Raw genomic sequence first — 1,153,433 nt, 5'->3', positions numbered from 1 at the left:
GGTGCAGTCCTATCCTGGGGAAAATGAACTCCAAATGTATTTTAGTCACAGATAGCACAAGTATTTTGTGGTGGATGAATAATTCCAGGGGATTCTGGAGAGTGAGGAATTTGGTGGGTTAATGTTCTTGTCCTACATAGATTTATATACTCTTAACCAGCTTTTCTCATATTTCAATGAAATATAGGCATTTAACTCAGCTCATTATGTTACATTTCAGCCTCTTAAATAAAACCAGAGTCTATTGGTGTCTGGTAGTATTTAAGAAGTTATGAGCACTCCATATGCTTATACCAAAAAAAGGGAAAAGAAAACCATGTGTATATAGATTGTCATATGTCAGAGTAAGTGGACATTAGTGGAAAGATTACTGATTTAATATGTAGGGGGTCTGGGTCTTTATCCTAGTACTTCTGTTATCTGGCTTCATCATTTTGGTGACAGCATTTTTCCCTTCCCAGTATCAGTTTCCTCACATGTAATGAATGATACGACTTCTAATACCTACCTCCATCTCTACGATTTTGTGATGAGCTTGTAGTGGATCCTTAAGATACGTGATTTTATCATTTGTATTCTTGACTCTTTAAGAATGAGCATTTCAGGTCTATGGTAGACAAGTTGTCATTTTTGCTAACACATGAAACTGAATTTCCTATTTAAGACTGGAGGATGGGAGAGAATTGCCTAGTTGATGAGTGAGTCCAGCCAGCCACCTTCACCTTTGTCTCAACAGGGCTCTATTCTCTATGTATTACAGTTTCATGAGGGAAATTACATGTAGTGGTGAATTTCGAGGTTTGGAATCATAATCTTTGTTTACATGGTATAAATGAGAATGAAAGTTACTGTAAGCCAGTTTGATCTTACATCTGTTGTACTTTCCTTTCCTTATCTGTTAAATAATTTTACACTAATCAAAGGCTTATTTCTTTCTCACGCAAGAATGGGGAAATAAGGGCATGGAGATAAAATACCATCTCTAACCTTCCTCAGCACCTGATGGATACATCGCTTCTGCTCATGCCAGAACAAGTTACAAGGCCCATCATAACTGCAAAGGAGGCTAGGAAATATATGAATATTTGGTGGGTACTAATGATCTCTGCCAGGAAGGATAGACAACTTGTTTGTTCTAATGACATTCAGGAATGTTAACAATTACTATTAGAAAAGTGCTTGGAACATATTATCAAATAAGTGTTCTATATACATTATCTCATTTAATTCTCATAAACATAGTCAGGAATTATTATCACACTTTACAAGTGGGAAACCAAGGCATAGAGTTGATTAAGAGACCAGCCCAAGATCATATAGCTAATAAGTAGTTTAGGACAGAATTACATTTGGACTGTGATGAGATTCTCCTGGGAAATCAGCTGTTTCTCCCATTGCCTTAAGGTACTGATGAATGGTAACCAGACTCTCTCCTGGATTAGGGATTCTCAATAGGATTAAACTGCCAGCAGAGAGCATTTGGGATTTTACTAGGGTGTTTTCAGTTGCTACAATGTTGGTGGGTGCATCAAGAGAGAGAAAGACAGTGATGCAAGATGCTTTTAAAGGAGGAGGACATTTCCACAAAATGAAGAATTGTTCCACTCACATCTCACAAAGATATGTGAATATCATTCAAGATGTTCAGGTGGGTGTTAGACATATTTAAAATTATCTGGGCCTAGAATCTAAGTCTGTTTTACTTGTAAACACAAAGTACATATAGGAATGAGACCCCTTATCAAAGAATGATTTTACTTTTTTTTAGAATTTTCGTAATAATAGCTATGTGCCAGCAACTGTTGTAAGCACATGATGTATGTTAACTTATTTAATCCTCACTGTACCCTAAAAATACACACTATTATTTTTCTCATTTTACAGATGAAGAAACTGAGGCATAGAGTATTTAAATAAGTTGTTCAAGGTCCACAGCCTTAGAAAGTTGCAATCATTGTTTTGGAAAATCATATAATTGATGGCAATGCTTCTCGTGGTATTGACCTTTATTTTTTTTTTTAATTGCTGCTTCTTTCTATGTCTTTACATTTTTCCAGGTATCTACCTGGCATCATACTCCTTTCACCTAAAGAAATTATTTAACATCTCTTGTACTCTTGGTCTGCCAGCAATGGATTCTCTCAGCTTTTGGCTGAACATGTTTTTCTCTTTCCTTTCTGAAATATTTTCAGTGAGTATAGAATTATAGATTGGTAGCTTTTCTCTTTTAGTGTTTTAAAAAATGTTGCTTCATTGTCTGGTTGGCCTAGTACCTGCAGTGTTTAAAACACCAATACAACAGCCCCAAATCCACCTGGATTTATATTTGTCACATTCACAGTAGAGAGCTAATTCAATTTATCTTCTAGTGTACTCAAAGCATTTACATATTAAAAGATATTTTATTATATTTTAATGACTGTCCCTTTTCCCTTTGAATAACTTACAGTGCCATGCTATTTTTTTTTCAAATTTTGTATATAAAGGAGTTAATATCTATGAATTTCATTTTGGAATGTTAAAGGGAACATTACAAATATTTGTTGAGTGTTGAAAGTTCCTGTCCTAGATAAAATGATTAATTCAGAAAAAATAGTTCTCCTTCATTTGATCTCATCTGTGGTTTGACTTTTATTAATTTATATTAATACAATTATTTCTGAATTGGTATTGTATTTTCCAGATGTTTTACAGTGACCAAACTTTACTTTCATCAGGAGCTTAAAAACAGAAAGACCTAAAATCAGGAAAAACCAGTAAGATTAAAACAAAGAATTTCCCCATTTGTGAAGTTTTGTAAGGTGACAGATATTTTGTGTAACTTATTTTCAGTGAAGGCATTAAAGACCAATGATGACTATATGTACCATAGTAAACCCTCATTCAAATAAGCATTCCAAAACTTTTTTGAGTATATAGTGTCTTTAAGATTTAAATACATACTTTGAGAATTTTAGGCTTTGTTGGGTGATATTCTAAATAGCTGATATTTTAGAAGCTGCATTGGTTCTCTACTGCTGCTTCAAATATCTCCAGGATTTAGCAGCTTAAAACAATGAACATTTATTATCTCCTGATATCTGAGGTTCAGGAATCAAAAAGCACTTGAATTAAGTTGTTTTACCTCTAGATGCCTCATGAGGCAAGCTGTCTGCTAGGACTGTGGTCATCCAAAAGCCCGAGCCTGGCTAAAGTATCTATGTTTAGGCTAATGGCCATTTGAGGAGCTTTCACTTCCTTACCAGGTGGACCTTTCCATAGAGCTGCTAACAACATGGCAGCTGGTGAGACAGAGAGAGGGGTGATGGAGCTCTCAAACCACAAAACAGATGTCACTTGTACTATATTCTATTGCTCATATACACTAACCGTTATACAGTGTGATAGAGGACCTCACAGTGATATGAACATTAGAGGCAGGGATCATCAGGGGACATCTGAGAGAAGGGCAAACATAGTAGCCCCCTAGAGCCCTCCATCACATCCTGGAGCACTTATATGTCAGGGTGTACATGCTTTACTGTGTATAAATGCATAAGTGTTTGCACATAGGCATGTATACTTGTATGTGGATATACATGTGTATATACGTCACATATACACACCAAAGAGAGAGATAATCAAAAAGGCATCATTCTTTTCAAGGCTATCCGATGACGTACAGTAGTGCTAGTACTCTACATTCCTCTGGTTAGGGATTTTTTAACAATAGGTTATGGCCTCTTGGAAGCAAATGTAAACTTTCTGGGATAGTCACTACTGTCTTTTAATGGAACACAGAATCCAAACTTGTAAAGAAATTATTTACTCTTGAATTTTTATTCAGTTCATCTAGTAAAAGACAGTCAAGTGTAATGGTCAAGAATAGAGACTCTGGAGATACTTTGTAGTTCATTTTCCTTGGGAACTTGAGAAAATCAGCCCACCTGAGCTTCAGTCTCCTCAGTTGTGATGTGGAGGTGAAGCTAAACCCATATATGATTATTGTGAGAATCAAATAAGCTATTGTTTTATTTTTAAAAATATTTATTTTTTTAGTTGTAGTTGGACACAATACCTTTATTTTATTTTCATGCGGTGCTGAGGATCGAACCCAGGGCCTTGCATATGCTAGGTGAGCGCTCTTCTGCTGAGCCACAATCCCAGCCCCTAAGCTATTGTTTTAAATGTGAGACTTGGTCAAAGAGTTAACCATCTAGAAATAATAGTTATTACTGTCACCATTTGCACCTTTTGATTCTTTCAACATCATGATCTCCTATAGTCAGTCCCAGGCTTTCATCTGCTCCCTGTGTCTTTCCCATTGTGCTTAGAAAAAGACGGGAGGATTGTTCATTATTTCTCTCTTCTGCCCATCCTGTCAAAATGTGTTCCCCTCCCTTCCCACTTCTCTGAGAAAAGATCTATTGCCATTTGAGGCACAATTAACAATCTGAGTAATGGAACTCATTAGTCCATTATCAGATATCAACAGCTTGATTCAAATGCCTTAGCTTAAATAAGAAGCAGGATTCTCATAAAAATGGAAAAGAGGGGAGAATATATGGGAAGTGGTTTAGGAGACAAGGAAGGAATGGTTCATTACATAAGATGCTTCCTAGAGTAGACCCACCGTAGGAGGCAACATGAGAGAAACTTGAAAGGCATACAGTGGGTGGCAAATAAGAAAAGTTGTGAGAGACAAAGACATCCTAATTCACTTTACAATATAGCCAAGGATCTTATGAGCATGTGTGTGTGTGTGTGTGTGTGGTGTGTGTTTATTTGAAAATAGAGCATTGTAGTCCTCCTTGTTGCAGAATGCATTACAAAAGTGCCTCACTTAGACAATAATATTGGAAAAGAATTTTCCCTTCAACTTCAAAGTATTGATATTTCACACAGCTGAATGCTGGGCACTTCCTGCTGGTACATTCCACAGTGATGTCTCTTTGTATTTAGTGTTGAGCACTAAATGGGCATTTCTCAAGATATCTAGCCTTCTTTCCTTCACTAGGATTGGTTGCAAATCCTTCATAAAAGCATTTTCATTGAGAATAAAGAGTGTGATGGAATAAAAATTCCTCCTTTTTGACTGGGGTTGTGGCTTAGTGGTAGAGCACTTGCCTAGAATGTGTGAGGCACTGGGTTTGATCCTCAGCACCACATAAAAATAAACAAATAAAACAAATATATTGTGTCCATCTATAACTAAAATTTTTTTAAAATTCCTCCTTAGTGAGGGAGGATTTTCTGTATCATTAATATAAATCAGCATGGCTTCCTTTAGACAGTGCAAACTTGACTTTCAGGGTTGAGGCAGCAGATGGCGAGGAAATCTTCACCTCCATCCAGAACAGCAGAGGAATCCCTACCAGTTATTGGCAACATGGCACACATATTTGGGCTCCAGAGTCAGACATTAAATGTGATATGAAAAAAACCTACCCATACTGTGTTGTATTTTCATGATTCTGAATTTGCCTTTCACTTTTGAATTCGCTCCGCACTATTGCTGAAAAGCAATTTCTGACAGGAGGCCAGTGGAGAAAAATAATACCAAGTGCATAAACAAACCCCAAATCCCTCATTAAGCTATCAGCACTGTAATAGAGCTCATTATTTCTCACCTTCCAATTATTGACTTTTTAAATTAGAGAACATGCTCAAAGTTGAACTGTACCCAGTACTTTCTACAGAACTTCAAGCCAATTCTGCTATATTAAAATTTTACTTTGTGCCAGGAAGCTTGGAGAATCTAAAGTGTCTTTGAAGGAATTTTTATTCCTTCCATTGTTGGTTCTTAGGCTCCTGTAAGAAACAATTGCATATTAATTATGAGATGTGATTGACAGTATTGATAGCTAAAATGTTTTAACAGCTCAAAATAGCCACTTATTTATTTATTTATTATTAGGTACAAGGGATTAGACCTAGGGGTGCTTAACCACTGGGCCACATTCCCCAGCCCTTTTAATATTTATTTAGAGATAGATTCTTACTAAGTTGCATAGGGTCTTGCTAAGTTGCCAAGGCTGGCTTCAACCTTGCAATTCTCCTGTCTTAGCCTCCTGAGCAGGAAAGTAGCCTCCTCTTGGGATCAAATTACCTTTCACTCATTTGCTTTAAAATTTGGGTCACAGTGGGAAATGATAGATGTCCCTAAAATAGTGCATATGACTGTGATTTTTTTAAGTACCAGGGATTGAACTCAGGGGCACTCTACCACCGAGTCACATCCCCAGCCCTATTTTGTATTTTATTTAGAGACAGGGTCTCACTGAGTTGCTTAGCATCTTGCCTTTGCTGAGGCTGGCTTTGAACTCGCAATCCTGCTGTCTTAGCCTCCTGAGCCACTGAGATTACAGGCATGTGCCACCATGCCCAGCTATGACTGTGATGTTTTAACACCCTCAGGTGATTCTGATGCACTCTCAGTTTGACAATCCTAGGTTATGGTAGACGTTTTCAAAATCTTAGAAAAGTTACTTCAGGGAATTGTTTTGTGGAATGATGAAAATAGTAAACATAGATGGAAATGAATATAATATGAAATTCACTGATTTACAGGACCATAAGCAAAGCTTAGAGAGTTAAGAGTTTACCAGTGTATTTTTCTGAACAATTAAATAATGGCCTTATCAACTAGTTATGGATCTTTCTCCTTAGAATGCTCTTCTACAAGAATATGGCTATCTCTTCCTTCAGGACCCACTTCCAATATAACTTTTTTTTTTTTGGTACTGAGAATTACAGGGGTACTTAACAACTGAACCATACCCCCAGCCCTTTTTAAAATATATTTTATTTAAGTTGCTTAGGGGCTCAGTAAGTTGCTGAGGCTGGCTTTGAACTCAGTGATCGTCCTGCCTCTGCCTTCTGAGCCACTGTGATTATAGGTGTGCACACATGCCTGGCCAATATTACTTTTATAGTCAAGCCTTTCTTGATCACTTTAGCTGTGGCCTTCCATCATTTTATTTACTGTATCACTTCTTTCATTATACTCATCAGTATCTGAAACTATATTTTTTGTTTTCTTTTTTATTACCTGGCTTCCTTCACTAGAACATAAACTTAACGAAGCCCTTTCTAACTTATTCACTGCTGTAACCTGTCTAGAACAGTGTTCTGCAGAGAGTAAATATAACTATTATTTGTGTTTAAGTTTTTTGACATATAAAAATTGCACATAACTAATGCATATAACTTGATGGTTTTGGAGATAAGTACAGCAGATGTGATGTCATCCATACAGTCTATGCCATTCTATGCCATAAACCTATTCACCCCTTCTAAATGTTTCCTCCCATAAATACATACTATTATTTTGAGATAGGAATACTTAAGATCTACTTTCTTAGAAAATTCTTAACTATATAATTCAGCATTGTCAACTGTAGATCTCTAGTACTTATCTTTTTTTTTTTTTTACCTTTTAACCAATACCAATTGATAATTTGTTAACTTCCAGTGGCATTGGCCGAGTGGAAGTCAAGTAAACTGCTGCTCCATGGCACTGTATAGCTGCTCAAAGGCTTTAGACATGACCAAGAAGCAAATGTAAAGAAAAAAAGAAATCACCTGCAGTTGGATGATCTTTCTGTTTAGTATTGTAACAATGTACTCTGTAAGGCCTAAAATTAGTAAAATACAGATACATGAAGAACTTTATAACTAGCAGTGGGAATAATATTTTCATGAAACTAGTGAAATTTTTTAATTGCTCTTTTGTTTATATTCTTTGCAAGATTTGGATTCATCTTGGCTCTTCATTATTGAAACTAGTGAATTCTCATGTTTAGTCTTAAATTGGTATCCTTGATCCAAGTCCATTCTTTCTGTTTTATTGGGGGAAGGTGTCAATTATTGCAATATAAAACTCCTTAATTATATCCAATGAAATTTCACCTATGATTTCTTCATACTTTAAAAATTGATCACAGTGGTATTGTTATTACTTGTTATAAATTTCTCTTCACAGAAACATGTTTGCTACCCAGAATACAGTGCTCTTCTAAGTGATGGTGTCAAGTATTTACTCAGCACCAGGTATGTATTCCACTTTATTCTAGGTGTGAGGAGAATGACATGAAAAAATATGAAAGAGGATTTCAGCTGTCATATTGCAATGAGTTAATGAATCACAGGCAAATTAAGCTAACCTTTTGCAAACTTTGTTGTCTGCATTGTTTATTCTAGATGCGCTCACTTCCAAAAAAGATCTCTAAGGCTTCACATTGGCCAATTTTCTGAAATGACCCATTCAGCATTGTGATGGCTGTTTTTTTGCTGATTTCCTTCTTCTTATGTCTGACTTACCACCCTCTCTTCACTACTGGCTTTAATTTTTTGTAACTGATCACAGCTGGTACATTTTCAGAAAGACTAGGGAACAGCTTTGCTCAATCCACCTACTCCCAGCTTCTATCATTTATTTGAGAGCCATCTTCTATGGGTTTTCTTTCTTACCCCGAGTGATCAGGGAATGTTTTCTTGTTACCTTTTATGTTTCCTATTATTTCTTTTTGCTCCTCCTTAGGGATCTAGCCTGGTTTTCACTTTTTGTGGCTTTCCTATTTCCCTTTCAGGTCACTGTATTGCTTTGGGTTTTAGCCAACTTGGCATCAGGTTACCTTTTAAAACAACTCTAAAAGTTGATATCTGAATGAAATTACTTCACTGTTGTGCATCTTTTATGTCCCAATAAAACTAATTTCTAAATAATGTCTCTATGGCCACTTAGGTGACGGGTTCATACATGGAAATGTCTTTTCTGTTTTTCTTATCAATATTCTACCTAGAGCCAGCATGAGAGGGCAGAATGACGAGGCATGCTTATAAAGCCCTATCTTTGCTCAGGCTGCCATAACAAAAGATCATAGACTGGGTGGCTTAAACAACTACTGCTTATTTTCTAACAGTTCTGGAGGCTTCAAGTCCAAGGTGAAGTTATCATCATGGTGAGTATCTTGTGAGGGATGTCTTCCTGTCTTGCAGGTGGTCATCTTGTCACTTTTCCTTCATATGACAAGGAGAGAGAAGAGATGCTCTGGTATCTCTTCTCATAAGGGCACTAATCCCATCATGAGGGCCACACTTTCATGACCTCATATAAACCCAATTATTTTCTGAAGGCCCTATTTCAAAACTGGGGACTACAACTTCAATGTAAGAATTTTGGAGAACAAAACTCAGTCAATAGCAGGTTTATATCTTTTTCAAAAAGTGGTGAGAAAACAATAAAGCCAGCTTGCCTCTTTTGAATGACATAATATTAGAGTGACTGAATATCTTCCTATTACTTAGTTACTACTTTGAGGCACTATGGTATAGTTAAGAACAAAGATTCTGCAGAAAATTACCTGGGATTGTCTCCTAGATAGCAATTCCTATCTGGGAGTCTTTGGGACATATTACTCAGTATATTTTTAAAAAATATTTATGTATTTTTATTTTTAGGTAGACACATTATTTTGTTTTTATGAGGTACTGAGGATCGAACCCAGTGTCTCATGCATGCTAAGCGAGCACTCTACCATTGAGCCACAATCCCAGCCCCATTACTCAGTATCTTTATGCCTCAATTTCTTCATATGTAAAAATGGGTATAATGATAGTACTTAATGTGTTGTTGTGGGTATTAAATGAGTAAAACATGAAACAACAGTATTAGGTGCATAATAAATTGCTTAATAATTATTATCATTACTAATGCAACCACTGATATTGTTAGTAAGACCTGTGTTCTAACCCACATTGATTCCGGGTCTGGTCTTGATTCATAAGTTACAGGTGTGGGGCTGGAATGTAACTTAGTGGTAGAGTGCTTGCCTAGCATGTACAAGGTCCCAGGTTCCACCTCCAGCAAAGAAAGAAACGAAGGAAGGAAGAAAATACAAATGTAACCCTATCTATCCTCTATATTGCTTCCCCCTGCCAAATTTCAGCAGCTACTATTATTTTCCTTGTATGCTTGAAGAGGGGTCTCTATGAGCCTGGTTGAGATTCTGGTCTAGTAAGCAAGGGCTTCATGTTTGGAAATGAAATCAGTGTACAGCATTGAGTATTACCTATAGAGGTCAGAAGGAAGAGCCAGAGATGAATATCTTAGCCAAAGCCTGGGAAACAATGCTATCTTCTGGGAAAATAGAGGCTTATAAAGAAACATTTAGGGGGCTGGGGTTGTGTCTCAGTGGTAGAGTGCTCACCTAGCATGAACGAGGCACCAGTTTCGATCCTCAGCACCACATAAATGTAAAATAAAGATGTTGTGTCTATCTAAAACTTTAGAATAAATATTAAAAATAAGATTTAGAAAGTTTAGATTCTGATTGGCACTGGAAAGCATTTAAGAGTAAGAGTCCAAGATGGAATATGAAGCAACAGGAGGTTGCATCATTATTTTTATGAGAAAGTCTGAAGAACTTAAGGTTAGCTGTTATAGATAGTGGCTTCCTGAGTGGGCATTTTCACAGATCAAGGATCAAGGTGAACAAATGCAAACACTGAGTTCCTTCTAGGATGAGTCAGTTGTGAGAGTAGCCATCCTTGCTTAAAGTCTGGTACTGTCTATTGTCAGGTATTAAAGACAAATGCAGGGTACTTTCAACAAGTAAGCATTGGTCATTTGAAGATATCATTTCGTAAGAAACGGACAATTGTACATTTATTTTCATTAATCAAATTTATTTTTAAAAACCTACATAAGACGTAAAAATTAGACATTGATGGGGTAAAATAATGGTTTGATGCATGTATACATTGAGTGATTTTTTTATCATGCTAAACATCTTCTCCAACATTTATCACTACTTTTACGTTGAAGACATTCAGAATGCTTTCTTCTAGCTTTTTTGAAATACATAGTTACATTCTTATCTATAATCACCCTACTGTGGAAAAAGCACATCAGACCTTCTTTCTCCTATGTAACTGCAAATTAGTTCCCATTGCTCCTCACCATCTCTCCTTAGCCTATGGAAACCACCATTTTACTTTCAGCATCTCTGAAATCAGTGTTTTTGGAATTCACACATGAGTGAGATTGAATGATACAGTATGTGTTTTTCTGTGTCTGTCTTAATTCATTTAACACAATGATCTCTAGTTCCTTACATGTTCTTGCACAAAATATTCCATTGTGTATATGTACCACATTTTCTTTCTCCACTCATCAATTGATGGACACATATTTTGTTTCCATTTTGTGGCTATTGTGAATAGTGCTACAATAAACATGGGAATGCAGGTGTCTCTTCTGCACTCTACATGCTGCTTCATTTTCTTTGGGTAAAAATCCAGTAGTGGAGATTGCTGGATCATACGGTTTAAAATTTAACTTTTATTTTTTTTTGAGGAATCTCCATACTGTTTTCCATAATGCCTGTACTAATTTACCTTCCCAATGATGGTGCAAGGGTTCCTTTTTTTCCCCCACATTCTTAACAATACTTCTTATCTTTAGTCTTTTTCATGATAGTCATTGTTACTGGGGTGTGTTGTAGCTCATTGGTTGGTTTTTTATTTGCCTTTCCCTAATGATAAGTTGAGCATTTTTTCGTATGCCTGTTGGCCACTTGTATGTCTGTATTATTTTGATAAGTGTCTATTTAGGTCTATTGCCCATTTTTAAGTCATGATGATGATGATGATGATGATGATGATTTTTGCTATTGAGTTTTTGCTTCATTTTATTTTTAGTGCTGGGGATTGAACCCAGGGCCTTGTGCATGTGAGGAAAGCACTCTACCAACTGAGCTATATCCCCAGCCCACTATTGAATTTTTTGAGTTCCTTGTATATTCTGGATATAATTCCCTTGTCAGATGGATAACTGTATTTTCTCTCATTCTGTAGGTTCTTTGCTGTACACAAGCTGTTTAGTTTGTTGTAATCCCATTTATTTATGTTTATTTTTGTTTCCTTTAGTGTCTTTCTATATTTTGTGTCCTGTTCAGTTTCTGTCATCAGTATTTTATAATTTGCATTACACAGGCCTTTAACTTCTTTGGTTAATGTTGATTACTAGATTTTTTTAAAAAAATCTAATATAAATGAAATTGCTTTTTTTGAATTGTATTTCAGATAATTTGCTATCTGCATATAGCAATGATACAGGTTTTTCTATGGTAATTTTACCCATAGTCTTACCATGCCCAACTCTAGCACACATCTATGGGACTTTGGCAGCTCCTTTATGACCTGGGCACCAGTGTGTTCTTTGGTTGCAATGAGGGGATGGTCCTAGGATGTTTGTGCCCAGTATCCAGATTCCTTCCTGATGCAGGTAGTTGCTTTGTGTGTTCATACAGTGAAGCACCAGGTACCCGGAACTATTAACACAAGCTTTCACCTGCCCTTCTTTGGCCAGGTCAGGGTGGCTCTGGAAGTTCCACAGTAGGCCCCAGACCTGGAGAGCCTTCTGCTTGTAGGGAGGAGATGATGCCAATGTTCTAGAACTAGCAGACAGAACTCTCCCTGGTAAGGATGATGGTCCTGTGTGTGCCTGGGAAGATCTTGGTGTGTAGGGAGAAGTACCATGTGCCCAGGCACTAGAGTGTGCCCTACCTGACTCTGTTCCTGTCACTGATTAGTGCCAAATCGCTACAGCACATCTTAGCAACCTTTGGCTGGCATAAATCACACTGTATATATTATTTAGATGGCTTGCTTCAATGGTATTTCGTGATGACAGTATTTGCTGCTATCTCCAGGAGAGATGAAGATGCAAGTAATTTGTCTTTCCTAAAGCTGAAAGCTTAGGTGTCACCTTCACAAAATGGTTTCCCACCACAGGTCTCTCATCACATATTGAAAATCAGACCATTGTTTCCAAAGTGATTTTTCTAAATTTGCCTCCTTTCTTTTCCTTTGTGTTACTCTTTCTACCTTCCCTGTGCCAGCAGCATCAGTGCAGGTTTGGATCTGATTAACTCTTTATTGCTTTCTGTTCCAGTAACCACAATCTCTGAATTTTACCAAGTCTCTGCCAGTCTAATATTTAACCTCAGTGTATTCCCTTAGACACCCATCTCACTATAGCTGTTTTCCAGCAGTTTTGATTCCAAACTGCTGAGGAACTGGGATGTATAGCCTACTTTTACTCTGCCATCTGGATCCCCTTTCTTTAGCATTTGTTGTAGAACAGTTCTGGTGAAGATATATTCCCTCAGCTTTTGTTTTTCTGGTAATGTCTTTGTCTATAGCTTTGGGTAAAATATTTGTATTAGCATTCTCTAGAGAAACACAACCAATAGGAGATATATATCGTGTGTGTGTGTGTGTGTGTGTGTGTGTGTGTGTGTGTGTGTCTGATTCTGAAAAGGGGATTTATTAGATTGGCTTACAGGATCTGAAGCTGGATAGTCCTACAATGGCCATCTGCACATGAGAGCTGGAAGAACCAGTAGCTGCTCACTCCATAAAGCTGGAACCTCAGAAGAATAAGGACCTAAGATACAGCCCCAGTCTGAGACTGAAGGCCTGGAAACTCCCTGGAGAGTAACTAGTCAGACCACTTTGGAAGAGTTAAGAAGCTGTGGAGTCCAATGTCCTCACCACTGTAGCAATCCCAATACCTGCTCAAGAACAGAACTTCTGAATCAGCCAGGCCCCCATCCTATTGTACTGTGCTGCTCACATTTAGGGCAGGTCTTACTCTCAGTTTGATGTGTTGCATGGCAATCATCTCTGGAACCACTCTCATTGATGCATCTTGAAGCCTCTTAATTTTGGGCATCTGTTAATCCAATCAAGTAGACAATCCAAATAAATCAAAGTATTCATAGCTTGTAGGGTTTTTTTGTTTGTTGTTGTTGTTTGTTTCTTCATTACCATGAAAATCTCATGCCAGTCTTTCTAGCCTGTAAGGTTTTTGTTGAGAAATGTATTGTCAGGAGGATTTAGAAATGTGTATGTTTTCTTTTTTTTCTCTCTAGCAGCCTTGAGATAACTTTCACCTTTGAGATGCACCCTTGATGTTCACCTTTGAGATCTTGATGTCTTGAGGTATACATGGTTGAGTTAAATCTGACTGATAACATTTGTCCTTCCTGTATTTGGATACAAATATCCTTCTCTAGTTTTCTGTTTAATTGCTTGAGTAAACTCTCTACCCCTTTGCCATTCTGAAGTTCCTCTTGAATCCTAATAAACTAAAGATTTTCTTTTTTAATATCGTCTAAAAGTATTTTCTTTATTGTTCTCCATTCTTTTCCCCTTTTTCTCCTCTAAATATGGATTTTCCATGGTCTATCTCTGAGCTCAGTAATTCTGTCAATGACTTCTGTTTGATTTTTAAACATGCTTTCATCTCTGTTAAGTTTCTCTTTTGGAGTATTGAATATTTTCCCTGTGTTCTCTTGAAGCTCATTGAGTTTCCTCAAAACAGCTGTTTGAACTCTTCATCAAAGTGTTTGCCTATACTGTTTACTATATTGTCAGTTTCTGGTGTCATTTTGAACATTAGGTGAAGTCATGGTTTCCTGGTAACTTGTTTGTTGGCATGTGGTGCCATCTGAGCACTGAAAGTTTAGGTATTTAATCCAGTGTTTCTCACCTGGAGTTGTTTGTGCCTGTCTTTCCAGTAATTTGAAGGAAGTTGTTATTTTCTCTGTGCCTGTAGTTCCTTCCACTATTTCAGCACTGGATGGCACCAAGGTTCAGCTTTGTTTGGAATTAGCTGGTGGTGTATTTGCCCATTTTTAGCATTATAAGTTGACTAAAGCTCAGGTTTGTCCCAAACCTACAGTTGGTGTGTTGTTCAAAATGAACTAGAGTGACATCTAGAAAGAGTAGTCTGTGTCCACAAGCCTCTCCCCATGGAGCAGGCCCAGATGCCTCATTCATCACTAGCCCATGGTAAGGCTTTGGGGGATTCTGCCTGGTTCTGGCCAGGGTAACCATGGACCAGCCCCAGGCTCCTATATTATACATGCCGCCAACAATTCCGCCATGCTATGTCACACCTAGAGCCCAAATCTTGCCAAGACAGGATAGCACTGAGGAAGGACCAGGGTCCATGCTAGTATGGGCTTCCTATTGCTGAGGTAGACTGGTGGCCCAAAATTGCTAGGACCTGCCACAGGTGATGCTGGCTTTAATAGAAGTCTGATAGACTGGCATCACATCTTCTTCTGGCAATGAAGCTGTTCCAGAGTCTGTTTCCACAGGCAGGTCTGGACATTGGGGCCATTAGGATCTATCTAGTGTTATATTTCTCCAGCTTGGTGCTAAATTCCAGGAGAGAGTCCTGTGCTCACAACCTTGTCCTACCCCTAGCAAATTGTGTCATCAGGCTGTGCTGACTGAATTTGAGGTAGCATTGATTAAAGCAAGCCCTTGGTTGCCCAGGATGATGCTAAACTGGTTTGCACCCAGATTTTACAACTGCAAGGACCTGCACAATTTTGAGGGTGCACTGAGTCCTCCACCACAGCCCAGAGCCAGTAGTGATGCAGGGTAAAACATGAGCCCATCCAACTGGAGTGTAGGTCCCTGCCTGATGCTGAGGCAATTCTATAGTCCTGTCTATGAGCACTGACCTGGCTGTGGTTCTTGAAGTTGGTGCATGGGAGGTGGGACAGTCTTTAGCCACCAAGGGTAATACTATGCTTGGTCCTATCTGAATGTCACAGATGTGGGGACCTACACAGTCTCAGGGAGATTGGGTGTATCCCATGTTCACTCCAGCCTGGCATTGTGAAACTTGAGTTTGTTCCACTGGCATTCAGGTCTCTGCTTATCGATACCGTGGGCAAGTGTAGCAGTCCATTTATGAGCTCTGGCCTGTGTACAGGACCTTTGATTTCTGCCCATTGCTGGGTCTCACCACTTTGGCCCTGCCAATGAGTTCTAACACAGTGTTTATTTTGAATGGTCCTATTCTCCCATGGGTGGAGTCTTGCTCCCTGTGTTGCAGTCCAACTTCGATGGAGTAGTGGTAAAGACAGTGAGTGTATTGACAACACTATAAACCACTTTTATCAAGGAAGATACCCCTGTTCTAGGGGGTGGGTTTCCAAAGAGGCTGCCCCTCAAACTTGGAATGTCTTTCATTTCTCAGGAACTCACCTCTTTTAACAGGGGTTCTCAGCAAATCGCGTGATCATCTATCAACCAAAACAGCATTTCTTTACTATAGGTTTAGTGGTTTCCAAGTATTGTACATATAAGTCAGTCAGTTAAGGACACATTTCATTATGTAAATCTGATATCACATGAACTCACTATTTAATATGGTTAGATTGGTTGACTCTTGCAATTCTCTCATATCTTACCTGATAATCCCCACCCCCCAACTTTTTTTCTTTTATTCTTTTTGGCCCTGGGGATTGAACCCAGGGGTGTTTTACTACCAAGCCACATTCCCAGCCCTTTTTATTTGTATTTTATTTTTTAATTTTGAGGCAGAGTTGTTTAGGGCCCAAGTTGCTGAGGCTGGCTTCGAAGTTATGCTCCTCCTACCTCAGCCTCTGGACATGCTGGGATTACAGGTGTGTGCCCTCTCACCTGGCATTCCCCATTACTTTTATCCCAGACCAAGCTTATGTTATTTCCCTCTCAACTGCCATTGAATTCTGACGATGCAAGCTTCATTTTTGCTCTTTTGTATTTCATGATCAAAACTGTTCTCTTCATAGCCATACAAACACCAGTTGAGAGATGCTTTCATAGTGCCCTATGCCTAGAGACTTTTCCTAACAGACACTTTATTCTTGTGCATGTGTTGCCCTTTGGCTATCCTACTAATCTAGCCCTCAGATTTTTACATCAGTCACAAAGTGAGTTTTCTTTAATCATTTGTAATATCTGTTTGCTCATATTGCTGTTCTTTCTCAGTCTTTTCTAGTTACTAGTTCTTTGCTGTGTAGACAGTTTACAAATATTTTATCTCATTATCTAGCTCATTTTCCATCCTTTGCTAGTCTTTTGTAGAAGAAGTTTTACATTTTGAATGGGCCCAATTTACCAAGTTTTTGTTCTATGAACTGTACTTTAGTTACCAAATCTAAGAAATTTTTGAGTAGCCCTAGATCCTGAGGATGCATTGAATTCCATAGCACATTTTGAGCTAATTTTTGTGTAAGGTGAAAGATTTAAGCCAAGTTTTATTTTATTTCATTTTATATTTTCTTATACATGTCCAATAATTCTAAACCATTTGTTGAATACTATCCTGCCTTCATCAAATTGCTTTTACACCTTTGTCAAAAGCAGTTGGGTATATTTGTGTAGCTCTCTAGGTTCTCTATTCTCTTCCTTTTATCTATGTGCCTGAATCTCCACTGAGACCACACAGTCTTGGTTACTACACCTGTATAATAAGCTTTAGAATCAGGTTCAGGAGGATGGAGTCATCTTAATTCTACTCTTTTCAGAATTGTTACAGATTTTCTAGTTCTTTTCCATACAACTTTTAGAACAATCATGTCTATGTCTACCAAACTTTTCTAGGATTTTTGATAAGAGTTTTATAAAACCTATAGATGATGTTGGGGAAAATCAATATCTTTGTTATGTTTAGTCTTATAATCCTTGAACACCTCAATTTAAGTAGATTTTATAAAAATTTCTTTTAGCAATGTTTTGTAATTTTGAGTATACATGTATGGTGGATTTATACTTAAGTATTTCATTTTCTTAGGGCAATTTAAAGTGTTTGTTTTTATTCCAAATTTCATGTGTTCATTATTAATATACAGAAATATGATGGTATTGAATATCAATCTTGTATCCTGTAACCTGAAATATTAATTATAGGTGAGTTATTTTTAGATTCTTTAGAATTTTCTACATAGACATTCCTGTCATCTTCCAATGGCCACAGTCTGATTTTTTTCTTTGAAATATGTATAACTTTTATTTCTTGTCTTTGTCAAGTGTTAGGATTTCAGTATTATGTTGAATAAGAGTGGTAAGGGCAGACATCCTTGCTTTGTTCTTCATCTTTGGAAAAACCCTTCAGTCTCACCATTAAGTATGATATTAGCTACATATTTTAATGGATGTTCTTTATCAAGTTGAGGTGCTTCTCTATTCTTAGCTTTCTGTGAGGTTTTATTTTCTTTTGCCATATGGAGGTTTTGTGTTTTGCTAAATGATTTTTCTTCCTGTATTAATACGATTGTATATTTTTTTCTTTTGATATAGTGAATTAAATTGATTTTCAGCTGTTGAACCAGCTTTTCATGTCTGAAGTAAATCCTACTTGGTCATTATGTATAAATGATTTTATATATTGCTCTTTAAGATTTGATAATATTTTGTTGAATGTTTATGAATATATGCATATATATTCATGAGAAATTATCTCTATTTTTCCTTATTTGCAATGTCATTGTCAGGTTTTAATATTAGGGTAATATTGCCTCAGACAATGGGTTAGGAAGTATTGAAGTATTACTTCTGATTCTAATTGCTGAGAGAGATTTTGGAGAATTGGTATGATTTCTTTCTTTAATGTTTGGTGGAATTTACTTGTGAAAACATGTTAGGACTGGGATTTAGTTTTGAAATCTTATTAATTATTGATTTAATTTCTCTTTCTCTTCTTTCTCTCTCTCTCTCTCTCTCTCTATATATATATATATATATATTCAGATTGTCTGTTTATTCTTTATTTTTTTTTTAGTTGTCAATAGATCTTTTGTTTTTTTTACATGTGGTGCAGAGGATCTAACATAGGACCTCTCCCATGCCAAGTGAGCACTCTACCACTGAGTCACAACTCCAGCCCCTATTCTTTTTTTTAAAAAAGAGAGAGAGAGAGAGAGAGAGAGAGAGAGAGAGAGAGAGAGAGAGAGAGATTTTTTTTTAATATTTATTTTTCAGTTTTCGGCAGACACAACATCTTTATTTTATTTTTATGTGGTGCTGAAGATCGAACCCAGCGCCCTGCGCATGCCAGGCAGGCGCGCTACCACTTGAGCCACATCTCCACCCCCCCCTATTTATTCTTTAAATTTTTTTTTTTTTAGTTGTAGATGGACAGAATACCTTTATTTATTTATTTTTATGTGGTGCTGAGGATAGAACCCAATGCCTCACGCATGCCAGGCAAGTGCTCTACCACTGAGCTACAGCCATATCCCTATCTGTTTATTCTGTGTGAATTTTGACAGTCTGTGTCTTTCAAGGTATTTGTTCATTTCCTTAATGTTGTCAAATTTTCAGACAGTTGTTCATGGAATTTCCTTATTATCCTCCTTGGATAAAATTTTATTATTTGTTTTCTGGGTTTTGTTTTTTCTTAGTTTACAGTGGATTATTTGAACATTATTTTAAGAAATCTGTCTTTATGGTGTTCGAAATACATTGCTTTGTGTAATTTTCTTAGTAGTTGATTGTAGATATTATAATATATATGTATGAATTAGCAGTTTATTCTCACATATTGTCACCTGAATGATGTGTAGAAAAGTTACTTCTATTTAGATTCATTTATCTTTTACACTTTTAAATTATAATTGTTTCTACACAACTGGATACCACATCAGATGGTGTTATAATTTTTGCTACAATCATCTAATACTATTTAATAAACCCATGAGAAGTGAGGCAACCTATTATATTTATGGTTATTTTGACGTATTCTCATGTTTTTCCCTTATCTGAATTTCCAAGTTTCTTCTATTATCATTTCAAGTATGTTTAGAGAACTTTTTGTTGTTCTTTAAGAGTAGGATTACTAGTGATGAATTCTGTTAGTTTTCCTTTGTCAGGGAATTCATTTCCCCTTCAATCTTAAAAGATATTTTTTTACTGAATATAGAATTCATAGTTGAAAATTCTTTGCTTTCGGTACATGAGAAGCATGCCATCACTTCTTTCTGGCCTTTTCTTCTTCTGAAGAGAAGCCTGTGTCATTGGAATTGTTTTTTACCTATAAGTAATGTGTTGTTTCTTTCTGACTGCATTCAAGATTCTTTGTCTTTCATTTCCAGAAATTTGGTTATGATGTGCCTTGGCATCGATTTGTTTGGGCTAATCCTATTTCGGGTTCACTCATTTTCATGATTCGGCAGATTTATGTGGGGTTTTTGCCAAATTCTGGAAGATTTAAACATGTATTTCTTAAAATATGTTTTCATTTCCTCTCTCATTCCTCTGCTTCTGGAACTACAAAGATATGGACATTAGCTCTTTGTGTTTGGCCCATAGATCCTCCAGACGGTTCATGTTTTTTTTTTTTTTTTTCATTCTGTTGTTTTTTTTTTTTCTCACTTTGTTGTTTGCATTGGTAGAATCCTCTCAGTCTGCCCCCAAGTTCAATAATTCTATCCTCTGTCATCTCAAATCTATCACTGAGTTTTTTGTTATAGATATTGCATTTTTTAATTTTTATAATTTTCATTTGGTTCCTTTTTATAATTTCTATTTCTTGGCCATGATGTTCTCTTTGTTCTTTTTATTTGTTTCAAATTCATTTGTAATTGTTTATTCAATCATTTTTTTAAAAAGATATTTCCAGTATCAGATTTATCTTAATGTTGGCATCTATTGATTGTATTTTCTCACTTATTTTATACTTGGTACTTGGTATGATAAGTAAGTTTTATTTCATTCTGTATATTTTTTACATTATGGGACTCTGAATCATATTTAATATTTTTTAGAAGTCAGTCCTCTTTTGAAATGTAGCATGAGAGTTAGGTGTATATGTTAAGTTTCCCACTTGTCTCTGATACCTGGCAAAGAGATACCAAGTCACACTGCCTCATTGCAGATGGCTGGGATAGAAGATTAGCTCCCTGCTTGGAACTGGTGATACTTTTCAGTGACAGTAGTACACTCATTGCCAACTGGAAGAGGTATAAGGTCACCTCCCTGTTGGGCCCAACTGCTCCCTAGTCTGGGGGCAAGTAGGCTGACTCACACTGCTTTGTTGCTGCAGCATTAGGACCATAATATTAGCTCTTGCTGGGCCCTACTGACACCAATGGAAGAGGAAGGGGAAGTAGAATACCAGCCATCAAAGCCTAACACTGCTACTTTCAGTCTCATTAATGCCTGGCAGGTGTTGAGACTCACCAGCTCCCCACTGGGTTCTTTTGACTCTGGGGGAAATGGAATTTGAATACCAATTGGCCATGCTTTACACTGTCTCATTATTGCTGCTACATTGACGCCTCATTGCCACCTGGAAAAGTGGGCATAACAGTGCTTACTAGCTTCAACTTGTATGGAACCCTTTAATTTTGTTGGTGTTAGGAGTAGGTGAAAACTTGGCTCTCCCTTGGACCCTGATGACACTATTCTTACAGGAGGATCAGAGCTTTACTTTTTTCCCATGGTAGAGTATCGAAGACCAACTTCTTACTCAGCTGGCCAACATCATGAGGTGGGAGAACCAGAGATCTGCCTGGTGGGGAATGGAACATTAGTTCTCCACTCTGCCCTAACAATACCAGCATGTGAAGGAATCAGAGTCCTCCATTCTTACAACAATGAGTCTAGTGAGAGAGAAAGGAAAAGTCAACTCAAGCAAGTACATAAACACAACTGTGATATGGGTTATGAAGGAAGAGCAGAGAGTCCAAAGAGAAAGAATAGGCCTATTGGAGGAAGTGATATTTCAGATTGTGAAAAGATGAAGAGGACCCAGTAATGTGAGCGTTACAGGGAGAGTGTTCTAAGCAGCGGAAATAGCAGCTGAAGTGGCATTGTGATGGGAAAGGACCTAGGTATTCAATGAAGTAAATACAAGTCCAGAATGGAGATATTAAGATGGCAAACTAGCCTCAGAGTAAGGCTAGAGATTTAGCAGGTACCTGAACATTTAGGATCATTTGGCCTATGTTAAGGATGTAGAATTATTGTCTTCAGTACAGAGAGAAAGAATTAAAGAATTTCAAGAAGGGTAGGGGTATGATTCGGTTTAGCCATTAACAAAGGTCACTCTGGCTACTGGGAGAAGAGTAGATTGTAAGGAAAGAGTATAAAAAAGGGAGACCTGTTAAGATGCAGCAGTAGAAAACAAAATGAGAAATGAGAGAAGTTTGTAAGAGGGTAGTAGAAGTAGAGATGAAGAGGAGAGTTTGGAGATAAAATGTATCCCTCCATTTGTCACTGGGAAATGTATTTCTAGAAATTAGAATATTTAACTATAATAGCATTATATGAACCCATTATAGAACAATCCTTATGGAGTGGGGCTGCATTTCCTACTATTAACATACAAGTAGGAATTTATTTACTTTGCATTTTTTTTCCTGATACTTCTAGTGGTAATTTAACTAGATCTAGAAATGAGTCCAAATCCATAGAAGATGACGGCTTGTCAAGCTGCAAAAACACCTGTGTATGCTTTACTCATTAAAATAATCTCACATTGCCAGGCACACCTGTAATTCTAGCACTTGGGAGGCTAAGGTGGGAGGATTGCTTGAACCTAGGAATTTGAGACAAGCCTGGGCAACATAGTGAGACTGTCTCAAAAAGAAAAATAATAATTTCTGATTAGTTTATTGTTGGGAGGCAAGGATGCTGTTTTCTGTAGCAAGGAGAAAATAATGAAAGCAAGATGATAGAGAATTGTTCAGCTCAGAACAAGCCCTTGATAAATATAAACTGATATTAGACTAAGTTTAATTCAGTTTATTTTAGTGAAAATGCCTGTATTTTAAAGGCTTAGTTTAAATGATAAGTGCAATTTATAAATCCATAAATATTTGGAGCAGGATTTTTCTTTGTCATGTGGTTAATTATTTATTTTATGGAAACATGTTTGCATATATAATTAAAAGCTTGATAGATAAGCTGGGCATTAGAGAAAAATTTAAATTTAACATTTTGTAAGCCAAACAACCCCTGAAATTCAATCAAAATTAAACTGTGATTTTCTTGTACTATGTTTTTCTTCAATAAGAAAATAAGGAGTTCCTGTAAAGTTTATTTCTCAAGAACACAACTCTATCAACTAGGGTTTAGTTATAGGAAACAAAACACCACTGTCCTTTCTAGGTATTTAAAATAGGGAGTGGAGTTTTTCAAATATATTGGCAGGGTCTAGAAAAATTAGTTCTAAACTGGGCCTCCAGATATGGATCTCAGAATAACACTGTGGAACTGGTCTGCTAAATTATATGCTACCTCTGCTCATAACAGGAAGGCAGGGAATCAGAACCCTTCCACTGGAACTGTTGAGGGCTCTGCTTGAGGAATTGGGAAATCATTACTACAGCTGTGTGAACCCCATGAATTTGGTGCCAGGGCATCTACAGCTAAGTCCATCCTCTATCACCAATATAATTAGTTCTCAACAACAATTAAGCTAATGGACACTAGAATACTGGTCTAGAAAAATCCAAAGTCTTGAAAACTTTTCTTGCCAGCAATGACAATCAAAACATTTGCAGAAAAAATGATAAAATCACTCTGCTTCTAAATCTCATGAAAGTACATCTAATTGGTGAAACAACTGTAAGGCAGTCTCAGAAATAAAATTTTATTTTTTTCCATACTGGGGAATACAGGAAAGCATGGTAAGAGGAGGTCGGAGTGAGTGTTGAGTTCAATCCAGCAGATTCACCATCTTTTTGTGCTACCAAAAATTATATATCTTTGTCTTTTCATACATAACCTTCCAGAAAATTAGCAATGACTGATATGTAATACCTAATACAGTGCAACTCTTTCTCAACAAAACGATGGCCATGTTCTACCAAAAGTGGGAAGATCCATGGTATAATCAGTCACCAAATCCATCTCTAAATAATGATCATTCATCTTATGATTTTGTCATCATTTCACCTTGGTATAATATAACTTAAAGAGTATTATGAACTTAATTACTTATAACACATTATATATAAAATAGTTGGGGAAAAGGAAAATATGTATATGTGCCTATGTGTAAGCAAGGTAGAAAAAATGGGTACCTACTGCAGTTCTCATTTTGAAACTGGTTATAAGATCAGGGTTTTATAGCATTTATAAATTATTGCTTCTTCTAACTTCTCTTTGTTTTTCTGCTATTAGTCAAATGTCTGGAGGACAGAGCTCTTTAGTTTGTGAGAAGACCTAAGAACATTCCTGAGAAACATAAGTTCTTCTTAGTTCTACTAGTACTGGATTTCTGTAGTCTTCTATTAATTTTATCTTTTGCTGGACTTGGGGGACACAGTCTCAAAATATTGAGTTATTTAGTTAAGTATAGTTTTTAACAATGTAATAAGATTCTCCACTCAACCACCCAAAACAAAAGGTAGGACCTTGAAATTAACCTTCCTCACATTACATCCTGTAATCCCTCTTATTTCCCTCCATCTGAAACAGTACCAGCATATTTCACCTCTTCATGATTCTCTTGTTCCATTTTATATAGTTTTATTACATGGAAATATATTCCTAAAGAGTATACTTTAAAATTTTAGTTGTGTTTTACCTTACACGATGGGTATCAGGATGTATATAATTTTTTGTATTTATTTTGTTTTTACTTAACATTATTTTGCTAAAAGTCACACATTTCTGTGTGTTGTTGTAGTTCTTTCATTTTGACTGGCTTATATTAATATATTATTTAATTAATTTAATATTTAAATGTTTAATATTAATTTAATATTTCTTTCACTGATGGGCATTAGGGTCATTTCCAAACTTTTCATGCTGTGATCAGTATGCTTTTTAAATTTATCTTGGGTACATATATAGGAGTGAAATTGCAAAACCATAAGTTATATAAATGTTCAATTTTAACAAGTAAAGTTGAACTGTTTTTTTCAAACTGGTTGAAAGAATTTTAATACCTAGAAGCAATGTGTAAGCCATGTGGTGGATTCACATCATCTCTAACATTATGTATTGTCAGACTTTTTTTTTTTTGCTAGTAAAATGTGTATAAGTTGGTATGGCATTAATGTCTTGTTTTGCATTTTTACAACCACCACTAATGTCAAACTCTCTTCATATGTATTTTGGTCTTATGTGGTTCCTCTTCTTTTAAATGTCCTTTGTTCACTTCTTCTAATACATTGTTTGAGCTTCTCTTGTGGTATATAGAATTTCTGTGTGTGTTCTTTCTTCCTCCTTCCCTCCCTCTCTCCTTCTTTCCTGTCTATATACCTTCCTACAGATTGAACCCAGAAGCACTTAACCACTGAGCTATAGCCCACAGCCCTTTTAATTTTTATTTTGAGACAGGTTCTCTAAGTTTTTCAGGGCATTGCTAAGGTGCTAAGACTGGCTTTGAATTTGAGATCCTTCTTCCTCAGCCTCCAAAGCCACTGGGATTACAGGAGTGTGCCACCATGCCTGGACTTTTATACTTTGTTTAAGGTATTTTTTAAAGAGTTTGGAAATAGTAAAAAATATTGTTTTTTAGTGTCTTGTGAGGAAATATTTTCTGATTTTTTTATGAGGTCTCTTTTCTTTCCCTTTTTGTCTCTAGCTTCCACATATGAGAGAAAACACAGAAAACCTAGAACACTTGTCTTTCTGAGGATGACTTATTTCACTTAACATGATGTTATCTAGTTCCATCTATTTTCCTTCAAATGACATAAATTTGTATTTTATGGATGAGTAAAACTCCATTGTGTATATATACTACATTTTCTTTATCCATTCATCTGTTGACAAATACCTAGTAGACTATAGTCTGGAGATCAGGGGAGGGAAGAAGAGAGAGAAGGAAGGTAAGAGGGAATCCAATAGACCAAAATACATGGTGTTCAGTGATAAATATACCACAGTGAATCCCATTATTATGTGTAATTATAATGCACCAATAAAATTTTAAAATGAAATATTTTACTACTTCGTTAACAAAATGATTTTCACCTATGCTTTCTTTTTTTTTAAATATTTATTTACTTATTTAGTTAGTTAGTTTTTAGCGGACACAACATCTTTATTTGTATGTGGTGCTGAGGATCGAACCCAGGCTGCACACATGCCAGGCGAGCGCGCTACCGCTTGAGCCACATCTCCAGCCCCACCTATGCTTTCTATAAAGATTTTTTTTTAGTTTTATTTTGACTTTTAAATCCTTTATTTATCTGAAGATGGTTTTGGGATGTGGTGTGAAGCAGGGGATGATTTAATCTTTTTTCAAATGGTAACTATCTTACCACTTTCATTTCCTAAATAGCCCCTACTTTCCCTATTGAGCACATGTGCCATCTTTGTCTTATATTATGGGTGAGTCTGGTTTTGGTATGGTCATTTCATCTATCCCTGCTCCATATTGTACTATTTTACTACTGTAGCTTTATAGTAATGTCCATTATCCTACAAGGAAATACCCCCAAATTACTCTCTGTCTTCAAGTGTATTCTGGCTACTACTGGCCCTTTTATCTTCCACATAAATTTTCTAATTATCATGCCACAAGAAAACACATTTGAAATATAAATTGAAATTACATTGACTTTATTTCTACATCTATTTATGGAAAACCAACATCTCTAAGATATTAAGTATCCCTGTCCAAAAAAAGAGCATATTTAAATTATTTAAGTCTTTAAAATATGTATATCTTTTATAAGATTTATTCCTAGATAGTTGACATCTTTGGTACTATTAATTGCAAATTATGTCTTTTCTTTAAGTACATTTTCAATGGTTTGTTGCTGGTGAATAGAAATTCAAATGAATCTTCTGTGCAGCCATTTTGCTAATGTCTTCTGTTGTTTCTAATAATGCAAAGATACATCATTTAGGTTTTCTATAGACATTATCACATCATCTACAAATCTGCAAGGAATCATAATTTTGTTTCTTCCTTTCCAATCTTTATATCTAATCTTTATATCTAATAAAGTTTTATTACACAGGAAAAGACTAAAGGTAAAATATTGAAAAAAGTGGTAATAATGTGTTTCCTGATCTCATTCCTGATTTTAAATGGAATGCTTCCAATGTTTGTTCATTTAAGATAATGCTAGTATCTGGATTATTTTACAGATACTTTTATTGGTTCCATTTCTAATTTAACAAGAGTATTATTTTATCAAAAATGGTTTTTATTTTTATTTTTTGATATTTTTTAGTTTTTGATGTATCTTTATTATTATTTTTATGTGATGCTGAGGATCAAACCCAGTGCCTTATACATGCTAGGCAAGTGCTCTGCCACTGAGCCACAACCCTAGCCCCTCAAAAATGGTTTTGATGAGAGAATTTTCTTCTTTACTGAAATGATCATATTGTTTTTTAAAATTCATCTGTTAACATGATAATTTGCATTTATGGATGTTCTAAGCCATCCTTGCATACCTGGAATATATTTTCTGCTTTTTAAATTTATATGTGTGTGTATGTATGTATGTATATATGTGTATGTATATGTATATACCTATAGGTATATACATATAGGTATATACATATAATCTTTTCTATCTGCTGTTGTGTTTAATTCAAGCTGATATTCTCTTAGGAGTTTTACACCCATTCATAAGTTAAATGGATCTATAATCTTTATTTCTCATAAATTTTTTATTCTGGTGTCAAGGTCTACTTACTTGCTTTGCAGAATAGTTTGGATGAAATTCCTTGTTTTTCTATTATCTGAAAGTATTTAAAAATTTGGATTATGTTTTTCTTGAAAGTTCAGTAGAATTCATTTATAAAATATTCTTAACCTAGGGTTTCCTTTGTAGGAGGATTTTAACCACTGCTTTGAATTTTTAAAATAGCTGTTAAGATAGTTTAATTGATTTAAAAATTCTGTTTGAATACTTTTGTATAAATTGTATTTTCCCAGGAATTTCTCCATTTCTTCAGTTTTCAAAAATGTTGGTCTTCTAGAAGTTTTTCTATTTTGTTATTATTTTTTTAAAGCAAGACCTATTAATTTTTTTCTCCCCCCCATTTCATTAGTTTTTGGTCTTATATTTATTGTCTCTTGAACTTTCTTTTGGTTTATTCTTTTGTTTTGGATAACTCTCTTGTGAAGCTATGTATTTCTCAAAAACTTCCTTTTTGTTATAGGTATACATTTCCCTCAAAATACATTTTATTACATTCTACAAGTTTTTTTAATATAGTTTTTCATTCTGTTTGCTTTTAGGTATTTTTAAGTTTCCATTGAGTGTTTTGGTCATACACCCAAGTGATTGAGCTGCTTTTTCTGCAGTCTAACCACTGGAGCTGAGACTCTCATAGTTGGCAGAATTACCAGTTACTTGATAAAATGGGTCAAGCCAACTCATTCAATTATAGGCTGCCACCAAATAACAAAGAAATCCCCACATCTTTGTTAATGGTAGGGATTGTGAGATATAGAAACTTATCTTCCTCATTGAAAAGGATACCTCAGTATATCCTTGGCCAATGGGTCTCCATAATTTTCACTGAAGTAGAAAATTCCTGATTTTTATGGGTTTTATCTCTTGCCCACTAAGACATTTGGGATTCCTGCTCATCATATTCTATCAACATAATGTTGTCAATAATATTCACTAGTGTGACATTCTGTGGGATGATCATGTCACTGTATACTAAATCATGACAGAAAATCAATGTATCCCTGAAATAAAATAGTGAATATGTAAGAGTGGTTCTTGTCAGGTTAATGAAAATTGTTTGGGTCTTTTCTGCTTAGTGGTACAGTGATAAAAACACATTTTCCAGATTGATAACTGCAAACCAGGTGCAAGGGACTGTGTTGATTTGCACCAATCTCTTTTAAAGACTACATCTAGAACAGCAGCTGTAAATTGAAGCTTCTCACTGATTAAGCTAAAGATAATTCACTGTCAGTCTCTATGATCCTTCTCTTCAGTAAAGGCAAAATACACTACTTAAATGGAATGTGATAGGAATCACAATCCCTAAACATATCTTTGATAGTGTCATTCACTACTCTTTGTGCTTCTCCCAGGAATACCATATTACTTTTGTACCAAGTGTAATTCTTCAGGTTTTTACTTTGCCATTCTGTCCATAATAGCCCTTGGCTTTATAGGTTAGGAAGCCAATATTGGTATTATGTCATTTGCCAAGGAATAATTCCAACTTTGCATTTTGAAAGGAACTAAGACATAACCTCAGAATGTTTTTGTAGATCCACTGTACCAACAAACAGTGAGATGGCCAAAATTCAATTTTGTCATCTAATTTTGTGAAGTCTTTGTACTTACTAGTAGACTACAGTGGCTTTATGGAGCCCTATTAATTAATGTCACTCAAAGGCAGTATCCAATGATTCCTAAAGGTTATAGGTATTTATCTTTCTCCAGTATACAGTTATTCTGATAAGTAGCCAAAAGGTCCCATTGGTAAAGCTAGGGAGAAAGATGTTCAGTGTATATTTGGGGGTGGTATTATAGGATTTTTTTCACAAGAGTCTCTTGATCTGTGAATTGACCCAGATTTGGGGATTGAGGAAGGGACCATAATCTTATAGAGATCCAGTATCACCTTACTTGATTACTTGTATTTTAATCCAAGGACCTCATGTATCTAGCTACTACCAATATTTTCCTCATGTCAAACCATTTGCATAACCCTCTAACTCTGCTACTTATTACAGTCAGCATGCTCACTTTGTCTCTGTTCATTAAGTGTTACCACTTTGTATCTGTCACTGTTGATATCTTTATTCATTTATTTATTTATTTTATACCAGGGATTGAACCCTGGGACACTGAACCATTGAGCCACATCCCAAGCCCTTTTTCATATTTTATTTAGAGAAAGGATTTCACTGAGTTGCTGAGGCTAGCTTTGAACTTCTGGTTTTCCTGTCTCAGCCTTCTAAGTCACTGGGATTACAGTTGTGCACCACCTTGCTCAACTGAAATCTTAATTCTTATTAAAATTAAGGGAGCAGATTTCTATTGTGGATCTCGCATTTTTATCTACACACCACAGAAGACAACCACTGTATGTGGTGCTCATTTAAAACCCATTCTTTGTGAGGAATATAATATATACTTAGAAAAGTACATAACACAGAAATGTACACCTTAGTGAGATATTATACCATGAACATTTGTAGAATAATTGTGCAGATTACAATATAGAGCATTGCCTTCATTCTAGAAATCCTCTGCATGGAATCTCTTAAATACCTCTTCCTCCCAACAAAGTACAATTATCATGTTACTTTTTATGTATCTCTGTATATTTATTTATAATTTTATTACTTCAATATGCATCCCTAATCACATAATTTTACATGTTTTTAGTATTACTTAAATGAATGTATTAATAGTATATTTTAAATAGGAGTATGAGTTATTTGTCTGGTTTCTTTTACTCATTGTTGAAGTCTTGATACTTATCCATGTTGTCATATATAACCACAGTGTATATTCATTGTATTGTATTCACTCTGTGAGTATACTATGATTTATTCATTATGTTGGAAAATATCTGAGTTTCTTTGGTACTTTTCTTAGTTTGTTCAGACTGCTTTAACAAAATATCTGAGACTGGGTGATTTATAAACAGCAGAAATTTATTGCTCACGGTTCTGGCAGCTGAAAAGTCTGAGATCAAGTTGATAACAATTTGGTAGGTGGTAGGGACTTGTTCTTTGCTTCTGAGATGATATCTTCCAGCTATTCCTCACATGGAAGAAGGGCAAATTGGCAACAAACAAATAAAACCTAAAAACAAAACAAACAAACAAATACTCAGGTCCTTTTATAAGATCAGTGCTGTGGTTTGAATGTTTTATCCCTTATAGAACTCATTGAAAGTTAATCTCCACAAAACAGTATTGGGAGGTGGAGCTTAATGTGTTTTGGTCATTAAGCCAGAGTCCTCTTGAATGGATAAATTCCATTTAAAAAAAAAAAAGCCTGTGGAAGTGGGTTTATCCTTTCTTGTTCCTCTGCTATGCAAAGGCACAACATTCATCTCCTTTTTACTTACTAACTTTCTTAACGTGAGTCACAGCAAAAAAGCCCTTCATAGACATCAGGTACTGGGACCATGATCTTGGACTTTTTAGCCTTCAAACTATGAGAAATAAATGTGTGTTCTTTATAAACCACCTAGTCTGTGGTATTTTGTCATAATATCACAAAATAAATGAATATAGTTACTAATCCTATTCATTGGGTCACTACCCTCATGACCTATTTAGTTACCAAAGTCCCTACCTCTCAAGGGTAACACTTTGGGGATTCAATTTCAAGATATTAATTTTGGAGGCACACATTTAAACCACAACAGTACTGTTTCAAAAATGTGTCAATGAGTATATATATATATATACATACATACACACACACACACACACACATACATATAATCTCAATGCATATGTGCAATGTGCATGCTTTTTCTGTTTGGTATATACTCAGAAGCAGAATTGACCACCCTTTTATTTCCCCATAGTTTTTACTTTCCATACCTCTTTCTAGACATTTTCTTTAGAACTATATTCAGTTCAGTACTTCTCTTTCTGTGGCATCTCATCTCTGTTTAACCCAACCACTACTTCTTATTCTCAACCATAGCCAATTTCATATCTGTAACTTCTATCTTTTAAAAAATTGGCTATGTTCTCTATTCCCTATCTTTTTCTTATCACCTAAAAATCAGTAAACATACTTATTTTTATACCTATGCATAGCATCTGGAGCCCTGCAGTTTAGTTTCTGTGCTCTGTTATTGCTGTTGCTCCTTGTTCAAGTCACCCGTTTTGGTTCATCTTTCATGTATGCCACATTTGATACTTATATTTGCTTTAGAAATAGTGTGACACTCCAGATTATATCTTATTTTCTGGAACATTTTGTGTTGCTTCTTCCAGACATTTATGAACACTAACAATCTTACAATATTAGGACTAAGATATTCTGAGTCACCCAAATGACTTAAAACTAAGGTGCAATCTGTATGTAAGATGTTTTACTGCCAATTCACCCTGAATCCCAGTGTGCAAATTTCTAAGGTTTCAATTGGAAGTCCATGAATTTTACCAGAGCTTCTATCTTTATTGGTTTTGATAAATCACTTAGATAGCATGTTGACTCCAGAAATTATTTTAGGTGTATCCATGTCTACAAATCCAAATTGTGTTTGTTTCCTTCTTTAGCATTATTAGAACAACTTCTGCATATATTACTCAAGTTTCTACTAATACAAATTAAAAGAATCTTGGAGTTATTTTTACATAATCCTTTCCCTGAATCTGGCTTTAAAGGGTGATGATATGGAGTATTTCAGCAAGGTAGTATGACCTTCATCAACTTATAAGATTTCTGAAAGTAAGGTGTTTTTTTTTTTTTTTAGAAATAAAAAGTGTAATTAGTGGAGTGGAGGGAGGGGGGCAAAGGTGGGGAGTGAGGGAAACTGCTGGGGACTGAATTGTAACAGGTTGTGCTCCATGTTTTATGATTGTGTCAGGGTATATCCTGGTATTGTATATAACTGAAAAGAATATAAAATAAATACATAACAAGTGTAATAAATTAAAAGTGAAATAAACCAGGTTTAGAAAGACATAGTTGATGATATCACTTATTTGGAATCTAAAAATTGGTACTCTTAATAAAGAATACTATAGCCACTACATTTAAAATTTCATTCTGTTCCAGATCCTGGTGCTCTTTATCCCTTTTATTTTACTTTGATGTCATTATCACTTTCTAGGGCATTATATCATTTGCTTTTCTAGAATGTATTTTTTATTCTTTGTATACTTCTCTCAGAATGTAAATTCTATAAGGCAGGGGTTTTTGCTTGTCTTATTAACTGTCATAATTGCTCAATAAATATGTGTTGAATGGTTGGTGCCAAATACTGTATCAGTTAGTGTTTTGTTTGCACTCAACGGAGCCACTCTAGCTATTTAAAAAAAACATTTTTAGTTATATACAACACCAGGATACACTCAGACATTATCACAAAGGTGTGAAACTCAATCTGCTCCAATTCAATCCCTAATACTCAATCCCCTACCCCATACTCCTTTCTGATCACTCTTCAATACATTTATAGTTTACCTTTGTGTGTGTGTGTGTGTGTGTGTGTGTGTGTGTGTGTGTGTGTCCTGTGTATACCCCTGATGGTGGGACCCACCATGCCACATCCATATAAAATTTTGGTCAGATTCATTCCACTGTTCTTCCTTTTTCATGTCCCTACTTCTTCCCCCTCAATTCCCTTCATCTACTCCATTTATCTTTCCTCTATTTTAATGAAATTCCCTCTTCCCTCCCTCCTTCCCTCCTTCTCTTTCTCTCTTTCTTTCCTTTCCTTCCCTTCCTTCCTTTCTTTTATCTATCCCTTCCTCCCTTCCTCTCTCCCTCCCTTCCTCCCTCCCTCTCTCCCTCCCTCCCTCCCTTCCTTCCTTCCTTCCTTCCTTCCTTCCTTCCTTCCTTCTTTCCTTCTTTCTTTCTTTCTTCCATATAGCTATTTTAGCACCAAAGATAAAATAGTTGACTACAGGGAATCTGGTGCTTACAAATTTCTTGGCTAGAGAAGTGGGCTTTAGGTTAGGCATCTAGCAAGAACTCTGATTAACACTGTCAGCCTGGCTCATCGGGTACTGCTAACTCCTCAACATTCAGAAAGTTGATGAATGACACCAGTGAGGAGGCTACAACTGGAACTTTGTCTTGTGGACTGTATCTGGAATCTATAAATAAGTTATTCACTGCTGTTATTATAACCAAATCTCAAACAAAATCAAGATTGGACACGAATGTTGCTGGCAGCAAGACCCAAGGTTTCCAGATCTTGCTTCTGGTGATTAGCAATGGTCAAAGTGGCAAGAAGGTATTCATACTTCATTTAAAATTTCCTAATTTGTCTCCAGAACCCTGTTTTTTGTCTTTTATTATCTGTTGTACAGGAAGGCACACCAGAATGAGGTAGGAATGGATGTTGTATGTCAATCCATTGTTTACTACATCAGTGTACAGAGTGTGTGTATAGCATATATAACACATATAATGTGCTTTTATTCAAATATCACTACTTTTGCAGAAATGGGGGCAGTTTATTATGCAAAACCAGAATAATAATTAAAGAATGCATTCTCTACATTAAATTAACAACTTGGAAACATTTTCTTTATGCAGAGATGTCTTTCGTGTTTTCTGCATTTCAGAATTACAGTAATAGTGATGGTTCCCCCCTCCCCCACCTGCTTCTGAAAATGATTATCTCTTAGAAGAGGCATAGAAAGAGGGGAGGGCAGTAGGAGCCATCTGCCTTGTGAGATTTTACCATTAGTATTGTGTATAAGTGTTGGCACAGGATGATAATAAAAAAGCAAACTGACTTTCAGTTTTAGTATTGTTTTTAAATTTCCTAACAAAAATGTACCCTTTATTGACCTAACCCAGGGAAGTTGTTCCACTATCCCATCTATGATACATCCTAGTTTGTTAGTATCATTAAGGTTATAATTTTGTGGAATAAGAGTTTTTCATCTTGCTTGTTAGGTAAACTGTAAAAAATAGATTTTAAACAACAAAGTGAAATGTAAAGTTAGAGGACATATATTAAAATCATAGATGTTGCACAGTGATTCTCAACTCTGTACATTAGAATAAGTTAGGGAGATTTTCCCAGTGCTGACCTCTGGGTCCCACTCTATATGTTCTGATTTAATTGGTCTGGGAAAAGGAATGAGCCTGGGAATTTTTTAGAAAATTTCCCTAGTGATTCTAGTATGCAACCAGTATTGAGTACCATTGCTGAACACTGCTTTTATAAAGGAAATCACCTCTGAGTTATATTTTAAGCTTGAAGTATAGATGGTGGCAGATGGGGTAAGGGGAACATTCTGTCAATGTGCATTAAGTGACCAGAGCTGCTTAAAGGAAGCATTCTTGATGCATGATATAGGGTAGAGAAGCAGGAGAGATTGATAAAAAGGGCAGCTTTAGACCAGGTTTGAAATTAGATGGCTTCAAAAAAGCAAACTTGATTAGAAATCAATATTTGGAAAGGGTGGAAGCAATTTGGAAGTGATTTGGAAGTTCTTGAATGGTAGGAACATTCTAGGTTATGTATCACATGATCCAGGCAATGGCATCAACTGAAACAATAGTATTCTCAGAAGCCGAACTCAACTGGGCTCTTCTTAAAGTTGAGTGGCAGGTCTACACATGTATCTAGGTCAGTGGCTCTCACCTTGGATATGCTTTAGGTATACCTGCGGAGCACTAAAACATATTAAAACCCAGACTCCAATCCTGACAGATTCGGATTTAATCAATCTGGAATGGGGACTGGGGAATGGATTATTTTTCTTTCACTTAAAAAAAATCTCTCTTGACCAGGTCACAATGCACAAATAGGGTCAAGAACAACTAACTGAGGTAGCCCTGCAAGGGCTTTTCCCCCCCAAATGGCTTTTCTGTTTTATTATTTTTATTTATTAGTGCATTATAGTTATATTTATTAGTGGTGTTCATTTTGACATTAATAAATGCATATAACCTGGGTTATTCTTTTTACAAGATTGTCCTCTATTCCTACAGTGGGTTCTATGAATATCATACTTCCTTGAAAATCCTACTCTGACCCTATCCCAATGTTCTTTTCCTCTTATGCTAAAGTTTTACTGTCCCAAATATTTATCATAATCTGATATATATAAATATATCATAACCAGCTACCATTCTAGTCTAAGCCACCATTATCTCTTGGTTGGAATGCTACTTCTGCCCTTTTTCCTCTTTCTATCTCAATATAGCTGCTGAGTGCCTCTTAAAATGCATGTCATGTCATTACTCTGCTTAAAACAAAACTGTTCAGTGACTTCTCATATCACTCTGAGTAAGAGCCAAATTCCTTATTATGACCCACAAGGTCCTATATGTTCCAACTTCTCCCCTTACCTCTCTGACATCCTATTACTCTCTCCCTCCCTAACACAATTCTGGGCTAGACTGCCTTCGTGGCTGTTCTCTGAATATATAAGGCATAATCCTACCTGACAGTCTTTGCATTTGCTGTGCTTTTCTGCATAAGATGCTCTTCCCTCATACATCCATATTTATCTTTTTATCTCTTGCTATAGGTCTTAAGTGAAATGATACCTTACAAATGGTCCTACCTTGACCATTCTGTTTAATATTGTAGCTCTCATGGTGCAAATACCTTAATAGACCCATCATCAAAGAAGATACACAGGTGTTAAATAAATGTATGCAAAGATGCACTACATTATATATCAAGGAAATACAAATTAAAACAACAATGAGGTACTACTATGAACCTATTAAAATGACCAAAATCCACAACACCAAATGTGGGTAGAAATGTGGAGCAACAGGATCTTTCCTTCATTGGGGTGGGAATATGAAATGGCTCAGCCATTTGGGAAGACAGTGCGGTAGTTCCTTATAAAGCTATGTATAGGGACAGGGGTTGTGGCTCAGTAGTAGAGCACTAGCATAGCACAGGTCATGCAATGTATCCTTGGCACCATGTAAAAAATAAATAAAAATAAAGGTTAAATTCTTTTTAAAAAAAACTACATATAACATTATATAATTCAGGGCTGGGGTTGTGGCTGAATGGTAGAGTACTCACCTAGCATGAATGAGTCACTGGGTTCAATCCTCAGTAACACCTAACAAAAATAAACAAAATAAAAATATTGTGTCCATCTGCAACTAAAACATCTTTTAAAAATATTATATAATTCAATGATAATCTCCTTGGTATTTACTCAAAGGAATGGGAAAAATGTTTACACAAAAACTGCACATGGTTGTTTACAGGTTTTTCTTTTTAAGTTTTTTTGGGGGTACTGGGAATTGAACTCAGGGCCACTCGACCACTGAGCAACATCCCCAGCCCTGTTTTGTATTTTATTCAGAGACAGGGTCTTATTGAGTTGCTTAGCATCTTGCTAAGTTGCTGAGGCTGGCTTTGAACTCATGATCCTTCTGCCTCAGCCTTCTGAGCTGCTGGGGTTATAGGCATGTGACACCATGCCCAGCCTTTAAAAAAAACTGAATTGCTGAAAATTGGAAGCAAACAAGATATCGGTAGGTAGAATTGACAAAGAAACTATGGTACATTTAGACAATGGAATATTATTCATTTTAAAAAATTTCTAGACATATTGTCTCTTTGTCTGCATTGGGCCCCATGAGCTACAACTCATGTTCTCCCTGCATCCTAGCTCCATGCTTGACCTTATAAAGGAGGGAGGTTTGTGGCAAAGGCTTTAACACTCTATCTTCTCTTGCCCAGCCATGGGCAGGGACAAGTCCTTTAGAGGTCCTAATCACAAAGATTATGCCTCCCCCCCCCCATAAAAAGCCAAACCTGCCTTAAAATAAGTGAGAGAAAGTTTTTCAAGTTCACTAATTTTGTCCATTATTACTAAATTATTTCCCCTTTATCAGATACTAACATCTTTCAGACTGTGTTCCTTTTAGTAAGAGATCAGGCAGGGGATAGCTGATCTGTTGTTGCATTGTGTGACTTTGGGTAACAGCACTGTGAGAGATATGATTATGACTCCTTACCCACACAATTGCCCTGCTTGCCATAGAGCTGGACATTACTGGGTTCTTCTTAAGGAATGAAGCAGGGGTCTCTGTTCATATTCAAATGTTGCTACCTTTCAGCAGCCCATTACCATTGAAGCACCTTCACAGTTTATAAGAGTAAAGATCCAAGAGGAGGACCAAAGAGAAGGGTTGGAAGAACAGGAAAATGTTTGTCCTGGTGGGCAAAAGAGGGCCCAGATGAGGCGACTAAATGGGGGACCCTTGGGCAATGTATGGATTGGGTAAGTTTCTGGGGTTTGGTACCAAAAGAAAATAAAAGCAGAATCAAACTGATCATTTTGGTGAGGATTTCCCTCCACCTCTGATAGTGATACAATGAGAGTGCCTCTGTGCCACAGCAACTGACACCACAGAAAGGGGCTAAATAGGGCCTTTGTCTCATCTATATTTATGCACCAGCCTTAGAGAAGACCAGAGAAACAAAATCATGACCTTGAAGAGACTGAATCTATAGCTTCCATGGGACCACTGATTTCTGGTCCTCACCCTTGGCCATTCTTCACACCTAACTAGGTATAAAGTGACAGTTCTGTGCTCACCTAGGCCCTTGGAGGATAGGAATAAGTGCACAACAGAACTGGAGCAAATAGGGAGGGAGAGACATATCCTTAGATTCTTAGTGTGATGTTATCACATTGAGTTAAAAAAGAAAAAGGCATAAAATAATTAAAACCTCAAAAAACAAATTCTAAAATATCGGATGTCTAAATTCTCTTTATAATGAAACTTTTTTGAGAACTCATTTCTTATTCTGTCATTGTATAAATGCTCAATTTCGCTGGAAGTATGTTCTCATCTGATCTATATTCTACAACATTGACATTTCTCTTTTCATTCAGTCTTAAGCCTATTCAGAGTAAAGACTGCCAACTGTGTCATATTAGCAGTGGCTGTGAAATGGACTATTTTCCACTAGTGACTAAGATGAGACCAGAATATGGAAAATAAAACTAGTTTTAAAATTCAATTTGCAGTAGATATTTATGAATAATTTATGTGTCCTTACTTTATAACATAATAATTAAGGTACTATTGATTTATTATAAAAAGTTAAAGTATGTTTAATGATATCACTTTATCTGTGCATTTAAAATTAAAATATAAATCAAAGGTATCATTAAATATAATTCACCTTACTGTATATTTCAAAGTCCCTGGGTTATTTTATTCCAATGTTCCTAATCTCTTAATTCAGCTAAAAGAAGAGATGACTCTAAGAAGTGACATGATAAATAATTTAAAGCATAACATTTTGTGCCATAATTCTGACAAGAGGAGTGAAAGATGATGTAAAGTGGCAAAGGTTTTAAATTGCTGAAAAGGTATTAGAATTCTTGTATGAAGTTTTGGCATATGAAAGGGAAAGTTATGCTTATTGACACCTAATTGAACAATTTAGAAAGATTCAAAGTTGATAATGATTTTTTTGGATTTGGAATGAATTCATAGGATCACTGTCCTGTCTGGAGCTTGTGACAATGACAAGAAAAGGAGAAGCAAATTTGAGTCCTGAACATTACATAAGGAGATTGACTCAGAGGACCTCCGAATGGATGTCTGCAGTGATTCGTGATGGAATGGCAATACTAGGAAGAAGAGAAAGAAATATCAAGATTCCAACCCATACTTTCTTCTATGAGAGACTACATCTTGTGTTAACCCAGCATTTTCTCTAAATGTGTCTGATTATTATTTTTAGCTTATTAAGGATACTATAATAGTAACTCGCTGGTATTTATCTCCAAGGCATTCTAAATGCTTTGCAAGCAATTTTATTATTATTATTATTCTGTACCATATCCTTGTCAGGTGACAATATTCATCACCTCCTCCTCCCAAGACAATTTAGAGAAGGAAAAACAGAGATACAAAACAAGGAACAGATGAATAGCAGATCTAAGATTTGGAAAACAACAACAGAAAAATTTCTCAGATTTTCTGATTTCTACCCTAATATGCTCTGCCCAAAGCTTTGCTTCTTTGCTTCAATGTGTATGATCTAAAAGAACCAGCATGCCATGAATGTCCAACAAAATTAAATTTTATTTTTTGAAAGTTAATTAGTGATGTTTTTGACAATTGTGAGTTTTCATTGGCACCTTCACAGGAAGTAAATAACAGTTACACAGGTCCCCAAGATGTCTTATATTCTAAAAAGTGAAGATTCATATTTGGGGTGGGTATAGAGCTGGGTGTTGGGAGGTATTCTTATTGAAGGCTTTAAATGACTCCTGATGTTTTTGCATTAATCTGCCTAAAGTAGGCACTTTTAAAGAGTAGGGAATTTAAATTTTGTATAAGCAGATTATAAGGCCATCTGTCCATGACATGAAGTGATAAATCTACCCTTGTTGTTTGTTCTGTTTCTGTAATAATACTTTCTAATAAAACATTCTTACTGTGTTAAAATATCAGCTATCATGTACGGCTAAGGAAAACAATGTTCTGGCTAATCCAGAATTCTGGCTACAAAAAAGTTAGCATGCATATGACTATTTTCAAATGCTAATAAAGACATTAGTATCATATACTTGACAGTAAATTGATGTCAATAATACTTGGCATCTTCTGGATGACATACAATCACATGATGTTGCCAGGGCATCTTAACAAAGAGCAGTTTTCCTTGTGCCACTGATGAGCTGGAGTCACAGCTGACAGTTTTAAAAGCTAGAGCTCTGCATAAGAATGTTGATCTAGAGTAATCAATTGATCAGCAATTATTGATTGTTAATCAGCAATAAGTAATTGCCTTATGGAGCTCATTCTCTTTAAGATTGGCTCCAACTTCTCAGTGTTTTTAAATTACTCATGTCAAAATCAGAGATCTTAAGGTACAACATTGCTATTTGAATTCCAATTCCAATTTAAAGCATCATTATAGAAATAGCATTGGCTCCTGATATAGTAAAACCATTTCCTTAAGTGTCGGGTGCTTTTTAAAGCTCTGGATTCTTTTTGTTCTATGATTAGGATTTTCTTTTATTTTAATGCAAAGGATTTTCTTCTTTTAGTGATAAAATCCCAAACTCCAATCAATTGATTTAGAAGGCTGTTTGTAACCGACTTCACCCTTTCTGGCAAATGTGCTAATGCTTAGAGATATCTGACTTTCCTTTGACAAGGGGTTTCTTGGTGATTATAAAAATAAATAAATATTGACTTCCTTTCTTTGTGGGTGACAGAGGTTTTTCAGTCTGAGGCTTATTTTTCTCTCACTTTCTTCAGAAACCCAAGCTGATGGAAGAGTTGCTTGGCTCTAAGGAATCATCCAAAGGTAAAGGGATTTAGCTGAGACTTAAGAAGAAATTTTCTGACAATGGAGTAAAACATATGAACTAATTTTGTTAAATAAAGCTGTGGAATATTAGGCAGGAATCTCCTACCCACCATGAAGTCAAGGATTGAGATGGGAAAGGGAAAAGTCAGAAAAAATGGTTACTGGCATGTACCCACCTTCTTATTCTTGCTCCTGCTGCTTGCCCACTTCAGGCTTAGGTAAGAAAATGAGGAGGATGAGGAGAAAGTAGCAGATGACATATATAATACCTCATTATGACTCTGGATTGTGAAGGCTAATACTGATGAAGCTGTCTTTCCTACCGACTTAAATGTGTGTTACTTATCCTGACATTTGAAGTTCTTCACAATATTTGGCCCCAACCCATTTTTTCTTTGCCTTTTAGTATTTTATCCTTTCTAGAGATTCTAGGGCACAAACCATGTTGTATGGTTCCCTTTTAAAAAAAACATACCACAACTTTCTGCCATTACACACTTGCTCATACTTAGACTCTGACCTTCTCAATGATTGTTTCCTCTTGCATCAAGCATGCTCATACTGGTCTCTTTGCTGTTCGCTCTTGGGTATGCTCCTGTCTTGAAGCCTTTGAACTTCCTGTTAATTCTGCATAGAACACTCAGTTTCACATATAGGATGGGTTTCTTTCCTCACCCTCTTTTTGTCTTCTTGTATATCCTATTTTAAATTAAATTTTCAGTAAGTGACATTGGCCTTCTCCATGTCACTTATCCTGTTTTATTTTTGTCATAGCATCATTTTATGCATTATGCCCTTTGCTTACATATTATATTTCTTTTCTGTTTTCTACCACCACCAGAATTTAATTTCCATTCAGGCAGAGATTTTTATCTGCGTTTTTTTTTTTTTTACTGCTATATATCCAGTACCTATAAACAGTGTCTAGCACATTGTGAACCCAAAGAATATTTACTGAAAAATGAGTGAATTGACAGTATACCCTCTACATGAAATTCTCCTTCATTATACACCTGTATTTTAAGTCATCTTCAGGTGTCACCTGCTCCATGAAGCCTTCTCTGATTTCTCCCAACATTTTTTTTCTCCCTTGTGACTCCCCACAATAATTTATACAGTTTAAAGTGAACTTACTGAATTCTTACATGAGTTGTGGAGACCTTTCAGTTTTCTTCTTTTGATAATATTTGCTGATGAGCAGCATGAAGTCTCCACAGACCTATCCCCTGGTGAAAAAGGATAACTAATAAAAACAAAGTAAAGCTGGACATTTGTTGTCTTAAGAACTTATAGGCAAATAAATACTCATTCAAGGCTGGATACAGCAGCACACTCCTGTGATCTTGGCAACTGGGGAAGCTGAGGCAGGAGGATTGCAAATTCATAAACAGCCTCAGCAATTTAGCAAAGACCCAAGCAACTAAGCTAGACCCTTGCTCAAACATAAAAAATAAAATAAAAAAGGGCTGGGGGAATGTGGTTAAGCACATACTTGCCACTGGGTTCAATCCCTGCTGGCACCAAAAATTATTATAATAAACATATCCAAGAAAACCTAAAAATCAGTAGAAGCAGAGTACAGGAAACTTGATTTGTGACCTACTAACTTCCTCAACCCTCTCTCCTTCCTAGCCCTATTTCATGGAAGCTCTATTCCTAATAGTCATGGTCATGAAAATGGGGGGAGGTGTCTCTCTTCATCTTCCAGGAAGCTGATATTTTACCGAGAGGGACAGTTTGCCTGCTTTTATTAGCTGATCCAACCTAGAGATGCTCAATTCCTGGTCAGTTTAACTAAGAGACTGAGGGTTCCCTTCCTCCAGTGAGCCTCCATTCTAGGGGTGGAGACTGCACAAGCCATAGCACAATTAAAATTCTAAGACTGTAACCACCCTCACCCTAGCTTATAGAACACATTTCAGGAAAGAAACACTGGAAAGTAAGAGGCTAACAACACTGCCCTGTGCCTAGAGTAGTGGCTTAGACATTTTGTCCAACAGGCGACAGTACATAAGAACAGAAATCTCTGAAGATTTCTAAAAGGAGCTAACTTTATTGGAACAGAGCATGGGTAAGATCATACATAAGAAACTCTTAGAAACAATGGATATTTTGGATATAAACATGTAAGAGGATGGAAGTTAAACCATAGGGTGTCTTGTTTCCTAGAAGGAAGCAAGGAAATATTCACCTAAGAGGAGTGTGCTTGGGGTAAGAACGAACCTCAATGGCAACAAAACCATTCCTGCCCAAATTTAACTAGAATGGACTTTAGGTCAATTTATGTAAGAGCATTATTGAAAATGATAGACAAATCAGGCCTAAGTAGTGGAGCTTGATACTTGGTTGTAATCCAAGGCACACAGCCTAACAAAGACGGAAATAGTGAAAGAGATCTCTGCTAAAAACCACAGTAATCCCACTATGACTGTGTGTATGCCCATAGTGGTATCCTTTGAGGAAAATGATACCAAAATTGCATGTTATGGGAAATATAGCCTTCATTAAAATAGCCTAGCCAAGTTGTTAAGCAAGCAAGCAAAAACAAAAACCAAGCATCAAGGAGTGAAATTGGTATCCAGAGTTGCTACAGTCTATTAACTCAAATGTATAGCTTTCAAAAAAAATTGCAGTATATGCAAAAAAGAAAAAAAAGGAAGGTATTATCCATATGCAGGATTAATAATGACAATAATAGGAAGAAGAGATCACTACCACCCTAGGCAGCAGAGGCTGCCCATGAAAGGGCTAAGATGTCAGAGGTAACAAAGACTTCAAGGAAGCTAATATAAATATGCTTAGATTAATAAACTATGATTTAAAAGGTAAAGAAAGCTATGAATGAAAATGTGGAGTCAAATAGAAAATACCAGCAAAAATACAGAAATCATTTAATTTTTTTTTTTTAGTTTTCAATGGACTTTTATTTTATTTATTTACATGTGGTGCTAAGAATTGAACTCAGTGCCTCACACATGCTAGGCAAGTGCTCTCCCACTGAGCCCCAGCCCCCAGAAATTATTTTAAGACAGAAGAAACAAGTGGAAATTTTGGAGTTGAAAAGTACAGTAACCAAAATGAAAAATTTATTGGAAAAGTTCAATAGTAGTCTTGAGCAGGCAGAACAAAAAAAAAAAATCAATGAACTTGAAGATAGATTGATAGATGTAATACTGTCCAAAGTACAGAGAAAAATGGAAAAAAATAGCCTTGGAGAAATATGGGATGATATTAAGCACACTAAATTAGGAATACTAGGAGGGCAAGACAGAGAGGAAAAAGCAGAAAAAAAATATACCAGGAAATGATGTCTGAAAAGCTCCCTCATTTGAAGAAAAGTGTTAATCTACATATCTAAGAAACTCAAATTACCTTCAAATAGGATAAACAAAGCAACCCACATGCAGATACATATTAAAAATTTTAAACACCAAAGAAGAAAAACCTTAAAAGTGGCAAAAGAAATAAGTCATCACATATACAGAAACATTAATAAGTTAAGTAACTTATTGATTCCTCATTAGACACATAGAGGTCAGAAGAGAGCAGGATGATATATTCAAAGTGTGGAAAGGAAAAATATGACAATAAATATCAACCAATAATCTCATATGCAGCAAAACTAGCTTTAAAAATGAATGCAAAAGGACTGGGGTTGTGGATCAGTGGTAGAGTGCTTGCCTAGCACTTGTGAGGCAATGGGTTTGATCCTCGGCACCATATAAAAATAAATAAATAAAACAAAGGTATTGTGTCAGTCTACAACTAAAAACAATATTTTCAAAAATAATGCAAAATACAACATTCCAAGATTAATCAATAACAAGAGAATTTGGGCTAGGGTTTGGCTCAGCAGAAGAGTGCTTGCCTAGCTTGTGCGAGGTCCTGGGTTCTATCCTCAGCACCACATACAAACAAGTAAATAAAATAAAAATATTATGTCCAACTACAACTAAAAAATAAATATTTAAAAAAATAATAGAATTTTTGCATGGAAATTAAGAAATGCTAATTGAGGTTGTTAGCATGAAAGCAAGTGAAAACGTGAATACACATGGAAAAACATAATTATATAATTATAAGATAATGTAAAGATATATTTATTTTCTTTTGTCTTTCCTGATTTAAACAGCAAAAGTACTGTAAAATTTTATATTAAAATGTGGTTTTGCCCAATGATATAGAAATAGAATATTTTTGACAAAAAGCAGAAATGGATGGGAGCAACATTGTATCAGAGTAAGGAAATGGCACCAGATGGTAACTCAAATGTACCAGAACAAACAACAAAAAAATATATATATTTGCTTTCATTTCTTTTCAACTTCCATAAAGATATAAAATGACTAATAGTAATAATTATAACAATATATTGTCGGGCTTATAATATATATGTAATAGGTGCATAATAATAGTACAAAAATGAACATGGGACAGAGCTATATGGGACTAACAATTCTATATATCATTGGGATTAAGAAAAATATATCTAGATCATAAGATGTATTTCATAATGCCTAGAGCAACCACTATGAAAGTAAGTGAAAATATAATGAAAAATATTATAAAAGGAATTTACATGTTAAACAGAAAATATTTACTTAATTCAAAAGAAAGCAGTAAGGGGGAGTACACAACAAAAAGCAAAATGGCAGACATATATTCAGCTTTCTTTCTATGTGCATATGTACACTTGGGCTCATGTTTTTTGCCTCTCTCATTTTTGCTTCTAGGGAAAAAGGAGGAGGATGAAAGCAGAAAAAAAATAGAGTCCTAAATTGAAAAACTAAACTTTTTTTTTTTTTTTTGTGATGCTGGAAATTGAACCCAGGGCCTTGTGCATCCGAGGCAAGCACTCTACCAACTGAGTAAAATAGCCCAAGCCCCTGAAAAACTAAACTTCCATATGCCCATTTTTTTTCATTTTTGGGAGGGTGGGCGAGAGTACCAGAGATTGAACTCAGGGGTGCTCAACCACTGAGTACACCCTCAGCCCTGTTTTGCATTTTATTTAGGCAGGGTCTCTCTGAGTTGCTTAGCACCTTGCGATTGCTGAGGCTGGCTTTGAACTCACAATCCTCCTGTCTCAGTCTCCTGAGCTGTTGGGATGACAGGCCTATGGCACTGCGCCTGGGTATATGCCCATTTTCAATGGGGAGGTATACATTTTAGCCTGTATATTCCAGTGACCAGGTAGTATGCTGCAGCAGAAAAACAAGTTAGAAAAGATCATGAGCAAATTATTTAATCTTTGTAAACTCTAATTTCCCCAACTACCAAAAAAGACATAATTTATCCAGCAATATTATTGTGAGGATTGAATCCCAGGTTTCAAAACTTGGTTGATTATTGGAATCCACAAATATTTGATGAAACTTCAATTTGCCTCCCAACCTGGATAGTCAACTCCTTAGTCCCTCTTACAAAAACAACCAATGTGACCAGTTTCTTGTATACTCATTTTGTACCCAGGTATCATATTTAAACACAAGTAAGTTTTATTTTAAAATTAGTTTTGGAGAGTCAATGCATATACATGATTTGAAATCAAATAAAAAACAAAAAGAAGATAAAATATGAAAAGTATTCAGTGAGATTTCTCCTTCCTTCCTTTGCCCAGTACCTCCTTCTCTCCACAAGCTGTAATATAATTAATTTCACATGTTTTATTCTAAGCAAATACAACTATACAGTATTCTCCTCCTCCTTAACCTTTAGAACACAAATTTACTAGAATAACAGCCTATAAATGACAGAGTTGTATTTGAACTCATACCACTTAACATGAAAAACCTTTAGTGTAAACAAGTGCATTTTACTCTCTGATTAATGAAAAATATAACAAGTTTAAAAATTCTTATGTGAAATGAATCTTTTCTGAATTTACTAGAAGCAAAATGTATTTATTTTTCTTTTTGTGCTACCTTCTGCAAACCCATCCTTTGCAATTTGAAAGGGACCTCTTGTTACCTGTGAACTGTTCTTCCAATGCCAAAAATCAATTGCAGCTCTCTTCAAATCTTAAAACACACACACACACAAACACACAAATAACAGCTTCATATGCATTTTGTTATTCAACTTGTGATTTCTTTTTAACAGCATCTTTCAGATACATCCAAATCAGTGTAACATATTTTCATTTCCATTTTTAAAGCTTCATAGTATTCCATCATGCATTTGTTCCATAGTTTAATCAATATCTTAGTGATAATTAGGTTTTTTTCAAAGCAAGTACTTGTCACCATAAATGAAAAAAATAGATGCACATAGTGAATATTTATAAGTGTAAAGTAAATTATATTATTTAGATATTGCTACATCATTCTTCTTGGAACAGGAGCTACCCAGGACTACCAGAGGATGGTAAAAGCACAAGAGGTCAATCTGCTAACATCAAGGCTGATAATATTCCTTTGGTCAAGCCAAGTCTCATGGCCAACCCATGGAGTGGGAGGTATTCAAAGTCATAAAGTAAAGGATATAAATATACAAGTCTGTAATAGGTATGAAGAGTTAGGGAAAATAATCCAGTGTACCACAGTATATATAAATTTGTTTCTCAATCCACATTGCCAGTCACTCCCACCCAACAAAAAGCCACCATTGCCAGATCCTGAGTTTACCTGGAAATATCTTTGAAATCATGACTATATGTTTATCTGTAATTTGAATAGACCTTGTCACTTTGCTCTACAACTTGCTTGCACTATTTTCACTCTTGTTAAATATGAATGAGAGAAGCTATTTTTCACATGATTGCCAACACTGTGTACTATCAAACATTTATTCTTTGCCATAATAGCTTAGGTTGCAGTTATTTCTCAATTAATATAGCCTATTTTTGATGTGTAGCATTTATTCATACCTTTGCCTAGTTTCTACTGGGTTGGTTTTTGTCAATTGATTTGTAAGAGTCCTTTATATATTCATAAAATACAAGTTTTTCTCATAGATATAGTGTGTGTGTATGTGTGTGTGCGTGTGTGCGTGCGCACACACACACACGTGTGTGGTGCTGGGTGTTGAACCAGGGCCTTGTGCATGTGAGGCAAGCATGCTACCAACTGAGCTATATACCCAGCCCCATGTAGTTTTATTTTTTACTTGCTTATGGTTTTTTCCTTTGCAGAAATGTTTAGTTTGCATATAGCAAACTTTATCCTTTTCTTTGTGATTTATGGGTTTTAAGTTTTGCTTATAAGTTCACCACTTAAGGAGATGAATACTTGAGCTTCTGATTTAGCAGATCTGGAAAAATTATTCCAATTGTTAACATTTTAAAGACTTTTGACCTTACTAAACTTTTATCAGCTTTTCTCACTATGAGTTAATGAGCATATATTGAGTGCCCAAGATTTGGTTAACCCTGTAAAGTCCTGTTCTTAATTTTATTAGGACTCTACCATAGTTGGACATGTGAATTGTTCTATTTGTTCATCAGTAATGATTGAGTTGTATTAACCCTATGCCTCTCTCTTATTTCTCTTATGTAACTAAGGACATCTGTGCAAAATGGCCATCTGTAGAAAGGGCACTAACCATAATTTGATGGTAGTCCTTGTTGGCATAATTGCAGCCATCTTCGTTTCTCCCACCTCCACTTTGTGAATACTGTTCTTATTCCCAAGATATGGAAAGTAGGCCGAGATAAAACCTACTGGCCTGGAGACATGCTGGTCTCTTCCTGTTCTCTCATTGAGAGATGGGAGACAACCTACTGGCCCCTGAGATGGGCACATACTGGTTTCCCTGTTCTCTCCTTGAGAAGATTAAGGGACATACCGGTTTCCCTGTTCCCCCTCTAGAGATAGGAAAACTGCCTATCTCTGTTCCCAAGAACAAACTTGCCTTCCAGAAGATCAAGGGATGCTTACTATGTCAGTCAAGACTAAACACACACTAGTGCCTCACCATGATTCTCGCCTATAAAAGGAAACATTCAAGGGGGAGTTGTTGCTGCTCTCCTTGCTTGCTGCTGCTGTCCCTCTCTCTGTGCAGAGCAGCCTTGTCAGGCTCCTGACAATAAACCCGCTTCTTATCCCAGGTGAGTGTGTGATAGTCCTGCGCCACTTTTTTTTTTTTTCATTCCTTGGTTATGGAATGGATTGGGCCTAATTATCCTCAACAGATATACCATAGCCTTGTTCTTGGTCTTTATCCTTGGACAAAATTTTATTATTAGCTCTTTGTTTTAAATTCGCTGCCCCTTTTTCCTTTCCTGGGTTAGCAAGAATTAAAAGGTATTCTTGAAAATGCTTTTCAAATGTTGTTGTGTATACAAAATTACCTGGAGATCTTTTAAAAGTGCAGATCATCATTCATTAGGCTTGGGTGTCAGGCCTGAGATTCTGCATTTCTGACAAGCTCACATGTACCCCAAATGCTGCTGGTCCATCAATAACACTTTGAGGAAGAAAGTACTAAACTATCAAGGTTTACCAATTTTTTTTCTAAGTGGTCAATGGTTCCTTCTCCATTTTGGAGATTATATTCCTTTTTGCAATTGCTTGTTTCCATATAGTTAATTCTGTTGAGATCTCATATTTCACCATAAACCAGACAAGTAGGATTAGACAAACAAACATCTATCTTAGGAATCAAGAGCCCTTTTCTATCCAGAGAAAATCTACTAATATGCTTGCTATTTTTCTTTAAATTCCCAATTTTGAAAAATCTTCTTAAAGTCTGATGAAGGATGAATTTATCTAGGAAAATAAGGTTAGCCAGACTAGATAGGCATTAATCATATTGGAACATAAACTATTGACAGCAGAGAGATTACTGAAAGGATGGTAGATACACAGGAGGGTGAATTTTGGTGGGGTGGGAGGATAGAACATAACATATCATGAATTGGGTGTTAAATTCCAGTTGGGCCAGATTGAATACAGAAAGATGATGGAAGGAGGAATCCATGGAACAGGACCAGTTTTTTTTTTTTTAATTGTAGTTGTAGATGGACAGAATACCTTTATTTATTTTTTAAAAAAATATTTATTAGTTGTCAGTGGACCTTTATTTTATTTATTAATATGCAATGCTGAGAATTGAACCCAGTACCTCACTCATGCTAGGCAAGCGCTCTGCCACTGAGCTCCAGCCCTAGCCCCAAGACCAGGTTTTTAAGGTTTTTTTCCTGTTTTCTTTTAAATGCATGTATTGTCCACTTTACAATTTGCATAGGCAATATTACTGGGTAATATCCTGATTTAGCTCCCCTCACCCTGACTGCTGGCTCCTGAACACCCTAATGTGAGGGGTCTTGTGGATTGGCCAAATGGTCTCACTTATGATAGCCCAGCTGCTCAGCTAAGGCCCAGGATCTAAGGGCTAGCACTATGCTAAAAGCCAGACTGTATGCACCAATGACCTGATCAGAAATATGAGGCTTGAGGTGATTGTGTTCCTCCATTGAGGATTTCACCCCACGTTATGGTAGCCAGCTAGTTGGAAGCACACCTCACAGCCTTAAGCACCAGCAACAGTAACATAGGCCCCCTAGGTTGGAAGGAAGTGGTGATGAAGGTTGCATGGGGCAAGCACCCAGGCAGAGGGAAGTTTGCATGTTCTATATAGCCAGGAGAAAGGGAGAATTGGTTGGCTATCTCCCATCAGAATAATGTGCTTTTATCTGAAAATGAGCTGTTATGAAACAGAAACTTCGGGACATTTTCTGTTTCAAAAATACAGCCCACTTTCCCCTGCTCATGAAAACAACTAAACGGGGGAGGGCAACTTGGTATTGCTGGTTGCTGCCTGTCTATAGGACTTTTACTTTCACATCTGACTTCTCTAGATTTCCGGATTTAACCCCAATTGCATGGAAATTGGGTTTTTGCCAAAGTTGATTGGAAGCCTGGTCCATAAGGGGAAAAGAATCAATAAATTGGCAAGAGAGGTGCAAGAGGAAGAGTAACTTTAATTATGCACAGGCTCCAGTATTAAAAGTTGCGTGTATCTGTGAATGGAGGTCTAGCGTTCAAAGAAGCCAGGACTGGACCGGCGCGGTTCTGACCTTCTTGCCATGTACCAAGCACCAAGCGCTGACTTCCTCCTGGTCCCTGTCTCCTTCTCTCTCTTGCTGGCTCGCTTTCTGTGGATAATGCAGAGCGATGGAGCAGCCTGGGGAGAACAGCTGGAGAAAGCTTAGATAAAGACAAATTAATAGAAGCCTAGTGTAGCAGCAAATGCTGGCACACAGGGCTCAGCTGACCCGTTAAATGAGCAATCCTATTAAGTGTGTTAATCAGCGCGGCGCCCGAGAGCCCAGGGAAATGCTCCAGGAGATACCTGGGGCGGAAACAGGACTCTTCATTGTTGCGATCTAGATTCTGCAGATTCCGGAGTCTTTGTCTCTCCCCCGGCCCAGTACAGCTTAAAGAGAGTTTGGGGCTGTGTGACATCCGAAAGCAGGTGGTCAGGAGCATGGCTGGAGAGACTCAAGCACTGGGAAGAGTGATCTTGGCCTTGAATCTACCTGTGAGCCCACTTCCAGCTCCTTACCTGTCTACCCTTATGACTGGTGGGACCCCAGAACCCTGAGACTCATGGATCTTTTATGTGGGGAGGAGTTCTTTCCGACACTGGTAACCTCACTTCATAAATAAAAAAAATAGGTGGCCAACACCTTTAAAACAGTAAGTTCTGGGCTGTGGGAAACTAAGCAGGGGAATACCTAACTAAACTGGGTACCTGTTCGGTGACTGGAACTGAGGACCAGGAAAGCCGAAAAACTTTGCTTTGGTGACTTTCCACACCTGCACTCATTTGAATGCTTGCACCAACCATGCATGCCGGTCTACACTGGTATGGACGCTAGACGGCGCTGCCGGGACACGCTTCCCTTCTCCCATGAAAGGTAAGAGAAGCATGTTTTTAAACCAGGGGATGGGGGATCCGGGGTTGGCAGCTTTTCCCACTCTCCTCACTCTGCCTCCCCTCCTAGAGCTCCCCAATCCAAAGGGGTGTGGAAGTGGAGGAGGAGGAGGAGCAGTAGCAGCAGCAACAGAAGCAGCCCTTTTCCATGACGCGCCAGAGCGGTTCTAATTCCCACCTCCTCCGGGTTGCAACCAGTCAGCCAGGAGGCACCAAACTGTTAGCGACGAAGACGCAGAGCTTGGTGACTTTCACTACCCTCCCACCCACTACTCCAGGCATATTTCGGAGGCGGCAGCAGAGGTGGCAGGATGTGAGACCAGCCTGGAGTTCACTTCCCTGGGCGCCGCTCCCTCTTCAGAGCCAGGGCGTGTGGGCTTTTGCGCACTGGCTGAAGGGTTCCCCTGAAAAACTGGAGCAGCATAGGAGCGAGAGGGACCGGCAGAATTCACACCTGCCGCCTGCGTTACAGTCAGGGTGAGTTGGTGGGTCTGCTCCCTTCTGGAGCGTGCCTGCTTCCCGAGGGGCACAAAGGCCACAGGCTGAGGCGCCCGCGTCCTGGCGTGCACCGCCTGGCCTAGGCAAGGTGCGGCTGAAAGAAGGCTGCTCCCGAGCAAAGTCGCTCAGAAGGAGGAGGCTGGGAGGCAGGCGTTTTAAGAGTCTAGTCACTTAGTCAGGAGGCTGCACCTGTCATCCTAACTAAAGGGCTGAATGATTTAGGAACCCTCCTTAACCTCTCCCTCTCCAGCTCCTCAAAAAGTCCACAAAGCTCCGCTGAACTCTTGAAGTCATCCCGGAGCCGAGAGAAGTTTCCTGGCGTCCTGTTTTGCTAGGACTGGGAGTGAAGAAAACGGGCGGGGCTGTTCTGTCCGCTACTTGGGAAGACGTAGTCTTCCCCACACCTCTTCCAGCAGCTCTTGTCTTTGGGCAGCCTCTCTGACTGCCCGGGAAGTCTGAGCCCGCCTATTCAGAAGCCAGATCGCCATCTCCTTCTGGAAATGGAACTACCCGCCTGAGACCTGCTGTACATTGCTGGTTGATTTGCAAGACTCAGGTAACCCTGGCTCACAGAACCAGAGAGTTGGCTCCCAAGGTGGGGCGAGGGGGAGTGCGCTTTAAGCTCTCAGGTGGCAGCAGGGAACAGACAGGCCGCGGCGAAGGGAGGCTCTAGTCCTCCTGCACTGGAAACTTGCCATTTTTCTTTCTTTATCTTCAGTCCTCTCAGAAAGTTTAGAGACCAGAGCTTCCAAGACCAGTGACTTTTCACCTAGTAGGAACAGCTGTTCAGGTAATTGCCGGTGTGTTCCATTTCCGAGGCGGTATCTTTGTGGTCTCTGTGGCTGGCGCACTGGCTTTGTAGCCTCTGAGGGAATTTCCTACTGGGCGCTTCTGATTTCCCCACCTTTCTGCCAGGGGACAGGAGAGAAATCCTCTTGGGGATGGGGTTTAAAGGCAATTCCTGGGTAGAGCAGCAAGGGGTTCCCCAGCATGCGCTCCCGCTCCTGGGGATTCCCACTGAGCACAAGACTGGAAAGTGCTGCAACCTGAAGCCATCTCTGTCTTTCTGTCCTGAGATCCCGAAGGGATGGCCCCGCAGACCCTTGAAACAACCCTCTCCTTATCTCAAAAAAAATCCTGCCACCCTTTGAGCGGGTTTGCTAGGTTGAGTGAATCTTTCCTCACCATCGCTCAGGGGTGAGACCGACCCACGATGAGTTAGTTGTGCCTCAGAATTCTTGTGAAGGAAGCCCGGAAAGGTATCATAGGGACAGTCACCCGCGAGTGACTGTCCTTGCTTGGGCTCTGGGAATGGAGCAACCAGGAGATCTGTCACTATCACATTTAAGAAAAAGGCTTTGGCAATGACATCTGGAAAAAAAAAAGTGTATGCTATAACAATTCTTTGTTCTAGGGTTTTACCTAGTTACTGTAGACACCCCCCGCCCCATCTCTGCGACCCAGGGACTTAGGGAGAAACATTAGTAAATATGTATTTAAGGATTCTCATACCCCAGCAAAAGTTGCTGCTAGATTGAAGTACTGGAAAAGTACTTCTCTGCTGAAAGCTACTTTGGAGCCAATCATGGTTTTTTTTTTTTTCTTCATTGTTGTTTGGAATTAATGGGGAAGCAGCACCTGTCCATCATCCATATATTAAATCTCAGCTTGTGTAGACTTCCAGGAAGAAATGTTTTTTTCTGGCCTCGGGAACCAGGTTGTAGATTATTAAACAGGCAGTGCAGCCGGACAAACTCAAAGGAAACGAGGGAGATAGGAAATGACATTTTCTTCAGGGCTTGCAAGTTAGTTGGGCACATCATACAGCTCAGGAAGACTTCCTCAGTTACTTCCTTTCCCTAGGAAGGAAGGAGTTAAGTGTCCAGAACAGGTGTTGGGGATTGGGGACCATTTAACTACTGACATTAAAATCCTCCAACCCATCGCAGTAGTACCGGCTGTTCCATAGGATTTGAGGGCAGTAGTGTCCACACAATGCTGCGCCACTGGGCTCTTCGCCTACAGGCTCTCCGATACTTCTGCTTCCGCCTTGGGGCTCAGAACACTTTCTTAGCACTCTCTGCTTCCCCACATAAGAATTGGGCAATTTACACAAGGACCTAGGGAAAGTGGAATACTCGGGAATCTCTGAGCCTAGGCATCAATGGAAACTCCTACCTTCGCCCCTTCCATCCTTTTCTACTTCTCTCCTTCGCTGAGTAACCTCTGCTATAGGGCCACTACTGTCGCACGGCACAGCGGCTGGACCCAATGCAGGATGCAGTGGCTTCAGCTCTGTGCCATTTGCTCAGTTTCGTTCTAACTCTCCCATTTGCTGGCGGCTCCCGGCTAAACAGGCCGGCAATTACCCGCGGTGGAATCAGATGATTTAAATAGAAAGCATTTAAACGTGGGTAAAAAGGCTGCAGCACCAAAGGCTTCTGCCTCACCAACTCAGAAGGAGGGGCAAGTGGCAACTAGAGCTGCCTTGGTGACAGCCAGCCAAGACTCCTTCTGCCCTTAGGCCCAGACCAAGCTGTCAGAGCAGTAGGGTTGAAATTTAAACCGAGCTTTGTAGTGTAGTTGTCCTTTCTGATTTCTGTGTTGTCTTAACTCGGGTTGAACAACGGGCTGTTTTCAGTTTCTGCAGAGCTCATACCATTTAGAACCATTTTGTTCAGAGGCAAAAAGTGCTGATCAGGTGTTGGGGGGTTATTAAGGTGCCCCTGAACCTGGCTTTTACAGGTAAAATCAAATCTGAGTCTTGTTTTACCCATTACTTTGCTGAGACAATTTCTTAAATGAATAGAACCTTCTCATTTGCCAATAATCAGCAATAGATTTCATTCACACATGTGCTTCTTACTAGAGGGGACTGATGATGTGACTACATGGGAATAGCCCAGTTTACCCACCTGGAACATTGTCTTCATAGATGCAAACTCACTGATGTTTTACTCTATGAAAACATACTTAAAGAACCTGACCATATAAAAAAAGATGAAATTTAAAGTAACAATTCCAGTTTCATTTAAATCAATCAACTTCACATTATTAAAATATGTTGGCTTGTGTAATTCAGTGAAGTGGTTCAGTCAATGAAAAATATTTATTATTTGGAAAGGGAGAATTGGGAAAGTGAAATGAGTCACAGTATGGTTGAAGTGATCTTATACTTTGGTAAAAACAAAATTGTGTGTTCACATCTGTTCTTAAAGGAAGTCATCACTGTGTTCAGGGTGATAGCCTGAGTAGCTTCTGTGATAGATTATACTTTAAAGGGGGAAATACATTTTCTCCCTTATATTTGGTTATTTGTGTAACTGTGGTAGTAATGATCACAACAGGGACCATTAGCAGAAGAATGCACACACTGCCTTCTTCTTTTGAGAAATAGCCATAAGCTATTTGGTGAAAACACACTATAATCAAATGGAAAAAAAAATCCCAATTTTGAGCTCTTCAGAAATAAGACATAAAATAAAACTCACCACATAACTTCAAAGTATGGGCTAATAGGCCTTTTCAGGGTAGATATCTAACTGTAGTAAGCCGCTTACACCCTTTGATCCTTGAGCCTAGGTTAGGAAGCCATGACCAGAGCCAACTTGATTGAGAAAGATAAATGTTGAATGTACAATATGTGCTTTATTTTTTTCTGAGATAGGAATTGAAAGTAAGACTATTATTATGTTGAGACTGAGCTGTCAGTGACAAGGAATTTGCCAAATTAAAGTATACCTGTCCAAGGTAAGGCTTAATGCAATGTTGTACTGCATGATTCCTTCTGGCCAGTTACCAATACTGGGTTGGACTAGTTTGCTTTGAACTGCCTCAGATCAGAGATACTCCAGGGAGTTCATTGTAAGCCATTTTCTTCTGGGCTTCCTCTTGATACATGGCTCCAGATCTTTGGTTAAATAGTTTAAAAATGGTATTCCCTGTGCTAAGGTGCCTGACTTTGGCCTTCTTGCTTGACTTTTTTCCCCTTGAAGCTCACATCTTCATATTGCTGTACCTTGGCTTCTCTTCTGAGCTCCAAGATGCTTTTTACCTGATTTGCTTTACTCCTCTATCTGGGTGTCCTATTAACATGTACGATATAGTCATCCCTTGTTATCTGCATGGGATTTGTTCCAAAGTCCCTCAGATATCAAAGTCTGTTGATGCTCAAGTTCCTTTTATAGAACTATGTAGTATTTGTATATAATGGACACACATCTTTCCATATTCTGTAAAATGATCTCTAGTTGTCATACTTAGTGCAATGTAAAGGCTAAATAAAAAAAGAAAAAATAAATAAAATAAAAAAGCAAAAAAAAAGCAAAAAAAAAAAAGTAAAGGCTAAGTAAGTAGTTATTATATTGTATTATTTAGGGAACAATGGCAAAAGTCTGTACATGTTTAATACATATATAATTTTTTTCTGAATATTTTCAATCTTTGGTTGAGTCTGCAGATGTAGAACATGTTGATATGGAGGGCCACCTAAATTCAAGCACTAATTTGACATTTTCTCAAGCAAACTTTTATTTTTGTCTTCTTCTTTTAATGATCCTCTCTGTTCTTACGACTTCTGATCTCATTAATCTGTGATTCCTCCTACTTGCCTCAACCATTTTTGCCTCATGAATACTGTTTTTTTTTAATAAAATGGCCTATATTCTGTCCATGAATTTTTTTTTTCATTCTTACGTCAGCATTCAAAGTCAGGTTCTCTGGATTCTTGGCCTGGTCTCTATAAAACCTTCCTGTTATCTGTTTGATATGCCAATATATCTTGCATATTTTGACTAATCTTCCAAAAATCCTAATTTGGTTCTTAAAAATATTGGATACCTAAATGTTGGATACCTAGGTGGTGCAGATTCCTACTGTATTTGAATAATATATAACTATTCAAATTGCCTAATACATTAAATATGTTGCCTAAGAACTCTGGACCATTGCAGATATGTACTAGCATGACCAAGGATTTGGTGGGTGCCCAAATATCAGATGCAGGAGATCAGACTACATGACATTTCTTACTACTAACCCAGAAAATCTATATCATTCTTTTAACATATAGGAAACCAAATAGTATGTTGTTTCCCATCAGTTTGCCTTCAGAGATTCCACATTTTAAAATTATTATGACTATGTTTTAGAGTCTTCTCTTATAGTCAGTTATTATACTCAGATAGGTACTTCTGTTCTGGTTTACTTGGGTGTGTGTCCATATACATTACTTAAGTATGAAAATTTTAAATTATTTTTATACATTTAAAGACCTTTATTTTGTTCATTTATTTATATGCAGTGCTGAGAATTGAACCCAGTCCCTCACACATTCTAAGCAAGCACCCTACCACTGAGCCATAACCCCAGCTCTGGTTATGAAATTTTCAACAATGTGTTAAGCTTGCTTTACACTTTGTTAAATGCATATCCCTTTTCCTTATCTTGCTTAATGTTTACAATAATATTGTGAGATGGGTGATATTGCCAAGTTGTAAAACTTTATTTTATAGAGACCACAGTCTATTATTCCTCTGGGGTCTTGAGCTCAGATGTCACTGTCTAAAGTAACTTTTTTTTTTAAAGAGAGAGATAATTTTTTAATATTTATTTTTCAGTTTTTCAGTGGATACAACATCATTATTTTATTTTATTTTTATGTGGTGCTGAGGATAGAACCCAGCACCCCGCGCATGCCAAGCGAGCTTGCTACCGCTTGAGCCACATCCCCAGCCCCCGTGTCTAAAGTAACTTTATTCTCCCCTTGCTAGCTATAAAGGTAAGTTCAGATTCTTTGGCCAGAAATCTAAGGTCCTTTCACATTTAGCCTCAGTCTATTTAGTAAACCTTTCTTTCCTGCTCATATGACCTAGCTAGAACAGATCACTTATTAACATCACACATGACCCTTGTTATCTGTCCTTCGTGCCTTATGTCATTTATTCTGGAATATCTTCCTCTTTTTCTTCCTATCTCTACTTCGATGTCTATTGAAAATGAACCATATTCAGAAAGCAGATTGTCACCTCTTCCGTGTAGCCCTCCCTAATTTCTCATGCCCCATAGCTAAAAAATTTGCTCCTTTCTTGGAATTCTTCTTACCACTTTGTTGATTCCTTTTATTTTTTTTTTTTACTGTTTACCTTGTTCTGCAACCATTACTGTTATTTGTATATCACTTTATCTCCTCTACTAAATTTTAAGCTTCTTGAAGGCTGTCTTATCTCTTTTATTTTGTAGAATGACAAGCATACAGTGGGCACACATTAAATAAGTAATTGAGTTGTATTTGCAATCTCAGATTTAACCTTAATGTTTTTAATGAAGTTCTCTTTACCTAAATGATAGTTTCAGATTAAATAGGAAATTGCCAATTCTTTTACCTGCCAGCAATCCTATGAAATAGTAAAATAAGGCAGTTAAAAAATTACTTCTAAAAAATTACTATTTTTTTAAATAGTAATGTTTTAGAAGGGCTTTATCGAAACATGGGGCTATATAAATATAATTGATTACAATTAAATAAAATTAAAAATTGAGTTCCTTAGTCACACTAGCCACATTTTAAGTGCTTAATAGGTTTATGTGGCTAATGATTGCCATTTTGGAAATTGAAGCTATAGAGCAGTCCCATCACTAAAGAAAGTTCTATTGGACAGCATTAGTATACAACAATATTTCCTAACATTTATTTCTACCAGGAACATCTTTTGTGGTTTCATATAGTCATTCAAAACTCCCAGTACCGGGCTGGGGTTCTGGCTCAATGGTAGAGCACTTGCTTAACAAGTGTGAGGCACTGGGTTTGATCCTCAGCACCACATAAAAAAATAAACAAAATAAAGATATTGTGTTCATCTACAACTAAAATCAATCAATCAATAAATTCCCAGTACCATAGAACTACCACTTATCTTCCTTCTCAGAACACAAATAAGTTAGTATCATTATAGGAAACACATTTTCTCTACTTGGAGCAGGGATTAGATATTTACACCACTTCAAACACCAAAATAAATTGCAGATGAAATTATTAAGAAGACAAATTGTAACTTGTCCCACTTCATAAAATTTTCACTGAATTACAATGATTAAAATCTTGTGTTATGTGTGCAAACAGATTAATACAGCAGAAAAGTGTCCAAAGAAATAAACTCAAGTACACTATGGATTTTAAGAAATGATAAAGAGGCATCTCAAATTCATTGTTTGGAGGGGGAAGATGGATTTTTCAATAAAAGTGTCTAGGACAACAGGGCTAGTCATTGAGGGAAATTTAAATAAGGCTACATGTAGACTCATTGTTAAAACCAAAGTTAAATGCTGAGGTGGTGGTTCAGTGGTAGAGTGCTTGCCTAGCATGTGTGAGGCACTGGGTTTGATTCTCAGCACTGCATATCAATAAAAAAAATAAAGATCCAGTGACAATTAAAATATATTTTAAAAACAACAAAGTTAATTTCAGCCAAATCAATATTTAAAATGTAAAAAGCATTGAAATGGCTGGGGATGTGACTCAGTAGTAGAGTGCTTTGTTGGCATGCCTGAGGCCCTGAGTTTGATCCCCAGCACCACACATACATACATACATGGACACACACACATGCACACAAGCATTGAAAAAATAAAACTGTAACAATACTCAAAAATGTTACATAATTTTAAAGCATTTTAAATTTCATAATATTTTAATCTTGAGATGGAAAAGAATTTTGTAATATTTTTATGAAAACTGAAGTCTTAAAGGAAGAGATATATACATTTAACCTTCCAAAATGTCTGTGTGGCAAAAAAATATATGCCATAATCAAGGTTAAAAAACAATCAACTAGCCAGGTATGGTGGTGCACACCTGTAATCCCAGCGGCTAGGGAGGCTGAGGCAGAATGATCTTGAGTTCAAAGCCAGCCTTAACAACTTAGTGAGGCCCTGAGCAACTTAGCAAGACCCTGTCTCAAAATAAAAAAAAAATAAAAAAGGGCTAGGGATATGGCTCAATGGTTATGTGCCCCTGAGTCTAATCCCCGGTACCAAAAACAAAAAGAAAAAAACTATAACCTAGGAAATATGTCTGTGATTTATAACAATGAGTTGATACTCTTTTTATAACAATGGGATTGATTCCAGGGGTGCTTAACCACTGAGCCACATCCCCAGCCATTTTTATAATTTATTTAGAGACAGGGCCTCACTAAGTGGCTTAAGGCCTCCCTGTGGTACGGCTGGCTTCGAACTCGTGATCCTCCTGTCTCAGCCTCCTGAGTTGCTAGGACTACAGGCGTGCATCACCATGCCTGGCTTAGATACTCTTTGGTATAAAAAGAGTATCTACACCTCAATTAAAAACTGAACATCCTAATATAAAAATGGGGAAAATTCATGAATAGAATATTCACAAAAGAATGAATACCAAACTCACTTCGCAAATAAAAACTAATAGTTTTCACGTATCAGACTTAAAAGGTTTAAAAGATCAACAAAAACACAGTGTTGGAAAGGTCATGGGGATATGAATAATTTAATGCTCCATTAAACCTGATCCATTTTAAGAGGTTAGGTTGACAATCTGTATAAAAATGTGAAATACCTTCTGTGATCTCACAGTTTTACTCAGAATTTATCGTAAGATAAATGCAAGTGCTAAAAGATGTAGAGATAGGGACATTTATTAATATTTTGCTTATAGTGGCAAATCTTTGAAAACAACCTAAATGGCTATTATAGGGGATTGACTAGATCAATTGGGATATACCAGTTTAGTCAACTACTTAGTACACATTAAAGATACTATAGAATTGCATTTATTGATATGGAAATATATCTATAAATATAATTTAATGGATAAGGTAGATTACAAAGCAATTTGATTTCTGTACTTCTCTATGTATTTATGTCCCCCCCAAACCTACAAAATATATAGAAAAAAATTCACCAAAATGTTAATTATAGGTGAAGTGATTTGGGATTTTCTTTTAAAAGTTTTGTTTGTGCTTTTAATTATTGTTTGTATTTACAGTGACAAAAATAAAAGCACATGATATAATGCATGTAAAATGCTTATTTCAATATGAAATATTCATGCATGATGGTAGTTATTATTATGCTTATATAATTTACAGGATAGTCAAAATTAAATGCACACTTCAGAAGGATTCAAGGGTTGGATTGAACTCACGGGATCATGCATACTAAGCAAGTGTTTTACCACTGAGATACATCCCCTGTCAGGAACTGTTTTTAAATTACCCTTTTCAGAAGAGGAAACTGAGACACAGAGAAGTTCAGTAATTTGTATAAAGTCATAGAGCTATTAAAATGGTGGTTCTAGGGTAAAAACCAAACCAGTCTTTGGAAACCATGCATTTAAACATGACACCAGCTGGGTGTGGTGGCACATGCCCGTAATACCAACAACCTGGAGGATTGAGACAGGAGGATTGCAATTTCAAAGGCAGCCTCAGCAACTTAGTGAGGCCCTGTCTTAACATTTAAAAAGGGATGGGGATGTGGGGATGTGGGGATGTAGATTAGCCCCTGAGTTCAATCTCCAGTACCAAACAACAACAACAACAAACCAAAGAACAAAAAAACAAAGACACAAAACTATACATACACATATTTTGTGCTACAAGTGGTAACAGGTCATTATTAATTCTTGCCTGTAGCTTTCAAATTTTCTATGATTAGGATATGTTATTTCTATAGTCAGAAAACACATGATATTAAAGATTGAATTAAAGATTCAGAATGAGCCACAGCAACCTTAATCAACTCTTTGTTTTTTTTTTTCTTTTTCAAAAAGTATACTAAGGTATTTGTATGATGGTGCATACTAATCAAAAAGCTCAATTATTATTTGAAGTTGGTAACTGCAGTCTGTTCACTTAAAGGTAACTACATTTTATGTCCAAAAGGGTTAATGGGGTAACGGCCCTGAAATTGCATTGGAACCTAAAATGCACAATTATTTCCAAGTTGATTCTAGTTGCTGGTTTGTGATATTGCTTCAGTTTTTTGGGGGGTGGGGTACCAGGGATTGAACTTAGGGGCACTCGATCACTGAGCTATATCCCCAGCCCTATTTTGTATTTTATTTAGAGACGGAGTCTCACTGAGTTGCTTAATGCCTTGCTTTTGCTGAGGCTGGTTTTGAACTTGCTATCCTCTTGCCTCAGCCTCCACGCTGTTGGGATTTACAGGCATGTGCCACCATGCCCAGCTGCTTCATTTCTTATCCAACCTAAACATAGTAGTATACTTCTCTTGCTAATATCTAATTCTAGACTCATTATCTTATCTTTAAACATGTCCAGAAAATCTTCATTCTAGGATCAATATCTAATGACCACGTTCTCTGGTTCAACAACTATGGCTGAACTACTCTAGCAAAGATTACACCTGTGTCAGGACCAGTGCCTTGTCAATAACCTCATTTGGGGCCTTAAGAGTTGTTAAGTCTTTTTACATATACTTATTCAGCTTTCTCTCCCAACTGTTTCCCATAGTAGCTATCTGAACCATTCACCACACATCTCATGCTACATTTTTTCATTCAAGCAGATACCCTTGCCCTTTACTTCAATGTCATATTTGACTTTTTAACTGTATTCATTCTTTCCTCTTTCTCTCTTACTTCTACTCAGGTCCCTCCCTTCTCTGAACTCACCAATTCCCCAGTGTTTTGTTCTAAGAGAATAATTTCACTGGGACCAATGTTCAGGAATTCCATGTCAGAAGATTAATATTTCAGAGAGATTAATATTTCACAGTAAGAAGGATTCCCCCCCACACACACGATTTTTTAACAAGGAGAGGGAGGGGGAAGGGAGGTATGTATGCATTATAGTTTTGCTGGAAGGAGTTGAGAGAGCTTTCATCTGACTTCTGTTTTCTCTGTGAAGTAATGGGCAGTGACATTTGTTGAGAGTGAATTAGGAAGTAGTTGGGAAGGAAATTTGAAGTAGTGAATTGGAGCACTGGAGCTTGGAGGAAAGACAGAAGGATATTCAGTTAACATTGAGGATTTAGATGAAGATGGAGATCATGGACTAATAAGTGTAGTTTTTCAAGTTGGGCTCAGATTTGAGAATGGAAACAGCTGACAGTTGAGTTGACCCAGGGCTGTTTTGCCAGGATTCAATGGAAGGATGGTTAAACAAGAAGTTGAAGATAATTCAAGTCATAGAAGTGATGAGTCATGAATTAAAATTGCATAGGAAAGTAGGCATCAGGAACTGACAGATAAAATACAACAGGATTGTAAAATGAGAAGAAAACATAGGTCTGTGTGAAGAGAATACAAGAACAGGAGATTGAGGTAGACTAATAGTGGTGTGGGCTCACAAAAGAAGTAGGGCATCTGAGGGATTGTAGCATAAACAAAGAAGGCCTCTGTGTGGAACAGCAACCTAGGAAATGTCAGACAGTTGACTATCTATTAAAACATAAGCCAAGAAATCTATTAAGAATGATGGGGTATGCTAGGGTTGTGGCTCAGTGGTAGTACACTTGCCTGGCATGTGTGAGGAACTGGGTTTGATTCTCAGCACCACATATAAATAAATAAAATAAATGCCTATCAACAACTAAAAAGATTTTTAAAAAATAAAATAATTTTAAAAAGAAAGTAGGAATAAATATAGAAAAGAGAGAAGTTAGAAAGGACTCTGTGGTGTTGAATTAGGAATATATTAGAGTACTAGAATATCTATAAACATGTCTTTTGTGTATATAAAGTGATGTATAGTTTACACAAGGATAGAAAAAAGTGTATAAATATTGATTCTAAACTGATGCATATTGGGAGAAAAACAGGAAGAATAAGGATAATTGTTTTTTCTTCATTTATTTATGTTTTTGTTTGATTAATTACAACGAAACACTGATTTTGTAACTAAAAAAAAACAAAAAAGAAAAAAAATTTAAAAGGCTGCCTTGCTTTTTCTCTACTCCACAGTAATGAGTTTGTACTGAGTTTGTCTTTTTAATACACACAACAACTTTCATTTAGAAAAATTTTCAGTACCTTTTAGCCATGGATGTAGCTCACCTACTTTATGATTTCCTCTGATAGCAAAGTTGGCAGAAAGTGTTTTCTAAAAGAAAAAAGACCTGGCTCCTTTAAATAGATCACAGTGGGTGTGCAGTGTGGTTTCAGGACCTTGGATAGGAAATGTCACTACACAGCTTCTTTAGTCACCAAAAGCCCTTGGTTGAAAACTGTTTTCCAGTTAAGAGCTTTTTCAACATTTGGGTCAGGAACCACAGAGATCTCCCTCCTGGGTCTGGTATTCTTTTCTTGGGCCTTCTATTTGTTACTTTTTACTTTTAGCAAACACTGCCCAAAAAGGAGACCCTTAGTCACTTAGTTCATGTAGGACCAAGCTTAAAACAAATCAGTATTTTATTGAGCACCTATGGTGTGTCAGACACTGGCATTTATGGAGTATGTGAGGGAGGAAATATTCACAGGGAAAAGAAGGGGATGAAATCAAGGATGGTACCCAAGGAAATGGAAAGTGCTATTTTAGGATTCCTAACCTCAGCTTCCTGCAACTCTCTACCATGCTCTGTAACCTTGAGATAGGAAGTAGATTAGTGGTTACCTTTGGCTGGGCTTGGTTCATGATGTCAGGTAAATGGAGTATGACTGCTAATTGGTATTGGGTTTATTTGAGGGATGAAAAAAAATCTCTAAAATAGATTGTGTTGATGGTTGTATAACTCTGTGTGTGTGTGTGTGTGTGTACACACACACACACACACACACACACACACATATATATACATGTTAAAGTACTACTGAATTATGCACTTTTTTTTTCTATTTTACTTTGCTTATATTTGAAGCCAAAAGCACCAAAAAAGGTGACAGCTGGATTTTTTTTCCAGATAAGTCTGGAGAAACCTTACTCTGGTATACACTTCAAATGTATAAAATTATGCAATGCAAATTATATCTCAATAGTGCCAGTATATATGTTTATATGTGTTATTCTATCTATCTCTATAAAAGAAGCTGTAAGATTACTTGTTGACTATTCACCAAATTGAAAGGAAGTATAATAATCCTTAATACAAAGGGAAAATCAAACTCATGCCAGTTTTCACAGTCTCTTTTTTTATGCACACATTTTAAATCACACTTTGCTCCCCATTTCAGGTAGGCCTTAGGATTCCACCCTGTGTGAAGCAATTTGTTAGTTGATAGCATGTCAACATTTATTACATTTGCTTTAGCTAAATTCAAGCATTTCTGTCCATTAGCAAACCACAGCAACTGGTGTGGCTGTTCTTGGCTTTGTCTTCTTTTGTAGCTGTGCAAATAGCCATAGAGTGTGCATGCTATGAAAAGAGATTTCATGATATAATGTGCCAAATGCAGTATTAGGCAGAAAGTGATGTATTTTAGATTGAATAAAAAATTTCAAGTATATCCTTTAAGTTCCCTGTCTTCTGTGGGCACTGATTCCCCCTGAACATGACCTCAGGGCAGTTTTAACCTTTTAGTCTTTATCCTGGAATGTAAGTCTTAGTGTCATGGGAGCTGACACACACTCTCTCTCTTTTGGAATACATGAACTTTTAAGAAAGTTCCCAGCTGCTATTATGGCATATGACATATATTGGACTCTTAATGGATATTTGTTTAATGAAAGAAAGTCCTCTGCAGTGTTTTTCTCCAGGACCTAGAGAGGTCCTAGCTGACATTCTTTATGCAAATAAGATTCTGGTCCCTCCTTTCATCTTGTTGTTCCTAAGGAGAGAATACAAATTCAACCTCTTGCTACATTCACAGGCATGCACCACACGAATTTTCAAACACCTAAATATTAATCCCATGATAAAACCTATTAAATAATAGCTGGTCCACAAACCATGTGAAGAGATTAGAAGCCTATAGGAGAGCATGTGTGTGCATGCACATGCACACACACACCCTTACAGAATATAGATTAAAGTTTAATCTAATTCTGTTCGGTTTCAACTCTCCTTTCATTTTTATTAGTCTTCACAATAAAAGCTATTTGGGGGACCCACACAGCAGTGAAAAAGATTGCCCTAGCCTCAGAATGTGTCTAGCATTTCTAAATGACCTAGTACTTCTTAATAAAGATCATAATTCGAAACTTTGGCTCCTTTTGCTTCTGAAAATTGGAATGAAGTAAAATTGTATGATTTGAGACTAATTGTAATCAAAATTTAGTAGTCCACTTGATTTGTTTGGGAGAGCACGTACAAATTGTTGGTTATATTTGGAGATGCATAATTTAAAGCACTTTTGTGTTTGTATAGAACTTTAAGACTTTTATGGCACTTGCATATCAAATATTTTATTTGAGCCTCAGAACATCCCTTCGAGATAAGCAAAGCATGGTACTGAAATCATAGCACCATGGGGCCCCAAACCACCTACTGGCAGGTAGTTTAACTGCCCCACCCCATTTGTTAAGTGCTGAAACTGAGATACCGAGGTAGTCAATGGTTCACTCAATGTGGTATTGCAGGTTTCCCTGTGTGAGGCATTCACTTTATAAAAGTCTATTGACACTCAGAGTTAGGAAATATTATTGAAATCACTGCAGTGTTCAAGGTTGGCAGGCAAGGATTAGAACCTGGAAGTCCCTGCCTTGGGGTCCAAAGCATAGACTCCTCTTTCCCTCAATACCTTTTATTACACATCCATTTGACTCTTTCCTATAATTGACTTTACTATAATCTTCTAAATATATATACCTTCTGCAGCCTCCAAAGCAGTTAAACCCCCATCAGTGGACATAAAATTTCTTGGTCTGACAATCTTACTTTTATGTTGCTTTCAGTATTTCAGGTTGCCTGAGGTGCCATATTGATTAAGCTACATTCTGGAGAACTAAATATATGTATAATATTATATGGCTCCCCTGCTGAGTACAAAACTATAAATTAATGGATCTCTCTTGTTGACATCATAAAATATGCAGGCCTGAAGCACAACTGTAATATTCCTTGCAGGACCATGTATTTTACTTGTAATACCTATAAAATGAATAGTTGCTCAAATGTAAAAGCTGTGACAGAACACAGATGTTTGTGTAGGAGGTGACACAGTGGGAGAAGGATGACAGGACATGTGAAGTGAGAGGCCAGAAAGGGCTGGGGAAGAAATAATAAAAATGGAGCAGTGGCAGGGTAACCTTTCACTATGGAGGTCACAATAAGGTTTAATCAATACATCAATCTTGAATATGGTTAGAGGTGATATAAACATGTTTCATTTTGTTTTTCTGTTGGTGTTTTGTGGTTCTAAGTACCATAGGGTATAACTGAAAGTGTCACAGCAGAGTAGAGCCAGATAATTTAGGAGATTAATTAGAAGTCCTGCACATGAGAGGATGTTTGTGTGTACATAGAGAAGATTCTGATATGAACGAAGCTGAAAGCAGCACAAAGTGTGCCCTAATGTGAGAAAAGTGACATATTTCTTTCCTCTTGCTCCTTTAGTTTCCCCACTCAAATCTCCCCAAGTAGCTTGCTTATTCTGCCTTTAAACAACTACTCCCCATTGTGACTTAAGTTTCAATAAAGAAGATTCTCAGGTCAGTATGTTGAGGGATATTGCTTAAATTCATCTAAATTCACATGATTTGTGGCTCCTCCCAGCTCTTAAATAATTACTACTAAACTAAACTGCTCTATGGACTGTGAAATTTCATTTCCTGCAGTAGCCAGTGGTCAGGTCACAAACAACTTTTCTTAACACCCACAAGAATACTCTTTGGGCTATAACTAAAACATCTTGGTTATCATGTAAGCATTAATTATTAATGCTTTAATTTGACCAAAAGCATTTTGTTGTTTGTGAAAGGCCTTCCACTTTTTTGCATTAGAAGAAAATCTGGGATCTGAATCCAAGCTTTTATTTTTCTTAATTCTAAAAGTAAATTTCTCACCTTCTTTTTTCTTATGTACCTCTTTGTTTAGCTGCTCTTCCCTTCATTGGAGAATTAATCCTTTTTAGGTTGTTGAACACTGAAGGAAAAGGAGCATCCTTCTGGGGTCTGTAAGCATTGCCATGTGAGAGAATCCAAGTACTTTTAGGTTTTAAAGACCTTGAAAGGACCTGAAATAAATTTTTAGGGCAGAGGTACTCAATCATTTTCATCACTTGTGAGCTCTGTGATTCTGGGAAAATCACTTAACTTCTGTGAGCCTGCCCCAGTTACTATATATGCACAATAAGGACAATAATCATCCAGGCTTTCAAGGGTTTTTGTGAAGATTAAATGAAGTGACTCATGTAAAGAGTTTAGGACAATTACTGATTTGCTAGTATCACATTAGCTACATTCTGTAACTACTACCACAAATTCCCAGGCCTATCCTCAGAGGACATTTCCATTTAGTAGGCTTCGAGCTATGGCACAGGCATGTGAATTCTAATAAAGCTCCTTGAGGGTTCGGATAGCCACTTCTAAGTTACAAACTATTGCTACAGACAGTGATTCTCAAACTTTGACATATATTAGAATCCCTTGGGGGATGAGGCTGTAGCTCAGTGGTAAAGTGCTTGCCTTGCATGTGTGAGGCACTGGATTCAATCCTCAGCACCACATAAAAATAAATAAAGACACTGTATGTTCATCTACAACTAAATAAATATTTTTAAAAAAGAATCCCTTGGGGGAGGGGTTGAGCCTTATTAAAAACAAAACTCCAAGCCCTATTTTGGTGTGGTAGGTCTGGTGGGGGAGTCCCAAGAATTGTGAATTTTAACTAGAACTCCAGGTGATTTTGATGCAGGTTATTTGTAGAACACCCTTTAGGAAACAAAATACGATAAGTGCATGCCTATATTTATTATGATAATTTTAAAGACTGCCGAGGTACTATTGAAACAGCCTTACCATGCAAACAGTGCTGCTGACTCGCTTTCAGTGGGACAAAAGGCACACACTATAAAGTGTTTTTTTTCAATCATGGTAATGAATTAGCATAGATATATGCCCTCCAGCTCCTGACCAAGGGCATGTAATTGCAAAGTGGATGCAGGAGATACAGTCAAATAGTCTATAACCATGGAACTAAGTAAAGTTAATTTACCATGCGGAAAGAGAACCTTTGACAACAGAAATCATACCTTTGACCCTTATGTCATTAGCAGTGTGACCTAATCACATTGCTGAGTTTACCAGACAAAACCCACAAGAAAACTGAAGGAAGATGGAAACAAGATTGCTTATAGTTTTTACTAGACATTTATTATGTGACTAGTGCTTAATGAGCCTGGTGATTTTTTTCTTTTTAGTGGCAAAATGTTTTATTTGATTGCTTTGAAATACATTCCCATTCTGTCATACCTGAAAAGAGAAAAATGAGGGCTTTGAGGAATTTTGAATCCTCATTTGTCCTTAGCCAATGCTGCGCAACACCTGTCTCTCCACTTATTATAGAAATGGAATTTTCCTTTTATAGTGATTTTCTAGGTCTCTATAGCATTTTGGAAACTCACTACCACCAAGTTCTGTATGGCTTAATGCCTGACACCTACACACACACACACACACACACACACACACACACACACACACACTCACACTCATTTAAATTTTTCTTTTCTTTTTGCTGCTCTGTGTGTGTGTGTGTGTGTGTGTGTGTGCATGCGAGCGTGACACTGAAGCCATGGGGGCTCTACTATTGAGCAGCATTCCTAGCCTTTTTAATTTTTTTATTCTGAGACAAGGTCTAGCTAAATTGTTGAGTCTGATCTCAAACTTGCAATCCTTTTGCCTTAGCCTCCCACCATGTCTGGCTTAAATTTTCCTTTTCTACTTTTTGAGTCTTTTTTTTTTTATCCACCAACAGGTGAATAGATTTTATTTTTATTTATTTATTTTTTATTGGTCGTTCATAACATTACATAGTTCTTAATACATCATATTACACGGTTTGATTCAAGTGGATTATGAACTCCCGACTTTTTGAGTCTTATTCCTTTATATGTCAGTAATACCACTCCTAAACCTTCTGATGGGTATGTTAAAGGCAAATATTCATGGAATTATTCTTCCTCTGCTTGCACATTCTCTGGTTCAGGCCATGTGTAGGATTAGATACTACTAGGAATTGATTACAGGAAAAGGGCATTTTGAAAATCCATCATTTTGAAACCACTAATATTGAAAGTCAAAATCTCCAGTCTTAAACTTATTTCTAGAACTCCAGGTGACCATGAATTTGTCACAATGAACCCCATTGTTATGTATAATTATAATGCACTAATAAAAACAAACCCCAAAGACAAAACAGGTTTTTTTTTGGGGGGGTGTACCAGGGATTGAACCCAGGGCTGCTTGACCACTGAGCCACATCCCCAGCCCTATTCTGTATTTTCTTTAGAGACAGGGTCTCACTGGGTTGCTTAGTGCCTCACCTTTGCTGAGGCTGACTTTGAACTCATGATCCTCCTGCCTCAGCTTCTCAAGCCGCTGGGATTACAGGTGTGCACCACCATGCCCAGCAAGATAAAACAACTGTAAATTAACTTAGTTCCAAATAAGGTTTGTTCCCTCTCAGATTTTTTTAAGTATTTCAGAATTTATTTTTAGATATTTGAAGGGTTAACTTTCATTTAAAGCATGATTTATTTTGAATAGAGTTTTAAACAAAGGGTAGTAAACTTAAGTGAGATTAATGATGGACAGCTTCATAAATACAAGCAGATAAGTTTCAGATTCTGCATCTGTGGATTAGGGATGTTCATTCAGTAGTCTATGCACATATTTTAAAAATCTAAGAAATTCTGAATTTGAAATACTTCTAATCCCAAGAATTTCAGAAGGAATATTCATCATGTATTTATAGATATCTCTATATTTCTTAATTCCATTGGAGACTTGACTTCAAAATAGCAGCAAACCTTGCTGTCTTAATGACTGAATGTTTGCTTTGCAGCAACCATATTTCTTGAAATATGTATGCAATTTGAGTCTTAAGAGGAAAACAGATTATGTCCAAGACATGTGTTTTATAAAGACAAAAGAAAGATTATTTTATTCATTTTTAAATGAAATTTTTTGTAATAGTGTAAAATATAAATATCCACATTCTTTTAGAAGTACAGAGAAAACACTACAAGGTTAGTTTGTATGTTTGTGCCATAGAAGATAACCAACTTTCTTAATATCATTTGATATTATGAAGCTTTTGTTAACCTTGTGACATGAAGTTGTTTTGGTGATTATTTGCAAATAATATTTGTTATGTGTAAATACTCAAAGTGGGCTGATGTCTTTTGTGAAGATAGACAGCAATTACGTGAACCAAGATATGGTCTATAGCTTAAAAGATTTAATATTAAAAAAAATGGGGGGGCTGGGGATGTGGCTCAAGCGGTGGCGCGCTCGCCTGGCATGCGTGCGGCCCGGGTTCGATCCTCAGCACCACATACCAACAAAGATGTTGTGTCTGCCGAGAACTAGAAAATAAATGTTGGAAAATTCAAAAAAAAAATGGGAGATGGAGGGAGGGGGAGTGGGGAGAGAGAGGGAGGGGGATCATGAATGAGAGAATAAGAGGAAGAAAGCCTGACACATTTGTGCTGAGAAAGGGAAACACCTGTTTGCCTTAATAAGCCCCTCTGCTTTGAGACCAGTTATCAGATTTAGCCTTTATTTCTAGACTGAAATAAAAGAGTCTGTGAAATTGTAACAAGTTATCATTTGCTCACTGACACTAATGAAGGCAGGAAGCTTTAGCTCAAACATATTGTTAGCATTGATAATAGAATGAAAAGCAAATCCTAATTAATATACTAGTTACCCTTACTACCACCCGTATTAGACTGATTTGGGTCTTTTTCCTTTGTACCCGTATCAGACTAGTTTTGAATATTTTACCATGAGGCTTTGATAATATTCTTTTGAAAATCACCATTTCTTGAAAAAATCTAATGCTCTTATCTAGATGGAACATTCTAAAAAATAGGAGCATTACATCACATTCCCTTTTCTTCCATTTAAATAGAATCCAAACTTGTACCAATAACACTCAAGAAAGGGACACTAGCATATGGACTTGTTTTTATTTATTCATTTAGTACTAGGAACTGAAGCCAGGGGTGCTTTACCACTGATCTAAATCCCTAGCCCTTTTAAATTTTGATACAGGGTTTCACTAAGTTGCTGAAGCTGGTCTTGAACTTGTCATCCTCTTACCTCAGCCTCCCAAGTTGCTGGAACTACAGGCATGTACTACTGCACCTGGCTTTTAAAAAGATGTAGCATATATCAAGGTAGACAATCCATGATTTGCATCTTAGTATGAACAGGAGTGTTGGCAGAGTTCTGAGCTGTGTATCAGGAGATTTGTGTTTTAGACTGGGCTTTGACACTGGCTACCTGTTTTACCTCTCACATATCCTTTTTTGCCTCAGTTTACTGACTTGTTCTCAAAAATTTATATTTTTCTGGATGACTACTTAGGTCCTTCCATAGAATCCTATGATTCTATGCTTTAAATCATGAAATATAAGTTGGTTCCATTCCCTTGATTTGTTCATGATCTCTCAAATTCCACAGGGTATCCTAAGCATACAGGTGATAGAATGGCTTTTCTGGAAAATTGTTTTAGACCAGAAAATTTCTCATAATTCCAATTATTTCCAGATATATCAGACTTTCTGTATACTTTACACATGAAGAAAGTGTATACATACACAGACAAGGAAAATAAGTATATTCTATAGACTAAACATATGGAGCAAACATCTAAAGTTATTCTGACTTACCTAGTGACCATTTTACTTTTCTGTTTCATGAGTTGAGAGAGTCTGGGTGATCTTCTTCCTTTCCTTTGTTCCTGTGATTGTTGTTCATGCAAATGCAAATAATATTAGTATTGGGCTAACATTAAATAGCTAAGGAGAAGCTGGAACATTTATATCTGCCTACCACCACCTCTACCAACAAAAAGTTGTAGAAACACAAAGGAACAATCAGTATAGTGAACCTCTATGCCCCACTAGTATGTATATATAATATACAAAAGCCTATAAGATTATTTCCACATCTGTCCTACCTGTAAGTCACCAGTCATTTAAATAGAAATAATACTTGTGAATAAGCTACATAAAATACTCAACAAGCTATACTGAAGCTGTCCCTGGAAGTGACAACTTGCTGTCATGAATGATGAAATATCCTTTGTGTATAAGGAAATTGTGTTGATTGCAGAAAAAGAAATGAGACTTCATAGGTTTCTTCCTTCTGAGGTGATTTAAAAAAAAACAGGAAATCTCCCTATGTAGTGATGTTTGGCCATATATTTCATTTCAACTTTCATTTACAGTTGTCTTTGTTGTAAGGGGAAAACATTTTAATCAGTTTCTGCATGAAGGTCAGATAACACTGTGAACAAAAGTAATTTCTTTATGATAATATCAAAACAGAAGCATTGCTGCACTTAAATTATGAAGCATGGTTTCCCTTATCTGAAATACAATTGTATGTATGACTTAATAGAATCTGGGAGTATATCTTATTTATGCTACTGGCAAACTCAAGAAATTCTTTTTCTCTTCAAGGCTTGAATTTCTGATATTAGCTAAGAATGAAAACAGATTATATTATGTCCTGGGGTATAAATTATTTTAACGAAAGTATGGGAATTATTTTTGGTATTTGGATATTTTTTTGTTAGTAAACTGAATCAATATTGACATCTTCCACACTTTTTTTGTCATAGATGATATCATGATTTTTTAAAGCCCCAGTGTGTTTGTATTATTTGACATAATGCTACGGGGCAGAAATATTCATAATAAGAATGTCGTTTTTGTTTGGTTTTAGAGTGCAAAATGACACACATTTAATGGAGACATACAAACACACTCATATCTGCAACTGCATCTGCACATACTTTCCTGTTCCCAATTTCTCCTATCCCCATACAGTTCTTATCAGTTGCCAGCTAAGGGAAATTTGGGACTATTCATTTCCAGATCATGGAGATATTTATTATAGTTGCAATTGTAGAATATTGCCTGAGTACCTTAAGAATCACAGTGTAGGGGTAGATGATATAGAGTCATAATTCAACACATGCATCCACCTACCAACACCCTCCCCTTCACATTACCTGATACCTTTTTTGGGCCAATATTTTAAGAAGTTCCAGCAACTTATACTGTAGGGCAGAAGGCCCTTAGACTGTAATTTAAGGTCAAAAGAAAGGTTAAGTGTTGTTCAGGATGTGATAGAAATTGTGGTACTTCTAAGAATTCAATCCAGGAGACTGTGACCACAAAGGATTTCTCCAGATCCTCAAATTCTTCTTCATATCATTATGAAGCTATATCTGGAGATAAGAAACATTGCCAATTCCATTTTGGACATCATCTTACTAGTAGGAATTCTGGAAAAATGACATTTGATCTTTCATGAACATTTTTAGGATTATGGCAAGAGTAAAGAATATTTGAAATGTTCTCTGGCTATTCAGTGTATTATGGCAATCAGACAAATCCCACTTCCTATGATATCTAAATGTGTTCCAGAGACTTATTGCAGTAATTTCTGATGGGTCTGTGAACCACATTGATCAGAAGAAAAGATTATCTATTAATGTAGGCAAAACATTAGCTATTCTTAATATCTAGTTGAAATCCCTAGAAAGCAGAATTATTCTCTTTCAACATCTGCAGGGCTATTGATTGTAACATTATAATGATGACTATGTATATTGTTCTAATATTTTGTCATTAGGTTCCTGGACTACTTCATCTCAGGGGTCCTCCATTGACCAAATAATAATTTTAAAAGTAATTTGTAGCATTCAGGCACCTGGAGGTCTATAGGATCATTTTAAAGCATTATCTTGTCATTAATACATTTTGAGTTGATATTTGTAACTAGTGAGAAATACTGTTCTCATTTCATTCTTCTGCATATGGACATCCAGTTTTCCCAGCATCATTTATTAAAGTGATTGTTCTTTCCACATTGTGCATTCTTGGTTACTTTGTCAAAAATTAGTTGGTTGTCAGGCTGGGGTTGTAGATAGTGATAGAGCACTTGTCTAGCATGTGTGAAGTTCTGGGTTTGATTCTTAGCACCACAAAAATAAATAAAGGTATTCTATAACTACAAATATTAAAAATATCAATTAGTTGTAAATGCATGAGGTTATTTCTGGATACTCTATTCTGTTCCATTGGTCTTTATGTCTGTTTTTATATCAGTAATATAGTACTTTGATTTCTACAGCTTTGTAGTATATTTTGAAGTCAGGGCAGTATAATTCCAGGACTTTGTTCTTTTTGTTCAGTATGGTTTTCTGGCTTTGGCTAATTAGGGACTTTTGTGGCTCCACACAAATTTAAAGCTTGCTATTTCTACTTATGTGAAAGATGGCATTGATATTTTTTAGAATTTTTTTTTAGTTGTCAATGGACCTTTATTTAATTTATTTATATGTGGTGCTTAGAATCAAACCAAGCGCCTCGCATATGCTAGGCAAGTGCTCTACCATTGAGCCACATCCCCAGCCCAACATTGATATCTTGATGGGTATTTCAATGAAACTTTAGATTACAGTGGGAAATACAGACATTGTAACATTATTAATTCTTCTAATCCAGGAACATGGGATATCTCTATTCATTTGTAGTTTTTTCATAGATTGTAATTTTCATTTTAGAGGTCTTTCACCTCGGTTAGTATTATCCCTAGGTATTTTGTTATTTTTTATCTTTATATTGAGATTTTTATAAAGAACATTATGGATGTGGGAGTAGGGAAGGGACAAGGTTGTTATTTTTATATCTACTATATCTATTGTTAATTGTATTCTTCTCTTAATTGGTTTTCAGATAGCTGTGCTATAGCATATATACTTTTTGCTAATTTTTGTATATTGGTTTTATATCCTGCAACTTCACTGAATTTGTTTATTCCAATTTTTTTGGTGGAATCTTCAAAGTTTTCTATATACAAAATCATGTTGTCTGGAAACAGAGAGAGTTTACCTTCAAGGATCAAATACCATTATTTAAAAAATACACTGAGGAGATATAGTGCCAGAAAGAACAATGAGCTTCCAATCAGACAACCTGTATTTCATCCATAAGCATTTGAGTAACCTTAAGAAAAATCACTTAGAAATTTTAACCTCAATTATTTGTAAATTATCTGTAAAGCTTAGGAACTAAATATGTATGAACTACTGTGATGCCCTCCTACTTGATCTGTGTGTCTTTGGATTCAGCCACATTCCCCCATTTGTGTGTGTGTGTGTGTGTGTGTGTGTGTGTGTGTGTGTGTGTGTATGTGTATGTGTATGTATGTGTTTGTGATGCTGGGTATGGAACCCAGAGTTTTGTGCATGCTAGGCAAGCACTGTAACATTGAGTTACATCACCAGCTTTCTCATCTTCCATTTTGCATCCCTGTTCTAAAAAATAGCATACAAATATGACCATTTAATCCCTTCAAATAGCTGTAACAAATTGTTTGCTATATTTTACTCCTCCAGCTTCATTTCCTATGACCCATCACATTGATTTTATGCTCCATTTATACCAAATGTTTTGAAATGTTATAAGGATAGCATGCTGCCTTACCCTTACTTGCATGTCTATATATGGTGTGCGTGTTTGTGTGTGTGTGTGTGTGTATGTGGGTGTGTATGTATGTATATATATGTGTGTGTGTGTGTATATATATCCCTCTTCTGGGGATGATAGTTAAGCAGAATCCCGTATACCAATATTCCACATCACTCTTATTTTTCATTTTTAAAAATTTATTCTAATTTATTATATATGACAGCAGAATGTAGTTCAATTCTTATTACACATATAGAGCACAGTTTTTCATGTCTTTGGTTGTACACAAAATAGTCATACCATTCATGTCTTCATACATGTACTTAGGGTAATGATGTCCATCTAATTCTATCATCTTTCCTACCCCCATTCCCCATCCTTTCCCCTCCATCCCCTTTGCCTTATCTAAAGTTCCTCCATTCCTTCCATACTTCTCCCCATCCTATTATGGATCAGCATCCTCATATCAGAAAAAAACATTAGGCCTTTGGTTTTTTGGGATTGGCTTACTTCACTTAGCCTAATATTCTCCAAATCCATCCATTTACTTGCAAATGCCATGATTTTATTCCCTTTAATGCTGAGTAATATTCCATTATGTATATATATATCAGTTTCTTTATCCATTCATCTACTGAAGGGCATCTAGGTTGGTTCCACAGTTTAGCTATTGTGAATTGTGCTGCTATAAACATTGATGTGGCTGTGTCCCTATAGTATGCTGTTTTTAAGTCCTTTGGGTATATACTGAGCAGTAGGATAGCTGGATCAAATGGTTGTTCCAGTCCAAGTTTTCCAAGGAATCTTCATACTGCTTTCCATATTGGCTGCACCAATTTTCAATTTTCAGTCCCACCAGCAATGTATGAGTGTGCCTTTTTGCCCACATCCTCGCCAACACTTATTGTTGTTTGTAGTCTTAATAGCTGCCATTATGACTGGAGTGAGATGAAATCTTAGAGTAGTTTTGATTTGCATTTCTCTAATTGCTAGAGATGATGAACATTTTTTCCATGTATTTGTTCATTGAATACCTTTTTCTGAGAAGTGTCTGTTCATTTCTTTGGCCCAGGTATTGATTGGGTTATTTTTATTTTTTGTGTGTGTGTGGGTAGCTTTTTGAGTTCTTTATACATCCTAGAGATTAGTGCTGTATCTGATGTGCTTGTGGTAAAAATTTATTCCCATTCTGTAGACTCTCTATTCATCTCACTGATTATTTCTTTTGATGAGAAGAAGCTTTTTACTTTGATTCCATCCCATTTATTGATTCTTGATTTTATTTCTTGTACTGTAGGAGTCTTATCAAGGAAGTTGGGGCCTAATCTGACATGATGAAGGTTTGGGCCTACTTTTTCTCCTATTAGGTGCAGGGTCTCTGGTTTAATTCCTAGGTCCTTGATCCACTTTGAGTTAAATTTTGTGCATGGTCAGAGATAGGGGTTTAATTTCATTTTGTTACATGTGGATTTCCAGTTTTCCCAGAACCATTTGTTGAAGAGGCTATCTTTTTTCTCTAATATATGTTTTTGCCACCTTTGTATAATATAAGGTAATTGTAATTATGAGGGTTTGACTCTGTGTCCTCGGTTCTGTACCATTGGTCTACCAGTCTATTTTGGTGCCAATACCATGCTGTTTTTGTTACTATTGCTCTATATAGTTTAAATTCTGGTATAGTGATGCCCACCTGCCTCACTCTTCTTGCTAAGGATTGCTTTAGCTATTCTGGGTCTCTTATTTTTCCAGATGAATTTCATGACTGCTTTTTCTATTTCTATGAGAAATGTCATTGGGATTTTGATTGAAATTGCATTAAATCTGTATAGTGTTTTTGGTCATATGATCATTTTGACAATATGTATTCTGCCTATCCAAGAACAAGGGCAATTGTTCCATTTTCTAAGGTGTTCTCTAATTTCTTTCTTCAGCATTCTGTAGTTTTTATTGTAGAGAACTTTTACCTCTTTCGTTAAGTTGATTCCCAGATATTTTGTGTTTTTCTGAGGCTATTGTAATTGTGGTAGTTTTTCTAGTTTCACTTTCAGAGGATTTGTCACTGATGTATAGGAATGCCTTTGGTTTATGAGTGTTGATTTTATATTCTGCTACTTTGCTGAATTCATATATTAGTTCTAGATATTTTCTGGTGGAATTTTTGGGGTCTTCTAGGTAGAGAACCATATTGTTTGAAAATATTCCTAGTTTTAGTTCTCCTTTTCCTATTCATTTCCTTTTAATTTCTTTAATCTCTCTGATTGCACTGGATAGAGTTTCAAGAACTATGTTAAATAGAAATGGTGAAAGAGGGCACCCCTGTGTTGTTCTAAGTTTTAGAGGGAATGCTTTCGATTTTTCTCCATTTAGAATATAGTTGACCTGGGGCTTAGCATAGATAGGTTTTACAATGTTGGGATATGTTCCTATTATCCCTAGTTTTTCTAGGAAGGGGTGCTGTATTTTGTCAAATGCTTTTTCTGCATCTATTGAGATGATCATATGATTCTTGTCTTTTAGTCTATTGATGTGATGAATTACAATTATTGATTTCCATATGTTTAACCAACATTGCATACCTTGGATGAACCACACTTGTTTGTGGTGCACTATCTTTTTGGTATGTTTTTGTATTCAATTTGCCAGAATTTTATTGAGAATTTTTGTATCTATGTTCATTAGAGATACTGGTCTGAAGTTTTCTTTCTTTGATGTGTCTTTGTCTTGTTTTGGAATCAGGGTTATATAGGCCTCATAGAATGAGTTTGGAAGTATTCCCTCTTTTTCTATTTCATGAAATAACTTGAGGAGTATTTGTCTTAGTTCTTTGAAGGTCTTGTAGGACTCAGCTGTATATCCAACTGGTCCTGGGCTTTTCTTGGTTGGTAGGCTTCTGATGGCATCTTGTATTTCATTGCTTGAAATTTACCTGTTTAATGTGTGAAAATCATGTTGATTCAGTTTGGGCAAATCATATGACTCTAGAAATTTGTCAATGCCTTTGATATTTTCTATTTTATTGGTGTACAAATTTTCAAAATAATTTCTCATTATCTTCTATATTTCTGTAGTGTCCTTCCTGATGTTTCCTTTTTCATCACTGATGTTAGTAATTTGAATTTTCACTCTTTCTCTTCCTTATTGTGGCTAATGGTTTATCAATCTTATTTTTTCAAAGAACTAACTTTTTGTTTTGTCAACTTTTTCAATTTTTTCTTGTGTTTCAATTTCATTGATTTCAGCTCTGATTTTAATTACTTCATGTCTTCTACTTCTGTGTTGATTTGTTCTTTTTTTTTGAATTTTTTTTAAAGAGAGAGAGAGAGAGAGAGAGAGAGAGAGAGAGAGAGAATGAATTTTCAATATTTATTTTTTAGTTCTTGGCGGACACAACATCTTTGTTGGTATGTGGTGCTGGGGATCGAACCCGGGCCGCACGCATGCCAGGCGAGCGCGCTACCGCTTGAGCCACATCCCCAGCCCCTTGTTCTTCTTTTTCTAGGGTTCTGAGATGTAATGTTAGGTCACTTATGCACTGAGTTTTTCTTCTTTTAAGGACTGATCTCCATGCAATGAATTTTCCTCTTAGTATTGCCTTCATAGTGTCCCAAAGATTTTGACATGTTGTATCAGTGTCCTAATTTATGTCTAAGAATTTTTTAATCTCCTCTTTGATATCTTTTGCAACCCATTGTTCATTCAATACCATATTATTTAGTCCCCAGGTTTTGGAGTAGCTTTTATTTTTTATTTTATCATTGATTTCTAATTTTGTTCCATTATGATCTGATAGAATGCAGTATAGGATCTCTACTTTTTTATATTTGCTAAGAGTTGCTTTTTGGAATAATATATGGTCTGTTTTAGAGAAGGATCCATGTGCTGCTGAGAAGAAAGTGTATTCACTAATTGATGGATGAAACATTCTATATATGTCTGTTAAGTCTAAGTTATTGATTGTATTATTGAGTTCTATAGTTTCTTTGTTTAGCTATTGTTTGGAAGATCTATCCATTGGTGAAAGAGGTATGTTAAAGTAGCCCAGAATTATTGTGTTGTGGTCTATTTGACTCTAGAAGTTGAGAAAAGTTTGTTTGATGAATGTAGATGTTCCATTGTTTATGTTTCCCTTAAGCAGTATGAAATGTCCTTCTTTATCTCTTTTGGTTAATTTTGGCTCAAAGTCTACTTTATTTGATATAAGGATGGAAACCCCTGCTTGTTTTCACAGTCCATGTGAGTGGTATGTTTTTTCCCTACCTTTCATCTTCAGTCTGTGGATGTCTTTTTCTATAAGATGAGTCTCTTAAAGGCAGCATATTGTTGGGTCTTTTTAAAATCCAATCTGCCAGTCTATGTCTTTTAATATTAATTGTGACCATTAATATTCAGTTTTATTATTGAGACATGATTTGTATTCCCAGTCATTTTTGTTTATTTTTTGGCATTTAACTTAGCTTGTTTTCTCCTTTGATTGTTTTTTCCTTTAGTGTAATCCCTCCCTCTGCTGATTTTCATTCTTGTTTTTCATTTCCTCCTCATGAAATATTTTGCTGAGGATGTTCTGTAGTTCAGGCTTTCTAGTTGTAAATTCTTGTAACTTTTGTTTATCATGGAATATCTTTATTTTATCATCAAATTTAAAGTTTAATTTTGCTGGATATAAGATTGTGTTCCAGGATCTTCTAGCTTTCAGGGTCTGGGTTGAATAATCTGCAGATATCCTATTTGTTTTTCCCCATATGTAATCTGATTTTTCCCCTGTGGCTTTTAAAATTCTATTCATATTCTGTATGTTAGGATTTTTTTAATTTAATTTAATTTTGATTGATTTTTTAAAAAATAAAATGACAGAATGCATTACAATTGTTATTACACATATACAGCACAATTTTTCATGTCTCTGGTTGTATATAAAGTATGTTGATGCCAATTCATGTCTTCATATATGTACTTTGGATAATGATGTCTATCACATTCCACTATCTTTGCTAATGCCCTACCACCTCCCTTTCCCTCTCACCCCTCTGCCATATCTGGAATTCATCTATTCCTCACATGCTCCCCCTTCCCTACCCCACTATGAGTCTGCATCCTTATATCAGAGAAAACTTTCAGCATTTGTTTTTTGGGGGGGATTGGCTAACTTCACTTAGCATTATCTTCTCTATCCATTTCCTGCAAACGCCATGATTTTATTCTCTTTTATTGCTGAGTAAAATTCCATTGTGTATGTATGCCACATTTTTTTAAATCCATTTATCCCCTGAGGGGCATCTTGGTTGGCTCCACAGTTTAGCAATTGCGAATTGTGCTCTATAAACATTGATATGGCTGTGTCCCTGTTATGCTGTTTTTAAGTTTTTGGGTATAGACTGAGGAGAGGAATAGCTGGGTCAAATGGTTGGTCCATTCCCAGATTTCCCAGGAATCTTCATACTGCTTTCCATATTGGCTGCACCAATTTGTAGTTCCACCAGCAGTGTATGAGTGTACCTTTTTCCTCTCATCCTCACCAACATTTATTGTTGTTTGTCTTCATAATAGCTGCCATTCTGACTGGAGTGAGATGATATCTTTGAGTAGTTTTGATTTGAATTTCTCTAATTGCTAGAGATGATGAACATTTTTTTTATATATTTGTTGATTGATTGTATATCCTCTTCTGAGAAATGTCTGTTCAGGTCCTTGGCCCATTTGTTGATTAGGTTATTTGTTTTTTTTGGTGCTTAGCTTTTTGAATTTTTTATATACCCTAGAGATTAGTGCTCTATCTGATGTGTGTGGGGAAAATTGCTCCCAGGATGTAAGCATTTTCATCATAATGTGCCTTGGTGTGGATCTGTTGTGATTTTGTAGATTTGGTGTCCTGTAAGCCTCTTGTATTTGATTTTCTAATTCATTCTTCATGTTTGTAAAATTTTCTGATATTTTTTTTTAGAGGGAGAGAGAGAGAGAGAGAGAGAGAGAGAGAGAGAGAGAGAGAGAGAATTTTTTTTAATATTCATTTTTTAGTTCTCGGCGGACACAACATCTTTGTTGGTATGTGGTGCTGAGGATCGAACCCGGGCAGCACGCATGCCAGGCGAGCGCGCTACTGCTTGAGCCACATTCCCAGCCCCTGATATTATTTCATTGAAGAGATCGTTTATTCCTTTGGTTTGGAACTCTATGCCTTCCTCTATCCCAGTAATTCTTAAATTTTTAAGATCCCCTGCTATGATTGGTGATCTCTAATGAAGATTTTTCAGTTTGCCACTGAGCCTACTCTCTCCTATGGGCTACCTCTGTTGCTTTGTTCACATTTTTATTATTTACTTATCCCAAAATATATTTGTTTCTTATCTCCTCTGATATTCTTAAAGCTAGGGCTTGTGACTTGTCCTTTGCCTGCATTCCTTCCACAAATACTCATGGAACACATACTTTTGCTAAGCACTGTTATAGGCCCAGAGTAAAACAACAGTGAACAAAACAGATAAGAATATCTGTCTTTATAGAGCTTCTGTGTCTTACTCATATCTGTCACACTAGGATCTTCTGTGTCTTACTCATATCTGTCACACTAGTACTTAGTATCTAAGTAAGAAATATTTGTTGGATTGATGTCAAGAACTCAGAATTATGGCTACATACTTCTCAAACTATGCATACATTCTAATTGTAAATATGTTAATATTTAGTTCTAATATTTAATCAGTCTTTCTTACTTGCCAAAATTTCTAAAAACATTTTCTGCAGTATTTCTATCAATCCCCATTGTCTGTCAAACAGCTTGTGACAGTACTATGATGTTTTAGTTGCTTTTTTTGGGATCTAACACACTGAAAGAGGTGCTCTTTTATTCATTCAGGTTTATTCAATTAAATATTTATTGAATATCTACCATTATGTCAAATATAATAGATGTACTCCTGCCCTCTTGGAGCTTACAATCTGCTGAGGACCACAAATAATAAACAAGCAAATAATTACAATTATTGCTATGGAAGTAGTGAACAGGAAGCTGTGAAAAAGTATGATGGCATGGGGGAATGACCTATTTGAGTGGTTAAAAAGGCCTCTCTGCAAAGGCAGCACTTATTTTGAAACCTGCAGGATAAGGAATTCCAACCATATAAAAAGTTGGGGTCAGAGAATCAGGAGAAGAAGGAAATACATGTGCAAGTTTCCTGAGGTGGCAAATGGCTTAATGAATTAGTTATGGAGAGAAGAGCAGTGTAGCTAGAGTTTATGGAGAAAGAAGGAATGTTATTAAATGAGAGAAATAGCAGGACCTTGTGTGCCATGCTGAGGTACTTAGAGTATATCTTGAATGGAATAAGGCACTATTGAAAGATTTTAAGATAGTGACACAATCAAATTCATGTTTTGGAAATTTTACCCAAATATAAGTGCAATGGATAGGAAATAGAATAGGTGTAAATAAGGATGAAGAGATAGCAATTGGGTCTGATGAAGTGGTCCCGGAGAGAGATAGTAGTGACTTCAATAAATGTAATTCCTGGGGAGATGAAGAGAAATGTAGGGTTTGGGGAATATTTTGGAAATCACAGTAAGTAGTCTTACACTTGTATTTAATGTGGGGGTGGGAAGAAAAAGAGTCGAAGATAATACCTAAGCCCTGACTTGATCTGTTGGTGGCTGGAGGTATCATATATTTGAGATTGGGGTGTTGAGGTGCAAGAGTTAAGTTGGATGGATGGTAAATGCATTTTCATGATAATCATGGTAATGGTGGTATTTTTGGTAGTGGTGTTCGTGTTGGTTTTACCATGGTTCAAGGAAAGATAAAAGAAAATCTGGCAACTTGGCAATGTATTTCAATGTATTATGTTATTTCAACTTTGTATGTCATCTTGATGCTTGACCTAAGGAAATGTCTTTTTCCTGTCTACTCCCTGTCCCCAAAGTGGCCAGAATTATATTTTCTGTAAATATACTGTTAAGAATTAAAATATTAAAATATTTTTTACAATCCAAGAATCTATGAGAATATTCAGAATAGAGTAATTCTGAAAGGTAATTTTTCATTTGTCATCATCTTATAAAATTATATAGATTTTTTCAATTTAGGTAGTATTCCTAGGTCACTATTATTAATATTTTTAATTGATTTTATTATTTTTTTAAAATACACAGCAGCAGTGGAATGCACGACAATCCTTATTACACATATAGAGCACAATTTTTCGTATCTCTGTATATAAAGTATGTTCACATCAATTTATGCTATTATACATGTACTTTTTGCATTACAATTCTTAATACACATATATACCACAATTTTTCATATCTCTGTTTCATATCTCTGTTGACACCAAATTCAAGTCTTCATACATGTACTTTGTAGAATGATGACCATCACATTTAGGTCACTATTATTAAAATAATGTCCAAGGACTTCCTACATAAAAATCAATTGATAATTCTGGTTCAAAAATGAATATATTTGAAGGGCCAACTTATGAGAATCTCTGAAGATGGGGTCCAGGAATCTTTTCTTCCTATAGGCTGACATTTCAAAAGTATTGCTTTAGACAAGGCATTCTTAACCATTTTTTTTCATACTCCAGTCTCCTTTGGCAATTTGATGAATCCTGAAGATCAGATCCCTTCTCAGAAAAAATTGTTTTACATGCATAAAATAAAATACAAATGACCACAAAGGAAACCAAGCTTATTGAAATACAGTCATCAAAATATTTGAAAAACAAATTGTATATAGTAATTTATACATGCCTTTTCACTAACACATTAAATAATGAGATCTAACAGCAGGTCTAATACTACTATAATTTGAAGGTCTAATACTACTATAATTTGAAGTAGTGAATGAGCACAAATAATATTTTGAGACATCTTCTATGATTGTAATGTGACATTAAATTATCTTTAATTTCTATTTGTGATAAAGTTAAGGTTCAGCTAATACTATGGTTTATTGCCTAGATTCATAATGGAAGAAAATGCTAGGTTTCAATCAGAACTGAATGAAAATAATGATACAATGTTTTCCCCAACCAAGTTAACAGATACTAAGCTTAGAATCTCTGGTTTTGAGAATAATATAGACTAGTGAGAGTAGAGTTAAAATTGGAACTGAGATTAAGATACTAGTCAAAGGATCAAAATCCACAGATGAAATTGGGGAGATACTGGGATCTAAAATTGATTAAATTATGTGTATGTACAAATATGCCACAATGAAACACACTATTCTGTTTAATTTGTATGCACAAATAAAATATTTGGTACCATTAATTAAATAACTACAAGAGAAATCAGGACTAAACAATTGTCCCTGTATTGTCTGGAACTGAATTGATTGTCTTGGCTATTTGATCCCTGAGTGTACATAAATAGGCTTGTCTGACACCCTTGATATCGTGCCTTCCCTTTGCTTGCAATTAGGTTCTTCCAGAAGGTAGCTATGGAGAAAAGTTTAGATTTTTACAATTTTGTGTTTTTGAAGGAGGAACATTTTATAGGATGAAAAGAGGCATTTTAGGATGAGGAACCAGCATGTATAATAATGACAGAATCCAGACCAGTCTGGTATTTGAAAACAGTAAGAAGTTCAAAGTAGCTGAGCCTTGTGATGTGTGAGTGGGAAAGGTAGAGGTAAAGCTGGAGAGGTTGAACCAAGTCCACAGATAGCCTTCTGATCACATGTATGAGTTTGGATTTGATAATAGGGTTAATAGGAAGCTAGAGGAGAACTTTATGCTGAAGAGACATGGCAAAGTGTCTTTCATATGGAAATAAATCTGCTGTCAAAACAGGGGATTGATTTGAGGAAGGCAGATCACTTCTGCGTCCTTGGTAAGAACCCAGTTGAGAAAGGTGTGGTTCTCTAAATTAAGTCATCACTAAACAGAGAAGAGTGAATAGATAGAGAGATATTAATGACAATTTTGGACATACACCATGAAGAAGACGAATTTGGAGGTGACTTTAAAGTTTCTATCTTGGAATTTCAGGTGAAAAAAAAACCAGCATTAAGATATACTGAACAGGAGAGGCACAACAGTCTTTGGAAGAATATATTTATTTCAGTTTTGGACAACCTTAATTTTAGGTGCCTATTGAATATGAAATGAGAGATGCACAGAGTTTCCATTTTTAATAATGTAGTAACTTTTAAAAGTAAAGTGAAGTAAGGCATTCTTTTTTTGTCTAGAAATTGACAGACTTCATGGAAATTATGGAATAGTTGGGTTTCAGAAATATATAGGATTAGACATTATATGGTCTTTTTAGTCTACTTTTGATGAAATGTCAACCAATGACTGTCCTACAAAGAGTTATAGTTGTGTTATTCTGGATTAAAATTTTCTTCATATTTTTTGGTAATGGATTATGGCAATGTAGAATATCATAAAGCTTGTCTTCCTATATGAGAGGTTTAGATGGTTTTTGCACTCTTCTCTTGCCTTTTTATCATGATTTCTGGAAGATAGAGGACTGCAGTTTGGATGGGAGCAAGTAGCAGCAGAAGTGTTTTTATATTCAGATTTTATAACAACTCTATGGCCTGTAAACCACTTTCAGCAACTGGTATGGACACAAAGGAAAGTGGCTAGTTGAAGACATCTCCATATTTGTTGTCCTTTCAGGTTTCAGGGTCTGGGGTAAGAAGAGAAATTCAGTGTGAAAATAGGATGTTGAAATGCAGAGTTGGCTTTTACCAGAATTGTAAGGCATATAAGATTTGCCTTTGGTATTCCTTTCTCCTCTTTCTGGTTCTGGATTCCTGTACCTGATGCCTTTGAGTTATGCCCTGGTTAAGTCACAGATCACATTTCAGCGCCTTGCCTAGACATGCTTTCTCTAGTAGGCATTGTTTCTTTTATCTTTCTGCTTTGATTAAATGTCTCATTCTTCTATTTGATAAACTATTTTTTGTGAATATTCATGGGTAATCATTGTTTGCAATGTACTATAACATCTAAGTAACAATTACATTTTAAGAAAGGTCTTAGGACAATTCTTTAACCTAAAGGACTTATCCTAATAGTAGGGGCTGTAAGTGCCATGGTAGTGGGGACCTAGAGGTATCTTCTAAAATTTTTAAAAATATCAATAGCAAAAAAAAAAGACATTTAGTGAATATAGAAGAAAAATACATGTATTTATAAAGGCTGAGGAAACAATAAAAGTAGATATACCAGGTGAAATTTTTTTTAAAGAGAGAGTGAGGGAGGAGAGAGAGTGAGAGAGAGAGAGAGAGAGAGAGAGAGAGAATTTTTAATATTTATTTTTTAGTTCTCGGCAGACACAACATCTTTGTTGGTATGTGGTGCTGAGGATCGAACCCCGGGCCGCACGCATGCCAGGCGAGCGCGCTACCACTTGAGCCACATCCCCAGCCCCCTACCAGGTGAAATTTATTTGTAGAAGTTTGAATGAAGGGGAACATAGAAGTTATTTTTGAGGGTAGTGATAAAAATGGGATGGAGTGGGATAAGAAGATGGTATACATTTTAGTTGAAATTACTTTGAGGGTAGGGACCATGCCTTTATGTTTGTGTCCTCTAGAGGGCCTGAAAGAATGATTTGTACATAAAGGGTAATAATGGTAGTTTAAATGAATCCATGGAGGACAACTATTGATTTAAAATTACTTTCATGAATTTATTTTTACTTTGAAGAATTCCCTAAACCAAGATATATTTTTTTTAAAAAGAAACTTTGTATGAATTGTGTGTGTATGTATATATGTATGTATGTATGTATGTGGTATCATTTAAAGCAGTTATTTGAGATATTCAGTGAATTAGGAATAAATTAAAGCCCATGTATTCTTCAGTGAACTCCAGATTAAAGAAAGTTCCATGATTCGTAACAAGTAATGCTGCCAAGGGAATCTTTAAGTTGTCCATTCATCCCTGTTAGAGATGTGAAGTTTTCTGCATGTTTTGTTTGGTTTTATAAAATGTTGACATGTGTATGTTAATAGAAGTGCTGTGATCAGAAGTCCATTATAATGGCATCTGGGAAGGAAAACTGATGTTACAAAATTAGTAGTGTGAGAAAATAAAAATGCAAACAAGACGCTTTCAATGATATGCTGCAAAAGCTGGTTGGGAGCAAAGGGAAGGATGAGATGATAGAGATTCTCATTAAAATTAAAAGCCAGAGAAAAGTGAGGAATAATATCAAAGGCAATGCAACATAAATCATTATCTACAGGACTAACTAAAAGACAAAAGTATGAGTGTTGGCAGTTCATGCTTTATGCAGAAAACAGTAATTTGTTTTCCTAGAGGTATCTGACGTGAAACCTAGCAATGTAAAACTGCCATCAATGTGGGCTTTGTTTTAATGAGTACCTCATAACAATACAGAACTACAAGCTACAAAGCTCTCCAGAGTATTAGTAAATCAAGTTTTATGCTTTGAAAATAAAAAGATGAAAGTACCTATTCAAAAGAATGAAAGTAAAATTCTATTTTGTTACAGAATTTCAGTTAACTTAGGCTTTGGATATGACATACAAAGCATGAAGTAGTTATCTATATTACTATTTAAGAAAGATTATTGAAGACTTGGGATGTCCATGTATTACAAGTAAACATATATTTGATGACTACTCACTATGTACATAATACTGTGTTAGATAGTACAGAGAAAAATATGTAAAATCAAGCAAACAAAGACATTGAGGAAATATGAGTGTGCTGAGCAATAAAATCATGGAGAGATGCAATAGAAATGTTGAAGTCATGGATCTTGTCAAATCTGCAAATCAGAGAAAACATGCTGGAGAAATTTGCATACTTAAGTGAGATTTGAAAGATGAGAAGTTAGCCAGGTGAAATGCCAGCATTATGGGCAGAGAGAGACCATGTGTGGGATCTTGAAGATGAGACAAAACATGGCATATTCTCAGAATCTAAAGAAGTTCAGTGTAGCTGAAGTACAGGAAACAATAGGGAGTTTGACTGGAAGTTCGATTGGAGAGTAAGGCAAGAAGTATATTGTGAAGGACTTTGTAGGCAATGTTATGGATTTCAACCTTTATTATAAAAAGAAAATAGGAAAACATGAAAAGTTTTAAGAACACAAAATAACTGATGGCATTTTGATTATGATGTATGTAACTTGGGATGTCTATTTGGGGTTCTATATGCTTCTGTATGTGGATGCCTATCTCATTCCTAAGGTCTGATAAATTTTCTATTTCACTGAAAACTTTGTCTCTTTCCTTCTTTCTCTCTCCCCCCACCCATGTTTCTCTCTTCCTCCCTCCCTCCTTCCCTCCCTTCCTTTCTTCCCAGGGATTGAAGCCAGGGGCACATAACCACTAAGCCATATCCCCAGCCCTTTTTATTTTTTATTTTAAGATGGGGTCTTGCTAAGTTGCTTAGGGCCTAACTAAGTTTCTGAGACTGGTCTTGAAAGTTGCAATCCTTCTGCCTCAGCCTCTCAAGATTTTGGGAACTAAAAGGTTCTTAATGCCATTAGCCTGTATTTTCTATATCTTCTTCTATCCCAACAGCTCTTACATTTGGTCTCAAAGTTCTTGTATATTCTGATCATCGTCTTTTTATTTTGTTTTCTTTACTGCCTGTTGAGTGTTACAGTTCAAATATTTTCTCTTTGTGAAAATAGAAGGGAGTTCAGTAGAGCAGAGGTGAGAGATCAAGGGGATAGAAGAAGAGAGGGAATGGGAGGGAATTGGGGAATGAAGCTGACCAAATTATGCTATATGCATGTAGGAATCTATCACAAAGCATTATAATTTTATATATAAGTATAATGTACCAATTAAAAATAAATAGAAGGACCAATAGAATAGAGGAAGAGGATGGGGGAAGAAGAAGATTTGAGGACTGAAATAGAGTAAACTATGCTATGCACATTTATGAATATGTCAGGACTGACCCCACTGTTATGTATAACCATAATGCATTACTAAAAAAGAACCAAAAATTTAAAAATGCAATTTAAGCCAGGCAGTGGTGCATTCCTATAATCCCAGTGGCTCAGGAATCTGAGGCAAGAGGATCTCAAATTTGAGGCCAGCCTTGTCAGCTTAGCAAGGCCCTAAGCAACTGAGTGAGATCCTGGCTCAAAATAAAAAGGGCTGGGGATGTAGCTCAGTGGTAAAACACTTCTGGGTTCAATTTCTAGTATCCTCCCAATTTTTATTAAATGACCAATATGTAGTATGTTAAAAGAGATGGTATAGTCTTGTTTTAATTAAATTTATTTTTAACTTAACATAAAAATTGCCCAGAGTAACAGGGTACTATGTGATACTTTGATACATGTACACATTGTGTACTGTTTATGTCAGGTAAAACATAACTATCTCTTCAAATGTTTATCACTTATTTATGGTGAAAAGATTTTAAAATGCTTACTTCTAGTTTTTTGAGATATTCAGTAACATTATCATCACTTATAGTCACCCTACTGTGCAAATAGCACACCCGAACTTCTTACTCTTATCTAACTGTAACTTAGTACCTAAAAAAACAAAAGTTATTGTGTTGGCAAGGAGGTGAAGAAAAGAGATGGAATATACATAGATATTCATGCTTGGCTTTTGGACTATACTTACTACACATCAATATGGAATAATCCATTTGTGTTCCATGGAACTTTAAAAACCAGTTAGTTATTGTCAAATGACAAGTATTGCAAGAGACTCTGACTAGGTTGACTTTATGTTTTCATTTTAATAAATAAATAAATGTTAGGAGATATTTTTATTAGAGTGGGTATTAGCTAATTAAGAGAAACTGATATTTTTTTTCTCCAAAATAAAAGCAAAACAGGAGGGAAGAGAAGAAAGAAAAGGTAGAGATATGCAACCCAGTAGCAAGATGGACTATAATTAGTACTTGGTAGCTTTGTCATATGTTGTCAGTTGATGGATTCTGATTCAGGTGGTTTGGATTCAGTTATATTATTTTTCATTTGGCTTACTATTTCATCTTGCATATAGAATCACTTATATTAAGTCAATCCTTAGTACTTCTCTTGTAAAGACACTCTGGCCCTGAGCCAACCATTATGTAGGTTCACTTAATGAAGTCATATCATTTAAAACATCAGGAGCTCCAAAGAGATGTATCTCATGTGAGAAGTCTTGATTATAATAGTTATCTTCTGCTTGCTTGCAGTTCAGTTCCTAAGGAAAACACATACACTCTGAAAAATTTCCTTGGCAATGTAGACAGGCTGCCTAGTAATATTCATACATATTGACTATGAGTCTTTTATGGCAAATGTATTGCCTTTCTTCCCCCTCGTAGTGTTGGTGTAATATTTTTACAGAACGGCAGAGGGTACTGTGAATATATCCTGATATAAGGTGTGAAGAGAAAGAAGTTTGTTCTTGCTTTGGCTCATATTCTAGGGATGTTGCCAGAATGTGGTTTTAGAGAGGCTGTTATATAACAAACCCTATCTACCTTTCTTGTCTCTTCTCTAAGTAACTAACAATTTTTCCCACTTAGGGTGGGAAACTTTTGGATTTTACATAGAGAAATGATGCTAAGTCATCAGCAGTTGGTGGTGGCTCTTGTTTTCATTAGTAGATGGGTTACATCTAACCTTTTCATTCACCATACTTCCCTGTGGATCAATATAATGCTTCTGGGGGGCAGTGGTAAAGGTGAAGCTTTTGGTTCATGACTGCAGTATAGAGAAAATCTCTTTGGTATACATGGGATCTGACTGCAACTTCAACTTCAATGCTATGACCAGGTTAGGTGAGTGAGGTTGTTTGGTGGTTACCAATTGATCCCAGAGGGCAGAATGCACAAAAATGTGCTTTATCTATTTAGTCAGTGGATATAGATTGCTGAAGACTATGCAGATGTCTCCTGTCAAAATGAGAAAAATCAATGTTTATGACCTGTGCTTTACATCCCTTAAGGAAATAAGATCCTGGAATTTTGTATTCAATTTCCACCCATAGTTTCTCCTTGTTTTCTAGTATGGTATCTTCCTAAATCAGATGCTGATCAATAAAATATGTTACAACTTCCTGTTTGAAGCTCAAGCTTTTAAAAAAATGTTTTGTTTTTATAATGTCTAGAAACTGCCTTTACATTGTAATGTTGTTTGTATTTATGCACAGTCTAGAATAATCTATTGTTGGCCTTTTACTTCTAAACAAGAAGGTATGTTATGATTTGTAGGAAGACTATGATTTGTATTTTTCTAGGCTAAAGGGAACAACGATAATCTCATCTCTGGAACTTTGACCTCATAGTTTGTCATCCAAGGTAAATGCCCAGGATATTTGGTTGAAGCCATCCCATTCTGAATATATATTGATATCAAGGAAAATATACTTCTGGTGGTATAGGAAGTATACTGATAGGCTTATAAAACAGTGATGAGGGTAGTAATATGCTGAAACCACCTTTCTCTGTTTTTTTTTAATACTTATTTCTTATTTTTAGGTGGACACAATATCTTTATTTTACATTTATGTGGTGCTGAGGATTGAACCCAGTGCCTTGTGCATGCTAGGCGAGTGCTCTACCACTGAGCCACAACCCCAGCTCCATTTCTCTGGTTTTCAATGTTGTGTTAAATGACATAACATTGGTAAATTGAGGTCAGCCATGATAGGAATATTTATACCACAGAAAGAGGCAAGAGCTACCAATTAGAGCTTCCCTTCCCCTTGGAGAGTTGGTTATTAAACACTTACCAGCATACCTCTGGCAGAAGGTGGTTATTTCATCCATTGAGGCCTACCTCACAGTCCATTCTAGTTCTGGAATTAGGACTTCTCATAGTCTTTTGGGGAGAAATCTAGAGTAATAAGCCAGTTCAGATCCATGTTTTTGAAACTGAGTGAGAAGTAGCTAAGTCATTTGAAGGATAAAGGGCCAGGATGGGGCTGAATTGCCATTCAGTTTATTGCATTTGCAGTAATGTTGTCTAACAGGCTGGTTCCAGGTGCTAGTCATTCACTGTAAATAAGAAATATGGAATCTTTTGTCATTGGAACAATTTACCAAACAAGTACCTTCCTGACCATTCATTGGAAAGGAATAAAAGGGATAAAAGAAGTCTTCAACTTGAGTATATTCTGTAAGTAGTTAAGTTCCCTGGCAGGCATTGATGTATTTCATGTGTATCCATCCTATTTCTGCAGATTTTCTTGGCTTAATGATTGTCAAAACACTGTAAATAGTGATATTGAAGACAGCAATTTCCATAAATTGCATTTTTCTTTAAGACAAAAAGGACTTCCTGTGTCTTTTTTTTTTTTTAGAAGAATGCCTCAGACACCTGGGTTTTAGTGTGTTCATTTTTAGAATGAACATTCATCCTACTTGGCAGTTAATATTTTTGACTTTCAGAATGCTTTTAAATACTCTGACTTTAAAATTTTTTTATAAAGTTTTTACAAATAGATATAGGGATACTTTCATTAAGGATCATTTAAAACATAAATATCTAAACAGAAAATTAGACAAAATATGAGCAAAGCTACTTACGGAAAAAATGAAAATATCAAAGAGGTTTTGAATATTTTCACCATAAATGATAAATATTCACAGTGACAGATATGTCCACCCTGATTTAAACACTATACGATGCATATATTATAATATGGCATGCCATAAATTATATAATTTTTATGTTTTTTATGCATCAGTTACAAATAAATTTAAATTATTTCAATATATGGAAAGATTAACTCATGATTGAAAATGTAAATGCCAATGAACATAATGTTGGTTAAGAAATCACTTACACTATTGGTGGGAGTATAATTTGGTAGCATGTTAATTGGAGAATATTCCATAATATCTGTCAAAATATAAAATCCATTTATCTTTGGACCATAATTCTTCTAGAAATTTGTCTAACAGAAATATCTTCATATGAATATAATATACACATATATACCCACATAGACTATTAAGGATATTCATTACAACATTGACTTAATATCCTCAAAACTGAGATATATACATCATTATGGATAATTTAATTAGTTACATTAATTATGGAAACAATAGGCAATGCTGTGCTTTTTTTTTTTTTGGTATAGGGCAAACCATTGAGTCACATTCCCAACCAATTTGTATATTTTATTTAGAGTCAGGGTCTTGCTAAGTTGCTTGGAGCCTTGCCAAATTGCTCAGGCTGGCTTTGAACTTGCAATTTTCCTGCTTCAGACTCCTGAGCTGCTGGAATTAAAGGCATGTACCAACGTGCCTAGCTAATGGTGTGCTTTTTATCTACTAGAAATATGAGGTGGATTTACTTGTACTGGCATAAGAAGAAGCTCACCATATATCATTAGGTGAAATAATATTGTCCAATAGTATGTCTCATATGACTTCATTTTTTGTTTAAAAATTATACACCACTCTTCACTATATATACTTCTGCACTATTTGAATACTGGCAATAAGATATTATTACTGTTGTGCATAAGCTATGATGGAAAATGGTTTTGTTTTTATACTGTTCTTCTAGCTTATGCCTCTCTACCAACAATGTATATTGAGCTTATCCTTATTTTATTCTTCCCAACTGCTGCACAACATTCCACTTTGTAGATGAGCCATACATTATACATTTATCTGTATATTCATACACCCTCCCACACATTCACTTATGTACTCACCCACCAAATACTTCTTACTGACTTAAACCATTCCCTAGCTTGAGAAAGCTAGGAGTAATTTGGTGTTTTGGCTGTGGATGAAATTTTTTAATTATAGAAGCAATGTTTTACTCTTCTCCAAAACAAAACAAAAAATTAACAAAAACAACAAAAATGAAATAGAAAGGGTAGAAATGGAAAAGCTACAGTCTAGACTCATTACTGTAGCAGTTTCTATTCTGGTGGTTACTTTTATGTCATTAAGTAACATGCTATTATTACTATAATATTAGTGTTTATATCAGCCTCATATAATAATAATAATAACAACAATAATAATAATAAGCAGAAGCAGCAACAGCCAGATATGCTTCATTATCTCTTCTCTTTTCTATTCTGTTCTACTTTGCTTGTTTATCTGTGCCAGGCTAAGATTAAACGCATATCAGGAAATTTAACCTTGGTGTAGTTTGTAATTCAGGATATTTGACCAAAATGAGAAACTAAGTAAATTACATGAGTAGAGGGTATCCTATCTTAAAAAAAAGAATGAGGGCTGGGGTTGTGGCTCAGTGGTAGAGTGCTTGCCTAGCATTGAACCCATTCAACTGGGTTCAATCCTCAGCTATATATATATATATATATATATATATATATATATATATATATATATATATCCATCAACATTTTAAAAAATATATTTTAAAAAATGAGAAGAACCAGAGAGAAAAATCCATATAGTCAGAAAGGAGAGTTCCAAAGAGGAAATGTGGGCCTTTCTCTGTACCAAACTTTCCTGAAACCTGTGAAGGCTAGGAGTGGTTTGGTGTTTTGCTGTGGCTGAAATTCTCACCCAGAATACCTGGGATTCTTTTGACATGATAAAATGTGTTGAAACACATGGGTTTTGAGTGTAAAAGATTTGATTTTTGGATCCCAACTCCATATTTTGTAGCTGTGTTATCCTGGAGCAACTTGTGTAACTTTTTTGGATCATAGTGTTCTTATCTGTAATCTGGCAGTAATATTTTATTCAGTATTATACTGTAGCAGTTAGATATGATGATAATGGCAACTAATTACTACTCTATGCCAGAGGTGATTTAAAGGGTTTTATATCTATGAGATGCCTTATTCAATAGTACCTAAAGGTGCTCTCATTATCCCATTTACAAATGAAAAAAGAACAAACAGGTTTTATAAGTTTTCTAAAGTCTCCAGCTAGCAAATGGAACTGCTAGGATTCACATTGAGACAAGAGGATTACAGCTTATATAGTTATACTGTAATACAATTATATTGTAAAGCACCTACCATGGTATATGATACACAGTAGTACAAAGTATATATTTATTTCCTTATCCTCACTGCATTGATGGATAGATTTTGCTTATTCAACCCAAAGGATTATGTATGACATTACACAAATTTATATTCCCCTTTCTTTTTTTTTTTCAGAGAAGCAAACCCTTTAATACTTTGTTTTAAACTCTGAACTTCTATACAGAGTGTTCAGCATTATTGTTTAAGGCGTTGATGATACCTTGGCTCAGGGTGAGCTATTACATTTTCTAAAGATGTGAGCCTGAGCCCATCTTCTTTTCTGCAATGTTCAAACTCAAGTATTTAGGAGACTTAACAACATTCCTAGATATTCATATATCTCCCATAGTATCCAGAGGAACATGTGTAAATTGATCCACAAAAAAATAGATCTTAAAGCATATAAACAAGTTCTAGTAATAACCCTGCTACACACAAGAAATACATCTGTGTTTTTTCAAGAAAGCATGATCTCTTTTTTTTATTGGTTGTTCAAAACATTACAAAGCTCTTGACATATCATATTTCATACATTAGATTCAAGTGGGTTATGAACTCCCATTTTTACCCCGTATACATATTGCAAATTCACATCAGTTACACATCCACATTTTTACATATTGCCATACTAGTGACTGTTGTATTCTGCTACCTTTCCTATCCTCTACTATTCCCCCTCCCCTCCCCTCCCGTCTTCTCTCTCTACCCTATCTACTGTAATTCATTTCTCTCCTTGTTTTTTCCCATTCCTCTCACAACCTCTTATATGTAATTTTGTGTAACAGTGAGGGTCTCCTTCCATTTCCCTGCAATTTACCTTTAGAAAGCATGATTTCTAGAGAAAGCAAACAAACAACAATAAGGCAAAGAAACAATGGTTGATCTTAGTGGGAGACATTATTTGAAAGAAGTCAAAAAGTAGAGAGGATGTGAACTTGTATAAAGTGCTATTTTCAGTTTTGTGAGCAGTTACTTCTTAAATATACTTTTGAGGGCTGGGGTTGTGGCTCAGTGGTAGCATGCTTGCCTAGCAGGCCTAGGGTGCTGGGTTTGATTCTCAGCACCGCATACAAATAAATAAAATAAAAGTATGTCAACAACTAAAAAAAATACACTTTTGATCAATAATGTTTCTCTTTACTATTATCACCCTAGGCTTGTCCACTATTACTCTCATTTGAATCACTGCAATAGCTTCCAAACTGGTGTCTGAATCCAAACTTTGTTCTGTCCAGTCAGAGAAGTAGGCAGGATTTAAAAACCAGGCAAAGTGAATCTATGGGTAGGGTTAGTGTCACTGTTTTCTGGGATCTCAAAAAAGTGCAAAAGCACCACTTTTTACCTTTTCTGTAGGTATTCTTTCCTATTGCTTCAGCAATGTCTTTTCATCATTCTCTTAATAACCATGATGTAATACATCACCTTTGAAAGACTGTATCAGATTTTGAGAAGGCAATATTACTAGCTCTGCTTCTACATTTAATCCATTTCAGCAGGGTACCTAAGAGTAATCTGGTTCAAAACAGGAAGTCACATCATCTAACTCCCTTGCTTAAAATGTTTGCTTCTCAGTGCATTTAGGATTAGATCAGATCCAAATTCCTTACCAAAGTCCATGATGCCAGCTTCTGGCTGATGCTTACTTTCCCAAGTTTCTCTCCTACTATTTCCCTGTTCTAGTTACGAGAACTGTCTTTTGTTTCTGAGTCAGATCATTCTAATCAATTCTTGCACATCTTATTCTCTCTTACTGGAACATTTTTCTCCCTCTTTGCCTAGTTAAATCGAATCCATCTTCAAAGCTCAAACCAAATGTCTCATTTTCAAGCAAGACTTATTTAACCATCATATACTAGATTAGGTCTCTAAGCACCATGGATGTCTCCTTCTTATGCTTATCATAATTATAATTAAATACTGTAGTTAATTAAATGTTTAATGAGTGTTTCTCCCAGTAGATTGTTAGCTTCATGAGAGCAAGGATCATGTCTGTTTTCCTCATAGTACTGTATCATTTGTGCCTGTTAAGTATATTTAGTTGATTTTCAGTATTTACTGAGTGAATCAACTTAAGGGATGTCTGGGTTCTGGCTGCCTCATGTGTGGAGAGTAGGAGTGATAGATATTTATAACCCCCTGGCATAATCCTGTATTTGACTTCAAAGTCTGATTACCAAATGATTTCTGATTTTACCAATTTTACCAATCCAGTCCTTTGATAGCCTTATGGGATATGAAGTATAAAGTGTTAAATATTTGGAATTAATAATTTCTTAGGAAAAATATTTTCCTGTGGACAGATACCAAGTAACAGTATGTGCCAAGAAATTTGTTCTTTTATTAAATTTTAGTTAAGAAATAGAGAAATATTTTAGGGAAAATACATCTGTTTGCTCAATAAAAATCCTGCCAACTGCTTTATCTGTAAAGCGTGCCTTTAGGGCTATGAATCAGTTAAAAATCTTTTAATTGCAGATGCAATATCATTTCCTGCCAGTTTATTGCTATATAGGTAATGCAATTAGCTAAGCTCAGTTGGGCCAGAACATTCTCTGAATTTGAATTCTTGATTGTTCTAATTGTGGTATTTTGTAGACATTTCTTAAGACACTTTATAGAACTGGGTTGGGCAGTGGAGAACTGGTTTTAACTTTATTGAGGAAAGTATTGGCTTTAATTGGACTTCTAAAAACATGAATTCATGTGTCCATTTAATATCGGCTAAGCAAAATCTCAACAAAGTCCACGGACACCAGCTGCTTTTACTTAAACCTAATTTCTTCCCTGAAAATAGAGATTTTGGTAACTCATCTTTGAGTCTATCTTATTCCTGTTATGACAAAGAATCCTCTTCTGCCCATAATATCCAATTAAGGAACCTAAGTTTGATGTAACGAAAATTATGATGTCCTGGTGACATTTTTAAGGTGTTTTGTGGTCCCTAAAACATGAAGGATCTGAAAAGGGAGGCTATTAATAGAAGTTTAAGTCAAAAAGTCTCTGGGTTGGTTGAGACCAAGAGTTGCTCAATTTTCCCAACTTTTAGAATCACTCATTGGGACATAATCTAGAAATATGCTTTTCATGTGTGAATATGTGGCTGAAAAGGGAAAGAGTTTCATCAACTATTTTTCTATATTATGATTTTAAATGACTGGTTTGGCCAGTTTTTAAAAAGATTGAGATATAATTTTCATACCATATAATCCTATGTTTTAAAGGGATTCAATAGTTTTATTATATTTAGAGTTTTGCTACAATTATCACCATATAATTCCCTGGCAACCATTAATCTTCTTTCCATCTATATGGATTTAATCTGGACATTTTATATACATGGAATTAATAAGTGTTTTTTGTGACTAGCTTCTTTCACTGAGCAGAGTGTTTCCAACATTTCATCCACGTTGCAGAATATATCATTTCTCATTCCTTATCATTGCCTAATAAGATTCCATTGTATGGATATACTACTTTGCTTGCAGATTGATCAGTCAATGTCCATTTTTATTGTTTCCATTTTAACTATTATGAATAAATGGTTATATGAAAATTCCTGTATAGTATTTTGTGTTTTCATTTCTCTTGGCTATATACTTAGGAATACAATTGGTGGGTCATATGGTGATTCTATGTTTAACCTTTTAAGGAATTGCCAGACTGTTTTCCAAAGAAGCTGCATCATTTTACTTTCCCATCACTGATTTATGAAGGTTTCAATTTCTCTACATCCTTACCAACATGTGTTATTAAGTCTTTAAATTATAGCCATTCTAGTGGGTGTAAAGTGTCATCTCATTGTTTTGATTTACATTTTTCTAATGGGTAATGTGTTGGGCATCTTTTCAAATGTAGTTATTGGGTATTTGTATATCCATTTGGAGAAATATGTATTAGCTTGGAAATTTTTAAAATCGTGTATTGCAGATTTGCAAGAATTATTTATACATTCTAGATATAATCTCCTTATCAGATAAGTGTTTTCTTCCATTCCATGAGTTGTCTTTTCACTTTCTTTAATGGTATATTTTGTAGCACAAAGCTTTCAATGTTGACAGCATCTAATTTAATTTCTCTTGTTGCTTGTGCTTTGGTATCATAACTACAAAGATGTTAGCTAAACAAAAACACGACAATTTACTTCTACATTTTATACTAATATTTTTTATAAGTTTAGCTCTTGTATGTAGGTCTGCTGTTTATTGGGAGCTAATTTTTGTTTAGATGAGGTAAGGGTTCCAAATTCATTTCTGTGCACATAGGTATTCAGCTGTCCCTGCACCACTATTATTTCTCCCATTGAATGGACTAGGTACCATTGTTGAAAACAAGTTGACCAAAATTTTATGTTCTAGATTCTCAATTGTATCCATTGATGTATATGTTATGTATAAGGTCTCTTGATTACTGTAGTTTTGTAAGTTGGTTTTGAAATTACAAGTGTAAGTCCTTCAATTTTCTTCTTTTTCTATGTTGTTTTGGCTACAACTTGATTTGTTGCACTTCATATGAATTTAGAATTTTTTTTCCTAAGCATTTTCTTATGTTTGATGCTATTTAAAATGAATTTTTCCCTAATTACATTTTTGGTTTGATCATACTAGTGTATATAAATTGCATTGATTTCATATGCTGATCTTATATCTTTCAAATTTATTGAACTGATTTATCAATTCCAGTGGTATTTAGTTGATTCCTTAGAATTTTCTATATATAAAATAATGTAATCTGCAAATAGAGATTTTTAAATGTTTTATTCCCAGCCTGGATATCTTTTATTAATTTTCTTATATAACTATCTGGTTATAACCTCTACTCCAATGTTGAATAGATGTGGTGAGATTTAGGGCTGGGGAAATAGCTCAGTAGGTAGAGTGCTTAGGTACTATGCACAAGGTCCTGTTTTTCATCCCCAGCAATACACATACAGACACATATACAGAATAAGTGGTGAGAGAACACATCTGTTTTTTTTTTTTTTCATAGAAACTATTTACCATGTTGGGGAACTTTCCTTTTATTCTTAATGTGTTAAGTGGTTTTATCATGAAAGGATATAAAATTTTGTAAATGTTTTATCTGCATTTATTGAGATGATTATATATTTAATTTCTCTTATTTTATTGAGATGGTGAATTACATTAATTGATTTCTGGATGTTAATTCAAGTTTGCATTCCTGAGATAAATCTTACTTGGTCATAAAGTACAATCCATTTTATATGTTGCCAAATTCAGTTTGCTAGGTTATTTCTTATGAATTCTTTGTACTTCTATTTATGAAAATACTGGTCTTTGATTTTCTTATGTCTTTTTCTGATTTTGGTATCAGGGTAATGCTGCCTCAGAATTGGCAAGTATTCCCTTTTCTTATATTTTTGAAAGAGTTTATGATGAGTTGATATGAATTCTTCTTTAAATATTTGGTAGAATTCACCAGAGAAGCCATTTTTGTCTGGACTTTTCCTTGTGGCAAGTTTAAAATTGTTAATCCAATCTATATACTTATAGGTTTATTTAGATTTTTTTCTTGTTCAATTTTATTAAGTAGTTTCTGTCTTTCTGCAAATTTAGCCCTTTCATCAAAGTTATCTAATTTGTCAACACAGTTTGGTGTGGTTTTCACATGTAATTCAATTTTTTCTTGTAAGCAATGATATACTTATGTGATTTTACTGATTTAAAAAATACATATTTATGTAAGATATTTGGGGGAATCATATTAAAAACTACAAATATAGTGCTATTCTATAATCCTGCCACTCTAATATGATAACATAGCCCTTTCCTTCCAGGGTTTATTTGTTTAAATTAAGCAAATAATGCTGTTAGTTAAATTACAATTTTTATTTTAAAAGGCAGACTATAAAATTAGCTTCACATGTATTTTGCAATGTTGTTAAAATTAATTTTAATGATATAATAACATGTTTCATATATTAGTATATGGATATAACATGATAATCTATTTTGAACTTTTAAGTTACTTAATTTTTGGTATGAGAAATTACACTGTATTCACTGTGCATAAATTGTTTTATATATTTTTTTTTCAAAATTTACAGGTTTATGTCTTAAATTCTCTTAGCATTATATAATGAACATTTTCCATATCATTTAAATTTTTGCACACCTAAATGGCAACTACTAGGTAATATTACACCACTTGGGTATGCCAAGACATGTTTATTGGATACTTGGATTATTTCCAACTTTGGCAGTATAAATATTGTTAAGATTATATTATTGCTATCATTATTATTATAATAACATAATAATATTGCATAAGTCTTATATTATAATATTGTTATATTGTAGATTCTATTCTCTTTTTTGGTTGTAGATGAACACAATGACTTTATTTTAATTATTTATTTTCATGTGGTGCTGAGGGTTGAACCCAGTGTCTCAAACGTGCTAGGCAAGCGCTCTACCACTGAGCCAAAACCACAGCCCTTAGATTATATTCTTAAGATGTGCTGGGTTACAGAATTGGAATTTTATTTTTTCCTTAACTTTTGCATTTTTGATAGAATCATTTCCTTCATAACTAATACAACACTTGCTATAGTTTTGAGCATCTTGTTTTTGTTATTAGGAGTAATGCTAGTATAATGTTCCTTTTTATTGTTTTTGTTCCTTATGTTTTTTTAAAATTATTTTTAGTTATACATGACAGTAGAATGTATTTTGTCATATCATACATACATGGAATGTAACTTCTCATTCTTGTGGTTGTTCATGATATGGAGTTTCACTGGTAGTATATTCATATATTAACACAGGAAAATCATGTCTGATTTATTCTATTATCTTTCCCATCCCCATCCTCCCTCCTTTCCCCCATTTCCCCTGACCAATCTGGTGTACCTACACTCCCCCCCCCAACCTATTGTGAGTCAACATCAACATATCAGAGAGAACATTTGGCCTTTGGGTTTTGGGGACTGGCTTATTTCACTTGAAATGATTGTCTCCAGTTCCATCCATTTACTGGCAAATGCCATAATTTCACTCTGCATTATGGCTGAGTAATATTCCATTGTGTGTGTGTATGTATCTCACATTTTCTTTATCCATTTATCTGTTGAAGGGCACCTAGGTGGGTTCCATAGCTTAGCTATTGTGAATTGAGCTGCTATGAACATTGATGTGGCTACATCACTATAGTATGCTGATTTTAAGACCTTTGAGTGTAGACTTAGGAGTGGGATAGCTGGGTAAAATTGTGGTTCCATTCCAAGTTTTCTGGTGAATCTCTACAATGCTTTCTAGAGTGGTTAAACCAATTTGCAGTCCCAGCAGAAATGTCTGGATGTACCTTTCCCCTCACATCCTCATCAACATTTATTGTTACTTGTTGAACATTTTTTTCATATATTTGTTGACCATTCATATTTCTTCTTCTGTGAAGTGTCTGTTAAGTTCCTTTGCCCAGTTATTTATTGGGTTTTATTTTGGTGTTACATTTTTTTGAATTCTTTATATATCCCAGAGATTATTGCTGTATTTGAGGTGCAGGTGGCAAAGATTTCATTGTAGAGGTCGTTCACCTCTTTTGTTAGATTGATTGAGGCTATTGTGAATGGCATAGTTTTCCTAATTTCTATTTTACTTGATTCATCACTGATGTATAGGAACACAATTGATTTATGGGTGTTAATTTTATATCCTGTTATTTTTCTGAATTCATTTGAGTTCCAGAAGTTTTCTGGCGGAGTTTTTTTTTTGGGGTCTTCTAAACATAGGGTCATGTCATTAGCAAATAGTGATAGTTTGAATTGTTCTTTTCCTATTTGCATCCCTTCAATTTCTTTCTTCTGCTTAATTGCTCTGGCTAGAATTTCAAGGATGATGTTGAATAGAAGTGGTGAAAGAGGGCATCCCTGTCTTCTTCCAGATTTTAGAGGGAATGCTTTCAATTTTTCTTTATTTAAAATGATGTTGGCCTTGGGTTTAGCATAGATATCTTTTACAATGTTGAGGTATGCTTCTACTGTTCTAGTGTTTTATATGAATATGTAGGGGTGCTATGTTTTGTCAAATGCTTTTTTTGCATCTAATAAAGATGTGATTCTTGTCTTTAAGTCTATTGATGTGATTAATTATGTTTATTGATTTTAGTGTGTTGAACCAACCTTGCATCCCTGGAATGAGCCCCACTTTATCATGGTGCATTATCTTTTTAATATGTTTTTTGTATGTAGTTTGCCAGTATTTTATTAAGAATTTTTATTTTTATTTTTTTTAATTTTATTTTTTATTGGTTGTTCACAACATTAGAAAGCTCTTGACATATCATATTTCATACATTAGATTGAAGTGGGTTATGAACTCCCAATTTTACCCCAAATGCAGATTGCAGAATCACGTCAGTTACACATCCACAATTTTATATAATGCCCAATTAGTAATTGTTGTATTCTGCTACCTTTCCTATACAACTATCTTATATTTGATAAAGGGGCTAAAAGCATGCAATGGAGGAAGGATAGCATCTTCAACAAATGGTGTTGGGAAAACCAGAAATCCATATGCAACAAAATGAAACTGAATCCCTTTCTCTCGCCATGCACAAAAGTTAACTCAAAATGGATCAAGGAGCTTGATATCAAATCAGAGACTCTGCATCTGATAGAAGAAAAAGTTGGCTCCTATCTACATATTGTGGGGTCGGGCTCCAAATTCCTTAATAGGACACCCATAGCACAAGAGTTAATAACAAGAATCAACAAATGGGACTTACTTAAACTAAAAAGTTTTTTCTCAGCAAGAGAAACAATAAGAGAGGTAAATAGGGAGCCTACATCCTGGGAACAAATTTTTACTCCTCACACTTCAGATAGAGCCCTAATATCCAGAGTATACAAAGAACTCAAAAAATTAGACAATAAGATAACAAATAACCCAATCAACAAATGGACCAAGGACCTGAACAGACACTTCTCAGAGGAGGATATACAATCAATCAACAAGTACATGAAAAAATGCTCACCATCTCCAGCAGTCAGAGAAATGCAAATCAAAACCATCCTAAGATACCATCTCACTCCAGTAAGATTGGCAGCCACTATGAAGTCAAACAACAACAAGTGCTGGCGAGGATGTGGAGAAAAGGGTACTCTTGTACATTGCTGGTGGGACTGCAAATTGGTGTGGCCAATTTGGAAAGCAGTTTGGAGATTCCTGGGAAAGCTGGGAATGGAACCACCATTTGACCCTGCTATTGCCCTTCTCGGACTATTCCCTGAAGACCTTAAAAGAGCATGCTACAGGGATGCTGCCACATCGTTGTTCATAGCAGCACAATTCACAATAGCTAGACTGTGGAACCAACCCAGATGCCCTTCAATAGATGAATGGATAAAAAAAAAATGTGGCATCTATACACAATGGAGTACTATGCAGCAATAAAAATGACAAAATCATAGAATTTGCAGGGAAATGGATGGCACTAGAGCAGATTATGCTTAGTGAAGCTAGCCAATCCCTAAAAAACAAATACCAAATGTCTTCTTTGATATAATGAGAGCAACTATGAACAGAGCAGGGAGGAAGAGCAGGAAGAAAAGATTAACATTAAACAGAGACATGAGATGGGAGGGAAAGGGAGAGAAAAGGGAAATTGCATGGAAATGAAGGGAGACCCTCATTGCTATACAAAATTACATATTAAGAATTTTTAATCTATGCTCATTAGGGATATTTATCTGAGATTTTCTTTCCTTGATGTATCTTTGTCTGTTTTTGGTATCAGGGTGATACTAGCTACATAGAATGAGTTTGGAAGGCTCCTTCCTTTTCTATTTCATGGAATAATTTGAGAAAGATTGATGTTAATTTTTCTTTGAAGGTCTGATAGAACCCAGCTAAGAATTCATCTTGTCCTGGGCTTTTTATTTTCTTGGTAGGCTTTTGATTTTGTCTTCAATTTCATTTCTTTAAATTGATATGTTTAAATTTTCTGTGTCCACCTTATTCAATTTGCATAGGTCATATGTCTCTAGAAATTTGTTGATGTCTTCATGATTTTCTATTTTATTAGAGTATGAATTTTCAAAATACATCCTGACCATCATTTGTATTTCAGTAGTTTCCATTGAGATTTTTCCCTTTTCATTGTGAATTTTAGTAATTTGAGTTTTCCCTTTGTTAGCTTGACTAAGGGTTAATCAATTTTATTGATTTTTTTCAAAGAACCAACTTTTAATTTTGTTGATATTTTGGATTGTCTTAATTTCATTAATTTCAGCTCTGATTTTAATTATTTCCTGTCTTCTACTGCTTTTGGTATTGATTTGTTTTTCCTTTTCTAGGGTTTTGAGATGTAATGTTAGGTTATTTATTTGATGACTTTCAATTCTTTTAAAAAATGCACTAAGTACAGTGAACTTTTTTCTTACAACTTCCTTCATAGTATTCCAGAGACTATGATAAGTTGTGTTGGGATTCTCATTTACCTCTAAGTATTATTTTAGATTTCATCACAATAAATAGAAACGATATGGTAAATTATTGCTTACAATAAAAACAGCAAGTGTGCAAAAAGGTTTACAATTTCATATGGTGGACAGGGAGAGAACAGAAGTGATATTGGATGTGATGATTATGAGAAAGGAGGAGAGAAGATAGAAGTAAAAAATTAAATAGAGTGAAAGAGGGAACAATAGAGAATGGTTGTTAGCAGAAGAAAAGAGAGAAAGAGAATCAAGGGAACCAGGTAAGTGAAAATATATATATAAAGTAAAAATTTTAAAAATTAAAAATAAATATAAAAGAATACAAAACTAAAACATACTAATCAAACATTGTAGTCCTCAAAATACTGATCCATGGAAAATAACCAGCTTCAAAAATGCTAGAAATGGGGGATCCAAGATGGCATGCTTGAGGGAGGCTGCATTCTGTGTCACTCCGGGACCTGGGATTCAAGTAGTAGGAACACTGTTTCTCTGTGAGTGATTAGAGGACCCCTGACAGCTGCTCCCATGTGGGAATCATGGCTACTCTGCATTTGCAGGTCTTCAGGCCTCTGTGTAAGCACAGAACTTCCAACTACTCATCCACACAGGATCTCCAGGTGCCTGAGCAGGATCACCAGCATCAGCACCTGTGCAGGACTCCTGACCACCCACCCACTCAGGAATCCTGGCCACTACCCATGCAATAAAATTCTGGCAAATAGAATACAAAAGCATATCAAAAAGAGTGCATCATGATCATGTGGGATTCATCCCAGGGATGTAAGGTGGTTCAACATATGGAAATCAATAAATGTAATTCATCACATCAATAGACTAAAAGACAAGAATCATACCATCATCTCAATAGATGCAGAAAAAGCATTTGACAAAATACAGTACCCCTTCATGTTCAAAACACTAGAAAAACAACACATTGCAACATTGTAAAACCTATCTATGCTAAGGCCCAGGCCAACTATATTCTAAATGAAGAAAAATGGAAAGCATTCCTTCTAAAAACTGAAACAAGACAGGGATGCCCTCTTTCACCACTTCTATCTAACATAGTTCTGAAACCGTAGCCAGAACAATTAGAAGAAAGAATTTAAAGGGATACAGATAGGAAAAGGAGAATTCAAACTATCAATATTTTCCAACAATATGATTCTTTACCTAGAAGACCCAAAAAATTCTACCAGAAAACTTCTAGAAGTAATAAATGAATTCAGCAAAGTAGCAGGATATAAAATAAACACCCATAAATCAAAGGCATTTTTGTACATCAGTGACAAATCCTCTGAAAGAGAAATAGGAAAACTACCACATTTACAATAGCCTCAAAAAACCACAAAATACCTGGGAATCAACTTAATGAAAGAGGTGAAAGACCTCTACAATGAAAACTACAGAATGCTAAAGAAAGAAAATTAGAGACCTTAGAAGATGGAATGATCCCTCTTGTTCTTGGATAGGCAGAATTAATATTGTCAAAGTTACCATATGACCAAAAGCACTATACAGATTTAATGAAATTTCAATCAAAACCCCAATGAAATTCCTCATAGAAATAGAAAAACAGTCATGAAATTCATCTGTAAAAATAAGAGACCCAGAATAGCTAATGCAATCCTTAGCGCTGCCTCTACCACTGGGGATTTCTTCCTCATTTTATTATATCCAACCTCCCGAGTCCCTGCTTGCTTTGACTGTCTGGTTTTAAATTCCTGTAAAGTCCCCCCTCCCCATCTTTTTTGTTTACCTCCCTTGCTGAGAAGCTGCCTGTCTGCTTTGTTGGTTTCATGCCATGGAGCAGCCAGGAAAGCAACCTCCTCTAGTCTGCTATCTTGAAAACCTATATTCCTCTAGTATGACATTCTTATATGTGAATCTTTGACTTCATTTTCTGAGACTGTTAATTTAAAAAAGTTATTCTATTGTCATCTAATTTTTCCTTCAGAAAAATAAATTATAATTTATATTTTCATTGCCAGTATATGAGAGTGTTTGTTTTACTGCAGGATTTTTAATGTTTTGTTAGGTTGTTATTTTTTAAAGCTTTGTTAATTTTTTAAAAAAATATTGTTTAGTTGTCAATGGACCTTTATTTTATTTATTTTATGTGGTGCTGAGAATCAAACCCAGTGCCTCACACATGCTAGGGAAGAGCTCTACCACTTAGCCATAGCCCCAACCCCAAGCATTGTTAATTTGATATATGCTACTAGTATTGATTAGCAAAAAGGAATATCAAAATATAGGATATTAGTTATGGGAAAGACATAAGTATTTTAAAAGTTTTTTTTTAAATGGGAGGATCTCTGCATGTAGTTAGGTATTTACAGGAAAATTTCAGCCTATACTGAAATGATAAGAGGCATTAGTGATCTAAAAACAAGATTTCCAGGCTAATAATCATGATTAGTGGTAACAACAGTTATTGCAATAAGAAAGATGTACTGTTCATTTATTGAATTAACTCCCAGAAGATTAAATGAAAATATATATTTCCAGTGATTGAATTTTTAACTTTTTCTTATTGTTCCTTTTCAAGGCCAATTATGTCTGGTGAACCAGTTCATATGTGAGCGTAAAAGGGTTAAGTAATGTGAAGTTTTAAAATGGGGAAAATATCAGCAATTATTTCTGGAGGAAAAGTAGGGTAAAGAACTGAATTCAAAGGGTTTCCTAGGTTCCTGATTTGTGGTGACAGTGGACATGAGTTGTAAGGTCAGTGGAATTAATTTTACTTGATTATGAAAATAGAAGAAAAAGGAAGAAAGGGGAAAATGTAGACACATACATACACATACACACTTTACTGTTGCCTAGGTGTAACTTTGAAGACTTATAGCTATTGGCCAGTGAGAAATTATTAAATCATTAATGTTAAAGGTTACTGGTAGATAGGAAAGAAAGCACAGATGATTTGTTCTGCTTCCATTTAGTTGCTTGCTATAGTGAAAGTTACTTAGCTCACTGAACCTCATTTTTCCCATATTTTACACAACAACTTTCTTAAAGTACCATAAAACTCAATTAACTGAAGTATAGAAAGTAGAAAATGTAATTATCACTAGGATTAGAATAGTTTTTTGGCATTATAGGAAACTAAAAAGTTGCCCTTTTAGCTACTACCACAAAATTCTTACTGAAAAACATTTTAAACTAAGTCACAGAGAAAATGGAAGTACAAAAATATGAATCATAGCTAATACTTCCTTTAAATGAAAGCAACACAAAAATTTGACCACCAAAAACTTAAGTTGGTGACCTTAACATCTAATACTAGAAAAATTCCAGAATGTGCTAATAAACCATCATTGAATTATACTTGAAACCTCTTTAACCTCCCTTTTCTACAGATAAACTTACCAGCAGTTTCAAAGAAAATGTAGAAACCACAAGATTACAAATTCCCACCACAAGATCTATGAACTTATGTACACCTTCGTCTATCATTTCTGCTTTCTCTCTCTCTCTCTCTCTCTCTCTCTCTCTCTCTCTCTCTCTCTCTCTCTCTCTCTCAGATTGAATTTAAAGGCACTCTACAACTGAGCTATACTCTCAGCCCTTTTTATTTTTATTTTGAGACAGGGTCTCCCTAAATTTCTGAGGCTGGACTTGAACTTGTGATCCTCCTGGGGCCACTGGGATTATAGGTGTGTGTCCCCCATTTCTGGATCTTCCTTCTTTTCTTAAAAAAACATTTTATTTTTATTTATTATTATTTTTTTTCTTTACAGATTTTTTATTGGATTTGTTGTTACATATTCATACATGCACATAGTATGACAATATAATTTGGCTCGTATCACTCCCCAGCACTTCCCTCCTCCATCCCATCCTCCTACCCCCTGGCCAATTTCCTCTACTGATCTCCCCTTGATTTTCATAAGATCCACATTCTCCACACAGTTATTTTCCTTTTTCCTCTCTAGCTTCCACATATGAGAAAAAACATATGACCCTTGATCTTCTGACTTTGACTTATTTTGCTTAATGTATGTTCTCAAGTTCCATCCATTTCCTGCAAATGACAAAATTTCATTCTTATTTATGGTTGAATAAAACTCCATTGTGTATATATACCACATTTCCTCCATCTGTTCATTTGTTGATGGACACCTAGTCTGATTTCATAGTTTTGCTATTGTGAATTTTGCTGCTATAACATGGGTATGCATGTATCACTGTAGTATGAGGACTTTACTTCTTTAGGATAAATGCCAAGAAATGGTATAGCTGGGTCATATGGTGGTCCCATGCCTAGTCTCTTGAGGAAGCTACACACTGATTTCCATAGTGTATCTTCTCATGTATGTCAAATCCTTCCTCTTAAGCTCGATATATACTTTTTCTTGTCCATTTATTTCTTTGGTATTCTTACTCTTTAGAATAACCCTGTATATTATTTTTCTTCAAACATTCAATTTTTTTCTGCATCCTTTTTCTTATTTTTAAGGATTGTTTAAGGCTTTCTTATTCACAAATAAAAAATTGGTACTACTCCTCAAGGACCATAACTCCAATCTAATCATGAGAGAAAACATTGGTTGAAGAAAATTAAAAAAAACTTCTCTGGCCTCCTGTTATGTTCTTACCCCTTTTCTCCTTTCCTTTTTTAAATTTAATAATGTTAATAATTTTAACAACAGCAACAACCCAGGAGTACTTTATGACTACAGTTTATTGGAACAGGGTCTCACTAAGTTTCTGAGTCTGGCCTCAAACTTGCCATCCTCCTGCCTCAGCTTCCTGAGTTGCTGGGATTTCAGGCATGCACTACCACACCTATTTCTCCTTTCCCATCAGCTGATCTTTGTGAGTGTTGTCTTCACTAACTGTTCTACTTCTTTACCTTCAATGTACTCTTTATTTTATACAGTGTGTTTCTGACCATGCTAGTCCATATACCTGTTTTGTTAGTCTTCTTTTGGCTAATAGCCTTTTCTTGGCTAAACACAAAGAATATTTTTAAATATTTAAGTTGACTATGGAATAGCCCTTAATGTAGTTGTCTTTCTTGAAACATGCTATTTCCTTGGCTTTCTACCCAGGTTTTCTTATACTTCTTTTCCTTTTTCTGAGTCACTTTTGTGGACCCATCCATCTCTTTCTCTTTTGGACATTAGCTTTAATAAGGAGGAAACTTGTGTGTTCTATTCACATCTTTCATATAAATAAATATATTTCAGTTAGAGAATTATAGTTATACATAGTAGTTGGATTCATTTTCACAAAATTATACATGCATAGAATTTGATTCACTTAATTTTATTTCCTGGTAACCCCCCAGTTTCCCTCCCCTCTTCCCTTTTCCTATTATCCTTTCTATGCTGATCTTCTTTTCAATTGTTTATTCATTTTTCATTGATGCTTTATACATATACATAAAGGTGCAATTCACTTATATATTTATATAGTGTGATTTTGTTAAATTCGGTCTTCATTTCTTTCCTTTCATGTCCCTCCTTCTTCTTTCTTTATTCCTTCCTTCTCCGCTGATCTTTCCTATATCTTTATGATACATGACCCTGTCTTTTATCCCACCTTACTTTGCTCTAGCTTCTGCATATGAGATAAAGCATTCAACCCTTGATTTTTATTAGTCTTATTTCACTTAGCATGATGTTCTACAGTTTCCATTTACCAGCAGGTGCTGTAACGTCATTTTTCTTTATGGTTGAGTAAAAACTCCATTGTGTATATATACCACACTTTCTTAATTTATTCATCTATTGATGGGCACCTGGGCTGGATCTATAACTTGGCTATTGTTAATAGTGCATCACTAAAGTATGCTGATTTTAGTTCTTTGTGTAAATACGAAGGAGTGGGATATCCAGATCATATGGTGGTTCTATTTCTAGTTTTTTGAGGAATCTCCTTATTGCTTTCCAAAGTAGTTGCACAGATTTATATTTTACATCAACAGTGTCAAATTGTGCCTTTTTCTCCGTGTCCTCTCCAGCATTTATTATTGTTTTTAATCTTGATAATTGCCATTCTAACTGGCATGAGATGAAATCTCATGTTTTGATTTGCATTTCCCTGATTGCTTTTTGTGAAAGCGACACAAAAATTTGACCACCAAAAACTTAAGGTGGTGACCTTAACATCTAATTTATATGTTTGTTGGTTATTTGTGTTTCTTCCTTTGAGAAATGTCTACTTATTTTTCTTGCCAATTTATTTCTTGGGTTGTTTTTCTGGTGTTAAGCTTTTTGAATTCTTTATATATTAACAATTTTAATCCTGTCTTAAGAGCAGTTAGCAAAGATCTTCTCCCATTCTGTAGGCTCCCTCTTCATGCTATTAATTGTTTACTTTGTTGTGCAGAAGCTTTTTAATTTAATGCCATCACACTTATTGATTCTTGGTTTTATTTCTTGAGCTTTAGTTGTCTTGTAAAGGAGGTCAGTGTCTGTACTAATGTGTTAGAGTGTTGACCTCATCTTTGCTTCTTGCACAAAAAGTTTCTGGTCTAATTTCTAGGTCTTTTATCTACTTTCATTGGGCTTTTGTTAAGGATGAGAGATAGGGATCTAGTGCTATTTTTTTTTCACAGATGGACATCTAGTTTTACCAGCACCATTAAGTGATACAGGCTATCTTTTTTTTCAATGTATATTTTTATACCTGCCCATCTCTTAAATGCTTCTGTTTCTTAGGCCTGTATCCTTTGACATTTCTTATTTTGTCTCTATCATTTGCAATTCAACTATGCCTGTAAAATTTAAATATCATCTCTATGCTTAAGACTAATGAGTGTAGGGGCTGGGGTTGAGGCTCAGTGACAGAATGCTTGCCTAGCATGTGTGAGGCCCTGGGTTCAACCCTCAGCACCACATAAAAATAAATAAATAAAATAAATATATTGTGCCCAACTACAATTAAAAAATAAATATTAAAAAAGACTAATGAGTATATATTCTGAGTCTCTTTCCTTAACTCCAATCAGCATCTCTAATTTCCCACTGAATATCCATGCTTAGGTAAACTAAGCAACTCAATCTCTACATGTTCTGACCCCTGCTTACCTCTCCAGCATCAGCTTTCTCTAGTCTTATCCAGAAATCCATATTCTGCCATATTAAACTCATTTTACTTTAGTAAATGTGTCATGCACCTTCAATTATAGGCCAGTGTCCATGTTATTGCCTCTTTGGGGGATAATATTTCCTATTATGCTTTAGATTTTAACTTAGAAATCAGTTTCTCCACAAAGTCTTCTGTTACTAATAAATATGAGCTTAATTTCTGTCTTTTCTTAACTCAAACTCTGTATTTTCTTTTTATTACATTTAAAATGCTTTATTATTATTGCCTGTTAGACTGTGATAATATAAAAGTTGGATATAATATTTATCTTGCTCCCATTTGTATCTCCATTGTAGGCACACAATAAATTAAATTCATAAATTAATGGATCTTAGGAGCAAGTTATGCTTAAAAACCTGTTGTTTAGTTAGAATTATTAGTCTGATATATTAATGTGAAATCCAAGTGTATCAAACACAATACCACTCATGACAGGATGTTCTGGCATAGGCTGCTTAAATGGATTCTAGTGTAGTTAAATGATTTATACCTAGTTGGTCACCCAGATTAATGGATTAATGCCAATGTATAGAGAGTTCTATAATGGTAGTCCACAGGTTTCTATTCTATGTCCCATCTTATTAAGAATTTTTAAATATCCACTTGATTGTAAGTAGAGAAAGCAAACTTATATAATGAGAAAGTTAAAAAAATTCACAAAAGCCTCATTACTTGAGGCAATCTTGATTTAGAATGATTTGAAATGATAGACTAAAACTAACATAAATGTATTTCATAGGAATTGTTACAAAACTACAGATTTAGGGTAAAAATCATTGAATTCATTCCATATTCAAGAAGAATTGATTGTGTACTACTGTGTTCTGGTCAGTGGTTCTGGGGATTTAAAAAAACATTGCCCTGGAAATACATACATGCCATGTATATATTGCAGGTTAAGTTCTAGACCACTGAAAGAAAACAAATATCACAATAAAGTGAGTTATAGAAATTTTTTGCTTTCCCAGTGTTTACATATTTATACTGTACTGTTTTAAGTATGGAACAGCATCATGTCTAAAGAGGAATTTATATAACCTTAGTTAAAAATACTTGGGGCTGTGGTTATAACTCAGTGGTAGAGTGCTTGCCTAGCATGTGTGAGGCACTTAATTTGATCCTCAGCATAACATAAAGATAAATAAATAAAATAAAGGCATAAAATACTATAACATTATAAAAATAATTTATTGCTAAAAATGCTAATAATCATTGATCCTTTAGCAAGTCATGATCCTTTCACTGGTGGGGGATCTTGCTTCAGTGTTGATAGCTACTTGACTGATCAGGGTCATGGTTGCTGAAAGTCAGAGTGTCTAGTGGCAATTTTAAAAAATAAGACAACAATGATGTTTTCTGCATCTACTGCATCCACTGTAGTAGTAGATGCTGTATGATAGCATTTTACCCATTGTAGAACTTTCAAAATTGGAGTCAATCATCTCAAAATATGCCACTGTTCTATCAACTAATCTTATATAATTTTCTAAATCATTTGTTTTCATTTCAACAATGTTCACAGCATCTATACCAGGAGTAGACTCAATCTTAAGGAACCACTTCCTTTGCTCATTCATAAGAAGCAATTCCTCTTTCATTATTTATCATGAGATTGCAGCAATCCAGTCACTTCTTTTTTTTAAATTTTTTTTTAATATTTATTTTTTCTTAGTTCTCGGCGGACACAACATCTTTGTTTGTATGTGGTGCTGAAGATCGAACCCGTGCTGCACGCATGCCAGGCGAGCACGACCGCTTGAGCCACATCCCCAGCCCTCAGTCACTTCTTTAGGGTGTACTTTTAATTTTAGTACTTTTGCTATTTCCATCAAATGTGCAGTTTTTCCACTGAAGTCTTGGATCCCTCAAAGTGATCCATGAAGGTTAAAGTCAACTTCTCCAAACTCCTATAAATGTTGATATTTTGAACTCTTTCCATGGATCACAAATGCTTAAGGCTTCTATTATGGTGAATCCTTTCTAAAAGGTTTTCAATTTTCTTTGCCCAGGTAGATCAGAGGAATTGCTTTCTATGTCAACTATAGCCTACGAAATGTATTTCTTAAATAAGAAGATATGAAATTTGAAATTACTTCTTGATCCATGGCTTGCAGAATGGATGTTGTATTTGCAGGCATGAAAACACCATTAGTCTCATTGCACATCTACATCAGACCCCTCAGGTGACGAGGTACTTTGTCAATTAGCAGTAATATCTTGAAAATAATCTTTTACTTTTCCTGAGCATTAGATCTCCATAGTGAGCTTAAAATATTCAGTAAACCATGCTATCAAAACATATGCTATCATTCAGGCTTTGTTGTTCCATTAATAGAGCACAGGCAGAGTATATTTAGTATAATTCATAGGGACTCTAGGATTTTCACAATAGTCAATGAGAAATAGATTCAACTTAGAGTTTGCAGCTGCATTGGCCCTAAACAAGAGTCAAGCTGTCCTTTGAAGCTTTGAAGCTAGTTATTGACTTTTTCTCTCTATCAGAGTTTTAGATGTCATCATCTTCTAATGTAAGGCTGTTTTTAAAAATATATTTTTTGTAGTTGTATTTGGACACAATACTTTTATTTTATTTATTTTTATGTGGTGCTGAGGATCGAACCCAGTGCCTTGCACATGCTAGGCAAGCACTCTACTGCTGAGCAACAGTCCCAGCCCCTGAAAGACTGTTTTAACCATTTTGGAAATCTGTTATTTAGTATAGCCACCTTCATCCATGATCTTAGCTAGATCTTCTGGATAATTTGCTGCAGCTTCCACATTAGCACTTACTGCTTCACTTTGCTTTCTTAGGTTATGGAGACAGTTTCTTTCCTTAAATGTCATGAACTAGATTCCTGTAGCTTCAAATCTTTTGTTGGTTGCTTTCTCACTTTTCTAAATCTTCATAGAATTGAAGAGAATTAGGGCTTTGCTCTGTGTTAGGTTTAGGCTTATGGGAATGTTGTGATTAGTTTGATGTTCTAGCTAGACCACTGAAACATTCTCCATATAAGCAGTAAGGCTGTTTCACTTTCTTATCATTCATGGGTTTACTGGAGTCTTGCTTTTTATTTCCTTCAACAAGTTTTTCTTTGCACTCATGACTTGGATATTTGGTGCAAGAGGCCTACCTTTTGGCTTTTTATTTAAAGTAAGAGACATGGGACTCTTCCTTTGACTTTAACAGAGGCCATTGTAGGGTTATCAACTGGCCTATTTTCAATATGGTTGTATCTAGGGCATAGGGAGGCCCTAGGCAGGAAGACAGGGGAATAGCTGCTTTTGGAGAAGTCTGAACATTTATCAATTGCCTTCATTCTCTTATATAGGTACAGTTCATGGAGTTACAGATTAATTATAATAGTAACATCAAAGACCACTAATCAAGCTGGGCATGGTGCATGCCCCCATTGGCTTGGGCGCCTAAGGCAAAAAGATCTGCAGTTCAGAGTCAGCCTCAGCAACAGTGAGGCACTAAGAAACTCAGTGAGAACCTGTCTCTAAATAAAATACAAACTAGGGCTGGGGATGTGGATGTGGCTCAGTGGTCGAGTGCCCCTGAGTTCAATCCCTGATACAAAAAAAAAAAAAAAAAAAACCCAAAACAACAACAACAACAGCAACAACAACAAAACACTAATTACAAATCACCATAACTTACAGAATAATAATGAAAATGTTTGAAATACAGGGAAATTAAAAAAGGGTGATGCAGAGACACAAAGTGAGCACATGCTATTGGGAAAATGGCAGTGACAGAGTTGCTCAGTGCTGGATTGCCACAAACTATCAATTCTTAGAAAGGCAATATTTGCAAATCACAATAGAGTGCAATAAAATGAGGTATGCCTGACAATTATATTTAAATACTTGTATTGAATCTGGATCATGGCACATAATAGTATCTTTGAATTTTGCATTCTTTAAGTAGGTAATATTATTTGTTATTCTAGGTATCATGTTAATTTTATAATAATACACCAAAAGTATAATATTTCTCTCTCTCTCTCTCTCTCTCTCTCTCTCTCTCTCTCTCTCTCTCTCTCTCTGGATTAAACTCAGGGGCACTTTACCACTGAGCTACAGCCCCAGCCCTTTTTAATTTTTTTGAGGCAATATCTCACTAAATTGCTTAGGACCTCACTAAGTTGCTGAGGCCAGTCTCAAACTTGCAGTTCTTCTGCCTCAGCCTCTAGAGTCACTGGGATTACAGGCATGTGTTACCACACCTGGCTCAGAAAGTGTAATATTAATCTCAATGTGAATGTAAAACTTTTAAGCTGTATCAGTCAGGATAATTTAGATTATGCTATTGCAACAATCTCTAACCCTTGGCATTTGTAATATCAAAAGTTTTATTTTCTCATTTATGTAACATGTTGGCTAGAATCTCTGCTCCATGAATCTTCATTCTGCAATCCAAGGTGACATAAATCATCATTTTAAACATTACTAGTCATCATGGCATAAAGATGACTGTGAAAGTCATAACACTAACTAACAAATAATGTTCTGACTTGGAAGTGATACATAACTGTAAGTGGTGACTTTTGCTTACAAATAATTAGCTAGAACCAGTTGCATGTCTCCTCCAGTCATAATGGGGTCAGGAAATACAATCTGTTTCTAAAGTCAAAGAGTCATAAATTTACTGGTTCTTTTTAGTTATACATGACAGTGGAATCCATTTGATGTAATTATACAAGCATGGAATTTATCTTGTTCTAATTGAGTTTGTAGTACTTCTTCTTCTCCTTTCCTATTAACTTTTGCCTCCTTATATCTATCCTTTTGCCATTTACCCATAGGTGTTTTTTTAAAAAAATGATTTCTTGTGGATATCCATAATGGTGAGATTCACTGTGATATATATGTACATAGAAAAGTTATGTCAGATTGACTCTACTGTCTTTCCTTTTCCTATTCCCTCTCCTTTCCCTTTGTTCCTTTTGTCTAATCCACTGAATTTATATCTCCCCCTTATTGTGAGTTAGCTTCCACATACCAGAGAGAATATTTGGCCTTGGTTTTTGGAATTGACTTATTTCACTTAGCATGATAGTCTCCAGATCCATCCATTTACAGGTACATGCGTAAAGTCATTCTTTTTTATGGCTGATTTATATTCCATTGTGTATATATACCACACTTTCTTTATGTATTCATCTGTTGAAGTGCATCTAGGCTACTCCATGGCTTAGCTCCTGTGAATTTTGCTGCTATAAACATTGATGTGGCTGCATCACTGTAGTATGCTGATTTTAAGGGCTTTGGGTATAATCAAGGAGTGGGATAACTGGGGCAAATTATGGTTCTATTCCTATATTTCTTAGGAATCTCCATACTGCTTTCCAGAGTGGTTGCACCAGTTTGTAGTTCTAACAAAAATGTGTAAGTGTACTTTTTCCCCCACATCCTCACCAACATTTATTGTTAATTATATTCTTGACATGATAGATATTCTGACTGGAGTGAGATGAAATCTCAGTGTAGTTTTAATTTGTATTACTCTAATTGTTAGAGATGTTGAACAGTTTTTCGTATATTTGTTGGTCAGTTCTATTTCTTCTGTGATGTGTCTGTTCAGTTCCTTTACCCATCTATTTTTTCTTTACCCATTTATTGATTGGGTTATTTGGTTTTTTTGGTGTTAAGTTTTTTGAGTTCTTTATATATCCTGAGATGAATGCTTTATCTGAGGTACAGGGTGCAAAGATTTTCTCCCATTCTGTAAGCTCTCTCTTCATGCTCTTGATTGTTTCCTTTGCTGTGAAGAAGATTTTTATTTTGATGCAATCACATGTATTGACTTTTGATTTTACTTTGTGTGCTTTAGAAATCTTGTTAAGGAAGTAAGTTCTTGAGCTGATACATTGAAGTGTTGGGACTACATTTTCTTTTAGCAAGTGCAGGGTTCCAAGTCTAATTCCTAGGTCTCAGATCCACTTTGAGTTGAATTTTGTGCAGGGTGAGAGACAGTGGCTAAATTTCATTTTACTACATATGGATTTCCAGTTTTCCTAGCATCATTTGTTGAGGAGGCTATCTTTTTCCAATGTATATTTTTGGCACCTTTGTGTGGTATGAGATAACTGTATTTATGTGGGTTTGTCCCTAAGCCTTCTATTCTATTGGTATTCATGTCTGTTTTGGTGCAATACCATGCTGTTTTTATTACTATACCTCTGTAGTATAATTTAATTTCTGGTATTATGATGCCTCCTACTCCACTTTTCTCGCTAAGGATTATTCTGGCTATTCTGTCTCTCTTGTTTTTCCAAATGAATTTCATGAGTACTTTTTCTATTTCCATGAAGAACATTATTGGAATTTTAATGTACATTGCATTGAATCTGTATAGTGCTTTTGGTAATATGGCCATATTTACAATACTAAATTCTACCTATCCAATTACATGGTTGTCTTTCCATCTTCTAAGGTCTTCTTAAATTTGTTTCTTTGGTGTTCTGTAGTCTTTATTATAGAGATCCTTAATCTCTTTTGCTAGATTGATTCTCAAGTATTTATTTATTTATTGTGCTGGGGAATCAAACCCAGGGCCTTGTGCATGTGAGATAAGCACTCTACCAACTGAGCTATATCCCCAGCCCTCAATTTTTTTTGAGGATATTGTGAATGAGATAGCTTTCCTGATTTCTCTTTTAGCTCATTCATTTTTGGAGTTAAAGAATGCTATAAGAGTCATAAATATTTGGAAAACCAAATTAATGATTACCATGAATCTATTGAGGAAAAAGCAAAAATTACCGTTCAATTTTGGGCTTTAAAGTATTAAATATTTATAATCTTTTTCTATAAATTTATGTACACACATCCATTCACAGATTTCCCTATTATATATGGGATCATAATCCTTTCATATATCTTATAGATTTATCCATATCTACATATACTTCTCTCAGTCTTTTAAAAAATATTTTTAGTTGTTTTTTATTTATATGTGGGCTGAGAATCCAAACCAGTGCCTCACACATGTGAGGCAAGCCCTGTACCACTGAGCCACAACCCCAGCCCTCTACCTCAGTTTTTTTAATGGCTGTATAATATTGTAAAATATGGATGTTCTTCCCCAACCCCATGAAAAGATGTTTAGTTTGTTACCAGATTTTTACTTTTACAACATGTACTGCATTGACTCTTTGTACATTCACATATTTCTATGCATATGCTTTTGGATTTCTGTAGTATAGATTCATAGAAAAGAAATTCTTGAGCACTTTAAACTTCCTTCCAATCTGTTATACCAATTTAAAATGCCACAAACTGTATATGAACACATAGGTTACATTTTGAGAAAAGTAGACACTTTTATTGATGGAAGAAAGTGCTGGATGATAAAGAATTTAAACACCATATCAAAATGAATAATGATTGACTTTTATCTAAACAAATTGTAAGACCTTAAACCCACTAGTTCTAGGTTTGATGATAGGAACAACCTTGAAAAATCTAACCCTGTCATATATAACACTTTGGTTATATCCTAACAGGATATATTTCTGTGGTTGCTTATACTATTGTTTTCCCTCTATGTTTGCATCTTCTTTTCTTTTCTCTGTCCTTTCTTCTATCTCTCAGTAGTTTTTCTTTCATTCTCATTATCTCATTTCCTCTTCTTTCTGGAAGTCAACTTTTTATGTTTTTATTTCTGTTTTTTTTTCTTTCTATGCTTCTCCATAGATTCCTGTTTCTCTTCTTTGTGTTTATTTTTGTCACCATCTCTTCCTCTCTGTTTCTCTCTCATATATATGTGTATATATATGTGTGTATGCATGTGTGTATACACATATATTCATGTATATGTATACACATGCATATGTATACACATATGTATTCATTATATAAAATATATATATAATGCTACCTCTCTCCCTCTCTCTTTCCCTGCTTCTGTATCTTTGGTTCTGCTAGCATCATTCTCCCTGTGTTTTTCTACCTTGATTCTAATGAGAGCTATCAAGAGAGTGAGCTATCACTTCACACAGTTGTTTTCAAATAATAGGAAGTACATCTAGACAGGATGGCTATTGGGATAATATAAACAAAAAAAGTTTTCTTGACTGGTTGAAAGCGGACTAAATAACTCCTGATATGCTTTCCATATTTTAGTCTTATTGAGAACCAGCTTCCCCTACTTTGTAGAAAGAGTCTCATTAATATTAATGCATCTTTATTTTCTGATTGAAGATATAATAGGACCTTATGATTGTCTCTTTATGAATACTGGACTTCATTCAGATGACTGTTGAATTAGAAGACATGAGGTTGCGATAAATATGTATTAACCTCATAAATCCTCTGTGTATGTGATCCTCAAGTATATATGTGATACTGTGTGTGGTGTGTGTGTGTGTGTGTGTGTGTGTGTGTGTGATTGGAAAGTATTATAAAAATGACAAAATTTTCTCTGATGGCAAGAATGTAACAAAAAATAATTATGTGCTCTCTCAACCAGCTGATATTTTTAGTCAGGGCTGGTGTGTTAAAATATATCCATAAATTAAATTTGTTTTGGTTTGTATAGTCAAGAATTTGCCATACAAATACAAAATTAGCATAAATCAGAAATCCTATATACCTGGCACTTTAAGGGAGGAAGAAAGTAAAATGTGGAAGGTAATTTGCAAACTATACTTGAAAGTCATTCAAGCATAACATCATCATTACAATTATCTGTCAAAATATTTAGTCCAATTACAGTTTTAAAAGCTCTAGTCAAGATGGCACTACTTATATCAGATTTTGGTACTCTAAGGAGAGGAATACTAATGCCCTCATTAGCCATTGTCCTAGCATCTTCATTCTTTTTAATTCCTCATGTGGTCTTTGGGGATTTTTGCATACTAACCCTAGGGAATTAGTATACACAAAGCTCTCTAGGGAATATGAACTTCAGGAGTAAAAAGCATTGAATATTTATAACTATGGTAGGGGGGGAAAACTATTTGGGAAAAAAGGTAATTTTGAAGTAATTGAGTTGCAGCATAATTGCCATCATAGTAGGTATTATACATGGTCCTGTACATTTTATTCACACAACAGCAAGTTGGTTGTAAAACCACCAAGAGGAAAAGTTATAATGTAATAAACCTAAATTTCAGTGTAAGTTTCCAGGGGATAGCTTTAGCTGCTTCTGACACTTTTAGTATTTAAACAGATGTGTGCAACCGTATGTTAGGAGCCCAGTGGTCACAGTCCTGAGACATTCCTTGATCAATGATGATATTGCAGGCTGACTGCTGTTGCAGATGAACACTGCTAGGAGATTGATTACGTTGGCCTTTCTCTTTGAGTGAATTGACAGTTTGGCAGATTTTCTCTTTCAACTGGAAATCTGAATCATCTATTGAACATGCTACAAAACACTTTTCCTATTTTATATTCCCTTACCATTTAACATATTCAGGTTGTTCTTCATTGTCTTACACTTGAATAAGCATTCCACTAAGCACACATCTCTGCAGTTGGGTCATAGCTCCTTGTAGGCAAGGAGCTACATTTTATAATCTCAGACTTGGCTCATGACTCCTATAGCATCTAAATTCTAGGGAAAAATAATTTAGTTGTGGTTGAGTGATTGGACTTTGTAGTCATACAGACCTAGAGTCAAATGCTTTTTTCTATAGTTTACTAACTCACGACCTTGGTAAGTCACAAGTGTCAGTTCTTCAAAAAGAATAGTAGGGCTAATAACAACTCCTAAGATTGTTGAGAGGATATATTGCCATATATCGGTTTACCACAGTATTGAGCACAAACAAAATAATCACCAAATTATATTATTATCATAAAGTGCAGTTCAGCAAAACTGGAAATGAGATTGATTAAATATATGGACTTAAACAGTTCATATGGCCAGGTTTTCTAATTGCCACTGATTTTAAGTGATAATTAAGTAATTCTGTGATTAACTTATTCAGTTTTAATGATGATTCCTGTAGTCAATGTCAAACATTAAGTATTTTATTTTGCAAGGAATAGGGAGGGTCTGTTATATAAAAAGGTAGAGATATTTCTGGTTCTATTATTTTCTAATATGTTATATCTGTGAATATCAGCTATAAAGTGTAGCTTGTATTATAACTGAAAATGATCACATACTAATCACTGGGTAAATACAATTTAGTATGAGCATGTACTTTAGGAAAAGTTTGAGTAATAAGCCTTCTTTCAAAAGTCTATAGAGTGTATATATCTTTTTTCTTTTTTATTTGTTCTAATTCATTTTACATGATAGTAGAATATATTTTCGACATATTATACATATTTGGAGTATAAAATTCTCATTCTTCTGGTTGGACATGATGTAGAATTATATTTGTCATGTAATTATATATGCACATAGGATAGTAATGTATGATTTATTCTACTATCATTGCTATTCCCATTCCCCACCTTGCCCTTCAATACACAATAAAGAAGAATGAATTTATGGCATTTGCTGGTAAATGGGTGGAACTGAAGACTATCATGCTTAGTGAAATAAGCCAATCCCAAAAATCAAAGGCCAAATGTTTTCTCTGATATGTAGATTCTAATTCACAATAAGTGGTAGGGTTAGGGAAGAACAGAGGTACTTTGGATTAGAGTATACATAATCTTCTGAGCTGGAAGTTTGGTAGATAAGGTCTATGGAAAATAAAGAATTGTGTGAAGTACTTGTTGTTTTCAGAGTTTTGATTTGGATTCGCCAAAAAGCAGACTCTGAGACAAGGATTTTTTTAATATATGTAATTTTTAGTTGTTGATGAACCTTTATTTTATTCATTTATTTATATGGGGCACTGAGAATCGAACCCAGTGCCTCATACATGCTAGGCAAGTGTTCTACCACTAAGCCACAACGCCAGCCCCATGAGACAAAGATTTGGATGTGGATAGTTTATTTGGAAGATGATGCAAGGAAGTATTATAAGGGAATGGCACAGTCAGACTGGAAGGAAGGAAGTGCAAATAAAGGGGTTTTAAGGAGCAGGTTGCCACTCAATCCTACTGGAACATACCAAGGGTTGAGTGAGCTGGAGTATTCATTCACCAACTTCTATAATTGACTAAGAATCATTCATGACATGTTAATAATATGGCACTTCCATTCTACCCCTTATGCTAGATAAGCTGTTTTTTCAGATAGAAAGTTCCTTCTGGCAAAGAAACATAAGAAGACTTCTGGGATAATTTTAGGGTGAGCCAAGAGGACATGCATTAGGGAACCAACAGTGTTCATGACAACAGGTGACAAGATACAGCTCAGATTTAGATAATTATGTATTAGATAAAGTGTGTTCTCTTTCAAATAAATGAATAATTTTTAAAAACACTAAAAATTTCCATTCATTTGTATTACTTGAACTTTTCACTTGATATAATGTAATATATGTTGGTCCTGTTCTTTAATTCATTAAGCATTTATTATCAATTATGTTTCAGACTGTGCTAAAGATACAACAGTTAATGACTAAATGGCTGCCCTTGTAAAGCTTACATTATAAAGGGCAAGGAGTGACAAAGGCTAGTAAAAGAAACTTTATTGTGAAGTGTTTCAACTTATTGGAGTATGAACATGAAATTGTCCCCCCCCCACTAATTGCCACTTACCTATTTTTTTTCACTGGGAAACAAAGGATAATGATAAATACTTAAGTCTGATTCTATAACTTTTCAAATGCTTTTAGATATTGTAAGAGTCTCATTTTGATTTTGTCTTTACTAACTTCAAACTCTTACCTTATTCAAATATCATCTGTTTTTCTTCAAACAGATGAGACATGGCTCTAGTCTAGGAGTTTGGGGGTACCTGGTAGGCTTTCATTCACCCCGTTCTTCTTTCTCTTTTACCTGTGCCTTTTGTATTATTGTCTTGGGAGGAGAATTGCTGGGGAGGAGATATAGAGAAAAGACAAGACATTTATCACTCTGTGTCTTTGGTTGGTCATAATTACTCTTTTAGCTGTCTATAGGCACTATATAAATAGGTACTTCTTGTAATAGCCTGCTAATGAAAAGGTCCCCAAGTATGTCCTTTGGGCATTGGAAGACCCTTGCTTTTTTTTTTTTTTTTTAGTACTAGGGATTAAACCCAGGGTGCTTAACCACTGAGCCACGTTCCCAGCCCTTTTTATTTTTTTATTTGGAGATGGGATCTCACTAAATTGTTTAGGGCCTTGATAAGTTGCTGAGGCTGGCTTTGATTTTGTGATCCTCCTCCTCAAGCCACTGGGATTATAGGCATGCATTGCCATACCTGGCAACCCTTGTAAATTTTGATTAGCTTGTGCTTTCATGTCACTTTCCTCTTGTATACCTTTATCTTCCCCATGTTGCAAAGCATCCCACAAGAATGATCTATTTATCTATTCTTTCTTGGACCTTTGGATTCCAAAATCATCTCCAGTTCCTCTTGAGAAATTGAAATTTGCTGTTCGTTGGAAATAGGTGAAGATTAGTCCTGGCTCTCTTGTCATTTGGCCATATCAAACACAATATGTATCCCCAGGGTTCTTTATCCTTCCCTAGTGGTGCAGGGAGAAGTCCAGAATATCTGATGGTAAGCACAGGGTCAATTGGGAAAGGAAAAGCCTGTTTTCCACATCAAAATGTGACCTCATTCTCCTTCCTAGTCCTCTTTGTTTATTGATGAGGTGAGTGGGTATTGATAAGAATTTAGCTGCATTGGTTTATTGAGCTGGTGGCCTCAGATACCAAACTCTGGAAATTTTCTGATTTTAGGATATCAGGCAAATCTTTGAGGCCATTTCTGGGAAAAGATGATCCCACTCAGCACTCAGTGTCACCCTGTTACTCTTATATTCTGGGTAAGGTTTTGTACTTTTAGGAACAAATCAATGACTGAAAAAAAAAAGAAATCATCATACAGAATTCTAGATCTTTAAATATTATCCCAAGGCTGTTCTTATCTTTCAGGTTTTCTTCCATTCATTATTTCAAAGATCCTATGCTTTCACCCTCATAGACCCCTTTGCCATTTTATATCTTGGGTTTATGATGAGCCAAATATACCACTGCAGGGCTTATATTCTGATTATTAAAAGACCCTAGATGAGCTACCAATTTGCTAAAAAATCTTAATGGGGACAACAATGTTAAAATAGTTTTTATTTATTTTTTTACCAAATACCTACTGATAATGTTGTTTCCATGTTATAGGATGGGAAGACTTCATTATATCTCACTTCTGTTTCATACTTTTTTTTCAATATTTTTTTTTGTTTTGTAAAACAGTTTCATCTCAATGGTATAAGATATAGTGCTGTCCATTTAAAAATGCCAGTGTCAAAGTTGAGTAGAATCTCTTCCTTTTACATAAACAAAATGATTATAAGTGTTGATAAATCTTGTGGATAAAATAATTAAAGACGAAAGCTAAAGAATAACGGAGTTAAGATTGGGTAGTTGGGAAAAGCCTTTTGGTGAGAATGAGGCATGTAGCATGTTAAGGAACTAACTCCATAAAGACCTCCAAAAGCAGGATAAAGTACAAAGGCCATGAGAAGGAAATGACAAATAAAATGACCATAGTGACTTGGGTCATAGACAACAAGAAGAGTCTTGTGAAAAAAAGATAAAAAGATGCAGCTTGGAGTTGCATCTACTGGGGAGAGTTTGATTTTACTCTAAATCTGATGCATGGTATTGAAGTTTTTAGTATGGAACTCTGATAGGATTAAATATGAACCTTCAACTTTTCTTTCATTTGCATAAAAATGGAGCCAGATGTCACTAGATTACCATTATTTTGTAATGTGTCTTTGAGAAATGTAAAATTAGAAAGTTGAGAAACTCTAAATGCCTGGACAAGAAGTGTTTCAGATTTTGGAACATTTGCATAGACTTTATATACCTAATGTCATTTTGGGTTTGGGATTTTCAGATTAGGGATGCTCAACCTGTAGATGTTGTGTTGTTGAGGACAAGTTGTTTGGTTTAAATCCATCTCCTTTTTTCCTTTTCTTTTGACTTTTCAGGCACAACAAAGTGAACAATGAAGCCACCATTTCTTTTGGTCCTTGTGGTCTGTTCTGTATTCAGCACAAATTTGAAGATGGTGTCAAAGAGAAATTCTGGTAAGTTGCTGGCAACTTCTATTTGGTCAAAAATGTGTAGGTTTTGTGAGCATTCAGAGGGCATCTGTGCCTTTAACTGGGGATATCTTTAGACAAAGCACTTGCATTCTAGCTATATTGGAAAGTAGCCAAAATAAAAATGAGGTTTTAGCCTACCACTGAGAAAATGTTGGGAGACCAGTGAAATTTTGTTACACTTCAATGACCAGTATATTCTCAGTGGACAATGAAATGTTAAAGGCCTACTTAGAGTTGGTTACATTTGCTAGTGAATAAACACTTGGGAGCAAACATTTACAAATGAAAAGATAGGAAACCTTTAAAATATATATCCTTTGCCTCCTAATTGAGTGTATAGCAATATAATTTAAATGAAAAGTTTTGACAAATATCAGAAAGCATTAGTTCTTCATATTTCTACCAAATCCCTAACAGGCAGAGGTTTAAAGGCTGTAAGTTCAAAAATATTAGCTAATTGCCTGAAGAAAAATTTCTTGAGAAGAAGTATCTATTCCTAGAACATGGTGGTCTGGCAGGCAGCCATGATTGTATGAAGAGATATCAGTAGATATCCGAATCAAAGCTTAATCATTGTTTAATAACATTTGGATGGCTATACATATATATGCATAAATATATATATTTCATTTTCACTATATATTCTAACTATAATTACAAACCATGCATGACATTTTAAGAATTGATTTTCTGTCTGTAGTCATTCCAGAAGGCATTGAGGAATGTATTATGTGGAAACAAAAGATTATTCTGGGGCTTTCTACTGGCTTCTAATTCAGTTATTTCTCAGAATTAAATGTATGCGCTTTATTCTCTCATTAAGTATAAAATCTAGGCAATAAACTACAAACTTAATTTTCAAAGCAATAAATGCTGGATGGGGCTTGGTGTTTGGTTAATATTCGTTTTCTTAGGTAAGAATACTTGATAATGAAATATCTGATAGTGGTGTTCTTCAGTTAATAAGTCTCTCATGAAAGTGGGTCACAGTCTATAAAGTGGAGAAACAGTGCTAAAATCCAAAGCATTCTGGAATGGTAAAGGTAGGGCAATATTCTGGCTTTCCCCCGCTTATATAGACTTATGTATTTAAATCACTTTAGTGTTATTGTGACTTTTTTTGGCTGTATTTGTGGGTCAGATTTTAACTATCATTTCTTCCACTTGGCATATCATTCATAGCTGCCTTTCCTTCCCTTACCTTTCATGTCACATTTTCACTTTGAATCTTGGTTCAGATTGATTGTTACTAAAATAAGACTTGGAGAGATTACTTACTGGCAAATGTAACCTGTTGGACTAGATCCCATTTTCTTTACCTGGTTATGTCATAAAGTCTGTAGCAGAGTCTGTAAGGAAAAAAAAATCTGTTAGAAATTTTTTTTCTGTTAGCAATTTAAAAAGTCACCTGTATTATGGTAGTTTCATTCAAGAAAAATCCAAAGTAAAAACAAAAACCCCTCAACGTACTCAACGTACTTTCTATGCATTCTGTCTTACATCTTGGCTTATTATTTAAGAGGAGAGAGATAATTAACAATATATACACATATATGTGTGGATATATGTGTGTGTCTGTATGTATATGTTTATATCTCTATCTGGAATGTTGCCATTGATACACAGATATCATTCAGAGATCAACTTTTTAATGATTTGCCCCTTTATTTTTACTTGCTGTGGCTTAGTAGGGGATCTTTGTTTTGTTTTATTAGTGTGGCCAAATGAAGTCAGCTTTATTGAAGAATCATTATACCAAAAAGTATTCCATTTAAAGTTGAAGTGTTTGAATGTTTGAGTCTCTGCATGCCATTCCTTTGCATCCTCTTCCAGGACAATAGCAGTTGCAATATTGAAACAAAACTTCTTTTAGGTCTGGGGAGTAGAAATGGTTTGAAAGCACAGTTGGTCTTTTCCTGTTATGTCTTCCTATTTCTGTTTATGCTGTATATAGTAAAGGCAGAAAAGACTAGTAGATTGGCCTTGGTTTGTGCTTATCTGTGTGGTTTTGTTTCATAATACGGAAAAACTGGGTGAGGGATGAATAAAAGACATCCTAAATTGCCCAGAGCTGATGTAAATTGGAGGGGCTGTTCTTTGGACTCTTACCTCCTCTCCAGCCCTACATTTTGGTTAATAATATTACTTTACATAGAAAATAGAATTATTTAACCAGGCATGATGGTACACACCTATAATCCAAGTAACTCGGGAGGCTGAGGCAAGAGTATTTCGAGGACATTACATTAAGAGAAACATCACATTACTGCACTCCTATGTGGAATGTTTAAAATTTTGTCTCAAAAATAAAGAATAGCTGGGTGCAGTAGCACATGCTTGTAATACCAATGACTCAGGAGGCTTAGGCAGGAGGATCATCAGTGCAAAACCAACCTGAGCAACTTAGTGAGACCCTTTCTCAAAATATAATATAAAGTCTAGAGATGTAATTTAATAGTAAAGTGCCCCTGGGATTAATCCTAGTCCTCCTCCTCTGAAACTAAATAATTTTTACTTTATTTATAATAGCCCTATTTGAATTGACTTATCTTTTGAAGAATATTAAGAAACTTGTGGGCTGGGCATGTGGCTCAAGCGGTAGCGCGCTCGCCTGGCATGCGTGTGGCCTGGGTTCAATCCTCAGCACCACATACAAACAAAGATGCTGTGTCCGTCAAAAACTAAAAAATAAATATTAAAAAAATTCTCTCTCTCTCTCTCTCTCTCTCTCTCTCTCTCTCTCTCTTAAAAACAATGTGTTGGCAAATCTGCAGTGCAAGTTTTGCTTCATGTAGATTGTGAGGTCCTTTGCCTTTCTAATTAGAGAGATCTGGGTTCAAGCTCACATGGTTGCTCTTCGTGGTATATCCTGTGGAACTCAGAGCTTCTATTTTTCCCTTTGCTTCCCTTCCCCCATGTCAAAAATGAAGAATGATTGTGTCCTTTATTCATTAGCATTTATGACTGTTTAGTGCCAGATGTGAAGCCAGTTATAATGATGTCTATGCAGTTCATTGTAGACAGGGATCCCTTTCACAGGGATTCCTACAAATGTGAATACCAAGGGCCTTCCTTATGCACCAAAGAGAAGAACCAAGAGATGAAACTTTCTTCTTATCAAACAAGGCAAAAAACTTAACAGGTGCAAGTTTTTTCTTCTTTTCTCCTTCTTTTTCCTCTTCCCTTCCCTTTCTTTTTTGCAGTGTTGGGGATCCAACCCATGGCTTCAAGCATGATAGGCAATCACTCTCCCACTGAATTACACCCTCCCTCACAGGTTCAATTTTAAATCTACTCTAGGGGGCTGGGGCTGTAGCTAGTATGCATGAGCTATCATGCATGAGGCACTGGATTCAATCCTAAGTACCAAATAAAAATAAATAAAATAAAGGCATTCTGTCCATCTATAACTAAAATTTAAAAAAAATCTACTCTGGGCATATATTGAAACAAACCTGATTTTGTCTGTTGTATAATTTTTAGAAATGATTTTGTCTAGTGTACAATTTTCAGAAATGACAACACAAACTATGTTTCAATGTAATGCCCATTGACACTAAGCAAGACCAGCCATCATTACTGGTTCAGGAAACAGCAAAGATGGATCTGAGACTGCACCTAGGGCCTGGAAGCATTAGAACATGCCAAAATCTCATGCCAAAATCTACAGCATGTACTTTTAAGGACTGTTGTTGATTGGCCAAATGTGAGGTTGTTGGCACAGAATATTCATAATGTCCATAGTATTTGCATTCTCTAAATTTAGGACTAGATAAAGTCTACTATTAAAGATTGTTTTCTTAAAGCTCTCATCATCTGTTTCAGGAAATTGACTAATATCTAGTCAATTTAGTTGCAGAAATGTTCATTTATTTTTTCAATAGAAGACACATGCATATGAAAGTAATTTTAGTATGATGGGTGGGAGAAATTAGTCTCCATCAAGAAGTAGTCACTCAAAGTCTTCTATTAAGTATTTCTTTTTAAGCTGAAAAACTGTGTTCCCAGGTTATATATGGGCATTAAGCTTTCCCCTTAGCTTCTTTTGAACTTCTGTTGCTACTGCTGCTGTTGCTACACAAAAATGTGACCTCTTATACAGTTGTTGGTTTTCAGCTGTCCCAAATTGTATCTCCATATTAGAGGAAAAAGACATCAATTTTATGGGAGAGCATGTTTAATTCTGAGATCAAATTGGGTCATATTGTAGTCAGTTCATTTGTAAGATGATCATAGCAAATGGCTCTCAATAATCTGCTATCGGGAAGAACATTACAAAGCTATCAAAATATCTGAATCAGCTAAAAAAATAGTTCCTAGTAGTAAGGAGGATGTGAAGACCTGTTGGTACACAGAGGGTACTTATAGATATATTTTGGATCAATTTATATAGAACTGCTTAATTCCAGGTAATCAGGTAATAAATTTATTGGAAGCTTTGAATTATACATTGATAGTACTATGGAATTTTCTTGTCCTTGATGAGTGGGCAACAGTTTTTTTCTCACTAGAAATATGTTACCTTTAGTATTTCCAGTTACCTAATGGAAGAAGACCATAAAGGCAGAATAGAGGTTATATGAGCAATTTCTGGCATAAGCTAGAAAAGAGTCACAAACTACTTCTAAGTGTAAAAAAAAAATACTTATCCTATGAAATAGAATGTTATATAATTAAAAAGGAAGTGAAATATCCTGCTTTGAATTTTTCACTTGCAGATGACATTTTGTTTTAAATTGCTGCCTAAAAGTAATGTTGCTGAAAGTATGTTCATACTGTGTTTAGCTGTGGAGTACAAGATGACTAGATTAGAAGAAAGGTCAACAAGGTGCTATTTAATAATGAGCTAAGATCAAGGAGAAAATTCCTTCCTGTGATCTGTTCTTTAATTGATGGGGATAATCTGAAATTTGGTATTTGAGTACTTCTATCTTCTTAATTAGGGTGATTTTTTTGGAGGAAACTGGATCTTTGAAGGAAGGAAATGTGGTAATAGAAGGATTGGCTAGGTCATTGAAAGCATTATAGGACAAAGTCTGGATCATAAGAAAAGTTTTTTTTTTTTTAAGAAATTTTCCATACTCTTACTGATACACTATAGTTGTACATAATGGTGGGATTTGTTGTCACATATTCATATAAATTGGCCAATATTATTTCCCAGTATTTTCCCTTTCCTTTACTTCTTCTCCTGGTCCCTTCCTCTATTCTATTGATCTCCTTTAATTTTCATGAGATGCTTTCCACCTTTCTTTTCCATTTTTCTCTCTAGCTTCCACATATGAGAGAATACACATGACCTTTGACCTTCTGAGTTTGGCTTATCAAAGTTTAGAGCAAGTAGGGAATAGGTGGGGATGAGCCACATTAGTCAGAAAGAGGCTGTGACCTGAATTTAGCTGAATGAAACACTAATTGAAGAAGATGAAGGGAAAATAACTATAGGACCCTTTGTCACTGGGGTTTATATGGCCAAAAGTATAGCTTGTTGAATTATTACTGTATATGCAAATTCTGCTAGTCCTGAGAGTAGGGAGAAAGAAAAATAAGTCAAAATTCACTCATTAAAAATACTTAACTTCATTGGCATAAATGACTGGCTAATCAAATCATGGCAAACTAATGTAACATTATATATCTCCCCAAATGACCAATATTTAGACCATATGCATACACAGAAATGTGAATATAAAATACTATCAAGTATAAAAGCAAAGCAAATAATGTTAAAAATAATGCATCTATTCTAATAAAATTTGAAAGAGAATTTGGAATGAAAATTTGCATTTATATTTAAATGGATTTTTTCTACAAAGGTGCTGAAATATATGATACCGTTAGCTGGAAGGAAATACTCTTACTGGAGAGGTTTCACATAGGAAACACTAGGGGAATAACACAAAATTTGATTCAATATTAAACTTGCACAATACAGGCCCCCAATGCTAGGAAAATCAGGGAAGGGTGGTCAGTAGTAGACCTTCTGTGGAAGATGAAGAACTTGAGGCAAGACTTGACAGGTAAAACAAGAATTAGCTGGAATGCGGGAGGAGAACTGTCAATGTAAAGGCACAGTATAAGTGAATATGTAGATTTGGCAGTGAGAGTGGCACATGTACCAAGGAGAGGTGTACATCAGCTAAGTGGGAAGCAGTTGAGGGGGGTTAGGCAAACCAAGCCAAAACTAGAGGCACCTGAATCTTAGTTAGAATGGAATAGCTTAGGAGTAGATTTTATTTTTCAGTAGAATACTGATGAATGATGACTTTTGCAGTAATCTATAGGCTTGACTGCAAAGGGTAGCCAGGCAAGGAAGAAAGAAGTCTAAAATGATTCTCATGGGGGAAACCAGAATTTGACTTGGGAATTTTACTGTAGGACAGATAGAAAATGATTTAAAAAACATTTAAAGTCTATAGAAAAGTTACAAGAATTGCACAATGGCCACTCATATACTCTTTACCTACATCCACAAGTAGTTTGCTGAGTGTTTTTACAATGAATCAGTAAGGAATTTTGTTAAATGCTTTTTCTGCATCTATTGTAATGATCAGATAATTTTCTCCTTTATTGTGTCAATATAGTAAATTTAAATTGAAGCTTTCAAATGTTGAGCCAGCATTTGAAATTTTGAGCCAAAAATCAACCTTACTCAGTCATGATATTTTATTGGTCTTATGTATGACTGGATTTATTTTGCTATTTTTGAGGATTCTTGAATTGATATTTATGAATATACTGTTCCATATGTTTTTTTGGTAATACTTTCATTAGTTTTGGTGAAAGGATTTGGTTGGCTTAGGAAGTGTTATTGCCACCTCTATTTTCTTATATGTCAGCACTTCTTCCTCAAATGTTTGATAGTGTTGACCATTGGAATCATCTGGACTTTTGGGATTCTCTTTGTGGAACTTTTTAAAAATTAATGCTTTGATTTCTTTAACTGACACAAGTTACATAGATTTTAGATTTTTTTCTTCCTTCTTGAGTCAGATTTCATAATTCATGTTTTTGAAAGAGATTTATCCATTACATCTAAGTTTTACAATTTATTGGTGTGGAGTCATATATAATATTCATTTAATAACTTTTTAATGTCTGTAAGATCTGTAATATCCCATCTTTCAATCCTGACATTGATTTTTTTTTTATTTCTCTAGATTGCTCTTGCTTGTTTAGGGATTTATCAAGTTTATTTTTAAGAACCACCTTTGACTTGTTTAATTTTCTTTGTTGCTTGTTTCTGTCTTCCTATTTACTTACTTTGGGATTAAATTGCTCTTTGTTCCCTAGTTTCTTAAAGTAGAAACATATATCATGGACTTTAAATCTTTCTCCTTTACTAATAAAACACCTTATTGAATCAGCAATTGTGATTTTTTAATTTTTATATAGTTTAAAATATTTTCCAATTTCCTTTGTGATTTATTCTTTGAACTAGAATTATGTAAAATTGTTATTTAATTTTCAAATATTTAAAGATTTTGTTAACATTGAATTTTAACTGATACACTATACATAAAAATGATACATATTAATGGGGTACCATGTGATGTTTTGATACATGTATACATTGTAAATATTTAAATCAGGTTAAACATCTATCTCGCATATCATTTCTCTGTGGTGACAACTTTCACAATCCTTTGTTCTAACTTTGAAATGTGCAGTACCTCATTAATACATTAGCATTTCTAATTTAATTACATTGTTTGTATGTCAGAGAGCATTCGCTGTAAGATTTCAGTCTTTTGAAATTTGTGAGATATATTTTATGTGCTAGTGTGTGACCCCTACTTATGAATCTTCCATATACATGTGTGAATTGTGATGCACAGTAGTCAGTAAATATCAGTCAGGTCAAGGTGGTCATACTATTTTTTTAATCTTTCGTGCCCTTACTGATTTTTTTGAATACTTGTTCAATCACTTACAGAGGGTTTCTAACGAATCTAATTGTCCCTTTACCCTTGTCATGAATTTGAAAACTCTTGTTAGTTACAAATGTTTGAAATTGGTTTGTCTTCCCAAAAGATTATCTTCTTAAGTAATACTATTTGTTTTGAATTTTACATTGTCCCTGTTAATATATCTGTGCTGCTGACTTATGTTTACTGTTTTTATGGTATATCACTTTCTATTCATTTATTTTCAACCTATTTGTAGTTTAAGTTTAAAGTGCAACTTTTGTAGACTGCATATTATTGTTTTATTTTTTATTCAGTCTGATAATTTCTGTCTTTTAGATTAAGTGTTTAATCCATTTACCATGAATATAATTATTGATATGTTTTAATTTAAGTCTACAAAATTGCTATATATTTTCAATTTTCTTTTTTGTCATTATGTATCTGTTGCCCCATTTCTGATTTATGTTAGGTTAGATACATATTTTTTAGTATTCTATTTTGTGTCTTCTATTGGCTTTGTAACTATAATTCTTTTATTATATTTAGTGAATACGTAAGAGCAGGGGTTACATACCATGGCCTCTAGAACCAAATATAGCCCATAGCCCAAGCCCATTTTAGAAATAAAATTTTATTGAAAAATAGTCACACATCTGTTTGCATATTATCTATAGCTGCTTTTGTGCAGAGTTAAGTAGTTGCCACAAAGACTGTGTGTCTGACAAATCTTAAAATAGTTGTTATACAGCTCTTCACAGAAAAATAGTGCTTACTCCTACACTAGGGCTATATGCATCCTTAATTTTACAAAGTCCATCCACATTCAATATTGTACATCTGTATATTTCACCCTGGAACCATTTTATTTACTGATTTTCTCTTTCAGCTGATCACTTCATGAATTAAACTTCCCAGATCACATGTCATAATTGACATTACACAGTCACACTTTTTACTTCCACTTCAAAAATGTAATAACCTTCCAACAGTGTAAGTCTGTTTAGGTAGCATTCTAACTATCATTCATGTTTTTTGTTGTTGTATCTTATACATGTATTGTGAAACTCCCTTACACAGTTATCATTTTTAAAACCATTTTCTACACAATTATAAGAAAACACAAATTATGTATTTTTCATGTATTAACCATTACTTATGCTCTATTTCCTTTCTGAAAATTTGAATTTACTTTTGATATCCTTTCTTTACAGGGGTAGATCATATTTACTATTTCTCATGGCATAGGTAGGATAAACATAAAACCTCTCAGTCTTTATTTATGTGAAAGTGGCTTTGTTTCACCCTCAATTTTGAGGATTACTTGCCTGGATATAGAGTGCTTGATTGGCAGCTTTATTGCTTAAATATGTCATTACTTAGTTTCCTGGCCTCTTTTCTTTCTAAAGAGAGACCATTGGTCAATCTTATCATTGTTCTATATATAATATGTTCTTTTCACTGGTTGCCTTTGCGGCACTTTTTTTTTTCCAGAGCTCTGACTTTCATGTGTTTATTATTTTTTCCATATTTATCATTCTTAGAAAAAGGTGAGAATCTTGAATCTTTAAGTTGACATTTCTCATCACATTGGAGAATTATCTTTCAAATATTTTTTCTGTGCCTTTATTGGACTCCTCTTTTTTGCAATCCCTATGACACCTATGTTTGACTGTATTATATTGTCCTTAAGGTCCTGAGATTCTCTTCATTTTACTTCAGTTATTTTCTGTTTTTACGATTGGAAAGTTTTTGTTGATTTGTCTTTGAGATCACTGAATCCTTTTTCTACCCTCTTCTATAAAATCATCCACTGAAATTTTCATTTTAATTATATTTTTCAGTTTTAAAACTTCCATTTGTATCTTTTTCTAGTTTCCAATTCCCTTTTGGTATTTATCTGATCACTCATTCATTCATTATGGCCATGTTTCTTTATATGTTGGATTATATTTGTATTAGTTCTTTGAACATATTTAATAGCTGCCTTAAATACTTTATCTACTATATTCCAATATATGGGCCATCTCCAGGTTAGTTTTTGACCTTTTTTTTCCCTTGATGTGAATTACTTTTCTTGTCCATATCAAATGATTGTTTTATTGTGTACTAGAACTTATTGATAATATACTACAAACACACTAGATTCAGTTATGTTACTCTGAATGGTGTTGGTGTCTATTATAGTAGCAATTCAAATACTGATCTGTAACATTTGGAGCTTGGATTTAAACTTTGTTAATCTAGATCTGTAGAAATCCCAAATTATGTCCCAGTCACCTATAACATATTTAAGGCTCAACCTCCAACTGTTTCTCTCCTGTATCTTGTCAGGGCTTAGTTGTGGGCTTTGCTATGAAGAATCTGGCATAGGCCCTATGACATGTTTTTATTTTTTTAGTTTTTGTCTGAAGACAGGCCCTTTCTGGAGTCTTAGCTGGATACCCTAGTGTTAACAAGGTGTACCCTAACATTGCCTGATTTTATTGTCACTATTCTGATAATAACCCTGTAGTGGTCACTCCCTGATGATAAGCCTTTGGTATTTTGGCAGAGCATGTTTAGTCCAGTCCTCAGTCAGGCACTCATGGAGAACTCCCTCATAGATTTCATGGGATCCCTTCTGTGAAATTCCTTTTACTGAAGGTTCTAGCTATTTTTGCAGCCTTGAACTCTTATCTCTATAGCTGCAGCTCAGTGTGACTACTGGGCTCTGTCAGGACTCTAACTCACCATGCCATAATTGGGGAATTGGACCCACATGGAGAGCTGAGTTGATTGTGGGGCTTACTTCATGAGTTTTTCTTTTCTCTGAGATCACAGACTTGCACTGCCTGAAAACTGTTGCTTCATATATATTTTACCTTTATTGTTAGTTACTGTGGGAGAGCTGGTCTCATTCCAATTATTTTGTCATAGCCTGAAGTAGAAGTTTTCCTGTTACCCCTGATATCTCATCATGATGTGAGCACTTTCTTGTTCACTATCATGAAGAAGATGGGTTAAGAAGATGACCTGGGTACTGATTTCTTTCTATGGAAAATGGTATTTAGGAACTACTTTTGAATTTTGATTTCATTCAGATTCATTCAATTCAAAATCCAGTGCCACATAGATCTTCTTCATCTTTTGCCATTCCATATTTTAATCTCCTTTTTCCTGTAGTGAGAGCCTTCATTTTCATCAATACAATTGCACATTGTTTTATCCTATAAGTTATTTAAAGTAGTTTCAGAATGACAACACCAAAACTCACTACCTACAACAAATTCAATAAAATACAAGATATTTTATGATTCCCTTAGAATTTATTCTATTAAAGCTGTATGGTTGAGTTCTGTGTGTAAAAATTGCTTGAATTAATTTATTTCTTTCTGTGATCATGTTAATTTGATGTATAAGTAAGGTAATTTTTATCTGTTTCTGCAAAATTTGCTTTTTTTTCTTCTTAAAAATTTAAATAGCATAACATTTTTATCATTGGAAATTCAAAATCATAGAGAAAAGAATAGATCAAAGAAGTAATTCCAATACCTATCCTTTCTACCTGGTCTCACACATTACCCTATTTATAAATAATTTATTAACTTCTCATATTACCTTCCTTTTATTTTGCACAAATCAATGTATGTATTATTCTGCCTCTTTCACACACAATGTAATGAAGTATTTACTTTTTAGTTCCTGCTTCTTTTTTCATTTTATCTTGGAAATCAAGGAGTTGGGTTGTTTTGGTAGGTTTTTTTTTTTTTTTTACTACAGTAGTGTATTAAGTTTACTAAAGGTTCAAATAACATCAAAATAGAAAACACTCTTACATTTTATTTCCCAGAGTTGTCATTAAATTTCAAATAAATTTTTACCTATAGTTTCTTTTTATTTATTTATTTAATTTATATATGACAGCGGAATGCATTACAATTCTTATTACATATATAGAGCACAATTTTTCATATCTCTAGTTGTATACATGGTATACTCACACCAATTCATGTTTTCATATATGTACTTTGTATAATAATGATCATCACATTCCACCATCATTAATAACCCCATGCCCCCTCCCTTCCCCTCCAACCCTTCTGCCTTATATAGAGTTCATATATTTCTCCCATGCTCCTGCTCCCTATCTCACTATGAATCAGCCTCCTTATATCAGAGAAAACATTCAGCATTGTTTTTGGGGGGATTGGCTAACTTCACTTAGCATTATCTTCTCCAACTCCATCCATTTACCTACAAATGCCATGATTTTATTCTCTTTTATTGATGAGTAATATTCCATTGTGTATATATGCCATTTTTTAATCCATTCATCTATTGAAGGGTATCTAGTTCCACAGTTTAGCTATTGTGAAATGTGCTGCTATAGACATTGATATAGCTGTGTCCCTGAAGTATGCTGTTTTTGGAAATCCATATGCAACAAAATGAAATTAAACCCCTATTTCTCACCATATACAAAACACAACTCAAAATGGACCAAGGACTTAAGAATACAACCCAAGACCCTGCGTCTAATAGAAGAAAAAGTAGACCCTAATCTCCATCATGTGGGATTAGACCCCAATTTCCTTAATAAGACTCCTGTGGCAAAAGAATTAAAATCAAGAATCAATAAATGGGATGGGCTCAAACTAAAAAGTTTCTTCTCAGCAAAAGAAACAATCTGTGAGGTAAATAAAGAACCTATATCTTGGGAGCAAATCTTTACCCCTCACACATCAGATAAAGCATTAATCTCTAGGGTATATAAAAACTAAAAAAGCTAAACACCAAAACAAAACAAAATAAAACAAAACAAAAAAACAAATAACCCAATCAACAAATGGGCCAAGGACCTGAACAGACACTTCTCAGAAGATGATATACAATCAACAAATACATGAAAAAAGGTTCATCATCACTAGCAATTAGATAAATGCAAATCAAAACCACTCTAAGATTTTATCTCACTCCAGTCAGAATGGCAGCTGTTAGGCATACAAACAACAATAAGTGTTGGTGAGGATGTGGGGGAAAAGGTAAACTCAAATACTGCTGGTGGGACTGCAAATTGGTGCAGCCAATATGGAAAGCAGTATGGAGATTCCTTGGAAAATTGGGAATGGAACCACCATTTGACCCAGGAATCCCTCTCCTTGGTCTATAGTTTCTTTTTATATATAGCATCTAACCAAAATGACATATATTTTCAAAGTTGAAATCATACTTCACATATGTCCTCTAACTTGATTTGTTACCTCACATAGTATCTATATCTGGCCTCTACATATAATTCATACTTTTAATTACTGTACAGTATTTCATTGTGTGAACTTTACAATTAAGTCTGTGGTATATTTATGGTGATTAGAATTTTATCCCTTAGTTTTGCTATTTCAAAACAATGCTGCAAGGAACACCCTACTACATAGATTTTAGTGTTCTAGAAGAGTAAATGTTTTTGTATGATAGATTCCTAGAAATGAAAGGTTGTACAAGAAGAACAGCAAACCATATGCTGAAAATCTCTGCTTATTCCATTCAGTTAGGCAACAAAGAATGACAGAGAGAAGAATGTGAGTTAACAACTAAGTTGGTTATTATTTAACATTGACAATATCGGATATGATTGAAATATTAAAATCTTTATGACACTGTTTCTTTTTAAATAAGAATGTATACATAATTGGCCTAATTAAATAGTTAATTTAAAAGTCATAAAGTCCAAAAACGATTACATGTGGTGATCATGTCCAGGTCTGTAACATCCAAATGTAGAAGTTGCCAAGCTTGATATCATGTTGGATTTGTTAATGTCCACAGGGTTAAAGAATGAGAGAGATGTAAGAATAATTGAGCCTTCTATTAATTTGAATTCTGATTTCACTCATCCAAAAGAACAGACAAGAACCTCAGTGCATATGTTCCTTCCTGCACTGTTGTTTGGGAATGGAACGATATTGTATTTGCTGGAGTGGAGAGGAGCTTTGAATGCCTCTTATTTCTGCCAGGGTTAAGTTTCTATCATAACCCAACTCATGTAGGCATGTCAGGCTAGAGTGCATTTCATGTGGTTCTGCTGACTTCTACAGGTATAATTTGCCCTAAACGAAATATGTGCTCTGAAAAAGTACACCTTTAATGCCTACTGTAGTTTTGTCCTTGGGGAAATCTGACACCCAAAGATTTGCTAAAATATGCATGAAACCCCTAGTCTGTCAGAGAAATACTCACTATGTAGTTTAAAACTTTTGTTCATATTACTAATTCTTACCCTCTTTGTTGCTTCCATATTTCTATTTAAAACCATTATAGAGAAACACGATATTTTGTGAGGATTTCACCAGAATCATTCTCCTCTAAAAGAAATGCTTTGACATTTAATGAACTTTCCCCAAGTCAAGAGTCAAGCCCTGTTTCTTTCTGTGGTATGACTTAGGAGAACTGTATTTTAAGTGTGTGCTCCATAAATGGCTTCAGACAAGAAACACATGGTTTTAAGAGGTTCTTGTTAAACTCTTGAGATGAATGACATGTATTTGGCATCACTAATTTGTGGAGAAATAAGACAGTGATTGCCTAAAACGAAAATCTGCTAAGGAATATCACAGGAACATGAATTTATTAATTTATCAAATATGCAGGCAGACTATGTATTTTTTTTTTTTGCTGGGTACCTCCATCTTGTCAGAAATAGGCAAGACATGCCTTTTTCTCCCAAGGAACTCAGTCCGTCATAGGGGAGAGGGAAACTAATATGCATTGGATGCTGCTATATGCTAGCTACTTTACAGACACTGTCTCCTCATATAAAAGTGATGAGGTATACAGCAGTTAATTTACAGATAGGGAAATATACGTAAAATATCTGCTCTAATTTTACAGATAGGGAAAATGAACCTTAGAGTGGCAAAATAATTTGACTATTTCTACATAGTTTAGTAAGTGGCAGAGGTAGGATTTGAACCTGGATTTATCTGATTTCTGAATCCTGCTCTTAAATACTCTGCCATGATGCACCTTTGTGTGGACTTAAAATGTGTCATTAGATGTCAAAGCATTCATCTTCTTTTATAGAAGAGAAAACTTCAGCTCAGGGAGGGTGAGCTTAGTTGAGGTCCCCAATTATTAGGTGGAAAATCCAGGTTTGACATCATTGGCTGATTCCAAAATTAATGCTTTTGTCACTACACCATAGATACAACTTATTTACAATTATTATACAAGTTATAAGATGTAAGAATCATGTAAAAGACATATATTTCAGATGAAGGAGATATTATTTCTGGCTGGGGTAGGGGATCAGGGAAGGCTTCATGGGTGAGGTGTCATTTGATATTGAGTGTGAAGGCTTGACTGGGGATAGTGATGTGAGACAGTATTCTGAGCAGAGGGAACAGCTGGAACAAATGTATGGATGCATAAAGCGCAAGCTATTTTTGAGTACTAAGTACCCCAGATTGACTGGAGTATAATAGAAGATTCAGCTAGTTAGGAAACATATTTGCACAGAAGCAAGTAGCTAGACAAATGGTGTCTTAAATATCTCCCTTGTTTAAAAAATCATAGAAAATATAGTGAGAATCTAAAAAGGAAGTATGGGTTGAGATGCCTCAGTTGGGAAATCAGGGACAAAGCTGGTAGCATATCCTAGTCCTTGGCTAGTGTTTCACTTCACGTGCTTTCCATTTGCCATACTAGGACGGCTCAATCAGCTTTATTTTTAGTTTTAAAATTCTTAGATTTTATTTTGAATTGAAAAAAAATTACTCATAAGGCAACCCTCTCAATTACAAATCAGAATAAATCTTGTTTATCTGAATTCTTTGATCTTCTGTTTTCAGGAATTAATGATTTAAAAGAATAGGAAAATAAACAAGGAGAGAAATGAATTACAGTAGATGGGGTAGAGAGAGAAGATGTGAGGGAAGGGGAGAGGGCATAGTAGGGGATAGGAAAGGTAGCAGAATACAACAGTTACTAATAGGGCATTATGTAAAATTGTGGGTGTGTAACCGACGTGATTCTGCAATCTGCATTTGGGGGTAAAAATTGGGAGTTCATAACCCACTTCAATCTAATGTATGAAATATGATATGTCAAGAGCTTTGTAATGTTGTGAACAACCAATAAAAAAAAAAAATAGGAACTTTTTTCTGGTTTTAACATTACCAGCAGGTGGCACTGTAACACATTCCTTCTATAGCTCTGAAGTAGCATTTCACCATCCTATGGCTGCCTTCACTGAAATTAGCAGGAATAATTGCTTTTATAATCACTGCAACATGATTGTCTAAACTTTGCACACGTCTCCTCAGTACTCCTAACCTTCTCTAAGATTTGCTAGTTTTTGAGAGCTACTCTGCTTAGGATTTCACTGAACTAGCTCTGGATCTTTCCATATTTCTTCAAGGAGGTGACTGTGAGGCATAGCTCTAGTTACTTTTCAAGCAGTTCTTCAATGTTAAGAAGTCAAAGCTGAAGGTATGGAAAAGTTATGAAGTTGAAAGATTTTACCTTTGGCACTCCTCACCCTGCAGCCACTCTGTTTTTAATATCCTTGCATCCTTATTGGGCATCTAGCCCTCCCAGCTGAATAATATCTAGATGATTCACAATTTTCTTGACCTTTACTCAGATCCTTCCAGTGCTTTAATGGGCCATGGCTAGTTTCATCTTTAAGCCAATACAGGCTAATATATTGAGATAGCACTGAGCATTTGATGCTACTGGACACACTTTCTTTATGATCCTCTCTTCTTTTGCTCAAGTGATGCCACTTTATACTAGATATTTCTATATTTTCCTGGAAATTTTATTTCAGTCTCCATCATTACTTTATTCCTCTGCCTGTACCTTAAAATTTGCTTTCCCCCAGCATTTTCTCCTTGATACACCTTTTAAGAAAACATGCTACACTCTCCTGAAATTTCTACTCCCTTGGCCTTAACGATCCACCCTGCATATTAGAATCACCTGGGGGGCTTTTAAAACTCATCTGTACATCTCATCCCCAGATTTACTGATTTATTTGAACTTGAGTGGAGCCTGAAGATCAGTAGGATTTTTGCTTATTTAACTCCTTGTCTATAACGAGGAATGAGAACCTCTGAACTTATGAGGTTTTTAGATCTAGGTTCGGCAATCAAGTCTTCATGTCTCTTCTGAGCTGCATTCACTTATTTTTCTGCCAGACATCTTCACTTGGCTGTCCCACAGGTATGTTGAACTTGCTTGTTCAAAACATAAAATTTAATGTCCTCCCTGCAAATTTCACCCTGCCCTTTGTGTTCCCTATCTTGGTTAAAATGACATCATTCTATTATATCCAGGATATGTAGTACAATCTTCAAATCTTTCCTAACTTATCATATCTAGTAATCTTCAAATTCTCCTACTTTGAATTCTAAAGTATCTTCCAATCTCTAACCCTCTTTTCATCCTATCTTTTGCTGACCTAGTTCAGATTTTTATTGTTTCTCTCCTAAGGACTGTACAAGCCTTTGACCTGGTCTTCTGACCTTCAGATCTCAGCCCTGTCTATATTCCTGCTCATTTTTCATAAGATTTGCAAGTTGTGTTTTTACCTATTTGTTGGAAGTTATAGATATGCAGCATTTTTTCAGTCATATAGATATGTAAGCATTCATTCAGTCATCTAATAAGCATTTGTAGATCAATTACTTTATGCAAGACATTTTCCTATGGAACTTAACTCCTTTGGTTCACTACTGCATACAGGATAAGGTTTAAATGTCCAGTGACATACAAGCTGTGGCATATAAAATCCTTTTTAGTTTTTTTTTACTTCTTTTTTTTATTTTATGTTTTGCATACTGGGGATTGAACTCAGGGGCAGTTGACCATTGAGCCACATCCCCAGCCCTATTTTGTATTTTCTTTAGAGACAAGGTCTCACTGAGTTGCTTAGCACCTTGCTTTTGCTGAGGTTGGCTTTGAACTCATGATTCTCCTGCCTCGGCCTCCCAAGTCACTGGGATTACAAGCGTGTGCCACTGTGTCTGGCTTAATTTATTCTTTAATTCAGTCAATAATTAAATATTCAGTGCCCCACAATATATTAGGCACTGTAATATTTTATATAAATATAATGTATGTGACAGTGCACATATAGATATATACATATGTGTATACATATAGTTATTATGCATATGCTTCCCAGTTTAAGATGGGCTTAAATCCTGATAAGCCCATCATAGATCGAAAATTTCATAGGTTAAAATGCATTTAAAATAGCTAACCTTCAGAACATCATAGCTTAGCAACACAGTGCAGTAGAGGATTGGTTGTTTACCCCATCATGACATGTCTGCCTGGGAACTATGACTTCCTGCCATTGTCCAGCATCATGAGAAAGTATCATACCACATACTGCTAGCCTGGGATAAGATTTACATTCAAAACTTGACGTATGACTCCCAAATACATATTGTTTTTGCACCACTGGGAAGCTGAAAAATCCTAAATTGAACTACCCTATGTTGAGGACAGTCTGTATATACACATATAAACCATTTTAGCCCCAGGCTCCTTAGCCTTATTTCTGTGCACCTCTCAGAGACCACAAACAAGCCATCTTGAGTTATTTGTCATTCTGAAAAAAGAACTGTTCACTTTCCTAGCTCTGAGCATTTTCTTTTATGCTTTTATTCACTTACAAATTACTTCCCACCTTCTCTACCTTTTGATAGTACTACTCATTTTTGAAGACCCAGTTCAACATTATTTTCTCTGTGTAGCTTTGCTTGAATGGCCCCCACCCATGCACCTGTTCCAGGCAGAATTGTCTTTTGTCTCTGTTCCTGTAGTAATTTGTTTGTACTTCTATAATAGAACTGGTCATATTGTGATTTAGTTATTTATATGTCTGTCTTTTCCAGCACACCTGTGAACTTCTGGGAGGCAAAAATTGTTTCTTTGAATTTTCTGTACCTAGTAGACTGCCTTGTTCATAGTAGTTGATTGACAAGTGTTTATTAGATGATTAAGTACTTATGGATTGCTGTTACCCTAGCTGACTTGAAGAGCAGAACAATTGAGGTAGGAAGCTGTCTAGCAAACACAGAATTACTAAGTATTCCACACATCAGAGTTTGAAATTATGGCCAGAGCAAAGCCTGCCTATTCTTAGATTCTGCTGTTTCAAATAGAAGGATTTACCAGTGTTATAAGGGCCTCTGCACCTCATCCTCATCTGCAGAGCCCACATTCACATAGACTTTATGGTTTATAATGAGATTATAATGTATGAACACAACCCACTTCAGCTCAATATCGTCAGTGCTCAGTGACTTGGCTTATTTATGACTCATGTGATATGATAAACTAGCTAAGGACAGAGATCATGAGCAAGCAAGTAAGATTTGTGGGATAGGAGAGAGCAAGCCAAGTACTTTAAAAAAAATTCTTAAGGGAAAATACCATCCATGTGTCCTGGAATTTCAAAAGGCCTCAAGAAAATGCTGGGTAAATGAACAGGCAGTATCTCTTTCTGCAATATAGGTCACAGGATCCCATATTTAAACTTATACATTTGCTGAAAAATATTAGACAAAACAACTGCGATAATAGAATTAGTGATAAACAGGTCTTAAGCCCTCTGTAGTACAAATATGTGTGACACTGTTTCCCCTTACCCAGCATACCCAGGGGAATGACAACATAAAGGAGCTAGACACCCAATTGTCACTGGAGTGGGAGAGTCTGATTTTATCAGAATGCTCCTATATTGGCCAGGTCTAAGTTAACATTTTTATGGAGTGTTTGTAGTTTTTCCTTCCTTTTCTTTTTATTCAAAGCATAGTCTTTCAACTCTTGGAGCTCTTCCTCATTCATTTCAAAATCAATCTCTTTTTCTCTCTCTTTTTCTCTCTCTCATACTGAGGATATAAACCAGGGGTGCTTCACCACATCCCAGCCCTTTAATTTTTTTTTTTTTTTTAAGACAGGTTCTCATTAAGTTGCTTAGGTCCTCCCTAAGTTTCTGAGGCTGACCTTGAACTCAAAATCCTCCTGAGCTGCTGGAATTACACGTGTCTGCCACCATGCCTGGCCCAATTTTGCTTTTGATGTCAGATCTCACACCTCTGTTTACTTCTTTCCATTTGGTTCAATTTTCAGGTGTCATTCTCAAATTCTTTTTGTTTTACCACTTTGCTTATTGGCCAAAGCTGTTGCTACTAATATCAATTTACTTGAAATTAATTGCATTTTTTTCTTCAATAGCTGACCAATTAGTAGATATCTAAAATCTGTTTTTGAGCTTAAGAAATATACCTTAGATACTGATTGGATCTTGAATGTCATGAAAACTAAAGTGCTACAGCAAAGGGCCCTTAGCACATATTTGTTTAAAATCCATTACCTAGCTTTGGTATCTTTGCTCCTTCCTTTTCTAGTTGTTCAAGTTCTAAAGTAGTGCCCTTGAATGACACTGAAATTTGGTTGCCTACTCATCCTGACGATTAGAAAAATGAGCAGGAAACATATCACTTCTGATGAATGTCATGACTGGGATATTATATAAAAACATTCTTAGAGGCTTTGACAATTTGTTGTCAGAATGACATTCGTTTTGGCAATTGTCTAGTCTGAATAGGGGCTTTCCACTTCCTCTTAGAAGATCTGAACTCTGACCCAGGCTTTTGAGGCCCAGGCTATTAGACTTACCTCTCCTGCATACCAGACCAAGCTCTGTGTTTATGTATTTTTACCTTCCATTTTTTTTCTACAATAGTTCTTTCATCCCCTGAATTTTATGATCTGGCTTGCCATACTCTCAGACCTCTCATGTTTTTATATTAATAGCGAGTTTTATCATTAGACTTCTTGGATCCTCCCCCTCACATTTATGTGTACCCCTTTTGTTGCTCTTAGTAAGGGCTTTGTCTATCATTTTCACATTCTTAATTATTTATGCTACTTTGAATGTCCATTCAGGAAGGCAAGAAACCAGGATGGATCTTTTGCATTGCTTTGCATAAAATTAACATGTTGATTTTATACTAAAGCCCAGGTCACAGGTTAATTTGCATAAGCCTGGCATTCAGGAAGCTCAGTCTTTACCATGTCAAAGAAAATGAAATAATTCAGGACAGCTGAAACCAAGTATATTCAAGCCATCAGAAAAATAGAGGTGGGCAAAGAAGTGCCACGGGTTAGACATGTCTTATAGCTAATACTCACAAAATCTTAATGTGTTAAGGGACCATAGGAATTTTCTAATTCATTCTCTTCCCAGTGTAGGAATTCTGTTGCGTGTACACCACACAGGTAATGTTCCAGCAACAGTTAGACCTTTCAGAACAAAGTGCCTAGTGAAAAAAAAAAAGTGCCTCTTTAACTTGGAAAAGCTTTTAATTGTTAAGAATCTGAAATCTGTTCTTTAGTACATTTCAAATAATGTATCCTTGCTCTACAGTCTGAAATCCATGTAATCCATTTTAATCTTAATTTGTAATCCATGAACAGGGTTGAAACAGTATGCAGAATTATATGTGGGTTGTGTGTGAGTGTATTCCTGTGTCTGTGGCTTTCATTAAATTTTCGAAGGGGGAATATGATCCTCAATCAGGGCTGACTTCATAGGTATATGACTTGGGCATTTAAACAGAGTCCCACACTTAAAAGGAACCTGTACTTGGGTTAATGCATCACTGCATTTGACATGTGACTGGAGAAAAATTAGTCTTTGGGGGCTGAGGTTGTAACTCAGTGGTAGAGTACTTGCCTAGCACATGAGAGGCACTGGGTTTGAGGTTTGATCCTCAGCACCACATAAAAAAACAAATAAATAAAATAATTAAAAATATTAAAAGAAAATGAGTATTTAGATTGTTCTACTTTCAACGGGCCAACATTATCCTTCTGCTTAGGTTCTGACCCTGCTCGTGTTTCTAAACAGTTTGTCTTCTCAATTTATAATGAAATGAGAGCAATCTTTGCTTCCTTTTTCAGTCCTCTCTAGTTTCTTATCTGCTCTGTGCCAAAGAATTTTAACCTGGTATTCATGTCCATTTATCTTATTTTATAACTTTTCTAATTCATCTTTATAATATTTCAAACTTTGAAACCAATTTAAGCACAAAGACTGTTTTGAGTCTAACTAGAGAAAAATCAATATCTTTTATTAACACTAGAAAAGTTATCTTTTTTGAGTGTCTAGAACTTGAGTGTAGTGAGTTCTCTCAGAGAAAAAAATATATTCAGATGTATCCAATTCAATTTTATGAAATGCTATGTTATCTTACTCTATATGAAATCATTTAAATTGATCTCTCTTTTGATTAATCAGGGTCTTTCCCCCTCACATATAATACTCTTTTAATAGATTTAATATGCTTATGTATTATCATACCAAATAATGCATTTGATTTATAACATCATGCTTAGAAAAAAATTACTTCAAAATTCTAATTGCACATTTTATTTTGACACTTTATTACATTAAAGTCCATAGCCCATTAGCAATTTTATTGGAGAAGTATACCAAGTAAACTAATTGATGACCCTGGACTCTACTGTGGGAGAAACACAGATGGCAGCCACTCTGGACATGTGAAAATGGGAAAGAATAAACTCTAGGATCAAAGTTTACAAGAGCTATAATTATTTGGCCTTGGAATGAAGAAGTTGAAGGATGACTTGAAAGCATCTTTAATAGAGAAGAGTTGTTTTCTGTACTCAAAGAGAAATAGGTGATTTAAGATTTAGGTTGACATTTGAAGAGATTTTCTTTTAAATTAAGAGAATCATGTCCTATGTAGGTTAAAAATTCACTTACCTAAGGCAAAGGCCTCAACCAAATAATTTCCTGAGATTCCGTCAAATTCTAAGTTTCCACCCTCAGGCTTAAAATTCTTCATCTCTGGTATACCAGGGCTGGTATGGGCTCTTTTGCTGAATTGCCTTTCAGCTTGGATTTTTTCATTTGTATTCTTAATTATGTGTCAGACACATGTCCCTCCTGGGGAAGAATGAGAATGGAAGGAAAGGGTACTTTGTTCAGTGGCCAGAATGGCTATCCTTGAATATCTGAGTGGGCATTGTCTCCTTCGACTTTGTCAACTGAGAGGGTGTATAGTTATTTTAATTTGTTGGCACTGCTCAAAATATTTTTGCATCTACTGTTTAATAATTTCTTTCAAAACCCATGGCATGATCTATATAATTCCAGTTTGGAACTAACATTTGAGTATGATTTGTTTCTTTATTTTGTTTATTTAGCTGTGTTGGGGATTGAACCCAGTGGTACTCTACCACTGAACTTTATCCCCTGCCTTTTTTTTCTTTTTTTTTTTTGAAACAGGAGTTAACTAATTTTTCAAGGCTGGCTTTGAACTTGTGATCTTCCTGCTTCAGTATCCTGAGTAGCTGGGATTACAGGCTTGTATCACTGTGCCCAGCTTCATTTCTTTCTTTAAAAAAGGCAACAAGAACAATGAAATAACCAACATATATTTGCATGCATATCTTACTAAGTAAATCAATGTGATAATATATTTTAGTAAAAATCATGTCATAACTATAAAGCAAGAGAAGATTTTTTTTGGCTTGCAACCTAATGGGACACAAAAGCACAATTAAAATATAATATAAATAAAAACGTTATAATAATATAAAACAGTGCTAGTGGGTAGAATAGATGGCTGGTATCCAAAGGAAAATATTAATTCAAAATTAAAAAAAAAACAAAATAGTCACATTAAGCTATACATATACAGCCAATTAATAAAAATAGAAGTTATAGAATCACGGAGTATTAACTCTTGAAATCCCTTAGAGATCATTTTGTCTAATGCTCTCATGATCACCTATATCATTCTCATATTCATAATTCATCCAAAATATCATTCCAGGAAGACTACCACTGGACTCCTATGGACAGCTTAGTTTCCCTAGCACCTGGGTCAGGGCCTAAAAATAGTGGGTATTCAGTAAATATTCATTGAATTAATTAGGATATGAATGTATTTAGAGGATTTGGAAGATTCTTGTAGAAGTTACAGTGTTTCACATTATTATCATAAGTGTTAGTAATTATTCAAACTTGGGTAGGAAGAGGAAGTAATCTGGTTATTTGAGCATTCTGATGATTTTAATTTCAGCTCAGTGAGAGTTTTCTAGAAACAAATATATATACATATCATACTTCCTCATATATTAAAGAATATTCTTTTTAAAGGCTATTTTTGCGATTTGAACCAATATAAAATTTAATTGTTTCCTGCTGGTGTAATTGATAATTACTATGTAGAATCATTTGTCCTCAAACTACTTCGGTGAGAAGCTAACCATGCTTGGGAAGAAGAGAACAGATCTAAGGAAAAGAAATGCTCTGCTATCTACTCAGCTTTCACTCTATACGTTTTGGGATCTACACTTGCCATATCCTGCCCTAGTGTATAATCTTCTCCATTTTCCTCCCTTCCCACCATAGCTATGCCCATGGGGTATAGACATGACCTACCTAGGCCACAGCTGAGAAATCATATAGGCCAAGAGCTGGCAGAGAACTCTGGATACCCTGATTCTAAATTACTATCTATAGTACTGTGGTTATTTTTTCTTTCTGAGCTTTAGTATTTTCATCAGGAAAATAATGAGGGATCTGTGTGTGTTCCAGTCTTTTTTTTTTTTTTTTGATTGTGTTACATACATTCCTAGTGGTTCATTGGTGGTGCTTTGGGGCTAATCCAGGAAAGATGAGGGAAGAGAAAGAGGGAAATGGAAAGAATGAGGAGGACTTTAAATATACCCACTCTACTTCAACCACAGTGAATTTACTTTTGTTGGATAATTTATGCTTTCTTGAAATTGTTTGAAAACTATATTCAATGGCATGGTGAAAGTACATAGTAGATGTAATTTAGTTATTAAAGTAGTTGAAATGATTCCACCTACTTTTTAATGGTCCTGTTACAGCTTTGGTGTTGCTGATTGGATTGAATTGATCATGTAATAACTTGATCAATTGCTGTAAGGATCTGCCTTGTTGGCCACCTGCCTGCATCTACTCAGGTCAATTAAGCAGTAGCTTCAGGTTAAAGATGTGGAAATTATGAGCCCTTAGTAAAAGAACAGGCTAATTTTCCTTCTTTTGGTGGTTGAATTTGGGAGGGGCAAGAAACAGTCCAGGCAGGACTACATGGAGTTCTGTTAATAGACCTTGCTCCCCTCTCTGGGCCTGGGGCTAGACTTTCTATAAATGATTGATTGCCTATTTACTGAAAGTTAAATTGATCCAAGTAACAGAGTCACCCCCAGAGTGAACATTTTATCATTTTATCATCTAACCTTTCAAACTCAATTGATCCTTCACTATTAGAAGACTGATTAATTCTCCTAATAGGCTGACAGGAAGATATGTAGTAGCTAGAGATGGACCAGGAAAGGGGGAAATAGGAGACTGAAATGTTTTTTTTTTTTCAGGTATTCACTGGCATGAAGTTCAAAGTATGTTGGATTTTCAGTGGATATACATGATTTTTTTCCCTTTTAGATTTTGTTATGATTTAGCATTGAGTGTGTATAGCATTTTCCATCTGCCCAATAGTTAGAGGTTATGTTAATGGTCACCGCTCTCATTCCAGCTTCACAGATGAGGAGCCAGAGGACCAAGGAGGAACTAGTAAGTTGGCCCAAGGTCACATTGTAAATCAATGATAGAGGTGAAGTCTACCAATATCAAATTTCAACAACCCCTCATCTTGTCACTGATTCCATTCTTCTTCTGCAGGGACACTGCACAATACCAATAAAGCCTTCCACTAAGCCATTTTGGGGCCTTGATTACAAAATGCCAAAGTGGGGCTCATGCCCTAACCTGACCTTTAGAGTCACATAAATTTGTATCTTGATCTTAGCAAATGCCTTAGGCTTCTTTTTGAAAACTTGCAGGAAGGATTGATTGGCAGTGAAATTGTTGCAACATTTTTCATATATAAAACTTAAAAAGTCAAGTGTTGAGGTATGATAAACAGACTCTTCTAAAATTATTGTGCCTTAATAAAATGCATCTTGGATGCCTATAGGATGGATTGCATTCAGAGTTCACATGACAATGCATACTCTGATTTGCCTGAAAAGTTGGGGAAGCATCATGTTTGGAGTTGACAGGAAAGATGGCTTTTATTTTCCCCTTCAGTTCAAGATTAGCATTCTTTGGCTCAAAAACATTTAAAACCACTTTAAAGTGAGCTTAATGAGAAAGGAAGTGGGGGAGAGAATAAACAGGATTAATTATTACTACTGGAAATTCAAACTTCTAGATTTATTTGTTCAATATATATGAAGTAAGCATTCCTTTGTTTGCCAGATAACATGCAAAGATAAAAGGATATTACCTTCTGATTCTTTTAACTGATAGAAACAGAATAACCTTGAAAGTCCATTCAGGCTTCAACCCTAATCTTCCTCATCCGAGAAGATATCCATGACTAATTGAATAGTAGGAAATTCTTCCTGTTCCATTATAGCTTAATCATGATTTTTTTTTCTTTCTGTATAATAGCATTGTTGTTCTGTAATGTGGGGACCTGTTTAGTCATGCTGGGAAACTAAGTAAGAGAAAATAGAGTCCTTGCTCTGGAGTAGTAACCACTTGGGTTTAAATCCTATAAATGCAAAAGGAAACAATGTATGAAACTTTGAGTATATTATTGAATTTCCACTACTTTTTCTATAAAGTTAATAAACTTTATTAAGAATCACTGTAAGAATAGGATAAAATACATAGGAAGAATACCCAGGTTCTTGGTATATGATGCTTGATGCTCAAAAGATGTAACTGTCTTCTTGTTGTTGATGCTGTTACATTATTTGATCAAATTTTTCTTAGTTATTGATGACAAAAATGAATATGGTAGCAGTCCCAAGGGAAATTCTGCTCTTCTGATCTGAGAAAATGTTTTGTGTATTTAAGTTTAAAGGGTGGAACCAGGCAGTATGTTTTATTATTTCTCTTATTTCACTTATTTCCTCTTCTCCATAACTAATAGTTTCCTATAGTTTTATTTGGTGTTTAGGATGTTATGAAATATTATGTCATTTTATGAAAGGTTATTTACACAGAGAAACCAGATGTAACTGAGTGCACTTACAAATACTAGCTTTATTTTTCACCCTTGGCAAGGAGGGACCTTTAAAATGTAAATTTAGAGCATATTAAATTTTGTTTAAAATATTAGGACATACTTTAAAAGGACATGAGAAAAGTAACTTTGTTTTGATACCAAGTAATTCCTCAGGAAGGACAACCCATTTAAATCCTATTGATTTTGAAAGACCTGGAAATTTATATAAATGTTCTAGAATTTGCTTGTTCTGGTCTTCAAAGGTTTATAGCCTGGAGCTTCCTTGGAAAGGTAAGAATCACTAAATAGATGAAGTCCATATAAATAAAGTTCCTGTTTGGTTCCCAGAGGGAGGTTGCACTCTATGTAAGGTATTGGTTGTCTTTCAAAACTCCCCCACTTTTCATCACAGTGAACAAAATATCTGACAAGAACACCTTATAGGAGGAAAAATTTATTTTGGCTCATAGTTTTAATCCATGGTTGGCCAAATCCATAACTCTGGGCCTGAGGTGAGAAGAACATAACATCCTGGCAGAAGAGTGTGGTGGAGGAAATCTGCTTAGTTCATACACCCAGAAAGCAGAGAGAGAATTTGAGTTCAAGGAACCAGGGATAATAGAATCCTCATGGCACGCCCTCCAGTGACCTTCTTCCTCAAGTCACATCCTACCTGTCTATAGTTCCCATCAATGAATCCATTTAAATTATTAATCCAGAAAATGGATTAATCCACTGATTAGGTTACAGTTCTCATAATCTATTTCATCTCTGAACATTCCTGCATCATGTCACACATCAGCTTTTGGAAGATGCCTCATATCCAAACCATTATATATGCCAACCCTTTATTTCTGATGGTCTCTTTGTTTATCCTGAGGATTGAGCCCTGCTAGCTGATGGATGAAACATACTCCCAGAATTGTTGATCAGGCAAGACAGAATTTAGAAGTTGGGCCTGGACTATCTGAACTGAAAAACCAAGGTTCTCAAGGAGTTGTTAGAACAACTGATGCTTCTCAAATTTGTTTCTAGATGTTATGGCTTGAATAATGAAAATACCAATGTTAATAAGTACTACAGCCAACACTTATTCAGTATTTACTATGTCCCATATTCGGTGCTGAGCACTTGGCACATAAGACCCCTTTTAATGCTTACCATAACCCTATGACAGTTGTTACATAAAACAGAAGATTCTCTGGACTAAAAATGTTGGGGAAAACTAGGTAAGAAAAGTTAAAGGAATTTCTTTACTGAAGGACTCCTCAAAGCCTTTAATATGTTAAGAATTCCAAGGAGGCTAGAAATATGCTGCTTATCCAAGTGTATTGGAGCATGGAATTTTTCCCCCCAAAGAGGCATCAGGAAAAATGGAACACCCCTTGGGACAAGCTGTCTTGTGCGTGCTTGTGAAATCTGTGCTTATTAACCTTGGAAATTGAGCCATGTTCTCTCTTTGCCCTGGCCTTATTATGTCCCCAAGGAACTCATAATAGCTAATCATAGAACAACTTATATGTTTATATCTGTCCCCTAGAGTCCCTAATCTACCCACATCTAAATTACCATTATCTCTTACTTATAATATTGCAATAAGCTTAAAACTGGTTTTCCTGCTTCCCTTCTTTTTAAACACTTCTGTTTATGCCGCAGCCAGAGTGATCCTGAAACCAAACCACATTGTACTATTATTCTGAAGAAACCCCTTGAAAACTTTCCATCACACATAAGATAAAATTTGAACTTCTCAATGTGGCCTAAACAATTGTGCATGCCTGAAATCCTGCTCATCTTCATCCTCCCCCAGGGTCTCTCAGCTTAGGCAAAAATGGAGTCAAGGGAACTCTCCTGGTATCATTTACTTTTCACTTACATTCAAGTGCCACAGCATTGCCAGTACAGCTTGGATGATTTTTTTGTGCTGTTTTGGTTTTATTGGCAAACTGACTTCACCAGGATATACTAAAGACTCATTAATAGATTACTACCACTAACAAGAGGAAGATTCAACCTAATGAGAAGAGTGAGTGACTCATTAATGACTTGGAAATTAAGCAGTCTCCATCTAACTAATCAATGCTAAGTGACTGACCTTCGTGGAGGCTACAGCTCATTAGTAGAATACACACAGATGGTAATGTGCTCAAAGGTATTTAAAATATATGTGAAAAGAAATACATTAAAAAGGTAAACTTATCCCAACTGTCCACAATTGGGACACATTTCCCTTGTGGTATCTGCATGTAATTTGGTGTATTTATTTATGAGAATGAATTTGCCTTATAAAATGTATGGTTTTTTAAAATATAGATCATGGATTATGACCAATGTTCACAATAATTTGCTTTCATTAAAAAGTCTATAGGAAGAATTGACTTATAATAATCACTTGCTGTATTCAGTAACTCATTTATCCAAGGATAATTGCCTTGTGGGAAAAATGCATTCCAAGTCTAATGCAATAAATGTTTATTTGGAATTGTATTTGACTATTTCTTCTTTTTCTTGTCAAATGCTTTCCCAAATGTCACCTGTTAATAAATTATCCCAGAATCTCCGAGGGCCTTACTGAAGATGTTTGTACTGAAATGTTCCATAAATATGCTTGAGTTCTTTGACAGCAAGCCAGTGGTGACATCAGAGATGGCATGACTATACTTCAAATAGGACAATGCATACAACGGCCAGCTGACTAGCTCTATTCTTATCCCCCACTTGCCAAAGCTACTGTGAAAGCCTCAAATGGTAATGCATAGGTAATTTGTAAATCTTATATCTCCTTTCTTTCACCCAGCCAATCTGTCTTTCTAAAGAGGCAACTCGAAGATTGCAAAGCATTTTAATAACATTATACTTTCATATATTTTCTTTACCTTGCCTGTTTTTAAAAATGTCTTTCATTCTTTTTTGTTTGTTTCATTCTCCTCCTCAAAAATCCCTGGTTCTGACAACTTCAGTGGAAACAACCAGATGAGATATTTGATTCCTGGAGCTCCTTTTTTTTTTTTTTTTTTTTTAATTCAGATAAGAAACTCCCCAAGAGCAAGACCTTTACTTCTTTTTTGGTGAAGTGCAACATTTACTCATAGCTCTCTGGCCTGATAAATGGAATTAGGAAATGTGTCTTGGAAAAGAGCCAAGTGCTGACATGAAGACATCTAGACAGTCTGTTTTGCATGCCTTTTGCTTAGGAGAGTGGTACTATGACAATACAGTGGCCTCAGGTCATTTGTAATTGGTTAAGGTCCAGGGGTAGAGGGATTTAAAAGTCTAGAAAGCAAAATGTAAGAATGGAAGTTGGCTCTTTTGAATATTTCTCTAACCAGAATTGGTAGATTATACGATCTGCAATTAGTAGAGGTCCTAGATGTTCCTCAGCTTTTAATTAATAAGGCTGAAGAACAGAATCAACCACGTTAATAGTGCTTCACAATGGTCTCTGTGTATATCACGCCTCTAAAAGCAGATGCTGTCTTTTGTTGCTACAGGGTCTGGCTTCTTCATGAATCTGCCTTCTGGTCATGCGTCTGCTAGTTTTTCTACTGTATCATCCTCTTCCACTTCTATACTTACTAGGTTCTTTTTTAAAAAAAGCTCTGCCATGTTGGATGCTCAATGTCACCTCAGTGGTGAAAACAGGCTCATTTATACCTCTGGACATATGGCCATTTTGGTTAAACTCCAACGGCCTTAGTGTATTTATTTGCTGGAATTTTGCTAGCTTATTATTAAATGACAAACAAGACAAATGAATAAAACCTCTGGGTAAATTTACAAATTTTAGTGACATTTCTCTCCATTAAGTTTTGACCTTAATAAGACAGCAAGGACCTTCATATAATAAAACAGTCCATGCATTTCGTTTTAGCTTTATAGGCAGAGGAACACCAGAAGCATTTTCTCTCAGAACCAAAATGAGTTGTATACATCTGTGCTGAGTCTCTAGAAAGGAATTAGTTTTGCCAGTGAGTTGAAACAAGAATACTACTTCCATGTTCTGAGATCCTAAATTCTGTTCCAAAATAGATAAGATTGGGGCTATGCCTATTTTTCAGTGGTGGTCTGTTTTGAATTACCTATTTGAATGGTGATGACACATTGAGTAGTCAGAAGCATTTATCCAGACAGAAAAAGGAACTGAAAATCTAATCTTGTCAAGTACTAAATGCCCCCATTTTACAGAGAAGAAAGTTAATGCCTAGTTAGCAGCACAGCCAGGCTAGGGACACTCCAGAAGTGAGCAGTGGCAACTTGCTTTTTTGCTTGTGTCTTACTAGTTAGCAGGTTATTATTCTGAATATTTATTTTAATATGATCCATTCCTTGCTTGAGGGGAAGTCTCTTGAATTAATAGTGCCTCATCTTTAACATTAAAAATGGGCAAATTACATTAGTTTAGTTTATTCACTAATTCACTCAGCCAAAATAATCAAGACACTAAAAGAGATGAATAAGATATACTCCATATATGGAGATACATACATGTTATCTTTTGCTGTTAAAAAGATACATTCAAAAATATGATAAAATTTCGTTTGAGTTGTAGAATTTAGGACAAAGTACTATGGGGGAATTGTATTTTTAACAACAGAGGCAGACTTTGCCAGAGACTTTTGAGTACTTTTAAGAAATATATATATATATTCTGAAACTTTTGAAAAAAATGCATGTAAACATATAATTTCATTATTATTCAGTGTTGAGAATGCATCATGTCCTCACCTTTGTACAACTGGACCATTGAAAGAATTGGCAAGGTTGGCGAGACCCTTCTAAATATCTGCTGCTTCTTTCTGTGCCTTTCCTCACTTTGTCTCTTCTACTTAGAACAAAATCTCTGTTTCTATACACATCATGTTTATTATTTAGGTTCCCACTTGAGAGGTCAATGAATCTGTATTTAGGCTGTTTATAGAGGGTCTTAAATGCACATAGGATGTTAAATTCTTAAGTTACCTAACCCTTACTTTAAAGCCACTTGTCAAGTACTGGCCATTACTCAGGGATTTACTGCATGATAGGTCACCTTGACTGAGGGACATTTGCAGAACGGGTCTGACACATAGTGATAACTTGGCTAGACTAAAGCACACAGATGTGTGAGCTGTTCTTTAATCATATATTTAAATTCCCTATTTTCAGTGAATTCCTTTGGTTATGAGAATCACCTTGTGGCAGAAATGAACCCCAGTTGTCCTTTTACTAGGGGAAATTTTATTTTTTGCAAATGTTAACTAAGTCATAAAACATTTAGCCATTTAGATTTTAAGGTTGGAATTTGGACTCCTTTTCCTGATTTAGTTCTGCCTTGCTAAAATAGCTCCCCCAATATTAGAGAAGCTTCCATATGTCCTAATTAAGTGGCCAAAGCTTGGCTTCTGTGGATTGATTATGTAATGCAGACAGTAATGGCTCATAATGATTCTGAAAGAACTGTCTAGCCAATCTTGCCAAAACTAAAATTGCCTTTCATTTTTAATATCCCCAACTGTTCTTCCCCTGTTGGGGATAATAAATGTATTTTCATTTGAGTGGAACCTCATATGTAGCTCTGTGGAAAATGCCACTTATCTCTATGATTTTACAGTTCCTATGTAGCCCAGGTATGTATATTGAGGGCAAATCTGCATACACAGTTGCTAGATCCTGTGATTCCTACAAGCCTTTCTCTTGCCTCTTGGGGTTTATCAATAGGAAACTGGTGAAATGCTTCTGTCCTTGCATCCTTATTTGAGAGCAGGATTCATTATCAGACCTTTGGTCTCTTCAGACTGATTAACACCTATGGGCTAAAGCCACCATGTATATAGCAGATAGTATAAAAAGAGCACATGAACTGCTCATTTACTAGTCCTGTTTGCTAATGTTGCTAAGATCAAGTAAATGCTGTGACCTGGAATTTAAGTATCTTTCCATTCTGGACTGTTCTGTGGGTAGCATCTATTCTAGTTGATATTACTGCTTACTTTTTTAGGCCTTAGGTATCTTAACTTTTCTTGTCCTCCTGGGCACTTAGTTCATGGTCCTTTTCACCATCCCAATTTCACTTTTGTTCTAACCTGAAGAACTTTTTGAGGATGGAAGTAAAATTTTGAATATTCAGGAGGAGAGGAGTAATGATTGTGGTAAGGATCCTGAGAAAGGTAGAAAAGGATGTGATCTGAAGCCTAATAAAAGGGGTATAAAGGGTAGATACCGCTCTTTCATTTTAATGGTAGGGGAGGAGAAAAAGATAAGGTCATTCACAAGTTTACTTAGTTTTGGTGACTGGTGAGGTGACTTCCATTTTGTAAACTAAATTGAAGATAAAATCAGCCTGCTAGTGGGAAAGATGTGGAAGAATAAAGCTTTAGAAAGTGGCTAAAATTTGGAATAGACTCTGCTTATATAGTCTCTTTCCCCAAACTAATTGTCTCTACCGGTAGGGATTAGACCACCTGCCTTGAAATGATTCTACCACTCAGTGACCATATTAAAAATATTCAAAGCTTTCTCACTGAACTGCTTTAATGAACAACATGTCTCTATAGTCCTATCCCACAACAATAAGACTTGGTGCCATTGTAAACTGATGGATCCAGCCACAGTTGGGTTCTTAATGTCACAGAGTAATCCATTTATGTGAACTTGGTCTGCTACTTCTGCCATTACAAACCATCTGTACCACACCCAAGATGTTAGGTGGTGATAGTTGGGCTTGACTGTTTACAATGAGATGATCCCCTTTCTTGGAAGCTTATGCTTCCAAGGTAAGTATAATATTTAGTGCTAATTGCTGAAAACGCCTGAGTCTTTCTCTGAATTCTGAGGGAAGATGCTCTAGAGCCCCATGTAAAGAAAATATATTCTCCTTAGTTAACCAACAGGGAGAGAAGAAAATATAATTTTCTCTGAAGTCTGCATTCCCTTGCCCTTTTGAGAGAATATGTGTTTCTTCAATATTCCTGTAAGTACCATCAATTGAGGAAGTAGAATCTTCTATCATAACAGAAGTGTGTTCATGTATAGCTAGTGGTCTATATGAAATGAATGTGATAAAACTAAGGGAAGACCTTGAAATGAAAAAGGGTGGTATTTGGGATCAGAGGACTTGTGATGAATCTAATGACTGGCCTAGCATCAGAACCATAGAATAGGGGGAGGGAAAACAGTAGAGCAGATAGATATAATAGGTCAGATGAAACTACTTTTCAGAAAAAAGGAATAATATTGAGTTAAAGTATTTGAAGGACAGGAATGAAAATATAATAATAATTAGGGATTATTGTGTTTCAGACACTGTTCTCAGTACCTTATTTGTATCAACTCATCTAACCCTCACAAATAGCCCTGTGAAATAGGTACTGCTTTCATCCACTAAGGAGCAGGGAGTTTAAATAGCTTGCTCAGGGTTACAGAACTAATAACAATAGAGCCAAAGTTCAACCCAGGCTTTTAAAAAAAAACTATACATTTGTTTTCAATATTTCTTTTTTAGTTGTAGTTGGACACAAGACTTTTATTTATTTATTTTTATGTGTGGCTGAGGTTTGAACCTAGGGCCTCACACATGCTAGGCGAGTGCTGTATCGCTGAGCCACAACCCCAGCCCAAACCCAGGCTTTTAATTATGAAAATAATAAAGAAAGAGTCAGCCCTGTTTTTAAAACAGAGGTTAAGTAAATGGCCCAAGGTTAAGTATCTAGTGGACTTAACCTGTTAAAAATCTCAAGTGTTCTGTCTGTAAGCTATTGTTTTGTTACTGGAACTTGATACTCAAAGTATCAGCAGCATTGGCATCACTTGGGAGCTTATTAAAAATGCAGGGTTCCAGGAAACTTTGCAGACCTGCTCGCTCTGAATCTGCTTGTAGTTAATATGATTTGTATGCATATTAAAGTTTGACAAATAATGCCACCAGTTTACAGGACAGAAAGGTGCAAGTACCATTAATCTAAGGCAGAAATTATGTCCAAATTATTCATCTAAGACAAAGTAAGGCTGAAAATTGGTGTGGGTTCAAATAGGAGGAAACATGGGTTTGAGTAGTTGACCAGACAGCATTAGAAACATTACAGTTCAGATGTAAGGAAGTGTGATTCTATAGGGACTGAAATTCTAGGCGGTAACTTCGTCACAGAAGAGTTCCTGAGGAACTGAAATGTGTAGGCAGGCTAGGACAAGCAACTAGACTCTGTAGAGATCTCTTATTTATTTGCCAAAAGGCAGAGCTGGTTCTGAAGTAGGTCTGACTTCTGTAGTGCTTCCAGCAGTGAGGGTGAAAGGATGGATTTTGCCCATACTCTAGTTGACTTATCAGCTTTTCTGTCCTTGGAGATTACAGATTTCACTGCTTTTAAGTAAATTTAATATATTAATCAATCAATTGATTTCTCTCTCTCTCTCTATATATATATATCTCTCTCTCTCTCTCTCTCTATATATATATATATATATATATATATATACACACACACACACACACACACAACCACACATACATTTAATATGTATATATTTGATTTATTAAACAGTGAAATATATGGATGTGGAAATATAGATTCTGGATTCAGTAATTAAATTACTTGTATTAGAGGTCACATCACATTGCGTTTCAATAATGAGCTCCCCTAATATTTAAGATAAAATTCCATTTTCAGCAATGTTTAAAATGTAACATGGTGGGAACATATACAATGTTAGTGAGGTGCCCCTGCATAAATCAGAATTGTTTGCCTAAACAGCTATGTAAAATGATCTGAATGTTTCCTGAATTCAGGATAAATAAGGTTTTGGTATATGCCACCTTTAAAAAAAAAAAAAAGACAGAAAAGGTAGTTTCTGAAGAACACACTATTTTTGACTTTAGGCCTCTTTCAGTTCTGCTGCTTCAGTTTTTATTCTTCATGGTCCATTGAACTGGACTTGTGACTTAAAGTGGTTCAGTGAACTGAGATTTATTGCAATTTGGGGAAGGAAACAGTGAAATAAAAAGGCAGTTTTGTTATTTTTGTGCAAGGCCTCTTAAGTTACATTTCACAGAATACATGGTGTCAATTACCTCTCTGACTTCACACATTCATCTACACCCACCCACCCACTAATTCATCTATTCAGCCAATATTGTCAATGTTCACTATGTTAGGATTTGGGATTCAACAGTAGACAAGATAAATAACAGTTTCTGCTCTTGTGGAGCATATAGACTACTGGGAGATGCAGGCAGGTTAACCAGGCAGTTCTCAGTAGAGTGTCATAAAGAGCTAGGATGCTTGAACTCTAAGATGTCATGGGAACATGGAAAAGTAGTTTACGATCCAAACCCACTACAATTCATAGACATAAATTATATTAGTGATCTATTGCTGCACGAGAAATTATTCAAGATCAGTGTTGTAAACACTCTTCATTTGTCATTCCAGTTTCCCTGGGCCAGGCACTTGGTACTGATTTAGTTAGATCCTATGCTTCAGAGTTTCTCACTGGTCACAATTCAGGTATTGGCCATGGCTGCAGTCATTTCAAGGCCTACCTGGGGGATGATCTACTTTTATGCTCACTTACATGATTTTTGGCAGATTCAGTTTTTTATGGGTTGTTGGAATGTAGGCATCAGTTTCTTGCTGGCTTTTGGCCAGAGGTCACCCTCAATTACTTGCTACATGAGCTTTTCCAAAGGGCAGCTTATAGCACAACAGCTGGCTTTGCCAAAGTGAGATAGGGAGAAACAGAATGACATCAAGATAGATATCATAGTCTTTCATAAACTAATCTACAAGTGACATCTCATCAGTTTTGTTGTATACTTCTTCTTAGAAACAAGTCTCTAGGTCCAGGTGCACTGACAGGGAGCAGCCCACACAAAAATGAAAGATAAAAAGGTTATACAAAGATGAGAATATGAGGACACAGGGATCATTGGGAATAATTTTAGAAGCTACCTACCACAGAAATATTCTCCTACACAGAGATGTGAATTGAACCTGTTTAGGAGCTCTGTTGCACTGTTCTTGGTCTCATTCTTAAACAAACTCAATTTGTCACCGGGCTCCTTTGCCTCCATTCCATGGGATACTGTGATTAGCAAGAAAACTACTCTATTTATTAAGTCCCCTTTGTTTTCTATCATCTCAATAATAGTAGTTGAGAGGCTCAGGAAAAGCTTGCCAGATGCAAAGATATTTGAGCAACTACAAATTCTATGCCAGCTTCATGGTATGTATCTAAGATTTCTGGTAGGCCTGATCTCTCAGACACCTGTTTTAATTACATTCTTCTGGTTGCAACAGCTCATTCAAGATACCTTTAAAACGGATAATTTATAACAGGCATATTTGTTTATTGGGATCCAAGTAAATCTTGAAAACTGGCTCTCAGGAAAGAAAGGTATATTAGTTAGGGTAAGGGTTACACTGCTCTAGAAGACTCCAAAAATAGAATAGGTTAAGTCAGATAGGTATTTCACTTTCACTCTTGTTCATTTTTCCTCCCACTCCTTTCTCCTCTTCTCTCTCTCATTACAGTATAGCTAGTCTAGACTGGTTGGGCACTAGTGTTCCATGAAGTAGTTCAAGGATCCAGGTACCTTTCATTGTTGTTCTGCCATCTTCTAGAAGACAGATTGATAAACTATGGCTGACCTTAGTTGAACTGTTTCATGTATCCTGCTTTTGTAAGTAAAGTGTTATTGGAACACAACCATGATCATTTATTTATTTTTTATTATTTGTATCTACTTTAGTGCTACAACACCAGAACTAAGTAGTTTCAGCATAGTCCTCGTGGCTAACAGTGCCTCAACTATTTACCATTTAGCCTTTTACAGAAAAAGATTGCTAGCCCCTACTCTAGATCATGGTCCTTGTGTGCCTGTTTGCTACCATGTTTTTACTCTAGACTCTGGGAGGAGAAAAGACCAAGAGTTCAGATAAAAGGATTTTATTTAAAAAAGTGATAAGGTGTGTGTGTATGTATAAAATGTTTGATTATAAGCCATTGATGAAAATTTAGTGATATGGCCCCACCTGGCTATAAGGGTGGCTGGCAAATGTCTTTAATTGAGTGGCTTTGTGATTAGATTACACTACTATAAGAGGATAATAGATACTGGTATACAAATATTATCACCACTTGTCAGTTAAATGATATAAGGCACTGAGAGGTAAACTTACTTCCTTAAGGCCACAGAATTGGTAAGAATTGTTTTCTGAGAAAATTTTTTATGTGAGGCAATGCATATTTTAATTGGCTAGATTCAGCCATTCCACAATACTTTAAAACTTAATATATACAATAAATACAATTTTTATAATTTATTTATTTTTATTTTTATTTTATTTTTTTAAGAGAGAGTGAGAGAGGAGAGAGAGAGAGAGAGAGAGAATTTTTTAATATTTATTTTTTAGTTATTGGCGGACACAACATCTTTGTTGGTATATGGTGCTGAGGATGGAACCCGGGCCGCACACATGCCAGGCGAGCGCGCTACCGCTGAGCCACATCCCCAGCCCTATAATTTATTTTTATTCATTTTAATTATACATAGTATTGAGCTTCATTTTGACACAATTATGCAAGCATGGGATATAATTTTCTCAAATTCAGTCCCTGGGACTTCCCTTTGCCCTCCCCTCCTCCCTTCCTCTGTTCCTTTTCTATACTGATCTTCCTTATATTTCATATATATATAATTTTAAATTAGTGCCTTGTGGATATAAATGATGGTGACATCCACTGTGGTGTATTCATATATGTATATAGGAAGGTTTGGTCAGATTCATTCCACTGTTCTTCCCTTATTCCATCCCTCTTCCCTCACCCTCAATCCCTGTTCTCTACTTCACTGATCCCTCTTATATATTAAAAATGCATATGATTTTATCTGCCCATTTAAAATACAGACATACACTTGAAAAAAAGGAAAATACAATGGAGTTGAGCTGCTAGAGGAACATAAACTGTAGTAGTTGAGTTGTGCTGTGTAGAAAATTGAAACAAGTAGACTATTCAGAATCCAAGGCAACTTCAGAGACCTGAACTTCATGACAGGTGATTTTTCAGCAGATGTACTTTCTCTTTTCCTGAAAACTGACTTTCTAATATTCTACTTTGGTATAGCTTCTCTCTGTATCCCATTTTCTGCTTATTCATGTTTTTTCTTCACAATTTTCTCTTGACCATAATTTCCTCATGACTCTAGTTTTACTGCATGGCATTTCTTGATTGATTTTTTCAATCTCACTTCTCAAGGATCTATTTGTTCATTGCCATGTTTTCACAGTATTATCTTGTTAACATTCCTAAAAGGGAGAGTTATTTTTCATTAGAGTTTCTGCTATTTTTTTTGCAATGGCTTCCATGAATCAGGAATTAGTTTTATTCGGTTATTAGTGATTGTAGATGTTGGGCTCACTTGATGGCTTTTAGGACTTTCTTCTGAGCGAGGGAGTAGAGATAAGATAGGCAGTTAACAAGTTAAGTATAATGCTGTGGTCATAAAAGCTGTAGCTCCTCTTAAACACCTCATATGGCCACTGTGTGAATCTTCTTTATCTGTCATAATTAAATCTTGTAAGTCTGCTCTTACCTGTGAATAAGCCAAGTATCACTCATTCTTGGCATTAGTAATTAAAAAAAACAATTCTTTAAAGTTTGAGGGTTCCCCTACTGTACATATCAGCTGGCAGTTAAAATTTATTGACGGACATGAACCTATTGATGACTGAGTAAAACCTATGCATTTCTTAGAAGTTCAAGAAACCTGAGTTTATAACATTTCATTTAATTCTCTTACCATAGCAGCAGTTTTCACCTCAAAACTCTCCCCCTTTGTAGGAATGAAGGTTTACAGTGTGATAGGCACTGTGCCAAATGTTCTACATCCATTATTTAAAGATTACACCAATGCTGTAAAGTAGGTACTAGTATTAATTACAGTTCACCCTTGAGGAAACTGAGGCACAAAAAGGTCAGGTGTTTTCCCCCAAGTCACATAGGTAGGAAATGGCAAAGCCAGCATTCAAGTTCAGGTGGTTGGATCTCAGAGGCAAGTACTTTACCACCACAGGTCATAAAGCACTCCAGTATCCCATACCCAAATTTCTCGAGTGACAGAGTTCATAATCTCTTTTCTATGTCTTCTCATGAACTACTTTGTACAATGCTTTAAGAACTCTTTATTCATCAGCTACCAATATCTCTGAAAAAACTATCAGAATCCATCAAGTAAACTATGAATGTTAAAAAAAATAGTGATACATTTTCATGATGAATTTTAAATCTTCATATGGAGCCATAAAGGTCCATTGGCTAAATTAATGTGCTCCTAGGGTGGTCTAAGTAATTATTTACTGTCTAGCATAAACAGTTCACATTATTTTGGTAAATGCAGATGATTGATTTTCTTAGCACAGGTTATTCATACAACCCCAAATATTCCCAGTTAGTAATGTCTTTTGTGTGAGTAATATGGATTTTAAGTCTTTTCTAAATTCATGAAATTTTACAGTAAGTATGTAGTGTTACATCAATATGATTGATGTCAGAATGGCCTTTCCTGGTATAGTAATGCTGACAATTAAAAAAAATAATTCTAATTAGTTATACATGACAGTAGAATATACTTATGCACTTTGACAAATTTTTTAAAAAAATAATTAGACTATAAACGCAGCAATTAGCTTGCAAACTTTGAATGCACTTCTCTTTCCTATTTGCTCCCACTTCATTCTACTTCTCTTTATAAATTTGTTAAACCCATCCTTTAATACCTGGTTCAAAATGCACCTTCAGGAATTCAGTCTCAATTAGCTGCAGCTAACCCATCCTCCCTCCCAATATGCCCTTAGCTTCTGTAGACACAGTTCATAGAGACATTTGCTTTTGCTGACATGTTTGTTGTAATTGGTCTTAAGTCATCTCATGTATGTTTGTTTTGTCACATTGTGTAGACTGAATTGTCTTCATGATGTCAGGAGGAGCCTTTGCAAACAGAAGGTGAGCAGTAAATGATGTTCGCTTTTTGTCCTTAAAGAACAAAAGCATCTGCTTGCTGCAGGTCAGGACTTTTGGAATTCTCTCTGAATACAGATTTCCTTAATCACAAAGATATGGCAGAAAGAGGGCAAAGAAAACACTTAGGATTATTACAATAAAAAGCATAAAATAAAACAAGAATTGATAATAAAATCCTCTCCTATTTGATTTTCTTCAGACCTGCTCTGATTGCTTCAGACTGACTAAGGCTCTCCAATAGTATTTTGAAAATAAGTGATAAAATCTTCTAACATTCATTTTTTCAAATGAATATATGGAGATCTAATTGATCCGTACTTAGAGTTGCCATTGCACTTTGCAGAAAGTGATTGTGAGCCATATATTTGCTTTTATGGCCGGGTGAAAGAGTGGCCAAGGAAGTGGAGTGTGTGTGGGGGTATCTTCTCTCATAACACTGGCTACTTTCTGCTGTGCTTTATGTGATTCCTGATTTGTCAGCAAAAATCTGTCACAAGAGTTTATCTGTATAAGAGCAAAAGTCAACCCTTAGAAATGAAGCAAGGAAATGATGAATTCAGTGTTTGCTTGAACTCATAAATTATGAAGGAAGGTTGACAGACCTGCATTTGGTATGATTGGAGACGTTTTTTAGAAGAGATCAGTGAAATTTATAGGTATTTAATATGACACATGCAGATAAATGTGCTCCAAATTTATAAGCTTTGGGGGAAATGTCCTCATGATCATAGTTCTGTGTCATCCTGATCTCTAGCTACATCCAAAAAATTAGCCCAACTATTTATAAGAACATTGGCCTAACCTAGGAATGATTTAAGGAGTCAAATCTGCTGGGGCTTATTCTTGCTGTCTTTAGACTAGTATAAATTAGGGTATCTAATGCTGTCCTTCAACCGTAAAGGCACACTAGTCAATTGACCATCAGTAGGATTCAGGTTTATATAGTTTACTATAAAGGGCTGTTTGTTTGGACCTTCTAGTTTTTCTCACCTGGTTTCCTTTGTGGTCAGCACAACTCTATGCCTGGTCCTGTGCTAAGAACAACTTGTGTTTTCTGTTTACCACTGAATGTTTTCCATTTTATTTGGGAAAATATATTTTTATGCAACTAGTAATAAGATAGTTAGCAGTTTATATGGCTGTAACCCTTACCAGAGTCAGCTAAGGACAGGATGGCTTATCCTCCTGGCTATCGCCAACACCTAAAAAATGTGTGTGTGTGTGTGTGTGTGTGTGTGTGTGCGCATGCGCTTTATTAATGTTCTATAAATGAATATTTCTGAGTTGTTGTCCAGAGCCAAGGTGAAGCTAATTTCAGTAGTCAGAATGGTAATAGCTAACTAATATTGAGCACTTTCTATGTACCAGGAATTGTATTCATCACTGAATACAATTACTCAATCATAAGAACTCCCCCTAAGGAGTTGTTATTATGTACCTTTAGAAATATGAACACCAAAGCCCAATTGATCTTTGGACAAATGAAGTTAAGCCATTTGCCCAAAGACTCACAGCTATTAGAGGTTACAGCAAATTGGATTCAAACCCATGAGAAATGTATAAACTTTGGCCCACCAAGTGGGAAAATCAGACTTCAAATTTCTTGACTTAATCTCAGTTCATTTTAGAATAGACCTGAATCAAAATTATGTGAGAGTGGGGCATGGTGGCACATGCCTGTAATCCCAGTGGCTCCCGCAGCTAAAGCAGGAGGATCGTGAGTTCAAGCCAGCCTCAGCAATGTGAGGTGCTAAGCAATTCAGTGAGGCCCTATCTCTAAATAAAATACAAAATAGGGCTGGGGATGTGGCTTAGTGGTCAAATGCCCTATATTCAATCCCTGCACCCCACCCCCCAAATTATATGAGAGGCCTGAGGACTTACTAGTGCATCAAATTTTCTTCCAGAAAAGGTGGAGGCCACTCCTAACTTGGGGATGAGAATGCTGGTGCTAGAAAGAGTCTTCTACATCATGGTGATATTTAGGTCAAACAGTTCTTTGATAATTCTTCATCAAATTCTATATTTTCTCTGTTATATTTTCCTGATGTCAGGGATTAGATCATGAAAATTATTTCTTGCAGAAGGAATTATCATTTATGAAATCTTGAAGTGGGAAAGACATAATCAATGAGCACAGAAGTGGCCAGTTTGGTTGGGGAGTATTAGGTCTGAGTGGCTGAGACACTATTTGAGCTGGGGACCTGATTGGTTATCTAAATCAGATCTTCCACAAACTTGGAGTGAGTGTGGTGTGACAGTATCATGAAAGAAGAAATAATAAATGGAGAAGATTTTTTACTTTCAGTAAGGTAAATCTCATGAATATATTAAAGATGGGCTCTTTATTGGATTCTCTAAAATGATAGTTGGTATTCTAAGGAAATTCCAGAGTATAGTAAGGCACTAAATGATACTCAGAATATGTTCCCATAGAACACAGAATCTATGAAAAATTCAGAAGAAGAGACTTTGGACCAAGATTACACAGATAAATTTGTAGATAAATGTAGATGTAGATATACAGGTAATTTAATGAAATTGGTTATTAAACTGAATATACTTATATAATTATAGGTTATTTAGATTGAATATATTGTACTACAATTAGGTGTGTTAAAGCCTTTAGTCACTGATTACAACTTACTGTAGTAACAGTGTAATGCTCATCTCTATCCCCTTCCTTTTGAAGCAACAATTTACATAACAAATTGTTCATCTAATGGTTAATTGTCTGACTCCCCTGTTAGACTCTGTTAAGATAGCCCAATCATTTGAAGAAAATGATTGTTGAAATACACAAAGATTTATGAAACCCAGAGAACCCTAGGCAGTTGGTTATCTTTACTTTTCTAGTGTGGTGGTGGTAAGGTCACCACATTTGTAGTTTTTTCTGCAGAAGCAGTGGAGTTGGAGGAGATGTGCTGGGAGGTGATGCTATAACCAAGGGAGGGGAACTAGCAATTACTGAATGCCTACCCTGAGTCAGGCATCTTATTTCCATTGTCTCATTTAATTGGCACAAAGACCACACTATTTGTTGTGATTGTACACTTGAGATTGAGATAGATTAAGTGACATGTCCAGGTTTACACAGCTACTTAAATTGAGAAGCACAGAATCTAATACTGTGCAATTCTGTGTCCCAGTTTCCCCTTTGTTTGCTTCTTAGTTTTCCTAAAAGTTGGCTCTTTTTTGGGGGGGGTACTGAGAATTGAATTCAGGGGTACTTAACCACTAAGCCACACCCCAGCCCTTTTTTGTATTTTATTTAGAGATGGGGTCTTACTGAGTTGCTTAGCAACTCACTAAGTTGCTGAGGCTGGCTTTGAACTCATGATCCTCTTGTCTCATCCTCCTAAGCAGCTGAGATTACAAGCATGCACCACCATGCCCGGCAGAAGTTGGCTTCTTGCTTCCCAGGTTTTTGCCAGGAAAGTGACTTCTCAATTTGGAAATCAGGGAAAATTGGGGAAGAAGACGCCATTATGTATGCTTTGGTGACCACTAGCTTTTCTAGTTCTAGAATATGACCATCTCATGAGTTGAATGGATATAATATTATTCTATCTACTTACTCACACTCCCATTTGCTACCTAATATCATAAATTCACCCTTCATTCCTCTCTGGCTGAGAAATAGACCCCCTGGTGGGGCCTGGCTGAGGATTATTTGTGCACCAGGAACCAAGAATGAAGCATTTTAGTCAGGTTTTTTTTGAAATTTGAGCCCCAGTCTTCAAGTGCACCTGGCTTTGCTTTAATGCAGATTCATATACATTAGTGCAGATACATTATTATGAAGAAAGAAAGCTGCATATATACCCTCTCAGAAGGGAGAAGGAAGTCTTTAGTATGGATGTGTAGGAACAGTGAGGGAACAAAGGTCAACCTAAGAACAAAATAAAGGTAGAGGATGCTTGGGGGAAAGGAGAGGGAATTCCACTAAGACTAAGAATTCTTCAAAGGCTCAGATTATGTCTTTTGTGTTTTAAATTTTCAGCATCTAGTACAGCTACTTGCATTGCATATATTAAATGCTTAATAAATGTAGTATTCCAGTGTAAATTCTAAAAAATCCCCCAAACACCCAACTTGTAAGTACTTGAAAAGAAACATCCTTTTGTTAATAGGAATCTTTTAAAATAATTCAGGCTACAAGAATGAAGTCAAGAATGTAGTATAGTGGTCCCTTGGGGAAAAAGCTATAATTAAGAGAGAGGAATACTGGTAATAGTGCTATAGAGCCCTAGACTTCAGTTCTAACTTTGCCATTAACTAGCCATATGCCTGTCAATATCGCTTTAACTATAACCAATTCCCTCACTGTAAAGAATAGTGGGAAGGATGTTTCTCAAATATTTTATTCATATAAGTTTATTGTTTTATGCACATATTAAAATACTCAATATTTATTTAGCTTCTGACAATTAGCCAAGATTCCTGTATATCTTCTCATTGAATTCTCCCACAGTGTTGTGAAGCAAATATTTTTATGTCAGTTTTACTGATGAAAATAAAGCTCAGGTTAAGGAAATAATTTGAAGTCCTGCTAAGTAAGCCTTTTGACTCAAATCTGGTCCTCAAAATCTGGTCCAAGTTGTAATTACCTGTGTGTAAATAATGCTTCCCAAGTGCTTGAAAAACCACTTGTTCCCTTAAGTCCTTAAACATCTCTCTTTCAATTGTATTTGACTGTTAATTTACTCAACAAACTCCTTTCCAAATTTCAAGCCAGCTGAAGTTGACTTATTAGGAATTTCACATTCTTGAGGTCTTAATTAATGAGGCTTGCTTTGATTCTTCTGCATTGAGCCTTGGTTTTTAGTGAAGGAAATGCATATGCCCTGCTGGAAGCTTATGTAGATTATGAGGATTGTACTTTTTAGCTTAGCTAGAAATGGAATCTGGGTGTTAATTGAGCTCTATTTTAGCTAACAATGGAAAGTGCACCTGGCTTTGCTTTAATGCAGATTCATATACATTAGTGCAGATATGGCATTATGAAGAACGAAAGCTGCACATATACCCATTTAGAACATTTTGTCTTCTTTTTCTAGAAAAGTGATTTAATACTACCAGTGACAAAATATCAAAACACTACTGGACAGTTTATCATCTGGTAAATTATATTCCCTTACCACTTCACCCCCTTGGAAATGAGTCTTCAAATGTACCCTCTTTCTCCAGGGCATGACACACTGGCTATGTTTTCATAATTTAACAAAGTATGAAGAGACTTTGGCAGATATTACTGAACCTGTCAGATTTAACTGCTTGTAAATTCAATTAGTTGTGGGGGAAAATAGCTCTAGAGTATATATCAAAATTCAATTAGTCAGCAAATTGGGGTTGTTAGCCTGCTCTTTGGGGTAATCTATCAAAAGGGAAAGGGCACTTGACACCTACGATCAACTAATTAAATGCATTAGGTCCCGATGGGATAGTTTTTAATATTCACGATCTCTTCAGTTCTATTTGGCCAGAAAACCTGGTATGAAAGTGTTCCAGCAGTAGGCATTATATAAATAAGTGTATAGAATGACTAATTAAGGTACGGTTAGAAGGCATTTCTTTGCCCCCTTATAATTTATTAAAAGAGCATGAATCTAAATGTTGGATACATTTAATAACCTCTTTAAAACTTGCTGGAATGATCATTTTATTGTATACTAAATATTTTTTTATTTTTATTAGTGCAATATATCATACATAATAGTGGGGTTCATTATGACATATTCATATATGCACATAAAGTAATTTGCTCAAATGAGTACTCTTTCATTATTAATAACTTTGCTATGTTCATATATGAACACATCACCAGTGAAATTCCACATCATGTACAACTACAAGAATGGGATCCTAATTAGAATAAGTTAATACTCCATGCATGTATGTCAAAATATACTCTACTATCATGTGTATCTAAAAAAACCCAAAAGTAAAAATAACTTATTAATCACTAATGAATCTACTTATATTTTTAACTTATTATATTACTGATTCTTAAAAAATGGGTTTCTCGTGTGCTAATAATATTTCTTAAAAGTTTTGAATGCTATTTAGAGGAACTATTCTAATGGAAAGTGAGTAAACCAGCAACTACAAACATTGATGAGGGTGTTCTTTCAAAGTAAATATGCTATTCCTTTGACTCATGACTGACTAGATTTGTCACAGACTTAATGTAATTCACCTGTTTCAAGGCTGCATTTTGTTTTATCTGGATTCCATCCTATAGTAGGACAAATATGTTGAGAGCCACAGACAAGTCAAGATGGCGCCTGGCACTTTGCCAAGAGGAGTGGTTTGAGAAGTAACGCCACCATGGAGTCATTAAGATGATAGAGATTCCTTAATGACTGACTGCTATGTCTATATTATGTCAATTAAGTTAAGCTGTGTGTAATAATTAAGATGATGAGGATTCCTTATTGCTTGACTGCTGTATCTAGTTTGTTAATGAAGATAAGCTGTGTTTAATTAGTTAAGTATATATACCTCTGCTGTCCTGCAATAAAGCGGCTCCTGCTGTATCAATCTTCACAAGTTCCTTTTCACTCGCCCCCCAGTTATTTCGCCCAGCCAGACTGCGGGACAAATACTACCATTCTTGTTTTGTTTCTTTCTCAACAATTGCTGCCCTCCTCACTGGGAATTACATCAGGGAAGGACTTATGTCATACCATAGGAAAACCCTAAAACTCCAGTAACACTTCATAGCAAGTAGAAGGCCCATGGCAGTTGGAAGTTGTCTCTATGGTAGGGAATCAGAACTGAGCATTTGTTTCAGCATCTTATTTGGGAGCTATGGGTGGGTTCAATATTTTCAAAGTGCCATGTGTCTGTCTTTGGCAGTTCATTCGGGCCTTTAGATCACCCTTAATGGACTCTAAAGGTGCCACCTTCTCCAGCACCTCTATCACATAACCCTAATGCAATCAGTGCCTTCTGTTAGAGCAGGGTTTCATTACCTGATGTCTACGAACTTAGGTTGGAACAAGTCCATCTTCGTTTTCACTAGCTTTTATGTGTTGTCATTCATGTAATCATACAATTATTTTAATCTTTCTTTGTAATTTTTTCTTTCTATTTAGTTGTCTTTGTGTAACCTTCATCTTGTAATCCTTTTTTTCACTTGGGACTGGTTCACCTTATTTTTATGCCTTCATGCCTTGTTTTTTTATCTTTTTATGTTTATATAGACAATTGAGCCTCCTCCCTCCTTAGTATTTGTGGTAGGGCCCTTTGTTTGATAGGTACAGCTCTCCAGCATCTATCTCTGTAATGGGGAGACCTTTGTATCTGTCAAAGATGCACAGAAAGAAATATTTGCCAAAGATTCAAAGATTTATTTACTACCACAGTGGAGTAAATAAATCAAGGGTGACATAAAAATAAAAACCTGTTTTTACTTATCTGATTTTTATTAGTACATGTAGCATCAAAGTTTGATCTGTGGATGGTAGATATATTTATTTGCTAGATAGTGCAACAATTTGTTCCCTGCATAACTTAACCTATTGGACTATAGAGTGATGTATGAAGCAAGAAAAATGCTGTAAAACACAAAAAATAAGGAATTGTTATCACCTATGCAGGGAATTGGAGAGCACTAACCTTCAAGTTATAATCAGTTTCAATTATCCACTCATAGATTGTGTGCGGCAGGTTTTCAAACTCAAGTTAGTTTCTCTTTGGATTCTAGCACACTCCTGGGCTGTCTTCCCAATTGGTATGTGCTTGGGGAATAGAAACTAATTTTAATACTAGCCTACCAAATTTAATTGAGAAGGAATATCTGCTATTTAAAACTTTTAAAAATTAAAAGATCAATAATTGGTTTGGATTATCTGCCCTTTCAGTTTAAATATATGCAGTGGACCTAAATATTATAGGGAAGATCCATATAGCATAGTGATTGAGAGTGCATCAATCACTATGATAGATTGAATTTAAACCCCAGGTACATTACATTCTGGCTCTATGACCATAGGCATACAAACCTGTTGACTAGACCCTGCTATCCCAGCTCAGAAAGTAATGTTTTCCATGGTGGGTTCTTGTTGTTGTCTCATTTATTTCAGTAAATACACACATACACACACACAAATACAAATACACACGTGTATATATACATGTATACACTTATTCCTTAAACTACTTAATATTAAGTTTAACTTTACCTTTATATTACTCTCACCAAATTTTTTGTGTATATGTATATGTGTATTTGTATGGGGGCTGGGAAGAAGCAGTTCAATAGGATTTAATAAGGACAAACCCAATCCTAAGATATGTTATGAAATATAAGAAATATGGTAAAACAACACCTATATACTTCTATCAATAAAACAAAAGGTAAAATCATTACTGAATATTTGTGTAAGAAAATAACAGAAGAATTTTGGGAAAGTAAAATCAGTTCCAAGAATTCATCTATGTGATGAGTGATGTGATAGAGGATAGTGTTCTGAGAAAAACTAAAATGTAATTAACAGGAAAATGCATAGACAGGACAGAGGGCACTGACCTGGCTTATATGGGAAAAAGGTTTTTTTTTTTCTCTGAATATTCTGAATTCTAACTATATCTAGAAGGAATTTTTGAGGTGAAGAGAGAGATGCCATGGGTAAGGGGAGATTAAATGTAAGTGTGTTTGTATTCAAATTAATCTCTAGAATAAACATAGTCATAAAATCTCTAGAATCCAAATTTATACTTTAGTACTGTACAAAATATTTTCTGAGGAATAAAGGAAACCTACTGGTTCCATTTGAAGGATCTATGGGATTGGCAGATCAATGAGGGAGACCTTGACAGCTTTGAATGTCTAGTAGGTTTGTTTACAAGACAACCCTGTGATATGGCTGTTGTCACACCACAAAAATAGCTTGAATTTTGAAGATTGTTTTTGAAGTTATAAATGATCAACTGCTGAAATGCTGGCTTATAAGACCAGATAGTGTGATCACAAGTGAAGGGAGAATAATCTAGGAAGTTCCTCTCTTCTCCCTGAGTTGTCATTAGCTGTTTGTCATCAGCGGTATCATAAGTCTGCCTTTTCCTCAGGGAAGCCTGCCGTTTTTGTGAAGTGAGAGCCAATTTAATTGGGGTTTGTTTAATAGATTGATAGGGTTGAGGGGAAAATGCTTGCCACAGGGAATAAATTGATGATTGATGTGTTTTTGTCTCCAAGGCTAAAAATGGGACAAAATGGAGACAAAAGAATGAAGAATTAAGACTTGGATTTAAATGAAAGTTTGTGTGCCTCTTCAAATGGTTCATTTCTGCAGGCTGCCATGTCTATATGGACAAAATGGGAAAATGATGCCCTCCCCCCCCTCCCTTCTAAAGTCTGCATGTTCCCACTCCTTAAATAAATATGCGATCAAATAAAGGGAAAAATATTACAATATAGCCTCAACAAATAGGCAGTTGGAAGTAGACCAGTAATTTAAAAAGTCTATTCTCACTTAATGAACATTTAAAACGCCAGTAATTTATTATATCATTAAGAGGATTGACACTGCATCATTCCCATGCTGGTACTACACATAACAAGTATAGTTACTCACAAAACTTTAGTTAACTAGCCTTTGTAGTAGCATTTGATCCATGGGTATCTATAAAGTTCCTCTAACACCTTATTCCATATTCCATTGAGAAAGGACAAGGAGAAGTAGATACTGACTATAACAGAAAGTGATTTTTGAGGTAGTTGGTTCAAGAAATTTTATTGAGAGGGATATTTTTACAGGTTCATGGGCAAAACTTAATCCCAGTTTGCTAATGGCAAATTAGGTATGTTTGGGTCAGTTTTTTAGCTTTCACCACTGGTGCTATAGAACACAAATGTCTTACTTTCCTACAGAATTGTCCCTGGTGTCACTATCAGAGAGGAAATTATGGCTTGAATGGGCTCAGGGAAATTTTAAATTAATCACTGAGGAAGGCTGGGAAATCTTTCTGTTTAGGACAGTTCTAACCTGGGTAAAGAATAATGTACTAGGTGACCCTCCAAGGCCAATTCCATTTCAGTGATTCTGCTACCTAGCCTTCCTGATAGTCCTCTACTTGTACTTTCATATTCAAAATGGGGGAAATACAAAGCAATTTAAGTGAGTTGGGATTAACTTGCCTGATAAAACACCTGCATACATCAAGAATACAAAGCTTAAGTGTATTACTTGAAAATGTTTAAACTATAATCTTTCCCACATTACTCTTGATTCTCATTTAACCCTCAAAAGTGGGAGTTGGTAATTAATATTAGAAACTCAATGACTCTTTTATTTATTTTTATTTCTTTTTTTAAATAATTTTTTTAGTTGTAGATGGACACAATATCTTTATCTTATTTATTCATTTTTTATTTGGTGCTGAGGATCGAACCCAGTGCCTCACATGTACAAGGCAAGTGCTCTACCACTGAGACACAATCCCAGCCCTCTTTTATTTCTATATTCATAAATATGCAACCAGAAGCAAATGGAGTTTGTTATAATTTTTTTAAATCTATTCTTCTGTATAGCATTACACCTTTTTATATGTATGAATATACAGAGGTAGATGTGTAATAAGACATTTCAGTTGAGGTATATTCATCAAGGTAGGCTCAACTATGCTACAGTAACATACAATACCTACATTTTAGTGCTTTAACCCAGTAGAAGTTGATTTATCACTCTATAAACTTCATCTGTGGGTCTAGGTTACTTTTTAGGGGGCCTGTTTCCATACATTGCTTTAGTGATTCAGATTGCATTGACCTGGTAGTTTTAGCCTGGTATCTGGGATGACACATGCTCACTTTCCCCCACAGACTATTAGAACTAATTACTTGACCTTGCTCAACTTTATGGGGTGCAGAGAGGAGCTGAGAAAGTGTCATATGTGTTTCCAAAAGAGGAAAATATGATATAGGTGAAATAACTAGAAATGTCCAAATAAGTTGTAGTAAATAGGTCTGCCTAATAACATTTTGACTCCTTTCATAGTTTTGACCAATGGATTTGTACAAAAGAGGAAGGTTGGCCTATTAATTTATACATTTTAAAATAGAATCAAGCTGAGTTAGCTAGGGATTTGGAGAAGCAGTATATTTGCTCAATCAATTAACACTCACCCGTGGTACATGCGGCTTTAATTTTTTCTAAAAAAGGATGTACTGCAGGATTATTTTAAGTCAAGAGTCAGAAAATATTTTCTGTTAAAGAAAGACACCAGTAAATATTTTTAGTTTTGTAGGCTGCATAGTCTCTGTCACAAGTACTTAACTCTGCTATTACAAGGTGAAAGCAGCCACTGACAATAAGTGAGTGAATGGACATGGCTATGTTTCAATAAAATTTTATTTACAAAAGTTGGTGGACTATAATTCCCAACTTCTGTAAATAATGAGACTCCTTTTGAATAAGAATGTTCAAAGACTTTTTTTTTATTTATTTTTTTTATTGTTGGTCGTTCAAAACATTACATAGTTCCTCATACATCATATTTCACAGTTTGATTCAAATGAGTTATGAACTCCCAATTTTATCCCGTATACAGATTGCTGTATCACATCAGTTACCCTTCCATTGATTGACATATTGCCTTTCTAGTGTCTGATGTATTCTGCTGTCTGTCCTATTCTCTACTATCCCCCCTCCCCTCCCCTCCCCTCCCCTCCCCTTTTCTCTCTCTACCCCTTCTACTGTAAATCACTTCTTCCATTTGAATTATCTTGTCTTACCCCTCCTTTCCTCTGAAGACTTTTTTTTTTAACAAAGTGTTGAGTAAGAGCAAAGGCATTTGAAAACTAAGTTGTTGATGGTCCATCAGAAAAAAAAAAACAGAAGGTTATCAAAACATCATGTTACCACATTAATATAACTTTTGTTTTATGTACCAGTTAAGAATAAGTTTAATTTAAAAAGAAAAAAACTGCCGTGAAATGGTAATTCCATGGAAAAATAGTCTTTTTCTTTATTTTATTTTTGTGGTGCTGGGGATTGAACCCAGGGCTTTGCACATGCCAAGCGATTGCTCTACCATTAAGCTACATGCCCAGTCCTAAAAATGTTTAATTTATTTATCATTTTTCACAAGTAATTTATATTTTGTGTCAAGTTATATGTGAATCTGTCAGGATGCTTTTCGTTACAAGGAACAGAAAAAATTCAAACTGGGTTTTGTATTACTAATTTATTGGTTCACTTAATGCAAAAGTTTAGACATAGTCTCGATATGTTGTTCCATCAGAGCCCATTCCCATTTTTCTTTCATTTTCTTAATTCTACCTTTTTGGTAATGTTAGCTTTGTTCTCTGGTTGGCTATGGTTGCATGAGGGCTATTGGCATGAATTGGGGCTGCTTGTTTTCATATTCACTTATCAAAAAAGAGAATGAATATTCTCTCCTTTAGCCATTGAATAAAACCACTGTACTGTTTGTTTCATCTTCCTATAAACAAATGAATCTGCGAAGTGAATAAAATTATTCTGATTGGTTCATATCAATCATGGTGAATTGCTGAAGCTAGGGATGAGGTCAGGTTCACCAACCTGAAAGACAGAATGAATGTTGAAAAAGCAACCACATTAACTTTTACACTGAAGCTTTTTTTAATCACCATTTCACATTGGAACTTCTTGTAGTATGTATGTATTTCTATATACATATATATGTGTATGTATATATATATGTGTATATATGTATATGTGTGTATCCATGTGTATATATATACATGTATACATATGCACATGCATAGAGGTTGGAAGGTCATACAAGAATTTTTATTAGCAAGAACTTCAAACCAGGGATCTTTAAATGTGGGTAGCATAGTGTATCTTTTTCAGAAAGGCATTTAAACACTGCATGGAATACTTCACTTACCTCAGGGAATGGTAATCACAAAAGTCATTGGCTATGGTATGTGTCACTCCTATATGTGTGAGTAAGTTTGTTGTCAGAGGAATACACAGAGAATGGTAAGCTGATATCTAGGGTATCTTGAGTTATACCAAAAACCTAAATTTAAGCTCATTTTTATATCCAAGAATGCTGTGTTTGTTTTGGTTGCTATGTCTCAATAATGTATCCCATAGTTGAAGAATGTCCAGAAAAAATTATCATAGACATGTCTGCTGTAAAATCCAGAAGAGAGGCAAACCACATTGGTGAGTTTTATTAGTGTTAGTGATGTAAAAGCATCCCAGTGTTTCTAATATAATTCAGAGAGATCCAACACGGACTGCAATCCTGGAACTTTTCAGTCTGGACAAATAAAGATTGAATGAATGTCATCAAAGCCTGTAAATAAGCATATTATGCACAAAAACATTCACTAATTTCTATCATATTAGAACCAAAGGACACATATTTAAACTCAAAACAATTGTAAGGCAAATGAAAAGACATGTGCCTTCATAAGTTGAGAAATCAGTTCATAGATGTCTTCTAGGATTTAGTAGTAGTTGAGTACATACTTTCAAAAACAGAGTTTATATTAGTTTAAGACTTATCCTTCTACAGTAAAGGATGAGGGCAAATGAAAATATTTTCTAGACGTCCTTAAACTTGAAGTTTAGTAGCAATGAGAAAGGCTTTGCTGTACCTTTTATCATGTAACAAAACTTGTGCTTTCTTCTAAAAATCTACTTTATGTGCCTGCTGCACCTGTTTATACCTAGTTTTCAAGTAGTTCAATTTTAGAACACTCCCACCCCTACTGCCTGATAGACTGGGAGAAATTTAAAGGCATGTATATAAGTAAAACTGAGTGGAGTACCTACAAAGATATGACCAAAGAACTGCACATAACAGTGCAGTTTTACAAATAACTTTCTTGAAGATTCAAAATCTCATTCCCAATAAAAATCATCAAGAATGATTCTTCAATTGAGTCTAGATTTTCACATAAATAGGTTTGAAATTCAGACATATGCTTCAATAAGCATGATTATGTGGGATTTGGGGAACATTACCATCTAGTTGTTCTTTTTCCCCTCTGTGGACAGTAGTCAAAGCACCATGTCTTTAATAGCTATTCTTGACTGGATTTCTGGAAATAGCATTTTGTTGCTTTGTTTAGTGCCCTATCCAGCATCAATCTTTCCTACTCCTAATCCTGATAAAAAAGATAATTGTTCATTGCAGGGGTCAGCAAAGATTTTCTGTAAAAAGTCAAGTAGTAATTAGATTTATAGATCATAGGTCTATTATAACTACTCAACTATCACTGTAGCATAAAAAAAGCTATGCATGACACAGAAACAAATGAGCTTGTTGCTTTCAAGTAAAATTATTTATGGACACAGATTTTTAAATTTCATATCATTTTCATCTGTCAAGAGATATTTTCCTTATTATTTTTAAGGAAATTTTAAAATATGAAAAAACATTCTTAGCTCATGGGCAATTCAAAACATGGGGTAGACTGGATTTAGCCAAGAGGTATATTTTGTGAACCCCTGGATCACAGTAAGGATATCAAGAGGGAGAAAGGATCTATGTTTTTGGCTTTTCTCCACTTCTTTTACTTGCAGTGCTCCTATAGGACTATGTGACTATTAGCCTTGATTTGTGCCAGTTATGTTTTATCACCTGGGGTGGTAACTGTGTCCATGTTTCAAAATATAAGTGAATCTTAAACAAACTTGTTTCTCTGATTACTTTTCCACATAATATGTTTAGAAACTGTGTTGTGAAGCATAAAGCATATTAAATATTTTCTCCATGCATTCTTTTATGATAAAAGACTACATACGTCTGCACATAGCATATGAGTGTGAGCAAAGAGTAACTTCTAAGTATGTGTGTGTGTGTGTATGTGTATATATATATATATATATATGCAATACGTGTACAGAAGCCAGCAGAATCTGACAAGGATGTTCTATAGTAAAAAGCTTATATGGTAATGTAAAGCACAGGATGTATTTTGATGACATTTTTGTTGCTAGAAGGCTTATTATCTTTGATGTCAAAAAGACATTAACAACCCATGCCTTTAGTCTCAGAAACTAGGGAGGCTGAGGGCAGAGGATCACAAGTTTGAAGCCAGCCTTAGCACCTTAGTGAGACCCTGCCTCAAAATAAATAAATAAATAAATAGGGCTGGGGATGTAGTTCAGTGTCCCTGTCTTCAGTCTCTAGTACCAAATAAATAAATAAATAAATAAAGTTGAATTTATTGGTAATAAAAATTAAGGAGAAATAAGACCAAAGCCTCATAGAGATTTCTTTGCCATGCTATAGAAAGATCATTATTTCTTTCTCAGGTTGATATTCAGCCAGTATGAACTGGTATGGGCATACCAGTTACTTATCAGAGACATCTGTGTTTTTCTCGTTTTACAATGCACTTTGTTGAAAAAAAAATTCACATCCAACAAAATGCAGAATATTTGAGTGAATATCTGATGAGTTTGACAAATGTCATCACCAAGTCAAGGTAAAGGACATTTCCCTCAACCCATCAAATTCTTTGTAGTTGTTATGCCCTAACCCTGGGGCCAAGACAACCTCTTATTATATTAGTTTTTCCAATTCCAAAATATATTAATAGAATCATATAACTGAAATCTATTTTTGATTGAACCAGTATCCACTCTGTTTGGTAATGCCTATGATTCACCTTGGACATTTAAATGTATATTAATCAAAGCTACCAGATTGAGTCTTGATATGGAGCATAAAAAAGCTAAAGTATGCAGTATCATCACCAATTCTAGAAACAATAAAAGTAAGTATGATTAATTTCCAGAAGCACAGGTGATAAAACACAAATATTGTCAATGTTCAGAACTATTGGAGAAAAATATAAACATCTTGTTACTGACCCTAGAAACTCTTATAAAATATAACGTCTCACAATGAAGCAAGAAATTCCAGCTTTCCAGAGGAAAAGAAGAGCCAATGTACCTGACAGGGATGGAGTGCTATATAGTTAGACTGTGTAAATTAAGAATGGGGGTTTTAATGGCCATGAAGTAAAGATGAGTCCTCAGCCTTTGTGAAGTGAGGTTTTGGAATTACAGACCCCTGAGGATAGCTGTATCCCTGAATTTATAGCCCTTAGTAAAAGAGTGAATAAAGGAAATGGAAATCCTACCCACTGAGAGATGGCAAGGAACTTGGCTTTTTGCCTGAGATATAGATGGAAAAAAATATCTCCCCCAAAATTTCTAACCATGTGCTTACAATTTATTTTTGCTTGGAATTTAATTTTGCATTCCACTGCAACTTAGAAAGTAGCATAAAATTCAGATACTGTAATACAATATCAAATGATGAATTAGCCAGCTCCCCAGGGATTCTCAGCAGAAGCAAACTCAAAACAGCTCTTGGGGAACATACAATAAGGCTACAATGTATTGTTACAGAAAAATTAGCCCTTCATAAGACAAATTCAAAATAAAATGTTATTAAACACATGAAAAAAACAGTCTAACTATGATGAAAGTCAGTAGACACAACAAATAATAGGATTATATTCCTAAGAACTGGAGAAAGAAGAAGGTACAGGATACAGGAGAGAATTAAAAATTAATGTTTATAATAGTGATTTGAAATGGAATTGAAACCCTAATAAATTGAATCAAAGACAATGAAAATAGAACTAAATGATTTATAAAACAAGAAATAACCTTTTAGAATGAAAACTTTATCATTTATGGGATAATGATTAGACGGGAGATTAGTAAACTTGTCAGTGGACTTGAGGGAATCATGTAGAAAGCAGCAGAATGAGAGAAAGAAAGGGAAGGTTAAATGTGAGAGTTTGACAATAAAAAGAATAATTAGCATGGAGGAGAAACAATATTCAAAGAAATAATGACTGATGATATTCAAAACTGAAAAAAGACATGATGCAATTTAAGAAACTCAGCAAGCATCAAGCATGATAATAACAAAGAACTCTGTGTGTAGACATCTCATAATGGAACTGGAAGAACCCAAAGCAAAATAGAAAATGTTATAACTCACCAAAAGGTTTTCTAATTTGATACTGTTCTACTTACAGATTCCTGGTTTTACTTCTTGAGCTTTTGGGGTCTTGTTAAGGAAGTTGGTTCTTGTGGCAGTATATGAAGTGTTGACCCTATGTTTTATTCTAGTATTGCAAAGTTTCTGATCTAATTTCTAAGTTTTTGGTCTATTTTGAGTTTACTTTTGTGCAGAGTGAGAGATAGGAATATATCTAGTTTCATTCTTATCCATATGGATATCCAGTGCTCTCAGCACCATTTGTTAAAAAGCCTGTCTTTCTCCAACATGTGATTTTGGCACCTTTGTCAAGTATCAGATGGCTGTAAGTATGTGGGTTTGCCTCTGTGTCATCTATTCCATTGGTCTCCACGTCTATTTTGATGTCAATGCCATGCTGTTTTTGTTACTTACTATAGCTTTGCAGTATAATTTCAGACCAGATATTGTGATGTCTCCAGCATCACTCTAATTGTTCAGGATTACTTTGCTTAATGTAGGTCTTTTACTCTTCCATATGAATTTCAGGACTGTGTTTTTCCTAGTTTTGTGAAGAGTGCCATTGGTATCTTGATAGGATGGCATCAAATTAAAAAGCTTCCACTCAGCAAAGAAAACAATTAAAAGCATGAATAGTGGGCCTACAGATTGGGAGAAAATCTTTACCAGCTACTCTTCTAATAAAGGATTAATTTCCAGAATATATAAAGAACTAAAAAAAAAAACTTACCACCACAACAAACAAACACCTCAATCAATAAATGGGCAAATAAACAGACATTTCTCAAAAGAAGAAGTAAAAATGTCCAAAAAAATATATGAAAAAAAAATGTTCAATATCCTTAGCATCTAGGGAAATTCAAATTAAAACTACATTGAGATTTCATCTCACTCCAATTAGAATGGCAGTCATCAAGAATACAAATGATGGGGCTGGGGATGTGGCTCAAGCGGTAGCGCGCTCGCCTGGCATGCGTGCGGCCCGGGTTCGATCCTTAGCACCACATACAAACAAAGATGTTGTGTCTGCCGATAACTAAAAAATAAATATTAAAAATTCTCTCTCTCTCTCTCTCTCTCTCTCTCTCTCTCTCTCTCCTCTCTCACTCTCTCACTCTCTCTCAAAAAAAGAATACAAATGATGGATGTAGGAAAAAAGGTACATTCATATATCTGTTGGTATTACAAATTAGTACAACCAATCTTGAAAGACGCATGGGTGTTCCTCAAAAGACTGGGAATGGAACCACCATATTATTCACCAATCTCACTCCTTGGTGTTTATACAGAAGAATGAAAATCAGCATATAGATACTACAGGGATACATGCACATCAATATTTATAGCAGCACAATAGCCAAGTTATGGAACCAGTCTAGGTGTCCATCAAAAGATGAATGGATCAAAAAATATGGTGTATATATACACAGTGGGGTTCTACTCGGCCATAAAGAAGAATGAAATTAGGACATTTGCTGGTACGTGGAACTGAAGAATGTTATGCTAAGTGAAATAAGCCAGACTCAGAAAGTCAAAGGTCAAATGTTTTCTCCATTTGTGGAAGCTAGAAAGAATTGAGGAATTAAAAAAAAAAAAAAAAGGAAATGGGACCTCATGAAAATGGAGGGGAGAATAGTGGAGTAGAGGAAGATAATCAAGGAGGAGGGAGGAGGAATAGGAAAGGGAAGGAATTGTGTTTTGTGCATGAATGAATATATCACAATGAATGCCACTTTTACATATATCTGCCATAGCCCCGCTGGCTGGGCAAACTAACGGGGGGGGGGGGGTGACGAGGAACTTGTGTAGATTGATACAGCAGGAGTGGGAGCTGTTTATTGTAGGACAGAAGGGGTATATATACATTCCACACAGCTTATCTTAATTAACATAAACTAGATACAGCAGTCAACCAATAAGGAATCTCCACCCTTAATGGCTCGCTGCTGTACTTCACAAACCACTCCCTCTGGCAAAATGCCAGGCGCCATCCTGACTTGTTTACAGTCCCTAACATTTCCCCCTTTTGTTTAATTTAAATAACGACCATAGTGGTTTTTACACAAACACCATAAATAATCTGCTACAAGCAGAAGGGGAGGATACAAAATGCCACAATACCAAGCCAATTGATGGCTCCATGCAAGAAGCCCTTGGAAAAATTATACCAGCAATGACACCGTTAGCAAAGATACAGTTTGTTGTCTCAGTCCAGGTAAAGCAGTGTCTCAATAGATTAACTCACAGTCCAGGTAAATCACAGTCCAAGTAAGTTCACAGTCCAGGTAAGTTCTGCAGGCAGCTAGCTTAAATCACAATCCAGGTAAGTTCTGCAGGCAGCTATCTTGATCCGAAGTCTCGTCTGTTTCTCAGCAACACTGGAAATTCTTCCACCCTAGTCCTCACTGGCACTGGGACAAAGGTAGGAACTCCAGCAATGCTGGCTAAAGAAAATCCTGTAGCATTCCACTAAGAAAACAACCTTCTGAACAATTTGGTACATTATCTCAAGGTTTTTTTTTTTTTTTTTACATTTGAAATAGGCCTTAATAGTGCTCATTACTCATTAGCTTCCAGGTGTGGGAGAACCATTGTAGTTACTGGCCTTGGAAATGATCAAACTTCAGGGACACGGGCCATCTTCTGTCTGCAGCATTTCGGGCAGCCCCAGATGGCCCCGGAGAGAGTCTGGGGAGTGTTCCGGACTCAAACTGGGCACAGGGAGCAACAGCCCGCGAGACTGTGTCTCCATGTCAGGTTTGGATTTGGGCTCTCACAGTGGCCTCCCACTCCCCGGGCTGGGCGTGGGGAAGAGCTGGTTGCCGCTACTTGGAAAGTCCTTGCTGCGCCATGACCGGCTCGCACACGTGGCAGCCGCTGCCCTGATTCACGAACCCTCCAGTAATGAAAAGTATTCAGTAATAGCCTTTTGTTGCAACTTTTTTCCTGATAATCCTTCCTCCTCTGAACTTTCTTTTTCTTTCTGACTAGAGTTCCTGGGCTTCCATCAACACATGCCCTAATTATTCTTGGTTCCACTGGGGTGCCTCCTTCCCTTAGTAATTTACTTGTCAACCCTTCCATATTTTCATCATAAAGACAATACAACAATTCAAGACAAAACAAGACACAAACATACTGTATCAATCTTCTCCATTTTCTCAAAATGGACATTTTTCCTCTCGCCCTATCTGCCTAGGGATGAGCAGATTTGCTCCCGTCCTATCTGTAGATGGGCAGCTTTTTTTTGTTACTTACCCCCGAGTGTCCCAGGGCTCCCCGTACGGGCCACCATCTGCCGCAGCCCGGCTGGCTGGGCAAACTAACCGGGGCTGACAAGGAACTTGTGTAGATTGATACAGCAGGAGTGGGAGCCGTTTATTGTAGGGCAGGAGGGGTATATATACATTACACACAGCTTATCTTAATTAACATAAACTAGATACAGCATTCAAACAATAAGGAATCTCCACCCTTAATGGCTCACTGGCGTTACTTCACAAACTGCTCCCTCTGGCAAAATGCCAGGCGCCATCCTGACTTGTTTACAGACCCTAACATATATTTATAATGTACCATTTTTGGGGGGAGGCTACCAGAGATTTAACTCAGGGGTACTCAACCACTGAGCCACATTCCCAGCCTTATTTTGTATTTTATTTAGACACAGGGTCTCACTGAGTTGCTAAGTGCCTCGCCATTGCTCAGGCTGGATTTGAACTTGCAGTCCTCCTGCCATAGCATCCTGAGTCACTGGGAATTCAGGCATGAACCACCGCTCCTGGCCTATAAGGCACCATTTAAAAAAAAAACAATAAATAGAAGACAAGTACAGCAAAGAAAGGAGAGAGGGAGGATGGGAAGTAAAGTGGAAGTACTGCGGACTGAAATGGAGCAAATTATATTACATGCATGTATGAATGTCAAAAATAACCCCACTATTTTATATAAAATCACTAATAAAACATTCAAAAAGTCACCCAAAAGAAAGGTCACATTATTTATAAACAGCAGTAAATAGACGAACTAAAGACCTAATAACAAAAATAATTGAGGACAAAAGAGAAAAGAACAATATCTTTTAAGTGCTGAGGTAAACAACACTCTAGAACTTCTATACCAAGTCAATGTCGTAAAAGAGTTTGAGCAAAACATATGTAAATTTAGATGAAAATTGAGCAAATTTACTATTCTTAGATACTTGGTGAAATGACTATAAATATATGTTAGAAGAAGGAAAATTGAATAAATGAGTGAAATGCTTGAAGTAATGGTGAACAGTGAAATTGGTAAATATAGATAAATAGAAACAAGAAACAACATTACTGATTAAATTATCAGTTATAAATATATTTTGAATTGTGCCTCCCCATTCATATGTTGAAGTCCTAAGCCCCAGTACCTCTGAATGTGATCTTACTTGAAATTAGTTATGTTGCAGATATAATTAATATAGATAAGGACATTTCATCTTGTATAGAGTGGACCCCTAACCCAATATGATTTGTGCCATTATAAAAAGGAGAAATTTGGACACAAACACAAAAGGAGAATGCCATGTGAAAATTGTTATGCTGCCACATAACTAGTTATAGTAACCATCACAAACTAGAAGGCCTGGGTGAGATCTTTCCCTAGAGCCTGCAGAAAGATCATTGCTCTGCATACATCTTGAGCTTCAGATTTTCAGCCCCTGGAACTGTGAGACAATAAACTTCTATTATTTAAGCCTTTCTATCTGTGGTATATTGATATAATGGCCCTACAAAACTAATATAAAAGGTAAAATATATTAAATACTTGAAAATCACAATAGGTAATTATAACTAAGAGTTACATTTTCTCTAAGGCTCTTGTATTATGATCTAGGAGGAAAAAAGTAGACATGATCAACTTTAGACTTTGAGTCAAGGATGCATTTTAAAAGTTAAGAAGTACTCAGAAAACTATTGTAAGTAAAATATCTATAGAGACATCTCCTCTCCAGTAGAGGAGAACAAAAGGGAATTGTAAAATCTTAATCAATTTAGCATTAAGTAGGAAGTGAGAAAAATGGGAAGGAAAAGAATGATAAATAGGACAGAATACAATGGGAATATATATTCAAATATATAACTTCAAAACACAAAAAATGTTTATTTGTGAAAGGCATCAAAGCTTGTTAATTTTCTTAAAAAACTATGTAGTATTGGCAAGGAATAAGTGTAAAACACAAAAGAGTTGAAAGTAAATGATTAAAAAAAGATGAGGAAAGGGCTGGGGTTGTGGGTCAGTGGTAGAATACTTGCCTAGTGTGCATGAGGCACTGGGTTCAATTTTTAGCAACATATATAAATAAATAAATAAATAAATAAATAAATAAAAATAAAGGTTCATCCACAACTAAAAAATATGTAAATATTAAAAAAAGATGAGGCAATCACCAAGCACAAGAAAGCTCCCACTACAATGGTGATGTAATATTAAGGAAATTTAGTATTTAAAGGAAAATGCCTTATTAGTAATGAGGAACATCACAACTTAATCATAAAGGACAAAACTCACTTGGAAGATATATTTTTATACAACTTTGCTTCAGATATATAAAGCAAGATTTGAAAGAAAAACCAGAAAACATCAGTATTTTCATACTTATGTTTGAAGGTTTTTACATATTTCAGTAATTGATGGAAAAAGCAGGGAACTATTACTGCAGATGCAGAACAAATTTGATCTAATGGACATATCATATATAGAATGCTAGGTCCAGTGATTAGAGAAAATGCCTTCTTCTTTTAATTTATACATAGAAATACTTCCAAAAATTGTGAACTAGATTATAAGTCTCAAAAATTCACCCAACAACTATATAAAAACATTTTCTCTATCCACTATAGCAATAAAGATAAAAGTAGTTTTAAAATGTCATGAAGTCTTTGTAAATTTTGAAATTGTAAAATATTCTAAGTCATTAAGAAAAAAAAACCTTATGGGAAATTATTTAGAGTTTAACCATGATCATGCTGTGCTGCAGTCTGGCTGGGCACAATTCAGGAGCCACTTGTCAAAAGAAACAAACTTTATTTTTAGAACACACACACCAAACCACACAACTCCTCAGGAAAAACCCTCAGAGCCCAACTGCCAACACCGGCTTCCCACAAGCCTCTCAACCTCCCCCACTCCTCCTGCTCTTGAGGTTGATTGGCTGGGTCGTGTGGGCAGAGCCAAAAAAAGTCCCCCAATGAGCAGCTCCATGGTCTGAAAGGGTGGGGATATAGCCCAATGAGTATCACTGCAGAGGAGCCAATAAGTTGGCAGCTAGAAGTTTGCTGGGGCCGCTGTGAGCCAATCATCAGCTGGCAGCTGGAAGTTTGCTGGCAGCTGGAAGTTTGCTGGCAGCTGGAAGTTTGCTGGGGCTCCTTTCGGCTGTGGCTCTCAACACCTCCCCCTCTCTGTTTAAAAAACAAGCATGTGGCTTAGGGACCGTGCCTGCCTTAGGTTGTCCAATACTATATATGGCCCTTACCCATCATCGGATGAGCTGACCTCAAGGCGTCAGCCTCCTGTCTTAGGTTGGTCCCATTGCAATTGGATCTTACCTGTCATTGACTACTGGTCCAGTATACAGCCACACCTGTGGATAGGTCTTTGTACCAGCAGGGGGGTGAGGTTCTTTGCCTCAACTCTGTTGGCCCCCAAATTTTAGCTGAATGACCATCACAAGCAGAAGGGAGGAGGATACACCAAGCCAATTGACAGCTCCTTTTGGAAAACTTGTACCACCGATGACACCATCAGCAAAAATACCCCAACACTACCACAAGTCGCTGCACCAACAGATAGTTCACAATGCATACAAGTGAGTTCACAATGCATACAAGTGAGTTCACAATGCATACAAGTGATACATAGTCCAGGCAAGTTCTGCAAGCAGTTCAGTGATGGCTATTGCAGAAGCTATAGATTGGTTTTATCTTTGTCTTCATTGGCACTGGGATGAAGATAGGAATTCTGGCAATAATGGCTAAAGAAAAAATGATGTAACATTCCACTAAAAGAAAACAATTTTCTGAACAATTTACATTATCTTGAACAGAATTATTAAATATAATGAAAAGGAAAGGTGAAAGTAAACAAACAGATCTGTTAACCTCCTTTTTTGTTCACATATTAAAACAATCCTCAACAGCTGTTTACCCAATTTAAAGTAAACCATTTAAATCACATGAATAAAAAAAAAATTTGGATCCATTTTTTCATGAGCGCTCATCATATATGATATATGGACATACGTACATACAAACATACAACATAAAACACAAGTGTGCACACATAATATAATACATACAACACATAACATAATAGTAAAGGCCTTATAACTTTTTACAGGTGAAATCTCCATTGCAATGTTTAAAAACTCTATAGTCAAAAAATAGAACTGATCAGCAAAACATTAACCTAGGTTTCTATGAGCTCAAAAAACAAAATAGAACTTCATGATGTGGGAAAGTGTAATAATAAAATAGATATTGAAAAAAGCATCCTGGTTCTGTTGCAGATGTAAGGATAGCCAAACTGGATTTTTGGATATCAGTTGTTATGGATTTGAGCCAAATCATCTTCTTTTTCGTCTGTAGAAATTGCTTTAGTTAATCTTTCTGGAATCCAAATCGGCTACTGTTCTCCCTGTGGAAACACACAAACAGACCCCCGACTCCAGACAATTACTGGGTCAAGACCTTTCCATTGTCCTGTTAGGTATTTTTCTTGTCATTTTTGGAAAAATTACAGGATGCTTAGACCAAAAAGACAATAAAGGATTAGATGGTAAGTGGTTATCAAATGAAACATTAGATTTGCACATGATTATTGCCCAAGTATTTAACTCATTAGCTAACTCATCAATTTGATTCATAGTATATGGAGTAATAATTTTATTGGGAGAAATTCCAAACACTCCCTTTGCTGCTTTTATTCCTTTGAGTATTAATTGTCCTACAGCCTCAGGATACCTAGTAAGAATAGTGTTAGGAGAATAAGATAAATGTATCCATAATAATGGACCTTCTTGCCAAAATACTCCTGTAGGAATATTTTTTGTTGGTAGTACAATAAATAATAAAGGCAAACATATCAATTCTATCCAAATGCATATTTTCCATATATGTTTCAATGATTTTTAATGCCTTTCTTGCTTCAGGCGTTAACATTTGGGGTGAATTTGGATCTGATGGACCTTTTAGGATATCAAATAAAGGTCCTAACTCTCCTGTTGGTATACCTAGATAAGGCCTTATCCAATTTATGTCTCCTAATAACTTTTGAAAGTCATTAAGTGATTTGAGTTGATCTACTTGTATTTGAATTTTTGGTGGACGGACCATGGTTGAGGATAATAGAACTCCTAAATAATTAATTGGAAAATTTAATTATACTTTATCTATTGCTATCTCTAGATTATAATTTTTAATAAGTTTGTAAGTGTGGCATAACATTCTAGCAATGTGTTTTTATCTTTGTGTGCTAATAATACATCATCCATATAGTGAAATATTTGTAGTTCAGGATTTTGATTTCTAAGTGGCTGGATTGCTTTGTTAACATAAATTTGACACATAGTTGGGCTGTTAGCCATCCCTTGAGGGAGTACTTTCCATTCATATCTCTGATCAGGACCTTCATGATTCAGTGCAGGGATAGTAAATGCAAAACATGGACTATCCTCAGGATGAATTGGAATTGAAAAAAAATCTTTAATATCTATAACTAAAACATACCAGGTTTTTGGCATAGCAGACAATTGAGGAATCCCCGATTGAGCAGGTCCCATAATAACCATCTCATTATTAATGGCTCTTAAATCTTGCAATAATCTCCATTTACCAGATTTCTTTTTGATGACAAAAAATGGGAGTATTATGGGGAGATACAGAAGGTTGGATATGTCCTTCCGCTATTTGTTGTTTGACCAGATCATGGGCTGCTTGTATCTTTTCTTTAGTCAGGGGCCACTGAGGAACCCATACTGGTCTTTCTGATTTCCAAGTAACTTTTATTGTCTCAGTGGCCCTTTCTGAAAGTCCAACCCATGTCTGTCCGTTCCTTGATCTATTTGTATTGGTGCTGCTATACCTTGTTCTTGTTTTTCTATTCTTTTTCCTTTCCTAAAACCTTGTCTAGTCATAATAGTGGGTGCATTTTGGTTGATGTTATTTGTTAATGTCAAACCTAATTGATCTAGGACATCTCGTCCCCATAAATTTACAGGAAGATGATCCAATACATATGGCTGTATAGTTCCTTCACATCCTTCAGGACCCTTCCAATCTAATACCATTGCACTTCTATGGGGATTAGCCACCACTCCTAGGCCTCAAAGCGTTTGAGTGGCTTGTTGTAATGGCCAATGTTTTGGCCATTCTTGATGAGAGATGATGCTAAGGTCTGCACCTGTATCCAGTAGCCCATTAAATTCATGTCCTTGCATATTTAGTTTTAGCATGGGGCGAGAATCTAAATTTAAAGAAAGCATAGCCCAATCTATACCTGTGGAGCCTAATCCCTTGGAACCTCTTTCTACAGTATGACTGGAAAATTTATCATGTAGGCTGGGTATTATTAGTAACTGTGCTATTCTATCTCCTGGTGAAATTACTGATATACCCTTTGGAGAACTGACTATAATTTTTATTTCACCTTCATAATCGGGATCAATTACTCCAGGACTTATCATAAGTCCTTTTAGAGTAGAAGAGCTGCATCCCAATAATAAGCCTACTGTTCCTTTGGGAAGAGGTCCTTTTACCCCTGTGGGAATGATTTGAACTCCCATCTCTGGAGTTAGTACTGCTCTGGCAGAGGCACAGATGTCCAACCCTGCTCTCCATCTGGTTTGTCTGATGAGGGATCTAATGGACAATGTGTCCTGGGCACTACCCTGATGGGGTTGCTGGGTTCCTCCAGTGCTCCATATATTTGTGGTCTTGGGCCCCAGAGCATTGGGCCCCCCTGTCAATTTTTTGGCAATGGAGCCCAATGCCTTTCTCCACGATATCGTGGATAGACACCTGGTTCTTGTTCATTTTTTGATAATGGAGTACACTCTATGGTGGTTTGAGAACAGCATTCATTAGCCCAGTGTCTCCCTCTATGGCATCGTGGGCAAATACCCGGTATTCTACTCCTTTGATAACTAGTTTAGTTAAACCCTCCTCCTATGGGGCAATTCCTTTTCAAATGTCCTGTTTGTTCACAATTGTAGCATGTTCTTGGCCTGGCATCTAAAGCCTGTTTTACTGCAGCTGCCACGACTTGCCCTTGTTCTAAAGCATGTTTTACTGCAGCTGCCACAATTTTCCCTTGTTTATTAATGTCTCTGGCATCTGAAGCCTCTTTTACTGCAGCTGCCACGACTTGCTCTTGTTCATTAATGCCTCTACATAATTGAATATATGTGTTTAAATCTTCATGTTTCCATGGTCTAATGACTTCTCTGAACCAACGATTCGCTTGCTCATAAGGCAGTTGTTTTATTAATGGCATTACTTATTCTGTAGTCCCAAAAACTCTGGTAGCTGTTTAAATAAGCCTGTCTACAAATTCAGTGTAAGATTCATTAGCTCCTTGTATTTCCTTAGATAAGTGACCTTGTAAACCTCCATGTCCTTGTAAAGTCTTCCATGCCCTAACCGCATCTGCAGCAATTTGTGCGTATACGCCAGGATCATATGCAATTTTTTGCTGCTGATCCTCATAACGTCCCTTTCCTAACAACATATCTAGATTTCTCTGAGGATAACCAGCTGCTGCATTTTGCCTAGCTGTCTCCTTGCAAAATTCCTCATTGGCAACCTTCCATAACAGGTATTGTCCTCCATTTAGCACAGCTTTACACATATTAGCCCAATCTGCTGGCGTCATGTTCAAGTTGTTAATGGATTCGACCATGCTTACAGTGAAGGGTGCTTGATTGAGGACCATAGGTTGTTATAGCCTCTTTTAGCTGCTTCACTGTTTTGAAATTTAAAGCATTGTGAATTCGCTGCCCTCCTGCCTCAAATACAGGGCATGTTAATATTTGAGATCCTGTCTTAGGATCCCAACTATCAACTGTGGGGGTTGGGGACCTCCCAGCATATGGAGGTGGCCTTGTTGGTTGGACACTTACGCCCTCTGGTGATAGAAAGGTGTTAGTAGCAGTCTCTTGTTGTAACTTTCCCCCTGATGGCTTTTTCTGCTTTACACTTTCTTCCTCTGTCTGACTAGCTTGAGAGACCTTCTCTTTTAATTGAATTTTTTCCTCTGACTAGCTCGAGAGGCCTTCTCTTATACTTGAATTTTTTCCTCTGTCTGACTAGCTCGAGAGACCTTCTTTTTTACTTGAATTTTTTTCTCTGTCTGACTAGCTCAAGAGACCTTCTCTTTTACTTGAATATTTCTACTATAACTATAATACAACCCAAGAAGATAACGCCTAACAAAACTGAAACCGAGTGAAACAAAATTGGAACAACAAAAAATCATTATAATAGCCTTTCTATCCTCCTGAAATGTTCATCCGTCCTTTCTCCCTATCTGTTCCTCAGATGTGAGCGGTTTTTCTTCCATCTCACTCATCTCCAGGGACAGGCAACTTAAAACAAAAGTGAAGCAAAACAAAAGAAGAATCTTAAAATGGCTACCCATCCTCTTGCCCTGCCCTCAGGGGCGAGCAGTTTACCTTATCACTTACCCTCAGTCGTTCCCCTTGTGAGCCACCAAATGCCGCAGTCTGGCTGGGCACAATTCAGGAGCCACTTGTCAAAAGAAATGAACTTTATATTTAGAACACACACACCAAACCACACAGTTCCTCAGGAAATGCCCTCAGAGCCCAACTGCTACCACCGGCTTCCCACAAGCCTCTAAACCTTATGGGAAATTATTTAGAGTTTAACCATGATCATGCTGTATTGGGAAACTTATGAGATGCTCCTAAAGCAACATTTATAGAAAAAAATCAGCCTCAAATGAATGTGTAAGAAAAGATGGAAAACTGGCATCAATAAACTGTGTGTACTTTAAGTAGCTAGAAATGGAACAACAAAGTTGGCCCTTCCCTAAACAAGGAAGGAAATAAAGTTGAAGTAGAAATGAATGAAATAGAAAATAATAGCAAAGATCATCAAAACCAAAATTCAACTCTGAAATAAATAACAAAACTACTAAAAAACTTCTTATAGTATTAATATCAAAAAAAAGAATTGATACAATAATGATATTAGGAAGAAAGAAGGAGATACTACCATAGCCATAGTTGAATTTAAAATCACAATGATAATGCCTTCAATAACCATGTAAATAAATCTTTGAATTAGACAAATGTACACATAATAAAATTTATTAAAACAATCTCAAGGAATATAGATGACCTGAATAAATCTACAATCATTAAAGAAAGTATCAATAGTCAAAAGTCTACATACAAAAATTATCATTAGAGCTAGAAGATTACATAAATCAGTTTATCCAATTTTCAAAGAACAGATAATCCCTATTTTAAAATATAAATGTTCAGAGAATTAAAAAAAAAACTTAAGTAATTTCTAGAGTGTAATATAATCTTGTCATTGTATCTATCTACCCACCACACAAATACTTTGAGAAAAATAAATTACAAGATTACCTCACTTATTATGTACATGGAAGCAAAAAACCATAAATGTAATATTGGCAGACTAAATTAATTAATGAATTTGATTAATGGAATATATGCAAATTTGGACTTATACCACAAATGTTTAAGAATGATAATTTGGGTCTATATCAGAAGTATGTAAGAATGGTTTAACTTTAATACAAATATTGATTTTTTTTAAAAATTAGAGTTTTATAGCTATATATAGTGGTTGAGTCATCCTGACAAACTCATACATGCGTGGAAGTCAATTTCAGTCATGATGGTCCCTTTTTATCTCCTCCTTTTTCTTCCCATCCTCCCTCTCCTCTCCCATTCTCCTTCCTCTACTCTACTATACTTCCTTTCACTCTTCCATTAATTTGTATCTGATTGTTTCTTTATGTAATCTTATCCTTTCCTCTCCCTTTATTTTATTCTAGCTTCCACATATGAGAGAAAACATTTGACTTTAGAGTTTCTGTGTTTGGCTAATTTCACTTATCATAATATTTAAAACCCCCAAAAAGTTAATCATAAGAAAGCCAGAAATTTAATTATAAAGTAGATAAAAGATTTGAATAGACAGTTTACCAAAGTAGGTCTACAAATAGCAAATAAGTGCATGAAAAGTTGCTCAATATAATTAGGCAATAGAGAAATAGAAATTAAAGCCATGATGAGATTCTGCTACATAGCTATCATAATAGCTAAAATGAGAATTTAAAAATACAGTATCAGCACTGTATGGACACTGTTGTTGCCCAGAATTCCCTGCCACCAGCTGTGGCCAACTTTATGGTGGTGTTCTGCATTGCTCTCCAGGCTTGAGCACTTGGGCATGTCTCCTTGGAGTGATTTACAGTCTAAGTTTTAAAGATATCAGAAAAAATTATGCTCTGAGAAATAGAAAGAAAGTATTTGGTTATAAGTGTCTCTGTTTTCACAGAATTATTCCAGCATTTATGTGCAAGATGTTGACTTCACATACCATGATGGCACTTGTGGCAAGTCCATCTATGGGAATAAATCTGATGATAACTTCACCTGAAGAAGATAGGTCTTGACATCTTATCCATAACAAATTCTAGAACAAACACAAACAGTTCCCAATTCTAAAATCTTTTTTTATTAAGTAATGTATTTTAATTAGGTATATATGAGAGAAGAATGCATTTTGATTCATTACAAACAATTGCAGGACAACTTTTCATTTCTCTGGTTGTACACAATGTAGCATCACACCATATGTGCAAGTATATATGTACCTAGGGTAATGATGTCCATCTTATTCCTCCATATTTCATACACCCATGCACCCTCCTCACCCCTCCCTCCCCTTTACCCAATCAAAGCTCCTCCATTTTTCCCATGCCACCCCACTCCCCATTATGGATTAGCATCCACTTATCAGAGAGAACATTTGGCCTTTGGTTTATTGGGATTGGCTCACTTCACTTAGCATGATATTCTCCAACTCCGTCCATTTACCTGAAAATGCCATAATTTTATCCTCTTTTAATGCTGAGTAATATTCCATTGTGAATATATACCACAGTTTCTTTATCCATTCATCAAGTGAAGGGCATCTAGGTTGCTTCCACACTTTAGATATTGTGAATTGAGCTGCTATGAACATTAATGTGGCTGTGTCACTATAGTATGCTGATTTTAAGTCCATTGGGTATAGACAGAGGAGTGGGATAGCTGGGTCAAATGGTGGTTCCATTCCTGATTCTCTAAGGAGTCTCCATATTGCTTTCCATATTGGTTGCACCAATTTGCAGTCCATCAGCAATGTATGAGTGTGCCTTTCCCCCCACATCCTTGCCAACATTTATTGCTGTCTGTATTCTTGATAACTGCCACTCTGACTGGCATGAGAGGAAATCTTTGAGTAGTTTTGATTTGCATTTTTGTAATTACTAGAGATGTTGAACATTTTTTCATATATTTGTTGATTGAATGTATATCTTCTTCTGAGAAGTGTCTGTTCAGCTTCTTAACCCATTGGGTTGTTTGGTTTTTGGGTGTCACGTTTTTTAAGTTCTTTATATATTCTGGAGATTAGTGCTCTATCTGATGTGCATGTGGCAAAAATTTGCTCCCCAAATGTAGGCTCTTTATTTACCTTATTGATTGTTTCTTTTGCTGAGAAGAAGCTTTTTAGTTTGAATCCATCTCATTTGTTAATTCTTGATTTTATTTCTTGTGCTATAGGAGTCTTGTGCAAGACTGAGTGGTTGAATGGCAGGCATTAGAAAGTGAAAAAGAGTGCAGATATCATGGAAGCCATGGCATATTCTGAGTACAGGAATACCAAGACCAGAAAGACAATTGCTATTGTTGACAGAGGGCAACTCTAATACTTTTGGCATGTGTTTTATCTTTTTTTTTTATTTTTTTTTTAAATTTTTTTTTATTGGTTGTTCACAACATTACAAAGCTCATGACATATCATATTTCATACATTAGATTGAAGTGGGTTATGAACTCCCAATTTTACCCCAAATGCAGATTGCAGAATCACGTCAGTTAACTCAGGAGAGAATTTATCTACCCTATGTATTTGCAGTATTCTGTAATCTTTGTGCTCTTGCTGTAGTTCTTTGAGTTTTATATTATTTTATAGTCTTCTCCAAGTCTTGCTGGATTGCTGAGTTAAGTTTATGACTATGAAATAAAAACCAAATAGCATAAATAAATAAAAATATAACATTAGTGCTAGCAAGAATACAGAGCAAAGAAATTTGCAAACATTGTCAGTGGGAATATATAGCTATTCTGGAAAACAATTTGGCAGTTTCTTGTAAAACCAAACATGCTATTCCCATACAGTCCAGAAATTGCACTCTGGGCATCTATCCAAGAGAAATGAAATCTTATGTCTACACACAAACCTGTACACAAATGTGTATATCAGTTTTTTCCTAATAAACTCAAATTGGAATCCACCCAAATTTCTATCATGGGTAAAACATATTGTGGTATATCCACATAATGGGATACTACTCAGAATCAGGAAAATATTGAAATTTTAATTCACACAGCAACTTGGAAGAATCACAAAGGCAGTATGCTCAATGAAAGAAGCCAGCTTCAAAATATTATGATTTTATTTATGTGACATTCTCAAAAATATGAAACAACAGTGATTAGAATTTAAGAGAGAGAGGAAGTGGCTACAAAGGGACAGCATGAGACCTCATGTGTGAGAGTGATGGAACTGTTTTGTATCCTGATTTTGGTGGTGGTTATGTGAATCTATGTATGTATTAAAACTTATAGAGCTATAAAACAAATTCAGTTTTACCAAAAGTTAATTTAGAAATTTAAAAATTATGGTATAAAGCAGAGGATATGCAATGCTGGCATGATGATCAAACCTCTAAATTTGCCCCAAACAACCTGTTTATGCCTTTATCCAGGAATAATTATTATTGGTGTCACTCTCAAAATGTCTGGTTTAAATGGTAAATTATATGTTTACCCTAAATAAGAAGCCATTCATTTTAATTTCATTTTAAGGTATGCAAGCAAGATTAAAGAAGATATTCCTTTTGTTTTTCACCATTCATATATATTAGAACAGAACTTGCTAGTATACTCATTTTCCTCTGGGGAAAGGAGAAGAAAGAAATGGTTTCAGTTCAAGTAAATATGACAGAATTAAAGATAAAATGCAAAAATAAATACAAGGTAAGTCTCTCTGGAAATAAAAGTGATTTTTGATTAACAGCTCATATCTGTATTAGAACTTGATCAGTTATTGGGATAAATAGGTGATTGGAAACATTGGTAGTCCTCTTGAGTTGCTAAAAAGTGAAATGGTAGGCGCTTATGTTGCCTATCCTCTGGCTTTTCTTACTGAAGCTACCCCATTCTTTGGTATTCATGAATGGCATTCGCTAAAGAAGTCTGTGCTTGGCAATTATATGAATAATAGCCATCCTGAGGAAGGGAACCACTATTACCCTAATGTGGAGAGAGAAATTACAGACATAGTAGCCACACACAGACTAGAATATATTATTGCCACCCACTGCATTAATGGGAAAAAAAAGCATGTCATTAGTGTCAAGTGCATCCCAGTGTAGGTTCTCTTTAGAAAAATGACTCAGTGCAAGAATGTAACTTGCTGGTTGTCTTTGGGTGGACAAAGACAGTTTGATTAAATAAAATTCTTATGTTAAAACTTCAGGGACACAATTTATTCTAAAGTCCATTTGCAGAATGCCTTAAAGACATTTTCCCAGGACTAAGATTTATTTTGAAAATACCCACTGCCTTCAACACAATGCAAAGAAGGCTCTTCCTTACATAAAAAAGCCAGCATCGGGGCTGGGGATATAACCATATTGTAGAGTGTTTGCCTGCATGTATGAGGCCCTGAGATCAATCCCTAGCACTGAAAAAGAAGAAAAAAAGCCAATATCTTACCCCCACTCCACCTCTTCTGGAAAAATAGACATAGTTCTTGTTTTGGCTGTCATGATGATCTCTCACTTTTGCTTTCTTATATTTGGGCCTCTTTTTCTAAAAAAAAAAAACCCTTTGTTAAGAAATATTTCACATATTATATGATTTATTCACTTAAATTGTACAATTCATTGGTTTTTAGTTTATTCTCATGTAGTGCAACCATGACTACAGATTTTAGAATATTTTAATCACCTTAAAAAAACCTTGTTCCTTTTAGGTATCACCACATTCTCTCTTCAATTCCAGCCCCAAACTATTATTAATTTGCTTTTTGTCTCTATGGATTTCCCTATTTTGTGTTTTTATATGAATGAGATCATATAGTATAATTTTTTGTGAATGACTTCTTTCACTTAGCATAACATTTTAAAAGTTCATTCCTATTGTAATGTGTCATTTGATACCCCAGTATGTGGATATACTACATTTTGTTTATCCATTCACTTTTTGTTGTACATGTGAGTGGTTTCTATCTCTTGGCAATAGTGAATAATGCTACTGTAAACATTCATGTACAAGTTTCTGTATGAACATATATTTTTGCATTTATTTTGTGTATATAACTAGGAATGGAATTACCAGGTCATATGATTAACTTTTATTAATCACTTAAGGAGCTTTCAGGCTATTTACCAAAGTACCTGTACTATTTTATATTTCCATCAGCTGTTTATGAGGATTCTGATCCATCCATATCCTCTCCAGAACTTGTTGTCTGACTTTTTTTGTTTTTTTTTTAATATTTATTTTTTATTGTAGTTGGACACAACATCTTTATTTTATTTATTTATTTTTATGTGGTGCTGAGGATAGAACCCAGGGCCTTGCACATGCTAGGCAAGTGCTCTACTGCTGAGCCACCAACCCCAGCCCTGTTGTCTGACTTCTTGATTATAATATTGGGTGTGAAGTTATATCTCATTGGATTTACATTTTCTTGATGAGTACTGTGTTGAACATCTTCTCCTGTTCATTTGGCTAGCTATATATCATTTTTGGAGAAATATCTATTCAGATCATGTGCCCATTTTTAACTAGATAATTTGTCCTTTTGTTTTTGACTTATTAGAGTTATTTATATATTTCAAGTGCAAATCCTTTATCAGATAAATGAATTGCAAAAATGTTTTCCCATTATGTGGGATGTGTTCTCACTTTATTGATGGTGGGTGGCCTTAGGAACTCACAATTTTAAATTTTGATTAAGTACAACTTTTTCTTTTGTTGCTCATGCTTTTGGTGTCATAAGTAAAAATACTTGTCAAAACAACATCATGAAGATTATACTTTTATATTGTCTTCCAAGAGTTTTATAGATTTTGTGTATCCCTTTAAGTTTTTGGTCAAATTTGAGTTAATTTTTGTATAGGGCACGATGTAAGGGTAAAAATTCTTTGTTGTATATGTGGATATCTAGTTGTCTCACATTTGTTGAACCACTTTTACCTGATGAATGATCTTGGCATCATTCCTAAATACCACCATCTGATAATACAGAAGGTCTCGGATTTGCATTGCTCTGACTTAGGTTTTTTTTTTTTTTTAACTTTATGAAGGGTTTATCTGCATGTAACCCCACTGTAATGTAAGTTAAGGGGCCTCTGGGTTTATGAAGTTTTGACTTAGGATTTAAAAAAAAAACACTTTATAATGAGTTTCTTAGGATATAACCCCATTGTTAGTTGAGGAGATCTGTATATGTATGGATTAATTTCTGCACTCTAGATTATATTCCATTGATGTATAGGTCTATCCTTGTGCCAGTACCATACTTTCTTAACTGCCATTGTTTTATAGTAAGTTTTCAAAATGGGAAGTAATGAGTCCTCGTGCTTTATTCTTTTTTCCCAGTATGTGTTTGGTTGCTCTTAAAATCCCATATAAAATTTATAATAAACTTGATGATTTCTACAAAGAAGCTAGCAGGGATTCTGATATGGATTGTACTTAAATGATTCAAGTAATATTGTCATGTTAGCAATGTTAAGTCTTTTAATCCATGTATTTAGAGCATTTCTCCATTTGTTTAGAGCTTCCTTAATTTTTTCTGTAATAATTTACAGTTTTAGTGTATAAATTTTACACTACTTCTGCTAAACTACGTATTTTATTCTCTTTGTTGTTATTATAGATGTATCCTGCACCCTTGCTTAACTTGATAGTTCTAATAGATTTTAGTAGGTTATTTAATATTTTATGTGTATATTGTCATTATCTCTGAATACAGCTGAAAGAGTTTTACTTCCTCTTTCCAAGCTATATATATATATATATTTTTTTTTTTGTCTAATGTCCATGGCTGGAACTTCCAGTACAGTATTGAAGAGGAGTGATGATAATATAAACCCTTGCCTTGTTCCAAGTGTTAGGGGAAAAGCATCTAGTCTCTTACTATTAAATACAATGTTAATGGTGCATTTTTGTAGATGTCCTTTATCAGATTGAGAAACTTTCCTACAATTCCTTGTTTTCCAAGGTGTGAAATTTTGTCAAATGCTCTTAAGAATGTTGAGGTGATCATGTTATTTTTTGTTTTTATTCTATCCACATGAGGTACTGGAACAATTGGTTTTCATTATTATTTCATATTAAGCAACCTTGTATCCCTGGCATAAATTCCACTGGGTCATAATGTATAATTCTTTTTATATGTTGCTGAATTTGGCTTGCTAGTATTTTGCTGAGGTCATTTGGTACTCTGTGTCAATTCTATTCCCTCATACTATTGAGGAAACATTGCTATTATAGCATACCATTTGTTTCTTTTTCTCATTATAATCTTGACTTAACAGGATAGAATTCTCAGTTCTGGGCCAACTTGATAAATAAAACAAACCATGATTACCTCTGTTTCATTGTGTTAGTCCATTTATTATCAAAATGTAAAGCTGCTTTTAAAATATAGGATGAGGAAATCTATTTTAAAAATTTAAAGTTTATTTTATGAATTGAATTGTACCTCTTTTGCTTATTTTCTACAAATTAACTTGTATCATTTTTTATATTTGATACAGAAGTGAATTAGATGGTTATCCTTTGTAGTATTAGTATTGCAACAGTTAAAAGTAATGGAATTATTTAGTAACGATTGAAACCAAATGGTCCTAGGTTCATGTATAAGGAGTTAATGTGAGAATCTATGTCCATATTTAACTACCTATGACTGCTCAATCAGATTTAGTTTATTTTCTACCCCCCTTAACATTGCTTTGGTTGTCCATTTATTGTTAAGCATATTTTGCTTGTTACCCTTGACTAATTCATTTTTCCTCTCTGATTCTGTTTTCTGGGTAAGTATGCAGTGCAGCTACATGGTTTGTGGTCATGTTTTGCATGTTCTGACTTCTGGTGCCCAAAGTGATAATTAGGCCAAAAGAATTGAATATAGTTGAATGGCAATCAGTGGGCAGGAGTGTGTTTTTCAGGATAGAATTTTGTGTAACTGGTAGGTGTGGCACTTTTTCTCAGACACTCCTATACTTGTGCCAGGTTTCATAGCCTGATATGCATATTGTGGCCTACTCTGTCTAAATTCACTACTATTTTCCATCATATACCTTTCGCTGTACTCAAGCTGGCTTCTTCCTTATCCTAGAAACACACTGAGTTCTTTCTTCCTTCCACATATGCCATTTTCACTTAGAATTAATTCTCTATCCTCTTTTCCATACTACACAAAACCCTGCAAGGCCCACTCTGGTCCATGAAGTTCCCACTAATCTCCTCTGAACTATAGCACTTATGATGGTGACCATAGATTAATAGTAAAGACATTTTGCATTGTTAGCTTTTGTTTCATATATGTTACTATTCTCTTCAATAGTTTATACAGGGAATAGATTATATAGGAAAGTACTCATGTCTCATGTTTCTTTTTTACTCTCAGTAGTATAGGACAGGTGCTCAGTAAACATTTCTGATTGATTAGAAGGTTCATTTGAAATTTTATTTCAGTGCTTGAACAACCAGAAGCACCAAGAAAGAGCTATTCCCCAAATTACTTTTCCCTCCTGTGATTTTCACTCTTCAGTTAATAGTCAAGTGTTGTTTAGAGATATGAAACCAAAACAGTATATCCATTGTAGCTGTTATACAGGTCTAAGTCCCCATATGAATTTCCTGGTGCTGCTCTCTCTTACAAGAATACCACAACATCAAAAACAAAAATGATTTCTTAAATTATTAAAAAATAGCTTTTGACCTCTTAGAGAGTTTAACCTCTGTTCAAGATCAAGCAAATAACTTCAAAATTATATCAAATTTTTGCCAAGAACCTTAAAGATCCTTGGAGAATGGCATAATAATCATGCTGGTAGATGTAGCAATTGTGATGTTAGAAATCTTGGCCTACAATGCATTACTATACACAGAACATGGACTCTAAAGCATGCCAAAGCAGTGAATGGTTATCAGTGGTGGAGGGAGGATAAGATGTCAGAAATGGTATTAAGGATTTGGTGGAACTCAGAGATCATTCAAAATTTTGAGTCAGTACAACTTGGCAGTCAAGGTCCAAGCAGTAGTTCAGGTATAACAGAAATCATAGAAATCCTCAAAAGATCAAAAAGAAGCCTTTAAATTAAATCAATGTTTGTTTCATTCGGACCATTTCATTTACTTCATATTTGAGCAAAAGTCAATCTCAGTTTAAACCTGCTCAAGTCCATGTAAAGCCAAGATAAGCATTCCAATCTGCTTTGAGTAGGGGTTAAGAAACCACTGGAAAAAGATGACCCTTGTGTTATAGCAAAAGAACATTCTGACAGCAGAATAAGAAGAGACTGGTGCAAGCTATATGTATATACATGCATAATATATTGTTAATTGCAATGCAGAACTTCTGCTTTGTAGCAGACCCAATGACTATTGATTTTGATACTGCTGAAATAAGAAGTTATTCATGCATATAGGTTCTGTCTGGTGCAATTCACAACCCAATTAACTTCCAATAAATCAGAAAAAAAGGAGGAGGAAGGCAAACCTTGATTTAAATAACCAAGAATCATTACAGCTTATTAAGACATTATTTTGGCATGAGAACCTAATCTGTTTTAGTATTTCTTCCAGCCTAGAAAAATCTACTATATGACAGCAAAAGTCATGTTAGAAGGGGTGAATAGATGACAGTTACCAGTAATACGTGGCAGGTAATACCTGGCAGGAAAGATGTTTAAGACTTGATCTTTCAGCAAGTGAGATATCTATCAACTTTCCCAATTAATGAGAAGTTTCTTACTGTACTTGGATACCAGGCAAAGTCAGTATATTCTTGAACCTACTGTCTTGCACTTTTTCTTGCTCTTCTTACCAGCCTTCTTATTCTTCAACTATCTTTGCTCATGTGTTATTCTTCCGCCTCATTGCAGATATCTTTTTGTTTCCTAACAATCCAAACTTATTTCATCCTTCAAGGCTCAACACAAGTCTGACTTTCCCACAAATCACTGGTTATTTCTGTGCACACTGAGTTCTGCCTGTTCTGATCCTTTAGTTTCCTTTGGCAGTAATAGATCAGTCAACATCCAGTCACTATTTTATTCCATTCAACTGGACTTCAAGTTGAATATTGAAATTTACTCATATTTTTGTCTGATGCTTCCACTGTACCTAGTGCCACCTACAATTTTACAACTATTACACATGTGTGTGTGTATGCACGCACACATACACACACACACACACACAATTTGCTTAAGAATAGGATCACTGTAGAATGTATTGTCAAAAACCAGGATACCTTTGTGAGTATAAGAGATGACAATAGTAATTATACTATACATTGAAAAATTTCCAAAAATAGGATGAGCTGTTAGATGGGTGGAAAGAGGATAGATGAATATCTGTGTAACAAAGCAAGACCAATAACATAGTAAAGGCAAATTTTTAGGTGAGGTTCCCTATATAGTCATTAAAAATTTTGGATATTTGAAAGTTTCAAATATAATTATGAAATATATTCAAATATAATTATGCTTCTCCACAAAAATGGAGATATATGGTCAACCCAGGCTTCAAGTTACTCTGTACCATTGATCTCAGAAAGAAAAACATGAGCAGTCAAGCAGAGAAAAATAAATGAATATAATGCAATGGAGCTAAGTGAGTGGGCATGGTATAAATTAATAGATGAATTTAAGACCTACAATTGGAAATCTGGGTCTAATCTTACAAGTGACATTCCATTCTTCTGAAACTGAAAGTTATATTGTTGGATTAGGAGTTTTTAGTTCATTACATTTAAGATGAATTGTAAGATGGAGCAATAATATAAACAGAGAGAAGAACCAGCAAGGATTCTGCATTATATTAGTCCCCAACCTTGCACTATTTGTGTAGCCCCAGACCTTTGTGAAGCATATGTCCTTGGGAAGCAGGCGTTTTGGTTTGTTGACTTCAGTAGCAGCAGTTGGCTTATCAGGTGGTAAGGGTATAAACAGTTCATTGAAAATCCCCAGGAAATCCTGGCTCTTTTCTTTGTTATTTTGCTTTACATGGCACATGTGTTTCTGAAAAGAAAATGTGAAATTTAATTATTTTGAAAAACCAAGCTTTAATTTCCTAAGATCTAACCAGTTGGTTCTCAAATTTTGCTTTATACTGTGAACATCCAGGTTCACATCCACTGCTGTCAAGGACCCAACCCCACAGTTTGGACTTAATTGGGTATAGGTTGTGGCCTGGGCATCAGACTATTTTAAGTCTCCTTAAGTGATTCTAAAGTTTGAGAACCACTGATCTTTCTTAGAGATGCTGATGAGACTTCAATTTGAAGGAGCTCTTGATTACCTTCATAAACTTCAATTTGAAGGAGCTTCTATATGAGGCTGGGACATTTATATGGGGGGAGAATGTTGGGTCCATAGAGAGGGTGTTCCTGTTTCTGGGAGAGAAAAGCTAGGAAGAAGTGTGTAAACTTTTGTTCCATGGACCAAAATTTATTTTCTTAGTGCTTCTAAGAAACACTTTATGTGTCTTTTGTCATAGCTCATAAATTTATAAATAGTAAAAAGTAATAAAATTTAATCATTGCATTATGATAATACACCCCTAATATATTTATCTCATATATTTGCATGTTTCTTTATCGGGTTTTCACAGATGAAGGTACACTTGTTGTTTTAGAGCATTATATACCTAATTAGGTCATGTAATGCAATACACCTGTCTCCTGTCATGACTAAGGTGAAATATGCTTGCTGAGGTAGTGAGTGATATTGTACTGTCCTGTTTCACCTGTTTGATGGAAGTATCTCAGGAAGTATATTTTACCAGAAACTATCAGCAGAAAGCAGATAGTAAACAGTCTGTTGTAGGCACCTATATTTTTCTCTTTTCTCAATCAATAAGCCCATCACTACTTACATTATCTATTGCTTATCTCTTATTGCCTGTAACAATGACATACACATCCTCTTTGAAGAGTCCTTGTATATAGCTGCATGTCATCAGGGACCTATACCTTGAATGGGTGGGATACTTGTCACATAAGGATGTAATTGGGTAGGCAATGTATTTGATTTGCTGAGCAGGGTCTAGGGACTCTGGTTTCAAAATTCATAATTTATTTCATGTGAAATATCAACTGGACTTATATTATGATGATTTTCAACTTTATTGGGATCTCAATTTTAGACCACAAAGTTGCTGTTATATTAGTGTTTGTTTTACATTATCTTTAATCTGCTTAAATGTGTTTGAATTGTCTCTTCTAAGTTCTAAAATAGTAACCTGAGTTTTAATGGAATTGGGATTTGTACTTGATAAATTTAAGTTTTGACATTATAAAAACCCATTTATTCTTTCTACATTTCCTCCCCCTTTCTTCTTGTGGCTTGGTTTAGAGGTACTGCTCTAAACCTAGTCCATTATTTATTGGGAAAACTCTTTTAATTGGCCTTGGCTTTATTCAATCTAACTGTAATAATTTGATTTTTATATAAAACATTCTATCATGCTTTACCATATGGTGTACATCATTTATACATATAAGCCACTTGCTGTTCTACCTTTGGAAATCATTAGAGAATCTCAGTAAGGATTTTCTAGCCATCTGCTTCTCTTTAAAACCTTGTGTTAATGTAGACATCTGCAGTGGTGACTCTAGGGTTATTCAACTGCGGTGTCCAGTTAAATGTCCTTGTGCATAGCTCTCTAGAAATCAGGCCTGCATGAAGATGTCATGTCTATGGATTTGATATCACTATGTTGCAAAGTGATTTTTTTCAGTTTTACTGGATGGAAAGGGCACTTACATCTATCTCACATGCATCTCTCTTTGCAGTAGGGTATCTCTTTCTTAGAAAATCATTTAAGATCCAAACATAGGAATAGGTCCTAGAAGGGTGTACCTGTAATCCCAGCTACTCAGGAAGCTGAGGCAGGAGGATTGCTTGAGTCCAGAAGTTTAAGGATATCCTTGGCCACATAGTGAGACCCTGTCTCAACAAACAGATAATGAATAAAAAGTAAACACACACACACACACACACACACACACACAAGAATCACACTGGTGTAATTGATCATATTTTTAGTCTTCTTTAGATTGTTGGAAATAATTTACCTTGAAATTTCCTTCCATTGAAATTCTCCCAGTTCATTCATATATCTGTGTATAAATATGTATTTGACACTAAGTGGAGGTGTGAGAAAAATAAACCAAATGTCTATAAACTGCCAAAGTCCAGAAAAGGAAACAAATATTCTCTAATACTATATTATGAATCAATGGGGGAAATGATTCAATTTACAAAAATAGAGTTTAGATTCAAATTTTCTAAAACCCACACACTGCACAGGGTAATGAATATTTGTGTTTGGATTAATGGTCCTCATATTTTTTCCTCATTTTTGTTGGTGCATTATAGTTGTACTTATTGATGGATTTGTTGTTATGTATTTGTACATGTACACAATATAACAATACAATTTGGACAGTATCACTCCCCAGCATTTCTCCCCTCCCACCCCTTGATCGCTTTCCTCTATTGATCTCCCCTTGATTTTCATGAGACCCATCCCATCTTTATTTTACTTTGTCCTCTCTAGCTTCTTCTATATGTGAGAGAAAACAGGACCCTTAACCTTCCGAGTTTGACTTACTTTGCTTAACATGATGGTCTCTACTTCCATCCACTTTCCTGCAAGTGACATAATTTCATTTTTCTTTTGGCTGAATAAAACTCCACTGTGTATATATACTACATTTTCTTTACCCATTCATCCATTGATGGACACCTAGGCTGGTTCCATAGTTTGGCTATTGTGAATTGTGCTGCTATAAACATAGGTATGCATGTATCACCGTAGTAAGATGCCTTTAACTCTTCAGAGTAAATACTGAGAAGTGATAGATCTGGGTCATATGGTTGTTCTATATCTAGTCTTTTGAGGAGCCTCCATACTGATTTACATAGCAGTTGTATTAATTTACAGTCCCACCAGGAGTGTAAAAGTGTTTCTTTTCCTTCACATCCTCCCCAGCATTTAATATTGTTTGTATTTCTGATGACTGCCATTCTGACTAGTGTGAGGTGAATCTCAGTGTAGTTTTGATTTGAATTTCTCTTGTTGCTAATGATATTGAACATTGTTTCATGTATTTGTTGGCCATTTGTAATTTCTACTTTTGAGAAGTGTCTGATTAGTTCATTTGTCCATCTATTAATTGGGTTATTTGATTTTTTGGTGTAAAGACTTTTGAGCTCTTCATTTTTTACAAAAGACTACCTCCTATCTAAAAGTTCAACTATTTCATTCAAAGGAAAATGTATAGTGATATATGAAGTGGACCTATTGTCTGTAACCTTTATATGGATTTGTAATTATATCTATGCATTTTTATTTATAACACTCATAAACATATTATACTGAAATGAGATGTCAACTGGGAAGCGAAGAAACAAAACAAGAACTTTTTGTTTTTGTTGTTTCAGCACTGAGGATCAGTAAAATGAGTTAACATCCACAAAATGATGACTAAATTATTCAGTTATGAGAGTAACCTTCATGAGCTGTAGTTAGGAGCATCAATTTTAAAATTCAATACAAGAAAAATTGCTTTCATATAATGAAATAATATTACAGATAAATAATGAGATTTCCTGTAAATCTGTAATTCAAGGAGCTTTGCACAGCTATTTTGATCCACTGAGTCAATTGGTAAGAAACAGTAAGTGGTAATTTTCTCATTTCATCCAGAGATTTTTTTTTCATTTTCTCTATCACTAAATACAGATCTTTCAACTAAATTATAGGCACAGGGTAATATTCAGGGTGGATGAGGAGACAAAGCAATTTAGTGACAGTTTTGTGTGATTAAAAACTGAAGCAAAACTCCTGAGCCTGATAACCACAAAATCTGTTTATTGCCAGCATAATCTTGGCAGTGATGAGTTATATTCATATTATTCGATGAGACAAAAGAAGGGTCAACTTTTTTCAAAAACATTTTTCTTGCTTTATAAGCATTTGAAAATGCTTACTGTTATTTCCTCAGGGCTTTCTTTGACCTCACATGTGGGGTATTTTCTGAAGTAAATAACTGTTGGATGTTTTAGTGACTGAAAAGAAAGTACCAGGCATCTTAGTCAATCTTTACACTTCACTAAATGTTGACTGTGTTTGCACATATATAACTTAATTATGTTTCCTTGGTTAATTGTAAATCCCAAGTGCAAGGATCTCCTTCATTTATTTAAAATTTCATAGTAGTTCTAGGTTAGTTCACAGTAGGCACTCAGTAAATGCTTCTTTAATAATACTGAAAATGTACTGCTTAGTGTCAGTACAATGTGAAGTCCACAGTCAGAAAGTACTCAGTTGATATATATATATCAATGGACCTTTATTTTATTTATTTATATGTGGTGCTGAGAATCAAACCCAGTGCCTCACACATGCTAGGTAGGTGCTCTACCACTAAGCCACAACCTCAGTCCCTCAGTTGGTATTTTATAGTAAACCAAGTCATTCAGTGCTTTGAGATTTTTGACTGATGATAAATATTCCAAAGAGAACATATTCAGGTTAAGTGATCACTATTTCAGAAGGTGCAGCCAACACTTTGGCCCCAAATTGTTGATGCTTGACTGTTTCTAACCCCTGAGGAAGATCTTTGACCCACAGAGATAGTCTTTCTAGAAGGAAGGAAAACTGCTTTTGACATGGTTGCAGAATCTGGTAGCAAGATTTCACTTTTAGATTTTCAAAGGAAAGTAGGGATTGTGGAAGTAACAGCTGATTTTAGTTGAACACATTTCAATGACAATTCTAGTGTCTCTTCTGGATACAGCTGACCTGCTTGGAATAAGCCAGCGCCTGCTATTCTGCTAATAATTTTTGTAGAAATATAGATAAATAAATTACTCTCAGTTTAGAATTCTGCTTGAGACCAACTCAGAAGGCTGAGTAGTAGCTGGCATGGTTCATTAGAGGATTTAATTGACCTTGAAATGCAATGAGATGTGTTTATTTACTCTCATTTTGAGGCACTCTGTTTACTCTAGGTGCTTCTTTTCAATGTTCTTACCCATACAATAATATATTTTTAAAAGTTATTGTTACTCTTATGATCCCTCTTTGAGGCCACTTGTTTGCTTCAGACTTCTTTCTGTCTCTTCTGATTTTAGTTTCAAAATCTTTTTTTTTTTTTTACATTTTTATTATTCTCCTAAAAAGGTAATTGAAATTGGTTTAGAGAGCTTTTTAAAGAACACTTTTCAAGCTCAGAGTTTACCTCCCTCTGGTTGAAAACCACAGTGGAGTAATGGAAGGAAAGTAAACACTTTGGCTTATATTGTAATAATTACCACTTTAAAATGTAAAAATTATCATTAATTCAAAGAAACTTCAAATGCTCTCTGGTCACAAGGCATAAAATTTTAGGATTGCAAGAGAGTTCCTGTGGTCATTTGGTACTTCCCTGAGACTTCTGGAAACTTAATAGCCTCTGAGCTTTTCTTTAGCCTGAGGCGCAAAAGGATCCTGCTGTTTGCTTCATTGGGCTTGAAAATAGTGGGCAAAGAAAATCTTGTGCAAACACAGTATGCAAAGTCTTTCATATACAGCTAACTTTACAGACTTCCTTTTGATAGAAAGTACTTTTTCCAGTGGTCAGGTAAACCACAGGTCATGCTGAATCAATGGCACCCTTTTTGTCAGCTGCCCCTAAGGACCCAGGACACATATTTGTAAGATGGCTAACAGGTTTGGAGATAGAGGCCTTGACTAGAGAGCTGAGTGCAGGAATCCAAGCCTGAGTAGGAAGAAAGCAAGGAGCTTTGGTCTCATTAAAGCCTATCCACAAGCAGATAACAAGCTAAGATAACCACAGAGCAAGTGCAAGCTTCCTGGGTTGGGATGTGTTCTATTCTGAAGACCACCATGTAGGACACTGAATGTATCAACTTGTTTGCTGTACACAGGGATCAATGGCTGGGTGGAAATAGGTGGGGCCAGGAAATAGGAGAGAATAAGACATTGGTAAATGTGGATGGGGAAAATGAGGCTGAATACATTTTGAAGAATCTTTATCATTTTGGGTAGAAAAAAGGAAGAATGTCTATATTTAGAAAAATATTTTCTCTAGGTTACTTTTAAAAATATTCTGGAAAGCAAGAAATACACTCTTTTTTTTTTTTTTGCAAATTTCAGTTGGAAGAGTTTGGTCACTGAAAGGCTTCTGAAAGCACAATGGATTAACCTGTTAAATTTGAAGTTTTTAATTCTGTGAATATTTCAGGGAATTGACACAGGTGCATTAAAATATGTTGGAAATCATAATCTAAAGCTTGTATATCCTTTGTTATCATTAAGAATACAATATAGATTTTCCTATAGATAGAACATTGGGCAAATATGATATCTGAGATGCTGGGACAAAATTGTTTAATTCTTTTCTGTGACCATCATCAGGTAACTTATATTAATGTTTTCAACTGCAAATCTACTTATTTATTGCTTAGACTAGCTGTGAGACTAAATAAATAGTATTTGCTGTTTGTTTATCCATTTGTTCTGTCACTTATTAATTTACCAAACAATATTTACTGAGGTCCTAATACATATCCAGGGAACTTCACAGTACATTTTATTCATTCCATTGATACTTATTGAGTAACTACTCTGTACTGTTAAAAACAGTAAATGTACATATAATTATAAACATAATATGAAGATCTCTTTTTCCAATCTCTCATACTCTCCATGCTTTTTAAAACTTTACTTTGTACTTCTTTATCTAGATTCCATTATTATAATTAACTTCAAAATTTCAGATTTTGTCAAGTTATAAATTATACATAAATAAATGAGACAATATTTGTGGAATCAATTTTAAAAGTATAGAGCAATGTGTATATGTGGAGTGATGTTAGTATTATTTGTGGTCACTTATCACCCTTGATGGGACAATGATAAACAGCTCATATAGAAGTGCATAGTGACTAGATTCCCCACCTCCTCTCCTAGAAGGCTGTATGACAACAACTGGGTGAATCAAGAAGAATGTGATAAATGGGGGAAAACGTTTCCCTGACCTCTGGTTTATGATACAATTTTCCTAAGGCTGGTCTACTTTTGGACAGTGTAATTGTTTTAAGCCTTAGAAGTAGGCTTTTTTCCCTTTCTTTCTTTTTAGTTGTAGATGAACTTATAGTGTCTATTTATTTTTTTGTGTGTGCTGAGGATTGAACTCAGTGCATCATACATGGGAGGCAGGAACTTTACCACCAAACTACAACCTGAGCCCCTAGAAGTAAGCTCTCTATTTTTATTTTTTTAAATATTTTTTAATTGTCAATGGACTTCATTTTATTTATTTATATGTGGTGCTGAGAATTGAACCCATGCTAGGCAAGCACTTTACCACTGAGCCACAACCTCAGCCCCAGAAGTAAGCTTTTTAACTGTGACTTTTGATGGTGCTGCTATAGACACCCTCTGACTTTCTTTTACCTGTTTTATTCTGTAAAGTGTTTTTTTTTTCTTTTTATAAATGGAAGTTTCATCTCTAGCTCTCTTCCCCTGGTTTTGCAGAGATGAGTTTTCACCAGTACTTTAGTTATACTGGAGTAAAATGCTTGCAGGGAGCCCCCACTGAATGGTAAATGCTTCAATCCCCAGAGTGTAGCTCAGTGTAACACTGCAAGCAGTCAGTCGTTTTTCATTAAGCAGTGATTTGATTAGATAAAAATAAAAGTTGCTTGAGCATTCATTTTTGCAGCAGTGCATAACAAATTTATGCAAATTCCCGTGCCACTCATCTGTATGCAAAATATAAATTGTGATTACCAAGCCATGTGCACCTGTATTGAAGTTTAATCAGGTACAAATATTAATGAAAAGAATAAAGCTTTTAACAAAAGTCACAGCTGTTTGAGGTTTGTAATATACTGCAATGAGAGCTTTAGTGTGTTAACAACAATTTTGGTGTTTTCTGATTAAACAAAATCATTTTTAAAGGAAATCCCAAACATGGCATTTTTGTAGTGGCACTTGGGAAAGCAGAGAAACAAAAATTGGCTAAATGACTTGGCTGACTTGATAGCCAAGGTGTGGCCAAAATGTTTGAAATATATAAACTCAGGAGGAGGGCTTTATTAAGAATTTTATTATATTCTCATGGACATAATAGTTCTAGGCATAGTAGACATTTAATTCTTAGCATGGTGTATAGCACATCATTTAGTAGATGATCAAAAATGTTTGTAAAATTATTTCTTCATTCATGTTGTTTGAATAAATCATTTTAAATATTATGAAAGAAATAGTGTGCCAACTTTCAAGTCAATGAAAGTCTGTCCTTTATATTACAATGGTACAGAAAAGAACAAGAATCGTCATTGAGTCCTAGCAGCTGTGCTGGACATATTATATAGATTCTTTTAGTTTGTTCTCCTAACACATCATGAAGAAATAGCTCACTTTTTGAAATGAAGAAACTGAACCTGAAATAAGTTTAACATATAGCCACAAATTACATAGCTAGTCTAATTCCAAAGTCCTGGTCTTTCCTCTGTGTCACAGAATCCATAATATTCCATTTAATATCAAATAATGCATGGGCCCTTTGAATCCTACAAATACTTGACACTAAAGTAGTATGGATTCCTAATGTCAAGGAGACACAATCATTGAAGTCTGACCTCTGCCAGTGTGTTCCTTTTAATGGTATAGTATTCATTTACATTTTCTGGTCTTCAGAATAGTGTTCTAAGTACCAGTGGACAAGAGAGAGGCTAAAGAGAGATTTTCACAATGCCTATATCTTATAATTTGTGGTTGTATGGAATGAGTCAGAACCTATTTTCTGAATCATGTTCTATAAAATTGAACACAATCCTATCTTCATTGATGGCAGGCCTTGCCGCAGTCTGGCTGGGCACAAAATCACGAGCCACTCACAGCCTTGTAGTTTCAAACAGCAATTCTTTATTCCCGAACTCACACCGGCACTCTACACACGTTCTTGGGAAATCCACGTATTCCACCAGGCTCTGAATTCCAAAATACTTTTTGAATCCCAGGAGAACTCAAAGGAACTCAAGGGTGCCTGAGGCAGCAGGATACGCCCTATTCCCAGCAGGGTACACCTTAAATCTGGAACCGCCCTAATCCAGTAGGATCCTCCCTAAACCCGGATCCACCCTGGTCCTTGAGCAGGGTCACCTTTCTCAAACACACATGCAATGTCACTGCAAATGTCCAAGGCAAGTCCATTTCCACGAGTCCTTCCTCTAAGCAACATGGGGTAGGCTGGCAAGGAAATTGTCATACCTACTTGGCTAATGGCTCTCAGCAAGGCCTGAAAATTAAAAGGTATAGTTTAATGCTACAAATTTTTCTATGCTGTTGAAAAATAATGAACAAGGACTCTAGTTCCATCCTTATTCATTCTCTGGGTTAGAACAGAATGATAAATGGGTAATTTGAGGGCTTAGGTCAGATATGGCTTTCATATATTTATAGGAACAGTCCATTGGAGTGGAGAAAAGTGAGAGAATGAGGCTTAAGATATTCTGTAGGCCACAGTGATTTAGGGAATTTAGAAAACAAAAATTTTCCTCTTCCACATCTATGTCATTCTTTATGTCAAAATATGGGTCTTATTTCTAACTCCTTATCCAGGCATGTAAAATGCACATTGTCTGACTTCAGTTTACCCCCTGAGGGATATTTTCAGGAAGTCTTGAGAAAAACTAATTCTCTCTAACCACATTAGTATACCTAACCTCTCCTCTTTTGTTTATACCGTTTTCCCTTTTTCTAAATTGCTCTCCCTCTATACTCCTTTGTCCTTCCCATACCTACATATGACTCTTTCAAGGTCCAGCTGAAATCTCATCTTCTCCACAAAGACCTCCTTGAGACTTCAACTCACAGCAGTCTTCCTTTGTATTCCTATGACATCCTTTGGTTCATTGTCTATAACTCCTCCCTCCTTCCCTTCCCCTCTCTCTTGCCCTTCCTTCTTTTAACAAGTACATCTTGCTTGTTGGCTAAACAGTACAACACATACTTGGTGAGAATATGATAGTTGTCTCAAAATACCCTGACATTATGGAGGTCACATTAAATGCATCAGACAACTGTAGGTCAAAGAAACAACTGATAGCTTCTCTGAAGTCAAAACAAAACAAAACAACAACAACAAAAAATAAAACAAAACATGATTCTAGGAAGGTGGGTGACAAAGGGTCTTCATAGACTAACTTGAAGTGGTTAAGAAATGTAATCCAAGGAGGTGATAATTCAGCTGAGTTATCATTTAACATTAGCAGTTTGAGTTATTATTAACTCATTTGATGCTAAGTTTTTAATTCTATGAATATTTCAATGTAATCGACACAGATGAATTAAAACAAGTTAGAAAAGTTATCTAGAAGCTATACTTTATATCTTTTCATATGTATATGAAATATAGATACATATATTTTCAAACACACTAATCATTTACATATTATTTTTCTCAAAAAATAGAACTCTAAAAACATAATGTTTATTTCAAAAGTTACCATAAGTGGTATATTTGTTGCTCAAGTTAAGTTTTTTAGATGTCATACTTTTCAGGCATTAGGACATTAACATTAAAAGAGCTTGGGGTAGAGCCTGTGAAGAGCCTGGAGAGGGCTGGGATATAGCTCAGGTAAATTGTTTCCCTAGCATGCCTAAAGCCTGGATTTTGATTTCTAGTACCAAATGATGATGATGATGATAACAACAACAACAACAATAATAAATAAGTAAAAAAATCCTGGAGGCATGGAAATGACATATGGAAAGGTCTGTGACAAGAAGAAAAGTGTACTTATATGGCTCATTATTTTTTGCTTACACACTCTCTCCTCATACATACTATACAATAATTTTAGGTAGGAGTAATTTATTATTATTTTTATATAATACTTTTCAAAGGACTTTAATACTCATTGAGCCCAAACTCTAATATGCTCTGAAAGGCTCAGTGGTTTGGTGAAGATATATGGGTCTCCTGTACACACTCCACTCCATGCCCAGTGTTCTTTCATTGAAATGATATTTTATAACTTTGTAAATAGTGCATTTCTGGAATAAGCCACTGCATGTGGGAGATGGTTGAGAAATGCTTTCATTTACAGCTGGTGACTGTGATCATCTGTAGAACAGAAGAGAGCAGGAAGGTGTGGAATCAAAAAGTGTTTCATTATATGGAAAATTTTATAGGACAAAGAAGTACATGTTAGGGAGGAAATCTACATTTGTAAAGGGACTTGCTAACTAAGCTTTGGAATGCATAGGGTAAAGACTCTATCTTTGAAGAAAATCTGTGTGAAATAAAAGATGAAGGATATTATAATGATTAGAATTCAGAGGGTCTTAGATTTTATACTATTTCAAATAATTTTCTTGAGGTTGAAAGATAAAAAAGATAATAATTTGGTAGTGGCTTCATTGGTATGATAGTTTTAAAACATGGTCCTCAAATTCTTTGACATTCCAACCACCAAGAGGTATAGATTTATTTCCACTTGAATTTTTTGACAAATAGAATACAGGCGAAGTGACCCTGCCAGTCTCTAGCCCTAGCACTTAGAAAAATGATAGTTCTTCCTTCCTTTCATTATGAAATTCACACTTAAATCCTAGCCATAATGTTTTGTGAAAGTAAAGCAGCCCATGGAAAGAAAGACCCACATGCCTAGCCCATAGGTAAGAACCATGGCCTCTGGCCCACATCTCTGGGTGAACTTTCCAGAATTGAATCATTTTCAAAGTAGACCCTACATTCCTTCATTCAGCCACTCCAACTGACACCTTATAAACCAGACACAAGCTGCTCCTGCCAAGAAATGCCAAAAGTTGCAGCTTTATTTGCAAAGTAAAATGATCATTGTTGTTTGAAGCAACAAGGTAATGGAGTGGTTTCTTTTGCAGGAAATAATTAATATATTTGAGGAGATTGTTCAGATTTGCTGAACACTGGAAAGTTTGAAAGTTCTTGTTCTTATGTAGGGTCCTTCATTTACAGAAGTGAAAGATAAATCAAGGAAGCCAAGAACAACCCAATAAATTGAAAAAACACCAAAATAATTGCATCAATCAAAGGGAGCGATTATAGGGTCACAGGGAAATACAGCAGCATGGATTTGATTTAGGATGAGTGGGTGGGAGACACAGAAAAACTAGACAGCAATGTTGTGATTCTTGGAGAGTAAAGTTAGGAAATGAATGAAAAGGCCTAATTTATTTAAGAAGTTAGGAAAAATAGGATAGAGCCAAAGACCAGGTCTCCAGCAGAGATGTAAGTCCCGAGGTCCTTGAATATCTGGTTGCACCTGGTGGTGTCTCTTCCTTAACCTGACTCTGGCGTGAAGTTTGGCCCCTACATGCCTAGCCCATCTGCTTCCCTATAGGGTCTTGACACATATTATGCCAAACACCTTGGGTACACCAAGGATTTCGGTTTCCACAATCTTGTTGAGATCTCAATCTGAGCCCAAAAATTTCCAAGAAGATGGTGAACAGAGTCAATATATTGCAAAATTGCATATCATATATGAGGCTAGAAATTGAAAGTGGGATTTAATTATACACACATATGATTCTCCTTAATTTACACACAATGCCAATTTTTCAATAAACTGTTTATGTGGTGAGGATAAATTGATACAGCTTAGAGTCAGAGTTGAAGACAAAACAGGTCTAGAGAATAATCATTTTTAGCTTGGAAAGGTGGAATATATATATTCCTTTGAGCTTTTGGGTGAAATTGTCTTGCCTAAGATTATGAATTAAATAAGAAATTATACGATGTCCAATACCAAATAGTTCCTGCTTTTGATTTAAATTTTCATTTTAATAGGTGAAAATACATAATTGACTAATACAATTGAGAAATGAATAGTGTGTAAATGCATTCCCCATGAACAAAATGGTTTCATGTTTAATGGCTAAGGTTTCATGTTTGATTAAGTTGGGCCTAGGGATAAAAAATCATTTAATTTGTTCTTAGTTCAGGAAAGTTTACTGTTATCCTGATATGCCAAAATAGCCTGGTTAGGAAAAGGCGATGGAGGGTACAATTTTTGAGAGTATTTTGGAATAATTGATTCTTCTGAGAATTGAAAGATATTTATGCTTTTTTTGAGGCTTGCTGGCCAGTGTGGGTGCTATTCTAAATGCAGTACTTTACAGATTCCAGACATATGCCACAGTCATTTTATCCAGATGATGAATGACTTATTGATAGTCTAGGCTTTGTACTATTTGAGAATCCAGTTCTTTTAATAGCCATTACGTCATTGAGATGACACTTACTTGTATAGATGTTATTAATGGTCACTATTCAGCTTTTCATTTGCAATGAAGCCAAAGGGCAGTTGGAGGGGGATGAGGTCAGAGTGAGTCACTGATTCCTTGAAGTCGTTTGTGTGCTCCCATTTGAGGATCCTGTGAAGAAACAGAAGCCAATTTAAGCACACCACACTTTGGATGAGTTTTCATTTGAGGAGCTCCAGAAACTCCCACAAGTCAGATTCAGTAGAGTTTTCAGGAGATTGCCAAAGACTGTGCAGTGTGTCTGGCAAGAATGTAAACAACAAGCAGATGTTTCATCAGAGTGGAGCCCATTCTGGGAAACTGTTCCTGGGCAGTCAATGAGAGATCTGGGAAGAAGGTAGTTCAGAACAAAGATAAGAGAACTGGACTTGGGCATGCACTTACCTAAAAATAGACTTACAAATTTTAGAGTTCTAAGCCTCTATAGGAACTTCAGACATAGTTGCTAATTAACCTCTTGAACTTTGCATGAAAATTCTGCCTGGCACTCTAATCTTGTGATAACTTCCTGCTACTGTGGTAATGGCTTGATTTGTTCTTTTTAAAAACATACCTCTCTATGTGCTTCTCACAGTTTATGAAAATCCAAATAGTTAGAAATTCATAGCTGCTTTCATCACCACAGATTACATGATCTTTGATAAACCGTTCATCTCTCTAGGCTTACTTTCTTCACATATAAGAGGAACAAAGTAAACTAGAGAGCATTTTAGATCTATTCCAACTTATTTGGACACAAGCTGAAAAAGCATGTGCTGAAGAAACCAATATTTATAAATTATCTCTCTATCTCTGCTTTCTAATGAATATGTTAAAAAATGTAGAGCTCTTCAACTGGCAGAATAATCACTTGAACATTAAGATCTTTGAGGCTATAATATGCATGTGTACCATTGCTCAGAGACATAAGTATTCAGTAAATATTCATTGAGTACAAATTATATTCTAGGCACTGTGCTAGGAACTAGAGTTAACCCAGTGAGGAAGACACATGTGGTTCTTGCCCTCAGGGAGTTCTGTGTTGGGAAAACACAAATATCAAATACTGTAATTAAGTAGTATAAATATGATTAATTGCTGAGAAGGACAATAAGAGAGAACCTGGGCTGGCCTAGTGAGGGTTAGAGGTCAGGATGAAGTTATCAATGACTTCTCTGAAGAAAATGTATTCTCAAGCATTATACAACCTGGTATGAAAGAACCTCATATGATAGATTTGATTATTGAACTTGTTGTTTTTGCTCCATTCTATGGCTGTAACTCCAGGCTACAGATTCTAAATCCTCACTATTAGTCTCTTATACATTTGAGATAGAACATGGAAATGGCTTAGAGAAAGACATATCTGTGAACAGAAGCAAAATTCACAAAGACCACATTATGGCATAGTGTGGATGGATATCTGCATGCAAGAGTTAATGTGAATGCATACTTATTTTTCATTTACCACAAAGAGTATTTTTAAACTGTGATAAAATTTTATGGATGTTTGTGAACTGGGTCCTGAAATCTGGAATAGTATAGTGACTTACAGAGTGGTCTTTTGAATAACATTATGTTCAAAACTTGTGCAAAATTTCTGAGAAATATGAGAATTAATTGAAGTAATCCATGGGAAGGGTTTGGCATAGTGTCTGTTACCTAGTAAAAGTTGACTAACATTAGCTATTGTTGCTATTAGTATTTAGCAAAAACAATAACAACTTCCTCATTCCTTGTTTTTCTGGAAGTAATATATAAGAAATTTACCAAGTAACCATTCCTCCTTTTGCTTCTTACCCAAATAATGGGTGTTCACTTGACCAAGAAAAAAGAAACAAAAACATCTGGGGCTTACAGGAAGATGGCAGTAGAAAAGGAAAAATTCCTGCTATGGTACTGTGTGAGAAGAGGCTGAAGGTAACTCAGAGTGATGTCATAAATGTAACTGTTATTTAATTCTAACCTTAAAAGCACTGAAATTTTTTTATATTTAAAATAATGTATTTTTTGGTGGTGGTGACAATGTGTCTCTCTGTGTTAGATCTAATTGATATTAAAAATTAAAAGAATATGTTGGATCATAATTTATTGGAATTGCTTAAAGCAATAGTCACTTATGACAGGGGGCCTGATTTCTTTTCTTGAATTCATAGCTTTAATATATCTACCTAGTACACATTTTGCATATATCACATTCTAAGTATGTAATCATTCATAATGAGAATGATGATCTATTTGAGTTATGGCACATGGTTTAATGGTGATTGTTACTATCCTATAAATATTTAGCATTTAGCTCAGCATGCTTCTTGCTAGATATACTGTGGGTCTGTATTAGAAAAGCTTAAGTATAAATGTATTTTCTTCCTCAAAGGAAATGTGGGTGCATTTTCTTGGAATTTGTAGACTCATAGTCACCTTCATATTTGTAGCTTTTTTACTAAAATGTTTGTTTTCAGTGCCTGATCGAACATGGTTCTATATTTCACTCTGAAACCCAGAGAAACATTTCTTTTAGAAGTAGTATCCCAGCCCTTCAGATTTTACTCTCTTTCATGCCAACACAGAACCTATGTTCAAGTCTCAGACATTCCACATGGATCATGGTCATTATCACTGTCAGTCATAACTGTGTTCATGTGCCCTAAATACATGGTATTATTTCTCCAACTCTTGTAGCTTAGATAAGTATATCCCTTCATGTAAGTCCTATACAAAGTACTTATTGAGTATTCCTGAGTCTCACTGGACTTTTCTACCAAATTATAAGTTTGGAAAAATGAGGCTCCCTAACATTGACTTTTTGGGAGAGTCCCCACCCTCCAGCACACAGCTGAGCACCTAAAGATACCCACAAGTACATATTGACTTGAATTCTGTCTTCTGACTCAATTTGACATTAGAAATTCAATGGAAGATAAGAGGGAAACAATATACACAGAGCATTTGTGTCATCATTTCCTCACCATTTTAACAGTTGGGGAGAGGGTGAAGGGTACATTTCAAATCCTTACCAGCCAGATCTACAGAGAGCTGTCCCTTTCTTCTGGTCACCAAACCACATGTAGGACCTCAAACAACTGGGTTTGAGGTACTCTGTGGTTATGGGGTCAGTGAAAACACTATTTAGGGTATCTGAACATTTTCCTTTGGTCATCACATCTCAGGATTTCAAGATAGCATAGGCACTGATGAATCAGAAGGTGAGAGGAGCTGGTCTGACTTGATTGTGCAGTGAACTCGATTTTTGTGCATTTATAAACAGCAGTTCTGAGGGTAAGTTTCCCTGAAGACTCTATATTCTTTGACCTAAAGTTTCAGAAGCATAAACAACAGCACTGTATATGTGTTTGTTCTGAGACTTCCAGAAATGCCTCTAATGTGTGAATATAGAGTATAGTTTAATTTCCCTTTGTTAGGTAAGAGGCACTTGAAAATAAAACACATGCAGCTGTGAGATATTGAAATATTTCACACACACATGTATTTGAAGCCTGTTTTCTAGAGAATTTTACTTGTCAGCAAATCTACCTCATTCTTTTTCAATTTCTCTGACTTGACTTTACCTTTTCATGTTGTCATGGTTGTGACTATTTCCTCAAATTGTATTTTTTTAACTTAAGGAATAAAGAAGTTGAGTTATTTGAAAGCACTTTGTGGGTGCCATTTGGTAGTAGTGGATAAATGGAAAGTTAAATGACTTGCTCAGAATCCAGAAGAAAGTCAGTAGTGGGACCAAACAAGACTTTTGTCCTTTTGGCCCATTGCTTCTCAGATCCACTCCATTATGAACCTTTTGTCAATAAAGCAGTCTCTCAGTGTTTGACAGGAGACAGTTAATTAATCAAATAAAGAGAATGCTTATGGTAATTATAAAAATGTTCATCTCTTTCGTATTTTCCCCAAATGCATTTTAAATGTGTAGATCAAGGAGATGATTTTTTATAATACTGCTGTTAAATGTTAAATGTTGCCACTGGGTATTGAAATATAATTTTTAAAATTGGTAATCAAAACTCCTGTTAGCATTAGAGCCCATTTCATGAGAAGCTCATAGTGCTTTAAAATTAACAATGATTAAATGATGAACTGACTGTAGAGGGGGCACTTATAAAATTGTGGATATAGAGTGGGTCAGTTGTAGCAATTTCTCTACCAGGTTAGGAAGGCTCATTAATGGACCAAGAGGACTGGAGAATTCATGAAGGGTAATATCACAGATGATTACTCCCATTACAATGAAATTGGTAGGTCCAATGGATATTATAATATGGTATTTATAATTCTATTGTGCTATATTATTGTAGAAGTTAGAACTTTTTGCTGTGAAAATAGTTTAGTAGTTATAATGGGTTCTTTTAACACAGTACCTGTGTGCAGTGGCATTTTATATGAATTGTAAGTGTTAACCAGTAGAATAAGATGGATAAGAAATGCAAAGGAGGTTTTCAAATTTTAAAAAATTGTGTTATGTCAAACATGAGCTCCATTAGCTAATTGGTAATATGACAGAATTGTTTCCCTTGAGTACTTGAGAGCCCAACTGAAATGTAGAAATGCTTAGGGTTTATCCAGCATGAAGCCCACTGTATTGTGCAGTCTAAGTGATTACAAGGTTAGGAAACCAAGGCACAACCTACAGCCTGCAACAAATCATTTAAAGTTGCCATTACTAAAAACTCACTTAATGTTTGTTTTTTTTTTCTTTTCCAAAATTTATGTGTTTATTCCAAAACTAACCAAATCTCTGAAATGATAATAGCATTTGTAAGAGACACAATAGTATTTGTAAGAGACACAATAGTCTGGCAAGTGATTCTAACAATAATTTCTTCTATCTGGGGTAGCAAGGGGAAGTGACAGGTAAGTATCCTAAAGGTCCATCTTTTCTTCTTCTTCTTTTTTTCTTTGTGGTGCTGGGGATTGAATCCAGGGCCTTGTGCAAATGAGGCAAGAAATCTACCAACTGAGCTATATCCCCAGCCCAAAAATGTTGATCTTTTCATCAGTCTCATGGCAGCCCTGAAATGAAGGCAAGGAGTATTATCCCCATTTTGTAAGTTGGGACACTGAGGCTGCAAGATGTTGTGACAGAGTCAAAATATGAAGCTGGATTTTCTGTCTACAAGTTCACTGCTCTATCTATAATGTATGAATGATAAGGATCACAGAATTGTAGTTAAAAGTCTCAAGTCAAATTTAAGTCAGGGCCTCAATTGAAAGACTTTTTAGATTTGTATTTTCAAATACTTTAGACATGCATAGTTTAAAATATGTTGTCTGCTACCCCTAAGTTCTCCCTCTAGTTAGTAGGACTAAACGCAGGGTCAAACTACTAGACAAGATTTTACAAGGATTACTTTGTATTAATTCAGAGTAAGTAGGCCTTCATTTAAACAAATGCATTATAACAAAACCCAAACTTGCAATCTAGATGATATACTGAACATTTGCTTTAAATATGGAATTATATTTGCATGCTTTAAATCATTTTTCAAAATGGATTCTCTATCTCTAGAGAGTTTGAGGGAAGCCTTACTATTGTAAAACAAATTAATCTATACTACCCAATAGTCATGCAAAAGTGACAAATAAGTTGCTGTTCAAATTAAATTATAATTCCTGCTGTGTGATTTTTTGTATATTTATGGTGATAGAGCACTCTTAACCTAATATTCATCCATCAACATTTGACATCTAGATCATTACAAACAATTGAGGGTATTTCTATCAAAAAAGTATCAAACAGGTTTACTTGCATGTGCTTGTACTGGGATATACAAGGCAATGTGTTGTGTACAAGGAATGTAAGTCCCCCCAAAAAGAGATGCTTCCTGATTCTTTGCACTCAACTTACACCTTGCACAAAGCAACTTTCATTTAACTTGCCTCCAAATAAAACCTGGATATCATAGAAAGGTCTCTCATGAAGATGTTGAATTTTAGGTTGATCTTGATTTTATGTGAATTCACTTCAGCACCTATAAGGTATTAAACCTATTTTCAGAAAATACCCAATTGATAATTATTTTGAAGATGGGATAAGTCTTATACATTGAAGAAGTGTTTATTTACCACACCTCATGTGTCAGGTACTGTTATAGGGACTGAACTTATGAAACTTTTTCTTTGAAAATGGAATAAAAAACACTGCCCTCATGGAGCTCACATTTCAGTATGGGAGACAGAAGATTACCAAAATAAATAAGTAAAATATATATTACAAAGTGAGAATGCTAAAAACAAAACACTCAAGGAAGGGCTTTGAAATGTCTGAGTGAATCTTTACATTTAAAGGGGCAAGGAGAGACCTCACTGAAAAGGCTTAACATGAAGATAGTTGAAAGATCAAGTCATGAGGATATCATGGAAAAGAATATTGCAAGTAGAGGGAACTTTAAATGCAAAGGCCCTGAGGTGGGAGCATGTCTGGTGTATTTGAGGAACAGCAATGCGGCCAGTGTGTTCAGAGGGGAGGGACTGAGTATGCATAAGAAAACATGAAGTCATAGAGATGACCAGCTAAGTCCTGATAAAAACCTTGATCTTTTTGAGACAGAAATCTTAAAAAGAGAGAGACAGGAGTGTGGAGGTCTAACTGAAATTTTTTTTTTTTTTTTTTTTTTTAGAATTTTTAATATTTATTTTTTAGTTCTCGACGGACACAACATCTTTGTTGGTATGTGGTGCTGAGGATCGAACCCGGGCCGCACGCATGCCAGGCGAGCGCGCCACCGCTTGAGCCACATCCCCAGCCCCGAACTGAAATTTTAATAAGAACATTCATGTTGCAATGTTTGCAAATGACCAAAGAGAGCAAGGAAAGACAGAGACCAGTTAGTAATCTTGATGTGAATATATGGTATTTTTATGTGGTAATAGGTAATAGGTAATAGAGTTCTTGAGATTTTTCCTGATGGATTGAGTATAGGATACAAGAGAACAAAAAAATCAGGATGTTTTGAGCTGCATGACTGGAAGTATGGTGTCTATGCTTAGTGAAATGGGGAAGGCTACAAGAGGAGGTTCAGATTTGACAAACATCAGAGCTCTACTTTGACCATGTTCAATTTGAGGTGCCTACTCAATATGTAAGAGCAATATTATGTAGCCTCTAAATGTATGAATTTGGATTTGAGAGATATTCTAAGTGGGTATATAAATTTGAGATTCACAAACAAATAGATGGTATTTAAAGCCATGAGCTAGGATGAGATCACTTAAGGAATTAGTATACTAATAAAGAAGGAAGAGGTCTTGTAACATAAGAAGTTGCAAAATAACATGCATGGGAGCTGGGGTTGTGGCTCATGGGCAGCACTTGCCTAGCTGCGTGAGGCACTGGGTTTGATCCTCAGCACTACATAAAAATAAATAAATAAAATAAAGGCATTGTGTTCATCTACAACTAAAAAAAATTGAAAAAAATAGCATGCATGGCTCATTTGTCCTTTCATTGATCATGACTGAATGTTTTCCCTCATTTGGAAGAAAGAAAAAAATATAAATGGGGACTCTCAAGAAATTAGAAGGGTAATCAGTAGAGTAGAGGTAGGAGACCAAGGGGGAAAGAGGAAAGGAGGGAATGAGAAAGAAGAGTGGAATCAAGTTGACTAAATTATGCTATATGTATGTATGAATACATCACAATGAATTTCACTTTTATGTAAAAGTATAAGGCACCAATGGAGAAAATATATATATTAATATTAATTTTTTTAGAGAGAGAGAATTTTTTAATATTTCTTTTTTTAGTTTTTGGTGGACACGACATCTTTATTTTATTTTTATGTGGTGCCGAGGATCAAACCCAGTGCCCCACACATGCCAGGCGAGCGTGCTACAACTTCAGCCACATCCCCAGCCCCTAATATTCTTTTCATTCATTCATTCATTCAGGAAGACCAGACCAATAGAGAAAGGAGAGCAGGTGGAGAAGAAGAAAAAGGGAAGTGCCAGAGAATGTATGGAGCAAATTATGTTGTTAACATATGAATATGTTGCAGTGAATCCCACTAGTATATATAATTATAATGCTCTAATAAAAACATTAAAAATAACATTCATATAATTATCTCTTTTATTGAGAAAAATTTTCTAAAAAGAAGAATGGAAGTATATATACCAGAATCATCTCTGCGTACTAAGAATATTGGTGATTCTCATTTTATTCTTTCATGTTTTCCCATATTTCCCATATTTTCTTTAATGAAAATGGATTACTTTTATAAATATAAAGCAGAATTAAACAATAAATACTACTAAGAAGACTTTTATCTAGTCATTTTCTGATGTCTAAAATATTTATTTGTGCATATGCCCCCCCACTCACATAAACAAATATACACAGAGGAAACATAACCACAAAGGGTTATTTGAATAAAATTACATATGACATGATTAGGGCTTGGCATCAAGGACTGATAATACAGACGTTTTTGTCCTTGCATAGAATTAAATTAATACAACTATGATAAAATACATCTGGACAGTAAAGAATAGGAAGGACCTGGCAACAGTTAAACCTAACAAAACTACATCCAACCAGAATAGATTGGAACCCTTAGGGCTGAGCCCAAATCGCATCCTTTGGGAAAAGAGAAGTGATTGAACTCTTGTTCCACACTCTTGTGACATTCTTTTCCCTGGAGGCCTTTTTGCTTCTTCTAGCAGCTTCCCTTCAGGCAACAGGGTATCTGCTAGTTCAGTGAGCTACGATTAAATGTTAATAACATACTCTTGGCTAATTTTTCACACATAGGAAAACATATCATCTTATCATGTTGAGTTTTGAGTTTTAAAGTTCAGATAATTCCTATTTTTTGACACAGAAACTTGAAGAGTTCTCTGTATTCTCTCCCTCTTTCCATTTGATTATAATAAGGATTTCCTTCCTCCCTTCCCTGGTGGTGACTCAGACATAGCTAAAGGGGACTTTTCTCAAACTTCTTTTTGGAAAAGAGAAAAAAGTCAGTGTTTGGCCTGAGGTCAAACAGAGAATATTTTAGCTAAGATGCAGGGTGGTTGATGCAGTTATGAGTGACTGAAAATGGAATTGTAATGGAAAAGATATTTGCATTTTGAGCTGTAGCATTTGGTGCTGTGAATGTTAGCACTTTGTTAAAAGGGTATACATGCATGGTCAGTTTTCAAAGCAGAATGTTGGAAAATTGGTACAGAAATTTATTTTGCATATAGCTGCCTTTCCATTAAGTAGTAAGTGTAATCTTCTACCTGATGATATGATGATTTATTTTACTTCTTTCTTTTCTTCCTAAGAACATGCTGACTGACCCAACCCCCAAATTTCATAATAAAAATGAAAAATGTTACTCTGTCTTGTTGATTCCAAAGATCAGCATGCTTCTGCCAATATTGTATTAATTTTGGTAATTTTTATCAAAGTCAGATTAACAGTAGAATTTACATTCACTCCTAGCCTCCTGCTCTGACATATATACCATATACATGTGAGCACACACACCCTAGTGCACACAAAACACATGTTAAAGGAAAAAAAAAGACTTTTAACTTTCTAACATTAAACAAAGAGATTGAGTCCCAAGACAGCCCACACTTGCATATGAATTTTGATCAGCAGTGTAATCAAAGGCATCAGGTTATATTTGTTCAACTGTAAATCTTTATGTGTTTGTTCTCATGGTAACCAGTGTGACAGACATTGAAGTCAGACAGATCTTGACCCAAATTTACTACTTGGACAACTTGAGTGAAGACATTTATTGCTTTAAAGTCTGTTTCCTTGCCTACTGTGTTAGAATAATACCTTCTTTTTTAGGGTTTTTGTGAGGATTAAACAAGAAATTGTATATAATATGTCTAGGACGTATAATATGTCTAGGACATAATAATTTGAAACATATGGCATATTAAACATTTTATCTCTTATTACCATTGTAGTTGTTATAACCCTATTTCTTTGTAATACAAGTATTTCTTTGTAATGCAAGTATTCTCTTGAATGAACCAGAGACTTGAATAGTCAAACAAGCCCTATGACAGGAAAAAGGTAGAATTTCTAGGGCAAGCTACTCAGTGGAACATCAATTGTAACTAAAACAAATGAACCAAAGGAGGAATTTGAGAGAGAGCTAGAAGAATCTGTCATTTACTTAATAAGTTAAAAAAAAAGTTAGGAGGTTTGCCTGAGATGAAACAGACATAAATATTATACGTTGCCACTGAGAGTATAAGAGCCAAGCCACAACTAAAATTTGTTGTCAGACCAAAGGTGAGAATAAATCATTGATAACTTGGCCTGAACATCCTACACCCATTTCCTCATTTTGTCTTTGTTTAGGTACTATGACTGGGAGGAACAACATAGTTATTAAGAGTCTGAGATTTAGAAACAGTCTGGGGCCAAAGCCTAAGTATTAACTAAGAGCTACAGATTTTAGGAAATCCACTTCATCTTTATATGTAAAATAGGGATGATAATAATATTATCTGCCACATAGAGTTGTGATAATTGATTTGTCTTTGGTAAAGTTTTTTGAAAAGTGCCTATTATGCCAAAATTCCTATACAACATCATTAAATAAAAACAATGAAAGGTACTTTGAAAATAGATAATTAGTAGGCTTCACCTAAGGTCAAAGAGAAAGGATTCTATTTCAATGCTTTCCCAATACCATCAGCTTTTAGCAAAGAGCTTCCCTTTAAAGCTAATTGCCAAATTGCTGGGATCTTATATATTTAGTTGATTGCAGTTTGTTTGTATATGTGTGTACATGCATGTGTATGTATGTATGTGTGAAATTAGATTCCCCTCTTCTGTGTTTATTAGAAATGCACATATAAAAATGGATGTGGTCTTTGAGTACACAAGGGAAAAATCCAAAGAAATGTTTCTTTTTAAATTTTCTGAATTGGTCTTGGATTTTATTTATTTTTGTTGTTGTTGTGATGATGATGATGATGATGATGATGATGATGATGGAGGACCTGGGATTAAATCCAGGGGTGCTTAACCACTGAGCCACATCCCCAGTCCTTTTTATATTTTGATACAGGTCTCACTAAGTTGCTTAGGGCCTTGATAAGTTGCTGAGGCTGACCTTAAACTTGTGACCCTCCTCCTTCAGCCTTCTGAGCTACTGGGATTACAGATGTGTGCTACCATGTCCAGCTGGTCTTGCTTTTTTAAAAAAATATTTATTTATTTATTTTTTTTAGTTTTTGGCGGACACAACATCTTTGTTGGTATGTGGTGCTGAGAATCGAACCCGGGCCGCACACATGCGAGGCGAGCACGCTACCGCTTGAGCCACATCCCCAGCCCCTGGTCTTGCTTTTTAAAAGAAAAATACTGCTGAACTTTTGCTTAAGAAATTATGAATACAGTAGTTTCATATTACAGTATTTCTGAAATTTACTACTCTTTGCTTTTCTTGGTCTGGAGTTAAATTTATAGTGGTAAACACATGTAACTGAAGGCTACCACCTCCTACTCCCTGTAGTAGGGCAACTGTGAATGAAGAAGTGTGAACAACCCTTAGAAACACATATTTTTGAATTATAGAGTCATATTAGAGTTATGACTTAGTCATATTTTTATGACTTGCATTTTTTATTTAATTCTGATTTGTGTGGAAGAACCTCATGACTATCCTATGAAAGATATTTTAGAAATGACCACTTACTTGTAATAGTGAGACTAAGAATCCATACTTTCTTGTGTTTATCTTTGCAGCTTCAGTCAAACTAAAACTGGGGCAATATCTTTTGTAGAAATAGAAATTGAAAGTACTTGCATCAATGGTATTGACCTTGGAGATCTACTCTCCCCATTCTTTCCTGAAAATATGTATCTTCTCTTTCTGAATGGCAGTCAGATATATTCTCCAAAAAGTGTTGCCCATTCACGGCATATCATCTAGATTAATTACTTCAGAGCTCTATAAAACTAATTTCCAAATATTTGGTGACTTACCAAGGCTATTCAGGTTCTGATTTTTAGCTAGGCCTTGTTCTTTTTATAATAGTTGGGGTGAGTATGTTGTGAGAAATAACCTTCTGCATTGGCATGGTCAGAGGAATCTTGGTGGCTTAGCACTTATTGGTCAGTTAACTGGAATTCAAACCAGTAAAATTCTTTAATCAAGCATTTGTAGTAGTACTCATAAATATGTCAGCATTTTATTAAAGAAAAGGAGTTAGATGCCTGTGATCCTAGTGAATTGGGAGACTGAGACAGGAGGATTAAAAGTATGAGGCCAGCCTCAGCAACTTAGTGAAACCCTGTCTGAAAATAAAAAGTGCTGGGGACTTAGCTAAGTGGTAAAGCACCCCTGGGTTCAATCTCCAGTACCAAAAGGGGGAGATTAGGGGAAAGACTGGACTCAATTTGCCCTACTATGATAGGGAAAGCCTGGATATCAAGGATTCTAAGCCCATATTTCAAAGCTTAAATAATTTAAAGGAAAAGGTAGAAATAATATTACCTCATATTTGAATAATTCCTGTCTGGTTGGCCTGCCTGCCTCCTCCTCCATGTTTCCCTCTCTCCTTCCCCTCCCCTGCCCTCCTTGCAGTTCCTATCAGACATAGAACAGATTCTATTTTCATTGGTTTGAGTATATTTTTCCCATAGTATAACATCATCATTATGAATAACATTGTTGGACACTTATTATATACTAGATATTGTTCTAAGTGCCTTGCATGTGTTGACTAATCTTCATAACTGAGGCAATTACATTTATTATTGTTGCTGAGGCACAGAGACACAACGTGCCCAATGTCTCTGAACCAGTAAATGGTCTAGCCAATATTCAGACCTAGAGGATCTGGCCCCAGAATCTGTGATTATAACTGCTGTGCTATCAGTTATCAACTTCAAAAGGTAAATATGAAAAGATGACACAAATAAATCTTTATTGTCAGTCAGGACAAGATCCATTTTTTACTTTTGCTTTTAAGTAGAGCACTGAACAATTGACAATCTCTCAGGTGACATATGGGTTACCCATGTTATATGTTTAAAAGGTGGCTGGCCAGTGCTTGGAGTTTAGTCTGTTGACTTATAACTAGTGTTATTGGATGTCAAATGAGTGACCTTGGCAGGTAGTATTTGGATTGAGAACATTAATTTGCCAGGTATACCCTGTATTTTTTCCTTTCCTTTTTAAAACTACCCAGGATTCATCTAGAAGTTTCTGTAATGTGAGATGCATTTTATATTTTTTTCTGAATACCTAATACATTTCAGGAAATTAGAACCAGTGAGTTTGCGGGGACCATTCATCAGCTGCAACATCAGATGCTGATTTTTCACTGACTTGCAGGCTCTTTGCTTTACCATTTCAAAGCATAAGAGAACTCCAAACCATTTTTGTGGCTTGGAGTGTCCCTGGAAGTTGATTCATGTTCTCATTGCAATTTCTTTTACATTGCATTTTGGCATAATGCCTTTGACTAAAAGGGATATTTTTCTAATGTATTTGATTTAATTTAGAAACAATGAAACTGATGTTTTCCAACTTATATCCAAAACAGAAAATACATGTAGTTAAGAAGACAGGGATTTCTAATGAAAATGCTGACAAAGTATCATTAATGCTAAGGTTTTGAACATCTTGCCATTCAGTAAAGTAGTATTTTTGGGTCCTGTAAAATACCAAACATCTGCTTGCAACGAGCGTACTTAACACCTTTTGGGTTTCTATTCAGCTAAGCTGAATGCACCTGGGAATGAGCAAAACTTCAGATAACACAGGCAAAAAGTATTATACAAGGCATTTTTACTTGAAAACTATTTTCTAAGCATGATAGAACCCAGGGTGCAAATTAAAAACACCATTCAAAAACATGGTGGCAACATGTTTTTGAATGGTGCAAAACCTGCTCACAGGTCTGAGAGCCAGCATTGGGGCTGTAAACTAAGAATGGTTAAAAATTAAGAGTTAAAACTTATAATAACACATGCCTTTTTCAACACTGGAATATAACACCACCTAACTAGTCTCCCTACATCACCCTTTTCACCCACCCTAATTATTTCCTATAATTGCTACCAAAATCCTTCTTCAAGAACAGCTCAAATGATGTCTCTCCCTGACTTAGAAACAATTTTCTACACATTGTACCACATATTCTACTGAAAAGGATTTGAACTTCTTTATCAATGTTCATGCAATGTACCCTCAAACTCCTCTTAGTAAGCTTGATGCCAGGGGCACTTTACCACTGAGCTACATCCTCAGCCCTTTTTATTTTTATTTTGAAAGAGGGTTTTGCTAAGTTGTTGAGGGTCATGCTAAATTGCTGAGTCTGGCCACAGTTTCCTGACTCACTTGGATCACAGGTGTACACAACTGCACCTGGCTCCAAACTAATCTTTTAGCCTTCTTATATTTTCATCCCGATATATGTCATACCTATATTCAGTGATTCTATACTGGAATTGATGGCATTGGGAATTCTATTGGTGTGTTTTTGTCATCAAAATCAGTGAAGGATAATATGGATATTTAATGATTAAGAGTGAGGCTGTTTAGTGATTCAGAGTGAGGCTGTCAAGCCTTAAGACAGAACCCTCACTATTTCAGAATTATCTGACCAAAACTGCCCTTAGAAGTCTTATTTAGAAACCGGAAGTTTCTAGCTAAACCTGGTTATTTTGGGGTGTCCAGAAACCATGTATGCTTCCCCAATAATACCTCTTTGCTTCAGTCTTCCCACTCTTTGCTAAACTTCCTCTTTATTCAGGATTGTTTGTCATATTCTCATCAATATTCGGAGTCTAGCATTTCTATTGCAGCCTTTCTTGAACTCTACCTAGAAGTTTATTCTCCCTATATTATGGTTTAAATGTGGTGTTCTTCAAAAGCTCACATGTGAGACAATGCAAGAAGGTTTGGGTTATAGCCTAGCCTTAACCTAATCAGTGAATTAATTCCTGATGGGATTAACTGAGTGGTGACTAGAGGCAGGTGGAATGTGGCTAGAGGAAGTGATTCACCTGGGGCTTTGCTCTGCTACACTCTTCTACCATGATGTTCGGCCTCACCTTGAGCCCTGAGGAATGGAGCCTGCTTTCTGTGGACTGAGACCTCTGAAACCCTGAGCCCCCAAATAAATTTTTCCTCCTTTAAAATTATTCTGGTCAGGTGTTTTAGTCACAGCAGTGAAAAAGCTGACTAAAACACCCTCTTTCCTACCAGAGTTGCTGAGCATACTGTGGTGTAGTAGAAGTACTAACTTGAGGATCAAGATCACATAAAGTGTTACCACTAACTAAATGTATGACATGGGGCAAATGGTTTATCTTCTCTGGGCCATACTTTATTAATTCAAAAAATGAAATGATAGGATTGAAATTGATATATCTTAAGGTTCCTTCTTGTTCTGCTAATTTGCTGTAAATCCCTTTTCACATATCTTCTTTTATTTTCATCAGTCTAGGATTGTTAGATCTCTTAACATAGCATTTTGTATGTGCATCAAAAAGTTGTTGATCTGACCAGTCCAGAGAACTTTATACTCTTTGCTTTTTGTCAGAGATGACACTGGCCATTGATTGAGCAAATTCATTATACTTAATCCAGTACCCATGTATATATGTATGCATATATTTATGTATGTATGTATGTATGGGCTATGGAAAGGGCAAGGATGGTTTTGCTAAAGTCACTTAATAAGTTAAGTAAGAGCCAATCATGGATAATTAATGTTGGGGTATTTATTAGCATTACCTAACATTTATAGAAAACATCACACATTAAATGAATTCAAAAGAATGTAGTAGATTCTGGTTTTTGTAATATGCAGAAAGACCTTCTCTGACAAAGAAGCAATAATTATAAAAGATATATCACGTATGTTTATAATCCTGTGATCTGAAGCAGGCTGTTTGTCTTAAAATTAGAAGTTTTGTAGGCTTCAAACGTGTTCAACTGGCACTTGCTTTGATATAATAGTTCCCTTAGAGATTGACTGGAATCACATCCATGCTGTCCAGATGTGCATTCACAGCTGTGATTCTGCATTATGATGTACAGGCACAATGCAAAGTACCTCATTTGCATAATCTTTCCCAGATGCAGGGTTTTTCTTAAGCCTTCCTCAAGGGTTGTCACTAAACCTGAGCATCAAGGCTTGTCTTCTGTTTGAATCTCAGAACTACCTCAGCTGTTAACTTGGTGAAGCCAATCAGGTTGTCAGCTGATATTTCTCTAGTGTTGCCACTTTCATTGAAAGATTTGGATACATGCTGAGTCATTGCTTTCCAATTTTTTCTTTTAAGAAGTCATATAAATGTATTATTTGATTCTTATGACACCCAGGATTTTACCCCAAGAGCCAATCTACTTTGAGGCAAAGAGTTGAGTTTGGCTCTGGTTACTATCTCCTTCTAGGAGGTGATGAAATTATCATAATTAGTGACTTTTTTGATTCATAGGGCTCCTGTTTTTTTTCTTTTATACTTGCTCCCCAAGTAACCTAAGCCTTTTCTGCACATCATGGCCAATGTTTTAGAAAATTAAAAATAGCACAAGAATTTCTATTGCGTGTTTAGAGCCTATGTATATATTTATGAGAGAGAGAGAGAGAGAGAGAGAGAGAGAGAGAGAGAGAGAGAGAGAGAGATAGATCACCACTTTATAGCTGGAGAAATTGTGGCATATAAGGATGAAATAAATTATCTAAGGTAAATGTCAAAGTTAGAATTCAAATCAAGGCATTTTTTCTCCAGAGTCTATGTATTTAACCACTAACCTACAATGGAATAATTGAAATTGTAAAGTGGGAGATACAAAACAGGTAACCAAGGACGCAAGACTCTGAACCTCTCAGGCCATTTCAATCACAGTCATCCCACTTTTCTCTTTTCTACATTGAATTTTACTGCGAACTATTGCTTGAAGAAAGGATTCCTTTGCTAAAAATGTGAAAAACTGAAACTATAGTCTTTAGGGAATCCTAAATGACTAGGTCTCCTGGGGGGCAGTGTTGAAAACTTGATTCTTGGAAATAGATATTTTATTTATTCATCTATACAGGAAGCATGCAGAGATTTACTCAGTTTCTGGTTGTTTGCAAATTTATGGGCTGATAAGCAGGTGTGTAGCTGTGGTCTCTACAATTATTGGGAAAGGCCAGGATGCTATTGAATATGGCAAAGGATGCTTTACATAAAGAGATAAATTTATGGATTTTTCTCTTATCAGTTGGTATGATTGACAGTGAAGTACTTTAAGAGGAATTGAAGGTCAGGGAAGCTTACAACTCCAACTGGGAGTGGGACTGAATGTCTAACTCTGTACCTATCATCTCTGTGTAGTAAATAGTATTTGTTATCTGCATAACACATCCTTTCCCTGTTCATGCTGTGTATTTTTCTTTCAACCCCTCCAACATGTCATTTCAAGAAGACATATGCAGCCAGACACGGGGTGCATGCCTGTCATCCCAGAAGCTTGGGAGGCTGAGGCAGGAGGATAGTGAGTTCAAAGACAGCCTCAGCAAAAGCAAGATGCTAAGCAACTCAGTGAGACACTGTCTCTGAATAAAATACAAACTAAGGCTGGGGATGTGGCTCAGTGGTCGAGTGCCCCTGAGTTCACTCCCTGGTTACCACCTCCCAAAAAAAGAAGACATATGCAAAACTTGAGAATCTATACAACGAAACGACACCTGAAATTCATAACATTGAGTCCAGTGTCAAGTCTAAGAGGCAAAGAAGGTTTCCAATGGAGCCAAAGATTCTAGGCAGCTTCTTTTCAGCTGGAGTTATATTCTAACCAGAGGAATTATCATTTTAATTCTAGTCTTTGGACTCAATAGAATTATCACATTTTATCCTGGAGTGCACAGTCCTCTTCAATTTTATACAAGTCAGTGGATCTAGAGTTTTCTATGCGTTGTTGTATTTATTATTTATTATTTCCCTTGTTGTTTGCATCAAGAATAAGCAAAGTTGTCTCATACACACACACACACATTATATATATGTATATACTTTAATTTTGAAGGATAAGGTGTGTCATGTACCTTTAGCTATTGGAAGTTCAGCCAGTGCTATGGAAGATATGAAATGAAAGTACTGAAATTCATAACCATAGATATGCATTAAAAATCCATGGTTAGAAACTTATAGTAGGAAAAAAAAATCTTCTCAGAAAAGAAGGAAACACATAGCAGATGTTTGGAATGCCCAGATGTCTCAATACTTTTAAATTTCCCATAAAACATAAACATTTTGGGTGATAGTACCCGATTGCCCTAAATGACATATTTATTTAGTTCTGGTAGCTTTGCATTGAGGTCAAACTAAAATCTGTTCTAGGTATTATGCAAAGAAAGAACTACAAACCTATATTCAGTTCCACTTCTGAAATGGTTAAAGCATTGCCCTGGACTATAAAACCAGGACTGTGGCTTGGAAACAATCTTTGATAATATCTGAAAATCTTCAAAACAAAATGCAGAGTGGTTGTATTTTTTTCTAACTGATCTGCTGCATGTGTATTTAGATGTCTGTCTGATTGTGTTCAGATGTGGGTAAGTGGTGGTGAGGAAAAAAATATGTTTCTTAATTAAGGATAAAAATACTTCAAATTGTATGTGTCTTGCCCCACATTCTGCACTACGGGTGTGGGGTAAATACTGCTTATTTGGTGTTTGTTTCTTCAGAGTCAGGGAGTTGTGGGGCGAGCAGGAGAACAAGCATGGAAGAGAAGGGTGTCACAGACAGGAGGGGATCTCCCAGCCATCTGGAAAGCAATCAGAGGGTACCTATCCCTCAAGGGAGATCTTGAGAGGATTTAATCCTTTTTACAGTGACTCTTTTTAAGAGTAACTGATTTGGGGGGATTCCCTAATCACAGCCTCCTTGATCATTATGGAGATATCAGTCTTCACTGTCTTTTTAAAACTTTTTCTGCAGAAGAGCAATTGGTACTATATAGGCACCAATGACCTCAGCAAGGATTCTGGAATATTCATAGCAAAGTCATTTAATAAACTGAAAAAGGGAGGACATGTTCTGAGATCATTGAAGTATCACAGTTTAATCTTAAAATGTATAATGACTTTGTTATTGATTACATACATAAGGATCTTTTATATATACATATATATAAAGTTTACATATGTATACTTTTAATAAATATGATATCAAACAAAAAAAATGTAAAGAAAGTCATTTTTTTCAAGTCAGGAGTTTAGTTTGATATTCTATGTATGGACACTACATGTTGTATTCAATGAGTAATAAAGAAATCTAAGTGAGAAAAATGATAGACATTAGTCATCCTATGTTTTAGGTAGCCATTTAAATTCTGAAGAAGTTTAATGGAGCATTAATGATCTGCACCACCACTACCACCACTATCATAATGACAACTACAATTTAGTATTTATTCTTTCTCTCATACCATTTATAATATCATTTGATTAACATAGAAATCCTAGTAGTTAAATTCTATTGTGAACTAAATTTTCTGGATGGGGAACTAAGGATTAGATATTTTAAGTAACTTTCCTAAAGTCTTACAACTAGTAAATGGTCAGATTCAAAGCCAAAACATATGACTGAAGTACATGTACTTGGCTATTATGCTCTGCTACATTCTGTTTTAGAGAGAAGTTTATTGAGAAGCTTCACCTAACTTATCACCATACAAAAGAAATTAGGTTTCTGAAATGCAGATAACTCATTCACTATAAATTCTAAGGCAAGTGTTGTATAGGACATCATGTATATTTTGAGCTTTTGTTTTTTTTAACCTAAGGAGAAAACACAATATCTCCATGATCCCTTCTTCTTTCTCCACTGTCTTTAGGATTTTCCTTATTGAAAAAGCTGCATCCTTAAGGAACTCTGAGCTGTAGGGCCTTCTAAATTTACCTTTTAAACTCAAGTTTTAATCAGTGTAACTTTACTCCCCCACGCCTTTTATTTTACCAAACATAACTCCCCTCCAGAAGAGTGTCAACACCAGAGATGTTGGGCAGAAGCCCAGTAGGGGGTGACTGCAGTGTTATTTATCAGTTTATAGGCAGCAGAATAAAGTATATGTGATAATTGATTTACTTTTCATCAGCCTTTGAGGCTGATAACTCAATTAGCATGTCAGATACTGACTATATACTTCTTTCAAAAAATCCTCAAAGGTGATTTTTTTTATTTCATATTAGATAAGGTGTGAGAGGTATTTTTTTGTTGTTGCTTATATTTTATAAAAGGTTCTTATTTCCTTTGACTATTCTCAACAGAGGAAGTCATGTTACCTTAATAGCTGGATTTCTTTCTTCTTTTTAATCTGAGTGTTTCAAGAAAGAATGGTGATATTTTGAAGCAGGCAGATAAGGAAATAAGAATTTTAAAATCTTGGGAGAAATAATTTTGATTCCCTTTTCACCAGCTGAGAGTGAGCAAGAGAGAATACATTCATCTGGTTTGCAGGGCTGCCTATACTCAGTAGCACAAATTTCTGGATTGGGGGAAGGGCCAGAGTGTTGATGAGCAAAAGTATGATCCAGGCCTGAGTTATGACTTTAAGACAGTGGATTTTGATTGGGCATAATCATCAGAAAAAAAATTGAGCATACATGCTTCTGCATACATATTACGTGCATAAGAAAACACAAAGAACATCAGAGACATATAATATTTTATTCCTATACCCTGTGGATCACTTTTAAAACTGCAGGGTAAATGCAACCCACTTTGAAGACCACTGACCTAGGAGTTATATCTTGTTTGACCTGGGCAAATCCCATAGATGATTAGAACTTCAATTTTCCATATAATATGACAGAGATAGACTAAAGTACATTTTCATGTTTCATTTTATATTTATTATTTGAATGCCCTTTTCCTTGGAGATTCCCATAGACTTATTTCAGGATAAGATTTTAGCTGTTTTTATAGTGTAGTTTCATTCTGTAATAATATTTAATAATCATGTTTAATAATCATGTTTCCTTGATGAATTTTAAGTAATTTTCATTAGTGCCTATTAAATGAGCATTGATTAGTTTACCATTCAGAACCCATTCACTTTTCTTTTGAAACCATACCTTTATTTCAGCTTTGTAGGTCACCCAGCCCCACTCTTAGCCTATATGTGTATGGTAGAAACATGATCTAGTTCTAAGTCAGTTATAGTCTTATGTTCCAGTATGCTTCAATGATTAGTTGAAGGATGGGTCATATGATCCAAGAAGAGCAAATGAGATTTTAGTGCACACTTCTGATAAAAAGATTTGTACTCTTGTCAATGGACTTGAAGTTGTGTACATGTAAACTCTGGAGTTGCTATAGCCATCTTGCAACTATATCAGACAAATTTGAAATGGATAAGAACAAAGGCTAAAGTCAAAAAATGAGGGATGTGTTCTTGAAAACACTGTTTGAGTCATCAATACAGATCTTCAAGTCACTTAAGAATTTTATTTTCTTTCACTTGCAACTACAAGGATACATTTTATTATTTCTGTCTAAACCCAGTATAAGACCCAGGCTTTATATAGCCACTCTCAGTGCCCAGTCTTTCAACATGGGAGTGTGGTAAGGGAGGAAGGCAAGGAAGGAGAGAGAAAAATGGAACATGGTTAAACATTTTGGCCTGGATTAGCAGAATGAGTTTAAATGAAGCATATTTCTTCTCTTTGAATGGTAATTTATTTCACATTTAGTGATGCATTATTCCAGGCACTGTACTAGATACTAGATATTCAGAGTTGAAAGTTAATATAACTCTGGAGTTTACAGGGTAGTGTAGGTTAATTCCAACATACACACAAAAACACTTGTCAAGGGAATGGGAGCAAGTCTAAGAGACATCTGATCAAGATATCTTAGCTATGTCATCATAGCTGAGATCTGAAACTTAAACTCTGCTCTACAATATGAATACTATTCAGCTAAGTGGCCTCTTATTTGATTGTGGGTTTTTGCCTCCAGTGGGTTATTAATGCAACACAGAGTATGCCATTGATGTGATCCCTGTTCTCAAGGATGGTAGAATCTGAACTGGGCTTACTTTGATAAGAGGCAAAAGAGTAAGATTGAGGCAGCAAAATTGATATATTTCCTTGATATGTCACCAGATATATACCTCATTTGCAAGTCGAGGGCAAGTGTGTTGTATAGAATTAAAAAAATAAAAGTGTGTGATTTGAATAGGGAATAGGGGAAATTTCTGAAGATTATTCAAGTGTGTGGTGTAGTGACTTTCAATTCTAATAAAAAGTGATGCTTCAACCTTCTCCCTTATTATGCTCTATTATGTTCTTTTACTAGCCATGCGTTCTACACACTTCCACCAGCTACCTGCCAGTCTTCCTATTCCATTATTGCCCTGCTAGTTAAATGGCTTTAAATGTGTACTGAGTGTCAGCAGACTCTAGGTGCCCTGAAGGAAGAAGAACTCTGCCTGGGCATTCATTCTAAATTAAGCATAAAGGTTAGTGCTCAATTGTGAACATGCTCAAATCATATTTTCAAAATACCTTACCATCTTATAGCTGATTCCAACAGCTAAGTGTTAATGCTACCCAGACTCTCATTTACTTCAGTATAAGCTGTTTACAATCAGAGTCAATGATACTTTAGAAAAGAAAAACAGCTTATATTTGTAGATGATCAAATGATAAGTGTCTGTTAAAACACACAGTGGACTTGTGTTTGGGGAATTTAAAAATGTTTAAATCAAAGAGAACATAAAAATAGTAATAAGGAAATATAGCCTACTATGGCTCACAGAAAATAGGTGTGTTTACATTTTGGAAAATTTCCTATTTACAAAATCCAAATTGAATAAGACATATGGGCTGATTAGTTGCATTTCTGAAAGATCTAGTTGAAGAAGATCTGTTAAAATAAGTAATGCATCTTCCAATTTTAAGTGTTGGCTTTAGTAGATTATGAACTCTCTGGTGAGATGGCTAGCAAGGAAACAAAGGTCAAGTATTTAAACTAATGTCAAATGAAAAATGAAGATGAACCATCCCTGCAATTATAATGTGCTAATAGAGGAAAAGATTCAATTTGCGATTAGCAAAGCATCTGCATTCAAGAAAGCACTTGCATTTTGAAGGCTGTAGAAGGGAATCTTTGTATGTGCAATAGCAAAAGACATGACATGCTTGGGGCTGAGGATGTGGATCACTGGTAGGGCACTTACCTAGCATGCACAAGGCCCTAGGTTCAATACTAGCACCATTAAAAAAAAAAGGACATAATATGCTTAAGTGGGCCACATAATTAGTTAAGCCATATTTTTAAAATGGTGACATAAGTGAGTTTGTGGAAAGAGAGAAGGATATCTCTTAATAAATAATTTGGTTGATCACAGTAATAGGTATGTAGGGGAGAGTTGGAATGCTGAGAGAAGATATGCGCCACCATTTACCTTGGACGTGGGAGCAGAAATCACTCCACTGGAGTCTGCCCTATGTTCCTTTCCCTTGTGTTTCCTTCATTCTTATATGTATTTCCTGATTTATTCATTGTAAATATCTATTACTATCATTTATGATGTGCATACATATCATAATATAACAAGAAGAAAATAAAAAAATATGTCAGGTTACAAAGTTGGAGGGTTGGAGGAGTCTTTGCAGTAGTGCATAGTAGAGAGTAAATGACACTGTTTAGAAAGAGATAAATTCTGGCCACATTCTTGAAGTCTTGGAGACTTCCCATTGTACATTCTGAAAGGCTCATTGGGGAACAATACCTTTAGACACTAACCTAAGAAATAGGGACAATAGGGTTACTCTGTTGATTTTAATAACAAGTTAGATGATTGACCTTCGGCCAACCTCTAAGTTTCTGTGCCTTGGTCTCCTTGTTGAAAAAAGAGGATAATTCTGTAACAATGGCTGCCCTAGTCTTACATGAGATGTATTCAGGATTAATTACATTAAAGAAGTGATCAGTGGAGCATATTAAAGCTCCTCAGAGGTGAGTACCAGTAATCAGTATGAATAACAATTCAAATGTCAGCCATAGGACTGTAATAGGGTTCATTTTAAATGGATTACTTTTTGAAAATAGGGCAAATTGTATTTTTTTAAAAAACCTGAATATTGTGCAGTAGTTTTAGATTTCCAGAACAATTAAGATAGTACAGAGAGTTCATGTATAACCCTCAGTTTCCCTATTCTAATATAAATATGGTATATTTGTAGAATATAATGATGAACCAATATTTATGTATTAAGTAAATTTTGTGTGTTATTTAGATTTTCTTAGTCTTTACCTAATGCTCTTTTTTATGTTTCATGATTATAGCTGGGATATACCATTTCATTTAGTCATCCTATCTACTTAGGCTTTTCTTATGGTATTGGCTTCTCACACTTTCCTTAGTTTTGATGACCTTAACATTTTCTAAATAAGATGTGACATTAACTCTACCATCTTAACAATTTTTAAGTGTATAGTTTAGTGTCATTAAGTACATTCATATTGTTGTGCAGCTATCACTAACAAAATATTTTTCACTGGGAAACCTAAAACTGTACCCAGTATAAAGTAACTGCTCATACACATCCCCTGGCAACCACCATTCTTTCTGTCTCTATGAATTAGACTAATTTAAGTACCTCATATAAGTGGAAGCATATCACATTTGTCCTTTTGTACCTGGTGTATTTCATATAAAATAATGTCCTTCAGGTTCATCCATGTTGTGCCATGTGCCCCAATTCCTTTCCTTTTAAAACCTAATAGTATTCCATTATAAACACACATGCACGCACACACACACACACACACACACACACACACACACACACACACACCATATTTTGCTTATACATTCTGCTGTGGATGGACACTTGGGTTGCTTCCATTCCTTTGTTATTGTTTGTGAACAGTGTTGCTATAAGTGTTGGTGTGCATATATCTGTTTGAGCCCCTTCTTTTAATTGTTATCAGTCTATACCCAGAAGTGGAATTGTTGGATCATATGGTTATTCTATTTTAAAATTTTTCGTGAACTATCAATTGTTTTCCACCAATTTGCATACCCATTAGCAGTGCTCAAGAGTTCTAGTTTCTCCATATTCTTGTACTTTTCTTCCTTCCTTTCTTTCTTTCTTTCTTTTTCTTTCTTTCCTTTCATTTCCTTTCCTTTTCTTTTCCTTTCTTTTCTTTCTTTTTTTTTTTGATAGTAGCTACCTTAATGGGTATGAGATGGTAGTGGTATTTGATTTGCATTTCTCTAATGATTAGTGATGTCAAATATCTTCACATGTTCTTGTTGGCCACTTTTGTATCTTATTTGGATAAATGTATATTCAAATGCTTTGCCCATTTCATAATCAGATTTCCTACTTTTTGTTGTTGTTGAATTCTGTGAATTCTTTCTATAATCCAGGGATTAATCCCTTATCATATATGTGACTTACAAATATGTTCTCCTATTCCATGGGTTAGAGAGAATGCTAATTTTATAGGCTTGAAAATGCTTTCAAAAGAAATACCAAACTAATCATACATTTTCATTTTTAAGCATATTTTACAGCCCATAAACTTATTGTTAGTGCTTTTTCTCAACAACACATTCAACTTAAAATGACTTAGAGATATTTGATTCAGAAAAGACTTTCTATGCAATGGAAGGAGAAAAAAGTGAAGAGTAAATAAAAATGAAATCATACTGTTTTCCTTTGGGCAGATCTCTAACCCATAAGAATTATCCCTAAGACATTTTTTTGGCATTAAATCTTTTTCCTTTGTAAAATATAACATTTTAACCAGGCAATTAAAATAGATTTTCATTTACTGAGAAGATAGCAAGTTTTTACCTTTCTAAGAATCATTCACCTCTCTATGAGTAAGAGCGACCAGATGTCTTCATATCAAGTTCAGATTTCCCAAACGTCTTCTCAGGAAGAAGGAATTTGTCTGTGTGAAGCAGGCAGGGAGCTCAGGATACAGATGGTCATCAGTGAGTGTCTCCAGAGATGATCATTATAGTACTTCATCAGCCATCCCATCCTATCTCTTCTATTCCTCTCTGTTTTTTCTCAAACCGGTTACCCTTCTAGTTTTCATTGATTTCTTCTCTTCCTTTTAAACAAAGAAATCCTCTGACCTATATACCTAGTGTCAGTGCTAGGATTAGACCTATGACTTATAACTTGTCATTAGGAGGGTACAACAGATAGAAATGTGCTTTCTGACAAAATTTGAAGATGATAATTATATGGGAGTTTCCAGCTTTCAAGGTTTCTTCTTGGAATTACTTGATGGTCTGGGCCCATGTGCCAGGAAACACTAAGATAAACATTTACACACCATGTATGCTAATGTTTATATCACCTTCAGGGTATGTAACCACCTTCCTCACCACGGAGAGGCACTATCAGATATAATTAGGTCTAGCAGGGCTAAGATCTAGAAAAGAAAGAATGCCTAGGAAAGATATATTCAATATGAAAATATTAGAGTTATACCACTGATGGGATTGAAAGTTTGTACATTGCCAAGAGCATCCTGCTTGCTAATAATGTATAAGGAAGAGTGGAATATTTAGAATAAGGAAGCCAAACATATTGCTTGGTGCTGTGCATCCAATGTTTCATTTAATACTCTCAACAATCCTATCAAGTAAATGTGACTACTACCCCCATTTTACAAGAAAAGGAACTAGGTACAGGAAAGATTATGTGGCTTGCCCAAGATTATACAGGAAAGATTAGGGAATAGATATGGCCTGTCTGACTCTATAACTCTTGCTTCTAACCCGAATGATTCTTTTTTCCCCTTTATTTTAATTCTCTTTCTTAATAGTGAGTGACTGGAGGGTAACATGGAGAAATAAGGTGGGAATGAGGAAGTATGGTTCCAGAAAAAAAAACACAAAACTAGAGTTTGTCTAGTGGGAGGAAAGTTAGATGGCAGTTAAAAAGACCCCTGAAAGAAAATATTTGATACTTTATTTCTCAGTAACTCCTATATTATCTTCAATATGAAGAAAGTGAAATTGATAAAAGTGATTTTTCATTTCAAAATGAGAATAAATATGTTCTCCTTCTTATAAATATAGATTAGGTAGTTGTAAACTGTAGCCCACACACTAGAAAACAAAGTAAGGCAGCAATCTATATGTGGATTTAAAAATACCAAAACACTAAAATATGAACATCAAACAAATGCTAAAAAACAATATTTGTACTTTGCAGGATTGATTGCCTTATGTTATTTCTGGGGATACCTAAAACATTTATCTGTTTATCCAGCTGTTTAACAACTGCCAGTGACAGCCTCTATTTGTGAAAAGTCACTGATACTTTGAGAAATTCAGAGATAATGCTTGTGCCTGTATAATCACAGGGCAGAGCTCAAGCTAGTGTTTTTCACTCCAATGTCTATCACCTAAACATGGCCCTATATGCAGAGACAGAATAAGCCACTTTCCAGAATGACTAGGAAGAAAATGTCTGTTTAATTCATGGTGTTTTGTTGGTATTATTTAAGTTTTGTGGGCTTCCATGTTCCAACATGTCTCATTGGGAATTAGTTTAGTATTTTAAATATAGGATTCCTCAGGCTGGGACTATGGCTCAGTGGTAGCACACTTGCCTGGCATGTGAGGGCATTGGGTTTGATTCTCAGCACCATGTGTAAATAAATAACAAAGTTCTATCAACAACTAAGAAAAATTTAAAAATAGGGTTCCTCCTAATAATACTGCATTTCTAAGATTTGATATTCTTTCCCCTTCTCTAACTCTATGGAACACCTTGGGACATTAGAAATTGGAAAATAATAGTAATGATGCTGCAAACTCAGCCCTAGGTGAACAACATGTGGCTATTCTTCTCTATCTGCCATGAATTTTGCATTCTGACAAGGGTTTGACCTTTGGAGAAGCAGATTTCTCTTGGATTTCTCCTGTGTTACATTTTTATCTCCCAGGTATTTTGGAATCTATTTACCTGTGCTAATGACTTGCCATATAAACAGGTCAGTCCTTTCCTGACTTACTCTCATCTGCATATTCTATGGAAGTCTATTTGGTATGGACAGAATCATGCTTGTTTTTGGAGAGTCTTTTCCTAGAAGATTTCTATAGAGCAAGATTTCCACATAATTTGCTATGTGTCAAAATGAAATGCAGTCCCTTGAGAAGTTTCCTAGTAAGGGCATAGGAAGAAATCTCAAAGCAAAGCTTTTTCTACTTTTCTTAGATTTTATTTTGTTAGCCAGACACTCCAGTTTAATTTAATTGGCTTTTTTTTTTCATTTTTCCACTTCATTGAGCCATGCCTCATAGATATAGGTAACAATAATTAGCACTTAATGTGAGACAGATATTGTGTTTAAGTGTATCACATGCACTGTATTTATCATACCCCTAATGCATTATTAGCTCGACTTAATGGATGAAGACATTGAGGTTTAAAGTGTTTAAGAGACTCATCCAAATGCTTGCATCTAGTAATATGGAAGCTGAGATTCAAATCCAATCTGTATGACTATAAATCAGATGTTTTTAAGCTGATTCATTAATATTAGTATATAAGTTCAGGCACGATAATATAGAAATTCCAAAATATGATGGTTTAAATAATATAGATATATCCTTTTCTTTAACAGTTTGAATGGGGTAGCCCTGCTCCATGAAATCATTTAGGGGCCCATATTCCTTCCATCTTAGGACCATACTGTGACTTAGAAATATTCCTTATCTGTACAGTCAAACCTGGATCACTATTGCCTATGGGAAGAAATAAAGAAGAAAACAGATATATGGAGATCAAGAATATTTTTTCTGAGGATGTGAAACAGAAGATTAACAAATCACTTCTATTTGTCTCCCTTTGGCTAGTCACATAGTCACACTTAGATTAAAAGGAAGCTAGGAAATGTAGTCTCTAAATAGGCAGGCCTGTGTCTAGCCAGAGTGCTATGGTCTGAATGTTGGTGACTTCCCTAATTCATTTGTTGGAACTAATACCTAAGTGATAGCATTAAGAGGTGGTATCTTTAGGAAGTGATTAACCTTCAGGAATGGGATTAGTGCCTTTATAAAAGACATTCAAGGAGCTGGTTTGCCACTTCTGTCATGTGAGAATTTAGAGAGAAGATCTCATCTTCAAAATGTAAAGTAAGCCCTCACCAGACATCAAACCTCCTGTCACCTTGATCTTAGACTTCCCAGACACTGGAACTGCAAGCAATAAATTCCCAGGTATAAAAGTGACCCAGTCTGTATTATTTTTATAGCACCCTAAATGGATTAAGATGTAGAATTAGGAGATGTTCTAGTTCTAAAAGGAAGAAGAATAGAAAAAGTTTCAAGGACAACTAGCACTTGGCCACACAACCATAATGCCTGCTGTCATTCATCCTTTTCCAACATATAACAAGTTAAATAGAGAACATCAGTGCAAGATTATTTTCTGTAGAAAAGAAAGCAGCCTGAAGTAAAATATTGTGATTATGTTTGGTATAAAGGTTTAAAAATAGGGAGCTTTATATAGTAACCTGTTGACTTAAATATTCATGCTAATATTTACTTAGTAATTTTATAGCCCTTCTTGTAAAGTTGGGTTTAGGAAACATTATTTTTTTGTCATTTTAATTTTTCATCAGAGAATTTTAGTTATACATAGCAGTTGGGTTCATACTGATTTAATCATACAGACATGGAATTTGATTTCAGTCCCTGTTTCCCTCCCTTTCTCCCTCCCCCATTCTCCTTTCTCTATTCTACTGATCTTCCTTTCACTTGTTTATTTATTTAAATGTTGTTGTATTTTTTAACCTTTATTTTTGTGTGGTGCTGAGGATCAAACCCAGTGCCTCATACATGCTAGACAAGTGCTCTACCACTGAGCTACAACCCCAGCCCCACATTTATTTATTTTAGAAAAAAATTTTAAAAATTCTGAGTTGTCAATGAGACCTTTATTTAATTAATTTATTTATTTGTGGTCCTGAGAATGGAACTCAGCACCTCACATGTGCCAGGCAAATGCTCCACCACTGAGCTACAACCCAGCCCTTCGCTTGTTTTTCTAGACTTTTTTTTTTTTTTTTAGTTGTAGATGGGCACAATACCTTTACCTTATTTATTCATGTGGTGCTGAGGATCGGACTCAGTGCCCCACACATGTGAGACAGAATGCTAGCCCCCTCTTTATTTATTTATTTGTTTAAATATTTTTTTAGATGTTTATGGGGTTATGGCTCAGTGGTAGAGCACTTGCCTGTCATTTATTTTTGATGGGTACTTTCTACATATATAAAGGTGAAGTTGATTATTTTAGTATTTATATAGTAGTAAAACTTTTGCTCTATCTATAGCCATTTTTCAGTGGTTCTTCTCTCATAACATTGACAACCTGAACCATCAATTAATCTCTTTTTTAGGCTATTATTCTTATAAATATATATTAACTCACATTTTCTTTGCTGAACATCTCACACAGTTGAAAAGGAGAACTTGGTTCTTGGAATACTGTGAAAATTTTGCATAGAATTTTTCTTACATTTCTGCATGTCTTTGTCACAGTGTGTCTAAGTGTACAAATTGGCTACTGTTGAGGTCAAGGGTTAGGAATAGGTTTCAAGGTTTATAGCAAATCTGTTTGAATCCCAAATATAAATGGAATGTAGAAATTTTCCCATAGCAACTGTAAAGACTTTGGATTGATAGAAGAGAGTTCCTCACCTTATATGAGAATATATGGTCAAGAGGCTTCTAGGAGTATTAGTATTTTCCAGCCTTCCTTACTTTCTTCAGGAAATTTTCATTCTGGTAATAAGGAATTAAAGGTTCTTCTACAGCTTTGTTCAAATGCAAATACTTCTTCAAGAGAAATTTAAAAGTCTTCCAAGAAACTGAATTGAGTAGGAGAACAGAGAAAATTAACTTACATACAGTATAAAATGTTTCTCTGAGAGTTCTCATTTGAGTATGGATGTGTCAGGGTAGGCAGGTAAATGTTTTATTTAATCTGAGACGAGGAAACCTGTCCTCTAAATAGTCCTCCAAAATTTTGGCAGGGTATATTAGTTATCCTCTTACAAGTTCATGAGAAATGTTTTCTCTGGAAAGAGATTCCTAAAACTCACCAGTCCTTAGATGGAGAAGCCATTCCAAGTTGCCCAGGTTCAATTCTTTGAAACCACAATGAATTATTTTCTTAATGCAGTGAGATAAGAAGGTATTCTGCTTTTATTCTTCCCCAATCCCAAGACCAATTTCAGAATTCATATTTATTTATTGCAATTCAGCTTAAATGTCAAGGCTGCCTTTTTAATTGGCAATGATCCCTATTGAATGTTTAACTTATGCTGAAAAGGTGACTGCTGGTGGCTGTTTTTACAAGGTGTTTGGTGTTTTATTTTGGTTTAAATCTGTTTTTATTGCTCAAATATTGTCAGAAGATGCATTATCTCTACCAGGATTTCTACTGCTCAATGTGCAGGTTATCTTCACTATGACAGCTCTGTATCTTCAATGTCAGATACACTGCTCCCAAGTCATACTAGATTTACACATTCTATTATACTTCTATTGAACAGCTCTTAATCTGTTCAGAAGAAAACATGCTACAACCAGCAAATTTTATCCCCTTGCATTTAATGGGAGAATTTCTTGGCAAGGATGGACAATTGTATTAGAAATGTTCCAACTAGATGTGGCCAGTTTTTAAAAGATTTTGAAAGGTTAACTATATAACAGCCAAATTCTGGTTAATACTTTAATATTGCCATGAACCCAAGTTCTAAACCTGTTCTATTTACTGACTCGTCCCCTTTAATAATTGCCAATAATTCCTAGGAATCTTGCCTAATATAATCCCTGTTTTAGTCATTGGAAGACAGATTTTATTTATAGTGGAATTTCATGCTGAAATTGGTTGGCAAGACACACATGTACTTCTTGGGATAATTTTAATGCATAATCTTATATTGATTATATTTCAAAGGATGCATTTTTACTTGTGGTGCTCTTGGATTCATGCAGTAGTAGGTTGTAGTATAACGATGTTCAGAATCTATTTAATGATTTTATCTTTAGAAGTATATATTTGAGGGCTGGGGATGTGGCTCAAGCGGTAGCACGCTCCCCTGGCATGCGTGCGGCCCGGGTTCGATCCTCAGCACCACATACCAACAAAGATGTTGTGTCCGCCGAGAACTAAAAAAAAAAAAAATAAATATTAAAAAATTCAAAAAAAAAAAAAGAAAAAAGAAATATATATTTGAATTTAAGAGGGAAGGAGGCAGCATTTTCTTCTACAGCTTGCATTCTGAGGTAAGTAATGTTTAATATGCAGGCCAGTTCATTTTTCTTTATTTTTATTTTTTATTTATTTTAATTAGTTACACATGACAGTACAATGACCTTGACATATCATATATTTGAATCAGATGGGATATAATATCTCATTTTTCTGAGTGTACAGGTAGCATTGCTTTTTTTCTCACAAGACAGTTTGAATGTGAAGTAACAAGAGATGAGGACACAGGGTATTCATTGTTTCCTGTTTTGTACAATGGGGATATAATACCTCCCTTGCTGAATTAGGGTGATGTTTAAATGAATATAAAGTTTGTTAAACATGTTCAATATGTAGTTAATGATGGTGAAAGCTTCTGAGTAGAAAGTAGACTAGAATTATAAAAAAAATCAGCTGTTGTATGTTTTCTCATCGTTCTCTCTTGCTCTCCCATTCTCCTTCTCTTTGTTTCTTCCTCTCCCTCCCTCTGTTCTTTGACTTTTGCTTCCCTTTAAATACAATCGGTAGGGTGTTAGGACTTATTTTCTTTCTTTACACTGAGTTAACTTTATGTATTCATTGACATCTTTAGCAGACATCTGTAATTATAATCAGGAAGGGAAAGAGATGGGAAAAGGATAAGAGTAGAATTAATCTGAAATAACTTTCATATGTACATATATGAATATACCATAGTGAATCTCACCATCATGCACATCCACAAGAAATTCATTTTAAAAATAACTTGATTAAATGGTAGAAAGATCAATAGAGCAGAGGGAAGGGAGTGGGTGTGGAAAGGGAGGGAGAGGTACTGGGGACTGAATTAGAACAACCATGTTTTTATAATTATGTCAAAATGGATTCTACTGTCATGCATAAATAAAAAGAACTATTAAAAAAGAAATCTTCAGGCTGGGGTTGTGGCTTATTGGTAGAGCGCTTACCTTGCATGAGTGAGCACTGGGGTTGGTCCCCAGCACCACATAAAAATAAACAAATAAAATAAAGGTATTGTGTTCATCTACAACATTATATATATATATATATATATATGAAATCTCTTATCCATGAAGACCCCCAGAAGGGCAAAGCTGTAAGCAGAGCAGAGGAAGAAATTGTGGGGAATTGGAAGAGGAAACAAAAATGGGAACTCAACTTTTATGTTGATAAGATAACTTATTTTTTGAGCTTCTTTTATGGTCAGTGCTATGCAACAAATGGAAGAGGTACTGTGAACTCTTGAAGTGTTAAGTACTTGAGACTTGAAAATATCAGATAATAGATATCAGGTAATATACAACAAATTCTAAGATGTTATAATTATAATTGACAGGTGTGATATCCTTATAGTAATTTAATGTATTGATTATTTCTCTGGCAGAGAAATTACTATCAGATAGCCGGGCTTTGAATAAGAGCACTCTCTATCTTTTCCCTCCTTATTCAGATTATTCTTCCTTCTGCCCTCAGTGTTTTGACCTTGCTCTCACAAGATCTTCCCTTTTCTTACTCTAGCTGATCCCTGCTGTTAGCATTTAAAATGCCTTGGCTTTACAAAGTACCCTGTTCCTATAGCTCAGCATTTTTACCTTATTTCAGCTGCTATAGCCCTTACTTCTTATCTCTATCAAAAGGAAGACTGAACCTACGGAGTGACTGTGGCAAAGGAAACTATGGAAGCTGGTTTGATGTTATCTCTGAGAGAGCTTTGCTTAGTTTGCAGAAACAAATGTCATGCATGCCTCCATGTTGCTTAGTATGATTTGTCACTTGGGATTCTCAAGCATTTGATATGAGACCCTGCCTGGCTCAGCTCCTCATCAGAATGCACTACAATTTGTTCACTTCAAACCTACCAGGAACAGAGGGCATTCACTTTGACATCTGCTATTCGGAAGGAGCCCATTAATACTGCAGTTGATGTGTCAGGTTCTTAATGAAATACTTTTTCTTAGTTCTTTTATCCACAATCAGATGGCCTGGTTCAAGGTCAGTACCAACCTTAGGCTATTTTTCTTTTTGCTTTTTCCCTTTTGACAGTCACCATATGCCCTGCCTATTTCCAATCCACACAGACTCTGCTCAGACAGCAGTAAGTGTGGAACAAAGATTGGGATAGGGCCAGTCCTAAGGCTATTCCAGGACTTCAGCCACTCTCAGAGCTGCCTCAATAAGCTATTCAGTGATACCAAGTCCTCTGTTCCTCCCCCCAATCAAATTCTGTTCCAAAATACTTCATTTCTACTAATGTAAATGACTTTGAAACTGTTTTAGAGTTAAAAATTATCATATGGCAGATGCTACACCAAATAGTGTGCATATATTGTATGTACAAACATTATCTCATTTACACTCTATATAACCTCTGTAAAGAGTAGAAACTGAGGCTCTAAAATGCCTGCTCAGGGCCACATGGCAAGGCAATACAGAATCTAGCTGCTAGAAGCTTAAAATTTAACCCCTCCTATACTACCACTATTTAAAAATACTTATTTTTTTCAGGTAACAAATATTTATTGAACACTATTTCATAACTGTAGCTATGCTAGATATTGGAATATAGACAGTAGTCTCCCACTTATCAGTAAGGGATATGATGCCAAATTAACAGTTGATGCCTGAAAACCACTTGTAGTACTGAAGTCTATAATACTATGTTTTTCATATATGGACACAGCTATGATAAAATTTAATTTATAAATTACCCACAGTAAGGATTAGCAAAGGTAACTAATAAAATGGAACAATTGTATAAATATATTATAATAAAAGTATGTGAATGTAGTATCTGTTTCAAAATATTTTACTTAGACCTTTTCACTTAAGGGAAATACTTTTTCATTTCTGTTTGGCATATCTGAATCATCAGCATTGCTACTCTTGTGCTTTTGTTTCATTGTTAAGTAAAATCAGGTTTACTTGAACAAGAGCACTGCAGTACCATGATCATCAATCCCATAACCAAGATGGCTACCAAATGACTACTGGACAGGTATGTGGTCTATGCAGCATGCATACATTGGACAAAGTGATGATTCACACCCCAGACAAGATGGAGTAGAACAATGTGAGTTTTCATCAGGCTTTTCAGAATGGTACACAATTTAAAACTTATTAATTTTTTATTTATTGAATTTTCCATTTAATATTTTTGTACCACAATTGAATACAACTAACTGAAATCATGGAAATTAAAATTATGGTTAAGGGGGGGGGTCTACTGTATCTCGTCTTGTAGATATCAAACATGACGGGGGAGAAAAGCAAACAGATAAATGAAATGTCATAAAAATGTAAGATTAGAGACATAATAATTGTTCTGAGGAAATCCAGAGAGTATGCTTAATCTAAACCAGAAAAGGTTATTTAATCTATGAGACATCATAGGATTAGTAAGAACCTTCTTCTCCTCCCCCTTCCTTCTCCTCCTCCCCCTACAAACACACATATTCCTATATCCTTAGGTTGATATGTCTTTCTCCTTTGTACTTCCCTTGCATATCTCTATCATAGCACTTATTCATTACTTAATAACAGTCTATTGAGTACCCACTTCTCAGAATGAGGAGCTGGAGAATGATGGAGGGTCCTGTCTTATAGGAAAGACCTTTATTAGGGGTGACACGTCTCATGCAGTGTTGTGATTACTGTGTGTACATTTCTGGTTCTCTCTTGATACTCTATGCTTCTGGAGGTAATGGACCATGTCTTACTTTTCTGTGTAACCCCAGACAAGCAAACCCAAGAGGTTGGGGGTATTGGCCAAAGCATTGTTGAAGTGATGAATCAACGAGTCTGTAGATGTCAAGAGTGAAGGTCAGGCAATAAGGGGAAGTAAGGGAGTGAAGAGATAGAAAATTAGGAGATTATTATCAGAAAATAATAATTTACTGAGTTGAGTAACTCAAGAACCTGTGATGCTAGGACAGTTGCTCTTGAACTTGGGTGTACATCATAATTAGAGAGCATTTAACAATGAGGCATGGGATCCTACTCTAGGAGATTCTGACTCAGGAACTCTGAATTGGTTTCAGAAAAGTGGTCATTTTTAATAGACTCCATAGTGATTTAGATGCACAGACCCAAAGGTGATAATCATCACAGTAGGATAATAGAAATTTGATTCATTTGGGTTTTGCAAAATTATGTCAGTATTGAGTGGAGAGGATTCTCATGAACCAGGTGCAATGGTCCTGAAGGAATCTTAGAAGTGACCAGATATCAGTAGATGGCTGTGATGAAGAGGGGAAGAATATGCTGGAACAGAGGGTATCATTTTGGAAAAAGAAGGATCTTACACAATGATGAAGGAATGATCAAATCCTTTCACTTAAACAGGATCTGTGTAGAATTTTAGGCATTAGCTTCTAGTTTAGAGTGCTTTGTTTGAAAGGAAATCACAGGCATCATAGATTGCTTAGTAGATTTGAAATCATGACAGGCCTCATCTGTTCCACCTAGATGTGCAATCAACCCCAGCCTTAGGAAACAAAGTCCCCAGCCACATTTCTGAATTTTAGAGAGAGACCTTTGGAAAATATCTTTAGGAAACCACTCTAAGACGGATCTGACTTTGGGAAGGAAGATGTGGATAAAGCCTAGATTATTTTTCTGAGGGTTTTTGGAGCTAGTAGTGTATGCAACAACAAATGAAAGCCACTGGCTCAATAATTATATGCAAAATATTCCTGTCTTACCTACTTAGAAAGAATAAGTTTCTCCTGAAAATAGGTTGTGGATTTGAAAAAAAAATAGAAGTTATTGGATAATAGTTTCATTGGGTTCTGAATATTTGAGGTTTGTGGTATCTTGACTCATTGTGGTTTTGAAGTAAAGATTACCAAAAGTTTTCACTTAACCTTTGATTTTTCTGTAGGCAGCTGAAACTCCCAAACTTAATAGCCTTTTCTTAAGCAATGGAAGACACTTTTGGATGGGTCAGTTATTTTCATTATAGCATCATCATAATCATTTATAATGTTGGAAGATCTTTGAATGTTAGATAAGTTTACATTTAATTCTGACCCTTGATAGGGTTGTGTTTCAAAAGGCAAAGTAGGTGACTGTCCTTCTTTCAGTATCCTTCTCTGTAAAATAATAGTCTCTTTGAACTATCATTAGTATTAAATTAGATGATGTATACAAATGCACAGAGCACATAGTAGGTAGCTCAATAAAAATTGACTCCCCTCCCAGCTCTTCTTTAGATTTTCTTCCAATCTCTCTGAGTAGCAAGAGAAAATTATTTAAAATTAGAACTATAAATCTGACTCTATTTACTATGTTTAAAAATTGCTGTCCCTTGTCCATGGGACAATGTTAATTTCTAGCTTATATTATATATTTTTTACTTTGACAACTGTAGAAAGTTCTTGAAAGAGGAACACAATTGATAGCCAGGATGTTGATTTCTGGAATGAAATATGAGGAAATGCAGCCACTAAAGCTTCATTCTTCTGTTATTTGCTAAATATCTAGCTGGTGACTACAAGGGATAAATATGCCTTGTGAATTGCAATGTGACTTTGGCATACGACTCTGGTAATCTAATTTTCAAAACCTGCATGTAAATTCCAGATTAGAAAGTTACTACTTCTAGTTCAGTTAACAATAAACAAACAGAGCTGAGATATCTCAAATGTTTCGTCCCTAAGCTTATCTTTAAGTCACTAATTTATATGGCAAAGGGGGCTTATGTTTGCAAAGCCATCCCCTTAAGAGCTGAGGTTAAACAAGTGAGTGGTATAAGCTGTAAATGAATTGAAAATTGCCTACTGTTCCAGCCCACTGCAATGGTTCCTGTTTTGTAATGAGCCCTAGTTGGCGAGGTAACTCATGTCACCAGGAGGAGCTCTCCACAGACTGCTCCATTTGTCACTGCTGTCTGAAGGACACAACTGGCTGGGGGAGCTGGCACTTTGCAGAATTTTTATGGTGCTGTATGCTTGTGGTGGTCTCTCTTATCAAAATGTAATTCAATAATAAATACAAAACACTGATATTTAAATAATTCTATGGTTGTGACAACCTGACCAAAGCTGGGAGAGTTAATGCTAACACTGGGATATTAACTTACCTATGGAGCAGGTTGGGTGAGGGGAAGAAAAGGATGGATGCGGGGAGAGAGTCTCTATTCATGATGGAGTGTTAATCTGCATGGCCATTTGTCTGGAATGCTTTCATCTGTGCTGTGTGGCTCAATGTAGTGATTTTTCAACTTGGTGTCTTTTTATTCTCCATGCCCTCACTCTCCTTTTTAAAGAAAGACCAAGAAGCATAAAGGGTGACCAGAATCATTACAAGAATTTTGTTGCAGTAAGCAGGAGCCAGACTTATGGAGTGAGTTTAGCTGTTTCCTCTCAGAATGGTGAATGGTTACAAGAAAATCACTGGGACAGAGATCAGTTGAGAAATGGATCAATAAATTAAATATTTTTTCACAAGGAAAACTGCTTTATTATTTTATGTTATAAAAGTAACATGTACTCATTCTAAGAATGTCAAGCAGTACAAAAATTTATAAAGAATCTGTAAAAATCATCTATTATAATTCTCTTCCTTCTCACATTAGAGATAGCATTTGTTAACATTTTGGTATATCTCCTTCTCTCTGTAAACTTTGCACAGTGGTTTATTTTTACCAGAAGAAATTTCTGGAAGTGTAATTCACATTTTAGGAGCTTGTGATTTTTACATAAAAATGGCCCTTCACAAGGCAGTGCTAGTTTCCACTCCAACACCAGTGCATGAAAGTGCAGAAAGAAGCCAGTGGTCGCTATTTATTGCATAATGACCACATGTCAGTCACTAAGTGACTAAGTACATTGTATGTACTAACTCATCTAATCTGCACAGTAATCCTATTAGGTGGGTGTTACTAATGTTGTTTTGTAGTTGGGGATGCTAAAGTTTAGAAAGGTTTCAAGAACAGTCTTGAGGTTGAACCAGAATGTTGATCAGCCTTACTATAAGAAAAACAAGTAGCTTCTTTCAGTTTCTGTACCTATCTCAGCTGGACCCAAGGAGAAACAACAGCAAAGGAAAGAAGTAAGATCCTAGTGGATCGGCAAAGAACTAGGTGAGTCCCAAGCAGCTGTGAGTCTTCAAATGTAGGAACTCTAGGCAATGATGTCCTTGCATTTTGTTCATCACAAAATAAACAGAACAGAACTTACTCTGCAGTGCTAGGCTTTGTGACCTGAATATAAACCAACAAAGAGAAGAGAAATAGAGACAGATATAGATACACCTATGTACTTTGCACATATATACCTGGAAAGAAGTGCCCCATCTCTGCTTGATTTCTTCTCACTTTTTTTCCACACTCAGACCAGAATACCAGGAATAATGATAATCTCCATCAAGTGAGGTACTCCTGAAATTTTCCAGTGTTAAATTGGAGTAGGTATATAAAGGCTCATAAATGCAGTGCTGGATAGAGAATTGAAGATCTTTCATTATAGTCTAACACTTTTTATGAAGAATCAGGACATGTAAATGATTTTCTGTGTGACCTTAGGTCAGTCCCTTCTCTTTTCTGAGCCTCAGTTTCCTTCTTTCTATGGATGACAGAGGGACTGAATCTAATCTAAATGCTTTTTGAGTTGTAAAAGTCCTATTTCTACTTTTAAGCAGTTCCTAAATGCTTAAACTTTGAATTTTCCTCCTGGACCTCTCTCATTTTTAATTTTCCATGCCCTCTCAAGACTGATTAACCTGTTACTGATCTAATGTAGCTAGAAATTGTCATGTGGGTGATAAAAAGGTGAGTCACTTCATGAAGTCTATCAAATGGGAACAATTAGGCAAGCCGTTATGGTCCTAGATGAGAGCATATCTTTGAATTTTCAAACAAAGGACCTTCAGTATGATTATTCAAGTCTCTCATTTTTACAAGAATGACTGGGACACAGAGATATTAATTGATCCCCTTACCTCCCAAAGTCACATAGCTGATTAGCAGCAGTTACCGGTTAAAAACTATACCTCTTAAAGCTTTATCTAGAGTAGGGTTTCCCAAAGTCTGTTATATTCAATGTAAGTCTCTTAACATACTATAGGTGGGAGTAGGGGCATGGGGAGGATGATTCTGAGGTCAAATAACTTTGGGAAATGTGGTCCTGAGTAGGGAAGCCATGATGCACTCTACACACTCTAAGAATTCCTACAATATAGAATACTTCTAAATTTTATGTTTCCTCTAAATTTCTCATATACACTGAATGATATTAAAGAGGATGATAGCAATATTAGTAGTTTCCATTTACTGAATTCTCCTTTTGTGTAAGGCACTGTTTCAAGTTTTCATATTACATTGACACATTTAATCTTCATAACATCCCTGGGAGGGTTAAAATCACCCCCATTGTTTTTCAGAAGAGAGATAAGCTACTTTGTTGAAGATCATACAGATAATATGGGACTAAGGTGACATTTTAGTCAAAGCAGTTTGGTTCCAGAGCCAATATGCTCAGCTAACTATAGCACCTTTTTTCACATGTTGTGACTATTAATGTTCAGTGGAACCAAGGTTTTACAAAAGCATGCTGGGAAATATTCTTCTGAAATTATTTCCAATATGCATACTAAAATGTGTTTAGATAAAATATCACAGAGTTATAGAACGTCAAAATTAGAATGGACATTAGAGACCAACTCTGCAAAGGAGGAGTCTGAGATCAGAGGAAGTCTTTGGGTCTGGATGTATGGCATCTGGAAATGGGAACCAAGATCATTGATTGCTAATTTGATGATTCTTATTTACTAGGAATTTTTGCAAAGTAGAATGAAAAGAAATCTTAAGTTTGTTCACTGTAAAGAGTGTTGGGCATCAAGGGCCAGAAGCATCCTCTCTTGTCCTCCTATAGCTCATAGAAGTTGACAACAGGGTACAGGAGATAAGGAGAAGCAACAGGGTCTGTAGGTGGGAAAGGCAGCTATTTGTGCAAAGTGATGCGAGTAACTTATTTTTTAGTGTTTCTGGCATAGACTGGCCCATTTTTGTTGAATTAGAGAATGAACATACTACTTAAATACTTGAGTATTTTATGGCTTGTAGAGAATTTTCATAGTCATTTTTAGTGGTGTGGTAGGAGAATCAAAGCAAAGATGCCAAGAAAGTGGATCCTGCAACTAGAATGGGAAGTGTAGCTATAAAAACAAAGAGTGGATGATAGTTGTGGAGTTTAAGAGAAGAGTCCTGGAGTTATTAGAATGAAATTGGTGATTTGGGACTTGGCGATGGTAATAAGATTGCTTAATCTTCATTTTACTTTAATTTATTTAAAGGATACTTCCCAACTCCAGCAAAGAGAAAATTCTTGAGGGATATTTTAAACTACCAGAGGCTTTTAAACTGATTTCCATAATTTGATGAAGAATTTGCTTTAATAAATACCGAAGAGAGGCAAGATCATAAAATAACTGTCACTAAATCAGTCTTGTATAATTTCTCTTGGTCAAAATTCATTAAAAGTCTTAAATCACATTGCCCCATTCACTGGTGGGGTTATTGATACCTCATTTCTTTATTCAGGGTGATTGGAGATCATATCTCATACATCATATTTTTCCATCTGGGGAACCAAGGCCATAATGGGAGTGATCACTGAGCCCCTGTTAAGGCCACATGTGGGCTTATTAAATGTTTTAGGTGGTGGGCTTCTCTTATTTTCACATTTAGATTTGCTTTTTATTGTTCATAACTGAGGCTGGGAGTCAACTAAATGACATGTTTGCCTTGAAAAGCTGAGAATCTGATTGTCTGCCTCTAGATTCTAAGTTCATGGGGACAGGGGCAAGGTGCATGTCAGTCTTTACCATTATGTCATCAGTGAGAAGCATAAGACCTAGAATACAATATGTGCTTAGGAAATAATTGTTGAATAAATAAGCATTCTGAAAGTGAGTTATAGGCAGAAATTGTGTACTTCTTTGTAGATAACTCAAAGTAGATAATCAATATTTGTTGATGATGAGTTTTGTCAGGTTAATTAGTTCATATTTGTAAAGACCTAACCCACAGAAGCTAATTAGTTGTTGTTTATGTTCTATAACTGCTACTTGGGCAAGTGTCCCAGTTGGATGGTATAAATTATATATTTTTTCTAACCAGAATCTCTTAGTGATAGTACATATTAGATCAGTGACTGTCAATTGAATTGGAGTAGAAGGAATGTAATATCCTATATTTGGATTTTCAAAACAGCAGGTATAAATCATCTTCCTCCAGCATCACCATTATACAGATTAAGAAACACAGGGCCAGTGAGTTACCCTGAGCACCTGAGTGGTTAATGGTGCTTTTGTAACACTGAGAAAATCTGTTGTTTCCTACATTAGTGTTTTTAGACACCCTCCTGTAGCACTAATCAACAGCATGAGGATTTGCCTTGGAGCTGCAACTCAATTTCCATGCAGGAATCTATCTCAGGGACTCTTCATAAAATCCTTGATGGGCCATAAGCCATTGACTAAATTACATGTATACCAGGGGCAACTGTGTTTCAGGAACTCCTACCAATGATGAATATATTGACTTCTTTCTAAGCTCAAGAAGTATTAGAAGAGGAATATGATATTACCAGGTGTTTCCTGTGTACTTTTCGTATAGCATAAATGATGCTTTCCAGGAGTTGGCAATTCCATATTCTAGTTATCATGAAAGTTTCTGATACCTTCAGAGAACAACACATTCTAATACAGTAATGTTGGAATTGTGGCACATGTTCACACGTGTAGAAATGGTGCTGAGGTTCAAAGAGGGAAGGATTGCTAAGTTAACTTGTGATGACAAAATAGTGGCTTTTCAGAATAGACTTCAGATTCTCTTTTTGCTGCAGCTCTCCACTTTCCATTCACACCTCTTTTTAACAAGTTCTGTGCTTAATTAGATAAGCAGTGCTCCTATCTTTACCACTAACTCATTTTGTTGATTTCCTACCTATCAGGGACTCTTCAGGGAGGAATATGGGTGATGGGGTTCATAATATGATAAATACATGGATGCTTGCACCTTGGGTTTAGAGACTTTGATACATGATATTATGGAAATAGGCAAGCTTACTTGGAGTAAAGCTTTTTAAAAATGACAAGGCATGTTTTGATATATGTAGAGGGATTTATGCTGTCCTTGATATCAAAATTTTATGTTTTCATAAATATGTGTCTATTTGTACATAGTATTTCCATAAGGGAATAGGTGGATGGAAGTGTTACAATGCTAAAGATTTCCCCATTGATAAGAATTAATGCATATTTAAGCTCAAAACAGGCAACAGGGTGAAGTGAGATGCTTTTTTTTAACCTCAGTTAAAGAGTAGTTTCTTTGTAGCCATGTTCCCTTTCCTCCTTTCTCTATTTTGATTATTTGGCATATAAGATATCTATTGTAGGCCTTTCTCGCTCTGCTGGGGGGCGCATTTATTTGTGTAACTCCAGATGTTGCCAGATGTAGCATAATTCATGGACTTGATAAAAATATGGCCTTTATTATATTCACACCAGAACTTGCAGATGAACCTGCTTCATAGGAAAGCATAAGATAGTTTGTAAAAAGGGATTGGGTGTGAGATTCCCATCTTTGGAGTCTAATGTTTCAGATTCATGGTTTAGAGCATGGTGAGTAGAGGAAAACATGCCTCTTGGTGCCTTTGTGCCTTCTCAGACTGGTTACATCAGGGCTGCATGCCACAGATTCTGTGTTGATGTCATTGGATAAAAATTGGTTTGTTTTGGTCACAGAACTAGATTTAGGAGCAAGGCAACTCTGAAGAAAGAGCCGGTTTCAGCAACCTCACTGCTGAGCAAAGCTGAGAAGAAATCATTTGTTTTATGAAGGAAAAAAAATCTCTGAAGCAGGACCTCTCTACTCCCTCACTTTCTGTGAGTTCACAGCTGCATTTTCCTAGCCTGTAAATCTCAATTCTTCGAAATCTAAGGCTGTTATTGCATGTGTCTTTTTTTCTTTCACAATGTACAAATCTTAGCAATAAAAAGTGATGGATTGGGTTATTAGAAAAGAGAGATATTGTAGCCTTTTAGGGCCCCACCTTGAGGAACTGTTCTGTTATTTGGATCTCTCCAGGAGTTTAAATTCCCTACTTGTGAACTATTAGGTGATAGGATATGTATAAGTTTGTCTGCTATAAAATTACTCTGGTTACTCTGGGGACTCAGACCTACTTTTGCTCCTGCTGCTGGGACTTAGTCTCTATAAATAATTTGTATAAACAAATTGCTCCAGTTTGTGAGGAACTTGTTAAACTTGTCCTTCCGAACTGAGGGGGATGTCATCTTCAGGATCTTCACTGACTTTAATGGGGAAAATGTATTAAAACAGATGACAACCTGAAGTTTCTAGAATGGGTTCAAAATCCAGGCAGATATTCCTAACAAAAGACTAATGAGGAAGTCTCCCCTGCATGAGAATCATTCCAGGGAAGGCACTGAACTGAATTCCTACTTTTCTCCATGTGCAGATGACCTTAGCTATGAATCTCACTTCCACTAGTTCAAGGTTGGTTCTTGCAACATTTGCAGGGAGAATACTAGGCTAGGAATTAGGAGACAAGATTCTAATTTCATCCCTGACATTAGCTCGCTGAGTAACCCAGAGAAACTTACTCTTTTGTTTTTTATTTTACTTGTTGATGAAATGAAGGGTACATTACCTGGCTCAAACTATTTCACAGAAGCATTGTAAGAATGCTGTTAAAAATAAGTGCTCTAAAACCCTTTAAAAGTTGCAAACAAAAGTGATATTCAAACTAAAGGTATTTTGAGCATATTATTATTTTTGGAGCTCTTTAGGAATAAGCTCTGCCATCTTTTTCCTGAGAAAGGTGAGAGTCACAATTGATATGACCTTCTCTGAGAGATGTTATGGGGAATAATAGGTAGATTATTATACAAAACACTGGATCATTTTGGAGTGCCCTGAGAAGCTTAAGAGAACAGGAGTATTCATGGACTGGTCCAAAGGTTAAAGAAAGCTACTAGAGCCCTGACTAGTATGCACTGTGCAGAGATGAGAAGGAAGGTACTCCCCTTTTTGCTTCCAGTGAAGAGTGCCTCAGAATCCAGTAGTGATGACTTCTTCTGGAGGACTAGATTTGCCTTAGTATGTAGAAAGTGACAGTGTGGGGAAGAAATCTTCACAAAGGAGGCCAATGTTTAGGATAAAGCTAGGAAAGCAAAAGCTTTTGAGAAGAGCATAATTCTTTTCTTCTCTCTTCCACAGATATTTAAAATCCCTTATCTCTCAATAATGGCCAAATATCATTTAGCAAATCTGGCTAACAAAGTTATAATGCTTTCATCAGCCCCCAAAGTAGTGTTTGCTACAACAGAAAGACAATATTTCCAGAGGACTTTGTACTTCTTTGTGATTTGGTATACGACAATTTAACCTATGTAATAAAAGTGGGATATTTGACTTGTGAGAACTCAGCCTCCTTTGATTTCCTGCTGTGTTGCTGAAGGAAGGGTTGGAATGGGAAGAACAGTATTTTCCAAAGTGTGTTCTGTGCAATACTAATCCACAGGTAGTTTTTTGTTTGTTTTCAGAAACAGAAAAACATATCAGGAAATTCCCCATATTATGTTCCCCTTTTGGAAATTTGCCATGCATCATAGGACAGTGAACACTTCGAGCAATTTAATGGTAAAGGAACCTGTTTAATTTTGTCCATCCCAGGGTTTTGTAAATGTATTTCCTTTTGGAAGACCCCTTTTCACATAATATTAATCAGCATTTGTCTTGGAAGGCCTTTAAGAGGCAGATTCATTTTCTAATATACCCATGATTCAAGTGATTACAACAGATAGCAAAGCTTTAAGTTTTTAAGAGTCAGTATTTCTGGATAGCCTTCTCCAAAATTTAAATCTTTGCAATAAGACAAAGATACAATCAGGTCAGTGATGTTTTCTGTCTTAATAAGTTACTAAACTACTAGGATAATTTCAAATTTTTCCATTATGAGGTAGCCAAACAATGAAAATAGTTAATACTTATTGCATGCTTACTGTGAACCACCATGCTAAGTGTTTTTGTTAATTCTAAGTCTGCAAAATAGGTTAAATGACTTCCAGTTTTAGAACCCAGGGAACTGAGGTCTAGAGGTTATATAAATCACCAATGTAACAGAACTAATAAGAAGCAGATTTGGGGCATGAATTCTGATCTTTTTAACCCCCAAGTCCATGATTTAGATTTAAAACATTTAATGTCAAACAGTTTTTGAGCAGAAAATGGTACTTCAAAAATCTTAAAATCTCTATCTGAATAATATATGTGTTAAGATGCTAAGGCTTAGCTAGGTGCAGTGACACACACCTGTAATCCCAGAGGCTCTGGAGGCTGAGGCAGGAGAATCACAAGTTCAAAGCCAGCCTCAGCAAAAGTGAGGTGCTAAGCAACTCAGTGAGACTCTGTCTCTAAATAAAATACAAAATAGGGCTGGGGATGTGGCTCAGTGGTCGAGTGCCCTTGAGTTCAATCCCCAGTTCCATTCTCCCCCTTAAAAAAGATAATAAGGCTTTCAGAAGGTTGGTTAAGAGAGATGGGTTGGGGATTCCATCTGCATCACCAGAGACAGTATTATGGATGTCATTGACCTAGACAACAGCTGGCCAGAATAGCTTGGTGCACTAAGGGTCACAAGCATATACTAATCTTTAGATTTGCAACATATTTTTCCCACTTACTATGTTCCAAGTGCATTTCTTACCTTTTTTTCTCCACTGCTGTTGCTACAGGCCATTTCTTTAAGACCCTTGGTTGGGGGCTTAAAATACAGTGTCCTTGAAATGAGTAACTTTAATTGTTTGTATGTCTCCTTAATCTCATTAGAGCCTTATCTATTCTTTTGTCATTCCTCTGGAGAGGTATCTAAATGACTCCTTTAGTGGAAAAAATGGAAATGCCTCTATATGACTGTAGACCAAATTGGTCCAACTGAATAAAGTTGACATCCACCTAATTATAGTTTGCCATTATTACACATTAATCATATGTCAGGCATGTTCTAAAGGCATTACATAGGTAAATTCATTTAAACTTCACACCAATTCTATGGAGGTGCTATTCTAACTTGAGATTACTGAGGTTCATGAGAGTTTGTTACATTTATAAAATTACATAACCAGTAAGCTATGTCTAAAACCCAGGTCTGTGAAACTCTAGATCTTAATGCTATTAATATGATATTATTATCAGGCTTGCTGCACTTGGAAAAATCTTCCCCCAAGCAAAATCTTGCCTTTGTTGTTAGAAATCTTACAGCTTTGCTACTCTGCTCAATCATAATTATGTTTGATGGTTCTCCAAATCGACTAAGTGTGCATCAGAACTTATGAACTAGAGAACTTATGAATATGTGGACTGATAGGTCTCTAGGATACTATCCCTAGAGCTTTTCAAATAGGAGGTCTTACCTTGTGATGGAGGGATCTGAGAATTTGTATACTTGACAAATTCCCAGGTCCAGAGAGCACACTTTGCTATCACTCATTTAACCAACTCTTTTTTATAAGCTCATTTTTCTCTTGAGCTACATTGTGATTCACTCTTTAATAAAACAAAACTAAATGTTTGCATTTTGACACATTTAAAACGTTATCTAAACATAGGCATCTCCAAGTGGTTTTTAAAAAAACTAATGCCATTGAATTTTCTTGAGCACTAGTAGATTGGCATACAGGTGTGACTTCAAAAATTTACTTCCAATTAATCTCCTTAATGCTTTATACTCCTCCCCTATTCAAACCATTCCTTAGAGGCTTCATGTGCTATATTATATGATTAAAGAAACAGTAAGTTGAAGCATATTTACTGCAAGAATACTTAAAGATAGGCAGTATGCAGATGCAGTGGTGCATGCTTGTAATCCCAGAGGCTCAGGAGGCTAAGGGAGGAGGATCCCAAGTTTGAGGTCAGACTTAGCAGCAATTTAGTGAGACCCTAAGCAACTTAATAAGACCCTGTCTCAAAATAAAAAAAAAATAAAATGGGAGAGGCATGTGGTGCTTAACCACCATTAAGCACCCTGGGTTCAATCCATGGTACCAAAAAAAAAAAGTTAGGCAATATGGCTTGGGGATTGAGTACATGTACTTTGTAATAAGACAGACCTGAGTTTAAATCTCAATCTTTCAAAATAACTAGCTATGTAACTGTGATCAAGTAAGGCAACATGTCTGAGCTCTATTTTTTACGTATACAACAGGGGATGATAATATCAACTTCATGTGCCTATAAATACAATTATTCATATATACTTCATAGCCTAAGATGCCAATTATTACAAAAAATAAGCCAAATAAATAGTAGCTAGTTTATATTAATGGCTGCTGAACTTTAATCTTCACACCCATGCTACATCAAAAAGGTAATGCAAGGAATCCATCACCCTGTGTGCCCAATATATCTGAAGAAAGAATCATTAAGAATTTTAGTGTGTGTGTGTGTGTGTGTGTGTGTGTGTGTGTGTACACCATTTGTTTTCGACCTATATAGGTGTTGATTTAATTAGTTAAATATAAACTCACTGACAGACACTACTGAATATGTAATAACTTTCTGCCATTAAGTAGTATTTGCATTTTCATCAACAGATATTAAAATTTTAACTTTTGACATTTAAAAAGGATCTTGACAGTTTAACAACTTGGGAAGCACTGATTTATCTGAATAATGTATTAGTCCACTATCCACTAGCAAAGAGCAGACCCCCTGAAGGAGATATCTCACATCAGTTTTGAAGAGCAGAGGAGACAGAGGACGTTCTAGAGCATAGGATGTTGCTTAAGGAGGACATGATCTAGAGGGCTATTATACTAGGAGTAATATGAGAAACTAAGGACCAGTGTGAGGACATCATTTGGATGGAAGAAAGGCAAAAAGAGCCATTGCCCAAAAATTTCCAGAGAAATTATTGGCCAGATTATCTGTTCTTAGTTGTTCTTGAAACCCTCAGTCACCTAACAACATAAATGGTGTATACAGTCTTCAAAAAGTACTATGGGAATTCACTGGGATAGCAGAGCCTTTCTTCCTGTGGGACTTGGGTGCACAGTGCAGGAAAATGCACTGTTGCTTTACTCTGATTACATTATCCAGTCAAATAATTCCAGAATGACCAGCAAACGGCCCCTGAAATAGGAAAGAATTGGTGGCAAGAGTAAAATATAGAGTCACTTTGATAGAATAATTAACTTCAGGGATTTAGGCTCTGATCGCTACTTACACTGTGTGAAAATATTGCTGAATAAGATGCTGAGCAAATGCAAATTGTCATTAAGAGGACTGTGGTTGGTATCATTAAATTATATCCATTATTCAGATAAATGTTCCATGCCTTCTTACTAGTCTGCTTTCTTTCAACTTGAGCATTCAGTTGAGGTGTTTTTTGTTTGTTTGTTTGTTTGTTGTTGTTGGATTTTTTTTTTTGTAAGAAGAAGAGGGCACATGGTTTTCATCTTGCTGGAACTTGATAGATTCCATGAATATTTATAAATAGGCATAGAATTACATATATTTTCCTAGTCTAGAAGTGCCTGTTTAAGTTTGCAGTTATTATCTGGCACAGTTTGGTTATAGTAATAGTATATGATTTGGTAACAGTTTGGGGTTGATTCAAAGTGAAAAGGAACAATTCTCTTTTATGTTTTCATTTCTAGGAATAGCTGATTTCGGTTTCATGTAATTGGTACTCAAAACACAGTTACCCAACCCTTTCTTTATAGTTTCCGTTCCACATTTCCATTTTCATTTCTACTCACACTCATATAGACCATTTTAAAAATGTATCATTGTAACCACTTAAAAAGGTCTACAATTTTTTCTCAATGGATTTTGCAATGAATATTTAATCTCAAAATATTTTCTTCATGGAAAGTCAGAGCCCAACTAATTACTTTGTACTCATACTTACCCTTCTTACCATCCCTTAATAAGGGCTCAACAAATACAAACTCAATATCATCAGCCTAAGGAAAGCAGCATTAGAAAAATCAATCCATTTCCTGAGAAAAATTGTCATTTCATGTATTGTAAGGCTGGGTAGAACTTATTTACACTTGATCTGTTTTTTAAAATATTTGTTTATAGTCATATAAACTTTTTAAAATTATATAATCTATTTACCTAACATAATTATTTTTGTTGTGGTGGAGTCCCATACAATTTTAAACTATTTCAGTTGATATACACACATAGCTTCATTTGTTTTCTTAATTTAATTAACACATCAATATTTCCATGTTTGTCAATAGTGTTCATGATTCTAATTTCTAATGGCTGATTGATATTCTATCTTGTTGTTCTAGCATAAGTTAACTTAGTCATTCCCCTTATCTGTTGTGTTTTTATTATCTGTAGTATCATTTATTCATTTTCTATTATAATAACTGAGAAAAGTTTGACTTTATAGCACTGTCCTCTAGAATATCCATCTCTAGGTATATCTACTCAATTGTTCCATTTCTCTTATTTCTACCTGGGTTGCACTGAATTCTGCTATGTAAAGGATGACCACAAGGTGAAAGATTTTTTACACATAGAGTATAATGCTGCTAGGGACCACCAACAATCTTAGGATGTTGCTAGAGTAAGGTACAATTGTTTTTCTATATTTTTTTTTCTGATTTCATCAGAGTGCATGACACTGGTTTGAAAACTTTGGGAATCTAGATTGATTGGATCAGCTTTGTTGTAATTAGCAATTTTCAACAATGACTACCTAGACTTAACTTTGAGTTCCATGTTGATCTGGTCAGTAAAAACAGAGTAGAATGTTGGAAATACGCAAAAAGATGTTAACATGTGGGACATCTGATGGACTTGGTATGCTGCAGTAGACTTCATTGAAGTGGGCAAATAGAAGAAGCCAGAAGACTCATTTTGATGGCCATCATGAAAATACTCAGGGATAATGAACAAATACTTCATAGGACACCCTGGTGTTGAGTGGTGAATTTGAGACATGTTTCACAATATTTAGCTCTGTTCCCTTTATATCTTCAAGTTAGCAAATATTTAGTAAGTAGACACTCTAAGGCCATGTGCAAAGTACTGTGGGAGATATGGTGATCTATTAAACTGGTTGTGATTCCTTCAAGATTAAATTCTAGTATGGTGACAAGACATGAAAAATTAGGTAACATAGGAGATAAATAGTCCATGGCAATAATAGAAGAGGTGTCATGAGAAGAAACATTATTATTTGACAAATGAATGATACAGACAAGTATACTAGGAGTTTCAAGAAGATAGAGTTGAGAGGCATGCTGAATATAGCACCTTTTCTCCCATTGTACTCTCTGCCTGAAATTTCCACTTCAGATCTCTCCCTATATGTAAAATTCCCATTTACCTTTTGAAATACAGTTGAGTCATTGCCTATATGGTGCAATCTTCATTAACCCACCAAGATTTAATCATTATCTTTCACAAGCCCAAACTATTTGAAATTCACAAAGTGTCTACAAAAGCACACAAGTACATTGCCTTAATTACTTTTTATGCATTGGACTTCCCCAGAGATTATCAGTGGAAGAGGTAAGTTAATATTAATTTATCTTTTTGTCCAAAGAATCTTATAGTTGGACACATAGTGTTCAATACATTTATTTAAGTGAAATAAAATCAGTGTATAGGAAAGAGCACTGGACTTGAAATCTGAGTAATAATGATGATAATAATATTAATATTAATAATAATTATTATTATAGTGCTGGGTATGGAATCCAGGGCCTTGTGAATGCTATATAAGTGCTTTACCACTGAGCTATACCCCCAGCCTGTCAAACTCTCCCTGGCTTAGTAAATGTTTGTTTTATCTGAAGTAAGTGCCATTAAATCTCTTTTCACTTAATAAAATGATCTTTAAAATTCTTCATAGCACTGAAAAATATGCAGTCTTAAACTGGGAGTTGGGAGTGGTCATCATAGATTTCCTTTAACTGCTGCTCATAATAAATAAAAATAGGTAAACTTTACTATATATAATGCAAATATGTTATTTCCTTCAACCCTCAAAATAACCCTATGTGGTAAATGCTATGATAACACTCATTTTCCAGATGAAGAAACTGGAGACTCAAAGAAGTTTAGTAATTTATTCAAGTTCACATATCTATAGAGGGTTGAGGTAGGGACTCTGGCTCAAATCTTTTTGAACATAGAGAGTTGTGTTCATAATAGCCATCCTACTCATTCTCAGACCAGCAACAAATGGAAATCACTACAGAGTTTTTTTTTTTTTTTTTTTTTTTTTTTTTTTTTTTAGAAATTATGACAGCCAGGCCCAACTCTCTGAAGATTTTTATTCACTTGGTCTGGGGTGAGGATTGAGCATTGACAGCATTTATAAGCTCCTCAGGTGATTCTCATGTGTCACCAGGTTTGAGGACTACTGCTTTATATTCTGCAGCCTTTGAGGCTGCAGCTGTGCCTTGTGAAGTGGGAGGGTTTAAGTGGGCAAGAGAAAAGACATGCTGGATAGGAATTATTTTTTAAGCATTAAGGTGATCACAAATATCTGGATGTGTCTCTTTGTTATATCAAAGCTACTTGGAGCTGAGTGCATATGCCAGACTTTACCCCAGTGCAAATGCATTTGGGAACAGTTTCAACATAATTTCCTCCTCCTTTCAGAAGGAGATGGCTTCTGTACTGGATGGTACTGTGTCTTCTGCCACCACATTTCTGCCAGAGGTCAATGGGACAAACTATTTTCTTTCCCGGGGACAGCAGGTTCTCTTTGCCCCATACATTGGCGTGCAAACCTGTCAGTTTTTAAACGACAGTTTAAATCCAGAATTAATGAATCAGATTATCTGTTTGAGAAAGCTGGAATAAAAACAATTCTGAAAAAGGCAAGGAATGGCCTCCCCTTATTTTGTGGTATAACACTTGTCATGGGGCTGGCTTTACAGTGCTCTTGAAAACATTCCTCTCTGGCCAGTGCACTAAAACAAGCAGTTTATTGGGGTTTTGGCAGCTGCTGTTGTTGATGATGGGGGTAGCTTCCCAAGGACAGTATGAAAGGGTAAAGAGAACTGGAAAGAATTTGGTTGGAAATCAACTGCTGAATAACTCCTGTGCATTCTGAAGGACTCATTGCAGTAGAGTTTTTTTTAGGAAAGGGACGTCTTGATTAGGAACATTTGAGTCCTTAAATTATTTGTTTTTTGTAAGCATATCACTTAAATTCTGCTGGAAATATACTTCTTACAGGCAGTCTTTTTGCTGGCTTATCTACTGACTTAAAAATACAATTATCCAGTTTGAAGGGCCATTTAGGAGTTTTGGGGAATGGGCTAGTCAGGAAGACATGAAGCTGTGGGTCTCAGTAATTTGATGAACAGTATCTTGGCATGATTGCCTCTAACTGGCTTACTTGCAGAGGTTTTATAACTGAAAGAAGATCACTTTGGGTCAAACCCAGATTCAGAACTCAATTCATTCCTTTTTATTTGGACTGCTTGCTCACATACAAATAAACTGTGGTAAATGGTATTTGGATTTGGCAATTCTTTGTACCTTGCTAGAATCTATCCTGAAGCATTTGCCCCCAGTTTCTCTGTAGCACCCACACCATTGATAGTTAGGTATTTGACCAAAAAACAGAGCAAGCTTTATTGAAAAAAAAGTAGTATGGTCCTGAGAAATGGAACATTAATATCCTTATCAACTAATGGTCAGACCCATCCTGTGCAATGAGAGATAGTCCAGATATTCTTAAGATGCTGGCTATTAGGTAACCATGATAATTATGAGAGGCAGAATATCCACAAAGAGTGAGAAGGGTCCCTGGAATTAGGCAAATTCAGAGTTTGAATCCTGGATTTACCATGTGCTTATGCTGATGAAATATACTAGCTTTCTGAAAAGTTTTGTCACCTGAATATATTGGTAGAATTTAGTGAGATAATGCATATGATGTATTTAGTAAACAACAAACACCCAACATATGCTAGCTAATACTATTGGGCTATGATTTTATCATTTTCATTGCTACCACATTTTTATCACCTTCACTATAGATGCTCAGTGTCACCCTAGACTCCATAACTTTGCACCACAGCCCTAGTCAAGTGTCCTACTTATCCTAAAGAGTGAGTCCCATGATCCGGACTTCTCTACCCTAAACTTAACCTAGTTTTGATTTCAATTCCTTTGGACAATGTTTCCTATCACAGGGCAGTTGACTCCACTACTTACTAATGAGGTAAACTCTTGTGAGCCTTATTTCTTCAACTACAAAATTAAAATGATGACATTACCTTCTGCCTGTGGTTGTTGAGAGGATTAACTAGGATAATCTAGTAAAGGGATTAAAACAGTGCTTGCTCATGTTTGTCAGTGTTGGCTGTTTATATTTCTGTGTATTTGTCAAAACAGGATAGTCATGAAATTTCCAGAAACAGGCCAATAGAAAAAGGTTGATGTGAAGTTCCTTTCATGGCAAAAGATCCAGAAAGTAGACAGTTACGTATAGCAGTAAGTAGCATTTAGTCATTATTTCTTTGTTTTCTTTTAATCCCCTGTTATTCCTTCCTAACTATTCCTAGCTACAAATCTACTTACTCACCAAGGGCAAATAAATTATCACAACTCCTTCACATTCCTAGGTATTTATGAGAATACTAAGTGAAGGGAAGGTCACTTTTCTGGAAACATCATTTAGTGAGATAAGACTATAGTCCTGTTGGAGGACTACTCCTGCAAGGCTCTGGTGATGCTTTGGAATACAGTTTATTGTGAAGTAGTAAGACCTTGGCTTCAGTTTAGAACAAAATATCTCTTAGATGGGAGAGGTTTTTTTCCTTTGAAAATGCTCAATATAAAGTAATATGAACTCATAAAAATTGATTGGTATAGCAGAGTATAAGAAGTGAAAATCCCTGTTTCTTTATTTATAGGGCCACCCAACTAATCCCAACTCCACAGGTAATCACTGTTAGCTATTTGTTGTGTATCCAAGATTTCTCCCTTTTATTTATAAATTATAATATGTACAAAATAGAAGTCTATAAGTATTATAGTATTGTTTTACCTCTCATATAATAGTATTTCTTGAAAATTTATCCATGTTTATACATTGAAATCTATCTTTTTAAACAATTGTGTAATATAGATGGGCTTTTGGTTTACATCCATTTTAAATTTTTTATGAATAAAACATTTTAAATGATGATACTTATAAGTTAATTAAGGTGTATAAGTTTATATAGTTATTAGGAGGAAGAGTCAAGATTTAGACCAAAGTTTGGTGACTCCAGAACTCATGATATTAATTGCTACCCACTGCTTTTGTTTCCAGAAGCTAATTACTTTTATTCTAGTTTTCTAAGTAGGCAGTAGTTACAAGGTAACAATAAAATCTCAAAATTAAAAGAGACCTTTGAGAGAGGTTATTTATTCTAATCTCGGAGTCTACTAATAACCAGATGGTTCCTCAGTAGTAAATACCATTCCCAAAACATTATTTTGAGTATTTACATTAATTTATTTGCACTTGCAGCAATAGAAGGTCTGGGTTGTTTAAACAATAGTTCATCTTTCATTCTTTATATTTCACCATTTTCTCATATGATGCTCATTACCCTATAAAGTAATGGGATAAAAAATTATTATGCCCATTTCTCCAATTAGTATATTGAATTAAGTTTATAAAATCATTTGTTTAAGATCATCTAAATAGCAAGCAAAAGGTATTCAGACTTTACTCTGAAGATAGGGAAAAATCACTGAAGGCTTTTGAGCAGGACTGAAGTCATGAGATTTAGGTAGATAGAGGGCATTAGGTGGTAACATCACAACTATAAAGCCAGGTCAGCCATTCAAACAAGAATAGAAAAGGAGCATGGATAAGGGCCAAGGTTGTGGCTCAGTGGTAAAGCACTTGCCTAGCATGTGTGAGGCACTGGGTTCAATCCTCAGCACCACATAAAAATAAACAAATAAAATAAAGGTATTGTGTCCATATACAACTAAAAATATTTTAAAAAGAAGCATGGATAATCCTGATGACCATTGGGCTATAAAGGTAAGGATGGGTACAAGAAATAATCAGAAAGACAATATTGCTAGAGATTGATGACTAGCTGGAGATGGGGAACTGCAGAGAGAAAAAGAGGTAAAGATAACTCAAAGATATTGGCTGGATTGGTTTGAAAATGACTATTTACATATAAGAAAATCAGTGTGGGAGAGAAGAGTAGTTTGGATCAGTTATTGCATGTTAATGGTCAGATATCTAATTATAAATATACAACAATACTTAGAAAATCTAGCACTGGAATGTCCATTAGAGTAGTTCTGAAGTTGTGTCAACAATCTTCTCTTAGAGCTGTTCACAAACTCAGCATAGTTTGTTGAAGAGACCTTATAAGTCATCTACTTTGAATTCTTCATTTTATAGGTAAAACCACTGTAAAGGAAATTGCCCAGGGCCCCAAATAGTTCCTGAACAGTGATAACAAATAAGATCACCTGAATCTTAGTCCCTTGCTCTTTCCTTAGCAGTAGAAATTATGACTGTTAATAAACCACTGAGAGTTTGGCCAATATTTTTGATTGTATTACTGTTAACAAATACTAGCTACCTCTCTTTCAGGGATGATTATACTTCTTCTTCCAATTTACATGGCTTTGACCACATGACTTACTTTGACTAATGAAATGTAAAAAGAAGTGATATGCAATATTTTTGAGAGAAATTTTAAGATGTAACTTAAGTGTAGAAGTTAAGTGCACAATTCACCAGATTTTCATTTCCTTCTGCCATGAGTTCATCAAGATTCTAGATGGAAGTAGCTTTTTCTCCCAAGTCTCAGACTTAACATGATGTAGAACAGAGACACATCCTACCTGTGATGGGACTATAATATGGATAAGGGACAAACTTTGTTGTAAGTTTTTAGGTTCATGTGTCAATGCAGTATAGCCTTGCCTGTTCCAAATGATACAGTCTATAGTACTTTGAAAAGTTGATTCAGTGAAAAACATTTGAAATTTTGGAGGTAAACAGAAAAATCCAGACTTCATATTTCTTATGAAAAATAGGAAGAGCTGGCAACATTTGTCCTACTTATATGCACAGAATGAATTGACTTGGGATGAATAGCAGTTCTCCCCTTAGAATCATGATCAGAGTGTGTACTTTATACTCCATATGCACTATGCCTTAATTGTACCTTATGCCAACCCACATTTTTCTTTACTTATTTATATTATCTGTCTAGTCCTCATAAACATTTGAATTTTCCAGTCTGGCTTTATAACCTATTTTCTCATTTCTCAGGGAGAAAATTCTAGAGACAAAAAAGAACAGAACTAAAGACAGAAATTTAGGTAATACCCACTTAAAAGAGTGAGAAAAAGAATCAGTGATGAAAGAGATAACTACTTAGAAAAAATAACAAGAAATCCAGAATTGAATAGTAACCAAAACAAACACAAACAAGGAAGAAAAGAGGAAGGAAGGATGATTAGTATCAGGTAAAGCTACAGAGTTCAAGAATAAAGACAGTGGAAAAAGCAGGTCACAGACAATAATTGTAGTGCTTTGGTGATTGTTGAATGTGAAGGATAAGAAATTAAGGAGCAAAGAGCTTCTCAGAAAATGGAGGTGTTGTGATAATTTTTTTCACAAGTATGGCATTGAATGGAAGGAACAAAGTAATTGTCTCTAAAATGGCAGCAGAATCAAACCAAAGTTTTTTTTCTTCCTATTATTTGAGGAGGGAGGAGCAAATGGTTGCAAGGCAGAGTAGCAAGGAGCCAGGTGGTTGAGGGAGCTATGTCTGGGAGGTATGAATGGAGAATATACCCCTGAAGCATTTAGTTTTGGAAATAAGGGATAATAGACTTTGATTCCTGCCTCCTAACATGGACAATGGTGTCTTAGATTGTCATCAACAGTGACTCAGAAGAGAGAAGTATCTGGGTCCCATTGTGGGTGGCTAAGGGGAAAACAATGACCTTGTGTATAAGTTCATAGAAAGTCTACTGTCTCTGATTACAGTCTTAAATGAGGAGTAGACAGGCAGTGAAGGATCTGATAATGGAGACTAAGTGCTGTTCATACCAGGAATCTGAGCCCTGTGCTCAGATGCAATCTTGGTGCCATTCTGGCCCCATTCTTTGTTAGTTCTACAATTGCACTAATAAGAAATGTCTCTTATCTTCCATAGGTTAATGAGTTTTGGGAGGGAAATTACAGAGTTTACTATGATGGCAGGAAGGGCAATGCAAATGGCCCAGTGAGAAACTTGAAATGTGCCTAAAGGCTTTGAATTTCATTTCATGAGGCAAACATACTGCTCATCAAATAGCATCTTCTGAAGAAGGAATCCAGAATGACAAAATATGCTAAATTCAATAATTCTTAGGTTATGATCCTAGACCCCTGGAGGCCTTCTAGTGTTATGCATTCTGGGTGCTTAAACTGTCAGTGTTTACAATATGAAAGTGTCTATATTTTTGTCACTGACATGAAGTAGGGACTTATTTATACTGTATTAGCAACTCATTATCATGCTTGAGTTTGGGTAATAAATGACACCTGATATATAGACCTTTTTGTCACATAGCAAAAAGAAATATCTGCTGTACAACATAATGCTCATAGATCCAATGCTGTCATTCCTACCATGACCATAATGAGAGTATTGCTAGGGACTTTCCATTGGGGTTTTAGTGGAGAATGAAAACAAGATGGTACAGTTTTGTTCTGTCTTAATAAAAGCAGCAGTATGTATCTCAGTATACCAGTAATATATGTTTATGAAGGCATGCAATGGGGAAGGGACTTGGAGATAAAATCTGATAGTAGTTGGCTCATAGGATCATTTGCCTATGGAAGGAATTGCAGGATAGCAACAAAATTATAATCACTGTCCAAGGACTTACTTTTCAATCCTTTTAGTGGGTTCACTTTTCTGAGTGTTAAATGTGGCTAGAATATAAAGGAGGATGTTAATGGGGGTGGAAAGTGTTCTAAGGAGGGAATGGGTGGGGGGAAAGAACTAATTCTTGGACTATAGAGAATGATTAGTTCTTAGCTCTGTATAACTTCTTTATTTTGAACATATCTTTATTGTTTATTTTCTCATTAGACTACACTATGCACAGAAATTAAGAAATTTCAGTTGGCAAGGCCCATGTTCTGTTCAGCTTATTCTTCTGACAATGTCAATGACACCGAGGGACACACCATTTCAGAACTAGTTTATTTCTTATGATATCAGCTGTTTTCTTTTATTACATGAATAGTATAAATGACATACTGGTTCATACTTTTGTAGTTGGCTTCATGGGAGGCTAATAAAATGCTATCTGAGGAAGTACTATTTATATGGGGAACTCAAGGATGAGTAGGAACTAATTAGTGGTGGTGGAGTGGGGCAGGGTGGTAGAAGGGATTGCACCAGAAAAGAGCATGTATAATTGCCCTGGGATGGGAAGCAACAAGGATAGATGGAGATTTGAAGGAAGATCAGTGGACCATAGTAAGCAAGTGGGAGAGTGATATTAAGTGGCATTGAAGAGATAGACAAAGACCAGAAGCATAAAGATAAACTTTGTGGGACTGAGAGTCTTGAAGGAAAGCAAGTTCATAAGTAATGTTACAGGTATACTATGAAATCTCACTATTTCAGATTTGTGTTTACTTCACAGTCACTCATTTGACCATTTATTCAATGAGCATATATTAAATGTTTACTATATCCTTGGTTCTTTTTGCAACTGAGATATATACCTCTCAGATCTATGGAAATTATGTGTTGCTACCTATATTGTGGTTACTTTGTTAGCCCATTGCTTATAATAGTCAGGTTCAGCTCCCTTTCATTATTATCACCTTGGGTATAATATTGCTGATTTGGAGAATAGGGCCAGGTGTCAGTAACTTATGCTTCTGGAAATTCTGAAAATATTTTCCAGGAGTGTCCTTAAACTCTTGGTGGGAAAGAGTAGACGAGAGATAATAACTGAAGCTGTGTCTTAAGGTCAATGAAGCAACATTTGGGAAGCTGTTAGTTTTAGTTCTCACAGCTGTTTTCTCTTTATCTAGGAGATTTAATGAAAAGTCTATGATTGTCATTTTGAAAGTTGGTGGATGCCACTTCCTTTTCTATCTAACCTTCCTTTATTTAGATTATATGTTCCCCTCTACTATTTCCTTCCAATTTTTCCATTTCTTTTATTTACTTATCCCAGCCATGTCCCTGAGTATCGGTACCAGGAATAAAAACCCTTATAGGGAATGCATATTGGTGTTCAGGTGAGCTAGCCCTGACCTAGGAATGAACCTTTGCAGGCATCTTTATTTTGGTGAACAAATAGTTTTATTGCTAAAGGAATTAAGTAAATATCAAAGAAAAAGTGCTTTCTCCTTTGGATACCTACTTAAGAACCCTTCTCCACCTAATTCTGGCCTTCACCGATGTCACCTTTCTCTGAACTGTATAGTATATTCCTACTATGCATTGAAAACTATATAGTTTGCCTGTTGGCCATTTATTCCATTAATTTCAATTTCATTTGCCAGCATTGATTTTGTTTCCCTAGCAGGATTGCAGACTGCCTCAGGAAAGGCACTCTGACCCTTCTTATATTCTATCACCCTTAGAGATAGGCAAAATGGTAGGTATATAGTTTAACCATTCAATGAATATTGATTAATTTCATGCCACCTTTTTGTACAAAGCAACCTAACATAAAGGAAGCTTTTTAGAATCCTACCAGGCTTTAATTGATTATTAGAAGACAATATATTTTTTTACAGTAATTCTACTGTCACCCTCATTAATTTCTCTTTCTGCTTTTAAACTGTATGGATTTGGATGAAAAACTACTTCAAATTCTCCTTTGTGTGATAGTTCACATTATGTAAGGATGTTTTTGTATTGTCTCTACATTAGGAAAAATGAGGTCCAAGAAATGTTTTAATGAGTGGCTATATCCCTTTTGGATTCTTATATCTTCTGAAGTAGCCTGAGAGGAAGAGAAGACAATAATATGTGAGGACAACAATTTAGGGAAATAGGAATATGGTATAAATGAAAGGGACAGATGTCACATGAGACCACATATTAACTCCATCAAATCACTAAATGGCATGTGCTGAGTAGGGAGCAGTGTGCAAAGATGAAGATATCCCTTGGTATTGGCAGCACGTTCTTGGGAAACCGAGAGGACAGATGACAGATTGAGTTGCTGATGTTCTATCAAAAATTTTCATGAAATTAATTGTAGAGAAAGAGAAAGAACTAAGAAAGCAAAAGGATAGGAAAAGGGGTGTATTAGTTTCCTATTGCTGTTTTAACAAATTACAACAATCTTGGTGGCTTAAAACCACACAAGTTTATTATTTTACAGTAATGGAAGCCAGAAGTCCAAAATGAGTCACTGGAAAAAAGCAATGTGTGGACAGGGCTTCATTGTTTTCTGAAAACTGTAGAGGATAATTGTTTCTTTGCCGTTTTTAGCTTCTAGAGGCTGCCTGCATTCCTTGACCCGTTGTTTCTTTTCATCTCCAAAGAACTAACTAGTTAAGCCCTGGTAAAAGCATACAACTGAAATGGGAGATATGGGCCAGAAACACTGAGAGCCAAGGCCCTTCTGAGGTTGTAAAATAACTTTTAAATTTTATGAGAGATAGATGCTTAATAGCATAGTCGTGTGATTTTAAAAATAATTGTATAATTTCTAATTCATATGAACATATTAGCACTTATAATGTGTTTGTGGCAGAGTGAATTTAGTAGTGCTGTGTTCTGTGATGTAGTATATGATAAAATCCATTAAGAATATCATGACTGTCCTTACATTCCTAGTTCCTTGCAAAGCTAATTGTTTAATACATATATTATCTTCTGCTTTATAGACATCTATTTCATTCTGGAATAACTCCCAGATATAGTAAGAGATTAACAACAATAACTAGAACTTAAACAGAACAATTAAAACAATGTACTGTAATACAAGTCATTTAAAACTTATAGGCCATGACAGTATAGCTTAGTGGTAGAGTGTTTCCCTAGGTTCAATACCTAGTATTGCAAAAAATTATGAATCATTTATTCTAGAGTTTTTCATTTGACATTTTAGGACTGAGGTTTACTAACTGAAATATCAGAAAGCAAAATTGTGGATAAGCAAGGACTACTATACATGTAAAACAACACAATGTTTGGCACATAATAAGTATTTAAGAAGAGCTATCTCTTATTGATAATAATCTTGTCAATACTAATATTAATAAGTAAAAAAGATGATACATGTAGAGATTGAGATAAACAGAGGGATCAAGGATGACTCCTAGGTTTCTAGTTTTTTAAATTGATTTTAAAAATGACAGAGGAATGTATTAAATTCTAATTACACATATACAGCATAATTTTTCATATCTCTGATTGTATATAAAGTATGTTGACATCAATTCATGTCTTTATATATGTACTTTGGATAGTTTTAACAATGAGTTCTATGGTGGTACTGCTCATTGATATGGAGAAAACTGGGGGAGGAACAGATTTAGGCATGAGCCTGGGGAATGGTTTATATGTTGCTGAGTGTGAGATGCCTGTGGAATATCAACATAAAAGTTTCAAGATTGGTAGTTTTCTATGAGTCTGGGGTTCACAGAATTATGGACCAGGGATATACGTTTGAGGGGAGTTAATATTCTGATTTTTAAGATTGTGGATCTAGATAAGGTAACCAAGAGAGATTTAGAATGAAAAGGGAAAGAGGCTCAGAATCAATCCCTGGGACATAAAGGATAAGGAAACACAAAATAGACTAAGAGGTATAGCAAAACTGTAGGAAGAAAACCTACCTTTCATGGTAATTGAGACAGAAAAGTGTTTCAAGAAGAAGGGAGTAATTGTGTAAAACAAAGATAGAAATATCCATTGAATTTGACCCTTTTAAGAAGTTTGGTTATGAAGATGCATAAAGAAATGGTATGGAAACTGGATGGGTCATCAAGGAAGGAGCTCTTGTATATAACATGGGAAATTTTGTTGTATGTTTGTATGTCAGTAGAGATGATCCATTACAGAAAAAGAAATCAAGGAAAACATGATGAAATGGGACCCAGAGAACAAACACAAGGGTTGACCTTTGACAGAGGCAGGGGCACTCTATTTCTGTGAGCTAAAGTGTACCCTCATGGAAGCCAAGACCAGGCCCCAGAGCAAGATCACCCCTCCAAACTACAAGGGATCCAAGGCTCTGGCCCTGCCCTGGCCCTGGCCCTGGCCCAGTTCTGCATCACCCTGCCCACCAGCAGACCAAAACCAGAGCCCAGTCTCAGGCCTACGACTGCCCTGGCTGATCAGCAGACCAACACTGGAACCCAGGCCTACCCCACCTCCATCTTGGGACACTGAAGCCATTACTAGAGCCCTCCCCACGCAGTAGCCACCATCTTGGGGCAACAGATAGGGCCTGGAGGCAGATGCATCTCTGAATAGGCATCCCCATCTTTGAAAGTAGTTGCATCCATCTGGGGAAACCCCCACTGCTATCTTGAGTTATCTCCACTATTGCTACCACCAGGCATAGTTGCAGTAGCATTTATAGTGGGACACTGGATAGTTGGGGTCTAGAAGCCCAATACCAAGGTGAGGTACAGGTAATCTGCAGGGACACTATAAGATTATTGGGTAGAAACTGTAGTATCTCAGATCCACACTGCAAGAAAATAAGACACATAGACAACATGAAAACACATTGGAGGAAAGTGCCTCAAAGAAAATAAGATACTACAATAATAGAATCCATGGACAGCACAGTTGATGAAATGTCATAGAAGGAGTTTAGAATGTACATGATTAAAATTATTAATTAAAGAATGACCTAAGTGAGCAAATACAAGCAAAAATTGATCACTCCAACAGAGAGATAAGAAAGCAAATACAGGCAATCATTGATTACACCAACAAAGAGATAATGGAGCAAATACAGGCAGCAAAAGACTACTTCAAGAAAGAGATTGTTTTTTTTTCAGAATTTGTATCAGAAATTCTTGAAATGAAGGAAACAATACATGAAATAAAAAACTCAATAGAAAGCATCACAAAACAGAACTAGCTCACTTGAAAGACAGGATATCAGATAATAAAGACAAAAATATACTGTCTTGAAAATAAAGTTGTCCACACAGTGAAGATGGTAAGAAACCATGAACAGAATATCCATGAATTATGAGATAATATCAAAAGACCAAATCTAAGATTTATTAGGATAAATGAATGCACAGAGATTCAAACCAAAGGAATGCACAATCTCTTCAATGAAATACTATCCAAAAATTTCCTAAACATGAAGAATGAGTTGGAAAATCAAATACAAGAGTCTTACAGGACACCAAATGTACAAAATTACAACAGATCTACACCAAGCCATATTATAATAAAACTGCCTAGCATATAGAATATAAATAGAATTTTAAAAGCCACAAGAGAAAGAAACCAGATTATATATAGGGGGGGGGAACCAATTAAGTCTCTGCAGGTTTCAACAGAGACCCTGAAATCTAGAAGATCCTGGAACAACATATACCAAGCTCTGAAAGAAAATGGATGCCAACCAAGAATCTTATATCCAGCAAAATTAAGCTTCAGATTTGATGATGAAATAAAAACCTTTTATGATAAACAAAAGTTAAAAGAACTTACAACTAGAAAGCCTGCACTAAAGAACATCCTCAGCAAAATATTCCATGAGGAGGAAATGAAAAACAACAATGAAAATTAGCAAAGGGAGGAATTACACTAAAGGAAAAACCAATCAAAAGAGAAACCAGGTCAATTTAAATAACAAAAATAAATAAAAATGATTGGGAAAACAAATCATGTCTTAATAATAACCCTGAATGTTAATGGCCTAAACTCACCCATCAAAAGGCATAGACTGGCAGATGGATTAAATAAAAGACCCAACAATATGCTGCCTTCAAGAGACTCATCTCATAGGAAAAGACATCCACAGACTGAAGGTGAAGGGTTAGGAAAAACATACCACTCACATGGACACAGAAAAAAGCAGGGGATTCCATTCTCATATCAAATAAAGTAGACTTCAAGCCAAGTTAATCAAAAGGGATAAAAAGGACATTTCATACTGCTCAAGGGAACCATATATCAACAAGACATAATAATTATATATGCCCCAAACGTCTACATTTATCAAACAAACTCTTCTCAAGTTCAAGAGTCAAATAGACCACAATAATTCTGGGTGACTTGAACACACCTTTTTCACCACTGGTTAGATCTTCCAAACAAAAGCTAAACAAAGAAACTATAGAACTCAATAATATAATCAATAACTTAGACTTAATAGACATATATAGAATATTTCATCCATCAATGAATGAACATAATTTCTTCTAGCAGCACATGGATCCTTCTCTAAAATCAACCATATATTATGCCACAAAACAACTCTTAACAAATACAAGTATCATATGATCATCTCAATAGACGCAGAAAATGCATTCAACAAAATACAGCACCTCTTCATGTTCAAAACACTAGAAAAACTAGGGATAACAGGAACATGCCTCAATATTGTAAGCCCAAGGCCAACATCATTCTAAATGGAGAAAAAATGAAAGCATTCCCTCTAAAAACTGGAACAAGATAGGGATGCCCTCTTTCACCACTTCTATTTAACATAGTTCTTGAAACTCTACCAGAGCAATTAGACAGATGAAAGAAATTAAAGGGATATGGATAGGAAAAGAAGAATTCAAATTAACACTATTTGCTGATGACATGATTCTACACATAGAAGATCCAAAAATTTCCACCAGGAAACTTCTAGAACTAATAAATGAATTCAGCAAAGTAGCAGGATATATAATCAACACCCATAAATCAAAGGCATTTCTGTACATGAGTGACAAATCCTCTGAAAGAGAAACTAGGAAAACTACCCCATTCACAATAGCCTCAAAAATAAGGGGCTGGGGATGTGGCTCAGTCGTAGAATGCTTGCCTAGCACATGCAGGGGCTCTGCATTTGATCCTCAGCACCACATAAAAATAAAATAAAGGTATTGTATCCAACTACAACTAAAACAAAATATAAAATAAAATAAAATACTTAGGAATCAACAAAAGAGGTGAAAGACCTCTACAATGAAAACTAGAGAATGCTAAAGAAAGAAAATAAAGAAGACCTTAGAAGATGAAAGATCTCCCTTGTTCTTGGATAGGCAGAATTCATATTGTCAAAGTGACCATACTACCAAAAGCACTATACAGATTTAATGCAATCCCAATAAAAAATCCCAATGACATTCCTCATAGAAATAGAAAAAGCAGTCATGAAATTCATCTGGAAAAATAAGAGACCCAGAATATACAAAGCAATTCTTAGCAAGAAGAGTGAAGCACGGGATAGCATCCCTATACCAGATCTTAAATTATAGTACAGAGCAATAGTAACAAAATTGGCATGGTTTTGGCACCAAAATAGACTTCTAAACCAATGGTTCATAGTAGAGGACACAGAGACAAACCCACATAAATATAGTTATCTCATACTAGAAAAAGGCACCAAAAATATGAATTGGAGAAAAGATAGTCTCTTCAACAAATGGTGCTGGGAAAACTGGAAATCCATATGCAGCAAAATGAAATTAAGCCCCTGTCTCTCACCATGCACAAAACTCAACTCAAAGTGGATCAAGGACATAGGAATTAAACCAGAGATCCTGTGCCTAACAGAAGAAAAAGTAGGCCCAAATCTTCATCATGTTGTTTCAACAATCATATTGGATTAGGCCCCAACTTCCTTAATAAGAATCCTACAGTACAAGAAATAAAATCAAGAATCAATAAATGGAGGGGCTGGGGATATGGCTCAAGGGGTAGTGCGCTCGCCTGGCATGCATGCAGCCCGGGTTCGATCCTCAGCATCACATACAAACAAAGATGTTGTGTCTGCCGAAAACTAAAATATAAATATTAAAATTCTAAAAAAATCAATAAATGGAATGGGTTCAAACTGAAAAGCTTCTTCTCAGCCAAAGAAACAATCAGAGAGGTTAACAGAGAGCCTATAAAACAGGAGCAAATTTTTACCACATGCACATCAGATAGAGCACTAATCTCTAGGATATATAAAGAACTCAAAAAAACTTAACAGCAAAAACCCCCCAAATAACCCAATGAGTAAATGGGCCAAGGAACTGAATAGACACTTCTCAGAAGATGATATACAATCAATCAACAAATACATGAAAAAATGTTCAACATCTCTATCAATTAGAGAATTGCAAATCAAAACCACTCTAAAATTTCATCTCACTCCTGTCAGAATGGCAGCTATTATGCATACAAACAACAATAAGTGTTGGCAAGGATGTGAGGAAAAAGGCACACTCTCATACACTGTTAATTGGTGCAACCAATCTGTAAAGCAGTATGAAGATTCCTTGGAAAACTGGGAATGGAACCACCATTTGATCCAGTTGTCCTACTCCTTGGTGTATACCCAAAGGACTTAAAACAGCATACTTCAGGGACACAGCCACATCAATGTTAATAGCAGCCCAATTCACAATAGCTAAATTGTGGAACCAACCTAGATGCCCTTCTGTAGATGAATGGATAAAAAAATTGTGGTATATATACACAATGAAATATTACTCAGCATTAAATGGAATACAATCATGACATTTGCAGGTAAATGAATGGAGTTGGATAATATTATGCCAAGTGAAGTAAGCCAATCCCCCAAAACCAAAGCTGAATGTTTTCTATGACATGTGAATGCTGATCCATTATGGAGATGAGGGGGCATGGGAAGAATGGAGGAACTTTAGATAGCGTAAAGGGAATTGAGGGAAAGAGAGGGGGCATAGGGTAGGAAAGATTGTGGAATGAGATGGACATCATTACCCTAAGTACTTGTATGAAGACATGAATAGTGTGACTCTACCTTTTGAACAAACAGAGACATGAAAATTGTGCTCTATATTTGTAATATGAATTGAAATGCATTCTGCTGTCAAGTAAAACAAATGAAAATAAATTAAAAAAATAAAATCTATAGCACAATGCCTTGCTGTTATGTCTGTTGCTGCTAACCAAGACTTCTGCCTGTTTGCATGTAGAAATGACAGTTTCAGCATCTCAGAGGCAAGAGCCTTAATGGAATTAAAGGCTTTAGTGAGAAAGTGGCATTGAGACTGCCCTGTACTAAACAAAGTTATCAACGTCATTTTAAGATATAAAAATATTTGGTTAGGTTGACCCACCTAGCCTAAGCATACATTTTATTTCATGGAAGGGTGGGAGGCACCTTTGATTGTAATATCGGTAAAACAAGGTGCTTTTTATTTTAGCAAGTGTACTTCATTGAAGAGGTTCTGAAAAATGGGCAGATTTAGCTCCATGGAAATTCATTGACTACCACATCACTGATTTGGTAGCCAACATTCTCCCAGTACATGTTGTCCCTATAACATATATACTTAAAGGAGAGAATACAGTGTACCTGCTCATTATATTTATCTCAAAAAATGTGCTTCTACATTATAACAATAACCTGTAAGTGCTTTGTGATTTATGTTTTTTGTATTATACCACTGTCTATGCTGTCAATACAGTGAGCTGAAGGCTTTAGGTATAATTCCCTTAAAAACAAGTCCTTTTTGTTTAGGACTGATTTTCTCCCAACATCTGAAATGCTTTTTGCCTATTCATCTCTGAATATAAATGTGAGCTTTGTGACTTTTCAAAATGCCTCAAAATTTCCCATAAACACTTGTATATTTTAAATTCTTTTCCCAACTTTTTTTTATGCAACCAGTAGAAATCTGGTTGATCACCATTTTGCCCTATGTATTCTAGATTTTTAAAGGTTTGGTAGGTATTAGATATGAAAGATGGAATATATTATAAAATCTTCAACTTGTCATTTGAAATAAGTACTAGAGAAAGGTATACGTTTTAGGCTCTTTCCATAGGTCTCTTAGCCTGGTTAAAGTTTAGGAAGTTAGCTGGCCAGGAAATAAATGCATTGGTTTTGAACATGTCTTATTATTGGAACCATATGTTTGTTCTCCTGACTACTGAGCCCAAGTCTCTTGTTTCTATGAATTTCCAGATTCCTGGCTACTTTCCTGACTTTCTCAGATTTAGCCTTTTTTGGTTCCCCATATTTGCTTTGTCTGGTCTGTTATACTCTGTCCTATGTTCTTTCAGACTTGTGTGTGCTTGCCTGATTTAATTCATCATCTTGTCTCAAATTATGAAATAGGTATGCCTTCTGCTCTTGAGGCCTGGACTGATGTTCATCCTAGAGCACTTGCTTACTACCCTCACCATGTTACATTGTAATCCCAGCACCAAGAGCTGGTCAGACTTAGTACAATAATTCTACTTTTCATAGAATCTGTGGTAGAACAGAGAGAATGCTGTGTGCTTGATGTTTGAATCTCTGAGTTTAAATTCTGGCACTACCAGAAATGCACACAATATCTATGAGCCAAATGTCATAGCTTCTTTGAATTTCAGTTTCTTTTTAAAATAGGAACAATAGTTACCTTATTCATTTTCATAAGGATTAAGTATGATATAATATATAAAGTGCCTAACATGATAACTGGAACATAGTTGTTAAAATTTAATTTCATATTTGGATCCTCTGATATTCTCTTAGAAATTTGTTTCTTTTTATGAGCAAGTATTTAATTTATTTCTGTAACAAACTATAGCCCATAAGTAAAATGTATCAGTGACAAACGTTTCCCAGGCAAAAATCAAAATTAAATTATAACACAAACTCATTTTAACAAGGTCCCAAGTTTCCCAATTAATTTGTTTTCAATTCTTATGTATTCTGATCACCAAGTGCATTATATCTCTTCTGAAAACCATTAATATGACAACCTGTAAATTTTTTGCGAAGAAATTGAATACCTAGAACTGAGCAAAAATATAGTGATTTTAATAATGGATTATTTGATTGTAAATGATTATTTGGTTGTAAAAATTTGTCTTATCCAGTAAATTATTTTATTCAATATTTTGTCCATTAATATGACTTTTCTTCAATGTGCCATTCATTGGAACAACATCATATTATTGCATTTCAATGCATATATTTTTTGAATAAGCAAGGGAGGAAGTATGCTCTTGAATTATTGTTCTATATGATTCAAATGACATGCATCGCATGATCTAATCATAAAGAAAATGAGAAAGGGAATGGGCCCATGATAAATATTTAGTGCACGAACAGGTACTTTATATATATAACTTTCTGTTCAATGCTCAGTCCAATCCTGTGAGATAAACATCATTGTTCCCAATTTACAGATGTGAAAACTGAAGTTCAGAGAATTTAATGACCTGCCTGTGATCATGAAGCTGGTTTAGAGTAGAGCTGGGCTTCAAACTCTGGTCTTCCTTACTGTAGTTCTCTGTACTCTTTTCATTATAGGAAGTAAACTAGTCCTGTCTCCTTATACCAGAAGGACAGAGGAGACTATTCAAAGGTCATTCTGTGGCTAATCCAACTCTTTGCAATGAAGAGATGTGACTGAATGTAAAAGGATAGGGTGATGATGGGAATCAGAATGGGCAAAGGCTGAGCAGGTCATATTCAGAGGTATGCTTTGTTAAGACAAAGGAGATTGAGTATGAAGAAAAAGAGATGGGAAAAGGGAAGAGCAGTGAATGAATCAGACTGAACTTTTCCATGTGCATGCATGCATGTGGCACAGTGGGTCCTAGCATTGATGTATACACAGGACACTAATTTAAAAAAAGAGTAAAATTTAAATGGATTGAAGAAGGATTGAGTGGAGGGAGGGGTGTGGGGGCAGGTGGGAAGTTTGGGGGACTGAATCAGAGTGGGTTGAATTCCACACTTTTGTGATTATGTCAAGGTGTATCCTAGTGTTGTATCATAACTAAAAAAGAAAAAATATTTATGGACATTGCATGTTAGATTTGTGGGTAGGTACAACTCATCTGCCTTCCTCAAAAAAGAGAAAAGGGAATGGGCCATTGTTGAGAAATATATCACTATGTTATATAGAATGGTGTTATTGTTTGGATGTGAGGTGTTCTCCAAAAGCTCATGTGTGAGACAATGCAAGAAGGTTCAGAGGTGAACTGATTGGGTTATGGAAGCCTTACCTCAATCAGTGAATTAATCCCCCAATGGGATTAATTGAGTGGTAACTGAAGGCAGGTGGGGTGTGGCTGGAGGAGGTGGAGAATTGGGGACTTGGCTTTGGAATATATATTTGTATCTTGCAAGTAGAGATCTCTCTCTCTACTGTCTGATCATCATGTGAGCTGCTTCCCTGTGCCATACTCTTCTGCCATGATGATGTTCTGCCTCACCACAAGCCCTGAGGGATGGAGTCAGCTGACTGTGGACTGAGACTTGTAAAATAATGAGCCCCCAAATACACTTTTCCTCTTTAAAATTGTTCTTGTCAGGTCTTTTAGTTGCAGCAGTAAAAAAGCTGACTAAAACAAATGGTATCTGTTAATCATTTTGATGTCTTGTCATCCCTGTATCAATCTTACTAGGTGAGAGTAGCAGTGTTTCTAGTTAAGGTGTATATGTGTGGTATTGTTTTCATTTGGAAATAAATAACAAATGCTTTAATCATATGCACCAAAGGAAATTGTATAGGATTTCAATATGTATATCATTCATCCTATAGATAACTTTCTCAGGAAAATTCAACCATCAGTTTCACCATTTTGGTAATATATAAAACATGCATAATGTTATAGAGTCAGAACTCATATTTCAACTCTTCCATTTATTATTTAGCTGACTATGGTCAATTTACTTAGTCTGAATTTCAATCCTTTCCATCAAATATGTCTAAGACTGTCTTATAGGTCTGCAATGAAAAAGTGAGGAAAATATATTTATAGGTTCTCTTATATTATTACAATGTCACATAGCAATGAATGGAAGCTAGTTCCATTAAGAATAATGACAAACTCCTGTATAAAGTTTCATTATCACTGTACTGCTCAGATACAGTTTTGCATGGCAGCTATCGTTGTGTATGTATACATGTATTATACTTCCAAATCTAGACTAATTATCTCTCAAGGACAGGGAGAGAGGATCTAATAACTACTTTTGTGTTTTAGGGCCTTTAGTGTATGTTTATTTTATGATAGTTACTCTTAATGATTACAATATTTTGCCTAATAAAACAATTCATTCAGAGCACCTCATACTTATTTTACACTCTAATCCATAGACTGCAAAAGCTCATGAAGACATTACAACAGTAATTCAACTTCTTTTGGCCTTCTTATTTCTTAATTTTGTAGCATAACTATTTGTAATGATTATCCTAACAAAGTTATATAGGTCTTTGAATTGATTTTGAATATAATTCTAAATGATTTTTTACTCATGTTTCCCTTTAGGTATTCTCTCTATAATTAGAGAAAATTACAGATGAATATATCCCTTTCATTATGCTATATAGTTTGACTAATAGTAGTTTTCTGTAAGAGTAGTTTGCCAAAGATGTAGTTCTTCAAATGTGGGGATATTTTGCTTGAACCCAGGGTCTTATGCTTACTAGGCTCTTCCACGGAGCTACATACCCCAAGCCCAATAGCTAAATTCAGAATTTTCTGGGAAGTATAATATTTTTAACCTAAATAGCCAGCAGTTGGTGCATGCTAATTATATAACATTTTATTTTAAGTCATTTGCACATTTAAAATAATTCTTATAACTGTGAGATAGAACATCGTTATGATACCCATTCTACAGATTAAACCACTAAGCCTAAGTAACTTACCCAAGGTCACCCAGCTAACATGTGAAGGAGCAAGGATTCACACACAGATAATCCAACTCTTGAATCTGTTCATAATTTCAATATTATACTGCCCCTTAGTCTATCTTGGTGCTAGGTCTTTTTTAATAAAACAAACTATAGATACAATTATTATCAATTCTTAAATTTTACACATTTATTCTGGTCCTTTATCTGATTCACAGACCTTAATTAGTATTTTTCCTTTGTAATTCATCCTGCTTCTGTTAGTTGGGAATTAATATAGTTTTTACCAACTTTACATCAAAAGCCATTGCAGGTAGCTCTCTTCATATGTCATCTAATTAATATATCCTTCTTTATTCCTGAATTTAAAAAGACTTTATTTCTTCACATTTTCTGATTTCTTCTTACTATTCTATTTATGTATAACTGAAGCTCCCAGAAGTCTATTAGTCTCACATAAACATATTATTGGCTTGCATTTAGATATGCAGTCAAAAGACAGCAACTTTTAAATTATTTTAAGAGCATTTCACTTCTTCTGTCTGCCTAAATATGAATTCATCTGCTTTTTTTAGTGTTATTTGAAAGTTCTATATACAGTAATACATGAACAATTGAACCTCAATTTTTACAGTCCTGGCTATGTAATGCTTGGGATTGTACTTACCATATGAGTTTTAAAACAAACATATAGGTATTCCTCCAGTTTTGATGACAAAATGTGTTTACAGAGTCATTTTAAATGATTACTTTGGTTTCTAGAAACTAAAACATTAAACATATCTATTGAACTTCACTTGCCTCATATTAATCATTGTGATTTGTTTTACTTATATTTTAACAAATACTTGTGGATAATTATGGAGCCCACGGAGATTATGATGTTTCCAAAATATTTTTTAATGTTGCTAATATCTGATATATCAAAATCCAATTGTTCATTGTGCAATATTTCATTTTATCTACTTTAATACTGTTTTTCTCCTATACTTGAGACTCTATTTCTGGTATGTCCTCTTGAGTATAAAGATTAACAAAAAAAATGGAAAGATTTTCTGAGGAGGTGGCAGTTTCTTTGGAGAATACAATGTATGAGATTGACAGCTTTCTTTTCTTTACCTTTACAGAGATTTTCATGAAGCAAATTGCTCCTTTCATACGAATAGGTTAGAACTCCTTTTCCTTAGTTGTTCTGACTATACCCCAAATTCAATCTGGAACATTTGAGTTTGACATAAATTCTTTTTTTTTTTTAAAGAGAGAGTGAGAGAGGAGAGAGAGAGAGAGAAAAAAAAATTTTAATATTTTTATTTTTTAGTTCTCGGCAGACACAACATCTTTGTTGGTATGTGGTGCTGAGGATCGAACCCGGGCTGCACGCATGCCAGGCGAGCGCGCTACTGCTTGAGCCACATCCCCAGCCCCTGACATAAATTCTTATGGAAGAATTTCTTCTTGAGGGTCACTTAAAATACTGATTTTCTCTTTCCTTTAAACATACAGAAACAATGCATTTTTCCTCAATTTGATTGTCATTTTGCTAATTTGATTCTGACATGAATTTCATTGTTTATACATGGGCTCAACATAGGGTTAAAAACAGTTGATTTTGTCTCCCTGACACTTTCATTTTAATCCATTTTTTTCTTCTGATTTCAAAGAAAATTTATATTTAGGGAACTTTAATATATGAGAATATGAATGGTAACTTGTATAGAAAATATACTTCAGATATTCTTTTAAAAATGTTTTTACTAGTACATTATAGTTACTAATAATTTGAGGGTTTATGTTTTCTCTATTTCAATGCCCATTACTTCCTCTTTCCCTCCCCTCCTCCTATGCTCTGCCTGGCTTCCTTTCTACTCTCCTGGTTTTCCTTCTACTTATTGATAGTTTTTAAAAAATTGGTGAAAAAATATATAAATGTGGAATTCACAGTGGCATATGCATATATGTACATAGTATAATTTGGTTAATTTTATTCTATAGTTCCTCCCTTTTCCTGTTCTTCTTCTTTCCCCCTTCCTTTCGTCCACTGATTTCCCTTCTATTTTCATGAGATCCCTCTTTTCCTCTTATTTTCTCTAGCTTCTGCATATGAAAGAAAACATTAGACCCTTGACTTTCTGAGTCTGGCTTATTTTACTTAGCATGATGTTCTTCAGTTCCATCCATTTACCAGAAAATGCCATCATTTCATTGTTCTTTATGGTTGAATATAGCTCCAGTGTGTGTGTGTGTGTGTGTGTGTGTGTGTGTGTGTGTGTGTGTTATCACATTTTCTTGATCTGTTTATCTGTTGACATGAACCTGGGCTGTCCCATAACTTGGCTATTGTGAATTGTGCTGCTAAAAATAAGCAAATGAATTAAACAAGTACTTCTCAAAAGAAAAATACAAATGGTTATGATAAGGATGTGGGGGAAAAAGATACACATACATTTTTGGTGGGACGGAAATTAGTATAGCCACTCTGGAAAGCAGTTTGGAGAGTCTTCAAAAGACTAGAAATGGACCTACCATATGACTCAGCTATCCCACTCCTTGGTATATAGCCAAAAGAACTAAAATCAGCATACATCCGATGCTTTTTATGAATACAAGATTCTTCCTGCATTTTTCCTATCATATCAGTTAATTGTTCCTTGTCATCTAACACTTTATCACTCACATTTTAATATGTAACTTAAGTACTGTTCACTTTTTTTACCTTTATTTTGTTTATTTAGTTTTTTTTTTTTAATGTGGTGCTGGAGATTGAACCCAGTGCCTCATGCGTGCTAGGCAAGCACTCTACCACTGAGCCACAACCCCAGCTCAGTGCTGTTCATTTTTGAATGGTGAGACTAATTTTCATTGAAGTCACAAAGAATTTATTATCATTTTATGAAATTGTTTAACTTTATTAATCCTAAATTGTGTGGTGTAAAATCTTCTGGTTCTTTAAATGAAAACCAGCTTTCTGAGTCATCCACTTAGAGACAGACCAGCTGGGTTAATTAGAAACAGCTAGAATCCATATGGTACCACAGGATTCCTCTACTACAGGCTAAAGAGGCCCATCAGAGAGGTTTCCCCAGAAGAGACTTGGTCAGAAACTGTTTGTGCCAAGAGTATAGTAAGAATTCCTTGAGAATGATTCAGGGAAGTTAGTTGGAGTAGAGGGTTTTCTGTTGGCAAAAAAGATTGTTAAGTAAGAGTGTTTTTTTCCCCTTTGGTACTGGGGATGGAACCCAGGAGTATTTTATTACTGAGCTACACCCCAACCCTTTTTATTTTGATACAGGGTCTTGCTAAGTTGCTTAGGTTTTCTTTCAGTTGCTGAGGCTGGCATCGAACTTGCCATCCTCCTGCCTCAGACTCCTGAATTGCAGGGATTACAGGTGTGTGCCACCATATCCAGCTTAAGTCACATTCTTAAGCATTGAGACTTATCTAGTGAAGATAAACTAATATTGGGAGTGCCAAATCAGTGTAAAACGGAGAAGAAATCTCTGATGTTAAGAAGCAACATTACCATGTTCTCTTTGCAAATGTATTCTCCTTCGTTCTCTTTATTATAAAGAGATTATAAAGTATTATAAAGAGTATATCCATTTTTTTCTTGTTTGGTTTTGGTAATATATTGGATTTTCTTTATTCATAAACTACAACTGTTATTTTAACTTGTGAGTTTGCTTTGCTGCCATTCACAAAGGAACCATGAATCTTTCAGGGACAGTGGCTGAAATAAAGACTTTATCTCTGCAAGTAAAAGGTTTTTTTAGACTGCATCCTAACTGATCCCTAATGCCAAGCCCAACTCTTAAGTAGTTACTGAAGGGTTCATTGAGAAATGTTCTGATCCTATCTTGTGCATAAAAGTTACCATCTATTTCCTACTGCTTCTCTGTCATACTACTCTTCTTGGTTATTCAGTGTATTGCTGCAAACTACTTCTGCACAATCGTGATTTGGTTGAATGAGAGACAGAACTCCCATGGTTACTCAGCCCCTTCCTTGTTCTATTTGGAATTATCCTCCCCCACTTTTATGGTCATTTATCTCTGAGATGGTTTTAAGATTATATTGTGTAGCTTGTCCTTTGACTCCTTGTCTATATTATCATTGAATTTCTAAAGATTTTATATGTTAAAAGTGTCTATTTTTGGTTTTGTTATCTCTTAACTACTCATGGTGATGAATCACTTAAAATGACAACTGAAAAATAGCTTCTCTTGGGTTTTGGGGAATGTTTTGTAATTCGTAATAATATTAAAGTCAATTTGCATTCCCTCAACACCCACTACTAAATGTCAGACAGAAAAGGCTCTAAAACTGTGTGGGGAAGGCAAGAGGAAATCATTTATAAATATTTTTACATACTATGAAATGATTCACTTATAATTACTGAGAGTTGTTATTCTCATCCATAGATGCAGATGTATATAAACACTTCACAGCAATTTGTTGATGAGTAAAAATATAAAGAACCCAAAGAATTGGCAGAATTTCATATTGATTAGTAAGTTTTTCTCTTGGCTGTTTATCATACAGTCATTCAACATGGATTCTTATTGCTAACCATCCATATATTCATGGGCTTAGTCAAGTTTATAATTGAAGCTTGGGTGGTCAAAGATAGTTTTTGCTGTCATTCTCCACCCTGATCCCTGCCCGTCAACCAAACTAAGCCTCTTTTGGTGTTTCCCTACCTCATTTTCTTCTCCTCTTCTTCTTTTTCTTCTTTTTTTTTTTTTTTCAGTGCTGGGGATTGAACCCATGGCCTTATGCAAACTAAACATTCACTTTACCTCTGAGTTATAATATCCTGGCCTGTTTTCTCATCATTTTACTCCATAAATAGTTAACTGTTTTTAGTCTTATTGTATTAGGGCCCTACTTACTTGTTGCTGAAAATGGAGAGTTAAGTAAAAAATTAATCCCTATTGATTCTTGTTATTGACTTTAAAAATGAAGAAAATTATGTTACTAGATTGATCATAGATAACATTAGCTTAATCTAACCATTTCAGTTTATAAATCTACTCCTCCCCAAACTAAAAACCACCTGTTGATACATCTGCTGATATTCATTACTGATACATTAAATTGTTACAGGATTTTGGATTATTTGTAAATACTTTCGGAAACCTAGGTAGGAACCACTAAATCTGAGACTCAAAGAGACTAAGCATTTTCTCAAAGTTATTTAGGTGTTTTATGAAGCCAGAATGTTTGAGGACTGTGATTCTCTTTGTAAAAAGTATTTCAATGTTAAACAGGTGGATTCTATATTGTCTTATTGGCTAAGAAGTTAAACCTTGTTAAGTTTCTATAACATGGCCTCACCCTTCATGGCCAAGTTCATCTCTTCAATATCTGTCCCATATAGTTCATATTTGTTACTTTCTAGGGGTTTGATGTGTTTTTGTAATGCCATTCCAGTTAGACTTCAAATTTGTTGACTATGTCCTATGCATTTTAATACTCACAGTTCCTTAGCACTTTGTACAGGGCTAAGCATACTAAAAATAATCAAATTGAAAAAAAAATCCAGTATCTCCCACTTGTATGGAGTTGATATTTGTGCCACTAATACTGAAACCACTGCTACAAAGTCATTATTAAAGGAGTTGCTTTTTCTTCTCTTCCATACCTATCCCAAATGAAGTGTTACCTGAAATGCTAAGACTGCATTAGAAAAAGTCTGTCTATGGATTAAATCCTTAGCCAAAGTTTCAAAACAAAAGAACTTGCCATAAGTTCTACTGACTTCAATATCTTCTCCTATAGCCAGATATACCATTGTAGTATCAGTCATGCTTCTTTTCCTTGTGGTAGTGGATAAATTGAGTGAATGTTTCTATTTTCAAGCATGTAACATTAAGTGCTCAACTGAAAAAGCCTATTGGGATGATCTATCCTGTTTGATAGTGTTTATTAAATACATTAAGAAATAACCACATTGACCTGTAGGCTATGTTTAAAAATGAATAAAGCATCTTGTATATGGGCTACTAATTTTAATCTATACAGGTAAAAGAAAACTTATAAATTATAGCTCTTTCTGATTTTGGTCTCTCTAAGGAAATGTGTGGGATATAATAACTCCATGTAAATTTAATGTCACCCTTTTCTCCACTTAGATTTTTCGAACTATAATCTGACATTGATTGTGTAGTGTTAAACAATATGTCCATATAGCTTTTATTCTCACTGCCAGTATTCTTACGCTTTTAACTTGTGGTGATCTAGTAATTAGGAGATTTCACACACAAACAAACCAATGTGCTAAATCAGCTTATCCTTCCTTTAAACATTAATAATAGAATAATTTTATCAAGTAGTAGGGATACACTTTCACAATAACAAGCCCAAACCTAGGATAATCAATTAGTGTAGCTTTTTCTATATATGGTCACTAGTTCTGAAGGATATTTGTTAATAGGTGCTATGTGTAAAAAATGAAAATATCAGTGATTAAATTTCAGAAAAACATATATATGCATATAAAGGGGTTGAACCCTGAAGTAATAAACCACTGAGCCACATCCCCAGCCCTTTTTATTTTATTTTGATACAGGATTTCATTAAGTGCTTAGGGCTTCCCTAAGTTACTGAGCCTAACTTTGGTCTTGCGATCCTCCTATTTCAGCCTCCCAAGCCACTGGAATTACAGACATGCACCACTATGCCTATTTTAATGCATGCCTTCTCAGAGCCTTTAATATTCTAATGTCCCTTGTGAATTTTCAGGAAATGGATATATAACAGACAGTATTTGGAATTTTTTTTTCATGTAGAGTATCTCTTAGAGCTAGTGACTAGTGTTCCACAAAGCACATTTTGGGAAATACTATGTTAGATTAAATACCATACTAGGTATGTATAGTCAGAATCTGGTTCATCATCTTCCAATATTAGTTCTCTGACCTTGAAGAAATTGCCTTTATGCCTCTTGTGGTTCCTCATTTGTAATATAGATATATGAGGAAACACACACACACAAATATTCATGATGTTTAACTAGATCAGATTCAAGGGTGGGATATCATTTATCTGAATCAAATATGAGGGTTTTTTTAGCCTTCCCAACCATCTAACATCTTTGAAGTTTGAAATTATTTTAACATGGGAGTAGCATGTTCCTTATCTGTGTTATGATGGAAAGTGAGGACCACTGGACTGGATCCTCTTTTAAGTTCACTTCCATCTCACACATAGAATATGTATTACTGATAGCCAGTCACCCTTAAGTTTTGTATGGCTGTATGAAAGGATATTATCATATTTTTTGTTAATGATATATTCCCCGATAACAGAGTTTGTCAAAAATTTTCTGCAACTTTGAAGCAGTTATAAGCATTTGCCATTGATCATCCATTTTAGAAATGCTTTTGCCTTAGTTCCTAGAAACTAAGCCTGACTATGGTTCTTGTGTAAAGGACTTATTGAGGTAATAATCTCAAGAAAAAGTGAAGTTAAAGAAGCAGAATAGGGCAAGAGAAGCATCTAAGTGAGGGTATGACATCAGGAGAAGCATAACTGGTTACACTGGGGTTACATGAATCACATCACCAAGTGTATCCTGTTAAAAAGCAGGTGGGGTGGACTTTAGTACCCCTGCATCTGTCAGTCACTGGTGATGTGTTGTCTCTTGGATGAGGGGTATAACCTCCATATTGTATTCAGGAGCTATGGCTTTTGTCAACTTCCTAGAAAGGTTCAGTTGTGAGTCAGTAGTAGCCAAACTTCACAGAATCTAAGTGACAGGTGCATACCTTCCAACTAAGGGACTCTAGGCAGGGTACCAATAATGTGTGCTATTATTTACTTGTGGGGAATAAAAATTCTCTTTGGTTTCACGTCTGCCTGGAAGAATTTAACAGATACATTCCAAAAGGCAGTTATTAAATGTAATTCCCATTAATTGAGAGTATACTATTAGTGAACTGTATAATACTAGACATGATAGAGGATATTAAGATAATCAATAGTATGTTTACTCTTAAAAAGCTTACACTTTGTTGATATGATGAATAATATGTATATAATATTGGGAAATATTATAAGTAAGGATATGGCCATGTTTTACACTAATAGTAGCAATGATATCAGAGGCAGCATCCTTCAGTGATCAAAATAGAAGAGTTTTGGCAAAGATTCAATGTCCTTGGCAATCTTTACTAGTAGTTGGATAGTGGGTCATTAAGGGTGGGCCAATGTATGAATAAGCATCATGGAAGAAAGTGGGACTTGAATTTAGCCCACAAGGACTAGTTAAAAGGAATGTGGAAGGTAAACAGTGGTGGAGGAGTTTATAGGGTGAAAACCCTAATGGAACGTTCTAGGACATTATACACTATATGAAAAGCATGGCTTAGCTGGATCAGGTGATGTGTGTTGTGAAAGAGCATATCAGTATAGGAAGGTACTGGAATGTGAAAGAAGTACACAAATGGGCAGAGGAACCTGAATTCATTAGGTAATGGTGAGTTACTGCAAGTCTTAGACCATGAGAAAATTATCTGATTAAATGGTAATTTAAGAAGGATCATTTGGGCAAAATGAAGTTGTTGGAGCTGTCTTGATATACAATTTTTAAATTGGTGAATAGAAATCAATCTCAGGAAATAGTTTATTTAAACCATTCATATTAGTGGCTTTATTTGGGATACAGTTACCTAACTCAGGTCTTGTGCTTGATTACATTCAGATTTTAAGAAACAGCCTTGATTATTTTTTTAAAATGTGTCATTAAATGGTGGAAAAGAAAAGACTCATTCAAAACTTTCAGTTTGCTTTTCAAACTAAATCCCAGGGATAATTATTCATAATCATTCCTAAGTCTGTGACTTTGTTCCATGAGTCACCATCTAGGTTTTAACCACATGTACAAAAAAAGCACAATGTACTCCCATACAGGATATTTGCAAAAGCACTCAGAAATGCTATGCCTTTTTCTGTTGATTTCCTGTGTGTGTGTGTGTGTGTGTGTGTGTATAAAAAATAAATTCTAACAGCCCAAGGACACTTTCCAATAAGAGTACATTGAAATAAACAGCATGTGTGGAGCACCCACTGTATGCCGAGAAGCTGGAGGGTGGGGGCTGGTTACAAAATACAATGTTTTGCCTTTGGGGATGCTGTGGTATAAATAGAATAGAATGTTTGAAAACGAGAATGTTTGAAAAGTGTATGAAAACGTTTGTAAAGCAATTTCTAAAGGAAGATAAATAAGATATATAGTGAGAATGAATGCCAAAGGCTAGGAAGAATCACAAAATAGGATCAAGGCATGAGGAAGTCACAAAACTCTAATTTTCTGACTGGGCTATTTTATTTCTCACATTGGTGGGGGATAATAAAAGGAGGCAATACTGTTTTTCTTCCTAGATAGTAATTACAGATGCTGAAGATTATACTATCAGATTTGAAAATATCCATTCTATGATTGTAGCTCCTCAGTGTTAAATCATCACATTTGTCTAAAAGAGCTTTTGTGAACAATTTATGTTCTGTGGCAAACTTTCCCAACTGACTCTAGAAACATGAAGTGAGCCTCTCTCCTTCATGGCAGCAAGTCCATTCACTCTGGGTTATCAGGACTAACCTCTGCCCTGGATAATAAAGAAAATACTCATCTTCTTAACTCACAGTGGAAATTGTTAGATTGAGTTTCAGACACAGGTCCAGAAAATATAATGAGAGCTAGGATTCCAAGGTGGTGGATGAGATGACAGAGTTTGAAGCTGCCAGTTACACTAGTTAACTTTAGCAGGAATTGTAACTACTAACTGAAATGGGTTAGGGATTAAGAGAATGGAATTGACAGGAAGGAATGGGTAAAGGGATGGCAGTCTAAACCAGAGTGAGCTAGAATCCAAGGCTACACAGTGAGAAAATTATGATTTATGGTGGGAAGAGATAAAAGGTCAGTACCACAGAGGTTAAGCCAAGGCTACAGGCAACAGTCCAGAGCCCAGATTTCTTCTAGCAAAGTGTCACACAGATTGAAAGTGTCTGTATCCTTGAGCACACAGTTAAGAACACAGGTTCAGGAATCAAAAGTCTGAGTATAAATACAACTCTGCCAACTACCAGCTGTGGTACTCTGAATACACTCCTTAACTGTGCAAAGTCCTCATTATTGATGAAAGCTATAGCATTTTATCACATGGATTTGTGGTGAGTTAAATGAGGTAATGTGTTAAATATCTGACCCAGCTCCTGGCATGTAATAAGCACTCAGTGTAAGGTAGCTCTGATTATTATTACTATTGTTGATGTTTCTTTTCCTCTAGCACAAGGTCATTGACATGATTTGGAACAGCAAAACAACAGAATGGTGTTCCAAGAAGGATGAGCCAAGTAGTTTTGGATAATATTTTTAAAGAATATTCTTGAGACAAAGTTTCAGTTACCTGGTATTCAAATATTTATTATCTCAAAGTCCAAAGCCTTTTAGGTGCTGAAACTCATCTGCGTATATGATACATCAATAAGACAGTATTCATTTTCACAACAGAGAAAAAAATCAGGACAAATTCTGCAGAGCTTTCATGAAAAATGGATGACAGAAATTAGTCTCTAACAAAAAGGGAATGGCTTGATAAGGATTTTTTTCCACATGACCTTGACAGGTCACTGATGGTTGAAATGACTGTAAATGTCTACATTCATTTTTGTGAATTCTCACATGTTGAGTATATGCACTCGATCTTGGAATAATTCCTTATACTCCTTTAAGCTACCCCCCACTCCTGCCATGCTTAGCACTAGTGTCTTTTACACAATAGTAATATGTACTCATATACTGATTGATTCAACTCAGAATAGATTTTTTTGTAGCCTTTGAAAAACTTACCTTCAGAAACTAAATTAATATATGCATTTTGTAGCTTAGCAAGAATAAAAAATTTTAATAGCTTTGATTCACAGATAGATAAAATTTAAAGAGGAAATGATTTCTGTAGTACTGTATAAAGACTTAAATCTGTAGTCTAATTTATTCTAAACAGAAAGTGAAATTTAAGATTTCTCTCTCTCTCTCTCACTCTCTCTGTGTGTGTGCTTTTAACTATTTCAGTGACTTGAAAATAATTCTGTCAGTTTGTCAGCTTTCTCTACTTGAGTAAAGTTGGTTGCCTTCTACTGTTTACAAGGCAGGCTGAGAACATTCCCACAATGTTATATTAATTTTTAGAATTTCCATGTGTGACAAATCATTATTATTTTCTTTAGCTCTCCTCAAAACTTAGAAAAAAGCACTAGTTATCTTACAGGTCACTGAATGAACAATTCTTTAGTCTCTGAAGTCTAGAAACCCCACTCCCAAACTGACTCCTAAATATTTGACAGGTCATTTTTTATGGAATGGTTGAAAGGTCATTGGTCTGTTTAGTGGTAACAGAAAGATAGCTTGGGGCTTATAGGTTTAGGACTTAAGATGTTAGATCGTAGGTGGCAGGGTACTGAAAAATGGCATTATCCTCTTCCTGTGTAAATTTCTTTTTGTTGTTGTTTTGTTTGCTATTTTTGGTGCTCCAAGAGCTGGAGGGTAAAGCATTACAAAGATATACTATATCCCAGCAGGTTAGCAATTCTCAAACATTCTTCAGTTCACAGATACAGCAAATCACCTCCCATACATACTTACTATCCCCAAATCTGACTATCTACAATGAAATCCTTCCCCAGAATTAATGGGAAGATTGGAACTACTTTTATGATATTGCAATAAAGTAAGAACTGTTTCTTTATTAAAAGTTGCTAGCACATTTTCTTGCTAGAAACTGATATTGTATAGTCATGATATAAACATAAAAGTTAGAAGTTTGCCTGTGAAGGGTTCTTGCAAGATGTGTACCAAGAGCCCCTAGGATACATTTTGAGAACCGAGAATCAGTGGAGAATGGATGGCTTGTAGAGCACTTACTGCCTGCATTGTAGCTCCTAAAGTCCTCCCACAACTCAAATTAATCAGAGCTGCCATATGGAATGTCATTGCTTTCCTTCTCCCCAACCTGTACTTTTTGTCCCTAAAGTACCTGCTGCCAGTAGTAGTCATAGTCATACATACTCAAAAAAATCTTTATTCTTTTAGCTAATTGTTAGAATCCTGCAGTTTTAAGGGAAAACAACCAGCACTATATTTAGAATACTCTCACCAATATTTCAGGCAGCAATATTCTAAAAATTTTTAGTCACTTAGTACCTATAGTCTTCCCTTCCTTAGGACCTTTTGGGTCCTAAGACTAAAGGAAGAGTCTAGACTTTAATGTGGTTAATACTATTAGTAATAAGGCAAACATTAGTATGATGATTGAAAATACAAATCAAAATGCTCATTGGTTTAAATGATCAATATTACAGTTTCAAAGTTTAAGATTCGTTTGTTCCTTGGAGGTAGGCACTATGTTACTTGGTACCCGTAATGTCTAGAAGAAAGTTTTGAACACAGTGGATGCTAAGAGGAAGTAGTAAAATGACTATAACTCATGTTAAGTAAACATTTTGGGGGGATACTTATTGAATAGGCTTTACAGGTTTTTCAGAAATATAATAGGGACTTGACCTCAACTGCCAACCTCTTATTGGCATGAATGTCCCAAATTTCTTAGTTCAGACCAAATTATTAATTTTTTTCATTGAACCATAAACCAAGCTAAGTTAAAACAAAATCTTGTGAAATAAATTCAAAACAAAATCCAATTTCTGTATTTCATTAAAACTATTAACTACAAAAACCTGATTTACAATCATCTAAAACTTGAATAGCATTTACCTCTTCCAAAGAAGTCACCAATCAACAGAAACTTACAATTTTAAATATTTTATTCACTTTACTCATCTGCTTTGTCTTGGTTTAGTATGAAGCATGTCTTCAGTCTAAAAAAAGGTATTGCATTTGAAAAACAATAATACCTTATAAGCTCAAATGAGAATAATATAAATGCAGTGGCTTTACATATAGAGACAAGAGCAAAAGCCAAGTTTTCCCCCAAAGGATCTGAAAATATCATCAAGAGTCAATGACCTTTCATTTAACCTTTGAATAGGAAGAGCCATTCTTTAGCTAGACAGCTGGCTAGAAATAAATAAAAATGGGATTGCAAGGAAGACCAGAGATTAATGTCTTTCACACATTGCTGAGACTCTGAAACAGTAATATGGTACTAAATTTATAGAGATAATGGCTTGATTGACCTACCCTATTCAATTCTTCTCCCATTGAGGTTTTGTTCAAATGGCTTTTAAATTTATTTCTAATGAGGCTACTATGGTGCATGCTATATCATTAATATGTTTTTCCTTTTACCTGGAATACTGTGTCAACCTTTGAGAGTTCTTTGTTTCTAGATGTTTCCCTGAAATATCCATGGTGCCTCTACTTGTGGCTATTTATTTATCTGTGAATCCTGTGAGGCAAGAAGGCCAAGAGTGAAGGGAGAGGATAAAGTAAGGGCTTTTAGTTTTCTAAAAGAGATATAAAACAACCTGAAATTGATATAAAACACCTCTAATCAAGTGCTAAGTTATATGCTAAAGCAAGGTCAGAGTGGGGAAGCCAAGGATAATGAAAAGAGCATAGACTTTGGAATCTTTTGACCAGGATTCAAATCGAATCCCACCACATAAGGTCTCTGAGCCTTAGTCTTTCACCTCATAAGGTGCTTATATAATGAGAATTTCCCAACAGGATTTCCATGTGGATCAAATGTGTAAAGGTACCTAGTATAATCTCTAGATCCCAATTTATGGTATGTGCTGTGATTATCACTAGCACTACTAGGAGCAAGCCAGGGAGCTATAATTTGGGGGAAAATCAAGTTATTTGATCTGGATGAGAAGGGAATTTCTTCTAACTTGTATAAAGATAGCCAACTTCTCCATAATGAACATAATGGACCTCTGAAAATCATACCCTGTCTGCCCGGCACAACATATGTAATATAGTTTAATGACTGTAACTTCAGGCATCAGCCTAAAACTACTTGGAGGTAATATTGCTTTGCGTTGCAATTTCAGTGAAGTAGACAGGCAGAATAGAGTTCAATTTTACACTCTGACCTCTTGGTCATTACTTAAAGCCACAGAGTCATTTTTAATCTTTGCATTTTCCTCTTTGCAAGTTGTTTCTAAGACAGACAGCATGTCATATGCTAACTAAATTTCAGATTTTAAAAAGACATTTAGCCCTAGAACTCCAGATGATAAAAATCTATTTAATGGAGAATGTTCTTTTGCTGCTGGCTTGATCAATAAATTACATAGATTGATTAAGTCAGGCTGTCAAGACCAAGGACTCTCACAAATGTTAGCCAATGGAGCTGACCCATTTATCAGAGTGAAGCTGGAAAAAGGCAGTCTTTGTCCTGTAATTCCATAATGAATATGAACAAATAACTCATTGTGACAAAACTCTATCTACCTCCTGGCTCCATTTCAAGGCAAAGTAGGTATGCTAGGAAGAAATCCCACCATGTTATTTTCACTTGATTACTTGATTTGTGTTTTCCTCTTTTTTCCCTATGGTTATCTTTAGCCACCTTTGTCTTTCACATGTCACGTGATGTTCCTTTTGAATTTCAAACATAGTGACAACTATTTACCTTGCATCTGAGTTGGTGATATGTGTGACATAGGTCACATAATAGCACACACTAAGGATGTATTACATGATCTTGCCTTCATGAAGTATCACAAAAATAATATGTAATGGGAAAATAAAAAGGACCCATGAAGTAGGAGGAAGTTAGTTAAATTGGAATCCTGGATCAAAACAAAATGACACCACTACCAACTGCTGTCAAGTGCTTAAGACTCCCGGTAGTTTCCAGATGCTATGCTCCTCAAACCCTAGCTATTTTACTTCTTCATTTTCTTTCCCTCTGCATAAACTTTGGCCTTAATTCACATGGTGTTGCACTAAGATTAATCTCTGCACCTTGACTTCTGCCTAGTATTTTCCACCTTTACTTCCAGGCCTTGATTTCGACTGTAATACCTGAATTCCTTAATAGCTTTGAATGATTTTAGGAAAAAAGTACTGAAGTCTCCTTTCTTGACTAAATGCCAGTGAAGGTCACATCAATGGTCTGTAGGTCTACAATTATAACTGACAAGTTTTTAACACACTTTATGGAAAGGCACTTTAGTTGTACTTCTTAGCATTTAATCTGATAAGGTTAATGGTGACCCCTAAAATCTTTTTAATAACCTAATTATCTGTTTACTAATAAAAGTTAGAATGACCATTATGGGTACCATGGTCATATAAGTACTGGGGACAGAAATAAAATAAAATCATACATATATATATATATATATATATGAGATCATAATAATCACATGTATATATGTATACTTGTATATTTATGCATACATACTCATACACTTATAGGTGTTTGTTGAAATGGTAAAGTATAATTTGAAAGTAGTTTGAAGAGGCTGAAATGTAGCTCAAGGAGAAGTGAAAGCTGTGTCTAGATAGGCTGATGTAGACTTGAACATGGAGGCCCTTTTATGCCATATTAAAGACCAGGACTTTATCTTTGGATATGTTGGTGAGCTGCAATTTATGAGTTTCTTGCCCTGAAAAGGTTATTGGTTACCATTATGTACTAAGTTGTGCCCACCACAATTCATATGTGTAGGTGCTAACCCCCAGTTCTTCAGAATGTGACTGTATTTGGAGATAGGAACTTTAAAAGGGTATTTAAGGTAAAAGAAGCATTTAAGGTAGGCTTGAATCCAATCTACCTGATGTATTATAAGAAAAGAAGATTAGGACACAGGCACTGAAATAAGACTAAGGGAAAACACAAGCCAAGGAGAGGAAGCCCTTAGAAGAAGCAAATCTTACCAACTCAAGACTTCTTTATTGCAGAGCTGTGGGGAAATAATTTACTGTTGCTTAAGCCACCCAATCTGTGACACTTTATTATGGCAATCCTAAAAATTGAACGTAATTATTAATAATATAATTCCAACTTTAAAAGTTACTATTTGAAACAGATTAAAATACATGAGAGACTAATAAACACCACAGCTACCCTCTTTTATGCCTGAGTTCTAAGCCAGTTGAGAAATAAAACGAAGCTGGGAGATAGAGATGGCAATAATACCTTTAATACTACAAGGTTAGTTAGTTGGAAGATGTAGCTAAGCATGCAGACCAAATAGACTTCTTTATACTCTATACCTCAGACTGAAACTTGGAACAGCCCAGTCATGGGAAATTTGAATCTGTGAACAGAGCACACTTACTCAGATCACTGCCACCCACTGATAAAGCCCTGCTCTGTCCAGTTAAGAAATGTGGATCATTTAATCACCCATGAATACATGCAAAACCTTTTTCTTTCAGGAGACGGTGAAGAGGGGTATAATCATTCAGATTTAGTACAATATCCTGAGGAATGAAAAATTTCACTATGTTCTGTTAACATAAGATAGGATTTCTCATCGGTGCAGTAGTACATACCTGTAATCCCAGAAGTTTGGGAGGCTAAGGCAAGAGGATGGAGAGTTCAAAACCAGCCTCAGCAAAAGTGAGGTGCTAAGCAACTCAGTGAGACCCTGTTTTTAAATAAAATACAAAATAGGGCTAGGGGTGTGACTCAGTGGTTGAGTGCCCCTGGGTTCAATCCCTGTATCCCCAAAAATATGGGATTTCTCAAATCAGATACTAAACTAGAAATTCCTCACAATTTACTTTCCGTATCTCTTCACTTCAAAAACATCCAATGACAGATTAGAGATCTAAATCTTGGGAGTAAGTTAAAAACAAGGGTAAACTACTCTCAGGACACAGTGGCCTCATGCTCTATGAAATAACTTTATTGTCCCCAACAGTTTAGCTGTGTCAAATGCTTATGGAACTTTTGTTAATTTCCAAAGTATTTTCCACTGTGAAAAATACATGTCTTTGGCTTTCTGGCCCATCTAATAAGAAAATAATTTCAGGAACTAAGATTTAATCACTGCACTTATGATGAAAATTAGGTTAGCTTAAATATTATTTCATAAGCATCTTTGGTCCCTCAGTAGTTTAATTCCTTAGTTGAGAAAGAACATGAATGTTTTATTTGTATATATAATAAATAATAAATATATAATATTTTTTTGTACCAGGTATTGAACCCAGGGTCATTCAATCAATGAGCCACATCCCCAGCCCTATTTTATATTTTATTTAGAGACAGAAACTCACTGAGTTGCTTAGCACTTCTCTTTTGCTAAGGGTGGCCTTGAACTTGTGATCCTCCTGCCTCAGCCTCCCAAGCTGCTGGGATTACAAGTGTACACCACTGCACATGGCTGTGGTTCATATTTTGAATTGAATAACACTGACGAACTAAGACTCTGAAACTTGAAATTATTATTTCTTACTCTGGGTGTCAGGGCTTGTCTTAATATGAAACCATCCTTCTTGAAAACTCTGACTTCCTTTAGCTTTTGTATTCCTTAGGATTCTTAAATTTGGGAGAAGCCTGTCATTAAGAACTCTTGTCATTTAGCTGTAAATACCATGATTTTATTCTCTTTTATTTCTGGGTAATATTCCATTGTGTATATATGCCACATTTTTTTATCCATTCATATACTGAAGGGCATCTAGGTTGGTTCCATAGTTTAGCTATTGTGAATTGTGCTACTGGAAACATTGATGTGACTGTGTTCTGATTGTATGCTGTTTTTAAGTCCTTTGGGTATATACTGAGGAGAAGGATAGTTGGGTCAAATGGTGGTTCCATTCCCAGTTTTCCAAGGAATCTCCATACTGATTTCCATATTGGCTGCACCAATGGAGAAGATAATGCTAAGTGAATTTAGCCAATCCCCAAAAAACAAATGCTGTATGTTTTCTCTGATATAAGGTGACTGACTTACAGAGGGGTAGAGAGGGGGAACATGGGAAGACTAGACAAACGCTAGATAGGGCAGAAGGTTGGGAGGGGAATGGAGGGGGCAAGGGGTTAGCAATGATAGTGGAATGTGATGGACATCATTATCAAAAGTCATGAAGACACGAATTGGTGTGAACATACTTTATATACAACCAGAGGTATGAAAAATTGTGCTCTATATGTGTAATATGAATTGTAATGCCTTCTGCTGTCATTTATTTTAAAAAATCAATAAAAAGAGCTCTTTTCATAATGCACAGGGGATGTTAGCCAAGCAATCAGCTACCATCCTTGAATTCTAAATGTTGCCTGTTAATAGGCATTCACTTAATCTCTAGGCTGTGTTATAGAGAACCTTTGGCTTCCCGCATTGTGCTTTTCTTTTCCTTTCAATTTTATACATTAATCAATTAACTTCAGAGGCCAAGCAGAAAGAAAGAGAGTCCCTCAGGCTAAAGATAGTCCTCACTCAGAAACAATTAATAGGTCTTACATTCTTTGCTCTTGAGCTTTGAAAACTTCAAGGGGACTTACCGTGTTTCTGGAACATATCCTAAGACAGCAATGCAGGAGGAAAGTGGCAGAGAAACTACTTTAACCTGGGGGAAAGGGAAGGCAAGAACATTCAAAGTGGCATATTTGATCACTTATTCAGAGTATTTCTGGAATGTTCACTCATTTGGATTCAGAAATGTACTATCAGGTTATCTTCTTTCTACAGTAACCACATAACCTGTCTATTATTTATAATGGTGCCTTTCCAGTGACTTGAATAAATTAATGAAGTCATGAGTATCAAAGGCTACTTATGCAAATACGAAGATACTTCTGACCTGTGATTCATACAAGGTGTGAAAACATTGAAATCCACAGGAAAAGTGCTTTGCAATTTTTGAGCCACAACTCCTTAGTGGGTGGTAGAATCAATTCAGTAGATTACAACTAGCAATTTAAAGAAATTGAATGGAAGGAAATAGAAAGTACTGGAGTATATTGTACATAGGAAGGAATTTTTGGTTAAATATTTGTTTTATTTATGTGTGTATATAAGTATATATTGGATCAAGAGTAAAATATATCCCTTAATATGAATTATAGTCAAAATAGCTTGAGGTTGGCAAACTACAGCCCATGAATCAAATTTGGCATACCACTGCTTTTTGTAAATAAAGTTTTATTGGAAAATAGCTATGCTTATTCACTCACATATTGCCTAGAGCTTCTTTGGCAATGTGAAGGCTGAGATGAGTAGTTACCACAGAGACTATATAGTATGCAAAGCCTAAAGTATTTACTCTTTGAGACTGTACAGGAAAAGTTTGTGGACCCCCGTATTGGAAGTTATTGGAGACCTTTAGGCACAGGGAATGTGGTTTTTGTGCTTTGGAACAAAATAACAGCAAATATAATTCCTGAATAGTTGGGAGTTTTATTTCATTTCTTTGAATACAAAACAAACATTAGTAGAGTTTTAACACTTATTTATAAGTGTAGTTGAATTTAGTTAGTGGTGGATAATTTCAAATTTGAATCCCAAATTTGTGTCTTTACTGACCATAAACATATTCTGAGTAGTTGGTTGATATCATCTGGTTTAGCATTTAGCAGAGATTCCCTACCTTTTGTAAATTTTGCAAATACTATCCAAGAAGATTCTAGCAGGTGATGTATCAAATTTATAACATTTATATATTTTTTTAAAACTGTATATTCATGAGACCAAAAACCCAAATGAAAATGCAATTAGAGAAGTTAGGGATATAGTTCAGTGATAGAACAAGTTCTTAACCTGTACTAGGCCCTGAATTCAATCCTCAGCATTACCACCATAACAACAATAAAAAAAAGAGTCAGAAGATTCAGTTGGAGTCAGGTAACTAAAAGTCATACTATAGAAAGGTAGACATGATACTAGTTGTGTGCAAGGAATAAAATAGTGAAAGCAGTATCTAATTGAACTGTTCTTTCACCAATTGTTGAGTATTGAAATTATTCACCAGCAAGAAAGATTGAGTCTTATACTCATTTATATTTGTTTAGAACTTCTTTGTTGAGCCACACATACAAGCATGATTGATGCTGGAAATGTGAAAATCTACCTAATTAGAGCACAGTATATGCAGATGTGATAGGGAGAGGATGACAGTGGAGAGGTTGGTACATGAAAAGATTCTGTGAACCAAACTAAGGAGAGCTTGGCTTTTATCTTGAAAGAAATGGGAGACTTTCAACTAGAGGAGACAGATAGATATGTTTTTGAGATACATACTTTGCAGGTTGACCAATATTTGAAGAGGGTAGAGAATGGAGGAAGGAAAACTAGTCATAAGGATATTCTAGTTATCCAGTTGAAAAATAATGAAGAACTGGGACTGACTCAAGGGTATGGATATAAAATATATCTAGGAGGTGGAGAGGAATAAGAGATTAAACTGGAAGTTAAGTAGAGTACTCTAATGAAGGCTTTTACACCACATTAAAGAATTCAGTCTTATCTTTAAAGACACTATGAAATGAGTAATGGGAAATCACTCTTATGCAGTGAAGAAAATAGATTCAAGACAGATGAGCCCAGAAATAAAGAGATGCATTTAGGAGATTATTTTCAGGAGATGTGGTTGGTAAGGCATTCAAAGTGAGACTGAGCATATTAATAAGATTGAGTTACTCCTATCTTCTCTTGGGCACAAGTGGAATAATCCAGTTGTAAGAGTATACAATTTAGCTATATTGCAAGTTTGGGAAGATATTCTAGACATTTTAGTGGGATACTGGACTGATGTAATATGCAATGCTCTGAAATTCTATATGTGGATATATTTTTTTAAAGTGATAGAGAGAGAAATTTTTTTAAAATATTTATATTTTAGTTCTTGGCAGACACAACATCTTTGTTTGTATGTGGTGCTGAGGATCGAACCGGGCCACACTCATGCCAGGCGAGCGCACTACCGCTTGAGCCACATCCCCAGCCCCAATGTGGATATATTTTGAAAGAGACTAATCCTTCTGCTAGAATAGGTTATCCTTCAGGGGACACTCCCCCATTAGGATATTAAATTACCTATACCTGTTATAAAGAGAGCAAGAGAAAACATTGGACCCATTCCTCCCTTTTCATTTTTGTTTGAAAGCCAATAGCAAGGATATTTGCAACAACAGCAATTGACTATAGAAAAGAGCTTGATAACCTATCCCCATGGGGCATCTGACATTGTGACATCATCTCACATATATAATTGTTATTAATTTCATCCCCAGAGAAACATAAGTGCTGTTTCTGAGGCAGTAGAAATTTGCATAAATTCAAGATCTCCTGTGAAGCAGTACTGTTCCAATTAATCTTTGCAAGGGGATGGGATTATAGTCATCTGTGAATTACACTGCTAATTAATTTTTACACAAATCAATTTTATTTTGCCAAATACACAAGTCAACCTTGCATAACTCTGAATACTACATGTATCCATGGCCTTAAAAAGTCTCCAATCAAATCCTCATTCTATTCTTTCTTGAAAAAGAAATAAAATGTCCTGTAGTCAGGCATTTTCTTATCTTCTATGTTAACTTTGATATTTGAAAGTGTTTGAATAATCTTCTTTCCCTTTTTGAATATATGCCTAAATACAATATTCATTTCTTTTAACATCAAATATTATACCTTGCATAACACTGTTGGTCTGGACACAGATGTCAACTTTTCTTGGGCCCTAGTATAATGATTTGGCCAATCAGTAAATTTTTAAAAAATGTAAATTTATATGATTGGAAAAATATCTTTTGTATCTTTTTTGTCCCTCAGAGCTCCAAGAGGCTACATTAAATACATTTTAATTTTATACAGTTTACTAATATTATCTTAAATTGATGACTCATACATTTATGGGGTATAGTGTGATACTTTGACATATTTATACAATGTGAAATGATTGCATCTGGCTAATTAACATATCTATCACCTCATTTGGTTTTTTGGGTTTTATTGTGGTGAGATATTTGAAACTTACTCTCTTAGCTATTTCAACATATGCATTTCTTACTATGCTCATCCTGCTATTGTAAATATATATTATTAAAGGTCACTTCCTTGTTACATAATTTTTCTCCTATATTAATAACTACTTCATGGTTCTCTGTAGAATTTTCTTTTTTTTTGTCTAAGACTGGGATGGACTATTTCTAACTAAATTATTCAATTACAGTTTCATCCAGAATGAGAACTAGTCAACCTTTATCAATAAAGCTACAAGAATATCAGCCAATTTCAGATATTCAAAGACAAAAAAGGGGAGAGAGGTTTAATTTATGAAGCCTAGTTTCTATTCTTCAGATATTATTGCTTCTTTAGGATTCTTTCTACCACTACTACCCTGGAGCATACTTAAAGTAGTTGTTGGAAAACATCTATTTCACTAGATGCAATGTGACTAGTATTTTTATTTACTTCTGTTTAGATGAGATTATTATAAATAGAATATTTTTATAGGTTTCCTTTGGGGTCCTCATGGACCTCTGAGATGTTATACTTTTTCCACTATATCTTTAAAAAGATAGTGCCATTGCAACCATTTTACAATGGCTTCTCGGAAGAACACTACACATTAAAAGAAGCTTGGAGCCAGCTTTCAATACTATGAATAAGAGCATTTGCTATTTATTGAGTGCTTACAATGTGCCAGGCTCTGGGCTAAGCACTTTATGTCCATTATCTCATTTCAGCCTCAACTCCATGAGGGGATTACTAAGAAAGCTTGATTTATTAGATAGTATAAGTAAATTGTTATTATTTCTACTTGTAAATAGAAGTGGTAGTGGAGTCACTCTATTGCTTTGGCAGGTATTCTTGTATTTAACTATGAATAGCAATAATGACTGTCATGTATTGTGTGCTTACTATGTGCTGGGCATTATATTAAGCATTTTATCTGGATAATAACAAAATAGATACTATAAATTTCCAGATGAGGAAACTGAGATTCCAAGAAGTTCAATAACTGTATCAAGGCCATTGTATAAACTGGGCAACTGGGATTCAAGCCTGTTTGGCTGACTGTAGTGTGTCCTCTCAACTCCTACCTCCCTTTGCCTGCCTGCCTGCCTTATATAAAGAAAATAAATTTATTTTGCTTATGATTTTGAAGGCTTAGAAGTTCAGGGTTAAGCAACCACATGTGATGAGGTCTTTCTTGCTGGGGGGACTTTCTACAGAGTCCTGAAGTGGTGCAGCCCATGACACGGAGAGAGGGCCTGAGTGATCTCTGGCCTCACCTTTATGGCCTCATTTAACCTGTTACCTCACAAACATCCCACTTCTAAATACCGTAGTTAGATTAAGTTTCCGTCCTCTTACTACTGTACAATGGGGATTAAAATTTACCATAATTTTAGGTGATATTTTATTTTTTTGGTGTATTATAATTAACATAATAGTGGGCTTTATTGTTACATATTTATTTGTACTTACATATAAAATAATGATAAAATTTTGTCAGTTTAATTCTCCACTTTTGGAGGGGATATTCAAACCATAGCACCATCCAAAACATAGCCTTACTACATTTTGCATTCTTTGGAACTTTCTTTTCTACTTTTGGGAAAAATTGTCAGGGTGGCATTATTTTTTCCTGTGTGTGATTTTTCTCTAGATATTTTGTTTTATTGATTCTACTGGTACTGTTCTATTCTGTCCTTCTAACAGAGAAAATTGTCTTCAGGGAAACAAGTCTTTTTTATTTTTATTTTTGTCATTTCTAAATTGTCAGTTGTGAGTATGGAAGCTATTCATCTACCTTATGGAACACTTTCTCTCTATATAAATGATGCTAGCTCCAGGTCCCAGGTTCTTTGTAAACATATGCTGTCATTGTGAAATTAGCCCAATTGTGTGACCAGCCCCTTTTGAACTTTCTCCTGTGATTCTAGACAACATTTTCAAATCTCCCCAATAGAGAAACATGGGGGAGAAGTGAAACTAAATAACTATTTATATAAGCTCCAAAATTTTCATAATGGAAATAAATATGATTTTAAAAGTTTCAGTGTATAAAAAGATCCCTTAAAATATATGTCTCTATTCATAAAAATCTCACTAAGTCAGACTCATTAATCAAAAAGTTAGTTTGTTTAAAAATATATATTTTTTGGTACTGAGATTAAACTCAGGGCCTTAGACATGCTATACAAGTGCTTTAACACTGAACTACATGCCCAGCCCTAAAAAATTATATACTCAAGTTTTCTACTAAGGAAAACATTCTTTTATAATAAATTAACCTTTACTACTGCCTTAAAATTTAGAAAGAAACATGCAGATAGCTTTTTCATTCATCCAAATTACCTATTTTCTTTTCTAATTTTATTTTTATTTTTAGATTTATATGACAGTAAAATGTGTTTTGGCATATTATACATACATGGAACTGGAGATTATTATTCTCAGGAAAATAAGCCAAACCCTCAAAACAAATTATCTATTTCTTTTCTTTCTTTTTATTTTGTGGTGCTGGGGATTGGACTCAGGGTCTTGTGCATGCAAGGCAAGCACTCTACCAACTGAGCTATATCCCAATCCCCAAATTACCTATTGCCACATTATAATACAAGTCTGGGACAGGAAGGTAGAAATCTAGAACCAGGTACTACCTCTCTGTCTTATCCTTAATTTCTTCATCTATACAATAAAAAATGATTTCACTGACATTTAATGTCCTTTACAACTCTTGACATTTTTTCTTTACCATGGATGATTTCACCCTGAGTAACCTTTCTATTATTTTAAAATTCTAACTGATTATGGTCCTATTTTTTTCCTCAAATTATCTTCATGCCATTTTCTAGTGTACTGTGCCTAATCCTAAATTCCCCTGTGTAAGAGGATTGGAAAGTCCTTGGAAGATTTCAAATAAGACACACAAATGTGATTAGAATGCAAACTGAAACATTATAGATGATAATAAAATATTGGTGTAGATGATTTCTTCTCTTCTAGTTAATCTTCATCATTCATGAGAACTTTTGACTCTTATGGTAATTAACAACTTGAAAGAACACTTTTGTATGCTTTGATCAAATCATTTAAAATATATTGTGAATGATAGATTTATAATCTCAATTAAATTGTAAATTCCTTAAAAGCAGAGATTATGCTTTTGTCATATTTTGGATTCTCTACAGGATGCCTATCATTCTAAGGGACTCATATTGGGCATTCAGAGCATTGTTAAATTCTATCTGTTGCTGATAACCCCTATATAATTTTGTGTTATATATAATATAAATATATAATTTATAATTCATTTTTATTTTTATAATTTGTATAAAAATTATATAAACATAAATTGTGGCCAAGATTATACAGAAAAAAACAAATTATTTCACCACTAGAAATAGATAAAATGCCGATTTCAATATTTTAATTTATATAGTTTGTCCTTAAAGTATTAAATGGGTATCACTAGATGTTGGAAAAGACAAAGGAAATCATAGCTAAAGTGGTGGGTGGTAATTGACACTGCACAGAATTTGAAGAACTTAGATTAAATGTGTCTTATCTTAGGGTGTGGGAATCTAATGCCTCACAGATTATAAGCAGGCAGTTGCAAGCTTCCTGGAACCTGAAACCTCCACAAAGTCAAAGTTTTCCTTAAAAATGATTTTGTTTTACAATTTCACCGAAATCTATGACCATGTGGACAGTCCATAGAGTCATATCTTGGGCCATGGAAGAAGCCCATGCAAGTGGGTCCCTGAAACCAAAGCTCCATTAGCTTATGTGGTATGTCTGTCTCTGGATATTTATCAAGGTGATAAGCTTAGTAAAGGGCAAGGAGCTAGACTTAGCTTCCCTATCTAAAGTCCAGGGACAGAAAATGAATTGCTACCAGAAAATCTCTGTTGGCTGACTTAGGGCCTTACAGATAATTCATTACTTAATTTAGGTGCTAGGTTACCTTAGAAGAAAACACTCCCCCTGAGTTATAGAAATGTAGAGCCAATAATAGATGTAAATATTGTTTTGGAAATGATGACTCTTATCACTCAGAAGCATCTCTGAAATCATTCCAGAGGAGGCCATCACATCCATGGCCTATTCATGTCTTCTACAGGAAATGTGCTCAGATATTCATGGAAGATGAACTTTTACATAAAATTTATAAAACATATGAGAAACTTCAACACCAAGAAAGATACTCCACAAAATCAACAGATGGGAGAATTCACATCCAAGCAACCAGAGATAGTGGAGCAATAGAAAAGCGATGTCAAGTAAGACATTTAAAAATGTATGTGTGTGTTTAGATACACACGCATACATATGTGTATAGAAAGTGCCCAATTTATGATGGTTTGACATGTGATTTTTTTAACTTTACAGTGGTACAAAAGTAGATACATAAAGTAGAAAGCAGTACATAAATGAGAAAGCATATTTCAAACTTTGAGCTTTTCCCAGACTGTGATAAAATAAATTGTGAGGTTTGTGATGCTTGGCAGTTGTTAAGGTTGCAGCTGACAGCCAGACATGTGATCATAAGAATAAATGTACAGTGTCCTATGCTGCCAGCATTTGGGGGGGGTATAGTATTTGATAAGTTATATAAGATATTCAACACTTGACTCCAAATTTGGTTTTAGATGATTTTGCCCAAATATAGGCTAATGCAATTGTTTGAGCATGTTTAAGGTAGACTAGGCTAAGCCATAATGTTTGTAGGTTAAATATATTAAATGCATTTTCAACTCAATGATGTCTTCAACTTAGGATGTGTTTATCAGAAACTAAATCCATCATAAATCAAGGAGCATCCCTCTCTCTCTTTCTCTTCTTCTCTCCCTCTCTGAAATTTAGAATGTGCACAGGATTATGGGCAGGAAAAATGGGGTAGAACCTGTTTTTTTTTCCTCAACAGGGAAATCTAATATTCACTAAGTTGGGCACTTTCTATATGAGTGCCAGAACAGGTTAGTTCCAATGGCAACACCCGTTCTCTACCCATGAATCAGGTCTACTTCCTAGACTGGTTATTGATGCTGCCAGGACAGAGGAAAGTGAATAAAAGAAAAAGGCATGTTAATTTCAAGCTCCATTTAGAAATACACTAGAAAAATCAATGGCTGGTAAATAGAAATCGGCAAAATTGGCAGGAAGAATTTTTATACCCAAGCATAGAAGGAGCCAGAATATAAATCTGCACACTGACCAGATAATAACCAAATAAAATGTTGATGATACTTGAAAGGCACTTGACAAGGCTTTTTTCCTAATGTTTTAGTGCACTGAGGAATGTCTGCCTCTTAGATTCACTGAACCAAGGTTTGGTCATTTAAAATTTTGAGATTAAAGTTTTGATTAAAGTTTGTCATTAGTTTTCTTTAGGCTCACTGATTTCACACAACTGAAGTAGTCAGACATTGAATCCTAATAGGAGTGATTAACCAATAACTCTAGAGCTAAAGGTATTTAGGAAATCTGTTTTCTAGTGGGATATATGTATAGAAAACTTTGTTCATCAGGCTTAAAGATAATTTTTATGGTGAATTTAAACTCACTGTCATAAATCATTCAGTATTATATCTGAGAAATGGAGCTCTGTACTATGGTCGTCTTAGCCCATTTTAAAATAAGAGGATTTCCAACTTTGTGATGCTGAAGAGAATTATTTCCCCCCTTCCTTTCCTAAGCCACTCCTTGTATTAACCTGGAGTACATTTTGCTCTTTGAAATGTACCCTGACAATTTCTGCCCTCATTTTTTTTTTTTTTGTGGTACTGGGATTGAACTAAGAGGCACTCTACCACTGAATTACACCCTTAGCCCTTTTTGTTTTGAGAAAGGGTCTTACTGAGTTGCCTGGCTTGGCCTTGATGTCAGTATGTGCCAAATAGTAAAACAAATCAAGGAAAGATATACATCTAGAATGTAACTGCATGTGTGAGATATGGAGTGGGGGTGGGTGGAATGATGCAATTTTGACATACTATACTATCATTTACTTATTTACATTTTTATAATCTAGCTTTTCTGCTAGAGTGTAAATTCTATGAAGACATGGATCATATCTGTCTTATTTACTGTTTTATCTCTAGAAAGTTCACAACAGCGCAGGGCTTATCATAGTATGTGTGTATACTATACATTTGTTTTTACTTGAAATATTCCAAGCTAAGAAAACTTCATATTTAAGAAGGCAGAGGGATTATCCTTTTTCTTTCACCACTTAACAAAAGCGAGATGTTTCTTAATGCTAACATAAGTTCTTGAAACCTACATATAAAATATTTGATTAGTTGTAAGGCAAAGTTGGAAAAATGGCATTAATTATTTTGACATTTTTAATTATTTTTCCTATCAAGGAAATTAAAACTAGTGTGTACACACACACACACACACACACACACACAATCTGTCATGTGTCTTGCTTATATTCTAGAATTTAACTTCAGGTTGTTTCTTGTTGAGATTATTGGGTGTCACTTTTTGGAAAAGATTTTAAATCAGCTTTATTGAAGAAATTACCCATGTAACTATTTAAGGGAACTCAGAAGCCACTTGGGAATAATGTCTGAGTTAGATTTGTAATGCAAACATCAAATTTGTGCAACTGAGCCATCAACAACTTTAATCAATTGAGCTGTCTCTGCACACCGGACATATTTTCTTGAGATATTCCCAGGGGTATAGGAAATGAAGTAAGTTCAGTCCGTGAATAAACAATATTGTTTACTGGAAGAAAGGGCAAAAAGTTCATACAGAAGTAATGGGCATGTAGAGGGTATAGCTCTGTGTCAGAGTGCTTACCTAGCATGCACAAGGCCTTCAGTTCAATCCCCATCATAGAAAAAAATTAAAAGACTCCGAGAAGTAGCGGGTATGTTCCATACATGGATAAAATAAGATCCTGAACACTTTTCGAAAACTTTAGCCAAAATCTAGGCTTCTACACGTCATTGTCTAGTGTTGGGGGTGGCTAGTATGAAACTTTGTGGAATAGGATAATTATGGATTTTACATAGATATGTATCTGCCAAGTGGCTTTACACTGCCCTTACTGCTTCTTCAGCATATGTTTTTACATATGGCCAGACTGTATGAACTATGGTTCAGTGTTTTGCCTCTAGACCTTAGCACTTAGCACCAGCTCTAGGAAATTGGACCAGTCAGAAATGATAGTTTCTTGCACTACGTGCCAGGTTGTAATAACCTTCCCATTGATTTGGCTTTCCACTAACTCTTCACTGTCTCTTTGACAATTCAATGATTTTCTGAATTTCTTGTATGTAGATAAAATTATAATAACCATGATTTATTCAGTACTTTGTATCCAGCAGGCATTGTGCTCTGTATTTTATACATTACTCTTTTAATCTTCACTATATCCCAGTGAAATATATATTCTAACTACAAATATTGTGACAATACAGAAACCTGGGTACAATGACATTAAATAGCTTGCTCAGCCTCACTTATGTTCTCGTCCACTATATTGTCAGCTTTATTTTGATTTCCACCAAATCAGCATAGAGTATAGAATACTTTTTGGAGTTTGGTTCTAAGCAATGTTACACATATACAAAATGTTAATCATAGGTAACTTTAAAACATTTGTGATTCACAACCTTACAATTACAATGCAAGTAATTTTAGAGGCTCCCGAGAGGTCTCTTTGTTCCTCCACAAATCTTTATTGATGCCTAAGATCTTAAAATTTAGAAACATTTTATTTTGGCTTGAAGCTCATTGTTCCTTGTTAAAGGGTGGATATTTCTGGAAATCCAATTATAAAAAATAATGGGTATTATCACAAGTGCATTTTATCAGCTCTCTTTTCTAATGAATAAATTACGACGGGAACAATTTCAGAAACTCTGAGGGTTCTAGATACCTGAAATTGGTAACCAAACAGTGCCGTGGGAAGTATGGCAGAGGAAGACAATAAATTTTCTCAAATATCAGTTGCATCTTGATTTCCAATTGCATTAATAAGTGCTTTTAATGACATGGCATTTATTAGGAGTTGTTTGTAAAATTATACAAAACATTATAATAGAAAAATATGGCATGTTTTTATTTTAGATTTTCTATTTTTATTGAGTTGTGCACATTCACAGGTAATAACTAAATACTTGTGTAGTAATGCATTTACTAGTTGAAATTTAGAGTGCAGCATTGACCTAAATGGCAAGTAGCTTCAGACTAGTGACAAATTATCCTTAGTCCTATCTTTTCTATTTCCACGTTTAAGTTCAAATTTTTTTAAAAAATCAACTATATTAATTTGCAAAAAGAGTCAAGTAGGACTAGTGGGAAAAATGCAAAGGTGAACAAAATGTAACCTTGTTTCATGTAATTGATGGCTTTTTCTTATGTGCATTTTCTTGCCATATTTATAAGAAAGCCAAGTTTCTTTGTGTCAGCTGGCAATTTGTTTCACACATAAAAGTTTCATTTTCAATTACAATACGTTGGTTCTTTGTTTCATTATGTGAGATTATTTTTGTTAAGTGAACTTTATATTTACTTTGCAATATGTTCTATAGTGTTGAAGTCTTATACTCAGTCAATGTCTCCCAGACACATCAAGTTCCCCAAGTCCAGTGCAAATTATGATACTTGTTTATATTTGTATGATATATTGCCTTTTATAAATGTAGCAAATTTGCTCTAGTCTAGTCTAAGTAGGTAAGATGTTAGCTATCATGAATTGTTTCATGGTATGATCTGATTTTTTATGTCTCAGACACATGATTTAAGTAGATCCTTTTCGGTGAGGTGGAAGGGAAGTAGAGACTTGCAGTGAGAAACACTTGAAATTGCAAAGGATCTTGGTTTAGTGAGGGTTCTCTAGAGTTGTGCACATTCAACTCTGTTCTAGAGGAACAGAACCTACACAATTTTTATATGTGTAATTATGAAAGGTGATTTATTAAATTGGCATATAGGATCAGAAACTTGATGGTCCCACAGTGGCTCTCTGCAGGCTGAAGAGACAGATGAAGCAGAAATTGCTCATTTCAAGAAACTGGATGGAAGGGATGGGGTTGGTAATAGGGAAGATGACAGAATGAATCAGACATAACTTTCCTAGGTTCATATATAAATAAACAACATGAGTAACCCCACATTATGTACAACCACAAGAATGGGAAGTTACACTCCATTTATGTATACTGTGTCAAAATATATTCTACTTTCATGTTTAACTAAAAAGAACAAATTAAAAAAGAAAAGAAAAAGAAATAGGAGCCTCAGAACAAGAGGGATAAATGGTACAGCCGCAGTTTGAAGCTGAAGGCCTGGAACCTCCCTGTAGAATGACTGGTGAAAGTCCACATGGGATGTACTTGGGCGATGGGAACAGCAATAGATGCACCTCAAGAAAAATGGAAATTGCATTTCTTGCAGCATCCTCCTTCTTCCATATTTTGTTCCATCTGGGTTCCCAGCCTATTGGACAAGGTCACCCACATTGAGGGGGATGAGGAATTCCATATACCTATCATCTCTGAAAACACCTTCACAAGACACACCCAGAAATTAATATAATCAAGTTGAAAATCCAGATTAACCATGAAAGAGTTTGTCCAAGACAGTTAAATCTGGACTGAGTTGCACCCAGGGAATTCTTTCCAGGTAATAGAAGAGAATGGCCAACTTTGCAATCAATTAAAGTAATATGAAAAATACAGGAGTAAGTGTGTAGAGTGAGTTGATTGCTTGGTAATCAAACTATAGCACCACTCATTTTCTCCTGCTGAGTTCATGAACTCTCTTTTGCAATATTTTTTCTTTCTCTCTGCTACCCTCCTTAAAGTGATTTCAGTGAATTACAAATATGCCTATGATCTTTTCTGAAAGTTAATATTGGGTTTATCCTCAAAGAATTCCTGGGACAAATTCTGGAAGAAAACCTGAGAATTGGAGACATATGGTCCAGTAAGCTGGTCAGATTCTCCCATGCCAAGCTACTGAGTGAAATTTCTATAGGATAGCCTTCCTTTTCTAACTCCCAAGACAATAGAACCTGTAGAAATAGTTTCAATTTAAACTATAATATGTTTACTCTTTTTGGATTATGTGATTTATTTATTTATTTATTCATTTATTTATTTATTTTTTATTACTTACACATGACAGTACAATAATCTTGACAATTCATACATTTGAATCAAATGGGGTATAATTTCTCATTTTTCTGATTGTACAGGTTGCAGAATCACATTGGTCATACAGTCACCTATATACATACAGCAATCATAATGTCTATTTTATTCTGCTGCTCTTCCTATCTCCACTTCCCCTCCCCTACCCTCCCATCACATCTCTCTACCCAATCTAATGTGACACACTTCTTTTTTTTTTCTCCTCACAACATCATACAGGTATTCTGTATAATGATAAGGGTCTCCTTCCATCGTCTGTGCAATTCCCCTTTTCCCTCCTTTTCCCTCCCACCTCTCTCCCCTATTTAGTGGTAGTCTTCTTCTCATGCTCTTCCTCCCTATCCCATTTTGTGGATTATGTGATTTTTTGTTGAGTGAACTTTATATTTCCCTTGCAATCTGATCAATAGTATACTTACCCTCAGTCAATGTCTTTCAGACACATCAAGCTCTCTAAGACTAGTGCAATTTATGATCAAGAATCAAGAATCAAATAACATTTATTTTCTATTCACTATGTATGAAACAAGTTACTACTTAACCTAAATATGAAACTTGATTCTAGTGAGCATATAGCTCCTAGAGTGTTCTTTGCATGAAGCCCTGGACAAGTAAGAATGTTCCATACATCCATTATTTTCTAGGAGGATGACCCCCACCCCAATTCCTGCTCGTTCATTTGTATCATCCTAGTTTACCACTTTGATCCCTTTACAAAGCAAGAAGTCAGAACTTTGTGGCACATTTACTACAGAATAAACTAATTATTTGATTTGATTTTGTAAATTCTATAGTCACTGTAGTTTATATGTCTTCATGATTCTTTCATAAAATATTAGAAATAACACACTTTTATGGAAATACAGTGTCTTGCAATTTAAAAAATTCTGCCACAATTCTATAGTTTTTTTCCCCAAATCAAAGCCCAATAAAATAAATAATTTTACAAAGTGCCTTCAACTTCTGGTTCCTATGATTGATTATTGTAATATTTAGTGATTTATATTTTACAATATTAGGACACAGACCCATTTTGAGTTCGACATTTTTAAATAATGACATCATTTCACCAAAGGGTTATCAGAAGTATACAATCATTCAACAAAAGTGCAGCTGTTTTACATTCTTTTAAAAGAAACTCAGAGTTAGTCATTCTAGTCTTACAAACTTTTTTTTTACATAAAGCAAATTTTCTTGTAGAAATAAAAGTTTATCTTCTTATTTTAATATGGCACTTTATGAATTAAGAATAAAAATGTTAATTTGTAGCTATTTGCTCTCACCACCCAGAGACTATTTTAAATAGGTGAAAAATGAGATACATCTTTTCAATTATGTTCTTTGCCAATGAACATGAGAGTCATGATTTCTCTACTTACAAATGTTGCTGGATTTAATTCTGTAAAAGAAGTAGTCATTTCTCATATTTATCTGTAAATTACATTGAATCTTGTTGTAGTCACATCAGGAAGTAATGATTTATATGCTTTCTAATTATTTATCTGCTTAGATAAGCATAGTCCCATTTTAGAAATGTTATTGAATTAATACTGTAATACATGTATCAAAGAAAAATAATTTCCATAGATTAAGCTCTGCTTTTCTGCAATATGATTGCTTTGCATGCCCTGCTCTATAATATAGGTATATGCAGGTACTGAGCTGGTAATTTATTATAAGATTTAAATAGACTCTGGAAAGAGTATATGGAAAATGCTTATCTACTGAAAAATAGTTGTTTTCCTGCATAGAAACTCTAAGAAAATGAAACCAAGTAGTTAAAATACCTGTCTTATTTCAGAACTAGAGACATGATACAACCTGAGGTGTTACTGGTTGTTCTTTCCTTTTCCCATGTGGAGATACTGGAATGAGAAGGTGTACAGCAGGTATACACTCAGGCAAGCTTGTAATATGGTTAAGAGAAGGCTGTGAGATTTATTTTGAGGACTTTTCCTAAATTTCCTGCTTAACCAAAGCATAGACAAACTGAAAAGCAAGTAGTCTTAAAAAGTGAGAGGTATGGTTCTGGGATTGTGGCTCAGTGGTAGAGTGCTTGCCTAGCACATGTGAGGCACTGGGTTGGATCCTCAGAACCACATAAAAATAAATAAATAAATAATTGTATTGTGTCCATCCACAACTAGAAATGTTTTTTAAAAAAGAAAGATACAGGGGCTGGGGATGTGGCTCAAGCGGTAGCGCGCTCGTCTGGCATGCGTGCGGCCCGGGTTCAATCCTCAGCACCACATACAAACAACGATGTTGTGTCCTCCGAGAACTAAAAAAATAAATATTAAGAATTCTCTCTCTCTCTCTCTCTCTCTCTCTCTCTCTCTCTCTCTCTCTCTCTCCTCTCTCACTCTCTCTTTAAAAAAAGAAAGATACAATAAACACTTTTTAAATGCCAGTTTTATGAAAAAAATCAATATTAACACTGAAGGAAAATGTTCTAGGGTTGAGAATGCAGCTCAGTTGTATGTTGCTTGTCTACCATACCCAAGGTCCTGAGTTCAAGTCCCAGTACTGCAAAAAACTGCAATGTTTGAAATTAGACTTGGTCTAAAGGTATATAGCTTCTGTCTATGGAATACTGAAAAAACATGAATATACCTTTTTAAAATAGTGAAAACATTACTGTTTATGAGATGTAAATATGCTTTATATATGCCTTATGGAAATGTGCAGATATAATACACAAAAGCTGAGGAAATACAAAGGAATAATAAAATGTTGAGACCTGACCTCAAGCATATTGTTCAAGCATTATAAAAAGAATTTCAAGTATTGAAAAGACATAAATTAGTGTGAAAGTATGAGAAAAACAAATTTGATTAGGTGATATATTTCCTTCTAAATAAATTGCTTCAATTATTAATCTAGAAAAATGGTTGCATTTTATTGAAAGTTGTTTGGTTATTTATTGTTGAATAACAAGTCATAATAAAACCTATAACTTTAATAACAGTTTATAATCTCTGTAGTTCTTTTGATCAACTAGGCTCAGCTGGTCAGTTGTCAGTTGTGATTGTATGGAGCTACTATCAGATAGCTGGGTCTAGAATCATCTAAAGGCTTGATAAGGATGGATGTCAAGATAGCTTCTTCATCCATGTATCTAGAACTTAGATTGGGGTAGTCTGACATTTCTTTTTTCATGTGGCCATTTCACATGGCAGCTTGGACTTTGATACAACATTCTAGTTGTTGAAGTTATTTAAACTTCTTATATTTATTTTCTTACAAGCAAATGTTTCCAGAGACAAGAAGTAATAGCTTCCAGTTTTGAATTGCTAGGCTCAGAATCTGGTAGAATCACTTCCTTATATTCTATTGGTCAAAATGCTCAGAGTATGCCAAAACTCAAGGAGAAGGGATCTCACATTTCGGTGGGAGAAGTGTCAGAGAATTTGTGGTCACCATTAATCCACTGCAAAAGTTATGCATGATAGAATGCTTCTTATGTTTTCTTTGTTTAAATAGCATGGAAAGGAAATAAAAACCTGTAGAGATGCCAGTAGATCTACATATGCAAAGTGAACAGTGTATGCCCCCCTAAATCAATTCTAGATGTCACAGTACCTGTAAGTTTGATATTAGAATCACCTTGCCCCCTCAAAAGTGCCATGCACATCACATTTATGAGTCAGGTTCTATTTGTAGGCTCTAAGGTTGCTGGCTATTTAAAGAAGAACCTTTACTAAAGTGAAGAAATTTTAAAGTCATTGAACACACAATGATAAATGTTACTTCTCTCTCTCTCTCTCTCTCTCTCTCTCTCTCTCTGTCTCTCATCATCAATATTTTCTTATAGGAATATTGGGTCCCAGTTAAGACTTAATTCAGGTTGGTCTTAAGCCTTGAATGTAAGCTCCTATTCTTAGTTTTGGATTTTGAAAGTTATTGAGTATGGCAGGAGGAGAGGTTGGCAAAAGAAATCCTTCAGGAGAAAGGACAATCGGATTGTCAATGTGTGTTTTACTTGGTTTCCATGGAAACTAGTTTGGATAGTACATCTCACTGTGTGTGTGCTTCCGTGTCTCCATGCACAGATCTTTAGAAGGGGATAAAATGATAGTGGGATGGTATTAATACATATTGGAAAGACCAGTACAGGTCTGGTGGAACAAAGGATATTCCTTGGGTATGCTGGTGTTGATTGTATGCTTCTGGTACTCTTAGCCACATAAACCTTGAGTAACATGACCAATGAGAAACAAGTAAGTGTAGGTAAGCTAGCATTCACATCTAGTTTGAAAGTGACTGAATTTAAAAGAATGTTCTTTTAAGTATATGAAAAAATACTTAAACTCTTTAGCCATCAGGGAAATGCAAACCAAAAACTACATAGAGATTCCATGTTATGCCAGTCAGAATAGCTATTATTTAAAAAACACTGGTGAGGATATGGATATAAGATATGTACTATTGGTGGGAATATAAATTCTTACAGCCACTATGGAAATCATTATGGAAGTTCCTCAAAAAACGAAAAATAAAATTACTATATGATCCAACTATAGCAATCCTGGGAATATACCTGAATGAATCAAAAACAACATACTATCACATTTATTATCCAAAGTACATGTATGAAGACATGAATTGGTGTCAACATACAACCAGAAATATGAAAAATTGGGCTGTGCATGTGTAATAAGAATTGTAATGCATTCTGCTGTTGTTTATTTTTTAAAAATCTATTTAAAAACAGCATACTAAAGAAAGTACCCTGCATAACCATGTTTATCAGGACACTATTCACAACAGCCATTTTAGAAACAGCCTAGATGCCCATGAAAAGAAGAATGGAAAAAGAAAATATGACACATATATACATAATGGCATATTATTCAGCCATAAAGAAGAATGAAATCTGACATTTTCAGGAAAATTGATGGAACTTGATTTCATCATGTTAAGTGAAATAAGCTAGACTCAGAATGATAAGTATTGCATGTTTTATCTCATGGGGAATCTAGAAAAACTTTAAAAAAATTAAAAGATGACATGACAGTCATCTTTTACTTTTTTTTAAGGGAAGGAGAAAAGGGCCAGGGGAGTGGAGGGTAAGAGAGGATAATAGGGAGGGTAGGTATAATCAAAGCATATTATATACATGTATGTAAATGTCACAGTGAAAGCTATTAATATATACAATTAATATATGCTAATAATTATAATAAAATAATAAAATGATAATCAAAGTTTTGTAATCCTTATTTCAAATAAAATTCAAGAAAATAAGTCTAATGTTGTCCTTCTTATGTGTTGATTTCATGTACCTTGATGGAAGATTTGGGCTTTTGTCTGGAATTAATTTGAAAATATAATTTAAAATATTATTCTTCTTTACACCTTCCTCATTACTTTGCAAATTTATAATGGAAAATATGATCCTTGCTAATGTTCATACTTGCATGACCAGAAGTAGTATGAAGAGGCAAGAGCTTAATGTATCTGTATCCAGATACAAAAATGACCTTAAACAAATGGCATAATAAAATAGAAAAAAAAATGACCTTAGAAATCACCTTATATAGCCAGTGCCAAAACCAAATGTTTTTAATCACATTCCAAATTTTGTCTCCATTTAATTTTTTTTTTTTTTAGTTTTCAATGAACCTTTATTTTATTTATTGATGTGCAGTGCTGGGAATTGAACCCAGTGCCTCACACATGCTAGGCAAGTGCTCTGCCACTGAGCCCCAGCCCCAGCACTCCATTTTCTTTTGGTTAATCTTACAATCACCAATTGCTTCAGTGCTGTGAGAGACAACAGGATAGAGAACTACCAAAATAAAAAGGATTAGAGTCTGAGATACGTCTTTACTCTAAATGGTCATTCTCAAATTAATGTCAAAAAAATTAATTCCTTTATATCTCAGTTTTCAGCAAAAGGTTTTACTTGGAAGCTTTTTCTATAGAGGTTAAAGCATGTAACTGCTAGAGTACTTGATCAGAGTAAATAAAGTTTGTCAAGGAATTAGAAAGATAATAGATAGCAAATCTGTAAGTGCTCTGTCTGAATATGGTTAACACTCATTTGAAAAACCCAATTCATGACTATTGTATAAATGGAAACAAAACTTGGTTGCTTGGCAAAAAATGACAAATTTGTGAAAAACAATTATGTTTCTGGAAATACACATATGCTTGGATGAACTAACAGCTCTAAATAGCAACTTTTGAAAGAAAACCTGAATAAATTCCCATTGAAAAAACATTTCATTGTTTTGTCCTCACTACTTACCCATTGTTAGATGTGCCCACTTTCACTAGAGCTGGAATGAGATGAAATAGATATACCCCCAAATAAATATACCCCCAATTCAAAAATTTAGTTTAAGGAAGGTGACCTAATAGCCTAGAATATTTGCAAAGATAATTCAATTTATGTGCATGAAAACATCCAATGTTATTCTTTTGGAGTCATTTAGAAGTAATCTTTCCCTGCTGTTTTAAAATGATGTCTGACTCAGAATACTGTCTTACTCATAATTTTAAGAGATGTGCCTGACTCCAAAGAAGACTCCTGCTTTTGAATCAAAAGGGTGACTGTAACATCATGGTTTGACAAGAACAGCCCTGATTTTTACCTTTTGTCCCAGCATAATTATTAATCTCCATTCAATATCAAAAGTGTTCTAGTTGAATGATCAATTATGTGGTCACCCTATTTATATACTAATCCCAAGGCATTAAGACATTGATTAAGCACCTAGCTGTTCATACTGTTTTGTGGTACATTAATTATACTAAGAAACAGCAGAGACAGAACTGCTGCCCTCTTGGAACTTCATGTCTAAGAGACGCAGAACTACCCTGAACACATATATAAGAGATCAAATGCATTAAAAATAGTAACTCAGAGATCAAAGAATTTATGTCATGTTCTATAGTAGTACATGTATTTTCAGACTGTGAGGAGGGGGAGAACACTCATTGAGATAATTTAGGAGTTTTGCATATGGGAAGGATGTGATTTTAAAAAAGGCAGAATTTATCTGGAATGGTTTTCTGAAAAGGGCTGTTTGTATTTTTTTTTTTGCTATATAATTCTATGAGTTGCTTTTCATAAGTAAAAGGGGAAGTTGGCTTGATCTCCACTAGACAATTTTTGTCTACTTATTGTACCAATGGAAATTGCCTACAAATCAGGGCTGAGCCTGGCTATGGGAATTTTATAACAAAAAAACTTTTCTCCATGTTGCTATTAGGCACTTTCACTAATACATCAATGTGTGAGGTAAAGAAACATATGCTCAAAATGAAAAGCTTTCTCCAAAAGGCTTATGATGCCAACATATTTCCTTGAACACAATTTTTAAAAAAGATTTTTATCTAGTCTGTCACCTCTGACATTGACTAAAGAGTGAGTTTTGAAGCCACTATATGTTCTTTAGGCCAATAAGACTCCTAGACTACCAGTAAGTTGTAGAATGTTTTGGAAAACAGCTGTGGACCAAGATAGGCTACTATTCTGTAGTTCTCTTCATAATTTACTGGCCCTTGGTCCTAGGGTTATTGGGAGAAGGATGAAGAAATGGCTGTTAATACCCCAGCCAAAGAAGGATAGGGGAATTGAGGTTAACATTGGCCTATAAGGCTTTGAATTTATACACATAAGAAATGAGTATCATTGAAGATTGATTTTGGAAGAATCCTTCAAATTCTATAGGAAGGAGTTACTTGTAATCCAGTAGAAGTCCTATCAGGAGGCTCTTTTTCGTCCCACCTACCCCACCCAGGGCTGTTACTCATACAGAAGAGAGTTGAAACCCCAGCCTTAACTTGAAGCTTATCAAGAGATTCTGGTCTTCAAGTTATAGGATCAAGATGTATTTGAAGTTGGTTGAAGGTATTTTATCTTTCTGTTTCTCTTGCTATTTAGTAGATCAAGTTATTAATCTGTATTGCAGTATTGCATAAATATGAACTGGATATAGTAAAAGCTTTACTACTTAAAACTACCAGATATTATAGTGTTTGCAGAATATTGATCTTTCAAGGGGAAATGAGAATTCTTGGCTAAATTCAAGGCCTCTTCATCAGTTCTAACTGCAATTCTTTTAAAACCCCATGACTGATTATACCTCTGGAATATTAGTCATATGATTTCTTCTTCTTGGAATTTCTTTCTGCTCCTTGTCTACCTTGAGAATACCTATTTACTTCTCTTTTGAGACATCTAAAGCATCATTACCTCTTTGAAGAGAATATTGAACTCTTTTCTAACCTTCTCATGCCCATCTCTTAGAAAGATGTGATCTCTTTCCTTTATTTGTGTATCTGTCTTCCCCACTAGATCATAAGATTCTTGAAGGAAGAGAACTAGCAGAGGATGGAATGGAAGAGAGAATCAAGATGTAAGCAAGTGTGTTAATAAATGAAAAGAGTGGGAGAAGGGTATCAAACACTAAATCATGCTGTTGAGGAAAATTAACCTCTCAGACCAAAATTTCAAGTTTGCTCCAAAAGATGGCTGGAATGTCTAAAATCAGCCCACATTGCTAGGCAGAAAAACTGGCAGTTTCCTTAATTCTTTAATCAGAACACTTATTCCTTTGAGATTTTAAATAATAACACTATATAAATGCAATTTTAAAGGAGACATTTTTTTTTAAATTCCATGAAGGTTTTTAATGGTCAAATATCCACAAAACTTTTCTTGGATTCTTTGTTGTAATCTCTGAGTTAAACATTTTCTTTTGTTTGTTTTTATTTTTCCCTGAAGGCACTCCATTGATGATAATTGTAGGAAATACATTTAAGAAAATGAAACTCTTCTGTTAGCACTATAGTCAAAAAATCATTTCATATTTTTGGTGAAATGTTTTAGTGTGATAAAAGATTGGTAATATTTTGTGTTTTTTTCCTCCAGTAGGAGTATCAGTATAAATGCAAACCAATCTGAATTAGATAGCATAAGTGGTAGTATTGCAATTCCAATTGCTTGTCATTACATGGGATGTTATGGTTACAGCTGACTCTACAGTACTACCTGAGACATATATTTTACATTTGCAATCAACCTATTATAGATGAACTGTGAAAATTGGAGAGAGCTTTTTATGATAATTGGAAGATGTTTTTCTTGAAGTATGTAAGGCCCTTGAGAGAGCTTGAATTACTTGTCTGTAATTTTGTTATAAGCTTTAATGCTATTTATTTAACTTGAAGTTTATTGCTACTGAATATATTTTCCTGTGTCTTCCTATTGAGTAACATACATTCTGTATTCTCAATAACGTTTTTATTTTGAATATCATTATAAATTTTATTTTGCTTGTTGTTTTCATCTTCAAAGAGTTATCTTCCCTTAGGACATGATTCATAGATAAATTAAACTACTTCTGGATTTTTAAATTAAGAATATAAATGGCAATGCAAAAGAAAGCCCCTCTTTGATTCCACCTGGCTCTTTCTGTGTTCTGAGAAAACTGGATCTAACATTTCAGGTACAGACTGTGAAATAGGTGATGTGTGCCACATTTTATGCCCCACACAATTATATTTTCTTGTATGTTTCCCTCTTAGACCTTATAGTCTTTCTCTGGAATAGCTGATCTCCTCCCTGTTCTCTGAATACCTTGTGCATATTTGTACATTCTGGTCCTTGTGTACACCCTCTCTCCGACTAAAATGTTTTTCCTCCTCTTCAAAATCTTCCTAAATTCTCTTATGTCTCACTTTGATAAGATGCCCCAGTTTGTATTTTATTGGGTTAAAAAAATATCAGCCATAGCCCAAGTTGATTTTTCTATCTTTCTGCCTCCTCATTTCACTTATTGGTTAGACCTCTATGCTACTACTTAACCATACATAATGACATCTTGCTTTTTTAGAGATCAGAAATATGGGGAAACCCACCTGAAATAGTGACCATAAAGCTCCTGCATTGTAGGTACAGATTTTACTAAAAGACTTAATACATAATTTAATTCTAATTCTTAGTGAACTTGATTAACTTGTTTCTAGGTTATCACATTGACAAGACACAATCAGCAAAACCTCATTTCCTTGTCTGTTAGGTGGAAATTATCTTCATGATTTCATCACATCATTGATTGTAAGATATAACACTCTGTTGGGTACAAAGAAATAAAAGACACTGCCTCATGAACTCTGTTATCTGAGTTTGCTAACACTTAGAATTTGTATTTTATACTTATTAAAGAGTCTGTTATTTATGATTTAAACATGATTTTGTTTATCACATCACCCTTTAAATTTACCTGGTATATGGGATTAAATACATGAATGCATGTTTGAACATTATTTTATTTTTTTACTCTTTGGAATCTTCTTTTCATGGTCACTTGTGGAGCACAGTGCAACAGACCTGAACTTGAACTCTTCCAAGGCCAAGTTGTGGGTTATAATGTTGAACACATTACTGAAGATGCTGGGCTTTACTTTCTTCACCTATAAAAATAGGGATTATAATTCCTACTTCTCATCATGATTTGTACCAAATGTCATCATACAATTGATGTGGAAATGTTATTTGTTTTTCATGAATGAAGTTATATTTTAGTCTCCTAGAACTTATCTTTTTTATATATCTTTATTTTATTTTTATGTGGTGCTGAGGATGAAACCCAGTGCCCCGCGCATGCCAGGAGAGCATGCTACCACTTGAGCCACATCAACAGCCCCTTGTCTTATTTTTTTAAATTTAGTTTTCTTTAAAATATCTAATATGGTACATGTATAAATTTACCACAGTGAATCTCACCATAAGGGCATGAATTTAAGAAAATCTGCAAGTAAATAGCAGAAAGATTAGTAGAATATAGGGAATAGAACAGAGGAGGGAGGAGAGAAGGGAAAGGGGAAGTACTGGGGACTGAATTAGAGCACATTATATTCTATGCTTTTATAATTATGCCAAATAAATCCTAATTTTATTTATAACTAAAAAGAACTAATGAAATAAATTTTTAAAACATCTAATGTGTTTGATTGCAATAGCATATTTACACATATTGCCTTACAGTCTGGGGATTCATTATAATTAGGAACTTGTGCTTTGAAATTAATTAATAATTAATTAATTCATGATTGTACATGGTTCAAATTTTATATACATTTTACTTAAATTAAGGAATACTAGTTATCCTACATTTATTTATAGTTAGAGAACTTAATACCATGTCATGAACACTTGAAGTAAATTACAAGCATCTCTATAGGGCAGAAGAGCGGTTTATGTTACCTATTTCCTATTCTGAACATTATTCAGATTTCCCTGAGTGTTTTGTAAATGTCTGATGATCTCCTAAACAACCTCCATTATTGCTGCCACTAAAATATATTAAAAATTGCTTTCCTTAAAACAAAATAAAACTTAAAACTTCTATTTTGTGGAATCTAAGGAAAACTGAGTATGTTATATTGAAATTCTAGTTTTGTACCAAGTAGGCTCAAAAGGTTTTTATGAAGGGTAGCAAAAAATTAGTCAATTGGTAGATGCAATTCTAAGGCAGCACAGATTTTTTAAAAGTTAATATCATTAAACTTATTGTAAATACACTGCTTGAACTGATTCCTTTCTTTTGAGTCATCAGTTGAGACTAGGTACAGGCCACTCCAGAAATTGGGAACATAAAGACAAATTGGTTTTGTCTGTGTCGGTCTCAATTTCTTTCATCTGTTAGTCTTTATTCATGTTTAACTTTCTTCTACATTTACTGAGTGAAAAGAAATATAAAAATAAGTAAAACATTGTCCATCTCCTCACTTTCCAGATGAGAAAACTGAGGTTAAAAGAGGCAGAGTGATTTGCTTCTGTTAAAGTCACACCATTAGTATATGATAGAGCTAGAATTAGCAACCATTTTCATTTTCTGCCATTATATTCCAAAAATATTAATCAGGCATCTAATTGCAATGGATTCTTCCAAACCCTACCTCATCTGGTTTCTTTGTCATTTCTGGAAAGAAACACAAACTGAAATTATAAGCTTGTAAGTTGCACACCTTGATTTCAGTTTCAAGAATTCCTATACAAGCACTGTTTATATGGAATGAGATCAAAGAATTATAGCAGCAGAAACATGCAATGGTTCTTAAAGACTAATGTTGGAAATTGCCTTATATCCTATTGGCCACAGCAAATCGTATGACTAAGGGTAAGATATGGAAAATTACAAACCCCAAAATGGTGTGGCCAGGGAAGAGGGAATGAGGAAGAAGGCAACACATTGATAACATTGATCCTTTCCTAATACATTCTTTCCCAGTGACAGGACAGTACCTAGAAAGGAAGCAAAAATCATCCAGTGGTAAGACATCCCTAGGAAGGAGATATCCATCAAGCCTAGAATGGCAGTCTTTGGGAAGAAGCCAAACCATTGATCCTTCCCCAAATAAATCCTTTCGTAGTGACAGTTCAGAGGGACCCTGGAGGAAAGACATAAATACTGAATGCTGACCCCAGGCCCTCCATTCTTCTCCAAGTAAAAATACTGCCCAGTAAAAACAAATCTAAAATTTTCACAAACCTGTTTCCTGAGTGCCCAAACTGACATGCTCTGTCAATAATTAACCTATATAAGCACAGACTCCTGCTTTGGCCAGTGGTTAATTTTCCACCAGGAAAGTGAATCCATCAGATGTGTGATTTCATCGCTGAATAAGGGCTTTGCTGATTTGTGAACTTTGCACCAGGCTCGGTCATTTTGTGCTAACACCAAGACTAATCTTATTTGGGCAAGGAGATATTCTTTGCAGGTAGAGGGAGGAGCTACAAAATCCTTTGGCAAAGGACATGAACTCAAGGAGAAGTGAAAGATTGGAAAAAATGGTGAAGTCTAGTCACCATGGATTTCAGGGAGACTGGAAAGCTTCCAAAACTGTTTATTTATTTATTTTTTTTAATTTTTTTTAAGAGAGAGCGAGAGGGGGAGAGAAAGAGAGAATTTTTTTTAATATTTATTTTTTAGTTTTCGGTGGACACAACATCTTTGTATGTGGTGCTGAGGATCGAACCCGGGCCGCACGCATGCCAGGCGAGTGCGCTACCACTTGAGCCATATCCCCAGCCCCAAAACTGTTTATTTAAAATATTTTATCCTATAAGTGTATTTTCCTAGAAACCATGCTATTTCTGTTCATCATATTTTCAAGGAGAAAAAGGAATTTCAACCATTTGCATGTGAACACTACTAACATTAAGTCCTTTTGTTATTTGTTTATTAATATACCCTGCTTAATGACCCAGGATTTGTGTGAGCATTTTCCAATTGTCAAGTAAATGGGAGGTTGGTTGTTTTTTGCCAGGGTATATATTTTAGGAGCCTGCTTGATTTGATAGGGCTGTATCAACATCTGGTAACTTTTCTGTACCTGAAACAACTTAACTGTCCTCACTGCCATAGTGATATTTTAATGAATCCTCTCTATAAGCGATATAGTGAGAATGGGGACATTGAAACAAAGAGCTAGCTTTAAATCCCTTGTCATTCACTACCAGTGTGATCTATCACAAGTAAATAAACCACTATGAACTTCAGTTTCCTTCTCTGTAAAATAGGGGTTACGGTGCCCATACTAAAATGTCATTGTAAGGATTAAATTACACAATGTGTGCTTAGTTCTTGTGATATGTTAGGCACTGAACAACACTAGTCCTTCCCATTCCCAAGATTGCTTAAATTTTCTGATACTTTTTTCCTTGCTCTGTAATATGATAAATACTATCTATTCTGTAATATATGATTGAAGAACTTCCTGAACTTTTTTTCTTATTATTCTTTGGGTCTTGCTTGAGAGCATTTATTAGCTGATCTATTTTATCATCAGATTCTGGACCCAGGATTAAGCTATGTTTACACTAGGCATTTCCATGATCTGTTTTCAGCCTTTCTCACCTGGTGTGAATGTCATAGAAGTCAAATGGCTTCTTGTTTTCTGGAAGGAGACTTCTGAGTCCAAAAGGAAATTGAACTCTGTCTTCCTAGCCACCTCTGAACTTCGACATAACAGAGACTGAGGAGGTGGAAAAAAATTCTTAGAAAGTAAAGTACTTTTTGACACAGTAGATTAAGCAATAATGGAAAAAGTTCTGAGATGTTGCTTTTCACAAATTACCACTGTTAACCTCCAAATTACATCAACTGAGACAACTCTGTTGTTCTTTGAACTCTGACACAGATTGAGTGAGCTCTCATTGGGAGTGAGAAAAAAAATATTTCTGTGGGTTAGTAGGAATTGCTCCATTTTGAATCCTATTCCAACCAGTAAAACTTAACTTGGAAACTTTATCTGGATAAGAAAACAACAACAACAACAACAACAAACAAAAAATTACAATGCCTAGATATCTTATATCCTATTAAAATTCACTCAGCTTTAAACCAAATGGATTATTAGCACTGACAGACACTATAATTCCAGACTAGAAGCTATGAAATTAATGAATAATAATTTTGGGGGTATGTTCTATTTTCCTATGTGTATGTGTATATTCTAGAAATATTGCTAATGCTATAGATAACTCATTTCCTAGCTTTGTCAATGCAAATCAATATAAGGCTAAGTTTAATTTTTTAAAATTACAAATCTAGATGCTTTTATATTTCATCCATGCTATTCTAGTGAGACAGACAATAAATAGGTAAAACATAAAGAAAAAACAGGTTATATACTATGGTTAAGTGCTCAGGAGGAGATAAGGTGATGATAAATCGATGATAAGATTATATATATAAGCTTTGGGATGAATGTATATATGTCTGTCTATCCCAAAGAACTGAAAAGACTACCCCTTAAAACAGCATCTTCAATGCATTTTAAAATTGCTGTGCATTAATTTAAATTAACAATGGGAAATTAAATACTGCTGAGCAAATTTATTGATGATTTGAAACATAGCTTCTTTGGCTAAAGAGGGAACTTTAAAGGTTGATGGTAATTAATATAATACCCAATGCCTTTTAATTCTATTACAGATTTGCTTCTAACTTCTGAATATTTAAAAGGGAGAAAGTAAGCTATTTTAAAACCTCTGATTTAAACAAGGCTAACCAATTGTGCTAAAAAAATATTTCATCAAATGTCATTGGTTCAGAAAGCAATGCACTAAGTTATTACATTTATATATGTTGAATGGATGCTATTTCATTTCCTTTCCACAACAATTCTGGATTCATCCAAGATGAGAAGTTATTTAAAGGGGAAAAAAGTTTTCTAAAGTAAATCTCCCTTAGACTTTCAATGAAGATGAATTCTGGAAAGAGCTAGAAATGTCAACACCACAGTAAAATCTAAAGAATTAACTTTCTTGGGATCTGGTTTAGCTGGCTTGAAACTAAGAAGAAAGACTGGGTATCCTCTGGGATTCCTGGGCCCTTGGAAGCTAGCTATATTCCTAGTATATTTCAGATAACAATAATGAAGTACAGAAAGGGTAAGTAGTGTTCTGTTCCAGACCATACAACTAGTGAAGGTTAAAGCTAGGATTGAAATTTGAATAATTCTTGCTCTAAGCTTTCACTTATAGTTTGGGTTGTTACGTTCAAGAGAAACAGAATTTTGGTAAGAAACTTACTTAAAACTGCCTGAAAAATTTGGCAGTTCACAAATGTCCTTTTCTTCATATATGTATACTAAAGTACCACTGACTATTGGCCATTGCTGAAATCAATGGTAAGTTTTTCCTTTCTTAAAAGTTCTGATCTATGGTGAAGAAAACTTTTCTGAATGTATATTAAATTCTTGAATTTCCTCTTTGTGTGAAGTCAGCATAGTAAACATGGAATTGTAGAATATGATAAAGTGGTATCTGAAAGGTTTTCTTTTCCTTTGGTTCCTAGTTTTATTTTTTTTAATAATGGGAAACACTGGGAGGGATGCTGTTAAACTGATGTACTTTCAGATTTCCTTTAAATCATTGTAGGCTTTTACTTCTAAGGTTGAATCTTGATATTTATTAACTCAGGAAAGGGAAAAAAGAGAAAGACACATCCAAGTAATATTAGCAGGAAAAAAGGCAATAGAATGACAGACAACAGAGATTTTAAAAGATAATCAGAAGCGAATTGGCAGCTTCATGCCAATAAAATGGAAAATATAAATGAAATGGATATATTAATAGAATATGTTTTTATCAAAATTGTCTGAATAAAAATTTGAAAGCCTTCACAAGCCAATAGGCTTAAGCATATTGAATTGGTAATAAAAATTACCCCTCCCCAGAAGACTCCAAGCCCAGAGGAGTACATTAATTTACTGGCAATTTTTCGTTAACTTTCAAGGATTAAATGATATAAATTGCATTAAAAGGTGCAAAAAAAGGGGGAAAAGAGAAAGGCTACTCAATTTACTTTTAGAGACTACTATTACCTTTGTCATAAAACCATGAAAGGAAGGACAGAATAAAAAAGAATGTAAAATCCCAGCAGTTGGAGAGGATGTCTCAGGAGGATCACAAGTTCAAAACCTGCATGAACAATTTAGCAGGGCCCTCAGCAACTCAGAAAGACCTTGTCTGTAAATAAAATATAAAAAATGTCTGGAGGTGCTGGGGATGTGGCTCAGAGGTTAAAGATCCCTGGGTTCAATCCCCAGTACCAAAAAAAAAAAAAAAAAAAAAAGGAAATGTTAGGCCTGTCTTACTTATGATCTTATGATGTAGGTGAATTCTAGACCCTATCTAATCTGTCTATTCCTTCCAAGCTCCCCCTCCCTTCCCCACTATGAATCAGTCTCCTTATATCAGAGAAAACATGCAGCATTTGGCTTTTGGGGATTGGCTAACTTCATTTAGCATTATCTTCTCTAACTCCATTCATTTACCTGCAAATTCCATGATTTTATCCTTTTTTATTGCTGAGTAATATTTCATTGTGTATATATGCCACATTTGGGGGTGGGGCTGGGAATATAGCTCAGTTGGTAGAGTGTTTGTCTAGCATGCACAAGGCCCTGGCTTCAATCCCCAGTACCATCAAAAAAAGGTAAAAGATATTGTTTCTTAAGCATATTTCAAATCTGTTAAGTTCTTTTCTCTCTTCACTACCACAATAGGCCTTCCTACTCATCTCTTCACATTTGTTCTTCCAACAAAACATTGTCATCCTCAAATATAAATCAGATCATTTCATTCCCAGATAAGAACTCTCTAAAGACTTCATATGATGTATAGAATAAAATGCAAACCTCTCAGCATGTTTTACAAGTTCCTATACCATCTCCTGCTATTCTCCTTCTAACTGTCTCCATTTTATACATATCAAACTTCTTCTTGTTATTTGAAAAGGTAAATTTTCTTGTTTTTGCCTCAACTTCTGCATTTGCTATTCCCTGTGCTTGAAATATTCTTCCTCCAACTGTTTACATAGATATTTCCTTCATATTAGACTTTTGCTCATATATCATCTCATTGGAGAGGCCTTTTTTACTTCTTTATTTCTTAATTCTCCTTCCATCCTGTCTTCTACTTTATGTCCCTTTAACCATCTTTAGTTTTCTTCAAAGTACTTATCTATATCCAAAATGATCAGTTTCGAATAATTTATAAATATATTTTCTTTTTCCCTTACTAGAATGAAAGCCACAGGAGGACAGATTTTTCTTATCTGTTACTATATTCCTAGCACTAGAAGAGAGTTGAGTAGGCATTAAATATATTCAATTAATGAATCTAGTCCAACCCTCTTCATGTCCCAGATGAGAAAACTGAAGGCCGTGGAGGAAATATGAGTTGCTCAAGGTTACCTCTTCACCTGGGAATAGAGGAGCCCTTTCTAACTTGAATTACAGTCCAGTGCTTGTTATGCTAGCACTATACATCACTATTTGCCTTCAGGCCCATAATTCTAATTTCAAAAGATAATCCCTTTCTCTTCCGTGTAGAGTAGTATAAATTTTAATTTATGAAAATATTTATGAAGAATGCTGCAGGCAAATCAATATGATAATGAGGGTTAGATATGGATACTGTATTGCTTTGCAACTTTCCAATATTGCCCATGTTTCGTTTTAGGGGTACTTTCCTTTCAGAGGTAGAAAAATAATTATTTTTTATGTTTATGTCTACTAGCAAATATAGTAAAGCATGATAAACCCATATATCCTGGGCTGATGACCTTAATTTATCCCAAATAAGTTTTCAGTCACCTGTTCCAGATTAAGGTCCTATTATTTACCACCAAACAAAGTAATTTTATAGTAAAAACAAATACAAAATAGAAGGAACACACATAGCAGGGGCATGTGTGTGTACATGAATATGTGGTACAATTTAATAGCACTTTATCCAAGTACTGTATGCCTGTGTTGGTGGAGATAGAAAGAAGTGGCAGACAATTCTTTCCACCAAGGATTATAAAAAATACACTCTTGCAGGAACCATAAAATAGTTCTGATGCACTATAGAAGCAAGGAAGGAGAATGAGAGTAAGACTATATCTACCAAGGACAGTGAGATTCAGAACAAGAGAAAAATCACTATGAGGTAGAGTTAATCTGATCAAGCAACACAGAGACTATGCAATACAGGACTGTGTGTGGCCTTTTCCTTTTTGTGGCAAGATTCACAGTGTATTGATATATCATTAAAAATAGTTTATTTTGTTTGCATTCAGGCTGAAAGCCATCGACCACAAGAGACAGAGTTTTCTAAGGCTTTAAAATAATTCTTGAAAGATAATAAGGTCTGGTAGTTGCCTTTGATTTTCTAAGCAGAAACACAGTGTTCAAGTATCCTTTGTCTCTCCTCAGAAGTGGGAGTAGGGATGTTGTACTGCCGCTGTGGAATATTTCACAAGGTTTCATCAAAGTTTTAGAATATCAGTTTTTTTGTGTGTGTGTGTGGCATATCACTTCAGAACCCTGAACCAACTGGAAGGGATATGTTCTGTTTTGTTTGCTCTGGGCAGCCTGTATCTCTGGATTGTCTGTTTCCTGTCAACTGCCACTGGAGAGAGGCTGATTAAGTGTGGTTGATTTGTGGATGGAATTTTAAGCAACAGTAAGAGTTTCTCACCAAACATGCTTAGGTCTTTCAGGCATCATCCTACAAACTCCATTAAAGGTAATGGACACTGTTTGGTGAGGGCAGCTCAGCTAACCTTGAAGTATCTGAGGATGGCTAGAAAGGTGATTCAGTACTGTACAAATCCCATCAATCTCTGCAGGAAGTTTGTCTTTTCTACCAGCTGCAAAGTCGAGTCTTCAATTTGCAACATGCAAAACACTAACCATGTTTCTTCTTTAAAAATGTATTAGAAAAAAATTATGTACTAGAATATTAAGTTTGTTATAATAAGAACTATAGGGACTTTAAAAATAGATTTTTTGGCTGCTGAGAGTAGAAATTTGGTTTAGGGTGATAAATTTTCTGCATTTATTTATTTCCTTGAGCAGTGTGTGCAGCTAAATGAAAAATACAATTGGATTTATTTTAAAATGGGACAGGAAGACCAGAGAAGTGGTTCTCAAAATAGGGACTGCAATAGAATCACCTGGGGAGCTGGTTAGAAGTGCAGATCCCTAGGCCCCATACAGATCCTGCTTAATCACTCTCTGAAATTTGGGCTCATGGATATTCATTACAAACAAAAATGGACAAGTGTTTCCTATACACTCTAAAGTTTGAAAACATTGGAATATGCATTGTGGAGTCATAACTTAGGACAGGAACATGGTTGATTAGAAAGGGTTAAGCAGAAAGTTCATATGGGAATGCAGAGTTACCTAATTTCTGATTTAATTTTTTGCTTCATATGCGTCCCAATGTTGCTTCTAAGAAAAAAAAATGCTGTGTCCAATAAAAGAGGACTAGGTACATTGTGGCAGACCCATGTAATACTGCACAATCATTTATAATTGATCTTATAGAATGACATATAAGTACATGTGAAAGCTATTTATTCTATATTGCTTATTGAGAAAAGCAGTTACAAAATGTATACCATGATTGCTTTCCAAAACACTATCTAGTTTTAGGCAAAGAAATATTATCTGGATGAACATATAGAAGGGATCAATGGTATAAGGATTTGTGTGTGTGTGTGTGTGTGTGTGTGTGTGGTGCTAGGGATTGAACCCATGGCCTTGTGCATGCAAGGCAAGAACTCTACCAACTGAACTATATCCCCTGCCCTCAATGGTATAAGATAACAGGTGATTTTATAGTATTTTTGCTCATCTGTATTTCCTCAATTTTCAAAAATGAACATCGACTACAAAAGTAATACTGAAATTGTTATAGAAGAGAGAAAGTGTCCTCTTATGACATAACATAAATTTTAGTATTTTAGTTGAAGGAACCCCTTTAGTTCTATACTATCTACTATTTTAGCACTTCAGATGTTACTATTATTTAGAATAAAAAATGGTTATTTGCTATATAGCATCATCACAGGAGAATGGGGAGCTGAACCCAAACCTTGGTTCTTATGTTTCCATGAAAGAAAATTTTAAATCCAAAAGCCATGCATGAGAACTTCATTATAAGTGAAAGTAGAGTGAAAGTAAAGCAAGGCTCAAGCAAAGACGACTCTTATGATAGACTGGGATCAACTTCATTACTAAGCATAGAACAACAAAGGAAACAATGCTACTTCCAATTTATTACTGTTTGATGCTTGTTTTGAAACTGGGGACCACCTCTGCACTCTTTGCCAGTCAGGTGTACAACTCCTCCTTTATGTCAAGTGGTGGAGATTTTGACCTTAGTTGTTCCTCTTCAGAACTGTCATGGTGGCCATCCCATTCAGGAGGGCTTTAGCTACAAGTCAATCCTATGTTAATGACGGGGCTGGGCTCAGTGGCCTGTCAGAAGTTACCTTATTGTGCCTGCACTACTAAAGTAATATTCCTTCTAAGATATATGGAGACTCCTATGGCCATAGCTCCTAGCTTTACCCTGACTATAATGGACCCTGACAAGAGTGAGTCCCATTAATCTTTGTTTTTTGATATATTTCCCCAATTAGCTCGTTTTGTTTCTATTTTCTTACTTTCATGGTGTGTGTACTGGTGTGTTTTTGTACAGGTTATCTGCTACAAGTTATTTAGTTATCTGTCTTGGCAGTAACTGAAAGTATTCCTGTGACCATGCTATGTATTCTTCTGCTCATTATTAACTACAACCTAACAGTAATATTACTTTACAAAATAAAAATCTATAGAAGAAGTTACATGTAAATTGAATTTTAATAATTGAATGCTATTTATAATGAAATGGAAGAAAAGTAATTATTGTTTTTGTCCACCTTAACTTCATTGAAAAGTAATGCTTTCCACTATTGTGTTTGCCTATTTTAAAATATTTTTATTGAAACCCCCAATAAATGAAAATATCATGTTTAAAACAATTTTTTTCAAGGAAAGAGATAAAAGGTATAGCCTCCAAAGCTGCAATAGTCAAAAGCCACATGGGTCTATTGAGCACTTGATATGCAGCTAGTCCTATTTGACCTGTGCTATAAGTGCAAAATATACAATTTCTTTTAAAGCCTTAGTACAACACAATGATTGCAACATATATCATTAATATTTATGTTGCACACATGTTGAAATAATATTCAGCATATATGAGGTAAATTAAACATACAATTACAATAAAATTAACCAGTTTCCTTTTTTACTTTTTAAAATGTGATTTCTCAACAATTTTATTATTTATTGATTATTTTGCATTACTGGAGACTAAACCCAGGGCTCCATGTATGCCAAGCATACACTTTGTCACTGAGCTACAACCCCAGCCTTACTAGGTAGTTTTAAATCACACATGATACTTGCATGATTTATCTATTAGACAGTGATACTTGGGACTGGACCTCATGTTTTTGAAGGAAACCATATGGATGACACAGCTTGCTTGAAGTTCACATGATGCTGCTGAGCATGGGGCCAGTTTGGTTTAGAGCTGAGCTTCTCAAAGTGTGGTCCCTGGACCAGCAGCATCAGCATCAGCTTCACTTGACAACTTATTAGAAATGCCCTATCCCAGACTGATTGAGTCACAACCTGGGAGTAGGGTTTAGCAATATATATATATATATATATATATATATATTTTTTCTGAGAAACTCTTGGTGATTATGACAGAAAATACTGACAAGGGCTGATTTAAAGAATCTTGTGGTAAATCTTCCAGTAAATGTGAAAATACTTGCTTCTAGTCTATCAGCTTTGAAAATCTGGATTTTTATCTTTTGTTGTTTGCTTATATCCATAGCCCAGTTGCCTCAAGATAAGTATTATGATGGTGCTGATCATTAGTAATATGATACCTTCTATGACATAACCACCAGGTTTTTAGATATATATATATATAGAGAGAGAGAGAGAGAGAGAAATAATATTATTTACCTTAAAATGTTATGAAAAACATCTATTCACAATTTCCCTAGGAATTTAAACGTGCATTGTTAAAATACTTAACCTACATTAAATAGTATAAAATGTTAAAATAACCTATACAGTTATTACTTTTACTGAATGTAGGCAAAGGACAAGGCCTGGTGAGTAAGCATGAGAAGAAAATGAATCAATTCCTTTATTCATTTGTTCAGTCAACATATATTTGTTGAGCTCAATGGGAAGGAAGTTCTCTCGATTTAGGTATTTTAAATGTATGCTTTGTTTTTATTGGTGCATTATAATCATAATAATTGGGTTCATTGTGACATATTCATACATGCACATAACATAATTTACTCTATTTCAGTCCCCAGTATTTCTGCCATTTCTCTACTCCTCCCTCCGCAGGTCCCTTTCTTCTACTCTAATTGTTTTTCTTCTACTTATTTGTCTTAATTGGTGCATTACAATTATACATAAAAGTGGTATTTATTGTTTTTTTATTTATACCTGCATATAGCATAATTTGGTCTATTTTACTCCCTAACTCTTCCCCTTTCCTTCCTCTCTTCCCTAATTATGGATTTCCTGCCTCTATTGTATTCTTTTCCCTTCTATTTTCATGAGATGACCTTTTGTTTATTCCTTTATCTTTCCATATCAATCTCCTTTTCCTGTCTCCACATGGGTACTCTTACTAGGGAATTAGTGGTGCTACTAAAAGGAATCCAGAGAATTAGCTAGTGTATGCAAGTATGGCCAGACAAGGATGAGGAAACAGCATTTCTCATAGCCAAGAAGCCATGATCTCATATTCTCAAAATGAAGGTGTTGATTAATTAAGAAATGAATTTCAACTTTAGTAATCCTAACAATGATCATGCAGTTATCATAATAAGAACTTTTTTTATACAAAGGCTTTTGTAGTTTCTTTTTTTAAAAATCATGAATGTTCATAATGAATGTGTTTTAGTATTGAAATGTGATCTGGATTTTAAAAGTTAATGGACTCTGTGCCATGTCCTATCCTTAGGCTGTAGATAAAAAGGTAGGGAAATCCTGTATTTTCTCTCCTTTGATATAGGTGACTGTCTAGCTGGGTGGAGCTTACCCTTGGTGGAGGAGGGAAGGTTTCAGTTTTTTCTTGGTTTAGTGAGCTCTAGAAATAGCCTGTTAGAGCCCTTCTCAAATAATGCTGGTGCTGTATTCTCCCTTTGTGAAGTCTTTCACCCTCACCTGAGAGGACTGTTTATTTGAACCCCCAAACTCAGCTCACACACATACTGTTAAGGCTGAATAAGCCCTGAGAACTGATCCAAATCCAGAACACTTGAACTTCATTGAGCAGCTAACAGCAGTACTGGGGATCTTGTTAAATCTAAAGATTCCAAGAGCTCACTCCAAAAGTTATAATCCATAGGTCTTGAGTTGGGCTCCAGGAACATACATTTTTTAAAGCTCTATTTTATTTATTAATTTTTATGTGGTGCTGAGGATTGAACCCAGTGCCTCACATGTGCCAGGCAAGTGCTTCACCATTGAGCTATGACCCTAGCCCCAGGAACATACATTTTTAAAGGGCAAAAAATGGCTCTGGTCTAAGCCATGGGTCTTAGCTTTGGCTGCACCTGAGGAGGTCCTGGAAAATTAAAAAAACATTGATGCCCAGGCCTTATTCCCAGATAATATAATCAATATTTTTAAAAGCTTCCCAATGATTCCACCAAGGAGCAGGTGGAGCCCCCCCTTTACTATAAGGCATCTGGGCTTTCTAAATAGCTTTATTTAGGGATTGGGGAAGCAACCCAGGGGCACCCATGCCTTGCCAACATCACTGCTTTGACAAGAGCAGAGGAAACTAAGAGGAGGGAGGAGACAATAATTAAAAAGTCATTGAGAAGTTCTAGAAAGAAGCAGCAACAGAGAGGACTAGATAAGAATTTTCTACTAAATTTACCTCTTAGCATCCTAAGGATTATTTCCCTTTTTGTGGATTTTTTGTTATATTAGTACTTAAATTATATTAAAAACTGAAAGTATCTGAAAACAAGAAAAGTATCTGTAATCTTATCATATAATCACATAAACTCTTAGCATGACATACACAATCTATTGTACAACAGTATTATTATTATAACTATTCTATAAAATACAATATAAATCAGTGAGATATATATATATATATATATATATATATATATATATATATATATATAATCATGTAATCTTAAAACATGCTAATGGACTACTTTTAGATATTCTGACAAGAAATGAACCTCACAACCTCTCCTACATGTATTTTAGTGGATGGTTAAAAGTCTATATGGTACATTAGAATATTGATGTAGAAATATTTACCTCTGTGCATTTAGCATCAGGTAGATCACTTTCAGAACTCATCTGAAATGAATTATATCTAAAAGTATTGCTTCCTAGATGTGCTAGTTTCTAGGGTAAAGAGAAAAATAAGAGAGGATTTACCTCCTGGGAACTAATAGTTTCCTGTTGCAAGTCAGCTCTGATTTTACTTTAAAATTTCATATAGGGAGATTTGAAAAGAAATAAAAACTCAGTCCTTTCTAAATTAAGTAAAAATCATAGGGGTGGGGACCAAGTATAATTGCATGGTAGTTGAGAACTACTGGTAAAGCTGTTAAGACAGTTAAATACAGTGTCACAGAGCTGCACTAAATGTATTAATAAAATGTTATAGGAACACTCCTGAATTTTAAAGGAGAACTTTGTCAATGTTTGGAGAAGATTTCATCCAAAAAGTTAAATTAGACAAGCATCAGGAGGGTATCACAACTAGTCTCTTTACCTTGCTTTTCTGATATCTCTGTTTACTCTCCTGCTTTTTTTTTTTTTTCAAATTCCTCATTGCCAGGAATTTGAGTTATGGTATAGAATTCTGCCTCTGTTGAACCTTTCTTCCTCATTACAGATACTTATTACTCTTGGAGCATATTTTCTAAAAGAAGCAAATAGAAAGACTTGGTTATCTTGTGTGTATTGCAAGAGTTGCATTCTCATTCTTCTTTGTCTTGCTGAATGTCCCTGAAGCCCACTGATGTCTCTTAAGATTTCTTTGGCATTGACACATATCTTCTTGGTTATTAACTTAGTTTTTCATAAATAGAATTTATATTCTTTCTCAAATTTATTACTTCTTCCTTCTTTGTCCGGATATCAAATTATGATAGTGGACAACTCTGTTCTCGCCAACAGTAATTATATGTGTAATCAGTGAATTCCTCTTCTTTTTCAGATGTGATGTCTCACTAGATTCCCCACAATTCTCCCTATCTGGAATATCTGGCTAAAGATTGAGAGGATGGGGAGTCTAGAACAATTTTTTTTTTCCTGAGGCTTTGCACCAGTGTTGTTTTCAGTCCCTCTCTAAACCCTGTCTTTAGAGGTGCATGATGTCTTGAATGCCTGTGCTTTACAGGACTGGCATGGAGGAAAATAAGCTTATTTCTTATTGAGTTCCTGACTCACAAGCTTGGGTTTTCACAATTGTCAACATGATGAGATAGTTATTAATTTATTTTTCCAGCTTCCAAAATTTTGTGAGCTTCATTTCTATTATCTGCTTTCCCATTTTCCTTGTGCATACTTAATTCAGTCGTGTCAATTTTAAGGGTTTTGGAGAAAAGAGTAGGACAAAAGTGTGTTCAATTTATCACTTTTACTAGGAAGTACTATTTCAAATTCATAAATATGTTTCAACCTAATAACAGGGATCAACTTTATCAATACTTTTATATACTTATCATTTAAGTTATATAATTGAATGCATGCATTAACATAACTCATGTATATGTATATATTTTTCTGTTGATTTTTTCTATAATTTTTTTATTATTTTAATTGTGTATGTTTATGAGGCATACTGTGATAATTATACACACACACATACACATACACATATGGGAAGGCATTATGCCGAGTGAAATAAGTCAGACATAGAAAGATAAATACGGCATTTCTCTCTCATACATGGAAGCTTAAAAAATTCCATCTGAATGTATAATTGTGATGATTAGAAGCTGGAAAAGGTAGAGAGAGGTGAGTTGTAGGTGAGTGGATACTTTATCTTATTGTGATTCCTTTCCACCCAGAATCTTGACCTTTTGATTAATGGTAACCTTGATAGCTCTGTAGTACCTTCAAATAACATATATTAAATTAATATATTTTGGATAAATAGAAGAATAAGTCCTGCTGGTATTCATGCATACTCTAAGAGCATCACTTCAGACACAACACTGGTATGATGATGCAAAAAAAGTTGAGTTTACAGCAAGCTATAATAGTTTGGGAGTGGTTAATGAATCCAGAGAATGATTTATGTGTCATGCCAGGATTTTATGTATTTCAATTCCATTCCCATATTCTATGACAAGCCCCCCAGTGAGTAAATCAAGATCTTTACGCTTCCCCCAAGAAACATAGTAATAATAAATTCAATAATAGGCAAAATAATACAGATAATACCAGCCTAACTGAGCACTTAAAAAATATTTAATCTGTGGTTCTCAATTAGATTCTAAAGAGAATAAATGACACTTCAGGGACTCACCTTTTCTGACCTTCTATCTTTTTCCTAATTTACTCAATGAAATAGGGTTGGAAGAAGGAAATATACAATTGTAGGAGATTTTCCTGATAGCATTTTGTGAATGATATATTTTGAAATAAATTGCTTTTAAGTCAACTTCTTTGAAGTCACTTAGCTTGAATGCCCTGTCAGTTAAAGAAGATGGCAAAAAAGATAACTTTTCACTGAAAAAAAATAATAACTTGAAGATTATGAAAAGGAAGGAATGGGAAAAGAACAAAATTTGATTACCTACCTTTTTTTTTTTAGAGAGAGAGAGAGAGAGAATTTTTTTAATATTTATTTTTTAGTTCTTGGCGGACACAACATCTTTGTTGGTATGTGGTGCTGAGGATCGAACCCAGGCCGCACGCATGCCAGGCGAGCGCGCTACCGCTTGAGCTACATCCCCAGCCCTGATTACCTACCTTTTATTATTAGAAATTTCATAACTTTTAAAATGCCAGAATAGAATCAGAACAGCTAGGAAACATGGAAATGAGGATAAAGAGTTTTTTAGAAGGAAAGTCAAAGGCTGGCGGGGGGTATGATTAATAATACAATCACAGAGGAATAGAAGTTATTTTTCTATGTCTATTAATCCCATTCTTACTTCTACTCCCAAATGTCAAAAGAATACACTTACAACAAATAGCATATCAATATGGTACTGTATTTGAGAAAGAGCTTGATATAATCAAATAATGTAATAATCAAACATAAACACATTCATGTAACAAACATATATTAAGTCTCTATTCTACCATGGTATTTAGTTAGGCCAGGTTGGTAATGCAAAAATTAATTATAACCCTTGGCCTCATGGAACTAATAAGTAAGGCATACAAACAACTAAGTATAATACAATTTCCTAGGTGCAAAAGTTTAAAAATTAGCTGTAGTGGTGGCAGAAAGGCTGTCAAATTAGCTTGAATGTATCATGAAGTCTAAATAGAAGAAAAAAAATTGAGCTGGATAATGAAGCACGTATGGGATTTTTTAGGAAAAAACTAGGAAAGAGCTTTTAATACAAAAGGAACAGTGTTCATAAACATGTAACAGTAAAATGACAGATCAGTGTCAGAGCATTATTAATAGTTCTCAATAGCTGGCATATGGGGATTGGGACAAGTGGTATAGGAGTTTTCATTGTTGTATAACAAATAACACAAACAAAGCTGCTTTCAGATACAAATTTATTATCTCACATTTTCTGCAGAGGTATGATCTATCTAAGATTTTTCTTAGTGATCTTGTGAAATTATGATCAAGTTGTTGACTGGGTTGCATTCTTGTGTGGCTTTTAGGAGCTTCTTCAAAGTCCATTCAGGTTGCAGAACCGATTCACTAGTGGCTATAAAATTCACGTTAGTTTGAAGATCCAAGCACCAAATATAAGGAATCTCAAAAGTTTCAAGTCTTTCACTGCAGGGAAGGCCTAAGCCCATTTTTAATGGGCTTGCCTGGTCAAGTCAGCCTATCCAGGATAATCTTTCTTTTGATTAACTCAAGGTTGGAGACCCTAATTATATCTTCAAAATTCCTTTACCTTTTCCATGTAATGTAACACAGTCATGGAAGTGATATCTCATAACCTTTGCTATATTTCATTTGTGAGAGGGTTCTAGTCATATCCAAAATGAGTGAGGATTAAAAAGAGAAATTTTCACAAGTGCTTAACTCATGGGAGGACATGGTATTTTTTTCTGTGACAAATGGGAAGATAAACCAAACAGTAGAGGTTATATGTAGCATTTTAGAGAGTATGGATATTAGTTTCTAGCCAGTTGGAAAAACTGGTGAAGTATTATAACCAAGAAAATGACATTGACCTTGCATACAGGCAGCTTAGGAGTTGTCAAACAGAAGGGGAAATTCAGTGCAGAATTTCTGCTTGCTTCTCTGTTGGTTTATGACTCTTTAGTTTCGTTTCATATTGGCAGCCCAAAATTCCAACTTCTATCTCCTCATTACAGTGAGACTTCCGGGAGTCCTAGACCAATACTTCTTTTTACATTTATTTTCTCTACTGTTAGTAGATGACTGCTTCATGGATAAAAACAGAGATGAATGTGGAGTCATATAGTCACCATATAGTCATTCCTTTCTATCCAGAATCTGGGCCTCTTTCAGTTATGGTTTCCTTGATATCTCTGGTACTTTCACTTATTATATTTAATTTTTACCTAGCTTTTGTAGGCATCTTCAATCTGATGTAAGCTACTCTATCATGTCCAGAGGTAGCAAACAGTCTTGGAATTGTAAAAAGTTTGTCAAGTTGGTGAATCAATAGTTTAAAGTCAATGTCTTGTCTTGGTCTTTTATATTACCAGAACAGTGATCTTTTGTTTTAGTAAACCCATCCCTGTCTTCATCTCTCATCTCTGAAAAATCCAGTAGGCCATTATTGCATACTTCCCAGAAAAACAAGAATTATTTCAATGGCTCAAAACACGAAACTGTTTGCAATGTTAAGAATAACCTCCCTGAAAAAATCTCATTGAATAGCAGGGTTCTGCTAAAGTAAGGGCACAAGCCTTTCATAGCAGAAAGTAGCCCTTCATCAGCAAAAAGGCATTCTGATGGTGGTACATAGACATTCTCTTAATATATGAAAGCTAACGCATTACTAAGAAGAAATAGACAAAGATCATTTATTAAGTATCTTAGAAGAAGTTGGAGAGCATAAAAGCAGTAATATAAATAACTTCCTTTGTAATTATTACATGCTCTTGGAACTCATTGAGAGGTTTCAAGAACAATGTCCAACTGAATTTAAGCATAGTTTTAATTTCACATCCAGTATTTTTGTTTGTCATATTGTATGATTATATTCCTACGCTTAGTTTATACTGAGAGAGTTTATCTGGGTTTTAACTTTGAATACTCTGCCTTGTAAGGATGTAATAATGATATTTTCATTATGCTAATATGTCTGTATCCATGGAAGTTTATAAATAAAATGGATTTTTCAAAAGTTTAATATTTTGCTCCCGGTTCACTTCATGAGGCTTTATTCAGAATGTAAGTTCTGAATGAAAGAAAGCTAATCATTCTTGCCATCAAGACTTATAGAATGTAACTGAAAAAATGCACAAAATTACATTTTCTGGTTCACTTTATTGGATTTATACTTTTTATCTGATATAATTGCACATGCTCACTTAATAAACTTAAAATTTTCTCTCAAATAATAGCTTCCTGACTGAAAATTTATTTAGTTAAAATGAACAAAATTATGCAACACTGGAAACTTAAGGGTTTCTTTTGTCGATAAATGAAAACTAAATTGAACATGATCTAAACATATTTGCTTATATTCCTTTTATCTTTCTTTACTCCCTCCTTTCCTTGTTACTTCCTTCACATATTTCTTGTTTTTTCTTTTCTACACAAATTTCAAAGGCGTGTAGGAAATATAGCCATGTTCAGAAAACGTAACTACATTTATTCAAAATCTATCACCAAATTCTAAGTCAGTTAAATTCTGTTTGGAGAATGGTCTTATATAGATCGCTGTTGCAGGTTGCCTGACATCAGTTGACACAGTCATTGTCTGTGTGCTGAAGGCAGCCAAATGGAGCAAGTATACAATAAAGTACTTAGATTAAATGTGCTTGGCCAAATATATAAAGAATCCATGAGTGGACTAAATCTGTCCAGTCTGAAGAGATTGAAAGAGGAAGGAATAGCTACATGATAGCTATCTTTAAATATTTTAAGAGCTGTCATGTTGAGGAGGAATTAAATTCATTCTAAAAGGTCACACAAAGTAGATACAGGATGAGCCATAAGAAGCTACAGGAAGAAAGAATTCAGCTAAATATAAGAACAAACTTCATAATCGCCACTGAAAAAAATAGCAATATGCCTTCCATTTATGAGAGAAAGATTCCTTAAATCTCTGAGTATTGCTGAATTTTTCTGTTAATTTAAAGACATACCATTTTTAATATAAGAAAGAATTATTTAAGAGCTAGTTGTTAAGTCTATTAAATCACATCTCTAGTAAAAGAAATAACAACCTAGAGTTCTTTACTCAGTGAAAATATTCTCCAAAAGAGGAGATAGAAAGGGCAAATACTTGGGAATGACATTGACCAAATTATATTATTATTTTGTGTTCATGTATGAATATGTAACAACAAATTCATTATGTATTATTATAATGCACCAATAAATATGTGGAAATGAGTGTATCCTATAATCTCTAGGGTAGTTACAGAAAAATATTAAAGAACTAAGGTAAAAGATAAATAAATAATAAAACCAAAAATAAGAATGTTCATTTAATCAAAAAGAAAGAAGAAAGATAGAAATATTGACAGATATGAAAAGTGGATGGTTGATTTAAACCCAAATATACCAGTAAATATAGTCAAGGTAAGTGGACTAACTACTCCAAATTAATAATAATATCAAATTTGATTTTGAAAAACTAACACTGATTACAAAAGACACAAAATTAAAGACTGAACCATTCAAGGTAAAGATCCAAAATATATATACCATGCAAAAGAAAGCTGTTATAGTTATACTAATATTAGATCAAGTCAACTAAAAGGGAAGATGTATATACTATTAAGAATAAAGGTATATTTCATAATGATGAAAAAAAGAAGTCAATCTAGCAGGAATAAAAAAGAAACAAACAATCTTAAATATTAATTTACCTAATAATGTACCTGAACATGCAGAAAACAAACCTTGATAGAATAAAAACTACAATTCTACTATTTAAATTTATTTTTTACATATGACAGTAGAATTCATTTTGACAGATTATACAAACATGGAGTATAACTTATTCAAATTAGGGCTCCAGTCTTGTGGATGTATCTGATGGTGAGATTCACTGTGGTGTGTTCATATATGTACAGAGGAGAGTGTGTCAGACTCATTCCACTTCTTTCCTTTTCCTTCTGCCTTCCCTTTCCTCCATTTTCCTTTGTCTAATCTATTCTTCCCATCCTCCTTTATTGGGAGTTAGCTTCCTCATATCTGAGAGAACATTAAATCTTTGTTTTGGGGGGGATTAACTTATTTCACTTAGCATGATAGTTTTCAGTCCCATCCATTTCCTGTCAAATTCTATGCTTTCATTCTTCTTTAAAACTACAATTATATTTTCAATAACTTTCTGAAAATCTGAAAAGAAAAGAATTAAAAAAAATTTTAAAAGTATATGAAATATCTCAGCAAATAAATATCAAATTAAACTGATTGATGCATATTACACCAAACAACTATGCAATATACTTCTTTTTTCAAATGCACATGAGTGTTTACCAAAATTGAACTTCTGAGGGTCCATATGGAAAACATTCATGATTTTCAAAGATATGTAATCATAAGTATCTTTCTTAATGTAGTATAATTAAACTAGAAAATACCTAAATGTTTGGAAATCAAAAAAATTTAAGAATAAAATATGGATCAAAAAATTATAAAGATAGAAAACTGGGGTTGGGGTTGTGGCTCAGCAGTAGAGCATTCTCCTAGCATGTGTGAGGCACTGGGTTCAATCCTCAGCACACATAAAAATAAATAAATAAAATTAGGGTATTGTGTCCAACTACAACTAAAAAATATTTTTTTAAAATAGAAATCTTTTAAAACTGAATTTATAATGAAAATAAGATTCTTCATATTAATAAAAAAGTAAAGAAAACTTCATTTTAAAAAATGGTCAAAGATTTGAAAAGATACTTTTCTTTTTTTTATTTTATTTTATTTTATTTTTTTTTATTGGTTGTTCACAACATTACAAAGCTCATGACATATCATATTTCATACATTAGATTGAAGTGGGTTATGAACTCCTAATTTTACCCCAAATGCAGATTGCAGAATCACCTCGGTTACACATCCACAATTTTACATAATGCCCAATTAGTAATTGTTGTATTCTGCTACTTTTCCTATCCCCTACTATCCCCCCTCCCCTCCCCTCCCATCTTCTCTCTCTACCCCATCTATTGTAATTCATTTCTTTGAAAAGATACTTTTCAAAGCAGGATTCCCATAGCCAATAAGCCCATGAAAAGGTGTTTAATATTAAATTACTGAGAAAATGCAAATTAAATCATAATAAGCCATTACCCACACACTAGAATAAACAAAATTTGTGAGACTGAAAACACCAAGTATGGGAGAAAAATTAAACAGCTAAAACTATCAGAAATTGTTAGCAATGTAAATTTTCATAAGTACTATGGAAAAACTTACAAAATTTTTGAATGAAAGTCGTGTGCATATATCTCATGACCTGAATCAAGTTTTTCTCCTAGCCAAGAGAAATAAGACAATACATGCACCAAAATTCAGGAGCAGAAACTCCTATAATATCTTTATTCATAATACCTAAAAACTGCTTCAACAAATAATGAAAAATAAATTGTAGGATGGGAGTGGTGGCACATGCCTGTAATCCCAGCAACTTGGGAAGCTGAGGCTGGAAGATCACAAGTTCAAAGCCAGTCTTAGCAATTTAGCAAGACCCTAAGCAACTCAGTGAGACTCTGTCTCTAAATAAAGTACAAAAAGTGCTGGTGATGTGGCTCAGTCATTAAGCACTCCTGAGTTCATTCTCTAGTTCCAAAAAGAAAAAGAAAAAGTAAATCGTAGGAGCTGGAGTTATAGCTCAGTTGGTAGAGTGCTTGCCTCGCATGCACAAGGCCCTGGGTTCAATCACAGCACCACACACACACACACACACCAAAACACAAAACACTACAAAATAAATTGTAGTCTGTTGATCTAAAGGAATACTACACAGCAACGGAAAAGACTAAGTGCTTAAGAACATTGTAGATAAATCTCATAGGCATATATTATAGAGCAAAATAATCAAGATGTGAAAGAGTACATCTTGTATGATTATATGACATTCAAAACAGATGACTATTTGCCAATAAAGTTCAGAGTTACGTTAGGGATATTCTCACTGAAAAGGGGAATAATAGAGCCCTCTGGAATGCTGGTAATATTCAGTATTATCTTCTATATGGCCACTACATGCATTATTATCTATCTATAGTTAACCATTTATCTGCCCATCTAGCTGTACACTAAAGATCGTGTTCTTTCTGAATATATGTTGATTCAAAAATTGTAACAGGGGCTGGGGTTGTGGCTCAGCGGTAGAGTGCTCGTTTAGCATGTGCAAGGCCCTGGGTTCAATCCTCAGCACCACATAAAAATCAATTAATAAAAAACAAAATAAAGCTATTGTGCCCAACTAAAACTAAAAAAATAAAAATTTTAAAAAAATGTAACAAAAGCAAGATTCAAGCAATAGAAGGAAGGAAAAGAAATGCAGACAAAGCAATACAAACAAAATGAGAAAGCTTATCTGGATATGTATATTCACATTGCTAAAATAAATGCTTCTTTAAATGAAAGCAAGATTTACTGACAAAATCAGAATGAAAAACTGCCATGGATTATCAGGGTATTTATCTATAAACAGAATGAGGCACTGCATTTTAGAAGTGGATGTAATTGAAAACATTTTGTTTCCATTGTGTGGCAAACCAATACCCTTTCTTATTGTATGATTTTTCTTTCTAAGAAATTCTCTCTGGGTTTTAAGATGGCAATAAGAATACTTTTTTTTTTTTTCTTTTTTACTCCTCTGGGTCTACATCTCCTTATTTCTCCATTCTAATCTTTTTCTTTCCCTAGTAATCTTTCAGCATTTAGTTGGTTGATCATATTTTCTCATCTAATATCCTGAACTATAAGAATGATTTGAATCTAAATCATGTGTAAATCTTTCTTTTTTCTTTATGTTTAATGCTCTGGAATTGTCAGCAAGAATATAAAAGTCACAGTGTTTTGAAGTAAGTCATAGAAAATAAAAAATGTGTCAACTATGTTATGCTAGAATATTGAAATGTCAGTAAAAGAACAAGATTGACACATTTTTATTTTATTACCTTCAGGGTTTACAATGTTCTCTGTTAATATTATTATATAAAAGGGAGCCATAATACCTGGTGAAGCAAAACGAGAAAGTATCCCTGATAAAAATAATTAGTTGTTTCCTAGTTTATTGAAAGTAAAAGAGAAAATCTGAAAAGCTCAAAGTCTCATTTTTTGGTTGTCAGGGAAAATGATGAAAATTCTCATTATGTTTCTGATGTTGTGATATTTGAGGGGAAACTAATTCTTAGCAAAAGAGGATTTCTTGGGTCAGAAGTGGTCCTGGCACATGGAAATGAAACTGCAGAAATGTAACCCTACTAGCAAGGTAAGAAATTAAACACCAGGATTTGTAAAAGAGTGTTCCAGTTGAGCTGAGCCAATAATTGAAAATTGCATGACAGGAAAAAAGACTTAGAATATTTCTCCAAAACAATGAATGGAAACCTGAATATTAGGAGTTTTTGACTGTATTCTATACAAGATGAAGCTGCTTCTTAAATCAGAAAAGGAAGAAGGACCTATGATGTTTAGAAAGTATCTTTCAATGATCTGTATTGATTTGCCACAGTGATCATTTCTGATATTTACTTCCCTAGTCAATAATACAGAAAAGATTATTTTAGGACTCCAAATGAAATTTGTGTAACGTTTGTTAGAAGAGCAATAATTTGGGAAACCAACAGGATAAACATTAACTGTAGGTTTTTCCATAGTCTGATGCTGTCTGTGTTTCCAAACTGAAATTTAGAGATTATGTAATATACTAACTCTGTCAACACTATGCCTTATATTTCTGGTTAAACACCTCAGGAGAACAGAACATGTGCTTAGGCCAGGAATGGTTTTCCTATAATAGTAATGTTGGGCTGCGCACAGTAGTGCATGCCTGTAATCCCAGTGGCTCAGGAGTGTGAGGCAGGAGGATTGTGAGTTCAAAGCCAGTCTCAACAATTTAACAAGGCTCTAAGCAATTCTGTGAGACCCTGTCTCCTAAATAAAGTACAAAAAAGGGCTGGGGATGTGGTTCAGTGGTTAAGTGCCCATGAATTCAATCCCCAGTATCTACCCCCAAAATAGTAATGTTGGTTGTGTTCCATGAACATATATTATACCTCAGCTATATCTCTTAAAGACATCATTTCTTAAAGACATCATTCATCTATGTATTCTCTAAGATTAATTTCTAATCTCTTTACTTGAAAGAAAGAATTTTAAAAATTAACATAGAATGCACAATACCAGAAAATTTGCCCTTTTAACATGTACAATTCAGTAGCTTTTATTATTATTCCTAGTGTTGTGTAATCATCAGTACTTTCTGCACTAATTCCAGAATATTTTAATTATCTCAAAAACAAATATATTATCACTCATTCCCCATATTCATCCACCTTCCTCCTACTACCCTCTAGAAATCACTTATCTATTTTTTGTCTTTGTGATTTTTTTTTTGGTGACATTTCAAGTAAATGGAATCATATATAGTCTTTTCTGTTTGGCTTATTTCACAGCATAATGTTTTTAAGATTCATTGTTGTTATAGTATCTATCAGTACATTATTTGTTTATGGCTTAAATAATATTCTGTTGTATGTATGCATCACATATTGTTTATCCATTTGGTAGTTTCTTAACATCTGGATTTCATCCACTTCTTGCTATTATGACTAATGTTCTATGAACATTCTTTCATAATTTTTTTGTATGGACCCATGTTTGGCTATATTTGGGTATACACCTGGGAATAGAATTGTTGAATCATGTGGTAATTCTATGTTTAACCATTTGAGGAACTACCAAAGTCTTTTCTAAACTGGCTTACCAATTTCCATTCCTACCTAACATATGAGGGTTCTAGTTTCTCCCACAATCTCACCAATATAATAACAGTCTTTCTGATTATAGCCGAACTAGTGGTTCTGGGATATTTTTTATTTTATTTTTCCTTTGTTTTTGCATTTCCATGCTAAGTAATGGTGTTGAGTATCTGTTCATGTACTTACTGGAGAAAGATCTATCTGGATTCATGGCCCATTATAATATTGATGTTATTTTTTTACTACTGAATTATAAGAATTCTCTATATATTTTGCAAACATGTTCTTTTTGTTAAAGAGAGAGTGAGAGAGGGGGAGAGAGAGAGGGGGGGGAGAGAGAGAGAGAATTTTTTTAATATTTATTTTTTAGTTATCGGCCAACAAAACATCTTTGTTGGTATGTGGTGCTGAGGATCGAACCCAGGACGCATGCATGCCAGGTGAGCGCACTACCGCTTGAGCCACATCCCCAGCCCCACAAACATATTCTTTATCAGACATATATTTCATGAACATTTGATTCCATTCTATGAGTATTCTTTTCCGTTTCCATAAAATGATTTATTAGTGCAATATATTTCTAAATAATAGTGGGGTTGGTAAGTGGATGGAACTGGAGAATGTCATGCTAAGTGAAATAAGCCAGACACAGAAAGTCAAGGGTCAAATATTCTCTCATATGTGGAAACTAGAACAAAACAAGGGGAAAGAGGGGTGGTTCTCATGAAAATAGAAGGGTTATCTTTTTACTTTATTAATGTTATCCTTTGAAGCATTGAAATTTTGATTTTTGATGATGATTTTGGTTTTTGATTCATCTATTTTTCTTTGGTTTCTTATGCATTTGGTATCCTACTAACAAACCATTACTTAATTCAAGATCATGAAGATTTACTCCAATGTTTTCCATTAAAATGTTTACAACTTTAGTTCTGACATTGAAATTTTATATATATTTTAAGTTGATGTTTTAAATATATGGTATGAGGTGGGTGTCCAAATTCATTCTTTTGAACATGGATATTCAGTTGTGCCAGCACCATTTGTTGAAAAAAACTACTCTTTCTTAAATATCCTTGTTACCCTTGTCTAAAATCAATTGAGTATGTATGTTTGAATTTATTTCTGGACCTTCTATGTCATTGACCTGTATGTCTATCCTTATGCCAGTACTACACTGTTTTCATAATGGTAGTTTTAGTTTTTGATAATGGGAAAAGTTATTACTCCTACACTCTTGTTTTTCAATATTATGTTTGCTATTTGAGGTCTCTTGAAATTCTATATGAATTTTAAGTTCAGCTTGTCAATTTCTACCAAAAATCCAGCTATCATTTTGACAGGTACTGCCTTGAATCTGTAAATCAATTTGCAGAGTATGACACATTCTTGATATCAAATCTTCTGATTCATACATACAAAATTTCTTTCCATTTATTTAAGTCATCTTAATTTCTATCAATAGTTATTTAGTTTTTTAGGAAGTTTAGTTTTGGTGGACAAAATACCTTTATTTTATTTACTTATTTGTATGTGGAGCTGAGAATCAATGCAGTGCCTTACATGGGCTACGCAAGTACTCTATCATTGAGCCACGACCCCAGCCCAATAGTTATATAGTTTTAAGTGTGCAATATTATACTTATTTTGTAAAATTCATTTCTATTACATTCTTCTTACTTATAGGTGGAATGGTTGCCTTAAATTTTTTATATTTTGCATTGCTAGTGTATAGAGATATCACTGGATTTTTATGTGTTGATATTGTATCTTGCAAACTTGTTGAAACACTTAATTCTAAGAGTTTTTTAGTGGATTACCTACACTTTTCTACTTAAAAATGTCATCTTCAAATGGAAAAATGTTACTTTTTCCTTTCTAATATGAATACCTTTTATTAATTTTCTTATGTATTTGCCAAAGCTAGTAACTTCAGCATAATATGAATAGAAGTAGTGAGGGCAAATATCCTTGTTTGATTATTTATCAAACATACTTGCAAATTTTTACCCTTTGATATATATGTAACTTCATTCCATCCTGATCAGAGAAAATACTTTCTATAATTTCTGTTCCTTTAAATTTATTAGAATTTGTTTTGTGACATAACATATGGCCTATATTGGAGAATGTTCTATGTGCACTTGAAAAGCATATGCATTTGCTGTTGCCTAATGGAGAGTTCTGTAATTAAATATAGTTTGAGTTGGCTTTATATGCAAAGCTGTACTGCCTTGTTGATCTTCTCTCAAGTTGTTCTATGCATTACTAAAAATAGACTTTGAAACCTCTAGCTATTGTTATTGAATTATCTATTTTACCTTTCAATCCTTTCTTTTTTTTGGTTCATATATTTAAAAAAAATTGTAATTATAGATGGATAGCATGCCTTTATTTTATATGATTATTTTTGTATGTGGTGCTAAGGATAGAACCCAGTGTCTTACATGTGCTAGGCAAGTGCTCTGCCACTGAGCCACAGCCCAAGTCCTGGTTCATATATTTATGTTGATAAATGTTTATACTTGTTATATGTATTTAATAGATTGTCATGTATATCCTTACAAAGTATCCGTCTTTGGTTCTAGTAAAAATTTTTGTCTTAAATTTTGGTTTTAAAAATGTCAATATTTCTACCCTTTTTTGATTACTATGTGCATAATATATCTTCCATTTTTTACGTTCAATCTGTTTTTGAATATGAATTGTCTCTTTGACACACATACTTTATATCCATTAATCCATTATATGCCTTTTCATTAGAGTTTAACCATTGATTTATTTTATTTTAAAAAACTTTTACTTGGTCTTTTTATATATACATGAAAGCAGAGTGTATTTTGACATACACTCGTGAAGTATAACTTCCCATTCTTGTAGTTGTACGTGATGTAGAGTTGCACTGATAGTGTGTATTCACATATGAACATAGGAAAGTTATGTCCAGTTCATTCTACAGTTTACCATTTTCTCTCCCTTCATTCCCCTCTGTCTAATACAATGAATTTCTGTTGTTCCCTCCCTCTCCCAACCCTCACTTATTGTGTGTTAGCATCTGCATATCAGAGAGAACATTTGGCCTTTGGATTTTGGGGACTTAGCCATTGATTTTTAGTTCCTACTGAACATAATTTTATAATTATTGTTCTATCTAGTTGTCTTTAAATTTGGATAAAACAAAGGGGTCATTTGGTATTTGTTTTTTAAAGATTGACTAGCTTCACTTAGCATAAACTGCTCTAATGCCATCCATTTCCCTCCAAATTCTATGATTTTGATATAAGGGGAGTAAACAAGGACAGGGTAGGGACGAAGAGCTTGAGAAGAAGATGTACATTAAACAGGGATGAGAGGTGGGAGGGAAAGGGAGTGAGAAGGGAAATCGCATGGAAATGGAAGGCGATCCTCGGGGTTATACATAAGGACATATAAGAGGAAAGGAGGGGTAAGACAAGATAATACAAATCGAAGAAATGATTTACAGTAGAAGGGGTAGAAAGAGAAAAGGGGAGGGCAGGGGAGGGGAGGGGGGATAGTAGAGAATAGGACAGACAGCAGAATACATCAGACACTAGAAAGGCAATTTGTCAATCAATGGAAGGGTAACTGATGTGATTCAGCAATCTGTATATGGGGTATAATTGGGAGTTCATAATCCACTTGAATCAAATTGTGAAATATGATGTATTAAGAACTATGTAATGTTTTGAACGACCAACAATAAAAAAAATTTGGATAAAACAAAAGTGTACCAATATTATCTCTTATATTTACATATATAGTTTCTATTAATGGTACTCTATTTTTTCTTGGGGATTCAAGTTAATGTGTAGTGCTTCTTCATTTCTTCCTGAAGAAATTTCTTTAGAATTTCCTTAAAGACAGATCTCTTAATGATGAATTATCTGTTTTTGTCATCTACACATTCTGGCCTCTTGAGGCTTCTGATGAAAAATCGGCTGCTTATCTTATTTAACATCCTGTAAACATGATGTATTGCTTATCTCTTGCAGCTTTGAAAATTCTTTGTCTTTTGACACTTTGATTTTAATATGTCTAGGTATAGATCTTTTAGAGTTGGTTGTATTTTGAGTTTGTCAAGCTTCTTGGATATGTAGCTTAAATTTTTTGCCAAATTTGGCAAAATTTTGGTGATTATTTCTTCAATGTTGTTTTTGGAACTTTCTCTGTCTTTCCTGTCTTTCTGAGACTTCTGTAATGCATGTTTGTGTGTTCATTGGTATTTTATGGTTTCCTTATGTATGGTTAAATTTTCTTATACACAGAACATGCAATTTTCGCCTTAACCATTTCAAAGCATGTAGTTTGGTGGTATTAAATACAGTCATAACGTACAACCATCTCCACATGGCTTCCATCTCTATAATTCATCTTGTAAAACTGAAACCGCATGCCCATTAAATAAAATAACTTTCTGTTACCCACTCCCAGCCCCTGATAGCCATCATTCTCTTTGTCTCTGTGATTTTTGACTTTTCTAAATATCTAATATAAATGTAATTATCCAGGGCTGTGCTTTTGGCTCAATGGTAGAGAGCTTGATTGCCTAACATGTGAAGCACTGGGTTTGATTCTCTGCACCACATACAAATAAATAAATAAAATAAAGTTCCATCAACATCTAAAAATTTTTAAATGTAATTATCTAATATTTTCTTTCTGTGACTAGCTTATTTTGCTTAGAATGATGACCTTAAGGTTTATCCTCATAACACATGACAAGAATTTCCTCCACTTTTCAGGCTGAATAATATTCTATTATATGTCTACACCATATTTTATTTGAGATTCTACTTTTAATTATTTGGGCCATATATCCAAACTTGAAAAAATAGAAATGATAATTTTATTTTCAAATTTTTGAGAAATTATTGTACCATTTTCTATAGTAACTCTACCATTTTACATTCCCAACAGTACACAAAGGTTCTAATTTCTCCATGTCCTTTCCAACATTTATTTTCTGTTGTTTATGATACTAGTCATTCTAATAAATATGAGGTGGTATTTCATTATAGTTTTAATTTGCACTTTTCTAATGATTAGTGATGTCAAATATTTTTTCATGTTCTTATTGGCCATTTTATATATTTTGGGAGAATTATTTACTCAACCCCTTTGCCCATTTTTGAATTGGAATTCTTTCTTTAAAAATGTTATATTTTAGTTGTAGTTGGACGCAATATCTTTATTTATTTATTTTAATGTGATGCTGAGAATCAAACCCAGGGCCTCACACATGCTAGGTGAACGCTCTACTGCTGAGCTATAACCCCAGCCCCATGGAATGCTTTTTGATATTAAGTTTTAGAATATTAAGTTTAGAATATATGTGATTCATAAATATTTTCTCTCCTTTTTTGGGTTACTTTTTTACTCTGTTGATATTAATGTTTGATGCACAATTTAATAAACTTTTTTATTAAATCCCATTTGTCTAGTTTTTCCTTTGTTGCTTTTATCTTTGGTATTATATTCAACAATATATTCCACACGCAAAGTTGTGAATCTTTTGCAATAGATTTTGTCATAAGATTTTAAAAAATAATTTTATACTGTACAGAAAAGTCTTTGTTTAATTTTACTTTTGTGGTATTAAATGTAGGTCCAACTTCATTTTTTCACATATTCTCAGTTTTCCCCACCCTACTTGTTAAAAAGACTGTTTTTTTTCCTATTGAATGGTCATGGCCCCCATGTCAAAAATCACTCAACTATATATTTAAAGGTTTATGTCTAGGTTTTCAATGAAATTCCATTGGTCTGTATGCCAGTACAATACTATTTTTATTTTTATTACTGTTGTTTTATAATTAAGTTTTGGAACAAGGAATTGAGAGTAACCAACTTTGTTCTTCTTTTTCACGACTATTTTGGCTATACAGGGTCCCTTTATATTTCTTCATGCTTCTATGTTACTGTTTCTCCAACTGGATTATTTTAAAATGGCCTGTCAATGTTTGCTCATTCTGTTTTCAACCTACTTAAATATGTTGTTGAACTTCTCCATTGAATATTGTTTTAGTTATTGTAATTTTTTAAAATTTTGAAATAATTTTACCATTTATTTTTTTCCTTGTGGTTCTACATGATATGAGGTTATACTGGTTGTGTGTTCCTAGGAAAGTTATATCTGATTGATTATACTATTTTTCCTATTCCCATCCCCTTCCCTTCATTCACCTTTGTGTAATCCAATAAACTTCTATTTTCCCCTCCCCCTCCCATTCGTTGTTTTAGTATCCACATATTAGAAAAAACATTCTGCCTTTAGCTTTTTGGGATTGGTTATTTCGCTTTGCATATTAGTCTTCAGATCTATCCATTTTCTGGCAAATGTCATAAAGTAATTCCTCTTTATGGCTGAGTGACATTCCATTGTGTATATATACCACATTTTCTTTATGCACTCATCTGTTGAAGGTCACCTAGATTGGTTCCATAGCTTAGATATTGTGAATTGAGCTGGTATAAACATTGATGTGGCTTTGTCACTGTAGTATGCTGATTTTAAGTCCTTTGGGTATATACTGAGGAGTGTTAAGATTCAGAATTTCTATTTGGTTCACTTTCATCATTTCTGTCTCATCACTGATATTATTTGATAAGGCATGGTCCTTCTATCCTTCTATTAAATTCTCTGGAGATGGGACTTTGGAAGAGCTCTGACACATTCACTTACTTGCCTCTGGCAACCGCCAGGCTGTTTGTTTTCACATTGTGGTCTCTTGTTTTTCAATGCTATTGCAGGGTTGGTGAGGGTAAGTGGGAATAGAACAAGTTAACATCAAGCTATGAAGTTTGATGTTTTTTATTAAGATTCAGTTGTGGGCTGGGGATGTGGCTCAAGTGGTAGCACGCTTTCCTGGCATGCGTGTGGCCCGGGTTCGATCCTCAGCACCACATACAAAGATATTGTGCCTGCCAAAAATTTAAAAATAAATGTTAAAAAATTCTCTGTCTCTCTCTCTCCTTAAAAAAAAAGATTCAGTTGTTTTTCTCTAGCAAATTCTTCCTAGGTTTTTGCAAGCCTTTGATTATAGAGGAGAGGATTTTTGGAGGTCCTTACTTTTCCATTTCCTCTCATATAATCTCAGGGAGAACTTCTTGACTAGGAAAGAAGCCTTAATGAAATGCAGTACATGAAAAAAAATTAATGAGTTAGTATCTAAGAACCTACATTCACAAGTATAAAAATCTCATTCTGGTGATCATTATGGTACTTCCCAGCTCTAGAATTTCCTCAGATATTCCAGGATAGAATTGAGGATCAAGAGGATCAAGATAGATGATAGGATTTTAATAACACAGATCTTCTGCCAACCAGTGTATCATTAGTTGGTGTGAAAGATGAAGATGATCATTTTTGATCCCTTAAAAACAAATGAGCATCAAATATTTCCTATCAATATTTTGTGCATTCAACTCCACGTGAGAAATAGTTGGTGAAATGAAAAAAATATGACAGCCTGGTTACGACCCTCTTGAAATGTTTAGAATCCTGTTTCAGAAACATGTCCAATATTTGAAGTAAACCTACAAACATTATAAGGATTATGGCTGAATTACTTTATATGCACCAAATATGTTGTTGAAGTTCAGATGTACTTCAGTTCTGACTTATCTAAATTTATAGAATATGTAGACATAACTCTGAAGATTGTTTTTGTTTATGATTTCTAAAATCACATATTTACCTTTTCACACTATTGCTTTCTAAAACTTTAGTATAGCCCCAATTCACATCACCTCTGGGTATGAAACTCTAATGCAGTGTCAGGGTTTTTTTTCAATATTTGTTTTTTTTTTAGTTTTAGATTGATACAATATCTTCATTTTATATTTATGTGGTGCTGAGGATCAAACCCAGTGCTTTATGCATACTAGGTGAGCACTCTACTACTGACCCACAACCCCAGCACCCCCCCCCGCAGCTTCAGTTTTTGATGTGATGATTAGATTGGACTGATTTTGGCCCATCTAAGCTATATATTGGAGGCATTGTAATCTGATTGTGTTTACTTGAAAAGTACATCTTGTAAAATAATATGAGCATTGTACTCTGTTGAAATGACCATTTTTTCCTTTGTGAACATCATACATCACAGTTTGTGTCACATCACAGAAAATATTTTAAGAAGTATACATCTGAAAATATTAGGGTTAAAGCTATACTCATTTTTTAACTGTTGCTTGACATACAGTTACCTACCTCATTTACATTTGAATTTTTCTATTGCTCGGGGTTCTTTGTGACATTGCTAGTTAGGAGCTCACTAGTAATATTAAACTCAGACTTAGGGACATAATTTGATTAAGTACAAATGAGTTTTCCTTTTCTGTGTGTTTGGACACTGCCCTCTTCACTAAGGTACACTGGACTAGGACTCAGCCTTGGCTTCAACTTGAACTAGTTCTGTGACTTTGGAATGGCAATAATAACTTTCCTGAACTTCGGATTTCTTATCTGTAAATGAAAACATTTGTAGTAGATAATCTTAACTTTAAGGTTGTGTGACTCTAACAATATAAAACAAGAGAACTGAGTGAAAGAATTTGGCAAACACTGAAAGTTCATTTCTAATGTCTGGATAAAGCTAAAATATTACTCTTCCCAAGCCCATTCCTATTCCTGGCTCTCTTACAATTTAAATCTTACCTGATTTGGGAAGTCCACTGCAGTCTCTGTCACTTCTACAAAGTCTTCCCTCACCATGATAGCAACCCTCAGTAATATTATTTTTCAATTATATTATTTATTATAATCACTATACTTAGTGTACTATATCATTTTATGTTACTTATTACTTTTAGTGGTTTTGAAGACATGCATGATGATTTATGAACATTTATATGCTCCAAAGCACATTACCCATTAATTTGTATGCATGATATGTTCTAGATTTGTTGAATGAATGTTGAAGGGATGAAGAGAACCTATTAAACTTATTGACCTAATTTCAAAATTCAAAATATTATTGAATTTTCCCACTTTTATTTTACAACAAAATACATAATTTTGAAGAATTTTAAGAAATCTAAAATAAGATTTGGCATTTACCTTAAATATTAATCCTTTGTCTTCTATTCTGCATTTTTTCTCTCCATAAAATCAAGAATATTTCCTTTTTAACTTGAATGCCGTGCCATAGAAACACTTCATTTCCTTATATATTCTATATAATACAATGTTATTTGATGAGAAAGTATATGACTAGCATGCTATTTTCTATTATCTTTTTAGGAAATATTATAAAATAACAGTGTCACCACTTAAGGGAATGTTTGGTTACTTGGAACCACCAAGACTAGTTCTCTAGTATTTTATGGAATTACATGGTACTGTTCCTACCACAAGTCATATTTCCAGTCTTCAAGTGTGAACTAGAGCAAATGTAAACAATATTCAAATCAACATTTCCTTAGATTTATTATAGATATTTGTCCAGTTTGTCCCAGTTCTTAGAGAATTTTCCTTCAAGTGCCTTGTCAGTCTCTTTCTTATTCTGCATAGAGAGGATGTTGAAACACAGTGATACTTAAATTTGAAATTCATCTGGATCAGGAGACTTCAAGGAACCTTTTAGTTTTATTCCTTATGCTTAGGGAGTCATGTTGTTTCTCTGTCAGGTTGAGACTGTGTCACTCTTAGCAAAATTAGTTAACCCAACAAAATTGTTTTCTCTTCCTTTTCTGCACCAGAATAAAACTCCAGGGAATAAACAAAGTTGATATTGCTTGAAGAAATTTCAGAGATTTCCACATTCCAGAACTCAAGTAACCAAGGAAGTAAGCACTGGCCAAAAATGTACTGGCTGGTAATTAGGAGTCATTTGAGGGAAAGGAACTTAAACATGTGCTATGTGATGTTACTCTGTAGAATAGCAAAGTCCTGTGTCAAGTTGATATTTTAAGATAAAATGGGAAAAATTAGGTTGCTTTGTGTGGGTTTGTGAGGTGGGTGTTAGTGAAGGTGGTGAGGGGAATGGGTTGGCAATACTTAGGCAGGATTGATGATAATAATACAGACAATCTATTTCTGGTAAAGGATTTGTTAAAATAAGCTGGTCTTTTCTTAGAATCACTCCTGCTTCATTTGGTTAAGGAAACAGTAATCATTCTCATTGGTGTGTTGGGAAAAAAGATGATCTGCTCCTTCAGTTTTACTAGAGAAAAAGGTGAACTATCCTCCCAAGTTGGTTTATAGGCAAAATAAAGGATATGCTTTCAAAAATTAGTGCATCTTGTTCCTGTGACCCCTTAGGGATTATAAGGAATCTCAAAGTGTTATAAATGGATTTAGCAATTTTAACCCTAGCATAATTAATGGAATTCATGGCATTTTTTCCCTGTGGTCATGACAATTTGAGCCATACAAATAGACTTCTTATTTATACTTTCATTTTTTCATGGGGCAATTTCTCTTGATCCAGTATAATCATTATATATTAAGTTCTAAGCCCAAGAAAACCCTGTGCAATCCCACTGCAAGGAGGTACTTTCTATGCCTCTTGTTCACATCTATATTCCATCCCATCAGTGTTTACTGGCCCAGTTGGGCTTTCTCTAACATCATCTCCCAGAACATGGCTTGCCAATGTCTGCATGCATTCTCATTTCCAGAATTCCAGCATCATACCTCAAGTGTCATTTGTGCAGCCCAGGTTTTCTTATTACAGTGTTTATTGCTGTCACTGCTCCATCATTTCTTATTTATGTGACTCAACTCCAGGTAGTTTTTGCTCAATCTATGGCAGGTTGTTAACCAGCATGTGCATTTGGGGCAACAATTCATTCATCCATTTTGACATCCACACCTGACATCTTCATTAATGCCCAACACAAAATTCTCAGATTCCAGATCAGTTTGGTGTCTCTATATTCGCTTTCACATCCAGCACTTTAAGGCAAAATATATTTCATGTAAATGTCACTTTTTTCAAATTTTTCACATGTTCCATAGCAGAACCATATGTCTTACAGAAATGATGCCCTTTTAGGTATGTATCCAAACATAGCTTGTCAATGACCACTTACAAATTCTAAGTCAGCTTGTAAGCTTTTACACTTTTTCTGAAATGTTTTCTTTAGGGCTTGTAAACTTCTTCCCATGTTATTGCTTACTAGCTGTACCCCTGTGTTCTTTTCTTGTCATTAACTACAACCACCTCACCACCTTTTTATTGCCCTTTCAATTCATCACATTCAGCTGAGCTTTTGCCTCAGGGGAGTACTTCCTCCCTGTGTCTGTTTATTGGGTTTGAGGCTATCTCTGTTACAGAAATTCCTCTGCCTTGGATTTTTTTGTTTGCTAAGCTTTTAGAATATCAGTTATATTCAGTTATTTGGATAGCTACATTGATAAAGAAATAGTATTGCTAATTTTATATAATTAAATATTTATATTCTGATACTATGAGTTACTTACTTAAAGATGAGCACAGAATCTCAGGAGAGGTATATGGACAAGGAAATAAATTGTAGCCTGGTCTGTGTGACTTAAGAGCTATTGTTTTTCCTTGTTTTCACAGTTGTCATGGTTACTAGAGTCTTAGGCCAGAGGCCTGACTTGGGGATCCCAATGGACCAGTCTCTGCCATTTGCCCCAGTTGACCAAACAGGTGATGAGTGGTGGTGAAGGTGGCAACTTATCTCTGTGTGGCTACACTGGGGAGAAAAAACAGAAGTTTAGTGACTGAAAATCTGTCTCTCTGAGGTGTTAATAAAAATCTTGGGATTATGTAGGCAAGGAACAAAATGGTGAGGGACAAGAAGCATACATAATCATATACTCTTGGTTAAACTGGTCTAGTTGATAATTTTCTCAGGATTGGTCATTCATGATTTTGCTGGTACCTGGAAACATGATTACCTACAAGGCTCACTGTTCCTGGAACTTGAGATAAGTTGAAAAAGAGAGATGACTCAAAGGTCAGGCTAGAGGAACAAATGGAGATGCTTAGGACAATGACTGGGTCCTCCTTCAGATCTGAGGTAATGACTGGAGACTTCTATGCACTGCTCTTGTAGTCTGGCACAGGATGAAGTAAAAACTAATGGTTGACGATCTGTTGATTATGATGTACCTGTAAATCTTAAAAATACCTTTACTTTTATATTGACATCTTCAGCCTTGACGGTGGGATTAAGTAAATGTAGAACTAATCAACATTATAGTACCAGTTTTTAGATGAATATTTCATAAATGATTAACATGTCTACATACAGAGCTGAGCAGGAATCTGACCCAAAGTTTAAGGTAGCAAAAGGAGACAGTTATAATATAAAGGCAAAGATGTCAGGCTTTTATCTGCTTTTAGTTAACATTGTACATCTACAGTCCCAAGCAAAGTGTCAATGGTTTTAGCAAAAACAGCATTAAGTCTTTATTACAGAAATGTTATTGCATGATTCTTAACATTTAGTGAGTACTTCCTGTATGGTAGGACCTCTATTAAGGGTTTACATAAACTATGTCATTTGATACGCTAAGTGTCCCTTCAAAGTAGATTCTGTTTTTATCTCTCTTTTATAGACAAGAAACAGAGAATCAAAAGTGTAAATGACTTTGGGACATATAGCCATTAAATGATAAATATTGGCATCTAGGCAGCATAGATTCAGAATCCACATTCCTCAAACTTCACTCCGTATTTCTTCTTATAATGATAGCTAATATATATTATGTACTTATGAGCCAGATATACAGTATCATTAAGTGATATGCAGTGTCACACAAGTCCCCATGCATTCATTAGTTCATTAATTCATTCCACCAGTCCTTTGGAGATCAGGTAACATTATTAATTTTCTTTTACAGATGAAGAAACTAAGTCTTAGAGAAAATAAGTATTGTCTACAAAGTGATTCAGCTAGTAAGTAAGAGACATGAGTTTAATTTATATGCTAAACAACTATGCTATACTGTAGCAGTCAAGAATTAAAAACTAAAAATAACTGAAACTGAACTATGAATTCTAATATCTATAAACAAAATCATACCTTTAATCCTGCTGCTTGTGGAATGTATTAAATAGAAGATATTTGGATATATCACCAATATCAATAATTTATATGTAGTTATTCCTGGGATTAAAAATGAGAGGAATTCCCAAGTAGCAAGAAAGAAATACCTTTCTTCATTAATAAAACTGGTTTATGGGGCTGGGGTTGTGGCTCAGAGGTAGACTGCTTGTCTACCATGTGTGAGGCACTGGGTTCAATCCTCAGCACCACATAAAAATAAAGATATTGTGTCCACCTATAACTAAAAAAAAAAAGAAAATGGTTTACTAAAGAATGTCAGATAATCTTGTCAGAGATAGCATTAAGGTGGGGTAGAATAGAATGTCCTGTGTAGTCCTAGGAACAGTGACTATCTAAAAATGTGTGTTCTGGGGGATACACTAACAACAAAAGAAATGGTGACAAACTATAGTTTTGATCCTTGTAAAATAGAAATATAAGTGTTATTTTGCACTTAAGGAAAATTATTCAATTTCCTTTTTTATTGGTTGTTCAAAACATTACAAAGCTCTTGACATATCATATTTCATACATTAGATTCAAGTGGGTTATGAACTCCCATTTTTACCCCAAATACAGATTGCAGAATCACATCAGTTACACATCCACATTTTTACATAATGCCATATTAGTAACTGTTGTATTCTGCTACCTTTCCTATCCTCTACTATCCCCCTCCCCTCCCCTCCCATCTTCTCTCTCTACCCCATCTACTGTAATTCATTTCTCTCCTTGTTTTTTTCCCCATTCCCCTCACAACCTCTTATATGTAATTTTGTATAACAATGAGGGTCTCCTTCCCTTTCCATGCAATTTCCCTTTTCTTTCCCTTTCCCTCCCACCTCATGTCTCTGTTTAATGTTAATCTTTTCCTCCTGCTCTTCCTCCCTGCTCTGTTCTTAGTTGCTCTCATTATATCAAAGAAGACATTTGGCATTTGTTTTTTAGGGATTGGCTAGCTTCACTTAGCATAATCTGCTCTAGTGCCATCCATTTCCCTGCAAATTCCATGATTTTGTCATTTTTTAGTGCTGCGTAATACTCCATTGTGTATAAATGCCACATTTTTTAATCCATTCATCTATTGAAGGGCATCTAGGTTGGTTCCACAGTCTAGCTATTGTGAATTGTGCTGCTATGAACATCGATGTGGCAGTATCCCTGTAGTACGCTCTTTTAAGTTCTTCAGGGAATAGTCTGAGAAGGGCAATAGCTGGGTCAGATGGTGGTTCCATTCTAAGATTTCCTGGGAATCTCCATACTGCTTTCCAAATTGGCAGCACCAATTTGCAGTCCCACCAGCGGTGTACAAGTGTACCCTTTTCCCCACATCCTTGCCAGCACTTGTTGTTGTTTGACTTCAGAATGGCTGCCAATCTTACTGGAGTGAGATGGTATCTTAGGGTGGTTTTGATTTGCATTTCTCTGACTGCTAGCGATGGGGAGCATTTTTTCATGTACTTGTTGATTGATTGTATGTCCTCCTCTGAGAAGTGTCTGTTCAGGTCCTTGGCCCATTTGTTGATTGGGTTATTTGTTATCTTATTGTCTAATTTTCTGAGTCCTTTGTATACTCTGGATATTAGGGCTCTATCTGAAGTGTGAGGAGCAAAAATTTGTTCCCATGTTGTAGGCTCCCTATTTACCTCTGTTATTGTAGAACTCAATATCACAATCAATAACCTAGACTTAACTGACATATATAGAATATATCAACCATCATCAAGTGTATATACTTTTTTCTCAGCAGCACATGGATCCTTCTCAAAAATAGACCGTATATTATGCCATAGGGCAACCCTCAGTAAATATAAAGGGGTGGAGATAATACCATGCATTTTATCTGATCATAGTGGAATGAAACTAGAAATCAATGATAAAAGAAGGAAGGAAAAATCCTACATCACATGGAAAATGAACAATATGTTACTGAATGATCAATGGGTTACAGAAGACATAAAGGAGGAAATCAAAAAATTCTTAGAGATAAATGAAAATACAGTCACAGCATATCGGAATCTATGGGACACAATGAAAGCAGTTTTAAGAGGGAAATTCATCGCCTGGAGGTCATTCCTCAAAAAAAGAAAAAAACCAACAAATAAATGAGCTCACACTTCTTCTCAAAGCCCTAGAAAAGGAAGAGCAAAACAACAGCAAATGTAGCAGAAGGCAAGAAATAATTAAAATCAGAGCGGAAATCAACGAAATGGAAACAAAAGAAACTATTGAAAAAATGGACAAAACTAAAAGTTGGTTCTTCGAAAAAAATAAATAAGATCGACAGACTCTTAGCCATGCTAACAAAGAGAAGAAGAGAGAGAACTCAAATTACTAACATACGGGATGAAAAAAGCAACATCACAACAGATACTACAGAAATACAGAAGACAATTAGGAATTATTTTGAAAACCTATATTCCAATAAAATAGAAGATAGTGAAGACATCGATAAATTTCTTTAGTCATATGATTTGCCCAACTGAGTCAGGAGTATACACACAATTTGAACAGAGCAATATCAATGGATGAAATAGAAGAAGCAATCAAAAGGTTACCAACCAAGGAAAGCCCAGGACCGGATGGGTATACAGCAGAGTTTTATAATTTCTTTTTATAAATTTAGTTGATTTTTTTTCCTGTTATCCTGTAAATGCAGGAGAGTTGAATTGCAAGCCAGATCCTAATGATATAATGTTCATTTGTTTTAAAAGTAATATCTGTTGTTAGGAGATTATGTACTTCAAACATTTTTAGTTCTTGATTTACTTTTCACTTAATATCGTATACTCTCCATCTCTAGCTTCAAGAGGATTTTCATTTCTAAATATTCATGCCTTATGTATAAATGTAATTATGTATTTTCAAGCACATATAAAATTAATAAATGTTTCATTATATAATTTAACCAAAAAAGGTGAAGGAGGTGAGCAAAAGAAAAGATGAAGCAGGTGATTGTATTATTATAATACCTCTTTTCCTCCCATCTCTCTCCTTCTGTTAGGGTCTATCTGTACCTATTTGTCAAGGAGATATTTGTACACTGAAGAAACATCATATTTAATAGCAGAAGCTAAGAATGATGTAGAGCTAGTACCTGATGCCCAAAGAGGACAGGCCAGGTTGGGTTTACATAATGGGAGGTATAAAGGCCCTGGGTACTAGAGGAATATGTGGCATTAACTGTGAGAAGACCAATAAAGAGAAAGGAAAAAGGAAGAGATAGATTTTATCTACTTCAGAACTTTGATCATTGTTAGGCATTATTTATTTCTACTTATGAGAACATTCAAATTATCTGGAAGAGTTAAAATACTTTACAATACTAGAGTTTGGATTGTGAAATTTCTACTTTTTAACTTACTGATGTTAGAAGGGGTTTGGTATTTCCTGCCAGAATTCTCTTGGAATCTTCCACTGGCACAGCCCTAGAAATACTAACTTTGAAAAATGGCATTTGGCTGGCAGTCCTTGACATAACCACTCTTGAATTTCTACTAAAATACCTATGAAGACATAGAAAAATGATGAAAACTCACAAGAATACTGATAACTCAGAACGGCAGTGAAATTATTGCCATAGACAGGGAGAAACTTCCACTAGTTAAAAATCAGTAAGCAATGAATTGAAAAGTGCAATTCATGAGCTTCCCATACTATGCTGCTAGAAATTTGGTAAGCTAAACATTGAAAACATGAAACTAAGATATGTTCCCATACAGTCTAAATCCTGGTTCCAAAACACTGTGTGGTAGATATATTTTACATTGCTAGCAGACTGGACTCCCCCTTCCCTGCCAAACATTTTGCTTTTTCTTCCTATATGTACTTGGCAACTGGAACTCCTAGAAAACAATGAAGAAAAGTGGCAAATGGAAATGGCTTTGGAATTTTGAATATGAAGCAGTAGTGAATCTTTTTTTTCAAAATTAAGTCTCCACAAACACATTACTGTAAGTAGGAACAGAGAAAGAACCAGTAGAAATGCATACCAGGGATTCTAATTTTGTGTGTGTGTATTGCATTAGTTCAGATTTTCAACAAAGAAAGCATATGGGTCAGGAAGAGGATCTAGTCTTCCATCAAATAAGGTACATTAGATAAATCAAGTTAGACACTGAGATCAGGCCACTGAGAGCATATATATCTACATGTTGTCCAACTGTATATCTGAGAAAGGAATATAGCTAATAGCCAGGTTGAGCTTAGTTTAGAAAATTGTTTTCTCCTAACTATTGGCTAAAATGGGATCAAGATAGATTGCAACTCCTTTAAAAATAAGCAATAAAGAAAAAAATTATAGAGCATTCAGAAAACTTGCAAACAAGCTAAAAGCAAGATCATTCTGCATATTTAGACGTTTCTGAAAATGAGTTTTAAAGGAATCAGAAAAATATTAGAATTTTTTATTTTGGCTAAAATGCATGAAGACATAGCTTTTTTGAAGGAGAATACAAAGTGGCAGATATTCATAACCTTTTGTGAGGTCACAGACTGTTTTTAAAATTTGATGAAATTTCCATATCCTTTCCCTACATAAGACAAATTTATAAATTTACTCATTTTTTTCCATTCGGTTTCTGGTGTTTGATATATCATCTTAAACTTGTCTGTGAAGTTCAGTTTAAGAGCTTTTGCCATAATAAAAAACATAAGTGAATATGCTAAGAATGAGACTATTGAAAATGAGAGACCAAACTCATGAGGGAGAAGATAATAACTCTGAAGATAGCCAGTATAATTTGAAGTATTGCTAAGGGAAAAATAAATATAACCATATACACACACACAATACACACACACACACTCACACACACACACACACATATATGTGTGTGTGTGTGTTTTAAATCATAAATGCCACTTCAAATTGTATCTCTGTACCACAAATTTGTCATGCATAACCATATATTTTTGAGCACACAAATAGAGCTATTAGAAGTTATAAATAATAAGAGGTTATAAATAATAAAGAAGTAAAGCAGAAAAAAGGTAAATATGTTGATATCATAGAAGTTGAGAGTAGAATAGTGGTAATCAGAAGCTGGGGGTTTGGTGATTGGGGATAAATTACAGGTGGGCAGGAGGAATAAGTTCCAGTGTTCTGTACTTAGATAGTTAAAAATAGTTAAAAGACAGGATTTTGAATGTTCCTAACACAAAGAAACAATACATTTGAGACGATGGACATGCTAATTGCCCTGACTTGATCATTACATATTGTATAATGGTATCAAAATATCACAGTATACCCCATAAATACGTACAATTATTGTATGCCAAATAAATTTACTTTATAAACACAGAAAACAATAGTGCTTAAGAACTCATTCTGTGGAATCAGGGCAGCTCTGCCACTTATTAGTTATATGGATTTGGATAAGGTAAGTAACTCATCTGAATGTGTTTCATGTATCTGAAACATTCATAGCTATGAATCAATGGGCTCTTATGAAAACTAAATGAGATAGTTGATCTAAAATGCTTACTGGTGGTTAGCAGGCTTTGTGACTAATAATATTGTTGCTACTTATTATGTGTGGTGGGATTCTAGATGATTTTTAGTTTTTGTTATTTTTCTAAATTTTCCAAATTTTTACACAATGAGCAGGTATTACTTTTGTAATCACAAGCCATGTTATTTTAAAAATAATTGTACACAAATGGTATGTAGTATGCCATAAAAACATGGAGAGAAGCACTATAGGGTCATAGAAAGTACTGCAATGCAAATTTTTAAAACATTTTTTTCTGATTTGGGGCAAGAAACGTGTACTAGTTATAATAAGTCATTTCATTATAAAAGGTTGTCTTATTTATTTGTTCTTTTTAGTTATACATGACAGTAGAATGAATTTTGGTAAATAATACATATGCATAGTATAACTTATTCTAGTTAGGATCCCATTCTTGTGGTCATACATGATGTGGAGTTATCCTAGCCATGTATTAAAATGTAAGATAGGAAAGTTATATCTGATTAATTCTACTGTCCTTCCTATTTCTTCCCTTCCCCTCATTTCCCTTTGTCTAATTCAATGGACTGCTATTCTTCCCCTTTCCACACTCCCTTGTTTTGGGTTAGCATCCACATATCACAGAGAACATTTGGCCTTTGGTTTTTTGAGATTGACTTATTTCACTTAGCATGATATTCTCTACTTCCATTCATCTCATTCTTCTTTATTGCTAATATTCCATTGTGTATACATACCACATTTTTCATCATTCATTCATTCATTGAAGGGCATCTAGATTGTTTCCATAGTTTTGGCTATTGTGAATAGAGCTGCTATAAATATTGATATGGTGGCATCACTGTAGTATGCTGATTTTAAGTCTGTAGGGTTTAAATTGAGGAGTGGGATAACTGGGTCAAATGGTAGTTCCATTCCAAGTTTTCTAAGGAATCTCCATCCTGCTTTCCCTAGTGGTTGCACTAATTTGTAGTCACATCAACAACATATAAGAGTAAAAGTTTGTCTTATTTAAATGGCATATGAGCTATATATACTCATTTTAGAGCATTAGTCCTCTACAGAAGAGTATAAAAAGTTAAGTTTCTCTTGTTTTGGAAAATGATAAATGGTGATTTTTATGTACGCTTTTTTCCATCTATGTTTTTGACCCTGTTGAGATGATATCAAATTAAATTTCCACATCCTGCTTTTTTGTAAACTAATATTTGGGAGAACTTATTCATGCACTTGAAACCTTCCAAAACGTTATTTTTAATAGCTGTTTATGTGACTCAGCCATTCTGTAATTGATATATGCCTATATTGTTCATGATGTTTTTTCCATTACAAATAGGACTTTTTATTTGTCACTATTAAAAATCTGCTTTTAAACAGATTCTTGAACTGGTGGTTCATATCCACTTACTTGTTCAACTTTAGTGCCTGTCCCATCCCAAGTAGCATTTCTAGAATGACTACCTTTACCATGAAAACTTCATGAGTTTTCTTAATTAAAGCTTGAGCTTCTTCAGCAATTTTACTTTCCTACCAAAGACATCACGAAGAGGATAAATAGACTGGTAAGCCTTTTCTGTGTCTTTCCCAATGCTGTCTTGACCACTTCTTTCAAGTCCTTTGTCTGTACCTCCTGAGTAATGTTTTCCATCATTTTTTTCCAGATTTGATGGACCTATTAGTGCTGAGTATAAAAGGTCTTCCATATCTGAATGTTGCATATTTTTTTTGTAAGGGCAACACAAAACAGATGCAGCAAATAACCATAGGTAGTCTTGATGTGAACATGAACTTCAATCATGGTCTGCCATTTTTTTGACCATGGCACACATTTTGTCATGGGTAAGATCCATGCAATGAAAGTCAGGCAGTTTTTGCCCTGAACTTCCTTAGCAATTAGCACAAATTTTCTCAATGCAATTTCATCATTCTGCATATTGGCCAAAGCTCATTTCAGGCACATGACTTTTGAGGCCATCAGATGCAATTTTGGTTACTTGAGTGTTCATGACTAATGTTTTTCCAATATTTCTTATATTGAACATAGCCAATGCTTTCATATCATACCAATCTGTCTTAGAAAATACATCAGTCACTTTCCTGTTAGCTCTCTTCTTGCCACCTTTCAAAAGGCACTTGTTCTTGCCAACCTCCATGGTGCATTTCATAAAACTAAAAGCTCTTCATGATTTTGTTATGTTTGATGTTCCAACAAACATACATGTATATGATGCTTTTTTCTGAATTTAATATCATTTCCCTATAATTGATCCTTAAAATGAGAAATATTAGGTCAAAATGAAGCATATTTTAAATAAAAAGCATAGCATTCTTGATATATCATTATGCTTATAGCATTCTTGATATATCATTATGCTTTCTAAAAAGATTTTTAGCAATCCTCCTCCAACCACTTCCTTAACTCTCCTGTCTTAGCATTCCCTTAGCAAAATATTTAACAATAATTCTCTATTAATTTAATTTAAAAATTTTTAAGTTGTTTTAACTTCCATGATTTTGCCTATCCCCTTGAATATCTATTTTTTAATACCTATATTTTATCTATTTATTTTTATGTGGTGCTGAGGATCAAACCCAGGGCTTCACACAGGCTAGGTGAGTGCTCTATCACTGAGGCACAATCCTAGCCCTGAACATCTATTTAAAATGATTATTGTCCAATTGTAGTGCCTTCTCTATGAATTGTCCATATGTGACTTTTGCCTTTTTGGGAGATTGTTTCGTAATTGTTAGTTATTCCTTTGTTACTTGGAAAAAAACTATATAATCTGAATGCATTTGCATATTTAAAAAAGAAAACTTTGTTTAAAACAGTGCAATATGTATATGGGGTAAAAATGGTAGTTCATAATCCATTTGAATCAAATGTATGAAATATGATATGTCAAGAGCTTTGTAATGTTTTGAACAACTAATAAAAAATAAATAAATAAATAAAAGTTTATAATATTTTTGACCAGTGAGACTAGAGATCATAGTTCTCTTATGGCAGCAAGAAAATTGAAAAAAGTTTCACAGAACAATATCTAAATGCTGGTCCTGAGAGATTTTGTGATTTCTCGCCAAGGCTTTCCTTCAAACATGTGAAAATTAACATATCATCTGTTTTAATCCATAAATATACTCTTCAGCAATAGTTTTCACTTGAAAACTGTGTCATACTTGCTGAGCCAAACATTTTTTTTTCATTTGTTCTGTTCTCCTTTCTTAGTAGACCCAGAATGGACTGGATACTTTCCAAGACTGAAATTAAATATGATCTTACAGGATCTCAGTTCTTGGAAATTTTGTGAATGTGTATGTAACTATTGTGACAGGGCAAGAATGTAGTCTAGCCAGAGGATAAAATTCTCAATTAGGGTGTCCCTGGCATTCTTTTCTCAACTTTTTTCCCAACATTTTCATGCATATATTCAGAAATAAAACCTCTGGCATTGCTCTTACTGAGGCAATTTGCTTGTGCTCTTCCACAGACTTTCTCAGTCTCTGTGGTTCCTACAAATAAAGCCCAAGTTTGTTCATTGAAAGCATATTCTACACTAAGGTTAGCTAATGCTATGTTATGCATTCCTTGATACTATGCTTTTTCTTTTCATCCATTTTCACATGCACCATTAGTTTTCTCTTATTCTCCCCGACCTTTAGTAGTTTCCTGTACCTTAATTCTTCCATTTCATTCCCTATTTCCCTTCTATTCCAAAAGATAAAGCTAAATATCCACAAGAAGAATCCATCCAAGAGTATTTTTTGAACTATGGTTTATGACCAATTAGTGGGTTGTAAAATCAATTTAGAAGGTTGCAACCAGCACTTCTAAAATGACATAAAATAGAATATATCAGAGTATATCACATATAGTAAGGCAATTACCTTTTCATGAAACAAACATAGGAGTATATGGGGTCCAATCTAAAATGTATTTTATTCTGTGGGTCAAAGTAAAAAATGTTCAAGAAACAGTTTGGTAAAACACATTTTAGGACGACAGACATAGATTGAGACTCAATTTAAGGGCTTGAAAGTCAGGTATCTGCCCTGGGTGCCAATTGGTATATTTGAAAACATTTCACAGATACAAAAATATCACTAAGACTATAAACAGATGGAGAACATTGCATTTACTGGACTCTTCTCTAGGACAGCAGTGCATGTGAATAAGGTGGATGACTTTGTAGATATGGTTGTATATCTTAGAGCAGCAGGCAGAGAGACTGTCTTGCTTCTAATGAATTGTGCATCCACATACTTCTCCATCTGCACATAGTGTTTGGTCCGTCTTCTCTATAGATGTTAAACCATTATTTAAAGAAATTTGGGGACACCAAATTATTAGCCTGCTAAGTTGCTCATATACCTTGGCTTAGATCTGTGTAGTCCCTAAATGAGAGAAAAAAATTGCTATTGTAAGAAATGTGTATTTGCTGGTTAGGATAGCAAGATTTGTTACCCATAATCCTGCAAGTTTCAGTGACTTAGCACAATAGAAAATTACTTCCCATTCATGTAGTAATCCATTGCAGGTGTGAGTAAATAAGGGAGTAGCTTGCCTCCAAAGATGATTCATGAATCCAGATTGCTTCTATGCTGTGACTCTTTCATAAGGCTTTCAGAATCTCTTCTCTACCCAGCCCAAGGATGGAAGATAGTGTAGAAGTCATACCCTCTTACTAAATATTCCCATCTGGAAGTGATACCCATCATTTCTGTTCACATTCCACCAGCAAGAACAAGTTACTTGGTCACACCTGGATCCAAGAAAGGACTTGGAAGTAAAGTTCTCATTTCCTCCCCCTAGCACCATCACATGTTGTAGGGTGAGTATAGATTTTGATGAATAACTATTTTTTTTCAGTCACGATAAGTTATAATAGTCACAAGAATCCTCTAGAAATTCCCAGCACAGGTTTGGAGAACAAATCACTTCTCCTCTTACCATTTCTATGCTCTTTTGCAAAATGACAGGTTGTGTTGACCATTGGTGCATACATACTTTTGTTAATAAAAATAGGCCATTTCATTTTCTATCTTACTTAGGTTGTCATTGGGGCATCTTTACATTTAGCTGCATATTATTTTTAGTTTAAAATGAATGTAGTTGACAAGCATGAAGTGTATAAGGTAGTAAATCCTAAATTGTAGGCAGCTACCTCATTTATTCAGCTGCTGAGTTTCATTTGGTTGACCAGACAGAGTACTTTGCATTGTATGATTTGTGATATCTGGATGCAGTAGAATGGTTTTAAGTTCTGATTAAACAGAAAACTTAAAAAGATTTAAATGAAAAGCCAGTAATATCAAAAACATTACAATCTGGTTTAGATAAACAATCACCTGAATGAATTGAATATAAACATTTATTTGGGGAAGAAATCACTTGTGTAGAAATTGCTCTTATGATTATTATTTAAGCTTATGAGTACCAAAATAGTTCATAATTATGAATAACAATTGTTGGCAAGTGTGCTATTGCTTTATTAGAATTCTTGCCCAGAATTGGTATGGTGCTATTACTTATTGCTTTATTTTTCTTCTCTGATTATCAGAACAAAACATTGAAATTGAAATCCTCTAATAGCAATTAGAATTTTCATCAAGATACCTGTCAACATGTGGCTATGGAAAATCGTGTTGCTTCTATGTGAAATGTAATGTGAAAATATCTTCAAAATAATGAATTTAGGAGATTTGTTGAATGAATACTGATAAAATGACTTTGCTTCACTGAAATTATTCTAACATTAAATTTATATAATTAATTATTTTCTCTTTTTTTCTTTTGTTTCCTGCTCTAGGTTAGTGAGCAAGTTAATTAAATGCTAATATTAAATTTACTTGAGTATGCAAAAAAGAATAGCCATCTACACTGTTGTTTACATGGCACAGTAGAAGTCTGTTTACTGAGAGGTATGGACCTGTGGGTTTCTTGGTATAATCTGACTCTCTGAATGTTGATTCTTATTTAACAAATGACCAAAAAAAAAAAAAACAGCCAAAAATGATCACATATGATATAGAATGTACTCATTTCACAAATAATTGATCAATAACCATCCTGAACTTAATTATTATTTTATATCAGTGTTTTCAATATTTTTCACATTGAAATAATAGTTCTATGAATCTGAAACATTTCACATGAAAGGATCCTGCATGGAAATAAATTAGGAAACTGCTGAATATTCTCTCATAGATGATAATCATAATGCATGTTAGCATTTTAAGGGATTTAAGAAATTTGTTATTTAAGCAGCCTATTTGACTTTTTAAATCTAAAGATCTTTATTTATCATAGTCAAATAATTTTGTTTAATAAGTTTTAACTCTAATACTTCGATGTCTCCCAAACTCTTTTTTTCTTATAAGGGGGGAATAATAATCCTTACAGTTGTTAAAGGGCAAAACTGTTTTCACTTGCAATACTGAAGTTGAAGTATATATTGAAAATAACATCTCACAAGTTTTCAAACAAAAACTGGCATAAGCATGAATGCATAATAGAATATTATTTGGCCATAAATAGATTATATTCTGACACATGTTATAACATTGATAAAGCTTGAAAACATATTAAGTGAAAGGAGCCAGTTACATATAATTCCATATACTATATGATTTAATTTATACAACATGTCAAGAATAAGAAAATCTATAAAGATAAAAAGTAGGTTTATGATTGCTTAGGACTAGTTAGAGAGAAGGCTAGGAGGATGACAGCTAAAGAACAGTCTGTGTCTTTCTCGTAACTAAAGTGTTGGAAAGTTAGCTGTGGTAATGATTACACATATCTGTGAATATACAGAAAACATTGAATTGCATACTTCAAATAGATGGATTGTATGGTATGTGAATTATATATTAAAACTCTTAAAGTAGTAATCACCACTTGATAAATACGTAAATGTCCAAAAGCTCTTCTTTTGAAATGCGGAGAAGATTTTTAAATAATGGGTTTATCCTGATAAAGCTGCTCACTATTCAATGATGTTCAGTCTAAATCATTAATAGCAATATCATTCACTTCAAAATTGATATACCATGTGATTATTTTATAGGCTATGTGTAGATGGATATTTGTGCATGGGTAGATACACATATTTTTACTTAAACTGGTTTGCAATACCATGTAAAGTTTTGCCAGTATATTTTCCAAAAGTTCTAGCAGTAATATAAAATAATATAAATATGGTATTATCTCTGATTTGTGGCAATTAAAAACAAAATGAATAACCTGATAAAAGACATGGGAAGAATTTGGGACTCCATATTTTGTTGCAATTGTTGAAGAAAGGAAGACCACTTTCTTATTCTGATTTTTTGTTTGTTTGCTTTGGTTCTTATCTCATGGGGTCTTTTATCTCAGTCTCCTTTGCTGATTCCTCCTTTCTTGAATCTCATAACATTGGAGTGCGCCAGGACTTACTCTTTGGACCCATTCTCATTTCTATCTGTATTGATTTCCTCAGGATCTCATCTAGTTTTATGATTTTAAATATTGTTATGTTGATTACTTCATAATTTGTATCTCCAGAATTCTCTCCAGAACTCCAGATTGCTATGACTGATTTCCATACTCATCATCTCCATTTGCATATCTAATAAATATCACATACTTAACATATCCCAAACTAAACTGATCTTTCTTCCAAATCCATCTACATATCCATCACATCTTCACTTTCAGTTAATGGCTAATCTTTCTTGTTTCTCAGGTTAAAATCTTTGAGTTACCTTGATTGATCTTTTCTTGTACTTAAGGTATGCTGGAGCCTTTGGAACTTTGCACTAGCTATTCCCTCTATCTATACTGTACTTCCCTAATACTTGTATGCTTTCCTCCAACACTCTGCTTCAAGTCTTTGTTCATATATCACCTTCCTTCTTAGTATGGGTTTTATCAACCATGCAACTTACAATCCCAACCACACAATACCACTGACACCCTGCCTACTGGTTTCCATGATACCATCATCTAAATTACTGTAAAACTTACATGTTAATGTTTAACTGTCTTACTAGAATGTAAACTTCATGTAGGCAGAGATTTTTATTTTTAAAATTTGGTCTCTTTATTTATCCAGCACATAACACACTGCTAGCATTTTATAAATATTTGTTCAATGAACAAATGATAGTATGTATGCAAGTTGTTGATATTATTTTTAATGACCCTAATAATAGTTCCTCATATTTGGAAATAGCTGATGTGAATTTCCAAAACAAACAAGCAAATCACATCCTTTTATAGACTGCTTGGTATGTGTTTTCTGATTAGACCAATATGTACAATTATAATAATCACCAAGCATCTGTTCTTTAACTACATACCCTCTCCATTCATAGTCATTGCTAAGTCAAATTAAGTGCCAAATTGTAATCTTTGTCACCTACTCAAAAATATTTTCAATTTGTATAACTCCTCTAATAGAAGTAAGCAAGGGTTTTGATTTATGGATTTTCAAAAATCTTTCTTTTTTAAATGTCTCCCATAAACAGTTTAAAAAAGTAAAATCAAGAACATTTGGCATGAAAGTTTCTATCATGATACTGTTTAATTATCATTCATATTTCACATTTAAAAAAATTCTCAGGATTTTTTTCTCTTATATATGTTAGCTTGTCCCTTAAAGTAGATGGTTTACAACCTCACAAAGAAAACAAAATGATATATGTGCACAACTAGCACAATTAATTAATCTTGCTATGGGGATTTTAATTTCAGAATTTGGGACTTAAGTGACTATTATATTTAAGTTGTCAACCTTGGAGTTTCGTTAGTCTAAATTTTACATTTCATTTATGAAGATGTGCCTATTCTAAAGAGGCAGCACTATCTATAAATTACATGATATCTGGTAGGAAATCCTAGCTTAGGATTCCCTTTCCTTGGTCTTATTTCAAGCAATTTCATTAACATAATATGTGATCTCAGGCTAATTACTTAATTTCTGTGCTTTGGGTTGATTTTTTAAAATTTAAGATTACAGAGAAATATTCTTCTGTACATGTTTAGATAAGACATTAATGTGGGTTTGACAGAACATAGGTTTTTGAGTCATATAGACCTGGATTCAAATCTTGATTCAACCATTAAGTAGCTTTGGCATTTTAGGGAAGTCTTTGGCATTGATTCTTGTTTCTGTCCTCTGTGAAATGGCAATAAGACCTACTTTATAAAGTTGTGAAGATTAGAAAATAATTTTAAAAGTTCCAAGCATAGTTACCCATACTAAACTTATTTCTCTGCCTTGTTCTTCTCCATCTGCCTTTGTTCTAGATATAAATGTTAGGTGAAACGTTAAATTTTATAAATGCTTTACAGTGCCTGTCATTTAGTAGGTGCTAAAAATAGTAGTTCCCTTGGATATGCTGTAAGATAATTGAGGTTACTTAATAGGAAAGGTTATTATAATAGTGGGAAAGGAAAATTAGGAAATTAGAAAAATAAATTTTTAAAGGAAAACATTTGTAAATACAATAATTATTCACATTTGACATAATGTTACATTGGTTTTACCTTCCCAAATGCCTAAAATATCCAAAAAATAAGTCTCTGCTCCATAGATAAGCCCATTATCTTACTGAGCCTACATTTTTGCACAGATTTCATGAGATATGTAATATAGTCTCATAACTATTTGTCCAACATATTTGACAATGAGAAGAGTTTCTATTGCTAAGTGGAATTAAGTGTATTATTTTCAAGGTTCACTGGCCCCTTGGAAATAAAAATCTTAGAGGAACATGTGTCTTTATTAATAGGAATCAGTTAATTTTAACAACTTCATGTATGCCTCCTTTTACATGCTCCTACAGAGAAATGAATAGCACATATGAACACTAAAGATAAATATTTATTAACATTTTGAAGAGGAAAGACCAGTTAGCAAGTTCATTATTATGGTCCTATTGCAGTATTTGTTTTTAACATATCTTGCCTTGATTTAATTCACTGTTAGTCATGAGTTAACAGCAATGTGTTCCAAATCACATATAAGCATTAAAAAACTTCAAATAACTTATTTTCTCATTTTTCATCTTACTCTGGAATAAGATGGGTAAATACCGTTTCCCCCTTTGTTTCATGAGTAGTTCTATTCCTATGGCTTTTAAAAAGATGTGTAAATATAGCTTCATAGTATGATGCATGATGATTTAGTATTTTTAGCTAAATTAGAAAGCCTAATATATAATCACATAGTACTTTCTACAATTTCACATTTGGGGGTAAGGAATATTTTCACCTATTTGTGAAAATAAAAAGATGTAAAGTAATATTTTTTAAAATCCCATTATCCAAAGGAAATAAGTAGGTAAGAAAATAGCTGAATGAAATAGGGACTCTAAGACCTTAAGTTTTGAGATTGTGTTTCTGTTTCTTCTTTTATATTTTAAAATGAAAGAGTACTGCTTCCTTAAATTGAATGTAGTTACCTTCTAAGTTGTAGTTACCCAAAACAAGATAAACTAACAAATACTTGGCTTCTATTGGAAAATTGTACATAAAACCTGTTTCATGAAAGTAGCTTTTAATTTTGATATTCAACTTAACAGGTCAGTTCAACAAACATTGACTCTGAGCGGTCTACCATGGTGTTTAAGAGCATAGGTTTTACACTCAAATAGACCTGGTTTGGTTTCCCATGCCACAATTTACTGTTTTTCATAGCATTATTCAACCACTAACCATCTTAGTTTATTCAATTGAAGAATTGAATTGTGTGCTTTCAGTACCTACTTCGCAAGGATCTAGTGAGAATTCGACAGGAAAGTGTGGAGGTGTCATGTGCGCATGTGCCTGGTTATAGTAATCATTCAATAAATGGTGACTGTTAATAAAACTATATGCTGAACTTTATGTGCTGCTTATACAAAGATTAAAAAGAGATAATCCAATACTGAACCTTAAAAAACTTAAGAAAACTAGATATAATCCAATATTGATATAATCTAATATTGAGCCTTAAGAAAACTAGGAGAAAAGTATGTATTGAGACATGACTCTAATGTAGCTAGCTTGACAACACATTCCAATCAGTCACATTACTTAGTTGTCTACAGTGCACATTTTATAGAAAATAAATGTTATACAAGGGATGCAAATGAGCTCTACATATGTGAATGTTCAAGAATATGTGAGTTTTCCAGCCCATACCATAAAAGTCCTAATAAGGTGTAAGTTGGTCATGGTCTTATAGTACCAAATATCCTACTTATAAAATGTATTTTGAAGAAATTCCTTATAACCTTACATCTTTAGAATAAGATCAAAATTTTAAAAAGAAATTTTACTTTGCTTCAAAGCAAAGTTTAAAAATAAAATTAGCATTTTGAAAACAGGTATGCTTTTTTTTTAAAAAAAAAGCAATTTATTACTTTTGATTGCCATGTGTTGACTTCATACAAGTAATATGGATATAGGCTATTCAAGGTTTATTTATTTGTTTATTTATTTATTTTTGCATTACTATTCTTAATGCTTTTTGAGGCTCAGAAGCATCACATGAAAAATTTGGGAGAGGCTAAAAGAGCAGCCTTGAGTTTCTCCAGGTTTATTGATCAATCACTGCTTATTACTGTATAGGTGAAAGACAGCTCTTCAGAATGAAGTCAAGTGTATATAAATAACACAAACACAATATGATTTATTTTTATGCAAAAAGTACATTTCTGTTAATAAAGTAAATATAAAAAATAATGTTATAGTTATAGCACTGAGAGTTAATTTCTCAAAAGCAAAGAAAGTGTGGGGTGTACCATAGGTCCTGATAAGTTAAAGAACATTAACTTTGTAATGCATTAGATAGTAGGTGGCCAAAGATAGATGTTTTCTACATAATCTACTGTCCTTCTGCATTCATCAGTGGATAGAGCTACATGAGTATCATTAGAAGAATGCCAAATCCTTCTTATGCCCAATTTACAAAATTCAGTTTTCCAATTAATTTAGCATTATATTCAGAAAGAGCCCTCTGTCAACTAGCAAGATTTGATTGCCAAATCAGTGCTCATGATGGCTACCCTCAAGCTTTTGCCAATTTCCTCTGAATCAGAAGAAAATTCATTTATTTTCTAGTGTAATATTTACATGTTGACTCTATTTTGATCTTTTCTTTAGCAATATATCATTCCTGGATAGAACATTAGGTATATTTATAAATAATGCATCTGGCCCCCTTGAGTGTCTTGTAAAGGAGTTCTGAAGACAATTGTAAAATAAAAGTTTAAATAAAAAGTGTTCAGCAACTCCAATATTGTAAAAAATAGATGCTTACTTTCCATGATGTCCACATTGAATGGTCACCTTCTCTGTGTATACCTGAGCAGTTACAGAGATGAGGAAGTCTTAGCCCTATCCTGAAGGATTTAATAGTCTAGTTGAGGATATTAACAAGTGAAAAGGTTTTTATATACACTGTGGTAAGTGGTCTCTCAGAATAAAATACAGGTGCTATGGGAACCCAAAGGAAGGGCAGATAAACAAAGTAGAGAGGACTTTATAAATTGGTAGAGAAACACATTTTGTTATATAAGTTCTAAGATAACCTGTTACAAAGTGTATCATAATATCTATACTTATAATTCATCTTTTGGCATCCTCTCAAGTGACTAACCTGTTGCCTAAGTATTCCAAATGAAAAACAGAGAATTGTTGAGTTTTCTCTCTCCCAAGATTGAGAAACTTTTATTCAGCCTCTCTGTTATAATACTCTGAATCCAAGCTAACTGACTTAAAATAAGATGAACAATGAATCAAGAAAATAGGGCCTGAGGTTTTGGCTCAGGGGGGCTGGGGTTGTGTGGCTCAGGTAGGGTGCTGTCCTAGCATGTATGAGATATTGGGTTCAATCCTCAGTACCACATAAAATAAATTAAAGATATTGTGTCCACTTATAACTAAAAAATAAATATTAAAAATAGGGTTATGTTTCTATATATAATAGACATTCATTTTATGAGTATAAATATTTATTTTTTTCTCCATATACTTCAGCCATAATGCATGCTCTAATGTGTTCCTGATGTTCCTGATAGTACGAATCATAAGTTCAGTCATCCCAAATAACCAAGCAAGATGAACTTGACATTAGCACATCTAATATATGTTTTGTAGCAAAACTTAGGATCTCCATTTCCTTTTCATTCTCCATTTCTCTTTGTTGCACTTTTTTAGGGATGACTATTTTGCTTGGATTGTGAATTGAACAGCAATGAGAACGAGAGGGATTAGCCTGTGTTCCAGACAGACAAGATTAGGCTGTAGAAATCAAAAGGTGTCCAGGGACAGTTACACTGCAGAGAGTTGAAGGAATATTCTTTCTCTCTGACCTGAGCCAATAGGTCTATCTGAATTAATTCAGCTGGACAGCTATTTAAAAAATGCCATCTGGGTAAAATTTATTCAAAGGAAAACTGTGCTACCTTAAACACACTCTATAGATAGGCTTATATTTCACATAGCAGACATTGACTCTAGAGAAAAGGATAACCAAAGTGATTTTTAATCATTAATTTAACAAATTTTCAAATCACAAGTAAGCAACATGGGGATATGCTTTTTCCCTTCTTGCCATCATTATCCATAAACCATGGATATTTTGAAGTATAGAATCAATTCATTTTAATACAATTTCTTAAAAGTCTATTATGTGAAGAAATGTAGTGATATACAAGACAGACTTAATTCCTCTCATCATGGGGCTTCCAGTCTGACAGGCAAGATAGGTATTGTCCAAGTAGTTATACATTTGATGGCTATTATGAAGAAAAGTTTTCAAGGTTAGGGGAGTATATAAGGAAGCCTAACCTTGCTGTGCAGGAGATAGATGTAGTCCAAGTCTCATCTACACTTTGGCTTAGAGATGCAAGGGACAAAGGAGGGAATGGTGAGCCTCTATTCTTTGTCTATAATTCTAAGTATAGCTGAAATATGCCTCAGAGTCACTGGGACACTTTCTTCAGGGGATGTTGGCATAGAATAGTCTCTAGTTGAGCCGCGTGCTTTATATACAGCTGTTTCCTTTCTAACCTTGGATGTTTGCTGCTCTTTACACTCCTCCCAAGATAATGGAAAGTCATTTCAGCTTAGTGCTAAACACCCTATTCCTTGTTTCTCTGTAGCTTTCTAGAGGGAGGCTTAACCCTTGCCTGTCACTTGGGAACTCTTTTGGGTATGTTATCCAAGAATTCTATGGCATTCTCAGTCCTTTACCTATGTTCCACTTAATTTCAGAAGCTTTTCCACCAGCAAGAAAGGTAAAGAGTTAAATCTGGCTTCAGCCACTTCTATAGTTCATTCACTGATAGTCGTCTTTGACAAGCAGTGCATTTTCAGTAGTAGTCAGTTTTCCCTAATAGTTAAAAAAATATCAGAGATCAGGAAAGTAATTTGTAATAAAAGGGGGTCTGTGAAATTCAGTATTTATCTTGAAACTTACAATGATTCAAAGTTTCTTTCTGGGATGAAAGGAAGTATATAATAAAGAGTTGGGGGAATCAATAATTTTTTCTTTGCTCCACAAGTATTCTTCATAAAGCATGGTAAACTGTCTTTCAGAATACATTCAAAAGAGGACTGAAGATCTGACTTATTGTAACCCAAGTGAAAGGCATAGAGGAGAGAGTATGAACAGTCATCCCCTACTCCAATTTACCATGGTTCAATTTACAATGATTCAGTTTTATAATGGTATGAAGGCAATATGCATTCAGAAGGAATAATACTTTGACTATTGATCCATTCCCCAGTTAGCTATACATGGTATGATCCGCACAATGCTGGGCAGCAGAGTGAGCAGCAGTTCCCAGTTAGCTTCACAATCATAAAAGGAAACAATCCATATTCTACAGTGCTGAGCTAGAATGTTCCATATGTCAAGTATATTAAACACATTTTCATTTTACAATTTTTTTTCAATTTTTAATGGGGTTTTCAGGATGCTACCCCATTGTAAAGTTGTTCACTTTTAATTTTTGTAGACTTGGCAGATAAAAGGTTTCCCTGGAATATGTTGAATGCAATAGGTGATCTGCCTCTGGGCAACTCACTTTCCTTCTCTAGGACGACATTTTAACTTCTATGTAAGTGAGTGTTCAGCTGTAATTCCATGGCTTTCTTCATTACTGTTGGTTTTCTATAGAGGCACCATCAGGAGGAAGTATAGTGGGCAATCATTTGCCACTTATACACATATTCCCATATACACTGCTCCTTGTTCTCTACTAGAAGAGCTCTGTTTTCATCTTCACATATTATTTCATTTGAGCCACAAGGTTCATGTCTTTAAAACATTTTAAATCATTGTATTTGATGATTTTTAAGGAGTATGATTCTTTTGATTGCTTCAGGTATCCTGATCTGTGGGTAATTCAGAAAAATTAGCTAATGTGAGAGGACATAGCTGAACCAAAAAAGTACTTGAACATCACCAAAGTTCTAGAGGAGAAACATTTTCTCTACTTGCATTTATCTTTGCTGCTGCTGAGTTAAGATATAGTAGTATTGAAAACTGAACAGTCTCCCTAGCTGGATATCCTTGAGTGAAGTGGGTGGAGCTGGCAGCCTAAAGCTTGGGAAGTTGTAGTTAATGAGTAGAACCTCTAAGTGTGCTAATCACTGGTGCTTTACAAATTTGCACTGAGCTAAGAAAGGCCTTTGGTCAGGAATTCTGAATAGGGAATCTCTGGACTAAGTGAGAAGGGAGCCTTTGAAGGCTTTGAGTTTGCAGGGGCATTGCTCTTTGTCTTTGGATGACATCAGGACAGGGAAACCTGTTCAGAAGACAGGATGGTACCTGATAGGCATAAAATTGGGATGTGGAAGGAGGGAAACAGACAATGCTCCTAAAAACACATCCCACCTAAGGAAAAAAATGCTCATCTTAAGAGATTTCAAGGTGCTTCAAGGCCTAGGGAACATTCCATTTACTTTTATTTGGGATTTTACCAAAAAGAAACTTAGAATTTGAGAAATTGACTTTATATTCTTTTTATTATTGCAATTATATAACTTAGTTTCCCATTCATTTTTCCAAAATGCTAAAATTTTCTTTGGTGAATATGCTTTAGTTATGTTCAAAGGATATGTATTTCTTTAGGAATATACTTTGCAGGGCTGGCATCCTGGCCATGTGACCTGCACAGTTGCTTGGTTTAATGTTCTGCTGACACTGCCTTGAAATTCTTAATAAATTTTGAACAAGAAATTTTGCCTTTTCATTTTACAGCAGGATCTGCAAATTATATATCCCATCCTATTCCTTGGTTTCCATTTTATCCTGATTTTTCTACATTATATGGTCCATGGACATAAGAGAGAGACAAGCAGCCATGCAAGACTGGCTAGGTCTCAGACATCCAGAATTTGTCATTGAGCCTGAATGCCAGGTTGAACTAGCTAGAAATTGAGATAGCCCTGGTATTTAGGATTGGGAATAGAGTGTTTAACTCCCCGAGGCCTAGATTTAGTGATTTCTGAGTTGTTGCTTAGGTAATTCATGTCTGTCTTATTGAATTATTTTTAAGGTGCCTCATGTGAGCTCTTTTGTAAATTTGGCCACAGAGGCAGGGTAGATAGACTGCTGGATTAGAAGGATTTATTGCTGCTACCCGATAAGGAAAGAGGACCCGGTTAGCAGCTTTCTTCCACTCTGGAATGCTATATACAGTGCAGATTGATAAGTGAATTCTGGCACATGCCTTGGGCTCCCCCTTAGGACAGGTGTTGAGGCATTATTGAGATTATTTATTGTTATTGTTTATAGCATTCTCATTAAGCCCACAGGATGAGGCATAATGTGATACTTAACATTTCTGTGCTGTGGGCATCAGAGTGAAGAAATCTATCTCAGGCTTAGTAACCTGGAGTTAAGCTCCAAGCTAACAGGCATGACAGATTAAAAGCCCATTTCACCTGGAGATAATGACACCAATAGAGTTGTTAGTTATTGAGCCACCATCAATAGGGTGCATGCTCTGAGGGATTCACCCTGAAAAATATTGGGTCTCCTTGGAATTAGCAACATAGAAAAGCAGGATATACAGAGGCACTCTGGCTGAAGGAAGTTTTACAATAAATTAGCTTGCTAGTCAATAACCAGGGCTTTGCTGATGCCTCTTCTGACCAGATGAAGAACCATCTCTCTTTTACTAGTCTTTTTAAAAAAAATTCCAAAGGAAGTGTGTATAGCCCAAGATCTCTCATGATAAGAAAAACATCTGTAAAATGAGTATATTAAACTAGGGAAGTCTATTTTTGTTTATTTTGTTATTTGCATCTTACATTGCCCTCTCTGGTAGCTGACTATTGTGTGTCTTCATATCTATAAGCTGCTTCTTAACATTGAATACAGGCAGAATTAGTGTGTAAGTCTTACATATTCTTGGTACTCAGAGACTTTAGTGGTCTCTTATGGTTTCTGAAATCAATCTTGTTCAGAGATAGGGGCATCCAGTTTGAAGAGTCTCCCTTCTGCAGTTATTTAGTGTTATTGATTTGAACCGAAAGAAATTAAAGTTGGAGCACATTTTTTTTTTTTTTTGGAATAGACACTTTTTCACAGGGCTACCAGGAAGATTGTCCCCTTTGCCAGGATTATGTGGCTTGTTTGACATAGTGCCTAATTATTGAAGACTTCTCTGACATTTGAGAGTACAAACTAGGGATCATGCCCTACCAACACAGCTTACCACATGTGTTGGTGCAGCTGTGACTATCCACAACAAAGTGAACTACCCATCTGCCTTGAGATTTCATTCACTTTGTCTTGGTAAATTTTTGGGAAAGCCCATGTTATGCCTATACTTTCCTAATATTGCTCTCCTTGACCAGAAAGCCTCCCTCTGGCCCTCACTCCTTTTCCAAGCCCTTCTTTTGTGAGTCCTTTATGTATTCCTACCTCCATAAAACCTTCTCTAAATAAACCCACCATCCTGTCCTTGAAATTAACATTAATTATCTTGTACCTTATAATTCCTTTTCTTGTTATTAAGTCTCTTTAGCCACATAGCTCCTTTGGGAGATATACTTACTTATTTTTCATCCCGTAGAGTACCTAAACCACTTAATAAATGCTTGATTGATTATTAATTCAGTGGAAGGGTTTAATCCCTGATGGTCTTGTTAAGAATGTGTTATCTGAGAAGATTAGTTGTTTACAGCTTCACACAAATTAGCACATTAGGCTGAACCTAGGATACAAGGCTAAGGTATTCTACTGGAAAGCGAGAGGATAGGAAAGGTGTTTAGAATAACCATCAAAAAATTGATCGCCCTTTTTGTTAAGTATGAGAAACCAGACAGATGTAGAGAAGTTAACTGATTTGTCACTTAGTAAGTGCCACAACCCAAATCCTCTGACTAAATGCTATGTTCTTCCTGACTATGAAACATGGCATCCTGGCAACCTTGGGTGGGTAGGTGTGGATCCTTCTCTTTTTCTGGGTCCCTCTTAAAATGTAGCACCCAGGAGAGTACGGAAAAGGAGACCAGAGGTATGTTGAAGCAATAGTTATCCATACACTTAGAAATTTGAGTACTGACTAATTGCCATATGTGAATAAAACTATAATGCTAATATCCCCTCATTTTCTTCTTTGTTCTTCTAGCAACTCTTCTCTTCCCCATTTTACTCTTCATCTGCACATTCGACCTTCCCACTCTTCTATCCAAGTACCTAATTACAGTTTTGCAAGAAAAATTACAGACGACATAGTGCTATATACACACCTGGAATTTATATTTATTTTATGGAATTGTGCTCTGAGTGCCACTTTGTGTTGCATTCCCATAGCAACATCAAATAGTAGAATGGGAGAAAGAAAAAGAAACCTGAAAGCTCAGCAACTGCAGCTCCTAGAACTTGTGCATTTATGGCTTGGCTTCTCCTTGACAAGTTGCCTATTTTTATAACTTTGTTTTACAAAATAAGCATTAATTAGAATGATATCACTTCATCCTTTGATTGCTTTGCACTTGAAGAAAAGATTGAAAGGGTGTTATTTTATAGTAACAGAAAAAATGATTTTTGCATGAGAGACAGAGGAGAGGGTGAGAATTTGTAAAAGCATGCTTAGAATTCATCTCTGACCTATAGTAAAAATCAGAGCAATCCAGGGTTCTCTCACCCATCCTTCCAACTACAATGACCCTCCACTTGCAGATCTGTAGACTTGAAATAAAGAAGAAAAGCAGCCAGAAGTCAAACTGCTGCCTCAGAGTCAGATCATGATTGTGCATTTTAGTTGTCCTTCTGGAGCCTGAACCTTGGCTGAATTTTTGTCTTGTTTGACCAAAGATCTGAATTTGCCTTTCAGATTTGTCTGAGTTGCTGGGTCTGATCTTTTATTTCCATCTACCCTGTAAAATGGCACCTATTTTGCTGCCAGCCATGTCCTATTGCTAGAGACTTGTGCTGCAGCATGACTTGACTTCTCTTACATGGGTAGTATTTTTTTTCAAGCCACCTTCTAGTCTCAGCTCAATTGTCATATCATCTGAGAGTTCTTCCCTGACCAATTTATATAAAATATCTCCCCCTCCTTCTCCTTCATCCCTGCAAGAACTTTCTATCCCATTATTTCGTTTCATTTTCCTATAAAACATATTATTAACTGAGATTACCCAATGTGTTTACTTGTTTATTGTCAAATCACCTCCCCACTGGAATGTAGGAGTAGTAACCTTGTCTGCCTTATATTCAGCCCTTTACTTTAGCTCCCAGTACAGAACCTGGCCAAGAATAGACATTAAATAAATATTTGTTGTATTAGTGAGTGAATGAATGAATGAATGAAGTGCTTATTTAACATGAATTATGTTGGAAAACAAATACCACTGGTTTCCTAGAGAGCTTACCTTAGAATTACCAGTTTTTGGAAGGTGAATGAATGTATGCTGTGTTTCTTTATTGCTTTCTGTGTCTGTAGTCCTCATTGCAGTAGCAACTCAAGAACTATTTCAGGGTTTCATGGTCCAAGATATTTCCAAAGTACTCTTCAGAGGTGGAAGGTTTAGTGTGGCTTGCCTCAGGTATGTTCCTAGTCACCTTGCTTTTCCCTAATTTACAGTTAGACAATTAAGCTTCAAAAATATTGGCACAGTTAAATCTCTCACTGTGGGCCACAGATGATTTTGAAGGTGAGTATACCTGAGAAGCTGACAGTCAGGATTTCTAACATGTGCACCCAAAGATGTAATAAGGTCAAATAGAGCTGTTCATGGTGACTCAATTATTTTAGTAATTTCTTTAAGGTTTATTGACTTCTATTTTATACTAAAAAATTAAAGTTTTAAGAAGTACTCACTCGCAAGAAAAAAAATGTGATTTGCTCCAAGTGCAGAGAGTAGAACCCTCTAAATCAACAGTTGTTAATGGCAACCACCATATAAAAGGCATTTAATATAGATTCTACTTCAGACCAGACACAATGCTAAATATTTTGTGTGCTTTCATTCTAAGGAAAAGAAAAGGCATTTTAGGGCTGAGGCTTTGAGTACTTCATTTTTTTTAAATGTCATTAGGCATTTCCTTTTCTAGATGAACTATACCAACGTTCCAGTTTAGAGACAATGGAAGGTAGCATTTTAAAGACCCTAGTTGTATTGTTTTGAATTGCTTCTCTCCAAAATTTTGGGGAGATTCCACAATCTCTGCCTCTCAGCTTCACAATTCACTCACCTATTTTGGTGACAATGAGGCTATCTACCTAATAGGGATATTGGATGGCTATTATCTTATTTTCTCCATCTGGTTAATAGTTCATACACATTAGGCATTATTGTGATCATTGTTAATAGTTCACATTATTTACTTGGCTTTCTGCATTCCTGAAAGTGCTAATAGTAATCAGTTTTTCTCATTACACTTCTGCCTGCCAGAATGAAAATGTCCATATACCTTGGGATATGGTTGAACAGATATCAAATAATTTACTGAATCTGATAGTATTTAGCCATTGTATTTCAGAAGTCAGATCTGGATTTAAACAAGTTATAATAGTGTTTTCCAGGTTTTAGTAGATGTATGTTGAGCTTTATTTTAAAAAGTTAAAAATGTATTATCTTCACATTTTGATTAAGGAAAAAAATGAATAGTCTTAAGGCAGTAGTTAACACATTTGCTCTTCCAACCAAGAGGTTTCACAGTAAATCTAATTATTCATATGTAATTGCATCTCAAACAGTAATGATATTTGCATAATGGGAAATTGTTTCCTTCAGGAATGTCCAGTATGTCCTGCATGCATCAGGAAAACATTCTGAAATCTTGGTGCTTCTTATGGACAATAATGGGGTCAATGCCTTTACCTGCCATTCCAAATTAGAAATCACCCCTGGATCTTATTGTGCCCTAAGGGCTAGTAAATAGATTCCATGCTTCTGGTCCCAAATAACATATCAGCAGTGTCCTTTACCTTCCTTAGGCCAGTCTGTATATGTGCTGAAATAGATGACAGTTTTAAGTTTGGAGACCAAATTGGGTCAAAAGAGAAACAAAGTGGCCCCTTCTCCCTCTTTTATCCCCTTTTCTGTACTTCCCCTATCTCCATTCTATTGTTTACACCAGTTTTATTTTAATCATGAGTTGAGATATTCTTATTTAAAACTAAAAAACATGGTATCTTTGCAAATAAAATAAACATAGGGTAAGTTTCTGTCAAGTATGTTTCATTTTCCACATATATCATAAAGATGATAGGATATGCATGTGATTATGCAATCAGACACTATTCTTTATAAATCTTAGGTTCACAGGTACTTTTGATGACCTATGAGATTTGATTGTGAGCATATGTTACTTAAGATCCATGATGAATTTGAAAATGGCCCAATAACTGCTTTTCACAATTACTATGCATTTATATTCATTCATTTTAGCCAATTCCTAAATAAAAGCTTCAGAGAAAAATCCTACTTTGTCTTTGCCTGAGAAACTTGGGAAATGATTGACTTGTCATTTTATATTGCATTACCTGCCTTTATTGCAGTACTACATTTTGCCAGGGATTAATTTCTTATGTATGGAAGAAAATGAGTAAATAACTCTCTACCCATTGCTCTACCTGAATCAACATCAAAGACATGTAAATGTAATTTAGGAATAATAGTTTGAACACCATGGAAGACTAGATGTCCTAGAAATCCTTTTGATAAAATGTCTTAAAATTCTGAAAGATGTAAACATTCTTTGTAGATACATACCCATTTTCACAAGAAGTTCTGGGAAATCAGGAAAGACTCCTGAGAAAATAGAGAATCTGGAAACCAGAATAGTAATATAATAAAGAAGCTATAGTTGCCCTGGGAATATTTTTGTATCTTAGTAACCTACACCCTTGGATTTTCATTTACTGATAAGGGACAGGAAGGGAAACCACTTTTATTCTTGCTTTTCAGAATTACTATCCATTTATATTCATTCATTTTAGCCAATTCCTAAATAAAATCTTCAGATAAAAATCCTCCTTTGTCTTTGCCTGAGAAACTTGGGCCCAAGACTGCAAGTTCAATCTCTCAGTGATACATCTGCATAGAAATGGTTAAGTAAAGGCTATGGCCATTAATAAGGAAAACTACAAGTAAACTAGTCTGCCTCAGCTCTGTGAGGTATAAAACTGTGAAATATAAAACTGAAAACAGAAGTCTGCCATTGTTCAGTATAGAGTTCAAATCTGAAATGTCTATATGGTCCTGGAAACTTTGAGGAGAGAAGTTAAAGTGATTCTGGACTGGTTTCACCTCAGCACTCTTGGAAGATGCAAGATGAGTTCTTTCTGGAGGCTATTATCTTGTTGGAATGTGAGGTGTCCCCCAAAAGCTCACATGTGAGATAATGCAAAAAGGTTTAGAGGAGAAATGATTGAGTTGTAAGAGTCTTAATTCAATCAGTGATTTAATCCCAGATAGTGATTAGCTCAGTGGTAACTGAAGTGGTAGGGTGTGGCTAGAGGAGGTAGGAATTGGGGCGTGACTTTGGGTACATATTTGTGTCTGGTGAGTGGACTCTATTTCTGCTTCCTGATCATAATGTGAGCTGCTTCCCTCTGCCGTACTCTTCTGCCTTGATGTTCAGGCTCCCCTTGTGCCCCAAGGAATGGAGCCAGCCTTCTGTGGACTAAGACTTCTGAAACCATGAGCCCTCAAATACACCTTTCCTCTTCTACAGTTGTGCTGGTAGGGTCTTTTAGTCACAGCAGCGAAAAAAGGTGATTAAAACATATCTTAACCTAGGTTTTGCAGAATTTCCATAAATCAAACCCCCATGAATATAAGCTCAAAATTCAAAGTTCTAAAACTACATTGAAAAGAGCCACCTTGGGTGCAAGTTGGCAGAAACAACAAAACAGCAGAATCAGACCTTTAAGAACTTCAGATATTGATATTTTAGGTTCTAAATATATCTTGAATTGATGAAAGATTATATAAGAAATCATTATCCAAACATGAAATAGTGAAACTAGAGAATATCAAAACTACAAAGAGTATGAAATTTTAAAAAATAAATAAAAATCATCTCAGGCCTTCTGACTCCAAATTATATAAATAGGAATAAACTAATTGTAGAAAAAGTATAGTATATGGGCTGGGGATGTGGCTCAAGCGGTAGCGTGCTTGCCTGGCATGCGTGCGGCCCGGGTTTGATCCTCAGCACCATATACAAACAGAGATGTTGTGTCCACCAAAAACTAAAAAATAAATAAATATAAATTAAAAGTTCTCTCTCTCTCTCTCTCTCTCTCTCTCTCTCTCTCTCTCTCTCTCTTTAAAAAAAAGTAAAGTATATAGACAGCACCAAGTGAAATGGTGGAATATATACCTAATCACAATGATACAAATGAACTGATGTAACAAGTTGAACGATAAAGATTTTCATATTATATCTTTAAAATATGCTATTTAGGACTAGGAGTATGGCTCAGTGGTGGAGTGCTTACCTCACACGTGCAAAGCCCTGGGTTTGATCCTCATCACCACATATAAATAAATAAAATAAAGTTATAAAAATATGCTATTTAAAAGACTAAAATATAAGGCTATTGAAACATTGAAAGTAAGAGAATGGTTAAATATTACTGGGAAAATACTAATGTATCCTGTTAATATTTGCATAGGTATATAAGATATAGTAGAACTTAACATTAAGTTCTACTTTATATAAGATAAAATAGAACTTAAAGCTAATTTAAATAATGGATGACCAAAAAACCTAACTCTTACATAATGATTCAAAATTCAGTTCACTCGGAAGTTCTCGCAATTCTAAATTTATATTTACCTACTAAACCAGTCCCAAAATACTTATAGCGAAAACTGACCAAATTACAGGGATAAATGCACAAATCCACAACTAGAGGGGAAGATTTCAATCACTACTCAAAATAATTGATAAATTAAAAGACAAAAAATGTTGGTAAGGGTGTAGGTCAACATACTTTTTATATAATGGTCCAGATAGTAAATACTTTATATTTTTGTATATATATATATATATATATATATATATATATATATATATATAATCTATTCAGATGTGCCAATAGAGTATAAAATCAGCCTTAGACAATACTTTAGTGAGACTGGATATTTTCAATAAAACTTCATTTGTGGACATTTAACTTGAATGCCATATCATTTTTATTTGTTATAAAATCTACTTTTGGGGCTGAGGTTGTGTCTCAGTGGTAGAGTGCTCGCCTAGTATGTGTCAGGCCCTGGGTTTGATCCTTAGCACCACATAAATATAAAGATATTGTGTCAACCTAAAAAACTAAAAAATAAATATTAAAAAAATAAAATCTACTTTTGCTAGTTTTCAAACAATTAAAAATGTGAAAATAGTTTTTAGCTCATATGCCAATATAGCCAGTTGACCAGACTTGGCCCAAAGGCCAGAGTTTGCCAACCCCAAAATAAAAGATTAGTACAGCAAAATAAGTGTAATACAGAAAAAAAAAGCCCTTCTGTTTAGTAACTAGGCAATGCATATTATTCTCAACAATATATGGACTATTTACTAAAATAATTACATATTAGGCCATAAAGAAAGTATCAATATATCTTAAGAATTCATATAACACAGACTATATTCTCCTAACTAGTACCATCAATTTATAAATAAATAGAGGATTATTTTTTAAAGATATATTTTTAAAATTTTTTTAGTTGTTGATAGACAACTTATTTTTATAAGTTGTTTAATAGACATGTGTTGCTGAGAATTGAACCTAGTGCCTCACACATGCCAGGCAAGTGTGCTACTTCTGAGCCACAACCCCAGCCCAAGTATTATTTTTTAAAATGCAGAAAACTTTTGAAAAAATTAAAATTAACATGGAAATAAATATTGTGTGTCAAAGTTCATATTGGACATTTCAAAAATACTTACAATGAAACATAAAGGAAAAATCTACATGTAAAAACTGTGATAAATCTAGAAAATGATGCTTAGAAGTTCATAGCATTAAATAATTATAACACTAAAGATTTTAAACTAATGAACTAAGTGTGCAATTATAAAGGCTAACAAAAAAACAAAATAAACACAAAGTAGAAAGAAAGAAAATGAAGACATTAATTAATGAAGCTGAAAAAAACATAATCGGGTCAATAAAGTCTAAAGTTGGCTCTCTAAAAAGACTAATAAAATAGAACAACCTTTGGCAATATGTATTTGGAAGCAAGCAATAAAATGAGAAATGGAGAGAGAAAGAGAGACCACAAATAAAGGATGAATAAGACAGGAGTTAGGGGAATGTGGCTAGACATAAAGTAGCAAATAAGAAAATACTAAAAAACAAACAAACAAAAAACCAGTATGCTGATATAAGAGAAAAGTCAGATAAAATGCACACTTTTTTATAGCAGGAATTGAACTCAGGGACACCTAACCACTTAACAACATCCCTAGTCCTTTGTATTTTTTAAAATTTATTTTAATTTTCAGACAGTGTCTCACCAAGTTTTTGAGACTGGCTTTGAACTTGTGATCCTCCTGCCTCAGCCTTCTGAGCTGCTGGGATTACAGGTGTGTGCCACTGTGCCTGGATAAAATGTACACTTTAAAAATTAAAACCATAAATTGCCTAAACAAACCTCAGAAGAAACAGAAAACAGGAATATACTTATAATCATTAGATAAATCGGTAGTTAAAAAAAATCACAGGAAAATTTTATTAATTGAAGGAACAGATAATTATAAATTTATATCAACTCTTCCAAAGACATAAAATCATATATTCCCTTGTTCACTTAAAATAATAATTTTGATTCCAAAACCAGATAAATACCATAGGAAAGATGAATAGTATAAGGAATTTATTATGAGTACTGATAAACATCTTGATTTAAATATTAGCAGAAGGAGTTAAGCAGTGTATAAATATGATAATAAATTATACAAAGTTCAGTTTCATGTAATCTAAGGTTGGCTGAACATTTGAGAAAATACTAGTGTAAATCATCAAACTAACAGAAAATTATCTCAATAAATATAGTAAAAACACATAAAATGAAAACAGAATTGCAGTGCTAAACAAACTTGGAAAGGAAGTGATGATAAAATATATTTACAAAACAGTCTGATGTAATTATCATACTCAGTGGAAAATATTAGATGAATTCCCCTTGAAAATCAAGAACTGGAGAAAATTATTCACTCTCATTTCTACTCAGCAGTACTAGAGGCCCTAGTAAGTGCCATAAAACAAGAACAACAAATGAAGTCAATTATTGGTATCAAAAAACAAATAGTCTGATACTTTATGATTTCTTTAGATGAAAAATCTGAGATAATGTACACTCTTAATGTTTCATTCAACAAAAATAGTCATATTCCTCTGTATCAGCAATAAATATTTGGAAATATAAAAATTTTAGGAAGGATACCAATTTTAATGAAAAAGGTACATAGTAATAAATCTAATAAAGATGTTTAAGATCTTAATGGAGAAAATATAGGATTTTATGGAGAGACATTAGACTTAAATAAATGCAGATATAAAGCATGTTCATAGAGGACTCAGTATGATAAAAATGACAGTTTTTTCTACTAGATGAATATATTCAGTGCATCCCCCCCCAAAAAATACCACTTTTCTGTGGTACCAAGCAAGATGATTCTAAAACACAGAAGGAAAATAACTTAGAATATCCAAAGAAATGTTTATGAAAATATAAAGATAGGGAAAAGACATAGCTTACAAAACATCAAGGCATCTTAATAAAATTATAGTATATAAGATAATTTTCTTACATAATAACTCTAGACCAATAAACTTGAATGGAATAAAGATACCAGGGGGGCTGGGGTTGTGGCTCAGTGGTAGACCACTTGCCTAGCATGTGTGGGGCACTGGGTTTGATTCTCAGCACCACATAAAAATAAAATAAAGGTTCACTGACAAATTATATATATATATATATATATATATATATATATATATATATATATATATATATGTATATATATATATATATATATAAAACCAGGAAAAGTCTTTTTTCATTTAAAAATTCATAGGAGAGAGTTAACATTGAAGATTAGCTGGGAAAGGATGGGCAGATCAAGAATTGGTTATTGAGCCACTGCTTATACACATTTAAAAGATGGGTATTACAATATTACACCATGCTTAAATATAACTTCTAGGCATTTTATAGTTATAAAAATGAAACCTAAATATTTAGAACAATTTAAAGGAGACTAACTTTAGGACTTCAGAGTAGGAAAGAATTTCTTTAAGTCATTTTAAAATAAAGCAAATATAAATGAAAATAAACATAAAAGATTAATTCATTTTTTACCCTGAATTCTAATCCATTAGAATTAAGATCTTCTTATAAAAATTCTATTAAAAGACTGGGGATATAACTCAGTTGGTAGCGTGCTAGCCTCAGATGCACAAGGCCCTGGGTTGAATCCCCAGCACCACAAAAGCAAACAAAAAATTCCATTAAAAATTAAAAGAAAAAGACTGGAAGAGGCATAAAATGAACTAATAATCAGTATCCACTATAATGTGAAAATACTTCCTACTAATCAACAGGAACAAATAATCTAAGAAAAAATTAGGCAAAGATTATAAGTAGGCAGTTCACAGAAGAGGAAACCAGAATAGCCAATGAATATAGGAAAAGAGGTTTCATTTGGCTTGTTATTAGAGGTGTGTAAAATTGTCTTTAAAATATGAAATTTCTCCACCCACCAGGTTAGTAAAAATTTAATGTCTGACCATAGTTAACTTTTGTGAAAATACATGGGAATAGGTACTCTAATAAAATAGATAGGAATTTAAATAGTTGCAACTTCTGTCAGAGACAATTTGTCATATCTAATGAATTTGAAGATGAACATATCCTACAAATAAGCATTTCCACCCCTAGGTATATTCTCTTCAGAAATTTACATATTGACACCAAAATATATGTAAGATACATAGAAGAGTATTTTGGGTTATAAGATAAAAGAAAACATTTAAACAATGCATCTGTCATTAACAGGAAAATGAATATAGTCATACAATGAATGAAACACTAAATAGTGAAAATAAACTAGATATAAATACATTAACATAATGTTAATGTTCCAGGAAAGATAAAATGCCTGTCAAAATGTGCAATATTGGTCCATTTCTCCAAATTTTAAAGACAGGTGAAGCAGCATAAATTGGTGATGCTTCCATATAGATAGGAATGTTTATAAGAGTGAAAACAAATGATAAACACAAAATAAGGGTTACCTTGTAGTAGGGGAGTAGGAATAGGAGTGCACTGGTGGAAGACTATACGAAGGGCTTCAACTGCATTGGTTATGTTTCTAGACAGGTTGATGTATCGTGTGTGTTAATTATATTAATATTTTGAATATCAAAAATACTCATAATACTTTATTTTTTTTCTCGGAGCAACCAAAAGATCCTTATTGTGGTGGTGAGAAAGAGGGGAAACGAGAGAGAAAGAGAGAAAGCAAGAGAAAGAGAAAGGGAAAAGAGAAGAGAGAGGGTGAGAGCAAAGTGAGGGGGGGGGAAGCAAAGTGCAAGAAAGAGAGAGCCTCATAATACTTTAAAAAGTAGTTTACTATGTCCATTCTACTCTGTACTACATTTTCCTCCTAAACCCCTATTTTTTTAAAAAATATTTATTTTTTAGTTATAGGTGGACACAACGACTTTATTTTACATTTATGTGGTGCCGAGGATCGAACCCAGTGCCCCATGATTCTAGGGGAGCTCTCCACCATTGAGCCACAACCCCAGCACCCTCGTTTTTTTGATGATACTACCAATTCTCCAGTCACCTGCACTTGAGTCCTCAGCCTCATCTTAGACTCTTTCATTTTCAGTGGCCTCCATAGCCAGTCAGTTGGCAGCCTTGTAGCATTTCCCTTATAAGGTTTCATGTTGACTCCATTTTACCATTCTGTAACTGCCTCTGTTTGTTACCTATCATTGCATTGATTATGTCACTGGTTTTCCTGCCTTAACACGAATGGTTCTCAACCTTGGATGCATACTGGAATCAAGTGGGAATTTAAAGAAATAAACATGGATATGTTGTGGAATTCCAGTATTTTTTTTTCAAGCATTCTGTATGATTCTAATGTTCAACCAAAAAGGAGAATGATTGCTCTAGGCCAGGGGTTGGTATACTTTCTCTGTAAAGGGTAACATAATGATATTTTAGGTTTTGTTGGCCAGATGGTCTATGTTGCAACTACTCAGTTTTTCTATTATAGCTTAAAAGCAACTATCCATGATACATAAATGGATTAGCTTAGCAGTGTTTCAATAAAACTTTATTTAGAAAAACAGGCAGCAGTACCAGTTTTGGCCCAAGAGCTGTAATTGCTGAACTTTGCTATAAATCACTGTTTCTCAAACTCAAGAATGTATCAGATCACCTGCAGGGCTTCTTGAAATACAAATTGCTAAATCCCTCCCCCAGTGTTTGATGCAGTAGATTGGTAATGTAGACAAGAATTTGTATTTCTAACAAGTTTCCAGATACTGCTGATCTGGAAACAACACTCTGAGAGTCATTGATCTAGACCCTTTGAGCTTCTAGTCCATTATCTACCCTGATTTCTGGTTGTCTACTACAGCCCATGTTTTGGACTTCTAATTAAAGTTGGTAAAAGAGTAAAATAATTTGTTACTTGATAAAATATATTAATAAAGTATCAATATGAAAGCCAACATTATAGTTAATTTTGAAACTCCAAAACTAATCTCAATGCTGTTGGGAACAAGGCAATTACTACTGTTATTTGACTTAGTTCTGGATGTACCAACTGCTGTGATTAAATAGGATTAAATAAGAAAAGATTAAATAGGATGTTCAAACACTAAAGAAGAAGATACACAGTGATGGTCATTTGCAATTGATATGATTATATACCTGCAGGATCCATGAGTCCCAACTGGAATATATGAGTATAAATAAATGAGTATAGTATCTGTAGATACACAGAAAATAACACTACAAATTCCATAAGTAAAATCAGCTAAATCCTAGCAATAAAGTTAAGAAATTATAAGAACAGTATGAAGAAAGTTAAAACTCTGTTAAGGTACATGAATAGATAGAAATACTTTGAATTGGATAGAAAGATCATATTGAAAAGATGTTAAAATTTAATGTGATCACAATTAAAATACCAAGGGAACTATGGACTAGGTATAATAATTTCAAATACATATAAATGTTAAGAGAAGCTTCTAAGAATAGGTAATAAAATTAGGAAAAGGAGAAGTAATAAATATTAACTTTATAACATATTCTGTAAACTACTATAATTAAAGTTGCAGAATAGAAATACAGATCAAAATATATTTTTATTCCAGAAATAGACTCAAATGCTAATATACATACTCAAAAGATAATATAAAGGGAGGGAATATTATATTGAAATGACTCTATTTATTGAGAAAAAAGTAAAAATAATTCCCTATCTCATTTTTTAAACTATAATTAATTCCAGGAAGATCATAGATGTGAGAATAATATGGGTGAAACTTTAAAAGTGTTAGAAATATATATGGACCATGGGGAGGTGAGAGAGTAAGGGATCTTTAAATATAAAGGGCCTAAGACAAAAAATAGATACACTAGTGGAATTGTTAATAAGTGTCACTACATAAATTTTAACACTCTTCACTGGAAAAATATAATGAAAATGAAAAGTCTGGGAAATATTTTATAATGTGACAGAGAAAAGGTTAATAACTTGCTTTCTTGTGAATCAATACAAGGTTATTCAATACAAAAGGAAAAAAATATATGAACAAACAAGTCACTAAAGGAGAAATATAAATGACTTATAAACATAAGAAGAAATCTTCAGTTACCTTCATGAGTAAATGCAGATTAAAATGAATAGCGAATAATAAGTTTTGATAGTAAATAGTATTGGAAAGTAAACAGATAATATAGTTTGAAACTATTACTAGAAATCTGTCCTAACAATCAATAATTCTCAACTGAGGGCCATTTTGCTCCCAAGAGCAAATGTCTAGAGTCAGTGTTGATTATTCCAACTGGAATCTAGTGTATAGAGGCTACTGGTGTTGCTAAACATCCTATAATATATAGGACAACTTTCTACAACAAAATATTATCTAACCAAAAATTATGCCAATTGTGTCAAGGCCAAAAAAATGCTTCTAAAGAAGCATGTGCCCACATGATTTTCAAGGGTGTTCTTTGTTGCATTATTTATAAAAACAAAAGCCTGGAAGCAATTTAAATGTCCATCAATAGGTATAGGGTCAAATAAAATATGACACATCTATAGAGTGCCGTTACAGAGTTCATAATAAGAATAATGTAGATAAAATAATGATAAAAATATTTATAAGATATGCTAAGAAAAATCAGGGAACATAACAGCATAAACAGTCTCTTCCCATTTGTAAAGTAAAAGAAGTATATATAAATATGCACACATGTATATAGGCGAGAAGATCTGTAAGGATGCATAGAAATGATTAAAATTGGTCTCCTCTGGGTAATAAGTCTACGCTAGGAGACTCATTATTTATTGTGTTCTGTTGGGCATTATTTGAAATTTTACTTTACAAAAGTAGCATTTTCTTTTCTTTTTCTTTCTCTACTTTTAATTTAATTTTTATGGTATTGGGAGTTGAACTCAGCAGCATTGTACCACTGAACTGCTTTTTTTTTTAATTTATTGTTGGTCCTTCAAAACATTACATAGTTCTTGATACATCATATTTCACAGTTTGATTCAGGTGGGTTATGAACTCCCAATTTTACCCCGTATACAGAACTGCTTTTTATTTATAATTTTGAGTCAATGTCTCATTCTTTGATGGGGATGGCCTCAAACTTGCACTCCTTCTGCCTCAGCCTCCCAAGTAGCTTTGATTGCAGGTGTGTACCATAGCATCTGGCCTCATTTTCATAGTTTTATTTTATTTTATATTTTGGTATAAGAGATTGAACCCAGGGATGCTTAACCACGGAGCCACATTCCCATTCCTTTTTAAAATTTTTTAAATGATAAGTTATTTATTTTTTGGGGTCTTCCTAGGTTGCTTAGGGCTTCACCCATTTTCACAGTAAAGAAACCTAGGCTCATAATTTTACTCTAACTTGTCTGCCAAAACTTTCTCTTCATTTTGTCTGTAAATAGAAGCTAAACTCCAGGGATAGAGGACCAAGGTACTTTTTTTCTCTGTACCCTCCACCTATAGAGGTTTTCTCCCAATTCACATATTTTTGTTTCCACTAATAGCATGTTTACTTTATTTATTTTTATTAGAGATTTATAGTTATTCATACTAATCAGGTTCATTCTGACAAACTCATAGATGCATGGAAATAAAATTCAAATTAAGTTCATGGTCTCCCTCCCTGCCTTTTTCCTTCCCATTCTCCCACTCCACTCCTATTTCCATTCTGAACTCTACTAGACTTCCTTTTGCTCATCTATTAATTTGTATTTGATTAGTTCTTTATGTAATTTTATCCTTCCACCCTCCTTTCCTTTATTTTACTCTAGCTTCCATATGAGAGAAAACATTTGATCTTTGAGTTTCTGAGTTTGGCTAATTTCATTTAGCAGGATCCATTTCTGTTGGAAGCTGTGAATTAACTGTGGGCATGTCTGAGTCATCTCTAATTGGAGGTGAACTCCTCGAACTCTCAGTATTATCTTACTGATTTGAGACCACTTTATTGTTTGGGCAAACATCCTACTCAAGAGAATTTTGTGATACTGTGGAAGTTTTTGGCTGAGACAGCCCTAGGTTCAAACACAACTCCCAGAGGTAGAAAGAGATACCAATCCATCCAACTAGCCTTGTGGCACCAGCTGCCTGGATGAGGAAGAATTACTGGTCAATTGATGAGTCCCCAATCAGGCCAACTTCCCCACAGCCTCTTGCTTCTTGTTTACCTGGAAGAGCCCTTCCTCATAATAAATTCCTTCGATGTGTTTCACTATAAATAAAGCATTTGTTGGTTTTTCCCTTTGTTAGGATCAGATCCATCAGGTCTTTCCACCCGTAAAGCCTCTGCTTTCAATATATATTTTTGTGTCCTTTGTTTTTTACTTCTTGATATTACTTTTTCAGCCTTTTATTTCCAGGTGACCCACACCTCTGAGGGTTACTTATTCCCTCCCCACACAGGTTGGTGGTTGAGACATTTCCATCCATTTACCAGCAAATGCCATAATTTTATTCTCTCTTATGTAGCTAAGTAAAACTCCATTATGTGTGTGTGTGTATATACGTATATATGCATATTCATGCAAGGGAGTAGAATGAGTGTGTGTGTGTGTGTGTGTGTGTGTGATGTCATAATTTCTTAATCCATTCATCTATTGACAGGTATCTGGGTCTTTGGGGAAAATACCAAGGAGTGGGATAGTTGGGTCATATGGTGTTTCCATCCATAGTTTTTGAGTAATCTCCATATTTCTTTCCAGAGTGATTGTTGTACTAGTCTGTAGTCCCACCAACAATGTACAAGTATATCTTCCCCCCCAAAAAAAACCCAACATTTCCTCATGCCAGCATTTATTATTGTTCATATTCTTGATCATTGCCATTATCTCTGGAGTGAGATGGAATCTTAGTGTAAGTTAAATTTGCATTTCCCCAATTGCTAGAAATGAGCATATATACATATATACATACATATGTATGTATTAACTTTTGAGAAGTTTCTGTTTAATTATTTTATCCATTTATTGATTGGGTTATCTGCTCTTTTATTGGTGATACGTTTTTTGAGTTCTTTGTAAATTCTGGATATTAATCCCCTATTGGAGGGGCAGGTGGCCAACATTTTCTCCCATTCTGCAAGCTCTCTCTTCATGCTCTTAACTGTTTCCTTTGTTGTGCAGAACCTTTTCAGTTTGATGGTATTACACTTATTGATTCTTGGTTTTATTTCTTGTGCTTTGGGGGTCTTGTTAAGGAAGTCAGTACAAACACTAATATGATGGAGTGTTGACCCTATGTTTTCTTCTAGCAATTGTATTATAAATTCTCTGGTCTAATTCTTTAGTCTTTGATCCATTGCAAACTTTTGTGCAAGGTGAAAGAGTGGTCTAGTTTCATTTTTCTACATATAGCTATCCATTTTTTCCCAGCACCATTTGTTAAAAAGGCTGTCTTTTCTCCAAGATTTATTTTGGGTATATTTATCAAATATCATACAGCTATAGGTATGTGGATTTGTCACTGTGTCTTCTGTTTCATTGATCTTCATGTCTATTTTGATGCCCAAACCATGCCACTTTCGTACTACCTCTAGTATGATTTCAGATCTGGTATTATGATGTTTCCTGCTTTAATTTTCTTGCTTAGTATTGCTTTGACTATTATGGTGTCTTATTCTTTCAAATCAATCTAAGAATTGTTTTTTTATAATTCTGTGATGAATGTTATTGGTATTTTGATAGGAATTACATTGAATCTGTATATTATTTTTGGTAGTAGTGCCATTTTGACAATATTAACTCTGCTTATCCAAATACATGGGATGTCCTATGTTTTCATGTCTTCGTCAATTTCTTTCTTCAGTGTTCTATAATTTTCATTGTACAACTCTTTTACCTTTTTGATTAGATTGTTTACCTAGTATTTAGTTTTTTGAGGTTAGCATGAATGGGGTGGTTTTTCTGATTTCTTCCTTAGCCAAATCACTTTTGGTATATAGGAAAGTTATTGATTTATGGGTGTTGATCTTATATCCTGCTACTTTGCTAAACTCATGTATAAGTTCTAGAAGGCTTCTGGTAGTTTTTTTGTCTTATAAATATGGTATCACATTATCAGAAAACAGATAGTTTGACTTGTACTTTTCCTATTTGTATCCCCTTTGATTTCCTTTTCTTATCTGATCGCTCTGACTAATGTTTTGAAGACTATATTGAATAAGAGTTGTGAGAGTGGAGAACCTTGACTTGTTTCTGAGTTTAGAGGAAACACTTTTAGTTTTTCTCCATTAAGTACAATGTTGGCAGGGCTGGGCATGTAGCTCGGTTGGTAGAGTGCTTGCCTCACATGCATAAGGCCCTGGATTCAATCACCAGCAACACAAAGAAAAAAAGTATGATGTTGGCTTTGGGTTCATCATAAATGAAGTTAAGTTCCTTCAATCCCTAGGTTCTCTGGCATTTTTAACATGAATGAGTATTTGATTTTTATCAAAGATCATTTCTGCATCTATTGAGGTGAACATGTAATTTTTGTTCTTAGTTCTGTTTAAGTGATGAATACATTTATTGATTTGCATATATTGAACCAAATTTGCATCTCTGGAATGCAACTCATTTGATCATAGTGTATTATCATCTTTATGTGTTTTTGAATGTGGTTTGCTCTTATTTTATTAAGGATTTTTATATCTATATTCATCAGGGATATCGATCTGTAGTTTTCTTTGATGCATGTTTGGTTTTGATAGCTTCATAAAATCTATTTAGGAGCATTCCCTCCCTTTCAATTTCACTGAAAATTTTGAGAAAGACTGGTGTTAGTTTTTCTGGAAAGGTTTGATAGAACTCATCTGAGAATCCATCAGGTCCCTGACTTTTCTTTTGTCAAAGGCTTTTAATTGCTATTTCAATTTCATTAGTTGATAATGGTCTATTTAAATTTTCTATATCTTCATGATGTTTTTTAACTTTTAAAATTTGTTCTTTTAAAATAAATAACAGTAGAGTTTATTTTGACATATTATACATATATGGAATATAACTTATTCTAATTAGAATCCCATTCTTGTAGTTGTACATGATGTGGAGTTTCACAGGTAGTATATATTCATATATGAATGTAGGAAGTTCTGTATATCTTCTTGATTTAATTTGGGTGGGGCATATATATCTAGAAATTTTTCCATGTGTTCCAGATTTTCCAGTTTATTGGAGTATTAATTTTAAAAATATGTTCTGTTAATCCTCTAGATTTCAGAAGGATCAGTGGTTATGACTCCTTTTTCATATCTGATCTTGTTGATTTGCATCTTCTCACTTTTTGATTAGTTTGTCTAATAGTCAATTTTATTTATCATTTCAGAGTAGCAACTCTTCATTACATTGATTCTGTGAATTTTATTCTTATTCTGTTTCATTGATTTCACTTTTGATCTTAATTATTTCCTGTCTTCTATTGATTTTTCAGTTAGTTGGTTCTTTTTTAAGGGCTTCAGATGGAGCATAAGCTTTTTTTTGGATCTAATTTTTTAATGTGGGCAATCAGTGCTATAAATTTTCCTCTTAGAACTGCTTTCATAATAGCCCAGAGATTTTGGTATATTGTATATCTGTTCTCATTAATTTCTAAGAATTTCTTGATTTGTATTCTCATTTCTTCTTTGATCTATTCTTCATTTAAGAGAGTCTTATTCAAGCTACATGTGTTTATGGGGTTTATGTTTTTCTTGCTGTTGTTTCTAGCTTCATTCCATTATGACTTGATAGGATACATTGGATTATCTCTCAACTTTTTTTCTATTTTCCAAGATTTGCTTTGTGGCCTAGAATGTGATCTATTTGGGAAAAAGTTTCATTTGCAGCCGAGAAATAGATAAACTCAGCTGTAAATATCTGTTACATCCATTTGATTTATAGCATTGTTTAGGTTGGAAAAACATTTATTGGGGCTGGGGATGTGGCTCAGGCGGTAGCGTGCTCGCCTGGCATGCGTGCGGCCTGGGTTCGATCCTCAGCACCACATACCAACAAAGATGTTGTGTCCACCGAGAACTAAAAAATAAATATTAAAAATTCTCTCTCTATCTCTCTCTCTCCTCTCTCACTCTCTCTAAAAAAAAAAAAAAAAACATTTATTAATTTTGATGACCAGTCTATTGATCATAAGGGTTTATTGTATTATTGTGTTGGGGGATCTATATAGGATTTAATGTCATTGAGTGTTTTTTCAATGTAATTGGGTGTATTGATATTTGAGGCATACATGTTTTTGTTTATTTGTTTGTTTTTGGTACTAGGGATTGAACCCAGGGGCACTCAACCACTGAGCCACATCCCCAGCCATTTTTTGTATTTTATTTAGAGACAGGGTCTCATTGAGTTGCTTAGCACCTCGACATTGCGGAGGCTGGCTTTGAACTTGTAATCCTCCTGCCTCAGCCTCCTGAGCTGCTGGGTTTACAGGTGTGTGCCACTACACCCAGGAGGCATAAATGTTTACTATGTTTATATATTCTTGTTGGATTTTTCCCTTTACTAGGATGCAGTGGTCTTCTTTGTCTCTTCTGATTAATTTTTGCTTGAAATTGACTTTCTCCTATATGAGAATAGCTACTCCTGCTTGTTTTCTTGGATCATATGCCTGGAATACTTTTTGCCACCCTTTTACATTTAGCCTGTGGATGTCTTTGCCTGTAAGATGAGTCTCTTGTAAACAGCATGTAGTTAAATCTTGTTTTTTTTTAATCCATGCTGCTAATCTATGCCTTTAAACTGGGAAATTGAGACCATTAACATTCAGCATTAATATGTATATGTGTTTGTGTTTTCCTGGGTTTTGTTTTTTGTTATATTTTATCTTGTCTCAATTCTCATTTAATGGATTATTCTTCTATTGAACTTCTTCTGTTTGTGAGTTTTGAGAATTGTTTTTTTAGTTGTTCTGTGTGTAGTTTATCCTGGATTGGCTTCATGAATTCTTTTTGTTCATTTTTGTCATGCAAAGTTTTTATTTCCTCCTTGAAGTTGAAATTGAGTTTTGCTGGGCATAGTAACCTTGGCTGTAGGTTGTTTTCTTTTAGGGTTTGGAATAATCTCATTCTAGGCCCTCCTTGATTTTAGGGTGTTAACTAAGAAATTAGAAGTGAGCCTTATTGGTTTGCCTCTAAATGTAACCTGTTTTTCTCCCTTGAGAATTTTAATATTCTTATTTTTAATGTTAGCATTTGGATTATAATATGTCTCAGGGAACTTCTTAATTGGGTCTATTTGGGGTCCAGTAAGCCTCCTGAATGTGGATGTGTACCCCATTTATGATATAGAAGATGTTTTCTGCACCTATTTCACTGAAAGAGAGACAGGGGGAGAGAGAGAGAGAGAGAGAGAGAGAGAGAGAGAGAGAGAGAGAGAGAGAATTTTTTCATATTTATTTATTTTTTTAGTTTTCAGCAGACACAACAACATCTTTGTTTATATATGGTGCTGAGGATCGAACCTGGGCCGCACTCATGCCAGGAGAGCGTGCTACCGCTTGAGCCACATCCCCAGCCCTAAGCAATGTTTTCGATCTCAGGTTCTTCAAGACTATCACCCCTCCTTTTGCTTGTGGTGAATCTGCACCAGTGGCCAGTAGGTGGGCTATAATGTTTTCTTTCTTTGTTTATTGCACCTAACTTTCTGCGTATCCAAGCCACTTTGTGTGTCCAATTTTAAATTTTAGTGAAATCCCTCTTTCACTCTCTCTGTGAGAAGCTGGACACCTGCTGCTTTGTTCTCATGCCATGGCACAACTTGTAATGCAATTTCCTCTATTCTGCCATCTTCCAAGTCCCCAATTCCCATTTTTGCCTTTTGAAGTCTTTCAAGGAATATCCCATCTCAATGACCACTTTTTATGCCCTCAGTTTCTAGACCCCTCAGTAGTTGAGATCACTCATTTACACATAAATAATATTTTGTATATTTTTAAGGCACTGATTTTCTGTGCTGATTTTTTTCTTGCCTCAAGCTCCTAAATTGACATAATTGTGAGATTTTTGAGGACAAAACTATTTCATTCATTTTAAAACTGGTTATAATGTGTAGCAAAATTCCTGAGGCATAATCATTGGTCAATAAATATTTGTTAAATTTAATTAGTGGTTTATTATATAAAGGAAAATATAAATGGACAAATGTAAAACAGAAAACAAACAGGAAAAACACAGTTTCTTCACTCTGTTGTTAGTCTAAACTCTGGTGTACTTTTGTATCTTTTGACATAAACAGGTAAGGGTACATTACATTTTCTGAACAGAAAACAACCATGTATACAATAATACACCTAGGTGATATATGAACATTCTATTTCTTTTAATAAAAGCTTTTCAATTCTTAAAAATCAGTTCCACTGAAATTGTAATTGCTGCTTTTAAGTGTCAGTCATTTTTAATATGTCTAATGGCGAAAGTAGTATTTGTTTTTATTATACATGTGATGTTTCAATTGTACAAGTGCATGAGACACTTCTTTAATCATTTCTAGCTTCTATGCTTCTTGACTATTATATGATACTACTGAAATCCACCATTTCAGATATTCATGAGGATAAAATAAATGCATTATTATCATGCTCCCCATTCTTTGGGAGCAACATGATATATAGTAGTGAAACTCATTAAGTTGTTTTTTGAAGCATGCTTCATCATTTGTTTTATAAATTTCATGATAAGGTCAAATTTTTTGTAAAGTTAAGAGTTCTTGATCTTTTAAACCATTATGCATTCTAAAAAATTAAATAAAGTGTAGGCTTGGTTGGAGGTGTGAGAGTACAGAGCCTTGCCATTCTTGGTCTTTCTAGGTAGCTTTTTACTTTCCCTACCTGATTATATTTCATAATTGTTTCCAAATCAGAATTTGGTTTGTCACCATAGTTTGGATTTCTTACTAGAAGGATAAAGTATGCTGCAGTTCTGACATCCTATGTATATAATATTCTCTATTCCTGATGCAATTCTAGCACCTAATATAAATGGGTCATGTTTTGTTCTTCTATGAAGTAGCCATTAACCACCCATTCAGTTTTGATTACTGTCCTTCAATGTGTATGCTTTTGCCTAAATGTAACCTCATACTTCAGAGAAAACTTCATTCTGAGTTAAAAATTACTTTCCGTTGACAGTATTCTAACTATACAACCATTTTACTTATTTCTAAATTTAAAATCAAACCACTTCAGTGAATGTAGATGTGGCATTTTAGGAACTTCTGGTCTATTTTGAAGGTATTTTCCTTGACAAGAGCCTCATCTAGTAATCTACATTTTGGGTATACAATAATAAAAGGTACATAAATATCCAGAACTAAGCTTTAGCATCTCAATGGAAGACAAGAATATAAGAACCAGCAAGTTTAATTCTTACCTTTATTATTTCAGACAATTGTATTGTTTATCTTATTTCAAACATGATAAACTTAAGGAATCAAGGGGAAGGTAACCTGTTTATAACTTAAAAACATAAAATCAACATAAGAAAACCTGCCATAGTTAATTATAGTTTCCAGATGAAGAACTTTTAGTCTCTTCCACAGTAATTTATAATCAGAGTTAATCACACACGTGATATTTTCAAAACATTTAAGAAAAAATTGAAAAAGCATTTTTGAGAAAATATGGCCCACAACAATTCCATTTCTCTTACCATCAAACTTCCCCACTGGTTACCATTTTACTTATCTGTTCCTGTCTGAATGTTGCTGCATGCTATGTAAGACTTGATTTTTACCTTCAAGGTATTTCTGCAGACAGTACAAAGTGAGGAACAACATTTTGTGATTAAGACAAGTATTATAGCTGCATAGAGTTCAAATGACCTGGAGCAGATCATATGGACTAGGTGATCCTTCAAGGATGGATTAAAATATTACTCTTTCAAACATAATAGTATGGGGTAATGTTGATCATAGGTTAGAGATCCCATCCTGCATTAAGGTTGAAGAAATATTCTTATATTATTAAAAATTATTCAACCTAAACTATGTGTTAAAATGTTTTCTTAAACTTATCTTAAAATGTATTTATATTATCATGTTGTAATGGAAAGCAACAGAGAGGAAGGACAAAAGTGATGTGGTTAAGGACAAAATAGAGAAAAATAATTAAAACTTACTGCAAGTAATAAGAATAAAAATAATGAGAAAGTATTAAAAGTGTTTTTAAATGAACATTGATGAAAATGTATCATCATTTAAAGCATGCTATTTGTAAAGCCAATTCACCTAATTTTTACTAGGTGAATTCAGAAAATTCTAAATCTATAGATTTAGAATTAGAGCAGAACATTACAGAAAATTCTAAATCTGTAAATTTATTAAAGAATTAGTGTTTGTTTATTGCTTTCTAGAACAGATGCATACTTAGATAATAATCATCAAATAGTCCCTCATATCAGTTTTAATTGAAAAAACATTAAAAATACCCATTGATGCTACACAGATAAGTTGAATAAGTACATTACTAATAATAGAGAGAACTTATACATGCTGGGATGAGTAGGTATTTTAGTCCAACCTGTAACTGTTCTCATAGATTTCAGTTTGTAATTAATTCCTCTTGTCAGAAAGATCCTACCCACATAGATTTCCTAGAATTTAGTGAAGAGAGTCAGAATGGAGAAAGTACAGGAGCCTTGGACTTGGCAATAGAAAGACAGGTAATATATAACATTTTTTTTCTTAAGAGACATTTCTCAGAATAAGTGAAGCATTTAATGAATGGCTTTAGAGCCATCAAATATTTGTCTTTTCCTGCGATCCAGGTGCATTACATTTACAGACTATTTCATTGTGTGTACCTATATTTCAGTGTTGGCATTTTACCTTAGAAACTCATGACATACAAAAGGAAATGAAAATCTGTCAGTTGATCTCCAATATCAGTCTTATAAATTCATACCAATCCATTTATTTTATATTAGTCAGTGTCACATATTTGCCTTTGGCATCTTTCCTCACAGTGTTTTCATCCCTTCTTGCTATTTGTCCTTCAGGGTTCTGCTCAAATTCCACCTCCTATATAAAGCTTTTCTTGACTATTTGACTCCATATTCTTCTCTTGCTCTGAATATCTCTGTAGGTGTAGCACCTAGGGTATGATTACACATGATCTTACATTGTTCTCTAGAGTCTTATTCTAATGTGCTTCATCATTATGCCTGCTCCTGCAGGACTGAGCTCTTCTCTGAACTTCAGTTTCTCTATTCAGTGGGGGTGTTGGTATAGCCATCTTAATGGCTTTTGTGGAGGATTAAATGAGATAAATCATGTTAATTGCATAGCACAGTCTGGCACATTCCAAGTATCCAATGAGTGTTAGCTATTATTGCTATGTACACTATAAATGCCTAGTACTTGATGTTTTTATTAAACTTCATTTCAAGTATGCATTCTAAGAGCATGCAGTTATTTGTCTGCTAGGAAAAGCTGTAGGCTTTCTCTACAGGAGCAAAACAACTAGTTAAAATTGAAAATAAAGTGAACTAGTTTCTTTTTCTATGTGCAATTGGTAGCTCATTTGGCTGAATTATCTGAGTGAAATAGTTGGATGTTTAGGTGACTTAGCATCCAATGTGCATAATATATGCATTTCCAAAAAAAAAAAACTGCTAAGAAAAAAGATGAAGACTAAAGTCATGCCTATGAGGCATTTAGACAAAATTGCCACTTAATTCAGTTAAACAGCCATTTTGACATGCATTTTAAAATCAACTGACTTCATCAGTTGATTCTGTAACTTGATTAAATTGCTTAGGATCATATGTGTACAAATAGCTTCATTCTCTTGCTCTTGCCCAATACTTGAAATACTTGAACCAATACTTACTCTCCTTATTCTCCTGATGTGGAGAATTTTCCAGTTATAACCACACTTTAAGAAATGGCATGAAATGCACGTGCAATGTCTGTATCACAGGCACTAATATTAATATGATGCATTTTGCTTAGCAAAGCAATACTCCTTGCATAGAGATCTCATTGCCCATATTTTCCCACATTGTGGTCTGCTCTGTATCCCCACCTCACATTTTGGTGGTAAGAAATACATTCCATTTTGAAATGGACTTCACTGACTATCCGGACAGTAAAGCAGGCAATTGCCCCAGCCTTAGTTCAAATGTCTTACTCAGCAGTCAGGGCTATTCAAGGGATGGCCATTTCTGTGCAGGAAATAGTGCTCCAGGGATGTGAATCAACACAATTTCTGAAAAGGCCAAGTGATAGCATAGTTTATTGAGAATGTGACTCAACATGATACATGCTTCTGGCAAATACACAGGGTAGTGGCAGTAACTTATGTATTTGAAATTTATACCCTGATTCCTTTCCAAAGGCTTTGAGTATAATGCTAAAAATAAGGAACATTTAGGTATTGAAACAAAGTAAAGACTTTTCCTTACTTAAAAGTGAGGTTTCTTCTTTTCTCTGTGCCCTGGAGCAAATTTGGCCCTAAATGAAATATTTTAAACACTTCATGGTTGGCTAAACACTGGTGGTCTCTTGGATTTTGTGCTGCCCCTGCTTTCAACTGCCCAGGAAGGTTGCCTTCCTGCACTGTAGCTTTATCCTCGGTAGGATCCCTGGGGACCTGGGTGGCCCCCTCTGAATTACATTGGGCAGTTCTCAGCTACTGTATGACAGCAAAGTACAAATGGTTATGACGTGAGTTTCTGCTTCTCAGTGAATCATTCATTACCTGCATGATGTGTCTCTCCTCAGGCAATAGGCATAATAGCACAATCCCCTCAGTAAAGCGTGTCTGATAAATTTTACAGAAATTTAGTGGAAATTTTCAGTGTTTTTCTTTCTAAATGCTTTAGTTTATCTTGCCAACCAAAAAGCATGATACTAACACTATTGCCAGCATCCATGAAGCCCTATGACCAAGCTCTGCTTTTAAAGGTGTGGAAAAGTATTTTGTATTGTTTCAAGTGTTTAGTCTTCAAGTGTGAAGAATTGAAGTTTCCACAGTTCTGGCTTTAATAGTTCTTCCCTGACCACTAGCCATCTGCTATAGTACAAAGACATTTCCTACAGGGATACATGCCTTAGCAAATTTTTCTCACTGCTGTCATATCAACTCAGCATTTTTTGTCATCTTTCAGTCCTTATAAACTGCATTTGAATTGACAACTGTCACCAATATGCTTAGATAGCAATTTAGAGGTTACCATAATTGATCAAGGTTAAATTTTCTACTTGTTCGTTAAACACTAAGAAATTACAGGTAGTTTATAGTTAGCAACTAATGTCTTGTGCATAAATAAATTATGGTGTACTATAGGGTCTGTCTTAATAGTAATTGTTCACACAGAACTGGTTTTATTGTGTTTATATATATATCTGCATATATATATATATATATATATGTGTGTGTGTGTGTGTGTGTGTGTGTGTGTGTGTGTGTATGTGTATTGACTTTACAGGAACTTTAGACTTTATTTTATTATAGTATTAATAAATAGAAAGGTGTTGACATATAAGCCTTGTCATCTTTTGTTAGCATGTGATCTCATTCTAATTATGCCTTGATTCCTCGAGAATTTACTATGATGATATTGCTTTGAAATAATTTTATTTTACTTTTGATTGTGCTTTTAGTCAAGACTTTTTTAATTTAAAAAGATGCTCTCCACACATACTAAAATGTTTTTTGAGATAATTTGAAAACAATGTTCAACAAATTCACTGATTAAGGAAAGTTACACTTTCTCCTCAGTTTTATGCAGCTTTTCACTGAGTATGGACATGCATTTTTCTGATATATAAACATAAAAACTACATGGTAATAATGTAACTGTTGACATTATTTGCACTCTGTTTAAGGTTAGAAAGAGGTTTTTCCAGAGTTGAATGCAAAATTAGATTTCGTGAAGTCAGTTATATTTCTCTCACTTTATTACTTTATTATTTTTCCTTTCCTATATGGCTGGAGAGACAAGTGTCGACTATGCATACCTTACCATACTCATATTGTCACAGTGAGTAGTTCATGGACAATGTATTCATACCCTCCCCTGAGGAAAGTCTGGTGACCTTTTGTACATGTACTGTTATAAGAAATGTATTTGCTCTTCCACTCATTCCCTTGTGGTTGATTTCAATGTAGGCATATTAGGTGCATATCTGGAAACTTGATGGCAAATAAGACATAGTATTTTGTTTTTCTTATGATTTAGGTGAGGAATACTCTAACATCATTATTCTCTCCTACAGTGGACTATTTTTTAAAATAATAAACCTGTACTTATAATCCCAAAGAAGACTGAATGAGTGACTATTGATACTCCGACCTACCTCAAAACTAGGAAACCAATTCAGCATCTATGTGTACCTGTTGCTGGGAATAAGCAGTGTGTGAAAAAGAGTAAAGGGTCCTATTATTGACCAGGAGAATTCTCACTTAACATTTTCTAAGTTTTCTGAATCATCTTTTCATTCATGGTTGGCATCTTTAGCTCACTTAGGCTGTGTCTTCTCCTTAGAGAGATGTCATGCCTATTCATTATTCTTGTACAATGGTTCTTACTTCACAATATTGGAATATTTTAAAATTAGGAGGGTGAAAACCTGACCAATGAACAAATTTCCTCATCACAAGATTGTTTCCTATTAAGTATCTCTTCTCTGAGTTTCAAATGTGAATTCTTAAAATAGTTCTAATTATGTCTATATCTCCCAAATCATTTCACAGTAGTTATAAAAACTCATTAGGTCATGATAATATCTCTCATTCTTTGTACATCTATATCACTTTATTGTATATGGCATTAGATTTCACTTCCATACTTTTCTATTTTCTTGTGTCTACTTTTTGTTTTTGAGGAGCTTATAAGTAAACTGGGTGCAGTGGTGCATGTCTGTAACCCCAGCAACTCAGGAGGGAGGCTGAAGCAGGAAGATTGCAAGTTCAAGGCCAACTTCAACAACTTAGCAAGATCTTGTCTCAAACTTTAAAAAAATCTTGGACTGTATCTCAGAGGTAAAGTGACACTGGGTTCAATCCCCAGTACCTCCCCTAAATTATAACCTATAAGCAGTGCTTAAATTCTGTTCTGGTTCGCGTTTCAGGTAGTTAATTTATGATTCCTTGAATTTGGTGAAATTAGAAATAATTTGGCTCTTAAGTATGTGTATGCTGTCTCTCAATCATATTTGTTCTCTATTGAGCAGTCAGATATTGACAAAGGAAGGACAATCCCTATTGAATTTTATTTGCACCCAAATCTGTATTATTGGCTGGGAAATAGGGCTAATGTGTATCCTTCACTCATAATATGACCATTTGATGACATCTGCATGTATAAGGGACTCATCAGCATACACTTTAAAAATCTGGAGTCATGTCTTGTATGGTTTGAAAATCACAAGAAAGTATTAACATTTTGGTTGGATAATAGGATCTTCTTATTTGTATCACACAAATAAAATGACAATATTTTTCAAATCACTTAGCCATCTTCTCTCTTGGGATGTGGCTAGAGGTTGATGTTTTTGGTAATGGTAGCATTCTCTGTGATATAAAATGCAAGAATTCAAATGATAGGAAAACATTCCTGCATTCATGCTTTTTTACTTATAAGGCAGCTGAGAGGAAAAGTATCAATAATGTGCTAATCTCCATAGAGAATTATGAAATACAATCCTCAAGTCACTTTATATTCTTGCAAAAGAATATAAAGTGACTTGAGGATTATAAAAATATAACAGATATTGAAGATTTCAGAAGCACTAAAATAACAATGGCCCAAGAGAGAAGAAAGACCTTTAAAGCATATTGAAAATTATTATTCAGTAAGGCAAATGTATTATTTAATACCTTCTTTGGGGTCAGTAGCAGTTAAAAGACCTGTGTTGCAAACTTGTATTGAAAGGTCAACAGCTGTTTTATTCCAGATGCAACCCGCCCCTGAAGATATTTAAGCACTTTAAAAACATAAAATTGTGATTACTATAGGGATGCTGGTCTACCCTATAGAATGTCATGGGACTATTAGAGAAGATATACTTTAGTAGGATTATTTGGCCTTATTAACCCTAATGAAGCCCAGTGGAAAATACCATCAGGTGTCTGAATGAACAAAAATTGGCCTGAAATTCAGTTTACAAGTAGTGGATATTAGGACAGAAATTTCTGTGCATATTCAAGGATATGATGTTACTGAGGAAAAATGAGTACTGAATGCACATTACTCATATGCCTTTTTACCCCTTTTTCTATCAGACCTGGAGTAATTTGAGTTTCTAGACATACTACCTGTGGACCTATTTAATGATTTACTGTTTGTTTGCAGAATTTTAATATATGAGTTTATTTAAGTTATTAAGCAATCTGGACAAAGGAAGATTTCATGCTGCACATGCTTGAGGATCAGCAATCAAGGGATCAGACAAGTTACTTGAGTTCCCCAAAGGGAAATGCAAGAAAAGGCCCACATGAGCCAGAAGAAGGACAAGAGTCTTAGAAGCAGACCACAATAGGAAATTGTTACAGTAACTAGAACAGAGACAGGATGCCAGAATTCCTTTCAAAGAATGAACAGGATATCAGAGCTCTTCTTTCCAACAGGTAGGAGACCAGAAGTGCTGTCCATGGGTCACCAATGGGAATGAGTTGGGGCCAGAATATTCACACTGTGTCATAGTAAGAGCTTAAAGAGCAAGGCTATAACAATTAGGAAACAAAAGAATAAAAAAAATAAGTGCATCCATTAGAATTTTGAGGGTTTGTGCCCTCCCTTCATGCTATCATGTAAGCCAACATTTTTTGAGTATACATTTTGAGTGTGGCAATGTAACAAGCCCTAGGGAAGAGAGGATTTTATAAGATAAGTTCCTTTTCTTCTACAAGCTCAGCATATAGTGAGAAAGACAACCAAGGAAATTCACAAATATAGAAGTACCAGTTGCTATTAGGTGTTTAGTAGGAGCTAAAGGAGAGCAAAGGAGAGACAACTGAACATTTTATAGCTGTGAATTGTCATTCACATATGAACAAAGCCAAAAAATGATCTTAGAAGGAGGTGTCACTGCAGTTGTATCTTTAAAATTGAGGAGAATTGGCCAAGTGAATGGGATCACTGAATTTGCAGGCATTGAGGGAGGCAAGTACATCTTCTTGAAGGAACCATAGGATGTCAAGTTTAGCTAAAACTGGGGGTGGAAGGGAAAAGATGATAGATGATGCTATAAAAGTAAACACGGGCCAGATCATGAAAGGCCTTTGTAGGCCATAGTAAAGGGTCTGGATGTTACCTTGGAAAGATAGGAAACTAAAGGATGCTGAGCAGGGAGTTACATATTCAAATTTGAATTTTAGGAAAAAAACAAACTGAAAACTGTGTGATAAGTCCTATAATAGAGGTAAGCAGTGGAGCTAAAGAAGTACAGGGAAGTACACAGAGGGGTGCACCTATTTCACTTCATAACTGACAGGTTAAATAAGCCCATATAATTATCACAAGCATTTGGAAAATGCAGAATTATTTAAATTGAGCTATTTTTTTTCTTCAGAATTTGGAGTGCTTTTTAGTTTATAGGAGTTCAGGACATTTACCAGAAGGTGATTGTTGAAAGATAGTTATTTCATATACATCCATATACTGTGTCAGTATACTACAATAAGGAGGCTACCAAAATTTGAGGACAATTTTCCTACTACTTTGAGGATGACATTGAGTAAGACATTGGTTTTCCACATGACCCTTGTAGCTTTGACAGGGACAGGATCTTGATTTCTCACAACAACAGCAATGTAATTAGTGAGAATCAGGAATTTCATGCTCTCTTTGAGTCTTCTCTCTTAGATATGAGTGTATGAGATTTGGCTCTTTCCATTCTCAGAATAGAAACCACCACAAAATCCAGACAACTTTTAATTTCCCTTTAAAATTAGCTTAAGTTTATACCAACATCAGGTCCACTCCTAGCTCAAGTAATATTGTCAGTGATTTAGCATGGGAAAGAACAGGAATAACCTGATTTTAGATATTTAATTTCTCTTTGGTTCAAGTCTTCAGCTACATCAGTGTTCATAATTTTATTTGGAATTAAAATAAAAAGTCACCATTACCTATTTTGAATTGTAGCCTGGTACTTGCTGCAGTTAGAAAATCAAACTGCTAGCTACCTTGACATTGAGAATGGAGCAGAGTCACTTGAAAGGAAAGAAAACCTCCCCTCATATTTGCACATTTGTTTTTTCATTGCCTAATGCTTGCTGACCAAAACTGCATTCAGCAGAGTCGGGAAATTGATTTTATTGAAATTGATAAGTAAAACATATGTAAATTAGTAATTGCAAAGTCATAAAATGTTTCTTAAGTTTAGACATCTTTATGCATGTATCTGATGTTAATTGTCTCTAATGATGTTGCTGAATTGACCCTCCTATTAATATTTTGCAAGTTCAGCTGTTAATATTGGCACCCCTATGAATGTCAACAAATCACTTGCAAAGAAATAAGAGCACATGAAGCTTATGTACACAAACCAGTAGTATTGAACAAGGGAGTTTAATGTTGCTGAAGAGAGTTCATCTGAAGTATAAAGGTGAATAGATTTAATCTTTGGCTGGTTATTTAAGAGAGATTGGGTAACTTAAATTTTGTTTGTTCTGAATCTCAGATTTTGGTTTCTCACAAATTTAATTGCATATATTTTGGTGTATGATTGCTTTTCAATTTGATGTTATATTTATCAAAGCTTATAAAGAAGTGTGGATAGGACTTAAGTCCCCCTATCCTCAAGTCAACATTTATTCTAAACTCCCCAGCCCTTTTTAAACTTTGAGAAAGGGTCTTACAGGCTGCCAAGGCTGTCTTCCAACTTGTTCTCCTTCAGCCTCAACCTCCCAAGTAGCTGGGATTATAGGAATGTACCACCACACTCAGCCCTGCGATACTATACTATACTGTTTGGCACAGTGTTTTTTTGTAGCCAGAGTCAAGGCTGTCAGCAGCCAGAAGTGGGTCATTATCATTGTCAACAGTTATTCTGGTTTCAGAGTAAAATATATATATATATATAAAATATTTTTTTCTAAATCCTTTCCTACCTTGTGATCTAATGTCTACTTTTAGATGATTATTGAAGAGAAATGAAAACATATGTTCATAGAAATATTTATGCATGAATATTCATAGCTGCTTTATTTGTAGAAGCCAGAATTGAAAGCAATTCAATTTTCTATCAATGGGTGAGTAGATTGCAGTATATTTGTGCAATAGAATGCCACTCAATAATTAAAATAGGTAAATTTTGGATACACATTATATGCATTATTTTAACAGGCATAATAATGTATAAAGGAAGCCAAGTACAGGTTAGTACATACTATAGAAATACATTTATATAAAGTTCAAGAACAGGCACTAAATTGTGGTTAAAGGTCAGAACAATGGTGACTTCTACAGAGACATTGACAGAAAGGCATACAAAGGAACTTTCCATGGTAATGAAATATCATTTACCTTGATTGTGATATAAGACACACAGATTAATGCATGTGAAAAACTCATTGAACTATACACTTAAGGTTTGTCCATTTCACTCTTTATAAATCATACCTCAGTAAGAATGTAACATAAGCACACCAAGAATGAAGTTTAGTCCTCAAAATAACTTTCACATAGTACAGATGAGTAAAGCATACCTAGTCCATCACCAAACCAGGAAACCAGAACCATGAGTATATAATCTGAGGGAGACTGAGATGGGGCTTTGAAGATGCACAGTGGAATTGATGGACTGTGCCTAGCTAGGTGATTCTAAGAGTTTTAGCCAAAAGACATCAGAAAATGGTATCAGGAAATGTGAAGTCCTTGAGGGAAGACTCAGGTTTTTATCTCTATAATCCCATTTATTAATATATGTTTTAGTCAACATTTTGTCACTATGATCAAAAGATCTGATGAGAACAATGTAGAGGAAGAGAAGTTTATTTTGACTCATGATTTCAGTGATCTCAGTCCATAGATGGCTGACTCCATAGCTTTGGTCCAAGGTAAGAGGGAACATCAAGGCAGAAGAGCTTGTTGGAGGAAAGTAGCTCAGGACATGACAAGCAGGAAAAAGAGAGAGAACACTGCTTATCAGGGACAAAATATAAGCATACACCCCCAGCAACTTATCTCCTAGTCACATTCTACCTGCCTACAGTTACTACCCAGTTAATCTATATCAGTGGGTTAATACACTGATTAGATTAAGACTCTCAGAACCCAATCATTTCACCTCTGAAATTTCTTGCATCATCTAATACATTAGATTTTGGGAGACACCTCATATCTAAATCATAACAATATACTAGAGAACATGAAAAAATAAAGTGAACAGAAGAACTCAGTCAGTTGTCTCTGATGCCAGATGCACAGAACTTTCCTTGGCACCATGCTCTAGAGGACCACAGCAAAAATCCTAGGTAGTTTATAATACCAAGTAGAAGAGGCCTGTAGAAGCAGACTAGGAGCCCCTAAGAATACTACTGATGATTATCATAAACCATTCAAAGTTTCAACCTTAAACAAAATGTCAATACAAATGCTTCTGTTTCCTATAAAACATCAGCTGTGCACATACCTTGCTTCTTCATTCTTTTCATGTTTCTTCTCAAATGATATCAGGGAGGCCTCCTTTGACCACCTTATGTGAAATAATTACTCCTTAACAACATCCCCTGCCCAATAGTTGGGGTCTGGAATTCAAAGGCCTATAGGTCAAAAGATTGGTTTCTAACTTGGTACTATTAGGAGGTGGTAGAAACTTTAAGAAGTGGGGCCTAGAGGTAGGTCCTCCAGCCATTGGTGGTTGTGGGGAGGACAGGCCCTTGAAGGGGATAGTGTGATCCAGCCCTTTCCTTTTCATGTTTCCTCTGCTTTCCAGTCATGTGATCAGTAGCCTTGTTCCATGTGTTCCCATCATGGTGTTCACTTCACAGGCCCAAAGCATCAAGGGCAATTGATCATAGACTGGAACCTGTGAAATCATGAACCAAAATAAACCTTGTCTGTTTTTAAGTTGATTACCTCAGGATATATTTCTTCTGGCAACCAAAAATTGATTCGCATCCCCCCCCCCAACACACACACACACATACTGCCATCATTCTCTGTCCTCTTATCTTGATTTATTCTTCTTCATGACCCTCATGTTATGCCACTTAGTCATTGGTTTATGTAATTAATCTTTGTTCACAAGGTTATAAACTCCCTGAGCATTTAGACTTTATCTGTTTTCACACTACCATATTCTGAGTGTCTAGAAAAGTGTGGCACATAGAAGGTGATTGATAATATTTTTGTTAAAAGTAGTATATTAAAATTTGGTGATCAAAATAAAAATAGAATAATAAATTTAAATAAAAATTATAATGATTAGCAAAAGAAAGAAAGAAAAATAAAAGAAAATAGGAAATACAAGAAATAGTACAGGATTTTCCTAGTGAGAGTAGAGCCTATATCTTACAAGGCTTAAGAGCATAACTACCTATGACTAGCATTAATATATTACACTCAGAACCATTGGTCTGTTTCCTGAAATGTGCTCACTGTAACTAATAAAACCACCAATGATCAATAAAAGGTAAGTAAAGGCCTGATTATCAGGCTGAATTGAGGTGCCTTCTTGTTGTAGTTTATTTCTGCCACCTCGGCTGTGGAGTTGAAATAGTCTCAAGAGCAAAGGCACATGCTCCAATTTATCTTTATGATAGAAGCAGAAAGTGCTACTTTTCTATGTGTTGACATCTGTCAGAACTAGTCTCCTTTCATTCTGAAAGAGTACAATCCTTCATGTGATAGAGGATTATCCTCTTTGCCACCCATAAGCTGGCTTTGATCCTTCTTATCTCTCTTTCTGAAAGGGTGTCACCATTTCACTATTTCTCTAGCAACTTGCACAGTTCCAAACAAGGCACTCTTTTAATTTAAGTATAGTAATATTTGTCCAGACACTCACATATGACTGTTTTAGTAGCTTGAGCCTTCTCAAATTTTCTGAAATGAAATGTCTGAATATTATATGCTTAATTTAGGAAAATAAAAAGAGAGCAAATTATTATATCAGCCCAATACCTAGTCTTAGGCTTTACCATTTCTCCTATCATAGAGTCATCCCCCCAATATTTCAAGCTCAATTTTTCTTTCCAGTCAGTACTTAGATTCACTCAATAAGTATGTATTGAAGTCCAAGGTTACTAACCTAAATACCATCATGAATTCATTCATTTTAATTCAATCTAACAATCACTTAATGAACTCTAGCAAACACTGTGCTAGATAAAGAGATACAAAAGACCAATAAGACCTCTCCTCTTATGGAAAAGGCTTCCATGGGGAGGCAATATATAAGCGGAAGCTTGTAATATAATAGGAAATTGAAAATGATTATTGTTTTTCACATTGATTAAATCTTCTCTTATTCTAGTACACATGCTATACTGCAGTCATGCCAAACTCTACTGGCTTGCTCATTATCTAGATAACAAGGACCTGGGTATAAAGAGAATTTTAATTTTGAATGAATTTTTTCAGTCATTCAACTAATATTTTCTCAGTGCCTACCATGCCAAACACTGTTCTTGGCCCTAGAAATACAGTAGCTAATAAGACAAACAAGGTCTTTGAGATTTAAGAACTTTTATGTATTCAGTGGAAAAAGAGGGACAAAATTTAAGAAATAAGAAAATATCAGGTACAGATTAGTATTGAAACTGAAATACAGAAATACTAGAGGATTTTCTTTTAATTAGATAACTGATACTTAGCTGAAACATGAATTATAAGATTCAGACAAATAAGTATTGGGGAAGGAACATCACAGTAAGATGTAGTAACATCAAGGGTGCCAGATCTAAGGCAGCAAAAACTTGGCACGCTGGAGAGACAGATAGGGCACTATAATTGAACCATAGAGTTCAAGAGTAAAGAGTGGGAGGACATGAGATAGGAATCAGTTCAGATTTGATTTTGTGAACTTATAGATTTTATACTAAGTACAAAGGGAATTCCCAAGAAATTTACTGTTCAATAGGGCAACAACTCCTCACATATTGTTATTGAGCACTTACAATATAGCTAGAGCAAAATTAGATATACCAAGATTTAGTATGAAAAACAGATTGTGAAATATCTAATAATTTTATATGGACTACTATTAAAATAATATTTTGAATATATTGGTTTAAACAAAATATATTATTTTTACATATCTCTATAAACATCAAACTAAGTGGCAATTTGTAAGCTTATAAATGTGGCTCAAATTTGTGTGTCACATTATATTTCTTTTCTAATTTGTTTCTTTTTTATTGTTGCATTATAATTATGTATAATTGTGAGATTCATTGTTACATATTAGTGCATGAATACAATATAACAATATAATTTGGTCAGTTTCATTCTCCAGGACCTCCTCTCTCCCTCTTTTTCCTCCCTTCCTCACCTTGGTACTCTTCCTCAACTCTATTAATCATGAGACCCCCTGCTTTTGTCACTTTCTTTTTTTAGAAGATCTTAAGCAAAGGAGTAGTGTGGGATTATTTCTGGTTTTCAAAGATCACTGTTAGCTTTCATGGAAAAACAAATTGGAAGAATGCAATACTGAGGCAATACTGAAGGCAAAGGAATTAATTAAGGGATTATTACAATTGTTACAAAAAGATAATCATGTATAAGAAATGAAGGTGATAGAAAGGGTATTATTTATTATATTTTTAATAGGTAGATTTTCTTTTCTTATCATTTGGATTTGGAAGAATGAAAAAAAAGAAAAGCCCTCCCCCCAAAAAATGAAGACTTTCATTTTTACCTTGAGTAACTATGTATGTAGTACAAAACAGTGGGATGAAAAAGGGAGGAAGGACATTTCTCTTTGGGGGTAGAAGTTAAAGTTTTGTTATGAAGGTATTATGTTTGTGATGCTAAACATCAAACTAAGTGAATTAAGTAGGCCGTTGAACATAAGATTCTGAATTTTGGGGAATGGTCAGAGCTACAAAAATAAATTCAGGATTCATAAGCATGTAGGTGAAAATACTACATGTAGGGGTAGACCATCATCCAATCTATAGTTAAAAGAAGAGGGCCAAAGACCCAGCCTCAAGGGGCATGAAATCATAGAGGTTGAACACAAAAGGGGAATCCAACAAATGAGATGACGAAGGAACATCTGGTTAAATGTAAAAAATGGGTGGTAACACAGAAGACAAGAAGAAAAAGAATTACTCTAAGGAAAGGATGGTCAACTGATTTATGCTGTTGCAAAATCAAGTAATGTGAAGAGAGTCATGATTATTCTATTTGCAAGCATAGCGTTCATTAATGACCTTGAGGAATCTGTGGTAGCATAAGCACCCATTGGGGTGGATGAGGCAAGAAAATGGGTGAGGAAATGGAGACAGTGAACATGACAACTGTATCAAGATTTTCCCTAAAGAGAAGAAGAAAGATGGGGGATTCACTGGAGAAAGATATGACAATAAGGGGAAATTTTCTTGCAAGTGTTTTATCAAAATTGGAGATACTAGAATATTTTAAATGCTGAAGGCAATGATCCTATAGAGAGAAGGGATTGATTACATGTGAGGAAAAAGAAAATTGTAGGAGTGATATTTTAAGAAATATAGATGGAAGTTGATCAGAGACACATTACTCATCATAGCAGTAGAAAGCAGAGAAGTATGGCAAAAGATTATGAGTATATGGAATGGAAGAGTATGGGTTAAAATGGGAGGCAGGGGCAGGCAAATTATAGTGCAGCTGATTTGAAAAGAGTGAAGAAAGTGAGAAGTATTTTTTCTTTCCAAAGTGAAAAAGTAAACATTCCCCACATCCTCGCCAGCACTTGCTGTTGTTTGACTTCCTAATGGCTGCCAGTCTTAGTGGAGTGAGATGGTATCTTAGGGTGGTTTTGATTTGCATTTCTCTGACTGCTAGAGATGGTGAGCACTTTTTTCATGTACTTATTGATTGATTGCATGTCCTCCTCTGAGAAGTGTCTGTTCAGGTTCTTGACCCATTTGTTGATTGGGTTATTTGTTATCTTATTGTCTAATTTTTTGAGTTCTTTGTATACTCTGGATATTAGGGCTCTATCTGAAGTGTGAGGAGTAAAAATTTGTTCCCAGGATGTAGGCTCCCTATTTACCTCTCTTATTGTTTCTTTTGCTGAGAAAAAACTTTTTAGTTTGAGTAAGTCCCATTTGTTGATTCTAGTTATTAACTCTTGTGCTATGGGTGTCCTATTGAGGAATTTGGAGCCCGACCCCACAGTATGTAGATCATAGCCAACTTTTTCTTCTATCAGATGCCATGTCTCTGATTTGATATCAAGCTCTTTGATCCATTTTGAGTTAACTTTTGTGCATGGCAAGAGAAAGGGATTCAGTTTCATTTTGATGCAAATGGATTTCCAGTTTTCCCAGCACCATTTGTTGAAGATGCTATTCTTCCTCCATTGCATGCTTTTAGCCCCTTTATCAAATATAAGATAGTTGTAGTTTTGTGGATTGGTTTCTGTGTCCTCTATTCTGTACCATTGGTCCACCTGCCTGTTTTGGTACCAGTACCATGCTGTTTTTGTTACTATTGCTCTATAGTATAGTTTGAAGTCTGGTATCGCTATACCGCCTGATTCACACTTCCTGCTTAGCATTGTTTTTGCTATTCTGGGTCTTTTATTTTTCCATATGAATTTCATGATTGCTTTCTCTATTTCTACACTTGTTCATTGTTGGTGGGACTGCAAATTGGTGCAGCCAATTTGGAAAGCAGTATGGAGATTCCTGGGAAAGCTGGGAATGGAACCACCATTTGACCCAGCTATTACCCTTCTCAGTCTATTCCCTAAAGACCTAAAAAGAGCATGCTACAGGGACACTGCTACATCGATGTTCATAGCAGCACAATTCACAATAGCAAGACTGTGGAACCAACCTAGATGCCCTTCAATAGATGAATGGATAAAAAAATGTGGCATTTATACACAATGGAGTATTACTCTGCAGTAAAAAATGACAAAAATCATAGAATTTGGAGGGAAATGGATGGCATTAGAGCAGATCATGCTAAGTGAAGCTAGCCAATCCCTAAAAAACAAATGCAGAATGTCTTCTTTGATATAAGGGGAGTAACTAAGGACAGAGTAGGGACGAAGAGCATGAGAAGAAGATTAACATTAAACAGGGATGAGAGGTGGGAGGGAAAGGGAGAGAGAAGGGAAATTGCATGGAAATGGAAGGTGATCCTCAGGGTTATACAAAATTACATACAAGAGGAAGTGAGGGGTAAGGGAAGAATAATACAAGTGGAAGAAATGAATTATAGTAGAGGGGGTAAAGAGAGAAGAGGGGAGGGGAGGGGAGGGGAGGGGATGGGATGGGGGATAGTAGAGGATAGGAAAGGCAGCAGAATACAACAGACACTAGAATGGCAATGTGTAAATCAATGGAAGTGTAACTGATGTGATTCTGCAATCTGTATACGGGGTAAAAATGGGAGTTCATAACCCACTTGAATCAAACTGTGAAATATGATATATCAAGAACTATGTAATGTTTTGAATGACCAACAATAAAAAAAGAAAAAAAAGAAAAAGTAAACATTCCAGGATGTAGGAATATCCTTGGGCAATGTGTGCTATTTGAGATTCGTGGCCATAGAAAATAGTTGCTTACTTTATGTTGCCACATGCTCACTTAGTCTGACCTCCCAAGCATTGGCTTCTCCAGTATATTTGACCGCTACAGTGGACTCCTGTATGTCTGCTTGCAGGAGCCTCCTTTTTCTACACAATGGTACATGTACTGTGGCTCCATGTAGGTCAGACCTACAAGAGGAAGCTGAAATTTTTTCCCAAGCTTCCTTTAGCTTTAACATATATTCTAGACTGAGTATGATAATACAATATGTCATTTCCCCTTATGTATAAGGCAAACATTTAATCTCATAATCAGTGTTTCCTATTTCCTACTTAGTCTTCTGCCATGTTGTCTTCTGTTCCAACATTATTACCTCTCCCACTTAGACCATTTCTTTTTCCTTTTACACACTTCAGCCATGTTTTTCTGTTCTTCTCATTTTTTCAAGTATCTCTGTTCCTCTTTGTTTCTTCCTTTCTTCCTCAGCTGCTTCTACCTCTTTCATTTCCTCTCAAAGACTCTTGTGGATTCATTCCCTACCATATCATATATGATTATATTTTTATTATTATTTCTTCCACATGGAATATGTTGTCTCAACAAGGTACTTGTTAACAAACATTTCTTAAGAGTTCTTTACTGCAGATTGTTTTCTTAAAAATAGACTAAGTTCCATTACTAGACTATTATGGAGTTGCATTTATAAAACTACTTTCCATTTTTACCTTTAGGCATTTTTTTAAATAAATTGGCATTAGTGATTCAACTGAAAATAGAGAATTATTATTGGATACTTGGGACAACATAAAGATTGGTACAGGGTGAAGACATCACTAGAAGTTTAGGAGTTTTGGTCTTGTTTGTCTTATTCTAAGATGGTAGGAAACTTACCTGAGATGATTATGGGAGCCTATAAGTATGAATCATACCATCATCAGTTTTCAGCTTCAGTTTTTTTATCAATGTTCTTATTTTATTGGTGTTCAAATATTTTTTTTGGTTACCAGGGAAATATATATATATTGGTTCCAGGGATTGAATCCAGGGGTACTTGACCACTGAGCCACATCCCCAGCCCTATTTGTATTTTATTTAGAGACAGGGTCTCACTGAGTTGCTTAGTTCCTGGCCATTACTGAGGCTAGCTTTGAACTTGTGATCCTCCTGTGTCAGCCTTCTGAACACTGGGTTGATTGATATTCAAATATTATATGAAGGTTTCTTCATTGACCCTGACTCTTCTGTAAAGAAACATTATCATTTAATCAATGGTTCCATTGACTGAAGAACAAAATTTTTTGAATTAAAAAGCTTTTAAAATTCTTGCATAACAATCTAATGTCTGATATTTAAACATTATAAATATTGAATTATAAACGGTGCCTTTTACAACAATTTCACTAGTCCCAATGTGTTATACAAAGTTCATAAAACTATAGTTTGATTAAATAATAGTTATTAGCCACAAAAAATCAGTATTGAATTCCAGGTATAATGAGAAGCCTGATTTTCTCTCTTCCTGCTCTAAGTCCCCAGAAATAAGGCATTTTAATCCACATCATTGCTCTAGCGCCTAACAATCTATCTGGATACAACAGAGCAAATAGAAAGTCAACCTTTTCCTATTCTGCCTCTTCCGAACCTTATAACCAAATCTTTGCTGTGTACAAAGCATAAGTAACTAGGTTCCCATTTTTTTTGTTGTTGTTGTTTCTCTTGTTTTTACCTTGTGCCTGACACTCTCTGGTACCACAAACTAATCTGCTGATATCAGGTTATACTAACAATTGGCCATACCTAACTGTTGGGATGTCCTGTGTTACTTAACATTGATTCTTCTTGATGTCAGCCATCTAGGTGATTCTACTTCCTAATATTACCTTCTGCTGTGGAATGCACAGAAGGCTATATAATTCAGATGAGTGTGTCCAGTCTCCAAGCTTCTGGATTCCATTCTCTGTTCTACTATATGTATAGTAATTCCCTTTAGGCCTTCTGTTGCAGTTAATTGATAAAATCACATGAAAAGTAAGTTGAGTTTTTTCTCTTTATTTACCAAACAATATACAGATCAAAATGAGAAAGGTTGGCTTTTAGGAGGCTCAAACCATTTCACCTCTAAAGTACGACCGTTTTATCTCTGTTTGATGTGTCCTAAAAAAACATTCTAACCAGAGGATAGACAACCAAATGTTTAAGGCCATTTAACCCTCAAATAAAACAGACTCAAGAATAAATATACACATCCTATGAGAAAAAAAACAAAAACAAAAACAAAAAAACAAAACAAAGTCATTTGACCAGTATTGATTTTGGTAGAATAAACTTCATGGGTAAATTGGGCATCTTTTAAAATGAAGTTGGATGACTATAGCTCTAATCATGGGATCTTAATTGATGGTTACATACAGAAATGTCACAAGGACATGGTAAAGGGCTTTCTTATTACAGAGTAGGTAAACTCAGGGAGAGAAAGCAAAAGTGATTCATAGGCTCAGGTTTGCATATCAAAAGAATGAAAAAATAATGTGAAAAGTGAAGGTATTCCTGAAATCAAAATTGAGTTAGGTTGGTAACTGGGACCAAAGTAAAAGCAAAGGAGGTAAAAATAAAAGTGATGAGTTTCTGCAGAAAGAATTTGGGACGATTGCAGCGAGAGCTGTGTGAAATTGAATGAGTGCAAGCAGGAAACGGCACAGAATAGAAATGCAAAGCATTCAAGTTCCTTCAATAGGGTCCTAAGGATTCTGCCTGTCTCCTACCAATAAAAATAATAAGAGGTAAAGGGGTCTTCTGTGTCTGAACTGCTATATGCAAAAAGCATGGTAGGACAAAGGGAGATCTATTCAAGGAATAAAACATCAAGTTTACATGGAGACAGAAAAATATCACAGAACAAGTTTGAGTGTAAAAGAAAGATAAGCCTGACAAAGGAGGAGAATTAAAAGAAGAGCTAACATACTTAAGATGTCTTGAAAGCCCATACACTTCACAATTTCAGTTTTCTGAATGATAGGCAGGCACAAACTCCACTTAAATAGTACCATTGTGATCTGGAAGTTGTGCATAACATATTTCGAAATTTCTTCTTGAATTGAGGAATGAAGTCTTAGAATTCTTTCTTAAGTCACAAGGAATTGAATGTTTAAAATCACGAAAATGATGATCCATGAACTCTTTCAGAAAAAAAATCTCAAACTTTACTTTTACAACTATGGCATTTGCATTGTTTATGTATAATACTTGTCTTCCTATAATGAAGAATGTCAGTAGTCATTATCTCAAACCCTAAAATACAACCACAAACACCAAAGTCATTATTTATTAATCCTATAGGGAAAGGACAATTTTTCTGATGATATTCTACAAATTACAGCCTTTTAAAAGTAGAATATTCTTAAGGAAGAAGAATGGGTTCAAAAAATATATTCTATGATACTGTAGAAGCCTCACAATTTCAGATGATCTAGGTTCTGTAAATATCATTATAATATTATTTATAATTGAGATCCTATGTGAGAATTCCAAGGTTTTGCATGTCCCAAAGAGTTGTTCAGGCTGGTAAAGAAATAGATTGACTGTTTAAGATAATGGTATTAGGATGGGAGGATGTCAACAATGGGATTTCTAAATGTTACTCTTTTTTCACTATTGTGGTGATACCACAACACATATATGATGGATTTGCTTTCATATCAGTGTTGAGTAGGAAAATAACCTAGAACATGCTTAAATTATATTTCTGCCCCTTAACTGTCTCCCAAATATACAATGCACAGCTGTTTTAAAATTAACATTCAGCATGTTATTTGATTTTTATCACTCTACATTACTATAAGTATCCAGTAAAAAATGAGAGTGAAATCTGATATGGCCACTAAAATCAATGAGCCAACAAAGAGTTGACAATAATTTTGACAGAAGTTTGGAGGACTTCATTATCACCCAAAATATACAAACTGAATTACCCCCTTGCTCTAGATGCTTCTTAAAATGTTCCATGTTTCGAATTCTATTTGTAGATTTGGTTTTACAGGTTGCTCTGGTTTGTACTCTGAATTTCTTATTGAAGTTTCATTGCCATTATGGTAGTACTAGGAAGTGACACCTTTAATAGGTCATTAGATTATTAAGAGAGATTAATGCCACTCATAAAGGACTGGTTGTGAGTGACTTCTTGCTCTTTTGGGACTAGGTTAGTTACCATGAAAGGGTTGATAGAAAGAAAGGTCAACCCTCGTGTTTTTTCTCTTGTATGTGTTCTCTTGCCCTTTCAGCTCCTGCTGTGTTATGACACCCACTCTAAATGCCACCCCTATGTCCTTCAATTTCCCATCCTTCAGAACTATGAGCTAAATAAACTTGTTTATAAACTTCCCAGTCTGTGGTATTCTGTTGTATCAACAGAAATCAGACTAAGACAGAGGTAAACAATGTATCAAAGTTCTAACTTTAAGTGCTTAGCAATTTTTCATGTTTACATTATATCCCCTTTCTTTCATACATACACACACACACAAACAAACACACAGAGATGCAACAAAGATTTAAAGAAATATGCCTCTTTATTCTCTGTATGATTCCATAGTTTCCTTCCCCATATTTCAACTTTTCTGGAGTAAGTTTCTATCATCATTGTCAGTTGGTAACTGGATTACTTGGTGGTAATGAAGAAGGAATCTTTCTTCTTCCTTTGTAATATCTATCATATGTAATTCTCCAACTCTCTACTTTAGTCATCTGTCCGTCCACACTTGTTATTTGTATTATTTTTCTCCTGCATTTCTCTCCCTCCATCCTTATATACTCACATAGTTGCAGAGGTCTGTCTTTCTCTCTCCCATGATAAGACTTAATAATTGTTGTTCTAATAGCTAATGTTTATTGAGTGCTTACTATGTCAGGTGCTGTCCTATGAAATTTATAGACAATAATTTATCTAATTGGTTTTTCCCCAGTTTCATTTCAAACTTTCAAGAAGATTATAGAAATTCAGAAGAACAGAAAGGGGAAAAAATCAGGTATCTCACTCCTGAGTATTTCTTCTCCGGGGCTTGGTGAATCCTTACATATAAGATCCTTTTAAAGTTCCAGATTATCTATCTATCACCAGAAAAGGCAGCCCATTCACTATTCTGGTTGGATGTCTTGATATCTTGTTTTCAAGATAAATATCTCTTAGCATGGTGATTTTAATATTACAAATAATCAGAAAAGGTGGAAGACTTGTATTTCAATTGATGAATGAATAGGATAAGCAGTCTTTAGACTGGATAAAAATGAAGTGAAATGGCTGGACAGGGAAAGGTTGAAACTAGCAGTTGTGTTTTGAAGTCATATTAAAAGAGGCCAATGTCACTAACATGAAAGTAACTTCTTTCTTCTTTATTAGGATTTTACAATATAGGAAGAAGATATGTTTTAACACTTCCAATATTAAGTTCTTATAGTCTATGAGAACCATGCAGTTGGTGAAATGAAAACAGAATTTGTGATAAAAACTGGTGTTTTTCTCTTAGTTCATCAATGTAATTTCATATTACTAGAATTCTACTTATATTTAATTTTTTGTTTTTGATGTACCTTTATTATTTACTTATTTATATATGGTGCTGAGGATCGAATTCAGTGCCTCACACATGCTAGGCAAGTGGTCTGCCACTGAGCCACAGCCCCAGCCCCACCTACCTATATTTAACATCAAAAAATTATTCTAAGGTTGAAAATTCTGAGGAACATGTACCTTTCAAGGTTCAAGGATATGATTTTATTTTCATCAAATTATGTTTACATGAAATGTTAAAAATTCATTGGAGGATGAAGATGTTGAGGAGACTCTAAATCTTACTTTTTCCCATTTTAATAAGGATCTATGGTACCTCTATTCCCAGGGCATTACTACAAATTGTCTTAAAATGGTGTTTATCATACCCCTCTTTTACATGTTGTGAAATTTCATCTGTAAAATGTGAGATGATATTATCTAAATTCAATTCACACATTTGTTCAAGGTTAAAATGTCCCTGCCCCTCAATAAGAGAGGGGAGGAAAGCTGCTTTGTTTAATGTTAATGGAAAATTCTCACCTGTGAAATAGCTTCAGAATGTGAAATTAAGTTGCCTATCTATGTTCTATGCTCATTCCCTCAGCCTTCCTCCCCCTTCATCAGTATACCCTCCCTTTGGATTCTTCTAAGAAAATATTTAGATATCATGCTGAACCATGGGTATACAAAGATATTTGGGCATGAAGTATCTTTTGTATGACACTGGGGAAAATCTGTTTTCTAAACATTGCCTCTCTGACTAGACTGAAACCTAATAAGGTGAGGGACAGTTTTTGTACCTTATATAGCCTTCTATAGTATGCTTCACACAGAATAGTGCTTAATAAAGGTTTAATGATGTTGACCAGAAATAGTCAGTGTAGTTGATCAGTAACACCCCAGACTACTCAACATCATGGTTATCTTTAAACATGTCTATGGTCCACTGACCAATAATATGAACTTAAATTGGTAGCTCATAAGTACAATGTCATGCCCCCCCCCCAAATTGACTCAATCACAATGTGCATTTGAATAAGATCTCCCTCAGATTTTATGTACATTAACATCTGTGAAACACTGCTCTATTATATTAAGGGTCGCACCTCACAAATTCAAACTTAAAACACTTATATCATTCTCTTACATCTTGTATGTTTCTTTCTTCTGCTGCTTAGATTGTAGAGCTGATAGAACCTTTCTAGTTCACCATACAATTCCAAATTTTGTGAGGATTAGTCCTCCCTAAAGTATTTATAACTCTCTTTTTAAAAATAATCAAAATCTAATAATCTCTGCTTCTGCAGCTAACTTTATTAAAAGTATGTGAACTTAGAGGGGGGAATTTTTAGCCTTCTCACCTTTATGTTTCCTAGGCCAAAATTACCTATATTTTTCTCTAATATCAAGAATCACAGCATTATTCCCTTTAAGTAATAAGCAGAATTGTAGTAGGAGAATAGTTTCACCAGAGGGAATGATTTCCGTTTCTCATAGCTATGGAATCTTCCTTATATTTTGAAGAGTTAAGGAGCAAGACAACTAAAAGAAATTCATTTTGAGATTTCAGACACATTAAGGACTTTTATCCTTACCTAATGTGGATTTTTGCTGTGCTTTGTCACTCTAAAAGCCATGATGTTTCAGAATTTAATGAGATTATATGATGTATTATCATCATTTGCGAATGTAATTATCAGCTGTGATTAATCCTGCTCATTCCAAGAAGCTGTATTGGATGTTATTTTTCCCCTCTTAGTGGGTATTTGTATCACTCCTACTTTATGAACTTTGACCAAACTTCTGCAGAAAGGAGAAAAAAAGTAGCAAATCCGAAGTTTGGAATGAAGCTTTTTATGACTGACTTTATGTGAGCCTTTATGAGTGCTTGGGAGGAAACATCTCACAGAAATTCATATCACCTGGAAAAATCAATTTAAAACTCTGTGTGTGTAAAACTAACAACTTGTAGAAGAAAAAACATAATACTGGATATTTCCTGATGAATTAAGACTTATGCTTGCTTAATTTAAAATGATATCAGCTTCTTATGTGTGACTGTCCTCAGGATACACTGTAGGCCTTACATTTCAAGGAAGACATAAATATTTATGAGGAACAGGATGGGTTTGGATGTCTTAGAGTGAGTGGTTTAGAACTAAGATCCTCAATGATTAAGTTTCAATCTACCTATGATTTTAAACCCTTACCTACTCAATCATAAAACCAGTTATTACAATCATAGCCCCTTCTCAAGGGGGTTCTGTTCCAATAAAAATAATAATCTGGTGGCAAATGTGTTTCTTATTCATTTGTCCTCCAATCTCATAACTGCTTTTCACTTCTGCCAGAAACATATATCCCTAGTTCTCCAATTAGTGAAAGTCTTGGTTAGCTGCTGAAGCAGGTACAAAGAGGAGTCAGAGTGGTAGTGGGTACCAGAACTGAAAGAAGTGATTTGTCTTCTATTGCAAAGCATAACATTAGAACCATGACTAATTAGTCATTTTTTTGAAAAGTTATTCAGACTTTGGGGAAAATTAGAAAGAATAGCTCTTCATCAGGAGAAGCTTTAGGATGTTAATATATAGCCCCACAGCCTTGTTTTATAGAAGTGGAAACAGTGGCCAAAATAGAATGAGTTGTCCACACCTAAATGAAACCTAGGTCATTTGGCATGGGCCAGTGTTCTTTGTCCAGCATAAAGTCTTATTAATATTTCATTGGTCAACTTTATATACCACTGTTTGTGTCAGTGTGGGAGTGTACCACCTCTTTTTATTCTAAAAAAGCAAATTCTACCCTAATTAAAGTTCTGTTGACATAAAATAGGATTTAGGATTTAAATTGGGTGGCAACAGGGCCTGACAATCTAAATTCTTATGATAAGATTCTAAGCATAAAATCCAGCAATGCCAAAGGTAAAAATGTTTTGTGCTAAGCACAGAACCATGTACCCTAGGACTCTGCTTCTACCTTTTAAAGAAGGTGCAACATTTAATTACTATATAATTATGTTTTCCTTGAAGTGTACTTTTTTTTGACAGGGATACTTAGGATTGAACTCAGGGCATTGGACCACCCAGCCCTATTTTATTTTTTATTTAGAGACAGGGTCTCACTGAGTTGCTGAGTGCCTCACTTTTATGGAGCTGGCTTTGAACATGCGAAGCTCATGTATGTGCTCATGGCATAAAGGAAATAATAGGTAGACCAAATAGGTTTGGAAATTTGGTTTTGACTTAGCACCACCCTCTTTCATAATGATGCTGTTTATATATGGAAAACATAACCTCCATATGATGAAATTAGGAAGGCTCATACATTTCCTCTTCTTCCCTCACTCATAGGCCTCTCAATTAACAACTAAAATTCAACTGTTTGAATGTTATTGTATTATTTCAAGGCCTTAGTTTCTATACACTGTCTCTCTCACACTGGGCACTCATCAAGCTGTCATTAATCAGTGGTAGCTCAGTATGAATGTAACAGCCCACATTGTAAACAAAAGAGGAGGAGCAACAATGATATTCCCAGGTCCCTGGTGCAGGTAAGGAGGAGACAAAAAGGATTCTAGACTGAGGCTAGGGTAAATAGCCTATTTCACAATTTTGCCTCAGATGGTCCTAGCCTCAAAGCAAAGGACAGTGTTTATCAGATATGTAAATTAATAGATGATTCCATTCATGAGTTTGGGAAATGAAGGCTGGTTCCATACTACTAGATGTTGTAGGGAGCACCAATGAAGCTGAAGGCATTGTCCTAGGCTTTAAAACCTGAAAGACACATGATCAGCTGGAATCATGATGCAAAGTTATTTCAAAAGGAGAGGGCAGAGCTTTGAGTGATGAGAAGTATTTAGTACTGTTTAGCTTGAACAGATTTAAAATTAGAGGAGTAATGTTATGGCAATAGTGATTTATCTCTTTGTAAAGCTGTTTTGGTTTGTTTCTTTCTTTATTTATTTGAGAAAAAGGAAAAAGAAGGTTTATTGTTTTGCTATCAAAGGAGAAACACTGGGGACTCCTGTCCCAGAGGCTGTGTTTCTATCTATCAGCAGGAATAGGGGGCTTTTAAAGAAGTGTTTCAAAGGCTGCATTCCTTGCAGTCTCTGTTGGAGTTGCAATTCAGTTGTTAATTCCTATGGTGGGTATGTGGGGGGGGGGATAGATAACTCTGCCTAGGTTGTGGAAGAAAGATAATAGAAAGATAATTCCATTTTCCCTGAGATTAGGGAAGGGGAGAGTTTAGAGAGGAGCTGGGAGAGAGGAAGAGAAAGAAACATATCCATTTTAAAAATAAGTTGTAGTGGGCTGGGGATATAGCTAAGTTGGTAGAGTGCTTGTCTTGCATGCATTACTTTCTATATTCCATTTCTATGGAAAAATGGAGGCATCATCCAAGATGCCTGCTGAAAGAAGGCAATATTTGGGAAGTAACCCAAAGGTCCACAGTGGCAGATAGCAGGTCACTGGACAAGGCATACACAGGGCAGGGATCATGCTAAGACAACAATAAGCAAGACAGAGCTTGTAATATTGTTTTGTCCTGTGTTAAATTCTGATACTGTGCTTTAAATGGAGTATATCCCTCTGAATATGCATGGTTCCTTACCATACTCTTACAGAAACCTCTACCTCCTACCTTAAAGAAGGTTAGCTATGAGATCTACTCACTGAAAATCATCTGTTTATAATGATTTTTGAATTTGTTTTATTATTTTTAAATTAACTATGCCCAATATTTTCATTATTTATCTTGTGTTGTTAAGGAATTTATATTATTCTTAAAAAGTGATTTATGACATCTTTTACTTTTTTGTTTTTGTTTTTAATCAAATTGTTTTAAGAGAAGGTGGGTCTCAAGAGTAAGTAATGAATTGTATTTTTGAATGGCTTCCCTGAAAGTTAGGATACACACTATTAACCCAGAAATGTCAATCTAATGTAGAACAAATAGAAGTCTTTCCCAAAATAGCACTTGGCACATTGGCAATATACACATTTCCTCCTGTTTTATTACCTACTGTGGTGTAAGGGTTTTATTCTCATTCTGGGATGGACTTTGAGTGTTTCATTTGCATGCCTGTTATGATGATAACAGAATATAATTTTTTAAGGTACAGCTTTGCTTTTTATCATCATTTGTTTCTCTTTAACCAGACTTTTAAGTTTGCTAGTTGGAGTCACAAGGGAACTATCTGCTCTCTTTTAATGTTTATATTAGAGGGTTTAATGGAAGAGAGAGAATGTCACTGTGGTAATTGGCCATTTCCTTGACTTTAATAGCATACCAGAGAAAAGTTTCTTTGAATAGCAATGCTCAGCATAAAGGCATTTGTACAGCTTCATCTTTAGTTCATCCATTCTTACATCTTCATGAGATGTTTTGGGGGATTTTGCCAATTGGGCTTACCAAAGACTCTAGATCTCCTGTCTAGATATTTGCTGCATGGTTTGGGCCAGAAGATAGGTGAGCTAAGAAGAAATTATCCAAAATTCTTAAGAGAATTCTAGAACACTAGAAAATTCAGAATTAGCAATGATTTCTCACATTGTTTCCAAAAGTAATTTGTAAAATATTTTTTGTTTTCTTAAAACTAAGAAAATTTATTTTCTTGTTATATTTTTATTTGTTGTATTTAGATATACATGGATCATAGCATTCAAATCATTATTTTTAAAAATCTCTCAAGTTTTACAACTATAGAGTAGAGACTAGGAAGTAGGAAGACTCTGAGAATAACTTTCTTGATGCCATAGAATATTAGCAGGGGATGGAGATGCATAAATGGTGATATAGAAACTCTGAGGGGAAAATGTTGAGTGGGGATTAAGAGTAATAAGCTTACTTGAATCCTACCATATAGGCAAGGACTTGAACTTGGATCTCAAATCTTATATTTTAGCTCTGCACTTTACCTTAGGCAATTTCAGTAGCCTCTGTGAGACTGCCTCCTCATAACTAAATGCCACCTCCATAATGTTCCTGTGAGACTCAAAGAAGATATATGTGAATGAGTGTGTGTGGATATATATGTATATGTGCATATAAACATATATACATATACATATTTAGATATATAAGGTATATATTACATAGTCAATAAATAGAAAATTATATCAACATTTTATTTATTTATTTATAAATGTTTATTTTCATGGCTCCTGAAATTTCTCCTTTTAGTAAAGTGTCTCTGCAATAATGCCATTCAGCTTTGCCCCTTCCTTCTTTTCACTGCTTTTTTTAAAAAACAAATTTATTCATATATAACTTATATACTATAAAGACACCCTTTAATCGTAAAATTAAATGATTTTTACTAAATTTATGAAGGTTTACAAGCATTACCATAATATAGTTTAAAACATTTCTATGTAAGCAGCCATAGGCAACCACTATCTAATTTCTAGCTCTCTATGTTTGCATATTTTAGACTATTCTTATAAATTGCATCCTGTAACATGATTTTTATGACTGGGTTTTTTTTTTTTTTTTACTTATCAGGATGTTTTCAAGGTTCATCTATCTTTTAGTATGAATCAGTATTTCATTTCTTTTTATTTAAAGATATATGCCACAAGATATATCTTTAATTTTTTTTTTAGTTGTAGATGGATACAATACCTTTATTTGTTTATTTTTATATGGTGCTGGGGATTGAACAGTGTGTGTCTCATGCATGCTAAGCAAGCACTCTACTACTGAGCCACAACCTGGCCCACTATTTCATTTTTTATGGCTGAATAATATTTCATTTTGTGAACAGAACACTTTTCTTTCTCCATTCATCTGTTGATGGGCAAGTGTGTTTGCTTGTTTCTACTTTTTCTTATCTGTTGGGTATATACATTGGAGTATAATTGTTGTGATATTATTATTATTTGTATTGTTGGCTACTATTTCATAATTTATGTGACAATTAGTAGTGCATTTATTCCAGTAGCAAAACAAAGTAGACTAATGTCAGATGTTCTTTAAAGAAGGATCTCTAAAAACAAAAGCAAACTAAAGTAAAATCAGTAGCTCTTAAGTAAATAAAAAAATTAAAAGATGTCTGCAGGGAACCAAATTGAATTGTAAGATACATTATTTGAAGATATTTTATTCATATCACCTTTGGGAGATTTGAAAATACAGTGTTTTTGTTCTAACATCTCTAGTTTTGTCTTGTCTACACTGTTGTAAGATAGCCATCTGAATGTCAACAGGACATATTATACCTCAGAAAGGCAAAGATTTACCAGTGATTAATACAGAGTATAAATAATGGTGTCTGAATGTGGGCATCAAAGCAAGGAAGATATATCTTGTGGCATCCCTTCCGTTTTTTCCCTGGGATGCACAAATCAGCCCTCAACAGAAGGGAGGAGAGGATAAATGCTTTCATACCAGTCAATAGAATAAAATACAGTTCTTTGGCCAGGAGGTTACACAGTGGTTTTTGCACAATAAAGGAATCAGAGTTGTCTAGGTTCCCAACTGAAAGGCCATATTCAGTTTCCCCTCACTTAAAACAAAATATGAATTCCCAAGAATAAAATCATTGTAAAAATTGTGCATCTACTATTGAAATGTACTTTTGTACCAACTTTGTACTAGCTTTTAGAACTAATCCTATAGGCAGAGAGGCAAGTCTAGCTTTAACTCTCTCCCGTCTTCCCACTACTTCCCCTCCACACACTCAACAGAGAATGATAAAATGTGTTATTATTTTAAGTTCTGATATATATGGTATCATAGGATTTCAACAAAGCATAAGATAGGTTTTAACACTTAGTTTAAGCAGGCAACAAAATCAAAGTTGTATCTTTTTTGTACATTCTCGTCTTCTTAGTCATTTCTCCATCCACGTCTTTTATAAGAAAGAAATGGGTTGTTCTGATTTCAACTCTAGTGGCAAAACTCATTGATGAATATGTCCAACTAAAAAGGTTCAGGCAAGTCAGACAACTGTGGAGCACTGTTTCTGCAAGTGCAGTTTGGTAAACTTCTTCCTCTATGAATTCACGTTGTTCAGGCTGTACAGGTAACAGTGATGCATACAGGTTTGAAAATACTAGATGGTAGATTTTGATATTATCTTTGCTTTATTTCCATCTGTTACCCAAATGTAAATTAATGGGATTAAAGATAACTTTTCTTCCACATTGATTTCTTTTTTTTCTATTGTATTATATAGGTAATAAACATCTAAGTAAATGTTGCCTTAATTTAAAAGTGTTGTATATATTTCTTTTGTCTCCTCAGACTGTAAGCTACTAGTACTCAGAATACAGCTACTTTGTTTACTTTCCTATTACTCAATAAACCTAGTAAAATAAGTAGTATGCATATAGTGGGATTTTAGTCATATAAATGTAAGTATCTGGAATGTGATTGCTTGGGATTTTATTCTTAAAATATATACATCCTCCAAGGTAAGGTTCCATAATGAATTTAGGGAAAATATCTGTGAAAAAATGGGAAGCACAGTTCATAAAATAGTCATTTTATTAATTGACAATTAACTGTAGTTTTACTTTCAATTCAGAATGAAAATTATGAAAATAAGTCATATTTTATTCATAAAGAGGAGGGGATATTGTTTTTTCAAAATCAAAGGAAATAATTGGCCACTTAGATCACACTTTTTTTAAGTTTCAAAAAAATTTTTTTGAGAGAGGATAGCTTTTATAGACATCAAAAAGTCACATTCTAAACACCAAAGGATACAAAAGGCTTCTGTGTGCAATTAAGATATTACTAAATAGGGAGATGAAAGCAAAGAGGTGGCATGATAGATCATAAAAACAAATAGTACAATGATATCAAGGAGAGAATGAGAACTGAGTGTGAGTGAGGTAGAACAAATAGCAAAGAGTCTATGAGGGAGAGAGTAGAATTGTCTCTTAATGCAGGATTAAAAAAAAGAAAAACAGATGGAATAGAAAACAGAGGTAAGAGGAAGACACTTAATAGTAGAAAGATTGGAAGAAATTGACTAAGAAAGAAAACATAGCTGAAACCACCGAACATTGCATATGTTTCAGGAAATAATGACTAATCAAGAATGTAACTAAGAAAGGTGATCATCATCTAATCTTAGATAGGGTGTAACACAAAGGTTTGGCAAGAGACTCAGGGCCAAAAGTAGTGCCCCCTGACATCTTGTACCTGAAATCCCCAAAATTCAACTAGTTATTGGGTAATAGCTTTGCATTTCTATGAGTCATTCCTTAAAAGATAATTTACATTGACTGGAAGACTTAAAATACATACAGTTTTACTATCTGCCTGGACCATTTGCAGAAGACTAGTTCTTTGGAATACTTTTAATTTTGACCACTGCCCAAGAGGAATGAAGTGCTTCATGATCTGTCCTGTCCAGCCTCATCTCTTCCTAAACTCCACCCTTTTCTTCATTATACTCTAGCTATTTATGAACATGCAACGTTCACTTGTTATTCTGGGCCTTTGTGTGTTCATTCCCTCTGCTGAGTGTGTGTTCCTCCTACCTTACCCTCACTTCAGCTTAAGAAGTATCACCTCTGTCAATCCTTCCTTGAGTTGCTTTCTTTTGTACTTCCATTGCAATTTGCTTTCAACTCACTTTGAGCAATATTGTTGAAGTATATTGTGACTGATGGTTTCAGTATCTAAGTCTGTAGACCATAGTTTCATGCTCCTAAATCAGACTATTCTTATTCTATAATCACATGGTAAAATAGTACTGTGTTTCAAATTTGGGCACTGAAGTCAGAATTACTTGGGCTGGGAACACTGCCTGGATATTTCCTAGCTGTGTGGCCTTGGATAAGTTCCATTGACTCTCTGAGCCTCAGTTTTGCCATTTAAAACTCAAAGATATAAAAAACAATGACAACATCTAATAGTATTATGGAGAGATTTAAATAAAATAATGCATGCATGTAAAGGTACCTTAGCATGGTCAGATATTTTAAGCTTTAATCTATAGAAAAATAGAAGCAGTCAAGAAAATTGAGAGCTATTTTGGGTTCCTGCACTGACTCACTTTTATTCCTGCCAAATTATTCAAGTCCCCTGTTTTTTCTTATTTCCAACAAATGTCATTAAGATACTGGTCTCTTATGTTCTTTGTGTAGCCATTGAGTTTAAACACAGTGAGTAACCTAAATGAAGATTGGAGACCCTCTGTGAGATAGTTAAGAAATGCTGTGTGTTTCTTTGGCCATCAGAGAAACAGCCAATCTTCTTAATCATAATCGTTACATTTCTTGAGGGCTTATTTATCCTATGGAAAATATGTCAAGGCACTACACCATCTATTTTATTTATAGTTCTCTATTTTTAGTCATGTATAAGTTAAGTCTGGTTGGTCACTGGGCATGCATGCAATGAGAAAATTCAAGTATGGAATTGAATAGCCTGGGTGTGTATGACTCTATTCTTTAGTAGCACATTTTTCTGTCTCATAGAATAAATTTTTATTTTTTCTTCCTTTACTGTCCCTCTAGATGTTTTTTTCCTTTGTTCAAAGCAATATGAAGATGAGTATACCTTCAACCATTGTGTAAAGTCTTTATGTCATGTCTGGAAGCTAGTTTATGGGAGAAGCTATAAAAATTGAACCACTTGCTCTATAAAAACTGCAATAAGCTCCTTCTTACTGGAGTGAGGTTACTTCTAAGGTATAATTAGCAGTAACACATATATTAGCAATTAGAAAGTCAGGGGAATTGAGACACGAACAAAAGACCATCTGTTATGAGAGAAATATCCAACCCTCAAAATCAGTAGGTAATAGATGCTCTCTTCTTGAAACATAATAAATAGTTAAAGAATAACAAAGAAGTGTCTTATTGCTTGCTAAAAATACTCTTGGGAATTCCCCCAAAAGAGCTGCACAATAATAGTAAAAGTTCTGATTTTTAAAAATTGGGCTACAAATAAAAACTGGCAAAAATTTCCTTTAACCTTATCCTCATGTTCAGGGATTCCCTCAAAAATAATTTTTAAGTAATATGATTTCTGGTTATGATTAAAATAAACTGTAAATCCAAGATTTGTCTGACTCATTTATGAAATTCATATAAAGATATTTGGTTTGCCTGCTGAATTTAGCAGATCATGGGGGAACATAGGAGATGCTGGAGTGTGGGGAAAGAGCCCAGATTTCAGAGCCAAAAAACCCAAGTGTTGGATGTTCTGCCTTACCCAAGGTAGGTCTCTGGACAGTTTTCTAACCACACTAAAACTTATTTTATTCTCTATCATCACAATGCTGCTGTCACTGCTGTTGTTATGACAGAATTCTAGACAAATGGACTACAGAGTTAGCCTGATTGGCAGTCAGATGTCTTTACCCAATGGAGTCAAATTGACCTTGCATCTATAAAATTAGGATTGGTAATATTAGTACCTAGTACTTAGTAGAAAGGGGTAGGACAATGCAAGAAGATGATGCAGGTAAAATTGCACAGTGCCTTGCATCTTGTAATCATATAGTAAATGTTAGTAACAATAGTGATTTTTTTAAAGCACAGTATCTGTCATCTAAGCTCTCAGTTGTTAATACCTATTATTGCTACTCCCAGGAATCCCCTGGTTACCAATAATCATCAGGAGGTTGCCTAGTGTTTGTGGGGGGGACCCTTCATGACTGATGGACTTGAACTCATCAGTCATGAGTGACTCATCAAGGCAGACAGAGGAGGAAGAAAAAGAAATGGTACCTCTTATATAATGTAGATTAGATGTGGGGAACGAGGACTTTATGCTAGAATAAGGCGACTAAGCAGTCATTTAAAGATGTTCCATCTCAGCCTTTACATATCAATTTATTTTCACATAGCATTTATCATGGTTTTGGACAGTATAATCAGGCTTCTAAGACAAAGCCACACTTGTAAAATAAGGCAGTATCCTATTTCTCCTCAGTTCTATTCCGATGGGCCAGCTTTAATTTAGGAGGCAGACTTGAATTATTTTCAGATTATCTTTGAAACATTCCAGAATTCTACTGAGATGTACTAAAGTCAAAGTGCTGGTTTGCTTTCCAATCTAATGAAACACCAGGACTTCCAATATAACTATCATTTCAATCCTTTAGTGCTTATTCTTTTAGAAGGACCATGGATGTTAATCCTTAGGTATTGTGGCTCCAGTAACATCCGAAGGGCTGTGTGGCCTGGGGAAAACACACTGAAGAATTCTCCTTCACATTTTTATCCCCATGAAATCAGATTTAAAGAAGAATCAAAAGCAATCTCTGAGATGGACAGAAAACATTCAATATTCCAAAACACATTTCTGAACCTCTTTGTCATTCTTCATGTGATTTATGTCAGTTTTTATTCTCCAAGAGGCACTTTAAAAAATTCTTAATAAAATGTATAATTATATGTACACATCCATGCATTATATATAATATATGTATAAATTTTTATTTTAACATACATAAATTTTACTAAATAGAATGTGAAAAATTATTTAAAATTAAGTTTCCTCCCCTTTCTCCTCAGAGGTAGAAAGCCCTACTCCCATTTCAGTGACTCCTCTGGGGACTCTGGAAGGCTATTTGAATTTCAACTCTCTAAGAGAGTTGAATCACAGTTCTGTTCCATGGTTAGTGGGCAAGTGGATTTTCTTCTGTGGGGAAGGAATCATGGAAGATCCAAAACCTGTGAAAAAACCTCAGATAGATTTCTATAGTTTATGATCAATGGATGCTATGATGGCTGAAAGTTGATACTTGATGCCAGTTACATACATATATATATATATATATATATATATATATATATATATATATATATGCGATAAGGCACTGGATGAGAGGGAAACAAGCATAGAAAGAAGATTGAATGCTAGGCCTATGGATATTTTCTTGTTTTTTAAAATATTTTTTCAGTTATAGGTGGACACAATATCTTTATTTTATTTTTATGTGGTGCTGAGGATCAAACCCAGTGTCTCATGCATGGTAGGCGAGCGCTCTACCTCTGAGCCACAACCCCAGACCCATTTCCTTGTTTTTTTGTTTGTTTGTTTGTTTGTTTTAACTTTGTTATGCTGGGACTGTCCTCCTTTGGACAGCTAATCACAGTATAAGGATTAAAATTTTTGAGTTATCTGTTCCACTGGAATCTGAGCCCTTTGAAGGCAGAAACCTGGATTTTAGTTGTTCTCTATCACTTGCCCCTAGGTCTGGTCTGATGCATGATAAATGTAGAGTGAATGCTGAATTTCAGAAATAGGAATATTTCTTTAGGTGTCTGAAACTTTTGAATCTTCTCTCACATTCTTTATTCTGATCAAATGTCTTCTTATTGCATGTCTTCACTGACAGCATATCTAAAATAACACCATCATGCTCCAGTCCCTTAACTTGTTCTCTTTTGTTTTTACTACCTGGAATTATAATATGGTATTGATTCTGATTCTGTTTATTGCCTATCTTCCCTGATAGACTCTAATCTTCATAATAGCAGGGACCTGAATCTCTAATGCCTAGATCAGGGCCAAACACAGAATAACATATAAATAAAAATCTGTCTAAGAATATAGTAAAAGTTCAAGGAGGATTTCCCAAATTGTTTTACTCCATTAGTTTTGTTATGTTTGGATTCCAAAGAATATATGTTTGGAAGATAATATTAAACATAGACCCTTAGGGAAAGAAAAGTACCTCCTAATTCTAGGTTTCTTCACTCCAAATAGTCAATAAAATGATAAGAAGAATAAAAGAATAGAGTAGGCATTGAATAAGAAAGCCTTTTGGCATCATCAATGTGTTTTCATTTTATCAGGGGCAGGTGGTTTTTGTAAGTGCTTGTGTATTTCAAAGGATGGTATTATCTGAATTAATTCATGAGTTAAAACCCTCAGCCCCTAAAAGAGGTTTCTAACATTTCAATTATCATCATTTTCTGAAATATTTTCAAGGACAGAGACTTCATGCTGAGGTAAAGAATGTACTTGAAGTGCTGTATATAGCTCATAATTAACAGAAACTCTATGAAATGAGTCTCTTGATGTATTTGGTAGTTAGTCTACTTTTTAAAAATCAGATTCAAAGGACAAAAAGTATATTTTTAAACTAAAAGGAGAGTGTGTGCCTTGTTTTATCTTATGCCCTACATCTAAAAGGTCACTTAATGACAATAATCCCATGTATTTGAATTTGTATTCAAATTCTTTATTAGTACTTTTCCTGGGCAAATAGCATTCTGCCCACCATATAATTTTGCCTTAAAACATTCTAGCAATAGGAAATATAGAGAGACTCAGAGCCAAATCTTGCTTTTAATCTGGAGATAAATGTAGTCCTTTCATCTTCTAGGTAATCTTTACATTATGTATGTGATACTTTTCTTTCTTCCTTTCTTTTTTGGTCCTGGGGATTGAACCCAGGGATGCTTTACCACTGAACCACACCCCCTGTCCTTTTTATTTTTTATTTACAGACAGGGTATCTCTAAGTTGATTAGGGCCTATCTAAGTTGCTGAGGCTGGCCTTGAACTTTGAATCCTCCTGCCTCATCCTCCTGAGTTGCTGGAATTATAGGCCTGCACCACCATAGCTGGTGACGCTTTCTTTTTCAGGAGTCCACTCTTTGGGTTCAGCTGATTACTATGAAGCTCAGACAGACATGAACTTGGGCTCTTTATAAGAGAAGACAGTAGTGTGATGTAAAGAGAAATCATAACACAAATAAGTCTGTATGTAGTATAGGAGATGATCAAATAAAAATACTAACTGGGAGAATGAAATTATGGTGTACAGGTACTTTGTGAAACAGATCAGGACTTGTGGTAACAAAGCTGTACAAATTAAACACTGCTAGTTGTATTGTTTGGGACAAGTGGAAATCTCTGAAATGGTCACCAATCAAACAGAGGGGTGCAGTTCTACAAAGAAATAAATAAAAATCCTTACCACTGATTTTAAGTTGTTACAACTTTTTGTCCAATTTCCCTATAACATACAGCTTCTGGGACGAGTTTTGTCTGGTGTTCAGTAAAGGAAGATGGCATATTTATGTTGATGGAGATGGGGCAGTTACAAATTTAGCAAGGGATTCTCATTTGTTGTTATCTGTTAGCTTCTTACCAACTTCTCATTTGTGAGTTCAGTTGTTAGGATGTTTTTCACACTTTTCCTTTGTTTTATTTAGTAGCAGTAAGCAGTGATGATGTCAACTTTTTTTGTTGTTGTTCTTTTTTTTTTTTTAAGAAAATGTCTTTTCTATGTCTACTGATAGTAAGTCAGAAATTTTCTTTCCCAACTATTTTTTTCTGTGGTGACATTTGAAAATTAACTTGCAGTATTTTCCACTACATTTTATAGGGGGATTATAGACAAATAGTCTTTTAAGATATCTTCTTTTGTTCCTGCTTAGAACTGTTATCAGTTTCACACACTCTTTAGTCTTCTTGTCTTTAAGTAGGATCAAAGAAGAAAAAAAAGGAGTTTTAATGTATTTTTCTAGTTCTCCCTGACTGTTTATTATCATAGAATAATGTCAAACTTCCTTGCTTATGCCAAGTAAATCCTTTAATATGATTTTATTTGAAAACTCAAACTCTAATTAGTGTTTTTTAGTAAAACAGAATTAAAGTTGAAAATATTTATTCTGCCCATATGTAACTAGGCTGCTATACTACACTACCATCAAGCAGTAAGATGACCAGACTTTATCTCTGATCTCAGGATATTTCAGACTTGCGCCAAGTGTCAAATTAAACTCAGATAAATATTGAAATTGCTTCTACTTTTTTCATTAGTGCATCAATACTGCAATATACCTTCCTTTTCTTCTTTTTGGGTATAGGGACAATAAATTTGATTTGATTTCTTAAAGCACTAAAGAGCCACCTTGGTCTCTTCATGAAACTTATTAGATCATGACATTTCAAAATAAAAATAATAAAAACAACATTGCAAAAAGGCATTCATAAGTTATTTACAAGGAAAAGTCATTCATAAACAGTTATCAGTGTTTCTTTTTTAGTTGCAGTTGGACACAATATATTTATTTTATTTATTTATTTTTATGTAATGCTGAGGATTGAACCCAGGGCCTCACATATACTAGGCAAGCACTCTACCGCTGAGCACAATCCTAGCCCAATCAGTGTTTCTTATAGTCCCCACTTTTTCAGGAAAACATTAACCATACCACTTTTCATATTTGGCAAAATAAATTTTATGAAAGAAAAGAGAAAAACTGCAGCTATTTCTACAGTCAAGGTGGAAAGAACAAAGAGAAAATACAAATGCCTTTCATTTATGAAGAACAGGTCCTCTGCTGAGGGTAGAGGTTTAAACAATTTGAAACTAAATTTATCATCTCAATAAGAGAAAAGCATTTTGTACTTTCCACCAGGCAGACAAAGAGAAAGGAATTGGAATCAGGTACCTGTGGAAAAGTGTTGATGGGAGAATGGGCTCCAGAATCATACTGCTGCCCAGTACTGGAATACAACCCTGGCAGGAACTAATGTCTGATACTCTAATTTTGCAAATTGTTACTTCCTCTGTGCAACTATCCTACTCCAATAAGCCAACCTTGAGTAAATATCTAATATGTGAATTATAATTGTATATATAATCATATATATGTGTACATGAATATGTATACATATATAATCATATGTATACATATACATGATTCATTGTGGTATGTTTGTACATGGATATTGCATAATTTGGTAGATTTTTCCCCAATATTTTCCCATGTCCTACTCTCTTCCTTTCCTCTAGATCCCTTTCTTCTATTATCTCTTTTCTATTTTTGTAAGATCCCCTCTTTTTAAATTGATTTTTACCTCGCTCTCTCAATCTAATAATAATAGAAGGTAATAAGTGGAATAGAGCCAATAATTTGGGGAGGGAGAAGGAAAGAGAAAGGGAAGGTACCGGGGAATGAGATTAATCAAATTGTGTTTGTGCATGTATGATTATGTTATAACTAATCCATCTATTAATTATAATTATAAATCACCAGCAAAAATGCCACTGATGTGCAAAAACATTGCATTAGTGGCAACTTGAAGAGTCACGCAGAGTGGGTTTGATTCATGAGGTTTCTCTCCACTTTCTTTTTTTTTTCTTTGTATTATCATTCATGTGCTTTCATGTTATATCTATACTTGGACTGAGTCAGTTTAGGAAAAGAACAGTTATCAATGGTAATGATGCCATGATTGTCAAAATTCATTAAAAAATGAGTTGGAAGATGGAATTTAGAACTAAAGGTAATAACAATGACCAGAAGATATAAGGGAATATTGAAGAAATTGTTGGATTTTCCACAATTATATAAGAATAAGGTCTTCAGTTTTTTAATTTAGATATTAAAAGAAGGCTTGAGAACTAGGGGTCATTCATTTTATATGTGCGAGGGGACAAAAAGCATAAACACACATCCCTGCACCATGGCAATTTTGTGAGTGTGCATTTAAATTTTACATCTTTCATTCTTGTACATAGTCAGTTTGCTGACTTTAAATAAAGCACTTCAAGATCTATTTGAAGTACCTTTAAATTTTACTTAAGTAGTCCAGTTTATATTTTAGATTTATTAAGTCTAATTATTATTCTATGTTTTCACTCAAGCCCTAGATGTCTTCTTCCTGGTACTTTTATCTTAATTTTCAAGTTAATAATGATAATATTACCATAATTTTATGTTAAGTACTTTGTTAAAAAATACACTCACTATTGTGTTATGTGACACACCTAATCCTCTACAGGAAGGGAATCATGTTCAAAAAATTTGAGAAACAAAATAATCCAGAATCTACCACTAAGAGATTTTTCAGTTCACATCAACAAAGTAATGGCTTTGAGCAGGCCCTCATGACAAACATCTAATATGGTTTAATCCACTTTTTATTTGACTATTAAACAAAAGAATCCAAAGTGTTTTTATATTGTCTCATTTATTCTAAAAAATAATAAAAAAGGATTTACTGGTCAAAGGAAGAAAAAATCATATATAACTGAATTTGCATTTAATGAATCTTTATATATAAAGATATTATACTAAAATTGTGCTTTTATTACACAAAAAAATTAAATCAAATCTGATTTCTTCCATCTTATATTCCACTTGTTTTCTGAGCATTTCATTTTTACTTTATTTTCCTTAATAGAATATTAAGTATTATGTTAACTTTTTTGTCAATGTTACCAAATATCTCACAAGAACAATTTGATGGAGGAAAAGTTTATTTGGGGCTCATAGTTTCAGAGGTTCAGTCCATGTTCAGCTGACTTCATAGCTCTGGGCCTGATGTAAGTTTGAACATCATGGCAAAAAGATGTGTCAGAGGAAAGCTGACAGCTCATGGCATCCAGAAAGCTGATAGAGGGAGAGAAGAGCTAGGGGAAAAAAATATAGTCCAAGAGCATGTTCTCAGTGATGTACTACTCCCTTCAGCCACATCTTACCTGCCTAGAGTTAGTAGTCCATTCAGATTATTAATCTATCAAATGGATTAATCTGCTGATCAGGTTACAACTCTCATAATCTAATCATTTCAGCTGTGAACATCCTTGCACAGGATGTCATGTTTCTAATCCATGAGCTCTTGGGGGGACATGTTATATCCAAATCATAACAAGTATCTACTATGTTCCAGTGAAAAAACTGATACTTTAATGTAGTAATACAGTTTCCATTTTTGTATATGAATCTTTTATTTCTGAATACAGTATCTCTCATAATCTATACGGCTGTCTACACAAACCATGATGTCCATGGATGATCATGAAGCATCATTATCATTCTTTCAGTAATAAAAGTAGCCAGTAATTGTTTGACCAATGTTTATGAAAAGCCATTTTACCTCAATCTGAGGCTTTTTACTTTAAATCCCTGGTCACCTCAGTGCCCCTCTCCTACTGCTGGTATGCTATAATATGGGCCTCTGAAATACCATGGAGTATAGACATCCATGGAACCAAGCTAAACCCTTCTCTAAGGTTTTAAGAAATGGGAGTACAGAAAGTTTAAATCATTTATCCAATATCACACAGCTAGTTAATAGCAAGGCAGAAGGAATGATCTAAGTTTTTCAAAATAATCCTGGCTTTTCTTTCTTATAGATAGATCAATCTTGGGTACAGTGATGCCTCTAAAACTATCCACTATCTTCATCAGTTAAATATTTTCATTTGCAAATAGATTTTAATTTAAATGGAAAAATTTTTGTTAATGTACAATGCAGCCTACTTTCTCTAACTTTCTCATAAATTATTCTTATTCTTTTGCAAGCCATTGATACCCAAACTGTTTTTGTTGTTTTATTTTGTATTTATCAAATTTGGATTCATATTTTAAATAAAAATCAGTAAATATTTCATGCAAAACAATTATAGGAATCTACAAAAGAATGAAACTTTCACCTTATTTATTACCCCCCTACCACAGGTATGGTTTAGTATATAACCTTTCAGATTTTTAAATTTTTCTGTTTGAATGTATATGTACTGATAAATAATGTTTTAAAAATAATATCAACTGGTCAAAAAACCAAAAACAAACAAAAAAACCCAACCACTAACAACCACAAATGTATATACCCAATTACATATACATAATATTCCAATTTCCCAAATTGAAAAAAAGCATTAATTTATCTTACTGAATCATTTACTAAAATAAAAAGAAAGATGCCAGAAATATTTTCTTTTAGAAAACTCAATAAGAGTGTTTATTTTCATATAAGGTTTTCTAAAAGACATGTCTGTGTGTCCAGAATCAGCCTTCAAATTGTTGGCATCAAGAACTCATGTTTAGGATTTCCCAGAATCTCATTAATATGACAAATTATATTTCTTTTAGCAATGCTGGGGGTTGGACCAAGTACTCTACCACTGAACTATGCCCCACCCAGTCCATTGTAACACTTTTATGTCAAGAATTTAAACTCTCAACCCTGATTCACAAAAATTGTCCATGACAGTACTTTTGGAGTCTTGCAGCTGAGCATGATAATACTACACCATACTAAATGATAAAGATCAAAACCCATGAATGTCAATATATGACGAGAAATTTTATTCAGCATTCATTTTATTTTCACCATAGAGTCAGACATAATAGAAAAACTCCTTTTTTGCTCACAAGTTAACTTTGCATATGCTTCAGCAAAATATTCTTTTATGGATATTAGCATGCACAAATTCCCTAATGTCTATTGTTTAAGCATCTCCTAGAAGACAAAAGAGGAATAGGGGAAATTATCAAGAAGAACAAGAAATGTAAAAGGAGAGTGTAACCTAAGAGGGCTGAGTGAGAGTTTAGTGAACTGAACTTAGTGAAATGATGCTCATTACCTGGATGTTGAAACTATTACTGCTTAGACAAATAATGGAGAAACAGCTGTGAAGACATTGATGTTATTTGAGAAAGGCCTTCAGAGAAAAGGAAGAGTAATATGACGGTGATTTGTGTTGTGTGTGTGTGGGGGGGCTGAGCATGTGTGGGGGAGTGAGAGGGAAAATAGGCCACACACACTTTAATGTGTGTGGGGATAACAAGGACTCTTGTCAAGGATAAGGGAGAGGAAAGGTTGGGTAGTTACAGGGCACCAGCAATGCCAGACCAAGGAGTGTCGGTTGGATACATGAGAGTGTGAGATGGCAAGATGTATAGCAGGTCTCCAGATATTCATTAAGCACTTTCTATGGGTCAGTTAATAGGCCAGGAGCTTCAAATTATTATCTCACTGAAATATTCAGATCAGCCTTCTTAAGGGGATATTCATTGCTGAATCCACATACTTTGCTTTTCCTTTAGTGGTTGATGAATTCAGGCCCCTGTCAAAGTCCTGCCCTGCCATTTGTGTTCTGGATCTCATCAACTCTATTTCTCTCTTTTTGCTGGAACATTCCCAATGGCATTCAGATATGCCCTATTCCCTCCTGTCTTAAATAATCAAGTAAATAAACCTGTTCAATCTCTCCTCCTCAGCTAATGCCCCATTTCTCTATTCCCTTTTCATGGAACAAATGCTCGAAAACATTTTCACACTCACTGACTCCATTTCCACACCTTTAATTGGTTTTTGAACATAACTAGAGGTGGAGCAGGGGAAACATGCATTGCTATAAAGTGCAGTTCTTTAAAAAGTACTATTTTATCATGAAGGTTGTTAAAAGAGTATTGTGAAAAAAATATTAAAGCTGTGAGGAAGCATGGTCAGGAGATAGAGAAAATAGTAAAATATTTCCCACCTTTAAAAATGTACTTGAAAAAAATGTACTTGATCCACCACCAATTGCATAAATCCCATCCATTGGACTTGGATCCACCCATAGCCTCATGCCCACACTTTTGCTCTTGCATCTACTCCACTCTGTTCTCTGTCTACAACAAGTCAACTGAAACAGCTCTTGTTAAAGTCACTAATAACAACCATGTTGCAAAAGCCAATAATAACTTCTCTATCCTCATTATACTCAACATTTAATTAACATCTGATCCTATTAATCATGTATTCTTGAACCACTATATCTCCTGGGTTTCCTGACATTATACTCTCCATATTTTTCTCCCAGTTTCCTATCCAATCCCTCTCATGCTCCTTTTCTGAGCCTGACTTTTAAGTGTTGAATTGCAGAATGAGAGGCTGAGGAATCATGTGCACTATCACGTGGAAGTGCACTTGGCTAGAAAACTTCTTTCTAAGTCTGAAATTAGTGACTGAACTTCCAATGTCCTATAGCCTAGTACTGGAGGATTAGTTATCTATATCTTCATTATTTCTAGTTCTATCTTCACACCTCTAATTTCTGTCTGCATTTGGTGTCCTTACAGGAATATGGCTTGTGAAATTTATCTTTCTGAATACACTTTTTACTTAATGAACATAACAAGCCAGAGGGAACACAGAGAGAATGTAAGATAGGATCAATGCCTATAAATGATGTTATATCAAGGAAGAATGACATATTTCAAGAGTATATATAAGGAAATGGACTTTTCCTTGTTTAATGGCTGTGAGGGGATAATTTATAAAGGAAGATTAAAGGAACAAAATACCTCTTGGCTTAGAGGGAGTTCTAATGATCTACAAATATCTCCAACTGCGCAAACATTACCAAGAGAAGATATTGATTTAGCTTAATATAAGGTACAAGGGGCTGTAAAAAGAATATTGAAGTTAAAGAAACAAGAAAGGATGTAATGGAAATATTAGGATAAACATATGGAATAAGCCATGGAATGTTCTTTAAAATAAACATTTTCTGAAAAAAAAGGAAAATAGCTCTGTGAGATGAAACAAATAACTATTATGCAAGGTCAATGCCATCTTCAACTCCAAGTCAGCACAGAAAGCAAATATCATTAGTTCTCCATCTTGTGTGGTCTTAATGGTGAAGACACGTGCTGTGCTTCCCAGCATAACTGTAAATAGGTTCTGAGTCCACTTCTCTTTGTAGATATTCCTTAATATTTTAAAGAGACACAATCACCTTTTTTTCTCCACATCAGTGCACATATATAAAAGGGAGAAACTTTGTGTGGCACACTGAACATCAGGGGAGACCAGCCAGGGGATCTGGATATCTCAGACCCTTCTCAGCCACCCCAATGACTGAAGGGATAGATATATTGGCTCACCTGAAAATAATTCTTGGCAAACTAGTATTTTTCAACACACTAGTTAAGGAAGCTCTCTGATAAAACCTTTCTAATTAGGCGTGGGAGGCAGCCAGTTTATAATTACTAACTCCCAATCCCTTCTTCTATTTCTCCTCTTTCACTTCCTTCTTGTGGCTGCACTGACATGGGTCTCTCCCATCTTTTCCTTCTCTAATCCCCTTCTCTACCCACTTACCATTTCCTCCAAGATCCTCACAATGTGGAAAGAGAGCCATAGTCAATGTAACCACAAGAGGCAGATAGGCATTTTTCTAGTTTTGTAGGAGGCATCTTAATTTACCACAACCTTTTACATGTTCAAGTAGAAGGGAAGCACTTATCATAAACCCCATGAACTTCACAATGGGAGTTTGCCCTGTCTATATTTAGGTACTTTTCCTTCCTGTTTTCTAACCAGCATTCAAGACTTATATTTTTGAAGCTACAGAATCTAGTCACAATAAACCAAAATTCTTGCATTATTGAGTTTCATTTTATGAGTACCAGCTATACCAGTTTAATTATGTACTCCTGAATTTATGTAAGGATGAAGACTATTTGAAAATTGGCAAAATAAGTCACCCATGAAGCTCTAAGCCAACTTGTAATGTACAGGCCACTAAAAGCATTAAACTTTATATTCAGAACACTTGTAGAAATCTTTGAACACTTATTGGAATGTCAAAACAATTTAAAAGATAACAGTCTTTATGTCTAATTGGTTCAGTGGGATAAATGGGAAAAGCACAGTATTTATTATTTATTATTTTCGGATGAGCCAATGTATCTATCCCTTCTTTATTCCCAAGACTTAGGTTTTCTAGATTCTCTTTACTCTGGTTTCTTCATTTGTGAACACTGTGGACTTCCACCTATTGGATCCTTCTTGCCCTACTGTTTTATCCCAGGTCTTCAGGGAATTATGGAATATATCTTTGTTTTATGGTACTATAACAGAACACCTGAGACTGCATTCTTTACTAGATCAAGAGGTTCATTTGGCTCATGATTCTGTTAGCTTGAAAGTCCAACCAGCATGTCACTGGTGTCCTGGAGATGGTTTCTTAGTTATATTACAACATGCCAGAAAAGTAGAAAGAGATATGGCTGTGTGCGGATGGGACAAACATCAGGTGGTCTTGCTTTAGAACATGTTCTTTCAGAAACAAATCCATTTTAATACAACCTGACCCACTCAGAAAATATAGAAAGCATTAATCTATTGATAATGGTAGAGCCCCCAAGACTTAATTACTTTCTTTACCATTCCCACAACCTCAACATTGCCAGTAGAGAAAAGGGAAGAGGGAGAGGGATAATGAAAGGGAAAGGGAAAGTACTGGGGATCGAATTCTATGCATTCATGTTTATATCAAAATAAACTTCAATGTTCTGTATAACTGCAATGTACTAATAAAACATTTTAAAAAATAATGAGGCTACACATAGTGAATTGAACATAGATATGCATCTCTATTACATCTTCAAACCCCACTAAGGTGATATTAAAATAGTAAAAAATTCCAATTTATCAAAAAATGCCAATGACTAGAAGATGATGGCAGACAAGAAGTGGCAACAAAACTTTGAAAGCTAGAAAGTTGATGGCCAAGTATTATACTGACACAGTGGACATTGGAAAAGTGAAACTAAACCTGCAGAGAAGGGAAATGGGAAGGCAAGAAATAGCCTATACCCACTATAAAATCCCAGAAAGTTTTAATAGTTATAAATATCAGATTTCAAGCAGGGAAGTAGATAAGAATGAAAATAGATGACCTCATGGAATATCATCAAAGCAAGGGAGCCCAGACCAGATCCCCTTCCCATCCTGTACTTCCAGACAACTTCTTTCCCCACTTGCATTCTGGTTGGAGACAGTTTTACTTTTTTAGAAGGCTTAATCACTCAGACTCTATGCTCAGGGACACCAGGCCCAGATCAGGATAGAAGACATAGATGATTTATACTGAAAACAGGGGGAATGCATATTGAACAGAAAAAGACCCAGTGTCTTTTCTATATTTAGCTTCCAAAAATTGGCAGCCAAGCTTCCACCCTGGTGTAGGCTGGAGCAGTTATAGAACTCTAATAGCTCCAAGATGAACATAAGAGTGGTAGCATGATTATATCTTTGAATGTGTGTTCAGGGGAGGCCTTTAACTCTTCAGAGAATTTAGGGCTGAATTGCTTACTAGTGCATAGAAAACTAAACAAATGAAGAAAAAATGAGCTAACTAATGAACTTCAGAAAATAAAGCAGTCATACAAGGAAGGAAAAGTAATCATAATAACTGGGTAGCTCAGCTATAAATAATGTCACAGGTCATAATAATGTAAACGCTAAAATGTTTTAACCAAATAAGGTATATGTGTTAGGTGGAAGGGTTCATTTTGTAAAGATAAATTCTCATAATAGGAAGTTAAAGACACTAGCTAAATCTGACTTTTAAAAAATAACAGTATAAGTGTATAATTTAGATGGAGGGAGGTAAACCCTAAAACGAATAGAGCAAAGAGTTTGAAGTTGTTTGCTTTCAGTGAACATGTATCAGGAATTGGTAGCAGGACTGCTCTTATAATTTTAGGCCTAGTAGTAACACTGAACTTTAAAAATGTAACCATATTACTTCAATTAAAATAGTGATTTTTAAGTTGATTTCAACTAAATAACTTCTGGTCTCTTCTACTTTGGAAATATATCTAACTATGAAAAACATTGTTTTCTTTTCCTCAGAGCTTTAAACTCATATTGCTCATTAAATTAGATATTAATTAGGAAAGGGGTACATTAAGACTTCAAGGCCCTTGTAGATGTCCTAGTATATGAAGTACTCAGGTTATCCATGTGGGTAATTAAAATTAAATTTGGTGAGTTTACTTCCTGCCACTGACATATGGCTGTTTTTAGTGTGTGAATTGCATGGCCTTCACAGGTATGCTAATGCTGAAAAATAGATGGAGAGGAAATGTGACTTAATATAATAACAAAATTGAAAGCCACTATGAGCAGTATTAGCCTAACCCAGGAGATAACTGTTTATTTCACACAACTGATCCTCACTCCACCTTCCGGTAATGTACCTTTTGCTTCCCAACTGAATTTATCTCTAGATTGCAACTTTCATTTCCTTCTTTTTGTTTTGTTCTTTGTCTTTAACTAAAAACCCCAGTTGCCAGTTCTTACAGGCATCTTGTGATAACTCTGAAATTCCAGACTGAACCTATCTCTTGCTTCTTGGTGAATCCAAGTACTGATTTATCTTTGTCTCCCATTCTGGTATTTGACCAGTCTCTCAGTCTCTGCATTGAATCTAATGCAATGCATTCCAACAATAAATTATACTTGACTCACTAAGAACTTCAGATATAAATTTAAATAGAAGAGATCAGTGACTATCATGGATACTAGCCAGGTACAGTGGTGCACACCTGTAATCCCAGTGACTGGGGAAACTGAGGCAGGAGGATCGTAAGTTCAAAGCCAGCTTCAGCAAAAGTGAGGTGCTAAACAGCTCAGTGAGATTCTGTCTCTAAATAAAATACAAAATAGGGCTGGGGATATGACTCAGTGGTCAACTACCCCTGAGTTCAATTCCTGGTATCCTCCCCCCCAAAAAAAATCCATGGACACTGGTAGGTTTGAGTATGATATTAATTATTGTATCCTTACTAATGGCTACTCTACTAGAAATCATCCAATCTTTCATTGTCCATTCTATATCTTGCTCCTCTTGCCAGTACAAACTTTAAGATTTTTATTTTGGTATTAGACCTAGTAAAAGGGCAAACAGAAGCAATCTGTCTTGGGCTTTTTTCATCTTCCTCATTCTGCTTCCTTCATCATATTTGGCAGATCAAGCCTTTCATATTATCTTATCTCTTATTCTCTCCTCTTCATTCATTTCTGAATATCTAGAGATTCTCTGTATGCTTCCTTCCACATAGAAGGAAGCATCCCATATTCAGACCTCTCTTCTCACTTAACACCACATCTAACAGAACTTAAATGTCTAGATTTCCATCCAGCTTAGACTATGTTCTCTTCTATGGAATTGGAACTGAAAACTTAATTGAGACCTAAGGGTTGAGACTTGTTTAATGTAATTGCCCTCCCAGGTAATAGCTGCCACATCTTAACAGTTTCCTTTGTTACCCAAAGAAGGCATGGTGTGTGTGTGTGTGTGTGTGTGTGTGTGTGTGTGTAGGAGGGGATAGCAAATCATAATGGTAGAAAAGGAAAGGAGATAGAAGGTGTCTCTAGTACTTTTAACTTCTTTTCATGTGCAGGGAGTTGCATGCACCCCTCTCATAGAAAGTACTTTTTTCAAAGATATACTTAATGTGAATATTGGAATTTTGTCTAGTAAAAATAGAAAAATTATTTGACTTTAATTAATTTACATACTTATTCATCTGTTTTGGCAAGAAGGGAAATTCACTTTTCCAATCTTCTTGCTTCTGGTTGATGATTCTTGAAGTTAGCTGGAGTGTTAAGGTTTGTTTTCAGTCCAGTTGCTAATGATGCAGGATTCCTATGCTATACAGAGAAGATTTTAGAAGTAATTAAGTGTGAATTCCTCTTCATCAGCTTGTCTTTTTTTTTTTGGTACCAGGGATTGAACTCAAGGACACTAGACTACTGAGCCACATCCCCAGCCCTGTTTTGTATTTTATTTAGAGACAGGGTCTCATTGAGTTGCTTAGCATCTCACTTTTGTTGAGACTGGCTTTCAATTCACAATCCACCTGTCTTAGCCTCCCAAGCCACTGGGATTACAGGCATGTACCACAGCACCCGACTTGTCTTCTATTTTAACAAGAGCTTTTGCTTATTTAAAATTTGCCAGCTCTAGCTTAATTTTTCTTAGAGTGAACACTTTAGGATTATGCAAGCAAGCTAGGTACTCCTAGCCTGATGCAATCTTCATGCTTTGGAAAGAGAGACAATATTATGGAAAATAGGGATGCTAATTGGAAAACCACTGTCAGTTGCTGTCACCTGGAAAGACTATATGGCATAATAGTAAATCTGTGGTGTTGAATCATGTCAAAAACATGGTTAACCTGGGAAAAGAAACTCTCTTTCTGAAAGTTAATAGATTGAGAAAAAGGAACAGAGAAAGAAAGAGATGACAGGTATACAATAAGTCCAATCAAAGAATGGCAACTAAAGTGCCTGAACTACTTGATTTTATTTATTTATTTCTATGGTGCTGTGGATATAACCCAGAGCCTTGCACATGCTAAGCACAGGCTTTACCACTGAGTTGTATCCCTAGCCCTATAGTCTGTTTTAGAGACAACTTTCTAGACCATCTCTGAAACCATTGCCAATGCAGAAATAGGAGGTAAGGGAACAGCTGGAGTAGGATTTGGCAAAAGGAATGGAGATTATATAACAAAAGGAATGTCCATTGTGAGAGTGTTGGTAGAATAGGGAGAAGAACCATAAGTTAATTCTTTATATTAAAGAGATTTTCATGAAACATGGCATGGAGCACATGATAAATATAGGGTCAATTTAATAATGGAGCAGTAAATCACATAACTGAATTTTTGCAATACTACTTCAAAAGATTTTCGCTCTTTGATATATTTTCATGCATAATGAATTAAATCTTTGACCTAATTTGTTTGCAGTAGCACTGTCCAATAGAAATATAATGTGAGATATGCAGAGCCCTGGGTTTTTTCCTGGCACTGCAAACAAAATATAGGGGAAAATTACATATGTAATTTCAGAATATCTAGTAGCTAATTAAAACATATAAAACTGAAGCATGGGAAATAAAAATTTTAACATAATGTATCAAAAAATTGTCATTTCAGAGATACAAGTAGGATAGAGGAACAGAGGATGGGGGAGGGGGAGGAAGGAGGTAGGGAAAGGAGCTACTGGAGAATGAAATTGACTGAATTATGTTATGTGCTTGTAGTAATATATCACAATAAACTCCAGTATTTTGTATAAGTATAATGTGCTAATAACAATTAATAAGAATATTTTAATCAAGTAATCAATATAAAGATATTGACCATATTTAGTGCATTCTTTTTATGGTGATACCTAGAAAACAAATATTTTATGCTTACACCCTATCTCAATTTTGACTAACCACATTTCACGTGCTTAATAGTCACATGTGGCTAGTGGCTTCCATACTGGACAGTGTAGGTTTAGAGGAATCCATCTTTGCATCACTACCTATCAAGCAATTTTGAAAGAACCAAACAGAATTTGATCAAGTCATTAGATCTGCACTGTCCAGTATAGTAACCACTTGTAACAGAGGAGAATTTAAATTTAGATTAATTAAGGCTAAAAATGCAGTGCCTCCATTGCACCAATCACATTTCAAGTTCTCAAGAATCCCATGAAGCTAGTGGCTACTCTCTTAATCATCACAGGTTTACAGACTTAATGAATCTAATTTCTAAACTGAAACTTAGACAATAATGTTTAAGTCATAGAGAATTTGTCTCACTCTTGATAAAAAGAAAATTCTTTTTCATTTTATTACAAAATTCTGTCACCCAATGAACTTGTTCCCACTGATCCTTTCAATAAAACTTTATCATTGGCTTGCCTGAAGGGTGAAAAATTGTCCAACAGAATCTTGAAAAATTCATTTATGTAGACAGGTCTTCTCTTTCATTAATTGCATTTTTTTCAAGTTTTGTAGAGGTGTGTGGCACCTATGTTTGGAATATATGGCACGCCTGGAAGAGAATGGTGAAGAGTGGATTTCTAAATGTGCTGATGTATCTTCCAAAACATTAGAATCTTAGCTAGCACTATGACAGCAATAGAATGAGAAATTTGAAATTAAAAAGGAAGAAAGAAAAAGTGAAACACATAGCAGAAGTCCTTTTTTCCTTCCTCTTCTACATTTTAGGTATTTTTTTTTCTTGTGGATGCTCTGGGCAGTGTTCTAACTTGGTATTTGCAAGTCAATGCAAGGCCTGCTCAGTGCTGAGGGAATTACATAGTCACAGACAATTAGTCTTTTAAAAGGTCTGGTGCTTGGAAATTTGCCACTAAACTCAGTATAGCCTCAGCACATAATGTAAATTTTTAATGATTATAACTTTTCTAAATTCAGCCTTTAACAAATCTTATACTAGTGTTTTGAAACTTTAAAATCAAACATAACCCAATTAGGTTGGTATTTGATTAAACTGAACTGCCACTTCATTGAAGTGTTTAAATAAATCAACATTAATATGCTTTTACTACAGTAAATAAAGTTACATCTACATAGTTGAAATGTCAATACACATGGCTCTTGAAAATTAAGTACTCTCAGCACTTTGAATAACAAAACTATTATTAATTTGGGGAAAATGATTGATTTTTCCTTATTGGCCTGTGGGAGTACATTGCCCCCAAATTCTACAAGTTCTTAATTTTAGAAAATTAGTGAACCACACATTTGTTGAATTCTAAAACCACTATCAGAATTGTTCTAATAGTGGCTATGATTAATTGTCTTTTCTTCCTAATGCAATACCAACTAATCCTTCATAGAACAGGTATAAGGAAATTTTTTTCACTCTAATAGTATAAAATTTTTAGTATACCTTTGGTTGCTTTTCTTCCACAACTTACGAAAAGGTACAAGTTGAGTATTCCTTATCTGAGATGTAAAGAGCAGTAATGTTGCAGATTCTTTTTTAAATTTTGGAATATTTGCATATATTTTACCAATTGAGAATACCTAGTTTGAAAATCCAAAATAAAAAATGTTCTGAAATCCAAACATTTCAGGTTTCAGATTTTTGGACTAGGGCTATTCATTTGAACTTTTAATTTGCCCAATAATAGATTTTCTATAGCAGATAGTTTTTATCAAAAGTTAACTAGCACCAATTGATAGAAAAAAATCTTATGTGTTTATGTCTGTAAGGCAGCCTGGTGAATTTTGGTATTTAAGTATAAAGAATGTGTTTTAGAAGCATTACTTAGTACGTTGCAAAATGCAGCTTTCCATTATGTTTTGACTGGACCCTCAAATCCTGCATAAGATGAGAATCAATATATGCTAAATTCTTATTTGAGTACCCTCTGAAAGTGTGTTTGTCATTTTAGAAAAGGTAAACTGAAAATAAATGTGCCTTGGACCTCTTCTTCATTGGAAAGAGCTGTTTACAGTCTCAACAAGAATAGCTATGATTAGAATGAAGCTTGGCTTTGGGTGTCAGTAAACCTTAAATAAAAATGACTTAAATTTCCTGAGCTTTAAGAGTCTTATTAAGGAAATCATTGCTTTCACCTGTATGTTGGAGTACTGACTGTATGTTTTCTTCCAGCAGTTTCTAGATTTCTGGTATAATTTCTAGGTCCTTGATCTACCTTGGGGTGACTTTTATGCAGGGTAAAAAATAAAGGTCAAGTTTTAATTTTCTACATATGTATATTCAATTTTTTCCAACACCATTTATTAAAAGTTTTTGTTTTCCCTAATGTGTTTTTAACAACTTTTTCAAGGATCAGGTCATTGTATCTGTGTGGAGTTGTCTCTGTTTCTTCTATTTCGTTGGTCTTAAATGTTTGTTTTTATGCTAGTACCATGCTGTTTTGTCACTATTGTTTTATAGTATAATTTGAAATCAGGTATTGTGATGCCTCCAGCATTGCACTTATTGCTGAGAATTGCTTTGACTATTCTAATTTTTCCATGTGAATTTTAGTACTGTTTTTTCTAGTTAAGTATTAAGTGGGATGACAACAAGTTAAAAGGCTTCTGTACAGCAAAGAAAACAAGAATGTGAAGAAAGAACCCACAGAACAGTTGAAAATCTTTGCTAGCTACTCTTCTGACACTGATTAATATGCAAAATACATGAAGAACTCAAACACCAAAGAACCCCAAATAATTCAATCAGTATATCAGCAAGTGAACTAAATAGGCATTTCTCAAAAGAAGAAACACAAATGAAAACATGAAAATATGATCAACATCTTTAGCAATCTGAGAAATGCAAATAAAAACTATGCTGAGATTCTGTTTCACTCCAGTTAGAATGGCAAGCATCAAGAATACAAATAATAAATGCTTGTGAGGATGTGGGGGAAAGGAGCACTCATACACTGTTGATGGGACTTACATTATTAAAACCACTATAGAAATCAGTATTGAAATATCTGAAAGGACTAGGAATGAAACCACCATATGACCCAGGCATACCACTCCTCAGAATTTATCCTAAAGAATTAAAGTGAAAATACTATAGTGATGCATGCATACCCATGTTTACAGAGGGCAATTCACAATAGCCAAACTATGGAATCAACCTAAGTATTTGTCAACAGATGAATGTATAAAGAAAATGTGCCATGTATACACAATGGGGTTTTACTCAGCCATAAAGTAGAACAAAAAATATGTCATTTGCTGGTGAATGGATGGAATTGGAGAACATCATGCTAAGTGAAATAAGCCAGACTCAGAAAGTCAAGGGTCATGTTTTCTCTCGTCTATGAAAGCTACATAGAAAAAAAGTAATCTTTTAAAAAAGGATCTCATAGAAATAGAAAGGAGAACAGTAAAATAGAGGAAGGGGAATGGGGTTTGGGGAGAGGAGGGAAAGGGGAGGTACTAGGGAATAAAATTGACCAAAATATGTTTTGAGCATGTAGAAATAAATCACAATGAATCCTGTTTTATGTATAAATAAAGTGCACCAATTCTTTAAAACTTGGCTTAAACAAGATAGGTTGTTTCATATATTCAATTGTATAGGTACATAGCAGGGCTGGTATAGTCTACTGCTTTGATCTTATAGCCCTTCCATGTCTGGGAGTTAACCTTATAGTAAAGGTTATTCTAAGGGATACCTTGTAGTCAAGTAGGACTTCCTCCAATCATATGTGCATAATAGCCAGCAAGAAAGAGGAAAGGAAAAAGGATAAACTTATAGGATTTGACCTATATTCTCTTGGCCAAGACAGTCAACTGGCCACAGCTGGTTATAAGTAGACTGGAAGTTTTAGTCTTTATGCTGGTTCCAGGTGCTCAGCTAAAAATGTGGAATTCTATTATTACAGAACATAAAGGGACATTGAGAGAAAACTAGGTATCTGTGCAATACTGCTCTCTCAAATTTGATTCTTGGTCAGCAGAAGACCATATTGTGAGCCTGGCAGATGCTTCTAGAAAAATAAAAGAAACACTTAACTTTCTGATAGAGCTTCCAAAAATAATTACTTGAAATTAAGTAATTAAGTAAAAATTATTTAATAATTACTTAACAAGTAAAATAATTACTTGAGTAATTATATTTTTGTTGTTTCTGGCTTGCTATATTTTCAGAAATTCTCTCACAACAGCATGTTAAAACTTCTATTCCCCTTATAGATCTTAAATTATATAGATTTCAGTTTCTTACCAGGACTTTCCATGCAGCCATGACAATAAGTCAGGATTCCACTTAGAGATGAAATGGGCTTGATCCTACTCTTGTATTTTAAGCCTTGAAGTAATTAGGCTGAATACTGACTGTGTGATCACCCTTATTAAAATATTTGACTTTTATCATGGAAACTGACATAGCAGTTCCCTCACTTGGTGCTGAGTTATGTTAATATTTAAGAGAAAATCATTTGTCTAGTGTGTCACCTCTTCTATGTGCACACCCTCTTCCACTTTGTCAATGTCATCATCTAAATTGACTTAATTCTACATTATTAGAAAACTGGATTTTTGTTTTTTCTGGAGGAAAGGAAAAATATCTCCAAAATGGTTCTACTTTTATTTTAAAAGCTTCCCAATTTCTAATATATTTGTTAAACAAATTTGAGTCTCTACTATGTATGTTTAATTCTGAAAGTTCTTTGTCATTTAATAGTTGGCCAATTTTTCTCTTATTGATAGCAGGAGGCAGGGAGACATAAGTTTCAATACATTCAGATGATATGCTGTTTCATTGTGGCAAAAATTTGGGAGACCTAATTTAAGATAACTACAACACTGACACTGAAAGAGCAACTATTGTTCTACAATCTGAAATAATTAGTCAAAATTAATGCATTTTTTTAGCTGATAAGTCATTTATGAAGCATCTACTATGTACTAGGTGCTATGGTCTATACCAGAGATAGAATAATGAACAGCTCCAATTCTTTCCTTGTAATAGAGAGAAGATGGGAGGGGAGGGGAGGGGGGATAGTAGAGGATAGGAAAGGTAGCAGAATACAACAGTTACTAATATGGCATTATGTAAAATGTGGATGTGTAACCGATGTGATTCTGCAATCTGTATTTGGGGTAAAAATGGAAGTTCATAACCCACTTGAATCTAATGTATGAAATATGATATGTCAAGAGCTTTGTAATGTTTTGAACAACCAATAAAAATTAAATAAATCCTATTCTTTAAAATTGGCAATGGTTACATCTTCAAAACTATTGTGGGAAAAGCCCTCAGTCTCAATTACTCAAGCTTTTACCAAAAAAAAAAAAAAAAGTAGATTTGCCTATTTGAAAAATGCTGCTGGTAACTGGCCAGGAAGAAAGTAACCAAAATGCCTTAATACACTAGTGTGTTCAATTAGGCCTACTTTTCTTTTCTCAAAGGTGAAAGGAGAAAACTTACACATAAAAAGCAACATTTTCCTGTAATTTAAATATCCTGTCTTTTGGGCTTAAGAAAACATATTCAGAAGATAAATTAGCAAACACCACTGTTATTTTAATTTTAAAAGAAAAAATGGCAAATTTCTTCTAGAGAGTAAAATGGAGAAATCTGTAGTTTTCCTACCTTTATTCCTTCTGAAATAACTCCAAGTGGAAATAACAAAAAATATATATTAAGGAGGCATATATTCTTATTTCTTAGCACTAATAAGTATTCTGGCAAAATTTTGATTTGCATTTCAATGAAGAACATCAACCATGAGACAAAGCAGACTGAGGAACTTTCAAAGTTCCATTTCAATGAACTTCTGAGATAAAAAGGGACTTCGGACAACTTTCAGCACTCTATGTTGCATTGTCTGTTTTGAAGTACTATGGAAAATCCTTAAATGTACTTTGTCATAATACCAAGACTTCTGGACAAAGAATAAAGGAATATTCAAATAGTAATATGTATAATGATTATAGTATTGATTTGAAGAAATCAAGAATTTAGCATTGAGGAGATGGTTAAGATTATCTAGATTGACTTGAAAATAATACAGCTTATATAACCTGAGGACTTATTATTGCCAGTGGGTATAGTAGATCAAACCCTGAATTCTGAAAAAAGAAAATCTGGATATAGGACTCCCTTCTGATATTAATTGTAGGATTTTATCTATGTCATTTTTTCTTCCCCTGGATCTTTTCTCCTCTATAAAGTTAAACCCCCTTCATAGCTAAGATTTATATTTGATTTCTTGTTATCAGTTGAGGGTTAAACAGCTAGTTATTATTTTAGCAGATTCTACTTCACTAAAGTACTGAATTTGATAATTATTATTATTAATTTAATTTGGGGAAGAAAGAGACTAAAATTCAAACAAGCTATTATCAATGATTCATTTGAAAAACGGCATCCAGGAAAGGTTTTTAGGTCAAACCAGTCTTAGACATTCTAATTTCCCATCTTCTGCTCTGAAAAGTGAGTGCTGATGTGCACAATTGTGACCCTGAAATCCTAAATTATCATTATTGCAATTCTCTGTACCAAACTGCATTCACTTGAGCTGGAAATTTGGCTTGGTCATTTAGAAATAATTTTCAGCAAGGGTTGAAAACAACAAAAATGCTTTCTGTTCAACTTTTGGTTAGACAATTCAATTACCTACAATATCCCATTTTTTAAGCATGCCAGTTAATCAAGGTTTTACTATGTGTTCATTAAACCAGCTAGTAAGTTAATTAATTGGAGCAAGTGAATTGTTTGGCTGGACTAGATGTCTGCATTGATGCAATTACTTGGATTTTATTGCTCTGTTTAGTAAGGAGCAAAATTGCATGAATAGTAATATATGTAGGTTTGGCTAAAGCAAAGTTACTTTATTTATGGTGAGGGTGGTCAGATTTTAATAGTTATTAATCCAGTTAATACAGTAAATGATCCAAGGGCCCAGGATCTCTCTATTACAAGGAAAGAATTGGAGCTGTTCATTATTCTATCTCTGGTATAGACCATAGCACCTAGTACATAGCACATGCTTCATAAATGACTTATCAGCTAAAAAATGCATTAATTTTGACTAATTATTTCAGATTGTAGAACAATAGTTGCTCTTTCAGTGTCAGTGTTGTAGTTATCTTAAATTAGGTCTCCCAAATTTTTGCCACAATGAAACAGCATATCATCTGAATGTATTGAAACTTATGTCTCCCTGCCTCCAGCTATCAATAAGAGAAAATTGGCCAACTATTAAGTGACAAAGAACTTTCAGAATTAAACATACATAGTAGAGACTCAAATTTGTTTAACAAATATATTAGAAATTGGGAAGCTTTTAAAATAAAAGTAGAACCATTTTGGAGATATTTTTCCTTTCCTCCAGAAAAAAAAAATCTAGTTTTCTAATAATGTAGAATTAAGTCAATTTAGATGATGACATTGACAAAGTGGAAGAGGGTGTGCACATAGAAGAGGTGACACACTAGACAAATGATTTTCTCTTAAATATTAACATAACTCAGCACCAAGTGAGGGAACTGCTATGTCAGTTTCCATGATAAAAGTCAAATATTTTAATAAGGGTGATCACACAGTCAGTATTCAGCCTAATTACTTCAAGGCTTAAAATACAAGAGTAGGATCAAGCCCATTTTATCTCTAAGTGGAATCCTGACAACAAAGAGCAAATATGTTTGTAAATAATTGGCATATAATTATCAACAGTCATGTACCTTAAAGGTAAATGCAAATGTGCATGATAGAGACATACTTCATAGCAGTATGTTAGTTTACCAAAACTCACGGTGCTGATGGTTCTTTCCATGTTGGAAGAGCTTCACTTCTGCTTCAAAACTGAGTAAAGGAGAAGAATCTGGTTTTAATATCAGCTACAATGTTGAGGATTCATCCCCACACCCCCCTAAACAACAATAGATCCTTGACCCCATCTGCAGTTTAAGTTAGGCTAGTTTACCAACAGAATTCCATGCCTTTTACCAGCAGAATTCCATGCAGGTCTTTACAGATTCATGTTTCTATCTTTATTTGTATACAAAGCATCTGTTTAATGATTTATCTTTGTTTATCTTCATTATATACTTACCAATCCATTGCAAATTAAATGCTAATAGTCTTTTCCTTTATTTCATGGAAATTTTTGGCTGGTATTCTGCTTCATTCTTTCTGACAAAGTCTCAGAGCCACCTGGTTGTAATAGCTGCTAATAGGTGTGAAATTTCTCCATCAGTCACTTGTCAGCCATTTGCCTTTGACTCAAAGGGAAAGCAAACATGTTGAGCTCCTAAAGACTACAGGCTACATGTACTAACATTGTTAAGTTTAAAAAGGTATTTTAAAAAGATTTAGTCTGCTGGTTGTTTTATGTTATATAATTTTCTAGAAGCAAAGTTATGAAGATTAAATAGGTACTCAAATGTAATCATTACAATTGATTAAAAAAAAAGCCCTAATCCTAAACAATTCTGGTAATAGAGTTTCTGGCCCCTGAACAGTATCAAGTCCAAATTAAGTAACTAGAAAGGTCAATCATGTGTTAACTCTTTGAGGATTCATTATGACACACATAGAAAAATACTCTTCATTTTTAAAAAATTTGTTCTAATTAGTAATACAGTAGAATGCATTCTGATACATCATGCATAAATGGAGTATAACTCCTTATTCTTCTGTTTTTCTGGTTGTACATGATGCAGGATCACACAGGGCTTATAATCATATGCATCTAGGGTATTAATATCTGATTAATTCTAGTACCCCCACACCCTGTCCCCTCCCATCACTCCCCTCTGTCTAATCCAAAGTACCTCTGTTCTTCCTTAGCAGCCCCCTTACTGTGAATTAGCATCTATATATCAGAGAAAACACTGGGCTTCTCTTTTTACATATAACAGAGTTTCTTTGATGGAGGTTGCTCAAAATGGGTGTTTATAAAAGTTTCTTCTGGATGAGTGGAGGCCCTATCCTATATTTACATGATTACTTGTATTAATTTTCATCAATTTCATATTAATATCTCTTATTGTTAACCTAAATAGTACTAGATTCTCACTTTGGTTAGGCATTCCCTTCTGCTCCCTGCCAGGATAAGAAGTGGGCAAGGTATGGAGAAGTAGGAATTCAGGACAAAAACTTAATTTTGTGAAAAATCAAAATATGAGAATATGGTCTTAAGTGAGTACATACTGACAATCCATGGAGAAGAGCTAATATAAAGAACATTGCAAAAAGTATAAAATATTATGTGGTGAAATACCTAAAAGCTCTCACTTTTACATAAATGTTGGTAGTGGAGTTACATTACTATTACTGTTCAAATAAACTGTTTCTTTTTGCGGGAAGGTGTAGTTACTAGGGATTGAACTCAGGGGCACTCAACCACTGAGCCACATCCCCAGCCCTATTTTGTATTTTATTTAGAGACAGGGTCTCACTGAGTTGCTTAGTGCCTTGCTTTTGCTGAGACTGGCTTTGAACTCCAGATTCTCCTGCTTCAGCCTCCAGAGCCACTGAAATTACAGGTGTGCACACGGCACCCAGCTTCAAAGAAACTATTTCTAAGTGCATGTTGTTTTAATTTGTTATTTTTCAAGTTGCTGTGATGAAGACCTAAGGTATAAGTAGGTGTTAATTTATGTAGCAATTGTACTAAATTTGGTAGCCAAGATCAGGTACCTACCTGACAGGAGGTTTTTAAAAATTTATTTCTTTATTTATTTTAGGTTTATCTGTGTATTTGTACCTCCGCATTCCTACAGGCAATTTCCAGTTTCCCAACTCTGGAGGAAAGTTCTCTGGTGTGTTTTTCAGATCAGTCTTGTATCTAAACAGAAGGTTAAAAAGGAGGCTGGGATTAGCTGAACACTACAAGTTGCTTGTAATGGGAGAGACAGGAAATACAGCTAAAGGGACATATGAAGTTTCTGCATGGGTACCAGACTAAAGCTCATTGTCATGGAAACCTCAGAGGGTTCCTACTTTTGTAAGACATAGATGTAGATGTTTTCTTTTCTTTTCTTTTTTATTAATCTTTGATGCATTATAATTATATACAATAGTGGAATTCATTATGATATATTTGTACATGCACATAACAATCTTATTCCTCAGTACCCTCTTTCCTTCATCTCCTCTCTCCCCTGATTCACTTGCTCTACTCTACTGATCTCTCTTCAATGATGATAATTATGATGATGATGATGATGATGACTTTAACTAATTATAGTTTTCTCAACTATGCAAATTCTATCTCTTCTTCTTAGCTTCTCCCTAATATTTCACTGATAAAGTTATCTTTGTTCTGGTCTCCAAACATGCCTTCATCAGTTTTCCAGCCATCCTGCCTGCTTACCACATTCAATCCCTGTTATCCATTAATTTTTAAGTACTTTACATTCAAAATTATGCTTATGTTCAAAATTTTATTTGGTTTTCTGAATAACAGTTCCCCAAAGCAAAACTTACTAGTACTGACTGTGATTCCAACTAAAGTCAAATGTGTCCTCGGAGCAGCTGCTGACATTTTGGCTGACAAATATGATGGTTGTGAGGGACGAAGAAGTGGATTTTGAAAGTTACATAAATGTCTGGACTAACCAGCTCTACTAAAATGTATTTTGATAAATGTCTCAGAATAGTGAAATTAAAACAAACATAAATTTAGTAAAAACAAATATGACATGTGGGAGAAGTTTTTGGAACACTCAGTAGATCTTTGATCTCAAATAATCAATGATCTAGGTAGCCTTTCATTTATTAGTATGAACCACTATTTCTCCCTTAACATATATTTTAACTGAATTTATTAAATATGGTTCCATGCACAAAAGACAAATTAGGGAAGGTATAAAAATAGCTTTAGGAAGCTATAGAGTTCTAGATGAAATTGTAAAACTCTCCTATTCTAGAACCTTCGTTGAAATATTACCTAATATCCCATCTCTTGAATATCTTCTGCATTTGTTAATCCATAGCACTGTGCTGATCTTTGAATAGTTTTTCTTAGTCAAGTTAAATTAGATAGTAAGCTAGATTCAAAGGAGTCCTAGGTGCTAGTGTTAGCCATGAGACCAATGGGCTCCATGTTCTTTCCCTTCTCAAAACTTCATTTTCTCCATTTGTAAAATGGGAAGCCCATGTCACCTGTGTTTTCTTAGTACTGTCTCCTATGATCTATAAGTGAGCATTGATTAGAAGAAATGCCATATTCTATGGTAGACAGCTGACTTGTCTTACCCAAAAGAAGCAAATCTGTTAACTCTCATTAGGTATTGTCGGGCAGCATCATGCTCAGTGATAAATTACAACAGAAATAGCATTAGGTTGGCATTTAATTATGCCAGAGTTCTAAAGAGGCCATGCATTCTACTCTTCTTTAAATTCTTAAGAAGTTAGGTTGCTGCAGAACATGTAAAATGGTTTATAGGAAGCAAGAAATTAATTGTTCCTCATGCATTCTAATGCTTTCATTTTGAGCCTGTTATAGCTGCATCTGGTTTCACCATTAATGAAGTGTCTTAAAATTTGTCAAGGTCAGGAGAAAAGGTTTCTGGAAGACCTAAATGTAGCAGTCCAATGTGAATCTTTGTGCTTTTATCCAAGTGGCTCCCTGCATGTTCCCCAAGATGGCAATGGCACAAGTTTTCCTGTTAAGCAGTTTTCTCTTAAGGAAAATGGCTCAAGAAAATGCCAGGATGGGAGTGGTGGTAAGGAAAGGGGTAGGTGGGAAATGAGCTTCACTCATTTATCAACTGTGTTACAATCTGAGAGCAGAGAGGACAGCATGGTGTGACTGGAGAATAAGAAACATCACACTTTAAAAAAAATTAGATGGAACTTTCAATTCCCAACCAATAAAATCCACTTTATAATTGTAATATTTTCAAATGTTTAAATTAATCAGATTTGATATATTTAAACTGCCCTATACTCGGAGAACCTTCATTTTTACATTTCTGTACAAATCTGGTCTGAAAACATGTATTCCTATTTACTGACTTAGAAAAACATTCAAGTTATATTAGCAAATGAAATTAACAAGTTGAAGAACACAGTCTTAGTCTGATCTTATGAAAAGGATATATTTAGTAGAAAAAGAAATGGGAGAAATGTCCAGGGTGGGTGTGAGAGTTCTTCATGCCTATCACTCTGTTGTATATTTATTATTTGATTTTAATACAACAAAGACACATCAGCTCTGTATAAGATCAAAACAAAACAAAGACATTTATTTATAAAAGGGAAGTGGGGAAGACTTGAGGGCTTAGGGTTATTTTTTCTTCCAACAGTAGTTGAATTGTCAGGGCCTTTTCATTATCAGCTTTTCTCCTTAATCTAAAAGTTAAAAGCTATTATTCTCATTAGGATTGATTTTCTGTTTCTCACTTTATTTCATCAACATTTTGGTGAGGAGCCATTGAATAATTCAGGACATTCTCTCTCAGGTTCAAAAAGAGTCAGGAAGGCTAGCCCCAGTTACTTGTTTCCTTCTCTAGGTGAGAAAGCACTCAGCATAGCTTCTTTTGAGGACATAAAATGCTTATAATTTTCTTCATGTGGTTTTTTTCTGCTATTTCAAGAGTTTCTCTAAAATTGTCTTGGGAGTCTATTGTTCTTGGCAAGGCGAGACTGAAAGGGCTATTCTCATTGGAGAATATTATCTCACTGAGGTGCCTTTATTATCCAGGCAGAAATAACAACAACAAAAAAAATCCATTCCTCTGCCCTGACCCTAAGAGACCCTTCTTCTAAGTCATACTTATTTGCAACAGATATTTGCTGCATACTGTACATTGAGGAGATAGCCAGTCACTTGCTCCCATTCCTTCAGGCTTTTCTAGTTTGCTTAGGAAATTCTAACTTATCTTTAGATCTTTAAGCAGTCTATTTTTTTCTTTTCTAAAATTAGCTCACTTTTGGAAACAGTTATTGCATTTTCTTAAGTTTCTACAGCAATAATAATTATTTTTAAACAATATGAAAGTACACATAACAAAATAGGAAAGCTTTTATTTACTCCCCACCCCATCTTCAGTGGTCTAATGTGAATTTCTCCAGTTCTTTTTTAAAAATAATTTTTAGTTGTTGATGAACATTTATTTATTTATTTATTTATTTATTTATTCATTCATTCATTTATTTATTTATATGTGGTGTTGAGAATCAAACCCAGGCCAATCAAACCCAATGCTAGGCAACCGCTCTACTGCTGAGCCACAACCTTAGCCCTCTCCAGTTCCTTTCTGTGATACATACTATACATAAACTTATGTGATGTCTCATTGTCTCACTGATGTCCACTAAAATTTTCTGAGATGCTGAAAAATGTTCTCAATCTCTGCTGTCCAATGTGGGACTCATTTGCTCCTTGGGGCTATTGAGTAACTGAAATGTGATTAGTGTAATTGAGGAACTCAATTTTTAATTTTAAGTAATCTGAGTTTGTTTAAATTTAAGTTTTTAAGTGGCATTAAAATAGGAAAGGAAAAAGTGAAATTGTCTCTGCAGACAACATAAACCTATATATAGAAAATAAAACCCAAAGATTCTACCCCAAACTGTTAGAACTAGTAAATGAATATAATGAAGTTCCAGGATACAAAATCAATACCCCCAAATTAGTAGCATTTCTACATGCTAATAATAAGCTATCCAAAAGAAATATAAAGAAAACAATCTCATTTGCAATAGCATTAAGAAAAAATTGGGACTCATTTTAACAAGTGAGGTAAAAGGTCTGTACACACTATAGACTATTAAACACTGATGAAACAACTGAAACATTAAAAAATGAAATATATCTTATGTTTATTAATTAGAAAAATAAATATTACTAAAAGGTCCATACTACTCAAAGGAACCTACAGATTCAGTGCAATTTCTTTGTTTAATATTTATTTCTTACCTGTAACTGGACACAATATACCATTATTTTATTTACTTATTATTACGTGGTGCTGTGGATTGAACCCAGGGCCTTGCACATGCTAGGTGAGCACTCTACCATTGAGCCACAACCCCAGCCCCAGATTTAGTGCAATTTCTATCAAAATTCCCTTGACATTTTTTTTTCAGAAAAAATCCTTAATCTTGTAGAAACCACAAAAACTCTAAGTATCCAAAGCAATCTAGAGCAAAAAGAATAAAGCTGAAAGCATCATAGTACCAGACTTCAAAATATGCTATAAAGCTATAGAGTTAGAACAACATGGTACTATTTTTTTTAAAGATACAGACTAATGGAACAGATTAGAAATCCCCAAAATATACTTTTTTTTTTTTTACAGTCTATTGATCTTTGACAAAGGAACCAAGGACAGACAATAGGGAAAAGTTTTTTTTTTTTTTCAATAAATGTTGTTGAAAACACTGGACAGCCATGTGCAGAATAGTGAAATTCCCCTTATACTATATATAAAAATTAACTCAAATGGATTAAAAACTGAAACATAAAACCTGAAACTGTAAAAATCAAAGAAAACACGAAAAAGGCTTTTGGACACTAGTTTAGGCCAAAAGTTTTTATTTTTGTTTTTGTTTTTTAAGATCTGACCTCAAAAGCACAGGCAACAAAGGAAAAAGTGATGACCTATAACTAGAAGATAATATTTGCAAGATGTACATCTGATAATATGTTCCTATCAAAACATAAAAGTAACTCAAATAACTCAGTAGCAAGAACCCAAATAACCTGATTAAAAATGGGCATAGAATCTGAATCAACATTCCTTAAAAGAAGACTTACAAATGACTAACAGATATATGATAAAATTCTCTGTTTCACAAACAATTAGGAAAATGCAAAATAAAATCACAATGAAATATCATCTCACACATGTTAGAATGGCTGTTATCAAAAATACAAAGAAAGTGCTGAAAAAATGTGGAGGAAAGCATATTGTCATCCACTTTGGTAAGGACATAATTAATGCACCCATTATAGAAAAATGTGGAGGTCCCTCCAAAAATTATCCACTAATTCCATTCCTAGATGTATACCCAAAGGAAACAAAAACTATATGTTAAAGAGACTTCCTCACCCCCATGTTCACTATAGCATTGTTCACAATAGATGTGACATCAACAGATGTCTAAGTGTTCATCAATAGATGAATAGATAAGAAGTTTGGTATATAAACACAATGGATGTGTTAGCTTGTTTTTTGATATGGAAAAATACCTGGGAAAGTCAACTTAGAGGAAGAAATATTTATTTGGGTTCATGGTTTCAGTTCATGGTAATCTGGCTCCATTGCCCCTATGCTACAGTGAGGCAGAAATACAATGGTGGAAGGGTGTGACAAAGGAAAACTGCTTACCTTATGGCAGCCAGGAAGAAGAGGGAAAAGACACAAGAGACAGTTCCCAAGTGCATGCCCCCTCCAAGAAGTTTATAACTTTTTCAGATTCCACCACCTCCCAATAATTCATTCAGTAATGAAGCCCTCAATGGATTAATCCACTGATGATATCAGAGCCCAATCACTTCCCCAAATCCTCATTTGTGAACAATGCTACATTGGGCAACAAACCTTCAACATAGGAAACCTAGAAATTCCAGATCAACCCACAAAAATGAAACACTATTGAACCTTAAAGAGGAAGGAAATCCTGTCACTTGCAACATCATGGATGGATCTGGAAGAAATTTAAGCTAAGTGAAATAAGCAACACAGAGAAACACAAGTCGCATGTCATCTTATTCATATGTTGAATCTAAAACAATCGATCTCATTGAAGTGGAGAATGAAATGGTGGTTACAGAAGACTAGGATGTGGGGAAAATGGGAAGATTTTGGTCAAAATGTACAAAGTTTTAATTGGAAGAATGAGGTTTGTGAGGTCAGTGCACAGCCTAGTGACCATAGTTAATCATGTTTTATATGTTTAAAAATTCCTAAGAGAGTAAATTCTAAGTGTTCTTACCACAGAAAGTATTAAGGTATATGATATCTTGCTTTATAATTTCATATTGTACCCCATAAATATAAGTTATAATTTGCCAATTGACAGTGAAATTTAAAAACTGAAAAAGAATATTTAAACTTTGCATTGGGGAGTGCAAATCCACATTTCAGAAACCAGAGACTTAGATAAGAGTTTCCACATTATGTACAACCACAAGACTGGGATCCTAATTAAAATAAGACATACTTATTTCCTGCCATAAATATGTAAATATAACAAATAAAAATTTTAAAAAAGTTAGTTTGACTCATTAAAAAAAAGAAAATGGTAACTGGTGAGGAATATACTGATGGATACTTATATACCAGTGATTTACTGGAGATACATTATCTTCCTAAATCTTTACAATTCCATGAATAGATTCTATTATTTAAAAAAAATAGAATTTATTGATATAATTTTTTTGCATTTTAAATTTAAATTCATTGTAAAAAGATACAAAAACTGAGGTATAGGGAGGTTGGATAATTTGCCCAGAACAGAAAGAATTAGAATGTGGATTTAAACTCACAGTAGCCCCAGAAAGTGCCTCCCTAAACTTAAGCATGTGAGAAATCATGTGGTGAACAGGAAATGACATGAGTTTTGGCACACACAAAACTCTATTTGGATCTGGATGATGTCACATACTGAACTCCTTGGCAATGTGATATTGGGCAATTCACTTAGCCTCTCTGATTCTTGTTTATGAAATCTATTATGTGAGGCTTATAATACATTAGTCTCACCATGAATGGAACATATACTTTACAACATCATATATGTGCTCTGTCTTCCATCCTCCTTATCAAAATGTTTTCCTTTGGGGGTTGACCACCTATAGTTATGGATATTGTTGCTGGCCATAAAACATATTAAAGTTAAGCGTACACATAGATACTTGTAGACTGGACCTTATTTTCACCTGAAATAGTTAAGGGAGGCAAGGGATTCTCTTGAACTATATGGCTAAGGACAAGGAGAATTTTGGTCTGCTGGAGATGAAGTTGACAACACAGTGTGTTGTAACACTGTGAATCAAGTCCCAATTCTAATGCTTACTACTTGTGTGGCCTTGGAAAAAACACCTACACCCTCTCTGTTTCCTCATCTATAAATTGGGAATGATAATAGTGCTTACCTCATTGTGAGGATTCAAAGAAAAGTACATGGATTTGTTTATTAGCTCTAGAAGTCTTCTGATGAAGTTCTAGATCTTCTAGATAAAGTACATGTCTTTAGCAAACAGAGATAATTTTGCATCTTCTCTTCCTAAATGTATCACTTTAATTTTCTCTCTTGCCTGATTGTTCTGACTAGAATTTCAAGAGCAATATCAAATAGCAGTTGTGAGAGAAGATATCCTTGTAGATTTCTACAGTAGAGAATCAAATTCAGCAATGTAGTAGGATGTAAGATCAACATAAAAAATCAATAATTTTCTTATACTACAATAATGTAACTGCTGATAAAAAAGGCAGGAAAACTAACCCAGTCTCAACCTCAAAAAACCAAACTACTTGGGAACAAATCTAATCAAGGAGATGAAGGAACTCTACAGTTAAAATTACAGAACACTCAAGAAAGAAATTAAAGACCTTAGAAGATAGAAAGACCCCCTATATTCTTGGATAGGCAGAATTAATATTGTTAAAATGACCAAAAGTGCTACACAGATTCAATATAATCCCCATAAAAATACCAGTGACATTCTTCACAGAACTAGAATAAAACAGTCCTAAATTTCATTTGAAATAACAAAATACCCAGAATATTCAAAGCAATCTTGAACAAGAAATGTGATTCTGGAGATATCATAACACCTGATCTGAAATTACACTACAGAGCTATAGTAACAGAAACAGTATGGTATTGGCATCTAAACAGACAAGAAAACCAATGAAATAGAAGACAAAGAGTCAAACACATAGATACAGTCATCTGAAACCACAAATATATAAAAAAATGTATGATTGAGAAAAGATAGCCTTTTTTAACAAACGGTGCTAAGAAAACTGGCTATCCATTTGGAGAAGAAATAAACTAGATCCCTCTCTCTTACCATGCACAAAAGTTAAATCAAAATGGAGCAAAGTCTTAGGATTTAGACCAGGAACCTTTCAAGTGCTAGAAGAAAACCTAGGGTCAAAATTCTAACATATTACTGCAGACCCTGTCTTTCTTAACAATACCTCTAAAGCTCAAAAACCAAATCTAAGAATCAATAATTAAGACAACATCAAATTTAAAAGCTTCTGCACAGCAAAGGAAATGATTAAGAATGTGACTAGAGAGCCTACAGAATGGGAGAATATCTTTGCCAGCAACTCCCCTGACAGTGGATTAATATCCAGAATATGTAAAGAATTAAAAGAACTTAACACCAACAAAATAGTAGATAACCCAATCAATAAATGTGCAAATGAGCTAAATAGAGATTTCTCAAAGGAAAAAATACAAATGGCCAGCAAATGTGTAAAAAATTGTTCAACATCCCTGATATTCAGAGAAATGCAAATCAAAACTACCTTGAGATTTTATCTCACTCCAGTTAAAATGGCAATCATCACAGATATAAATAATAATAAATGCTACTGAGGATATGGGGGGAAAGATATACTCTTACATTATTGGGGGGACTGCAAATTAATATAACCACTTTTAAAAGTAATGTGGCAATTCCTTTTTTAAATTGATTTTATTTTTTAAATACACCACAGAAGAATGCATTACAATTCTTATTACACATATAGAGCACAATTTTTTATATCTTTGTATATAAAGTATGTTCATGCCAATTCATGTCTTTGTACATGTACTTTTTTACATTACAATTCTTATTACACATATATACCACAATTTTTCATATCTCTGTTTGTATATAAAGTATGTTGATACCCAATTTGTGTCTTCATACATGTACTTTGGATAATGATGTCCATCACATTCCACCATCCTTGCTAATCCCCTGCCTCTTCCCTTTCCCTCCCACCTCTTTTCCCTATCTAGAATTCATGTATTCCTCCCATGCTCCCCCTCCCTACCCCACTATGAGTCAGCCTCCTTATATCAGAGAAAACATTGGACATTTGTTTTATGGGGATTGGCTAACTCCACTTAGCATTATCTTCTCCAATGCCATCCATTTCCCTGCAAATGCCATGATTTTATTCTCTTTTATTGCGGAGATTACTTAAAAGACTAGCAATAGCCAGGGATGGTGGCACATTCCTGGAATCCTGGTGACTCAGGAGGCTGAGGCAGGAGGTTTGTAAGTTCACAGCCAGTCTCAGCAACTTAGTGAGGCCCTAGACAGCTTGGCCAGACCTTGTCTTTAACTTTAATATTAAAAGGGCTAGGGATGTGGCTCAGTGGTTAAGCAACCCTGGGTTTGATCATTTGTACCAAAAAAATGTGTGTGGGGGGGCTAGTAATAGAACTAACATATGACCCAGCTATCTCACTCGCTATTTATTCAAAAGAACTAAAATTGGTATAATACAGTGATGCAGGCACATCAATGTTTATAATACTGCAGTTCATAATAGCCAAGTTATGGAACCAGCCCATGTGCCTGTCAACATATAAATGGAAAAGAAAATGTGCCATACATACACAATGGAGTTTTACTCATCTATAAAGAAGAATGAAATTATGATATTTGCTGGTAAATGGATAAAACTGGAGAACATAATTGTACACGAAATAAGCTAGACTCAGAAAGCCAAGATTCAAATGTTTTCTCTCATATGCAAAAACTAGAGCAAAAATAAGGAATAAAAAGGGATCTCATGAAAACAGAAAGAGTAGTGGAGTAGAGGAAGGTGATTGAAGGGGAGGGAGGAGAGATATAAAAAGGCAGGAATGTTGGAATGCAATTGACCAAATTATGCTATGTATGCATGTGAATATTACACAGTGAATTCCACCTTTATGTATATCTCTAAAGCACTAATTTAAAAAATAAATCTATAAATAAAAGGAAGAAAGACCAGTGGAGTAGAGGAAGGAGAACAGGGGGAAGGAAGAGGAGAGGAAAGGGGGAACTACTGGGGACTGAAGTGGAGAAAATTAAATACCAGGAATATTTGATTACATCTTAATGAAACCAAAGCTTATGTATAACTATAATGCCCTAATAAAAACATTTAAAAAGTACATGGAAAATAAATCAGGGTCAAACATATGGTAGGCAGCAGCCACTGCTATTGCCATTATCACTTCCATTAACAGCAGCAACTGCAGTAACTCACTCATCACCACCACCAATAAGGTAATCTAGATGGTAGTGACTTATGTTCTGACCTCAACTCTGTAACACCCTAGGAGACAAATGACAGTTTGCCAAACCCTGTGTGATTCAGAGGTTTACTCTGTCCAACAGAGATAATAATAATTCTTCCTACAGGGATGCTGTGATAATTAATTAGAAACACCTACTAAATCTCTGGCATACCTAGGGTATATAGATATGTCCACTTGAAAGTGTTTTTACTGTCAGTACCTGAAAGTTAGATGGTTTCTTTAATGTAGTGGGAGTGTCTAGACTTTAGTTTGAATCTCATGGGTTTTCTAATTTCATTACTGGGCCCTCTTTCTCTCTTAATCTCACCTCTAATTACATGGTGTCTTATACCATTTGGAGAAAGATAATATTCAAAGCCAAATTCTCTGAGACTCAGAGCTAGAACTGGTTTTGTATTCTTGATTCTTCCTTGATTGTTTTTGTTCCAAAAGAAATATAGGCACTTCTGACTATATGGTTTATGAACCCTGCCATGGTTCAATTTGAGTAATGTATTATTTTTCTAACACATTTGTACTACAAAATTGTGACATACTCTATTACATGTCTCTCCAAGATCTACTGGAAATGTCAAAATCTGTTTAAAGGCAGTCCAATTGACATAAGAATATTCTTGAATTTCTTCCAGGAAATGGTACTGTGTAAATCATATCATCACTTGAAATGGTCAATCACTAATGCATGCTAATTATGGGAGAGACCAAGCCAAACTACTGATGAATTTAAATAGTGGAATATGTGTAAAAGAGTATTGGGTAGTTGGTGATGAGTAAGACTCATGCTGGGACTGCTTTAATGAAAGCTAACATTCATTTGTAATTGTAATAACTATAATAATGGGATGGAATTAACATTTAAAAGCACAGTTTGCTCTTTTAAGTAGTTTGAATATTCCTGTAGCATTTCTGTTTATACCATTGATTTGCTTAGCAAAGCCTTTCTTCATAGATAATACAAGGTCAATTTAGGCCCAGTCTGTGTCCAAATGATCACAGAACTTGAGTTTCTGAGAACCATGTTAATGAGGATTTCTTATTATAATACATTTAGAAAGATCAAAACCTAAAACAGACTATAGGTTATACTGTCTTTTATTTCATTGCTTGTATTTTTTAATTATAAATTTCAACTTAAGTGATACTCTACATGTGCTGTTGGGATTAGAAAAGTCCCCTGAAAACAATCAGAACTGAATGTGTATTTTTAAATTGAGACCTACTTATGGGTGCCAGTTAATCTTCAATGAATGTCACATCAGTAAAGAAAGAAGATAATACAAAAATGTTAAATTTTATTGCTAATCTTAAATCCTGCTTTAGGGAGAAGAAAAACCTTAATACTATGGCTAAAGAGTCAAGTCACACTAGATTAGCATTGGTGTACATTAATAATGAAAATAGCTGAGCCCGATTAGTGTCACTTAAAGTTTTGTGAATCAGAGATATGGCCTTACAAATTAAACAGCTTGAATACCAGATAAAGAGTCCAGGGGAATAATTCTTATTTAAAAAGTAAAAACCTTCACATCTCTTCTAAAGGAAAATTTATCATTGGTATAGAATTACACAGCATTCATTCTGCAGCATGAAAAGGATAGAACTTTGCAAACCATAAAAAGTGTAATAAAGAAGCCACTAAAATTGATTTTCATTTAAGTAGATTACCAGTGTTTTCTTGCTTAACAGGTTGGAGAAGTGCAGCACACTCCTTCCAATTTTCAGCCATGATACTATATTTCTACATGCCTGATTAGCCACTTCCCCTTTTGGGGGATTTTTGAATGGTACCATATTATCCTCATGCTCGACTAAAAAAACCTTTCTCAGCCTAGAAAGAGAAGAGGAAAAATACAGAAATGAATGTTCAAAAATTTCCAATTAACTATATAGATAGATCAAGTTGTCAGGTAGGTGAAATGGGTGTCCTTGTGCTTACTCTGCATGCTCCTCCCTCTCCAGTTTTGCTCAACCATAATTTGCCTAGTAGTTGTAGTCGCATCTTCAGCCAAAAATCTTCTAGTACAATGTCCCAAACAACTCTGTATTTTCCTTACCCATCTGAGTTTCCATCTTCTACTTTGTTCTGAGTCCATTTTATCAGACCCTCACTGTCTTTTATGAGTGTTAGTAGTAGTAGTAATGGCAGTAGGAGGAATCATAATATAACAATGAAAACAATAGCCAGTGTGGAGTATAATGACTGTTTTATTATGCTCCAGGCACTCTGCAAGCATTTTATATTCAGTACTTCATTTAATCTTCACTTTTCTAGATGATGAAGTTGAGGCTTAGAAAGATTAAATGTCTGGTTTAACATCCCATAGTGAATAAGAGAACACACTTTGTTTAACTTAAAAAGGCCCAAGTTCTAAACCACTACAATAGTATTCTGGCTTCTTAGTTTTACATAAAATAATTGGTTAATATTCCAAAAAATATTCTGTAAAAAGTCAAAATGGTTGTTACCTTCTAATCATGTGTAATTCATTATCAGACTTTGATATATTATGTTTTATCAAAAAGTAGAAGGAAAGGAGAAAGAAAATATGGGAAGGGAAAGAAGAACAAAAGGAAAAGGAGAAACAATTGATTCTGAGCTGAAGTAGACAGTTTGCCTTAGGCAAGCACCAAGTATATAACCTCTATGTTTTTCATTCTCCTTGGTCAGGAACAAACCATGCAAAGTTGAGGTGATGCCATGAAACTTGCATAAATATTCCCCATCTCCCTTTACCATACATGCATAAAATCCTGGACCAATAGCATATAGCCAGAGCGGGACTGGTTTCTCTCAACACAAGTCACAGCAGCTTATATGAAAAGGAACTGCTTCAGGACACTTTCCTTAAAAGACCTCCATATATAGTCATAGCATGTCTTTGAAGTTACCTCAAGTTCTCTTAGAGCTTATCATATATAAACTTGTATGATTCTCTCAGGGCTTAATAAAAGGTTGGACAGTATAAAATTGGGGATAACCTTCAAAAGGCAGAAAAAGTAACCTTATCTCAGGTATGAGAGTTCTTTCAACCCCAAATCTATGCTAAAGTGTACACCTTGGCTTCTTCCTCAGTGCTCTCTCCCAGATACACTCTAGGGTCTTATGAGTTTGAATTGTCAAACCTAGTTGGTCATGCATGATTCTGTCTCCTTGAATTCAAAAGTTCTTTTTTTTTGTTTTTATTCTTTAATATGAACAGTGAGAGCTCAGGACCCATTGGATCCTAGGAAAACTGTTCACCTCTGATTTGGTGGCAATTGCCTTTGCTGGTTGAGAACTCTCTTTTGCTCCCCAGTTCTTTTTTTTTGTATACCATATAAAATTATCTGCTTCTGGAACTTGCGGGTGATTTTACTCTAATGAAAGCATGAGTCAGGACCACACTTTCTTACATTAACTTGAGCTGAGTGTTCTTGCATGAGTAAAAATACAGACCTCACTGTATTTTCCTTCTTCACCAGAGATGGTCTGGAGCTTACTGCAAAGATAGACTAGTCTCAAAGTACAGCTGGTAGTGATTGTCCCATGAGTGACCTTTGATGCTAACAATTTCTGGTTCATCAGCCTTCTCATTCTCTTCTATTACTAATACCTGTGGAAGCTGGCCTTATTACAAGAAGAGCCACATCATTGGATACTAGACATTAGGGTGACCAGCTATTCTGATTTGCCCACGGTTGTTCAGGGTTTAATTCCAAAATTCCTGTGTCTGGTAAAGCCTCTTATTTCAAGGCAAACCAGATGGTTAGCTATTCTACTAGATGTATACTAAGGCCATGGTATGTTAGAAAGAATGTAAAGAAATAATAAAGAGTAGATAGAGAAACAAGGTGCAGAGGCAGGGAAGGTGGCAGAGTGGCTGAGAGACCAAGCTGCCAAACTTTATATCAATAGGTTACATTAGGTCATCAGTACCATAACTATATTATAGTTTAGAGTAAGTTGCTTATTCTGCAGTTACATTTCATAGTTACAATATGTAATGTTAGAAGCTTTATGCAGTTCTCAAGAAATTCCATTGTCTGAAGTTACTGTTAAGCATGCAGCTCCAGGAGCACTGGAGCTTGGTGGAACATTGTAGTTATCTAGCAAATAAGTTCTTCTATTCCCAGGAGCTATGTGCCTGGAATCAAGGTCAAGGCATGATGAGGCTCTAACACAGAGGCATCTCAGTGCACTGCTATAACAGCTAGACATTGTACATATATTGGCTATATTATTAGATCCTAAGAGAGGTCATAGAGCATTCTAAGGGTGGGAAAGAGGGTACCTGTTACCCCCTGGGAGTTTGCTCACCAGGGGAATGCTTCCCTGTACATTTCCATGGTCAGAATTCCTACATCTCCACTTTCTTGTTTTTTAAGGCCTCTTAGATGAATAATATTTTTTTTCTTTAAATGTTGGCAGGATCAAAAAATAGGGTCAACAGCCAGTACAACATAATAATCCCAATATTAATTAACATGTACCTATGAAAAATTGTTGGACCCAAGTAAAGTTGAGTAACCAGAAGTTAGCCAATCTAATAAGTCTAAACCTCCATCATCTTGTTGGACCCTTTTAGTGATATCTTTAAGGAAGTCTAACTTCTTTGAGATAGAATTACTATTATCACTTAAATTGAAGCCACACATATTATTAAATTTTTGACATTGTTTATGATGTAATAACAACAAATAATTAATTGTAGCCCAAAGTATGGTTTGATGATGTTGTTTTTGTTCTTTATTAAGCATATTAATTGCCATGGAGGTATGATTAATATTATCATAGCACAGGCTAGTTTCATAGTGGTTTTGTAAGCCCCAACAGCTAGTCTAGGGATAGCCACTAAGGAAAATGTCAAAGCTTTAAATTTTGCCTTAGAGAGAAGATTTACTGAATCATCACAGTTTTTGTCAAGGGGAAAAGACCTTTTATGTATGCATTGTGCATGGTGGTGGCCTAATAAATCCTGTGGAGATGGTAAGAACATGGTTAGTCTGCTAAGACAACAATGGGTACCATGAGACATTTTTGCAGGTATATAATAATTTTAGCCATGTGAACCAAAATATTATAATGGGTTTTAGAAGTCAACGAGTCTGACTGTACTGAATTTTCATAGCTGGAATACAACAACAGAGAAACATTATTGCTAAGACTAAAGCATTTACAGAGTTTTGTGTGAGTTTAGCAATCAAAGCAGTAGCTAAGTTTTCTCAGAGTACTTTTTAACCTCATTTGAGCCAACAGCTGTTGAACTGATGCTGTTAATGATTTTATATCCCCCAAGTCACAGGAAATCTAGTAGCTTGAGATTTTCTTTTAGTGTATCTTCTCTTTCGAGGAGAGTGATCATTGTCCTTTTGTTTGGTAGGATTCTCCTCATCCACAATCAAACAAAACTTGGGGATCAAGTTGTGAAGTTCCTGATATCTATTCATAATTGATAGGTTTCACACACCAAGCTGGAATCTAAACTGGACCTGTTGGTGTAAGCACAGTAGTCTATCCTTTTCCCCATGTGATCAGAGGCATAGGGTCTTGTCATCCTGGGTTTGGTGGAAACCTATATATTATATAAATTTTTGGTAAAGACTGTTTGGGAGAAAAATGGCTATCTAAAGCAGATGACTAATTGTGAATATTATCTTTATAGTATATATTGAGTGCATTTACTGTAAATAATGTTTAAAGCATTATTAATATGAGAGAGGCTAAGTCCCCCTATTTTGTTTTGTTTTAATGTCTCTGTGTCTTCCTTTATTATTTCTTTACAACTGGTGTCCAACGTGAGACACAAAAAGAGTTCTCTCCCCAAAAGGCCTCCCAGTCCACAGAAAGTTTGGGACAACAAAATCTGCCTTAATAGAGACCCTTCCAGGGTTGGGGTTGTGGCTCAGGGGTAGAGTGCTTGCCCAGCACAGGTGAGGCCCTGGGTTTGATCCCCAACACAACATAAAAATAAATAAATAAGGACATTAAAAAAATAGAGACCCTTCCAGATGTTGACGGGTAGCAGGGAAGGGAGTAGTTTACTTATGACTGGAATAGGATTTTGACGCGCATGCTTTCATTAGCTGGTACCAATTCCTAATCAGTAAAGCTATGGGTAATTCTCTATCTTTATCTGATGCTCAACAATGTCATCAGGCCGAGCTTTCTCTCCTACTTCTCAAGGCTGGACATACTGTAAGTGACAGTGATCTTATTGCTTTGCTGACAGAGATAACCTCTTGTTGTCCTTTTTATCCACAAAGTGGGACACTAAATTTAAAAGACTGTGGAAAAAATAGGTAAAACACTACATGAGAAGCCACTCTGCCACCTTCCCTGCCTCTGCTCCTTGTCCCTGTGTCTCTCTTTATTATTTCTTTACGAAAGAACACTGTTCTTCCAAAGTTTAGGCTTATGTCCTACCCATGTCATTTATTAATTTAACTACATCTTCTATCTTTTCAAAATATTTATTAATTTTTTTGGTACCAGGGATTAAACTCAGGGACACTGAGCCACATCCCCAGCCCTATTTTGTATTTTATTTAGAGACAGGGTCTCACTGTGTTGCTTAGTGCCTTGCCATTGCTGAGGCTGGCTTTGAACTCGTAATCCTCCTGCCTCAGCCTCCTGAGTCACTAGGATTAGAGGCATGTGCCACCACGCCCAGCTTAAATTTTTAATTTTTCATTTTGTTACTTATTTATTAAATGCCTTTCTCATTAGAGAATAAGCCTCATGAGTGCTAGAGGCATGTGTTCTTGGAGATGTATTGCCTCTTCAACACTGCAAAATGCCTCACAGGAAGTAGGTATTTAATACTTGTCCATTGGGTAAATAAGTCACTTAACTGTACTAGTTTTCCATTTCCCCATCTAGAATGAAGGTATTAATCACTTCAAAAGTTGCTGTGAATGATTGAGACATATTTGTTTAAGGAGACACTATATGTTTTGTAATCTATACAAAAGGGTTATTGATGATGATTATGATGTTTGCTTAATGATAATATCTATCTTTTATCAAGGAACTTATTGAGTGCCGCAGTCTGGCTGGGCACAATTCAGGAGCCACTTGTCAAAAGAAACAAACTTTATTTTTAAAACTACAAACGCCAAACAAAACAGCTCCTCAGGAAAAACCCTCAGAGCCCAACTGCCACCACCGGCTTCCACAAGCCTCACCCACACACCAACCACCACCTCCCACCATCCTCCTGCTCTTGAGGCCGATTGGCTAGGTCGCGTGGGCGGAGCCAAAGAAGTCCCCCAATGAGCAGTTCCGTAGTCTGAAGGGCAGGGAAACAGCCCAATGAACATGACCGCAGAGGAGCCAATCAGCTAGATGTTGCTGGGGCCACTGTGAGCCAATCATCAGCTGGCAGTCTGAAGGGCAGGGAAACAGCCCAATGAACATGACTGCAGAGGAGCCAATCAGCTAGATGTTGCTGGGGCCACTGTGAGCCAATCATCAGCTGGCAGTCTGAAGGGCAGGGAAACAGCCCAATGAACATGACCGCAGAGGAGCCAATCAGCTAGATGTTGCTGGGGCCACTGTGAGCCAATCATCAGCCGGCAGCTGGAAGTTTGCTGGCAGCTGGAAGTTTGCTGGGGCCCCTTTGGCTGTGGCTCTCAACAATTGAGTGCCAGACCTTTTCAATGTTTCATTTCATTTCTTTCTAATAATTTTCTTTCAAATAGGTAAATGGATATTGCCCCTATGGTATAAATGAAAAAACTCAGACTGCAAAGAATTAGAACCAAGTACAAAGTTAGAAGTCACAACTTTTAAGGCTACTCATTTTGACACCAACTGTAAGTTTGCAAGATTCCCCAAATCACCCTGTGTAAGATTATTTACTATAAGGACTCACAAAAGTTCTCAAAAGTCATAATATGGCTTATTATAGGGAAAGGATACAAATTAAAATTAGCCAAGGGAAGAAACACATATTGCAGAATACAGAAGTACCACATGTGGATCTTCCATTATCCTCTCACTGTGGAGTCAGGGCACATTGCTCTCCTGGCATCTATGTGTGATAGTACTCATGAAATATTGCCAACTAGGGAAACTCATCCAAGCCTCAGGGTTCAGAGTTCTTATTGATGTATTACATAGGCATGATTGATCAATGGCCCATATGGATGAGCTCAGTTTCTAGATCTATTGTTACCAAGTGATCCAAAGCTCCAACCCTAAACCATATCATTATTATCTGGCTAGCCCAAGACCCTGTGTAAATAAAGTTTACCTCATAGGAGCTGAAGACAAAGGCCAGACCTCTTTGGGGGCAAGTTTAAATTCTTTATTACAAATAGGTGTAGAAAAGTCAATCAACTTGCCAACGTTTGCACAGCTAGAATATCTAAACCAATCAGTCTTCTTCTAGGGCCCATGCTTCTATTTTTCATTATGTTTGCCCTATATGCCTGATAAATGGTGCAATTTCAATGATCTATAAAATGTTGTATGTGCTGTTTCTCCCCCTGGAGATGGCTTTATTTTCCCTTAAATGTATCTCTGGTTTTCTCAATAAACCTTTGTCTGTGTCTCTGAAGGGAAAATGTCATGTGTTCTCATATGCAAAGCAAAGGAGGGCTTGACTTGTGTTAAAAAAAATGGCAGAAAATATACTCCTCCCTTAACTACCTTTTCCCTCCTACAGCTCTTAAACTTAAACCTTTCCTTTCATCTTGAACTGTAACCTAGGTCTGCATTTGGAAAATTCAAGGAATAAGGGTGAGTAGAAAATTGGTATATGGTATGCTTCTATTCCACCAACCTCCTCTTTTAAGCACTAAGGCTTATAAATACCCTCACATGTGCACATGTGTACATACACATACACACTCTTAAACCTTGATTCACAATGGGTTCTATTCTGTATGGTCTGTTCAAAAATATTCTGTTTTAAATGTTGATTAAAACTCGACAATTCTTCCTGGAACAATTTGCTTTTAAATATGGGCCTCTTAAACATACAACTACCATGATGACAGAGTATCTTTTGGTGAGATTTCTAACAGGGAATTTGGGGGCTTAATAACCTTCCTGGGTCTTTTCAAATCACAGGATAGCTGGATAGTCTGTACATCTGTGTGGTTCTAAGGAATGGAGAATGGGGTGGGAATGTGACAGACAATGAAAGGAGAGGGAAACAGGGAAAGAAGACAGGAGGGACACTCTTGTGTACCTGTTCAGAAATAAGAAAACGGAATTCAAATGGTCATATTACATAGAATATAATTAACAACTTAAATAAACCAGGGCATACCTAGGACGATTTAACAAAATAGAAGGCAAAGAATTTGATACGATTTTGGGGTTATCTTTCTGATGCAGGGGAAGAAAAAATGCAAAATTTTAGCTAGTCTACTACATAGGCTAGCAGAGAAAACAAACTACACCTGCCTTGTAGTAAGGCAATCCAGTATAAATCCAAAATCCATCATTAACTATGTGACCATAAGAAAATTATTTGCCTTCTCTGACCTTCAGCTTCCATACATATATAAATGGTGCTGACAATGAAACAAATTTCATAGGACTCTTACAGTGATTAAATAAGGAAACATGTAAAGTGTTTAATAGAGTGTCTGGCACAAGATAAACACTCAGTAAATGTGAATTGTGATTGCAAAGATAATATGTATTGTTTTCATCCATAAAATGGAGACAACAGTTCTGGATAGATCACAGGATTATGTGTATATATTTTGCTATATTGAATGCAACAGTGTTTTTTAAAAAGTACATTGCTAAGTCTTTGAGGTAAGTGTAGCCTCTAATTCTAATTTGGCAATGACTAGTGCATCATTAAAGCCTGATAACTACAGCACATGATGAGCTATCCATTTAAGTGTGGTGAAAACATTAATAAAACTTTGTTATGCTTATTGGTGCAATGATAATATCTAGCATTATGTGGTCATACATCCAAGTTCAATTCCAGGCTATGCCACTTTCAAGCTGTGTGACCTACAAGAAAATTCTTAGCCTTTCTTATATCCAATTTTCTTTTCTGTATAGCATGAGCAATAGCATATACATTACAAGTTAAGTAAAGGGCCGATTGAAATGTATTAATTTTTATGCTCCACAGTGTTTCTAGAAACTAAAGAGTGAGCATCTTCATAAACAGATGAAATAAGATACACTTTATACAGATCACTTTCCACATGTATATACAATATGCATATGTATAAAATATATATATATATATATATATATGGGTGAAATTACTATTTCCCCATTGAAAGGTCTTGGCACCACCATCGTTGAAATTAATTGACAAAGAATGTGTTATTTTTTATATTAGACTCTCAGTTCTACTCCATTGATCTATGTGGTTATCCGATGTAAAGTATTACACTATTTTGATTATGGTAGCTTTGTAGTAAGTTTTGAAATCAGGAAGCACAATTTTTCCAACTTTATTATTTTTTCAGCTTCTTTGGCAATTCAGAGTCCTGTATAATTATATATGAATTTCAAAATTAGCTTGTCCATTTCTTAAATAATAAAGATAGAGGGTATTTTGAAAGGGTTGCATTAAATATCTATTTCACTTTGGGTAGTATTACCATCTTAACAACACTGTCTTCCAGACCATGGGTTCATAGTATCTATCTACTTATTTAGGTCTTTAATATATTGCATTAATGTTTTATAGTACTCAATGTATAAGTGTTATACCTCCATGGTTAAATGTATTCCTAAATATTTTATTATGTTTCTTATTATGTCTCATGCTATTAATCATGGGATTGTTTTCTTCAATTCATTTTCAGATTATTTATTTCTACTATTATAGAAATAATATCTATTGCATATTGATCTTGTATCTTGCAACTTTGCTGAACTCATTTGTTAGTTTTTAGTGGATTTCTGAGTATGTTCTATATATAGGATCATATAATCTGCTAATAGATAGTTTTACTTCCTCTTTCCAATCAGGATCTTTTAATCTCATTTTCTTCCTGCCTCTCACACTGAAGCTTCAGTATAGTATTAGTTAGAAATGGGGAAACTGAGCACTCTTATTTTGCTATTGATTTTCAGAGGAAATTGTTCAACCTTTCACCACTAACAATGCTTCTAGATTCTGGGTTTTTAATAAAATGCCATAATTAAGTTGAGAAAGTGTTTTTCTATTCTTAGTTTGTTTAATGCCTTTTTTAATCATGAAAGAGTGGATTTTGTCAAATTCTTTTTGTGTCTGAGATTATCATGTGTGGTGTGTGGTTTTTCCTCTTTAGTAATCATGACTATGTGGTACTGGAATAAGAGTGGACATAAAGTTCAATGGAACAAAATTGAGAATGCAGAAATAAATTAATATATCTACGGTCAATTTATTTTTGAGAAGGGTAATGAAATCATTCAACAGGGAATCATCTTCTCAATCATATTTCCAATAATTGGAGGTGGAACAACTGGATATTCACATGCTAAAGAATGAATTTGTACCTCTACTTCATACCACATATGCAAACTTAACTCAAAATGGGATTAATGACAAATGCAATAGCTTAAACTATAAAGCTCTTAGAAAAATATATGTAAATCTTTACAACCTTGGATTAGGCAATGGTATCTTAGATATGATGCCTAAATCACAATCAAAAATAGATAAATTAAATTTCATCAAAAATAACAAGTTTTGTACATTGAACTACACTATCAAGAAAATGGAAGGATCACCTATAGAATTGAAGAAAATATTTACAAATCATTTATCTGAAAAGGGTCTAGTATCTAAACTATATAATAACTCTTAAGAACCCTTACAACTTAACAATAAAACAATAACCCAATTTTTAAAAAGAAAATTTGAATAGATATTTCTCCAAAAAGATATGCAAATGATAATAAGCACATGAAAATATGCTCATTATTATCAGTAGGGAAATTCAAGCCCAAAACACAAAGAGCTATCACTTCATATTACTTTGAATGACTATAATTTAGAAAGAGAAAATAGTATTATGAGGGTGTTGGGAAACTGCAGCCCTCATGCATTGCTCATGAGAATATAAAATAATATAGACATCTTGGAAAATAGTATGGCAGTTCCTCAAAAAGCTAAACCTATATATCCAAGAGGAATGAAAATATATATTCATGCACTCATACATGAAAGTTTATAGCATTCCTAACATCAAGAAAGTGGGAACAAATCAAATGTCCACCAACTGATGAATGGACAAAATGTGTTATATCTACACAATGGTGTATTATTCTGAAACAAAAAGGAATGAAGTATTTCATATATGCTACACATGAATGAACCTTAGAAACATTATCCTAAGTGAAAGAAGTCAGGCATAAAAGGCCACATATTACATGATTTCTTTTATATAAAATATCTAGAATAGGGATTGAGATAGAAATCAGATTATTGGTTTCCAGGGACTGGGTGGAGTAAGGAATGAGCAGTGACTACTTAATGACTATGAGACTTCTTTTTGTAGTAATGATGGTGTTCTAGAATTAAATAAAAGTGACAATCACACATCCTTGTGAATATACTAAAACCACTGTATACTTTGAATTGTTGAATTTTATGGCTTATGAATTATATATCAATTAAATATTTAGCATTTTGCCTAAAGATGTCTTTGAGGAAAAAAATTAAAACCTACTCTGAGTGAGTCAGACAAAAAAATGCATGCAAACAATACAAATTTTATTTTTTACCTTGTTGCTGAGTTTCTCTGTGATTCTTTAAGCTTCCCAGATTATTTTTCACAAGCTATAGCAGCTTGAAAGTATAAGGTCCACTTAGGATATTGGCTCATTTCCAAACTAATGTAGATAGTGTCAACCTTTTCTGCTTCTTTTATAACAGAAATGATCAAGAATATCTCATTTCTGAAAGGGGTAGTAGGGAAAAGACTACAGTGGCAATATTCCCTCAAGGTCAACTGAGACAACACCTCAGCCTTAAGGTTAAGCAACATTTGATTTCAGCTGGAATTGTTTATCTGTTTACCTCCATTTGATAAAATTTCCCACTTAGGATGATACAAAAGCTTATTTATTCATTGTACACACCATTAAAGTTTGTATGTTTGATATGCATATGTTGTTTGTTATGTAGCAGTAATTAACTGTAATTGAAAAAATCCCATTTTATGGTTCTCTGAATTCTCAGTGATATTTTCTCCTCCCTCATTCTCTTCTCTAACTTGAATACTTCCCCATAACTTAACCTTCCCTTGCCCCACGAATTGCCTTGATAAAAATATAAGCAATTTAAGTAGGATACTCATAATAAGCTTCAAAATTGGTAACACTCCTATATAATCTACTAGCCTGGTCTATATTTGAAACATCTGACTTTATGCCTGGAACTGTGGGGAGAAGATCTGGGAAATAACAGCCATCACACAGGGAAAAAAGGGCTCTAGTAAACTCATTTTATCCATCTCATCTTCTCTGATAATGAAGCACAAAGCTCATTACAAAATAAGATATGTGAATAATACTTCAGAAATAGCATATTGTAGAAGGAAGAAGTGTGCACGTCTTCATCAGGACCCATGAGAGCTGAAAGTTCCCTTTTAAGAGCCAGACAATTCTGAATTTTTATGTAATCTCCTTTCTTATTATATGATGCTCCAATATATCTCTTACAAGGTTTTTTTCTTTATTAGCTCATCAATTTACTGTTGTCCTCAATCCTGATTTTCACTTTATGCCTCTTTTACTATTGTCTCTGTCCTTGCTATTATGGACTTATGTCTCCATGCTAAAGCGTAACTTATAATTCTTTCATTTCTTCTTTCTAGGCAGGAATTTCATAACTAGGTGTATTAGTGTTCCATCATGATAATTAAATACCTGTGAAAAGCAGGGTAAATGAAAACAGGTTTATTTCAAGTCACAGTTTCATAGGCAGCTGGTTCCATTGCTTTTAGTCCTGTGCAGAGTATCATTGGAGAAAAAAACATGGTGGAGCAGTTGGGAAGCAGAGAAAAGAAAAGGGCCATAGATAAGAAATGCCTTTACAGGACACTCTCCCAATGATCTACTTCCTCCAACTATGCCTCAACTCCTGTAGCTTCTACCACCTTCCAACATTGCCATCAAATTATGGGACCATCTGATTAGGTCAAAGCCTTCATGATCCAATCACTTCCCAAACTCTCCAACTCAGAGCATCGCTCCATGGGTAATCAAGCCTATAGGAGACATTTCATATGTAAACTGTAACACTAGGTCTTCCTACTTATTTAACCCATCTTCTGCTTTCTGACCTCGTCCATTTTCTTTCTGGTTCCACCCATTGTTCTTGGTTGGTTTCCCCCTTGGCCCTATTAGTTCTCATAAACCACCATAAAGAATCCCCATGGAACATCATTTATTTTGAAATGTTTTTGCCTAACCTCACAGTCACAGAAATTTGATTACATACGCAAGGAAAGTATATTTTCAAGTAGTAACCATATCTGTTTGGGTACAATTTGATATAACTCCTAGGAAAATCTCTGTATTACCAAATATTTTGATATATTTTGATCTGTAGGCCTTCTTCATGCTCTTCACACTTTGTATGAAAAGAGTGTACTTCATAAAGCATCACACTGAATACAAGAAAATCAATAAGCAATCTGTGTTATAATTAATTAAGGTGCCAGAATGAATTACTGTTTCTTCCTTTCCTGATTTGGGTCCAAGTCGTGCTTGATTTGGGAAGTTGTCTATTTTCAATTATAGTTTGTTCTGTGTCATTTTGATGTGACCAGAATGAATGACTGACAGAAAATCATGTTATGGCAGAAAACTATGGGATAAGTTTAACATGGTGAAAGTGTGGCTTAGAAAGTTATTTCCAAGACAGAGATGATATCAGGGTGAGGTAATATTAGAAAAAGTTCTCTCCCCATATTTGTAGGTAAGATGAAGTGGGACCAATTAACATCTCTGTGCATTGTTCTAAGTTTGCATATTCATTCATCAAAAATAATGAGGAAATACCATATGTCAAACTTTGTATAATGCATTAGAGGTACATACACATATAAAAATATGGTGGTTACTACCTTCAGAGAACTTATAGTCTAACGGAAGACTGATATTAAAAAAGAGTCTTATAAGTAATTACAATTTTTAGTACTATAAAGAAGTGGTATACCTTGTGTAGCTGGAGTTTTCCATAACCCTAATATTAATGTTCAAACTAAAGCCAGGAATCATACTGAAATATTTCTATGGTCTTCTGTATACTGTGAAAGCTAAGGACATAAATAATGGATGAAGAAATTCCTTTTCAGGAATTCAGTAAGAGGTCTGGGTGACCCTAGTTTGGAGCCTAGAGTGTCTGGAAACTTGTTGCAACCAAAGAACACCCTCAATACTATAATGTAGCTCATTACTGAGTCAAAGTCTCAGCTTCCTTTATGCTTGTTTCATTTGGTGTGAACTAGTCCTCTTTGAAAATTGCCCAAAGATAGGGTGGTAATAATGATCAAGAACAGCCTCTATTGGTAGCTGGTGAATTCCTGGGGCATTAGGGGTGGTGACAGACCCAATTCTCTGGCAGTGGGATGTCCTCCACAGAAAAGACTTCTGGATTGCCTAATGTTGAGAATATCAGAATTATTTAATGAAGGGAGCTGGAGAACTTCAATAAGTGAACAGGTTTGTATTGCTTTGAGCAGTATAGTCATCATTAATCTGAAGGAAGAGGACCTTGAGCAGATCTCTTCAGGTGTAAGGTCCTATGGAGTGTGAGTTTCTGAGGCACTAGCACTTCATGAAGAATGGCTGAATGCCAACTTCACTTTCCTTAAATATGCATTTAAGGAACACTTGCTGATGCCAATTTATTCTTAGCTCTGTGAGCCTTCTCATGTATATGTCACATAGACAGGGACATTACTTATATTTGATGCAAGGGTCCCAGCCAAAAGAGGCTCACAGTTTTCATAACTCAATTTAGTGTAATTATACTCAACTTTGGGAATGAATAACTGCCTCTTTCTCTCCCCAGTGGGCATGTGATTAATTGGCTTAGTAGTAAAAATGCCTTCCATACAGACCTAAGTTCCAGTGGACTCCCAGAAGGTTAGGTTATAAATCTAGAAAGGGTTTACTTGACCCTTCCTCATTAAACTAGGATAAGTCAAATTTTAAAACCAAGGCCTTTTCATATCATCAAGGGAAAGAAAAACCTAAACTAAGCACAAGAATTTACCTGGCATCAATTCCAGACAGATGTCAAATGCTAGTTGACTAGCACACCTTTATGGGGGAGGATGCTGCATTTTAATGTTTAGCCTTATTTTAGAATAATTAGTATGTAGTATCTTTCTGGGATCATTGGGGGGGGCATTCCAACTCTTTTTGCATGCTAAGCTTTCATCAGTCTCTACTTGCTCTGGATTATCATAAACCTTAATAATCTTAGGCATGTGCAGCAATTTGTATAACTAGCATGTTGCATATGTAAGTATATTTGCATTTTTTCTAATCATGAATGCTTGTAATTTCAGTATCTTTGTGAGGAATTTTAAAATGTAAAAAGCAGGGGAAATAAAGGAGATTTCAGGAATGGTGCAGCTCCTATTGGAGGAATATGTGGCCAACCTACTCATACACTCCAAGAACCCTACAGTCAGGGATTTAAAGATATTGTTTCTGCTAAATACTTCCTCTAAACATGCATACTTATAAATTAAGGCAAATAAAGTAAGTTCTAGAAAACATGGTTTCAAAATCAGTTCTTGCTTGTTAGTCAAGAGTCATGAACTACTTGAGAACAGGTACCAGAGCATTTTCATGTTTGAATTTTTATAGCATTGTGGCCCCAATACATAATAGGTGCTTAGGAAATAATATTGAGTAGAGAAGTTAAATATATTTAATTGTGTGGTGGGCGTGAAGATTTTGATAAGTGGTAGAGTATTTACTTAGTGTTTGTGTGACCATGAGTTGCTTCCCAGGACCACACACACATACACCCACAAATAGAGTCAAATATTAGAATGTATATGTCATTATACTATGGTAATTTCAGTTCTTTTGGATAAATATGGAGAAGTGGTATAGCTGGATCATATGGTGTTTCTATTCCTGGTCTATTTTTATGTAACTATTATATTTATTTATTTTTTGTTCTTTTTAGATATACATGTCAGTAGAGTATAATTCAACATATTTATACAAAGAATCTCTTATTTCCACAATAGTTGTATTAATTTGCAGTCCAATCAGAAAAGTGTAAGTGTTCCTTTCTACCAGCATCCTCACCAGAATTTGTTATTATTTATATTCAAACTGAGGTGAGATGAAATTTCAGTGTAGTTTTGATTTGCATTTCCCTGATTTCTAAAGATGGTGAGTATTTTTTACATATTTTTGGGCCATTTGCATTTATTCTTTTGAGAAATCTCTATTTAGTTTATTTGCCCATTTATTGATTGGGTGATTTGTGAGGGGTGGTTGCTAATTTTTCTGAGTTTTTATATATTCTGAATATTAATACCTTATCAGAAAAATGACTGTCAAAGATTTTCTCCCATTCTGTAGGCTCTCTCTTAACACTCTTAATTGTTTCCTTTGCTGTACACAGCTTTTTAATTGGATGCCATCACATGTATTGATTCTTGGCTTGATTTTGTGTGCTTTAGGGGTCTTATTAAGAAGTTGTTGCCTATGCCCATCTATTTGATTGTTGACCCTATGTTTTCTTATAATAGTTGCACAGTTTCTGGCCTAATTCTTTGGTCTTTCATTCACTTTGAATTGATCATTTTCCCTCATATGCAGAAGCTAGAGAAAAAAAAATTAAAAGGGGAGATCTTGAAAATATAGAAGGGAGATCAGTAGAGGAGAGATCAAGAGGAAAAGAGAAAGGTGGTGGAACAGAAAGAACTAGGGAATAAAATTGACCAAATTATGTTACATTCATGTATGAGTATACCACAATGAGTCTCACTGCTATGTATAATTATAATGCATAAATGAAAAAGAATACACATAAACAAATTAAAGGAAGATCAAAAGAATAGAGGAAGAAAAAGATAAGAAAGAAAAGAAAAATGCATATGGTGTGTAGAGGGTGGAAATGGTACAATTTGAGGAATTCTTACAAGGAATTCTTACTTCCATTATATTTTTCAAGACTTACCATGCAAAAAGTGACTAGTAACACATATAGTTGGTTCCATGCTCCTAAAACTTCAGCTTTTATTTCTGTGATTCTATTTCATCCTCCCCTAATCTAAATAACTAGTCTAAACCATCATCCACACCAATTGTGTTCTCCTAAAGATTATAGTTTAGTTATCTTCTAGTCCAGGAAGAGAATAAAAGTAGACACATTTGTGGTATACTGTTGTCTCAGGTCTTGGAGATAATTGATACTAACAACCCCCCAAATTTGCTATCTTCTCTGTTTATCTGTCTGTTCTTCTTCATTGTGTACAAATACTCTGTTCCTAAAAACCCACATTTTCTCAAGTGACTTTGGTTCTTATGTTAGAGTTCTCCAAAGAAACAGAACCAATATTGTGTGTGTGTGTGTGTGTGTGTGTGTGTGTGTTTCATAAGCAATTGGCTCAGTTGATTATGGAGGGCAAGAAATTCTATAATGTGCTGTCAGCAAGCTGGAAACTGAGATCTGATAGCTTAAATTCCAGTCCAAGTGAAAGAGAAGACCAATGCCCGAATTCTGTTGTGAGAGAAAGAAGAAATACTGTCTTCCTCCGCATTTGTTCTATTAAGTCCCCTAACAGATTGGATGAGGCCTACACATATGGGGAGGGTGATCTGCTTCACTCAGTATACTGGTATACATTTTAATTTCATTCTAAACTACCCTTAGAGACTCACCAAAAAAATGTTTAATCAATCTGGGTATGTCCTGAATCAGTCACAGTGACACATAAAATTAATTATGTCATCACTGTTCTCCAGGTTTTCTGCCTGTATCATTATTGCCACCAAAATTTCTGGATCCTCCTTAACTGACTTCCCCAGCATTTGCCCAGTCCAACTGGAATAACAGCAGTTTACTTTCCCTCCAATTGTAGCAATGGCTGTGCCATTCTAGTAGCCTTATTGATCATGGCCTTCTATCTAACCAACCTGAGAAGAATTTTAAGACTTTTTTTAAATGCTGAAAAAGTATGGATAGGGAAGGGCAAGTGGAAGATTCAAAGAATTTAATCATGTTTTCTTTTTATATAAATTCCTTTGAATTGGAACTTATTTTCATGCCTCATCTAGGGAATATCCTTCATTTCTTTGCTTCTCCCTGGCCACCTCTAATTCATAGTTTTACCTCATACAATTTTTCCCTCTTTATCACTCCTGTAATCCATGTCACTTTCACCTTTTGCCCAAATCCATTCTCAGCACAGCAGCAAGTGTAATCTAAAAACATAAATCTTGTCAAGGTATTCTGTTATTTAAAAATTTCCAGTGGTTCCTCTTCATACTTAGGAAAGAAGTTTGGGTTTTATTCTAAGTATGAAAAGCTTTATATGAGCTGACCTATTATTCATCTTAGATCTCCTATCGAATCACCCTCTATCCCTTTCATGGTGACTACCAGTTATGCTGGTCTGTTTGCAGTTATGGAAATTATACAAATGTGCCCTGCCTTATAGTCTTTGCACAACTTATTCCTTTGTCTGAAATAGGCTTCCTTCTTTCTGATCTGTCTGTGATGTGGTTCCTTGTCATTTTGCCTCCTCAGAGATACTACCTGGGTCACCAAACTCTGCAAGAGCCACCACCTATCCCAAAATTTGTTTAAATTATTTGTATATTACTTATCATTAACTAATAGGTTCTAGTTCATTTGCTTATTTTAACTTGTTTATTATCTGTGTGATGGTTTAAGTATGATATGTTGCTCAAAAGCTATTGTCTTAATGCAGGAATGTTCAGAGATGAAGTGATTGGATTATGAGAGCTGTAACCTAATAAATATATCCTATTTTGATTGGACTGGCTGACTGGCAAATGTAGGCAGGTGGAGCCTGGCTGAAGGAGGTAGGTTAATGGGGAGATACCCTAGAAGGATTCATCTTCTCTGTAGCCCCTTCCCTTTTCCATCTCTTTGCTTCCTGGGGCCCAGTAGGAGGTAAGCAATTTTCTTCTGCTCCACCCTTTCACATGCCTCACATACCTCACCTATGTCAGATGGAACTGGATGACCATGTACTGAACCATGAGCCAAAATAAACTTTTCCTCTTCTAAGTTGTTCTTCTTAACTATTTTGGTCATAGTAATGAAAAGCTAAAGGTCTGTATTCCCTTACCAGAATCTAAGGTCCATGAGGTCAGAGTCCTCCTTGTTCACCTCTTCATTCATTGAACACATATTATTGAAGGCCTTTTCTGTACCAGGCACTATTCAAGGAGCCCCAAAGATATTGAAATGTATAAAACATATCAACTTCCCTGCTGTCTTGTGACTTATTTTCTAATATGAGGAATAGTTACAAAATAAATAGTAAACTACATCATATATCAGATGGTGAAAAGCAAGAAGAAAGTGTCTAATGATGGTGGCAGTGATGGGGGTTGTGGTGGTATTATGTGTATGTGACAATTTTAAATAAAATCATCAGGGAAGGTCTCTGTGATAAGGGAACATTGAGTAAGACATGAGAATGAGCTTGGCAGCTATCTTTATTTGTGGAAGAAGATTTGTACAATTGAAGGAGAGGGCATAAGTACAAATGTCCAGATGTGTGGACAAGCATGTTGTATTCGAAGAACAATAGGAGCCCATGAATGGATTGATGAGTAAATTGGAAATGGTAAAAGGTAATATCAAAGTGAACAAAATGGGAAGGAGTGGCGAGATGATGTAGGACATATTAGGGCCTGGTAAAGTTTGTTGGTTTCCTTCTGAGTTTCATGGCTCAATTTGGGAAGTGATATGATTATATGTTTTAAAATCATCAAATGCAGACTAGATAGTAAGAAGCTAAAGGTAGACACAGAGGGACCAATTAATAAGATACGCAGTAATCCAGAGTGGGAGATGGTGATGTCAATCTTGTGGTAGCAGTGGAAGTAGTGAGAAGTGGTCAGATTCTCCATGTATTTTTTAAAGCATAGATGGTAAAATTTAACTGATAGATTGGAATAAGCAGTGTGAGAAAAATAAAGCAGTAAAAAATAGCTTGTTTTGTTGTTATTGTTTTGCCTTAATCGTTGATGTTGCTCCTTACTATGAGGAATATTATGACAGGTTTCTGAGGGTGAAGTCTTACATACATGTTTGGTTTTATATATTTTATATCGTTTTGAGATACAAATTAGATATCTTTAGTGCCTAGAACATTGACTAGCACTAGGTATTTTTATTTGCTTTCCATTACTACAACACAATACCTGAAGCTTATAAAGAGAAAAGGGTTATTTTGGCTATACATTTGGTAGTTAAAGTCCAAGGCTGACTTTGGGACTCTGACTGAGGAAGCACATAATAGTAGAAGTGCATGGCAGAGCAAACCATTCACCTCATGAACCAGAAAGCAAAGCCAGAGAGGAAGAGGAAGACCCTGGGGTCTCCTTTAGGACATCCCCAAATGACTGAAGGGTCTTCCAGTAGGTCCCACCTCCTAAAGGTTCCACCACCTCCCTAATAGTGCCACCCTGAGGAATAAGTCTTTAACACTTAGACCTTTGTGGGATACTCATTTAAACCATAGCTGTACTCAATAGTTTTTCAAGTGTTTGTTTTAAATATTTATTTTATTTTAAATTATTATTTAATTTGTATAATATTTTGCAGTACTAATATGTTAATTCAATATGTGTATTCTATGTGTAGTGATCAAATCAGGGTAGGTAACATTTCCATTTCCCTAAACATTCTTTAAAAATTTTGACTATCATTGTAATATTAATGAATACTTTTAAGTGAATTAATTAATGCTGTTTAAGTTCCCTATACCTCCTCTCAGTCACAGCCACATCATTTTACTATTAGTCTGCACCTCCTTTATGATAGATTCTCACATTTGGCATTAAGTAAGCCTTAAAAAACAACTGGTAATTTTGTTCGACCTCTTTCTAAGATGGTTCTACTTACTCTCACATATTTCTGTTTGCTGGGACTATCAAGAAGGCCCTGTTTGCTCTGATTTCCCATCTGTGGTTAAGAAGAACAGCTAGAAAGCCTGTTATTAATCTTCTTACATTGTAAACCTATGCCATCTTATTTTATTAGTCACAAAGAAGACTAATTACACTTACTAGACTAACAAACTCAGTATGCAGGTGTTCATGTAATGAGATGATCTGCCCAACTTTCCTGTACAGTTGATAAATTGCTTCCCCAATCCAGACATATAGCAAACCCCCAAATCCTCATGGTTCATAAATGTTAATAAATGTATATATCTGGGCTTGTGGGCATATGGATATGTAAATATGTAAAATTGGGCATTTACTTTCATCTTTGCAACTTGATAGTGGACAAAGCAGACCTGGGGTGCTTGGAACAAGAAAGGAACTTAATGCAATTGTCTTCTAAGAGCTGAATATATGGTAGAAATTTCAAAACCAGTACTAGCACAGACAAGTTGTTACAACCTGACGGAGGCAGAGCAGAGTGACCCACAAAGATTATTTTGGTTATCCTTATGGTGAGCTGAAAGATGAAGAGTATTGCTGATTCCTTAATAAAATACAAATAAAAAATTATTTTTGTAAGGCAGTTTTCAGATGCCTGCATAAAAATCTACTGTGGAGACTTCCTTTCAAGAAGGGATAGCTTTAATCACTTCAAGTTACTTAGCAGCTCCATTAACTGTAGTGACTGTAGATAGAAGTTGGCAAATAGTATTCATGTCAGAGAAGAGTCAGCTTCAGGAGCACCCTTCTTTATTGGGTGGTCCTAGTTTAGCTGAAAGTTGCAGACTGAGCAAAATTGTAAGCTCTTCTTTCTGATCCCTATTCTGATGGTGCCAACTATAGGTCCAGATTAGAATCTTTTGCCATTAAAGTTAGACCATTGCTTATAATTATTTTATCTTCATGCAGAGAGGTAATTAATCATCTCTCACTTAATACTGTGCTATTTTGGATAAAAGATCAGAAAAGCCCCAGTGAAGAAGCTTTATAGAAGTAAGTGTGTATGTGTGTGTGTGTGTGTGTGTGTGTGTTGGTAGATATGGTATGATATCTAAAAATTAAAAGAAGATAATAGTTGGAAAATAATCAACATTATTGTAAACTTGGTAAACATAACTGGATGAACAATGGATGTAAAGGTGAGTAGCCTGTCTTGTCCAAACTAGGACCAGAGTCCTGCCCACGTCCTGTGCAGGCAGTGGAAATGGGGTTCCCATTGGTGGAATAGTCTGGTTGAGAAATAAAAGCTAGGAAAAATGGAATGATGAAGTAAACCATAGAACACAGAAAATAATTTTAAAAGTGGGGATGGGATGGGCAAACTGATCAGATGGATCAAGCTTCTAGATTAATGGCCAAATGGAGCCCATGCCTACTTTATTATATCAGGAAATATCAAAGGCAAAAAAGGTCAAAGGTGGGCTGTCCAGTTCCTAACGTGTTACACTCATCTCCAGAGCTACTATAAGAGATATTCCTAGTAGAGTGGAAATAAAGGTCATGTGTATTTGGCAATCTATTGCCACAGGAGAGCCATGGATTGTTCTCAATGCCAAACCTAAATCTCCCTGGCTATCATACTGAGAGAAGACCCTCATGTAAATCACAGATGGATTACCACACCAGAGCCTTTAGTTGGTCTGTGGAACCCCCAGGGAACAACAACACCTTACTTACTTATAGCAAGACTCTGGATAATGTTGCTAGGGAGCCAGAAAGGAAAGATTCATTTATTCATTCATCCTTAATATATTTATTCATTCAACAAACATTTCTAGACTATCGTGTTAGCTTTCTGTCACTGTGACAAAATATCTGGAAAAATCAACTTAAAGGAGAAAAGACTCACTTTGGTTCACTGAATGCTATTCTTGGTGGTGAGTTTCTTTGCCCACTTGTGTGGGGAGGTCAGGGCCTTGACCTCTCTTGCTCCCCTCAGGGAGGTGGAGGAGGTGCAGGTGGTTTTGCCTGCACAGCTCCTGATCTCTGTGCTCCTGTCTTGGCCCCAGATCCCCCAGTGGTTGTGCTGGTGGACTTCCCGGTTTGTTCTTATGATTACTTTTGTTGTTGTTGTTTCTGTAGTAAGGCAGAGCATCATGGAAGGGAATATGTCATTGAACAAAGCTACTCACCTCATAGAGCCTGGGGGGCGGGGGAGGGGTGGGGAGAGAAAGAGAGAGAGAGAGAGAGAGAGAGAGAGAGAGAGAGAGAGAGCGCGAGCGTGAGCGAGCGCTTTTATGATAAAGTCCTTCCCAAAAACCCACTAGGTATGAATCCTAGTGGATTCATAACAGTAGATTGATCTATTGCTAAGGTTAGAGCCTTCATGATCCAAACACCTTCCAAAGTCCCCACCTTTGAACAATCCTTCTTTGAGGATCAAGACTTGAAAACAAGAACTTTGGAGGACATTTGAAATCTAAACTATACCAACTAGTAACTGTGGGCTGTATTAGAGCCTTCGTCTCTATTGATGAATCAAAAGGACATACGATGTTATCTTAGAATTAAAATTCTGGTTTTTGAGGGGAAAATATACAGGAGTACAAATATAATCATAAAAATCTGGGATGAATGTGCTTGAATATTGACTGAGAAACAGATGTTGTAATAGGTGATTTAATCTTATTTCTTCAAGGCAAGAATGGAACCTGTCACTCATTGGCACATTTTTACTATTTGAAATGTTAATTCCTCAATTTTATATTTATTTTAGGGTTCCTCTAAGTATATTTCAGCTCTAAGAGAGCATAAACTTATCCTGTCTTGTTCACAGATATATGTATTGTTCACTGCATCATCTTGCTCAGTGCTCAATAATTATTTGGTATATTGAGTTGGTAAATCTTATATTATCTTCATGCTAACCCTATGAGAAAATATAGGGATTACCATACACATTGCAAAGATAAGGATATGCAGCTCTGGACTTGATATAGACTTGGGAATCAGCATCAAATGTACATACTAGCCAAATGTGGCAGTACATGCCTGCAATCCCAGGAGGATTGTGAGTTCAATTCTGGCCTCAGGAACTTAGCAAGTCCTTAGAAACTTAGAAATACCCTGTCTGAATTTTTTTAAAAAAATGTAAAAAGGGATGGTGGTGTTTCTCAGTGGTTAAGCACACCTGGCTTCAATTCCTGGTACCAAAAATTGTAAATACTACCATTGATAATAATGCTTTATTGTATACTTGCTTTGTGTCTTGTAGTATGATAGGTTCCTTGTATGTATTATATTATTGGATCTTTAATAGTTCTGTGAGGTAGTTACTATTATTAACCCTTTTCATGTATGAGGAGTCTGAGGATCAGACAGGTGATCTCATTCAAATTCAAGGAGGTAACAGCAGAACTATTTCCAATGTCTGGTTTCAAGGCCAAGGCTTTCTATGCTAGATCAAGCTTGCTTTGGCTTTATCTGTGTTGTAAAAGAATTCCAGAAAGACGGTGTATTTCAAACTCACTTCACTACTACTTGGGCTCATTAGCTTAGTTCAAGTACAGAGGAGGAAACTAGAACCAGAAAGGAAAAGTAGTTGCTCCATGTTATACAATCTTCTGTAACAGAGATAAGACCAGATCTAGGGCTTCAAACTTCCAGGCCAGTTTTCTTTGACATACCCATACTATTCCATTCTTTTGCTCAGTGACTTTTAAATTTAGTTGCTCATACAAATATTTGATTTCTGAATTGGGCTACAAATATTAAAAACTCCTTCTATTTTTACTCCCTTGAAACTAATACATGATATTTGAATATATGTGGGCAGCCTCCAGTTCCATATTTCCTATTAAGTAGGAAGGAAATGGCCTGCAAAAGTATAATCTAATCTTTCTTCAGCCAGGAAAACTATCCACAGCTTTATAGTCCCCCAAATACATTCATAGCCTATTTGTGGGAGAAAAGTGGCCCAAAAGACCAAAGATAAAATCACAAAATATAAAGACACTGAAGAAGAATGAACTTTCTAAGGTTTTACCAGTGCAGATAGAATGAAAAGCAACCTCCTATTTTGTATGGATTTCAGGATCCTCAGAGTATTAAAGTCCCAGAATTTAATTTACACATTAAAAATTTTTTATTTGTTCTTATTAGTTATACATGACAATAGAATGTATTTTGACATATTATACATATATATGTATATATACATATAATGAGTATATACTTCTCATTCTTCTGATTGTACATGATATAGAATTACATTGGTCATGTAATCATATATACACATAGGATAATAACATTCAATTCATTCTACTGTCTTTCCTGTTCCATTCCCCCTCCCTTACCTTCATTCCACTTTGTCTAATCCAAAGTACTTCTATTCTTCCCTCCTACCCCCCTTATTGTAAATTAGCATCTGTGTATCTGATAAAATACTTGGCCTAAAACATACACTGGAGAAAAGTTAGCCTGTTCAACAAATGGTTCTGGGAACACTGGAAATCCATATATAGCAAAATTAAATTAAACCCCATCTCTCTCTCACCATGAACAAAATTCAACTCAAAGTGGATCAAGGACTTAGGCATTAGCCCAGAGACCCTGTGTCTAATAGAAGAAAAAGTAGCCTCAAATCTACATCATGTCGGTTTAGGAACGAACTTCCTTAACCAGGTTCCTAAAGTACAAGACGTAAAATCAAGAACCAGCATTTACTCTTTAAGAATATTTTTGAAGTGCTTCATACATGCTAGGCAAACATTTTACCACTGTGCTGTATCCCTAGCCACAAGACCTTCATATGGACCCTCCTTCCTTGTTTGATATAATAGTTTTGTATTTTCAACAAAATTTTAAATGACTCCATTATGTTTTGGGAGAGGTAAATTCCGAGATTTAGTTCTACTCTGATGTTTTTATGCTTCACAGAAACTTTATATTATTATTTATCTATCTATTTATTTATTTATTTATTTTAATGTTGGTTGTTCAAAACATTACATAGTTCTTGATATATCATATTTAACATTTTGATTCAAGCGGGTTATGAACTCCCATTTTACCCCGTATACAGCTTGCAGAATCACATCAGTTACACTTCATTGCTTTACATATTGATATACTCATGTCTGTTGTATTCTGCTGCCTTTCCTATCCTCTACTATCCTCCCTCCCCTCCCCTCCCCTCCCCTCTTCTCTCTCTACCCCCACTACTGTAATTCATTCCTCCCCCTTGTACTGTTTTTCCCTTTCCCCTCACTTCCTCTTGTATGTAATTTTGTATAACCCTGAGGGTCTCCTTCCATTTCCATGCAATTTCCCTTCTCTCTCCCTTTCCCTCCCACCTCTCGTCCTTGTTTAATGTTGGTCTTCTTCTCGTGCTCTTCTTCCCTAGTCTGTTCTTAGTTACTCTCCTTATATCAAAGAAGACATTTGGCATTTGTTTTTTAGGGCTTGGCTAGCTTCGCTTAGCATATTCTGCTCTAATGCCATCCATTTCCCACCAAATTCTATGATTTTTGTCATTTTTTACTGCAGAGTAATACTCCATTGTGTATAAATGCCACATTTTTTTTTATACATTCGTCTATTGAAGGGCATCTAGGTTGATTCCACAGTCTTGCTATTGTGAATTGTGCTGCTATGAACATCGATGTAGCAGTGTCCCTGTAGCATGCTCTTTTTAGGTCTTTAGGGAATAGACCGAGAAGGGGAATGGCTGGGTCAAATGGTGGTTCCATTCCCAGCTTTCCAAGAAATCTCCATACCGCTTTCCAAATTGGCTGCACCAATTTGCAGTCCCACCAACAATGTACAAGTGTACCCTTTTCCCCACAACCTCGCCAGCACTTATTGTTGTTTGACTTTCTAATGGCTGCCAATCTTACTGGAGTGAGATGGTATCTTAGGGTGGTTTTGATTTGCATTTCTCTGACTGCTAGAGATGGTGAGCATTTTTTCATGTACTTATTGATTGATTGTATGTCCTCCTCTGAGAAGTGTCTATTCAAGTCCTTGGCCCATTTGTTGATTGGGTTATTTGTATGAAGCACTTCAAAAGGAAAAGGAAAAAAAAAGTAAAGAAAAGAAAAAAGAAATAAAAGTGGCAGCCGAGGAAAGAAAGAGAAGATTAAAGTATGATCTGGTTTGATATAGCTCCCAATCTGCTTCCCAACCTCAAGCTTACATATTTCATAAACATTATTCATGTAAGAAGATGAATCTAAAAAAAATTATTGAAAATTCTCCTTAATATTTCCCCTCCAAATTCACATTCCAATTTGAAGAAAAGTATACCAAGAAGGTACATAGAAATCCCAGGAGACTATGATGAGACAACTCTTGCAAATAGACGCTCTGTCTGCCATCCTAGTGTCAGAGTGGTCTGGGCCCGCCATTTTGAAGCCTCTGTACTGGGGTGAGGGAGAGGCTAGTCTCACACACACACACACACACACACACACACACACATACACAGACACACACATACACACACACCCCTTTCTTATGCTGTATGGCTACAGAAATGGGGATGGACACAATGCACGGTCCTTGAACTGTAATTACATTGTAAAAGAGGCAGATAACAGCATATAGGAGTACTGGCCCACATGTCTGGAAACAATATAAAGATTTTGAGAGAAATGTCCATGTTAAAGGATGAAAACAAATGGCATGAGGAAGAGCCTGCAAGGACATAGGGGAAGAGGAGGAAAGAAGGAAGAAAAAAGGAAAGGAAAGAGGTAAAGGAAGGAGGAAGAGAGAGATGAGGGAAGGAAAGAACGTTTTTCACGGTTGGTTTAATATCAAAAAATGAACGTGATTCACCCTATTAACAAACTAAACAAAGAAAAACCATTTGATCAGATCATCTCCATAGATGGGGGTGAGAATCATTTTAACAACTACACACCCCCTCAGGATAAAAATTGTTGAGCAAACAAAGTAGAAGAAATCTTCCCCGAGACACTTAATGATTTGCATGGTTTTAGGGAAATGACCATGAAGATTCACAAAGCATAATAAGAGGAAGAGACCTGAAGGGATGGCTCAATAAGCCAACATGCATGACTTCATCAGTGTGCAGAACAATGGGCCTCACACTTCATCCTGAGAAACCTCTTCATCCACACACTATGGGCCAATGGATTGACTTTTAAAAGGTGGAAGGCCTGGTCTTGTGGATTAAAATGATATTTTAAAAATAAAAGAAAAAGAATATTTTTGTATTAATTTATTAAATTTAAAAATTTAAGAATATCTGGAATAGGGAAATATAAAAAAATTAATGGCATCAAGTGTTTTTCATTGATTAGTGCAACTGTCATCTGGAAAAAGTATGAAGAATGTTACACAGAAAAAGCTAAGTTTAAATGAGAGAAACTCAAGGTTACGAGCTTGGCTTCTGGAGTCCTACCTGTGTTAGAAGGCTGGCTCTTCCATCTACTACCTTTGTAGCAATTCAGGAGTCACTCAGTCCTTCTGAGCTTGAATTATTCCATGTATCAAATAAGAATGATAATGGTACCTGTGACCTAGAGTTTTTGCAAATGCTAAATGGGATTACTCCAATAAATGGCTTAGGACAATGTCTGACATAATAGTAAATGACAGTAATTGTTGTTGTTATAGGCAAAAAAGATCAGGAAATTAAAATGTATTTTCTTCTGCTATACTATGTGATTTAGCAAAGATTTATTGATCTCTTCCTCTGGGCCAACCACTGTGCTAGGCATTAGAGAGATGGATGAGATGAATTACCTATCATTGAGGAGTGTCCAGTCTAACAGGACACAGATTCATACACAATTGACTATAATGATATGTCTATTCTCAATAAGTATTTCTAAATACAGGCATTATTTGCCATCATTTATCTCATCTTTATCACTTAGCTCTTCAGAATATAGAATGTTATAGACCAGATGGTGTTAAGCTGTCTATTTTAGGACTAGTTGTAAAATTCATTCCTTATCTCACATTTAACACAGTACCTTAATGAGAAAACCATTTGCAAAACATTTATGGACTACTTATTCTTAGTGGGTACCTGGAGAAGGATCTTAAAAAAGGAATGCTGCTATAGTGCTTTGGGAAAAGTACCAAACTTGAAGTCAGAAAATATGAGTTTGAGTCAGAGCTTTGCCAATGAATGACCAGTTTAGTGACCTTGGATGAGTCATTTAACTATGTTGCTGGGAATATTAAATAAATTAGAAAATGGAAAAACAGCCGACTTTCAGGAATTTTCCAATTAATCTGCATTTTATTCATTCTTTATAGGACATAAGGGCTGATGCTTTTAATGAGTTGATTCTCTTTAAGAATATTTAGGGGGCTGGGGTTGTGACTCAGTGGCAGAGCACTTGCCTAGCATGTGCCAGGCCCTGCATTAAATCCTCAGCACCACATAAAAAATAAATAAAACATAGGTATTTTGTCCAACTACAACTAAAAAAAAATTTTAAAAAAGAATATTTAGAAAGGCATAAAAGGCTGTATCTGAATTCCCATTCCCTACCATGTTATTTAACATGGCTTTTGCTAAGTTCACTATTATTTTCAATAAGTCCAGTGATTACTGCTTTTTGTTTTTTAATTTATTGGTTCTTTTTAGTTGTCCATGGCTTTTGAATTTTCATTTTATTTAACTTTTCATTCATATTCTCCAATATTGACCATTCTCTCCTCCTTGATATGGGGTCTTTCTTAAACTTCTGTGATTCACTTTCCTAATTTCCTTTAAAGTTAATTGCTCCTTTCAGTCTCCTTTTGAGTCTTTCTACTATTTTCTTAAAAATTACCTAGAGTGGTCCTCAAGGTTCAGTCTTATATTTCTCCTTTTTTTTATTCTAGCAGTCTCTTCTTTTCAGACTTCAATTTATCTTTTTTCCTACTCAGAACCCACTTCATTATTTATTCAAAGTGTTTCCTCCCAATTACGCTGTATGTTTCCTCTGGGCAGGGACTATATCTGTCTTATATGCCAAACACAATACCTGGCACATAGAAGATACCTGCTAGAAATGAATCTTACAGAGCAATTCAGAGAAGAAGTATACATAATATCCAAAATGTGGGTATTACCCATATCTGCCATCTGATGAATGGATAAGCTAATGTGATGTACCCAAAACGATAGAATATTTTTAGCCGCAAAACAAAATTGTGAGTTTTTTGGTATAAGTATCATATCTCAGTAAAGATGTTAAAAATTAATGAATGAGTATAAACTATATATCTGCAAATGCAGAATAGAACTGGTTGATTTTTAATATACTAGAGGGTAGAGAAATAGGATCTAGTTATGCTTCATATTTCAGTTTGCATTCACAAATCATTTTGTGCCTCTACATTTTTACCTCCTTGAGAATTAGCAACTGGGAGAGAAAATGTAGGGTCCTAAATTTGGAAAGAAACTTGGAGATTATATGATTTATCAGTCTCATTCTATATATGAGAAAGGAGAGGTACAATGTGAAAATGACTAAGTACACAAAACAGATTGGTGACCACATCAATACAAAAGTCTTTGTCTCCTGAGACTCATTTTGGGGTTCTTTCCATTATACCCAGTTAAGTCAGACTTCTTAAGAGATTTCCCAGAAGCCCTCCACAACTTCTGCTTGTAAATTGTTATTCAACCCTATCTGCAAGGGAGGCTGACAAATGTAGTGCCTATTAGTAAGGAAGAAAGAGTGAATGGATTTATGGCAGGCAACGAGTATGTTCTGCCATGGATTATTTTTCTTGAAAACATTGGAGAGGACAGTATTTAGATCCAGAAGAATCCAGTGTTCTCTGAGGTTCGTCTGAAGTCAGAATTAATATTTCTTCTAGAGTGTGTATATAATAACCACACATGGAACCTCTTTCATGATAAATATCTCCAGCTCCAGTTGACAGGCTCAGCAGTCCTTGAGTAAATTGTATTTGGCAGAGACTGGCTGTAAGGCATCACTGGCTCAAATGAATGCAACATTACTTTAGGGAAAAAAAATCAAGGCAACATTCACTATGCTAGAATAAAGAAACTTAAGGTGAAAGAACCTTTTAGAATGCAAACTGCAACCTGTGCTCTAAAAATATTGAATGACTTTTCTTGTTGCCTTTTTTAAAAAATGAAAGTTCAAAATGTTTCCCTATGTGTTCTTCTCCATTGTATCTAATTATACTGGTTTATGGAAAATGTTTAATAAAATGTATAATATTTTATTTAAAATTATTTTAGAATGTAACAAAAATTGTAGGGATTTAAATCTTGTTGAACCAGACACTTTAATTTTTACTATAATTATTAACCTATAGTAATTGTACAAATTGGTGGATTTCACTGGACTATTTCTATATATTCATATATCATGCTTTGATCATATCTACCTTCCCTTCTACCCTTTTTTGCCTTCTCTTTTCTTTACTTCTTTAAGTTTCCCTTCCCTAATAGTCCCTCTTTTACTTCTAGATCATTATATATATAATGATATATATAGTGGATAGACACAGCACCTTTATTTGAATCCATCTATCTATCTATTTATTTATTTATTTATGTGGTGCTGGGAATTGAACCCAGTGCCTCATCTCATGCATGCTAGGCAAGCGCTCTATCATTGAGCCACAACCCTGGCCCCTCAAGATCATATTTTATCATTATTAATTATTTATTTATAGTTTACATGAGAGAAAATGTGATAATTAAACTCCAGTTTCATCCATTTTCTTGTATATGGAATTATTTAATTCTTTTTTATGGCTGAGTTAAACTCTATTGCGTATATATTCTATATTTTCTTTATCCATTCATCTGTTGATGAGTACTCAGGTAAATTTTATACCTTGGATATTGAGAAAAGTACTGTGATAAATATGAATATGCTGCTACCTCTTTTGTATACTGACTTCATGTTCTTTAGATAAATCCTCAGGAGTTTTATAGGTGGATCATATGGTAGTTCTATTTTTAATTTGTTGAGGAACCTCCATACTGAGAGATAGGGGTCTGGTTTTCATCTTGCAGAGGCAAAGGGAAAAGCCAGTCCAAGAAAGAGGCCATGTGGGCTTCAACTAGAAAGGCCATAGGGACCGGGTGGTAAAGCCATTTGGAGTCCATATTGTGCTACCATGTGCCCCAGATGCTGGACTTGGAGCTTTGGATTTAACATTTGCCTTGCTGAGCTCCAGTCATGGTTTTGTCCTGTGCCTCCTTTCTATGTCTTTGTTCCTACATTTGGAATGCTTGTCTCACTGCTGTATGTGGAAGTATGTAATCTTTTTTAAACATGGGCTCTGTTTTTGTCAGCTTTTTCACTGTTGTGACTAAAAGACTAAACCAGAATATACTGCATTCAATTTCCAATTAATCCTATCAGGTGATTAATTCACTGATTGGGTTAAGTCTCTCATAACCAAATTATTTCTCCTCCAAACCTTCTTGCATTGTCTCACAAATGAGCTTTTGGGGGACACTTCAAATCCAAACCATAACATTTCGCCCCTGGTCCCCAAAAGCTCATGACCATCTTGTAATGAAAAATACATTTAGTCCATTTCCAAAAGTCTCCATAGTCTCAACAGTTCAATGATCACCTAAAAGTTCAACTTCAAAGTCTCCTCTGAGATTCAGGGCAAACTTACTTCATGAATTCCTGTAAAAATCAAAAGCTATTTATAAGTATCCAATGTATAAAAATTCAGAATAAACATTATCATTCACAAAAATAAGGGCATAGAAAGAAGGGATAGGATCAAAGCAAGACCAAACTCCAGTGAGGCAAATAAGTTCTATAGCTCCACCTGTGACATCTGGGGCACATGGCATGGTGACATTCTGTTCTAAGATCTTGTGTAGCTATGCCCCTGTGGCCTTGTTGGTTGCAGCCCAAGTGGCCTTCCTGTTGGCTTGCCTCTGCTCAAGTCCTGCAGCTTTCCTAGGATGATGCCCCACATTACTGGCATTTTGCAATCTCAAGGGTCTCCACTGTAGCTTCAGCTTTCTTCTCACTTCTCTACACTTTCCCCTTTCAGGGGCTGCCCATAGGGACTCTGACCCTGTTGCACTTTGCCTGGCCTCTCAGGCCTTCCTTTGAAACCTTGGTGGAAACCTCCATGACCCCCTAATTCCAGCATCCTACATTTTTGCAGAACTAGGCCCCCTTGTGCAAGAAGAGTATCTTGCCAGTTCCTGAGATGCCCTCAAGCCATCTTTCTCAATGTCTCTGGGCAAAGTTATTAGCATTTCTTTAGTGGGAGTAAAGTCTTTAGCCTGCAACTTCTTTAGCCCCAGTTTTACTCCCACCTTTCAAGTCCAAGTTTTTCAAATCTTTCTGCTCTGCTTTATGCTACTGAATATCACAATAAATTTGGTTTAAAGTCTCCAGAAATATCCATGCCACTTCCTGAATATTATGCTGTTTAGACATTTCTTCTGCCAGATTAATATGTCCATTGCTTTTAAAAACAGCATCACATAATGTCTCAGGACAGAACATAACAGGAATGTTCTCTAGTCCAAATTCCAATACAGTCCTCCTTGAACCCTCTTGAGCCCTTTCTTCAGAGTCCAAGGTCCTATTGGCATTCTGGTCTTCTGAGCTCCCACCGGAATCGGCCATTAACCTCTGATTACAACTATCTAAAGCATTTCCAGCTTGCATTGCTAAACATCACAAAATTTCTCCTGCAGCCAGTCGCAGTGGTGCATGCCTATAATCCCAGAAGTTTGGGAGGCTAAGGCAAGAGGATTGCGAGTTCAAAGCCAAAAGCAACTCAGTGAAACCCTGTCTCTAAATATAAAAATGAGGCTGGGAATCTGGCTCAGTGGTTGAGTGCCCTTGAGTTCAATCTCTGGTACCCATCCTCAAAAAAATTTCTCCTGCAAATTACAAAAGGCTTCAAAAGCTTCTGAACCACATGGTCGGGTTAGTCAGGGCAATGACCCCACTTCTGGTACCAATTTCTGTTTTAGTCAGCCTTTTCACTTCTGTGACTAAAAGACCTGACCAGAACAACTGTAGTGGAGGAAAAGTTTATTTGGAGGCTCCTGTTTTTACAGGTTTTAGTCCATAGGCAGCAGGCTGAATTCCTCCAGGCAAGACATTATGATGAAAGAGTGTGGTGGAAGGAAGCAGCTCACATGATGATCAGAAAGCAGAGAGAAAGGGAGATCTCCACTTGCCAGATACAAATATATACCCCAAAGCCATGCACCTGAGGCCCCACTTCCTCCCCATAACCTACCTGCCTTCAGTTACCAGTTAATCCCATCAGATGATTGATTCATTGATTGGGTTAAGGCACTCATAACCCAATAATTTCTCCTCCAAACCTTGCATTGACTCACAAATGAGCTTTTGGGATAAACCTCACATCCAAACTATGACAAGCTCACAGCTAAGAGTTTGCCTTGAGTTCCAGAGGAGACTATGGACTTGTACTTTAGAGCAATTCAGGGACAGTGGAGACTGAGGACTCTTGGAGATTGTCTAAATATATTTTGTGGGGGTTGAGGGGTGGGGTTGTGGCTCAGTGGTAGAGGGTTTGCCTAGCATGTGTGAGGCCCTGGGTTTGATCCTCAGCGTCACATAAAAATAAATAAATAAAATAAATGTCTATCAACAACTAAAAAAAATTAAGTAAATATATAAATAAATGCATTTTTCATTGTGAGATGAACATCATCCTTTGGAGGCCAGGGGTAGAGCAGAATGTTACAGTTTGAACACTGCCTTTGAACCCAAAGGCTCATATGTTGAAGGCTTGGTCCCTATCCTTTGGTTCTATAGGGAGGTGGTAAAAACATTAGGAGATGGGGCCTAGATGGAAGAGATGGGTCACTTGTGGCATACTCTATAAGGGTATTTCTTGTCCCTGTCCCTTCTTTCTCTCTCTCTCTTTCTCTCTGCTTCCCAGCCAACATGAGCTAAGCATCTCTGCTCTACCCTGTTCTCTCCACCATCATGCTCTGCTTCAATACAAGCCCATAGCAATGGAGTCAGCCAACTATGGACTGAAAGCTTTGAAACTGTGAGCCAAAATAAATTTTTTATCCTTTGTTTTTCTAAGGTATTTTGTCACAGTGACAAAAAGCTGACTGAAACATTTACATTACAGTATCTCAGGGACTCAGATGCTGAGCAAATGCTGAATACTCTGAGTACAAGGGATGGTTATTGAGTCACAACTATCTGTGCTGAAGAAGATGGGGTGGTGGGCCCAATGCAATGCACTTGCTATAACTCTGGTGTTTCAAGACTAAGCTCCTACATGAAATCATGTATGACTGCTTGTTCCCTTGGACTCCTGTAGTTGACTTCCCATACCACATAGTAGTCCAGTTTCCCATTGCATGGAATCCCTAGTGGGTTTTTGTCAGAGGCTCTCCTGTGGAGTCAAACTGATTCTCAAGGTAGCTATCCCCTTAACCAGTACAGCAGTAGTGCTTAGGGGTCATAGAGACTTGAAATTAGAGGAGTACACTCAGACAAGACTTCCTGAAGATGATTCCCTGTGACAGCACTGTGAGAATATGCTAGGAAGTGTAGAGCACTTCTCCATAGCCAGTTTGCTCTGCAGACCCTAAGTATATTGTCTGTATAGAGTATATCTCTGTGAGGCACCAAATCCTATACCACTGGCACTCACTGGAACTCTTCCTCTTTCACCTCTTGCCCCACCCCTATGCTGTGCTGCTACTTGATCTGTTCTGGGTGTGCCAGTTTACCCTCTATTCTGCTGTGTGAAGTCTCCGGTTTTCTCCAAGTCTCCTGTGACCACTGTTGAAATTCAGCATTCTCCCAATCACTCACCTTGATATTCATCTGTTATCCAGGTGTTTTGATTCTGTCTTGTAAAAGCAGGTAAATCCTAGGTGCCTCTTCTAATCTACCATCTCAAATCCTCCTCACTATACTCCTAAACATAGTAATTTTAATAAGATGTAAGTGACAATATTTCCACAATTCTCTAATTCATCTACTTGATGGTAACAACCTCTTTTAAATTAAATTGTATTGAGGGGGGTCTGTATTATAGAAGGTACAGTGTGTTCTTTTGTTGTAGTCTGCACCAACCACCCCCACAATCTATTTAAGTCAGTATTAATTTTTCTAATAATACCTGGAAGCTTGAAGTCTAGAAGACAAAAAGGAAAGGATGGCTAGATATTCCTGATACACTGTCTTCTAATAAAACAGTCAGTCTGAAGAATTCCTTTAAGTTTCTTAACTTTTGTTTCATATCAAGCCCTAAAGTCATGTAATAATGTACATTTGCAGGACGCAGCAAACAATGACAACATTTACTTCAGATAAGTTAATTATCTGCCTTGAAAAATGCTTCAAGTTTCTTGATTTACTAATGGTATTAGATAACATTGCTGGTTTAAACCATTTTAATGAGTATTCCTGCAACGACAGTCTTCAGGAAAATATTGACTCCTAATTAACTTACAAAGTTTCCTTGGGCATTTTTTTAGTTGTTGTTGTTTTGAAACCGAGAATGAAGGAAGGAAATTATATGGTAGATGCTTAATGCTTTCTTTCTGACTCTCTCTCTAGCTGACATAAATTAATGGCTGGTCTCATTTTTCATGCTCCCATGCATGAAAAGAAAGAAATTAAAGCAGTGATGCTATTTAACTATTATAAGAAGAATTCATCTTTGATCAGAATTATCTAGAGCTTTCCAGCTCTGATATCTATGTACTTTACTGAGACGCTTCCTGGGCCAATGAACCAACTCAAGCTCTGCCAAATGGAACTGTTTAAATTTTAGTGATTTTGGCCCCAAACCTCACTGTCTGTATCTACTGTATTGGGAGAATACCCTTATCTAAAGCATAAGGAATTCTATTACCCAGCAGCCTGGGACAATTTAAATTAGTCTGTAGACAATTTAACTACAGGAGTGCTTGCCTCTAGGAAAACCATTAATTTTGTTTAAAGTGAGTATATTGCAATTTTTGGGGCCTTTCCAATTTTTTTTTGTTGCTGTACAGCCATGCTTAAAAAGAAAAACGTTGATCGATTATATGCTTTTTTCTTGATCCTCTTCCCACAAAACTATCACCCACAAAAATATGCAAATATGCACACATACTTAGCTAAAATTTTATTAAAGTGTTAATGGGTTTTCTGGACAACCAAAGTTGGGTTTTTATAGGTTAAAAGAGAAATAAGAATCTGGAACTGTACTTATATCATGCTCTGCTTGAATGAAAATGTCTCACATAAAGGTATTAAATTAAAATGAATGGAAAGGTATTTGAAAAAGTTAATTTGGGTAATGTATAGTATATTAGTCAAAAGCACAAGCTCACTGAATATATATTAACTTACATGTTTGAATTTCTGTCTACTTGTATTTTTGTTACCATGTAACTATCAAATATAGCATAACTTTGTATGGGTCAAGTCACATAGCCTCACCACACAACTTTGCAGATGCAGGCATCTTCTGCAGTGAAAGTTGCTATACATGAAATTTCTAAAATAGATTAATTCTGCCTGTAGCTTTCTAGGTTCCCTTAGGGAAGCACCCTTTCCTTGAGGGGATTATGCATATTCATTCTTCATTGTTTTCTTGTAAAGGGATTATATATCAGAAAAGTGCCATTTTAGTCCCAGGCCTACATTTAGAAGTAACTTTTAAAAGATTGCTATGCCTTCCTACTAGCTAAATAAAAGGACAAAAGCATTCTGTACAGATCTCACCTTTTGTTACCAAAGGCAAGCATATCTGCAGCTAACCTTGCATCTATTGCAATTGATACAAGGGCAAATGTCTATAATTACATGGGGATGACACCATATCTCTACTTAGGGCCCAGAACTCTATTAGCACTATATTCTCTAGAGTCTCACTACCAACAAACAGGAAATAAGCCTATCTGCTTTGAATGAGCATAGCTATCCCCCTGGGAAGTTTCATTATGAATAGCAATGATGCTGACACACATGACTATTGGGTAATATTCTGTATAGTTCTTGCTATGTGTAAATGGCATTCTTTTTCTAGCCTCTCTCTTTAGTTTCTATACCATACATAACCTCATTATGAAGCCTTGGGTGTCCTTCCATAGAAGTGGGCCTAAGTGTCCCTGTGTATGGAGGGAGTGGTAATAGAGAATCAGAGGTAAGAGAGTCTAGCAAAGTAATCTCAATCATCTAATTATTCATAAGTTTGTTAACCAGGAACTTGGGTGCAACAAAATGATATTCACTGTGTGCCAGTTTTCCAGAAATAAATTCCTATTACTCTGCCCCAGAGCAGGCCTTCTTGGAGTAGAATATTCCTGTTTTAGTCAGCTTTTCCATGCTGTGAAAAGAACTTACAGTAACAACTTAAAGGAGGAAAAGTTTATTTTGGCTTATGATTTCGGAGATGCAGTCCATGGTCAGCCAACTACATAGGTCTGGGTCCTAAAGTAAGGCAGAATATCATGATGGAAGTTGTAGCAGAGGAAAGCAGCTCAGGACAAGATGGCCAGGAAACAGAGCTCCTCTCACCAAGAACAAAATATAAACCCCTAATATACCCCCCAGTCACCTACATTTTCTAGCCATATACTACCTGCCTACAGTTATTGCCCAGTTAGTCCATCAGTGGATTAATCCAAGATTAGGTTACACCTATCATAATCTAATCATTTTACCTCTGAAAATTCTTGCTTTGTCTCACACATGAGATTTTGGGGGACACCATATATCTTAGCCATAACAATTATACCTCCACTGTGTGGCACATTACTTGAAATCTGGCTATAATTTTGTATCCCTACCACCTGTCCTTCAATCTCTACCTGATTGAATTTTCCATCTTTTATGGATTCCCTCTGATATTCATCTTATTTTAAAAATGAAAACTAACAATATTTTGTCATTGTTGTTGCTGTTGCTTGTTATTCCTTTTCCTTTTCCATGTCCTTATGTTAGATTTGAGGAATGGCTACCTTGTTTGATTATCTCTGATAATTTAGGGCACATGAATATAGTTTGTTCACAGTAAAGTGTGGAAAGATTGAGGGATTTAGAATATGACAGACCTAGCCTCAATGCCTATTTCTACCACTTACTAGTTATCTGATCTTGGGCACAGTAACTAACTTCTCTGGGCCTGTTTCTTCCTCTGGAAATGTATGCAGTAGATTAAATATTTATGCCCCCAATTGATATGTCAAAATCCTAGCCCTTAAGGCAACAGTACTAGGAGATGGGCCTTTTGAAGGTTGTTGAATCACAAGAGTGGAACCCTCACTATTAGTATTAGTTACCTTAATAAAGACACACAAGAGAATTCCCTCACCTTTTCTACTATGTGAATTTACTGTGAGAAGATAGTCATTGATGGGGAGTTAGGTCATCAGCACATGTGGATTGGCTAGCATCTTGGTATTGCAATTTCCAAATGTCCAGTGCTATGAGAAATAAACTATTACTCTTTATAAGCCAACCAGTTATGCTATTTTGTTACAGAAGCTCAAACAGAATAAGATAGAAATTTGTATCAAGAAGTGGCATGGCTGTTGTTACAAATAGAAATGTGTCAATGGTTTTAGAATTAGGAGATGGGCTGAGGCTAGAAAATTTTTGAGGTATATACTTGAAAAATTCTACATTGCCAAAAATGGACCTTTAAAGGTAATTCTGGTGAAGACCAAATTAAAAAAAAATGCATAAAAGCCTCAATGTTCTTTTTTTTTTAAAAGAGAGAGTGAGAGAGGAGAGAGAGAGAGAGAAAATGAGAGAGAGAGAGGATTTTTAATATTTATTTTTTAGTTCTCGGCAGACACAACATCTTTTGTTGGTATGTGGTGCTGAGGATCGAACCCGGGCCGCACGCACGCCAGGCGAGCGTGCTACCGCTTGAGCCACATCCCCAGCCCAAGCCTCAATATTCTTAAAGAATGCCTAGGTAATCCCAAGCAGATGTTGAAAGGCCATTCTGATAAGATGTCAAATGGAAATGAGGGACATGTTATTGGACAATGCAGGAAAGGCCATTCCTATTATAAAATGACAAAGAACTTTGCTGAAATATTTTCATGGAAAATATAATTTGGTAACAATTAAGTTGGATATTTAGCTGAAGGAATGAATAAGCAAAGTGTTGAAGAAGCAGTTTCTTCATGAGCAATTAAAGTAAAATGCAAAAGGAGAGAAATGAATTAAATGTGGAATTATTAATAGGGAAACAGAAGGTAAAGATTTAAAAAAGTTATAAGCTTATCTAAACTACCTGCAAGGAGAAAGCTTGTTAAGTTATGGTCAAATGCCCATTTTGATAAGGAAATTAGCAATCTAAATAGAATTTTCCACCTGTTGCCCAAACCAATGTAAGAATGAGGAGAAAACTATTTAAATGATCATCAGGGTTACCCTTTTCATCACAGGCCCAGGATACAAGAGATCCAACCAATATGGGGATACCACGAAGAAGTTCTGTTATGGCAACATCCAAAGGAATTGTGGGGGCAATGTGACCCCTGTGATGGAAGATTTGTAGAGTCACTGGTGCATGATTCCAGCCCATGGAAGCCCAGAAAATGTAGTCCAGACACAGATCTACTGTGGGGATAGGGCTACCTGCGGGACACAAACTGTATTTGGCAATGCTACAGTGATGAGATCTCCATCCCAATGGTCTGGAAGGTGGGAAACTCACAACAGGGCATTGTTAAAATGGCTAATGCCAGCCCAAATTGAAAAGAAAATTAATTCCAAAAATAGAATTAATTTTGGCATCTGCATGGGACCATTTAATCCTTCATTATTCTCCAGAGTAAGCTAGCTACAAGGGTTGCCCAAGGTCTATAGCAAACTGGCTGGATAACCAAAGTTTCTTACAAGTGTAAGGAAAAAGTCCCTATTCTAATGGGGTGGGGTTCCCCTCTGACCAAGGTCAGCCACCTGTTCCAGTAAGCTAATCAACAAGATTAGTTATGGTCCACTTAGCAAAGGAGCTTTGTTATCAGTGTGGCCACATTAGGAAGAACAGAAAGGTCTAGTGACCTAGGATCTGTTTTCAAGGGGTTGAAAAGAGCTTTCAGCTTTATAGAAAAGAGGAGCAAGGGCATGCATTGGAGGTTTGCAGAGCTGGCAAAACAGGTCATTTTGGTCTGGCTGTGGCTGGTTGATTATTATCCTAGGGAATTTTCTTAGAGATTGCCCATGCAGAGCTTTGTAGGCACCAAGAGGGTTGCTGTTGCTTTAAGGTGGTTTTGGTATTCTGTCAAAATATTTATTCATCAAACCATGTTCCTAGAATACATGGGAGTTTCAGGAGAGAATGACTTGTGGAAATACAGAAGGAAAATGAAATCAAGTCAAATGGCAAGATGGAGTCATAGGGACAAAATGGAATTTGTTAGGTCAGTGTTTGAGTCCTAGTTGACAACCAGTAACTATGACTCCTTTGTCCTGGAGGGTAAAGGACTTGGACAAAGATTATTCTCGATGATTTAAAGGTTAATATTTTCCCTGTTGGATTTCAGACTTTCTTGTGACCAGTGACTCCTTTATTCTTTCTCCTTTTTAGAATAGAAATGCCTACCCTATGGTTATGTCACCACTGGATTTTAGAAACACATAAATTGTTTGATAGTACAGGTTAATAGCTAGAAAGAAATTTGCCTCAGAATGACTCAGAGCTTAAGTCTCATTCATACTTGATTTAAATGGTATTTAGATGAGACTTTGAACTTAGTTGAAGCTGAAACCAGTTAGGACTTGGGGGCTATTGAGATGAAATGAAAATATTTTGCATATAAGAAGGGCATGGTTTTTGAGGGGGGAGAGAGTAGAATGTAATGGACTAAATTCTCCCATCCTCCTAAACTGTGTATATTGAAATCCTAGTATGTTAGGCGATGGCATTAGGAAATGGGACTTTGGGAAGTGATTAGATCACGAAGGTGGAGCCTTCATGAATGGGATCACTTTTCTCATAAAAAAGACCCCAGAGCATTCCCTGGATCCTTCTATCATGTAAGACATCAGTAAAAGGAAATTATCTCTGTGAGAAATAAATGACTATTGTCTATAAGCCACCTATTTTACAGGATGTTTTTATAGAGGCCTGAACAGATTAAGTCAATGAGTCTAATAAGAGTAACACTGTTGGGGTTTTAGGATAGGAAATCATTCCTCTTTTCATATTTCAAGTTAGAAGCCACTCTTTGAGTCAGAAAAAACAAAGATCAAAATATTAATCTCATTATTAACAATGTAGATTTAAACTGGAGACTAATTACTGCAATTTGCTTTCACCTAGAATTCAAGTTACCCAACCAGTTGGTCACATGAAAAATTGGACAGCCATAGTCCTGCCCTTCAAAGGCAAATCTTTTCTAATGGCTGAGCTGGGAATCTGTGGGTTTTCTGAAAAAAACACGTATCTGTCTAGTTCATTCTCTCAATCTTGCCAAACATGTATTGCTCTCCTTCCTTAGGCAGGAGTGGAGAGGGATGGAGAAAATCAGGAATTGTTCCTCCCCTGCTTCTCTTGCTTTCTATGGAAGCTTAAGCATTGAAGCAGAAGAGTTCCCATAACAATTATAAGTAATGTGATCACATATGCTAAGTATCTCATACAGTGCCTGCCACATGGTAGGAGTTTTATTAGACAATTCAAGGAGCAAAATCTAGCTGTACTCACTAGTCATGTACTCTGCAGAAATTTACCAAACCTTTCTGATATGCCATTGTTTGATTTCCAAACTGAAAATAATACCTTAGCTTTGTGTTGCTGTGAGCAAAATACCAGACAAGAACAAATGAGAGGAGGAAAAGCGTATTTTAACTTATGCTTTCAGAGGTTCAGTCCATGATCCACCAGCACCATTACTTTGGGCCAAAAATGAGACAGAACATTATGGCAGAATGGCATGGCAGAGTAAAGCTGCTCAGCTGATGGCAGCTAGGAAGCAGAGAGAGAAAGCGAGAGACATACAGACAGGAGTCAAGGACAACATATAATCCCCAAGGGCATGTCCCCATTGAACTACTTCCTCTAGCCATTTCCAACTTACCTAAAATTACTACCCAGGAGTCCATTAAACTTTTAACGCTTCAAATGGATTAATCCACTGATGAGGTTATAGCTCTCAGCATTGCCTAAAACCCCACCTCTGAACCTTTCTACATTGGAGACTATGCTTTTTACACACGAGCTTTTCAGAGGGCTTTAAATACCCAGACCATAAGAAATAATAAGAATTAGCTTGAACATTTGATAAATTGGAGGAAATATATATGAAGAGCCTCACGCAAAGTATGTACTTTATAAATGGTTGCTGTTAATAACATTTTACAGTTATATACAAAGTTTGTGGAATGTGTCCTGCATTTTTTTTCATAGCACATTGATATTTCTAGATAGTTTTGGCTATTGCTTATGTGGTTTGGCAGCCAGAGTGCTTATACTTGCTGATGGGACTAGCCAGGAGGTGAATTGGTATGAGAGTAGCAGAGAAGCAAGTCTAGGACCCAAGGAAAGCAGCCTAGGAATGCAAGAATTTCTGTGGCTTATCCACAGAACAGCAAAACTACATGCAAATACTTAAAAGCGACTGAAGTCTGAAGTGACCTTTTTTTTATTTCAGTATACTTCTGAAGATTTAAATTTTTTTTTTTTTTGCCAAGAACATTTCTCTAATACAGAACTCATTTTTGGTAGGAAATTAGAGTTGTAGAGCAAAGGCTTTCATGCCTTTCACTCTCTAGCTCACAAAATAACCATTATCTGGAGCCCCAGTTCTTCTTGGCTGACTTGACATTGCTGACAAATGTACCCACAGGACAATTTCAGTTTCACCTAGGTCCAGAGAGTAATTGTCAAGATATTTCTGAAAGACTCCTTTAAAATATTAAATTTTTCCCTAGAGAGTGATCTGATACAATGACATCTTCTTGAAACATCATTTGCAACCATTTTAAACCTTCAAGTTTGTGGAACTTATTACTGTCATACTTCATCACTGTGTGTTTTTGGTATTCTTTTCACATCAAAACTATCATTCAAAATGTTTTGTGGTTTGAAAGTAAGAGGTCTTGAAAGGAAGATAAGAAAAGTACTTTTCTTATCATAAATTTAGTATAGAAGTAAAGATTCATTACCTAATAGCTAAGACTGGATTGTCCAGGATTTTTGGTGGGAAACCAGTGGATGTGATCAGTGGATGGTAGAATGCAACATTTTATTTTGGGGTCTTTGGGGGGTTGTGGAAGGATATTTAAAAACATTGTTTTCTTTTTAAAAAATATTTCTTTTTAGTTGTAGATGGACACAATATCTTTATTTATGTATTTATCTATCTATTTATTTATTTATTTTTATGTGGTGCTGAGTGTTGAACCCAGGGCCTTGTGTGTGCAAAGCAAGCGCTCCACCACTGAGCCACAACTCCAGCCCAGAAATGTTGTTTTCTTAACATCTTGATTCTAATAAAATAGTAATGACCCTTTAGGTTTATTTCTTAAAACATACAAGTTGCCTTCCCCAAATAGACACAGTTAAGCACTTATATGATTGAATGGACTCTGGCCCTGAGACTATACTATTTACCACAATCTGTTTCTACTGTTCATAAGGACTGAATGACAATAATCCACACACTACTAAATAAACAAGCCAAGGCTTAGGCTTTTTGTTCAGGTCATTAATATCATTTAGATACGTGAAGTACAGTGATCTGCTTTCTGCCATGTAGAACTCTGTTAGTTGCCTGACAGACTTCAAGTCAATGTTGAACTCAAAGCTCAGCAAATGTTCAAATGGAAATTCCAAAATAGTTATTTAAGGTGATTGAGTTCTCAACCCGTCAGAGGGTCCAAATGATCTGTGTGTATCATGACTGAGTAAAAAAAATATTTGAGGTGGTATTAACAGACAATTTAAATGGTGCTTTTGGTAATCCAGAAACAAAAAGCCACTGAATGAGAAATTAATTTGTTATTCCAAAGATCAGGGTTATCAGCCGATTAGCTAAAAAAAGGTAACAGTACTAAGATATTCTGTTCTAGGACTGGTGAGATGAGAGGAAAGGACATCCCAGGCAGCTGTATTCCCTTTTTCTTTTCATGGAGGTAGCTCGTAATGTAGAGTGGGTAACCCATTTATTCCATTCACAAGTGTGCAAGTAAATTGAGTTTATGTCAGGATTAATTGTACTCCTAAGAGGTAGTTACAATCAGACCACTTGAATGGTCTGAGCAGTTCAGCCTTTTGTTGGACATCTCAGAATGCCAAGTTAGCCAAATAAAGAGAAGAAGAAAAAAAAAAGAAAAACAATCTTACAAAAGCTTAAAATCTCCCTGGACTTATGCACAATATTTGCTGTTCTTCTGAAATATATATTGCTTTTCATTTCTTCAGATTTGTTGTTTAAATGATAGCTGACTATTCTTGTTTGGGGAATCTCATGCAAAGATAGCTAGTCTCCTATCAGCAGAGATGCGTGAGTATATTATGAAATGTCCATCATATGCAATAGTTTAGAAAACATGCTGCATGACCCTAATAAAAATGAGATGTGGAAACAAATTATTGGGGTTTCTGCTTTTTCTTTGTTATCTAAAAGTATCTAAAAGTATGTAAATTTAAGATATGTGGTTCTGTAGGTGACTTACTGACACCTGCATGATCAAGCCAGTGTCTTGGGGAAAGTTCATTTAGATGCCAGCTTTGCAGAGAAACCAGGCTCAGTGCAGTTGTTACAATTCATAAGACACACTTTGAGCTGTGCTATGGCCAAGTTTTAGCTACAAGCTCTGTTGTAACAGGATTTTGTTGTATTTTATATAGTTCAATAAATCAATTTGAACATATATAACTCCTGTTGGAAAGAACTTAGACCAGGTTTGAAATAAATGAGAAAGCAAACAGGAAGGATTTGAATACAATTAAAGCATAACATTAGGTAACTTATGGGTTGATTGCAAGGAATAGAAATTGTCACAAGTTCAGCCCAGAAAAGAAAAGTGCATTTTGAGGATCAGAGAGTCATATGGAACCCTATTTTATGGGGAATTGGAAATGGTCAGATAGCTCATCTACTCATCTCTTGCTCTCCATAACCACACAATTTGTCATTTCTGCTGCTTTCTGCATAGCTGCTCCATCCTGCATTCTGTAGAATGGTTTCCTCTGTCTGGCTCTTAATATCTACTTCCTCATACCTTCAGCTCATCAGGGCATCAGGGGCTTCAGGTGGTTGTTGTACTTATTGTGGTTTTGAAGGAAATTGAATTGGCTTTTGCCAGTCAATGGATTGACTCACTCCCAGAATGTGTGTCTACACAGTAGGTGTTGGGTGTTGAGAAAGAACACGCAGCTGTAAGCAAGTAGTTTAAGCTAGATGAGTTAGTTGTGTTCTGCTGACAAATTGACCAATGTATCAGATACAGCAATTATTGTAATGATAATGATCATGACAGTTGACTATAGTAATTTAATTACTCTAATAATTAAAATGGCTGTATTTATGGAGCTCTTTTCAAGTATATTACATAAACTGTTATATAATCTTTTATCACAACACTATGAAAAATATGTTATTATTGTCCAAGGTTTTCCTGAGAGGAAAATTTTGACACAAATAAGTGACTTATACAAGGTCATATGGCTATTAAGTGGTTGATTAAGACTCAAACCCAGGCAGTATTAACACCAAAGCCTGTGTTACCGACTACCATTCTGCTGATTCTGACACTGTCACAGTGGTTTTTGTGTAGACTGCAAGATAACTTCTTTAGGAGAAAAAATGAAAGTTTGTTTAAACCAGAAAAGCCCTTAATATGTATTGGATACATATATTCAAATCCTCCAATGTCCTTATATAGGAGTAAAGGAATTATAACCTCAGGAAATATGTGTGCCCCTAGGTAGGTGGAAAGAGAACTCAAATTACATTTGAGTTATCTAGTAATTTCAGATAAATGAAATAACCTTTAAATCTTTGTGATCAGAACATCACAGGTTTGTCTCTTTGCCTTAATATTTATTTGAATTCAAATTAAATCTCCCTTTTAGCAAAGATCAAGTGAAGATCTGGAAATTTGGAGTGGAAGTCAAAGCTGGTGTTTCTGATGTTACTGCCCTCTTCCCGAGCCACCATTTTATTGCTCTTCTGGGAATCCAGTTAAATTACAGCTGCTGATATATTGTGAACTGCGGATCTAAATTCTGGCTTTGACCAAGTCAAGGGCTGGTTTCTTTGGGTAGTATTTCACCTCCTGTTTTATCTGTGCTGTCACCTAAATTTAGCACTTAGACTATACTCCCCGATGTCTGCAGAAGTTTTAAATTATTTTCCAGTGATGCATACCGTGTCCATGCAGAGTTGCGTGTGACAGATTTGCAGTAAAATCCCGAAGCTCTCCAACTCCTTTTTAAAAGAATTAGATCAGTAGCTCCCTTGGATTTGACTTTGGGAAGGGTTGTAAGGTGATGTGTTTCCCACAAAACTGATTAAGTTCTCTCTGGGGATTTTGGCTCTGCTGTGCATTTTACCATGGGTAGACCAATCAGTTTCTTGAAAGCAAAAGATGAGTACTCTTAGAAGGCATCAAATCCCTGGCACATTAAGACCCTTCTCCCCAATTTCAGGAATGACAGCTGTAGGCAGAGCTGTAATAGTGTTCTAAATTGAGGAATGTTGAATAAGACATAAATTCAAATTCCACACCTTTTTTATTTAAAAAAGGGCTTCAACAAGAGTCAACTGTAATTGGTAGAACAGCCTGACCTATTAATCTATAGATAAAAATGATTCAATTAAAGTGAAATATAAATATTGAAGGTAATATAAAACCAAATGAAGCACATCACAGAATTTATGTGCAAATAAATTCACTGAATAAAATTCTCCAGTACATACAAAGTCCATATGCTGTCTTGGTAATGCTATAATTAAGTCAGAGAGTCATGTCATACTGGCCTTTTCCATCTGCTCTGTGATCTGTTAAGGGACCCATTCAGACAGAATGACAGCTGACCTCAAAATGATACATTCTGCTACTGCCCATTTTAACAGTGCTATTGGTTATGCACATTTTGTCTTCATTTATACAGGGCTATGAGTGGATTTCCATTAAATCAAGTAAATTGGAACATGTGGTTTTTCTATCAAGTGAGCTTATTTAAACCTCTTTTATTTTCTGTTTTTTCTTCATTTTTTTACAAACAATAGATTATATTGAAGCATTTTTGTTTCTCTATAAACTTAAGTGACATTAAAAAGAGTCTGATTAAGAACAGCAAATTAGAGGCCCCCCTCTCTTTTTTTTAATATCTGATCAAAGCAAGGTGGTTAATACTTTGAGCATTAGGGTGTTATGTATATGTAATTGACGTGAAAGACATGTGAAACAGGAACCAATATTTATAATGCTAATTGATTTCATTTATTTTCTTTCCCTTGTGCATGCCTTACTGTCATTCCTGCCATTATCTTAATGTCGTTGTTTCCAATAACACTCAAAAAAGTCATTTTGAAGGCAGGGGATCTGGAGCACAGATGTGTCAGGTGTAAAGGCTCTCATCCTCTGAGACATTCAAATTGGCTAAAGGAAACCCCACTGAATGGTGCAGCTGAAGATCCAGCGCTTGTCCATCTGTTTGTATCCAGGTTACCTTGTGACAGTCTATTTAATATCTGATCCCTGGAGTGTATCTAGTTCAACAGTACATCCATATTTCTTTTATTAGAACTGCACAAGGAGAAAATTGGTAACCCTTAGAACAAGAATGACCTTTAGAAGATTAGTTTTTTTGTTTTGTTTTGAACAAACAATACAAGTTCTAACAAGAAGATTTGCTCTAGTCAAACCCCCAAGTTCGTGGAGGGGTTTTCTAAATGCTTCCTCTTGGGCTTTAGAGGGGAAAAAAAAAAACGGAAGAGAGAAAGAAGCTATACTTGTAAACAAAGAGTGCTTGGAAAACGGGTTTAAATTTTTAAACTTGTAAAATAAAGCCTGTGGCACAACCAGACACAGGGAGTATCCATAGAGTGATCCAGAGTGACCCACTTAAATACCTGGAGAATTACAATAGATGATGCCCTCTGGGAACTTGGCATAGGTGTTCCTGAATTAAATCAAAGAACCTAAATGGCCAATGTAAAAAAAAAGTTACATAAAATGTGACATATTACTTATAAATAAAAATCCAAAAGAAATTTCTTAGCAAAATGTATTTGGATAAGTCTACAACAGGCATAAATCATATCATTCATTTATGCACTCTGGAAACATTTGCTGAGCATCTAATAGAGTCCCAGAATTGTTTTAGGTTCACGAATATGTTAGTGAACAAACCAAAATCTGAGTTCTCATGAAGCTAACATTTGAAGTGTGGGAAGGGCAGACAGTAAACAAACCTGTTTTCTGTTCTGCACAAGGCCCAGGACCCAATAAATAGCCTTGCATTTGGATGTTGCCCCAACAATAAATATTTATGAGGCTTTCCTAAAATTGAAAGCTTTAAACCTAAGAGCATCCTGATGAGCCAAAATGAAATGGAGCATGTATACTCATTCCAACAAAATAATGTTCATGGTGCCTATTTACTTATTTCCCTTTAAGTTCATATAGTGTTTCATTGTAGTGTGGTAGGAAAGATAAAGGATTAGTTTCTGCCAGAATACCTTTACTTGAGGTACTTTTGTCCCAGTAGAGAGAAACAGTGATTCCTTTAAAAAAAATTAAAAAATGAGAAAGCCAGAAACCAGAGGCTGAAGCAGAGAAAGAAAGATTAGAGGTGGGGGGGAGGCATGTCAGGGAAGCTTTATTCCTATGATCATATTTCAGGATTCATTTTCATAATGAAGTCATAAAGTAACTTAGTTTAGATGGTAAGATTCCTATGTTAGAAAGTCATTGTAATTAAAGATCTAGTTCTTGTTTGAACTGGTTAGCTCCAGTCTTGACCCATCCTCTTATCCAAACCAGTCATTGTAATTAAAGATCTAGTTCTTGTTTGAACTGGTTAGCTCCAGTCTTGACCCATCCTCTTATCCAAACCAGTCATTGTACAAATAGAATTTACAAATCACAAGCAGGTGCTCATTTCCCTCACTCTAGAAAAAAGAATGGATCAAACATACCTTCTTTTTATATGACTGGTGATGCATGAGAATAATTGGTAGACTGATGATCTGTGATTTAGTTGATGAATTAAAACCATGAATTCTGCCAAGCTTTAGGAACAAAGAGCATATTAAATGGGATTTCTTTGTAGATGCTGATGTCAGTGGTAAAGTGAAAGAGGATTATTCAAATACATGTTTACATATCCAAAGCTATATATACATACTGGTATGTAAGTGAACTAGTATTTCTCTTCCCTTGAGTGACTTTGAGATAAGATTATGTTTATGAAAGTTCACATTTTATCCTCCTATATAGTTTTGCTTCAAAACTACAGGATTTTTTAAAAGACCCTCCATTACTCTAATCAACATAAAAGACTAATCCTGGTCTTTTCCCACATTGATATAAATATAAGTAGCCTCAACATGGCTTGTTTAAGTGTGATAATTATTTATGGTTCCTTTTGGAGGTAGCAAATTCTCATCAACTTCATATTAATCATGTATTTAAAAATGTGGCATCATCAGGACAATTTCAGGTTTTTTGTTTTTTTTTTAAGGCACAACCTTGACTTCCCGTCATTTGTAAATTGGCTCATAACAGTGCTGGCACTCTGCTAAAGTGCTTAACTAGTCATTATTCCTCCCTGTTCTACAAAGCCTTGATTCTGCCAATAGCCCTTTTTGCCTTTCTGGTGTCTTTCACCATGTTGCCTTTAAAATCAGTGATTTTTTTTAACTTTGTGATTATATTGGGTAGAATGGGCTGTAGGTCATTCTTGGGAATTTGGAAAAAAAAACCTGTGAAGTCTCTCCACAGATTATGCATGCCTATGTGGTTTTACACACATTTGTAGAAACCCATTCAGAGACCTCAGATTAGGAGGTCCTGGTGAAAGATTATATGATTCATGAACATACTTAAGTAAACCTTACGTGTGCCTACTTAAAGCGTCATGAGTATTATGATATTTTTTTAAAAAACTATTAAGAGATATCTCCATTTCCCCTGTTTAAAATATATCTTTAATTGTTTTCACCTGCTTCCAAAGACGATTATTCATTGAGTATGATTCCTAAATCATAAAGAATACTAATTACATTTTCTGCCTGCATGCCTTCCTTCCTTTTCTTATTTTTATGAAAAGGAATTATTGTAATTTTCCCACACCTTACACAATCAAACATTTATCTAAGAGAAGTCTGAACAGTCTTTGTTCCAATATCATTTTGTTTGTGTATGGTAGTTTTTCTTCCAGTTTCTTGTTGTTGACTTTCTGACATTTAGAAGGGGAGATACTGTTTGTTAAGTTCAAATGTATTTTCCACTTAAATTATACTAGTTAATATTACAAATTACATGATAAAAGGGGTTATGCCTGTTTTATTTTCCATTGTATTTATTCCCAGAGCTTAGTACAGTGCTGGATAGACCAGAGATGCTCAAGAAATGTGTGTTATATGTGTGTTAAATGTGTAATGAGGCATTAACACTTGTGCTTTGGGAAAAGCTTAATGTTTCAAAAAGCCAGTTAATCATTCTGGTCCTGAAATCTTCTGAAATGTTCATCTATTTTTCTCAAAGTGGTGTGCTAACTCTTTACTAATTCTGAGTGAATGGCAATTTTTGTGACAGGTATCCCAAGAGAGAAAGGCCAGTCAAAAATAACAAAATAATTTTGAAGAATGCAATTTTATCTTATTCAAGCTCAGAAATTTCAACTAAACTAACACAGTTTCAGGATAGACATTCCTTGTGTTTAAGAAATAATAATTTGTAATTACTCTTTTGTTCTCAGTTGGTATTTACAAAGTACTTAAAATTAATTTTCTCAAGTAGCTTAAACATAGTCTTAGAAAATAGAATTTCAGAATTTGAAGGGAACTTAGAAACACTTTAGTTCAAATTCTTACCAAACCCTTCTGCAATGATAGAACATGCTTTTTTTGTAGAAGCCTATTTCATTGTTGAAAATTTCTTCATAAATGATGACTCAAATCCTATCTCCCTGTAATTTTCTTGTACTTAGTCCTAGTTTAGACTTTGTACCCACACAGAATTAATTTCCTAGTCCTTTCATGTGAAGGTGCTTCATGTAGTTGATGACATCAAATAGGTATCATAGATCCACCTCTTGATCCAGTACATAGTGCTATACTAGTCTACATTGTGTGTTGTCTGGTAAATTTTAAGCCAAGAATCAGTTGGAAGGAGCCATTTGGAGGATAAGAATTATTACATCCACAGTTTTCTCACTGATCTGCACCCTCTCTTGAGGATCATTCCCAGGACTCATTGATCATACTGATATGGACATAGACATGTCAGTAAACATTCCTGCATAGTTGACACTGGATGTTACCTGTGTATGCTTAGGGGCACCAGCCATCTAGGTTTAGTATATTCCATCCCCCATACACATATATTAAAAAAGTAAACTTTAGCCAGATGTGGTGGTACATGCCTATAATCCCAGCCACTTGGGAAGCTATGGCAGGAGGTTTGCAAGTTGGAGGCTAGACTCAGCAACTTACCTTAGGCCCTAAGCAACTTAGTGAAACCCTGTCTCTAAATAAATACATAAGTAAATAAATAAGACTGGGGATATAGCTCACTGGTAAAGTGCCCTGGATTCAATCCCCAGAGCTCCAAATGTAAATTTTAACAATATTCCTTTCTGAATTACTGTAAGTTCCAAGCTAGTTTTTTTCCTGATAAAGATTTAAATAAGATCCATATTTAGCCACTTGCTAAATAGGTGAAAATCATTTTCTTAGTGGTTGAAATTGTGTGTAGTAAATCAAGTAAATCAAGATGAATTAATATGCCACTAGAAAAGGGCCAGAAATTTTAGTGGTGGAAGCTATTTCTCTTCATCTTAGTTCTAATTACAGATATCTAGGTAGGCAATGTTTGTTTCATAGTCTGTGTCAACTGCATTAATTTTCTATGAATGACAGAATAACATTTTCTACTAACAGTTGCAACCAGGCAACATACCATTCTTCCCAAGTTGATCGATATTGCTTCAAGGTTCTGCCAGAAGAGAATCACCACATACAATAATGAGCATAGTCCTCCATTTATAACCCTTGGGATCTTGTCCAGAAATGCTCTAGAATGCTGAAAACCATTTCAATATAGCAAAAATCTGTGAGCATCAGCTAATTCTTCATTTTTGTCTCTTTTTTCTCCTCTATAAAAAATTAATTCTGATTTTTTCTTCCAGTTTTTATGCATGTGAATAAAAGTCTCTATTAGACTCCCAAAAGAAGAAGGAAAGCAATTTAATTGCTGGATGCATTTGAGTAGATCTCAGATAAGGACAAGGTAATCAGTAAAGTTATAAAGCAGTAAGAAACCAATCACTTTTTTTTTTGTAACAAGTAGCTTCAATATTTGAAAGATTGACAGCCCTGCAGACAGACATTTCTTTCCAGCAAAAGAAGCTCTGTATTGCTAACTACTTCCCCAAAGACTATCAACCAAATATTTGCTCAAATTTATCATGATTCATTATTTTACTCTGAGTATAGATAACTGCATTACATTCTGAATGAACCATGTGACTGAAGACCATCAGTGGCTAGTTTGAGACTAAGTATAAATTGTATATGGTGAATTTTAAGGATAATATATATTTAGGATTGGAAGAAACTGAGATCTTTTGAGCTCCCAGACATATTCAAGTAGGAAAATTATATACTTAGAGGAGTAAAGTGGCTTGTCCAAAGTCACACAGCTGGTTCATAGGAAACAGTGGCAAAACTATTTATGTAAGCATATTTAGAAATCCTATTTAAATTAAAAAATGGATAAAATAAAATAGATAAATTTAGATAAAATATTTAGATAAAATAAAATTTAGATAAAATGTTTTAAAAGTCACCATAATAATTTCTTCAGGGTTTTATACCAAATTTGAACCTTGCCAAATAAGTTGTATTAAACTAAAGATTCTTGTAGGTAGGCCATTTTAGGGTCTTTAATAGTTTTATTGAACTTTTAGGTCATAAGGATACAAAAGGGGAACTGAAGGAAATAAATCCAAATGCTTCACTGTGGAAGACACAAAGAAATGAAAATAAATTTTTATTAAGAAGTTTTAAATAAGTAAGCAAACTACAAATAAAAAACAGCCAGCTTCCTGAGTGTATATACATCCTCAGTTTTCTAATATATTATTGTTTCTGACAGACATTTAACTTTATTCTGAACCCAACTCAGAATACTTGTCTTCTATGAAGATGCTTAGTTCTGTGCATTTTTTTTTGTCTCCAGTCAGTTATAGTGCCTTAGTCTGTTCCTCTTGCTATAGCAAAATACCTTCAACTGAGTAATTTATAAACAATATCAATTTATTCCTGACAATTCAGAAGGCTGGTATCTCTGAGATCTAACAGCAGATTCTGTGCCTAATGAGGGTTTTCTCTGAGCTTCACAGCAATCAAATTCTTACTGAATTCTCACATAACAGGAGGGGTGAATGCAGTATCCTTACAAGGCAGATGAGCAAAAAGGTATAATGTCATGTCCCCTAGTACTTTTATATTGTCATTAATCCCATACATAAAGGCAGAGACTTCCTGGCCTAATTTGATTCTAAAACCCCACTTATTAATGCCATCAACCTGGGGGTTAAATTTCAACCTGTGAATTTGGAGGGATGCATACTTTCAAACCATAGCAATTAGCTTCCTCCCAGATCTTTTAATTTGTCTCATCCTTCTGTTTACTCTTAACCAATATGGTTGATTTATTGACAAAATAGAAAGACCTATGGGTCTTATATAGGAGGGTCATTTCTAATCTCAGAGAACTCTGGAATTGTTACTAAAATCTGGGGCCAGGAGGCATTTGAGCCTCAGATCAACTATTATCTAAGTTATACATTGAAGACAGCTGGGGCTAAATGTTTCTTATTATGGAATGCAATATCACAAGCCTATTGAGAGAACTAGGTGATACCTCTTGACCTTTTTGGTCTGGAGGGCCTCACTAACTACGAAGACCAATTTCATCAAACTTGGGTAACTTCTCTGCTTAGAAACCTTCTCCAATATATTCAGATTAAAGCACAAGTTGATTAGTCTGGAAAACAAAGCCCCATATGATATCTTCTCATCTCAATTATATGTTCAGTTTTATGTTTCATCACTCCTGCTACTGCTGCTGCTGGATGTAGAAATTCCTGATGTTACCAGATAACATTTATGGTTTCCTTAATGTATGCAAGACACAGACATTCTGCATTTGAATCTTCTACTAAACTCTGTAAGGTGGATATTTTTGTAATGCTTATTTTACAAAAGATGAAACTGAGCTAAAATTCAAGAAAGATGATAGTACAGAGTTAGTAAGTAGGAGAACATGGAATGTTCTGCCAAAATAATCTTGTTCTTAACCACTATTCCAGTGTTCCCAAATAATATTAGGCACATAATATTATAGTAATCACCTGGAATACTTCCTAAAACTTGATTTTTCAACCTCCTTCAAGAGATTCTGATTCAAGCCAACCAATATGCATGTTTACTTAGCATCCCCAGGTGATTCTGATGACTTACTTTCCAACATTTGGAAAGTACTATTCTACCCAAGGGATTCTCAAATTTTAGTATACCCATAAATCAGTATATTGGGCTGGGCCTGATTTTCCGCATTTCTAACAAGCTCCCAAAGGATGCAAATGTTGTTGGTCCATAGACAACTTTTGAGGTAGAAATGTTCTAACTTACATGCCTAGTTTAGTGAATCAAGACAAAAGGTGAATTTAGCGTAAATGTGGGGGTTAATTTGAATTGAGTAACATGTTTTCACAAATAAATGTGTATCAGAAAGCTCACATGCAAATCTTTCTGCACTTGGCTCCCATGTCCCATTGACTTTCAGGATCATTTCAGAATTACTACCATTTCTTTCTCTTTTTTAAAAAAATACATTTTTAGTGGTAGTTGGACAGAATATCTTCATTTCATTTATTTATTTTTTTGTGGTGCTGAGGACCAAACCCAGAGCCTTGCACATGTAGGTGAGCGCTCTACTGCTGAGCCATAACCTCAGCGCCCCCCTGCCCCCTACTACCATTTATTTCTAAGAAATCTCTAGAAGCCTAACAGTTCAACTATTTCAGTCAAGTACTTAGTAAGGAATGGCCTCTTACACAAATATTCAATTACTCTAGAATATTAGATACTGGATACTAAAGATAAATAGATACTAAAATCCTGTGGTCAGTCTTTTAATAAACCATGTAATACTTTTTCTCTGTAAATAAGAATTTTTTTAAAAAGGTGAAAATCTTAGATTCCTAGATATGAATATGAAAAAGACCAGAAAAAGGATGTCATTCAACTCCAATTTTATAGAAGTAAGAAAAGGAAGGTAGTGTAACCAAATTCACACAGAATAAATATAGACTTTATTTTTGGTAGAGTTTTTATTGATTTGTGCTTGTTGATTAATTGTTTTTTAAAGAATATCAATTTTATCTTTGCTTAAGCATTAAGCTTTGGAAAGCTGGACTTTTGCAGCTATATTTAAGGGGAGAGGACTGAATAAGTCTAAAACTAATTAAATATGACTCTAGATCAGGGTTAGTGAACATTTCTTTCTGGTAGTAAATTTTAGACTTTGTGACCTAGATGGTCTCTATCACACCTCTTCAACTGCTGTTGTAGCATGATTACAGGCATAAATATTTTTTTTGTGTGTGTATAAATGAATGTTCTGAACACTGAGTTTTGAATTTCAAATAATTTTCACTTATCATTAAATAATATTGATTTGTAAAAAGTATTTCAAGTTGTAGAAAACATTTTTTTTTGCTCATAGGCCAATACTAAACTAGACAGCAGTGTGGATTTATTCCAAGGACCATAGTTTTCTAATCCAGGCTGTGAATTAGTTTTATTCTTTCAAAGGTCAATATAATCTTTCCTCAAGTTGACCAGATATTTTGTGAACATTACAGAGAAAACATGTTAGCCACTTGAAGTTCACAGCATATTAGTGGTGTTGAATAAATGTTGTTTATAGCAAAAGTTAACAGAGAGACACATTAGTTTATGAGTGGATAACTCTGCTTTGCTAAATTATTTCTAATCTCCAGGCGGGAAAACAGAGTGTCCAAGTATGTGCAATAAAAAAGAATGTTTCACAATAGCTATAGCAGTTCTTTTGACTAAAAGGGCATTGCAAATCTTTTAAAATATTCTATGAACTGGCTATAGTGCTCTGTGTTACTTTTGGTGAGGATGAGAAATTCGCTCAAGTTTTTTTAAGGACTATTCCTTTAATTCATGGCAGGGAAGCAGGAAAATGACAATGATCTGAAAGCAACTGATATATAGGTGGCACTTGGTCAAATACCAAAGGTTTCAAGGAAAGTCCTCTTGGTTCATTGTCAGATCATACCAAAGTACCAAGAAGAAAGGAAAATGTCATATTAGCATACTTGTTTTGCAAATGTCAACTTTAACAATACTCAGGTGACAGAGTTGGTGCTCCACCATTTATTTATTTATTTTAATCAAAGGAAAATCACAGTTGGAAATTCAACCAGAGTGTTGTCAAATGCCATTAGCCATTTAAAGCTTTATTCAAAATGGTGGGTAGGTTGCCTCCTCTAAAAAGGTTCAATTAAGATAATTTTCAGCATTTAAATGTAGGTAAGAGTCCTTATAATAATAACAATGATCAACTTAAAATTCAGGGTTTCTTAAAAAAATAGGTTTCCAGGGAGAAAACAGAAGCACAAATTTAGCCATTGCAGCATGATATTTTTACATACTGCCCAGCCTTCAGATAACCAGCTGCAATAGGAAGGTGGCCAAGAAAAGGGGACAATGTGCCTGGCTGCCTTCCCACCCTATTTCCTTTTCCAAATCAATGACCTCCTTTATAAAAAAGTTATCCTATAAGATAACCTAGAGAAGGATTATTACTAGGGACATATATGAAAGAAAGAATTAAAATCTCAGAGAATTTATTAAGAAGAGATCATGTTGTTTCTTGTATTCTCTCTTTTGATTTAAGCAGAGAGAAGACATTTGGGGGCAAATTCACTAAGGAAAGAAGAACACAATATGAAGTTTCTTAGGTTCTTAGAGATGAAACTTAATTGAAATCAATATGGGAAAAAGCAGAGTAGAAAGTGCAATTCTGAAAATGGGAAACTTGAATCAGCTAAAAGCATGATCTGTGTAGTGTTACTTGCAGAGTTGAAGTTTGTTCGATAAAAATATTTCTATGAAGTAACATTGCTCTTCCTATTTCACTGGCAACATTGGAAGTTCAGGAACACCGATGATTATTTCTTTTATTTTATAGCATCTTCTTCTTCTTCATAAATTTGAAGATATAAATAATTATCTAAAAAATGCACCAAAATATTGACATGCAGGTATATTTCATTTTGCCCAGTAAATAGTGTATATAAATAAAACTTCCAAGTCAAATTTTATTTTCTCCACTGATTTTCAGAATCTTGGAGAGGTATGTAACATTATTGTTATTGCTCTTTAATAGACTATAATTGGTAACACTTTAGAATTCCTTCAGTTCCCTCCTATTGCGAACTTTTGTCAAATACCTAGTTGTGAACAAAGATATGAACTTAACATTTAACTATGGGAAATTCAACATTAATATTTTCTGTGTGATGAATGCATTTTTATACAAATAGCTGCTTCCATTTGTCTGTTCATGATTTTAAGATTTCTTAAAAACAATTTTTAGTTGTAGTTGGACACGATGCCTTTATTGTATTTATTTTTATATGGTGCTGAGGATTGAACGCAGGGCCTCACACTGCTGGATGAGCCCTCTACTGCTGAGCCATAACCCCAGCCCCATGATTTTAAGATTTTAAGTAATTGATTTTCCATGTGTATGCATGCACATGTGTGTGGATATGTGGATATATGCACACTCCAAGTGTCTTTTGTATAAATTTGCTCTCAGGACCAACAGTAAGATAATGACATTTTTTTCATGTTGTTCAGGCTGCAATAACAAAATACCTTAAACTGAATAATTTATAAACAATAGAAATTTATTGCTTCCAGTTGTGACTGAGGATTCCAGGATGAAGGTACCAGCTAATTCAGTGTTTATTGATGGCCTTTTCTTCATAGATGGCACTTCTATGTGTCCTTACATTGCAGAAGGGGTAAGCAAATTCACTCAGGCCTCTTTTATACCATCATTAATTCCATTCATGAGGGTTCTGCTCTTATAAATTAATCACCTTCCAAAAGCCTCCACTTCTTAATACAGTCATATTGGGGATTAGGTTTCAGCATATGATTATTTGGGGAGAACATCAACATTCAAACCCTAATATTATTATAAAAGCAGCACATCATTTCAGAACAACCTGTAGATATGTTCTTATAAGAAATGAGACATTCTACAACTTTTCTATTTCTGTGTGATACAACTGTATGTTTGTAAATTTATCTTGCTAATATCAGGCTGCATTTTATTTCTGTTTTCTGATTGACTTAGTTTGAGTGATTTCTGATACCACGGTCTATAATTCATTAATATAAATATAAAATTTATATAAATATTAATATAAATATAAATATTTATATTAATATTAATATAATATTTACCTATGATGCCAGAACAATTGGAACCAGATTTTATATCATGTTTTTATTACTTTATATAATATATTTATTATTTATATTTATTATTTTATATAATAAATTATATGATCAAGTTAATAAGCAAATTCAGTTATACCTCTTATTGATGGAATTAGGCAATGTAGTTTCTATTCAATTCAAACAAAATTTTAAACCCAATAGTTTCATATAGATACAGCCATACCATGGGGCTCTACTGCTACCCAGTATTATTAAACTAGTACAATGTGTTTCACATATTCATTCATTCAACATACATTTATTAATGATCTAATCTGTGTTAGGCATTGTACTAAGTTCTAGAGATAAAGTGAGGAATAAGACAACATCCCTTTCTTAAGTATACTTACACAGAATTATTGAAGAATAGTTGCTTAGTTGTCTTCCCCACATTAGGATCAAAATTGTAGTTTTAATATATAAGCAGAGCTCACCTAGTTCAGGTAATTAATGCTGTATTCAGGAGCAGATATCTAAAGGATAGGGGACACTTTATAAACAGTAAATGAAAGGGTTGAAAATTATGGAGCTTTACACTCAATAATGAGGACTATATACATTTGCAATGCTATGTGATGAATTCTAATGTCACCCTCCATTTATTCTTCAGAAAGAAATTAGTGCTGGTCATGACCAAGTATAGGTCTTCTTGTGTATGCCCTTATTTGTACCTAATCCTTCTGGGTCTGCTCTCTGTTTTATTTTTTCCCTTGTCTACTAAAAACCCTTGATTTTAAGACTTAATCTTTGGTGCACAACTTCAGAAATTAATGTGAAATTGGCTATATTCCTACATCTCCAAATAGAGTTTCCTTATATTTTTTAGCTGTCTACATGGACCAAAATTGTTTAGCTAGTGGTGACTAAGATGTGTGTGTTAGTTAGCTTCCCATCACTTTAGAAAATACACTGAGAAAAACAATATAAAGAAGGAAAGATTTATTTTGGCTTACAGGTTTGGGGATTTCAGTCCCTAGTTGCTTGGCCCCATCACTGTGGGCCTGTGGTTGGACAGAACATAATGGTGTGGAGGGTGTGACAGAAAAAAGCTACTTACCTCATGGCACCCAAGAAGGAGAGGGGGGAAGGGAAGGGAAAGAAGGAGGAGGAAGAACAGCAGCCGCCACAGCAACTGGGGACAAGTTCTTCCCTTCCAGGGCACACCCCTAGTTACCTAGTTCCTTCAACCAAGACCTACATACTTGCCTACAATTTCCACCGCCTCCCACCAATGTAATAAAATCATGACTCCATCAAGGATTAATCCACTAATGGAGTCAGACCCCTCATGATTCACTTTTAAAAAGCCCCACCTATGAACATTGCTGCATTGGGTACCAAGTCTTCAACACATGAATCTTTGAGGAATATTCTACATCTCAACTATAACAATGGGTCAGAAAAAAAAATGAAGAGTACTACTTCAGAAAAGGTGTATCTTACTTGGATTCAGAGCTACAAAAAGGACCCCTTCTCTTTGCTACATTGTTATTTGTCTATGCCATCTTCTGGGTAACACAAGTAAACATACCCAGTTTATAGTTGTTAAAATTTAATGTGTTTAATGAAAATGCCTTGCCACACCCCAAGGGATGTATTAACATGTGGACTATTTTCATGGTCCTTTTATTTCAGTTGTTCTGAGGAGTTTGCTGTACATAGTGACTAGTTAATCAGTAGTTAGAGCAGCCATTAAATGATTTGGTATGTTTTTAAGATTCTCTTATAAAAACACATTGTACTGTTATTTAGCTTCTTTTTTTCCCTAAAGGCTGAAGATACACGAAAATTAGTTGTTGGTTATCTGTATTAGAAAAGGAGAATTTCACATAAAAAGAAGTTAAAAAGCAAATCTTTATGCCATCTAAGCTTTCCATTATAGATTTGCAGTCTGCAAATAGGGAAAGCCTCATTTTGCAGTAGTACAGATAACTGCTAACTAAATATTTTTGACACTACTAATATAAGATTGTAGATCTAGAGTGGAGAATTAAATTATGAGGTTCTTGGGGGCATGGACTGTATTTTAAATTGTGATTTTAATTCCTAGAAAATACACAGTGATGGGCATGCAGATGCTCAGAAATTATTTGATATTTTTCAAATATCAAAACAATCAACTTAGCAATTGGTTCCTGTTTTAGTTTAAGGATTTAATATAAAGTTATGGAAATAGCCATCATTTATAATTTTTCACAAGGAGATGTTTTATGCATATGACCACATTCCCCTAATGACAACTGCTTTTGCACAGTGTGTCAGGAGGGGTTAGGATTTTTAATTACTAACTGTCATTCTGCTCTACTGAAACTTTAAGCAGAGGTTCTGAAAAGACAAGCTATGGATTTGGAACTAACTTCACATTTTAGTACTTTCTTGGGATTGCCACCACAGTGAGACTGGGACTGGAAAGAGTTCCACTGAGGGCCTGGAAAGTGGTGTCATCAGCTTTAATGGAATCAGCTCCATGCATGTCAAATAAAGCGTGGAATTAAGACTAACAGTGAACATCAAGGAGGATAGGGTTTTGTGACTTTGCACATTATTGATTATACTCAAGTGTTAACAAGATGATTATTCCTTGCAACTGAATATGCATCCAGGATAATGCTTTCTTATTGAAAGGAGCTTTCAATAGGGTAAGGTTTATTTACGTTGATCTAGCCGAATTCAGAAGGTACAGTATGTTTTCCTGTATCCAGCCACTGTCATAAGGCCTAGGCTTATTTTAGAATTTTTCCCTGGTATTAATTTGCTTGCCTTGACCTTTATTGCTTGTTCTTCCTAAATCCTCTTTTCTGGATGGTTGCAAATGGATGCTGTAAATACACTCCATATAGGCATTCACAAATGTAATCTCTATTCCCTATCACTCTGTGCTGTGTGCAGTGCACAAATGCTATGTAATAAATGAGCACTTGAATGAATATGGTGAGTCACATTGTTCAAGAGGGTGTTTGATTGCATGTACTAATTGACTCTAAAGAGTTTTATCATAATTTGCTCGTGATGTACGTATTCAGGTTCTTTGAAAGAACTAAAGCTGTCATCAGAAAATTATACTGTTATCTCAATATTTTAGTTGACAATAGATTCTAACAACAACAATCTTTCTTGTTTTCTTCCATCTTCTTATTCCATCACTGACTTTGTGATTGTATAGTAAAACAGGAACAAAAGTTTAGTGGAACAGGAATAGAGAATAGGTAGGGTAATGTGGGAAAAATTTCACAGAAAAATGTCTCAAATGCTAGCTAATAAAATGAGAGAGGTTGGTGAGAAGAAAGTACAGCCAAATTAGAATGTCCTGCTATATTCTTTTATGTCTTGCCATGGAGAGAACCTGAATGGAGATAGAGTTATATAAACTCATGTGGATAGAGTTGTTCCCCTACCTGCAGCTATCCCCTGTACTACAAAGTAAGACAAATTAGGAATGTATGTTTTCTGGTGGGAGAAGGAGACTTACAAGAAGAGAATCTTAGGTCAATGCAGTAATACACATCTATAATCTTAGGTACTCAGGAAGCTAAGGCTGCAGAAGCACAAGTTAGAGAGACCAACATGGATGACATTATAAGACCCTGTCTCCAAAACCACCCCCAAGAGCAACAAAAACCCAGAGAGTTTTGGTGAATGGATAAGGAGAAATGGTAGATGGCCTAAGGCAGGAAGAAAGAGTAGGCAGCACTATAATAAGGGTGCTATCTTTTCACACATCATATGATTGTGTTGTCCAATGCAATGAACACTAATCACATGTGACTATTTAAGTTGGAATTAACTGATGTTCAATTCAATTAAAAATTCAGTTACTTAGACTTTCTTACTATGTTCTAAGTACTTAATAGCCACATGTGATAACTATTGGTATATTGGAATACACAGATACCCACTATTGCAGAAAGTTCAACTGGGCACCACTCTTATACAGTAGTAGGCACAAATAACTATTTGACACATTAGGCAGTAGGAGGCTTCTAGAGAGCTATGAGTGCCAAAGTGACCACAAAATTCTCTTTTTGTGTGCAAGTGAGAGACCAGTGCTATTAAATGATAAAGTGAGAAACAGAAACACAAATCAGTAGTATATATTTTGTTCTTCAGAAAAGTTCAGATGCAGCTCTGTGATGGTTTCCCCTGGAAGAATAAATGTTTCCATGTATTTCAATCAGGGGTATTGAGGGTTTGTTATTTTTGCTATGGTTCAGATTGATTTTGGTCTGGTGTTTGTACTAAAGGTCATGGATCACTTAATAGTTAGACTTTTGTAATTTTAGTCTCATTTCCAATGTGAAACAAGTTTTTGTGTTCCCCTCATGGTCAAGGTGATACAGTTTTCTCCAATAAGCACATGTTGAATCAAAATATGGCTGCTTGCCTATGCCCAGTTAGGTGAAAGTCACTACTATTAAGTCTTCTTTTGTACCTTTATGGAATGTCTCAACTGGCCAACAAGAAAATCCATTTAGATATCTGAAATTTTTGCTTTGCATGAATTAAAGCATTCATTTTATTTGTTCATTTAACAGTGTTTTTCATCCAATAATGGAGCACCTACCATTTTTGAGGCATTGTCTGCAGGTTTTGTGGAGTTTATGAGGTTAAATTGGGATTTCTCTGGCCTCAAGGTGTTTATAATCCAGTAAGAGATGATTGTAAAAAAAAATAAATATAAAATTAAAATCACCAAAATAATGACAAAAGCAAGGTGCTATGAGAAGTCAGAGAAAGAAAGAACTTTTTGAGGCTAAGAAATTGGAATAATATCTGTTTATCAATTACCTACTATATGCCATGTTTTTAACCTATGTGGCCTCACTGTTATACTCTACCATATCTGAAATGCTCACTCTGGGAAAAAAGGCAATCAAACAATGACTTTTCAGTAGTAGCTAAATATACTCTTAGAATCCAAAGAATAGTATGTAGACTTCCTTGACTTTGTAGCCTTGTAGAAAGTCAGGCTCAAACTATCACTTAGTAGAACTTTCTCATCACCTTTTTGCCTCTCTGCCCTTTCTCCAGGGTCCTGGCCCCATCATGCTATTTCCCACGTGGTGGAAACCTATGAGAAAATACTTCACAATCCATGCTGGTTCTTTTTAGACTTTCACAGGGATAAGGTTAAGTACTTTTAGATTCTTGATAGTACAACATATAAAGAAAAATAAATCTCTCTGTGAATGCTGATGATTTCTCAGCTTTGTCTTAGGGTGGTTACAGTATCCTGACTATATATATAAGGGGTAAGTTTGGAAAGCAAACATAGGGACCTAAGGCTTCATTCTGCTCTCTCTCCCAACTCATGCACTCATATTATCTCATTGAATCTCAGAAAAGATTATATGGAAAACAACTAAGACTTTGGATACTGAATGTGGTAAGAGAATACTGTGCAAAGGGACAAATTCAAGAGTCAGAACTTGTTGTTGTTGTCATTGCTTATTTTTGTGTTGCTCAATCAAGTACACTATACAAAATAAGATAGTGAATTTTAATAGTAAGTAGTTCAGTTTGTGAAAGGGGAGGGTGTATAAGGCTTGACAGGATTACAGGACAGACTAGGTTGAAGAGGGTTTTAAATATCAAGTAAATGTTTTTCTTATTTTGAGTTGCTGTAACAGAGTACCAGAGATTAAGTGGCTTTTAAACCATAGAAATTGCACCTGTGCAGTGAGGACTCTCTTCCAGGTTGCTGACTGCTGCCTTTTCCATGTGTCTTCTCATGGCAGAAAGAAAGCTTGTTAGCTCTTATGTCTATTCATATAAGGGGGCTCATCCCACTCTTGAAGGTTCCACATATGACCTAATCATTTTCCAGAATCTCCACCTCCAAATAAAATCAAATTGGGATTAGGATTTCAATAGATGACTCTGTGGGGGCACACAAACTTTCAGTCTATTATAGATTAGAAATTATTTGGTAGAAAACAGGACCCATATTGTATTCTAATGTAACTTCTGTGGTTTTAAAATTAAATGCATTGCTTGCTCTCTTTTTCTGGAATAAACTCACATTTATACAAACAAATGCCATTAAAGGCAGTGATAGAAGATAATATGTGGTATACCTTCCTACTTGGATCATTTAATTAGCATCAGGCATGGAAAGGTTTAAGTGTGCTAAGGAGAGGAGGGAGATATAAAAGAAATAAAATTAATGACCCCTGACCTCAGGAAGGTTATACTTTAATTAGAGAATAGATTGTGGTCAAATTTGATATAAGTGAATAACACTATAACAGAAAATGCTACTAAAATCTCAATAGTCATTCTCTTACCATTCTATAAAAACCCGAATTTTGTTGATGGCGACAACCTGCCTACTCATATTTGCTTGCAGCTAATGTGGCTATGTGACAGGCATCTGAGCAGTAGCACATATGTTGAGATTAGGCACTAATTCTTCCTGCTTTCCTTCCCCTTTTGACTAGAATTCAGACACTAGACTGGATTTGCAGTAATCAAGTGCCAAGGGTAGAGTAAAAGGTTATAACAAACCTGGTATGTGGATGGTATTGTGAAGCAGTTGTAGCCCTGGGCTTCTTACCTCTCAGGCCTTTACCTATGAGAGATGAAATAAACAGTCATTTCTTTAGTCACTGAAGATGGGCTTTCTGGTACTACTCAAAGCCAAATCCAAACTCAATTTATACATGTGAAGTAGCCTTCTCCAAGTGCAAATGAATATGTAAATCTTAAGACTCTAAGGAAGCTTTATGGAAGGGTTTTTGAACTAGGTGTTTGAAGGATTAAAGGAGTAATTTCAGATGTTTAGTAGCAAATGCTAATGCAGGGTTGTAATGTGAAATTATGTTCATGAGAGGAGAGCATTTAAGGAAAGCCAATCATAGAATGAATTTGAATTAGGGGAGTGATAAGTTGGTATGAATATGTAGAAGAAAATAGGGAAGAGTGGTAGAAAAGAGCTTCAGAAATTATGGAACCCAAAGAGTAATCAGAAAATACTTTAATCTCATTATCTCAAAGAAGTTGCAAGGGAGTGACAAAACCAGAATGGAAGTCTTTCCCCTAAAATTCACCAATTCTATAGTCTCTCTCTTCACATTCTTGATTGTTTCCTTTGCTATGAAGAAGTTTTTTAGTTGATACCATCCCATTTATTGATTCTTGATTTTACTTCTTGTGCTTTAGGAGTCTTGTTGAGGAAGACATTTCCTAAGCTGACATGATAGAGTTAGGCCTACGTTTTCTTCCAGTAGGCACAGGGTCTCTGGTCCAATGCCTAGGTCCTTGATCCACTTTGAGTTGAGTTTTGTGCATGGTGAGAGATAGGGGTTAAATTTCATTCTTGGCACATGGATTTCAGTTCTCCCAGCACTATTTGTTGATGAAGCTCTTCTCTCCAATGTATGTTTATGGCACTTTTGAATAAGATTTTACTTTATAGGCCACTTCAGGGATGTTTTGCAGAAATAACCAAAAGTACCTTAATTAATTCAAGATAAATTAGGTTATATTTTCATATATGTATCGCTGAAGACAGGCTGCTATATCCTAAAGAAAGGAAACCTTAAATCTTATATTTAAGACCCCTTTTGGGGGGTGATTACTCAGGGGCACTCAACCGCTGAGCCACATGCCCAGCCCTTTTTTGTATTTTATTTAGAGACAAGGTCTCACTGAGTTGTTTAGCACCTTGCTTTTGCTGAGGCTGGCTTTGAACTCGCAATCCTCCTGCCTCAGCCTCCCGAGCTGCTGGGATTACAGGTGTGCACCAACCACCATGCAGGTCTAAGACTAGTTTCAAATAGGGCCCCCAAAGGATATTATAAAGCATATGTAGCTTAAGGTGAGTCATCACAGGGACTAAAAATTTAGTACAGTTTTCTCATAAAGCAGTTAGTTGGAAGTATAATATTGGTACCCTATGATTTCCTTGCATAAAATTAACACATCACAACCAATGGTTATTTCAATTATGTGGTATCAAATGAGTAAAAGAGATTGAGATACGATCTGTGATAGCTTTGGAGAATTTCTGCAATTGACAGTTTGACACAGCATGGCTTCAGATTATGTCAGATCTGACAAAAGCTTATGTAGGCTGTTTGGGAAGAGGGATTCTTTTCAATTCTCCCTTGTTGGAAATATTTGCTATGAAGTAATAATAATACCTTCAATATTCAAATGATTATAATTGCATTTATTACACTGTCACATGCAAGCTCAAATACTGATTCTGTTTTACAACCTGGCACATCACACAAAAATAATAGAAATGACTGCTTTCATCATACTGTCCTTAAGAAGAAAAACAAATTCTCTTTTCCCTGAAGTTACTTTCATTTTCTTTATGCTATTTCTCACAAATCCTGGAAAAAAATGAGTTTAGCTGGTCTCTGAGGGATTTTGACATTCAGATTTTCTCCTTATTCTTCATCTCTATACTGATAGTCCTAAATGTATAACAGTTTTGCAAAGACAAATTACACCTTTTAAGAGGACTTTGCAGTAAGTATTCTGTATGACTACCTTTATTCTTATCCTTTGTTTGATTTGATCTTTTTGCACATTTTTTATTTCCCAGAAGTTTCAGTTTTTCCTTATCCTTTAAACAGGAGTAATGTTTTGTCCAGTTAATTTTCCCAACAATGTCCACTCATTCACTTGGTCTTATAAGCCCAAGTCCCCTGGAGCATCCTCATCTGCCATTCCTTGTGGAACAGACCCTGCCTGGATGCTGTGTTTTTTCTACCATTAAGCACACAGAAGGTGGGACAAAGAGAGGAAGAAGAAGGGGAGAGAGAATCCCTCTGCAGCTTCAGTGAAGGTTGTTTATATCTGTGATTTCAAAACACATTTCTTTTATGTGAAATTTATTTTCTCATGGAGATCCTTTTATTCAGAATATTAAATACTTAGTTATATTGATATACTTTTGGGACCTAAAAGATTATAATCAGAGTCTCTTTGGATGGACTTTTTAAAAATAACTTTTTATTTATTTATTTTTATGTGGTGCTGAGGATCAAACCCAGGGCCTTGTACCTGTGAGGTGATTGCTCTACTGCTGAGCCATAACCCCAGTCCCTGGATGGATATTTTGGGGGTGTGTATAAGTCTATTGTCTTCCTTTTGTCTTTGCCTCCCCTCATTTGCTCCTGCCAACATTTTCCTGTGCCTTTAGATGCTTTTCCTTCTCCCCTTTGGGTAAACAGCCACATACTCACACCATTACTTCCTCATTCCCAATACTTTATTCTTTGAGTCATTCTTAAATTCACCATGCTCTTTCTCCCTTGAATGTGTACTTACATTCAATATTGGAAGAGTTGGGGAAAAGACATTTTGCTTTTTCTTTTCACTCCCTTTAATCACAGACAGTTCCATCTTAGTTAAGTGTAGATCTTAGGAGGGCTGCACATTAAGCCAGTGTTAGCTGTTTACTCATATTGGGTTTTAGAGGTTAGCCTTACCATCAGTGAGGCTCAAAGAGCTGGGGCCTAAAATAAATAAGTTTGGGTGCCAAATGGAACAAAAGTGCTGTATTTATGGGGTCTTTCTAGGAAGGATATAATCTAACTCTTCATGCCACTGTTTTCATATATGTGCTTTTAAAAATAGCCTCCCTAGTACCTCTCCTTCAAATTCAGGTCCATATAATATTTACCATAAAATAAGAATGGGAGTGTCCCAAAAGTCAAGGATTATATTTTATTCTGCTCCACATCTCCCAAACGTGGAAAAAACCCGAGAATGGGTGATGAGTAAATCTTTTGTAAACCTAATTTTTTAAAAAACTATTTATTTATTTTTATTCTAATTTGTTATATATGACAGCAGAATGCATTACAATTCTTACTATCCATATACAGCACAATTTTTCATATCTCTGGTTGTATATAAAATATATTCACAGCATTCATGTCTTCATACATGTACTTTGGGTAATGATATTCATCTTATTCTACTATCTTTTTTACCCCCATGTCCCCTCCTTTCTGCTTCCATGCCTTTGGCCTATCTAGAGTTCATCTATTCCTCCCATGCTCCCCTCCCAACCCCACTATGAATAAGCCTCCTTACATCAGCAAAAACTTTCAGCATTTGGACTTTTCGGATTGGCTAACTTTGCTTAGCATTATATTCTCCAATTCCATCCATTCACCTGAAAATGCCATGATTTTATTTCTTTTATTGTGGAATAATATTACATTGTGTATATATGCCATATTTTTTTTATCCATTCATCCACTGAAAGACTAGATATCTAGGTTGGTTCCACTGTTTAGCTCTTCTGCATTGTGCTGTTATAAACTTTGATGTGGTTGTGTCCCTGTTGTATGCTGTTTTTAAGTCTTTTGGATGTATATAGACTGAGGAATGGGATAACTGAGTCAAATGGTGGTTCCATTCCCAGTCTTCCATGGAATCTCTATACCACTTTCCATATTGGCTGTACCAATTTGCAGTCCCACCAGCAATGTATGAGTGTACTTTTCACCCCACATACTCGCCAACACTTATTCTTGTTTGTGTTCTTAATAGGTGCCATTCTGACTGGAATGAGATAAAATCTTAAAGTAATTTTGATTTACATTTTTCTAATTGCTAGAAATGTCGAACATTTTTTCATATATTTATTGATTGGTTGTATATCATCTTCTGAGAGGTGTCTGTTCAGTCCCTTGGCCCTTTTATTGCTTGGGCTATTTGATTTTTTAGTGTTTATCTTTTTTAGTTCTTTATGTACCCTAAAAATAGTGGTCTATCTGATGTGTGAGTGGTAAAAATTTGCTCTGAAGATGTAGGCTCTCTATTCTATTGATTGTTTCTTTTGCTGAGAAGAAGCTTTTTAGTTTGAATCATCCCATTTATTGATTTTAATTCTTGTGCTGAAGGAGTCTTACTAAAGAAGTCAGGCCCTAATACAACATGATGGAGATTTGGGCCTAGTTGTTCTTCTAATAGGTGCAGGGTCTCTGGTTTAATTCCTAGGTCTTTGATCCACTTTGAGTTGAGTTTTGTGCATGGTGAGAGATAGGGGTTTAATTTCATTTTCTTGCATATGGATTTCCAGTTTTCCCAGCATCATTTGTTGAAGAGGCTATCTTTTCTCCAATGTATGTTTTTGGTGCCTTTGTCTAATATAACTGTAATTATATGCGTTAGTCTCTGTATTCTCTATTCTGTACCAAATTGACTGGTCTATCAGTCTATTTTGGTGCCAATATCATGCTGTTTTTGTTACTATTGCTCTGTAGTATAGTTTAAGGGCTGTTATAGTGATGCCACTGCTTCATTCTTCTTGCTAAGGATTGCTTTAGCTATTCTGGGTCTCTTATTTTTCTAGATGAATTACATGATTGCTTTTCCTATTTCTATGAGGAATGTCATTTTGATTGGAATTGGATTAAATCTATATAGTGCTTTTGGTGGTATAGTAACTTTGACAATATTAATTCTGCCTATCCAAGAGCAAAGGAGATCTTTCAATCTTCTAAAGTCTTCTTTAAATTCTTTCTTTAGTATTCTGTAGTTTCCATTGTACAGGTCTTTCACCTCTTTCGTCAGGTTGATTCCCAAGTATTTTTTTTAAGGCAATTGTAAATGGGGCAGTTTTCTTCATTTCCCTTTCAGAGGATTTGTCACTGATGTACAGAAGTGCCTTTGATTTATGGGTGTTGATTTTGTATCCTGCAACTCTGCTGAATTCATTTACTAGTTCTAGAAGTTTTCTGGTGGAATGTTTTGGGTCTTCTGGGTACAGAATCTTATCATCAGCAAATAGTGCTAATTTGAGTTCTTCTTTTCCTATCTTATCCTTTTAATTTCTTTCATCTGTCTAATTGCTCTGGCCAGTATTTCAAAAACTATGTTAAATAGAAGTGGTGAAAGATGGTATCCCTGTCTTGTTCCAGTTTTTAGAGGGAATGCTCTCAATTTTTCTCCATTTAGAATGATGTTGGCCTGGGGCTTAGCATAGATAGCTTTTACGATGTTGAGATATGTTCCTGTTATCCCTAGTTTTTCTAGAGGATTTGAACATGAAGGGGTTCTCTATTTTGTCAAATGCTTTTCATGCATCTATTGAGATGATCATATGATTCTTATCTTTAAGTCTATTAATGTGATGAATTACATTTATTGATTTTCATATGTGGAACAAACCTTGAATCTCTTGGATGAATCCCACTTGATCGTGGTGCAAAACCTTTTTGATATGTTTTTATATTTGATTTGCCAGAATTTTATTGAGAATTTTTGCATCTATGTTCATTAGAGATATTGGTCTAAAGTTTTCTTTATTTGATGTGTCTTTGTCTAATTTTGGAATCAGGGTGATATTGTCCTCATAGAATGAGTTTGGAAATGCTCCCTATTTATCTATTTCCTGAAATACTTTGTACAGTATAGGTATTAGTTATTCTTTATAGGTCATGTAGAACTCAGCTTTGTAACTGTCTGTTCCATCTTGGTTGGTAGGCTTCTGATGGTGTCTTCTATTTCATTGCTTCAAATTGATCTATTTAAATTGTGTGTATCATCCTGATTCAATTTGGGCAGATCATATGACTCAAGAAATTTGTCATTGCCTTTGATAGTCTCTATTTTATTAGAATACACATTTTCAAAATAATTTCTTATTATCTTCTGTATTTCTGTAGTGTCTGTTATGATATTTCCTTTTTAATCATGTATGTTAGTGATTTGAGTTTTCTCTCTTTTTTGTTAGCATGACTAAGGGTTTGTCAATTTTATTTATTTATTTGAAGAACCAACTTTTTTCTAATTTTTCAACTGTTTCTTTTGTTTCAGTTTCATTGATTTCAGCTTTGATTTTAATTATTTCCTGTCTTCTGCTGCTTTTGGTGTTGGTTTGTTCTTTTTCTAGGGTTTTGGGTTGTAATGTTAGGTCATTTATTTGTTGACCTTTTCTTCTTTTAAGAAATGAACTTCATGCAGTGAACTTTCCTCTTAGTACTGCTTTCATAGTGTCCTGGAGATTTTGATATATTGTACCAGTATTCTAATTTACCCCTAAGAATTTTTTAACCTCTTCCTTAATGTCTTTTGCAACCCATTGTTCATTTGGTAGCATTTTATTTAGTCTCCAGGTGTTGGAGTAGTTTTTATTTTATCATTGATTTTTAATTTCATTCCATTGTGATCTGATAGAATACAGGGTAGTATCTCTCCTTTTTTGTATTTGTTATGTTGCTTTGTGGCATAGTATATGGTCTATTTTAGAGAAGGATCCATGTGCTGCTGAGAAGAAAGTGTATTCGCTCGTTGAAGGATGGAATATTCTATATATGTCAATCTAAGTTATTGATTGTATTATTGAGTTCTATATTTTCTTTGTTTAGCTTTTTTGGAAGATATATCCAGTGGTGAAAGAGATGTGTTAAAGTCACCCAAAATTATTGTGTTATGGTCTATTTGACTTTTGAACTTGAGAAGACTTTGTTTGATGAACATAAATACTCCATTGTTTGGGGCGTATATATTTACAATTGTTATGTGTTGTTGGTGTATGTTTCCATTGAGCAGTATGAAATGTCCTTCTTTGTTATTTTTGATTAATTTTAGCTTAAAGTCTACTTTATTTGCTTGCTTCTACACTTGTTTCTAATTCCATGTGAGTGGTATGATTTCCCCGAACCTTTTACCTGTGTATGTCCTTTCCTATGAGATGAGTCTCTTGGAAGCAGTATATTGTTGAGTCCTTTTTTTTTTTTTTTTGATCCATTAGCTAGCCTGTGTCTTTTGATTGGTGAGTTTAGGCTACTAATATTCATAGTTATTTTTGAGACATGATTTGTATTCTCAGATATTTTTGTTCATTTTTGTTATTTAAATTGATTTGATTTCTCCTTTGATTAGCTTTTCCTTTAGTGTAATACATCCCTCTGCTGATTTTCATTTTCTTTTCATAGAATATTTTGCCAAGGATGTTCTATATTACAGATTTTCTAGCTGTAAGTTATTTTAACTTTTATTTATTATGGAAAGTTTTTATTTCATCATCAAATCTAAAGCTTAATTTTGCTGGATACAAAATTCTTGGTTGGTATCCATTTTCTTTCAGAGCTTTATATATGTTTTTCCAGGATCTTCTAGCTTTCAGGGTCTGGGTTGGAAAATCTGCACATAACCTAATTGGTTTCCCCTTATATGTAATCTTATTCCTTTCTCTCGTGGCTTTCAATATTCTCTCCTTATTCTGTATGTTAGGCAATTTCATTATAATGTGACTTGGTGTGTATCTGTTGTGATTTTGTACATTTGGTGTTCTATAAGTCTCTTGAATTTGGTTTTCCAATTCATTTTTCATGTTTGGAATTTTTTTTGAGAGATTTTTTTTAATATTTATTTTTTAGTTTTCGGTGGACACAACATCTTTATTTTATTTTTATGTATTGCTGAGGATCGAACCCAGTGCCCTGTGCATGCCAGGCAAGCGTGCTACTGCTTGAGCCACATCCCTAGCCCCTGGAAATTTTTTTGATATTATTTTGTTGAACAGATTGTTCATGTCTTTGGTTTGGAACGCTATGACTTCCTCTATCCAAATAACTCTTAAATTTGATCTTTTTATGCTATCTCATATTTCTTGAATGTTCTGCTCATGATTTCTTACCATTTTTATTGTGTGGTCTACATTCTTTTAAATATTATATATTTTGTCTTCATTGTCTGAGGTCCTATCTTCCAAGTGTTCTAATCTGTTGGTGATGCTTTCAATTGAAGTTTTAATTTGGTTTCATTTCAAGGATTTCGGTTTGGTTTTTCTTTAGAACCTCTATCTCCCCATTGAAGTAATCTTTTGCTTCCTATCTTTGTTTTTGTAGCTCTTTGTCAAAATCATCTTTTGCTGCCTGTATTTGCTCTCTTGTATCATCCTTTTATTCACAGAAAATTTTAATTATGTACATACTGAACTCCTTCTCTGTAATTTCATCTGCTGTGCTGGCCATGGATTCTAATAATGTGTTACTTGGTTTGTTTGGGGGCACTTTCTTTCCTTGTCTTTTCATGTTGCTAGTGTGTCTTCCTTTCTAGCTCTATGGATCCTAGGCACTACCATTTTTATGCTACAGGCTTATAGTCCCCCTGTAAGGTTCCAATACCTCTCCTTTGAGAGTAAGAACAATGTTAACAAATCCCAATGTAAACAAAATACCACCAAAAAATAAATAGTTGTTATTAAGACCTTTACAGTTTGGTCACAACGTACAGAAATGGGGAATTCAGTTATTATCTACAATATAATCAGTAGGTTTGTAAAAGGATTTACAGTTTCTGATGGTGGAAAAAGAACCAGTTGTGAGGTGTAGGAAGATATGCTGAGGAGGTAGGAGATGAGAATAGAGAGGTAGTAATTTTGGGTAGACAAGTAAGAGGGAAGACAATGAAGTACATAAAACAAACACACATATATTTTAAGGAAAGTAAAAAATGTTAAAATAGTAAAAATTGTAGAGAAAAAACAAAAAAAGGAAAAAAAATATACAATATAAATGTAATATACTATTCAGTTTTCTCCATCCTCAATATCCTAATTCATGGAACGTACTTGGTTTCACATATGTTGGGGATGTGAGGGCAGAATAAAGAGGGAGAATAAAGAAAAAAATCTTGAAGGAAGAAACATGGATTGTTTTGGAGATCAGTATCTTTCCTGCTTCCCTTCTCATGCAATAGGTGAGGTTTTCTGTTCTTAGTGGGTATCTCTGCCCTCAGGATGGTGTGGGTTACCAGATTGTGAGGGTTGGTCTTGGGTGCAGGGCACCTGGAAGTGGGGTATGGCACCCACCAGTCCCATTGGGAGACTGCACCTCAAGGATTTCCTTTGAGGTCTGATCCTGTGACTGGGCACCTGATCTTATCTCCTCATCTTGCCTGTAGACCTCACAGTTCCTGCACTCTCGATTAATCTCTAAAGCCTGTTTCCTTCACCCTCTCCCTTTCTACTTCCTAGTTAGGAACATCTCTCCAGGGGTCTTGTGTTTTGCACTCTGGTGGCTGCATACCCTTTGTAGAGGGCTGTTTTGTATTGGGCAGTCACTCTGCCAAGTTAGCAGCTGCTGGGAATTGGGGGAAATTAGAAAACTATGGGTACCTGGCTATGTGGTATTCCAAACTGGTAGTTGTCCCAACTAAAGGTGGTGATGGAGGTGACCCAAGATGGAAGCAGCTGTTCTCAGTGATAGGGTGTCGTGTCGGGTGGGGGGAGCCAGGCAATGGCGTTGTGCAATGCATTCAGAGATGAGCTCTGTGGCATGCAGTGTTGTGGCTCCCAGCTTTCTTCAGAGCTTGTGATGTCCCCAGGTGCAGGCAGGCTACAGTGAATAGGGGACTATGGCAGTAGCTGCTGAGGCCCAAAATGGAGGTGACCAGGGGAGCCTCATGTTGATAAATGGGGGTCCACACGGAAGTGGTGGCTGGAGTTCCTGTGCATCCGTAGTGGCTGGGTGGCCTTCTTGGGAGTGGTTCTGGGAATTCTGTGCTGGTGCTGATGCCAGTGGTTCTGCTGAGGCACCCATGAGACGTGAATGGGCGAGTAGTTGGGAATTGGGAGTTCTTTTCTAACCCTGAGGCCTGGGGCCCTGTGCAGCATGACGGCCATGATTCCTGTGTGGGATCAGCTATGGAGGGGTCCTCTATTACTCTCAGCAAAGCAGTATTCCCACTAGTTGAGACCCGGGTCACGGAGCCACACAGAATGCTGCCTCCCTCTGGCCCACCATCTTGGGTCCCCAGATGTAAACCTAGTTTTATTTTGGAGAAGAAAGGTCAGCAAATTCCTGGCCAAGTGAAACCTAATTTCTACTCTTCTAAAAAGCTAAACTCTTAAAGCCTAAAGATCTAAGTCCTTTGAATAGTGGATGTTATTATAGATACTAAAATAAAATAGTACATGTAAGGTTGCTTTGTGAACCCTACAGTTTGATATTGATGAGCTATATTATCTATTTGCTGCATGTAAAATAAGAGAAACTCCTCAATTGACTTTCAGTCAGGGCCAGGTCCCTGATCTCTCCTATATTATCCTTCCCTTATTCTTTCTAGTCCCTAAAACTCCTACAATTTCCTGTACTGTGTCAGTACATACAGGAAGGAAGGCTGGGGAGAAACTGTCAGAGTAGGAACTATTTACAAGGGATAATATTAGTTAGTGTCTACCTCTCTTAATTCAGACTCACCCAGCTACTAATGTGGCCCTACAGACTCAAAGTAATACTAAACAGATTTACTAGGTACTCCCAGCATGATCACTTCCTTTTAATCTGTTTCCCAGTCTTTGAGAGAGCCCCCTCCATGTTCCTATGAGTGTCTAATCAATTCTTTTTGGGTCTACCCAAGTGTACCACAGTTATCCAGCATACACTAATATCATAGTCCTCCCTTGGCTACTAAGACTATATAGTATCTCTGAACTATGAGGCACATTAACCCCATTTTTTCCTGCAATGGTCTAAACATTTGTGTTATCCTGGAAACTCATGTTGTTATTAGTAAAAGCTGGGGCCTCTGGGAGATGCTGAGATCATAAGTATGGAGCTCTCATAAATAGGATTAGCACCCCTACAAAAAAGTCCTCAGAGGCCTAATTTTTTTCCTTTCTGCTATGTAAGGACACAATAAGAAAGTAGACACCAAATCTGCCAGTGCCTTGCTTATGGACATTTAACCTCTAGATCTATGAGAAATAAATGTGTTGTTTATAAGCCAATTATATATTTTGTTATAGTAGCCTGAATAGACTAAGACATGCCTCTTTCTACAAATAAGATATATCGCACTCTGCTTTCTGATTTGGTCCAGCAGGTTCTATTCCCTCTCCTTTAGGATTTTAGGACTTCCTAGGGCTTCTCCTTCCTATTTATGCTCTCCTAACAAAGTCTGAGAAATCATCTTTAACAACCCTAATATATGTGAAGATAAAAAAAGATTCTCAGCCAATAGATTTTCAAATTTTCTTATTAGAATAACATGAATTTTACATTTGTACTTTGTATTTAAAAGCTACACTTCATGGCTTCTAATTTGCTTATTTCTTTTCTAAAAAGCAATTTTATTGAGATTATAATTAACATCATGTAATTTAGTTACTTAAAGTGCACAATTCAATGGTTTTAGCATACTTAGAGTTTTGCAATCATTATCATAATCAATTTATAACATTTTTGTCACCCCCCCAAAAAGAAACTCCAAACCTATTTGTAGCCATTTTTTATGTCTTCCTGATCCCTCTATCTCTTGCCAATCACTAATCAACTTTCTCTCTCTATGCCTTTTCTAGACATTTCATATAAATGCAATCATATAGTTGGACTTCTGTGTCTCCTTTGACTTAACATAATATTTTCAATGTTATCCATATCACGGCCTTTATAAAAACTCATTTATTTTCATGTCTGATGATATTTCATTATATGGATATACCACATTTTATTTATCCATACATTAATGGATGGACATTTGGGTTGTTTATACTTTTTAAAAAAAATACTTTCATTTGTAGATGGAAAAAATATACCTCTATCTATTTTCATGTGGTGCTGAGAATCAAAGCCAGTGCCCCACATGTGTGAGGCAAGTGCCCCACCACTGAGCCACAACCCCAGCCCTGTTTATACTTTTTGATCATAATGAATAGAGCTCGTGGAAACATTCAAATACAAGCTTATGTGTGAACATATTTTTAAAATTTCTTTTGTTTGTATACCTAGAATTGTATACTAGAATTGCTAGTGCATTTTTAAAATCAAGACTCTCAGGGTTCTTTAGAAACAATAAACATCTATTATGTTGCTTTATGTGGGAAGGAGAAAAGATGTTGCCACTCTCACCTTCTAAATCAGTAGGGTAAAACAAAATAGCTATTAAATTAACTTTCCATTTTCCTGCCTTCAAAGTAATCAAAGCTGGACCTTATTTTTTTTTCATTTTACACCAAATTTTTTGGTGAATTATAGGTGTAGATGAGAATTATATTTTTTATTGATTCTTTTTAGTTATTTATGACAGTAAAGTCCATTTTGATAAAATTTTACATGCCTGGAATATATCATATTTTGATTAGGGCCCCAGTCTTCTGGATGTAGATAATGTGGAAATTCACTGTAGTGTATTCATATATGTACATACGAAAGTTATGCCAGACTCTTTCCATTGTCTTTCCATCTCTATCCCTCCACCATTCTTTTCATTCCCCTTTGTCTAATCTATGAACTTGTATTCTCCCCTTTCCCTGTCCTTGTTGTGTTTTAGTATCCACAAATCAGAGAAAACATTCAAGTGTTTTTTTTTTTTTTTTGGGGGGGGGGAGTCTAGCTTATTTCACTTAGCATGATCCTTCAGATACATCCATTTACAGCAAATGTCATAAAGTCACTTTTTATGGCTCAGTAATATTCCATTGCATTTATATACCATAATTTCTTTATATGTTCATCTGTTGATGGGCATCATCATTGTGAATTAAGAGTTCTTTATATATCCTGGAGATTAATCACCTGAAGTTCAAGTGGCAAAGATTTTTTTTCAATCTGTAGGATCTCTCTTCACATTCTTGATTGTTTCCTTTGCTGTGAACAGGGTTTTAGTTTAATACCATTCCATTTATTGATTTTCTTAATGTTTTATTTAATTTATTTTTAATTTCTATGATTAAATGATGTAAATATATATGAATTCACAGAGAACAGGATGGCATATATCGCTTTTAAAAATATAAAATGCACCTTTAGTAACACCCTAAAATCCAAAATTTAGGTATATTATATAAAGTACTTCATTCTCTGGTTTTTCTTTTTTTTAATTTTTTTATTAGTTGCTCAAAACATTACAATGATCTTGACATACATTTGATTCAAATGGGGTATGTAATCTTAATCTTATTTTTCCACGTGTACAGATTGCAAGATCACATTGGTTATACAGCCACGTTTATACATAGGGCCATACTAGTGTCTATTGTATTGTGCTGCCCTTCCTATCCCCCCCTCCCCTCCCCTCTTTCTACCCAATCTACTGTGACAGGTTTTTTACTCTCTCTTTTTTCTTCCCCCTCACACCATCTTATATGTAATTTTGCATAACAATGAGAGTCTCCTACCATCTTTCTTCCAATTCTGCTTCTCTCTCCCATTCCCACGCACCTCTCATCCCTATTTAATGGTAATCTTCTTCTCATGCTCTTCCTCCCTGCACTGTTTTGAGTCACCCCCCTTATGTCAAGGAAGACATTCTTCATTTGTTTTTAGGGATTGGCTAGCTTCACTTAGCATAATCTGCTCTAATGCCATCCATTTCCCTGCAAATGACATGATTTTGTCATTTTTTACTGCTGAGTAATACTCCATTGTGTATAAATGCCACATTTTTTTATCCATTCATCTATTGAAGGGCATCTGGGTTGGTTCCACAGTCTAGCTATTGTGAATTGTGCTGCTATGAACATTGATGTAGCTGTGTCCCTATTGTATGCTCTTTTTAGGTCTTTTGGGTATAGTCTGAGAAGGGGAATAGCTGGGTCAAATGGTTTTCCATTCCCAGCTTTCCAAGGAATCTCCATACTGCATTCCAAATTGGATGAACCAATTTGCAGTCCCACCAGCAATGTATAAGTGTACCCTTTTCCCCACATCCTCACCAGCACTTTTTATTGTTTGACTTCATAATGGCTGCCATTCTTACTGGAGTGAGATGGTATCTTAGAGTGGTTTAAATTTGCATTTCTCTGATTGCTAGAGATGGTGAGCATTTTTTCATGTACTTATTGATTGATTGTATGTCCTCCTCTGAGAAGTGTCTGTTCAGATCCTTGGCCCATTTGTTGATTGGGTTATTTGTTTTCTTGTTGTTTAACTTTTTGAGTTCTTTGTATACTCTGGAGATTAGAGCACTATCTGAAGTGTGAGGGGCAAATATTTGTTCCCAGGATATAGGCTCCCTATTTACCTCACTTATTGTTTCTCTTGCTGAGAAAAAAACCTTTTAGTTTGAGTAAGTCCCATTTGTTGATTCTTGATTTTCACTCTTGTGCAATAGGTGTCCTATTAAGGAATTTGGAGCCCAAGCCCAAGAGGTGGAGATTAGGGCCAACTTTTTCTTCTATTAGACTCAAAGTTTCTGGTTTTATTCCTTGATCCATTTTGAGTTAACTTTTGTGCAAGTTGAGAGAAAGGGATTCAATTTCATTTTGTTGCATATGGATTTCCAGTTCTCCCAGCACCATTTGTTGAAGATGCTATCCTTTCTCCATTGCATGCTTTTACCACCTTTGTCAAATATAAGATAGTTGTAAATTGTGGATTGGTTTCTGTGTCCTCTATTCTGTACCATTGGTCTACCTGCCTGTTTTGGTACCAGTACCATGCTGGTATTGTTACTATTGCTCTGTAGTATAGTTTAAAAATCTGGTATCGCAATACCGCCAGATTCACTCTTCCTGTTTAGAATTGCTTTTGCTATTCTGGGTCTTTTATTTTTCCAGATGATTTTCATGATTGCTTTTTCTATTTCTGCAAGGAATGCCATTGGGATTTTGATGGGCATTGCATTAAACCTATAGAGTACTTTTGGTAATATTGACATTTTAATGATATTAATTCTGCCTATCCATGAACAAGGTATATCTTTCCACCTTCTAATGTCTTCTTCTATTTCTCTCTTTAGGGTTCTGTAGTTTTCATTTTATAGTTCTTTCACCTCTTTTGTTAGGTTGATTCCCAAGTATTTTTTTTTTTTTGAGTATATTGTGAATGGAGTGGTTGTTCTCATTACCATTTCAGAATATTTGTCACTGATATACAGGAATGCCTTTGATTTATGCGTGTTGATTTTATATCCTGCCACTTTGCTGAATTCATTTACTAGCTCTAGAAGTTTCTTGGTAGAACCTTTTGGGTCTGCTAGGTATAGGAACCTGTCAACTGCAAATAGTGATAATTTAAGTTCTTCTTTTCCTATCTTTATGCCTTTAATTTCTTTCATCTGTCTAATTGCTCTGGCCAGCGTTTGGAGAACTATGTTGAACAGAAGTGGTGAGAGAGGGCATCCCTGTCTTGTTCCAGATCTTAGAGGGAATGCCTTCAATTTTTCTCCATTCAGAATGATGCTAGCCTGAGGCTTATCAGATAGCTTTTACAATGATGAGGTATATTCCTGTTATCCCTAGTTTTTCTAGTATTTTGAACATAAAGTGATGCAGTACTTTGTCAAATGCTTTTCTGCATCTATGGAGATGATCATATGGTTCTTATCTTTAAGTCTATTGATGTGCTGAATAACATTTATTGATTTCCGTATATTGAACCAGCCTTGCATCCCAGGGATGAATCCTACTTGATCAAGATGCACGATCTTTTTGATATGTTTCTGTATCCGATTTGCCAGAATTTTATTGAGGATTTTTGCATCTATGTTCATTGGAGATATTGGTCTATATTTTTCTTTCTTTGAAGTGTCTTTGTCTGGTTTAGAAATCAGGGGGGTGATATTGGCCTAGTAGAATGAATTTGGGAGTTCTCCCTCTTTTTCTATTTCCTGAAATAGCTTGAAAAGTATTGGTATTAGTTCTTCTTTAATGGTTTTGTGAAACTCTGCTGTATACCCATCCAGTCCTGGGCTTTTCTTGGTTGGTAGTCTTTTGATGGCTTCTTCTATTTCCTCAATTGATATTGGTCTGTTTAGGTTGTCTGTATCCTCCTGACTCAATCTGGGCAGATCATAGGACTTAAGAAATTTATCGATGCCTTCACTATCTTCTATTTTATTGGAGTATAAGGATTCAAAATAATTTCTAATTATCTTCTGTATTCCTGTAGTGTCTGTTGTGATATTGCCTTTTTCATCCCATATCCTAGTAATTTGAGTTCTCTCTCTTCTTCTCTTCATTAGCATGGCTAAGGGTCTGTCAATCTTATTCATTTTTTTCAAAGAACCAACTTTTAGTTTTGTCATTTTTTTCAATTGTTTCTTTTATTTCAATTTCATTGATTTCAGCTCTGATTTTAATTATCTCTTGCCTTCTACTACTTTTGCTATTGTTTTGCTCTTCTTTTTCTAGGGTTTTGAGATGAAGTGTGAGATCATTTATTTGTTGGTTTTTTCTTTTTTTAAGGAATGAACTCCAAGCAATGAATTTTCTTCTTAGAACTGTTTTCATTGTGTCCCATAGATTCCAATATGTTGTGTCTGTGTTTACATTTATCTCTAAGAATTTTTAATTTCCTCCTTGATGTCTTCTGTAACCCATTGATCATTCAGTAACATATTGTTCATTCTCCAAGTGATATAGGATTTTTCCTTCCTTCTTTTATCATTGATTTCCAGTTTCATTCCATTATGATCAGATAGGATGCATGGTATTATCTCTACTCCTTTATAATTTCTAAGAGTTGCCCTGTGAATAATATATGGTCTATTTTTGAGAAGGATCCATGTGCCTCTGAGAAAAAAGTGTAACCCCTTGATGTTGGGTGGTATATTCTATATATATCAATTAAGTCTAAGTTATTAATTGTATTATTGAGTTCTATAGTTTCTTTATTCAACCTTTGTTTGGAAGATCTGTCCAGTAGTGAGAAAGGTGTGTTGAAGTCTCCCATAATTATTGTATTGTGGTCTATTTGACTCTTGAACTTGAGAAGAGTTTGTTTGATGAACATAGCTACACCATTGTTTGGGGCATATGTATTTATGATTGTTATGTCTTGATAGTGTATGGTTCCCTTGAGCAGTATGTGGTGTCCTTCTTTATCCCTTTTGATTAAGTTTGGCTTTAAGTCTATTTTATTTGATATGAGTATGGACACTCCTGCTTGCTTCCGAGGTCCATATGAGCGATATGATTTTTCCCAAACTTTCACCTTCAGTCTATGTATGTCTTTTCCTATCAGATGTGTCTCCTGTAGGCAGCACATTATTGGATCTTTTTTTTGATCCATTCTACTAGCTTGTGTCTCTTGATTGGTGAGTTTAAGCCATTAACATTTAGGGTTACTATTGAGATATGGTTTGTACTTCCATCCATATTTGTTTATTTATGTTACTTAACATGATATGTTTTTCCCCTTTGATTATTTTTTCCCTTTACTGTACTAACTCCCGCTGTTGGTTTTCATTGTTATTTTTCATTTCCTCTTCATATAATGTTTTCCCAAGGATGTTTTGAAGAGCTGGGTTTCTAGCTGCAAATTCTTTTAACTTTTGTTTATCGTGGAAGGTTTTAATTTCATCTTCCATCCTGAAGCTTAATTTCACTGGATACACGATTCTTGGTTGGAACCCATTTTCTTTCAGCATTTGAAATATGTTGTTCCGGGATCTTCTAGCTTTCAGAGTCTGTGTTGAAAGATTAGCCATTAACCTGATTGGTTTACTCCTAAATGTAACCTGCTTCCTTTCTCTTATAGCTTTTAAAATTCTCTCTTTATTCTGTATGTTGGGCATCTTCATTATAATGTGTCTTGGTGTGCATCTCTTGTGATTTTGCACATTTGGCGTCCTGTAGGCTTCTAGGATTTGGAATTCTGTTTCATTCTTCAAGTCTGGTAAGTTTTCTCATATTATTTCATTGAACAGTTGCTCATTCCTTTGGTTTGGACCTCTATACCTTCCTGTATCCTAATAACTCTTAAGTTTGGTCTCTTTATGTTATCCCATATTTCTTGGATGTTCTGCTCATGGTTTCTTAATAGTCTCACTGAGCTGTCTATGTTCTTTTCAAGTTGGAATACTTTGTCTTCATTGTCTGATGTTCTATCTTCTAAGTGTTCTACTCTGCTGGTAATACTCTCATTTGAGTTTTTAATTTGGTTTATTGCTTCCTGCTTTTCCAGGATTTCTGTTTGGTTTTTTTTTTTAATAACCCCTATCTCCCTGTATAGTTGATCTTTTGCTTCTTGGATTTGTTTATGTAATTCATTGTCAAAGTGATCTTTCATTTTCTGATTTTGCTGTCTAATGTCTTCCTTGAGACTCCAGATCATCCGAAGCATGTATATCCTGAACTCTTTAACTGACATTCCATCTGCTGCAGATATTACCTCTTCCAAAGTTGAGTTGACCTGCCTTGCTTGTGGTCCTTTCTTTCCTTGTCTTTTCATACTGCTCACGTTTCTTTCCAGCTTTGTGAAACTGTCGTTATTGAGTTTTCCCCCTATATATTTATATTGCTCTTGTATAGTGCCAAAGTCTCTCTTTTGTGGAGAAAGAGAATATTAACAGTTCCCAATTTCAATAGTACATCATCTAAGCACACGTTTTCCTTATTACTACGTTTATAGCTAGACTCTATGTCTACAAATATTGGTTTCAATTATCATTTACAAATACAGTCATTAGTTTCATGAAAGGAATACCGTTTCTGGTAGCATGAAGAAAACTGAATTTCAGGTGTAGGATGTTATGTTTAGGGGGAAAGGAGTGAGGGTATGGGGTTAATCTAACATAGTAACTTTGGAAAGCTCTAAACAATAAATGGGTAATTTATGGAAGAATATCTAGATTCAAACTCCTATCTGTATTTATAAGATTACCCTACTTATAAACAGTAAAACTTAGAGGGTTGCAAGTGGGATAGAGGCATTAAGAAGGAGAAAAACAAGGAAAGAAAGAGAAAAAAGAGAGTGGGAAAAAGAAAATATGAGAAAAAAGGAGAAAAAAGAAAAGAAATAAAAGGGGGAGAGGGAGGTGGGGCATATACAATTCCTCTATATGATTTTATTCTAGTGATTCAGTTGTTAAAGACCTTTTTAATGCACAATTCTTGGTTTCACATATGTTGAGGTTGTAAGGACCAGAGGGGGAAAGATAGGGGAGACTGGATGAGTAGATGAAAAGAGAGAAAGAAGAGAAAAAAAGAAAAAAATGTCTCTCAGAACTCTGTTTTCTTTTCTTCCAGTGGGTGGCATTGTCTATTCCTAGCTTGAGTCTCTGGGTTCAGGATGGTGGTGGTAGTCAGTGTGAGAGGACTTGAGCTTCCTCCTGTGGCCTCTCTACTCTTATTCTCTGAGATGTAAACCATGTGCCTAATCCACTGCAGAACCGAGCTGGTAGCCACGCCCACTGGTTGGTGGGTTTTAAGGGTTGGTGGGATTTTCCAAGATGAGTTCCATCAGTTTCTCTCGTAAGGTGTTTGATGAGGTGGAGGGTGTCGGGGAGACCTTATGTTTGTCCAGAGCTCAGTCCAGTGACCGCGAGGACGGGCGGCTAGGCCCCTCCTCCAGTTCGGGTGGTCTGCCTACCTTGCAGGCGGGCGGCTGGGCCCCTCCTCCAGTTGGGGTGGTATGTCTACAGTGCAGGTGGGCTGCTGGGCCCCTTCTCCAGGTCATGTGGTCCCCATTTATTGATTTTTGATTTTACTTCTTATGCTATAGGAGTTAAGGAAGTCAGTTCTTGAGCCCACATGTTGGAGTGTCAGTCCTAATTTTTCTTTTAGTATCTATAGTTTGTGGTCAAATACCTGGGTCTTTGATCCACTTTGAGTTTTGTACAGGGTGAGATATAGGGTTTAAATTTTATTCTAATTCATATGGAGTTCCAGTTTTCTCAGCACTATTGTTAAAGAGCCTATTTCTCTAATGCACTTTTTGGGTACCTTTCTATAGTAAGATATAACTGTATTTATGTGATTTTGTCTCCATGTCTTCTATTCTATTCATCTTCATGCTTGTTTTGGTGCTAATACCATGCTGTTTTTGTTACTATAGTTCTGTAGTATAATTTAAGGCATGGTATTATGATGACTCCTGCTTTGCTTTTCTTGCTAACTATTGTTTTGGCTATTCTGGGCCTCTTGTTTTTCCAAATGAGTTTCATGACTACTTTTTCTATTTCTATGAATAATGTCATTGGAATTTTAATTGTAATTCCATTAAACCTGTATAATGCTTTTGGTAGCATGACCATTTTTACAATATTAATTCTGACTATATAAGTACTTGAGATATCTTTCCCTCTTCTAAAGTCTTCAATTTTTTAGTGTTTTTAGTTTTAATTATGGAGGTCTTTTACCTCTTTTCTTAGATTGATTCCCAAATGTTTTATTTTTATTTTTTGAGGCTTTTGTGAATGGGATAGTTTTCCTAATTACTCTTTCAGCTCCTTCATCATTGGTGTATAGGGATGCAATTGATTTATGTGTGTTAATTTTGTATCTGCTTCTTTGCTGAATTAATTTATGAGTTCTAGAAGTTTCCCCATAGTTTTTCTGGTCTTCTTACTTTAGAATCATTTCATTGTCAAATGGAGATAGTTTGAACTCTTCTTTTCCTATTCATATCCCTTTAATTTCTTTCTTTTGCCTAATTGCTCTGGCAAGAGTTTCAAGAACTATGTTGAAAAGAATTGATGAAATAGGGCATCCCTGTCTTACTCCAGTTTTTAGAGTGAATGCTTTCAGTTTTTCTCCATTTAGAATAATATAGGCCTCGGGTTTGTCCTATATAACTTTTACAATGTTGGGATATGTTCCTTACATCCCTATTTTTTCTAGTATTTTAAATATAAACAGAGGCTCTGTTTTTTCAAATGCTTTTTCTATTTCTATTGGGATAATTATGTGATTCTTCTATTTATGTCTATTTATGTGGTGAATTACATTTATTGATTTCTGTATGTTGAATCAAATTTGTATTCCTGGGATGAAACTCACTTAATCATGGTGTACTATCTTTTAAATATGTTTTTGTATGAGATTAGCCAGTATTTTAGTTAGAATTTTTGTATCTATCTTCATCAAGGATATTGGTCTGATGTTTTCTTGATGTGTCTTTTTTCTAGTTTTGGTATCAGGGTTATACTAGCTTCATGAAATTAGTTTGGAAGGGTTCCCTCCTTTTCTATTTCATGGTATAACTTTAGGAGAATTGGTATTAGTTTTTTAAGATGTTTATTACAACTCAGCTGAGAATCCATCTGACCCTGGACTTTTCTTTGCTGCTTGGCTTTTGATGGTATCTTCAATTTTATTACTTGAAATTTATCTGTTTGAATTTTCTATATTCTCCTGGTTCAATTTGGGTAGTCATATGTCTAGGAACTTGTCAATGTCTTCAAAATTTTCTCGTTTATTGAAGTATAAATTTTCAAAATAGTTTCTGATTATCTTCTGTATTTCAGAAGTGTCTGTGGTGATATTTCCTTTTTCTTCAAGAATTTTAATAATTTCAGTTTTTTTCTCTTTATTTTGGTTAGATTAGCTAAGGGTTTTCATTTTGTTTATTTTTTCAAAGAATCAACTTTTGGTTTCATGATATTTTTTGAATTTTTTTAAAATCTCAATTTCATTGATTTCTGTTCTGATTTTAATTATTTCCTGCCTCCTACTGACTTTGTTGTTGAATTCTTCTTCTTTTCTAGGGCCTTGAGATGTAATGTTAGATTATTTATTTGGTGTCTTTGTATTCTTTTAATATATGAGGTCAGTGAATTGAACTTTCCTTTTACAACCCCCTCCATAGTGTCCCAGAGATTTGATATGTTGTATTGCTATTTTCATTTACCTGTGTTTTTTATTTCACTCTTTATTTATTCTATTGTCTATTGATCATTCAATAACGTATTATTGAGTCTGCAGAATTTAGAGTAGTTTCTATTTCTAATTTTATTCCATTATGTTCTGATAGAATGCAAAGTATTATCTCTACTTTTTTGTAATTGTTATGAGTTGCTTTCTTGATGAAGATATGGTCTATTTTAGAAAATGATCCATATGCTGCTGAGAAGAAAGTATGTTCAGTCATTGATGGATAAAATATTCTACATATGTCTGTTAATTCTAAATCATTAATTGTGTTTTTATTTCTATAGCTTTTATTTATTTTTTGTTAGGAAGATCTATCCAGTGATGTCAGAGGCATGTTAAAGTCACCCAGTATTACTGTGCTGTGATATATTTGATTCTTGACATTGAGAATGGTTGGTTTGATGTATATAGATGCTCCGTTGTTTAGAGTATAACTATTTATAATTATTGTTTCTTGTTATTTTCTGATACCCTTAAGCAGTATGAAATGACCTTTGTCTCTTCTGATTAACTTTGGCTCGAAGTCCACTTTATCTTATATGAGAATACTAACCCACACAGGGCATTTTTGATTGAAAAGCCTCACATAATGAGGTAATTTTTTATTTTATTTTATTTTATTTTTTTTGCTTTTCAGAAGTCAGTGATACATTGGCATTTGCATCACTAACTACCCTATTTCCAAGTGGCAAATCACTCTTCTCCTAGGACACTATTCTTTCTCCATATATGGACAAAGCTGATTACCAGATTGACCTATAGCCACCTTCAGATTATAATACATTTTCTGTATTCTCAGGAGCCTGAACATATTACAATTCTGATGGCAAATATAGTGTTGTCTTTCATTTTATACCTGAACAGCAGCAGAGAGTTGACAGCATACAACGAAACTTATGTGAAAATGTACTTTATTATTTGTTTTTATAAATAGTGTGTTATGAACATGCCATCTGATGGATTTTAAAAGACCTATATTTTCTTTTTAAAAGTTTCTAGCACTTTATTGGAATCCACGAAATGTATTTTGCTACAAAGGAAGTAGAGGTTCAATCTCTTGGAGGCAGTTCTAAAGATGGAGAAGATAGCGATGTTTAGTTTCCCCTAAAAAAAGATTTCTGACTTGGCATACCACATTTGTTAGTGGGTTCACATTTTTATCTGAATTTAAAATAATATTTCAAGAAATTTCCCTTGGTTAACAGGAAAATTCTCAGAGGCCATGAATGTTTGTATCCTCCCCCCCAACCACAAAATTTATGTGTTAAAGCCTACTCCTCTGAGTTCCCTCATAAAAGGGGTTTGAGGAAGCTTGTTCATCTCTTCTACTTACGTGAGGACACAGCAGGAAGGTGCCATCATTAAAGAGTGCAAGGCCTCACCAGACCCTGAATCTGCAGGTAAATTGATCTTTGATTTCTCAGCCTCCAGAACTGCAAGCAACAAATTTATATTATTGATAAATTACACAATTGAAGGTATTCTGTTACAGCAGCACAAATTGAATAATATAGGTCACCAGATGCACATGCTCTTTGGCTGTCTGCAATGTAGGAGAAGAAATCAAAGTGCTTTCGTGAATGATGTGAAGGTGACAGCAATAAAGGACAGTTTATCAGTATTTGAGATGTTTAGAAAGAAAAAATCATGTCTACCTTGTAGTATAAAACCTGTACTTTTGATTTTTTTGTGTGGGGTGGGGAGAATCTATGCAATCCCATTTTTAAATGCTATATATGTATTTAAGGCATATCTATATGCATAATCTCCTAAGACTGAGATTTCACATGTGTGTCTAAGACTTTAGAAAGACTTTAGAAAGACCTTGAATGAAATATTTGGAAAATCTGGTACAAATAGGGAGGATAGAGAGAAGGAACAGTGAACTTAACATCTGCTTCAAGTCGTAGACTGCTAGTTAACTAGCATGAATATGTTGCTTAACTATTCTGCTCCTTAGTTTCTTCATCTGTAAAATATGAGCAGTAATAATAGTACTTAGTTCATATTGTATGGATCAAAGAAGAATATGTATATTAAATACTGTGAATAGTAAATCAGAATATAAATATGTTTTACATAATTATTTTAAAATAAAATTTAATTTTAATTAATAATGCTAACATATTTTTCATAGAAGAGAGTTCTAATAGTATCTGGATGACGTGCAGCTTGAATTAGAATGAATTTAAGTTTTTTCAGTTAATACATGTTCCATTCAAAAATATATGTCTTTCTTTTTCTTTTCTTCTTCTTCTTCTTTTTTTTTTTTCTCTTTTTGGTACCAGGGATTGAACTCAGGAGCAATTAAGCACTGAGCTACATCCCCAGCCCTTTTTATTTTTTGAGACAATTTGCTTAAGGCCTCACTAAGTTGCTGAGGCTGGCTTTGAACTTGTAATGCTCTTGTCTCAGCCTCCTGAGTTTCTGGGATTACAGGCATGTGCCACAATACCCTGGCAAAATCTAGGATTTTAAACCATTTCCATTTACTTCTTCACAGCAAAGCATGTGAAATGAAGACACTAGGGCATCAGATTAGTTCAGCATCAATATAAAATCACCATTGAAGCAGGAAAATCACATTAAAACACAATTAAACCAAACACTAGTTAATTATCAGAGCAGTAAAACATCCAAATACTATTATCAAAAGGTATGATGTGCCACTTAGATATTCTGTTTGTTAATTGTATCAGAGTTCAACCTTTAACTTTTTATTCCAATGTGGTGGAGTGATAGAAAGTGGAGGAACTTCCACCTTCATATTTCTGAGGTACAAACCAGTTCCCAACTGGATCGCTTTCCATTAGACCCATAGAGGGTTAAAAATCCATCTGTTCAAATATTTCCCTGAAGCTAGAATGGCTTGTTTAAAGAGCTCCCAGGTGCCTTTCTTTCTCTACACAGTGCATAGTTTTTGGCATTTCTTTGCTTCCTGGTATTGTTAAACATCTTCATTCCTTAGAGTAAATGAACAGCTGCCTCAGTAGAAAGGAAATCTGCTGTCTGACTCAAGCTGGACCACGCTGACAATTCTTCAGCTGCCTTAGCCTTAAGAGAAAGAACAAAATGGTCTGTCTTTCATGGAGGTTAATAAGTGATTCTCTTGTTTTGGTTGGTTTGTCCATAACTGTTCAGGCTTTGGCCTGCAATCTGTTAGGGATCTTAACAAATTACTTTTCTGGTTGTGTACTTAGAAACACTTGTATAGCAACCAAATGTGAAGAAAATCACCACAGGTGACAAATAGTTAAAATCTTTGGTGCTATATTTCCTCAGCCTGTCTTAGAATGTGAGGAAATAGCAAAAGAATCAAGTATTAAGAATGTTCTACATTTGTGGAGAAACAGACAAAATCACTGTATTTTAGGGGAAAATGTAAATGGCAACTATATTTCTAAAAGGACTATTTTAACTATGCATCACAGTTTTAAAGGTTCCTTTATATTTTCAAATTATTGGGAAATCTTTCTGAATTGTCTACTTTCCTATCTTGATGAAAAGTTGATCAAACTGAAATAAGTTTTTCTATTTTGCTGGAAACTTTTTACAGTGTCCTTAAGCAAATTTATTGTTTAGCTATGGTGCCCCATATCTCTGGATCACTGATTTGACCATCAGTGAACAATATCTATAGTCATAGTTGGAAATGAAGGTTTATGTAACTGATTTGAATTGTACTCAGTCCTTTATTACTTGAAAGTATTTTTGGTGAGAGTACTACTATGATTTTTTGTCTCCATATGACTTTCCACTTTCTTTTCTAAGTGGAACACTCAAATCATGAAATGAGATTTCTCTTAATTGTGGTCTGACTGATTAACATTTAATTCTAGTAGAGAGGAGGGGGTGGAAAAAGAAATAAAGAGATCATATCACAATATCACATCATATCCCAATAACCAAATAACCCATTATAACCCATTAGTATCTACTCTTGGGCACATTTACAACATTTCAGGTATATTTGAAGATCTGCACATTTATCATAGTCAACAGAGAGAATTCAACTATAAGGAAAACTCCACTTCCTCTATTTTACTGCTTACTGCAAGTAGGAGCAAGATGATAAATGTAAATAATATTTTTGATTGTACCCAGAGTCTATGTTATTTCAACATATTAGAAAATGAGTACTTGATCACATGAAAAGATTTTAACTCTAGAAAAATTATTTCAGGTATATAGTGCTGTAAATGAGTACCTACAATTCATCTTGTCATAGAATTTTTAGTTGGTTCAATCTCACCCTATTCTAGTTCACTGAATGTGCTCTATGGCTCATAAAAATAAGAAGGGACATTTTTATTATTGGATATTGTATTATTCTAAGGAACTATTGCATAGCAACAAATACTTCCTTTGTTGTTAACTAGATTCTCTGGTCAAATGAAAAAAAATATGTATCTTGAAATTCATTTAAATCATCATACTTGTTGGGGATTATATGCAAAATCTTGACTACTTATAGATAGTCAAGTCTAGACAAAAAAAATTCCAAATTCCCGAGTGTCACAAATATAATTAGTGGTATGGGTTGAGTGTTTGTCCCTTCTGAAACTCATGTTGAAGTTGTAGCAGTATTGAGAGGTGGGACTTTCAAGAGGTGATTAGGACATGAGGGCTAGGTTCTTATGAATGGATTAATCTTAGGAGTTGGTTCCTTATAAAAGGACAAATTTGGCCCTCTTTTGTCTCTTTGCCCTTGTGCCATGGGATGACAGAGCAAGAAAGGCTTTGCCTGACTTGTCACTCACTCCAGACTTCCTAGCCTCCAGAGCCATGAGTCAATAAAATTCTGTTCAGAATAAATTACCCAGTCTGTTGTATTCTCTTATAGCATAAAAAAAGCTGATGAAGACAATCAGTTATTTTTTTTTATTTGTTTAGTTCAGTTAAACTCTGAGACAACTTGACATCTCCGTGTTAGTCCTTTTCCCATTCCAATTAATACCAGGGCTGATTTTGAGTGGTTCTTCTAGCCTGGAGTTCTTTTGGGAAAATGGGTAAGTATCTGTATAGAGCACCATGTGAACTGGATCATGTGCTAAGAATAAATGCCATCATAATATGGTTAACATTTATTAAATATATTTTGTATTCTAGCCACTGACCTATATTAACATACTTAAATCTGTAAACAACCCAGGCAGGTAGATATTATTTTCAGTATCTGCAAATAATAGATAAGGAAAGTGAGTCACAGGGTGGTTGAATAAATGTCACAAGTTTACACAAGTTGAAAGCAGCAGATGTAGGATATGAAATCAGGCAGACCAACATTACTATCTGTACTCTCAATCACTAAACCATACAACTCAACAATGTCACCATATGATACAGTAAAGGCCAATTATATCAAAATTATATTTTTGCTCCTCTGTGACCTTTAGCTTCTGTGACATTTTTTCTCTGTCCTGTCATCTGTGCCAGACACTATTACTTTCATTTCCCTACTACTCAGAATTAGTAGTATCCTATCTCTTATAAGGAAGGGTATACTTCCTAAAACACATCTCAGAAGTTACTATTGATGTCCTACTGATCAGAATCAGAGTTGTTGAATTTGTTTTCTCTTATTGCACTGAAGCTCTCTGTTTACTGTATTTCCCTACTCCTTTCTATTGCTCAGGTGTCTCCTGCATTGGATCCTCTTCTCTTTCTCCCCTTCTTTCCTTGTTCTTCATTCTTTCTCTTTATGAATGCATTTATTTTTAAAAGATATTCTTGTTGTCTTTCCTTTAAAAAATACCTTTATTTTAAAATATACTTTTGTGTGGCGCTGAGGATTGAACCCAGTACCTCACATGTTCTAGGGTAGCTCCCTACCACTGAGCCACAACCCCAGCCCGTATAAATGCATTTATAATCATGACTTCAGTGAATACATTTAAGCAGCTTTTTTCCAAGTCAAATCATTTTTATAAGCTCTTGTCTATCTAATCACCCACTGTAACCTGCCATGGGTTCACTTAGTCTAAGAAAAAATTTGTCACCCTCTTTACCAAACCAGTTTGATACCACCTTTTTAATTTTAATGGCATGATTCAGCCTCAAAACTTCCAACTAATTTGTTATTCATCCTTTTGATTCCCTTATCTCATCAATCAAGTCCTGTTGATTCTTTTTTCGTAATGTATCTCATCCATTAATTCTTTTGTATTCCCAGGGCCTGAATCTTTTCCAGACCTCATTATCTCTTGCTTGCAAGAGTATAATAACCTTCTAACTGGTCCCCTGGCTTCCTTGGTGCTTACCCCCTAGTGCCTTTTCCTATTTCTCATCCTTATCACCTATTCTGCTAAGTTAGGGAAGAAGAATACGCCCAGATAAACTAGAGTTAAAATAAGTAGAAAGAGAACAATTTGAAGTCAGAAGAGCAAGCACTGATTGGTTGGGGTAATCAGGAAAGCTTTATGAAAGAGATAAAATTTATATCAATAAAGATGGCCAAGGAGGCCAATTATGACTGGGTAAAACTGTGAACAGAAGCTTGAGATTGAAATTAAGAAAAACTTGGAGACAGTTAAGTAGGCCTGAATGAACTAGAACATTCTTGTAAGAAAAATGAGATTGGAAATATAGTCTAGGCTCTGATTGTAAGGAGGCTTGAATACCAGGGAAAGGAATTTAAAATGTATCATATAGGAAATGGGTAGAGACAGGACAAAAGTGGCACTTCAGAAAGATGAATCTGGCAGCTGTGTATAGGGTAGATTGGTGGGAGGAGAGAGTGGAGAGAGGGGCCTGGTGAGGAGGTTGTAATAGGGTTCAGATGTGAGTTAATGATGGCTTTGAATAGGATGATAGTGAGAACAGAACTGATGAGATGGATGCAGATGTGAAAAGCATTATGGAAAGAGATTTGACAAGGTTTCCTGAGAGGCTGAATTCGCAGGTGGTAGGGGAAGGAAGTGGGAGGGTTAGAGCCCAGATGACCAGGAGAATATCTATCAAAATATTCTCATCCTTCAAGCTTTAGTACTCCTTTCTCTAGGAGAACTTGTCCCAAAGGAGCACTGGGAACAACACAACTTGTCCATAATCATCAGACAGGATTAACTGAAAGTTCACTCCAGCTGGCAGAGACTTCACATGCTATGACTAGGCAGAAACCTAATGCTCTACGTTTAGTAACCACAATAGCATTAACTATGTGCTTTCTATTAACCTGGATTTTAATTTAAGGATGTTTTACTTCTGCAGTAAAACATCATGAGCCTGTTGAGGGCAGAAACCATGTCATATTCCTTAGATCTCCATTCTACATCGTCAAGTTCTAAGGCTCATTGTGGTTCGTAAAAATAATTTCCTTTCATTCTCTCAGAGGGCTTGGATCAGTCATCTTACAGGTATATTTCCCAGTTCATTGTTATTATGATGAAGCCTCAAAACTTACAAGGACTGTTAATGGCTCTGTTTTTCATATCCTCCTTTCTTCTTCCAGTGGTGTTTACTGAATTAGATCACATTTTATGTTTCAGTAGGGACTTTGTAAATGTTGGTTGACTTTATTCTAAGATTTCTGGATATAGTATGGGCTCTGCTTCATAGCTAATGCAGCTTTTAGCTGCATTTGCATACTTTAGCACCACTTCAGAAAGTGAATATATTTGCACAAATGACAGATTTTGTTGGTTTAATTTTATAAACTGTTTAAAATTTGCTTCATTTCTTTTCATTTTCAAAATAGTCTTTATTCAATTGAACTATATACCTTTTCATCTCTGAAGATAGTTGCTATTATCTGAAAAATACAGTTTGTTTTATGATCCTAATATTATAAAGTAATCAGAGAAAAGAATGCCTATAAACAAAATATTTATTTGACCTTAAGACTCTTCCCTAATACATTTCTCTCATATACTGATGCTAATTTCTTTAACTATACATTTAAATGTTACCTTAAATCGATTAGACAATGTATTTAACAGGAATTTCCATTATAGAAAATTATTGCGGGGATTTCTCTCTTTTGGTAAAAAATTTTAGAATTCCTGCATTCTATTGCCAGGTCTGCCCTATAAGTGCTGTAAGAACTTAGGCAAAACCCTTGACTTTCTTGAGTTGCTTTTTCCTGTCTATAAAATAAGTATGGTAACAGAATAACTATCAGCATTATTTTGGCTTCAAGAAAAAAAAGATCTTTCTAAAATCATACAACGTGAACATTTCTCAGACTTACAGGAATCAAAGGGCATATTGTGGCCCAGCATACCCAGACCTCATAGAAACTGGAATAAAGGACAGAAAAGCCATCAGAATTGAAGGTTACTTTCTCTTAGCATCTGACTAATTGCAAGGCACATAAACTACACATGCCACCATTTGTCATACTTTTCTCCCCCTGTCTATAGTGTTCTCTTTCTACTGTTGGCTTCCCTGTGTGACCCCTGGCTTACTTGTTGTCCAAAAAGTTTCTACTCTCAAGTGTTCCATTTCCTTCTAACTCACCCACAACACAATTATCAGGCTCATCTTATCAATTTCCAGTTACAAAATTCAAAATGGAAAATGACTGCTCAGCTTAACTTTTCAAGCCAGACCTTGTCATAGTTTGCCAACCAGCCTATGGAATGAATGCATTTGCATTCAGGATTCACAATAGTCCAAAGAGTTGTGTCTAGTACAGGTGATCCAGTTGAAATGGAAATGGCAGTTAAGGATTAAAGAATCTATATTACAGAAAAGTACATAGAAAGAAACCATAAATTGGATTTAATAAATCTTCCATCACTGAAATTCTTTTAACCAAAAAGTATCATTTCCTATTGGACATCAAAAGAAATAACATTTTAGGAATTAGTGGGTAGGAAATATTTGGGTTGTTATTTTAAAATATAAATTTCCCTGCAAAGTAAGACATAAAATTCACCCTATCATTATTTATCTTTAGAGTGAACACATTTTGCCTTTCTACCTGAAAAACATGTTTTGATTGAGAAGTAAGAATATAGGTTTTTTACAGACTAGTACCAAGTTGTTTTAAATAGAGAAATATAGAACACTAAAGAATAGTTTTATCTATAGCTAGACCCTTTTATACACCTTATCTTTAATGTCTAGCCAAGGTCATCCACAATGGATCTTAGTCTAAACATGGCCAAACCTAAATCCTTGATTCTTATCTTTCCCTCATCTGTTCCTTGTTACTTCTTTTTTCCCCCCAAATGGCAAGTCCATTCATTTTGGCTCAAGCACAAAAGGTAAGAGTTATTCTTGACTCATCTATTTTTAGCACATCGCACATCAAACCATCACCCAATTATTGAAAATATATTCCAAATTCTATCATCTTTTTCATTGCCACTTCACTATAGTCATCATCATCTCTTATCTTACTGGGACAGTTACAATAGCCGTTTGACTCCCTGATTTTGGATACATAATGCAATAGGTAAAGCAGGTTTGCAGGAGATGGCTTGCATCCAACTGAAGTCCTCTAGAATGAAAGTTAGGTGACATGAGCCCTGCCAGATTCCTTGTCTTCTATTAACTAGCTATGCAAACTGGGGCAAGTCATTTCACATCAGTATAACATGAAGGGGTTTCTAAAGGATCTCTTTCAGCATTTTGTTTCACTACCATATTTGTCTTCATCATCTGGCTCTGAACCCCAGAGGTGCTATTCACTGTCCAATAAGAGGGAGCTCTCCAAACCAATATTCCAGACTGGTGGTTGTAAAAGAAGGAGTTCTATTCATGATGTTTGCTATGTATTAGGAATAATACTGAGTGATTTATATATATTATCCTATTTCTACAAGTCTATGAAGTAGATATTATTCTATTATCACTTTGGAGATGAAGAAAATAAACTTTAGAGACATTTAACAATTTATCCAAATTGTAAAGCTAATAAGAGATAGACTGTCTGTAAGAAGTAATTTTTTTCTCTAGAGCCTGGAGGTTGGTAAGAAGTTCTGACTATAAAGGTCCAGACAGAGTAGAAGTGAAGAAAATGTCAACTGCTGATATTGGTCTCATTCAGATTGAGAAACCAAGCAACCTAGAAATTCGAATCTCCTTCTAAATAGTCTTAATAGAAGGTTTTCTCTGACTTCTCTACTACCAAAACTGGAAATAAAGGTAGGAAAGAATAGAATGGAGCTAGATTGGGGTAATATTAAACTTTTCCTGTGTATTAGTCCATTTTCTACTGCTATAATAGGATACCAGATACTGAGTACTTCATAAAGATAAGAGATTTATTTAGCTTATAGTTTTAGAGATTGAAAATCCAAATAGCATGCAAGGGCCTCCCTGGCTCTGTCATATCATCTGTATAGCAACATGGCAAAGCACATATGAGGAAGAATTATATGGTGAGACAGGAAGCCAAAGACTACAGATGGGCCAGTCTTGCTCTTTTATAAAATAACTCTCACAAGAACCAATCAGGATCCCATAAGAAGTACATTAATCCCTTCTGAGGGCAGCACCCACAATGACCTAACCATCTACTACAAAGCCCCACCTCTTAAAGGTCCCACAATCTTACACATTGTAACACTGGAGACCAATTCCCCAACACACGATCCCTTAGGTTAAAAAAGTATATATATCCAAACCATAGTACCCTGTACCAGGTCCACTGTGGAAAATTCTTTTTGTTTAGGAATAAACTAATTGGTGCCATATTGGTAGCAATGGGTTCTGTATCTAACACAAATAATCCTTCTGGAAACATTGATTTCCACACAAAGAAATTACTGTAAGAGAAAGGGAATAGAAATTCTAAGGCTAAGTGTGGAAGAGTCATTTAGGGGAAATCATGTAAAGTACTTTGAGAAAAATGCTTCTTTTTGCTCCACAAAGTATTCACTCTGCTTTCTACAGTTCTTTCCATGTTCTCTATTATGTGTAAGTCAATACCACATAATAGGTGATTGTTTTGTCTCTTTATAATATCACAAACTTTGAATTGGAAAGAAACTTAAAGTTCATGTAGTCCAAACCCCTATTTTTTCCTGAGACAAACCAGATGACATGGGATATGTGACTTGCCTAAAGTTACTCAGTTACTGGTGACATACAACTCTTTTAAAGAAGCAACATATTTGTTTTCTATGATAAAAATGTTTACTGTCACAGAACATAATCTGTTGGGTTCTAACCTAGTGATCCAAACTGAAGCCCATATTGATTTGAACATTTTCTATAAAACTAGATAAAATTCAAAGAAAGCCTATATCAACTAATGTTAATCAAGTTCCTTTCCCTCACAAGTTGATTCTTAGTATCCATAGAACTGTTGAACTTTTCTTCTATCTCTTTTCCAAGTCTGTGATCCAATCTCAGTTTTCTCATCAGTGATTCTGAGTTTGTTGTTTTAATAACTCACTGATTCCTACATACATTCCATTGCCTAGTTAAAACAGATATGGACATTTTCCTGGCATACTGAACATATTCTCTCACATTATTTCTGTTATATAATATAATGTGATACATTTTTACAAATGCATTTATATCAAATCAAGGGATACTTAGATAATAAAAGGGCACTCAAGAGGAGAATGTGATAGAATTACATATAACATAAAACTGGGATATAACTTATTGGTACAGCTCTTGCCTAGCGTGCAAGGTCTGAGTTCAATCTCCAATATTGCAAAAAAAAAGAAATATATGTATATATAGAGATAGCTAGATAGATAGATATAGATAGATATTTTGATATAGGAAAATATTGCTATTCATGCCTTTAGGGGCTTTCCCTATTTCAAATGTATAAGTGCTCTGAAATGTATTCTTGGAAAATATATATTCAAATATAAATATTCAAATAATTACATATACATATATTCAACCTAGTTTATCCTTCTCCTCTTTGTTTAATTTCTCCAAAAAATAGTCATCTAGAATTTAAAATAAATTAAGGTATAAATCTAAGTGATGATAGGGAAGGATAGATAAAGGAGGGCTTGTTGATTGAGGGACTGATTGATTCTTACTTTGATTTATCTGAGACACCAAAATTGCATCTAGATTTGATATCTTCCAAAGGTATCAAACTTATATAAAGTATCTTGGCATTATATAAAGTATCTTGGCATTTGTTCTACCTTCAAACGAAAGAGATCCACTCACTTAATTCATCTAAATATAAAAAAGGCAACCAAAGAGAATATCTGATTGAAAATATAGGCCCCTGCTTCAACACATGAAAATATCTCAATAGATCCAGCTAGATTGAAACTTCAAGATGTTACTAGTAGCTACACAGTGATCTCTTTGAATTGTACATGGTTAAAAATCAGTACTTAAGTCACACTAGCCTCCTTTAGACAGAACATCAACAAATTATTGTGGCTTTTCTAATTTACTTGAATTTAAAATTGAATTTTGGGTAACAAGATAGGAGACAAATGGGTGTAACAACTGTACAGTATAAATTGCTCCAGGTGATGGTGCCATAGCAAAATTATTACAGGCAGATTCAAGATGCAAAAATTATTTATTTGACAGCAAGCAGAAAGACAAATTACTTAGAGGCTGTGTACATATGCTTCTATAATTGCTCATAAATTATTATGGTTCATGCTAAAATTCACCCAGTTTGCATAGACCACATGGTTTTATTTTAAATAAGAAAATTGCAAATTGTTAGGAATTGAAAAATGGAATCTATATTATAAAATGATTACTAACTTTGGAACATGGCAATTTGTGTGCCACTTTTTCATTTACTATCACCTGTCAAAATCTTCATTTCAAAACAGCCTTAAGACCATATAGTTCACAAAGCCACAACAGAAAAAAATCTGTCACGAGAATCTCACTAAAATATTATTTTCCATAAATTAGAGTTCATTATAAGGTGGGTATGACTTGGAGTCTCTCCAAGGCGATTTAGTCACTGTATAGCATTAGGTGCGTTCCCTTAAAATGTGACTTTCCTGGCTCTGATCCTAAAAACTGTGTTATGGGAGACTTTGCAAGCTTATCTCTGCATAGCTTCTTGAACTGGGTTTAATGATTGGAATAAATTTCCTCAGCCCACAAATAAATATCCAACTGTTCTACCCAGTCTATGTCTACTCATTATTACTAGAATGTGCTATAATTCAAATTATATAATAATATAAAATACTTAGTTGTCTTATGGTACAATGGCAAGAACACTGGCTATAGAGTTAAGGATGGAATTGTAACTTAATATATGACATAAGTAAATTGCATAACTTCCCAAGGCCTCATTTTACTATGTAACTTGGAATGACCATGATTTCTCTGTCTACCACTCATGATTGCTGTGAGGAAGAAGGAAAAATTCTTGGAAAGTGCTTCATAAATCAGGCCCCATAAAAAGGAAAGAGATTGGGTTAGGTTTGTAGCTCAGTGGTAAAATGTTTGCCTAGCACGTGTGAGGCACTGGGTCCAATCCTCAGCACCACATAAAAAAAGCAAGATAAAAATAGGGCTGGGATATAGCTCAGTAGCAAAGTGTCTGCCTTTCATTCACAAAGCCCTGGGTTTGACTTCCAGTTCCAAGAAAGACAAAAAAAAAAAAAAAAGATAAAGGTATTGTGTCCATCTACAACTAAAAATATCTTTTAAAATGAATGAAATTTCTTTTCTTGAAATGAAGATCAATTGCTTTATGATATTGTTGTTTAGAGAGTGTGTGGCCTAATCACCCTCCAAAAGGGCCCACTTTCCAATATCATCACCTTGAGGGTCAGGATTTCAAAATAGGAGTTATGATGTTTTAGTCAGTATTTTTGATACTGTGACTAAAAGACCTGACCAGAACAATTGTATAGGAGGAAAAGTTTACTTGGGGGCTCATAGTTTCAGAGGTTTCTGTCCTTAGGTAAGTGGCTTCATTTCTCAGGGCTTGAGGTGAGGCAGAAAAACATGGCAGAAGAGTGTGGCAAAGGAAAGTAGCTCACATGGTAATCAAGAAGGGGGAGGGGAGAGAGAGAGAGAGAGAGAGAGAGAGAGAGAGAGAGAGAGAGAGAGAGAGAGAGATAGATATCACCACTTGCCAAATACAAAAATGTGCCCTAGGGGCAGGGGTAGTGGCTCAGAGGTAGAGCACTTGCCTAGCATGCATGAGGCACTGGGTTCACTCCTCAGCACCACATTAAAACACATTAAAAAATAAAGGTATTGTGTTAACCTGCAACTAAAAAAATAAACGTTTAAAAAACATATACCCTACAGCTACACCTACAATGCCCTACCTACTCTAGCCACACCCTACTTGCCTTACAACCCCAAACTTTCACCTCTGAACCTTCTTGCATTTTCTCACACATGAGCTTTTAGGGGATACCTCACATCCAAACCATAACATGTGAGATAATTCAACACATAGCAGAGGGAGATCTAAGCAATTGTTTTGGAGTTCCTCTAACCTGTAGATGAGGTATTGGCAAACTATGGCTCAGGGGCCAAATGTGGCCCACTGCCTGTGGTTACAAAGTTGTACTAGAACACAGTCATGCTTATTTCTTCAAAACTTGACCATTTCTGGTTTCTCATTATAATGGAGAGTTGAGTATCAGTGACACATGGTATTGCTTACAAAGCTGAAAATATTTATTTTTGAGCTTTTTAAAAAAGAAGTTTGCTGACTTCTGCTCTATACCTTGCAGGAAAAAAAAAGCTGCCTAAAATTACCCCTTTCCCATTGCAAATGAAAATCTCTTTCCCCCTGATATACACAAGTTTTGAGCTACTTCTTTTGCCCCAGGAAAGAACATACAAAGGCAATTGACAAGGTTTCTGCTTTTGTTTTTTGTTTTTTGTTCCTTTCAATTGTCTTCTTAATTTTCCCCATATAGACAATAAGAATGTAACTAATCTTCACTAAAGTGGAGCTTCCTTGCAGGTTTTGAGTGATTTTTATTTTGCAAACAAGTGTTGTAGGATGTTAAACTATGTTTTCCAGAATATTTGATAATCTGATAGTATATCATGTATATTTCACATTGAATTAATAGTATCTGAAAGTATAACAACACACAAAAATACTTTCTGTGCTTTCTACCCTAGTTTCTGAGAACTAGCATTGTGGGATCTGTAGGTCTTATGTCTGTTTTGCCAAACCATCCCCTATTCCTAAAAATGGTGGTCACTTAATTATGCAGAAAAGGCAGTAAATGCTTACAGTGAGGTTTGGGTCAAAGTAGGAAGAAGAGAGTGGTCCAAGGTGCTTGTCCACCTTGTCACTGATCTCTATTTAAAGCTTGGTTATTTGCTTAAGACCTTTCATGCTACCTGAGTTATGAAGAAAACATGTTAGAAGAGGTCTCCCATGGGTATAAAATTTATACAAAGTATCTAGGCAGGTGATGAAGTAGACATTTGTTGTAATGAGTGGAGGACATTCATGTATTCCTGTCAACAGTTGAAGGAAAGACTGACCTAAAAGGATTTCAATTGCCTTTAAAAACAAAACAAAAATCTTGTATTATCCTGGCATTCACAAATCTTGAGCTGAAGCAGATTTCTCAGTAATCAGGGTGTGTCTCAGAAGTGGTGATTGATGGAGTTCTCATATTCATTTTTGGATGAGAGGTTTTAGTAAAATGGAAATTGGCTTGAGCTTATCCCAAAGCTTCCCATTTGTATTATGATTCAATGTGCTGAGAATGACTGGTTTGCAGTTTTCCTAGGATGGCCTTGATTTTATAACTGAAAGTTCCACATTTTGGGAAACCCTTCAGTCTTGAGCAAACTGGGACAAGTTGGTGACCCCAGGTGAACTATTAGATAAAATAATAGTTCAACCTAGATACTGTACAAAGAAATGTGGAAAATATAGGTGATCAAATGCTAGTTAGTAGCAGATGTGATATCTACTAACAAGCAAAATGAACAAGGCAAGAATAAGAGCCCTGTTAAGTTATTGCAATGGCTAACATACAATGGGCTCCCTGGCTTAATCATATCCTCCCTCAAGTGCATTCAATTCATGTTCTATCCCTGCTAAGGATTGACACCTACAGCATAGTGCTAAAATCTCAGTCTTGGGACTCAAATGAGGTGGGCTTAAATGCTGGCTCTACCACTGATAGGCTGAGGGACTTTGAAGAGATTATATAAACTCTCTGGGCCTTATTTTCATCATCCATAAATAAGGATACTGAGAGCAGTAGCTACCTTGTGTGGTTTAGAGAAAGATTAAGCAAATCATTACACGACACTTAGATGAGTTTCTACAACATAGTATGCACCTAGGGTTAGCTACTACTATATCATTTTCAGGAACTTTATTCTTTGCATATATTACTACAATGTCAGTGTCTCATAGGCATTTCCAACTCAACTTATATAAACTGTACCTAACATTATGCAGTGTATACATGTATTGAATATTCCATAGTAACACATTAATATGTACAACATTTATGTTTTGTATATCAGTTAAAACAATTGGATAAGAAAATTAAATCTACATATAAGTTGGAAAAAAACACTTAAACTCCTCACTCTTGTCCCCAGACTTCTCTTTCTTCTATATTGCCTATCTCAGTATAGGAAGGAAATTATCTGAGCCAGAAAATATGGATCATTCTTTACTCCGGTCTCTCCTTAACCCTCACAACGATCTTTTTTTATTCAATAAACATCTAACACTGTCCATTCATTCATTCTTTGATATACATATTCTTCATTTATTATAAAACATTTATTGGGTACCACCAACTGTGCTACAATACTTGGGAGCTTGATAGTATTGCCACCAAAGCAAAAACCTGGGAGCCATTAACTTCTCTTGTTTTCTCAATCTTCATATTCAATCTCTTACAAATCAGTCTTCCTACCTACACATCACTTACATCTATTCCATTATTCCCTTTGCTATTGCCTTGGTTCATCCTCACATTTTTTACCTGAAATATGGCGATAATTTCATAAATTATTAGTTTTTTTCCCTTCTGTTTTTTGTTCCATACTAATGGTAGAATGACCTTTGTCAAAAGATAATGATTAAAGATATTCAGGAGTTCCACATAACTTTCACAATAATTGCCAAACTTCTTGGTTTAATATATGAGGCCTATTATTATCTGTCTCTTATTTACCCCTTTGGTATTTTCTTCTAACGCTTACTAGTATATTTCTAGACATATGGAACAACTATAGTTTCCTGAACCTGTCATTGTTTTAGGCCTCCATGACCTCAGTTTCCTCTAATTGTCCACTGTATTCATAGACCTATTGACTTCTCATTCTTCAAAATTTATGTCAAGATTCTCCTTTGCAAAGCTCTTTTTGACCTTCCAATCTAGTTTGGTAGCTCTCATGACACATAATGCTTTCTTCTTGGTATCATATTAAAGAGGCAGTATACCTAATTGTTAAAAGCATGGCCTTGGGAGCAGTCTCCTTAGACTTGAATATTATTCTCAAACTAGCAAAGTAGGTTTGGGTAGGATACTTAAGCTCAGTGTCCTTGTCCATGAAATGAGAAAATAATAATGATAAAACCAACTTGCAGGGGTTGTTGTAAATACTAAATGAGTATATACATGTAAAGTACTTGAATAGTACATGGCACATGATAAACCCATTATTTTTACCAATTAATACCATCATTATAATTGTTTATTTAGTAAGTACACTAGACTGTAAGTTTCCTGAGAGTAAGGACCTTGTATTTTTGAACAGTGTAGAACTTGGAACTGCACTAAAGTCTAATAAATAGTAGTTTAATAAATGTGTGTTGAAAAAGAAATGAGTAAATGGAGAAATAAATAAGTGAAATGCAAAAATGAAAAACTGAAATGCCTCTCCCACCAAAATTAATTAATATTCTAACACAACAAGCCCCAGCTTCGGAAGAGGCAGATACTAATGATTCTAGCCAGCCCTTTCTTTTTGCATATGCAGTATCCACTGTACTATTTGGGGAAAGTATGCAGGACTGACTCCATATTCAAATGCCAGGAGTTTTATCTTTGCTATCACTTTAAGCCTTGGGAAAATAATCAAAGGATGATGCCATCCTGTGTTTCAAAATTGAAATCCTATCAAATCACAAAAGAAAAATGGTGAAAGGACATCTTAATCATAGTGCTAGCTGAGATCCATCCTGCTCATTCTAGAAACTTGCAGAGATGATTTTGAGAATTTCCAGATTCCAGATTAATCAGGAACCACATGAACTAGAGTGATTTTCAGCATAGTAAGAAGAACATCTCTGCTTCACATATATGGAGACAAACTGACCTAGATTTGAGGCTATACAGTTACACAAGATAAGGCTTCTTGGTTATGCCTTTAATGGGGAGTAGGGGGGAAGCATCTGTTTGATTGGCAACACTTCTATAATTAAGATGTAGTCCAAACTCACTACAAGACCATTTTTCAAAAATGCCATCAAATGGCCAGGCATGGTCACCAACATCTGTGATCTCAGTGGCTCTGGAGGCTGAGGCAGGAGGATCATGAGTTTAAAGCCAGCCTCAGCAACTTAGTGAGGCCCTAAGTAACTCAGTGAGACTCTGTCTCTAAATAAAATACAAAAAAAGGGCTGGGGATGTGGCTCAGTGATTGAGCACCCCTATATTCAATCCCTAGTACCAATCCAAAAAAAAAGCCATCAGATGTTACAAGCCTTATTAGAAATTATTACCTTCCATTTGTTTCTCTTTGAAGTTGTTTCTCTGAAGTTCTGTCTTGCCTTTCTTCAACCAGATAACTAGGCAAGCTGGCCTTAGTGCTCCAACTTCTCTTACCTCTTGTCTGAAGCTATAGTCAAGGAGTCCCAGATCACTTACTATATTAGTTGAATAGCAGTGTGAACACTGATACTTAGATATAATGAAGTGGGGCAAGGGTTGGCTTAGTGCTCTATCATGGAGAGGTATGTTTATCATCATATGACCTATGATTTTGCTGGTCTCTCCCAAGTAGATGATTTTTAAGGAATTATTTCTTAACTCTGAGACAGCTATTTGAGCTGAGATTTTCAGTTGATATTTTTGAACATTTATTTGGTCAGTTTTGTTTTTTATTCTCCTTCAGACCCATTTCTTACGGACTTGCTCTGGCTGCAAAACCACACACTTTCACCATAGCTGGTTATGGCAAAGTACTTGGTCTGTTTGATTCAGTCATTTCACTGGTCAGTCACTTTAACAGTTGATGACAAAATAAAAACAGTAAGAAGAGGAATGGATTCTGTGGAAACAGCTTTGAAGGGCTGCAGAGCACAGAGCTTGGTAGGGCCCGCCCTGCCCTCTCTGTACCTGCATAAGTACATCCACACAGCAATATAGCCTTGCTTCTAAAGTGAATGGTATAGATTCATTGCAAACTTGTAAAGCTATGGAAGTGTATCTTCAGGAGAGGCAAGGAAGGAACATGGACTTTGGAGTCATAGACTCCTTGTTTTGCTACTTTAATATTATTGTAATTGTTATTAGCAACATCAGTATTTATAGAGTGTTTACTATGCACCAATATCTATGTTGAATGCTTTATATAATTTAAATTTCATCCTTTAATGACTCATGAGAAAGGCATAATTTTGAAGATGGGGAACTGAGGCACAGAGAAGTTACCCTAACTGTCCAACATCATACAGCCTAGTAAATTGCAGATTCTGAATTCAAACATAGGTATAACTGATTATTAATATTTTTAAAAAATTTTTCTGCTTATATAACAAACATGTGATCTTGGCTAGGTAACTTAACAGAGTTTATCAACCAGTGTGCTAAAGATAGGCTACAGGATGCCAATACATTGATCCTTAGCCTTTGGAGAGCCAGTAAATCTGGGATGAGAAGTTACTTCAGGCTGTTAGAAGTCTTGTCATTTTATCCAAATAATGCAATACATTTTATTATTTTCCATGTGTCAAGGACATGGGAAAGTTTGGACAGCACAATGTAAGTTCTGTGAGCTTGTGTCCTCTTCAAAATGTGGGTCTTATCATATGCTAGGGTTTTGGTAAGGATTAAATGCACATAAGTCATTGTATTAGTCAAGACTCTCCAGAGAAACACAATCAATAGGAAATGTTTTCTTATTGATAGATATCAAGAGAGAGAAAGGGAGATTTCTTTAAAAAGTGTTGGCTTATGCAATTACAGAGACTGACATAAGAGTGTCAGTTCCATTCTGAATGTCAGCAGGCTGAAGACACAGGAAGAACCAATGTTTCATTTCAAGTTTATAGGCATGAAAAAACTAATGTCCAAACTCTAAGGCAGCCAGGAAGAAGGAATTCTGTTTTACTCAGCTTTTGTGTTCATTCAGGTCTTCAATTGATTGGATGAGACCCACCCTCCTAAGGGATGGCAATTCACTTTACTCAGTTTGCTGATTCAAATGTGAATCTCATCCAGAAACACCCTCACAGAAACATTCAAAATAATATTTAATCAGATGACTGGACATCCTGTGTTGCAGTCAAGTTAACAGATAAAATTAACCATCCTGTCACCTAACCTGATGTCTGACATGTAGTAAGGACTAGATAAAAGATCTCTCCCTTCAGATTCCCTTCCTTGCTCTTTACAAAACTCTTGTTGTAAGTTGAGCTAGTAAGAAAATTTGATCGAAAACCAGATTTTTCAAATCATCTGTTCTTTTGGCTGTATCATATAACCTGCATGCCATTCTTCATTGAATGATATAACTTACTAAGGGCTAGAAAGCACCTAATAGCCAAGTACCCTTTTCATTTTTCCTTCTGACATTTCTATCTAATGAAAACTATCTCTCTGGTCCTATTATAGGGAGTATTGGGTTAATCAGATAGTAGAATCTATGCTGATTTCTAACAATAATATCTCAGTTATATGGATGTTTGTTACTCCTCCTAGAGTATTAGATGCTCTAATTCAATAAAGTCCAAGATTCCCAAAAATCCTAAATGGCACAAAGGAGGTAAAACCAGGTCAACCCCTTTGATTGGGAAGCCTTTCAGTTTCTCTAATAGAAACTCTGTGAATGCCCTGAAGGGAGAGTGCAGGTTCTACTTGTTCCTCTTATCAACTGAATTGGTCCCAGGCATAGTCAGGAAGAGCAACAGGCTTTTTGTTTTGTAGCTTTGAAAGCCTTCAGTCACCAGCTAGATACTCATCCAAGGTTCACCTGATGATATTGGAATAGATGTCATAAAGGAGAAAAAGTGTGTAGTTACAGCTGCTTCTTTGTTATGAAAAGCTTTCCTGCAGTTTGATAATAATGACTCCATTCAAAGAAATATAAAACAAAGGGAGACAGTCTTTTGAATCATTCGTAATTTGTCAGCTGAAAAGAATGTGCAAACATGGTGATGATAGGAAACAAATTACAAACAAGTATGTGAAAATATTTATAACATCTTAAGGACAGATTATTAGGATAATTGGTTAAATTATACTTGCCAAATGTGAACTGAATTATCACTACTGATATTAGATGCTATTTCTAATAATAGAGTATCATTCCTAATATCCAAAATTCCCAATATCATAAATTATATTACTGATAAGAATAGTCACTGCAAAAGTTAGAAATCAAATTGTATTTGATATTACTACCATTAGCAATAACAAATATGAGTACTTACTACATATTAGATAGTTTGTTATGAGTACCTGGCATGCATTCATCATGAAAGCATTATTTGTTGGAGGGCAAGGGACTTGGTATGTCACTAGGAACACCAAGCTCCAAAGACAGTAACTCTAACTTTTACCCAAAGCATGATCCAGGAGCTTATGTTTTAGTTGGAGATATAATTGTGGGGAGAATCCAGCCATCTATTAACTATTGTAGCATCTTAACTATTTGTGGTCTAGGTTAAATTGACGGGCCCCAGAAATTGAGTGAGAATGACTAGGGATGAGGGTAAAAAGTGGAAGATATGGATCAGAAGGGTCCTTAGTGTTCTGAAATTTGAGATTCTTCCATCCTAAAGTCTCCCAAAAACAGAATGTGCAGAGCCACCCTCCTTTCTTAGCTACCTAAATGAAGACATCACTCATGTCTCTGGAAGTTCATGGTGAGACCTATTTTGTATGGACAATTCTGGTATCTTTCCAGGCTCACCCATATGTAAGCCACATTAAACACAGTGGGTAACAGTGTAGGTTTTCTCAGGAGTGGTTTGGAACAGTGCCAAAAGTAAAGCAGAAGCTAGCAGATTCCAGATCCCTAGCATCTAACTCTATTTTTTCAGAGGGAGGAATCATTTTCCTTAGAGCAGGGGAAGAGGGTGGCCATGCTTTCTGGTTGAGGGACAGAGCATTGAGTCTGGGGATCTTTGTCCTAATAGTCCTAACTGTGGCAGTCTAGGCTGGATTACTCTCCAACATTTCTTCAGGATTCTGAAGCTCAGTGGTAGATAAATGAACATCAATAGCCAGGTGTGGCCTGTCCTGGGTAGGTATGCCCAGGTAAACCATACCATCTCTATTTTACCATTTACAGCGTTCTTATCCAGCCATTTATTATCATGTGGAACTATGCTGGGTGATATATCTGAGGTTCTAAAAGTTTCTTAAGACAAACTTCCATTTGATCATTTTGTTAAGTTTCACTTTCACCCTCCCACTCCTAGAAGGAACTCCTGCCTCCAATTTCTTCCTACGAAGGAAGGGCTGGCAAACCTCAACCCCATTAACAAATTTTCCTTGTTTCCCCTCTCAATTCCTCATTCACCAAGGCATAATCATCATTCATGCTGTCATCCCCCAGGGATGGAGACTCACTTCATTCCCTCGGCAGTCTTCCAGGCAATATTGCTTGATCTGGACCTTATCCAAGCATATACTCCTTTGGACACATGCAGCTTTGAAGCCTTATACCACTGTGTGATGTTGAATACTAGCTACATAAATAGCATGAACAACAGGTTATCAACACGAAGTGTCTTCCTTTGAGCACAGAGGGGACGGTAGGCTGATAAAGATGGAGAGGACGATGCCATAGCTAGACAAATAAAAGAGTTTTTGTCAGTCACTTACTGAGCACTGGGGAAAGTATCTTTGTCTTTTTACCTTCCTAAATATTGTTTACTTTTTTACCTGGGATACCAGGAAGCTAAGTGCCATGTTGAATATTTAATGAATCTTTGAGAAGTATGTTATATGTACCAACAATATACCAAAAATGTACTTTTGTCCTGAGCTACTTCATATGAGTCTGCTGACAGTATCAAGAGCAAGAGATCAGTCCCTACCAATACCTTGACTACTGGTCAGTGCACCACTGGCTGGATCCCCAAGGTCAGAACCTGCAACATCAGCTACTACCTGTGCCTATGATCATTTTAGAGAAGAGAAAGTAGGAAACACTCATTTTCTAGTATATCATAACAAAAAAATTGCTATTGCTTAGATAAAAACATTAGCAACATATCATAATTATTCTCATCGATATTCATAAGAGTGAAAATGGTTAAGTAAACAGAATTTGGAATCAAAATAGTTGTTGGACCTTTTGCAAGATATTTAACCCCTGTCTCAATTTGTTCAAATGTAAACTGGGAATATCTATAATACCTATCATAAGTTTATTGTGAAGATTAAATTAGTCAATATATGTAAAATATTTAAAGAAATGCTTGATTCACAATAAGGAGTTAAGAAATTCTTCTATTATTATATCATCAGTACTAATATTACTACTGGATACTAGGTCCTATGTCATTGAAATTTGACAACCTGTAAGTTACAAATTTCATCCCAATCTGTAAGAAACCCACATTTCTAATACTAGCATTAATTGCAATTATAGTATTAACATAAATGAAATAATAATGGCAATATATGTGAGGCTTCATAATTATGTTCATTTTACAGATGTATGCCAAGCTTCTTAGGAATGGTATTAATTATTATAATATTAATATTACCTATATTCCACAACCATCTTTATTTCACAGGTAGAAATAGATAATGCCATTATTCTTATATTGTATCAAATATTATGATGTATACTAAAATAATAACAACAACAATAACAATGATAAAAATAACATTAGCCATGTGACATGGTTTTGACATTTCCCAGAATGGAAAAGATCACATTAGAATTTGCCAGGGGTGGTAGTTATTGCAATTAAAAAATAATAATAATAGTTTAGTATGAGTAACTGTATTAATGATTTTCTGTAGTTTTGCTAATTCTGAAAGATGAAAAGAGAATGCCAGGGTTTCTTAACAATATAAGATTAATTATATTTATTAATAAATTATTAAAACTGCATTATACTTACTGTAAAACTTATAATTAACAATGATTATGATATACATAATGAAAGGTAACTTAATTATGGTATTGATTATAATAATGATTAATGATATAATCATTTAATGACCTTAATTATAGCAATTGATATTCTAAAAGTAAAATAATTAAAGAATATAATTAATGATAATATAAATACAAATAATACGTGCACAGTAATTATCCTCAAATAATAGAAGTCAAAACACAAACAAATCTTCCTGGTGGTACTCCTGGCTAACTAATATCATGTTATATTAATATAACCATAAAAATAGTATTATTGATATGCTGGAATATGCCCTTTTACCTACAGTGATGATTAATACACATGTAAAATGACAGGTATTTAACCTTCTATTATTAACTTACACATAGTCACATTAGGGAATGTTCTGTAACTACACTTATTTCCCAGAGAGGAAAAGGTGAGGTCAGCATTCTGGATTTTGAAGATTTTTATGATTAAGGGGATAACACTACACAGATATAGGTTATAGTCAGAATCTGTTGTTTGAATGAGGCCCATTTTCCTGACCTGAGCCAACTTGGCTGTAGGTGATGCCCTCTTAAGCATCATCTCTGTTAGTCATATCAGTACTGCCTCTGTGTAGTACCCACCTCTGTGTAGCTACATCTTCTAGTCATCCCCAGCCTCAGCCCAGTACCCCAGTTTCACCATCTTAAAGAGCCCCTATAGCTCAGGCTGTACCATTGCTCTAAAGGCTCTTCCTGAAACACATTACCTTCTGAGGTTCACTGAGGACCAGCATTTACCCCTGGTGTGAGTATTTCCTCTTTGAGAGCACACAGGCTGACCCACACTCACCCATTCTCCATGGCCCTTGCTAAACAGAACCACAGGGGTCAAGGTAATGTATTTATCAGAGAGGACAGCCACTTCGGGTGACCAAAAGTGAAAAATTACTACCCCCTTCCACTAGTGCCCCTCCTCAAATTATCAACCTTGATGAGCCTGGATACATCATTGTATACATTAATGTATACAATGCTGATAGGAAGGGATGTTCTTGGAGGTGGGTGAAAGAAGCCAGAAGTGCTCAGGGTCTAGAAGCTGCTTTCTAGAGATGATGAGGTTAGGGTATTAAGCCACAGATCCCATTGCCTGGTCAATTTTGGAATCAATCCAAAGAACAAGTAAATTCCTCTCACCCCCAACTTATTTAAACAGATGGGTGAAAGATATGGGCTATGAGGGATCCATATGGATATCTGAGGGAACAGTATACTAGGTATATTGCATGGCCATTACAAAGACCTGCAGGCTTGAAACTGCTTTGCAGGTTTATGAACTATTTAAATGGCCCTTGCACAGAAAAATTTGTGTTGACAAATAATAAAAATATTTACCAACAAAGTGGTTTTCAACCCTATCTGACTTTACTTCCATTTTTAAGGATAGTTTCAATATTATGTAATATGTTTTTATTCATGTTTATGATTTTTATATAGTATATATGTCAGAATGAATCATGAAATTGTTAACTCTTATAAAAACAACAGTTTCATATAATACAATCTATAATATTTAAAATGTAAATAGAATTATACATATATTTAGTTATAACAATATATTTTTAGTACATCTTGTAACTTCATAAATATAAAAACACATTAAGTAAATATATGCAAGTTTATAGACTACAAATATCTGTAATATAAATTTACATATGTAAATTCATAATAGATAAATATATGTAATTTATAATAATATTGTGACACAATTTACTATAATATAGCATATACCAAATATGATTATTATATGGAATAATGTATATTATGTTATAAAACATACAAAAATTATGTTAGAATATTACATAATGCCTATTAAAGTGTCTTCAAGTGGAATGTATAAATATTATGACTTACCTATGCCCCAAATGTAGAAAAAATCTAATAATCTAACTTTAATATAAAGATAAAATAAAAGTAATCCATGTTGAAATAACATGTATTATCATCTGCAAAGACTTGGAGAAGTACAACAGAAAATCAGTAAAACATCTATATAATTAATATAAGTAGTAGTTGCAATAGCAGTAATAGGAAAGACTGAGCATCATCTGTGTGACAGATATGTACACACAGACAAGTACACTTTTTTAGACCTCAGTTGACTGGAACACATAAGACCCATCAGTGAACTGGTTTTTATTCCCACCTATGACCCCTCCCCTTGTAGGGCAAGCTATTAGTCACTAAAAGTTTTTCCAGGTTCTTGCCTGCGTATGTAAAAGTCTCAACATTGGAAAGAGTAATGGGTACCTCCAGTCAGGGGTTTGAGAGGAAGATGGGACTGCATGCGCTGGTTAAAAGGTACATTTACTATATCTGCAATGTTTTATTTCTTTAATAAAACAGAGCTACTAAACGCGAATTGGAAAAAAAGGTTAACATTATTAATTTTGGATGGCGAAATTATGGGAGTTCATAATATTATTTGTTTTAGTTCTCTGTAACTTTGTAATTAAGAAAAAAATATAAAAGAAGATCACCAGGGGGAGATAGTCCAAGGACACACATAAGTATCTTCTTGAACATGGACTTCAGTATCTGTCAGATAATCCATATTATTGGTGGTGGGTTAGAACTTGTCTAGTTTAATACTGTCAGTTCTTTAGGAGTAGAAAATGACTCAAACAGAATTGGGTAGAAGTGGAATGGGAACCCAAGTTTCTGAACCTCAGCTAGCTCTATGCTGTTTTTACCACCTTGAAACTGGGATCCAGGGTGATGACTTCAAAGTCCTAACACATCTTCATAACCCTGAAGGATTTCATTGTCTCCCTAGGTCTCTATTTATTATGACAGGAATGTGAATCCAGATGTTTTAGAAAAGATTTTCAAAAATTGAAAAGTTGAATTTCAGCTAATGTGAAGAATTAGTCAACCAAAGCACTTTAGTAGCACAGTATTGTATGAGGTCTGATGGAATGAGAATATGTAAATTTTTATTCAGCAAGGCCTTTTAAGTGTCTGGTTCAAATAGTACTGAGGGGAGATGGAGAGAGAAAAAGATGGGGTGGGGGGTGCAATGGGGAACATGAGAGAGAATGAGAACACAGGAGTCTCTGACCTTGACATATGTAAATCAGTGTGGTAGGAAAACCAGGATAACATTTCTAGCTTGATACCTTGGAAAATTCATCTCAGAGTATGAATTTAGATAGGGGATTCATGCAAGGCAAAATAAATAAGATTGGAAAACAAGAAAGAACTGTGAGTAGATGAGACTAGATGAGAGCCCAAAGCACAACTGCTCTCTGATAAGATAAGACACAGATAGAGGGGGTCTCTCTAGTGCATGGAGTGGGAAACAGCCACTTTTATAGGGTTAGCCTGATTTGAAAGGGCCTTGACAGTAGACTTAGTGATTGGTTTTACTTAATCAGCAGGGAATCATGAATTTTGGAGCAGGGGTGTGGCAGAAAGATTCTTTTATTTTCCTGTTTTTTATTATATCAGATAATGGAAAGATTGCAACTGTTTTTATTATGAACATATTTTGTACACTGAAGCCTATTCACTGACACTCCTATCAGAGTTTAGATGTAGCAACGCTTTGGTTGGGAACAGGAGAAGGAATCTTATGGTGTCTTTGACAAGTACAAACAACTTTTCATTATCAGTGAATATGGGAAACAATTGCTCATATGATTTAATCTAGTAAAGATTGAATGAGTACCTACTATGTACAATGCATTTAACCTTATACTAGAAACACAAAGAAAATGAGACACCCTTTACTTAATTGTGAAGGAGCCGTGTAAACAGATTCATGGTAAGGGTATCACAGGGGGAAGAATTCACATGTGGCAGTGAAGTACAGTTCCATGGAAGTGGCATTTGTAGAATCTCAACAGTTTGGCACAGAGCAAAATGTATTCTAGTAGAAGGAAAGGAGGGGCAAAAACAAAATACTGAATGATCTGTTTAGGCAGTGGTAAATATTTGCCTGAAATTTAGGATGTGTCCAGAAGGAACCAGGAGGGCTTGGCTTAGAGATTTGTAAACAGGAATTCACTGAAGGTTATTAGCATTGAAAGGCTATGGTCATATACTTTAGGAGGTTTAATTTGAATAGCAATTTAATAAAACAGATTGGGGTTTTGGGATATAGAGCACTTACTTAGCATACACAAGGTCTTGGGTTCTATCCCCAACACATCAAAAACAAAACAAAGCAAATAAAATAAATTAGAATGGAAAAGTTGGAAGATCATTTAGAAAGATATTACAATAACGTGGTAAAAAAATTAACATACATAAACCAGTAGTGTCTCTATACACCAAAAAAAAACCCTAAAAAGAAACAGAAATCAATAAAACTCATTTATGATAACATGTAAACATACTTAGTAATAAAGTTAATTGAGGATGTAAAAGATTTGTATATTGTAAGCTATAAAACATTGATGAAAGAAATTGAAGAAGGTACAAACAAATTAGAAGATAAGCTGTGTTTGTGGATTAGGAGAATAGTATTGTCTTAATGTCTATACTACTCAAAGCAATGTATAGATATAATGCAATTACTATTAAAAAATCCTAATGCCATTTTTCACAGGATTAGAAAATATTCCAAAATTTGTACTGAACCATAAAAGTCTCTGAATAGCAAAACCAATCTTGATAAGTAACAAGATCAAAGCTTAAGGCCCCATACTACCTGATCTCAAAATACACTACAAAGCTATAGTAATTCAAATAGCATAATAGTAGCATTAAAAACCCAGGCTTATAGACCAATGGTACAGATAAGATAGCCCTGAAACATTCATACATTTATGGTAAGCTTATCTTTGACAAAGTTATTAATAAGACACAATGGGGAAAGTACAGGCTCTTCAATAAATGCTCTGGGAAAACTGGATACTACATGGAAAAGAGTGAAGAAATTAGACTCTAATTTTACACCACAGGTAAAAATCAAAAAACAAATGGATTAAAGAGTTAAAAATAAGATCTGGAATAGTAAAACTCCTAGAAGGAAAGATAGATGTAAAAGCTCCATGAAATTGGTTAAGGTGATGATTATTTTTTGGCAATGACACCAAAAGCATAGGCAACGAAAGCAAAAATAGACAAATGGCATGACATCAATAAACAGTTTCTGCAAAATTTAGAAAACAACAGAATGAAGAAACAACCTATGGAATGGACCAAAAACCTTTAGACTATATCAGAAAAGGGCTTAATATCTCAAATATATAAAACCAATAGAAATTAAGAAAACAAACAAAAAAACAATTGAAAAATGGGCAAAGGACTTGAGGAGAAATTTCTCAAAAGAAAACATATAAATGACCAACCAGTATATGAAAAAAATCACTAATCACTAATAATAAGTGAAATGCAAAAAAATGAACTATTACTTCAAGCATGTTGAAGTGGCTATTATCAAAAAGGAAAAGTACAATAAGTATTGGAAAAGACTAGAGAAATGGGAAGCCTTATTCACTGTTGATTAGAATGTAAATTATTATAGCCATTATGGAAAACAGTTTGGAAGTTCCTCACAAATTAAAAACAGAAATACTTCTGATCATGTAGCCAAAGAGAATGAAATCAGGATATCAAAGAGATATCTATGTGTGAAAAAAATATTTTATGTGTTAAATATCATATATCTGTACTCCCCCCTCACTCTTTGTAGCATTATTTATAATAACCAAGAAATGGAATTAGCCTTTGTGTCCCAAAGATGGATAAGGAAAATGTGTGTGTGTGTGTGTGTGTGCGTGTGTGTGAATACTATTAAACTGTATAAAAGAAGAAAATACTTTCATTTGCAACAGCATGGACAAAAATGAAGGATATTATGTCAAGTGAAATAAACACAGAAAGATAAATGCTGCATGATCTCACTTTTATGTGGAATGTAAAAAAATTGAAGTCATAAAAACAGTGTAGAATGATGGTTATCAGGGACATGGAGTGCAGAATAAGAAAATGTAGGTTAAAGAATATAAAGTTTCAGTTAAATAGAAAGAACAAGTTCAAGAAATCTATTATATAACATAGTGACTATAATTAATAATATTGTAATATACTTGAAAATCTTTTAAATAATATATCTTAAATGTGCTCACCAAAAAATGAAAAATACGTGAGGTAATGGATATATTAATTAGCTTAGTTTAATTATTTCACAATGTATACCAATACCAGTACAAATATATTTGTAACATTTTGTTGTATACTGTAAGTATATAAAATTGTTATTTGTCCATTTAAATTTAATAAAGGTGACCAAAGAAGGATATTGCCAAATATGAGAAGGGCCTATACTTCAGGATCTATGAAGATGGAGAGGAAATGATAGATTGAGTAATTTAAGAAATTGTAAGTCTTAATGTTTTATGGGAAGAGTAGGGGGAGGTCATTGGGAAGGGAAAGACAAGATTCAAAGATGGCTCCCAAAGTTGTTGGCTAGGGCTACAAACATGGGAGGCATAGCAGATTTGACACAGGAAAAAAAACTCACTGCGAAGCATCCTGGATTTGAGGGTGCAGGAGAGAGCCTGCTAGAGCATTTGGCTGGCAGTGCTGATGTCCTGTATCCCATAGGCACATTTGCTGCCCCTGCCTTCACTTAACATAAATGCATCTGAGAAGAGATTCTGGCTAGTGGCCAATTCCCAAAGCAACTCATCAGGCCTCAGGAAATCAGGAGTTGAGAAGTTGGTTGTAATGCCTCCCCATGCTTCACCTCCAGAACATTATTGAGGCTCATTCATCAGATAAAGATCAAAAGAATGATCTTGACAAAGCATTGCACAGATCCTGTAATGAGAGGGAAATGAAGATGGTTGCCAGCCTATTATTAAGCTTAATAACTAGGTTGAAATGAGATGAAGGACTTCATTTAGGCAGAACTTTCCCATTGATGAATAGTAGGGGGTAAAAGTGTGAAAGGCAAGCATATAATCCAATTCATAAAAAATGTAAAACTTCTTTTTAAAACTTGAAGCAATAATCATTCATTATATTTATAGAGCTGGAGCTCTACAATTCTTTCTATTGATGTGTACCAGTATACAGATGAAAATTTAAAAACAATATTTTCCCCATAGTCAAATCCTTATTTTTTTAAAAAAAATATGAACAGCTCTGACCATAATTCTGAGCTGGGAGCATGAAGGCCCAGGTCTAGTAATAAAGGTCCAGCTCACTGAATTCTTGAAGTTTGGCTTTTTTTTTTTTTTCCTTCAGTATGTGCATTTGAGGTAGGCAGTGTCACTGTGATGGCTACAAATAAAATGAAACTTATCTTTAGGTGGGGAATGATCTGAGAGAAAGAGAAGCCATTCAACTTCCACATTAAAATATTAAGAACAGGGATCAGGATATTATATTCAATGAGTATAATACATAATTAGTAGAAGTACCAAAATAAGCACACAACTGACTTCCTTGATTATAATGGCAAGAACTGATAATCTCTAGATATTTAATTTTAAATAAATTGATATTGGTCAAATAAAATTTATCCAAGGTTAGGTATGATCTTTAGAGGTTACATAAAATACATGGATTATTAATAATTTGTCACTTTACAATTGCTGTTATTAATTCATGGATAAATAATTGGCATATATTATTTGATGGCTGTTATTCCCACAGTGATTATTATTTGGGGATACAATATTATTCAGCTGGAAAGGTCTACTGTACTGGGCAGGCATAATCCCCATGGAATATATATATATATATGACAATTTGGAAAGCACCAAGTAAATTTTAATCTTTCACTGACTCATGAGCTGAGATGAGGAAAAGCATAGGAGGCAGAATATGGAACACACAGTGATTAAGAGTATACATCCTGAAATCCAACGTATCTCAGTTATGATCTGAATTCTGCCACTACAATTTGAGTGATCTTGAGCAAGTCACTTGAACTCTCCGAGCTTTTGTTTTCTCACTAGTAATGTGGAACGGCAAAAGTCCCTGTCTTTCAGAGTTGACATGAGAATGAAATGCAAAAAATGCATGCAAAACATTTGGCACAAGCCTTGTTCTTCAGAAGCTAAAGATTCTGGTAGCCTCTGCTGCTGCTCATGGGAGCTTTAGGTGCTGAGTCATTCACCTGACCTATGTAGCCAGGTTCCTGGATTTAATTAAGATTTCAGCTGTGTTCTCAGTTTTGGGCTCCTTCTATCAAGCAGAGTGGTGCATCCCCATAAGTATATGGATATTCCTCCCCAACAACCCTTAGTTGGTCAATAACAAATCCTTCCTTTTAGAGATTTGGCCAAGAAACCCTAAGTGCTTCACAAAACCTTGGATAGCTCGCCCTCTAGTGGTAATTTAATGAATTGCCCCCAACAATTGCCCTACAGATTTAGAAAGGAGAGCTATTGGTAAAAATGAATGGGATAAAGTTCAAAAAAACTCGCATTGTTTTAAAAATGAGTTTGTCAACCCCAAACACCTAATGAAACTAGGATGGGATACATCTCAGGCAAAGTACTTAAGTTGCAGCAAATATCATCACAGTGTTTGTAGTTTGCATATTTTCTCATGAGCTAATTAGCTATTTTACCTAACATAGGGGATTTACAATTTGGAGCCAAAATCCAGAATTACTAATTCTATGTACAACTATATATCCTATCCCCCAGCAAAATAATTGTAATGTAAATAGCCATTAGAGTCTAATTTTACCACATTCAATATTCTTTTTTCTCCTAAAATAGTATTATAATCATTGTTGATAATAACATCATCTCCTCTTAAAGTAATTTATAGACATTTCACAGAGCTTTGTTTTTACAGCAGGTAGGTGTGGCAATATTTGCTCTTCTAGTTATAATAAGGAGATAGCAGCATGCTTATCTGATATAAAGGGACTAAATGGGTTTGCTAGCTTGAGGGTATTTTGTAGGGGACTGTTCTAGTTTTCACTCCTAGAAATCTCCTTGTGGCAATATAAATTTCATGGATGTTACCATATACCTTTATATACTTTATATACTCCTTCTTTTGAATCTTTATGTCAAGCTCCCTAAGGACACACTTGTTTTCAGACTGGAATGAAAATGATTAAAATAGAGACCTGGGTTTTTTAAAAAGTGACTTTCTTTGCTCCATTATAATTGTTTTAGAAAACTTAGATATTGGAGCATTTTATGCCAACAAGACTAAACCAAGAGTAACAATTTTGTGAGCTTTATATAAATCTAAATCAAGGGAATGGAGAAGATAATCTAAAGAAACATAACTAGGGGCTGGGGTTGTAGCTCAGCAGTAGAGCACTTGCCTCCCACATGCGAGACCCTGGGTTTGATCCTCAGCACTACATAAAAAAATAAGTGAAATAAAGGTGTTGTGTCCAACTACAACTAAAAAAATAAATATGTTTTAAAAAGAAAAAAAAAGAAACACAACTCCTCTTTTAAATACTTGAATTGTTATGCATAGATTAAAGAATGAACAGATAATGAAAAAATGTAGAAATAGAAGATTTTTTTTCCAAGCACACCAGTACAATTTATTTTGAACCTGGGACTCTGGGTTGCACAGCAGAATCTCTGACTTGAAGAAAGCAGTCTTAGAACTAAGACAAATATTTAGTTTTAAGAGCTCAGCCTACAAATTAGGAAGAATAGGGAACTTGAATGTCAGATGTATAACTTTTGTTTGTGTGTGTGTACATTTCATTTTATTTTTATCTGGTTGTATATAAAGTATATTCACACCAATTCATGTCTTCAAACATGTTTTTTGGATAGTAACGAATCATCACATTCCACCATCCTTGCTAACCCCCTGCCCCCTCCCTTCCCCTTCCACCCCTCTGCCCTATCTAGAGTTTGTCTATTCCTCCTGTGCTCCCCCTCCCTATGAATCAGCCTCCTTATATCAGAGAAAACATTCGGCATTTGTTTTGGAGGGATTAGCTAACTTCACTTAGCATTATCTAGGAGATATTATTTTTATATGGGTTAGTTAGACTTCAGTAGCCACACTGAAATTGTATGCAATTTTATTTGCAGTGCATGTCACCAGCCCAGGAACTTGCATATGTTAGCCAAGTAAGTGCTCTACCACTGAGTTATACCCTCAGCCCTGGAGGTATTTTTTTAAAGGTAGAACAGGAATATTTGTAACTATACTGAGTGATTATTAAGCAGAAGGGAAGTATTCAAGCACTTGTATTTTCAATGTGTTTGTTCTGTAGGATGATTCTACAGAATTTCACCATTTGTGTGTGTGTGGGGGGGGCAAAGCCTCAGACTTTCACCTTTTGTGTGGAAAACTCCCCTATCCTGTAGTGATTCTGTTTACACATGTAGCAGATCAGTGAGAATCACTTATTAAATCACCTGGGGGAGAAGCAAATCTATCTGGAAAATACTTTTCTCAGGAGCCCTGTTGGGGGCCTGCTGCCACAGCTGCCACTGAAGCTGTGAACAGAATAGGGTTGAATGGCTCTGTTGGTTGGAGGCCGGTGCTGCTGAGGTCAAGCTCACCGTTGAGCTTCTTCTGTGCACTGCTCAGTTCCATTATGTCACCGTCCTTGCCATAGCCTTCACCTTCATCAGCAGTATCACAAATCTTTTCATTCAGCTATTTGCCACACAGATATGGAGAGTCCACATGCAAAAGGCTCTGAAAGTGTGACAAGCTCCTCATTATCGAGAATACAAGTAACAATAAATGTTGATGAGGACGTGGGGAAAAAGATGCACTATACATTGCTGGTGGGACTGCAAATTGGTGCAACCACTCTGGAAAGCAGTATGGATATCCCTAAAAAAACTAGGAATGAAACCACCACTTGACTCTCTTATTCCACTCCTTGATTTATACCCAAATGACTTAAAATCAGCATACTACAGTGACACAGCCACATCAATGTTTATAGCACAATTATTCACAATAGCTAAGCCATGGAGCCAACATAGGTGCCCTTCAACACATGAATGGGTAAAGAAAATGTGGTATATAACACAATGGAGTATTACTCAGCCATAAACAAGAATAACTTTATAACATTTTCCCACAAACAGATGGATCTGGAAACTATCATGCTAAATGCAATATGCCAATACCAAAAAAACAAAGGCTGGATGTTTTCTCTAATATATGGAAGCTAACTCACAATAAGGGTGAGGGGAGAAGAATAGAAGTTCAGAGATTAGACAAAGGGGAATGAAGGGAAAGGTGGAGGATAGGAAAAGGAAAGACAATGGAAGGACAAAATTTTCATATGTACATATATGACTATACCACAGTGGATCTGACCTTATACATCCATAAGAAATTAATTTTAAAAAATACTATGGGTAAATAGTAGAAATATCAGTAGACCCTCTGATCTCTTTCAGATCATCCTGGTTAAACCCAAATGTTCAAGCTCTTTATGCTGGCTTTTCACCTGACTTTTCAGGCCCCTCAACTCAGTTTATATTTCTTAGTTTGCTTCAGTAGTCCCAAATCTGAAAATAAGTGTGCTCTATCTTATTACATCCATTCTTGCTACTTAGTTAGATTGCTAGGAATAGCAATACAAAATAAATAGATCATATCACTTCTTTAGAATCTACTGGGGTCTAATATTCTTTAGCTAGAAAGTTAGCTCACAGAAATGGAATTCTACTAGTGGAAATTTAGTATGGCAAAATATTTGCTTATATATGGGCCTTCATAGAACCTTGATATCATATCCTTTGACTATTTAATGGGAAAAAACCCTGTCAGTCTCTCTAAATACCTATGGCATAACCTTGTACTGTAAATACTAAGAAAGAAAAAAGAATAAAGGGGATAACATTTAGAAATCATGTTCCCCATTACTGGTTTGTGTTCTCCAAGTACATCCTCTCTGATACCTAACACAAGGTAACAGAAGAAAAAAAAAGAGGGTATAAATCTATTAAATCAAATGCATGTTGCTTAGATGCTACTTAAAAGAAAATGAATTCTCAGTGTACTCTCAAGGTCTATATGAAAAAGCTAATTGTCAGAGCAGTTAAATGTTTCAAACTCTTGTTTAGCATAATTGTTGTAACTCAGTACCCTTTTGATTATCTTCAATACCAATAATGTCTCATCACTTATGGGCCAAACTGGTTTGTTAACATTGTAAAAGTGTAGATAGTTCAGATGTAACAGTTCAGAAGAAGGAAGTAAAGGAATTTAGGGAGCAAATGAAAAAGAAATCAAGAAGATTTTTTTCTATCAAATAAATAACTATAGAGGTATAAGCTATTTTGCCAAGTCTAATTTATTGATTCAAAAACAATTACTGTGCATCTTAGGGTTTATAGAGAATAAGAAATAGAACATGGTTCTCTTTTTATTGTCTCCATGTTTTCTTTGTTTCCATTAATCAACTTTTAAAATCCATCTATGAAAAAGTTAAATTTCCTAAAATATTTCTACCATTGTCCTCTGAGTTATTTAAATGCATGGGAACAGTTTCATGATAATCCATAAGAAGGAATAAGACAAAATTCACTTCAAAATGATAAAATAAATATTAAAATTGCATCTAGAGATATGTTTTCAGTAATTTACTTTAACCCCCCAAAGTTTAATTAATTCAAATTTCCCTCTCTGTTCATGAGTGATAAGATTGACAAATCATAGGTAAACAAGCCAAAACCAAGGGGAGAATAAAAAGGACCCCAAGAGATAGCCAGTTATCAGTATATATTTAGTCAAATCTATATCTTCTTGGCTTTAACAGTAAACAGTGGTCATTAAAATCCATAGTGATGAATTTGGTACTTCTGAATACTCAAAGAAGTTTTATATACCCTTCAGTATAAGTTTAATGTGAGTTTTTTGAATCTAGTATTTACTTCTAATGAATACTTCACATATTAACAATTCCGGCAACTTATAATAAAAAGCACATTTGCAGGAGCGAAGAGAAAAAATCAAGTCAGAAAAAAAGATCAGAAACTATGAAATTCAAAAAAATTCTTAGGCTATAGAAAAGTTCCTCAAAATGGTATACCTTTGCAAATAGACAATTATTTTGCCAACAACCTGAAGTCTATTCATGTATCTTTCTCTTGGAAGTTCTTGAACCCTGGTTCAATAACCCTTCACATACAGAAAGTGAAATCCTGAGGTATGATGGTTATTACACTTGGGCATTACATTTAACTCTCAAATTCCTGTCAAATGAGGTGAAAAAGTTAAATACATTGGGTTACTAAGTTCTCAACATCTAAAAAGGGAAGCAGATCAGTTCACAAAATTTTAAGCAAAACTTGTAATTTTAAAATGGCAGTGTTTATACATTTTATGAAATGATTAATTTTTAAACAGTAATCAAGTAACATAAAAGGATGTAGCATAATTTGATGAAATTCTTCAAAAATAAGCAATCAGAGGAAGAATATCTATGCTAATTATATTGACTACCATATTAAATTAGCTGCAGTGTCTCATTTCTAGCCTTTCTGGTAAAGAGAAAATTTTCTATATATGACTTTCTTTAAAGGTAGATTTACCTACCTAATATTATTTGATTAAAGCTGGCATTAATCTAATATATTCCCATGAGCACATACCAGCTAAGCAGCAAGGGAAACCTAAGGGTATAAAGAGAAATTGACCTGTGATTAAATATCTACTATTAATACTTCATACCATAGAAAAATGACATGCATTTGATAGCAAATAATCACTTTAGGTGCCCACTCCTTCTAACCACAACATTATTATCTCAAAGTCAGCTAAATAACAAATTGGTTCTCATTACGGTTATAGGCATAGGCAGTACACACTAGTTAAGAATATAGTCCCTGCAATCAGAGATGGGTTTTCCACCATTTAGTAGCTGTTTGACCTTGGGTAAGGTCATTTAATTTATTTGAGTCTCAGTGTCCTCATCAGTAAAATAAGAATGCCACTGTTATCTCAGTCCTGTTCCTAGACTGTGCTGGGGCCTCTTGAAAATATTTGCTTTGTGTGACTCTTGCATAATAAATTATTTGAGTCACCTAAGAGAAATACATCACTGCTATTCTAGCAGCCCAATTTCACATGGCTCTGCAAAGGAAATACTCAATAGCTAGTAGGAGCAATTCAGTTGCCCAGACACTCTGCTGGAATTGGGATCTGGCTGGGAGATCTCAGAACAATCTTGTTGGTATGAGTGCTAGAACTCCTAGGAGGATCTTGATTACCAAGTTTAAGGTTGCTACAGTTGATTGGAAAAAAAAAAAACACCTAGAGGTACAGAGCTAGAGCAGGTTCCTATTTGATATAGTCTAAGAAAGATACTGGTCTAACTCATAGGGTCACTGAGAAGGTTTAATAAAGTAATCTATGTAAAGAACTTGACTCAGTACCTGGCTCATAGAAAGTTCTCAGTACATGATGGCAATGATGGTTGCTCTTATCATTATTACCAAACATGCACACTGAATCTCATGACTCATCTGGTTTTTGTTTCAGTGGATGGCTGCATTGACTGGTCAGTGGATCTCAAGACATACATGGCTTTGGCAGGTGAACCAGTTCGAGTGAAATGTGCCCTTTTCTACAGTTACATTCGTACCAACTACAGCATGGCCCAAAGCACTGGGCTCAGGCTTATGTGGTACAAAAACAAAGGTGATTTGGAAGAGCCCATCATATTTTCAGAGGTCAGGATGAGCAAAGAAGAAGATTCAATATGGTTTCACTCAGCTGAGGCACAAGACAGTGGATTTTACACTTGTGTTTTAAGGTAAGTATCATGTGAAAATATTACTCAATCATGTGGCTGATAGTCTTTTGATTGGGACTGGAGTATATGCAGATGTACCTCACAGTATATGGTGAATATGTTCTTAAAAGCTTACAGGATGGGGCTGGGGTTGTAGCCCAGGGGTAGAGTGCTCGCCTAGCATGTGTGAGACGCTGGGTTTGATCCTCAATACCACATAAAAATAAATAAAATAAAGGTATTGTGTCCAACTAAAATTAAAAAAAAAGCTTACAGGATATGGAGTACTTCAGTAAATTCAATTCTAATTACCTATTGAAAATATGCAGCAAATTTGTATCAAATTATCATAAAGTACTGTGTGTGCTTATTTAATATAGAAAATTGTGTGACTCTTTTCTTTTCCAACTCCACCCCTGCCCCAGGGTCTTATATGAGTAATTACTTTTCCATAGAGCCAATTGGCTCAATGATCTTGATAGCTGGCCATGAAAATGACATTAAGTATTGTTTAGGCCAAGGTCTCTCTTTCCTTGTTGATGGAAATTAACTCCAATGCTGCTAGGAGGCCTCTTAGCAAAAGAGCTACTGTTAATATCCTTTGTAGAATTTTCAATGTGAGTTTGTTTCTACTGTGTCTAAATATTCAGCACAGATCTCTGTAAACACACAACCATCCTGAGTTTCTAGGTGCTATACTGGGAAGATTTCACAGACATAATTCTTGCTTGCAAGAAGTTTACAGTGAAAAGCAATCTGTTTTATCTTTAGGGATTGTACAATATGTCTTCCCTTCCCCCTCTCTATCCCAGTACTAGAATCTAGGATCTAGCATCTCATATAGGGACTGGATTAGGTATTGAAGTAGATTGCTGAGATGACCTTTAAATCACCTTTCAATTTTGCCATTTTGAGAGTCTCTGATCTTGCTCACCAGGGATCTGCACTCTACTATTTGATTTTAACTTTTGAAAATACAGACCCTATTTTTGTCTCCTGTGGACTTTGATGCCAAAGCTATGTCATTTCTTCATCAAAAACACTTGGAACTGCCTGGTGAGGTCTCATTGTTCTAAAGGGCAGGAGAACAAGGTGGTGTATAAAATTGAGAACCTTCTTGATGCCTTAAGAATCACTTTAATGTAGGGAGGGGAATGTTGGAAGAACAAATGGTGAGTTCAGTGTCTGTTTGAGGTAGAAAAAATCCCCAGGATTTTGGCGGAAGCATCAATTATTTTCATCACACCCTTAGTGTGCAGCTCTTGGCAAAATTGAGAAGTAGGTGTAATTCAGCTATAGTGATTGAAACTGTATTTTCTAGGGTGTTGTTACTCTTTTTCCCACTCACACCCTCTATATCCTCCATCCTCACTGCACAATCTGCCAATCAAAAAGATCCCTTTCTCTCCACCTACCTCTATTGTTTTTGTTTGTTTGTTGTTTTCACAAATTTAATGTTTATTTGCAAAGCATTAACTCAGTATGCACAGGTTTATAATGAGTCAATTAACTAATTATTGTTTACTTCCTCTGCCCTACTTATGTCCTCAGTCTAGATACCTCTCCTCTTTTTCCCTCCCCCCTCTAAACCACTCTCCTACTCCTAGCAATGATAACAACTTAGTGTGAACATTTCATGTGTTTTCCTTACTTTTTAAAAAACTACACAAACATTTTACATGGAGATTCTCCTCATTGTTTTACAAAATAAAAGCAGGATTATATATTTCTCTGCATTTTATTTTCTTAGTAAAATAAACTTAGTAGTAATCTCTCCAAGTCATTTGAGAGCTCACTCACTCTTTTTTTAGTGTATAATATTCTGTGTTGCTTAATATTTTATAATACCACAATTGAAATATTAATTTTCCTATTGAAGAATATACACTTTGTTTACAGATTTTTATGTGTATAAAAGTGCTATAACAAAAATTCCCTATTTATTTTTAAATATACTTTTAAGCTTTAGAATAATTTGATTTACAGAATTATTTCAATGAAAGTACAGTTTCTGTATATTTTTCACTCTTATTAATATCTCACATTGCCTATGATATATTTATTACAACTAATAAACAAATGAACAAATGTAATAGTGGTATACTGTACAGTAAATACTTTCTTTGTATTTCCTGAGTCTTTCCTTAATATCCCTTTCTGTTTCAGGATCCCATCTGTAATACCTTATTACATGTAGTTGTCATGTCTCCTTTAAGCTCTTTTTGTCTGTGGCAATTCATCAGACTTCCCTTGTTTTTGATAACCTTGAATGTTTGAGGTGTATCAGTCAGATGTGTCTTAGTTGAAATATATCTGGTGTTTTCCTCATGGTTAGACTGGGATAATGTGTTTTGCAGGGGAAGTCTGTAAATGTAAAATACCATTCTCTACACATTGTATCAAGGGTGGAATGGATCAATATGACTTATTACTGTTGATGTTAACCTTGATCACCTGGCTTGAGGTAGCATTTGCCTTTTTTCACTGTAAAGTTGCTGATTTTGCCTTCCTTTCCATACTGTAGTCTTTGGAAGAAAGTCATTATTTACAGTTTACAGTTGAGGGTGGGGAGTTGTGTTCTACCTCTTTCAGGGTGGAATATCTACAAGAATTATCTATAACTCTTTTACATGGGGAGATTTGTCTTTTCTTCTGTATTTATTTATTTATTCAATCATTTAGTTTTATTAGTATGGACTCATGGATATTTATATAATACACTGGATTGTAATGCAATTCTATTTTATTTTCTTGCTCCAAATCTCTCAAATTTGCCCATTGGGAATTCTTTCATTGGCTTTTTTGTTCCTTTGTTATAACCCCATCAATTTGGGATTGTTTTGCTTACTTTTATTTTTTGTAGTACTTGTGAATGAACCCAGGGGTGCTGAATTCCTGACCTATATTCCCAGCCCTTTTAATTTTTATTAGTTTTAAAATTTTTGAGAGAGGGTCTCACTATGTTTCCCAGGCTTGTCTCAAACTTGTGATCCTCCTGCTTTAGCCTCTCAAGTAGCAGGGAATAACAGGCATGTGCCACTGCAACCAGATATTTTGCTTTTTTTTTTTCTCAGCATTTTCTTACATTACCAAAAAGTGTTTCCAGCTTATTTTGTGTATTCCTGCCTCAGGCTGAGAATTAGAGAATTATCCATTTTCCCAAGAGCCCTGCCTGATTCACTTTAATAGAGAATAGCACTAGAAATAAAGATTCAGGTGCTAGGTGTACTCATTTCTTCTACGGTTTTGGTGCTTCTAAGTCCTATCAGCTGAAAATTTGTTTGCTTTTAAATGAAATAATGCATGATTTCATGCACAAGTTCACAGATGGTGATGGAATACTCTGAGAATAATGAAACTTCCCAATATCCTGGAAGTGCTTTCCTATACATGGCCCTCTTTCAAGTACACATCAGATTCAACTTGTTTATATCTATTGTAGATAAAATCTGAGTTAGTGGTTCTCAATTCACATATAAGTCAGTAAAAGAGAAAGGGATGTCATTCTATTGAGCACAGGCTTTGATTCAAGTATAACTGGTACCTTCTTTTGTTTATGCAGAAGGCCTTAGGGAACAATTGGAACTGATTGTGTTGGGTGAAACTTTTGAATATTATCTATCATATGTATTTTTGTTAAAGAGAAGCAAAATTTGAAAACCACTGTTCTAAAAGAAGCAACCAGAACAACAAGAAAGATGACCTGAAAGGGGGATGATTAGAAATCAGGAAGGAGATCTGGGGCAAAGGGGTAGGAGATGGGAGTGTGGACATGATCAAAGCTCAATATAGGCATGTATGGAAATGCCACAGTTACAGTGAAACCTATTAATTTGTACAATTACTACAACTTAATAATTATAATTAAAAAGAATCTTACACATTTGACAGATTAAAGTCTTAAATTAATTGTAGTCAGTTAATTATACTTAAAGAACTTGGAATTTGGATAAATGATTTAAATATCATACAGAAAGATAAGCTTGTGAATATAGAAAAATTAATTCAAAGAATGTATAAGAATAATCTAGTCTGTTAACACATAAAAGAATGTACACAAATGTGCAATGTGTCAGGCTTAGTGGTATGTATCTGTAGTCCCAGATATTTGAGAGGCTGAGGCAGGAGGATCACTTGAGCCCAGGAGTTTGAGGCCAGTCTGAGCAATATAGTAAGACCCCATTTCCAAAACAAAAGTACAATAGTGTTTTCCATCTATCAATCATCCAACATGAAATGATAATCAAGAATTTTAACAACTAGAACAGTAATGTTCAATAAAATAATAATGAAACACAAAGAAAATATAAAGGAAGCAACCATTATTGTCAACTCAAAGACATAGAAATTGTATTTAGTATACATAGATGAAGTAACTATCATTTTTTTCTGTGAATAACAAACATTTCTGATCTAGTAGTAGCCGCTGACTTCAAATATGTGCCAAGTGATAAATTCCCTCCATATAGGTGATTTTATATAATTGTTGAGTGACATTTATAGTTGAAAAAGGTTCTTAAATTGACAGTGTTGATATTCACCTAAAATTCCTAATTTGATACTTCAATTTAACCACAAATGAGTTTTTTAACCTCATTAGAAATTATTTATTTCATTGTGTTTGAAATACAGATATGAAATATTATTAATACTCTTCACCTATTTAAGTCATAGTAAGGTTACTGTTTGTGATAGTTCAGTAACTAATTACTTTAAAATTTTTATTTAACCTGTCTCAGGAGAAATTATTTGAATTTATCATCATGTTAATAGATTAGGAATAAATGATTAGTGGAAGATAAAGTCATATTTTGAGATGCAGTGCCAATCCAAGAGTTCCTATTTTCCTACCTCCATACCCGAATCTTTTCAATGAAGGCATATAATAGAATAATGATATACTAATCTTTTCTGACAAAACCCACACATCACTTTCTCAATAAGGTTGACATAAACTGTGGATGAAGACAAATATAGTAATATTATAATCCTGAGTTAAATTCATGGATATTGAAAAAAATAATAGAGAAACCTGCATATTTGAGGATAAACATGACCAAGTACAGAGAACTAGTTAGAGGTTCAAATTATTTTGAGCATTTATTTCTACAAGGATGTAAACAAAACAAGGAATCTCTTTATTAAATGAGAACATAATTCAATTGTTTTTGTTCTTTAATAATCATTGAAATAAGCTAGTTTCCCCAAATCTGAAAGCTTCACAAACTTTTTCCAAAGAGTTCCTTACCATATTTATCCTGCCCAGAGTCATGACATTTGCTTTGATTATTCAAATATGAATTATCATGTCATTCTTAAATGATTATTACTCCAGGAAACCATCACCAATAAAGTTGAAGGGATAGGAATATTTTAAATAAGAAATGTAGTGTACTGCTAAGTTTTGAATCTGTATAATGGGCAACCGAGGGTTCATTATATTTTTTTTCTTTTTTGTTAAATATTTTCTAGTTGTCAATGGGCCTTTATTTTATTAATTTATATGCAGTGCTGAGAATCGAACCCAGTGCCTCACACATGCTAGGCAAGTGCTCTACCACTGAGCACAACCCCAGCCCCTATATTATCCTTTTAATTTGGTATGTTTTTGAAATATCCCATAATAAAAGAGAAGAAATAAATTAAAAGTATTATTTTCCCTGATTTTTGCTCTTAAATCATCCTGATCTATAAATGCCTATGTAACATATATCAGGAATTTTTATATTTCAGTCAAAAAAGATTCTATTGAATTTATACTGCAGGATTCCCTTCATGCCGTATTGTAGGGAAACTGATATCTTTTAAAAAGAAAAGCCATTATCCTAGTCTACCCCAAACACTAGGATATAGTTCTTATCACTTTCTACCCTCCTGATCTTACTCTCCACAATGGATACCAAGAGATTTCAAAGGACATTAAACATTTCTTATAATTCAAATCCATCTTAACTATCGATCCTTGAAAAGTTAACTGTCAACAAGTCAGTTGCCTGGGTAGCACTTTCCAGGAAAGCCGATAGTCTCTTGGAAAAAATGAAAGCCTGGATCTTATAGAATTAATTGACCCCAGAAAAGATCAACATTGTATAGCAGGGTCTTAAGATAGTAACGAATGCCTTCTTTGGTCTATTTATAGGCTAAAATGAAATGCAATTCATTTTCTCTCTATTTTCTGTTATAAGCAGAAGTCCCTGATTTCATTATTTTTGATAGAAATTATGCATAAAAGAGCACAGATCTAAACTGACAAAATTGTTTTTCAATCTCCAAATTTTGATAAAAATTTATTTAGAAAATTTGTTTATAAAATTATATGTAACAACACATCAAAGAAGTTGTGATTTTGCTTTCATTTCATTAACAGTGAATTTTGTATATATGTGTATATATATATGTGTGTGTTTGTGTGCATTTGTAGAGGGGGGATATAACTATTCTGTTATATATTACTAATATAATTTCAACTCTTTTCAATTTGTTTATTGGAAAGAAGTAGATGTTTATGGTTTAATCAATTAGCAGGATTAAAGAATTAATGGATTATATTTTATGACCATAAAATAAAAATTGATTTCAAATAGTTATTGATGAACTGGCTAACACAGGTATTCTATACACTTTTTATTCCTTGATCATTATAAAAAATGTAGTGAATTTCAGAGTTATAGTTATTTTTAATAGAATTAAGGTTGCAACCTATATGTGTTGCAAAGTCAAAATCTTTTTAAGGACCAAGAAGGTAGTGCAATGAATATGGCAGACCACTTGAAACAGTTTGCAGTATTGGAGGTTATAGCTGTCCCATTCACAATCTCATTTCACACCTTTTATTCCCTTGCCACCACTGTCTACTTTTTCTAACCCATTCTTTCTAGATTCCATCTCTGATCATCTATTTATTCCAGCTAATTATCGAGCCTATATCTATAGGGCTTAAAATTAAGAGGTCCACCTAGTATATAGTGATCCACCATTATAATCACTCATATATATATATATATATATATATATATATATATATATATACACACACACACACACACACACACACACACACACACACATACCCACACTTTTGGTGCTCTTGAACCATTCTCCCTTCATCTTACTTGCTTGTGAAAATCATAACATTGTTAAGCCCACTTTCCCTCTATGCTATGCCTTCATTCTTGCAGCTGAACCTTACTGAAAGAAATATGTAATAACAATGACTGATTTCACTTTAAATACATGAATTTCAAATGAATCCTTAATGCTACCAGGCAGCCTTATTGTATATTCTTAGTCCATTCAGCCTCCCATCTGCCCAGATAAGTAGTTTACATTGCCTTCTCTTTTCAAATCTTCATCATCTCCAACCCATTGCTTCCCATTTCACTGAAAAAATGAAGCAACCAGGAGAGAACTTCCACTATATACACCCACCCACTGGCATCTGCATCTATATAATCTGCCTTACAGCCCTTAGTATGGATAGATTCCAGGCACTACACAGATAGGCCAATCATTTCATGCGTGCTCTAGATCTTCTCCCTATTAGGCTATATGAGGAAATCACCTGAGCCATTTTCCCCTCTCTATATTTGTGTATCACAACAAATAAGGTATTATTACATATGTTAATTCCTGCCTATATAAAGTTCTGTGGTTCTATCTCCAGTTTCCTTAGGGTATGGTATCCTCTTGTGATAAAGACAGAATTCTAGCAGGGCACAGTGACACATGCCTGTAATTCTAGCAGCTCAGGAGGCTGAGGCAAGATGATGGAAAATTCAAAGCCACCCTCAGCAACAAAATTTTAAAAAATGAAAAAAAAAAGGTCTGGGGATGTTGTTCAGTGGTTAAGTGTCCATAAATTCAATCCCTGGCTTAAAAAAAAAAAATGACAAAATTCTACTGATTAAAGATGGACAATAGAGGGCAGTAAAATAGAGGTCCTAAGCTCATGAAAAGTGAGGATAAAGTTAAAACAGATGTTTTTAGAGATAGAACCACACTACTTATGTTACAAAGTTAGAAGCCCCATGTGATTATTTTTCAGTTTCTGAACATTATACAGAAGGGCCTAAAAATTGTTTTCTACCGAAGAAGAGAGATGGAGGAACTCTGTGGGAGTATATACTTATATGTCTCTTAGTTTTGGTCTATTAACTCCCAAATATTCAACATATAAGACCCACATCAATTAAAGAAGCATAATTAGCACATGACAGAGTGCTAAAATGAATATTAATCAGATGTCTTAAATGTATTGTCATGTTTTTCAAGAACTCATTAAATGAAACCTTGTTCTTTCCATTCATATTAAAGTTGAAATGTTTCATAGTGGAAAAGAAATGAGAACTTATTCATTACTAACTGCAGTTATTTATTTATTTGTTTTTAAATTAAAGGGATATTTTTTAGCCCATATCATTTCAGCTGTCAGGTATCCATTATATATTAAACAAATATTTATTGAATACATTCTTGTAAACAGTACTAAAAAACAAAAATGAATGGCAGGGCTCCTAATTTCTAATAGATTAAAAGGAGAATTAGGATGTGTCTATAAATCATAACCAAACAAGCATAACTCAAAAGACAGGATATCAAGGGATTCAGCATAGAATTGTACCCTAGGAAATATCATCCTGCAACTAAACATACTTTTCAATGTTTGAATATTTAAGTAATTATTGTATTCCCTTTAAAAATGCCAAAGAAGAGCCAATTTGTAACCCTCAGAAAAACTTCAAATGATCTACTCATGATATTTTCACTCCATATAGCTCTTACATTCCTATAGCTGCCCAGAAACTTCTCCTATCACTCTTCACTCTCACTCCCAACTAAAATCGCTTCTTGAAATGAATCTCCTGCAAGTTTCTTCTATTTTTGCCCTTTCTCATCTTCTATCACTTGTTTTTACTTGTGAGCTCTTGTTCTCCTTTCGAGAATAATTTAGTTAAACTGGCATTGCAATTGTCAGCTCTTTCTGGCCATTACTCCTATTCTGCACACTAAGTGCCCATAACTGTTGTGTTATACCAAGAACCATGTTTTGGAGGGAACCATGTAGCCAAAAAGAGGATTATGTATAGAAGGCAAGGAGGCTGGGGGTGAGAGCTGCAAACATTAAACTTAATATATTTTATCCCTTCACACATGAGAGAAGGTAATGAATGCTATAAGAAAGATAGATAAAGCAGTAGTAGAGAGTATGTAAATACAGCTTTTGACTTACAGAATCAGAGGTATTTGATGTTGTTATTGAGGATCTAAACATAAGTGATAGTAGACATATTCACAGGCAAGGCTATATGATTGTTAACAGGGAAAAAAAGGCAGTTAAGTTTGGCTGGAACCTGTTTATCAAGGCCCTTTTTCTAAATGTGAACCTAACAATAACTAACTCTTACTTTATGGAGGTCTTGCATATATTTTGGAGCATAATATTTTAAGACATTGACCAATTCTGAGAAGAGCTAAAAGATACATCTAATGTACACTTTAAGTTGTGTCAGGTATTAAGGCACTTTTATAGCAGTTCTTTCCTTGGAGACAATGTATGTATAAAGTGGGAAAACTCCATTCTAAGACTCCACCCTGATTGAAGAAGAGCAATGCTGCTGACCATATTAGTGTTAATCAGAGCATGCAATGCAACTAGTTTTCTCAAGGATAGGGATTAATTCACATGGAGCCATGATCACACTCTTACCACACTGAAGAATGATCCACTTTGACAAGATAGTTGGTTGGTATTTTATGGGTATAGTCTGGATCTAAGGTATGAAACAGAGAAAAGCAAAGTAGGATGTGATATGAATTTCTACCCTGCAACCTTGATCTAATTAAAGTAAACATAGAGTAGCACTGACCAACACACAATCATTTCCAGACAAGATCATATTCTTCAGAAGTAAGGCAATATGTACATATTTGGGTATAGAAATATTATATACATTTTTTTGTTTTTAACCTTGTTTCCCATATCCCTGCTTACTACCTTTCCCTTAATTCCCCAAAGGAAAGGGTTTTGGCCACGTTTTCTATTTCCATTCCTCTCCTTACTCTCAAGGAAGAGATTTTTCTCTCCTCCTCCTTAACTGATTTCAAAGCCTACCCAAGCTTCCTCCTCGCACAGTGAATATACATATCACAGAACAGCTTTTCAAATATGTTGCATGTTGACTTACTGGCCAAAATCTGTAGATCACTACAGTACAGAGGTTTTTAATTTGCTTGCATGCATCTTTCATCTTTCTTTTTTAATATGTTAAGTTTTACAAAAAGAAATAGCAGAAAGGTGATTTTGTGAGTTGGCATGCAAAGAATGATGCTGGGAACCCTAGTATTATGTAGCAGGACAAAAAGTCACAGAAAATTCTGATTATTTTAATTTTTAATACTTTTCCTTGAAGCACTTTTAAATTACAATTAATAGCACATATTAATTTTAGATATTAGTGCATTTCACTGTGACATTGCCACACATATTGTGCTTTATTCATTTTACCCTTTTTTCCCTTCTCCACCCAATTATCTAATAGCTTGTCTTATGCTTTCAGGTCTATTTACCCCCCTTAATTTCCACATATGGGAGAAAACATGAAACACTTATCTTTCTGTGTCTGGCTTATTTTGCTTAACATCATGTCCTCCAGTTTTATACATTTTGCTGCATATGACATAATTTCATTCTTTCTGGCCAAATAATACTGTATTAAATATATGCTCTTAATCCATTTATCTTTTGGTAGTGAATGATCTTTTAATGTGCTATTTCTCATTTTTTAGGTGTAGATGGACACAACACAATGCCTTTACTTGTTTATGTGGTACTGAGGATTGAACCCGGGTCCTGCCCATGGTAGGCGAGTGCTCTACCGCTGAGCCACAATCCCAGCCCCTATTTTTCAGAATTTCAATAAGGATTTTTGCATCAATGTTCATCAAGACTATTGGTCTTGTTCTCTTTTTGCTTTTGTTCTTGTCTCCTTATCCAGACTTGTTATCAGGGTGATACTGTCTTCATAAAATTGAGTTTGAAAAGGTCCCTTTCCTTTCTATTTTATGTAACAGTTAGGGGAGCATTAGTTTTAACTCTTCTTTTCAAAGTCTAGTAAAATTCAGCAGTGAATCCATACAGTCCTTGGCTTCTTTGGGAGACTTTTATTATTATTCCAATCTCATTGTTACTGATCTACTTATAGATCATCTTGGTTCAGTTTTGGCAAGTCTTTTGTGCCCAGAAAATTTATTCTAGATTTTCCAACTTATTGACATAGTTTTTCAAAATATCCCTTAATGATCCTATGGATTTTAGAGGTTATCTGTTGTAATATACCCTTCTTCACCTCTAATTTTACTTTGTTTTTCTCTTTCTCTTAGTTTAACAATTTGTCAATTTTGTTTTCTTTTCAAAGAAACAACTCTGTTTCATTGAACCTTTGTATTCTTTTTGTCTCTATTTCATTTATTTCTATCCTGGTCTTTGTGATTTCTTTCCTTCTACTGATTTTAGGTTCAGTTTGTTCTTATTTTTTTGAAGACCTTGAGATGCATCATTAAGTCATTTAGAAAATCCTGAATTTTAAGGTATTCAGGGAATCTTACTATACTAGGTAACATTTCTGTACAAATACCCTGGCCAACTCTTGACTTTGATCTCACATGATATGAAACAAAGTCCAAAAATCATTTTTTCTAAATAAAATATGGTTTGAGTTATTTTTACTTCTTAGAAACAGGGAAAGTCAAGTTTGACTTTCCAGTGTGGATGTGTCACCAGAAAGAGAAAGGTCAACAGAGAATCCTTCAATATTCCCTTTTAACACTTTGTTGTTATCTCAAAAGGGAAGCATCAGGAGCATCACAGCTTTTCTAGAGGTAGAGTTCATGGTTTTGGAACATGACTTTGTCCCCATGAAATTTTTATCCAATTTTCTTGCCCACAAGAACTATATTGTTTTTAAAGATATCTTCCTTTTTAGCTATCTATATCACTAAGCATCCTTGCCCAAGGTCTCAAAGACCATGTCAGATCCCCTCTGCTGAGTTTTTAGAGGGTAATAAGTGATAGAAGTAGAAATAATTATAATTTGTTGACATCTTTCCTTCAGACTCACAGAAAAAATTAAATGGGCAAATACATGAAGTTATGTAAAAGTTTTTGTCTTTCCATGGTCCTACCAAATATAAAATCCAAATTCAAACACACTGAATCCATTACTGAAAAAAATATGAAGGCTGGGGTTATAGCTCACTGGTAGAGTGCTTGCCTCACACATGTGAGGCACTGGGTTTGATCATCAACACCACATAAAAATAAAGATATTGTGTCCATCTACAACTAAAAGATTTTTTAAATATGAAAATAAGTTGTAGCACCAGAGAGATTTGTGTCTGGTGCCCTCCTGGAATGCCACAACTTCCTTTCCAATGCCCCCTCCTGGAATCCTACCACCATCCCACTTGGGTATTATACCAATGGTGTTCTCTGTGCACCTTAATGATTTAGTGATCCTTTCTTTCTTCCCCATTCCTCACCTCCATTTCCATGATTATTCTTATATGTACCATTATTCAGAAGCCACCCCTCTTGACCTTCTATCCTTGTCCCCTTGGTTTCCAATCTTCTAGCCATGCAGTGTCTTCTCTCTTCTATCACAGAGGAACTGGAACTTCCAAAACTATCCAAGTCAATAAATTCAATCCATTTTAAATTTTTTTCAACATTTAATTATTTGACTTTCAAAAAATGGAAGTTTATAAAGTAAAAAGTTCTGTATTTCATAGCCCCAACTGTACCCCATAGCACTCATTGGCAGAGATGAGTGCACTCTGCCTAGTTAATGCATTATTTGCTGAATGTCTTTCCAGACCTTTTCTATACTTACTCAAACATAAATCTACAAACATACATACCAACTATGTATATACACTAATAGGATTTTTAAAGGAATTTTGTATACAAAAATAAAAAGTGACTCTAATATAGTTTGCAGTATTTTATTCTGTCATATATTTCATGCTTCTGTGATCCCTTTCCCCATGACTCAAGTTTCTCCCATGTTCAAAAGAACTCTCTCTAAACCACATATCCAGTCACAATCAATCTTTGTCCTTAAAAAGAGCTTCCCCTCACTGACTCCACTTCTTCACTTCCCATTCACTCAGTCCTTGCAGTTTGGCTTCTACCCTACCATGCCCCTGAATTTGACTGAAGATCCAAAGTAAATGCAAGCCCAATGGACATTTTCAGCTTTTATCTCTCAGGGCCCCTCAGCCTACATGACCTTCTTTTTTTGATTCATCCCCTATTCAAACGTTACTAATTACTTTATTGCCTCCAGTAATCTCCAACTGGGGATGATTTTAACCTTTAGTGGATATGTGGCAACATCTGGAGTCAATTTTGTCTACCATGACTGAATAAGTGGGGTGGGTACCACTGGCATCTAGTGGATAGAGGCTAGGGAGTCTGCTGAACATCCTACAATGCATGGCCAGTCCCCCACAACAAAGAATTATCCAATTCTAAATGTCAGGAGTACTGAGGTTAAGAAAATCTGCATAGAAGGAAATAAACAAACATGAAGGCATTTCTCAAATGTACAGGCTAAGTATCTGGCCCCCATTTGGATGGTGATTGTCCACACCCTTCCGAACAGGAGACAGCCGAAAGTCACATCTCTGCTGGATGTCCCAGAGCCATGGCAGCTTTCTGGTATGTAGGTCCACAGTCCCTTGGTGATGTCCAGGACTCCTCCAGTCATGTCTCATTGTGCTCCAGTTGCACACCTCCTCCCCATCCTTCCACCTGAGGGCTAAAGCACACTTTTAGCCCCCTTCAACACAGCTTATGGTCACCAGGGGGAAAAGCAGACCAACCTCCCATCCACCCCCTTCCCCGACTCACTCTCATCTTCCTCCCACCTCTCCCCCTCCCACTGGAGGTTGATTTCCCATTGGATATGCTTCTGTTCTATTTCACATTTATGAATTCACTGAGAGCTTTATAGCCAGATTCCTTTACCACATTTTTCCTGGTGGTGGGTTGGAGGAGAGAATGGTCTAGATGAGCATACCCTGAATACTATGAGTTTCTGACTCACCTTGGCAGTGGTATGAATTCAGATCTGTCTCTGGTTTCATCTACTGATGAGTGGGGATGATTCTCCTGTCATGAGACTGTGCAGTTATAGGAGTCCTTGCCTGCAGCTGGTGCTGCTGGCATCTTTTGTATGCAACCCTGTGGGGATTCTCTTAGGGGTGGTGAATTTCTGCTGTGTTATTTTGATCCCAGTATAAACCTATGGTTACCCACCCCCCAAGCTTTCTTTGATTTTTCTTGTGATTTAACTCCCCCAGAACATGAGCCATCCCTATTCAGTTCATTCTTGGGGACTCCTGGGATGCAGGAATTCTCACTACTCGCCAAACCTTGATGGAACTCCCCAGCCAGTTTCAACAGTTTCTTTAATGGTCTGTTGCTTGAAATTTCTCTGCTGGTACTAGTTTCTGACTGGGAAATAATCAGGTTCTCAAGAATAGGAACCTACTCAAGTTAGCTTAAAGAAAAAGGTATCTGGGGCTGGGGTTGTGGCTCAGTGGTATCACCCTCATCTGGCATGTGTGAGGCACTGGGTTCCATCCTCAGAACCACATAAAAATAAATAAGTAAATAAAATAAGGTTATAAAAATAAAATACTATCTGGGTAAAGTGGATCCTCATGTAGCATGATTGCAAGATGTGAAAGGAGTTGCACCACAACCCGTCTCTCCAGCTCTCTGGAGTCACTGGATCAACTCTTCTATGCCTGTCTGCATCCTGGGACCTCACATTCGTGTCCTCCAAAAGATACCTCTGTAAAGCACCCAGTTTTTCTCCCCCATAGTCAGGGCCAGGCCTCAGCTGTGGCCTCAGTGTTTGTGGCTATGACCCAGGCCTCAATAAAATAACCCACTGCTTCACTGACCAACTCCATCATTACTATGGCATCTACCTCTCAGTGCACATGATCTAGCCTGGGAATCTGTGTGGCTCAGGATGTGTCAAATGACCACACTTAACTATATAAGGACTAGGCGGGGAAAGAGGGTGGACTTTTCTATACATGACTGTGCACATCCACTAGACACTAGAGTGGGGAGACAGACAGGTGTTCACATGTGTGCATGCACACACACACACACACACACACACACACACACACATATACACACACCCAAAAGCTGCAGTAGATCTAGGGTACTGAATGACCCTCTGGAATAAAAAGGGGTAATCAAGTTGGGTATGGTGGTACACACTTATAATACCAACTACTCAGGGGGCTAAGGCAGGAAGATCACCAGTTAAGGTCAGCCTGGACCATTTAGCAAGACTCTGTCTCAAAATTAAAAAATAAAAATTGAAAGGGCTCAGAATAGAGCTCAGGGGTAGAGCACTCCTGAGTTCAAGCTCCAATACTGCAACAACAAAACTAAACAAAAAACAAAAACAAAGGTAATCAAACCATGTCTTTCCTTCCACCATCTACACCCTCCCCACCTCTCATCCCTCACCTCCATTCCACCCCTTCCCTCCACCTCCCACCCACCTCTGAAAATTGATTTCCCACTGGGATATGTTTCGGTTCTATTTCATATTTCTGAATTCACTAAGGGCTTTGCAGCCAGATTCCCCTCCCACAGCGGAAGCAACTTTCCCTTCTTGAAAAATTCACAGCTTTACACCAAGGGCAGTCCCAATCCCCAGGCCTGCGAAAAACCGGAGGTTTTCTCGGCTGATGGAGTTCAAAGTCTTTCCTATTAAGGGTTTCTGGAGGGTCTAATCCCTGGGCCCCCATATCAGACCACAGGCTAACATCAAAGGCTGAGCTATGGGGAAGCATTTGAGGTGGAGCAGGTGCTATGACCATGGCTATTGGTGGAGATGGTGAGAGTGAGGATGAGGCTGGGAAGGGGGACAAAGGGGATGAATATGAGTAAGAGAACGAGGCAGGGAGCTGGACAGGGAGGGGTTCTGGTGAGGCTATGAACAGGGGATTCAGGGTCCCAGAGAGAGAAAACATGGAATTTTCCGTGGATCCAGGATCTCCCTCCCTCTGCCCACCAGAGGTGTAATTTTTTGGCTCAGTAGTTCCAAGAAGCTGCAGGAAGTTCCCACCCAGCTCCTGTTCAGCCTCCACGGGGGCAGCTCCCACTGCATCACTCTCCTCTCCTCTTCTTCCTCCTCTTCCTCCTCCTGTGGCATCATCTGTAGCTGCTGTTGTCTCTTCTATCTCTCCTGTTCCTTCGGTCCCTGCCCCTCTAGCAGTAGCCAGGCTTGGCCCCTCTGCAACCTGCTCTGGGGGAGCCCTGAGTTCCTAGAGAGAAGTGGGCAGGGCTGAGATGTGATCTATGGTCAAGGGGGTGGTGGACAGGCCTAGAGTAGGGGTGAAAGGTAGGACTGGCATGGCAGGGTGATCTTACCACCTGGAGCAGCTTCCTCTTTAGTAGGTCACACTCTTTCTGCACTTCCACCACTTTGGCCTGGGTCAGCCGTAGTTGGAAAGCAGCCTCCTTGCGCTCCATCTCTTGTTGCATCGTGAGCTGCTTCAGTTCTGAGGCCAAGGCTTGGGCGGCTGACTTGTGCAATTTGGAGAAGTCCTGCAGCCACTGTACCCTGTGCCCCTGTAAGTGCTCCTGCCTGCAAGCAAAGCGCAAGCCCAGAGCTAGGCTGCCCCAGGCGCAGGCTTCCTGGGCCTCGCTGGACATCTCACTGTCCTCCAGGATGGTTCTGATCTTATCTTCCACTTCCTCCCAGGACAAGGTTAGATTGTCAAGGTAGAACTCAGGGCCTTTCACATGCCTGGCCATCTTCTCATTGATGAAGGCCACCACCTTGCTATGCCGAAATCCACTACAGGGGTCCTCAGGTTTCAAGGCCATGATGTTTAAAGGGCTTGTGGCTTTGTGGGCCCTGGGAGATGGATCAACCAGTTGTCCTGTCCTTCTCCTTTAAGACCCCCTCGTCCTCAGCCTCCCCACCCCCACCCCAGTCGCCTATAGCCCCCCACCCCTTCACTCTTAGTATCCCTCCCCTGCCTTTAGGGCCCACCCCGACCCCCATAGCCCTTAGCCCCTCCCCTCACCCTCAGCTCTACCCCTCCCCCTCACTCCCCTCCCCCACCATTAGCCCTTCCCTTCGCCTTTACTCTCCTCCCCTTTCCTTGGCTCCCCACCCCTCTCTTCTCTGTCCCACCCCTCGCTTCTCTGTCCCACCCACTCATAAAGAGCCGCCTCTGCCTCGGTCCCCTCATAGAACGCTTCCCCCCGGGCTCACCAGAGTAGATACAGGGCTACCACAGCCCTCTCCCAGGGAGAAAGGGGTCCCTCTCGCTCCGAGGGCTCCGGGAAAAGGGAGCCACGCGGCCAAATCTCTAGGCTTTTACTCTAGGACTGTTCCAACTCCCAGAGACTGCGGGGGTGCCGAGGAGGGAGAGCGGAAGGTCCCGCCCCCTCCTGGGCTCCTAAGGGAACCCACCACATGGCTGAAAGCCATCGAAGGCGGGAAGAAACGGGACTGGTTAGAAAAGACCCAGAATGAAGAAAATGAAGCTCTCAGAAGTCAGTCCAAAAGGTCCCGCCCCACCATGATGGTTTGTTCCACGCCTGGTGAGCCCCCTCCAATACTTGGAATATTCTAGAACAGGAAGTAACTCCAACACCTCTGTGGCATCAAGTAGCCCCGAAGGAAGAGGGGTGGAGGAGAGGAGCTAAACTTAAGAATGCAAAGGATGAAAACATTCCTTTCATTTCCCTGATCCTATGTACCTTTTGGCCTGCAAATTAATTTGCCGAGAGTGGTTAGAAAAGACACAGAATGAAGAAAACGAAACTTTTGTACAAGTAACAAAATACCGAAACCCCTCCTTCCCGACATATATTTATCTAACCCCAGAGTATGTTAGGACCCCTAGAGGTAGCGTGTTCCAGTCAGGGAACATCTCCAACCTCTCAGTGGCCTCTGGCGCCACCCCCTGTAGAAAATTTCTGTAGCTCCTGTTCAGACTATTGAATTCCCTCCAATAGGAAGTTTAGTTAACATTTTCTGTAAAGGAATTGAGAGTAATTATTTGAGACTCCAGGGAAAAAGAATATATATCCCAACTACGTGCCATAAAACAGTAGCCATAAATAATACCTGAAGGAATGAGTGTGTTCTGTGTTCTGGTAAAATTTTATTTAGAATAGGCAGTTGGCATGATTTGGCCTAACTCCTGCTCTATATTCCCATGTCATGAGTGTCCTAAAGACCTCTCAAATCAGAATGTTCTTAATGTAACTCAACACTCTTTGTTTAAAAGTTTAAAGTTCAATGAAGTTTATTTGAGCAGAGAATGATTCATGAGTCAAAATTCTCCTGAATTTTGGAGAGATTCAGGAGTGATTCAGCCTGAGCAGTGAGATTTCTAGGGCAAACATAAAAATAGAGAAACCACCTGATTATAGCTAGGCAATCTGCCTTATTTGGGAATGATCTGATTGCTTGAATTCATGTGATTGGCTGAGATACAGCTGATTTTGATTGGTGCAAACCCGGCTGTTTGTTATTCTTTAAAATTTGAGTTTTTTAATATACCAAATTTGTTCATAGCTTAGGTAAGGACTCAAAATATAGAAACAGTCTCAGGTCAGTGACCTCCTACTTATTCCTATGTTGTGCAATATAGAAGTCTTGGAAAAAAAAATACCTAACTAACTCCCCAAAATGTAGGAAACAAATTGGTCACCATACCCTTTGCTAATACCTTAGAAACTTCTTTGATATCTGTTCACATTTAGAGATTGCCCATATTGTTTTTTAAATATTGTTCCTGTCTTTAATTTCCTCCTAATTCCTAATTGCTTCTAGATTTTTTTCTATGTTCATGTTACTCCTAAGCTTAAAAATATATGATGGCTTCTTATGTTACACTCTTTGTCCTGATATTAGAATCTTTCTACAGCTTGCCTTTGGGATTTAATACTCTCCATTATCTTCTCTGCTATTATTAATACATCCCAAAGGAATAAGTCATGAACAGATACACTTATTTTGTGTTTTGCATTATCTATCCCTGGAAAAATCAGGTTATTCATCCTTTATTATTCAGCATTATGTTTTATTCTGTGAACTACATTGAAAATGGTAGTATTTATCCTATATGGTAGTAAAAGAGAAAAAAAACAATCAGGCATTAAAATATTACCTAAGAGGGTAATTGAATACCAAAGGTAGAGAGTTTCCCTGATTTAACCTTCTTTTAAAATACTGTCTTGTATTTTCTTTACATTTAATCTTTTGTATTTATCAGCCATCAGTAGTCATGGTTCATAATTTGGTTTTAGAGTGATTTCTGAAAATGAACTTTTGAGGAGAAGTGGGAGAGACAAGTGATAGGGAGGATCATTAGGGAGCTGTCACAATAATTCAAGAGGTAAATTGAGGTGCTAGATGTAGAGATGGAGAGAAGAATGCAGAGAGTCATTTGTCCAGTTTAAACATGGACTTTAGGTGGAATTCATTAGAGATGTTAGGGATGAGAGTTAGGAAATGCCTAAGATAATTTCCAGGTTTCTCTTATAGGGGAGTAAGAAGATAGACTTTGATGGAAAATGAAGCAGTTGGTTAGAGTTAGTTTACCTTCAGATAGATAGATAGATATAGATATAGATATAGATATAGGTATAGGTATAGGTATAGATATAGATATAGATATAGATATAGATATAGATATAGATAGATGGATGGATGGATGGATAGATAGATAGATAGATATTGCGGTAACCTGTTGGGTGACCTGGTAGAGATACCCAGTCAGCAGTTTGAGTCTAAAGCTTAGGAGAGATATCAGGGTTAGAATTATTATATTGGGAGGAAGAAGTTGAATTCTTGGTAGTGTTTGAAATAACATAGGGAGAGGAAATAGAGTGGGAAGAGGCCTGCCTTATGAATCTCTTTCTTTCTATCAGGGTCCTGACTTTGGTGGTTTAATAGTTATCTTATTCTTTGTCTTCTATTCTTCTAATGTAAGAACATCTTTTACCCTATTTTTCTTTGATTAGAATTTAAATGTTGACTTCAGCTTGAAATCAGTTTTCTCCATATGCTGCCATCATTTCACTTCTGCTGAATAAACATCTTTTTTCACATGGCTAAAGAATTGAAGAAGGGAAAAAATCAAAAGAGAGGGAGATCTGTTATAAAATTATTTCAGTGCATAAGCAGAACTTTATTAGGGTTTGAACTATGGAAGAATCTAGATGTCAGAAGAGTACACAATTTTTAAAATTTGAATTAAATTTATTTTTTATTTTTTTAAAATATTTATTCTTTTAGATTTTTTTTAAGTGGACAGTATCTTTATTTTACATTTACGTGGTGCTGAGAATTGAATCCAGTGCCTCACGCATGCTAGGCGAACGCGCTATCACTTGAGTCACATCCCCAGCCCCTGGATTAAATTTATTTTTAACTACCAAAACACATGTAAGTGGGGTAGCATGATGTTTTGATACATGTATCCATTTTATAATGTTTAAATCGAATTAAATTTATATACCTCCTCAAAAATTTACCATTTTTATGGTGAAAACATTCAAAATCCTTTCTAGTAGTGTTTTGAAATGCATAGTACATTTTTGTTATCTGTTGTCACCTTACTGTGAAATAGCACACCAAAACTACTAGCTTTATCTAATAATATCTTAGTACTCACTGATCAATCTTATTCTGTCTGTCCCCTTAGGACAGATTTTGAAACAGAATTATCATGACTTATTAACCAGTTTTATAATAACAATAAATATGGGAAGATGGCATGGAGGGTGATTTTGAGGTATCTGGTGAAATTTGGTGTTATGATTAGTGATGCCTCTAACCATAGTATAGAAGGAAAATTATACTATAGGAGACAGATGAGTTGAGTTTGGATTGATAAGTACCTCATGACAGTTATATTGACTCTTAGATGACTCAACTGGTCTGTAATGTAAGAGAGAGAACATAACTGGAGATATGTATTATAGCTTTGGATGGTTCCAGTGCTCAGTTGTGGCTAGGATCCAGTGCTTAAGAAGGTTAGGTGGGGAGAAAAAAGTGAAACAGAAAACAATCCCACTAAGGCCTAGGGAATAGTGGTCAATAATTTGGGAGTAAACCAAGGAAAAATAATAAGAAATAGAAGTGGTAGGAAAGAAGTAGAAAAAAGGAGGGGGATAGTTTTAAACTAAGAGATTTTGAAGGTGAAATGAGTGTTACTCTTTTCAAATAATACATGGAGGTTGGATTGGATTAGGTCTATATTATTAGCCAAACCTAATTAACAAAAGGTCATCCAGTTCACATAATAATGATTCTACTGATTAGCAAAGCAATAGAATGATATGGCAGAAGTCAAATGATATTGGGCCATAGAATGAAGTTAGAGGAGCAAGTATAAATAGTGAATATTGACAAGTCTTTCAAGGTCTCTGAAACTGACAGCTATGGTGGCATAGACAGAAGTCAGAGAATAGATCATGGAGGCATAGGGCATAATAGATTAGTTGCTAAGACAATTTAGTTATGAAATTTTCAACAGAAAGTCAGGCAAGGTAGGTAATCATATGTAAAGAAAACTGTTTTTGAAGAGTTTGAGATGTAACTTGGGTAATTGACAAAATCTTTGTCAATGTTATGAGGAAAATTATAAAACAATGTTATTAACAGATACAAAATATCTGTAATGTAAGTATGAACCAATGAGGAGATAGGAATAGAGTCAGTGGAATTGGTTGGGGAAGGCTTTCTGGATGAGAGATATGTTGTTGTTAATAGAAATATCAGGATTCTCCACAGATTGATGGAAAGCTTTTTGATTATAGGATGATGTATTTCAGATTATTATTCTTAAAGTTGTTTTCATTCAAACAAGAAAGCAAGCATCACTTATAGTGTGCATAATGGTGGTGGCAAGAAATATTTTAAATTTACCTTGATTATCCTCTTACCTTTACCCTCATCTTCAGTCAATCTGGGTTATATTTTGAGCAAATTACCTGTATCCTTAGGTGAAAAACAGTAATTGCTTTCCTTGGGAATGGTGACATAACAGATCAATAGAAAGTTCCACAATTCTGTTATACATGAATGGGTCAAATATATATGTAATATAGCATAATTTTCTTAGTAGTTATCTGAATTTAATGCTCAGTCTCAGAATAAATTAGTTTGTTTTGAATTTATTGTAAAGGGAATTTTTATAATAAAATTTATCCTGAGCAAACAGTTTTTAGGATAAATGTAATGTTTCCTGTATCCTGGTCCATTGACTGTTTTCTTAAAAAAAACAGTGACAAGAAAAGAAATCTTTTCATTGACTTTATGATTTGTATTGGGAGGTAATGTGGGATTTGTATTTTGTAGGTATTTGTATTTTGTAGCTATTTTGTGGTACTTATTTGTAGGCAATGTGGTAATAGTGGTGATGATGTTAAAGGAGTTTATTTTTATAGGGTGCTTAGTATATACCGGGTACTTGCTAAAGGCTTTAACTATTTCATTGTTAGGAGAGATTTTGTTCTAGGTCTCTCACATTTCTGCATATCTTCTGAGCATACTATACTTTGTCCTGGATTAGCTTTTCAAAGTTGTATGTATAGAGAAGACTCTTGGAAGATAGAAATAATGTCTTCCTCTAGAGCAAAAGGAAGGTTTGCATACAGCCTTGGGAAAAAGAGCATATTTACTTCTGGAACAAAGGGATGATATGCTTATGACCCATAATAAAAGATGTGTGTTTTCTAAGCATGAAGCTCTTCCACTATACTATATGACACATTGCCTATGACCCATTGCTTTTGCAGGTGTTCCCTGATCCTCTTTGTATTGTCCTATGAGACTGAGTTTGAGTAAGCAACACAAATGCTGCTGCTTTATTGTGAGAAATTATTTATTAATTGTGACATAGGAGTTTCCTTGAAACTGGCAGGATAACTTGTTAGTTTGGAAATTGGGTAAAATCTCAGACCCTTTACAAGTCTTAACACTTATGTGATATAACAACCCTGTAAAATAGTTGCTTTTTATTAATCTAACTTATATATGCCCCAAACAGACTTAGTCACCTATCCAAAGATCCATAGATAGAACATTATAGAGCTGGAATTTGAACCTACATATCTGCCTCTAAAGGCCATTATCTCAAGCAGTAATCTATTCAAGTACAGTTCAAGTCCCAGGGTTGACCTATTGACTAACTGTAACATGAACTATAAGCAAATTATGTTTCTATGATTCTGAGCTGGAGATTATCAGTATCATGGCCAAAGCTGAATATTCATGTTGGCAGAAGTTAAAAAGAGTTAATAAAGTATTCTCTCTTCATACCCCCATCAAATCCTGTTTGTTTACTAACCAATCTCTGCCTGATGGAAAAAAAATGTACACACTTAAAATCTGTTGACATTTTACAGGCCAGAGATCCATAAAAAATAACTTATAAAACAAAAAAAGACCACAACCCTCTGAAGTTTTCATAACTCTACAAAACTGAAAGCAAGGCTTATAGACTAAAAATAACAAAAAGTGAGTTTTTTCAAAAGATCCTGTGTTTCCCCTAAATGCTTATTATAATGTAAATTTTAAATTTGTTTTAATTAGGTATATATGACAGCAGAATGAATTTTGATTAATTGTACACAATTGTGGCACAACTTTTCATTTCTTTGGTTGTACATGATGTAGTGTCATACCATATGTGCAGTCATATGTGTACCTAAGGTAATGATGTCCATCTCATTCCACCATCTTTCCTTCCCCCGCGCACCCTCCCTTTCTTCCCTCCCCTTTGCCCAATCAAAGCTCCTACATTTTCCCCATGCTTCCCTCCTCCCGGTTATGGATTGCATCCACTTATCAGAGAGAATATTCAGCTTTGGTTTTTGGGATAGGCTTACTTTGCTCAGCATGATATCCTCTAACTCCATCCATTTACCTGCGAATGCCATAATTTTATTCCCTTTTAATGCTGAGTAATATTTCATTGTGTATATATATAACACAGTTTCTTTATCTACTCATCTACTGAAGGGCATCTAGGTTGCTTCCACAGTTTGGCTATTGTGAATTGAGCTGCTATGAATATTCATGTGGCTGCATTATTATACCATGTTGATTTTAAGTCCTTTGGGTATAGACCGAGTAGGGGATAACTGGGTCAAATAGTGGTTCTATTTCAATTTCCCGAATAGTGGTTCCATTCCAGTTTCTCTATGCTGCTTTCCAGATTGGTTGCACCAATTTGTAGTCCCACCAGCAATGTATGAGTGTTCCTGTTCCCCCACATTTATTGCTCGGAAAGGCCAATCAAAAGAGAAACCAAGTTAAGTTGAAAACCAAAAATAACCCAGAATGTCTGGGAATACAAATTATATTTCAATAATAACCCTGAATATGGATGGCCTAAATTCATCAACTAAATGACATAGACTGACAGATTGGAATTAAAATGAAGACCCAGATATATATTGCCTTCAAGAGACTCATCTCACAGGAAAAGACATGCACAGACCGAAGATGAAAGGGTGGGAAAAAAAGTAGCATAAATATTTTTGTTCTTGTATTAGGTTTACATCTACATTTCAATGTATATAATCAGTACAGCACACAGCAAATACATGGTAAAATGTCATTTGAATGATTCTACATGTGTGTCATTCTTCTTAGATAATGATATTAATAAATCAGCCAGTTTTGGCCTTTCTGGCTTTTTAGTGCATTAAAATTATTTGTTTGTAATTTTATATTGTTATTTTTGCAGTAGTCTGAAATTTTCCCTTTCCACAATTTAAAGATATTTTTCATTAAAACATTTTATTTTTCTAATGATTTTTTGAGAAATAAAGATCATCAAAGTACCTGAGATTTTTTTTATTATTATTCATTTGTTTCTCTTCCCTGAATTTGCTACAATATTAGTTAATAGCTTTTGTTTGAGGAGTGTAGTCTCATCTAACAAGGGCAAAATGATTGATAGTTATATATAACAGTCAATTCACAGTTTTAAAATGTCAAAAAGTAAAGTTTATTTTAGTTTGCTGTTCATTAAATGCTTCTGGAATTTGCAAGGGAAGTATTTTGAAGTGAATATAAGACTATGGCAGGAACCAGTTAGAAAAGTTTCAGTTGTATCCTCAGGCATTTTATCTAGGGCTTCTGCTTTTAGGTATGAAAAAATTCTCTAATTTATATAGATTTTTACTAGATTATCTGTGATGTTACAAAAAATTCACATAAACTCTGAAATAAAAATTTACATTTTATAATATAAACATGTTTATAGATGGCAGTTAGGGACATTCTGATTTTTCATGTATATTTATTTTTTTATAAGTTGCTCAAAACATTACAATGATCTTGACATATCATACATTAGATTCAAATGGGGTATGTAATTTTATTTTCCCAAGTTTCCAGATTGCCGGATCACATTGGTTATACAGCCACATTTATACATAGGGCCATAATAGTGTCTATTGTATTGTGCTGCCCTTCCTATCATCCCCTCCCCTCCCCTCCCCTCCCATCACCTCTTTCTACCCAATCTACTGTGACACGTTTCTCTCTTTTCTTCCCCCTCACACCATCTTATATGTAATTTTACATAACCATGAGGGTCTACTACCATCTTCCGTGCAATTCCCCTTCTCTCTCCCATTACCACGCACCTCTCATCCCTATATAATGGTAATCTTCTTCGCATGCTCTTCTTCCCTGCTCTGTTTTGAGTCGCCCCCCTTATATCAAAGAAGACATTCTGCATTTGTTTTTTTAGGGATTGGCTAGCTTCACTTAGCATAATCTGCTCTAATGCCATCCATGTCCCTGCAAATGACATGATATTGTTATTTTTTAGTGCTGAGTAATATTCCATTGTGTATAAATGCCACATTTTTTTTATCCATTCATCTATTGAAGGGCATCTGGGTTGGTTCCATAGTCTAGCTATTGTGAATTGTGCTGCTATGAACATTGATGTAGCTGTGTCCCTGTTGTATGCTCTTTTTAGGTCTTTTGGGTATAGTCTGAGAAGGGGAATAGCATGGTCCAATGATGGTTCCATTCCCAGCTTTCCAAGGAATCTCCGTACTGCTTTCCAAATTGGCGGAACCAATTTGCAGTCCCACCAGCAATGTACAAGTGTACACTTTTCCCTACATCCTCACCAGCACTTGTTATTGTTTGACTTCATAATGGCTGCCATTCTTACTGGAGTGAGATGGTATCTTAGAGTGGTTTTAATTTGCATTTCTCTGATTGCTAGAGATGATGAGCATTTTTTTGTGTATTTGTTGATTGATTGTATATCCTCCTCTGAGAAGTGTCTGTTCAGGTCCTTGGCCCATTTGTTGATTGGGTTATTTGTTTTCTTGTTGTTTAACTTTTTGAGTTCTTTGTATACTCTGGATATTAGGGCTCTATCTGAAGTGTGAGGAGTAAAAATATGTTCCCAGGATGTAGGCTCCCTATTTACCTCTCTTATTATTTCTCTTGCTGAGAAAAAAACCTTTTAGTTTGAGTAAGTCACATTTGTTGATTCTAGTTATTAACTCTTGTGCTATGGGCATCCTATTAAGGAATTTGGAGCCCGACCCAACAATATGTAGATCGGAGCCAACTTTTTCTTCTATCAGGCGCAGAGTCTCTGATTTGATATCAAGCTCTTTGATCCATTTTGAGTTAACTTTTGTGCATGGCGAGAGAAAGGGATTCAGTTTCATTTTGTTGCATATGGATTTCCAGTTTTCCCAGCACCATTTGTTGAAGATACTGTCTTTCCTCCATTGCATGCTTTTAGCCCCTTTATCAAATATAAGAAAGTTGTAATTTTGTGGATTGGTTTCTGTGTCCTCTATTCTGTACCATTGGTCTACCTGCCTGTTTTGGTACCAGTACCATGCTGTTTTTGTTACTATTGCTCTGTAGTATAGTTTAAAATCTGGTATCACTATACCTCCAGTTTCACTCTTCCTGTTTAGAATTGCTTTTGCTATTCTGGGTCTTTTATTTTTCCAGATGAATTTCATGATTGTTTTTTCTATTTCTGTGAGGAATGCCATTGGGATTTTGATTGGCATGGCATTAAACCTATAGAGTAATTTTGGTAATATTGACATTTTAATGATATTAGTTCTGCCTATTAATGAACAAGGTATATCTTTCCACCTTCTAAGGTCTTTTTCTATTTCTCTCTTTAGGGTTCTTTAGTTTTCGTTGTATAGTTCTTTCACCTCTTTTGTTAGGTTGATTCCCAAGTATTTTATTTTTTTGAGGATATTGTGAATGGAGTGGTTGTTCTCATTACCATTTCAGAGGATTTGTCACTGATATACAGGCATGCCTTAGATTTATGCATGTTGATTTTATATCCTGCCACTTTGCTGAATTCATTTACTAGCTCCAGAAGTTTCTTGGTAGAACCTTTTGGGTCTTCTAGGTATAGGATCATGTCAAATGCAAATAGTGATAAGTTCTTCTTTTCCTATCTTTATGCCTTTAATTTCTTTCATCTTTCTAATTACTCTGGCCAGTATTTCGAGAACTATGTTGAACAGAAGTGGTGAGAGAGGGCATCCCTGTCTTGTACCAGATTTTAGAGGAAATGCCTTCAATTTTTCTCCGTTCAGAATGATGCTAGCCTGGGGCTTAGCATAGATAGCTTTTACAATGTTGAAGTATGATCCTGTTATCCCTAGTTTTTCCTAGTGTTTTGAACATAAAGGGATGTTGTACTTTGTAAAATGCTTTTTCTACATCTATCGAGATGATCATATGGTTCTTATTTTAAGTCTATTGATGTGCTGAATAACATTTATTAATTTCCGTATATTGAACCAGCCTTGCATCCCAGGGATGAATCCTACTTGATCATGATGCACGATCTTTTTGATATGTTTGTGTATCCGATTCGCCAGAATTCTATTGAGGATTTTTGCATCTATGTTCATTAGAAATATTGGTCTGTAGTTTTCTTTCTTTGAAGTGTCTTTGTCTGGTTTAGGAATCAGGGTGATGTTGGCCTGGTAGAATGAATTTGGGAGTTCTCCCTCATTTTCTATTTCCTGAAATAGCTTGAAAAGTATTGGTATTATTTCTTCTTTAAAGGTTTTGTGAAACTCTGCTGTATACCCATCTGGTCCTTGGCTTTTCTTGGTTGGTAGTCTTTTGATGGCTTCTTCTATTTCCTCAATTGATATTGGTCTGTTTAGGTTGTCTATATCCTCCTGACTCAATTTGGGCAGATCATATGAATTAAGAAATTTATCGATGCCTTCACTATCTTCTATTTTATTGGCGTATAAGGTTTCAAAATAATTTCTAATTATCTTCTGTATTTCTGTAGTGTCTGTTGTGATATAGCCTTTTTCATCCTATATGCTAGTAATTTGAGTTCTCTCTCTTCTTCTCTTCATTAGAATGGCTAAGGGTCTGTCAATCTTATTCATTTTTTTCAAAGAACCAACTTTTAGTTTTGTCAATTTTTTTCGATTGTTTCTTTTGTTTCAATTTCATTGATTTCAGCTCCGATTTTAATTATTTCTTGCCTTCTACTCCTTTTCTATTGTTTTGCTCTTCTTTTTCTAGGGTTTTGAGATGAAGTGTGAGCTCATTTATTTGTTGTTTTTTTTCTTTTTTTAAGGAATGAACTCCAAGCAATGAATTTTCTTCTTAGAACTGCTTTTATTGTGTCCCATAGATTCCTATATGTTGTGTCTGTGTTTTCATTTATCTCTAAGAATTTTTTAATTACCTCCTTGATGTCTTCTGTAACCCATTGATCATTCAGTAACATATTGTTCATTTTCCAAGTGATATAGGATTTTTCCTTCCTTCTTTTATCATTGATTTCCAGTTTCATTCCATTATGATCAGATAGGATGCATGGTATTATCTCTACTCCTTTATATTTTCTAAGAGTTTCCCTGTGACATAATATATGGTCTATTTTTGAGAAGGATCCATGTGCTGCTGAGAAAAAAGAAGTGTAACCACTTGATGTTGGGTGCTATATTCTATATATGTCAATTAGGTCTAGGTTATTAATTGTATTATTGAGTTCTATGGTTTCTTTATTCAACCTTTGTTTGGAAGACCTGTCCAGTGGTGAGAAAGGTGTGTTGAAGTCTCCCATAATTATTGTATTGTGGTCTATTTGACTCTTGAACTTGAGAAGAGTTTGTTTGATGAACATAGCTACACCATTGTTTGGGGCATATGTATTTATGATTGTTATGTCTTGATAGTGTATGGCTCCCTTGAGCAGTATGTTGTGTCCTTCTTTATCCCTTTTGATTAAGTTTGGCTTTAAGTCTATTTTATTTGATATGAGTATGGACACTCCTGCTTGCTTCCGAGGTCCATATGAGCGATATGATTTTTCCCAAACTTTCACCTTCAGTCTATGTATGTCTTTTCCTATCAGATGTGTCTCCTGTAGGCAGCACATTATTGGATCTTTTTTTTTATTCATTCTACTAGCCTGTGTCTCTTGATTGGTGAGTTTAAGCCATTAACATTTCGGGTTTCTATTGAGATATGGTTTGTTCTTCCAGCCATATTTGTTTATTTTTGTTACTTAACATGATTTGTTTTTCCACTTTGAATAGTTTTTCCTTTACTGTACTACCTCCCACTGTTTGTTTTTTATTGTTATTTTTAATTTCCTCTTCATATAATGTTTTGCCAAGGATGTTTTGAAGCACTGGTTTTCTAGCTGCAAATTCTTTTAACTTTTGTTTATCGTGGAAGGTTTTAATTTCATCTTCCATCCTGAAGCTTAATGTCACTGGATACACGATTCTTGGTTGGAACCCATTTTCTTTCAGTGTTTGAAATATGTTGTTCCAGGATCTTCTAGCTTTCAGAGTCTGTGTTGAAAGATAAGCCGTTAACCTGATTGGTTTACCCCTAAATGTAATCTGTTTCCTTTCTCTTGTAGCTTTTAAAATCCTCTCCTTATTCTGTATGTTGGGCATCTTCATTAAAATGTGTCTTGGTATGTATCTGTGATTTTGCACATTTGGCATCCTGTAGGCTTCTAGGATTTGGAGTTCTGATTCATTCTTCAAGTCTGGGAAGTTTTCTCATATTATTTTATTGAACAGATTGCTTATTCCTTTGGTTTGGACCTCTATACCTTTCTGTATCCCAATAACTCTTAAGTTTGGTCTCTTTATGTTATCCCACTTTTCTTGGATGTTTTGCTCATGGTTTCTTAACAGTTTTTCTGAGCTGTCTATGTTCTTTTCAAGTTGAAATACTTTGTCTTCATTGTCTGATGTTCTATCTTCTAAGTGTTCTACTCTGCTGGTAATACTCTCATTTGAGTTTTTAATTTGGTTTATTGCTTCCTGCATTCCCAGGATTTTTTTAATAACCTCTATCTCCCTGTATATTTGATCTTTTGCTTCTTGGATTTGTTTATGTAATTCATTGTTAAAGTGATCTTTCATTGTCTGAATTTGCTCTCTAATATCTTCCTTGAGACTCCAGATCATCTGAAGCATGCATATCCTGAACTCTTTATCTGACATTCCATCTGATGCAGATATAACCTCTTTTAAAGTTGAGTTGACCTGCATTGCTTGTGGTCCTTTCTTTCTTTGTCTTTTCATACTGCTCACGTTTCTTTCCAGCTTTGAGAAACTTTTGTGTTATTGATTTTCCCCCTATATATTTATATTGCTCTTGTATAATTCCAAAGTCTTTCTTTTGTGGAGAAAGACAATGTTAACAGTTCCCAATATCAATAGTACGTCATCTAAGCACACTTTTTCCTTATTACTACATTTATAGCTAGACTCTATGTCTACAAATGTTGGTTTCAATTATCATTTACAAATACAGTCATTAGTTTCATGAAAGGCATACCATTTCTGGTAGCATGAAGAAAACTGAATTTCAGGTGTAGGATGTTATGTTTAGGGGGAAAGGAGTGAGGTTATGGGGTTAATCTAACTTAGTAACTTTGTAAAGCTCTAACCAGTAGATGAGTAATTTATGGAAGAATGTCTCGATTCAAACTCCTATCTGTATTTATAAGATTACCCTACTTATAAATGGTAAAATATAGGGGGTTGCAAGTGGGATAGAGGGAGTAAGAAGGAGAAAAACAAATAACAAGGAAAGAAGGCAAAAAAACGAGAGCATAAGAAAGAAAATAAGAGAAAAAAGATAAAAAGAAAAGAAATAAAAGGGGGGAGGGAGATAGGGCATATGCAATTCCTCTATATTATATTATTCTGGTGATTCAGTTGTTAAAGACCTTTTTCATGCACAATTCTTGGTTTCACATATGTTGAGGTTGTGAGGACCAGAGGGGAAAGGGTAGAGGAGATTGGATGAATGGATGAAAAGAGAGGGAGAAGAGAAAGAAAGAAAAAAGGAAAAAAAGAAAGAAAGAAATGTCTCTCAGAACTCTGTTTTCTTTTATTCCAGTAGGTGGCTTTGTCTATTCCTAGCTTGAGTCTCTACGTTCAGGGTGGTGGTGGTAGCCAGTGTGAGAAAACTTGAGCTTCCACCTGTGGCCTCTCTACTTTTATTCTCTGAGATGTAAACCAGGTGCCTGATCCGCTGCAGAACCGAGCTGGTAGCCACGCCCACCGGTTGATGAGTTTTAAAGGTTGTTGGGATTTTCCAAGATGAATTCCATCTGTTTTTCTTGTAAGGTGTTTGATGAGGGGGGGTGGGTGTTGGGGAGACCTTATGTTTGTCCAGAGCTAGGTCTGGTGACCATGCGGGCAGGCAGCTGGGCCCTTCCTCCAGTTGGGGTGGTCTGTCTACCGTGCAGGCGGGAGGCTGTGCCCCCTCTCTGGGTTGCGTGGTCTGCTTACCGCACAGTCGGGCGGCTAGGCCCTCATGTTTGTTTTAAATCCTGAGGCTTGCCTCTGACTCCCTTGCCCAAGAATACAAAATTGATGAAAATTTTCCCTTAGAAATTTCTGTGGAAGACAATGTATGAATCACACTCTAAAATAGCTAACATTAAACCTTTGGATTCATAACTGATTTTTTTTCAAAAATTTACAAATTATTTTCCTGTGCACATTAATAACTATTCTTCAGATGTTATCTTTAGTTATCTGCGTTTCTTTCTTCATATTGCCCACATTGGCATGGATAACCTCAAGTTAGTTTGTCTCTTTTTTTGTGGGTGGAGGATTCTGGGGACTGAACTCAGGGCAGTCGGCCACTGAGCCACATCCCTAGCCCTATTTTATATTTTATTTAGAGACAGGGTCTCACTCAGTTACTTAGCTCCTTTACACTCCTGCCTCAGCCTCCAGAGCTGGTGGGATTACAGGCATGTGTCACCGCTCTTAACTAATGTTAGCATCAAGTTCCAAGGACCCCTGTGACTACTAGTTGGAAACATTGACTCTAAACCACTGACCAGGTTATTAGCTTGATTAAGTTACTTGTTCAGTTTATGTTTTACAATTGTTAGGTGATTTACCCTGTTTGTTTTCATGGATGTTGGCAGAATTAAATATGATAATAGATATGAAGATAGTTGAATTTTTAAAAAATATTTTTTGTTGTCAATGTACTTTATTTTGTTTATTTATATGCAGTGCTGAGAGTTGAATCTCGTTCCTCACTCATGCTAGGCAAGCACTCTACCATTGAGCCACAATCCAAGCCCACAGTTGACTTTTTATATTTGTGGATTTAACATCTATGAATTCAACCAACCATGGATCAAAAATAATAGGAAATAAAATAATTATATTTGTATCTATCACGTACAGATTTTTGTTGTCATTATTCACTACACAATGTAACATAATAATTTACATAGTATTTATATTTTATTAGGTAGTATGATGAATATATTGATGATTTAAAGTATATGGGAGGATATACATAGTTTATTCACAAATTCAATGCCATTTTCTATAAAAGACTTGAGCATCTGGCGATTTATGTGTCCATGGGAATGGGTGGTCCTAAAGCAAATCTTCCCTGGATATTGAGGGAGAACTCTACTTGAAAATATTATAAATGAAAGTAATTGCAAGTTGTTTCCACAATATCACTGGGATTACCCTTTGCTTACTTTAAGTCTTAATGTGTTCCTTGTCCTCTCAGGTTATGTAGGGGAAAAAAATACAATCCCCATTCTTGCACACTTGTCAGTCTACCTCCTCAAACTTACATAGCTCTAATTGTACCTAATGAAAGAAAAGTAACATTTTTTGGGGTCTTAGTTGCGAGAAGCATTTTAAATAGAACTGGCCAGGGGCATTTTTCAAAATAAAATCTAAATAATGCAAGATTTTTAATGGGAACTGTGCCAGAGCTGGATTACATGACTAATAAAAATCAACCTGAGTCTCACACTGTCAGGCAGTCTTGATCATACTTTTACTAGGTCAGCAATAGTGACAGCAGGACTCAAACTAGGCTTTGTCTTTGAATTCTAGGATCTTGGTCATCATCAACAACTTCATATTGGAGCTTGTTCAAGGGTTAACAAGCAATTTGTTGTCTACTATTCATATGCCAGTAGAGTGGGAGTAAATATATGGAGAGCCCCAGCCTAAGGTTGCTCATGGAAGGGTAAGGGTTAGAGAACACAGAAACATTTCCCCCTTTAACCCCTTATCACCATCTCAAGTTAATGCAAATGAGGCTGGCATGACCTGCATCATTTGTACTTTGAAAGAGTTGGACAATGACACATAAGAGAGTCTCCTGTCTTGTGCCTGAAAACATGTCTGGGGATCTGGGCTTTATAGTAGAAGACACTGGTCTAAGATGTTTCCAGAAGATAAATGGAACTTTATTAACCTTTTGACTTCCAATGTCCTGGCCTTATAGTACTTGTTGTACCTGAGGGTTTCTTCCTGCTTTAGCTACTCTTTCTTGATTCACTTATTTTGTTGCCTAAGTCAGTGTAATATTTTTATGCATTCAGACCAGCAGAATCCTCTGGTATTAGCTACCTTGCCAACTGACCTATTTGGTACTTTTCCTGTCAAGTAGCATTCCTAACCCAGTGGCGTTTCTTAACATAGTACTGCCAGTGTTGTTATTTTTTAAAATATATTGGTGATTGTTCATGGTTATTATAACATATAAATCAAAATTATTATTTATTAGCAATATACATAGCAATACTAGCAATACCAACAATTCCAATTATGGCTTCAGTTTATTGAATACCCACTATATGCCAGTACTATATTATTTATTTTCCACATATTATTTTAATATGTGGTTATACATTATAATAATTCCAGTTAAGAATATGCATCTATTTTTGCTCATAGTTAGAAATTCCATTTCTAATGGAGTCATGGTAAATAACTTTTCGGTTTCCAGGTGAGGAAACAGAGTTAAATAACTTGTCTGAGGTCACAGAGCTAGTTAAACCCAGCGTGTCTTAGTTGAAAGCTTAATTCTGAGTTAAGAAACCACTATATGGGCTGGGGTTATAGCTCAGTGGTAGAGCTCTTACCTAGCATGTGTGAAGTACTGGGTTCAATCCTTAGCACCACATAAAAAGTAAATAAATGAATAAAATAACTACAACTAAAAAACATTTTTAAAAGAAAGCACAATATTAGAATTATCCTTTACTTTAGTCAACCTTATTTTCTTCCAAAGGGATAAATGCATTTTATAGTGAGCTTCTTTCTGAACTTTGGACATTCTACCTATTCTTTCTATTATTGAGACCTCGGGTGAACAGTTCTCTTTCCATGGGGGTATAGTATAAGAAGGGGAATATATTTAACAAATAAATCTCTTCATCTGCATGGATAAATGCCATGGAGCAGATACGTTTAAAGTTTGTAACATCAAAAAGTGTTCAGAATACTTTGGATATCCAGCAGAAACATTTCTTTTCTTTCTATGTTAATACCTTTTAAACCATGTGAACATTTACCTTCCCTCTACCCACTGCCACTGCTCTAGTCCTCTTTGTCTCCCAGATATAGCCAATATACTCCATTCTTTGCCAATATGCAGATGTACAAAACTTGACTATTTTTTCCATTAATGGTAATTCAAGAATACCTGAAAACTATCTAGGTCATAGATCTAGGAATTTGATATTCAGATAGTCATATAACTGAATCTGAATTAGGATGTTTGAACCATATGGCGTTGATGCCAAAGTAGAGCAGAGATAACATATCTGTTAAACAAATACCACTTGGTGCTTACTCATTTAAGTAACAAACATCTACTGAGCATCTATTAGTTAATCATTTATATTACAGAGATAGAGTCATAAACAAGACCAACAAATTATTTGTCCTAATTAACTTACATTTATGAAATAAACAAATGTTAGAAGAGCAGAGAGAAGAGCAGAGAGAAGGCCTATGGTTTGTATAACGTGTTCAAGAAACAGAGAAAAATGCCATTGTGACTATACCTTAATGAATGAAAAAAAGAGTTCAGTATTGAACCAGATCATGTATTGCTTTGTTGGAAACAAGAGAGTTTGGAATTATTTACGACAAAACTATTGAAATCATAGTCAAAAAGAATTAAATTGATTAAACTCCGCTTTATTCTCTCCTGACATTTTATCATAATAGTGCCTTTAACTTCATAGCATTTAAAGAGGTTATCCAAAACTTGACAAGAGTATGTGAATTTCTTTCATTTGATCCTAGTGGGCATAACTCATGTTGTTTGGGTTCTACATTAGGAAGAGAGAAAAGCAGTATCCTAGAATCTACATAGTGTATTGGGTTGCATCTGAACATCTGAATTAGAGTGCTTTCACAGCATTCTTCTCACATGACATAGTCAGGGGTGCTTGCTAATTAACTTCACTAGAAACAAGTAGGAGTCATTTTGATTATGTTAGTTTATAAGCCCAATGCACACAGCTGTCTGTCCTCCTGTGTTTTGAGATATGTGAATTTCAATGAGTGAGTAATAAATAGTATGCATAGCACCAGTCATTTGGGGCCATCTTCAAGTTAGCAGTTGGCATGCTAATTTCATCTGTTATAGGATTATTATTACTTGTTGGTAGAAACACTTGGTTTTTGTATAGCTGCCCTTGGCACTTTGTATTTTTGGCAGCAATAATCCTTTATGTTTAGAACAGATACACTCCTGAAAAGTCCCCCATAAAGTAAAATTCAACACTCCTACCAAAATTTCCAGTTGGCCTTCTCAGTCAGTCTTATCAGGTTGCTTCTGATCCCTTCCCCACATATTTCAATTTTCTTCTGTGTGGTTGACATCCTCTGGGTAGGAAAAATTCATGGAGTATACATACAGAAATGAAGGCATACAATTTTGTTTATTTATTTGTAGTTAAATAAATTGGTCAAAAATGTTTACTGAGCTCATATTACTGAGAAGGTACTAACCAAGTTATAAGAAAGTAGAATTTTAATTTCATAAATACTCTCCCATAATGAGTTAGTCAATTTCTAAAGTGGCCTAATGTTAAAATTCAATGTTGATATTCTTTTATAATGGTACGTACTGTTGGATTAATTCAAATTTACTCTACTTGTTCTTTATGGGAGCCCCAAATTTGATCCTTGGTACATCTCAGTAAGCACCTTAAAAAGGTATATAAGTTAACATGTGACCTCTGTGTGTTGATCTGGTTTTCTATATATATCTTATAAAAGGAAATGTTGGCTGAGAAACCAATGGTAAAATTCAACAAGCTCTTGAATAACTTCTAAAGGACTAGCCATGGAGGAAGAGCAGAGATGACTCTAGCTGTATTTATAGAAATTTTCTCACTAGTTTTCACTTAGATTTTCAGTGTAGCACCATTTACTATTGGAAAAAAAAGTCTGACTTTGTTTCAGTTCTGTAGATGGCTATAACTCCCCTGTATAGCTCTATAGCTACTTCATGGCTGGCAATTTCCACATTAGCATCTTATTTCATATCACTATGTCGGTTGAAGTAGAAAATTGCTGTGTGTTGTTTTAATGTCATTTCTGATTTTGGGGCAAGCCTTAAATGGAAAAGTCAATACTCTTGAAATACAGAGTACAAACAAATATGTAAACACCCAATAAAACTATTTTGTCATTTTTCTGTTCCTACAGAAACTCAACATATTGTATGAAGGTGTCAATGTCCTTGACTGTAGCAGAGAATGAATCAGGCCTGTGCTACAATAGCAGAATCCGCTATTTAGAAAAATCTGAAGTCACTAAAAGAAAGGAGATCTCCTGTCCAGACATGGATGACTTTAAGAAGTCTGATCAGGAGCCCGATGTTGTCTGGTACAAGGTAATTCAGCATGGTGTCAAATTCATTTTTTACCTCAGTCTGTGGCAGGCTTTGGGGATATGAAAAGTTTTTGGTATTAAATATTTTACTGAGCATAATCAATGGATTGACAACCAAGTAACTGAGACATTTGTCTCCTATATACCACTGATTTTCATGCATTTCCATCAGTAGGTGTCAAAAGCAGTCCCACTTCCCCCAACAACTAAAAATAAACAAAATCTCCCTTTAACACAACTCATAAGACCAAATGGGAAGAAAAGTGAAGCTTTAAATAATACATGAAAGAATTATTTTGGGACATATAAATATTATTTACTATTAGTAATTGAAAGGCCCATCATTACAAGTAGTACTTGAAAAGATTAGGTGTTATGATCATCTACAATGTAAAAGCCACTGTAGTGAATACAGAGGAGAGAAATGGGTCCAATGCAGCATTCGTGGACTAGTAGATCTAGTAACTGGAAATAAACTACACTCAGTGAAAGTTGAATTGAAGAGAGTTGAATGAAATATTTATTTACAGTGATATGGGCAGAGTTGAGGGAACCAACTCTGGGAGGCTGTTAAATTCACCCCACTAGCCTATACTGGTAAGGGGAAGGATCAATGTGACTGGAACCTAGAAAGAATAGAGAAGGCCTATCAAGATTTGTAGCCTTAGAGGAACATGTGAAGGTGGAAGAGGGAGGGAGGGAACAGGATAAAGACCTTAATCTTTCTTAACTCCTACTCTCTGGTTTTCTGCTAATTGCCTCCCCAGTTTGAACTCAAAGAGAAATCAGAAGCAAAGATGGTAGATACAGTCAATAATCTTCAGCTTTTCTATGCATAGAGTAGGACAGACAAGGACAGAGAGTGGATCCAGTAGACAAGGAGAGAGCAACCATATGAGTCCAGATATGATATTCTGCCCTGTGGTCCTGTAGCAGGACTGAGCAGTCCATGCTGGTTCTGAGCCACAGAGGTTGACTGTTTTTTTGTATGACAGCTGGAGGTGACCAAGAAGAATTTGTGTGCAGATGCTACGTGAATTGTTGGGCCCTAACAACACATAAAGAGCTATAGTAGGTTGTTTCTCTAGGATTCCACTGACTCTCAGTTTGCAGGGAAACCTAAACCCTAACTCCCACAGCTATTGGGTGATTTTACATTTGGAAGCCTCTACATATTCATACATAATGGAATTTACCAATAAGCCACAAGAGCATGTACTTCACTTTGACATATTCCTTTTATTTTTTTCTTAATGAAGACAATCTTGTGGCATATTAAAAAAGGTCATTATATTTATTATACATAGACTTATAATTTAGGGTGATCCTTTTTGGAGAGGGGGGCACTGGGATTGAACCCAGGGATGCTAAACCACTGAGCCACATCCCTAGCCCTTTTTATTTTTTATTTTGAATCAGCATCTCATTCAGTTGTTGAGTACCTTGCTAATTTGCTGACACTGATCTTGAATTCTCAATCCTCTTGCCTCAGCTTCCTATGCCCCTGGGATTATAAGTGTGTGCCATCACGCCTGGCTAGTGTGATCCTTCATGTGATCATTTCCCTCCTTCATATTTATTAAGCACTATTATGTGGCATTCACTGAGCTAAGATTGGTTTATGCATCATCTTATTTCAATCTCAATGCAATTCTGTATGGAGAATACCATTGTATGCATTTAATAGAGAAAATAATCGGAGCTTAGATGTAAAGTTACATGGCAAACAAAACTTGATTTATATTCAAGGCAGTGTGGCTCCAGAGTCCATTTTATTAATTACTACTCTTTTCTGTAATGAACCAGCCTTGATCATTGGCACTTCTGTAAAATTTAGTGCTGGTGCTAAGGATCAGGCAAAAAGAGAGTAAGATGGTTTTATTTCAATTTTATAGGTGAGGAAGGGAATTTGACCTCCCCAAGATATACCAGTTAGAGGTAAATTCCAGGTCATCAGCCTCCTTACATATGAATTCATTCTTCTATCTCATCTCTGTATCTTTCTGCTAAATTATTTCTTCCCTTTTCCTCACATCTCTAGACATCACTGTTATCATTACATACCAAAGCAATTTATTCCTTGGGAAATGCTACCACCCAATTTTTCAAATAGAGCAACAATGGAGAAGGAAAAGGCATTTCAAGAATAATAATGTTTAAAATTTGCTTTTATTATTAAATTTCTTTTAAACTGATATATAAAAACATAAAAATTGTACAAATCAATGGGGCAAGATATGATGTTTTGATACTCATATACATCATGTATATGTAATGTGTAAATCAGGTTAAATGTATCTATGTCCTTAAACATTTATCATTTAATTGTGATGAGAAAATTTAAAAAAATCCTCTCTTCTACTTATTTTGTTTTGCTGTTTTGTTTTTGGTTTTATCAGTGCTGGGGACTGAACCCAGGGCCTTCTGCTTGTTAGGTAAGAACTCCACCACTGAGTTATACACTCAGTCCCTTCTCCTGGTTATTTTGAAACGTATAAGACCTTATTGTTTACTATAATCATACTACTATGCAATAATACTACATCAGAACTTCTCGCACCTATCTAATTATAAGTTGGTACACATTGATTAACATTACCTCTTTCATCATGCCTGTTTACCTTCCCCAAGTTCTAGTAGCCACATTTCTATCTTTAACTATTAGGAGATCAAGCTCAAGGCCACTCTCAGTGATTTAGCTACACCCTATCTCAAAATTATGAATGAATGAATGAATGAATGAATAAATAAATAAATGGACTGGGGTTGCAGCTCAGTGGTAAAACATCCCTGGGTACAATCCATAGTTCCCTGCCCCCCCCCCCAAAAAAAAGAAGATTAACATTTTAGATTCCACATATGAGTGAGACCTTTTATACTTTTCTCTCAGTGCCTGGCTTATTTCAATTCACATAGTGATTTCTAGTTCCATCCTTGTTGTCACAACTGACAGGATTTTATTCATTTTATGGCTGGATAATTTTCCATTGTGTATATGTGCTACATTTTCTTTATCTGTTCATCAGTTGATAGATCCTTCTTTTTTTCTCCTAGTTTGTGGCTACTGTGATTAGTGTTACAATGAACATAGAGATGTCCCTTCAACATACTGTTTCATTTCCTTTGAATATTCCAGAAGTGGGAATATTCATTTAGAATATTCATTTCCTTTGAATATTCCAGAAGTGGGATTGCTGGATCATATGATAGTTTTATTTTTAACTTTTGAGGAAACTTCAAACTGTTTTTCATAATGGCTGTACTAATTGACATTCACACCTGTAGTGTATAAAGATTCTTTTCTTCATATCATGACCAAGACTTGGTGTTTTTACTTTTCTGATATTGACCATTCTTATTAGAGTGAGATGATATACCATTGTGTTTTTGATACGCATTTTCCTGATTATTAAAGATACTGAGCAGTTTTCCAAATACGTGATTGCCATTTTTTATTGGTTGTTCAAAACATTACAAAGCTCTTGACATATCATATTTCATACATTAGATTCAAGTGGGTTATGAACTCCCATTTTTTACCCCAAATAGAGATTGCAGAATCACATTGGTTACACATCCACATTTATACATAATGCCATATTAGTAACTGTTGTATTCTGCTACCTTTCCTATCCTCTACTATCCCCCCTCCCCTCCCTTCCCATCTTCTCTCTCTACCCCATTTACTGTAATTCATTTATCTCCTTGTTTATTTTCCCATTCCCCTCACAACCTCTTAAATGTAATTTTGTATAACAATGAGGGTCTCCTTCCATTCCCATGCAATTTCCCTTTTCTCTCCCTTTCCCTCCCACCTCATGTCTCTGTTTAATGTTAATCTTTTCCTCCTGCTCTTCCTCCCTGCTCTGTTTTTAGTTGCTCTCATTATATCAAAGAAGACATTTGGCATTTGTTTTTCAGGGATTGGCTAGCTTCACTTAGCATAATCTGCTCTAATGCCATCCATTTCCCTGCAAATTCCATGATTTTGTCATTTTTTAGTGCAGAGTAATACTCCATTGTGTATAAATGCCACATTTTTTTATCCATTCATCTATTTAAGGGCATCTGGGTTGGTTCCACAGTCTAGCTATTGTGAATTGTGCTGTTATGAACGTCCATGTGGCAGTATCCCTGTAGTACGCTCTTTTAAGGTCTGAGAAGGGGAATAGCTGGATCAAATGGTGGTTCCATTCACAGCTTTTCCAGGAATCTCCATACTGCTTTCCAAATTGGCCGCACCAATTTACAGTCCCACCAGCAATGTACAAGAGTACCCTTTTCCCCACATCCTCACCAGCACTTGTTATTGTTTGACTTCATAATGGCTGCCAATCTTACTGGAGTGAGATGGTATCTTAGGGTGGTTTTGATTTGCATTTCTCTGACTGCTAGAGATGATGAGCATTTTTTTCATGTACTTGTTGATTGATTGTATGTCCTCCTCTGAGAAGTGTCTGTTCAGGTCTTTGTCCCATTTGTTGATTGGAATATTTGTTTTCTTATTGTTTAATTTTTTAATCTTAGGGAGGTTTCGATTTGCATTTCTCTGACTGCTAGAGATGTCCACTGCCCATTTTCAATCAAACTTTTTTTTTCTCTTGAATTCTTGGAGTTTCTTATATATTCTGGATATCAACCCCTTGTCAGACATTCAGTTTACAAATATTTTCTCATTCTGTAGCTTTTCTCTTCACTCTAATGTCCTAAAACACTTTCTCTTGTTATTACATAGTTTCAGGTCTTACATTTCTGTATTTAATCCATTTTAAGTAGATTTATATAACTAGTGAGACATAGAAGTCTAGTTTCATTCTTTAGCCTTTGGATATCCAATTTTCCTAATACAATTTATTGAAAAGGCTATGTTTTTCTCCGTGCATGTTCTTAGCACCTTTGTCAAAAACAGTTGTCTATAAATGTGTGGGTTTATTAGTAATCTCTTAATTCTTTCCTATTGGCTCGTGTGTGTGTTAGTAACATGCTTCTTTGAGTACTATAGTTTGATGTACTTTGAATTCAGGTAGTGCAATGCCTCCTGCTTTTTTCTGTTTTATTCAAGATGGCTTTGGGTATTTGGGGTGTTTGTGTATGTGTGTGTGTGTGTGTGTGTGTGTGTGTGTGTGCATGCATTTTGAAATGGATTCCATTGAACCTGTAGATGACTTTGTAGATATTTTAACATCAATAATTCTTCCAATCCATTTTGTTTATGTGAAATTTGGTGACATTTGACCTTCCTATACCTGTCATTTGGGTCATTTTTTCTTATTATTTATTTGAATAAGATTTCTATCACTTTGGCATAATCAATTCCCTCTTGGACCCCAGTTGCCCAAATATTTGCTATTTTAATAGTGTCCCAAAGTTCCCATAAGCTTTCGACCCTTATCTTTGTTCTTTTTTCTCCTCTGACTATATTTTCAAACAGCCTGCCTTTGAGCTCACTGATTCTTTCTTCTGTTTAATCTATTGTGCTATTAATTCCTTCTGTTGTGTTTTTAATTTCCCTGAGTGTATTTTTCAGCTCAAGAAATTCTATTTGATATTTATTTACTCCCATTTTTAAATTTTTCTATTAGAATATTAAAATGTTTCTGTGTGTTCTTCCAGTTCACTGAGTTTTCTCAAAACAGTTGCTTCAGGTTCTCTGGGGATTCTTCCATACTGATCATTGCTTGGTCAGTTTCTTATGCTTTATTTTGAGTAGTAGATTAGATCAAGATTTCCTGAAAGCTCTTAATGCTTATTGGCACGATATTGTCTGTGCACTGAAGAATTAGGTATTCATTCCAGTCTTCCTAATCTGGCTTTCCGCCTGTTCTTCCAGAAATTCTTAGCAGGCTTCTTTTTTTCTCTGAGACTGTAGTCATTACCACTATTTCATCACTGGATGGCACCCAGGCCCAGGTTTGCCTTGAGTATGCTATTAGTGTTTTAGCACTATTTCAGCACTAGAGGGCAATCTAAGCCCAGGTTTGTCCCAAATCTATATTTAATCAAAATGAACCTAGAAAGAGTAGTGTGTTCCAGGGTAAGCCCAGATACTTAGTCAACAGTCACCAGCCCATGGCTATAGACTGTGGGATTCTGTGTAGCCTGGATAGAATCACTATGGATTAATAGTCCCAGGCTCCTATGCCACACTTGTGGCTACCAGTGATGCCAGGCTGTGTCATATCCTAATCTCATGGCCTGCTAAAACCAGCACAGCACTAGGGAAGGAGTAAGGCCAAGTTACTATGGGTTGCCAATTGCTGAGTTGGACTCATGGCCCAATACCATTACAACCAGATACCAGGTGATTCTGGTTGGAATAGAAATCTGACAAACTGGGGTCATGTTTCTTCCCCAGCACTGGAGCTGTTCTAGAGGCTCCTCCTGCAGGCAGGTTGTGGGCAGGTGATTGTTAGGATTTGCCCAGTGTTGGGTTTTTAGTAGCCTGGCAATAAGTTTCAGGGAAAAGTTCAGTGCTTATTATGCTGTCCTACATCCAGCAAATAGGGTATTGCTCTTCATTGTGCTGTTCAAAATTGGGGTAGGATTGGTGAAGACAGTCCTTTGACCATCTAAGCTGACACTAAGCTGGACTGTGCTGGGTTTCCCAACCACAGTGATCTGCACAGTATCATGGAAGAGGAGGGTATGTCACAGGCCCACTACACCATGATGATGGTGCAGGCCAAAACTGGAGTCTGTCCTGCTAGTACATAGGTCTCTGCCTAATGCCAGGTCAGATCTGCAGGATCGGTTTGTGAGCTCTTACCAGGGTATAGGGCTGTTGGTTTCTATATGCTGCTAGGTCTCACTGAGACAAGCCTTGCACAGAGCTCCAAGATAAGTCTTGTACTAGATTGCAATTCTTGCTCCTCAATCAGCCGCTCAAGATGAGGAAGGGTAGTGGCAGCAGTCTATTTGCTACCTAACTATCATAGTTTCATTGGCTCAGTCTGTTAGTTTATACTGGCAGGAGGGGTTATGGATCTCTGCCTGTACCAGGGATCATTGTGGTGGGCCTGGGACTGGGGTTTCAGTTCTAGGACCTGAGCATAAATCTTTTTACCTCCTTATGTGAAAGGTGTCTCTATGCTGTGCTGCTTCAAGTTGAAGGAAGGTGATGTGGACAATTTCTTTCTGCTATCTTCAAAGTAATTTGTGTTTTGTTTTGTAATACTTAAAGCAGGCTCTATGGTATCTTACCTCTTGTTTGGTGGGTATGTAGCAGTTAAACGTGTGTGTCTGTGGGAGATAATTACTGGAAGATTTTATGAAACAACTATTTTAATATTTCTGTTTTTTAATATTTGATATTTAATATTTATGTAACATTTCATCATTGATAAGTAATAATAAAAATGATATGTAACATTTATTGAATACTTCTCACATGCTATTCTGTATTTTAAGTGTATAGATGGATGAACTCAATCTTTAGAACTACCATATAAGTGGGGCTGGAGTTGTGGCTCAGAGGTACTGCGATTGCCTAGCATGCATGGGGCACTGGGTTTGATCCTCAGCACCACATTGAAAAAAACATAAAATAAAGATATTGTGTCCATCTATAGCTAAAAAATAAATATTTAAAGAAAGTACTACCATATAAGTTATATATTATTATCCCCATTTTATGGAAGAGGTAACTGGAGAAAGACTCAGACAAGTGCCTTAGCAAAAGTCACAGAGCAGTTTGTGACTTACAGTTTGGCCTGTGGCCCTACCTTCTTAGTCACTGTAAGATACAAAGAGATCAGGATATAAAGTTAAAACATAGTCCCTGAAACTTAAGAGTATATTTTATCACTTGGTTTCATATACAGTGTTTCAAATAAATCTGAGAAGATATTCTGATGTATTGGAAAAATATTTCCACATATAGTAAATATTTGGATAATCTTCTCTATGTGCTTTGCAGTCTGTTATTCCCCACCTGGTTATCCAAGAAGCAATTTTTCTTTGGCTACAGCAATATAAAGGGGAGGATCCATTTGTCCAGAGTTCATTCTGGTACACATCCAAAGTTAGATATGTCTAGTATTTTATCTCAATTATTTTAATACTGAAAAGTATGTTTTGCATAATCTTTTCCCCAGCCATCTTTTCAAACATGTATAATCTTTAAACTAGTTTCTTTTTCAACTCTCTCTACTGTTTATTTACTCTTTAATTAGATTATATCATTCATCTTCTCTTTTGTGTTTCCAAGACTGTCTGAAATATACAATAGTCAACCTCTGAAAAACCACCATTCCGAAAGGTAGAAGTGAATCAGGTAGCACTGGGGATGTGTTCATAAAGATGGACAAGCCAATTCTGCATGCCTATGGAATGCAAGGGACATGTATAAGATGACTATATTTAATATTTATCCTCTATCTGAGCTTCATCCATTAGCAAAAGGAGGTAAGGAGAAGGGCTATTCTTTTAGAAGTTCTTCCTGACACTACATGAATGGAAGTTAGATGTTAGAGCATAATATTCAATAATGTGTTTTTAAAATCATTTTAGAAATAGGAGTTAAAGATTATTTTCTTTATCGAACTAAGAGCATTTGAAACTACCTCATTATTAACTCAGCATGATGTTGTCACAAGAGTGTATAGAGTGAGCCCCCTTATCCTATTTCTAAACCAAAGAATCTTCTAACCTTAATAGAACACCAGCCATGAAAATAGAAATATACACTTTGAAGTTCATCTGTTTGACCTTAGATGGTAGCCTGGTGTTAATGAGGTCCATGATGCCAATTTGAATCCTTTTACTTGCCACAATGATCTAATTTCAAATATTTGCCATTTGTTAAAATTGGTATTGTTTGAGAATATATGGTTTAGTACAAACTAATTAATTCATTTGCACAATGAATATGAAACTGACCAAAATAAACATATTTCCCTGTTCTTGTGGAGGATGATACATAAACAAGTTTTCAACTCTCCAGGAAGGAACTATAACAATGAAAACATGTAAAGAACAGATATACTTGTGACTAGTAACATCTTGTATTGAGGAAAAGTGCAACAGACACACCTTTTTTTTTTACCAAAAATATGAGTCTTTGCAAAGAAAAGTTTAAATACAGAGGATTGATTAATATTTTCATGGTATATAATAGTCAACAAGTCTTTCACAAATTTTTTTAATATAATAGCATGCTTAGAAAGTGATAATATGGCACAATGAAGTGATTGGGTAATCTGTCATGAGTGCTAGAGCTGTTCCAGGTCCTTTCTGACTGATTTAGAACTGCGAAACAGGGAATCAATGTGTTTATACAACACTAACCCCTGTGTAGCACCCGAGTGCTGTGGCCCACTGATTTGGAAACTCTGATTTAATTTCCCATAAATTGTGACACAGATAATCACACACACAGACACAGGCACACAATTTTTTACTTTTGTTAGTGAATTATAGTTATACATAATATTTGGGTTAAACATAATAACCCAACTAGTTGGGGTAAACAAAATCATATACACATTGAATTTCATTTGCTACATTCCAGTCCATGGTGCTCCCTACTCTGGCCCCTCCTCCCTCCCTCTATTATCCTTCCTCTACTCTACTGGTCTTCCTTTCACTTGTTTATTTATTTATTTTGATCAATATTTTATAGATATACATGAAAATGGAATTCACTGTGCTATATTTATACATGAATATAGTATAATTTTGTTAAATTAATTGCACATTACCTCCTCTTTCCCATCTTTCCTCCCTCCCTCTCAATTCCCTTCTTCTAGGCCACTGATCTTTCCTATATCTTTATGATATACAGTCCCCCTTTATTTTTCTCTAGTTTCAGTATATGAGAGAAAACATTTGACCCTTGATTTTCTGAGTCTGGTTTATTTCACTTAGTATGATTTTCTTCAGTTCCATCCATTTACTGTCAGTTGCCATAGTTTCATTCTTCTTTGTTGCTGAGTAAAACTCCATTGTGCATACATGCCATGTTTTATTAATCCATTCATCTATGACAGGCATCTGGCCTGGTTCCATAACTTGGCTACTGTGAATTTTTCTGCTATAAACATTCATGTGACTTTATCACTGTAGTATGATGATTTTAGGTTGTTTTTTTTTAAATACAGAGTAGTAGGATATCTGGGTCATATTCTGGTTCTATTCTTTTGAGGAATTTCCATACTACTTTACAGATTGGTCTTGGTGGTTTGAAGTTCCACCAACAATTTATGAGTGTACCTTTCCTACCATATCCTTGGCAGCATTTATTATTATTTGTATTCTTGATAATTGCCATTCTGACTAGATTAAGATGAAATAATAGTGTAGTTTTGATTTTCATTTCTCTGATTGCTAGAGGTGTTGAACATTTTTTCACATATTTGTTGGCCAGTTGTGTTTCCTGTTTTGAGAAATGTCTGCTTAGTTATTTTGCCCATCTATTAATTGGGCTTTTTTTCAGATGAATTTAATTTTAAAACCTAAAGACAGTTGAGTAATTTAATCTTAGTCAAATACAAGGAGTGTGTAGACAGGGGCTATATCTCCTTTATCTGAACTATTTCAGTTAGCATCACTGTTAACTGACCACCTGTTAGTTAAGTGACCCTCTGTAAGCTATTTCACTTTTCTCATTTATCAGCTATTTACACATGAGAATTATATATCTGCTATTTACATATGTATCATAGGATTCTCTATCAAAATTGTTCTCCAGAAACAAATCCTGAAATACTTCTTAAGGACTCTGTAGTAACTCTAAGCATCCACAAAGACTCAAATGGACAAGAAAGAGATTTTTTTATGATCAAAGTAGAATTAAATAGCAGAAATTTTAACAGCATAGAGATGGACTTTAGAGCCCATTTAGTACAATTCATTCCTCAAATATAAAGACATTGAACCCAAATATGAAAAAAATTGAAGCCCAAAGAGGTTATGTGACTTGCTTAAACCTAATGAAATATATTTCTCCATTTTTCTTTTGACATTTACTAAATTTTTCAGAAAACTCATAGAATAGGTAAAAGAAGTGAATGTTTGTTATCTGCGTTTGTATATGTATGTGTATGTATATATAAAGGTTGAGAATTTCTAATGCAAAATCCGAAATTTGATTAAATTCCAAAATTCAAAATTTGTTGAGTGGTGACCTGGCACAAGCGAAAAACTCCACATAATTAAACTTTGCTTCATACATAGTTACCCGAAATATTATATAAAATTAACATCAGGCTATGTGTTTAAGATGTTTATGAAACATAAGTGAATTTCACATTCATATTTGGGTTCCATCCCTTAAGATATCTCATTATGTGTATGCAGTATTCCAAAATCTGACATCCAAAACACTTCTGATCCCATGTATTTCAGATAAGGAATACTCAATCTGTATATCTCTGTGTGTGTACTTAAAAACTTATCATTTTGAAAAACAATCTATAAGTGCATGAAGAAAACCACTTCTTTATATTCCACTCCATTTTAAACATAACATATACTTTCATACTGCTTTATGTTTGTACATGTGCTCTTGCTACGTTTCTCTCTCTTCTTTTGATGAAAAAAAGAATATAATATACTTATCACTCTTTAGCTCTCCTCATCACATATAAACATATTAAAAATACCTTACATGTTGATTCCATAATTTTTTTCTGGTACTGTGGATCAAATCCAGGTCCTCATGATGTTAAGCAGATGCTCTAACACTAGTTACATCCAGCCCCATACCTAATTCACTTTTAATAGCAGCATAATAATTGATAAGATGGAGCTACTTTATTTTGTTCAACTATTCTTTCACTTACATATATTCATTTTTCCAATCTTATTTTTAATAAGCACAATGTTACAGTGAGCATCCTTATTAACATACATATATTCTTATACCTACAACTTACAAGATGGAAATGTTCTTTCTCATCACTGTTATTCAACATTGTTTTGGGGGTTCTAGCTGATGCAATATGAAAACTAAATGAAATATGCTCTATAAATATTGAAAAATTGAAAAAAAATAATCTTAACTTTATTTTATTTTTAAGAGTTCATGTTAGTTACAGATAGTATTAGGTTTCATTTTGACATAATTATACAAGCACAAAATTTAATTTCCTATAATTCAGTCCCCAGTACTTTCCCTTTTCCTCTCCTCCCCCTCCCTCATTCCCTTTACTATAATTTATTCATCTTTCTTCTATTTATTTATGTGCATTTTACTTAGTGCCTTATGGATATATATGATGTTAAATTCATAGTAGTCTATTTGTTTATATACAAAAGAAAGGTTGGTCGCATTAATTCCAATGTTAATTTTACACTATATGAGTTTATACCTAGAAAATCTGAGAGACTAGACAACAGCAGCAACAGCAACCACAATAACAACAAAAATAGAATAAGAAAATTCAATAAGGTAGTTACTAAAAACATAAAAATTAAATAGCTTTTGTTTTACTAGCAATGATCAGTCATGTATAAGGGAAAGGTGAAATTATCTCATTTTCAACAGTGATAAACCATAAAACACTTTGGAATACACTTAACAATTATGGGAAGGGACCTATCTCAAAACATTTTACTAAAGGACATGAGACCTGATCTAAATTAATGGAGAGTGACAACATGTTTCTGCAAATGAAATTATGATAGGATGAAAGATTAAATCTTTTTATATACATATAAATAATGCAAATTGGTAGAATTTTTTTGAAAATTGACAAAATGATTACACAGTTCATATGTATGAATGAGTGAATGAGAATTGCCAAAAATATTTGGAAAAAACCACTCATATGAGGGAGCTTATTCTACCAAACACTAACAATTACTGAAAAATAGCATCGATTAATAAAGTAAATTTATAACAAGGGGCTGGGATTGTGGCTCTGTTGTAGAGCACTTGCCTCACACGAGTGAGGCACTGGGTTTGATTCTCAGCACCACATAAAAATAAATAAAGGTATTGTGTTGGCCTACAACTAAAAATATTTTTTAAAAATTAGAACAGGATAAAAGAGTAATGGGATAAAATAGAGAATCAAGAAATGGTTGTGGAGGGGGATAATGAATTATTAAAAAGTGGAATTGACATAGTTGACTGTTTACTTGGAAAAATAATTCAATATCTGACTCATATACTCTAAGAAATTTCCAAATGAGCTGTAAAGTAACCTACAAAAAAGTGAGTTTAGGAATGAACAATATTAAATACCATCACTCACTTAAACAAGTTAAATTGCTAAAGATAGGAGTTTTATATTGACTTATCTTCTCACATATTATGTCTGTTTTTATTAAAGGGATAAGAAATGTTCATCTGTGACCTCATAAGACCACAGTCCAAATGACTAATACTTTTTGATCAAAAAAGAAGAAAAAAAGATTTCACCAAAATGCTTAAGGCTTTTGAATCAGTTTTGGAAATATAATAAAAATAATCTATGCCTTCTTTTGTACATACAATTATATTCTAGCCTTGAATTCATAATCTTGTAATGAGAATTTTCAGATACTTTTATCCAAATGAATTAACTGAAATGTCCATGAAGGCTTTAGTTTGGTGCATCTTGAAACTGCTACCAGTGATGTAAAATTTAATATCCATTTGTCCTTGTTTTTATTCCTACTTACGTCATTAAGGTGGGAAAGGGCTTCTTTACTTCTTATAAATTATAATATGTGTTGGTTAATATGAGAAGAAATGGTATTTGATATATGTGTAAATCACTGTGCTTTAAGTCTGAGGACTTCCATTCTGGTCAGCATGGTATCATTAAAATGGATAAATAATGTTGCTAGGCTTAAATTTCTCAACATGTAAATTAGATGCAATAATATCTCTTTATATCCTAGACATGTGATAAAAATTCATGACTAAAGTTCTTATTTGATATTTGTTGCAATGACAGAAATAGAAAAATTGCACAAAAGTCAGTAATAGTTAATAAGATATCTAAGACTCTAATTGGGAATTTAAGGATGAGTTATTTTATGCCATATTATTCTGTATAATTTACAAATGAAAAATTCATCCCTTTTACATGTACAGTTTGATTCTCTATGTTTTGAAAAATATATACCACAATCAAGATTTAGAACATTTCTATCACTCCAAGTTCCTCCATGTCTCTTTATGCTTAATCCTCTCCTCTCGCAACTGTCCTTGTTTAAAATTTCATCTGCTTTCTATTCTTATAATTTGGCATTTACAGAATATTATATAATTACATGATATATAGCTTTTGTGTCTGGCATGTTTTCTTTAGCATAATGCATTTGAGATTCATCTATATTATGACATGTAGCAATAGTTCCTTCCTTTCTATTGCTAAGTGGTATTACTAGTATTCCACTGTATATTTGTACCACTGTTTAACCATTTGCCACTGGTTCATGGCCATTTGGGTTGTTTCCAGTTATGTTGATTGGGGACAAAGGTGTTTTAAGATTGGGTTTTGATTTTATATTTTCTGGTTTTTTTCTGTTATCAACATGATTAGTTTTTGTCTACCTTTACTGTCTTTCAATAGATATGCTTTAAATTTTTACAATTTTAAGAGTTTGCTATTAATATTTCCCAAATTATTATAAGAACACATGCTTAGAAGACTTTTAGTATAACCTTAATGGCATATAACAGATAAAAACTAATCAAAGCAAATCAAAACTTCTTAAACAGTGTACTTCTTCTAGTATATCTTCTATGTAACCACAAGAATGATCTTTTAGAATGTACATATGATCAAGGGATACTGCTATTTAATGAACTCCAGTAGAGTCTATAAAACCATTTAGCTGACAGCTCTTTTCTATCAAGTGTTTTCAGGGCCTGACATTGTACCAAATATCTTCTTGTATTACCAGATTTAATCAAGAGTCCTTTGAGATAACCTACACAGTGGCAGAGGCACTAGGATTCTAGGATTCGAACCCTGAATCTTAGGATGGGACTTAGGGCTTTTTTATATCTGGACATAGTCACTCCCAACAGAGAAAAATAATTTATAATTTTGTTTGTTTTCATACTTTTTCACTTCTGAGTAGTTCTTTTTATACATGTTATTTTTTCTGTCTGATATGTCCTACTTGCCTATCTTTTATATATTATTAAAACTCAGCTCAAATGTTCATTATGACTATGTAAACAACATTCTTTGCCCATACCAAGGCTGCTGAAATAAATGAATCAACCAGCATTAGAATCCAAATATTTCTTTTGTTATTTATCTTCTTATTCTACTATTTTTATTCCCTTTATCATTGTTACACTTTTGTATTTGTCCTACAATTTTTGGATATTTTATCCAATTTTTTCATTCTTTTTCCTTCTTTTCTGTTTAGAAAGTTTCTATTGACATTATCTTCAAACTCAGTGACTCTTTCCACAGTTGCTCTACTAATATGTCCATCAGAAGCATTCTTTATTTCTTTTCCAATGTTTTGATATATACCATTCAATTTTTGATTCTTTCTGAAATTTCCATTTCTCTGTTTATATGAACCATCTCTTCTTGCATGTTGTCCATGTTTTCCTTCAGAGTCATGAACATTTTAATCATACTTATTAAATTGCCTGTCTGGTAAATATAAAGGATACTTTCTTTCTTTTCAAACGTGCATGTGTGTGTGTGTGTGTGTGTGTGTGTGTGTGTGTGTGTTGGTATTCCTCGTAATGTTTGGTTGAAAGCCATACATGATGTACTGACTGGTAAGAGAATCTGAGGCAAATAATCCTAATCCTTTATATTTTTTCTGGCTAAGAGTTAGAATGTGTCTACTATTTGTTATAATTGGAGGTATTAGGGGTGAAAATTTTCTCTGATTTCTTTATTTTTTACTGTCCTGTTGTCTTTATTTTTTTTTCTAGAGACTTATTCCTTGATACGGCCTGAGTTGTACAATTCTTTCAATGTTAAACCCATATTATTAGACAGAAGCCTTCTGAATGTGTTGGTAAGAGGGCAAGGGAAAGTGTACTATAGTTATGTGATTAGGTCTTTGTCTTTTACCCTGACTTGTGTCTGGGCTCTTACCTCCACAACTACTTCTCATCTTTATTCTCATCCTTCACTAATTGGACAGGAAGTTTAGGGGAGCTGGAGCTGGCTATTTTTCTTTCTCCAATTTAAAAGCTAGACAGGGCTGGTGTTCATACCAGATGCTGGCTGCAGCAAGGCAGTTCTGCGGTTCTGTTCCTAGTGAGCTGTGAATCTATGTATTGTCCTGTCTCTCTCATTTTAAGATGGGTAAGTGGGAGTTTTCTCTGTAACATCTGTTACTTGATATTTCTGAGAAGAGTTGTCAATTTTCAGGGTTTTTTTCAGCATTTTTTCTTATTGTGAGAATGGTGCTGATGCCTTCTAGGCTACTTACATGTCAGACTGGAAACTGAAGTTGATCCCAGCATACTATTATAACTTTGGGTTACAGTATTGCCTCTAGACTCCTCCAGAAATGTGAGTCACATTAACTCTTTATGATAATTCATCTGTCATAATGGATGCTTATATAATCTGAAAACAGACTACCAGGGAATAAACAATAATAGAATAATATTTAATATTTCTTGAGTGATTTTAGCATATGATACCTTATATTACAGAGCATTTATATACATTACCTCATTTAATACTTATAATCATCTCAGTTGGTAAAGAATATCACCACCTGTTTTCTATAGATGAAGCAACTGAGGTTTACATTGACTTAATAGCATGTTCAATAATATAGAACTTGGGATTCTGGTCCAAGTGTTTGAGTCTAGACTTTATTAGTTCAATGACTGTGGGCTACAATTATAGTTTGGATCTGGATTGTACTCTAAAAGCTCATGTATTGAAGGTTCAGAGGTGGGGTTTTTAGGTAGTAGTTGGATCATGAGAGCTCTGACCTCCTCAGTGGATTGGCTAGCTGGAGAGCTGGATGGACTATTGGGAGGTAGGACCACGTTGGAGGAAGTAGATCACTGAGAATGTGCCTTGGAGGGATATACCTTCTCCCCAGCCCCTTCCTCTCTTTCTCTCTGCTTCCCAGCTGCTGTGCACTGAGCAGTTTTTCTCTGCCTTGCCCTGCCACTATGATGTTTCTGCCAGCCAGATAATGATGGACAAATCCTCTGAAACACTGAGCCCAAATAAATTTTCTTCCTTTAAGTTGTGTCAGGTATTTTGGTCACAGCCATGAAAAACTGACTAATACAGCTCCCAATATTAACATTAAGGCTACAAAGATAGAGTTGGAGAAGTATAGATTGGGCAGGGAAGGACTCCTTGGAGTCATTTATCCCAGGTAAATCGATTAGAGAGAGGGTTAAAAAAGGCAAGTGTGCTAGTCAGCTTTGCATTGATATAACCAAAATACCTGACAAGAACAACTTAAGAGGAGGGAAGTTCATTTTGGTCCATAGCTTCAGAGTTTTAGTCTATGGTTAGCCAAATCCATCACTCTGGACCCAAGGTGAGGCAGAACATTATGAAAAAGAGCATAGTGGAGGAGTATTGCTCACCACATGGTGTCTGGGAAGCAGAAAGAACAAGGGGAAGAGCCTATAGGGAAGATGAAACCTTTAGGGCACACCCCCTGAAATGACCTACCTCCTTCAATCACACTTCACCTACCTACAGTTTACTACCAAGTTGATCTATTCAAATTAGAATGGACTGATTAGACTGCAGTTCTTCTCATCTAATTATTTCACTTCTGAATATTCCTGAATTAACATAGGAACTTTTGGGGAACACCATATATCCAAGCCTTAACAGCAAGGTTAATACCTAATTTACAATTGGGTTTCTAACTATCTCTTCCATATTCAACTTGCAGAAAGTTTGGTTCCCTAAAGTGCGTTAGACATATATGAGTGCCTCAAGGGATAGGACAGACTCCAGAGGAAAAGGGAGAAATTGTTCTGAAATCCTGGGTGTTGGTATTCAAACAGAAGTGCTTTGGGAATCTGAAGTTGATTGGCTTGTGGTTGTGCAGCTGCTTTGTGATACTCAGAACCAGAGGAAATATTTAAATCAATCTTTTTAATATACTTATCATGAGGAATGAGTTGTGTGTAGTGAATGGCACAAATGCAATCACAACCACAAGTCAAATGGATTAAAAAGCACCTCTGAGTATGAAGGTGGTATCTCATAATTAGATTGAGTTCAGTCATTAATATTTAAGGTGGAAACTCCAATATCCAAATATGTCTGGCAACATTTCACTTCAAAGGTTTTGGTCAATAAATGTTTTTGTGGTGTATTCAGGGTTCCCAAGCCAACAACTTCTGTCATGGGATGTGTGCCACCCAAAGAAGAAGGGAAGGAAAGAACCTGGGATTTACATATTGCCATTAAGTTGGCCAAGCAAGGATATGTATAACAAACTGCTCTGTGAATGGTTAGAGCACGAAATGAAGTTGCTTGTTGAATATAGGCAAAACTTCATAAAAATGGTCTCAGTCTTCAAGTTGATAAAATTTATTTTAATAATCTCGGGGCACTGAATAGTAGGGAATTTGCACATTGAGGCCAATGTTATCTGCTTGCACATAGTTGAGCCTTTGACAGATGTCCTAGTCTCAGAGAAACAACCATTTTGAGACTTAGCCTATGTACTTCACACTTCTTTGCCTAACAGGCTGTCAGAATTAATCTCTCAACAGGTCTGGGGCAGTAAGGTATGGTGACATTGATTTTCCACTATGAAGATATGAGTCAGGAGAAAAGCAGTGACAACTTTTAAGCTTAATAGCCAGTCACATAGGGAAGAAACATTGCAAATAATGGGTTTAAGGGCCTGAAAAACATCTGAGCTTCTATATAGACACATCCAGACCTTAGTAGAATGGCCAAAAAAGTAACTTTGTGAATGGTAGATGAAAGTAAGTATCAGGATGATCATCTACATGGAATAAAGGGAGAGGTAATTTAAGGGTTCTTCTGACCAAAATATAGTTCCTGATACTACCTGCTAAAGTTAGTGTTGGAGTGGCCTCTTAGGATCTGGATGTTTTAATGAAAACACATAGATATAAAGAACTTTTAATGCACTGCATTAAAGTATTATCTTGCTGGTGGATAGTTAACCAATTAGTGAAGATTTATTTTTATATGATTAGTCCATCAGCACCAATTTTTACCATCTACAGTCAGAGGTTCTGGAGAGACATGATCCAGGACTGGAAAGGTTTAGAAATAAAACAATTTCTGTGCTGGATGACTGCTATATATAGTGCTGCCCAACAAGATATAATGAATAAATCCTGCAAGCCTCTAGGTTCTGGCTGCTCTGATGGTAATTAGTATTATCACCATATTGCAGAGTAGGAAATTGAGACCTAAGGAAGTTAAGCAAATTTTCTCATGATCACAAAACTTGGGTGAACTCTGGTTTTTAACCTAGAGGTATCTCAACCTAAAGGCAGTTTTCTTCTTCATCTTTACAACATTGTATCCAGAGGGTTAGAGGTAACCTGAAGGTGGCATATTCTTATGCCACAGTTTTCAGAAATAAAAGAACAAAACAAAAAACAAACCTATTGGATACAAATAATCCTTTATAAACCTGGATGTGGGCACTTGGAAAGTTGCCACATTGGATTATCTAGATCTGTCTCAAAGAACATATAAATATTCCTGGCAGTTCTTTGTCAGGAGTTATTTCCTAATGCTTATACATTCTTTAGTTTTTACTTCCTGGGAGAAATTCAAAACAGTGAGCAGGGAAAATGAAAATGGTTAGAACTAATTGCATATGGACTTTGCCACCAAATGACATGAGAAAACAATAACATTTATCTTTGAATAAAATGAGTATGTGGGCTCATTTGCCTACCCTCAGCTCAGTTTTCATTTTCCTTTCCTCTCAAAATGCCCAGAGGGACCATATTTTTGTTTAATGACCTTCAGAATGATTCTTTAGAAATCTGAAGCTATCAGAGTTGGAAGCAATGCGAAAATAATTGTGGATTATTATTGTATGACGACAGTGGCAGCTGGGCTGTTTTTTCCTCTCTGTTCAGACTTTTCTCTTCATTTTCCCAGAAACCTTATATCCCAAGGTTTAACTCAGAAGCAAATCTCATATAGGTGATAAACCTTGCCAGACATGGTACGTAATATAATTTCAGACAGACCCTTAACTGTTCTTCCGAAAGACCCTAGGGAGTAAAGCAATCTTATATCTAGATGTTCTCCATAATATTACTTTTATTTACTCTCTGAAAATGTGTGTGGGTAGTTGTACTGTACATAAAGCAAGTATATCTCTTAAATATTATACCTGTGAACTTAAGTGCTGGTTTTTGTGTTTTCTTGTCAAAACTCCTGCAAACAGAAGAAAAATTGTTATGGTCAAACACTAATATGAGCATTACTCTCTCAAATCATTTACACACAGACACTCACATCTGAGGCTAGAGAGCCAGCATAGATTCTAACTTTCTGTGAACACTTAGGATGTATTGAGGAGGGTGTGGTTGAACAGGAGTAGATGCAGATACTGTAAATGCTGTAATGAAGAAAGTGGAAAGTGCTTTTTACTATTGTCCAATTACTCTGTCTCACAATTTCTTGCCTCAATTAAGAGAAACATAATTTAGATGATAACATATTTTTGCCTTGATTGTTTAGCACTCCCTCACAGCTATCCCCTATGCCTTCACTGATGTTTGTATAGTGTTTGGTTACCACTTTGGTTGAAAATTTGTGGTAAGTAATAGACAGACCAGGACAGTATGTCAAAGTTGACTGAAGTTGTTGCTAAAGACAATGCCACGTGGTCAAAAATTCTTGAATATTCTTACATAATTTGTTATTGCTTGTCACTCTCTGGAATAGTGTCACTGTCTGCAAAAGTGTTATGCATTCCTTTCTAAGGTAGTCCAATCCCAGTAGTAAGACTTGCTCATATTCCCATCAAAGGAGTAAAACAAATTGGCTTCAAAACTCAAACCTATTTTCTGGTCACTGAACATACAAAATAAGTGGATGATTTCTTTCAATGCACATACTTATTTTCCCTAGCTGCATTTCTAGAGAATTCTTTCAACCAAAATTTCTAGACCCTTTCTTGTAGCCTCATAATGGATATCTTGACCACAAGGAAGGAGGCTCTGGAGTATTTGTATTAGTTTTACAATAAGGAGGGATTAATGAAAGAATTATAAACTTCCTTGCCAAAGAAAAAGCATTTTATGAATGTTTAATAATGCTTAAGACTCCCCTGGAGTAAGCTAAATGTCTAAGTGAACCATATCCTCTTAGGACTCTTAGGAAATACCCATGTCAAGTACAAAAAAAAAGGACATTATATATTTAGCAACTTTTAAGGTTCTACTCTATATCTCTTACATTTAGGGGACTTGTATGCTTTTATAATTTTGCAGAATGCTTCATAAATCTTCTGGCTATTGGTGCCAGGTATTTCAAGTGGCTCTTAATGTGATGGGTGATGATATTTGAATGAGATAAAATAATATACATTTATGATGTTGCTTGGTCATTTATTTAACTCCTTAGCTACCTATTTTGAAACTAAAGAGAAGAATGCAAAAAAGTGAAAGCAGTAACTTGCCAGCATGAAAATATAATGATGTGAATATTTATTTTTGATTTACTTACAAATATTTTCTCTTTAGGAATGCAAGCCAAAAATGTGGAGAAGTATAATAATACAGAAAGGAAATGCTCTTCTAATCCAGGAAGTTCAAGAAGAAGATGGAGGAAATTACACATGTGAACTTAAGTATGAAGGGAAACTTGTAAGACGAACAACTGAATTGAAAGTTACAGGTAGGAATTGGTTCTATCAAATACAGCAAATTAAATGCTAAATGTAACTTGGTTTGGGAAGAAAGAGTTTTGTTCAAGGAGGCAACTTTCTGTGAACTTAGAATTGGTTGCAAATCAAATAGTTGGAAAGCATACTATTAATAAATTTCACTGAAAAGTGCTATATGTAGAATATGATTAATTTAAGGATCAAGAGCCTAATGTATACATACATATAACCATATGGTAAGTTTATATGATATTTTAGTGCAACTGTATTTTTCACTCTGACCCATCACATGATGACAAGTATGGAGTATTCTTTTTGTGGCTTCATATCAGCAATCAAAAAGTTCTGGAGTTTGGAGCATTTAGGATTTCACATTAGGGATATTCAACCTGTAGTATGTAAATACTTTAAATATATAATAATCTCACTTATATGTAGAATCCGAAAAAAAAGTCGAATATACATCAAGAGAGAGTAGGTGGGGCAGAGAAATAGAAATAGGGAGATGTAGGTCAAAAAGTATATACAAATTTACGATTATGTAGGAGGAATAAGTCTAGTGATTTAACATATAGCATGATGACTAGTTGATACTGTTATAGTGTTTGCTTGAAATTTGCTGAAAGAATAGATTTCAGGTACATTTAACACAAAAAAGTGAAAAAATAGCTTTATGAGATAATTTTCTAGACTACAGTAATCAAGTCACCATATATATGTATATTAAAATGTCATGCTGTATACTTCAAATACATATGATTTTAAAACACACATGTGTATGTTTGTATATATACATATACACATTTGTATTTTGGATAAAGTCTGAGCTATGAAGAACTTTGAAATTATTCAGAAAATTGCAATATTGATTACATTGATTTACTTATGATTAATGTATTTGGGCATTACCTGTTTAATCACCTAATGTTTACATCAACCAGTTAGTTAATTATCATGCCATTGCTAAGGGTAGGGATACATTTTTCTTCTTTATTTCTTTTTTTATGTCTGCAAGATCTCTTGGGGTAGTTTTAAAATCAGTCAACTTGTATTAATACTTGCTGAATTCAGTGCTAAAACCCATATGTGTATTTAAATTTGTTTTTTTTGTCCTTTCCAAAATTTTAAGTGAGAGTGTACACACATTTTGTCCACTCTCTATCATAATAAATGACAGTTTTACTTTAGTTTGAATTTGGAGAGCACCTTCTGTGAAAGTTTAAATAGTTTGGATTAGAATTGCTATTCTTTCCCCCATGGACTTTTATTTTTTATTTATTTTTGTTGGTTCTTTTTAGTTATTCATAACAGTAGAATTAATTTTGATATAATTATACAAGCATGGAATACATCTTATTCTAGTTGGGACCCCATTCTTATGGATATACATGATGATGGGATTCACTATGGTGTATTCACATATGTGCATAGGAAAATAATTTCAAATTCATTCTTCTGTCTTCTCTTTTCCTATTTCTTCTTTCTTCCCTTCATCCCCCTTTGTCTAATCCACTGAATATCTATCACCCCCCCTCCCCATTATTGTGGGTTAGCTTCCACATGTCAGATAAAATTTTCAATCTTTTCTTGGGGGGGGGGACTGGCTTATTATACTTATCATGCTAATCACCAGGTCCATCCATTTACTTACAAATGTCATAAAGTCAACCTTTTTATGGCTGAGTAATATTCCATTGTGTACATACACCACAGTTTTTCTTATCCATTCATCTGTTGAAGGGCACCAAGGTGTGTTCCATTCTCATGGGCTTTTAAAAAATAACTATATATCAATCAGGCCAATCCCAAATTCCAAATATTTGCCTTTGATTAGTTTCTGTTTTCCTCAACATGAACTAAACTTCCTGGACTCATTCATGGTAGAATATTCAATCATAGGCAGTTATACATCATTAATAAGTGACCTGACCATGCTGACCATGCACAAAGGCTATGGCATTGTCACTTTGACTACAATCACCAATATTTATCAGATGCTTGGGAAACACATTCATTTTGCAATCATTTACTACAGTTTGTAATATTGTAGTATTTGGTTTATGTTTAAATTGAACAATAATAAATTAAACACCAAATCTCCTTTACACTCTGATCTAATAAAATATGATAGCAACAATTTGCATCTTTATTTTTATTTTAGAATCTAGAAAGGCAAAGCTAGAGCCACTTTTTGTGTATCTTATAAGGCATTGATTTATTTGCTCTAAACTTTTAGTATAATTGAACTGTGGGATTCAAATTTCATCTGGATCCCTTACAGAGGTTCACCCCCTATTGTTTTTATATTTTTGGTAAGTACTGAGGTTTGAGCCCAGGGGCTCTTTACTACTGAGCTACATCCCCAGCCCTTTTCATTTAAAAAAAAAATGAGACAGGGTCTTGCTAATTTGCCCAGGATGACCTCAAACTTTTAATCCTCCTACCTAAGCCTTCTGAGTTTCTGGGATGACAGTCATGTGTCACTGTGCCCAATAGGTTCACAAAATTTAATGTACATCAGAGTCATGTGGAGAGACCCAGAAAGGATGAAGAGAAAAATCTTCAAATACAGATTCCCATGTCTTTCTCTCAGATTCTTGTTTAGTACATCAATAAGATAAAGAATTTACTTACCTTTTTGTCCAGGCATTTGTGTATATGCTTTCTAAGAGTGATTCTTTGAGAAACACTAGAAGAAAGAATGGTGCTTTTGATTTCTTGTAAGCATGTTGGTTCACACACATAAAACAATCATATTTCCATAGACCCCAAATTGTTTCCCTTAAACTTTTAAAAGCTATCATGAATACGATGGTCATTGGTAACCACAGGAAACCTGTCAAGGGATTATGTGGGTAAAGCAACCTCAATCAATGAGAAATCATTTATTTACCATTCAAATAAAAAATATACTAAGTATATATTACATGCTAAGCAATGAACTAGATACAAGAAAAATTCAAATTTAAGTCATGATTATCTTTGGGTCAATGTTGATTCACATGAGAAATATGAAGTTTAAATATTAATAGTTTAAATGTTATGCTTCATGTAGAAACAAAATGGTTTCTTGAAATGGAAGCTAAAGAGGTTGCTGTGTGAAAGCTGATTCTTTTTGCAATGTATGCTATACTGGCTTTGTATGCTGAGTATTATGAAAACAAAATTAAACAGATTGTCCTCTCATAATTCAGAATATAAAGCTGGGATTATTTAAAGAGAAATATTAACTTATTTTGAGTTTAGGAGTATACAGGCATAGGGTAAGAATTTCAATGTGAAATTAATGGGACCTTTTAATTATAAAATTGAATAATATGACATTCTATAATATGGAGTATTGAAAATATACAAGCTTTACAAGATTTTCAGATTTTTAAAGGTTTTTTAAAGGTTATTTTCTGGCTGTTCTCTTAAAATTGATATTTCTGAGAAATATGTCTATAGTAAAACAAGTGTTCTCTTAAGGTTTATAGTTGATATTTATTTTAAGTAAATCAATTATAAAAAGATCCAGGTATTCAAAACTCTTAAGTTAGAAGGTAACAATGTGCTTTATGAAATTATTCTTTCATATAAAATAATATGCTATAGTATTTCCTTAAACAGTTACCTTTTTACTACATTTAAATAGGATTTGCTTTAAATGCAACTTGTCTGGAATACTTTGGTTATATAAATCTTAGTATACCTGTGTGATGTTATCGTGGAAATTTCTTTTTATAGTTTTGGAAGCTGCAGATGAACAGGGAGGCTATAAGAATAAATAGATATGTTTAGGTCATTTGCCAATGATGAATACAGCCGGCAGCTTTATATCCCATGGCATATTTTAGGTAACTATTTGCTATTTTATAGATTTCCCCTGTATTCTCACATTGAATTTGTGCAGAGGGCTAGTTAAAGTGATAAAGAAAGACAGGGGAGTTGGTTAAAACAATGTGAAAATGTAGAGCAGGTGGTAATGGAAGGAGGAGGAAAGGAATGGGAGAACATGAGCAGGGTAATGGAATAGGGTCTCCTGGGATTACAGGACAAGGTCAGCCTTGAGAAGGTCAGTGGTACACATAAATTATGGGGATGTTAAAAAATGAATAAATGCAGGAAGCCATCACTAATTAACTTTATCTGGAAGGTAATTCACAGTTCACATGACAAATCTTTCACAAATTCATGCTTTTATGAAGCTTTTTAGAAATGAGCATTGGCTACTTAGAAAAAAAATCCCAATGACCTGTTACCTAGTGAATATGCAAATAACACTCTTCCTCTGGATTGTTGTAGATATCTCTAGAGTTCCTGATTGGAGTCTTTTCACATCTTGGGAGTAATCCCTTAAACATTGGTGTCTGAATGCTATGACTAGAGGGTTTATTTTATGGATATGCTTCAAAGATTTGATGCTCGGTCACTGTAAAGCAGTGGTAGCATAGCAATCTAGATGTGCAGAACTTGGTAAAACTGCAAAGTAGAATTTGGGATCAGTCTGTGGTGAAGATGTTCAAATGCATGACTTCAGCAAGTGCTTTTAATTTCCACTTTGCAAAGTTTAACAGTGGTGCATTGTTGCAGGTTTCATTTAGACTACGTTGTTGTTAGAATAAACTTCCTCTGGTGTGGAAAATAGTAGCAATATACACACAGGGATAAATTTCACATTCATGTTGGTGATCATGGTGTTTATGGTCCTTACTCTTAGTTCCTTTATGCCTCTGCTGTTAATGCTGAGACACTGGGGTGAGAAAAAACATGGACTGTAGTGATATGGTTGAGAGTTGGTGGAATAAATGAAATTTGGTATTTTGATTAAGGATAATACAACAGGGGAAGTGGTCTTTAAGCCAACAATTATATAATAATCATGACCAGGGGACCCAGACAGTTAATGTCTGTTTTTAGAGCTCACTATGTGGTACAATTGTGCTTAGGGTTTTTCATTCATTTTCTCATTTAATATTCACAACAACCATAAGACAGTGGTTATTATTATTGTCCCCATTTTACAGAAGAAGAAACTAAAACTTGGAGATATGCTGTGCCCAGGGCTATGTGCTTTGTAATTGTAAGAATACAGATATGAATCTAGGTCTTTGACTCTTAAATATAAATTTTTACCATCACAAAGAACAAGTCATATAATTTCATTCACTAAACATACATTGCCTATCTTGAGAATAAATACCAAAATATTTGTCACACCATCCATCTTTCCTCTGAAATATTCCTTTTAGGACATGTACCATTTGGTTTTTAATAATTGTGTATTAGAGCTTAAACACCCCTCATAGGGTACACTTGAAATTTTGAGCTTAGTCCTTAGCTCTTAATCTTTTTGTTTTGGTACCAGTGATTGAACCAAGTGGTATTTAACCACTGAGGCACATACCCAGCTCTTTTTAAAGTTGCTTAGGGCCTCACTAAATTGCTGAGGCTGGTCTTGAACTGTGATCCTACTCTCTCAGGCTCACGAGTTGCTGGAATTACAGGCATATACTGTCATGTGTGGCCTCAGTTAAAATCTTTAGGAATGAAAAGCAGAATCAAATCAGAACTAGGGCTAATGCCAGAGAAGTAAGAAGGAAAAACAAAAATGCATGAAAGACGGAATTTGCCAGATTTCATGTTTTGGTGCCTCAGTCCCTATTAATTTGACATTTCATATTGAGGAAAAAATAGATTCAAATAGGTTTACTGAAGTTATGATAGTGATACTGAACTAGGGTAAGTGAAGCAATAGAGAAGCATCTAGTTAAACAGTATGGTTCAGTTGGTAAAGATCTGTTTGCACATAAATCAGTGCATGCTATGTGCAACAAATAATTCAGGATCCAAGTTTTTTAGTGTGGTTCTGAAAGCAGACAGTAGGGAGATGGAAGAATGATCCCCTGGGAACCTGTAAAAATATTAAATTTATTCAAGGGAACAGTGTTCTGTGGAACTCAAATTCTGAGGGAGATTAACAAAATTTTCAAGATATTTCCAGGAGAGGAGAGGAAAGGAGGAAAAATGAGAGGGGAAAAGAAAAAAGAGGCTATAACCATTTGTTTATTTACTAGATTAAATTCAAACAATTTTATTTTTGCAAGTCATCCCAAGGAAGTTTATTGCTTATAATATTCTAATATTTATTAATTTACCAAAGTGAAATGGCATGCATTTTAGGACATTTCCTAACCTTGTATGACCATATAAGACATTTTTCCCCTTGAGATCATTTGAGGATGCTGTTTCCACAGAATAAACATTAGGAAAGCTAAGTGAATAGCTAAGTGAGTACATAATTTATTGGGATCCTACTAATGCCTGTAACTTCATGGTTTCAATATTTATTGGACACTTACTTTATATCACAACTATATATATATATATATATATATATATATATATATATATTTCATTGTTTGTCTTATTTTCCTAACAAGCCTTAAAGGATAGCATTTGTTGATCATTTCTTTTCTTTGTTCCCAAGTTCTGAGTATATAGCAGGTTTTCAAAAATTTATTTGTAGCTTTGTCTGGAAGGGTGTTTATTTGATTGGTGAGTGCTTTAGTTGGGTACCAATAAGACAACTTTGTGTTTGTAGAACAATTTATAATTTTGAATCATTTTACTCCTGTTGAATGAATATAAATTTACAAATGAATTTAAAATCATTTTACATTCTCTTGCTCACAAGGACTTTATGGAGTTAGCAGCAAAGGTGATATTATTATCATTAGTAGTACTAGTAGTAGCAATAGAAATTTTTAAAAGTGTAAACTATGGCTTGGAGAAATTTAAAAACATTTGTCCTGGGATGGCAGGTGTTAAATAGTATGGTTAGAACTGGAACCACCATATCCTGAATCTTAGTACATGCTTTTCTTACCTTACCTCCCCCCTTTTATTCTCTCTAAAGTCCCTTAATCTTGGGTGCTGGGTCAAAAGAAGAGATACAACCCTGGAAGGATTGAAAGTTGGTGAGTCCCAAGCTCAGGTATAAGGGTCCCTAAAATAACCTTTAATCTAAAATGTTAGTATGTCAATCAATTGCTTTGTCTTAAAGAATAATTGTTAATTTAATAGGAAAAGCATTTGGATGGCAGAGTTCCCTACTCAATATTCAAATGTTTCTAGCAGCCAGGTTGGTCATGTATATGAGTGGTGTAAACCAGGTGTTCCAGGCAATAGGGAGTGGCAAATTGGTGGATGCTGGCTGCACCCATTCAGCCCTAACTGATTGCTGCCAGGTGAGACTAAGAATCCAGTACTGCCAGGTCTCTAATTTTGAGGAGATGTGGAAATCTGGGTTTTATGTGAAAATCCCTGGATTGTAAAGCACTCTATGGACCAAATAAAGCATGCTTGTGAGCTAAATCAATTTGGGCCTGTTTGTGGCATTTGCCTTAAAATATTTGTTTCAGTAGGACATTTAAACAAGCGACTGACTGTGTGGCTTGCTCAGAAGCAGCTGCACTATTTCCATCTTCAGTAGTGAGTAGGGAAAAAATGTAAAACCCTGAAGTGGCCTAGAGAGAAGTTAATACACAAACTGAGAACAGCACTGGGAAGCTATCATAATCACACCATCCAATAAACTGGTCGATCCAAGTAGAGAGTGAGGGGCACAATTTATGGATGTAATACTACAGGAGGGCTATTGACAAATTGATCACCTTACAGAGATGGGAGATTTAGATGATGAAGCAAGTTGGTCTCAAATGTTCCAGAAAAATAGAGAGCTCAGCCGAGAAAGAATCCACCTTAAAGTTGCCCCGAAGCAGTGTGATGTGAAGCACGGAAAGAAACAAATCATTGGCATATGTTCTTCTCCTCCACGTACTCTCTGAGCAGCCAGTTAACATGATCTGAATGTCTGTATCCTGATTATCACATGAAAATGGATCTCGTTTGTACCTTTTTTGTGACAATAAAAAAAGACCTCAGCAGTCAATAGTACTTGGCTGCATTAAGAGAACTTTTCACATGACTTACTGTGCATTTCATAATTGACTGTACTTTTGCACGCTTGCAGGTACAAAAATCTCAGGACTAAACTGGCTCGCAGAAGCTTCAGTACCTTTCCTCCTAGGCCTCCTTTTCCTTTCCTGTGTTACTCTGGCCATTGCAGTGTACCGAACCTTCCCTCAATGGTATCTCTTTCCCTTATTCACCTATTTTAAATATTCTAATGTCCTGTCTTCTTTGTAACCCATTTTCTCAGATCTTTTTTTTTTCTGCTGGAGCTAATCTAATATCAATGAGTATAGGAATCTGACTGAAAAGAGCCAAAAATTTTCCTTCTCAGCTAGCATATTTGCAATTTAATAGATATTTCAATTCTGTAACTCATAGGCATAACTAATGCTATGAATTTCTGGCAACTTGGCAGAGCCTGTGAGAGCCTTTCCCAGAGTGTCATAATTCCTACCCTGCCACTTGTTCTCTCTAGAAACAAGGTCAACCCTATTCCTGACCTTTAGGGACTAGGGAGAAAAATAACCTGCTTAGGATTACTGGAAAGGAGGATTTTTGGTGTCAGTTTAAAGAGTGATTTTTTTTTATCAGTCCTCCTCAGCCATTCTTATTGAGTCTCTCCTTTTTCTTCCAGATTTTCTTCACTGTGCCCCCGACCTTTGGCACCGAGCCGTCTAGTAACCCTATAGTGACAGCCAGGGTCAAAGAGTTAACACTATTAACTGTCCCATCCACAGAAAGACAGCCTTGTTTTTCTGCAAAGCCAGGGACTATGAGAACATTTGTTCCTATGGACTTATTTTGCAAGCAGCTGTGTAAGGGATCAGCTTGGAGAGCTGGGAGTGAACAAGTTGGAGCATATGACAGCAGGATATGGCAAATGTGCTCAGTCCAGGCCAGTTCTGCTCTGATGGTTCTCTTTCAGTATCAGAGGTGATCTTTGACTCCTTGACTATCTTCTCTGGCACCAAGTTATTGCTGGGAGAGGAAAGTTTGGGGGAAGGTTTGAATTAGGTCTCCTGGGTTGCACCCATGGGCACAGATTTTTCTAGGTCCATTAAGTTTATGTCTGATAGTCTTGGCTACCTTGTTTTCCCCTAATTTGGAAGCAGTGATTTGAACAAGCTGAGAATATTTTTTAATTGCTTTTTTTTTAAATACATGACAGCAGAATGCATCACAATTCTTATTACACATATAGAACAAATTTTTTCATATCTCTGTTTCTATACAGCCACTTTTCTAAGGGGCTTACCAATTATATTAATGTCCTCCAAGATCTGCTGCTCCTGATACAAAGATTTACCCTTATACATAAATACCACATAGAATTATGGAACTAAGATAGGGTTGTGTGCTTTCACATAGATGATCTCATTTAGTCATCCTAAAATCTTATGAGATATGTTATTTCATCCCTAATTTACAGATATGGAAATTGAAATTTGGGAGGTAGTTTTTCCAAATGTTCTACAGCAAATAATGATGATCCTTTAAATACATGGGTGGTTGTTGTTTTACAAAACCTGACTTCTTTTCACTAGTAAAAGCTTATATAACTATGAACTGCTCATGGCACTATGATTTCATTTGACTAGAATGGATTTTCTTATATGTAGAAGGATGAGACCTTATGCTGAGCAACATATCTACAGGAAGATGCTTCTAACACATGTACATAGATGCACATACACACACATAAAGGGAGTTCAGTGAAACAAGAATTTTATTCTAGGAGAAGACCAGTGAAAAAAATTTTTAAAAAAACTTGTTTTGCTCCCATGGTCCCTGTTTCAGAACCAGAATATTATGACCCAAATCCTGATTCTGACATTAGCTTTGTAATTTTGAGAAAACTAATTTACTTCTTTGAACCTCAGTGTCTTTCCCATATATACAGGTAGAATAATGTTGATATCTTGAACTGAAGAAAATAAATGAATGCTCTCTAGGAAGAAGGTACTCAGCAATTGATGTTAGTATAATTATTAGTATTATCATCATCATCATTATTATTACTAAATAAGTTATAAAGGTGACCTTGTAGCCATTTCACCACAAGAAAGTAATTTTTAAATAGCCAAAGACCAATTGCTATTGTTAATATAGTTATTTTTTAATAGAGGATGAATTTTAAAAATCAGCAATTCAACCAAGGGTTATGAAAAACTCAAGCACAGAGCCACATAAATAGGGATTTCAGGAAGAACTATTTCATTCAAGGAGATGCAGTCATGTAGAATAATTTGTCAATTAAGATGGTCAGAACAAATGCTGTTGTCTGTACAGTGAGTTTTGCAGCCAGCAATACATTTTAATGGTGAGTGAGCCAAGAACAAAGGTGGCTAAGACAAAGCTAAGTAGAAACGAGTCCACAGAACAAGCATGTCGGGGAGACTGGCCTTTTCCTGTCCGGCAATTCTTTGTCATTATGATTCATCCCTAGTAGTTTGTAAAGGCAGTTAAATGGCCTCCTTTGGCTGTCAAATGGGAAAATAATTCATCAGTTCAAGTCCATAAATCATTTCTTGGTACCAAGAGTACTTTATGTAGCTGGAAATGTCTCCTTGAGTTGGCACTATGCTTCAGCAGAGATCCTGAGGAGCAACTGGCAGACACCAGATGCAAAAGTCCGAATGATGACATGCATGGGCATGGCTCTGTAGAGAAAGAAAGTTAATTTTTTTATGGGGCACGTTCCTTGTGTGAATTGCCTGGAAAACCACATGCTTGTGTGTCTGGTATAGTAATCACTTAGTGTGTTTGTTGAGTGGATTTAAATATTTTATGTATTTTGGATCCTTTGAATTGGAGGCCACCTATAATGTCTGATAACTCTCTGTACCTGAGTTTGGGTAAGCAAGATGGGAAGGCAGTAATAATAATATTCAGAAGTTATTAGACTAATAACCCGAATTTTTGTTAAATTTTAATGATTAGGGCATCATAGCTTCACCATAATTCTGGCATGTTAGTTGTGTGAGAAATAAGTGTGCTTTAATTTTTTTAATAAAAAGCATTTTAAATTATGTTTTAACTGCCTAATTCCTCTTGCTCCTAAAATCCAACATTTGTCAATACATTCTTTGTTAGTAAAAGTATTCTCATGATGGTATATAATTTTCACGATTATTTGAGGTGAAAAGTGCTAAGTACATTTGAGGACATGTAAATAAGTATTTATTATCTAAGGCAGTATTATCAAACTCTGGGTCCACAAGTAATACATTTAATATTCTTTGAATATTCACCAAATGCTTATTGTGCTAGGTGAACAGTGGTGAACAAAGGTGGACATGGTAGTGCTTGCCTGTAATCCCAGTGACATGGTAGGCTAAGGCAAGATGATTGCAAGTTTGAGGTCAGTGTCAGCGACTTAGTAGAGCCCTAAGCAACTTAGTGAGACCCTGTCTCAAAATAAAACACAGAAAGGGATGGGGACGTAGCTCATTGGTTAAGCGCCCTGGGTTCAATCACCAGTACCAAAATAAATAAATAAATAAAAATGTGGGGAATAAAGAGAGATATGTTGTCTTCCCTGATGGAGCTTGAAGTATACTGGGGGACATTAAATTAATAAATATGTGGTTAGTTATATAATTATATATTGCAATACCTGATAAAAAAGGAAAATAGACTGAAATTGGGGACCATCTACTTGATGCAAAATAACATTTAAACTGGACTCTGAAAGTTAAGAAGTAGTCAAAAAGGTGAACAATGAGTGAAAATATTCAGAGGGAACATCATATGTTGATGGTAGCTTGGACTAGAGATACGGTTATAGATATTTAAAAAGCAGGCAGATTCAAGAGATAACTGCAAAGATAGATATGTTTATACTTTCTCATGGTGGTTCTTTTGTTACTGATTTTAGAAATAGTTGGACAATAGTGTTTTTTTTTTTTTTTACTGAAATGGGGAAGACTGAAGGAGGCCACATTTTGTGGGGTGTATTAAGAGCTCTGTTTGACCATGTTTATTTGAGCTATCTATTGGATATCCTCTAGAGAATGTTAAGTAGACAATTAGATATATGAGTCTTGTATTCAAAGAATAGTGTGGGCTGGATATATACATTTTAGAGCTGTCTGCCTGGTATATAGAATGGGATAAAATAAAGTACTAAATTTTGTGGGGAAATTGATGATTGCTATGGAAATCAATGCAAAATGCAGCTCCTTGGCTTTATGTTACAGATTTTCCCCAGAATCATGACAGTGTAAAAAAGCTACTCATCATGATTTTTTCCAAGCCTCATCAAATTGTTAAATATCAAGCATGATGTTTGTACCTGTATTTTGCTGATATATGTAATGACATCCTGCATTTAGCTGACATTTGAATCTTTAGAGCTAGAAGAATATAACTAATGTCATGGTAAACCTAGTCACTATTTATTATATAAACTGGGGATCACATTAATAACTTTATATGCATTATTTCTAATTTTTACCACAAACCTGAAAAGTACAGGCCCCAATTTTTAGGTAAAGAACTCAGACTTGATAAGTTATAAAACTTCCCTAAGGCCACACAACAAGTAAATGTGGGACCCACCATTCTAGTTCAACATTTTAGAAAGTGACATGAAATTTCCTTTTGGATGAAATTAAACCCCTATCACTCACCATGCACAAAACTTAACTCAAAATGGATTAAGGACCTATGAATTCAACCAGAGACTCTGTGTCTAATAGAAGAAAAAGTAGGCCCTAATCTTCATCATGTAGGATTAGGCCTCAACTTCCTTAAGACTCTATAGCACAAGAATTGAAACCAAGAATCAATAAATGCGATGGAATCAAACAAAAAAGTTTCTTCTCAACAAAAGGAACAATCTGTGAGGTGAACAGAGAGCCCACATCCTGGGAGCAAATTGTTACTCCTCACACATCAGATAGAGCACTAATCTCTAGGATATATAAACAGAAAAAGCTAAGCACCAAAAAAACAAATAACGCAATCAACAAATGGGCCAAGGAACAGAACAGACATCAGAAGAGGATATACAAATCAATCAACAAATAAATGAAAAAATGCTCAGCATCTCTAGCAATCAGAGAAATGCAAATCAGAACTACTCTAAGATATCATCTCACTCCAGTCAGAAGGGCAGCTATTATGAAGATGAACAACAATAAGTATTGGTGAAGATGCGGGGAAATAGGTATAGTCATACACTGCTGATGGGACTGAAAATTGGTGCAGCCAATATGGGAAGCAGTATGGAGATTCCTTGGAATTCTGGGAATGGAGCCACAATTTGACCCAGCTTTCCCTCTCCTCGGACTATACCCAAAGGACTTAAAAACAGCATACCACAGGGACACAGCCACATCAATGTTTATAGCAGCACAATTCACAATAGCTAAACTGTGGAGCCAACCTAAATGCCCTTCAGTGGATGAATGGATAAAAAATGTGGCATATATACACAATGGAATATTATTCAGCAATAAAAGATAATAAAATCATGGCATTTGCAGGTAAATGGATGGAGTTGGAGAAGATAATGCTAAGTGAAGTTAGCCAATCCCAACAAAACAAATGCCAAATGTTTTCTCTGATATAAGGAGGCTGATTCATAGTGGGGTAGGGAGGGAGAGCATGGGAGGAATGGATGAACTCTAGATAAAGCTGAGGGGTGGGAGGGAAAGGGAGGAGGCAGGGGATTAGCAAGGATGGTGGAATGTGATGGACATCATTATCCAAAGTACATGTATGAAGACTCAAATTGAATGTCGACATACTTTATATATAAACAAATATGAAAAATTGAAGTATATATGTGTAATAAGAATTGTAAAGCAAAAAAAAAAACACCAAAGTACATGTATAAAGGCATGAATTGGTGTAAACATACTCTATATACAAAGATATGAAAAATTCTACTCTATATGTGTGTAATAAGAATTGTAATGCAAAAAAAGAATTTAGGTATAATTGTAATGTACCAATTAAAAATAAATTAATAGAATAGAGAGAGGAAATAAGGGGCAGGGAGGAAGTAAGGAAAGGGAGTAATACTGGGAATTGAAATGGAGCAAATTATGTTATAGGCATTATGAACATGTCAAAATAAACCCCACAATTATGTAAAATTATAATGCACCAATAAAAGCATAAATGAAAAAAAAAAGAAATTTCCTTTTGAATTCTTATGATTTGCCAACTTTTACACCCAAAGGAAAATCTAGAAAGAATAAAGTGTTGATATGGAAAATTTGCTGCTGGGTCTGCTATTAAATAAAAGTCTGCTAGACTGGATTGTTACATGGGGCCTGTCCCTAGACTTCTGTGTACATGCACAGCTTCCTGTTGGGATACTCATTGCTTACTGACCATCTGGAGGAAACAACATCCTCTATAATGCCTTTTGGATTCCCTGTTATGAATTCTTATTTGGATATGTATTACCAACAGTAGGGCAACTCCTTAAGTATGATACAATGAAAGGACTATACTGCCTGGTAAATAATTAGTTCATAATAAACTGTAACTATTATGATTTTCTTCATCTTATTCAATGACAAGTTCACAAAAGCCCTATGAAGTAGGTATTTTTATTTTATTGGTGAAGAAATAAAGAATAATCAATATTAAGTAACTTTCCAATGATTACACAGCCAATGAGGGAATGAATTGGAATTTAAAGACCAATTTCTGATTCCTAAGTTTATAATTCACACATTCTCAAGTTTGATGACTGAGCGAAGCCAGGAGACTACTTTGGAAAACATTGAAGGTAGTCCTAAGTACTGGAGGGCCTTGAATGTCAGGAAGAATAATTCATATTCTTAGCCTGTTATGAAATAAGTGTTACAAAATATTATGATTTATCTTTATAAAGTTCCAGCTTTTGGTCATTGGGCAAATATTTCTAAACTGAAAGCCCTCATATCTATGTGTAAACTCTGCTTACCTGTGTGCCCCCGAGATCCCAGAAGGTCTGTCTTCCCTTGTGCAGTCTAATCTGAAGACAGTTCTTTCTTATATTTTAATTATTATTATTATTATTTGGTACCAGGGATTGATCCCATGGGCACTTAACCACTGAGCCACATCCCCAGCCCTTTTTTGATTTTTTAAAATTTTTATTTTGAGATAGGTTCTCACTAAGTTGCTTATAGCCTTGTTAAGTTGCTGAGGCTGGCTTTGAACCTGCAATACTTCTGCCACAGCCTCCTGAGCTGCTGGGATTACAGGCATGCACCACTGCACCCAGCAATCTTAATTCAATTTGAATAAGATTTCTTCAATATCTCTACTAGACACTATGATAGTTGCTGTTGCATTGCTTGCTTGGAGCTTGTAGGAACACCTAATCATACCAAATGGCCTCTGTAGGTCTGGATGGTGGAGAGAGCTAGGAAAAAAAGATGATTGAGAGATAGTCATTGTTATTTTTTGGAGCTTCTGCAAAAGAGACCATAAGTCTATCCAGTCCTGTCATGTAAGTATTCTCTAATTCTTAAATACTTCTTTTGAAATTAATTAATTAAGTTCTCATTGCTTGGAATTACACCTACACAGACTTTTTATTTATTTACCCAGTAAAATCTAAGTTACCTTTCAGCTTGGATAAGAACTAGAAAGGACACTGATAAGCATATAATTTGATTCTCTCATTCTGTAGGTAAGATAGCAGAAGCTCAGACACAGTTTGACAATAGGTATTTTGGGACTTTTCCCATTGTAGTGCTGCTTTCTATGCTTCCTACTATTCCACAGTGTCTAACTTAGTCCTAAGTTTTGCCTTGAAGGATTTTTATATGCCAAATTTAATCAATGTCTTCATTATAATTGAAATGTTTAAGTCAAATTAATGTAAAGCCTTCAGAAAATTATGCTGATCTAGTTTATAAAAGTCATTCAAGCACAACTATGGAAATATATGGGTTTTTTGACATTTTCTAAAAGCCATTAGCTTATGTTCTTCAATAACTTTCATAATTAACATCAAAAGAGGACAATTTTCAAACTAACATTAGTAGACTCCATATTTATACTCTTTGTGATTAGATCATAAGTCAATTTTCTAATCCAAAGATGTTTTGTTCCTCAAAACCTGCAACCTTCCTTGGTGATTATATGTACTGTAAAATCAGTAACAAATTACTTAATGAATGTTCAAGTCTCTTAGCAGGGAGATCACAGGAAACAGGACTGAGAAATGTTATATATGCTGAAGTGGAAAGAGCTCAGGATTTAAAGTAAGAAAGATTTGGTTTTAGATTTTTCTTTATCATTTACTTTCTGAATAATCCTTGGTAAATCATTAACTCTTCTGAGGCTCCCCTCTCACATCTGTTTGTATATCTTTATCTTGTAGAATTGGAAAAATTTGAGATAGATGAAGTAAATGATAGCTATTTCTGTCATTACCACTGCCATTATAATTATTATTTACTTTTCTTAATAATGGTACTACTATCACTATTAATCTACTAGAAAGGAGGTACACACCCCCATTTAAATATTAATAGATGGAATCAGCTCAAGATCAGAAAAAAATTTAGACAGACAAGCAATCATGGAACAAAATATCCTCCAATAATAGTAAAAATCAGAAAGTTCAAACAATCTACTGAAAAAATATGTTAGATAAGCAAAGAAAGTATATTTCTATAAATGAAATTATTGAGAGGATAACTCTTTCATTAAACTAGCCTGTAATTTGTATCAGCACAAGAATTCTATTTTGTCTTTTTGTGTTCTTATAACTTTAGCATGTTCCTAGACAATGAATAGGAGAGATGCCCTTCAATAGATGAATGGATAAAAAAATGTGGCATTTATACACCATGGAGTATTACGCAGCACTAAAAATTGACAAAATCATGGAATTTGCAGGCAAATGGATGGCACTAGAGCAGATTATGCTTAGTGAAGCTAGCCAATCCCTAAAAAACAAATACCAAATGTCGTCTTTGATATAATGAGAGCAACTAAGAACAGAGCAGGGAGGAAGAGTAGGAAGAAAAGATTAACATTAAACAGAGACATGAGGTGGGAGGGAAAGGGAGAGAAAAGGGAAATTGCATGGAAATGGAGGGAGACCCTCATTGTTATACAAAATTATGGGCTGGGGATGTGGCTCAAGTGGTAGTGCGCTCGCCTGGCATGCGTGCGGCCCGGGTTCGATCCTCAGCACCACATACAAAGATGTTGTCCGCCAAATACTAAAAAATAAATATTAAAATTCTCTCTCTCTCTCTCTCCCTCTCTCTCACTCTTTCTTTAAAAAAATTACATATAAGAGGTTGTGAGGGGAATGGGAAAATAAACAAGGAGAGAAATGAATTACAGTAGATGGGGTAGAGAGAGAAGATGGGAGGGGAGGGGAGGGAGGATAGTAGAGGATAGGAAATGTAGCAGAATACAACAGTTACTAATAGGGCATGATGTAAAAATGTGGATGTGTAACCAATGTGATTCTGCAATCTGTATTTGGGGTAAAAATGGGAGTTCATAACCCACTTGAATCTAATGTATGAAATATGATATGTCAAGAGCTTTGTAATGTTTTGAACAACCAATAAAAAAAGAAAAACAACAACAAAAAAATTAGTATTTCAAATCCCTAATGGTAAAATTGTGTATTATTTATCTTCTATTGTTTCTGTATAGGTAAATTCACTTGTTTATTTAAAAAAATATTTGGAGCAGGGCTCAGTGGTACATGCTTGTAATCCCAGCAGCTCAGGGGGCTAAGTCAGGAGGATTAGCAGCAACTTAGTAAGGCTCTGAGCAACTTAGGAAGACCCTGTCCCAAAGTAAAAAATAAAAATAGCTGGGTATGGGTCTTAGTCTTTAAGAGCCCCTGGGTTTAATCCCCAGTACCAAAACAAACAAGCAAACAAACAAACCCCCAAATACTTGGGCTTCTACTATATGACAGGTATTGTGCTAATCACTGGGGATGCAGTGGTAAAACAAAACAAAACAAAACAAAACGCTCACAATTCTTGCTTTTAAGAGCTTAAAATATATTGGTAGAAACAGTCTTTAATCATACAAATGCATGTGAACTTTTAATTGTGAAAATGCTGTGTAAGAAAGAGGTACATGGACTGAAATATCTTGTATCTGGGGGATTTTATCTAATCATGGAGGTTAGGGAAAGCTTCTTAGAGGAAGTCAAACTTGAGCAGAAATACAAAGAATAAGTGAGCATTAACTGGGAAAGGAAAGGAAGGAGGAACTTTTTTGGATAAAGGATAACCATGTGCAACCAGGTTTTGTGAAGAGATCATGATGAATGTCAGGAAATAAATTAAGTCAACTGCAACTGGCTAGAGTAAAGTGAGAGACAAGGAGACTAAAATAAACTAAGGTATTTAGGAACAGACAATGCAGAATCTTAAATTTTTTCTCTTTATTCTAAGAGCAACAGGAAGATATTAAAGTGGTTTTAAAGAAAGTGTAGCTGTGACATAATCAGATGATTTTAGTATAGAAAATGGGTTGGAGGAAAGCCAACATATACACACTTCCACTAGTTCAGGCTAGTGGTGATAGTAAGTTACACTATGGTGAGATTTATTTATGGATATGGAGAGAAGTAAATGGCCCTGAGGACTAGTTAGAAGGTAAAATCATTAGGACTTGGTTATGGACTAGATATAAATAGAATGACGTCTCTTAAGTGATGCTTAGGTTTCTTGCTTACACACTGAATGAATTGTGGTATCTTCTATTGAGAGCTCCAGGTATGTCAAGGTGCATTCAATCAAAAAATCTTCCCATACACTACTGTGTAAAGTACCATGCTAGGTGTTAGAAATTCAGAAATGAACAAATTGTGGTTCTTATCCACAAGAAACTCATAATCTAATGGGAGAGGACATAAACAATATCAAGAGGCATTTACAGTGTAAAAGCTGTCTCAATAGACATTCGCCTATACCAAGAATACAAGGGAAGTCCAGAGGAAGAGAATCATTCAGAGAATGGGGCTGAGTTGGGGAACTGTTGGGGCATTGACAAGAGAAGGCATTATGAAGGTGGGATTTGGTTATATATTAATTTGTCAGACCTCTCCACTAGACATTAGGCATTGAGAGCAAAAGACAGCTATGTATTTTACCTTCTCATTTCTATTTTCTGCTTAGTATGATATTTAACTTGGCTATATATTTTATGCCTAAGAGTCAAGAGGCAATTCCTAGTGTCACTGGCTGTTTTCTCAATGTCTTGCAGAACTATTCATGTGTTCCTTTATCTTTATAAAATATGAATAGGGTCCTGGAAAGTGGGGTGTAAACCATATTGGGGTAAAGTAAATCATACTTTGAATAAACTGAGTAGTTTGCTATGTACTTTTGTAAGGTAAAAGTCATTCCCTAATCTTTTTTTTACATATATTTTCATTTAACTCTTCATTTCATTAAGACAGTACACATTTTTGTTTAAATGTATTATAAACATGTATTTTAAAATTAACTTTCGATGAATAATTTACATTCAATAAAATGCACACATTGATGAGTTTTGATAAATACATGTACACTAAAAAGGTACATAACTCTGAAAATTTACAGTTAATTCCCTTACCACTTGGTCCCAGGCAACTGCCTGTCTGTTTTTTGTCACTAGTTTGTTTAAGTGAGGCTCACATTTAATAGCCTCACGTGAATATTGTGAGTACACACTGGAGGAAGACCACTTCCCTTTCTTTTACTTTAAATTAGATTCTTATATTCTAAACTTAAGACTATATGTGAGTGACTAGACTATAGAGAAATGGTGATCTTATCATGCTTGTTTTAGTGTGCTTTTGGGGTCGTGATAATGATAAGTTCCACAGAGTTCTTGAAAACATAATCCCTGGAGTCTACAAGACAGTAGGTATTTCTTTATATGTGGTTGGTCATTCCTCCATTAAGTAATTTATTACTACTGTATATTGCTACTCTCTTTTTCTTTTGTTAGAACTGTTGTTTTTAACCCTGATAGGACAAAAGTAATTTAATAGAATGGCACAGAAGTTCTCATACAAATCATGCCCTCTTGCCAGCTGTCTGAATTTGGACAAGGCACTTCATTTCTCTGAGCCTCAATGTCCTCCATTGGCAGTGCAGATGATGATGATGATGATGATTCTTATAATTTTATTATAAGGATTAAAAGAGATATTGCACATCAATTTTGCCTAGTTACAAATAGCCATTAGCAAGTGCAGGTCATTACAATCCCAAATAAATGTCCATCATCATTAATTTACCTAATATACTCTGTTCAAATTCAAAGATAAATAAGATATAGTCTCTGCCTCTAGGGAATCTATGGTTAGAGGAATAAGATGCATTAACAATAATACTACATACATAGTGCTATAGTGGAGACATGTCCAAAATATTATGGAAGAACAGAATTCATCTTGAACAAAGATAAGGTATGATAGAAGAGAGGTTTTTCAAAAAAGATGATTTTTGATAAAGATATTTCAGTGATGAGTTAAGGTACAGTAAACAACAGAAGAACATAGCCAGAAATGCTTCACAGAATTGAAATATCTGAGCATTATTTTGAAAGCTGGATTGTAATTTATCAAGTAGACAAGCTGGGGAAGGGCTTGAAAAAGAAATAAGGGTTGAATAATTCTGAATCTTGTGTGCTATGCTAAGAAGCTTGGAATTTACCTTGATAATTGGTTGCTATTAAAGACTTTAATTTTGGAAAAGATTTCTATATTAGAGGAATTGTTGGTGGCAAATTGGGAAGGGAGAAGAGAGAAGAAGGAATCAATGAAATAACTTCCCTGTTTCTTTCCTGGGTGTTTATGTTGATGGTTATAAAAAGGTCTCCTAGATCACTGAAGATCCAGTATTGGTCTGTCAGGTAGAGTATAAGTCTCTTGCTTAAATTTGATTCAGGTTGAGAATTCTGGCACTAGAGAGGTGAATACTGAATATCCTGGTACTTCACTAACACTTAATGGAGTTGGATTTTCCTCTAAATGAACCATCCAAGTTCACAGAATTTCAGTTTTATAATAAGACATTTTCTTTTATGCATGGTAAAAGTAGGTCAAGTGTTGGCACACATGGCTCTGAAGGACCATCAAATGAGATCTACAGCTGGGCCTTTAGCCCTTCAGAAAGGCTGTTTCTGCCTATTTAAAGCCTCCCCTAGGCTTGATCAAAATCAAAACCATTTTGAAATGTAATGAATTATTACATTATGTGCTGAATCACTACTTGTCAAACCCTCTTTCATAGAATAGTATATTTGAGAACTGAGTTCACTGGGACCTTTGTATATATTTTGTGCTTTAAAAAAAGAGAAATGAAAATCTTACAGGGCATATGTTAATACATATCTTTTGCTTACTGCTTTTAAATACTTGCTTGTTATTCATTAATTCTTTGACAGAAATTCTAGGGAAGCAAAAATGAAACTTTATTGTGAAGAATTGTGTCTACCTGAATCATAATGCTTTTCAAACAATCATAATGGATTTGTGACATTTATGATACAATCACAAAGTCATCAGTAATATAAGCCCTAATTCTCAAATATAAGCCTTTCATCCTGTTAAGAATTATTGATGAAGTCACTTAGCTTTATTAAGGATGCAAAGGAAAAAAACTGTCTCTATTTTTGAATATGCAATACTTGTACCCAGTAAAAAATCCAATCAATAAAAGTAGCTCTATACTGCAAACTCTCCTTTCTTTCTCCAGCCTCACCCAGATAGAATAATTGTTTTTCCAGTTTCTTGGATATCATTTCATAAATATTCTATTGTGTGTAATAATGATTCCCTAAGCCTAGTTCAATAATTTCTAGTCACCCCAGGGCCTAGAAATTATTAGATCATAGGACCTCCTGAGTTTTTTTTTATATATTTCAAGCAAAAATATATCACAAAAAGTTGAATTAAGAATTATGAGATTTTTGCTGTCTTCTAATAAGCCTGGAATTAAGAAGACTAAAATGTGTGTGTGTGTGTGTGTGTGTGTGTGTATTACTCAGCCATAAAGAAGAAAGAAATAATGGCATTTGCCAGTAAATCAGTGGAGATGGAGAAAATCATTCTAAATGAAATAAACCAGACTCAAAAATCAAAGGCCAGATGTTTCCTCTTGTATGCAGAAGCTAGAGCAAAATAAGGGAAAGATGGTAGTGCGAAAGGGGATAGAATATCATAAAGATATGGGGAAGATCAGCATAGTGGGAGTAGGAGAATGAGAGGGAGGGAGGAAGAAAGGGAAAGGGGGATAAATATGGAATGAATCTAACAGAATCATGTGAAAGACATATATAAATGTACCGAAGTCAATTTCACCTTTATGCATATGTAGAAAGTGCCAATCAAGATTAGTACAGTTGAAAAGGAAGAAAATGGAGAGAGAGGAAGTTAGGAGGGAAAGGGGATTGGAATCAGTGTCCTTGTATGTATAATTTTCTCAAAATGAATCCAAATAGTATATATAATTATAGTGCTCTAATAAAAAATACATAAGTAAAACATACCATTTTTCTGTCTTATTTGTTTGTTTGTTTTGGGAAATAAAGTTATTTTTCTGAAAAATAAATTGTATTCCTTAAAAGCAAATGTTATATTATAAAGGCATATAATTGATTTTATTATATTAAATGAGTTATTAAATATTTTGAATTTTTCTCAGTTTTCATTTCTAATATAGTACATATATATAATATATATAAATAAATGTTCCCTGAGATCATTTTTAATGTTTAAGAGTAAGAGCAGTCCTGAAACCAAATGGTTGAGAACTGCTGACATATAAAAAAAAAAAAAACATGTGTACACTGGTTATTATATCTATCATTCTGTTTGTATACATATATATGTGTGTCTGTATATCTATTGTTGTACACACAGGCACAAAGGTAGCATACTTTACACATAAATTTCACATGACTTGAATTTTTAAATTTTTTTTTTGTATTTGTAGATGGACAGAATGCCTTTATTTTTATGTGGTGCTGAGGAACGAACCCAGTGCCTCACACATGCTAGGCAAGTGCTCTGCAACTGAGCTACAGCCCCAGCCAATGATTTGAATTTTTGTACTTAACATTGTATGGTCATCATTCCATACCAGGAATGGTAGATATGTCACTGTTAAATAACTGCATAGTGTCTCTCTCTCTCTCTCTCTCTCTCTCTCTCTCTCTCTCTCTCTCTCTCACACACACACACACACACACACACCATACGATGAATGAACAAAATATACATGTATTTACACACATATATACATGCACAAGAATGAAAGACAGTATATGGATGTGTGTGTAAAATTACTGAAAGTGAAATTACTGGATTAAATAATGTATGTATTTAAAATGAAACAAAAGTGCCAATTTGTCTACCAGTTGATACTTCTACCTACAGTTTCATCTGCTTCTCCAAATCTTTGCCAACATACTTTTTCCTCAAACTTTTTACTCTTTCCCTACCAGATGGGGGAAAATTGTATCTCACTGCAGATTTTATTTTAAATTTATCCTATTATGATTGGTGTTAAACATGTTTTCATATATTTTAAAGTGATTACATTTTATTTTTCTGTGAACCATATGTTTCTTTAAAGAGAAAAGTGTCATCTTGGTACAAGTAATCTTTACTATTGTAAACATAATTCTTGACAAAGTAATATAGACCTCAACTTTGGACAGAGTACCCTTTAGAAATGAGCTCAATGCCTAAGATGCTAAGGAGCCTTTCTGCTCTGACAGCCTGAAAACATTAACAAATAAACTTGAGCTATCCAAGAAGCTAGCTTAGCAAGTGTGCAACACAGTGATCGAACTGTTTGTAATATGATATAACTAAAACTAAAGAGTTGAGCAAAAGTATTTAGTAACAATAGATCATAATGTAATGAAAAACATTTTTCCTACTTGTAAGTGATGTGCTTTCTCCTTTACCTGTCCTCTGTGGTAAACCACAGGGCATGCTATTCCCATATCTGTCACTACTTTATACAGTTCAGTGGACAAATTCTTAAAGATCAGTTTATGTTTACCAGACCTCTATATGTTTATTGGAGCTGAGGCCAGGGAAATTTCTGTATACATTTTATTAGACACCTTGTTCTTAATAATAATTAGAATGATTTCCAAAATGAGCCTGTTCTATGATAGAATGGGAACACATTAGAGACACTATCTTGTTTCATCTGCTAGGGCATTTTACCCAAATTAGATACAATAATTTTCTAAAAAAAAATTCATAGCCACATAGTTGACATGTCTATTTTGAACCATTTGGCTTAATTAGGTAGCACAGAATACAATACATGAAACTTCGAGGGTAAAGTCACAGCAAAACATAAAGTGATCTGGGGAAAGCACTGCCTTTTCAGGGTTCATCTCTTGTACTTCTCAAATCATCAATGGGAATCTCTCACACCTAAACTTCAGCAAAAGTAAGCTAAATGAAAAAGAATATGTTTTACCTTTATTTCTGACTGCTACATTTATTAGGTAGTGTATGTTGACTGGGAGAAATTTATTTGATACTATAATGGAGAAAAGTAAATTGATTGATCAGTAAATTAACAAGTTTACTATGTGCCTACTATGTACTTAACCTTGTGGGAGATGTTAAATAAGACATTACATCTGTTTCCAGGGGAGGAAAATACAAGGAAATACTCATTGACACATATAAGGAAATTGTATACATCTTTTAGGCATTATCTCATTTAAAACTCATAATTACCATTATGGTTTAAATGTCCCCCAAAGGCCAGATGTTGAATGCTTGGCCACCAGCCTTTGGAAAGTCTTGAAACCTTTAGGATATGAATCCTAGTAGAAGGATGTTAGGCTATTGGGGACATGCCCCTGAAGGGATATTGGCACTCTTGCCCCTTTCTTTTATCATTTTGCTTCCTGGCTGCCATGTGGTGAGCAGATTTGGTCTACCACACACTCACTTTCAAGATGTTCTGCCTCACCACAGGCCAACAAACAATGGAGTCAATTGTTCATGAACCATGGAATCTGAAACTGTGAGCTAAAATATACCTTTCCTCTTATAAGTTGTTTATCTCAGGAATTTTGTTACAGTTACAGAAAGCTAACACACATTTCTGAAGTAGGTACTATTATTAATCCATAATGGATATGAAACTTAAGGTTTAAAGAAGAAATTTTCCAAAGGAAACAACTAGTAAATGGCAGATTCAGGATTCAAACTTAGGTCTATCTGACTGCAAAGTTTATATTGTTCCCATTCAACACATTGCCTCAGCTAAAAGTTATACAAAGGAAATAGTGGGTACACTTTGGTAAAGTCAAACACCCTGTGATTATGTGTGTGTTTATAGGGATTCAGTGAGAGAACGTAGATGCTACATGAAGTAGCTGGTCTAGAGTATGTGGTTTAGTGATTAATGAAGAAAAAAGGAGCACATTATAGAGGAAGGAATAACAGTGTGTAATATTAGGATTAATCATTCTAACAGGAATGTATGTGTGAGAAGTTAGGGAAAGTGAGAATGAATAGGGAGGAAATAAATTATGCAGGACTTTGAAAGTCATGGCATATAGTTTAGATATTTTTAACTGAGGAATAGGGAACCATGGAAACAGTCTGAGAAGGAAATGGGTAACCTACAAAATAGCCAGATTACTCTTGAGGTTGTGAGTTTGGTGGCAGGTTGATTATGTTATTAAAGTAGTCTGATGTGAGGTAGGTATCTTTTCATATAAAAAAGCATTTGTAAGATGCCTCAAAACCTGTAATTTTGTAGGACTTGAATTATTTGTTTTGAGGCAAACTGATTAACTCTTGATAGATGATTAAACAAAAGTTATCAAAATCCCATGACCTAGATATCCAAATCAGGGGGACTAAATCTAGTGTATGTTCTTCAAACTGTGTGGTACGACCCATTAGTAGAGTATAAATCAGTGTCAAATGTTGTGACTGATAATTTTTAAGTGAAGTTGAGATTAGAATAGGAAGTATCAAACTACAGCATGATAAGAGAAAGTATGTTTGTGAAATTATATTTCAATTATTTGTGTCATTGTGCATACACATGCATTTGGGTCACAATGTAAATAGTTTGGGATTTTTGAATGAGGAAATAGTTCAAATATGAACATTTTTATATAGAGTATAGCAATAAATTAAGTCCATTTCCCTATCAAGTAAATTTTTAAAGCCTGTATGATTTATTTGAACATTAATGGAAGCACCTCACCACCACTTTCTAGTTATTTACTTCTTTCCTGATTCATTTCTAACCACCCAAATTCACAGAATCAATTCATCATATTCCCAGCTTCCAGAGTATTTTTCTAAAGTGGTTTTCATATCATACCATCCTCCTATTTCAAAAGATGCAATGGACTCATTATTCATTTTTTAAAAATTTATTTAGAAAATAATTGTTAAGCACCTAGGAAATAAAACTCAAACTCTTTGTTTAGTCACATATGCAAAGTGAGTTCTTACCCTAAACGTTTTCCAGCTTTATCAATTATAGTGGTACCACAGAAACTCCATGGATCATCTTAACTACACTACTCACTCTTTTCAGAATGCCAGGATTATCATTCTCTTTACACCTTTGTTCATGCTATTCCTCAGTTACTTGCTCTTCTCATCTTTTAAGACCATACTTTTCATACTTGTTTTGGCTAGGCAAAATTGGTTTCTCCTCTAGGAACCACATAATACTTTTGACAGTCATGAAACATTACATTCTGACTTACATTGTATCAATTGTGTTTATTCCCTTTTCTAGATTATATACTATTGAAAGGGTCACTTCATGTATACTTCTTCTATGTAAACAGTGTCTTTCACATGGTAGATGGACAGTAAACAACTGCTGAATATGTGAAAAAATGCTGAATTTATGTCACACTTCAGTATCTTTTTTCACTTAAGCAGAAAGGCATTATATATTTCAGCAAAGTATTGTCCCACTATTTTTCTCAGTATGACAGCAAGAGACAGAATGGATCAGGGGAGAGAGCACAGGGCTAGGAATCAGAAGACCTCAACACTAGTCTTGGCTCTGTCACCAGAAAATTCTGTCACCTTTAATATGCCATTTGATCTCTCTGGTTTTTTTGGATTACAACACTGCCCCTATTAAAAATATGGGACTGATCTAGTTAATGTGGTATCTTTTCTAACTCTAAAAAAAATCATTTACTCCCAAGTGATTTACTGTGCTAATTCATTCACTCAGCAAATATTTATTGGATCCTCACTGAAGTTATAGCAATGAAGAAAGTTAACCATATGCTTTCATGGAACTGACATTATGAAAGTGGAAACAAACAATAAACAAATATAGTATAATATATAATGTCATGTAGTTACAAGTACTAAAATAAAAACAGTGAAAGAGAGAAATTGGCAGGGGAGGTCTCACTGAGGATGTGACATTTTAACAGAGGACTGTGTGAAGTTAAAGAGCTAGAATGAAGAATATGTCAAGAAGAAGTAACCACTATGAAAAAACTAGAATATACTTTGGGGAAACAAAATGAAATTTGGTACATCTGAATCATAGAGATCAAGAGGTTAAGTAGAAGATGAGGTTAGAGAGGTAGTCAGAAACTAGATAATGTAGAGCCTGTCTCTGGAACATGGTGTTAGAATGTTATTCAAAAGCACAATAGGAGCCAGGTGCAGTGGCACATTATATTACTTTGAGATTTCAAAGTCAGCCTCAGCAATTTATCTAGGCCCTAAGCAACTGTCTCTAAATGAAATACAAAAAGGGCTGGGGATGTGGCTCAGTGGTTGAGTGCCCCTGGGTTTAATCCCCAGTACAAAAAAAAAAAAAGCACAATAGGAAGCTGTTAGAAGATTTTTAACAGGGTAATGCCATAATCTTCTTTCTATTTAAAAATGATCACTCTGGCTGCTTTGCAGAGAATGCATTACTATTGAAGGCAGGAAAATCAGTGGTTTAGTGGGTTACTACATTACTATTGTAATGTAGTCCCTACAAGAAACTTTTCCTCTGTTCATATACGAATAAATGACCAGTGAGCCTACACATCATGTAAATCCACAAGAATGGGATCCTAATTAGAATAAGTTATACCCCATGCATGTTTAATATGTCAAAATACACTCTATAGTCATGTATAGCTAACAAGAACAAATGAAAAATAAAAATAATAATTTGGAGAAAGAATGGACAGTACTTGTTAATGGATTAGATATGGTGGGGTGAAGGAAAAGAGGGAATTAAGGATGACTCAGATTTCTCACTTATTTAACTGAGTGGGATAATGATGCAATTTATTATATTGGGGAAACAGGGAAACATAAGTTCAAGGATTGAGGCTGGAATTTGAATCAACAGTTCAGTTTGTGTTATAAGTTAAAATATCTATTTGATATTCAAATAGAGAAATAAAAGATATATTTAGATATATGAATGTGGAGCTTGGAGAGAATCCAGGGCTGGAGATGTAATTTTAAGGTCATCACTATATAAATTACATTCATAGCCATGCTAATTGATGAGGTCATCCAAGAAATATTAACTAGGGAAGATAAAAAGATACAACTTTGAAACTGAAAGAACTTCAACATTTTCAGATTGGGTAGGAGAAGAGTCAATAAGAGAGGAACAGTGGCCAGTGAAGTGGAAGGAACTCCAGGAATATGGGTGTCACAGAAGTCAAGAGAATATATTGTTTTGAATTGGAGGGAGTGATCAATTCTAGTATATACTGCTGAGTTTGTATAAGGTGAGGACTATGAATGGATTACTGTATTTGACAGTATTGTGGGAACCTTGATAAAAGTAAGTTTTGATGCAATTGTGGGGGAAAAAGCCTAACAGGAGTGAGTTGAAGGGATACTGGAAAATAAGGAAGGAGAGAAAAATCAGTTTCTATTGAGAATTTTTTTTTGTGTGTGATGGAAAAATCAGGTAGTATCTGAAGGAAGATACATAACTTCAAAGGAGCTTTTCACATTACTTTGTATGAAATAAGTATTAATACAGATAAATTCCCTAAAGTACTTGAGAACTGAGTGCAGTCCAACAATTCTCATGTACATATTAGATCAATTTTTAAGCTTTATTTAACTATAATTGATGTATGAACATTGCACATATTTAATGTATACATTTTGATGAGTTTTGACATATGCATACACCCATGATTCCATCCCCACATCAAAGTACCAAACATATTCATCATCTCCAGAATCCTCCTCCTATTTCTCAATTGGTATAAAGTTTCAGTTACAAAATGAATAAGTACTAAAAATCTGCTCTATATCTTAATACCTATCATTAACAATATGGTTTTGTGCACTTTAACATGTGTTAAGAAGATAGATATCCATTTATCTGCAAATGGATGGGGTTGGAGAAGATAATGCAAAGCGAAGTCAGCCAATCCCAAAAAAGAAATGCCGAATGTTTTCTCTGATATAAAGGGGGTAACTCATAGTGAGGTAGGGAAGGAGAGTATGGGAGGATTATAGTAATTCTAGATAGGGAAGAGGGGTGGAAGGGAAAGGGAAGGAGAAGGGGATTAGCAAGGATGGTGGAATGTGATGGTCATTATTCTACAAAATACATGTATGAAGACTTGAATTGAGTGTCAACATACCTTATATACAAACAGAGATATGAAAAATTCTGGTACATATGTGTATTAAGAATTGTAATGCAAAAAGTACATGTATAATGGCATAAATTGATGTGAACATACTTTATATACAGTGATATGAAAAATTGTGCTCTATATGTGTAATAAGAATTGTAATCCATTCCACTGTTATCATGTATTCTAAAAAATAATAAAATCAATAACATGAAAAAAAGAAGATAGATCTCATGTTAGGTGTTTTTACCACAAATGCACACACTCAGTAGATCTATTTTAATATATTTTATGTATTAAGTATTGTCAGTAATAGCTTTCATCTTTAATAGATACTTTTATTTTTTATTTTCCTTTTTCTTCCCTGTCTCTCTACCTGTCTTTTTCTCCCAATCTCTGTGTCTCTGTCCCTATCTCTTTCTGTGGATTGGAAAATCCCAAATCTAAGATTCCCATTTGAAAACTCTTTACTGTTCTTTCAAGTGCTTATCATTTGTTCCTAAATAGAAATCTTTCCCAATTTATTTTGAAGACACCATATTTATGAGAAAACACAAGCTGTAAGCTACTATTGCTGGATAATAAGGTTGAAACTTTACTATGACTGATATTCTGTATTGGAGGATAAAGAATTTAATTAACAAAATATAAAGATAATTATAAAGATGTAGGATACAAAATTAAATTGGCAGGACTGTAAGGAATAACTGCTGGAGGAAGAGAGATATTATTTCTTCGTTTATTTTCCAATTATCATTGTAATTACCAAGATGAATGGGAAAATATTTTTTTTTTTTAAAATCTGGGAATATTTAAAAAATTTTGAAAAAGTTTCATTCTGTTTAAGGAACTGAATGATATTCCTTATGATTACAAAAATTCATTTCTTAACCTTTCAATGGTAACTACTTCCTGTGGAGTTAAAACTTTTCAAGCATTGCTCACAAGTCTCCCATATGTCATTCATTGAGATTTCTTTTGCCTTGAGAGCTTCCTCACTACCCATCTCTAAAAGAGAAAGAAGAGCAATGAACATCAAATTTGTAACATATACATTATATATTGTTATATAATAATATAGTTTTTTTTAATAATTTGAGAATAAGTTGAAGATAATCATGCCCCTTTAACCACAAATAGTTCAGTTTGTATTTCTTAAGAAGAAGGGGCCAGGTGCAGTGGCACCTGCCTGTAATCCCTGCAGCTCAGGAAGTTGAGACAGGAGGATCACGAGTTCAAAGCCAGCCTCAGCAAAAGTGAGGTGCTAAGCAACTCAGTGAGACCCTGTCCCTAAATAAAACACATACATACAAAAAAATAGGGCTGGGGATGTGGCTCAGTGGTCGAGTGCACGAGAGTTCCATCCCCAGTGTCCCCCCACAAAAAAATAATAACAAGGGAATTCTTTTACATATATCACACTACTATTATTGAAATCTAGAAATTTAATGTTGATCCATTACTTTCTTCTAATCTGCAGTCCATATTCAAATTTGTGTAATTGTCTTAATGCTCTCTTTTTCTTTCCAATACTGGGGATCAAACCAAGGTTCTAATGAAGGATAGGCAAGCACTCTGCTACTGAGCTACATCCTAGCCCCCATTTAAAAATTGTTCTCTTCTTCCTTTCATTCTTTTTTTTGAGGGGATACCAAATATTTTTAATATGCTCTTTTAGTTTTTTATGGCCATTGGACTGTACTTCCTTATAGTATTTTTAGTTGTCTCTTTAGGGGTTACATGTGCTTTTATTTTATTCCATCCAATTAAAATGGTTTTATTTTTTTTTGCTTCTTACAAAATATGGGGACTTTGCAATACTATAAATTAATTTATCCCCTCAGCTTTTATGAGTAATTATATGCAGTGTGCATATATTTTATTTATAGTTCATGTATACACATTGTAAGTTTGATATAATGTTATAAGTTTTTAACTTTTAAAGGTAAGAGGAGGCAACTCCAAAGAAGTATACAGGTAACATCAAAAAGTGAAAACAAAATAAGCTGATAGCTAGAGGGAGATAGAAAAGCTGTGAAAAACAGACCTAAGAAATAAAAATTGAGAGTCTACTGAGGCCATGTAGTACTGAGTAAAACTCTAAGATCAGTTGTGCTGTGTAACATAGGATGGTGATTATTGTTGTTAATGACATGGTACATATCAAAATATTAAGTATTATTAAATATTAGAAATAAAATATACAAACACAAGTAAGTATACAATAATATTTTACAAAGCTTTTGCTCCTAAAGATTTGTCTGGAACTTAGGTGAAAAACATATGTTCCTCGCTAATCTAGATATTTGCTGTCAATGTATGTATGTTAGTACATGCTACTTTGAGACAGTTGGCTCAAAATCATCTGTGTGACATTGTTTATGAGAAAATTGAGCAAAGGAATCTCCAATTCAAATATCTCTTCTACTAGTGATAATGGTCAGGAGTAAATGATCTCTTCTTTGCATACAGCATTTAAACTCCCTGTTTGTAAGAATAACCATCCAAACCTTAGTTATTTCTCTAATACCTGGGCAAAATGTGAAATGAAAGCATTGTTTCAGATTAGGGCAAGACAACTTGAGCCTAATTGCAAAGGATAGGCAGGATTATGATACTCCTTCTAAAGAAAAATGAAATGAAACCCACAACTCAGCTTAAGCAGCAAGATGCATCCTATTCTCTTTTATTAAAAGGGTATATCATCTAATTCAGTGTCTAGAGCCTGAAGAATTAATTAAAGATATCTGTGAGTTATATGTTGTTATAGCCATAACATCTATGGCTCAAAATAGTTCTATTATGGGAAAAGGTCTTTAATTTCTAATCCCAAGTGATATAATTGGTCCTATCTCTGTTCCTGAGACAAATTTCTCTTTGGTTGTTTTTGTTTATTTGTTTGTTTGTTTTGTTTTGTTTTTGTTTTTGTTTTTTTCAGGAAAGGGAGTGGAAATATATTTGAATACATAAATAATTGTTATGGCATTTCCTAAAGTTATAGCAATATACATGAAGAGGGTTAGAAATAATATGATATCTATGAATTTTGAAAGCATGTGTAGGACTTTAAGATCTGTAAAGATGTTCTCAGACATTTATATACATAGTTTTAATTAAGATAAAAGGCAACTTTACATTATTTCACATAGTTATCATTTTTGTGGTGACAACATTTAAAATCTACTCTATGTGGTAATGTATATGTTAATTAACTTGCTAGTCATTCCAATATGTGTATAAATATGAGATTATAACAGTTAAGGTAATTAAACAGGATATAATAAATATTTCATACCAAAAACCAAACTAACAAATCAGAAATTATTATAGGGCTCAGAATAACTTTTAAAGATATAGGGACCAACATCAGGACTTTGTCCTTTTCAGCTTTCAGCCACAGTCCAATTTTACAACTTATTTATTGTTCAATGTTAAGTAATGTACAACTAGAATTACCTACTAACGATACTCAATTATGCTCAACTATGCTTTACACACAGAAATAAAGCACTTAAGAACTACTGGGAATGATCCTTCTTAAAAGCATCAATGGCCCTTTTTTGCAGTGATTTTTACAGATTCTGCTCAGGACTTGTGAATGCAAGTGATTTAGTAAGCATTTTAATAACACAAATGCTTTATTACTCCTCAAAGTTTAAGTGAATGCATTCACAGTGTGAAGGAGCTGGCAAATGAAGAGGTGGGTAAAGTCAGAGCTCACCAAACACTTACATTTTTCCCTTTATTTAATTAATTAACTTATTTGTTTACTTTTATGTTGTGCTGAGGATCAAACACTGTGCCTCACATGTGCTAGGCAAGCACTCTACGACTGAGCTACAACCCCAGCCCCAAACACTTACATTTTTAATGCCATACTTTTCACTAAAGGAAGGTTGCTTTAGAAAATCCTTTGGCAGTAGACTTTTATTCTTATGGCATCAGAAAGGATTATGTAGCAATTCATTTACTGATTGAACCTAAGTAAATTCTAATCAAAACCTGTGTGAAGAAGCATTGTGCCTTCCTTTATCTAAAATGTCTTCTTAATGAGTTCTTTGAATAAAATGAATCATAATCTTTCATGAATCACATCAGTATGATAGCATTTAGAATCTCAATTAGTTCTTCCTAGATGAATAAAAAATCCAATGCCACAAGAAATGTCCTGTGACAAAGTTGAATGTTACCTCTGACACCATTGCTTCTTTTAGTAGTTTCTTGGACTAGGGTCTGCATAATTTACTCCTGTTTGCTTGAAAAAAGTCACGAATATTGCTGGTATTCGTGAACTTATCCTCTAGTGGATCTAATGTGTCTGAAGATGTGCTTAGTTTGATGTTCTTTGGGCTTTGAAAAGAATTCTTTATATGTATCCATGTGATAATTTGTTTCTGTTCTTGAGGAGACTAGAGAAGATCAAACAGGCTAAGTCAGACATTTGGGGTCACACCACAAATTACTGGCAGGTCCTTTTATCATCTGATGTTGTCTTTTGACTTATTAGGTCATTATTTGTTTTTTCTTATTATTTTCATACCCACCTAATCCCCCCAAAGGCTGGGGCTAGCTTATGAAAACACATGAAGTATTTAGAAATGGGGAAGAAGGAAACATAGGGTGAGTAAAGTAAGATTAAGCCAGGATAAGGCCAGTAAACAAATACAAGTTGCAGTGCTGCTTGATTCAAATGAAGAAACAGAAGAACCTCTTTAAACATATTTTGAAGCAACTGGGAACAGGATGCTTTGAGAAGGGAGGACACAAATACATCTAATGTTTGCAATATTTCTGTGATCATTTTATTCTAGTTCTCTAAGAAAGAATATCTATCTGGGAAAGTGAGGGAAAAGGTTGGAAACCCGAAGCATTCTGCATTCATTAAAAAAATAAATAAAATGAGAGTATTTGTTGAAACAAAAAGCATACCAGAAGACATGTAACTAAACTAACATTTTCTTCTCCCCATCCTCATATATTGATATACCTGCAGAAAGAATGTTGACGTACTGGAAATGGCCAATGACCAAAATGACAATTGGAGTTTAACCCAAAAGTTCTATTTCCATCCATTTGTGGAAACAGAAGATTCATCTGAATGAAATAAATGTTAGTTCCCCGTTCCAGAGTGATATCTTTAGTCAGTGTAGCTTTGGCCAAGAAAATCAGCCTGGTCCTTTAAAAAGAAAATGATTTGACCTCAATAGGAGCACTTCTATCCTGAAAGAAATGATAATATTTTCTTAGTCCTTGTAATTTAACTTAATGTCAGACAAAGGAAACTTTAAAGTGATAGTCCTTTAGATACCTTTGGGACCTCAGGGTATTTTCATTTGCTGTTCTCTCAGTCTGGTATACTTTTCTGTCTTGTTCCCATGTGGGTAGATCCCTTAACATCCTCAAGTCTTTACTTCAGTCTTGTTTTGTCAATGAAGTCTTCATCAGTTTCCCTATTTAAATTACATTGCCTGGCAGGTGTAGCTCAGTGGCAGAGCATGTGCTTAGTATGCATGAGGACTTGGGTTCCTGCCCCAGCACCAAATAGTAGTAGTAGTAGTAGCAGCAGCAGCAGCAGCAGCAGCAGCAATACACAAATAAAAATAGCATCTCCTTTCCAACACACAATCTTGCTTAATTTTCTCTGTGGTACAAAGCACCTTTTAACTCAGAATCTAATGTACTTTTTAAATTTTGTTTATTGTCTACTTTTTCCCACTTGAATGTAAGTGCCATGTGGGCAGATAATTTTTATTACCTTTTAAAAATGAAATGAAATTTACATAACCTGGAATTAAACACTTTAAAGTATGAAATTCAGTGGCCTTTCATAGATTCACCATATTGTGCAAACATTACCTATATCTAGTTCTAAAACAGTCTCATCACCACAAAGGAAACCCCATACCCATTAAGCAATCATTCTCTATCCCCCTCTTTCTCTAGCCCTTGGCAATCACTAATTTGTTTTCTGCTGTGTATTCATTTTTGACTATATGCTATTTGATGAGTTTGGTGAAAAACAGATGGAACTAACGCTGAGCAAATTAGCCTGGTGGAATAACAAGGATATTAAAAATGAATATAGTTAGTGATGGGCTGTTATAGAAAAATCAGCTTGCTAATAAATGGAAAAAGGCGTGAAATGACTGATGCCTAAGACTGTACTCATTAGTTATCTGGCTTTAACCCAAAAATAAAGCAAAGATATGTAGACAATTTGATTATAATAAAGACATTGCTCAAAGAGTTTCTGATCAAACCAAGCTAGAAAACAAAGTCAGGGTATTTAAATGTGTAGGCTTTTAACCTTAAGGGAAAAAATTGGTTACCATGTGGTACACAGATTATCCTTTAAATGAAATCTTGTTGAAGACAAAAATCAAAGAAACAACTATTGAAGAAACTTACTCGTAAGAAGGAGATTCAAATTAATCCAGATGCAAATAATTGGGTGTGTTATTGGGAGACCAAGATTAATGGTAGCGACAATGGGTATAAACTGGGGGAGCCATTTAATGCCAAGTTAAAACTCAGTTTGCTTTCACCGCCTAATGTCAGAATTCATTGGAATGGGAGGACATTGATGTAAGCATTTAATTTTAACCTATGACTCAAGAGTGAAGGTCTTCATTAATTTTTTAGGTAAAAACCCCAATAATACCTATAAAAATAAATTTAAAGTAGTTACATTAGGAATCACTAGAGCCTCTAATCTGGGTTTTGTGAGTAATTAGCTCAGTAGGTTCACATCAATAATAATTTACCTTGGCAAAGGGTAAGGAGGGAAGGGGAGGGGGAATGGGGGCAGGAAAAATGGTGGAATGAGATGGACATCATTACCTTAGGTACATGTATGACTGAACATATGGTGAGACATTACATTATGTACAACCAGAGAAATGAAAAGTTGTGCTGCAATTGTGTACAATGAATCAAAATGCATTCTGCTCTCATATATACCTAATTAGAATAAATAAATAAATTTTAAAATTTTAACTCATTTTAATCTGATTTCCTCAAATAATTCTGCCTATCTCAACACTAATATGTTAAATTAGATCTTTGCCAGCTGTTGAAAAACACTTTGAAATAGAATTCAGCAAATTTGGTTTGTATGTTTACAAATAACCATTTGTTAGGCCAGTAAAAACAGAAAAAAAATAATCCTTCCTCTGGGATGTAAATATTTATTAAAAGTTTAATTACTAGCATTGATGTCTTCTATAATTCAATGATAATTGTTCAAGCTGGTGTTTTGATGAGAATTGCAAACATGGAAAAAGCACTGATTATGATTATCCATTTGCACAGAGTTTCTACTTTTTATGCTCTGAGTTTCTGGTTTATTTTCTCTTAAAGCTTTCAGCTGCTTCATTATCCTTCAACCCAATCTAAAAATTTTTTATCTATATGTCCTAATATTTAAGAGGGACTAAGGCATGTGTGAGGAATAATAAGTTATCCTTTTATTGTTGGAATTCACACTTGGGAGAATTGTTCCTTAAAAGAGAGATAAACATAATCCAGATTATGAAGAATAATTTATGATGTGAGCCATATTATGAAGGTTAGTTTTATAATTAACGTTCTGGGGAGTCACTTATGGATTTTTAAAAAAGGTATGATATTGTCAGATTTCATTTTAGAAAAATTATTCTTGTTGTCCTATGAACTAGAAAGTGGAAGGACTAAAGAGAATACTACATGAGGTGAGAGATTACAGTGATCTTCAAACTAAGATAGTGACCTTGAGGATGAAGACAATAAATGGATCTAAGAGTTATTCAGGATATAGAATCAATAGGAATTGGAGAACAATAGGATGTGAGAGGTCTGGGAGAAAGAGCAGATAAGGGTGACATCCAGGTTCCTAGTATCATTTATTTAAATTAAAAGCCAACTGACCAACTGCCAATTCACCTTATAACCATACTGATTTGAGAAACTTTTGTTCACAGGTTCACATTTTTCTTCATTCTTTTCTAAATTTTATTGAAGAGTCAGTCTACTAAAATGATTAGAAACAGAAGTCCTGTAGCCAGGTAGATTTGGTTTCAAACACTGTTTCCATCAGTATTCACTGTATAACATTGCTTAATTGTTTTGTGTCTCAGTTTCCTGTGTAATCTCAGGATTATATACCCAGTCTATAGTATTGTATTATTAGCAACAGAAAATGAACTAGTGCATTGAGAAATAAAAATTGTATATATTTTAGATAAAGTATAATGTTTTGATGGATTCATAAATTGTGTAATGATTATCACATAAAGCTAAGTAGCATACCTATCACGTCATGTAGTTAAGATCTACTCTCTACATAGATTTAAAGTATACAATATAGTATTTATAACTATAGTCACCATGCTTTATATTAGATCTCCAGAATTTATTCATCCTATATAATTATAACCTTTTGCCCTTTGGTCAGCATTTAGCCATTTCCCCACCTTCTAGTCCCTGACAACCACTCTGCTTCCATGAGTTTAACATTTTTAGATTCTGCATATAAATTATGCAATATTTATCTTTCTGTGTTTATATTAACTCACGTAGTGAATTTAATATAAATTCCTCTAGATTTAACCAAGTTGTTACAAATGACAGAATTTCATCCTTTTTTTTTAATGAAGAGTATTTCCTTGTGTATATATACTACATTTTAAAAAATCAACTTTTCTGTCCATAGATGTCTTGGTTGACTATTGTGAATAGTGCTGCAATAAACATGACTATGCAGTTGTCTCTTTGGACTATTGATTTTATTTCCTTTGGAAAAATACACAGAAGGGGAAATGATAGATCTTATGATAGTTCTTTTCTCAAGTTTTTGAGGAAGCCCTACACTGTTTTCCATAATAGTTGTACTAATCTACATTCTTACAAACAGTGTGCAAGTGTTCCCTTTTCTTTACACTCTCATTAGCATTTATTATTTCATTTGTTTGATATTCAGCATTCTAATAGCTCTAAGGTGATATCTCATTATGATTTTGATTTGCATTTCCATGATAATTAGTGATGTTGAGTGTTTTTTTCATGTATCTTTGGCCACTTGTATGTCTCTTTGAGGAACTGCTTGCTGCTAACCTTCTCAGGAAGATTGGCTTAGGACCTGTGTTGACAGGGGCAGACCTGAATCCTAAATCCACTGGAGTATGGAGCCTTGAGATGGAGGAATGAAGGAGGCCCAAAGTTGAGTTTCACTGGTGCTGGTTTGGTGTTGGTGTCTGATAAAGTTAAGTGCTCACTTCCTTCTCCATCTTGTGTGTGCACTGTACTGCCAAATCTTGGGAGCAGAATAATGTGGGTAATATGAAATTATTTTTCCTTCTGTCTTCAATATGTCTTTTCATATTGCTGTTCTATAGCCAGGGACTGTAGTCTCTCACCTGGGTTCCTTAGCTTTTGTGAAAGTATTCTCTAATTCTCATGCATGAATAGTTATTAAAATTGATGTTTCTAGAAGGACACAAGTGCTTGAAACTTCTATGCTGCCTTCTTGCTGACATCACTCATACAAATAATATAAAGTTGCCTGGAACATGATAAATACTTTAAAAATATAAAAAAAATATTGTTTTGGTTGCTACTATTACCATGAATACTACTACTACCACTACTACTGCAACTATTACTACACCTACTACTAATAGTTTAAGTCACTTTCACAAATGCTATTTAAGGATATATTTATTATTTTAACTTCTGTGAAGAGCTTTGTTATGGTTTAGATATGAGTGTCTCATATCTAAGCTCATGTGTGAGACAATGCAAGAATGCTTAGATGTGAAATGATTAGGTTATGACAGTCTTAACCTGCTCAGAGCATTAATCTCCTGATAGGTTTTAACTGGGTAGTAACTGTAGGCTGGTAGGGTGTGGCTGGAGGAGGTAAGTCTCTGGGGGTATGCCTTTGGGGTTTATATTTTGTCATGACTAGGGGAGCATCCCCCCTCTCTCTTTCCTGGTGTAATATCCTCAGACACTTTTCCTCTACTATACTCTTCCACCATGTTGTTCTGCCTCACCTCGGGCCTAGAGTAATGGAGTTGCTCATCTATGGACTGAGACCTCTGAAACCAGGGCCCCAAATAAACTTTTCCTCTATGTTTTTCTTGTCAGGTCTTTTGGTCATAGCAGTGAAAAAAGTTGACTAAAACAAGTTTGATTTTAGAATATTAATGGGCATCAGTAATTCCTGGTATCCCTGTAGGCACCTTGAGAATGAGATTTGGGAAGAAAAGGAAAAAGGATGAAAATTCCAATTTTCAGTCTCCTATTTAAAATAAATAATCACATTTGGTGGACAGTAAACCCATGAACTGGGTCTGTTTTGAACAGCCCTGTTTACTAAACAGGAGAGATCAAAGTTTTTCTGAAGTGGCATTCCCCCCTCTAAGAACCAAAAGAATTAATATAACTTATGTGGCACAAGTAAAATGTGAGTATAAAAAAGTTAATTCTATAAGACAGCTACTATTATTTCCATTTCACAGATGAGAAAGCTGGAACTTAGTAAAATTAAATAATTTGCCTGTAGTTGTACAGATATCATTAGATTTAGAATTCAAAGTTCACACATTTTACACCAAACAGTAAGTATTTGGGGAATATGAATATGATCTTCATAAGATTTTTTTAAATTAGTGAACTATACATGATCATGTAGAATCAGGGGCTAGGTTATATAGTACAACTAACAAGTACTATGGAAATAATAGAAGGAAGACATCACAGGGATTTGTTCAGCAAAAGAAATATTTTTGGAGGAGTTAGAACCTGAGCTAGCACTAAAGGAAAATGCAAATAGACTGTTTCAAGTTGGAGCCTGGAGAGTGGATTATTTCAAGAAGAGTCAGGAACAGAGTGCAGGTGCAGAGGAAGGAATAAATATAGGGTATACTGAAAGGATTCTTAACTGATACAATACCAGAGTTGGGGTAGAGAGTGTAGAGTGATGTCTACTGGGGCAGGGTACGTTAAGCAGATAGAAGGCCTTGAATGTCAACTTTAGGAGTTCCTGTCAGCCTCAGAGGTGTTTATTGAATAAGCCATTTCTTCTTGTCTGGTACAACTATTATCATATGTCAGGCAGAACATAAGATACATTTGCTTTCCAAAGTGCTGTTATATTTTATGTTTGAAAGGGAAATATGACAAGATGAGTCCAGGGAACATAGCCATTGCCTTTAATACAATACAAAACTGCACTGAGGCTACTGGGATTTTTGTGACCACCAGCAGCTCAAAGATACATTATTTAATATTTCAAATTATATCTTTTTTCTCCTTTCTCTAATGGGCCTGTTTCTTTCAGTGTTCTGCCAGTTCTAGCAGCTCCAGCTGTTGCTGTCACACTTAATAAGGACTTTGTGGAGCTTAGATATTGTGCTGCTGCAACAGCTTTCTCACAGCCTGGAAAAAAAAAGAAAAGCTTTGAGATGAGCTGTTCTTTCTGTGTTTGCTGATGTTTAGGTTTCAACCTGACAAAGATCCCAGATTGACCTGCTACTTATTTTGCTATCAGAGAGAAGGAAAGAATCAGGAAGATTAGCTCCCTCTAATGCCACAGCAAGGTCACACAAAAAGCTAGTAGCTTGTCAAATTGCATGAAATGATCCAAACAAGTGCAAAACTCCCAATGTATTAAATATCGGTGCCTGCATTTACAAAGTCAGGCATCTGAATTGTGCCTGGTATGAAGCATTAGGCAGTGGTTCTAGGAAATTGAACTTAAAGGCGGGAATATCATAACTTTGGTATTATTGGCATTAACATGGATATTTGCACCCATTGTGATGGGAATGTGTTCATGAAAGAAGCAAGATGATTCTGAAAAATGCCATGAATATGGGAGATTTAATAAAGGTGCTATTGTGTTTGCTTTCTTGCTACTGATTTTTTATTCCCCATTTTACTATAGAGTTGTCTATGTATTAGTAAAATAAAATATAGTTGGTGCCATTTGCTAATTGATTGTCTTATTGCTACTTGTATAACATATGCAGATGTTCCAAAATGTGTCAATATTGTCAGGGTATTGCAAATAAAATGCACATGTAATGGAAATACACTGTGCACTCATACACTCACAAGCTTATAGGATTCTGATCTTGATAGATTCAGAGAACCCTTAGCTGGCAGTTTTAATAGGCTGTCACAGAAAAGAATGCCAGGAAGAAAAGCAGAGCTCACATTTCCACTGACAAAATACCAGAATGACTTATGTTCTCAAAAATAAAAGAAGGCAGAACTGAAATGTGAGACTACAGACACACACACACACACACACACACACACACACACAAAACAGACTATAGAATTGTATAATTTAAGTGGTAGATTGAAGAGAGTAGATGAATATGTGAGTAAAACGATGAATTGGATAGTAACATACTTAAGTCTTGATAATAGAATCTTAAACTGGGATATAAGGGAGCATCAGTTTTGGAGGAGGAAGGTTGGAGGAACTCACTGTAGAGCTAGAAGCAGAACTCTTAAATTAAACTGAGATTCATTCTGCCCTTGAGTTTATGAATTTATGAGGTTGATTCAAGTAATATAAGCTTTATAAATCCTTAATTACAAAATGACTAAATTTCTTAATGGTCAGAACAATGAATTCTAACCATTAGTAACTATGTTTGGAATGGAAAGTTGATAGTTAATTTGCCAAGAAGATCAGGGGAAGTAAGAAATTGAAATGGCTGCACACTAGGCAACTGCACATGTGAAGCAAGGTAGGGGGAGGGAGAGGGTTTTGATCACCTCTGCTGAAGTTTAGAGCTTGCATGCCCAGAGACAGAAAATAGCAGTTGAGAAACACTTCTGCCTGAGAGCAAGAGTGTGAGCACATGTCTAAGTGAGTATATATGTGTGAACACGAGTATTTGTGTTTATATGTATTTTGTGCATATTGTGAATTTCACACAAACTCAGAAGTCATCTCAGGGCCAGAAGGCAAGGCATTTAGTGCTGACTTTGATTTGAATCCAGTACCCTTGACTTTTAAACCCAGGCTCCAACCTGTGCTCTATACTTGGCTTTGCATATAAACCTTGTCTCTCTCTCTCTGAAAAAAAAAAATTTTTTCTTTTCTCCATGCTTGGGAAATCCTGCCCCTTCCTGAAGGTCTAGCTAAAGTGCAGCCTCCTCCATGAAGCCTGACCTGATTTCATGTACATCTGTTCCCAACAGATATGACCTCTGTTATGGCTATGAGTTGGAAGTGGGACTTCAGTGCAGTTAGAACTATGATGGGGGAATAGAAACCAGCTTACAGGAAAGGTCACAGTTTTGCACTTAACATTTGTACTTTCTATATGTAACAAGTACCCTTGGTGATTTTCATTATCAGATAAGATTGGGAAACACTGACCTAGTCTTACCTCCTCAATTTATAGAAATTATAGCTGAGGCTCAGAGAAGTGGAAGTGACTTGAACAAGAAAACACAGTCCTTCAATGACAGATCCAAGGCTCATATGCAGATGTGTCTTCTTTGCATTTTATTTCCACAGCAGGACCAGCTATATAATTTTTAGAGTCCCAATGCAAAATTAAAATATGGGGCTCCTTGTTCAAATGTTATTAGGGATTTCAAGTGTTTCACTCAACTTTGTGTCATTGTGTCCACAAAAGACCCAACAAGAATAACTTACAGAAGGAAAAGTTTGTTTGTGTTCATAGTTTCAGAGGTCTTCATCCATGGTCAGCCACTTCTATTGCTCTGGGTCTGAGATGAGTCAGAACATTATGACCAAAGGACACGGTAGAGGAAAGCTGCTTAGTTCATAAAAGCCAGGAAGCAGAGTGAGTGAACAAGGTGCCAGGGACAACATATAAATCCCAAAGTCATGCTTCCAGTGTCTTACTTCCATTAGCTACACAATACCAACCTATAGTTACCACTCAGTTAATGCATTCAAGTGGATAAATCTATGAATTTGGTTACAGCTCTCATAATCAAATCATTTCACCTCTGAATGTATATGTATTGTCTCACATATGAGCTTTTGGGAGATACCTCATATCCACATAACATCAAGATGGCAAAAGAACATTAAATCAACCACAGTGCCATTCTACATGCAGAGATTTGTGCAAATGTACATATTACACACCTGTGAAACTGGCTGAGTCCTACAATGAATATGGACTATATCTTACATGTGATAGGTCATTGTATAAATAAATGGATAAATCAATGCACTTTTTAAATACTATTGATCTTCATGAAATCTTTGATAGTAAGGATCTAGACCAGAATGTTTTGATAGGAGCATAGGAAAGAAGAGAAGAAAATATGTCTGCACATGAGATGCAAGGTTATCTATGTGTTGAGTTTTTTTAATAGTTTTGTGCATGAGTTAAGGCTGCTACAAGGGTTGTCCAATAGAAACAATTTATGGGTTACCAACACAGTCTCTGAATAGTAAGAACAATGAATTTCAAACACTCAGCAACTCTGACTAGGGAGAAGGCTTTGTAGGCATATTAGGCAAGCAGACTAGGAGAAAAAGGGAAAAATCGACTGCCTATTGGACAACAGTACATATTTAATAAATAATGGTTTAAAGTAAAAATGAATCTTCTGATTTTGTTGGATCTGGTATTTCCAGGATATTGATATATACCTTGCTCTCTTGCTTATACAAGCATTATCAAAACTTGTCTGAGATGTCTGGAATTTTTATCTAGAATATTTATGCTGCCACCTGATCTCTAAATACCACTTCTGTTAAGGAATATTGTCTGGGTAGTCCATAATTTTTTCTTTAGGTTCTTAATTTATGTTTGTATCAGTTTTCTATTGCTGAATAACAAATTACCACAAAGTTAATTAGTTTTTAACCATGTGTTTATTCTTTCAGAGTTTCTGTAGATTAGAAATGCAGGCACAGGGTAATGAGTGTCTTCGCTTAAGTGTCATAAGGCTGAAGTCAAGTGGTTGGCTGGGCTATGTTCTCATCTGGATCTCAGGATCCTCTTCCAGGCTCACTCAAATTATTGGCAGTATTCACTTCTTTGTAGTTATAAAAATATTACCTGGGTACCGTTCGTTCTTAGTTCCTAGAGGCTAGCCTCGTGTCCCAGTTATATGGCTCCCTTCATCTGCATAAATATTTGCAGTCTTCCAGGCTACAAGGAAACCATACCTGCAGTTTAGAATTTCTCTGACTTCAGTTTTTTGAGGTTCCACCTTATTAGGTCAAGTTAAAAAAGTATAATGTCTCTTATTTTTTTATTAACTCCAGGCCAACTGATTAGGAATCTTAATTTTATCTGCTAGAATTTTTGACCTTTGCAATATAACATAAACCAATCACACGAGTGATAATTAGTCATATTATCAAAAAAGGATCACACATAGTATATGTATCAGAAGTTAGGATTCTTGAAGACCATCTCAGAATTCCGTTCACAATAGTCATGAATGAACATTGAGAAAACAACCAAAAAATCTGTAAAATTTTACCAATAGGTTTATTCGCTGTTAGATTTACCTTTAAGGTAATTCCTGCTAGTCTCCATATTGCATTTGCTTAACTGTGCACTCCTTTCCTCTATCTGGCTGTCTGTAACATTTCTACCCAAGATGAGACCTGACTCAGTTATACTATACTGTCCCTGTTGGCTATTAGCTGAAGCAGACACCAATGACATATGTATCATATTCTGTTTGCTATTGTTCTACGAATTATTTCACATGAAACTTGGGACTTTCTGGCTAGGTTGCAAGCAATTCCAGAGCAGGAATCAAGTCCTATGCCATATTCTATCTAGTACTATACTGATCAAAGAATAAGCGCTAAGTATTATCAAATATTCCAAAACCTCAGTAGTCTCAAATATAGTGAATATGCTTAGATACACCAAAGAGCTTTGATGAGATATTGAGTCTAGGAACTGTAATAAGTAATGTAAAAAAAACTTCTTTCCCACATGTTTACAATATATGAAGTATCAGATAATCATAATCCAAATACTGTAATACCATGCAAATTTAGGACAATTCCATGTGAGAAATATGAGCAAAGTAGTCAGTGGAGATCACATGTAACATCATATGGGGGTGGGAGATGGAGTGGAAAGGGTCTTTAGAAGGGTACTGCAGAACAGATGAATTTATTAGTGTGTGAAAAGAAGTAGAATAAAAAGGAGGAAGCCTTTTAGTTGTAGGAAAGGATAAGAAAACAAGAAAGTCATACTTCAAGTAAATGGATGTGTTTTGAATTCTGTGTGTGTGTGGCCCACACTTTCTCTGCTTTTTCTGAATAGATTCCTTTAACCCATCTCAACTGACTCTTATGCACATATCTGTCATGGCCCAGTTCAAATGTCAGCATTTTCATGAAAATTTTCTGTTCACTCAAACCATAATGAATCTCTCCCTACTCTGAAATTCAATAACATGATATCTCTATCTCGCTCAGGTAACTTTCTGCTATTTAAGCATGGTTAGATATACATATATTTTATCTTAATACCACTACTAACAACAAAAATCTTTATATTTCAATTTCTGCCTAAAAAGCAATTTCACATACATTGTTATATTGTTCTTTTGGTTGTAGATGAAAGGACTGAGGATCAAAATCCACCTGCTTTACTGATAACAAGTAGTAGAGCAAACATATGAGCCAGGTTTTCAGAATTCACTCCCAGTATGTTCTTTGATTTTTATTTTTTACCAGTTAATTCTTTGTACAGGTATATGAACCTGGTTATGAAGGTAACATAAAAGTTTTGTTTATATTTAAAATGTTCCTAATCTTGAACACTTTGCTTCAGATAACCAGTAAAGATGTCATGTAGCTCACATGACAGATCTAACTTTGTAAATTATTTTTCATAAGCAAATTATAGGAAAGGACAATTATAATTCAGTTTCATATCTCTACATTTTTATTAACTATTTTTATTGATTCTTTTTTAGTTATACATGACAGTAGAATTAATTTTGATATAATTACACAATTATATAAAATATATTATATCATATTCTAGTTAGGATCCTATTCTTATGGATGTACATGATGGTGGGATTCACTATGGTATACTTCTATATTCTTTTTAACATGGATATTTAATGCATAATTTATCATCTTTATCAAGGTATAATTTAATATCATAAATTTAACTGTTAAAGAGTATAATTCAGCATATTTTATAAATTTACAAATTTATATAGCCATCATCACCGTAGTTCAATTTTCACATATTTTCTTCATCCTGAAAATATCTCTCATATCCATTAGCAGTTCCTGTCATTTTTTCAGCCCCAGGCTACCACTAAACTACTTTATAGTCCCTGTGGATTTACCTTTTCTGGACATTTCATATCAATTAAATCATACAATATGTAGCCTTTTGTATCTGATATTTACTTTAGCATGTTTTCAAGGTTCATATAGCATGTATCAGCACTACATTTTTGCTACATATGGATATATACCACATTTTATTTTTCCATTCACCAGTTAATGGTCATTTGCATTCTTCCACTTTTTGGCTACTATAAAATACTTCTATGAGTATTTCTGTGCAAGTTTTTGAATGGGCATATTTTCATTTTCTTTCTTTTAATTGCATGCAGATGAGTAGAAATGTTGGCTTATATGGTAACCTGTCATTGATGTTTTGAGGAGCTATTAGACTTTTTCCTAAAATGGCTGCACCATTTTACATTTGTACTAGTGATATCTGAAGGTTCCAAATTCATGACATCCTAATTCATGACATCCTAACCAGCATTTTCCATTGTGATTTTTTTGATTATAATCATCCTAGTGGATGTAAAGCGATATCTTATTTTGGTTTCAACTTGCGTTTCCTTGATAGCTAAATGTAATGGTTTAGATATTTAGATATGAGGTGTCCCTTAAAAGCCTTATTTGTGAGACAATGCAAAAATGTTCAGAGGTGAAATGATCAGATATGACAGTTGTAACCTAATCATTGATTAATTCACAGGTAAGGATTAGGTGGTAATTATAAGTAGGTGGGGTGTGGCAGGAGGAGGTGGGTTACTGGGAGAGTGCCTTTGGGGTTTATATTTTGTCTTTGATGAGCAAAGTGCTCTCTAGCATGGGCACGCTCTCTCTCTCTCCCTCCCTCCTTCCTGATTGCCATGTTCTGAGCTGCTTTTCTCCTCTACAACCTTCCACCATTATGTTCTGCCTTACCTCAGGCCCATAGCAATGGAGTCATTCATCTATGGACTGAGATCTCTGAAACTGTGAGCACCAAATAAACTTTTCCTCCTCTAAAATTGTTCTTGTCAGGTCTTTTGGTTCCAGCAGTGAAAAAGCTGACTAAAATAATAATGTGGAGTATCTTTTAATATGCTAATCAAGCATTTGTTTATCTTTTTTTGAAGAAATGTCCAGATGCTTTTCCCACTTTTAATTTGGTTATTTGCCTTTTTAATTATTTGAGTTATAAGGGTCCTTTTTATATAAAGAATAGGTATTCTTTATCAGATAAGTGATTTGCACATGTTACCCCAGTCTGTGATTTGTCCTTCCTTTTCTTAATAGTAACCTTTGAAGCAGAACAGTGTTTTAAAATTTTTAATGAAATACAATTGAACTCTCCCCCCTACTTTTTTTTTTTACTTTTCACTTGAACTTTTGGAATATGTTATAGTTTGGATCTTAAATATACCCCAAAGGCCCATGTGTTGAAATCTTGGTCCCCAACCTGTGGCATTATTGGGAGATGGTAGAACTTTTAGGAGGTGAACATTATTGGAAGGAAGTTAGATCATTGGGGGCATGCCCATGAAGGGGATATTGGGACCCTGGCCATCCTCTTTATCTTTTTACATGCCAGCTGCAATGAGGTAAACAGCTTTCTCTGCCACATGCTGGAGCTATGATGTATGGTCTTGCCACAAGCCCAAAAGCAATGGGGCCAAATGAACATATGCTATAATACCAAAACTATGACTCAAAATAAATCATCTTTTAAAGTATATTATCTCAGGTATTTTTATAGTAGTGGAAATGTGAATAACATATCTAAGAAATCATTGACTAATATCACAACAAAGCTTTACTCCAATGTTTTCTCAATAATTTTATTCTTTTAGCTCTTGCATTTAGGTCTATTTCCATTTGGAGCACTTTAAATATTTGTGTATGGTATTAGGCAGAACTGTAAATCAATCTTTTTGCATCATCCTAATACCATATGTTACAAAGACTATCATCCTTCTCTACTTAGATGTGTTTTTATGTTGTTTATCTCTTAGAAGTTTAGAAACGAATGGTGTTTACCAGAAAGTTAAGGAGAATAGTGGGAAGGGAGGGATGGGGAACAGTTGATCAATGAGTACTGTTACAGTTAAATAGGAGTAGAAGTTTCTGTTGTGCTACTGCATAGTAGCTTTCCTATAGATAACAATTATGTATTGTACATTTCAAATTTTGAAAGATTTCACTATAAATAAATAATAAATGTTTGATGAGATAAATAGGTGAGAGCCATGAAAACTAAGCTATCTTAACCAAAATGAAATCAGAACAGTTTAAATCATACAAAGTAAAGCATAATCTTACTTTAAAATGGCATAGTTCCCCCATGGCTTTCAAAAAGGGTTAGGTTTCCTCCATGGCTTTCAAAAAGGGTTGATAGTATTTTTGAAGTCATTTCAAAAGTATTATCAACCATTTTTGAAAGCCATGGGGGAAACTTGCCATTTTAAAGTAAAATTAGCTTAGTTTTCATGGCTCTAACCTATCCCAATATACTTGCATGATACTCTTTCTATTAAGTAAATTATATTAATTAAAGTTTTCACAACTTGAGATAAAGAGATTTTTACCTTGCTAAAGTTTTAACAAGAGAGTGGGTATAGTAAATATGGTAATATCTTCTCTTCCTTCTTAGTTGGTATCTGCTGGCCTCATTTTAACCTTGGCAATGCCGGTTACAAGAAGCAAAACTCTATAAAATTTAGCTGTGTGTTTAGATGGCTAATTATGATTGATTTATTGGGTGGTGTTAATCACCAACTCTATTCCTGGCAGTTCACTGCTGCCGTAGAAAAGGCTATTCTTCTTTGTTGAGTAAATATAGATTTATTAAATAGAAAATATTTGGCTATGGATTCTTACTCAAAGTTTATTAATCAACAGAATTTTTTAAAAAATAATTGATATATGGTTAAGATGACCCAAGGCCTGGAAGTTTTGACATACACCCATTTGTTGCTCCAAGTGTTGACTTGTAATTAGAATGTGCTTGTGATTTATAGTATTACATACAGCTTAGTGGGAAATGAAACAGAGTGGAAACTTAGAGGTCATGATTCAAGCCCCCCATCCCCATTTTACAAGAGAGGAAACCTATTGTGTCCCAAATCACCTAGGAAGTAAAAAGGGGCAGAATTCTCCTGAGTCTGAATTTATATCTAAATTTTCCTATTCCAGTGTTGATTCTACCTCCTTTTCAATTTCTTAATTGACTTGATCTAAAATAAGCTTATCATATATTGGGTAACTTATATTAAAACTAGAAGTGAACAATGACTGAACTAAGCAAATTCAATATGAAGTTATTTATTGAAAACTAAGACAAAATTTGATTTTGAATAGAGTGGGGTAAAACTTTTCAAATGCATTGTGGAAAATTGAGATCATTTTCATGGGGGAGTACTTCAGGTTATAGATAATTCTTTCAAGACACCTGATATGGCACTGAATATATGTGTCTGTATTGTCCTGTGCATGTGGCTTTTAAGCACTTTAAATGTCTGTCTTCTAAATAAAGATATATATGTTATAAGTATAAACTACACACTGGATTTCAAAGAGTCAAAGAAAAGAATGTTAAATATCTCAATTATATTGTTAGTATTATAAACACTGAAATCATATGAATTGGATAAGTTGAGCTAGTTAAATATATTATTCAAGTTAATTTCACTACCTTTTTTGACGTTTTAAATTTGACTAGAAAAATTTTAATCACATATGTGGACATCATATTTCTGTTAGATAGCATCTGTCTTGATTATTGTTACACAAAGCATGGTCCATGAACAAGATGCATTGGCATCTCCTGAGAATTTAAAATAAATGCAGTGTTACATCTCACCCCAAACCTATTGAATTTGAATCTGCATTTTAACTAGATTTTCAAGGTAATTTGTGTGTACATCAAACCTTGATAAATACTGAGGTATCATGTGTACTCTTTGTTCAAATATTTCCTAGTTCTCCATTCAGAACTTATTGGAGCACTTCTGAACTGACATGTGGTGATGAAGGCCAGATCAACCCAAGACATTCTGGCTTTAAGCTTTGATAGAATTTCAAGCTGTATTTATGTGCCCTGGATTTCTTATTTCAAACATCCCTACCATCTTTTCACAGTAAAATGATTCTTGCAAAAACTCTGCAAGGGATGGAAGTACCATCTTTGTTAAGCCAACATTTAAAATGTATCAATGCTGTTGATGCCCAAGTCTACTTCCTTGTCAGATATCTCTCCTATTTCTATATCAGGACAGCCAAATATCTGTTTATATTTATCTTTGGTGTCCTACTAGAATCTGAATAAAAGGTGTTTAAAATAAAATTTACCACCTTATCCATAAAATATGATTCCTTTTACATTTGCTGTCCTGAGTGATGTCACCACCATTTACCTAAAATACCCAAGACCTGTAAGAAGTCATAATAATCCTTTCACCACTAAAACCTCCAGTAAACCTGAAATCCAATTGACCACTTAGTATAGTCAATCCTGTCTCAGATCTCCCTCTTGAACATGTTCTTAATATCCATTTCTGCTGCCCTAATTCTGAGTTTTTGTTAAATCTTGCCTGAATTATTATAGTAATTCCTTTCTAATCTTCTGCCTCTAATATCTCTGCTTTCTAAGCCATCTTCCACACTGCAGCCAGTCATACCTTTCTGGAATACAAATTTGATTACGCCTAATCATCCTTTAGTGACCTCCCAGTAGCTCAGTTTCCTTATAAAATGGGACTAATAGTACCTTTGACAGAGACATGTGTAATAATTAAATAAGTTAATGTACATAAACCTCTATGTAGGTATTAGTGTATATGGTGATTGTTATTCAAGGTTCTTTACTACATATGACCTCAACCTAAACTTTCAAGTGAAACCAGTGTCCTTTCCATTTTTTTCTCATCCATTTCTTATAATACAAGACATTTTTTGGCTTATACACACTCCCTTGTACTTGTTCTCCTTCCTGAAATACCTTACTTTATTTTTGTACATGGAAAAGAAATCCTACTTCATATTTTTGTTTTTAGCCTAAGTCAGTTCCTGGACTTCAAGGCTCTTTTTTTATTGGCACAATTTCACTTGTAACCTATGTTTATTTATTTAAAAACATGCCTAAATTGTGGTTATCTAGTGTTGGAAGCTTATAGATTTCATTTGATAAGTGTATGATGCTGTCCAAATGGAATTTATGGCACCATTTCAGATTTCAGTCTCATGAATGATCAAACCAAAGTAACCAAAGCTTTCCCAGACAGTGAACTGAATAGCTAATTTTTATAAACAGAACAGCAGGTGGTCTCCTGATTTGTCCAAATTTATAGAATAAAATAGTTGTTTATTACCTTCAAACACTGATTGCTGGGAAAAATGGTTGGATCAGCCTTTTAATATATACATTTTAAAGCACTATTTCTTGATGTTTTACCCATGTTTTATTTGAAAAAAAATACAACTAGAATTACAGGTATAACTTGCTTTATAAAATAGATCTTTTAGAAGAGAGTTAAATAGAATTAGCTCAAATAGATTATTATCATAAAAGTTTTAATAAAAATTGGAATTTAAAGGAATCTGATAGTGAATCCTACTAGAATCTCATCTCCTAACTTAATGTTTCCTTAAGTCTGCATTCTGGAAATCCACATCAGCATTCCTTGCAGGTGCCTATTAAACTTCCAAATTCCTCAGCAACTCTCCAGACTGATGAAACAGAATCTCTGGAAATGGATCCAAAAATCTCTTTTAACAAGCCCTCCACCCTGCCCCCTGTGAATAATGCAGATACACATAAATGTTTGAGAACCACTAGGCTAAGGCTTCAATTTCATTCAACTTCATTTGCTTCTGGTCCCCAAAAGGAGCCTTATGCTATAATTCATTTGGATTGCTATAGTGATTCTTTGAACATGCATTGTTCCTTTCTGACTGCCTGTCTTTCCTTGTGCTGGTTCTTCTGCCTTTGCTCTACTTTCTATGTTGCCACTCTTTTTTCATTTTTTATTTACTTTTCAAATGTTCTCTACTCAAAGATGCTTTCCTGGACTCTCCTATTGGGAACAATCCCTCTCTTTCTAAACACTTAGTGTAGTGTGTCTCATTAATGCAATCTCCACAGAATGACTTGGGCATCTAGTATCTGAGCTAGTATCTTAATCTTACCTCTCCTAGTATAAGCCTCAGTGTCTTATTCACTGATTCACTTATTCATTGCCTTATTCACTTATTCATTTATGTATTAGTGAACACACACACACACACACACATATATATATATATATATATATATATATATATATATACACACACACACACACACCATCCTTTACATAATAAAAACATGCAACAAAACTTGAAAAACAGCTTATTATAATTATAAGTCAATATAATTTGGGGAAGGAGCTGTGGCTGAACACTTGCCTAGCACATGTGAGACACTGGGTTCGATCCTTAGCATCACCTACAAAAATAAGCACATAAAATAAAGGCATGCTATCCATCTACAAATACAATTATTTTTAAAAGAAGTCAATATAATTTTACATAGAGGTTTCTTGTAGTAAAGTATTTGCCTAATAGAATAGGGTAACTAGAACATGTCAAAGTAAATCCTGAAACAAAGGTGACTTGGTGCAGCTTGGTGTAGTGAAGCCTGAGGATATATACACATACATACAATAGCCATTTATACTGGATTTAAAAACTCAAATAAGAATTGTAATGCATTCCACTGCTGTGTATTTAAGAAAATAAAATCAATTAAATAAAAAAACCCAAATGAAAATCTTTGTAGTTGACTACCTCAAATAGTTAGGTCCATTTTTACCAAAGGTTGTGCTGATTTGGTACAATCACCTTTGAGCTGGGACCAGAAGGAATAGAATATGATGAAAGGGCTGAAAATAGAGGATTTCCTGGGAAGCAATACTGAGCTTTAATGTTGTTTTGCTATATAGCAAGTTACATACTGAATTACATAGTGAATTCTGGTCTTACCACACAACAGCAGAAACTGGAGGTGGCAGAAGTTAATGCCCTTAGTTTTTCTCTAGAGACACGTTTTTGCTGTAACACTAAAGAATGCTTTGCCAATAAAAACACACACCCAAATGAATACAGTTATTGGTTAAGATTAAATGTTTCTCATTTGGAACTTTTATGGTTGTTGTGAAGAAAATTTCTGTAGCCCTTTGTGAACCTTGAAACTGATGGAAACCAACTGAGTTATAGTACTTGAGAATAGCCACACATTTTCCATTTTGAAAATACAGGTGATCAGAGAGCCATTCAACTCAAAACAAAATGATTGTCATCTAAGCAGGAGGTTTGTTGAACCTTACAGAACTGATAACATAACATCAGCAAATGATAACATCATTCACTCACCCACTGCAGAGTTATAATTGAGCTGCCCAGTTATTGATGGTAAGTAAGATGCTTGTGTTCTTCTGAAAATGGTCTGATGTACTCTGATGTTCTTGCCTTTGATGCTATGGTCCCTTCAAGATATCACTCACTCAATAAATCTTTATTTTATGCGTACTAGATGTCAAGAACTCTGAAATTCTTTCTAGGATATACTACTATTCCTTAAAACTTTCTCCTGCGTTATGTACTAAGACACTATATTTTCCTGGTTCTGTTCCTTTTTCATAGATGCATACTTCTTTTTCTCTATTTGCCCCTACAATATCAATGTTTTCTGTTTCTTTGTCCTTGGTTCTGCTCTTATTGTATACCCTGCCTGGGTAATATCTCATATTAGGATCCAAAAACATGCTCCTTCTTCCTTTTATCATTTGTTGGTATATGACAATACCATATTCCTTGTCTTCTGGTTAGAAACTCAGACATCTATGATGTCATGTTTTCCTTCCTATTACACATTGAATCAACTTTCACTGACTATTAATTCTACCTTTCCTGCATGCTCTCTCTTGTCTATCCTCACTGCTAACAGCTTAGTGTAGGCCAGGAATTATAAATTGGCAACTTACTGGTCACATATGTTTGTTTCAAGAGCACGGTGTTTATTTTTTTGTTTAATGTGATAGCCTCTAAAATATACATGTACTATATAGCTCACCATATTTCTGTACTATCCCCCATGGTGCTGAACTAGTGTCTTGAACTTAATAGCCAGTTAAACAATATCTTTTAAAAATATTTTTGTATTTTATACCTTTATTTTATTTATTTATTTTTATGTGGTGATGAGGATTGAACCCAGAACCTCACACAATGCTAGATAAGCTCTCTACCACTGAGTCACAACCCCAGCCCCAAGCAGTATCTTTAATTGTGTGGACAGGCCCCAAAATGTTTATAACCTAGCTAAAAACATGAAATAGCTATACATGAAATGATTTAGTAACAACCCAAAGCAGGCTATAAGAATATCACAAAAGGTGGAACACACAATAAGTTTTCTATGGCTAGAATAAGGAGAGGTCACTTTGGGAGTAATCAGATAAAAATTCACAGAGGAAACTATTTAAGCCTTGAAAAATGGATAGATTATATAAAATATGAAATAAAGTTGCTTTATTTTGATGTTCACATCCAAAATAAGGACTTTGTTGCTAATACTATGGGTATAGACAGCTTAAGGCAGGAGAATGTATGCTTATTTTATTCAAACTATAAACACTAGAAAAAGTGAATGGCGACTACCTTAATAAATAAAGGCAGTAAATATAAAACTGATAAGATGGAGGTGTTAGTTTAAAGGTACCTTCCTCAGAGTATCTGTAGCTTTGTACATATTTAGAGCTTTCAATAAACTCATTTAATACATTTATGAATGACAAGCCAAGTTTAAGTGAATCTAGAAGCATGTTGGTACATGCCGGTAATCCCAACAACTACAGAGGCTGAGGCAGGAGGATTGCGATTTCAAAGCTAGCCTCAGCAACTTAGGCCCTGAGCAACTCATTGAGACACTCTCTCAAAATAAAAAAATAAAAAGCGCTAGATTATTTGTTTTTTTGTTGTTATTGTTGTTAAGTTTTTTGAGTTCTTTATATATCCTAGAGATTAATGCTTAATCGGAGGTGCATATGGTAAATATTTTCTCCCAATCTGTAGGCTCTCTCCCAATCTATAGGCTCTCTCCTCACATTATTGATTGTTTCCTTTGCTGAGAAGAAGCTTTTTTAATTTGAAACCATCCCATTTATTGATTCTTGATTTTATTTCTAGCACTTCAGGAGTCTTGTTAAGGAAATCAGATCCTAGGCCGATGTAGTGAAGATTTGGGCATATTTTTTCTTCTTTTAGGTGCAGGGTCTCTGTTCTAGTGCCTAAGTCTTTGATCCACTTTGAGTTGATTTTTGTCCATGGTGAGATATAGAGGTTTAATTTCATTTTGCTACATATGGATTTCCAGTTTTTCCAGCATCATTTGTTGAATATTCTGTCTTTTCTCCAGTGACTGTTTTTTATCACCCTTGTCCAATATGAGATAACCGATTTATGTGGGTTTGTCTCTGTTCTATACCATTGGTCCACAAGTCTATGTTTGTGCCAATACCATGTGGTTTTTGTTACTGTAGCTCTGTAACATAGTTTAAGTTGTGGTATTGTGATGCCTCCAGCTTCACTTTTCTAACTAAGTATTGCTTTAGCTATTCTGGGACTTTTGTTTTTTTCAAATAAATTTCATAACCCAATCAATAAATTGACTAAGGAATTGAGCAGACACTTCACAGAAGAAGAAATACAATTGATCAACAAATATATGAAAAAATTGTTCAACATCTCTAGCAATTAGAGAAATGCAAATCAAAACTACTCTATGATTTCAGTCAAAATGACAATTATCAAGAATACAAGTAATAATAAGTACTGGTTAGGATGTGGGTGAAAAGTTACACTCATACATTGCTGATGGGACTGCAAATTGGTGCAACCGCTATGGAAAGCAGTATAGAGATTCTTCAGAAGACTGGGAATGGAACCACCATTTGACCCAGCTATCCCACTCCTGGGTTTATACCCAAAGGACTTAAAATCAGCATACTACAGTAATGTAGCCACGTTGATGTTTATAGCAGCTCGATTCACAATAGCTAGACTATGGAACCAACCCAGGTATCTGTCCCTCAATAGATGAATGGATAAAGAAAATGTGGTTTATGTACTCAGTGGAATATTACTCAGACTTAAAGAAGAGTGAAGTTATGGCATTTGCCAGTAAATAGTTGGAGTTGGAGAATATCATGCCAAGCAAAATAAGCCAATCCCACAAAACCAAAAACTGAATGTTTTCTCTAATATGCAGATGCTAGTTCACAATAAGGTAGGGGGCATTAGGGAAGAATAGTGTTACCTTAGATTAGGTAGAGGGAAGTGATGGGAGGGGAGGGGGGATGTGGGGATAGAAAAGATAGTAGAATGAAATAGACATTATTACTGTATGTAATAATTATGTGACTAAATGACCAATATGATTCTGCAATATGTACACTCAGAAAAATGGGAAATTATATCCTATCTATGTATGATATATCAAAGTGTACAAATGCATTCTACTGTCATGTATAACTAATTAAACAATTAAAAAAACACTGGGGATGTAGCTCAGTGTTTAAGCTCCCCTGGGTTCAATACCCAGTATCAAAAAGAGAGAGAGGTGGGGAGAGAAACCAGAATATTTTAGGAAAAAAATGCTTGTAAATTAATCATGTCTTCCTATCACATGTTTCTTGATTTTCTATTAAAAGATTAAACTTTGATCTAGGCAGAACATGCTGCATGCAGACCAAAAGCCCTGTTTTCATGTTTAAATTACCTATCTCTACCACTGTAGGATGGGACATAGTGGAGGATATTGCATTAGTTCATAATATTATCAGATTTGTAGCTAGAGATACTCATATAGTCTTTGCTGATGAAGAATTTAGCTAATAAAAAGAGCTTAGAAAGAAGGCCAAACATTACTTCTGCATGAAGCACTGCATGCAGAATGGTGAAACACACACAGAAGCTATTTCTACACTCCTTTGGGTTGATTTCCTCTAGAGAAATCTAACCATTCAGTGTTTGCTCCTTGGAACCCAAATCTTTGTCTAGGCTCAAACACAGGTTATACCTGCTTTCTGTCATTCATTCTTCTATTGTGCTCCAGTGGTGCTCTGTTATTTTAAAAAGTGCTTACAATTCCATCATCATAACATTACAGATGGGCTGGTGCTATGGTAAAGCCAAGGGCAGTCATTTGCAGCTGCCCTCCTCCAGCTGGGCTCAGCAATACTGCCATTGAAAAGAGTTAGGCTTCCTAAGGATGACCTTTTTAATCACTGTTGGTCTGTTTCCCCCTATGGCATCTTTCATTGCTCTCATCTCTCCTTAGTGCTGATTATCTAGAGCAAATTATCTTGGCCCCCACCAAGAGATTGTACTAATATCTAGCCCACCACTACCAGGGCAGATTCCAATCATTTGATCAAGAGGACTACTTTTTTTCTCGGTGGTTTCTGGTGGTTTCTCTAGGACTCTCTGTCATCTGCCATGTTAGTTCCTTATTGGAAAGTCTAGGAGTTTCTGAAAACACTTAGATAATCATTTATTAATAAAACCTCTAAATTAGCATCTGGTCTCATATTCCAGCTGTTGGAAATCTCTCACCAGATGTATTTTCAGAATCTCATAATTAATATGTATATTGAGCATCTGGAAAATAACTAAAGATGGGGAGGTATGGGAAAGTGGAGGAGAGAAGCAGTATGTGTATGAGGATAAGGGAACACACATTTTAAACAAAAACATCAAAATGGAATACCATTTAAAAATCAAGATCCCTGATTTTTCTAATCATAATGTTAGGATTAGAAATTATATTATTATTATCTCTAAGAGGCCCTTATTCTTTTATCAGGCTGGACATAGGGACATAGGTCATTTCAAATAGTACGTGTCTATTCAAAAGCTCAGAGGATGGTGAGTGAAGCTGTTAGTTAGAAATAAGAAATAAAAGTAGATGACAGTGCTGAAAAATATGGAAAATACACACAGAGCAAAAACAATGTCTCTTAATCATCCCATCTTTTAAACTAGAGTGTGTAACATATTCAGTAACATTCTAAGGCTGGGGACATGGAAGCTGTCTGCTCTGGGTATAGGCAATAAAAAAGTGTGTTGTCTGAAGAGATATAAAAATAATAAGTAATACTGTAAGTTAGTGTATGTTTTATTATCACCATGTGTCAGTGATTCTAAATAATACCAGTAATAAAAAGCCTCCTCTGTTCCCAGGATGAACTTATTCTCAATATTCTTCCAACATTTAACTGAACCCCACCAACACACAAACACAGAGTTGGGAGAGAAGAGAAGGAGGAGGAGGAGGGAGGAAGAGTGAAGGCAAAAAGAGGAGAAGGAAGAAGAGATAGAGAGACAAGCAGACACTATTTTAACCTTAGTTTTCCTTTTCAGTCTCTCTTCCTCCTCTCCAGTGTCTAAACATTAGAGTATCCCAGGCTTAGTATCTGTTTGACTATTAGCTCTACATCTGCACATGGAAGTCTAATAAACATCTCTGATTTAACATTTCCAAAATTGAGTAACTGATATCTCCATAAAACCTACAGTCTTCCTCATCATCTTTCCAGTTGTTCAGACCAAAAATCTTGAAGTGATCCTTTCTTTCACTCAGCTCAACACATGCATCAGGAAATACACTTGGCCTAAAATTCAAAATATTTGCAGAAACTGAGGACTCCTCATCACTCATACTACAACTAGAAGCCTACCATTGACTGAGCTAGCATTGACTCCTACCTGATTTGCTGACAAGTGTCCTGAATGGTCACCTTACCATACTGAGAATTAAAACTTATGCCCCTCAAATGGCCCTCAAGAGCATATACATCTGGCATCTCTTGGTGACTTCATTTCTTTGTTCCATACTCCTTCATTTCCTTCATTTCAGCCACATTAACCACATGGAACACACCTCAGCATTAGACTAGGGCATTTTTTTTCTGCCTGAACTGTTCTTTCCCCAAATATCTAAACGCTTTCCTCCCTCATCTTCTTCAGATCTTTTGATCCAATATTACCTTATCTCAGTGAAGTCTATGTTGAATTGTTTGTTTAAAATACAACTTTTCCCCACTCTACTTCCACCCACCAATACTCTCCATTCGCCTTACTCTGATCTAGGTTTTCCTTTATTACTTTATAACTCTATGAATTATACTTATTAATCTTGCTTATTATCATTTACTGTCTGTCTTTGACTCTCGCTAGAGCACAAGTACAGATTTTTGTCTCTATTGTTCACTCATATATTCCCAGTACTTAGAATAGTTCCTTCCAGGCATATAATATGTGTTTAATAAATTATTGTTGAATGAATAAGTGAATGCTATTGAATGACATCTATCTTATTGCTTATGAAAATAACTGCCTGAAATTACAGAAACCCAGGTATAGACACTCTTACATTCAGACCTTCATACTGAGGAATTTGTAGATATTTGTGTATTGTCTTGCAGTTTATGACTTCATTCTTGACAGAAAATGTAAATTTTTATTCATATACACTTGTAATCTCTTACTATCTGCCATCATATGTTGAAAAATATATTGGAAAAATTCTCTTGGTTCAACATATGTTAATTACTCTAATTCCCTCTTACATGTTACACATTGAGTTTTTGTTGTTTGTATTGTCCTTTAATGAGGATCATTTTGAAAGTAATTATACAAGACTTTTTTAATTGATTTTATTTTTTAACTACATGACATTGAATGCATTACAATTCTTATTACACATATAGAGCACAATTTTTCATATCTCTATATATAAAGTATATACATACCAATTATGTCTTCATACATGTACTTTGGATAATGATGTCTATCATATTCCACAATAATTGCTAACTCCTTGCCCCTTCCCTTTCCCTCCCACCCCTCTCTCCTATTATGGTTGTGCTCCTGGACTTCCCAGCCTCCAGGTCTGTGAGCCAAATAAACCTTTACTCTTAATAAACTTCCCAGCCTGTTGTATTCAGTTATACTACCAAAAAGGACTAAGCCAAAAGCTTAAAAGTTGTAGTGTTGTAGCCACAGCACCTGGTTTAGGCAACCAATCTCTCCTTTGCAGGTGGGGAGCAAATCACAGTGGCCTATTTCAAGCTGAGACACTCTTTCATAGATGTTTTCTAATAATATTTTCTAAAGCTCTGTTTCTGATTTTAAAAACTGAATCTTATGTCATAAGCATTTTTCTATATTTAAATACTTAAAACTATACTTTTGAAATACAGTACAATATTACCGCAAAGTATAAAAAAATCACAAATTTGTTTCCATACTGTTAGGCTTGTATGTTTCATATCTTTCTAAATTATGACACAATAAACAAAAAAGAAAAAAATAAAAGGAAGTATGGTTGTTTGTCCTCTCATTTATCCAGATGTCTCCACTGAGAACAAATAAGTGTAAATGAGAGAAATCATCAAGAAACTTTCCTAATTTAAGTCTCAATTAACTAGTATTTTTAACTGAACTTTAATCTTTAAGGGTTCATATACAAAATATTATTTTACTACTTTGGCTTGTATATAAATCAAAGCCTTTATTATATAACCTTAAGAGATTTACCAGTAGTCATGAGACAAATGTTAGAAATCATTATCTCCATCTTGCAGCCAGAAGATGTAATTCAGTAACTTCATAGAGGGGCCTATGCTGAAATATTTCATTATAATATTTAAATTATCTATATTGTATTTATTTTCCATGAATACTGGTGTTTTTCTCTTCAAATTTTCTTCACAACTTTCCACAAGGAAATCTTGCAGATGCTTTTAGCCACATAGAGTTCAGTTGTCCCCCAAAGCTTTTGCCTAGGAGAGGAGAAGATAACTGGGGAACTTTCTCGGACACAATAGAATGGTATGGGGAATATTACCTTAGGGCAAACTCTGTTCTGTTTTAACGATTAATGAAGCAGAAAATCCAGCTATGTAAATAAAACTTAAACTGGCAATCAAAACAAAATGTAACTCTGCGTGGGGATGTTGAAATGATCAATTTTGAAATAAGATTAAATTTGTTTCTTAGTCTCAATTAGAGCACAGCAAAACACATATTGATTTAAAGAGAAATAAGAAGATACATATTGCAACTAAACATGATTATTTTGATCAGAGGGCCCCTGCAGTTTGGTATGACACTGTTATTTGGGGGGATAAATTTTGAAAATTCCTACTCCATGATAAGGAAGACCTCATTTCTATCTTCCAAGGTCAAATATATCATATTTTATCTTAAAAGAAAAACAAGAATGTATGGCAATTGGCTGTGTTCTGAAACCTAGGAAATAGATCTGACATAACTACTAGGTGGAAAAAAATGAGGAATCCTCGAAGATAGAACACAATCTATACAAGTTTGGTCAGTAGCTATGTTGAAGAGTCATAGTCCTTGGAAGGACTATTTATCCTCTGAAAGTCATTAGACTTAGCTAGTGAATTTCTGATTCCATCCAGCAAGGCAAGACTGGGCTTATAAGTAGGCAATGTGTTCCTTGAAGTATTTTTTTTTCTTTCATGACTTTTAAATGGCAACAAATTAATTAGGAAAGCTACATTGCAAACACTTGTAAAATATAGAATATGTTTTAAAAGGTTTACTCAATGTGACTATTCATATAAGACTTCGATTAACAATCTGATATATTTATTTAAGACTTTTTTCCTACTCATAAAGGTTAATTATTTGCAATTGTACTGTTAGTATAATTGTCTATGCTATATTTTAGAACCTCTTACATTATAAATACTTTCCAAACTGCTTCAAAGTTCTCATAATTGTGATTTGTAATGACTGTCTAATGGTTCATTCCATAAATGTACCATGATGGACACTTTGATTCCTTCTAATTTAGGCCAGCATAAAGAACTGTATGATGGTTATATACCCACATAATTATATTTCTGCATAATTGAATATTTTTTCTCCAGTGTAGACACCCACAAATCAAATAATTGGATCAAAGGGTAAGTTCTTTTATAAACTAATGTTGCACATTTTTGCAAAATGAATGTATGTGTGGATGTGTATTTATGAAAAGATATATATGAACTGAAAATTAAATAGTAATTACTTCTTGTAAATTTGCAAATACATAATTGCTTTGCTTTTTTACTTTATATTGTCATCTAAATTTTCTACAATAAATATGTATTAATTTTAAGTTAAGAAATGGTATTAGGAGCGAGGCGTGGTGGTGCATGCCTGTAATACCAGCAACTCGGGAGTCTGAGGCAGCAGCATCTTGAGTTCAAAGTCAGTATCAACAGATTAGTAAAATACTTAGTCATTAGGAGAAACAGCATCTGAAGATCATACTATATGTATACACTGTTCTCTCTGTTCTCCATAATAGTATCATTGAAGGGGAAACCAGGATATCTCAGGATTATTATTTCTCCTAGTTATATGCTATAACTAGTCCTGGCTTGGACAATGAGAAATTATGAAGCAAACATTCAAAGAAAATCTTCACAATCCTTACAATTTTAATTATGATTGGCACTGAACTTAAATATAATGCCATGAAATATAAATCTGAAAATGTGTAGAAGTGTTGTGTATTTTTGCTACAAATCTCCATAATTCTCAAAGCTGGCTTTCTCCCCAAAGTAGAATTGATTTTCTTACTTCATCAAACATTGCAAAACACTGAATGTCTTGTTTACTGTCAAATATACTAAATATTTACGAGCTATAATATGTCAGTAAATATAAAAATGAGAAGTAAGCTTATTTTTTAACATAATTTCAGGATGCATACTATATCTAGAGACACATTTAATTCAGGAAAATAACCTATAAATTCTTAAATGGATATAAGAAATCAATGCCTTTTATCACAATCACCTCTGTTTAAAAATTATTTTCTGGACAACTCTTCAATTATTTACTTTGTACCTTTTTACTTCCTAATAGCAATATATAAACAAACACATATACTAAAGAAGCTCACTGTGTTAAGAATCATCAGAGATATTAGTTCTTGCAGTTAATAATCATTATTTTATCTGTTAAGCTCAGAATTTTCACATATGCAATTAATAATATACTGTTACTGTTCTACATAGATAATGTCTTCTTAACATAAGTGCCTCCTGCCCTTATGAGATCCATGACAGTCATTTTTAGCCTTTTGATGCTTTAATTCTTTGAAAAAAGAAAAGTAAGTAAACATCTCAATATACTGAAGTTTCATCTTTTATATTTCATTCCCAGGGACACACCACAGAATATATCCTCAGGAATTAATTAGGAATTTAATTTGCTTGCCTACTGGTGTATGCTAGACATGGCAAAACACAGAAATAGACTTAAACCATTTGTTGACATTTTCATTCCAAGGAGCAATATGAAAACCACACCAACAGGGTAATGAGGCATTTGAATCTCAGGGCATATCTCCTGTCCCTTTTGTCGTAGGCTCCAGACAGGAAGTTATTATCTGAACTATAAATGTTAGAAGTGTACTTAATATCTCTGACATCACTAAAATTTACTCTAAGCTTTTCCTAAACTACCCATTACTTATGTAGTGCTATAAAGTTAAATGTACACACACACACATGAACTTTATTTTAAGTGGAAATGAGTGTGAAGCCTGTTAGGTTTTTGAACCAGTTGCCTCTCACTTAGGCCTAATAAACCCTGATTGTATTAGGAAATGCAATTTATTAACTCCCATAAACCAGGAGTCAATGATTCCATGTCCCAGGAAAATAAAATGAAATGAAAAGGGTTAGGTAATAGAGAACTTTGAACACACAATGCATTGGATAAACTCCAGGCATTTCACTTTTTATTTCTATGAGCAGCGATTTTTTTGTCATAAAAATAACAAAAAAGAAAACTACTGTAGTGCTGAGATACTCACTTTCCTCTAGTAGTATAAGCCATGAGGAAACAAAAGCTCTGCCTATGAATAAGCTCTAAAATCTATCAGAAAAGAAAGTACCTTCATTTTCATTGTCACCAAAGAGCCTTCTGCCAAATGGGGAAGTAGATGTCATACTGACTGAAGCTACATTTTGTGACAGCAGGAAAATAGGATCTGACTTGAAAGGCCCTGAAGAAGACTGTCAGGCCTTTGTATTGCTGGTTTTGGGAGACAGAACTAACATCAGTGTCAAAAGCTAGCTGGAATAGAGCTGGCTTTGACTGAATGGGGCTGTTATATTTCTAAGATGCAGTCTGGCCTCTGGATATCATAAGCAGTTTGAGTATTAAGGGGGGCACTACTCTAGCTTAAAAGCAGTTTTTTTTTAAAGGACTTCATTGTGTATTAATTTAGCATTGAAAAAAAATAGTAAATGTAGCTATTTTTCTCCAGGTAGAATTGTTGAAAGGGACAATTTTAAACAACCTTCTCCACTTTTAGCACAGATAACACACAGGTTGTCCTTGGTGAGAAGGAAAGCTAACTGCCAAATCCAAAAGGAATGTGAATGTGGAATCAAGTTTGAAATAAACTTATTCCCAATGGTCCCTTTCATAAAATGGCATAGAGACCCTTCTTGTCAAGTAATGCAGAATATTTTTAAAAATTCATTGATTTATATATCACTGTTATTCCCTCAAACTCTCCTTCATAGCATCCTACACACACACACACACACACACACACACACACACACACATACACAGTACAGAAGAGTTAATTTTCATGCCTAATTCTTGCTTCTGACCCTTAGTCAATTGCATCCATGGTATAGAGCACAATGATCTATATCCCTGGGGTCAGTAAACTTGGTATGAAGCCTGACTGGGTCACTTTCTAGCTATGTTATCCTGGACAAGGTAATTAATTTTTCTGACCATCACTTTGCATGCGTGTAAAGTGAGATTTATAACAGCACCTATCTCATAGGTTTGCTTTGAGGATTAAGCAAGATAGTATAATATAGAGCTTGGCACAGTATTTAGGAAACACTCCAAAATAGTAGATTCTGCTTTTATTGTTTGTTGGGGCTTTATAATTCATAATTTATATGTGTTGTTGTCATTTTCTTCTTCTTTTTCTTCTTCTTTATTATCATCATTATCATAAGCCAGAATCACTTTACAGGAGTTTCTTGGCCAGGGTTGGCAATCAAAATCATGCCTCCAGGCCAACCATTTCTCAGTAGAAGTCCTCTTTAAAAATATAAATTTTATTATGTTTAAGAAATACATGATACATATATGTAGTAACATGCCCATCATCTCATATTTTTTCACTAATTTTTTCACTAATTTTTCACATGGCAAGAGCGGCAGAGCAGTGTTCTTGATATTGTGAACCTGATAATTCTTGGATGGGTAAGAAGAGGATATCATATACATTAGAAGATGTGTAGCAGCAATCCTGGCTCCTAACCACTAGATACCAATATCTTATATACCCCCCAAATACCATACCATGCAATCAAAACTTTCTTCGGACATTGCTAAATGTCCACCACAGGGAAACTGGTTTCCAGTTGAGAACCATCACTCTAAGCAGCCTTCTGGTTTAATAACTTTCCATGAAAAACATCTGCCTTTCTACCATTTTTCAAGTTATCACTCTTCATTAGCTTCACTCTGGTTTTGTCTGGTAACTTTGGTTATAACCTTGAATTTTCCTTCTTTTTTTTTTCACTGTTCCCTGTTTTTTGCCTTAATTATTGAGCGTAAATCATTGTCTTTATTTGCTTTAAACTAGCAACTCTGACATCCATTTTAGAGCCTTAATATGTCAATAGCATCTTCTCCCAGGTTTGGGCTCCCAGAACTTATCTGCCAATCCCTAGTACTAAACCAGTGGCTTTTCACAATAGCTTTTTCTTTCTTTCTTTTTTTTTTTTGTGTGTTAATATGAGGTTGAAATGAGGAGTCTGGAGCCAGACATATTGAGTTGGAATCCCAGCTCTCTCAGTTATTGACTTAGTGACCTTAATATTAATCTTTCCACTTTCATTCATTTATAAAATACAAATATTAATAGCCACTACTTTATAGGACTGTTGTAGGATAAGGTGGGTTAAATATATTTATAACTCTCTCTGGTACATGGTAAAGATGATATAAGGGTAAACTATCATTGTTACTATTCTCATAAATATTCCCACGTGAGAAATATTAGCATATAGTTAACATCTCTAGTGTCCACTTAAGTACACCAACTTTTTTCATGTCATAGTGCAGGTTGAAAATTGTATTTATTTGTGCAGAAAACTAGTGTAAAGGGAGGAGGCTCCGAACATATGAGGACCAAGGAAATCAATATCTCAGCTATGTGTAGTCTTTGCATGTCATGCAGTGGTTCATAGAACTCTGGTTTGAAAACTTGGTATCAGGCCCATCAAAATTAAAGGAAAAAGACTACAAATAATAACCTAGTCAGAAATTCTGATTTCCAGTCTTGTCAAGTTAACATCCCAGCACCTTCTATATCAATGGTCCTTTCAAGACTTGCAGTTGTTGTAGTTTTCTTCTATGTACTAGTTAAAATACAACAAATCAATAGCAACTTCTGTTGACCATCATGAAGTTTTATACATGTATACATTTTCCCCCTAAATCCTCAGAATCTAGCAACTTCCACAAGTGTAGAGACATGAGAATTTAATCCAACAACATCAGAGAACAGCAGTTCTTCCATCCAATTTCACATGATGACCCACACTTTCAATTTGTGATTATCTTTGTGAAGGGTTGGGGAAAAAATAGCTCAGGCTACAAAAAAATGCTGCTTTCTCTGATTTTCTGTTTGAGTCCTGCAGCTTTGATTTTATGGCATAGGGCTCTTTTCATTTGTGACCTCTCCAAGCACCGATTTTAAGCAACTCATTAGCATATGTTTCCTCTTTATGATTCACCCTATTCAAGCTATTCATTCCTTGGTTTGTTCAGCACAATATGAATAATATACTATTTTCCTTCCAGAGACATTAGAAATTGTGGTTTAGATATGTTGAGTCAGAAAAAAAAAGTGTTTTTTAGTTCACTTCCTGAAAAGTCTCCTAGATGAAAGGAGGCAAATAGACCTTCTGAGGCAAGGTAGGATTTTTGGCTAAAAAAGGTGACCCTTCCATTAAAGTTCTGATTTAGCACACTATAAATCCTACCAGAATCTAAGGCACTGGATACATTTATTCCAATTTTCTATTCCTATTGATAATGCCCTAGTTTATGCCTTGTTATCTGCTCAGCTTTGATAGTATTCACATGATCAGACTACTTGCCTTTCTGATTCCAATAATTCCTATATAACTTTCTAAACAGCTTTATTCATTTCATTTTAATGCTCTAAAACCGTCAATGGCTCCCTATTACTTGATAAACAAACTCCTAGAAATCATAAAAACCCTAGAATGGTATTGCTGGAAGGAATCCTGGAATATACTTTAATATTTGCCAAACTCCGGTCTCGAGCCAGTGCCAGAAGTTTGTATCGATTCTCAGTGGAAATGGAAAAACAAGGACAATGAAGTAAGCATTCCATAAAACTAAATTTATCCATTTGAAAATTTGTTGAAAGTGTCTTGTATTTTTTGTCTTGAAAAATCTTTATTAAGTGATAGGATTCATAGATGGTAGTAGAGTTCTTATTTTTACATTTGTTGGTTTTAATATGAAAACTTGGAGAAATAAAGTTGGAAGTTCTTTGTTGCTTCATGCCCCCTCCTCCTCACTTTAAAATTTTACTGACCCATCAAGTCTGAGATTCTGGGAGCCACTCACTTCATGCATGAGAAAACTGATGAAGGAAGTATTAAATGACTTACCTAAAGTCATACTGATAATGGTTTTATTGGATTGCCAACCCTGGTGTTAGCTAGTCTCTACTCTTTACCATGATATTTTTAAAAAAACTGTATTTAATTTTCTCTATGCCTTTGCATCTCTGTCATTGGGATGTCCTAAAAGAAACCCCATGTTCTACAGTCATGATCATTTGCCATTCCTAGAATGTACATTTTTTCACTACCTTACCTACTCTCCTAAAATCCCACCCAAGTTGAATGCTGCCTCTTTTACAGTACCTCACTATTCTTCTATTTAAATGTGCATCTATAAACTTATACTGTGTCATATCTTGCCCTGAATGTCATAATCTATAGCCTTTACCCCCTTATATGTTCTCCACCTCAGTAAATGACATAACAGTATACCTTGTTGCTCAAACTGGAGAACCTAGATTCATCCCTTACCACTCCCTATACCAACAACTAATGGATCATAAAGCCCTGCTATATTTATCTCCCAAATCCATCCTACTTATGTCCACTTTAATCCTTTCACCAAACTACTATATAGATCATCCTGACTCTCTTTGTTCCACCTTGTAGTCCACTTTTTGTTCTGTTACCACCACCTCTTGTAAAATCCTTCAGAGTTTTCCATAGCCTTCAGGATAAAACCTGGACTCTTAAAATGTTATACAAGTGCCCATACTCACCATTCTAGTCTCTCTTGTTTTTTTTTTTTTTTTTTCTTTGCAGGCTTTGCTTTGGCCTTACTGAACTTTTAATTTTTAAAATGTATCTTTCTCACTTGCTTGCTAACTTTAATTTCCTCTCACCTCTCTGTATCTTTCCACATGCTAATTACACTGCCTGCTATATTGTTGCTCTAAGAAACATTCTTTGAGGCCCTAAATTTCCATTGGGTGCCCTATGGCAGAGAACTTTCCCTTACCAAAGCACTCAGCACATTTTATTGTAATTTTTGTTTAATTTTCTTTCTAACTAGATGTATGAAATATGATGTCATGATCATATCTATCATGAACACCATTATATACTATCTGTTAACTCTGGTAATATTCATTGAATGCTTGTGATATGATTGAAAGTCTCATCTCTACTTCCTTTTATTCTGTTGAGTCTTGCATACCTGTGTCACTTCCTTCATTCAATTATAAACTTCTATAAGTCAAAGACATTCTTTCATGATTTAAAACCCTTTGATACTACTATACATATTATAGGTTGCTAGTAAATATTTTGCAAATACATAATTAGCCTATTTTTTTCCTTAGGGTTAGGGAATGGAGTCAGCCAGGGTAAGAATTATAGTACTTATTTAAAATAAGCCTAGAATACAGTACAATGAAATATGCTATCCAATCTAAAGATTTTAGGCTGATACTATTTTTAAAAAAATATTTTTTAGTTGTAGTTGGACACAATATCTTTATTTTATTTATTCATTTTTATGTGGTGCTGAAGATTGAACCCAGGGCCTTGTGTGTGCTAGGTAAGTGCTCTACAACTGAGCCACAGACCCAGCCCCTTGATATATTACTGACTCTTTTTAACCTTGTATTTCAGGTATTGTTTAATCATAAAATATCCTTACTTAACTTGGATTAAATTGGAAAATACCCTATATCTTCATAAATGTAAAATGTATTTTTTCAAATAGGGATTCTGCTGCATTTAAAGGTAATAAAGATACAAAAGTCTTAAAGTAATCTAGAATCCTTATATGCATGCCTGTGTGTATGTGAGTGTGTGTGAGAGAGATGAGAAAGATAAAGAGAGAGAGATAGCTTTTGTATTTTACAAACTAAATTCTGACTCTATTTTCTAGGAAGCACTGTTTAGAGAGATAGCATCATATTCAAAAGCAAATATTTTAATTTTACCATAAAAAGTCCAGGTTTGGGGGGCGGAGATAACTTCTATTAAGAAGACATTTTTAAATTTCTTATTTATTGATTATCCTTTCAAATTCCAGAACATACCAAGATGTCATCAGTCATAGATCATTGTCTTGCTCATAATAAGCTCTAATCTCAGTCTCTTTGTATCAAAATAATTGAATTGTTCAAAAAGTAACCCATAAGACATGCAACTTCTCTTCTGTTGTTTTTAATTATTATTTTCAATAGATTAAACCTAAACCAAAATAGATAATGTTATTTGTAAAAGTTGACCAAATTTTAGCACTGCTGATATTTATTTTATAGGTCATTCCTCAAGACTAGCTTATTCCTCTTGCATACAAATCTTCTCAGACCTTCCAGTACAAGTCAGTATTCCTCTCTCCCCCATTTGATAATATATCAAATCCTATAGACCTTGACAACAGATTGGATAATGTGAATGAAGGAAAGGAAAGAGAAATCAAGAATGTCTTTGCTACTGTAACCTCTGTATTATTATCTGGATCAGGTAGGCTCCAAATAAATATTTATTAAAAGAATGAATAGTGGGCTGGGGCTCAGTGGCAGAGCACTTGCCTCGCACGTGTGAGGCACCACATAAAAATAAATAAAAAGTAAAGGTATTGTGTCCATCTACAACGAAAAATATATTTTAAAAAAAGAATGAATAGTTTGAAATCATATACCTTTTAGTGTTCTTAGTCAAAATATACAGACTATAAAATTAGTGTTTTCTTTTTTTGTATCATTAGGTGACCATATGTATGTTTAAACCATAGCTTTAGAAATAAAATAACCTGGGTTCATATCCCACTCACCATTAAGCTATGTGAACTTGGAAGTATTTTCTAACCTCACAGAGCTTTGCTTTCTCTATCTCTAAAAAGGAAATCACATCAAACCAGCCTCACAAGATGGTGGTGAGGATTATATGAGGAAGTACATTTAATGTATTCAGAGTAGTGTCTTGCAAAGAGTATTCTAGAAAAAGAAGTCATTGTTATTTTTGTTGTTAGAATGAAATGAAATTAAATGTTGGGGAAATAATAAATATTCAACAATTGATAGTTATAAGTATTGTAATATAGTAATTTTACATTATTTTAATTAAATGAATTCAACAGTATGCAAATTTGGGGCAGATACTGGAGATTGAACTCAGGGGCACTCAACCACTAAGCCACCTCTCCAGCCCTATTTTGTATTTTTATTTAGAGACAGGGTCTTACTGAGTTGCTTAGCACCTCAGTTTTGCTGAGGCTGGCTTTGAACTCACAATCTTTCTGCCTCAGCCTTCCAAGCTGGAAGCATTACAAGCATTCACCAGGGCACCTGGCCTAGAATGCAATTTTTAAGATTGGGTACACAATTTTTTTTTGGTACTGGGATTGAACTCAGGGGTGCTCAACCATTGAGCCACATTCCCCAGCCCTATTTCAAATTTTATTTAGAGACAGGGTCTCAGTAAGTTGTTTGGCTTTGAACTCACAATCCTTCTGCCTCAACCTCCTGAGCTTCTGGGATTATAGGCATATGCCACTGCACCCAGCATGATTTGGCACCTATTATTAGTCTTAATTATAGTAATTGTTTTTTTAAATATATTTGTAGAAGACATGGGATATTTTTACATTTAAATCAATGAAAGCATTTGTTGTTGCTCTTATGATTTACTTAAATTGTTCAGAAATAGACAACTTTGGTTGTTAGACCAAAAAAAAAAAAATGAGGTCCAAATATGATACAGATATAATGGCTACATAGTTTTTTTTTTTTGCTTTTTTTTTCTTGAGCCATATTTCAAATTTATTCAAGGACATTCTTTTCCCCTAAATCTAAGATATTATTTCCAGTTTTAAAAAGTATATGTTTATAGATCCATCTATATGTGTGTATATACATATAGACATATGCAACACATTGTATTTGTGTGTATGTGTATGTATATATACATAAATGTCATATATATATGTGTTATATATATATAAGTGTTATATGTGTGTGTATATATATATATATATATATGCATATATATGTATATAAAATGTTTTCTATCTAGGACCACCTTGAGAATAGTTGAAAAAAAGTGTAACTCAGAAAATTTGGCAAGTGGTAATTGCAGTTAGTAACCGTAGATTGAGCCAGTGCAAATTTTCTTCCTTTAAAAAGAAACCTTTGATGTTCTCTAGGTTTTTTTTTAATTTCACCTTATGCATTTTATCTGCACATTCATTTTTTATTTAACTGTCTCATAAATTTTATGTTGATATGCTGTGATGGCATACCTAGGAGAAAACAAACTTACATTGTTAAAAAACTCATTCTGCTTTTTTGGTAAATCTTGAAAACTGGTTGCTTTTAAATGTTATAGTTAGCAAAACAATAAAAAAATCCTGAATCATATGGTAATTCTAGTTTTCATTTTTTTGAGAAACCTCCATAATGTTATTCATAATGGCTGTGCTAATTTATATTCCCACCAACAATGTATAAGTGTTCCCTTTTCTCTATATCCTTGGCCAGCACTTATCTTTCATCTTTTTGACAATAGTCAGTCTAACAGGTGTGAGGCAATACCTCACTGTGGTTTTAATTTGCATTTCTCTGAGGATTGGAGACATTGAGCATTTTTCACATATCTGTTGGCTAAATGGATTTTAAAAACTTGTGTGTGTGTATGTGTGTGTGTGTGTGTGTGTGTGTATATATATATATATATATATTTGTAAAATATTGTTGTAAAATATTGTCTAGTCTCAAAATGAATACAAAAATAAAAATCTGGAAATTCTGTAATTTGCAACATATGGATGAACCTAGAGAACATTATATTAAGTGAAATAAACCAAGTAAAAAGAGACAAGTATTTTGAACTCACTTATAAAAAGCTGTAAAGGTTGAACTAAAAGAAGATACAATAATAGTAGCCAGAAATGGCAGGTAAGGGGACAGGGAAAGGGGAGGCATTTGTCAATAGGTACTAAGTTGTAGTTAGGAGAAATAAGTTCTGGTGTTCTTTTGCATCACAGATTGAATACAGTTAATAATAATACACTGTGTATTTGAAAATTGCTAGAAGAAAGGATTTTACCTATTCTCACTGAAAATAAATGACAATATTTGAGGTTATAGATGATTCATTCCTATGATTTGATCATTCAACAATGTACACATATATTTAAACATCACATTGCAACCTATAAATCTGTACTTTTTTTGTAGTGCTTGGAATTGAATCCCAGGGCCTTGCACATGCTAGACAAGTCCTCTACCACTGAAATACATCTACAACCCCTATAATTATTATTTATCAATTAAATTTTTAAAAATTGAAATTTCTGAAAAAAAATGTAGGATCTTTAACACCTACTATGTGTTCTATTCTATTTGAATCAAGGGAGTAAGTATAATACTCTGCCTTCCAAAAACTAATGTCTAGCAAGGAGGTATGTTATAAATACTTTAAATATGGTTCATCTTACAAGGCTGAATGTTCTACATTGACAAATGTACGTTTAACTTCAGAGGGAGAAGATGTCTTATAAGCTCTTAGGTCCAAATTTCTTAGTTGGAGTTCCCTGGAAACAGATTCTCAAATGAGGAGTTATGTGAATAAGGTATATTGAGGAGTGCTCTTGGAAGATATTCCTGTAAAGAGATAAGAAAGGTGAAGGATAGGTTTGGGTAGAAGTAGAAATTGACCCACAGTGTGGATTATATGACCTATACAGCCTCAGTAAATGTTACAAGGATATCTGAAGCTGGGGTGAGCCTACAGATTTACCCCAAGTTCAGCAAGGGATTTGGGTTTTTTAGTCTCTCTTTAGGATTGGTAGTTTGGGGTCTTAGGCCACTTCCTATAAAAGTGTTAACCTTGAGCTTGGCAGTTCCTCATATCCAAGGATAATACCCATTATGGGTTTAGCTTTGAGGGTTAGCATCCTGATATTGTCAGCAGCTACAGCTCATATTCAGTGCTGTGGACCAAGTATTAGAGCATCACCTGTAAGGCAGTACAACTTCAGCCAGCCCTTGAAGTTTGAACAGTATTTAAAAGAGACAAAGAAGACAATTGAGAGATTTACCTTTCTATGCAGGGAATAGTATGGGATAGGTCAAGTTATAATCTAGAGTTGGCAAATATATAAAATTTTGATTTAACTTACATTTACTTAATTCCCACTTGGTAAAGGTGCTAGGCTGTGCTGGGTAGTTTTATAATATAATATCTCATTCATCATTATTATGACTCTTTGAGTTCAAAAGGATTTTCACTTTATAAGTGAGAAAAATGTATCTCAGCATGGTTATGAATCGCCCAAAGTTACCCATGAGAAATACAGTAGAGGTGATACTCTAACCCAAGTTTCCTTGCTTAAAAAGAAGATGCTTTTTCTATTACAGTATGTTTATGACAATGGTAATAAAGAAATATGCCTGCAATTGGTAGTGGTAGGTTGTAGAAAGTCCAAAAGACACATTCTGGTCCTTGTTCTCATACTTTATTGTATTGGTCTCTGGTGGTCTCAGAGATATACTATAATTTTAGAATAATATTAATAATAAAGATAATAATATAGTCATTGATATTAGTAGTGTCTATTATTATATTCAATAGTATATTAAAATTGCCCTCTCTGCTTTTACTCATCACAAAAAAATTGAGAAATGTATAGAATCATTGTTTTAATTTTATGACTAAGGTCATTGAAACTTAGACAGTATAACTTAATTGTCCAAGGTCATAGAGCTATAATGTGGCAAAACTGACATTAGAATCTAGACCTCTTTGACTCCTTAAGTCCATGATTTTAAACAGTATGCTTTAAGCTTTCTTCTTTATATTTGGATAGTCCTTTGTATATCACTGACCACATTATGATTATTTATCACCCAGAGATAAGTGACTTTGATAATGTGGAGCAATATCTGCACATGGCTAACAGGAATATTATGTGAGACCAGAGAGTATTGAGTAATAAGCCCAAGGAGTGGGCCTCTACTTGATTACTTTTGGGCTTCAGTAATCACCTTACTCAGTAATAGCTTACATCAACTGGATTAATTTTATTCAAGGTTTCATGCCCACTCTTTATTTATCCTTTATTAAACAATATTAAGAGCAAAAATATTTATTCAGTCTTATGCTCGTCACATTTCAACATGATTCAAGTTGGTAAAAATGGCAAAGTTGCTGTCTTCATAGAATTTATATTTTAGAGAGACAGGTGATCCACAAAAACATAGTTTAATATGTGGTATCTAAGATGATGCTAAGGGCTCTGGAGAAAAATTAAAGCCTTGTAAGGAGGGTAAGAAATAGCAGAGTGAAAGAAAGTGTTGATATTTTGGAGAGGGGGTTCAGGAGAGGCTTGTAGACAAGGGCAGAGATCTGCGGGAACAAAAAGGAGCCATGCAGATATGCTGGGGAACAGCATTGTAGGCAGAGAGAAGAAAGAGCAAATGTGAAGGCACAAGGGTAGGAGCTCTTCTGCCATGCTTGAGGACTGCCACAATCTAATTAGTGGGGCATTATTGTAGTATTTTGCCAAATTACTCACCAGTGATAGAGAAGATATAAAAGCCCTCTCCCAAAGTTGGCTATGTGTTTCTCCCTAGAGAAGATAGAGTGTAAAGGAAAAGACTTAGAGAATACAATTAATGGGAAATGATTAAAGTGTTTGGAATTAACTCATCGAGATAAAAATAAATTAAAAATGGGCTATTTAATGGATATTTATAGCAATTTCATGCAAGGATTTTTAAGGAGCAATGGAATAGCCTTCTGAAGACTAAGTTATTCCCATCCTCTAAGGAGGTAGGTACAAACTAGGAATCAGTCCAAAGAATGTGACCTCTGGTGACATAAGAATTATTTAGGGTGGCAGGAGGAAACAGGGTAGTTGAAGTCATTCAACAGGTGAGATATTTTGAAAAATAAAGAAGTTGAATTGAGTATTAGAATAAGATATATTCCATGCTTGTATTATTATATGAAAATGGATTATACTGTCACATATAACTAAAAGGAACCAATAAAAATGAAAAAGAATAGAATTAATCTCCACTTTCTTTTTCTTTTATTTTTTAAAATATTTTATTTGCTCTTTTTACATATACATGATAATAGAATGTATTTTGTCATATTATGCATACATGGAATATAACATATTCTATTTAAGATCCCATTATTGTGGTTGTACATGATATGGAGTTACCCTGGTTGTGTATTAAAATACAAGAATAGGAAAGTTGAGCTGGGTTGTGGCTCAGAAGTAGAGCACTTGCCTCACACATGTGAGGCCCTGGGTTCAATCCTCAGCACCACATAAAAATGAATAAATAAATAAATGTATAAAAAAGAATAGGAATGTTATGTCTGATTAATTCTACTCTCCTTCTAATTCCCCTCCCCACTCCCTTCATTTATTCCTCTCTGTCTAATCCAATGAACTTCTATTGCCCCCCGCTCCTCCATTGTTGAAGTTTAGCATTCACATATCAGAGAGAATATTTGGCCTTTGATTTTGGGGGGACTGGCTTATTTCACTTAGTGTGATAATCTCCAGTTACATCCATTTACAGCAAATGCCATAATTTATTTCTTCTTTATGGTGGAGTAATATTCCATTATGTATATATACCACATTTTCTTTATCCATTAATCTGTTGTAAAGCACCTAGATTGGTTCCATAGCTTGACTATTGTGAATTGAGCAGCTATAAACAGAGATGTGGGCTGCATTACTGTAGTATGCTGATTTTAAGTCCTTTGGGTATATACTGAGGAGAAGGATAGTTGGGTCAAATGGTGGTTCCACTCCAAGTTTCTAAGGAATCGCCATACTATTTTCCAGAGTGATTGTACCAATTGGCAGTCCCACCATCAATGTACAAGAGTGCCTTTATCCCCACATCCTCACCAACATATATTATTGTATTCTTTATAATTTCCATTCTGTCTGGAGTGAGATGGAATCCCAGTGTAGTTTTTTATTGCATTTCTATAATTGCTAGAGATGTTGAATATTTTTCATATACTTGTTGACTATTCATATTTCTTCTCTGTGAGTGCTTGCTCAGTTCCTTTGCCCATTTATTGATTGGGTTATTTGTTTTAGGGACTGGGGATGTGGCTCAGTGGTTGAGCACTTGCGTACTATGCACAATGCTCTAGATTTAATTCGTAGCATTACAGGAAACAAAATTGAATTGGTGGCTCCTTTGTATTTTTAGTGCTTTTATTAGTGCATTATTATTCTAAATAATAGTGTAGTTCATTTTGACATAATCATACATGCATAGAATTTCATTTTCTCTATTTTAGTCCCCTGTACTTCCTCTTTTCCTGCCTAATCCTCTTTCATCCATTTCTCTTCTGCCACTCTACTGCTTTACCTTCTATTTATTGATTGATTTTAATTGGTCTTTATGGATATAAACATAGGTGAATTCACTGTGGAGTAGTCATGTATGTATCTAGCAAATTTTTGTCAGTTTCATGGTGCTTTCTTTCCCTTTTATCATCCCTCTTCCCTCCCCCACAATCCCCTTTCTATACTTCACTGATTTCCCCTCTATTTTTGTAGGATATCCCCCCTTTCTTTTTATTTTTCTCTACCTTCCACATATGAAAGAAAATATTTGACTTTTACTTTGAGTCTGGCTTATTTCACTTTGTATAATATTCCAGCTCCTTCCATTTCCCAGCAAATGCCATAGTTTCATTCTTCTTTTTGACTGAGTAAAACTTCATTTTCTGTGTGTGTGTGTGTGTGTGTGTGTGTGTGTGTATTTCACCATTTTTATTGTGTTATTTGGGTTTTTTTGGTGTTAAGATTTTGAGTTCTTAATGTATTCTAGCTACTAGCCCCTGTCAGAGGAATAGTTAGCAAAGATTTTCTCCTGTTCTGTAGGATTTCTCTTTATGCTCTTAATCATTTTCTTTGGTGTGCATAAACTTTTTGATTGATGGGATCTTACTTATTGATTCTTGGTTTAATTTCTTGAGTTTAAGGTGTCTTGTTATGGAAGGCGGTACCTACCACATGTTGCAGTCAGTATTGACTCTACATTTTCTTCTAGTAGTTACAAAGTTCATACTTTTCCATTTGGACAGCCAGTTTTCTCAGCATTTTTTAGAAAGGCAATCATTTCTAAAACAAATATTTTTAGTACCTCTATTAAGTATTAAGAGGCTATAAGTATGTTGGTTTGTCTTATTGTCTTCTGTTCTATTCCTTTGCTCTTTACTCTGTTTTGATTCCAGTACTGTGTGTTTTGTTGTTCTTATTGTTGTTTTGTTTTGCTTTGTTTTTTTTACTATAGATCTGTAGTATAATTTGAGATCAGGTATTATGATTCTTCCAGCATCACTCTTCTAGCTCAGGATTGCTTTGGTCATTATGGGTCTTTTATTTTGCCAAATAAATTTTAGGACAGTTTTCTCTAGGCCTATGAAGAGTGTCATTAATATGTTTCTGGGGATTGCATTGAATATTTGTAACACTCTTGTAATGTTGTATTTTGAATTGTGCCTATCCAAGTACATGTGAGGTCTTTCTATCTTGTAAGGTTTACTTCAAATTATTTCTTCAGTGTTCTGTAGTTTTCAATGTAGAGAGCTTTCACTTTCTTGTTTAGATTTATTCCCAAGTATTTTATTTTATGAGGTTATTGTGAATGGGATAGTTTTCCTGATTTCTTTCTCAGCAGATTCACTATTGATGTATAAGAAAGCTAGTGATATTTGAATGTTGATCTTATATCCTGCTATTTGTTGAATTTGCTTATTAGGTCTAGAAGTTTTTTGGGTCTTCCAGATATAGGATCATGTCATCTGCAGAGATAATTTGATTTCTTATTTTCCTATTTATATCCCTTCAATTTCCTTATCCTCTTTGTGACTGAGAAAGGTATACCCAAATGTGACCCCCAACGATCTCCTACCTCTTAATGTTCATGCCTTTGTATAAACCCTTCTCCTTGAGTATGGGTATACCCATGACTTAGTTCTAATCAATCAAATATGACAATCATGAGGGGTTTCTACTCCATTGTCATATTGTTACAAAGGACATAGTCTTTGAAGACTTTAGAGACTCTCTCCATTGCTGGCTTTGAAGAAGTAAGCTATCATGTTGTGATATAGCCTATGCAAAGGACCACATGAGAAGGCACAGTCTTTAGCCCAGCATATCATAGAGTAGCCTCTGGATGATAACCTCTAAGAAAATGGGGCATTAGTACTACAACAACATGGAGGTAAATTCTTCTAAGAACATAGATGTCCTTATAAGGATATATGTCTTAGACTACAGCCCTAGGCAACATCTGGATTATAGCCTGAGAGCAGCAGACCCAGCTAAGCTGTGCCTGGACTCCTGAATCATGGAACCTGTGAGACAATAAATGTGTTTTAAGCCACTAAGCTCTATCCCAAACCATCCTTCAGATGTCACTCTAATAAGTGTCCTAGGGAAGCTTGGGAACTAACTTCCGTAGAGTTCTTCATTTCTCACAGAGAAGTTAACCACAGGTATGTAGAAGCAGGATAAATAAGCTAATGTGATTGGTTAAGGCCCCTGAAAGACCTTCCATGCTTCCACGATGTGTCAACTGTGCATTGGATTTTGAATTTAATTTTCTGGAATAGGGTCTGTCATCTTCTATGTAGGACTCTCTTTTGCACTTTGAACACTTCAGGCTTTTACTGAGTATGTAATTACTCAGTACTGACTACTAAACAACAATGTCATTTGCTAAGTTTCTTTATCAATAGACACATAATCTGTTCAAAAACAATTATGCAAGATCCTCATTGATCTTCAGAATGTCTTTAAAGCTTTTCAACTTATAATTAACACATATACTTTTTGTCTTTGCTTTAGTACATGTGAAACAGAATGATTTCCCTGCCTAGCATTTTCATCATTTGCCAGTCTGTTTCTGTTGTATCTTTGAAAATTTGAGGGTGGATGAATGACTTTTGTTTTGAAATTCAGTGTGATAAAACCCACAGCCTCTATTTAAAAGAATCATTTAATTTAAGAGGGAAAGGACTGCTTTTATTCCATAGTAATACTTTTGTCATGTAGGAGACTGATGGGAATATATAATTCTCTTAAAGTATATAATCAAATTTTAATACATATTTTACAATTTTAACTGTTATATACCACAGAGAAGGCTACCTCTTTTACTACTTCCTAGCCTAAGAACATGGGGACTTTTATAAACCCCACCTCCTAAGAGATTACACACTTTATCCTTGACTATAAGTAACCCTACACTGTCATCAATGGGGAAAAATATATTTGACTAAACAGGCCTGTTATTTCATTAAAATATTGCTCACACCCTTAGCCCTCCAACAAATATATTTTGGAAATAAGCAGGCTATAGTAATAAAAACAAAAATCGATCTAAACATTTTCTTTATGTAATAATAATTATGATTTATTTGGCACTGAAATGGTCAGTTATTTTGTTCAGGATTATAGTCTTAAAAGTCATGACCATATCAGCATGAGGATCTGTGTGATTTTATTCCTCACCAAGCTAATAGGTTTGCATCTAAATGTCCCCAAATTAGTGTAGAAGAAAAATACTTTACCCTCTTAAGATTCATTTGTAAAGGCCTTAAAATTAAACTGACAAAAGACAGATTAACAGAAGAAAATGTATGTTCCATATGCACATGGAAGTTTCACAGAAAAGAAGTGAAAAATGGAAGTAAAAATATGTGAATAACTGAAGTAGTAGTTAAGCTTGAGAGCTCATATATCATGTTAACAATGGGTGATAAACTGTGGAGACATGAAAAGACAAAGGGAAAGGGGTTGTAGCTTGGGGTTGTAGCTTGTAAGAGTTATAAATTATTGGAAGGTAAATATATGGAAAAACTAATGGAAGATAGAATATTTTTAGTAACATTTGTTTTTGCAGAAACAACTTGGCATGAATTTTTGTCTCCTATGGTAGGGTTGTTCTCTTTTTTCAGTTTGGGTAAAGGGAGGGAGGATACCATCATAAAGGAAAATTTATGCCCTACTTTTAGGCAAATAGGGAAAGGTCAGAAACTTCTTTTGTTATTTTTTATTTGTCTTCAGCTCAAAATAATCCTTACATGAAAGTGGCATCACATATTTGATCCCCTTAATTGTTAACATCTCTATTAAGCCATTATTGAGTCCATAGTGCTATGATCTCAATATTTGTGTTCACCAAAAATTCAGAAGATGAAACCTAATACTAGATGTGAGGATGAAACCTAATATTCAATATTTGCAGGTAGGGTCTGTGAGAGGTGTGTGAGTGCAGAGTCTTCATGAATGGCATCTGTGCTCCAAAAAGAGACCCCAGGGAGCTCCTTCATGTGAGGAAACATCAAGGAGGTACCACTTATGTATCAGGAAATGGGCCCTCACCTGATACTGAATCTTCAGCACCTTAATCTTGACATTTCTGCCTCTAGACCTATAAGAAAAGGATTTCTGTTGTTTACAAACTTCCTCATGTATAGTATTTCATTTTAGTGACCAGAATGGAGTAAGACAAAAAAGTCCAAAGTTATCAATTTAAATATCAATAATATCAATTAATGTCAATCAAAAATATCTAGCATGACTCAGACTAAATACATGTAAAGATTGGCCTTCAGTTTTTCTTTCCCCATCTGTAGGCTTTCCCAAGTGTTGTGTTCCCTTGCTCATGACCCTGAGACTCCATGGCATCTTTAATCAGAAAAGAATCAATACAATAGTGATAACAAAAATAATATTAGTTGGAATTTTTAAGTTTTTCCTCTGTGCTGAACGTTTAGTTTCATAGTAATCCTATACTGCAAGCACTATTATTACTTTCATTTTTATAGTTAGAAAAAACAATGTGCAGAGAAGTAAAGTAACAAGCCCAAGGTCACATTTTAGTTAGTAAAGTAGAATTAGGTTTAAAGATAAAGTTTTGCTGGCCTCTGGTCTATTATGTCTTCCATTAATTTTTTTTAATCTCTAAAGGAATACTAAGAAGGAGATCATAAACTTTGAAGGTAGGATGATCTTATATAGAATCCAAGCCTATGATACTGGAAATATGACTCTGTGATATTATTTAACTATGCTGTAGTTCAGTTTCTTTATTTGGGGTTTTTAGTTGTATCAACTTCATTTAATTTTGGTGTAATTATTGTGATGCTAGCTTCAGAATCATGACTTTATATGTTTTATTTTTATTTGCAGTGTGTCTGTTCATTTCAAAAGTGGTAAACTGACCATATGCAGGCCCAGATACCTGTTTTGTTAGATTTCTCATGTTTTAAATTGACACTAGTTGCCATAATTTAGGCATCTAAAAGAAACATAAAAATCTGTATGATTTTCATGAATTCCCTATGTTATTAATAGCAAGAACTGATAGTAACCAACCTGTTTCAAAAGGGAATATGTTCTCCATGTCATATCTTACTCTGGCCCATTTATTCATTGATATTGGTAGTCTGTCTCCTATAGCATTTAAGTTTGGAAAAGATGGTTATTTTCCAAAAAAATAATTTGTAAATTTAGAAAAATTTACTAAAATTAAACAACATATAACCATCTATACATCTACCACCCAGAGTCAGCCTCAATTATATTTTTGTTCATATTCTTCTAGGCAATTCTCTCAGACATATAGGTAAGTAGTAGATTGCCAGGTAGATAGATACAATTAGAATACTTTTATAGTAATGATACTATATCAGTATTATTTATTGTTTTTCGTATTTCAACACAATGAAAGACTGTTCAATGGAATGTAGGTTCAAGTTAGAAGTTTTCTAGTAAATAGAGAGATTAAAATAAAAAACACCCTTTGTTTCAATCCCTGGCATGGAAAGAACATGGTAGTACAGTTCTAGATTTTGTATAATAAACTAGTAAACTGGGTTAACACAGAGTATTATATTTAAAATCTTTATTGCCTTTATTGTGTTATATGTGAGTTGATTGTTCAGGAAATGGATATAACCAAGGAAGGTATAGTAGATCATTTCTAAATTTTGCATATCCCCTAAATCGTAAAGCTTTCCATGAATTTGTTTACCTTCATGTCTTTTATTCTGGAATTCCATACATCATTGTCAATGGATTTTAAATTCATACTTGAATATCTCTGACAACAGAGTACTCATTACTTCTTGAGCCACAATCTATATTTTTAATGAGCAATTAGAAACAACTTCTTAGAAACTTAAATATATTCTCCTATAACTTCTACCCATTAGATTTATTTCTACTCTTTGGGGCCACAGAAGATAAATCTGTTTGTTTCCTTTTCTATACGTGAATCCTCCTGATATATGAAGAGCACTACCTTGACTCTAAATATTTCTTTCCCACAGTCAAATCTCATCTTGTTCTAAAGAGAGTTTATATTTATGGCACAGTTTTCAGGCCCCTGATCATCTTTGGAAACCTCTCTGAAGATAATGTAATCTGCTAAAATATCAGATATTAACATACCCATAAATGAAAAAACATTTAGTATAAAACTAACATGCCATTTTAATAAAATTTAGTTTCTTTGAGGTTCAATTAGAGCCAGCTATTGCTACCTTAATTGATACTAATGGTTTTGAATCATACAAAGAATTGCATCATCTTTTCATTGCATTTTACCTGTTGTAGAGAGAGTTTGGGGGGGGTCCTCTTCAACTTTAGATCTTTCACTAAATTTCAAGGATCTCATTAATTCTTTATCAAATTTAAATTAATTTAATTTATAGAGACAAGATTCCTAACAATTCCTCTTATTGTGTCAGTCATTATCAGAATATTTATAGAGAGGAGACCTGGCAAGTCATATAGGGAATACCACCTGAAAGACTCCTCTGTTCTGACAGAGTCAGAGTCCCAAAGGATAGTCATGCTTATGCCAAATTCCCTGAAGAACAACCACCTTTACCTTCTGTATTTCTCAGAGTGTTTCAGAAAAAGACAAAATGCATCATTCATTCACTGAAACTACACCTAGCATTCTAGGAATTAGTCAGCTTGCTTGAAAGAAATAGATTAATCATTTATTGCCACATTGCTTGCTTTTCAAATAACTGCCATGTCCCCTTATAAGATGTTAGAAACCAGTTCAGTTTATTAAAATTCATCACCAGTGATTTTTAATTATTTGTAATGTTCTTTACAAAACAGCATTTGGTTATATGATGGTGTTTCACATAAGCAAGTCTTGTTTTGCCAACTGTTTCATAAGCTATTGAAACCAAGGTTCATGTCTTCTACTTATTTCAGTTTTTTTTAAATTTCCTCTCAATATCTAGTACAGTAAGAATTTAATAAATAATTCTTAACAAGACAATATCTGCATATGTTCTTTTTATCTTGACTCTATTTTAGCATTCCCATTTGGGCCATTAACCCCACCCAGCTTTCTAGGAAGACCTTAGTCACGTGGTCCTGGCCTGGGTAATTTAAATGATTTAGAAAAGCCAAGACTTATGGTTTGAAAAATATCTAAAATGATTACTATGCTGCTACTAAGATGGGAAATGCCTCAGCTCATACAGATAGTGCACTTATTAAGGCTGGTTGCTCCTTGCAAGTTTAAGTCTGAACTTGAAGCCTTAACATGTTCTTTTGTAGACTACTGATTGAATGTTCACAAATTAGGCTAACTTCTCCCTCAAGTCATGTCTTACATGTTTACTTTGAGAGATTTAGTCTTCCTCCTGGCAAGTATTCTTCTTTTTCCTTCCTGTAAGTAATATAAAATTTGTCTCAAGTCATGAAGATTTTATATTAACCTAGTTTTCAGTCTTTACTGAAGAAAATCCTTTTTTCTGCTGCTTCTACTTCAATTGGCTGGAAAATGACAGTCACCTTATTCTGGTGCTTCTAAATCTACCACTCAGCAATTCTCAAATTATTTGAAATTTTGTTGTTCTTCATGGTAGAAGATAAACCCTTAGATTTTTTTTTAGAAGTTGCCACTACTCTAAAAGAGCCACTAACATGTTCCTCATCTGGGTATTAAAAAAATAAGTACTCCAACCATCATACTCTAAGTCATATTAGAAGTAGGTGTGTGCAAAGAAAGCTAGCTATTCATTAAAGAAATGTTTTTAATGGGCTAAATGTCCTATTTTATGAAATTAATTTGTAGGAAATTCTTAAAGTAACAATTGCATTATTGTTATCTTGTTGAACAATCTGTAAGTTCTGAAAGTTGACTGTCAAATTATGGACAATATTTACAAACCATATATGCTCTTAGTCACTTGACACATTAATCTATCAACATTTTTAATTTTAGTTTTTATTAATGGAAAACTGAATGCATATATATAGTCAATAAAATGTTCAATCAGTATAATCTGCTAGGTAACTAAAATATATCTACCTGCTGCCTCACACTCTCAGTCCTGCTTTGAGAGGCAATAATTCAAGAAATTTTTGTCCAAACTCCCCACAAATTTCTACATTTATTAGTGAATGACTCTGTATAGTCTATTCATTCTCTTCTTTTTCTTTTACACAAGTAGGGACCAACTTGATATGAAGCTATATACTTTGTGTTTTACCCCCTTTACAATATAGCTTAGAAATTCCATTTCAGCATATTTATCTTTTTTAATATACTACATAAAATTTCATCATATGATGTTCCATAACTATATTTACCAGTCCCTCCATCAATGAACTTTTATTTGTGTGTATGTGTGTATACATGATTGACCTGAGATAATCTCAAATATTCTATTTCTTAATGCATGAATTAACCAGATTAAATTGACAATTTGTTAATGTATTTTTTTATATTTGGAAGTTATGTCAAGTTGGAAAAATTAATTCAATTCTATAATATTTATGAAGGCTTATTCTGTTTCTAGTACTGTATGGGACACAGACACTGGTGTATATGAAAGAGTTATAAGACAAAGTTTCTACACCAGTATATTTTATTTTGTATTTTAGAGGATTGGGTTTACATAAGTGAAATGATTAGAGAAAAGCATGAGATTGGGTGCCCTTGAAAAAAATCTCTGGTATGAACTTAGTTAGGAGTTCAGCATAAACAAGAAGACTCCCAGAATGGCAGAAGGCTGTGTGTGGAGGTCTGTTGAAAAATTCCACACTGGGAAAATGGCCTGCCTTTCAGGGGCATCTGAGGATTAATCTAAACTCAACTTCTAGACCACAGACAAATTTTGAAGACAACAAGGATACTCTATTCACAGAGAAACAGCTTTATAGAAGGTAAATAAATCTGGAAAAAACCCTACAAATAGAAATAATATTTATAACAAGGCTAGTTTGCCCTCAGGAAAACTGAATCATACTCTTTCTAAAGTGTACGGATATGAGTTTATTTATGCTTTATAGATGCAGAGGCACTACCATTCTAATTTGTTTTCATAAGGGCCTTCTACTTGTTTCACTGAAAACTGCTGTTTAGAGAACCAAAGCAGAAAAATAATAGATGAGTTAATATTGGTTACTTGCTAATATTTGAGGTAGGAGAAAGATTTTCAATGTTTGAATTATCGTATAAGAAAATTATGATGTTAAAGGATTGAGAAAACCACAGATCATCATTTTTTCTTGATGAAGAATATTTTGTTTAACTTGTGTCCTTCAGCTTGTATTCTCAAACTGGGAATTTAGGAAATTTGAAATAAGAAAAATTACAGATTAGAATCCAATGTTTTGGTAGGTCATAGACTTGGATGATTTTCCTTGTACTATCACAATCATTTGAACAAAATTAAGTGGTGATGAAACATGATATAATACATCTGGGGAAAGCATGCTCTATTGGGTATTCGGATTTTTGGAAAACGTGTTGTGGAAATAGAATCAAAGAGCAGCTATCAGAGTATATTTAGTTATGATGAAAGCAGTGAATAGGAGAATAATGTTTCCCTGTAACAGATTTTGTGTCTGAATTGTAAAACTTTGAGAAAAAATTATTTTTCTTCCAAATAAATATTTCAATCAGCCATTTTCCTCCTATTCAGTGTAGCATGTTTACCAACTAGGAGCATGTGCTCTAACATTTAATAAAGTACAAAACACATTAGTTTCTCAATAATGTTATGTTTTCTTCACTTTTCTACTCCACTCTGCAAACATTTTTAAACAGCTATTATGTGCAAGGTGACACAGTAGGAATTGTGGAGAATGGAAGTTGAAGTGGCAGTCCAGTGGTATTAGATTTAGGAACCTTGTTTCTAATCTCAGCTGGACCACTTAATAGCTACATAGCCTAGAGATTTACTTCTTGTTTTAGAGTTAGGCCCTGAAATCCAATGATTTCTGAGACCCCTTTCAGCCACATTGTGGCCCAATTCCATGAATGAAATAATTTGTATGCCCTAGAAATTTGTAGTAGTATTTGAGGGGTGGAGACTATTACAGAAATAACTATGAGATAAAACAGAATGATAGTAGTAATTTCAAGAGAGAGAAAATTAAAAACATAATGATCTAGGGTTTCAAAGGAAGGATCTGTCATATCAGAATAAGGGCATGGATGATACCCTTAGCTTCATGGAAAGAGTGGCCTTGAAGGATTAGTCATTTGTTAGGTAGAAATAAAAGTCATAGAAACCACTTGGGTCCTTTTATAGACATCTTCCATCCTGCATATTGCTCAGGATTTGTCACTGACAAAGCCAAGGTGGCAGAAAGTCAACCTCTGAAAGATTTTTATCAGTGTGTATTTTTAAGTAATTAGCTGACGGGTACAGAGAGGCACTGCAGACAGTCAATATAAAAGGAAGATCATGGATTGGCAAGCATAGGGAGAGACCATAAGAGTGGAATTCCTCCACAAATGCGGATAGGAACTGTTGCATATGTTTATATATAATGCTTAACAATCTGCAAAAACTGCTTCGATATTGTATATCCTCAGTATATGGTATAACTGTTCAGACTATGGCTTTGGGCTCCAGTAGACCTGGATTTTTATTCCTGCTTTGTTACTTACCTGTGATGTAATCTTGGACAGTCACTTGGCCTTGTATGCCTCAGTTTCCTTATTTTTAAAATGGGGTAATGATTGCCTCATGAGATGGCTATAAGGTTAAAATAAGATCATGTATATAAAGCACTTGCAAAGTGATTGACACATAGAATGTACTAAAAATGTTAGCTACAAGATAGTATGTCAGGTACTGTTCTTTCTCTTTAAAAGAAAGTCAAAACTGAGGCTCTAAGAATTGGTGTTATTTATTAGAATCCAGTATTCTTTGTATTATACCAATGACCCCAGCCTGAGTTTTCTGCCCACACCCTCTCCCTGAGGGGATCTGTGAAGGTAATAATGAGAATCTATGAGTCATTTTCAATATTTGAAAGGAGTCTAACAGAGAGCATTCATTTACTTGTAATAAATTACATAACTTGACTAAAATGTCAAGTTTCTTTGCTTTTGCCTGAAATTATATCAACTCATTTTGGTAATACTGGCTATCTCATGATGATGCAAAACTGATTGGCAGCTATATATGTCTTTCAGGAATAGAAATGGGGAAAATGCATTTTATATCATGAATGCAGTTGCTCTAGAATTTTTTTAAAGCTTGAGAGAACATGGAGGAAAAATAAAATTTTTCTTTTTGCTGAAATGATTGAGAAGCATAGTATTTTACCATGTTTCCTTCTCAGACTCGGGGTGAGTGCAGGTAAAAAAGATAGAAAGATAAGTTGTGATCAGAGGAGATTTTAGAGATCGAGAGCTTAAAGATAGATTTTTTACACATAAAGCCTATTTAAAATGAGAACACAACTTGTAGTTTTCTCCTATGAGAGGGAGATGATGAAATTGAGTCCTAAAGAGGGATGAGGAATTGGTCAAACTGACAGAAGCACCTCGTGACAGAGTCAATATTTCAACCTAGACTTGTCGCTCCTTATTCCTTAGCTCCCTCCACTCTAAAGAAATATAGCATGGTGGCACAAGCCTGTAATCCCAGTGGCACAGGAGGCTGAGGCAGGAACATCACAAGTTCAAAGTCAGTCTTAGCAACTTAGTGAGGCCTTAAGCAACTCAGTAAGACCCTGTCTCTAAATAAAATATTGAAAATGGGCTGAGGGTGTGGTTCAGTGGCTCAGTGTCCCTTGGTTCAATCCCTGGTACCAAGAAAAAAGAAATATAGCTATCTTGTCTATCTTGCCTTGCATTTTTCAAAATGTCCACAATGACGATACCTCACACCTATTTTAATATTGACTTATTCTAGTCAACAAGAAAACACTTGTTAGAAGATGAATGGAAATGCAGTTAGTGAATTGGAAGACAGCAAACATACATATGTCTCCTTTTTATTGATTGGATTCTTTATTGACATGACAGTACAGATCATCATTTTCTGCTCTGAAGATGTGCTGAGAATTATCTGATTCCACTTTTCAGAGCTAATATAAAAATAGCAGGTACAGAGGGAAGAAGGGAATGACCAATATTAGTAGCTATCATTTGCTAAGTACCCATGGCCAGAAACACTATTTATGAATTCCTAATCATTGAGTGCCTACTATGGACCAGGTACTAATTTCAGAAGTTATCCTGATACTCCTTGTGGAGCTTACATTTTATCATTCTAAGTGTTTTTACATGGATTATCTCACACCAGCTTTACAAGGCTGTTACTGTTATCATTGTCAATTTACAAATGAGGAAGTGGAAACAAAGTAATTTACTTGTTCATGGTTACACAGCCAAGAATATTAAATTTGGAAGTTGAACCAAGATCTGTGTGACTCATAAATGCATGTTGTTTTCTAGGATATTTTTTTTCTAGTTTTATTTCACCCACATTACCTCTTCAGATAATTTTCTTCTGCCATTATTCTCAGCAGCCTTTTCCCTTGTATCCAATTATGTCTTTCTGTCATAATGCTGAAAACAGGCGGGTTAGCAAATGAAAGATAGAGGGGTAAATGTTGATAAAGGGAGATGTACATGGGCTTGTTCAGACTCTAAACAGGTCACTATGTAGAAATTGATTTGGAGAGATGAGACAGGAGCCGTTTATTTATTTATTTACTTACTTACTTATTTATTTTTGGAACCAGGGATTTGAACTCAGGGGCACTTGACCACTGAGCCACATCCCCAGCCCTATTTTGTATTTTATTTAGACACAGCATCTCACTCAGTTACTTAGAGCCTTGCTGTTGCTGAGGCTAGCTTTGAACTTGCAATCCTCCTGCCTCAGCCTCCAGAGCTGCTGAGATTACAAGAATGTGCCACTGTGCCCAGCTGGAGACATTTATTTTAATGGACAACATTTATTGATACTGATTATATGTCAACTAATATTCTTTCAATCCACTTTAATACATTTAATTCTAACAGCAACCCTATAAATCTTGTTATTACTATCATTGCCATTATCTAGATAGTGAAATTAAGAGACATAGAGGTTAAATAATTTTCCGGGAACTCTCAGATTATAAGGAGCAGAACTGAGATTAAAACCCCGAAATTTTCTTAAGTTTATATTTGTGTTTATATTCACCAGGAAAGTGCATACAATATAGTACTAGTATTATAAGTAATTAATTATTTAAAAATCAAGGTGTGAGAATATTAAAAAAACGAAAATGCAGTAGCAATGAGAACAGACAGGAGGATGTTAATGTAGTAAGCATTTTAAAGAAAGAAATAACTGAATTTGTTGTCTCCAATCAGAATGTCAAAAAGAGTGATTACACAATTGATAGGGAATTTTTTTGGTGGGGGAATGGGGTGGGGTGGTGGGGAAGAGAGGATTGAATCTAGGATCACTTAACCACTGAGCAACATCCCCAGCCATTTTTAATATTTTATTTAAAGACAGGGCTCACTGATTTACTCTTGGCCTCATTAAATTGCTGAGACTGGCTTTGAATTCACAATCCTCCTGCCTCAGTCTCTGGAGCCACTGGGACTATAGGCAGGCACCACTGTACCTGGAGAGATTTTTATCTTTAATTCTAAAGAGGTCAGTTACTTGGGAGGGAAAATAATCTGGTTTCTGGCATTTGGAGATTGAGTTGATGGTAAAATGTCCAGGAAGAAAGAGCTATCAAGCAGTAAACTGTGGGACTGAATCTCAGATTCCAAGACAACAATGATTGGAAGCAGAAAAGAGTTATGAAGAGATGATAGTGAGAACCTAGAAGGAGCAAAGGCTTACACCATGCAGACACTTTTTCTTTTATTTTTGTGGTGCTGGGGATGGAACCCAGGGCCTTGTTCATTTGAGACAAGCACTCCACCAACTGAGCTGTACTCCCAGCCCCTCCTTTTTCTTTTCTTAAGATACTAGTATTGCAATATGATTCAATCTTAGATTTAACTTATTCTGGTCTAGTAAGGATATTTCCTTGCTTCCTCAGTGTTTTATCTACCAGTATCAAGCCATAACATGAAAAGAACCAGTTAGCAAATTAAACCTTTGAATAAAGAAAACTTTGCATAGATCCCTACTCTGTTATAAATTATGTTTATTATACATTTTATAAAATTACAGACAGGTACCTTCAAAGCCATACACATATATAACTTTTGTAGAAATGGAATATAAATAAAACCACAAAAGTAATAACTTTAAAAGTCTTGTTAACTATTTAAGTTTTACAGAAATAAATCACTCTTTGAAATATAGCTATAAACTGAGTAATTAGTGTAAGTTCTTTTGAGTTGCATATGGCTGGGTTATTGTGCATTGTGAGGTACATCAGTATACACACAGCTTCTAATTATATGAACTATACTGTGCCATAATGTCTCTTGATTGTCATTTGACATGAAGTCATCACTTACATACACTTGTTTGAATATGGTTAAAGGCAATACAACTTGATGCCAGTAAAATCATAAATACACACAAATTGGCACTTAAATCATTTGCCAATACCCAGTCATAAAGTGATCACCTAGAATATCCAAAATATATTCTGTTGATTAATTTTAGTTGAAACACAATGGTTGAAATATATACATACAAATGTTCTTATAGAAAATTCCCAAAATTCTAGTTAAAAATCACTGATTTGAAGGTAAAGGATACAACACAGTTTTGTTATGGTTTCATAATTTAGGATATTTTCTGAGCACTACTAAATTTTGTCCTGCCTATATATTCATATGACAAAAATGGGAATTTAGGAGACATGAATTTTCCACCTGGTTCTGTCAGTATCCTATTATAGGTCATAAACAAAAGTGCTTTATCTTCTTGGGCCTTAATTTTCTCACCCATAAAATGGGAATTTGAGAAGAGATAGCTTGGACTACATGATCTCTAATGGTGCCTTCTGGTTTTGAAGTCAAACATTATTTTGAGGTTGAGTTTATATGCATGGGAATGTATGCATATGTGAATCTCAGTTCATTTGCCAAGGCACAGCATGGCTCCAAAACCATTATAAAAATATTCTTTTGCTGCTGTTTGGACCTATGATAAGAAACTATTTTGAGGTGATAGATTTATTTTATCTGATTTATCTCATATTAAACATTAGAATACACACACACACACACACACACACACACATATATATATAAATAACATGGTTCCCCATTTATGTGTATAATTTTCATGTTTTTTGTATCAGTTAAAAACAAAATAAATGTTTGGCCTTATTATTTACATATCTTTCATAACAACTTTAATCATGTACATTTTCTGTAAAAATGTCTCTAGTGATTATGAATATGCAGTTCTGTTGTATCTTATTTGTGCAATCATAGTAATCAGAACCTTTTCCTTACTCTAAAACACATAAAATTTCACTGTAAATGAAACATGTAGTTATAGTATATAATTATTTCATTGTGACATATAATTTAATAGAGATTTATCTTCACATTAGAAAATGCAAGATTTGACATTTGTAATGTGCTTTTGAACATATGAAATTTTCAGATTCTAAAGAATTTAGGTTAATTTACAAAACAAAAAATGATTGACATATATTATGCTTGAGTTTCTAGAGAATGTTTTGGTAAAAAAAACAAAAAAAAACAAGTATTCTATAAACATGTAGATTAGTTACTTTGGTTTCTTTAACCCTGTCAGCTGCTACAATTTTGCTTGCCTAAAGAAAGCATTTAGAGTATCCATGAACAAATTGAGAAAAAATGCAAGAAGTTTGGGGTCAAAACAAAAAATTTACCAAAGCAGAAAGGCTTTTAGTTGACTACTAATGACTCAAAATTTATACCATTAATAAAACAAAGTGAATTGTTGTGACCACAGATTTTATGCAAATATTATTTTAAAATAAGCTTCTTTATATCTATTGGTGGATAGCATAACACCTCATTTGAGAACAAGCCAATTTGGTCATTGGGAAAGGAGAGGCGAAAGAGCAATAAAGTACAGTCAGTGAAAAGGCCAATGCACTAGTGGTCTAATCTATCATTTAAAATAATGTAAGGCTTGTATATTTCAATCTTTCAGTCAGTGATTATTTTGATCTTTGAAATCACACTTTAATTAGGACAAAGTATGCATTTTCTTTTGCCTAGATTGAGTTTTGCATATCTCTCTAATCCACAGTTTAGCTTCATTTCATATAACCTGATTGCAACTTGTTATCATTTTTTCTTGACTTGGTTTCTGTCTTATTACATAAAAGGAGTACTAATCTTTGGGAATTAGTTTTTATTAAAGTCAATTGAGATTTGAAGCTTGAGATGCAAGCTTATATATTTTATTATAAATAATTGGCTGCAGGGCTGGGGATGTGGCTCAAGCGGTAGCGCGCTCGCCTGGCATGCGTGCGGCCTGGGTTCGATCCTCAGCACCACATACAAACGAAGATGTTGTGTCCGCCGAGAACTAAGAAAAAATAAATAAATGTTAAAATTCTCTCTCTCTCATTCTCTCTCTCTCTCTCTCTCTCTCTCTCTCTCTCTCTCTCTCTCTCTCTTTCCCCCTCTCTCTCTCACTCTCTCTTTAAAAAAAAAAATAATTGGCTGCAAAGTAATTCTTACCATGATATATTATCAGCATAAATTATTATATTTTAATTTTAATGTGTTTTTAAAGTATGCTCATAGGAATTATTTTCTCCTATTTAATTTTGGTAGATTATTTTGTGCTTCCCACTCGGTTCCTAATGTGGATTCCAAGATATACCACTTGCTCAGAAATGATAGAATTTTATAATTGTGTTAGTTTTGGAAATTTACAGAATAATTTATTTATAATTTTAAACTACTTTGACATAAAACAGATCATCACACTGAGTTGGCTTCTGTTCATTTTGAAATCAAATGATGATTTTACTATCAACAATTGTCTTTTAATCGTCCAGTCTATAGATATTCCTGTTTATTGGTTTTCTCCCTCCTTTCTATGGCCAAGAATTTTAAAAGCATTAAATTGCCTTTTTTCTCTAAACATTACTCCTTCTCATAACTATAGAATGCTATTGTTGTGATGGCTTGAATTTGACTATATATGTGCCCTTCAATATTTGTGAATGTTTTCTTAGAATAATTATGCTCAGTTTTTCAGGAAAGTAACTGGAGACTAGTCAGACATAGGTCTGACAAACATCAAATTGCTCATCTCATATTGTTCTATTTTGGGAATTACTAGTCTAAAGTAGAAGATGATTCACACTGCTCTCTCCATAACAGAAGCTGGGATCTCCAAGATTGTTCTTTTTCCAATAACTTCTAAAGTGGGCACAATGGCATAGGCCTACAATCTTAGCAACTCAGGAGACTGAGGCAGGAGGATTGCAGTTTTGAGGTCAGCCTGCCCAACTTAGTAAGATTCTATCTCAAAATATAAATTTAAAAATGGAAAGGGGTGGAGAGCTGGGGATATGGCTCAGTAGTAGAGGACCCCTGGATTCCAGCTACTGCTAAATAAATAAATAAATAAAATTCCAAGGTGATGAATTAATGTCTTGTTAGCAGAGTATTTACATTAATGTAGGGGACCCATATAATTTGTCATCTAAAATGAAACATGTGATTATTAATAATTATTCTAGGACAACTGGCTGAGAATAGTCTCATAAATTGAGACTATCAGAGGCAAACTAAATCCAATGGGCTACTCAATTAGGAATAACATGGAGACTTGCCTACCATGCTGCTTTTCCCAGCCTGATCCTCTCTATCTTATTCCCCACCTCTAGCATTTGGAAATGTTCTGATATGCACATAAATCATCATTCCTTAAATTGTATTAATTTTTGTTCCTCTGTCAGACATCATTTAAAAATAAACATGTTCTTATTCAAATCAATCAAAAGAAAAATTTTCAACATATATTTATTTCCATGCCCCCCCCTCTGCTGTTGTGCCCCTTTAGTGGTCAGACTCTCAGAGAAATAAAGAAGACAATACTATGCTTTTTCTAAAATGAAAGTTGAATCATATCATTCCACCATGTAAAACACTTCAGTGAGTCTCCATTTCTGTGGCATTTATGATCTGATTCCTGCCTTCAATCCTACCATTCTCTACCTCTCTCCTTTCACCAATCAAGAATTTCCCCCATTCATAGTTAGCATTAAAACAATATATCAATATTCATATTGTTACTTTTTAGATGACAAGGGATCTGCAATTACAACAAAATGGTCTCATCATCTAGCATGGTACCTGATGTAAATTGGTGTTTAATGTATATTTTGGAATAAAGTAATGAATGAAGAGTTAATCCCCAGAGAGAGCTTTAAGACAATATATTTATAATATGAATGGGAATATTGAAACCATCATCCTTAAATAAGGATTAGCTTAGATATGAGTTTCCTGTATTTGGGGATTTTAAAAGGAAAACAGAAATACTGCTTCATTAGATAATATTCTCCACTATGGGGTCTTCAACATACTTAAGGAAAGTTAGTGTATAAATAAAAGGAAACCATTTCCTTTAGCCTTAATTTCATTCTTGGAAATTCTATATGAAACATCCTCACAGAATTAAAGTATACAAGGCATAAGTTTGGGCCTCTGATACATCTAATAAAAAACTCACCTTGTAAATACTTATTCCATCCAGATCCATATGGATTGCCTGTTTCTTTCTTCAGGCAAGTCAAGTGGATAAGAGAACCATTGATGATACAACCAAAGAAGTAAAAAATTATGCTCCATTTGTGTACAATGAATCAAAGAGCATTCTGCTGACATGTATAACTGCTTATAACAAATAAATAAATTTTTAAAAAAACAAAGTAGGGCTGGGATTATTGCTTAGTAGTAGAGTACTTGCCTAGCATGTGTGAGGCACTGGGTTCAATCCTCAGCACTACATAAAAATAAAATAAATAAAATAAAAGTGTTGTGTCCATCTATAACTAAGATATTTTTTAAAAAAACAAATTTATGATGAAGTAGATTAAAGATTTTGGATCACTATCACTCATCTCACAATGTTGCTCTACATTATAGTATGTGAAACATTTAACAGAGTTTTTTTTTTTTTTTCATTTAATCCCTGCATTTTTTTTGACAGGGATTCTGAGGTAGGCAAGGCAAAGTAGTTATGGTTATACATATTTTACACATGGGGAAATTAGCTTGTGATATTTTGTTCATTTATTGAGTCAATGTAGTTAGGCTTCAATTATTTATGAGACTCCAGAATGAATAATAATCATATTGTAGGGTGCTCCAAGAAATTAATGACATCTAAGGAGTCTCAGTCCTTAGCATAACTTTGGTTTAATTAAAATGTGCTGATCTGCAAAAATAAGCCACTAGACTTGAAGAAGACTGACTGTGTTTGAAGATTGTAAAGATTATTATTAGCCAACTCCTGTTGGCTATTTACTCTGAATACTTAATTGGCAAAAATCAGAAACCAATGAAGTCTTATTCAGTTGTCCATTTAGGACTGCTCATCAGTACAAGTTCATAGAGCTACTTTGTAATATTCTTAGGAAAGAGAGTTTGTACAGAACAATCTTATGTTATTCTCACCTCTTAAACAAACAAACAAACAAAACAAACAAAACGAATAGATGTGTGGGTGGATGGCTGGAAGGATGGATGGATAGATAAATGGATGAATGAATGATAACCCTCTAATCTTGACCTCAGTTGATAAAAACTAAGTAGAACTCTACACCAGATATTATTGCCTGGCATTTTACCAGGACTGGAATTACTGATTTGTCACCAAAATGTATATAAAATATTTTTCACATTTAAGACATTGTACAACATGTCACAGATCCCAGGAGAAGATGAAGAAGTTTGACAGTGACATATTTTTAAAGGTACAAATGGCATATTTGTGAGTTATGGGCCTTATTCTCAGTAGTCCTAATAATACATTTATCCCTCTTAGTGAAAGAGTCATAAATCAGCCATGGCAATGTGCAAGTTAAGTTCTCAAGTTCAGATATGGAGATATATGTATACCTTTAGTATTCCCATTGGTCATGTTGAATGGTTGTTGAGTGAATGAGTGAATGTGTGGAGGAATACAAAAGTTTCTGCCAGATTTTGACTTTGATGAAAACCACAAAATCTCTAATATACCTAGTTTCAGGTTAATAAACCATAGTATACTTGTTGGCTCTTTATTTAAGTCTATTAAGTATATTTAAGATTCTTTTTGGCATCCGATTTAAAATTGAAATACTTGCTGTAAAATAATTAGAATTAATATACTAATTAGAAGATTTTCTAAGATTCTGGTGATGCTAGGATAATCTCAAACCAATAATTATTTTTTGAGTATGAAAAATATATATATCACTATATAAGGCACTTAGACATACCTTGTTTCATTTAATATTTACAGCTACTTAATGAGGGCATTATTATTATCCTATTTCAGAGATGAAGAAATTGAGACTTGAAAAATTAAAATGACCTGTCTCTGATCAAAAGGACTTTGATAAAGCATTTAATAATTTTGTGTTTTTCTATATAAAGTCACTATAACCAATTTCACAGTATTGTTTGATCTAATGAGATGATATTTGTGAAATGACCTTTGCATACTATGAAACACCATGAGAGATTTGTTGTCATTATCCAAATTTACTAGTGGTTCTGGATTGCCTAACGGATAAGCTATGCATGTGCTTATGGTGTTAGCATTTCATAGATATCTTTAAATCTTTTTTTTTTCTGATGAGCACTTTTTTAATTTTTAATTTTTATTTGTTCTAATTAGTTAAACATGACAGCAGAATGCATTTTAATTCATTGTACACAAATGGAACACAACTTTTCATTTGTCTGGTTGTACACAATGTGATACACAATGGAATATTACCATAAAAAGAGAATAAAATTATGGCATTTCAGGTAAATAGATGAAATTGGAGAATATCATGTTTAAGTGAAATAAACCAATCCCCCAAAAAACAAAGGCCAAATGTTTTTTTTTTTTTTCTGATATGTAGATGCTGATCCATAATGGGGCAGGGCAAGGGGGCAAGGGAAGAATGGAGGAACTTTGGATATCTCTAAATCTTAATGAATATTTTTAAAGCATGGGGATAGCCACAAGAAGCAGCTTATCATCTCTGACTTGTACCATTTGTAGCAGTCTCATAACTAGTTTCCCTTCTCTAATCTTTCCTTTCTTTTAATTTAATCAAATAATATTTAAAGATCTATTTTACCAAAACTCTACTTCTCCAATAGAGGACCAGTAAAGAATTCCCATTACAATTTCAAGACCTAATCCCTGTGTATATTGTTTTCAGGAACTTTTAAATACTGACCTCTACCTACCTATCTAGTTTCTTTGTTTCAATCTGTCCCAAATCTTTTTTCCAGGGTTTATCTGATTTTCTCATTGTTTACTGTACAAACTATGTTAATTCTACCTCCAGAACTTTGCTCTTTCTATTATCCTGACACAGGATTTATCTGAATTCTTACAAGCCATCATCATTTAGATCAAGAGGACCTTGAGTCCTCTATGAAGTTTTCTGTATCATTTCCAGTGATACTCAGCTTTCTTTTCCTCTGATTACACTATTAGAATTATAACATACATTTAATAATTAATTGCTCTGCAATTGTATATGTGTTGGTTTTGTCTCTATGAAGATTGTAACTCTATGGAAAGTATGGAAGAATACCACATAGTAAACACCTAATAAATCATTAAATTCTTATTTATTTATTAGCTAGACACTGTAGAACATCTATGAATTGAACATTACCTTTTGTGACTTTAAGGACTTAGGCACAATGTATGAGGTGGTTTGCATTTTTATTTTCATTCATGAATGTATGAGCTTTCTTCAAGCACTGGAAGTTTGGTACTAGAAGAAACTAAAAACTACTTTTCCAGTCTGCCTTCTCTGAGGCTAAACGTATTTACATACAAACTTATGTAACCATCATAAAGAAAAGATATTCTGAAGTTCCTTTTAGAGATGAGAAAGTGAAAGCCAAGAAGGGAAGATTAAAATGAGAGGGAAACACTTAAGCTGGATCATTCATGAGAGAGAAAAGTGAGAGGCAATATTACTCCAGCTATATAGATCCCTGGAGGAGAAACATGCTGTATCTTCAGTCCATTCAATTATTTATAAAAAGCACAATAAGGCAGGGACATAGAGTTGGTTCAAAGCACGTAAGGATAGGGAAATAGAAGATGTAGTCTAGGAAAAAAAAAACACCTCAGTTTGTCTAAAATTGAGCTCATCACATTAGCTGTCCACTTCTCAATTTTTTATATCTTCCTTCATAGTGACTGTTCCCATGAGCCACCCAATTTCTAAAGCCAAAACTCAATCTGTCATCTTTGACTTTCCCTTTTCCTGTCTCCTGCACAACCAAATGCTAATTTCTGCCAATTATGCATCCTAATCAACTTGGAAAATTGTTAGAAACATGAATTTTGAGACAAAGTACCACCTAATAAACTAAAAACCCAGGGGGTGGAACCAAAATCCCTGTTTTAACAAGTATCCAGGTGATTTTTATGCATGCAAAAATTGTAAACCAATACTCCAGGAAATGAGAAATCATTGAGAGGCTTAAGACTAGGATGTGTCAGAGTAAGGCATTAATTTTACAAACATCATTCTGGTATTTAATATGGAATATGGATTGAAATGCTAGCAAAACTTAAGGTAACAAGACCAGTTAGTAGAATATTTTCAAAATATAAAAATTAGAGGAGAAGATAGATTTATAAGATATTATTGAGCTAGAATTCATTGATTTATGTTATTTGAAAAAATAAGATTTAAAGCAAGAATTAGTGAGTTTCTGGTCTTGCAGAGGAAGTAAATATGATGGTCACAGTTTGGCAAAAATAATGAGTGCTTCTTTTTATTCAATCTTTTTTCATAAAGTTGAGGAGAGTTTAGGGTATTTGGGTACAAATATTTAGAAAAACGTTGGATGTTTGATTCTGGTGCTCAGGAGAGAGGTTAGGCCTATAGGTAAATATTTTAGGGTCAACAGTGTACTAGGTTATAATAGATATTGTCTAAATAGACTGAATAACATGGGCGAATACTGAGGGGGAGAAGAGGATCAAGGATGAAGTTCTAGAGAACACCCATATTTAATGGAGACCTTCACAGAGAACTGAGAAAAGGCTAGATAGTAAGGGAGAGAACAATAAAAACTGATATCATGGAAACAGGAGTTTAGATTTTCAGTGAGATGAACGGCATTAAATTCCATATGTGAGTCAAAATAAGAATTAAATATGTTTATCAATATGTCATCGTTGATAACAATCACAGGTTCAGGGATGTTATGAGAGCAGAAGATAGCAATAAATTGAGTCAATTTCAATAGAGAAATTGAGACTTTAAATACAATTGCATATGAAAAACAGAAAAGAGTAACAGCCAGGTTAAGACCAAAAGATAAGTTAAGCAGGGAAGTTTGAGTATACATAGAAAGAAGAAAAACTTGAAGAAGTAAAGTCTCATAGGAAATGCAAGGAAAAAAGATCCAGTGCATAGGAGGAAGTATTAATTTTGAATATTGTACTATTATTGTCTTTTAATGCCTCTGCTTCTCCCATCTAAGTGAAGAATTCCACAAATAAATGGATATACTCTTGTTTGGTCCCTAGTATACAAGGCTCAGCAAATGGTTGTTGAATGAATGAAGACCATTTTGGGTTGTTTTTTTTTTTTTTTTTTTGATACCTCTTCTTTCCTTACTTACTCATTACTGAGGTTCACCCATTTTTTCTTGCCTTAGCTCTCTCACCACTATATTTAATAGTTCAAAGAGATCTCAGCAATGCCCAAAGTTACTGTTTGTGAGACAGGAGAGGCTGAGTTTTGACTAGATCTTACTAGGGTAATACTGACTAATTCTTCATACTATCCCTGGTTTTCCTGTTTGCCTTCTTCGTGAACTGTAGTAAGTAGAATTGGAATGGTTTTGAGGGTTGTGTTCCTGTTCCAATGTGATGTAGACACTTGATGGATGCCATTTCACTTTGTTTTCCTGCTAGCCCTCCAACCTTTGAAACTTTCATAGCTGTTTAGTTCTTTCAGCAGAAGTATTCCTTGCAACATACCCTCTTGTGCTGGGAAGAGCTTTAGAGAAATTTTGTTTTGTTTTTGTTTTTATGATGATTCTAACATACATCAGATCTGTTGGTTTGTTTCAGTAAACTTTCCTTTGTTTTGATATTTTGGGCCTATCATTTGTTGAAAGTTATAAGCAGCTTCACAATAAAAGAAGAGAGATTATACACAGATTGAAATACAAATACAATAAGTATTTTTGTTCTAGGAGAAAAATCTGATCTAAAGATACCTTTGATTATCTTCATGTATGTAATTAGGAATGACCATTTGAAACTGAAGCATAGATGCCCCAAAGCCCAATTTCAAAAGTAGTAATTTGCTATATTTATTACAAAGTAAGACTCTATGGCTAATTTTAGGTAAAGTCGTGGAAATGAACCAATATGTTTCAGGAAGATTTGGATTTAATTTTTAACCCTTATGTACTTGATTTAGAACATTCTAATGGTTATCTGTGAATGAAATACATTTTAAATATAAACAAAAAAAGACTATTTCATTTTCATTACCTTTCTGTAAAAACTGGAAGATGATTTTGAATGCCATATGTTAAACAGAACACATTAATCTTCCTCTAGTCTTCTTTCTTGTAACTTCTCTGCAGTGCCTAACACAGTGCAAGGGAAGCAATGAAAACTTAGTCTGTACCTGTTGACTTGAAAGTTTACAGAAATATATTGTCCTTTAGCTCCTCCTTGAGCATATCCCTGTCGACCATATATTTAGAAAACAGATTCTTGTCTAAGTCTGGAGACAAGGTTATATCTGTGGAACAGATGCTCATTATAGTTCACATGAATATTGAACAAAAATTTAGAAAAGTGATGAGGTAATTTGTATATTCTACAGAAATTCTCTTGGAAAGAACACAAAAATAGAAGCTGGTAAACTCATCATCCTATGTCCAGTAAGGGTTCCAATTCTTTGAGACACTTTTTATTCCTCTCTATTTTTTTAAACCTATAAACTTTAAAAGACATTCTGTTACTATATACTAATGTCACTTGACTGGATTAAATGTGTGTATGTCCTTATAAGCACTGTGCCAGGTCAAAATCAATTTAAATATTGATAGTGCATAAGCAATTTTTCAAGACCCCATCTCAAAATATAAACAATTAAATAAATAAATAAGGCCTGAGGATGTAGCTCAGTGGTAAAGTGGCCCTGGCTTCAATCACTAGTACCTATATATATGAATAAAAAGCAAATAAATATTGGTAGCACATACCAGGAAGTCTCACCTTTTATCATCCCTGTTTTAGAAGTCCCTTTATTAATGTTCCAAAATACTCTATATTTTTTCCATTACAGCACTGATTATCCTATCTTATAATTACTTTTATTTTTTTCTGGCTTTCCCATATTGAATCATAGGCAGGAACTGTCTTCCATTTTTCTATCTTTTACATATCATAACAAAATCTTACATATAACAAAATATTTATTATCATTTGTTGGATGAATCAATGTATGATGCGCTAATGTAGCCAAATTTGCCGGCCTATTTTCAAGGACTTCATTAATCTATCCTATTTTAATTATCCAAGCCAGTTAATTTATTTACATGTATTTTTCATATTTATCATGCACTGTACATATAATGGTGAATGAAAGTAGAAATGATCCATGCTCATAGAACAATAGTTCAGTGGAGGAGGCAAGTAATCATACAAATAAGTGTAAAATTGTAACTGTGATGTCATGAGGGAGAGTATAGGGTACTGTAAAAGCTAATAAAGGGACAGGATGAGAGGTTGACCTAAACTAAGAGAAAGTGAAACATAAGCTGGAATCTGTTTGTTTTTCTGGTATTGGCCATTGAACCCAGGACTTCATGTATGCTAAGCAAGGACTCTACCACTGAACTATTCCCCCAGCCCAGCCATTAAGTTAATATCTAAGTGATAAATAGGCATTACCTATATAGAAAGCAAAAGGAAGTTTTCCAAGAAATGAAAATAGTGCTCTCTGAGGTTGAATCAGAGGTAGAAAAAAGGGAGAGGTAAAGCTGGAAAACTAGGCATGTGCTAAATCAAGTATTTTTAGGCCATGTTAAGGTACTTACGTCTTTATCATAAAAGCAATAGAATATGTATATATCCATACTGTTTATCATTGTGTTGTTCAATAAAACTACAAATTTTAGTCTATGTATTTCTATTCTCTACTTATTTTACAACCACCATACTTTCCCACAAATTGAAATTTTCTTTGTTGTTCGGGTCTAGTTCAAATCTTATGTCCTCTAAGATTACTTCTTGATTACCTCAGTCTACATAGAATCACCTTTCAAGTTGTATGGAACAAATTTGTTCTATTCATATACTTATTATGAGGGCACTTGTATCACCCTAACTTATATTTCTATAATAGTTGCAAATAAAGCTTTTGGCTCATGAGACTACTTAATATTTATCTTCTGAATCCCTCTTAAATTTCCATAGCTCAGTCTTTATTCACACTGCATTCTCAAGATATATTGAACAATGAAACCAGACACAAGCCAAATCTTAGAATAGGTGAAGGGAAATACTTTTGACACTAATGTACTTGCTGATGACACAAAAACAACTATTTGAAAATGACAAACTAGTTATATCAATTGGTTTTATTGGATGCATTGTATATCCAATAAAACCAATTGATATAACTAGTTTTTCATTTTAATGACAATTATTTTCTATCTTGAATTGTCTTTTAAATAATTTACCAATCTGTTTTTTTTAAAATTCAGACTCATATATCAAGTTGTATATTAATAAAGCAGTCACTTTGCAGGTCTTTTCTGGGGACTAAAAATTGAATATAATATGGCCTTGACCATTGTCTTAGTCCATTTTGTGCTGCTGTAACAGAATATCTGAGAATGAGTAATTTACCATGAACATAAATTTATTGGCTCAAAGTTCTGAAGTTTTATAAATCCAATATCAGTGCACCAGCATGTTTGCAGATTCTGATTCCAAGATGGTGCCTTGAATGCTATATTCCTTACAGGGAAGGAATGCTTCACATTCACATTGCAGAAGACAGAAGGGCAAAAAAGACAAAAGGGATCAAAATTATCCCTTAATAATAGCATTCATTCCATCCATAAGGAGAGAGCCCTCATGGCCTAATCGCCTCTTAAATGACTCACCTCTTAATACTGTTACGATGGTAATTAAATGTCAACATGAGTTTTGGTATAGGCAAATATTCAAGCCATAGCAACCATCACAAAACTCAAAACTATTAAAAATAAATACATTTAAATTGCCAAAATGGTTATATGAGATTGATTGACAGAATCATTAAGAAGTTTGGAAAAGATGTATTTCATTTTTCAAAGGAAATATAGCATCACCATAAGATTAGAGATGCAGAGTGTAGATATTACAGGATGAATTTAGCATTAGATTTGGGTATTCCAGTGGTTATGGCAGCACAATTAACAAGAGCCAAGTTTTGGAACCAGCCCAGGTGCTCATCAACAGATGAATGGATAAAGAAAATGTGGTATATATGCATAATGGAGTTTTACTCAGCCATACAGGATACAATTATGGCATTTGTTGGTAAATGGATGGAATTGGAATTGGATAATATCATACTAAGAGCAACAAGCCAGACTCAGAAAGTCAAAGTTCAAATGTTTTCTCTCATATGGAGAAGCTAAGGTGAACAAAAGGGGAAATAATGGGGGAATCCCATGAAAATAGAAGGAAGATCAGTGGAGTAGAGGAAGGGAATTGAGGGAAAGGAGGGGAGAGTAAAAGGTGAGAACTGGGGAATTAAATTGACTAAATTATGCTATGTACAGGTGAATGTTCCACATGAATTTCACCTTTATGTATATCTATAAAATACCAATTAAGAAAATGATAACTAAAAAGAAGGAAGATTTGTAGGGTAGAGGAAAGGGAATGGGAAGGAAAGAGAAGAGGGAAAGAAGAAACACTAGGGATTGAAATGGAGCAAATTATATTCCATTCATTATGAATTTGTCAAAATGAACCCCACTGTAATGTATAATTATAAAGCACTAATAAAAATATGAAAAATAATTTCCTCCACAATTATTATAGTTCATAATATTGAACTGCCAGGAACTGTACAGGTAACATGAACTGGAGAGTTTTATAGAGATGAATTGTGTATATTTTTCAATAAGACCAGATAAATTTGCTTAAAATGTGAGGCAATCCAGAGCCAGGACTACTAGAAGTTAATTGTACCCTTTGTGGTGCTATTAACAAGTTACAAAGATATCTACAAGTAGATATCCTCAATCAGCCACTGATCATTAGCTTTAAAAACACATTTTGGCCAAATAAATATTTGGAAAAATATTAATAATTCAGATTATTAATCCTAATTCCTGGTGTTAACTAAAGCCCTTGTCCTGTTGGAAGGCAAATAGTAAGCCAATTTTTATATTAATTAGCATACCTTTATAAGCATCCTGAAGGTAATTAGCAAAGTTTTGGTGATTGAAAAAAAATTAGGCTTTTTAAAATTGATATTTAAAAAAAGTGCTCCTAAAATTAGACTGTTTTAGTTGAATGAGATGTTATATCAGTGTATATTTGCTAAAATCTCACAGAGAAGTAATCAATAAAACTTAAGAAATGAAGGTAAAATGTACAAATAGCCTAACATTCATTAAGAATCTTTTTATAAAAAAATCTTCAGTTATATAGCCAGGCGCCACGGCTCATGCCTGTAATCCCAGCAACTCAAGAGGCTGAGGCAGGAGGATCATGAGTTCAAAGCCAGCCTCAGCAAAAGTAAGGTGGTAAGCAACTCGTGAGATCCTGTCTGTAAATAAAAGACAAAATAGGTCTGGGGATGTGGCTCCGTGTTTAAGTGCCCCCGGGTTCAATCCCTGGAATCCCCCCACCCAAATTTTCAGTTATATTGTTTGAAGTAACACAGAGTCACAAGATATTATTCTTATATTATAAGAATCTTTCTAAAGGGTATACCATCCTACTATGATATGGTGGGGTTGAAATACTAGCAATAATAAGCCAGAGCTTCTATAAATAAAATCTGTACTTCAAATACTGATAATACTCAGTGAGATAAGGCTAACAAGAAAACTTGCTTTCCTTGCCTGTTTTCAAAGTATATATAAATTTTAGCAAGGGTAGAGAGGAGCATTTTAAGAATTTATTATTATAGCTATTCCTTGAATGAATTTATTTCAGTTCTCTTTTTGTTCATATCTTTTATTTCTCCATCATAGCATCCATACACTTATATCATGAAATGGGATGAAACAAAACCACTGAGAATATCTACATTGTCTTTGTGGTTGGAGGACAGACGGTGACCCAAGTCATGAGCTGCTTTGACTTTGATTAAAATTAAAATCTTGTACAGATTCCAGTACTGAACATATGTCTCAAACTCTATGTGCCCATATTATAGTGCATTCGAAATATTTTATGCTAACAGATTATAGTAGGTAACAATATGCCTTTGTTTTCTACAAAGGAACAGAGTCAGTAAATTGCTGTACTTAGTGGTAAAAAGACTAGCTCAAGATGCAAATATATCCCAATAGCTCCAAATCCCACTGTAATTCTTCCTAATTTAAGGCATTTATGAACTCATAACAGAGGCTCAAGCTGTTCATATTTTGAGCTTATTTTATTTATCTTTCTCTTATTACCCGTTCCACTCAAAGCTTTGCAAATCTTAAAAATCCTACAAATGTTAAAGGAGAGACTTCATCAATTAAAGTGTACTGCAACATAGTGAAGAGAATACAAAAGCATTGTGTGGTTTGTGGAGAACTGTATGAGTTATCTGAGTTTATAGTTTTGTTTTCTGATTTGTTATACCAGCCAACTTTACCTACTTACTGTAACAGTTAAAGGGTCTAAGTTCTTCAGTTGGACTTTGTATATATTCAAAGTATATATTCAACAGTATGTGACAGCATACTATGGCATACCCCTGTAATCCCAGCAGCTTGGGAGGCTAAGCCAGGAAGATCTCAAGTTCAAAACCACCTCAGCAACTTAGCAAGGCCCTATGCAACTTAGTAAGACCCTGTCTCAAAAAAAAAAAAAAATAGGATGAGAAGGATAGGAATGTTGCTCAGTAGTTAAGCACCCCTGGGTTCAATCCCTGGTACCAATAAACAAATAAATACATAAATAAAATGCATGTTCAAATAGGAAAAGAAAATATCATCTTTTTGTTTGTGTTGTTTGAGTTTTTGTTTTGTTTCTTACAATTGGGGATTTGGTAAAATGGTTTGAGGATAATGTAACATTTTTCCTTCCAAATGCTTTCTAAGAACAACTACAAATACACAGTTTATTAAAGAGATTCAGCAATACAATTTTCCTGGTGCTTCTCCACCAAGTAAATGACATTTTGAAATATTATTTTTTTAAGTATAAAAGATCCAGTCAGCCATTATATAAAATGAGGAAACTATTCTTGTTGTGTTAACATCTTACATCTAGTCTCAGGGAAGCTGTTTTATGAGATTTACTGGTGCAATTTGGTTGCAGATGTTTGTGATGTATAGAAAAGCTCATAGAAATAGACAGAATCTGTATAAAGAACAAAACCAAAACAAAGACTTTAGGTAACTCACATGCAGTGCACATGACATTCATCATATTTTTGTCATTTTAGTTCAATGCTAATGTCTTGGGGAGTGTCAGGGATTCATGATATCTGACCTTCAGATATCTACAGAGTAGTTCAGTGTCAAACTCCCAGAAGATGCTTATGTAATAAGGTTTTGGTACTCCCCCTTTCAGCCTGCAAGATTTGAGATTTTCTTCACATTCTTGCCCCTAAAAATTTTCTCCAAACATCCAAATCTCAAAAAAGAAGACACAAAGTTTTGAAATTCTACTGCTATCAAGCTCTTTGCTGTCTCCTTTGTTTACTTATGTATTTACCTTTGCTTATTTATTAATTTTGGTCCTAGGATTTATGCCATATCATTATATTTTACTGTGCTAAAAATAGTGTATGCAACTTAAATGCCTGAAATTCATGGCTTTTGTTTTTCTTATATACATTTTTTACTTTTTGATTTTTAAAATTATTTTAATTGATTTATAATATGTGTATATATTTATGAACTACAATATGATAATTAATACATCTGTACAATGTGTAAAGATCAAATTAGGCTAATTTATATTGATCTCCTTAAATGTTTATCATATTTATGTATAGAGAACCTTCAGTTTCTAATTATTTTGTAATATACCACAATTTATGGTAAAATATAGTAACCATGCTGTGCTATAGAACACTAGAGCTGCTGAACTTGGTGGGATTATAGGCATGTGCCACCATGGCCCAGTGATTTAGGAGATTGAGGCAGGAGGATCATAAGTTTGAGTGAGCCTTGGCAACTTAGTGAGACCCTGTTACAAAATTAAAAAAAAAAAGAAAGGGCCGGGGATATACATCAGTAGTAAAGTGCCACTGGGTTCATCTTCAATATAAAAAAAAAAAATAGCGAGCATGGTGGTGCACACCTGTAACACCTTGTAATCCCAGTGGCTAAGGAATCTGAGATAGCAGGATCCCAAGTTCCAAGCCATCCTCAGCATCTTATTGAGGCCCTAAGTAATTTGGCAACCCTGTCTCAAAATAAAATAAAAATATTAAAAAGGGTCTAGGATGTGCCTCAGTGTACTCCTGTGTTCAATCCCTTGTATCTGGTACCAAAAAAAGAATAAAAAAGCACTTATACTAATTCCTCATAACTTTGCTACATTTCCATATCTGCTATTTAAATCTAACCCCTCTCCTCTTCCCAGTCTTTATCTAGTCCCTTGTAAGAGGAAACATTTACCATTTACTACATTTACTAGCTGCTCTACTCTTTTTTTCTTTCATACTGGCAATTGAACCCAGCACCCAGCCATCCCTAGCCCTTTTTTATATTTTTATTTTATTTAAAGACAGGGTCTTGCTAAGTTGCTTAGAGTGTCACTAAGTTGCTGAGGCTGGCTTTGAACTTGTGATCCTCTTGTCTCAGCTTCCTGTGCTGCTGGAATTAAAGGGGGGTGCCAACATACCTGGTTCTAGCTAATTTTTCTTTAAGAAAAAATGTGTTGTTACCTAGTCTATTATGTGTATACATGAAAAGTTTTAGATGGAAAGCTTCTTATGTATAGCTATGCAATCTTGTCTTCTCTTGTCTCTCTTCTCTTCTGCCTCACACTGTGCTTGTAAGTATATATAACATTGGTATTCCTCGAAGACTTATTGATTGATCCTTGTAGCTAGCCAGTCAGCTAATCTTAAGCATTATATTTAATTGTTTTGTTTTGCCTACTCATGTGGAAAAATCACCTCATCTCTCCACCATTGATTAGAATATTGGTATTTGTTGTTTTTGTGACAGATGATTTCTAATATGTAATTCATTATCACTGCATGCAAGATGGTGCTTTTATCTTCCCTGAAATTTTCTGCTCTTTCTCTTTATTTTTATTTTTATCTTCCATTCAGGGATAAGAGAGAGGTAACATATTTATTCCTGGCAAAGAAAGGAGATATGATGGTTGGAAGAGATGATAAGATCTTCTTATCTTACAATGTTATATTTTACTTATTTATATTCAAGTGGTGCAACAAGTATACAGGACTGGATCCTGTAGTTTCCAGCATTGGTGATATATCAACTGATAGTGTTCCTGTCTTCATGGATTGAGAAATTAAAGCAAGACTCTCCATATACATTCAACCTGTACTCCTCAAAAAAATTACTTTGGTTTATGGAATGTTATCAATGCATATTAATATAATTTACCATATTTCCTCAAATATTAATTACTGATATATATATATATATATATATATATATATATATATATATATATATATGATATACTACCCTATCCAATAAAAATTCTGTGACAAAACTTACATATTTCCTATACAAGCAGCATTTTTGCATGTTTTGAAAACATTCTAAGCCATTAGTATTTATATTTTATTTTTACACATGGAAAGATACAGATATAGGTATAGATATATTTATTTTTGATAAAAGATGTGTGATCCATGTAAGTGTTATCACATTATATTTTTAGATTTTGTGCATGTGTTTAGTTTGACTCTTGGTGTTTTAAAGCTTCCAAAAATATTTTTGTTCAGAATAATAAAGAGATAACAAAATCTAGATGTATTTCATAAGTCTATACAGAACTTGTACAGAACATATAAACATTCAAGCATTCTTTCTTTATCATAACTAGTTTTCACTTTGATTTGATTTCGTAGCATGAGATTAACAGTGATATAAATTTGGGTTCCTCTAGAGAAGGAATTAATTGAAACCACTAAGATAAAAATCTTGCATTAAAATCCTGTAATTAAGTGAAAACTTATGAGATTTCAGAAATTAAAATATATTAGTATCTTTTTAGAACACCATGTAGCTTTTATTTGGAACTTGCACTGAAAGTTAGGAGTGATATAACCTAGGTTTTTAGATATACCTATAACACTTATACACATGGTTGTAGGCACATTTTTTTTCTTCTCTGGGTCCCAATACCACTATCTATAAAATGCAATATTAAAATAGATCATTTTAAGTCAAAGCCCAAAAGTAAAATTTTTTCTTATGTCTAATAGGAGAGTTATTTTCTAAATATTTCTCTTTTGGAATGCCTAGGTATGTATATAAACACGTAGTTTAAAATGTCAAGTAAAACATTCTTATTTACTTAATTTATCTTTATTCAGAGCTGTAATTTTAAATACTTATGCTTTAAACCAGTAAAATTAATTTATATGAATAGTGAAGTTGTGAATACATATATCAAATTCAGGATATATTACCATTGGTCAATGAAACATACTATAGATTAGAAGTTCTTTAAAATTCTATACATCTAGCAATTGTTACTTTTTTGAGCCCCGACCTCAAAATGTCCTGGGCATTGTTTTAGAGGAAAATGATTCAAAACTGTCTGATAAGATCTCTACTCTTACAGAGACTGTTCTTACAGGGATACAGAAATTGAATAAGAAAACAAAACAAGAAAAGAATATCAACTACTGGCAAGTGCCATCCATAAACAAAACATATATGTGATGCTAGAATAGGAATGCATAAGATAGTAAGAGAAAAGTGAGGTCTGAATGTCACAAAGGATCCAGCCACATGAGGATAGGAGGTAGGGGAATATGCCAAGCTAATGTGATGTGAAGGCCCAAAGTGAAAATGATCTCAGCATGTTTAAGGACGTAAAAGTTTATTTATGAAGCTGAAACTTAGTGGAAGAGGTAGAGGATGGTAGGAAATGACTTCAGAGAAGTAGGTCAGGGCCAGTCACCTTATTTACTTATATATGTCTGTGGACATATATATGTATGCATATATAAATATAATCATTCTGATACATAGAAGATATATTAAAAGGGAGCAATAAACATTTGGAGTATCTTTATGATTTAGAATTAACAGCACTTGTTAATGAGAATAAATTTGGACAGCAAGTGAAAGAGAGAAATTAGGAAAACTCCTAAAGGTTTGGCTTGATCACCTAGATAAATAAAGGCACCATGAACTGAGATAGTGAAGACTGTGGTGAAGTAGTTTGGACAGGGTTCAAAGTAGCAAAGATCAAGAACTCTATTTTGCCTTATCAAGTTTGAGATGTTAATTGTCCATCCATATTGAGATATTGGTAGGTAGTAGCATACATGAGACTGATTTTCCTTGTAGAAATCAGAGCAATAAAGCATATATGAGAGTCACAAGTGCATATAAACTATATAGAGTCATGAGATATAGTGAAGTCACATAGTGTGTATACACAGAATGGAAACTCTAGAACAGAATCTTAGACACTACCATATCTAAGTTAAACAGGAGTAAGAGTTAGAAAAAATAAATGGTCAGTCAGGTAGGAGAAAAGGTGTAGAGATTGTGAAGAAAAGTAAGAGAAGGAAAGCATTTTAAATGGGAAGGTGTAATAAGCTATGTAAAATGTTCCTGAAAAGATTTGTAGGATACGAATCAAGAAATGATTATCAGAATTGGCAATAGGGAGATAATTCAGTGGTGATAAAGGGAACAAAATCAATGTTCATTGAGGAGAGGATGTGGAATGAGAAAATGAATTTTGGCACTTCTTACAACTCAGGAAATTTTGCCATGCAAGGAGATGTATGAACTTGTAGCTAGAGGGATGTATCAATGGATGGTTTTTGTTTTGTTTCAAGATTAGAGATGCTAGAGCTCGACATTTGTGGGTGGAAATAAATCCATAAAGAAGGAAATTTTTTTTTTTTGCTGCTGTATACATTTATTTGAATTCCTTGTTCTTCATGTTATTAACAATTTTACATGGGTAGTAAATGAACAAATGTCTTTGTGTATGTGTGCGTGTGTGTTCCGCAGTAAACTCACTTCATTGTAATGGCCACACTGGTGGTCTGTAACGCTGAAAATTTATACACAGGTAGGGGGTAAGAAATGAATGATTGTTAGAAGAATTGATGACTGACATTCTTATGGAGAATGTTTCTTTTTTTTTTTTATTGGTCGTTCATAACATTACATAGTTCTTAATACATCATATTACACGGTTTGATTCAAGTGGATTATGAACTCCCGCAGGAAAGAAAGGAGATAATTGTAGAAGAGTTGATGAAGCTATCAAAGCAGTGGAATCCATTGCACAGAGATGTTTGCCTTTAACTAGGAGAAAGTTTTATCCATAACAATTAGAATGAAGGAAGCCTGTGAGCATTCATATTTTCTTAGGTTACTAGTTGGAGAATTCCTCTCTGATTACTGTCATTTTCTCAATGAATTATGGCAAGGTCATAAATTAAAGATCTAGCTTGCAAATGAGCAGATGTAGAAGGTTGGAGGAGAAAAGGGAAGGGATAAAAATAATACTTATGAACCATGAAAAAGAGAACCTATGAAGGAAAACAGAAGAATAACATACTTTGATTTGGTAAAGTTACTTGGACTCTTTTATTTTTAGATTCTCTCCCCACTAAAATGTATTAGAGGATATTAATTAAAGGCAAGGAAATTGATTTTATTCCATATTCTCCAGAAAGGATGTAACTCTGCTAAGAGTTTTTAACCCATCAGAACCCAGGTTAGAATTCTGATGTACAAAACTGTAGTGTAGTACATTTCAGTTATTTTAAGCTACCAAATTTATGGTAATTTGTTATAACAGCTACAGGAAATTAATAACTTGCTTTCACTCACTCCTCTCCAGTTTATTCTCTATACAGCAGCCATGGTGAATTTTATAGACCGACATTGTCCAGAATGGTAGCCTCTAGCTGCCATCTGGCAAACAAATGCATGAAAATGGCTGGCCTGCTGTATGTGTAAAATACACACTGGGTTTTGAAGACTTCGTATAAAAAATCCAAAATAGCTGTTTAGTAATTTTTAATTTTGACTTCATATTGACATAATAATTTTTTGGATATTTCAAGTTAAATAAAATGTTAAAATTAATTTTACCTTTTTACTTTATTTTTTAATTTTGCTTCTAAATTTATTCAGTTTTTCTTTTGGTGGTACTAGGGATCAAACCCAATGCCTTGCACATGCTAGACAAGCAATATCTTTTACCCAGTACCAGTATAGAAGTTAAATAGGCTACTCTCATGTAAAATCTTACAAAATCTTTCAATAGTTTCCCACTATACATGGAATGTACTTTAAAATCCTTAACTTAATTGTAACCATCATTTGGTTTCTGATATCTATGTTTGTCTTTAGCCTTTTCCATTCTATTTTAATGGGCCATGCTAATTTCTGCACAGGCCTTTCTAAATGTTGTTCAGTAGGCCCAAGAAATACTTTATCCCATTTTTCATCTGATTGAGGACTTTTCATCCTTTCCCTTCTCTGATGTCCTGATGTAAATTAGGTTCATTGTGCTCTTATTCATAACACCATGTTCTTTTATTTAAGGATAATGACATCAATTTGTATGATAAGTTTATTTTTAAATGCTCTTTGAAAATGATAAGCACGTTTTATGTTTTAATTACCACTATATACTCAAGACCTAAATGAACATAAAATGATCAGATGAACCAAAAGTATAGTAGTGCATGGCTGTAATCCCCAGTGGTGCAGGAGGCTGTGGCAGGAGGATCACAAGTTTGAGGCCAACCTCGGTAACTTAGTAAGACTCTCGGCAATTTAGCTAGACCCTATCTCTAAAAAACACAAAAAATTGGGGATGTACCTCAGTGGTGAAGATTCCTTGGCTTCTCAATCCCCAGTACAAAAAAAAAAAAAAGAAAGAAAGAAAGATCAAATGGGGGAATTTCTTTGTTAATATGTTATCATTTGGATGTGAGGTGTCTCCCCAAAACTCACGTGTGAGAAAATACCAGAAGGTTTACAGGAGAAATAATTGAGTTATGAGAGCCTTAACCCAATCAGTGAATTAATTACCTGATGGGATTAGCTACTCCGTAACTAAAAGCAGGTGGGGTGTGTCTGGAGGAGGTGGGGCTTTGGGCCTGTGGCTTTGGAGTATATATTTGTATCTGGTGAGTAGAGTCTCTCTCTGTGCTTCTTGATCATCTTATGAGATGCTTCCCTCTGCCACACTCTTTCTTCATGATGTTCAGCCTCATCTTGAGCCCCAATGAGTGGAGTCTGCTATCTATGGATTGAGACCTCTGAAACCATGAGCCCCTAAATAAGGGTTCTGGTGGGGTCTTTTAGTTACAGCAGTGAAAGAGCTGACAAAAAATATTGTAAACTGTAATGCACTATACAGATGTAATAGGTAGTGATGAGAAGGAGGAAGATGGGGAGGAAGAAAAGAAGTTGAAGTTATCTTAAATTTTTTGCCAGGAGTCAACTTTTAAGTAGATTTCCCAAGTGACTTGAATTATTTCTTTAAACCTTTGGGAATAAATAGCACAATAGTAAATTGCCTCAGAAGAAAAAATAATCCCTACTATTTCCAAGGGCATATTCTAATTTCTTCTTAAAGGAAGTTTGCTAAACTGTTTGCTTTTGACTCAAGTTCCCACTTGCCTTCTCTAATACATAATATCTATTTCCATAGTGGAGGGCACATGGGAATGGAAAGGAAAATGGAGACTGTAGAAAGAAAAGCACAAACAGCATTGGAATTGCTGTGATTTGAATGTCCTCTCCAGAACTAATGTTGAAATTTAAGTATGATTGTGAGAGTATTGAGACATCTTTAAGAGGTGATTTAGTCATGAATGGAAAATGCCAGTTATCACAGGAATAGTTAGTTATTGGAAGTAATGACCCCTGATAAAAGGTGTTTCAGTCAGGTTTTTGGCTGCTGTTACTCAAAGACCTGGCAAGAACAATTTTAGAGGAGGAAGAGTTTTTTGGGGGGCTTATGGTTTCAGAGATCTCAGTCTACAGGCAGCAGGCTCATTCCTCAAGGCTTGAGGTAAGGCAGAAAAGTGTGACAGAGGGAAGCAGCTCTCATGATGATCAAAAAGCAGAGAGACACTTCACTCACCAGACACAATACATATACACCAAAGGCATGTCCCCAATGCCTACCTCCTCCTTACCTGCCTTCAGTTACCACACCTTACCTGCCTTCAGTTACCACTCAGATTAATTCACTGATTAAGTTAAGACTTTCATAACCCAATAATTTCACTTCTAAATATTCTTGCATTGTCTCACACATGAGCCTTTTGGGGAACACTTCACATCCAAACCATAACAAAAGGATAAATTCAGTTCCCATCCACTCCATGTCACATGCATGCTCATTTTTGTCCTTTTATTATGTTATGATATAGCACAAAAGTTCTCACCAGATGCTCTTGGACTTCTCAAAGTTCAGAACTATGAGCCAAATGGAATTATTACAGAGCCTATGGTATTCTGTCATAATAACAGAAAATGTACTAAGACAAGAATATTTGGGAAATAGTTCTCACATAATTTGGAGTCAGCATAAATGGATCAGTGAAAACAAAAATAAACATTTCTACCTTCAATTTTCTACTTGTCCAGTCTCTCTTTTTCTTATTCTGTCATCCATTGGTCATTTTAACAACTGGCAATAATATTCACAAGAACTTTTTATTGAATTCAGTCAGTGGGGTGTATTTGGTAATTATGGATAAATAGAAGGTGTGGGAAATCCCTTGCAACCTATTGGGATATGCAGTAGGGCATGAGTCACTATTTTCTAGCCATAAATAATGGAATTGATTATTGGAGAAGATAAAGCTTTTTGGAAATTCAAGAAGCAATAAATCTAGCTGAAGCCATTCTATATCAACTATACTAGGGCCTTGTGCAAATTAATCAAATTTAAGAGAGTAGATGCAGTAAAAACAAATACTTGTATGGTCTGTCAGTTCACTGTTTGGGATGTGTGTCCACTTGAAACTGTTTCTTTTGTTTGTTTGTTTGTTTAAGTTGTAGACAGACACAATACCTTTATTTTATTTATTTGTTTTTATATGGTGCTGAGGATCCAACCCAGTGTCTCACACATGCAAGACAAATGTTCTACCAACTGAGCTACAACCCCAGCCTGGAGACTGTTAGTTTTTGTAACACCAAAATGAAATCATATGTCCCATAGTGTAATGCTCAATGGTATTGTTATGAACAAGTATAATTACACTATGCTTTCTTCATATTATTTTTTCTAATAAGAAATTTATTTTTTCCCTGCCAAAGTCAGGGCTTAAATTTAGCCTTTCTTCAATGACCTTAAAGTGGATTTTACTTCCTGCCTTTTTGACAATAGTTTCTGACTTAAAGTTAACCTTCTCATTAGCATTTTAATAGCCAAAAAGTACTTCACACTTAGTAGCACATTACAATCTGCATTTAAATAGAAATGTCTTAAAAGAGCAACATAAAAAGTCACCTGTGTTGGAAAAGTTGTTTGTCTAGATTTTCTTTTTATATTTTGCTTAGAGAATAAAAAGTCATATTACATGATTCCTGTATATCTATGCTGTTTGCCTTATATCAATCTTTAACTTTCTTTTTCCACCTGTGATAATTGAACCCAGGGCCTTTCATGTGCTAGGCAAGTGCTCTACTACTGAGCCACATCCCCAGCCCTCAAACATTACTTTTTGCTGCCATTTCTCCCTCCACCCATACTTATTTCTAATTAGCCCAGAGTTCTTTTCCTCTCAATTTGCAAAAGAATTCATGATGAAGGAAGTAATATCAATTGGATAAGACTTTTATGGGACTTCTGCTTGTGCACAAGGAAGACAGCACATGGGACAGGGCTCCCAGACTGACTCTCTAAGAAGGCTTTAGGAGAAGCATGTTTGGCAGTGTTTGTACACAACTCAGGATTTCTGCACATGTTGTGTCTTTGGCTCCTCCCACCAAGGTTTATACTTTACATAGCTTCCTGCCCAGACATGTTGGGTCTGTCTGTACTGGCTTGCAAATGATGATGGAGGTGCTTACTACTGCCACCCCAGGAAGATTATATAGCAGTCAGGGCTGGGCATTTTTTTTTTTTTTTCATGTGGGGATTGTAAGAAAATCACTCACAAGCTTTGGAGGAAGTCAGCAGCTCTTAAACTTGGTCATAAGTGGAAACATTTTTTAAAACAGCTTATGTCATGAATGAAAGCCTTGGTGGAGGTAGGGAAACAGCCTTCTTATTTTTGTCTCACATACATATCTATTTTATTTCTGTCATAGCATCCAAGGTGCTCTCACCTCAGTCTCTGCAGTTTCTGTAATCATGGTATCACCAATCAGACTACTAAGTTCAAATGTTCCTTTCACCACATACTAGTTCTGTGGTCTTGGTAAGTCACCTGCTCTCTCTGTACTTTAGTATCTATAACTGTAATGTAAAGATAATAATGGTCCTACTTCATAGGATTTTTATGAAGATGAAACATAATCCATGTATTTTGTCATATTTTAGCAATAAATGTAAGCCATATTTTCATTATTTTAAAGTATGCTCTTAATGCTTATTGCTACTATTTTTCTACTACTAGCTCTTAAATACCCTACATTTATAAAATTATTTCCTTAAAGTATCCTCCTCCCATATTCTCCCCATATTAAAAGAGGAAAGATAAGGGCTTTTACTTCATCCAATCTTTTCCTCAATTTTATTTTGTTCTCATTGTTATAAGAAAGAGACCATAGAGCACTAATCTCCAGGGTATATAAAGAACCCAAAAAGTTAAGCACCAAAAAAACAAATAACCCAATCAACAAATGGGCCAAGGACCTGAACAGACACTTCTCAGAAGAGCATATACAATCAATCAAATATATTTTAAAAATGCTCATCATCTCTAGCAATCAAAGAAATGCAAATCAAAACTAGTCATCTCACTCCAGTCAGAATGGCAGCTATTATGAAGACAAACAAGAATAAGTATTGGTGAGGATGTGGGGGAAAAGGCACACTCATAAATTGCTGGTGGGACTGCAAATTGGTGCAGCCAATATGGAAAGCAGTGTGGAGATTCCTTAGAAATCTGGGAATGGAACCACCATTTGACCCAGCTATCCCTCTCCTCAGACTATATCCAAAGGACTAAAAAAGAGCATACTACAGGGACACAGCCACATCAATGTTTATAGAAGCACAATTCACAATAGCTAAACTGTGGAGCCAACCTAGACGTCCTTCAGTGGATGAATGGATAAAAAAATGTGGCATATATACACAATGGAATATTACTCAGCAATAAAAGAGAATAAAATCATGGCATTTGCAGATAAATGGATGGAGCTGGAGAAGATAATGCTAAGTGAAGTTAGCCAATCCCCAAATAACAAAATGACAGAGAATGTTTTCTCTGATATAAGGAGGCTGACTCATAGTGGGGTAGGAAGGGGGAACAGGGGAGGAATAGATGAATTCTAGATAGGGCAGAGGGGTGTGAGGGAAAGGAAGGGGGCAGGGGATTAGCAAGGATGGTAGAATGTGACAGACATCATCATCTAAAGTACATGTATGAAGACACACATTGGGTGTCAACATACTTTATATACAAACAGAGATATGAAAAATATGGTATATACATGTAATAAGAATTGTAATGCATTCTGCTTTTTAAAAAATCAATAAAATAAAGAGACCAACCACGTTAACAGCATTATGTCTTTATCTAATGTAATCCAAACCCTAAAAGCAACATGTTAAAAACACATCAGAGCTTGTTTTCCAATTACTCCTCTATTTCCCTCACGTCCCAATATGTAGGCCAGTGTTTTTTCATACACTGTCTTTGTCGCCTAAACTATCTTGCCAAGCTACTTTTGTTTGTAAGTTGGAACACTGTCTTTCTTCTTTCTTTTTCTAGATTTAGTTAATTTCAGTTGAGATCCACAAGTATTTTATGAAGTGAAAGCATTTTATGTTTCTTAAGAAATCAGAGTTAGGCAGTGTATCTCTGTGCTAGAGTTCTTGCCTAGCATTCACTAAACTCTGGGTTTCATACCCAATACTACTAAATAGATAAAAAGAAAGAAAATTATGTGGTGTTGCCTCTATTTTTAAACAAACAGAAAGTTAGATTTGCATGAGATTTATGAAATATTAGAAAATATGGTAAGAAAGGGTATTTGCTCAAAATTCATCATACATACTGCAATTATGTTTTTACATTTTTCTCTATCAATATAATCTGAGTTCCTTCATGGTAAGATCAATACTTTAGTAATACCATCTATCAACTCTAATTCCTGTCTTGGCGACACTCAGAAGATAATTATCAAATAAGTAATGGGAGGATAAAAAAGGATGAGACCTGCATCTTAACATTAAGAAACTTACAGTCTATTAGAAAGAATTTCCTATGTATATAAAAACCAGTAATATTTGAGCCTCCAGTTTTAGTCTCCAATTCCCTCTAGTGCACAAAGTGTGGAGTCCACATAGAATATGTCCCCTATGCTTATACTTCTTTTCCATGGTTCCTTTGGCTTAGAAAATCTTTATCTAGTATTCTGCTTATTAACTCTTATTCACTTATTAAAGAACAACTCTAATAATATATTAAATCTCTGAGTATCCTACACACAAACAGAAGGAATCCTTCTTCCTCTGCTCATTTGTAGTAATTTTCATATGCCTCTCTTAGCACATAGTACAAGGAGCCATAATTACTTATTTATTATCTTTCAGCATTAATGTAAACTCTAAAAAAACAGAACTTTAATTGAGGTTTGTATGTGTATAGCCAACAGTAGTGTGGTATATAGTTAGTGCTCAATATATGGTTGAATGAAGAAAATGGATCAATGAATCAGTGACTCCATAAATAATTATGGCAAATATCCTAAAGGAGGTCAAATAAATATATAAATTATTATTAAATTATACAATATGTTCTCAAGTGCCAAGTTTGAATTCCCCTTTTCTTGGTTAAATTTCTTGCCACCTTGATGCCACTCCTCCTTTACCTTTGTCAATTACTCTACCTTTTGTCTATCCTTGCTGCCTTTGTCATCACCATATAGAAGACTTGGTGAAAATACAGATGTGTGCATAAAATCAAACAAAAATATGTGAAATTATATCACTTTAAACATGTTATAATTAATTATAGGATATTTAATTCATTGCATATTTTATTAATCCTTTTGCAGGGAATAATAATTGATTAATTTTCATGGAATTAAAGTGCAATAGTACATACTCACCACTACAATTATACTAAACATAGGTGTATCTTTGCTCTGTTATTAGTTCAGGCTTCTGTAATCATTGGATGGCATATATAGTAGATGGTGAAGATTGAATCTATACTAATCCCAAAATGCAGATGAGGATTTTTTTCTTTCAAAACTTACATGGCAACTTGCTTACTTATCACTTAACTTATTATTATTCAAGTCAAGAGCAGAAAACAGTCCAATTATTTGGAGATCTAAAATCAGGCATTTTGAAAGTGGCTCAATTTTAACAGACCAAAGTCTATAAAAGGTCATATGCTACATCATCCTTAGTAGTAGCAGTGGTTTGTTTTGCCAACATTAGAAGATTCCTTAATCTCTGTAGACATAGGCTTGGAAGTGAAAACAAAGCTCCAGAATTGTATCACCTAGTTACCACAACTCTGTATCTGAGTGCTTTAAACAATTCAGAATAACACATAGCAAATTTCATTATAGCCCTTGATAAGGAGCCATCTACAATGTTTGGTTGTTCAGGGATATGGTTTTGTTAAAATCCATGCCAAAACAAGTGCATCAGCAAGTTACATATTTGAAATCCATTTATTGCAAAGGAAAATTTCACTTGATTTTATAGGGTTAGGTCAGTATTATCAATCTATTATTACTTTAAAATATGACAATAAAATCTTTGTTAAACTCAAAATGTTTATAATTTAGATTTTCCTGATTTTCTAAGAATTGGATGGACTTGTGGTAGAAATATCTCTCAGTATAACAAGTATCTTACAGTCACCACATACATAATTACTTTGAGTATTTGTCTTCATTCTTTATCTACCAAGGATTCCACATCTATTTCCATAAACCCCCTTCAAAGCCAGAATTCTACTGAATTGAGAGTGGGGATGTTGTTTGTTGTTTTCCAGAAATAGACTTGCATGCTACTATATTTTGGGCAGATGATCACAAACACATCCGCATGAGAAGGCAACAGATGTAAAGAAAAATGTGCTATATTTATTTCAAACCCAGAGAGCAATGCAAGTATCACTGCAAATTTGTGCCAACGATTATATATGTTCTTTTGCTGACAGCTTGGTCTACAAAGCTGCTGGAGTGCAGAATCAGCAAGTCTAACACAGAGGCAACTCCAAACTGATGGATCATATTTGCTTCAGTAAATGAAATCAAGTAGGAGTTTTAATACCAGTTACATCTTCTTTCATCAGATGCTTTTTAAAAATCTTGTCACTCCTTTTTTTGGGTAGACTATAAATCAGAATTAATATGAAATGTTTTCTGCAGGTATTTTTTGTTTGTTTGTTTTTAGTATTTAGTTTGTAAAGCAAGGCCAGTAGTAAAAGAAGGGAAGGAGTACAAATGAATTTTTTTTTTACTAATAAATGATAGTATGTATGATCCAGTGTTTTGAAGTCTCATATTAAAAAATAATGTTGACATGATAAAATTAAAAAAACAATTTTGTTTTGCTTTTGATTACAACAAATTAGAGAAAAACTTAATTTTGGAGGGATTTTTAGTTATTTGGTTCACTGATTCCCAAATCTGTCCTGAAGTTATGAAACATTTAAAAGCAGTTATTGAAAATACAGTCTTAGGCTCTGTTAATGGTTTGGGTGCTCCCCAAGTTCTATGTGATTAGAGGTTTGGTCACCAGGGTTGCATTGTTGGTAGAAACCTTGATGGGGTAAGGCCTAACAGGAGGTTCTGTGTCATTACAGAAGCTGCCCTCAAAATGAATTAAGGTATTTCTTATGTGACTTTTGAATTCTTGAGAAAAGGGTATTATAAATGGAGAATGTTTGATTCCTACCTCTCTCTCTGCTTCCTAGTTCAAACTACAATCCTTTCTCTGCATGCAATCCCACCATTGATATCCACCATAATGTGATATAGTCAAACAGTAGTCGTTGACATAGTCAGTGCTATGCCATTTGGATGTGAACTTCTAGAACTACAAGCTAAAAAAAAAATCCTTTCTTTCTAAAGTTAACCTGTGTCAGGTATTTCATTGTAGTGACAAAAAATAATAGAGGTTCTACTGAGATTTGATTCAGAAGATCTGAATGTACCTACTGAATACTTTCAAAGTAATTGGTCCATGCACTTTTTCAGAACTGCTGATCTAATCTGACTCCTTAATCTTTATGAAATATTTAAAATTTGGTTATTCAATCACTAAAGGGAGCCCATTTTATTAAAATTGGAGACAACTTTAATAGAAAGTCCTTGCATGTTAAACCAAAGTTCTAGAACCCCTCCTTCACCTCTAGCAATAGTGTATATCCATCAGTGCCATAATCCATTCACTGTGTTTAGATATGTAGTTGGCTAATCTGGAATTCCTTCTTTTGTCTATCTCAAAACCTAAGGATTATGCATAGCAAGAAGCAAAATCATAATGTAAGCTATATTTATATTGATGAAACATAAATAGGTTTATGTCCCTTAACTAATAGCCATGCCGTATTGGATAATTCTCTCAGAAATGGCTTCTGATAGCAAATCTTGGATGAGTGGTTAACATTAAGATTTGTAACCAATAATAGTAACAGTCCATTTATAACTGGGAAGTTTGAGAAGTTTAATCAAAAACCCCACTAACATATTCAAAGTATTAATTTACAATTGAATTTAACCGCAGCCTTAGGCTGCTACTGGACAGAAAGACCACATCTTCTGAACTTTCCTAAGAAAGAAAGACAGGCAGAACTGGGAAACTGTGCCAAGATAATCATACCACTGAGATAAGAATAGTACACAATTGGAGTAGGAAGTGGAATGATAAAAGAGGATTTACATTGAAACTGGGGACTAGGGTATGACAGGGAAGCTATTTGAAAGGTGAACAAAGGGACTAAGTGTATAGTGACAAGCCTTTTCTTTTCACCTTGTCTTCCTTCCCAGTAAGCTTATCTCTTGCTTAGCTCTGTTCCCAGTACTGCTGTGCCTCATGATCCTGTGGGACACCACCCAGGTAGTCCTATTTTGGTGACCAGCTGGGCTTGGAGGGACAGGCTGTTTACTCTGGGTCTCCATCCAATTAAGCCAGCAAAGCAGGATCAGAAAGAAATCCAGGGCAGTTAAGAGTCTGCCCTGACAGATTACTGGAGTCTTCAGTTCCAGAGAATAGCTAACCTGGATAAGGGAAGTTTAAATCTCAACTAGCTGAGGAGTGGCTATCACTCCATATCCCTAATTATGAACAATATCATGACCACACCATTGAGAGACATGGGCAGAATAACTTTGTTCACATTGAATGCAATCAGGAAGGCAGATGTCACCTTCTGAGTAAGTTCCTGGCAGACCTAAGGCAAAAACAGGCAAGGAAAGAAATGGCTATGCTGTATTGGATAATTCTCTCAGAAATATGGAGGAGGAAAACAAAAAGATGAGATTAAGGAAGAATCAGGAAAAGGTAAATTGAGAATATAGAAAAGAGATTTAATTTAGGTTACTGGGAGTATCCCAGGAATTGTTGGTACTGTAGCTGAGATTTTAATAATTTTTTCTTTCCTCAAGTAGATTTCTATGGATAGGATTTAGGAAGTTTGAAATTAAATGACACTAACCAGCTTTTTATTCAGTGTAACTGTCCTACCTTTGTTTTCCTTTGATGATTTGTGAGCAGGTTCATTATCTAGGAGAAGGGGAACTGACAGAGTGTACTAACCTTGCCTCCTCCAACTCTTAATTGTTCTCATGAGGTCTTTGTAGGACTGAAAGTTTAAATTTCTTTATTAAATTGGAGAACTATAAATTATTATTATTATTATTATTATTATTATTATTATTATTATTCTGCTCTCTGTGAGACACAAATACTTTTTCCAGATATAATTTAGCTTATTTTAATAAAACATGCTAAAAATATTAGCTGTTATGGTTTAGGTATGAGGCATCCCCTGAAAAGCTCATGTGTTAGGCAATGCAGGAATGTTCAGAGATGAAATTGATACCCCCGGTTATGGGTGACGAGTCTTGTTTCCCTACATGTTGAAGTCTGAACATTAGAGAAGCACGTGGAGGCAAGCATATAAAGCAGGGTTTACTTAAAAGAGGGTAACATAGAGGAGAAGGGGGTCATAGCTGGTATCCTGGTATCCCAAGAAGGGTGGTGTTCTGCCCTTTTTACGTCCTAGACTTCCTTTGTTCTCCTGCCTTCCCCCCCTTATCTTTCTCCTTCTTGCCAATGTGACTAGGCCCAGGAATACTTGGTGGGATGGCCCAAAGGTAGGAAACAGGTGGCCTGAAGGGGGGAGGGCAGGATGTAGCAGCCAAAGACACATTAACAACCTTACACAGCTCCCTGTGAGGAGGGGCAATTCCTGGGACAGGTTACCTTGGCAACAGATTGGAGCAGGGGGCAGGTTCTTGATAAGGGTGGAGAAAAGGCTCTGAAGGAATTAACATTTTAATCCCTCAGGGGACAGACTCCAATTTCCCAGACTCACTCAAAATTGGCCTACTTGATCTAACCTGACTGGATTTACCTATCTACCCTGACTGCCTGTCTAATTCAGGCTTTGAAATGATTAGATAATGAGAAGCCATAACCTAATCTGTTGATCAATCTGTTTGATGGATTAATAATTTGAATGGATTACTGGGTAGTAACTGAGGCAGGTGGGGTATGGTGGAAAAGTAAGTTGTTGGGAGAATTTTCTTGAGGATTATATTTTGTCTCTGTCTTCTCTCTCTCTCTCTCTCTCTCTCTCTCTCTCTCTCTCTCTCTCTCTCTCTCTCTCTCTGCTTTTGGGTACCATAAACTGAGTAGCTTTCCAAGCCTTTCCACCGTGATGTTCTGTCTCATCTTCAGCTCAAAGCCATGGAGTTGACAGACCATGGACTGAACCTCTGAAACCATGAACCCAAAATAAACTTTTCATTTTCAAAGTTGTTCTTGTCAAGTATTTTTGCTCATAGTGATGACAAACTTGTCTCATACAGAAAAGAAAGCACAACAAAAACCCAGTTAAGCTCAAAACCCCTGCCAGAAGTTGAATTTGATTATAATGGTTCATAACTCCCTGTTGTTCTCAGTAACAGCACTTGTCTATTTCTGCCACAGCACATATCACAATCTGGAATTATCTTGTATATATTTCCTGCTTTTTATTTTATCTTTGACTATATCCTTACAGTGGAATGTCAGATCTATGAGGATAGGAATTACTGTTATCAAATTTTAAATTTCCACAAGATACAAGAGTCCCCACACATAGCAGACACTCAACAAACATATTTTGAATGAATGAATGGTAATGCTCATTGAGCAAGCTGAACAATCCCTTAGGAGAGGTTCTAACCACTAGCCTATAGATTCCTATGCCACCTGACCCCTGTTTACCACCTAAACTTCATGATCAACTCTCCCTCTGACCTTTGGAGTACTCTCATTCACCATGCTGAATCTACCTCAGGGTGTCACACATGCCATTTCATATACCTGTGTTGTTCCTTTCTGGCTTAGCAATGTCTCATCCTTCAGTTCTCATTTCTAAGAAACAGCTTGGTGAGAACACCTTGGCCAATTCCTCTTGTCCCATCTAAGTAATGCCTCATTCTTCTCATTCATTGTACACAGTTCCTTTCCTTCAAGGCATTCTTTTGGTGATTTGTAGTTATGTTATTTACTTTTTTTATTATCTTCCCATCTCCATTGTGATGTCCATAAGGACAATGACTGTGTCTCTACTTACTTTATGTTCTCAGTACCTAATATAATCTTTGATATATAGTTGACAATTTAATATCTGATGATTAAATGAGTAACTGAATAAATGAATGAATAAATGTATTATAGTATTCCTTCTTTCACCCTTCAGTTTGCAGGCATGCCATCTTGAGGTCTGATGTTTTTGTTATACTGTTGGCATGATCGTGTACTCTAAAACCATAACAGAAGAAATCTTAAGTTAGCAAAGCCTGGCTAACCCCAAGCCACTTCAATGATTTCAAATGAAAATTACAAGAATAATTTCTTTGAAAGGAAAAAAATATAAGGAATAGAAGCATTTTTGTTTTCATTTCTTATGCTCAAAATAGTTTGTGTCCAAAGATGGATTTTCTTTATAAATACACCACACTTGCAACATCAAAATATACCCTGTTATTTTTATCACAAGTAGCAAATTCCCTAATGGGTGCCACAGAGTCCTTTGGGAATTTGGCTAGCTCAGACCAGTAAGGCATTGTAATCTGATCACCTTGGATTAGTTGCTATCCAGGCTCCATTCTTTCTCTTGTGCTGGGGGTGGGGCTTGTGTAGGCTCCTGCTCAGGCCTCCTGCTGCCAGCCCTAGGCTGTCTCCTTGCCTCTGATTCTTCATCCTTCCACCTGTTCTGGAACTCTCTAACACTCTATGACTTCCAGCAGCTGTTGTCTCTGCATCTGAGTCAGACATGTGTACAACAGGGGGTTTATATAACTAGGCCTTAGGAGGGATTTTTCCCAAGTGGAGCCACCTCAAACATTTTATTTACTTTAGGATGTATCACTTTGACTCCCTCTCTTTCCTAGCAAATGTCATGTATCTAAACCTTCTGGAGTCATGTTATATATGCAGCAGATGCACGAATTACATACAGACCTTACTGATTTCTAGCTCCTGGCACTGATCCTTGTGTTTAGTAGACATTAACTATTGTTTAATTGAATTCCATCAAATCTGAAAGCTTACTGATGTCATTAGGGGAAGGAATGCCTTCCTTGGAAGGAAACATCTTCATTTCTTTGACATTTTGAAAGAGCCCTTTGTGTGGGCACATGTGTGATGAGGTTTAGATTGTGGTATAAGAATAAGTGCTAACTATTGGCCATTGTCAGTAAGAAGGGACATTTGGCAAATATGTGCTTGAGTTTCTGATTCAGTTTTCTTTGAAAACATTTAAAATAATAAATATTCAAAGTCATTATAAGTATATGTAAGCAATTTGAAATATTCCAAAAACATTCTGGTTTAAAATATTGAAAAGTAAACTTTCAATATACATTAACTTTAAACAGCATATAAGGAAAATAAAAGTCATTAACAAATATTTTAATGTTACAAATGAAAAAAACTTGAATCATCTAGTAATATTTAGGTTTCTCTAACTTTAGAAAGTTGTATAAAAATGAAGAAAACAATAACACCTAAAAGAAAAATAAAACTATAAAATATTTGTTGTACTATAGAATTGAACTATCAAAGTATTTCCAAATGCCTGAAATGTCTTATATATAAATAGTAGTGATCTAAAATTTGTGCAAGCTATAAAAACTGTTCAGATTCAAACTTGAGGGACCCAGATAAATATGGTCACTTTCCCTTTCTTTGTTGAAAGTGAATTTCCCAAATGCTCAGATTTATTCTCTTTCACAAGTCTAGGTTTTGCTAACTCAGACTTTACACTTGGTTTAAATGTGATTTGCTTTGACAATCTCAGAAGCCATTTCCTTTAGAGTTTCTGACAATATCCAGCTCTGTCTGTTTCTCTCTATTAGGTCTCTAGGGGTCATCTGACTCCATCACCACTCTCTAGCTCCTGCTCCTTCTATTCAGTTTAATAAATATGAACTTTGCTCACCTTCTTTTTTTCATTTGGTAATTGAAAGCAACCAGTAATATTTTTGATTTTCAATATGAATTATTGAGAGAGCATCAGAGCAGAAAGGATGTAAAATAGAATTGTACAATGTAGCCAATACTAAATCTCTTTTGTATTTATAGAGTCTCCTACTCTGGACACTTCAGGGATATTGTGTTCTTTTTCTAGAACTAGCTATTCATGCTGCTTAGACCTCATTTATTTTCTGAATCCCAAGGATCACCAAATGTTATATTAAAATAACACAAAAAGTCAATTGCCTTGAAAATTCAAACCTGATTGAGGGACTTGAAAATTAGGTGGACTTAGCTTAGCACCCTTCCCTCCACCCTGGCAAATATGAAAAACCTTCAAATTTCCTTTCTTGGAGTCAGTCTGTTGACATAGATGGAGACCTCTTCTGCCCCAAAGACAAAAACTTAAGAACACCCAGAAATACCGTGATCTGAAATGAATGCCATGTGCCAGAATTCAACTGAAGAAAGCTTTAGAATATGAAGATAAGATTAGAGTAAGAATCCCAGAATCTTCTACTAAATCTTACTTTTGATCACAGAAATGGATCACCATTTGGCATTAGGCATAATGCTATGCCAATTATAAATAAGAATAGGATTACATAAATTAGTATATTTAAAAATTATGCAAATCAGATTTAAGTCATTAAGAAGTTGTACCTGACTCTCAATAAGGTTGAAATGCTGAATGTTTAAAGAGATCAAAATAAAATAGAATTTCTATTAGATAACTCCAGGAACACCATGAGAGCATTCAGTTAATCTGACAGATTAAAGATACTGCAGACATCTCTCATTGTCAGGATATTTGATTTAGAATCTAAACCTATCAAATTTGGTTATACAAAATGTGCTTTTCAACATTTTATGTGCTTCAGAATCAACTGTCATGCTTGATGAAATGTGTATCCTTTGCCATTTATTAAAGAGAGCCTCAGTGAATTGAGTATAGTCTCAACATTCTTCATTTCAACAAGAAGATGGGTAATTCTGAAGCTAGGTGACCATAGACTTTGGCAAAAAATAACTTAATAACCCAGGGATCAGTAATTGTTTTCTATACAGGGCCAGATAGAAAATATTTTCTGCTTTGCAAGACAAACAGTCTGACATAACTACTTAACTCTGCCATTGTAGCATGAAATCTACCATAGATAATAAGTAAACAAACAGAAGTGACTATATTCGAATAAAACTTTATGTACAAAAAAGAACTCAAGCTGAATTTGATCCATAGGCTATAGGTAGTGAGCACAGTTTTCATACCTCTAAAGAACTCTTTGTGGAATGTAAAACCTCTAGTCAGGATTTTTTTTTGTAGCTGGTATACCAGTTTATGGTAGGAGAAAACATCTATTGGTCAACTATTGTTTTGAAGTTGATTCCCATTTACTTTTGTGAATAACAATAAGGTGTAGAAAAAAATTTCATTAACTGTATGCACAAAATAAAGAATTCTCATGACCTACATTCTCCAGAAAATCTTCTTGAATTAACCAGGCCCAATCTCCAGTTAGCCAAAATGTCCTCTTATATTTATTCTGTTTCACATGGATAATTCTCAAACTCTTTATGACAATAAAATTAATTTAGGCAACCACATTGAAAAATGATATTTTGATAGAATTTAGGATGGAAAATACCTGACATTTGTGTTATCATTTCCTATAACCTTGGCAGACATTACCAACCATTGGTTGTACTCTTTCCTTCTGAGTACATATTTGGCCCCAAAATCATTCTCAAAAAAATCCAAGTTTTCATTATTAAATGATGGAATAGTTTACACGTGAGATGGAATTTCTGTGTCATTCCTTAATAAAATTAGACTCACTGTATTTTTTTTCTTTCTGTGGTTTTGTTCTACTGGGGAACACATAGTATTACATCTACTTCATCTTAATCCATGCAATTATGAAACTTGCTTAATGGAGTTTCATAGTATGTATATTAATAGATCGTGATTGTCTTTCTTTTAGAGAACTTAAGTACTTCAAGTTTGGGGACTATGTTTAGTTTATCATGTTAATCTCTGAGATCATTTCAGAAACACCTATTACCAGGTTTATACAGTATCTTTTCTAATTAAAATGCCAATGTTCATCATGGGTATAGTATCATTGGTATACTGAAACTTTTGCTAATAGTTACCTAATTAAAGGATATTTGAAACCATAAAAGTTGGTGTTATTGGCAATGTGTAAATTGAAAATACTTATGGTCTATTTTATGATCCAGTACCTATGAAACTATGGCATATTATTTGATACAGCATTTTAGATGTATTTAGGTTAATATTTACTGTTAAAGAATAACTTGACTGCATAATCAAAATGTTTGCTTACTAAGTACAATGTAGTTTATAGCATTAAATACACTCTGTTGCATAGCATAATACTGACTCTGCAAACTCATGAAGTCATATACTAGCTATTTTAGTAAAACTTGAATAAAAAGTACCATTTAACAAAGCAAAGTAATTTTCAAAGCATTTGCAATTCCATCTTGATACATAAATAAAGCTTATGTGGTAATATGAGTTTATCTAAATATTTACTGAGGTGGTAAAAGTGCTTTACTATTGGCAGGGCTGGTTATGAAGAGACATTTGACCTGAAACTCAAATTGAATAGGATTAAAAGCTAAATACAGAGGACTAATACAGTCCTACCTGGTGATGTCCTCCAATGTTTCTAGGATACAACATCCGGTAACTGGGCCTGTTCCAGTGGCATGTGATCTAAGAGGTAATCTTCATCAGATACCCAGCTTTTCATCTAGCAAATTTGACAGAAGCTCACATAAAATGAAACAGATGGACAGTGAGAATTCTTATACCTAGTATTGTTGTTTCAGCGCCAAAACCTCCCTTGTTGATAACCTTTGCATTTTTTAGCCTTTTACTAAAGGCCCCTGTTCAGCCTTAGGGGACATTATCTGTCCTCTAATATTTCCAAATTTCCATAACATAGTCTGACTATATTAATTTTAACCAACTTGCTTATTGTAAAACATGAAAAATATCTTCCAATTACTAAACGAATCTTGATTAGCTTTAGGCAGAGAGGTCATTTGGTAGAGGCTCTAGGGAGAGCTGTCTCCAGAAATAACATGTTCCCCACATTTATTGTTATGATGTCTATCTTTGAGACAGACAAGTACATGTCTAGTGTATATATGCTATAGAATTGACATTTGTAGACCTTAAAAAATCAGTTATTTGGGGCATGTTCTGGTCAAAAGTGTTCTGGCCAAAAGTTTGACCACGCATATAAACTCTGTACTGAGAAACTCAGTTTACCAAACCAAGAAACTTCAGGTTCTAAGATATGGTTAGAAAGTACTTGTTACCCCAAATTTGAGTATTGGATTCAAGGTCCTCAATCTGTTTTTTTCCTGTACTTTTACCACTCTAGAATATTCTTTTTTTTTTTAAAGAGAGAGTGAGAGAGGAGAGAGAGAGAGAGAGAGAGAGAGAGAGAGAGAGAGAGAGAGAATTTTTAATATTTATTTTTTAGTTCTCGGCGGACACAACATCTTTGTTTGTATGTGGTGCTGAGGATTGAACCCGGGCCGCACGCACGCCAGGCGAGCGCGCTACCACTTGAGCCACATCCCCAGCCCCACTCTAGAATATTCTTACCACAAATGTCACATCTATTGTTCAATATTCTTCCATGTAGACAATCACTCTTTCTAGTAAATAATGACATCTGGAAAATACCTGGGGAGATAATTCATTGTATGTTATTAATCATGGGTAAAAGTCTTTATTATGTTATCTTTCCAGGGTGGGGGTATGTCTTGGATATAAGAAATGACCTATTTAAGCAATTTTGGATATCCTTTAGTTACATGGTAGAGGTATTAATATGGCAGTCTTTCTTACTGCCACCAAGATCACAGTACCTATTGGCAGTTGTTCACTTCAAGTTTTTCCTGTGGCTGGAAATTTAGAAATTTAGGTAGGGAAGTGAGGAGAAGCTGGATCTCCAAGTGTTTGATCTAACACTATCATTAAGCTCTTCTTTGTTGTTGTTGTTTTGTTTTTGCTTTGGTTTGCTTTTAGGTTTTTTTTTTTTTCTTAAGGGGATTCCAACAAGAATTCTGGAGAATATTGAATCTAATATTTCCTAGAAAAACAATCTGCACTTTAAAAAATATTTTTTATAGTTGTTGAAGGACCTTTATTTTATTTTTTTTATATGCAGTGCTGAAAATCAAATCTAGTGCCTCATACATGCTAGGCAAGTGCTCTACCACTGAGCCACAACCCCAGCCCCACAATGTGTATTTTTTAAAATACAAGATTATTTAGGGAGTAGGATAAGGGAACATTTAGTGTTCAGGGCAAATGCTAGAAAATACACACAAATTTTAGAGTGCCTGCAAAGTTGTGGGAAAGCTACACCCGAGGAGACCATGTTAAGTCAAAAGGCAAATGTGTTGTTTTTAACCCAATGTTATTTCTCATCAGGTAATTTTCACTATTCAAAAATCTCTGGCAATGGATATGATAATTGATTTTTTTGGCTTGGTGACAGATGGAAAACTAACCCTTCTAATGTTCTAGATCATGCCTGAATGTTAGTCACTAGGTCATCTTTAATTTTAATATACAAAACTATTCTTGCTTTAATAAGTAACTTGCTCCTTGGTATATATGATACATTTTATTATGCTTTTTATTACTTTCCATGTAATTCAGGGTTTAGTGTTCTAGTCCAGCTATGCTTGGTTATGAAATTGATACACATGTGTATTATTGGGTACAGTATAGCAGCTATCAATTTTGCCCTTACAATGGCTATATTTATACCCATAATAATTTAAAGTCATAAAATATTTGGCTGATACCATTTCTCTTAGCTTATTAAAACTGTTTCCCATATGGTAGGGATCCCCAGTTCAATTTACTGGAGCAAACCAAACCTAAACAAATTAAATTATTTTGTTAATTGCTGCATCTATAAAATTGTGAAATTGTGTAAGATGAATATAAAGTACCATAGACATGTCCTCTAAAATTTCATCCATGAATCCATGTTTAGATTTGTTTCCATAACAATAATGCCTTATACCTGATATTACTCTAATTTAATTATGTGAGCTTAATTGAGCCTTTTAATTATTTTATCATTTACCTATTTATTCAGTTCCTACTAAATATCCACAATGTCATTAGTCTCTGGGAATATAAAGTTGAGTTGGACAGTACAGGATTTATTATCCCTATTTTAGAGAAAGAGAATTGAAGACTCAAAATCTTTAGAGACAAGGGGTCAAAATTGTAGAGCTGACACAAATTCCAAGTTTTGTTGATTTAATCTGTTGATACTTCCACTCTCTTCTTATATAAGAGTACACAGACCAGACAAATTAAAATATTAATTATATGAATATAACATTAAAAGTATGACCCATAAAAGGAAAAACAGAAATTTTACTTCATCAAAATTTTAAGCTTTTTTCTGTGAAAGATAATGATAAAATAATGAAAGGACATGTCACAGACTTGGAGAAAATATTTACAAATTATATGCACAAAAATCCAGACTATAAGAGCACTCAAAACTCAATAAGAAAACCAATAACCCAATTAAAAATAGGTTGAATAGACAATGACCCACAAATATATACTGGATGGCAAACAATGAGACAAATACACGTTAAAATATCACTAGTTATAAAGAAATGCAAATTAAGACCACAATGAGCTCAGGAGGCTGAGGCACTAAGCAACTCAGTAAGTCCCTGTCTAAAAAAATACAAAATAGGACTGGGGATGTGGCTCAGTGGTAGAGTTCAATCCCCAGTATGCCCCTCCCCCCAAAAAACCCACAATGAGCTACCACTAACTCCCATTAAAATAGGTAACATTAAAAAAGAAAAAAAACACTGACAATACCATGTACTGGAAAGAATATGGAGAAAAATGGAACTCTAATATACTCCTGGTAGGAATGTAAAATGGTGTAATGTTTAGAAAATGGTTTAGTAGGTCCTTATGAATTTAAACAAACCCTATCATATGGCCCAACAATCTTAAAAAAAATATATATATATATATATAGTTGATGGACCTTTATTTTATGTATTTGTATGTGGTGATGAGAATTGAACCCAGTCTATCTTGCTTGCTAGACAAGCATGCTACCACTGACCCACAACCCCAGCCCCAGTCCAACAATCTTAAAATGCACACAATAAAAGTCATACATGAGTATTTATATCCCCACCATTCATAGTTGCAAAATACTGGAAACAGTCCAAATGTCCTCCAACAGGTGAAGGGCTAATGATACTATGGTGCATCAGTATAAGTAATCACTACTCAACAATGAAAATGAATTAACTCTTCACACACACGACAATATGGATGGACTCAAATGCATTGTGCTGAGTAAAAGAGAAGCCAAACACAAAATGTTACATACTACATGAAGTTATTTGATGATATTCTGAAAAAGACAAAACCACAGGGAGAGAAAAGAAATCAATGTTTACCAAGAGGTTAGTAGAAAAGATAGAGGCTGATTTCAAAAGCTAGCATGAGTGAAATCTCAGGGGTATTATTATTCTTTTGTGCCCTGCTGTGATGTTAATTATAATTATCACTGCACAGGGGTCCAAGAAGGTCCTCAAGAGTGGATAAGAACTTTACTTGGACCTTTCAGATTTTTACTGCAGTAAAGAATCCAAGGACAAGTTAGGTATGGGTAGCAGAGTAAGAGAATTGACATAAAGGGAAAGTACACACTTGAAAATGGGGAGTATAGGCAGAGATGGGGGGAAGAGAGAGAGTTGAAAACAGCACAAGCATGAGTGAGAGCAACTGCACAAGCACAAGAGCACGTGAGAGCACAGAACACCTTGGTCTGGGATTCTATTATTTATAGAGTTGCTAAGGGGCTGGACTAGAGATGGAGTCATAGCAGAATTACATAGTTTCATACCAGTTCTCCTTGTACTTGTACATTGAATTTGCATGTTCTAATCATACTACTTCCTACATTGCATGTCTCATTAGCATCTTAAATCTCTACCCAGGAGTGTATGTTTTACTATTATAATGAGGTTATGGCCATTTCTCAGATTCAAAGTCTTTAATGCATATATTACCTAAAAGAACACTTCCTCCAGATATTTTATGGTTGTCTTGTGTTTTTTGTTTTTTGTTTTTTGGGTTTTTTTTGGCTTTTTTCAAACAATTGGCAAACTGCAGGCAAGGATGCCCACACAAGAACAAGGGACAAGTGACTCATGAGTTGCCTCTTATATATTCCAGTGGTTCATATGTAGTTTCTGCGTTCCAATGGTTCTTGGGTTTTTCTTTTTCGAAACACAATGTTTTTTTTTTTTTTTCTGTATCCCTAAACTCCTGTCACAGTCATCTGTGTATGTGTTAAAACTCATAGAGTCTTATATCCATAAATGTTACAAAGATAATTATTATGCATTTATCCTGATAGTTAAAGTTAATATTAGCCAAAGTTTCAAAATAGGTGATGTTTGAATTTAATACTATATGCTTCCTTTGCTTTTATTTTATCAGCAATTCTTTTCTAGGCATCTCATCTTCTCTCAGCTTGCAGGATATGATTTGATAACCACTGCACACAAAAAGTTCAAATGACTGAGAATAGCTACATATGTTTCCACTATATTGTCATTTTCACTTGAGTATTTTCCTCATTCTTAAGTTAAAGAAATATATCTCCAGCCGTGAGTGAGATTCCAAGCATTGGCCAGGGGATAAAGGAGCTATTGTAGGGAGAAAGAATCAGAACAGCCTTTTCTTACATCACTAAAATGAAGGTATATTTGCTTAGCTTTCCAATTTTATTTTGGAGATTAGATAAGAATATGGAGTAGTCTTGTGGTACTGCAAATAAATATATAGATATGTATATGACTCTCCCAAATAATGAACATGGTCAGACTAGGAAGGGAAACCCTAGATGGGACAAAGAAAATAAGTGTCTTGAAATCCTGTCTTCTTAATAAAAGAAATCATTCAATTGATTGATTTCTTACATTGAAATTCTGAAACTATACAAGCTCATTTAAAATCTATCTATATATTATTTTTATTGTCACTTTCTGAGAGCTGGGTAAGTATAGTTGCATATAAATTGGTTTAATAGTGAGAATCTTTCTGTAAAATATATAGTATGCTAAAGAAGAAATTCATCCAGTAATTTATCCATTTTAAAAAGCTAAATTTGCAGGATAGATTTCCTTCAAGTGAGGTCTACCTGTACAAGAATGGGGAGATTTTGAGAAAAGCAGAATTTACTTCCCTTTCATTCTTATTGGTATGAAATACAGGTAAAATAAACTTTACAAGTGATACTACAAACAGTGTATTAAGTATCTACATCTATCATATAAATTCATGTTTATTAGCTCTCCGTAAAAGTAATAAAGTTACTCAAAATAAATTAGACTTGCAGTTATTTCCAAAGTAACCCACATAACAATGTATCTTAATTGGAATATTTTACCTATATTGATTTGAATTTTCATGTCAAATTTATGGGTGCATAAGGCATATGTTCCTAATTGCCTTTATTTTTGCGACTATGCATATGACATGCACTGAAAATAAGGGATTACTAAAAGTATAACATTATATTATTACCCATCCAGAAGCCGGAGCTCCATATCTTGGGTTTAATTTAATCAATCCCAATCTCACTGATTAATTCCATTTAAAAGTAATCCAGTCTGAGATTTTCCCTGTGAACAACAGTAAAACACCATATTACAGTAGGTTAGAAAGTAGTTGAGTGGCTGAACATTTAGTAAGAGCCATTAACCTTCAATTTGAATGGTTTTCATTGAGGAAGAATGTTTTGTTTTCAGCATGACTATTTGGTAAATGAATGGCTTAATCAATGTTCATTGGTAGTGTTTAAAAGTAGAAGATTAATAATACCCTGTATTAGAGAGGCCAGTAAATATACTTAAGAAACAGCTTCAAATTGAGAAAGAGAATAAATCATCAAAATTAACAGCCATGACAAGCCTAAATGTTTCTATTACATCAAAATAAAATGACTGTAATTTGATATTTAAATATTGATATTTTCATATCCTTGTCCTTCCAGGCATTCTGGTTCTACTATATTACTTAAAATAACAAGAAAAACAAACAAAACTTCTACCTTCTTCACTCATTCCCCTCAACTAGGGAAACATTTACAATTAAATGGGAATTCCAGCAATGGCACAGAGGTAGACAACTTGAGAAATAAGCAAATAGTTAATTACCAGATAATAGGTATATGCCAAGGATTAAGGAGAGGCTTTGGCTAGAAACAAAAAGAAGACTGAATTGGCATTAAGATATAAGATTCTGAAGCATCCAGCTCCAGATAAGGATATCAGGGATACTAAATCAGGAAGAAATTAACAAAACAAACAGTAAAAGGCCACACTTGATGATCTAAAGGAGTAATTGTTGAAAACTTTTTTCAGGGGTGAGAGGTGAATTAGAGATTGAATGTCTGTGTGAATCAGAGAGTAGAGGTATACTGGGGAAAAGAGTCATGGAAATACAAAATCCCTTTGTGTGACAATAATGTAAACTAAACTGACATCATTGCAGCTTTTGTTCCTGTCACATGGGCTGGCTTTTAAGCAAAGCTGACAATAACCTTTCAACTCATCAGAGGGTACACATTGCAGGGTAGACAAACAACTGGGCATAAAGGAAGTTATGCAGACCTCAAGTTCATATAGAAGACACTCTTGCCTGTTGGTTAGTGTCCTGAATTTCTGTCTCTATTGCCATTTGTAAGCTTGAACCCTATCTTTTCTGATGTGGTGACTATTTGCCCTGGTCTTATGTTTATGAGTTCACTTCCTTTTTGCTGCATCTGCTTTACTTCAGATCCCAATTAGATCCTATGGTTCTGAAACTAAAACTTCAACCATAATTTCTAATTGCCTGCTTGGTTTGGGCATTATTTTTACTTGAATGCTACCAGGATTCATATTAATCCCACTAGAGCACATCAGTCAAAATTGTCCAAAATCCTTCCCTCAGTAATTTAATTTTTAAAGAACAAAAAATGGGGTAAGGGAAGTATTGAAAGTGACCATACTTATCATTTTATATTTTATCCCACAAGTAATAAAAACATGTTCTCCTATAAAACACATTTTAGTACAGGTCAGAGAAAACTGTATACTGCCAAGGAGAGATAATTGCTCTGTTTCAGAGTGGTGTCGAGTGCAGCTGGAGAGGAGCCAGGACTCAATGAGGACAGAAAATATCAATGAAAATAGGATAGGAAGTTAGAATACAAGATTATCTTGTGTAACAAAAAAAAAACATCTGGTGACCTTAGTGGACTAGTAAATTAAACCTGACTTAAAGATGGTTTGGGATATTAGGAACAAGAGTCCTTAAGTCTACCTCCCTGTTGTCAACTGTTTGTGACTACAGAAACAGTGTGAGAACTGCCTAGGAGAATATCTTTCACAGCTAAATTGAAACATGAAGACTTACATAGAAAAAGTCATGAAGGTTTACCTTTCAAAATAAATTCATATACCAACCCAGAAAACATCCCCCAAAATGACAATATGTGAAGGGTTATCCCCTTGGAAGAGGAATTCAATTTTGAATTATCTATACTATATACCTTGAAAATCTTTAGTCACTTCTTCCAATGAAAAATGGAGATGTTTGATTTAGTGACAGATGATCTTCCCAACAGTGTTTTCTTTCTTCTATTGCTGCTTCAATTGTGTATTTAGTGAATTACTTGTGATTGATGATATTATTTTAAGCACTTGCTAGTTTTTTAGTGAAAAGATGGCCTATTTTAACTATATTAATAGTTTTAGGTTTACGTGTAGCACAATATATTTTTATAATCCTTCAATAGTGAAGCCACAATTTATACAAATGGATTCATTCTGTCTTTAGCCCAAGCAACTTGACAAAAAGATGTCATTTAAAGTAATGTTGCTCATCCTTCAGAGATGCAGAAGCTAAAGGCTACATTGCTTTGATATGAAATAACTTTGGAGTTTTGAATGCCTGGCAAAATATGTATATGCCACTAAAAGTAACTCTAGTGGTTTGTATAGCTGCAGCCAAACATGTTATGGATGGGAAAATAATCACCAACAGTTGCAGTTTAACATAAACAGAGCTAAAAGAATAGATTTTTTTTCCAGAAACACCAGGTTCTGTAAAAATATTTCCTGGCTATGAAATATTCAAGCACTTTCAAGGTTTATTAATATAATTGTGCATAATGTAAAGTGTTAGTAACTACAGAAGCCTTCCAGTCTGCTATTTTACTGTAGGTAATATTACTTAGAATCTGATGTGTATCAGATTAAGGGTACCCTAAATCTTTAGAAGAAAGAATATCAACTAAATATTATTTACTACCCTATCTTTTACTGAAGAAGAATAGATTATGCTATTAGTCAATGTCACTGTGGGGGAGAAAATACAAGGGTTTATCCATGTAATTCCCTTTATTGTGACTACCACATATTATTATAGGATGCTCAAAGTTATCTAAATGTTGACAGCTAAATTTTGTAAATGAAGGAGAAAGAGGACTGTGGAAATTAATTGATAAAAGATGAGATTCTAAGTAGTTCTGGCTAATAGAGTATGTCTCCATCCTCTAGGCCTTTAAATAAATTCTTAAATTTCTATTATGAAATGAACCCAGTTCTCTCCTAAAACATGCCAACTCATATAGATATTCACAATATATAAGCCATTGTCTCATACTGAGAGGCAGCCTTGAACTGAGGAATACATAGCTTGTTAATATGAAACTAAGACATGGCAGGCTCCCAAAGGCACATAAACATGACCCTGACTTATGAATATGCAGGGAGCTGGATCTTATTTGTAGGTACAGGCTGAATATCCTTTATATGAAATGTTTGAGACTAGAAGTAGTTCAAATTTTTCTAGATTTTGGAATATTTGCATAAAATTTACCAGCTCAGCATCTCTATACCAAAAATATATACTCTAAAATGTTCCCAAATCCAAAATTTTTGAGCATGATTCTCAAAAACTTTTAGATTTTGGATTATTGGATTAGAAATGCTCAGCCTATACCAGCTTCCATTCTGTTTAACATCTGGTATGTGGTGTGTGTGTGTGTGTGTGTGAAGTTGACTCTGTAAGTGTCTAAACTTATCCAAATCTTTTCTATATCTTTCTGTAAAGTCTTTGGATGTTATCTTATCAAATAGAGGAAAATAACAGGACACCCAGGAGTGAGAGACAGGGTTTCATTGCAATGACATTTCATTTAATGACATTTATCTGATGGGATAGTGGTACATTGATTGATCATTCTGACAGGTTTGAAGTACATTCTTAATACTATTATTTTTCCATGTAAATATTTTATTTATAGCATTCATAAATTACAACTACAAAAAGGTTCATTATTATGAATTGGGTAAAAGAATATGCAATTTTCTAACCCTGGGTCCAGGGAAAAAAATTCATGAGGTGCTAACTCTGTTTAATCCCTTTAGCACTACCCTATATTACTACCTACAAGGTCAACTCCCTATTATCCAGAAACATGACAGTATATTTTAGAAAGCTGTTTCTGCCCTCTAATGGCCCCAAATGATACCAACCTCCCATCTCCTGCATGGATAATTTTCAACACAGACAGAAGCACATATAAGGTTATCCCTACATTTCCATTATTACTACCCCATCTTTGAAGTATTTTCATACTTTATTGCCCTGTAATGTGCACCAGAAGCTCTATGCTTCCAACAATTTGGTATATGTTCACAAGCTGGATACCTTCTCTTTGAGTAAGGACAAAATGTCTTCAGTTCAAAGGGTAGATCATAGCCTATGAGCACTTTGTAGGTACTCTCTTTATTGGACTGACAATGTAAATCTTTTTGCATGATTTCTAGATCCATCTAACAGTCAGTCAACAACCAGTTAAATCAATGAAACTGAAAACAGACTGCTTATCTGAAGGCTAGTCTCAGTCCCCCAAGTGTCCTCATAGAGGACCTTATAGACAGTTGCAGTGAAGAACTCTAAGAGGAAAGAGTAAAACTATTTGTATTAAAGTCTTCAGTGTACATTTCTGGGGATTTTCCAAGAATGGATGTTTGTGAGGAAAATCAACTTTGCATAACATGGAATAATAATCTCTTTCTTTTGAGTAAAACTATAAGACCGTATTCACATATATTAGTGAATTTAATTTCTTTTAAAAGCCTTGTGATGATAGGATGGATATCATAATTTCCATTTTACAAATCAAGAAATGTAATGAACTTTGTCAAGTACATACAACTTAATCCTAGGTCTGGTTTTTGTATTGCTCTGTTAAAATTACAGTTGTCAGTGTTGCTATCATTTTTAATGATACAGATTAATTGATTTCATTGCTCATTTGTATCTCTGCATACTTTCATAGTGTGTTTTCATGCTCACAATGTTTCTTCCTTTTTCTCTTAGAACTACCTCCTCCATGAAGCCTTCTCTGATTCAGTCATGGATCTGTCTTTCCTTAGAAATTCTAGTTTATATTTGAAAACCCAGCACTTAAATCTTATTCTGATTTTTTTTTTTGAGAAAGAACTGTTAGCTGGGTGCAGTGATGCTCACCTGTAATCCCAGAGATTTTGGAGGCTAAGACAATAGGATCACAAATTCAAATCCAGCTTTAGCAAAAGTGAGAAGCTAAGCAACTCAGTGAGACCCTGACTCTAAATAAAATATAAATTAGGGCTGGGAAAGTGGCATAGTGGCCAAGTGCCCCTGAGTTCAATCTCCAGTTACCCATACCCTCCCCCCCAAAAGAAAGAACTGTTAGAATAAAATAGAAAGTACTCTCTTTGTATAAAGGTTTTCTAAACCTCTGTATCTCTTGACCTCTCTCCTTACTCCATGGACTTATCTGATGGTCTGGGCTCAAACTGATTCCTCTACTGGGAAAGAGTCAAGTTTATCTTTCTCTCAGTTTTCTTGATTGCAAGATAGAAATTATAATTACCATTTTATGAGACTATGAGGCTTAAATGAGAATAAATGCAAAAGTGCCTGGCATTGTTCCTGGCACATGAGGCACTTAATAAATGGTAGCTCTTAATTTATAGGACATATATTAAAGTGTTAGCATAAGAGAAAGGAAAGAATGTTTTATATCTATTTTAGTCTTGATAGTGGTTCCCTTTGATTTTAGGCAGGCATGCCCATGCTTTTACTGTTCCTTCCATGAACATCTGTGCTTTGATTACATAAACATTCTGGTTTCCCAGATTAGTCTATCCATAATAACATCTGTGAAAAGATGAGGTATGTGTGCAAGCATAGTGTCTATAAAGAGAGGTTAAAACAACTTCTGCATACATATTAGTTGCAGGTACCCAGGTCAAGCCCAGTTTGATACTGTCTTTGCCTATATGTTGAAGGAAAGGTAAAAAGATATTTGGTGCTGTACAGTGTGGTGCAATCTTGTAATCCCAGTGACCCAGGAGGCTGAGGCAGAAGAATCACACATTCAAGGACAGCCTCGGCAACTTGGTGAGGCCCTAAGCAAATTAGCAAGACTCTGTCTCAAAATTAAAATAAATAATAAAAGGGCTGGGGATGTAACTCAGTGATAAAACACCCCTTGGGTCAATCCCTGCTACCAAAAGAAAACAAATACATTTGGTGAATTACCTATTAACTACATTCAATAGAGTTATGAGTAGAGTATTTCCCCAGTAATAATTATGAACTTATAGATGTCTCCCGATCACTGTTTGAAAAGTCCTCCAGTATATAATTACTAATGCAAATATAGTCATATGGCCTAAAAAAGTCCCCTATAACACTTTAGATGCTTCTGGAAGTTACATTTTCAATTGTACCTTTTGCCATAGGAGGTGCTTTAAAAGTATGCTTTATCCCTGGCAAAATCTCCAGTGTTGAATCCTTTTTGTTATACTAAATAATACTGTTGAAAAAGTTTTGCATCATCTGGCAATGATCTAAACTTAATGTGTACATTAAAATAAAGAGTGGAAAAACCAGTTCATATACAAAAGATGAAATTCCTGCATTTCTTGACAATTTTAGAAACAAACTGAACTTTCTTCTATTTTTGCTACTATTGGTCTTTTAAAACTTCCTTTATCTAATGATGAAGTGGAAATAAAATTTTACAGTTATTAGAAATCATATACTTCAAATTCAAGATAATTTTCAGGGGTGATCATATCCAGCTTTCTTCACAAACTAGAGAATAAATTTGCACAATTAACTGATAATTTGGGAACAGTGCTTTTGAAAGACACAGTAAAATTCCTATATGGAGGACTTTCTAAGGATTGTCACTCCACATAACAAATCTCCTTTGACCCTTTGTATGGCAGGACTATCATGAAAAAACATTTTGGGTAAGATCTAGCTTTGTTGATGTTTCCAAAATATCAGTTTCTGTCTTTATTGCTCCTGGGAGAACAAGGAGAGAGAGAGAGAGAGAGAGAGAGAGAGAGAGAGAGAGAGAGAGAGAGAGAGAGAGAGAGAGAGAGAGAGACCGATAGACATTGAAAAGGTCATTAATTTTTTCAAAGATTCTCAATGTTATAAATAATACTTTTAAATACTCAAACACCCAAAATTATCAGTTGAAAATTTTTTCCAGATTCAACTCTAGATGTCAATTGTCCATTCCACTGAAGATTTGAAAAGGGAAATTTAAAGAGATTTGATGTTGAAGTTTATACTTCGTTACCCTTGGCCCCACAATGAACATTTTTATTGGCATTTTGAATATATATTTAAAAACCTGTAAAACAGAATTTTGAAGTAACTTAAGACACTAAGATGATGTATGGTGAACATTGGCTGCAAAATACAAGTTGAACATTGTGGAAAGTCTTTTAATGATAAATATCTACTTTTGAGGAGAAACAACAAGATATTCAATATGACTAACTATCTCCATTGGGAAGCAAAATTGAGATATAGCCTAAGAATGTTTCTTAGAATCCCTCCTTCCCAACTATTTTTGGTGAACCTGTGTCACTAAGTATCTTATGCCTTCACGCTGACCCAAGAGCACATATTCAATCTTCCGCATCTTAGAATTTTAAATATTCTAATGGTGAGGATGAAAGTTTCTTTGGCCTATACTAATTACTTTCGCCTATGCACAAGACTCACTTTATCAGGAGTTTTAGGTTCAGAGTTCCAAAATAATTTAGGCTGTGCATATTCTATGTCAAATTAGTTGTCCGAGGTCCACTCATTCTTTCTGAGCATTTATTCTGAATGAGATCCAAGTCATTTATTCAGTTGTATTTATTATTAAGGCAAATCACATGATCTAGCTAAAATTTACTTCTTTGTGATTTTGTTATGTGCAAAACTTCAAATCAGATGAGATTTGTTTGGCATTCCAAGCTATTGTTTAATCATTGACCAGCAAACATATAATCTAGCCACAAGGAAAGATGTATTCTTATGCAAATTCATAATAGAAGTCCCTTTTGTTGGTAAAATGATACTTGGCTAAGTGTCAATATATAAAATTTACCAATATAATCCCATACTTCACTTATTTAGTCCAAACTAAATCGAAATGTCACTGATACCCCTGGAATATTAAATAATTCTTTGCTTTCAGTTTGTCTAATCATATTTTCTCTGTACCCATCTTGATAAAATGGTTAACCAGGTAAAGTTATATCTTTAGTGCCCACAAATGTACTGATTCAGTTCCTATGTTTCTTCTCTTATAATACATAAAGGCAGTAACCCTGCTTTGTATAAGGCTGTCCAAATGACCACAAAATTATTTTAAGAACAGTCTTATTTAAATAAACAGACAGGGGGATCCAACATGGCGGCCGGCGAGGAAGCAGCGATTCCAACGTCTCCACTTTAACGGGATAAGAAAGACCCACCTGAACAGATGCAGCCTACCTATGGAGGAACTTCTAGCATAATTCCCTTAAGAGGAGAGCAGCCGTGAACTGGTAGGTTTATTGGAAGTGACAGTTCGTCCCAGAGAAGTGGATCTTGGACAGCCTCTCGGGCACAGAGGTATAGTCCCCCAGCCATCAGCCGCTCGGCAAGCGGCTCCCCCGGGAGGCCTAGAGCTCGCTCTGGGAACAGCCACTTCACCTGCCCGGTTCCTAATCACGCGGCCATAGTTAACCGGCTCCACAGGTGGCCCAGCGGCGGGTGCAGAAGTGAGTCCTGAGGCCAGCGGCCACTTTTGCAAGCGGCTGACACCCGAGGGGTTTGGCCCGCCCCGCCAGAAACGGCAGTCAGCCTCCGCCATCAGGGCTCCCCTGGGAGGCATAGAGCTCGCTCTGGGAGCAGCAGCTTCACACGCCCGGTCCCTAACCACGCGGCCGGTTCCTAACCACACGACCACAGCCACCTGGCTCCACGGGTGGCCCCGCGGCGGGTGCAGAATTCGAGTCCTGAAACCAGCGGCCACTTTTGCAAGCGGCTGACACCCGAGCAGTTTGGCCCGCCCCGCCAGAAACGGCAGTCAGCCTCCGCCATCAGGGCTCCCCTGGGAGGCCTAGAGCTCGCTCTGGGAGCAGCAGCCTCACCTTCCCGGTTCCTAACCACGTGGCCACAGCTACCTGGCTCCACAGGTGGCCCCACAGCGGGTGCAGAAGTCGAATCCTGAGGCCAGCGGCCACTTTTGCAAGCGGCTGACACCCGAGCGGTTTGGCCCGCCCCGCCAGAAACGGCAGTCAGCCTCCGCCATCAGGGCTTCCCTGGGAGGCACAGAGCTCGCTCTGGGAACAGCAGCCTCACCCGCCCGGCTCCTAACCACGCAGTCGGTTCCTAACCACGCGACCACAGATACCTGGCTCCACGGGTGGCCCCGCGGCGGGTGCAGAAGTCGAGTCCTGAGGCCAGCGGCCACTTTTGCAAGCGGCTGACACCCGAGGGGTTTGGCCCGCCCCACCCGAACCGGTAGTCAGCCTCCGCCATCAGGGCTCCCCTGGGAGGCACAACCTCATTTGGAGTAGGGGCTGTGCAGAGCTGCCATCGGAGCAAGCAGGGCAGGCAGACTTGCGGCCCACTGGAAAGACAGGCCAGGTAGCTTGCCAGCGCGGTGGACACGCAACACCGAGGCAGTCGCGTCACACTGGTTGGAGTGGGGGTGGAGCAGGGTCGCCGCCCGGGTCCGGAGGGGGCTCAGCGACCCGTTGGAGAGGTAGTCAGGTACCCCCATTGGGAGTGGGGGCTGTGCAGAACTGCGACCTACCGGCCTAGAGGCCTGCCAACGCGGTACACACGTCACACCAATTGGAGTGGGGACCCAGCAGAACCGCCACCCACATCCAGACCAGGACCAACGACCCCAGGGCGTGGTAGTTACGTCACCACAATTGAAGTGGGGGCAGAGCAGAGTCGCCACCCGTGCCCGCAGGGGGGGCAGACCTGCGACCGATTAGCGGGGTAGACAGATCACCCTAATTAGAGGAGGAGCAGAGCCACTACCCGCCCTGCAAGGGAGACTTCCCAACTATACAAGAGCAATATAAATAAATAGGGGGTAAAAATCAAAAACACAACAGTTGCACCAAGCAGAAAGAAACGCGAGCAGTATGAAAAGACAAGGAAAGAAAGGACCACAAGCAATGCAGGTCAGCTCAACTTTAGAAGAGGTAATAGCTGCAACAGATGGAATGTCAGATAAAGAGTTGAGGATATATGCTTCAGATGATCTGGAGTCTCAAGGAAGACATGAGACAGCAAAATCAGACAATGAAAGATCACATCGACAAACAAATCCAGGAAGTAAAAGATCAATTTCACAGGGAGATAGAGGTAATAAAAAACAAACAAATAGAAATCCTAGAAATGCAGGAAACAGTAAACCAACTTAAAAACTCAGTTGAGAATACTACCAGCAGAGTAGATCACTTAGAAGAGAGAACATCAGAAAATGAAGACAAAGTATTTCAACTGGAAAAGAACATAGACAGCTCAGCAAGACTGCTAAGAAACCATGAGCAGAACATCCAAGAATTATGGGACAATATCAAAAGACCAAATTTAAGAGTCATTGGGATACAGGAAGGCACAGAGCTCCATACCAAAGGAATAAACAGTCTATTCAGTGAAATAATACGAGAAAACTTCCCAGACTTGAAGAATGAGACAGAATCCCAAATCCTAGAAGCCTACAGGACGCCAAATGTGCAAAATCATAAGAGATCCACACCTAGACACATTATAATGAAGATGTCCAACATACAGAATAAGGAGAGAATTTTAAAAGCTGCAAGAGAAAGAAAGCAGATTACATTTAGGGGTAAACCAATCAGGATAACAGCTGATCTCTCAACACAGACTCTGAAAGCTAGAAGATCCTGGAATAACATATTTCAAACTCTGAAAGAAAATGGGTTCCAACCAAGAATCATGTATCCGGCGAAATTAAGCTTCAGGATAGAAGATGAAATTAAAACCTTCCACGATAAACAAAAGTTAAAAGAATTCACAGCTAGAAAACCATCTCTTCAAAAAATCCTTGGCAAAACATTACGGGAAGAGGAAATGGAAAATAACATTGAAAACCAACAATGGGAGGTAGGACAGTAAAGGGGGGAAAGTAGTCAAAGTGGATAATAAATCAGGTTTAGTAACATCAATAAACAAATATGGCTAGAAGAACAAACTAGATCTCAATAATTACCCTAAATGTTAATGGCTTAAATTCACCAATCAAGAGACACAGGCTAGTAGAATGGATCACAAAACAAGACCCAACAATATGCTGCCTACAGGAGACGCATCTGATAGGAAAAAATATTCATAGACTGAAGGTGAAAGGTTGGGAAAAATCATACCACTCATATGGACTGCGGAAACAAACAGGAGTGGCCATACTCATATCTAATAAAATAGATTTCAAGACAAAGTTAATCAAAAGGGATAAAGAAGGACACTTCATACTGCTCAAGGGAACCATACACCAACAAGACATAACAATCATAAATATATATGCCCCAAATAATGGTGCAGCTTTGTTCATCAAGCAAACTCTTCTCAAGTTCAAGAGTCTAATAGACCACCATACAATAATCATGGGAGACTTCAACACACCTCTCTCACCACTGGACAGATCTTCCAAACAAAAGTTAAATAAGGAAACTATAGAACACAATAACACAATTAACAACCTAGACCTAATTGACATATATAGACTATACCACCCAACATCAAGTAGTTACACTTTTTTCTCAGCAGCTCATGGAACCTTCTCAAAAATAGACCATATATTATGTCACAGGGTAACTCTTAGACAATATAAAGGGGTAGAGATAATACCATGCATCTTATCTGACCACAATGGAATGAAACTGAAAATCAATGATAAAGGAAGGAAGGAAAAATCAACCATCACTTGGAGAATGAACAATAGGTTGCTGAATGATCAATGGGTTTTAGAAGACATCAAGGAGGAAATTAAAAACTTCCTAGAGTTAAATGAAAACACAGACACAACATATCGGAATCTATGGGACACATTGAAAGCAGTTCTAAGAGGAAAATTCATTGCTTGGAGTTCATTCCTCAAAAAAAGAAAAAAACAACAAATAAATGATCTCATACTTCATCTCAAAATCCTAGAAAAAGAAGAGCAAAACAACAGCAAAAGAAGTAGAAGGCAAGAAATAATTAAAATCAGAGCTGAAATTAATGAAATTGAAACAAAAGAAACAATTGAAAAAATTGACAAAACTAAAAGTTGGTTCTTTGAAAAAATAAATAAAATTGACAGACCCTTAGCCATGCTAACGAAGAGAAGAAGAGAGAGAACCCAAATTACTAGCATACGGGATGAAAAAGGCAATATCACAACAGACACTTCAGAAATACAGAAGATAATCAGAAATTATTTTGAATCATTATACTCCAATAAAATAGAAGATAGTGAAGGCATAGATAATTTTCTTAAGTCATATAATCTGCCCAGATTGAGGCAGGAGGATATAGACAATCTAAACAGACCAATAACAATAGAGGAAATAGAAGAAACCATCAAAAGATTACCAACTAAGAAAAGCCCAGGACCGGATGGGTATACAGCAGAGTTTTACAAAACCTTTAAAGAGGAACTAACACCAATACTTTTCAAGCTATTTCAGGAAATAGAAAAAGAAGGAGAACTTCCAAATTCATTCTACGAGGCCAACATCACCCTGATTCCGAAACCAGACAAAGACACTTCAAAGAAAGAAAACTACAGACCAATATCTCTAATGAACCTTGACGCAAAAATCCTCAATAAAATTCTGGCGAATCGGATTCAAATACATATCAAAAAAATTATACACCATGATCAAGTAGGATTCATCCCTGGGATGCAAGGCTGGTTCAATATACGGAAATCAATAAATGTTATTCACCACATCAATAGACTTAAAAATAAGAACCATATGATCATCTCAATAGATGCAGAAAAAGCATTCAACAAAGTACAGCATCCCTTTATGTTCAAAACTCTAGAAACATTAGGGATAACTGGATCATACCTCAACATTGTAAAAGCAATCTATGATAAGCCACAGGCCAGCATCATTCTAAATGGAGAAAAATTGAAGGCATTCCCTCTAAGATCTGGTACAAGACAGGGATGCCCTCTCTCACCACTTCTGTTCAACATAGTCCTCGAAACACTGGCCAGAGCAATTAGACAAACGAAAGAAATTAAAGGCATAAAAATAGGAAAAGAAGAACTTAAATTATCACTATTTGCAGATGATATGATTCTATACCTAGCAGACCCAAAAGGGTCTACAAAGAAGCTATTAGAGCTAATAAATGAATTCAGCAAAGTGGCAGGATATAAGATCAACACGCATAAATCAAAGGCATTCCTGTATATCAGCGACAAATCCTCTGAAAAGGAAATGAGGACAACTACTCCATTCACAATATCCCCCCAAAAAATAAAATACTTGGGAATCAACCTAACAAAAGAGGTGAAAGATTTATACAATGAAAATTACAGAACCCTAAAGAAAGATATAGAAGAAGACCTGAGAAGATGGAAAAATATACCCTGCTCATGGATAGGCAGAACTAACATCATCAAAATGGCGATATTACCAAAAGTTCTCTATAAGTTCAATGCAATGCCAATCAAAATCCCAACAGCATATCTTGCAGAAATTGATAAAAGAATCATGAAATTCATATGGAATAATAAAAGACCCAGAATAGCAAAAACTATGCTAAGCAGAAAGTGTGAATCAGGCTGTATAGTGATACCAGACTTCAAACTATACTACAGAGCAATAGTAACAAAAACAGCATGGTACTGGTACCAAAACAGGCGGGTGGACCAATGGTACAGAATAGAGGACACAGTAACCAATCCACAAAACTACAACTATCTTATATTTGATAAAGGGGCTAAAAGCATGCAATGGAGGAAGGATAGCATCTTCAACAAATGGTGCTGGGAAAACTGGAAATCCATTTGCATCAAAATGAATCTGAATCCCTATCTCTCGCCATGCACAAAAGTTAACTCAAAATGGATCAAGGATCTTGATATTAAATCAGAGACACGGTATCTGATAGAAGAAAAAGTTGGTTATGATCTACATGCTGTGGGATCGGGCTCCAAATTCCTCAATAGGACACCCACAGCGCAAGAGTTAACAACTAGAATCAACAAATGGGACTTACTCAAACTAAAAAGTTTTTTCTCAGCAAAAGATACAATAAGAGAGATAAACAGGGAGCCTACATCCTGGGAACAAATCTTTACTCCACACACTTCAGATAGAGCCCTAATAACCAGAATATACAAAGAACTCAAAAAATTAGACAATAAGATAACAAATAACCCAATCAATAAATGGGCCAAGGACCTGAACAGACACTTCTCAGAGGAGGACATACAATCAATCAATAAATACATGAAAAAATGCTCACCATCGCTAGCAGTCAGAGAAATGCAAATCAAAACCACCCTAAGATACCATCTCACTCCGGTAAGATTGGCAGCCATTAGGAAGTCAAACAACAATAAGTGCTGGAGAGGATGCGGGGAAAAGGGCACTCTTGTTCATTGCTGGTGGGACTGCAAACTGGTGCAGCCAATTTGGAAAGCAGTATGGAGATTTCTTGGAAAGCTGGGAATGGAACCACCATTTGACCCAGCTATTCCCCTTCTCGGTCTATTCCCTAAAGACCTAACAAGAGCATGCTACAGGGACACTGCTACATCGATGTTCATAGCAGCTCAATTCACGATAGCAAGACTGTGGAATCAGCCTAGATGCCCTTCAATAGATGAATGGATAAAAAAAATGTGGCATTTATACACTATGGAGTATTACTCTGCATTAAAAAATGACAAAATCATAGAATTTGGAGGGAAATGGATGGCATTAGAGCAGATTATGCTAAGTGAAGCTAGTCAATCTTTAAAAAACAAATACCAAATGACTCCTTTGATATAAGGGGAGTCAACAAGGACAGGGTAGGGACGAAGAGCTTGAGAAGAAGATTTACATTAAACAGTGATGAGAGGTGGGAGGGAAAGGGAGTGAGAAGAGGAATCGCATGGAAATGGAAGGCGATCCCCAGGGTTATACAAAATGACATATAAGAGGAAAGGAGGGGTAAGACAAGATAATACAAATCGAAGAAATGATTTACAGTAGAAGGGGTAGAGAGAGAAAAGGGGAGGGGAGGGGAGGGGAGGGGGGATAATAGAAAATAGGACAGACAGCAGAATACATCAGACACTAGAAAGGCAATATGTCAATCAATGGAAGGGTAACTGATGTGATTCAGCAATCTGTATACGGGGTAAAATTGGGAGTTCATAACCCACTTGAACCAAACCATGTAATATGATGTATTAAGAACTATGTAATATTTTGAAAGACCAATAATAAAAAAAATAAAATAAAATAAAAATAAATAAATAAATAAATAAACAGACAAAAATTCACAACAGGGAATACAGCCCCAATATTATATGTCTCTGTAAAATAAATGCTGTTAATGGTCCCATATATCTTCCTCTCTCTCTCCCTTTCTTTCTTAAACTCTTTCTTTTCTTCCTCCCATTATCCCTTTCTCCTTCTCCTCTTCTTTCCTTCTGGGCACATGTGAACCACTTCTTTTTATAATGTTTCTTTCAAATAAGTAATATTATTTGCATAAGCACATAAAAATGACATGCTCTTCATCTGGGAATTTTTCCAAGTAATGGAGGTTGGCAAGCTAGATAATGAATTTGCTATAACCCTTTTCCTTCCCTCACCCTGAAATGAAATGCATGGATTTGTGACTAGAATATTATAGTCTAAGCATACTGAAAAATCTTTGTTTAGTTAGCAGTAGGCAAGATGAGTTCCCCTAGTCTCTTCCATATTCATTTAAAAAAAATTCTCCTCTTGGAAAACCATTTGTATTGAGCAAATCATGAACACTTACAAAGATGTGCTGCTAAAACTCAGTCACCTACCCATCCAGATGGAAGAAAAGACAGCAATTCACTCATTTACCCAGAAACAAACAAATAAACCATGTGGTGCATACATTAAAGAACTGGGAACTTAGTCTGTTGTTAAAGAGGAATCTTTGAAGGAACATAGGTGATTAAGTGAGACAGATAGGCTTGCATTTTGCTCTATTATGTATTTGCTAGTTTCCTTCTGTATAAAACGTGAATTTCCTGTTGAAGTGATTGAGATCAAGAGGATATTAAATGAAATAATACATGCAAAATGCCAAACACTGTGCTTGACCCATAGTAAGCACTCACTGATTATTGCCAAATGATGCTAATATTCAAGGGGAGTTTTCAGGGTCCCAAGTCCTGTGGAGGACTAAATGGAACCACTCCACAAATTTACAGGTTGATTCTGTGGTGTCAGTTGATGTTAGAATTTGCTTAGTCCCCATCAGCTGAAGTACATATAGAAAGGGGATTAGGGATTAGAGCAAGAAGCAGCTAGTGCTAGTGGCTTTTCACCCATGGGACACTTTCATTTATATCTTCCTATCATTACCAAAATTTATTTAGATTTGAAATTCTTTTTTTCCTATATATTTCCTTAGTGGCTTAAAAGGGTTAATGCCATTCCCAAATGGAGTACATTAGGCCATTCCAAACACAAATCCATACACATCTGCATAAATTAATATTAGCCCACTTTTTCCCCTGAAGGCTCAGGCTGTCTGAAAAATAAGCTTTTGGTTTTTTTAAACAATTATTTTTTTAAAGACAAATCACTGAACATTCCATGGGAAGTACTTCCTTTCATTTTGGAGAACAATCATATCCTGTCATAAACTCACTGCCCTGAAAATTAAATAAGAAATAATAGCAAAATCTAGTTTAATAGCAAAAAAAGGAGGTTGCAGGCATAATGTTTGCAAATGCTTGATGCAACATACAGAGGAAAGACGTAATATCTAGATATATGTGTATTGTCTGTACATATTAGTTTATTTATGTATGTGGGGGAATGTGTAAAACTGTGGGGGAATGTGTGTGTGTGTGTGTGTGTGTGTGTGTGTGTGTACATGTAATTTATAAAAAGTATACTTCATAAAGAAAGAAGCAGGGTCTATCTTAGACATGTTACTCCTTTGGTTCCCAAATAAACAGGCCACTGAAAACTATCCACCTTCATTTGTATTTTTGGTTTCACAGTCCTCTCTTCCTACTACCTGTTTCCTCTATGCAAGAGTTTCATACTACATCATTAATTCTTCCTGCCTAGGGATAATCTCCAAATTATCTCATTACTGGGCTTCTGAGAGCTATCAAAATTTGGGTTCTTAAGGAGCTATGTGACATCTTGTTTCCTGATAATGAAAGCACAATGGCCATCTGGATGGAATTAATGTTGCACTTGGGGTTATGTAATATTTTCTTTATTCCATTCTGGTTGCAGTCCCCCTTCCTAATTTTTCAAAATGCCACCACAGCCCATTTCATGAAATTGCAATGTAATCTGATGGTGATAAATCACTTTCAGAAAGAGAAAATTTGCTGAAGCTATGGATTTGCATTCTTTGTGTCATTTTATTTAAGATGAGAAATGCTTGGAATTTATACACTAACAGCTTTGTGTTTTCGCCTTATTTATTACAGAAGGCTCTTGAAATAGCTGCTGCTGTTTTTTTTTTAAGCTGGTGGTTTTAATTATACTTTGTGATTATATGAAGAGAGGAAAAATATATCCTCTTGTCCTTAGCTATTTGCTATGAGTTTAGAGCATTTTAGGAATAGTTTGTTAAAATAGCTATTGAAAAAGTTAAGGTCAGAATGATTGTTCTCAGAGACAAATCAACGAATTTACATACTATCTGGCAATTCATCAAATGTTGGCGCCTGAGAGAAGCAGCCCAGGTGCTTTAACATCAATGCTTTCCCTCATTTTCTTCCTTTCTTTCTTTTCCAATATGAATTATTTAACCCCTAATCAAAATTAAGAGGTTAAATTCTCCTGTCCCAGTATAAACAGTCTTTTGTCCAACCCTATTCATGCTACTTTCCCTTGGTTCAAATAGTTAGAACACTCTCCTGATCTGTCATCTGAAGCCCTGACCCCTATTTTATTTTCCTTTTGGAAAATAAATTATTAGATAATAATAAAATAAATAAATTATTAGATACATTCAGCTTTTTCTCTTATGGCACAGAACTCTTACATGAAAATCATTGACTAATATACTTTCTTAAATGGTGCATTCTCTGAAGCATAATTATTTGATAGAAAAACAGATAAGAATCTTATGAATTTGACACATTGAGTATAACAGTTTTTTTTTCTCCCTTTGGCAACAATATATTTAACTTCTGTGGAATAAGGGAATCTATGGATTATTTTCCACCAATTTTGAATCAAATCACCGTCAATAAGCATTTATTGAGCTCTCAATATGCTACTTATCCAATGAAGAGTAAGTGGTTAGAGAGCTATTTGTCCTTAACTATTTGCTATCAGATTAGGACATTTTAGGAATATTTTAATGAACATTAAAATATTGAAGCAAAAGATGTTGAAGTCGTGGATCTGTCTCATAAACACAAGAATAAGCTCTTGGCTTCCTTTAAAGGAACTGGAGTATTGGTATGATAATCTTCCCAGGATCTAAAAAGATTCTAGATAGTTCAAGATTAGGGTTTTAATTATCATTTGTTAATTATCACATATTTGACTTTAAGCAAAGAGTAATACCTCTTTTGGTATTCATATAAAAAGGAATTGGGATATATATGTTTTTTTAGTTTTACTTTTTATTTGTTATTTTTAGTTATACATGACAGTAGAGTCTATTTTTGACATATTGATACAAACATAGAGTATATCTTAATTTAATTAGGAAATTCATTTTTAACTGATGCAGAAACACATACAAACTGTATATATTAGCAGGGTACCATGTAACATTTAGTACATGTTCACATTGCATAATGGTTTAATCAGATTAAACATATTTATCTCCCCAAACATTTATGCTTTCTTTATAGGGAAATTTTCAAAATCTTTTCTTATAGCTTTTTCCTTCTTTTCCATTTTGGATGCCCTTTATTTTTTCTCTTGCTTAATTTTTCTGGCTAGATCTTCCAGCACTATGTTAAATAAAAGTGATGAAAGTAAGTAAGCATCCTTGCCTATCATTAGGTCTTAGAGAGAAAGCTGTCAGCATTTCCCCATTCAGTATGGTAGTTAAGTTGCTTATTACAAATGGCTTTAATTATATTAAGGTACATACCTTTTATAGCTAATTTGTTCAGCATTTTTATCATGAAGGTATGTTTTGGGCTAGAAATTTGATGTGTTCTCTCTCTCTCTCTCTCTCTCTCTCTCTCTCTCTCTCTCTCTCACCCCCCCCACATGCATGTACCTATAAAGAAGTCATGCAATGCAACAATGCAAGCAGTTAGTAGTGAGTCATTTAAAGCTCCTTCTAGTAGGGAAGCTTTAAATTTAATTTAATCTCTTAAGTGTATAGGGTAATGGCTGTGCTGAGAAATTTTTCCTTACCTGAAGTTTCTGTTTTATCTAAAATCTATTAATAAATCACTCTTGGCATGATCTTAGTATCTGTCCTCCCACTTTGCCTCTGCATACAAAAAAGGAATTTGAGATAGTATTATATTCTAGTCTTGTGCTTATATTACTTGCTATAGATTAAACATTTCTAGTTTCTGTCACAGACCATTTATTGCATTTCACCAAAAATAGTTTACATACTTCAGATTTGACTGTATATTCCTTGAAGGCAGGGACTGTAAAATCTTCATATGTTTCTTTACAGTACTTAGTACATAATAGTCAATCAATACCTTCTGGCAAAGTTATCTTTGGACAATTACATTAGAGTATGACACTAATGTTTGGATGTTCCTTCTTGACTTTTTAAAAGATTATAACTTTGTTTTATAGAACATACTAATAATCAAAAGCACATCAACAAGTGCTTACTATATACCAACTAAAATACTACTAATCTTTCTTACTGCTGGGGAACCTGAAGCATAGAGTGGTTCAATGGTTTTTTATAAGGTCACATAGTTAAGAAGTAGTGGAGCAAGGATTTGAACCCATGTCTTCTAGAATGCCTGTAACTGCTATTGTATTGACTAATTGTAAATAAAGGAAAGCCCTTTGTTATGAACTAATCCATGTTATAATTCCACAGTATCCATAGTTCCCTTCTCATCTAAAAAAAAGATAACATAACATTTACTTCCTTTTCAAGGCTGAATTCTGAAAAAATATGCATTTTTTCTTGAAATTGACTCTAAATAAAATCTTTTTTTTCTGAGCCCATATAGTACATTTAGTATCAATAATCTCTTTGAATGGAGAGGACATGTTCTTATTTTGTATTATCAAATCATAGATACGCATAATTCTGAGTTTGAGTACCAGATCTTATGTTTTAAAATAAATTATGATATACACTATTGTTTATTTATTTTCCTCTGTTATCACTTAAAGTTAGATGTGTTTTTACTTCAAAAACATTGAAATAAATGTATAGGACATTGTTTTCTTGAATTTCAACATTTATAAATATGAACTCTATATTTGTTGCAAGTAATCAATTCATCTTGATAAGGACTGCTTCACCTACTCCTGAATCTATAACCTAAATCTGAATAGCCAGAAATGGCCTTCCATAGGTAGATTTTCAAACTCAAGGGGTAAGGAAGTCAACTTGGTAGATAGCAAAACCAGCAAGGAAAGTGCTGTCAACATTTCAGAATGGGAAAATTGACCTATCTTTCTTCTGTACAAGGAGCTTTCTCTCTTTGTTCATGTACAATGGGCTTTTAAGCAAAATACTTCTCTGTCTCCAGTTTTAGAGCTGCCTGTGGCATCTTGTTAGCTGTCAATAAGCCTGTTGGTCTTTGTTCTTTAGCTTTTGTATCTTTTAAGGGAATATGATCCCTTGGGCATGCTCAATAGAAATATTTTACCCCTGACATTATTGATGTTGCACATATATCTTTCTAAAACATCCAAATTGGCATATTCTGAGGATTTGTAAGGGATAGTGATGGCACTCCTGAAATTCAGAATTGACGGTCAAATCACCCAGCCAAATGATGATTTTGTCTCCTGAATCAAAAATCAGAACTGTGTTAAACCTCTCCTCCATGTGTATGACCTTTATGAAGTTCAACTTTGTGCAACTGAACCCTGTGGTGACATTACAGAGGGCCTAATCCCATGTAATTTAGGCCTGTGATTCAGCTGCTTTTCATTGGCAAATTTTGCTCAAAATATTTTTTTGTAAAATACATATTGTTAGCACAAATGAATAATATATTGTCTCATGGTTGGAAATCACAAGTTAAAACTGCTCTATTTTCTGTAGTTTATAATTCTTGGTACTGGGATTATATTTCAGAATGGCAGGACAGTCTGCATGAGTGCTCTGATTGGTCATGGAATATTAATTGGCTGTAGACGTAGTGTTTAGAGCTCCAATTTAAGACTGACAAGAATGATAGCTTTCATTTGTATGCAAAACTTCAACTGTCCCTTCAAGATGAATGATCAGATCCTGCTTCATCTGTCACTCTTTACTTTTTAATAGATGAAAAAGAAAGAGAATGAAAGAACCATGCTCAAACATGCTTCACAAAATTGCCCTGAAGCAAACAGGGTGCCTCAATGATCTTGCTGCTTCTCAAAAGCACACTGATTTACTCTTTATTGTGTTAAGAGTATGTGAACTGGTATAAGATGAAATCTTCATTCACTGAAAAATATCAAACACTGGATATTTTCTCTGAGATTTTAAGACTTTAACAGTGATTTCTCTAGCCTTCTATGAGACAGTTCTAGTTAACCAAGGAAAAACACAATATGATTTAAGATCCAAACAAAATGAAATATTGACTTCTATCAATTTGAACTTGAGACTCAGTTGCTTGAACAAGTTACTCAGGGAATTCCTGATGTTACATGAAAACAGAGAATATCTAACAGCATAGGAAAATATATACATACACACACATACATACACACACAACATATATATTATATATGTATACATACATATATATATATATATAATATATTTATATCATGGACTTGAATAGGCATCATATTTCAACATAATTACCTGTGGATAAGAAATGGATTCAACTACATATAACAGAAAACCCTGTTATTTATTGTTCAAAAACATTTATGTTGATTTTTTAAACAAAAAGAAAAGGAGTGGGACAACCAGAATTAGTATATCAACTTCAAGAATTCATCAGGGATGTAGGCTTCTACTTTCTGCTCCTCTATCATTTAATTTTACTTCTATTCTAAATTTATAAGAATGCTGGTGGAGCTCCATACATAAAGTTTGAATTCTATGAAGTATATTAATTAACAACATGAAGTAAATGTCACCTTGCAAACAAACAGGAGGAAATGGAGCATAGACCAGGGAGCATTGTGATAGGGAAAATGTAAGGAAAACTCTAGATCAGCAGACCCTCAAGCTCTTCTTATCATCAGAATCAGCTGTGTAGTATTTGTTAAATATATAGATTCCTATTCCCACTCCAGATCCACTAGATTCCATGTGCTGATAGAGGAACCTAGAAATGTGAATTTCAATTTGTCCTTTGGATAATTCTGATAGGGAAATGTATTATTTAGGGCAATACTAGCAACTGTAACAAGCAAACCCAAAGGTGTATACATAATGGTACAGATATGATAGAAACTTATTTTTTGCTTGTCCTAAGTCCTAGCAATTGTTCTTAATTTAAGAACCTGAGCTCCTTCATTCTTGGAGTTTCACCTGGTAGCAAATGACTTCCAAGGTCACCATCATCATCAAGCTTGTGAAATAGAAAATGACATAAAAAATATTGTGTGGGAGATTTTTCTGGGTCAGATCTGGAACTGGTACATATCACTCCCACTCACATTACATTGGCTAGAACTCAGACATATGGTCACGCCTAACTGCAAAGAAAGCTGGCAAGTATGAAGTCTAGGTATGTCCTCAAAAAGAATAAGGGGACAGATTTTGATGAATAGTTAGCAGTCTCTGTCATAAGAAAGTATGTGGAGAGGATTGGCCTCAGGGTATATGTTCTGTGCAGTTATTCAGAGTCCTGAACTTAGAAGGACCCCAAATTGGTTTAATTAACTATTTGTTATTACTGTTTTGAAATTCTTAATAATTTTAACCAGGGGTCCTATGCATTTGTTTTGCACTACCACCCCCTGCACACAAATTATATAGCTGATCAGTTTGTGGAAGAATATCTCAGAATGTGAAGCAGACCGAAAGAAATATGGATGGTACAGTGTGGGAATTTGATCAGGCAGCAGGCCTTGTACTTAAGCATTCATTAATGAACCATTGCTGACCACCAGAGAGTCCTCTCCCAGGGTGCTGTACTGTTCTGCATTTTTTATCAGTGACTTAGATGGTATATAAATTATACATATCATGGTGTCAGATGTGGGGAAGTTGGGAGGGACAGTTAATTCTTTGGAGGACATAATTCTCATATAACAAGATCTCAGTTGTTTGGAATGATGGGTTGAAACTAACCAGATGACATTTAATAGGAAAAAATGTAAAGCTTTTTATTCATGTCTAAAAATCCAATTGCAAAAGCATATTCTTGGGATTTTATTTGGCTAGGAGCATGATCAGGTTGTCTAGGTTGCCAAAAATGCTAATTCCAACTTAGTCCACGTCACTAAAAGGTAGGATCAGAACAATAGAAGTATTGGTTCCAGTGCACTTTAGATGACATCTTAAATTATGTGTTAAGTTTATTGTGCCATATTTAAGAGGCCTATTGACAGACTGCATTGTGCCCAAAAAAGGATGTCTAAGATGGGAAAAGATTTTGGAAAGCATGTCACTTAAAAGACAATGGACAATTGAAGGAACTGAGAGTGTTTAGCCTGGAGAGGGGAAGATTTTTAGAAGGGCAGAAGGTGAAAGAGATCGAGAAATTTGTCTGCAGATATTTTAGGCCTTGGTATGTAGAAGATATATTGAATTTATTCCATGTTATTCTAGGGAACAGAAGTAGGACTAACTGGTAAAATATACAGAGACACATTTTGGCTGAATATAAAGGAAAAAATTTAATAGAGTTATTAAAAAATTGAAATATTGACCTTATAGAATGATTGGCTTATAGAAAGATTCTCAAGCCAAAGCTGAATGCTAGGGACTCTGCAGAGAAAACTCATATACTAGGTAGAAGAACTAAAGTCATTATAATTTCAAGATTCTGTAAGACTAAATACTGTTGAAATGATTTAAATTGATCAGGATACTGTTAAGCTTATATTTAACAAGGACTCTGGAACAAGATGACCTAAATTCCCAACTCAGCTGTTTTTACTAGTTATATACCCTTGGGAACATCATATAATTTCTTTTTTTTTCCTTTTTTTATTAGCTACACATGACATTACAATGATATTGGCAATTCATACATTTGAAATCATATAATTTCTTGATGCCTCAGTTTTTATCTATAAAATGTAGATAATAATACTATGTATCTTTTACACAGTTGCAGGAAGCATTAAATACATTAATATCAAGGTCCTTAGAATAATACTTTACTTATAACAAATGCTATATAGGTGGTATATATTTTTGTTGTCCAGAAATGTAGTTAATGATTCTTATCCATTTTCTTAAATGAAAAAAAGCCTTTCATTAGAGTTAGATCAACTTATACTAAACATAAATAGAGTGCTATTGTGGGAAAATATTTTAAAACACTGAAGAAGCAATTGAAATGATCATGGACATATTCTACTCAGGGACCCCTAACAATGGCAAAAGACAGCTGTATCTTTGGGATGCATTTTTGTAAGTTGTGACTTTTGGGTGGAAATTTCTAGATTTGTAGTTCATATATGTATGGTTTCTTTGTTATACCTATTAGCACTGTTATACTTTTAAAATTTTTATTTGCTCCTCTTATTAACTCTACAGCAACAAAGGGCAACCACCATCCCTGTTTTGAAGATGAAGAACTAAAGCAATAGAAAAATTAACTGAATTGCCTAAGGTCATGCTATAAATTATTAGTGGAGACTGGATTAGAACCCATATCTCTTAAATTTTAGCTCAGAGCTCAGAGATATACCATATAGTTAATGAGATGCTTTTAGACTATCCAGTCTATATAAGACATTACATTAAGCTGATTAAATGGCTTCCATTATTCTAACAATAATTTGCTTTTTAGCCAAATTTATATTGGGCTGAAATTCAAGCTATCCAGGTTAATCTTATTTTGGTTTTGCAGAATCTAGGGGGCTCAATAAAAGCAGTGACTTATGCTGAGTGAATTATCTATGGAGATACTATTGAAACACATCTGCAAGCTTATCTGTTTTCTTTGCATTGTTGTAGGTGTTTCATTAAATTTGTTGAGTAAACATTGATTTCCTTACCAAGGCAGGGGCTGCCTGTGTGAGTTTTAAACCTGGATCTCTATGGACAAGTGTTGCGATGGCTCTTGGTATTGAAGAACTGAATTATTGAAGTGAGTGAGACTTGTCTCCATGATCTTGGTGTTCTTTATCAATTTGTTTTAGTAAGCTTTTTTTTTTTTTTTTTTTTGCTGCTTGTGACCAAAAGACCTGACAAGAACAATTAGAGAAGGAAAAGTTTATTTGGGAGTCACAGTTTCAGAGGTCTCAGTCTATAGATGGCTGATTCCATTCCTCAGGGCCTGAGGGGTGTGTGTGGTATGGGTGTGTGGGTGTGTGTGGCAGAGGAAATCAGCTTAGAACATGGCACCAGGAAAAAGAGAGAGAGAGAGAAAGAGAGAGAGAGAGAGAGAGAGAGAGAGAGAGAGAGAGAGAGAGAGAGACAGACAGACAGACAGACACAGACTGACTCTGCCTACAAGGGATAACATATATACCTCAAAGGCATGCCCCAATGACCCACCTTCTTTAGCCACACAGTCCTAACTTCAGTTACCTCTCAGTTAATCCATATGATGGAACTAATTCACTGATTGGGATAAGGCTTCTATGACCCAATCACTTCATCTCTAAACCATCTTGTCTCCCATATACTTCACATCTAAACCATAACATTACTCTGCATCTATTCTCTTTAATATATCACCTTTGTCTTTTCAAACATCCTCTGCTTGTCATAACTATTCTCATTCATTCATTCACTATAGATAATTAATTATATCACTCCCAAAGTGGAAATACAGTCAATATACACTATAATTGGCACTATAATATTTGCTACTGTTTATTGAGAACTAAACTATGAAGCAATCCTCTGCTTAGCATATTAGAAGCATGATATTATTTTATCTTCAGAACAATTCTGTTTTAGTCAGCTTTTTTGCTGCTCTGACTAAAAGATCTGACCAGAACAATTTTAGGAGAAGAAAAACTTACTGAAGGGCTCATAGTTTCAGAGGTCTCAGTCTATAGCTAGCTGGCTCCATTGCTTGGGACTCAAGGTGAGGCAGGACATCATGGTGGAAGAGTGTGGGAGAGGGAAGCAGCTCACATGATGATGAGGAAGCTGAGAGAGAGTTCACTTGCCAGATACAAATATATAACCCAAGCCACACCCCAATGCCTTCTTCCTCCAGCCACACCCCACCAGCCTTCAGTTACCACTCAATCAATCCCATCAGGGGATTAATTCACTGACTGGTTACGTCTCTCATAACCCAGTCATTTCTTCTCTGAACCTTCTTGCATTGTCTCACACATGAGCATTTGGGGGACACCTCACATCCAAATGATAACATTCTGCCTCTGGCCCATAAAAGCTCACACTCATCTAATAGTACAAAATACATGTAGTCCATTTCCAAGAGTCCCCCACATCTCAACAGTTCTAAGGTTGGTCTTCTCTGAGGCTCAAGGCAGTCTCGCATTGTGAGCTCCTATAAAATTAAAAGCAATTTACAAATATCCAATATATAAAGGTACTGAATAACCATTTCTACTTACAAAAATAGGGCCATAGAAATAAGGATGGGACAAAAGCAAGACCAAAATCCACCTGGGCAAATCTGCCCTATAGTTCCGTGTCTGGAGCACATGGCATGATGTCTTCTCCAAAAGGCTTATATAGCTCTGCCCCTCTGGCATTATTGGTTGCAGCCTTTGTGGCCCTTCTGTTGGCTTTTCTCTGCTCAATTCCTGTAGCTTTTCTAGGATGATGTCCCACATTACTGGCATTTCTTTATCTTGGGGGTTTTCACTGCAGCTTTGGCTTCCTCCTCAACATCTCCATGCTTTGCTCTTTTAGGGGCTTCCTGCAAGGACTCCAACCCTCTTGCACTTTGCCTGGCCTCTCAGGCCTTCCTTTGAATTCTTGGAAACCTCCATGACTCCCTAACTCCAGCATCCTGCATTCCTACAGAACCAGTACCATGTGGTTGATGCCAAGTTCTGCCACCATCTTGAGCAGTAGCCAAGCCTCCAGAGACCATGGATGCAGCAGCCTCTGAGTGTCTAAGTGGCTGAGCATATTGAAAAAACTTCCTAGCCCTCCTTGTGCAAGAAGGATTCCCCACTGGTCTCTTCTCGAGAATTTTCACTTTTACTCCCTTGATCCTGAGATGGGTGTGGTCTTGACAGCTCCTGAAATGCCCTAAAGCCATCTTTTTTATTGTCTCTAGGCAAATTATTTAGGATTTCTTTAGTGTTAATAATGTCTTTAACAACTGCAACTTCCTTAGGCCCAGTTTTACTCCTGCCTTATTTTTTTTTTTGTCAACAGATTTTATTTATGGCTCCTATAGAAGAACAGTACCCACATAGAACAAATAAAACTGGTAACTGATTTTATAAGAGGCACATTAAGTGAGATGGTGTATATGAAAGCACCTTGAAATAACATTTGAAACATAAGGATTTTTTAAAAATTTTTATAACAATCATAAATATATATGCCCCAAACAATGGTGCAGCTATGTTCATCATACTCCTGCCTTATAAGTCCAAGTTTTTCAAATCTTTCTGCTTCTGAATATCAAAATCAACTTGGTAAAAGCCACCAGCGTTACCTGTGCCACTTCCTGAATGCCATGCTGCTTAGACATTTCTTTTTTTTTTTAAAGAGAGAGGAGAGAGAGAGAGAGAGAGAGAGAGAGAGAGAATTTTCAATATTTATTTTTTAGTTCTCGGCGGACACAACATCTTTGTTGGTATGTGGTGCTGAGGATCGAACCCGGGCCGCACGCATGCCAGGCGAGCGCGCTACCGCTTGAGCCACATCCCCAGCCCTGCTTAGACATTTCTTCTGCAGGATTATAAAGTCCATTGCTTTTAAAATCAACTTCACAGAAAGTGTCAGGACATAGGAATAATGCAAAATCTGAGCCAGAACATAACAGGAAAGTTCTCTAGTCCAAATTCCAATAGTGTCCTCTTTTTCTGAACCCTCTTGAGCTCTGTCTCCATTGTCAGTGGTCCTATTGGCATTCTGGTCTTCTGAGCTACCACCAGAATCAGCCATCAAACTCTGCTTACAACCTAAAGCATTTCCAGCTTGCACTGCTAAGGATCTCAAAATTCCTCCCACCAAATTAAAAAAAAAAAAAACTCAAAAAGCTTCTGAACCACATAGTCAGGTTAATCATAGCAACAATCCCACTTCTTAGTACCAATTTCTGTTTTAATTAGCTTTTTCACTGCTGTTACTAAAGGACCTGACCAGAACAACTGTAAAGAAAGATATACTTATTTAAGGACTCACAGTTTCAGAGGTCTCAGTCCATAAGCAGCTGGCTCCATTCCTTGGGGTTCAAGGTGAGGTAAGATATTATGGTGGAAGACTGTGGTTGAAGAAAGTAGTTCACATGATGATTAGAAAGCAAATAGAGAGACTCCATTCACCAGATACAAATATATACCCCAAAGCCACACCCCACCAGTCTTCAGTTACTACTCATTTAATCCCATCAGGTAATTAATTTACTGATTAGTTAAGGCTATCATAACCTGATCATTTCTTCTTTGAGCCTTCCTGCATTATCTCACACATGAGCATTTGGGGGACACCTCAGATCCAAACCGTAACAAATCCTAAAAAGTGGGTACTATTATCATCCATAGTTAGACATTAAGGAAATTGAGTCCCAAAGGAGGTTAAGAATCATGAGCAAATTCACACAGCAAATGGCAGCACCAGAAATCAAACTCAGGTATTCTTAATCCAGAGCCTATGCTTTCAACTGCAACATTTTAGAGTTTTGTGACCTACATAGTTGGTGGCAGGTGTTTTTGAAAGTTGAGAGAGACATCCCCTATAAAATCATAATATACAAGCAGCCATCTGCTCTGAATTAGGGTGAGATCAGCCTGATGCTGATGAATATCACAGACATTCCCAAGGTCTGTAAAGACATAAAACAGGCAAGAATGAGGAGCTTTTGAAATTCCCTTCTCAAGAACTAGAACTAAGCAATGCCCTTTTCTTCTTCAATACTATCTGAGACCAAATGGTTATATGCTAGTAAGCTGCAGCTGTCAGATTTATACTAACACATTGATGGGTCATCAGCCCATAGACAAAGATCTTAAAGAGCTGAGCTTTGGTCAGGCATGTAACTAGTCTGTCTGACTTAAAACAGAACAGTAGACACTGAGTCACAATGCAGCAACATCTATCTGTAGTACTTTCCCTCGTTTGTAACCCCAGGTAACCACTCTAACAGAAGAGTTTCCTGAAAAGCCTTTTGTTCTTTCAGAAATGATCTGAACACTTCTTGACTAAAGACACTCTCAGAGAAAGTGCATGTTTGCTGTAGAAACATCCAGTGGCACCAGATCAATTTGGTTGAAGGCCAGAGCAGCCTTGAACACCTGAGTTTCCACCTGTACTGGAATGTTCAATAAAGGAAATATTAGTCCAGACCAGAGGTGATAGAATGTGGGTAGGGCAGGGGGAGATGTGCAGATTCTTAGGTGAATTAGACTATACTTGGAAACTGACTCATGTCAGTCTATATAGATAAGACTGTGGTGGGAATGGCTTTCCTGTCAAACCATTAGCTTGCCTTATGGTATTTCAAATTTGGCTTATTTAAAGTCTCAACATCTCCTTCTGAGCATTGGACTTACTTTCTTGACAAAGGTATACTAGGAGATGAACAATGACAACTCAGGAAATGCTTGTACTATCAGAAAATATGGGACCACCTTTCAAGTTCTGTAGTTAGAAGGCAAGTTTATGAAATTAATTTTAAAAGGCAGGACACCTGTTTTGAGAGACTTGCATCATAATTGGAAAAAATCATGAGTTTTCATATCTTAGTTTCTGGAGACAACAATCCTTATCTTCCTGGCCTCCCAGTTGGACTTAATGGGATAATAATGGAAAGAAGAGAGTGCTTTGTAAATTCAGTTTATTTTTTCTCCTCTGATTCTACTGCATCCAATAATTGCATCTTAAAATCACTTAGCTTATATTTTCTTCTTGGAACTGTGAGCAGTTATAATTGGCTTCATTTGAAAATCAATTTCAACATCATAGATCATCAACTTATATTTGATTAATTAAATTAGTGTTCATCAGTGTTATGAAGACAGGGAACAAGCTTGGAAACCTCCCAGAGAGCTGCCATCAAGTGGGAAATTAATCAAGATTTCTAAGGACCAGGTCCTGACTTCAGTGATGAAAATGGAAAGCAATGTGTTTTTTTTTCCATTTTTCTAGTACAATTGAGTTCATTTGAAATACTATTATATATTTATCCTGGAGAGATTCAGAGGGAAAGATCCCAGCTCTAAGGTGAGATCAATGTAGGTTTGAATGACAGCTCTGCCAGTTTTGCTATCTGGGTAAAACTGGTCAAGTTACCTAACCTCTCTGAAACTTAATTTCCTCAATAATAAAACAAATTAATAGTTATTTTTACCTCACAGCAATTTTGTGAAGATCAAATGAGACTAAGGGACTATAGTAGAGGAGTTATTATTTGGGATTTAAATCCTGATTCTGGCCTCTAGTCTCCAGAGGTGAGTCCTTGCTTGAGTAATTTAAGTTTTCTGAATGTCTTTATATTAGAATGACTCGCTACTTAGGAGGATAATTACTTCCTGAGTTCTAAGTATCACATCATGTTCAATGTCCTCCAAAATAATATTCTGAACTTCAATTTCCTCATTTTAAAAGCAAAACAATACCTTTCAATTTATGGGTATTGGATGACCATGCAGTTTTTTTATTCTCCTGCAAATAAATGTGTTACTGGCAATCATCAGAACAAATCTGGAAATAACTGACAGAGAGGAGTGTAAAATGATAATGTCCTGTGATTGACAGCAATTCTGTTTTACACTTCAGACCATAAACTAAGTCTCTAATTAGAACAACTTTTCCTGAGTTCTAAATATCACACCATGTTGAATGTCCACTAAAAGAATATTCTGTAAATTAGGATATTATTTTTGTCATTAAACATTTTATTCTAAGTAAATTGTTAATTTTTTTAAAAAAATTAGTTATAGATGGACACATACCTTTATTTGTCTTTATGTAGTGCTGAGGATCAAATCAAGTGCCTCACACATGCTAGGCAAGTGCTGTACCACTGAGCCATACCCCAGTCCATAAATTGCTTATTTAATATCCATAGTTGTCTGTTGTCCTCATTGGGGATTATTAGTACATCTTAAATAATTAAATTTGCTTACATGATATTTTGCTTTCTCTTACTCTTTTGTATTATAACAGCTTATGTTGACAGAATATGAACACCTAAGGCGTTTGACAACCACAGATAAATAAACCATTAGGTTGAAAACAGAATATTAATACTAGCCCATTCTACTCAAATAATTGCCTTAATAAGCTTTAGTTTGAAATACAAAAGTTATTTTCACAAACTACTTCGGCTCAAATTAAATGAGTAAAGAAAAATTCATTTCATGAAAATGCAATGTATGTAATGTACATAGTTCCATATGACATATTCCCCTCTTTAAGTTCTATTTATATGTTATTTAATTACCTCTTATGGCAGGGTGCTAGGCAGACTGAAGCCTCCTTTCAAAGATGTCCTCAACCTAATCTGTCAGGAACATGTTAAAATCCATAGAAAAAGCAAATTAACATGTCAAATGGAATTATGGTTGCTGATTAGCTAACCTTAAAATAGGGAAAGTATCCTGGATTCTGCAGGTGGGTCCAGTATATGATAAGGGTCCTTAAATATGGGAATGGGAGGCAGAATAGAAGGCCTGGGTGATGTGATGTGAGAAGGACCCACACTTTCATTGCTGGCTTTGAAGACTGAGAAGGCCAAGAACTAACAAATGTGAACAGCCTCTAAAGGTTGGAAAAGGAAAGGGAATTATCTCCTGGAGCCTTCAGAACAGTACACACATGAACACATCCTAAATTTTAACCTACAAAGACCCACATCAGATTTTTCTCCTCCAAACTGTAATTAATAATAAAAATGTCAATTTAACCTAAGTTCCTGGGGAAGTTGTTATAGTAATAATAAAAACTAATAGAAGTAATTGCTACTTTATGTTATTTACTATGTCCATGTGTGTATATCTGTGCTACAAGACTAACCCTTTGGATCTTCTATGTATTCTTCAGATCTGGATTACACACACTATTTGGCAGAATACTTTTCTATAATATCTATAATAGGAATATAAACGTGTATTAACTGAGTGAAAGAATGAATTGAATTTTCATTCCACTCTGACCTATAGAATTATGTAGACACAGCTACAACTATTTTATCAATTCACGCTCAACCTTATCAATTTTGCTATACAGTTCCTTTTATTTTTTATTTTGGTGACACTTGTATAGAAACATAGGATCTATTTTGAATTTTAAAAAAGAAATAATATAAGATCTCAAAGGTGTGATAGATTAAGGTTGAATCCTGGACCCATAGTATGTTCATCAGCAATATGACTTTGAGCTAATTATTTGATGTAAGCATCAATTTTATCACTTGTCAAATGTTGATAATAATAGAAGCCATGTTATACATCCTTGTGAGAATTTAATGAGAAAATTAGTGTAAAAGCGTCTGGCATAAAATGTGTGCTTAAAACATTTTGTTGCATCATCCCAGATGTGGAACACCTATAAAAACTTAAATGGAGCACATAATATACCACTTTGAAATAATATTTGAATATCTGTTAGGTTCACAGAATTGAAAACTTGGATCCTAATAGGTCAAGATTAGCCATGGTACAGTGACAAGAATACTGGGCCTTAACATAGAACTAATGCTCTAAAGATTATCAATGTCTGATTTATCTTCAGCAACTTCCTAAAAATATAAGCCTAGGGGTTGTGGTTCAGTGGTAGAGCACTTACCTGGCATGTGTGAGGCACTGGGTTTGATCCTCAGCACCACATAAAAATAAATAAATAAAATAAAGGTGTTGTGTCCATCTACAACTAAAAAAATATTTTTAAAAATCAGCCTACTTCCTACCCATGTGATGTTTTCTTGGTGTGAGGTATTTATTCATTAGGAATCCTTTTAACCCTATGCATAATTAAAACTTTACTTAATCCCTTAAGAATAAAGAAGAGTGTCTTCACTTCAAGAAACTTTGGTTTTATTCTTTTGATTTATCACTAATTTGCTATATGATATTGAATGCATCCTTTCTTTTCTGTTTTTCATTTTCTTCTTCTGTCAAAATAACTAGAAGAATAAAACCTATAAAGGTTTGTCTAGCCCAAAACCATTCATCCTTGTGTATTCAACTTCCTGTTTTCTTAGGCATCACTATCAAGGCCAAATTTCTAAAATGTAATATATCAATAACAAGAGAGCCAAATGATGATCCTGATGCAAGGTAAAATTGACCTTTATCCTATATTTAATCTCTCATTTATTTTAATGTTAACTGCATCTCAAATACTGTGTGGAAGCCAGTAGTATGTTATGTAGTTTATTTGATAGTAACCTCATATGGAATTTGACATCACCAACATAAGATCCTGGGAGCACTATTTTAGAGAAAGGAGGCAAAATCTTACTTGAAAGAGAAAAAAAGATAAGAGTAGAAAGAAAATCACTGTGAAGAAAAAGAGGGGAGAACTATGATCATAACCTTTCTTTAAGCTTCCATTTTCCCCAAGATTGTTTTCTTTTCAAGTTTGAAGAAGTTGCTTTATGCCTGGGCCGATTTGTGCTGGATAAACATTCTGCTCTCCAGAGAAGGGCCCTGTGTCAAATGGCATCGAGAAGAAATTGCCCTGCCTTTGTGCAAGCTTTCCCACAGCTTATGCATTGCTCAAAACTCAAATATTAGTAAAAATAAATATGGTATTCAGAGAAAAGGGCATCTCAGGGCAAGTTCACAGTATCCCTGACCATTCACCACCCTCAGGGCACATCCACTGAATTACAAGTCAGAGCACAAGCTCTGAGCCAGTTGGTAGGGAGGCCCTGAGCTGTGCAGGGGCAACAGTCAGGTAGATTGCCCAGTATTTCCAGAAACAGCATATGTCTGTTAAAGGATCACTTATTTATTCAAAGACAGTAAATTCTAGGCTAAAAAAAGACAAATGCTTGCAATTGCTTTAGATGATGGCAGGAGTATTTGTAGAGCAAGTAGAATGTGTGTTTTCAAAGCAATTTAATCCCCTGATTATGACCTCCTGTTTGACTTTTAGTGGTTCTCAATAATTTTGTCTTCCAAATAGCTGTATAAAGCACCTGAACCATTGTCATGAGTAACAATTATTTAATAAAGGGAATTCTTATTAATGGGGCATGCAGGAGATAAATATTAAAATATCTGAAGGTTAAATGATCAAGGCTTTGAAAAATAATCTCCAAATTTTTCTGAGAATTATTGACAATTTCCCCCCTATTTCATCATGACCTTGCTACTGGGACACCTAGAGAATACATCATTTTCTAGATAGTTTTAATAAATGGTTGATGTGCCAGGCACATTGGTGCTCACTTGTAATCCAAGCAGCCTGGGAGGCTGAGGAAGGAGGATCTACAGTTTGTAGCCAGGCTCAACAAATTAGCAAGACCATAAGCAACCTAGTGTGACCCTGTCTCACAATAAAAATAAAAAGGATTGGGTGTATAGCTCAGGGGTTAAGCATCCCTGGATTCAATCCATGGTACAAAAGGAAAAAAAGTCCATGTCATTCTGTGTCCTATTCCAAATATAAGAGAATATTAGAATTTAGGCAGAGAAAATAATTATATAAAACTAATTGCTACAGTAGGCTGTTGATGGAGGTAATAAAAAGCCAAAGTGAAAACAAAACATGACTTTTAATAGGCATTTATTGGTCTATTTAAAATATGTTTGGGCTCTCTTTCCAAAATAGTTACATAGTGAAGGAATCTCTCATAATAATGCTGATTGGAATCTTGAGGGAAAAAATAATTTGATCTGTCCTCATGGACTTCTGCTAAAGAACACCTTGTTTATTGGCCAACATTACTGTGAAGATAAAAGTTCAGGGAAGGGCCTTGGGGTCCAAAGTGTTATTGCTGATTATCTCACCCAAAAGAATAAAGTGTTCCATTCCACATTAAGAGACAAGCCTTCAAAAACACCTTATGGGAAGAAGTACAGTGTCTTAAATTCCTAATAAGTTTAAATTGCAAAGACGTCTTTGCAACTGGTTTTGATGAGAGTCAATACAACCCTGAGTGCCTAAAAGCATACTGCAGGAGAAAATCTCTGAAGCAGGGAACACAAAATGAGGGAGCATAGGGTATAGGAGACACTTTGTACCCAAGACTGATCCTGTTTGGAGTTACTGTTTTGTAAGATTAAGGATGATATTGAACAGCTATGGGAATTATGTATTTTTTTCTTGAATAGTCACTTAAATTAGGGGACTCAGCCTAGTAAACTTATAAATTAAAATATTTTTAACATATGAGACCTTACATTAACTTTCCAGTAAAATATGTACTCCATAATTTAGAATTAAGAAATCTATGTAGTTAATTCAGAAGGAGATATTCCTTGCCTCATGCAATCAGCTAATAATGCAAGAAAGTTCAAAGTATTTCAAAAGATAATAATGCTTAAGATATGTTCAGAACTTTGCAATTTCTGGATTCTTTGTTCTTCAAACTAATCAACTGCTTGAGTTAGTATTGGCAAATCTACTTTCATGATTACAGAAAACTTTTAAGGCTTTCCCTAAATCTAATTTGCTTAGTAAGAACCTCCTTATGTTTTCCTACATGGAGGTTATTTCCAAGTTTTTTTTCCAAGACCCTCAATTCCCTCAGAACATCAGGAAATCACTAATAACTGTGCACCTGGGCACTTTGGGGCAGTGCCACAGGGCTGCTATTACCCATTTTCAGAGTTAGTTTGTGAGTCTAGGTGATTTGGAAGGAGCAATACCCCAGTAAACATCTGCTACCAATTGACAAATGCCAGTGACAATTTCAGAATTTGCCAGGTATTTGGCATAACAAAATCATTGTTTAAATCAATAAAACACAATGCCTAGAATAGTGAATCTGTGTCAAGGCCATCTATTTGCACAACTCCAAGACCTCCATTTAATACTATGTGCCCCAAGGAATGTAATTTACATAGAAATTAGTATAACCCGACCCTGGAGTTGGGTAAAGAGGTGCAATTGCCTGTTATTGTTGGCTATCTAGTATTCATTTCTTTTCCAACAGCAGTTTAAATTTCCTTTAGGGCAGTGGTTTTCAATCAGGAATGGCTTTATTCCTTGGGATCATTGACCAATGCTCAATATTCGGTTCTTACAACGTGGGCAGGGAATTATTGGAGTTTACTGGGTAGTGGCTAGGGATGCTGCCACATATCCAACAATTCACAGGACTGTCATCCATGATAAAAAAAAGGTATCTAATAGTGTTAATAATTCTGAGGTTGAGAAAACTGGCTTTTATGGGATTCTTCTCCTCATGATATGCATACAATTTTGACTAAGGCCAGATCTCAAATTTATCTACTCAGCCTGATTTTCCTGGGGATTTGAATCTTGATCAAAGTGACATAAGGACAAAAAAATTTAAATTCAGTCATAAAAAGGAATGAAATCATGGCATTTGCAGGAAAATGGATGCAACTAGAGATCATCATAACAAGCGAAATAAACCAAACATAGAAAGACAAGTATCACATGTTTTCTCTCATATTTAGAAACAACAAAAAAAGAACAATATTTCAGATATATGTCTGGAAAAAAAAAAGATGACCTGAAAGTAGAAGAGGGTAGTATATTAGGGAGGGGGAAAGAAACAGACAGGAGGAAGAAGAGAAGGGAGGGAAAAAAGGGTAATAAAGAGAGTTGATGTGATTGAAGTACAATACATCCATGTGTGGAAGTATTACAATGAAACTCACAAATCTGTACAATCAATATGAGTTAATTTTTATAATAAAAAGTAAATTAAAGAGTTCTTAGGGGAAAACTTAAATAAAAACTCATCCTGGATAAATATTTGTTTTTTAATAAAATCTGTGATTTCCAAATAAAATTTTAAGCTAGAATAAATAGAAAACACATTTAAGAAAATCAAAACGAGTTTAATCAAATAATAGGGTCAAGATGAGATCATTGTGTAGTCTCTTTTGATTGTTCGTCTAAATATGGCCTAGTTTATTTTCTGTTCCTAAACCTAGTTCTCACAGACTTTCTGGCCATCCTTGAGATAGCATTCTAATAAGTTCTCTTTTTTTTTAATTAGCAAATTTTATTTGTTCATTGCAATCTAAGAATTTTACTGGAAACACTTGTTTTTAGAGAAAGAATATAATGGGAAAATTAATTTGGAGATTGTTTTTATTTGTACCACAATGCCAGGCACTATTATATTTCCTGAGTTATATGAGGCATGGCCCTTGTCCTCCAGGAGCTTAAAATCTACTTGGGAAAATTAGACATACCCATGTAAAGTAAGAATTAATTTGTACTAACAGTGGTGTATGCTATGAACCAAATAAGTGGCTCAAAGACTAGTAAATGATGTAGGATTTCAGAGATTGAAAATATTAGTTTAGGATGTTATTATAGAAGGCTTTTTAGAGAATGTATAGGTCTTGTGATGGCAAAAAAGAAAGGGGAGGTTTCAGAGCATTGAGGACATGGTGACATTAGATAGAACTCAATTCAGATTCCTACTTTATGATTCAAATGTTACTTGACGTTGAACAAATTATTTGTAAAATATAATATAACTTACAACAGTGCCTAGTAATGGTAAATAATAAATGATAAATGTGGTAGCTATTACTTTTTGTTTCCAAACTTGGAAGAAGAGTTTAAGCCAATATGCAGATTTGGAAATTAACATGTTGTGTTAATAAGAAAATGTGCAAAGTAACTTGGTTATAGCACTGATAAAATAAAAGGTGGGTGAAAAGGCAGGAAAGTTTTAAAGATTATTTTGTGGTTGCTTTTATGTTCCTAGTTGATAAATTCATATTTTATCCTCTATTATACATAGGAGACATTGATAAGTTTGAGTGGTGAAATGTTGTGAGAAAACACTGATTTTGAAATGTGATTTCAAATAGTGTTTTGAATAGATTTTAGAAGATATATTTAATTAACCTTAACATACAAATTAAAAAATGGCTTCATCCACTAAAATTAGAGTCACTGGCCTTTCATATTCCTCCACTTGGTCTTTCTGGCAAATATAAATAAATAAATAAGCAAAGTGCACCATGCTGGTAATCCCAGCAGCTTGGGAGGCTGAGTCAAGAGGATAATGAGTTCAAAGCAGCCTCAACAAAAGCAAGGTGCTAAGCAACTCAGTGAGACCCTGTCTCTAAATAAAAATACAAAATAGGGCTGGGGCTGGGGCTCAGTGGTCTAGTGCCCCTGAGTTCAATCTCCGGTACCAAAAGTAAACAAGTAAACAACAAAAGGGAGCAACAAAAATTATAACAACAATATACAAAACTTGTGTAACATTATTTATTCAATCCAATAAATAATTCTACTGATTTTTTACACTACATTCATGGAAACTAAAAATTCATTTCAATCACATTGATTGATTTGTTTATACATGTAGACGCAAACCATTGCCTGAAACAGAAAAGAAAACGTTAAATTAGACATTCTTCTCAGGGAATATTAGTGTTAAATATTTAAAATCTACCTTTAGGAATAGTCTGGCAGTAACCATAGTAGCTTCACTAGCACATGGATTAGCATCATGGTATACTCAGTAGAACAATTATATTTAAGGATAATTAAACAATAAGCAGCTACAGAAAGAACTACAGGGGAGGGATTGTAGACTGAAATATTAGTAACAAAGAGCATCCCATGTTCCCATTCTTTCAATCAAAACATGAAGCTTAAGCAACAAATTTCCACTGGGGTCTCGCTCAGATCCCAATTAGTTCCTTTCAAAGTCTGGGATAAGTTTCCTAATAAAATTGTTGTAAATCTCTGCCCTATCATTCAGGGGGTTTGGTATTGAGAGTCTCCCCCCCCCACTTCCTTTATCCCATAGTAACTATAAATTTCAGATGATAATTTTTTAAAATATAAGAAATCAAGTTTGCCTGTCCATGATAGCATTTGCTCCAGCTAATCTGCAAATGTTGTAATTATACGGGGTGCTGATACATTTGTCTCTGGGCTGGTAGTCAGGATCCCATTGAACTGCTACAGTTGCTGGTTTATCATCATAAATATTCTGCACTTTTTGGCAATTTCCAGGCCTAAACATAATATTGGAATTTAATAAGGCTCCACACCCATGCATCCCATTAGAATGCATTGGGGTAAGTGAAAAAATTTTTCCATTCTATTCATAGGTTTAGGAATAAAATGTATATGCATGTCAAGTGTCCTACAGAAATCATGTTTCAACTGGATATTTACCATGAAGACACTCACATTGGCTTTTGAAACTTAGCTCAGTTAATTAGTATGGAATCAAAGAGGTTAAAACTACTGATTTCAGTACTCATTATTTTACCTGACTTCTACCTAAAACGTATATTTGTATCCATCCTGCAAATAGGGGCTTTCAGTCACAAGGGGACACCGAATAGGACAATGTAAGGTTCATTTAGTATCATCTCTGTATTGCCCAAAACATTAACTTTCTTCTTTATATTTCAAGGTAACTGCATAAGTCACATAAGCTAATGAATTCAAAAGCACTTTGAAAATTTTAAACCACCTTCAAATTTAAGGCACTTGTTTTAGTCAGCTTTTGCACTACTCTGACCAAAATACCTGACAAGAACAACTTAGAGGAAGGAAAGTTCATTTGAAGCTCATGGATTCAAAGGTCTCAGTCCATAGATGGCTGACTTCATTGCTCTGGGCCCAAGATAAGGCAGCACATCATGGGGAAATGGCCCAGGAGAGGAAAGCAGCTCAGCTAATGATGGGTTAGGGGAGATGTGAAGGGACCACAGGGAAGATATACCCTTCCAGGAATGCTCACAGTGACCCACTTCCTCTAGCTACAAACCATCTACCTATATTTCAAACTAGGTGACCTGATTAGGTTACAGTTCTCATAATCCAATTATTTCACCTCTGAATATTCTTCCAATAGGAGCTTTAGAAAAACACTTCATATCAAAATCATAACATTACTTAAAATAAACTTTAATATTAATAAATATCACTTCAATAATAACATTTAACAATAATAAAATCAGGGTTAATATATCCATAGTCAAAGGTGGGAGATAAGGTAATAAAGACCCCAAATTCAAATCTTCCTGAAAATAGAACAAGATCAGCACTTCTATACAACAAATATTACTTATAGTTACTTTCCACTTATTCACATTCCAGTTAGTTCATTTGGTAGCAAGACATACTTAAAAATATGAAGAACAGTTTACAGTAGGGTAAATGTCTATAATTTGGATGTGTAAGGCAAGCTGACGATAATTCCATAAAGAAACCAAAATTACATTTTTATAAATAAAAGATAAAATGGCTATATTTTATTTAATTTTAATCATATTTTAAATATAGCACTGTATACTGTTCAAAATGGTGAAGATTTTATCTTCCTGCTATCTGCCCACACTGTCTTTCTCTTCCCACCATTCCTCGACCACCAGTTATCCCCAGAGGAAAACACTATTATCAATTACACATGTTTTTCTCCAGGAAACTCCCATGCTTACACAATAAGCTTATATATGCCAGCTATTTGGAATCTTGCTTTTTATTAAACAGTATATCTTATAGATATTTTCATGACAGATGTACAGATGTACCTAACTCTTTTAAAAAGCTGTATCTTAATATATCAGTATATGAAATTACAACAGTTTTATATAACCATTCTCCTAATGATGGATATATCAGTTGTTTCAAATATTTTTTATTACCAACATTAACAAACAATAGCAAAAAAAATTGAACAACTGATGTGGATGGATTTTTAATTCAAATATTTAAATTTTACTTATTCCTTATATTTCAAATAATATTTAAAGGTTATATAAGTAAGATTATTTCATATATAACGAAACCGAGTATTTTGCTTATAGATCTGTCTAAATTATGCTCAAATGAGCTTAGTTCAAGTAATTTATTTATTTTTTATTTTTTTAAAGAGAGGAGAGAGAGAGGGGAGAGAGAGAGAGAGAAAGAGAGAGAGAGAGAGAGAGAGAGAGAGAGAATTTTTAAATATTTATTTGTCAGTTTTATTTTATATGGTGCTGAGGTTGGAACCTAGTGCCCCATGCATGCCAGGCGAGCACGTTACTGCTTCAGCCACATCCCCTCAAATAATTTAGATTATAGGAAGAAAAAGGTGTAATTATGTAAATACCATTGAAAATATTCCTGGTGCATTTGTTTGTTATGAGCTATTTTTGGAAATCTCTCCAGATTTATATGTTTCTTTTTTAAAAAAATTTATTGGTTGTTCAAAACATTACAAAGCTCTTGACATATCATATTTCATACATTAGATTCAAGTGGGTTATGAACTCCCATTTTTACCCCAAATACTGATTTCAGAATCACATCGGTTACACATCCACATTTTTACATAATGCCATATTAGTAACTATTGTATTCTGCTACCTTTCCTATCCTCTACTATCCTCCCTCCCCTCCCCTCCCATCTTCTCTCTCTACCCCATCTACTGTAATTCATTTCCTTCCTTGTTTATTTTCCCATTCCCCTCACAACCTCTTATATGTAATTTTGTATAACAATGAGGGTCTCCCTCCATTTCCATGCAATTTCCCTTTTCTCTCCCTTTCCCTCCCACCTCTCATCCCTGTTTAATGTTAATCTTTTCTTCCTGCTCTTCCTCCCTGCTCTGTTCTTAGTTGCTCTCATTATATTAAAGAAGACATTTGGTATTTGTTTTTTAGGGATCGACTAGCTTCACTAAGCATAATCTGCTCTAGTGCCATCCATTTCCCTGCAAATTCCATGATTTTGTCATTTTTTAGTGCTGCGTAATACTCCATGGTGTATAAATGCCACATTTTTTTATCCATTCATCTATTGAAGGGCATCTGGGTTGGTTCCACAGTCTAGCAATTGTGAATTGTGCTGCTATGGACATCGATGTGGCAGTATCCCTGTAGTACGCTCTTTTAAGGTTTTCAGGGAATAGTCCGAGAAGGGCAATAGCTGGGTCAAATGGTGGTTCCATTCCCAGCTTTCCCAGGAACCGCCATACTGCTTTCCAAATTGGCCACACCAGTTTGCAATCCCACCAGCAATGTACAACAGTACCCTTTTCCCCACATCCTCGCCAGCACTTGTTGTTGTTTGACTTCATAGTGGCTGCCAATCTTACTGGAGTGAGATGGTATCTTAGGGTGGTTTTGATTTGCATTTCTCTGACTGCTAGAGATAGTGAGCATTTTTTCGTGTATTTGTTGATTGATTGTATGTCCTCCTCTGAGAAGTGTCTGTTCAGGTCCTTGGCCCATTTGTTGATTGGGTTATTTGTTGTCTTATTGTCTAAGTTTTTGAGTTCTTTGTATACTCTGGATATTAGGGCTCTATCTGAAGTGTGTGGAGTAAAAATTTGTTCCCATGATGTAGGCTCCCTATTTACCTCTCTTATTGTTTCTCTTGCTGAGAATAAACTTTTCAGTTTAAGAAAGTCCCATTTGTTGATTCTTGTTATTAACTCTTGTGCTATGGGTGTCCTATTAAGGAATTTGGAGCCCAACCACACAATATGTAGATCGGAACCAACTTTTTCTTCTATCAGATGGAGAGTCTCTGATTTGATATCTAGCTCGTTGATCCACTTTGAGTTAACTTTTGTGCATGGCGAGAGGAAGGGATTCAGTTTCATTTTGTTGCATATGTATTTCCAGTTTTCCCAACACCATTTGATGAAGATGTTATCCTTCCTCCATTGCGTGCTTTTAGCCCCTTTATCAAATATAAGATAGTTGTAGTTTTGTGGGTTGGTTACTGTGTCCTCTATTCTGTACCATTGGTCCACCCGCCTGTTTTGGTACCAGTACCATGCTGTTTTTGTTACTATTGCTCTGTAATATAGTTTGAAATCTGGTATCACTATACTGCCTGATTCACACTTCCTGCTTAGAATTGCTTTTGCTATTCTGGGTCTTTTATTTTTCCATATGAATTTCATGATTGCTTTATCTATTCAAGAAATGCCATTGGGATTTTGATTGGCATTGCATTAAACCTATAGAGAACTTTTGGTAATATCGCCATTTTGATGATGTTAGTTCTGCCTATCCATGAACAGGGTATATTTTTCCATCTTCTAAGATCTTCTTCTATTTCTCTTTTTAGGGTTCTGTAGTTTTCATTGTATAAGTCTTTCACCTCTTTTGTTAGGTTGATTCCCAATTATTTTATTTTATTTTTTTGAGGATATTGTGAATGGAGTGTTTTTCCTCATTTCTGTTTCAGAAGTTTTGTCGCTGCTATACAGAAATGCCTTTGATTTAATGTGTGTTGATTTTACATCCTGCCACTTTGCTGAATGCATTTATTAGTTCTAGTAGTTTTTTTGTATACCCTTTTGGGTCTTCTAGGTATAGAATCATGTCATCCGCAAATAGTGATAATTTAAGTTCTTCTTTTACTATTTTTATGTCTTTAATTTATTTTGTCTGTCTAATTGCTCTGGCCAGTGTTTGGAGAACTATATTGAATAGAAGTGGTGATAGAGAGCATCCCTGTCTTGTTCCAAATTTTAGAGGGAATACCTTCAATTTTTCTCCATTCAGAATGATGCTAGCCTGAGGCTTAGCATAGATTGCTTTTACAATGTCGAGGTAAGTTCCTGTTATCCCTAGTTTTTCTAATGTTTTGAACATAAAGGGATGCTGTACTTTGTTGAATGCTTTTTTCTGTGTCTATCAAGATGATCATATGGTTCTTATCTTTAACTCTATTGATGTGGTGAATAACATTTATTGATTTCCGTATATTGAACCATCCTTGCATCCCAGGAATGAATCCTACTTGATCATGGTGCACAATTTTTTTGATGTGTCTTTGTATCCGATTTGCCAGAATTTTATTGAGGATATTTGCATCTAGGTTCATCAGAGATATTGGTCTGTACTTTTCTTTCTTTGAGGTGTCTTTGTCTGGTTTCAGAATCAGGGTGATGTTGGCCTCATAGAATGAATTTGGCAGAGCTCCCTCTTTTTCTATTTCCTGAAATAACTTGAAAAGTATTGGTATTAATTCTTCTCTAAAGGTTTTGTAAAACTCTGCTTTATACCCATCCAGTCCTGGGCTTTTCTTGGTTGGTAGTCTTTTGATGGTTTCTTCTATTTCCTCTATTGTTATTGGTCTGTTTAGGTTGTCTATATCCTCCTGGCTCAATCTGGGCAGATCATAGGACTCAAGGAATTTATCGATGTCTTCACTATCTTCTATTTTATTGGAATATAGGTTTTCAAAATAATTTCTAATTGTCTTCTGTATTTCTGTAGCATCTGTTGTGATATTGCCTTTTTCATCCTGTATGTTAGTAATTTGAGTTCTCTCTCTTCTTCTCTTCATTAGCATGGCTAAGGGTCTGTCGATCTTATTTATTTTTCCGAAGAACCAACTTTTAGTTTTGTTAACTTTTTCAATAGTTTCTTTTGTTTCAATTTCGTTGATTTCCACTCTGATTTTAATTATTTCTTGCCTTATGCTACATTTGCTGTTGTTTTGCTCTTCCTTTTCTAGGGCTTTGAGATGAAGTGTGAGCTCATTTATTTGTTGGTTTTTCCTTTTTTTGAGTAATGACCTCCAGGTGATGAATTTCCCTCTTAAAACTGCTTTCATTGTGTCCCATAGATTCTGATATGTTATGTCTGCATTTTCATTTATCTTTAAGTATTTTTGATTTCCTCCTTGATGTCTTCTGTAACCCATTGATCATTCAGTAACATATTGTTCATTTTCCATGTGCTGTAGGATTTTTCCTTCCTTCTTTTATCATTGATTTCCACTTTCATTCCATTATGATCAGATAAAATGCATGGTACTATCTCCACCCCTTTATATTTACTGAGGGTTGCCCTATGGCATAATATATGGTCTATTTTTGAGAAGGATCCATGTGCTGCTGAGAAAAAAGTATATCCACTTGATGTTGGTTGATATATTCTATATATGTCAATTAAGTCTAGGTTATTGATTGTGATATTGAGTTCTATGGTTTTTTTATTCAACTTTTGTTTGGAGGATCTGTCCAATGGTGTGAGAGGTGTGTTGAAGTCACCCATAGTTATTGTGTTGTGGTCTATTTGATTCTTGAACTTGAGGAGAGTTTGTTTTATGAACGTTGCAGCAACATTATTTGGTGCATAAATATTGATAATTGTTATGTCTTGTTGGTGAATGGTTCCTTTTAACAGTATATAATGTCCTTCCTTATCCCTTTTGATTAACTTAGTCTTGAAGTCGATTTTATTCGATATGAGGTTGGCCACCCCTGCTTGCTTACGAGGACCATGTGCATGGTATATTTTTTCTCAACCTTTCACCTTCAGCCTGTGTATGTCTTTTCCAATCAGATCTGTCTCCTGGATGCAACAAATTGTTGGATTTGTTTTTTTAATCCATGTTTCCAGCCTATGTCGCTTTATTGGAGAGTTTAAGCCATTAACGTTTAGAGTTACTATTGATATATGATTTGTACTGCCAGCCATGTTTGATTATTTATCTTTTTTTAATTTAGTTTGTTTCTCCATGATTAGCTTTCCCCCCACCCTCTGTCATTACTGATGCACTTCTCACTGATGGTTTTGGTTGTTGTTTTTCATTTCTTCTTCGTGTAGTGTTTTGCTCAAGACGCTTTGCAATGCTGGTTTTCTGGCTGCAAATTCTTTTAGCTTTTGCTTATCATGAAAGATTTTTATTTCGTTGTCATACCTGAAGCTTAATTTTGCTGGATACAGAATTCTTGGTTGGCATCCATTGTATTTCAGTGTTTGAAATATGTTGTTCCAGGATCTTCTCGCTTTCAGCATCTGTGATGAAAAATCCGTTGTTAACCTTATTAGTTTACCCCTGAATGTAATCTGCCTCTTTTCTCTTGTAGCTTTTAATATTTTCTCTTTGTTCTGTATATTGGATATCTTCATAACAATGTGTCTTGGCGTTGGTCTACTGTGATTTTGTGTGCTCGGTGTCCTGTATGCATCTACAATTTGTATATCTGTTTCCTTTTTTATTTCTGGAAACTTTTCTGTAATTATTTCATTCAGCAGGTTACTCATTCCCTTGGTTTGAATCTCTGTACCTTCCTCTATCTGGATGACTCGTAAGTTTGGTTTTTTTATGTTATCCCATATCTCTTGGATGTTTTTCTCATGATTTTTTAGCAGCCTTTCTGAGTTGGCTAGACTCTTTTCAAGATGATATATTTTGTCTTCATTATCTGACGTTTTGGCTTCTACTTGCTCCACTCTGTTAGTGGTACTTTCAATTGAGTCTTTAATTTGGTTTATCGTTTCCTTCATTTCTAGAATTATTGTTTGACTTTTTTAATAATCTCTATCTCCTGATAAAGATGCTTAACTTCTCCTTTTATCTGTTTATGTAATTCATTTTCAATGTGTTCTTTCACTGTTTGGATTTGCTGTCTCGTATCCTCTTTAAGGTTCCATTCCATCTGTCTAAGTTATTCCTTGAGTTCTTTATATGGCCATTTTTCTGATGACTCTAGGTCTTCCTGAATATTTAGGCTGTCCTTCATTGTTTGTACTCATTTTCTTCCATGCTTTTTTATGCTGCTCATGTTACTTCTTGTTCTGTTTGACTGCTGAGTTACTGTTTACTCTTATAAATTTATTTGATGCTTGGGAGAAAAAGATATTAGAAGGGAAGGGAAGAAGTCACTAAAGAGAATGAGAGTAGGCAGGTAGAATTCAAGGAAGGGGGAATAAGAAAATTGAAAAGAAATGAAAAGACAAAAGAAAAAAATAGAAAATAAAGAAAGAAAGAAAAAGAATTTAAAAAATAATTATAATGATAATAAAAGAAAATGAAAATTAAAGTTTAAAAAAAAATAATAATAAAATAAAAAAAATTTAAAAAAATGAAAACATTTTTAAAAAAAAGTTAAAGAACAACAACCAAAAAAAAAATGAAAATTTAAGAAAAAAAATAACAATAATAAAATGCAGTCATAGAGTTCGATTAACTTCTCTTCCAGTAAGTGGAGCTGTGCCCACTGGGCCAAGCTTCTCTTCTCAATAGGTGGGAACCAATCACTGTGCAGCAGCTCTTCCTCCCAGACTGGGCGGGTCTCCAATCCTGAGTGTCTAGGGCCTTCTCTTGTGTTTCCTCAAGCTAGGCCCCGCTCACCTGTGACGCTCACCACAATACTGGCTACACGCCTGGTCTGCTGCTCCTGGGAGCCCTGTTTTCATGAATGCCTGGGCATACTCTCCCTGTTTGCCTCCCTCAGACCCTACGTTTGTAGGGATTGGGGCTGAGAACCCCCAGCGAATTTGCTTGCCCTCCGGTAGCCACTCCCCCGGTAGCTGGTGCAAGGGACCTCAGTTGTTAGCACTGGTGGGAGTGGTAGCCGGGAGTTCCGTGCCGCGAGTCCCGGCCACTCCTGATTCCCTCGGTCTGGCTATCGCGCTCATGGGAGAGCTGGGAGGGGCCCTTAAGGTTTCCCCGCTGTGTGGAGAGGGATGGCTAGGGGATTACACACCTGTCACCGCTGGTTTCAATGAAGTTATCTCCTCCGCCCGTGACGTCAGTTCTCTGCCATGGTGGTATCCCATGCAAATGGTGACCGTTCGTTCCCTTTGCCGGGTGACCAATGCAATGGGTGGGTCCTGACTGTCTCTCCCAAGCCCCGTTTCAATCCTGTGGCCACTGCCTATGAAGGCTCAGTTGGCTTTTACATCTGTAAGTTCAGAGGGGCCAGCCAGTTATTTCTGCGGGATCGTTAGTGCTGAGTCACGAGACGCAGGCAAACTGGAGCTTGAATGCAGCCGATCCAGGCTCGGTGTGTGTTCTGAGAGGCCCAGACTGTTCGCCCCAGATCCACGTCAGCTCAGCATTGCCTAGTGATCCTGAGCAAACAGCATTTAGACAGTTTACGTCTCCCTATGCCTGCACAGCTGAAGGGGTCAGAGACTTGATCTCTCCGCGCCCGCTGCCATGTTGGATCCCTTAGATTTTAAATTGTCACTCATTTTATCAGCTGTTCCATTTTGCTTGGCCGGTCAGCGGCTCACTCGCACGGTGAAGAGTCTGCTCTAACGAGCTCCGCAGGAAGCCACGGTGGCGGCAGCGGTCCAGCTGCGGCCCTCGGGTCGCCCCAAGAGGGGGTGCGGGCTGGGGGAGGGGAGGTGGCGCCACAGGGCCGCGCCGGCTGGGTGACTGGGCACGCGAGAGAGCGGGCAGGGCGGGGGAAAGAAATTAAAGTCGAGATTCAGAGAGCGAACGCGGGAGGAGAGACGGCGGGAGAGAAGGAGGCGGAAAGGCGAGAGGAGGGGGAAAGGGGGCCAAGAGAGTCCGGTGGCTCGGGGACTGCAGCCTTATGCTCGCGCGGGAGCCGTGAAGGACTCACTCCACCTAGGCCCCTTTCTTGACATGGTGCTTAGTCTTTGTCGACAGATCTCCTTTAATGATCTCTACTTTTTCTTTTAAGAAGTGGCAACACACGCTGCGGGCATGGCGGCGCAGGTTAAGGGGTGGCTCACTCCCTTCCCGCCGCCATCTTCCCGCTCAATCCAGATTTATATGTTTCTTAAACTTACCCTTCTGTGATCGACTCTCATTTTTCTCTGTCTCTTCTAAACATCCTCACAAATATAAGAAAAACTTCTCTTATGTTCACAGGGGATTCCTAAGCCAGTCAATTAATGATGGTATAATGATTATCTTTTATAGACCAATCCTACACTAAGCTGCCTGTGAATTATAAAGCAGGATAAAACATTTTGTTTTATTAGGTAAGAGTTCAGTTGGATAGTTGAAGCAAGGCATAAATATAAGAACAATTAAAAGGAATTCAGGCTATTAATAATAGTTTTATATATATACATATGACATTGTATGCCAGTTCCTCTCATTTCTTTCTTCCAGGTATCACTCTGATTTGATCTTTCCTTTTTTCATTTTCCCAGACTTTACCATGCTCTGACTCCTAGCTCTTTCATAACCAAAACATTTTTTTAAAATTTATTTTTTAGAAGTAGTTGAACACAATACCTTTATTTTATTTATTTTTATGTGGTTCTGAGGATCGAACCCAGGGCCTCACATGTGCTAGATGAGCACTCTACCACTGAGCCACAACCCTAGCCCTCAAAACATTTTAACTGTATACTCTTAGCTACTTTTGTTCTCCAGCCATCCCATATTTCAAGCCAATCATCATTAGATAACACTTCATATTAGTCATTCTTTTGTCCAAAGAATCTGAAATGATACTGTAGCCTGCCACATCAAGTCCAAATTCCTGTGCCTATTTCCTGTGGTCCTCCAGAACTGAGCCTCATCCTATCTATCAAATTTTATTTCCAATTCTTGAGGCATATATTAGGAGCAACTAATTCTCCACCCAAACCTATCCCATCCAACCCCTTTCCACCAGACCATTCTCCTCTAAGCATATTATGCTTGCTAAATTCTACCTTTGTCCCTTGGTTTGTGTTAAACTTTCCTGAATTTCTTTTTCCTTACTCTCTGCTTTTCCAGATCTTCTCCATCCCTTAAGGCTCATAGGGAGATCCAATTTCCTTTATAAAATGTTCCCAATCATCATAATAACCAATATTAACTTCTCTGTATTCCTTTGCTATACACACGTGCATGTGTGTGTACACACACACACACACACACATATTCTTATACTTCAAATGCTGCATCTTCCATAAGATTATATTCTGTTTTCAATTCTCTCTTTATTTTCATGTGCTATTATGTTATAAATTGAAGGCCCTAAAAAAGACTTTACCTTCTCTCCCTTAACACCTAGCACAGGACTTGGTACACAAATTATTATGTTTCATCAATTACTAATGAAGGTACCAGTGCTTTATTATATTCTGGAAGTTGAGGTGGAGAACAGGAGATGATTTAGAGTTTTAAAAGTTTCACGCCCCCAGAAATGTCTACTAGGGTTATATTTCATTGAGAATAGTTAGTGCTACAAAGCAGATATAAGGATTTAATGTTTCTCTGATTATATTATCTAAATCTGTATTTTTTACACAAGCTTTTAAAAACAGCAAAGTAGTCCATTTTTTATCTTGTTGGAAGATTTAGATGTTGAAATGGCCTTTTTAAAGTGAATCATCAGTGTTTTAAATGTGCTGGGAAATGGATATTGTATGGATAGAGTAGCAACCCAAAAAAGAACACTAATAAATGTTTACACACCATCAAGTCTACAAACATTAAATATCATACAATGATAGAATCTTTCCTATTCTATAATTTATCTCAATTTTTCCATTATTTTCTTTTATTTTCTCTTCTAGCTTTACTCACAGACAAGCCTCCCAAGCCATTGTTCCCCATGGAGAATCAGCCAAGTGTTATAGATGTCCAGCTGGGTAAGTCTCCTTCTGGGAATAATAGATCCTAAACTTGCTCTCTATTAACAGATGGGGAAAATTGCATGAACCAGGAAAGGTTTATTGCCACTGTTATTACATGCAAATCAATTTGCTTTCTGCTCATTTATAACCCTGGAGTTAGCATTTTAAAGAAATGAATTTGTATTGCATCAAGGAATGGTAATACTAATTTGTTACGCTGGGTATTAAATGTGCTATACAACAGAGCTTTTTAACTCTGTGATTGATAGATTCATGCTGTCTTCCAGTGGTGATTGGTGGAGAAAATTTTTCATACATGTCAGCCAAAAAATTTTATTTGGAGAGAATTAACTCTTGGAGGCCAAGCACGTCTTAATATAAAACACAGCCCTTCAGTACTGCCTTTAAAATGATTTGATAATATTATTTCCAATGACAAAATCCAATGCTATTTAAAAAAATTTAGATTTGGATCCTGAATATTTATGATTCATATGATGTTGAGGGAAAAAGTAACTAGTTGATATATGAATGCTACTGTATTTTTACAAACTTGAATAAGGACATGAAAATTTGAGCCAATTTTGAGTGTGCTGCCACTAGTCCTTGTGAGTTTGAGTACTATAAGCTTGTTACTCAGAAGCCTGCTAGGATCTCTTTTAAGCTGTGGCCTTTAATCTAAACCCTGTTCTTTAACATTTGTGAGCTTTCATCTATTGTGGATTTCACCCCACAATCCTCAATTTCTTCAATTCCAAACAAAAGAATCACAAAAAAATTGAGTGTACAGGCAAAAAGTATATTAGACATACATTGGGTACATGATTTTTTAAAATTTGTGATCATAGTGGTAACCACCAATTATATATATAGTCAAGTAGGATGAATTGACTATAATATTTCATTCACTTTGGAAGTTTTAGGCTCAACTTTTGATCTTTTCAATACAATTTTATATCTATCTTGGAAACAGGAGAGAGAAAATTACATTCCAAAGTGTTTGCTCACTGTTCTAAAATGAAATGTAGCACAGTACTTTCTAAATATAGACTATCAATTTGAGGAGGACCAAAGTTAAATAGGTTAAAACTAAAAGAGGACAAAATAGTAAACATGTTGTCAAATATAACTTGTGGAAGTGGTGACTGTTTTGTAAATAATGTTGAAGTATTGACTGTGGCTCTTTCCACATTCCCCTTCTTATTTTGGAGGCATTATATTTTGTTAGATTCAGATTCAGATATGCTTATATCCTTACCCTCCAATAATTTTTACTTACACTTTTCCATTTCAAACTGGGATAAAAATATCTCTATGGTACTGTATAGTTTGTTAGGGATTACATAAAGCTATTTAATGATCTTGTATCATCAGTTTACATGGAGATTCTAGTGGAGAAGTTGTTTTTATTTGAAAATTTATATATTAAGGAATGAAAACAAAATTCACTTAAATATCAGTACATTTCATGTTTGTGGCCTCAGTGGAGATATCTTTCCATTCTGTTCTACCATTATTCACATTTCAACAGAAAAATTTGACAAGTACTGCTACACAGTAGTGAGAGGGACCTTTCTAATGGATACGTTTCATTCAATTCACTTGGTGCAACACCTGTATATGCTACTCAGGGCACCTATTATGGTGTGTATTTTATAAAGCTTTATATGAACAAGTATTCCAACATAGGCATATATGCCAAAATACCCTATTGACAGTACCATCCTTTAAAATCACGAAGATAATTGACTGCCACACTACATTAAATGTAAGGCTAAACTTTTCAGTTTTTAGTTGGTATATAATTTAGAGATAACTTTATTGACAGAAAGATAGAAAACTTCTCATGTTTTCATTCAAGATCTTCGTGGTTTCAATGAGCATATGACTAGTTAATTATAAGTGAGTTTAACTTTTCTGCAAATTTATTAACACTATATATTCACAGTGGTGAATCATTTTGTGAGGTGTTCATATACCTCAATTGTCAGGTGACATTAAGAGTGCTATAAATGTCAGAGAGATCCTCAGCCTCAGTGGGAGATCTCCAGACAGAATGATGAGAGTTTATAAAACTTTAGATATAAAAAAGAAATAGAGAAAGATAACTGGGGCTATTGGACATCTCTATCTATATCTGGGGAACTTTCAGAATTCCATAAGGTAATAAAAACTTCTAGAAGTTGTTTTCCTTCTGCATCTAAAGTTTGTCAAGCAACATTTAGTTTCAGATATCCTCAAACTATAACTAAAATTAGAACTTCCCCAAAAGTACAGTAGTCCAATTCAAATTGTTATTAAGCATACTATCAAATTTTGGTTTCCCAAATCCTAGCACTTAATAATTGAAATAACAATGTGGCATATTAAAGTTGGCCCTAGATCTTTTTGCTACTCACATCATCTAAATGTGGACTTAATCTCCCCCTCACATTTTATTCTGGGTTGGCTTTGGAAATACGCTTTACCAATAAAGTATGGCATAATTGATGTTCTGAGATTTTGAAGACCACATTGAGAGAAACTAGCAACTTCTATCCCAGTTTCATGGTTTGCTCTGAAACTATAATGCTACTTATAGCCCAAGCTGCAGGGAGAGACTCTAGAGGATAAGACACCATGTGGAAAGAGAAAGAACAAGGAGCACTTTCAAAGTACAAGAAATATGAATAAAGAAGTTTTTTAGAAGTAGATCCCCCCAGTCCTAGCTAACCTGGCTTGTGTCACATAGATTAGAGGCAAACTACTGAAATGAACTGTTCTCAAATACTTGACCCAAAAATTATGAGTTAAAATAAAGTGAATGCCAGTGGCAAATAAATTAGAGATACTTTGTTAGCCAATTGTATATAACAAAAGTAAACATAAATTAGATTCTCTAGAGCATTCTTGATTCCATTTTCTCCCATGGATAAGAATTCTATGCAGCCAATTCATACAAATTGAGAAATACTGCAGAAAATATTTGAATACTAGGTTCAAGGTAGTTTTATAAAATAGAGTCTCCAACAATGGTTTAGATGTGTGAGGGTTATACTGCTCTCAGTTGTGGATATTTCTAAAGAAAATGTGGTGAACAAAAATTTTCAGTATAAATTCATATTGTCTAGTACATGGAGTTGGCATCAGTTCACATTTTTTGTTGTGTCTCTAGAGGAAAATAAACATCTCAACTTTCTTTCTCCTATAGTGTAATCCATTAGTCATCTGCAAGTTTTAGAAATTTACATACATTTTTGCTGACTTAGTGATGACAGTTTGGTTGTTACTAAATTGTGTTCACATTGTATTGCTGAAACAAGATTAATGTTAACTAAATAACCATATATTTTGTGATGATAAACACATTCATAACAAAATAGTCTAAAAACCGTTGTTTTCACACAGCAAGCCTGTGTAGCTAAAGCTGCCTATGGTAATTTATGAAATATAAAGAGAAAAAAAAAACAATGTACAACACACACAAATCCAATTTTGTCCTGTTATCTTCCATTTATTCTCTCTCGCTGGAGGTTCAAATTTGTGGAAAAAAAAACACTTTAATATACTAGTGCTAATTCTGTTCTCAGCAGTTGAGAAGGAATATATTTTAATATTTTCTAAGAAAACATTATTGCAATATATTAATTTATATTACACATTTAATAATAAACTCTTAAAACATCATAGGGACAGGTGCCCTATTTGAATGTATTGATGCTAGGTAGATTCCTCTTTATATATTAGTTTTTGTTATGGCCCAAAATGCAGTTTTTACAAACTTTAACACACTTCTAGAAGCTTTGAAAAGTGTATGAGCAAACATGGATTTAAAGAATTGAGATCAACTGTCTAATTTTAATTAAGGTGAATCTAAAAATGTGCCCTGTTCTCATAAACAATGATCATTTTCTTCATGGAAGTTTTCTTAAGACTTAAAATAATCCAGACACTATTGTGTAGAAAATTAATACAAATCCTACAAATCCTACTTACTTTCTCCTTCTAAGTCAAAAGGAAGTCTTGTGTGTGTGGCTGGGGGAGTTAAGTCATATCAGAAAAAGTAAGACCAGTAGAACTGTCAAAGATAATTGCATTCATTGCCTTAAATGTTTCAAAAAGCCAATAGTTCACCTTAGGGTGGATTTGATCTAGTATAAAAGGTTCTCTTTCATTCTTTCATTTCTATTCTAATTTTAGAATTTATTTTATTTTCACAGGCTATTCAAATACATATTTCATAACTGAGTTTTGTAGTACTGGCTTAAACTGTCTCTACGTATATAAGGATTGTTAATCTTCATCAGATATAAATTTCCCCAGCTTGTAAGTTTCTACTAAAAATTATATTATATCTCCAAAGAAACTTCTGAAAAAACTCTATAAGAGAATAAAGCAGAATATAACATTTAATCTAATAGTCAATACTAGAAGGCAAAATACTAATTGAACCCCAAATTAAGAAATTAGCTCTTCAACAAAATCTATGTCTTTTTTAAAACTTTACTTACCTAAAAACATCTATTGAGTTCTTTTTTGAATATATTTTTTAGTTGTTAATGGATCTTTATTTATATGTAGTGCTGAGGATGGAACCCAGTGCCTCACATATGCTAGGCAAGCGTTCTACCACTGAGCCACAACCCCAGCCCTTCATTGAGTTTATTGGGTGCCAAGTACTTTGTGAGATCCTGAAGCTGTAGATGGGAATTAACTGAGATTCTTAACCTTAAGGGATTTTCAGTCTGATAGGAAACACAGGTATGTAAGCAGAATTGAAATGCAATATGATAACTGCCAAAACAGAGATGGGAAAAGGAGAATGATTTTTTTTGTGTGTGTGTGGCAGGACCTCATATATTGAAGGTGCCATGTTCTCAGGCTTTTACTAAATACAGTGACATAGCAGGTAACCTCAACCCAAATACTAAATTTATTTGAAAGTAATTAAGAATTGTCAAAGACAGAATTTTTGAAATCACATTTTCTTCATCATTTGCTTCAAATCCTAAAATGGAAACTTATAATACCCTTGAGTCACTTTGGTTCAGCAAAATTAGTCAAATCCTTCTAAAGTTGATATAGAACAAACACTCCTAAGTAGGTAAAAAACTAATTGAGCTAAAATGTCAAACCAGAATTATTGTTGATAAAAAGCAATGTGTGATCACTTCATTATCTGGAATCATTACTTGTTATATGCATTGTGTGTGTTATGCTGTTAACAAGGGATTTTAAAAAAAAATTTATGCACTATTCATATCCTCTTACTTTCAAAAATTCCTTGGATACTCTCATGTATTCTTGAATAACAAGATTTTAGAGAGTTTGGAGAGGAAGAAAGAGGGCATCATGAGCTCATTCATATTTCTTGGCACATAGAACTAGAGCTGGTTTATGGCAGCATTTCTTCTCTCTTGTAGACATTCTAGGGTTAGTGAATTATTTCCCAAGGAACTATTCATTCAGGGTAACACACATAAGTTTAACATGGACTACTTCAAACTGAAAGTCATTATATTTCCCAGAGTGTACCACACATGTATTATTTAGAACTTTGGAAAATATGGTCCAAGAATTTATCCTAAGAGTTGGCTATAGTATTAATGACTGAGACTGAAACTGGTTTTCTTACTTTATCTAAGTTTCCTTACTTGGTAGTACTTTTCTTGGAGTTTTAAGAATGAAGAAACGTAATAGGTTTACTAAATATTTTATTATAATGTAACAAGTTGATTTATGATCTTCTCTTAAATAAAATAATTGTTAACCAGTCTTCTATGTATTTATTAATCTTTTTGTATTTATTTATCTTTGAATGAACTGCTTAGCCTTGTGTCCTGTTGAGATCTTAATAAAAGTTTGATGGTACTTTATCATATTTATTGCTATGATCATAATTTTATACGTGTGTACTAGGTACTATGTATATATGCTAGGGAAGTACTATGTACTATATACTTCAGTGAACATTTGCACATGTACCATCTTATTTTTTCCTCATAAGATCCCAAATTAGTAGTACATATTATTGGACAATTTGCAGATAAGGAGTCTTAGCCTCAGAAACATGAAATAGATTACTTGAGGCTACCTATTTTTTTTTGTTATTTTTTTACTTTTTTCTTTTTTTAAATAAATGACAAATGGAATGTATTACAATTAATATTACACATATAGAGCACAATTTTTCATATCTCTGGTTGTATATAAAGGATATTCACACCTATTTGTGTCTTTATGAATGTACTTTGGATAATGACGTACATCACATTCCACCATCATTGCTAACCCCCTGCCCCCTCCCTTCCCCTCCCACCCCTCTGCTCTATGTAGAGTTTGTCTATTCCTCCCATGCTCCCCCTCCCTAACCCACTATGAATCAGTAATAAAATAAAATATTTAGTAAACCTATTACATTTCTTCAGTCTTCTTTATATCACAGAAAACATTCGGCATTTGTTTTTTGGGGGGATTGGCTAACTTTATTTAGCGTTATATTCTCCAACTCCATATGCAACAAATTGAAATTAAACCCTCACCTCTCATCATGCACAAAACTCAATTCAAAGTGGACCAAGAACCCAGGAATTAAATCAGAGACCATGTGTCCAACAGAAGAGAAAGCAGGCCACAATCTTCATCATATTGGACCAGGCCCCAACTTCCCCAAGAAGACTCCCATAGCGCAAGAATCAAAATCAAAAATCAATAAATGGGATGAACTCAAACAAAAAAGTTTCTTCTCAGAAAAAGAAACAACCTGTGAGGTGAATAGAGAGCCTACATTTATTGATTGGAATATTTGTTTTTTGGTGTTTGGCTTTTTGAGTTCTTTATATATTCTGAATTTTGGTGCTGTGTTTGATGTGTGGGGGGTGAAGATTTTCTCCCAGAATGGAGGCTACATATTTTAGTAAGTGACAGAGATGAGCTTTCAATCAGATCTGTCTGACTCCAAAGTCTGTTATTTTTATTATATTATACTAGGTAGATCACATTATCTATACAAAAAGCTCCTAGAATAAAATATTTCCTAGAAAAAAATTCAGTCTAATATGGGCAGTTAAATAATTAACAATAATAATTATTACAATTTTATAATTCTGCCATTAATAATAACATTAATAAGTAATAGTAATACTCATTATTAATTTAAAAAATCTACTAAGAATAGTTGTTATTGCCACTATAATAATATTTATTTAATAATAGTTCTACTAATACAATTAAGAATTAGTAGTAACAGTATTTATAGTAGTAGCACTATCAATAATAATAAAATAAAGTTATTATTAACAGTAGAGCTATTGATTGTGTACTGTACTAGGTATTATATATTAAGTAGTTTATATGAATAATCACATTAATTTTCCCATTAATTCTATGAGATAGGCACAACTATTCACAATATTTTAACAGATTTACTGGGACATGATTATAAATCATTCAATTAACCCATTTAAAGTATACATTTAAATTATTTAATATATTTAGAGAGTTGTACAAATATCACAATCAAAACATTTTTATCACTCTGATAAGAAGCACTCTCATTTCCCCATCCTCAGTCAGTCTTTGTCATTCATCCTTTTCTCCAGGCAACCCAATGAGCTTTATGTCACTATATATTTGCCTATTCTATACATTTAACATAAAAAAATCTACAACATGTTATTTTTTGTGAGTGGCTTCTGACACTTAACATATTGTTCCCAGCATATTGTTCTTAATATCTTCATATTTAATCATGTTGTAGTATGTATAAAATCTGAATTCCTTTTTATTTCCAAATACTACTCTATCATATGGAAATACTATATTCTGTTTATTCATCAGTTGATAGACATTTCAGTTTATTGTACTTTATGGCTATTATGATGAAGGCTGCTATAAATGTTCTCATACAATTTTTTTTTTTTGTGTGTGGACAAATGTTTTAATTTCTCTTGGATATATACCTGGGAGTAGAATTTCTGGTCATATAGTCATTCTATGTTTAATCTTCATAGGAACTGCCAGACAATGTTCCTAAGTGATTACACCATTTTACATTAGAACCAATATAGAAAAGTTAAAAATTTTTTCCACATTTCTGATAACACTTTTTATCATTCACTTTTTAAAAATAACGATCATCCCAGTATATGTTATTGTGGGTTTGTTTCTTCATTGGAGATATGTATATAGCCACACTTAACCATAATGCCCATTAATATTAGTAGCATTGTTTATTCACTTCTCTGATACTGATGGCTTACCCATGCTACTTTTTTTAAATGTTTTTTTTTTAGTTGTTGATAGACCTTTATTTTATTTATTTATATGTGGTGCATGAGAATCAATCCCAGTGCCTCACACATGCCAGGCAAGTGTATTACTGCTGAGCCACAACCCTAGCCCTCCTGCTACTTCTTTTTTTAAAATAGATTTTTGGACCGAGGGTAAGAATGATCAGATATGGCAAGTTAAAAGGCTATCTAGTTTAAACTGCTTTAGTAAGAAAATAAAAATTATTAAGATAGTATTATTTTGACATTTTAATCTTTGCAAGTTAGGCCCCAACTCCTTCTCAAATGGTAAAATAATTTGATAGCTATAGCCATACCTGAAAACTGGTTATCATTATAAGATAGTATAGAAAAGTATTCTAGAGGGACGTACACTTAAATGGTCAGAAAGCTACATGTAATCTAGTATCTGAACAGAGATCAAGAAATTCATGTATATCATTCAATAATAGGAAGGATAGAACTATAGATTAAAAATAACTTAAACAGTAAGAACTTTCTTCTGTTGAAATTCATTAAATGTATGTGTCAACTGAATGCAGGTGCTATTCCTCAGAAGCATCTTGACTCTTTACTGCTTTGTAGTACTTTTCAACAGTTCTATCATTTAAACCATCTAATTCAATAGTTAGTGGATGCCTTTTAAAATCTGGAAAGGACAAAAGATACAAATTTTGAATATGTATAAACATACAACATGAACTATGGGAAAACAGAAATATCCAGGTATTCTCCTCCCAACTCAAGTATTTGTAAAATTTTATAAAAATAAAATAATTTTATGTTTTAGCTAAGCTTGTTAGAAATGGAGGAAATATCACCTTCATTCATATATGAAACCATTTTTAAGCATCCTCACAACTGATGTAGAAGAGTAGCTTTGAATCACTCAAATAACTTCCTTAATTGTCCTCTGTCCTTTATTTGTATAGACATGGAAAATATTTTGTTCATTTAGAAGTAGTTCTTACCATATACTACTTAAATATATCAGAAATGATATATAAATATCTGGTCCTATTTGTAGGTACAAATTGCTGTGATTTAGAAAACACCATAATCTTCCCCCTTACTTCCAATACTTACCCTTGGTATCTTTCATATTGCTATAGTAGATAGTCATAGTTCAAAGTCAACACGTAATAAAGGCCTGTCAAGTGATTTGGAGGAAAAAACTCTAATCATGAAGCTAAAGCCTGTAGTTTATAGTTAATATAGCAAACTGAAGTCTGGAAGCCTCTAGGTTACCTGAATAAGAACATAAGGAAATTGGTCAGCTCAGAAAAAATACCAATATTCAGTTTCCAGCAATGTATAAAAATAAAATGCTGAAAAGTAATTAGAAACCAGCTAACAAGTGGGTACTGAAAGATCAAAGAGGGTGGTGCTCAACCTGTAACAATGGGCATTTGAGTCTCACAAGATAAAGGTATTGTCACTGTGGGCATAACTGCTGAAAAGAAAAGTTTGACAAAAGCAGAGCTTAGGGTAATGCAAAGGGAACACACCTGACACTTAAGAGCAGTTGAAGACCTATTGGGTGAGAACAGGAATATGATCAAAAGGAGTGAAGGGTAAACTTCTCTTGACAACAGTTTTGATAGAAACAGTTTAACTTTGCCAGTATCTGAATTTCAAAACTTGAATTAGTAGTGTATACATCAAAAACACAAATATGTTTAGGTTTAGTTTACAAATATAGTACCAGTCCAGGAGTAAGTCATATGCATATTTAAATTTTGCATATGATTAAGACATTTCTTTTCTGAGAATTCTGACCCACTGAGGGCCTGTAACAGATTGGTTAGTTTTCTAGTTGCAGATGTGTTGAGAATATACCTATTGCTATAATGATAATGTTTCATTCATAGCTAAGCTTAAGATTTTAACTCGTTGAGATGATAACTATGGTGTGTGTCAAGGCTGATTGTGATGATGAGTTAGAAAGGAATAAAAGGAATGTGAATGTGTGATGTAATAGAAGAGAAGGAATTTTTGTCAAGGCCCAGTTTGAAAACCTCCTTAGCTCAATGATGGGAATATGAGAGTGCTTTGTAATTAAAGAAATATATACCAACTCTATATAAAGGAATTGAGGAAAGGAAAGGGTCAACTTTAATAATAACACCTCTTATTTATGCAATATAATTCTCAAAGGAACTCAAAGTATTTTAGGTACTATTTAATTAATTTCTTAAAGAATTCTGTAAATTAGCATGATAGAAAGATTCCTTTAGCCATTGACACTTGTAGCAGGCAGTTTAACTGAACATATTCATGAGGAATCAAATAAATACATGATTCTTAGCACAACCATTATTAGTCAGCTCAAAAATTATCATGACTGATATTATATACGTATGAATGTGTTACAGGAATAATTTACCTACTTCTGTGTTTCTATTTTCATTCTCAGCCAGGTAGTTAGCTTACATATATCAGTTTTTTATTGCTGTGACCAAAATACTTGACAAAAGCAATTTAGAAGAGGAAAAGAGTATTTGGGGCTCATGGTTCAGTCCATGGGTTGGCTAAGTCATTACACTGGACACAAATGAGGCAGAAAAATCATGGTAAAATTGTGTGATGGAGAAAAGCTTTTAAGCTCATGGAAGCCAGGAAGCAGAGAGCTTGAGTGCAAGGAGCCAGCATAATATAATCCTCAGGGGCCTACCCTTAGTTACCTACTTTTTCCAGCCATGCCCTACCTGCCTAGAGTCACTACCTACAAATACATTCAAACTATTAATCCATTAAATGAATTATTCCACTGCTGAGGTTATAGCTCTCATATTCTAATCATTAATATCTGAATATTTGTGCATTGCCCCATGAGCTTTGGGGGTAACATCTCCTATCCAAACACTTTATTAACCTAATAACAGCTCTTCTCATGAATGAATATTTTGTATATCAAACAAGTAGCTATGATATATTGCAGATTGCTTCTGTATGCATACATTTAATAATTTTTCCTAACATTGAGCCTGAGATTTTAGTTTTTACATTCTTAGGACATACAAAGAAGTTTAAGTAAGAGAGGAGGTAAACAACAATAAATAATGAGCCAATAGCAGTGGGAGTGGGTTAAAATTTGAAGATCAGAGGGAAACCCTGCCTTCATGTAATAATGTGTAGAAATAGCTGAATAAGAATGAACTTCTCATTTATAAAAGGCAAGTCCATGGTTATATTGTTTCATTAGGCTCTTGTCTCTTCAACATTCTATTTGATTTCCATTAATAATTTCCCATAAATAATTCTAGTAGTCATCATTGTATTTAATCTGTTCTTCTCAGTGTTATAACTCCATTCTATGGTCTTTATTTTCAGTGAAGGAAACTTAGTGTAATTCATCTCATCTATAGGTCTTAAACCCATGTCATATCCAGCCACTGGGAAAATAGACCAAGACAATTTAATGTAAAATGACTCAGTTTTCTTCCCCTGTATTTCAAAGTATCATATTATTTTATCTCTCCCTCCCTATCTTTCCAAATTTAAATTATCTTATTTGTACCCTTCCCATATGTTTTAGCAACCATCAATTATCTCTTCTTGAAACTGTAATTTGAAATTAGATCTTATAATAATTTTAATAATTAGAGTAAATTCTCTCTCCATATGTATATATATATATATATATATATATACATATATACACATATAAATGTATGTATGTATGTGTGTATACACACAAACACACACACGTACATATTCCCTTTATATCCTGTATCTTTTCAAGATTTACTATTCCATCTTTTTCCTGTCCCTATCTAATTGTTTGGGGAAAAAGTATATACAGAGCATCTGTTTTATTATATATCATTTATTTCTTATCTCACCAAAATTTAACTTCACCCCCACCACTTTATTGAAACTCATCTCTCAGTATCCTTATGATTATATAATTGGGTAATTTTCTCTGTTTTAGTTAGCTGTTTCATTTCTGTGACCAAAACACTTGACAAGAACAACTTAGAGGAAGAAAAGTTTATGTGAAGCTCACATTTTCAGAGGCCTCATTTCACAGATGGCCAACTCCATTACTCTGGGTACATGGGGTCAGGGTGTGGTAGGGAGAAGTCGCTCTCCTCATGGCACCTAGGAAGGAGAATCAGATGGAGAGAAGGGGCACAGGGACAATACACCCTTCTGTGGCATGTCCCCAATGACTCACCTCCTCCAGCCATACCTTACCTGTCTATAGTTACCATCCAGTGAGTTCATTCAGACAAGAATGTCATTCATTAGGTGATAGGTCTCATGATTTAATCATTTTACTTATGAATATTTCTGCATTACAAGAAGCTTCTCAGGCACACCTCAAACCCAGGACTCTGTATCCTCTTACTTCTCAGGATTTTTATACATTCTTTTGCAACATTGAAGGATTTCTTGGCTAGAACCTTGCCTGGAACACAATAGATGTTTAGTGTGTGATGAACACCTCCTCCTCAAACTCTCTTGTTTTATCTTTTAGTTTTCAATAATAAGTATCCTGTTTCTTCTCAATATCTCTTTCTTATATCTATCACAATAACTATACAAGTTTACAATAATAAATATAATTCTAAAATCTTCCCCAAATTGTATCATGATAATATAGTTTCGGCTAATATATATCACCAACCTAAAAAATATAAGCTCCTACTTTGGTATATTTCTTAGCAAAGGAAACACCTACTCTTAATGAACCAAAGCTTCAAGAAGGTACTCTCTCATTCTTAATTAGAATTATTGATAGGGCTCATTCAGTTAATATTTATTGAATACATACTGTGTGTAGGATCTGTGGAGAAACAAAGGTGGCTTAGAGGCAACATAGCCCTAAGCAAATAAGGAGGGATAAGAATGGTATAAACAAGCAATATAGGGCAGGAGGTAATACCAGAAAGATGTGTAATTGGAAGACCCTACAAGTTTTCCCACATAAATAAGAACTTCACAGCAATATACCATCCAAAATGCTTTTATTAGAACTCTAAAAATCAGATAGGAATTCATAGCACCCCAGACAACTACGTTAAATTACATATGAAATTTAACCACATTAAATTATATAAGAAAATTAGTTGCTTTTCAACCACATCAGTCTCCCCTCCAAATGATAGCTTACAATTGGGAAGAAAAGCAAAACTAGTAGATTGCACCTTGGGAGAGAGAATATTCATCTAACATTCTGACTTTTGGGGGAATTCCCAAAGAGACTGATTTCTATCTTACCTTACTTGGATACTAATGTGACCAGCATATTTGGATACCTAGGAAACATAGAGAACAAAAAGAGCTTAGAGGCTTGAAGTAGTGCAAGAGAACCTGCAGTATGGCAGACAGAGTTAAAAGTGAAAAAAAAAAACTGCTGAAAAACATAAATTGGCAAAGAACTGAAAAATTATAAACATAATCCCAGAGAAGACACACCCATTGCTGTCTGAAAGGTTTGATATGACCCAAGAATTTCTAGGTGGGCAGATTAAGGTCTTTCCCTATACAAATATAGCCTATGAACAGCAGGAAAGGTGACTATTATTTTCAAATGTGTTTATTCCAACACAAAGTTACAAGATACATGAAGAACATGGAAATATAGCCCAATAAAGGGCACAAGATAAATTTTCATAAGCTGACCCTTGAGAAATGGACACATGCAGATGACCTGAAAAATAATTTATTATAATCATTATAATGATACTGAAGTGGCTTAGTAAAATTATTTTTTAGTGGAAATAAGGAAAAGTAAAAGTGCACATGAACAAAATGAGAATATCAACAGAGGTATAAATTCTGTTTTTTATCCCAAAGGAGTTTTAGAGATGAAGAACAAAATAATTGAATTGAAAAATTCACTAGAGGAGTTCAAGAGCAGACTTGACCAATCAGAAGAAAGAATCAGAGAACTTCAAGGCAACCGTCTAGTCAGAGGAGCAAAATAAAAAAAGGAATGGGGGTGGGGCTAGAAGATAGAAAACAATAAAATGATAATACTAAGTCTTTTTCAATCAGTAATTACTTTAAATGTAGTTGAATTAAGCTCCCAATCAAAAGACATAGATTGATTGAATGGATTAAAAGAGAGAGATACCACCATATGCTCTCCACAAGAAATTCACCTTGGATTCAAGTAAAAATATAGGATGAAAGTGAAGGATAGAAATATATCCATGTAAATGATAACCAAAGAAGAAAATATGTGATCATACATATCAGATAAAATATATTTTATGTCAAAATTATCAGACAAACCAAGAATGATACAGTATAATAACAAAAAGTATCAATTTGCCAGTCATGAACAATTATAAGTACATATACACCCAAATTCAGAACAACCAAATATGTGAGCCAAACATTGACAGAACTTTACTTCTACAAAATTCAACACAATTTGATAATAAAAAATATGCAACAAAGTGGAAATAAAAATTACCTTAACAGAATAAAAACCATATATAAAACCTTACAGTTAATATCATACTCAATGATACAAAATTGAAAGCTTCTCCTACAATATTAAGAACTAGATAAAGATACCCAATCTTGCTACTTTTATTCAACATAGTAAATGAAGTCCTGGCCAAAGCAATTAGGCAAGAAAAAAAATTTCAAATCAGAAAGAAAGAAGTGCAAGTATCTATGTACAGATGACTTGATCATTTAGGTAGAAAGAAAACTAAAAAGAACTGTTAAAATAAGAAACGTAACCAATGTTGCATTAATCAAAATCAACATACAAAGAATATTTTTAGGGTTGGGGCTGGGGCTCAGTGGCAGAGTGCTTGCCTAGCACATGTGAGGCACTGGGTTCAATCTTTAACACCACATAAAAATAAACAAATAAAAGTTTTAAAACATTTTTGAGAAAGAATATTTCCATTTCCATAGATTCAGAATGAACAAAATTCAAAGGAAATTTAAAAATCCAATTTATAGCACTAAAAGAATAAAATAATTAGGAATATATTTAACATAGTATGTAGAAGACTTGTGCACTGAAAACTAAAAACATTGCTGAAATAAATTATAGAAGGTACAAGTAATGAAAAGACAGTCCCCATTCTTCAGGTGGAAGATTAAATATTGTTAAAATGTTTATACAACTCAAAGTAGTCTACTGATTCAGTACAATAGCTATTCAAATTCCATTTGCATTTTTTTGCACAAATAGAAAAAAGATCCTAAAATTGAAACAAAACCACAGAGGTTCCCAAGTAACCAAAACCACCTTGAGAAAGAAAAACATAGCTGGAAGCCTCACATTTTCTGTATTCAAAACATATAACAAATCTGTAATAATTAAAACAGTACAGTACTGGAATAAGGAGAACCATATAGATGAATAGAACAAAAGAGCCCAGACATAAAGCCGCAAATGTTTGGTCAAATGATGATAAATAAATGGGTGAAGACTACACAATGGGAAAAGAATAGTATCCTAAAACAAACAGCCTTGGGAAAAGTGTATATCCACATGAAAAAAAAATGTATTTAGACCCTTATCTCATACCATACCCAAAATCAACTCAAAATGGATTAAAGATTTAAACATAAAACCTGAAACTATAAAACTCCCAGAAGAAAACACAAGGGAAATGCTTAATGACATTAGTATTGGCAATGTTGTTTTTTTTTTTTTTTTTTTTTTTTGCTATGACAGCAGCAGTACAGGAAACTGAAGCAATATAAGCAATAAGCAAGTGGGACAACAGCAAACTGGAAAGTGTCTGGAAAGTGAAGGAAATAATCAAGTGAAAAACCCCTATGAAATGTGAGGAAATATTAACTCTATATTTGATAAGGGGTTAATATCCAAAATATAGATATTACTACTACAAATTAATAAAAAATAGCAAAATATAACCTGATTAAATACTGGAAGTGGACATGAATAGATATTCCCAAAGAATAGCAAAAAATGATCAAAATCACTAATGATGAGGGAAATAAAAGCCAAAACCACAGTGAGATATCATCTTGCACCCTTTAGAATAGCTATTCATAAAAAAAAACAGACTGAGAAAAAATAAAGAAGGGATAGTGAGAATATGGAGAAATTGGAAAATTTGTGTACCATTGGTGAGAATGTATAATGGCACAATCTCTGTAGGAAACAGTATAGTAGGTCTTGAAAAATTTAAAAATAGGGGCCAGTGGTATAGCTCAATGGTCGAGTGCTTGCCTAGCATGTACAAGGGCCTGGGTTTAATTACAAGCACACAAACAAATAGAAACAAATCATCCAACAATCCCATTTTTATGTCTTTACCAAAAAGAATTGAAATCAGAATCTTAAAGAGATATTTATATTCCCTTGTTCACTGCAACACTCTTCACAATAGCCAAGATATAGAAATAACCTAAACATTCATTGTCAGAAGAATGGATAAATAAAATGTGTTATATGCATATAATAGAATATATTTTATCCTTGAAAATGAAGGAACTCCTGTGATCTGAGTGAACCTTGAGGAGATTATATTTAGTGAACACTTAGTGAAATAAGACAGTCACGAAATGACAAATACTGCATAAGGTCATCTAAAGTAATAGAAGCAGAATGTAAAATAGTGGTTTAAAGGGATTGGGGGAAGTAAATATGAGGAGTACAATGAATATAGATAAATGTAGAGTTTCAACCATGCAATATGAAAAAGTTATGACAAACAACAATAGGTATATAGGTAACCATACTGTGCTATGTATTAACAAATTTGTTGTAAATAGATTTCAGCCAGGCATACTGGCACACACCTGTAATCCCAGCAGCTCTGGAGGCTGAGGCAGGAGGATCATGAGTTCAAAGCCAGCCTCAGCAATAAGAGAGGTGCTAAGCAACTCAGTGAGACCCTGTCTCTAAATAAAATACAAAATTGGGTTGGTGATGAGGCTCAGTGGCTGAGTGCCTCTGAGTGCAATTGCTAATATCCCCCCCCAAAAGAAGTAGATTTTATATTAAATGTCAATAATTTCTTATAGAAATTTTATGCTATTAAGCCTACCCTCTTCTGAATATAGTCTAGTGAAAGGTGTCAGTATATTCCTTATAATATGAGACTATAAAACAGATGTGTTTAGGTAATTCGGAGAACAATACTGACTTCCTGTATTCTGGTTACTATGTAAAATGAGATCATCTGTGTGTAAGCATTCTTTACAATGTAAAGCAATACACTCATAGAAGCTATCATTACTATTACAAATGTAGCTTAAGATTGTGTGAGCTTATTCAGCAGCCACATCACACTGTTGGCTAATATTTTTAACCTGTGGTCAGATAAACTCCCAAACCTTTTTCACAGTACATAAATGATCCCCCATAATCATTTTCTCCATGGTCAGTGAAAAATACATTATTCATTTTTTGCCTTTGAAAAAGTAGGCTTAGTAGTGCCTAGATTTCCATAGCTGACTTTCAACTTAAAACTCTTGACAAGTTTTAGTTCTATCAAGCTACACAAACCACTTTGACCAAAATCTGTGTTTATTTTCAAAGTTCAAATTCAAATTCAGTTACCTAAGCATATATTTTTTTGTCTGTGTGACAACAAAATCTGATTTGAGGCCTTTTTGATCCATTTGTATCATTGATGTGGAAATGGCCTCAAATGTTTGATTTCCTTTTTAGTAGCTAATGGCTTTGTTTTTATTAACTGCTGTGGTTAAGAACTGCACATATTTCTGGGAATTCTGCATGTATCATGAGCAATTTAAATTATGCCTAAGTACAGAAACCATAAATAATAGCAGACATGAGATTACATTATTAGTACAGTTAAAACAGATATATGGAAAAACATACCTTTTCCATCATATTCTTCTCCCTCTCCAGGAACTTTCTGGATCATTTACTTCTCAAGCCCATAAATCAGAGTTCATCTCCTAAATCCAGGATTAGCACACCATAATGAAAGGATCAGGATTTTTGAATGCAATCATTTTAATTCCTTAGTCTATTTGTACTTCTCCATAGGGAATCATGATGGCATTTTCAACTACTGAGCTTTTGAAAAAAGTTTCCAATTAATTAATTGTACTACTTGAATCAGTGAATAGCTACTTAATTATATAATGTTTGAAATGTATTAATTTTCTATACTCTTGGTACACCAGAATTTCCAGTTTCCTTATTGGAAAGTGAAAAGTACACAGCAATTATGACTGGGCCTAAATAGAGTATTCTCTGAATAGTTACCCCAAGGAGACAGTTGTGTATCATATATAGATGCATTATATTTAGGTGGATATTGCATTTTGCTATGCTGTATCCTCCCTTACAATATGTACTAGTTTCCTGGGGCTGATTTAACAAACTGCCTAGAGGGTAGCTTCAAACAACAGAAATTTGTTGCATCCCTGTTCAAGATAATAGAAATCTCAAATCAGTGTCAGCAGTGTTGGTTCCTTCCAGAGGCACCAAGGGAGAATCTGTTCCATGTCTCTCTCCAAGTTTCTGGCAGTTGCTGGCAATACTTGTTGTCCCTTGGCTCATAGATGCCTCACTCTAATCTCTAGCTCTGTCATCACATGGTGTTCTCTCTCTGTGTCTTTTTCTTTTTCCAAATTTCCCTCATCTTATAAGGTGAGGAGCCATTGGATTATAGGGCTCGCCTTAATTCAGTATAACCTCATTTTAACTCCGCACAAATCCTATTTCCAAATAAAGTTACATTTTTAGGTTCTAAGGTTAGGTACAAAGCTTTTTGAGAGACATAATTCAATCTATAAAGCTATGCATATTTACATTGAGATCCATATGACAGTGACAGTCTAGATACAAATTAAAAGTTTCAGTACCAAAATGAGAAGTTTGTTTTCCTACAATTTGTACATCTTGAAGCATGACAGTTTGAGTTTTCACAGCATTGTTGATTCCTAGAAAACTTCACTGTTAGACAAACACATAAGCAGGTCTCCTACAGGTCTAAAATGGGAAGTCTTAAAAAAAAAGGCTGAGGTCTTGGGCCAAATCTATAAGTTTAGCTCACGAGTCCAGGAGGGAAAATGTTTACATTTAAATGAAGACCCTTTCATAATTGGACTTCATCTGAAGTGTTTTTTGTTTACTTTTTTTCTTGGGGCCATAATAGCTTACTAATTTTAACTGTCTCCCTTGACAGAAATATTTCCTCATCACCTGGAAAATGCTGAGATCCTCACTTGTCTATAGAATTTGTATTTATAGAGAAGAAAAAAGTGAAAAAAGACATTCATTATAATACAATACTGAGGAGAGAAAAATCTGACCAACAAAATTTTAAGGATATATATACAAATCATAGAAGTGGTATAGTGAGCAAATACAAGTTCAGAGTTCCTTATTTATTTAAGCCCCCAAATCCTTCTTCCAATAGCAAATACATGGCAGTGAAGACAACATGTATGACCAGTGTAAAAAAAATGACAGCACATATAAGAGATTATAAAGATTATTGAATGAAACAAATATAATATTACTATGGGACAGTAAATAAAGGTGTAGCATTTTCTTCCATTATGAACCGTAGGTTTTTAGTGCTGCTATGGTGGTATGCAATGGTTTAATCTTTATTCTGTGTAGAGCTGCAAAATGAACCCTCACCTTCCCTTCTTTGCTTGAGGATGTTCCTTCCTGTCCAAAAACAAGACATTTGTCAAGGTACTCTGATTTGTATAAATTTTAAATAATAATTCATAAAAATAGATAAGCAAAGATTCATTGGATTTGAATCATACCACAAGGAGTTACTGAGTGTGAATGATGTGTAAAGTATTCTTCTAAACACTGGGGATGACATGACTTCTCTCATGATGATTACTATCTTAGCAGAGGAGAAAGAAGTTAAGAAAGTTAACCTACTATTTTACATGAATGTAAAATTACAAATTACAAGCATGTATTATAACTGGAAAGAAGAGAAAACATCTATGAGATTCTGGATGGGTCAAGATGTGTGTCTTCAGAAAGTACAAAAGCAGAAACCTAAAGCATAAGAAGGAGGTACCATATGAAAATGAGGAGAGAAATGTGTTTCATGTAGAGGGAGTAGCACATGTTAATGTCCTCCAGAAGGGGAAAGGTTGGAAGTGGTTTTGATTTAAGTCCAGTGTAGCTAGAACATCAACAGAGATGAAGATAAGGGTGACATAAATTGACATCAGAGGGGTAAACAGAACTCACATCATGCAGAATGTCAGAAACATACAAGTCAAAGATGTCTTATGATATAATTTATGCTCATTTTTTTTAAAGAGAGAGTGAGAGAGGAGAGAGAGAGAGAGAGAGAGAGAGAGAGAGAGAGAGAGAGAGAGAGAGAATTTTTTATTTATTTTTTAGTTCTCGGCGGACACAACATCTTTGTTGGTATGTGGTGCTGAGGATCGAACCCGGGTCACACGCATGCCAGGCGAGCGCGCTACCACTTGAGCCACATCCCCAGCCCTGCTCATTTGTTTTTAACTTTTCATTTTGAAGTAGTTTTGGACTTAATATTGAAAAAGTATCATAGAAGTTTCCTGAATACCCTTGCACCCAACTTTAAAGAATGTTAGTTAAAAGGATATTGATATTGCAGTATTTTAGGCAAAAAATGAAGGTGACTCAGACTGCAGGTGTTGATGTAGATGGAGACAAGTGGCTATTTGAAGTATGGTAAGCTTGATAACAATTCCCTAAAATAACCATACTATGTATCAGAAATGGTTTAGGAGCTAGAAATGCAATAGGGAGCAAAAAGACACGATTCTTTTCTTCAAGAAACTTGTAGTCTAGGGTATTTGTTAATGGATTAGATATGGGTAGGTGAGAAAGAGTGTAGGTGTAATGAAAGGCTTTCTGGTCATTGGCAAATTATTTAAATAAAGATGTTATTTACTAAAGGGGGTGTTTCAATTACCTATCACTCTATAATATATATTCCTTTCCCAAATGTAGTACCTCAAAAGATAATGATTTATTATTTTTTGTGATGCTGGGCAATTCTTTTGCTGTACATGATTTCAACTATTGTCAATAAAGCAGTTCCATTCAGCTGAGAGATTAGTGGATCTGGAACACCTATCATAAACTCACATTTCTTGGGCATTTCGACTCACTTCTAATAGAAGTACCTCATTTTTCCTTAAATATTTTCATTAGATATTTTATTTTATTGTTATTTACTTTTCTGGGTTCTTTTACTTAGAGGTTCTCTTCCAAAACAGTCAGTAGATGCCAGGTCACTTAAAGACTGGGATTGGAAAGGGTATTTCTTTCCACCACATTCTATTGGTTAAAGCAAGTCACAACTTGAACACAAATATAAGGGGAAGCAAAATTGATTCCACTTTTAAAAATGAGAAATTACTTATATATAATGATTAGTGGCAATCTTTGAAAACAATCTCCTATCATGGAAAAGTGTGAAAGGAGATTTGTATTATAAATCACAGAATATTCAAGCGAGGGAGCTCTTAAGAAAGCTTTGTCTCCAAGTCTCCAATCACAATCACAATCACAGACTGTTTCACATGATAAAACTCAATCTAAAGACAAAAACATGCCATATTTATAGTCACACAGCTAAGTAGTATATAGTATATACTATCCTACGTGCCATTATTCCAAGTCAGCCACGGAGGTTTTTACTACATTATTGTTCCCTCTTTGCATAACAAAATGTAATCTATTTTTGAGTTTTTACTTTTTCTTTCAATATTTTACAACCTAACATTTAAGTGAAATGTAACTTTTTTTGTAGGCAACTCTTAAGTTTTTTTGTGCTTATGAAAAATAAGAAAACTGAACACATCTTAAGAAACCAAGAAAGAAATTGGGCTCTATCTATGTTTTATTTCTAGTGTCTGTTTCCCAAATGGATTCATGTTGTATCATTTTATGTTTTCTTACTCAGTGTGTCAAGATAGAGAGTTATTTGAATTTGAATGTCTCATTTTTCTGTAAATTACAAATAGCAACATTCGGCTCTATTATTTTGACCTTTTCAACAATGTATAATTTTCAGAGTATGCCATTGTACATCTTCTCATCTTTACAGCCTCAGTGAACTGTGGAAAAGAGGTGGAATGACCATCAAATCAAAATATACAATACTCAGAAGGTCAAAATAATGTATCAAGAGACTATTTTTCAAGGCAAGGATTAAAATCAAAGATAAATCTGTCTTATTACTCTCTACCCCCTCCCATCTTACACAGATAAGAAAATCTGATTTAGAAGACTATTTACATGATGATGTTGGTATGAAGGGCAAGAATGAACAATGTGATGATTGAAGTTGGCATTACTTCTTAAAGTCTTTATAAAGGGGAATTTTACTATGTATGGTCAGACTTTAGATCCATCTTATAAATGGGTTTGATAGTGCTGCATTTATCAACCGTAGTCCTGAAGATTTCTCAATGATCTCTAATTATTTCAATTGTCCAAAATGTAAATTACAATTTAAATTTTAATTCATGTAAATGTTAATAAAAAACAACTAGGCAGATACTTAGGATAGACATATTTTATGTCTAGAAATCAAAATAATGGGACTTAACAAAACTTAAAAATTATTATCTATTTTAGGGACATCCCCCATTTAGTAATAGAACAATGTCTATAAAAGCAATTTAATGCTGAAGTCAAATAGGAAAACAAAATTAAGAGAAGGAGTGTTAGTGATCGAGAGGATTCCTGTTGAGGTCCCAATCCTACTGGGCCTCAGCCACAGCCATCAGTTTCACTAAGGCTCTGCAGAATAAAGTCATTTTTGAAAACCTGTGTTCTATTACAATGTACAGCTGCCTGAAAGGGAAAATGGATCTTTGCAAAGTGAACTTTCAGTTCTTTGCCCCAAGGAAAGATGAGATCCTGAAGCTCCCCAAGTACAAACCCAGCATTAGTAGTATTATGCTTTATTTCTTTTAGACCCTATATAGTAACTTTGACAGTGTTAAGCCCACAGATTCCATTCAGTACTTGAGAATATATAAAAACCTCACCCTTCAACATGGGGATCTTTTTTAGAGATCATATTGCCAAAATTAGCATAAGTACCTGATTTATGAAACAGTCACCAAAGGTCATAGTGGCCATAAATTATAGTTGTATGACTAGAGTATTCACATCACTTAGATTTAATTATCAAATCATGTATCTTTTATCAGAATGAAAACGTTTGAATTTCACATTGCATCAGTACTTCTACTTGCATATTTTTAATGTTTACCTCATGTAATTTAATATTTACTGGCTCTGAAAATAAAAACTCTCCTTAGTAGATACTCTTAATTTTCAGAAATCGGAAAGAACAGTTGTGGGGTTACCCATAGAAGGCTCCAAAGGATCTGGCAGGAGAGAGAGAGAGAGAGAGAGAGAGAGAGAGAGAGAGAGAGAGAGAGAAGGAAAGCATGTTATTGCTAGCTTCTCAAAAAGAAGAAATGTGAACATTCTCATACTTCTCTACCTATGTCTAACACTGGAAGCCTTATTCATTGATCAAGCACCAGTGTTTACAGAGTCATTCATAAAGCTGTGGGGAAAAGTATTGACTAGTAACTACCAATTAAACCACAGAAGATTCATGGGCCAGTAATTAGCAATTACCTTCTATAAAGCAAAGAACACTTCTCTAAGCATCAGGAGACAAGAGATATGATCCCTGCTGTGCTGCAAAGAGGCTTGGTGATACTAGCAAGTAATTTATCTCTTTAACTCAACTTTTCTTTCTAATCTATAGAATACGTATCCATTCATTCATTCAACAGATATTTATTGACTACTTGCTGTGTGTTAGGCACAATTCTAAGCATTGGAAATGTAGCAATAAAAAGACTGACAAAGTATCTGCCCTCATTGAATTTACATTTTCGTTGAGAAAAGAAACAAATATTAGATGAGCAACCAAAGAAACTAAGATGTTCACTGATTCTAATAAAGTTCTGTGAAGAAAAAAAACAAGATATTATATAGAAACTAACTCTGAGAGGCTAATGTGGAATGATCAGAGAAGACATGCCTGAAGAGATCGCATTTAGGGTAGGAAAGAGCCAATGAAGGAAGAGCTTGAAGAACTTACAATAAAAAGTAGACTTTCATTGGTTTTTTGGATTATGGACTACTGTGGGCATTAAATGGAGAAAACCTGTGAAGTTGGCCTCCTTGAAAGAAAATAAACATAATTTTCTCATTGGTTAACATTTTAAAATACATAAATCAGGTTTAATTTCATATGTAAAATATATAAGTGTGTGTATGTGTGTTTGTTTTAAGACCTTCCCACTGAGTTTGTACATAGTGAGCAACAAATGAAAAAGATTTCAAAGGGGAAAATTAATGACTAGATGCAATTTATAGCCACAGAATAGACCAATTAGATTGTTATCCACTTAATCTTATTAGCACTGGTCTCTTAAAGCAACTGAAATTAGGTGCCAAAATAAAACTTAGGACAGCACTTTCCTCTAATTCTAGCAAGATAAATTAGGATCAAGAGTTTTATAATCAATTAAATTCTGGAAAGGTCTCCCATGCTCTTCCCATCTTGGACATTTATAGTGACTATTAGTCCATCAAAGTTTCTGTAATATCATGTAATTAAAGAAACCTATTGAACTTTGTTTAATCCATCATTTTTTTTCTTTTTCTCTCTTTTCTGTTTTTTCCAGCCCTAGAGATCAAACCCAGGTGTATTATATCTCTCACTTACATTCCCAGTTTTTTTTCTTTTATTTTGAGACAGTGAGTTGCCATGGCTGGCCTCAAACTTTTGAACTTTCTGCCTCAAGCTCCCAGGTAGCTGGGATTAAAGGTGTGTGTCATTGCATCCAGTTAATCCATCATTTCTTAAGCATATTTAACTCTGGAATTCTTAGTGTGAAAATGTGTATATATATATATATATATATATATATATATATATACACATGTGTGTGTGTATGCATGTGAGTGGCATGCATATATATATGTATGTCTGGTACGTTATGCCCACCAACATTTGAGCACACTGTATGAAATGCTAGGCATGAGTTTGGGTAACTTGTATAAAAACTAAATGGATTTTGTGTTCAGTAGCATTGAGTTTTATTTTATCTCATGTGACAGATAGAATCATACCTACTCAACATGCTTCTACAGAATAATCCCTTGGTATCTGTGAGCATAATACCTTACATGGCAAAAAGGAATTAAAATGGCAGCTAAAAAATTAAAATCTGCATGGCCCCAGATTATAAGCATCCTTAAAACTGAAAGGCAAATGAGAATAGGAAGGCAGTGATATGCTGTCAAGTGAAAAGGATTCAACATGCTGATGCTAGCATTGAAAACGGGAAAAGGAGCTACAAGGCAAGAAATCTGGATAGTAAGAAATTGACTACTTACAGTCACATTAAGGGTAAATGGCAAATAAAGATCTCATTGAGCTTTATAAGACATCTGCTAGAAATTGATAAAAACAAGGACTGTCCCCTAGAATATCAAGAATATACATCCCTGCTAACATCTTGATTTTAGCCTTGGTGAGCCCCCTATCCAATTTGTGACCTACAGATCTATAAAACAGTAAACTTCTATTGTTCAAACACTAAATTTATGATAATTATTATAGCAGCAATAGATAATGAACAGTACTCATCTTGTGGGTAGAACACATTATATTAGAAAGGAACCAACCAACATAGAGAGCTAATTTAGTAGAATACTCTGCAAATATGGTGTAGAAAATATAATTCCTTCAGCCACATTGACAGATACACTATGGAAGTTGACTACTTACTTTGAGAGTGAATGTAAATCAATATCAAATTGAAATTTAAAAGGCAAGCAAATCATGGAGATCATTTCACTTATCAGTATTTTCATATTTTTACTGATTCTGTTTAACCAGTCCTTAAGATTTCAGAAAAAGATCATTAGTTATGTTGAAATAACTTTCTCACTGTATCCTCTTTGTAGGTCTAAGTCTACAAGAACATTATAAGTATGAATGATATCTCCTTTTTTCATTTTATTTCTCTAGAAAATATTTTTGAGTGCTGCTTCTTAAAAGCTGGGAGAAATTTTCTAGTAAAATTCTAGTAGGCTATTTTGTGGTCTCCTGCATATGCAAAAAGAGCTCTATTAACCTATCCTCTTTAGGGCATCGATTTTGAGGTTTTTTTTTTTTTTTCCTAGCCACAAAGAAAAATTTTCCCTACACCACCCAACCACCCACCCTCATGTGTCCTTTCCAATATAAACATAATTTTATTGGTCAATATCATGATTACTGAGTTGGACAGTGGCTGTGAACTTGGAGTAGAGACAAATAATTTTCCTATGTACATATATGAATACACCATAGTGAATACTACCATCATCATGTAGATCTATAAGAATGGGCTCCTAATTAAAATAAGATATATGCCATTATTGTATAATTATATAACAAGTATATTCTACTGCCATGTATAACTACAAAGAACCAATAAAAGAGAAATTGAAGTAGAGAGAAGCTGATTTGCCTTTATAAAAATAGATCCATTAACTTGGCTTTATTAGTAGTCAGATGAACTAATAGAAAAACAAAATGGACTTCAGCTTTGAGAATGAATGTCTTAGTATCTTCTAGGTAGCACACTGTTGAGTAAAAGGCTATCTTTCTTTCATATAAAACATCTTAAAATAAACATCCAGGTGGATAAGACTGTTAATATTCCATGCTTAACTGAATGTTTTACAAAGAAAATAGCTTGTGTTTTTAATTGAACTTCCACATAGTTATTTACTATATATCAAATACATCCATGTCCTTTTTCATGTGGTTGGCTCATGGAGAAATAGCTAACAAAGGAACAAACATTTGAGTGATACCAAGTTTCAAATACTATCTGTGATGCAAGGACTTAGTGACTCTAATTTCAAACTTTTCGATCATTTCTCTTTAATTTCAGTGCTACCATATGGTATTTCTTGGTAAAGATTGTTACAAGCAGATTTTGTTTTCATGGATTATTAATTTGTTCCAATTGAACAACCTTCAAGATAGATGTTGTAATTGGAAATGTGCCTTTACCTCTTCTCTATTGTTTCTTACTGAGCTTGGGTCAATGGTAGGAACTTGCTGAGAAACTTTTAGTGACTTTTATTCTAACACACCTGGATCCCTAAGTCTATAAGTTGGCATTGTCCTAGTGTTTACCTATCAGTAGAAAGCCTTTCTCTGTATCTTTTGGAAACACAGAAGCCAAAGAGGTATTTCACCTATGGCTTTTCTTTTCTTAGCTTCCTCATACCCAAATAAGTAATAATAACTATATTTTCCAAATCAGAAATTAGAATATATTATCTAACCCTCAATTTTATCTGATTTTAATTTATTTGTGTGTAAAGTCCTACAAATTTCTGAAAATTAAATAAAATTTGGTTATATATTTAGCACATAACTGTTACAGAAAAAAACAAAACTCATGGAATGAGAACAATTCTAGGAAAAATTAAATAATACGAAGTCATCTTCCAAATGAAGGTGAGAAAGTATCCTTAAACGAAACAGAGAAAAAATAACCCGCAATGCCAGATCTTCTCTCTCTCTCTCTCTCTCTCTCTCTCTCTCTCTCTCTCTCTCTCCCTCCCTCCCTCCCTCTCTCTCTCTCTCTCTCTCTCTCTCTCTCTCTCTCTCTCACACACACACACACACACACACACACACACTAACATGTAGTCAAAAGAATCAGATAATCGTGTTTTAAAAAACTTTTCAGTCAGTCTTATTTGGATTACCATTGACAGTAACAGATGATTATAGAATTAAGCAGAGGTCAACAAAACAGCTGGTAGGCATATGAATTGTCTTTTAATTTTCCAGGTATACCTAGACTGAAATTAGCAATTTTTAAAAATTTAAACTGACTTCATCATATCTAATTCAGCTTTTTTTATCAAATCATATGAGATGGCAACGGAACAGGGAAAGCTAATGTTCACTAACTATAATTCTGTGGGTTGACGGAAAAGTGACAATTCAAAACCAACCTGGTTTTAATAAATTCTAACAGTGGATATTTCCTAGAAAATGTAGGCTGTATGTCTAATTTTCTACATTAAGACTTTAGCCAACTAACCACAGTCTCTCACTTGATAACATCCTGAAAAGCTACCTAGCTCAGTTTGGGATTTATAACCAATAACCACTGGAAACTCAGTGGTGAATTTCTTAAGTATAGAAGAAGCAGCATGATCCAGTATAATCCAGAAACAAGGCATCAAGAAGCTTCTTGTTTCCAACTGGCTGAATCTTCAGTAAGTTGCTCCCTTTTCCTCTTTAGTTCATTCATTTAGCAGATGAGGGAAATGATACTTTCCAGTGTTCAGTTAAAAAAATATTATATGTGGTAAAATAATGTGAAATTGCCTCAAAAAATAGTCCAAAAAATTGGAGATTTATAGTTTATAAACATTACATCATAACCCATGATACTATGTGTAACCAAGACATATGGGCAGTACTGCCCCAGAGATATGCAAGGTAGTCCAAGAAGCAAAACTGGGCAATAAGAGGCGACTCATGAGGAGAAACTACTGTGGCCCAGTGATATGAGGTGGCAGCAAAGGAAAGCAAAGGGTTGATGGAAGTTTTGCTTTATATTTCTACTTAACCAAGTTCCTTAAGTACCAGCTGCACAAGTAAGCAACTGTAAACAAAGGTTCTACTGTCGTTAATTTGTTTAAAACATTAACCTTTGTCAGCCTTCAAGGAAGATCCTCCTAGAGCAAATCAATCCAATCAGGTTGAAGAGAAGGAGAGGAGTCGGCGAGAACCAAGTTAGAGAAATGGAGGTAGTACATAAGGTGAGCTTTTGTAAATTGTCTAGCAGTGTGAATATGTCAGGAAGAAAATAAATATTCAAGATAATGACAATGTGACTCTCAGTCTCTGTTCACAGATTTTCTTTTCTTTAGGTATGTACATGAGTTCATAGCCATTTCCACTTAAACAGTCCGAAAAACCCCAAGTAAATGTGTTGCTGATTACAATATCCATGTGGTTCCTCTGAAGATAGAGCCATGGACCAAGATTTTCCTGACAAGGCAATGAAACACAAATCCTATAGTACTTAACCATTTGGTTATCATAGATCACAGTGAGAATCTATGAGAACTACAGAATCTCGGGGGGGGGGAATAATGTTCATTATATTGAAAATAGTGTACATTCTTTTGGGAGGTTCATGGTGTCTTGGATCCTATGTAAAACCCTATATTTACCATCACTACTTTTATATGTTGTTGTATGCTCATTTTACAGCTTTCCATTGAGAAGAAATATCAGCAATGATATTAGAGTGTTTTCTGTCTTAGACACTTAGGCCTTAAAAAATTGACCAACTCTCAGATATGGATTTGGCCACATGAAATCATTTGGAATGCAACAGACAACAAATGTTTGAGGAGCTCAGGATAGGCTAGAATGGTCAGGGAAGCTTCGGTGAGTCCAAGGATCTGAGCCATGTTTGGATCATTTGAAGTAAGAAATACAGAAGAAAAGACTTGCTCTGGTTATCGCATAAGACAGTCTTGATTAGGCAGAGATGCCTGTTAGGGGTGTAGTGAGGAAGGAAATCAGGAATTTGTGACTAGGAAGAGTAGAGGGAGTGGAACAGCAAGACATAAATCGCTTGACATCTATTTTGTGATTTAGCATCAGGGAAATGGATATGGCTTACTTGATGAAAGTAAATGAGAAAACACTATATAAACCTGTAAGAAGTACACCTTTATCCTTGTGACATGCTTTAGTATATGTGACAAGTGAGGATTCTGTATCTTTCACAGATTCACAGAAAATCTATTCCTAGAGAAGTTGAGTGGTTGTCAGTACAGTTTAGAAGTTTGTAAGGTACAAGAATGTGTTTCTGAGAGAAGATCAAAGCCAACAAGTCAGGGGAAGGAGAGGGGAATGGATATGAATAAATAATATGCAAGCTCAAACATTTTCTTTCAAATATGTGATTCAGATTCTAGGGACAGGTGGTTGCAATGCTTTTCTCCAGCCAGATTGTGTTCTCATTGAGTGCATATTGTTTACTTAGACAGCAAGTAACCCAGCACAGCAGTGATTTGGCAAAAAGAAACTTTATTTTTCTTGCATTGGGCAGGAATTTTTCATTTAATCCATCATTCTGAACTTACTGTTCTGATTTTAGAGTTACAGCAAGTTATTCTGGGTTGCGTTTGACAACATCTCCAGAACATAGGTGAGATTTTTTCCATAATTATAAGATTGCATGACATCTGGAGGAAATATCAGGAATCATCCAGGTTTAGGGTATCCAGGATATCAAACACCAGTATACAGTAAAAGACAGGACAGTGGAAAAATTCTGCTTAAAATTGGTTGACCCTTTTAGTTTGTTTGTGTGTGTGGGTATGTGTGTGTGTGTGTGTATGTACATACATATACACACACACACATATTTGTGCAGATCATTTCCCTAGAATGTGAAAAGCTCTTTGAGGACAGAATCCATTTGATATCCCCACTATTCCAATTAAATTATCTGTCTTAGTCAGCTTTTTCATTACTATAACAAAGACCTGACCAGAAATATTTTAATGGAGGAAAATTTATTTGGGCATGATTCCAGAGGTCTCAGTCCATAGACTGCTGACTCCATTATTCTAGGCCCTAGATTAAGGCAGAACATCATTGCAGAAGAATGTGGTGGAGGAAAGCAGCTCAGGACATGGCACCAGGAAGTAGAGAGACTTACTCATCAGAGATAAAATTTAAACCCCAAAGCCATGCCCTCAATGACCTACTTCCTCCAGCCACACCCTGCCTGCCTAAGGCTACCACCCAGTTAATGCATTAAACTGGACTAAAATTGTTAGGTCTCATTACCCAATCATTTAACCTATAAACTTTCTTGCATTGCCTAACACATGAGCTTTTGACAGTTCATCTCATATCTAAACAATAATAGTGTCATACATATTGGAGACACTAAGTAGACAAACTTTGGAAAAATCATTCCTATAGTCACTACATGCTACTTTGGTAATTTTAAAAAAAATATTTCTTTGTTGATGGACCTTTGTTTTATTTATTTGTTTGTTTGTTTGTTTGTTTACTTATATGCAGTGCTGAAAATTGAATGCAGTGCCTCACACATGGTCTACCATTGAGTGCTCTACCACTGCGCTAAAACCTGCTGCTTTGTTTTAATCAGCTTTTTCATCACTGTGACCAAAAGACCCAATAAGAACCATATAAAGGAGGAAGGTTTATTTGGGGCTCACAGTTTCAAAAGTCTCAGTCCATCCATGCCAACTCCATTGCTCTGTGACCCAGGTGAAGAAGAACATCATGATGGGAGCATGTAGTAGAGGAAAGCAGCTCACAACATGAACAAGGAGAATGAGCAGAGAGAGGAAGAGAAAGGCAGAATCAGAGTCTTCACTCACCAGGAATAAAATATATAACCCAAAGACATATCCCCAATAACTTCCCTCCTCCAGACATATCTTGCCTATGGTTACCACCCAGTTAATCCCTATCAGTGCATTAATTCACTGATTAAAATAAGGCTTTCATAACCCAATCATTTTACCTCTAAACTTTCTTGCATTGTCTCACAAATGAGGGGTTTTTTTGGGAAAATCAAATATCAAATAGCTTAATATCAAAAACCTAATATCAAAAACATAACATGCTTTTAGTATCTACTGTGTGCTTGGTACCTGTGTAGAGACATAGAAATGTAATACACAGCTCTTTTCTGCAAGGAGTTCATGGCTCAAGAGAAGACAGACAAATAAACTAATAGAATGCATAGTGAGTAGTGATGTGATAAATATGTACACCTTTAAGATTTTGGAGATTTTCTAAAAGATTACACAGAAAATTCAGCTAAACCAGAGTAGAAGTTGAATAAGAGCCAACATAGAGATCAGCTACAGTAGGACGAGTTAAGATGTTTTTAGTAGAATATTTGAAGTCAGGCCCCAGATTTTTAAGCCATTCTTGTGTTTCCACTAGAAACATAGCATATTGTGAAAGGCTATAAAAATCAAATGACAGGGCTGGGATTGTAGAGTGCTTGCCTAGCATGTTTGAGGCCCTGGATATGATCTTCAGCACCTCATAAAATAAATAAATAAAATAAAGATATTATGTCCAACTACAACTAAAAAATAAAAATTAAAAAGAATCAAAGGACAGGGGCATTTTGAAAAATAATATTGCCAGTAATTAAGTAGGCATCATTTATTCATTTATTGACTCCAAGTTACTACAAAAAATGCTGAGGCTGGGGAAGTAATCAACATGAGATGTACAAAGATCACTCTCTCAAGAAACCCACGTCTAGTGTTAATAGCAAAGACAAACATGCATTTAACATTGAGGTATAATGCTGTAAACATGGTGGTAAAGTATCTCCCTAGGTCCAAATTTATGTTTGCATCTGCTTATGGCTGTTTCACCTTGGTGATCCTGCTAGTGTCTATAGTACAAAAAGTATAAATAATTAAAACAAACAAAAATGATTTTTACAAAAGAGTAAAAATACTCTTAGCTAGCACTACTGATTCCACCAAATATTATCGAACATTCCTACTGCATTATAATTCTATAATGCAGAGTAAAAGGTTTGCTCTTTTCACCCCATGCGCTATCATTTCCCATCAATGTGTTTTCTATTCATCCTTATTTCTCTATTAGAAGACCTGTTCTACTACTTCTTCATATTCAATCCAACCTCAACCTCTAAGAACCTATCCAAAACCCCCCAAAATTTTGATTCACACTCTATGATCCCTTTAAAAAACAAACCTGGAAGTGATTCCTACCTCATTCAAGATTTTATAGCATTTTATTTGTGCTTTTGTCCTATTAGAAATTTAGGTATTGTTAATACAGAGATAATAATTGAATATTGAAACTCAAATTGCCAAAGGCAAGGTACAGAGAGATAACAGAAGAATGCTAAGGTCAGAAGTTAGGAAACACAAGCAGTGGGTCTGAGAAAAAATGAAGTCAGAGAAGGAGACATATAATTAGCAAAACCTGAAGTAAATGGGAGAAAGGGATGCTTAACAGTGTTGAATAAGGTAGAAAGATCAAGGAACAAGAATACACAAACAAAGAATCTGTTGAATAAATGAAAGAATGAAGAAAGTATGACCAAATGTGAAATGATCGAAGATGCAATTGGATATAACAGATAGGAGGTCTTTGTTGGGCAAAGAGTGTCCATAAGAAGAAATTTTGAGGACAGGAGGAAAAAGAAAATCATAATTTAAAACTCTGGGCTGCACTCCTGAGTTTTCTACTGTATAACCTTACGCAAGTTATTTAACTTCTATGAAAGTCTTTCCCAATCTCCAAAATGAGGGAAATAACTACCTCCTTCATCTACATTAAGAATTATTATATAGATTCAATGAGAATATAAGCAAGATAACCCAGAAAAAATAAAACAGTCTATATATTAAGGTGCTTCACAATTGAAAAAGTATTCAATAAAGAGCCAAGATATATTAGTAATAGTGATGAAGAGCTCCTATTTATAGTCATGACGATTTTCTGTGCATCTTCTGCAATTGACCTCAGTACCAAGTATATGGTTTGTATTGGATTTTATTTTACATCTAGGATCCTATTAGAGAACTATGTGATATATCTGACTTTAGAAAATCAATTACTATATTTGTTAAAAGAAGAAAAGAGAATTCTCTTCTATAAGTTTATCTGGGATTGTTGTAGTTTTCTCCAATACTGCTTGGAGAAATTATTGTCTGGGAACAAAAGTATTTTGAACTAGTAGTTTTTAGCCTCTAAGTTATCATATTCTAGTGACTTATTTAAAATACTTGGTTCCCACCATTTGACCCAGCTATTCCCCTTCTCGGTCTATTCCCCAAAGACCTAATAAGAGCATGCTACAGGGACACTGCTACATCGATGTTCATAGCAGCACAATTCACGATAGCAAGATTGTGGAATCAGCCTAGATGCCCTTCAATAGATGAATGGATAAAAAAAATGTGGCATTTATACACAATGGAGTATTACTCTGCATTAAGAAATGACAAAATCATAGAATTTGGAGGGAAATGGATGGCATTAGAGCAGATTATGCTAAGTGAAGCTAGTCAATCTTTAAAAAACAAATACCAAATGACCCCTTTGATATAAGGGGAGTAAACAAGGACAGGGTAGGGATGAAAGTTTGAGAAGAAGAGTTACATTAAACAGGGATAAGAGGTGGGAGGGAAAGGGAGTGAGAAGGGAAACCACATAGAAATGGAAGGCGATCCTCAGGGTTATACATAATGACATATAAGAGGAAAGGAGGGGTAAGACAAGATAATACAAATGGAAGAAATGATTTACAGTAGAAGGGGTAGAGAGAGAAAAGGGGAGGGGAGGGGAGGGGAGGGGGGATAGTAGAGAATAGGACAGACAGCAGAATACATCAGACACTAGAAAGGCAATTTGTCAATCAATGGAAGGGTAACTGATGTGATACAGCAATCTGTATACGGGGTAAAATTGGGAGTTCATAACCCACTTGAATCAAACTGTGAAATATGATGTATTAAGAACTATGTAATGTTTTGAACGACCAACAATAAAAAAAATAAAATAAAATTGGAAGAATAAATAAAAAATAAATAAAATACTTGGTTCCTAACATAACCCTATAATAACACCATGCACTGGCTTATATTTTTATTTATTTATTTAGATAGGAAGACCAGTATACTAGGAATTATCTATAATCTACAATTTGCCTTATTTATGCTACAACACAGACATTTGTACATCTTTCAGCATTAGTGCACTGGTAAAAAAAAAAAAAAGATTTAAAAATCTTCCATATCTTCAGAAGTCATCCAGTCCTATCTTTTCATTTATAAGTAAGGAACGTAAGGTCCAGAAACAGGAGCAGATTTACCCAAGAGCACCCAAGTAATTAGAAACAGAGTTAGATCTGGAACACAGATCTTACGTTTCTATTACATTAGGTTTTCTCAAAGGTTATATATATGCAAGGTGACACACACACCCAACAGAGCTCACAGGCATGTGTACACATATACATGCATATGTTGGGGGACAGTCAAATAAATTTAGAATATTATAGGCTTTGTAATAAATGTCTGCTAGAAGATTCTGTCATGAAGTCTCCTAAGATAAGACAAAACTTAGTATATTGATTATATACTGTTTTATATAGCTTTTTCACTGCTATGACCAAAAGATCTGACAAGAACATTTTTAAGGAGGAAAAGATTTGTTGGGGGTTCACAGTTTCATACATTTCACTCTATAGATAGACAGTTCCATTCCTCAAGGCCCAAGGCTAGGCAGAACATCATGGTGGAAGAGTGGTGGAGGAAAGAATCTCAGGACATCACGCCAGGAAGCAGAGAGAGACTCCATTCACCATGTACAAAATATATACCTGAAGAGCACACTCCCAGTGACCCCCCCACCCCTGCAGCCACATCCTGCTTTCAGTTTCTGCTCATTTAATCCTTATCAGGGGGATTAATTCACTGATTGGGTTAAGGCTCTTATAACTCAACCATTTTGCCTCTGAACTGTTTTATATTCTCTCACACATGAGCTTTTGGGAGACACCTCATATCTAAACCATAACACATACCCCCACAAAGCTTTGACAATGTTGTCATTTTTTTTTTGTACCAGGGATTGAATTAAGGGGCACTCGACCACTGAGCCATAGCCCCAGCCCTAGTTTGTATTCTCTTTAGAGACAAAGTCTCACTGAGTTGCTTAATGCCACACTTTTACTGAGGCTGGCTTTGAACTTGTGATCCTCCTGCCTCAGCCTCCTGAGCTGGTGTGTGCCACCGTGCCCAGCCAATATTGTTATTTTTTGGTGGGTAGGTAAGGACAGAATTTACTAAGAATTGAAATTTCATTTAAGATAGATAATACAGTATGGCAATTTGACTAGGACTGGATACGAATCATAATACAACAGTCCAGGATTGGTGGAAGTAGCAAAGTGATGATTCTGAGGGAAGAAGACTAGGCTCCTTCTATTTTGTGCTACACAATGATCATGTGCCCTAATGAGAACCTAAGGCTAAAACTGTCTGTGAATGCTCTTTTGAAGAGTTGATAGATCTTTCAGAAATTTCCTATAATGAGCAATCGCACAATTGCCCTGGAAAGGATACTCCTGGAAGAGTAAAAATACATGCTAGCGAAGATAGAAAGTAGCAGTCATATTAACATAAGCAGTAATGTGTGGTTTCAGTTCTCAGTGTCTATGCTAGTATGAGAGAAGAGAGTTTTGTGTCTCAAATCACAATATATATTAAAGTCACAGAGAAGTCCTGCCTTAATAACACAGACTTTTTCAAAACCTGACAACAGAATCCTGTTTTCAATTTAAACACCCTCTAGAAAACTGTACCTTAGTCCATCCAATCAATGTAGCTATAACAGAATACCTTAGACTGAATAATTCACATAGAAGAGATGCTTATTTTGGTTCATAGTTCTGAAGGTAGGGAAGTTCAAAACATGGTGCCACCATCCAGTTGGCTTCTGGTGAATGTTTCATGTTGCATCATACCATGACAGACAAGCAGAAGGAGAAGCAGGCATATGAGGAAAAGACAAGGAACAAGGGGCAATCTCATTTTATAGCAACCCACACTTTTTTGTTGTTGTTATTTTTATTTTTGACTATTCTTTTTAAATTTTTTATTTGTTCTTTTCAGTTATACCCACTCTTGAGGTTACAGGGTTAGATACTCCCTGAGAAAGATATTAATGCATTCAAGAGAGTGGAGTTCCTATGATCAAATTACCTCCTACAGGCCCCACCACCTCTCTAACACTGCCACATTGGGAACTAATTTTCCAACATCTGAATTCTGAGGAGTGGACATGTTCAAAACTTAATACTCCCAATTCTGCTTTGTTCTGAAATACACAGTTATTTGGATCCTGTTCAGAAGTTGTTGTTATAAATTGAAGGCACCAAACATTCAGCCAGTCTCTCTGACTAGGCTCCTTCTATTTTGTGCTACACAATGATCATGTGCCCTAATGAGAACATAATGAGAAGTGCTGAAGTTGTGAAGCTTTTAATTGAGGACCCATTAGTGCTGCAAGAATTAAGTGTCTGGAATGGATCATTCCATTTACCTTCTCATTGCTTTGAATCACAGTGATCTTTCCTTGTACTCACATTGCTTACACTTCATTTGTCAATTAGTTGGTGTCATCATTTGCATTTTGAGCTGTACATGCTTAGGTGAATTTCAGATATTGCTTTTCAGCAAAGTTTCAATATGCTTTTGAAATTATTTTTGAAGGTAGTTTAATTAATGCTTACTATAGAGTAATAACCTGTCAAATTTGTTGTATAAAATGGGATCATTTTGAGTTGTCAGAGGCATAAGAAAACTATCCCTAAAGCCTTAAATTGTTCTTTATCCAATTATAAACCACAAACAAATCATAATTACAGATTTTGCTTTTTTATCTTAAAATTATGTCATATAGTTTTTTTCATCTAGAAGCATCAGTCAGTGACCCACACATTTTCCCAGTATGTATGTATGTATGCATGTATATATATATATATATATATATATATATATATATATATATATCTTACATTGATTCAGAACATTAGCTGGGGAAAGACTCCCCAAAGGTAATTGCATGTGTATGAATGAATTAAAGAGAAATTCACCATCAGGGTTGTAGGTACCACGTTGGGCTTACTAGTACTACAACTGTTTAGAATCCTACATTAGATTAGATTTAGTCATTCTCATGGTTTTAAACTAGATAATTATATTATGACTATTTCTGAGAACAAGGTATACAAATTTCAGGCATCTGAATTTTACCATCTACATTAAATGAGTCACAAGCTCACATTGGGATTTGGAGCCAACAATACAACAACAAAAGTAGTATCAGGAATAGCAAATAAATTGAGACTTCTATTAATATATAATTTTCTAGCAGTCTCTAACTGAAATTAGATTATCAAACTGAAATTAGGATATCAAAGCACTTAAGGGGAAATAATATAATCATCTGATATTTAGATGAATCTCATAAAGCTGCATATTTCTTGGTGGTGTAAATCATCCTCAATGTCAGGTAACATAAGAGGCCCTGTCTGTACAACTACTATCACTGGCCCCAAATGATTCACACATTTTAGGGAAGTTTCATTAAATCAAATTAGATTTTAATATCTTCTAGAATTTACTATGAACCAGAAATTTCACATATATTATTTCAAATTGATCCTCTCAGTAACTCTGTGACTTAGCAATTATATACTCTTAATATCATAATTCCCTAATATATATTAAAACAAAAAGCAATAATTTATTATATGATGAACCATCAGTGAATTTTAATTGAATCCAAAACCTTGATTGAAGAGTTGGAGCTTCATTCTCTTACTATGTCACATTTTATGCCGCATTATCCAGATTTTACTATTTGGGATTTCTTGGAATGAAAAAGGCGATTTCACATATAGTATACATGAATCAACATAATGATAAATTTCATGGTATATTAGTTAATCATTTCATGTGTCAACACATCCACATAAAATATCAAATTTTATTTTGTCATCAAGAAAAATTCCCTAAACTGTTTCAGGCATTTGGATATTCAGAGGTTCTAGGGTTAGTCATTATTTAGAATCAAATAAAAAGACATCCAAGTGTTTCAAAAGTTCATTAGCTATTTTTAATATGGATAAGGTAAGATTAAAATTATGATCTAGTTGATTCACCAAATGGGTCCTTTGCTGCCTATGGTATCTCAGGACTTCCTAAGTACGTCAAATAAGTAAGAACAAATAAGGTTCTTATTTGTTAGATCAGTTCCCTAGAGGTTACCAATTAGTAGGTTCCTGAAACATTTTTCTTCTTGTATTTTGATCACTTTTTTTAATCCTACCCATTTCTTTTTTATTGTTTAATTTGTTCTAATTAATTATACATGACAGTAGGATGCATTTTGACACATTGTACACAAATGGAGCACAACTTCTCATTCCTCTGGCTATATATGGTGCACCTTAAAACTGAATCACTCTTGATCTGACCCTGCTTAGTTAGAAAAGTAAGTTTCAGAATCTGGGTCTTTGTTTTTCAGTTTCTTATTTTCTAAAATACCACAAATTTCTCCCATTTTCTGATACCTGATTTTTTTTCCAAATCTAAAAATCTGACGGACTGTCAGTACTGACCTTGTTCAGTTCATCTCAACCTACTTAACATTTTATTTACAACAACAGTATCTAGATGATTGTGGATGGTTTTATCCTTATCCCACAAATATTTTGCCATTATGCTCCTAAAATAGTATAGCATGGTAGTTACCTTTATGATTTCAGGGTTATTCTATCTGAATTGAAATTGTGGTTCCACTATTTATTTTGTGACCTTGAATAACTCATGTAACTTCTTTTGGACTCAGTATTCACATCAATAAAATGGAAATAATGATAATTTTAAGGCCAGGTGCATTAAATAAAATAATGTCTGTAACAGATTTTGCACATATCCTGGTACAAATCCACTTGTTGAAATTCACATTGGCAAGCATGCCTTTTTTAAATGATAAATAATGGCAGATCATAATTGGGCATTTGTTTAAAATCAGCAAACAATGATGTGGCAATCAAAATAAATTGCTTTACCAATCCTATTTGCCATTCGTACACCAGACCTCCTCGTATTTGCACATCTTTCAGAACAGCAAATTTTCCTCGAATGTACTGGATTTCTCAAGGGAAAAGTGAATAGGGGTCCACTTTAATGCATGAAAAGCCCACTGCATTTGATATCATAGATAAATGATAAGATACATACTTCATAATTGCTTTATTGCCAAGAGTTTTCAATGAAACCATAAAAGAAAAAAATGATCAGCCTAATTGCCTCAAGATTGATATGTAATGTATAAATCTCTTGTTTAATGGATCTAGTAATAGGCCACCTGTTTCCCTGTCTCCTACACAGTTCCGTACTGTATGAATGAATAGTGCTTTCTGAAGTGAGCAAACCAAGAATATGAAGTGCAGCAATGTTGTAATTTCATGACAGTTCATCTCAATTTTAAATCTTACCTAATCAGATAATTTTATATTTTGCAAGCAGATTTGCATCCTGCTTATAATTTTACTGCAGTCATCATTGTAATATTTTCTGTAGAAGTTCTGGCCTCAAAGGCCCCACTTAGAGTATGAATAAGAAATAAGTAGGGGAAAGGAGGTAGAAGTGTGCAGGGTGTTATGCACTTTGCTGTTTTGTTCAAGACCAAATTCCTAGTATGTTAGTATAACTGGATTTAACATTCAGTCAAGCTGCTCATCATTTATTTCCTACCATTTGACTTCATTATTTAATCTATCACAACATTCAGAGTCTGCCATACATGATTTTATCCAGAATAAGTATAAATTATGTCTAAATGAGCCTTGCCACTTTTAACATATCAGAGATTCAAGCTGCAGTAATTCAGAATTTGTGATGACTCAGAATTCTTTGATAAAAGAGTGGGGCAGGGGTCACAATTGTTCTCAGCAGATTAACAGTGTTAACATATGGAGGGAAGTATGTTTAAACTACATAAAACACATAGTTTTCAAGCACCTAAGAACTTATTTGCAACAAATACTAGAGTGATCATTATAAATCATCATGACAAGCCCAATGAAATCTGCCACTGTGTTTACAGTAAAGATGTTTTCCGAGGGTGTTTATTATTTTTTGTACCAAAAACCATGAAATATACATTTTTTTCTGATCTTGTCATTAGGTAAAGTTATACTTACCAGGAAAACAGACAATATTAATTTGAGATTAAAATGTAAGCTTCCTAATCAGACTATCTGTAGTTAAATCCCAATCCTGTCACTTCCTGGCTGTGTGATCTTTGTCAAGTTTCTTCCTTTCTATGAATCTCAGTTTTCTTACCAGTAGAATAAAGATAAAACTGCCCCTGTGGTGAGGATTAAATGAATTTATATATGAGAAATGCTTATAATTATTCCTGACACAAATGGTAAATGCTCAGGAAGTATCTATAATAGCATCATTATTTTTTCTTAATAACTAAATAATTATTTTGACCAAATAAATATTGTACAAATATTTTCTTGTTCATTATGCTGCTAGGCAGCTTGGGTTTATTTTGTGACCTACCTTGAGGAATGGTAGTAGACATTATCACTTACATGTTATTATTCCTTTTCACATTTCTACCATCGTTTTAAATTTATTTGACATTGTCAAATTGTACATTCATAAATCCTTTTTAGAATAAGGCATATATCAATCAAATAATTGATAAAAGAGAAAAAAACCTAGCTTAGCTTCAGCTACTATGAAGAGTAAAAAGTAAAGGGAAAAAGTCCCTTTGATACATATGTTATTCAGATTTTTTTGTCTGATTGAAATCAGATTTCCCCCCAAAAGTTTGCAAACATGCACAAAAGCAAAAATAACAGTGTTGATGAATATCCATAATCTAGTACCTAGATATTACAACTGTTAATATTTTGCCACATAAGTATAAATTAAGTCCAAATGAACTACATAAAACATATACTTTTCAAGCACTTAAGAACTTATATGCAGGGCTGGGGCTGGGGCTCAGCAGTAGAGTGTTCCCCTAGTGTTCATCAGCACCACATAAAAATAAATAAATAAAATAAAAGTATTGGGTCCAACTATAAAAAAATTTAAAAAGAACTTATATGCAACAAATGCTAGATATGATAATTGCAAATCCATTATTTTCCCACAATTATTTTGATATGATTAAAAATAATCATGATATTCCACCCCTAAGTGCTTCAGCAGATATGTCTAAAAATATTGGCATTTTCTTTTGTAATCACAGCATTATTAAATCACTCACAACATTAATAATATGATCTATTGAATTTTATGAGTTTTGGGGGTTATTGAAGGGCCATGATAGTGGTTTTTCTTCCATTCTCATATAACTGTTGCTGCAGATATGCACATATATGTTCAGGGCATCCTCATAAGTTGACTTGTCAGTTAATTACTCATGCAATTTTGTTATATTTGCTTAGTTCTTCCCTCTGGAGTGCAGAAGAGAGAAAACCTGCCTCTGCTCTTCTTGTTCTCTCCCCCATGCCTCTTCCCAAACCATCAAAAGAAAAAAAAAGAATAGAGGGAAATTAAATTTGCCTGTATAAACTTATATAAGTTGCCCCTGTCCCATGACCCTCTGTATCTGCAGGTAAGGTTTTAACCCTCATTCCTCACTGGCAAAAATCACTGAAATCTTTCTTTTCGTGAAATGAAGTTAATATTTGTTAGACACAAACATTCATGTTTGAAAGTTGCAGTATGTATCCAGAGCTATCTTAATCACACTGTTGAAAAGGATTGAATTCATAATAATTTTTAAAAATGAGGTGTAGATGGACATAATACATTTATTTTATCAGTTCATTAATATGTACTAGGCAAGGGCTCTGCCACTGAGCTACAGCCCAAACCCTGCATTAGTAATAATTAAAATAAGCAAATATATCAACTCTATCAACAGCTATGGATCTACAACAAACAATATTTTCACTTTTTCCTATGTAGAATATCTTTGTGTTTCCTTTGTAATTTATATTATTCTTTTACCTTCTTGGAATATATTTAATTATGATGTATTTAATTATTATAATTTATTTATGTAATTGTTTGCAATTTATTTAATTTTTAAATACATTACAAATAATTATATTGAATAATTATCTGCATACTAGAGTTATGAAAGTTTCTTGAATTTTATCAGATGTGATCAGTGTATTGTCCATTTAAGGCTTTGCATATGCCTTGAAGAAATATATGATTTATGTATCATTCTCCTCTGGGGTAACACAAATCAAAATATTGCTGTTAAAAAAGATCAGACTCCACAAAATGATTCACCGCGTGGAAAGTGTAACTATTTAATATCAGCTTTTACTAATATTTCTTCCAATTTATTCTGCCTTATTTGTGTCCTTCTATGTATTAAAGATTAAATCTTGAGTCAAATATTTAATCCTGGACAAAGCATCACATTTAGAAATAGCATGGGTTCCATCATGCCTAGACAAGAACTGTGCAGCTCTTGTTCCCATGCTGGTGGTTATTGACAGGATTGCTGTCACGCTTTGCTATTATGGGCCCCATCAATGCTGCCAGGAAAAAGGACTCTGGCATTTTGAGAGTTGTTCTTTGCCAGGCTCTAAACTTTCTTTTAAGCTTTGCAACTTGGCTACAGAGGGATTTTAGGAGTGCTGTTTGACATCTCGGCCATTAACTTAGTCATAATTGAAAAATACACTAAGTTGTCTGATTCTTTTTCTGGTTTACTGTTTTCTGGGCAGAAGACAATTATTTCACATATGTCAAAGTTTGATGCAAAGTATTAATGCTTACATTTAATAATATTGATCATCTTAATGCATTTCTGGATTTAATCATTATAATAACGCTAAGATTAGGCAACAACTATTAGATAAAATTTACTGATGATGAAGAGAAAAATATTTTTACTAATTTCCTGTGATCACAAAGACCGGAAAGAGAACCCAGCTCCCTTCAATTTTGATTAAACACAATATGTTGCCTCCTAATCTGTCAAGTTTGGTTCTTTTATTAATGAAAATTTGACGAAGAACATCTAACCACAAGTCTGAAGGCTAGGTTCTAGTGTAAGTTGGAAGAATTGGATGAATGAATGGATAAATGAACCAATGACAGAAGACATAATTTAGAATAAGATTGATCCATAGCTTTCTATTTCTAAGATGTTACAATTGAATAGACCTATATTTCTTGGTTTCTACTATTTATGTTCCCATGTGGATCAAAGTATAAAAGATAAATGATGACTGATTGATGGCTTTATGTCACAAATGTGTCTTTGTCCTAAAATGTACAGGATAAAAGAGGTCATGCAGTAAATTTTAGTGTGTATACGATATATTTTGCTTCCTGAAATAGTTTGAGGATCTTAACATTTTTGGTTTTTGTTTTTACCAAAGATTACCCTTAGATTAACTGTGATACAATTTGTTTGCCAAGGATATTGAATCAATAGTTAAGTGAAAAATAAGTACTGTCTCACATAATGATTATTGAAACAGACTATCTGTGTATATCCAAATAGTGTGAATGAGACATTGAATTTTGGACTGCTTTCTTACCATTACATGGTACAAATTGATGAGAAAGGGTTCTAGTGAAAAATCAAAATATCCAAGGAGATGAAAGTTTCAGAACTTTTGATTCTCTACCTTGAAATTTATCATTTATTCTCTTCGTGACCATGCCACCTTGCCTTCCTCTTTCTTTCTACCAACCTCCCTTTTCCCCACCATCTTCTCTGGTTACACTTGATTTAACCAGAACTCCTACCACTGACTCAAATGGAAAATATGCAGAACTGCTGGCCAGAAAGCAGGCATGTGGCAGAATCCTCTTGGACGCCAGTGGTCTCATTCAGTGCTAATGATAGCCTGCAAGGGCTATCAATCATTTCAGGGAATACCCATGACATGGGATTCAGGAATTTCAAAATCAAAGGGGTAAATGCACACCATTGAAAATTTGCAAAGCAATAGTTGTCAACTTATGGCAATGGATTCGGTAGTGACCATTGCAAAAATATTGTAAGATGACAACAACAATATGTATGTTCTGAATTTGAATAGCACTTTTCCCCTTGTCAGTGTATTTTCCCATCTGTTATCTCATTTAATCCTCACAACAGCCCTATAAAGTAGACATGGCAAGAAGGCATTATCACTCCCTGTTTGACCCATGAGAAAACCCATGTGAAATGACAAGTTAATGACAGAACCTGGACTGAAATTTAGAGCATCTGACTCTGAGCTATTTATTTAGCCACCCAGCCATTCCTTTCTTCCTTCAAATACATCAGGTTTTGGCCTCAACAAATTAGGTGCCTTAAAATAGAGAGGGGATATTTTTAAAGTTATTTTATTTTACTTTTCCAAACATTTTTTGGAAAAATTTCAAAATTATAGAATTATCATGAGAAAAATTATAGTGAGCACCCATATGTCTTATACCTAGATTCACCACTCATTAATGTGGCCCTGTATTTGCATTACATCTACATATATTTCTTAGTATAACTTGCATTGTTTTCTGAGCAATTTGAGAGTCAGCTGCAGATGATACTTCACCCCCAAAATAACTTAATATTTGTCTTGAGAGTTTCACCTATATAACTGGAATGCAACTGTAATATTTAAGAAATTTAACATTGAAACAGTACTTTATACATTAATATATTATCTTTTAATTAATATCATTAATACATTAATAATTATCTTTATGATAATACCATACCTTTTGCAATACTGTAGCTTTTGCAATACTGAGCCACAACCCCAGCCCAACAGTTCATTTTGTAATGAAGTGAGTTTTTAAATCAAGAAGTATGAGATTCCCCAACTTTGTGGTATTTTAAGACTGCCTTGGTTATTAATGTTGGTATTTTGATAGGAACTTCAATGATAATGTGGATTCCTTTAGGTATTAGTGTCATCCTAACAATATTTCATCTTCAAATCCAAGAATGCATAATGCCTTTCAGTAATTTGTTATTAATTTCTTTCAGCAACTTTTCATAGTTTTTAATGTGCAAGTCTTTCACCTATTTGGTTATCTTTATTTGTAACTATTTTATTCTTTTTATACTATTACAAATGGATTTTTCTTAATTTAATTCTTAGATTATTCATTATTAGTGTACAAAAGTCCAAATAATAATTTGGCATTGATTTTTTAAATCCTTTTCAGGAAATTTTGCCTATATTTATTGCCCATGTAATCAACACATCAATTTCTAGACCATTTCCATCATTCCAGAAAATTATTTCATGTCCCTGTCCAGTCAGTCCTCCACAAGTAATATGGAATCTATCATCATATATTTGATTGGCCTGTTTTTGAACTTTATATAATAGAATGAAACAGTACACACTCTACTGTGAAATGTTATTTGTAATGAACAAGGGCTTAATAGGTCTAAATTTTATAAAGTAAATATGCTAAGTATTCTGTAGCTACAAAGAAATATGAGACACTAAGTCATGCCATCAAGAAATTAATATTTAGACAAAGAAGTTGAATGAAGACATTCACTTTATTTAAAGTGATTTTGGAACAAGATAGATATAAACTAAACTGGATGGACAAGTTAGAAGCAATCATACAAGGATCTAGTAATAATAGAATATTTATTCCAGGAGGTAAGATAAGAAGGATGGGAAGATTTGTCAGGTATAGAGAACAGAATGTGAAAATGTATGGATATGCTAGTTTTGTTTAGAAAACTATGGGAGGGAGTCAGCTTGACTAAAGCATGACTGGGTGGTTTGCAGGCCAGTGGTGGAAAACACATCTCAAAATATTTTTGAGATATATCTATATTATCCCTTGACCAACAGTTTATTTTTTAAAAATATTTTTACGTGTTTATGGACCTTTGTTTTATTCATTTATTTTATATGTAGTGCTGAGGATGGAACCCAGTGCCTCACACATGATAGGCAAGCACTGAGCCACAATCCCAGCCCAACAGTTCATTTTGTAATTGCTAATGAGATAACTTTATATGAATATGTTTATGTATTCTGTTAATGGATATTTGGGTTATTTCAAAATTTTGGCATGTGTAAATCAAGCTAATATCAACATTCTTATTATGGTCTTTGATAAATATATGGACTCATTCCTCATGGATACAAACTTAGGAGTGGAATAACTAGGTCATACGGTAAGTATAAAGTCAACCTTGAAATGACCTGATAAACTGTTTTTCAAAGTGATATATACTCTTGGTATCACTTCTTTGTCATTTTGTACTTTCTGTGTATTAGTACTTCATATTGGTTTCAAATTATATTTCCTAATCACAAGTAACATTTTTATATAGAGTAATCATTCAAATATCTTCTTATTTGTTCTTTTTAGTTATACATGATAGGAGAATGTATTTTGGTAGATCATACATACATAGAATATAACTTATTCTGTTTAGGATTCCACTCTTATGGTTGTACATGATGTGAAGTTACCCTGATTGTGTATATAAATACAAGGTTAATAAAGTTATAACCTATTCATTTTATTGTCTTTTCTATTCCCCTCCCCACCACTCCCTTCCCTTCATTTCCCTTTGTGTTATCAAATGGTTTCTATTATTCCTCTTTCCACCTTCCTTTGGGTTAGCATTGATAAATAAGAGAAAACATTCAGCCTTTTTTTTTTTTTTTGGATTGGCTTATTTCAGTTAACATGATCTTCTCCAGTTCCATCCATTTACCAGCAAATGCCATAATTTCATTCTTCTTTATGGCTGAGTAATATTCTATTGTGTATATATACTTTCTTTATCCATTCAAATACATTCTTTAGTGAAGTGCTTACACAGGAATTTGGACAACTTTTAAAAATTATTTATTTTCCTGAGTTTTGGGAGTTCTTTATATTTATATTTCAGGGGGTGGGGGCAAGAAGAGAGAGTTAGAGGGAGGGAGGATATTTCAGGGGGTGGGGGCAAGAAGAGAGAGTTAGAGGGAGGGAGGAAAGGAGAAAGGTGGGAGATTTGGTTGGTTGATTGATTAATTCATTTTAAAACTTTTCTCCCAGTCTCTGGCTTGTCTTTTTCACATTCTTAATTATGTTTTTGACAAGCAGACATTTTGAATTTTGAAAAATTCACATTAATCTTTTTCAGTCTTCAGTATTTTCCAAATTATTCCAGAAGATTCTTCTTCAACATTACACCTGCATTATTTTAAAATATCTCCATCAGTATTTGAGTACTTCCTTACTTTATGTCACTTAAAGTTCCAGACTTACTGGGTACTTTCTCTCCCAGTCCTGGAAGGATGTCTGGATCATTTTAATAGGGAACGGCATTTTGAAACCACAGGATTTAAGTGCCAGTTTTGCTGATTTTTATTAATGTGTCATTGCTTTTAGAATTCTTCAAGGTAAATGAATTCTTATTGACACTTCTATTTCCAATCTAATATCACAGGTTTATTTCTCTTTATCTTCTATTTCTTCCTTGCATTACCCTTTACCCAAATTATGAAACTTAACCCATAAAATGTGAAGGATTTTTTTTTTGGAATTTCTATATCCATACAAATATTAACAATAAACCTTAAATTAAAAGTAAAATTTGTGCTTGCCTAGCATGTGGGAGGCCCTGGGTTCAATCCTCAGCACCACATAAAGATAAATAAATAAATTAAGGCATTGTGTCCATCTACAATTAAAAATATATGTACTTTTTTTAAAAAAGCAAAATGTATTTGCAGTTACTTTATATTATAAATATCAGTACATGTAAGTTATACAAAATAGTGTTTCTGTGTGACAATTTCATGCATGCATGTAACATTCTTTGATCGTATTCACCCTTTCTATTATCATTTCTAATCCCCTACTGTATTGCTCCCATCTCTTTCACCTTCCTAAATATTCCCCCTTCTAGCCTCATGAAATCTTTTATTTTGATAATTACACACATGAACAAAAGCATGATATACTTGGCTTTCTGAATCTGTCTTATTTTTTTTTAAATAGTGATCTTTAGTTTCATTCATTTTCCTACAATGACATGACTTCATTCTTCTTTATGACTGAATAATACTACACATTTTCTTCATCTATTCTTGTATTTATGGGCATTTAGACTAATTCTACGATGTCCCTATTTTGAATAACCTGTAATAAACATAGGTATGCAGATGTCTCTATAGTATGCTGATTTTTATTCTTTTGGTTATACACCTAGGAGAGCTATACCTTGGTCACATGGCAGTTTTATTTCTATCTTTTGAGAATACTTAATATTGTTTTTCATAGGGGCTGTACTAATTTACAACTCTACCTACAGTGTATAAGGGTACCTTTTGAGGCACATCTTTGCCAAAATTTTTAGTTTTTGTTTTCTTGATAAAAACCATTCTGACTAGGATGAGTTAGAATTTCAGTATCATTTTTATTTGCATTTCCCTGATATAAAGATGAACATTTTTTCATACATTTATTGAAATTTTGCACTTTCAGCTGATTTGTTCATTTTTTTTATTGGATAACTTGTTTTTTGTTGTCTTTGAGTTCTAAAACATATTCTGGATATTAACCCTTAGTCAGATGAATAGCTGACAAATATTTTCTCCCATTTTGTAGGTTGTCTCTTCACTCCGTTGACTGTTTCCTTTGCTGCACAGAAGCTATTTAATTAGGTGTAATCTCATTTATGTATTCCTTCTATTATTTCCTGAGCTATCAGAGTGCTGTTCAGGAAATTATTGCTTATACTTGTATATTAGAGTGTTTCCCTCATGTTTTCCTCTCATAGTTTACAAGTTTCAGGTCTAACATTAAGGTCTTTTATTCATTTTTAATTGATTTTTACACAAGCTGAGAGACAGAATCTAGTGTCAATCTTCTAGAGATGGAAGTTCAGTTTTTCCAAGACTATTTTCTGAAGAGACTGCTTTTTCTCAAATTTATGTTTTTGGTTCTTTTCTTGAGAATAAGATGACTGTTGATGAATGGATTCATTCCTGGGTCCTCTATTTTATTCCACTAATCTATGTGTCTATTTTTATGCTAATACCATGTTTTTTTTCATTAACATTTCTTTATAGTTTATTTTGAAATCAACTATTGTGAAGCCTCCAGCATTGTTCATTTTTGCTAAGGATTATTTTTGGCAATTTGAGGATCTTTTGTGCTTCCATATGAATTTTAAATTTTTTCCAGTTTTGTGAAGAATGGCAATGGTATTTGTTGGGGATTGCATTGAATCTGTAGATTACTTTCTGTAGTATGTTCATTTTAATATTAATTCTCCCAACACATGAACATAGGATTCCTTGCTCTCAATATATAAAAGTACATAAATACAATACACTATATAAGTCAAATCAAGGATAAAAGTGATCATCTCAATAGAGGTGAGAAAAGGCCTTGATAAAATTCAACATCCCTTCATAATAAAAATTCTGAATAAACTAGGTGTAGAAGTATCATACATCAATATGATAAAGGTAATGTGTGAAAAACCCATTGCCAACATCATACTAAATAGGGAAAACCTGAGAGTATTTCCTCTAAAATCAGTAATGAGACAAGCATGTCTACTCTCACCACTCTTATTTAGTATAGTGCTGGAAAATTTAGCTAGAGCAGTCAGGAAAAAAAAATAAAAAGGTTCAAATAGGAAAAGAGGAATCAAATTTTTCCCTGTTTGTAGAAGTTGTAATTCTATACCAAGAAAACCCTGAAGAGTCCACTAAGGAAAGAAGCAAAATGGTGGAATGGAATTAAATTTCAACTCCTCTGCAGTTTGGAATTGAAGCAGTGGGAGAACAACAGATCAAAGAGGTGGGTGATAGAGGGAATGCTCTAAGACACAATACTGGAAAGTCAGAGACTTGGAGGGACTTGGAAGTTCTGGTTTCTGGAACAGAATGTAGGAAATGATTCATTAACCATGATTCCTGACCAGGGCTGCTCTGTGTGTGCGTGTGTGTGTGTGTGTGTGTGTGTGTGTGTATGTTTATGGGTTGTTGGTGGTAACAAAGGGAGAAAGAGGGGCAAAGATGACAAACTTACTTTATTAACAATGGTAGAAAAAAAAGTCAGATCCAGTTAAGCCAGGGCAGGAACTGCAAAGCCACTTAGAGAGTGAGAAGTGCACAGCTTATCTCAAATTGCTGGCAGAAAACTGTGGCAGACAGCATTTTGTAGAGCCCACATCTAAGCACACTTCCTAGAAAGAATTAAATTCATACAGTTTCATCCCACCTAATTTAGCAGCAACTACTATCATAGAGAATGTCTTTGAAAGGGGCTGTTTGAGTAATCTTTGTAGAAGGATCTCTGCCATTTAAAGGTCACCAAAACCCCTGCCACCTCCACTGACAAAGGGAGTGAGGTGGAATAGAATGGAGAACAAGTAACTCTCAGAGAGGGCAGCATAGGCCATAGATGCATGAGTTGTAGTAGATGGCAGAATCTGCCCAGGGCCCAGCATCACCCTATAGATGTGGACTACAAACATTACCCCATAGATGCCAGCCACCATCAGCTGTGCCCAGATGTGGGCCTATCAATGCACAGGACATTACCCCATATCTCTCACAGGTCACATATGCAATTCAATAAATGTAATTCACTACATGAATAGAATCAAGGACAAAAGTCACATGATCATCTAAAAATATGCAGAAAAATTCTTCAAAAATTAGCTTTCATTCATGTTTAAACCATGAATAAAGTAGGGATATAAGGAACATATTAATCATAAATGTTATATATAACTACCCCAAACCAGCATCATATTGAATGGGGAAAAATTGAAAGCATTTCCTCTAAAATCATGAACAAGATTGTAATGTCCCCTTTCACCACCCCTATTCAAATGAGCACTTGCAATTTTACCTGGAGCAATTAGGCAAGAGTAGGAAAAATGGGGAAGGTATACAAATAGGAAATGAAGAAGTCAAATTATCACTGTTTCATCAAAAGACTATTCTAGAGCTGATAAACAAATTCAACAGAGTAGGAAGATACAAAATCAACATACAAAAATGAACAGTTTTTCTATATCCTATTAATCTGTTGAAAAAGAATTCAGTGCAATTATAGTTACAATAGCATCAAGAATATAAAATACATACCTAAGAATAACTAAACATAAAGGTGAAAAATCTTGCAACAAAAATCATAGAAATGCAAATTAAAACTACATTGAGATTCTATCTCACACTAATCAGAATGGCAATCATCACTAATACAAGTAACAATAAATATTGGCAAGGATGTGGGGAAAAGGTTCACTCATACATTGCTGATGGGACTTCAATTTGGTGGAACCACTCTGGAAAACAGTATGGAGAGTGCTTAAAAAATTAGGAATGAAACCACCATTTGATCCAGATATTTCATTCCTTGATATATATCCAAAGGATTTTAAATTAACATACTACAGTGATACAGTCACATCAAAGTTTATAGAAGCACAATTCATAATAGCTAAACTATGGAGTCAACCTAGCTTCCCTTCAACAGATGAATGGTTTAAGAAAATGTGGTGTATATATACAGTGGAATATTATTTAGCCATAGAGAACAATGACTTTCTGGCATTTTCCAGTAACTGGATGGATCTGGAGACTATCATGCTAAGTAAAATAAACCAATCCCCAAAACCAAGGTCAAATGTTTTCTTTTTTCTGATATGTGGAAGCTAACCCACAATGTATGGGGGGGTTGATGTTCAGTGTATTAGAGAAAGGGGAAAGAAAGGAAGAGAAGAGGGAAAAGGAAAAGGAAAGACAGTGGGATGAACCTGACATAACTTTTCTATGTAAATATATGAATACACCAGAGTGAATCTCACTATGTGTACATCCATAAGACTGGGGTCCTAATTTGAATAAGAGATATTCCATGTTTGTATTATCATATCAAAATGAGTTCTACTGTCATGTATAACAAAAATGAACAAATAAAATTAAAAAAAAATTACAGAACACAGAAAAAAGAAATAGAAGACACTAGAAGATGGAAAGACCTCCCGTGTTCATGGATAGGAAAAATTTATTTTGTTAAAACGGCCCTATTATGAAAAGTATACTATAGATTCAATGTAATCCCCACAAAAATACAAATGACATTCTTTGCAATCAAGAAATAATAATCCTATAATTCATATGGAGAAATAAAAGACTCAAAATAGCCTAAGCAATTCTGAATGAAAATAGTAATGCCAGAGGCATTGTGGTACCAATTTCAAAGTATAGTCCAGAGATAATAATAAAAACAGGTTTGTAGAACAATGAAACAGACTAGATGATACCGAGACAATCCCACATTGTTCAAGTCATCTGATCCAGTCATCCTTTTTGGCATCTGAACCACATGCCAAAAGCATGCTTGGGGAAAAAGATAGCCTTTTAAACAAATGGTTCTGGGAAACTTGGATGTTCATATGCAGAAAAATGAGACTTGATTCCCTATGTGTCACCCCTCTACAAAAATCAACTCAAAAAGAATCAAAGACCTAGGAATTAGATTAGAAATTTTACAGCTGTTAGAAGAAACCATAAAGTCAACACTCCAACATATTGGCACAGGCACTGACTTCCTCAATAAGGCACTTAAAGCCCAGGAAATAAAACCAAGAATCAATAAGTGGGTTGTCAAATTAAATGCTTCTGCACAGCAAAGAAAACAATTAAGAACATGAAGACAGAGCTTACAGAATAGGAGAAAATATTTTCCAGTTACTCCTCCAACAGGATATTCATTTCGAGAATACGTAGAGGACTCAAAAATTAACACCAATCTCTCTCTCTCTCTCTCTCTCTCTCTCTCTCTCTCTCTCTCTCACACACACACACACACACACACACACACACAATCCAATCAATAAATGGGTAAATGAACTGAGCAGACATTTCTCAAAGGAATAAATACAAATGACCAACAAATAGATGAAAAAAAAACTGTTTAATGTCTGTTATAGTTTATATATAATTTGTACTCTAAAAGTTCATGTGTGAAACAATGAAATAAAGCTTAGAGGTGAAATTATTGGTTTATGAAAGCCTTAAACTAATCAGTGCATTAATCCACTGATAGAAATTAACTGGGTGGTTAACTGCAAGTAGGTTGGGTATGGCTGGAGTAGGTGGATCACTGGGGCATAGCTTTGTGGTATATATTTTTTCTGGTGAGCAGAGTCTGTTTCTCTGCTTCCTGTTTTCCATGTTCTGAGTTGCTTTCCTCTTTCATGCCCTTCCACCTTGGTGCCCAGAACAAGGGAATTGGCTTTATATGGACTGAGACCTCTGAAACCATGGGACCCAAATAAACTTTGCCTCCTCTATATTGTCCTTGTCATGTCCTTTGGTCACAGTGGGGAACATCTGACTAAAACAACATCCCTAGTTTTCAGGGAAATGCAATCAAACTACATTGAGATTTCATCTCACTCCAGGTAGAATGGCAATCAGCAAGAAGATAAATTATAATATATGCTGACCACTATGTAAGAGGAAAAGTACAATCAGATTGTTGATGACTGCTTATTAGTACAACCACGTTGGAAAGCAGCATGGATTTATAACTATGATTAAATTAAAGCTAGCAGGGGAAAGACCTATACAATAAAATTATAATGTACTGCAGTTACTTTTGTACTTAAAACATATCCACACAGTGTATAGTCATAATATACTATTCAAAATTTATTTCTTTTTTATGTATCTGATATCTAAATAGGTGTATTTGTTTATGTTTGAATTCATCCTTAAGGCTTTCCTCATCTTTTTTAATGTATGTACTTGAACATGTAAAACATTAACATAATTAAAATTAAATTCATTAAATTCTTTTTAGAATTAAAAAAAGTTTTTTTCTGATTTCCTGTCACTTTCATAACACACCTTTCTATTCCCTTTATGTAAATTATTTTGTCTTTTTTCCACATTTCCTCATTTTAATGAAATTTTCATAAAGTATTTTCTATATGTATTATATTAATATTTACAAACTGTATGTATATATATATATATATATATATATATGTTAATACATTCATTATCTTTTGCACCTTTTTTATTTGACAATATATTCTAGGAAAGCACTCCATTTTGTTCATATCAGTTCCTAGATAAATAATTTCTTTTTTAAAGTTTTCAAAATTATTTGAAATAATTATGATCATATAAAGTCACAGGTTGTTGCAAAGAATGTACAGAAAATTCTGTGTACCTTACTCAGCTTCACAAATGTTACTATCATACACAACTAGAATACAATATTGATCTCCCAAAATTTGGCAAGAGTACGATAGAGAGTTGTTCTGATTTGACCAGTTATATTTATACTCAGTTATGTTTTTGTGTATGTGCAGCTCTTGCAGTTTTATCACATATATAGCCTTATGTAACCACTACTACAAGCAAGATATTCAAACATACCATCAACACAAGAATCCCTTAAGGTACTATTTTATAGCCACACCCACATCCTGCTCCATAATTCCTAAATCCCTGAAGACCTCTAATATGTTCTTTGTATCTATAATTATCTCACAAATGTTACATAAATGGAATCATGCAGTATGTATTCTTTGAAGATTGGAATATTTTCTACTCAGCAAAATTTCCTTGAGGTTTTCCCAACTTGTTTTGTGTAATAATATTTGTTCCTTGTTATTCCTGATCAGTTTTCCATGGAATGAATGTACTATCATTTATTTAACATGCACCTACAGAAGAATTATTGGGTAGTTTCTGGTTTGGGATTTTAATGAATAAGGCTACTCTGAACATTCATGTTCAAGTTCTTCCATCCTCATGTTATTTTTTAATTAGTGCCATGTGGCTATACATGATGGTGTGATTCATTATTATATATTCAGATACATACATAGGAAAGTTAGATCATATTCATTCTACTGTTCTTCCCTTATACCTTCCTTCCTCCCTGCCTCTTACTCTCCTTTGTCTATTCCACTGATCTTTATTATATTTTAATAGAATCCTCCCACTTTTTTTTCCTTTTTCTCTCTCCCCCTTTGTTTTGGACTAGCTTCCCCATATCAGAAAAAAAACTTGAATATTTCTGCTTTTTTGCTCTGGCTTATTTCACTTAGCATGATGGTCTCCATTTCAATCCATTCACTGGTAAATGCCATAATGTCATTCTTCTTTATGACTGAGTAAAACTCCATTGTGTATATATGTCATATTTTCTTTGTTGATTCATCTGTTGAAGGGCAAGCAGGTTGGCTCCATAGTCTTGGCTACTGTGAATTGTGCTGCTATAAATATCATCGTGGCTGTATCACTGTTGTATGCTGATTTAAAATCCTTTAGATATATACCAAGGAGTGGGATAGCTGGATCATATTGTGGTTACATTCCTAGTCTTTTGAGGAATCTCCATACTGCTTTCAAAAGTGGGTACATTAATTTGAATTCCACCAACAATGTGTGAATGTACCTTTCCCCCCACATTTTTGTCAACACTTATATTTAGTATCTTGATAATTGTCATTATGCCTAGAGTGAGATGAAATCCCAGTGTAGTTTTGTATTTCTCTATTTGCTATTGCCCTTATATTTGTTGGCCATTTGTGTTTCTTCTTTTGAGAAGTGTTTGTTTAATTATTTTGCCCATTTATTAACTGGGTTTCATTTTTTGGTGTAATTTTTTAGTTCTTTCTATATTCTGGATATTAATGCCCTGAGAAGCAAATGGCAAAGATCTTCTCCCATTTTGTAGTCTCTCTGTTAATACTCTGAAGTGTTTTCTCTTCTGTGCAGAAGGTTTTCATTTGATGTCATCCCACTTATTGTTTTTGGTTTTATTTCTTGCACTTTAAGAATCTTGTTAACGAAGTTGGTTCCTGTATGGACATGTTGGAGTGTTGGGCCTACATTTTCTTCTAGCAGTTACAGAATATTTGGTCTAATTTCTAAGTCTCTGATCCACTTTGTATTGACTTTTGTGCAGGGTAAGGGTTAGAGGTCAAGTTTCATTCTTCTACATATAGATTTCTAGTTTTCCCAGCACCACTTATAAAAAGGCTATCTTGATTTCCAACAAATGTTTTTGTAATGCATTCCACTATTGTCATGTATGTAAAAATAAATAAATAAATAAATAAATAAATAAATAAATAAATAAATATGTTTTGGGTACCTTTATCTAGTATCAGTAAGTATATGGGTTTGCCTTTGTGTTTTTGATGCCAAGAACATGCTATTTTTGTTACCATAGCCTTGCATAATTTGAGGTCCTTGAGGTTTATTCAAATTGTTGTGTATATTAATAATTTTTCCTTGTTCTTGCTGATTATTTTTCCGTGGAGTGGATATATAACAGTTTATTTAACCATTTACTCAATGAAGGACTATTGGGTATTTTTATAGACATCTAGAACTTCATTGTGTGGATTTCCCGTGTGGTGAGAATATAGATTATTTCTCATACCTTTGTGATGAAAATTCTTCAATGAATACTTTTGGCCAAATGCATTTTGTGTCATTGAAAAAAAAATATATATCTATCTATCTATCTATATATATATATATATATATATATATATATATATATATATATATCTTTAGAGTAAGTTCCAAAAATGGGAATTTTAGGTAAAATATAAATGGGTATTTAGCCTTTCAGCTATTTCAGAAGTGTGCTACAGGTGTTACATACTGGCTTTTAAGATTCAATCATTGCATATTCTGGATTTTGTAAAACATTAGCAAATTAAATAATATAAATGTTCAATATTTTTTAAAAAATTATATTAAAATTAAGGGAATACATACTTACTCTAAAATCATTACTTCATAATTCTTTTAATCAACATTTTACTATTACCTATGGTGTTGTAGTTATTCACATTAATTGTATGTGTATGTTAGGAAAAGTATAAAATAGTGTGCTATCAGTGCATCTCTTCTCAATTTGTTCTCATTGACTTTACCCTGCTAGTTTGAAATTGGCCATGGTGGGACAATTTTCACCAAGTAAATTAACAAACTCTAAGCTTCAGGATTTCCTGGATGTGGATTAGATTTTTCCCCCCAAGAACAAGCTATAAAACATCTAGCAACACAGTGTGGGGGCATTTCAAAGTTCCCCTAGAAGGATTCATCATTCTGCACCCTTACCAGTAATATGTGAGTGTTCCTGTTTTGCCAGTCTCAGCAGCAGTGTATTATGAAGCTTTAAAGTCTTTCTAAACTGATGGATGAGAAAATGTATCTCATTGTAGTTTTGATTTGTATTTCTCTTATTTCAAGAAAATTTGATCATCTTTTTAAATATATTTAAGGTTAAGTTTTATATTTTGTGAATTGTCTGTTTATATATTTTGCCTATTTTTCTAAAAATATTAATCTAGTATTTACATTACTTTGAAGTGTGCATATCTGTATATTATGGATATTAATCCTTTGGGGATACACATGGCAAATTATTGTTTTCCATTTTGCCATTTGAATTTTTGCTTTGAATATAGTGTTTTTCCATGCAGAAACTTTTGTGTAATCAAATTTATCAATTTTTTTTAACATATGGAGCTTGAATCATATTTAGAAGATCTTTTCCTTTAGAGAGAATGTTTTTAACAAGCCTCTCTCGTGTGATTTTAATTTGGAGCAATAGATCAAACAAACTCAATTAAATAGACATTAGGGGCCTATTATTTGCAGGATACTGTGGTGAATACATAGATAAGACAGATATATCCTTCATTTCCAGGAGTTTATCATTTCATAGGGAACATAGACCTATATATGACATTTATGAACTTATTTCTAGACATACCTGACTGATTTTTGGTTAAATTAAGACTTCAAACCTAAAATAGGCATGTAATATATTAACCAGTAATTCTACTATACTCCTTTTTGGGCTTGCCTTCCCACTTATCAAAATGATTATTTCCTGTTTTTCCTAACTCATTCAAGCTTTCCTACCTTTGCTTACATTTTATTATTTTATTTCATACCTCATTGAAAAAATAGTGTACTATTAAAATCATGAATATTATATTTATACTGTTTGAATATGAATTTCAGCTCAGCCACCTATTTGCAATATTATCTTGAGAAAGTTCTTAACCTTTCTGTCTTTCAGAGTTTTCAACTATAAATAGTTTTGAGCAAATTGTGAGTATATGTGTGTTTCTGTGTGTGTGTGTGTGTGTGTGTGTGTGTGTGTGGTGTGTGTAAGAGAGAGAGAGAGAGAGAGAGAGAGAGAGAGAGAGAGAGAGAGAGAGAGAGGGGCAAGCCTGCAAATAAGTGTCTATGTTTTCTATCTTCATTGTCAGGTGAGAACTCTTCTGTGTCCCCCAATCTGCCAATGCATTCTTCCCCTTTCCTACAACATATAAAGGAGAAGGTATCCATCTATGATTCTATGAAGAGCAAATCCCTCCATCTACTCTATTCCCATCCTCTTTCACCTCTTCAAGAATTTTTCTACTTCAGTTATCTTATAACTACTCCACACCACTAGTTTATCCTTCTCTATTGGATTATTTCCATTGATATTAAATGCTTGTATTTCCCAGTCTCCCATTTTACAAACAGAAACAACCTTTCTACAACCATACCTACTCCAACTATCATTCCATTTCTCTGCTGTTCAGAAAGGCAAGTTCATTTTAAGATTTATTCACATTCACTTCTTCATTTTATGAGCTTTCATTTACCCTTTAAACCTGGCTTCTCTTCTCTGAAGATAATTTAATGTATTCTTGAAATGTGATAAGAAATTTTCCATTGGCAGAAGTTGATAGACCTTTCTCTGTCATCATCTTACCTAAGTATCATGTGATACAATTCAGTTCACTGTTTATTTTTTGCATTACAATTCTTATTACACATATATACCACAATTTTTCATATCTCTGTTTGTATATAAAGTATGTTGACACACAATTCAATTCTTCATAGATGTACTTTGTATAATATGTCCATCACATTCCATCATCCTCGCTAATTCCCTGCCCCTTCCCTTTCCTTCCCGCTTCTCTTCTCTATCTAGAGTTTGTCTATTCCTTCCATGCTCCCCCTCCCTACCCCACTATGAGTCAGCCTCCTTATATCAGAGAAAACATTCAGTTCTTTTATCTTCAGCAATTATTCCTCTCTCCCAGTTTTTAAAAATCTGTTTATGTGTTCTAATTTGTTATACATGACAAAATAGTAATGCAAGCATTGTGTATTATGCTTGTATTACTATAGTACACAAATAGAGCACAATTTTTTATTTATCTGGTTGTACACAAAGATAGTCACACCTAGGGTAATTATGTTCATCTCATTCTACCATCTTTCCTACCCCATTTTCCCTTCCTCTCCCTCCATTTTGCCCTATCTAAACTATCTAAAGTTTCTCTATTCCTCCCATGCTACTGCCACCCCCACTATGGATCAGCATCCACTTATCAGAGAAAACATTCTGCATTTGTTTTTTTGGGGATTGGTTTACTTCACTTAGCATGATATTCTCCAACTCCATCCATTTACCTGCAAATGCTACAATTTTATTCTCGTTTAATGCTGAGTAATATTCTATTATATATACATATCACAATTTCTTTATTTTCTTACATCACTAGCTAGCTGCTTTAAGTAAATTTTCTTTGTAGGTTTCTCTTCTTATACCTTTTAAATGTTGGGAGTTCTTCAGGACTGAATACATGATTTACTTTGATTCTTTCTCTAAATTTTCTCCCTAAATAATCTCTTCCAGTCCCATGATTTGAATATCATTATATTCCATTGATTCCAAAATATTTTTCTGTAGCTCCTACAGCTCTGTTGAATTTCTGATTTATGTCTAACTGCCTACAGACATCTTCATTTGGCATATGAATAAGCATCTCAAAAATAAAACTAAACTCTGACCTTCATCTTAAAATCTACCTCCTATATGAATAGTCTGCATCTTTGTAAAAGCCACTACTTACAAACTCAGACTATCAGATGCTCAACTATCACCTTTGAATATTTTCTCCCACATTCAATTTTTCAGTACTGGTGGACCAATTTTATCATATATATATGGACCAGCCTTCTTTTCTTCATATACATTGACATTTTCTTAGTCAGGTCACCATAAGTTTCTTGCTTGAACTAGGGAAACAGCCTCCTAGTTGGACTTCACACAGATTTTAATCTCTGTATTACCCAAAGAGCAATAAAAATTATTGTTTTAAAATATAAATCAAACCAAGTTACTCTTCTGGTTAAACTTTTAAATGAATTCCCACTGAGCTTGATTAAAAGGCAAAGTCCTTACTATGTCCAATCAAGCCTAAGCTTTATGTCTCCAGCCTCAACTCATAACATTCTCCTCATTGTGTGCTCAACCTCTTATTAGTTTCATTTCAGTTATTGGAATGTACCATTGCCTTCCCTAACTCAGTAACTGTACACAGCCTATTTCCTTTGTTTCAAATTCCCTTCCTGAAACTCTTCATGAAGCTGCTTCTATTCTTGTTGATCTTCAGTTAAATATCATATTTTTAAATATTCCCTTGGTGATCACCTTACTTAAAATGAAGTTTTCCAATTATTTATTTTTAAAAAATATTTTTTAGTTGTAGATGGACACAAATCTTTATTTATTTATTTATATTTATATGGTGTGGAGGATCAAACTCAGCGCTTCACACCTGCAAGGCAAGCACTCTACCACTGAGCTACCAGCCACAGCCCTGAATTTTCCATTTATTGCTTTGCATTATTCTTGCTGGGTATATCATTTATGTCATTGACTATAAGTCTTAATGAATTTATTTGTTGTTTGATTCTGCCTGCCTCTTCCAGTTGAATGTGTACTCAATGAAATTAAGCACTTCATCTTCTTCCCTATTAGATCTTCAGTGCTTAGCAAAATATCTGGTATATACAAACATTTGTTGAATGAATTAGTGAATAAATTAATGACCAAAGAACTACTTACATTCTTTGATAATGGTCTTGGATACCACACTAAGCTTTTTAAATTTAATTTTGTGTTTGATTGACTATTGTGGGACATACATATATAGTGAGATGAATGCTAAAGCAGAGGTAAAAAGAAATTAAATTCTGTGAAGGAATAGCATAGGGACAAGTTAATTGTGTCTAGAAGAGAGTCAGAAAGGTTTAGTGGAAGAGATGGTATTTGAGGTAGTCTTTCAAAGGCAAGTCAAATTTGTACGTGTTGAAATAAGGGGAGTAAGTGGAAAATTACAGGTTATGTTTGAATAAGGGAATGTGATCCAATAAAATTTGCAAAATGAGATGTGGATGCTTAGTAAAAGGTAAATTTAGGGGAAAAAGTAACTAGGACAGATTATGCAGCTCATTGTATACTTGAGCTGTGACATAGCCTAAACAGAGCATAAGTGTGGTAAATTGTCAAATATTCATTTATGCTTCCTCCTGAAATTTCTTTTCAGTCTCTTTCCTCCTCTACATTCTTCATTTTCTCTTCCCTGGTTCTAGCACAAGTTACCTCTTGCCTAGAAAATCTGAACAACCTCTTAATTAATCCTTCCTTTCCCCACTCCTTCAACCAACCTTTTTTCTCTGTCACCTTAAGTTTTCTAAAGCACAACTGTGATTATGCTACATCCCTCTTCAAAAACCTTTAGTAATTCTGTGTTGCCCACAGGATAAAATTTAAACTTGATAGCAGGGTATTTTAAGCTGATGAACTCTGTACACACATTAGACTACCACTGTTTAAGAGAAGTAAAAATATTTACTCTTTGGGGAAGGAAACATCTTCAGATTTCTGAGAATAATTTGTAACATTGATCTCTCTTTAAGTAAACACTACCCTTTAATGGAATCATGGGACAATAACTCCTTATACAAACATGTTTCCAGGGAAGTGACCTGGCATCTTCACTCATTTAAATCCTGTAAAAACAATAGACTCACCTTCAAAGCTCAATCAATCAACCACTAAGTCTTGAGTATATACTGCATGGCCCAATCTCCTAAGACACAAAAGAAAAGAAATATAATCATATAAAATATTCAGCAACTCAGGGGCAATACATAGGTTGAAAAATACTTGAATGATTGCTACAGAATTGGAAATCCAAATATGAACAATTCTGATCTGTTCCTATACTTCACACACTGGCTTTCTCTTCCACAGATAATATGTTGAAGCTGTGCAAATTAACTGAAAGTGAGATATGCTGAGTTTATTAATATGTTGTTTTCTAGATGTCATAGATGCCCATATGTCCAGGGTTGACTGAGTCTCTGAAGTGTTTTCCCCATGATCAGCCTAAGATATTTGAAAACAAAAAAGATCACAGAGGCTGAACACCTACTCTGATTTAAGCACAGAATGGGAGAGTAACCCACATCTATGATCCATATTGAGTAGATTTTGTGCCTGTTGGAATACTCTAAAGAAGACTTAGTTGGTCTCATTTTATTCTTCTGTTTACTATGTTTTGGGGGTCTTATAAAGAAATTCCTTGTCCCTCCCAATATCCTCAAGAATTTCTCATGGATTTTCTTCTAATTATTTCATAGTTTCAGGTTTTATATTGAAGTTTTTAATTCTTTTCTTTTTGGTGGGGATACCATGAAACTCAGGGGTACTCAGCCACTGGGCCACATCCTCAGCCCTATTTTGTATTTTATTCAAGGTTTCACTGAGTTGCTTAGCACCTCGATAAGTTGCTGAGGCTTGTTTTGAACTCATGATCCTCCTGCCTCAGCTGCCCAAGCCACTGGTATTGCAAGCATGTACCACCACGCCCAGCTAAAGTCTTTCATTCTATTTGAATTGATTTGTGTAACTGGAGAGAGAGATCTAGTTTAATTCTTCTGTCTGTGAACACCCAATTTTCTTAGCACCATTTATTGAAGAGTTGTCCTTTCTTCAATGAGTGTTCTCAATATCTTGTCAAGATAAGTTATATGTAAGTATGAGAGTTTGTTTCTAGAATCTCTATTCTGTTCTATTGGCCTATGTTTCAGTAGCATGCTATTTTTATTTCTATGGTTTTGTAGTATATTTTGAAGTCAGGCAGTATTATGCCTCCTGGTTTGTTACTTTTTCATAAAAAGGGTTTGACTGTGCAGAGTTTCTGTGGTGCCATGTGGATTTTAGGATTTTTTTCTAATTCTTTTTATAGTACCAGGGGCACTTAACCACTGAACCACATCCCAGCCCCTTTTTATGTTTTATTTAGAGACAGGGTCTCACTAAATTCTTTAGGGCCTTGCTAAATTGCTGAGGCAGGATTTGAACTGGCAATCCTCCTGCCTCAGCTCCCAGAATCTCTCAGATTACAGGTCTGAGCCACCACGCCTGGCTTGTCATTGGTATTTTCATAGGGGTTGTATTTATCTGTAGATCATTTGGGGGTAGTATCAACATTTAATTTTTCCAATCTGTGAACGGATGACTTTCAATTTTTGTATAGCCTCTTCAAATTCTTCCACCAATGTTTTATAATTTTCAACATAGAAATTGTTCACCTGTTTAGTTAAGTTTATTCCTAGGTATTTCATTTTGTTGCGGCTCTTGCAAATGGGATTGCTACTTCAGATTATTTCTATTTACATGTAGCATTGATATTGATTTTATATGTTGATTTAATGTAATGCTATTTTTCTGAATTTATTAGTTCTAAAAACTTCTATACAGCAAAGGAATCAATCTATACAATAAGGAAGCAACCTATAGAATGGGAGAAAATATTTACAAATTATACATCTGACATGGCATTAATATACAGAATATATAAATATCTCAAACAACTTAATAGTAAAAAAAGTAAAAAAATAAATAATCAGATTAGATACTGAACATTGACCTAAATAGACATTTCCCAAGAGAAGATACACAAATGGCCAATAAGTATATGGAAAAATGCTCAACATCATGAATCATTAGGGAAATGTAACTCAAAGCTCTAGCAAGATATCACCTCACTTAGTGAGACTAGGTATTATCAAAATGACAAAAGGTAACAAGTACCTATAAGGACATGAAAAAAGGGAAACCCTTGCATACTGTTGGTGGAAATGCAAATTAGTAGAGCCATAATGGAAAATAGTAGCAATCCCACTGCTGGATATGTACCTAAAGGAAATGAAACTAGTATATGGAAGAGTGATCTGCATCCTCATGTCCTCTGCAGCATTATTCACAATAGCCAAAAATTTTAAAAAAACCCCGAAGAGTCCACTAAATGATGAATGGATAGAAAATGTAGTATATATACACAATAGAATATTATTAACCCATAAAAAGAATGAAATACTGTCATTTGTGACAATATGGTTGAAACTGCAGGGCACTATACTAAATGAAATAAACTTCATCCCTAAAAGACAAGTACCACATGATCTCACTTTCATGGGAAATAAAAAAGCTTATTTCATAGAAGTTAAGAGGAGAATGGTGGTCACCATATGCTAGGGAGAGTAGGAGGCATGGAGGGATAAGGGGAAGTTGATTAATGGATACTACATTACACAGGAATAAGAAGTTCTGGTGTGTGACTGTACAATAGTGTGATTACAAATAACAATAATATGTGGTGCATTTTAAAATAACAGAAGAAACTATTGAAACATTTATCAGAAAGTAATGATTAATGTTTGTGGAGATAGAAAAATAAGACTCATTTTAAGGGCTACTATATAGTCTATCTTGGGGAATATTTCCTATATGCTTAAAAATAATATGTATTCTGTGGTCATTGAGTGGAAAATTCTATATATTAGTTAACTGACAGTGTTGTTCATATCTTTTGTTTCCTTCTGATTTTCTCTCCAGTTGTTTTACATAACATTGATAGTCTAGTATTAATAACTCTAAACATTATTATTGAATTGCTGTTTTCTCTTTTCAGTTCTTTCTGGATTTGGTTTGTGTTTCTGCTGTTAGGTGCATATGCATTTATTGTTGTTCTATCTCCTGTATATCATCCTAGATACAAGATAAATAGGAGTCTTGCATTATCACTATAAAATGTTCTTTGTCTCTTTTTTTTCGGGGTGGGTGGCACCAGGGATTGAACTCAGGGGCACTTGACCACTGAGCCACATCCCCAGCCCTATTGAGTTGCCTAGTGCCTCACTTTTGTTGAGGCTGACTTTGAACTCATGATCCTCCTGTTCTGAGCCACTGGGATTCCAGGCATATGCCACCATGCTGGGCCTATTCTTTGTCTCTTTGATATTAACGCAGCCACTGTAACTCTTACAGTAACTGTTTGCATGCTATACTTCTTCCCATCCTTTTATATCCATTTTTTAATGTCTTTGAATCTAAAGGATATAAAAATACCATGAGTACAGTCTAGAATTAATAGAGGTATTCATTCTTCGTACTCATCTGATTCCAAAATTATCACTTCTGCTGATAAAATTGCTGGGAGTGGATGTCACTAATGCTCATTTTTCCAAGAGGCTGCCAGCTCTTGTGCCATGCCATAATTTGACAGGATTTTTGCCTTGGCTTTGATGGAAGGTGAGAAATAGCAAGGATCTGAGAATTACCATACCACCACAGGTTCCCACTGTTTTATTAATAAATAAAAATATTGGGATGGGGATATAACTCAATTGGTAGAGTGCTTGCCTCACATGCACAAAGCCTTGGGTTTAATCCCAAGCACCATAAAAAAATAAGATAAAATAAAAACATCATCTGTTTTCCAAAAACAAACAACTTTCAGATTGTTGTGTGCTTTTGTCCATTTCCAGATTGTTTTAACATTTCTTTTTCAGTTTTTTCATAATTTCAGTTGCTTTTTGGGAAGAGGTTTTGACAACCCCTTACTCTGCCATAAGTACAATTTCCATCTCCAACTTTGCCTCTCTGCTTTTTAGATGATTGAATTCTAGAATTCATACACATAAAATTACAATATTATACACTTGAAATAAAATAAAAAAACTCTGTGTCTCAATGCATAAATGAATATATAGCACTTTCCTTTTAAAAGAGTATTTGTAGATTGTAAATTGAAAGCTATAATGAATATAGAATTTAAAATTCATTTCTTCACTCATTAATTTATCCAAGAATTTTCTTGAGAACCTAATATGTGCCATCTTTCAATCCAATTTCCCAAGTCACAGTATTCACACATCCTCAAGGGACTTCATAATTAGTTAGGAAAACCAACCCACAGGAAAAAACAATGGATTGAGATCAATGAAATAGACAAAAGGAGGAAGGAGGAGAAATAAGAAATATAACATTAGTGATTACTATTGTTTAAAGAAAGCTTATGGTGAGTTGTGAAAAGCTAATAATATTCACTGCCTACCAATACATCCATAGGTCAAATACATACATGGGAGGATACAATCAGAAGCAGGAGTCTGCATGAATTGTAGTACATCTGGGAGTACATCCTGAAAACTAGGAGCTTGGAGCCTGCCCTTTGATAGAGGAGAAATTTGAGTTATGGCAAAAAGAGGAGAAACAATGCCCCATGAGTAATTGAATTAATCTTTATTAAAGGTCTAGTTATCTCTACTTACAAACTACATTTTCTATATATCCATGAAATTTTCAAATGATTTGGAATCTAACACCCAATATAATGAATAGAATTATACTCTCTCCACTTCTGTTTTCTGAAATACATTATAGTTGATTATTGTCAGTGAAGTTGAGCATATGGTCCTAAAATGGCTCTAAATGATTTTATATGTTTTCTGTTTTATTATTATCCATCTGATACTTTGAATGAGGCAGCATACGGCAGTTAATTTTCTCCTCCAGTCCCTTGTGCACAATATTAAAACAATTCAAAGCAGCACGTATTTCAGCTGTCTTTTATGGATGAATTATACCTCCTGCAGTCTGTATGTGGAGACACAGAACAGGCCATGAGACAGATTTTAGCCTAAATGTTATTTTGCTTGCTAGGAAGGATTTAGAGTACTATTTAAAAGTATGTGAATTTTAAGTACAAATCAAATGCTTAAATGTTTCTTTAATTATGACAAGTATAGAAAATAAAATTGATTAATATTACATTTTAATAAAAAAGGGACTTGATAACCATTTCAAATGACATTTAAGTATTTGAAAGATACATTTATTTCTAATCGTAAGTTCTTAAGATCAAAAGGGCCATATGAGGTCATCTACTAAATCCCTCTGCCTGTTACTAGAAGCATTTCTCAAGCATCCCTTTGATTCAGCTATCTAATACTATATAAGCAACCCTCTCCTAATCTAGTGGCATTAAATAATCAATATATATTGCTCATGATTCTATGGTTCACCAATTTGGGCCAGGCTTAGCTAGGCACTTCTCCTGATTTCAACTGGGTCATTCATGAGACTGCAATTATTTAGTGGCTTTACTATCCAGCAGTGTTCTAATCTGGTATCATAGATTGTTGGGACAATCTTTGAATAGAGGACGTGTTTCAATGAGTATACACTTTACATGTGTGCTTCTGTTATACTTGTTTATATCTCATTGCAAAAGAAAAATTATATGACCAAGCCTAGCTTCGAGGGATGGTGAAATAAACTATTTCTTGATGGGAAGGGAGGAAAAGGCACAATGTGAATAAGGAAAATGTTTATTAAGTAATCTCAAAACTTCTGTTATTGTACCTGTCCATATTTTGCTTGAAAATCTCCAATGTTAATAAGTTTAGTACCTTCTAAGATGGCTTCTTTCATCATAGTTCATCTCTGAAACATGGTAGCTTCCATTCATTGATGATGTTTTTTTAATACATATATACAGGTTTTAATCTAGCTAGTTAGCAAGCAAGCACCTGATGCATTAAACACAGAATATCTTAGGAAAACATGGTGAATGAAACAGATGCAATCCTTGCTATCATAAAACTCATAATCTACTATAAGAAGAGAGTGAATAAATTAAAAAAAAACAAATATATCTTTAAAATATATATGCTTTGAAGAAGTCAAAGAAACCATGAGAGCATTTATACTGGGAGCATCCAAATGAATCTGGGGGAAAAGATATGGAAAAGCTTACTTGACGAAGTGACATAAATATTAGGTGAAGAGTAGGGAAAGAGCATTTCAGGTAGGGTAAACAGTGTAGGAAAAGGCCCTGAGGTGGAAAAAACTTTACTTGTTTTAATTCAGTATCATTAGAGCAAAGTGAAAATTGTTTTAAACTAGTATTAGAGGCAACAAACAGATTGCATGGAGCCTTGTGGAGTTTTGTCATTTTATTTCTGGAAGTCAGCAAGGGTAATTCAAATCCCTCTTTCTTGTGATGTCACTATAAGATGGTTCTTAAGAGTGTTAGGTAGACTCTGGAATCAAAATATGGGAATCAGTACTCTACTACTAACTGATCACTGTTTCTTCATTTGTAAAGAAAGAGCTATTAATAAGTACTTCATAAGTTGATAAATTAATTTAAAACACTAATTTATGTAAAGAGCTTAACATAGTCTCTGACATATAGTAAATAGTGACCAAATGATAGCAGTAATCTTATCAACATCTTTTTATTCCTCTTTACTATATTGGGGCATTCTTCTTCAAATATATTCTGAACATATGGATTTTAACTGAGCTTCTTAATTTGACTATCCTCAAGGTTTTGTATTCACTCTTGGAAATATTATCCCCAAATATCCAACCTGAGTCCTTCATGCTGTGATATAAAAATAACTCAGTTGGATTTGGTTCTTTCTGGGTATGAAGAAAGTGAAGTTAGCATGCATGCTATCTTACAAACTGCATTATGAAATATTATTTATTTCCTGATATGTGCAGGTATGTGTATATGTATGTGTTTGTAATTAATTGAGTCATGGTCTCTAAGTTAATAGTAATGGTTGGAATCTTTTTCTCTATCATATTCTTTCATGACAGGGTTTGCCATTTTTAAATTACCTAATTAGTTATGATATGTCATTATATTTAAAACAATAAGATTTCAGGACTAATAGAAACCTTAACCTTCATCCAGTCTAATCTTTTCCCACCTAACTGCACTTCACAGTAGATATAGGGATGTGTTTTCCCAGAGCCTTCTTAAAGGAAGGAGGGTCTTCTCACAGCACCTCTTACTGTCAACTCCTAGAGGGTTTGTCTCAGCTACAGAGAGCTGTTTTTCGCATGGGCATACTTTCCTATCCAGTGACTAATTGTAGTAGTGATATACACCCAGCCATTTGAGACCAAAATGACATATTACAACGAGTCATTTATACTCCAGAAATTCATGTGAAATTGGCCTGGATGGCAGTTTTCTTGACTTATCTAATCCTTCCTGCTCTGTCTCTTCCCTTCCACAGGTATTGATCCCTAATAAGTACCCTAAGCAATTGGCAGGCCAATTCCCTTTCAATAACTACTTCAGAAAACCCAACCTCTTAACATCTCTTAACAATTTTTTTGCAGTGCTGAGGATTGAACCCAGGGCCTCTTGAATGCTAGGCAAATGCTCTATCACTGAGCTCTACCCTGATCCCATCTTTTAAAACCTGAAGCCCACATTTACTCACAGAAATTAATCGTGAGTCCCATCTCTGAATTTTCTATTTTGGGCTCCAATCACTCTGAGAAAATTCTTCATTAAATCTTTTTTTTATAGGATCAATTACAATTTCTTCAGTATCTTTTGTTGCTTCTCGAAGTGCTCATAAAAAATGTAGGTTCCAAAGTCTATGAAATTTGCCTGACTTTGCACTAAGATGTCTTTCTATATTAGGAATGATTACTGAGTCTGAGAATGGCATTACTATATAAACCAAGTCTTCACATTGCAGCACACTTCCAGACAATAAGACGTGAGTACTGTGAACCTGTCATTGATAAAGAGGGAGAGGTAGGGGAATAGGCAGTAGTCAGGACAATGAGCAGATAATTCACTAGGGGCTGCCTTCCTGTGTGTCCTCCACCACAATTAGCTCAGCCATTATAAATTCCCTCATGTCTCATGTTCTATATTGTCACCTGGATCTCCCTCAGAATAATCTTTTCTCAGTGCCACTTATTAAAAATGCTGACTTTCAAAGAGCTCTATAAATGTCTTTAAACATCCCCTGACTCAATAAAAATGGATGAAATTGAACACTAAGGCTATATTCCATCGTCTATCTCCCAAGAGTCTTCAGATAAACTATGAAATCAATCTTTCTGTCCCATCCAGGTCATTTCACTAGCTTTAATATTATTTACAGCCCTATCCATATAATCCCTGTTCTTTTCCCTGAAGTCATCAGCATGTTCTCTTTTTGTTGCAAGCTCACAGGGTCTTTCAAACTGAAAATGGCTGATGCCTCTAACACTGATAATGGAAAAAGTGCTCCCCTGGTTGCTTGTAGATCGTTTTCCAAAATGGAATGTATTTAGAGAAGCAGTAAAGAGATTTTTAAAATGTAGGGTGTGGGCCCAGGACTTACTATGTGACAAAATTTCACAGAGGTAGTGAAACTCTGGGAGGATATACCAAAAAGAGTGGCTATCTCTTCATAGTAGGATTAAATATTTTCTTTGGTTTCACTTTATATTAAATTTATATCACTTTGGTAACAACTTTATGCTAAAAGAAATAACCTGGATTCTAGGAAACTCTCATGCTATACCTTCAGACAAACACACACACATACATATATATATGACTGGCATTATTTCATATGCTTTGAACACACAGAAAACAGAGTGAAGCCAGGTGAAAATAAGTGAGGTGCTTTTCAGGTTCTTATAGTAAATAGTGATAAGGAAGGACTACAATTTTCTTCTCCTGACACCAAGCCTAATTTTCTTTATATAACTGCATGCTAGTTTTAAAGGGCAGTGGACTCTCCGTTCACCTCATAGATTGTTTCTTTTGCTGAGAAGAAACTTTTTAGTTTGACACCATCCCATTTATTGGTTCTTGATTTTTTTCTTTTTTTTTTATTGGTTGTTCAAAACATTACAAAGCTCTTGACATATCATATTTCATACATTAGATTCAAGTGGGTTATGAAATCCCTAATTCTTGTGCTATAGGAGTCTCATTAAGGAAGTTGGGACCTAATCCAACATGATAAAATTAGGGCCTACTTTTTCTTCTATTAGACACAGAGTCTAGTTTAATTCCTAGGTCCTTGATACATTTTGAGTTAAGTTTTGTACACAGTGAGAGAGGGGGGGTTTAATTTCATTTTGTTGCATATAGATTTCCAGTTTTCCCAACACCATTTGTTAAAGATGAGCCTACATCCTGGGAGCAAATTTTTACTCCTCACACATCAGATAGAGCACTAATATCTAGGGTATATAAATAACTCAAAAATCTAAGCACCAAAAAAAAACAAACAAACAAATAACGCAATCAACAAAAGGGCCAAGGAACAGAACAGACACTTCTCAGGGTATACAATCAATCAAGAAATATATGAAAAAATGCTCAGCATCTGTAGCAATTAGAGAAATAAAAATCAAAACTAGTATAACATATCATCTCACTCCAGTCAGAATGGCAGCTATTATGAAGATGAACAACAATAAGTGTTGGTGAGGATGTGAGGAAAAATGTACACTCATACATTGCTGGTGAGACTGCAAATTGGTGCAGCCAATATGGAAAGCAATATGGAGATTCCTTGGAAATCTGGGAATGGAACCACCATTTAATCCAGCTATCCCTCTCCTCAGACTATACCCAAAGGACTTTAAAACAGCATACCACAGGAACACAGCCACCTCAATGTTTATAGCAGCACAATTCACAATAGCTAAACTGTGGAGCCAACCTAGATGCCCTTCAGTGGATGAATAGATTTAAAAAACGTGGCATAAATATACAATGGAATTTTACTCAGCAATTAAAGAGAATAAAATCATGGCATTTGCAGGTAAATGGATGGGGTTGGAGAAGATAATACTAAGTGAAGTTAGCCAATCCCCCCAAAAAACAAATGCAGAATGTTTTCTGTGATATAAATGGATGGGATTAGAGAAGATAATGCTAAGTGAAGCTAGTCAATCTCCCCCCCCCCAAAAAAAAACAAATGCAGAATGTTTTCTCTGATATAAGGAGGCTGACTCATATTGGGGTAGGGAGGGGGAGCATGGGAGGAATAGATGAATTCTAGATAGGGCAGGAGGAAAAGGGACTGGGCAGGATATTGGCAAGGATGATGGAATGTGATAGACATCATTATCCAAAGTACATATATGAAGACATGTAATGCATTCCACTGTCATAATTGTGGTGGAGGACACATAGGAAGGCAGACCCTAATGAATTATCTGCTCATCATCCTGACTACTGCCTATTCTCCTACTTCTCCCTCTTTATCAATGACAGCATACTTTACATACAAGCAGAGGTATGAAAAATTGTGGTATATATGTGTAATAAGAATTGTAATGCATTCCACTGTCATTTTTTTAAATCAATAAAAAAGAAAAACAAACAAAAAAGGCAATGGATAAGATGCCTTGGTTCTATTGTCATGTATAACCAAAGAGAATGAGTAACAATTAAAAAAAACAGTATTTTATTCATAATTTCATGATCCAATATGTCTCTCAACATGCTTCTGAAAGCATTACTTTTGCTAATGTAGTAGAAGAGAAACCATGTTCTTTAAAAAAAAAAAAAACGGTACCTAGTCTTCACAGATGCTTCATTCTTTTATAATAAAGAGAAAATCGGCCTTTGATCTTAAGAATCTCAGAATCTCCCCTTCTTTAAAGTAGTTTTATTAAACTCATTAATTTATTTTTATTTAACTTATGGATATTTTGGTGGAACAACACTGCAGTCCCCTCAGAACAATAGACCTAAAAGAAAAAGAAACCTACTCAATAACTAAGAAAAATTATATTTCCTTTCCCTTAAAAATATCTGTAAGACATGTAAAGCAGCATGTATAGTGAATGTTAAATAAGCAAGAATTTAGCCCCATAAATATATGAATCTGCTGGGCTGCAAATAAAAATGACCATAATACAATAAGGAGCCAATAAATAGTTATAAATTCTCTTCTCCCTAATTACTCAGCTCACATTTCTTTAACATACAAAGAAAGATGTCATTTCTCTTGAGTTGAAGTGTAGGGAAGTAGTAAATGAGAGGAATTCTCTTTAGAGATAGAATCTTTGAACCCCTGTACTTGTCTCTCCTATAGCATTTATTATTCGGAATGACAAAAGTCAGTTCATGTGTGTTTTCCTCTCACTGAACCGTGAACTAATGAAGGATCATCAGTAGATTCAAATTTCACTCTAATTCGAATGCTTAACACACTGCCTTGCTCATAGTAGTCACTTAATAATATGTTAAGTGATATTATGAAACCCATGACAAGCACTTCATGATAGCCAACATAAACTCGTTTCTCACACTAATATTACACCTTGTGGCAGAGATAGTTTCATTGCTCATGGAATTCCCTTCCCTTTTTCCCTTGGCACATAATTAAAATGCACTCCTGAGTCTCCCTTAAACATAGAAGTGGCTCTAGGACTGAATTACTGGCCAGTAGAATGTGAGAGAAAATGATGTAAGCTACTTCTAGGCATAGTACATAAAAATCTCCCACTCAATCCTGTCCTCTATCTCTTCCCCCATCTGCTGGCTAGATTTTCAATCCTAAAATAACCTAAGATCCTGTGTGTTGAAAGTGGGAGAAATTGGGTCTCTGAATAAGAAAGAAATTCTTTTCTGTTGTGTTAAGTCACTGAGATTTCTTGGTTTAACTGCTGTTGAATCCAGAGTTACTTTAACAGATAGATGTCTATAATAACATGTCTATAATACTTTCTATAATAGCATGTCTATAATACTTAATGTCAATATCTTAATATTATACTTGGTCAATGTCTAAAAACAATTCAATTAGGGTTTTCATCATTCATTGGAACACTATTGAATTTAAAATCTGTAGTGTGAAATATCTTTGTATTCAAATAGATTTTATTTTCCAATGTCACAATGTTACAATGCTTTGATAATTGCCAAATTGTTTTCTGAAAAGTTCACAGTAAAATAAAAAATTATAAGAAGAAGTTTTCAGCAGAATTTCCTGGTAGACTTTCCTAGACTGTCTGTAGCAGAGCTTAGTGAATAAGTGATCTTTAGCTATTGTTTTGAAAAGATCTCTCACTCAACCTGAGCCTCCTTGGAGAATGAATAAACTATAGTGGGATAGTTGAAAGATAGGAAAGAAGATAATCAGAGAAAAACATGGCCCAGAGGATTATGAGTGACTGTGTGTTTTAGAAGCTTCTTTGTGATTAGTTGGCAGGGACTTTGAAATAGAGAGCCATCTATAACAGGCCACAGAAACTACCTGATGGAGGGCATGTTGGGATCTGCTGTGACAATCAAGAGGAAACTCTCATTTGGACAACTGTTACTGGCAAAAGGAGAAAGTAGTTAAAAGGAATTTTAACTCTGCAGGTACAAATGTGAATTGGCTGAGCTAATGCCTAGAGCTTTGTAAATGCCAAGTTTTCTCACTAGTATATAAAAGAAAGCTCAGTATATTCAAGATGATTAATAATCATTATATATTTTAATAGTGAACTTGATAATATTTTTCTCTAGGTATTTATATTTCCTTTTTATTTATTTATTTATTTATCCATAATTTTATTGATGCCTTATAATTGTGCATAATGGTGAACTTTTTTATTACATATTTGCATGCACAATCAATAGAAGGGACCAAGGATATTTATATTTCATTTTAAATCACTGTCTATGATATATTTACTTAAATGAAGAGTTTAATTAATAGTCATGCTGTTATTTTAATAATTTATTTTTATAAAACAAACATTTCAAGTATAGAAAAAAATCACTTTTAATGTTCTATCAATTTTCTACACTTTGTAGTAACCAAAATAACATGGTTTATATTTCATAATTCAAGGTATCACTGGTCACTTGGGAGACAGATGTGGAAATTTTAAGCTTAGTGCCTAAGGGAAAATAAGCTTATTTTTCCTCAATAGGACTGACTTTACAAGCACTCTGTGAGTTTACAGATCTTTTTCCAATTTTGAAAAGTTTTATGTTTAGCAATAAGCCCCCCATTCATTACCCTCAGCCTGAGGCACCATAATCATCCTGAGTACAAACTTCAAAGTTGATTTAACTTGTCTGCTGTATCTTTTTTACCTTCCCACTTTGTAACATGTCATCAGAGGTTACTTTGCCCTCTAGGGCCTTTTCACATTTACATTTTCACATTTACATCTGTGTCACATTCCCTCAGAGACCTTCCCATCACCTGTCCTATTTCAAAGTAATACTGAAACTCCACCACAGAAAAGTTTCATTTGTATAATGTGTTCTGTCTCAGGAGTACTTACATTTTAACCAAAGATTCTAGAAAGATAATGCCTTATGATGGCAAGGAACCTTATTTTATCCCCCTAGTTCTTTTAAGTATTTTATCATTCTTTTTGTTTTTCAGCAGCAATGAAATATCTTGGCAGTTGGGTGTTTCCTTTTTCATTTTTCTATGTGATATTGGAGATCAAACCCAGGACTTTGCACATGCTATGCAAGCCCTCTTCCACTGAGCTACATACCCAGTCCTTTTTAATTTCTATTTTGAGAAGGAGTCCCCCTAGATTAGGTAGGATCCTCCTGCCTCAGCCTGCAAGTAGCTGGGATTATAGGTGTGCATAACACACCCAGCTTATCTAGTATTCTTTATGTTTATTCTGTATAGAAAACAATAACTTTCTAAAATTTGTGATTGATGTTTTTAATCAAATTTGAAAAATCTTCAGCCTATATTTCTTCACATATTTTTTGCCCCTCCCCTTTTCTAAACTCAAATGTATATTAAACTGCAGAATATTGTTCTTCAGGTCTCTGATAATGTTTACTTGTTTCAGCTTTTTCCTTGTGATTATTTTTAGTGATCAGTCTTAAAGATCATTGTTTTTTTTTCTTTTGTAATATTTCAATTTACATTAAGGCCATCCAGTGATTTTTTAAAGTATTTTGAGTTCCATATATATTTGGTTATTTTTATAGTTTGTATTTCTGTTCTCATTATTGTCACATCTAACTTTAAATACTTGATCATACTTATGACAGCTCTTTTAAATTCCTTACATGTTAAGTCTGTCATCTCTATAATTTCATGTTTGTTTCTATTGGTTGATGCTTTTCCTAGTTGACAGTGACCTTTTATCATGAAGGGTAGAATCTTCTGCATTCTATATTTATTGTTCTAGGCACTCAAGGAAGCCTCCACTCTAGATGAACAAAACTCAATCTTTCCCCAGTCCTGGGTGAACTGTGGGAATTGTTGAATTTACAGCTCCCTCATGGTTATTCTTTGCCCAGACTTGAACATTATGCAGGTTAAAGCTTAATATAAGACAAAGATTCAGTAGGTCATTATACAGATTGATGAAACTAATTCTGTTTGTAGCTCCATCTTTTCCAGTATTCTACTTTGCAAATCCCAGATATCTCAATCTCACCAAATTTCTATCTCTGTCTCTTCAATTTAATAAGACTATCATGTTCCACTTGCATTCTCCCATCTGCCCTACCTTGAAATTCAAAAATTCCCCCAGGCAGAAAGCTGGGGTAGCTTCTCAGGGTTTGTTTGTTTATTTCCCTTCATTGAAGGATCAAAGTTTTGTGTTGTGTGATATCTAATTTGAAAAACATTATCTCATATCTTTAATCCATTTCCCTACTTGTTTTGAGTTAGTAATCCAATTCCAGTTATTCCTTTATGGTCAGAAGCAACATACTTAAGGAACCAATTTGAAAGCTCTCAGCCATACATCAAGGATGGCTTTCCATTATAGTTTAGTATAAAATCTGGTCTCTTGGCAGCTCCTGTTTGATCAAATGGTATGTACACAAATTCTAAGTTCCTCTCAGTATTTTATCTTTACACATTCCTTTCCTTGCCCACTCCAGCCTATATCATGCTATGAGGTTCCATTAAAATTTTAGCTTAAAAAAAAAACTTTTCTTGAAGAAAACGTTTTGACATCCAAGCTTCAAATGAGATGTATATTCACTTGTTCTTATTAAGTATGTACATATTTGTGAATTGTCCTTCAGTGTAAAAGATTATTGAGCACTTCAGACAGAGAACAAGACATTTCTCTCCTTTTATAAAGAATATACATCAGCCCTTTGTGGACTTGAATTACAGGTCTTATTTTATTCATCTCTTATTTATATTATGTATCTTTAGTAGTCAGTGATCAGTAAAATAATTTTGACTTCAGAAGCCTTTGCAAAGAAGTGATCAAACAGGCCAAGATTATGTTAGTCACTTACTTTTTCTTCCTTTAGAACCAGAGGCATTATTCTAACATCCCACACCTATAATTTAGGATTATTCCTTACATAAATCAACTAATGAATTTAATCACTAGCATTGTCACATTTTGTCATGTCATAGGGTACATTACCAGAAGCTGTTGTATACTTGATTATTCTTTTGGCCTTTTTGAAATACATTTTAGACTTTTGCTAAATACTTGTGAATTTTTTGAATTTTTAGTAATTTAATTAATTAATAATTAATATTAATTTTAGTAATTTAATTAATAAAATATTATCATATATAATATTTGATAGTGCCACTTAATGTTGTTTTTGTATAAGGAAGCTGAGATTCAAGACACAACACTTATTCAAGGTCATCTGGCAATCAAGAAATGAATTAATACATTGTCTTAGATCCCTAATTCCTTTTTCTTTCTGGTGGAAGTGTGGATTGAACTCAGGGTTCAATTGAGCTACATCCCAAAAACCTTTTTATTTTCACTTTTGTAGTAGGTCTGACTAAGTTGTCAAGGTTAGCCTCAAATTTTCAATCCTCTTGCCTCAGCCTCCACAGGGTTGCAGGTGTGTGCCATTGCATGCAGACCCTTATTCCATGGTTCGCATAATATTGGTTATTGTATAGACTGTGGTAAACAAAAAGAATTTTAAGTAATAGTGATAAACTCAAGTGGTGTTTAAAATTGAGAACATGTATGTGACCAGCCTTGTCATCAGCATTTCCTAGGAAAGGCTCAGTCTGTGTTTATATTTTACTCATCATATTTTATTAGTGTTTAATGAAAAATTTACACCACTCTTTTATAGGCATAAAATAGAAGTGCATTTTTTTAAAAAATTGATTTGTTAGTTAAATATAGAAGCAAGTACAGAAAATAAATTAAGTAATAATAAGGAAGCATGAGACAGCAAACATTGCTTTTTACTAATAAATCACTTCTTACTTCAGAGAATCAGTGAAATGCCTAAGATAGTGGTCTGCTTCATATGGCCTTTCTGCCTTATTGCTGTAAACTATGGGGCTATAAAATTTCCTTTTGATCTTTCACATGGAAATATGGTTGTTTATTGTCTGGTTGTTTGAAGTTGAAAGTCTTTTCATTGCATTTTAGAAAAACGAATCATATCATACTGTGTGCTGTGGCTTAGAGAAGATTTAGAGAGCCATTCTGCAGATGTTCTAACTTTGGATCCCTCTGTTCACAATCCTCCTCTTCCCCAACATTGCCTTCAGTGGTGAGCTGTCATATTTCCAGAGAGATGAGAGACCATTGCCTCAAAGCCTGTTAAATGAAATAAAGCGATACACTGGAATAATACAGTGTAATCCTAGCCAGTAAATCGGGGTGTTTTTTTTTTTTTTTTTGAGATCCTGAAAGAAATAATATTTTGTGACACAAATATTTCATTCTGTCAGATCCTAAAAGAAATACCAGTAATCTACATATTTTCAAGTAAATACACATGTTAGTAGTTTTACAAGGAATGGAAGCAAAGTCCTGATACTTATGTCTTTGTTAATTCAAAAAAGTATGTCTTGTAAGTACCATTTAATTCAGGAACCAAATTATAACATTTCTTTCCAGTCTTCCTGTGGCACCCTTTTCCTGCAATAGAAGGGGAACCAATATAAAGGGTTTTTGGAGCACAATTCCAAATATTAGCATTAATTATCTCCCCCCATTTTCACAATATTGAATCATATTAAGTACCTTTCAATGCTGAATAAAAGGAAGAATAGTCCTCCCCACATCCCGCAACAAAAACATTTCTTGTTGGCAATTCATATATTTTTCAATAGTTTGGAACACTAGAAAAATGTGTGGTATGCTTTCATAGGAAATTGCTGTGCACTCTGTAAAACTGTTGACTTGCTAATAATCGTCACTGCTTTTATGTATTTATTTGCCACAGAGAAAAGAATCATACACAACATTGTTTGGGGAGCATTTTATACATTTTTTAAAAATTCATGTACTTAGTAAACACATTTACTCATTCAATCTGGTAAACTAATTCTGACTGAATATTGAAGAATTCATAACACAAGAATACTTCTATAACCTACACTGAGAGGCAGCATGGTGTGGCAATAACTCTGAAGTCAGATTGCCTGGATTCAAGTCCCCAGTTCAACCACTTGTTTATTGGTCTTTGGTTCTTGGGAAAATCGTGTCCTTTGTGTCTCAGCTTCTTTTACTATAAAATGGAGATAATCATAGTAATGCATACCTTAAGTCCTATTTTTTATCAAGTAAACATATGCAAATTACTTAGTATGCCAGGTAAACAAGGATACTATCCAGGTGTTAGCAATAAACTGGAAGTGCCCCACAACAAAACACACATATCTCACAGTCTTATTTCCCTGCTACTTTCATTCCAGAATGTTGTTACATGAAACAACTTCCTGATTGGCCAGAACAGAATGACATTTTCTCCATTCCATTCTCCCATTTTTGCCCTCTTTATTCTCTAAGGCAAAGTCCAACTTGGTGAAATAATTATTTTCCTATTCTGAATTCTCTTCCCATATTACATGTAATGAATATTTATATTTAAATAAAAATGACAACCTTGATTTGGTTTCATGATTTCCCTGAAAGTAACCTAAGTTTCTACTCAAACTTTACATATTTTCTAAAATCTAAAGTAAAATTTTCTTTAAAATCAAAAAGGAAGTTGTTAGTAGTACCTTTCAGAAATATCCTAATCATGGTCTTCTTCTATGTACTAAACACATTTTACATGTGTAATGAGATTTGTGTATTAGTGACATCTGTTACTGCTTAATCACCTCCTAAGAATAATAACAAATAATCACAGAAAATGGATTTAGGAAGACTGTGTTTTAATTAAATCTGGTTACCTCAATTTTCATTACATTTTTAAAAATTACCTACTCATAGGTTTCACTCTATATCTTGGTACTCTTATAATCCCTGCCCAGAGCAGACATTTATCTTTATTTTACATTGACTCTTCTAAGCCTAGGGCCATTGACTCAGAACATCTTCTAATTTTTACTCATAAACCAACTTATCTTTATCACATTACTGAGATTTTTGAGTTTCTAGAGTTCAGAAGGAAAATGTTTCCCAGGATTATGGCCAGTTAATTCAAATGGTTGGAATATACTAATGAGATCAAGGCTGCAGGTTTGATTTTTATTAGAGTCAGTTACCTCTTTGCCACCAGTACAGCTCTGTCATAGATGCATACTCTTGACCAAAAGGGAGATTTATTGAGAGGTTGTAGATTCTTAAGGTGAAAGCTGTCTCCATTACTAAAAACACAAATACAAGCAAACAATAACAACAACAATAAATTCTCGTACTGTTATGGGTTGAATATAAGGAATCCTCGAAAAGCTTCTATTAATGTGGAATATTCAGAGGTGAAATGATTGGATTGTGAGAGCCATAACATAATCAGTCCATCCTAATTTGAATAGAGTGACTGGGTGGTAAGTGTAAGCAGGTAGGGCATGGCTGGAGGAGGTAGGTCACTGGGGGTATGCCCTTGAAGGACATCTTTCCTGTGGCCCTTTTCCCTTCTCTCTCTTGCTTCCTGGATGCCATAAATGGAGCAGCACTCATCCACCATACACTTCCACCATGATGTTCTGCCTCATTTTGGGCCCAGAGTAATGGACTAAACCTCTGGGACCATGAGCCAAAATAAACTTTTACTCCTCTAAGTTGTCCATTAGGTATTTTGATCACAATGACATAAAAGCTGACTAGTACACATATGTATATTTGACACGTTTTGAATCAGAATGATCATTTTGTTTATGCAGTGTGAATGCCAGACTTCACCAGGCTCTTACAAATGAGGTCACATTAACTATAATAATGCCAGTATCACTGCCTTGTTTTTCTACTTATATATTTCAAGATCTCTTTACTTTCTTCCCCAAAGTGTCACCCAGTCATGCAAGAAAATCTCTGGAGGTGTTCACATATGATTTACTCATATTTATCCTTTTTAGGCTCTTTGTTGATGTCAGTCCCCAGGAATATATTTGAAAACATCTCTGGAATATCCCTGCTGTTGTCACTGGTGCCATGCCACCTTGTGGTGCCATGATTGTTTTTGTTGTTGTTTGTTGTTTTTTTTTTCTTTTTTTTTTTGAATAATCTCTTCTTGTGTTCTCCAAAGTAGAAAATCTTGTGAGAAGCCAAACTAACAATTAGGTTCTTTCCAAGTCTCACTGTGTCAGTGCTGCTCTGGGTAAAAATGGGAAAAATACCACTCAGTGTCCTATTTATAGCACTTTGTCACCTGGGCACTGAAGCAGCATTGCTTGTGTCGCTGCATTTCCTTATGAGTGTTGTAAAAATAGCTTCTTTGGCCTCTATCTTTGACCTTGCTCTCCATATGGCTCAGATCCCCATTCTTGAGATTAAATGGAACACCAGGCACCACATTGACCTCTTTATCTCCCATTATTGGCTCAGAAATCTGTACAAAATTTGGACAAAAATCTCCGTCTTCTTTCACCCTGATAGAGACTAACTCCTCCTGTTTACCACAGCCATTTGGACTTGCCCAAACTAAAATAGCCAGGCTCAAGATGAGATCTCTTCCACATATTTAAAGAAGGAAACCTCAAGAATCTACATGAAGACTCTATTGTTCTGAGTCAGGCCAGCTTAGAACAAGAAATATTCTATGCTCAGATTTCAAGGGACCAATGAAGATACTGATGCCCACTTGTGGATTACACCTTGCCTTCTCTTAACTGTTGGCTTGATGCCTGGACTTTACTCTCATAGCTGTTTCCTTTCACCTAAGTACTTTGATCTTTACATGGAAGTTTACCTAGAAGAGGGGATGGGTTGCATAATTACCTGCTATCTGCACCTGAGTATAAATGAAGGTATTGAGCAGATTTTGAAGAAAAAATGAGCAGGAAAGAGCCAAGCCCATCTAGGGTAAATGGTATACGGACTCCAGAGTGAGGAAAAAGGCCCAATCATGCTGTGAGCATGAAAATAAAACCACAGTGCTTTCTTGATGACCAATCATTTGATGAATGATACTGTCTATTAGCCAAACCTCTAACTTTGCATTCTCCATCCATCTTGATCTGTATGGGCAACAATTATTTTCCGATTATTATTATTATGTCCTATAAAAAGACAACATTTTGTCCCTCTTATATATGGGCACTTCACCAATTCTCATTGCTTCCACCCTCATGCCTCTCTTTTTATTTTCTATTTCAATTAAAAAACACAACAACAATAAAAGAAACTAAAGCAAAGATCTCACCATAAACTTATCCTCCAATCACACCAAATAAGAGAAGATGACAAGACACAGAATTAGGAGTAAGCAGCCTAGTTTTCATTCTTAAATACTCCATAGGGTCTTATAGTTTTATTTTATTATAGACCTGACTTAACTGAACCAATTTTTATTTTTATGGCTGATCTATGACATTAGCAAAAGTTAGCTTACCATAGTTCAATTGAGCCAGATAATTCATCATCCCTAAACTAGGTCAGTTTTAGACCACTTGAAGTGATTTTATTCTTTAGGAAAATACTTAAGAAATGGAATGTCCTCCCTATAAACTGGCCCATGATATGGAATCTTATCACAGTTCTGAGGTGTAACAGTAATCAGATAGATAGGATACTATTATACCACAAACTCCCTGAGATATGGATGCCAACCATTAATAAACATATGGCTAAGTAAATATCAATTATCACAGCTTATCTCCAAAAGCTATTAAGATTCACATTTGCCTCCAGTCTAAAATGAAATGCACTGACAGAAATATTCTTTGATCCATGTTTTCTTTGAAATAACTGGCCTAGACTTGGTAAGTGAGCAAGAACAACAGTTACCCAACCTTGTTGAGGAGCATGTGGGTTCTTAATAAGTCACAGCTGATAGTTTAAAACTCCAAATGAACTTCAATTTCCACCAGCACAGAGAAACAATATTTATCAACAGAAAAACTGATATTCATTACTGCCCTTTGAAGGTCAAGCATATATGAGTAATGCTAAAGCTAAGAGCTATTTCCTCTCACAATTAGGTAGATTAAGTGCCTCTACTTCATTTTGCCACTGCATAATAGCCTGGCTTCACCCTAATCTAATGTCTAATCCCTTCTCTCCTGACCTTTGCTATAAAATATTCCTTAAAATGATGGTACTATGCAGAGATAGACAATGCATATCATAAGAGGAAAATAGCTGAGCATGGTGGAACATTCCTGTAATCCCAGCAGCTCAGGAGGCCGAGGCAGGAGGATTGCAGGTTCAAAGCCATCTTAGCAACTTAGCGAGATCCTGTCTTTAAATAAAATATCAAAAGGCCTGGGAAGTTGCTCAGCGGTTAAGTGCCCTTGAGTTTAAGCCCCAGTACCAAAAACTAAAAAAGGAAAATAGATTTTATTAATACAATGGACAACAGCAAGCAAGATGAAAAGTCAGCAGAAGATCTCAGGTCTGCAGTAGTAAGCAAGCTTACTGAGGAGAGTGATCTAGTAATTTACAAATATACATAAACAATGGAAATAGCTGGGTACAGTTGTTTTGGACACATCTTGTTCCCAATTCCTATCATACAGAGTTTCTCTCTCATTGATTGTTTTATCTGTTTTTGGTGTACTACTAATGAAATGTAGTAGGCTTGATTTGAGATCCAGGGTTACTCCATGAAGGTGATAAGCCACTTACTTAAACAATCTTGCATGTCTAGTTAAAATCAGCAGAAATTATTTAGAAAATATTATTTACTAGTATATTTACTATAGTTCATAGTCATATATTGTATATTTCAAAATAATTAAAAACTGGATGTGAAAATTTCTCAACACAAAAAATAAACACTTGAGATTTTGGTTATGTTAGTTACCCTGATTTTATCATTGTGTAAATGTATACATATATTAAAAATCACATTATAGCCAAGAATTATATACAATTATTTTTCAATTAAAATAAAACTTCAGTATACATAGGCACACATGCATACACACACACACATGCACACACACACACACACACACACACAAGTCACATATGAGACAGCTAAGGAAATTAGGCCTCATAGCCAGGATGCCGGAGAAGCAAGAGTTTATGCCCATACTTATGAGCAATATTCTAGGGTTATAGTCACCCAGAGAGTTTCTTTTGGCTTTCAGGATGCTCTGCTGAAGAATATGAAAAGATAATAGCTCAGTATACAATAGAAAAGCTCCCAGGCTTAAGTTGTGGCCTCCTTCATCCTCAAAGATCTGATATTCTGCTCTCTTTGGAATGTTTTACACATAATTCATTCACCCAGTCAATAAATATTTAGTGTCTACTATGTTTCTTGCTCTATTCTAAGTGTTGGAGATTAATGAAAATAAAATCTTTGATTTCTTGTAGGTAATATTTTAGTGTTAGAGGAAGACACAATAGAAACAAAAACAGATAAATATATATTGGGTCAGAGGGTAGTGATTGTTACAAAATTAAGCAGGGTTAAGCAAAAGAAAGTAAGAGGAATGGCTACTATTTAAAATAGGGTAGTTAGAGAACTCTCCCTGGAAGATAACATTTAATTTTTAACACTACACATTTATTAAGTACCTATTATATTCAAGCCAGAAGAATTAACACATGCTATCTTCACTGAAACCCTAGGAGGTAGACCCATTATTATCCTTATTTTACAAACAAGGAAATCAGGAATTTCCTTCAAGAATCCATAGTTATAGATTGAAGTGGGGTTTGAAATCAAGCACTCTGGCACAGAATCCAACCTTGTAACCATTGTGATAACTTGCATTTTGGACTCTACTGACCTCAGAGAGACTTGTACACTTTCTAGTTAGCCTTGTGAGAGACTAATAGAGCTATACAAAAAGAAGCAGTTACTGAAGTAGGGAAAGGTCAGCACCTGGCAGAAAGACCTCAAAAAGCAAAGGGCAAATGAAATTACTAATATTCAAATATGGTCTATGTACAGCTATTTTATATAGATAGTCTCATTTAATCCTACCAACAGAACTCTAAGGTAGTCATAAACATACCTATGTTGTAGATGAGGTTCGGAATGGCTAAGCAATTTCAAGGTCTCAGGGAACAAAGGATTATGATTATGAATTTTGGGGTTGATTTTTCAGCAAAATCATGCTCTTATATATCATATTGTCTTTAGAGAGAAGAAAGAGAAAAGGAAATCCAGAAAAAAATGCTTGAAGACAATATGAAGAGGAGGAAGAGACAGCACAATAAAAACTTGATAGTTTCAGAGGAATAGCAGTGGCTTAGGGGAACTTTGAATGACAACTTCCTCCTCAACTTCTTCTCCCACATTAAATATCTTAGACCACTCAGGCATCTGTAACAAAAATACCATAATCTCTGTGGCTTATAAACAACAGAAATTTATTTTTTTCATAGTTCTAGAGTCTGAAAAGTATAAGATCAAGGGACCAATAGATTCAATGCCTAATGAGGGCTCTGTCTATTTCATAGATGATATCTTCTCCCTGTGTCTTTACAAGGTGGAAGAAGCAAACAAGGATCCCCAGGCCTCTTTGTAAGGGTACTCTATCCCTCAGGCACTTCCTCTTAATACGTTCATATTGGTGATTAAGTTTAACATGTGAATTTTTGGGATATGCACAAACATTCAGACAATGACATAAAGTTAGTTTGATTCTTGACAATTTTTACAATTTGATATATCAAAAACTGGTATGTCTAGGTTTTCACTGAGACCTGGTAGTCACATGCGAATAGCTCTTGAACAGTGCATCCACCTGTATAACTGATACTATCTTTGAATCAGGTATTCCAAGAGAGCAAAGCAAGTAGACTTAGTAAGGTTAAGAAGGAAAATTTAAGAATCATTTGATATCTGAGGATTGTCAAGTAATGCTTTGATAACAAGGGTTGGTTCCCTGCCCCCTCAGAAGCTCAGTTTAAAGCTGTCAGCCTTAATGAAATGACTTTAGAAGTGCCTTACCTGCCAACATTTTCTTTTCTAATAATAGAGTAATAACACCATGAGGATGCCAGAATAATAGGCTGGGGAAGTGTTAGCAAAGAAAGTCAAATGGTGTACTGCCTGTCTTGTGCTAAAGCCTCTGTTGATATGGTGAAGCCAAGATATGGTCAGATCACTTGTGGTATGAGCCCAACTCACCCACTCATTATTCTGGATAAGAAACAAGTCTGCCACTCACCCCTTGCCTGCTCTGCCTTACTTTGCCTTTCCCCTCTCTACATCCACCTTCTATATTCCCACACAGTCAAAGTCTTTGATTTTTACTGAATATTAGACAAATAGACACTTGCCTTTTGGATCTCTAATAGAACCTTAGGTGGCTCCCCACAGGGGAAGCTAAGACTCCCTCAATGTGGAAGACTGACCAACTCCATCATTTGTATTCTACAGGTAATTCTTTACTCAGCTATAAAATACTATTTCATTGGTTATTGCTTCATCAAATCTTTCAAGGATTCATTACACATCTTTGAGAACTAGGTGTCTGTTTTAAAAGGAAAATGTATTACTTCTTAGAATCCTCTCAGGGGACCAGATGAACCATTGGAATTCATCTTTGGCTCCACTGAGCCAGGGCTTATAAACTAATATTTGTTGAAAACTGAATCAGATAAAAAATATAGGATCCATTAATTTTCTTATAAAGTTGCCAATTCAATAAGGAAAGGACAGTCTTCTCAAAAAATGGTGCTAAAACAAGCAAATATTCCTCTGGTGGGAAAAATATGAACATCCATCCTTACTTCATATTGTACACATAAATTTACTCAAGATGATTCACAGTATACACAAAAGCAAAACATAAAACATTTGGAAGAAATGAGAAAAATCTTCACAATCTTAAAGCAGGCAAAATTTTTTACATAGTACAGAAGCTAATAACCTGAAATTCTTCAAAATAAAAACATCATTAAAGAAAATAAAAAGGAAAACTATAGACTATAAGAAAATATGATCAACACATATATCTGATAAGTGGCTTATATAAAAATATATGAAGAACTCAACAATAAGAAGATAATTTAATTTTTAAAAGAGGTAAATTATTTAGATAGGTGCATCATCAAAGAAGATGCACAAATGACCAATAATTACATGAAAAAAATGCTGAACATCTTTAAGAATAAAAAAAAAAAACAATAAAATCACAACATGCCACTACATACTTACTAAACTGCAAAGATTAGAAAGAGAGATGATGGCAAATATTGGCAAGTAAAACAATTTAACTCCTATCATTGCTGGTGTGAATGTAAGATAGTTATAATTACTTTGGAATATGGTTTGACAGTTTCTTAACAATTGCATTTTGAGTATGCAATTGTTGAGAATGAGAAATGAAAACATATGTTCACATAAAGAATTAGACATGAGTGTTCAGACAGTTTTATTTGTAAGAACTCAAAACAGGAATTAACAGCATCAACAGATAGATGGATGAACCCAGTACATTATTTGTGCTATCCAGCAATAAAAAGAACTGAACTATCAACAACCACAACAAATAGCTGAAAACATTATGCTAAACAAAATAAGTCTAACAAAAGTAGTACATATTATATAGCCCATTTATCTGAACTTCTAGATAGAGAAGATAGACTATAGAAGGGCACAAGGGAACGTCTTAGGGTGACAGAAAAATATTTTCCCTTGATTGTAATGATTGGTGGCCATTCTAACATTTGTCAAGAAATTCATCAAACTTTACAAATGAAAGTGGATACTTTTATCATATATAAATTGTTCATCAATAAAGCTATTTCAAGATAAAGACTAGGGGGAAACCAGAGACACCTGACCTCCAACCCCTCCTCCCAGTAGCAGCCAAAACGAAACCTGGCTAGCCAGCGCTGGGGGAGGGGCAAGCAGAAAAAATCAAAGTGATAGAGTGCCAGGGATCCCAGCAGCCTGCAGCAGGGCCCCGGAGATCCAGGCCAACTGATTCGCGCGGCCTGTCCTGCGGCTACAGAAGGCGTGGCGCCTCAGTGAAGCCATCAATTAGCAAGCAGGGAGGTTAGGGAAGGCCATTAGGTGGAATCCCACCAGCCAAGCCCACACGGACCCTTGGGCCGAGCACGGGATCTCAGAAGGGGAAGGAAGCGGTATAGTCCCATCCCCCACAGCGGACACTCCACCGAGGCAGTCAGCGGCCACCATCCAGGAAAGCTGAAGGATACACCGCCACTCTCCTTCAGAGTGCAACATCAAAACAGCGGACACTCCATCCAGGCAGTCAGCGGCCACCATCCGGGAAAGCTGAAGAATACACCACCACTCTCCAACAGCTTGCAACATCAAAACAGCCAGCAGCAGGACCCCGGAGATCCAGGCCAACTGATTCGCGCGGCCTGCCCCGCAGCTACAGAAGGCGTAGTGCCTCAGAGAAGCCATTAATTAGCAAGCAGGGAGGTTAGGGACTGCCATTAGGTGGAATCCCGCCAGCCAAGCCCACCGCCCACGCCCGGAACAGGCCCAGCGACCTGCCAGCATTGTAGTCACGACACCCCAATTGGAATAGGGACAGAGCAGAGCCGCCTTCCACTCCCGGAACAGGCCCAGAGAGCCGCCAGCGTGGTAGACACGTCACCCCAATTGGAGTAGGGGCACAGCCGCCGCCCGCACCTGCAAGGGAGACTTTTCAAGTATACAAGAGCAACATAAATAAATAGGGGGTAAATTTCAAAACACAACAGTTGCACCAAGCAGAAAGAAACGCGAGCAGTATGAAAAGACAAGGAAAGAAAGGACCACAAGCAATGCAGGTCAACTCAACTTTAGAAGAGGTAATAGCTGCAACAGATGGAATATCAGATAAAGAGTTCAGGATATATATGCTTCAGATGATCTGGAGTCTCAAGGAAGACATGAGACAGCAAAATCAGACAATGAAAGATCACATTGACAAACAAATCCAGGAAGTAAAAGATCAATTTCACAGGGAGATAGAGGTAATAAAAAACAAACAAATTGAAATTCTAGAAATGCAGGAAACAATAAACCAACTTAAAAACTCAATTGAGAATACTACCAGCAGAGTAGATCACTTAGAAGAGAGAACATCAGACAATGAAGACAAAGTATTTCAACTGGAAAAGAACATAGACAGCTCAGCAAGTCTGCTAAGAAACCATGAGCAGAACATCCAAGAATTATGGGACAATATCAAAAGACCAAATTTAAGAGTCATTGGGATACAGGAAGGCACAGAGCTCAATTCCAAAGGAATAAACAGTCTATTCAGTGAAATAATACGAGAAAACTTCCCAGAATTGAAGATTGAGACAGAATCCCAAATCCTAGAAGCCTACAGGACGCCGAATGTGCAAAATCATAAGAGATCCACACCTAGACACATTATAATGAAGATGTCCAACATACAGAATAAGGAGAGAATTTTAAAAGCTGCAAGAGAAAGAAAGCAGATTACATTTAGGGGTAAACCAATCAGGATAACAGCTGATCTCTCAACACAGACTCTGAAAGCTAGAAGATCCTGGAATAACATATTTCAAACACTGAAAGACAATGGGCTCCAACCAAGAATCGTGTATCCGGCGAAATTAAGCTTCAGGTTAGAAGATGAAATTAAAACCTTCCACGATAAACAAAAGTTAAAAGAATTCGCAGCCAGAAAACCATCTCTTCAAAAAATCCTTGGCAAAACATTACAGGAAGAGGAAATGGAAAATAACATTGAAAACCAACAATGGGAGGTAGGACAGTAAAGGGGGGAAAGTAGTCAAAGAGGATAACAAATCAGGTTTAGTAACATCAATAAACAAATATGGATAGAAGAACAAACCATATCTCAATAATAACCCTAAATGTTAATGGCTTAAACTCACCAATTAAGAGACACAGGCTAGTAGAATGGATCAAAAAACAAGACCCAACAATATGCTGTCTACAGGAGACGCATTTGATAGGAAAAGATATACATAGACTGAAGGTGAAAGGTTGGGAAAAATCATATCACTCATATGGACCGCGGAAATAAGCAGGAGTGTCCATACTCATATCTAATAAAATAGATTTCAAGCCAAAGCTAATCAAAAGGGATATAGAAGGACACTTCATACTGCTCAAGGGAACCATACACCAACAAGACATAACAATCATAAATATATATGCCCCAGATAATGGTGCAGCTGTGTTCATCAAGCAAACTCTTCTCAAGTTCAAGAGTCTAATAGACCAACATACAATAATCATGGGAGACTTCAACACACCTCTCTCACCACTGGACAGATCTTCCAAACAAAAGTTAAATAAGGAAACTATAGAACTCAATAACACAATTAACAACCTAGACTTAATTGACATATATAGACTATACCACCCAACATCAAGTAGCTACACTTTTTTCTCAGCAGCACATGGAACCTTCTCAAAAATAGACCATATACTATGTCACAGGGCAACTCTTAGACAATACAAAGGGGTAGAGATAATACCATGCATCTTATCTGATCATAATGGAATGAAACTGAAAATCAATGATAAAAGAAGAAAGGAAAAAGCAAGCATCACCTGGAGAATGAACAATAGGTTGCTGAGTGATCAATGGGTTTTAGAAGACATCAAGGAGGAAATTAAAAACTTCCTAGAGTTAAATGAAAACACAGACACAACATATCGGAATCTATGGGACACATTGAAAGCAGTTCTAAGAGGAAAATTCATTGCTTGGAGTTCATTCCTCAAAAAAAGAAAAAACCAACAAATAAATGATCTCATACTTCATCTCAAAATCCTAGAAAAAGAAGAGCAAAACAACAGCAAAAGAAGTAGAAGGCAAGAAATAATTAAAATCAGAGCTGAAATTAATGAAATTGAAACAAAAGAAACAATTGAAAAAATTGACAAAACTAAAAGCTGGTTCTTTGAAAAAATAAATAAAATTGACAGACCCTTAGCCATGCTAACGAAGAGAAGAAGAGAGAGAACCCAAATTACTAGCATACGGGATGAAAAAGGCAATATCACAACAGACACTTCAGAAATACAGAAGATAATCAGAAAGTACTTTGAATCCTTATACTCCAATAAAATAGAAGATAGTGAAGGCATAGATAAATTCCTTGAGTCCTATGATCTGCCCAGATTGAGCCAGGAGGATATAGACAACCTAAACAGACCAATAACAATAGAGGAAATAGAAGAAACCATCAAAAGACTACCAACTAAGAAAAGCCCAGGACCGGATGGGTATACAGCAGAGTTTTACAAAACCTTTAAAGAGGAACTAACACCAATACTTTTCAAGCTATTTCAGGAAATAGAAAAAGAGGGAGAACTTCCAAATTCATTCTACGAGGCCAACATCACCCTGATTCCGAAACCAGACAAAGACACATCAAAGAAGGAAAACTACAGACCAATATCTCTAATGAACCTTGACGCAAAAATCCTCAATAAAATTCTGGCGAATCGGATTCAAATACATATCAAAAAAATTATACATCAAGATCAAGTAGGATTCATCCCTGGGATGCAAGGCTGGTTTAATATACGGAAATCAATAAATGTTATTCACCACATCAATAGACTTAAAAATAAGAACCATATGATCATCTCAATAGATGCAGAAAAAGCATTCGACAAAGTACAGCATCCCTTCATGTTCAAAACGCTAGAAAAATTAGGGATAACAGGATCATACCTCAACATTGTAAAAGCAATCTATGATAAGCCACAGGCCAGCATCATTCTGAATGGAGAAAAATTGAAGGCATTCCCTCTAAGATCTGGTACAAGACAGGGATGCCCTCTCTCACCACTTCTGTTCAACATAGCCCTCGAAACACTGGCCAGAGCAATTAGACAGTCAAAAGAAATTAAAGGCATAAAAATAGGAAAAGAAGAACTTAAATTATCACTATTTGCAGATGATATGATTCTATACCTAGCAGACCCAAAAGGGTCTACAAAGAAGCTATTAGAGCTAATAAATGAATTCAGCAAAGTGGCAGGATATAAGATCAACACGCATAAATCAAAGGCATTCCTGTATATCAGCCACAAATCCTCTGAAACGGAAATGAGGACAACTACTCCATTCACAATATCCCCCAAAAAAATAAAATACTTGGGAATCAACCTAACAAAAGAGGTGAAAGATTTATACAATGAAAATTACAGAACCCTAAAGAAAGTCATAGAAGAAGACCTTAGAAGATGGAAAAACAAACCCTGCTCATGGATAGGCAGAACTAACATCATCAAAATGGCGATATTACCAAAAGTTCTCTATAAGTTCAATGCAATGCCAATCAAAATCCCAACAGCATATCTTGTAGAAATAGATAAAAGAATCATGAAATTCATATGGAATAATAAAAGACCCAGAATAGCAAAAACTATGCTAAGCAGGAAGTGTGAATCAGGCGGTATAGCGATACCAGACTTCAAACTATACTACAGAGCAATAGTAACAAAAACAGCATGGTACTGGTACCAAAACAGGCGGGTGGACCAATGGTACAGAATAGAGGACACAGTAACCAATCCACAAAACTACAACTATCTTATATTTGATAAAGGGGCTAAAAGCATGCAATGGAGGAAGGATAGCATCTTCAACAAATGGTGCTGGGAAAACTGGAAATCCATTTGCACCAAAATGAATCTGAATCCCTATCTCTCGCCATGCACAAAAGTTAACTCAAAATGGATCAAGGAGCTTGATATTAAATCAGAGACACGGCATCTGATAGAAGAAAAAGTTGGTTATGATCTACACGCTGTGGGATCGGGCTCCAAATTCCTCAATAGGACACCCATAGCGCTAGAGTTAACAAATAGAATCAACAAATGGGACTTACTCAAACTAAAAAGTTTTTTCTCAGCAAAAGAAACAATAAGAGAGATAAACAGGGAGCCTACATCCTGGGAACAAATCTTTACTCCACACACTTCAGATAGAGCCCTAATAACCAGAATATACAAAGAACTCAAAAAATTAGACAATAAGATAACAAATAACCCAATCAATAAATGGGCCAAGGACCTGAACAGACACTTCTCAGAGGAGGACATACAATCAATCAACAAGTACATGAAAAAATGCTCACCATCGCTAGCAGTCAGAGAAATGCAAATCAAAACTACCCTAAGATACCATCTCACTCCAGTAAGACTGGCAGCCATTAGGAAGTCAAACAACAATAAGTGCTGGAGAGGATGCGGGGAAAAGGGCACTCTTGTTCATTGCTGGTGGGACTGCAAATTGGTGCAGCCAATTTGGAAAGCAGTATGGAGATTTCTCGGAAAGCTGGGAATGGAACCACCATTTGACCCAGCTATTCCCCTTCTCGGTCTATTCCCTAAAGCCCTAACAAGAGCATGCTACAGGGACACTGCTACATCGATGTTCATAGCAGCTCAATTCACGATAGCAAGACTGTGGAACCAGCCTAGATGCCCTTCAATAGATGAATGGATAAAAAAAATGTGGCATTTATACACTATGGAGTATTACTCTGCATTAAAAAAATGACAAAATCATAGAATTTGGAGGGAAATGGATGGCATTAGAGCAGATTATGCTAAGTGAAGCTAGTCAATCTTTAAAAAACAAATACCAAATGACTCCTTTGATATAAGGGGTGTAAACAAGGACAGGGTAGGGACGAAGAGCTTGAGAAGAATATTTACAGTAAACAGGGATGAGAGGTGGGAGGGAAAGGGAGTGAGAAGGGAAATTGCATGGAAATGGAAGGCGATCCTCAGGGTTATACAAAATGTCATATAAGAGGAAAGGAGGGGTAAGACAAGAGAATACAAATGGAAGAAATGATTTACAGTAGAAGGGGTAGAGAGAGAAAAGGGGAGGGGAGGGGAGGGGAGGGGGGATAGTAGACAATAGGACAGACAGCAGAATACATCAGACACTAGAAAGGCAATATGTCAATCAATGGAAGGGTAACTGATGTGATACAGCAATCTGTATACGGGGTAAAAGCGGGAGTTCATAATCCACTTGAATCAAACCGTGTAATATGATGTATTAAGAACTATGTAATGTTATGAACGACCAATAAAAAAAAAAGCTATTTCAAAAAAAAGAAAACTGAATCAGAACTGAAAATTGAATATGAATAAAAATAATATGAAAAAACGTTAATTTTCAAAGAGCTTTTGGAAAGTATATGTTTTCAAGAAATCTTATTGTGCTATGGATTTTTAAATTTTGCTCTAGGAACTAAAGTAGACCATATGTATGACATCACCTTTGACTATTGTCCCATCTGTCAAATGGATAGAGTGTCATCTTTATTACAATATTCTGAGCCAATGTCTTCCAGTATATTGATCAGCTTTTTTTTTTACAGTGTCCAAACTACTTGACAGGAACTACTTAAAAGAGGGAGAATTTATCTTGGCTTATGATTTTAGAGATTCAGTCCATGGTCAGATGACTCAATTTTTCTGGGCCTGAAATGACGCAGAACATCATGGCAGAATGGTGTGGTGGAGGAAAGCTGCAAGGAGCCAGGGACAATATATAATCCCCAAGGGCACCCCCTACACCAGTGACCTACATCCTCCAGCCATGCCCCACCTGCCTACACTTAACATCCAGTGTTTTTTAAAAATTAATAATTCATCAAGTGTATTAATCTACTAATGAAATTGTAGCTCTCATAATCTGATCATTTCATCACTGAACATTCCTATACTAACATGTGAGCTTTTGGGGGGAAACCTCATATTTAAACTATAATATCCAGGAATTTCAATTCAAACTTATAAACCAAATAAAGAAGAATTTAACTGACTTTTAATGGACCAATATACTGTGGTTGCACACCTGGAAGTTATTGTCTCTGTACCACTTTTCTATACCACATCTCTGCCCTGTGCCCTGCCCACCTACACAGTCAGTATAGACAAGCTTAGTCTATTATCAAAAATTATACTTAGAAAATAATAGTTAAATAAAGCACAGTTTCTGTTGCTTTGCCAGGTTTGAATTGGTGCCATGTTCTCTTTCCAAGATACCACTGATCACCTGCTGTCAGCAAGAAAAGGAAATGGGGCAAAGAAATAAGGAGAAGGAAAGATTGTAGGGTAGTCAGGAGAAAAATGTGATTATGGAACATGTTCCACAAATTAAGCAATCTATGGAGAGTAATTTGGCTGGTGAAGATGTTTAGAGTGTCACGTCAGCTTTAGAATCAGAAAGCTGCCATGCTAACTTGGCTTATAGGGATTCATGTGGGGATAGAATGGATGGGGAGCCAGTATGGATGCAGGCCAGGTAAGAGTAAAGCAAAACAAAGTGCTTTGTTTATAGAAGTCTCCATGGGGAAATAAAGCCATTGCTTACTCTACAATTGGAATATGTATATTCTTTAAAAATATTTTTCTACATTTTTATTGGTGCATTATAGTTGAATATATGATAGGATTTGTTGTTACATATTTGTACATGCACACAATATAACATAATTTGGTCAATATCACTCCCCTGTACTTCCCCTATTCCTACCCCATTCCTACCTTCTGGTCCTTTTCTTCTGTTCTACTGATCTCCCTTTGATTTTCATCAACTTTCCCCTACACACACCTTTCTTTTCCTTTTTCATTTCTAGCTTTCACATGTGGGAGAAAATATATGACTCTTGACCTTCTGAGTTTAGCTTATTTTACTTAATATAATTTTCTCATGATTTATTCACTTTCCTGCAAATGATATAATTTCATTTTTCTTTATGGCTAAATAAAACTTCATTGTGTTTATATAACACATTTTCTATATTAACTCATCTATTGATAGACACCTAGGTTGTTCTATAGTTTGGCTATTATGAATTGTGCTGCTATAAATGTGGGTATGCATGTATCAATGTAGTGAGATGAACATGTATATTTTTTAAAAGCAACAACCAAGCAGGGGCAGAGCAGGTGGGCAGTAAGTTATGAGGGATGAGGAGAGAAAGGCTTAGTCTCAAAAGAATTTAGGAATACAAATGACAGGGTTGGTAGCTAATTAAATGTGTATCATGAAGGAGAGAGTGGGGGAGAGTAAAAAGATGATATCTTCTTTATGATTTTGAGCAAGGGTAAATGGTAGTGCTGAAAATATATGTGCTCCCAAACATTTGCTCCCTTTCTTTACCTTTCTGTTCTTCACCATAGGCTACCCTTTGTCTCTAACCTGAAGTAATTCTTCCATAAGAAGTTTTTTTAAAGGGTTGAGAAACCTAACACATATATTAATTAAATGAGCATCTGAAAACTTACACAGCCTGAGAAATTGTGGCTTTAAATATGATTAAATTTTTTTCTTAAATTCTAAGATTTTCTAGAGGAGGTTTTAAACCTTTGATCTCAATTTAAGAGCCAGAATTTAGGACATATTAGCTATCCAAGATAAAGGAGAGGATAGCATTGATGATACAGAGAAAGATTCATGCAAAACAATGAATCAAACACTTCACAAAGCATGAAATGAGAGCAGCGTCCTGCCTCAAGGCTTAAGCTATAGATTTATGGGGAAAGTAGCTTAGATTTGAGGTCCATTGAGTATGAAAGGCATGAGCATTCTCTACACTCTGACACAGAAGCAAGAAGAAAATCATACACATTCATACACAAATAGTACACATAGGTGAATTTCTATAATTCTAGCAGAAAATCAGAATAATTTATTTCAATATTAAAGATGAGCCAGGCCCCCAGTACAGAATTTTTCTAGAAGAGTATGAGAAGACCAGAGAACTTTCGGCTACATAAAACAATATTTTACCAGAAGTATAGATCTGTGATTAATAGGTCATCCTTTTCCCTTTCTTCTTAAGAACTCATTTACATTTGAATCTTTAATTCCATTGCAATGGATTATGTCATCCTGAATTATTTGGTATCTTCTACAATACCATTTTTGTGGGTGAATCTGTAGGACTGATACATAAAATCTCATTTGTCAATTTATCTTGGATTTTTCTTGGCCTGGAAATATTTTACAGACTTTATTAAATATAACATTATTGATGCATTAAAAATTTCATAAGATTTCTTTTTTCCCAGGAAAGTTTCCGAAATATCTATGGTTTATGACATTTATCTAGGGATTTGTGGAAAGTTTTCTTCAAAGGAATATAAAGCCCTAAGAAGAAAAAACTCACAGACTTGCCTTTGTGCAGTCCTTTCTCTTTTAGTGCTTTCACTCATTTATTAGATTTTTCAGAGTACTCTCTGCCATAAGTCCCCAGAATACATTAATATAATTTACATAGGCAAAGATAATTGAACTGTCAAAATATGTGTATATGTATGGAGTGTGTGTATGTGTCTGTGTGTATATGTGTGTGAGTGTGTATAACAAAGTGTCAGAGAGGTAAACAGGGAAAGAAAGAAATATAAACAAAAGCCACAACATATCAGCCACTATATCATTTTATGTTAGAGCTGCTTCTCAGCAAACAGTCTCACTCAAGAGATGAAAATGGAGTGTTGATGCCTTTCTTCCATATTCAAGCAACATCTCCTATTATCTTAACTTTGTTTTTCAGGTATTGTCTGCCTGTCCAACATGTGTGTACCACACAGCATAGATTTAGTTTTAAAAGTCAGGTATTTGAAATATATGTTTGTATGTATCTCAATATATCAGTTATTTTAGAAAAGAAAATCAGAAAACAACATCCCTTTAATTTAATATTCTTATTAGAATCTTCTAGTACTTTTGGATGAAGCTCAAAACACTTGGGTGATGAACAATAGAGTATGGCATAAAACCCATGTTAGGCTGTCTTGACAGGGCATATGACTGATATGTATTTGTAGCAGAATTTTATAAATCCTTGAAGCTTAACATTCTTCAAAGACTAGCGGTGATTTGGCTCATTCAGAGAAGCAAAAAGAGAGATATGTTTTTTACCTCCTTGTTCAACTCTCTCTTTTCCTACACATATCAATCCAGGAAATATAAACTAGGTGAGTTTCAAATAAGGCCAATTTTATTTGCAATAATTCATTGAATCATTATTTTGTATTACTGCATTGCAAGGAATGCCAGCCATAAAAGAGAAGTTAGTTGAATGTGAGAGTCATTGCAACCTTTGTTAAATGCATGAAATAACTAGCTTTGTATCTAGACTTTTCATAGCAACACAGATTCTGATCTCTGGAGTATCACCAATCACTGAAAGGTTATACTCACACAATTTTTTTTCTGAAGTGTCAAATATCACACCAACACAAAGAAGTAACAGTATATATACCTTTTATTAATGCTAATTTATTGTTGAATTATTAATATTTTATATTAATATATAATATATAAATATATAATATTAATAATATAGTTGATATCCCAAATCCCTATAGATTGCATTTATATAATTCTATCTACTTAAGAAGCACCTGTGCCTCTACTTTTAGATTAAACAATTCATCATAGTATGTGAATAATTAACTCATTACCTTATATGTAATTAATGGTTTCTACTTTCCCTATTCTATTATCACTTTGACCCTCACAACATACCTATGTGGAACACTGTGAAGCCCATTGAGTTGAAAAGCTGTGAGTCACAAACCTAATGGTAAAATTAAAACTGGAACCATGGTCTCATGGCTTGCATTCTTATAACTTCTGGTAGACAATAATGTTGTTCCAAATATTTAAGTTCCCCTTGCAGCCATTTGGTAGGTTTGTATTCTACCAACACTTTGAAGTTAGTGGTGACCATATGAATTTCTTTGGTTACCATGATAGTGACTAAAGTAGATTGTTATATTGCATGTATGTATAATATGTAACAGTGGACCACACCATTATGTATAATTATAATGCATCAATAAAAATGGGAAAAAATAAATGTGAGAAGAAATGGCTCATGTCATTTCTTGATCAAGCGTTCACATCTAGCCTTTCATTTATCCTACTGTAGTCATGTGGAAACACATTTCAAAATGGGTTCTTCTTTGAACTGGTTCTTGAGTGATTACCATATACAGAGCTTCCACCCCACCAACCTACTGGAAAGAAAATGTAAATAAGAAATAAAACTTTGTTGGTTTAAGCCACTGAGTTTTTTAATGATTTTTGTTGTTAATGCATAACCTATTCTATCCTGACTTATAGATACATTCTTTCCAGAGGAATGACCAATGTATTCTCATTTAAGTATGTTTCATTATAGTTTCACATCTGTCAAACCTTGTTCTTCTGTGGCCAGTACTTATTTTGTGCTGGTACATCAGTAACATTTTCTGACCACCCTCAGACTGAAGCATTTTGGATTGGGTAGTTGGATTGAATGGACCATCAGTGTCCTATTCTCTTTAAGTGTAGTGGTGATAGACTAATGACAGATTCAGGCCTGGAAAGAATGTCATGAGTCTGGTATTTCCAACTCCCACTTTTAAGCAGGTGACCAATTTATCTTCATCCTTAATATATACTTTTTCATCAGAAATAAAGACATTTGATACTAAAGGGGAAGATTGTGAATTGAAGTAGAGAAGAACATGCAAGTGATCACAATCACATACATTTGAAAATGGTCTTGCCATATCAAGCATAAGAGCATTTAAATATCATCTATGAACAGGAAAAAGAAAGAGAATATGCAAGAATTAGGGGAAAGTTATCTTTGAATTACTTTAGAATGAAAAGTTCACTCTGTCAATATAGAAATTGGTTTCTCTGAATATAATCTATCTCTCTGGATAGGGAAAATGTCAGATATTATTATGACAGAATTAGAAAATTATAATAGTCATCTTCTTGCAGCCATAATTCAAACTTCAGTGGGGCTTTCCCTCAGCCATATACAAAAACTCATTCTCATTGTTTCATTTTTTCTTACCAAATCACTCAAAATAAAAATGCAGAAGAGCCTATACAATTGTAGAATCATAAACTTTTTAAATGGAAAGAATCTTTGGTTCAACTTCCTGTCTTACAGAGGAGGAAACTGAGATCCAAAAGGAAGAGGCCTGGCATGGTTTATACATTATAACTATATTTCCTGGATATATTTATATGTTCCTTGGGACTCAGATCTATTTAATAAAATAAGAAGTATCTCATTTAATAAGATAAAATAAAAAGAATCTATATTCAAGTTCCTAACTTATAAGTCTTCTTGTTAACATTGAACATAAACTAGAACCTCTGTATTTTGATAAAAGAAGCAGAATAAGGAGAAAGAAAAGGAGAGAGGAGGAGGAGAGGGACCAGGAGGATGAGGAGAAAATAATAAATCATTCCAATTTGTTATGACATAGGTTGGGCTTCCTTAATGAAGAAGCCTAAACACCCAGTGTTTTAAGTGTGGTTCCTTGCCACCACCACCACATGTTACTCAATGTGTAAGTACTCAAGGGCTAATACAGCGATTCATATTTTGATGGATTCAAGCTCCTTCTGTCCTGTAGCTCCACTCTACTATATTATACTCATTCACATGGCCCAAGATGATAATCTCATACCATGGTCATCATCGTATGAGAAGCTTCATGTAATACCACTTATTGACAATATATTTACTTATTCTTATTTCCTTTTTAGAATTTAATTATTTCACATATTTTTACAAATTAGTGGGCTTCATTTTATCATTTCTCTACATGCACAGAACATGCTTTGATTATATCCACTCCCCTCGCCTAGTATCCTTTCCTTCTGTTACTACATCTAGTCCTCTTCCCCTTTTCCAATAGTTCTCCTTCTACTACTTCCTGTATTTAATTTATTCTTCAAGAACAGTGTATTAATTCAAATAGAATATTGCCAAGAATAATTGACACACTGTGCTTATCAGATCTATTTCTCTAAAGGAGATCACTGAGGGATAAGAGCATGATTGATAAGTAATGTCTACTAATGCTTGGTAATTGGACCATATAGTAAGTTAGGCTTAGTGGAGAATTAGACTACAGATAACTACCCACTCCACTTATGTATATGTATAGGATTAAACTCTTGTTGTGTCCTTATTTTCTCCCTTGCACTAAGGAGTAAATGATCAAAACATTCCTTAATTTCAGTCCATAGATCAGACTTCAACATCAGGTTTTTAAAATTTTATCTGCACAAGTAGAAATGAAGATGACCTAAGTATTTTCATTTTCACTTCTTCATTGTAAGAATACTCAGTCTGTTTCTTAATGCATCATAGAAACATTTAGTAGCATCAGTTTTTCCTTGACATGCCTAATATTTTACAGACTCTGAATTTCCTCCTACTTTGGAAACACAAACACCTAGAAACATAAAAGTAATGATTTATAGGAAACATTAGCATAGGTGTGGGGAAGCACCACAAGGGTAGAGGGAAAAATCAAATCCACTGAAGCAAAGAACTCCTAGAAGGCTGGGTGCTGTGGTGCATAGTTGTAATCCCAGCACCTCTGGAGGCTGAGTCAGGAGGATCCTGAGTTCAAAGCCAGCCTCAGCAACTTAAGGAGGCCCTGAACAACATAGCAAGATCCTGTCTCAAAATTAAAACAAAAAACTGGCTGGGAATGTGACTCAGTGGTTAAGTGCCTCTGGATCCAATCCCCAGTACACACACACACACACACACACACTCTCTCACTCTCTCTCTCTCTCTCTCTCTCTCTCTCTCTCTCACACACACACACACACACACACACTCCTAGATCATTTATTTTCCAAGTGAAAATATGTATCTATGGAATCCTTAAGAAATATTAAGTCTATGTTGTGGCCATGAATATAATTCCTGGATAGAAATTCATTACTTGTTTGAGTTTAGATCATTCTGAGGATAATGATGACTTTTACATAGTGTCTTAAATGCAAGTATAAGCTGTTTAAGTAAACCCAATATGTGAAAAATCTTAATTGACACCAAATCAAGATTAGTTCTAAGCTCTATGAAAGGATTTAAGACAGAATTTCTTCACACAGCATGCTCCTCTAGTGTTAGAGTTAGAAAATAATGAGCTGAGTGCTAACTTGACAAGTTTCTGTTTTTGTAAATAATTTTTTATTGCTTGTAGTCATAGAAAAGTTATTGCAACAAAGACTGTATGACCTGCAGTATCAGTTACTTACAATTTGGCCCTTTATAGAAATAGTTTTCTGACCTCTAGTCTAGTGCATTAAACTGTTAGCAAATTTATTTTATTTTATTTATTTGGAGAAATTAAAATATTTTCATTTGGTCAAAAAGTTAAACATGCAGAAGATTTAGAGATGAAGATATTGGAGAGGACAGATATCATGTCATGAAGAGTTTTATATACTTAACTAAGGATTTTAAACTTCAACCCAAGAGTAGGAAACTCTGGAAGGTTTTTAATTCAGTTCACTGATATGATTTGCTTTGATATCATTGTGGCAGATGGATTGGATAGAGATCAAATAGGTAAATATTGTTATCCAGAAAAAATATGATGACTTCTGATTTTAAGTAGTAAAATGAAGTTGAAGAAGACTCATGCAAATGTTATTAAGAAGGCAGAAGCAACATGATTTTGTGATGGAAAAATGGATATTAGTAGTAAGGGAAAAGATGGAGTGTGGGATACCTAAAGACTTCTGACTTAGAAAACTGCATGTGTAGGGTACCCTTCTCAGAAACGAGTAACCTAAGAAAGAGATGGAAATTTTAGGGAAACAAGGTGGGTTCAGTTTTGTACATGTTGAATATGATGTGCTTGTGAGATATCCAGGTGGGAATATTCTTTCCGCATGTAGAATACATAAGTCTGGGATTGAACAAAGACTTCTGAAATAAATATATAGTCTTTATTTAAAAGACATACTCTGTATTTAAAATCACCCTATATGACTGGCAATCTTGGTGGTGGTTTGGAATAAATCATTTAGCAGATCACTGTAGGGTTAGAAGAGAATGAGATTAAGGATGAGCACAGGGGAAACACCAGGATTTCAAACAACTGGGAAAACCATGAAGGATATTAAAGAGGAACTACCAATGGGGAAGTAAAAAAAAAAAAAAGAAAGAAAAAAAGAGTGTATCATGAAAGCCAAAACAAAAATAAATGAAAGGAAATGTGAAATGCCTAAGAGAGATCAAGTAATAAAATGTTATCATTGAAGAATATTCATTGGATTTGTAAAGATAGAGTTTACTAATGACCTTAGGAAAATCAATGACTTAGAAGAAAAGTAAAAACCAGTGTATATAAGCTAATATTTTAAGTAATTTTTCTATGAAAGACTGAAGAAGAAAATAACTAGAGGGAATCTTAAATCAAGGAAGTGTTTTTTGAGGACAGGAAGGAGTTTTTTGAACTTATTATGTTGAAGGCAAGAAGCTTGTAAGGAAGATGAAGAATATACAGGGAAGACCCACTGGAGTTGCAGGTTACCAGGCCAAGAAAACTATGTATATAACAGTCCAACCTCCTCAACGTCTCAGGTCTCTGTCAGTGAGACTAATTCAAAAAGAGCTGACATTTAGATTTTGGATAGTAATCACATGTCTAAGATTATGATTCACAGTTCCATGACATTAGCTTTCCCAGAGCTGTCTTTCTTTAGTAGGATCGACTAAGAGGAACATGACTTAATTTCCTTTTTCATCAGGCAGGATATTTGCAAAATCCAGAGGAAAGCTAGACAATAAGCAGGCACATGGAGTGTTGAAGGGTCCCTATGCTGTTTCTGATGGCACTTGAATGCACAATCAGCTCTATACTAATGCTGTGTTTAGAGAAATACTATAGTAGTGTTAAGTATAGTTTGGAGAAACCTGAGGTTTTCTTCCCTGTAACCAATTGTATGATTTTGTGAGACTGCAGTAGTGTGCATTGCTGGGTGTATGATGGGAAAAAAGAATCATTCTAAAGAACATACTAATGTAGGTACAATTACAATATCCCCTGACTCTAATAGATATTAACCAAGTCACACATTAGTTCAATGTTAGAAAGAATGATATGGAAATGGGGGAGGAAACAGTCTAGCATTACTAAGCCTTATGAATAAAGTTGCCAAAAATTTGCAGGTCAGTAGGTCAGCAATGTAAATTATGCTCAACTCTTACACAAGTTTTCCAATAGTAGTCTTCTTGATGTTATTCAGAAGGTTTGGCCTTGTCACTTTCTTTAAGGAATGTATATCCTGTTAGGGAGCTAAGATATAGTTGTGTGAAAGAACACTTATGTGCAATACCTACATGATCTTACTGCCTGGTCAGTGTTAGAATTAATGGGAAAAAACTGCAAAAGTGACCCAGAAGTACCATATGTCATGAGAATATTGCAGAGAATAATAAAAAAAAAACCTGCACTAGTCCCCCGCTTATCTGATGTTCAGAATTTCTGCAGTGTCAATTTCAATAGTTTCACTTACCTGAGGTCAACTGTAGTCTGAAGATACTAAATTAAAAGTTCCAGAAATAAACAATTCAAAAGTATAAATAACTTAAAACAATGTATTGTTATAATTGTTTAATTGTTCTATTTTATTATTGTTGTTATTACTTTTATTGCACCTAATTTATAAGTTAAATTTTATGTGTGTGTGTGTGTGTGTCTGTGTCTGTGTGTATGTGAAAAAGCAGTATTTGTAAAGGTTTTGCTACTGTCTGTGATTTCCACCATTGACCCAGGGTCTTGGAATTATCCCCTGCAAATAAGAACAGACTATTGTATGTAATTGAAAAAGGTAACTCTTAGAAATTCATTCATTAAGCCAAACATTTTTAGGTGCCTACTATGAGCAGAGTATTTCACTAATAATGGAGCTAGAGACTGGAAAATCTCACTATCTTTTTGGAATGCTCCTGTGTGATAATAGTGGAAAGTTGCTTATAGAAATAATTGCCAAATAATTCTTACTTTGATATTTTCATGGAATATTTTTTGATGGCGCAGTTTATAAAAAGGTTGAGCCAGACAATTAACTTTTCCAGTGACTCTAAAGCCACATATTTTTCCTCATTCTAATCATTAATGGCACTAACACAATTAGGCATATGGTTTACCACAATTCATGTATGTTCTGTCACCTCAATGAGGTTGTATTATCAAAGACAGTATATTTCTTTGGCTTTCTTTACCTCCCATATAATAGGCACTCAATACATACTATTGTGGTTGATTTGATTGTCAGTGTTAGGGTTTTAAAATATTTCTCTCCTCAGCCAAAATTGAGGGCACATTTTCCAGACTATACTGAACCATGAGAAAGCATGTGCCTACTTCCTACCACCTTCTCCCATAACCCTATACTGAAGAGGTTTAAAGTGCCAGTATATAATAGTTTCCCCTCTTACTGACCACACTCCTCAACTCCCCCACACCAAACCCCTTCTCTTTTTCCATTCTGTGGTAGGACCTAGGATAAAGTGAAAAATGTGGTTTCCATTGCTCTGAAGTTATGTGAGCCTTGAAGAATTCAATATGTTCTCGGTTGCAGGAAAATTTTCACTTTCTTTGTACAATGCATACTTTGCAATCATTTGTAACAGTAGAAAGACTGTTGTCTTGACCAGCCTTCATGCACATGAATATATATATATATATATATATATATATATATATATATATATATATATAGTCTCACATGGGAATAGTTCCTGAAACAAACTTCAGTTTTTTGAAGAAGGGGTCACTTACTATGTTCAAGGTTAAGTGATATGTCAAACATGGGGGTTATATAAGACAAAAACCATGTCTGCCAGGCTTGGTTTGATGTTTTAATATTTACATTTGACATTTTTTTCCTACAAGTACCTTTAATTATGCTTTACATCATTTTAAATCACAGTGACTAATACTTTTTCTGAAGTAACACAGTCTGCTTTAGTGAAATATGAATATTTCCTTTTTAGCTTTAACTCCTAAAATTCCAAACACCAAAGGTAAGGAGAAAGAGAAGCCAAGAAATTTCTGATGCAAGTTCTATTGCAGCTGAGCAACAAATGAGAGATTTTCAAATCAATTGGCCCCTTGAAAGTACACTCCTAATAATTACAAAAGGAACAGTAGCTAAAGTGTAGTATCAATAATTAATTGGACAACTCTAAACTGTTTATCTCACTGGGGTAAATAGGAGACACTGAAAATATATCAAAGATTTTCAAAGTCTACAGACTTGGCACTTGCTTTAATGACTTTTCTGAGTCATGTGATGAAAAGTATTTATTAATATGTAAAATAATGAGTCTTTGTTGCTCAAGTACATGTTATAATCAAGATCCTTTTTATAATGAAGGCATTCTGCTTCTTCAAGAATTGAATTCCATTGGATAGAAAATCTAATTATTGGAATTTTCAGCCCTCTATTCAAAGAAATAACAGTAGAGGTGAACTCTTGATATTTGCCAGCTACCTGACTTGCTTGGCTTGCATGTCTTGTGGACATGCAAGTTTTCCATTTGGGGAAAATTATCTATTGGCTAGTTACATTTACTTTTGGCATTTGGCAATTTCACTGCTAAAATAGAGGAATTTTTCTCCTTTCAACTAACTTTTCATGTCTTTCTTGTCATTCCAATGATTTTTGTTTCAGGAAAAAAATGCAAACCCATAGTGAGTATTCAAACCATAAAATAAATTCACATGATGACAACAAAAATTTAAGTAACACTCATGGTTAATTTTTTTTAAATATCCTAAACTTTGAAATAAAAAAGTAATGAAACACATTTGCTTTTATTTTTTTCTACCTGAGGAAACTGGCAATCTGGCCTCTATTATAGTATCAGGTAATTTCTATAATGTAATCACAGAAATATCAGGCTATGAATAATAACAAAAAATAAAATCTCTACTATGACTAATTTTACAATTTACATGCATACTGTTACCAACAAGCATTGAGACTACTATGAGATACATTCTAAGCTAATTGCTTTCTTATCATCACACTTATTCTTCAAAATAAATCTGTGCAATAGATATCACTATTTGTCTTAGTCTGTTTTCTGATGCTAAAAAACAACACCACAGGCTATGTATGTTATTAAAAAAGAGGTTTATTTTGTTTTATGGTTCTGGTCCGACACTGAGGGTTTCCAGTCTGGTGAGGACATTCTTGCTGGCAGAGTCCCAAGGAGGCATAGGATGTTGTATGATAAAGATACAGGAAGCATATGAGAGATCTAGACAAACTGGATTTTATAACAGACCCACTCTGGATATATCCTATTAATCTGTTAATACATTAATCCTATGAATGGATCAATCCATTCCTGAGAGCTGAGCCCTAATCATCTCTTAAAGACTTTTCTTGGTTCTTCCTCTTACTATTTCATAATGGGAATTAAATCTGAACATGAGTTTTCAAAGGTACAGAACATCCAAAACCACAGCATTGCTCCACATAACAGATATCTGAGGATCAAAGAAGAACATAAACTTACTCATGTTCACGTAAGTATGAAGATGAGAAGCCAGTACTCTATGCTGTCTCTAATACCGCAATCTGATGTTATCCCTTAGTCCATATTGCTTCAGAACATCAACTACATGGTAAAAATACCACAAAACAAAATACTAAGCTCCTTTCCTAAGTCCAAGATAAACAATTGGGAATGATTGTGGTATCCTCACAGACCATTACATTGATAGCAAAGAGGCCCAGATAGTCCTTGGAGCCAAAAACTTAACGCTTTTGCCTTACCATGCATACTGAAGAACAGAGTTTCTCTCTGAAATAGTGTGCCACATATTGCTTTATGAACTTATTGCTGCAAGTTAATTGTTCTGGTAAAGCCTTCTTTGCACTCTATATTCAGTATATGTGTTGGAAGATAAATCTATGATACTGTTTATGTTATTTGATGGACAAATAATCTTGTCTGCTTTTCTGCCCTAAATCCCACATTTGTATCCAGTGAAATCAGACCACAGTAAATGGAAAAGAACTTTTGAATGGGAAGCCTCAGTCATATACAAAGAGCTAAACTTGGAGAAAGACATTCCTAGCCAATGTTTATGCCTTGGTTCTGGCAGGAGGAAGAAAGTTAAGAACTGGTATTAAGTGAGCCTCATGTATTTTTTTGCCATATTCTGGAAAAGGACACTTCCCTTGGGTCCATAGCAGAATTACTGTACAGCTGTCAACAATATGTATCCCCTCTTTCCCCTAACAAGAGGCCCAGGCAATCACCTTAACTCAACAACCCTGGGGACAGCTGGGGTTCCTTCTAATGCACGACCTTTGACAACAATAACAGGATAGTTCTGCAAAAGAAGAGCCAGCAGCAGAGGGATTTCACAACGTGCGTACCTAAGGGCTCTAGGACAGGACAAATAAACAAACCTGTCAAACCAAAGAATTATCAAACCAAGACCTTGAGGCTCCTCCAGGAAAGGCTACTCAGAAAGTTAGGCAGAGAGAGGATCCCTAGGGTAACTTTTAAAAGGTAAATCTTGGAAACTCTTTCAGTTTGATTGCTCTGAGATGAATTCTGTTAGATTTCATTGGGCCATGTTTTTTACAACTTAAAATATTTTATGGAAATTTTAAAAATTTAATTTAGAATCTCTTAATTTTCCATGCTGCTAAGCAGGAGAGAGAAGAGTCAAATAACTTTAAGGTGGAGGTGGAAGAGGAGAGATATTTAAATAATTTGCATTTGACTTGGAAATGCATTCTGGGATATTTGTCTGACTGGACTCACTTTAGATTTTGTTCAGACTAATATCTCAAGTGGTTGAAAGTTCTTGGATACTCACCAACTGGCATAGTGCAGGGAACCTAGAAAAAGGGGCTTAACCCAGCTCCTGGGATGTACCATCTTGTGTAGATGTACTATAAAGGGGATTAACTGTACACAGTTATTCTGGTCATGACATATTGCTACAATCATGCAGTTTCTCTTACCTCAGCCAAAACCTGACATTAAAATTTTTATTCATTTCTGCATTCTAAAAGGATGTTGGCAATTATAAAAAATTTAGACTTCATCATAGAAAATTTGGAAAATACAAAAATGATAAAAAAAATATAAAAAATCTGTTCTTATCATTTAAAGAGTATAGTTATTAATATTTCAGGCCAGTTTTTATAAATAATTATAAATGTAGCTAGATCATGAATTTAAGATCTAACTGTATATTTAATCTTATTTCCTGTATTATTAAAATTTATTTTGAACACTTTCCATGTAAAATTTCTTCATCAGCAATCTGAATCATGTTTAAGTTTTTTTAACCACTTGGATACACCACAATTTATTTATTGATAACACATTTTTGAACATTTAGGCTATATTTCACTAACATTATGAATAATAGTGGGAATAAATTTTAAATGTATCTCTGGTTGTTTCTTTGGACTAGAATTCTAAATATTGATATCATAGCCCTGAGAATGTGTATTTTTGAGTCTCTTGAAAATGTAGACTGCTTTCTGAGAAGTTAAATAAATTTACAACCATTCCAGAACTTTATAAAATGTCTACCTCCAACACACAATCCAAGGTCTAACACACACATATATAAGCATATTTAGGTGGGAAAATAAGTTATCAAATATTATAATTTTATTTCTTTTTTAAAATTTTATTTTTATTTATTTAGGTTTCTAGCTTTTGTTTTCCTTGAATGATCTAAGTGCTGCATCAATTTTTAAAAATTCAGATGTTAATCTTTTCATCATTGATACATCCTATTTCCATTTAATCTTTTATTTATTTATTTATTTTTGTTGCTGAGGATTGAACCCACGCTAAACAGATGCTCTACCACTGAGCTACATCCCCAACCCCTGCCATTTCTGTAAATGTCAATAATATAACCCCTTCTTCCTTCATTTGTTGCAATTTTTTCAGAACTTATTTGAGGAATAATTCAGATTTTAAGTATAAAGTTATATGAGTTTTTAATTAATTTTCAGTTGTGTAACCATCACAACAATCAATAGTCTTTGTTTGTGTGAATATCAGAGTCACTTGAATAGCTTAATAGTGTGTCTTAAATTATGTATTTTAAGTCTTCCAAATTTGTTCTTTGGAAAATTTGTGTTGTCTCTTCAAAGTCCCTTTATCTCATACAAATTCAAAAATCAGCTTGTTAATTTCTATATTAAATATATGTAATAGAAATTCGGTTTAAATATTAATGACATCTATAGATTAATTTGAGATATTTATTCATTTATTTCAATGTTTTAAACATTTTTTTCAATAGTATTTTGCAGTTTTCAATATACAAAATAACACAATATTTTAAGTATATATATAATTTTTTCATATTTTTTTGCTATTAAAAATATCATTTCTCAGCCTTCAATTTTTGATGTTCAAGTATAATGTTAGCTATAGATGTTATATAGATACCCTCTATCAGGTTAAGGAAGTTAGCTAGTTTGTTGAGATTTTATTCCATCATGAGGGTGGTAAATTTTATCGAATGGCTTTATCCATCTATTGATGGTACCATATTACTTTTTCTATTTTGGTCTGTTCACGTGGTGAATTATTTGTTGATTTTCACAGTGTTACTATAAAACTACACAGATAAATCCTACTTGGTCATAATCATTTTAATACACTTTTATTCATTTTTGTCAAGTGAGTCTATATGTCTGTCCTAAAATTTTAATGCATTTTAATTTTTGCAAGTTTTTCTGGTTTTGGAATTCTGTGATGTGAACGTCTTAAAATGAGTTGTGGACTTCTTTTTCTTATCTATGTTTTTGAAAAATGTATACATAATTGGTACTAGTTTTTCCATAAAAATTAGTACTAGGGGAAATTAACTAGTGGAGCCATCTTGCTTTAAAGTTTGTTATTCTTTTTGTGGAAACAGTTTCATCGAGAAATAATTGAGATATAATGAACTGGACATATTTAAAGTATAACTTGATAAGTTTTAATATATGAAATAATTCATAAAACCATCACAATATATCATCAATCATCCAATTTCACACCACCTTCCCCTCCCATCCTCAAGGAATGATTGATCTGATTTCTTTTACTATAGATTACTTTGCATTTTCTAGAATCTTACATAAATTCAATCATAATTTGTGGGAAGACTGTAACTAAGAAACCAATTCTTTATTGATGTAAGGATACTCAGGTTATCTATTTTGTTCAGTGTAAGCCTTGTTAGTTTGTATCTTTTAAATTATATTTATTAGCATAAAGTTGCTTATAATATTCCCTAATTATCCTCATAATTGACTTTGAATATGTAGTGCTATATCTTCTAGCTTACTTAGCATAAATGATGCGTTGTTTTTTTCTGTTCAGTCTTTCTAGAGTTTTATAAATTATACTGATCCTTTTGAATATTTTATTTATTTTTTCTATTTCCATTTCATATATTTCTGCTCTTTATTCTTTCATTTTTTTTTTTTTTGCTTACTTTGGTTTACTTTCACTAGCTTCTTATGTTGGGAGCTTAAATCATTGATTTGAGAACTTTCTACCTTTTTTGTTTGTTTCTTTGTTTTTGTTCTGGGGACCAAACCCAGGGCCTTTCACACACTACCTTTTCAATATAAACATTTAATATATAAATTTACTGCCAAGTACTGCCTTTGCTACATCATACAAATTTGGATATGTTGATTTTCAAGTTAATTGAGGTCAAGATATTCTCTAATTTCGTTTGTGCTTTCCTCTTTATCCCATAGATTTAGACATATGTTACTAAATTTCCAAATATGACCCATTTTGGTGACGGCTTTATACACACTTGCTGTTGTTGCTGCTACTATTTTTTGGAGCATTTATCCAGTTTGATATGTTGCTGCTTTTTCCTTCTTTGCTAAGTGAATTGCTTGCAAAAGCAATTAAATAGGAGAAAAGAGAATCATATATATTTACCCAAGTATTTACCATTTTTGCTGCCTATAAAATTCTATATTGACAGTGGTTTTTATCTGTGTCCTAGTTTGCTCTACCATGTTATGGCTTGCATAATTTCTGCAGATTATGTATTTTTAACCTGACTTGTTTTGACTGTCATATGGAAAATATTCATTCCTTTTTTATTTCATTTTTCTTGTTTCCCCTATTCTTCCTCACCTAGAAAACCAATGAAATATAGCATTTTTTTTACATCATCTCATGCAACTATACATTTTTGCCAGTCTTTTTTTTCCTCCCATTTATGGTTTATTTTAGGTCACTATCTTTCTTTTTTTTTAATTTGGAGTTATTTTAATTTACTGTTAATCTCATCCATAAATGAAATTGTTTCCTTTTACATATTGTTTGTAATTTGTATAAATTCAACTTGTGTCTTTCTGAATCCCTTGTTTTTTTATTTATCACATTCATGTTTTATAAATTTAAACATATTAAGTATATTAATAATATCAATTTTACCATCCTTATTTGTTAATTCTATAATTATCATTGTTTATTGATATTTCTGCCAAATGACATTTTTATGGTTATGCTCATATTTTTTGTTTCTTTTAATGTTATTGATTATGAATTTTATGTTTTTAGTTTGTAGAAGTTGTTATATTATTTTAAATGTTGTTGAAATTTGTTAAGATACATAGTTTTTACTTAGAATCAATTGCATCTTCTTGAGGATTGCTCTTGAAATTTTAGTTAAGTTCCAGAGAAGCTTTTATCTATGCTTAATTTCTCCCCACAAGATAGGCCATACACTTCTGGGAAATTTATCATTAAAACAAAACAAGTTTCTTGATTTTTTTACTACTATTTTTATTTACTTGACTTTCCTGTTCTTGTTACTATCTTTCTACTAATATCATTACTTCCTAACATTTTTTACTATTATTTTTTTCTACTTTCTCTGAGTTTATTCTGTTGGTTCTTTTATTTCTACTTTCTTGGTTTGACCTTGTTAATTTTCTGCTGGTAACATTTCTGTAAAATAAGCATGTAAGAGTATGAATTTATCTAATAAACCAGGTTTTCACTACACCCAATAAATTTTGTTGTGCTATTTTGTCATTACCACCTAATACTAAGCATTTTTAAAATTCCATTATAATTTCTTCTTTCTACCCTGAAATTGTTTTGCTAAAGTTTTCACATGTATGAACACTTATTATGATTATTTTTATCTTATTTATTAGATATTATTATTAATTATTTTATTGTATTTTATTTTATTACTAACACTTGTGTGTGGACAGAGAATATTGTCTATATGATACATACATATTCTTCAAAATTTAATAAGACTTGCTTATGTTCTGGCATAAGTTCAACTTTTTATTATAAATTTTATTTTTGAAGACAATTTATATTACTCAATTGCAGAATGAGCATTTTATAGTTGGTAGTTTTAAATGAGAGCATATAATATATCAACTCTTTTTATTTTGTTCTTTTTCCATTGATCTGTCCTCAAAAAGTTGTACTTTTCTATAATAGTATATATTTACCTATATTTTTCTAGTTTTCTTTTTTCCTACTTTGATTTAGCATTTCCAAGACAACTGTAATATATTTCATTATACAGAAAAGGTCTAGAATCTAACTTTTTATTTTTATCTACTTAGATGGCATTACCTTATAATCATTAATAGAATAACTGGTGTGACCATAATTTTCTGATTTATCATATCACATTTTACATAATCCAAGTATTTTTATAATTATTTTATTTTTATGCATTGCTAAGGATGGAACCCAATGCCTCACACATGTTATGCAAGTGTTCGACCACTGAGCTAGAGCCTCAGGCCCCATGATCCAATGCTTAAGTGTGCTTCTATGTCTCTAGCTTATTTGTTCTGATCCATTTAAACTTCTCATACTAATACCACAGTATTCTGTGTTTTTTTTACCTTAATAGCTCAATTAACCATATAGTAAAAAAAATCTTGTTATTATTCTTACTTTTATAGAGTAGTAGGAATTATTTGTTTTAGTTTATTCCTATACATGAAATATAGAATGACTGTCAAGTTGAAAAAGTCATACTGAGAGATATAAATTAATTAGGTGTCATTAGATGAATGAACCTTCTCAAAATATGTCTCTACTTTGTCATTATATCACCGTAACAGAAGCATGGATCATTTTATGATGTTGTAAAAAGAAAGACTTTCTTTGATGTCTAAAACCAGAAAATTGTGTCATATTTATATCTTCTTCACTTTCTCTGTAACCATCCTATGCTCTGTTATTTATAAAGTTTCTCAAAATGTGTTCAGTTAGAACACGGATACCATTAGAGATTCATGAATAAAAATATTTCTTTCACCAAACAGGGTTGTAAGAGTATAGTTTAAACTATATTTAATAGGCATTTTATTACTGGAATTTCTCTTAAAATTCCATATACTGGTGAGCATATAATTAAGGCCATCTATTATAGAAATCAATTAAGTAGCATTTTCCTGAAAATCAGAGTTCTCTGTCAAAACTTGCTGTGATGAGTGAGTTAAAACCTTTAAACATTTCATTGAGGACTTTTTCAATTGTATTCAGCAAATACATTGGTGTGTAGGTTTTTGTTGTTGTTGTTGTTGTTATTTCTTTTTCTTGTGGTGGTTTTGTCTGATTTTGGTAACAGGTGTTGATAGTCTAATAAAATGACTTTGAAAATGTTTTCTCTATTTCTATCTTCTGGAAGAGTATGACAAGAATTGGTATTATTTTTTTTCAATGTTTGCTAGAATTCATTTGTGAAACTATCTGATCCTAGGCGTTTTGTTGTTAAAAGCCATTCAATTATTACTTCAATTTCTCTCTATATTATTGATCTTGCTCAAACCTTCCATTTCTTCTTCATTCAGTCTTGGTAAGTTGTGTGTTTCTAGGAATTTGTCTGTTTCCTCTGAGTTATGCATTTTGTTGGCTTATAGTTGTAGAGAGTATAATGATCCTTTTTATTTCTGAGATATCCATTGTATTATATCCATTTCATTTCTGATTTATAGATTTTAGTGTATTCTCTTTCTTCTTATTCTAGCTAAGGGCTTGTTTATATTGTTTAATTTTTAATTTTTTGAAAAATACAAGTCAGCTTTTTAAATTTTTTCTACTGATTTTATATTTTTAATTGGTTTACTTCCACTCTGATCTTTATTATTTCATTCTTTCTTTCCTTCTACTAACTTTGGGTTTAATTTGGTCTTTCTCTAATTCCTCAAGTATAATGTTAGTTTTTTTATTCAAAGTATTTGTTTTCATTTTTAACATAGGTGTTTATTGTTATAAATTTACCTCTTAAACTTGATTAAGCTGCATCCCAAAAGCTTTGGTATGTTGTATTTTCATTTTAATATGCCTCAATATATTTTTAAGCTTATCTTTTGATATCTTTGACTCACTGATTGTTTAGGAACATTTTGTTTAATTTCCACTTATTTTTGTATTTTTCAGTTTCCTTCCCTGTTATTTATTTCTAGTTTCATAACATTCAGGGCAGAAAAGATATTTAATAAGATTTTAGTATTTTAAATCTATTAAACTTTATTTTGTGTTCTAACATATGATCTATGCCAGAGAACATTCCATGTGCACTTGACAAGAATGTGTATCTTGCTGCCATTGGACAGATTATTTTGTGTATATTTGTTGGGTCTATTGGGCCTAAAATGTAGTTGAAGTCTAGTGTTCAAGTCAAGAAAAATAATTTTCTGTCAGGATTATTTATCTGTTGTTTAAAGTGTAGTACTAATTAAACTAGAAGTCTATATTACAGAATATGTAAAAATCAACTAAAATGGATTAAATATCCAAATATAAGACCTGGAACTATAAAATTCCTAGAGGAAAAGCTCTTCATCATTAATGTTGGCAGTGATTTTTTTTTGGATAAAACACTAAAATTACAAACAAGAAAAGCAAAAATAAGGGAGTTTTCATCATGTTAAGACACAGGAAAGGAAACAAATGAAAAGGGAGCCTATAGATCAGAGAAAATATTTGTGAACCATTTATCTAATAAGAGATTAATAATAAAAATGTCTGGAATACATATATAACTCAAGAGAAAAAAATGAATAACCTGATTAAAAATGAACAGAGGGCCTGAATAGACAATTCTCCAAAGAACATATAAAAATAAGTAACAGGTATATGAAAAGATGCTCAATATCACTACTCATTAGGGAAATGAAAATCAAATCCACAATGAGACATACCTTATACCTATTATGATGGCTAACATAAAAAAAAGACAAGAGATTTTTTTTTGGTGAGGATGTAAAGAAAAGATAACCCATCTATACTGTTGGTAAGAATATACAGTGGTATAGCCATTATGGAAAAGAATATGGGCTTTAAAAAAAACAAAAAAAAAATAGAACTACCATGTTATTCAGTAATCCCAGTACTATGTATAAAGGAATGAAACTGAAACCATTGAGTCAAGAAATATATGTTCTCCCATGGTCACTGCAGCATTATTCATAATAATCAAGATATAAAACAAAAATAAATGTCCATTGATGAATACTTAAAGAATGTATGATATATATAATATTTACCATCTTAATAAAAGGAAATCTTGCCATTTTCAGTAATATAGGTGAAACTGGAGGACATTATGTTAAGTGAAATAAGCCAGACAGAGGAAGAAAAATACTATATGATATTCTATGATCTCCTTTATACACGGAATCTAAAAAAAAAAAAATGTTGAATACATAGAAACAGAGAGTAGGATCATGGTTACCTTCTTAGAAAGAGGCAGGAAGTTGGAGAGCCAAGTCAAAGCTTTCAAAGTAGCATGAGTAAATCTCCAAACCTAAAATACATCATGAGAACTATATTCAATACTATTGTGCATTGTAAATTTTATAAGAAAATTTTAGGTGTTCTTACCACACAAAAAGGCAACTGTGTTAGAAAATAAACATACTAAACTACTTATAGTAATTTTTCACTGTGCAAATAATATCAAAATATTATGTTACACATACCTTAAGTTTAAACAACAAAATGATAATAATAATAAACCTATAAAATTTTCATAACATTACCTGACACATAGTGAGTAGATGCATGTGCATTGTGTTTATTATTTACTCAAGTTCTTTGAGTTCTTCTCCCCATACTCAAATAAGCAAAAGGCTTATCAGTAATATAATATCCTACATGAAATATTTCCTGCTTTTCAAATTCCTTCCCTTCCCATCATTAGAGATGTAATTTCCTCCTCCTTTGAAATTATTTTAAGTAGTCGCTTTAAATTTATTTTTGGATAAACAGAACATCCATACACATTTCTAAATCCCCCATAGGGGGATTTCAGACCCTAGTTGAGAACCACCAAGAGAAAATCTGAGTGTTTAATAAAACTTTCATTGAACTGGGATGTAGCTCAGTGGTAGAGCACATGCTCAGCATGTGTGAGGCCGTTGGTCCCATGCCTAGCACCAAAAACAACAACAACAAAAAATAGACATAAGAATTAATAATGAACAATCATTAATTTATCTTTCAATTTCTGCTTTATCAAAATCAGATGATGTTAATAAATTTGCATTGCAATTTAAATGTGTTTATGATCCTCTCTTGAAGTGTATGATCAAACCACTTATGTTCTATGTAATTCATATCCTATTTCTAAAAAGATATTTTCAATATTTCTCTAAGAGATGGCAAGCAATACAAAGTACAGAGTATTTCCACAAATAGTTTGTCAAGGCTGAGACTAAATTACCAAATATTGTGTGAAGCACAGATATATGGAATATATATGAAGCACATTATCATTCAAAGTGAATATAAGTTCATTGAACTAATAAAACAAAACAAAATACAATTTTACAGAAACTCAAATATGGGCTTTGAGTGCAATGGATCTGGATTTGAATTCTGGCTTGAGTATTTACTAATTTTCTAGGTATGGGAACTTTAACTTCCTATCTTATAAAAGAGATGTAATATTACCAGACTCTGACTGCTGCTACACAGGGCACACTCACCTTAGGTTCATAATTTAGGGGACATCAAAATACTCAGTAATCATGACAAATAATATTGTATTATAATATTTGAAAATCTCAAATTTAATGCAGAATCTGTCACAAAGAAAAATATATAAATGTTTAAACACAATCTCTAATCCTGCACTCAGATGACTTGCTCTCTCTCTCTCACATCTTCCTAAACTTGGCCTTGTTGGTTATAGAAATTAAAGGAGATAATGAACTTAGAGTAGTATCTTCGGTATAGTCCTTTTCTTCAATTGTCAGTTATAAACTTTAAAATTGAGGAAATAGCCTTTGGGTCTTTTTTAAAACAATAATTCATAATGAATAATGTTCAATTGCAAAGAAATATAACCTAGTTCTTACTTTTTTGGTTTTAATTCTTAATAATATTAGTATCATATAAGTATATGCAAGGTAAGATTAGTATTTCCTTAAAACAGAATTTTTCTAAGCATTTATATACATAGTATCTGCAGATACTACATAATATTATTTTTGCTTTTTAAATGAAATTGACATTATTTGTACAAATATATGTGCATGTTTGCTTTTGTTTTATTTAACACTGTGCCTAGTCAATATCTCAGTCTTGTTAATTACCTCGTAGTGTTCCATAGTAAGTATATACTGCAGTTTGTTCATTTAGTTGCACGATTGATATTCATTTAGGTATGTTTACAATTGATCACTATTATGACAGTGCTGCAGTGAACATTCTTATACATACACACATAATGACTTTCTAGTTTAGGTATTGAGAAGTAGAGTTGCTGGATTTTCTGGAACATTAAAATTGATTTAATCATCATTGTAACTAATTGCCTTCCAAAGTGGCCATTCTAATTGACTCTCCCATTAGAATTGTATGACTATTTGTTTTACCACACCATTATTAACATGCAGTATCTTCAAACTTATTCATTATTTGTTAATTTGATGGTTTAAAATAGTATCTCATTGCTGTTAATTTACATTTCCCAATGTACCTGATAATGGCTATCTTTTATGTATTTATTGGACATAGACATATCCTTTTCTATGAACTGCCTTTCCAGATTATTTGTCTATGTTTCTGTTGGAGAATGATATAGTTAAGATATGAGGGGTCCCCCAAAGCTCATGTGTGAGACAAAGCAAAAGAGTTTGCAAGTGAACTCATTGGGTTATAAGAACCTTAACCTAATTAGTGCATTAATCCACTGATTGGTATTAGCTGGTTGATAACTGTAGGCAGGTAGGGTCTGGCTGGACAAGGTAGGTCACTGGGGGCATGCCATTGAGTTTATATTGGTTTTGATGAAAAGAGCTCTCTCTCTTTCTTCTTCTTGGAGGCCATGTATTGAGCTGCTATTCTCCTCCACACCCTTCTGCCTTGGTGTTCTGCTTCACCTGGGGCACACAGTAATGGAATCAGCCACCTATGGACTGAGACCTCTGAACCTATGAGAGCCAAATAAACTTTTCCTCTTCTAAAATTGTTCTTGTCAGGGATTTTGTTCCCAGAATCAAAAAATCTGACTAAAACCGGCAATTTGTTATTTTCCAATTAAATTTCATGATTTCTTTATGTAATATGGATATTAATATCTTGTCTGATACATTATAAATAATCCAAATATTCATGTCTAATCTACTGCTTTTTGTTTAAATTTGTTTAGAGTATCTTCTCATTGAGAAGGTTTTATTTGTGATAAAGTTAAATATAGTCATATTTAATTGAAATATTATGTTTACTTTTCAATTTCTTCCCCACTAAAAACTCATTTAAATAGCTATTTGACTTCTATTTTTATGTAAAGTTCTTTTATGGTTCATTTTTGAAAATCAATTTTTTAGTGATAGGTGTTACCAATTTTTATTTATTTTTCTTTGTTCTAGCATAATTTGATTGAGATTACTACTTTACCATACACTAAATTCTCAAGTGTACATGATTCTGTTTTGAAGCTCTGTTTCATTGATATATTTGTCTAATTCTATAACAGCATGATCCTCTTCTAGTTATGATAACTTTATATTTTTTGACCTGTGAGGGTCAGAGAAATTTTCACAAAGAAAGTGATTTTTAGCCAGGTACTAAAAGATGCACAGATATTCATCAGGAAATATAAAGTAAGCAAGTTATTTTAGATCTAAGAAGCATGTGCCAATACATGGAGGTATGAAATTATATGGCATATTGAAAGATTATCAGCTATGTAGTATCACTAGAGGACAGTTCTCATAATCCAGGTTGGATTTTGAGGCCAGAGAATAAGATGGGGGACAGATTATAAGGGGCTTTATTTGCTCTATTAAAGATTATAAAATGATCCTCCAGATAGGTAACAGCTATTATAAGCTTTTGAGCAGGGAAACAATAAAATCAACTGTCTTTGGCAGAAGAATTAAGTTAGTTTAAAGAGGGAAAAGTGGTATGAATACCGTAGGAATTAAAGAAGAGAACTGTATAAGATGGCTTAATCAGTAAAATTTTATAAGGAAACTATTAAGCTGTGATAGAATCATAGGACATGATTAATTTAAAATAACACTGTGATTAATAGGTTTAGAAGGAGAAAACTGTTATATTATTTAATATATGTTTATATTATTTTAATGTTATGTTATTTTAAAAATAAAGGTGATATCAAATATATAAATGCAAAGTACATTAGGTGTATATATTTTACCATGTAATTTAATTAAAGCCAAGGTTGTCTTTACTATAAAATTGTGCAATATGGCTGCCTTAAGTAATTAATCTTTAAAATGTCAAATGAAGATTTTTTGTTTACCAAAAAAGTAGTTCTCAGAGGGTTTTTGAAACAGATAAAGACAGACATGCCTATAGTTTAAAAGGCAGCTTGGAATCTCAGAATGAAAGAAAGAACAAGTGGGAAAATATAGGAGAACCTCAAGTGGAGACCTATGCAAAAGTGAATTATTTTAGCTGGCAGAAAATAAAAAAGCAAGATAATTAATGTTTCTGACTTAAATATTTTGACTTCTGGTACAGAGGTAGTGTTAATAGGACATTTTAAGCCTTGAAATATAATTGTCTTAAATCTACAATTAATCCAGGATAGATAAAAGCCAAAGTTCTTTTAAAAATGACGAGAACAACCCATTGATAAAAGTCAGATAAATAAAGCAAAAGTTTAAAAACTTTCAAATATGTCTATAATTTTCTAATTTTCTTTATGTGGAATTATATGACTAACCTAATTTTACTGATTTTAACTTATTTATTATATTCAAATTACTCAAAATAATTTCAAGAGAAACATTAGGGAACAGATAATGTGGACTGGACCAGTTTGTTTGTTTGTTTGTTTTAGTTATCTATGTCTAAGAAAATCCAAATTGTCATGCCTTCTATTCTAACATGATGATTCACCACAAATTATGCAGTAGCCACATCCTGAAATAAAGGCAGAGTTCAGTAGGGAGAAACTCAACTCCTGTCTAGGATCTATTCTGAAACTTCATCCCCTGAATCATGGGAGAATGTCACACCCCTAGTGCCATAATGTCTCTCTGAGTAAACTGCTATTCTGAGCAACTGCTTAAAATGGTTTGGTTCTGTGTATTCAAAATGTTTTAAAGGTTGTAGAAAGATTAAAATACAGGAAAGGGGCAAGATGGTTAAATTTCATAAAATAAGTTATTCGTAGACAGCAAATAAATTATGCCAAAATTAAGGTTTTCAGCAAGGAAATCAATATTTATATTGTTATCCATTAAAAAAAGTGATGGTCTGGAGATTGGGGAATACAGCCCAGTGGTATAGTGTTTGCCTCTTATGTGTGAGACAGATAAGTGGGTTTGATCCTCAGCACCAGTAAAAGCAGGGTGGTAGTTTAAGATGATGAAAAGTTTCTGGAAATGGACAGTAGTGGTAGTTGAACAACATTATGAATATACTTAATGGCACTGAATTATATAGTTACACTGGTAAATTTTATGCATATATTACAATTTTTTAAAACCTTGAATGCTACGTAAACATAAAGGTAGGGATAATCATAGAGTCCTCTAAAAGGAGGTTTCTTTTTTTCTGATAAGGTAATAGTCATTCTATACTATCTTTGTTCAAATTAAGTTTTTCCCGTTTTATAGTACATGGAACCTAAATAGAGGGAAGCTGTTCCTTCTCCATCCTCAGTCTAGGAAGAACACCAGAAATTTAAACTGAAATGAGAACATCATGTGAGTCAGGAGTAGATATGGTCCTAATAGAGAGTAATTATAGTTAGTGAGTGATTAAGAGGTTTCATAACCTAAAGTGACCAGCTTCATGCCAACCTCTGATGCCCTACATTTCAATCAGAGCCAACAGATTAAGCAGACAGCAAACTGCACTTGTGCCCAGACCAAGATCTAGGCAAATTTCCAAAGCTAGGATGGTTCAAAGTGAGTTCTAATTAGATTGGGAAGGGTTTAACCAGTAACTGGTTAAACTAATTAGGATTGATAACAGTCTAATTTTTCATAGTAGTTTTGTTTTACTTCAGGTGTTTTGCCTTATGATTTTTCTTTTGATAGATTCAAATCATCTAGCTTTCAAACTCACAGTTATTTTAAACAGAGAATATGTGTGGACAGAAAGGAGTCTCTGTCTGTGGCTCCCATTTGATTTGGTAACAGATCCTAGTGGGAAAAGCATAACTACCATCCATGAGAGTAACAGGGAAGACTGGAAGCTATTGCATATCAATCCTTATGTGAAAAGTACTTCCCTAGTTGGTGGGTTGGACTTGGTTGCTAGGATAGATAGACTCTTGGATACCATCCTAATAACAGTCACTTATTTTGTTGATTTTTATTCAGTTAGATTTTCTTTCAATTAAGATATTTTTAAATGCATTTCCCCTTATAAAGCTATTTTAAAATTTCCTTAGTGAACTGTAAATTACATACAAGAAAATGCACTTTTTAAGTGTACACATTGATAAGGTTTGACAAATGTAACCAATATAATAACCACCCTAATTAAGGTTGAAATATTTCTTTTATGACCCTTTGTAGTTGATCTACAGTAACTTCCCCATTCCTGCTCTAGGCAACCACTGACTTTTTCTTAGAAAAACAAGAAAGCCCTGTAGATCCTTTTTACATATTCTAGTAAACCAAGTGAACAAAATCTTGTAGAATATATTCCTTTGTGTTTGGCTTTTTTGCTCAGCATAAGGTCTATGAAATTCAGCCATGTTTTCTTTGAAAATTTATTATGTGAATATAACATAGATTTTATTAGTCCAACAGCTTATGGGCATTTGAGTTCTCTCTAGTTTGGGGCTATTATAAATTATGTTGCTATGAACCTTTACATATAATTCTTTCTGTGGACATATATTTCTATTTCTCTTGGGCAAATACTAGAGAGTGGAATTGCTAGGTTATGTGATAAATGCATATTTGACATTATAAGAAACAAACAAATTGTTTTACAACATAATTATACCATTTTACAATTATACCAACAGTGTATGAGCATAGCTCTGACTGACCATTGACTACCTCAGTCAGCAGGTATCTAATTTAGAGAGTTTGCTTGTTTGTGCCCAGAGCATCATATAACATATAGGAGACCATAAAGCTCGCATTCTTCAGACATGGTTTTCTGTACCTTATTTTGAATCTTGTACTAATCTAAAACATTTTCATTAGAATTCTTAATATTCTCCCAAATTCTAAAAGATACTACTTTTCTGACCTTGTTATAATTACCAATAGAGATCTCTTGCTAATGAGCTATTACCTGAATTCCACATAATTCTTATGACAGGCTGACAGGCTGACTAATTCACAAGGTTTGACTACCTTCTCAAATCAACTGGCAAGGCTTTGGGCTTTGACACTGAAAAGTTTTTTGAAGCTTACTTACCAATCTTACCTACTGTATATTAATAATAAATTCAGGTTTGCTGAATATGGAAGTTTGTCATTAGAATGTGCTCAGCAAACACAGCTATCTTGAAACTCTCTTTAATGGATTGTCTGACAGGAAATGGTTGCAATCTCAACTCCTTTGCTCTGAATAAATACCTACTAAGAACATTATTACAAAATAATTTTCATAAAAATGATTTTCTAAAGCTACCATTTAAAATATTCTATTAACCAGATAAGTCTTTACAAGAAGGTCTGAACCTGATAACTTTTTAGATTGCATTTTCCTGATGCATGTGTCAGTTTTACCCCATAATTCTGGTAATAAAAACTAATCACACACATACACCCTGGGCAGAAATAACAAATAGAGAAAAAAAAAATTAACAAGATCTTACTAAAGAAGCATGGTGATAATGAAGTTTTCTATTCAACTAATGTCTCTAATTAGGAAGGTGTTAAAGCATTGTAGAAAGAATGGTTGCATTTAGAGTCAAATTGTAAGTCTCCTTTATACTACTTACAAACTTTGTGACCTTCCGTCAAAACCTCTGATCCATAATTTCTTTATGTGAGAAATTATTTATTTATTTATGCTTACATTACAGTTTCATTGAAAAATTCAAATAAAAGCATAAAATCTTTGTGAAAACTAAATGTTCAATAATGGTAAGGGAATATCAGAGAATTGCCCATTTATATTCTAAAACAAGGTAAGTAAAGGCTTTTGATTAGGATGTCCATTCTAATGGAATTGCATTGTCCATATTTCCCTAAGTAGAGGCAAAAAGCAAGGTTTCCCTTTGCTTTCTAAAAGTCCACATGAATAAATTGACAATAGACCAATTAAATAAGAGAAAGGGCACTCAGAAATATTTCTGTGCAAAAGAGGAAAAATAACTGCATGAGGGAAAAATCACAAAAGTGTGATTACCCACTAGGCCAACATGATACAGAAACATATATATGCCCTTTTCTATAAAGGAGGACAATGGAGAATGTTAAGAGAATAGTAAAGGACTTTTAGGGGAACTCAATGGGCTCAGAGAGCATACAATGGCCTGGGAAAAATACCTTTGGGAATGCAAAACAGACAATGAATTATAAATAATTTTCTCTCTATAGGACCCAAAATGGATGATGATGTGTGACAAAAATCTGTCCAGATGTGTTAACAACTTTGGTCCCTCTTCCTTACATACAAGTTTAGTTAATGAAAGCTCAGTGAAGGGATGAGAGATAACTGCTCCTTTTTTGGTGTGTTTGGACTTTAGAAAGACAAGGATATATCATGGTAAATCCTCTTCCAGCATCTTCTGCTCTCTAAATTCCTTTAATGTAAAATAATCATCATACAAAAAACCGCATTTTTCAATGACAATACCTGAACTCCTTTTCCTTCAAGCAGGAACATATTGTCCAAACTAATGGAAGTGTATCAGCTGAGAATCTTCAGCTTTAACCTCCTTCAGAAACTAACTCACTTGCACAAAGCTACCTCATGCCCTTCCCATGGGAGTTGTAGGGAAGGAAAATAGTTTTCTCTTTAATCTTCTTAATTCTTAGTTGGGAGGGACTTCTGTAATGAAGAACAACATGAGAAAAACAAACTGAAGTATATTAATATGCCTACCTCATGTGTATATAATCCAGAGAAATGAGCAAATCTCAAGGGTTGACTTAGATTTAAGAATTAAGTACCATCATTCTCTGAACTAAAGAAAAAAAGGGTATTGGTGAAAGCAGGGTTAAGATGGAAGCCAGGAAATGCATCATAAAATACAGATAAGGTGTATTATACAGATTTAAGTCGATTATTTTCTCCAATAATTTGGTGATCCCTCTCTTCGTGGTGCAGAAATGTAAACACTCTTAGGAATGGAGATTTTCTTTATTGATGCAAATTTTGCTTACAATGTGTGACTTTTAAGAGCTTCTATGTCTGCAGTGTATGAAATTAGCCTGCCCAAAATAATCTTTATCCCAAAGAAGCACAATTTTGGGTAGCATATTCTGATTTTCTGCAGGAATACTTTGGCATAGCATTTCTGACCCTATCAGATGTTCACATATAGGTGATTAAGGTAATGATACAAAGACCCAGTATCGAAGTGGGGAAATCATTTAACATGCTGTGTTCATTGTCCAGGAGAGAGATGATATACGCTTGGCCTGGAGAAGTGGCAATTGAGATAGAAATATGTATATTTGAAGCTACACTTTGGATGTAGATTCCATAAGACTCAAGGATAAGAGGAAAACATGGAGTAAAGTGTATACCATAATTTTTAGAGATTTATGTGATGAAGGTTTTTTATTTGGACAATATTAATTTTGAGATGCCTAGTGGAAATGCAGTTGGATGTGTAAAAGAGATAAGTGTATATGAGTTTGACACTCAGAGGAGGAACAAGAACAGATGGAATTTAGAGAGTCAGGGCAGAATATAAAAATACAAGAATCAGGTGCATAAAGACATGGAACCAGAATAGAGGTCCTTGGGTCTCTGTATTAATTCAGGTATGCAGAACAGTGTTTGTTGATTTCATCTTAATGATATTGTAGAAATGCAACACTTCACCAACTGTTAAATCCACTAATCAGATTATTTAGAAAGAAGCCACATTAATAAAGAATATTGGTTTCATAGTTGTATTCTTCAAAGTAATAAGTACAGAACTTCTATATGCTAAGTAATTTTTATGCATTTTACCACTTAAACTCTGAACACATCTAGGTGGGAATGATCATATTGATGTTATAGATAGAGAAGCCACTGTTTACAGAAGTGAAGCAATTCAGATTAGTAAATAAATGGAGGTGATTTCATGGCCCTTCAGCTTCCACATGCAGCATAGTGACCATTAATGGAGAACCCTTACGGTTTGGGTACAATGTGAGTGTTTTCCCCAAAAGTTTGTGTGTTGGGATCAAGGTCCCCAGTGTGGCAGTGTTGGCATGTGGTGGAGCCTTTAACTGACAGGACTTGGAGGAAACCAATAAAGTCATTGGGGATGCTGCCCTCAGAGGACATGAATGAAATTCTTATGGTACCCCAGTTAGTTACCATGAGATTAGGAATAAAAGAGGAAGACTAGCCCCTACCCAATCTCTGGTTTCCTGTCTTGTCATAAGATCTCTACCTCCATCATGCATTCCCACAGTTATGCCACATGCCTTGATGTAATGCAACCCAGGGGACTCTCATTTGAGGCCAATTCAATAGAGTCAATGACCTGGAACTTTCAAACTCCCCAAATCTGAACTGAATAAATGTCTTTTCTTTGTAACATATCTAGCCTCAGTTATTTTGTTGTAGCAACTTAAAACAGACTAGTACAAATCCTGGTATGTCCAGGTCTAGGATTAAAGTTCTTTAGATGTTTTATATCCTCTTATTCTCATAAAATCCTGTTTATCCCTATTTTATATATGAGAAAACCAAAGGTTTAGAGATGTAAAGTGACTTGGCTAAAATCTTACAGTTATTAAGTGGCAGAGTGGTGCTTTAAATACCCATTTGTCTGATTGTGGAGCTTTAATCTCATGTGATCTTAGGTAAATAGAAAGGAAAAAAAATTAAAGGGGACATAAATCTCTCCAAATGCCAAGAATACTGAAGGCATGACATTAAAATGATGAATATTGGGCTGGGGTTGTGGCTTAAGTGGTAGAGTTCTCACCTAGCACGTGTGAGGCACTGGTTAGATCCTCAGCACCACATAAAAATAAAATAAAATTGTGTCCACCTAAAAAAACTAAAAAATAGATATTAAAAATTGATGAATATTTCAAAAGATAAAATTTTATTCCAAATAAGAAGTTGAAGGTGATTATTAAAAGTCAAAAAGATTTTAGAAAATCATCTGTTCATGTTTTCTAAAGTTATCTTAAAAATGGTAAAAATGTGAATAAGATTTTTTTTTGCTTTTGAATCTAAGTCATTTGTGGCTATAAAACAGGCTGAACATCACCAACTAACAGGAAACTGAACCCATGGCCTTGGCTTGTGAGAACAGTGTTCTCAAACACTTAGTGAACGTGAAGTTTCTTCTATTAGCTGGAAAGACCAGAAGGGGTCCTAAATCCAAGAATATTTATTTCATTGGGTTCAATATCCCTCAATACAATATCAACATAAATGTATATCTACAATTCCTGTTTTCACTCAGTCTTTTGGCTCCAAAAAAAGGGTTTCTAAACATATCACAAATATATATAATTTCAATAGGCATTCAGTGAACACATAGAGTATCCACAGCACATTAATAATTGTCTGCAGACACCAAATTATTTTTTATTTTTTTGAATGAGGCTGTTAAGGTGACCTAATTATGGAAAAATTCCTATATGGAGAATCCTTAAATATTTAATTGATCTGTTTGAGTTTTTCCAGCAGCACAAAGTCTGAAAATTACTAGACACAAATATTTGTTGCTTTAATAAATGAACCTTCAAAATCTCAAGCAAAGTAATATTCCATGGTGTGAATTTTAGGGCATCATGGCAAGCCCACTGGTTTTAAACCAGGTGTGTCTCCTATACGTAGGGAGGCCCTATGAAATAAGGTTCAAGCCCAAAGTAAAATAAATGCCTTATTTCCTGTGATTCTTTCAAAAACAAAGTTTGAAGGGCTCAGTAAAGAATTTGGAGAGTGTTGAATATATGAAAGTATTCTAATGCTTTCTGCCAGACAGAGTTTTGTTGGTCAACGGGGAAGGGACACATAAAATCTCTATCTATTTGGTTTGGTTGTTTTAAACTGTTGGCAATAAGTCACTTTTCTGAGGTGTTTGGCTTAAAATATTTTAAATGAAATGTGAATATTGGTCAAAAATTATGCCCCTAGAAAGGAAAAGTCTTTAGGTTCTGGATTTGCTAAGCTACCAACATACACCATAGGAACTAATGATGGGGACATTAAGCTTATCACATTCCTCAGGTTAGCTTTCCACATATGAATTAAAGTATTCCCTTAGGCTTTAATGTACATGTATGTGGGCAGAAGGAGAAGTAATAATGGTTCACTTGCGTTTCATTCATTCCTCTGTCAATAAAAGCAAGTTTAAATATTCCAATTAAGTATTCTTTAAGCATGAGCCAGATTGGAAGTTTCCACTTGATTCATTTAAAGTACCCTTCCTTTTTAATCACATCACAATAACAAATTTGATAATAGACTGACAATCAAATATTTAAAAATATTCACTTAAGAGGCTAATTATACTTTAAATATATATTGAGAGAAGCATAAAAATGTCCATTTTCTTGATCTGAATTTAAAGTTAATAAATAAAAATAATGACAATGATGATTAAGATAATAGAAGCATCAGAGACTGCCCAGGATATTCAAAATATTAGTTCAACCAAGCATCATATTATGTGGGCAAATACACAGCTAAATACATAGCAGTTGTCAGATACCCCCTAAAGGACAGGAGTGTGTTTCTCAGCAGAAATTTTTCGGTCTTTCACACATTGTGAACCCAATGTGTTGTCAAATTTCTTTTACAATCTTTCAGTTATATAATTTGAGAATACCTAGGCTTCTTTGAGTTCATCTGTTTCAACTTCTCTCTCAATAAAGCTATTCTTATAATACTTGTGACAGATAATCATTTAGTCTTTCTGTGTCCAATGACCAAAAGCTCATAGCCTAAATATACAGCCTATTCTATTGTTTAAGAGTGCCAACTATTAGAAAAGCCAATTTCCTTATTGGGTCAAGTCCATTTGCTTATAACTCTAACCATCATTACTATATGGACTAATATTATAGATGTAATGTAATAACCTAAAGCAGATGTAAATTAGAACTAAAATTTCTCATGCCCTGGGACCAATGTGTTAGTCAGCTTTCCATTGCTGTGACAAAATTCCTTAGAATTAACTTAGAGGAGGAAAGATTTATTTTAGCTCATGATTTCAGAAGTTTCAGTCCATATTCACTTCACCCTGTTGCTTGGGCTTCTGGTGAGGCAGAACACCATAGTGGGGAGTTCATGACGGAACAAACTTCTCACCTCATGGCACACAGGAAGTGGAGAGAGAAGGGACCTGCAACAAGATATACCCTTCAAGGACACACCCCCAGTGACCAACTTCTTCCAATTAGGCCCTGGTTCTTACAGTTTCCATCACCTGACAAAAGCACCACCAACATATGAGAATTTGGGAGACTTTTCAGATCTAAACTATAATAACCAGGTTTCATTTGGAAACTTTGTAGACCAGATGTAGACCAGATGAATAGAAGTAGTCTTCTTTCTCAGTGTTAGACTAGAGATCCTCCTGTAAATTAAAGTGAATCTTTAATTTATGCAACAAGTGTTTATTGACCACCTGCCACAAATTAGGCATAATGTCATCTGTTGAGGACACAACACAATGAACAAAGAGAAATAGTGCTTGCCTTCATGTAACCTAGATTCCATTGGAAAGATATTAAACAAATGACCACAAAACAATGTCCAACTTCTAAGACATTATGAAGGAAAGGAATATGTAAAATAAATAATAAAAAAGGAAATTGATTCCAAATGGTGGCATGGGTGGCTAAAGAAATGTCTTTTTCATGGAAGGAAATGAATGCTAAAGCTCAGAGTTAGTTACAGTTAGCCAAGGAAAATGCGCGGGAAGAGTGTTCAGGAAGGACTTAAAGCCAATCAAAGGCACTGAAGAGAACCGTTTGACAGACTAAAGACCTAAAATATGGCCAGTGTGGGTAGAGAAGGGTGAAGGAGAACAAGAATGACTCCAAATAAGGTTGGAAACTTAGGCTGGGGCTACATAATGCCAGGTGACTGCCCTGAACTAATGCTACCACTACAATGAAGGGCTGTGTTGCAGAGTTGTAGTCAGTGTTCTTGGAAGGAATCTTGAAAGTAGGAATCTCAAAAGTATGCAGCAAGGGGACCTCACTAGTTATTCTCATGACTCACTTGAAGCTTATATACAACCATAGATTCAGCTTATCAATACTGGAAAATCATTCACATGAGTATCACAGCTAACTCATCACCTGCGTCTACAACTCACACTTCAGTTGCCCTTTTCTGCCTAGCTATGGTCTTGCAATCTTACCCAGATATTCCTTTTTAAATCAGAGATGACCTATATTATAATTGTTGAAGGAAAGGCTATTCAATGTGGTTTGTGAAAATACTGTTCACTCCTAGATATGGTACTGGAATCTATGTACTAAGGATAGGGTTGATAATTCAAGCAATTTGCCAGCTCATTCTGCCAATAGCAATAACATAAAGCCAAAAAGGCTCTGGAGCCATAATGACCTGATATGAATTCATCTACGTGGATTAACTCTACAACTAATTTTCTGAGTGATCTTCAATGAATTAATTCTAAAACTCAGTTCCCTCATTTGAAATGTAGAATGTGGAACTAATAATACCTATCTAGTAGGGTGATTGTAACAATTAAATAAGATAATTAATGTGTGTGAAAGAACCTGGCAAGCTCAGGCCTGTAATACCAACAGCGTGGGAGATTGAATCAAGAGGATCACAAGTTCAAAGCCAGCCTCAGCAACATTGTAGCACTAAGTAACTCAGGGAGACCCTGTGTCTAAATAAAATACAAAATAGGGCTGGGGATGTGGCTCCACGGTTGAGTGCCCTGAGTTGAAAGCCCTGTACACCCCCACAAAAAAAAAGAACCTGACAAAATGCATGATATATAATAGATAATAAATGTTGAATTTATTTCTTTATGATATGAAATAAAATGTTTCTCCTTTAAAAAGTCAACATGGGATGATCTTTCACATCTAAATTATAATAATTTATTTATACTAATATTACCTTTAGACATAGATACCTTGTTGGGTTTTGCTAGCTTCAATTTCCACAGTGTTTTGTTGTTATTGCTTGTGTGTGGGTGTGTGTGTGTGTGTGTGTGTGTGAGAGAGAGAGAGAGAGTGAGTTTGACATTGAGGATTTGAATCATGGACCTAGCACATGCAGGGCATGTGATCTATCTGTGAACTATATTCCTAGTGCAAACCCCACTTTCTATAGTGTTTTTATGCAACCATAGTACTAGCATCTGAAAAAAGTCTTAGGAAACCATTTGCATCCTTACCTTTTAGCAAAAAACGATTAGATTTCAATTCCTGTAACATAAACAGCACATACATACATATACAAATATATGGAAGATTAAATGCTAGCTGATTGTTCACTTGTGGGCCAACCTCTGTGCCAGAACATGGAGATGTTATGATTGCTAAATAGAATCTAAACCCTCAAGAATTTCATAGGTCAATGTGTATGACATATATAGAATGTGGAATTAACTATATTATAGGGCAGAATCAAATGATATATGACAAATATGTGTGAAAATGACTATATTACAAGACAGAATCAACACTGTAAAATATATTCTGTAAGATTGCAAAGGAAGGAAAAATGAATTGTACCTGTTGATGTGACCACAAGAACTAGTCCTTTTATTATGTGTATCTGATATCAAAAAATACTAATATCTCCAGACCTACTTGCTTCACAGCAAAGATTGCATTTCATCTTGTAAGTGCTGAAACCCATTATTTTTGAAGCATATTTTCATTAGAACAATCAATAAACAAGTCTTTCCTTAGTATCCAAGCTATGCTATGGATTGTGGCGAATAGTGAAGAATCAGATTGCTTTTTCTTTCCCTCAAGATATTTTAGAATATAGAAGAGTGTGAAAATACCCTCAAATGCCAATTTGAAAATAATAAAGTATTATTCACTATGGAGCTACCTCTGAGTATATTCAGAGAAGAGAGCTCAGGGTGAATTGCAATAGTTAGAAAAAGGCCAAAGTCATTGTTCTAGTAAATTTGGACATAAGTTCCACTTCTAGAAACTACTTACAGATGTTTAGAGAGCTGTTCAAATATGCTTCACTGAATAATAACTCTAAAGAAAAATATAAATTCAGTGTATCATAATCTCTCCCAACCCTTGTTAATTTGAATATATAGCTCATTGCTCTAGGGGTGCTTTATTTAAATTCTGCTAAAATCCTTGGCTGGATAATTCTTAGTTGACCCAAAGACAGGTAGGTTAAGCATGTCTTAGTGAAGATAATATATAGGCTCAGGGCTCTAAAAGCTGTATATATTTCAGAATAGGAGTAAGCTGCCCTAAGGAAAAAAAAAAAAGAAACAGGGAGGCAGTGAAATTCTTGCCTTTTGTCAGATGAGCCTTTGAAAAGGCTGTTTTGAATTTTTGAGGTGCACACATCTTTTTGTCACTGAAATTCCACAACAAGGTGTGTTTGGAAAGAAGCTAACAGGGAGAAAGAAATGGGCAGAGTTGCTGAAAGGCAATAATGAATGAATTCGAAGAAGGTCAACAATCCATTCTGAGCTCATTAAATCTATTATATGAGTTCAGAGTGGTACCAGGTGCAACTTGTGCTGACATAACCAGAAATCCCTTTTCAGCCTGAGCAATGGGGGAAAAAAGTGGAAAGTAAATCTGATGGTGGTTTTCAGGCCACCCTTTCCTTCAAAATGTGATGAGTAGAAGTTTCAAATTCCTTGATTTTGAGGAGAAGATTTTAAACATAAGCATAGTCAATGGCAATTATGCTTAAGAGGCATTTTTTAAATTTAGTTTCAAATAACCCACAAAAACAATTGAAAAGTTCTCCAAGATAGTATTTTAACTACATTGAGATATCATTCTCTGCCTGTCCTTAAAAATCAGTCTTTTCTCCTTGCCCTGGCACTTCTCAAATTCCAATGTGCATCACAAAAACTTGGAGAAATTGTATGGATTGCATTACTCCTGGAGGTTGCCCCAGAGATCTGAAAGACCAGTGACAGGGAAACACAAAACTGTAATAATTGAGAAAATACTTTTTAATGCATCTTAGAAATGGTTTACATATTTGCTTCATATTGTTTCTAGAGGAACTGAGTTGAAGAGCAAGCTGCCAACATATTAAAAGGCTTTCTTCCTTTAGTAAGAGCTCACATGTCCTCTTAGAAAATCCTAGGACCAGAGGGCCAGAGATATGCTCAGTTGGTAGCCTGCTTGCCTCTCAAGCACAAAACCCTGGGTTCAATCCCCAGCACCACCAAAAAAAGAAGAAAAAAAAAGAAAATCCTAGGGCTGCAATTTGTTCATTTATTGGTTTGTTTTAAAAAGCCAACTAATTGTCATATTATTCATCATAAGTTATATTTAAAGATTATCTTTTGATTCCCATTCTCCTTTGTTTTAAGATTGAGAATAAGCATTATCCATTTTACGTTTATAATTATTTTACAAGTGAAAAGTAAAAATTACACTGGAGTTAAGTGAATAGCCTAACACCACACAATTAACTACTGGCCTAGAGAAGGTGAGAATTTAAGTTTTTGAATGCCAATACAGTATGTTGTCAGACATTACTGCTTTCAGCTTAGAAATATGAATAAAGTCTTTCAGAATTGATATTTGAAACACAGATAATGTTTCCCTGCTCCACCCTGGTCTTACCCCATTACCCTTTACCCTACCACACCTCATCTACTATATACATGAAGTTTCTTTTCCATACAATAAGGTTTTGTTATTTGAAACCCTTGGAAAGTTAGAAAGTTGTTCTCCTAATTACATGAATTTGTGCTGATCTCCATTTGAAATCAGATCTATCCCTGAGCCCTGATGCGAACAGTTTTATTACATCAGCTTGTGCTTGGATGGGAATAGACCCAAAGGTGTGTGCTGAGTACACATCCCAGAATCCCTTTCAATAATTAAGGAAACATGTTGATTTCACGAAGTCAGCTCTCCTCAGCCATTCTACATATGGCAAGTTCAGGAATGGCACCTAAATTGCTGAAATCATTCAGTAAAAAAATCTGTGAAAGTTTGCTTTATCTGTTCAGGCAAGACTATGTCAACAGAATTCCTTTATTCCCCTGGAATTTGCATGTCTTGGGATGGAGGGGTAGGGTGAAGTGGGGATGGGAAGAGCATTTTCTAGGTGATGACTTTGCATTTTGCTACTTTTGCAAATAGGAGTGTGGGGTGTCATTGGCGACCTGCTTTGATGGTGTGGTACATTAGTCTTATACCTATTTCAAAAATGAAAAGACATAGCTTGATTATTTTCGTTAAACAGAACGATTAGTCCACTGAACCTGGAGGAAATCATAATTCGCCAATAACTACTGGTGAAGACTTTGTATTTCCTACTATTTTAAAATTTGCTTTCTGGGGGCTGGGGTTGTGACTCAGTGGTAGAGTGCTCACCTAGCACATGTGAGGCTCTGGGTTTGATCCTCAGCATCACAAATAAATAAAAAAAATAAAATAAAGGTATTGTGTCCAACTGCAACTAATTTTTTTTAAATGTGCTATCTGCTGTATGTTTTCTGGATACATAAAAAACAAAGATCTTGGTTGTTAAAAAGACAATTTTACCAAAATATTATGAAATCATGACTGTCATATGATATAAGAATGAATAAATGCTAAAGATTTTGTTTAATTTGTTAATAAGGAAAATTGTGAGGTGTATCTACCAGTCCAAGGTACAAATTACCACACATTTATAGATCAGGGATATTGGAATGGATGTGCAAATGGAGGTAAAGTGGGCTTTTTCAAAGTTACAAGGGGGATTGAATACCTACTAGCCAGTGGATGAACCATAGGCTTCTCGCTGCCAGGTCTTCTAATCCCTGAAATACCTGAACTGCCCAAAATATGAAAATATTTCTTGAACCTTGTTTTAGGATGCCTTCAACCTTCTGTTGGATTCTTTCTTTCTCCTCTCTGTTCTTTTGAAATGGTACTGTTTAATCATATGACAACTGCAATGTCATGACAAGGAAATAGAAGAAGAGATTAGCAACTTCACAGAAAAAGTCAGAAGCTAAAAGGTCACATTTTCCCATTCAGTTTCTACTACAGATTCCCTTTCCTCAAAGAAAGGGAATAATCCAAAGTACTACTCTTCACCCATATGATTAATCTCAACCTGCTGCAGCAGTTTGCTTTTGACTTGATGAACTTGCTTTCAGTTTTCTTTTTGGCAGAGTTTCTATATTTCTTTTCTGTATATTTAATTCGCTATAATTTTCTGTATATTTAATTCAGGGAGCTGATACATACAGACACACACATACATCCTACATATACATATCATACATATATCTCTTTAAATTAAACCTTCATGTTTTCCCTAATTATGTTACCCTTTACTCATCATTCACGCTAAAGATTTAAAGGAATGACTAATCCAAAATGCTACATAATAGTCAAATCACTTAGTGTAGCTTTAGAGTATGTTTTTGAACTCATGTTTGAAATTATATGTGCCATGCGGAAGCATGCATTGAATTATAAGTAAAAAGTACTGGAAAGGAACCCTTAAAGACTGAAAGTATGGTTCCACCTCAGCTTTGGTTAAGACCAAAGTGAATTCCATTTACCTTTCAACTTCAGTTTACAACTCTTTCTATATAAAATAAGTGGATTTTTAAAAAGTGATATCCAAAGCCCCTTTCAGCTCTGAAATTTCAGAATATTCTTGGCACTAGCTTTAAACCAACAGTAAAACCAACCAACCAACAAACAAAATCAATCAAAATTCAAACTCAAGAGGGCACTGGGATGCTATTAAATTACCTATTTTTGTCCCTTTAACTCTTCTCTGTGGCTTTCCTGTTAAGTGTAGACACATCTCACTTGTAAGTATTCACTCACCCCTTCATTCAGTAATATGAATGGCCATCATTTATTGAGCACTTCCAAGTGCAGGCACCCTGTTAGGCACACTATATGCCTTCTCTCAATTATTATGACAACCTCAAGAGGTAGATATTATAATGAGCTCCATATTATAGATGTAGAAAAGAGGCTCCAGGCTTGATATCAAAGCAGAAACTCTGCATCAGATAGAAGAAAAAGTTGTTTCAAATCTACATCTCATGGGGTCAGGCTCCAAATTCCTTAATAGGACACCTATAGCATAAGAGTTAAAAACAAGGATCAACAAATGTGACATACTCAAACTAAAAAGTTTTTTCTCAGCAAGAGAAACAATAAGGGAGGTAAATAGGGAGCCTACATCCTGGGAACAAATTTTTACTCCTCACACTTCAGATAGGGCCCTAATATCCAGAGTATACAAAGAACTCAAAAAATTAGACAATAAGATAACAAATAACCCAATCAACAAATGGGCCAAGGACCTGAACAGACACTTCTCAGAGGAGGATATACAATTAATCAACAAGTACAGGAAAAAATGCTCACCATCTCTACCAATCAGAGAAATGCAAATTAAAACCACCCTAAGATACCATCTCACTCCAGTAAGAATGGCAGCCATTATGAAGTCAAACAACAACAAGTGCTGGTGAGGATGTGGGGAAAATGGTACACTTATACATTGCTGGTGGGATTGCAAATAGGTGCAGCCAATCTGGAAAGCAGTATGGAGATTCCTTGGAAAGCTGGGAATGGAACCACCATTTGACCCAGCTATTCCCCTTCTCAGACTATTCCCCAAAGACCTAAAAAGAGCATACTATAGAGATACAACTACATCCATGTTCGTAGCATCACAATTCACAATACCTAGACTGTAGAACCAACCTAGATGCCCTTCAGTAGATGAATGGATAAAAAAATGTGGCATTTATACACAATGGAATATTACTCAGCACTAAAAACTAACAAAATCATGGCATTTGCAGGGAAGTGGATGGCATTAAAGCAGATTATGCTAAGTGAAGCTAGCCAATCCCTTGAAAACAAATGCTGAATGTCTTCTTTGATATAAGGAGGGCAACTCAAAACAGAGCAGGGAGGAAGAGCATGAGAAGAAGATTACTATTAAACAGGGATGAGAGGTGGGAGGGAAAGGGAGAGAGAAGGGGATTTGCATGGAAATGGAAGGAGACCTGCATTGGTATACAAAATTACATATAAGAGGAGGTGAGGGAGAAAGGGGGAAAAACAAGAGAGAGAAATGAATTACAGTAGATGGGGTAGAGAGAGAAGACGGGAGGGGAGGGGAGGGGAGGGGAGGGGAGGGGGATAGTAGAGGATAGGAAAGGCAGCAAAATACAACAGACACTAGTATGGCAGTATGTATAAATGTGGATGTGTAACCAATGTGATTCTGCAATCTGTACACGTGGTAAAAATGGGAGTTCATAACCCACTTAAATCAAATGTATGAAATATGGTATGTTGAGTACTGTAATGTTTTGAACAATAATAAAAAAATTAACATGTAAAAACAAATATTGCACTTAAACACCAAAAAAAAAAAAAAGAAAATAGGTTCCAGTATGGCAAATTACTTAAGGACACAGCTAGTAAGTGTCATTGCTGAGCTGCAAACCAAATCTTTGTGGCTTCATATTCAGAGTTCAGTTTCTCCAAACTGTGCTGCTTTTTAAAATATTTATCAGAGTTTTGAGCAAACTTTGAAAGGCATTATAGAGAATAAAGTATTGTTGAAGATTCAACTACTTCTCTTAAAGGTTTTAACTAAAGTAGAGAAGTGATTATTCATTTAGGTTTTGGGGGTAAATGAAAACTGTCTAGAAAGTAAACATTAAAGGAATTACATGTCAATGAATTGAACATAAAATGTTCAAATAATAAATCACCCATGAAAGGAGAATAGAGATATTAAGTAGGAAGTATCTTATGATCATACTTCTGTCCAAATCAGAAGTCTTCAGTTCTGCTATAAGTTGCAGTGTGAATTTGAGCAAATTTTGTTTCCTTTGTAGGTCTTACTTTTCTCATTTCTTAAGTGATAAGAATAACTAAATAACTTATCCTTCCTTCCCCTGGACTCTGTGATTATATGACAATTTGCAGCATTCTTGCCTATATCATCATAAACTTTAGAGTGGAGAATGAACAGAAGGATTTCACATGTGGGGATATGATCCAATTTCGCAGTAATAATTCTTTAAAGGGAATGTGTATCTTTGGAAAAGCAGTCAGAGAACTTGCAAACTTGCGTAGCCCTTTTTGTCCAAACAAAACAAAAATTAATTAAATAAATAAATAAATGTAATATGGAGGGTTCATTCCATACTTTATTTGAAATGTGTCCATAGCATCTTTTAAAATAGAACATATTTGTATCTGATTGAGTGTTCAGACAAATAGGAGATGCCATAGAAGTGTAGACTTAATCAGTGCATCTGGTACATCTGGTTGAAATGAATAGCCCAGTCAAAAGGTTAAAGCTGAATAGCCCTAATTGCCTAGAGTTCATATTAGGCATATTCAATAGTTATAAACACTCCAATCATCCATCATTCCACTTGGTCCTTCTTCAGAACAAATGGAGAAGGATGGTGAGAGCATGCTACCCTGACACAGTCTCTAATTTCCTGAAAAAAAAAAAAAACAGCCCCTCCTTCATTTGACATCCAGAATCCAGTTTCAGAAATGAATCAACAAACCAACCCAGGCCTGCTTTTGACTGGAAGTGTGCGCTCCCTATAAGAGGCAAGATGGCTCAGTACAATTCAAGCTTCAATGCTTTATATAATGAAATGGCATGATTCAATCTCAGTGCAAGGTTGAACCTCTAAGCCCCTGAAGTTGTAATAAGCAGATAAAAGAATTCAAGCATGGCAAAACCCCTGTTATTTTTCCTTCTTTCAGCGCTTTCAGTTTGAAAGCAGAGCTAATCCACCTGTGAATCTCAGCTTTGGCTTAAGGAATCCAGCATTAAAGTTGGTGTGGATATGCACAAAAGAGGGCAGACAGCCTAAAGTTTACTTTGTCCCGGTGGTCTTCTATCTTCCTAAGTAAAGTTTCCTCACCCTTTTTGTACCTTTTATTTTTGTTATTCTCAGTCTTTCCTTTGTCTTTTCCTGCTTTCCAAAGTACTCATTCTCATTCTTCTCCCTTTCTTTTCCTTTTCTGCCTATGCCTTAAGCCTGTCTGAACACTCTATGGCTTAACTCTGCTGACAGCCACACAGAACCAAAGCAGTTACTGGCCCCTGACCTACAGAGTGTTCAAGTGTGGTCTTCATAAACTCCCTGAGATTAAAGGGCAAACTATACACTTTTACATTCTCCACTAAATCTAGTGTTGAATGCTGTGCAAATGGTCAATAGACCTTTTTAAAAAGTTCAATGTAATGGGTGAATCCCTCCTCTAACTTCCATATGTTTCTGGTAATAAGACATTTTGGCTTTCTACAGCTGACAGAATTTGACATTGACAGGAGGACTAAAAGTGTGGCCTGCTTGAAAGACCATAGATTTTGAACGTTCCTATTCTATCAGATTTGAATGAGACTTGTTAACAGCTTCAAGAAGAAAAGTCAAAGTTGTCCTTTTTTATTGAAGGTAGTGGAGCAAAGAATTGGAAGAACTTCTTTATAACAATTCTTGGTAGCAATCACTATTCTGTTTTGCCCCCAGACTGACATCTCACTCTTAGGAAATTATTTCTAATCTTAAGTAAGATGTTAGCTCAGATTTGTTCCTGCTGAATAGAACAGAAATTTTAATACTTTATTCCTAATAGACTATGTGGGCTCTTCCACCCTCCCATTATAGTATGTCTTTACTGAGACCATATAATCTAACTTGTGTAAAACTTGTCATTATTAAGGAAAAGATTCCAAGTACAACAAATCAAAATGGTTGACTTTCTCAGTTGGGAAAACCACAGTCCCAGACAGATTTAATCACCATGCCAATTCTCACTGAGGGAAATTTTAGCCACACCCAGTTGTGCAAGCTTTACACAAAATACAGTTTCTCTTTTTTGCTGTCTTGAGGAAAAGAATTTGACACAGAACTTTCTCTTTGTGCTCAGGTGTAAAGGTGCACCTTCGATACATTCATTCCATTCTCCTTCCAGTCATGGAAACTTCCTCTGTTGCTTCTCTGAGAGAAAAGTAATTATAGCTTGTAGGTCAGGTGGATTGAGCCTTGAGATGCTGTTTCTCCACTGTCATTTTTATTATTTAATTCCTTGTTGAATATTTCTTTACTGTAATATAGGCATTTATACAAAGAGAACTTGTAGATAAAAGGAATTACCAAGAACTAAGTTAACTGGTTATTTATATAGCCTGTTATGAGCCAATAAAAGAATGAATGCATTCATAAATTCACATCTTTACTTAAGATGTATTTGGATATTGTTCTTTGCTTTATTTTTTCTAAGGAGGATCTGATAAACTCAAAGTTATACTTAGCTATCATCTTAATCAAACTTGTATAATTTTGTTTTAATTTCTCCCCTCGTTTATTGATCTTCAGAGAAACAAAACAATTTCTTGAGTCTTGAAAATTTGAAATAAAAGTTTAAAACTAATAGTTTTGGTATTGGGCCTTATAACAATTAGACAAAATTTTTATGGTGACAAAACCATATTATGTGTAGGCAAAGCAGATGACCTTTGTAATGTGAATTCAAGATCCATAGGAAAGCTTCTCCATCTCTTCAGAATTCCTACCATGGCTTCTACCTTTAGGTTAGCATTTTAAATCTTGTCATAAGAGACACCTTTTAGGCAATTTCATTCCTATTTGAAATGTAACACACACACACACACACACACACACACACACACTTATATGCTCACTGAAACTCCCTAAGCTGTTCTCAACAAATTTATCTCTGACTGTGAATGAGAAGTGAGAGATGCTAGGTTTTAAAATTGAGTCTAGGAAGAACATTTGGTGCTCAGCACATGAAGAGGTCCATAGAGGGGTCATGTAAAGGAATCAAGGGGCAAATGTATGGATATATGACAAATACTTTTGTGATTCACCTAGACTTTACTCTTAAATGCCACCAGTGGGCATAGTTATTATTCTTTATTTACTTTCCTTTCCTTCATTTTTTAATGTTCTCTCTGACAGCTTAGGAAAAAGACTCTGGTCTTCACCTGACCTCTTTTTAGGGTTAACAGCATGAGTTCTTTTCTTATATGCTCTCCAGAGTCTAAAGATTGGTACACAAAAATAAATCAATGAATAATAGTGTCTAGCATTCCTCGTTCTAAAAGAGAAGCATAAGTGATGTATTTGAAAAGAGTACAAAAAGGAAAGGTAAGCATTCCCCTCTTATGAATCAAACACACAATTTCTTTCATTAACTCTAAAGCTAAGCTGCTGCCACTTAGCTCCAGTCAGCACAGTCCCTAACTAAACTATTTGATAGGAAACCAAGCAAAGGGAAAACCAGAATCATTTTAAAGACAGAAAATAAGGGGGTTGGGCTGGGGTTGTAGCTCAGTGGTAGAGCGCTTGCCTAGCAGATGTGAGGCACTGGGTTCAATTCTTAGCACCACATATATGTAAATAAAATAAAGTTCCATCAACAACTAAAAAATTTTTAAAAAAGAAAATAAGGGGCTGGGGCTGGGGCTCAGTGGTGGAGTGCTCACCCAGCACATGTAAGGTGCTGGGTTTGATCCTCAGCATCACATAAAAATACATAAATAAAACAAAAGTATTATTTCAACTACAACTAAAAATATTTTTTAAAAGATAGAAAATAAATATTAGAACAAATGGTTTTACATTCTTATGCTGATTATTACTTCTACCTTTGGAACCAAACAAAAGAGAAGAAAACAAAGGAAATGCTAAAATGGACCAGGAGGAAATATAATTCAATTTACTTAAATTCAACAAAAACATATTGAGCCCCTACAAAGTAATACAAGGAAGAAGTTGTTCTTGTCTGCATATTCTAGTAGTTGGAAGGGGTTAATGGCAGGTGTCAACCCATGTGGATAAATAATTCTAACAAAACTTAGCATTGAGAAAATTCAATAAATGAAGAAGAATTTAATTGTTTTGGAGTCCCAAGTGAACAAGACCTGATAATACTAGTATTTAGTAGTAGTACTAACAACAGTAACAATAATTACTATCCTCTATTGAGGTTTATTATGTCAGATGCTATTAAAAGCACTTTCATAAAAATTTTCTCACTTAATTCTTTTTCTTTTTTTTTTTTTTTTGGTACTGGGGATTGAACCCAGAAGCACTTAACCACTGAGCCACATCCCCAGCCCTTTTTATCTTTTATTCTGAGACAGGGTCTCGCTGAGTTGCTTAGGGCCTCACTAAATCAGCGAGGTAGCTTTGAACTTACAATCCTCCTGCCTCAGCCTCCCAAACCTCTGGGATTACAGGTGTGCTTAACTGCATTCCAGCACTTAATTTAATCTTTATACCAACTTGATCAGTTAGGGGTTATTATTGTTCTCCTGTTATGAATGAGGAAACTGAAGCTGAGTTGTGTAGTAACTTCTCCATATTCACACAGCTAGAAAATGTTAGAACTGGAATTATTCTAGAGCCTACATTGACAAGAAAGATATAGAAGAAAAAAAACATTTAAAATGGTCTTTGAAGAATGGGTTGAACTTTAACAGGAAAAAAGGATCACAAAAAGCAAAAATATGAAGACTGTAAAGCAAATGTGATATGTCGAGTGTTTCCAACAGTATGGTTTGGTGGAACTAAGCCAAATCTATGGTACTAGTGATAGAAAGAGCCAAGTTGAAAGGAAAGCCAATTTACAAGGGAAGGTAATGAGTGTGGCTGAAGACATGCTATATCTTCACTTCTGAATTCCAGACCCATATATCCAACCTCATTGAAAAAGAAAGAATATAAGCCAAGAACTGAATCTTAGGACATTATCATACTGATGTACTTGGAAACAAAGCAGTTAGAAGGGTAAGAAGAAAAGCAGAGTTTCTCAGCAGGGTGAGTGCCATGGAAGGTCAGGGTACCAGAAGAAGATATTTAGTCTCTAGTGTCAAATGATATAAAATTGAAAAGAATCATGGTTTATAGTAGGCTAAAATTGCTATCACCTATTGATCACTTTCTGTGCTCTTTGTACCATCCTAAGCACTTTACAGGAATCTTCTATTTAATTCTCAGAACCCCTTTTGAAATAGACTGTGATTTTCCCCATTTTAAAGATAAGGAAACTGAGTAGGGAGTTTAAATAAAACTTGACTGAGTCCTCATAGTTTAAAAGCACAGCTTTGACTTAAATCAAAATTGGCTTAACTCTGAAACTTGTGTTCTTAATCTCTAAGATCTATTTCCATTGAATTTATTGAAGAGCAGGTCACTCCTGAGAGAGAGGTTTCAGCACGAATAATGTGTAGGAGTTCAGATAGCAAAGCCTGATTGGAAAGGAGGGACAGATGTAAGAATGATTGTGAAATGAGTGGGTGGTAAGACAGTGGAGGTTATGGGTAATCAACTTATTCTGTCTACAATTCCATAGGGTTGGTAAAGAAAGGTAAACATTGGGGGTGGGTAGCCTGGGGTGATAGAAGAGTAGAGAGAATATTATTTTAGGATACACAGGAGGACTGAACCCATTGTTGGCTCAATACTAGCAAGTGGAAATGGAATGAGAAGGTATAATTTATGGAATAGGAATGTGACAGAGAAACAAGGAGTAAGATTAAAAGGACAAAGGGAAAGTTTGAACTTTGAAAGAAGAAAAACATTTATTAGAAAGCCCATTTTCTTAACCTCTTCTATCCTTGATCCCAGCAAATGCAATCCCTTGTGTCTGATTCAGTGAGCATCTTAATTGGTTAAGTATAATTACCTATTATAATTGGAATTTATTACATGAACTTTTATTCATAAAATAATTCAAATGTAAGATGACTATGAAGCACAAATATAATTAATTAAGACATATAAATAGTGATAAAATTAAAGATGCCAGGGCATTAGATAATGACATAACATGTTAACTCTCTCTGGTAGCTGAATTTTCACAAAATGTTGGAAACAGAAATTTACACTCTCCCAGGTGACCCTCAGACGCAGACAGATGTTAGTGTGAAACTGTCAATCATTCCACATATATTGGAAGTCAGCTATGTTCTGGGATCTGTGTTATGCATTGGGGATACAGAGATAAAAGACAGAGTTCACATCCCCAAAGATTTCATAGCCTAATAAAAGAGGCAGAAAAATCAACACAAAATAATGCAGCATGATGAATGCTGTGATCGAGGTAAAAACCATGAAATACTGGTGCACTGGGTTAGGAGGCAAGGGGTGGAGTGCAGGGAAGGCTTTTCCAAAGGAGGTGATATTTGAGATGAGTTTTGACCCTGTACTGTTTCTTTAATAGGGACCTGCATTAGAGGCCAGGCATTCTCCTAAAGTGTCACATTACAGGCAACAGCTGCAACTCACTACCCTGGCTTCATGCTCAGTGTCTGACATCAAGGACACTGAACTGAAAGTCTAAGGGGGGGCGGTGGTACACAGTGGCTCTAAATCTAACCTCTGGGTTATTGGGTCATAGGAGAAAATAAGAGTTATAGGTTCCAAATTATAATATAAATGAATCGCTTTCCATTTCTATGGTTGAGAAGGTAAGAAAGTAGAGAAAATAGTGAGGGACTACAAGAAGGAAGGAACCTTGCTATTAGATCTTTCTGCCTGCTGGGCAGAAACCCTTCTCTGTACATATACACAACTCATCTTGTCTTGTTTCAATCTCTGTTGTTACACCTCTTTCCACATGAAAAGGGCAGTGACTATAACTCACCTCAGGGCGGACGATATTTAAAAATGATAAACAACCTAACCCAATCTCTATTTCTTTCTTCTTTGAAACTGGAAGAGTGATTGTAGGTCAGTTTCTATTTTATCTGAACAAGTTGGCTCATCTGGAATAGTCACTCTAGGAAATTAAACAATATATTTAAATTTTATAAAAAGGAAATTCTGAAATGACTCCCTAAATCTGATCAGACACACTCCATTTCATCCCTCTGTCCTGGCATGATGCTGAGCCTCTGAAGAAGCTATGGATGGCAGTGGTCTGTCTTAGCATTAAATTATTTGGCAGGGGGCTGGGGATGTGGCTCAAGCGGTAGCGTGCTCGTCTGGCATGCGTGCGGCCCGGGTTCGATCCTCAGCACCACATACCAACAAAGATGTTGTGTCCACTGATAACTAAAAAATAAATATTAAAAAAATTCTCTCTCTCTCTTAAAAAAATTATTTGGCAGGCCCATCTTCATTCATTGGCAGACTCAGACAAACTGTAGTAGACTCAGTTTGAATAGTTTTCTTTTCAAATTCACCTCTCATTTTCCGTTTCTTAACAAAAAAGGAATTAACTATGAATTGAAGCAGGAAAGACTATGGTTACACATTAGAAGGAATATAAAGTAGATAAAATACAAGATTTGGCAGTAATAGAAGGCATTGTGCAAGATTTGGATAAGTTCTAATGTTATTGTTTTTGTTCTCTTAATTGTTTGAAATTTTTATTCCTGCTGTTTGGGCACAGAGGTTATTTATAAAAGAACACATGCTTACTAAAGACAATTTGACAAGGAAAAAAGAAACCTATACCCTGATGGTTAATAGTCTGATGGGGGAACACAATCATTCACCTGGCAAATTCTGTGATTCTATATGATGGTCTTGATGTAAACTCATATCCACATTAATCTTGCAAAACTGAAATTTTTCTTTTGTACTGGGGAAGGAGTCCTCCTTTAGAGGTCCCTTTAATGGTGTGGAAGAAACATAAATTTAATCAGTGTGACATAAACCACTATTTCAAATATAGCTAGTTCTTCAAGGGAAAGGGGGAAAAGGAAAAAAATGTAAATAATTAAAACTGTCAGATGAATTGACTTTGCAATTGAGTTAATCTTATGTAAAAATGAAAGATTTCTGTTTGGTACCAGGGATTTTGTACACTTGTGGGAACCATATATGGCACAAGGTAGATTTTATTCTGAAAGAGAAGAGCTGTTTTATTCACATGCTGAGACTTCCCTGTTCTGGCTCTGGCTTTTATGTTGACCTGGGTTATGTTTTTCTCTTATTCTTTGCTGTGAATCATCCAGAAGTGGTACCTAGTGAAAGAAAATAGAGAAAAAAAGACATTAATGATCAATTTTATTTTAAAAGCTGAGTTAGTACATGTCATTTTTAATGATTTAGACATAGAAGAACTCTTAGTAGAAATGCAAGTTCTATTTGAGGAGGTTTACACTTCCTTAGCACTCAATTTTTTTTCCAGGTAGTATTAAGTTGTATCCTGTTTAGTATTCAATACTGGGTTCTAGTATGGATTTTATGAGGTTTTTGCTAAAGAGAAATGTCAGTAAGTATTCCAAGCTTTAAATCACTCTGCATACCTTTATTTGATATCAATTTATGATTTTAAATATTTATTTAAATATTTATTTCATTTTTAATGTTCTTATTAGTACATTATAGTTACATACAATAGTGGAGTTTATTCATACATGCATAGAATATAATTTTCTCCATTTTAGTCCCTAGTACTTCCACTTTTCCTCTCCTCCTCCTTCCTGCCCTTGCTCCCTTTCCTCTACCATACTGGTCTTCTTTATGTCTATTCATTGTGTTTTTTTTTTTTATTGGTGCTTTATAATTATAACCAACAGAGGAATTCACTGTACTATATTCATATATGTACACAGGACAACTTGGCTAATTTTATTCTGTAGTTCCTCCCCTTATCTTTTCCCTCTTCTCTCTCCCTCAATCCCCTTTCTCTACTCCACTGATCTCCCTTCTATTTTTAATGAGATTTACCATTTTTAAGTTCTTTAATTTTCATCACTTCCACATATGAGAAAAAACATTTGATCTTTGATTTTCTGAGTCTGGCTTATTTCACTTAGCATGATATTCTCCAGGTCTATCCACTTACCAATACATGCCATAATGTTATTCTTCTTTGTGGCTGAGTAATACTCCATTGTGTGTGTATGTATGAATATATATATATATATATATATATATATATATATATATATATATATATATATCACATTTTCTTTATACACTCATCTGTTGACAGGTACTTAGGCTGGTTTCATAACTTTTTAAAATAACTATTTTTTATTAATTATGTTGTGCTGAGGATTGAACCTAGTGCCTCAAACATGCTAGGCTAGTATTCTACCACTGAACTACAACCCCAGCGCTGGCTACTGTGAATTTAATTGCTATATACATAATATGCCTGTATCATTATAGTAAGCTGATTTCAGTTCTTTCAGATAAATACCAAGGAATGGGATAGCTGAGTCTTATGGTGGGTCCATTCCTACATTTTTGAGGAATCTCCACGTTGCTTTCCAAAGTAGTTGTACAAATTTGCAGTCCCACTAACAACGTATGACTGTACATTTTCTGCAAATCCTTGCCAGCATTTATTATTATTTTTGTCTTGATAATTTTCATTCTAAATGAAGATAAAATCTCAAGGTAGTTTTGATTTGCATTTCCCTGATTACTAAGGATAGTAAACAATTTTTCATCTATTTGTATGAAACATTTACTTATTAAATTGATCTTTATTCACATTTATAATATTTTTGATCCTCACCTAAGAATCACTGAAAACATACTGCATTTCATGGGACATAACTGTAACTCTCTCTAGCCATTTTCCATGAACACCCAAGCTAAATTCTTGCTCATGTGACATCAGGTGCAAGTAAAATATGAATATTTGTGCAGCATTCACAACAGCACTGTTAAGAAGGTACTGAAAATAGAAATTCTAATGTGGTAAGTAGCAGAAAATCTAGAACATATCTGAAAGCCAAGGGGCTACGTGCCTGGAATAAGAGATAATGCATTATAGAAATGGAGAGCTTAGAAATGATGAGCCAGCTGTAGAAAACTGAAATTAATTTTTCTCCACATGAGGTTTTACATTTTGCAATTTACCTTCAGACCAATAACCACCACTCTTCGTTTTTATTGTGGAATAATCATCTGTTTCCAGTTCAGTTTTTCTAACTAAAATCCCCATATCTGGCAATTCCTCTTACTTCTTCATTTTCCCCTTTAAAAAATAAAATAAAAAGATTTTTTTAAAAGGGAACAAGACACATTCTCACTCAAAAATGTCATGGCTTTTAAATACTCAGGCTCTAAAGCTTAACAAGTAACCAGTGGGCCCCCACATGACAAAATTTTCTTGTTACAGCCAGCCAATACATGTTAAATTTGGAGTCTGTCCTTTATCATAATATGTATCTATTAAGATTCAAATTCTATGAATAGTTATAACTCTATTATCTATCTACCTATCTGTGATATTCCATGTCTAGCTGAAAACTACAGGAATTTCTTATGTTCTATGAAATATGCAGTCATTACTATTACTATAATTCACATCTAAACCCATTCAGGTTTGTGTTAGGTATTTAAATTAGGGCAAATAATTCACTAGAAAAAATTGAATTTTAAACAAACTTTTAGTGGCCTGGTTGCTCAGGAATACCTACCATTACCATGGACCAGTTTCAGATTTACTTTCAGACATCTCCATTAGGACCCTCCCCCCTGCCCTGTATCAGCCATGACAGGAATTCTTTTGCTGTGTTCTCTTGTATTAACTACAAATAATCCTGCAACAGGCTCAAAATACCCACATCTATTGAGGACTAGTTAAAAGAGGATCATATAGGCCAGATTTTTGTGTTTGGAGATTAAACTGCTGATAATGTTTGCTTTCATTGTGCACAAAAGTAACTAAAAAGACTGGCATGGACTAACAAGCTATTTGCCTAAAAGCCTCAAACCATTTCAAAAGTTAAAAAATAATGTAAGGTTTGGTCATTAGAGTACACAAAGTCTTTTCAAGTAAAAAGAAAATGAAGATAGACAAGCAGATTTGACCATTTGTGGATCTTTTTTTTCCCTCCCTTAAGCCCAGGCTCCTGTATTTCCAACTAATCTGTTAATGGTTAAGACTGATTGACAGAGACAACAATGTCTATGTAAGAATTGTGTGAGGCCTAATTGGGTAGTTCTTTATAAAAGGAGCTGAGTAAAAATAATATTGAAAATAGAAGGTAAACTAGTGAAAATTAAACACAAAGTAGGTAGACATAGGCTCTTAAGATTGGAAAACACAAGGCTGGCATTTCAAATTCTGTACTTTCTTAGCCTATGGAGATGTGAGATCATTAGGAAAATAGATTTTATTGAGTTGGTATGTCCAACACAAAAATACTTAAGTTGGGCTTGAAAGTTCTTTTGCTCCTTATAATATGGCAACTCAATGATTCATTTGTAAATTAACTCTCAGTTCCTTTGTTTATTTGTTTATTCATTTGGCAGATATTTACTGAGCACCTGCTGAGTAAATGCCAGAAATTCTGCTAGGAAGGGGATACAGAGATGATAATCAGACAAATAACAGCCTTTGTCAGAGGAACTCACAATCCAGTAAAGAGCAGAATTTAACTTGATGATTTTTAAACTAGACAAAAACTAAGAAGAACTAACCATAAGATGCTATGAGAACACAGTGAAGTATACCTCACCTATTGGGAGGATAGGCACAGGGGCAGAGATGTAGGCTTCCTTAAGGAAGTGATTCCTGAGTCTAAGGGTAAGAAGCTAGCTTTCTCATAGTGGGTGATGGATCACGCATTCAGTTCAAAGGCACATGGACATGTAGCAGTATTACAAGTTTGGGGAAAGATAAGAAATTTGATGTAGGTTAGAATAAAGAGAATATATAGGAAAATGGTGGAAGACAAGCCTTATAAACCATGTAATAGTTTGAATTTTGTTTAATTTTAATAGGCATCTGGAAGCCAATGGTGACATGATTAGAATTATGTCTTAGATTTCCCTGACAGCATTATGGAAGATCTGACAGCATCGTCTCAGGGGTAGGCTAGATCCCGTGGATTGGTTAGGAAGCTGTTGCAGCAATCCAAACAGTAAACAAGGTGGACTTGAACTGAGTTAATTAAAAGGATCCTGGGTGACAATTATTTTAATTATTAAGAAAACCCCTAGAATCTAAGAACTTGATGAAAGTGGAGGAATGATAAGGAAAAACAAAGACTCTAGTACTTCTATTTCTAACTTAGACAGCAAGGTAACAAGAAGATGGTCACATCAATCAGAATGAAGAATACATGGGGAATATATTGATAGATAGTGGTGTTTCACTTTCTATTTTTTGCATATTTTGTTTTTGAGGTGCCTGGGGAAACAATTTTATATGGGCATTCAGTCCATAATTGAATACAAGGGTATAGAGCATGAGAGAAAGGGATAAACCTTTATGTTTGTGTGCCTATCACTGATGTTTAAAATGTCTGTGCCTCTCTTATACTCTTATAATCTTTTCTGTGTATTGTCTGTTTTTAACCTTACAAAGTTCCTTCAAGTTTCTTATGTCACAGAATTCACTGATTTCCTGGAGATCCCTGCTTGGGGAAAAAAAGAGGAAAGAATATATTACCAGAATTTTACTCCTAAGTAGCCCCACTAAGTGGGGATCATTTTCCCTTCACACCACAACTCCTGCCCTGACATCCCCACCATCCTTGCCTTTATCAATATTTGCTTATCCTACATCCCATTCCCTCAAAGCCCTGCTAGGTAAGGTTGAGTAAACTGAAGAAATTAGTTTGTGCTTAGATGTAAGTGATAGATTTGTCATCTGTGTCATATGTCCTTAGTAATATACAGACACACAGAATTTGGGAATCACAAGTATATTGATAGAAAATCAAAGTCATTTGGCATCAGTTGGGCCCCTTCAAGGTTCCTTAAATGCCATCATGTAAATGTCATTACACAAATATATTCCAGCTTTCAACCCTACTTATAGATTTTTAGTCCACCAGACATCTTTGTTTCAAATTAATAACCCATTACTAATGGCACACCTCTCTCCCAAACCTACAGTGCAAAACCACCATCCAATTCCTGGTCTCTGTTATTCAGCTTTGCAATATATTGCTTTTATTTCCCAACAATAAATCTGTCTCATTGGAAATCAGGTTTCAGTGCATCAAAAAGAGTCATTTCTACCCTCTTCACTTGTGACTATCTGCTAAGCAATCAGTTAGTCCTAGAAGGTGATATTTCTAATTGACCTCAGAAGGTCATTTAACCCAGTATCATCTTTTTAGATAAGAAATCCAAGGTCCATAGAGGGGACAGGGTTGACCCAAGTTCATACAACTATTCATAGCTTTTTATGCCTGGAACTCAGATCTCCTGACACCTTGGCTAGTTTTCTTTGTTCTGTATCACAACTGCCTCTGTGGGCACACTGCCAGTGCCTGCTCTGCTTTAAACACAGTCTCCTTTCACACCTTAGAATTAATTATCTTGACTGACAAGGTTCTGTCCCCCATAATTCCCCTTTGGGCCCTTAGAAGCCTGAGCATGCAACTGAATACAACTTTGGATTTTTCAAACAGCCTTTTAAATGTAGAAATATTCCTCTATGCCAGGTGTCCCATCTCTTATCTTGGCAAGGGTTCTTGAAAGCTGGCATAACTAGTATGGGCCCTACAGGGCTGGGGTGGGTGGCAGGACTGTCTATTGCTTACATCTGCAGGTGTTGGTGATGCTGATGGTGTGTACAAAGTTGAAAGTTGAAAACTGTATACAGAGAGCTGAGAACTGAGGTAAATAATCCAGAGAAATAAGTCTAAATAGATTGTCAAAGAAAATAGTGTCTAAGGCAAGCATTAGTGGCTAGAGTTTAGATTGTTTACTGTCTGAGAGTCAAGATAAGTGAGAACTGGTTAAGATTGACAAGCAGGAGAGCATGTGGGCAAGGACCTGAGGCAGAATGCTGTTGCCTGTACTTGGGCTTTTGCCCCTTAGCATCTTACAGAAATGATCTAGATCCATTTAAAGGACCAAGGACAGGGACAGAAACACTATCACAGACTGATAGACAAAACAGATTAAATGTGTATCCTCCTTAGGTCACACTTCTGCCTCTTTACTTCTTTGTAAGAAAACTAGACTCATGCTGACAGTCCCAGAATTGTACCTACTCTGGCCCAGAAAAAGTTTCACAGCTGGACAAAGTTTTACAGTGTCAGCAGCTGGGCAAGCTCCTTGTTGGCACTGTCCATCTGCCACCTTTCATGCTCAGTCAGCCTTTGGCATCTTGGCTGGCACTGCTCGAGAGGGTGCCATTTGTACTGGTGATTTGATCCCACGCAGTGGTAGCACTTTCTGATGATGATGTGTCTGGCTCAAATTGACAGTGTTGCTACATAATACAATAGTATATGTACAAACAAGCTTTTACATCATAGTTCTTGTTTAGGAAACAACTTCTCAGGTCTGATGTCTGAATTTTTAGCACTTCTTTTCCAGGCAGCCATTCAGCAAGTCTTATATCATTCATTCTCATAACATGATGGGAAATTTCTGCTGTAAATATTAAATCAGAGCATATTTTCTTCTCTCTTTGTCTGTCTTAAGATTGCCACATCCTTAGAAAGCTTTGTGTGATGGATCCAGTCTACTATCCATCCTGTCATGATTCCCTTCTCTCAATGTACTTTTGTTATTTTTGGATTTCTGGATTTCTCTTTTTAATATGTATTTTTTTAGTTGTAAATGGACACAATACCTTTATTTTATTTATTTATTTTTATGTGGTCCTGAGGATCAAACCCAGTGCCTCATATATGCCAGGTGAACACTCTACCACTGATACCCAGCCCCAGCCATCTGGATTGCTTTTTTAAAATATTTTCACTTTATTTGTTTATTTATATGTGGAGCTGAGGATCAAAGCCAGGGATTCACACGTGAGAGGCAATCGCTTTACCACTAAACCACAACCCCAGCCCTTTGAATTGCTTTTGATTCCTGTTTTTGTTTTGAGCATTTGTGTGCACTTTTTTTTTTTAAATTGGAGGTTAAAATCTATGATCTTTGGTAGTAGGAACCATGATCTTAGCTACAGACCCAATTTCTCAAATACAATGTACTTGCACAATATGTATAAATAAGCAATTTAAATGGTCTTGATAGGTGAAGGAACAAAACAGTGTAGGTGGTAAATGTATCTTACAGAATTGGTTCCCATTTGAGTTCTGCCATTTATTGTTGCTTGGCCTTTATCATGGTAGTTGCTTCATCTGTAAAGGAGCTATTTTAGTAGCTAAGTAACAGGATTTTCTTGAAATAAGTTTTAAGTAACTTAGGTAAAGTGCTTTGCACTGTGCCTGGCACATAATGAGTATTCAAGGTAGCTAATATTATGATCAGTGTGTATTCTAGTTAATTGCTGAAATCATTGAGCTCTTTAATTTTCAGTCAATGGCATGGATAATCTATGGTCTTAACTAGCCCCATCACCCCAAAATCATTAATTCAAATGTACTACTACTGTCTCATAGGTTCAGTATTATTACTCATCTTTCCTCTTGTGTTCTTTCTCTTTCTCTTCTTTCCTTCAACTCTCCCAAATGTCTTCCTTCTCTCCTCCTCCAGTTTTCTTTTTCTATCATACCTATGACATGGATATGATTCCACAGTTGGTACCTAGGAGCTTTTCTAAGCTCTGTCTTAGTGATGATCCTGGGAGTGAAGGAAGCTCATGTGTCAGAGCTTCTTTGCCCTCCACAGTGAAGGCATGACTGTATTATATGAAGTGAAATTATATGATAGCAATGTGTGGAATGGCAAATGTTTTTGCATATGAGTGTCTGAGTTTGTGTATGTTGATGCACCATTGATTCAGGTTTTGTCCTGTAGTTCAAATCCTGGGGCTTTTCCTTTGGTGAAGAGGGGCCAGGTTGGGAAGAGCAAAGGGTTATAAGTACTGCTTTTATTCTTAAGGGTTGTAATGGTAATTAGCTGTATTTTTCACCTTTAATTTTTTAGGGCTAGTCATTTTAAGAGCCATTTAAGGAAATTATCATCTTATTTTTGCAAAGTGTCATCAGATTATTTGCATTACTTTGCAGGAGGGCAGATTGCTCCTGGCCAAGTCATGTTGAGTTAATGTCAATCACTGAGCACCTATTTTGTACCTGTGCAGGTACTGTGAAAGATACAAAAACAAGTAAGCTACAACTCCTATCCTCAGAAGAGTTTGGTTAGTTCAATGTGGGTAAGTAGACTTTCCTAATTAGGCCAAAGGTCTACAATCAAACCCTGAATCTAACCCAGCCTATACCTCATGGCAGCAATGAAAATCTGCCTCTCAGTTCTCCTAAGGTGAGGAATGTAATTGACTGACAGCCTCAGCTGCCATGCTCTAGAACTACCATATTTCTCATAGGCAGCTCTTAACCAATGACTGAGCCTCAGCTGCCATGCTCTAGAACTACCATATTTCTCATAGGCAGCTCTTAACCAATGACTGAGCATAGCAAGGATTATAGAGCATCCCATTCCTGAGAGATTCAGAAAATTCTGACAGATGACTTTAGCTTCATTAGCTCTGCCTAATTTGGAAATCTTCCAGTTTTCCAAGGCAAAAAATAAAAATAAAAAAATAGAAGGCAAACTTCATTAGAATTGGTCTGCAATTTAAGACTTATTAATTAACCCTCTTCCCTTTCCTCTTCACCAAGAGTCACAACTGCATCACAGTGTATTGGCTTTCCCAGCTTCCCTTGTCTCCATTCCATTTTCTATCACTGACTCCCCCTGACCTCCAGGAAGTCTCTTGGATGTCTCATCTTGCTATGGCATCTGCTTCTTAAAGGACTTGAACCAACACATCTCACAACTGTATCCAGCTGAGTTGTCAATGGAGCTTGGTCAAAAAATTAGACCCAATAAGGAATCCTATAATTCAGTAGCCTAAAAAGGAAAGGCACAGTGTAATTGTAAGAAAAGGAATGTACATTTATCACTTAAGTTCTCTGAATCTTTTGTCTTATCTATAAAATGGTGTTTATAATAATACCTTACTGGGTGGTTGGGAATAATTTGGATCATACAGAAGAAATAACTATAATATGGTAAGCACTTGATATTTTTATTCATATTAATGAGAAAAAATGACTTTCCTATTATGGCAGATCTCATGAAGCACCTTTTTAAATGAATTATGGCACATTTTTCATTAAGAAAAAATAGATAATCCACAAAGGAGAATCAGAACTTTTTCTAGTGCTCATAATATACTTGTTCTGTTCTGGTAGAAGTGATAAACAATAGTAAAGTTTCAATACAAGGATCTGAGCTCCTGGAAATTGCCTATGGCTTAACATGTTGGGAACATATTAAGCTTGCTTCCTGTAGATTGTCTCAGACTGGTAGGAGACCAGAGTTTTTTGTTGTTGTTGTTGTTGTTTGTTTTGTTTTGTTTTTTAAAATAACAATAAATAAATAGAGAGCAAGAATATAAAAGTTCAAATTCTAAGATACAAATCAATCATCAAATTTGTAGATATGGCTATGTTTAACTAACCTCAACAATTTCATCAGGTCTGTGATACTGCAAGGAATCTGCAGAGTAAAATGCTGTACAAAAGCGTAAAGGAAGGATTGGCTGGGGCTGGGGCTCAGTGATAGAGTGCTTGCCTAGCACACATGAAGCCCTAGGTTCAATCCTCAGCATCACATTAAAATAAAATAAAGATATTGTATCCACCTACAGCTAAAAAATAAATATGTTAAAAAACATAAAGGAAGGAAAGGATGAATTCTGATATTCTCAAGGCTGCATCTCTATGACATTGTAGAGTGCTGTACTGGGGGAGAAGCTGCTAGGTGTTTAACATACTTGGCACAGAGCAAGTGTAGTGTTTTCTATTTTCCAAGGCAACAAAACAAAACTGATTTTTCCTTTGGCAAAAGACACAGGCAAGCTGGTCACCGAGTTCATATACTTGTCTGAGTGTGGAGAATTATTGTAAAGCCACTGGAGGAGACAAGGAAGGAGTAACAGAGAAAAGTTCCAGTGTATTCAGCCCCCAAATGTCAGTGTTATCTCAGAACAGTAGGTTTAAGACTAAGCACAATACAATACACTTAATGGCAGCAATGGATAATGAAAAGTCAGCATGCTATTAAAAACTTGAGTTAAAGCCATTTAGATTACTAAGTACAATTTACTGAATATGAGTAGATTCTTCTAGGAAATTATATCTGAAAGTTGCATCCAATATGCAACTGAGGGTACCACACTACTTTGAGATCTCTGCTTCTGCATGCTTTCTGTGTTTCTAATATTTTTTGAAGCCAGGAGTGCTTTGTCACTGAGATACATCCACAGTTCTTTTTTAAAAATTTGAGATTACATCTCACTAAGTTGCTGAGGATGGCCTCAAATTTGTGATCCTTCTGCCTCAGGTTCTACAGTTGCTGGAATTATAGGCCTATGCTGCTGTGCACCTGGATAGATATTTCTAAGTGTCAAGATTTAGGCAACTGATTTATAGAACAGAGACTCATCTATCTCCTTTCTTTATACAGCCAATAATATTCATTCAAGGCGTCATTCTGTTATCCAGGATTCTTTAATTGATCTCTTTCCTCTACCCAGCGTTGGTCAAGCAATTAGAGATAGAGTGACTTCTAATAATGATCCTAAGAAAATAAAAGGTCCTAGTGAACCATTTAAAATGTCCAACAAATATTAAACAGTATCTAGTACAGATTTACTGTTTGGTATTTTTGGTTTCTCTCTGAGTCCTTGATAAAACAGTGATTCTGTTATGGTATCTCTAATGACTATCAGTTATCCAGAATTTGGCTAACCAAAATGACTCAGAGTGCTTTCAATACTAATAATAGTTAATAAAAACTCAAACATATATTGCCAAGGTTATATCACAATGTAGATAAGTCCTCAACAAATATTTACTTGAATGCATTTAGAAGCTCTAGAAAGATAGAGGCCAGAGCTACAGAGTGTAGAAAAACTGCCTATGGATAGAAATGGAAGTGGTCAAGAGGTAGGGCAGAGCAACATAGACCTCTGTAAACTAGAGTGGAACATTACTGCCATCTCTTAATTAAAAGGGCATATGCTTCCCCTAGAATTTCCCACAAGACTTGGGACTAAAGAATATTAAATGGGAGAGGTAAAGTCACAAGTTGGCACTCTCTTCCACAGTAAAAGGGTAGGTCTTCTCAGCTCTTCTCATCCTTTAGAAAGAAAGGAGAAGGGGGATGTAGCAAGGGCAAAAATTTAGAACATTAATAGAAGAGTAACATTCTGAATAAAGCAAACTATGCATAGAGACCAATAAGAGCCTTCTTCCCCTGGGTGTCAATGTCTGTCAGGTGCTCTCTTTAGGTTAGGCCAGGATTTCTTAACCTCAGCATTCTTGACATTTTGGAGCTGGATAATATTTTGTTGTGGACGCTGTTACGTACATTCTTGTTGGTTAAATAGCATCCCTGGCCTGTATACATGAGATACCAGCTATACTACCATCCCTACTTGTCTAACCAATATGACTCCACACATTTGTCAAATGTCCCCCAGAGGCAATTATCACTAGCTGAGAGTAACTGGTTTATGGGGACAAATGAAGACACACCTTCATGGTGATGGTGGCAATGACGTTTTGATGGGGTGCAATCCTAGCTATTACTGTAATATGGAGTAAGGCCAAAGTTCCTTGTGTGTTTTTATTTATTTATTTGTGAGTAGTATTTTTGAGACTCATATATTTGAAACTTATACCAAATCAAGCTGCTGGGGCTTGGGGAGGTACCTATTAGTTATTGAAAAATGTGACATTTCCCCAAAATCTTCTTCTTCAGAATTAATAATACTATACTGCCCTTGTTTAAGAAAGATGGTGTTTTACTCTGGATTTAATTCTTTGCCAACCTCTTCCATAAATAGCAGCACATTTGTGTACTGCCTGAAAAATGTTAGGGATTCAAGAGATTCTCAGTGCCCAAAGAATGGAGTATAGCTCAAAATCTTACCTAAAACCAAACTACAATCTTAACCTTTTAACATGTGGCTTATGCCTAAATTCTAGCAGGAACACAAAGGCCCTGATTACAAGTAAAGAGAGAAGCCAACAAGAATTTGTAAACAACATAATATACAATTATGTTGATAAATTATATTTATTGCCTTTGAAGCAATACATAAAGTTTTTGTCTGAATTTCAGGGTTGAGGTAGCAGTTCAGAATTGACTTACTGTAGTTTATGGGTCAAATATTTCTAAAATTGGTTATGACTTTTTTAATCTTCTGACAATTACTCTTTGTCCCTTAGGTTTTGGAAAAGTGTTACTTTATCATTTGAAGGCCTAGAATATTTTTCTCTATCATTTACTCTATTTGGATTACTTAAGATAACTAGGAAAGGTGGGTTCAGAGTTCAGGAACATGACCTTTGCCTGAGGCTGTATAAGTTGGTAAAACTTCCTACGGCAGTGGCACTTTGAGTAACTTTTCCCTTTATGTAACTACATAATTTACCCCTGAAGACAGGGGGATAAAAGGTTGATCTCTGTCCACACCAGAAATAATTCTTCTGCACAGCTCAAGTCCTTAGAGAAATACTGTTTTTTAGGTTAAGTAAGATTTTCCACTGGCATTTGTCATCGAGAAAAGGAAAAGAAACTATTTTTAAAAAAATATTCTTGGCCTTAGGAGCCTAGGCGGATATATGCTCTTTTTTTTTTAATTAGAACTTTAATTGTATGCCTATTTGGCATGAAATGCAGCAAGATTGTTTTTCTTCTTTAAAACTATTCCAGAACATAGATGATAAACAGCAGGAAAATAAGCTGAAGAAGAGAAAACCAAGGGGAATTGAGATTGTTTAGCCCATAGAAGAGCTGGCTAAGGGGTGATTTAGTAATGATCTTCGAGGACCTGAAGGACAATCATTAGGACCAGATGCTCTCCATCTGCAGAGCGGGTGGAGATACAGGAAATGACACTATAGTAGAAGAAAGTTTAAGGAAGAATTTACTGGCAGTGAAGGCTGTCAAACACCAGAATATATTACTTTAGAGGTCATGAAATTACCTTTGGGTTGTTTTACAATTTGGTTTCAAACAGAATGGATTTTCTCTTGTCAGAGGTGACTGAGGTGAGGTTTTGCATGAAGATAATGGGAGTGGCAAAATCTAAAAATTTTTCTTAGTTCTATGATTCTGTGAAGTCTGTATCTTTGTGTATTATTTGCACCATGTCCCCTAAGGTGATCATTTTTCAATGCACAGTTTGCATTATATTTCCACTTAATGTAATTTCACTTTCTCAGTTATTCCTACTTATGGAAATTTATTATGTGACTTTTCCACTCTCTTGATTATTGGAAACTGTTAATTCTGCCTCACTTCCCTTCCTCTCTTCTCCAAATTTCTTTTCCCATTTTGTTAATTTCCTCACTTTTCACTTTTGTGTTTATTCTCCTGTGAAGATCTGAGAGCATGTGCAGACTTTGCATAGCATTTAGCATATTATTTTAGAGCATTTTAATAGCTAACCATTGTTTTCTTAAATTTCATGATATGATACAGTGTGAGAGAATATGTGATGATAATTCAGCATAGTATTTTCACTTGGCTTTCACTGAGTATATATTTTAGAGGCATATTTGCTGTGTCAAAGTCAAAATAATCATTTGGTTCAATCATTTTGAGGCAGAAGTGAAAGGCTGAAACTAGAAAGAGAAACTATCAACTTTAGGCAACTTTAGATTAAAATAGTCATTTTAGAGTACAAAGCCTGGATCTTTGTACTAAGTGTTGGTAAAATGTAGGTACATGATATGCCTGTAGTAATGAAAGCACCTACAGATCCATTAAATTGTAGTAAGAACATATCAAATACAAATGACTCCTAACTGCATATAGAAAAGTAAATCTTAATTCCTGGCTTAACACTCAAGATCTTCTTCAATCTTGATATGAACTTTTCTCTCTGCATTTTTAAAATATGTATATTAGTACATTCAAATTATACCTAATCGTGGGGTTCATTTTGACATATTCATACATGAATGAAATATAATTTGTTCCACTTAAGTCCCTAGTAGTTCCTCTTTTCCTCCACTCCTTCTTCCCTTTGTTTCCCTTCATATATTCCACAGGACTTCTTTCTATTTATTTATTGGTTTTTAATTGATTCTTTATAGATACATATAAAGGTGAAATTAACTGTGGTATATCCATTTATGTATATAACTTATTTTGGCTGATTTCATTCTACAGCTCCTCCATTTTCCCATCCCTCCTCCCTCCCCCTCTATCCCCTTCCACTGATATGCTTTCTATTTTGATGGGATTTCCACCACACAAACTTCTTTTGCTATTTTGCTTCTTTTGTATGGATTCTCTATTTTGGCTTAACTATTCCCATCAGCCTTGATTATCCTAAAATATACTCTTTACTTGGATGCCTTCTATTACCCCCAAATTACCAGCTTTTCCACTTATCCAATTCTCCTTCTCCTCATTTTCTTTCATCATTGTCATCATAGATACTATTTGTTAATTGTTTACCATGCTTAAGGTCTGTTTTAAGCCTTCAAATTTACTTAACATTTACAAAGATATTATGAGTTAAATATTATTGTTCAGAGCTAATTTCTATTAACTTCCTTTGTGAAAGACCACCTTAATCAATTGAACCCCAGTAATACCCCCTTCTCTAAATTCATATTACCTATTTTCTTTACTATCTATTAAGTCACTGAATCTTACTTCATCATCTCTAGTGCAATATTGTTCCCATTATTAAATTGTAAGTTTTTGAAGGGAATAATTGTGGCTTGTACTAATTTTTATACTTATGTAAACAAAAAATATATATATACTAAGCTCACAATAAATATAGTACTCTATGGAAGGATGAACAGATGAACAGAAGGGATAATCAAAATCAGATAAACTTGCATCCAGTGGTTCTAGGTGTATATTATTACTTCATTAACACACATTTATGAATATTTACTTTATATCAATACTTTGCTGTGATCTATGAGGATAAAAGAAGGGAAAATACTTCCTCTGCTCATAGTATAGATAGATGGAAAAATTCAATGTACATTTATGGAAGAAAATATAGAAAAGGTCATTAAACAAAGTAAACATCAAACAAAGCAAAAGAAACAATATCATCATGGTAGTGAACTGTTGCTATGGCATACTAAAATAAGAAAACAATAGCTTTGGCCCTGCTCAGTACCACATGTCTCTAATCTCAGTAGCTTGGGCAGAAGCTACTAAGGCAGAAGGATCTCAAGTCTGAGATCAGCCTCAGCAACTTAGCGAGATCCTGTCTCAAAATAAAAAATAAAAAGGGCTGGGAATGTGATTCAATGGTAAAGCACCCCTGGTTTCAATCACTATACAATAAAAAAACAGAACTTGGGGCTCGGGTTGTGGCTCAGTGGTAGAGTGCTTGCCTAACATGTGTGAGGCACTTGGTTCAATTCACTTATAAAAAACAAACAAATAAATAAATTAATAAATAAATAAATGAATAAATAAATAAAGTCCCATCAATAGCTAATAAAAATATTTTTAAAGTACTTTGTAGTCCCTAGAAAATACTCTCCTTTGGGATTTCAGTTTTCTCCTGCAACTTGGATTTTCTTCTTCTATCTTATGCCTGGCATGAGAATGTGACATAACAAAATAAAAGAAATGATTTGTGATGCTGAAAATCGGTTTTTACCCATTGTTTGGCACAGTAATTGCATATTGCAGGTGATAAAATGAAACATTTTTGAAACTTAATGAGTTTAGGAATCCAAAAGAATTCACACTGTATCTGATATAGCCATATGTTATGCATCTCAAGGTATGTAGTTATTTTCTTTCTTTCTTCCTCTTTTCCTTTATTCCTTCCTTCCTTTCTTCCTTCCGTCCTCCCTCCATCCCTCCCTCTCTTTCTTCCTTCATTTTTATAACAACTTCTTTTAATGAGGAAGACAGTAGTATTATTTCTTCCTGGAAGTAGAATTAATTTTAAAACCTAGGTTTAAAAGAGGTCAAAATATAAACATGTTCCCTTCCTCATCCTCAAACAAGTATTATTCATGTAAAATTCATCTTGAAGATATGTCTTCATAATTTCTCAAGATAAACACTGATTATATAAGAGAAAAAAATGTTTTGATTTAAGAGTGCCAGGGCCATCCAATACTTTACATGTATATGTAGTTTTGCCTACATATGTATCTGACAAGGGCAGGTGAGAATGAGTCTGGGGGCTGAGTATCAGATTTCTCATGAACTGATTTTCAGACTTTATTTTGTGATTACAAATATGATGCAAACAAGTATGTATGTGCATACACACACACACACACACACACACACACAAATGCACCCTCTGTTGGAAAATTGAAATACTTTAACATATTTCAAATATGTCCAACTTGACCCAGGATTGAACAAGAAACCTTGGAAAACTCAAAAGCATGTCCTGGAGATTCTGTTGGCTTGGCTGTGACTTGATCTACTTTGACCTTTGAGGTGATAGCTAAAATAATATGCTCAAAACTTTTGAATTTTTCACTACAGAACTCTGTGAAGTATTATGAATGCTTGTCAGTATTTCTGGAGGCCACTGAAAGAGGGAAATTAAGACTCTCTTTCCTTTATGTGAATGAGACAGCAAGAGCTAGTTTTCCTTTTATGCCATTTATCTCCTAAATCAATAATTCTTAGGCTCATATTCCACTGTTCATTTACATTCTTTAATCTCTTACCTTAACCTCAGAAACATAAAAGTTTAATACTAGAATGAAGTTTTTTTCTTTGATATTTCAAATAAAGGTCATATTTAATATCCAATATTAATATGGATTATATCACTGTTAATTCAAGAAGTTGATAGGAGGCTTGCCCTGGAAGCTTTAGCAAATAAGGTCCTATTTCACTATTTTGAGGTGGAATAGTTCCTTATTAAATAATTTAAATGCCTCAACCTTCCCTTTTTGTCCTCTTTCATTGCTTATGTACCAACATCTATTCCCAAGCAGACTAAAGACTTATTGTTCTTTTTCAGTTAAGTGAGCTCAACTTTAATATTATATCCAAAGTCTTTTTTCCAGTATGAATTGACTTTAGAATAGTTTCTTCCTTTTATTTTTCTGAATAGACCATTGGTGGCTGTCAGAAGCACAACTGATTTTTCTTCCATCAACATTTGGGCTGAAAGAAAATGAATTTGGACAGTCCTTGAGATATAGGTGCAGGTCACACTTCAGTTTAATTCTTCCTTCGTGTCCTACCCACTTAGCACATTGACTGACAATATGGAGCAAAGATAGGCAGAAGCCCCAGGGAAATGTGGAACTTTTAAGAACTTTTAAAAGTGATCAAAATGGTGGGAAATCTTCATGTGGTTCTGAGACTAAATTTTTTAAAGATGACCAGACAGGCTGACGCTTTTTCATTTGATACTTTAGAATTATATTTCTGTGTTTCATTCTGCTGTAAGCCCAACATAAGGAAAGAAACATTGGATCATACTCCTGATCTACTGAGCCAACATTTCTTTTCCTAACAAGTGTCCAAGTATCACTTTTCTGTACTGAAGACAAGCATGTATCTTAGGCTGAAAGCCAGGACTCAGGCATCAAACATCAATCTAGGTTTTGATAGTACAGATTATAGGGTACCTCATCTCTCACCACACCAAACCCCATCCCATATCATTCAAAATGATCCCATTCTGCATACTTACATACTTTTAAATCAAAATAAGCATTGCCCTTCTAATTCTGAAATTCTTTTCAATATTGCCAATTACTTTGTGACTTTTGGCTTGTTGGGCTTTATAATGTCATTGTCCAGGCAATATGTTGCTATTATGTTCCAATGAATTTGTTTGGCTGCAAAAGTGTTATAAACAGATTCATCCTATTTTGCAACTATCTGTATTACTTCAATGTCAGAGTACAAAGTAGAACATATTTTGGATGGAGAGAATCAATTTAACATTTGAGCCATAAACCTGGGTCTTTGAAAAAGCATGTACCAGACAGGAGAAATTATTACAATGCTACCACCATTTTCTTATTTTTAATTCTTCCAACAGTGATATTTTGTTTATTAGATTGTTGTCATCATCTTGTACTTTTAGCTTTTCTTTAGCATTGTAATTATCAGGTTCTTTTCTGAGTTGAGATATTGGGAGATTGTACTGTGCAATTTAATTTTAATTCTTTATTTTTAAAAATCTTAGGGTTTTGGAGGGGACCAATTGGAAGGAAAAGAGAGAAGCAAGTGATCTATAAATATGTACGCCACAATTATTTTTTCTTTGTTATGGAATAGAGAGTAGATAGATGGGAGGAAAAGAATCACTATACCATAATAGGAAGTCTTCATATGAAAGCCTATTTGTTTGTTTTTACACTATTCAACAGAAAAGACTGAACATATTTATTGAGCACCTATTTCATTTCATGCAAAGCACTCTTATGTGTTCTTGGAGACTCAATATAACTGGTATATGAATGGATGGAGATGGATATATATATATATATATATATATATATATATATATATATACAGAGAGAGAGAGAGAGAGAGAGAGAGAGAGAGAGAGAGAGAGAGAGAGATAGAGAGAGTTTCTACAGGCCTTTGTGGCAATGCATTTTTCTCATGAAGACTTTTGGTTCTCCTCTCTCCTTTCCCTGGATGTGTAGTTGACAAGTTTTCAAAGAATATCACAGAGTCATCTCTCAAATCAGTAGTCTTGAATTTAACTGCACAAGAAGCACACATTCTCAGTTCTAGAGAAAGCAACAACTTTTGGGGTCTTCTAGGTATAGAATCATATCATCAGCAAATAACTAATTTAAGTTCTTATTTTCCTGTGTGTATCCCTTTAATTTCTTTTGTCTGTCTAATTGCTCTGGCCAGTGTTTCAAGAACTGTGTTGAATAGAAGTGGGGAAAGAGGGCATCCCTGTCTTGTTCCAATTTTTAGAGGGAATACCTTCAATTTTTCTCCATGTAGAATGACGTTGGCCTAAGGCTTAGTATAGATAGCCTTTACACTGTTGAGATATGTTCTTGTTATCCCACTTCTCAGAAGAGGAAATACAGTCAATCAACAAATATATCAAAAAATGTTCATCATCTCTAGCAATTAGAGAAATAAAAATCAAAACTACTCTAACATATCATCTCACTCCAGTCAGAATGGCAGCTATTATGAAGACAAACAACAATAAGTGTTGGTGAGGACGTGGGGGAAAAGGTACACTCATACATTGCTGGTGGGACTGCAAATTGGTGCAGCCAATATGGAAAACAATATGGAGATTCCTTGGAAATCTGGGAATGGAACCACCATTTGACCCAGCTATCCCTCTCCTCGGTCTATACCCAAAAGACTTAAACACAGCATACTACAGGGACACAGCCACATCAATGTTTATAATGGCACAATTCACAATAGCTAAACTGTGGAACCACCATAGATGGCCTTCAATAGATGAATGGATAAAAATAAATGTGGATATATACACAAGGGAATTTTACTCAGCAGTAAAAGAGAATAAAAACATGGCATTTACAGGTAAATGGATGGGGATGGAAAAGATAATGCTAAGTGAAGTCAGCCAATCCCCCAAAAACAAATGCCAAATATTGTCTCTGCTATAAGGACGCTGACTCATAATGGGGTGGGGAGGAGGAGCATGGGAGGCATTGATGAATTCTAGATGGGATAGAGGGGTGGGAGGGAAAGGGAGGGGGCAGGGGATTAGCAAGGATGGTGGAATGTGATGGACATCATTATCCAAAGCACATGTATGAAGACACGAATTGGTGTCAACATATTTTATATACAACCAGAGATAAGAGTTGTGATATATATATATATATAAAATAAGAATTGTAATGCATTCTGCTGTCATTTATTTTTTTTAATCAATAGAAAAAGAAAGTAACAACTCACTTTAAAGTGTTGTTCTTCTTTTGATTATCTCAAACTCACAGATTACACATAAGGTGCACCTAACTTTCCATTAATATCCCTAAACATGACAAACAATTTTATATTTCTTCTTGCTTTTGCAAATAGAGTCCATTCCCTTCCTGTTATAATTACGTGCCTAAAATATACACCATCACCCCTACTAATACAACTGTAATTCTGACAAAACACACACACACACACACATATACACATACCTCATGTGCACTTATACTATTCCTGGACAAGAAAACGAAGATATGTGATTATGGTTACAATCATGTTATCCATGATGTCAACCTCAAAATTTAAGGTCATCCCTATATATTACTAGCTGTCCTTATTATGAATCTTTCATTTAAGAATTTATCCTAAATTCTTCTAGAGCCTAATTACACTTTTAGCCAGTTCCAGCTCTTGACATAACAAACTCTATGTGTCTACTACCCAGAATGGGGAATATTTAAGTGTTCTGTTTATTTTTCCTAAAATTATCTATAAAGAAGTTCTTCTCTTTTGAATTTTTTCTCAATTTGGTGACCAATTTTTCATTCATTCATATCTTTATATTTAAACATTTACTTTATAGCTATACTGTCTTAAACATGAGATGTATGTCTTACTTTGCTTCTAGATTCCAGTAGAGAGTTTAGCATGTAGTGGTGCATTAAAAGATTTAAATTTTTACCTTCTTTTTCCTCTTCTTCTTATTGTCCTCCTCCTCCTGCTGCTACTCTTCCTGCTCCTCCATCTCCTATTTCTTCATTGTCTTGTGTGGTAGGGACCTATTACAGTTAGAGGCATTAAATAAGATAGTGGAATCTCTAGAATGTACTTAAATATATTAAATATATATCTTAGTTTTTAACGAGATTATTATAATGCAGTTGGCCATGCACAGGTTAAAGTATAATACAATTGCCCTATTGAACTATTAAACTTCATTAATAACATGTAAGACCAAATTTTCCCCAGAAACCTTTTAGACTAAAACAAATAAAAAATCCATTCTTGTTTTTGGTTATATACATTATATTGAACCCAGTTTCACAATTAAAACTAATCAGCTAGAGAAAAGTTGCTATTCCAAATTTTTAGTGTTGGTGACTATAGCAGCCTGTGGAAAATGAGATTGTGGTATGGTTCATAACTGACACACAGAATGGACTGACAGAATAATTCTATCACATATGGAACATATTATTGTCATGCAAATCTCCATATTATTCAAAGTACATTTCTGAAACTATACTTTTATATAGAAATTCACCCATCCTTTCCCGATCCTGAGAAAAAATTCATATTTTGATGGGCTAGTTGGTGAAAGTATCTTATAAGTTCTTTACTTTCACTGAGATACAGTTCACTTCTAAGAATCCATAAAAACATAATTATCTAACACCTATAAGTTCTCTAATTTCTATCAGATGACTCATAAATCAACTTTCCAATTTCAAAAAAAGGAACACCTAGGAAGACACTACCCAGGGAAATTGGAATTGCTTCAGGGGATTCCCTCTGAAGCTAGTTAAAAAGTAATCTATAAATATCACGTTTTTATTTTTAAATTTCTTTTCTTTTGTGAGGATATGGACTTACAAATTATGTTTTCTTCTTTACTAAAAAGTAGCATTTGGCCATACTGACTTAGACCACTTCTATTATAAATCTTAGATTAAAATGCAGTAGTGAAAACATGATTAAATCACTAGCTAGTTTAATTACATAGTGACATCTGAGGCATACCTATTTTGTTGTGAGAAACTTTTCCCATCTTTGCAAATTCTTCAATATTTTTATCAGTGTTTCTCATTCTTTTCGTTCTCTGAGTTTTCTGCACTACGCTTTATCTTCCACAAAAGCTAATGACAAAAAGTTTATTGCTCCCATGCTCATTTTCTGCATGTACAACAAAAGATCTTTGGCTGGGTGTGGTGGTACACACCTATAATCTCACTCTTCCCCTCTCAGAAGACTGAGGCAGGAGGATCATGAGTTCAAAGCCAGCCTCAGCAACTTAGTGAGACATTAAGCAATTCAGCAAGATCCTATCTCAAAATAAAATACAAAAAGAGGGCTGGGGACGTGGCTCAGTGTTTAAGCTCCCTGGGTTCAATACCAAGTACCCCCCCAAAAAAAGCTCTCTTCCAATGATGCTTATGAAACCCCCATGCTAATGAGAGAGATATGGACTGGTATCATGACAACGCTTTCCACCTCTAGACCTTAGACAGAACTCTCAGAAACATCAATTGAACGTCATTATGTTTTATATTCTTTGGTTCATTATGAACTTTGCATTGTATTATTTGAGTTCTATGTAACTGATATCTTTCTGTTGTTATATATATATATATATATATATATATATATATATATATATATATATATGACAGTACAGTGTATTTTGACATATAATACATACTTGGAGTATATCCCATTCCAATTTGTATCTAATTCTTGTGGTTGTACCTAATGTGGAATTACAGTGGTCATATATTCAAATACAAGGATAGGAAAGTTGCCTCTGATTAATTCTACTCTCCTTCCTATTCCCCTTCACTTTCCCTCCGTTCCCTTCATTCCCCTTTGTCTAATCCAATGAACTTCAATTCTTCCACTACCCACCCTCCCTTGTTATGGGTCAGCATCCACATATCAGAAAGAACATTTGGCCTTTGGTTTTTTTAATTGTAATTTTTTTTTTAATTTTAATGTTTTAATTCACTAAGCATGATCTATTTACCTGCAAATGCCATAATTTCTTTCCTCTTTATGGCTGAGTAATATTCCACTATGTATATACAAAACATTTTCTTTATTCATTTATCTGTTGAAGGGCACCTAGGTTGGTTGCATAGCTTGGCTATTGTGAATTGAGCTTCTATAAACACTGATGTGCCTGCATCGCAGTAGTATGTTGATTTTAAGTCCTTTGGTATAAACTAAGGAGTGGGATAAATGAGTCAAATTGTGGTTTCATTCCAAGTTTTCTAAGGAATCTCCATACTGCTTTCCAGAGTGTAACTTTGCAGTCCCACCAGCAATGTATGAGTGTATCTTTCCTCCCACATCCTCACCAACATTTACTGTTACTTGTATTCTTGATAATTGTCATTCTGACTGGAGTGAGATGAAATCTTAGAGTAGTTGTGATTTGCATTTCTCTAATTGCTATAGATGTTCAACATTTTTTTATATATTTGTTGATCAATTGCATTTCTTCTTCTGAGGTGCAGGTGATAAACATTTTTCTCCCAATTTGTAGGCTCTCTGTTCTTGCTCTTGATTGTTTCCTTTGTTATAAGAAGTTTCTTAGTTTATTGATTTATTTATTCTTGATTTTATTGATTCTTGATTTTACTTCTTATGCTTTAAGAATCTTATTAAGGAAGTCCATTCCTTAGCCTACATGATGGAGAGTTGGGTCTATATTTTCTTCTAGTAGATACAGGGTCACTGGTATAATGCCTAGGTCCTTGTTCCACTTTGAGTTGAATTTTCTGCAGGGTGAGACATAGAGGTTCAATTTCAATCTACTACACATAAATTTCCAATTTTCCCAGAAAAGTCTACCTTTTCTCCAATGTATAAGTTTGTGGTACCTTTGTCTAATATGAGATCATTGTATTTATGTGGGTATTTGTTTTATTCAGCTTTTTCACTGCTGTGGCTAAAAGATCTAACCAGAAAAATTTTAAAGGAGGAAAAGTTTATTTGAGGGCTCACAGTTTCAGAGGTCTTAGTCCATAGGAGGCTGGCTCCATTTTTTAGGACTCCAGGTGATGCTGAACATCATGGTGGAAGAATGTGGCAGAGGGAAGCCACTCCACATGTTGATCAGAAAGCAGAGAGAATCTCTACTTGCCAGATACAAATATATAACCAAAAGACACCCCCCCCCCGCCAATTACCACCTCCTCCAGCCATACCCTACAACTTCAGGCATCACTTAGTTAATTCTTATCAGGGGATCAATTCCCTGATTGGGTTAAGACTCTCACAACCCAATCATTTTTCTTCTGAACCTTCTTGCATTGTCTAGAATGAGCTTTTGGGGAACACATCACATCCAAACCATAACAATATGTCTCTGTGTCTTTGAAAATGTTTGATTGGTCTTCATGCCTGTTTTTGTGCCAATGCCATGTCATTTTTGTTACTATATCTCTGTGGTATTATTTAAGGTCTGGTATTGTGATGCCTCCTGTATCACTTTTCTCACTAAGGATTGTTTTGGCTATTCTGGGCTATTCTGGGCCTCTTATATTTCCAAATGAATTTCATGACTGTGTTTTCTATTTCAATAAAGAACATAATTGAAATTTTAATAGGAATTACATTAAATCTGTATAGCACTTTGGGTATTGTAGCCATTTTGACAATGTTCATTCTGCCTATCCAAGAACATGGGAGATCTTTCCATTTTCTAAGGTCTTCTTTAATTTCATTAGTGTTTTGTAGTTTTCATTGTAGAGGTTTGTTAGATTGATTCCCAAGTATTTTATTTTTTTGTGGCTCTTGTGAATGGGGTATTTTTTCTGATTTCCTTTTCAGTGTGTAGGAATGCAGTTGATTTATGGGTCTTTGTAACTGATATCTTATTTGATGTGTGACTACTGTAAAATTTATCAACAGAGTACAAGGAAAAATACTCAGAATAAACTGGAGTTGGCCATAGTAGTGCTTTAGAAAAAAATGTCCATGAATTCTTTGAAATTCCTCTCTTTGAGTGGTAGATACTACCTCTTCCTTGGAGTATGTGCAGGCCTTAGTAACACTTCTAACAAATAAATGAGAGGCAGCAGTTTGTCACCTTGGAGACTAGATTATTAAAGGTTTATGGTTTCCTCCTCTTCAATTACTCTTTCTTATATTGCTCCCTCTCAGGGAAGCTAGTTGCTATATCATGAGAACATTCAAGTAGCTTATGGAGAGGTCTTCCATGGAGGGGAACTATGGTCTTCTACTAAGAACCATGTAAGTGAGCCATCTCTAAATAATCCTGAAGCCACAATCAGGATTTCAGATTACTGCAGCCTCAGCCATCATCTTGACTGAAACTTTCTGGAAGATTCTGAGTCAGAACTGTCTAGCTAACCCATTCACAAATCCCTCACCAATAGAAACTGAAATAATAAATGTTATTTTATACCACTAAGCTTAAATGTAATTTGTTACATAAAAATGTATTACCAATAAGACACTAATACATTTATTAGCATATCATCTCTTTCTAAAGCAGCTAAGGGTATTTTTCTACATGATATTTAGCTATAGTTGGTAGATGATACTTCAAGCCATAAAGTAGAAAGGATTTTCATACTTAAACCTTTGTCCTTAATAGTTACAGCCTAAGAAGCTCAATCTTACGCAGAAGAAAATTGCATGAGCCCTTATTTGTGCATATATGTAGGGGATTGTAGTTTATTCACCTTAACAGAACAGCACATTGTATTGTTTTCTTTCTATAATATGGGGAAATGAAGCCCGACTAAGAAAAACTTATATTTTTATGTACGGACTTCTAAAAACAATTGACCTTTTTAAAAAACTGTCTCTACAATAATACTATTTAACACTACTTGTTTTCCTGAAAAGGACAAATAACAAGATGCTTTCTTTCATTTTGGCAGATTATAAGTGATTAATTTTCATTGTAAATTGTTTACTGAGTTGGTAACATAAAATATTGATTCAGTAACTGGGCATATGCTATTGAATTGAAATTATTTTTTATCTCCTCTATAGTTTTCTCAAAATGAGTTTTCACTTCTTTGAGTAAACATGAAGTACAAAATACAGAAATGGGTACTAACTTGCCCCAACTTAACATTTGAAAAAAAAATGAAGCTATGTAGGTTTGTAATCTATTTCAAGCATTTTAAAATTTATCTAACATTATTTTAATAGCATACTATGGCTCAAAATTAGTTGATTTATATGTAGTTTTTAAATTTTAAATTAATGTCTAAATAAAATAAAATTATTCATTTTGTTATTGATGTGGGTACAAAAATATCTTAGGATAAAAGAAGAAAGGGAGGTTATTAACATTACACAAGCAAATAAATCAAAAGAGATTTCTCATGTTGCTAATTTTTCATTCATTTCTCACTTTGGATTCCACTGGTTCAAGTTTTTTCATTTTCCTGAGCTCAGTATCCTCAAAACAAAAGAAAGGGAAGAACATTTTTTATCAATTATGTATAGAAAAGCCTGGTTAGTCCTACCAAAATCCCTACCATGGCTTCCCCATGGCCAAATGCCTGAGAAGATTTCATTTCTTGAAAGATAAATTCAACCATTATATTGTCCTTAACGTGCTGATTTCATTTTTATTTTTTCCATGCAACACAACTTTTCCAATAAATTTTTTTGGAGAAAATTGCACATTCACATTCATGTATAAGAAATAATATGGAGAGACACTATGTACTCTTTATCCAGTTCACATACTGGTAATGTCTTCCAGAACTGCAGCACAATATCTCAAAAAGGATACTGATACAGAACAGTTCTATTCTCCTAAAAATCTTACATTTTGATCCTTTATAAAAATGCAAAATTTCTCTTTTCCCCACTCCTTTCTATTTTTTAATGTTTTAATTTGTTTTAATTAGTTATACATGACAGTGGAATGCACTTTGCTACATTATATACAATGGAGTATAATTTCTCATTCTTCTTGTTGTACAAGATGTAGAATCACACTGGTGGTATAAACTACATATGTACATAAGGTAATATTGTCTGATTCATTTTACTGCCCCATTCCCTTCTTACTCTTGGCAACCACTTAACAGCTCTCCATTTCTGTAATTGTCATTTTGAGAATGTTACAAAAATGGAACATACAGCTTATAACCTTTTGGCATCAGATATTTTCATTTAGCATACTTCTCTGAAGATTTACCCAGGTTTTATGTTAATAGGTTTTTTTGAATTATGGATGAGTAGTCCAGACTATGTATATACCAAAACCTTTCAACCATTACTTGTTGAAGGATATCTAGGGTTTTCTCCAGATTTTGAACATTTATTATGAATAAAGTTGATATAAACATTAATTTACAAGATTTTTATGTGGAGAATGTACATCTTTCTCTTGATAAATGCTCAAGAGTACAACTGCTGAGTCATGGTAGTTGCATATTTAGTTTTTAAAAGAAACTGCTGAACTGTTTTCCATAGTGACTGTACCATATTAGACTCCCACAAGGGATACATGAATGATCCAGTTACCTTACAACCTTTTCAGCATTTGGTATTGTCATATTTTTTTTTACTAATTTTGATAGTTCTATAGTGATATCTCATTATGATTTTAGCTTGCATTTCTGTAACATTTAGCAATATTGAACATGTCTACACATGTTTATTTTTTCATCTTACAACCACTTTGATAAAATATCTTCATGTTGCTTAAATTCCAATTTATTGTATGATTTTCTTACTATTGTGTTTCAAGATACCATTTTAACTACTAGAGAATAACATAAATACTCTTTTTATTTGATTTGATTTGATTCAATTCTTTTGTCAGTTATGTGATTTACAAACATTTTATTCCATTTTAGAGACTATCTTTTCACCCTTTTTAACAGAGTATTTCACAGAGCAAAAGTTTTTAGCTTTAATGAAGTCCACTATATTCCTTTTACCACTTATGAATTTTGGTTTTGGTTTTAATCCTAATAACTCTTAACCAAGCACTAGACCCAAATATTTTCACCACTTTGCTGAAATTTCTACAGTTGTAGAAATATTGTGTTTTTAAATCTTTGATTCATGGATTAATTTTGTTATATAAAATGTGAGACTTGGGATTGGGGTGTGGCTCTGTGGTAGAGTGCTCACCTAGCATGTGCAAGGCCCTGGATTCGATCCTCAGCACCACACACACATGCACACACAAAAAAAATTAAATAAAACAAAGGTCTTGTTTCCAACTACAACTAAAAAATAATTTATAAAAATGTGATACTTTATTACAAGTTCACTATTTTCACTCATGGATATCCAGTTGCTACAGCAGCATTTGATGAAAAGGCTATATTTTCCTCCACTGAAATGCTTTTACATTTTTGAAAAACTCAGTTGAATATATTTGTGTTGATCTGCGTCTGTGTTTCCTGTTCTATTCTATTCATCTCCATTCACATGCAGCTATCTCTCTACCAGTGCCATGCAATCTTGGTGGCTATAACTATATAAAAAATATTGAAAACACATGGATTGAATACTACATTTTTTGGGTATCAGGGATTGAACCCTGGCGTGCTTTACCAATGATCCACATACCTAGCCCTTTTTATATTTTTATTTTGAGACAAGGTCTAGCTAAGTTGCTTAGGCTCTCACTAAGTTGCTGAGCCTGACTTTGAACTCACAGATATATTGAACTCACAATATGCCTGTTTCAGCCTCCTGAGCCATTATTTTTAAAATATTGTTTTAACCATTCTAAGTCCACTGGCTTTCCATATAAATTTAGAATAATATTGTCTACATCTATTAAAAAAATCTCACTGAAATTTTGATTAGGGATGCATTAAATCTGACCTTTGTATTTCAGTTAGAGACAATTTGCCAAGATTTGTATCCTTCTCAGTTATTATCAAGAACTTCACTCCTCTAGCCCTTTGCAGTGTGAGTGGAGACCATATCAGGAGTCTAGACTTCTACACCCAGCCAACTTTACTAAGGTATTCCTCTACCTCTCCACTAAGGTTCTGTCAGAGGAGGTCTTTCACTATTGTCAAGTGATAACAAGGCCACTATCACCATGGTGTCAATAGTGACTCTGAAAGAACCTAGAACTCCTACCTACCAAACAGTAGTTAGGAAACCCTCACTTCTAGTGTCAGTGAAGCTGAGTGTGGAACCTGGACTTCTACCTTACCTGAAGCCCTGCCCCCTTCTCTTGATGGAGTGGTGTCACAGAAATCCACCTAAAACAAAAGGTTTAAATAGAACCATGATATGAAAATGTCCAGTCTTAAATTGGAAATTGCTAAACTAAGAATATTTCAAACTAAATGAGAAAAGACGATCAATACATACCAATAACAAGATGATAGATGTTAGAATTGTCTGACAATTATGTAAACAACCACATTAAAAATGTTTCAACTAACAATTATGAATGCATTTCAGTCAAATGAAAAATAAGAAGAGTCAATAAAGTAATGGAAAGTCTTAGACAGTCTCAGCAATGAAATAAAAGAAAGAACCAAATGGAAATTTTAGAACTGAAAAACAATAAAACTGAAATACAAAACTCAGTGGATGGACTCAACAGTAGAGGGGATTGATGAGATGAAATCAGTGGATTGGAAATAAAACAATAGAAATTACTCCTTTTGAACAAGAGAGAAAAAAATAGACCAGAAAACAAAATGAACAGAAATTCTAAGAGCCCCGTTGGACTATAACAAAATTTCAACATTCATGTCTTTGAAGTCCCAGGAGAAGCATGCCTGTTAGCATTTCTGGGTTTCTGGTTTTCTCAGCAACAAGCCTGGGATGTATGACACATAAGGAAAACCCAGAGTAGCTCATTAGTATGTTATTTCTTTGATCCTGAGATCCCTAAACTGTTTTCCTTCTCCACTCTGTTCAGTCTGCTTATGTTTGTTTTAAACATAATATCCTGAGAGCTTAGTTGTACTTGCTGAGAGGAACAGGGAAAAGTATATCTGCTTCATCCTTCTGGAAGATGAGGATTTATAAAACAAATTTTAAAAACAAAAATTGTGTCTGATTTGGTATCTCCCCCATTGGTAAAAAGTAATATGTTCTTTCAAAATCATTGAGCCATCCCAGGGCAGACTTGAGCTCATTCCTATTAACTTCCATGTCATGATAGTTTGATATAGGCTGTTTTGGGTGGTAAATATTCTCTCTCAGTATGTCTTTTATTATTATATTGGAAGGCAGGAGAGTTTTTCAGACTTTCCTTAATTGGTCAGAGTTGAGTAGGAAGAGATCACAATTTTTTTTTTACTTCTTAATGTCATTAGAATCATTATAACCCATGTTAGGAACAACTCAAATGTTAGAAAAATGGGACTAACTAAAGAAATGTGGGATAAAAGGTATTCCCTTGTACCAAAAGACACCCCCCAACACTTTGGCCAAAATGAATCTCTACCACTTGGATATCTATATCCCTTAAGGGGATATTGGTACAAATGTTGGCAGATTTGTTTCACTGCTAGATTCTGCTTAGTACCACATTACAGAGTAATCTCTGCCAAAGCACATGTTAGATGAATGGTCTTCTTAATAATTACATAGCAACAACTGAATAGAAGACTACATAGTACCTTGTCAAAACTGGATAATAATTACATAGTATTTTTCATTCCTTTAGTGCAATTATATGAGAGAAACAGCAAGATATTGAGTCATAATGCTTTAGTGACTACATATTTATTTACTAAATAACCAGGTATGATGTAAAATTCTTTTCTTAAATAATATTTAATAAGAGACACAGTATTTCATTATTTTCTTCTGTGTGCTATGTAAAGCAAATCTCCCATTTTTAGAAATTTCAAATGTCTCCTGGGATTGTTATTATTGTTGTTTTGGTTATTATAGGTGCTTTTTCACACTTATCTTGCACAAAAGAGGTACTTTACTCTGAAATTGAATAATGGAAATAATTTAATATACTTCCTTTTCCAGTTTTCAGATCTCTGTGTTAAAGATTTCCAAAGTTGACAATTTAGATTATAAGGGAAAATTGCCACTGAACACTGTCAAATCAAAGAAACTGTCACAAGTTCCAATTGCTCCTGAAAAATTGCTCCTCTTTGCATGAAATGTAAATATCAAATCCCATAGGCTAAGTAAAACTTGTTTAGCATTTCCCTTAATCAGAATTCCATCATTTTAACAAGTTCCTGGGATAATCAACTTATAAAGAGAGAAAGTTTATTCTGGCTCATAGTTTTGAAAGTTCCAGTCCATGATCTGGTGGACCTAGTGCTTCTCAGGCCCTCAAATATGTGTACAGCATAGGCAGCATGTCATTGTAGAATAAAGCCAGGGCACAAAAAGAGAAAGAGGAATAGACTGAGATCTCATAATCTCCTCTGAGGGAATGCGTCCAGTGACATTAAACCTCCTATTAAGTCCTATCTCTAAAAGTTTCCACCACTTCCCAATAGTAATCAGTTGGAGACCAAGCTTCTAACACAGACCTTTGGGGGGCATTTCAGATCCAAAATATACCAACTTTGTAGAATGATTTTATTCAATATGTATGTATATGTACTGCACATTCCAAAATCTGCCAATAATTTTCCTACTGTATTATTTAAATTTCTACAATTTTCCCTACTCTTTATAATAGGCTCTAGAGAACAAGCAAAGAGAAATACTTATTTTAAATGGCAAGTAACATTAATAATCTGATTCCATAAAAGTCAGAAAAATGTTTTTATAAATAGTCCTTATTAAAAATGAAACACTTCAATAGCAGGTAGATGCTGTTGTTAGTACACTAAGACAGGATTTCTTATTCTCAGCACTATTGACATTTAGGACTTGAAAGATTCTTTATTGGGGAAAGGAGCTGTCTTGTGCTGTTCAATAGTACCTCCTGACCTTTACAAGCTGATTGCCAGTGGTACTCCTCACCAGTGATGGCAATCACAAATGGTTCCACACACTGTCAAATGTCCCCTAGGGGACAAAGTTGCCCCTACCATTATGGTCCTATATGTACTCAATGAAAAGTTTAAATGGAAGTTTAAAATAATGTTCTTGTGCACATTGCAGTGTAGCCAACTCTTACTAAATTTCAGAGCCTATTTGTGAAGTGAAGTTATTTCAGGAAAAAAATTCCTGAGAGGATAGCTATACTGCATGTCCTTTTGTAGCAAAATGAAAACATAGAGTTTGTGTCACCTCTAGAAGCTCAATTCTGCATGTGATATCTAAAGTATAGATCCATTATCTTATGATTAATGATAAAAAACAAGAGTATCAATAAATATATAAGAACTAGACAAAAATAATGAAAGAAAAGAGGATAAATACAAATACTAGATAGATATTTTAATCTGTAAGATTTATTATGGTTACTCAATACTTAGAAAATAGAATTATCAGATAGATATTATATAACATAATAAATTTAACAGAATACCAACCAGCAACTCAGTAATTGCATATTATAGAATGACCTAGAGTTGGTAGCAGTTCTTCAGGTTATGAAATTGAATGTCATTGGTTTTCTTGTCTTTTCCTTTATTCATGGTAGTTGATTCTCAGAGTCAACAGCATGATATTTATAGTGGCAAGAGTTAAGATTAGGAGTCTCTGAGACTTGAAACAGAATTTTCCCCCAATCCCTGTGCAAGGCCCTAAGGAGATATACATGTCTTATCAGAGACCAACAAACAACTCTTGTAAGCAATCTTCCTTTGGCTAATTAGATAGTAACAGGCTAATTTCTATTACATATAACTAAAAAATGAATGATTTTCTCTAACAAGCAGTAGCATAGGTTTTAAATATCCATATGTGATAAAGAAAAGATTAAATGGAGCATAAATGAAAAACTCAAGATGTTTGGTTAAGGGATGAAATATATCCTACAACTGTGTCAAGAGATGGCATCCAGAAAAGTTTATCCTTTTTTTATTAGCAGTGATAGACAAAATAACATCTTAATTATATTCCACAGTTTTTTATTCCCTAGACTTGTTTGCAATTTGGAATTATAAAGAAAGATCATTGGACAACTGAAAATAATACTAAAATGATATTATCCATGTCATTTTCCATGGCAGGTCAACTACTTCTTTACATTTTTTTGGTTAAATTATAAAGTTTCTTGATAGAAAGAACAGTCATCTCTATGATCCAAACTTGTAAAGATAACTAGGAATTAAATATGCTGTTAAAAGTTAATTTTTCTTTCAAATGGAGGATAGTGAAAATGGCTTCCCTCTACCTGTCTAGTTTCTTTGGGTGAGTGACAAATTAAGTTGAAGTAATATAGATTAACAAGAGAGAAACACTTCAATTATATATGTTCATAGGGGAGTCCCACAAAACATGAAACTTAAATAAGGGTCAAAACACTGAATCTTATATAGTATCTTAAGCTACAGAAAAGAATAGAGCTTTGGGACTTTTGAAGAAGTGGCCACAAGTTATGAGAGAAACTGTATGGGGAATTGTTTGTCTTGTAATGCAGACAAAAAGTCTCAGATAATAAAAGTTGTCTAAGGGCAACTCTTAGAAGAAATGATGATAGTGTATCTGGGCATGGTGTCAACCTCCAGTCTCCTCTCCTGTGATCCATGTTAATCTTCCTTAGGTGATAAGGTTTCCAGAGATGGAATTCATGAAAATTAGTTCCTTTTGGAGATCCCTCCTTAGGCAAATGACAGAAACTGAGAAAAAGTTCTCTGCCTGCATCTCATATTCCCAAAGTATCTTCAGTTTCAAGTTATCAGCACATTAAAGCATCATATTTTGTGATGGCATAGCCTGCCTCCTTCAAGAACAAGGTAGAATTGTGGCTTTTATGCACATTAAAAATGAATTAAAATTTATTTTATTTATATGATATGAGGAAACAAGGCAGATGTTTTAACTGATTTAAAATAAAGGTCAAAAGTTTTTATGTGGTAAAGGAATATTTAAATGAATTGCAAATAGAGACTATATTATGGTTCTCCAAAGAGAAAGAAGCAATAGAATATGCATATAGATTTATGAGAAGGAATCTATTACAAGAATTGGCTTACACAATTATATAAGCTGAGAAGTTCCATGATAGGCAGTCTGCAAGCTGAAGACCATGAGATGCCAGTAGCATGGTCCACTTCAGGTCTCAAAGCCTCAAAACCAAGATGATGGTGTAACTTAATTAGAAGCCAAAGGCCTGAGAACCTAGGTGACTATTGGTACAAGGCCTGGATCCAAAGACCAGAGAACTTGATGTTCTGGTGTTCAAGAAAGTAGAAGAGTTTATTACAGCTCAGAGAGAGGGAGACCAATTTGCCTTCTGTGATTGTTCTATCTGGACCTCTGCGGTTTGAATTGTAAACACCAAAATTGAGGCTTGATCTTCCACACTATGTTTTCTCAGATTTACATTCTTATCTTTTCTGGAAACACCCTCACTGTAAATATTCTATAACCCAATCAAACTAACACATAAAATTAACCATCACAAACACGAAACTTTTTTCTAGAATGAAGTGGGGAAGTCAAATCTCTATCAGACAGGATAGAATTTACATATTAATTACCTATAATTTACAAGGAATTGCAAAATTATTCAGACAATGAACAGGGCTAGAATCTGGAATCTGAAGAGGTCAGACAAGAAGAACAAAACATTTTTTACAAATGTTTTATTTCAGTTCACAAAAGCAGAATCTACTAACTTATTGAGTTACAGATAGTATAGAGGCAAAAATGTTTAATACCTTTCCTTGCCTATCATAAGAGTCATATCAACACTCCAATAACAAAAGACAGGTTAACAAGAGAAAAGTATAACAATTTATTGTTTACAGTTTTATATGACATAGACGACTTGAAAAATGTGAACTTCAAAGACCCAGGGTAAACTATCCCTAATATATCCCCAGCCTTTTGTATTTATTTATTTATTTTTAAATTTTGACAGAAGTGTACAAATATGATTGGACAAAAAGGGTATGATCTAATGGTATGGTATGGTAATCTAAGAGTATGATCTAATGATCCATACACCGAGGGGTAAAGCCAGCAAGGCCTGTTGGTTCAGATTTTTCTAGGACATTTTGCCTCTGGTATTTGTATGAGGCAGGACCCTTCTAGAACAAGAATCTTCAGGGATAAGGGAGAGAGTGACCTTTTTATGTTTTATGGATGGCTTTGGGGGAAAGGAGATTTAGTCTTTATGACCCACCTTGAGCAACAGGAATATTATTTTTTGTAGCTTACTTCAGAGGAGAGAGAGAAGTATGAGACAGGCAGATGAGAGATCAGAAATACCTTGCATCTGAAACTTTACACTTTCTTTCAGTTCAAAGTACTAAATCTGCCAAGATACCATACTTTAGTTTATCATGTCTGAACCCCAACATTTCCTCTTAAGAGAGGAAAGAGAAACAAATCCTTATACATTTAGAAAATAGAACATTAAAATGCAAAAATATCCTTAGAAAATCACATCATATCATATCTTGTGTAAATATTCTTATTGCACAGGATCTTGGTAGCATAAGCCAGTACCTTTAGTATCTGACACAATCCTTTTGCATAGAGTCTCTAAGACAGATTTTCTTTGTTGAAGGTGAAGCACTCTGGCCTATAGCTTATGGCAGACGTTTTCAGGTAAGCATCAGAGTGAAACAAACAAAATCATTTATAAATGACAAAAAGATTTTAAATGGCTGTGGTTAATTTATTACTGATAATTTTCAAAAGTGAAAGATCTAATGAGCATTCATTACAAGAATAATGAAGCTGACAAGGAAATTTGGTTGTTTCTTTGACATGTAAACCAAGATAGTAGAGTCAGTCCAAAAAAATGTTTCAGATGAAATAATTATAAGAAGAATGATTAACTTTATTTTCACAGAAAACCATAAACATTACACCTAATTTGTGAAAATGGAATGAATATAATTTTTACTGAGAGAAATATCTTAAAACAAAAAATACAATAAGCCTAACATAACATGTAATAAGTATGCCAAGTATATAGTAACAATGTACCAATAATATATTGAGTAAAGAGATTTAGATAAGTCTGGAATATAACCCCAAACACACACACACACACACACACACACACACACACACACACATACAAACACACATTCCTTCAGTAAGTGCTGTGAATTCCCATTTGAAATCCACTGACAGATAAGATGGTATATTCAAGTTAAAGAAGCTACATTAGACCAAGTTAACATTTTTGAAATAACTGAAATTATGACTAAGAACACTATATACTTGCCATCTAATATCAGGCAAAACACCACCAACACTCTGATAAATAGAACTATATCATGGGATAGCAAGCATTTTGACAACTCACACAGAACCTCCCACAAAATATACAATAACTGAAAGCTTTATGTTAATAATATTTTACCCAGATACATTTAACTTAGAGAAGGGTGAGCATTTCTTCCGATTGGAAAATTCTTCTCATGAAACTCATAAATAATAATACATCAAACAAACCTAATTAATTTTATCACCTCTTGTATTAGTCTGCTTTGCTTTGCAGAGACCAAAATACATGTCAAGAAAAACCTAGAGGAGGAAATATTTATTTTGACTCACAGTTTCAGAGGATTCAGTTCATAGTCAGTCAGCTACATTTCTCTGAGCCTGAGGTGAGGCAGAACATTATGGTGGACTAGCATGCAGAGTAAATTTGCTCACCTCACGTCAGCTGGGAAGCAGTGAGAAAGGCCAGAAAGAAACCCTTCCAGGGCTTTCCCCCAGTGACCTACTTCCTCAAACTAGGTCCTACCTCCCAGGAGTTCATTCAACTATCAATGAGTTGATGGATTAATCCTGACTCGTGAGTTCAGAGCTCTCATGATCCAATCATTCATTGCCTTAAAGTCCTATCTCTGTATGTATACATGAGACTTTGAGGGACATTCCAGATCAAAATCATAACACCTCTTTTTTACAATGTCAAAGATAGCCTGAAAAAACTGTTTTTTTATTCTATTTTATATATAGGATTAGTCTTGCAGAGGAAAAAATAAAATATTGTGAGGGTATTTGAATATTGAAAATAGTAATTGGATTATAGGTATCTGAGACACAACAGCTGTTTACTCATTTCAAAGTGACAAAGTATTAAATGAAATACATGGAAGATGCCTGATTGTAATAAACCTTAGCACTATCCTAAGTGAGGAATCTAAGTTTCCTTAAATAATCAAGGACATGATAAAGTTAACATAAACCAAAGACAGTTATTATGGTATGATGCACATCTTTGTACTTAATTAGATGAACAGAAAACAACAACAAAAACAATAACAACCCTTCATATAATAGATGAAAGCAATGAACCAAGGAAACATGCCTATCAAATTCAAGCAAACTGATAAGATTTTAACACAGTCCACAATTTTTCAAACTCAGATATTATGAACAAAGCCAAAAAATACATTTCCAACTTTTTCCTTCATTATACTTTCATATTCTGAAATTAACTGGCACAGCAACTGTATTTTAGGACTGATCGCAGAATATCCACAAGGTCAGAATTCATTCCATAGTATTAATAACATCCATAGTAACATCCAGTGTATTAATCCTTGCTATTTTTGAATGTATCAGTGGGTGTACATTTTTAATTTTCTCAGTTTCAATTTCTAATATAGTATCAATAGTTTAAACTCACACAAAGAGCTCTTGGGAGCCTTCGGTAGCTTTAAGATCACAAAGGAATTTGGAGACGAACACACTAATACTCCTTTGGTACAACATGACTTCTTAGAAAACAAAAATACATCAAGGACAGATATATATATGAAATATATTTGTAACTTTTAACTGAAGTAAGTTTTGTATAACAGTAAACTTGGAGTGGGAGGTAGATAACCATAAATGTTACACCTCATCATCCCTGTAGCCAGCAGAGATCATGAATAAACATAAAACAACTTTCTACAGCTTTACATTATATGATTTCTCAAAGCTGCAAAATAAATGTGTTCATGAACAATCCCAAATATATTACCTTTCTATAGCATATAAAAATAAGAAAAACTATAGGAGCTTAATATTATGATTAGTATTCTGTGCCTCTGCATTCTCTTATTTAAAATTAATTTAGATACCTAGTGAATATTCATTAATTAAGTCACAAAAATACAAGCTTAAGGTTTCAAGTTACCTAAAGATCCTGCAAGCTAACAAACTGTAGAAATAATTACTGTTCACATAAAGTTTGTCAGAATAATTATTTAATTTGATTAAACACAAAATTACATTTTTCATAATCTTAAACATTAAGATGAATATAGCTTATTTCATCAGTAAACTTGTATAAATTTATGATGAACATACTTAAATAGAATATGATCTGCAATAATATTATGCTTAGCACTGTTAAATTAGAAATGACATAGCTCTTTTATTAAACCCCAAATATTAAACTAGTCTCATTTGCTAAGGTCTTTACTAAATTATGTGAACTTGAATTTTTGAAACATTTCTGAATTTGTTTCTGAATTCTGCAAGGATGCTTTTAAATCTAACACACTGCAAATTTTTAAAGTTCAATTTACTTATGCTCTTAGAATTTTAGGAATATTCTATTTACATAAACATTTACTTTATAAAGCAATCCTTTAATATAAGAGATCTTATATTCTAATTTCTTTTTTTAAAGAGAGAGAGAATATTGATATTTATTTTTTTGGCAGACACAACATCTTTGTTTTGTATCTTATATTCTAATTTCTTGATATCATCATCATATAGGAACATATTGCACCCTATCTTATTCTCCTAAAACTGTCATAAGAAAATACCATGAAATGAAAAGATGGGACTTAAACAACAGAAATTTGTTTATTATAATTCTGGAAACTGGGAAGTCCAAGATCAAGATGCCAACAAGTGGATTTCATTCAGAGCCCTCTTTTCTAGGTTTGTAGGAGGCCAGTATTTAACTGTAGACTCACATAACCTATTCTTTTCCCATGATCTTGTTGAATTATGACCTTATTTAACCTTAATTACTTCCTAAAGATACTTAGACATGCAGACACAATTAAAGCTTATAGCACAATTCTAAAATTTCAGCCATAGGTTAAGAAGCCTGGAAAATTCATGCTAGTTACTCATTGGTCTACATAAAACAGTTGAGTTCTTCCCATTCTTCAATCCTTAATTGACCTGAGCCAAAACAGACAAACAATTAGGAAAGAATACTAAACTAGATTCTCTGTTGTCTCTCAGTTATTAGACCCAAGATCTCTTTATACAACCAATAATCTATTTATAAAGATCATCAAATAATCATAACATAAAATCAAATTCCCAGTGAAAATATTAACAAACCAGATTCTCTGTTGTCTCTCAATCAAAAAATATCTCTATAAAACATGAATTCATTTTTAGTGATCAGACTATAAGAACAAATTCTTAATTCTAAGCAATGTATTGACCATAAGCAAAGCATAAAAACATTAGTTGAAATCAAAATTAATATTATAAAAATACTGTCAGCATAGTGCTGTGATCACTTTAGATTCACCTCTGAGAGCTAAGGAAAATCAAAGCTAAATTAAAACTCTTGAAATGTAATTTTCAGGAAAAGATCTCAACTTTGGATTGTGCAGAGGAGAGTGAAGGGAAGGGAGGGTCTCTGGGGATGGGAAGGATAGTAGAATGATACAGATATTATTACCTTATATACATATATGCTTATACCACTGGTGTGACTCTCTACGCCATATACAGCCAGAGGAATGAGAAGTTGTGCTCCATTTGTGTACAATGTGTCCAAATGTATTCTACTGTCATGGATAACTAATTAGAACAAATTTAAAAATTCAAAAAATCTCGAAGATATAAAAATAAATACGTTAAATTTTACTCACTTGATAGGATGTATATATTACAACTGTTTTAAATGAGAAGCCAAAGAATCACAAATGGATATTTAATAAAGGAGCAATGGAATGACATATACCCTCACAGACTGGTGGGAAACAACCACCTCCAACACTACAATCATCATAAAAATTCCTATTCTTTCATAGTACTTAATTCATTCCAAGCATGCCTGTAAACACTTTATATACATTAATTCATATATTCCTTATAATAGCTCTGAAGTGGATACTTATACTGTCTCCATTTTATAAGTAGAGAAACTAAGACACTGAAAATTGAAATAATCTGTCCATGTTTAAATGGGTAGCGTGTACTAGTAGTTAGGCCTCTATGATGTCAGTGGGTAATTTGGAGAATTTCACCTGAATTTTGATGTTGATTAATATAATCTATAAGTTTAATAAAATAATTAATCTTTTATGAATCAAAAAAACACAAAAAAATCCTCATTCTTGCATTGGTTCATTGAATAATTATTGAGTACTACTACATCCCAGGTACTATGCTAAGTGCTACAAGTACATATATAAGTGAAGCAGAATCCTGGCTTTGACTTCCAAGGCTAAAGAGGGAAATAGACATATCTATATAATTCCAAAGCAATATACAGTAATAAGAATTAATATTTCAATGATTCAGAACACATATATCAAAGAAATGAATATTGAATGAAGAAAACATTAAAGATGTGGCAGGTATGAGGTTAGGGAGGGCCTTGAATACCATTCTGAGCAACTTTGACTTTATCTGGAAGACCAGTTAGAGCTATTTTAGGGTTCAAAGCAAAGCAGTGACATAATCAAAATTGCATTTAAGAAAAATCATATCAGTAGAAGTATGGAAATGGAATTGAACAGGTAGCATACCTGGTTCCAGAGAGACTATCAGTTATCCAAAAAAATAATAATATTAAAAACTTTCAAAAATGATTGGACTATTTGTTTGCTTAAATTTCTGTGGATTAGCAATTTGGTCTGTACTCACTTGGCCTCTTCCATAAATCTCCTCTGGGATATCATCCACACATTTGATCACTTGTGTCATCTATTTTGTGGGCCTCTTTGTCCCCATAACTTTTAATCTATAAAAAGGTAACCCATGGTTCTGTACATGGTACAAAAGAGAGAATCATGGCTCTCCAAAGGTGTCCGTGCTGTAATCCCTAGAATTGGGACTATATTACCTTACATAATAAAAAAAGGGGGGCACTTCAGATGTGATTAAGTTAATGATCATGAGATAGGGAGATTATCCTGGTTATACAGATGGGCATAATCCAACTATGAGGGTCCTTATGAGAGGGGATCAGGAAGATCCTAGTTACAGGAGGAGATATGATGACAAAAAATCAGCGGTGAGGGATTTAGAAAGACATTTGAAGATGCTACCAAGCGAGCTTTGAAGCTAGAGGAAGAAGCTATGAGCCAAGGAATATAGGCAGCCTACAGAAGCTGAAAAATGTAAGAAAACATCCTCACCACAGAGTTTGCAGAAGGAATGCAACCTAGTGACACCTTCACTTTAATTCAGTGAGACTGATTTTGAAATTCTGACCTTCCAAGCTATAAGATAAATAAAAGCAGAGGCTACAAGGCCTCCAAAGGCTTGTTCAAAAGTTGCACATTGTTACTTTTTCCACATTCCTTTAGGCAGAGCAATTCACAATTCAGCTCTGATTCAAGGATGAGGAAATAAATCCATCTTTTAATTAGAGACATATGAAACTTTGTTACCTTTTTAAATTCATAATTTTGGAGACAGAGTAATCCAGGTAACAACGGTAAAAAAATTCAACTAAGTTTGTTATGATACGGCTGGAAAGGAATAGAGAAGTTCAAAGAATATTTAATAAGAAAACCCATCGAATTTTTAGTATTAACTGAATATGGAGCATAAAGAAGATAAAACATAGTGGATCCTCACACCAAACCTATGAAGTTAAGTAAATATTATCATCTACCTTTATCAGAGGTCAAAACTGAATCCCAAAGGGATGAAATGATTTGTCTGATTTCCTATAACTTAAATTAGAACACAGGACTACTGACCCCTGTTTATTTCTCTTGATTAGACTATGTTTCTTACATATTGCCATACCCTTGCCCTTTCCACATCCCCTCTTGAGTTCTCAGATTAATGGAAAATAAGCCTCTGCTTACTGTATTATCTGGAATGGGTAACAATGTTCACTTCCACACCAGCATACTACCTACCAGATAATGTAGAAAATTGAAGGAGAAGCTATTATTAAAAATACAAATCCAAATGAAGCCACCTTTTACTAATCGTACCATAAGGACACTAGTCATAAGACCTAAGATGCTGGGTTTACTAAGATTTTATTTAGGGGGTTTATAAAGGAAGACATGGTCATTAAGGCTTCTTTCTCTGGAAATCATATTTTTTTTCTTTCTCTTTCTCCTTGGGAACTATTAGCAAGTTGAGGAAGTAGCAAACACCTTTCTTAACTGCTGTTGTATCATGTAGCTAGTTTCCTTAGCAACTTTTTATATATATCTTCATATACTAACTTGAAAATTGTAAAAATGAATGTGATGTCACTGATCTTAAAGTTATAAAAATTGCCTTTAAGTATTCCTTCTTTGAATTTCCATATAAAATACATATTCTAACTTTTGATTCTTATTCCAGTAGATATTTATCTAGCATTGTTTTATGAATCAATAAATAATTGATACAGTTGAGCAACAAAAAATGTACCATGTTTTCAAGGGAAAACAGACATACAATAAACTTTTGCATTGGAAATCCCTATTCTACAAAATATAGAGTGTTATCTGTTACACTGTACACCTATTACTTAGGTGAGGCTTACAATTAGATGGGATTATTATATAGGCCTTCCTTATGATAGGGAATCTAACCCAGAGCAGATAAGTTTTTGATAAATTCTAGTTGCCATTACTGTAAATAAATATAATTACAAATTTTAAATTGACAGATAAAATTGTATTTGTCATGTACAACCTGATTTTTTAAGTATGTAAGCATTGTAGAATGGTTAACTCTGTATAAATAGAATATACACCTCTCATAATTTTGTAGTGAGAGCTCTTAACATGTACCATTAACTTTTTAAAAAAATATTTTATTTTTAGCTGTAGTTGGACACAATACCTTTATTTATTTATTTAATGTGGTGCTGAGGCTTGAACCCAGCGCCTCGCATGTGCTAGGCGAGCGCTCTACTGCTGAGCCACAAACCCAGCCATCATGTTAACTTTTTTCATGAATACAATTTATGGTCTTTAAATAAAGTCCCCATCCTGTATAACAGATCTCTTAATCCTCTTCGTCCTAACTGATAAGGCTTCAAGTTACAAAGAAAGTAGCTATAGTATCAATATAAAGCCTACTTCTTATGGAGCATTACTATGTGTCAGGCATTGTGCTAAGCATTTTAGTGTACTACCACATTCAGTCATAACAAAAACCAATTGTACAGTAAATACTATTACCTTCTTAATTTTTTACATGAAGATGTTAAAGTAGAGAGAATAAGTGATTTGATCAAACACCCACAAAAAGAAAGTGACAAAGCTAGGAATTGAATCCAGGATTTAAATTATTTTCTTCCTGACCTCACAGGCACATGCTTAATCAATTGCCCTTTTGCTTGTACTGCAAGCAATATCTACATATAACTTCTGTAATGGTGGCCCATCTTAAGCTCAGGAAGATAATTAGGTCTGAAATCTGGATTCCCATTAAACTGCTACTTTCTTCCCAATCAGCTCATGTATCCTGACATTGTTTTCAAAAATTCAAGCACAATCATCCATTAATATTTATTATGTATCCAGGACTAAGGAGAGATATAAGCATAAGGCAAAGCTCCTTTCCTCAAGGCCTTCATAATATAGTCTGAGAGATAAGGCTAATACATTAAACTAGAGATTCATAGATGCTTGACTAAAAGCAAATGTCTGAATTTGTCATGTTTAACATGATTCTAGGTGGCTAGCTATCATCCAACTGTTTAATAGCTAAAGAACTATGTTACTGTCTAAAAGGATGTGGTTGGTTTGGACTATGGTAAATAGCCAAGGTTCCACCATCTTGTATTTATGACAATTAACACATGAAACATTGGAAATATTTAAAATATGGTTATTGATGATGAGTGGATATAGAATATCATATCTGATCCCCAGGTGGTAAGTGGAGGAGCTGCCAAAAATTAGACAAAGTAAGATGCTCTTGATGAAATGAACTGGAGTAGAGTCCATATCATCAGGGAGGTTGTAAAAATTGTGTAAACATAGCAGAGAGAAGCCTATGACTTGGGACACATGTGAATAACTAGGGCTCACATTAAGGATTCTGTACACGTATTATCCAGTTTCTACTCATGGAACCAGGAAAAACCTAACCACAGTACCCAAGGATAGTGGGAGCCAACTATAATCAAAAGAAAATTTACTTTTGGTGACCTAAGGCAATATAGCCCAGAAAGAGAAGCAAAATTTCAGTCAAGGAAGGATGGAAAAGTCCTATATAAAAATGCAATGTCAAATAACAAATCAGAATTTTGAAGCAGAATCACAAATGGGAGAAGGGATAATGAGGTTAGGTGGCAGAAGAATCAATAATCAACTATTCAGGGCTCAGAATATGTAGGAGCAAGCCCTTTAGGGGTGTGGTTATCTGCAGTGAAAGAATGATTAAGTCTTATGTTTATATGATGTCAGCTGAATGATTGGGAGTTACATTAATAGAGTAGCTTAAAATCCATCACAAGAGGAAGATGAGCTCTGGCTCTTACCCATGTATGGGATAGACCATTCTAATGTGCTCTTGACCAGGGTCAGAATTAGCTTAGAAACTGCAAGGACTTATGAAACTATATGAACACAAATACACCTGGATACTGTATCAGTATTATCATTAACATTTTTAAGCTGTGTGCAAATGATATTGTGAGGAATAAAATCTCAGTTTATTTCAAAGAATTAGTGAACTAGTAGCTATTTCCTATCATTGTGTATTTTTCTTAAAAATCATATGGTATAAATAAGACTGACACTCAAGAAAATCCTTGTCATTGTTGAGATTAGTTTTAAAGGCCTCTTTTTCTATGGAATCACTGAGTGAGTGACATAGGTATACAAGCAAAAGTTTTTCTCTTACTTCCTGAAATTCAGGTCAGACCTTCAGAATTTGGTTCCTACTAATGATATTCAAGGGAGGGGAGTACACACAGCATCAATCTCACTCCAAGACAGCTAGTTGAGTGTGCCTTCTCCCATATCATGTTATCTTTTACAAATATCACCAGATTACATTTTTATGTAAGATTATCATTATCATCTCATCATCATCATTTTTTATCAACATTTGTATGACACTTTGCACTTTACAAAGTACACTTATCTTCAGATGTTGATTGCTGTAAAGCTAATGAAGCATATAAACTTTTCCAGGCCTCCTCCAATCCCTGAGAGCAGATTTAGCAATATTTTGTCTTATCAAATGTTTTATAAAATATGCAGAAGATATTTTAACAGAATTTGGTTTAGACACTTTCACTCTTATCTGGTAACATTGGAGTAAACAAGCATTTCAGGGATTTGAAGTTGAGTTCACAAAATATTTGTTTTAGTAGGACATATCTTGGGATTCACAGTCATTTCTGCATATAGATAAATTATGTTATTGACCCCAGTTTCATTGGCCTAAAAGAAATCCTTCTACCACACCCTGTACTCTCTAACCCAAAGACCAGAGGCTGCAGAATCAGAAGTCATGTAAGCATCAAGATGTGCCCTAAAGTGTTTGGTAACAGAAGCAGAAGTCAAAGATAGAGACATAAGCTTTGAAATTCAGAAAGCTAGAACCACCCTTTGGAAGATTACTCTACATTTAAAGGAGAATTGATTTTAAAAATTCTTAGAAATTTTTCCTTGTTTGACAGTAATTGTCAAAATTTTCACATTTTGAATAGTAACAAAGTATACAGCTTAAGGAAACTCCCAGATTTATCAATAATAAAATAATGAATCTCAATCAAACATGCTAGAGGAAATATCATATTTTCTTTCCATTCTGTCTATAGAAAATATAAAATTTTGTTATATAAAGAGGAAAACAAAATATATACAACAGAAATGTAAGGAATAAAGGTATAAAGTGTGTCATGCAGTTAATTTATGAAAACATGCTTTTTTGGGGGGGGGATTCCGTGATGTTCATGGTATTCATCAGCTTTCAAAAAATGTATAATATGAAGTGATTTCTTGTCACTTATTCACTTTCATACTTAATACTGTGTTCTTTTTTGTGTGTACACCTTAGAGCCACGGAACCTGAATTGGTTCCTATCTGTGTACTCTATAACCAACCCTCATGATATTTCTTAGCTATATTATGCTTTACAGATTAGAGTGATGCACCTCATTCCTTTGATCTTTCTGCAAGAAATATGAGGGTCTACTATGTGTCATTTGCTCTTCTGTTATCTAAGGATGTGGCAATGAACATCACAGACAAAAATCCCTTCCCTCATCCATCATATTTTCTTAACATTATAGAAAGTTATATAAATTATTCTTTATCCCTTATCAGAGAGTTTCAAATGAGTAAATAATCTTGGACTAGATTCCAGGTATTATCCATCCACTTAGTTTCTCTTTCTCTGATTAGCTTAATTTACCATTGCTATTGTTTTATTTTCTACCCTCTTCTGTGGGATGGGATTTGGAATTTATCCTCTCCTAGGCTTCAACAAATCTCTGCTTTCTTTGTGACCTTTGTAAGGGTCCTAGTATGAAGTGAGATGCATTTCTTAGATAGGCTTTCTTATTTTTAACATGGCTTTATTTTAACCCTTTTGGATGAAATACACTCTAAGCATAAACTTTCTGGTATTTTTGTCCTTTTCTCTAGGTCACTGCTTAGATTTTCTTTTCTTTTTTTTTTTCCTTTTTAGTTTTCAAATTGCACCCAGCTCATGTTGCAAAGAATAGATTCTTAGCCATCAATTTTTGCTTTCTAGGTAAAAGGGAATAGGTTACTCCTTTTAAATGTCTTCCAGAAGCCACTAGCTTTCTCTCAGCAGTATCTTTATATAGCTACAGTTAATATATCTATATCTATATATTCATCCTAGGTTTTGTTTTTGTTTTTTATTGCTTGGAAACAGAGTTTTTATCTCTGTCTTCCACATTTCATTCATTATGGAAGTGGTTGGTGTTAATAAGAACTGGTAAATTCTCCCAAGGTTGTAGAGTACAATAATAGTAGAAGTACAAATTGGAGTAGGCCAAGTTATTCAGCAAGAATTGCTTTTCTTGCACTGTTTTTGGCTCCATCACTGCATTCAAATAAAAAATGAGTGTTAAAGTCAATTTCTTATAGCAATTTTGCAGGCAGCTAAATCTGCAACTGAGGCAAGAGAGAGCTAATTTTGGGGATTGAATTATTGGAGATAATTGAGTCATGTAACCACTTCATTCCCCATGTTTAGACAGGTTTTGAGACATCATCTGATTTTCTTCAAAGGTATACATGGTAAAAAGAATTTCCCTAAAAGACTCACCTAGTCTTCCTAACTCAAATACTATAATTCAATTTGCTTCATTCCAGCATAGCTGCCTATCATTCTCCCAGGCAATAGCAGTTAAAGTTCTTAAAAAGTGCTTGAATTCCCATGGGGCTTTATGGTGACATTTTACTAATATGCTTTGGTAAACAAGACATTCAAACTTGTGAAACCCAAGCCCATTTCTCTGGCTTTATTCTTGTTTTAAACATGTCATTAAGAAAAAGAATGTGTCAGAAAGATCAAACTTGCTGCTTCAAAATTCATTTGATTTATTACCAGTCTAGAACTTGTTTCTTAGTGTCTACAATAATGTTATTTATCATTTATCCTTTTCATTGATAGAGACAAAAATTTAAATCTCCTTGTGACAATGTTGATTTTTGTTTGCGGATGAAAGGCTGGTTTATTAAACCTCCTTCCCACTATGAGCTAGACAAAATTTGAATACTTTATTACCCCCTGTGTTTTTTTCAACACCTCACTCCCTCCTCAAACATTTCCTAGTGGTGTTTCAAGTTTACCATCCATACCTGTTCTCACCCTCCTCTGAATCCCATCACTGTTTCCTCTTATATCACATGTTCTATCTCCCTTAGGGCTTTTCTGTCAAATGCCCCAATGATAATATAACTTAAAAATGAGTTAAGGTTTCCATGATGGGAATTACTTTATCTCTTATTACTCTTATGCTCCTGGAAGTTTTCTTTTTTAATTCAATAAGAGACATCTGAAAGTAAAATATATTAACTTGTGGAAGGAATAATAAAGTAATGTCAGGCACTATACAGGCCAATCAGATTTGCAAGAAGAATGAATGAGGGGTATGGAGAAGTGAGAATAGAGTATGAATTTTTTATATCATAAAATATATAGATAGACATCTGTTGTAAATAAACATATATCTAGCCCTTAAGACAACTCTTTGGGTGATTCCAAATTCACTTATTTGGACACTTGACATCAATTCAAGCAGTGTATTTTCACAATAAAATCTACCATTCTTGAAACAACCATGCACAAAGGATATTTATTTTTCACTATGTTGCTGCATTGAATTTTTGCAATCCTTCTTACCAACTATTAAGTTGGTATAAAATATGTATGTCATCCCAGCCTTCCTAGCAAGCTGATCACTTCATTACAGATTTGTTTTATGTGCCAAGTCAGGAAAGAACTGACTACTTACCTGTTTGCCTGCCTGCCTGCCTGCCTGTCTGCCTGCCAGGTAAAGCCAATGTTATTTATTTGCTCTTTCTGTCTCACACACTCAGTCAGGGCTGTCCATCACATCACCAAATCATTTGATCATTTTAAGAGCATCTTCATAGATTTCAAATGAAAAACTATCTCCTTAATTTTTGCACTGATATTATACACGTGTTGTGGTATTGTTGTTGATGGTTGTTTGCTTTTTGTTTTGTTTTGCTGTGTTTTCTTATTTTCAGAATTTTGTTCTTAGATTGCAAGAGTGACCTCTAGTGTGAAACATCTGCATAGTTATAATCTCAAGCTTTTATCCAGCCTCAATTTCCATAGGTATAAGAGTTATGCAACATATAACTGGTAAAACTTCCACAATCATGACAAACTATCATCTACAAACAAAGTTGGGATTCTTATTAGTGCTTATATGCTTTATGCCCAAACTTTCACAACCAATGGTCTGTTGCATTCTGGGGATTTTGAGATGGCAAGGACAACTCTTCCATAAATGCCCTTGCTGGGAACTGGAAGTAAATTATGACATTCTTTATGGGCTGGATGTATTTGCAGAAAAAATGTTTTGTAGGTCTCATGTTGCCCCTGGCATTCCTGTTGTGAATAATTGGCTAGTGCACTCACCTGTTCTCTTTCTTCTCTAGAGAAAGGAAGTATTTTCCTTCCTACCATGCTGTACATGCAAGGTATAAAGAACACACTGTATTCTTCATGGGTAAAATTAGACTTAAGCATATGCCATGCCCCCATACAAGGTCAGCTAGAAAATTTGCAGTATGGTCAATGGTGTTACTTATTCCCTACATGAGGTTAAATGGAAATTTTACCTGACTTTCAAGGGCTAGCTCCCCTTGCAATAAAAATAATTATACCTTATATTAGCATAGTGTTTTAAAACTTACAAAACACTTTCCTTCAGATAATTTTACTTCCTCCACTGACCACCCTTGAAGTGGTATTATTTGTACTATTTCAGTGATGAAAAATATAAGACCAAGTGTGGAACAATGGCATGTTCAAGGTTAAACACATTTAAGAAATGGTAGAATTACAAGGCTTTGGACTCCAACCATAGTGTACACATAGCTGCTTCAGAGTCTAACAGTCAAACTTTGTCAAAATACCATATAATATTTTTTAAAAATCTGCCTACATACAAACTTCTTTGAGAAAAGATGATGATCTGTTTGTAAGGATCAAGGGAGATTTTTATGGAGGTAATCACATATGGTCATCTTTTATAATTAGGAAGAAGATAAACAGATGAAGAAAACCAAACCAAGTTAAGCAAATTAAGGGCAACGGGAAAGTGTGAAGCAAATATAACAATTCCTAATTTTTTAACTATGTAGAAAAGTGTTAGGAAACAAGATTGTAAAAGACAGTTGAAAGCAGAACATGAAAATCCTCTAATTCTAGAAAAGGATTTCTCAACTTCAGCTTATTGACATTTTGGGCTTAATAATTCTTTGTTATGGTTAATACCCTGTACAAAATTGATATTTATCAATATCCCTGGGCTTTATCTAGTATATAAAAAATAACAGCCTCTCACTCAGTTGTGAAAACCCCAAATGTCTCTAGTTATTACTAAATGCTCCATCTTGGACAAATTATCCCCTGCTGAGAACCACCTCAATTGGTAGATTATGAAAACCATCTAATATTTTGAAGTACAGAAATATCATGAATATGTCCATGCCCAAAGAAGATAAACATGGCAAAGTATACAGAACAAATTGGAAAGAGGATGTAACTGAAGGCATAGGATAAAGAGAAGCCTGTGAGGAGGATATGAAGTGGCCTCAGGGTTAGAGCCAGACGTAGTTGCTATATTGGAAAGAGCATTAAATTTAGAGGGAGAGCACTTGGACTGCATTGCAAACTCTGCAAATAGTATGTGTTATTGTAGGAGTTATTTAAAATCCATGTCCTCCATTTCTCATCTAGAGTGAGACAAGATGATTTCAAAGTTCCCTTCTAGGTCCATTAGAGACAGATAGGAAAATGTTCTCACTGACTTTGTCTACATCCATTCTTTTCTGTATAGCTTTTAAAAGAATCTTAGAATCAAATGTGTGTCTGACTTCTCTCTGTAAAGATAAATAGCATGACCTCACTGTCTTAGATTATGTTGGGTGCAAAGGCAAGTCAGAAATAGTGAAAAATCCAAATTATGAAAAGCATTTTAGAAATATGTAGTTATATTACTTTCAAGTACATGAAGTACTTAGAATGTAGATGTGGAAGTATTGTCTAGGCAAGGAATTTTGGCAAATACTTAATCTCATTAATTTAGCATTTACTGAAAGCAAACTAAGTACAAGACAGTTAGACTTTGCAAAGGTTACCAAGATGGATTAGTTATGGGGTCTGACAAGGATTTTATAGCATAATATGTAGGTCAGAAATATACACAATTATATTCCAGAGCATAGTGTAGTAAATTCCAAACAAACCATATGTGTAAGTCCTATACACATCAACAAGCTTATTTTCAAATTGTTTAATTGTGTAGAATACAGCTTAAATTCAGGTTCATAAATATAATCAAATTTATTCTTAAAAACACATACAGCGTTTTCACTGAGGTGCTAAAAATACGTGAGTTAGAAGAATGTAATTTGAACAATTGCCCACTGACTCAATTAAAATGTCTAATACATAACTTCAATGTAATTGTTCCACACACGGCTAACCTCATTTGCCAATGAAGCCTTACCAAGCAGACAAAAATGGATGGCAGCTACCAATTTGCTTATAAGTAAATATTTTTAAAAGGAGACCTTGAAATCCATCTCCTTTTTAAAGTATTTAAAACATTAAATTTTCTTAAAATTGTGTCTGTAATATTTTATTTCTTGTTTTATTAATCTTTGTTGTAAATTTGCAATATTTTTTAATGCTAATGTTTTACTATATGCCATTAAGTACAAATTCTATAAGAATATATTTCCTGCTCAGCTGTTTTCTATGAGTTTTGCCCTATCTTAGGTTGGCCAGCTGAGAGATGTACATAGCACATGTACCACTTTAGGTCATATTTGAGATTCTTATTGAGGTACATACATACTTCTGTTCACACATACACAATTTAAAGGGGATGTGGTAGAGACTGATATAATTAATTCAGGGCAAAAGCTAATATTATCTTAAAAACAGAAAAATAAATATATGATATGTAGATAAGAAACTAGCTAGCTAGATGATAGATGTAGATAGTAATAGATATAGATGTGTAGAAAATATGTAGGTAAATATAGATATATAAAAAGTAAATACAACTACATAAACATACATATGTGTATGAGATGGGTGTGTATGTGTATCTGTTTGCATATCTAGACCAAATATAATACAGATAATTGGCAACTGTTCAGGAATGATTTGGAGATGCTTTACTTTCCTTTCTTTTACCTGTTAAGTTACTGTACTTATTTAGTAAGCTTATTTAGTAAGCAAGCAGAGAATGTAAGAAATGACTAGGTCACTTTAGCTCCTTTAGATATCTTTAAGGAAAAGACTATGAAGAGACATGTAAACTAGTACTAAAAATGTAGTTGCATATTATTTATGGATTTCAATAAATTTTGCTTTCCCTACACTCTTTGCAGATAATCATGTGTACTTTCTCTTGGGTAATTCTGCAACTTAAGAGCAAAATCTTGAATGGTGAAAACATTTCTTGTAACACATGTAGGAAAAGTGTGAATAAACAGAAAAAAATGAAAAATAAAGTAGAAAAAAGGAAACCAAAATATTCCAAGCAAGGACTCATGAAGAGAAAGAAGCTGATAAGTACAGAAGGCTATTCTAGTTTGGACCTCACTTCTGGCTACAAGTACATTCAAGGAACAATATAAACACAGGATGGAAATTATTCACAGAACTTGGGAGAGTTAGACTAATCATTTGCAGATAAGAAAGGAAAGGGTCAGGGTGAATATTAAGAATAAGGAAATAAGAAGTGCAATTGAAAATAGAGTACTAAAGGGAGGCTTAGGAGATTTGGTTTGCTTCAGATCCTAAAAATGTGACAATAGTAAAAATAAAACTATCGCTCAGTGCACCATCTCTTCGAAGACAAAAAGCATAAATGAACCAGAATTTAATTAAAACAAGCATACCTTCATTTTCTGCATGCAATAAAATTCATGGTTAAACTTGGAGTAGTCTAGCCAGCAAATCAAGGCTTCTATGTGCCTAGCACTATGCTAGCTAGTCAAGATAGAAGACCTAGCATTTTATCCTCAGGGAGCTCAATGTCTGCTTTTCTTTAAAAAAAATCACATGCAGAAAACAGAGGTCTTAATTATGTGGTGCTGGTATTCAAACAAGAAATGGAGATATAATGTGAGTACTGGGGCTTTTGCAACACCACCTGCACTCCTAGTTACAGAGGTTATTCAGCATTGTCAACTTAAATATTTCTTCCAAAAGATGTGTCCTTGATTCCTCTATGTAAAGCTTTTTTTGTCCAAGCCCACATCTAGATGGCAGATTGAATACCTTTTCATCAGTTGGCCATGAATATATGGCAGAGGGCCAGTCCATGCCCATAAAGTGTAATTCATGTTGGCCAGTTTCCAGCCCAAATGCATCAGGAAAGAAGACTTCCTTCATTTGCTGAGTTGAGTGGTTAAATAAACTCACCTTTGAGTGTCTGTTTAACTTGAGAGCTGTGGGGAATGAGGTTTTCTTTCTTTTCTTTTTTTTTCTTTTCTTTTCTTTTCATCAGGCTTCTATGGAGAGTAACTAAAGGACAGTGAGGTGAATGGCTCAAGTGGAGGAATGTTGAGATTCCTCTTTGCTCCAACCAAATTCAGAAGAAGGTGTGATAGAAACAATCAGCTTTGAGACTTTTTTCCCCAAACTAGGTCACTCATAACCTGCTATTTGTACCACATTCACACTGTGGGAAAAACAAAATGGTATAAGGCATCATCCTGGCCCCAGTTTGTGAAAAGTTCTGAAGATTGAACCTAAATAGGTAGAAAGAAAACTACCAATCTAAGAAATGCCATGAAACTAACTTTGATTAAGAGTTCCTAGTGACACTGAAAGCATGGAAGACAGAGTTGACAATGTATTATTTGATATTATATCCACTCAATACCTAAGAATGATGGCCATCATAGATACTGGTTATATGTTTGTTGAAATGAAGTGACATGTTTATGGAACAAAACAGCTTATGGAAACTCAAAATAGAGGAAGAACACTGTTTGCAAGCCTGCTTATAAGATACTTATAAAATAGTTAACAGTGTAATTGAGAAGTTACAGTATATAATTAGATTTTACAAGCATTATTTGTTTTGCATTTTCTGTTCATTTTAGTTTTCATACCAAACAACTCACAGTTTTATAGATACTTTATGAACTAAAGAGCAGAGTGCAACTCATAGAAGATAGGACAAGATCCAGAAGATAGGATAAGTGAGGATGACTGAGGAGACAGAAATGTTCCCTGTGGATTTGGGAGATTATTTTGCATGAGAAAGAGGAAAGATTATTGAGCAGCTGTTTTGAGGACTTTGAGTCAATAGATTAGTACGAAGAATTTTAGAAACTCAGCTGTGTTAAGCAATCCTTATTGCTTAACAATCGTCCTGCTTTTTGAGAAACTGCAAAAAATATGCATTAATTTTCAAAGAAAAATGTACAGTACATGGAAGAGTATGGAAATTCCCCTTTTTAAACTTCATCCCCTGTTACCAAATAATTGGGCATTATTTTAAAGTATTGCTAATTATTTCACCATGGAAGGTACAAAGAGTTAGTAATAAATCATTATACTATGTGGGGAAGGTATATGAGCTAGTAAGGATAAGTGGCTAGAGGCAATGGACATCAACAAGGGAGGCAAGAACAAAGATGGGTGAAAATTCACTGCCAGCAGGGGAGTTGGCTCAGTGTGGCAGGAAGATCAATGTGAGGACTTAGAACTGGGGATTTCATGGCCCAAGCAATGGGGATGAAGCACTATAGGATACAAGAAAATCTCAAAGTACACTACTAATTTTATGAATTTGGTTTCAGCCTATTCCTGGTATAAGACTCAGAACTTGGCTACTGACTTGTGAACAATGATGGGTCTTTATTTCTTTCATTCACCATACTTTCAGCAGAGGCACAAAAGGGAATTAACTTTTTGAGCATTTTGATATTGCTAAATGTAATAATCAACCTCAAAATTCTCTTTTTTATTTACATATCCTTTTATATTAAAAGAATAGAAAATTGTTTGAACTTATTAAGTGAGTAGAATGTGCCTACTCTACTCTCCCTTTCTGGATCCATTGGACTAATTCCCTTCTCTCCTCTAGAATTTATGGATGTGGGGAAAGAATGATTCTGTATACAAGGTTATTCAAGACAAAACTCTAAAATTAAAAAAAGGTGGTTACAGTACCTGTTTGTTATTATCTGAACATAGCATTCTGGCTGATTTGTACAGGCACATAACATTGAAGATCTTTTTTTCCCATTTCTTTGTTGGCTCATGCCTTGAGAGGACTTTTGAAAAGGCAACCCAGATCATGATTGTTCCCCTTTCCTTTCCTCCCTTCTCCTTCTTTAAAAGGGCAAATCAGCCAGTGTGGTGGTGCACACCTGTAATCCCAGTGGCTCAGGAGGTTGAGATATGAGGAACGCAAGTTCAAACTAGCCTCAGCAACTCAGCAAGGCCTTAAGCAATTCACCAAGACCCTGTATAAAAATAAAATATAAGGGCTGGGGATGTGGCTCAAGCGGTAGCGCGCTTGCCTGGCATGCGTGCGGCCCGGGTTCGATCCTCCAGCACCATATACAAACAAAGATGTTGTGTCCGCCAATAACTAAAAAATAAATAAATATTTAAAAAAAATAAAAAATAAAATATAAAATTTTATAAAGGGCTGGGGACATTGCTCAGTGGTTAAGCGCTTGTAGGTTCAATCCCTGGTTAAAAAAAAAAAAAAAAAAGTAAGTGGACAAAAGGAAAAGCTTGAACTTTGAACTACAGGGTGTTCATTTATTGTTTGAGACCTGGTTTATTCCAAATAGAGAGATGACTTACAAAGATAAATATAATGCTGCCAGAGAATACCATTTAAAATAAGAACAATTAAGGAAATTGAGCTAAGCTTTTAACAATCAAGCAAATGCTATTGAACACAGCTATGTGTCTTGCCCCATGCTAGGAAATGAAAATGAAATGAAATATTGTTTCTATTCTTAAAGACAGTAACATTTATATGGGAAGAGGAGGCAAACATCCATGAAAAGCAATATGGAAGAGTGGTTAAGATCTTTGACTCTGAATCTGGTTTTAAATCACTGCTGCTTACAACATTTGTGGCTTTGGACAAGTTGCTCAACATCTCTTGCTTCTGTTTGCTCATTTGTAAACTGAGAATAACAACACCTTTATCACTATATTTCTGTGAGGATTAACTTGTACAGAACATATTAAGCACTTCACTTATTTTTGTTGTAATAATCATATGAAGCAGAGCTCAACAAAACTTTTAACTCTTTATGACCAAATGCAAATGGGATAGAGAGAAAAGAGAAAAGTCTACAGTACTACAGTAGTCAGGGCTGATTTTGTGGTATAGGTGACAGGTGAGGTAAATCAGTGGGTAAGACTTTGGGCAAAGGTGAAAGAAAGATAAGGCATGCCAATCAGGTAGGCTGCAACTATAGTACAATGAATTGGAAGACCAGAATTTATTTGTGGTGATAATCCAAAAGGACCCTTCAGAAAATCAGCAGAGAGACAAGAATCTGATCAGTAATCTGTGGATCGCTTTGGGTTTCATTTTCTCAAGTAGGTATTAAACCTTGATATTTCCATTTTCTGAAGGATTAAAGGATCCTTGTGGGATTATTTAGTGTGCAGATAGCCAATAAGGCTTATTAAACTGAATGGCACCTGTGTTAAAACCATAGCCACATTTTATTTTTGTTTTTATTTTTTGGAGATTTTTTTCAAAGCTTTCCATGGCCACATTTTAAACCACACTATTATGTTCAGAAAACACATTGGTATTTTCTTCAGCCACCATATAATACCTGAATTGATCTTCAGATATACAGTAAGAATTGCCACGGTTGTACTGATACATTTCTCTTCCAAATGTGTACAGCAGGATTTAACTAGCCAGTCATTTCTAGTACCAGAAGTTGTGATATTATCAATAAAGGATTCACTGGTACTTCTGGTAATGCAGAAGATGCAAAAGGGAAAGTGATTTGTTTCCAATTAGGTATTTTCAAATGATAAAAGTGATCTCTTTTAGAGAAATTAATGGTTATGCCATTTTTTTATTCTGTTTTTTTTTCTGACTTCTAAATAGACAAACTGTATAAGCCTTAACACTTAATTCCATATAGTATGAAAACAAATAACTTTTGAAACAGATTAAAATATATTTAAATATGAATCTAATGTGGATTTATATCTTTTCTCAATATGATTACACAGGTTGGCTACCCTGCAAACCTGTATTTCTATACCAATAATAGAATTTGTAAAAAATGAAGTAATTAAAACTCAAAGAGTTTATGGAAGTGGTCTGTTTCGCCTTCAATTAACATGACATAGAGAATCATGTGCATTTAATTTTGAAGAATTAATTCAATCCAAATGAATTATTTTGCAACTATACACACATTTGATCACACACACACACACACACACACACACACACACACAAAGATAGTGTATTTGCTGAATTCAACTCTCCTGACATCTCATTTTGCTAAGTATGAATTGGACTAGCCAGTGCAGTGAGTTAATATCCAAGGACTTTGTCTTTTCCCCTAGGGAGCTTTTTAAAATCCCTTTGTCAAGCTGAGATATGCAGAGCACTGGGTCAAGGAAAAACGGGCCATAAGCCAAGATCAGAAGAGCCAACGTAAGCAGCCAGGGGCCAGTGGGATAGAAAGGAACTAGGGTTCAAGGCAAGGTAGGGTTCATAGGCAGGAAGTCCTCTCTGAAATCAGAAGTCAGAAATTAGAGCATATGGAGGAACTGAGACTCCAGTTACAGCAGGCAAGCTGACTCAGACACAAAACACTATGACTAAGGGGCCTTGGGAGCTAAAGCTAAAGCCTACATTAGGCACAGAGACTCACATCCTCTTTCTTTCACTTGAATACACAAAAACCAGTACTCATGGGGTGGGAATGAAAGTGAAGCAGTTTATGCCACCTGGAAAGTCCTATCACTCACCATACTACTACAGCTACTTAAAATATGACAATGTCAGACCTGGAATAGTGCTTGGAGATTTTTCTCAGTTGTTCCTATCACTTTTTACAATAAGAAAGCAAGGCTCAATAGGGAAGTAGATTTGTCAAAAAATTACAACAATTTAGTGGGATGACTGGGACTGTAACTTTTATGTACTTTCCTGAGTACTCTTTCCATGACATACTTCTGCCTCACCTACACCTAGAACCCTTGAAGATAAGGCTGAGAAAACTAGAAACTTTAGACACTGAGCCAACCAATCCTTATCCTAAAAAGATGAAAAAGGAAAAAGTAAGCAAAGTTTATCGGGACAATGTCTAGTCATAATGTGGGTCCTCTGCATTCACTCTAGTTCATATTGAGTAACAGAAACTTCTATTCAGTTTCAAGCTAGTTAGAAAGACAGCTAGGGAAGTTCTGTTAATTCTAAACAGTTCATCCTCCAGTAGATTTTCTACCACTTGTCCCTTTGAGCCCATTGTGGACCAAAGCAAATCCATAACTTACTGTTTTCACTGTGTAAAAGGTGAACTTTCTAAACTTACTTTGAAATCTGATGCTGTTCTGTTTCTCTCTAATTATGGCAAATAGTTAGAGGTGTGTTCCCAACTAAAAATTAACTGCAGGGAGGATCAAGATGGTGGAATAGAAGCAGACTGCAGACACCAGCTTCCCTCTATATGCATTCAAAGGACACATAACTGAGGCTTGAGCATTTACCATGCTTCCCAACACCTGGTTGTATCCAAATCTGGAAAGCCTAATAAGAAATCTCTTCATCTCAAGCAATTCAGCAAGGAATAATTTTAGACTCTTTAATGTTAGCTTTTAATTTCAATGATAGTATCTTCAATATTGATGTAGTAGGTTTGTGCACCCCCTTAAGTTTTTAACACTGCTTACATCAACTTCATATATTTTTCTTATTTGATGTAATGTGTTAATGGTATTCTCTTTCTTCTTTCACTTTTAATACCCTCTCATTTTTCTCTCTTTTTCTTTTTGCTTTTTAATGACTGCAATATCCTCCTCCTTTTTTGCTTCTTCTCTCCCTTTTATTTTGTGCTATATGTAATTTAATATCAATTTTGGTTTTAATACCTAATTTTCAGACAAAAACAGTGTATTACTCTCCCTTTCCACATTGAACTAGAGGAGCTGCAAAGAACATTTTTAAAAAGGTTTCATGGTTTATTTGTATATTGTTTGCTGTGAAGTGGGTGTAGTTATTGGTTATTATTATCTCCTCTTAGAGTGATACTAGGAATTGATCATAGTATTATGAACATGCTGAATGGGTCCTTTGATGTTGAGATATTCTACTGAACCAGGGTACATAGAAAGAAATTCAATTAAAAATACCTTTACATAAAAATGGAATAATATCCATCCCAACTGATGTAGAAATGTCAACATTGAAACACTAGAAACATGAGAAAACAAGGAAGTTCCAAAGGTTCATTACCCTGCAATAACTGAACTCATAGATACGGAGGTAGAGAAAGACAAAGAATTAAAAACTTTAATTATTAAAATGATCAATGAATTAAATGTAGTCCAAAGGAATGCAGTAAGAGAGAAAATGCAGGGTATGAAAGTACATTTATATAGAGACATAGGGATTCTGAAAAAGAATCAGATAGTAATCTTGAAAATGAAAAACTCAATAAAAAATGGTGGAAGATCTCACCAATAAACTATACCAAATGCAAGAAATAATATCAGGGTTCAAGGGTTAAAAGACAAAGCAGATGAATTAGACCTTTCATATAGTATAAAGAAAAGAATTAAACTATGAAAAGAATATACAAGAGTTCTGGGACAACATTTTAAAGATAAACTTAAGGCTTATAAGGCTTGAAGAAAGAGAAGATACAGACTAATTGCACAGAAAATTTACCCTGTTAAATAAGAGCAGAAATTTCCCCTAAATGTAGGAATGAAATGGTTATGCAGGTACTAGGGACATTTAGAACTTCAAATATACAGGACCAGAAAATAATTTCTGCAGGATATATTATAGTTAAAATGACAAAAATTCAGAATAGAGAAAAGAATTTTAAAAGCTGCAAGAGAGAGGCACCAAGACACTTATAAAGGCAAAACCATCAGTATAAAAGCAAATTTCTCACCACAAGTTCTAAAATTAATCCAAGTTAACTTAGAGTACATGGAATGATGTATTTCAAGCCCTGAAAGAAAATAACTGCCAACATAGGTTACTATATCCAGCAAAGCTGCTCTTCAGAACTGAAGAAGAAATAAATCCTCCAAAGATAAGCATAAAGTAATTCATGACCACAGAGCCAACATTGCAGAAGATACTCAATGGAATATTATATACAGAAAAGAAAATTAAAAATAACCAAGAGAGCATGGGAAGGAATACAGATCTTTTAGAGAATACATAAGGAAATGAGAATTAAGTATAATTCAAATGTTAGAAATATAACAAAAGGGCAGGAAATAGCACATCCTTCTTTATAATATAACTGAATATAAATGATGTTAACTCTCTAAGAAACATAGACTGGAAAATTGGATTGAAAAACAAGACCCGACTTAATGTTGTCTCCAACAAATACCTCACAGGTGAATATATTCACAAACTGAATGATAAAAAAAGAATGAAAATGACATTCCATGCAAATAGAATCCAATACATAGCAGGATAACTACTCTCATATCAGACAAAGTAAACTTCAAGCCAAAATTAGAAGAAACAAAAAAGGTCTCTACATATTGCTAAAGGGATAAATCCAACAAGAAGACATAATGATTGTAAGTATTTATGCCCTGTCCATTATTGAATTTAATTTCATGAATAAAATTGCTTGATGTAAAGGGAAAAGTAATAATTGGAACTTCAGCACATCATTCCCACTAACAGACAAGTCATGAAGACGGAAACTAAGCAAAAATATATCAGATATAAACTATACTATAGATGAAATGGACTTAACGTATATGTATAGATTATTTATCCAATAAGAGCTGAATACATTTTTATTAGCTATCCATGGAGCTTTCTCCAAAATTGTTCATATATTAGGTCATAAAGCAAGTCTTAAAAAGTACCAAAAATAAAAATATTCTCTTTCATGATTTCAGATCATAATGGAATAAAAAATAGAAGAGCAGGAAAAAACTACAGAAAAATAAAAATACCTAGAGATTGAACAATACACTTTTGGATGATGAGTGGGTCACTGAAGAAATTGGGGGGATAAAAGTTCTTAGATTCAAACAAAAATAGAAACACAGCATACAAAAATCTCTGTGATACAGCAATGACAGTTCTAACAGGAAAGTTTACAGTGATGAGTGCCTATATAAAACAGGAGATATTCCAGATAAACAAACTAATAATGAATCTCAAGGTGTTAGAAAAAAACAAGAACAGGCCAGTCCCAAAACTAATAGAAGGAAAGAAATAATAAAGATCAGAACTTAAATTAATAAAGTAGAAAATAAGAGCAATACAAATACAAAAGTCAATGAAAGAAGGAGTAGGTTTTTGAGAAAATAAGCAAGATTGGTAAACCCTTAGCCAAACTACCCAAAGAGAGAGAAGACTAAAATTAATAAAATTAGAGACAAAAATAGGAATATTACAACAGGCACATTTGAAATCTAGAGGATTATTGGGAACTATTTTAAAAATCTCATATTCCAACAAATTGGAAAATCTAGAATAAATGGATTAATTTCTAGACACATATGATCTACCAACAGTGAAACAACAGGATATAGAAAATGTAAAAGATCAATAACAATGGAACAGACAAATTCACAGATGACTTGTACCGATCTTTAAAGAAGAACTAATACCAATGCTCCTCAAAATATTCCATGAAACAGAGGGGTAAAGAATGCTGCCAAACTCATTCTATAAAGCCTATATCAACCCCTGACACCAAAATTAAATAAAGACACATTTAGGAAAGGAAACTACAGACAAATATACTTGGCAGACATTAATTTAAAAATCCTTAATGAAAAGTTAACAAATTAAATTTGACAACATATTTAAAATATCATTCATTTGGTCAAGTTGGTTCAATTACATGGAGGCAAAGATGGTACAATATAAGCATATCAATAGACAAAGTAAACCACATAATTAGAATTCATGACAAAAACTAATAAGTAGCTTTTCTATACACTAATAATGAATTCACTGATAAAGAATTCAGGAAAAAAGTTTTATTCATAATAGCTTAAAAATATAATAACTAGGAATAAATAAATCAAAGACGTGAAAGACTTCTACAATTTATATTACAGAGTGCTAAAATAACAAGTTGAAGAAGACAGTAGAAGATGGAAATACCTCCCATGCTCTTGGATAGGAAGAATTAATATTGTTAAATTTATATTGTTAAAATTTTGGTAATTTTAACCAAAATTATATTACCAAAATCAATCTGCAGATTCCATGTAATCACCACCAAAATGTCAATGATATTCCTGACAAAACTAGAATAAGCAATCCTAAAATTCATATGGAAAAACAGAAGACCCAGAGTAGCCAAAGCAATTCTAAGCAAAGAGCAATGCCAGAGGCATTTCAATATCTGATTTCAAATTATACTGCAGAGCAATAGAAACAAAACAGCATGGTACTGGCCTATAAAGAGACACTTAGACCAACAGTACTGAATAGAAGACACAGAGGCATATGTCAATAGCAACAATCATCTGATATTTTTTTACCAAAATATCAGAAATATACATAAAGGAAAACCTCTTTAACAAATGGTGCTGAGAAAACTGGATATTCATATGTAGAAGAAAGAAACTAGATCCATATCTCTCAACCTATACAAAAATCAACTCAAAATGGATCAAGGACCTACACACAAAACCAGAAAGTTTGCAAATGTTAGAAGAAAATATGGGGGAACACTTCAATATGTAGGCACAGGTAACAACTTTCCGAATAGGACACATATAGCTCAGGAAATAATAAGAAATACTAAATGGGATAACATCAAATTTAAAAGATTTTGCACAGAAGAGGAAACAATGGCAAGAAGAGACATGCTCCAAAGTGGGAGAAAAATCTTTGTCAGATATGCTTCTAACACAAGATTTCTATCTAAAGTATATAAAGAAATTTCAATGCCAAAAGAACAAGTAACCCATTTTATAAATGGTGAGAAGAACTGAATAGACACTTCTCAAAGAATACAGTTATCCAACAAATATGAAAAAAAATCTTCACCATCTTTACCCATCAAGGAAACGTGAATCAAATCCACACTGAGAATTAATTTTACTCCAATTAGAATGGCAATTATCAAAAATAAAGGTAACAATACATGCTGGCAAGGACTTGGGGGAAAAAGAAAATCTTATACACTGGTGGTGGGAATGTCAATTAGTAGAGGGATTAGCTTAGATATCAGTATGGAGGTTCCTCAAAAAGCTAAAAATAGAATTACCATATGATGCAGCACCATCCCAAAGAACTTACGTCAGTAAAGTTTAGAGATTCAGGCATATCCATGTTTATCCCACCATAATTTGCAACAGCCAAGTTACAGAATCAGACTTTGTGTCTGCCAACAGATGAATGGATAAAGAATTGTGGTGTATATACACAATGAAATTTTATTCAGCTAAAAAGAAGAAAAAATTATGTCATCTTCAGGAAAATGAATGAAAATGGAGAGCATCAAGTGAAGTAAAGTAAACCAGACACAGAAAGAAAATTACTGTATGTTTTATCTCATATGTGGAAGCTAGTGGGTAAAGAAGGGTCAAAAGAATAGGACATCCCCAAAAATAGAAGGTAGAACAACAAAAGAAGATGACCAGGGGAGGGTGAAGGAGAGAGTAAGAGGAAATATTGGGAAGTGAAATCCATCAAGTTTTGTTATATATATTTATCAGTATGACACAATGAAATTCACCATTCTGTATAATTAATATGAACCAATAAAAATTTAAAGATAACTTTTAAAAAGATTCCCTGGCTTCACACACAATTTGAAACAAGAAAGGGGAAAAAGTTTAAGGCACTCATGTACCCGTAATCCCTCTTTGTTTTTCCCTCCTTCTCTCACCTTTTCTCTGTGCCTCCCCTTTCCCCCTCTCTTTCTCTTTCCCAAATGGTCATTTAGTCCAAGGGTAATAAAATATTTTCTTCCAGTTTTCTTCTTTCCCAGATTAATTAACTTTGGTGTTGCTTTCTTCTCTCACAAAGTCTTACTTTTTTCTGGGTTAAAAACTCTGCTTGTCTGTACTTTCTACCATCTGGAACAACTAACTCATGTCTCTTTGCTTCATCAAATTTCTGTCTCCCTTTCCACCTTACTGGAAGAAATACATTCTTTCTTCCTGCCTTTAGTTTCATAACAGCTTGCTCTCAAGTATAATTCAGAATTTACCTCAGTGTCTGTATCATTTAATTTAGAAAATGATGAGAAGAGGATTCTTCTTTAAAAGAAAGGATGAAATGACTGCACAAGATCACTCTGGAATGTGGAAGCTACTTTGTTTTCTGAGTGCATGAAGATGGGACAGCAATTTGGCTCTAGTAGATTGAACAATACTATATATTAGAAAATATGAAAGTATGATTTTTTAACATTTTTTGTGGTTGTAAATGGACAGAATGCCTTTATTTTATTTGTTTTATTTTTATATTGTGCTGAGGATTGAACCCATTGCCTCATGCAGGCCAGGCAAGCTCTCTGCCACTGAGTCACCACCCCCACTCAGAAAATATGAATTCTTGTTCAGCATTAAAGCTGGCTCAAATTTTGACCTCAGTAAAATCGTTTAATTTCTGTCTAAGCTTGTTTCTAAACTTCAGTAATCCATTCACTCAATTTGAGACTTATTCTGAGGGAAAGCAAGGACCCTGGTATTTTTACCAGTGTAGTTTTGGCTGCAAGTATATCCTTAACATATTAGAGGACTGATAGGAAAGTTTAGTGTGAGGAATGAAGAACTAGTGTGAATGAAAGGAATAAGACACTAGTGTGAAGAGAGATATTTGTGTGTGTGTGTGTGTGTGTGTGTGTGTGTGTGTATTTCAGAATGAGAGGATTTATATTTCTCTACCAATGTAGCCTTAGTTCGCAGCTGTCATTCCTTTTTTTTTTTTTCCTGTGCCGGGAATCAACCCCAGGACTTTGTGTATCCTAGAAAAGAACTCAACCATTAGGCTATATCCTAAGTCAGCTTTCCCAGCTAAGCCCACTGGACAGATGACATGAATTCTAATACACACTCTTATTTTAAATTACAATGAAATTTTTATTGATTCTTTGTAGTTGCATATAACATTAGGATACATTTTGATATAATTATAAAATCATGGAATATAATTTGTTCTAATTCAGTCCCCGGCTCTACCCTCCACCCACTCCCATACTCAAATTATTACTCTATCCTTTGTCTCCCAGTAAAGAAAGCATACTAGATTGCATATGTTTAAGAATGACATTGATATAATAATGATTTCACTTCTTCTGTAAATGTTTGAGGAACTAATTCACAAACTTCAATGAGTTATTAGCAACAAACCTCTTTAAATATGTCTCACAACTGAAAGTCATATGCTCCTTTGTTTTTGTGTGTCCTCACACTGACCTACTGGACTGGAGCATGTAACTTAGGGTACTCTTACATGCACAAATTAAAGATGTTTTACCTAATCGTGGAGTCTTTTATTAAGAAGGAAGTAAACCTCTTGAAAGGTGAAGCTACAAACTTGAGTACCTAAAACGCAACAGGAAGGCCAGTAGCTTTTACATTGGCATTGGAACTACACTCTTCTTTTCCTCTCATCTTGTAAAGACCAAATCTGTGTTTGCGCCCAGAGAAGAAAGGAGAATCTCTATTTATGTTAGCTTCAACAGGAACAGAAACTGTTTAACTCCTTAGTGAGATGGAGAAATAAAATGACCTTGTTGTATGGGCTGAAGATACACAATTTATAGATTTCTGTAGTAGAACTTCAGACACCTAGCCTATGTGGCATAACAAATTGATATGGTAAATGTTCATCTCTTGTTATAACCACATAGAAGTGCTGGTCAAATCAGAACAAAAAGTTTACATGCTTAGCCTAACTTGAAATCAGATAAGCAAAATTTTTAGGCTTTGGGAATGAAAAGAGGACTCAAAGCCAGAGAAAGGAGTATAAACTGAAGCTGAAGAGCTCCTGAGAATGTCAAAACCAGATATGGACCTTAGAGGTGTAACAGTTTGAGCTCAAGATATGTGTAAATATGGAGCTAGAACTAAGACCCCAGGAAAAATCTAGAAGTTGGAATGTTCTATACTATGTAAAACCTGATGAACTACTGACTAGACTTTGCTCATTGGTCCAGGAAAGCATCCAGGGCATTCACATTCAGACCAGAGCCATTGTCATGAATGGGAAGAGACATTTAAGAGAAACTGGGCTCTAAAGTTGTATCAACTGTGGGTGTGAACTTAAATTCACACATTCCACAGGCAGCAGAAATCCTAAGCTGAGAAATTTTTTTTTTTTAAAGAGAGAGAAAGACTTTTGATTTTTTTTTAAGAGAGAGTGAGAGAGGGGAGAGAGAGAGAGAGAAATTTTTTTTTTTAATATTTATTTTTTAGTTCTCGGCGGACACAACATCTTTGTTGGTATGTGGTGCTGAGGATCGAACCCGGGCCGCACGCATGCCAGGCGAGCGCGCTACCGCCTGAGCCACATTCCCAGCCCCTAAGCTGAGAAATTAACAGAAAAACTAGTTTACAAACCGGTGAAACTTGTAGGGCCCTTGGCAGAGGCAAACTTAGAACTATTCTTGAGGGAATTCATTACTCTCCTCAGCACCCAGAACTCCAACAGAAGACAATCCCAACTATATGTGAAAAAAATAGTAATGAAATTATATACCTCACAAAAAAGTTAACCATCATGGGAGTGCTTGCCTGACACAATGGAAGAAAAGTGCATCCTGAGAAGTAGAGATAATAGGACAATTTTAAAGAGATGTTAAAAGAGATGGAAAATTGTTTAAGAGAAAAACCAAGAAGGGATAAAAACTGTGGCAAGAAAAAGGCGGCTGGGGACGTGGCTCAAGCGGCGGGTTCGATCCTCAGCACCACATACAAACAAAGATGTTGTGTCCACCGAAAACTAAAAAATAAATATTAAAAATTCTCTCTCTCCCGCCCTCTCTCTCTCGCTCTCTTTAAAAAATAAAAGAAAAGGGTATTGTTGGTTATCTGTGGGCTTTACAAAATGTGTAGTCCATGAGGGGCAGAGATAAATTGAAAACAAAATTGTTGCCTTTCAGAAATTTTTTAGGAAATCATAGCAGAGGGAAAGATTAAGATGTGTTCAAAATAAAATAGATTTTTATCTTTTCACACTTACCTGCAATTCTCTCAGATAATTCAGTCTCAGCTTTTAAAAAAATATATTAAGAGCAATTCTGTAGATTTGAAAAGCAAATTAAAATCTGTTGTCCAATCCATCAAAATAAATCATTCATATAACTGAAGAATGAGTGAAGTCATGAAAGGCATCTATTGTACTTTGACCTTTCTCATTAATGTCAATGTTAATATTGACAAATACTCATATTGGAACTACACTGCTTTTTCATCTGCAAACATAAGTTCTACAAAAATAAATGAAAGCATTCTGTAAGAATCAAGTTACACGAAAAATATTATAGTTTTATTGTTATTTATAAACTGTATTATGTGTATCCTCTATATCAATATAATTTATAATTAACTTATATATGTTATGTGTATATTTATTTCCAGAAAACCACCCTTTAAACATTTGCCAGCACACTATATATATGCTCATTATTTAGAAATGGCAGAAATTATATGATGTAGATCTTGTTCCTCTCCAACTCCTACTCCCTTTTTAACCCCACCTACATTTACACTTATATCCACAGGAAGAGGCATACAAACTCTGCTACTATCCACTATCAGAACATTCACAACACAATTTTCTTACCTCATGATCTGTTTTCTAAAAGTATAGACTAATAACACCAAGAAAAATTTAATAAGACTTTAATGCTTAAATTCTCTCCAGAATTTCTCCTCTTGAACACATCAATACTAGAGTTTATCGTAAAATAAAAGGCAAATATCAAGACCAAAAAAAAAAATACTAGAGTTTATCTGTTTATAAGATAAATGAAAAGCAAAGTCATGGCAGCTAAAAAACTTAAGCCTGCTGAAATTATGGATATTCTAGGCAAACTTCTCATGATATAGATACTCAGAGAGCTCTCTGAGAAAGGAAATTGGGGAAATGTTGAGGCAGTGGAGAGCCAATTCACTCCATGTAGACCACTTTCCATCACATCTAACTTTCCTCATTACTGAGGTAACAACTCACAAAATTCTTTTTACTGTGATAATCTTCAAACTACATATATACAAATGTAAATTGCCCTTCTCTAATAATAGGGCATACAGTAACAGAATGAATTTGAAAATCTCTTCAGGCAAAACAATACAGTAGCTAACAGATGGCAATGGTAGATAGGAGTTGGCACATAGGCCAGATTTAAAAATGCTTGGAGAGATTCTGTTTCAGGTTATTTGCCCAATCAATACAGAGATCCTTCTCATACCTTTTGGAAGAGGAGATGCCCACCCTTTGGCAAACATTGAATATCACTACCTGACACAAGAGCTTATTAATTTGGTATTCTTCTCAGAGTGTTGCATATGATGGTTGGATGGTTTTCCTGTTTTTGGCCATTGACAAAAGGCTTCAGGATATTTATTCAGCATTTGTAGAAACTAGACTGCTGAAATACCTGTCTATTGTGTTTATTTAAGAAGAACACAGATGATGGGAGAATAAAAACATTCCTCTCAGGAGAAATTTCTACAATAGTCAGTATCTTGTGTGTAGTGCCAAAGAAAAAAGAAACACTGTCATTATTGATGGACCACCTCAAGGACAACCCTTTTTGCACATTGCTTTATAATTGTCTTTATCTATTAAAATTAAACCAGACCCAACCACTGACACATTAAGAATCACTAAAAGATTTTATTTGATATGTACTTTCAACATAGCCCAGAGGAATGACAACTAAAATATGTGTGTGTGTGTGTGTACACACACACACACACACACACACACACACACACACACTGGTAGTTTCAGCAACTGGGATCCCTTACAATAATGTTTATCAAAATATCTGGATTGACCTGGACATGGTTGTACACGCCTGTAATCCCAGTGGCTGGGGAGGATGAGGCAAGGGGATCACAAGTTCAAAGCCAGCTTCAGTAATTTAGCAAAAACCTCAGCAACTTACTGAGACCTTGTCTCAAAATAAAACATAAAAATGGCTGGGGATGTGACTCAGTGGTTGAGTGACCCTGGATTCAATCTGTGGTACCAAAAAAAAATCTCTGGATTGTCTGCCATCTGGTTTGATATTTCTTAATGCCTTCAATTTCAAAAGAATAAAAGGTAGCAAGGCAGAGGGGAAAAATCCTGTCTTCAGATTTAGAGAACTAGGTGCCTGATAGGGTGAATCATACAAACTCTAGAATCCAAAGAAACTTTACAGAATGTTGTTAAGAGAAGGATATTGCTCCATAGACATCCGTGAAAGAAGCACATAAGATTGACAGGGTAAAATTATTGTGTATTTATCTCAGTATCCACATTGGATTATGATTCATATTTGACTTCTACTTAAATAACTAAGCCTCAGAAGAAAAACAACCCATGCAACATTTCACTGAGACTTTTGAGTTCAGCAAGCACTTTTGCATACATTGTCCTGTTTGAACCTCTCAAGTTTTATTACCATCCCCATTACATATATGAGAAATCAGTTTACATAAAGTTAGGTAATCTGCCTAGAGCCAGTTTCTTTGTTCACATTAGATCAAAAACTAAGATTTAAGTTTCCTGACTCTTAGTCTAGTGCACTTTCCAGTATATAAGATAATCTTGTTTTTACACAACCTTATATGAAAGCATATTTCACATAACCTTATTTCAAATTTGTGTCAAACATATAGGGCAGATTCTTGACAGGGAAAGATCTGACAACTATGATAAGATTAAAAGGTCCAGGACACATCATTTTGCTGAGTGATAAATTTTCAGTGTAATAAAACTATCATTTGGCAACAAATCCCTTATTATGAGTAAGCTCAGTCTATCACACAGTAACCATATGACTATGAAGTTTTGTTAATTTCCAATTTATCTTAATGTAGACCTTAATTCCAATAAAACTATTTCCTTGTGAAAATGGTTCTCTAAAAAAGTCATCTGCTAGTTTGATGATTAAAGAGATTTGGTTTCAGAAAGCACTCACTTTTAGAACATGGAAGCTTTGAATTTATTTAAATGTATAATGGAGAATTTGTCCATAGTTTAGAATAATGGTGCTGAAAAATTACTATTAGCTCCATGAGGAAAAAATATTTTACATTGCTTCATCTAGTATTTTAACTAAGGAAAAAGAGTACATTTTATGGAGTGATATACTGTAATATGATTTATGGATTTGGGAATTCCTTAGTCAAAAATATCAAGATTGTGCTCTTCTACTACTTTTCCCATACTGTCTTAATATTGTATTACAATTGCTTATTTGATGAGAAACTTAAAATTAAAATGAAGTATTTTTCTACAATCATGATTCATAATAAAAAGTACTGAAATACTGCCTATAATTATTTCAACAAAGTGGGTGATGAAAAGAATAATTATGATAAGGTATATGCATATGTACTTTTATAGATACATTTGTAATTCCAAAAATTTCCTTTGGTTTGTGTATTACTCAGGGTTCTCCAGAGAGGAAGAAATTATAAGATCATCATTAGAGAGATAGATAAGTAGATAGAGTAGATAGATAAATGATAGAGGATTTATTAGATAAATTACATCATGTGACTATGGAAGCTAAAGAGTCCAATAATAGGCTATTGCAGGCTTGAGAGCCAGGAAGTACCATGCTTCAGCCTCATAATAAGGGGAGGATACAACTTCAGTTTCCAAAGCTGAAGGCCCAGGAACTATAGGAAGCTGATGGTGCTAGTACTTAAGTCCAAATCCAGAGAACTTGGACTTCTGATGCTGAAAGACAGGGGAAGACAGTTGCTCCAATTCCAATAGAGAGAGAAAGAGAGGGAATTTTCCTTTCCTCTGACTTTTAATTCTACCCAGGACCCCAACAGAGTAGATGGTGCCCACTCAGTTCACCACCTCCAATGCTAATCTTTTCTGGATATGTCTCACAGACATATCCAGAAATGATGTTTTACCAGCAATCTATGTATTCCTTAGTCCATTCAAGTTGATATCAAAACTTAACAATCACTGTTTTTTATATTGGTGTTTCTTTAAAAAGATAATGATCAGAGTAAAAAAAATTTTCTCAGTGCAATCTTAATAATAGTGGGGATAGTCTCTTCTGATATGTCTTCTTATTAGTTAAGGATTAACTCATACTTTTGATTAATGTTACCTTCAAAGGCAAGTCCAACTAAGCAGTACTTAATTCTCTCAAAAAAATAAGGGATTATTTCCATTTGATTCTTTCATGTTAGTTCCTGGGAAGGAAATCATAAAAATAAATTTAAAAATGAGTACTATTCTTTATTTTTGTTTATATAATAGCTTGAACATTTAAATTTCCCAGAAGTCCTCATAATATTTTAAATTTTTTTTGCCTGTACAATGGTAAGATGATTAGAAGAACAGTTGAAAAATATGTCATCTCTGAGTTTTCCTTCAGATATTAAAGGGCTCACCCTTGGCCTCTAATGATAACCAGTAGTCAATTTTCTCATTTTATTCCTCATTCTCAGGTAAGCCTCTGAATATCCCTTGCAAAGCATTCTTTGGATTCAGTGGAGAATCTGGGCCAATGATCTACTGGATGAAAGGGGAGAAGTTTATTGAAGAACTGGCAGGCCACATTAGAGAAGGAGAAATAAGGTACAGAACCTTAATTGTTTGTTTTTCTTCGCTGTCTTTGCAGTTACAAAATAAAATATCCTAAAAAGGATTCTGCCTAGGATTTTAGTTGCAAATTCAAATCACTCCATTCTCTAAAGCGGATCTGGTAGACAAACCAAGGGTAACTACCTAAAGAAATGAAAATTTGTAAGCTGCTAATAAACGTGTTTTTTTCAGGTTCTAAGAATATGTCATAAGAATATAATGACCCTCTCAAAGTACCTAAGCAAATTCCTTTGAGTTTCCAAAGCTAAGGCTACTGTTACTCCATCCAGTCATAGCAAAGGTCCAAACTGTGCAGGTGACTTCTCAGTCCACTGGGCAAAAGTTCATTTACTCCCTTGGGAACAATCTTCATATGTCACAAGTGTAAAGCTGTGATGGCAGTAGCACACTGATAATCTGCCAAAATCAGTGTTGACTCTTTTTGAATAGAGTTTATTTTTCCCAGCATCCACTGCTCATCCTGAAAGTTACTGATCCTTCAGGTTAGCACCTCTCTAGACCTTGCTCACTCTCCTGTTACCCAGTTACCTTCCTTGTGTAAAGGTATGGATTCAATGCAATTGTTTTTTTTTTTCATTCTAATTAGTATCTTCTTATTTTTTTCAAAACAGAGATAGGACACTTTTCTTAACTTATTCAATCTGTGATGTTTCCTATTGATTTCACTAATAACGATTTGTAGAGTAGGTTCCCCTTTCTGATAGGGATTGGGCTACCTCCTCTCAACCCCCATCAATAATCATGTGCTAGAAATTAATCTAGTATTTCAGTACATGTTAATAAGGACTCCTTAAGATTTCTTACTGAATATATAGCAGTGTAAATGAAACAAGTATACTTTATAATATTTACTATAATTAAATATAATTTATAATTACTCCCATGATAATCATTTCCACGCAATTTGATGGTCCATGAATTCCAAGAGCCTATACCAAATATTGACTATAGGAGATATTTCTAGAAAAAAATACATGAAAAAATGTTCAGTGTCATTAGTCAACATGGAAATGCAAATAAATACCTTTATGGTATCACTTCATATTTACTAGTATGGCTTCAATTTAAAAAGCACTTTATAGCAAACATTGGTGAGGATGCAAAGAAATTGGAAATCAGTTAAAATGCAAAACAGTGCAACCACTTTGGAAAACAGTCTCATAAGTCCTCAAATAGATAAGCATATAATTGCCATTTGATGCAGCAATATATCTCTTAGATATGTAACCAAGAATAATCAAAACATACATCCTCACAAAAATGTATCCATGAATGTTAATAGTTGCTTGATTCATAATACACAAAAGGTGGAAACAATGTAAATGTCTACCACATAATGAATGGATAAATAAAATGTTGTGTATTCATACCAAGAATTATTATTTGCCATGAAAAAAATTGAGGGACTAATATTCCCTAGAATATGGATAACATTGAAAATATTTTTTCTCAGTAAAATAAGCCAGTGAAAAATAAACATATTAACATGATTCATGTAAAATGTTCAGAATAGGAAAATCCATGACAGAAAGTAGATCACTGGTTATTTAGGGCTGGTGAGGAGGGATAGAGTGATAGGAGGATAATAGCTAAATTTTGTATGGGTACATTTATATGTATGTCATAAAATACAACTTAATGTAAAATATATCATTATAAAGTATACAATTCATTGGAATTCAGTGCATTCAAAATATTGTGCAACCACTACCACTATATAGTTCCAGAACATTTTTCACCACCCCTGCCCCCCTCACAAAAAAAAAAACCTACTTTGCAGTAAGGGACTGAATAACTTACATCCTTCCTTCCTTCCTTCCTTCCTTCCTTCCTTCCTTCCTTCCTTTCTTTCTTTTTTTCTTGAGGTGATGAAAATGTTATAAAATTGATCATGTTATGTTTGCACATATCTGTGATTATTCTCAAAATTAATTGGGTTATATACTTTCAATAGGTAAATTGTATATTATATGAACTTTATCTTAATAAATCTGCTTTTTAAAAAATTCTAATTCTCTAGGATAGAATAGATTTTCAAAAAATTGATATATTACAAATATTTCTTTAGGATAATTCCAGTATGAACATTGTTTCCTAATTAGTATGACTTTATTAGGCAATTTCAAGTTAAAATGTATTTGAAATTAATGCTACTGAATTTCTATTAAATAATTTTAGAAGGTACATGCTTAGGATCATTATAAATATATATACCTATAAATGACCTTAAGGGCAATGCTTCACTTTTTTTCTGAGAAAGAAACTGGTCCCCCAAAGGGTACATGGTTAGTTAGTAGCAGAATTTCTACTACCAAAACTCAGAGCTATGTTTTGCCATCAAGAGTAGTAATTATATGAACCTAAAGTAATTATTTCTCTTTTCTTGCATATGACTAAGTGGGCTTTAAAAAACAAAAAAACAGTTTTATTGGGCTTAATTGACATAAAATAAACAACACAAATTTAAAGTGTACAATCTATACAGAGTAATTGATATATGTGTACACTTGTGAATTCATTATCATTGTGAAGATATCATACCCACATTTCCTGGTGCCACTTTGAAATTCTTCCCACAAGGCTTCCTGTCATGATAAATGGTCTGAATTTTCTAGTGTTCTATCTTTTTAAAACAGAATCATATAGAAGATATCTTGTTTTTGTACAGATAATTTAACCCAATTAGTTCAAGATTTATTCACCCTACTATATGTATCAATAGTTCATTCCTTTTTTTATTGATGAGTATTGTTATGTGGATATGTAACAGTTTAGTAATCCATTCACCTGTTGATGGACATTTGCATTATGTCCAGTTTGTTTCTATTTCAAATAAAGTTGCTATGAACATTCATATACATATTTTTCTATGCATATCTATTTCCATTTTCTTGTCCAAATATAAAGACATAAAAGGGATAAATTATATAGTGTTTAACTTTTTAATTCATTTTAGCTATCTTCCAAAAATAAACTTTATTTTTTAGTGCAAACTATAACAAATGTGTTTTTCAATTATTTTGATCCACAACATTCATTGTTTTGGCTTTTAGTGAGTTATTCTTATTATTAGTCCACAAGTAGGGCTGGGGATGTGGCTCAAGCGGTAGTGCGCTCTCCTGGCATGCATGCGGCCCGGGTTCCATCCTCAGCACCACATACCAACAAAGATGTTGTGTCCGCTGAAAACTAAAAAATAAATATTAAAAAAAATTATTAGTCCACAAGTAATACTTGTACATATTTATGAAGTACAGTATGATAATTTAATGCATCTACACATTGTGCAGTGATCAAATGAGGTAATTAACATTTCCATTTCCTCAAACATTTATCATTTTCATGTGTTGGGAACCTTTAAACTCTTCGAGAAGAAACCTTGATTTTTATAGTAATTACTAACTTACAAAAAACTTGTGAAGATATTATGGAGCGTTCATATATACCTAATACTTAATTTCTCCAGTTGTTAACATCCTAAATTGCTATGCTACATTTGTTATAACTAATTAACTAAAATTGATACATTATTGTTAATTAAAATCTTTTTTTACAATTCCAATTTCCTTAGTTTGTCTCCTTCCTTTTTCTCCTCCAGTATTATTTTTTAAGAACATACCTAACTATATTCTAAAATGGTTATACAATTTTATAAAAGATGAAGTGAGACACTGCTTGTGTTGCTCTATAGCAACAAATGATTAGAATTGGTTGGAGACAGGGCTGGGGTTGTGTCTTGGTGGTCTAGCACTTGCCTAGCATGCATGAGGCACTGTGTTCAATCCCTGACACCACATAAAAATAAACAAATAAAATAAGGGTATTATGTCCATCTACAACTAAAAAAAAATTAAAAAGAATTGGTTGGTGTCAAAACATATAAACATGAAGTAATTAAGTTGAGAAGAAGCCAATGTACCAGGTGCCAAATGAGTCAACAGGCTAGTAAGTGCTATAGAAGTCAACCTTTCAGGACTTGCAAAATGCTATTGTTTATTTGATTTTTGTTACATCCCCTCTTCCACCTTTCCCAACACCCACCTGTGGTTTAAAAAAGGACCATATTATATTTACAGTGGAAGAGAGTTATAGAAAATTTATTTTGAAAATTTCACACAACCAAATTACTAACTACAGACACTTTAGGAGAAATAAAGAGGCAGAAATTTCTGGCCAACAAAAACATATAGTTGGCCATTTTGTAATATTAATTGTGAGATCTTTGATTTATTTGGGAGCTTGAGTGGGTTCCAGCATTCCTTCAGGCTATGGCCATTTATGCTAACCTAGAAGTTAACTACTAGACCCTGTCTTCTAGCCTTCAAAGCTTATGTCCTTGTAACAAAGCATACAAGATTTTTATACAGCCTGACAGATTGGAACAAATCAGGCAGTTTATAATTTAAAAAATTCTAATCATCCTATTACTAGAACCAAGAGAAGACATATATTCTTTCACAGACAATTCCTACACATTGTCTCCAAAGGAAATAACTCTGAAGGTAAAACACTATATTTTAATTGGGGGATTCCTCTCGAAGACATTTCTGTAAATAAAATTTAATTTTGAAAGCATGGCTCTCCTTCAGAATTTTCTCTGTCACTCCAGGTTATTATAAAAAAATACTGTAGACTGGATAATTTATAAATAGTAAAATTTGTTGCTCACATTTCTGGAGATTGGAAAGTCCAGGATCAAAGATACAGAAGATTTATTTTCTTGTGGGACCCTGCTCCTCATAGATGGTGACTTCTTTGTGTCCTCATAAGCAGAAAGAACAAAGGAGTTCACTTCAGCCTATTTTATTATAAGAGCACTATCACATTCATGAAGTTGGGCCCTTCAGGGCTTAACCAATTTTGAGAGGCCTCACCTCTTAATCCTATCATATTGAGTATTAGGTTCTAACACATGAATGGAGGCACTAACGTTCAAACTCTAGAAGGGATGTTTTATTCAATTATTATTTTAATTGAATTATAGCTCATGTTGTGCACACGTGTCAAAAGTCTATTGCTTTAAAAAGTGGGTAGTGATTATTAGGCATTGAGAAGTGCATGTGGGGGGGATGGTGGTTGGATTTGATCAGTGCACAATGTACACATGTATAAAATATACTGAATTCCATTATTATGTAAAACTAGTATATGTTAATAAAATTTTTAAAAGTACGTTGCCAAGTAGATTAAAAGTGGGGATATAAATAAACAGCTCTCAGGCAGTTGACTTATGGAGAAGCTGTCCTAGAGGCGTAGAATCTGGCAGGAAGACTAGCCCCTCGGCCTAGGTTCTCAATTTCCTAGGCAGCAGCTTGATCCTACAAGTATGTGTTGCAACTTTTAATCTCTTAGTATTGCCCCAAAGGAATGGAGGATTTTTTTAAATCACTCAGGGGAAAGATTTGGATACACACCGAGGGCTTGATGATATAATGTCACTCAGATTTCAAAAAGTGTCACCTCTGTATTTAGCAGATTCCCTGAAGCTTGACTAGCATATGAGATGAAATTCTGGCCAGCATTTTAGAGTTCTCATTTGTTTGCTCTCTGGGTCATTTTGACCACTGAGGTCTCTAACAGCTCCTGATTTGCAGCTCATTGCCAAAGCACTTAGACCCTGCACTGGGCATACACATTCCCCTTTATCTCCCTTTAAGCAAAGATTGGCAAAGGCCTCCCATGTCTCTGATGTTGCTAAGAGATTAAGCCCCAAGAAAATCTGAGCTCAAATGTAGCATCTATTCACAACTGCCAGCCTGTCCCAGGCAACTGCATCAGAACCCTTTCACTGAATCAAGAAGATATAATTTGTAGAGATTGTAAGGAAATTATTTTTGTGTGTGCATCATTGCAGAAGCTGCAATTTTGCAAGTTTTTTTCTATAGTTTTAAAGGCATTCCAACAAACTTCTCTCTGCAAACTTCACCATGTCTATTCAGAGAAGTCAAATAATTGTGCAGAGGAGATCCAGTGGCAGCCATCATCAGAGGATTTTCTGATTTCTATACCTCTGTTTAATGAATAGGAACTGCTTGCAGAGTGGCAACAGAGAGTTCATGGAAAGAAGTAGCCTTTGGGGGTGAACATTCTAGAGAGGCCACCCCAGTTCCACACCTCTACACAACTTCCTTTTAATTAAATCTTAAAGCTTAAGGATTAAAAAATAAGAATTTGCTAGTGTGGTATGTATTCCACAGTGCCAATAAAAAAATGCCAGAAAAATTGAACCAATCCTATTAAACAAGACATAATAGTCTTCAAGATTGTCTGCAGGGTTGTGAATTGCATCTGATTGTTGAAAGAACCTGCATGAATTTTAAGACAATTGTTTTGTCCCAATGGAGAGTAATTTTCAATTATAAATCTATCTTTACAAATTGCCCTGTCAATACCTAATGTTTTCTTCCTTAGGCAATACTATATATCATTTTATAAAATATTTTATAATTCGTGACCTGAAAAAATTCAATTTATCTTAAGGTTTTTTTTCAGAAAAGCTTCTCAAAATGCAAATAATTTCATTTATATTCAATTCCTGAAAGGCTACAGATTGAATATAGGCTTTGTTTTTAGTTTTGGTTTCTTTAATCTTGTTTTTACTACTTTGTAGTCTTCTGTTCTATCATTTACCTTAACATATTCTCCTTCAATGAGTAAAATATTCTAAAAAGAGGATATGTGATATAGGATTGAAAAGATTTTATTCTTGAAATAAGATGGGTATATTGAAAAGACCAAAAATAACCTATTAATATTCCCTTTTAAAAAAATATGGAGCTGTGAATAAGTAGTTTGTCCCCAAAGTACAGTCATGTGTAACTTAATGAAGGCAACAAGTTCTAAGAAATGCGCTGGTAGGCTATTTTATTGTTATGCAGACATATCCTAAAGTGTACTTACACAATCAAAGATGGCCATGATGTCACTAGGTAAGTAATCTTATGGGACTACAGTTGTATATATGGTCTATAATTGACCTAACCCTTCTACCACTCATGGCTGTGTAAAGGAAATAAATGGAGTCCAAGGCAGCCTAAGGTAAAATGATAGGCCCTTTTTTGGCAACTGCACATGCTTTTTCAGTGCCTTGAAGCATTCCACATACCCTTGGTCTTCCAGAGTTGAGCTCCAAAAAATAGTCTTCATTTTTCCCATCCTCAGGTTATTGATTGGAAGAAGGAAACCTGAATAATAATTTTGACTTGGATTTAAATAAATCTCAAAGCTTATCACATCTATTTGTTAATGCAGATTTTGTAACTCTTGAAGAGACTTCCATAGAAAAGATAAACTTCATAAGCAGCATGATTTTACCTAGGGTCAGACTTAATTGCTGGTTATTTTAAACAACATTTTTTGGAGGAGTAGGTTCTAATATCCATGGTTCCACAGTGAGTTTTAGGCTTGATCTATGCATAGAATATTCATAAAATACTTAAAAACATACCTAAGACTATTTGTCTTAAAAGGTTTAGATACTTAAATTTGTCAATTTAATAATTGGACTCTAGATGCCCAGCTTCAACTATTTTGTCTTGGATTATAAGTTTCTCTAGACAAGAACCTATAGATAGTAAATAATAACAATAATAATAATAATAATAATAATTTCATTTCTTATTTTAAAATACACAACAGATTATAAAGGCATTTTGCATCCTAAATCATTTTGGATTTTCAAAGTAACAATCAGAAATAAATAGCATTATCTTTATTTGGAAAATAAATAAACTGAGGTTTAGATACTAAGAAAATGCCACCCTTGAACAGTTTACAATTACTGTGAGGCTAGATTGAATTCATCCAAACACAGCTAGCAAGAATCCTCAATTGTCCAGAATGCCCCTGCCTAGGACTGAAAGAGTAAAAACCAGTATAGAGTGAGAATAAGCAGCCCCACCATTAATCAGGCTGGGAGGACAGACAGATAAAGCCAGCTACAAAGTTAACAGAAAACAGTTTCTCCCTGGGTCATGTAGCAGTTGTAAAATGCCATAAGGAACCCCTCGTTCCTTGAGTGATTACTGCTTTCCTTCCACTGAGGCCCGGACCAGCTTTGCTATTTACATTTATTACTGGGAATACCCATTGGCTAAGACTTCCTACCTCACGACAGAATCCACTCCCTAGTTAATTCCACTTTCCTCAAATTCTACTTCAGAAAGTCCAACCAATCCAGAATTTGCCACTACTTCCCTAGGCCCTCCTCAGGACCTTTCAGTTAAAACATAATTGTTACAAAAGATTATTTTTTCCTTTTTTCAATCAAGGATTGCTCTATCCATAGTTCCTGGAGTGTCCTCCCTTAGCACAATGAGTCAATAAATATGATTTTGTCAGAATATGGACTTGATGGTGGTCCTTGACTAATAAGTATTTAATAGTGAAATAAAAAGCAATAAGAGACATAAAACTGAGATTTTGTTTAATTACAAGGTTTCTTTAAAACATACCTGCTACACTTCATCTTCTCAGTCATCACTCCTAGATGATGATTTTGTATAATTCAGAATAATGACCCAGAGATGCTGCTTGATACTTAGACATCAAATGAGGACTTAATTTAGTTTAAGGAGTCATTTACAATAAATTCAAATTGGACTTAGACATTTTAGAATTATTTACCTCAATTAAGAAACCAATAGGATTTTCTATTTAAATTTCAGATAAATATAAAATTCAATTAGCTACAATCCCCAGTTCTGAACAATCCCATTAACCACGATTTCATTAATATTTCATTGCATCTGTGTTCCTTATCTGAATACTATTTTATCATTCCCTTCCATGGTTCTTTTAGATTTTTATCTTTAGGAGTGCAGGGAGCAGCAATAAACATAGACTAGCAGAGTATAGCAGAACAGATTGTTTCTTACTAATACATACAAATGGTCCCCAACTTACAATGATTCAACTTATGATTTTTTATTTTACAATGGTGCAAAAGTGATGCACATTCAATAGAAACTACCTTGAATTTTTAATATAGATCTTTTCCCAGACTAGTGATAAATGGTATGGCATTCTCTTGCTGTGCAGGGCAGCAGTATAGAGCTACAGCTCCCAGTAGCTAAACCACCTAAGGGGAAACAAGTGATAACTCTGTAGTATTCTGTGTCACTACGCTAGCATGTTCCATAGGGGTGGTGTATTCAATGAGTTTTCCACTTACAAAACTCTCAACTTATGATGGGTTTATTGGAACATAGTCCCATTGTAAGTAAAGGTATATCCACAGTTTCTGAATGGTGATAATGGGCAGATACTGAAGAGTGTGGACTGTGGTGGTCAACATCTTTGTAAATAATTAAAAGTACTGCTGCTAGTAGAAGAAACTAGAAAGTAGTTTGTAACTTCCCTGATAAAGTAGTACAGTTGTCCTCAAGTACCCAGTAGGGATATCCCCCAAGACATCCTGCAGATACAAAAATCCACAGATAATCAGTCCTTTTTAGAAAATAGTAATGGTATAGTTATTTGCACATAACCTAAACCAATTTACCATATACTTTATTTTGCATTTAATTTGTTTCAATTCATATATAAAATATAAAAAGTATACATATTAATGGAGTAACATATTTCAATACATATTACATTGTACAATGTTTAAATCCGCTAAACATATCGCCTCGAACACCATTTCTTTACAGTGGAAACTTACAAAAATCCTTTCTTGTAGCTTTTTAAAATGTACAGAATGATGGGCTGGGGTTGTGGCTCAGCGGTAGAGCATTCACCTAGCATGTGCAAGGCACTGGGTTTGATCCTCAGCACCACATAAAAATAAACAAAATAAAGGTATTGTGTCCAACCACAACTAAATTTTTTAAAAAAATGTACAGAATGATATTGTTATTTGGTCACCTTACTGTGTAATAAGATACCTGAACTTCTCACTCCCATCTAACTGTAATTTATTATACGCATTGATTGACCTCTCCCAATTCCTCCCTGCCACCTAGTCTCCCCAGACTATGATAACCACCATTCTACTCTCAACTGTTATGAGATAAACTTGATTCCACACATGACTGAGATCAAATGATACTTGTCTTTCCCATATAATTTAAATCATCTCTATATTACATTTGATGACTAATTCAATACAAATGGTGTATAAATAGTTGAAATACTGCATTCTTTAGGGAATAATGGCAAGATAAGAGTGTGTATATATTTAGTACAGACATCTTTTCTGAATATATTTAATCCTCAGTTGGTCAAATCAATGGATATGGAACCCACTGATACAGAGAGCTAATTTATACTACTTTTTATTTATCTCTTTTCAACACCATAGCTAAATCTTATTAGAGGAAGCCAATAATGAAAGGTAAAGTATAATAGTTTGAGAAAGTATTTGCTTTATTAATGCAACTCAGTTCACCACAAGGCTAGGCACATAGAACTTTCAAAATATCTGTTTCATGGCATGATCTTGTATTAAATTGTACAAATGTAGTCTTGTTAGGGTTACACACATATACTTTAAATTTTAGAGGAGATTTAAGTCCATGATAAATGTGAGGGACAGGTAAAGTTCTCATATACTCTTGACCCCAAAGGCAGCCTTCCCTGCTATCAGTAACCAGTATCATATTATTTTATTTGTTATAATCAATGAAACTTCATTGACACATCTTTATCACCTAAAGTCCATAGTTTATATTAGAGTTCATTTCTTGGTGTTGTTCATTCTATGGTTTTGACAAATGTAAAAGGACGTGTTACCATATCATTATAGTATCATATAGAATAATTTCACTGACCTGTATATCTTCTGTGTCCCACCTGTTCATCTCTCCCTCTGTTGGCAACTTCTGATCTTTTTCCTGTATTCAAGCTTTTGTCTTTTCCAGAAGGTCATATAGTTGGAGTGATATAGAAGGTAGCCTTTTCATCTTGGCTTCTTTTACTTAGTAATGTGTATTTATGGCTCCATTTATTTTTATGACACATCACATTTTTCAAAAAAAATCACATTCACTTATTCACTATACCTTTATTGCGTTCCAGTGATGCCACCAGCCTTGTGCTAGTTGCTGATTATATAAAATTAAGGTTCAATCATATCCTAAGAGTAACTCTAGTATAACATTTTTAAGACACAAAGATAAATGAATTATCTTTTATTTGTTAGGCATAATTTTTATAGTAGTTTTATGGGTTTATGAAAAATGAGCAGATAATAGCGTAAATTTATGTTATGTGATTTTTACCATAATAAAAAGCAAAGATACAGAGAAAGTACAGAGAGTTCCTACCTACCCCGTCTGGGCCTCCTCCCAGTTTTCCTTATTATTGCTATCTTGCATTAATGTGGTACATATGTTATAATTAATGAAATGTTTAACATTAAAGTAACATAAGAATAGTTTTACTATACTAAAATTCCCTGTTTTCTGCCTACTCATCCTTCATGTCTCCTGCCTCAAATCCCTCTTAACCAGAGACGTTTTAAATATCTACATCTATATTGTTGCCTTTTGCTAAATATCATATGATTATAATCAGACTGTCTTTTCAGCCCTGTTTCTTTCAAATACTAATGTGCAGTTAGGGTGTCTTCTTGTCTATTCTTGGCTTGGTAGCTCATTTCTCTTTATCACTGAATAATATTCCTTGAGTGGATGTATCCAAGATGTACATTTCCCTATTGAGTAAACCTCTTAGTTGCTTCCAGGTCTTGGCAATTATAAGTAAAACTGCTATAAATGCTGTGTGTAGGTTTTTGTTTTAATATAAAATGCAATTGATGGATCATATACTAGGACAATATTTAACTTCATAAGGAACTATATTGAAATATCTTTCAAAGTAACTGCAACATTTTATTTTCCCTTCAGCAATGAATGAGAGTACATGTTGTTACATATCCTTGCCAACATTTCTTGGTGTTAGTATATTGGATTTTAGCCATTCTAGTAGGATATACAGTTATTCCAGCACCATTTGTTGAAAAGCTATCATTTCCCCACTGAACTACCTGTATTTCTTGGTCAAAGATCAATATACTATTTTGGGGTTTACTATTTGTGGATCTATTTTTGGGTTCTATATTCTGTTCCATTCATATGTCTGTTACTTTATTGATACCATACTGTCTTGAATAATTTAGCTTTATAGTAAATCATAAACTCAAGTGTCATTTCTCTGATTTTATTCTTTTCAAATATCATTATAGTTTTGCTGGATCTTTTGCCTTTCCTGATAAGCATCTCAATCAGTTTTCCAATATACATAAAACAACTTACTGGATATTTTATTGGGACTGTGTTAAATCTACAGAACATGTTGGGAAAAGCTGACTCAACAATATTGAGTCTTTCTATCCATGAATATTAAGTAGCTGTAGTTATTTAGAACTTTCATTTCTTTCATCACAGATTTATAGGCTTCCTCATAAATATTATACATATTTTGTTAATTTATGCATAAATATTTCAAGTTTTCTTTGTTCTCAATTTAAATGGTGTTATCTTTAAAATTTTAAATTCCAATTGTTCATAGTTGGCATATAAGAAAGCAATTGACTTTTGTGTTCTAACCTTGTAATCTACAATCTTGCTGTAACTGCTTACTAATTCAAGGAGATTTTCATTGATACTTTGGTATTTTCCCATATAGAAAATTATGCCATCCACAAAGTTTATTTTCTTCCTTATGAATCTGTATATATTTTATTTCCCTTTCTTGTCTTCATGCATTAATGCTTCCAGTATGATTTTAAGGAGGTGGAGTGAGATAAAGGAAATAGACTTGCCTTGTTCCTGATCTTAGGAGGAAAACATTAAATTTCTCACAGTGAAGTAAGATGTTAGCTATAAACTTTTCATAATTTTTTGTTTCATGTTGAGTCAATTCTCCTCTTTTCCTAGTTGCAGAAAGTTTTTATTATGAATGGATTTAGGGTTTTATCAAATGGTCTTTTATCATTTATTGATATGACCATATATTTTTTTCTTTAGCCTGAGAGGATGGATTATTTTAATTTGTTTTTATTTGTTAAATCAGACCTGTATACCTGGGATAAATTCTACTTGGTCATTATGTATTATTCTTCTTATACATATTAAGTACATTCAATTTGCCAACACTTTGCTGAAACTTTTTAAATCTATGTTTTATGAGAGACATTAATCTGTACTTTTCCTTTCCTGCAATGTATTTGGTATTGGATTACTGTTGGCTTCAAAGAATGAGTTAAGAAATGCTCTCTCTGCATCTATTTTCTGGAAGAATGTGTAAGGAATTAGCATATTTTCTTCTTTAAATGTGAAACACAGTGCTGTTTTAGAAGGCTGTAATTGATTCAATTTCTTTAAGAGTTATTGGCCTATTTGGGTATCTATTTCTCCTTGCTCAAATTTTGATATGTTTTAGCTTTCAAAGAATTTCATCTAAGTTATCATTTTTGTGGATTTTAGTGGTTCATTATTTCCCTTTAGTGAACATGGTATCAGTAGTTAAGTCCTCTCTTTCATATCTGATTATCATAATTTAATAATTTGTGACTCTACTTTTGTTTTCTTCAACTCTGGATAGAGGTTTGATGTGGTTTAGATATGAGGTAACCTCCAAAACTCATGCTTGAGACTGCAAGAAATTTAAGAGGTGAAGTGATTAGATTATGACCTAGTCAGTGGATTAATTCACTGATATGGATTAACTGGGTGGTAACTGTAGGCAGATAGGGTGTGGAGGGCATACCTTTGCCCTTTAGCTTTTGTCCCTGGGGAGAGGAGCTCTTTCTGCTTTCTTATTGCCTTTTCTTGAACTTCTTCTTTCTGCCACACCCTTTTGCCATGGCTTCTGCCTTACCTGGGGCCCAGAGCTACAGAGTCAGCCACCTGTGGACTGAAGCTCTAAAATTATGAGCCAAAATAAACTTTTCCTCCTTTAAGTTGTTTTTGTCAGGTCTTTGGTAACAGCAACAACAGCAGCAACCAAAATTGGCTAAAACAATTTTCATCAATTTTATTGATTTTTTTCAAAGAACTAGCTTTGGGTTTTGTTGGTTTTTTATATTGTTTCCTACTTATAATTTCATTGATTTCTGCTCTGATTTTTATGATTTCTTCTGCAAACTTCGAATTAAATTTGTTTCCTTTTCTAACTTTCTAAGATAGAAGCTTAGTTTACTTGTTTTAGATCTTCTCCTTTTCTAGTATATCCATTTGCTGACATCAATTTCCCTTTATGTACTACACTTACTGTATTCTACAAGTTTTAAATTATATTTTCATTTTAATTTATTTCTTTTTAAAATATTTTTTAGTTGTCAATGGACCTTTATTTTTTTTAATTTACTTATATGTGGTGCTGAGGATCAAACCCAGTGCCTCACACATTCCAAGCACTACCACTGAGCCACAGCCTCAGCCCTTAATTTATTTATAATTATGATTAAATTTCTCTTGAGATTTCTTCCTTGACCATATTTAGAAATGTGCTATTTAATCTCTACTCTGGAATTCTACAGTTATATTTTTCTTACTGATTTCTAGTTGGATCTTATTGAGGACTGAGAGCATATGTTGCGTTGTTTATACTCTTTGTATGGCTTAGAATGTGATCTATTTGGTAAATGGTTTATATGAACTTGAGAAACATGTTTTTTCAACTGTTGTTACGTGAAGTATTCCATACATGTTTATTAAATCCTTTTGAAGCTGGTCAGTTCAACTATATCCCTACTGATTTTCTGCCTACTAAATATATCCATTATTGCTAGTAAGGTATAGAAATTTTCAACTATAATACTTGATTCATCTATTTTCCTTTGTAGCAACATCAGTTTTTGTGTTACATATTTTAATATTCTAATACATGCATACATAGTAAGGTATGTTATGTATTTTTAGAAATGTCCCCTTAATAATGGAAGGTTCCTCTTTATTTCTGATCTGGTTTGTCTGAAATTAATATATAGCTTTGTAGCTAATTACAAATATTTCTAATATGGTCTATCACTCTCTATCTTTTAAATATGTCTCTGTCTTTAAAGTTAGTTTCTTACAAACAACAAATAGTTGGCCCTTTTTCTTTTAACCACTTTGACAATCTCTTTTACTTGGTGTAATTAGATCTTCCACATTTATAGTGATTATGATATAGTTGGTTAAATGTCTACAGTATTGGTATCAGTTTTATATTTGTGGCTTTTTTTCTTTTGTCTTCTATTCTTTTTCTTCCTTCTCTGGTTTTAATTGAACATTTTATATTATTAAATTTTCTCCTTTCTTATATCATTTACACTTAAACATTTTTGGTAGTAGCTTTAGAGTTTGCAATATACATTTTTAACTAATCTAGGTCCACTTTGAAATAATATCACATTCTTTCACATGTATTACTGGTGCTATAAAACTGAATATTCCCCATTCATTCATTCTGTCCCTTGTAACTCTGCTGTCATTAATTGTGCCTATGTATAAGCTATAATGAACATATCATATCTATTGTTTTGAATTACCTTGCCTTTTAAGTCAATTAAGAATAACAAAAATATACAATTTTACTTTTATTTTCATTTAGCCATGTTCTAACACTCTTCTTTATGAATATTCAAACTTCTGACACATAAGATTTTCATTTTCTCTAAAGATCTTTTTTTTTAAATAGAGAAGTGAGAGAAAGAATTTTTTAATATTTATTTTTTAGTTTTCGGTGGACACAACATCTTTATTTTATTTTTATGTGGTGCTGAAGATCGAACCCAGCACCCCGCGCATGCCAGCTGAGCGTGTTACCGCTTGAGCCACATCCCCAGCCCAAGATCTTTTTAAACATTTTTATTTTCTACTGGTAACAAAGCCCCTCAGTTTTTGTGTGTCCAAAAAGTTTTGTTTTGCCTTAATTTTTGAAGAATAATTTAGGCAAATCATTTTAGGTGGGTGGTTGTTTCCTTTCAACACTTTGAATATATCACTCCAAATTCTTCTTTTACAAATTGTTTTTAAATAAAAATCTGATATTTCTTTTATGCTATTGCTCTGTATATAAGGTATTTTGTTATTGTTTTGTTTCTATTGGCGTCTTTCAAGACTTTTTTTGTCTTTGATGTTTTAAAGTTAAATATCGTGTTACAGTCTTTTTCATTCTTTTTCTCTTTGCATTTCAGTTCAGCATTTCTGTCATCATATGTTTAAGTTCACTGATTCTTTTTTTGGCTACTTCTCATCTACAGTCTGTCAAAAGCATTATTCATTTCTGTACAGTGCTTTAATTTCTAGCATTTACTTTTGACTCTTAGAATTTTCATCTCTCTTGTTCTATTACTTATCTATTAACGTATATTGTACAGTTTCTCCATCAGAGCCCTTAAAAATTAATCGTAGATTTTTTTTTATATTTTCAATCTCTTATATACCTATGAGGGCTTTTGTCGCTTCATTTTGTTGCTTTTTTGCATGCTTTGTAATTTTGTTATTGTTGTTGTTGTTGCCATTGTTCTTGTTGAAAATCAGATAAAAATGTATTGGATTAAATAAACTGAGATTAATAGGCCTTTAATGTGAGACTTTCTTTTTATCTGGCTAAGGGTTAGGCTATGTTTGCTGTTCATTATAGCTGCAAGTATCAAAGAATAAAATTTCCTCTGGTGTCCTAGTTTTTGTCTCCACTGTTTTGCTTGGTTTTGCTAGAAATGGTTTCTTAAACAGGGTCTGAGCTTTGCAATTATTTCAGCTAAAGTCCTTTGTTATCACATAGGAGTCTGATTGAGATAGTGGCAATCATTCCATAATTCTATGATGAAGTTTTAGTCTTTTAATGAGCCTATCCACCTGGACTGTTATCATCATAAATGTTTCTCAGGTTCACCTCCCTTTAGGTAACATGGGAAAGCTAGAGGGGCCTGAGTTGGGTGTTTCCCTTTTTCCTGTTAGGTTAGGCCTTGGTAAATTTTAAATAGTTTAGGTTCTGATAAACTAGTTTCCCCTGAAGGCAGGTTTTTGAAAAGGAGAACAGAATGTTCTGGGCTCATTTTTTAAATGATTACCTTTTCCTTTCTACCTGCCTGAAGCATAAGGGGACCTTTATCTAATTTTCACCCTGAGAACTGGTTCTGCTCCTCTAGGCTTAGGCAAAACTTATGAAAGTGTGAGGTCTCTAAGATTATGTACCATGGAGTTTTTAATTCTTAAGTTCAACCACAATGAGCCTCTAGAAATTAATCAACTTCATTTTTTAAAAATTTGTCCTAACTTATGCATAAAAACATAAACATGGTACATATTAAATACAATATGATGTGTCAGTACATGAACTCATTGCATTCGATTGTAATCTAAGTGTTTCTGCTGGTACTGGCATAAACTCTTGAGATTTTAATACAAGTACACAGTGGGCAGGAGTTTGTCCTGTGACTTCAATTACCTAATGAATCTAAGAAGAGTTGATAATTTTCCATTAGTTCAATATATTTTTTGTGTGAGGAAGGGAATGACAATTTCCACACTCTAGTTAGAACAATTGGTTAAAAACTAATACTAGAAAGAATATGGAAATTGCCACTCTCTTTCTCACATAAATACAATATCTTTATTTTGTTTTATTTATTTATTTATTTTATGTGGTGCTGAGGATCTAACCCAGTGCCTCTCACATGCTAGGCAAGTGCTCTACCACTAAACTACAATCCCAGCCCCTAAACTTACTTTTGAAAGTAGCAATTTCTGTCCCCCCAAATTATTTTCCCTTGTTCACTACTACATTAAGTTGCTTTAAATATTAATTATTGGACTATTTCATTGTCATATCATCCCCATGGATATATGCATGTGTCCAAAACTCACCAAACTGTGTCAAGTACATATGTGCAAATTTTTAGTATATAAATTATACCCTAAAGAAGCTGTTAAAATAAATTCAAGGGCTGGTGCTGTAGCTCAGAGGAGAGCACTTGCTTAGCACATGCGAGGCACTGGGTTTGATCCTCAGCATCACATAAAAATAAACAAATAAAATAAAGGCATTCTGTCCATCTACAACTACAAAAATATTTTTGAAAAATAAAATAAATTCAAATGTGTGTGGCTCATCCCTCCCCACCCTATGTAAAGCCTTTTAATGAGATATTTCTGAAGTCATTTGAAATACATCCCAGGATTCCCTCACTTGTATCCCCCATTCAAAACCTATTTCTTTAGTGTTTCTCTTTCATGCGTTTTCCAAAAACATGCTCCTATCTTCTCTTACAGAAAATTCCCCACTTTTCCTTTTGTCTACCCAGTTTCTCAAGTGTTTTCTAACTAATTTAGACAGTATCTTCCTCCTTTGAAATTCTTTTATAAGCATGACTGTATCACCCTGCTTTACTTCACTTTTCCTATGTTTTCAACTGTTTTACTTTTATCTACTCATTTGAATTTTAAAGCTTAATGGAGTCAGAGACCAGGATTTTTAAAGTTTACATTTCTCTTATACCAAATATCTCACCCATAGCTAGACACTTATTAGAAACTGACAAAGAATCATTGATGGATTGTTATATGTCAATATTTGGTAGGAAATTATGACTGCTCTGCAGAGTGATTTGTACACATAAACACCAACCTGCTATTTAATTCCAAAAAAGCAAGTCACCTCTAGGTTTTTAAGAGCTGATAATTAAGACACTTCATATATATTAATAGATGGACCAAGGATCATTTTTCAAATCCTCTCTCCAAATTCTTTCTGTAGCTTGTGAAGAGCTGTTTTTGGAAACTGCATTAGAAAAGCAGAGGGAAAGGTTTGGTCGTGAGGAACAAGATCAGCTTTCGGCCCTGTGTTTGGCAGAGGTTGTGGCTGACTTCCCTGTGAAGCTTTAAATCAAACTGAATTTGTGGTGCCTAAGCAGCTTCTGGAACTACAGGAGGGTTATCCATTGCAGGTTATATAGAGCTAAAATAATTGAATATGGTGAGATTTATCAGTAGTAGGGAGGAAATGGAGGGAGCAAATCAATGTAAACCTGAAGATAGTAAATTCCCAATTTTTCCTTGAGGAAAAAATATAGAAAGGGGAAACTATAACTTTAGTTAGAAAGAAAAACACTTATCAGAAAGACTAACAGTAAAATGTACTTTCAAATATTCAGTTAAGATTTCAGCAGCTCAGAAGGCTAGACAGGAGGATCACAAGTTCAAGATCACCCTCATCATCTTAGCGAGGCCCTAAGCAACTTAGTGAGACTCTGTCTCAAAAAAATCAGTTAAGAAAACCTTATACTCGCTTTATGTACAGTGACAGTACATAAATGTCATGGACAAGAGAAGACTTACTTGAACTACAAATTCTAGTATTCTAAACTCTCAGGCATGGACACTGTTGGAAGAGAACAGAAACAGAGTTAATTTTAAAAGCATGTCTACTATAAATAAAATTTGGGCTTAAGATTTCACTGGAGATTCTCAGAGTCTGGAAACTGTCTTCCACCAACCCTACTTTAAGCCCTTCCTTCTCTCAAAAGCCAGAAGATATTAAGCCAAGTCAACCCTAAATATCAATAAGTATAAATACAAATATTTTTGTATAAGTCAAAATCTAAATAATCTACCTTCAGATAATGAAATGTTTATATTCAATAACATTCCTTTGCATTTGTAGAGTGCTATTTACTTTTCAAATCACTTTAACGCATTTCATTCTCACAACAAAATTAAGCATATGAGTTTTTTTCTCCAACTTAAATGAGTTAAATCAAAGCAAAACTTAGTTAATGATTTTTTAAGGATCCAGCTTGAGTTTCAATGAGAGGCCTGTATTTAGAACCCAGCTTTTTCCTAAGTACAATTGCCTTTTCCAACTTATGCACAGTACTGGTAACTCAGGATTCCTTCCTAAGCTCATATTCATATGTCCACACTGAAGATAAGAAAAATACATTCTACTGTCATGTGTAACTAAAGAGAACACATAAAAATTAATAAATAAATGAAGGGCAAGACAGCACAAAACAACAACAAAAAAAGAATTACTTTTGGTTCCCCATTTCATATGAAATATTTTATTCTTACAAATCTGTGTATGTAAGGACATGTACTAGAACCAAAATGCAGGACTGCCAGAACTTTGTCACATGACTATCTCCCTCTTTGGAAAAAGGCAGCAGAATAAAGAAAAGGCAGTAGGATACCCAGTTTCATCTTGCTCAGGAGGTAATACATTGCTAGTAAGAATATAACACTTCAATAATCAAAAGCTGCACCCCTTAAAAAAGAGTACTGGAAAATCAACTTCTCTGCAAAGAATACCTATCCCTGGCTATTATAGACCCTTTGCAATTTCATTTGAGAAAGCAAAAACCTGAATGTTACATAAAGCATGTTACTTCCAGTGAGTTGGCAAAGCAGAAGGGTGATTGTGGAGCATTGTCTGGAGAAATCAGGGCCAAGGTAGAGGTGGGATGAGCATCACTGGGGAGATTAGGGAGCCTGCCACATTACTGCATTAAATAACAAGCAAGAGAAAAGAAGAGAAAAAGCTTCTCACTGATATTTGAAAATTGAAGGCCATTAAACATCTTTGGTTTACTTTTCATATGGCAACCATTTACTGCCTAAAACTCTGACCTCTAAAAACAAAACCTATACTTCTAAAAATGTGTTTTTCCTTCATATCATAATATAAAAGTATCCAATTAGTTCTCATAAAATCAGTTTAGAATATGGAAGCTAATGTTCCATCTTTTTTGCCACAGAAACCATGTTGGCTTCATTTATCATGCTAATATTTTGTATTACTGAGTTCCTCACTTTTCTTTCTTATTTGTCCTTCAGTCAAGGTACATTTTGTATTTTCTTATTTGAGGGTCCACATACACATAAATCCAGGCAGAACTCTCTGTGGCCATCAGAGACTTAGGATGGGAGGATTGTGTAACAATTTGTAGACTACATGGATGCTTTCTACCCAATACAAACTTATTAAAACAATAATACTGTCTTTATTTCAGACTCCTCAAAGAGCATCTTGGAGAAAAAGAAGTTGAGTTGGCACTCATTTTTGATTCAGTGGTGGAGGCTGACCTGGCTAATTACACCTGCCATGTAGAAAACCGAAATGGACGGAAACACGCCAGTGTTCTTCTGCGTAAAAAGGGTACTTATTTTTATAGCTATAACTATATTTTGTTTACTCACAAATAGTTTAAAGTTGTATGTTTAATAGTTTAACGTTGTATGTTTTCTGGCTTTATTGTATCATAAAGTATCAATTTCTGTTAATCATTTTGTGTCTTCAAGGAACAATATTTCTCATGTACATAAAATGCCTATGATCTTCAGTATCACTAGGAACTAAATAAGTAAACTAAGCCTTATTATATGTTAAATCAATTGAGATGAAATGTACCTGATTATAATCATGTTACATTAAATGGAATCCACAGATTCATTCAATATTTTGTCTGTATTTCACCTTCATATATCTTATGTTATTTAAATATAATGATAGGAATTGTATGAAAAATTTGAAAACCGTATGAAAAACAAAGTTGCTTGTTTATTTTCTGACTAAAACTTAAATAAAATAATTAATAGTGTCCTATAACCTTTCAATTATAACGTAAAGTTTATAAGCTATATTTTGTAATATAACCTGGTGTTAAGAGGCCTTTCATAGGTCAATATATTTCTAAATAATTTGGCATTTATGGAGATCCCTATCTAGAATCAGATCTGGACTGGATGAAATGTTTATAAAGGACAAAGAAAAGAAACTCTAAATTTACAGACCTAAGAACAATCTCAGCAGCTAAAGAAGTTTCTAAATTGGCTCTTACCTTGCTATGACTCTTGATTACTGCAAGAGGCTAAATACTTTGTGTGTGCATCTGGCAAAAGTTTTGTAAATGTAGCAGAACAAATGTTCTCAATCAGTGTTCTTGTTGCCTAGGCTATAGAGCAATAGAACAATTCAATCAGCAAGGTCACCATTTGTACATCCTGGCCAGGATGGAATTTCTATTTTCCAGCCAGCCTTAATTCTTGAGCATGACCAGAAGCTCTGGAAGAAAATGAGAAGTGTCATTATTCCAAGAATAATGCTTCTCTCTCTCTAGCACCATTTCTTAATTCTATTGTACTTGATTCTTTCTTAAAATAAAGGAGTACTTAAGTATAAATGAGTCTAATACAGAAAGTAAAGTCAGGAGATCCAGGTTCAGCCATATAGTTCAGTAGGATTTTTTGTCTGATTATGATTCCTGAATATTAGCTTCCTCATCTGTAAAATAGGGGTTATAATATCTACCTTCTTGAGTTACTTTGAGTTCAAATGATAATGATATGATGGATGTGAAATTTATTATGCCTAAATAATTTTTATTATATGAAACTTGCATAATTTCTCCTATGTTATCCTATGCATTAGGAAACCACTTAGTCCACCTACATGAAGGGCAGGCACTGACCATGTCCAGGTACCTTATAGCAAAGATCACTTCGTTCCTGTCCATTTCAGTCTTATTTCATGTTCAGAGATTCTCCAAGCCAGAGATGCTGCTGTACTTCTGTACCTTTAGCAATTTAGGCAGTGTCTGGCCACTAATAGGTACCTTGAATATATTCTGGTCAAATAAATAATTAAAATTATATTTTGTCATTGAGGATTCATGTATAGCAAGCACCATGCTTATTGTGAAGAATAGACTGCTGAATAAAATAGTTATCCCTCAAGTCTTGTGGAGCTTGTAGTCTTTGTGGAGGTGAGAATGCAAAGAAAGCCATACATTAAATATTAAGAAAAAATTCACAAAAGATATATAGTGTTACAATTAGAAACCTCCTATTAAGAAAAATATTGAGGGTACTATAATTTAGCCAGTGGAGACAGGCATAGTCTTATATTAGTTTTCAAATAAAGTCATCACTCTTTAATAAGTAAAACAATAAACAACAGTCCATAAAATTTCTAGAAATCTGACTCTGTCAAATAAGACACTCTGTAAAACTCTGCTACCTCCTATAGTTTCTACAAGCAAACCTATCTAAAATTATGAATAATTGATTATATCAATTCTCATCTTTCTAGTATTTAAATATTGGGGTTCCCAGGTTTCAGGTCTCTTTGCTCATTGGCCAGGTAATTTCATTCAGCCTCCATCATGTTTTTGCTTACCATATATGATGAAAACTCCAATATTTATATCACTAGCCAGGATTTCTCACCTGAACCCCAAACTTGTATATCAATTTGTCTGGTCAACTACACCATTTTGAGATCTAGTAGCCATATCAAATTTTGCTTTCCCCAAACAAGATTTCTAATTTCTCCCCTCTACAAATCTCATCCTTCAGTCTCCTTCTTTATCTCCATCACCATCCTTCTGGTTGCTCAGGCCAAAATTTGTGAAGTCATTCTTCACTTTACCTTTTCTCTACCCACATCCTATATTGAGCCCATCAAAAAAATCCCATGGCTCTACTTTCAAAGCCTATCCAGAATCTGATCACTTCCATCACTGCCCCCACTGTATTCTGATGGACCAGCACAAATTGAATGAAATCCCAAACCTGAACTATGACCTATACGGCACTTCACAATCTACTTATTTTTCCTCTTACTTTCTACAACACTCTGTCTTAATCATCATACACACTAGCCCCCTTTCTATTTCTCATGCTTATTAAGTACAGTCCCACCTCAAATACTTCACACAGGCTATTTCCTCCTTCCAGAAACACTCTTTCCTCAGCTATCTCCATGACTCACTCCCTTATTTCACACAGTTGTCTTCTTATATATTACCTACTCATTAGGTCTTCCCTGGCCACCATATCTGAAATATAATTAGCTTAATTTTCTTTTTTTTCTAACATGTCTGATTTCTTTTTATTGTTTTCATTATATTTGATATTATAATTACATATTTGTTGGCTTCTTTTCTTCTTACCCCACTACAAAGTAAACAGCATGAGAACAGGGACTTTACCAGTCTCATTTATCATTTTACCCCTAGTATATAAAACACAATAAGTGCTCAAAAATATTTGTTGGATGAAAACTCTCCTCACAGAGGACCAGGACAGTGGGGGTAAGAGAAAGATAAAAGGATTAATACAGAGAAGATTTTATCTGTGCTCTTGTCTTAACTACTGCCTTCCCTGGTTTACCAAAATACATGTTTTCCTTTCAAAAATTTTTACTTTCCAAGTTTTTATTCTCTTATTTGTGTGTGTGTAGTGTTGGGGATTAATCCTAGGAGCATTCTATCTCTGAGCTATATCTCCAGCCCTCTTTTGTTTATTTGTTTGTTTTGAGAAGAATATTCCTAAATTGGCCATCCTGGCTTGATATTTGCAATCCTCCTACCTCAGTCTCCTGTGCCACTGGGATTACACTTGTGTCCCACCATGTCCACCTATACTTTCCATGTTTCATATTGAAAACTCAAAGTCCTCGGGGACTAGGCAGTTAGAGAATGTTTTTTAAACAGCCAGATTAAAAAAAAAAAACATACATTAAAGAAAACATCTCTTGCTTTAAATGGGTTCTAGAAGATTTTTACCATGCTTACTAGAATGTGGGTTCATGTATATGAGAGCTTGAAAGTTTTCAAGAAGCTGAAAGGCTGATTATTAAACATTTTCATTTTTAAATATTAATATTCATTTTTGAAACATTGTGAACTCCAACAAAACAATTTTTCACTCACAGTACACCAGTTTACCCTCTCCATTCTAGGCAACATTTATTATTATTTTTTCACTTTTTCATCCTTGCAAAAGGATGCAGTTAATCTTTTCTCATTTAGTCTTATTAGCAGCTCTCAAAAATATGGAAGAACCCCAAAGAAGAGCAAAAATCCATATGATTCTACCCTAATTATTTTAGTCAGACCAAAGTTTTGGTTGTCTTGAGAAGCTTCAGACATATCCTTTGGAGTTATATCTTTTTGGTTTTATCTCAGCATAGACTGATCTTGTTGACTATAGATTTCCTAACTGGAGTATGAATATGGCTTTTTATGGAACAATAACTTCTTAATGATCTGTAAGTCAAACATTTTAAATTTTCTAAGTGATCAATATGAGAAGAAAAGTAATTAATCCATTCATAAACTAAAAAAGGCCTTTTGAAAAATGAAAACTCATGTCCAAATACCCAATTAACAGGGTCAGATTTTGTAAAAACAAAATGCCCTTTACCTATGCATCTTCAACCTACACTTACCACTTTTTTATTCTTAGATGAAACATTAGTCAGTAAGTACAACTAAATTTCAGTATAAGGTCTGTCCTAAATATTTTTACTTTTTTGGTATGCCGAGACTCTGATCTTAAGCTAAAGAAATTCTCATAATTATTCCTCATTCTCTGCAAAGAAAAAAAAAAGATCTTTACCACAAAACAGATATGTGTCACTGAATACCTCTTTTCATTTCAGTCTTCTTGTTATGCCCTAACTCTTCAAAGTATACAGAAAGTTTTCTTAGTGTATTCAGGTTGCCATAAAATTTACCTAAGATCAAGTAATTTATAAAGAACAGAAACTTTATTTCCCACAGCTCTGAAGGCTGTAATGTCCAAAATTAAGGCACTGTTAGATTCATGTGTGATAAGGATCCAGTCATCTTTTTTATATAAGAGAATATCAGAATGGCCTTTACAACCCATATTTCTGCCAATATTCAAATCAACACCACTTAGGTAATATCTAAGAATATTGAGGCTTTCCCTACAGAACTATTATTCTAAGCCCTCCCCAAAATCTCTCAAGGCTCCTTTCATAGCAGTGGACCTCAAAACTCTATCCATTACCCAAAAGCACTTCCACATTTTTAGGTATTTGTTACAGTAGCATCCTACTTCTCAGTACCAATTTCTGACTTAGTTCATTTGATTGCTACAGCAAAATGCATTAGACTGAGTAATATATAAATAACCAAATGTATTGCTTGTAATTCTGGAGGCTGGGATATTCAAAATCAAGGTACCAGCATATCTGGTGTCTGGCAAGGACCCTTTCCTCAGAGATGGCGCATTTTATGTGTTCTCACATGGCAAAAGAGGTAAACAAGTTCCCTCAGACTTCCTTTATTTTTTTCACTTTTTGTAGTTGTAGATGGACAGAATGTCTTTATTTTATTTGTTTTATTTTTAATGTCGTGCAAAGTATTGAACCTAGTGCCTCACACATGCTAGGTAAGTGCTCTGCCACTGAGCCTCAACCCCAGACCTCCTTTATAAGAGCACTAATCCCACTCATAAAAGTGGAGCCCTCATGACCTAATCGCCTCCCAAGGGCCCCATATTTTATTGCTATAACTTTGGGGTTGGGTTTCAACATATGAATTTTGAGAGGACATGAACATTCACATAACAGGAAAAAGTCCTCAGGTTAGGATCTCCTAACCTGCCTCCCAAATTATAAGTCAGAAGAGCAAGTTCAAACATTCCCAGCCCTCTTTCTCTCCGGTCTATTGGCTTCAGGTGCTATTTGTTCCATTCTGTAGTATCTGATGTTTGTATTCATAGTAAAGAAATAGGTAGGTTCAAAGTAAGAAGATTAAAAAAAAAACTATACTTGTACTTTGGGTGCCTAGAAAAAGTTACAATCCCATCCCATAAATATCTGCTGTTCTAACTACAGCTATCCTCATGAATAGTATACAAGTACAGCCCAAATAAAATGACTTTCAGCTTCACAGTCAGGGAATGTCCCTAGAAATATAGCTCCTGCTGAGATACAAAATGGCAATTGAAAACAGAAGACAAAAGAAAAGCCAGGTGTTATTTGGGTGATGGCAATTCTCCCCTCTGATTATAGGATAGATGTTTCCCTTTTGATGTGACTGCCTGATCAAAGAATACAGGTTGAGTCTCAGAGCCTAGATCCATAGTTTTCAACTTAAACACCCATCATTATGTAATACTTTTCAAAGACTTTTTCTTATAAAATGGACTCCAAGATCACAAAGGTACTTTTCACACCATAGTTTTCTTCCATAAATTTACTGCTGAATAAAGTGTCTGCTTCTTGGGAGCATAAATTGTTTCTGCTGCTGAATTTTCCCATCTACCTAATATAAATTCTACTCTGTAAATAACATAGAAATTGGTGGTAAAATCCCCATTAAGTGACTTTGAAAACAGTTAACGCTGTTCTGACCAGAGAGAAAAATGTGAGGGGGGCGGGCGGGTGTAGGAGAAAGAGGGAGAAAGAGAGAATAGCATTTATATCATAAAATAAACATAACAGGAGAAAAACATTTTGGGTTAAGTCAATTAATGCCCTAAAATGAAAGAGAAACTGATTTTCAGAGTAACAACAAATTGTATTGCTTTCATCATAACACTGGCTATTAATTATTCATAACTGATGTAAGACAGTAAGAAAACAAATAAAGATTGGTGATTTGCATCTCTACAGAGGTCTCTTTGAGCAAGCTTGGTTTATCTCCCACAGAGAGGTAGGCAGTGTAGAGGAGAAGAAGCAGAGCTAATTTGTGGTGGGAATTATTTTTTCAAATTAAAATTTGCTTAATATCCAAAATGAACTCCTTTTGCAACAGATAGATTCCAATTTTCTATCACTGCTCATTACATGTCCCCTCATAATATTCCTAATTGATATAGTTTGTACATCATACCAGTCCCACTCTCTTCCTTTCTTCATTCTTCTCTCTCAATCCTTGCTCAAAAAAGGTGACCTTTGTGATTTTTATATTTCCACTCCATGATTTTCCTTATTGGCTGGCCACCATCATCTCCTCTCTCACTCCACTTCCTTTACAAGACTAAATTCCCTTTCTCCACACAAAACCTAACATATTTTTTATAAAATGAACTCCAGGTATCCCATCCTTTCTCCCCTGCTACAGCTACAAGATTCTGTAGTACCCCCCCCCCATTGATGTTTCCGAGAGCTACCCAGTTCTTTCATTCTGTCTGATAAATTGTAGTTTATCTTTTCACCTTGGAATTAAAAGGTCAAAAGAAGTCAAAATTCACAAGTCATATGATATTCAGGAAGTACTACCAACAGTCTATGGAAAATTAGGTAGTATTTCTGTGCTTACATTCAGAATAGAGCATGTAAAGCTGTGGTATAATAAAACTTCAATTTGAAGTTAGGAGACCTTGGCTCATGTCCTATATTGGCCACTTCTTTTAGGTACATGACCTTGGATAAGTGACATACTACCATTTCAAATTCTTCATCTACAGGTTTGAATATTTTTTGTGCTGTAGGATTATTTACACAGTAGATAATAGACTGGATAAAATTTTTATCTATAAAGTAGTATATTCCCTGTATATGCTATATGCTTTTCTTTTTACAAAGTATAACATGGTAAATCAATCTTAATTGATATATTGGTCCTGATTATTTTTTCTTAAGCAATGATCATATGAAAAGACAAGGAGATTCACAGAGAAATATTGACTATCTTATTTTCAAGAGTGACATATTGACATGGCCAGTAATTTAATTTTGACAGTGCTCTAGAATTGATCCATCCAGAGAGACTGACCAATGCCAACGAAACTCAAAAACAACTGATGTATAAACCAGAATGTCATTCCCTTTCCCAGTTTCTCATTACTTGGAGAGCTAAATTAGTAATAGAATAGCCACTTGGTAATTATGAATTAGATTAAAAGGAGGTCAGATAATCTTTAAGCAATTTCATTGAATTATGATGAGACCACTAAATGTTCTTGTCCTCAGTTAAAATATATTTCTGCTCTCATGTCTCTCAGATTTAGCATTTCTTCTCTTTACAGTGCTGAACTCACATTCTAAATTCTCTTGATTTTCCATTTCCCTAAATTCCATGGTAGAATTCCCTCTTTTGATGATACATTCTTTAGATTTGTTAATATCACTAACTAATCTATGGGTAATTCACTGTTCCCTGATCCAGGGAGACATTCTGTTTCCTTCTATTATGTGTTGATTTGATTATCCCAACTCTCAGAGTTCTAGGGATACCCACTGGAGCAGCCTAATACAGGTGTAACCTGGTGTTAGTCAAAGAGGCTAAATGATTAGCCAGTATTTCTCATTCTCTTTTAATTCCACAGTGCGTATTATATCACATATATATTATGGTCATTTATTCAAATAAGTAGGGGAAATGGGTAAGGTAATTTCCTCTGCTTACCTTGTATTAGATTATGCCCTACTGGGGTTAAGTGAAACAGTTTAATATTTCATCCTTATTAGATTTTATTTGATTCTGAAAGTAATTTTATGACGTTGTTCTCCTTCAGAAGAATAGGGCCTGTGGCCTGAGAAGTTCAAGATGGTAATCTTGCTAAGCCAATGAGATAATTTAGCAAAAAACAAGAAAACATAGGCCCTGAAACCAGAACAACACAGCTTTAACAGTTCCCTGAAATACAGTTAAAGCAATAGTATATATATGAAAACAATATAAATTGGGAGTGACTATTCCATTTTAGATAGACTTGTGACCTTTAATAGCAAATAAGAAAGAAATATGAAAGACAGGGGAATAGTTCTGACCTAAAATTCCTATGTAAATATATGAATATACCACAGTGAATCTCACATCATGTACAACCACAAGACTGCAATCCTAATTAGAATAAGATGTACTCCATGTTTTGTTTAAATGAGTTAAATTATACTTGACTGCCATGTATAACTAAAAATAAAAAAATAAAAATAAATAAAATAAAAACAAATCAGTCAAATTTTTAGAAAATAATTAATTTTACAAAGATTTGATTCATACAGATATATCAAGAGTAAAGCATTAAGCAAGAATATTTTTGAAAGAAAATACAAAGGGGTAATAAATTTTACACACAAACTAGAAATCTGGGAAAATCCCAAGTATCCCTGGTTTAATTACCTTTTCCTGTTGATTCTGTTTGCTTCAGATTTAATCTACAAAATTGAGCTTGCAGGGGGCTTGGGAGCAATCTTCCTCCTCTTTATACTGCTGGTGATCATCTACAAATGCTACAACATTGAACTGATGCTCTTCTATAGACAGCGTTTTGGAGGTGATGAAACTACTGATGGTAAGTTGTCTCCTATTGTTCAATTAAAATATTTATTTATAATTATGTAAAAGAATATCCCTATTCTTTTTTTGGAGGGGGCACCAGAGGTTGAACCCAGCCAGGGTCACTTAACTTCTCCCCCAGCCCTTTTTATTGTTTATTTTGAGACAGGGTCTCACTAAATTGGTTAGGGCCTCTGTAAATTGCTGAAGCTGGCTTTGAACTTGCAATCCTCTTGAGTCAGTTTCCCTAGTCATTGGGATACAGGCCTGAGCTATTGCACCTGGCAAGAATATCCCTATTCTTTAGAAATATGAACTGAAATATTTAGATGTAAAAGGCCATGATATATGCAACTTACCCTCAAATAATTTAGAAAAACAATTTATCTGTCAAGAAAGAGAAAAGAGGATTAAATATTAATAGGTAAATCTAGGTAAAGGATATATGTATTTTTTGAAATAATTTTATTTTTGCAGTGCTTTGTTTGAAATAATTTCCAGAAAAGTTTAATAAGAAGGCATTATTTGGTTAGGAAATAAAATTATTCCTGTTAATGCCTTTCCCTTAGTAAGAAATAAATTAAGAATAAATTCTGTGTTTTAATCCCAGCTATCTGGGAGGCTAAGGCAAGAGGATCATAAGTTCAAGGCTAGCATGGGCAAGTTAGCATGACCATGTCTCAAAATAAAATAAAAAGAGCTGAGGATGTAGCACAGTGGTAGAGCATGCTTAGTATGTACAAAGCCCTGGCTTTGATCCCTAATAACTCAAAAAATTTAGAAAAAAATCAATTCCATGTTTTTGTCTAGAAAATTCACATGTATGTACAGATCATTTTTAACCATTGCTGCCACCAAGAAAACAAACATGGAGCTGAGGTCATGGCTCAGTGGTAAGTGCTCATCTCATATGTGTAAGGCACTGGATTTGATCCTCAGCACCTCATAAAAATTAATAAAATGAAATTATTTTTAAAAAATTTTAAAAAGAAAATAAACATGCAAGAAACAGATTAAAATCTACAGAAATACATTTTACACCTCAAAGTACATGAATGTACATATTTTGAATGCTTGTAGCACTATTCTCAAAGGTGACTTAAAGGATAAAAAATTTAGACTATGTGTTATACTTTTCTATTTGCTTTTCATGCCTTTTGGAAATCTTTTTTATGATGTATCAACAAAGAATTGTACTGAGCCTTATGTATTTGGACAACCAATGTTTCAGTTTTTTTCAATAGAACAAATTACCATGTTTTCAATCAACACCAATAAGAAATCATGACATATTGCTTCTTATAAAGCCTTCAACCCTACAGACTACTGTGAGCCTTGTAAACGTGTAAAATGCCTTAGGTAAGCCTACATTTTTATTTTTATTATTTATTTTATTTTATTTTATTTGGTACTGGGGATTGAGCCCACAGAAACATTACCACTTAGCTACATCCCCACATCACCAGCCCTAGTAATTTAATTTTATTTTATAGGGTCTCACTAAGCAACTTATGGCCTCTTTAAATTGCTGAGGCTGGCCTCAAACTTGTGATCCTCCTGTTTTAGCCTCTGGAGTCATTGGGATTATAGAATTACAGGCATGCACCATTGTTCCTGACCCACATTTTTTGAAAAACTACAAATTGCAAATCATTATTAAAAGGCAGTTCAAAACTGAATTTTTGTCATACTGAAATCAAGAGAGAAATTTTGCTTGTGTTTTTCCCCCCTTCTTTGGGTTAATGGTCTTAACAAAAATGGTCTTACAGAAAAGAAGAGAAGTTCATGATTTTGTTTTATTTTTATAGTGACAGGTGTAATATCAAAATTTTGAAGATCTTTTATTTGGGTCTTATTGTTACTATTAAATGGCTATGTGTGTGAGTCTTAATTGACTTTCATATTTTCACAGTAAATTAGAGAAATGCTCCTTGATGAGTAAATATGCATATTTATTTCCAAGATATATATTTACATAATTATACTAGCCTGTTTAAAAGTACTACACACTCCTCTATATGTGTAATAAGAATTGTAATGCAAAAAAAATAAAAATTAATAAAAAATAAAAGTACTACACACTCTTATTCAGACGTACCTTCAAAATGAGAAATTCCAACTTGTTCTAACCATTGTTATAGAGTACTCATGAAAATATGGTCAATTACCCTCTGCTCTTTTATACAGTAATTCATGTTGAAAAATCTGACTTCTTACCTGTTCATGTAAAATAACTAGATGAAATATGCTACTGAAGAAAATGTCACTAGTTCCCAGATGAACAAGTGGCTAAACTATCCATTTGGGAAGGTAAAAGATGAACATCTTTTATCATCTCTGTAAGAAATGATACAATTTATTGGGTTAATTTACAATAATTCTCATCACACATACCCAATAATCCAAAGTAACTGATTATTTGGAGTATGCAAATTAATATTAAGCCCGTGCTAATATCATTGGATTATCAGGGATCGAATATTTCATTTTACATCTTTATTACCAATTATTTGGCCCATGTGACTCAAGACTGTGCAGTAATAAAGATCATTTTATTTAGAAAATTATATATATTGATACAAAACCCATTCCATAGGGGGAAATGCAGTATGGTAGGAGGGTAAAATTAAAATATTTTTAAAATATTCCAGTTAGCTATTACAGAGATTTTGGGTTCAAAATTTCTGTGATAGCAAAATGGAATACTTTAAAGTCAGCAGATGTGCCGTAAGGATGAATACATGAATTTTTACTTCCTTTTACAAATATCCAGTTGAATGATGCCAAATGTCAGACAGATAGGATACCAACATTTTCATTGCTTCATTTAAATATCTGGCATCTCATAAATACAAGTTAATTTTACCTGCATGTTTTTTTCTTCATGTTTTTTCTTTGACCTTTTGATAGTGGCATTTCCTGCAAGTTATGATAAATATACTCTGTTTTATGAAATAAAAATACTTTTCTAGGAAAAATATACTTTGTTTTATAAAATAAAATCCATTCAACAAACTTTGACTTCTTAATTATTTTTAATTGAATTCACTTCAACCCACAAAAACAGATTGTTTTACTTCTTTGATCTTTCAATTTTTTGGTCATTAAATATTTAATAAATGTCTACTGTGTGGCAAGTGCTGTGCATGTTGCATTTTCTTATATTCTTCCTCATGATCAGAACATCTTACACACACATATACTATAGTAGGAACCAAGTATCTAATAATCACCAAGGTTACATAGTCTTTTCAGTTTAGAAGTTAAGGGTTAGAACAGTATTCAGCACAGATTCGGAAGAACTGGGCTGTAAACAGAAATGACTACCTGGTGATGAACAAGATTAAAATTAGACTTAAAAACAAGGAAGGGCAGGTGTGACAACAAGAATATTCTTCCATAAATAGTTTGGTTGTCTTCTTCATAACTACTCTTTTCACTAGAACAGCATGCCTATGATGACCACTGTGGCAGTCCTCTTCCTTCTATTGCGGTCTCTGTATTGTGCTCTATTTTCTGGTTCCTCAGATGAGTTTAGTCAGCATGATTTAGCACATAAGAAGGCTCATTAGTGTTGCCTAGAAAAGCAGTGTCCCTGAACTGCCTTTCAATTTTAAGACAATTTTCAGGCCTTGCTGTTAACCTTATTTACATCATGTTGTTGCTTTTGCTCTACCCATCTTGCACCTCTTTGTGAGCAACAGCTGTGGCTATTCATGAGATTTTCTTGGCTGTCTACATAAAGCTGAAGTGCATTTTTTAAGCTGTGGCATCTGCGTCATTCCTGGATCACTACTTGGCATCCTAGAGTTTCTGGGACATCTGACATGGTGGCTTTGAGAGCTCTCTTCCTGCTCTGGCCAACCACCATAAGCTCTTCACCTTTAGTTCATATTAAAGGGACAGGACTGAAATGAGAAGCAAATGTTCTCAAATGAGTGATGTGCTTCTAGAATGCTAAGTAAAATTTATTATCCAGATGTTTTGGGTGTTAACATGTCAAAGGGATCCACGTTCTTTGTCATAATTGATTTTGGATACACAAATATAGAAATACTTTTCTAGGAAAAAGTCTTTGCAGCACTGGACTGTAGTATTCAGAATACAGACAGAGTAAATAAGGATAGGACCAGAAATTTTGAGTTTATTTAGGCATATTTGGAGGGCGATAGCCATAGTCAGGACTAGCATTGGAATAACAATCTAGAAGGTCTGGTGAGATGAGTGATAGAGTCAGGTAGCCATTGCATGTGGCTAGCTCATAGTGCATCTTCAACAAATCATTGTTGAATGAATTAATATGCACTTTAATTTAGGGAAGTTTATCATATAGGAAGGCTATCAAAGTCATAGCAAACAAGGATCTTGTTGGACTGGAGTTTGAGGCAGTAACACTATCCACCAAGAACAATGAAATATATTCTGCTCATAGGAATGGGGCTGTTTGTCCTTTGGCCTATTTTATTCTTCCAGCTGTGTATCATCGGCAGCTCTGGGTCCCAGGTGAGTAATTATAGCTGGAGAAAGTCAAGGGCCTGCAGGTGCATCCTGTGCTTGATTGGAACAGGGGCAGAGGTGCTAGGATTACCAGGAGGTTCTTACATTAACATTGCTCATGAACATTCTCACTTCCAAGTGGAGTTTTATGCACAACAGTGGAATGTGCCCAATTTGTAAGCCAAATGATCTCCTCAACTATCAGGGGCAGTCTTTCATGTGCATCTGCTTCTAGGCAATCAAATAATCTAGCCAAGGTTTATGAAATCCTTTTGCAAGCAAGGGACATTCTAAAGACTGTTAAACTTTACTCCCAGTCTCAGATACCATCTTGACAGAGATAACCAAAGTTCTTTTCATGCTGGGGTGATGAAGACTAGAATCTGACTAGAATTAGAACACCATAAATCCTACCTCAGATATATCTAAATAGTCAGGAGGGCATCCCAACTCCTTCTACAATAGAATATCTGTATCTTGTGTGTCTATAGTTTATATCTCATTCAGCAGGTAGAATCAAATCACTAATATCATGAGTGAGTGGCTGTTTCGTTCTATAAATTACCTTTTTGTCATGTTTTAGCTATATTCTAATCAGATCTGTTTAAATGAACAATGTTGATATATTCTAGAAACAATCTTGGAATTCTTACCAGTCTGTCAAAAGGATTATTTGCAAGTCACTGTACTTAATAAGCATTCATTTACAGTTTGTCATGAGCCTATGCTCACTAAATTAACTTTTAAAAATCTTTTTCTATAACTGAGGGAATTTTGAAAATAACACTATAACTTTTCCAGTGTAGCCCTTCTAAACCTATGGGGACTAATACTTTGAATAGCTGTGTTCATTAACATTTTGTAGGAAATAATGCATGCATACATGCACATTTTTACTTTAGAGAGTCTGGCTATGATCCAATACAGCAAAAGAGGAAAAAATATACTTGCAAAGCACAGTTAACTCCCTGACTAAATATGTGAAGGGAAAAACCTAATTTGGCAATATTGGAAGGATGTATATTTTGAAACAAAGACTTCTTTTGGACCTTATGTCAAATTAGTTGGCCATGGTCTAAACAAGAATAACAGGCAATGTATTTGTCTAAAACCCAGCTGCTGTCTCTAATATTTGGTAATGAACTGCTTTTTGTATATGAAGATGACGACAATAACCAACTGGAAGTATGGCATGTGCTTTGAGTAGTGTCTCCAGGAGGGAAACTGGATTATTTCAATCTTCCACACTCTACGGCCAAGCCCCTGTTGGATCTCTTGCACATATTTGTACAAACAAGGTATAGTCTGTGACCAAGTAGCACAGCCAAGCCAACTGGCAGATAAAGGGTTCAAATCCATGACTTTGGTCTATTTATTCCTACTTTCAAAAACACTGAACTAATCATGTACACACATCATTGAACGTCACAAATAATTCCTTTAGTCTGTCCTAAATAAAAGTAGCCCATCAAATAAAAGTTTCAGTTCAGATCACATGACTAGTTTATGTTGAAATTGACTTGATTTCCTATAATGTGTCATGTGACTTAATTATAGTGTGTATTTCAGCCTATTAGTAGTTACAGATTCTAAAAGATGGTAGAAGAATCAAGGCCCCATACATGGAACCATATGGAAATATCACAGTGAAATCCATTAACTTATTCAATTAATATGTGTTAACAATTAAAAAGTAAGAATAAAAAGTACATTCAATTACTTATGCTTTAATAATTTTTTCCTTTAATCCTAAAAAAAAAAAAAACCCACAACAACCTTTTAATACTTACCACTCTCTTTTTGCTCTAAGACAACAAGGAATATGATGCCTATCTGTCTTACACCAAAGTGGATCAAGATACTTTAGATTGTGACAATCCTGAAGAAGAGCAGTTTGCTCTTGAAATACTGCCAGATGTCCTGGAAAAACATTATGGATACAAACTCTTCATCCCAGAAAGGGATCTCATTCCAAGTGGAAGTAAGTATTTTCAATTTTTGTTTTTAAAATAGTTACTTTTAGAAAGTTATATGGAGGCTTCAAGCCATCAGAGCCAAGTATTTAGACAGTTGTTTCTTATAGATTTTTAAAATTCAAATTTCTCCTCAACACCTGTATTTCCCCTTTAGAGCATTTGAACTTTTAAAAGGCATTCTCACTTGTGTTTTAGGTGTGGCTTTTAAATTGTGCCTTAATGGCATTTTTTAATTATATTATGTTAGTGTTCTGAGAAAATTATGGTCCTTTTAAAAAGTCTGTAAAAATCACTGTAAACCATTTCAGTGCATTTCAGTTCCAAAGCCGGTCTTCTGTCATTGTGCTGCTACTTATTCTTCCAATCATTTTTACTAATAACTCTAAATATCTGCATTCCAACCTTGTTATTCATTATACCCTGTTACTCATTCCCAGAATTATGAGGAAAACTCCACTTAAGAAAGGTACATGAGGATATTGGGTACAGCATTCTCATGATGTATGTAAATTACTTTCATGAAGTGCTGGACACTGTAGGCTTGCATGCCACTTTTAACTAATGCTGCAGATTGAATGCTACATTTGAGCTTTCAAAATAAATTTAGCTTCAAGTGAAGATATGTACTTTGTTCTTGTTAATATTCAGAATGCGTACATGGTAAAGTATAATGAGAATACAGAGAAGCCTATGTCATGGTTCCTACTCTCAAAGAACTTTTAAGAATGTTCTTGAGAAAAAATAAGAGAAGGACAACTTATTTCCATGTGTCTGATAATATCCTCGAGAGGAGAAGATTGATCTGGTGAATATAATAAACAACATGATAAATTAAACACATTATAATAAAAAGGCCTGTATTTTCAATACTTGACAGTATATAAAATAATTTCACATACATTATTACACTTGATATTTGCAATAATCCTTATTTTAGGGTCCTTATCCTCCAGATTAGGAATCAAAGGCTCAAAGAAGTCCAAGATTAGACAGCTGGCAAAGAATAGAGCTGGGAGTAGAACCTAGATCTGTTTGACTTTAGTTCTCATTTTGCTATGTCAGGCTGTTCATCAATAACATTTATTCAGATTATTAGCAGTCCGTCATGGTCATAAGCTGATAAGAGACAAATGGAAAGAACTGAGCTTTTGTTGTCCATCTCTTTTCTTAGGGTACATGTATATCTATGTATATCTGTGTGTATACTTTAGTATTCACACTTACACATGCATGGAAAGGAACAAAGAGAACATATTTACTTGTTCATTTCTTTCCTGCAATGTAAGAAGTATAAACATCAGGATTCCCCACACTTCAACCCATGGTCCTCTACTATTTTTTGATAATTTCTCCCATTTTCATGACTTTAAATACCATTCTACACTAACTAATTCCCAAAGGAACATCTGGATAACTCAGCAATACTTTTTGTTCTTCTATCTTCCTCCCAAATCCTGTGCCACTTTCATCTTTTGAATTCTCAGTACCAACAACTCAAGTACAAAAACTAATTACTCCTACAGTGTTGATTATCTCTCTTTACTTTTGTTTCCTGCCATCCATCTGGCCCCATTAATATCATGTGAACATCCTTGATCATGCCACAACCCCAGTTCAATAAACTGATTGTTTACTATTTCCTAAATAATAAATTTCACTCTGCTACCAGCCCAGATTTATCTCCTAAATTTTTCTTCTACCATGTTCTCTACTCATATCTTCAACTCCAGTCAAACTGTGTCTTTTAATACATTGTGTATCCCTTCATTGCTTTTGTTCATGTTAGTCTTCTAGGCCTATTTAAATCCTATTTATCCTTCTTCATATCACTGCCTCAGTGAAGGGTACATAATAATCTCTCCAGCCCAATATTTTATGGTGCATAATTACTTGTTTGACTGTAAATTTTGTACTTCTATTTTGTTTTGTTTTATAACTTGATGCAGCAGCTTTCCATCTATTTATGTCTTGTTTAATCAGCAAGATTATAAGCTCCATGACAATAAATAGGTGCTGAATCTCATTTATCTTCATATTTTACTGTTACATAACAAAAGATTTGGTTTCATTAAGGGTCTCAGTTGTCTTTTGATTTTGTTTGAACAGTGTTGTTTTAAGACAAAAGGTAGTAACAAGTATGAAATAATGAAGGGCTTACATTTGTGCATAGCAGTATTTGAAAGGCATTTCCTTTAACAAGGTGAATGTGAAAGTTAAAAGCAGCATTTTACTGAAAGAAAAAAAATTGTGGGTAATTCATAAGAATAATATCAATCATTAGAATAGGCTAACACAAACAAACACATGACTTTCTCACATCTTCATATGGTATCTGCTTCATTATACACAAAGCAAGTGTCATCTACATACACATGCCATATATATGTATATTTTTTCATTTTTTTGATATTAGAAAAAAATGCCTAGTGGGCTGGAATATAAACCAGCATGTGTGAGCTCCTGGGCTCTGTTCCAAAAATTGCCAATTTTTTAAAAAAGGAAATACCTAGAAGATATTGGTCAATCATTGATGAGAAATTTAAAATATTCGTATACTAGTTCTTGACCTAACTTTTATATATATATATATATATATATATATATATATATATATATATATATTGGCAAAAACATCTTGTGAAACAGAAATTCTTCCAAATCTATTTTAGAGTAATAGTGTCCTAAATTATATTATGGTAATATCATCACCAAAATGGATTGTATGTCAGATCATTTTTAGTAGAACTCAGTATGGTACTAAATTTTCTGCCTTTGTATGTTCCACAATTGTTGGCACAATTGGCACTCTTAATCAACCCCTATAAATAATTTTTAAAAATGTCAGTCTTTAGATCCGAACATTTCAACATTAGTGATTGTCCTTTTGAACTAGAAAAGAATGTTTCATCATTCTGCACATCTGAAAAGGACAAACATAGCTTTAAAACATGTTGACCTAAGAATATTCCTTATAGGTGATTGATCCACTTTATCTGATACTCAGTAGATGACCCTTGCTTTGTGTATAATGAAGCAGATATTGCATGAGAGTGAGAACAAGACTGGGAGAACATGAAAATATGAGAAATGCATTCCAAAGATATGCCCTCTTATAGCTCCATTATGATGACTTGACAAATTAATTGAATCAGCTCAGTGTATCAGTTTAGCCAAATAGCATGTAGAATATTTTGTACTTAATTGAATCAACAGGTCGTGTGGCTAGGTTGATTGAAATTCATTGGTTGATTTGGTGTACCATATTCTGAAAGTTCTCCTTGACCATGGGAGTAAAGGCCTGCACAAACCATAAAATTTCGTAGCTCAAAGTTTCAAGATTTTGTTATGGATTATAACATACTGCATGAAAGATAACAGGAGATAGTCACGTGGTTTACCTAGGCATTTAAAATATTTCCACGTAAGATGCCCAAGGTAATGGCATTAGGATGAGCAGAGATTTTATAGTCTATAGGAATCATTTTAATACTTTTGATATTGTGTACACCCATCAGCCTAAGCAGGGACTTGCACTTGCATCTTGGATATTCAATGGTGCACAGGAAGACTTTATTTTAATTTTTTTAAAGTAAGCCATTGGGACAAATATGCAGTTTTTAGATGCAACCACTGGAGGGTGTTTGATTTTAATCCTTCCTTCCTGCACGAGGAAATTCATGTTCTCTGAATTCCGATTTGCGAGTGTAACCTGCAGAGGTTCTTAAAAAGGCCCTTTGACAATTTTTCTTTTCCATCAACATTTCAGAGCTAGCTGAGCAGTCACCATGTCACGATTAATGAGTTTTTCCTTGGCATTTTTAGCACGCATTCAGGAAGTCGATGAAGTATATGAATAATATACTTGATTTACACATGAATGACAGAGTAGAACATTTTGGACTTGGTGTTATGTGTGTTATTAAAGAAGCTTCTGTGGTCTGTATTTGCAGCCATCGGTACAGAGTTAACAGGTTATGCTATATAAATATAGACACATTCCTGTGGAAAAAAAAGCTAGTTACGATATTATAAGCTATGTTTGTCCCTCACATCTCATTTAAAACGTGTTGACCTAAGACTACTCCTTCCTCCAGAAACTAGCAATGAGGCCTTTGAGGACTATAAAAGCAGACTTCATGAGATCATTAATCATTCATGACAATGAATTTCTATGAATCAAATTAACAAAGTATATGACACAAACCCACTTATATTTAATGTCTTCAATTTCATGGACCTACAGTTTCTTTTGTGCACTCTTATGGTGTTCCAACCGAACTTTGTCAACACATACCCTTTCCAATGCACACACAGTTTCAAAAGTACTTGAAACACTTACACTCTCTTTTTCTTGACTTCTTAGAAAGCTTAGGAACAAAGAAATCACTTCTGAAAATGAACTGAATATATCTGTACCTTTCCCACATGCCCTACCAGGAAAATGTTGTTTGTTGTTCTCTACAGCAGAGATGGGGAGATTTGATGCAAATATTTTTTTTTTCCTAAATGCTGAGACTAACTGTTCATGTCTGGACATTATTTTCCTGGCAGTGATTACCTTTCCATTCTTGAGCCTGTAGCTAGGATCTTCCTTATGTTTTCTCAGGTTGGGTGCCTAAATGTGGCAAGAATTCTTACTTTCCAGTAAAATTTTGGTCTGTTTCTTCCCAGACTAGAAACATCTGTCCCTGGGAATAGTAAAAGCAACTTTGTTGCCAATAGGCATCTGAATGTCAGAAGTGACAGGCAACCAAAAGGAAGCCAGATAGAAAACACCCTACTCAAACTGCCTAGAGACACAAACTTGAGAAGTAGAGATTTTCTCACCCCTGCAGCTGCTGGGTTTTGTGGTGTAAAGTACTCTACACAGAGCACATTGTGTTCATGGGGCCTAGTGGATCCTTGAGGAATGAACAGATGTGCTCTGAAGCTGACATGTGACCAACAGAAGCCAGCTGTGCAAGTGAGATCCTGAGATTGGGGACATTTTTGGATGAGTACTATTTATGCTGTGGGGCCCATCTTATCTCAGCGTTTCTGTAGACATTAAAAACATAAAAATATAAAATGTTATTGAATCAGATTGAGGGCCACTGGGCAGATGGGGAAAATAGCATTCTAAGACTAAAAGTAGGCCAAAAAAAAAAAAAAAAAAAAACAATCCTGCCAAGGCTTTATGAGAAAGAAAGTAAGGTACTTAAAAGTACATGTCACTATTTATTAATAATAACAATTCAAGCCTGTTCTGGCTAAAGCTTTAAGCAAAACTATAAATGTGTAAGTAAAGTTAAGGAAAAATTCCTTCAAATGATTTTACCTCAATATGTTCTCCTATTCATAGGAAGACTATGAGAATCTTATGTGAGTATCCATGCATCATTGCACCACAGAAAGATGCTAGTAAACTAAAAATATTATCATGCATAAGGTTAATCAGTCATGTCTATTGAAATTATACCTATAAATTTGGCCCCAAGTATCAAACTGTCTTTTCATTTTTTTTCATGCTCAATTTCCCATAAATTTCTCTCACTCAAAAATCATATGATTTTTCAATAATTTAAGGGAAAAATATAATGTTTGATTATGCTCCTGCATTTGCTAAACTCTCCTCCCTAGTCTAATCCTCAGTTCTCTACTGCTTAGTATTAGCCATGCGATTGTGCTGACAATGAAATGACAAATGACTGGAGAATACATCTGGTGTCAGATGATCCCTAGTCACTTCTGAAGTGAGGCATGCAAAAAACATTTTTGTACATGGATCTGTAAGTATTCATTGCCAATAGTTCCTCTAATAGCTGAACAGATTGGATACCATTCAAATAAGTTGTCCTTTGGGAGTAATAAAATCCTTTTCCAGGGAATCTAATGTCTGTGACCTAAAAAGTGTGAGGCAGCAGTGACATGCACAACCATGAAAATTTAACACATTGTGTGAAATTTACTCACATGGAATAAAATTAGATGTGTCTACCACCCGCCTCATGTTTGAGTGAAGAGAGAAGGAACTCTACTCCAATATGCTCAGAAAAGTAAACAGACTAAATTTCTTATCAAATCCAAATACTACTTCCAGTGAGACTATATTGTAAAGTATCTCACTATAAGCCTGTAGGTATAATAAAAGTCTAATATTTCTTCCTAACTATATAGTGTTGAAAAATACTTTTGTATAGGGGAAACCTATATATAAGGCTGATTTTAAATCAATATATCACCCTGTAGGTTTTATAATCATCATTATTGACAGCTATCAATTAGCTAATGTTTTCCCAAAATTAGTAGTTTCATCTGCCTTGATGAATTCTGTCTTGTAGCAGTGATGTGTATTTTTTACATAACAGCTTCAATACATAGCTACGAGTTTAAGTATATCAAACTACTATATTTGAATCTATTAAAGTAATATATTATGCCTTTGTCTAGAGACTAAATATTCATCTTTTAACTTATTTATAGAAAGTATGCTATACACTCTTGATACTAAATAGCCCTGATATAAGTGGAAGTGTTAACCCACAAATAATTTATAAGAAACTAATTTATTAATTTGAGAGATCATGTGGTCAATAGGCAGCAGCTAGACTCCATAGAAATTCACAAATATACAACTGCTCCTGAAAGAGATTGTAAAATCAAATTTGCTTTGATTTTAATAAGGCTTTAGGTAGCCAGTTTCCTTATTTCCCATCAGTACTGTTGCTACTGGCATGATTTCTCTTCATTTCCCTAATAAGTCCACATCCCTAATATGGCCTCTTGAAAATGTATTTTCTTCAAGAATATTTTCCCAAATCTGTCAATTTCAGCACAGACAGAAGTAAAAGTTTCTTTGTATTTGCACTTACAATGTGAAGATTTAATTTATACCAAATTAATCACCCCAACAACACTATATTAAAGGGGATATTTTATTTATCTAATTAAATTGTCATGTCTGAAAATCTTCAGTGGTTTCACAGACTTGACTAGAGAAACCAAAGACTATCAGACACAGACTTCTTTGGTCTATTCTGTCATCAAAAGTTATTTCAACCCAAAATTTGCAAAGAAATGACTCGGTGACCTTTTATTTAAGGGATAGTTTACATTTCTATGTGGAAAAAGGAGTCTTTTAAAGGGATCCTTGCCATTCAGTAGCTAAATTTGCCTGAACAAGTCAGGGCAAGATTTTCATATGTGCTGTGGATTTAGGGATTTTTTTTTTCAAAAGAACGTTTCTTTATTATCTCTTTGTGGTAACAAGCTTTTTGAACATTTTCTGAAGGTTTCTAAAATGTCTCCCACAAAACCACAGCCCTACCAGGGAAAAACCCACAGCCTGTCTGAGACTACTCTATGGACCAGCAATGTCTTAACTTGATACCTGTTTCTGCTTTGTTTGTTTGGAACTTTTCCAAACCTAACCACTCTGCTTGGTCTCTAATTCAGGGGTGACAAACCTTCTCTGTAAAGGTCTAGATAATAAATATTTAAGGGTTTGTGGGTCACATGTGGTCTCAATTGCATGATATTCTTATTCATCATCATCATTATCTTTTTGAACACTTGTTAAATAGGTAAAATATTGTTCATAGTTCATGTGTCATATGAAAATAGGACACAGTCCTTAATAGATCAAGCTCCAAGTCACAGTCATTAAATGCAAACATGTAGCCCTAAGGTATTGGGGATTATCTTGGGCATTTAATTATACACACCAGGAACGACTCCAAGGCTAAAGATAAGCAAGTGAAAAAGGTGAACTATGCTGTTTCGTCTTACTGTTATTTACATATATTTTCAGGATAGCTGTGATCTTGTTTTTGCCAAAATTAAAAGATAGATGAAGAAAGCCATAAGAAGCGAGGAGGAAGGAGGGAGAGAAATATAGAAGAGAGAGGCAAAAAGAAAGCAAAGAGGGAGATAAAAGTAAAAGACAGGAAAGGATGAGAGAAAAAGGAAAGGCAGAAAGAAAGAGGTAGGGAGAGGAAAAGGGGAAGAAAAAGAGAAAAACAGAGAGTGAGCCAGATTATGGAAGTAAAGGCACAGTCTCTCCTTCTTTTCCTTAGAGCCAGGCAGCTCTTTGAGGCACCTCCCCAGCTGCTTTCAAACACTGAGGTTGCTGCCCAGCCACTGATCACCATCCCAAGAAGTGAAATGTGGGCTCCACATCTGAAAACTTCCACTTGGTTTTTCACCAAGTGAAATGGAACACAAGATTCAGGGCCCAAGCAAATGGCTTGTGTTTTCTTTGGGACACTTGTGCTGTGTCTACCCGGGGAAAATTTTGATGTACTGACTGACTGACTCCAGTGCATATGATTAATGTATATATAGGGCAAACCAGGATAATTCAGAACTTTTTTCTTCCACAGCAGGTTTTCAGCCGAAGTTATCTGGATGGTTGCCTCAATTCTCCACTAGGCTTTGCCAGGATAAGCACAGCCAGTGTAGTATGCAGGAGACAGGACCACTCCCTCTCTCCAAGGTTCCCTTCAACACCACACCCTGTACAGCTGAGCTTAGTGGGATCTGTCCTGACAGGCATTCTTTCTGGGGGCAAATGCAGATTATTTCTAATGAGTCTGTAAGAAGCCCTAAGAACCCTAAATGTTGCATTTTACTTAACCTGTCAACTGTCAGAATAGATTCTGAGCCAGGCGTGGTGGCGCACGCCTGAATTCCCAGAGGTTTGGGAGGCTGAGGCAGGAGGATCACAAGTTCAAAGCCAGCCTCAGCAACTTAGTGAGGCCCTAAGAAACTCAGCAAACCCTGTCTCTAAATAAAATATAAAAAAGGACTGGGAATGTGGCTCAGTGGTTAAGGAACCCTGAGCTCGGGCTGGGGATGTGGCTCAAGCGGTAGCGCGCTCGCCTGGCATGCGTGCAGCCCGGGTTCGATCCTCCGCACCACATACCAACAAAGATGTTGTGTCCGCCGAGAACTAAAAATAAATATTAAAAATTCTCTCTCTCTCTCTCTCTCTCTCTCTCTCTCTCTCTCTCTCTCTCTCCTCTCTCTCAATCTCTCTTAAAAAAAAAAAAAAGAAACCCTGAGCTCAATCTCTGGTTCAAAAAAAAAAACTGAAGCAGGAGAACTGTACACATGGTAAAATATATATTACACTTTTCCCTTCCCCATGCCAAAAAAAAAAAAAAAAAAGAATCTAGCAAAACCAAAGCGCATGATATCACAGTCAAATTCATTAGTACATATAGGTATAATTTCCCTTATGACTGCAGATACCTGGGTTGTAATTTTTTTTTAATGGAGACATGTACACAGCTAGCTTTTGTTTTTAAACATATAGTCAAAAAGTACATTTATATTATATTTGAACACAGAAATAATGTTGTTCCTAGAGGTGTATTTGATGTGACTCCTGACAAGGTTTGTACAGAACAATATTTTAATTTAAATTACATGCTAAAAGTAATGAGAAAGAGTACTAGTCAAAGTTACCCCTTGGGAAAATATTTTGTAAAGAATATTTCTATAAAATTAACAATTAAGTCATAATTCACCTGGGAAAATTGTAGCCTCTTGGAATACTGCACTGATACCATCATTCTAGTTTTGGAATTTGTTTTGTTTTGTTTTGGAGGAAAGGTGAAAAGAATAATGGGAAAGATGCATGATAGTTTATTTTACTATATCTTACAGATCCAACTTCTAATGATGAAGCTTCCCACATAACTTCTTTCTTTTTGGGAGCAGAAAGAAAGGAAGAAAATGAAGAGTCAGAGCTGTTGATACAGTGGGATAATATTTTTCCACTCTATTGAAACTCTCTACCTTTCCTTCCATTCTGTTTCACCAGTTCTCTAAGTGATAATTACTCAGTGATAAACTTCCACATTGCTACTTGTGTGGTTATTTTTGTTTTGTATTGTTTTGTTTTTACAGATTCCATTGCTGATTTTCCCCAAAATACGTAATCCCTAAAATAAAACTCTTATAATATTTAAGAGGTTCCATCCCAACCTAACAACTGCCTTATCCCCTCAGATACAGTCATTGTATCTACTGCATGAGAAAGTCCTGAAATGTATTAAGTCAAAACCTAAACATCCCTAACAACAAATTGTTAAAGAGGCAATTTTATGTGTATCTCTTTAAAAAACTTTTTTTTTTGTTTATCTGTAGGGTGTGTAGAAAATTTGCTCATTTTCACTTGTGAAAGTTTTCTTGCTGCCAAGTGGTGGAAATAAAACCCTGGAAAAGAAAGATCATCTGTGAAACATGCATCTGTAAAATAAGTGTCTCTTTCAAATGGCTTGTACTGGGCTGTTTGGTGTCCCCACACTATGTGCTGAATGTGAAAGTAGTCTGTAACCTTGGACAAATTTGCAGCGACAAATGTTGCTATGCTTCTGTAAGCACTGCTTCTGCTAGAGGGCACTGTACATTAGACAAGGCCTTGTGCTCTGCTTAGTAAAGACAGTGTTCTGGTGCAGCACCTGTGTCCAAGTCTCCATTTGTTAACACATGTGTGCGTTTCCCTTTTTGGCAGATAATACTTTGGGAAACATGATTACAAAAGGATTATTCCTTGGGATAAACAAATCTAGAGTTATTGTGTTTTACTACCATGAAAAAAGCCATAACACATTCACCTCACTTTCAGAATTGCTCCACAAAACAGGGCAAAACTTACTTCTCAGTTGATTGTTTCTCCTCTTTCACCATTCATTCCACTCCATCTCCCATCTCCAAGTTTACCCTTCACTCCTCTTTGGAACAAAAAACAGCTGGTTCAAATTAAGCACACACCACTTCCCTGTCTCTAGGTTTGAAGGACAAAATAGGGAAACCTAAGTTTGCAAATGACAGAAGATATTCTGAGAAACAAGCTGATTCTAGAAAGGATTTTTTCATCATCTCTATATCAGAATTACCTCTCAAATACTTGATAAACATAGTGCCAGTACTTGTTAGGAAGATGAAAACTAGGCGTCATGTATGCCATTATTATTTGTCAATTAAAAATAATATTAATTTACAAGGGGAAAACAGGAAGAAAAACAGCTACAAACATACAGTAACCCTGCATTTATTAGAAGGTTCCAAATCTATTTTTATTGACCTGTTCATTGCTTGCTCACTTAGAGTACTAGCCTGGAAGCCTGCTTTGAATTAAGTGATTAAATAAATAAAAATCACTGAAATATACCTAAGCTCTGAAGAAGCCAGAGCTTGTATTGGCTATCAGAACACTGTAAGTAACGATAAGGCAAAAGAAAATAAGAATGTATGCAGTATTTTTTTAATTTTTCTTAATTTTTTAAGGAAAGGGGTTTTGGAATGTGCAATACAAGAAAAGAAAATGTGATGGACTTTAGTGACAGACTGGATCTGTGCTATACTAGAGTGAAAACCTGGTGCTTTAAAGACTGGCAATGTCTTTGTTTTACTCTTTCTCTCTTTCTGTGATTTGTAGCATACATTGAAGATCTCACAAGATGTGTTGAGCAAAGCAGAAGACTTATTATCGTGCTAACTCCAGACTATATTCTCAGACGGGGATGGAGTATTTTCGAACTGGAAAGCAGACTCCATAACATGCTAGTCAGTGGAGAAATCAAAGTGATTTTGATTGAGTGTACAGAGTTGAAAGGAAAGGTGAATTGCCAGGAAGTGGAATCCCTAAAGCGAAGCATCAAACTTCTGTCCCTGATCAAGTGGAAGGGACCCAAAAGCAGCAAATTAAATTCTAAGTTTTGGAAGCATTTAATATATGAAATGCCTATCAAGAAAAAAGAAATGCTTTCTCGATGCCATGTTCTGGACTCTGCAGAACAAGGACTTTTCAGAGAACTCCAGCCTATACCCTCAATTGCCATGACCAGTACGTCTGCCACTCTGGCATCATCTCAAGCTGATCTCCCTGATTTCCATCATTCAGATGCAATGCAAATGAGGCACTGTTGCAGAGGCTATAAACATGAGATGCCAACCACCACCTTGCCAGTACCTTCCTTAGACAACCATCATACTTACTGTAACTTGCCGCTGACACTACTCAATGGACAGTTACCCCTTAATAACACTCTGAAAGACACCCAGGAATTTCCTAGAAACAATTCCCTGCTACCTTTATCATCCAAAGAACTTAGCTTCACCAGTGATATTTGGTAGTGAAAAATATGAAATCCTCCAAACAGATATCTGAGCATACAGAATTTCTGCTGTACCAAGCATAAAGTACACCTAAGAACATTGAGGTGCTGAAAAAGTGAATAAAAAGGCACAGAAATCACTTTTATACTCAAATATTTTTGTTTATATTTCCTGACTAATGGGGGGAAGGAAAGACTTGCTTTTGTAGTGTGGCAACTTGTTCCAATGTATAGTTTTAATTTCTTCCTAAAAAAAAAAATTAAAAACTTTGTTGTTTTCAAGTAGGTTTTATTATTCCACATGGACTGCAACCTTATTAGGTGAGCTATCTCCCCCATATTTATGATTATTTCAGCATTTACATGGTATTTGAAATAAGGAAAACTTAAAGACTAAGTGAATTTGAAAACTCTGAACTAAGTTTAAGGGGAAAAGATAACTTTTTTATAGAGTAACTGAAAAATCAGGAATTATAAAGAAAATTTTGTTGAATAACTCCAATTGGAAGACTGTTTGTAAAGGAAGATCAGTTGAGAAAAAAACAACAACATGATTGAAACATGTAAAACTTTTCCAACATCATGGACAACTTCTGTAGACTAAATCAACAACTTATAATAACAGCTTTTAGTTTTGTTAGGCAAGCATATCTTCTGTAGGCAAACTGGTAGGTAGATAAACAATGTGCATTTCTTAAGCAAATGAATAGACAGGGTGTGAGTTTTTAGGATGATTTTGAACAACACTTACGGCTTTCTGGCTTATTTCAAAAGTTTTTCAACTTTGAAAACACATCTTGAAGTACACCTTTTATTGTTTTCTAACAAATTTACATTTAGACTTTTTTCCAAAGGCTCTCTTGACCTGCTATAAGCTTTATGAAGATGTTGGCATTTTCTTACTTGATTTTCAGCATCATTGGAGTTTGAATTTAAATATGTATTGACTGCAAGTGTCAGCAATTGAAAATAAATAATATTCACAGATGAAGTGCTAAATGATTTGAGCTTACTAATGGTAGAGCAGCAATTGCAGAGATTCTCATCTGCCAAGTGGTTGTGAAATAGACTGTTCTATATGTACACTGTATCTGCTTGGCCATGTATGCAAGGTTCCTGCAGAAGTATCTCTATTCCCGGTGCTTCTAAGAGTATATTTGACAGACTAAACTTGTCCATACTCATACAGTGACTGTGACTGCACCATACCCCCAAATATCTGTGAATAATCTATTCCATATTTGCTGTAAGTAATGTGCCCCTGTTTTAGTATCTATTGTGGATTACTACTTTGTATGCTTTCCAATTAGTCAAATTTGATGTACTCTCCACCTAGATGCCTGTGGTGGTTAATTCTTTATCGAGTTTGATTGGGGCATTTTGCAAATGGTTCATAAATCAAGCTCTTGGATAAACATAAAAAAGGGCAAATGTATACAATATGTAAAAATCAAGAATTTGCCTAGGCCTTGTAATTGTGAACATCAATGTATAAGAAAACATTAGATAATATGCTTTGATGATTTCTCTCAACCTCTTTCCATTACTGATTCCCTGTGATACATGAGTTTCATTTAACCTACTTGTTTGTTTCTTGCTTTCTATATCCAGCTGTTCAGAAAATGTATTATGCACCAACAGTATGTGAAAGCTTAGCAGTTATACATGTTCACTTCACAGTGGGATATTTAGTTGTTCCTTTGAAAAGTCCAGTTCAACACATGTAGGTGTTTCATAGATGTATTTTTCTCCACTGAGAAAGGAGATTTTGCTTCTGTAAAAACTATATGTATTTCAAAATGAAAATTTATCAATTCTGAACTGTTTTCCAATGTTACAAAGTTGCATTTACTCTATTTGTTCTTTAATGCAATGTGTAATTACCAAATTAATAATCTGCATGAAATGAGTAGTACATGTTTAAGTGGCCAATTGTACTTTTTACTATTTTATTTTTCACAGAAATCTAGATTAATTCAAATAGAATGTTCAGTGGTATTTTTAAACTAATAGTTCTGTATTGAGCATGCCAGTTCTGAAAATATAACATGGGTCTCTCTGCTTCCTTTATTTACAATGATTAAACGTGGGTAGCAATTTGAGTTGGCTGGCCACAATGTATCCTTTCACTACTAGTAGGTACTCAAAAACAGAGCATTCACACTTGTGCTGGGGAACTTGACAAGAAACCTTTTCTACCATTTTCAGGAACTAATGTGTACTCTATCTATAAAAATTTATTTCTAGATGGCAATTCAAAATTTAATTTTCATATGAGATCTTTGAAAGATAAAACCTATAAGGGTATAATAAGTATTTAGTCTAGAACATAATGTATTCTTCCAGTTGCTTTCACAGTGAGGAAATTTATTTTTCTTTTCAGCATTTCACTGAAATGGATTTTGGAAATCTATGAAGACCCTTTGTACAACTAGTTCTAAGACAATTATAACGAATTTATTGTTATGTGATTGTGTAAACATACATTTAAAAACTGACTTTTTAAGGTGAAACACCCTGAAAACATCATAAAAGATGGCACAAATGAGAAATGCATAAACTCAATGAATACATAGCAAAAGAAAACTGCACTGAGAACAAACAATGCTCAAGGAGATGGACAATGTAAACATGGGTTTAATTTTGCAAAATATGAAATCTGGCAGTTTTGATAATGTATGGGCTCCAATCTAACCATGGAGACTTTGAAATGTATCTGGATGTTCCCTGAAAAGATGTCTTTCTTCACTGCCTCTAAGCCTTAATTGAATTAGATCCAAATCTGTTCTGTTTTCAAACACTCATTCAAAAATATGAACACAGAGAAACTTTCAGGCTTCTGGTAAGGCTTCAACCTGGCCGCATGGTTTGAAAGGTAGATATTTTGGTTGAGGGTGGATGGTTAATATTGTGGGGCTTAAAGGGGGAAGCAGGGGGCAATTTGAGGTAAAAACAAGAGTTCAGTTATGAAAGAGAAATTTATAAAAGAGTTCAAAAGGAGAGGGAAATGATTTGTATCCTAAGGATTACTTTTGCAACAGGTGGGAAAATGGCAAGTGTGAGAAAGAATATTTTGGCAAGAAAGGGAAAGAGACTTCTCCACTCACATGGTATTTAAAGTGCATATAAGACTATAGAATCACTGATTTAAAATGTTTACTGTCTTGGGCATTTTATTTTTAAAAAATTAGTTGTTTAAACAACTAATCAGAAAATTGATGACCAGAGGATATGCCCTAATTATTCCACATATATATCTTTCTACTCCTTATATTCATATTTCATGGTGAGATAGTGAACTGATGAAACCAGACTAAAATTGAAGAAAGAAAATAGTTCCACCATGATCAGTTAAGTTTGAACACTTGCAATTGTCATGCTCTTTTATGGGAGAGAATTTAATGTTGAAAATTGTCTGGCTCCAATTTCTCCATTACTCATGCATTTTTGTTTTAAGATGTCTGATAGGAGGTCACAGTTTTAAGCATTAAGGCTCTCTGAAAAATGTATGGAACAGTTTGATAAACAAAAATCATTCAGTTCAAACTTTTCATATCAAAGTTGCCTTTTTTTTTTTTTACAACTGAATTTAAACATGTTTTTCCATTGCTCCATTTACTTACTGTGGAATCACTTACACCTATCTGTATTTTCCCCCAAAGACTTACTGCTATTTTCTCAATCACATTTATAATTATTAGTTAGTGCCTATTGTGTACTGGCCAGTGTCTAAAGTATAGTAGAACTTTTTAATTGCAATCATTGTTTTCAAATAATTTATACATCATATTCATCATAAAACACATTCCAGTGTAGGAAAGTTAATATTGAACATCCAGAGAAGACAAGTGAAGTGAGGAAATTCACTGTTGACTTGGGCAAGAGATGAGTTTGGAATAGAGGAGACAGTGGTGAAGAACAGGAATTTCCAAAGTGCAGAAAATAGCACATGTGAAGATTCTGGGAAGAATAAGCAAATTCTATTTAGCTGATAGCAAGTACATTTAGTTGGTAAAAGCAGAAATCTATATGAGTATATATTTTTAAAAGGCTGAGAAAATTTTTGGAGCATTCATCTGAGAGCAGATGCAGGAAGAATGGAGGCAGGGAGGTTAGCTAGGAGGCTATTGTCACTTTTTCAACTGTGAGATGATGACAGATGCAGTTAGGGGTGTGATATTGATCCTCTTATAAAATGCCAAATTTAACCAGATGTGGTGGCACATGCCTATAATCCCAGCAACTCCTGAGGCTAAGGTATGAGGATTCCAAGTTTGAGGCTAGCCTCAGTGCCTTCCCTCAGTGACTTAGTGAAACCCTGTCTCAAAATAAAAATTTAAAAATGGATCAGAAGTATAGATTAGAGGATGAGTATACTGGGTTCAATTCACAGTACAGAAAAAAAAGAAAAAATATATAAATAAATAGGACTTTGTGATGCAAAAAATGGAAAGTGAAAAAAAGCAAACAGTATTAACAAAGACTTCAAGGATTTAAAAAGTCAATTGTACCAAAAGAATTCTTTTTGATTGGTTAAACTCTCTTCTTAACTGAGTATCCTGACACTGTCAGAACAAGAATAAAGACAACACAATACTAGGTGTATTTGCCACTGAAGCATCCCCCAAATATTTGGATGAGAGAAATGATCAGCAAAGTGATTCTGTAAATCTGGTTTAAAAATCATATCATGATTCCAATTTCACAAAGAAGAAAATGATGGTGTTTGGTCCTTCAGATGTCATCTTCTGGTTGTATTTAAATTTCTCACCTTATTCTGATATAAAGAATTGTGATCTTAAAATGAAGACATTTCAGTGATTGAAAGTCAGAGGGAAACAAATTTTAAAAGGCTGGGATTGGGGTTACTGGTAACCAGTTCTAAAATAGAGAAACTGGACAAGGTTGCCAATGCACAGCATGAGATACATTGAGGTGTCTTGGATCAAAAGGAGGAAGGAAGAGCAGAGAGTGATCCTGTGAAGAACAATAGAAGAAATTGAGGACCTGGTGAGACTGGAACCCAATTTTCACTAAAATTGAAAATGAAGTTGTTAGCTAATTACCATCTTTATAATTATGAAGGAATTTCTTAAGGTATATTATTCAGAGTAGTCATGACAACCACCCATATATATCTTAACAATAAAAAATATCACTTGTTCCCATTAGAGTCTAATGAGGATTGGGCAGGTTTATAGGGAAAGGCTCTGCTTGGATGAGAGAAATGATCAGCAAAGTGATTCTGTAAATCTGGTTTAAAAATTTAAAGACAGGCTCTTTCCATGTTGTTGCTCTGCTCTCCTCAAGTTCCAACAAGTCTTCTCCATTCGGCTTCTATATGGGTAAAGAGAGAATGGAGGGTGGCATAGGATGGCCCATAAAAAGAATACATATTCCGAAGGAGGATGGAGTGGGAGAGTGGGAAATGAAGTCTAGCTTTTTTCTCCAAGGGGGGGAAATGGGTCTTAATGATTATCGACTCCATTACTAAGACACTAAGCAATTGCTTTTCCATAATTACTCGGGGAGTTATAGAAGAAGAACCTTTATGTTTGAAAGGGAAAACATGGGACTACATTAAGAGTTTCTGAAGATGAGTGACCTCATCTTATCACTTGCTACTCAAAACACCCATAATAGAGCAGGTCACAAGGTAGGTGCTTACATCACATTTGTTGAATAAGTAGTCAGATACATTTGGGAGCATCTGTGAAATTTCAATTCCTGAAGCTTTTCAAATATGTGAGTTATTTTTTTTTCAATTCTTCTTTAGGCAAGCACTTTTATTATTTGCTATTTTATAAAAAGAAGAGAAATAAAATATTAGATTATCTCTCAACATCTTGTCTGGGACTAGAAATTTTAGGATTCAAAGTCAATTCGTGCTTGGAGATCAAAGATTCCTAAGCACTCTGCCAGTCACACAAATCATTCTTCCTCAAAATGTTTAGACAATTTAGTTCCATGAGCCCACCCAACATATATTATTGTTCCTAACCGCATTGCCCTTTTTCCTAAATGCTACATTATATGCTGACTTATTTCCAACAAACACTTGCCTTTCGTTTTTGCAAAAGGGTATTTTTATAGCTATAATTTTCATATTGGATGGAAGAATGGGGATTAGATTAACCTACTTTATGGGTACAACTTGCACCTCAGTAGTATTTTCACCCATAAATTGATTATGCAGAAATATTTGAATTTTGATGTATTTTTAAAGCAACCAATGTATTCAGGGTTCCCAACCTTTTTGATAGAGGAGGTGTGAGAAAATGCCTAGAAAACTAAGAATGCCACCCATTTTATCTGGTGCTAATTCCTTAGCCTTTCTTTGCCTCCATTTTCTCATTTATAAAATAAGTATAACAGTAACATGCAGGCAGTTTTGAACTTTGTGAATTAATGTATATAAAGTGCTTAGAACAGTGTTTGGCAAAGAATAAGAACTATATGAGAGTTAGTATTATAATTATTACTTTGTACAAAAACAGCACAGCTGTCCCACAATCCATGAGAAATGCATTTTTATTTTATTTTCTAAGTTGTAGAGGTCGGCTATTCAGTTTCTTGCGTGACTACGTGTATGACCAAGGACACTCTCATTTTCCAGACAGCTGGATGAGGCTAGAGGTGCATTCTGTGGTCATGGAACAGATTAGAGCTAACTGGCCCATACAAGGAACAAGCCTACAGTAACTTTGACCTCATTAGTAATGCGTCCTGCACTAGACAAAAAACAGGACTCTCAGAACATGGATTATTCAGATTTGCTGTCCATGTTAATCAAAGTCCCCAGATGATTGCTTGATATTCTGCTTCACTTTAGCTAGGTTTACATAAGACCAAAACATCTGGATGAGAAGTGAAAAAATGCAGATGTTTAAGCCTCATGATGGGAAACATCCAGATGTCTCAAATTTGGATTTGTCATTTTGTTCTTTGTTTTAAAAGAAAAGAGAAGCCAAAGGAAAAAAAAAAAACACCAAAAAAAAAAAAAATCAACCACAGTTTGTCTTTTTCCTTAACCTGGGTAAAATCAAGCTCGATTCTTGTTATAAAAGTTTAATATGGCCAAAAGCTGATTAAGAAGCTTTTTGATAATAGCCTTGAATGAGTTGTATTTCAGGAAGAGATTTTTTTTTTTCAGTTAAAGAAGTCATTTGATCCATGAGTAGCATTTGGGAGAAGCGATTGCTTTTGCAGTGAGACAATATCTTGGAAGAGTTGATCATGCTGAACTATCTGGGAAAGTATGGCTGGGATGATACCAAGAGTAAACTTTGCTAAAGAAGCTCATCAGAAATATTGGTTATTTCCTAAGAGGACCTGACTTCAACTAAATCTGCAATAAGTCAAATTTAAAAGAATCTTATAAATCTCTTCTTCTGTTTATTGTCTATATTCATGAAATATTTGCTACCTGGAAATCAACATAGGGATAAGGCTATAGGCATGAGCAAAATGAGTAGCCATTTATGAAGTGTGACTTGAAGGAAATAAATATTCATGAAGGAGTTCCCAACAGGCCTATAGTGTCCTAAAATAATTTTAACTAGGTTAAGTCATGATGTTCCTAGTGAGTTGTCACAATCTAGTGTTTATAATTCCACTAAACTCCTCAATCAAAAGATGAAACACATTAACTAAATAGCACATTAACAAAGGTATTGACTTCTGTAATTTTAGAACTGTATGGGAACTACTTCAATCCCTTCATTTCAGTTATAGGAAAACTGAGGTCCAGAGGCTAAGTGACATGTTCAAGTGACAAATATACTCTGGAATACAGAAGCCTACAATTATGAGGCAACTGATGGATAATTTTTTTTTTATAATGGTAGAAGGAAATAGGAAAGTAGTAAGAATTCAGGAGTTCGTGAAGTTACTTGGTAATGGGGAATGTGAACATGTTGAGGGTAGGAGTGGGAGTTAGATGGACAAGAAGCAGAGGAGTCATAGGAATTCCAAGATAAGTAAGCTTCACTTATGAATAATTTTGTTAATATATACAACACTACTTAACACAAACAGCAGTCTTTTGTGATTGCCCCATCTTCCACAGTGGTTAAAAATCATTGTGTATAATGTTTGGAAACTGGATCATCTCATTTGGCAGACGAAGATAGAAAGGTTTAAGCTTTCCCGCAAGGACACAAATAAGGCGTCGAAGGACTAAGCTAAGGGTTGGGAGTTGGTTTTGATTATCAACTTGTGCTCAATTGCACAAGCACATGGCAAGCAAAACTACGTTCAGATCAAAGTGAGTCTTTCCAGGTCTCTAGCACTGTCTTTGGCAGTATTTGTGGAGAAAGTACAAATCAACTGTTCTCAAATGCTTCAAAAGGCATGGATAAAAATAAATTAGAAAAATATTCTGCACACCTGGGTTTCCCCCATAGAAAAAAACAAGGAGGAATTTTCTCCTCAGTGTTGTCTGGTCTGCTCAAAGCACTTCGTTTAGTGAAGAGAAGATTGAATTAAAGCATATACTTTTTGAGTGCTAGGACAACTATTTATGTAATTGTTCATTGATTATGATTATTACCTAATGACCATTCTTCTAAATGGTAGAAATCTACCTGGAAATAAAAATGTGTACACTAAAGAGAAATATATAATATCACTATAGAATTCAGAGCTCAACCATTGCACCATACCCAACCATTTATCATTTCAATTTAAAAACAGTAATGCTGCCAGTGGAAACAAAAAACAAGTTGTCAGCATTTTTCCTTGAGCACGATAGAACCACAAAGCCATAGACCAGGCAGTAAAATTTGTTTAAAAAGCTCAATGTTTCAAGACAAGCCAGATTATTATGGGAGATATACTGTAAACTACTCATCTAATTTATTTTGCACTGATGCCAATTCACATGAAATTAGCTTTATTGGTTTGAAAGATTTCTTTTTTCCTTTCCTGTCCTTTAATGTGAGCAAACCCAGTTCTGAGCCATGTTGTGGAGGATGAGGGTCATTGATCTTCTTCTTAGCTTTTCAAATCCAGCCACAACCCAATGATGATTAAAAATTGCAAAGCCAAGACTTGACATTATTCCTTCATTCATGGAAGTTCTTTAAACTTTTTCTTTACTTCTCCACCATTGGTTTCCTTTAATCTCTTAAAACATGGCACATTAGAGTTGGAAGGGACCAGAAAGATCACCTAATCCTCCTACTTTAAAAATGAGAAACTAAGATGCAGAAATGTTGTCACTTATCCAGCATTAGAGAACCAACAGTGAAGGAGCCAAAACTAGAATTCAGGGTTCATGATTGGCCATACTCTCTACTATCCTAATTATGCCCTCAACAATTCACAGACTGGATTCTGAAAAATATTCACCTATTCATCTACCTTTTCAGGTGGAGGATAGACAATGTCTTGCTGATGAAAGATACTCTAACTTATTTCTAAAATCTTTATGTCACATGGATCCATTTGTGAGATCCTAAACATTACACCTATATCCTACATACACAAAGCCAAAATCAGTTGTAAATCTTCCTCCCCAAAACTACCAACAATGCTTGTGAGAGAGAATATTGATTATTCTGTACCCTAGGAGATGAACTTGCCCTTAAACTTAATCTTCCCAGCCAATGCAAGTTGGGGACATTTTCTAGATACTGTAAGACATTTGTATGTTGTTATTTTGCTTAGGATGAGTGTTGAGATAAGAGAGGCACTGTTAGCACCAACTCTAGGGCCAAACTGCCTACATTCAAATTCAAGATTTGAATTTACAGAATATTTCAGTTTGGTCAAATTACTTAAATTCTCAGTGCCTCATTGGGAAGACAGAGATGAGAATAATAATTATAACAATACTGTCCACTTCATGGGATTGATGGGAAGATAAAATGAGCATATTACATGCCCAGAAGAGAACCTCACCTATGTAGTAGATACTGTAAAATTGTTATCACTTGCTTTCCTCTCTTCTTTTTTTAAGATAGAAGAGAGAACGAAAGAGAGAATTTTTTAATATTTATTTTTCAGTTTTTGGTGGACACTACATCTTTATTTTTATTTTTATGTGGTGCTGAGGATCAAACTCAGTGTCCTGCGCATGCCAGGTGAGCACGTTACCACTTGAGCCACATCTCCAGCCCCTTTTCCTCTCTTCTTTACAGAGAAAAATTAGCTCAGCAAATTCATGCCCAACATTGAGAGCTACAGGGAATGTTTTAAAGGATTTTAACCATGAAATATATGCAAGGAAGGGTGGCATTAATTGCTGGTCATGTCTATTCATTAAAGTTAGTCAAGTATGTCCTTTCCTTGAAAACATTACCATAACCTTTATTGAAATTACTATTTTATATCAAATAGCATTCTTTATCAAACTAGAAAGTTATTCAGACTTTTCACAAATTCGGCAAATAGATGCTCCAACTACTCTAAATTAGTGAGTTGTGGGTGTACCTCTGCAGGCACCCACCTCTCCCCACAAATAAAACAACCCTAGACGTTTTTAACAAAGAAGTAACTTTTTAATCCTGCCAAACTCCCTGAATTTTCCACTCATGAAGAGTGTAACAGGTTTGAAAAGCCAAAATAATAAAGAGGAAGTTCACCGGGTCAATAAGCCATTGCATAGTTGTGGCTTTTAGGCAATCACAAGTTAAAATGAGTCAATAGTGATGTAGCTGCTTAGAAAGCAAATGCAGTGTTAGAATAGAGAAATACAAGTATAATGCTTGGTCTAAGGGAGGAATTCAGTACTAGCCAGACCACATCTGGTAGACTTTGCTCACTTTTAGGCACCCATATTCTAATAAGAACTTTGTCAGTCTAGAGAGATTTCAGAGGAAACATGGTCCAGATGGTCAAGTACTGAAACCATGCCATGGAAGAGATGATTGAAGGAACTGGAAATGTTTTTCCTGAAAAATAAGAAATTTAGCCAGAATGTGACATGGAATCAAAATTAGACATATTCAGTGTAGTCCCAAAGGGAGAACCAGTATAATAAGTACAACTCATGAGGAGGCAAATTTAGGCTCAGGATCAGAAAGCTCTGTCTAAGGATATAAACTACCCATAAACAGAATGTGCTACATTGTAAAATGGTAAACTTTGTCACTGAAAACCCTCAAGAGACTGGGAAAATGCACGAAGGACTTCTAGTTTAAGTGTGAGGTTGAAATGGTTGATATCTAAGAATATTTCCAACTCAAACCTGTGACTATGGCCCCATGACTATATACTCACATTATTGAAATACCTATCTAGCAGGATTACTTTCTAATTGACCTTCACCATTACTGTTGATCTATTTAATGTTTAGTTACCTTGCCTTCTCTCTCTCTCTCTCTCTCTCTCTCTCTCTCTCTCTCTCTCTCTCTCTCTCCTTTCCTCCCACTTCCCTTCCCCTCCACTCCTCTATTGTTTCCTCTTCTGTCTCCCTCAGACACAAACACTTATTTAATAATTCAGGCACATTTAGTTGTGTGCAGACACTGTTCTAAGGATTAAATGGATATACACACAATTTATATAAGACTGGATGGGTCCAAAACTCTTTTCTGACTTTTTGTACCTACTTCACAACTGTCTCTGGAACCTTATTCCTCCCTCTTCTCCAAAACATATCCTCTACTATTAATGTCGCCCTAGTTATGTTAAACTCATGTTTTACCTTGTGCCTTTTTATATATTGTACTTCTTCCTGAAACTCTTGCAGTACTTCCCTCCACAAAGTTAAGTGGCACTTATTCTTCAAGGCCATTTCTGGTCCACCTTTTACCTAACATGCTTTGACTATTACAACTCATTGTGACTCTTATTCCTCTACATTTGTAAACACAGAATTACCATATGTCAAATCTCTAGATTTATCTAATTCATGGTATTCTGAATGAGGAAAGATAATGTTCCCAAATAAAGTGACTTATTCAAATTAACCCAGTGAATTAGTAGCAGAGCACCCTCCCTGCTCCCCCCCCAAAAAAAAATGTTTCTATTTTCACTCAGGGTACTTTAGAATGTAATTGTTTTGAATCTGTTCACTTTCTAAGGTGAATTCTAAACTCAAGAATTGCTTAATTTTCATTTTTTTTAATATCCAGAGCACATGTTACTTTATAAGGCACATTGTTGCTGCTCAGTAAGCTCTTCATTGTTTGAGTCTACTTGGAAAGTTTTATTGAGCTTCCTCTCTGGAAGCAATGTTTCAGTCACTGGGATACAAAAATGAACAAAACAAATACAGATACATGTCCCAATAGAGCTCATATTATAACATATGGTCAATAATATACTATAAAAGAAAGATTTTTTAAAAGAATATTTTATATGATTTGCCCTTCTGTAAAACTTTCTTGCATACTGTCGAACTAACTTGAACTAAAATAACACTGACTTTACAATGTGGAACAATTGTGGAAGCTGAATTCTTATCTTTGTGTTTCAATATGACCATCAGAAGGGAAATAGGTCAGTCTAGTGTAAAAGAAAATAAATCCTAGAAGCTTTCAGCTTTGTCCATTCTAATTAGGGTCAGGTCCAATCTAACTAGATCCAACCTGAGTTGACTACCACAAAGAACAGAAGCCACACATGACCAATGGGCTCTGTTATTTGGCTTTATATCTTAAATTTAAAATCCGACCATCCTATCTCATGGAGTTAGAGACATTATTTTTAATCACCAGAAATCACTAGTTAATATGAAAATTGAAATAATTAGTAGATACTGAGTATTTTATGCTGAGCTTTGTATTAAACATGCAGAGAATCCATAGGATAAGTCATAGACCCTGATTCTGGTAATACTCGACAATGAATAGGCTGTAGGAAAGCAGAAATTCTATAAAGTTTGGGTGAATGTGAACATAGATACGAAACTACCAAATATGAAATATATGCACTTCATATCCAACTTCTCCCCCTTAGTCAAACCAAGCATATGTACAAGGAGCATTGTTGGGAAAGGGGATGACTTAAGGGCATAAATGAAAGGTCAAAATTAACAAAATCTGAAAATGTCCCAATTCTGATGTTGTGCCTCAATGGATGAAACTTTGTTTCTCTGAGAGTTTGCCTGAGAAGCTGAAGGAGCTCTTTTTCTCTCCACTCTTCACTTCCCCCACAGACCAGTGCAGACTATGGAATGTAAGTCCACAAACCGCCACATCTCCACTCTTTACCTTGTGAGGAGGCCAAAAATGTTTAGCTATGTCAGTGGGTCCAATGGCCAAACCTCATATTTTTATGCATAAATAATTGGGAGTATGTGTAACACTCTGTCCTCAGGGTGTTCAGGGACTGGGAGGGTGTAAATCATCTTAGAGTGCTGAATAAATGCAGATTGATAAAGAAATGTACACAGGTTTACACATATAAATTCACAGATATTAATATGCTGGAACATTTTCTGCAGCAACCTACAAATAACAACTGGACCTCAAATATTTGAAAAAGATTTATAAGTCCAGCAACAGTTCCTTTGCTGTTTCTCCTTTAGGAGCTACAACTGGTGATTTTTATGTGACTTCCAACAGCTTAGCTAGTGATCTGTAAGTTCCAGCAGCTTGAATAAGGAGACTCAATCTCAAGGTGTGAGAATTCAATCACAAAGCAATCCAGAAAATTCCAGTCTCATTTCATAAGAATTCCCTAAAGAAAGAGAGATGTCTTGAGAGAAAACATTTTGGGTCAAAGACCCTAATTTCATTCTCTGAAGTGTTCCCTTAGAGTAAATTCATTTAAGGCTATATATGATGATGGTTCTGAACAAACTTTAGGACCACTTTGGGGATCTAGTGAAATGTGTGGATCCAATTTCTCAAAAACAAAACACACATAAAAAAATACATAGTTTTGCACAGATTACAACCTTAGGGAATTTCCTA

At 34.8% G+C, this 1,153,433-nt stretch overlaps 2 protein-coding genes and 1 pseudogene across 2 annotated transcripts; 1 reads left to right on the top strand and 2 right to left on the bottom strand.

Moving 5' to 3' along the window:
* Positions 1–384,818: 384,818 nt before the first annotated feature.
* Positions 384,819–385,602, bottom strand: LOC113192695 (small ribosomal subunit protein eS1 pseudogene; annotated as a pseudogene).
* Positions 385,603–623,395: 237,793 nt separating this feature from the next.
* Positions 623,396–1,139,587, top strand: Il1rapl2 (interleukin 1 receptor accessory protein like 2). Its single transcript, XM_077793619.1, has 11 exons — positions 623,396–623,497; positions 623,622–623,637; positions 623,810–624,083; positions 661,168–661,354; positions 682,958–683,111; positions 871,787–871,861; positions 1,090,861–1,090,990; positions 1,111,962–1,112,107; positions 1,120,864–1,121,007; positions 1,127,299–1,127,469; positions 1,138,890–1,139,587. The coding sequence occupies exons 1-11, from the start codon at positions 623,396–623,398 to the stop codon at positions 1,139,585–1,139,587; spliced, it is 2,097 nt and encodes a 698-aa protein (XP_077649745.1).
* Positions 639,714–640,986, bottom strand: Tex13a (testis expressed 13A). Its single transcript, XM_077793993.1, has 2 exons — positions 640,528–640,986; positions 639,714–640,421 (listed from the first exon to the last, which is right to left on the bottom strand). The coding sequence occupies exons 1-2, from the start codon at positions 640,984–640,986 to the stop codon at positions 639,714–639,716; spliced, it is 1,167 nt and encodes a 388-aa protein (XP_077650119.1).
* Positions 1,139,588–1,153,433: the final 13,846 nt, after the last annotated feature.

Source organism: Urocitellus parryii, chromosome X (genome assembly GCF_045843805.1).
Source record: "Urocitellus parryii isolate mUroPar1 chromosome X, mUroPar1.hap1, whole genome shotgun sequence".
Lineage (NCBI taxonomy): Eukaryota > Metazoa > Chordata > Mammalia > Rodentia > Sciuridae > Urocitellus > Urocitellus parryii.
Note: the sequence above shows the minus strand (reverse complement) of the source record. Positions and strands in the feature narration are given on the sequence as shown.

Excerpts from the sequence above, each read along its gene's own strand:
- Tex13a (XM_077793993.1), bottom strand. The coding sequence starts at position 640,986 with ATGGCCTTGAAACCTGAGGACCCCTGTAGTGGATTTCGGCATAGCAAG. Across the intron at positions 640,422-640,527 it reads AGAGGAAGCTGCTCCAGGTG|GAACTCAGGGCTCCCCCAGA; the intron begins GTAAGATCACCC and ends ACTTCTCTCTAG.
- Il1rapl2 (XM_077793619.1), top strand. The coding sequence starts at position 623,396 with ATGGCTCTGCAAAGGAAATACTCAATAGCTAGTAGGAGCAATTCAGTT. Across the intron at positions 871,862-1,090,860 it reads TGTTATAGATGTCCAGCTGG|GTAAGCCTCTGAATATCCCT; the intron begins GTAAGTCTCCTT and ends CCTCATTCTCAG. Across the intron at positions 1,090,991-1,111,961 it reads ATTAGAGAAGGAGAAATAAG|ACTCCTCAAAGAGCATCTTG; the intron begins GTACAGAACCTT and ends TCTTTATTTCAG.